At 50.8% G+C, this 1,060,560-nt stretch overlaps 440 protein-coding genes across 440 annotated transcripts in view, besides 2 other annotated features; 212 read left to right on the plus strand and 228 right to left on the minus strand.

Annotated features, from left to right (window-relative positions):
• Positions 1-941: 941 nt before the first annotated feature.
• N7510_009934 (uncharacterized protein) lies at positions 942-1,226 on the minus strand (the record flags this gene model as incomplete). Its single annotated transcript, XM_056981859.1, has 1 exon — positions 942-1,226. The coding sequence occupies one exon, from the start codon at positions 1,224-1,226 to the stop codon at positions 942-944; it is 285 nt and encodes a 94-aa protein (XP_056829695.1).
• A 335-nt stretch (positions 1,227-1,561) lies between these two features.
• N7510_009935 (uncharacterized protein) lies at positions 1,562-1,853 on the minus strand (the record flags this gene model as incomplete). Its single annotated transcript, XM_056981860.1, has 2 exons — positions 1,562-1,769; positions 1,840-1,853. The coding sequence occupies 2 exons, from the start codon at positions 1,851-1,853 to the stop codon at positions 1,562-1,564; spliced, it is 222 nt and encodes a 73-aa protein (XP_056829696.1).
• Positions 1,854-2,404: 551 nt separating this feature from the next.
• Positions 2,405-4,878, minus strand: N7510_009936 (uncharacterized protein; the record flags this gene model as incomplete). Its single annotated transcript, XM_056981861.1, has 5 exons — positions 2,405-2,489; positions 2,540-4,147; positions 4,206-4,679; positions 4,736-4,804; positions 4,856-4,878. The coding sequence occupies 5 exons, from the start codon at positions 4,876-4,878 to the stop codon at positions 2,405-2,407; spliced, it is 2,259 nt and encodes a 752-aa protein (XP_056829697.1).
• Positions 4,879-6,040: 1,162 nt separating this feature from the next.
• Positions 6,041-8,381, plus strand: N7510_009937 (Hsp70 family protein; the record flags this gene model as incomplete). Its single annotated transcript, XM_056981862.1, has 6 exons — positions 6,041-6,067; positions 6,129-6,255; positions 6,317-6,382; positions 6,487-7,218; positions 7,274-7,277; positions 7,331-8,381. The coding sequence occupies 6 exons, from the start codon at positions 6,041-6,043 to the stop codon at positions 8,379-8,381; spliced, it is 2,007 nt and encodes a 668-aa protein (XP_056829698.1).
• Positions 8,382-10,871: 2,490 nt separating this feature from the next.
• N7510_009938 (uncharacterized protein) lies at positions 10,872-12,527 on the plus strand (the record flags this gene model as incomplete). The annotated part of the gene is made up of 4 exons (XM_056981863.1): positions 10,872-11,043; positions 11,151-11,260; positions 11,325-11,522; positions 11,676-12,527. The coding sequence occupies 4 exons, from the start codon at positions 10,872-10,874 to the stop codon at positions 12,525-12,527; spliced, it is 1,332 nt and encodes a 443-aa protein (XP_056829699.1).
• Positions 12,528-12,886: 359 nt separating this feature from the next.
• Positions 12,887-14,608, minus strand: N7510_009939 (S-adenosylmethionine-dependent methyltransferase; the record flags this gene model as incomplete). Its single annotated transcript, XM_056981864.1, has 4 exons — positions 12,887-13,698; positions 13,938-14,099; positions 14,165-14,270; positions 14,591-14,608. The coding sequence occupies 4 exons, from the start codon at positions 14,606-14,608 to the stop codon at positions 12,887-12,889; spliced, it is 1,098 nt and encodes a 365-aa protein (XP_056829700.1).
• A 178-nt stretch (positions 14,609-14,786) lies between these two features.
• faa4 (long-chain fatty acid-CoA ligase FAA1) lies at positions 14,787-17,107 on the plus strand (the record flags this gene model as incomplete). Its single annotated transcript, XM_056981865.1, has 5 exons — positions 14,787-15,226; positions 15,291-15,316; positions 15,370-15,765; positions 15,813-16,957; positions 17,018-17,107. The coding sequence occupies 5 exons, from the start codon at positions 14,787-14,789 to the stop codon at positions 17,105-17,107; spliced, it is 2,097 nt and encodes a 698-aa protein (XP_056829701.1).
• Positions 17,108-17,664: 557 nt separating this feature from the next.
• Positions 17,665-19,441, minus strand: N7510_009941 (flavin-containing monooxygenase; the record flags this gene model as incomplete). The annotated part of the gene is made up of 2 exons (XM_056981866.1): positions 17,665-18,808; positions 18,870-19,441. 2 exons carry the CDS (start codon positions 19,439-19,441, stop codon positions 17,665-17,667), a joined length of 1,716 nt encoding a protein of 571 aa, XP_056829702.1.
• A 485-nt stretch (positions 19,442-19,926) lies between these two features.
• On the minus strand, positions 19,927-20,362 carry N7510_009942 (Dabb family protein; the record flags this gene model as incomplete). The annotated part of the gene is made up of 3 exons (XM_056981867.1): positions 19,927-20,082; positions 20,136-20,246; positions 20,297-20,362. 3 exons carry the CDS (start codon positions 20,360-20,362, stop codon positions 19,927-19,929), a joined length of 333 nt encoding a protein of 110 aa, XP_056829703.1.
• Positions 20,363-21,229: 867 nt separating this feature from the next.
• N7510_009943 (histidine phosphatase family protein) lies at positions 21,230-22,739 on the minus strand (the record flags this gene model as incomplete). Its single annotated transcript, XM_056981868.1, has 2 exons — positions 21,230-22,547; positions 22,690-22,739. The coding sequence occupies 2 exons, from the start codon at positions 22,737-22,739 to the stop codon at positions 21,230-21,232; spliced, it is 1,368 nt and encodes a 455-aa protein (XP_056829704.1).
• Positions 22,740-24,305: 1,566 nt separating this feature from the next.
• N7510_009944 (uncharacterized protein) lies at positions 24,306-24,683 on the plus strand (the record flags this gene model as incomplete). Its single annotated transcript, XM_056981869.1, has 1 exon — positions 24,306-24,683. One exon carries the CDS (start codon positions 24,306-24,308, stop codon positions 24,681-24,683), a length of 378 nt encoding a protein of 125 aa, XP_056829705.1.
• Positions 24,684-27,433: 2,750 nt separating this feature from the next.
• Positions 27,434-28,993, minus strand: N7510_009945 (uncharacterized protein; the record flags this gene model as incomplete). The annotated part of the gene is made up of 2 exons (XM_056981870.1): positions 27,434-28,792; positions 28,868-28,993. 2 exons carry the CDS (start codon positions 28,991-28,993, stop codon positions 27,434-27,436), a joined length of 1,485 nt encoding a protein of 494 aa, XP_056829706.1.
• A 1,455-nt stretch (positions 28,994-30,448) lies between these two features.
• On the minus strand, positions 30,449-33,472 carry N7510_009946 (uncharacterized protein; the record flags this gene model as incomplete). The annotated part of the gene is made up of 3 exons (XM_056981871.1): positions 30,449-33,137; positions 33,189-33,339; positions 33,394-33,472. The coding sequence occupies 3 exons, from the start codon at positions 33,470-33,472 to the stop codon at positions 30,449-30,451; spliced, it is 2,919 nt and encodes a 972-aa protein (XP_056829707.1).
• An 850-nt stretch (positions 33,473-34,322) lies between these two features.
• N7510_009947 (uncharacterized protein) lies at positions 34,323-34,523 on the plus strand (the record flags this gene model as incomplete). Its single annotated transcript, XM_056981872.1, has 1 exon — positions 34,323-34,523. One exon carries the CDS (start codon positions 34,323-34,325, stop codon positions 34,521-34,523), a length of 201 nt encoding a protein of 66 aa, XP_056829708.1.
• A 2,896-nt stretch (positions 34,524-37,419) lies between these two features.
• Positions 37,420-39,680, minus strand: N7510_009948 (Zn2/Cys6 DNA-binding protein; the record flags this gene model as incomplete). The annotated part of the gene is made up of 5 exons (XM_056981873.1): positions 37,420-38,051; positions 38,234-38,511; positions 38,568-39,430; positions 39,487-39,538; positions 39,643-39,680. The coding sequence occupies 5 exons, from the start codon at positions 39,678-39,680 to the stop codon at positions 37,420-37,422; spliced, it is 1,863 nt and encodes a 620-aa protein (XP_056829709.1).
• Positions 39,681-40,126: 446 nt separating this feature from the next.
• N7510_009949 (uncharacterized protein) lies at positions 40,127-41,228 on the plus strand (the record flags this gene model as incomplete). Its single annotated transcript, XM_056981874.1, has 4 exons — positions 40,127-40,216; positions 40,272-40,887; positions 40,942-41,028; positions 41,092-41,228. 4 exons carry the CDS (start codon positions 40,127-40,129, stop codon positions 41,226-41,228), a joined length of 930 nt encoding a protein of 309 aa, XP_056829710.1.
• Positions 41,229-43,045: 1,817 nt separating this feature from the next.
• N7510_009950 (uncharacterized protein) lies at positions 43,046-44,308 on the minus strand (the record flags this gene model as incomplete). Its single annotated transcript, XM_056981875.1, has 1 exon — positions 43,046-44,308. One exon carries the CDS (start codon positions 44,306-44,308, stop codon positions 43,046-43,048), a length of 1,263 nt encoding a protein of 420 aa, XP_056829711.1.
• Positions 44,309-45,490: 1,182 nt separating this feature from the next.
• N7510_009951 (uncharacterized protein) lies at positions 45,491-45,986 on the minus strand (the record flags this gene model as incomplete). Its single annotated transcript, XM_056981876.1, has 3 exons — positions 45,491-45,638; positions 45,686-45,836; positions 45,896-45,986. The coding sequence occupies 3 exons, from the start codon at positions 45,984-45,986 to the stop codon at positions 45,491-45,493; spliced, it is 390 nt and encodes a 129-aa protein (XP_056829712.1).
• A 3,619-nt stretch (positions 45,987-49,605) lies between these two features.
• On the plus strand, positions 49,606-50,424 carry N7510_009952 (uncharacterized protein; the record flags this gene model as incomplete). The annotated part of the gene is made up of 1 exon (XM_056981877.1): positions 49,606-50,424. One exon carries the CDS (start codon positions 49,606-49,608, stop codon positions 50,422-50,424), a length of 819 nt encoding a protein of 272 aa, XP_056829713.1.
• Positions 50,425-51,014: 590 nt separating this feature from the next.
• On the minus strand, positions 51,015-51,725 carry N7510_009953 (class I SAM-dependent methyltransferase; the record flags this gene model as incomplete). Its single annotated transcript, XM_056981878.1, has 1 exon — positions 51,015-51,725. One exon carries the CDS (start codon positions 51,723-51,725, stop codon positions 51,015-51,017), a length of 711 nt encoding a protein of 236 aa, XP_056829714.1.
• Positions 51,726-52,329: 604 nt separating this feature from the next.
• Positions 52,330-53,283, plus strand: N7510_009954 (glycoside hydrolase family 16 protein; the record flags this gene model as incomplete). Its single annotated transcript, XM_056981879.1, has 1 exon — positions 52,330-53,283. One exon carries the CDS (start codon positions 52,330-52,332, stop codon positions 53,281-53,283), a length of 954 nt encoding a protein of 317 aa, XP_056829715.1.
• A 206-nt stretch (positions 53,284-53,489) lies between these two features.
• On the minus strand, positions 53,490-54,175 carry N7510_009955 (GNAT family N-acetyltransferase; the record flags this gene model as incomplete). Its single annotated transcript, XM_056981880.1, has 2 exons — positions 53,490-53,987; positions 54,032-54,175. The coding sequence occupies 2 exons, from the start codon at positions 54,173-54,175 to the stop codon at positions 53,490-53,492; spliced, it is 642 nt and encodes a 213-aa protein (XP_056829716.1).
• Positions 54,176-55,253: 1,078 nt separating this feature from the next.
• N7510_009956 (trehalose-6-phosphate synthase) lies at positions 55,254-56,840 on the minus strand (the record flags this gene model as incomplete). Its single annotated transcript, XM_056981881.1, has 4 exons — positions 55,254-55,627; positions 55,693-56,063; positions 56,115-56,487; positions 56,543-56,840. The coding sequence occupies 4 exons, from the start codon at positions 56,838-56,840 to the stop codon at positions 55,254-55,256; spliced, it is 1,416 nt and encodes a 471-aa protein (XP_056829717.1).
• Positions 56,841-58,035: 1,195 nt separating this feature from the next.
• Positions 58,036-58,586, plus strand: N7510_009957 (uncharacterized protein; the record flags this gene model as incomplete). Its single annotated transcript, XM_056981882.1, has 2 exons — positions 58,036-58,131; positions 58,188-58,586. 2 exons carry the CDS (start codon positions 58,036-58,038, stop codon positions 58,584-58,586), a joined length of 495 nt encoding a protein of 164 aa, XP_056829718.1.
• A 2,142-nt stretch (positions 58,587-60,728) lies between these two features.
• Positions 60,729-62,498, minus strand: N7510_009958 (putative tannase; the record flags this gene model as incomplete). Its single annotated transcript, XM_056981883.1, has 1 exon — positions 60,729-62,498. One exon carries the CDS (start codon positions 62,496-62,498, stop codon positions 60,729-60,731), a length of 1,770 nt encoding a protein of 589 aa, XP_056829719.1.
• A 1,468-nt stretch (positions 62,499-63,966) lies between these two features.
• N7510_009959 (SKI complex RNA helicase subunit SKI2) lies at positions 63,967-68,152 on the plus strand (the record flags this gene model as incomplete). The annotated part of the gene is made up of 8 exons (XM_056981884.1): positions 63,967-64,196; positions 64,249-64,444; positions 64,501-66,414; positions 66,465-66,782; positions 66,833-67,112; positions 67,169-67,356; positions 67,409-67,588; positions 67,652-68,152. 8 exons carry the CDS (start codon positions 63,967-63,969, stop codon positions 68,150-68,152), a joined length of 3,807 nt encoding a protein of 1,268 aa, XP_056829720.1.
• A 342-nt stretch (positions 68,153-68,494) lies between these two features.
• On the plus strand, positions 68,495-71,986 carry N7510_009960 (putative nonsense-mediated mRNA decay protein (Nmd5); the record flags this gene model as incomplete). The annotated part of the gene is made up of 6 exons (XM_056981885.1): positions 68,495-68,584; positions 68,681-68,759; positions 68,826-69,289; positions 69,456-69,529; positions 69,596-71,757; positions 71,814-71,986. The coding sequence occupies 6 exons, from the start codon at positions 68,495-68,497 to the stop codon at positions 71,984-71,986; spliced, it is 3,042 nt and encodes a 1,013-aa protein (XP_056829721.1).
• A 1,104-nt stretch (positions 71,987-73,090) lies between these two features.
• Positions 73,091-73,306, plus strand: N7510_009961 (uncharacterized protein; the record flags this gene model as incomplete). The annotated part of the gene is made up of 1 exon (XM_056981886.1): positions 73,091-73,306. The coding sequence occupies one exon, from the start codon at positions 73,091-73,093 to the stop codon at positions 73,304-73,306; it is 216 nt and encodes a 71-aa protein (XP_056829722.1).
• A 148-nt stretch (positions 73,307-73,454) lies between these two features.
• N7510_009962 (putative NRPS-like enzyme) lies at positions 73,455-76,766 on the minus strand (the record flags this gene model as incomplete). Its single annotated transcript, XM_056981887.1, has 2 exons — positions 73,455-76,421; positions 76,470-76,766. 2 exons carry the CDS (start codon positions 76,764-76,766, stop codon positions 73,455-73,457), a joined length of 3,264 nt encoding a protein of 1,087 aa, XP_056829723.1.
• A 1,021-nt stretch (positions 76,767-77,787) lies between these two features.
• vip1 (putative actin cytoskeleton protein (VIP1)) lies at positions 77,788-78,731 on the minus strand (the record flags this gene model as incomplete). The annotated part of the gene is made up of 3 exons (XM_056981888.1): positions 77,788-78,409; positions 78,485-78,571; positions 78,649-78,731. 3 exons carry the CDS (start codon positions 78,729-78,731, stop codon positions 77,788-77,790), a joined length of 792 nt encoding a protein of 263 aa, XP_056829724.1.
• Positions 78,732-79,084: 353 nt separating this feature from the next.
• Positions 79,085-80,074, minus strand: N7510_009964 (uncharacterized protein; the record flags this gene model as incomplete). The annotated part of the gene is made up of 3 exons (XM_056981889.1): positions 79,085-79,696; positions 79,750-79,823; positions 79,876-80,074. 3 exons carry the CDS (start codon positions 80,072-80,074, stop codon positions 79,085-79,087), a joined length of 885 nt encoding a protein of 294 aa, XP_056829725.1.
• A 309-nt stretch (positions 80,075-80,383) lies between these two features.
• N7510_009965 (uncharacterized protein) lies at positions 80,384-81,970 on the plus strand (the record flags this gene model as incomplete). The annotated part of the gene is made up of 1 exon (XM_056981890.1): positions 80,384-81,970. One exon carries the CDS (start codon positions 80,384-80,386, stop codon positions 81,968-81,970), a length of 1,587 nt encoding a protein of 528 aa, XP_056829726.1.
• A 3,251-nt stretch (positions 81,971-85,221) lies between these two features.
• N7510_009966 (uncharacterized protein) lies at positions 85,222-86,848 on the minus strand (the record flags this gene model as incomplete). The annotated part of the gene is made up of 2 exons (XM_056981891.1): positions 85,222-86,507; positions 86,551-86,848. The coding sequence occupies 2 exons, from the start codon at positions 86,846-86,848 to the stop codon at positions 85,222-85,224; spliced, it is 1,584 nt and encodes a 527-aa protein (XP_056829727.1).
• Positions 86,849-88,965: 2,117 nt separating this feature from the next.
• N7510_009967 (uncharacterized protein) lies at positions 88,966-89,989 on the minus strand (the record flags this gene model as incomplete). The annotated part of the gene is made up of 3 exons (XM_056981892.1): positions 88,966-89,527; positions 89,576-89,687; positions 89,743-89,989. The coding sequence occupies 3 exons, from the start codon at positions 89,987-89,989 to the stop codon at positions 88,966-88,968; spliced, it is 921 nt and encodes a 306-aa protein (XP_056829728.1).
• Positions 89,990-92,824: 2,835 nt separating this feature from the next.
• Positions 92,825-93,667, minus strand: N7510_009968 (uncharacterized protein; the record flags this gene model as incomplete). The annotated part of the gene is made up of 2 exons (XM_056981893.1): positions 92,825-93,326; positions 93,384-93,667. 2 exons carry the CDS (start codon positions 93,665-93,667, stop codon positions 92,825-92,827), a joined length of 786 nt encoding a protein of 261 aa, XP_056829729.1.
• Positions 93,668-94,952: 1,285 nt separating this feature from the next.
• On the plus strand, positions 94,953-96,239 carry N7510_009969 (uncharacterized protein; the record flags this gene model as incomplete). Its single annotated transcript, XM_056981894.1, has 1 exon — positions 94,953-96,239. One exon carries the CDS (start codon positions 94,953-94,955, stop codon positions 96,237-96,239), a length of 1,287 nt encoding a protein of 428 aa, XP_056829730.1.
• A 695-nt stretch (positions 96,240-96,934) lies between these two features.
• N7510_009970 (uncharacterized protein) lies at positions 96,935-97,216 on the plus strand (the record flags this gene model as incomplete). The annotated part of the gene is made up of 1 exon (XM_056981895.1): positions 96,935-97,216. One exon carries the CDS (start codon positions 96,935-96,937, stop codon positions 97,214-97,216), a length of 282 nt encoding a protein of 93 aa, XP_056829731.1.
• Positions 97,217-98,324: 1,108 nt separating this feature from the next.
• On the plus strand, positions 98,325-100,106 carry N7510_009971 (CAZyme family AA7; the record flags this gene model as incomplete). Its single annotated transcript, XM_056981896.1, has 1 exon — positions 98,325-100,106. One exon carries the CDS (start codon positions 98,325-98,327, stop codon positions 100,104-100,106), a length of 1,782 nt encoding a protein of 593 aa, XP_056829732.1.
• A 1,019-nt stretch (positions 100,107-101,125) lies between these two features.
• Positions 101,126-103,187, minus strand: N7510_009972 (uncharacterized protein; the record flags this gene model as incomplete). Its single annotated transcript, XM_056981897.1, has 4 exons — positions 101,126-101,299; positions 101,334-102,773; positions 102,859-103,056; positions 103,125-103,187. 4 exons carry the CDS (start codon positions 103,185-103,187, stop codon positions 101,126-101,128), a joined length of 1,875 nt encoding a protein of 624 aa, XP_056829733.1.
• Positions 103,188-104,644: 1,457 nt separating this feature from the next.
• N7510_009973 (GNAT family N-acetyltransferase) lies at positions 104,645-105,476 on the plus strand (the record flags this gene model as incomplete). Its single annotated transcript, XM_056981898.1, has 2 exons — positions 104,645-105,065; positions 105,217-105,476. The coding sequence occupies 2 exons, from the start codon at positions 104,645-104,647 to the stop codon at positions 105,474-105,476; spliced, it is 681 nt and encodes a 226-aa protein (XP_056829734.1).
• Positions 105,477-106,219: 743 nt separating this feature from the next.
• Positions 106,220-109,895, plus strand: N7510_009974 (carbamoyl-phosphate synthase (glutamine-hydrolyzing) CPA2; the record flags this gene model as incomplete). The annotated part of the gene is made up of 4 exons (XM_056981899.1): positions 106,220-106,583; positions 106,672-107,109; positions 107,166-109,726; positions 109,788-109,895. 4 exons carry the CDS (start codon positions 106,220-106,222, stop codon positions 109,893-109,895), a joined length of 3,471 nt encoding a protein of 1,156 aa, XP_056829735.1.
• Positions 109,896-110,641: 746 nt separating this feature from the next.
• On the plus strand, positions 110,642-112,319 carry N7510_009975 (S-adenosylmethionine-dependent methyltransferase; the record flags this gene model as incomplete). The annotated part of the gene is made up of 3 exons (XM_056981900.1): positions 110,642-110,905; positions 111,025-111,321; positions 111,384-112,319. 3 exons carry the CDS (start codon positions 110,642-110,644, stop codon positions 112,317-112,319), a joined length of 1,497 nt encoding a protein of 498 aa, XP_056829736.1.
• A 411-nt stretch (positions 112,320-112,730) lies between these two features.
• On the minus strand, positions 112,731-113,471 carry N7510_009976 (GNAT family N-acetyltransferase; the record flags this gene model as incomplete). Its single annotated transcript, XM_056981901.1, has 1 exon — positions 112,731-113,471. The coding sequence occupies one exon, from the start codon at positions 113,469-113,471 to the stop codon at positions 112,731-112,733; it is 741 nt and encodes a 246-aa protein (XP_056829737.1).
• Positions 113,472-113,946: 475 nt separating this feature from the next.
• Positions 113,947-114,544, plus strand: N7510_009977 (uncharacterized protein; the record flags this gene model as incomplete). The annotated part of the gene is made up of 4 exons (XM_056981902.1): positions 113,947-114,235; positions 114,285-114,304; positions 114,369-114,405; positions 114,465-114,544. The coding sequence occupies 4 exons, from the start codon at positions 113,947-113,949 to the stop codon at positions 114,542-114,544; spliced, it is 426 nt and encodes a 141-aa protein (XP_056829738.1).
• Positions 114,545-114,692: 148 nt separating this feature from the next.
• N7510_009978 (uncharacterized protein) lies at positions 114,693-115,547 on the plus strand (the record flags this gene model as incomplete). Its single annotated transcript, XM_056981903.1, has 3 exons — positions 114,693-115,075; positions 115,136-115,462; positions 115,514-115,547. 3 exons carry the CDS (start codon positions 114,693-114,695, stop codon positions 115,545-115,547), a joined length of 744 nt encoding a protein of 247 aa, XP_056829739.1.
• A 391-nt stretch (positions 115,548-115,938) lies between these two features.
• On the minus strand, positions 115,939-117,019 carry tif35 (translation initiation factor eIF3 core subunit g; the record flags this gene model as incomplete). Its single annotated transcript, XM_056981904.1, has 4 exons — positions 115,939-115,994; positions 116,062-116,233; positions 116,314-116,938; positions 117,003-117,019. 4 exons carry the CDS (start codon positions 117,017-117,019, stop codon positions 115,939-115,941), a joined length of 870 nt encoding a protein of 289 aa, XP_056829740.1.
• A 467-nt stretch (positions 117,020-117,486) lies between these two features.
• N7510_009980 (GMC family oxidoreductase) lies at positions 117,487-119,540 on the minus strand (the record flags this gene model as incomplete). The annotated part of the gene is made up of 5 exons (XM_056981905.1): positions 117,487-117,536; positions 117,590-118,091; positions 118,157-119,036; positions 119,089-119,118; positions 119,176-119,540. The coding sequence occupies 5 exons, from the start codon at positions 119,538-119,540 to the stop codon at positions 117,487-117,489; spliced, it is 1,827 nt and encodes a 608-aa protein (XP_056829741.1).
• A 795-nt stretch (positions 119,541-120,335) lies between these two features.
• Positions 120,336-128,512, minus strand: N7510_009981 (type I polyketide synthase; the record flags this gene model as incomplete). Its single annotated transcript, XM_056981906.1, has 14 exons — positions 120,336-121,220; positions 121,274-121,751; positions 121,817-122,154; positions 122,212-122,286; positions 122,333-122,614; positions 122,664-123,607; positions 123,664-123,760; positions 123,818-125,955; positions 126,008-126,457; positions 126,520-126,958; positions 127,007-127,119; positions 127,174-127,297; positions 127,353-127,866; positions 127,923-128,512. The coding sequence occupies 14 exons, from the start codon at positions 128,510-128,512 to the stop codon at positions 120,336-120,338; spliced, it is 7,467 nt and encodes a 2,488-aa protein (XP_056829742.1).
• Positions 128,513-129,115: 603 nt separating this feature from the next.
• On the plus strand, positions 129,116-129,824 carry N7510_009982 (mannoprotein; the record flags this gene model as incomplete). The annotated part of the gene is made up of 2 exons (XM_056981907.1): positions 129,116-129,580; positions 129,636-129,824. 2 exons carry the CDS (start codon positions 129,116-129,118, stop codon positions 129,822-129,824), a joined length of 654 nt encoding a protein of 217 aa, XP_056829743.1.
• A 220-nt stretch (positions 129,825-130,044) lies between these two features.
• On the minus strand, positions 130,045-131,059 carry N7510_009983 (oxidoreductase, short-chain dehydrogenase/reductase family; the record flags this gene model as incomplete). The annotated part of the gene is made up of 2 exons (XM_056981908.1): positions 130,045-130,904; positions 130,984-131,059. 2 exons carry the CDS (start codon positions 131,057-131,059, stop codon positions 130,045-130,047), a joined length of 936 nt encoding a protein of 311 aa, XP_056829744.1.
• A 636-nt stretch (positions 131,060-131,695) lies between these two features.
• Positions 131,696-133,398, minus strand: N7510_009984 (cytosine permease; the record flags this gene model as incomplete). The annotated part of the gene is made up of 3 exons (XM_056981909.1): positions 131,696-132,798; positions 132,860-133,076; positions 133,135-133,398. 3 exons carry the CDS (start codon positions 133,396-133,398, stop codon positions 131,696-131,698), a joined length of 1,584 nt encoding a protein of 527 aa, XP_056829745.1.
• Positions 133,399-133,859: 461 nt separating this feature from the next.
• Positions 133,860-134,188, plus strand: N7510_009985 (uncharacterized protein; the record flags this gene model as incomplete). The annotated part of the gene is made up of 2 exons (XM_056981910.1): positions 133,860-133,897; positions 133,987-134,188. The coding sequence occupies 2 exons, from the start codon at positions 133,860-133,862 to the stop codon at positions 134,186-134,188; spliced, it is 240 nt and encodes a 79-aa protein (XP_056829746.1).
• Positions 134,189-134,710: 522 nt separating this feature from the next.
• On the minus strand, positions 134,711-135,933 carry N7510_009986 (nitronate monooxygenase; the record flags this gene model as incomplete). Its single annotated transcript, XM_056981911.1, has 3 exons — positions 134,711-135,001; positions 135,057-135,558; positions 135,629-135,933. The coding sequence occupies 3 exons, from the start codon at positions 135,931-135,933 to the stop codon at positions 134,711-134,713; spliced, it is 1,098 nt and encodes a 365-aa protein (XP_056829747.1).
• Positions 135,934-136,953: 1,020 nt separating this feature from the next.
• On the plus strand, positions 136,954-138,447 carry N7510_009987 (folic acid synthesis protein; the record flags this gene model as incomplete). The annotated part of the gene is made up of 3 exons (XM_056981912.1): positions 136,954-137,148; positions 137,199-137,407; positions 137,466-138,447. The coding sequence occupies 3 exons, from the start codon at positions 136,954-136,956 to the stop codon at positions 138,445-138,447; spliced, it is 1,386 nt and encodes a 461-aa protein (XP_056829748.1).
• A 713-nt stretch (positions 138,448-139,160) lies between these two features.
• Positions 139,161-140,905, minus strand: N7510_009988 (ADP-ribosylation factor GTPase-activating protein; the record flags this gene model as incomplete). Its single annotated transcript, XM_056981913.1, has 5 exons — positions 139,161-139,189; positions 139,245-139,562; positions 139,620-140,579; positions 140,633-140,768; positions 140,840-140,905. 5 exons carry the CDS (start codon positions 140,903-140,905, stop codon positions 139,161-139,163), a joined length of 1,509 nt encoding a protein of 502 aa, XP_056829749.1.
• A 324-nt stretch (positions 140,906-141,229) lies between these two features.
• tim21 lies at positions 141,230-142,044 on the plus strand (the record flags this gene model as incomplete). The annotated part of the gene is made up of 3 exons (XM_056981914.1): positions 141,230-141,496; positions 141,554-141,738; positions 141,804-142,044. 3 exons carry the CDS (start codon positions 141,230-141,232, stop codon positions 142,042-142,044), a joined length of 693 nt encoding a protein of 230 aa, XP_056829750.1.
• Positions 142,045-142,411: 367 nt separating this feature from the next.
• N7510_009990 (L-fuconate dehydratase) lies at positions 142,412-143,897 on the minus strand (the record flags this gene model as incomplete). Its single annotated transcript, XM_056981915.1, has 3 exons — positions 142,412-143,617; positions 143,694-143,798; positions 143,853-143,897. The coding sequence occupies 3 exons, from the start codon at positions 143,895-143,897 to the stop codon at positions 142,412-142,414; spliced, it is 1,356 nt and encodes a 451-aa protein (XP_056829751.1).
• A 377-nt stretch (positions 143,898-144,274) lies between these two features.
• N7510_009991 (uncharacterized protein) lies at positions 144,275-146,716 on the minus strand (the record flags this gene model as incomplete). Its single annotated transcript, XM_056981916.1, has 3 exons — positions 144,275-145,867; positions 145,920-146,527; positions 146,590-146,716. The coding sequence occupies 3 exons, from the start codon at positions 146,714-146,716 to the stop codon at positions 144,275-144,277; spliced, it is 2,328 nt and encodes a 775-aa protein (XP_056829752.1).
• An 853-nt stretch (positions 146,717-147,569) lies between these two features.
• N7510_009992 (glucose-6-phosphate isomerase) lies at positions 147,570-150,922 on the plus strand (the record flags this gene model as incomplete). The annotated part of the gene is made up of 4 exons (XM_056981917.1): positions 147,570-148,031; positions 148,132-149,267; positions 149,622-149,748; positions 149,921-150,922. Coding segments are annotated over 4 exons (2,727 nt in total), but the record flags the coding sequence as incomplete, so codon positions are not given.
• Positions 150,923-151,826: 904 nt separating this feature from the next.
• N7510_009993 (uncharacterized protein) lies at positions 151,827-153,449 on the minus strand (the record flags this gene model as incomplete). The annotated part of the gene is made up of 3 exons (XM_056981918.1): positions 151,827-152,366; positions 152,424-153,152; positions 153,228-153,449. The coding sequence occupies 3 exons, from the start codon at positions 153,447-153,449 to the stop codon at positions 151,827-151,829; spliced, it is 1,491 nt and encodes a 496-aa protein (XP_056829754.1).
• Positions 153,450-154,525: 1,076 nt separating this feature from the next.
• Positions 154,526-155,835, plus strand: N7510_009994 (uncharacterized protein; the record flags this gene model as incomplete). The annotated part of the gene is made up of 4 exons (XM_056981919.1): positions 154,526-154,727; positions 154,791-154,858; positions 155,015-155,367; positions 155,436-155,835. The coding sequence occupies 4 exons, from the start codon at positions 154,526-154,528 to the stop codon at positions 155,833-155,835; spliced, it is 1,023 nt and encodes a 340-aa protein (XP_056829755.1).
• A 1,527-nt stretch (positions 155,836-157,362) lies between these two features.
• On the plus strand, positions 157,363-158,202 carry N7510_009995 (alternative oxidase; the record flags this gene model as incomplete). Its single annotated transcript, XM_056981920.1, has 2 exons — positions 157,363-157,637; positions 157,692-158,202. 2 exons carry the CDS (start codon positions 157,363-157,365, stop codon positions 158,200-158,202), a joined length of 786 nt encoding a protein of 261 aa, XP_056829756.1.
• A 651-nt stretch (positions 158,203-158,853) lies between these two features.
• Positions 158,854-159,213, minus strand: N7510_009996 (uncharacterized protein; the record flags this gene model as incomplete). The annotated part of the gene is made up of 1 exon (XM_056981921.1): positions 158,854-159,213. The coding sequence occupies one exon, from the start codon at positions 159,211-159,213 to the stop codon at positions 158,854-158,856; it is 360 nt and encodes a 119-aa protein (XP_056829757.1).
• A 1,993-nt stretch (positions 159,214-161,206) lies between these two features.
• On the plus strand, positions 161,207-161,835 carry N7510_009997 (uncharacterized protein; the record flags this gene model as incomplete). The annotated part of the gene is made up of 2 exons (XM_056981922.1): positions 161,207-161,676; positions 161,739-161,835. Coding segments are annotated over 2 exons (567 nt in total), but the record flags the coding sequence as incomplete, so codon positions are not given.
• A 1,687-nt stretch (positions 161,836-163,522) lies between these two features.
• N7510_009998 (uncharacterized protein) lies at positions 163,523-164,443 on the plus strand (the record flags this gene model as incomplete). The annotated part of the gene is made up of 1 exon (XM_056981923.1): positions 163,523-164,443. The coding sequence occupies one exon, from the start codon at positions 163,523-163,525 to the stop codon at positions 164,441-164,443; it is 921 nt and encodes a 306-aa protein (XP_056829759.1).
• A 482-nt stretch (positions 164,444-164,925) lies between these two features.
• Positions 164,926-165,684, minus strand: N7510_009999 (mitochondrial 37S ribosomal protein bS21m; the record flags this gene model as incomplete). Its single annotated transcript, XM_056981924.1, has 1 exon — positions 164,926-165,684. One exon carries the CDS (start codon positions 165,682-165,684, stop codon positions 164,926-164,928), a length of 759 nt encoding a protein of 252 aa, XP_056829760.1.
• Positions 165,685-165,928: 244 nt separating this feature from the next.
• N7510_010000 (phosphatase YCH1) lies at positions 165,929-166,418 on the plus strand (the record flags this gene model as incomplete). The annotated part of the gene is made up of 2 exons (XM_056981925.1): positions 165,929-166,043; positions 166,108-166,418. 2 exons carry the CDS (start codon positions 165,929-165,931, stop codon positions 166,416-166,418), a joined length of 426 nt encoding a protein of 141 aa, XP_056829761.1.
• Positions 166,419-166,670: 252 nt separating this feature from the next.
• Positions 166,671-168,404, minus strand: N7510_010001 (uncharacterized protein; the record flags this gene model as incomplete). Its single annotated transcript, XM_056981926.1, has 4 exons — positions 166,671-167,572; positions 167,630-167,834; positions 167,946-168,203; positions 168,264-168,404. The coding sequence occupies 4 exons, from the start codon at positions 168,402-168,404 to the stop codon at positions 166,671-166,673; spliced, it is 1,506 nt and encodes a 501-aa protein (XP_056829762.1).
• A 290-nt stretch (positions 168,405-168,694) lies between these two features.
• Positions 168,695-169,773, minus strand: N7510_010002 (uncharacterized protein; the record flags this gene model as incomplete). The annotated part of the gene is made up of 4 exons (XM_056981927.1): positions 168,695-168,964; positions 169,025-169,411; positions 169,475-169,635; positions 169,707-169,773. The coding sequence occupies 4 exons, from the start codon at positions 169,771-169,773 to the stop codon at positions 168,695-168,697; spliced, it is 885 nt and encodes a 294-aa protein (XP_056829763.1).
• A 1,063-nt stretch (positions 169,774-170,836) lies between these two features.
• N7510_010003 (uncharacterized protein) lies at positions 170,837-172,761 on the plus strand (the record flags this gene model as incomplete). Its single annotated transcript, XM_056981928.1, has 2 exons — positions 170,837-172,084; positions 172,228-172,761. 2 exons carry the CDS (start codon positions 170,837-170,839, stop codon positions 172,759-172,761), a joined length of 1,782 nt encoding a protein of 593 aa, XP_056829764.1.
• A 320-nt stretch (positions 172,762-173,081) lies between these two features.
• N7510_010004 (uncharacterized protein) lies at positions 173,082-174,571 on the minus strand (the record flags this gene model as incomplete). Its single annotated transcript, XM_056981929.1, has 2 exons — positions 173,082-173,946; positions 174,009-174,571. 2 exons carry the CDS (start codon positions 174,569-174,571, stop codon positions 173,082-173,084), a joined length of 1,428 nt encoding a protein of 475 aa, XP_056829765.1.
• A 175-nt stretch (positions 174,572-174,746) lies between these two features.
• N7510_010005 (copper chaperone CCS1) lies at positions 174,747-175,654 on the plus strand (the record flags this gene model as incomplete). The annotated part of the gene is made up of 4 exons (XM_056981930.1): positions 174,747-174,764; positions 174,817-174,889; positions 174,943-175,077; positions 175,131-175,654. The coding sequence occupies 4 exons, from the start codon at positions 174,747-174,749 to the stop codon at positions 175,652-175,654; spliced, it is 750 nt and encodes a 249-aa protein (XP_056829766.1).
• Positions 175,655-175,980: 326 nt separating this feature from the next.
• On the minus strand, positions 175,981-176,712 carry N7510_010006 (opsin family protein; the record flags this gene model as incomplete). Its single annotated transcript, XM_056981931.1, has 1 exon — positions 175,981-176,712. The coding sequence occupies one exon, from the start codon at positions 176,710-176,712 to the stop codon at positions 175,981-175,983; it is 732 nt and encodes a 243-aa protein (XP_056829767.1).
• Positions 176,713-177,468: 756 nt separating this feature from the next.
• N7510_010007 (transcription factor domain-containing protein) lies at positions 177,469-179,445 on the minus strand (the record flags this gene model as incomplete). Its single annotated transcript, XM_056981932.1, has 4 exons — positions 177,469-177,705; positions 177,758-178,258; positions 178,332-178,851; positions 178,904-179,445. The coding sequence occupies 4 exons, from the start codon at positions 179,443-179,445 to the stop codon at positions 177,469-177,471; spliced, it is 1,800 nt and encodes a 599-aa protein (XP_056829768.1).
• Positions 179,446-180,100: 655 nt separating this feature from the next.
• Positions 180,101-182,881, minus strand: N7510_010008 (glycoside hydrolase family 78 protein; the record flags this gene model as incomplete). Its single annotated transcript, XM_056981933.1, has 1 exon — positions 180,101-182,881. The coding sequence occupies one exon, from the start codon at positions 182,879-182,881 to the stop codon at positions 180,101-180,103; it is 2,781 nt and encodes a 926-aa protein (XP_056829769.1).
• A 1,251-nt stretch (positions 182,882-184,132) lies between these two features.
• N7510_010009 (uncharacterized protein) lies at positions 184,133-185,797 on the plus strand (the record flags this gene model as incomplete). Its single annotated transcript, XM_056981934.1, has 2 exons — positions 184,133-185,626; positions 185,684-185,797. 2 exons carry the CDS (start codon positions 184,133-184,135, stop codon positions 185,795-185,797), a joined length of 1,608 nt encoding a protein of 535 aa, XP_056829770.1.
• Positions 185,798-186,171: 374 nt separating this feature from the next.
• On the minus strand, positions 186,172-188,263 carry N7510_010010 (glycoside hydrolase family 31 protein; the record flags this gene model as incomplete). Its single annotated transcript, XM_056981935.1, has 2 exons — positions 186,172-187,286; positions 187,375-188,263. 2 exons carry the CDS (start codon positions 188,261-188,263, stop codon positions 186,172-186,174), a joined length of 2,004 nt encoding a protein of 667 aa, XP_056829771.1.
• Positions 188,264-189,149: 886 nt separating this feature from the next.
• Positions 189,150-190,370, minus strand: N7510_010011 (putative aldo-keto reductase (AKR13); the record flags this gene model as incomplete). Its single annotated transcript, XM_056981936.1, has 4 exons — positions 189,150-189,732; positions 189,787-189,856; positions 189,939-190,132; positions 190,189-190,370. The coding sequence occupies 4 exons, from the start codon at positions 190,368-190,370 to the stop codon at positions 189,150-189,152; spliced, it is 1,029 nt and encodes a 342-aa protein (XP_056829772.1).
• A 387-nt stretch (positions 190,371-190,757) lies between these two features.
• N7510_010012 (uncharacterized protein) lies at positions 190,758-192,567 on the plus strand (the record flags this gene model as incomplete). The annotated part of the gene is made up of 3 exons (XM_056981937.1): positions 190,758-190,913; positions 190,961-191,073; positions 191,118-192,567. 3 exons carry the CDS (start codon positions 190,758-190,760, stop codon positions 192,565-192,567), a joined length of 1,719 nt encoding a protein of 572 aa, XP_056829773.1.
• Positions 192,568-193,977: 1,410 nt separating this feature from the next.
• On the plus strand, positions 193,978-195,858 carry N7510_010013 (putative PB1 domain protein; the record flags this gene model as incomplete). The annotated part of the gene is made up of 5 exons (XM_056981938.1): positions 193,978-193,992; positions 194,051-194,200; positions 194,249-194,584; positions 194,632-195,768; positions 195,829-195,858. 5 exons carry the CDS (start codon positions 193,978-193,980, stop codon positions 195,856-195,858), a joined length of 1,668 nt encoding a protein of 555 aa, XP_056829774.1.
• A 365-nt stretch (positions 195,859-196,223) lies between these two features.
• N7510_010014 (aromatic amino acid ammonia-lyase) lies at positions 196,224-198,350 on the minus strand (the record flags this gene model as incomplete). Its single annotated transcript, XM_056981939.1, has 1 exon — positions 196,224-198,350. The coding sequence occupies one exon, from the start codon at positions 198,348-198,350 to the stop codon at positions 196,224-196,226; it is 2,127 nt and encodes a 708-aa protein (XP_056829775.1).
• An 801-nt stretch (positions 198,351-199,151) lies between these two features.
• Positions 199,152-200,048, plus strand: N7510_010015 (class I SAM-dependent methyltransferase; the record flags this gene model as incomplete). The annotated part of the gene is made up of 1 exon (XM_056981940.1): positions 199,152-200,048. The coding sequence occupies one exon, from the start codon at positions 199,152-199,154 to the stop codon at positions 200,046-200,048; it is 897 nt and encodes a 298-aa protein (XP_056829776.1).
• Positions 200,049-200,916: 868 nt separating this feature from the next.
• On the plus strand, positions 200,917-202,319 carry N7510_010016 (uncharacterized protein; the record flags this gene model as incomplete). The annotated part of the gene is made up of 3 exons (XM_056981941.1): positions 200,917-201,045; positions 201,110-201,945; positions 202,079-202,319. 3 exons carry the CDS (start codon positions 200,917-200,919, stop codon positions 202,317-202,319), a joined length of 1,206 nt encoding a protein of 401 aa, XP_056829777.1.
• Positions 202,320-202,790: 471 nt separating this feature from the next.
• On the minus strand, positions 202,791-204,329 carry N7510_010017 (aspartate aminotransferase; the record flags this gene model as incomplete). The annotated part of the gene is made up of 4 exons (XM_056981942.1): positions 202,791-202,886; positions 202,949-203,791; positions 203,860-203,997; positions 204,066-204,329. Coding segments are annotated over 4 exons (1,341 nt in total), but the record flags the coding sequence as incomplete, so codon positions are not given.
• A 722-nt stretch (positions 204,330-205,051) lies between these two features.
• On the minus strand, positions 205,052-206,821 carry N7510_010018 (RING-H2 finger protein; the record flags this gene model as incomplete). The annotated part of the gene is made up of 4 exons (XM_056981943.1): positions 205,052-205,493; positions 205,549-206,098; positions 206,153-206,537; positions 206,609-206,821. 4 exons carry the CDS (start codon positions 206,819-206,821, stop codon positions 205,052-205,054), a joined length of 1,590 nt encoding a protein of 529 aa, XP_056829779.1.
• Positions 206,822-207,517: 696 nt separating this feature from the next.
• N7510_010019 (uncharacterized protein) lies at positions 207,518-209,533 on the plus strand (the record flags this gene model as incomplete). Its single annotated transcript, XM_056981944.1, has 5 exons — positions 207,518-207,585; positions 207,642-207,963; positions 208,016-208,613; positions 208,693-209,050; positions 209,116-209,533. The coding sequence occupies 5 exons, from the start codon at positions 207,518-207,520 to the stop codon at positions 209,531-209,533; spliced, it is 1,764 nt and encodes a 587-aa protein (XP_056829780.1).
• A 637-nt stretch (positions 209,534-210,170) lies between these two features.
• N7510_010020 (phytanoyl-CoA dioxygenase family protein) lies at positions 210,171-211,430 on the plus strand (the record flags this gene model as incomplete). Its single annotated transcript, XM_056981945.1, has 1 exon — positions 210,171-211,430. The coding sequence occupies one exon, from the start codon at positions 210,171-210,173 to the stop codon at positions 211,428-211,430; it is 1,260 nt and encodes a 419-aa protein (XP_056829781.1).
• A 347-nt stretch (positions 211,431-211,777) lies between these two features.
• Positions 211,778-213,471, minus strand: N7510_010021 (MFS transporter; the record flags this gene model as incomplete). The annotated part of the gene is made up of 2 exons (XM_056981946.1): positions 211,778-213,392; positions 213,458-213,471. The coding sequence occupies 2 exons, from the start codon at positions 213,469-213,471 to the stop codon at positions 211,778-211,780; spliced, it is 1,629 nt and encodes a 542-aa protein (XP_056829782.1).
• An 879-nt stretch (positions 213,472-214,350) lies between these two features.
• N7510_010022 (uncharacterized protein) lies at positions 214,351-215,251 on the plus strand (the record flags this gene model as incomplete). Its single annotated transcript, XM_056981947.1, has 2 exons — positions 214,351-214,580; positions 214,648-215,251. The coding sequence occupies 2 exons, from the start codon at positions 214,351-214,353 to the stop codon at positions 215,249-215,251; spliced, it is 834 nt and encodes a 277-aa protein (XP_056829783.1).
• A 47-nt stretch (positions 215,252-215,298) lies between these two features.
• Positions 215,299-216,822, minus strand: N7510_010023 (uncharacterized protein; the record flags this gene model as incomplete). The annotated part of the gene is made up of 1 exon (XM_056981948.1): positions 215,299-216,822. The coding sequence occupies one exon, from the start codon at positions 216,820-216,822 to the stop codon at positions 215,299-215,301; it is 1,524 nt and encodes a 507-aa protein (XP_056829784.1).
• Positions 216,823-217,977: 1,155 nt separating this feature from the next.
• On the plus strand, positions 217,978-221,217 carry N7510_010024 (serine/threonine protein kinase; the record flags this gene model as incomplete). The annotated part of the gene is made up of 3 exons (XM_056981949.1): positions 217,978-218,601; positions 218,655-219,477; positions 219,527-221,217. The coding sequence occupies 3 exons, from the start codon at positions 217,978-217,980 to the stop codon at positions 221,215-221,217; spliced, it is 3,138 nt and encodes a 1,045-aa protein (XP_056829785.1).
• Positions 221,218-221,943: 726 nt separating this feature from the next.
• On the minus strand, positions 221,944-223,112 carry N7510_010025 (SDR family NAD(P)-dependent oxidoreductase; the record flags this gene model as incomplete). The annotated part of the gene is made up of 7 exons (XM_056981950.1): positions 221,944-222,024; positions 222,075-222,142; positions 222,198-222,390; positions 222,496-222,653; positions 222,733-222,805; positions 222,907-222,962; positions 223,037-223,112. 7 exons carry the CDS (start codon positions 223,110-223,112, stop codon positions 221,944-221,946), a joined length of 705 nt encoding a protein of 234 aa, XP_056829786.1.
• Positions 223,113-224,263: 1,151 nt separating this feature from the next.
• On the minus strand, positions 224,264-224,844 carry N7510_010026 (uncharacterized protein; the record flags this gene model as incomplete). Its single annotated transcript, XM_056981951.1, has 2 exons — positions 224,264-224,509; positions 224,563-224,844. 2 exons carry the CDS (start codon positions 224,842-224,844, stop codon positions 224,264-224,266), a joined length of 528 nt encoding a protein of 175 aa, XP_056829787.1.
• A 376-nt stretch (positions 224,845-225,220) lies between these two features.
• On the plus strand, positions 225,221-227,437 carry N7510_010027 (uncharacterized protein; the record flags this gene model as incomplete). Its single annotated transcript, XM_056981952.1, has 1 exon — positions 225,221-227,437. The coding sequence occupies one exon, from the start codon at positions 225,221-225,223 to the stop codon at positions 227,435-227,437; it is 2,217 nt and encodes a 738-aa protein (XP_056829788.1).
• A 528-nt stretch (positions 227,438-227,965) lies between these two features.
• On the plus strand, positions 227,966-229,919 carry N7510_010028 (uncharacterized protein; the record flags this gene model as incomplete). The annotated part of the gene is made up of 8 exons (XM_056981953.1): positions 227,966-228,151; positions 228,221-228,304; positions 228,364-228,405; positions 228,474-228,708; positions 228,778-229,122; positions 229,176-229,256; positions 229,323-229,607; positions 229,708-229,919. 8 exons carry the CDS (start codon positions 227,966-227,968, stop codon positions 229,917-229,919), a joined length of 1,470 nt encoding a protein of 489 aa, XP_056829789.1.
• Positions 229,920-231,372: 1,453 nt separating this feature from the next.
• N7510_010029 (uncharacterized protein) lies at positions 231,373-232,910 on the plus strand (the record flags this gene model as incomplete). Its single annotated transcript, XM_056981954.1, has 3 exons — positions 231,373-231,569; positions 231,903-232,437; positions 232,500-232,910. 3 exons carry the CDS (start codon positions 231,373-231,375, stop codon positions 232,908-232,910), a joined length of 1,143 nt encoding a protein of 380 aa, XP_056829790.1.
• Positions 232,911-233,196: 286 nt separating this feature from the next.
• On the minus strand, positions 233,197-234,608 carry N7510_010030 (SDR family oxidoreductase; the record flags this gene model as incomplete). Its single annotated transcript, XM_056981955.1, has 4 exons — positions 233,197-233,847; positions 233,904-234,080; positions 234,128-234,255; positions 234,314-234,608. 4 exons carry the CDS (start codon positions 234,606-234,608, stop codon positions 233,197-233,199), a joined length of 1,251 nt encoding a protein of 416 aa, XP_056829791.1.
• Positions 234,609-236,120: 1,512 nt separating this feature from the next.
• Positions 236,121-238,696, minus strand: N7510_010031 (uncharacterized protein; the record flags this gene model as incomplete). Its single annotated transcript, XM_056981956.1, has 3 exons — positions 236,121-236,235; positions 236,368-236,756; positions 236,822-238,696. The coding sequence occupies 3 exons, from the start codon at positions 238,694-238,696 to the stop codon at positions 236,121-236,123; spliced, it is 2,379 nt and encodes a 792-aa protein (XP_056829792.1).
• Positions 238,697-239,371: 675 nt separating this feature from the next.
• On the minus strand, positions 239,372-240,307 carry N7510_010032 (putative mitochondrial genome maintenance protein Mgm101; the record flags this gene model as incomplete). Its single annotated transcript, XM_056981957.1, has 2 exons — positions 239,372-239,645; positions 239,715-240,307. 2 exons carry the CDS (start codon positions 240,305-240,307, stop codon positions 239,372-239,374), a joined length of 867 nt encoding a protein of 288 aa, XP_056829793.1.
• A 771-nt stretch (positions 240,308-241,078) lies between these two features.
• Positions 241,079-243,213, plus strand: N7510_010033 (biotin--[acetyl-CoA-carboxylase] ligase BPL1; the record flags this gene model as incomplete). Its single annotated transcript, XM_056981958.1, has 2 exons — positions 241,079-242,415; positions 242,466-243,213. The coding sequence occupies 2 exons, from the start codon at positions 241,079-241,081 to the stop codon at positions 243,211-243,213; spliced, it is 2,085 nt and encodes a 694-aa protein (XP_056829794.1).
• A 439-nt stretch (positions 243,214-243,652) lies between these two features.
• Positions 243,653-244,975, plus strand: N7510_010034 (ankyrin repeat domain-containing protein; the record flags this gene model as incomplete). Its single annotated transcript, XM_056981959.1, has 1 exon — positions 243,653-244,975. The coding sequence occupies one exon, from the start codon at positions 243,653-243,655 to the stop codon at positions 244,973-244,975; it is 1,323 nt and encodes a 440-aa protein (XP_056829795.1).
• A 1,957-nt stretch (positions 244,976-246,932) lies between these two features.
• N7510_010035 (uncharacterized protein) lies at positions 246,933-248,157 on the plus strand (the record flags this gene model as incomplete). The annotated part of the gene is made up of 5 exons (XM_056981960.1): positions 246,933-246,949; positions 246,999-247,204; positions 247,255-247,332; positions 247,382-247,848; positions 247,900-248,157. The coding sequence occupies 5 exons, from the start codon at positions 246,933-246,935 to the stop codon at positions 248,155-248,157; spliced, it is 1,026 nt and encodes a 341-aa protein (XP_056829796.1).
• Positions 248,158-248,827: 670 nt separating this feature from the next.
• Positions 248,828-249,747, plus strand: N7510_010036 (pirin family protein; the record flags this gene model as incomplete). The annotated part of the gene is made up of 2 exons (XM_056981961.1): positions 248,828-249,176; positions 249,233-249,747. 2 exons carry the CDS (start codon positions 248,828-248,830, stop codon positions 249,745-249,747), a joined length of 864 nt encoding a protein of 287 aa, XP_056829797.1.
• A 565-nt stretch (positions 249,748-250,312) lies between these two features.
• Positions 250,313-251,637, minus strand: N7510_010037 (FAD-dependent oxidoreductase; the record flags this gene model as incomplete). Its single annotated transcript, XM_056981962.1, has 2 exons — positions 250,313-250,618; positions 250,678-251,637. 2 exons carry the CDS (start codon positions 251,635-251,637, stop codon positions 250,313-250,315), a joined length of 1,266 nt encoding a protein of 421 aa, XP_056829798.1.
• A 1,181-nt stretch (positions 251,638-252,818) lies between these two features.
• N7510_010038 (bZIP transcription factor) lies at positions 252,819-254,449 on the minus strand (the record flags this gene model as incomplete). The annotated part of the gene is made up of 3 exons (XM_056981963.1): positions 252,819-252,919; positions 252,974-254,072; positions 254,123-254,449. 3 exons carry the CDS (start codon positions 254,447-254,449, stop codon positions 252,819-252,821), a joined length of 1,527 nt encoding a protein of 508 aa, XP_056829799.1.
• A 909-nt stretch (positions 254,450-255,358) lies between these two features.
• N7510_010039 (cytochrome P450) lies at positions 255,359-256,985 on the plus strand (the record flags this gene model as incomplete). Its single annotated transcript, XM_056981964.1, has 2 exons — positions 255,359-255,760; positions 255,819-256,985. 2 exons carry the CDS (start codon positions 255,359-255,361, stop codon positions 256,983-256,985), a joined length of 1,569 nt encoding a protein of 522 aa, XP_056829800.1.
• Positions 256,986-258,106: 1,121 nt separating this feature from the next.
• Positions 258,107-258,598, minus strand: N7510_010040 (uncharacterized protein; the record flags this gene model as incomplete). The annotated part of the gene is made up of 1 exon (XM_056981965.1): positions 258,107-258,598. One exon carries the CDS (start codon positions 258,596-258,598, stop codon positions 258,107-258,109), a length of 492 nt encoding a protein of 163 aa, XP_056829801.1.
• A 1,375-nt stretch (positions 258,599-259,973) lies between these two features.
• Positions 259,974-261,008, minus strand: N7510_010041 (NRDE family protein; the record flags this gene model as incomplete). Its single annotated transcript, XM_056981966.1, has 2 exons — positions 259,974-260,876; positions 260,943-261,008. 2 exons carry the CDS (start codon positions 261,006-261,008, stop codon positions 259,974-259,976), a joined length of 969 nt encoding a protein of 322 aa, XP_056829802.1.
• A 529-nt stretch (positions 261,009-261,537) lies between these two features.
• On the plus strand, positions 261,538-262,644 carry N7510_010042 (HVA22/TB2/DP1 family protein; the record flags this gene model as incomplete). Its single annotated transcript, XM_056981967.1, has 3 exons — positions 261,538-261,566; positions 261,625-261,774; positions 261,831-262,644. The coding sequence occupies 3 exons, from the start codon at positions 261,538-261,540 to the stop codon at positions 262,642-262,644; spliced, it is 993 nt and encodes a 330-aa protein (XP_056829803.1).
• A 962-nt stretch (positions 262,645-263,606) lies between these two features.
• Positions 263,607-268,511, plus strand: N7510_010043 (putative eukaryotic translation initiation factor subunit eIF-4F; the record flags this gene model as incomplete). The annotated part of the gene is made up of 6 exons (XM_056981968.1): positions 263,607-264,272; positions 264,401-266,104; positions 266,125-267,666; positions 267,731-267,814; positions 267,876-268,264; positions 268,343-268,511. The coding sequence occupies 6 exons, from the start codon at positions 263,607-263,609 to the stop codon at positions 268,509-268,511; spliced, it is 4,554 nt and encodes a 1,517-aa protein (XP_056829804.1).
• A 2,148-nt stretch (positions 268,512-270,659) lies between these two features.
• On the minus strand, positions 270,660-272,172 carry N7510_010044 (universal stress protein; the record flags this gene model as incomplete). Its single annotated transcript, XM_056981969.1, has 3 exons — positions 270,660-271,385; positions 271,437-271,827; positions 271,877-272,172. The coding sequence occupies 3 exons, from the start codon at positions 272,170-272,172 to the stop codon at positions 270,660-270,662; spliced, it is 1,413 nt and encodes a 470-aa protein (XP_056829805.1).
• Positions 272,173-272,243: 71 nt separating this feature from the next.
• On the plus strand, positions 272,244-273,099 carry N7510_010045 (uncharacterized protein; the record flags this gene model as incomplete). The annotated part of the gene is made up of 3 exons (XM_056981970.1): positions 272,244-272,281; positions 272,356-272,546; positions 272,951-273,099. 3 exons carry the CDS (start codon positions 272,244-272,246, stop codon positions 273,097-273,099), a joined length of 378 nt encoding a protein of 125 aa, XP_056829806.1.
• Positions 273,100-274,099: 1,000 nt separating this feature from the next.
• Positions 274,100-274,972, minus strand: N7510_010046 (uncharacterized protein; the record flags this gene model as incomplete). Its single annotated transcript, XM_056981971.1, has 1 exon — positions 274,100-274,972. One exon carries the CDS (start codon positions 274,970-274,972, stop codon positions 274,100-274,102), a length of 873 nt encoding a protein of 290 aa, XP_056829807.1.
• A 2,834-nt stretch (positions 274,973-277,806) lies between these two features.
• Positions 277,807-278,592, minus strand: N7510_010047 (alpha/beta hydrolase; the record flags this gene model as incomplete). The annotated part of the gene is made up of 1 exon (XM_056981972.1): positions 277,807-278,592. The coding sequence occupies one exon, from the start codon at positions 278,590-278,592 to the stop codon at positions 277,807-277,809; it is 786 nt and encodes a 261-aa protein (XP_056829808.1).
• A 735-nt stretch (positions 278,593-279,327) lies between these two features.
• Positions 279,328-281,010, minus strand: N7510_010048 (uncharacterized protein; the record flags this gene model as incomplete). Its single annotated transcript, XM_056981973.1, has 4 exons — positions 279,328-280,392; positions 280,449-280,759; positions 280,815-280,890; positions 280,951-281,010. The coding sequence occupies 4 exons, from the start codon at positions 281,008-281,010 to the stop codon at positions 279,328-279,330; spliced, it is 1,512 nt and encodes a 503-aa protein (XP_056829809.1).
• A 935-nt stretch (positions 281,011-281,945) lies between these two features.
• N7510_010049 (acyl-CoA desaturase) lies at positions 281,946-283,215 on the plus strand (the record flags this gene model as incomplete). Its single annotated transcript, XM_056981974.1, has 2 exons — positions 281,946-282,156; positions 282,185-283,215. 2 exons carry the CDS (start codon positions 281,946-281,948, stop codon positions 283,213-283,215), a joined length of 1,242 nt encoding a protein of 413 aa, XP_056829810.1.
• A 667-nt stretch (positions 283,216-283,882) lies between these two features.
• Positions 283,883-285,072, plus strand: N7510_010050 (elongation of very long chain fatty acids protein; the record flags this gene model as incomplete). The annotated part of the gene is made up of 2 exons (XM_056981975.1): positions 283,883-284,614; positions 284,665-285,072. The coding sequence occupies 2 exons, from the start codon at positions 283,883-283,885 to the stop codon at positions 285,070-285,072; spliced, it is 1,140 nt and encodes a 379-aa protein (XP_056829811.1).
• A 2,087-nt stretch (positions 285,073-287,159) lies between these two features.
• On the minus strand, positions 287,160-288,218 carry N7510_010051 (uncharacterized protein; the record flags this gene model as incomplete). Its single annotated transcript, XM_056981976.1, has 4 exons — positions 287,160-287,501; positions 287,574-287,852; positions 287,924-288,086; positions 288,160-288,218. The coding sequence occupies 4 exons, from the start codon at positions 288,216-288,218 to the stop codon at positions 287,160-287,162; spliced, it is 843 nt and encodes a 280-aa protein (XP_056829812.1).
• A 582-nt stretch (positions 288,219-288,800) lies between these two features.
• N7510_010052 (SDR family oxidoreductase) lies at positions 288,801-289,778 on the minus strand (the record flags this gene model as incomplete). Its single annotated transcript, XM_056981977.1, has 3 exons — positions 288,801-289,180; positions 289,243-289,424; positions 289,486-289,778. 3 exons carry the CDS (start codon positions 289,776-289,778, stop codon positions 288,801-288,803), a joined length of 855 nt encoding a protein of 284 aa, XP_056829813.1.
• An 863-nt stretch (positions 289,779-290,641) lies between these two features.
• N7510_010053 (uncharacterized protein) lies at positions 290,642-292,958 on the plus strand (the record flags this gene model as incomplete). Its single annotated transcript, XM_056981978.1, has 9 exons — positions 290,642-290,782; positions 290,842-290,857; positions 290,912-291,410; positions 291,463-291,546; positions 291,596-291,672; positions 291,725-291,757; positions 291,809-291,948; positions 291,998-292,504; positions 292,569-292,958. The coding sequence occupies 9 exons, from the start codon at positions 290,642-290,644 to the stop codon at positions 292,956-292,958; spliced, it is 1,887 nt and encodes a 628-aa protein (XP_056829814.1).
• A 644-nt stretch (positions 292,959-293,602) lies between these two features.
• On the plus strand, positions 293,603-295,391 carry N7510_010054 (uncharacterized protein; the record flags this gene model as incomplete). Its single annotated transcript, XM_056981979.1, has 2 exons — positions 293,603-294,550; positions 294,606-295,391. The coding sequence occupies 2 exons, from the start codon at positions 293,603-293,605 to the stop codon at positions 295,389-295,391; spliced, it is 1,734 nt and encodes a 577-aa protein (XP_056829815.1).
• A 1,572-nt stretch (positions 295,392-296,963) lies between these two features.
• Positions 296,964-298,070, minus strand: N7510_010055 (uncharacterized protein; the record flags this gene model as incomplete). The annotated part of the gene is made up of 4 exons (XM_056981980.1): positions 296,964-297,211; positions 297,268-297,614; positions 297,678-297,913; positions 297,969-298,070. 4 exons carry the CDS (start codon positions 298,068-298,070, stop codon positions 296,964-296,966), a joined length of 933 nt encoding a protein of 310 aa, XP_056829816.1.
• A 325-nt stretch (positions 298,071-298,395) lies between these two features.
• On the plus strand, positions 298,396-298,794 carry N7510_010056 (uncharacterized protein; the record flags this gene model as incomplete). Its single annotated transcript, XM_056981981.1, has 1 exon — positions 298,396-298,794. The coding sequence occupies one exon, from the start codon at positions 298,396-298,398 to the stop codon at positions 298,792-298,794; it is 399 nt and encodes a 132-aa protein (XP_056829817.1).
• A 241-nt stretch (positions 298,795-299,035) lies between these two features.
• On the minus strand, positions 299,036-300,722 carry N7510_010057 (uncharacterized protein; the record flags this gene model as incomplete). Its single annotated transcript, XM_056981982.1, has 4 exons — positions 299,036-299,694; positions 299,747-300,225; positions 300,278-300,449; positions 300,512-300,722. 4 exons carry the CDS (start codon positions 300,720-300,722, stop codon positions 299,036-299,038), a joined length of 1,521 nt encoding a protein of 506 aa, XP_056829818.1.
• A 1,143-nt stretch (positions 300,723-301,865) lies between these two features.
• On the plus strand, positions 301,866-303,014 carry N7510_010058 (RNA polymerase II mediator complex subunit MED27 domain-containing protein; the record flags this gene model as incomplete). Its single annotated transcript, XM_056981983.1, has 3 exons — positions 301,866-302,048; positions 302,132-302,791; positions 302,847-303,014. 3 exons carry the CDS (start codon positions 301,866-301,868, stop codon positions 303,012-303,014), a joined length of 1,011 nt encoding a protein of 336 aa, XP_056829819.1.
• Positions 303,015-303,132: 118 nt separating this feature from the next.
• N7510_010059 (uncharacterized protein) lies at positions 303,133-303,615 on the minus strand (the record flags this gene model as incomplete). The annotated part of the gene is made up of 1 exon (XM_056981984.1): positions 303,133-303,615. One exon carries the CDS (start codon positions 303,613-303,615, stop codon positions 303,133-303,135), a length of 483 nt encoding a protein of 160 aa, XP_056829820.1.
• A 922-nt stretch (positions 303,616-304,537) lies between these two features.
• On the minus strand, positions 304,538-305,509 carry N7510_010060 (uncharacterized protein; the record flags this gene model as incomplete). Its single annotated transcript, XM_056981985.1, has 3 exons — positions 304,538-304,674; positions 304,746-305,327; positions 305,386-305,509. 3 exons carry the CDS (start codon positions 305,507-305,509, stop codon positions 304,538-304,540), a joined length of 843 nt encoding a protein of 280 aa, XP_056829821.1.
• Positions 305,510-306,113: 604 nt separating this feature from the next.
• On the minus strand, positions 306,114-306,722 carry N7510_010061 (uncharacterized protein; the record flags this gene model as incomplete). The annotated part of the gene is made up of 3 exons (XM_056981986.1): positions 306,114-306,238; positions 306,287-306,397; positions 306,455-306,722. 3 exons carry the CDS (start codon positions 306,720-306,722, stop codon positions 306,114-306,116), a joined length of 504 nt encoding a protein of 167 aa, XP_056829822.1.
• Positions 306,723-307,982: 1,260 nt separating this feature from the next.
• On the minus strand, positions 307,983-309,164 carry N7510_010062 (tetratricopeptide repeat protein; the record flags this gene model as incomplete). The annotated part of the gene is made up of 1 exon (XM_056981987.1): positions 307,983-309,164. The coding sequence occupies one exon, from the start codon at positions 309,162-309,164 to the stop codon at positions 307,983-307,985; it is 1,182 nt and encodes a 393-aa protein (XP_056829823.1).
• A 170-nt stretch (positions 309,165-309,334) lies between these two features.
• N7510_010063 (uncharacterized protein) lies at positions 309,335-312,322 on the minus strand (the record flags this gene model as incomplete). Its single annotated transcript, XM_056981988.1, has 1 exon — positions 309,335-312,322. The coding sequence occupies one exon, from the start codon at positions 312,320-312,322 to the stop codon at positions 309,335-309,337; it is 2,988 nt and encodes a 995-aa protein (XP_056829824.1).
• A 2,447-nt stretch (positions 312,323-314,769) lies between these two features.
• Positions 314,770-317,849, plus strand: N7510_010064 (putative protein kinase Yak1; the record flags this gene model as incomplete). The annotated part of the gene is made up of 8 exons (XM_056981989.1): positions 314,770-315,337; positions 315,402-315,664; positions 315,719-315,918; positions 315,969-316,128; positions 316,185-316,444; positions 316,507-316,626; positions 316,687-317,045; positions 317,104-317,849. 8 exons carry the CDS (start codon positions 314,770-314,772, stop codon positions 317,847-317,849), a joined length of 2,676 nt encoding a protein of 891 aa, XP_056829825.1.
• A 981-nt stretch (positions 317,850-318,830) lies between these two features.
• On the plus strand, positions 318,831-321,481 carry nip1 (translation initiation factor eIF3 core subunit c; the record flags this gene model as incomplete). The annotated part of the gene is given in 3 exon segments (XM_056981990.1): positions 318,831-319,158; positions 319,219-319,685; positions 319,697-321,481. 3 exon segments carry the CDS (start codon positions 318,831-318,833, stop codon positions 321,479-321,481), a joined length of 2,580 nt encoding a protein of 859 aa, XP_056829826.1.
• Positions 321,482-322,385: 904 nt separating this feature from the next.
• Positions 322,386-323,235, minus strand: N7510_010066 (ESCRT-II subunit protein SNF8; the record flags this gene model as incomplete). The annotated part of the gene is made up of 2 exons (XM_056981991.1): positions 322,386-322,698; positions 322,766-323,235. The coding sequence occupies 2 exons, from the start codon at positions 323,233-323,235 to the stop codon at positions 322,386-322,388; spliced, it is 783 nt and encodes a 260-aa protein (XP_056829827.1).
• Positions 323,236-323,502: 267 nt separating this feature from the next.
• N7510_010067 (60S ribosomal protein uL30) lies at positions 323,503-325,155 on the plus strand (the record flags this gene model as incomplete). The annotated part of the gene is made up of 4 exons (XM_056981992.1): positions 323,503-323,519; positions 324,168-324,279; positions 324,477-324,643; positions 324,696-325,155. The coding sequence occupies 4 exons, from the start codon at positions 323,503-323,505 to the stop codon at positions 325,153-325,155; spliced, it is 756 nt and encodes a 251-aa protein (XP_056829828.1).
• A 714-nt stretch (positions 325,156-325,869) lies between these two features.
• N7510_010068 (TDA10 family protein) lies at positions 325,870-327,211 on the minus strand (the record flags this gene model as incomplete). Its single annotated transcript, XM_056981993.1, has 5 exons — positions 325,870-326,042; positions 326,178-326,293; positions 326,352-326,375; positions 326,445-326,953; positions 327,041-327,211. 5 exons carry the CDS (start codon positions 327,209-327,211, stop codon positions 325,870-325,872), a joined length of 993 nt encoding a protein of 330 aa, XP_056829829.1.
• Positions 327,212-328,048: 837 nt separating this feature from the next.
• N7510_010069 (SDR family oxidoreductase) lies at positions 328,049-328,776 on the plus strand (the record flags this gene model as incomplete). Its single annotated transcript, XM_056981994.1, has 3 exons — positions 328,049-328,204; positions 328,257-328,484; positions 328,537-328,776. 3 exons carry the CDS (start codon positions 328,049-328,051, stop codon positions 328,774-328,776), a joined length of 624 nt encoding a protein of 207 aa, XP_056829830.1.
• A 26-nt stretch (positions 328,777-328,802) lies between these two features.
• Positions 328,803-330,920, plus strand: N7510_010070 (SDR family oxidoreductase; the record flags this gene model as incomplete). The annotated part of the gene is made up of 1 exon (XM_056981995.1): positions 328,803-330,920. One exon carries the CDS (start codon positions 328,803-328,805, stop codon positions 330,918-330,920), a length of 2,118 nt encoding a protein of 705 aa, XP_056829831.1.
• Positions 330,921-331,203: 283 nt separating this feature from the next.
• On the plus strand, positions 331,204-333,815 carry N7510_010071 (E3 ubiquitin-protein ligase; the record flags this gene model as incomplete). The annotated part of the gene is made up of 2 exons (XM_056981996.1): positions 331,204-331,247; positions 331,487-333,815. The coding sequence occupies 2 exons, from the start codon at positions 331,204-331,206 to the stop codon at positions 333,813-333,815; spliced, it is 2,373 nt and encodes a 790-aa protein (XP_056829832.1).
• Positions 333,816-334,226: 411 nt separating this feature from the next.
• N7510_010072 (cupin domain-containing protein) lies at positions 334,227-334,766 on the minus strand (the record flags this gene model as incomplete). Its single annotated transcript, XM_056981997.1, has 2 exons — positions 334,227-334,391; positions 334,473-334,766. The coding sequence occupies 2 exons, from the start codon at positions 334,764-334,766 to the stop codon at positions 334,227-334,229; spliced, it is 459 nt and encodes a 152-aa protein (XP_056829833.1).
• A 1,257-nt stretch (positions 334,767-336,023) lies between these two features.
• Positions 336,024-336,576, minus strand: N7510_010073 (uncharacterized protein; the record flags this gene model as incomplete). The annotated part of the gene is made up of 2 exons (XM_056981998.1): positions 336,024-336,298; positions 336,393-336,576. The coding sequence occupies 2 exons, from the start codon at positions 336,574-336,576 to the stop codon at positions 336,024-336,026; spliced, it is 459 nt and encodes a 152-aa protein (XP_056829834.1).
• Positions 336,577-338,801: 2,225 nt separating this feature from the next.
• On the plus strand, positions 338,802-340,417 carry N7510_010074 (uncharacterized protein; the record flags this gene model as incomplete). Its single annotated transcript, XM_056981999.1, has 3 exons — positions 338,802-339,454; positions 339,509-339,980; positions 340,061-340,417. 3 exons carry the CDS (start codon positions 338,802-338,804, stop codon positions 340,415-340,417), a joined length of 1,482 nt encoding a protein of 493 aa, XP_056829835.1.
• Positions 340,418-343,926: 3,509 nt separating this feature from the next.
• On the minus strand, positions 343,927-344,869 carry N7510_010075 (alpha/beta hydrolase; the record flags this gene model as incomplete). The annotated part of the gene is made up of 3 exons (XM_056982000.1): positions 343,927-344,176; positions 344,234-344,337; positions 344,396-344,869. 3 exons carry the CDS (start codon positions 344,867-344,869, stop codon positions 343,927-343,929), a joined length of 828 nt encoding a protein of 275 aa, XP_056829836.1.
• Positions 344,870-348,512: 3,643 nt separating this feature from the next.
• Positions 348,513-350,381, minus strand: N7510_010076 (uncharacterized protein; the record flags this gene model as incomplete). Its single annotated transcript, XM_056982001.1, has 1 exon — positions 348,513-350,381. The coding sequence occupies one exon, from the start codon at positions 350,379-350,381 to the stop codon at positions 348,513-348,515; it is 1,869 nt and encodes a 622-aa protein (XP_056829837.1).
• A 2,045-nt stretch (positions 350,382-352,426) lies between these two features.
• Positions 352,427-353,865, plus strand: N7510_010077 (uncharacterized protein; the record flags this gene model as incomplete). Its single annotated transcript, XM_056982002.1, has 6 exons — positions 352,427-352,815; positions 352,869-352,951; positions 353,002-353,221; positions 353,274-353,351; positions 353,409-353,459; positions 353,520-353,865. 6 exons carry the CDS (start codon positions 352,427-352,429, stop codon positions 353,863-353,865), a joined length of 1,167 nt encoding a protein of 388 aa, XP_056829838.1.
• Positions 353,866-354,972: 1,107 nt separating this feature from the next.
• On the minus strand, positions 354,973-356,813 carry N7510_010078 (cytochrome P450; the record flags this gene model as incomplete). The annotated part of the gene is made up of 4 exons (XM_056982003.1): positions 354,973-355,593; positions 355,653-355,704; positions 355,771-356,612; positions 356,679-356,813. 4 exons carry the CDS (start codon positions 356,811-356,813, stop codon positions 354,973-354,975), a joined length of 1,650 nt encoding a protein of 549 aa, XP_056829839.1.
• A 1,375-nt stretch (positions 356,814-358,188) lies between these two features.
• Positions 358,189-360,230, minus strand: N7510_010079 (uncharacterized protein; the record flags this gene model as incomplete). The annotated part of the gene is made up of 7 exons (XM_056982004.1): positions 358,189-358,528; positions 358,586-358,639; positions 358,688-358,753; positions 358,799-358,988; positions 359,046-359,839; positions 359,898-360,031; positions 360,084-360,230. 7 exons carry the CDS (start codon positions 360,228-360,230, stop codon positions 358,189-358,191), a joined length of 1,725 nt encoding a protein of 574 aa, XP_056829840.1.
• An 867-nt stretch (positions 360,231-361,097) lies between these two features.
• Positions 361,098-362,781, plus strand: N7510_010080 (putative cysteine synthase B; the record flags this gene model as incomplete). Its single annotated transcript, XM_056982005.1, has 3 exons — positions 361,098-361,290; positions 361,344-362,173; positions 362,245-362,781. 3 exons carry the CDS (start codon positions 361,098-361,100, stop codon positions 362,779-362,781), a joined length of 1,560 nt encoding a protein of 519 aa, XP_056829841.1.
• Positions 362,782-363,886: 1,105 nt separating this feature from the next.
• On the plus strand, positions 363,887-365,906 carry N7510_010081 (ferric reductase family protein; the record flags this gene model as incomplete). Its single annotated transcript, XM_056982006.1, has 7 exons — positions 363,887-364,043; positions 364,097-364,211; positions 364,265-364,328; positions 364,377-364,564; positions 364,622-364,720; positions 364,773-365,843; positions 365,900-365,906. The coding sequence occupies 7 exons, from the start codon at positions 363,887-363,889 to the stop codon at positions 365,904-365,906; spliced, it is 1,701 nt and encodes a 566-aa protein (XP_056829842.1).
• Positions 365,907-366,849: 943 nt separating this feature from the next.
• N7510_010082 (uncharacterized protein) lies at positions 366,850-368,085 on the plus strand (the record flags this gene model as incomplete). Its single annotated transcript, XM_056982007.1, has 1 exon — positions 366,850-368,085. The coding sequence occupies one exon, from the start codon at positions 366,850-366,852 to the stop codon at positions 368,083-368,085; it is 1,236 nt and encodes a 411-aa protein (XP_056829843.1).
• Positions 368,086-368,676: 591 nt separating this feature from the next.
• Positions 368,677-369,737, minus strand: N7510_010083 (uncharacterized protein; the record flags this gene model as incomplete). The annotated part of the gene is made up of 2 exons (XM_056982008.1): positions 368,677-369,472; positions 369,547-369,737. The coding sequence occupies 2 exons, from the start codon at positions 369,735-369,737 to the stop codon at positions 368,677-368,679; spliced, it is 987 nt and encodes a 328-aa protein (XP_056829844.1).
• Positions 369,738-370,045: 308 nt separating this feature from the next.
• On the minus strand, positions 370,046-371,501 carry N7510_010084 (cystathionine beta-lyase STR3; the record flags this gene model as incomplete). Its single annotated transcript, XM_056982009.1, has 4 exons — positions 370,046-370,108; positions 370,163-370,653; positions 370,698-371,205; positions 371,286-371,501. 4 exons carry the CDS (start codon positions 371,499-371,501, stop codon positions 370,046-370,048), a joined length of 1,278 nt encoding a protein of 425 aa, XP_056829845.1.
• Positions 371,502-372,042: 541 nt separating this feature from the next.
• farA (CeGAL family transcription factor) lies at positions 372,043-375,384 on the minus strand (the record flags this gene model as incomplete). The annotated part of the gene is made up of 5 exons (XM_056982010.1): positions 372,043-372,091; positions 372,149-373,847; positions 373,897-374,824; positions 375,062-375,086; positions 375,245-375,384. The coding sequence occupies 5 exons, from the start codon at positions 375,382-375,384 to the stop codon at positions 372,043-372,045; spliced, it is 2,841 nt and encodes a 946-aa protein (XP_056829846.1).
• A 1,305-nt stretch (positions 375,385-376,689) lies between these two features.
• On the minus strand, positions 376,690-381,830 carry N7510_010086 (mannose-ethanolamine phosphotransferase MCD4; the record flags this gene model as incomplete). The annotated part of the gene is made up of 7 exons (XM_056982011.1): positions 376,690-377,561; positions 377,609-377,853; positions 377,903-378,090; positions 378,145-380,100; positions 380,263-380,441; positions 380,492-380,917; positions 380,969-381,830. The coding sequence occupies 7 exons, from the start codon at positions 381,828-381,830 to the stop codon at positions 376,690-376,692; spliced, it is 4,728 nt and encodes a 1,575-aa protein (XP_056829847.1).
• Positions 381,831-382,069: 239 nt separating this feature from the next.
• Positions 382,070-383,391, plus strand: N7510_010087 (protein-degrading AAA family ATPase MSP1; the record flags this gene model as incomplete). Its single annotated transcript, XM_056982012.1, has 2 exons — positions 382,070-382,135; positions 382,189-383,391. The coding sequence occupies 2 exons, from the start codon at positions 382,070-382,072 to the stop codon at positions 383,389-383,391; spliced, it is 1,269 nt and encodes a 422-aa protein (XP_056829848.1).
• Positions 383,392-384,190: 799 nt separating this feature from the next.
• On the plus strand, positions 384,191-386,107 carry N7510_010088 (putative LysM domain protein; the record flags this gene model as incomplete). The annotated part of the gene is made up of 1 exon (XM_056982013.1): positions 384,191-386,107. The coding sequence occupies one exon, from the start codon at positions 384,191-384,193 to the stop codon at positions 386,105-386,107; it is 1,917 nt and encodes a 638-aa protein (XP_056829849.1).
• A 918-nt stretch (positions 386,108-387,025) lies between these two features.
• N7510_010089 (class III chitinase) lies at positions 387,026-388,445 on the minus strand (the record flags this gene model as incomplete). The annotated part of the gene is made up of 5 exons (XM_056982014.1): positions 387,026-387,899; positions 387,951-388,069; positions 388,120-388,133; positions 388,211-388,276; positions 388,343-388,445. 5 exons carry the CDS (start codon positions 388,443-388,445, stop codon positions 387,026-387,028), a joined length of 1,176 nt encoding a protein of 391 aa, XP_056829850.1.
• A 2,232-nt stretch (positions 388,446-390,677) lies between these two features.
• N7510_010090 (uncharacterized protein) lies at positions 390,678-391,684 on the minus strand (the record flags this gene model as incomplete). Its single annotated transcript, XM_056982015.1, has 3 exons — positions 390,678-391,110; positions 391,172-391,358; positions 391,486-391,684. The coding sequence occupies 3 exons, from the start codon at positions 391,682-391,684 to the stop codon at positions 390,678-390,680; spliced, it is 819 nt and encodes a 272-aa protein (XP_056829851.1).
• Positions 391,685-393,500: 1,816 nt separating this feature from the next.
• Positions 393,501-394,340, minus strand: N7510_010091 (FKBP-type peptidyl-prolyl cis-trans isomerase; the record flags this gene model as incomplete). Its single annotated transcript, XM_056982016.1, has 6 exons — positions 393,501-393,543; positions 393,605-393,646; positions 393,799-393,819; positions 393,891-393,951; positions 394,062-394,129; positions 394,207-394,340. The coding sequence occupies 6 exons, from the start codon at positions 394,338-394,340 to the stop codon at positions 393,501-393,503; spliced, it is 369 nt and encodes a 122-aa protein (XP_056829852.1).
• A 542-nt stretch (positions 394,341-394,882) lies between these two features.
• N7510_010092 (histidinol-phosphatase) lies at positions 394,883-395,975 on the minus strand (the record flags this gene model as incomplete). Its single annotated transcript, XM_056982017.1, has 3 exons — positions 394,883-395,131; positions 395,213-395,788; positions 395,817-395,975. 3 exons carry the CDS (start codon positions 395,973-395,975, stop codon positions 394,883-394,885), a joined length of 984 nt encoding a protein of 327 aa, XP_056829853.1.
• Positions 395,976-396,438: 463 nt separating this feature from the next.
• On the minus strand, positions 396,439-397,122 carry N7510_010093 (4'-phosphopantetheinyl transferase; the record flags this gene model as incomplete). The annotated part of the gene is made up of 2 exons (XM_056982018.1): positions 396,439-396,566; positions 396,684-397,122. 2 exons carry the CDS (start codon positions 397,120-397,122, stop codon positions 396,439-396,441), a joined length of 567 nt encoding a protein of 188 aa, XP_056829854.1.
• A 633-nt stretch (positions 397,123-397,755) lies between these two features.
• On the minus strand, positions 397,756-398,204 carry N7510_010094 (ATP19 family protein; the record flags this gene model as incomplete). Its single annotated transcript, XM_056982019.1, has 3 exons — positions 397,756-397,804; positions 397,913-398,112; positions 398,157-398,204. The coding sequence occupies 3 exons, from the start codon at positions 398,202-398,204 to the stop codon at positions 397,756-397,758; spliced, it is 297 nt and encodes a 98-aa protein (XP_056829855.1).
• Positions 398,205-398,687: 483 nt separating this feature from the next.
• Positions 398,688-400,029, plus strand: N7510_010095 (uncharacterized protein; the record flags this gene model as incomplete). The annotated part of the gene is made up of 4 exons (XM_056982020.1): positions 398,688-398,839; positions 399,100-399,365; positions 399,414-399,611; positions 399,734-400,029. The coding sequence occupies 4 exons, from the start codon at positions 398,688-398,690 to the stop codon at positions 400,027-400,029; spliced, it is 912 nt and encodes a 303-aa protein (XP_056829856.1).
• Positions 400,030-400,251: 222 nt separating this feature from the next.
• N7510_010096 (uncharacterized protein) lies at positions 400,252-400,626 on the minus strand (the record flags this gene model as incomplete). The annotated part of the gene is made up of 1 exon (XM_056982021.1): positions 400,252-400,626. The coding sequence occupies one exon, from the start codon at positions 400,624-400,626 to the stop codon at positions 400,252-400,254; it is 375 nt and encodes a 124-aa protein (XP_056829857.1).
• A 230-nt stretch (positions 400,627-400,856) lies between these two features.
• Positions 400,857-401,879, minus strand: N7510_010097 (putative serine/threonine-protein phosphatase; the record flags this gene model as incomplete). Its single annotated transcript, XM_056982022.1, has 1 exon — positions 400,857-401,879. One exon carries the CDS (start codon positions 401,877-401,879, stop codon positions 400,857-400,859), a length of 1,023 nt encoding a protein of 340 aa, XP_056829858.1.
• A 1,565-nt stretch (positions 401,880-403,444) lies between these two features.
• N7510_010098 (putative mucin family signaling protein Msb2) lies at positions 403,445-405,616 on the minus strand (the record flags this gene model as incomplete). The annotated part of the gene is made up of 1 exon (XM_056982023.1): positions 403,445-405,616. One exon carries the CDS (start codon positions 405,614-405,616, stop codon positions 403,445-403,447), a length of 2,172 nt encoding a protein of 723 aa, XP_056829859.1.
• A 1,984-nt stretch (positions 405,617-407,600) lies between these two features.
• N7510_010099 (uncharacterized protein) lies at positions 407,601-408,199 on the minus strand (the record flags this gene model as incomplete). The annotated part of the gene is made up of 3 exons (XM_056982024.1): positions 407,601-407,714; positions 407,805-407,954; positions 408,035-408,199. The coding sequence occupies 3 exons, from the start codon at positions 408,197-408,199 to the stop codon at positions 407,601-407,603; spliced, it is 429 nt and encodes a 142-aa protein (XP_056829860.1).
• Positions 408,200-408,950: 751 nt separating this feature from the next.
• Positions 408,951-409,220, plus strand: N7510_010100 (uncharacterized protein; the record flags this gene model as incomplete). Its single annotated transcript, XM_056982025.1, has 1 exon — positions 408,951-409,220. The coding sequence occupies one exon, from the start codon at positions 408,951-408,953 to the stop codon at positions 409,218-409,220; it is 270 nt and encodes an 89-aa protein (XP_056829861.1).
• A 2,254-nt stretch (positions 409,221-411,474) lies between these two features.
• N7510_010101 (FAD-dependent oxidoreductase) lies at positions 411,475-412,725 on the minus strand (the record flags this gene model as incomplete). The annotated part of the gene is made up of 1 exon (XM_056982026.1): positions 411,475-412,725. One exon carries the CDS (start codon positions 412,723-412,725, stop codon positions 411,475-411,477), a length of 1,251 nt encoding a protein of 416 aa, XP_056829862.1.
• A 1,270-nt stretch (positions 412,726-413,995) lies between these two features.
• N7510_010102 (uncharacterized protein) lies at positions 413,996-416,023 on the plus strand (the record flags this gene model as incomplete). Its single annotated transcript, XM_056982027.1, has 4 exons — positions 413,996-414,170; positions 414,274-414,571; positions 414,644-414,785; positions 414,845-416,023. The coding sequence occupies 4 exons, from the start codon at positions 413,996-413,998 to the stop codon at positions 416,021-416,023; spliced, it is 1,794 nt and encodes a 597-aa protein (XP_056829863.1).
• Positions 416,024-416,370: 347 nt separating this feature from the next.
• On the minus strand, positions 416,371-418,485 carry N7510_010103 (uncharacterized protein; the record flags this gene model as incomplete). Its single annotated transcript, XM_056982028.1, has 1 exon — positions 416,371-418,485. The coding sequence occupies one exon, from the start codon at positions 418,483-418,485 to the stop codon at positions 416,371-416,373; it is 2,115 nt and encodes a 704-aa protein (XP_056829864.1).
• Positions 418,486-418,846: 361 nt separating this feature from the next.
• On the minus strand, positions 418,847-420,763 carry N7510_010104 (ESCRT-II subunit protein VPS36; the record flags this gene model as incomplete). The annotated part of the gene is made up of 3 exons (XM_056982029.1): positions 418,847-420,412; positions 420,470-420,605; positions 420,663-420,763. The coding sequence occupies 3 exons, from the start codon at positions 420,761-420,763 to the stop codon at positions 418,847-418,849; spliced, it is 1,803 nt and encodes a 600-aa protein (XP_056829865.1).
• Positions 420,764-421,535: 772 nt separating this feature from the next.
• N7510_010105 (ankyrin repeat domain-containing protein) lies at positions 421,536-422,732 on the minus strand (the record flags this gene model as incomplete). The annotated part of the gene is made up of 1 exon (XM_056982030.1): positions 421,536-422,732. One exon carries the CDS (start codon positions 422,730-422,732, stop codon positions 421,536-421,538), a length of 1,197 nt encoding a protein of 398 aa, XP_056829866.1.
• Positions 422,729-424,775, minus strand: N7510_010106 (ankyrin repeat domain-containing protein; the record flags this gene model as incomplete). Its single annotated transcript, XM_056982031.1, has 2 exons — positions 422,729-424,145; positions 424,216-424,775. The coding sequence occupies 2 exons, from the start codon at positions 424,773-424,775 to the stop codon at positions 422,729-422,731; spliced, it is 1,977 nt and encodes a 658-aa protein (XP_056829867.1).
• A 2,907-nt stretch (positions 424,776-427,682) lies between these two features.
• Positions 427,683-429,319, plus strand: N7510_010107 (uncharacterized protein; the record flags this gene model as incomplete). Its single annotated transcript, XM_056982032.1, has 3 exons — positions 427,683-427,752; positions 427,809-429,057; positions 429,106-429,319. The coding sequence occupies 3 exons, from the start codon at positions 427,683-427,685 to the stop codon at positions 429,317-429,319; spliced, it is 1,533 nt and encodes a 510-aa protein (XP_056829868.1).
• A 1,235-nt stretch (positions 429,320-430,554) lies between these two features.
• Positions 430,555-432,577, plus strand: N7510_010108 (phosphatidylinositol-3-phosphate-binding protein BEM1; the record flags this gene model as incomplete). The annotated part of the gene is made up of 4 exons (XM_056982033.1): positions 430,555-430,560; positions 430,629-430,736; positions 430,845-431,606; positions 431,663-432,577. The coding sequence occupies 4 exons, from the start codon at positions 430,555-430,557 to the stop codon at positions 432,575-432,577; spliced, it is 1,791 nt and encodes a 596-aa protein (XP_056829869.1).
• Positions 432,578-433,481: 904 nt separating this feature from the next.
• On the plus strand, positions 433,482-435,444 carry N7510_010109 (AFG1/ZapE family ATPase; the record flags this gene model as incomplete). The annotated part of the gene is made up of 4 exons (XM_056982034.1): positions 433,482-433,890; positions 433,961-434,417; positions 434,481-434,997; positions 435,061-435,444. 4 exons carry the CDS (start codon positions 433,482-433,484, stop codon positions 435,442-435,444), a joined length of 1,767 nt encoding a protein of 588 aa, XP_056829870.1.
• Positions 435,445-436,380: 936 nt separating this feature from the next.
• On the plus strand, positions 436,381-437,954 carry N7510_010110 (putative di-, tri-valent inorganic cation transporter; the record flags this gene model as incomplete). Its single annotated transcript, XM_056982035.1, has 9 exons — positions 436,381-436,462; positions 436,515-436,564; positions 436,629-436,673; positions 436,732-436,879; positions 436,931-437,011; positions 437,065-437,156; positions 437,209-437,464; positions 437,520-437,599; positions 437,658-437,954. 9 exons carry the CDS (start codon positions 436,381-436,383, stop codon positions 437,952-437,954), a joined length of 1,131 nt encoding a protein of 376 aa, XP_056829871.1.
• Positions 437,955-438,425: 471 nt separating this feature from the next.
• On the plus strand, positions 438,426-440,428 carry N7510_010111 (putative glutamyl-tRNA(Gln) amidotransferase subunit A; the record flags this gene model as incomplete). The annotated part of the gene is made up of 7 exons (XM_056982036.1): positions 438,426-438,704; positions 438,777-438,875; positions 438,936-439,009; positions 439,065-439,164; positions 439,221-439,642; positions 439,704-439,827; positions 439,880-440,428. 7 exons carry the CDS (start codon positions 438,426-438,428, stop codon positions 440,426-440,428), a joined length of 1,647 nt encoding a protein of 548 aa, XP_056829872.1.
• A 78-nt stretch (positions 440,429-440,506) lies between these two features.
• Positions 440,507-442,540, minus strand: N7510_010112 (amidase; the record flags this gene model as incomplete). Its single annotated transcript, XM_056982037.1, has 1 exon — positions 440,507-442,540. The coding sequence occupies one exon, from the start codon at positions 442,538-442,540 to the stop codon at positions 440,507-440,509; it is 2,034 nt and encodes a 677-aa protein (XP_056829873.1).
• A 1,137-nt stretch (positions 442,541-443,677) lies between these two features.
• On the plus strand, positions 443,678-444,868 carry N7510_010113 (agmatine deiminase family protein; the record flags this gene model as incomplete). The annotated part of the gene is made up of 1 exon (XM_056982038.1): positions 443,678-444,868. One exon carries the CDS (start codon positions 443,678-443,680, stop codon positions 444,866-444,868), a length of 1,191 nt encoding a protein of 396 aa, XP_056829874.1.
• Positions 444,869-445,754: 886 nt separating this feature from the next.
• N7510_010114 (uncharacterized protein) lies at positions 445,755-447,402 on the plus strand (the record flags this gene model as incomplete). The annotated part of the gene is made up of 2 exons (XM_056982039.1): positions 445,755-445,899; positions 445,955-447,402. 2 exons carry the CDS (start codon positions 445,755-445,757, stop codon positions 447,400-447,402), a joined length of 1,593 nt encoding a protein of 530 aa, XP_056829875.1.
• Positions 447,403-447,498: 96 nt separating this feature from the next.
• N7510_010115 (uncharacterized protein) lies at positions 447,499-449,191 on the minus strand (the record flags this gene model as incomplete). Its single annotated transcript, XM_056982040.1, has 5 exons — positions 447,499-447,861; positions 447,916-448,413; positions 448,470-448,682; positions 448,734-448,859; positions 448,913-449,191. 5 exons carry the CDS (start codon positions 449,189-449,191, stop codon positions 447,499-447,501), a joined length of 1,479 nt encoding a protein of 492 aa, XP_056829876.1.
• A 453-nt stretch (positions 449,192-449,644) lies between these two features.
• Positions 449,645-451,437, plus strand: N7510_010116 (alpha-methylacyl-CoA racemase; the record flags this gene model as incomplete). The annotated part of the gene is made up of 2 exons (XM_056982041.1): positions 449,645-451,119; positions 451,182-451,437. The coding sequence occupies 2 exons, from the start codon at positions 449,645-449,647 to the stop codon at positions 451,435-451,437; spliced, it is 1,731 nt and encodes a 576-aa protein (XP_056829877.1).
• Positions 451,438-451,911: 474 nt separating this feature from the next.
• N7510_010117 (GNAT family N-acetyltransferase) lies at positions 451,912-452,367 on the plus strand (the record flags this gene model as incomplete). The annotated part of the gene is made up of 1 exon (XM_056982042.1): positions 451,912-452,367. One exon carries the CDS (start codon positions 451,912-451,914, stop codon positions 452,365-452,367), a length of 456 nt encoding a protein of 151 aa, XP_056829878.1.
• Positions 452,368-452,589: 222 nt separating this feature from the next.
• Positions 452,590-454,612, minus strand: N7510_010118 (fungal specific transcription factor domain-containing protein; the record flags this gene model as incomplete). Its single annotated transcript, XM_056982043.1, has 2 exons — positions 452,590-453,208; positions 453,261-454,612. The coding sequence occupies 2 exons, from the start codon at positions 454,610-454,612 to the stop codon at positions 452,590-452,592; spliced, it is 1,971 nt and encodes a 656-aa protein (XP_056829879.1).
• Positions 454,613-455,243: 631 nt separating this feature from the next.
• Positions 455,244-455,836, minus strand: N7510_010119 (SRPBCC domain-containing protein; the record flags this gene model as incomplete). The annotated part of the gene is made up of 3 exons (XM_056982044.1): positions 455,244-455,474; positions 455,536-455,685; positions 455,747-455,836. Coding segments are annotated over 3 exons (471 nt in total), but the record flags the coding sequence as incomplete, so codon positions are not given.
• A 439-nt stretch (positions 455,837-456,275) lies between these two features.
• On the minus strand, positions 456,276-457,379 carry N7510_010120 (zinc-binding alcohol dehydrogenase family protein; the record flags this gene model as incomplete). Its single annotated transcript, XM_056982045.1, has 2 exons — positions 456,276-456,921; positions 457,003-457,379. 2 exons carry the CDS (start codon positions 457,377-457,379, stop codon positions 456,276-456,278), a joined length of 1,023 nt encoding a protein of 340 aa, XP_056829881.1.
• Positions 457,380-461,860: 4,481 nt separating this feature from the next.
• N7510_010121 (uncharacterized protein) lies at positions 461,861-462,637 on the minus strand (the record flags this gene model as incomplete). The annotated part of the gene is made up of 1 exon (XM_056982046.1): positions 461,861-462,637. The coding sequence occupies one exon, from the start codon at positions 462,635-462,637 to the stop codon at positions 461,861-461,863; it is 777 nt and encodes a 258-aa protein (XP_056829882.1).
• Positions 462,638-466,405: 3,768 nt separating this feature from the next.
• On the minus strand, positions 466,406-467,077 carry N7510_010122 (double-stranded RNA binding motif domain-containing protein; the record flags this gene model as incomplete). The annotated part of the gene is made up of 3 exons (XM_056982047.1): positions 466,406-466,638; positions 466,867-466,926; positions 467,008-467,077. 3 exons carry the CDS (start codon positions 467,075-467,077, stop codon positions 466,406-466,408), a joined length of 363 nt encoding a protein of 120 aa, XP_056829883.1.
• Positions 467,078-469,456: 2,379 nt separating this feature from the next.
• N7510_010123 (uncharacterized protein) lies at positions 469,457-470,822 on the minus strand (the record flags this gene model as incomplete). The annotated part of the gene is made up of 2 exons (XM_056982048.1): positions 469,457-469,649; positions 469,756-470,822. 2 exons carry the CDS (start codon positions 470,820-470,822, stop codon positions 469,457-469,459), a joined length of 1,260 nt encoding a protein of 419 aa, XP_056829884.1.
• Positions 470,823-471,891: 1,069 nt separating this feature from the next.
• On the minus strand, positions 471,892-473,149 carry N7510_010124 (uncharacterized protein; the record flags this gene model as incomplete). The annotated part of the gene is made up of 3 exons (XM_056982049.1): positions 471,892-472,090; positions 472,147-472,672; positions 472,756-473,149. 3 exons carry the CDS (start codon positions 473,147-473,149, stop codon positions 471,892-471,894), a joined length of 1,119 nt encoding a protein of 372 aa, XP_056829885.1.
• Positions 473,150-473,841: 692 nt separating this feature from the next.
• On the plus strand, positions 473,842-475,131 carry lap1 (putative aminopeptidase; the record flags this gene model as incomplete). The annotated part of the gene is made up of 3 exons (XM_056982050.1): positions 473,842-474,036; positions 474,094-474,840; positions 474,898-475,131. 3 exons carry the CDS (start codon positions 473,842-473,844, stop codon positions 475,129-475,131), a joined length of 1,176 nt encoding a protein of 391 aa, XP_056829886.1.
• A 538-nt stretch (positions 475,132-475,669) lies between these two features.
• On the plus strand, positions 475,670-476,749 carry N7510_010126 (inositol monophosphatase family protein; the record flags this gene model as incomplete). The annotated part of the gene is made up of 1 exon (XM_056982051.1): positions 475,670-476,749. One exon carries the CDS (start codon positions 475,670-475,672, stop codon positions 476,747-476,749), a length of 1,080 nt encoding a protein of 359 aa, XP_056829887.1.
• A 732-nt stretch (positions 476,750-477,481) lies between these two features.
• On the plus strand, positions 477,482-478,472 carry N7510_010127 (DUF1774 domain-containing protein; the record flags this gene model as incomplete). The annotated part of the gene is made up of 3 exons (XM_056982052.1): positions 477,482-477,705; positions 477,762-478,201; positions 478,270-478,472. The coding sequence occupies 3 exons, from the start codon at positions 477,482-477,484 to the stop codon at positions 478,470-478,472; spliced, it is 867 nt and encodes a 288-aa protein (XP_056829888.1).
• Positions 478,473-479,058: 586 nt separating this feature from the next.
• On the plus strand, positions 479,059-482,792 carry chsB (chitin synthase class II; the record flags this gene model as incomplete). The annotated part of the gene is made up of 4 exons (XM_056982053.1): positions 479,059-479,288; positions 479,679-481,581; positions 481,635-481,801; positions 481,856-482,792. The coding sequence occupies 4 exons, from the start codon at positions 479,059-479,061 to the stop codon at positions 482,790-482,792; spliced, it is 3,237 nt and encodes a 1,078-aa protein (XP_056829889.1).
• A 2,300-nt stretch (positions 482,793-485,092) lies between these two features.
• On the plus strand, positions 485,093-486,827 carry N7510_010129 (tRNA-ribosyltransferase family protein; the record flags this gene model as incomplete). Its single annotated transcript, XM_056982054.1, has 8 exons — positions 485,093-485,257; positions 485,332-485,582; positions 485,648-485,731; positions 485,788-486,108; positions 486,159-486,216; positions 486,268-486,345; positions 486,396-486,583; positions 486,638-486,827. 8 exons carry the CDS (start codon positions 485,093-485,095, stop codon positions 486,825-486,827), a joined length of 1,335 nt encoding a protein of 444 aa, XP_056829890.1.
• Positions 486,828-487,478: 651 nt separating this feature from the next.
• N7510_010130 (thymidylate synthase) lies at positions 487,479-488,501 on the plus strand (the record flags this gene model as incomplete). The annotated part of the gene is made up of 1 exon (XM_056982055.1): positions 487,479-488,501. One exon carries the CDS (start codon positions 487,479-487,481, stop codon positions 488,499-488,501), a length of 1,023 nt encoding a protein of 340 aa, XP_056829891.1.
• A 187-nt stretch (positions 488,502-488,688) lies between these two features.
• N7510_010131 (AN1-type zinc finger protein) lies at positions 488,689-489,663 on the minus strand (the record flags this gene model as incomplete). The annotated part of the gene is made up of 1 exon (XM_056982056.1): positions 488,689-489,663. One exon carries the CDS (start codon positions 489,661-489,663, stop codon positions 488,689-488,691), a length of 975 nt encoding a protein of 324 aa, XP_056829892.1.
• A 357-nt stretch (positions 489,664-490,020) lies between these two features.
• On the minus strand, positions 490,021-493,410 carry N7510_010132 (histone deacetylase hosB; the record flags this gene model as incomplete). Its single annotated transcript, XM_056982057.1, has 1 exon — positions 490,021-493,410. One exon carries the CDS (start codon positions 493,408-493,410, stop codon positions 490,021-490,023), a length of 3,390 nt encoding a protein of 1,129 aa, XP_056829893.1.
• Positions 493,411-493,854: 444 nt separating this feature from the next.
• On the minus strand, positions 493,855-494,148 carry N7510_010133 (uncharacterized protein; the record flags this gene model as incomplete). The annotated part of the gene is made up of 1 exon (XM_056982058.1): positions 493,855-494,148. The coding sequence occupies one exon, from the start codon at positions 494,146-494,148 to the stop codon at positions 493,855-493,857; it is 294 nt and encodes a 97-aa protein (XP_056829894.1).
• A 1,190-nt stretch (positions 494,149-495,338) lies between these two features.
• N7510_010134 (YggS family pyridoxal phosphate enzyme) lies at positions 495,339-496,151 on the plus strand (the record flags this gene model as incomplete). Its single annotated transcript, XM_056982059.1, has 1 exon — positions 495,339-496,151. The coding sequence occupies one exon, from the start codon at positions 495,339-495,341 to the stop codon at positions 496,149-496,151; it is 813 nt and encodes a 270-aa protein (XP_056829895.1).
• A 212-nt stretch (positions 496,152-496,363) lies between these two features.
• Positions 496,364-499,339, minus strand: N7510_010135 (AP-2 complex subunit alpha; the record flags this gene model as incomplete). The annotated part of the gene is made up of 4 exons (XM_056982060.1): positions 496,364-496,471; positions 496,529-498,450; positions 498,501-498,835; positions 498,888-499,339. The coding sequence occupies 4 exons, from the start codon at positions 499,337-499,339 to the stop codon at positions 496,364-496,366; spliced, it is 2,817 nt and encodes a 938-aa protein (XP_056829896.1).
• A 2,278-nt stretch (positions 499,340-501,617) lies between these two features.
• Positions 501,618-502,837, plus strand: N7510_010136 (uncharacterized protein; the record flags this gene model as incomplete). Its single annotated transcript, XM_056982061.1, has 3 exons — positions 501,618-501,855; positions 501,914-502,754; positions 502,810-502,837. 3 exons carry the CDS (start codon positions 501,618-501,620, stop codon positions 502,835-502,837), a joined length of 1,107 nt encoding a protein of 368 aa, XP_056829897.1.
• A 699-nt stretch (positions 502,838-503,536) lies between these two features.
• Positions 503,537-503,971, minus strand: N7510_010137 (putative copper resistance protein Crd2; the record flags this gene model as incomplete). Its single annotated transcript, XM_056982062.1, has 3 exons — positions 503,537-503,607; positions 503,664-503,759; positions 503,812-503,971. The coding sequence occupies 3 exons, from the start codon at positions 503,969-503,971 to the stop codon at positions 503,537-503,539; spliced, it is 327 nt and encodes a 108-aa protein (XP_056829898.1).
• A 492-nt stretch (positions 503,972-504,463) lies between these two features.
• Positions 504,464-506,267, minus strand: N7510_010138 (homeobox domain-containing protein; the record flags this gene model as incomplete). The annotated part of the gene is made up of 4 exons (XM_056982063.1): positions 504,464-504,789; positions 504,849-505,492; positions 505,553-505,690; positions 505,744-506,267. The coding sequence occupies 4 exons, from the start codon at positions 506,265-506,267 to the stop codon at positions 504,464-504,466; spliced, it is 1,632 nt and encodes a 543-aa protein (XP_056829899.1).
• A 1,436-nt stretch (positions 506,268-507,703) lies between these two features.
• On the plus strand, positions 507,704-507,943 carry N7510_010139 (uncharacterized protein; the record flags this gene model as incomplete). Its single annotated transcript, XM_056982064.1, has 1 exon — positions 507,704-507,943. The coding sequence occupies one exon, from the start codon at positions 507,704-507,706 to the stop codon at positions 507,941-507,943; it is 240 nt and encodes a 79-aa protein (XP_056829900.1).
• A 2,877-nt stretch (positions 507,944-510,820) lies between these two features.
• Positions 510,821-513,003, minus strand: N7510_010140 (THO complex subunit THO1/HPR1; the record flags this gene model as incomplete). The annotated part of the gene is made up of 4 exons (XM_056982065.1): positions 510,821-512,419; positions 512,472-512,590; positions 512,637-512,715; positions 512,773-513,003. The coding sequence occupies 4 exons, from the start codon at positions 513,001-513,003 to the stop codon at positions 510,821-510,823; spliced, it is 2,028 nt and encodes a 675-aa protein (XP_056829901.1).
• Positions 513,004-513,245: 242 nt separating this feature from the next.
• N7510_010141 (RNA helicase aquarius) lies at positions 513,246-517,754 on the plus strand (the record flags this gene model as incomplete). Its single annotated transcript, XM_056982066.1, has 4 exons — positions 513,246-513,627; positions 513,683-517,150; positions 517,204-517,607; positions 517,722-517,754. The coding sequence occupies 4 exons, from the start codon at positions 513,246-513,248 to the stop codon at positions 517,752-517,754; spliced, it is 4,287 nt and encodes a 1,428-aa protein (XP_056829902.1).
• A 739-nt stretch (positions 517,755-518,493) lies between these two features.
• Positions 518,494-520,314, plus strand: N7510_010142 (uncharacterized protein; the record flags this gene model as incomplete). The annotated part of the gene is made up of 1 exon (XM_056982067.1): positions 518,494-520,314. The coding sequence occupies one exon, from the start codon at positions 518,494-518,496 to the stop codon at positions 520,312-520,314; it is 1,821 nt and encodes a 606-aa protein (XP_056829903.1).
• Positions 520,315-520,405: 91 nt separating this feature from the next.
• N7510_010143 (PaaI family thioesterase) lies at positions 520,406-521,434 on the minus strand (the record flags this gene model as incomplete). The annotated part of the gene is made up of 10 exons (XM_056982068.1): positions 520,406-520,469; positions 520,537-520,615; positions 520,662-520,680; positions 520,743-520,789; positions 520,856-520,927; positions 520,980-521,022; positions 521,117-521,182; positions 521,235-521,247; positions 521,307-521,347; positions 521,408-521,434. 10 exons carry the CDS (start codon positions 521,432-521,434, stop codon positions 520,406-520,408), a joined length of 471 nt encoding a protein of 156 aa, XP_056829904.1.
• Positions 521,435-521,611: 177 nt separating this feature from the next.
• On the plus strand, positions 521,612-523,638 carry N7510_010144 (TFIIH/NER complex subunit TFB2; the record flags this gene model as incomplete). The annotated part of the gene is made up of 4 exons (XM_056982069.1): positions 521,612-521,735; positions 521,784-521,871; positions 521,928-523,150; positions 523,472-523,638. The coding sequence occupies 4 exons, from the start codon at positions 521,612-521,614 to the stop codon at positions 523,636-523,638; spliced, it is 1,602 nt and encodes a 533-aa protein (XP_056829905.1).
• Positions 523,639-524,037: 399 nt separating this feature from the next.
• On the minus strand, positions 524,038-524,280 carry N7510_010145 (uncharacterized protein; the record flags this gene model as incomplete). Its single annotated transcript, XM_056982070.1, has 1 exon — positions 524,038-524,280. One exon carries the CDS (start codon positions 524,278-524,280, stop codon positions 524,038-524,040), a length of 243 nt encoding a protein of 80 aa, XP_056829906.1.
• Positions 524,281-524,554: 274 nt separating this feature from the next.
• Positions 524,555-525,514, plus strand: N7510_010146 (uncharacterized protein; the record flags this gene model as incomplete). The annotated part of the gene is made up of 1 exon (XM_056982071.1): positions 524,555-525,514. One exon carries the CDS (start codon positions 524,555-524,557, stop codon positions 525,512-525,514), a length of 960 nt encoding a protein of 319 aa, XP_056829907.1.
• Positions 525,515-526,367: 853 nt separating this feature from the next.
• N7510_010147 (uncharacterized protein) lies at positions 526,368-527,403 on the minus strand (the record flags this gene model as incomplete). Its single annotated transcript, XM_056982072.1, has 2 exons — positions 526,368-527,208; positions 527,261-527,403. The coding sequence occupies 2 exons, from the start codon at positions 527,401-527,403 to the stop codon at positions 526,368-526,370; spliced, it is 984 nt and encodes a 327-aa protein (XP_056829908.1).
• Positions 527,404-528,931: 1,528 nt separating this feature from the next.
• On the plus strand, positions 528,932-530,383 carry N7510_010148 (fatty acid desaturase; the record flags this gene model as incomplete). Its single annotated transcript, XM_056982073.1, has 3 exons — positions 528,932-529,019; positions 529,073-529,935; positions 529,991-530,383. The coding sequence occupies 3 exons, from the start codon at positions 528,932-528,934 to the stop codon at positions 530,381-530,383; spliced, it is 1,344 nt and encodes a 447-aa protein (XP_056829909.1).
• Positions 530,384-534,768: 4,385 nt separating this feature from the next.
• Positions 534,769-535,074, plus strand: N7510_010149 (uncharacterized protein; the record flags this gene model as incomplete). Its single annotated transcript, XM_056982074.1, has 1 exon — positions 534,769-535,074. One exon carries the CDS (start codon positions 534,769-534,771, stop codon positions 535,072-535,074), a length of 306 nt encoding a protein of 101 aa, XP_056829910.1.
• Positions 535,075-537,169: 2,095 nt separating this feature from the next.
• N7510_010150 (alkene reductase) lies at positions 537,170-538,287 on the plus strand (the record flags this gene model as incomplete). The annotated part of the gene is made up of 2 exons (XM_056982075.1): positions 537,170-538,040; positions 538,076-538,287. The coding sequence occupies 2 exons, from the start codon at positions 537,170-537,172 to the stop codon at positions 538,285-538,287; spliced, it is 1,083 nt and encodes a 360-aa protein (XP_056829911.1).
• Positions 538,288-539,840: 1,553 nt separating this feature from the next.
• On the plus strand, positions 539,841-541,018 carry N7510_010151 (uncharacterized protein; the record flags this gene model as incomplete). Its single annotated transcript, XM_056982076.1, has 2 exons — positions 539,841-540,651; positions 540,714-541,018. The coding sequence occupies 2 exons, from the start codon at positions 539,841-539,843 to the stop codon at positions 541,016-541,018; spliced, it is 1,116 nt and encodes a 371-aa protein (XP_056829912.1).
• Positions 541,019-542,882: 1,864 nt separating this feature from the next.
• On the plus strand, positions 542,883-544,097 carry N7510_010152 (alpha/beta hydrolase; the record flags this gene model as incomplete). Its single annotated transcript, XM_056982077.1, has 2 exons — positions 542,883-543,208; positions 543,260-544,097. 2 exons carry the CDS (start codon positions 542,883-542,885, stop codon positions 544,095-544,097), a joined length of 1,164 nt encoding a protein of 387 aa, XP_056829913.1.
• A 1,504-nt stretch (positions 544,098-545,601) lies between these two features.
• Positions 545,602-546,372, plus strand: N7510_010153 (acetoacetate decarboxylase family protein; the record flags this gene model as incomplete). The annotated part of the gene is made up of 1 exon (XM_056982078.1): positions 545,602-546,372. One exon carries the CDS (start codon positions 545,602-545,604, stop codon positions 546,370-546,372), a length of 771 nt encoding a protein of 256 aa, XP_056829914.1.
• A 2,031-nt stretch (positions 546,373-548,403) lies between these two features.
• On the plus strand, positions 548,404-550,278 carry N7510_010154 (uncharacterized protein; the record flags this gene model as incomplete). The annotated part of the gene is made up of 4 exons (XM_056982079.1): positions 548,404-548,682; positions 548,737-549,618; positions 549,682-550,093; positions 550,145-550,278. The coding sequence occupies 4 exons, from the start codon at positions 548,404-548,406 to the stop codon at positions 550,276-550,278; spliced, it is 1,707 nt and encodes a 568-aa protein (XP_056829915.1).
• Positions 550,279-552,873: 2,595 nt separating this feature from the next.
• N7510_010155 (RraA family protein) lies at positions 552,874-554,241 on the minus strand (the record flags this gene model as incomplete). The annotated part of the gene is made up of 1 exon (XM_056982080.1): positions 552,874-554,241. One exon carries the CDS (start codon positions 554,239-554,241, stop codon positions 552,874-552,876), a length of 1,368 nt encoding a protein of 455 aa, XP_056829916.1.
• Positions 554,242-554,645: 404 nt separating this feature from the next.
• N7510_010156 (PLP-dependent transferase) lies at positions 554,646-556,102 on the plus strand (the record flags this gene model as incomplete). Its single annotated transcript, XM_056982081.1, has 5 exons — positions 554,646-554,795; positions 554,865-555,358; positions 555,411-555,807; positions 555,871-555,976; positions 556,032-556,102. The coding sequence occupies 5 exons, from the start codon at positions 554,646-554,648 to the stop codon at positions 556,100-556,102; spliced, it is 1,218 nt and encodes a 405-aa protein (XP_056829917.1).
• Positions 556,103-556,732: 630 nt separating this feature from the next.
• Positions 556,733-557,539, minus strand: N7510_010157 (alpha/beta fold hydrolase; the record flags this gene model as incomplete). Its single annotated transcript, XM_056982082.1, has 1 exon — positions 556,733-557,539. The coding sequence occupies one exon, from the start codon at positions 557,537-557,539 to the stop codon at positions 556,733-556,735; it is 807 nt and encodes a 268-aa protein (XP_056829918.1).
• A 242-nt stretch (positions 557,540-557,781) lies between these two features.
• Positions 557,782-558,968, plus strand: N7510_010158 (zinc-dependent alcohol dehydrogenase family protein; the record flags this gene model as incomplete). The annotated part of the gene is made up of 3 exons (XM_056982083.1): positions 557,782-557,920; positions 557,986-558,432; positions 558,496-558,968. 3 exons carry the CDS (start codon positions 557,782-557,784, stop codon positions 558,966-558,968), a joined length of 1,059 nt encoding a protein of 352 aa, XP_056829919.1.
• Positions 558,969-559,171: 203 nt separating this feature from the next.
• Positions 559,172-561,648, minus strand: N7510_010159 (fungal specific transcription factor domain-containing protein; the record flags this gene model as incomplete). Its single annotated transcript, XM_056982084.1, has 5 exons — positions 559,172-559,885; positions 559,948-560,454; positions 560,505-561,055; positions 561,118-561,239; positions 561,452-561,648. 5 exons carry the CDS (start codon positions 561,646-561,648, stop codon positions 559,172-559,174), a joined length of 2,091 nt encoding a protein of 696 aa, XP_056829920.1.
• A 161-nt stretch (positions 561,649-561,809) lies between these two features.
• Positions 561,810-562,058, plus strand: N7510_010160 (uncharacterized protein; the record flags this gene model as incomplete). Its single annotated transcript, XM_056982085.1, has 1 exon — positions 561,810-562,058. One exon carries the CDS (start codon positions 561,810-561,812, stop codon positions 562,056-562,058), a length of 249 nt encoding a protein of 82 aa, XP_056829921.1.
• A 107-nt stretch (positions 562,059-562,165) lies between these two features.
• N7510_010161 (HpcH/HpaI aldolase family protein) lies at positions 562,166-562,926 on the minus strand (the record flags this gene model as incomplete). The annotated part of the gene is made up of 3 exons (XM_056982086.1): positions 562,166-562,428; positions 562,480-562,715; positions 562,763-562,926. 3 exons carry the CDS (start codon positions 562,924-562,926, stop codon positions 562,166-562,168), a joined length of 663 nt encoding a protein of 220 aa, XP_056829922.1.
• A 934-nt stretch (positions 562,927-563,860) lies between these two features.
• On the minus strand, positions 563,861-565,557 carry N7510_010162 (uncharacterized protein; the record flags this gene model as incomplete). Its single annotated transcript, XM_056982087.1, has 2 exons — positions 563,861-564,980; positions 565,046-565,557. The coding sequence occupies 2 exons, from the start codon at positions 565,555-565,557 to the stop codon at positions 563,861-563,863; spliced, it is 1,632 nt and encodes a 543-aa protein (XP_056829923.1).
• Positions 565,558-565,821: 264 nt separating this feature from the next.
• Positions 565,822-566,063: a sequence feature (Protein overlapping with rRNA (N7510_010163, KAJ5605009.1) was converted to a misc_feature.).
• A 198-nt stretch (positions 566,064-566,261) lies between these two features.
• Positions 566,262-566,283: a sequence feature (Protein overlapping with rRNA (N7510_010163, KAJ5605009.1) was converted to a misc_feature.).
• A 115-nt stretch (positions 566,284-566,398) lies between these two features.
• On the minus strand, positions 566,399-567,560 carry N7510_010164 (3-hydroxyacyl-CoA dehydrogenase family protein; the record flags this gene model as incomplete). Its single annotated transcript, XM_056982089.1, has 5 exons — positions 566,399-566,832; positions 566,899-566,919; positions 566,987-567,152; positions 567,241-567,426; positions 567,483-567,560. The coding sequence occupies 5 exons, from the start codon at positions 567,558-567,560 to the stop codon at positions 566,399-566,401; spliced, it is 885 nt and encodes a 294-aa protein (XP_056829925.1).
• A 2,703-nt stretch (positions 567,561-570,263) lies between these two features.
• N7510_010165 (Zn(II)2Cys6 transcription factor domain-containing protein) lies at positions 570,264-572,412 on the plus strand (the record flags this gene model as incomplete). Its single annotated transcript, XM_056982090.1, has 5 exons — positions 570,264-570,416; positions 570,477-570,566; positions 570,688-570,801; positions 570,905-571,901; positions 571,964-572,412. The coding sequence occupies 5 exons, from the start codon at positions 570,264-570,266 to the stop codon at positions 572,410-572,412; spliced, it is 1,803 nt and encodes a 600-aa protein (XP_056829926.1).
• Positions 572,413-572,932: 520 nt separating this feature from the next.
• N7510_010166 (uncharacterized protein) lies at positions 572,933-573,853 on the plus strand (the record flags this gene model as incomplete). The annotated part of the gene is made up of 1 exon (XM_056982091.1): positions 572,933-573,853. The coding sequence occupies one exon, from the start codon at positions 572,933-572,935 to the stop codon at positions 573,851-573,853; it is 921 nt and encodes a 306-aa protein (XP_056829927.1).
• A 465-nt stretch (positions 573,854-574,318) lies between these two features.
• N7510_010167 (uncharacterized protein) lies at positions 574,319-574,702 on the plus strand (the record flags this gene model as incomplete). The annotated part of the gene is made up of 1 exon (XM_056982092.1): positions 574,319-574,702. One exon carries the CDS (start codon positions 574,319-574,321, stop codon positions 574,700-574,702), a length of 384 nt encoding a protein of 127 aa, XP_056829928.1.
• Positions 574,703-575,296: 594 nt separating this feature from the next.
• N7510_010168 (SRPBCC family protein) lies at positions 575,297-575,776 on the plus strand (the record flags this gene model as incomplete). Its single annotated transcript, XM_056982093.1, has 1 exon — positions 575,297-575,776. The coding sequence occupies one exon, from the start codon at positions 575,297-575,299 to the stop codon at positions 575,774-575,776; it is 480 nt and encodes a 159-aa protein (XP_056829929.1).
• A 144-nt stretch (positions 575,777-575,920) lies between these two features.
• N7510_010169 (PhzF family phenazine biosynthesis protein) lies at positions 575,921-576,862 on the minus strand (the record flags this gene model as incomplete). Its single annotated transcript, XM_056982094.1, has 1 exon — positions 575,921-576,862. The coding sequence occupies one exon, from the start codon at positions 576,860-576,862 to the stop codon at positions 575,921-575,923; it is 942 nt and encodes a 313-aa protein (XP_056829930.1).
• A 223-nt stretch (positions 576,863-577,085) lies between these two features.
• Positions 577,086-580,725, minus strand: tof1 (putative DNA repair protein (Tof1); the record flags this gene model as incomplete). Its single annotated transcript, XM_056982095.1, has 4 exons — positions 577,086-578,119; positions 578,171-580,300; positions 580,347-580,584; positions 580,639-580,725. 4 exons carry the CDS (start codon positions 580,723-580,725, stop codon positions 577,086-577,088), a joined length of 3,489 nt encoding a protein of 1,162 aa, XP_056829931.1.
• A 247-nt stretch (positions 580,726-580,972) lies between these two features.
• Positions 580,973-582,029, plus strand: N7510_010171 (3-hydroxyacyl-CoA dehydrogenase family protein; the record flags this gene model as incomplete). The annotated part of the gene is made up of 3 exons (XM_056982096.1): positions 580,973-581,098; positions 581,148-581,247; positions 581,299-582,029. 3 exons carry the CDS (start codon positions 580,973-580,975, stop codon positions 582,027-582,029), a joined length of 957 nt encoding a protein of 318 aa, XP_056829932.1.
• Positions 582,030-585,109: 3,080 nt separating this feature from the next.
• arp6 (actin family protein) lies at positions 585,110-586,689 on the minus strand (the record flags this gene model as incomplete). The annotated part of the gene is made up of 4 exons (XM_056982097.1): positions 585,110-585,248; positions 585,303-585,365; positions 585,423-586,128; positions 586,191-586,689. 4 exons carry the CDS (start codon positions 586,687-586,689, stop codon positions 585,110-585,112), a joined length of 1,407 nt encoding a protein of 468 aa, XP_056829933.1.
• A 531-nt stretch (positions 586,690-587,220) lies between these two features.
• Positions 587,221-588,336, plus strand: N7510_010173 (uncharacterized protein; the record flags this gene model as incomplete). The annotated part of the gene is made up of 1 exon (XM_056982098.1): positions 587,221-588,336. The coding sequence occupies one exon, from the start codon at positions 587,221-587,223 to the stop codon at positions 588,334-588,336; it is 1,116 nt and encodes a 371-aa protein (XP_056829934.1).
• A 184-nt stretch (positions 588,337-588,520) lies between these two features.
• On the minus strand, positions 588,521-591,598 carry N7510_010174 (uncharacterized protein; the record flags this gene model as incomplete). Its single annotated transcript, XM_056982099.1, has 1 exon — positions 588,521-591,598. One exon carries the CDS (start codon positions 591,596-591,598, stop codon positions 588,521-588,523), a length of 3,078 nt encoding a protein of 1,025 aa, XP_056829935.1.
• A 503-nt stretch (positions 591,599-592,101) lies between these two features.
• N7510_010175 (uncharacterized protein) lies at positions 592,102-592,314 on the minus strand (the record flags this gene model as incomplete). Its single annotated transcript, XM_056982100.1, has 1 exon — positions 592,102-592,314. One exon carries the CDS (start codon positions 592,312-592,314, stop codon positions 592,102-592,104), a length of 213 nt encoding a protein of 70 aa, XP_056829936.1.
• Positions 592,315-593,177: 863 nt separating this feature from the next.
• Positions 593,178-594,461, plus strand: N7510_010176 (uncharacterized protein; the record flags this gene model as incomplete). Its single annotated transcript, XM_056982101.1, has 1 exon — positions 593,178-594,461. One exon carries the CDS (start codon positions 593,178-593,180, stop codon positions 594,459-594,461), a length of 1,284 nt encoding a protein of 427 aa, XP_056829937.1.
• A 536-nt stretch (positions 594,462-594,997) lies between these two features.
• On the plus strand, positions 594,998-596,075 carry N7510_010177 (60S ribosomal protein eL13; the record flags this gene model as incomplete). The annotated part of the gene is made up of 5 exons (XM_056982102.1): positions 594,998-595,000; positions 595,121-595,154; positions 595,257-595,303; positions 595,427-595,585; positions 595,641-596,075. The coding sequence occupies 5 exons, from the start codon at positions 594,998-595,000 to the stop codon at positions 596,073-596,075; spliced, it is 678 nt and encodes a 225-aa protein (XP_056829938.1).
• Positions 596,076-596,613: 538 nt separating this feature from the next.
• N7510_010178 (uncharacterized protein) lies at positions 596,614-598,572 on the minus strand (the record flags this gene model as incomplete). Its single annotated transcript, XM_056982103.1, has 2 exons — positions 596,614-597,568; positions 597,620-598,572. 2 exons carry the CDS (start codon positions 598,570-598,572, stop codon positions 596,614-596,616), a joined length of 1,908 nt encoding a protein of 635 aa, XP_056829939.1.
• A 147-nt stretch (positions 598,573-598,719) lies between these two features.
• On the plus strand, positions 598,720-599,505 carry N7510_010179 (oxidoreductase-like domain-containing protein; the record flags this gene model as incomplete). The annotated part of the gene is made up of 1 exon (XM_056982104.1): positions 598,720-599,505. The coding sequence occupies one exon, from the start codon at positions 598,720-598,722 to the stop codon at positions 599,503-599,505; it is 786 nt and encodes a 261-aa protein (XP_056829940.1).
• A 411-nt stretch (positions 599,506-599,916) lies between these two features.
• Positions 599,917-600,348, plus strand: N7510_010180 (uncharacterized protein; the record flags this gene model as incomplete). The annotated part of the gene is made up of 1 exon (XM_056982105.1): positions 599,917-600,348. The coding sequence occupies one exon, from the start codon at positions 599,917-599,919 to the stop codon at positions 600,346-600,348; it is 432 nt and encodes a 143-aa protein (XP_056829941.1).
• Positions 600,349-600,612: 264 nt separating this feature from the next.
• Positions 600,613-603,519, plus strand: N7510_010181 (P-loop containing nucleoside triphosphate hydrolase protein; the record flags this gene model as incomplete). Its single annotated transcript, XM_056982106.1, has 1 exon — positions 600,613-603,519. One exon carries the CDS (start codon positions 600,613-600,615, stop codon positions 603,517-603,519), a length of 2,907 nt encoding a protein of 968 aa, XP_056829942.1.
• A 329-nt stretch (positions 603,520-603,848) lies between these two features.
• N7510_010182 (glycoside hydrolase family 35 protein) lies at positions 603,849-605,725 on the minus strand (the record flags this gene model as incomplete). The annotated part of the gene is made up of 2 exons (XM_056982107.1): positions 603,849-604,464; positions 604,575-605,725. The coding sequence occupies 2 exons, from the start codon at positions 605,723-605,725 to the stop codon at positions 603,849-603,851; spliced, it is 1,767 nt and encodes a 588-aa protein (XP_056829943.1).
• A 1,289-nt stretch (positions 605,726-607,014) lies between these two features.
• Positions 607,015-607,929, plus strand: N7510_010183 (Six-hairpin glycosidase; the record flags this gene model as incomplete). The annotated part of the gene is made up of 1 exon (XM_056982108.1): positions 607,015-607,929. The coding sequence occupies one exon, from the start codon at positions 607,015-607,017 to the stop codon at positions 607,927-607,929; it is 915 nt and encodes a 304-aa protein (XP_056829944.1).
• Positions 607,930-609,099: 1,170 nt separating this feature from the next.
• Positions 609,100-610,386, plus strand: N7510_010184 (uncharacterized protein; the record flags this gene model as incomplete). Its single annotated transcript, XM_056982109.1, has 4 exons — positions 609,100-609,243; positions 609,295-609,399; positions 609,458-609,983; positions 610,052-610,386. 4 exons carry the CDS (start codon positions 609,100-609,102, stop codon positions 610,384-610,386), a joined length of 1,110 nt encoding a protein of 369 aa, XP_056829945.1.
• Positions 610,387-610,940: 554 nt separating this feature from the next.
• Positions 610,941-611,662, plus strand: N7510_010185 (DUF3245 domain-containing protein; the record flags this gene model as incomplete). The annotated part of the gene is made up of 2 exons (XM_056982110.1): positions 610,941-611,122; positions 611,200-611,662. The coding sequence occupies 2 exons, from the start codon at positions 610,941-610,943 to the stop codon at positions 611,660-611,662; spliced, it is 645 nt and encodes a 214-aa protein (XP_056829946.1).
• A 719-nt stretch (positions 611,663-612,381) lies between these two features.
• Positions 612,382-614,338, minus strand: N7510_010186 (heat shock factor family protein; the record flags this gene model as incomplete). Its single annotated transcript, XM_056982111.1, has 6 exons — positions 612,382-613,163; positions 613,214-613,283; positions 613,337-613,680; positions 613,736-613,803; positions 613,856-613,954; positions 614,025-614,338. The coding sequence occupies 6 exons, from the start codon at positions 614,336-614,338 to the stop codon at positions 612,382-612,384; spliced, it is 1,677 nt and encodes a 558-aa protein (XP_056829947.1).
• Positions 614,339-614,834: 496 nt separating this feature from the next.
• N7510_010187 (F-box domain protein) lies at positions 614,835-616,445 on the plus strand (the record flags this gene model as incomplete). Its single annotated transcript, XM_056982112.1, has 4 exons — positions 614,835-614,911; positions 614,970-615,135; positions 615,200-615,582; positions 615,641-616,445. The coding sequence occupies 4 exons, from the start codon at positions 614,835-614,837 to the stop codon at positions 616,443-616,445; spliced, it is 1,431 nt and encodes a 476-aa protein (XP_056829948.1).
• A 735-nt stretch (positions 616,446-617,180) lies between these two features.
• On the plus strand, positions 617,181-618,035 carry N7510_010188 (class I SAM-dependent methyltransferase; the record flags this gene model as incomplete). Its single annotated transcript, XM_056982113.1, has 2 exons — positions 617,181-617,274; positions 617,338-618,035. 2 exons carry the CDS (start codon positions 617,181-617,183, stop codon positions 618,033-618,035), a joined length of 792 nt encoding a protein of 263 aa, XP_056829949.1.
• Positions 618,036-618,488: 453 nt separating this feature from the next.
• Positions 618,489-619,493, minus strand: N7510_010189 (succinate--CoA ligase subunit beta; the record flags this gene model as incomplete). Its single annotated transcript, XM_056982114.1, has 1 exon — positions 618,489-619,493. The coding sequence occupies one exon, from the start codon at positions 619,491-619,493 to the stop codon at positions 618,489-618,491; it is 1,005 nt and encodes a 334-aa protein (XP_056829950.1).
• Positions 619,494-619,671: 178 nt separating this feature from the next.
• N7510_010190 (succinyl-CoA synthetase beta subunit) lies at positions 619,672-620,095 on the minus strand (the record flags this gene model as incomplete). The annotated part of the gene is made up of 3 exons (XM_056982115.1): positions 619,672-619,794; positions 619,869-619,988; positions 620,042-620,095. 3 exons carry the CDS (start codon positions 620,093-620,095, stop codon positions 619,672-619,674), a joined length of 297 nt encoding a protein of 98 aa, XP_056829951.1.
• Positions 620,096-620,572: 477 nt separating this feature from the next.
• N7510_010191 (short chain dehydrogenase/reductase) lies at positions 620,573-621,273 on the minus strand (the record flags this gene model as incomplete). The annotated part of the gene is made up of 2 exons (XM_056982116.1): positions 620,573-620,947; positions 621,148-621,273. The coding sequence occupies 2 exons, from the start codon at positions 621,271-621,273 to the stop codon at positions 620,573-620,575; spliced, it is 501 nt and encodes a 166-aa protein (XP_056829952.1).
• Positions 621,274-621,404: 131 nt separating this feature from the next.
• N7510_010192 (uncharacterized protein) lies at positions 621,405-621,730 on the minus strand (the record flags this gene model as incomplete). Its single annotated transcript, XM_056982117.1, has 2 exons — positions 621,405-621,633; positions 621,687-621,730. 2 exons carry the CDS (start codon positions 621,728-621,730, stop codon positions 621,405-621,407), a joined length of 273 nt encoding a protein of 90 aa, XP_056829953.1.
• A 679-nt stretch (positions 621,731-622,409) lies between these two features.
• On the plus strand, positions 622,410-624,011 carry N7510_010193 (tellurite-resistance/dicarboxylate transporter family protein; the record flags this gene model as incomplete). The annotated part of the gene is made up of 4 exons (XM_056982118.1): positions 622,410-622,785; positions 622,836-623,151; positions 623,200-623,610; positions 623,660-624,011. The coding sequence occupies 4 exons, from the start codon at positions 622,410-622,412 to the stop codon at positions 624,009-624,011; spliced, it is 1,455 nt and encodes a 484-aa protein (XP_056829954.1).
• A 161-nt stretch (positions 624,012-624,172) lies between these two features.
• Positions 624,173-624,889, minus strand: N7510_010194 (glycoside hydrolase family 11 protein; the record flags this gene model as incomplete). Its single annotated transcript, XM_056982119.1, has 2 exons — positions 624,173-624,572; positions 624,630-624,889. The coding sequence occupies 2 exons, from the start codon at positions 624,887-624,889 to the stop codon at positions 624,173-624,175; spliced, it is 660 nt and encodes a 219-aa protein (XP_056829955.1).
• Positions 624,890-625,450: 561 nt separating this feature from the next.
• Positions 625,451-626,180, plus strand: N7510_010195 (xanthine phosphoribosyltransferase; the record flags this gene model as incomplete). The annotated part of the gene is made up of 3 exons (XM_056982120.1): positions 625,451-625,483; positions 625,542-625,961; positions 626,019-626,180. 3 exons carry the CDS (start codon positions 625,451-625,453, stop codon positions 626,178-626,180), a joined length of 615 nt encoding a protein of 204 aa, XP_056829956.1.
• A 196-nt stretch (positions 626,181-626,376) lies between these two features.
• On the minus strand, positions 626,377-626,799 carry N7510_010196 (dolichol-phosphate mannosyltransferase subunit 3; the record flags this gene model as incomplete). The annotated part of the gene is made up of 3 exons (XM_056982121.1): positions 626,377-626,538; positions 626,619-626,702; positions 626,752-626,799. 3 exons carry the CDS (start codon positions 626,797-626,799, stop codon positions 626,377-626,379), a joined length of 294 nt encoding a protein of 97 aa, XP_056829957.1.
• Positions 626,800-627,443: 644 nt separating this feature from the next.
• N7510_010197 (uncharacterized protein) lies at positions 627,444-629,692 on the plus strand (the record flags this gene model as incomplete). Its single annotated transcript, XM_056982122.1, has 5 exons — positions 627,444-627,822; positions 627,875-628,009; positions 628,060-628,179; positions 628,229-629,547; positions 629,603-629,692. The coding sequence occupies 5 exons, from the start codon at positions 627,444-627,446 to the stop codon at positions 629,690-629,692; spliced, it is 2,043 nt and encodes a 680-aa protein (XP_056829958.1).
• Positions 629,693-629,864: 172 nt separating this feature from the next.
• N7510_010198 (uncharacterized protein) lies at positions 629,865-631,167 on the minus strand (the record flags this gene model as incomplete). The annotated part of the gene is made up of 2 exons (XM_056982123.1): positions 629,865-630,794; positions 630,844-631,167. Coding segments are annotated over 2 exons (1,254 nt in total), but the record flags the coding sequence as incomplete, so codon positions are not given.
• Positions 631,168-631,735: 568 nt separating this feature from the next.
• On the plus strand, positions 631,736-633,855 carry N7510_010199 (ABC1 kinase family protein; the record flags this gene model as incomplete). The annotated part of the gene is made up of 2 exons (XM_056982124.1): positions 631,736-632,266; positions 632,335-633,855. 2 exons carry the CDS (start codon positions 631,736-631,738, stop codon positions 633,853-633,855), a joined length of 2,052 nt encoding a protein of 683 aa, XP_056829960.1.
• Positions 633,856-634,233: 378 nt separating this feature from the next.
• Positions 634,234-635,332, minus strand: N7510_010200 (holocytochrome c synthase CYC3; the record flags this gene model as incomplete). Its single annotated transcript, XM_056982125.1, has 3 exons — positions 634,234-634,477; positions 634,539-635,197; positions 635,252-635,332. The coding sequence occupies 3 exons, from the start codon at positions 635,330-635,332 to the stop codon at positions 634,234-634,236; spliced, it is 984 nt and encodes a 327-aa protein (XP_056829961.1).
• A 219-nt stretch (positions 635,333-635,551) lies between these two features.
• N7510_010201 (uncharacterized protein) lies at positions 635,552-637,493 on the minus strand (the record flags this gene model as incomplete). Its single annotated transcript, XM_056982126.1, has 4 exons — positions 635,552-636,338; positions 636,387-636,511; positions 636,561-636,889; positions 636,992-637,493. Coding segments are annotated over 4 exons (1,743 nt in total), but the record flags the coding sequence as incomplete, so codon positions are not given.
• Positions 637,494-638,085: 592 nt separating this feature from the next.
• N7510_010202 (ubiquitin-conjugating enzyme E2) lies at positions 638,086-639,033 on the minus strand (the record flags this gene model as incomplete). Its single annotated transcript, XM_056982127.1, has 3 exons — positions 638,086-638,809; positions 638,869-638,948; positions 639,007-639,033. 3 exons carry the CDS (start codon positions 639,031-639,033, stop codon positions 638,086-638,088), a joined length of 831 nt encoding a protein of 276 aa, XP_056829963.1.
• Positions 639,034-639,266: 233 nt separating this feature from the next.
• On the plus strand, positions 639,267-641,009 carry sam50 (SAM complex subunit SAM50; the record flags this gene model as incomplete). The annotated part of the gene is made up of 4 exons (XM_056982128.1): positions 639,267-639,296; positions 639,372-639,488; positions 639,563-639,749; positions 639,799-641,009. The coding sequence occupies 4 exons, from the start codon at positions 639,267-639,269 to the stop codon at positions 641,007-641,009; spliced, it is 1,545 nt and encodes a 514-aa protein (XP_056829964.1).
• A 236-nt stretch (positions 641,010-641,245) lies between these two features.
• On the plus strand, positions 641,246-642,336 carry N7510_010204 (transporter YIP1; the record flags this gene model as incomplete). Its single annotated transcript, XM_056982129.1, has 2 exons — positions 641,246-641,602; positions 641,737-642,336. 2 exons carry the CDS (start codon positions 641,246-641,248, stop codon positions 642,334-642,336), a joined length of 957 nt encoding a protein of 318 aa, XP_056829965.1.
• Positions 642,337-642,554: 218 nt separating this feature from the next.
• On the minus strand, positions 642,555-644,858 carry N7510_010205 (putative ubiquitin fusion degradation protein (Ufd1); the record flags this gene model as incomplete). The annotated part of the gene is made up of 1 exon (XM_056982130.1): positions 642,555-644,858. The coding sequence occupies one exon, from the start codon at positions 644,856-644,858 to the stop codon at positions 642,555-642,557; it is 2,304 nt and encodes a 767-aa protein (XP_056829966.1).
• A 166-nt stretch (positions 644,859-645,024) lies between these two features.
• On the minus strand, positions 645,025-646,833 carry N7510_010206 (uncharacterized protein; the record flags this gene model as incomplete). The annotated part of the gene is made up of 4 exons (XM_056982131.1): positions 645,025-645,075; positions 645,129-645,221; positions 645,256-645,321; positions 645,370-646,833. The coding sequence occupies 4 exons, from the start codon at positions 646,831-646,833 to the stop codon at positions 645,025-645,027; spliced, it is 1,674 nt and encodes a 557-aa protein (XP_056829967.1).
• Positions 646,834-649,297: 2,464 nt separating this feature from the next.
• N7510_010207 (proteasome regulatory particle base subunit RPT6) lies at positions 649,298-650,572 on the minus strand (the record flags this gene model as incomplete). Its single annotated transcript, XM_056982132.1, is given in 4 exon segments — positions 649,298-649,556; positions 649,604-649,977; positions 649,989-650,278; positions 650,338-650,572. 4 exon segments carry the CDS (start codon positions 650,570-650,572, stop codon positions 649,298-649,300), a joined length of 1,158 nt encoding a protein of 385 aa, XP_056829968.1.
• A 546-nt stretch (positions 650,573-651,118) lies between these two features.
• Positions 651,119-654,660, plus strand: N7510_010208 (calcium/hydrogen antiporter; the record flags this gene model as incomplete). Its single annotated transcript, XM_056982133.1, has 5 exons — positions 651,119-651,251; positions 651,320-653,160; positions 653,208-654,128; positions 654,179-654,342; positions 654,396-654,660. The coding sequence occupies 5 exons, from the start codon at positions 651,119-651,121 to the stop codon at positions 654,658-654,660; spliced, it is 3,324 nt and encodes a 1,107-aa protein (XP_056829969.1).
• A 287-nt stretch (positions 654,661-654,947) lies between these two features.
• On the minus strand, positions 654,948-656,886 carry N7510_010209 (FGGY-family carbohydrate kinase; the record flags this gene model as incomplete). Its single annotated transcript, XM_056982134.1, has 3 exons — positions 654,948-656,006; positions 656,063-656,623; positions 656,674-656,886. 3 exons carry the CDS (start codon positions 656,884-656,886, stop codon positions 654,948-654,950), a joined length of 1,833 nt encoding a protein of 610 aa, XP_056829970.1.
• Positions 656,887-657,276: 390 nt separating this feature from the next.
• N7510_010210 (uncharacterized protein) lies at positions 657,277-657,903 on the plus strand (the record flags this gene model as incomplete). Its single annotated transcript, XM_056982135.1, has 2 exons — positions 657,277-657,770; positions 657,825-657,903. 2 exons carry the CDS (start codon positions 657,277-657,279, stop codon positions 657,901-657,903), a joined length of 573 nt encoding a protein of 190 aa, XP_056829971.1.
• Positions 657,904-658,013: 110 nt separating this feature from the next.
• N7510_010211 (F-box domain protein) lies at positions 658,014-659,731 on the minus strand (the record flags this gene model as incomplete). The annotated part of the gene is made up of 2 exons (XM_056982136.1): positions 658,014-658,879; positions 658,927-659,731. The coding sequence occupies 2 exons, from the start codon at positions 659,729-659,731 to the stop codon at positions 658,014-658,016; spliced, it is 1,671 nt and encodes a 556-aa protein (XP_056829972.1).
• A 601-nt stretch (positions 659,732-660,332) lies between these two features.
• On the minus strand, positions 660,333-662,703 carry ptpA (uncharacterized protein; the record flags this gene model as incomplete). The annotated part of the gene is made up of 3 exons (XM_056982137.1): positions 660,333-661,052; positions 661,112-662,121; positions 662,175-662,703. The coding sequence occupies 3 exons, from the start codon at positions 662,701-662,703 to the stop codon at positions 660,333-660,335; spliced, it is 2,259 nt and encodes a 752-aa protein (XP_056829973.1).
• Positions 662,704-663,262: 559 nt separating this feature from the next.
• On the minus strand, positions 663,263-663,728 carry N7510_010213 (cytochrome c oxidase assembly protein COX16; the record flags this gene model as incomplete). The annotated part of the gene is made up of 2 exons (XM_056982138.1): positions 663,263-663,343; positions 663,405-663,728. The coding sequence occupies 2 exons, from the start codon at positions 663,726-663,728 to the stop codon at positions 663,263-663,265; spliced, it is 405 nt and encodes a 134-aa protein (XP_056829974.1).
• Positions 663,729-663,970: 242 nt separating this feature from the next.
• On the plus strand, positions 663,971-667,477 carry nic96 (linker nucleoporin NIC96; the record flags this gene model as incomplete). Its single annotated transcript, XM_056982139.1, has 5 exons — positions 663,971-664,524; positions 664,589-665,252; positions 665,311-666,292; positions 666,355-667,097; positions 667,151-667,477. The coding sequence occupies 5 exons, from the start codon at positions 663,971-663,973 to the stop codon at positions 667,475-667,477; spliced, it is 3,270 nt and encodes a 1,089-aa protein (XP_056829975.1).
• A 367-nt stretch (positions 667,478-667,844) lies between these two features.
• On the plus strand, positions 667,845-669,653 carry N7510_010215 (RibD family protein; the record flags this gene model as incomplete). The annotated part of the gene is made up of 1 exon (XM_056982140.1): positions 667,845-669,653. The coding sequence occupies one exon, from the start codon at positions 667,845-667,847 to the stop codon at positions 669,651-669,653; it is 1,809 nt and encodes a 602-aa protein (XP_056829976.1).
• Positions 669,654-669,897: 244 nt separating this feature from the next.
• On the plus strand, positions 669,898-671,523 carry N7510_010216 (RCC1-like domain-containing protein; the record flags this gene model as incomplete). Its single annotated transcript, XM_056982141.1, has 2 exons — positions 669,898-670,641; positions 670,699-671,523. 2 exons carry the CDS (start codon positions 669,898-669,900, stop codon positions 671,521-671,523), a joined length of 1,569 nt encoding a protein of 522 aa, XP_056829977.1.
• A 282-nt stretch (positions 671,524-671,805) lies between these two features.
• N7510_010217 (Chromosome segregation in meiosis protein 3) lies at positions 671,806-672,774 on the minus strand (the record flags this gene model as incomplete). The annotated part of the gene is made up of 3 exons (XM_056982142.1): positions 671,806-672,042; positions 672,120-672,372; positions 672,506-672,774. The coding sequence occupies 3 exons, from the start codon at positions 672,772-672,774 to the stop codon at positions 671,806-671,808; spliced, it is 759 nt and encodes a 252-aa protein (XP_056829978.1).
• A 155-nt stretch (positions 672,775-672,929) lies between these two features.
• Positions 672,930-673,717, plus strand: N7510_010218 (putative NADH-ubiquinone oxidoreductase 21 kDa subunit; the record flags this gene model as incomplete). The annotated part of the gene is made up of 5 exons (XM_056982143.1): positions 672,930-672,983; positions 673,039-673,055; positions 673,115-673,320; positions 673,382-673,584; positions 673,637-673,717. The coding sequence occupies 5 exons, from the start codon at positions 672,930-672,932 to the stop codon at positions 673,715-673,717; spliced, it is 561 nt and encodes a 186-aa protein (XP_056829979.1).
• Positions 673,718-673,933: 216 nt separating this feature from the next.
• N7510_010219 (nucleoside deaminase) lies at positions 673,934-674,706 on the minus strand (the record flags this gene model as incomplete). The annotated part of the gene is made up of 4 exons (XM_056982144.1): positions 673,934-674,010; positions 674,059-674,422; positions 674,471-674,575; positions 674,632-674,706. 4 exons carry the CDS (start codon positions 674,704-674,706, stop codon positions 673,934-673,936), a joined length of 621 nt encoding a protein of 206 aa, XP_056829980.1.
• Positions 674,707-674,907: 201 nt separating this feature from the next.
• atrA (protein kinase MEC1) lies at positions 674,908-683,712 on the plus strand (the record flags this gene model as incomplete). Its single annotated transcript, XM_056982145.1, has 25 exons — positions 674,908-675,493; positions 675,550-676,202; positions 676,261-676,556; positions 676,616-677,014; positions 677,070-677,222; positions 677,272-677,368; positions 677,458-677,937; positions 678,001-679,479; positions 679,541-680,084; positions 680,152-680,626; positions 680,687-680,990; positions 681,046-681,143; positions 681,195-681,287; positions 681,344-681,505; positions 681,565-681,664; positions 681,717-681,911; positions 681,962-682,253; positions 682,303-682,500; positions 682,553-682,677; positions 682,748-682,830; positions 682,883-683,005; positions 683,061-683,148; positions 683,199-683,283; positions 683,334-683,452; positions 683,521-683,712. 25 exons carry the CDS (start codon positions 674,908-674,910, stop codon positions 683,710-683,712), a joined length of 7,419 nt encoding a protein of 2,472 aa, XP_056829981.1.
• Positions 683,713-683,797: 85 nt separating this feature from the next.
• Positions 683,798-684,803, minus strand: N7510_010221 (Serine/arginine-rich splicing factor SR45; the record flags this gene model as incomplete). The annotated part of the gene is made up of 3 exons (XM_056982146.1): positions 683,798-684,111; positions 684,303-684,471; positions 684,525-684,803. 3 exons carry the CDS (start codon positions 684,801-684,803, stop codon positions 683,798-683,800), a joined length of 762 nt encoding a protein of 253 aa, XP_056829982.1.
• A 165-nt stretch (positions 684,804-684,968) lies between these two features.
• N7510_010222 (putative AAA family ATPase) lies at positions 684,969-687,274 on the minus strand (the record flags this gene model as incomplete). The annotated part of the gene is made up of 2 exons (XM_056982147.1): positions 684,969-685,697; positions 685,754-687,274. The coding sequence occupies 2 exons, from the start codon at positions 687,272-687,274 to the stop codon at positions 684,969-684,971; spliced, it is 2,250 nt and encodes a 749-aa protein (XP_056829983.1).
• A 488-nt stretch (positions 687,275-687,762) lies between these two features.
• Positions 687,763-688,481, minus strand: srgA (Rab family GTPase srgA; the record flags this gene model as incomplete). Its single annotated transcript, XM_056982148.1, has 3 exons — positions 687,763-688,102; positions 688,146-688,402; positions 688,452-688,481. 3 exons carry the CDS (start codon positions 688,479-688,481, stop codon positions 687,763-687,765), a joined length of 627 nt encoding a protein of 208 aa, XP_056829984.1.
• Positions 688,482-688,937: 456 nt separating this feature from the next.
• N7510_010224 (NCA2 family protein) lies at positions 688,938-690,998 on the minus strand (the record flags this gene model as incomplete). Its single annotated transcript, XM_056982149.1, has 5 exons — positions 688,938-689,172; positions 689,228-689,353; positions 689,401-690,105; positions 690,177-690,929; positions 690,982-690,998. The coding sequence occupies 5 exons, from the start codon at positions 690,996-690,998 to the stop codon at positions 688,938-688,940; spliced, it is 1,836 nt and encodes a 611-aa protein (XP_056829985.1).
• Positions 690,999-691,021: 23 nt separating this feature from the next.
• Positions 691,022-692,364, plus strand: N7510_010225 (sterol desaturase family protein; the record flags this gene model as incomplete). The annotated part of the gene is made up of 4 exons (XM_056982150.1): positions 691,022-691,032; positions 691,368-691,605; positions 691,659-691,744; positions 691,803-692,364. The coding sequence occupies 4 exons, from the start codon at positions 691,022-691,024 to the stop codon at positions 692,362-692,364; spliced, it is 897 nt and encodes a 298-aa protein (XP_056829986.1).
• Positions 692,365-695,482: 3,118 nt separating this feature from the next.
• On the minus strand, positions 695,483-696,529 carry N7510_010226 (RTA1 domain-containing protein; the record flags this gene model as incomplete). Its single annotated transcript, XM_056982151.1, has 3 exons — positions 695,483-695,757; positions 695,811-696,202; positions 696,264-696,529. The coding sequence occupies 3 exons, from the start codon at positions 696,527-696,529 to the stop codon at positions 695,483-695,485; spliced, it is 933 nt and encodes a 310-aa protein (XP_056829987.1).
• A 1,629-nt stretch (positions 696,530-698,158) lies between these two features.
• On the plus strand, positions 698,159-699,014 carry N7510_010227 (uncharacterized protein; the record flags this gene model as incomplete). Its single annotated transcript, XM_056982152.1, has 2 exons — positions 698,159-698,300; positions 698,356-699,014. 2 exons carry the CDS (start codon positions 698,159-698,161, stop codon positions 699,012-699,014), a joined length of 801 nt encoding a protein of 266 aa, XP_056829988.1.
• A 6,834-nt stretch (positions 699,015-705,848) lies between these two features.
• N7510_010228 (uncharacterized protein) lies at positions 705,849-706,311 on the minus strand (the record flags this gene model as incomplete). The annotated part of the gene is made up of 2 exons (XM_056982153.1): positions 705,849-706,119; positions 706,253-706,311. 2 exons carry the CDS (start codon positions 706,309-706,311, stop codon positions 705,849-705,851), a joined length of 330 nt encoding a protein of 109 aa, XP_056829989.1.
• An 82-nt stretch (positions 706,312-706,393) lies between these two features.
• N7510_010229 (uncharacterized protein) lies at positions 706,394-707,411 on the minus strand (the record flags this gene model as incomplete). Its single annotated transcript, XM_056982154.1, has 2 exons — positions 706,394-706,834; positions 707,133-707,411. Coding segments are annotated over 2 exons (720 nt in total), but the record flags the coding sequence as incomplete, so codon positions are not given.
• Positions 707,412-717,198: 9,787 nt separating this feature from the next.
• N7510_010230 (putative Ras family GTPase (Rab4b)) lies at positions 717,199-718,390 on the plus strand (the record flags this gene model as incomplete). The annotated part of the gene is made up of 4 exons (XM_056982155.1): positions 717,199-717,261; positions 717,320-717,384; positions 717,434-717,468; positions 717,528-718,390. 4 exons carry the CDS (start codon positions 717,199-717,201, stop codon positions 718,388-718,390), a joined length of 1,026 nt encoding a protein of 341 aa, XP_056829991.1.
• Positions 718,391-718,615: 225 nt separating this feature from the next.
• On the minus strand, positions 718,616-719,720 carry N7510_010231 (NAD(P)-dependent alcohol dehydrogenase; the record flags this gene model as incomplete). Its single annotated transcript, XM_056982156.1, has 2 exons — positions 718,616-719,536; positions 719,586-719,720. Coding segments are annotated over 2 exons (1,056 nt in total), but the record flags the coding sequence as incomplete, so codon positions are not given.
• A 323-nt stretch (positions 719,721-720,043) lies between these two features.
• Positions 720,044-722,012, plus strand: N7510_010232 (FAD-binding oxidoreductase; the record flags this gene model as incomplete). The annotated part of the gene is made up of 5 exons (XM_056982157.1): positions 720,044-720,287; positions 720,344-720,854; positions 720,935-721,617; positions 721,672-721,847; positions 721,920-722,012. 5 exons carry the CDS (start codon positions 720,044-720,046, stop codon positions 722,010-722,012), a joined length of 1,707 nt encoding a protein of 568 aa, XP_056829993.1.
• Positions 722,013-722,326: 314 nt separating this feature from the next.
• N7510_010233 (Het-C domain-containing protein) lies at positions 722,327-724,770 on the minus strand (the record flags this gene model as incomplete). Its single annotated transcript, XM_056982158.1, has 6 exons — positions 722,327-722,878; positions 722,935-723,453; positions 723,514-723,789; positions 723,845-724,140; positions 724,221-724,393; positions 724,448-724,770. 6 exons carry the CDS (start codon positions 724,768-724,770, stop codon positions 722,327-722,329), a joined length of 2,139 nt encoding a protein of 712 aa, XP_056829994.1.
• An 830-nt stretch (positions 724,771-725,600) lies between these two features.
• N7510_010234 (uncharacterized protein) lies at positions 725,601-727,001 on the plus strand (the record flags this gene model as incomplete). Its single annotated transcript, XM_056982159.1, has 1 exon — positions 725,601-727,001. One exon carries the CDS (start codon positions 725,601-725,603, stop codon positions 726,999-727,001), a length of 1,401 nt encoding a protein of 466 aa, XP_056829995.1.
• Positions 727,002-727,768: 767 nt separating this feature from the next.
• N7510_010235 (uncharacterized protein) lies at positions 727,769-729,316 on the plus strand (the record flags this gene model as incomplete). Its single annotated transcript, XM_056982160.1, has 1 exon — positions 727,769-729,316. The coding sequence occupies one exon, from the start codon at positions 727,769-727,771 to the stop codon at positions 729,314-729,316; it is 1,548 nt and encodes a 515-aa protein (XP_056829996.1).
• Positions 729,317-729,604: 288 nt separating this feature from the next.
• N7510_010236 (WD repeat protein) lies at positions 729,605-732,432 on the minus strand (the record flags this gene model as incomplete). The annotated part of the gene is made up of 3 exons (XM_056982161.1): positions 729,605-731,283; positions 731,355-732,109; positions 732,167-732,432. 3 exons carry the CDS (start codon positions 732,430-732,432, stop codon positions 729,605-729,607), a joined length of 2,700 nt encoding a protein of 899 aa, XP_056829997.1.
• Positions 732,433-732,605: 173 nt separating this feature from the next.
• N7510_010237 (DNA-directed RNA polymerase core subunit RPB10) lies at positions 732,606-733,000 on the plus strand (the record flags this gene model as incomplete). The annotated part of the gene is made up of 4 exons (XM_056982162.1): positions 732,606-732,641; positions 732,701-732,759; positions 732,808-732,894; positions 732,958-733,000. 4 exons carry the CDS (start codon positions 732,606-732,608, stop codon positions 732,998-733,000), a joined length of 225 nt encoding a protein of 74 aa, XP_056829998.1.
• Positions 733,001-733,433: 433 nt separating this feature from the next.
• N7510_010238 (uncharacterized protein) lies at positions 733,434-735,485 on the plus strand (the record flags this gene model as incomplete). Its single annotated transcript, XM_056982163.1, has 5 exons — positions 733,434-733,580; positions 733,635-733,724; positions 733,782-733,886; positions 733,937-734,147; positions 734,197-735,485. 5 exons carry the CDS (start codon positions 733,434-733,436, stop codon positions 735,483-735,485), a joined length of 1,842 nt encoding a protein of 613 aa, XP_056829999.1.
• A 908-nt stretch (positions 735,486-736,393) lies between these two features.
• On the minus strand, positions 736,394-737,269 carry N7510_010239 (uncharacterized protein; the record flags this gene model as incomplete). The annotated part of the gene is made up of 2 exons (XM_056982164.1): positions 736,394-736,943; positions 737,139-737,269. The coding sequence occupies 2 exons, from the start codon at positions 737,267-737,269 to the stop codon at positions 736,394-736,396; spliced, it is 681 nt and encodes a 226-aa protein (XP_056830000.1).
• Positions 737,270-738,319: 1,050 nt separating this feature from the next.
• Positions 738,320-739,942, plus strand: mfsA (glucose-inactivated glycerol proton symporter STL1; the record flags this gene model as incomplete). Its single annotated transcript, XM_056982165.1, has 1 exon — positions 738,320-739,942. One exon carries the CDS (start codon positions 738,320-738,322, stop codon positions 739,940-739,942), a length of 1,623 nt encoding a protein of 540 aa, XP_056830001.1.
• Positions 739,943-740,578: 636 nt separating this feature from the next.
• On the plus strand, positions 740,579-741,382 carry N7510_010241 (uncharacterized protein; the record flags this gene model as incomplete). The annotated part of the gene is made up of 1 exon (XM_056982166.1): positions 740,579-741,382. One exon carries the CDS (start codon positions 740,579-740,581, stop codon positions 741,380-741,382), a length of 804 nt encoding a protein of 267 aa, XP_056830002.1.
• Positions 741,383-741,851: 469 nt separating this feature from the next.
• Positions 741,852-742,229, plus strand: N7510_010242 (putative extracellular serine-rich protein; the record flags this gene model as incomplete). The annotated part of the gene is made up of 1 exon (XM_056982167.1): positions 741,852-742,229. The coding sequence occupies one exon, from the start codon at positions 741,852-741,854 to the stop codon at positions 742,227-742,229; it is 378 nt and encodes a 125-aa protein (XP_056830003.1).
• Positions 742,230-742,999: 770 nt separating this feature from the next.
• Positions 743,000-744,666, minus strand: N7510_010243 (putative mRNA processing protein (Mss51); the record flags this gene model as incomplete). Its single annotated transcript, XM_056982168.1, has 3 exons — positions 743,000-743,024; positions 743,080-743,737; positions 743,790-744,666. The coding sequence occupies 3 exons, from the start codon at positions 744,664-744,666 to the stop codon at positions 743,000-743,002; spliced, it is 1,560 nt and encodes a 519-aa protein (XP_056830004.1).
• A 241-nt stretch (positions 744,667-744,907) lies between these two features.
• Positions 744,908-748,794, minus strand: N7510_010244 (OSBP family protein; the record flags this gene model as incomplete). Its single annotated transcript, XM_056982169.1, has 4 exons — positions 744,908-745,678; positions 745,729-746,082; positions 746,143-747,497; positions 747,546-748,794. 4 exons carry the CDS (start codon positions 748,792-748,794, stop codon positions 744,908-744,910), a joined length of 3,729 nt encoding a protein of 1,242 aa, XP_056830005.1.
• Positions 748,795-749,196: 402 nt separating this feature from the next.
• Positions 749,197-750,355, minus strand: N7510_010245 (ATP synthase complex assembly protein ATP12; the record flags this gene model as incomplete). The annotated part of the gene is made up of 2 exons (XM_056982170.1): positions 749,197-749,993; positions 750,055-750,355. 2 exons carry the CDS (start codon positions 750,353-750,355, stop codon positions 749,197-749,199), a joined length of 1,098 nt encoding a protein of 365 aa, XP_056830006.1.
• Positions 750,356-751,276: 921 nt separating this feature from the next.
• N7510_010246 (glycosyltransferase family 2 protein) lies at positions 751,277-753,102 on the minus strand (the record flags this gene model as incomplete). Its single annotated transcript, XM_056982171.1, has 4 exons — positions 751,277-751,390; positions 751,616-751,907; positions 752,146-753,015; positions 753,065-753,102. The coding sequence occupies 4 exons, from the start codon at positions 753,100-753,102 to the stop codon at positions 751,277-751,279; spliced, it is 1,314 nt and encodes a 437-aa protein (XP_056830007.1).
• Positions 753,103-756,240: 3,138 nt separating this feature from the next.
• Positions 756,241-757,140, minus strand: N7510_010247 (SSH4 family protein; the record flags this gene model as incomplete). The annotated part of the gene is made up of 1 exon (XM_056982172.1): positions 756,241-757,140. The coding sequence occupies one exon, from the start codon at positions 757,138-757,140 to the stop codon at positions 756,241-756,243; it is 900 nt and encodes a 299-aa protein (XP_056830008.1).
• Positions 757,141-758,039: 899 nt separating this feature from the next.
• On the plus strand, positions 758,040-759,142 carry N7510_010248 (uncharacterized protein; the record flags this gene model as incomplete). The annotated part of the gene is made up of 2 exons (XM_056982173.1): positions 758,040-758,981; positions 759,056-759,142. 2 exons carry the CDS (start codon positions 758,040-758,042, stop codon positions 759,140-759,142), a joined length of 1,029 nt encoding a protein of 342 aa, XP_056830009.1.
• Positions 759,143-759,749: 607 nt separating this feature from the next.
• On the minus strand, positions 759,750-760,851 carry N7510_010249 (NADPH:quinone oxidoreductase family protein; the record flags this gene model as incomplete). The annotated part of the gene is made up of 2 exons (XM_056982174.1): positions 759,750-760,754; positions 760,819-760,851. The coding sequence occupies 2 exons, from the start codon at positions 760,849-760,851 to the stop codon at positions 759,750-759,752; spliced, it is 1,038 nt and encodes a 345-aa protein (XP_056830010.1).
• Positions 760,852-761,323: 472 nt separating this feature from the next.
• Positions 761,324-762,259, minus strand: N7510_010250 (Clr5 domain-containing protein; the record flags this gene model as incomplete). The annotated part of the gene is made up of 2 exons (XM_056982175.1): positions 761,324-762,083; positions 762,132-762,259. The coding sequence occupies 2 exons, from the start codon at positions 762,257-762,259 to the stop codon at positions 761,324-761,326; spliced, it is 888 nt and encodes a 295-aa protein (XP_056830011.1).
• Positions 762,260-763,018: 759 nt separating this feature from the next.
• Positions 763,019-763,243, plus strand: N7510_010251 (uncharacterized protein; the record flags this gene model as incomplete). Its single annotated transcript, XM_056982176.1, has 1 exon — positions 763,019-763,243. One exon carries the CDS (start codon positions 763,019-763,021, stop codon positions 763,241-763,243), a length of 225 nt encoding a protein of 74 aa, XP_056830012.1.
• A 1,776-nt stretch (positions 763,244-765,019) lies between these two features.
• On the minus strand, positions 765,020-769,946 carry swr1 (putative SNF2 family helicase/ATPase (Swr1); the record flags this gene model as incomplete). The annotated part of the gene is made up of 2 exons (XM_056982177.1): positions 765,020-769,705; positions 769,794-769,946. The coding sequence occupies 2 exons, from the start codon at positions 769,944-769,946 to the stop codon at positions 765,020-765,022; spliced, it is 4,839 nt and encodes a 1,612-aa protein (XP_056830013.1).
• Positions 769,947-770,444: 498 nt separating this feature from the next.
• N7510_010253 (uncharacterized protein) lies at positions 770,445-771,066 on the plus strand (the record flags this gene model as incomplete). Its single annotated transcript, XM_056982178.1, has 3 exons — positions 770,445-770,570; positions 770,661-770,972; positions 771,037-771,066. The coding sequence occupies 3 exons, from the start codon at positions 770,445-770,447 to the stop codon at positions 771,064-771,066; spliced, it is 468 nt and encodes a 155-aa protein (XP_056830014.1).
• Positions 771,067-771,855: 789 nt separating this feature from the next.
• On the plus strand, positions 771,856-776,074 carry N7510_010254 (C2 domain protein; the record flags this gene model as incomplete). The annotated part of the gene is made up of 4 exons (XM_056982179.1): positions 771,856-773,792; positions 773,842-774,027; positions 774,079-774,547; positions 774,596-776,074. 4 exons carry the CDS (start codon positions 771,856-771,858, stop codon positions 776,072-776,074), a joined length of 4,071 nt encoding a protein of 1,356 aa, XP_056830015.1.
• Positions 776,075-776,379: 305 nt separating this feature from the next.
• On the minus strand, positions 776,380-777,130 carry N7510_010255 (uncharacterized protein; the record flags this gene model as incomplete). Its single annotated transcript, XM_056982180.1, has 3 exons — positions 776,380-776,526; positions 776,609-776,782; positions 777,014-777,130. The coding sequence occupies 3 exons, from the start codon at positions 777,128-777,130 to the stop codon at positions 776,380-776,382; spliced, it is 438 nt and encodes a 145-aa protein (XP_056830016.1).
• Positions 777,131-777,439: 309 nt separating this feature from the next.
• N7510_010256 (uncharacterized protein) lies at positions 777,440-779,055 on the minus strand (the record flags this gene model as incomplete). Its single annotated transcript, XM_056982181.1, has 3 exons — positions 777,440-777,829; positions 777,897-778,715; positions 778,897-779,055. 3 exons carry the CDS (start codon positions 779,053-779,055, stop codon positions 777,440-777,442), a joined length of 1,368 nt encoding a protein of 455 aa, XP_056830017.1.
• A 1,409-nt stretch (positions 779,056-780,464) lies between these two features.
• N7510_010257 (uncharacterized protein) lies at positions 780,465-781,081 on the plus strand (the record flags this gene model as incomplete). Its single annotated transcript, XM_056982182.1, has 2 exons — positions 780,465-780,621; positions 780,915-781,081. The coding sequence occupies 2 exons, from the start codon at positions 780,465-780,467 to the stop codon at positions 781,079-781,081; spliced, it is 324 nt and encodes a 107-aa protein (XP_056830018.1).
• A 737-nt stretch (positions 781,082-781,818) lies between these two features.
• N7510_010258 (adenine phosphoribosyltransferase APT1) lies at positions 781,819-782,484 on the plus strand (the record flags this gene model as incomplete). Its single annotated transcript, XM_056982183.1, has 2 exons — positions 781,819-782,290; positions 782,339-782,484. 2 exons carry the CDS (start codon positions 781,819-781,821, stop codon positions 782,482-782,484), a joined length of 618 nt encoding a protein of 205 aa, XP_056830019.1.
• Positions 782,485-782,793: 309 nt separating this feature from the next.
• N7510_010259 (gamma-glutamylcyclotransferase family protein) lies at positions 782,794-783,540 on the minus strand (the record flags this gene model as incomplete). The annotated part of the gene is made up of 1 exon (XM_056982184.1): positions 782,794-783,540. One exon carries the CDS (start codon positions 783,538-783,540, stop codon positions 782,794-782,796), a length of 747 nt encoding a protein of 248 aa, XP_056830020.1.
• A 152-nt stretch (positions 783,541-783,692) lies between these two features.
• On the minus strand, positions 783,693-786,969 carry N7510_010260 (glycoside hydrolase family 47 protein; the record flags this gene model as incomplete). The annotated part of the gene is made up of 3 exons (XM_056982185.1): positions 783,693-785,858; positions 785,911-786,802; positions 786,860-786,969. The coding sequence occupies 3 exons, from the start codon at positions 786,967-786,969 to the stop codon at positions 783,693-783,695; spliced, it is 3,168 nt and encodes a 1,055-aa protein (XP_056830021.1).
• Positions 786,970-787,274: 305 nt separating this feature from the next.
• Positions 787,275-788,562, minus strand: N7510_010261 (WD40 repeat domain-containing protein; the record flags this gene model as incomplete). Its single annotated transcript, XM_056982186.1, has 5 exons — positions 787,275-787,327; positions 787,378-788,133; positions 788,190-788,270; positions 788,321-788,366; positions 788,419-788,562. The coding sequence occupies 5 exons, from the start codon at positions 788,560-788,562 to the stop codon at positions 787,275-787,277; spliced, it is 1,080 nt and encodes a 359-aa protein (XP_056830022.1).
• A 220-nt stretch (positions 788,563-788,782) lies between these two features.
• N7510_010262 (TRAPP complex core subunit BET3) lies at positions 788,783-789,638 on the plus strand (the record flags this gene model as incomplete). The annotated part of the gene is made up of 4 exons (XM_056982187.1): positions 788,783-788,820; positions 788,975-789,194; positions 789,254-789,445; positions 789,519-789,638. 4 exons carry the CDS (start codon positions 788,783-788,785, stop codon positions 789,636-789,638), a joined length of 570 nt encoding a protein of 189 aa, XP_056830023.1.
• A 272-nt stretch (positions 789,639-789,910) lies between these two features.
• On the plus strand, positions 789,911-791,170 carry N7510_010263 (uncharacterized protein; the record flags this gene model as incomplete). The annotated part of the gene is made up of 2 exons (XM_056982188.1): positions 789,911-789,943; positions 790,919-791,170. 2 exons carry the CDS (start codon positions 789,911-789,913, stop codon positions 791,168-791,170), a joined length of 285 nt encoding a protein of 94 aa, XP_056830024.1.
• Positions 791,171-791,256: 86 nt separating this feature from the next.
• On the plus strand, positions 791,257-793,691 carry somA (putative cAMP-dependent protein kinase pathway protein (Som1); the record flags this gene model as incomplete). The annotated part of the gene is made up of 4 exons (XM_056982189.1): positions 791,257-791,724; positions 791,775-791,923; positions 791,976-793,218; positions 793,275-793,691. The coding sequence occupies 4 exons, from the start codon at positions 791,257-791,259 to the stop codon at positions 793,689-793,691; spliced, it is 2,277 nt and encodes a 758-aa protein (XP_056830025.1).
• A 2,133-nt stretch (positions 793,692-795,824) lies between these two features.
• Positions 795,825-797,761, minus strand: N7510_010265 (uncharacterized protein; the record flags this gene model as incomplete). Its single annotated transcript, XM_056982190.1, has 5 exons — positions 795,825-796,924; positions 796,978-797,193; positions 797,234-797,289; positions 797,350-797,593; positions 797,665-797,761. 5 exons carry the CDS (start codon positions 797,759-797,761, stop codon positions 795,825-795,827), a joined length of 1,713 nt encoding a protein of 570 aa, XP_056830026.1.
• Positions 797,762-798,708: 947 nt separating this feature from the next.
• N7510_010266 (RNA-binding protein) lies at positions 798,709-801,632 on the minus strand (the record flags this gene model as incomplete). The annotated part of the gene is made up of 7 exons (XM_056982191.1): positions 798,709-798,915; positions 798,972-799,494; positions 799,546-799,689; positions 799,746-800,091; positions 800,409-800,742; positions 800,952-801,026; positions 801,525-801,632. The coding sequence occupies 7 exons, from the start codon at positions 801,630-801,632 to the stop codon at positions 798,709-798,711; spliced, it is 1,737 nt and encodes a 578-aa protein (XP_056830027.1).
• A 1,540-nt stretch (positions 801,633-803,172) lies between these two features.
• Positions 803,173-804,138, minus strand: N7510_010267 (general transcription factor IIH subunit TFB6 family; the record flags this gene model as incomplete). Its single annotated transcript, XM_056982192.1, has 2 exons — positions 803,173-803,642; positions 803,706-804,138. The coding sequence occupies 2 exons, from the start codon at positions 804,136-804,138 to the stop codon at positions 803,173-803,175; spliced, it is 903 nt and encodes a 300-aa protein (XP_056830028.1).
• Positions 804,139-805,071: 933 nt separating this feature from the next.
• On the minus strand, positions 805,072-806,047 carry N7510_010268 (putative ribosomal small subunit assembly protein; the record flags this gene model as incomplete). Its single annotated transcript, XM_056982193.1, has 2 exons — positions 805,072-805,080; positions 805,130-806,047. The coding sequence occupies 2 exons, from the start codon at positions 806,045-806,047 to the stop codon at positions 805,072-805,074; spliced, it is 927 nt and encodes a 308-aa protein (XP_056830029.1).
• A 294-nt stretch (positions 806,048-806,341) lies between these two features.
• N7510_010269 (recombinase DMC1) lies at positions 806,342-807,742 on the minus strand (the record flags this gene model as incomplete). The annotated part of the gene is made up of 8 exons (XM_056982194.1): positions 806,342-806,409; positions 806,456-806,618; positions 806,676-806,698; positions 806,758-807,185; positions 807,237-807,340; positions 807,397-807,492; positions 807,549-807,641; positions 807,704-807,742. 8 exons carry the CDS (start codon positions 807,740-807,742, stop codon positions 806,342-806,344), a joined length of 1,014 nt encoding a protein of 337 aa, XP_056830030.1.
• Positions 807,743-808,510: 768 nt separating this feature from the next.
• On the minus strand, positions 808,511-809,397 carry gisB (putative zinc knuckle nucleic acid binding protein; the record flags this gene model as incomplete). The annotated part of the gene is made up of 4 exons (XM_056982195.1): positions 808,511-808,975; positions 809,028-809,146; positions 809,201-809,290; positions 809,343-809,397. The coding sequence occupies 4 exons, from the start codon at positions 809,395-809,397 to the stop codon at positions 808,511-808,513; spliced, it is 729 nt and encodes a 242-aa protein (XP_056830031.1).
• Positions 809,398-810,333: 936 nt separating this feature from the next.
• N7510_010271 (UDP-N-acetylglucosamine diphosphorylase) lies at positions 810,334-811,135 on the minus strand (the record flags this gene model as incomplete). The annotated part of the gene is made up of 2 exons (XM_056982196.1): positions 810,334-810,405; positions 810,470-811,135. 2 exons carry the CDS (start codon positions 811,133-811,135, stop codon positions 810,334-810,336), a joined length of 738 nt encoding a protein of 245 aa, XP_056830032.1.
• Positions 811,136-811,155: 20 nt separating this feature from the next.
• On the minus strand, positions 811,156-811,983 carry N7510_010272 (uncharacterized protein; the record flags this gene model as incomplete). The annotated part of the gene is made up of 1 exon (XM_056982197.1): positions 811,156-811,983. The coding sequence occupies one exon, from the start codon at positions 811,981-811,983 to the stop codon at positions 811,156-811,158; it is 828 nt and encodes a 275-aa protein (XP_056830033.1).
• A 344-nt stretch (positions 811,984-812,327) lies between these two features.
• N7510_010273 (uncharacterized protein) lies at positions 812,328-812,609 on the minus strand (the record flags this gene model as incomplete). The annotated part of the gene is made up of 1 exon (XM_056982198.1): positions 812,328-812,609. One exon carries the CDS (start codon positions 812,607-812,609, stop codon positions 812,328-812,330), a length of 282 nt encoding a protein of 93 aa, XP_056830034.1.
• Positions 812,610-812,620: 11 nt separating this feature from the next.
• On the minus strand, positions 812,621-813,878 carry N7510_010274 (PPIL4 family peptidylprolyl isomerase; the record flags this gene model as incomplete). Its single annotated transcript, XM_056982199.1, has 2 exons — positions 812,621-813,743; positions 813,799-813,878. The coding sequence occupies 2 exons, from the start codon at positions 813,876-813,878 to the stop codon at positions 812,621-812,623; spliced, it is 1,203 nt and encodes a 400-aa protein (XP_056830035.1).
• A 404-nt stretch (positions 813,879-814,282) lies between these two features.
• On the minus strand, positions 814,283-814,606 carry N7510_010275 (uncharacterized protein; the record flags this gene model as incomplete). Its single annotated transcript, XM_056982200.1, has 1 exon — positions 814,283-814,606. The coding sequence occupies one exon, from the start codon at positions 814,604-814,606 to the stop codon at positions 814,283-814,285; it is 324 nt and encodes a 107-aa protein (XP_056830036.1).
• A 1,951-nt stretch (positions 814,607-816,557) lies between these two features.
• N7510_010276 (uncharacterized protein) lies at positions 816,558-818,155 on the plus strand (the record flags this gene model as incomplete). Its single annotated transcript, XM_056982201.1, has 3 exons — positions 816,558-816,674; positions 816,723-816,830; positions 816,884-818,155. 3 exons carry the CDS (start codon positions 816,558-816,560, stop codon positions 818,153-818,155), a joined length of 1,497 nt encoding a protein of 498 aa, XP_056830037.1.
• A 1,592-nt stretch (positions 818,156-819,747) lies between these two features.
• On the minus strand, positions 819,748-820,481 carry N7510_010277 (40S ribosomal eS24 domain-containing protein; the record flags this gene model as incomplete). The annotated part of the gene is made up of 3 exons (XM_056982202.1): positions 819,748-819,824; positions 819,884-820,131; positions 820,321-820,481. Coding segments are annotated over 3 exons (486 nt in total), but the record flags the coding sequence as incomplete, so codon positions are not given.
• A 104-nt stretch (positions 820,482-820,585) lies between these two features.
• Positions 820,586-821,804, plus strand: N7510_010278 (protein-lysine N-methyltransferase; the record flags this gene model as incomplete). The annotated part of the gene is made up of 4 exons (XM_056982203.1): positions 820,586-820,807; positions 820,900-821,442; positions 821,496-821,631; positions 821,683-821,804. 4 exons carry the CDS (start codon positions 820,586-820,588, stop codon positions 821,802-821,804), a joined length of 1,023 nt encoding a protein of 340 aa, XP_056830039.1.
• Positions 821,805-822,480: 676 nt separating this feature from the next.
• N7510_010279 (uncharacterized protein) lies at positions 822,481-822,839 on the plus strand (the record flags this gene model as incomplete). The annotated part of the gene is made up of 2 exons (XM_056982204.1): positions 822,481-822,529; positions 822,583-822,839. The coding sequence occupies 2 exons, from the start codon at positions 822,481-822,483 to the stop codon at positions 822,837-822,839; spliced, it is 306 nt and encodes a 101-aa protein (XP_056830040.1).
• A 270-nt stretch (positions 822,840-823,109) lies between these two features.
• N7510_010280 (glycosyltransferase family 2 protein) lies at positions 823,110-826,955 on the plus strand (the record flags this gene model as incomplete). Its single annotated transcript, XM_056982205.1, has 7 exons — positions 823,110-823,391; positions 823,449-824,159; positions 824,218-825,446; positions 825,603-826,018; positions 826,076-826,131; positions 826,230-826,648; positions 826,712-826,955. The coding sequence occupies 7 exons, from the start codon at positions 823,110-823,112 to the stop codon at positions 826,953-826,955; spliced, it is 3,357 nt and encodes a 1,118-aa protein (XP_056830041.1).
• Positions 826,956-829,086: 2,131 nt separating this feature from the next.
• Positions 829,087-831,628, minus strand: N7510_010281 (uncharacterized protein; the record flags this gene model as incomplete). Its single annotated transcript, XM_056982206.1, has 2 exons — positions 829,087-831,289; positions 831,456-831,628. The coding sequence occupies 2 exons, from the start codon at positions 831,626-831,628 to the stop codon at positions 829,087-829,089; spliced, it is 2,376 nt and encodes a 791-aa protein (XP_056830042.1).
• Positions 831,629-832,286: 658 nt separating this feature from the next.
• N7510_010282 (sugar porter family MFS transporter) lies at positions 832,287-834,300 on the plus strand (the record flags this gene model as incomplete). Its single annotated transcript, XM_056982207.1, has 7 exons — positions 832,287-832,413; positions 832,464-832,719; positions 832,796-833,044; positions 833,114-833,402; positions 833,477-833,832; positions 833,888-834,018; positions 834,080-834,300. The coding sequence occupies 7 exons, from the start codon at positions 832,287-832,289 to the stop codon at positions 834,298-834,300; spliced, it is 1,629 nt and encodes a 542-aa protein (XP_056830043.1).
• A 606-nt stretch (positions 834,301-834,906) lies between these two features.
• Positions 834,907-835,818, plus strand: N7510_010283 (uncharacterized protein; the record flags this gene model as incomplete). Its single annotated transcript, XM_056982208.1, has 2 exons — positions 834,907-835,271; positions 835,332-835,818. 2 exons carry the CDS (start codon positions 834,907-834,909, stop codon positions 835,816-835,818), a joined length of 852 nt encoding a protein of 283 aa, XP_056830044.1.
• A 72-nt stretch (positions 835,819-835,890) lies between these two features.
• N7510_010284 (uncharacterized protein) lies at positions 835,891-836,314 on the plus strand (the record flags this gene model as incomplete). The annotated part of the gene is made up of 2 exons (XM_056982209.1): positions 835,891-836,005; positions 836,139-836,314. The coding sequence occupies 2 exons, from the start codon at positions 835,891-835,893 to the stop codon at positions 836,312-836,314; spliced, it is 291 nt and encodes a 96-aa protein (XP_056830045.1).
• Positions 836,315-836,980: 666 nt separating this feature from the next.
• On the minus strand, positions 836,981-838,500 carry N7510_010285 (mannitol dehydrogenase family protein; the record flags this gene model as incomplete). The annotated part of the gene is made up of 2 exons (XM_056982210.1): positions 836,981-837,928; positions 837,982-838,500. The coding sequence occupies 2 exons, from the start codon at positions 838,498-838,500 to the stop codon at positions 836,981-836,983; spliced, it is 1,467 nt and encodes a 488-aa protein (XP_056830046.1).
• A 640-nt stretch (positions 838,501-839,140) lies between these two features.
• On the minus strand, positions 839,141-842,526 carry N7510_010286 (uncharacterized protein; the record flags this gene model as incomplete). The annotated part of the gene is made up of 12 exons (XM_056982211.1): positions 839,141-839,274; positions 839,326-839,422; positions 839,470-839,567; positions 839,626-839,837; positions 839,891-840,671; positions 840,732-840,971; positions 841,024-841,226; positions 841,285-841,288; positions 841,346-841,361; positions 841,586-841,649; positions 841,882-842,106; positions 842,186-842,526. The coding sequence occupies 12 exons, from the start codon at positions 842,524-842,526 to the stop codon at positions 839,141-839,143; spliced, it is 2,415 nt and encodes an 804-aa protein (XP_056830047.1).
• A 1,036-nt stretch (positions 842,527-843,562) lies between these two features.
• Positions 843,563-845,915, minus strand: N7510_010287 (uncharacterized protein; the record flags this gene model as incomplete). The annotated part of the gene is made up of 7 exons (XM_056982212.1): positions 843,563-843,693; positions 843,747-844,289; positions 844,334-844,580; positions 844,631-844,761; positions 844,807-845,033; positions 845,087-845,561; positions 845,672-845,915. 7 exons carry the CDS (start codon positions 845,913-845,915, stop codon positions 843,563-843,565), a joined length of 1,998 nt encoding a protein of 665 aa, XP_056830048.1.
• Positions 845,916-846,688: 773 nt separating this feature from the next.
• Positions 846,689-847,558, minus strand: N7510_010288 (uncharacterized protein; the record flags this gene model as incomplete). The annotated part of the gene is made up of 2 exons (XM_056982213.1): positions 846,689-847,094; positions 847,152-847,558. The coding sequence occupies 2 exons, from the start codon at positions 847,556-847,558 to the stop codon at positions 846,689-846,691; spliced, it is 813 nt and encodes a 270-aa protein (XP_056830049.1).
• Positions 847,559-848,618: 1,060 nt separating this feature from the next.
• N7510_010289 (J domain-containing protein) lies at positions 848,619-849,794 on the minus strand (the record flags this gene model as incomplete). The annotated part of the gene is made up of 3 exons (XM_056982214.1): positions 848,619-849,104; positions 849,154-849,678; positions 849,738-849,794. The coding sequence occupies 3 exons, from the start codon at positions 849,792-849,794 to the stop codon at positions 848,619-848,621; spliced, it is 1,068 nt and encodes a 355-aa protein (XP_056830050.1).
• Positions 849,795-850,029: 235 nt separating this feature from the next.
• N7510_010290 (DNA-directed RNA polymerase I subunit RPA43) lies at positions 850,030-851,166 on the plus strand (the record flags this gene model as incomplete). The annotated part of the gene is made up of 1 exon (XM_056982215.1): positions 850,030-851,166. One exon carries the CDS (start codon positions 850,030-850,032, stop codon positions 851,164-851,166), a length of 1,137 nt encoding a protein of 378 aa, XP_056830051.1.
• A 152-nt stretch (positions 851,167-851,318) lies between these two features.
• Positions 851,319-853,144, minus strand: nfr1 (putative AIF-like mitochondrial oxidoreductase (Nfrl); the record flags this gene model as incomplete). The annotated part of the gene is made up of 3 exons (XM_056982216.1): positions 851,319-852,588; positions 852,644-852,836; positions 852,922-853,144. The coding sequence occupies 3 exons, from the start codon at positions 853,142-853,144 to the stop codon at positions 851,319-851,321; spliced, it is 1,686 nt and encodes a 561-aa protein (XP_056830052.1).
• Positions 853,145-853,769: 625 nt separating this feature from the next.
• N7510_010292 (uncharacterized protein) lies at positions 853,770-857,409 on the minus strand (the record flags this gene model as incomplete). The annotated part of the gene is made up of 3 exons (XM_056982217.1): positions 853,770-854,739; positions 854,815-856,998; positions 857,057-857,409. 3 exons carry the CDS (start codon positions 857,407-857,409, stop codon positions 853,770-853,772), a joined length of 3,507 nt encoding a protein of 1,168 aa, XP_056830053.1.
• A 624-nt stretch (positions 857,410-858,033) lies between these two features.
• On the minus strand, positions 858,034-861,990 carry N7510_010293 (arrestin (or S-antigen), N-terminal domain protein; the record flags this gene model as incomplete). The annotated part of the gene is made up of 11 exons (XM_056982218.1): positions 858,034-858,714; positions 858,765-859,319; positions 859,375-859,707; positions 859,765-860,047; positions 860,580-860,601; positions 860,670-860,941; positions 860,994-861,123; positions 861,176-861,326; positions 861,470-861,479; positions 861,539-861,779; positions 861,837-861,990. 11 exons carry the CDS (start codon positions 861,988-861,990, stop codon positions 858,034-858,036), a joined length of 2,832 nt encoding a protein of 943 aa, XP_056830054.1.
• A 513-nt stretch (positions 861,991-862,503) lies between these two features.
• Positions 862,504-864,779, minus strand: N7510_010294 (putative arsenite efflux transporter ArsB-like; the record flags this gene model as incomplete). Its single annotated transcript, XM_056982219.1, has 3 exons — positions 862,504-862,848; positions 862,913-864,645; positions 864,704-864,779. 3 exons carry the CDS (start codon positions 864,777-864,779, stop codon positions 862,504-862,506), a joined length of 2,154 nt encoding a protein of 717 aa, XP_056830055.1.
• Positions 864,780-866,043: 1,264 nt separating this feature from the next.
• Positions 866,044-868,121, plus strand: N7510_010295 (uncharacterized protein; the record flags this gene model as incomplete). The annotated part of the gene is made up of 4 exons (XM_056982220.1): positions 866,044-866,195; positions 866,269-866,405; positions 866,483-867,166; positions 867,250-868,121. The coding sequence occupies 4 exons, from the start codon at positions 866,044-866,046 to the stop codon at positions 868,119-868,121; spliced, it is 1,845 nt and encodes a 614-aa protein (XP_056830056.1).
• Positions 868,122-868,760: 639 nt separating this feature from the next.
• Positions 868,761-870,524, plus strand: N7510_010296 (uncharacterized protein; the record flags this gene model as incomplete). The annotated part of the gene is made up of 1 exon (XM_056982221.1): positions 868,761-870,524. The coding sequence occupies one exon, from the start codon at positions 868,761-868,763 to the stop codon at positions 870,522-870,524; it is 1,764 nt and encodes a 587-aa protein (XP_056830057.1).
• Positions 870,525-870,672: 148 nt separating this feature from the next.
• Positions 870,673-872,372, minus strand: N7510_010297 (MFS transporter; the record flags this gene model as incomplete). Its single annotated transcript, XM_056982222.1, has 3 exons — positions 870,673-871,162; positions 871,222-871,477; positions 871,529-872,372. The coding sequence occupies 3 exons, from the start codon at positions 872,370-872,372 to the stop codon at positions 870,673-870,675; spliced, it is 1,590 nt and encodes a 529-aa protein (XP_056830058.1).
• A 1,835-nt stretch (positions 872,373-874,207) lies between these two features.
• On the plus strand, positions 874,208-875,865 carry N7510_010298 (allantoate permease family MFS transporter; the record flags this gene model as incomplete). Its single annotated transcript, XM_056982223.1, has 3 exons — positions 874,208-874,445; positions 874,499-875,484; positions 875,578-875,865. The coding sequence occupies 3 exons, from the start codon at positions 874,208-874,210 to the stop codon at positions 875,863-875,865; spliced, it is 1,512 nt and encodes a 503-aa protein (XP_056830059.1).
• Positions 875,866-877,246: 1,381 nt separating this feature from the next.
• N7510_010299 (uncharacterized protein) lies at positions 877,247-877,768 on the plus strand (the record flags this gene model as incomplete). Its single annotated transcript, XM_056982224.1, has 1 exon — positions 877,247-877,768. One exon carries the CDS (start codon positions 877,247-877,249, stop codon positions 877,766-877,768), a length of 522 nt encoding a protein of 173 aa, XP_056830060.1.
• Positions 877,769-878,067: 299 nt separating this feature from the next.
• N7510_010300 (uncharacterized protein) lies at positions 878,068-878,735 on the minus strand (the record flags this gene model as incomplete). Its single annotated transcript, XM_056982225.1, has 6 exons — positions 878,068-878,241; positions 878,307-878,407; positions 878,468-878,476; positions 878,535-878,568; positions 878,633-878,680; positions 878,733-878,735. The coding sequence occupies 6 exons, from the start codon at positions 878,733-878,735 to the stop codon at positions 878,068-878,070; spliced, it is 369 nt and encodes a 122-aa protein (XP_056830061.1).
• Positions 878,736-878,820: 85 nt separating this feature from the next.
• On the plus strand, positions 878,821-879,253 carry N7510_010301 (protein PET117; the record flags this gene model as incomplete). Its single annotated transcript, XM_056982226.1, has 2 exons — positions 878,821-879,030; positions 879,089-879,253. 2 exons carry the CDS (start codon positions 878,821-878,823, stop codon positions 879,251-879,253), a joined length of 375 nt encoding a protein of 124 aa, XP_056830062.1.
• A 614-nt stretch (positions 879,254-879,867) lies between these two features.
• On the plus strand, positions 879,868-881,129 carry N7510_010302 (MBL fold metallo-hydrolase; the record flags this gene model as incomplete). The annotated part of the gene is made up of 3 exons (XM_056982227.1): positions 879,868-880,238; positions 880,305-880,445; positions 880,520-881,129. The coding sequence occupies 3 exons, from the start codon at positions 879,868-879,870 to the stop codon at positions 881,127-881,129; spliced, it is 1,122 nt and encodes a 373-aa protein (XP_056830063.1).
• Positions 881,130-881,143: 14 nt separating this feature from the next.
• On the minus strand, positions 881,144-882,906 carry N7510_010303 (fungal specific transcription factor domain-containing protein; the record flags this gene model as incomplete). Its single annotated transcript, XM_056982228.1, has 2 exons — positions 881,144-882,080; positions 882,176-882,906. 2 exons carry the CDS (start codon positions 882,904-882,906, stop codon positions 881,144-881,146), a joined length of 1,668 nt encoding a protein of 555 aa, XP_056830064.1.
• Positions 882,907-885,688: 2,782 nt separating this feature from the next.
• Positions 885,689-886,502, plus strand: N7510_010304 (uncharacterized protein; the record flags this gene model as incomplete). The annotated part of the gene is made up of 3 exons (XM_056982229.1): positions 885,689-885,793; positions 885,857-886,086; positions 886,154-886,502. 3 exons carry the CDS (start codon positions 885,689-885,691, stop codon positions 886,500-886,502), a joined length of 684 nt encoding a protein of 227 aa, XP_056830065.1.
• Positions 886,503-887,754: 1,252 nt separating this feature from the next.
• Positions 887,755-888,729, plus strand: N7510_010305 (phosphodiester glycosidase family protein; the record flags this gene model as incomplete). The annotated part of the gene is made up of 1 exon (XM_056982230.1): positions 887,755-888,729. One exon carries the CDS (start codon positions 887,755-887,757, stop codon positions 888,727-888,729), a length of 975 nt encoding a protein of 324 aa, XP_056830066.1.
• A 551-nt stretch (positions 888,730-889,280) lies between these two features.
• On the minus strand, positions 889,281-891,140 carry N7510_010306 (Zn(II)2Cys6 transcription factor; the record flags this gene model as incomplete). Its single annotated transcript, XM_056982231.1, has 1 exon — positions 889,281-891,140. The coding sequence occupies one exon, from the start codon at positions 891,138-891,140 to the stop codon at positions 889,281-889,283; it is 1,860 nt and encodes a 619-aa protein (XP_056830067.1).
• A 1,533-nt stretch (positions 891,141-892,673) lies between these two features.
• Positions 892,674-894,198, plus strand: N7510_010307 (uncharacterized protein; the record flags this gene model as incomplete). Its single annotated transcript, XM_056982232.1, has 2 exons — positions 892,674-892,865; positions 892,960-894,198. The coding sequence occupies 2 exons, from the start codon at positions 892,674-892,676 to the stop codon at positions 894,196-894,198; spliced, it is 1,431 nt and encodes a 476-aa protein (XP_056830068.1).
• Positions 894,199-895,931: 1,733 nt separating this feature from the next.
• N7510_010308 (SDR family oxidoreductase) lies at positions 895,932-896,928 on the plus strand (the record flags this gene model as incomplete). The annotated part of the gene is made up of 5 exons (XM_056982233.1): positions 895,932-895,994; positions 896,061-896,492; positions 896,545-896,627; positions 896,681-896,824; positions 896,886-896,928. 5 exons carry the CDS (start codon positions 895,932-895,934, stop codon positions 896,926-896,928), a joined length of 765 nt encoding a protein of 254 aa, XP_056830069.1.
• Positions 896,929-897,603: 675 nt separating this feature from the next.
• On the minus strand, positions 897,604-899,589 carry N7510_010309 (flavin-containing monooxygenase; the record flags this gene model as incomplete). Its single annotated transcript, XM_056982234.1, has 5 exons — positions 897,604-898,160; positions 898,216-898,474; positions 898,528-898,891; positions 898,963-899,204; positions 899,290-899,589. 5 exons carry the CDS (start codon positions 899,587-899,589, stop codon positions 897,604-897,606), a joined length of 1,722 nt encoding a protein of 573 aa, XP_056830070.1.
• Positions 899,590-900,795: 1,206 nt separating this feature from the next.
• Positions 900,796-901,392, minus strand: N7510_010310 (uncharacterized protein; the record flags this gene model as incomplete). The annotated part of the gene is made up of 1 exon (XM_056982235.1): positions 900,796-901,392. The coding sequence occupies one exon, from the start codon at positions 901,390-901,392 to the stop codon at positions 900,796-900,798; it is 597 nt and encodes a 198-aa protein (XP_056830071.1).
• Positions 901,393-902,153: 761 nt separating this feature from the next.
• On the minus strand, positions 902,154-903,536 carry N7510_010311 (uncharacterized protein; the record flags this gene model as incomplete). The annotated part of the gene is made up of 3 exons (XM_056982236.1): positions 902,154-902,784; positions 902,852-903,120; positions 903,186-903,536. The coding sequence occupies 3 exons, from the start codon at positions 903,534-903,536 to the stop codon at positions 902,154-902,156; spliced, it is 1,251 nt and encodes a 416-aa protein (XP_056830072.1).
• Positions 903,537-903,901: 365 nt separating this feature from the next.
• On the minus strand, positions 903,902-908,571 carry N7510_010312 (uncharacterized protein; the record flags this gene model as incomplete). Its single annotated transcript, XM_056982237.1, has 3 exons — positions 903,902-907,706; positions 907,751-908,477; positions 908,535-908,571. The coding sequence occupies 3 exons, from the start codon at positions 908,569-908,571 to the stop codon at positions 903,902-903,904; spliced, it is 4,569 nt and encodes a 1,522-aa protein (XP_056830073.1).
• Positions 908,572-910,807: 2,236 nt separating this feature from the next.
• N7510_010313 (indoleamine 2,3-dioxygenase family protein) lies at positions 910,808-912,540 on the plus strand (the record flags this gene model as incomplete). Its single annotated transcript, XM_056982238.1, has 5 exons — positions 910,808-911,298; positions 911,369-911,685; positions 911,737-911,897; positions 911,957-912,259; positions 912,313-912,540. The coding sequence occupies 5 exons, from the start codon at positions 910,808-910,810 to the stop codon at positions 912,538-912,540; spliced, it is 1,500 nt and encodes a 499-aa protein (XP_056830074.1).
• A 607-nt stretch (positions 912,541-913,147) lies between these two features.
• Positions 913,148-915,298, minus strand: N7510_010314 (Leucine Rich Repeat domain protein; the record flags this gene model as incomplete). The annotated part of the gene is made up of 4 exons (XM_056982239.1): positions 913,148-913,837; positions 913,890-914,427; positions 914,481-914,605; positions 914,666-915,298. The coding sequence occupies 4 exons, from the start codon at positions 915,296-915,298 to the stop codon at positions 913,148-913,150; spliced, it is 1,986 nt and encodes a 661-aa protein (XP_056830075.1).
• Positions 915,299-915,372: 74 nt separating this feature from the next.
• Positions 915,373-917,206, plus strand: N7510_010315 (uncharacterized protein; the record flags this gene model as incomplete). The annotated part of the gene is made up of 4 exons (XM_056982240.1): positions 915,373-915,552; positions 915,609-915,689; positions 915,752-916,942; positions 917,003-917,206. 4 exons carry the CDS (start codon positions 915,373-915,375, stop codon positions 917,204-917,206), a joined length of 1,656 nt encoding a protein of 551 aa, XP_056830076.1.
• Positions 917,207-917,771: 565 nt separating this feature from the next.
• Positions 917,772-918,830, minus strand: N7510_010316 (uncharacterized protein; the record flags this gene model as incomplete). The annotated part of the gene is made up of 1 exon (XM_056982241.1): positions 917,772-918,830. One exon carries the CDS (start codon positions 918,828-918,830, stop codon positions 917,772-917,774), a length of 1,059 nt encoding a protein of 352 aa, XP_056830077.1.
• Positions 918,831-920,547: 1,717 nt separating this feature from the next.
• N7510_010317 (glycoside hydrolase family 35 protein) lies at positions 920,548-922,419 on the plus strand (the record flags this gene model as incomplete). Its single annotated transcript, XM_056982242.1, has 1 exon — positions 920,548-922,419. One exon carries the CDS (start codon positions 920,548-920,550, stop codon positions 922,417-922,419), a length of 1,872 nt encoding a protein of 623 aa, XP_056830078.1.
• A 653-nt stretch (positions 922,420-923,072) lies between these two features.
• On the plus strand, positions 923,073-924,071 carry N7510_010318 (Pectin lyase fold/virulence factor; the record flags this gene model as incomplete). The annotated part of the gene is made up of 1 exon (XM_056982243.1): positions 923,073-924,071. The coding sequence occupies one exon, from the start codon at positions 923,073-923,075 to the stop codon at positions 924,069-924,071; it is 999 nt and encodes a 332-aa protein (XP_056830079.1).
• Positions 924,072-924,086: 15 nt separating this feature from the next.
• Positions 924,087-925,151, plus strand: N7510_010319 (uncharacterized protein; the record flags this gene model as incomplete). Its single annotated transcript, XM_056982244.1, has 1 exon — positions 924,087-925,151. The coding sequence occupies one exon, from the start codon at positions 924,087-924,089 to the stop codon at positions 925,149-925,151; it is 1,065 nt and encodes a 354-aa protein (XP_056830080.1).
• Positions 925,152-925,665: 514 nt separating this feature from the next.
• N7510_010320 (Glycoside hydrolase family 29) lies at positions 925,666-927,320 on the plus strand (the record flags this gene model as incomplete). Its single annotated transcript, XM_056982245.1, has 4 exons — positions 925,666-926,325; positions 926,387-926,516; positions 926,572-926,623; positions 926,678-927,320. The coding sequence occupies 4 exons, from the start codon at positions 925,666-925,668 to the stop codon at positions 927,318-927,320; spliced, it is 1,485 nt and encodes a 494-aa protein (XP_056830081.1).
• A 732-nt stretch (positions 927,321-928,052) lies between these two features.
• On the minus strand, positions 928,053-929,815 carry N7510_010321 (major facilitator superfamily domain-containing protein; the record flags this gene model as incomplete). The annotated part of the gene is made up of 4 exons (XM_056982246.1): positions 928,053-928,437; positions 928,507-929,050; positions 929,101-929,497; positions 929,567-929,815. The coding sequence occupies 4 exons, from the start codon at positions 929,813-929,815 to the stop codon at positions 928,053-928,055; spliced, it is 1,575 nt and encodes a 524-aa protein (XP_056830082.1).
• Positions 929,816-931,991: 2,176 nt separating this feature from the next.
• N7510_010322 (NAD(P)-dependent alcohol dehydrogenase) lies at positions 931,992-933,113 on the plus strand (the record flags this gene model as incomplete). The annotated part of the gene is made up of 1 exon (XM_056982247.1): positions 931,992-933,113. The coding sequence occupies one exon, from the start codon at positions 931,992-931,994 to the stop codon at positions 933,111-933,113; it is 1,122 nt and encodes a 373-aa protein (XP_056830083.1).
• A 553-nt stretch (positions 933,114-933,666) lies between these two features.
• On the minus strand, positions 933,667-935,169 carry N7510_010323 (Zn(II)2Cys6 transcription factor domain-containing protein; the record flags this gene model as incomplete). Its single annotated transcript, XM_056982248.1, has 3 exons — positions 933,667-934,824; positions 934,982-935,074; positions 935,119-935,169. 3 exons carry the CDS (start codon positions 935,167-935,169, stop codon positions 933,667-933,669), a joined length of 1,302 nt encoding a protein of 433 aa, XP_056830084.1.
• Positions 935,170-935,467: 298 nt separating this feature from the next.
• N7510_010324 (uncharacterized protein) lies at positions 935,468-936,073 on the minus strand (the record flags this gene model as incomplete). Its single annotated transcript, XM_056982249.1, has 1 exon — positions 935,468-936,073. The coding sequence occupies one exon, from the start codon at positions 936,071-936,073 to the stop codon at positions 935,468-935,470; it is 606 nt and encodes a 201-aa protein (XP_056830085.1).
• A 572-nt stretch (positions 936,074-936,645) lies between these two features.
• On the plus strand, positions 936,646-940,153 carry N7510_010325 (putative nuclear pore complex subunit Nup85; the record flags this gene model as incomplete). The annotated part of the gene is made up of 3 exons (XM_056982250.1): positions 936,646-939,087; positions 939,139-939,640; positions 939,687-940,153. 3 exons carry the CDS (start codon positions 936,646-936,648, stop codon positions 940,151-940,153), a joined length of 3,411 nt encoding a protein of 1,136 aa, XP_056830086.1.
• A 1,437-nt stretch (positions 940,154-941,590) lies between these two features.
• N7510_010326 (uncharacterized protein) lies at positions 941,591-941,830 on the plus strand (the record flags this gene model as incomplete). Its single annotated transcript, XM_056982251.1, has 1 exon — positions 941,591-941,830. The coding sequence occupies one exon, from the start codon at positions 941,591-941,593 to the stop codon at positions 941,828-941,830; it is 240 nt and encodes a 79-aa protein (XP_056830087.1).
• A 1,551-nt stretch (positions 941,831-943,381) lies between these two features.
• N7510_010327 (putative integral membrane protein (Pth11)) lies at positions 943,382-944,747 on the plus strand (the record flags this gene model as incomplete). The annotated part of the gene is made up of 6 exons (XM_056982252.1): positions 943,382-943,595; positions 943,662-943,729; positions 943,789-944,047; positions 944,096-944,178; positions 944,234-944,374; positions 944,430-944,747. The coding sequence occupies 6 exons, from the start codon at positions 943,382-943,384 to the stop codon at positions 944,745-944,747; spliced, it is 1,083 nt and encodes a 360-aa protein (XP_056830088.1).
• A 189-nt stretch (positions 944,748-944,936) lies between these two features.
• On the minus strand, positions 944,937-946,042 carry N7510_010328 (uncharacterized protein; the record flags this gene model as incomplete). Its single annotated transcript, XM_056982253.1, has 3 exons — positions 944,937-945,527; positions 945,582-945,871; positions 945,931-946,042. 3 exons carry the CDS (start codon positions 946,040-946,042, stop codon positions 944,937-944,939), a joined length of 993 nt encoding a protein of 330 aa, XP_056830089.1.
• Positions 946,043-946,705: 663 nt separating this feature from the next.
• Positions 946,706-946,921, plus strand: N7510_010329 (uncharacterized protein; the record flags this gene model as incomplete). Its single annotated transcript, XM_056982254.1, has 1 exon — positions 946,706-946,921. One exon carries the CDS (start codon positions 946,706-946,708, stop codon positions 946,919-946,921), a length of 216 nt encoding a protein of 71 aa, XP_056830090.1.
• Positions 946,922-947,939: 1,018 nt separating this feature from the next.
• N7510_010330 (uncharacterized protein) lies at positions 947,940-948,858 on the plus strand (the record flags this gene model as incomplete). Its single annotated transcript, XM_056982255.1, has 2 exons — positions 947,940-948,330; positions 948,473-948,858. The coding sequence occupies 2 exons, from the start codon at positions 947,940-947,942 to the stop codon at positions 948,856-948,858; spliced, it is 777 nt and encodes a 258-aa protein (XP_056830091.1).
• A 544-nt stretch (positions 948,859-949,402) lies between these two features.
• N7510_010331 (peroxiredoxin-like family protein) lies at positions 949,403-950,160 on the plus strand (the record flags this gene model as incomplete). Its single annotated transcript, XM_056982256.1, has 2 exons — positions 949,403-949,590; positions 949,725-950,160. The coding sequence occupies 2 exons, from the start codon at positions 949,403-949,405 to the stop codon at positions 950,158-950,160; spliced, it is 624 nt and encodes a 207-aa protein (XP_056830092.1).
• Positions 950,161-950,764: 604 nt separating this feature from the next.
• Positions 950,765-952,336, minus strand: N7510_010332 (sugar porter family MFS transporter; the record flags this gene model as incomplete). The annotated part of the gene is made up of 2 exons (XM_056982257.1): positions 950,765-951,931; positions 951,983-952,336. 2 exons carry the CDS (start codon positions 952,334-952,336, stop codon positions 950,765-950,767), a joined length of 1,521 nt encoding a protein of 506 aa, XP_056830093.1.
• Positions 952,337-952,942: 606 nt separating this feature from the next.
• Positions 952,943-954,188, minus strand: N7510_010333 (uncharacterized protein; the record flags this gene model as incomplete). The annotated part of the gene is made up of 6 exons (XM_056982258.1): positions 952,943-953,106; positions 953,167-953,274; positions 953,327-953,598; positions 953,652-953,851; positions 953,907-954,031; positions 954,089-954,188. The coding sequence occupies 6 exons, from the start codon at positions 954,186-954,188 to the stop codon at positions 952,943-952,945; spliced, it is 969 nt and encodes a 322-aa protein (XP_056830094.1).
• A 1,861-nt stretch (positions 954,189-956,049) lies between these two features.
• Positions 956,050-956,634, plus strand: N7510_010334 (Isochorismatase hydrolase; the record flags this gene model as incomplete). The annotated part of the gene is made up of 1 exon (XM_056982259.1): positions 956,050-956,634. One exon carries the CDS (start codon positions 956,050-956,052, stop codon positions 956,632-956,634), a length of 585 nt encoding a protein of 194 aa, XP_056830095.1.
• A 1,098-nt stretch (positions 956,635-957,732) lies between these two features.
• Positions 957,733-958,621, minus strand: esdC (GTP-binding protein EsdC; the record flags this gene model as incomplete). The annotated part of the gene is made up of 2 exons (XM_056982260.1): positions 957,733-958,359; positions 958,433-958,621. 2 exons carry the CDS (start codon positions 958,619-958,621, stop codon positions 957,733-957,735), a joined length of 816 nt encoding a protein of 271 aa, XP_056830096.1.
• Positions 958,622-959,728: 1,107 nt separating this feature from the next.
• On the plus strand, positions 959,729-961,315 carry N7510_010336 (class I SAM-dependent methyltransferase; the record flags this gene model as incomplete). Its single annotated transcript, XM_056982261.1, has 10 exons — positions 959,729-959,752; positions 959,803-959,855; positions 959,908-959,964; positions 960,021-960,050; positions 960,105-960,146; positions 960,201-960,314; positions 960,377-960,402; positions 960,456-960,642; positions 960,701-961,129; positions 961,198-961,315. The coding sequence occupies 10 exons, from the start codon at positions 959,729-959,731 to the stop codon at positions 961,313-961,315; spliced, it is 1,080 nt and encodes a 359-aa protein (XP_056830097.1).
• Positions 961,316-961,639: 324 nt separating this feature from the next.
• On the minus strand, positions 961,640-965,468 carry N7510_010337 (DNA-directed RNA polymerase II subunit RPB2; the record flags this gene model as incomplete). Its single annotated transcript, XM_056982262.1, has 2 exons — positions 961,640-961,802; positions 961,861-965,468. The coding sequence occupies 2 exons, from the start codon at positions 965,466-965,468 to the stop codon at positions 961,640-961,642; spliced, it is 3,771 nt and encodes a 1,256-aa protein (XP_056830098.1).
• Positions 965,469-965,874: 406 nt separating this feature from the next.
• On the minus strand, positions 965,875-968,095 carry N7510_010338 (beta-catenin-like protein 1; the record flags this gene model as incomplete). The annotated part of the gene is made up of 10 exons (XM_056982263.1): positions 965,875-965,957; positions 966,008-966,125; positions 966,177-966,461; positions 966,512-967,026; positions 967,074-967,167; positions 967,214-967,448; positions 967,499-967,605; positions 967,661-967,905; positions 967,967-968,021; positions 968,069-968,095. The coding sequence occupies 10 exons, from the start codon at positions 968,093-968,095 to the stop codon at positions 965,875-965,877; spliced, it is 1,764 nt and encodes a 587-aa protein (XP_056830099.1).
• Positions 968,096-968,371: 276 nt separating this feature from the next.
• N7510_010339 (uncharacterized protein) lies at positions 968,372-968,688 on the plus strand (the record flags this gene model as incomplete). Its single annotated transcript, XM_056982264.1, has 3 exons — positions 968,372-968,503; positions 968,574-968,623; positions 968,682-968,688. 3 exons carry the CDS (start codon positions 968,372-968,374, stop codon positions 968,686-968,688), a joined length of 189 nt encoding a protein of 62 aa, XP_056830100.1.
• Positions 968,689-969,421: 733 nt separating this feature from the next.
• Positions 969,422-971,905, plus strand: N7510_010340 (transcription factor domain-containing protein; the record flags this gene model as incomplete). Its single annotated transcript, XM_056982265.1, has 2 exons — positions 969,422-970,024; positions 970,079-971,905. The coding sequence occupies 2 exons, from the start codon at positions 969,422-969,424 to the stop codon at positions 971,903-971,905; spliced, it is 2,430 nt and encodes an 809-aa protein (XP_056830101.1).
• A 477-nt stretch (positions 971,906-972,382) lies between these two features.
• N7510_010341 (alcohol dehydrogenase family protein) lies at positions 972,383-973,761 on the plus strand (the record flags this gene model as incomplete). The annotated part of the gene is made up of 6 exons (XM_056982266.1): positions 972,383-972,440; positions 972,503-972,566; positions 972,630-972,782; positions 972,838-973,032; positions 973,097-973,443; positions 973,499-973,761. 6 exons carry the CDS (start codon positions 972,383-972,385, stop codon positions 973,759-973,761), a joined length of 1,080 nt encoding a protein of 359 aa, XP_056830102.1.
• Positions 973,762-975,363: 1,602 nt separating this feature from the next.
• On the plus strand, positions 975,364-976,908 carry N7510_010342 (nucleoside transporter; the record flags this gene model as incomplete). Its single annotated transcript, XM_056982267.1, has 1 exon — positions 975,364-976,908. One exon carries the CDS (start codon positions 975,364-975,366, stop codon positions 976,906-976,908), a length of 1,545 nt encoding a protein of 514 aa, XP_056830103.1.
• Positions 976,909-979,295: 2,387 nt separating this feature from the next.
• N7510_010343 (nicotinate phosphoribosyltransferase) lies at positions 979,296-980,882 on the minus strand (the record flags this gene model as incomplete). Its single annotated transcript, XM_056982268.1, has 5 exons — positions 979,296-979,516; positions 979,571-979,907; positions 979,958-980,577; positions 980,634-980,717; positions 980,771-980,882. The coding sequence occupies 5 exons, from the start codon at positions 980,880-980,882 to the stop codon at positions 979,296-979,298; spliced, it is 1,374 nt and encodes a 457-aa protein (XP_056830104.1).
• A 546-nt stretch (positions 980,883-981,428) lies between these two features.
• N7510_010344 (putative PHD finger domain protein) lies at positions 981,429-982,694 on the plus strand (the record flags this gene model as incomplete). The annotated part of the gene is made up of 1 exon (XM_056982269.1): positions 981,429-982,694. One exon carries the CDS (start codon positions 981,429-981,431, stop codon positions 982,692-982,694), a length of 1,266 nt encoding a protein of 421 aa, XP_056830105.1.
• Positions 982,695-983,632: 938 nt separating this feature from the next.
• Positions 983,633-984,781, plus strand: N7510_010345 (alpha/beta fold hydrolase; the record flags this gene model as incomplete). The annotated part of the gene is made up of 1 exon (XM_056982270.1): positions 983,633-984,781. One exon carries the CDS (start codon positions 983,633-983,635, stop codon positions 984,779-984,781), a length of 1,149 nt encoding a protein of 382 aa, XP_056830106.1.
• A 499-nt stretch (positions 984,782-985,280) lies between these two features.
• Positions 985,281-986,402, plus strand: N7510_010346 (ABC transporter substrate-binding protein; the record flags this gene model as incomplete). The annotated part of the gene is made up of 1 exon (XM_056982271.1): positions 985,281-986,402. The coding sequence occupies one exon, from the start codon at positions 985,281-985,283 to the stop codon at positions 986,400-986,402; it is 1,122 nt and encodes a 373-aa protein (XP_056830107.1).
• A 938-nt stretch (positions 986,403-987,340) lies between these two features.
• Positions 987,341-989,814, minus strand: N7510_010347 (beta-N-acetylhexosaminidase; the record flags this gene model as incomplete). Its single annotated transcript, XM_056982272.1, has 3 exons — positions 987,341-988,942; positions 988,998-989,470; positions 989,610-989,814. The coding sequence occupies 3 exons, from the start codon at positions 989,812-989,814 to the stop codon at positions 987,341-987,343; spliced, it is 2,280 nt and encodes a 759-aa protein (XP_056830108.1).
• Positions 989,815-990,840: 1,026 nt separating this feature from the next.
• N7510_010348 (uncharacterized protein) lies at positions 990,841-991,821 on the minus strand (the record flags this gene model as incomplete). The annotated part of the gene is made up of 1 exon (XM_056982273.1): positions 990,841-991,821. The coding sequence occupies one exon, from the start codon at positions 991,819-991,821 to the stop codon at positions 990,841-990,843; it is 981 nt and encodes a 326-aa protein (XP_056830109.1).
• Positions 991,822-992,540: 719 nt separating this feature from the next.
• Positions 992,541-993,410, plus strand: N7510_010349 (alpha/beta fold hydrolase; the record flags this gene model as incomplete). The annotated part of the gene is made up of 1 exon (XM_056982274.1): positions 992,541-993,410. One exon carries the CDS (start codon positions 992,541-992,543, stop codon positions 993,408-993,410), a length of 870 nt encoding a protein of 289 aa, XP_056830110.1.
• Positions 993,411-993,884: 474 nt separating this feature from the next.
• On the minus strand, positions 993,885-995,462 carry N7510_010350 (cytochrome P450; the record flags this gene model as incomplete). The annotated part of the gene is made up of 1 exon (XM_056982275.1): positions 993,885-995,462. One exon carries the CDS (start codon positions 995,460-995,462, stop codon positions 993,885-993,887), a length of 1,578 nt encoding a protein of 525 aa, XP_056830111.1.
• Positions 995,463-999,996: 4,534 nt separating this feature from the next.
• On the minus strand, positions 999,997-1,001,116 carry N7510_010351 (RPC34 RNA polymerase subunit family protein; the record flags this gene model as incomplete). The annotated part of the gene is made up of 2 exons (XM_056982276.1): positions 999,997-1,000,810; positions 1,000,869-1,001,116. The coding sequence occupies 2 exons, from the start codon at positions 1,001,114-1,001,116 to the stop codon at positions 999,997-999,999; spliced, it is 1,062 nt and encodes a 353-aa protein (XP_056830112.1).
• Positions 1,001,117-1,001,493: 377 nt separating this feature from the next.
• sti1 (Hsp90 cochaperone STI1) lies at positions 1,001,494-1,003,370 on the plus strand (the record flags this gene model as incomplete). Its single annotated transcript, XM_056982277.1, has 4 exons — positions 1,001,494-1,001,558; positions 1,001,611-1,001,804; positions 1,001,859-1,003,162; positions 1,003,218-1,003,370. The coding sequence occupies 4 exons, from the start codon at positions 1,001,494-1,001,496 to the stop codon at positions 1,003,368-1,003,370; spliced, it is 1,716 nt and encodes a 571-aa protein (XP_056830113.1).
• Positions 1,003,371-1,004,491: 1,121 nt separating this feature from the next.
• On the plus strand, positions 1,004,492-1,009,306 carry N7510_010353 (uncharacterized protein; the record flags this gene model as incomplete). The annotated part of the gene is made up of 6 exons (XM_056982278.1): positions 1,004,492-1,004,692; positions 1,004,753-1,004,815; positions 1,004,868-1,005,114; positions 1,005,171-1,007,582; positions 1,007,633-1,007,773; positions 1,007,826-1,009,306. The coding sequence occupies 6 exons, from the start codon at positions 1,004,492-1,004,494 to the stop codon at positions 1,009,304-1,009,306; spliced, it is 4,545 nt and encodes a 1,514-aa protein (XP_056830114.1).
• A 644-nt stretch (positions 1,009,307-1,009,950) lies between these two features.
• Positions 1,009,951-1,011,463, minus strand: N7510_010354 (uncharacterized protein; the record flags this gene model as incomplete). Its single annotated transcript, XM_056982279.1, has 4 exons — positions 1,009,951-1,010,830; positions 1,010,898-1,011,227; positions 1,011,282-1,011,355; positions 1,011,413-1,011,463. The coding sequence occupies 4 exons, from the start codon at positions 1,011,461-1,011,463 to the stop codon at positions 1,009,951-1,009,953; spliced, it is 1,335 nt and encodes a 444-aa protein (XP_056830115.1).
• Positions 1,011,464-1,012,707: 1,244 nt separating this feature from the next.
• On the plus strand, positions 1,012,708-1,013,709 carry N7510_010355 (threonine aldolase family protein; the record flags this gene model as incomplete). Its single annotated transcript, XM_056982280.1, has 1 exon — positions 1,012,708-1,013,709. One exon carries the CDS (start codon positions 1,012,708-1,012,710, stop codon positions 1,013,707-1,013,709), a length of 1,002 nt encoding a protein of 333 aa, XP_056830116.1.
• A 1,933-nt stretch (positions 1,013,710-1,015,642) lies between these two features.
• Positions 1,015,643-1,017,462, plus strand: ugp1 (UTP glucose-1-phosphate uridylyltransferase; the record flags this gene model as incomplete). The annotated part of the gene is made up of 2 exons (XM_056982281.1): positions 1,015,643-1,015,747; positions 1,015,984-1,017,462. The coding sequence occupies 2 exons, from the start codon at positions 1,015,643-1,015,645 to the stop codon at positions 1,017,460-1,017,462; spliced, it is 1,584 nt and encodes a 527-aa protein (XP_056830117.1).
• An 805-nt stretch (positions 1,017,463-1,018,267) lies between these two features.
• N7510_010357 (uncharacterized protein) lies at positions 1,018,268-1,020,670 on the plus strand (the record flags this gene model as incomplete). The annotated part of the gene is made up of 6 exons (XM_056982282.1): positions 1,018,268-1,018,420; positions 1,018,480-1,019,082; positions 1,019,149-1,019,300; positions 1,019,350-1,019,526; positions 1,019,580-1,019,927; positions 1,019,974-1,020,670. The coding sequence occupies 6 exons, from the start codon at positions 1,018,268-1,018,270 to the stop codon at positions 1,020,668-1,020,670; spliced, it is 2,130 nt and encodes a 709-aa protein (XP_056830118.1).
• Positions 1,020,671-1,021,110: 440 nt separating this feature from the next.
• N7510_010358 (uncharacterized protein) lies at positions 1,021,111-1,023,787 on the plus strand (the record flags this gene model as incomplete). Its single annotated transcript, XM_056982283.1, has 3 exons — positions 1,021,111-1,021,653; positions 1,021,768-1,022,462; positions 1,022,512-1,023,787. 3 exons carry the CDS (start codon positions 1,021,111-1,021,113, stop codon positions 1,023,785-1,023,787), a joined length of 2,514 nt encoding a protein of 837 aa, XP_056830119.1.
• A 742-nt stretch (positions 1,023,788-1,024,529) lies between these two features.
• N7510_010359 (uncharacterized protein) lies at positions 1,024,530-1,027,106 on the minus strand (the record flags this gene model as incomplete). The annotated part of the gene is made up of 1 exon (XM_056982284.1): positions 1,024,530-1,027,106. One exon carries the CDS (start codon positions 1,027,104-1,027,106, stop codon positions 1,024,530-1,024,532), a length of 2,577 nt encoding a protein of 858 aa, XP_056830120.1.
• Positions 1,027,107-1,027,676: 570 nt separating this feature from the next.
• N7510_010360 (TDT family transporter) lies at positions 1,027,677-1,029,216 on the minus strand (the record flags this gene model as incomplete). The annotated part of the gene is made up of 5 exons (XM_056982285.1): positions 1,027,677-1,027,829; positions 1,027,892-1,028,177; positions 1,028,254-1,028,550; positions 1,028,625-1,028,993; positions 1,029,059-1,029,216. The coding sequence occupies 5 exons, from the start codon at positions 1,029,214-1,029,216 to the stop codon at positions 1,027,677-1,027,679; spliced, it is 1,263 nt and encodes a 420-aa protein (XP_056830121.1).
• A 1,213-nt stretch (positions 1,029,217-1,030,429) lies between these two features.
• On the minus strand, positions 1,030,430-1,030,804 carry N7510_010361 (VOC family protein; the record flags this gene model as incomplete). The annotated part of the gene is made up of 1 exon (XM_056982286.1): positions 1,030,430-1,030,804. The coding sequence occupies one exon, from the start codon at positions 1,030,802-1,030,804 to the stop codon at positions 1,030,430-1,030,432; it is 375 nt and encodes a 124-aa protein (XP_056830122.1).
• A 784-nt stretch (positions 1,030,805-1,031,588) lies between these two features.
• N7510_010362 (uncharacterized protein) lies at positions 1,031,589-1,032,820 on the plus strand (the record flags this gene model as incomplete). Its single annotated transcript, XM_056982287.1, has 2 exons — positions 1,031,589-1,032,050; positions 1,032,479-1,032,820. 2 exons carry the CDS (start codon positions 1,031,589-1,031,591, stop codon positions 1,032,818-1,032,820), a joined length of 804 nt encoding a protein of 267 aa, XP_056830123.1.
• A 798-nt stretch (positions 1,032,821-1,033,618) lies between these two features.
• Positions 1,033,619-1,035,154, minus strand: N7510_010363 (putative sugar transporter; the record flags this gene model as incomplete). The annotated part of the gene is made up of 1 exon (XM_056982288.1): positions 1,033,619-1,035,154. The coding sequence occupies one exon, from the start codon at positions 1,035,152-1,035,154 to the stop codon at positions 1,033,619-1,033,621; it is 1,536 nt and encodes a 511-aa protein (XP_056830124.1).
• A 442-nt stretch (positions 1,035,155-1,035,596) lies between these two features.
• On the minus strand, positions 1,035,597-1,035,974 carry N7510_010364 (uncharacterized protein; the record flags this gene model as incomplete). Its single annotated transcript, XM_056982289.1, has 1 exon — positions 1,035,597-1,035,974. The coding sequence occupies one exon, from the start codon at positions 1,035,972-1,035,974 to the stop codon at positions 1,035,597-1,035,599; it is 378 nt and encodes a 125-aa protein (XP_056830125.1).
• A 490-nt stretch (positions 1,035,975-1,036,464) lies between these two features.
• Positions 1,036,465-1,037,367, plus strand: N7510_010365 (uncharacterized protein; the record flags this gene model as incomplete). The annotated part of the gene is made up of 1 exon (XM_056982290.1): positions 1,036,465-1,037,367. The coding sequence occupies one exon, from the start codon at positions 1,036,465-1,036,467 to the stop codon at positions 1,037,365-1,037,367; it is 903 nt and encodes a 300-aa protein (XP_056830126.1).
• Positions 1,037,368-1,037,634: 267 nt separating this feature from the next.
• On the minus strand, positions 1,037,635-1,039,668 carry N7510_010366 (S9 family peptidase; the record flags this gene model as incomplete). The annotated part of the gene is made up of 1 exon (XM_056982291.1): positions 1,037,635-1,039,668. One exon carries the CDS (start codon positions 1,039,666-1,039,668, stop codon positions 1,037,635-1,037,637), a length of 2,034 nt encoding a protein of 677 aa, XP_056830127.1.
• A 750-nt stretch (positions 1,039,669-1,040,418) lies between these two features.
• On the plus strand, positions 1,040,419-1,041,802 carry N7510_010367 (uncharacterized protein; the record flags this gene model as incomplete). The annotated part of the gene is made up of 2 exons (XM_056982292.1): positions 1,040,419-1,040,456; positions 1,040,503-1,041,802. 2 exons carry the CDS (start codon positions 1,040,419-1,040,421, stop codon positions 1,041,800-1,041,802), a joined length of 1,338 nt encoding a protein of 445 aa, XP_056830128.1.
• An 843-nt stretch (positions 1,041,803-1,042,645) lies between these two features.
• Positions 1,042,646-1,044,334, plus strand: N7510_010368 (uncharacterized protein; the record flags this gene model as incomplete). Its single annotated transcript, XM_056982293.1, has 4 exons — positions 1,042,646-1,042,885; positions 1,042,942-1,043,256; positions 1,043,322-1,043,965; positions 1,044,025-1,044,334. The coding sequence occupies 4 exons, from the start codon at positions 1,042,646-1,042,648 to the stop codon at positions 1,044,332-1,044,334; spliced, it is 1,509 nt and encodes a 502-aa protein (XP_056830129.1).
• Positions 1,044,335-1,045,147: 813 nt separating this feature from the next.
• Positions 1,045,148-1,046,576, plus strand: N7510_010369 (Zn(II)2Cys6 transcription factor domain-containing protein; the record flags this gene model as incomplete). Its single annotated transcript, XM_056982294.1, has 3 exons — positions 1,045,148-1,045,204; positions 1,045,254-1,046,427; positions 1,046,488-1,046,576. The coding sequence occupies 3 exons, from the start codon at positions 1,045,148-1,045,150 to the stop codon at positions 1,046,574-1,046,576; spliced, it is 1,320 nt and encodes a 439-aa protein (XP_056830130.1).
• Positions 1,046,577-1,048,140: 1,564 nt separating this feature from the next.
• N7510_010370 (Short-chain dehydrogenase/reductase SDR) lies at positions 1,048,141-1,048,986 on the minus strand (the record flags this gene model as incomplete). The annotated part of the gene is made up of 1 exon (XM_056982295.1): positions 1,048,141-1,048,986. The coding sequence occupies one exon, from the start codon at positions 1,048,984-1,048,986 to the stop codon at positions 1,048,141-1,048,143; it is 846 nt and encodes a 281-aa protein (XP_056830131.1).
• Positions 1,048,987-1,049,775: 789 nt separating this feature from the next.
• N7510_010371 (cytochrome P450) lies at positions 1,049,776-1,051,493 on the plus strand (the record flags this gene model as incomplete). The annotated part of the gene is made up of 3 exons (XM_056982296.1): positions 1,049,776-1,050,411; positions 1,050,468-1,051,014; positions 1,051,066-1,051,493. 3 exons carry the CDS (start codon positions 1,049,776-1,049,778, stop codon positions 1,051,491-1,051,493), a joined length of 1,611 nt encoding a protein of 536 aa, XP_056830132.1.
• A 725-nt stretch (positions 1,051,494-1,052,218) lies between these two features.
• N7510_010372 (putative short-chain dehydrogenase/oxidoreductase) lies at positions 1,052,219-1,053,108 on the plus strand (the record flags this gene model as incomplete). The annotated part of the gene is made up of 2 exons (XM_056982297.1): positions 1,052,219-1,052,416; positions 1,052,485-1,053,108. The coding sequence occupies 2 exons, from the start codon at positions 1,052,219-1,052,221 to the stop codon at positions 1,053,106-1,053,108; spliced, it is 822 nt and encodes a 273-aa protein (XP_056830133.1).
• A 2,595-nt stretch (positions 1,053,109-1,055,703) lies between these two features.
• Positions 1,055,704-1,057,905, plus strand: N7510_010373 (putative cholinesterase; the record flags this gene model as incomplete). Its single annotated transcript, XM_056982298.1, has 1 exon — positions 1,055,704-1,057,905. The coding sequence occupies one exon, from the start codon at positions 1,055,704-1,055,706 to the stop codon at positions 1,057,903-1,057,905; it is 2,202 nt and encodes a 733-aa protein (XP_056830134.1).
• A 1,410-nt stretch (positions 1,057,906-1,059,315) lies between these two features.
• Positions 1,059,316-1,060,560, plus strand: part of N7510_010374 (beta-N-acetylglucosaminidase-domain-containing protein) — a gene marked incomplete at both ends in the record, with an annotated part of 1,977 nt that continues 732 nt past the window's right edge. Inside the window, one exon of the mRNA XM_056982299.1 lies at positions 1,059,316-1,060,560. This exon is cut by the window's right edge and continues 732 nt beyond it. Coding sequence (XP_056830135.1) covers positions 1,059,316-1,060,560 — 1,245 coding nt within the window.

Raw genomic sequence — 1,060,560 nt, forward strand, 5'->3', positions numbered from 1 at the left:
AAGAGAAATATGCACCCGCACGGGCTTTCTGCCCAACAGCCGTTGTAGAATCTCTTCTAATCCGAGTTTGTTGCACGGCAGATTCGGAGTTGAGGAGAAACCACTGTCGCTACAAGAATAGATGGATTGAGATTGGCTTCGTTCTAAGGCTTAGCAGTGCACTACAGAGAGTATGAATACCGGGAGAAATAGACAGGGATGGAAACACGTTGTCTTAGATGCTGAGAGGCTGGGAACGTGCATGCGTGAATTCAGCACAGGCAAACAGAATGCACTTGATCCTAGTCAACATGCCGGGGTAGGGCGTAAACTGCGGCCAGAGAACAACCCGTTTCTTGACTCTGGAGACACGGCATCCACTATACTCTGGGTTGGTGGTGCGACAGCCATAAAGTGCACGCTTGCGTCCTCATTTTCAACTCCTTGGGATTTTGAGCGATCTGGGTATTAGGTTGGTTCGCCAGTCGTTCTCATTCTCATGCTTCGACGCCTGTCTTTGTCCCCAATAGGGTCAAACCATCCCTGCTCGCCATGCCGCTTTGACGTTCGGGGGGCCAACAGGATTTGGTTGGTCGTGGAAGGTCGCAGAATCTGTCCGATGCGTAGAAGAATCCTCCGGGGTTTGAAATGCGACTGGGCGTGCTTATCCAGGGACATATGTTCGATCTCCTCTGGGTTCCACGTCAACGGCTTCCGAGCAGCCTGTCTCACCAGGGAACAAATATCCCGAGAAACACGTGAAGGAGAAGAAAACATCCCGGGATGGCCATGGGTCCCTGACTATCCATCCGCCGTGCAACATACACAGCCGATTCCCTGAACTTTTTCTGAACCTCAACCAGCCCCGACGTGTCCTTTGTAGCAATTTTGGTGTCTGTTCCCCCATCATTCGCATCTTCTCCTTCGAAACATTGGCAAGGCCAGAGATTAAAATATAATCCCTATGTCCTTATTGGCTGTTGCTGCGCTGGGGGGCTGGCGGCTCTCGATCTGGACCGGTGCACCCGGTTTGTCTCACTATACAAGACGGTTCCAGTGAGGTCCGTGATCAGGATCAGAGGTCCGCAGTCTGAGCGGCCGTAGATCATCGGAACGAAGGACCGTTTGCATGGTTGCCGGCGCGCGTGGATGGTAGGGCTCAGGTATAGATGCAAGACCGCGGCAAAGTGGCTAGGCCTCTCCCAGAGCGACAAACAGCCCGGTCCGATTTCTCTTGGAAGGAGCATGTGGAATGTGCTTTGGCCAAAGCACGAGCAGTTCGCAATCTGGTCCTCTTAATTGGACAATTGAACACATCGGACCAGGTTTGAGTTAGTTTGACGTTCACCCATAATTTCTCAATTCAAACCCCAAAGCCCAGCTCGGTCTCATCATTTCGGCTCTGAGCCGTTCATCGGAGTGAGCAGCACATTTCCTTTCCCCCTGATAGCTTCTATAGGGCTGAAAAGATACTGGCTTGGTTGCTTCAGCCCATTGGAAGACATGAGAGGCCAAAAGCGTGCGCTGGCCATAAGGCCGCTGTAGAGTAGCGTTGCGCGAGCCCAATGACCAACCAGCCAGCTCATCGAGAATTTCCCTTCTCCTCCTCAGCACCAACCCTAGAAACCTTCAGCGCCAACTTTCGATCCAGCGCCTCCTGCTCTTCCTTTGAAGCTTTCATCCCCATCGCGTCCTCGACCTGCGGTGCCGTCCACAACCCGATCGTCGCCCACGCCATGACGCCGACGCCGAATAGGGCCCGGGTTTTCGGCGAAAGAGAACGGTATGAGCTATATTAGTAAGCGTTAGCAATGCTTCTTCGTGTTTGAGTAACTTATTTCCCAATCCCTAATTACTTACCTCCAGAGAGACATTGGAAGCGGTTCGTGTTTGTATGGGCGTGTCGGTGCGAGAACAATCCACATCAGGGGGCCATGTCACATGACTTATATTTATGCCTGAGGCCAGCAAGGGTTTCCACGCTCGCGCGATAAGAAGTACCTACGAGCTTCGAATTGTCGGGGTAACTAAAAAGAGACCAAAAACAGTGCCGAAGGAGGAATATTACGAGATTTTACTTGCGGGAATACGGAAATTGGTGAAGAGCCAGTATATAACCGAACTTTTGTACCTAGCTAAGCGCTCTGTGCACGAAGAACATACAAAAAATTGGTGGCATGTACGCCCCTGAGGCGCCCCAAGCGGATGCGATAAGAGCAAAAAACAAGCAAAATAACAGATGGGTGGAAGCTTCCCTTCAGTAGTGGTATCTTACCATGTTCATTGCGGTCTGCTGTACCTCCGATAGGAGAAATGTGGCTTCAGATTTGCAAGGGAATAGATGTCATTAGGTATTGATAGAATGGGTGAATCAGAGACCCGGTGGGAAAGAACGAAGGGGACCTGGCACAGCCAGTAGAAATAATCAGCGACACGAGAGAACAGGGAAAGTTTTTCGATCGTGGACGTTGATCTGGAATTCAAAGATTCCTTCCAGGGTCGCAATGTACCTGCAGAACGTCAGTAAAGGCTTAATTAATGTCCCAGTTTATGCACGTACAGAGTTCTGCCATCAGCTCCCCAGCCAACACCAGCAGTGGAGTCTGGCTCTTCAGCACCGGGGCCATGAATCAAGCTTCGGTCTGGGAGGTCATTGATGATGTTTCTGATCCATCGGGGGGAGTGCGCCTGTTCAAACCCCAGGAATTGCTGACGTTGTCGATGTTCCCGTTCGAATGAACGGTTATGTACTTCATTCGCGATCTGCCGTTGGCGCCGAAGCCGCTCTGCGGCTACATTCGCTCGAATCTCGTAGTTACTAAGACGTGACGGGTCATATCGCCGTTCTGGGCCACTAGGGGCTCGCTCAGTCCGTCGGGGTGTTGAGCTGGAGCGCTGGGACCTCAGGCGAGTCATCCCTTCCGAAGAGAGTCCGAAGTCCAGCGGGGCGGGAGTAGATCCCGTCACCTCGGGGGGCCTCATTGACCGGCTGCTTTCATGCCCAACGTCAATGTCAGGGTCAACATTTCGTGAAGTATTATCGGACTCAGTAGACTGCAGTTCAGATGGCGGTGTTGTCCAACTGAGGGTGATACTTGACTGGCGATCATGGCTGGAAGTACCCGTTTCCGAAGCACGGCTGCCCTGGGACAGGACAACCGAGCTCTGGCGCCGTGAACTGGGGCCAAGGTCGCCGTCACGCGAGATATTTCGGGGGGAATCGTAGAGATTTGGAGGGGATGTAGGGGGCGAGGCCCGAATGGTCCCATCTGTAGAGCCATGGACTCGCATACGCACCGCTGGGTGAGGTTGGAGAGCTACCCTAGCTGGCCTTTCCGGTCGCTCGGTGAGTCCCTCTTCCAGCCTGGATGTGAAACGTGCGTTGTTCAAAAAGTCCATGATTAATCTCTCTCGTTCTGTGAGATCTTGTATCAAGGTATCGCGCAATGAAGCACGATCAACGTCCTCTCCTGATTGATTCAGTTCCTCGTCGAGTCTGGTTCGAGTCGCCCCCATGCTTTCATCCTCCATATGTTGGCCTTCGGAATCGTCTGAAAAGGGCTCCATATGTACTTCTTGCAAATCGGGCCCGTCGGCATCCAGTTGAAGGATTTGCCTGCGTAAGAATGCCTGACGCACATCCGCAACTCCCGCCCTGCCATGGCCTTCCAACCAGACCAAGAGATCCCATGGCTCTGGGGAGAAAGTCATGCAACGGACAGCACCCCCTTCAGAACAGGATCTGGAAGCTGGGAATTGACAGACAATCGGGTTGCCGTTGTCCGCATCAGCCGCCTTCTTATGAATGGTTTCAGTATCGATGACGGTGATGATTCCCGATTGCGATCCGACAGCGCACAGATGACTTGATGGGGAGAAAGCCACTGTGAAGCAGGTTGCATCATCCGGCCGTGGGCCGATATCCATTTCGACACACCATGTAAGATCGAACTCCCATCCTGTCAGTCTTTTGCCTGAGTCTGTGATCGAGGTCGATTCCCAGTCACGAGAGATCTTATAGAAGTAGGCTCGGTCTTCATCTCCAACGGCGGTCAATAATTTGGAGTCGGGGGATATGGTCGCATAGTTCATGTATTTTGGATGGTCAAGGACCTTGAGTACTGTAGCACGGGTCAGTGAATAGACGGTTACTGTGCAATCGTTATTGCTATAGGCATTGGTCAGCTTGGCAGACCATGCTCAGATCGTTATCTTTTTATCCTTACCTCAGGACCATCACATCTTCATCAGCTAGACTGTCTTTATCTCCTGGAAAGCGATGGATCGTCACAGAGTTCACAATACTGCCACCAAACTTGTGAAGCTCCACTTCTGGAAAACGATCTTGAATAAGACGGCGAGCTCGTGGTAAGTCTCCATGCGCTGTGTCTGGGGATGCTGATCTTGCGGGTGGGTCAAGGTCCAGTGGGAGCGCGCTATCGACATCGGAGTGTTGCGACAAGGAACCATGAACCTGCATGCCTGGGTCACCGATTTTAATGAATGCGCATTCGCCATTCTCTGGACCTCCCACCCCGATCCAGCCATGCGCAGCAGCCAGGCCTCGGGGTTCGAATGGAATTGCAGCTATGCTCTCCCGCTTCTGGGCCGATATGTGGATCGCGTAAATGATTCGCTCAACAACAACATAAATCCTATCGGGGTCGGCAGTGCTGATGTAGTGACGAAGCTGCGTGTGGCTAAGAGAAAGTCAGTTCTGCGGCGAGCACAGCTCCGGGAGCGGGGGTGAACGGACAAGTTGGGGATTCTGAAGGGGAAGAACCGGCGCTTGGCCGAGAGAATGAGCGACTCGGTCGGATGATGGCTGTGCGCGATGAAGATTAGCTCTGTCGTGTGCCGGTGCGGAGCGACTCACAGCAAAGTCGAGTCCGAGGTCATGATGCTAGCTTGGCCGGTGGCATGGTTCGAATGGGTGGGGGAAGTATGGCGATGACTTGCCCGGTTGACCGCAAGACGAATGGACTGGAGGGAGAGGCGTAGGTCACCAAATTTCGCACGACACAGGTGACAAGACGGAGGTGACAGCAATACAGCAGCGCCGCCTGATAGTTAGCTCATTGGGGGTGATGACGTAAGGCATTGTCCGGGGATCGGATGCGGGTGACCGCAAGCAGTGACATCGCGATGAGATAACCTGAGAAGTATACCCTGATAACTGTTATTATCTAGCTAGTGATCTACTCTGTTGTGTTGTTTCATTCTGCACCGTGTGTGGCAGCCTACTATTTTAATTGAATGCGTGTGAAGTATATATTTCATGTTGTGGCTAGCATTGGTCACTACTGACGAATTTCAGGTCTTCTAAGTAATGAATATCTTTCACCAGTGCAAGAAGCAGAAGTCGATGAATTGCAACAGTGGAAGTCAAACACGAAGCCCCCGCGCCGTCCTCTGCAGTGGAATCATAGTCTCTCGGAGAACTAGAGTAGACTCCTCGAATCCAGACTTGGTGGCACGCGAAGACCTGAGGATCGTGCTTCAGAATATAACCGATTTCACGCTTGCCATTACACTGTGAGGATGGGTGTTCTCATTTGCCGCTCGTCTGCCTCGGTGCAGCCTCGCCAGCGCAGCGGTCTGTAGGCCAAGATTCTTTGGGCTCTAGAAACCGGAGGTCTGGCTTTGGCAGAACGCCAACTTCTCATATCTCGTCCTACCAGTAACACCCTGGGCCCGATATGCTTGACAGGTTGTCCGAGAAACTTCTCAAATGTCAAACGTTCGAGTACATCTTCCGAGGAACCGATATCAAAGAAGAACGATTGCACCTGCTTGCCACAGACACTACATACTCCCGGGACCCGGCAGAAAACAAGGGCGGTGAATCTGATCCCGTGACCCGCGGGTTTCCACCAGCTTCGACGGCCCGAAGCTTCCCGCGCAATTAAATTTCTACCCTCCGTTTTTCCTCCTGCTTCCATCCCCTTCATCTCCATCTCCATCTCCCATCCTCCCTCCCACCCGTCTCACTCCTCTGCGACTGAGCCGCCGGATTATATCCCCTTTCTCTCTTTGCTGTATTATTTAATTTCTCTGCACAATGCTGGCGTCTCGCTTTGCTCGCGCGGTATGTTTTTCCCGAGGCAAACGAAAAAAATGGCCACACATAACTGACTTCGTCGCGACAGCTTCCGCGCACTGCTTCCCTCCCTCGCGCCCCCGTCTCCAGAATCCCCGGCGCTGCATTCCGGCGATGGAACTCGACGGAAGGTGGTGAGGAGAAGGTCAAGGGCCAGGTCATCGGTATTGATCTGGGTAAGTGCTCGCGTGGCCGTGGAGATTCTTTTGGACCACTGACTAACATCGTTGCTTCTAGGTACCACCAACTCCGCTGTCGCCGTTATGGAGGGAAAGTCGCCCAAGATCATTGAGAATTCTGAGGGTATGTGAAGCCAGGCTTTACCTCGCCGGCGCTGCTCCCATGCTGGGCTTTCAGGGGAGCTTTGCCAATTGATTTTACAAATTGCTAACCTAAACACGCGATAGGTGCCCGTACCACTCCCTCGGTTGTTGGTTTCGCTGAGGATGGTGAGCGGTTAGTCGGTGTTGCTGCCAAACGCCAGGCTGTGGTCAACCCCGAGAACACTCTGTTCGCTACCAAGCGTCTCATCGGTCGCAAGTTCACCGATGCCGAGGTCCAGCGTGACATCCAGCAGGTTCCCTACAAGATTGTCCAGCACACCAACGGCGACGCCTGGGTTGAGGCCCGTGGCCAGAAGTACTCGCCTTCGCAGATTGGTGGTTTCGTCTTGACCAAGATGAAGGAGACTGCTGAGGCCTACATGAGCCGGCCCATCAAGAACGCCGTCGTCACTGTTCCCGCGTACTTCAACGACTCTCAGCGCCAGGCTACCAAGGACGCCGGTCAGATCGCTGGCCTGAATGTCCTCCGTGTCGTCAATGAGCCTACCGCCGCTGCTCTGGCTTACGGTATGGAGAAGGAGGCCGACCGCGTGGTCGCTGTCTATGATCTGGGTGGTGGTACCTTCGATATCTCGGTTCTTGAGATCCAGAAGGGTGTGTTCGAGGTCAAGTCCACCAACGGTGACACCCACCTCGGTGGTGAGGACTTTGACATCACCCTGGTCCGCCATATTGTTGAGTCTTTCAAGAAGAAGTCCGGTGTGGACCTTTCGGGTGACCGTATGGCCATCCAGCGTATCCGTGAGGCTGCCGAGAAGGCCAAGATTGAGCTGTCTTCTTCGCTCCAAACTGAGAGTAAGCATGCATCCCACGAGTCTTTTGCAAACAATTCACTAACCAATATCAACAGTCTCGTAAGAATGCACTCCATTAAAACTTGAAAACGGTTTACTGACCCCAAAAATAGCCTCCCCTTTATTTCGGCCGGAGCCGCAGGTGCCCTTCATATCCAAGAGAAGATGACCCGTGCCCAGCTCGAGTCTTTGGTGGACCCCTTGATCAGCCGTACGACTGAGCCCGTCCGCAAGGCGCTGAAGGATGCCAACCTCCAATCCAAGGACATTCAGGATATCATCCTGGTTGGTGGTATGACCCGTATGCCCAAGGTCACCGAGTCCGTCAAGTCCATGTTCGGCCGGGAACCCGCCAAGTCGGTCAACCCCGACGAGGCCGTCGCCATTGGTGCTGCTATCCAGGGTGCCGTCCTGGCTGGTGAGGTCACCGACGTTCTGCTGCTTGATGTCACCCCCTTGTCTCTCGGTATCGAGACCCTGGGTGGTGTCTTCACCCGTCTGATCAACCGCAACACCACCATCCCCACCAAGAAGTCGCAGACCTTCTCGACTGCCGCTGACTTCCAGACCGCCGTGGAGATCAAGGTGTACCAGGGTGAGCGTGAGCTTGTCAAGGACAACAAGATGCTGGGCAACTTCCAGCTGGTCGGCATTCCCCCGGCCCACCGTGGTGTTCCTCAGGTCGAGGTTACTTTCGACATCGATGCCGACTCGATTGTCCACGTCCACGCCAAGGACAAGTCCACTAACAAGGATCAGTCCATCACCATTGCCTCCGGTTCCGGTCTGTCGGACGCGGAGATCCAGTCCATGGTCGATGATGCCGAGAAGTACGGTGCTCAGGACAAGGAGCGCAAGGCCGCCATTGAAGCCGCCAACCGTGCCGACAGCGTCCTGAACGACACCGAGAAGGCTCTCAAGGACTTCGAGGACCGCCTGGACAAGACCGAGGCCGAGCAGATCAAGGAGAAGATCGCCAGCCTGCGCGAGTTCGTCGCCCAGAACCAGACCGGCGAGGGCACTGCTACTGCTGAAGAGCTGAAGCAGAAGACCGATGAGCTCCAGACTGCCAGTCTGACCCTGTTCGACAAGATGCACAAGGCCCAGAACGAGCAGCAGCAACAGCAGCAGGGTGGTGAGCAGCAGGGCGAGAAGAAGGAGTAGATCTTCTTTTGACTCTCAGCCTGACTTGTATTTTTTACTTTCTATTTTCCTTTTGTGCACTAGAGACCCTGATTCTTGTTTGGCACCTCATTTCGCATTTACTGTACACATACTTCCCACAAGGCCCTTGTTTCTCTGATCTCTTTCGGGTGTACTGGTGTTTTGATTGACAGCCCTTTGTATGATTCTCTTTTTCTTTCTTTTCCACTGTGCCCTTGATACACTCTGCCCTGTCAGAGTGTATCGCCGGGATTGTCTACAATTGTATCTAATGACATGACGGCAGAAGGGGGGGCCACCAAAAAAAGGACGTGGTGTGGGCTTTGGTTATTTGGTGCATGTGACAATAGAAATCGGACACTTCTCCCCTCGTTTTTATCACCATCATCTTCATGTAAAGCCGTTGTTGAGTAACCTGCATTGCAACGAGGACTGCCTTGGTCTGCAAGCAACCGCCGGTGGAAGCAGCAAAACAAGTCCCGCCAAAAGGGCGATAGGTCAGACAGCTCGGTTCGCCTGCCGCGGCTTGCTTCGACCACTCATTTGCTGTGTGATTCCGGGGTTGTTCAGTCTGAAACTCCTTTGACCCTCTTCTTTCCCCCTTTTATTATTGTGGGCCGGAAAGAAACGTTGCCACTAACCTATACTGTCTGCTCATACATGATCCGTCGTGATGCCAATGGACCAATAGTCTCTATCGACTCGATTCCTTGCATGACTGACGCAGACTATTTGCTTATATCGTGGTGGACAGGTCAACATTGTACTTTGGCCCGTCCACTGTTCAGAGCAGCGCAAAACCCTCCTCCTCTTCCACTTTCTCCCATGAATGAAGTCATTTGACATCCACTGAGTAACGGTGCAAGCGCGCAGTGGCCAGGTTCTCCGCCCAGACCATGCGCAGTCACATCATATCGACGCAGTCTACATTTAGCTAGCAAGGAAAAAAGGTTCCGAACCTGCTCGTCCCGCCAATCTAGACTCGCGCCGGTGGTGATTGAACAAAGCGTTCGCGCAGGTTTGTTGGCGGCGCCGCTCTGACGGGCAAATCACCGTTATACACACCAGCTGGAGGGGTCCGTCTGGGTGCTTGGGGCTTGGAGGGCTTTGGCTTGGACTGGGTCGTGGTGGTGGGTCTCATTTTTTTTTTCGGGTTACGAGGGTCGTCGTGGGTGTTCCAACACACAGTACTCCGTACATCCTAACAAATGGTCTCCAGTATTGTGTGTATTCCGTACAGTGCGAATCCACAAGTGGAAGACCTAATTATAATTTTCTGTGTGTGTTGCCCTACCATCATTCGTCGATCATGTCCTGTGAGAAACCATCGGCCTTAGCGCGCCCCTCTCGCTCCCCTAGATTGGACTGTCCACTGATCCACCGTTTAGCCACATTTCTTTCCCTGCTCTTTTCTTCTCTTTTCTGAGCGTAGGGCGTCTGCGTCGACCCATGACGGTGCGTATTTTTGTTGACTCCATCCAGGATCACTTGACCGAATAATAAATTTCCCCGGAGAACGTTGGCAAACGGGTGCCAGCGTGATAGTCAGTCAATGGAGTACGTGGTCCCTATAAATCCCTAGAGCCAGAGTAGAGCATCAGTATCATTTAACACTTTTCCTGACAACAAAAGTCTTAATGAGCAACAGCGTCCGATCAAACTAACTATTATTTTGTCGAAGTTACATAATGATCTCCGCGACGGGGCTTGGCAACAACGAGGATTAGATCTAGTGCATACGATTGGCGCCTTCAGGATCCAAGTGTTGACACTGCCGCGAGACTGTATGGAAAGAAGGGGCTAACCTCTGGCCCAGCCCTGTCTGATCTCTCCAAATGTCAGTTTTATTATTAAATGACAGATCACCCTCCCTCCCCCTTTGGACCACGCCATGTATGGATGCCTAGCTAACTAAAACAAAATAAAAAACAATTATTGACTCATCACCCCTGATTGTGATTGTGATTTGATTACATGCCACTAGCGCCCAGCAAATCCATGGGTGCAACTCTTGTTGACTGACCGCAAATCCCCTGGTTTTACTTCATGCTAAACACGCTAGCCTCAATACAATTAAATTAAAATAATCATCAGCGGTGTTGTGGGACATGTGTCGCACACTGAATAGTCTTCCTATATTTTCAGGTCTGTCAGAATGAAGAATCATAAATAGAGGCAAGGTTATGAGGATGATGGGAGCCAGTGCTCAAGGCGGGATCCCTTACTTGCAATAACAGCAGCAACGGGGATGCAGTCAGTCGAGCTTATTTGATGATTATTTTTAATTTTCACTGGGGATGTCAATCATTGCCTAACCGTCAGGCCCATAGATCGGAACTTTCTGCTTCTTTCCTTCCTTTCGATCCTAGTCCTTTCATCCACTTTGATTTTCCTTTTCTTTTTCTTTTCTTTTTTTTCAGAGTATTATTTTGCTCCCCTCTCCAACCTCGACTTCCGTAGCCTACTTGAGTATCCCAAGAATCTACAACCATGACAGCTGCACCACCGGTGCTGCACCATGGCCCCGACAGTGGGATGAACGGTGGCCCGACACATCTCCAGCACAACCACCCTCGCTACCACCCGATTGCCATGAACCCCAACCCGCCTACTCATCCGCCAATGCCTCCACCAGATCAGATGATGCAGAACCACCATTTCCGTCATTATGCTGCACCGCCGTTGCATGAACAGCACCCCCCGGACCACCACCGCTGCCTCCCAGCCCGACGTCGATCGACCAGATCGAGACACGGCTACGGCAGCTAGAGCACGAGGAGATGAACCGTATGGCAACCCGCAGCCACATCCTAGCGGTGCGGAAGCGCGAAGATGAAGAATTTCGACGAATGACAGAGAGTGCCGAGGCAGAGGAAGAGGTAAAGATTTTCTTGATATCATTTGATTCTTGACCCCGAACGTGGCTAACATATACACCCCCAGGACCTTCGACGCCAACGCAAAAGACTCAAGAGGGAGTCCATGGGTCTGGGCGTCAACTCTGCGGCCGACTCGCCGCCGCTACGACCTACGCCTCCACGGCGACTATCAGAAACCAATGCGGCCACCACCCTGGCATTTTTCAAGCAGCAATCCCCGCCAGAACCTCGCCAAACACCACTCCCGTCTTCTTCTACGCCGGTTCCTCCATCTCATGCTCAGGCACAACCACCACCACCACCTAGTCCGATGCCCCCGCCACCACCACACCATCTTCATCCACCACCACCGCACCACCATCACCACCACGCATCTCTTGCGCCGCCACCTCCCAACGGCCCACCACCGCCACAGCACCACCCGATGGTGCCGGTGCCCCACGAGCCCGTCAATAGCACGGGCTCCATCCGGCGCAAGCAAAAATATACCATCAAGAATGTCGAGGCCTGGGGCGAGCGCCACGGCCGTCCCGCCTCGCACGATCCCTCCGGCCGCGCGCTGTGGAAGCGTCCCTCGGATGGGAGTCTCGTCTACCTCACCTGCCCGATCCAGGGCTGCGGCAAGGCGGACTTCGTCACGTTGCACGGGTTCATGTGCCATCTCACTAAGAAACATAAGGACCGCTCGCTCGGCAGCCAGTCCCGCGCTCTGGAAGTCTGCGGTGTCGTTTTCGATCCCAGTGCGCCTTTGCCACCGGTTTCGGGAAAGCGTGCTTCCACCGAGGAGAAGAGCCCGCTGGGGTCGACGCCCATGGATCAGGATCAGGACCCCGACGATCATGATCATGATCAAGACGAGCATGAAGAAGATATGGACTCCGACGAAGCCGACGATATCGACCCGGACTCCTCAGCTTACCGTATCAAGTCCGAAACGACCGACCGCCGGATGCCGGACGCACACGAGTCCTCATCTACCCCAGCCGCAATGGCCCACACTCCCAATGGCACCTCCATCACGCCCCCCAAGCCGCCGGTGCACACCAACGGCTCCTCTGCCAAACAATCCATCTCCTCCATCATCGACCGCAACCCGGAAAACTCCGCCGAGAACAGAGAGGCATTGGTCGATGCCTCGGCGCAGGGTCTTTCCCCCTCCGCGCCGGAGTCTGCGGTACCGCTGAAGCGGAAGTATGAGTTTTCGCCCCCGGCTGCGGAGAAGGAAAACGCTGAACCGCGAAGGGAGGAGAGGGCTCGTGTTGTGTGATTTTTGTCTGGCTGCCAACTAATAATCTTAAAGCGCTGCCAGATTATTATTAATATCTATTCATGCATATGGCTCCTTGCTTTGTGTTGTGTTATTCTTATTCTTGTCAATACCCTCTGTTTGTTTCTGGGTGGCTCGTTGCGTCTCTTGTGCTGGTTGGATAGCGTGTCAGGACGTTGTGGAGCGGTTCAATAATATTGTTATTCCATTAGAATGACAGGTCTTTTCTAATACAAGTGCATTTGCATGTCTCAACATGGATATCAGTGTAGAAAAATGAAGATAGTCTATATACTACCAACTATTATCAATGCCCAATTTCTACAAGAAAGATAGATATGCATCAACCAACATGACGATCAGGTCTCATGTCTATTCCTCACTAATAACAAATGCACCACAAACCCCGTCCCGCCACACAACCCCTCCCCCAAAACCTCGTTACTCACCCTCCAAACGCGAAACTCGCGCAGGGTCTCCCGCAACCAAGCTTCAAATACCTCAGGCGACCGCTGTTGCTGTGCAACGATGCAGATCGTGGGGTTGCGTGGAGAGGAGCTCGCGGTCGAGGAGGAGAGAAGCGGCTCTTTCGGTGAAGAGGCTTCACCCACGCCGGGCCGTAGCCGGCAGAGGTCGGCGCAGGTGCGCACGAAGGGGGTGATTAGGGCGTCGTTGTAGATGCAGTCGCAGGAGAGGAGGAGGTCGAAGCCTTTATCTTCCTCTTCTTCGCCGGCATGGGCATGAATATGGGCATTGTCGGATTCGATGCAGCTTTTCAGCAGCTCGGGCTGATCAAGTTCCCAGTCCAGGGTTGTGAAGGTGATATTATTCGTTACTACTGCTGCGGGCTGTTGTTTTTGTTGTTGTTGTTGTTGCTTTTTCCCCTGTCCGGGCCTACCTTTTGTTTTAGTACTGCCTTTGCTTTTAGATGATGACGACACATTCAGTGCAGCATTGGCGTCTAGATTCGTCCGGAAGAGTCGGCGCACGTACTCCTGGTCGGTGGCGACGTAGTGCTGCACGGCCGGCGCTAGGGTCAGGGCGAGGAGAGCGGAGATGCCGCAGCCTAGTTCGGCGACGACCGAGGCGGCGGAGAGAAGCGAATGCGTCCAGAGAGGATTGGAAGGGGAGGAAATCCATTTGGCGAAGAGGGGGGTGATTTTCCAGAGGACTGTTACCGCGGTGTTAGTGTATAATTGTCAAAGGGAGCTCTGATCGCAATGCATGCAAAACCCCGACGTCAGAAGCCACCCTCGGCTCTCTGACGGGGGCGCTCGGAAGATTAAGAACTGGGGAGCGGAGCAAGGGACCGTCCGTGCTCTAGGGTCTTTGTCCTTGCCCCAGACAAGCCAGGTCCGTGAACGGGAATTGGGGCTGCAGATCAGGGATACCGGAAGGAACTACACTCACCGGCGCCAGTCGTGCCCCCGGCTCGACTGGAGGATAGCAAGGTGGGCGACTGATGGATGCAGTACTCGTGCTCGCCGATCACCAGGTCGACCGTTGCCGCGCGGGAGTCGACGAAGCCTAGGTTGGCGGAGGGGATGTCCTGCGCGAAGAGGAGGAAAGCTTCTGCAATAACCACAACAAGAATAATGGGTCAGAGCGAGTTCTGCCCGGGTATGTCAGATACTCACCCTCCTCGGCGTCGGTGACTTCCTCGCCGATGGTTGCGACGAATTGGTCCATCGTTTGTATGTATGTAGTGAAGGGAGTACGTAGTCCGCAGACCAAGTTCCCAAGCTGCAAGGACAATAGTCGCTCCACTCTGCCCCAACAAAAAACAACCCAGCACTGATCTGCTCCTGAGTCCGCACCGCGGTAGTCTCCTACTGCATTAGTATTATTATTGTGGTTCTGATTATGATGGTGAGAAGAGAGGCAAATTGAAAGTAAATAATTAATGATACTCCCCTCGGTCTAGCTCGAGTTCCTGTCGAGTCCGATCGTCTAGTCCCAGTCCAAGCTCCGTCGTTCCCCAGCCACTTGGTGTCCTGCGAGTCTTGCTTTTCTTCACCACCTGGACTGAGCTTGACTTCCTCTCCCTCTCCCTCTCCCCTTACCCCTGTCACATTTACCATTCTTTGGTGCCGGGTGAGTCCCCCTGCCCTGACTCAGCCCCCCCTCCCCAGCTTCGTAGCTCTCGTTCGCCCCCCCGTGTTCCCCGGAACTAACGTCATCCAGGATTTTCCACAGCCAACCTTCCCAACTCCCCTCCTTCCACTTGAATCGCTCGCCCCCTGAGCCAGCTCCGCCACCATGTCGAAGCGCGATCTTCACATCCAACCGCGCATGGCCAAGAAGGGTCCCTTCACCGTCGAGGCGCCCGGCTATGAGCGCAAGGAGGGAGAGACCATCCCCCGACGACACCCAGCAGCCAAGGACGGGCTCATTCTGCGCCCATCCGAGGATGTCGCAACCACCTACGATAACTTCCGTCGCTCGGCCCGGCTGTTCGGCAACTCCAAGGCCGTTGGCACTCGCAGCCTGATCAAGACCCATGTCGAGAACAAGAAGGTCAAGAAAATCGTCGATGGCGTGGAGAAGGAGGTTGACAAGCAGTGGACCTTCTTTGAGATGAGCGGCTACACCTACAAGACTTTCCTCGAGTACGAGCAGCTCTGTCTCCAGTTGGGCTGCGGTTTGCGCAAGCTAGGTCTGGAGAAGGACAGCAAGATTCACCTGTACGGTGCGACGAGGTAGGCCGAGCTGGAACCTTTGCGGATGGGAGAGGCGCATTCACTAACGTGATTTTTCCTCTAGTGCACACTGGCTGGCCATGTCACACGGTTCGCTTGCCCATCTCTTTGATGAGTTTTTGTTTTGCTGACGTCACATCTAGGCGCTGCCTCGCAGTCCGTGACCATTGTGACCGCATACGATACCCTGGGCGAGGAGGGTCTGAAGCATTCCCTGGTTCAGACCTCCAGTAGCGCCATCTTCCTTGACCCCGGCCTCATCAAATCGCTGTGCAACGTTCTCAAGGAGGTCCCTTCCATTAAACATGTCATCTACAACACGGATACGGAGCTTTCGCAGGCGGATCTGGATCGCCTGAAGAATGACTTTGGCCATATCAATGTGCTGAGCATCGAGGAGCTGCGCAAATCGGGCGAGGAGAATAACGTCGACCCAGTCCCGCCCAAACCGGAAGACCTCTGCTGCATCATGTATACCTCAGGCTCGACGGGCCCGCCCAAAGGTGTTCCCCTGACACACGCCAACGTGATTGCTGCCAGTAAGTGGACCGTCACCATAAAATCACACAAGCTAATCCCTCTTCAGCTGCTGGTGTCAACGAGATCGTCGGCCCGTACATCGGCCCCAAGGATTCCCTGTTGACTTACCTCCCGCAGGCGCACATCTTGGAGTTCATGTTTGAGAACCTGTGTCTGTTCTGGGGTGGCACGATGGGATACGGCAACCCTCGCACCTTGTCGGATACATCCATGCGCAACTGCAAGGGTGACATTCGCGAGTTCAGTCCCACTATCTTGGTCGGCGTGCCCGCCGTGTGGGAGTCGGTCAAGAAGGGAGTGCTGAACAACCTGAACAAGAACAACTTCATTGTGAAGAACATGTTCTGGGGGGCCATGGCGGCCAAGAACTTCTTGATGACGACTGGCTTCCCCGGCGCGACCATGGGCGCGTCGATCTTGGATGCGGTGGTTTTCAAGAAGCTGAAGGAGGCTACTGGTGGCCAGCTCCGGATTATGATGAACGGCGGCGGTCCCATCTCCAAGGATACCCAAAAGTTCCTGTCTATGGCGATCGCTCCCATGATCGGCGGCTACGGTCTGACCGAGACCTCCGCCATGGGCGCTCTGAACGATCCCATGGCCTGGAACCCCAACGTCCTCGGCGAGGTGCCCGCGTCGGTGGAAATCAAGTTGGTGGACTTCCCGGATGCCGGGTATCTGACCAAGCGCACCCCACCGCAGGGTGAGATCTGGATCCGCGGCGGCAGCGTGACCTCAGGCTACTGGGACAACGAGCAGGAGACCAAGGAGTCCCTGACTGACGACGGGTGGTTCATGACCGGCGACATTGGCGAGTTCGACCACAACGGCCACCTGCGCATCATCGACCGCAAGAAGAACTTGGTCAAGACCTTGAACGGCGAGTACATCGCCCTCGAGAAGTTGGAGTCCGTGTACCGCTCCTCCCCTGTTGTTGGCAATATCTGCGTCTTTGCTGCAGAGGACCAGGACCGCCCCGTCGCCATCATCGTCCCGCTGGAGCCTGCCCTGAAGAACATTGCCAGCGCCAATGGCATCGAGGGCGACACCGTTGAGACTCTTGTCCACAACGAGAAGCTCAAGTCCATTGTTCTGTCGCAACTGCAGCAGGCTGGCCGAGCAGGTGGTCTGAAGGGCATCGAGATCGTCGGCGGTGTTGTCCTGTCTGACGAGGAATGGACTCCCCAAAACGTAAGTGGCTGACCTTTGATCATCACCAAGTAGCTCGGTTTCAACTGACATGTTTTCTAGGGCTTCATGACTGCCGCACAGAAACTGCAGCGCAAGAAGATTGTCAACAAGTACAAGGCCGACATCGACAAGGCCTACGGCAAGAAATAAGGGAGATATGTCGACTGTATTTTTGATATATCTTTCCGTTGATTGATGTCTTTGCTTTCTGCCTGTTACCCTCTCCGCGTTGTGCTCATGTTCGGTTAGTTAATCGCTGCTTGTTTCCTGTTATCCCCCCTCCTGTTGATATGAGTGTTCTTGTTGTTGTTGTTCTTCTGATGCGGACGACATGGCCGTCTGCCTGCCTCTTGTGCCCCTTCTACGACGTAGATGAGATAGTGATGAATGCGGACATGTCTGACTTACCTTTTTGACTTTTTCGGCGAGAAAGTCTTTCGGTAGCATATCGATTATCTTAGGATAGTAATAACCCTACAATCCATCTATCACGAGAAACAGGGAAAGAAATCTCCAGAAATGACATGATATACCCACTGCCTCTCGAAAATAAGTAGCAATAATGAAAATTTGAAGAGATCTATAAGAAACAACAGTATACCTGCAGCAGTCAATTACAAGGGGACTATATAAATAAGTTGCGATCCATGCTAAATACACCCCATGGCAATTAAAGTTTTATCGTTCTAACGCGATTCGAGCGCCGTCTATGGCTGTCGTGCAAGGGTTTCCTCGGTTGGAATAGGTGGGATATCAACTCTGTCCAAGTATTGACCTAGGTTTCCCCGCTTGACATCTTCTCGTGTCCAGCCGTTACCCAGCCACTCCATGGCGTCATGGCTTCCGATATTTGAGTATTCATAGTCTTCCCATCTTGGATGCTCCATGGTTTTCATGGCGTGCAAGCTGCTGCCCGGGTACAGCCCGATGATCTTTCCGTTGATTTTATACCAACTAGAGCAGCGATCGACATGGACCGTACGAGGGAAATAGTTATCGAGGTATGTAGACCATGAGTCGAGAGCAGATTGCTTGACTTCCATAGCCATGATATGTTCCCGGCTAATCTTCTGGACAGCCTTGATGATGTAACCGATCACCGACTCCAGGATCAAAAGCAAGGAACCACCTCCCGTGGCAGAATTCGGCCCACCGACGATGAAGTAGTTGGGGAACCCCCGAACAGAGTGGGAGAGATAGGCACTGGCATGGTCCTTCCATGCCGTGCTGAGAGAGACGCCATTCCGTCCAATGACAGGGAAACGGGGCATATGGCTGGCGTCAAATCCTGTCGCGCAAGCGATGCCATCCACTTCCCACACCTTTCCATCAGCAGTCACAACACCATTTCTGACTACCTTCGTAATGGGGCTCTTAATTAACTGCACATTGTCATTGACAAGAGCCTCGAGATATCCCGGGCCGGGTGTCAGTCTGCGGCAGCCGGGAACGAAGTTCGGCTCGAGAGCCTCGTAGAGACCGGGTTTGGAAGCCAATTTGGTCTTCATGATATTCTGGATTTTTTGCGTTCCTTGCTTTTCTTCTTCGGTTCCAGGGAAGAGGCACGGATAGTCACCGTTGATCGAGCTTTCCATATCCTTGCGGAATTTTTGATAATATTCAGGGTCAGACTTGAATCTCTCAATCTCCGCAGGGGTGTAGGAATAGTTTCCTGGCTCTTTGCTTCCAGAAAGGATATCATCAGTGAACCTGGACCCAAATGGCTGACTGATCCATGTTCCACTGCGAATAAAGTTATACACAACGGGACACTTTTTCTCAAGATGAGGCAAAATCTGGATCGCGGAAGAGCCACACCCCAGAAGTGCAATCTTCTTGCCAGTATAGTCCCTGACAGTCCTATTAGCTTTATGAACGGCCTTTGTCACCAACGATAATTTTCACAACATACCAGCTGGCATCCCAGTTCGCTGAGTGAAGCAGTTTTCCTTCAAAGTCAAGCAGGCCCTCCACGCTCGGCCACTTCCAGTTGTTGAGAAATCCAACGGCACTGATCAGCACTTCGGCTTTGGTTTCAATTTTGGAGGTCGATCCATTTTCTGAATGGTTTGCAGTGACAGTCCAGACGCCTTGGCTCTCGCTCCACTCCACTCGAGTGACCGCAGTGTTATATTTCACCTTTTGATCCACACCGTACTTCTTTGCAACGCCTTGCACATAGTTCAGGATCTCTGCGCCAGGCGCAAAAAATTTCGACCATTCTTTATTTGGTTCGAAAGTATACTGGTACACATGGCTGGGGATATCACACGCTACTCCAGGGTAGCGGTTTTCATACCAAGTTCCACCAACGCAAGGATTCTTCTCAAAGATGGTAATACTTGCGCTGGGAACATATTGCAATAGTCGGATATACAGTGCTATTCCCGAGAGACCAGCACCAATAATAACAACCCGGATTGGCCGTCCTTGGTCGACCGGATGATCCTGGAAAGTGAATAATGGTTCGTGGAAGCCGTTCATGTCGAGTTGATTGTCAGAAGTGTGAAGGCGCGAAAGACAAAGCGACGTCAGATATTATACCTACCCTCTATTTGAGTTCTTTGCTGACCACCTTACGACTTCCATTGCCGACAATCGGCTGCCGTAGACGGAGTAAATCACATGGTCTTGTCCCGTTCAGGCCTTTACAGTGGGTCGTTGGCTATCGGCCGTCGTCGCGCGACGTTCTTTGTGTGGTCGGGTATCATATCCCCCGTCGGGCATGGCCGTTATCTATTAGAACCGGCTATGGAGTAGCTCAATGCTTGGACTTTCGAGGAAATAATATTGTTTAGGAGGGTTCGGCCTTTAAGTGTGTCTTCCGATCTGCTAATTTTCTCAAGAGTGTTTTGAAAGAGAACTAAGCAATTTCAAGTGTCAACAGACGATTTGTTCAAAAATGAATAGGAAATAGACCAGACAGTGAATTTGGCATATATGCTCGATCTACCAACTCTTGACTCGTATCAAAACCGGCCATGCGTGAAGTCGAGTGCCTGAACATTACTTGTCACCGACTCGCTCCACTTCACAAATTCCAAATGTACTGGGTCATGCAATGCGTAGTAATCGCGGTCCGCAATAGAATTGAATTCCACCACAAAAAGATGAGACATTCCTTTCTGTTTCCAATGTCAGTCTTCCTTAATAATAGTTCGAGTCTGTGATTTCGTACCTGGATGCCTTGGACCGAGATATCTTTGCCGCCAACACATGATTTTAGGTAACTTGATTCTGTCTCAGGGTGAATACATTGTTCCTTGAGCGCAAGCATCCTCTCACAAAGCTGTTGCAATGTCAACAACATGCTTTCAATTGAATTAATCCATGGCTCACCTCTTGAACGCTTTCCGGCTTCACGCCAGGCTTGAACTGAAACATAACAACATGTGTGACGGCCATTATGATAATTATTCTGTGCCTTTGGCAATTTCTGTTGGATTCAACAGTTCTTGGAGCGATAATGTCCAAGTGCGCGCCTTCTCAAATAACCATTGAAGTCGGCCCTCGATGCCCGACGGCCAACTCTTGGTACCGATCGGGGGAGCAAAAATACACGTTGGCCGATGGCTGATACCGCACGTGCAATACACTTCTCGAGGGCTTTCTGAATATTTCTCTCGGTTAACATCTCTTTTCGAAATTCAATAGAACTACAACAGAGTGAAAGGAGGGCTAGGAGCTAATTTATCTCTTTGCCCTGCAAAGAGCCACTGGCTCACCCTGCATGGAAATTCTCTCCTATTCTTTAGACTTCTCACCCCTATCACCCGCACGGTGAAGATCAGCAATGAATTGGTCATGAAGAAAGCACTGGCGTGCAAGAGTTTACTTACATGTTCAAAGCTTTGATTGCTAAGGGTCCAAGGAGGATTGATTAGAACCCAGCAGCAAGAATTAATAAAATAGCTAAGCACCCCAATATACGGCATAACAATGGGCCCCGTGCTGAGCCAGTATTACTGTTACATGCCTAGTCTCGCCGAAGAGCTTAGGAGATAACTATAGAAAAAGCAAAGGTCTCAAGTTTTGGTGAAAATTACTGACCAAGAATATTGGAAATACGAAGCACAGTGGGCTTGCAATTCCACTCTTAACATAGCGAAGGAAGGCAGATTTAGTGTAATATTTAACTTTGCCGGAAACATGTTCACGGCGTTCGTGTATATGTACAGATAAAAGCTTATACTATAGTAGTCCCTAACCCACAGACCAGAGAAAGAAAGAGCTTTGAGTAGAAGAGAGAAGACGCATCCTCTCGCAGCCCCCTTAAGAGTAGCAGGCTGACCAGCTAGCACCCTCCATAGCGTAGCTCATGGCGTCGACGAACTTGGTCAGGGTGCAACGGCCCAGAGAGTCGGAATCGCACTGCTTCATGGGCTGGACTCGGCCGTTGACAACGACACGGACATACTCCTCGGGCTCGAAGAGGCAGGTCATCTTCTCCACGAACACGCGGGACGCGAAAGGGGTGATCCAGTTGATGAGGAAGCCGTCGGCCTGCTCACCGCTGATGAGGATGGTGTTGGGCAGCATGTAGCTGGGGTCGAACATACCCATGGCAGACAGGGCATTAACGATGATGTGGTCATGTGAAAAGTCGACGTACATTGGCAGGCCGAGCGGGAAGGTCGCAGGGTCGCTGTCGAGGGTAATGTTGATGGTGCTACCGCTGGCAGGCACCTTGACAGGGGTGTTGGTCAGGCGGGAGACGAGCTCGATCACCCAGCCAGCACCCTGGGCAGGGCCGACGGGATCACCGTAGCTGTCGAGATAGAAGCGGTCCAAGGTTTTCTCATAGTTGTACTGGGCCCACTCCTCATCAGTGAAAAGCGCGCACCAAGGGGACAGCGGCTGGGCGTTGGGGTTGGCGACCGTCTCGTAGGGGCACACGTCCATGAGATCGATGATATGCTTGTCACTCATGCCGTTGCCGGGCAGATCTACAGCCCAGCGATCCGAGATCGCAGGCGCGAAGTAAGTCTCGTACAACTGCTTGGCGGTGGTGGTGATAGTGCTGTCATAACCGGTCATATACTCAGGGCAGGTACCCGGTGCCAACGTGTTGTTCTCAGTGGCAGTCTCGGGGATGAGGACCACGGGGTACGGGTAGGTCATGTCAGCGAGGCGTCCCCAGGCAGACATCTTGGAGGCGTGAAAGCCCTGGGTGAAGTTCTCAAACGACTGGACGACACGCGGGTAGTCGGTGGCCCGGAAGAAGGGCACCTTTCCCGATAGGCCCGCGAGCTCCTGGTAGCGCTGGTAGAAATAAACCCCGGAGTTGTACATTTCTTTCTCGCCCCAGGGGGTGAGCAGACCAGTGTAGGGTAGGGTAAAGTTGTAGTCCTTCAAGAAAGCGTACTCTCCCGTGAAGTAGCTCGAGTTCACGGCGGCCTGGAGCTCCGCTGTGTACTTGCCGTAGTCGGTGTCACTGGCTTCCGGGTAACGAGAGCCGTGACGCGACAGCAACTGAACAAAGTTGATAGAGCAGCCTAGAGGGACCTCGTCTGGGATATCCGTTGGGGCGGCGAACCATGGCGAGTAAAAGCCCCAGTTGTTCGACTCCTCAGGAGTACAGTCGTAGCCTCTCTCCAGAGAGACACAGGAAGGGGGCTCTGGAGTCGGCCAGAAGGGGTTAGGAATCCAAGGCCAGCCTGTGATCAGGCCGGCAGAGGCACTGAAGAATTTATTGTCAGACACCAAGTTATAAAGAGTCAATATAAACGTACCCCGAAGCGACAAGGCCGGTAGCGACAACAACCTTGGAGAGAATTGCCATGGTTGCTGAAAGGATGGGGGATGTCTGAGATCTACTTGTATTGACTACCCGTCCTTGTTATGTCCAGAATCCCCGAGACCTTTTATACCAGCGATAGCATTTGAGAGCAATCGGCGCTTGTTCTCCAGCGGCTACTATGTGTCGACGGCCGTCATAGTCCAGGGACCCACGAGGTCGCTGCACGATAAGCCCTCATAAGCGAAGCAATGGGTTTCCCGGAACTATACTAGTCACGGAGATACTTCCAGGACAATAGGAACACTGCAATCGAGCACATGGAGCGCTATGTCAGCTAAGAGTTACACTAGGGCATAAAAAGCTTCCAAACAATATTCCATGTCTCCACTTAGTTAACACGCTAGCATGCTTGTCAGCACTAGTGGCCGACAAGGGACACGAGACTTGCTTTTTGCCCGGCATCTAGGCCATTGTCAATTGAAGAGCAAGTATGGAGAAGACTGAAATTTGTCAGACGCGTGTCGCATGATGCATCTTATTGCTTACAGGCAGTGGGCTTTTCTAACCACATTAAGTGAAATATAGTAGAGCCCTATGAATCCTACAAATAGCTTGGAACATAAACTCTCTATGTTTAAGTAAGACACTTGAAAATATAAAGCGAATTGGTATGAAATGAATACATAATATATATATATATATATATTAATCAGATGTATTAGTTCTTTGATTCCACCACAACGCTAGGTGACGGTAAATCGGTCAGAGATGACGTGTGTTCTTTCTATCTCTGATCCGCTTGTACCCGCTCTCAGTAAGAAAAAAGAACCGTCATTTTTTTGCGCACAGGTCTTTCGAGAGTCATTTTCTCTAGTACTTAAGGGCCTCTCCCCTCCCGTCAACCATAGACTTTGCGCAAAATAACTCGCCTGCAACCGTTATTATCAAATCACTTCTGCAGAGTCTTTCCGGGTGACTGTCTTTACCGTGTCTTATTCCATCCAATCCCGTTTCCTTGATCCGTCCTTCTTTTCTCCTTAGTTTCTGTACCCAGCTGCTTTCCAAGCTTATGATTGCCTTAAATCATTACGTTTCCACAAAGCCGAAGAAGCAGGCGCCTAGCCCGGATTATTATCGCCGTCGCCGCCAGCGATTAGAGCAAGGCATCATTCAAAAACGACATGCTGTCTCGACTAAAAACAACATCGACCTCATCAAGACAAAATGGACCAGGTAGATGATTATCACACATTCATTTCTAACCTTGTATTAACAAAATCTCAGGCATTGCGTCTATCTAGGAGAAGATCCTTTGAAATTTCTTGTAGCAGCGCGTAAGGAGGACGTCATGATATTTCTGGAGTGGATATTGGATAATTTCAGAATAAAGAAGTTCAGTAGCTTGCACCAAAATTGGAGGCTATGGTGTCAGCTTTATCGCAAAGCTGTGGGACGCAGCCTTCATGCGAAGAGCTGCTAGGATATCAAAGATGTGGGTTACTCTTGCTTTCTTATGTCTTTGAAATTCTGACAAAAAGGCGGAAGTACATGAAAGCAAACTTGGTCCCACGTTATGAACTCGACTTGTCTGTCGGAGAGAAACCCGTCATGAACGTCGATGATCTATATATTGTTCTTCACCACCACTGGACGAAAGATAGAACACCTTACCCCGATAGCCGGCAAATTATCCAGCTGGCCTTCCTTCTACTCGTGTCTGCTTATACCGGAAGTCGACTAGGAGCGCTGGTTTACGTCGACAAGAACGAGCGAACCAATGTACAGCACTTCTTTAGCAATGCTATCGATGGTGAGGAAGGTCATGATGAAGAAGATTGGGATCTCAGGGCGGACGATCTCAAAACTCTATGCTATGGCCAGATCAGCTTGATTCTGCTACCCAATCCTGGTGGTACCCGTGATCATCTTCTGATAGAAGTCGATTTGAAACACATCAAAGGCCACAATAAAAAACCTAAAAGGTAACGAACTCATTGCTCGCTTGAGCTTCCCTACACTGACAGTAGCTGAAGAAAAATCTTTTTGATGTCGGAGGTAAAGCAACCGATGTTCGATGTCATAATTCTTCTTGATCACGCATTTTCATCAAACATTCGTTCTGTCGAAGATATTTTCAGAAATCGTGTGACCCCACCGCATCGCTCAGTGGAACTGAAATTCAAACAAGAGATGCTCAACGTACCTATTTGTCGTCAACCTGTTTCGACCGCTGCCGGGATGACTACTCACAGCATGAAGCCTCTCAAGTACCATACCTATCTTTATTTTCTTGAGCGGCTAAGCTTAGCTGTTGGGATGATTCGGGCTATGAAACCCTACGATCTTCGGCGTGGCACTGGTGAAGCTGTCGACAGTAAGTTCTAGTTTTCTGCATATGACTCTTTCATCAGAGCTAAGGTAGCAATACAGAAAGTGCATTTCCTCATATGTCATTGGTATTTGTCTGGATCTTGAAGTTTTGAGAACAAAAAATTTCCATTGAGTTTGTTAATTCCAATCTGCTCTCGGCAGCGGCGATCTATAATGCCAACATGATCGAGTATTATTTCTCCCCTTACAACCAGAACAAGTGTTTTTTCAACTGGATCGGACCAGATCTGCTATCTCCGAGAACCTGCAGTGAGGAAGTTTTCCTTCATATTTCCTCGTTTCAACAATTTGTCCCGGTGACATGTATAGAAATTCGACTTGCTGTATTGAACAACGTTACGGAAGGTCTCTTGGCAGAGTATCATTTCGTCCTTCCTCGAATCCAATCCATGGAGATAAACCTACGGCGGCTTCGTGAGAAAATACAGGCTATTATTCCACGATACATTTACAGAGAGGGAGGCAGAAATGTTCAGTTTCGACTGTTCATGTGGCCACAGAAGGATATTTTGCCGAATTTCTTCAGCGAACATGCGATATTCCAGTCTTGTGACCGACCTACCAAGTATTCTCTTCCGCTAGATCCAAAGTCTTTTGTTCGGAATCTTGTTGAGGAGTTTTAAAAAATACTATTTGCCGCTGAGTTCAGCTGTGGGTACTGTACATGCTAAAGATAGCAGTCAAGAATGATCCAACGTATAGTTTGTACATTGTCTTTATTCTTGCCTCTTGGTAGCGATAAGCCAGTCCGACCAAGTGTCAAAGTCCTTGGGAGTGGAATGTACAATTTATATCGGTATTGCTCTTCGGGGGGGATGATAGAAGCTCAGTGAGCGCCGGCCGATATCTACAGGATGGTTTTCTACATCTCCAGTTGTGCATTCAAATCATATTCTATGCGTTTAGTGAAACTATTTGTATACACAGTTGCGAAATTGGCTTCCATTGTTTGCACAGAAATTTCATCTAGAACCTTTTAATCCGCCCATACCAGATCAATCATTGTAATAGCATAACCTAGTCGATATAATCTAGCAAAAAGCGCGACAGCTAGTTGTATAATAACGTCTGTGCCTTTGTATAAGAGCTTCTATCAGATCGATCCACGGTTTGTATCGTGACTGCCATCAGTGATGTATCCAAAGTATCCCCAGTGAGACTTGCTAGCCCGAAGTTACACCAACTACCACCGAATGGGAGAACACAGTGCCGCATTTACAATACAACAGGTAGAAAGGTTCCATTTCCTCTGACGATTAACATGATGAGCCAACGGATTTCCACTTTGTCCCTATTCTCACCGCGCCTCACTTGGGAAGCGGTTCTGAACCCACCTTATTAGACAAGGAAGACTAATGAGCAAGGGAATAAGACGATACAGTAATTGAAAAATTCCCGGTGTAAGAAGTTGGGGCCGCGAGGTCCACTCTGACTATGATGTGGGGTGCTTCGCGACACGACGCTACTGTACTCATTCTGCGTTGATCGGCATATGCAGGTCCATTTACTAGAGTCTACATGGCTACCACGAAACCATACATAATTGTACGTCAAGGGTGTCAGTACTGTATAATATTTAATTTCAAATTCTATTTTGGCCAGGAGCTCGTCAATGTGTAGGTGGCTGATTGAACTTACTTCCTATGATACAATTTACCAGTTGGCTGTCATTCTCCTTGCGAGTTCTCTATGCTGATTTATTTATCAAGACTTAGATTTTAACATTCTTTGAATGCTCCATTTGGCTATTACTGTGCTGTGATATCAAGCTGCATATCTAGCTGATCGACTTCCTCCAACCGTCACTGAGTCCTTTACGTCGACGCAATCTTATCTTAGCTCTGCTGTTAAGGACTCGTGGGAGCCACTAGGTTTTGCTCCTTCTCTGAGGGCCTTTTTCACCAAAAGTAGATGATAACGGCAAGTTTCACGCGTCCTTGGCCTATGACAACCAGAAAAATCGAACACCACTCCAGCCAAACTATCTAAAGACGCTCCTTTTGAGAACAGCCAGCGAAATCTTTCAAAGTCGCCTTGCTCGTATGCTTCGCAACAGAGCCGATCAATACCACCTGGAATCTCTCGAAAAGAAGCACCATGATCGATCAACCAACTTAAAAGCACTTTGTAATTGTATGAACGAGCTGCGCTCTCAACAAGGTCGCCGCACGGAACATACTTCAGTGAGGCCCCACGTTGGATCAGAATATCCAGGCCCGGAGTCGCGCCGTTTTTGCGATAGGCGTATGATAAAATGTGGCCTCGCGATATGTAAAGACTTCTTCTGAATTGACAATCCTCGTCCTGCGTTTCCGAAGCATCGTTTTTAGGGGTCTGAATCTTTTTCAAAATAGATATAAGAGCCGAGCAGTCGAACAAAGACCATGTGCGTACAGCGTCTTAATCAAGTGACGACGCGGACTGTACGAGGGCAGAGCCTTGATATACTCCACCAGACTCGACGCATCGCTTGCATACTGATCCGCAGACCGGCCCAGAGACGGGTGATTGATAAAATTATTCTTGATGCGGTTCTGAAACACCACACCTCCGATAGCTACGCCGACAGCCTGGCCCATGACCCGGAAGAAGGTCGTCATCGTCACCGTGATGGACTGGTATGCCGGGTCGGAGGAAACTTGCACGGCGAGCATGACAGTTGGATAGAGCATGCCTAGGCCGATGCCGGCCACTAGATTCAGACAGACCCATTTCGCCGCTCGAGTGTGTGCATCGAGGAGATACAGCAAGCCCAGCCCGAGCGAGGAGATCGGCCAGCCAGCCCAGAGGGCCCAGCGGTAGCGGCCTGCTTTCGCGGCGACGATGCCCGTGATCACGGAAATGGGTGCAACGGTAAATGTCTCTGGGAAGACGGCTACGCCAGACATCACGGGGCTGAAGCCTAGTACGCCCTCATAGTAGAGGGGAAGGTAGTATACCAGTGCCCAGAGGATGATTCCGTGCAAGAAGCAGCCCAGGAGGTTGAGTGAGACAGTCCGGTTATTGAAGATCACCGGCGGGATTAGCGGGTGAGACGGCACGAGACACTCGTACATGGCGAAGGCGATCAGCCCGGCCACACCAAGGATCAGAGGGAGGAGCGTGTGCCACGAGCTCCAGGCGTACATGATGCCGCCCCAGGTGAGCGGGATGAGGAAGGCAGTGAGGGAAGCGACGAACAAGACGGAGCCGAAATAGTCAACGGTGGCAATTTTCTCTCGCAGCGAGACTTTACCGTGGTGCAGTTTTAGGAAGATGGGGATGAAAACCAGGCCTAGGCCACAGAAGGGAATGTTGACCCAGAAGACCCAACGCCAACTCGCGGACGACTGCGTGAACCTGCCACCGATAAGCGGGCCGACGACAGTCCCCAGCGCCCAGGTGCCGGAGCGGATACTCATCCACTTGCCACGCTCGCGCAGCGGGATGAGGTCTGCGATTAGGATCTCTGTTAGGGCCATGATCCCGCCGCCGCCGATGCCTTGAATGGATCGGCCGGTTAGGAGGAGAGTGAAGTTTTGCGAGACGGCCGAGAGAACGGAGCCGAGTGTGAAGGAAGCCACGGCTGTGAGGAGGACAATTTTGCGGCCGAAGATGTCGGAAGATAGAGAAAAGACCGGCTGGAAGACGCACGATGCTACCAGGAAGGATGTGCCTGTCCAGAAGGCCTCTGTTGCTGTTCCACCGAGGTCATCGGAGATAACCTATATAAGACGTCAATCGGATAGCATATGAGACATACACTACGTGTGTATCTATTGGATCAACAGAGATCTTACCGGCAGGGAGACTGATACAGAGGTTGCATCGAGTGCAGCCACAAAGTTGAGCAGCCCTACCACTGCGAAGATAAATTTGAGCTGCCAGGTAGGACGAAACGAAGTATCCTGAGGAACAGTCGCCATTACTTCTCTGGATATGGTAATAGTCGAAGAAGGAAGAGGTCTATAAACTGTTCTAGACAGAAAAGAATAGAAGAGCGGAAACAATCGCTGTCTTTAAATCTCCCCAGGAAAGGGCCATAGTTCATTGCCAACACACAGACAATGGCTCAAAACAATTTTCCAAAAATTATATTATAGCATAGGTGCTGCGGATGGATGAGACTAGCTGAGATCCTATTTACCCTAACGGGAGAAGACGAAACGTCGTTCGGTGGAAACTGCATCATCTGAGCGAGTCCCCTGGGGGTCTAAAAGAATGACCACGGACAGGCATGCGAATGGCTAGGTGAACGCGATTGTCAGCCTCCAGTAGCACCAGGATATACCCGTTCTTGGCTCAGTGGAACTAGATCAATTCCACGGCAGTGGGTACAGCTGAAAGCATGCTTGGGATTAATGTCGCTGCGAGAGCCTGTTGAAACACAATTTGTTCGAACTGAGAAGATTGGAGTAGATGTTCCTTCGATACAAAGCAAGGTGTTTAAAAAATTCACCACAGATTAGCTCAATTTTCAAGGGATACATCGTAGATACATGTTGTCGCGAGAAATTTCCGAGTTGCATGACTGGGAAAGAGGCACCATTTTTTTGTGAGCATATCGTCGAAGAGTTGCTGAAAATTTCTTTGGGTTCAATTTTCAGACTTTCAAGCATTTCGAGAGCCGCCGAAAATGCATTCTTACGGCGGATTCGACGTTCGCTCCGGTACATGCCCCATGGTATCAAGGTCACCAACTTCTCAGATGGGATGCTTAATGATCACTTGGGAAGACAATGAGACGGAGTCATTCCGAAAGACTCATCCTTCCAGTATTGTACTCTTTATCATGTTGTCCTTCACGAGGAAATGTGATTCAACGCAAGGAAAGAGTTGTTGCACGGGGATACAGGTACGTATACGGATCGTTATCAAATACCAATCACCAACGATGAAGTGATCCATGGTGAGGGACGTGGATCATGCGGATATCCACATCAATTTGCCATTCAAAGCAATAGGGTGGCAATTTTCGAGAACCTAGATTGCGCCAGAAGTTACTTCCCCATGATTGCTTTGAATCGGCCACGAGCTATCTATGGACCACCACCACGGTTACACTAACATTCGGAATCGGCTTCCATGTTTTACACATGAAAATTCTTGCTTAAAGCCTAGGTCGAAACACGCTAGTCCTTGATACGGAATGTGCGGCTGCCGGGAGTCGCTGCGCCGAACTTTGCAGGTATAGTACTTACAAAACGGTAGTACAGCAGTTATACAATACACGTACTGTTTTGGGGCAGAAGGGGAGATATCAAATGCCCGTTTGTCAACAGACTAAATGGCCGTGGATCGCTATAAACTACCAAATTATCTAGGTCCAAGTATTGTTACCTAATACTGCATGTGCAAAGTGAGTAAAACTTTTCAATTAATCATGAGTCAATATCCAGCGCCCCGGTTTCCCATTCTAGCAGGGCATTGGAATTGGACACAACATGAGGATGTGCAGGACCCAGGATTCGTTGCTGTTTAGCTAAACACTTTCTTAACAAATCGATAGCGTCTGACCTCAGACCTGCGAATTTCAAAGTGAAGGCCAGATTGGCCATGCTTGTCAACGTATCGGGATGGTCCTCGCCGAGCTTCGTCATGCGAGTCTTGATGACCTGCACGTCAAGCTGCTCCGCCTCCTTCCATCGGCCCTGATTCCAGTATGTCGACGCTAGGTTGGCCATGCTAGTCAGTGTGTCGGGATGGTCCTCGCCGAGCTTAGTCTTGCTCATCTCTGTCACCTGTACTAAGAGCTTTCCGGCCTTGTCCCACCGGCCCTGCTCCTGATATATCGTCGCGAGGTTGTTTATGGCCGCCATAGTGTTAGGATGGTCCTCGCCAAATTTCGTATTGCGTCTCTCGATCACCTGCACGTAGAGCTGCTCGGCTTCCTCCCACCGACCCTGGCTCCGATATGTCGACGCGAGGTTGGCCATATTCGTTAACGTGTCGGGATGGTCCTCGCCGAGTTTCATCTTGCTCGTCTCTATCACCTGCACCAAAAGCTTTTCGGCCTCATCCAGCCGGCCCTGGCTCCAAAATATCTGCGCTAGACCAGCTACCGCCTCTAGCTTATCGGGATGGTCCTTCCCAAGCTTCTTCTTACGTCTCTCGATCATCTGCACGTACAGTTTCTCGGCCTCATTCCACTGGCCCTGCAGATAGAAGATCGACGCGAGGTTAGCTGTGCTTGTTAGCGTAAAGGGGTGATCCTCGCCAAGTTTCATCGTGCTTGCTTCTGCGACCCGCATAAAGAGTTTCCTAGCCTCATCCCACCGGCCTTGGCTGCGATATGTTAATGCGAGGTTGTTTATGATCATTAGCGTAGTAGGATGATATTCATCGAGCTTCGTCTTGCATCTCTCGATCACCTGCACGTAGAGCTGCTCCGCTTCTTTCCATCGGCCCTGATTCCAGTATGTCGATGCTAGGTTGGCCATGCTAGTCAGTGTGTCGGGATGGTCCTCGCCGAGCTTAGTCTTGCTTCTCTCTATGACCTGCACGTAGAGCTGCTCCGCCTCTTCCCACCGCCCCTGGTTCCTATATGTCGACGCGAGGTTTGCCATGTCCGATAGCGTATTGAAATTTTGAGAACCAAATGTTCTTTTCAGTATTTGTAGTTGCAGTGACTCGGCCTCGCGCCATCGACCTTGGTGAAGGTACGTTACGACGAGAATTCTCGCGCTAGACCGCGCTTTAGAATGCTTTGCTCCCAAAATCTCGCCTCTCGTAATCATAGATTTCGACGCCAACTCTTCTGCGTCGGAAAAGCTTCCTTGCTTTATCGCATAGAGCGCCCCCTTATGGAGGAGCCTTGTCCATTCTAGAAGAGCTTTGTTTGATTCAGGTGGCTGAGAAAGAGCCGATTTAACATGCGGGAAAAGTGACTTGCAGTTTTCCCAGTCATCATAATGGTTGGTTGGGAATGCCTGGAGGATTTTTCCTGTGAATATTTCCTTCCAAAACTCAATGCGTCCCTGGATCCGAAGCCATCTCAACGTAGCTAGTTGTACTAGGCGATGTATCTGGAAGACTTTAGGACCTTGTTCCATTAATACAAAGGAATAATGTCGCAATATTTCAATGTCTTCGTCAAATGTATCTTCTGTCGGTTCTGTGTAAGCAGTGGCTCTGTTTGAGTACGGACTGCCAATGACCCCTTTTAGGCGGCCACTGTGCGATCTTCGATATCCATCTCGCCCCACAGAGAGGATCACGCGGTACATACGATATAGTCGGGACTGGTGATCCTGGGTCTTCTGGGTGGATTGGAGAATACACTCCGGAATGCCTTGAGGGTCGAAAAGGCTCATGAGCGAAAGTAGGTCTGCCGCTGACTCTTTGGCGCGTCGAAGATGGTCGAAGGATATCTGCCACGTAACCAGTATCGAGTTCTTAGCCTCCCAGTCTCGGTTGACAAGTTTTGCTTCGTAGTTGAGGAGCCTCATCGCCTGGTCGCTGTTTCGGAATTCTTCAAGGTACTGTGCTACTGAGCATCGAGGTGACCTGTTTGCGATATAAGCTGCGGCCTGTACGATCGCGAGTGGTATGAAGTCAAGAGCCTCCACTAGCAGAACGATGTCATCATCCACAATATGTTTATTTAGCTTCTTTTGTAGCAGATCCAGCGCTTCGGCCTCGTTCATCGGTTGTACTTCGATAATATTCTTGTGACTAGCAATGTCTAAAGCCACTCTCTTATTTCGACTGGTGACAATGATGGATCCGTTAGAGCTTTCCAAAAGGTACCTTAGCGGTGGCTGGGTCGAGGTATCGCGCTGACCGTCTACTTGCCTCTGGTCACTTGAAGGTTTGCTGAGAAGTTCGTCATCATCAACATTGTCTAGGACAAGAATCCATTTTCCGATCTTTGCATCTTGTAGCCAATTGCTAACGACTCTGAATATATTGGCGTTGCGGTCCTTGCGTCCCGGAATCTTGACTCGATCGGCAAGGTCACGAAGGCTATTCTCACAGCGGGTGAGGTTGCTCGCATGAATCCAGAAGACCCACGTCTCCGATGATTGCCGTCGGACCCGGTGAGAGTATTCAATAGCCAGTTGGGTTTTCCTGCTCCGTAATCAGCGCTAACGAAACGCTCTTAAGCCGCGTTGCCCTTACCCGACGCCGCCAAGTCCAACAAGCACTGTCCTGGATCCCGGGATCAAGACTTTCTCATGGATTTGGTCAAGGAGCGCATCGCGACTGACAAAGTCTGGATCAGGTAGGAACGGCACGGTCGATAGAGGCTCTGGGTGTGGTTCCGGTCGCTCTGGGGGTGCCATTAGTCTGACGGACCCATTTTTAGCGGTCCTTGGAAACTTACCTGGTGAAAGACATATCCACCCTTGGTTGATCCCTAGCTGTAACCCCGAATTCGCGTCGCCAAACGAAATAGAGGCCATATTCAACGCGCTTGACACGCAATGTTTGGAATTGGAGGCAGAATAAATATCCGGCCTCTGAATAGTTGAAGTCCATCCTCAGCCTCACTATCAGGTGACTCCATGGGCGCTAAGAGAACGAGGACCGTGCCCGGCGACATCAGCCATCTGGGATATGGGCACTGAGTAGCGAATAAATTGTCTAGTCAAATGTAACAGGCTTGGGGCTATTTGGCGGCATGTGCGTCCGTCTGATGATGGCTGACAAGCGCTGCGGATTGCAAGCGCACTGGTCTCAAAAGTCGGAAGGGGGATGTGAATTGTATCCGCAAGACACGTAATATTCAGTTATTTTACATGCAAGTCCTAACAGACAAGGATGAAATATGACGCTAGCCATATATGCATTAGCCAATCGCCCGTTGTTTAACAAGTTTCTCTCTGTCAAAGTTTCATGGAAGCCAATTTTGAATGTTACTATACTCCAACTGCTCAGTTTCCAGCTAGGAAAAGTCTGGAAGCAAGCGTCGTTTCCAAACAGGAAAGTGCAAACATTATTCCTTCTGTGATTGTGACTCAACATACGTGTCCCCAAATCCCATCTTCTTCTCAACAGCAGCAGCAACCTGCACACAGTCTGCAACCCGAAGTTGGGATGCAGCTTATCAATGGTATACCCCAGCCTGTATTTCACAAATAGGAGCAACCTGCAGATTACTGTATCTGCCTCGTGCGATTTCGGAACACTCCGCGAACCCTCAATTCGAACCATATTTACAACCGCGACCGGCGAAGCATGTACAAGCACATTATGACTCGCAAATATTCCAAACGGTAATGAAGAGAAAATTCGAGCAAGCACACGAAAGAAATGTTCAACACTCGACCACGTCCGCTGCTTCAGCTCAAAGGCTGTTCTGCTCCGTGTGTGCTCGCCCCTGGCAGCACTCTCGATATCGGACATGCGATTGATGTCGCGAGCAAGCCCATGCCCGCTCGTCAGCATCTCGGCGACCGCAGGGCGTCGTCCTTCCACCTCCATAAGAGCCGAAAGCCACATAAAATGGCCTAAATGCTTTTGATTTATCAAGGATTTGAGCGATAGAGATTTTGTTCTTATTTGTGGACCTGTAAATGCCCAATAAATGGAAGCATCTTCGGTCAGGATTTATAAAACCTAGGAGCTCAATATATTTTTGAGTTATTCTGAAGATTCCCATCAATAATCAAAGATGAACAGGAATTCGCAAATGGCTCAGGGATTGTAAGATAAAAATTATTCCCAACTGATGGCAAGAACACGATCTGTTCTATGACGTAAGTTCTTGGAGGGGGGCCAGGAATAATTATTCAGTTGAAAATTGAAGGCCATATCTCAATCAATCCTGCGCGAGGAACACTGAATATCCTTCTTGCGACAAAATATCACGGCCACCCACGTAACGCAAGCGGCGACAGAGAGTCCCGCCGAAAACCATGTTGCAGTTAACAATGCTCCAAGTTTGGCCTGAATCTGTCAGGGTAAAATACCCACTAGTATTACTAGTTGGTCCATCTGCCGCATGTTGGTGAGTGTGTGTCCAATTGGAAGGGGCCCCCGGTGGAGCCCAACTATCTAGACTATGAGCTGACTAAGTGAGGTCGGACCCGGGATCACGTGACCTCTATACGGGCAGTGCTCCAACACCGCATCCTTATCACCTGACCTCCCATTATGGAATGTGGTAACTAAGTGCAATTTCCACTCCTTTACAGAATCCCGCAGTTTTTTCCGCTTTCTGCTCCCTATAAATACAGACATGATAGATAACCTGAATACCATCGTTTTCATCCTTGTCAAATCGGACTACCTGGTAGGATTACTAGTGAATACGCCTTTACCGCATTTTCACAGAATCCCTAAAGGTTTTAAAATGGTATTGATTCCGTCAGCAAGTGTGCTGTAAATGATTTCCACGATAATTGATGCCCCTGTGACAGATATTGATGCCAGCTAAAATCCAAAGAAATTAGCTTGCCGTAAGTTATAGATAATCCGATTTGAGAGAACGTACAACTGAGAAAATTAAGAGCATAGATTCACCCCGCGAAAAAATCATCGACATGATACAAAACGTTGCGGTTAAGAGAGTAGCAATTATTCCCATGACATAAGCTACAATTGACCACCGAGAAGAACCACGATACACTGAAATAACGTGTCGTTGCTTGGAAGCAATTTGTCAATTTCACTCGATACCGAGCCAAAAACACCTAGCAGGTCAAAAGAAAAGAAAGTACTCGGGGAGGAACAGTTAGAAAAAGAGGCAGTGTCTTCTGATCCTTGACAATAACCCAAAAGCCCGAAAAATATGTGGGTAGGTGGGTTTTTAGGTCTTCCGATAAAGTTTGCAGCTGGGTGCTCACTTGACCTGCTTCATTCTGCGTAGCATGAGAGACCTGAGAAATGCTGCTGGAGGCTCCCTTCACTGTATTCGATGCTTCATGTGCTATACTAGAAGTATCTATATCGGAGGCTTCGAAAGATCGGCTGATATGGAGGTTTTCTAGCTCCGGATAATTGGTCAAATTCACCTGCAATTTTCATTAGATGTATTCTCTTAGGGTTTCCCTAATGGTTCACCTTTAGGTAATAAAGAGTTGATGAAGAGGATGTCGATGTGCATCCTATAAATACTATCATCAAAGGGGTGAAACTTAGTAACCGTCCTCTAAAGTCGGACCCCCCCATGCTGCGCGGCGGCCACGAATGAGAGACATGTACTCACTCATGTGGTGATTTTTCAATGTCTGGTAGAGAATGATATTAGGTAATGAAGTTACTTGACTATCACAGCAAGCAGAACTTGGATTTTTGCACCAAGTTTGTGTATTCAAATTAGGATTTGCGCAGGATTGAAGAAACAATATGGTTGGTGGCAGGTTAAATTTCACTGGCACGAGTTCAAACCCACTAATAGCCTTCACCCTTTGATTGCCCACCCCCGACCCCCACCCCCCGGGGAAAATTAAGGAAGATAAATCCAAAATTGATGACATACAAAAGATAGGCCAGCTTTTATCATCGGCATCGTTGAGTAACCGCCCTCTACTTGATGATTTACAGTATTGGAATAGTCTCTTGGAAAACCGATTCAATGTTGACTTAGATCAGGAAGTGCGACCGTCGGCTTCAATATCTATTCCTGAGAACACTGGTACGATCCTGAAGTGTTTAGTATAAATTTGACCAGCCCATGCCTTCAGCTCAAAACCTTTTATCCGTCCTTCATGCCTCCACAATGGATAGTCGTATCGATGATTCTGGGAATTGCTGCGGCTACTGGCCAGTTTCAGGCTCCGCGTATCACCTGTGCCAGTTTCAAAGTTTGCAGTGCGAAGCCCCTTCAAGCCTGAATGTCATTACTAATTACCCATTAGGGACTTGACGCTCCTCTCGAACTCTTTACCTGGACTGAGCCCAACTGTCGTGGGAGGCTTGCTTATACCATATTCAATAAGTCGGATTTCGCACGGAATCTCTCGAATTTCTATGTTTCACGCAGCTTCCGCCTCAGCCGTAACCTTCAAAGGCAAGAACAATTGGACATCTCTGTGACAAATAATTATTCTACATGGTATTCTGACAAAGACCAACGTTCTTTTAATGACTCATCGTGCAGCAAGTTCTGGCAGAGCTACTATGCTAGTAACGGAACCAGTGCGTGCCATAACACTCCACCATTTACGTGTCATCGCCTTTGGAACAATCTTGGGCTATTATATAAGTAATAAAACGAAATTACTTTGGCGGCCCCCTTTTTTCTCGACGAACTGGTGGAGAGGGGGGGGGATGGGGGGTGGTGTGACTTTTGAATAAGACTGAATGAATCGATTACAGAGAATTTAAAAACCACCAAACCGATAATGTATAACGTGAGTGTGGAAAAAATAAATTCGTCGATTTTGGCGAAGGAAAAAGGAGTGTCTCATTGCACGTCCCATGAAGGCCATAAAACATCCGACATCCACGGCTCATCCCCGAGGTTCATAAGAAAGTTGTCTATTACCAACATATTCGTGTCCATACCCAAGCCGTTGTCGGTACCATCCCCACCAACACCGGAGCCGGAGCCAGAGGACTGAGCCCGCATCTCATTAGCCTGTTTGACCTGCACTAGCTCTGTCTGGAAGAGTGTCTTGATCGCACGTAGAAGATACGTGGTCTTAAACAAGAGGCCACTCCGTGGTCCTTCCGCGTCGACGATACCTAATGCACTTGGAATTTGGTCGATGATACTACAGCACCGGTCGAGGACGTCCAGAACGTCGAGTCGGTGGCGGACTTGATCATTGTCCCACCCAGACTCTGTGATTGTGGTCAATCTGAAAAGGACGACGAGAGCGAACAAGAACTGGGCGAAGTGGTCGACTGTTATTCCCATCCAATTCGAGAACGGCATCGCGCAGAACAAGCCAATCCATTGCTCCACTGTGTTTAGGAGTGACTCCAAGGTATGGACTCTTCGATAGAGATTATTATCCGAGGCCACCTTCTGGCCTCTAAGTGCGGCCTCCCTGGCTGTAAGTTCGGCATTGAGCAGATAAAATTGCGTGGTTCCTGGAAACGGTCAGTCATGACGATACCTTGCAATGTACTAGGTCCGCTATGAGGGTGTGCAGTACAACACAGGGTAATAACTAACACCAAATATTAGGTATTAAACCTAATATTAGATGCTAGCCTCCCTAGTAGAGTGACTAGCTTTTCCCCTGCTCTCAGCAGCTCGCTTCCTGACTTACTGTGTGAACGAATCTGGCTGGGGCATGACTGCTGGATATTGCCAATACGTTCGAGCAAAGTCTTGATCAACAGTGTCGACATACTCATGCTAGTCATCTCCCCCTCAAGTTCGTCAAAGTGGTGGTAGGTGAGTTGGTTGGTGATGATCTGGCATTTGACCTGCATTGCCAACATAATATCCATTTCGGTTTCAGCACCTTTGTATAATATGGAGAGGCACTCATTCATGTACGGCGTCCATCTAAAGGGTTCTGTCTTCCTGTATGCCATCCACGACCTGGAGGCTTCCGTAAGCCGGGATCCTCACGGCGCAGCATGGATGACATCACTCACGAGGAAGTCAGATGAAACAAGGCAACAATTGTCCGGCGCTCTTCCAGTGTTCGCTCCTGTGCGCTAGGTTGTCGTTGAGCTCGGAGTCGACTGGAAGTGCCTCGGCGCAGTTGCCCACTCGAGGGTGTGCCTTGATGAAGATTCAGTTCCAAAGCGATAGAGACAGCCAGTTGAGAAAGCATGGTCATAAAAGGCTTTTCCTTCTTGAAATAATGAGACCAGGAGGCAAAGCAGATGACACCCAGGAGCAAGTCCAAATTTGCAAGATGTTGCACCACAATCCGTTTCGATATAACGTGCCAGATAATTTCTTCTATGACAAATTGCTGGGAGACCAGCTTTGTTGACAATGACATGATAACAAGCCATAGGAAAGGTTTTCGCTCGCGAAGCTCTGCCGCACCAACATTGATATGAACAAAAGGGAACATGGAAATGAAGCTCTGCTGAAAGGTCTGTAAGTTTTCTTCCGCGGCTTGTTCCGAGATTGACTTGAAAACGGCCACATCCTCGGCCACTGACGAGGGCGCAATGTCAGGGCTAGAAGAACGGAGCAAGTGAACAACATTGGTGTTCATATCTATGGTAAGACCTGGATCTTGGACTGGAGGACTTGGAAGTGAGTGCGGCGTGGATTCCACATCGGCTTCCCATACAGTCAACAGTGGCACTGAGCTACCGCCGTCGGGCTCATGATGAGGAATCGAATTATCGCTACCGCCACCTTGAGCCCTTATGAGGGCCATCAGGTCATCAAGTTTATTCTCGATTCGAGAGGGACAAGAGGGAGCCGGTGGGGAGTATTGTTGTGAGTGCAGTTCGGCAGCTTTGCGCTTGCGAACGTTGGGTGCCTGCTCGCAAGACTTTCGGAGGCGATAACATCTGAGATCACGATAAGCACATGTTTGATATAAAGTACCGAAACCTGGCGTAGGAGATCGATATTAGGGTGGGTAATATCTTGCTCGCCGCTAGATAGGTCATCTATCTCACTCACCTCTCACAGCCTGTGCCTTCAGATCGGTAAAAACACTTGCACTTTGCACGGGAGCACCCTACACATGCTCGCCCGTACGGCGCTGGGACGACTGGGCCCTTGAAGACAGACGCCATATTGCCGTTGGTATCGTGCTAAGGCCAGGCCGAACGTGCCAGCAAATGGGACCTTGCCCACAACGACGGCTTAGAGCCCGAATTTCAAGCCGATCTTCGGGCTGCGACCAGCTACTGATGGGCTAGTGATGGGACAACGAAGTTGGCAACATTGTCAGCCGCCCAACCTCGCGGGATTGACCAAGTCCGGCGGGGCTGGAGGACCGGGGAATATGGATGTGGCCAATCACAAATCGCAACCCAGATCCAAACCCGCGGATTTCGCAATCTACCGCGGGTTAATATCTACAGAAAATCACCACGATGGCACAAATGGCAGGAATTTATTTAAACAATGCCTTCTTGCCATTCCCGTTTTTCAAACTACCATTTCAAGCACTCGACAGTTCTCCATCCAGTTCATCAAGACCACCCAGCACATTCCACCACCTTTTACCGCCGCCACAATGCCTGGACTCATCTCTTCAACGCATCAGTTCCTGTGCCCTGCTAGGCCTAGGTTCACAGACAAAGACATGCCCGATATGACAAACAAAGTACACATTATGCACCATCTTGGAAAGATCTTGCTGGCTAAAATGTCGTCTATAGGTGGTCATCGTCACTGGCTCTAACACTGGCCTTGGAAAGGAGATCGCGCAGATTCTCTTTTCCAAGAATGCCATCGTTTATATGATGGCGCGCTCAGAGTCCAAGACTATGGATGCTATCAAGGCTATCCGAGAGGTGGTTCCCGGATCACAAGGTTCCCTTCACTTCATCCGCCTCGATCTTTCCGACCTCTCCAGCATTAAGTCGTCTGTCGATACCTTCCTTGGCCAAGAATCCAAGCTTCACGTGCTCTACAACAACGCAGGTGTGGGATTCCCAGAGAAGGGATCGAAGACGAAGCAAGGATACGAGCTCTGTTTTGGTGTCAACTGCCTCGGTCCCTTCCTGCTCACGCGACTCCTCATGCCCACTCTTGTCTCTACAGCTGAGGGTTCTATCCCCGGCTCCATCCGCATCGTCTGGGTGTCTTCCTCTGCCGCGGAGTCTCTCAGCCCGGAAAACTATGTGGCACGCATATCTCGCCTCGATGAAATGAGCCAGCTCGATCAGTATAGCTTTAGCAAGCTAGGCAACTACCTGCAGGGTGTTGAGTGTGCAGCCCGCCACAAGGCAGATAACGTTCTCTCTGTCTCACTCAATCCTGGTGCATTAGACAGTGAGTTCTGGCGAACTCAAGGAAGCCTCATGACGTGGCTGCTTCGAGTGACAGTGTTGCATCCACCGGTCTTTGGAGCGTATACAAACTTATTTGCTGGCTTTTCATCCGATGTTACCCTAGACAGGTCGGGAAGCTATAGTAAGTGCATTGTCCGATCATACCCCATTAATCTTAATGATCAAGGCTGACTTTCAATAATAGTTGCTCCATGGGGTAAGCTCTGGACAGTATCGAAAAACATGACAGATGCCGGAAAGACTCAGGCCGAAGGTGGCACGGCTATCGCACGAGACTTTTGGGAATGGACCGAAGCCCAGGTGAAGCCTTATCTTTCATAGGACTTCTCGGACAATTTTCTTTCGGGGCAGATGACAAAGGCGTCTCTTTCTGTTTGTCACGTTGTTTTTGCTTGATGTGCATATATTGATAGATAGTGTCCAGATCCTGGTTCAATAGTCAGCTTCTTTGGCCATTTGGGAGGTGATGGGTGACTGGCTCTCGATCATGTCACAGATGAGATGGAGCTTCTAGGGAGGAAGTCTTGGCGCCATGTTGCGTGGAAAAACCTGAGATCTCGCTTAAGAAGTCTGAAATCTAAAAGTAGCATAGCAGGGAAGGAGGGGGCATGGAGCACAACGGCACCTCGAAATGTTCTCGTCCATTTGAAATACTCTTTTCTACCGCCTTCTAATTGAAGGCATACCGCCCACTAAGAACTATTTATGAGTGGCCAGGCCTCTATTTGCCGGCAGAGTAATTAGCGTGATACTAAAAATGGACGAGAACTTTCGAGTGCCACTGTACCAGACGTATAGCAGTTTCATGTAAAGTACACCACGACTGGGCCTACAATCGTCATGTGCCCTGAAACGAACGAAGTGAGAGAAAGGGATTCTCCGCCCGCGGGGATACCGCTGTTTCTGGAGACTTAATTTTTTTCGCTGTCGTTAGCCAAATTACGGTTTCTCATTTGCTACTTCGATCCACTACCTTTCTCCGATTCGCTACCTTTTCATTCCACGCTCTTTTCTGATTGCTGTTCGAGCAATGTCCAGTTCAGTTTAGTGTTGGGCGGGTTTTATCCTGAATCATTGGCCCTTTCTACTTTAACCCTAACAGCTGACTCTCTAACCCTGGTATCCGTGCCTTGTGCTTTCTATTCATTCGTTATATCCTCATGCTCATTATGTGCATGATTTTGCTACGCACTCCTGTAAGAGCTTCATCTGGTTGGTTAGACGAGTCTGACGTCTCTAGATACACCGCTTCTTTTACCTATACTCTTGTGTTTGGGGGTTTACTGTTTTTACCCATCAAAGTCTTCGGGGCTGTTTGAAACCTTCTATTATCTACTTTTTATTCTTGAAGTACTTGCCTGCTATGCATATAGATATGACGGAGACATATAAACACATTCTCATTTGATATCGATATGCCCTTTTCTGCGACTCAACCCAGGCATGCCCTTCGACTACTTCCGGAATTCTTTCTCCTCGCCATCTCAACCTTTCCCATCAGATCACCGGCCTGGTGCTGTACAGCCCGACTCCCCACCTCTTACATTCCTTCCACCCACCCTGTCGGCCTCACGTCCATGTCCTTTCCCTCCTCCGTCGTACAGGATGGATCGAAATCAGTTTCACCAATATATACTCTCTAATTCTTTCTCGAACCCTAGCTCGAAGCACGCTATTTTGTATCTGGCTTAGCTTTGTTTCGTAGAATCGTATCGTGTCGAAAACTATTATCACGTGAGTTTGGGTTTCATAAATAACGTGAAATACTAGTATCATTAGTAGTTCTATCTTGTCGCCCTTCATAGCTTGCTCTGTGACCTCTTCCACCTCCTCACTCTTGGAAACGACGTTCGCCAAAGTGACGAGGTCAAACTCTTTCGCTTAACAGGAGTCTACACAACTTACAATGGCAAGATCGTTCTGAGAGCTTAGCGAATGAATGAGAATATGGTATATTCAACTTTTTATTCTATCTGCGCATTCATCCTAGCTCGTCCGTTTCCCATTCGAAAATGTTCGAGAAGTACTCATAACTCGAATGGTTCAGCTCTAATATTTTATTATGCTTGGCTAAGCAAATTCTCAGCAAACTAATGGCTTCGGCATGGCGCCCTAAAGACTTCCAGGTGAAAGCGAGATTAGCCATGCTCGTCAGCGTATCGAGATGGTCCAACGTCGAGCTTCGTCTTGCAGGTCTCCATGACCAGCACCTCTAGCTGCTCGGCCTCTTCCCACCGGCCCTGGTTCCGGTACGTTGAAGCCAGGTTGGCCATACTCCTCAGCGTCGAGGGATGGTCCTCGCCAAGTTTCGTCTTGCTCGTCTCCAACACTTTCACGTCGAGCTGCTCGGCCTCTTCCCACCGACCCTGGTTCCGGTACGTTGAAGCCAGGTTGGCCATACTCGTCAGCGTCGAGGGATGGTCCTCGCCGAGCTTCATCTTGCTCGTCTCCAACACTTTCACCTCGAGCTGCTCGGCCTTTTCCCACCGACCCTGGTTCCGGTACGTTGAAGCCAGGTTGGCCATACTCGTCAGCGTCGAGGGATGGTCCTCGCCGAGCTTCATCTTGCTCGTCTCCAACACTTTCACGTCGAGCTGCTCGGCCTCTTCCCACCGACCCTGGTTCCGGTACGTTGAAGCCAGGTTGGCCATACTCGTCAGCGTCGAGGGATGGTCCTCGCCGAGCTTCATCTTGCTCGTCTCCAACACTTTCACCTCGAGCTGCTCGGCCTTTTCCCACCGACCCTGGTTCCGGTACGTTGAAGCCAGGTTGGCCATACTCGTCAGCGTCGAGGGATGGTCCTCGCCGAGCTTCATCTTGCTCGTCTCCAACACTTTCACCTCGAGCTGCTCGGCCTTTTCCCACCGACCCTGGTTCCGGTACGTTGAAGCCAGGTTGGCCATACTCGTCAGCGTCGAGGGATGGTCCTCGCCGAGCTTCATCTTGCTCGTCTCCAACACTTTCACCTCGAGCTGCTCGGCCTCTTCCCACCAGCCCTGGTTCCAGTACGTGGATGCCAGGTTGGCCATACTCGCTAGCGTGTCAGGATGGTCCTCGCCGAGCTTCGTCTTGCGATTCCCCATCACCTGCACCTCGAGCTGCTCGGCCTCTTCCCACCGGCCCTGGTTCCGGTACGTGGATGCCAGGTTGGCCATACTCCTCAGCGTGTCAGGATGGTCCTCGCCGAGCTTCGTCTTGCTCGTCTCCATCACCTGCACCTCGAGCTGCTCAGCCTCTTTCCACCGGCCCTGGTTCCAGTACGTGGATGCCAGGTTGGCCATACTCCTCAGCGTGTCGAGATGGTCCTCTCCGAGCTTCGTCTTGCTCGTCTCCATCACTTCCACGTCGAGCTGCTCAGCTTCATCCCACCGGCCTTCGAGCCAATATCCTTTCGCTAACATCGCAGAGCTAGCAAGAGTTTTTTGATGTTCTTCGCCAAATATTTTCATCCTCTGCTCTCTTGATTTTGATGCCATTTTTCTCACGTCTGCGATGTTACCGCATTCGGAGGCATACCATGCACCTCTATAAAGCAACGTAGCCCATCGTTGTAGACACTCACGTCATGCCGGCCGTTGTGAAATTGCAGATTTAACATGAGGAAAGAGTAGCCTACATCTGTCCCAGTTTTCGTATTCACTGGTAGGAAACTCTTCACATAGGTTACTAATGAATTTCTCCCGCCATTAGACGATTTGTCTATGAGATTTTAACCACGCATGCGTAGTCGGTTGCACTAGCCGGTGCATCGTAAAGAAAGTGCTAGTCTCACTGATAGATATAAACGAATAATTCCTTAGTGTCATAATATCATCTTCAAAATCAGGGCCTGCATCGGATTCCGATGTCTCCCCGTCACTAGAATTATTTAAACGCTCTGAACTTGATGTGTAATTAGCCTTCGGTTGGCGCCGTATAAGGCTGTCTGGTATTCCTTGCCGATCGAGAAAACTCATAAGAGAAAGTAACTCAGCAGCAGACGGCTTTGTATGGCGTATATAATCGAATGATATTTGCCACGTCACAAGAATCGAATTTTTTGCCTCCCAATCCCGATAGAGATGGCTAGCCTCCTGTTTCAGAAGCCTTATCGCTTCATGGTCGTTCCTTTGAAAGTCCCCTAGATATTGTGATACCGAATAGCGAGGTGCCCGATTTCGGATATAGCTAGCGGCCTAGACAATCGCAAGCGGCATAAACTCTAATGTGTTCACTAACTGTCGCCTCTCTTGGCCTTCCCCTGGTTGTTCAAGTTTTTTTGAAGGAGTGCTAGCGCCTCCTAGCACCTCAAACTGTTCCATCGGCTTAACTTCAATAAGGCCCTTGTGATCGACCAGTTTCAACGCAACCTCTCTGGTCCGACTCGTGATAATGATAGATCCATTGCGGCTTCTAGGGACGTATTCTATTAGAGGCTTTGTAGAGGCGTTCGTCGGGCCTTTCGTTAGATCTCCTCGACCTGCCGTCGGAAGCGAGCAAAGGAGCTTATCGTCATCGATATTATCAAGGATGCAAACCCATTTCCCTATCTTCTCATCCCGGAGCCGGTTCTCAACCAGTTTGAATATGTTTACTTGAGGGTCCTAACGACCCAGGATTTTCACCAGGTCTGCAATATCCCGGAAACTTTGCTCGAATCGGGCTTCGTTACTAGCATGAACCCAGAAAACCCATGTTGCCGGCGATTCGGATCGGACCTGATAGGAATATTCGATGGCAAGTTGCGATTTCCTTCGGGTTGTGAGTAACAAATCACGCAATGGCCGCTCTACACTCACCCGACACCGCCGAGGCCGACTAGCGCTATTCTCGACCCTGGTACTGCGCTTTTCTCGTGAATTTGATCAAGTAGTCTAGTACGGCAGACAAAGTCTGGATCGCGCGTGAACGGGACAGTCGATAAAGGGCTAGGAGGAGTTTCCGGTCGCTCTAGAGTGGAAAGCGTCTATTAGTCAGTCGGACTTGCTTGTCTGGTTGCTCTGACTTACCCTGAGGCAGGTGGAATTCTGCATTGATCGAGCCACGGTTATCTCCGATCTGGAGCCCCTGATTGTTGCCGCCGAATGATATCGACGTCATGATCGAAGAATCGCTTTGTATTTTATACGAAGGTTGTCTGACTCTCGGCGGAAGGAGGGGCACGTCCTTGGCTTCGCCATCAGGTGACTGCACAGCGCTAAGACAGGTGACCCAAGTAGCGGGCAACCCGAAATGAGCTTTCTGTTGACAATGCTAGGTGGTATTAACAAGGAATCGGATCGGCCCGAGCCAGAAAACCCAGATCAAGCGCAGCACGCGATAACCAGCCAGGTCCCACCCGCTCACTCTGCGACTAGAAGTTTTAGATGTACAATATCAGCGGTTCAGCGTCGCTTCTTGGTGTTTGCTCATGTCAAGCTAGCACAAGATGTTTCAGTACTTACAGCCGCCAATTTTTGAGGTCCGCACATTTGAGATGGGCCACCAGATTCCTAGGAACTTCGAGACTGTCAAGTCACGTGCAATTCCTAATACCTAGCATCCCCCAGACCCTTCGCCCAAAATTATTTCACCTGCTCACTGAGCGGAGGGGTAAACAGGAGTGTGCAGGTGAGTTCGCTCCCAATTCCCCTTTTTGGTTTCCCACCGCTCCCTGCTAACATTCTCCTCTATCAACGTCCGGAATTCTCTTCGCAACATGGCGCCAAGACTCCCTCTCTCAAAGCTCGAAATGATTCAGGATATGATATTGAGCAGATCACTGACTACCTCGCAAATGGTCAAAGCTGCTGAGTGTAGAAAGCGGTCAATAATCAACATCAGCAACAACCTTCGCTAGTTCGGAAATGTCAGACCCCCCCAACTCGTGTCGGCCGACGACGAAGCATAATACCTCCGATGATAGAAGCACTGTGCGATCGCCTTCTCGAAAAGCCTGGGCTATATGTAGACGAGATGGGAATTTTCTTATGGGACGAGTTCCGTGTCCAGGTCACAAATTCGAGCCTCAAGCGGGCTCTCGCTTCGGTAGGTTGGTCGAAGAAGGTGGCTCGACAGAGAGCAAAAGAACAGAACGCGGATTTACGAGACTTCTATATGCATAACCTATCGAACTTTCGGTCGTATCATTTGGTCTATATGGATGAGTCCGGATGTGATAAACGAATTAGGTTCAGACGGACAGGTTGGTCTCCGTTAGGCGTGGCACCATTGCAGGTAGCCAACTTCCATCGCGATCAGCGGTACCAGATACTGCCCGCATATTGTCAGGATGGAACTGTGCTCTCTCGGATATTCCAGGGCTCTACGGATGCTGCAATATTCGAAGATTTCATTGATCAGCTTCTTAGGCATTGTGGGAGGTGGCCAGAGCCAAAGTCCGTCCTGGTTATGGATAACGCATCTTTTCATCGTTCTGAGCGTATAGAGCAAATACCGCCGATGCAGGAGTAAAGCTAGTGTATCTGCCACCCTACTCACCTGACTTGAATCCCATCGAGGAGTTCTTCTCAGAGTTGAAAGCATTCATCAGACGGAATTGGGTGCGATATGAAGAAGACCCGGAACAAGGATTTCAGACTTTTCTCGAGTGGTGCATTGAAATTGTTGGGTCTCGAAAACAGAGCGCCTTAGGCCATTTTAGACATGCTGGCGTAATTGTTGGGGGTTGTGAGGACCCAGGCTCTAGCCGAGAAGAGACATGACCCTCTGTTGGGTCCGCTTGCTCTCTATTATATTTAGTAGACTCATTTCCCTTATTTCCCCCTTTTCTAACCTCAAATCCTCATTGGAATACAACAGAAATAACTTTCTACTAGTCTACACATGATCCAGAAGGTACGAGGAATTAATTTGGCAATTAAAAAATCTAAGACATTGCATAGTTATCAGATAAGATTTAGAATCTATAGCAAATTCTATAACTAAGACTTGATTACTAGATCGAACTATAGAACTGGTCAATTCACAGTCGCAATCTTCGATCAAATTAAATTAATCCGTCACAATTCTGCTATAGCGACTTCGCCGTGACACGTTATTGACGATCTGACAGTCTGTACTTGATAGAATAGAACATTTCAAAAAGATTATGTCAGATCTTGGAGAAAAAAAGATTCCAAGATTCCAGAGGAAGTACAATACGTATGTGTTCACTTGGGTTGAAAGGAAAAAGCCGTTTCCAGAAGTTTGTAGTTGTAACCGAGAACCTTGCGGAAAGGAGTAACAATTACCGAGTATGCACAAAATAGGGGTTTAGATGGGAACAGCACGGCCAGCAACGGCCACAACTTGAAGTGCCGACTCCTGAGCTCCACAGCGGAAATAACTAACCGATGACGGTTACGCGTCCTCCCGTAGTGCCCCAGCCCTATCCGTTAATCCAATAATCATGATGAAGTGCCCTGGACTCATAACTATGAACGACTCATTACTATGAACCGTGGTAATTAACTTAGTAGAAACTGAAGAGAAGACTGTATCGGCGTGCTCCCTGAATGCTTAAAAACACATGCCACACTCATTATATAAGTCTATAGGAATAGCAGCCTAAACAACGGAGCACTTAACTACCAGATTAAGCAGTAGGGCGAAGGCAGGAATTTGATGCGACAAAAACTTCGACCAGGTGCTGCTGTTCAAGACGATCACTATCAGACCCAGAAGCGAATAAAATCTACGATCAACGGCCGGTTGGATTACCAGTTGGATTACCAGTTGGTCAAGATAAGCCGTTTATGTATGAGAAAGCTGAATTACCGGCATATGCTACAAGAAGAGAATAGAATGCGAAGGGAGACAAGTGACTCTCACATACCTGTAGAATCAGTTGAGCCGGATACATAGATTTCGTTTTCGTCGCTTGCCTCTACATTAACGCTCGTTCCGACGTGATGAACTTCGAAAAGATTTCGCCACTGTGGCTGCCATTTCGCGGTTATTGTTGTTGGGCGAGGAAAGTGCAAGGTCGATGTTCTGCTTACAGTAGGAGTTAAGGCAAGAATGACGGGGGGTTACAGTATTTCCGGAAATCGGTGTCACGGCCTAACCGGCCCCTTTCATAAATTACAATTTGTTACGGACCCTCGAATAACTCGCAATCCTAGAAACTTTGCAATCCCACAACCTGATTGCACGAGCCGATCTACCAAACTTCTCGGACTGACAGAAGACCAATGTTCCTGCTGATCTTCTGTGGGCCGTATGCTGGCACAGCATTGCCTCGATCGGCGACCCAGCCGCAGATCCATTGAGCGCCAGATGTATCCCGTTTAGGAAAAGTTGCAGCAGGAGATGAGGTGCCTTTCCAGAGAAACAGCTAAGCCCTGGCAGTCCGCAGCACCAGAGACCCTGAGCCAACTTGACTAAAGTAACGCATTCAAGACGTGAGTGGTCGCCCTTCCGCCTATGGCGTCACTGTGGACCCTATCAATGATCTCGTCGCAGGGCGCAGCAGGTCTGTGGCGCAGCAGATCAAACATGCCATCATCTTGAGCGTCGCAAAATACACACATGCAAGCATATATCTGTAGTTATATATCAGTGCAGGGAAATACGCAAATTAAATCGGCACTTCATCAAAAGTCACACTTGCTATTTTACCAAGCTTTTATTCCGCGACACCGAGATATTCAAACAACTAAATCCCAAACTTCAAGAACCAAACACAATGGGTATATTTACATGTTCACGAATGTCAAGGGCGAACCCTTCTAAGTCAATGGGTAACTGGAAGTCCCAGTCTCCCCCCGACTACGAGGAGGTTGTTGCATCCGACTACGCTACTAGCCAATCCTCCCTCCCCGACGGCTTTCTCGCCACAAGCGAGCTTCAGGTAGAAGCCATTGGATACAACACCAACCAGGCACTCAGCGGCAGCAAAACGCTAGAGAATATTCCGGTCTACAGCGTGGAATCCGGAGTACCCATACGGGAAAAGTACACCTCTATCCGGCTAAAGAGCAGTTCCAACTCATGCGCGTTGGTGCGCTCATCCGACCCATGTCAGAATGCTCTCATTTCAACCATTTATCGTTGGGGTCCGGGAAGACACCCCAGAATGCGCATTTTACCCCGCGATGCCAGTGTTTCGGTTAAGCAGGCCATAGACGACGATAAGTTGCGTGGAGAATTGGTCGACGTCCAAAGCCGGTCGATAGTTAGCCGTACACAGGTTTTCGACACGTCGCTTGGCAAATTCGAGTGGCGCTACGCTAGCCACGAAGAAAGAAAAGCATGCAACGCAGATTCGCTGCTTATTCTGGAACGCATGGATCGCATCGTATTAGCGGACGGCACAAAGACTAAGAGCAGCGCTAGAGTCGCTCAGCTTATTCGAAATGACCAATTCCGCACCCCCGGCTCGGTTAGGTACTCCGGCGGTAATGGTGGTCGGTTGGTGATGGACCTGCGCACGTGGAGAGATGAGAAGCATACTGACGCTGACGGTGTGGAGGCTTTCATTGTGGCGAGTTGTATCTTGATGCTGAAGAGAGAGGCGGATCGTTTCATCGAAAATAATATCGCCGCCGTGGCATAAATGTGACAGGCTTTTCTGCGAGGCTTATTTGGCTTGGAGTTGAAGCGGTGCAATGATTTGCTTCCTATGTAATATATATGGTGGTTTGATACGAATGTTAATTTACTGTTTCTCCAAACATCCATGATTACACAACTGAGGGAAATGCAGTTGAAGAGATATGAAATAAAGCCTTTGCATTCGCAGAACAGTACAGGAGAACCTAGATCAGGGAAAACCTTTACCAAAGCAGAAATAAAAGACGAAAGTAGAGTTCGCACTAGACGGAATCCTTATTAAATTAGAGATCGATTATGAGGTCCTGCTCAATACCTACTGAAGCGAGGCATTTGAAGGGAGTACACCTTTGTTGGAGTTTCCAACGACTGCCTCACTATATTCCTCTTGGAGTAAGCCCTGTGTGCTCAATGTCATCACTCTTCAGCCAAGGGTCGTTACTTACCGACTATCCACGTCCATCCCAGTCAGCAGTAGATACTGCGTTAAATATGCATCGTCTATTACCATTTTACCTGCTAATCAACCAGCCAAAAGTCTACGTCTTCCTGATGCAAGTCAATTCGCCCGACTCATTTAGTCATCTCCATTGATCATATTATGGTACTTTTTTTTTTCCAAACATGTACGGGCCTAGCAAACCCCTCCTCGTCCCTCTCAACTTTCAGTATCCTCTCAAATCCCTGCGCTTTCAACTCATCCTCAAATGGTGGTCTGATCTGGATAGTCTTATATGTCTCTCTTAATTCTTTATTCCTCTTTGAAGCTCTCGCATAATTGCTCATAGGCTGCGGCTCCACGACGAGGTAACCCCCCTCATTCAGTATGCTTTGTATGTGCGCAAATAGCGTCAGCATCCCGAAGTCCCCGTTGTTGAGATGTATCCATTTGGTCACAGAGAGCAATAGGACAACGTCGAACTTGCCCACCGCGGTACCCGTATACGCGGACGCATCCATGAAGTCAAAGTGTTCAAATGTGCACGGCCCGTCCGGGTAAGCCGCCTTCGCCTGCTCAACCAGCCACGGGTCAATATCGACGCCGACTGAGGCGGCCGCGCCGCAGTGCGCTATCGCCTCATGGGTCAGTTTGCCCGCGTTGCAGCCTAGGTCTATGACTCGCGCGTTGCGGAGGATCTCTGATGGGAGAATGGAAAGGCGCTCGTCCGGGACAGTGGGCGCCCGAAACTTAGCGTAATATTGGTGGTAGTTGCCATGGCGCGCGGCGAGGTGCGTAGCTTTGAAGCGCTCTGCTTTGGAGAGTTCTGTTGCCGGTGGGGGATGGTGATAGCATGCTTCTGCCATACTTGGAGATAGTACGAGCAGAGAGGCACGTGTTGCTAATAATATTGATTATGTCGAAAGAAAAACGTGTAATGATGTGACTAACTTTAAGTTTAGCACACTAGATAGGCCATATATTAGGAGTTAAAGGTCTTGAAATTTTATGATCAATGCCAAAGTTTTGTTGCGCTCCCGAGAGGTTTGTAGGGTTTGCATGCTCTTGGTGCCTGAGGCACTAACTATTTAGCTGGCCTAGCCTGTAGCCGGCTGCTAGATTATCACTACACTACTACCGGGGCTTAGTGATCATATAGAAGAAGGGTTTTATATAAAGGCCTACAGAATCTCATTGTTCTACCCCATTGATCATGTGGTAGATATAAGGGGGCCTATAATTTATATGAACTGAATCTTGGTCCAGCCCATGGAAGCATAATGTGTCCACTGATTAGATCTGCCCAGTCTCAGGAAAGGAGCAATATTCCCCGAAGTACGATGGCGAAAGCGTGTGAAAGGGAATTTTAAGGAGTTTTAAGAACTCGATCAATATGACGTCAGCTTTGCTTACTGTTTTTTTCCACGTCTTCGCTACTTGTGCAACCCTAACATCCATTCCGTACTCAACATGCCGTTCAGACAGGCGCTTCAGGGCATTATCAATAAGGCAGATAAGGCTTGGGGGGAAATAAGTCATCACGACCCTCAGCCGGGACCGTCGAACAACTCGCCTCACCCACCGCCTATTCCAACCTCTAGCAAACCACCACTGGCTTCTCAGGAACATCACTCGCAACCCCAGATCTACTGGCGGCCCAATCTACATCCTCAAGTACCGGTGTCTTCCAACTTTAACCACGAACAGGGTCAACATGGATGGGGCAACAATGAGTCGCAGAATTATATCGACAGCCCGCAAAACTCATTCCATTCAACCCAGGGCGATGCGGTTATCGTGCGCGCTCTGATCAACCATGGGCATCCCGACCCTGCCCAGAAGTTTACCAGCGCCAGATTGTCGAGTCTCCAGACCCTCAGCCGACCACGGGGCTGTCTGTCGGCCAGAATTACGGCGCCGGTGGCCCGCGGTATCTGGCCTGCCTTTTGGCTGCTGCCTAAAGACCCCTTCAAGTGGCCAGAGGATGGCGAAGTCGACATAATGGAAGCGTGGAACGGCGATGCTGTCAACCACACTTGTCTACATTGGGGCCACTTCAATGGCCAGGATTGGAACAAGCATCGCGTTCTCGAAACCCCCATTCCCAACATTAGCTCGCCGGCGGGGGTGAAGTACGATTTTGTCTGGGACGAGGACGAAACAACGGGCAGGGGGCGCTTGGTCTGGTTGATTGATGGCATGCCCATCATGAGGGCCGAGAAGCCGCCTGGCACGAGGAAGATGCGTGATTTCAGAATCCTCATCAATATCGCTGTTGGTGGAAATGTCTGTCAGGGAAATATGCCCAGCGATGGATGCTACGAGACAGTGGTTCGTGAGTTAGCCATGTGGGACGCGCCGCCTGAGGGTTGGAAAGAGTTTGACAGGGCTTGGAGGGATTCCAAAGATGGCAATACCATGTAACAAAAAGAAAGAAATTTACATTGCAAAGTAAATCAACTATATCCACATCCCCTACTTTCTACAAGAGGTATGTCTGACTAGGCGAGTGAGATGGGTTGTCGCATAGTGATAGACCGAAATTAATAATTTAAACACAAATCCAGAACGATGCATCTTGGCTTGTAGTTAGTTATTCTCGCTTAGACCTTAGAAATCATGCACCTTTTCTAATCATCAGTAATATTCAACACACAACACAAATCGCGGCCAAGGCTCACCAAATCAAACCATGTCTCCCCAGCATAGCGACTCTGACTTATTCCCCGGTTTTCAAACCCAGCACTCTCATAAAACCGGATCAGATAATCATGTGCAATCAGCATAATCCGCTGTGCTGGTATGCCCGCATTTCGGATATACTCCACATACGCTTGGACCAGCGCCTTGCCAGTCCCCTTTCCCTGGAACTCGGGAATGACAGCTACAGAGTGAATGGCAATATTCTTTCCTCTAGGGTCATTGCCGATCACGTGGCCATCAACAACGACCGGTCGGTCGGGTGAGAGAGACTGCCAGTTCTTCGGTGCTTCCATGGATGTATCCTGGATTGCAGAGGCGGAAGATCGGTTGGCGATGACATGCCCGATGAGTCGGGGCGAGCCATTACTGGTCTGGATAAAGAGACCAAGTGCCAGCTCTGGGGTCCTGGTGAGGCGATATACAAACTGAGTAGGATTAGCACTGCTGATATCATTTAATTGTGGCTCACCTTCTCCTCAGAGCATCGTTCATGTTCCACAAATGCGTTTTCAACTTCGACGCAGGACTTGACGTCCGCGACTGAGAGAGGGCGGACAAAGGCATGAAGGCCAGAGAGGGCGGCCGCTTGAGCAAGGGGGTCGGATGATGCCATTTTGAAGGTAAATTAATAAATTGTTACTGTGATGTTGTAGAATTCATTGTGGGAGCCCTATATGGATTTTCTATTACCATGACTCACTAACCCACCCATACCCGAAATGACCTCGGGGTTCTTAAAGCACCTTGCTTTATAATCAGGGTCGATTAACTAAATAAACTACACCACAACACTAAGAGATGGTAAATCGGGCGCCAAAAATGGCTGGCTGTCTTTAGTTTTGAGTGTGAGTCCTTCCACAGTCCTTTTCTTAAGTACCCAAGGGTCTCTCACACTCGTCAGCTACAGGCTGTGCGCAGAATATCTTGCTTACGTCCGCTATTACTAAATTACTTCTCTAGATTTTTCTTAATGGCAATCATTACTGGTCTATCCTATCTAATTTCGTTTACTTGATCCGTCCTCCTTTTTATCTTGATTTTCTGCACTCAAATACTTCTTAAGGCTACGACTATCTTATATCATTACACTTCTACAAATAAGAAGAAGCAAAAGTAGGCGCCTAACCTACGATATCATTACCGGTGTCATTGGCGATTAGGGAAAGGCAATATTCAGAAAAAGTTGTGCTAAATCGACTGAAAGCAACATCGGCTACATTAAGACAAGATAGACTAGGTAGATAATTATCGTATATTGTAACCTTATATTAACAAAAAGTCAGGCATTAAATTTCTCTGCTGCTGATAGAGCCGTACTCTGCCACAAAGACATGCGAGAATTGTATTTTTCGAGACTGCCAGAACAGAGACAGTAGACGCAACAAGGCGCAGCCGACTCAGGACCCGCAGTTGATGGGACATTCGCTAGTCATTCTGGGTTATTTGGGACTTGAAAACAGTGTACTAAGTACATTTGTCAGAACATTAAGACCCCATAAGATATAAGATGAAAGATACGGCATGAAACTGTAACAAGCACAGTGGCCAGCTGCTTTGACGGACTCTTGATTCAAAGCGGACTCGACTTTAGGACGTCTAAGAAAGACTCGCCCCAACGTAAACTAGAGTAACGTGTGTTAGCAGGCAACCGCTATTACTAGTTTAAGACAACTAGTCACTGTTTTCATGAGTCAATCTTGTGAAATAAAAGAGAATACTTGCCTCGTCAATGTATTCACTGTTTTAGCCGCGTCCTCGAGTCTGCTCTGGCGATCTTGTAATGGCATTTTTAATGCGGTAAAGATCGCCTCCGTGAAGCGAGGAATATCCCAGGGGTTGAAGAGAACAGCCGACGGTAGCATCTTTGCCGCACCCGTATACTGCGACAGAACTAGCACGCCTTTAGGGTTGAGCTGCTGGCTAGCAATGTACTCATAGCAGACCAAGTTCAGACCATCCTGAATTGAAGATACCACGCACAGGTCAGATATGGCGTACAATGCGTGAAGTTGTTCTAAATTTAGCGAGCGATAGAGATACCGGATTGGGGTGTAAGTTAAGGTCCCTGCAGCTCGTTAGTAAACTTGACAGAAGATACAGCATCTCAGTAGGTTGTATGGGAAGACTCACCGTGCTTGCCGTTTATCATCCCTATCATTTCTTCCACCTGTCTGCGAAGTGTTTTATATTCTTCGACGTCCCCCCTGGTCGGGATTGCAACTTGAATCAAAGTAACCTTCTCCTTCACCTCCGGGTGATCAGCCAACAACTTTTCGAAAGCGCGCAACTTTTGCGGAATTCCCTTGATGTAGTCCAACCGATCTATGCCTAAAATGATCTCCTTGCCGCGAAACTCTCGAGACAGGAGCCTCATCTGGCTCTGAGTAGCTTCAGATGCAAGTGAATCTCGAAAGTCATCGGGTGCAATTCCAATGGGAAATTCTTGCACGATTAATTTGCGGCCGTTATAATGCAGGTCGCTCGGTGATCGTCGAACACCCCTGTGCTTGTTGTTAGAGTCTTTAGGATGAAGTCTGGACCAAAAGACTTACGGAAGGACTTTTGCCGCGGAATCGAGAAGTTTCTCGACATATTCTCTCACGTGCAGACCAACCAGATTACAGCTAAGTAGACCGTCGCAAATTTCTTCGCGTAAAGGTAGGACGGCGAAAGAGTCATCGCTGGGAAACGGAGTATGTAAGAAAAATCCAATACGAACTCTTCTCCGTTTCTCCAATCGTTTTCGAAGCACGGCCGGCAGCAGCAACAAGTGATAGTCGTGGATCCATATTATATCTCCATCTTCAACAAACGGCACGATATTGTCTGCAAACACCTCGTTGACTTCTCGATAAGCGTTGGCCCAACTCTCGTTGAACTCGGCTCTGGATGGTAGGCCGTGCAGAAGTGGCCAAAGGACAGAATCTAAGCTTAACTGTCAATCTACAAGGGACTACCAAAGTAGATGGAAGAGAGTTACTCGAGAACCCATTGTAATGCCTTTCCGCAGTTTCTTTGGGCAGAAAAACTGGCACTGCGTGGAACCGGGTGGCCAGTTCTTGTCTGACCATTTCCCTATCGTTTCTGTGAATCTCCGTGCCAGGCCAGCCGAACCATTGAAATTCCATCGATTTCGACAGGCCTTGAAGAGCAGATACCAGGCCTCCAGAGGCCATAGTGTATTTGAATTCGCCATCTTCCGTCTGCGTGATGCTCACCGGGAGCCTGTTAGCGACAATGAAAAGCCTTCCATCGTTGTTCGGACTCATCGCTGCCATCGTTGACTACCTGCAACTGACTGAGTAAAGAACGTTAAAGGAAACCTGTTATAGCCTAGTCATTGGCTTTTATGGTATTGCAATAAGCCATGGCGTCACAGTGTGGTAAGTCGGTTAGGAGTACATGAACTATAACGTCATCAATATGTGACGAAGCCCCCCATCACATCCTGCGGCCAACAGACCATCTTTCAAATTAATGCCGCGCCTTGCTGTTACCTCCTATCCCACATATTCCTCCATGGTCAATTAATGATGGTTCCTCGTGGGGTCTCCAGTGCCGGTAAGGGCTGGGATGCTTAATTAACATACGGGAGGGCTACGGGCCTTATGTAAGCCCACGGAATAGTAACTGGCCTGAGATAGCCCTCGAGTTTCGACAGCATATAACGAGTGAGCACCTCTTAGAATAGAAATTTTCTGTTCTAAGTTCGTCAATTCTCCCCATTGTCCATTCCTACGGTTTAGCTGCAGTAATGTCATACATCTTTCTGTCCAGTCTTCCTTAAAATTCATTAAGAAGGTGAAAATCAAGGCCCCATTGGTGTGGCTGCGCTAAGGCAATTTAGTGTCACCAACCCAGTTATTCTAATGCCACATCCAGGTCTGCGCCGCATTTGGCAGCATGCCTAGCGGGGTGGATTGACGCGATTCTCGAGCCCCGGGAAAACCCCAGGCCGCCAACTACATACATTGAGAGTCAAAATCAGGTATCCCCTACGAACATACACGCATTGTTTTTCGGTCCGTATTTAGACCACCCTAATCTATATCTGGCTCAGTTGTAATTCGTACTTTTCTAAGAATAGTCCTTTTTTGTTTCTGGAACGAGCATGTGACATTAATACTGTATCTAAAGAGAGATCACTATACGTTTGTATATGTCGGAGTTTGGAATTTGCGTATCCACTAGTGAATTTACTAGATAATGTCATGAGACGATGATTGAAAACGCTGGTATTCAAGTCTAGCTATCATGTCCATATTTTATAGTAGAGAAGCGGAAAAACTCTCCATACAGGTGAAATCTGGCCACATTGGGGCACAGTTGACTGATTGGGGAATTGCCAGGTGAGTCAGCGTCGGATGCGGCAGTTGGATAAAATTAACTGGGGGCCATTATCCTGACAGTAGACACTATGCTCTTCATTAGCTGACTTTTGTTCTGGCATTCATCCCTGATTGTTGTTCAACGATGGCCCAAGGCGCAAGAATAGCCAACCCCGATGGAAAAAGCTCGATAAATGTGCTGTCTTTAGGCCCCGATATATGGCACCTCATTGCGGACAAGGTTCGTGATTGGGGAATCTATCGATTTTCTCATGCTTTGGTTGATTGACGAAGTAGTTGCAGCTGGACACCCGCGAAGACCTCTACAATCTATGCCTGGTATCGAAGGCCGTCTACTCCCTGGCCACACTCCGACTACATAGATCAGTCATCTTGGCGGATTTTGCGCGGCTAGATCCTGACCCGAGCAAGCGGAAACATCCCTGGACAAGCATTCAATTCTTGCTGTGCAGGCTTCTAGATCCAACCAACGAGAGTTTAAGAAACGCCGTCCGTGAGGTGGAGGTGGGCGAACGTTTGAAACCCCGCTACATCGGTTCCATCGCAGGTCTCACCGAGTCCAATTTTCTTCCTAGTTTGGTGATTGCTCTGCCAAATTTAAAGCACTTTAAGTATGAGATGTCTCTCGTTCATATGGAACTGCGTTTGGTGCTGATTGAAAACCGTGCAGAATAAACTGTCCTATACCAATCACAGAAGAGTTTGTCAACAATCTCTCCCACCACGAGAAACAACCTGAGCTGCATCTTCGGGGAGAAGATGGCTCGAGGGTAGTGAAGGCTCCTATGCCATGTGTCACCACTCTCCAAGCCCAGGTGGATCCCTTCTGGGAAGATGGCGGTCCGAATCAGGAGATGCTGGGACTTCAGCAACTTTTCTTCGCGTGTCCCAACTTGCGGTCCTTTTCCGTCTCTTTGTATGGGAATTATGGTAGATGTGTCATTCAAATGCCACGGTTTCCGCAAATTCATTGCTTCCAGATGACTGGTAGCGAGATTTTCCCGCCCCTGGAAGAATTATCACTTAACGGATATTACCACAGCATCAATGAGTGGACCCATTGGAGAGACAAGCTTCGTTGGTCTAGTCTGAAATCGCTCAGTTTGGGGCCTCAGAGGAATGTGGAATTTTTGGGGCTTATCAAGGGTCACGTCACCTCCGTTACGGAGTCTGACAGTTCAAGCGTTTTCTGATGAAGGAGAAGACGAGTGCTCGCTGTTGGAAGAATTTTTGAGGTCGTTCAACACTTTGGTCAGTCTCACGGTCAAGGGACATTTCTTGACGAGTGGCGCATTTAGCCACCACCCTAACCTGAAACACTTCTGTTTGCACACAATCGAGTCCCCTCGTCCTGGTGTATCACGGAAGACTCTTGGAGGAACCGGACTATACGACCTTGATATAAATTGCCCTCAACTTGAGAGCTTAGAGCTTGACGTTGACCGGGACGGTGAATGGGTTAGTATTAATTACCCATATAACGAATTTCCCACTAATAACATCGTCACTTCAGCCTGAAGATATTCTCGGAATTATAGCGAATGGGTTTGAGAACCTCCGGCACTTGACTCTGCATTTGCAAGTCGGAATTCGAGATCACTATGAATCACGTTCACCGTTCCCCGGACAACAACAACCTACATACGAACCCATTGAGCCAGTGCCTAAGGAGACCTCTGCAAAAGAGCTTGGCCAGGCCTTCTTTCAGTGGCGGGGACAGTCGAAACTAAGAACATTGAGTTTGAAGACAGGGGAGTCTTTGCAACGATTTTCACAATGGGAACCTTTCTTTGCCAAATGGGAAAAATGCTATGCGCAGCTTTACAAACTTCATGCGCCGCTGGACCCAGGTGATGAGCCTCGATTAGAGGATTTGACGAATATGGACCCTTACTATCGTACAATGTCTCGAAATTTAAGAGGTCTATAAGTACATGTGCCACTCTGTGCCTTCGACTTTCCGACGATCACAAATTCATGCGCCATTGTTTCTCCTTCCAATGCATTTTCGTTCCCTCTTACTGCACTGGATTCACTAGCTGCTCGGATTGTACGCTAGCAATATTCACGGATCCTGTATAGTCTCAGAAAATTTTCGTCATATAGTTTTTACCTAGAGTATTGGAGTTGTGATGCGATATCAGACGTACTCTTCTGTTCATTGTCCAGATAGGTCTTTGTTGGAGAAGACTTTTTCATGTGTTACAAGTGTACTCCACAATAAATGCTTCAAGTTGAGGTAGCACAATCATTCTGTAGCCAGTGAGTACATACGATAGACGCCTTAGCTATACAGCTGTTAACAATTTGAGAGAGACCAATTCTCAATAATCAAAAGAGTGTGTCATTTTACGAGAATCTCAAAGCTAGGGAAGGAAGAGAGAAAGAAAACGAACGAACAGAAAAGGGGCAGCTAAATACGCAGCGACTAACGGCGAAGTCATATGATGAAGTCCGCGCAGGTTCGTTCTCGCACAATGCTCTGCATCCACGCAGTCGATTTAATTGTGTACACTCTATCGCTCATCTCTACGCATAACCGAAGCCGAGAGGTCCGTGTCAGCCTGGTCGGCGTTTGCCAGCTAAGGACGCCAGTAACAAAGGGAAGTAGGTCTAAAGAGCAGGAGCGGGGGCGAATAAAAATAAGAAGCATTTTAGCCTGCCAGAGTTATTCAAGAGTAGCATGGACTTCGTCATATAAGATGAAGATGGAGGCTGCGGAGTCCGAAATAACGAGGCATTCGACCCGGACAGACACAAAGCAGGCCATACTGCTTCAAGAGGGTTCTCCTCTACAGTCACCGCTGATGTGCATGTTTAGTACACAGGAAGCTTGAAAGCCGGGAACTCATAGGTCCAGCTCTCGTATGAGGCCTTGTCATATACACAGTCGAAGGTGGAGTTGCTCTTCCACAGAGGGCGCGAAGGCCACTGGCACAGCATCTGGGTCTCGCCCTCATATTTGCCAGCAGCGACAGTGGAATTCAGACGAGAGGGCTTGACACCGTTCTCAACCCAGTTGATCATGATCTGCATGTTGTCCTCAGGATAAGGGCCCGGCTGCAGGGTGTTTGTTCCACAGTGGGCAGCACCGGGGATCAGGTAGAGCTGGTACCAGCCCTGGAGTTTGTCGAGGCTCTGCTTATCAGAGAGACTGGGGTACATGATGGAGCGGACTGACTGCCAGTAGTGAACTGATGAGGCGGTGGGCACGCTGGGGTCGGATTCGCCGTGATAGTGCAGGAGCTTGCCGCCAGACTGTTGAAAGGGGGTCAGGTCCGGGAGGGTGGTCTGCAAGGAGTCCAGGTAGCGGACCATGGCAGTGTTCATCCATTCGACGATGGTGTCGTAGGTGACGCCATTCAGGTTAGAGAGGTTGTCGAGGTTGACCAGCTCGACGAACTTGGTGACGAACTCGCCGCCGGTGGAGGGGATGTCTAGCTCCCACTTCTTGGTGTTGTTGTTCCACTCGGTCTCGGCGTCGGATAACTCAGCACCGATCTGCCACGATAGGTAGGCACGCTCGCCCTTGCTGTTGTGTAGGCCGTCGTAGATGGCCTGGGCGACGGCGACATCCTGCGCAGAGACGGCGCCGCTTTGGGCGGGCTGGTAGCTAGTGCTGCTACCCTCGCCAGCACGCTTGCTAAAGCCAAACCCAAGGGAGGTGCTGGTCACAGCAGCGCAGTGGTACTTCTCGCCAATAATCGAGGACAGGTTAAAGTGGAGCATGCAAAGGTCACTGCGGGAGATGACACCGTCGGTACGGCCGTCAAGAGGGTCACAAGCAGCAATAGTCGTGTTGATAATTTTGTCTAGGGCGCAAGGAGGCGGGTAGTAGTCTAGGGTCTTCTCGACAGCAGACGAAAAGACGTGGTTGACCTGCTGCTGGCCGTATCGGAAAGCCGGGGCACCGATGATCGCTCCGTCGTACTCGTCACCGTAGCGCTGGATCTGGCTCATACCCTCGCGACCACCGTCGGAGCATCCCTCGAAGTAGGTGTACAGCTTGGAGCTCGACGACTGGCCGTAGAAACCCTTGGTGACGTACTTGCCGAGCTTGGTCATTTCACCAAGAGCCTGGTAGCCGAACATGTAGGTGGCATCCCAATTAATGGAACCATTGCCGTAAAGGACCACCTCGTCGTAGCTGACGCCATCTAGGGCGCCGTAGCCGGCCGAGGTGGCACCCCCGGCGGCGCCATACTCAAGACCACTGGTAGCATCGGTAGACAGAGAGTAGCCCCCACCGCCAGCAACATAAAAACGTTTCTTGTAGTCGGAAGGTTCGGGGAAGGCATACTCGACAACTACAGTATCGCCCTTGCCAGGGTGAGTATATGTGATTGTCACATTGCAGAAATTGTAAGTCTGGCTGCTGGCGGTGGCGGTGGCACCCATCATGCCACCGCCGCTGCTATAATTGTAGACCGTCTTAGCAGTAGAGAGCGAAGGCAGCACATTGATGCCCAAAATGGTGCCATTGGAAGGCAATGCAGACTTGACATTGGACACGGTGCACACATCGGCGAGAGAGGTGGCACTGGCCGCCGCGGCGAAAGCTGCAAAAACACTCTCCTGGAGACGCATGTCGAATCAGGCGGAAGAAGAGAAAGAATAAAACAAAAGAGTGAACTGAGAATAGTATGAGTAACAATGGACGGATGACTCCCTTCTTATAAGGGCTTGCGTGGACTACGGGCCCTTGTCTATCAACCCCGTCGCATAACAAGAAAGCGCGGAAACGGCCATATTTCCAATTTGGGAAGGGCATTGGCTAGGGGCGTCATTGAGCTCCCGGGCAGAGCGACCCTAACCGTGAAACTAAGATCAATACCAGTCCTCGTAGCCCTTACGAACTTCTGGGCCCTCACCTGCGTCATCTCAAGTCGACACGGCTCGGATTGTAGACAATGTGTTTGAGATAGAACACGAATTGGACCACCACTTGAAAATCAGGATGGAGTGAAGGGTGTACGACGCCTCTAGCACTGTTGCGCCAGTGTTCTCTCCAAAAGTAATAAGGTATTGGGTGCAAAGGACGCGAATCGGGTAAATCATCGACCGGCTTGGCTGCGGGATCTGCAGAGGCTTACTCGGCAGGGCCGCGTCACTCGCCCCGGGCGATTTCATGTTGGGTCCCGGATGGCTGTCGGTATGGCAGAGTTAGATCGGCCTTTGGTCAATAAAATACTAGATATACGGAGCCCACCATGGTGGTAGTGAGCGCAGGACCCGGTTGCAAACGTATGGTAGATGCTCTTTGACAACGGCGTTGATTAATCTGAACCCTTTCCACCTGCGACGCGAAAATATATGAGATCAATCGCAGTGCATTGGTGATGTCTACCGCATTAGATATCTGCCGCGACATTGCAAAGCTGGCGTCATCTTTTCTTCAGCCTCGGAGGATAAAGATCGAACGCGACATCCGTGGGGCCATTGCCCGGCACATTTTCGGCGTTATGTGCGAAAGTCAGTCCAGTAAAGCGGCATCGCGGATGAAAATAGAGGGGTTTGCGAGCTTGACAGGATTGCATACTGTACAGGGAGTCGCAGACCTGAAAGCAGTCGAATCCACTGGGGTCCTTGGTCAATATGGAAATATATATAGTTGTCGCTCAACCATATTATATCTTCAACTTGCCAGCAACAAAATCAACTTATTGCATAGTTGAAATTATGCTCCAGCATGCCTGCCCTTCTGTTATTAGCCTTTTATCGAACAATCCATAGTAAACCACGGATATTGATATCGTACCTCGCATTTACTCGGTGATTAATACTGCCGCCCAATGCCGCCCGACTTGCCCTGCGCGAGACACAACCAAGTCCTCAACTGATTGCGAGCTCACTCCCCCACATTCCTTTGAATCGAAACAGCAGTAGCAGCTGCTTGATGCTCGTTGGCCCCCGCGTGGCTTAGCACAATTGCTGCTGGAAACACCCGTGCTCACTGCATTGTCTTGCACCCATCTCGGGTGGGGGTGGGCTGAATCGAAAGCATCGGACCGCTCGACATACAACTTTTGACCCGGTGTGCAGCTCACAGCGTGCTATGGCGGACTTGCTGGCCTCAGCGATGGGTCAATTGGGGTTGAATTCCAATGATCTCGCCCCATCGGCCTTCGATGCGCGGCTTGCAGAAGAAGAGAATGGCACACATGAGGACTTGAAGCCTCGCAAGCGAATCCACCAAAATGCCGAGGACCTTTTGGCAGAGTTGGAGAATGATTTCTTGACCCCGTCACCGCGGTTTAGTATCAAGTGGTTGAACCATCTGCAAAAGTGCGTTGTTGAGACTCTCTACTTCTGTCTATGGCTAACGCACCTCATGCAGGCGATGGGATGCCTCGACCGACTACACCGACCTCTTCGAAATTGCTCCCACCCAGACGCGCACCGTTACTCGATTCACACGGGAAGGATTGGAAGGACGGGTGACTGGATACCACGAAGTTACTGTTCCTGCTACAAGCACAAATGCAAAGAACTCTACGTCCCTCCTTCGCCGACCTGCTGGCCGTGCCGATTTTGTTAGAGGAGCGGCGGGTTTTTTCCCTTTGCACCGGGTGGGCTGGACGGTGTCGAGGCTCTTGCGGCCATGGAAGCCGATGCGCAAACGACAGAGCAATCGCGAAGTGGTGGGAAACAGTCTGGTCTTGACCGAATCATTGATTTTGGGTCGGAGGGTGGTCTGTTGACCATCCCGCCGGGGTTCAGTCGCGGCCTAAAGCTTGAGGAGGCAAAGTCCAAAGAAGGCGCCGAGGGAGACAAAGAGGTCGAGCATGCTCTTCTCCAAGAGGAAAGCCATCTGCAAGTTGACGAAGCCGAACCAAAATCAGATGTCGACGCACGGTCAAAGGTTGAGGGTGAAGGCGATATCAGCGATGAGGAAGAGGAAGACATTGATGCTCTGCTTCCCGTCGAATTCCCTGCTCTAGAGCCACACAACCTATTATTGGCAGGAGTTCAAAAACAAAGGGGCCGAGAATGGGCTCACGTTGTGGACGTGAACAAAGATATCCCTAACTTCAGCGAGCTAGTCCCGGATATGGCCAGGGAGTGGCCCTTCGAGCTGGATACATTCCAGAAAGAAGCTGTCTACCACCTTGAAGGTGGCGATTCGGTGTTTGTTGCAGCCCACACTTCCGCGGGCAAGACTGTCGTGGCTGAATACGCAATTGCTTTGGCGGCCAAGCACATGACGAAGGCAATTTACACGTCTCCTATCAAAGCTCTCAGCAACCAGAAATACCGCGATTTCCGAACTACCTTCGATGATGTTGGAATTCTGACTGGAGATGTCCAAATCAATCCCGAGGCAAGCTGCTTGATTATGACAACCGAGATCTTACGAAGTATGCTTTATCGAGGAGCTGATCTGATTCGTGATGTCGAGTTTGTAATCTTTGACGAAGTACACTATGTGAATGATCTTGAACGGGGTGTGGTTTGGGAAGAAGTTATTATCATGCTTCCTGAGCATGTCACTCTGATCCTCTTATCTGCCACTGTCCCCAACACTTACGAATTCGCATCCTGGGTGGGTCGTACGAAGAAGAAGGACATTTATGTCATTTCGACTCCCAAGCGACCCGTTCCGCTCGAACACTATCTCTGGGCAGGGAAGGACAAGTTCAAGGTCGTCGATTCAAACAAGCGATTCCTAGAGAGTGGCTGGAAGAAAGCAAACGACATCATGTCAGGCCAGGATAAAATCAAGGCTCAGAAGGCTGCCGAATCCCAAGCGCAGTCCCAGGCTGCGCGCGGAGGAGGCGGACCTCAAGGGCGAGGCCGCGGACAGCCCAATGGCCGAGGTGGCGGCGGCGCCCCTAGAGGCAATGGGCAGCGGGGAGGCCCGCAACAACGAGGCAGAGGGCAAGGTGGTCGAGGACAGCCCTCTAATCGAGGCACAGGAAATATTGCTCGTACTGGCCGCGGAGGCGGCAGGACGTCAGCTGCCCAGGACAGGAATGTTTGGGTGCACCTGGTATCCCATCTGCGCAAAGCGGATTTACTCCCCGGATGCATTTTCGTCTTTTCCAAGAAGCGATGTGAAGAAAATGCGGATTCGCTGTCCAATCAGGACTTCAGCACTGCCTCGGAGAAGAGCTTGATTCACATGTTTATTGAGAAGTCTCTCACCCGGTTAAAGCCCGAAGATAGAACGCTTCCACAAATTCTTCGGCTTCGTGAACTGCTGAGCAGAGGAATCGCTGTACACCACGGGGGTCTCCTGCCCATTATGAAAGAGATTGTTGAGATTCTGTTCGCCAAGTCTCTGGTTAAAGTTCTGTTCGCCACAGAAACGTTTGCCATGGGTCTAAATCTGCCGACTCGAACGGTTGTTTTCTCGGGATTCCGAAAACACGACGGCAAGAGTTTCCGCGATCTTCTTCCTGGTGAATATACGCAGATGGCTGGGCGTGCTGGCCGAAGAGGCCTCGATACAGTGGGCTACGTTATCATAACTACCAGCGGCAGAGATGAGGCTCCCCCGCTGGTGCTCTGCGGAAGATGATCCTTGGTGACCCGACCAAGCTTAGATCTCAGTTCCGGCTGACGTACAATATGATTTTGAACCTCCTACGTGTGGAGGCTCTCAAGATCGAGGAGATGATCAAGCGAAGTTTCAGCGAGAATGCCACACAAGCCTTGCTTCCGGAGCATGAGAAACAAGTCCAACTATCAGAAGCCAGTCTCGAGAAGATTAAGCGGGAGCCCTGTGAGATTTGTGATTTGGATCTAGCAGCTTGCCATGCGGCAGCGATGGAGTATCAAAGACTCACGAATGAGTTGCATGCGAGCCTGCAATCATCGCCTGTAGGGAAACGGCTCTTTACTATTAAGCGACTCGTGGTTTATCGAAAGGTCAGTTCAGAACACACTGTTTTTCAAGATATGTACTAAATCTAGTGCAGGATGGATTGCGCACAGCCGGTGTGCTTGTCCGCGAGGGAGTGACCGGTGGGAATATTCCCTGCCTGCAGGTGTGCGAAATTGGCACCATCAGCAACAAACGCCACCCGAGCGATATTCTACCCTTCTTACCCAAATTCCGCCCGTTCTTCCAGCAACTGCCCACCAGTTCTGCGAATATGCATCTGAAGACATGCAAAATACCGCTCGCCGACCTTGAGTGCGTCACGAACACCCAGGTGAAGCTTGGAGGGCCGATCTGGTACTTGAACATCAAGAAAGGTATGCACCCTCGCCGGCACAACCCCTGTGTTCTCCAATTAATACTTTTCGCACAGAGGCCGTTAAGTTCGCGGATAAGGAGCTCACCAAGTACACCAAATCATGGACCGACCATACGTGGGACGAGCTGGATTGGGCGCGAGTCAAAGAGTTGCAAGTGCGAGATATACTCGACCAGCGACAAGCGCAGGCCGACATTGCCCAGTCCTGTCAGAGTTTGAAGTGTCCTGATTTCTTGAAGCATGTAAGTGGCGCTATTCTCGTCTGATAGCTCGCGCTGATTCTTTTTTTTGCAGTTTGAGATGCAACATGACGAGTGGCAGGTCAAGGAGAATATCTCGCAGCTCAAACAACTCATGTCGGATCAAAACCTCCAACTCTTGCCGGACTACGAACAGCGTATCCAGGTGCTGAGGGAACTGGGATTTGTGGACGAGCAGGCGCGTGTGCAATTGAAGGGCAAGGTAGCATGCGAGGTATGCTCTCTCTCTCTCTCTATTTGTTCACAATAATATCTCCAATTACTAACTTGGCATCAGATTCACTCGGCCGATGAGCTTGTTCTTACCGAATTGATTCTGGAGAACGTGCTGGCCGAATTCGAGCCAGAAGAGATTGTCGCCCTGCTCTCGGCCTTTGTCTTCCAGGAAAAGACCGACAACAAACCGACGTTGACCCCACGCTTGGAGAAGGGACAGGAAACGATCGTGCGGATCTCGGAGAAGGTCAATGACTTCCAAGTGCTGCACCAGGTCATCCAGTCCAGCGAGGACTCGAACGACTTCGCCAGCCAGCCGCGCTTCGGGCTTGCTGAGGTCGTGTATGAGTGGGCTAAGGGAATGTCCTTCAACCGCATCACGGACCTGACGGATGTGATGGAGGGGACGATTGTGCGCACCATCACGCGGCTGGACGAGACGTGTCGCGAGGTCAAGAATGCCGCCAAGCTGGTGGGCGACCCGTCGCTGTATACGAAGATGCAGCAGGCGCAGGAGCTGATCAAGCGGGATGTGATTTTTGCTGCGTCGCTGTACATGTAACCGCACGAATCAATAAATGTTCGGGTCGTAAATCCATTTGTTCTCCTCCGTCTAGTAGTCAATACTCGGCCAGTGGCTGATTAGCGGCGGGGCGACCGCCCGACCCAAACCCAGGGTTGGTTCTTCCCTCACTTTTTTTCCCCCTCCAGATCTGTTGTTGCCCACCCGCTTGTCCCTGGACTCCCTGTCCAGTCTTGTTCTTCTATTTGGATCCTCTTGGTCCTGTTGGTTCCTCTTCGCTATTTGATCCTTCCCCCCTCCTCCTCTTACCGCCTGCCCTCTGCTCTTCGGGGCTGATTACTCGGCGTTTGGTGATTTCTGGCGCTGGGGTGTGGTGCGATAATGGATGTCACAGCCCTACGAGACCGCATCCAGTCGACGCTGGACGCAAATGCGGAAATTCGTCAACAGGCCGAGTTGGATCTGAAATATGTATGTTGTGTGTTGCTGGACCAGCTGCTGGCGGGGCAGCGAGGAAGGGAGAGAGACAGCGAGACAAACTAACACACGTGGTGCCCCATTCTCTAGGCCGAAACGCAGCCCGGGTTCATCAATGCCCTACTGGATATTCTGCAGGGGGAGCAGAACAATGCTATTCAACTGTCGGGTGAGTGCCGTTGCTCCGGGGTCGAATTTGTGGGCTTGTTTTCGCTGACCTTCTCATTTCGCACAGCCGGCGTTTACTTGAAGAATCGCATCACCCGAGGATGGTCGCCCGCCGAAAACACCTCGCACTACCAAGCGAGAATCCCCGCGGAGGAGAAACCGGGATTCAAGGAGCGCCTGATTCCCGCTCTTGCGTCGGCACCGGCCAACATCCGTAACCAGCTGGTTCCCCTCCTCCAAAAAATCCTGCAGCACGACTTCCCCGGGGAATGGCCGGGGTTCCTTGACTTGACTCTGCAGTTGCTGGGCACCAATGACGCCAATACCGTCTACGCTGGCCTGCAATGTCTGTTGGCTGTCTGCCGCACGTACCGATTCAAGGCCGGAGAGAAGCGCGATGAGTTTGATAAGATTGTGGAGCATTCGTTCCCGCAGCTACTCAGCATTGGATCGAAGCTTGTCGATGAGGAGAGTTTGGAGGCTGCGGAGATGCTGCGCATTGTGGTGAAGTCGTATAAGCATGCAATTTATGTGAGTGATCACCCTCCCATGCCAACGCACGTATTCTGACCAATCTCCGGGATTAGTTCGAACTTTCGCCGGCTCTCCAAACTCATCAGGCAACTGTTGACTGGTGCACCCTGTTCCTGCGAGTCGTTGCCAAGACCCCCCAGCGAATGGCATGGGAGATTCGAAGGAAGAGAGGGAGCTGAACCACTGGTGGAAGTGCAAGAAATGGTCATATGCCAACTTGAACCGTCTGTTTGTCAGGTAAGTTCTCTCCATTGGCCCCAATTTGAGTTGCAAACTTGCTCACATTACGCCTTCGCGCGGTAGATACGGCAACCCTACTACCATGACCAAATCCTCCACCCCCGACTACACGCAGTACGCGAAGACCTTCATCAGCACCTTCGCCCCTGAAATCCTCAAGGGATACCTGCAGGAAATTGACAAATGGGTTTCCAATACCCAATGGCTCAGTACCCCAGCACTCTCCTATACCTTGGCCTTTATGGAGGAGTGTGTCAAGCCGAAGGCAATGTGGGATCACTTGAAACCCCACATGGACAACCTGATTGCGCACTTTGTTTTCCCGATCTTGTGCCAGTCGGATGAGGACATCGAGATGTTCGAGGACGATCCGTCGGAATACCTTCACCGGAAATTGAACTATTACGAGGAAGTGTCGGCTCCCGATCTTGCTGCCACGAATTTCCTGGTCACCCTCACCAAGAACCGGAAGAAGCAGACCTTTGCCATTCTCACCTTTGTCAATGGAGTCGTGAGCAAATATGAATCTGCTCCGGATGACCAGAAGCTCCCCCGGGAGAAGGAGGGTGCTCTGCGGATGATCGGCTCTCTCGCATCGGTCATTCTGGGCAAGAAGAGCCCGATTGCGGATCAGGTCGAGTACTTCTTCGTTCGTCATGTTTTCCCCGAGTTCCGCAGCCCCCATGGATTCCTTCGTGCTCGTGCCTGTGACACTTTGGAGAAGTTCGAGCAGCTTGACTTCAAGGACCCCAACAACCTTATGGTCATCTACCGGAATATTCTGGAGTCAATGACCGATTCGGAACTGCCCGTCCGTGTGGAGGCTGCTCTTGCTCTGCAGCCTCTTATTCGCCACGACATCATCCGGACCTCGATGCAGCAGAATATCCCGCAGATCATGCAGCAGCTCCTCAAGTTGGCCAACGAGGTCGACGTGGATGCTCTGGCCAACGTCATGGAGGACTTTGTCGAGGTTTTCTCTGCCGAGCTGACGCCGTTCGCAGTGGCTCTGAGTGAGCAGCTGCGCGATACCTACATGCGTATTGTGGGCGAGCTCTTGGAGAAGAACTCCAACAAAAATGGAGAAGAGGATACCTATGGCGACTTCTTGGATGACAAGAGCATCACCGCGTTAGGCGTGTTGCAGACCATTGGCACCCTCATTCTCACTCTGGAAAGCACCCCTGACGTGCTCCTGCATCTTGAGACTGTTCTCATGCCCGTCATCAGTATCACTCTGGAGAACAAGCTCTATGATTTGTACAACGAGGTTTTCGAGATCATCGACAGCTGCACTTTTGCCTCCAAGTCCATCTCCCCCACCATGTGGCAAGCTTTCGAATTGATCCACAAGACCTTCAAAGCTGGCGCGGAGTTGTATCTGGAAGATATGCTGCCAGCGTTGGACAACTTCATTGCCTACGGCTCAGAGATGCTGGTACAAAACCCTGCGTATCTTAATGCTGTGGTGAGTATGGTGGAGGATATCTTTACCGACGAAAAGGTCGGCGGCGTGGACCGGATCTGCGGGTGCAAGCTCGCAGAGACCCTGATGCTGAACCTCCGTGGTCACATCGACCAGTACATCCATCTCTTCATCACCTTGGCCATGCGGGTCATTGATGCAGGCGAGGCCCGAACCAAGTCTTACCGGATCCACCTGATGGAGATGGTCATCAATGCCATCTACTACAACCCGGTTCTCAGTCTCCAAATTCTCGAAGCCAACGGCTTGACGAACAAGTTCTTCAGCGCCTGGTTCTCGAACATCGATAACTTCCGGAGGGTTCACGACAAGAAGCTGTCGATTGCTGCCATCAGCTCGCTCCTGACTCTGCCGGCAGATAGTGTTCCAGAGAGTGTTCAACAGGGCTGGCCAAGACTACTCCAGGGTGTGACAAGGCTTTTCCAGACCTTGCCTGCTGCCCTTAAACAACGTGAGGACGCTACCCGGGAATCCGACTTCACGCTCGAAGACGATGTTGAAGACGATGAGGACAACGACTGGGATGGTGAGGTCGAGTGGAACGAGGACGAGGCTGAAGAGGCTGTGGATGGAGATGTGGCCGACGAGAGCGCCGCATACCTCGAGTTCCTCAACCAGGAGGCGGCGAAGTTTGGCTCGTTCGCTGAAGATGACGACGACGAACTGGACGAAGAGAGTCTCCTCGAAACACCTCTCGATAAGGTGGAGCCTTACGGCATGTTCAAGCATGTTCTGCTGAGTACGAAATTTCTTTATATCGCCGCTGATTTATCTATTCACTAACACAATTTCCAGGCCTTCAACAAGAGCAGCCCCAGCTCTACGAGAACCTGACCAAGGTCCTTGGTCCTGAAGAACAGCAGGTTATTCAGGCTGTCTTCCACGAAGCCGATGCCAAAGCCATGGCGGCCGCCGCCAATGCTGAAGCCGCCGCGGCGGCGGGCATGCAGTCCAATGGCAACCAATAGACTTGAAATCGTCCCGGGAGGATTACTACGGTTAGAAGCCTGGTGCCCTCCTGGTATATTGGTTTCTCATCTCTACATGCCCACGAGCTATATGCCCTCAATTTCATGTTTAGATCATTTACTTGATCTACTGAGGCTTTTCTTTTCTTCTTTTCTTTTTGTTTCTTCCGTCTGTTTTGTCCTGTCATGCCCCCCTCATGTCTCTGATGTATGCACAAAAGTCCCCCTTTACCTAACCCCCCGGTTTTTCCTCTGCCCTCCTCCAATTAATCCTCGTCGATGCACAGATTCCCTGAAGACGAAGACTCCTCCCCCATGACAATATCTCGATCAAATCTGCATGAATTGTTGTCAAAATTATGGAATCGTAAGAAATACTCACTTTCCGTGAAGCTTTCGTGGCTTGAGTGATCTATCTGATTGTCTGGTCGGCAAGGCTCTTTGCCGGCTGCGGATAGCTTTTTGAGTTTCTCTATTTATTAGAACATGGATTTTTCTGGTGTCCATCCAATATACTATGTATGCATGCTAGACACCGTCTATTCATGTATCGTCAGTCTACTCATTCTTATTCCAGTTCAAGTATCCAGACAAGTGCCATATATCATCACGTGACCAGATTCCATTATACTCATATGATGTCACTGGATAGGATAGGCTTATGTTGACGAGGTGTAGCTCTGATAATTAGAGTACTTTGTGGGTGCAACAAGGAACTAGCCTATAAACACAGAATTAAATTCAAATGGCCAAGAAGTGAATGGATGGCATGCCTGGGAGGAGACGTCATGATGATGATGCACCAGGGATGTTCGGTTTAGAGTTCTTGCGGCTGATAACGTCAGGCCTGGACATCAAGTCAGGGCAGTTATTAAACAAGTTATTTAACCTTGAATATTCTTGTATCTCACATAAATCAGTCCCTCTATCTACAATTTGATCCCAACGCAAAAGCTGCCCACGAACTATACCTGCTATTATACCAGCCAGTGAGTTGACCTCGTACCGACCACATTTCCGCCCCAACAAGCATATCGCACGGGAGCACCATCAAGGATTATTGTTAACTCTTATCAAAAAGGAAAAGGATTCAATCAAAACAAAATGTCTTCCCGCCTCTCCGGCCGTCAGTCCCCTCCCGAAGAGCGCCAAAGCGGCGCACAGCAGAGCGACCCCCCGGCCAGCGGCAAGACCGACGTCGCGGGTCATCCTCCGCCGGAGTTTGCGCAGCAGAAATCTGAAGAGGATAAGAAGTTCCGGCTGCAGAGTAACCCGGAACATCCGTTGGAGAAGATTGAGGCGGCAAAGTATGCTAAGTGATGTATGTTGAGGGAGGGTATTTTCTGGAGGGAAATAGGCGAGAAAATCTATCTTGCTGGTTAAGAGTGCCCAAGAATGTTGAGTCGTTGCCTACATGTTCTCAATGAGAAGAAAATGATCAGTTTGAATCTAAGTCTATCCAATCTGTCTATGTGCTGGTCCACCGTTTCATCCATGATTCAATGTATCTCAGTATCAATCCCTCAGTAACGGGGTCTTTGACCAGGGCCAGCGACGAGCAATCTTTGATTGTCCGGTGAGTTTCGAAGGTAAGACCGTGAAATTTCTCTTGTTGGCCCTGTTCCGTAATGGTGGTAGCCGACCGCGGCTGACCATAACCCGCATACTTTGATCGCCAGAAATCAAGTAGTTTAATGCTTGGGTTCTTCTCTGGATCCTGTTCACTATCTGCCAATTTCTGTAGCCATTCTTGTGGGGGCACAATTTTAAAGCTTGGCAGGGCTGAACCTTGCTTCAAAGCGGGGAGCAAGTCGTGCTTCCAGCTAAATGTTCGTGGGTTGACCAGATGATACACCAGGTCGACATCCGATGAAGGCTCTCCGGTATTAAGAGCTAATTCTGCAACTGTTCGGGCGCATTCGTCGACAGGTAGCCAGCTGGTTTCCTCGTCCAATGCAGGCAGCGCACCCGTACTCAACGCACTGCGGAACATGAGCGCTACAGCTTCGGTGTCATTCCACTGCGCAGTGACTGTATCTCCACCAAGCTGACCGATTCTCAGAACCCGGGCATGCATACCAGTATGCCGCATAGCGTTTCGGGTGATATGCTCCGTAACCAGCTTCGATCGCCCATAGCCTATAGTCTGTGCATGCTCCAGATTCTCGATAGCGGTCTCTGGAATGGAAGCCGGCTTGGGAGTGTTGCTTGCAGTGCTCACGCTCGAGCAGAAGAAGAACCGTGCCGGAGTGGGTAGTTTGGAGCGCAGACAGAAATTGATGAGGTTGTATGTGCCGCGGATATGCTGTTCCTCAAAGGACCGCACGCCCAGGTTGAAGTTGACGGCCCAGGCACTGTGGATGACGCACGTCAGGGATGAGAGAAGGTGTTCGAGGACATGGGTGTCCAAGCCCAGGTTAGGTTGAGACAAGTCGCTGGGGATTGCACGAAGCTTTACGGCCTCATCGTCAGTGAGAGCAATGCTGCGATCTGATAGAGCGTTCATTAGACGGGCACCTCCTGCAGCCTGCCCTGGTGCCCGAACCAGGGCCCAGACCTCGGACACTGATGGTCGTTTGAGGATTTCCGAGACGATAAATGCCCCTAGGTTGCCTGTTGCGCCAGTGACAAGCACGACTTCCTTCTCTGGATTTCTTGTCGTAGTGGGAAAGTGCTGTGTAAAGTGGGAGTATTTCTCGATCATCTGCCGCATGATCTGTTTTTCGTCTTCCTCTTCATATTCTTCGCCGGTGCGCAGCTGATACAAATGCTTCGCAAGAGCGCTGATGGTTCCTTTCTCGAAGACAATGTTCTGGCTCACATTGTCCCCTTGCTCTCCAAGGTCAAGATCACGCACGATGTATCTCCATATCTGTGTAGTCTGCAGGCTGTCGACACCAGTCGAGAAGATATCGGTCTGAACACTCGGCAGCGGTACACCGAGGTCGTCACGAAATCTGGACAACAACCACTCTTCTAGTTCCGGCACACCGAGTGCAAGAGTTCCCTTCCGCTGACCGTTCCCTTCGAACCTGGTGTAGGCAGCTTTAATATCGTCCTCAAACATCTGATAGACCTGAGCGCGAATGCAAGTTCCCTTATCCGTCCTAGGGTAAAAAACATCGGCACCTTTGATCACGACCAGTTCCTTGGGAATGCGGGAAAAAGTCTCGGCACGAGAATTTGCAGCCTCGACGGCGGGCCATATAGCTTCCAAAAAATCATCATCGCTCATATCCGGGGCCTTGTCAGGAGCACGGAAGATCAGGGCCCCGGGAACAGTTCGCTGAAAGCCAAATACAACACACTCCTGCACGAGTGGTTCCTCTCTGACGCGACCTTCAATGGGGATAGGAAGCACCTTCTCACCATTGACAAGAGTAATTCGATCATCCAGTCGACTCAGATACTTGTAATAATTGCTTTTTTGGGGGTCTGGGTGTCGCGTGAACAGATCGGCTGTTCTGAAACTATTCTCTGGATTCTTTGCACTGTAAGGTGGTTTTGAGTTTGAAGGGCCTTTGCTCGGAAGACTGTCCAGCGCTACACATTCGAAGACTCCAGGCGAAATTTCATCCATCAAGGTATGGTCGGCAACAGGGCGATGCAGACGCATGTATTGCCACTCGGTATCACCTGGAGAGCGGAAAGAGGTCATGATTTGCCCAGTCTCAGTTGCGCCGTAGTTCGCAACCAGATTGACGCCCTGGGCAACAAGACGGTCGCCAAGATCATCTGGACAACTGGATCCCCCATACAACACAATTTCGGCTTTGGCCAACGCTTGGATACCTTCCGGCTTTTCTGCCAAAAGCTTGATGACATAGGGCACTGCGCTGATCTGCTGAGGTTGTGCAATTTGAAGGGCGTCATAGAGGTTTTGGTATGTGACGGGGAGAGAGTGATTTCCCAGATACGCTGTCGCTCGGGTATAGAATGCTCGACCAATTTCCATAAGTCCGTGAGAGTGGAATAGAGGACTGATATTGAATAGGCGGAAGCCGAAACTCTTACGGAAATTGGCCAAGGACTGCAGGTTGGTCAGGAAGATTGGTTTCGGAAAACCTGTACTCCCAGAGGAATGCAGAATCCAAGCCATCTTCTTGCCCTCTCGTGCTGGATCCACATTTGGGCGCTCGAACCGAGGTGAGCTGACCGGGCGATTAAACCAGTTTCCTCGTTGCAATATCAAAAAACTGCTGCATCCGGGCCGCTCCACACAGATATCAGTGACTGTACGCTGATATTGCTCTGCAATGATGAGCTGTTTGCAGTCTGCCATGTCCAACAGGCGTGCGTAGGCCGGAGCAGTGAGACGAGTGGACAAAAAGAGCACAGCATAGCCGAGGCGATTGAGCGCGAAGAAAGTCAATATGACTTCGAAGCTGGAGCCAGCAAGCAGAGCAATGACAGGTGCTTTATCGAGAGCAGGGTCCTAGGGAACAATGAGTACTGGTCCACGAAGCAATATAAACGGACCTACCGCTGGTGGGAGTCCTTGCTCCATGTAGTAGCGAACCGCGGCATCCGTATAGCGGTCGATATCACCAGCTGTATGCTCTTCGAAGTCAGCCGCTCCACGGATAGGATAGCAAATCAATGGTCTTTGAGCTTCGTCTGGTTGAGCAGCATGAGACTTGAGCAGGCCATCGAGGGTCATGAACTGCTCAATGGGCGGATAGTCGGCGTGGAGAGTGCCGTTCAGCAGGCGAGTTGCAATATCTTTGGTTTGAGACGGTTGCACGACCGCTGTGGTAACAGTCTCAGAGGTTGATGCCATTTTACCACGAGCAAAATTACTTAGCTATCTCATTCGTGGCATTTAAGATGTATTTATGTGGCTCTAAATCCGAACGCGGAGTGACCATCCCATGTCCGGGTGTGGGGTGGGCATTCGGATATGTATCCGTTTGAGCTTCTCCCTTTCGTAACCCGGAAAAAGCTCCAGCTGTAACATTTCCCGCCTGCTGGGAGTTCACATACACTATTTTTCAAAAATATAGTTTTTGGCGGACTTTAAATGGATTCTTTAAATTGTGGAATTTAAAGTTTTCAAATTTCTCGCTCCCTTTGACACAACCTTAGCCATGTATTGCCCTAGAGATCTACATTGCCTCGTTGCTCTGCAGGTTCCGCGGGGTCTGTGTGCTGTTTTTATGTAATTCACATTGCGAAGACTCAGTAAACAGCAGGGAGATCGGAGAACGAGGATGTAAAATTGACGAAGGAGCTGCGCAGGCTGCAGGCTACCGTGGACCTCGAGAGGATTGATGTTGGCATGGCTCTATGAGTTCAGAACGGATTTTGATATAAATTCTACCTTGGTAGTTAGCAGTGTAATGCATCGAGTGTTACTAGGCCATACGCACTTAACTAGATAGGATTGCAAGCCAGCATGTTCTGGGAACTCAAGGCCATAGGACTGACTATCTCTATACCACCAGCTCCAACAGAGCCATATGACAAAAAAAAAAAAATTCTCATCTTATCCACCTAGGAGTCACACTTTTCACTCTTCCTCTGCTTCTCTTCTATACGATATGGTCTAATATTCTAAAGAATAACGAAAAGAAGTGAGAAACAGATATATTGATATGTTCATTCGGTTACTTCATTAAGATACCTCGCGAAACAAGTAGACAGAAAGGAGCCGCGAGTAGTCAGATCTCATCGTAAGCATAAGGACGTCTTGCAAGTTAAGTACAAAAATTGAAACCGGAAGACCCGATACACAGGGCACAAGATAGCATGGACATCATCAGCGTTGAAAGCAGCAGAAGCACATTTCCAAATCAACTCAATCACGCCTTCGGCTCAGCAGGCGGCGCCGCACCAGCAGGCTCAGATGCCAGCGCCGAGCTAGGCGTAACATTAGAAGCCTCACCACCCGCCGCAGCAACACCCTCCGTCTCACCTCCCTTGCCCTGTTTCAGATCTGCCAGGCGACGTGCCTCATTATGAATATCCCTGACCTGCTTATCAGTCTGCACATAGAAGTCGCGCAGCTTCTGACCGGAGGGGTGATTGAGCGCTGCCTCAAAGTACGAGTTCAGACCACGCCAGCCCGTCGCCGCCTTATCAGTGATGCTGTAGTTCTCGTCGAGGCCCTTCGCGCGCTCGGTGGCATTGAACTTTTTGTCGAAGTTGCTTAGCGCGGTGGTGAACCTGGTCGAGAAGCCGTGCTTCTGGTCTAGCGCAATCGCCTTTTGGATCGCGTTATCGCTGACCACGTAGCCGTGCGCGAGGTACTCGGCTATAATACGCGAGCGAGGCAGGTCTTCCTGGGAGATCTCGTGCTCGCCTTCTTTGGTGCTCTCGGCGGCTGCCGGGGCGGCGACATCATCGAGAGTCGCGGCTGCTTCGACGTGCACGGCTGAGGTGCCCAATTGGGTCTGATCGAGGAGCAAGGCAGTCTTTGCGGCTCTGGATGGCGTGATACGCGTTAGTGAGATCTAGGTGAAACGACACGGAGTGCGGGGTAGTTGGGAGAGGGCTTACGCTTCTTTCTCGAAGGTGACGCTGGCGGATTTCGGGGCGTTGGCCTCGCCGGACGAGGGGGTGATGGACAACGTGGTAATCTTGCCACTTCAGTGTGGAGGATTTGTTAACGAGGGATTCTTGTTTTGCGGGTGCTGAGCTTGATGGGTAGGTGGATGACGTACCAGAAGCTGAAGAAGTCGCGGACTTCCTTCTCGGAGGTGGCGGGCGAGATACCCGAGACGTGGACGGTGGTATGGTTAGACATGTTGTAGAAGTGGGATGGTAGTAGAGAATATGAGAATAAATTTTTTTCAGGGAGAATGAGAGGGGAAGAGGAAAGTAGCAGGATAATGCGATGTATTTAATCAAGCTGGCAAACTTGCGCCACACGGTGACGTCGGCGGGGCTGCACCGCCACAGATTGCATATAGTTCATTGGATCAACAAGAGTTAGATCGATAGCTAATGTGTTTGCCTGCAAACACTGCCCGAAAGAAGAGAAAATCGCTGTCGCAAACTCCCCTAGGTAACAAGACAGAAATTCATGAATCAATCAGCAAGCGCAACCCCGACGATGCTGACGTAGATAACCCCGATACAGTCCCGGCGGGCAACGAATCAAGCTCCTTGTACTCTTTTCAAGGTGGTTTCCAGCTCCCTTACCCGCTTCCGCAGCTGGTCATTTTCACGCTTGACCACATCTAGCTCTGACTTATGGTACGCGGCCTCCTCATAGCGCGCCATGGGGTTCGAGGCTGGAGCAGCGGACTGCGGCTGCGAGATCGAGTTACGATAGGGGTAGATCGAGGGACTGTTCCCGTAATAGGGAGTGTGATGATCGTTATTGTGCTGGTATTGCGGGAAGGAAGTGAGCGAGCTGACAGACGGGCGACGAGACATCGTGAGCGATGGCTCGCGACTACGCGCTCGGCGCGGTAGGTCGGAGTGGTTTCGGGAAGAAGCATGGGGATTATTCTCACGCCAGGGAGCGATGCCCGCGACATTGGCGGCCATGGCACTCTGTGCGACTTGGGCGTTGGAGCCAATGCTGGATGAGGATCGGTGCCGGCGCGAGCTGTTTGGACGTGAGGAGGACCTGCCGAGGGGCGGCGAGTTTTGTACTCCTTCTGCGCTAGTTGGCTCGTTCAATGTCGAAGCGGAGGATGTTGTTGATGCCACCGACGCTGTTTGTTGTCGCAGAAGAGACAGCTCTCGAGTCAGTCGGTTGACCTGGATCACATTAGCTCCTTGTTCTCATGGTATCGGCGGTGATTTTTGCCCACCATTGCTTCTTGCTCCTTCTCTAGCACCAAATGAAGGTCTGAGGGGGTCAGCGGTTTAGGATGTCGAAGTGGCCCTGGCCATGTCAGCTAACGCCTGACCGATATAAATTTATACAGAGATCCTACCCTGCGCCGTACTAGTGATGCCATTCTCTGCTGATCCAAGCGGCGGACTGCCGGGACTCCGCTGGAGTGGGCTCGTCGGGACCTCGTTGAGGCGCGACAGCGGGGAAGACGGCGCCAGTGTAGCAGGCATGGCAGGCATGGTCGCCGTCGCAGAGCGAGAGCGAGGGGCTGGGGTTATACTGTTGTTGTCGGGGGCCATTAGGGTGATAACTTCATTGAATAAATGACAAACACAAGCCGATGGGTTGGTTGGGGGCGGGCAACGTCACGGCTCGGAGTAGCAACACATCCCTTGCGAGGAATGTGCTGAAACATGCCTGAGGGGAAAATCATTAATGGCTCCGGGACCGACGAGGCAGGCTGCAGATGCTACACGGAGTGGGACACTTGAGTTATGCCTGACTAGTTGCCCTGACTAAGGCTTGCCCAAAACAGCAAAACAACAACTATGTTGTTCTTTGCCTTCTTCATATCTTCATTTGCTGTGTGAGACACAAATACCTACGTCATGCCCCCCGACATTCCTCCCTTTGCCAAACCCCTGGCTCCGTACGTACACTCCCGCCAAAATGCCCTCCGCATCCGCCAGGCCCTGACGTCTTACCTCCGATCGCTTGTCATTTTCGTCCCCCACGCGGAACAATCCGCCCACCACGCTCACTCACATCTATCGCTGTGCGCGCCAATTGACGCCATCGCCGAGGTCAAACGGGTACCCGCCGACGTTTCAGGCTTAAGAAAAGACTACCTCCACGCACTGCAGGCCAACGTTGCCGCGCACAAGGAATGGAGCGCAGCGTCCGAGGAGGTTGCCTCTCGGCGACGGCGCCAACGCGCCCCCACGACCCGTAACGAAGACGAGCTGCAGGGCCCCGGGGCCGACCTACGTGATTATTTGACTCTGCTCCGCGATCGACGCCGTCATGCGAGGATGCAGGTGTTTCAGCATTATCTCGATGAACTGCAAGCGCGGGAGGCCGTCGACGCAGACGCCTTTGGGGCTGCGGTGGATCTCAGCCACTTGCCACTGGATGCAGAGGAACCTGGTCGCAGTGACGATAGCACGGATCTGGATGCACTTGTACATCAGCTGGAGAGAGCTGTCGTCCACGCTAAGACCCAGCTCGATCAGGAGAAGCAGTTGTTCAAGAAAATCAAGGCGCGACACGACACTAGAAATGATAAACCCTCGCCGGCGGTTAAAGTCCTCGCACTCCAACGAACACGAAATGAACTGGTACAATGGGTGGAAGAACGGCTAGTCAGCGAGGGCGATCCAGACGAGAGCATACTCCAAGAGCTGCCATCCAAGGAACTCGAGGAGGCACAGCGGGTGCTGGAAGACCGCAAGATGCAGATCGCACAGCAATACTCCTCGTACCTACAAGCTCGGCGAGAACTGCTCGATGCCGCCGCCAGAGCGTGCCAACCCGTTAATCTCCCCGCCAAGGCTCCCTCTCCACCAGTCCCCAAAAGCGACCTCCTAGCGGAGGAGGCCTCACCGCCAAATCCTCTGGATGTCCTGTCCTACGCAAACGAAACCCTCCTGCCTCTATCCAAAAGCCAAAAAGCACTCGCGCTCCAGAAATCCTATTTATCTGGGCTCCTCTCCAAGGAAAAATCCACCACACTCCGCGCCCTCAACCGTCTCAGGGACGAGAGCCACCTGCTACCAGAATATCCGATTCTGGCTCGCCAGCCACGCTTCAAGCACGCCGTTGCAGCTCTCAATTCTCGTAACCAGCCCCATGCTTCCCCTGACGACGAAACGGACGAGACAGTAGCCCTCGCCGAGGCATGGGCCTTTGCCTCTGAAGCGGCATCTGCCAGCGAGCAGGAGTACATCGAACAGAAAGTGGCATTGGGGAAGGAGGTAGCGCAGGACGCACGCAAGACGCTGGAGGAGGTCTACGGCATGCTCAACCAGGACCTCGCCGAGGTGTTGCACGAGGATGGACAGACTGAGCCAGAGGGATCTGATATTTGGGCCTCACAGGCGCAGCAGTCGACGCGGGCCAGAGGTAGTGGGGGCAGGACGGAGAAGAGACCCAAAGGGCCGTGGTCTGGGCTGAATGGGAAGGTGGGTGTAGAGTAGTTGGCTCGGGTTATCAATCCGTTCAGTGTCTGCTGTGACCTCGATTTGAATATTTACTATACTACTTGAACGGTGTCAAAAGTTGCATCATCTCAACAAGAGCAATTTCACTATCTCAATGTCTAGAGTGATTGAAATTTTACTACCCTCTTAATCAATGAGACGGTAAGAAGGCGGCCATTATAGCTCACTTCCACTTCCGTTCGCCGTGCCTAGGCGACTGGTGTCCTCTCATGATCATCCTCGCTCACTCTCGCCCATCCTCAAAGGGGAGCAATTCCTGCCCATTCCCTATTCCTGATCCGTCTCACCTTTGACATGTACGTCAGCAATATGCAACCTGGGCAGACTCCGAGCTACGCGCGGAGGGTCGAAAATATGCTTTGACTGCAAAAAGATCTCATCGATTTCCTCGAGCGTGCGGCCTTTCGTTTCCGGGAAGCAGAAGAACACAATTAGACCGATGGCGGCGTTGATCACGGCGAAGATAATGAAATATCGGTTCTCGATGGTGTTGAGACCAACAGGTGTCACTTCAGCCAGGCAGAAGTTAAATATCCACAAAGTTGCAGTGGAAATCGCGTTCATTGCCGCGCGATGTTGTAGCGGGGCGATCTCGGCGGCGTACAGGTACGGCAGGCCCGAATAACCGATAGAGAAAACACCCTCGAATACATATACAAAGACAACCGCCGCATATAGCGCGCTAGTGTTGGTAGTGTCGGAGGTAGTGCCAGCGAGAATGGCCATAGAGATAGCCAACATGACCGAGCTCGATACCATGAGAACTCGGCGTCCCAGACGGTCAATGGTAAAATAGGCGATAGTTCCTCCCACTATATCGGAAAAGCCTATGCATGCAGACAATATGCGTGATGGGACCGGCCCCAATCCGATGAAGTTCTGGAATAATGTAGTAGTATAGAGGGTAATTGCATTAATACCACATATCTGCTGGAAAAACTGGCCACTGGCCGCGAGGATGGTTCGGTGTATGAGTCGTTGTTCGCCCATCCTGAACACACTCCACCAGGATTCCGAGGCAGAGGCAGCCAGCGAGCTTTCAATATCCCGAATGTCTATATCAATCGTTTCCGAGTTGGGCTCAACGTTCAGTAATCGGGCCAGAATGTCGCGCGCTTCATCTAGCCGGCCCATTTTGACCAACCACCGAGGGGACTCAGGGAGCAACAGCACAAAGGTTATCACGATGAGCAATAGCACAATTTGAAATGCAAAGGGAAATCGCCATGATACGGAATTCGATTTCACGAAGTAGAACCCGAGGTCGATAAATAGAGCGAGGCTGATACCGGATCCGATGAAAACAGTGTCAGCGACCACGTTGGCACCCCGTTCACTTGCGTGTGAGACTTCTGACTGCCAGACAGGAACTGTAGCCAGGTACCCGCCCGTTCCTAAGCCGAGTACTAGCCTCGCAACTATGAGTTGGGAAAGTTCAAATGCTGATGCCATGAGAATAGCACCGATAATGGTTATTGACGAAGCGTAGGCGATGACCCGTCGGCGACCCAGGCGATCACCAAAATAGATGCACAATAGAGAGCCGAAGATACCCCCGATGGTGTACAGCGCAACAACGGTTCCTAAGAAAGCAAGTTAAAAGTGTCTTCATTGCGGAAAAGCAAGCGTCCACAAACCTTGCATTTGAGAGTTAGAATGCTGTTGTGCACCTGAAGTGTTGATAGTATCCAAGCGCGGGAACGTGTCAATAAACGACTGGAGGGTCAATAAACCTCCCATCACGGCCAGATTGTACGAGTAGCAGGCGAAAGCCGGCCACACGACGAGCCCGATAATAGCTCTGTTGAGGGCTGAGCCCCGGAGGCCAAGATATTTGCTCATTCTCACGCAGGAATGAAGATGGTAAAACTGGGAAAACGTCTCAGCATGATTGAGCACACACCACACGGATCAGTAGATTTATATCAATCTGGAATATAGTGGTGGATGCGTGGATTGCAGTTGAGGGGAATGATCCCGCCGGCTGCCACCGATCAGTAGCAGTACGCCAAGTAGATGACCTCATTTAATATAGTATTAGTCCTCCCTCATTTCTCTCATCACATCCTCCAATTTCGCCGTCAACAGGCCATTGGCAAGTCCACTCGTCGCCACAGGAGCCTGATTTGGATAGTATATCCGATATGGTAGGTTCTTTTCCGCGGCGGGTTCCGACGACGATCAGTACCATACACGGGAGAAGACGGAGGGGCCTAAAATCATAACTTGGGCATAGTACTGTTACTTGACGATTTATGTATCGAGGTTATGCAATGGCCTCGATATTCTCCTGATTTAAATTCGATTTAAATTCGATTGAGAACTTTGGGCTCTTATGAAGCAAGACATGTCTATTCTCTGTCCGTGGCTTAAACATGTGCCAGATAACGAACAGACTTAACAGCATATTAGATATGCTGCGCGGCACGCATGGTCAAATATTAGGGATCACGTTTTAATACGTCTATGCGGAACAATTGTCAGAGTGATTAACTAACTTGTTTGGTGAGCGAGCGCTGCACCCCCAAAACACGATAGTAAACAGATTATTTTTAGAACTCGATGATATCCTTTAGGGTATAGATGAGCTGTCACACTCCCGGGTGGTAACTCGACCCGTCCCTTCCAAAAGCGTGCAGGTCTCGCCATTTCGCGCTCTTTTACCTGTAAGAGGAGCTGTGGTGATCGTCACCTCTGGCTGGGAACCCTCGGCCGACAAGCTGGTAGTCGTCTCCTGGGTGTTTTGTGGAGGCTCGGGCGCTCCCCCAGGTGGGTCTGGTATCGTGGTTCCACAGCGCAACAATTTATATCGCGATAATATCAACCACAACGTCTCGTCTTCAAAATAATCACACCCTTCGATTATTTCGCTCGGTCGACTAGTACTTCCCAAGGCTGATCTCAAAAATACAGTGGATCTCGAAACTGGTGTCACCACTCACCTTACTGCTAACGTAATGTCATTGCTGACTTCGCACATTAAAACAAGAGCATTCGCGAGGGCAGAAGTGCGTGCAGCACAGTGCATTGAGCTACCGGCGCTGTAGCGTCAGGTTAGCCTGCAAAGAACGAAGTACTAGTATATGGAGAAACTGACTTGATTGTACATAATGAGTGACACGCCTGACGGCAACAACAAACCGCTCCCTCATCCCCTTATAGACAAATATAGACACGAAATCGACGTCAAAACAAATAAACGAATCCAACAAAGGAACAATCATGATCTATTCTCTGGTATGCACCAGCTTTCCCTGAACCCAGACCATCTGCACATTCCGATCATCTCCACTCCACATCCACTTCTGAATCTGCTCCTGCCAAGTCTCATTTCCAAACAGGTCAACATCGCCCACAGGACCAGTCTCGACAGGGCTCCGAACAGCGAGGCTATTCGCCCGCGCCACATCAAGTGGGCTCACGGTGCTATTCTGCACAGCACCCAGTTCAATCAGCTGCGCATCCCAGATCATCCCATTATCGAAGCCACCGATGTCATCCGCCATATCGACGACGGCTGCGCCGCCGCGTGTGGCTAGGTAAAGACTGTCCTCAACAGAAAGCTTCTCATCTCCATTCGTTGTTTCGTTTCCCAGTGTACCCGTCATCTCTTGGTACTCGCTGCTATAAGCAAGCAACCTAGACACCAAGCAGGCCTGTCGGCACACCTCTAGGATATTAGGGCTGTATCCGCCGCTCACGTCGGTGCCTAGACCAACCGTGAGGCCTTCATTGAGCAAGAGGCGAACAGGAGCCAGTCCTGAGCCCAGGGCAGAGTTTGACGCGGGGCAGTGCGCCACCTTGGAGCCGCGCTCGCGGATAAGGGTGCGCTCGTCTTTGGTGAGGTGCACACCGTGCGCAAGGATGGTGCGGTTGGTGAGCAGGTGAGCCTTGTCGTAGACGTCGGCGTAGCTAGTTGATTCCGGGAATAGTTGCTGGACGAGAGCGATCTCGTCGAGAGTCTCGGCGATATGTGTTTGGATATAGAGAGGCGGGTCGTAGGATGCGGCTAATGCGCCGAGGCCATCCATGGACTCGTTTGTGCAGCTTGGGGCGAAGCGGGGGGTGACGATTGGGTTGATCAACGTTCCTTTCGGGTCGAGGGTCTGGATGTAATCGATTGTCGACTTGGTTGCGTTGAAACCCTCCTCGGCGGATTGGTCAACGTAATAGGACGGGCATTCCTCTTTGTTGTCCATGCAGACGCGGCCGATGAAGGCGCGTTGGCCGTGCTTGTGGCAGAGTGCTGCGAGGGCGTTGGTGGCCGCGATGTGGATGGTGGCGAAGTAAGACGCGCATGTTGTGCCGTGGGCAAGGGTGCGTGCGACGACTTCATCATAAACGCGCAAGCCCTCGGGTGGCGTGTCTCTGGGGTCTGTATCTTGGTTCTGTGGGTCTGACTTAGAACCGAAGCTAGCTTCCGTTGGGTAGGTGTATTCATTCAGCCAGTCCAGGAGGCCTGCTGAACCGAACAGTCCAATATTGGGGAACTGCGGCGCATGGATGTGGGTGTCTACATGGTCAGTACTGGCATGTCGTAGGTAGGTAGGACATACCGATGAAACCGGGAAAGAAGAACTCGTTTCGTTCGTCATTGGACTCCACAACTTGGACTTGAGTGGCATTGCTAGTGGTTGCAGTATTGGCGACAGTCCAGCCGTGGCTAGACAGGAAAGATTGGAAGCTGGCATCATCGTTGACTTGCCAATCATATCCCTTGATGCGGCCATCTGCAGAAGAAACCCACAAAACACCTTGATTTCTGGCGAGCTCCGGCTTTGCTGAAGTCGAGTTAAGCCGGGGGAGATGAATGAATGTACCTCGATAGACGGTGTATGGATAGGTCATGGCCATGGTGCCGCAAGCATTAAGCCATGCGAGACACAGCCATAATGCAGGCAAACCCGCAGAAAATCTGGAAAGCTTCAGAAACATGACAAAAACGAATGTACGTAGAAAACGAAGGTAGGTCGATGCTCACTGCCTGTATCACTCCACCATCTCGGGGACAGCGTAGATTTATATATCCTGATCAATATCTCGGAAAAGAAGCATCAAGATGGCGCTATCAAAAAACCAAGTCTAGAAATTCACCGCTTTAAGGCTGCACCTGCTGGATTTGACGACGGTATTCGCCGCTGTAGTTCTGTCTGGCGATTTCTGAAGTCATTGTATGGGGTGGGAGATTGCAGGATCAACAGGGCCTGACGATCGTGAATGTTTTGGGCTCGGTGTTCGGCTGCTTCCGACTGATATATGCATTGGCTAGATATCAGAAAGAATGGTAGTAAAAGTGAAGGTGTACGGTAAACGATGGTAAGAGGGGCATAGATAAAATGTGGCGTTCATTCAAGTCCATTTGAACTGCATACAAATCAAGGAGTTTGATACATAGACCATACGCCTGACTTGCACTAACTATACAGATGGAGTGCTTGTGCTGGAGACGACAATTATACCGAATACGATAACATAAATCGACCATTCGAGGCTGCGACCACCTGTCAGCGTATTAACTTGCACTCACTTATATGGCGTAATAACGAACGAACTCTCAGCCCTGCGGATAGACCTCGGCACGGCAATGGACAGGCCACCCTGAGATCTACCTAAAGAAAAGATCATTCAAGACGAAGTACAATGTCTTTATCCATGAAAGAGGCCCCCAAAACATTCAACTGTAGAGAAAATAAAAAACGGGTGTGGTGGCTTTGCACGAGAATCATGTTTCAAGGAGTGCCGCGCTCGTAAAGCAGCAGCCGCATTGACCTGAAAGCCCAGTTTAGAAGCCTGACGGACATTATATAGATTCCGAGAATTCGCAATTTCCGATGATCGCTGTCAATAAACGAAACAGGTGAATCTTCATGACTCGTGAAAGAAAGAAAGTTTTGTGAAAGCGGGGCAACCAATATGCAAGAAGAGCATAAAGCTTCCTTATTACAAATCAATGCACTTGCGTTGCCACAAATGTAACCGCAGTCCTGATTCATCTGGTTTCGACTATCAATATCAAAGACGTGAAAGAGGGGGCTCGGCCAAATGATCCTGTTATAACAAGCCTTCTTACGGATGCCGCCGCAGTCCGAGTCGCGTTGGTGACAGGCCTGCTAGGTAGAGGTGGTGCTGACGATCTGAGCAGCGAGGGCCATATCGAGTATTAGGATTGGAATTGATTTTGATGAATGGTATCTACTAGTCTGAATAGCCTTGATTATTATAGGGTAGTATCGTTCTCGAGCTCCAAGGTTTTGGAATTCCCTACGTCCATGGGATCCTGATTGTCCTTATAGAAGGTGACCAAGCTATTCGAAGTAAATGCTACAATTTCTACCTCCAGGAAGAAACGCACATCTAAACCTGATTTTCTTGAGCCCTATAGCAATCACAATCTTAATAACTTGCCACGGTTATATAGTCTTGTTAAGGTAGCGGCCCTACAGATGTAGTAGGCAACCTTGCTAGTAGTCCTGTTTCTAACAGCTCTCTTTAACTATTTTTTATGACTGCCTTATGCAAAATAAGTCTATCTATGTGATCGAAGAGCTAGAAATAGTGAAAAGAAATATTCTATTCGTATATATAGCAAGGCATGAAGTCGAAGCATAGGGGTACTATACTTGATGCTACGAGCCCAAATCTCGAAGAAAGAACCTTGTATTGAGAGAGCAGAAGACGAAGAAATAGTGCGTGAGGAAGGAAGTAAACAAAGAGCCATCGGTCCCTACTACATACATAGGACATTCAAACAGCCTAAACATCTATGTGAGCGGCCTTCCACTCAGTTCTTGTCACAGAATTGGCCGTAAATATTGTGAAAGATAAAATAATGGTCCCCGAGGCCAAGTCTGGCCCGACCTATGGCTACTATGAGTACCTTTGTAGTGCTTAGAGCGATGTCTTGATCATAATCAAGAATCACCATTAGATATCTTCTAAGAAGGTAAAACTCAAAAAAAGAACAGATACATTCATGACAATTCATGCACAAGATTCGGAGTGGTCAAAGGAAGTTCCGAGCGATCTTCCTTACGAGGGAGCTCCGAGAGCTCAGAATGCTCTTTAGTCGCAATCTCCGAGAGCGTCTCGCGACCTCGCGGAGAAGCATACGTCATTGCGCGAAGCTCCTCTTTGTGCCGTTTGTGTCGGTTGAGAAAGTAGAAAAAGATCGCTACTCCTATCGCAATGGCCCCCACCGGGATCCCGATTCCAATGCCGATCTTGGCTCCTTTTGACAAGCCACCACTTTTATCATTGTTGGACGAGTTTGTTGCCGTCGCGCTGGCTGCAGTTAATGTTTGTGTTGACAAGGGTGATGTTGACAAGGGTGGTGTTGACAAGGGTGTTGTTGCTGCGCTTGTCGTCTTTGGAAGATCAGACTTCTCCCAAATCAGTGGGATTCCGTCCGCATAAATGGTGATTGGTGTTGTCAGGGTTGATAGGACCGCTACACCGGTCGCTGCAACTGTAATGGTGTCTTTTGCTGATAGGACTTGGCTGCACTCATGATTTTGTGAGTAAAAGTTCATGCCCCTACAGTCTATCAGTATTGCTCAGTCCTACAGAGAAGGGAAAACCTACGAAGGACAGCAAATAGCACCACTCGTGCTGCCGGCCACATCTAACCCATTCCATGATCCAGCCAGTTGGCCTGCAGTAGTCCATCCAGTCGGACAATAAAGACCTGGGGAGTCTGCGAAGAATAATGCAAGTTAGCTTATACCGCATTTCCTAAATATCTTTCTTACACCAGTATGTGTCCCAGTATGTCGGGGAAGCAAGTAGAGTGCCGGGCACGGTGCCTGTGGGTAAACATGTGTAACCTGTGTAGTCTCCATACCAGTGCCCGTAGTATGTGGTGGACTCAGCTGTGCCATCCACATAATAGACGACCTCGGACAAGGTCTGGAGGCATGTTGTTGGAGGGGCAAAGGCGGTTGTCAGCGGCCCTCGGTTGAAGTAGCTTGTGATGTTAGGGCTGGCGGGGGAGGTCATCGCGAAGCTGATTGTTCCTCTGCAGAGGAAGTATTGACGGCGATGATTTTTGTGTGAAAAAAAAGAGGCTGCTGTCCTATTTTTGCTTCGCAGCCGCGTCTGGTAAGGCGACCAGGCGCGGCTGAAGTCCTGGGGTGGTGCTGCGCTCTGGTTGGTGGGGAGTCGGAGCTAGTCTGGAGCAGCCTATCATAGTGTGTTGAACGCCTTCGGAGGATAAAATTACCGCGCATAGAGGTCACCCGTTTGCTCCCTGATTCAGGGGAATTAAATAGTTTCCTCTTCAGACCTTCAGTCACTCGTTTAGTGCAGTGATTTATCGCTGGGTTTACAAGTACACTGAATTTCCTGCTTCTGACATATGGCATCTGTGTAAAATACATCATGGCTGGTCTGTCGGTCGTTACGTAAAATACAGTTTCACGGCCAGGGTCCGAGGTCTCTCTCGTGCAGCTTTTCGACGCACCCTAAGAGGCAGCCAATCAGCAGCGCTTAAACCTCGCCATATCCCTTTTTCGGAGCTGTGGGTTACATTTCGAAACATCAATTTGGTTGACACTCACTCAGCAACATCTTGCCTAGTGGTTCTATTTTCAAGAATGCCGCGAAGTTGAAGTAGCAGACCCCAATTGAAGCCAATACTTGTTGTTTTCCAGAGGTCCAGAGATGTGGGCCAACATCAAACATCGCCGGCACATCATTTTCCAGCGCCCCTGGCAAGCCGGATTTTCTCGGATTTGATTTGGTGTACAGTCTGGATGGATGGATGGATGATTTCAATTAGGCTGACCCCTCGCAGTTGAGAGTTGATTATAAGCCAACAACCACTAGGCAGAGAGCGAATTCGTATTTTAGCTTAGTGGTTATTCAACTTTGAAAGCGATATGCAGGCTAGTACAATTATATATATCCGTGTGTATACCAGTTGAGTGTACCACTTTCTGAAAACGAACTTAGAGCCTCGTCAATAAGGGACTAATTGGAGGCCTAAGACACCAATAGGGGCCATAAGACTAACTATCTATCTAATAGGAATAGCTGCACTTAAAGTATATTAGCGTGCTTCATACCAAAATCTTGTTTATCTACAAATCAGTGTGATATGATTGGGTCATGTACTCTCTGAGCGCTCAGGGTTGCTCAGCGATCACTTAGCATGCTTAGGGCAGACGGTTAGGGGCGAGTAAGAGATAAGTTATCCGCATGTACTATCATGCATTGGATCAGCAGAATCGACGCCAAGGGCATTGAGTTTGTCGTTGTGCCGCCATGGGGTGAGATCATCAAGGCTGACACCATTTCAAACGTCCTCTGTGAACATTGCATGTGGGCGCTTGATTTTGATATCTATAGGGATCTTCTCATGAATCAAGCAGGGGTCCAACAAGCTGTTGCGGCTTTTTGGCACACTGAGCTGTTCTATCTTCGGCCAGCAAGATGCGATTCACTCTGGCACGAATTCCGAGAACAATATCTCCAGGCCAGTGAGGAGCGTTTCGAATACGGAGTGTTTACCAAATCACAGCGTGATTACCGAAAGTCTCTATCACATTGTTGAAAAGAGGAGGAAAGATGATCACAACAGCACTTGAAGGAATAAAGGTTTTAACCCGACTCATAAGGGCTTTTCGACAATTGATCACGAGCTGAAAAAGCGACGATGAAGGGAAATTGCTGCCGCCTCCCATCAAGCAACTCAGTGATATATCACAGAAGAGATCATCAGGAATAGTGACGATGCCGTCCAGCAGATTACAGTCTCGCGAAGTGTATTAGGCAACGGGCTGTGCCAAGGAGGCCATTTTTGGCCTCCTTTGACGCCAGAAACGGCCGCCTCAGTACAAATGCAAATCGTTATGGGGTAGAATTGTTATTGAATATAAGGGATAAATAAAGTATTCTATTAGTGAAAATGATCTTACATATATAGGAATACTTTGCAGTGCATATCAAAATGGGTAACCGAGGCGCAGGGTTGGTTTCAGCTGTTGGATATGTCGCATGGTAAATCAAGAGGCCTTGTCCGGCTGGTCAAGAAACATCGATGAAATAGTCCACTTGTGGAAAGAAGTATGGAATATATTGTAGTGTAATCTATCTCAGTTGAAAAATTGTTGGCTTTTCTCATTAAAACTACAGATTAACGTAATTGAAAAGTTCGGCCGGTGGAATTTGAGCTACATGTTTTGTATTTGAAAAGGGCAAAAAGAATGACCTCGGATATTCGCGCACTAAGTAGGCAACTGAAAGTTTCTAGTCAATCTTGTGCGCAACTTCTCTTCTTGCCCTTCTGAAAACTTCAAATACCAAACTCCACGGTCCAAAACAGAAATCCCTCTGCCTGACCGCATATCGGTATCAGTCTAGCGGAGAAGCATTGTCTAGGATGTAGCTATTCGTATTCGTGAGTTGTAATCCCCTAAGCAGGCTCTAAAAAATGAACCTGCCTTTCTTTCCATGAGAGCAGAAGCAACATCTGTCCAGAGGCCATAACCTAATTTCGGGTTGGGTTTGGGTCCGAGTTGTGTTGCCATTTTGGCGATGTTTACTCAAGCTGATATATTCGTCCACTTCATTCTCCAAACCCGTGTAATATGAGCCAACCGAGATTGAATCTGCTTCGAGGAAAAGGTCTATAGAGAAAGAATTGTATCACATTCACTCACATTCACTCCGTACACTAAATAACAATATACACGAACTCGTTTAAAATATTGAAGTGTCGTCCTTCTCCCAGTCTCACTCATATACCAGTTCTAACTTCCCTTGTTTCTTCTCAAAAGCGCCTAACTCTCTGCCGTCTAATTATAAGCCCAGAATTCAAATCAAAGCCCGATCCTATACTTGAGCAGTATCTCTGCCAGAGTTCATGTCAAAACCAAGACTACGTTCTTTTCCATTCACAGACAACATCCCGAAGATCACACAAAAAGCCATGGCGACAATTTCCTCCAACACTGACATACACAAGTAGATGGTGACGTTAGTGTTGCTCGCCGTAGGCGACAGGACAGTAAAACGAGCGTCGCTGCCGAAATCACCTATGGCCGAATAGATCAGTCGGATCAAAAGGAAAGGCCAAGAAAGTCCGATGGCGAGGAACAGCTTCTTTTGCCACACACTCATTGTGGTCCCAAGCTGGGAAGCTAGCCAACCCGCCGCCAGGGTAATGACGACGAAAAGTGCGATGAAAATGCCCATGGCCGCCTTAACCTCGCCGTTTGCGCTGAAGTGACCGTTCATGAGCGTAACCCCAACGATACCGAGGATGAGGCCAAGGAAGCCCAAGAGATACAGGAATTTGAGTTGGCGGGGATTAATCTTTTGAGATCCCTCATCGCTAGCAAACGTTTTTTGTTAGCCCACGTTTATCAAGGGCTCATAATTACCAACTCACATTTGGCCGATCAGCCCGACATAGGTCAGCATAAGAGGCGCAATTCCAATCAGCGCACATACATCCTCTGCAATAATGATGTTCGTCGAGTGGTTGTTGATTGACAATAACGTGCAGATACTTCCGGCAATTCGGAGGAGGGAGAGCGTGACAACAAATCGCCAGCACTTTCCGCCAGCTCTCCACCCAATCCGTTTCCAGATGAGGACTGCAGTGACAAGCAACACTGGATAGATAATGAGCTGGAGGATGGCGATGCCGTCTCGGTAGTTAACTGCACCCATTGTGTCGTTTCGTAGTATAGTAGTGTGAAGATGGTATAGTAGGTTGAGGGTTGTATAGAAGTGCTAAGTAGAGATGAGTTTGTATACTATCTAGAAAGAGGAACGTCGGCCTCCTTTTATGTGCCAACCCGAGGGATTTGAGCTTTTTCTGCAACACAGCCCTGAGTAAAATTACTCGTCGTTGCCGCCATTTTGGTTGTTATATTGTGACCACGAGCTGATCAGCGGTGCATCTCATATCCCTTTATTGGACTAGGGCCATAGGTCTAGTCAATAAACTAAGTGTGATTGGTCGGATCGCGTTGAAATCGCATAGGGACCAACTAAGCCTCGCTAAGTAAAATCTACGACGCATTTGGACTCGCAAGGTTCCTATGTTTTATCCGCACGACTAGACCAATGACGTTAATTCAATAAATATTAGTAAATTTCTCGTCAAACACCGAACTCACTAGGGACTTCGTAGCTCAGGACTATGGAGAGCCGTCGATCAAGAGGAGAAATATTGTATGAGCATGGGCCACCTTTAGATTCCTAAACGGTGGTGTTGGATCTTAATCATGCGTTGATTGGTGGTGCATTCTACATTCCCAAATAAGCTTAGCGCTATGGATCCTTGGTCAACAAATACAAAAGCCTCCGTTCAGCCTTATCCAGAGTACTGTACGTGAAACGGTAGATCTTATCCCTATTTAAGACAAAATTCAAAACCTGGACGATTACTGCACTCCCGTACTATTTTTGGATTGCTCTCCATGAGTTGTCCAGCCTTCCCCATACAAATTGCCCTAGCATAGGACAATAGTGCCGCCTGCATCACCCTTTGGGTACCTATGCATTACCTACACGAATAGACCAATAATAGAATGGGCAAACACCCTTCCGTGTGGGGCCTATTGGGGGTGGGGGCGATTTAGGGGGAATGTGGTTGACCCTGTTCACACTAAGCCTGCTTTTATAAATCTTTTGAGCACCGACCTAGTGGCAAACAAACAGGGCTGAAAGGTTACAACTCTCTTTCCCTTTTGATCCATGGACATTTTACCTCCTAAAACAGTTCGCGGAAGACCCTCGAGGAGTTGTGGCAACTGCCGAAGTGTCAAGCGACGCGTGAGTATCGTTCGGCCTCTCATGTCTGCTGGGTTAGTGCTAATTGTTCCTCTTCTCTGCATAGTGCGACCGGAAGTCTCCTCATTGTTCACAATGTATTCGAGCTCGCGATCAATGCAGTGGGTACCGAGATGAATGGACCCTCGTCTTCCGCGACCAGACGGAAAAGACAATTATGCGTTCAAAGGAAAAAAAGGCTAAGAGTGCGATCGATGACTTGCCACCGCTCGTCCGCAGCTTGGGTCCTAGCATGGACGAAATAGGCGTCAACTATTTCCTACGCTGCTTTGTCTTTGGCGGCCAAACATCCTCGCGTGGATGCCTTAACTACTTGCCATCTGTTTATCATGCCGATGGCGAGCAGCCCACGCTAGTAGCCAGCATGGCGGCCGTGGGTCTTGTAGCGTTAGCCAATTCGACTCAAGAGCCCGCGCTAGCTAGTCATGCCCGCATTAAGTATTCAAAAGCGGTCTGTGAAGTGAACACTGCATTAGCGTCACCGATTGAATCCGTCAAGGATAGCACCTTAATGTCAGTGATTTCGTTAGGGGTGTTTGAACACATCTCTAAACATGAGTCGTGGGCTCGACATGTCGAGGGCGCCGCCGCACTAGTGGTTGCCCGGGGCAAGAGCCAGTTTTCAAGCCCCCTCGCAATCCGCATGTTTAACCAAGTGCGTGCAGATCTAGTGGTTGTCTGTGTCCATGGCGCAAAGCCATTCCCGAAGGATATGCTTGACCTGCAGGAAGAGGCATCTAAGCATCCAGAGTGCTTTCATTCGTTTTGGCAGTTAGGGGTGTTGAGTACTCGGTGTGCAAACCTACTTATGAGCGTCAGGGGCAATAAGAAGACGGGGAAAATCCCTTGGTCTGACCTCCTGGAAGAAGCGACCACGCTTGACGGTGACTTTCATGATCTTTCTGGGTGCCTCGCCGAACAAGAGCCGTATAAGACCAGAGAGTCTGAAGGGGACCCAAACATCATTTATAATGGTCGAGTTGACCTGTATCAGGATTCGTGGGCAATTAGACTCTGGAACAACATGCGAAGCCTTCGAATGATTACCTGCGAGATTGCATGCGTCATTTTGAATATTGCGCTTGCCACGAATCTCGCACCGGCCGATCGGGAGTGTATAAAGCTAAGGCTCCAAAAGACAATGCAAACCCTATCCACGCTAGGAGACGACATCCTGGCTACTGTCCCACAAGCTTTGGAGTCCCTGTTCTCAGCATCTAAACCTGGCTCCCCTGTCAATCTCTCCTTCGACGGCAACGTATCAGGTGGGTATATGTTGACCTGGGGTCTCTACATGGTAGGAAAATCTCCGGCCGCGACAAGTGGAGCCCGACAGTGGATCATTCGACTTCTGCAGGATGTCTATATGAACGCAGGCCTCTCAATCGCGCTGCAGATAGCCGAGCATATCAGGCAGATAGAAGACGCGGCCAAGTACGAGTGATCCAACGCTCAGGTCCTGACAGAAAGATCTCGAGGTTTGAACTTGAGCATACTAGCGCTTTAAAATAAGAACATCTAATTTTTCATCTACTTTTCTATTTGCTCTGGAATTATTCATTCTCTTATGCATAGTATAAAACTTTTTTAACCATACACCTGAATTTTGCACCTTCAATTTTGAACGCATCATCTTCGTAATTTTAGATAGATTTTCATGAAGTCAAATCCTTTACTTACGCTTTAAATCTTCCAGCAGACCTAGCATGCTTGCCGGGTATAATGGCCACTTTGTCTTGTTTAACATCTGAGGTGTCTCTTCACAAATCTAGAAGACCTACGGAGTACGTGCCGCGCACTCACATCCGTATACACGTTGTGAGAGCTGAATTTCCACAATACGTTATTATGGCGCAAGATTGAGTTATATTATTGGTCTAATCGTGTAGATAGTTCGTATGGACCCACTCAATTATACAATGTGCTAAAGATAGAGTGAGTAGTTTAATTACCATTTTGATGTTTGCCGAACCTCTGTTAGTACACTCTGGGAATGATTGATGAAGAACGTCATTAGTAGAATTGACTTTTTCTTGATGATATTGTGTTGATTGGTCTTGCATTTCTCTTGCCTAGATAGGAAGGACTAGCTCCATATATGTAGACTCACTATTTTCCACTTGCGCATGGTTGAACACAATGCCCCAGGCGGTCATCTCTTATTTTGTTGCTGCTCATACCGGCGAAATTCCCTATGTCTTCGGTATCTGGCACTTCGATTTTCCTACCAAAAATCTAACTTGCACTCGCACACTAGAGGAGTGGAATCTCAGCAAGCAAATGACTATTTTGTGGATAGCAATGGCAGAAAATGCCAACCTGTCGATTGATGCTATCCATTGGCCGCAGCTTCAAGCCACGTCAACGGGGATTGAGACTCCTGAGATGATTTTCGGGAGCTCAAATACGCCTGGTCACTGACTTCTCCGTAAGAAGACTGTGGGTTAAGTTGATGCTGTGTTGAAGACAACCAATGAAGTGGCCACGGGAACGCCCAGCGGCGTTGTAAATCTAAGAGCGGCTAATGGCGCAGCAACTGCTCTCCGCACAAATGGAGGTTTCGCCGCTTTGAGTGTGCTTTTGAGGTGGCTGGCTATATTTGCCTAGTTTGACCTCGGGCCCAGTGTTCATATACCAATCTACAAAGATAGTAATAACAGACCAAGTATTTGAAATTTTTAATAAAATAAAAACGAACTTATTAGGGTCGCGTTCTCAATATCCTCTCTTCAATATTCGCCATCACATCGTAGAACATCAACTCCGTCTGTCCAGTTATGCCATTCTCGTAGAGTAGCCAAATACTCTCGAAAATCAATAATCTGATGTGCATCTCTTCCTTTTTTTGTGGTGGTGAGAGAATTTAGATTATACGGGACAGTTTAAGACGACTTAGTGGTAGAAAGGAGAAATACAAAATCAGTATCAAGGGGTCATCCAAATAACCTGGGGTATGTCCGAGTCACGTCAGGAAACACTAGCCCTTTTGTACGGAATCCAACGAATTAAGGAGTGATAACTTGGTCGGTTATACCCGAAAAAAATGCATTTGCTAAGGCTGCCACAACATGGCTTGGAAGGAAAATAGTCGTTGCCGTTATCGTTGTTAAATTATTGTGCGGCGTTGCATCTCATATACCCTTATAGGATTAGCTTCAAAAACATAGAACTACTCTAACGCTATCGTTGAGCCCCCTTCTGGTGTACTAGCCCCAACACATTTAATGAACTCGTTCCAAGCATCAATTGTGGATGCATTGTGGAGAAAAGCTGAACTCCATAATTGGTCTAATCGTTTAGAGAATAGACTAGGCCACGCACTAACATAGTACAGTTGAAGGATTAATCGAGTAATTTTGGTAGCAATTTCTGGTAGACCCGTGAAGGGAAAGATCAACACTGGGGGCCGTTAGCACCATAATGAGCTCTCTGGGTAACTATAAATAATACTTGGCCCCCGACACCTAGCGCCTCATGAGATTGCAACATTTTCTTCTTTCTTTTCTTACCTCAAATTTGTTTTTTAATCATGGTGCAAATATCAAGTGCCTTTTTGGTGAACGCTGCATCTGCATTGGCGGTCCTTGGCCTTGTCTCCACCATATCGGCGACATCCCCGGGGTACAACTGCAAAGCTGGACAATCTTGTTGGCCATCGAACAAAGAATGGGAGAGTTTCAATAGCAGTCTATCCGGAAACTTATACCGCACGATTCCTTTCGCCGCAAGCTGTTATTATAGTTCTCAATACTATGATCCTTCAGCCTGTGCTGTTGCGGAAGCGAATTACACAACAAACCAGGCACGAACCGACGTATACGGCGCAGCAACAGGACTAGGTTGGGAAGCATGTCGATCTCAAACTTGTGCCCTGAATGCTGCGCATCCGTCTGAGACCCTTTCCGATGACTGCTCCCTTGGCCGACTGTCATCATTGTATGTCGATGCTCGCGAAGCAAAACATGTTGCCACCGCCGTGAAATTCGCCCAAAAGCATAAACTCCGAGTCACCATCAAGAACACAGGACATGACTACTTTGGTCGCTCTACTAGTCCTAATACTCTCGCAATTTGGACTCACAATATGAAAACTATAAAGTATCATGAAGCCTTTACTGCACACAATTGCCCTGCCTCGAACGGTCAATTTATCGGGGAGATTGGCGCCGGTGCTCAGGCGTCGGACGTCTACACCTATTTCACGAAGTTCAATATGGATGTTACTGGTGGTAACGAAGGATCGGTCGGCTTAGCTGGCGGCTTTGGTCAAGGAGGTGGACATGGCGTCTTTGGTCCTAAGTATGGGCTGATGGTGGATAATGCGGTCGAGTTTGACGTTGTGACTTCGGACGGCCAATTACGAACAATCAATCAATGCAATGACTCCGAGCTCTTCTGGGCTATGCGTGGCGGAGGCGGGGGAGCCTTCGGCATTTTAACGAGCTATCGCTTTCAACTCCATCCGGCGGTCAAGATCAACGTGTATCAGTTCGAAGCCAGCTTTGAGGCACATGGTAACGAAACTGCCAATTACGCTGCGTTGAAACAGGTTCTCACACAACACGCAACCTACCAACCTTTATGGTCGTACAACAATGTTTCAGGACATGCTTACTACTGGCCGAACAAAACTGAAATCTACCTCGTCCTGCCTTCGAACAACGAAACAGCTTTGAAGACCCTGACTCGTGGATTTTCCTCCTTTTTGTCGAATCAACCGTATGTGCGGGTTACCAAGAGCACTTACACGACCTATCCGAAATATACCGAATTCCTACAAATTACTAATGGGATCGCTGCCGAGTACACACCGGGCGGAATTTTTGGAGCTGTTGCAGGCCGGCTGATGCCGCACTCATTATTCGAAACTGACCGCAAAAGAAACGATTTAGTCGACGCCGTCCTCCAAGGAGTTCGCCTTAGCAATAAGCTGATACCCGATGATGGTTCCGTCACCCAAGTTATCATGACCACGCCCGTGAATCACCAAAATGGTAACACAACAAGTGCTAATCCTGCGTGGCGAACGGCTCTCTGGCATGTCCTCATGACAGGGGGATGGTCGGAGGAGCTTGGCGTCTCAACTGAGACGGCACTGCTTGAAAAATGGTTGGATACCATCGAGCCACTGAAATTTTTGACGCCTGGTGGAGGGTGCTATCTGAATGAAGGCCATTACTTGGAACCGGAATGGCAGGAGACATTTTTCGGGTCGAATTATCCTGAATTACATCGGATAAAGGAGAAGTATGATCCTACCCACTTCTTCGACTGCTGGAAATGTGTTGGCTGGGAGGGTCCGTCCGAGTAAGTTTGTTTTCATTTTTGCCTGGGTGACTCGAAAGCTAACCTTGAAACGCGCAGTGCCTACTACTGCTACGACTAGTTTAAAATCCCTTCTTGAGGTTAATCGGTGATTACCAGTCTCTCATCCTGCTCTTCTACACTATCATTAGCATCTGATATCTCTCTAAATCTAATAAGATGCGTTGATTTTTTTTATTTGACGATAAACTGTTGTGATGGTTAACAAGCGGCCTTATTACAAGTCTTGCTAATCAGCGTGGGATTCACCACCACGGGTTCTTATTCCGTCTCTTCCTCCTCTACCCTCACGTTCTCATCCCAAATTTGGGGTCAGTGTCAATGCTCTATGGGATTGCACTCTCGATCAGCATGTTTTCCCAGTGAACACAGAAAAATTGTGGTCCACTTCACCTCTGCGAGCGATTCTCACTACGACGACGAGGATCCATGGGTATGTCATTGATCTACTCTGTTATTATTCTTTCAATAATGAACGGATAATATGCTATGCCTATGCATATTTGAATGAAATTGGTTGAATAAGGTACCTGCTGATATATCTGGCATGTTACTAGATCCGCATTTGCCTTCCAAACAATGATGGTACCTGGGAACAGATTGCTCCTCTTGGTCTTAATTGTGCTCCCAAGGGACAAACATTCTCTCCGAAGGAAACCAAACTTGATGCCAATCTTCAGGTGGTTGGAGGCGAAGCTTGTGTTTCTGGTGGCAGCAGCAAATTAAACGGAGCGTCGATTACGTACAAAGATCAGAGCATAAACCTGATGTATGGAGGTGATGCATGTGGACCCCGAAGTCATGGAATAACTTGTCATTTCAATAAGTAAGGATATCATGTTGAACGATACTCTGCGTCATGGTCAAGACCATAGTGAGGTTCACGCTTATATTCAGAAAATGCAAGAGGGTCTATTTCTATATTATCAAAATGAGTCAAAAGGTGACCTCGCAAAGGTCCCGTATTCCATCCTCTTTCCGAAAGTGAAGGTAAACAGATAGGCCTTATATAAGTTCCAAGATAGAAGTTGCTGATGTCGATAGAGGCTTGTCACGACACTCACCGTTGTTATTACACGCCTTAACCACCACCGCATCCGCCACCTCCACACCCTCCTCCGCCGCCGCATCCGCCACCTCCTCCGACGCCGCATCCTCCTGCTGCACCACCCCCTCCTCCTCCCGCATAGCCGTACGTCCGAGAATATCGTACATTCGACGTCCTATCGTCCACGCCATCCACAATGGGATGCACATCGGACTGCACCTCTGACGGCACGATCGAGTACCACGACCCGTTATACCGATCCTCCTGGTACTGCTGCTGATGCTGGTGTTGATGATCGTGCCTGTCCGTGCCGTCGACATTAAACGGCCAAATCGCGACTGTTGGTAAGGCCACCTCGGTCGTGAGCCGCTGCTCTAGCACCTGCCTCCTCTTCTCTGCCTCCTCCCATTTCTTGTTGAGGCGCTCCTGCTCTCGTAACACACTCCGGCCCTCACCTCCGAGAGTCTCTACTTCGCGCCACTTGTACGTGCGCTCCTCCATCAGCGACTGACGATTGTATTCTAGCTCCCGCAGCTGCTGTCCTTGCGACTGGCGGTAGTAACGCAGCTTGAGCAGTGCCGCGTGGAGCACTCTCGCCGCCTTACGCGCGATGCGTATGCCGGTGCGTTTGGTTGACGCACGGTCGTTTGCTTCCTCGCGTCCTTTCTTTAGATCTTGGTGGTTGTGGTCGTACGGAGCCAGCTTAGCTCCCCAGTCCTCCCGCTTCCCTTTCCACCTGGCTTTGCGTCGTTTGATTTCGGTAGACGTGGACGTACTTTCAGGGTCAAAGTAAGACTCGCCGTACCGCGTCGCCCAGAGGCGCTCCGTGTCGTCCTGCCCCGTGGAGCGCGTCGTCGCGCGGATGGTATCGACGTGATTGATCTGTCGCCTCAAGTACTTCTTGCAGTACTTCTCATATGCAACCGGTGAGAGCTGGTGGGTGTGCCAGAGGAGATCGATGTCGAGGGTTGGAACAAGTGTGGATTTACTCTCTTTGATGAGCTGTAGGAACTTCAGATAGCGGGAAACATGGTCTGGCAACAGGCCTCGAGCCTTGGTCAAAGCCAAGATCCGGTCCACAAATCCTTGGCTACCAAACTGTCGTTGAGGGCTGTCCCATAGGTCAAAGATTGGGAACCCAAATGCGGCACGAGAGAATTTGAGCACTCCGGGAGCCTCGACCGTTTTGCCAATGAACATCTCAGTCTGACAACGCGGGCAGATGATAATGGCTCGGCCGACACGGTATTTGGGCCATTCAGTCATTCGGATGACGCACTCTCCTTTGGTCGCATTCGTTGCGCAGCGCGTCCAGCCACAGTTATAGCCGTGTATGTCCATAGCATCGTCAGCAGTGATATATGCGTGGTCGCCAGCAGGAATGAACTCGACAACCTGGTAAGATACATCGGGGTATTCCCTCGTCCATGCACGTTTACTAGCTTCATCTGTATTGGTTGAGCGCATTCTGGCAAGAGGGAATTCAATCTCTGCTTTCCAAAGGTTTGGGAAATTTGATCCGACATCTCTCTGGAAGTTGAATGGTGAGAGGAGATGAGCATAGAATATGATGGCCACGTCCCTGCCAGAGTACGTTAGTCCATACTCCATGTGCAAGACGAAAATCGAGATTATCACACCATGGCGGGAGTGGCCACTCATCCTTGGGTGATTTGAACCCATGAGACACAATCCATCTTTCTAAAATTTGAAGATATATCGAGTACCGGACCTCAGCGCTCATCAAGAGGCATTGCACTCTCCATCTCGCCTCTTCTTTTTGACCTGAAATGCCAGGCGGAAGGGGCGGGAATCTACGTGTTTGCCCACTTGGCTGCTCTACATCATCCAAAATGCATTTGAACTTTCGCATGAGCTCGAGATGGTCCTGTACGAGGTCAGACGGCCTTAGCATCGCCTGAGTATCTGTCGCGTAAGGTGAGAAGAATGACACACCTCAAGTCGCTCTCTTGAGCTGAACTCCCGGCTAACCGGGATCGTCACTGGTAAAGTCGCCATGTCTGAAGGTTACACCTCGCTCAGTGGTCCTGGGGGATGGTGGGAGGACGATAAACCTAGGAGAAGCTTATGGTAGGCGACGAGGTCTCGTGTTATTTAGCAATACGAGCGAATGCGCCCCGCTCCAGTCTTGGCTACTTTTGATAAACACTGGGGATTTCTGGAGAAACACCAAAAACATACTAGTGTATACTAGTCATTAGGTTTTGAGGCAATCGAAGAGTATACCTCGTCTAGTGGGAATCCTTTGGTGTACAAGAGCGTGTCGGGTCGGAACCGACGTTCGTTGAGAGAACCGAGAAAAGTTTCGGTGGTTCGATGTCTCGCCGCTGGAATGATGAAGAAAGTAAATGTCGTATTTTCACTATGAATGACATTTGTTGATAATGGTGAAATCTAGCATACAGACGTCTACTACTAAAACCAAATGGGCGCCTGCTGCATAAGACCGCGATGATCACCCGGGTGAGTGCAGCACCCGGATACACGAGGTACGTGCTGACACCGTTTTCCGGAAGTACTGTATCTTGAAACCCGATCTCTCTCTCTCATATGGCTCGCATTCGGATTAGAATTCACCATACCTGATTTTAGCTGGACCGTAACGTTGTCTTAGTGAGGCGGGCGTAACATGTATGCCACTAGCAGTCCGCGAACCCTGACTCAAGTTGAACACCTTGCGGGGCGAGCGTTAAGTAGTTCCTGGATATTGCGTGTTTGGCTTTTGTCATCGGATTTTGATTGCGCGACCCTTGAGTTTCGTACTTGATTCCGAACTTACGTGTCTAGTAACATTCCGACACTATGCCATTGCAGATGATTCTGGGAATACAATTTTACACTTGTTCACAGGAGAGGGTGAGGACAGGCTAACGAAGCTGCTGTTAGCGACAAATATTAGTAGACCCGGTCACATCTCTCAAATCGGATTCCTTCCCTACTCTGCTGCTCGTCTTATGTTCGACAAAGCCTTAGGCCCGCCAAGGTCAGAGTAGCACATCAGGGCGCTCAGTAGATGACAGCGATCCATGCGAATGATATACTTCTTTAACAATAGAGAGGTGCGCGCCTGGGATTGTTCTGTTCAAAGGTGGTCGTGTTAGGAGCAGCAATGATCTACTAAGTATATCCTTTTGTTGGGGCGATGAGAGGGGGTGACACCTCAGGCATCCGATACTCACCCATCACTAAGGTGTGTTAAAAGGTGTCGGGAGTCCACCTGAGTCTAGCGCAAAGAATACGAGCTTACAACCAGCTTGATCAAATCCGATCGGCGCCTTTCATAAATTTTCCAACAGTTTTCGCTCTATAAGCTTGATCATACCTTCACATAGCGCGATTCGCTTGAATGACCTTGCTCAATTCCCTTTTCCGAGTGAGCATCGAATATTTGAAAAGCTGCGAGGCAAACCTCCCCTACCTACACGCCATACTGATCGTGGCTAAGCAAGTCAAAAATGTCCTCCTCGTGCCGCATACACATTCTTCCAGCCGAAGAGACGGACTTTCCGGAGCTTGCCCAAGTCGAACAAATGGCTTTTGATCATGACGACAAGGGCAATGAGGAGAGCAGTGTTATGCATATAATGTTTGGATCCTTCAATGCACAGAGCCAAGCATCTCGATGCGAAGAACTATCCCACGACACGCAGACAGATCCGACCTTGGAAATTTATAAAGCGGTTGTCTGTGATGGAAGTTCAGAACGAGGCAAGGTCGCAGGTTGGGCCCAGTGGCATTATTATCTCGAGCCTAAACAGGTCGACCATTGGAAGAATAAGGACTGGTCTTGGACGCGAAATCCAGATGCCTCCAACGAGTTCTTCGGAGCAATAGAGACTGCGAGAAACATTCACATGTCTGGACAGAGATTCGCACGTACGTGTTTTTGCTTTTTCTTGTCACTCCCACCCCGTCTCCTCCGACGGCATCCTATTATCTACTTGGCACTCTAGAGAAATATTGAACCGTGCTCCGTTCCCAATCTCCACACTGCGCTGACAAAATAAATGACATTCATGCTAAATAGTGCTTGCGATTCTTGTGACACTTCCGGAATACCAAGGACAGGGTATCGGATCCTCCTTAATTGAATATGGCCTTAGGGAAGGTAGCAAAAGGGGACTTACGCAAGCTTGGCTAGAGGCGTCTCGGAAAGGATACTCGCTCTATCGGAAGTTTGGCTTCGAGGATGTCGATACCATTCAAATAGACTTGATCCAATATGGAGGTGTTGGGAAGTCAGACTTTATTTGTATGAGAAAGTCATGTACTGATTTAGTTACCTAGGCTCATTCAATAGGAGAAAAGCAAGATGTGCAACTCCACATATTCACGAATCTGAGATGGGTGAGGAGGCATTGGAACATAGCAGCGCAAGCGGACGGCGGAGGCAAACATGCTCGTCGGCAAGCGTGGTACCGCGGTGGATCCATAGTTGTAGATAGCCTTACTTACCGACCACAATCATGATAAGCCCAATGACATAATATCGGGAAACAGGGCACGAAGGGGTATAGAGGGGTACGCCGACAGACATCAGTGATAGAATGCTTCTGGTGGTAATATACGAAATCGCCTTCCAGGATTTTTTAAATGTCTGTCGGATTCACGGATTCAAGTCACCGACCTAGTTGAAGACCCCAAATCACAGTCTTCGAAGACTCTTTTTTGGATGGGTAGAATGGGGGTGTTCCCGGAGGAGCACACTAGCAGATGGAGCCCGGTGAAGCCCACCAGGACAGCCCTGATTGACTCATCGCGGCCACGAAAAAAAGAAGAAAAAACGAAAAAATCAAGTCAACAGAATAACAATTCTCCCACCCTCGTTCTCTATTCTTCTTCCCGAACTACTATCCCCATCTGTCGTGTGCTCGGGTTCTCGCGTGGAGCAGACGGTGAACCACGGGCCAATTAGCGAGCACGGGGAAGAAAAAAGATCGAGAAAAAAAGTGTAGACCGAACACTGCTTCCTCACGTCCCCCAATTCTCTCAACCAAACCCTCCCATTGAACCATCCCGAGCAGTGCGCAATGGTTCTTGCTGCTCGTGGTGGGCAAGCAGCCTCTCTGCTGCGCCAGCGCTGCCTCGCTGGGGCTCGCCCTGCGCTGCGCCCATTCTCCTCGGCCTCGTCCTCCTCTCTCCGCTCCGTGACCGCATCCCCAACCGCGACTCTCCGCCTGCAGAAGCTCACGCCCGCCCGCTCCAACCAGCTGCGCTCCTTCTCGACGACATTGCACCGTCTCGCTGCGGAGGCCCAGACTCCCCCCCAGGCCGAGTCTTATCTCGCCAGCGGCGTGGTCAAGCCCGGCAGCAACCTCGTCGATGTGAAGAAGGTGCTGGTCATCGGTAGTGGTGGTCTGAGCATTGGTCAGGCTGGAGAGTTTGATTATTCTGGTATGTAGGAGTGACAGAGCGTCAATGCTCGCTTTGCCCGTGGAAATCCCCCCAGCCCAGTGAGTGACTCACCGTGTCTGCATCACAGGTTCCCAGGCACTTAAGGCCCTCAAAGAGGCCGGCGTCCAGTCGGTCCTGATCAACCCCAACATCGCCACCATCCAGACCGACCACAAGCTCGCCGATGAGGTCTACTACCTACCCGTCACCCCGGAGTACGTCACCCATGTCATTGAGCGCGAGCGGCCCGATGGCATCCTGCTCACCTTCGGTGGCCAGACCGGCCTGAACCTGGGTGTGCAGATGAACCGCATGGGTCTCTTCGAGCGCTACGGCGTCAAGGTGCTCGGCACTAGCATCCAGACCCTGGAGACCAGTGAGGACCGTGACTTGTTCGCCAAGGCCCTGAACGAGATCAACATCCCCATCGCCGAGTCAATTGCTGTCGGAACCGTCGACGAGGCCCTGCAGGCGGCCGAGACAGTTGGCTACCCCATCATCGTCCGGTCTGCCTATGCTTTGGGTGGTCTGGGCTCGGGCTTCGCCGCCAACCCCGAGGAGCTGCGCAACTTGTCCGCCCAGTCTCTCACTCTCTCCCCCAGATCCTGGTCGAGAAGTCCCTCAAGGGCTGGAAGGAGGTCGAGTATGAGGTTGTCCGTGATGCCGCCAACAACTGTATCACCGTCTGCAACATGGAGAACTTCGACCCTCTGGGTATCCACACTGGTGACAGTATCGTCGTGGCCCCGAGTCAGACTCTGTCGGACGAGGAATACCACATGCTCCGTACCGCTGCCATCAAGATCGTCCGTCACTTGGGAGTCGTTGGCGAGTGCAACGTCCAGTACGCTCTGCAGCCCGATGGCCTCGACTACCGTGTCATTGAGGTCAACGCCCGTCTCTCCCGCTCATCTGCTCTGGCCTCCAAGGCGACTGGTTACCCGCTCGCCTACACCGCCGCCAAGATCGGTCTGGGCCACACTCTGCCCGAACTCCCCAATGCCGTGACCAAGACCACCACGGCCAACTTCGAACCCAGCTTGGATTACATTGTCACCAAGATCCCCCGATGGGATTTGAGCAAGTTCCAGCACGTCAACCGTGACATTGGCAGCGCCATGAAGTCGGTTGGTGAGGTCATGGCGATTGGCCGTACCTTTGAGGAGTCCCTGCAGAAGGCTATCCGCCAAGTTGACCCCAAGTACATTGGTCTCCAGGGTGACCACTTCGAGAACCTCGACGAGGTTCTGCAGAACCCGACTGACCGCCGGTGGTTGGCCGTCGGCCAGGCCATGCTCCACGAGAATTACTCCGTGGACAAGGTGCACGACCTGACCAAGATCGACAAGTGGTTCCTGTACAAGATCCAGAACATTGTGGACTGCCACAATGAGCTCAAGGAGATTGGAAGCCTCTTCGGCATCAAGAAGGAGATCATGATGAAGGCCAAGAAGCTTGGTTTCTCCGACAAGCAGATTTCTCTCCTGGTTGGCTCGACTGAGGATGATGTCCGCGCTCGCCGCAAGTCCTTCGGTGTCACCCCGTGGGTCAAGAAGATCGATACCCTGGCTGCCGAGTTCCCCGCGGACACCAACTACCTCTACACCACGTACAACGCCACCTCGCACGATGTGACCTTTGATGACCACGGCACCATCATTCTGGGCAGCGGTGTGTACCGTATCGGTAGCTCTGTCGAGTTCGATTGGTGCGCTGTCAACGCTACGCTCTCCCTCCGCAACATGGGCAAGAAGACCGTTATGATCAACTACAACCCGGAGACCTACTCGACCGACTTTGACACTGCCGACAAGCTTTACTTCGAGGAGCTGAGCTACGAGCGTGTGATGGATATCTACGAGCTCGAGGCTGCCAGCGGTGTTGTCGTGTCTGTCGGTGGCCAGCTGCCGCAGAACATTGCTCTTCGCCTGCAGGAGAAGGGTGGTGCTCACGTTCTTGGCACGAACCCCGAGGACATTGACAAGGCCGAGGACCGTCACAAGTTCTCCCAGATCCTGGACAGCATTGGTGTCGACCAGCCCGCCTGGAAGGAGTTGACCTCCGTTGCTGAGGCCGAGCGCTTTGCCGAGTCTGTTGGATACCCCGTCCTCGTCCGCCCGAGTTACGTCCTGTCCGGTGCCGCCATGAACGTCATTTACAGTGTTGACGAGTTGAAGGAGAAGCTCCTCAACGCTAGCGCTGTCTCCCCGGACCACCCGGTTGTCATCACCAAGTTCATCGAAGGTGCTGAGGAGATTGATGTCGACGCTGTCGCCTCCAACGGCAAGCTTCTACTGCACGCCGTCAGCGAGCACATCGAGCCCGCTGGTGTCCACTCTGGCGACGCCACTCTCGTTCTGCCCCCCGCCAACCTGGAAGAAAGCATCATGGCCCGCGTGAAGGAGATTGCCGAGAAGGTCGCCAAGGCCTGGAACATCACCGGTCCCTTCAACATGCAGATCATCAAGGCCGACCAGGAGGGCGCCGAGGCCCAGCTCAAGGTCATCGAGTGCAACCTGCGCGCCTCGCGCTCCTTCCCCTTCGTCAGCAAGGTCCTAGGCACGAACTTCATCGACGTCGCCACCAAGGCCATCGTTGGCCGCGACGTCCCCGAGCCCGTTGACCTCATGCAAGAGAAGCGCGACTACCTCGCAACCAAGGTTCCGCAGTTCAGCTGGACTCGTCTAGCCGGCGCAGACCCCTTCCTAGGCGTGGAAATGTCGTCGACCGGTGAAATCGCCTGTTTCGGCAAAGATCTCATCGAGGCCTACTGGGCGTCTCTGCAGTCGACCATGAACTTCCGCATGCCCGAGCCCGGTGAGGGCATCTTGTTGGGTGGAGATATCCACCAGCCCACCCTCGCCAAGATCGTCGAGTACCTCCAGCCCTTGGGTTACAAGTTCTTTGCTGCCAGCCCCGAGGTCAAGGATCACATCGAATCGTCCGCCAAGGAAGCCGTCTCTGTGCAGGTGATTGAGTTTCCCAAGCAGGATAAGCGCGCTCTGCGTGAGGTCTTCCAGAAGTATGATATCCGGGGCTGCTTCAATGTTGCCAAGACTCGTGGCAAGACCCTCCTCGATGAGGACTATGTTATGCGCCGGAATGCGGTTGACTTTGGTGTGCCTCTGTTCATGGAGCCCAAGGTATGTTTGCCCTTCTCGTCTCTACCAGAACATAAGGACGGTTTTGCTAATGAATATCTAGACTGCCCTCCTTTTCGCTCAGTGCATGAACCAGAAACTCCCCCGCCAAGAAGGCATCCCCAGCGAGGTCCGCAGTTGGTCTAACTTCGTGGGCGGCAAACTGCTGTAAATTGTTCTTGAAACCCCTCCCTCCATCTCAATCTTCTCTTGCACAAACAACCTAAAAGCCCCAATCTATCTGTCGACACAAAATCTGAATTGTGTATGGCGTAGTGCTAGGGCATCTTATCTTGTTGATAACTAGATGGCGTGCATTATCCTTTCTTCTTTGTTTTTGATTTCGGGTTCTTTCTGATTTTATGTTCGTTCTTTCTGCGGCGAATCAATCGAGAGGGAAGGAAACAGGGCTACAGTGGTAGTACTGTTGTACTTCATGTACCAAACCCTGCCTGATGATTGTTCTTCTGCCTGGCGAAATGCTTGGTTTCTGCTCGTGCTTTGTTTTGCCTTCGCCTGCTCGGTTGTGTAGTACTCTAATTAGTTCTTTTTGGAGTGATAAAAGAATCTAGGTCTTTCTTCTTTACCTCGATCGCTTAGCCATAGTGCATGGATAACATGCTCTTCCTAACTAGTGACTCCTGCCTCTCGTCTTTATTAGGTAACACCCTACTGCCGGCTCTCTCCCTAGTTCTAGTATGTAGCTGACAAGGGCCAGATTTGCATCTATTACATATCATGTTCATGCAAAATCGTACTAGCGTCGAATGGGGTCTATTTGTCGAGGCCATTTTCGAATTTCCCGTACTTCTGATTTGCCCAGGAATGCCCGAAACTACTGACTAATCACCGTCAACGACATCAACAGAACCGCACATTGAGATTCTTGTATTGAATCTATAACCACCATATCTCAAGATGTCATCCTCTCCATCCATACCAACTCTCTCCACCAAGACAGCCTCGCGTAGTGCTGGCAATGGCATGGGAAATGGCCTATTCGCAACAGGCGACATCAACACTGGCGAGAACGTGCTGCATGTCAAATCGCCCTTTGTGGCTGTTCTCGATACGCCCCGTCTAGAGGATACATGCTCTGCGTGCTTTGGGAGGAGGCAACTAGATGGCGTTACTGAGTTGAAGGGGTGTACAGGGTGTCGAGTTGTCAAGTATTGTGATAGGGTTAGTGTTTTCTTGCTCTTCGTTTTGGGTCTTTATATGAAACTCGTCCTGTACCATATTATGTGTCGCTGTTCATATTGTATTTATTTTTGGGAGAGCATTACTAACTATTTATCCAGACCTGCCAAGCAAAAGACTGGAAATTTGCACATTCCATCGAATGCTCCATTTTCCAGACTCAAAAGCCGAAGATTCTACCGAACAATGCGCGGGCCATATTGCGCATGGTGCATCGTGCCCAGCGGCACAAGTATCATTCTGAGGAGATGGATCTCTTCTCGAACCTCGAGACTCACCTTGCTCAGATCCAGCAGGATGAAGAGCATATAGGTCGGATTACTATGATCGCAAAGGCTGTTAAAGCGTGTGCTAAAGCTGATTTGGATGAGGATGCTATTGCGCAATATGCTGCGAAGGTACTTACTTGGAATTACACTATAATCAGATGTTTCTGGAGATTAAATTAACGAGGTAATAGCTGGATGTCAACTCTTTCAATCTCACAACATTCACCTACGACCGCGTCGGACTCTACATGCATCCCTACGCAGCACTGATCAACCACAGCTGCGACTTCAACGCCGTCGTCGGATTCGATGGTGACGAGCTCTTCGTCAAAGCCATCCGGCCAATCAAGAAAGATGAACAGATCTTCATCTCCTACGTCGACGTCACGAATCCCACCTCCCAGCGCCGGAAGGAGCTATCAGAGAGATATTTCTTTGACTGCTACTGTCCCAAATGCACGGCCGAAGAAACCGAGATCCGCGAGACATCTGAACAGCTTCGCCAGGAAGAAACAGACGCTCTGGAAGCAGCACAGAAACAAGCCGCAGAACTCTTCCAAAACCCCACCACAGACTCAGATGCGTCATCCGAAACAATTGAAAAGCTCGAACGCTTCCTACACATCTTCCACGAAACGACCATCTGGCCTCTCCACCGCCAACCCTACCCCTCCATCCGAGACTCATTGATCCTCTCCCTCTTATCCGCAGGAAACTTCCCGCGAGCGTTCCTCCACGCTGCAATCCGGTACACAAAAATAGACCCCCAGCTCTACAGCGATGCTCATCCAATGCGCCACCTGCACGCCTGGGTCGTGGCAAAACTAGCTATTTACCTCTCACAGGGCTACCAGCCCACTCCCCAAGACTTCAAGGATCCAATCCCGCTGCACGAGTTCGGGTTCAATTTCCACTATATCATCTGGTACGTCCTGGCAGACTTGACTAGTAAGCAAGTGGAAAGCTGCACGGTGCCTAGCTTTAAGAAGCTTGTTGTTTCGAATTTTGCGACAGTTGATGAGGAGTTTAAAAGGAATGGTATTGATCCGAGGAATGCCAAGGGTGCCGTTTCGGCGGAGTGGACGAAGTTTGAGGCGTTGGTTAGGAGGGCTTTGGAGAAGGAGTAGATTGGGCGCTGGGATAGTGAATTATATTATGGTCTAGAGTTGCTAAGAGAGCACTCTAGGGTATTTCACTTCGTGACCACTGTCTAAATCATGTCTAAATCATGATTCTTATTTCGGGTTACGATGCGGGGAATATTGGACAAGCGGCGGTCTAATATTATTGTTGGCGCAAGAATATAAGCGCCGAGGATTGTGGCACGTATCACTTCTTCACTCTATCTCATTCTACCTTCGCAGACTGCCCCCGTTTAAACACGGGATAATGTTGCAAAACGCGACATTGCGCTCATCTTCAATGATCCCCAAACCAATGATTGTTTACTCTGCATAATGGATTTATCAACCCTGCTTTTTGTCCGCGAGTGGCAACCCGTTTCACTGCGTTGTTATGCTCTCCGGCCGCGGAATCCCTCAAAGCACATCATCCGCCCGTTGAGGTGGTCGAAGCATGCTTGTTAATGTGCCATTTGGTGTATACACCCCACCGACAATGGTGAATCCAAACTTTGTATATAGCTGGACACCTTCCGGCGACCCCAACACAAACGTATGCCATCCACGTATATCGGCGTCTTCACAAATCCGCCGCATCATCATTGAGCCGATCCCTCGGCGTTGATAGTTGGGCCTGACTGACATGATCGTTATTCCTGTGAAATAATTGTCAATAAGCCATACCAGCTCGAAATAATCGACCGACTTACGGCATATCTCACTGAAGTCCTTCAGGACCCGTTTACGCTCTGCCCTTAGTCGTTTTGATAGCGAGAGCCAGGCGTAAACATCTAAGATCTCCGGCTCGCAGGCGTTTTCCCTCCGCTTTTTTGAATCAATACGTTTCATACCGGGCTGCCTTTTGTTCGTTTGAGCTTGCTGCTCACGGGGCCGTTCAATGGCCCATCCACAAAATCCAACAGGTCGTTTATCGAAAGTGCAGACTTTGAGAAAACTTTCCCGCCGGTCGTAAAATGCATCTTCATAAATGTCGGTATAAAAACGAATAATCTGATCTAACTGCTCTTTTTGCAGGCTGTTGAAACGGGGGAACATGGCTTTGCACAAGGGGCCATTTCGATTCGCAGGAACGTCAACGTCCCGAGCAAGGCATTCTGCATCTGCAACCTCCACGTCAAGGATTTTGAATTCTGACATATTTGCGAATATGTTGAAACTGGGTCTGTCTTCTCCAGGGTGGGCTGCGAACATGGCAGCCAGGGCCTTCTGTGTTTGCTATGGCGACCGGACAAAAATTTCCGAAGGCACCATTCTAAAAATAGATCCTTACATTCCAAATAAAACCTACCTAGAACAGGTTCGAAATAATAGCAAATCCGATTCTATAGTCGAACAATCGGACAGGAACCATGTTGAAAGACTGCCCCAGATTTGCGCTTGGACCGCTCCAGGCTAGTTTTGTGGCTGCGGCTTGGCGAACCATGATTGGCCTGCAGCTCAAGCCCTGTGCAGAGATCAACTGGGGTGGCAGATGCCTGCAAGACCGTCCACTAGTATACCGCCCAGGAGAAAAAGAAAAGAAGGCAATCCGGTGCTAAAATCCATAATGTAACATCCAAAGCTAACAGTTGGCAGAAACCATGGGACATTGTCTACACCTAACGTCATCCTTATGTTATTCTCAGCCGTAGATCTGCGCCTCCTGACTAAGCCCGATTGCGGACGATCGTTGCATCAGCCCCCAGTCGGACATCAGGAGAAACGAAAACCTGGCTCGAAAGAATTCTTTCTGCGCATCCATGCCACTCCAGTCTCCATGTTAGTTACCAGTCAGAATGGTAACTCCATGTTCTTGGTGAACTATGCGACTCAAGTCCTATGTTTCATCCTTGTGACCCCTTTCGTCTTTCTCCGGGTCTTCGTGCGATGGAGATTGAGCGGCAAGCTAGGAATCGATGATGGTAGGCATCTGGTTAATCTATGGAAACATGCATCTGCTAATTTATTCAGTCTGTTGTTTCATTGGATGGGTAAGAAGACACAGCTGATCTGCGATCGTCCCAATGCTTGGATGGTAACTAACCGACGGGCTAGCTCGTGTTCATGGGGTATTGCGCAAATGGTCTAATCTGTACGTGTCTTGCAGTGTTCCTTCTTTATGGTGACCTCAAGTTGCTAATTAACCGCTAGATGGCTTCAAGGGTGGCACCAAGTCGCCTGCCGACCTGAAGCCACACGAGCTTGAAACCTGCATCAAGGCAAGGCAATAATCAAGACTTTAACTCTCTCTGTTTGCTAACGTGGTGTACACTATAGTTTTACTACATTTGCACTGTACTATATGCACCAGCAGCCCTCTTCGTCAAGACCAGTCTTATCTATATCCTGATCAGGGTATTCCAACCATTATACAGAGGAATGGTGACCATATACCTCCTTCTCAGCGTTGTCATTGGCTATTACACGATCATCACCTTCATCAAGATGTTCATCTGCAATCCAATCTCCGCTTATTGGACACGGACTCAAGAAACCGAAACCGACGCGCTATGCTTAAACCAGCCAGGAGTGATCATTGCAGATTCCATCATCAGCTTCTTGACGGATATTGCCATATTCGCGTTTCCCGTTACGTTCATCTGGCCACTGCAGATGCCCTTTTGGAAAAAGGTCAAAGTCACTACTCTTCTTGGACTTGGAGGCATCGCTGTGGCTTTTAGCCTTTACCGACTTGTGGTCGGGGTATACGAGATCAAGAGACCGGACGACACGACAATGTTTACCAGGTCCATATTGACCGCGTGAGTTTTCTTTCTTCTCTGGTAGTCTCAAATTTGGAGTTAACCCTTTTTTTCCCTTAGAAACGCCGAAGTGGGACTCGGGCTAATCTGCGCCTGTCTGCCGGCCTTCAACATCCTCACCAAGCATACTCAGCAAAACCCGGCTCCCTGGAAAGGCCTGGTACGCGGAAACAAAAAGAAACCCAAGTCAACTAATACCATTTTCGATGGCACCCAGTCTAGTCGATTTGTTACAAGTCATTTGAGTAGCTCTGCACGCCGAGGGTCCACGGATTCAGCCGTACTTATGGCTAGTCAGGAGCAGTCGGGCTTGTCAGCTGGGGATAATACCGAATCGATCATAAAGATGGTCTCCTTGAATCAGCATTGGGAGCAGGCGTCGCAAAGGTTTGTGTGGGATTCCTTTTGTTTGCTGATTTTTTGCTAACAGGCTCCTAGTAACGAAGGGACTGATCGAACCGACATAATATAGATCTTCATGGATCAGTAATAATAATTGAACGACCTTTTTAAATGTTACCATTTTAGTTGGCATAGCCACCGTCCCATGTAGTTTCTTGCAGGAGAATTTAGCAGGTTCTCTGGATTGCGGTTGTAGATCCATCGTTAGTTCATACTATTTCAGACGAGTTTAATGAGGATATATTGTGTGGGAATGAATATCTCTAGGCCATTGCTTTTTGTATAGACTGACGAATGCAAGTAAATGACACGTTGGATGCCTTTCAGTAATGATCATTATCAATCAGGTCGTACCGGACAAAGGAAAAGAGCTCCAGCCTAGAGTTAGGCCTGCCTGATGAGAAGAAAAACAATCCAACCAAGAAGATCGTGAGAAAAGGAAATCAAAACCAGCAGCAAATCTAAGTAGTAGTACGCTTGGCAAACTCGACCCGAAGGATAAGGTGGCGGTAACCGACTGCAAGAAGACAAAGATGTTAGCACTGGAAGAAAAACTCCAGCAGACACAGATGAGGAAAACATACAGCCGTCCATTTTCTCGCACGCATGGGCCGCATCGCCCCGGTCTGCGTAGCTGATGAATGCGAAGCCCTTGGCCCGCTGGGTTTCTCTGTCCCGGGCAAGGAAGACTCGGGTGACACGACCGAACCGCTCGAAGAGGTCCCGGACCTCTTGCTCTTCTGCCAACTCGCTGACCTGTTTGTCGGAAGAAAAAAGGTTAGATGGATGAAATCACCCATGAAAATATGGCAAGCCCGAAGGGAGGCAAGACATACGTTTGTAACTCGGAGAGTCGCCAGATCGTCTTTCTCGAAGCGACCGCCCATCTTCTCGCCACCACCAGCACCACCCTTCCGCATATGAGGCGGCACGTAGCTGGAAGAGCCAGCGCCCAGACCACCAGCAGCCTTCTCGTCGTCCATGTCGGCTCCAGCACCCTCGGTGGGCTCCTCGACGGGGGCCATGGTGTCCTTGAAGGGACAGCGAGCCGTAAAGTGCTCGCCACTGCAAATCCGACACTTGACCTTCTTGTCCTTGAGCTGGTCCTTCATGCTGCCCTTCTCGCCACCAGCCTTCTCGGCCTCCTTGGCCTGCGCCTTCCAGTTCACGCTGGGACGGAACACGATGTTCTCGCCGACGGAGGTGGTGTCGAACGACGGGCCCGCGGCGTGGCCCTTCTCCAAACCAAACTTGGCCCACGACCGGCGCTCCGCAACCTGCGGGTTGACATGTTCCCGGACGACCGTGGTCTTGATGCGGCGGGTGAGCTTGACTTTCTTGCCCTCTTCGTTGAACCGATAGGAGATGACCGTCTTGGTGCCGTCTTTGTTGGCGATCACTTCTTGCGCGGGGAGAGCGGAGGGGTCGTCGAACTCCTCATCGTCGGCCCAGGCGGCGCGGCTGCAGGTGCGAAAATTTTTGGTTAGAGCAGATCTGGAAGAATCTGTGGAGGGGCAATACTCACTTCCCGAGTTGAGACATGGTGGGCGTTGGGGGATGAGTGAGAGTGTTGCTAAATTTCTGGATTTCTTTCAAACGCGATTGTGGATTTCTTTCATCGGCCGTGGCGCAGCTGTGGCTGGAGAGGTTGGTCACGTGGTCACCTCGTGTCTTCTCCGGAGTACCAAGCCATGACCAACATAAGTTCAGTTTGTGGAGATATCCTCGCTTTGGTTAAAACACAATCTGAGCCTCCTCTTCCCAGACCTCAGGGCTTAGTGATGGGGATCTACCCCTTATAGAGACCAGCAATAGTCTTCATCTAAACTGAAAGACTTCTCGGTACAACCTATTATCCGGTGTATCACCGTATTTCTCTTATCTTTTTTCGGACAGTGGGCCTTGCAAACGCCCTATCTAGACTTCTGATTTCCATTCAGACGCTTTTACTAGAGAACATAACAATGAAATTAAAGAGCTGTGATCTTTCACCTGCTTCGAATTCTCTGTCACTTGGAGCTCTGAATGATCGCAGCTGATATCTTTTCCGCAAGCATATCTATTCATGAGATTAGAATGATTGGGCTAGGCACTAGAGGAAAATATACTTACAAACTGTTGACTGCGGGTGACCCGGAGGAAGAAGTGGAAATGCGCTAGCATCAACGACACGTAGACCTTGCACGCCGTATACCCGAGCCTGGGAGTCAACAACGGCCATTTTATCATCCGAAGTCCCCATCTTGCAAGTGCAAGCAGCGTGCCACAAAGGCATCACATTGTTTTGAATAAATTCAAGGATGTCGGCATCATTCTTGACTTGTTTACCGGGGTAGTATTCCTCGCCAATCACCACCGGTGCCATGGCTTCACTTTCGAAAGCTTGGCGGATTCTTTTGAACGTCAAAATGGCGACTTCTTTGTCAGCAGGATTATCAAGCCAGTTTGGATTAACAACTGGAAGGTTTGAAACATCGGCAGACTGTAAGCTGACGTTGCCTCGAGATAGAGGAGCAACAAGAACACCGAGGATTGAGGCGTACTGATAACCATCCTTAGGCTGGTCTTCTAGGAGATTTGAGACGTTGCCAATGTATCCCGCGCCTGATATGTACTACGGAGCATTCCATTAGCAAGTGCACTAACTCATATGTCTCAGATACTTCCATTCATTATTACCTCTGCTTCGGGCCAGTCAGCGGGAAACTGAGCCAACGTTTCCTGTGATGTCTGCGAGAACTGAAATCGCAGAGATTTGGGAATCTTCTCCCAGGCAAGGTAATCAGAAACCGGATTAGTCAATGGGCCGACCCTCTCTAACAATCCGTCGATGATTTTGCTAGCCGAGTAAAGAAAGTTGTCGGCAAATTTAGTGAATGTGTCAACTTGGACTCGATATGTGAGAGCAAAAAAAGGATGGTCCCACATGTTCTGGCCAACACCAGGTCTGTCAGAGACGACATCAATCCCATGCTCTCGTAATACATCAGAGGAGCCCACACCGGAAACCATCAGAAGCTGTGGTGACTGAAAAGCTCCAGCGGATATGATGATTTCTTTGGACGCAGAAATTGTGATAGTATTTCCGAAGATACCAGCCACTTTCACACCAGTCGCTTTTTTGTTGTCATTAAAAACGATTTTCTTCGCAAGTGTCTGGGTATAAATTGTCAGAGTGGATGACTTGATGTTGGAGAGGAATGAAGCGTCAGAGCTGCTCCGAAGCTCAGTGAGAGGATCAATTGTCGAAGAACAATATTGTGCTCCCATCAACGAGCCCGAGTTAAAATCCTGCCTCTCCTCAATACCAATTGCCTCCATGCCGAGCTTCATCCAGGATGAAAATGGCATGGCATAGTTCGCATATGATACATGTAAAGGCCCGCCGTGCTCATCAAATGCTTCTTTGTCATACGCAGCAGTCGCGTTGTATGCGCGACTATCGCAATTAGGAGGTGTAAATTGAACGCTCTGTTTGTAAAAGGGGAGCACGTTATCAAAGGTATAACTGCTATCGTTGGCTGCATTGGCCCATTGTTGCATGGAGTCGCGCGTTGGTCTGCGCCAATAAAAATTAGCTTTTGTATTGAATAAACTATTGAGGTCTGCACCGTTGATATATCATAAAGTTTAGCGCAGATCTACTCAAATGTTAGAGCTTTAGCAAGTTGTGATCTCTTTCAGCATATATCACTTACGACCCTCCGAGACATTTTCCACGGGCATAATGTATTGGCCGCCCATTTGCTCCTGGCTGACCCTTCACCACGAATCCCCAATCTGTAGCAGACTGTGTATCGGGGTCTGAGCCGACGGGGAGGATATCGGCGGCCGGAATAGCATTGAAAGATTCAATTTCGTAATTACCTCCGGCTTCGATTAGACCAACTTCAAAACCATTTTGGGCGAGCCGAGTCGCCACAACACTTCCCCCCGTTCCACCTCCCACCACCACATAGTCAAATGTCGCGTCGTAAAGAGGGCGGCCTAGGGTTAAGAAGCCGCGAACCTGGATGACGGTGGTCTGAAGCGCAAGAGACACGAAAATCGCTTGACGTAGCATTTCCAGCAATTTTTCTTCTGCATAATAAATGAAGGAAATGGTTACCATTTGTTTATAATATTTTCCTTGGCCCGAGCGGTCAAGGGTGAAAGTTGAATTGGAATGCTAGATTCTTTAAGACATACGATTGACAGGCTGAGGGACGTTCCAAACTGGATATCCCTGGATAATGAGGAAACCACTCACATGACGTATAATATAAATAGGTTTCGTATGCTTCTTGCAAAGAAGCTGGGATATGAATAATGAATAAACTATGGTGGTTGCAAGGAACGCCAAGTCACCATGGGTGAATTTCGACCCCCGTAGGATTGATCGAACCAGTTTGTGGCTCGCATGAGCATCGAGATAACAGGCCATAATATGTATATCAAGATAACATCGTCAAATCAAAATTGACTCGGTTTCATGATAGTAGATTCCTCCATGGGGCAGTAGGGGGCCTCGACAGAATCATCACCAAGACTGGTGACGCGCAAACGGTGGCGTATTAAGTACTTCTATTGCTACTATAATAACTCTGCCAAAAAATGGTGCATGGCGAGGATAACTGAAACCTATCTAATCCTTACAGAAAAGAACACGCTGAATATAAAATAGCTTTCTTTTATGCACTTGCATAATCACGCAGCGTTAAGGAAACTAAATTTAATGGTATTCTGAAGATGATCAGAAGAAAAAAAGCAAATAAAAAAACGAAACATGGGTTGCATTTTCCGGGCGATGAGATTAGATCATACAAAAGGACAACAATATGGCTAAGCTTAGAGACGCACCTCAAGAAAGGCGCGACAACTACTTCTTCGTGTACTTGGAGCGTAGGGTTGCGATAATCAATTCACCCAATCCTTCGATGGTGGCTGCCTTGGTTATCGCAGTCAGTGACAGGTCCAAATCAAGAAAACGGCGAGACCAGTTTCGGATCTCAACCGTCATAAGAGAATCGATATGCATGGTAGCCACCTGGGCATAGTCCTGCCCACGGGCAAAGATCGAATATTTCTGGATAGTCTGCACAATATCGACTACCGTTTTTTTCTTCCAGGACGGATCGCTCAAGATCTCAGGCTCTTTCTCAAGTGTGGAGAGCATATATCGAAAATTTGGGGCGTCTTTGAACGTGTCGCGAGATGATTCGTGTTTGAAGTCCAGATTTGCATAAGCACGGAAACGGGCATCTTGCCCCCACAGAGGACGAACTGAGGGATCGGCAAGAGACTTTGTGCTACTCATACCAACAATCAGATTGTTTGATATACGCAGCGATCTCGAGGACTTGAAAGATTGCTTGAAGTCTCCACAGAATATGGCAACCTCAAATGCATCCAGAACTTCCTGCTCGTTTAACAATCTCACTGATGCTGAGAGCATTCGCTCTCGAAGCTTGACGTCCTGTGTCGCTAGGAATCCCACATCGTTGACTCCTCCTAGGTTCACGACAGAGGCTGGGAGCCCCTTTTCTAGCCGATACTGGGCGAATGAAGACACGAAGGTGTTTGCTGCTGAGTAGTTGACTTGGCCAGCATTGCCCATAACTCCGGTTATGGAACCACAGACGACGAAGAATTGGAGTTTGGCCCCTCGACCATCTAGCGCATTATGGAGATTCCAGGTTCCCGCTACCTTGGCGGCAATCGTGTCCTGCCAGTTCTTGTGGCTCATTTCCGGGATAAATTGGTCCTTCGCTGGTCAGTATTACTATTTCCAGTCAGATGTGGCAGTATCATACTTACCCGAACTATCATAGAGAGCTGAAGGACACCCCCAATTGGGCATGGACAAGCGTGCATGGCAGTTTGGACTTCTTCCAGAATTGTCACATCACCCTTTATCATGGACACTGTACAGCCTTGTAACTCGAGCTCACGAAGAAACGACTGATCCTGACTGGTGCTTCCAGCAGACCTGGAGAAGAAAACCAGGTTTCGAGCACCTCGATCAACCATCCAAGTTGCTATTGACCGCCCAATACCCCCTAGACCACCAACAAGAAAATAGCATAGATCGGATGAGAACCTCGAACTGCGCCGCGATTTGGCAATAAAGGCTCGCTCCGAGGCTTCTGGCATCTTCATGACGATTTTGCCCATATGAAGTCCTTGTTGAAGGTAGCGGAACGCCTCGTGCGTGTCGGTGTTTGATATCAATTTTAAGGGATGTATGGGAGAGATCTTCCTTTCCTCGTACAATTCCACCAGTTGGCGGACAAGTCTTGTGAGAAGTTAGTCACATATTGAACATTGCTCGCGGTTGGCGGAAGGCTTGATCTTGAATACCTTGTACGAAGCTCTGGCTTTTCCGCAAGCCGAATGAGATCAACCCCAAAGAATGCGCGGTTGCCTCCAAATGCCTCTAAATCCAAGGTACCATGTTCTAGAAAGTCTCGCTTTCCGATTTCAATCATTTTGCCAAACTCTGCAACGCATTTCCACGACGCATGAAGAAGCTCTCCAGCGAGAGAATTTATCACAATATCGACACCTTGAGCATTAGTCTCGTGCATTAGCTTGGGAAGGAAGGATGTGTCACGAGAGCTGAAAATATGGTTGCGAGGAATCCCAAAACGTTCTATCAAAAACTGTGCCTTTTCCTCGCTTCCTACAGTTGCGTAGACCTATGAACAACGCAGAGCTTAGTGATTTAGCCTCCAATAATTGCAGCTATTTCTTACCTTTGCTCCAATCATCTGGCAAATTTGCATCGCAGCAAGGCCAACCCCTCCACAGGCCGCGTGGATTAAAACAGACTAGATATGTCAGAATTCCACCATCGCTATAAGGTGTCTGGCGTACCTGTCCCTTCTCTAGCCTCCCAATGTCCAGGAGACAATAGAGCGCCGTGGCAAAAGCCACTGGCATCCCTGCGGAATCTTCCAGCGACATAGACGGCGGCAAGTGGGTGCATAGATTCGCAGACAGCACCATACGAGTGCGGAACAGCCCGAAGTGTATTATCATTACTCGGTCACCTGGCCGGAATTGATTTACACCAGGGCCACATCTTTGCACAATTCCACTGGCCTCCATTCCTAATTGATCCTTACTTGCCATGACACCCAATGCGATCATAACATCCTATAATATTCAGCATTACCCGGTCAGAGGTGGAGTGTCAAGGGCTTACCCGAAAGTTGAGTCCGACAAATTTAATCTCAACTTCAACCTCTCCTACCCCAGGTGGGTCAACTTCATCTTGTACCCAAAAAAGTGAGTCCAGGCTGCCATAAGAGCCAATTTCCAGCTTTGCGGGTGCTTCGAGCTCTGGGGCATGGAGCAATCTGTCTGCAAGAGATTTCCACTGCATTCGGGGAATGTAAACACACCCATCGTGGAGTGCGAATTCATAGTCTGCATCGAGCAACCCCGATTGATCCGTTCTCCTGAAGAATTTCGCCGACACTTTCAATAGGGCTTCTACCGCAACCCTATCGAAGATGTCGATCTGCAAAGTTCCGAATTGCATTTCTTGTTCCTGCCGTGCTGTCCGGGAAACCCCCATCACGAGCGCAAAGTCTGGATTGGCGCAATTCAACTCAACCGAATTCGTGACCCAGAGGACCTGGGCGGAAGTGTTTATAAGCTTCTGGAATTTTGCCCAGTTCTGATCACTGATATTGGAAAAGAATGGGCCATCCAAGTCAAGAAACGAGATCACCCGTTGTTTGTGGGGTATTTCTTCTCCTATAGTGCAGCGCTTGACGGTGTGACCGCTCTGGATGAAATATTCTTCAACCTTGCATAACCATGAATGGCGGGGTGTTTCACTGGGGTATAGAAAGTAAACGGTGTCGTCGTGCAGATGGTCCTCGCGTGGAATGCGTGAAATCAAGTTGCGATTTAAATGGTACGGTGGTTTGCCGTCATAAGAATGCCCTTCGACTCCGTAGAAGCCAGCCTGTTGAAGTTCCCTGCTCCATGTTTCGACTGACATGTACTTGCTGTCGACGTCTATCTCAAGCTCATCGAAGGATTGAGAAGATAATGGGTTCTTGAAGGATGTTAATACATTTTCTTCGTCCATATCGCCAGTGTGATTGCTTACCATTAGATGGTTCACCACCGGAAGTCCTGGAGCGCGTTAACAGAATCCACCCCAAAGGCACTTGGCACTAAGGTCGGCTTACCAGGGCAGTATTCACGAAGTAAAAGTCGCCCACCAGGAGCCAGAAGTTTTCCAATGTTCTTTAGGGCTGCTCCTAGAGTAGACGTCCGAGAACCAAGCTTTGTGATGTAGTTGTCAGTCATTACCTTTATACTAAGAAAATAAGTTTCACTCACATTTGATGCAATAACCAGGTCGTAGAGACCTTGATGGAAGCCCTGTTGAGATGGATCTTCGTTGACATCGAGTGTTCTGAACTCGACCTGTTTGTAATCCTGGAGTCGGTTTTTGATAGCGTCATTAATGTGAAGTGTCTCTGTGCACGTATACTGAGAGCAGAGCGTCAGTCCATCTGAAGTCAGATGTTGCAGAACAAAGGAAGAAAAAGATCCTCGTTCTCCACCAATTTCGAGAATGCGGAGTTTCGGGTTGCTGTGGCGAAGAAAAGAGAACCAATCCGATAGATCACTCTGAGATGAGATCCAGTCGTCAAGCTTCTGAAGCAAGTCACCCGTTCCAAAGAAATCAGGCGATCCTTTACAAGCAGCTGTCTTCACCTTCACTGTCAGGTGGCTGAGTTCAGAGAGAAAATCCAGTTTCTTAGCCTTAAGCTGCTCGTCCAGCATGTTGCGTTGTAGCTGTAGGCTTTCGCTGTCCATTTGAGCCCATGCTTGTGCTTCCGGAATTGCCGAGATGCCCCTTTGCCTCATTATCTGGATTTGCGCCTGCAGCCATCTCTTGTAGCTTCGGATATGTTCGGAACATGGCTTCACATCAACAATATTTTGATGCACGAGAATCATCGATAGCACGGAAGCTCTGGCCAACAATCCAGCTGTGTCTTCCTTATTTCTCGACATGGGTAGTTGAAGGTGGCCAGGAAGTAAATCAAGATCTGGCTGCCATTCTACTTCCGACAGCAGAGGAATTCCAGAGGCCTCGTTTGCTTTTTTTTGATCCAATTGGGCTAGGGTCGCCCCACGCATTGAGAGCACCATACTGTCGCCGGACATCAACGTAACACTGCCCTGTCCGTATGTTCCCGTAGAGCTGCTCCCAGACACCTGAACCTTCATCAAATCCTTATTTTGACCAAGACAGATTTCTTCAATGAACATGGGGATGTATAGTTTGGTCAGGTGCACAGCCCTTCCCTTACAGGCTGCCACACTAAATAGTTGCAGACACTGGTCAATGGAAGTAGGATGAAGGGCATGGCTGTTTTCACTTCTACCAAAGCTTCCACGAATCGTGGCACTAGCCGTGAAGCTGATCGGATCTGCAGTGATATCCTCCAATCCTTGGAATTGCGGACCATATTGCAGTCCGATCTTCGCCAACATTTTATACCAGAATTGTGAAGAGACTGGCTTTGCAAACTGCTGCGGGACCGTTGCAGGCCATGTCAACTCTTCGACACCTGCCACCGCTTTGCCAACTGTATGCTTGGTCCACTCATTTCCATCGTAAGACGAAATAGTAAACTCGTACCATTTGGAATCAAGCCGATCACTTATCCGTGTGGGCCTCAGTGTAGTGACAATCTCCACAGTATCCCTCTCAGACGTCGGCAAGACGAGCGGAACCTTCATGTGTAGATTGCGAATTGTGCACTCTTGCGTGTTGAATAGTTGGCGCATCGCTTCATTGACCATCGCGATATATCCCGCACAGGGAAATACGATCTCTCCCAAGACCTGGTGGTCATTAAGCCAAGATACGTTCCTTGGGCTTAAAAGAATTCGCCACGCCGGCTCGATATCACTGGCTTCCAACATACGGGAGCCCAACAGTTCATGATGAGGATGCTTGCGGAATCTCCAGTTGCGACTGAGACGGCTCTCTTGCCAGTCAATGCTTTGTCTTTCCCAGGGATAGGCGGGGAGATCCGCAAGAACCTTTCCTAGTCGATATATTGATGCGAAGGCAACAGGATATCCATGGGAATATATTTCCCCCACTGCTTTCAAAAGGCAATGTGTTTGGTTTGCATTTTTGAGTAGTGTGGGGGTATAATAGCTCTGAACTGAATGAGAAGTCAGAATCTGACGAAGGGGCCCAGAAAGAGTAGAGTGAGGCCCGATTTCCACGAAAAGAGTTGCTCGATCTGTCTGTTGATCAAGTAGAGTCTGAACGGCTCTGCAGAAAAGAACCGGTGACTCTAGGTTCTTCCGCCAGTAGGAAGCATCCAGTTGAACCGGACTCGAAACTATTGACCCTGTGACAGTAGAGTAGAGAGGAAGCATCATGTCACTGTGAGCAATGTGCGGGGCAATAGCACGCTCGAAATTTGCACCCGCATGCTTCATGTCAGCTGTATTCTGGTTAGTATCGAGAAGAAAATGATGATCGGCGGAATAACAGACGGGAATGATAAGCAACTTCGACAGGCAGGTACCGAATGAATGTCTGTGGCCTCTCTTCAAGGAGGCGATCGATCACGGTCACCAATTTTGACTTGTCACCTGAGATGTTAACGCTCTGAGGGCTGTTCTCGCATGCAATGACTACACCCTCGATTAAAAATTGGCTCACAATCTCCTTTCCAAGACCGACCACAGCCATCCCTCCACAGTGTGAAGTGAACTCGGCACAACGCCCTCGGAAGTGTGCAATAATGATGGCGCTACGCATTGAGATTGCTTTTGCTGAATATGCAGCAATGACCTCGCCGCTAGAGTATCCAACCAATGTTGACGGGTGAATACCCCAGGTAGCCAACAGATTCACCAGAGCAATTTGGATAGCAGCACACAAAGTCTGAGAGTATTCTGTCTTGTCAACGGAACTGGAGTTCTCTGATTTTCGAAGCTCCGCTATGTGGTACGACGTCAGTTATCTAAAGCTTCATACTTGTTGGATGGGGGCTGTGCTGTACCTTCAATGCTCCATGCGGGTGGAGACTCAATTTCTTGCAAAATCTGATCCATAACATGGATATCATGGTGAAAGGTTGCAAAACTGTTCATCAGATCCCTCCCCATACCCGCCCACTGGGCCCCTTGTCCAGTGAATGCGAATACCACCGACGAATTCGTGGTAATGGTCTGGGCATTTGACTGGATATCAGATAGGTTGCCCTTACCATCACATATTAAGTATGCTCGATGTGAGAGATGATCACGGCGGGTCCCAAGGGTGTATGCAACATCTTGTACCGTATGTGGATTTTTTTCTACATACTCTTGGACTTCCGTGAGTCGCGACATCAGCGCCGTTTTGCTATGAGCCGAAACAGCGAGAATATGAGAGCTTAATGGCACTCCAAACTCCTTTCTATGCGAATGCTGAGCGGCGGTGGATGAGTCCAAGATGGCCTGTATATCTGTTTTAGTCTAGGCAAAATTCAAGACAAGCATACTAACATGGGCGTTGCTCCCTCCAATACCAAAGCAATTTACGCTCACGCGTTCCATGCGATCGCGAGGCCAGAGAGTGGGCTCAACAGGGACCCGAAGACCACCATTTTCGAATGGAACTAAGCGAAAAAGTTAAGATTCCAGTCAAATGATAAAAGACAATACATTCTTACTTTTTGGATTGGGGCGCGTGAAATGCATGTTGGGGGGGATTATACGATGTTCCAAGGCTAACACAGCCTTGATGATCGCCGTCAACCCCGACGCACCTTCACCATGCCCAACATTCGATTTGACCTATAGATACATTAGCAATAATTACTAATTGCCGACAGAAGCAGTTTCTACGTACAGATCCGATGCAGATGCCCTTTTTGCCAAAGACTCGAGCAATTGCTGTTGTCTCCACGAGATCGCCGACTTTGGTTCCGGTTCCATGACACTCAACAAAGGCTGTCTGTGACATGTCATGGATATGGGCTCTTGAATAGGCCTCTCGCATAAGGCGCTCTTGACTGTCTACATCTGGCGCAAAGATTTTCGCTGTTCTTCCGTCGTAATTGGCGGCCGTGGCGCGGATGATGGCGCGAATGTTATCGCCATCTGCCATTGCTTGGTCCAAAGGCTTGATCAGGATAGCATTAACTGCTTCTCCACGGCCGTAGCCATCTGCATTTGCATCAAATGCTTTGCAGTAACCGTCCGGAGAGAGGACCATATTTTCGGACATAGTCACGCTCATAGAAGGGGTCAATAGCATGTTAGTTCCAGCCACAATTGCTGAGGTACAGCTCCCATTGTAGAGAGCCTGACAAGCTTCATGCAATGCCATTAGCGACGAGGAACACGCAGTGAGAACGGTGGCACTAAGATGTTATCCCAATTTTAATAACCATTCTGTCTTGTGGTCGCGAAAACATACCTGGGTCCTTTCAAGTCGAACTCGTAGGAAACACGATTTGACAATGCAAACCCTCCATTTGCAAATGTATGCGCACGTGAAATGTACTGTGTCTCTTTGGCTGTCAGTTCATGCCAGTCTTCTCCGAAAACCCCCACATAGCAACCAATCTTTTTCCCTCGCCACTGGGTTTGTCCAGCATTCTCCATACACTCCCAAACAACCTCCATCAGCGACATTTGTTGAGGATCGAGGTCACCTGTTGTGAATCCAGGTACCGGAGGAAAGAAGGACTTGTCGGACTTTTGTATGAAATCGTCATTGAGAAAGTATCCGCGCCGAGTCCTCACTGACTGGGGTTTTTCAGGGTGATAGAAGGAGTCAATGTTGTACCGGCTCTTAGGGACTTCCGATGAACAGTCGCGTTTACTGATGAGAAGCTCCCAGAATTCGTTGGCTGTCCGAACATCCCCGGGAAGTCGCATCGCCATCCCGACAATAGCGACTGGTGGAACAGCCGGTGATTGAGTAGTGCCATCATGACCACATTTCGGGGCGCTGAATCCTATGCCCGGCTCAGGATTGGCGTTTTCCATTCCATTATCCTTCATTGAGATTTGTATTAGTATTTCCTTTTAATAAGAGTGAACAACCTACCGCTGAGTGACCTGAATACCTGGACCCCTGTGACTTTGTTGAGCCAACCATTCTGGCTTCACAAGGTCCCCTTAAGCCCTGCTGTGAGAATTGAAATTTCGGGAGATTTCAGAGCTGTGATAAAAATGACAATTGAAGGATTGGCTTGAATAAACCTGGTTGTGAAGTGCGAATCTGAGAACGAGTTACATCACTTGGCACAGAGCCTATGCCGAACCTTTCAATAGGACATGCAAGGTGCAAGCCTATCGAGCGCATCGACTCGTATTACGCTGGTATATAGCCCCATATTTCATATGATAGAGCATAGTGATATATGACGTTTAATACTGTAAAGATACTTAGATCCTCACTGGAATCTGGTGGCTTGCGATCTTCGGCATGCCCCCACTAAAAGTGCGTAATTGGGGCCTGTATATCCTATAATTTTCAACCCCTACATAGCTCAGCTCAAATATTTGAGCTGTGATACCTCAAATGAATTGCAAGGTAGCTTTGCAATTCCATAATCTTTTTGAACTGGGATTATCAAAACCGTATACAGAATGTTTTGCCAAATGTATCGAGTATTTAAACTTCCGGTTCTCTCCCATGTAGGGCATCTTCCATTTCTTTCACTTGCCTTCAATCCTCAGATTATTGGCATCTCAAAGCTCTTTTCCACAATCATCTATCTGCCCATGATGCTGCTGAACAAAATCAACTTTCTCCTTGTGAGCGCCCTTGGTGCCGCCTCGTGCGTGTCCGCCGCAGCGAATGTTGCCCAAGGCATTAGCGACATGAACAATATGGGCGAGAAGATTGGTGCCGCGAAAAGATCATTGGACAACTACAGCGGAGGCATCCCGGCCGCCCTTGGGGTTGCCAGATCTCTCATAGTCGCACAAACCTCCGCTCGAACTGCCCGCGAAAACCTAGCGGGTGATGACAAGATGACACCTGAAGAAGGGTCGCGCTACGCCGAATCCTACTATCAAATGTCCCCCATACTGCTTGGTGCCATTCAGTCAGCCCAAGAAAAGGTATGTTTTTTTTATCACTCATTGAACGGATAATGCTTACTCCCTGTTCGTACAGGCTCCTCTATTCAAGAAATCGGGATTGGGCCCTGAAGCTAGAACATACTTGAATAACTTGCACGCCGAAAAGAGACTGTTCGAGAATCAGGCCAAGGCTACGCTCCCAGATGAGACGTTCCGCAAGATCCAGCCTTCCTCAGACAGAATCAGCAAGGCATTTGATGACGCCGATCGTGCATTCCAGTGATCGACATTCACTGGCCCGGTAGTTTGGGTTGTTTCAGCATTATCGAATGGTGATACAAGGGGAGAAGTAAGGGATCCGTTTCGGTGTTCAGTGGAATTAATCTTAATGCGACCAAAATACTCCGATAGTTGAAATCAAGCTATTCTCCAATATTCACATTTCCCAACCATATAAACACAGAATAAATAAATCCCATTATCTTACATCCATTCCCTCCAACTCAAAATGCTTTCAGCACCTCCTCCGTCCAATCCCACAACCTCTCTGCCAACTTCTCATCCCTCGCCTTCCCCCCAAGCCGCTTCTGCGCGTTCTTCCCAACCGGCAAATAGTACTCCCCATTAACAATGCTCCCCTTCTCCGCCGTCGCCGCCCAAACCTGATTATATGCACCCTCCTGCAGCCCCAAAACCATCCACGGGGCAAGAAGAGTCGTCGCATGAACAAGAAGCTTATCCTTCAGCGCCAGATTACCCGTCAGCCCCGTCGCCACCACGCCCGGGTGAACCGACACAGACGTGATACCGGGGTATCGCCCCGCCAGCTGCCGCGCATAAAGCAGATTCGCCAGCTTGCTCTGTCCATACCGTCTCCACGGCCCGCCGAAGGCAAATTCCTGTTCCGTGCGCACCGACTCGAAGTCGATCCCCTTGCCCGGGTGCAAGGCGTGGCCTTCCGATGTGAGCAGGACAATACGCGCGTCGCCCCCAGATTCGAGGGCTGTTGTTTCAAGCAGCGGGAGGAGTTTGCGGATCAGCAGCGCGTGCCCGAGATGGTTCGTGCCGAATTGTACTTCGTACCCGTCCACCGTGCGCCCCGGTGCGAGGGCCATGATGCCTGCGTTGCATATGAGGATGTCGAGGCGGGGTGTGGTGGCGAGGAATTTCTCGGATGCTTCTTTGACGTCGCGCAGCGACGAGAGATCGCATGATACGAAGGAGACGGAGGTCGTTGAGCCGCTGTCTTTGATGGCTTGGATGATTTTCTCGCCGTTTTTGGCATTGCGCCCGCTGAGGTAGATGTGTGAGGGGTTGTGTTTTGCGAGGTGGAGGGCGGATTCGGCGCCGAGGCCACCGGTTCCTATCGTTGTCACAAAGATGTTAATACAAATAGAGATGAGATAGAAGGTTTGATTCCAATGATCGTGATCTGTACGAACCTCCTGTGATGAAGATGGACTTTCCCGTTAGGTCTGGGATGTCGGTGTCCGGGTTATACTTCAGCTTGCCAGGCATGTTTGGCGTTGGGTCAATTAATAATTAAGCTTTTGGTAGGGCGGCAGGGTCTGCGTCTGCAGGACAGGGATCTTAATGCGGGTTGTTGTTGTAAGTTGTAAACCCGACTGGATCTCCTCACTGGTTATAACAGCCGAGAGATAGGCGTCTCTTATATATTCACCCTGTACTCCCTATCTCCCTGCAGAGAAAGTTTGTTGCGTTAGACATTCTTCCGTCGGGGTGACTTTTGCCCGGCGCCCCCCGACTAACGTGTACCACATGCGAGCTGGCTCCATATTGACCATGGCGCCTCAGAGGAGCGAATGGAAGGCCCTCAATTCGGTGATCTGCAATATTTGGATGGAGTTATGTTCGGATATAAGCAGGGTTGATGACCACACCTGGCGGCCTAGACATTGAGTACGTAGACTCGATCCCCCGAAGACGCCTCGGAATACGCAGAAAGAAAATGACCCGGGTAGAAAACAAGTGTTGCGCAACCATTAAATAAAGTTGTACAGAGATCCATTCCAAACCATCCAATTTATTATTTAGATAGGCACCATCGTGCACAGACAAGTGAATGCCTAATGCAACCCATTTTAGAAAAACGATGATCTCCAGATACAACCAATATATACACTTCCCAGAAAATCACCTCCCGAAATACCGAATCTCAAGCGGGCGCATCAAGCAATACGACGTAAACGAGAAGGCGAAGCCCAGCTCAAAGCCGACATCCCCACCAAAGGGCAAAGCACCCGCATGTTTGGCAATCGGGCCAATCCACCACGTCTGACTCATCCCCGTCACCATACCGGCAACACCAAACCCGAACGCCAGCGTCGCCGCGATGCCCAGGGGCAGCTTGTGGCGCTTGTCGTACTGCTCGGGGCGATAGCCGCCGAAGCCGCGGCGGAAGACGAAGTGGTCGGCGATAGCAATGCCCGAGTAGATGGCCAGCCAGTAGGCGATCAGGTTCATGAAGTTCTCGAGGACGATCTCGAAGTGGCTGTAGCCCGGAATGGCGATTGCGAGGGACACGCACGAGGCGAGGAAGGTCCAGATGAAGCGGGGCACGCGCTGCGTGTAGCGGCTCAGGACTTGCAGGGTGAGGGAGACGGAGTAGATGTTCGGGCAGTTGTTGGCGATGATGGAAAGGGCGAGGATCACGAGGCAGAATTTGCCGAAGCCGCCGAGGGGCTCGAGGACTGCGCCGAGGAGGCCGCCGTTGCCAGACGTCTGGTATCCGACGTAATACTTGTTGTGTTGATCGTTCAGCGACGTAGAGGTGTAGACGGCGATGCCCAGGAACTGGGTGAAGAGCAGTGGGACGATCAGACCGAGCCAGGTCGCCGCGAAGACCATGCGGCGGCTGCGGTTTGCGGGCTGGTACACGGTGTAATCGGCAGCGTAGCTCGTCCAGCCTGTCGCGAAACCGTACACCGTCGAACCGAAGGATAGGCAGTTTCCCAGTTCGGACTTGCCGACGCCCATGGGCAGATTGACCCAGTCCCCGGAGTGAGCGTAGGTGCCCAGGACGATAATGAACACAATGGTGGTCGGAATCCAGCTCCAGAATTCATACATGTGGACCACCTTGTACCCGGAGAAGGTGATGAAGAGCGTGCAGAAAGTGATGATGAGGATGCCGGCGTAACCGGGGACGTTGGTGTTGACCGCGTTGAGGAGCTGGGCGCCGACGATGGCGTTGGCAGCGGACCAGCCGACACAGGCCAGGACGTTGAGGATGGCAACTAGAGGAGTTGGTTAGAATCGCGCGTGGAATCCTGCACCGGGAAATCGTGTATCACGTACTGCCTTTCACGGCCCACCATCCAAACCAGAAACGCGACAGCACCATCTGGCGCAAGCCGAACGCGGGACCGAAGCACGAGAAGAAGCACACGGTCAGGACGCCGAGGAGGTTAAAGAAGAGGCAGACGAGCATCGCGTCGGCAAACCCCAACTCAAACAGCGAATTGCCCAGAACGCCAATGGCGAACGAGCTCACGACCATGTTGGCAGCCAGCCACTAGAACCCGGGGAGTCAGATTTCTTTCGATCAACCAACATTGCGACGAAGAATATACCATGCTGCCAATATTCAAGTAGGAGGTATCCGTGCGCTCGTTCTCGGGGACGCGCTCGATGCCACGCTGCTCGACATGAAACCGCCCTGCGACGCGCTGGATGCGCGCGTACCACGAGTTGCCGTACTCAAAGCTTTCGCCCGGCACGGCACCATCGCTGGCACGGTCGTTCACCTCATTGCTGAGGTTGGAGTCGACGGGGGAATTGTCCACCTGCGTGGCTTTCTCGAGGTCCTCGTCCTTGCCGCGGAAGAACTGGGCCATAATGGGCAGGAAATGAGTGAGGACTCGAGTAGCTCCTCAGACCAGGTGGGAAGGGTGTTGGAATGGCAAGGGGATTAGGGAAGGGATGGAAGGAAAGAACGGAACATTTTTTCCTTTTTTTTCTCGTTGAAAGTCTGGAAGCGATGGAGTTTTTGTATTCTTCCGGCCCCACACGGCGACCCGGTGGCAACGGGTGTCGCGTGGCCAATGAGTGTCGCGTCACGCTTATCAGGGGAATCGTGTCTTGATAAGCGATATTACCTTGCGCAGGGCCCATGCACCCCTATCTCTGCCCATCATTCGACCGGGGCGCTATCCTTTCCTGCCGTCCCCTCGCCGTGAGACGGCATCCGCCGATATGCGGGGGCGTATGACTGTGTCGATTTGGTGATGATTCGGGTGGTGTTCGACCGATATGCTGATTGGGGGAGCCGGAACAGATCGATCGATGCATGGCTGACATGGCTACGCAGATGCGGGGATGCCTCTGCCGTTTGGAGTAAATGGTGCCTATGTGATGAATAATCGGGAAAGTCATGGCCATGCGATGCATGCTCTACGCAGGGATCTATCTCCTCGACTCTCTAGATCCAGAAGCAGATCGACAAGTATCGTAGTCTCCCACGTGGGAAGTCCATACCTCACCTTCGCGAACTCGGCCCGAGATCTAAACTCGGCAGACCTAGGCACACAGTACATGAACCAGAACGGCAACTCCATGCGGCTCCTCTCCGTGCAGATAGCGGAGATCACCGTGCGAACCACGATTGGCGCAATCCCTCTCGGTTGAATCCCGTCTGACAACAACCAGCGTCAGCCCTAGGATGATTGAGTGCTTGCGATTGGTCAGACGAGAATGGGTAGGATCTAGATCTCATCGGTAGTTCGTGGCTGTTATGATTACTCTGGTCATTATTGGGTTCATTGACATAGTTGCGTTGCTGATATGATATTATGACCATGTTCTTCGGAGATACTCGGTCTCTCACGACTGGGCATGCGACGTGAAGGCGCGTCTGGTCGATGGCGAAGGATAGGGGATCGTTCGAGGCTGAGAGACAATGGCTGATTGTCCCATGGTAAGCCTGCATAGACCCCTGCCGAGGTAAGTATCTATGAAGAAGATCAAGTGCAAAAACATTCCGCAAGTTAAGCTCGGGAGCCAAGCCTTGCTTACTCGACCCCTGGGGTACAGCCCCCCATCGAGAACTGTCTCACAAAAAGCACTCTGTACCCAAGAACATCAATGTCTCATTTCGACTATTTAACGCTGGATATGATGATCATATAACACAAATGGAACCCAATTTATTTACAGCTTGGCAAGCATCTGGTTGCCCTTCTTCAGCAGCGCCGCCGCATCGCCGACCAACTCGTCCACGATCGCCTTGGCGGACTTCTTCTCGTTGACGACAGCAGCCACCTTGCCCATCAGGAAGGGACGCGCGTTGTCCATGGTGTCGTCGTCGACGTCGTCGGGCAAGTTCTCCATGTCGTACTCGACGGGGATGACGCCCTTGGCGGTGAGCTTCTTGATCTCGTCCGCGCGGTTCTCCTCCCAGTTCATGATGTAGTCGTTCTTGCGGACGCGAAGGGGACGGCCCTATTACGGTTAGAATTTTTTTTTCGGGGTAGGGTGTATGGGGAGAGAAGCTTACAGTGAAGATGATGGTCCGGACGTTATCCTCGAAACCGGCAGTCCGGACAGCCTCCTGGTGGGCCTTCGGGGCGCCGGCCTCGTCGGCCAGAATGAAACGGGTACCGATCCACACGGCGGAAGCGCCCAACATCAGAGCCGCGGCAACCGAGTTACCGTTGAACAGACCACCGGCCGCGATCACCTGCACGGGCCCGCCGGTCAGAGGGCTCTTGCGGCCCTGGACTAGCTTCGCCACGGTAGGGATGAGGACAGTGGTGGGGACGTCACCCGTGTGGCCACCACCCTCACCACCCTGAGCGCAGATGATGTCGACACCGGCATCGAGGGCCTTGGCGACGTGCTTGGGGTGGCCGATCATGTTCATGACCAGGATGCCGGCGCCGTGCAGCTTCTCGACGACAGGCTTGGGGGGGACACCGACGGCGGAGACAAAGAGGCGGGCGCCGCTGCTAATGATGATGTCGACGAGTTCGCCGAGCTTGCCCTTGGTGTAGTCGTAGCTAAAGGCCGAAAGTGTTAGTGTTGTAGTTCAGTAGTACGAGGCAGGGGATGGTATAGGGGAATACTCACTTGGTCTTGCGGGCGCTGCCACCAACCTGGGGCAGCAACAGGTCAACACCGAACGGGGCGTTCTTGTCGTTCAGGAAGCTCTTCAGCTCGGCGATCTGTTCCCGCAGCATGTCGGGGGTGTAGCCGACGCCACCGATGACGCCCAGGCCACCAGCGTTGGTGACGGCAGCGGCCAGCTTGGGGCCAGCCGCCACGTTCATACCTGCCAGCAGGACGGGGTGGTTGATCTTGAGCAGATCGGTGATGGGAGTGCGGATTTGCTCTGTGGGCGCGGCATGATTAGTGAACAAGTCGCCGAATCGCATGTCACATGTGACGAGGGAGTAGAGGGAATCATCAGGAAGTATGGGAAACACATACGAGGAGACGCCATGGTTGATATGGAGATGCACAACACTTGGGGTGATGGGAAGAAGAAAAAGAAGAAGAATCTGGGGGAAGTCAGGAGCAGAAGAACAGATGGGCGCTATAAGGACCTGGGGAAAGCCGAGGAGGCACTCCAGACCGTCTGAGCCGAGGCTTTATGGAGCTGACTCAGCCGGCGGGGTTGCCATGTTGCCTGCAGCGCAACAGCCACCTCCGTGCGAGGGTCAAGCCACTTTACACTTAAGACAGTTATGCGGATGAGCGTCAATGTCAACTAAATACCTGCGATTGATCGCGTGCCATGATGGCTGGGGAATACAATTACATTTTCCCGGAGCGCCCTAAAGAGATCCCATTCGATGCGGATATCACTGGGACCGGGGTAAGCGTTCTGAGCCACAGCATTTGCACCTGCTCTATTAAGGCATCAAGGCAGCCACATCAGCTGACTGCGTGTGACGGGTCTTGTTGCGGGCTGCTTGCGTCCATCTGCTCCTGGTGATCTCGCGTCTAACATGGGCTCTCTAGCTGCCCGAGGCCCATTTACCGGTGTCCGTGGTGTATCTTGTTCAGGTCCGTTCTCGGCTCTGCCATTGCCGGCTCATCCGCACGTGTGGGTGCGAAATATCCGATCTTCATCATTATTGTGTGCCAAGCGGCAGGTCCCCCCGATTGCCGAGAGCGGGAGACGCGACTCTAACTGACAGATTGTATAGATCGAGCAAGTGGTCTCTGTTGAGCTCCAGTAGGTGTTCCTCCATGTTCGTAAATGTCTTATCGGGCTTTTTATCTGTCCCACTTTTTGATCTGTTTTTTTTTTTATCTTATTTTCTCCGACTAAACGTCAACTAGAATCATTCTCCACGGCCATTGAACCATCCGCTCGAAATGGCCGGTCGAGCGCAGTGTGCTTGAATGCGAGCAGATTCGCGAGAAATTTCTCCATTGCGTCTAGCAAAATGCAATCCGTACAGGGTCTGCACCGGGCCTTCATTGCGTTGGGAAGCAATGTCGGAGACCGGGTGGAGATGATCGAAAAGGCCTGTCTGGAGATGGACCGAGCTGGTATCAAAGTCAAACGGACCAGCTCGCTGTTCGAGACGACTCCCATGTACGTCCTTGACCAGGGCACTTTTATGAATGGAGTCTGCGAGGTATGTGTAGCTGCCGGTATGTTCGGTACCATGCTGACCGACGCGGTCAGGTTGAAACCAGTCTCGCGCCACTGGACCTTCTCGATACGCTCCAGTCCATCGAGATTGCCCTGGGACGAAAGAAATTAATCGACAAGGGGCCTCGGTCAATTGACCTGGACATCCTCCTGTACGGCCAAGAGGTGTTTACTCATGAGCGCCTCAACATCCCACACAGCCTGATGCTCGAGCGGGACTTTGTTCTCCGACCTCTATGCCAGTATGCATCTCCCCGGGCCTCGTCTGCATCCCAATGCCAGCCTCTAACCAAATAACAGACTAATCCCCAACAACCGCCCACCCACACCCCAAAAGAACTCACAGACATACGCCTCCTACCTGCGAGCCCTACCACCACCATCCCCAACCCCACAGTCCACAACCCCAATCTCCCCCCAATTCCCATCCCTGCACTCCACAGACCCTAACCGCCCCACCCACATAATGGCCATCCTCAACCTAACGCCAGACTCCTTCTCCGACGGCGGGTTACACAACACCAAAAGCCTCGCCGAGCTCACAGCCACAGTCCGCGCCTTCATCGCCAACGGCGCCACAATTATCGACATAGGCGGCGAAAGCACCCGCCCCGGGTCTGCTCCCATCGGCGCAGACGAGGAAATCGCCCGCGTCGTCCCCGTAATCACACACATCCGGTCCTCGATGCCGGAAGCGGCACATATCGCCATCAGCATCGACACCTACCGCGCACGAGTTGCCGAAGCGGCTTGTGCCGCTGGGGCAGACATCATCAACGACGTCTCGGCGGGTCTTCTTGACAAGGACATGCTGTCTACCATTGCGCGGACAGGGAAGACCGCGATTCTGATGCATATGCGTGGCACGCCGCAAACAATGACAAAGCTACACGACTACCCTGGCGGCGTCATTCCAGACGTAGCAGCCGAGCTCCGTGCCCGTCTCGCCGCAGCAGAGGAAGCCGGAATTCGGCGCTGGCGAATCATTCTCGATCCCGGCCTCGGGTTCGCGAAGAACCAGCCGCAAGACCTGGCGATTCTGCGGGATTTGGCTTCGCTCCGCACGGCAGACGGGTTGGATACCCTGCCGTGGTTGATGGGGCCCAGTCGGAAACGGTTTATCGGGCATATCACCGGTGTGCAGACGCCCCGTGAACGGGTCTGGGGGACGGCGGCGACGGTTACGGCGAGTGTGGCTGGTGGGGCGGATATTGTGCGCGTGCATGATGTTCTAGAGATGGGGCACGTTGCTAAGGTTGCGGATGCGATTTATCGAGTTTAGATTAGGGGTTTCTATACAGAGTGTACTTTAGGAGTTTGGTGGGTTCCCTGTATGTACTTGGAGGTGCACTTCTGATGCGAGGGGAGGAGGGAGATATATATATCCGAGTCAGGCAGTAGTCAAAAACGACACGCACTATATACTGCTACTTTACTAAAACGTCCGAATGACAGCTCAAACCACGTCGAATGGCTCCAGAACTACAGTTTACTTTTGAACATAGGATACCCAGGATCAGGACGTGGATCAAGATATCAATTTAATTCATAGTTTTCTCTTCCAATAATAACTATCCATTGAACTCACAACCCACGAAAAAAGAAAACAGAAACAAAAGAAAGCGAAAAAAAGAAAGATCAATGCCCATCAACATCAACATAAAAACATCTGGTCTTTGAAGAGTGCAAAAAAAGTCGGGGCGGGAAGGCAGGGCAGGAGAAAATGCGACGAACATACGCCAGGCTGCAAGTTCAAAAACCAAGTGTGTCTCTCTCTCCGCCATCAGCCAGTCGTCTCTCCTCGCTTCATCGGAGAACCACGGTATGGAGATAGCTAGATAGGACTGGACGAGCAAGGCGAGAGCAGAGAGGGCAGAGAGGGCGAGACTGGGGATACAAATGTACGTCACGCACGCACGCTTCAGCAGGCGAATGCTGTGGTTTGCTATGTTGCTCAACGTGACAAGACGAGGCAAGAAATGACACGCAGCATATTTAGCTGTTCAGGTAGCTGCGAATAGCGCCTGGAATTTTCCAGTTAGAAAACAACCTATAAGGCCACGGGAAAGAAAGACTCACCTTGTAATTTGGTAGCCCCCTCACCAACCAGATGCGACAGATTCTCCAGATCATCACCGGCCGTGATCCCAAATCGGCGCACAAAGTCCTTAGCCGCCGTCTCCAGGTCTCCGTAACCATCGTCCAGCGTGGGGAGCTCGTCCTCGGGCCGGCCGAAGTAGCTGTTGCTGGAGATGGAGGTTGCGCCATCGAATTGACGCAGACGCTCCTTGGCCTCGGACTGGGCGTTGGGGTCATATCGTTCGCGGCCGAAGTACTCGTCCGAGGAGATGCCCTTCTGGGTTCCGAAGCGGGTTTTGGTTTGGGTGAGTTCTTCCTCTGTGGCGTGTATTAGTATACGTGTGTGAGCGTTAAGGGGATATAGGGTGAAAATACCATCGGCAGGACTACGGACAGGTCCAACAGAGCCAAATCCAGGCTTCTTCGGAGCCGGAGGGGCAGCGGGGCGCGACACTTGGCCGAAGCCAAGTCGACCGATGCCCATGCCCAGCCGTTCGACGTCGCTCGAGTTCCGCTCGTGCGACTTGCCTGCCCTGCTCGGGCTGATCGGGGTAGGCGATGTGATCGTAGTAGTCGAAGACGCAGCGGCCGTCACCTTGGCATCCTGCTCAGCCTGCTCGGCCTCGGGATCATAGCCAAGCTTCGCAATCCGCTCGGCCTCCTCCTTAGCCTTGCGCTCAGCTTCGTCGAAATCAATTGTATCTGCAGAAACCACCTTCTTGGCTCCAAGCTTGGGCGCCTTCTTAGCGCCCAGAACGCTGCCCTTCTTCGCTCCACCCGCAGCCGGCTTCCGCGTAGCCGCACTAGCACGAACAGCGGCCGGTGCGGGAGATGTAGGCTTTTCTTCCGAGGCAGACAGGGGAGACTTGGAACGTGATCCGTTGGCATTGGTGCCCGCGTTCAGGAAGGGCGAGGCAGTTCGGCTCACGACGGGTGGCGTTCCGGTTCGAGAAGGCGGGTTGCTGGGCCGCTTGATCGATGGCTTGTCCCACGAAGAAAAGAAGTCGTCATCTGGGTCACCGGCGGGAGTGTTGGCGCCGTCGGACGGCACGTCGACAAGGAGATCGGTGATGACCACTTCCTCCGGATATCTGTTCTGCGTGTCAACAACCAACCCTTTTTCTTTCTTGGGACGCGGAATCTCCACTGACTGTTGCGCATCCATCGCCGCCCGCCGTTTCAGCTCCTCCTTATACTTGACGGCGGCATTGCACGTGTATTTGACCTTGGTATCCTTGCTGGCCAGCGCAGCAGACCCGCCGTGCGATTGGAAGTACTTGGTCGCGGACTCATTCCCGCCGACTTTCATTACCCGCAGCTGTTCCCATTGCCACTCTGCAAACATTTAGTCAGTCTCTGGCATGTCAACCCACTGGGAGGGGACGTACGGTCGAGGTTTGTGGAGCGAACAAAGGAGATGTGGACACCGAGGTTACGGTGGTGGGCTGAGCAATCCAGACACAGATAGATGCCGAACGGAACAGACGACCAGGTTGGGTTCTTGGAGCCGCAGTCGAAGCAGATCTGCGAGTGACCGAACTCGATTAGCCAACATGTCTCTCACGGGGGTGGGAGGAGGGGTGGGATGTGCGCACCTTGTTTGCGGGCTTTAGCTTAAGCTTCTCAAAAATCTTTTGAGACTGCGCCTTGGTGGCACTCATCTTGGGGGCTATGGCAGAGCCAATGGACAGGAGGGAAGATAAGGTGAAAGTAAAAAAGGGAGGTGAGAGGACAAGGTCGTAGCGAAGAGAGACAAAAAGATGCGGGAACGGCGAACGTGGTCGGTCAAGCCTGACTGAGTGTCTGGACTGCGGAGGTAATTTACAGAAGATAATACGCATTTGCCACGCTAGTGAGATAGCAGTCACATGCTGCAAATACACAGTATTGTAATTTTCACCGAGAGCCGGCACTGCGCACGTGACCTCCCTACTTTTGACCATCGGCGCAGCAGCAGGAAAGTGTCTGGATGAGTGACCATCGCCATGAATTCCCTCTATTTGAAGGCCCTGCCCCGGCCCTCGCCCACGGCCTCCCTCGTGCTACGCCAATCCCCCATCACCATAGGGATCCTCCGTCGGTACGCCACGACTGACAGTAGCAGTACACGGCCAACACGGAAGAAGAACATCACAGTACTGTCCGACGATGGAATGCTCCGATGGGGTGAGCTGTCGGGGAGAGAGAAAATGTCCCGCGCAACGCAGCAGTCCTTCAACTTTGTGATTGTGCTAGCCGGGGCTGTATTGACGGTATGCAACCAACTAGGTAGCTTTTCCAGACAGACATGCTCATACAGCCTCTCATAGGGCGGCGTCTTCACCCTTCTATATCTCGAAGTCTTCTCACCAAACAGCCGGACCTGGCAATTCGAAAAGGCGGTTGGCCGCATCAAGGACGATACGCGGTGTACAAAGCTCCTCGGGGACCGGAGGCAGATCAAGGCTTATGGCGAGAATACCTGGAGCCGCTGGCAGCGGAACAGGCCGATTGCGTAAGTGGTGTAGTGTGGATTGTTGCTCCCATACCCAACATGCTGATGGCAATGAATGCATATAGAACGACGACAGAGAAAGACAGGCTAGGCCGCGAACACCTGCGAATGAATTTCCATGTCGAGGGACCTCTGAACTCGGGCGTCGTCTTTGTGCACATGATGAAGCCCTTGGACAAGAGTGAATGGGAGTATCAGCTTCTGGCGCTGGATGTCAAGGGGCACTCGCGCATTATTCTTGAGAAAGCGTCGGAGAAGCCTAGTGTGGCTAGTTCGCTGAAGCTGTTCGGTATGCAATGGCGGTGATGGGTGGCATTGGGTCTGAGAAACTCCTTAATTCACCCGCCCAGGACCATGTCCATGCCCAAAACGTGAGTCAGGACGTCAGAGGGATGTCGATTAGGCACGGAACGAGGCTATTCTGCAACGGCGTGTCCGGACTTGATGGGTGTATTGTCCATCCATCGGCGCGGTGTCTTTGAAGACCACTGGCGAGGTCCGTCCCACAGACCGACCTTGACTGCGCAAGGCTTGTCCTCTGTATCATATTTTATGAGCTATGGCAGGAACTGTTATTTAGTCGCCGGTAGTCCGGCGCAATCCTGGAGATGATCATTTTGGTCACTATTCACAATGAATGAAATACATATCAACATAAAGAACACATAGAAATCTATACTCTGGGCCCGTCCAGAATGGTCCTTGCCTCCTGCGACCTCCACCAACTCTTGCCCTCCTCACCGGGGAAGGCAAATTCGTCCATGCTCTCGGCCTTCATCTCAACACTATACCCAGGCTCCATGGGGGTCACGTAGTACCCATCCTTCACGCTGGACGGGTGCACAAAGTGCTCATGCAGATGGTCCACATACTCGAGCACACTCTTCTTCCCACTAACAACAACATAGTCAATCGTCGACAGGTGCTGCGTGTACTCGGGCAGACCAACACCACCAGAGTGCGGCACGATAGGTACACCGAACTTGCGCGCCAGCAGCAGGATAGCCAGCACCTCGTTGACGCCGCCGACACGGCACGCATCCGGCTGCAGCACCGTCAGCGCGCCGGCCTGCAGCAGCTGCTTGAAGATGACGCGGTTCTGACACATCTCGCCCGTCGCGACGCCCACGGAGCCGTGGGCGGTATTCTCAAGCGCCTTCTTGATCGCCGCGTGGCCGAGGATGTCGTCGGGCGAGGTGGGCTCTTCAATGAACCACGGCTTGAACTGAGCCAGCTCCTGCATCCAGCTGATCGCCTCCGGGACAGACCAGACCTGGTTCGCATCCACCATCAAGATATTCCCCTTGTCATACCCAATCGCCTGGCGCGCAATGGCAAGCCGGCGCTTATCCTCTTCGAGATTCCCGCCCACCTTCAGCTTGAAATGCTTATATCCCAGCGCAACGCTCTCATCCAGCAGACTCTTCAACTTGTCTTCGCTATACCCCAACCACCCAGCGCTGGTGGTATAAGCTGGGACAGCCTGACTGCTCTCCGCCTCGCGAATCCGGTCCGCCTTGCCGCCCTCTACCTCCTTGAGCAAAGCAATCGCTTCGTCGGGGGTGATCGCATCAGTGATGTACCGGAAGTCGATGCAGCGGACGAATTCCTCGGGGGTCATGTCCGCGACGATACGCCACACGGGCTTGCCCAGCGTCTTGGCCCAGAGATCCCAGAGGGCGTTGACGACGGCGCCCAGTGCGAGGTGGATGACGCCCTTCTCGGGCCCGATCCAGCGTAGCTGGCTGTCGGAGACGAGGTAGCGCCACGTCTTGCCCCAGTCGGCGGTTAGGTCGTCGAGCTCTTTGCCAACCACGAGTGGCGTGAGTAGGGAGATGGCTGAGCAGACGATCTCGTTGCCGCGGCCGATTGTGAAGGTCTGGTTTTTGGATTGGTTAGGGTCCATGGATGTGGTACATTTACTAAAGTTCTAGCATAGGCAGGCAGGTACATACCATGCCGTGTCCGGCGTGCGGCGAGTCCGTGGTGATGATGCAGTACGCGGCGGAGTAGTCGCCCGCGGCGTTCATGGCATCCGAGCCGGTCTTGTCGAGCGAGGTCTGTCGGGAATTTGTCAATCGCTGGTCAACCTGGCAATTAAATCAAGGACTTACCGGAAACCTCACGTCGCGCGTGGTGAAGCCAGTGATCTTGACCATGGTGACGACTTAGTCTTCAGTCAAGTAATGGGTGGAGGAATGAGTAGCTGCAATTGCGGTCGCGGACTAACTGCAGATTGAGTAGAGAGCAGAGGGACACGCAAACAAATTAACAATCTGACGGCAACCCGAAAAACGAGAGAATGCCCACCTCATATACCCCACGCCCCTCCATGGAGAAACTCGAGGGAGTGCGTCATTGGTGGATGCCCCTGGGCTTGGTTTTTCCACCAACCAGAGACGCCGGGGGTAACTATAGCCAATATCTCCAAGCTTTAGGGTCAGAGTTATAATATGGTTGGATCAAGGGTTCTTGAGAGAGGCTCAATTGCTATTCTTGATGAACGTTAATCCTAGAAGATAATACAAGCCCACGGCTACGCGGACAGCCCGCGCTTCTCGCTCTCCGAGAAGAAAATGAGCATCCGCCACAGCTTGCGCACCAGCACCTCGGCCTCCTCGTCCAGCGCCTCAGCCAGCTGATCAACCAGTTCCTGAGGGTTTCCATGCTGGCGCACATGCTCCTCGACCACATCGACTAGCATCTGCTCCTGCACACCCAGGTACTCGACGATCTTCTTCTCCACGAACGGCTTAAGCTGGTCCTTGATCACGGCCTCGTCAACAAACTCCCACTGGACCGCCCACTTCCAGAGACCCTCCTTGTCCGTGGGGATCTCGGCGGCCAGCTGGCGTGCGGCCTGGGCTCGCTCCTCGTCCGATAGACCGGCGGCCTCGGCGGCCGTGTCGAACTTGATCGGGATGAGTGGTCGGCGGACCGTGCTTTCGGGCTCCTCCTCGTCCTCCAAGAGTCCCTCCACTTCGGCAACGGTCCGGCGGCTGGTCGCGGCCTGGGCCTTCTGTGCGGCGGCACCGAGGGACAGCTTGAAGCGCTGCGGTTCTCGCGGTGCCTCTTCGGTAGTACGGGCTTCCAGCACCTCGGCTTGGCGGGCGAGGAAATCATCGGCCATCCCGCGAGCCTGTTCGCGCTTCTGGTCCGAGCGTGCGCGGTCACGTTCTTCGGCGGCGTGATCGGCTTCGTCTAGCTGGGCCTCGCGGGCACGGAATGCTGCACGGCTGCGCAGCCAGGCACCGCGGTCTGCGTAGTATTCGACAGATTTGCGGCTGGCCTCGACATCGTCGTTCCACTCGCGCATCCGCTCTTCCATTTCATCGTGCGCCGCTTGCATCCGCCCGTCGTCCTCCTTGTCTCGCTTCTTCTCTCGCTCCAGAGCAGCAGTCCGACTGCGCTCGCGGTTGAGCCAGCGGCGTTCCTGGTCGAGGAACTGCTTTTCCTGTTCTGCCTGACGCTTCTCCTGGCGGCGGCGTTCCAGTTCCTCGTCGCTGGCATCCGTGTCTTCGTCGTCGCGATCAAAGGAGATAGATGGACCATTGATCGATCCACCATTCACGAAGGATACGCCGTTTTGATAATCCTTGGGAATCTGCACGCCAAACCCCTTGGGACCCGCCGGTGCACCGCGCGGGCCCAGGGGAATGCCATTGGCGCCCCCTGCAGGCCCACTAGGAGCAGATGCCGGCGGGGAGGCAAGTCGGTTGATGCGAGAACCGGAACCGCGCGCGCGCTCCATCGATTCGATCTCTTCCTCGCGTTTGAGCCGCTCGATGTCACGGCGGTTGCTGCGTTCACGGAAGGCTGCGATCTCCTTGGCCACATTCTCCCGCATCTCCGGTGGCACGTCGGCCAGTTCATCCTCCACCGTGATTGGAATGGTCACCACTTCTCCGTCCTTGTTCACGACATCCTTCATCTCGGTGTCGCCTTCACGGTCGAGCGCGGCTATATCCTCCTTCTGGGTGGGGGCAGACGGGTGGCAAAGGTCGGATAGGACGGCCTTGAGATTATCACGAGCGGCATCGAAGCGAGCCTGGCGTTCTTGCGGGTCGGCTTCGCCACGACTGGCTTCGAATTGTTCCAGATAGTTCATTGTGCTTTCATCGACAATCACCTGTCACAGAGTCAGTTTCTGTCCTTTAAATATCAAGTAAAAGCATACATACCAGTAGAGTGCTCTTCTCGATGTCCTTTTCTTCTTTCTCGTCGTCCGCGCTCGGCACTTGTCGCTTCACCGGCACCTCGACCTCCTTCAGCACCTCCACCGCAACTTCCAAACTCTCCGGGTCCTCAAACTCGGCAAACCCAAACCGGCAGGGCTTCTCATGCGCGTCGGTAGCCCGAATCCACCGTCGCAGATTGCCCGCAGACCGTAGAATGCGCTCGATACCCTCGTCACCACCAGCACCCTCGGTAATCGCACCCACAAAGAGGGTGCGCACAATCTCGTCCTTTGTGGGGGGTTGTAACGGCATCATGGACTCCCTCGCATACCCCCGCTGGGAATCCCCGCCACCAGCGCCCAAACCGGCGCGGCGGCCGGGACCCTCAGGACCAGCACCGCGCTCGCGGCCCATCTCGGGGCCAGCGGCGGGCTTAGCAGGGCCCGACGTGCCCAGGCGAATCACCGGCGCAGAGAAGTTGATGTTCGGCATATTTGGCGGCGGTTGGAAGCTGGCTGGGAACCCACCCGGGCGTCCGGGCTGCTGGCTGTTGGTCTGCTGCATGCCCGGGGCAGGACTGGTTCCTGGAGCGGACATCCCTGGAGGAGGTGCTAGTCGAGCGCTGCGTTAGTTGACTTGACAATGCGGTTGGGCTGGGTTGGGGGTCACTTACCCATCCCCGGCGGCGCGCCAGGATACGCGCCATAGTCTGGCCGGCCATAGAGGCCTGGATCTGAGGGGAGGTCAGTTTCGGCCAGGGAGATAGATAGGAGACACTCACTTTGGTAGGGATTGTACATGGTCGAGTTGCTGGAGAGAAGACAGAAAGTCGCGATCGCAAGGAACGGCAAAAGATGTTTGATGGGTCCGTGCGGGCTTGGCGTGGTACACTATAAAATGTGCCCTCCGGTCTTGCTGCACTGGCGCTTCATGGTGATGGACTCCGATGGGTGATATCTCTTTGGAGGGGTGTTTCTAGTGCGCTGGAGCTCTTCCAATAATTTTTCCAGGCATGTATTCTGTATAAGGTAACATTGAAGCTCTAGCTATGAGCTCGATCATGGCACTGTCCTCCGTCATTATAGCCAAGTGCCTAGCCGCTTTACCCTCGGGCGTCTAGACCAGAGAGTCTCACGCCAGCATGTTCTGCGGGAACCATTCAGGAGAGGTGGCACAGACTGAGGCCATTCCTGTGCTTCCGCCGCCTCCCGTGCAGTGTACAACTCCCTCCCTCCCTCTCCATCCGAATCGCTGGTCAAGACCGATCCTGGGGGACCCGAGAGAAATATTTAGGGCTGACTACTACACGAGTTATCCGTTATTTAGCCAGAATAGGATTCTTCTAGAATGGTTCGGTTTACTACATGTAGCATAGTGACGGACCAACTGCGAATGTGCCCCACCATCCGGACCCCAGCACACCGGTGTTGACGCCATCTTTTTTCCTGCTTCTTCTTCACCTCATCTGACCATCTTTCGTCTAGGTATAGTCCCTGCCTTCTCATTTCTTTCTGTTTCTTCTCTCTCAGACTCCCACATTCTCCCTCCGTCTCTCTCTCCTACCCTCCTCACCATCTCCTCGTCCATCCCACCCTGCCCCGCACTGACGTCCCAGCTCAATCTAGATTACCAAACATTGCAATCATGCCAGGTTTCTCACAAGCCACCGAGCTAAATGCCTGGAAGGAGCTCCAGGAGCATCACAATGCTCTTGGCCGCAACATTGTCCTGAAGGAGTACTTCCAGAAGGACCCCCAGCGCTTTGAGAAGTTCAGCCGCCGCTTTGCCAACACGGTGGACAACTCCGAGATCCTCTTTGACTTCTCGAAGAACTTCCTGACCGAGGAGACCCTGTCTCTGCTGGTCAAGCTGGCCAAGGAGGCCAATGTCGAACAACTGCGGGACGACATGTTCGCCGGTGAGCACATCAACTTCACCGAGGACCGTGCCGTCTACCACGCCGCGCTCCGCAACACCGCCAATGAGCCCATGCAGGTCGATGGCCACAGCGTCGTCGAGGAAGTCAACTCGGTGCTCGAGCATATGAAGGTGTTTTCCGAGCAGGTGCGCAGTGGTGAGTGGAAGGGCTATAGCGGCAAGAAGATCAAGACCATCGTCAACATCGGTATTGGTGGCTCCGATCTGTAAGTGTTTTGTTGTGTGATCTTCGGGCCCATACTGATATTGAATTAGCGGCCCCGTCATGGTCACTGAGGCCTTGAAGCCCTATGGCCACCCCGATCTGACCCTGCACTTTGTGTCCAACATCGATGGTACCCACATCGCCGAAGCGCTCAAGAACTCCGACCCGGAGACCACCCTCTTCCTGATCGCCTCCAAGACCTTCACCACCGCCGAAACCTGCACTAATGCCAACACGGCCAAGTCCTGGTTCCTGGAGACGGCCAAGGACGAGTCGCACATCGCCAAGCACTTCGTTGCTCTGTCGACTAACGAGGGCGAAGTCACCAAGTTCGGCATTGACAAGAAGAACATGTTCGGCTTCGAGTCGTGGGTCGGTGGTCGCTACTCCGTGTGGAGTGCCATCGGCCTGTCCGTTGCGCTGTACATCGGCTACGACAACTTCCACCAGTTCCTGGCCGGTGCCAACGCCATGGACAAGCACTTCCGCGAGGCCCCGCTGGAGCAGAACATCCCCGCCATTGCCGGTCTATTGAGCGTGTGGTACAGCGACTTCTTCGGCGCGCAGACTCACCTGGTCGCTCCGTTCGACCAGTACCTGCACCGCTTCCCGGCGTACCTGCAGCAGCTCTCGATGGAGAGCAACGGCAAGGCAATCACACGCTCGGGCGAGTACGTCAAGTACACGACGGGACCGATCCTGTTCGGCGAGCCGGCTACCAACGCCCAGCACAGCTTCTTCCAGCTGCTGCACCAGGGCACCAAGCTCATCCCCGCGGACTTCATCATGGCCGCCGAGTCGCACAACCCCGTCGAGGGCGGCAAGCACCAGCGTATGCTGGCCTCCAACTTCCTGGCCCAGTCCGAGGCCCTGATGGTCGGCAAGACCCCCGAGGAGGTCAAGGCCGAGAACGCCCCCGAGAACCTCGTTCCGCACAAGACCTTCCTGGGCAACCGGCCCACCACCTCCATTCTGGCTCAGAAGATCACCCCGTCCACCCTGGGTGCTCTGATCGCCTACTACGAGCACGTCACCTTCGTCGAGGGTGCAGTCTGGAACATCAACTCCTTCGACCAGTGGGGTGTTGAGCTGGGCAAGGTCCTCGCGAAGAAAATCCAGAAGGAGCTGGAGACTGATGGTGCGGGTGCCGACCACGATGCCTCGACTAGCGGCCTGCTCCTCGCGTTCAAGCAGAAGGCCAAATTGGCGTAAGCCTTGAGAGATCGTTGGGACTTGACGAGCAATGATTTTCTGTTTCAGATATAACCGAAAAAATGGACTGTTCTTTGGATTATGGTCTCCCAGTAATTCCAGTAATTCCGGTAATTGTTTACCGACGTAGTAAAGTAGTAAACTGCTCGCGTAGTATACTTGTAGAGTTCCGAGTCGGCGCGCTATGGCGTGCCAATCTCGGCTTCTCCGCAGAAACCAACAATTAAATCCGCCCCGTCTCTTCTCTCCCTGTCTCCGCCGCCACCACACCCACCACCCACCTCGGGGCGGTCTATTCTCGACCATGTCGAACCAATCTCGTGAGAGCGCAATGCGTCGCTCCTCGGCAGTGGCACTCCTTCTCACCGTCCTGGGCGCACTGGGCCAGGTGGCTTCCGCGGGGAGCAGCGCCCAGGAGACCGGCGAAGGATATCTCCCTGGCGAGGGAATTCCAGTGTCATGCTTGGATCGGACACTGTAAGTTTCTTCTGATAATAGAAGACAGGATTGCTAATGTGTGCTCCAGTGAGTACGGGGAACATGTACGCGACAACCCTCCCTCTCTCCCTTTCCTTTACACCCAGTTCAGGACAACAAAACAAAATCAATAACTACAAATCGATCAATTCAATGCTAATGTCTATATCAGATAACAGACGACCTCGGCAACCTCAAATACGTCCCTTTCGCCATCTGCAACGAAACTTCCTCCCCCTTATCCCTGCACTACGGTACCTCGGAGACAATAACCTGCACCGTCCCCGCCGTCTCTGATGATTTCTACCACCTCCTCGAATTCTACGTGCATTCCGATGCACCCATGTCCTGCCGTGTGCCCACCGCGCCGCTCTCATCCTTCCACAGCAGCCCGAAAGGAAGCAACGACGATCCCAACGAGGAGAACGGCTCTCGCACCGCGCTGAATGAGAACGGCCCGCCGTTTACGCCGGTCACAATGGCCGTGCAGGGGACGCTGCAGCTGAGCCATTTGCATATTTGGACTGATATGAACGTGCTGCTGCATAATCTCGCGGCGGACCCGGCGGCGCAAAAGCGCAAGGGAAAGAAGAGCACCGAGCCCGGGTATGTGATGGCCGGGACGGCGTACTCAGTCCCCGAGTTCGACGCCAAGTCTTCGCAGGATGAGGACGAGCAGGCCATCGCTCTTGTCCGCGCCGCGCGCGAGCCCTGGACATCAGGACACGGCACGAAAGTCATTCGCGGCGAGCCGCTCACCTTCTCCTTCCACATTGCATGGGTGAAGGGCGGCGCGTCGATCGGCTGGCCCGCCCGCACACCGGGAGAGTCGTTCCTCTCCGAGAACGACGCAAAACCAGAGAGCCATTTCCTCTCCCGGCTGTTCTTCTTCGTCATGGCTGCGTCGGTGGGCGCATTGGCTGCGCTGCACTGGGAGCGCAATGGCCGGCGCTGGCGGCGTGGTGCTGCTGCGTCTTCATGGCGCGGAGAGGGCATGATGGGTGGTCTGCCGACGGTTAGGGGGAAGGGTACGGGTGTTGCGTTTGGGAATGGAGGTCGCATTAATGGGTATGGTGGGTATTCCCCTGCTCCTCCTAGTAATGGAGTCACGACGCCTGTTAATGCCGGAGGACACTTTGGGTATGCTGGGTTTGGGAGTGGGAAGAAGGACTGATGTTGATGATGGAAGGAGTGTATTGATAGATGTTGCTTAGTGTTGGGTTGTTCATACTGTGTACAGTGTGATGCTGTGGTGGATGCTGCCAGAATGTACATGACCAGATGAATACCTGGGATTGATATCGAATATGCCAAGCAATTCAATACATTATGTCAAATATAGCACGTTCGACGACCCAAAACATAATGCATATTCTGTTTCTCTAAATCTGGAAAGTGAATAAACACAAGACTTTGAGCAACGGATCAAAGACATATTCTAAAGGTGGTTCTTGACTATGTATGTAAAAGGAGAGGTAGACTTGACCATTTTGAAAAGCTATTCCAAACAGATTTCATTAAGACTGAACTGCACGACAAGGTGTTTTCCAGCAGGTCTTATGAGTTAGGAAAGCAGATGGTGGTCTCTGTGCCATCTTGAACGAAGCTTTAAATTTGTCCCTATCTCTGGAACTCAAAATTACGAAGGCCAGACCAAATGATCGTCGACTTACTTCCGTGGATTGCGCCGGCGCTACACATGTCGGCTGTCCTAATCTGGTAAGAGCGAATCCACAATCATTTCCTGCTTCAAGCATCCATAGAGGCCCCAGCCTCGGCTACGACAACAGCGATTGATGCAATTCGCGTGCCAATCTTGCCGCAGTGATTTCTCTGCCGGTCTCAGATTGAAAATTGCTGATGTTTGATTTCATATTCGTCCCGTAGACTCTAAATAATTTGATAAGTGTAGATCGAGGCGATCTTGTAACCGGCAAAGTCGCCCTCCAACAGTAACCACTGGAGTCAACAACTACTTGACTAGCTATGGACTACGGCCAACGTCTCTATCGATGAATGCAGGACTGGGTATCATTTGTATTGACATATAAAAACAGGATATTCCTTGCCTTCACGGCTCACGCTTCCACCTCAAAATCCTTCTTCAGCTGCTCCTCAAACTTCTCCCACTGGCCTTTCACCTTACACGCCGAGGACCAGTAGTTTCCCTTCTCGTCCTTGCCAAAGATGAAAAATCCATCCGCAGGTTTAATCGGGCCGTGGTTCTCTTGGACGTACGACGGCCGGCACGGCACTCTGTCACCCTGGAGGTCCTGACGAGCCGGGGCAAAGTCCAAGTTGAACAGGCCCGCCTTGGACCAATTGGAGAAGCCGATTTGGGCCATGCCGCCGTCGCCGAAGATGACAATGGGCAGGCCGGTTCCAGACGTGCGCACCATAGCGTAGTACGCCTCGTGCTGAGCACGCGTGCCTTGTTCGTTGATAGCGCGCCGAACCTGTCGTGCGAGCCAACTCAGCGGCTTGGAAGTGATGTCGCCCGCACGAACGAGGACGTTGGCCCAGCCGAAGGCGTTACCCACGTAGGGGTGCTCGGCGGAGGCAGGGATAAGGTCGCCCTCAAAGGCCTTGCGGAGGGACATGGCGATCGATGCGGCAACCTGGAACAGAGTCAGTCGGTGCTATAATCCAGCGAGGCGACAAGGGACAGGATTTACCGTTCGGTCAGGTTTCATCCCCATTGGGGCAACAACACAACGTAGGATCCAGGCTGTCAAAACGTCATTCTCGGTCAAAAACACCTTGGAAGGGTCTTCGCCCTTCGCGACTGCCTCGGCGCGAAGCTCCTCGAGAGCCTTCTCCGTCTGTGGTCGCCAGTATGACTCTGGGACACAGACCATGCGGTTCTCCTTGGATCGGACCAGCATATCAACCCCATACCCTAGCCCCCACTTGAGCATGCCTACCAGCCCGACCTTACGATCAGTTAGAATATGCTCTTCCGTGGTGGGACGCGACCCCTGGGCTAACGTATCGAATGGATCCGAGTCGATTTTGCATGGGGTTGGAATGTCGGCGGTCTTGCCCCAGAGCATGGCACTCCAGCCTTCAACGACATACTGCATTCCAAGCGCATCGAAGGCGACATGCTGCCACTGCAGGACTACGATGGTCTTGTCAGTGAACGAGTTGACGCGCAGCCCTAAGACCGGGCAGTCAGAGTCGAGGTAGTCCTTGATCCCGCCGGGCTTGTACCCGGAATCCCACGCCAGGCCTTCTAGGTCGTCCGGGTCGCCGACAATGGCGGGACGAGCGTCTGGCTTCGGAATCCGGGAGGCTGCTGGGTGCGAAGCAGCAGGCATGCCGTGGTCCACGTGCGCGAAGGTGATTGCGGGCCTATCCGCCGTAAACTCTGCAGGAATATGCCATTCGATATTGCCTGAGTCCTATATGGTCACGTTAGTATGCGCAGGCTATCATTTCGGCAGCTCCCGTATCGCTTGGAGAGGAGCGCTTCTTACATTCTTCCTCAGCCGGCCTCCCAACCTTTGCCACCCCTCCCGCTTGACTAGGCCCTCGAGGGACTGTCGCAACTTTTGAGGGTCGAGCACCGCGTCAAACACGAGTGAAACAGCCATGTTGTTCCCCTGGACTAGTAGGCTATTCTCGAAGAAATGCAATGGCAGCACTCGATCACCCGGAAATGGCTCCGCGGCGGGCTTGCGCCCAAAGAACATGCCCATGTCGTCGAGTCTTCACGATAATGATGTTTATGCCCCGAGGGACGATGTAGATAAGAACAGCAATCTGTCAATGGAGACGTCTTGCGCCGAAAAAGGAATCTAGAGGGGCAATATTATTATTGTCTACCCCTATTCTCAATTGTCGTAAAATGTGTGCTGCGGAAAGTGTGTACAGACCCGTCTGTTTCATATTTTACCTAGTTTAGACCCGCCCCCGACCTCGTTAAACTTGATTGGGGGGGTAACAAGGCTACTATCTCTTCTAACTAGCTCGAACTTAGGGTATGACAGGAAAATTCCGGCCAGAGCGCTAGGTAAAAAAAATCACTTTTCTAGGCCCGGAGCGACTGGACACATCCAGGCCTGAAAACACCCAATCCTCTATAGGGCCCACATAGTTGTAAAGTATTACTTAGTAAATACACTTAGTTCAGTAAATCACACCCTACAACACCAGCAAAAGAGAGCCTTGAAATGTTCTTGAACGTCTTGGATTTGAGACTGCCACAGCCAAAAAAACAAAAAATCTACAAAAGATATGTACATTGCCTGTAAAGGTCTGGATCAATGTGCAGTTGATTATATGCGGCCCCTTTTTTTTAACCCTACTAGGCTTTTTTATGCGTTTTCCGGCTTCGGAATTTTTAGTATGTGATTATTTATGGTCACACGTACCACGGCTGTAATTTTTTATGCGCTATATGATAAAGGGAAGGTGGGCCATAGTGGATTGGGCGTTTTTAGCTCTCGGGGTGTGTTTTTGACACCTCTCATGAGCCCACTAAGTCCCATGTTGGCGAGTCCCGCAAACCGGTTCCTGCTGGTCCACTAATAGGAATTCCCCAATCAGACCTGTCACCGTTTGTCACTGCCGTCCCCGAATCCGTTTGACAGGAGTCCAGCCCGCGTGGCGCAGAATCTACCAAATTCTGCCCGAAATGACTGGAGGAACGGGGGATTTAGGTACTCTGCTGTGGACTCGAGGCTTATAAAGGGTCCACGCCCACATTCGCGATATATGTCGGCGTGTGTCCATAACTTCCCCCACGGTGCTTGCAAGAGCTGTATCGGCGACAATGTCTGCCTCGATGGATCTGGCCACGACACCGGGAATGCAGCCGCCGGCCGGCCAGACACCGCAGTTCCAGGCGCCTTGGAACTCGCTGCAAATAGGGACGGTGGTCGCCTGGGGCATCACCTACTTTATCGCTACACTCTTTCTTGGCCTGCGCTACTTCCAGTCCTTCAAACTGATTAAAAAGATTGAGCTCGACTTGGGTAAGTTAAAAGACCCCGCCATGACTCTAGCACTAAACACTCACACTACCCTGAACTTCATAGTCATCATCACGATCTCCTACGGCGCGGCCTTGTTCTATTTTATAAGCATGCTTAAGCGTCAGTCCCTGGTGTCTTGGGGTCAAGCCATCCACTGACGTCTACGATAGTAATGAACTATGGCTGGGGAAAGCACATGTGGGATGTTTCAATTGCAGACCTCATGGAGTTCAATAAGGCAAGACCCCGGCTTTTTTACATCATTGATTATTCCTAACATAAAGCAGGCCCTGCTCCCTAATACCTTGACTTACTTGGTATGTCCCGCCATAACCAAGATGGCCATCTTGTCTGTCTTGTTTCGCATCAACCCGTCCATTCCCTATCGATGCGCGGTTGTCGCAGTCGGCGTTGCGATCTTTGGCTATACCTTGACCTTATGCGTCATCACCGGGGGGCCATGTAATCCGCTCAAAACGGGGACCACCCAGTGTCTGGAAAACGTCGCTCTGGCCCAGGCAGCCCTAAATATCGCATCTGATTTTGCCGTCGTCCTCTTGCCCATCCCCACGATTGTGAATCTCCACTTTTCGCTGAAACAGAAACTCACCGTCGGCAGCCTCCTGGCTCTGGGATCTGGGTACGCTTCTCCTGTTTGGCGTCATGTCCATTCATCTTTCTTGGATACCCTTCTAATGAATATCACAGTGTCGTTGTCTGCTCAATAGCCCGCTTACCATATGTCCTCCGTCTCGAAAAGACCCCCGACACAACCTATACCGAAGCTATTCTCGGTGTGTGGTCCCTAGTAGAGGTCAACCTCGGCATCATCTGCGCCTGCGCAATGCGGTTCAAGCGGCTGATTGCGACATACCTGCCGCGCCTATCACTGTTCTCGTCGCACACGCACAGTAGTGGGAAAATGACGTATGAATCATTCAACAGATTTCAGCCCGCAGACCGGAAAGGCCAGCATACATACCAGCTCCACAGCGTTCAGAACGGCAGCGCAGATCCGTTTTCCGGCGGCAATGACATCTCCGTCAGCCGCTCGTACAAGGTGAATGTAGAAGGGGACGGTGAAAGTATGGAAACTATTCTGCGTTGAGGTTTATTGGCACAGAAGAATATCTCGCGCGCTCCATCTAGTGGTTTCACGTATGGCGAAGCTGAAAAGCTCCGTCATAATGGTCTTTTCGGCTTATTCGGGTAATTAGCACACGCGACATGTATATATCAAAATAAAAACCAAAGTTATACAATCAACATGGCGAGGACTGAGCTTGCCTTTTCTCTGCCATGCTTCCATGAACCCAGTATCAACCGACTTTCAGATCTGGGAGACCATATAATTGTATATACGCATCGGGGCAGCCTTCGTGAAAACGATGGTGACCTCGGACATGATGCAGGGTTGCTTTGTTAATAGCAAAGATCGAGGATTTGCGACAATAGGCGAGCAGGGATTGACAGCGCGAATGTGTCGGGTCAGGCTCGATGCATCCTCGCTTAAGGAGCCATAGTGCAGTTGTTCACTGCTCCTCTGCCTGTGCTCTCCATAACCGTAAGACACCCGAAATAATCAACCCTTAAACACGAAGTGTGACAGCGACATCCATTCAGACATTGCAAGATGAGTTATTGACATTCTCAATTGACTTGACAGTTAGTTAGAACTACCTTGGTTGTTCCAAAAGGTCTTTCCGTTCATAAATTCAAGTCCTAGTTGGCTCATGGAGTCAATAATGGTTAAATGTGGTAAGAGCTTGGCAAATAATAAAAGGAAGCATGTGTTATTCTGATATACGACCAATAAAATTTACCTTAAATATGCAGAGGTGGGAGCTTACATCAAAGCAGTACTGATAGTTGGGTGGAGCGAGCTTCGGAGCCGCACCATTCCAGACTCCGATTGGTCAGTTCTTTCCTTCGGCTCCGACTGTTGTCACCACCGCTGTCAGTCGCATATGACCCAGTGGGACTTCGAGGAGGATGTCGCATTTCGTAGGCAGAATTCGCATTGTTGCAAATGCGAATATAGTCATTTCAGCATATATCTCAATGCACTCACACGGGAAGCCACGGTTTCTAGAGCTAGCCCTATCGAAATCAATATGGAAATAAAGGAATAATTTTTCCACACTAAGCTATCTACGCCTAAAGATGATCGTAATTGGTTGGCATTAATGTGTTTGTCGGTTCCGCACTATAGGCTTCACGAAATGCGCATAACATATAAATATGAATCCAAGCCCTGGGCTGGTTGCACCTATCCACTTTCATAAATTCACAATACATTGACAGACAGGATAGTCTTTCGTTTTTCACGATGAATCCATTACTACTCAACACACATATTCTCGCTCCCTCTTCCGCAAGGTTTCTGCTTCGAACAACGGGTTCACAATGGCGGAGTTTAGTGAGACCTAGAAACCACCATCAACAAGAAGAACGAAAGCAATTGTTTTCATCTACACTTCACGGTCAGGACAAACAGTTTTTCCCAGCACCCAAAACATCTCGTATCAAGGAGACTGAAACGTCATGGGTTCATCCTGTGTGAGCTCATTCCTCAGGGTAACGATTGCGTTGATTGTCCAGAAAGCTTATTGGTTCTAGATACACGAAACCACAGATGGCCCAGGTGGTAATCGCACAAAGAGAAGCAAAGAACTGGTCCGATCGGGTTGCACTTGCATCAGTCCGCGTGTTACGATGGGGTATGGACTTCGCTACGGGATATCGGCATCCTCCACCTGGCAAAGAAAGTCAGGTGGAATTCCGAATGACTGAACGAAAATGGCTCACACGGTTTATCTTTTTGGAAAGTGTTGCCGGTGTCCCAGGCATGGTCGCTGGAATGCTGAGACACCTGCGAAGTCTTCGACGCATGAAGCGAGATAATGGATGGTACGAAACATGGACCCTCTAGATTGCCCCAAAAAGAGACTAACTATATGACAGGATCGAGACACTTTTAGAAGAGGCATTCAATGAGCGGATGCATTTGCTTACGTTCATGAAGCTTGCTGAGCCAGGATGGTTCCTACGCCTTATGGTTCTTGGAGCCCAAGGGGTATTTTTCAACTGCTTTTTCCTCTCCTACCTTGTATCTCCGCGCACTTGCCATCGATTCGTCGGTTACCTTGAAGAGGAAGCCGTGATCACGTACACTCGGGCGATTCAAGACATTGAGAAGGACCGCCTACCCGAATGGCACAAGACAGAGGCTCCTGATATTGCCATCAAATATTGGAACATGTCCGAAGGTCAGAGGACGATGAGAGATCTGCTTTTATATGTCCGGGCAGATGAGGCCAAGCACCGAGAAGTCAACCACACACTTGGAAACTTGAAACAGGAGGCAGACCCGAATCCCTATGCATCGACTTATCACGACCCAAACAAAGCCCATCCGAACAAGGGGATCGAGAATCTTAAAGCTAGTGGTTGGGAAAGAGAGGAAGTCATTTGAGTCTCGTCATTTCTCATTCCCTTTACCTGAGCGGGCAAATTTTTTCTTTGTGTGGTCATGGATAGAATGAGATCGCAGGGTAGATATTCAATCATCCTGGTGTTGATAGGGGTGGCTAAGTCAAGGAAGAGCTTGTTCCTAGCTTTTTCCAAACCTACCGCCACTACGAAGTTCATCTCTCCTAGGCTAGGAATTACGGGCCCAATCAACTCGATATAGATTAACAAATATTCAACGGATAGATACAAAGGAGCGATGCATACATCAAACAGATAGATGTATCGGAGCGATGTATCCGAAACCTACGACCGAATCAAATCAGTCATGCAGGCAATATCATGTCAGATCGTGACATAGAGGGTGAACGGTGACACCTCGGGTACAGATTTTCAAATTCATCAGCATTGAAAGCATGGTCCAAGGGCTTCTAAGTCCAGCACATTCCAAGTGCTTCTAGAAAACAGAATTCTTATCAGTATACCCAGAAAGGGCTTGTAATTGCAGAGGGGGAGAAGCGTACCGTGAGTACAATGAGAGTCTGTATAATATCCAGGGACAAAGCAGCCCCAGTTACTAGCATAATCCCAAGCACTAAATATATCGAAATCATCTATTAGACTTCTTTTTTCCCTGATAATACTGATGGATTACTTACGTGATCCCTCCAACGTTCTCACCAGGCAGGTAGCAAGAGAAATCGTGCTTAGTTGAAGGTCCGAACGAGGTCACAACATGATTCTTCACTTCGGGATAGCCTTCCGATACATCTGCGTGGGTTGGCCAGTAGTGGCAATCGACAGTAGTTACAACGTTGACGATTTCGCAAGTAAGCTCTGTTCTCTTGACCAGGCCACCCATTTCTGCTGCAGCGCCGGCACTTGCATCGGTTACTCGCTGAGAAAACCTGTCTGCGAGAACCCCCTCGCGGAATGATGCGCCTCCTTCTGGAACAGGCGTTGCGTCGACCCCCAGGGTCAGGAGCGCCGTAGTCAAGACGGAGAAGAGCTTCATGGTTATAGAGGGAAACGAGAAAAAAAGATGAGTATGATGAGGATGCTTGACTGATGGAGAGGTTGCTTCTTTATAGGTCTCGTCAAACTGCCCGACTACTGCTCAAGTGAGGAATACGAAAGCTATGTTGCATAGCGGGGCCAAACATCCCGTAGGATCATACTTAAATGCATACTACTGTACTATACTCCGTGCCTGCGGACGCGCATGTCCCTTAGGGCCTTGGCCGCGATGGCATCTTCTTGCAGTAAAAGAGATGATGAGGCGTTTTTCGATGTCCGCATAGAGGCCAGGCCGGGTGGTTGCATTCAAACATCTCGTGTCAGCGAAGTTCCTGAGGATCTTAGGGCTGGGTACGAAGAAGGATTTTGTTTCTTCGTATTCGGCTTTTCTTTCCTGAAGAAACTCGTATTTGAGTTGATTTGCAAGGGTCTGGTTCGTATTTGATTCGCAATCATGTGTAGTTTTGTAGCCTCTCATGGCTAGGCTTTAACCCAATCCGGAAATGGGTCGAAGACTGCGCCCCAGGACCCAGCCCTGGATCCATCGTCGGCTCCCATTGGGCTCCCACGAAAACCCAATTTGATATAAAAATAAGGGCTTGGTAGTAATAAGGTCGCTGGTTCATCTCCACATAATACCGTAGGTTCATGGTTCCAGTCGCCTCTTTTCTCGCCTCTTTTATCGCCTCTTTTACCGCCTCTTTTAAAGTAACAATTTGGAACTACACTATGCCGGAAATTCCATAAAACTAATCGTAGATCAACCAAGCACTAAAAATAGTCGGATACCCGTAGATTTTAGGTATGTACGACCATGGGAAATAGGTGCTTTTACTGTGTTAGGAAGTAGACGAAGTGCGGAGAAGAAAGCTACGGATAGATCACGTGAACAAACCCATGGGTGCCGAGGCATCGGTTTGAATCCAGACTCATGCCAAGCATGGGCTACCCATGGGTTTGTCCCGGCCAAGACACAACAACTGCTCATACAATCGAAGTTGGCTGATGCGTGTGTTTAGTGGCGAGATGCAGAACACTTTTATCGTCGTCTGTTTTGAGAGATGGGATGTATCGAGAGAGGAAGGGTGGTAAGTGGGTGGGACTGTCAGGGAGGTGGATTCTGCCCACACTCTGTTCGTGCTCAGTAAGCGAATCAGGACGCTCAGATGAGGATCAGTCGGTGCTTCAGATGACTCAGCAGAGCATCAGGCAAACTATGGTCAGATGAGCAAAAAAGCGCGTCGGCGCCAACCTTCCAGAATAAATCTTAAAAAACCGCACATCATGAAGCGTTCCAGGGTTTCATTCTCTCTTACTGCAGACTATTACATCATGACAATATGTGCGCCGAGCGTACCATAAATACGCGTAACCCCACTGAACGCTTGAATTCGATATTCACGGCTTACGGACCGAGGGAGATTGGTCACATTGAATGGTGATATGATGATCGAGAGGTTATCATCTTCACTTGATACTTCTATGATCCTTGCAAGACATGTGGACTCAGAGAATTGGCTGTCCGTTCTCAGTTACGTAGTTGACGCACTGTGCCTTACTCTGGTCACGATCGCTCTGGCTTTACGACTTTATGCGAGGTATCATGTCTTGAAAGGATTGAATTGGGAAGATTGTGAGTCCACTATAAATCCTTGATATAAATGATTCTGTCAATTGCTGATAGCCGTTTAAAGTACTATGTTGCCTTGCATGGGTATTCATCCTTCACATACAGTATAAATTCGAATTGTTAATAAGCACTCCAGCTATTTACCTGCGCCCTGTTAGCGGTAGAAATTCTATGTGTGTCATATTCCTTAACTTGTGAGCCCTTTTAGCAAGAGAAACTAACTTTTTATTTTCACTTATATTAGATGTCTTTTTCGGAGGTGCTCATAATAAATGGGAGCTTGATGCCTCTCAACTTCAGTCAGTCCGAAAGGTAAGTCAACGCCTCGGCAATGACTTCAATAAGTAAACGAATTGTCCAGACACAATATATTGCCTACATTTTCTATGCGCTCTCGGTTGTATCCATCAAGGTATTGCTTATTGCTATACTGCTTCGAATCTTTGCCGTACGAACGATGATGGCACGATTTATGATTGGCTTGCTTATATTTATCCTGGCCTATTACACTGCGGTCATATTTGTCCGGATATTTCTATGTACTCCAATCTCAGCTTACTGGATACCGAACACCGGTCAATGCGTCGATCTTCGTGCTCTCTTCACTGTCGACTCCTTTGTCAGCCTGTTTACCGACGCCGCAATCCTTGTCCTACCCATCGTTTTAACATGGTCACTCCAGTTACGAATGACTCAAAAAATTAAAGTTGTGGCTATCCTTGGAGCCGGCGGGGTAGCTACACTAACGAATGTCTATAGAATATGCCTGTTATTCAATTCTTGGACAAATCTCGATAGCACGACCCTTATTACAAGAGTTGAATTTGCTGGGTATGTCCGTCCCTTTATTCTCCATCGCTCGTCCGACCTATCTAAAATATATATTGAAACAGTAACGCTGAGGTTACGATCGGTTTCATTTGTACCTGTATACCTTCTATTAACGCGTTGTTTTTCCGAACACGGCAACCTATCTCTGACTCATCTTGAACCCTACGACAAGTCCATAGAAAAATTTTAGATTTTTTTTGAAGATATAAACTACGGTTCGCCGTCGGCAGTACTTACTAGGCAGACCACTTGGTAACAATTTTTCAACATATTCAACATATCAAGATTATTTTCTCTATAGGACGAGACATTCGAAATCGGCTTTCATGCTAAACAGATGAAGATTGTTTCATACTATCTTACCAAAGCGATAAACAGTCTGAGCCCTATTTCGTTAGTACGCATTAAACCTATCAAACCCGAAATATAACATATCAGACGATGCGAGAACCGTTGGGGCAATGTGTTCATGTTCTGAGGGTACGAAATTATCTGATAAGTAATGGTGGTGACGATAAAACTGCCACCTAGGGTAGCGATCAGCTCCTGGATCACGGGTGAACTGCTCACTGAGGAACCTGATCGCTTACCCGGGGTGCTCACCCAACCAGCCTCTTCAATTTTCAATCTACTTCTGGCCCTTCGCCTGCTCAGATGTTCACCGCTTACGTTCCTAGGAGCCTAAGCTGAAGGAGATGCCATTTTTGCCATTTTTCTGTGTCGCTACAATGACTCGTGTCTTATCCTCCGAAGTTTCTATTCATCGACTTGATTTCCGAACTTCTGAGAGCTTCTCCAAACCGCACTTGCAATCAGTAATATATTTAATCAATACGTACTGCACTTGGCAAGTACCTGGAACAAATTACAGACCTGCCACTTCCCAGTGCGAAACTTTCCAGAGCGAATGAGATACATCTTCCCAAAATCTGCAGATCCGAGACACAACTCGGATGCGAGTGCTACAACGTGCTTCATCTGGTCTGTTTCCTCATTTTACACCAATGAACATCAACAGGTAGCTTCACGGCGTGAGTGTCACACATACAAGGAAAATATTGGAACTTAGCCTGTCACAGTGATTTGCGGTCACTTTAGGTGCCTCAGCATCAAACAGTTGATAAGCGATAGGGGTGATACCTGACAGATGAGCTGGCTCGTTGTCGATCGGAAGAATCCTTGTGTCTCACTCATTTCCCGAGGGCCGAACTGATCGACAGTCTCATCTGCTACAGATTACCAAAAAGTCTAAGCTATAAAGCCAAGCGAAGGTTTAACTTTTAAGAATTCAGCCCTAAGATAGGCTCAGGAACTTAGTGCTGACCCAGGAGGGGGTAAGTCCTGCAGCTAATCACAGCCTCTTCCAATCAATTCGCAGTTCACACAAAATGGGTTACTTGCCCCAATCGCCCGCCACTCACTCCCTTTTTTTCTGTCCAGTCCCCACTCCAAGCTGAGGTGGCAGATCAATTTTGCAAATTACAATTTGTAGGATCAATAATAAGGAAATTATGTGTGGATTGTATTTCATTAGAGCAACTTTTGCTTCAAGACTGTGTTTAGTCCCTGTTCTGACGGACATTTACAGGGTATTTCCAAGTGTTTTGACATCCGTAGGGTCGTTGGACGCAACTTGGATCTTGGGAAGACTTCACTTCCCGCTATTGCTATTATGATCCAATCATAACAATGATAGAATTCCCATAACCCCTCTTCTCGCGCTAACTAAGAACAAACAAGCCGTCAGGCCAGCCAAGTAGTCTTGCGCTAGGGTTAAGGATCTAGAACTCTTAAAAAAGGGACAATCCTCTAATTGCCCTCTATCGCCCTTTAGCGTCGTGACCCGATGAGCCTTCACGGTATCTTCCGTACGGCCGTGGCCGTAGCCTCGATGATATCGATGGTGGCGGGCACAACGGCCCAGTCAACTGAGGTCGACATCATCTTCCCGGCCCTCGATGGGATGAACTTGAACGACCTGGAAGGAAGTGTTATGAGTGCCGACGCCTCAGCGACCACAATCCAGATTGACTGCCGATCCAGCGTGACCAACCAATGTCTCTCTTCCGGTTATGTCTTGCCCCAGACCCTCACGACCGGTCCGTCCTTCCAAGACTATTATTACGATATCACCAGCTACTGGAACAGCACCATCTATATCGTTACTGGGGCTTTGGACTGCAATCTCACTTCGTCTACGCTAGGCGCCTCTTGCTACTACTCGAGGAGCACGTGGGTATCCAGTGGCTTGACTGCCAACTCCTCGGCGTCGTCCACGAGCATCTCTATATCTTCGTTCAACTTGAAGTATAATACCTTGACTGTGGCCTCGGGACTGGAGAAGCTTCAAGCCACCCAAACCGCTGCGACCAACGCGGCCCCGGGTCAGACTGTGAAGTCAACATCTACGCCAACGACAACCGCCGCATCGAGCTCAGAACATCACATATCCTCGAAAGCCTGGATCGCGGGCCCAGTTGTTGGTGCCGTGGTTGGTTTGGCTCTGTTTACGGCGCTGGCATTTTGGTGTGTTAGTCGCAGGCGTAAGACCAATGCAGATCCCGTGGGCTGGGATTCATCGGAAGGAATTGCAGGGGTCTCAGAGTACCAGGCACATCTACCAGTGCAAAATTCTCACGCTAGAGAACTTCCAGTTAAGAGTGCGTCGGCAGAGTTGTCAGTGAAAGATTCTCAGGCGGGAGAACTTCCAACCAAGAGTGCGCCGGCAGAGTTATCAAATCAACACAATCCCCACGAGCTGCCGTGACAGATCAATGGTGCCATATCTGGATTTTACGCGTGCTTTTCCACAATTATGCAATTTCACCAATGTGCTGCGTTATGAACACCATAAGAGGATTAATTTGTGGAATAGGACATCATAGAGTCGGATTTCAGAACTTGTCAATTTGATCATCATGGACATGGTCCTCAATACGAATGCCTGATTTACATATAGAGTCATGAACTAAAATATCATATCTAAAGTGTTGGAATTCGAGATCGTAAGTAACGACATCGAACAAAGGCTACACGAGTTGACGAAGGAAGATAGACTCTTCCAATAGAAAGACGAGTTCTTGAGGTGACCTTTTACTTGATGTATTTTTCTAGCTCGACTGGTAGTTGTACAACCATGGAAGTAACAAGAACCCCAATTTTAAGTTAAAGAAACCGCAACAAAAGAAAATAAAGTACACAGTACAACATCCCTATCCGTCCTATATATACAACGACATTCCTGAAATCCTACCACCCCTGCATCTGCATGCGCTGAATCTTCTTCACAGTCTCTTGAAACGAGAACTTGAAGAGCTTTCTCCACCGCTGCCTTCGCAACTCCTTTTTCATCTGTCCTCTCCGCACATGGAATTTCTGCCGCGTAGCCTGCTGCTTCACCTGATTGGACTTGCAAGTCGAGCCTAGGATCCGAATAGCAGCCGCCAAGTCGCGGCCGCGCTCGGGCTCGACGTGTACCTGGCGACCCAGCGTGGGGCCCAGCTTCAGGTCAACCTTGCGAGGCATAGCCATGTCTTGGTGGGAGGGATTGAACAGCCGCTGGCTTGCGTGTCCGCTAATGTTGGTCTTGGTCGCGGATGTTGACTTGGGGAAGACCGAGCGGAGGTTGGCGACTGGGTTGAGCCTGCGCTTGGGCGCTTGGCCGGAGAGATTCAAACCACTGAGGATGTTGTCGAAGTCGTCAGATAGCTTGACTGGATTGCCTTCTGCAGTTGAGGGAGGTTGGCTGGTGCCTTGGTCGGTGGGGGGTTCCGGTGCCTGTGTTGTAGATGTTGTCGGAGTTGAGGTTGCGGTGTTGTCTTTCTCGGAAAAGGCAGACCTCGTTGGTCGTGAGGGCGTGGAGGACGAAGACGTCGTGGAATTGAGCCGGCCTGCACTGGCTGTCGGGCTGCGAATGAAATACTGTGGCAGGGTGCCTTGCTGTCTGGAACTGAGCAGCCATGGGCTCGGTCTGGCGCGAAGGCTGCGAGCCAGGGCGCGGACCTCCATTTCGTTTGTGATTCGACAGTTGTACCGGAACGTGAGAGGGCTTGTTCTATGGACGCAAACTCGTCATCTGCAACAGCAATTGGAAGGTGGCCAGGCCTGGGTCGAGGGCAATGGAAAGAGCGGAAGGCAGCGCGGAAAATCAATCAGGAAGAACACGTGACCCTCCGCTCGCTTTGAGCATTTCGGCCCAACTATAACCAACCTCGAACACACCACATCTACTTTCCACTATCCCTCTACAAATATGTCCTCCATCACAATCGGAACCCTCCCTCGAATGAGTCGCGACGCTCTCTCCGCGCTTCTCCTCTCAACCAGCACGCCCACCAAACTAGCCATCATCGACGTCCGGGACTCAGGTATTACATAGAGCACTCGCCTCCACCAAGTCCTATACTGATACAAGGAACCCTACCACTACAGATCACATTGGCGGCCACATCCACACCTCAACATGGGTTCCCAGCTCCAGCCTCGACACTCGCATGCCCGAGCTCGTGCGCACCCTCAAAGACAAAGAGAAGGTCGTATTTCACTGCGCGCTCAGCCAACAACGCGGTCCGTCTGCGGCGCTGCGGTATGCACGAGAGCGGGAGAGGGTCTACGGGCCCGAGGAGAGCCATACGCAGCAGGTTTATGTGCTTGAGGGCGGGTTTGTGCAGTGGCAGGAGAAATATGGGAATGATGAGCGGTTGACCGAGGCATACGTGGAGGATATTTGGAGGGAGTATTGATAACTTGGAACCCTCAACGAAGACGCTGGGGTTTGAGTCGGGTCGCACCTGTGTGTGACTGGATGCATGATATGATACCACTTTTTTATGACATGATGAAGGGCTGGAGATAAAATCTAGACGATACCACATTGATAGAGATGCATTGAACTACTTTTACCGATCTTGTTCTGTTCCTACTGTATAGGTCATGATGTATTGTTCATCTATCTCTCTTCCATATCGTACAATCTATATTTTCACCTTCACGCCTCACTCGACACCACCCCCAAACCCAACAGGCCTCCTCCGCCCCCCATTCTCCGGCACAATTGCCATAACCTTATAGATCTGCCCCATGGAGCCACCCCCCTTCTCAACCAGCCTTTTCCACCCAGTCTCCAAATTCCTCCGGTGCTCTTCATCCGCACCAACACCACGCAGCAACTGTTGCATCCGCTCGGTAATCCCCATAGCGGCGAGGAAGTCGCCCTGCTCAACCGGCCCGTGCACCTCAACCCCATCACTGCCTTCAATGGCCGCTTCGGCGAGCGACACGAAATCTACATCCGCGCTCACGTCTACCTGCCCCGGAGACGAGAGCGGGGGGACTTTGACGTGGTTCTGGATTCCGCGTAGGGAGTTGATTGGGATGGTATTTTGGGTCCCGTAGTCCATTATCAGGGCTGCGCCAGAAGGTGTCTTTTTGGGTGTTGGTGTTGATGGGGGTGGCTGAGCCGATCGCGAAGGAGGAGCAGCAGCAGTGCCACCGCCAATTCGGCGTGCAAAGTCCGCAGCGTAGATGCGGCTCTCCGGGCTGACTTCAATTGTCGAGCCTGCTTGTGCCTTGAGGGCCCGGTAGCGCGCCGAGATCTCGGGGATGACCAGCGAGGACGGCGTGGAGGCCTTCGCCTTAGTTAATTGGAACTCCGGCTCGCCTTCGATGTTCTCCTCGATGGCTTTCGGGTTCAGCGTGACCATCAGCTCCCGCCATTGGGGGGTGTTAGCGTGCTTGAGCGGGCTGTGCAGCTTTGCTGGGCCTGTGGGGGTCATGATCTCGCGAGCTTGGTCTGGTTGTTGTGCATTTTCTGGTGCAGGGGGGACGCTCTCGAAGGCGTGGATGGGGAGTGCGTCGAAGAACTCGTGGGCGAAGATGAATGGCGACTTTCCCTCCTCTGTAGATTATCAATATACATCCCTCAAGCTATGCTGCGTATGCGGCCATGACTTACCGTGTGGCAGCAGCCGAATATCCTCCACCCAGATCACTGGCACATGGAAGTACTTGCACATGCTGCGATGCCCAATATCCGTCTCTTCCATGGCAGCCTCATCCCCACAAAGAAGTTTTTTCTGCATCTCCCTGAGGGTAGCGCTCGCCTCGACGAGATAGATAGCCTCGACGCTAGATGCAAAGCTCTTAAAGTTGCGAAACGTCTGTTTGTTCTCAATGGTCAGTTCTCAAATCCCATACATTTCTTCGCGCATATCCCAATCAAGAATAACTCCATTCCACTCAGCGCACCGACTCGACTCAATCCAACTCACCCTTAACATATCATCCATCAACGTCCCCTTCCCAGGCCCAACCTCTATCAATTGCACACCACCCGGCCTCCTCCCCTGCGCCATCCACTCCGCAACTGTCCATATGCCAATCAACTCACCAAATACCTGCGATATTTCCGGCGATGTGACGAAATCGCCGCCTTTGCCGAACACGGCCTCGCGAGTCGTATAGTATCCGCCCTCGGGAGAGGTTAGGACTTGGCGCATGAATGCTGCGATTGGGATGGGGCCAGTGACCTATCCATACACGTAGACGGTTAGAAATAATGAGCTGTGGATGTGGCTTTGCGTGAATACCTTCATCGCGCTAGCTAAGGTGCGCGCAAGTGGTGTGGACCATTGTCGCTGGTCGAATGTGGAGTTGTATCGTCGGGGACATGGGTGCACTATTTGTGCGCGCAGAATACGCGACGCTGCGCGTTTTGTCGCGGGATTCATTCTTGTGAACGGAAGAAGGTCGAGGTGCGCGGCTCGTCCTGCTCCGCAAAAGCTCCGGCACGTGATTATATCTCGAGCTTCAGTTCGGTCCTTATGATGATATCGTATTGTACATTCTGTGATGGGAGGAATTAATTGACACCATCGAAATAGAAATGCCTAGTGTTCTGTTCGATTAATATTCATACATTGTCATGACATAGCAGAATCCAGCCCTCGCGCATCATCCTCGTACTCTGTCTGGATCCCTCGAATTCGCTATACGTAGTTGATCTGCCGTTGATCACCTTTTACTTTCTCCACCTATTCTGTCTGCCTTGTTTCGGAGTGTCTACTGCCATCTTGTCACTGTAGAGCCCCGACGGTTTCTGTTTCTGTCGGAGTAAGTCGCCCTGCTCGCCAAATCCCCAGCTGCCATTCTGAAGAGCGGGAATCGCTCGACGATTCCGACGCTCACGATCGGCCTGTTTTCGGAGCTCGTCAAAGGGAGTCTGCGCCTGAGGAGCAGTGGCACTGGCACCGGATGGTTTAAGGGTCATCGAGATCACTCGGCCGTCAGCCTGAATCTCTGATCAGTACTTCTTCAACGGTGATGAATAGTACGCGGACACAATCCTTACCCTCTGGTTATGGAAATTGGCAACCACATTCTCCGCCGTCCATTTCTCAGCAAACACCAACTCAGCCTTGACGGATGGATGATGCGACACCACTCGACAGCTCTGCATGGGACCCGACGTGGGCTCAATAGCAGCCTGGATATCGGCAGCGGTGGTGCCTGGCGCAAAGTTGCCCCCCACGACCGTGAAGGGGCCCGACGCGCCCTTGATCGACAGCCCGCTACCGATCCCCCGCAGCGTGGCTTGTGGATTTGATGACCCCAGCGCGTTGAGGATCCGGTCTGCGTTCTGGCGACGCGTGTTGGTTGGCTTCGTTCGTGATTGTGTGGATGGCGCGGCAGGGGCGGGTTTGTTCTGGGTTGGGCGGAAGTTGGCTGATACGGAGCGCTAGATGGAGCGAGCCGGTTAGATGTGAAGTGGTGGGTAATTTTTTTCCGGAGAGATTCATACCTTTGCAACGCCAATGCGGCTGGCTAGACTGCCGGATTTCGCGTTCTGCACTTTGCTGCCAGGCTTCGCGTTCTGCGCTTTGCCTGGACCCGGCGCGCTCGACCGTCGGTTCTTGCCGAGCAGCTTGCTGGCCAGTTCTTCGTTCTTCTTCTTTTTGCGATCTAGATAAATGGTCCCGTATTAGATCTGAGCACAGTGGGGTGTCCGGTGGTTCAGTAATAGGGCGGCTGACCAGATTGGATGATCTCGTCGAACGAAACTGGCTGTGGCTGCTTGCCCGGCTGCTTGCTAGGGGCCATTGTGAGGGGAGGATGTAGAAGAAAAGAAGAATGGGATGAGGTTGGCGGCGAAAAGAGAGGGAACGGAAGGACAGAGTTGGTGCAATCAGGTGGTTGGTTGGATGGTGATTGGGGGAAGGAGAAAACCGTCACTGGAGGCAAAGAAGCTCGCCGATCCGGACCCACATAGACCGCCAACTATATGTGCGTAGAATGTTCCTACTATGGAGACGGGATATCCATCTGTTCATTATAGACCCAGAATTCATCATTTAAAAAAGACAGTCCTGGTGAAATTCAGAGTTTGTATGGGAGTACCTCTGCAGCATCATGAATTGAGTTCGATCACCGCTATTCTACTATGGGAGGTTCCTTCCACCATGGGACCTAAAGAATAGAACAGTAGAGGAAAGGACGTCAATACAAGGGAAAATGCTTGTATCGAAAGACAATTTCCTACTATTGTATGGGGATATTGCTGCAGCACCACGAGTTGCGTTCGGTCTTCGCCATTTCACTATAGGAGGCGCCTTCCCTTTTGGGTTCCATAGAACAACACACCACAACAGGAACAGAAAGTGCAACCAGGTGAGCCAGTCGTAGGGCTTCACCTATCAATGATTCTGTTCCCTTTCTTTCTTCTTTTCCCTACACCGGTTCTTGTCCCACACCTTGTTCTCATCAACACAGAACCTACCAAAGTTTCCTTTACTTCCTGTGGTCTTACAATCTCACACCTGCGTCTTGAACTGATGGATCCAGAGAGCCAGACCCAGAAAACCCAGAATACTCAGCGCATAGCTCGGCGTCGTTCAGCGTTTTCCTCTCTATCAAAGGCATTCAGATCGGTCCGGAGGAGATCTAGGTAAGAAACAAACCTACGCTGAGAGATATATCACGCGTCTAATACAGGTAAAGCATCACCGCCGACTCGCCTAGCCCACAGCCTCGGTCACCTCTGCTACTGTGCAAGGAGCGCGGCCTCTATCCCGTCTACGAGCCTCTGAACCCGCAACACAACTCGTCTCTCGTGAGCAACGAACAGCGTCGTCGCCGTGATGCACAGAGTTCTTCCGAGGCCCAGATGAAGGACTACTGGGACAAAATCACGGCCGAAGAGATGACTCTGAAGAAACGACGTTCTCGATGGTCGGTCCTGAAGCCTGGATGGTTGCGTCGTCGATCCTCTGATGGGAGTAGGAGCAGCGCCGATTCTCAGGCAGTCCTGCCACCACCAACTCCAGGAGACTTTGGTCGCGAGAGACGCGCAAGCAGGATGCCAAAAGTACAAACCAAGTCATCCATTGAGAAAATACAGGCACTGAAAGAAGGAAGCCAGCCAGTGTATGGAGAAAGCCAGCTGCAGCTGCCGATGGAATACCATAAAGTCACAACGGAAGAGGATCTTGTGTTTGGGGCTCATCTGCATCGGACGGGCGAGCCCTGGTCTTCGATCAAGGAAGACCATAGCAGATCCAGCAGTGTTGTTTCCGCTCCTGTGAACGCCGTCACTGGCTCTGCACCTGCGATTAATGCGGAGATGTTTGACGACACCGGCACTGTGATCCCACAATACTATCAAGATCCAAACCGCCTTCAACCCGTGAGTGCACTGTTCGATGAAGCAAACTTACGTGACACCAGCCCAAACAGCGTTCCAGACCCTTGCCCTTTGCATGCTCTTTCCATGGCATGGGATCAGGGACCGGACTATGCTGTACCAGAGGTCGATGTCAACCGAGAAAGATTCGGTTTTACTCGTTTTACTTCATCCATAGGCCAGGAAGAAGCAGTGCTGTCCATGGATCTCTCCAGAAGTCCAAACTTGAGAGCGCAGGTGCTAGATGACTTTCAGTCAGCTTCACTGCCAGCGAGAGATCTCCCAGATGCGGAAGATACCCAGCCCCGAGGCAATCCATTCAGCAATGGTGTTGAAAGCTCCCGGGGCACAGAGGAAAGAGCCTATGAGCCAAATGACAGACCTGTGATTGACGGTGAACGCCAAACTATCGATTCGAGCCAGCCAGACTTCAGCACACAGTCACAACCGACAATGCTAGCATCCAGAAACTGTTCTGCTGAAGTCAAGATCGCATTCCCAGGAGTCTATCATGAGTTGCTGGAGCAGTGGAAGACCCGGGATCATGATATCCTCACGATTGAGCACAGCCTCGCAGTCATTTCTCCAATGAAAGACCATCCCGACCAAGCCCAAAATCTCCAGTCACCCCCAATAATCGATGAACTTCCTGCTGTCAATGAGAACTCGCATTATCTCGACACCTACTCCTCAGTAGTCCTCGAAGCCATGCGCCTTTCCGAGAGCGAAGATGTGCCATACAGGAATTCTCTCACAGATGAGACACACCACAGAAACCCCGAGGCACGCCATTCCTTCGGTCTTCACATGAGTCTGAGAGAGGTGAGCCGAGGGCTCAAAAGACACTGAGCATGCTAAGTTAACACCCTGAACAGTCAACAGACGTCAGACCCGAGCCCTCTGAACTAGGCGAGAGAGTCCCATCTCCATGGCATCCATTTGCCCAAAGAATCCCAGCCAGAAACCGCACCTCGCACTCCTCTGAGCAAGAAACATTCGGATATCTATTCAGCGAATCTGAGTATTCAAGCCACTTCCGCCCAGACGACACCACCTCTGCCGGAGTCACATCACCAACCTCTGTATCCAATAGTCTATGGTCACCCGTCAATGACGACGACGACCTCCTCTTCCCCAATCCCTTCAAAGATGAATATTACCTGGTTGACGGCAAGATGGGCAGCCACTTCCCGGATCGAGGCGATGACATGCCCGCCATCAAAGCAGCTTCGAGCAGTGAAGGCACCGTACGCCACGTTCCTTGTCCTCATCAGCGAAGATTGAACAATCGGCCGCGCTCACTGCCGGGGATCCCGCTGCCACGGACTCTGCAGTTCGGGCAGATGGATGGGAGTGACAGTGATGAATTTCTTCCGGGGCTTGGTGTGCGGTCAGAAGAGCTTCGTTGAGGATATTCATCTTCCCATAACCCCATCCCCCATTTCGCATTCCCGATCCTTATTCGTTTTGCGTTATGTGTGAATATATCCCCTTCATGACTCAACGCATCGAGGACCGCCTAGTTATTTGTACCCCTAACCTCTATCCTTAAGCATTTTAACAAGAACAAAGGCAGTGATCTCTTTTCTTGAACATTGCCTATAAACTGTATTGTATGGGCATACTACCTAATAATCTCTCGTAAATCTCCAATAATAATGCACATAGTTGGCATTGAGCTCCAAGGTTTTAGTTAGTTACCTGGTATATCAACAGTTGTCTTCACATCTCATCCCAACCTGAGAGAAAACCCAGCACCCACCTCCCCCGTATCCCCACCGGGCGCACCACCAAACACACCCGCAAAATCCAGCTGCGGCGCCTCCTGCCCCCGCTTCGGCGCTTCAGGCGTGTGGTGCCGTCGCCGCTTCTCCATGCCCGCCTTTGACGGGAACGTGGGGAACATCTCGCGCGGTTTCGGGCGCGGGTCTTCCTTAAAATATGCGTGTGAGAGGCACTGTTGTGCCGTTGGGCGCGAGGTTGGGTTCAGGGCTAGTAGGCTCGAGAGTAGAGACAGGCCTGCGTTTGTAAGGTATGGGAATTTGGAACGTGGGAGAAGAGGCGTTTTCCCGGATAATGGAGCAGATGAAGACGAAGGCAGACGAAGTGATTTGGCATTCGGCAAAGACCGGAACCCAGGCCAGGTCTGCGCATTCGGCGGGCCTGTCAGCTCGAATATCTTGGATACCTGATCGACCTCATTTTTGCCTTGCAGCAGCGGCTCCTTGGTGAGCAGTTCGCCGAAGATGCACCCGATGCTCCACATATCGATCTCCGGACCGTACTTGTCCGCGCCGAGAAGCAGTTCGGGCGACCTGTACCACAGCGTGACAACGAGTTGGGTCAGCTTCGGCGGCGGATCGCCGTAGTACCGGGCCATGCCAAAATCGGCGATTTTGATCTCACCCCGGTTGTTCATGAGTAGGTTCGAAGTCTTCAGGTCGCGGTGCATGATCCACTGCGAGTGCAGGAATTCTAGTCCGCCCACGATTTGTAGGAGGACGGTTTTGATTTCCGAAGGTAGGAACGGCTCGCGCATTTCGTCGAGGAGGGTCTTGAGGTCGTGCTCGAGAAAGTCCATGACGAGGAAGACTCTATGGATCAATGATTAGTATACCTGTGTCCTGCGCAGAACAAGGGAGAAAGAAGGCCATACTCGTCCATTTTATTGCCCATTACCACTTCCCGTAGATAGACCACATTCGGATGCCTTGCTTCCAGCAGCGTCTGAATCTCCCGCAGCCCAGTAACGGGGAACCCGTCCGGCGAGTTCTCCAGCTTGAGCTTCTTCAGCGCTACGACCTCGCCCGTCGTGATCTCCTTGGCGCGCGACACCCAGCCATACGAGCCCTCTTCGATATGGTTCAATCGCTCAAAATTATCCACATGCCGACAAGTTCCCCATTCCCGCACTGGGAACCGCAAGAGGGCGGTGGATTGTTTCTTTTGTTGTGCGATTTCTGCGGCATCCGCATCGGATCCAGGTGTCTCGGCGGCATTAGAGAGGCGTCGACGCTTCTTGGGGGGTCCGGCTTCGCCATTCGCGGGTTGTGTCTTGGTTTCCGGTGCTTGTGCTCGCGTCTGCTGGGCCTTGACTTCGAGCTGGCGCTGCTTTTCTGCTTTGGCGCGTCGCTTGGCTTCCTTTTCGCGTTTCTGCTGGGCGATGATGGCCTCGGTTTCGGGGTCTTCGTCTGCCCAGCGGGACTTGGCCGTGGACATGGTGTGCGCCGGCGCGGCGATTCAGATGGAAGACGGAGCGGGAACGTTAAGGAAGTGCGGAAATGACGTTTGGACTGGGCCGGGCCGATCTCCGCCGATTTCAAATCAAACAATCAATCAATCCATTGCGACTTCTTTCCTCTTTCCATACTCCTCCCCATTATTATTAGTCGCCATGATTGAACCATTCCAGGTATGGATACCCGTATTTGCCTGCTGCTCAGTCTGACACAATTCGCGCGCAGACGACCTTCGCGGTCCCGATGAACTGTGAGGGTTGCGTGAAGGACATCTCCAACTCGTTGAACCAGCTCAAAGGTACTCTTGTTTCTCTTCTATCAATCCCCTTTTTGACTGACCCTTTTCCGCAGGAATAACCAACATTGATGTCAGCCTGAAAGACCAGCTCGTCTTCATCGAGGGCACGGCACCACCCAGCTCCATTGTATCCGCGATCCAGAGCACCGGCCGCGACGCGATCCTCCGCGGCAGCGGAACTACGAACAGTACGCTAGTCTATCCGTTCTTCCAACAGGCTGATCATCTGATTTCATGATAGGCTCCGCCGTGTGCATCCTGGAAACCCATTCCTCCGCTGTCTCCAACAAGATCCGCGGCCTCGCGCGCATGGTCCAAATCTCCTCGAACATGACCCTGGTCGACCTAACGATCAACGGCCTCGCTCCAGGCCGCTACCAGGCCACAGTCCGGGAAGCCGGGGACATTTCGCAAGGCGCTCTGTCAACTGGTGGAATCTGGGAGTCCCTCAAAGCGAAGGTATTCGGCCCCGATGCCGCGGCACCCAAAGAGCCACGGGGGTTTTTTGGTAGCGTGGATGTCGATGAGAAAGGCCGAGGAAATGTATTTTGGGACCGACCAGTGGCGATCTGGGAGTTGATTGGCCGCAGTATGGTGGTTTCGAGTAGCCAAGAAGGCCCGTTTAAGCGTGAGGACCCGAATACGCTTGTTGGTGTGATTGCACGCAGTGCTGGCGTGTGGGATAATGATAAGATGGTCTGCTCATGTTCGGGGAAGAATGTTTGGCAGGAGAGACAGGAGCAGGTTAGCCAGGGCATGGTTTGAGATGTTATTAATGATGTTGGAGCTGTAAGTGGCAATCCATACAATGATCTTATACGAGGATTAGTCCGCGTTCCCTCTTGGGTACTAGTCGATTATTAGTCTAAACGTGGGTATTCCTAGTTTGTTCATTCGTGATTTGTATGCTGAGATGTCGTACGTGACACATCTGGTATGTTGGATTGATGGCAAAGCATTTGCACCGAAACATGATCACGCCCCGCTGATAACATTCGCAGACTCCTTCCACATCCTCTAGTCCTGGAGGGCTGTGTAATGCTAAAGGAAAGAATCCCTGCATGTGACAGCCTGGTAATTGCAAATGGAGTTTAAGCAATATCAGCAGGGCTAGCAGGACGTTCTGTCTTCGCGGTCTCACTCTCCCGGCTAGGACGGCTGTCACTGAATGCAATGTTCAGCTTGCGGTAATCCCAATTGCGAGCAAAGAACAGCATTGTAAAACTCAACACCGGCACTATGAGTATGTCGAGAACGCCGAAGAAGATAAAACCGCCCGTGATGCCAATGACGTTGCCGCCGTCGGTCAGGCCAAACGCGACCGGGTAAAGCACCCACAAAAGATTTACCCAGCCGGCAAGGACAAGATAGTCGCGTTCAATCTCAAGTAGGGCGGCGGCTTCACGGCTCTCGTTGATAGTACTCATGGCGAGGATGAGCCAGGAGAATGTGCCAAATGCGAAGAAACCCCATTTGTAGGTCGTGGTGGTGTAAGCGGCCACGAGGTAGCTGACGACCCACAGCCAGGCGATGGCGATATTACAGCAGATGGTGGTCCAAGAAATCCCAGAGGCCAGACCGAGACCTAGAGCGAGAGAAGGGAAAGCCACAATCCAGTTGATATATTTGGCATAGAACATCGGGTGGACAACCCCGTTTCTGAGATGATCGACTTGTTCGATGGCACTCCAGCCAAGGTCAGAGGCTTGGGCGTAGTAGCTTATGGCACCGACCAGGAGGGCAACGGTGAAAAGGTAGTGGAAGACCCTCTCGCTTTCTTTGGCGGCGAAGGAGAGCAGCAAAAGGCCGATCTGTAAACGCATATGTGAGTACACAAGCACGACAAGACTAGTGCCCAGGGTCAAGGTACGCCTCGTGGAACAAAGGTACTCACAAAGGAAACCACATAGATCGCTGTGACAGCCCAGAGCCAATCCGATCCATGGACGGAGAGAGCTTGATCAACTCTTGTGGCGGAATTGACGGAAAGGGCATCGTTTGCTCGCTCCAGGAGACTCATTTTTAAATCGACAAGCTTGGCTTTCTTCGAAAAAAGATAATAGTCAATCAACAAATTGGTGTACAGATGTAGTGCTTAAACATGGATCCGGGTAGTGGAATGCCTTTCTTTTATAAGAAAGTCACTGAGGTGAAGCTGGCTCCATGGACTGAATACATCGGGTTCCTGGAGGCCGACTGGCCGACGGCTTTAGAAGTGTAATCAAAGAAGATCAATTAACATTCGGGGGCCGTTGGATAGAGCTCGGCGTGAAGTTTACAGTTTCCCGATTCTATTGACAGTAAAAAATCATTTCCGGAGCCGAAGGAGACCTGGCTTTATTCGCACGGCTCCAAAATAGGTCGCTCGGCGAAATTGTTTCTGGCGCTTGACTTTGGTTCCTGAAACTTTTCTCCGATCTTTTCCTCCGAGGATCAGCGTATCGAGTGATTGCGACCTTGGCTTTTAGGACTCAGTGCACATGAGACGCTAACAAGATTTATCTACTTAGATAGAGAGATGTTGTTTACAGAAACGGCGGCGAAAAACGATTTGTTATGTTTTTCCAAGCATGAAAGTTTTATATATCAGTGGGAATGCTATCCTCGACATTCAAACCGAATAGTTCGGCAGTTTTGGATACACATGATTGCGGCAGGAGATCTAGGTAGCTTTGTTCATGATTATTGATGTTCTTCAAGTCGCGCAGAATGTGAAACAGCTCTCGAACACGCAATTGAAAAGATTCACCAAGATGAATATTTTCATAGAGAAATTCGGCACAAAGAAATAAGGGAATAGGCATCAAGGGATGGATCTGAATAATGAATGATTAGCAGAGGCTACCGTTATTGAAATATCACGCTTACCTTGGAGAACGGTAGATCGCGCAGCGTCGTGGCAAGACGAATAATTGTCCCAGAAGCCTCCAAAGCGCGCCTGTGATAGGTATACAGCTCACTACTCCACTGAAACGGGTCTACAGACTCTCTCCCCGAGCCCTTCATTACTTTGCAGAAGTAAATCACAGTTACCTGGCCTAGAATGTTGGCGAACAGCAGTAGAGGATCGGAGACTTCAGTGGGTGATGGATAGTATCGTTCCAAGGCGTCGAGTCGGGTTGTCAGCAAGCTTTCTAGTGACCGAAGTTGCTCCGTCCAGTCTAATGTCATGTCTCCGTATGCCTTGGAAATGTGGTGCTGTTGACTCTGAAGTAGGCAACGCCCACAGATTGTAGCCAAGATGAGACACTCATTGAACGACGACCGTGTTTTGAGAGTCGGTTCCGTCATGGCCTCGGATAGGAACGGTCCTAGATCGTACTGTCCGATCTGAAACTCACCGTCTGGCGCTGGAAGCCGAGTACAAATCTTTTTAGACATCATAAATTAGTCCACAAATTCTGCACTATTCTTTCTGATTGGTCCATGTTGGGGTTCTTACCACATGCTCATTTAAGGTGATAGGCCAGTCGTCGCGCATGGAGATGACATGGTCAAGAAAATAGGCCATCCAAAATACCCTTCGTCGCTCCTCAATTTCAATCATATCATCACAACGAGGGGACAGAGGACCACGTTTGTCGGCTGGACTGTCAATCTCATGATACCGCATTGCCTGTACCAAGCGAAAAGCACGGCCGGCACTCATCCAGGCTTGGCGGTGATAAGCCCGCATCGACTCGAAGATCACAACCAATACCCAGGCCTGGGCGAGTTCTGTGCTAACGTTGCTATACCCGTTACCTTCGACGCTGAGAAATTCCAGCATTTGCTTGGTCTTCTGATACAGTGGCTCTATAGTCTCGCGAAATTGAGACGACAGTAACGCTGCAAGCGTCCACATGGCGTATTGCAAGCATCTCTGTGAGGCTGTCTTGGTGCTTGATTTGGACCATTTCAGAAACCGCCGCTGGTGAAGAATTGGTATTGATTGATGCACGCGGTCCAGATAAAGCTGGTCCCTGGAATATACGAATTAGCTTACATGAAGCTTGGGAGAACCCAGATACTTACAGTTCAGCGTGCAAGTTATCCGTGAGCGGGATAGGGATGTTAGAGACGAGGGTAAAAGTCGACAGCAAGGACCCCCCATGAGAAGGAGAACCCCAACCCGATGGGAACCCATTCGTCAAGACAGATTCATGCTCAAAGGCAGGGCTCACTGTCACTCTAGGCAGCGACGAAGCTGTAGCATCAATCAATGTGGTATTATCTGCTTCTGCCGGAGTCGTCAAGGGCATCAATTCCTCAATGGTTCGACTATTACTCTGGGAGCCTTTTGGTAGCTGCTGGGCCGGAAGACGACTCGCCAACATAGCCTCCAGGTGCGATATCCGATTTTTCAACGCTTTGAGATGACCTTTCTTTGGCCCGCGCAGACCACGCTCCGTCACTTGACATACAACGCCGGTCCCTCTACACACGCCGCATTGTGGCTGCTGGCCATCGCAACGCAGCTTTCTGCGCCGGCACTCATCACAAGCGGTACCTGGGCGCTGGCGTACATTTGTCTCAATTGAAGGCGATGTTCCTTCTGATCCGGTGCTCGGTGACATGATCGTGAGAACTGGTGAAGATCGGAGTCCGACTTTCTTCTGATCTGTCACGGGGTTCGAGTGTGTTGGGGGCCGGGAGAAATGGAAGTGTGGATCGAGAAAGAGCTAGTTGGTTTCCATGCGCAACTCTCTCGCCCTGATAATCCGCTTTGTTTGCCAGCCAGTGTCATGATTTAATTATCGAAGCTGACGCCTTGGATGCCGGGTCAGCCCTGGAGATGTCTGCCATCAGCTCGGAGACATCGACCCACTCGGGCTTCAGTTGGGCCGTCCGGCCGTTTTGACTGGCGAAGGATGCAGCCACCAAATTCTTAGCATCGCAAAGAATAATATGCAGGTTTGAATAGATACTCCGAGAGAGGAAACAATAAGTCCGGACGCCACCGTTGATCTCCGCTATATTTAGACTAGACCTGGACGATTCCCGTCCATGGGGCACGATCCACTCACATGGGAATTCCCACGACGCCCACGGGAATCCCGCCAAGGCCAATTCCAGAATGATTTCCCCGAATGGATGGATAACTTACTGAGTTGTCCGATTAGATTAACTAGTTAACTCCTTCCTTGGGTCATAAAGATAATTGGATAACAGAATTCCCCCAATCCCAAATGTTTAGTTTTGAATTTTCAAGCATATAGATCTAAGGGGTTGTCACACATAGTCATCGTCATCATCATCAAGATTTTCAGGACCATACCCAATTCTCAGCCTTTTGGGTGGCCAGTCATTCTGGTCCATATACGCGCAGGAAAACTCATGCTCTCCAGAGAAACACTGTACGCCGGACTCCTTCCCATCAGTGTCCTTCAACTCTTCCTTTTCCGGGGTGATCACCCACGCCATGGAATTTGGAGGTACAGTGACAGTCAGGTGAAAGGATTTCTTGCCACCGTCAGTCTTGATCTTCCAGTGGGATTTAATTGTTCCGTAGGGACTTTCATAACGCGTTTCAGCCCAATCGAGGGTGCCGCCTGGACGCGGACGGATAAGGAATGTTTTCCAACCAGGCTCAAGCGCCCGAATGCCTCCTACACACTCATGTAGCCAGTTCACAATCGACCCCAGGGCGTAATGATTAAAGCTGGTCATCTGACCAGGATTAATTGATCCATCGGGGAGCATGCTGTCCCATCGCTCCCACATTGTCGTTGCGCCCATCGTGACGGGGTACAGCCATGACGGGCATTTCCGTTCCAGCAGCATGCGAAATGCAAGTTGTGTTTGGCCGGCCAGTGTCAGAGCATGTGCAATGACAGGGGTTCCTGCGAAGCCGGTCGCGACTCGAAACTTCGCCAGTCGGACCCGTCTTGCAAGACGCTCTCCTGCACTTCTTCTTTGCTCCGGTGTCTCGAGAAGATCAAATACCAAAGCGAGAGCGAGCGATGTCTGTGTATCACCCACTACGAGACCCTCGGGGGTGATATATCTCTTTTGGAAGGTCCCTCTGAGCCGCTGCCAGTCTTCACTGTACCGCTTCGCATCATCCTGAAAGCCCACAATGGCGGCGGCCTTGCTCATCACCGACGTGATATGCACTAGATAAGCATTGGCAACAAAGTCGCTGTCTGTATTACTTTCTCCAGGGTTATGTGCAGGCGCAGCTGGATCGAGCCAATCACCCAGTTGCCATAGCGATGAATCCCATAGCCCGCTTGCATCGCGGCGGACACCCTGATCCAGCCACATCTGCATGCTGGGATATTGGTGTCGCAGAATGCCGGGATCCCCATATGAGGAATACAGATTCCAAGGAACCAGGATAGCTGCGTCAGCCCAAACAGCATGAGGTGCGTACGGAGGCCATTCATCCTTGAGGATATTGGGAACCACCAGTGGAGGGACTCCTCCTGCCAATGTTTGCTCGGCGGCGAGATCTTGCAGCCAGCCGAACAATATCCCGGAAGTGTTGTAAAGAAAGTTAGCAGACGGAGAAAATATTTGGATATCGCCCGTCCAGCCCAGTCGTTCATCCCGCTGTGGACAGTCGGTGGGAATAGAGAGGAAATTCCCGCGCATACTCCAAAGAGCATTCTCGTGTAGCTGGTTCACGAGGGGCTCTGAGCAGCTGAACCATCCCGTGCGACTCATATCAGTGTGAGTTACTAGAGCAGTGATATCTTCCTGCTTCAACGGACTCTCGGTATCCTCTGGCGTCCACCCTCCAATTTCCACGTAGCGGAAACCGTGAAATGTATATGACGGAGACCAGGAGTGGAGTATCTCCCCGGAGCAGATTATAGTATCAGTGGCTTTGGCTGAGCGGAGCGGTCTTGTTCCTAGCTCCCCGTTCTCTAGGACCTCTGCATGACGAAACGTGACACGATGCCCAGCTGTTTTCTTCAAAGATCGAACGCCAATTTTGCCAGTTAGATTCTGTCCGAAATCGACGAGAACCTTCCCTGATGGGCTCGTGAAAATCTTCCGTGCAGATATAATTTGGGTCACTCGTACTGGAGGGCTATCAGGCGCACTCAACTGAGCTTGGGGGAATGGCAAGCTGTTTGCATTTGTCCACCCCGGCAACACGTCGTGGTCGGATTTATGCCATCCAGCCTGTTCCAGAGTCATATCGTAGACTTCGCCATCGTAGATCTCGCTGCTCAGAAGTGGGCTGTGGCTCCATGTCCAAGTAGGATCGGATCCAACAACTAGTTGCTCTGCACTGTCTCCAAAGCGGATCTCCAATTGTAGCAGTACACCCAGATAGTCTCCATAGATGCATCGACGGCCTTCACCCCAAGCCAATCGGGACGCAAACCAGCCAGGGCCCACCTCCGCTTCAATCACATTTCTACCATCTTTCTGTAGCTGCGACGTAACATCGAAGACCTGGTAATTAAGTCTATGGTGGTAACTTGTCCACCCTGGTGACATGACATGATCCCCCACGGACTCGCCATTAATAAACGCATGGTAAACCCCGTAGGAAGTCACATAAAGTCTGGCGCTGGTGACTGGATTCCTATTCTCGGCGAGTTCGAAGACCTTGCGAAAACGTAACGGTCGGACAGGTTGGTCGAGTCGCGATACCAGCGAGCCGGTAATCATCTGGGCTTTCCAATCGCCTTTATCCAACAGGGCTGCCTCGATGGTTGCCCATGGGGACCATTCTGTCGGCATACCGATAGTGCCGGGGCCGGTAGTTTGCTTGGGAGAAGCACCGAAGCACCGGACTCGCACCTCTGCCTTCTCCCTTGAGACAAGCGGACTGCTGGGCCAAGGAACAAGCACCGACTGGTCGCTTTCAACATGGTGTGTCTCAATAGATCCATTGCGAGAAATCTCCAGCTCGTAAGCCTGTTGTATCCATCCACCTGAACCCCCGCCGTCGCTGGAGAACAACCACGAAATCCGCGGTTGCGCGTGTTGAACACCGAGTCCGTCCGGGTGATGCTCGAAAACTGGAGCGGAGGGTGAAATTGACAACGTCATGATCGACTGTTGTCCAGAATCGATTTCCTGGATATGACCGAGAAAAGAAGATTGTGAGAACTTCGTCGAGGCGACCAGAATCCAAACAAACACATTTGTTCTTTGTTTCGAGGCCAGTCGGATAATTGTCCCCCGCTCAATTTTCATTTATCCGGAGATTGCCCCAATTGTTGACTGCAATCCTTCGGTTCAAGATGGCCCGACTTTCCAGACGAAACAGGCAGTCGGTAGCTTGCGCGGGGCATGTTCCCGCCCCCACGGGGAAGCCGGCGGTTCGATTGCCTGTTTTGGGATGGACACCACTAACGGATTGCCTAAGCGAGCGAGCCCCTTTTTCATCTGACGCCTCTTTGACAGTTGCGATAACTTCTTCCTACAGCACATACACCTGGCTTCAACTCGAAATCGATGAATCTGAAGCCTCAAACCTGTCAAAAGCAGAAATAAATTAAGCTCAAACAGGCTATGAAGATCTACAATGTACCCAAGTCTACATTGCATTAGCACCACTAGATGAATGAACGACGCGCTTGACAAGAAACCCATCACAATTTGATACGCAATATGCGCTTCTGTCAATTTATTTGGATGTTAGGAAGAGAGCCACTTCAAGAGGGCAAGTGGAGAGAGCCCTCCCTTGCCATTCAACCGCCTAGAAACATACATCGACTTCTCTCGGCTCTGACCGGCCCCTACATACATCTGCCGTAGGGAAGATCCTTAATAGTATTGTAGACTCAGCGTAGCTGCCCTGTTGGAGCTTGATTTCTGGAATGTGGCGTCATTCCGTGGCTTGCCATAGACCGGTTTCGAGCCTTTGTTGGGCTAAGCTCGCTCCGAGGTTGTTAATTTTAAGCGCAGCTGGCTTGAAAAACAAAGCTTTGAGTACAGCCATATGTTAGCCACCTGTGACTATTGGCCTTTCACCTACGGTATATTTTCGTTGTGAAAGCAGACATCCAGCGGAACTCCCACCCCCTGCAAGCGGCTTCCGTTACCCCGGGTTTAAGGCCCAATAGCTTGGATCTTGCGGGGGCGGGGCTGGTCTACTCGAAAAATAGGATATATACACCGGGCCTCACCCATCGACGCGGTATCACAGTTATTCCCTTGTTATAAAGCTTCCTATCGGCCCCCGCAGCGAGATTTGGTTCTCGTGAGTTTCCAGATTATACAGTCCAATATCACAGCTAGTACTTGGCACTAACAGGTCATCACTGAAGTACCCAATTGCCTGCGTCCTCGCCTAAGATGGACAAGACCACTCCAGAACAAATCGAGACTGTGTCCGCTGAGCATCTCGAAGGTGCACCCCGGGAGAAATGGCTTTCTGTTACAGATGCGCATAATGCCTTTACTGCAGAGCGATCGGCTGGCATTTGGGAGTCGATGATGCAGCACAAACGTGCCGTTCTCTGGTCACTCGTTATCTCGACAAGTATCATCATGGAGGGTTATGATACAGCCCTGATGCCCTCTTTCTTTGGGTATCCTTCCTTTATCCGGAGATACGGACAGTATTTCCCCAGCATCAAAGAATATCAACTCACCGGAGCTTGGCAAGCTGGACTCGTCAACTCTTCCAACGCCGGTGTTATCATTGGCGGGTTTATCAATGGTTGGGCCTGCGACAGATATGGATATAAACGGACCATTTTGGTGTCTATGGTAGCCATTGCGGCATTCCTATTCGTCACTTTCTTCTCGCCTAACGCCCAAGTGCTGGCAGTTGGCCAGGTTTTGTGCGGATTGCCTTGGGGCGTTTTTGCAACCATTGGACCGGCCTATGCTTCGGAGGTCTGCCCTCTGGCTTTGCGTGGTTACTTGACTGTCTACATCAACGTTTGTTGGGCTACTGGCCAGCTTCTTGCCAATGGCGTTCTAAGAGGACTTGTCAATAATACAACGCAGTGGTCCTATCGTATTCCCTGGGCAATTCAGTGGGTCTGGCCGCCGTTCCTTTTTTTTGCCTACATCTTCGCACCAGAATCTCCCTGGTGGCACCTCAGGAAAGGTCGCCTCGGAGAGGCCGAGAAAAGTCTCCGCCGGCTTTCTGACCGATCAGATGATGAAATCAGGAGCACACTGGCACAGATGACACACACTATTGAGTTAGAGAGGGAGATCCAGTCCGGTAGCAGCTACTGGGATTGCTTCAAGGGCGTTGACTTGCGACGAACGGAAATTTGCTGCTGTGCATTTGCGACGCAAATGCTTGCCGGCGCGCAGTTTGCTTATGGACCCTCGTACTTCTTCGAGCAGGCCGGGATGACACCCGAAAATGCTTACATGGTCGGAATTGGAGGCACCGCTCTAGAGTTCGTTGGCACCGTGTTCTCATGGGGTCTCTTGACATTCTTTGGGCGCCGCACAATCTTCCTGACGGGTATATCCTCGCTCACTGTGATTCTCTTCTCTATCGGAATTATTTCTGCCATCACCAACAACACACCAGCCATGTGGGCACAGGCAAGTCTGTGTCTAATCTGGCAGTTAGCTTATTCTTTGACGATTGGGCCTCTGGCCTACGCCATCATCTCCGAAACATCTGCCGTCAGACTTCGAGCTCAAACTGTTGTCCTGGCGCGAAACACATACAATCTAACGGCCATATGGTGCGCTGTTCTGGAACCGTACATGATGAACCCGACGGCATGGGATATGAAGGGAAAGACGGCCTTTGTCTGGGGTAGCACGGCCGCGGTCATGACTGTTTGGGTGTTCTTCAGACTTCCCGAGTGCAAAGTGAGGAAAAGGCAATACCACGTGTTTCGATTAACTCACTAATCTTGTTTTCAACAGGGACGCACATATGAGGAACTGGATCTCTTATTCGCGAAGAAGGTTAGCGCCAGGAAGTTCAAAACAGCAGTCGTTGAGCCATACGCAGACGAAACAGACGTGGTTCAACTCTGAAGCCACAGTTCCATTTATACTCTGTCTTGACAATTTTCTGTTGCTATTGTGTGCCGCTTCTAACCATTAAGACTCGTTAAGGCCTGGCATGGCATAATTGGCATTTTGACCCCAAGGATGGTGAGCCAGGCCTTTCTCAACAATGTTATTTCATGTGCAGTTTCAACATATTATTAGGACCATTTATCACACGTTTTCGTGAAATGCTATCTTAAAATCGGAAATTCTTTAGTTGAACTGCATTTTTGGCTACAGCGCGCACATAAAAGGTAGTCTTTTCGGAAGAGGCATGTATCAAACATTTTTTGATGGTCATGTTATTATCCTTTCGCCATCACGAGCCAATTTCTCCGCAAGTTCTAGAATATAAGTACTCACATATGCTCAAAAACAGGCATGTATCCGATAGGACAATCAACTTCAATCGTCTCCCCACCCTTCTTTGCCTCTCCTGTCACCTCGCCCGCGGCTGTAAACTGCTTCCACGACGCACCCTCAGGCAAATATACACGGCGCTCTCGCTGACCGTGCTTGAGAACAGGAGCAACGAGATATTTGCTTCCGAACATGTATTGATCTTCCACCTCCCATGCCTTCTTGTCTTTGGGGAAGTTGTAGAACAATGGTCGAATAATGGGGTCACCTTTGGTGTGGGACTCATTCATGACACCACGAATGTAGTCTCTGAGCTTCTCACGGAGTAGGATGTAGGCCTTGCAAATAGCAAAAACTTCCTCGCCATATGACCAGACCTCGTTGTCTGCGCCCGAAGCACACCAGCTTCCTCCCGAGTTACCGAATTGTGGCTGGCGAGGCTCTCGGTCACCATGAAGGCGGAAAACGGGACAAAAGGCACCCCATTGGAACCACCTAACAAAGAGCTCTCTGAAGTCAGGGTCGTTGGGGTCACCTCCGTGGAATCCGCCAATATCAGTGGTCCACCATGAGATTCCCGCCAGACCTGCGTTCAAGCCAGCGGCAAGCTGGTCGCGAAAGGTTCCCCAGCTACTAGCGATATCTCCAGACCAGAGCAGTGCACCGTACTTCTGGCTACCCGCCCAGGCACATCGGACAAGATTCAAGACCTTGTCCTGCCCAGCCTCTCTCATTCCCTCGTAAAAGCCTTGGCTGTAGAACTTTGGATATGAGTTTCCAATCATCTGGTTCGGGCCCTTGTAGTAGCGATAGTTGTCGAAGTCGTATATTGTATATTCAGGTTCCGCTTCGTCAAGCCAGAAGACCCTAACCCCCTTGTCAAAGTAGTTGGCTTTGACCTTGGACCAAACGTAAGAGCGCGCGGCGGGGTTCGTGGCATCAAAATGGCTGCAACTAGTATGGCCTTCCATGGCAAGGGTCACACCGCGGTCTTGGCGGATCAGAAGCCCCTTAGTGATCATTTCCTCGTAGTTCTCTGAAAGCCGGTCGACGGTAGGCCATATTGAGACCATGAGCTCAATCCCGAGAGACTTGAGCTCGGCAATCATGGCCTCTACAAGAGTGTAAGCGCAATTGAATCATGTGGGTATGGCATCTACCAACAGAGAGCTGGAGAAAAGAAGAAGAAAGTGCTAGCTTACCAGGGTCAGGCCAAAACGTTGGGTCAAACTTCCATTCACCTTCCTTAGGCCAGTGGAAGAAGTCCACAACAATAACATCCATCGGGAGGCCGAGTTCTGTCTTGTGCTTGCGAGCGACATTCAAAATCTCCTCTTGAGTCTGATAGCGCAGTTTGCACTGCCAGAATCCAAGGCCATACTCAGGCATTTCGGGGACTTTGCCCGTGACGTCCGTGTATGCTCTCAGAATTTCCTCGGGTGTGTCTCCAGCAATGACCCAGTAGTCCAAGACGCGACTGGATGTTGCCTCAAATGTCGTCATATTCTTGCCAAAAACTGCGCGGCCAACGGATGGGTTATTCCACAGGAAGCCGTACCCAAGTGAGGAAATGGCGAATGGGATGCTGGCCTGCGAATTGCGCTGGGCAAGCTCTAGGTCGGCGCCCTTGAGATTCAGATAAGGCTGCTGGTACTGACCCATGCCATAGATCTTTTCGTTCGGATCAAGAGACTCAAATCTGGCAGTGACGTGCCATGATTCGGATCCTAATCGTGGCTTGAACTCTCTAGGCTCTATGCGTAGAGCGCTGGCCTTGGGATCCGTTGGGTCGACACGGCTGCGCGAAAACTCCTCCAAGATTATCTCCCCTTTCTGATTGGTAAGGAGAAGCTTACCACGAGCCGATAAAGTGGCGGTGATTTTGCCGTTGCTCAGGGTACCAGTCTTGTCGTGCGCGATAGAAAGCTTCGCAGGCGCGGGCACGGTTTCATCAAGAGCCCAATTATCTGCGGGGAATGACGGCTCACGCGTGGAACGGACACGAATTGCATTTGGGCCCCATGCGTCTAAGCGTAAGGTCTCGTTGTCATGGCGGAAAGTGAGAGACGAGGCATCAGAGATGAAAGCCATGATGAACTAATTGCTCGATGACGACGGCAGCGACAGCGGAGGGAGTAAAAGTAAGGATTCTACTTGACACGCAGAATGCCACTCACCTACTTTCACTCTCGCTAAACTAGTTGGCTTTGGAAATTGCACCACAATTCTCAGTCATGCCGGACAAGAATCCCCCGACTCAGAGTGGGGAAAAACCCCCCGCAGCAGCTCTAGCCTTTAGATCTGGGGTAAATCCTCGGGTAAAGTCCCAATCCCTTTTAGGTATTTCTTAGCGCCTACATGGTCTATTATCAATACTAATACATTCACAGTCTAGAAAGGTAGAAGGATACCCATGTCTGGGGAGGTTGTAGGACTTTTCGGCCCTGATTTCGATCACGTCTAGTTTTCGCCTTCGTGGTATCGATGGCATGAACCATCATATAACCTTATAGCTCTGGCTCTCAATTAAATTTTCTTACTATCTCCCGGAACTATCTTTTGTACTGTGCGTTTCAACCTGAGATATAGGCCGCTACGACACTAAATTGCCAAGACACCCATACCAGAGCGTCTTTCTCCGGGGATATTTGACATTTCGATAGTTCGCATCACATATTCATTTTCTCGTTCTTTTCACATACTCCAATACTTGGTTGCGGTGAAATGGTAATCAGTATATATATGCAGAGACTTCACACGTGCATATGCATTACAGGCATAACCCCAGTTGAACATAAGACCAAAAATAACGCCAGAGCTGAAGGACAATCGTCTTTAAATTTGGAAAAAGAAAGTATTTCACGTATCGTGTGTTTTGAGTAGAAGGAATATATATTGCACAGGGCAAAGCGCGAGTGGCTAACAATCATAACTATCACGACGTTGGCAATTCAACGAAAACATTTGCAAGAGGATTTTATTCCTCTTCGGTGTCCCGAAATATGAGCGCAGTGAATTGTGGAGGAACGCTACCACCAGCAACAGGGGTCTTCTCAATGATCGCTCTGATACTCGCTTCCTCTTCGTCAGTCAGCGAGATTTCAAGAGCACGCCAGTTCTCTTCTAGGTATTTGATCCTTCTGGTACCAGGAATCGGAAATATATCATTGCCCTGCTTCAAAAGCCAGGCGAGAGCCAGTTGAGACAAGGTGCAACCTTTCTTATCGGCAACAGCCTTGATTTGTTCCGCCACTTTAACATTAAACTCTCGCTGACCATCCTGAAACCGCGGCATCATTCTTCGGCTATCGGTACTGCCGACGGGATCTCCGCCACTGAAGGTTGAGGTGAGTAAACCTCTACTCAAAGGTGTCGCTGCGACGATAGCAATTCCAAGTTCGCGGCATGTAGCGAGAGCATCAGTCCCATCGGGGCCCTCAATATCGCGATCAAAGAGAGAATACCCCGGCTGGTATGCAGTAACAGCTGCAACCTTGCTCGCTCGTCGAAGGGTGCTGGACGATACCATTGATAGTCCGATGTGCTTGATTTTGCCTTCACTACACATCTTGCGTTAATTTCTTTTGTTCTGTACGTGGAGTAAAGTTGCCTACTTTCGTAGTTCCACAAGAGCTCGCATGGTTTCTTCGATTGGTGTTACCGTATCAACATTGTGTGCATAGTCTAATTGACAACGATGATAAGTCAGTAAGCTGGTTGGTCCTTGGAATGGAGGAAAGACAGCATTGTTTAGAGACACACTTACAGAGGTCAATGCACTCAATACCCAAAGCTTTCAGGGTCACATCGCAAGCTTTCTTGCAGTACTGAGCTGAGGAATCGATCTCCAGAGTCTTGCTTCCTCGCACGTATCCAAACTTAGATGCAAGGAAGATATGATCTCGCTTTCCGGTTTTCTTAAACCATTTGGCTAACAGTTCCTCGTTGTCGCCGTAGAGACTTTTATTAGAGGTAAGAGACAAGCGACGAATCTGTTGTAGATTAACTGGACTTACTCAGAAGTATCCCAGAAGGTTGCTCCGATCTCAACTGCGCGGTCAAGGAGGGCGAACCGTTCGTCGTCTGTAGGCAAGACACCATAGCTTGGCGAGGTCATCATCATCAAGCCAAAGCCCATAGCTGGCACGACGGGTCCATTTTGGCCCAGGGGGCGAGAGCTTGGGAATCTCGAGGTCATATTGAAATGAAGGTAGGGTTTCGGAATTGACGTTTTCTGAGAAGATTATGTTCTACTGGGAAAAGATATAGGAGGCGGTTTTTATACCCTGTCAAGGAGGAGAACATAGGCTCCTCATTCCGGATCTCCAATATCCGAGTTTTGCATACTGGGATTTTCTGCAGTGCTGGAAATGAATAGTGAATAAGAACTTGAGCTTACCTTGGATTGCGCTACCTCCATATTTCGAGTGTCCAATAGACTTTCTAGAATGCCGAGCGGGCAAATCAGTTTCAAATTTCGAGGATTTCCCGTTTCCGAGCTAATTAGTTCTAATATTTGCCTAAAATGTTTGAAATGAATAGTAAACGAGACCCCAATGGGCGTCCGTCCAATAAACGGTCCAAAATGCCGAGCGGGCGAATCAAGAAGCAGCATACAAAAAGTGCCCCACAATGGCGAGAAGCTAGTCCTGACATCCTCATCGATCGTTATGTCTTCGGCGCAACATCAGTATTCAGACTCAACGAAAATGTACTCCAAGGCTGGCTGTCGAACTTGCAAGTAAGTCGTAACGGCTAAGTAATTTCGCGGGGTTTCACAATTTGCAGAAAATTGATGCAGCAATAGGATCCGAAAAGTCAAGTGTGATGAAACCCATCCTGCCTGTCGCCGGTGTCTTTCGACTGGCCGTTCTTGCGATGGTTATGGTATTTGGGGAGAAGTCTCCAACACCTTAGCACGTTGTCAGCCCCTGCAAAACTGCAGCGGCGGAGCTGTTCTCCCACGATCAATTGGCGCTCCCGTTCTTGCTACAAGTGCGCTAGAAAAAGAATACTTTGATTGGTTCAGAAACCGCACGGTTCCCAAGCTTCCAGGCTCATTCATCTCGGAGTTTTGGTCCAGACTTCTTTTGCAATCCAGCCTGACAGAGCCAGCGATATTACATGCTAGCCTCGCGTTGAGCGCTGTTCACAAGGCAGGCGCAACCGACAGCAACCGTTATATTAAGGAACAGATGAAGCAATTTGCTTTGCATAATTACGTCAAGGCAATTGATCACCTACACCCCCACTTTGCGGCAAAAAATAGGGTATCCTTCCAAACTATCCTCATTGCATGTGTCATCTTCGTGTCCCTTGAATTTCTTCGTGGCCACTTTGGGACCGCCCAATCACATCTTCAAAATGGGTTCAAAATCATAAAGGAAACCAATTTATTCCCCGTAGAGCATGGCTCGATACCGGTTTCACTTCCTCAGCGCAGCGTGGCAGAGGACTGGATAATGGAAGCGTTCTTCAGGTTACATGTCCAGGTTGGGCTATTTAAAGAGCCGGATCACGGTTCGGATGTGGCATTTCAGAAGAACGAACGAGTCTCTCTCCCTCGCAAATTTCTTTCTCTCAAAGAAGCGTGGCAATTATTGGACAGTCAAATGCATGAAACTCTGCGTTTGGCCCATCTTAATCGACAACATAACGCAAGGGACGCATATTCACCCTGCTATCCTCCGTCAACGAAACAACAAAAAGAAACATTGAAGAGACTCGAGCAGTGGCACACGGCATATAAGTCCTCGAGTCAGGCCATAAAAGGGCAGGGGTCACTTGATGAACAGAAGGCATACCTTATTTTGGGCATATATCATACAATGACAACGATAATGGCCGAGCTGTGCTCATATCCCGATAATGAAATGGCCTCCGACACCCAAATCCACCAATTTGCTCACTTGATGAAGCAAATGGAGAACCTCCACGACGTCAGCCGGGCTGAGTGGGATGCAATCTCGGTGGATGATCGCGTTAACATTTCCAGGTCCATTGTGGATATGGGCTGCATTGCGCCTCTCTATTATGTGGCCGTGAAATGCCGAGTCCATCGCCTCAGAATACAGGCAGTCCAATTACTGGAATCGGTCTTCCACCGAGAAGGGATTTGGGATGCGAGAGCCACTGCCTCTGTGGCGCGCAAGGTCGTGGAACTCGAGGAAGGCGATTATTTTATTTCTGGCGGGCTATCTGATGACCTTTCTATCTTTGACTGTCAAGGACAACCGACACTACCTGAACACTACAGAATACATAACGTTGGATTTGTGTTATCTGGAAACCCCGCGGAAACGATCTTCCTGCTTGGTAGAAGGCACGAAGGCAAGAGCGTCCGAAGCTGCATAGCGGAATATCGCATGGGCTCGCAGAGCTGGATTGATATGTGATGGCGGCCATAGGATGAGTCTCAAGAAAATCACGACTTTGTGTACAGGCTTTGAGCGAAGAAATAAAGTTCATTTTCTAAATTCTGCTTTGGGATCAGTGCCCAATATGTAACTGGTTTTTGCGGTTGATCATCTATAACTACTTTCTATGTTCGATTCAAAAATCCAGCCTAACCCAGATTATGGGGTTTCCATCCTTCCTTCTCCCCTTCGCTTATTGCTAAATACTCCATGCCTCGAAAGAAAGCTCTCACAAGCGCCGTGGCGTAGACCCTAGCTTGGCAGACGGTCTCCGCTAACACAGAAACGGCTGCTTACCATGGTAAGTAAATCGCTATATTTCTTAGCATTTCAACCCTTGGGCCACCCATGGATCCTTGACGGGGTTCCACACTGGCGGCCCGTTCACCCTTGTCGATCCCACGGGACCGGGTCCTTTCCACGGGGAAGAGCAAAATAAACATGGCTGACCAGACCAGTATCACTACAAACTGAGCATCCGAGGCCGACAGGTATTGAACTGCCAAGCGATGCCTGTGACAGACGGAAAAAATCCGATGCTCAGACCACTCACAAGTGATCCCGAGCGCGCAACCGGCCACTCAGGGTGCCAAACAGGTGCTCCGGGCTCTCATTGCTGCTCCCGTCCTGCAGGTTATTTTTAACTCGTCACCGTCCTTTCCCCTCGGCGCTTGCTGCTTTCCCCAGTCGGCCCGACTAGCCCTTCTTCCCCTGTCAGCCCCTGCCCCTCCATGCAGCTCGAGAACATCACCCGTCTTCCTCTTCTTTTCCTCGACCCATGTCTGTTATCTCATGTAATCCTCCCCTCCCCTCATCCTCCAAGTCTAGCCACTCGAATCTGCGCAGGATCGTGATCAGAAGCTTGGCTATCCAGTCCGGTCTTTCTATGGGTCCCGGCTTTTCCCCGCCACAGGCTTTTGGGACCAGGGGGTGCTTTCTATTAATACCACACCGCGAGATTGGTTCTTGTGGCTGCAGTGAACGATTTTACCAATCCACCCTCGGCGATCTTTTCCTCCTCAGACTGCGCTGTGATCGAAAGGATACGGTGGGACTCAGATATTCGCTTCCGATCCCTCGAATACCCCCCGCCGCATTCTCTGTGACGCCCGTGCGACTCTCGATATCTTACTTCGGCGGACTATCTGTTTCTGGCGGGCCCAGATTTCCACCATTTGGGCTGTTGCGCAAGTGGCTATAATATCGGGATTCCCCTGGATGCGGTGTGACCGGTGTCAACCACCCACTGGCAGTGGCCTGGAGACCAACCGCCCATAAAGATTGTCCTCGCGTCCTTAGGGGAGTCGGATGGGAAGCAGCACTCTCCGTTGCGGTCCCTTCCCACCCATATACACCCATTAGGCGCGGAGGAGGTCGGCATCTATCGCAATGTCGCTCAAACAGGTGAGAGATACGGGAACTGGCACGAGGGAACTTGAGAGCTGACAGCTTGGCGGTGTAGGAAATTGAAACTTGGGTTCAGGCTCTGGACGCCTATGACAACCAAGACTTCGAAGAAGCTCTCCGTTGCTTCGATGCAATTGCAGATACATCAAAGATCCTTTTCAATTGCGGGGTCATATATGCAACTCTCGGCGAACATGATAAGGCAGTAAGTCCAACTGCCAGAACAAAAGATGTATATCACTAACATGAGCAGGTGGAATGCTATCAACGCGCAGTTGGGCTCGACCGATATTTCGCAATCGCTTACTTTCAGCAAGGCGTTTCCAACTTCCTGCTTGGAGATTTTGAGGAAGCATTGGTCAATTTCAATGATACCCTGCTGTATCTGCGAGGAAATACCTCGATCGACTATGAGCAGCTAGGCCTCAAGTTCCGCCTTTACTCGTGCGAAGTGTTGTTCAATCGTGGACTATGCTACATCTACCTACAACAAATGGGTCCAGGCTTGCAGGATCTTCAGTATGCCGCAAAGGAGAAAGTAACGACAGACCACGATGTGATTCACGATGCGATACGTGAGAATGCTGATGTATGTCTGCTCTGCAGTTTTATGATATGCTACTCACACGCTCCCAGGGCTACACGGTATTCTCAATCCCGGTCGGGGTTCTCTATCGGCCAAACGCAGCCAAAGTCAAGAATCTCAAAACCAAGGATTATTTAGGCAAAGCCAGACTCATCGCCGCATCTGACCGCACCCAGGGAGCAGAGTCCCAGTGGAGACCGCTGGTCATTGATCGCGCTGCACTTGAAGACCGAGAGGGAGTATCTTTTGCGGCCACGAATCTCGTTCACAAGAATCTCACCAGCCGCACTCGACAGCAGTCTGAGCCCCCAATGAACCGTAATGTGTTCCCACCCACACCGCCACCCGATGACCGGACAGGAAGCCAGAGCTCAGCCTCTGGGCACGGCAGCGCATCTTTACACAATCGTCCATCGTCTCTAAGGGGCGGCCGACCGCCACGTCTCGATCTAGATCGGACGGGTACCAGTCTAGACCGTCGCCCTGGAGGCCGAGCGCAAGTATCAATGGAGAAACCCCGGATTGGAACTACGCGAACAGCATCAGAGCCGCGCGGGCCGCCGTCACGAAATAACATGCGGGGATTCGCGCAAGATCCTGCAGTTTGGACTCGCGACCTTCAAGAAGGAGGACATCGGAGGAATCTCAGTGACACCACCTATTCTCCCGCTGGGAGCTACGGAGATACAGATCTGTACAATTCTCCACCACAACGGCACGCCAATAACCCCAACTGGGGTAGAGGTAACCGACACCAACCACCCCAATACATCGACGAGGAAGAAGAGTTTGACAGCGACATCTGTGACGGAGACGCTCTCAACGACGGAGCCTTCCATATTCTCGGTGCCACTCCAGGCGACTCACCGGTATCCCAACGGAGAACACAATCTCCCGCGCGAGCCACACGGCGTGCTCCCTCGCGACAGCGACCCGATGTCAAACGCTTCAGAACGAAAGTCCACGCACCAGAAGATACACGGTATATCATGGTTGCGTCAGATATCACATTCGCCGATTTTGAATCGCGTATCCGCGAGAAATTCGGGTTCCGATGCCCGCTTAAGATGAAAGTGCAGGATGATGGCGACATGATCACCATGGTTGACCAGGAGGACTTGGATCTGCTGCTGAGCTCGGCCCGAGAGGTCGCTCGGCGGGAGAGGACAGAAATGGGGAAATTGGAGGTGAGTTTTTTGTTTTCGCCTCATCTTGAGAGAACGATGCTGATGCTGACGATGTTCTAGATATGGGTAGAGGAAAGGGCTATGATTTGAGCTTGCTTGGGCTTGGGCTTGAGGCTGTTGGTCCGAGGCGTTTTAGATTTTCTGGCTTGTTGATATTAGCATCTTGGTTTTGTCTATACCCTAGGTCCAGCGAATGGAATACCAGCGTAGTTTTCATAGTGATATCGCCTTTTGTGTTGTTTTTGTCATCTTATACCAATCAGGATGTTTGGATGAGATGGCTCGTATTCGTGTTGTTAACAGGTCAAGCTTTGAACCAGGCGCGTAGAGTTCTGATACCATTCGTCGAAATGTCCCTAAAATTTCAATTCAATGCCTGCATTGGCCTTTTATAGTGCGCTCATGACACTTGAAATTCCGTTACATAATCTCAGATTTCCTAATGTACAGTATACCTATTCCTTATCTTGCATTAAACCCTCTAGAATCATATCCATCATTTCACCCTTAAGCAAGCTTTCATATATTATGCTTACCGAGCTTCCGATGCTTTTTTTGCCCTTTATGGGAAGACATTTCTGAGCGTTATACAAAGGATCGTCTTGGAGGCCACAGTTAATAGGGATGTTGAGCTTCGAGCGCACCCACCTATAGAGCTGTGCAGTCCCCCTACCAAGCTGCGTAGCCACTTCCTCGGGGGAAATAGTCGGGCTGGGATAAAACATTGCCTCGGCTGTGCTGGATACAACGCTCTGAAAATGCTTTTTAAAGGCGATAATCATTGACACTAAACAGTCGGGGTTGTGAATGGCCATAAACTTGTTGACTGAAGACATAACGGCATCAACTACAGACAAGACACGGTCTTTCCAAGTATTGGAGTTTGCGCGGGACCAGCTTGACTGGACAATGGGGAGGAGTAACGTGCATAGTGTTTCAATCTGCGAGCCCTTCAATCCGAGTCCGTGCAATGCACCGCTTGCGGTGAAGTCCTCCATCTTGGTACGGAGTGCTGAAAGGAATCGGACGTGATTTGCCCGGATCTCGACAGCCTGACATGAGACATATAAATGACAGGCACTCATGTGTGCCAACAGGTCTACGGCCTCCATAGTGCGTCGGGCTGAAATCAGAGCGAGAGAGTTGATACCCTGATTATGCATCTCGGCTGACATGACATGAGCAGAGACCGGGTGTGCTAGGGCTGCTAACTCAGACATGTACGCTGACATATTGATGTCGATTCCCTTCATAGTGAAGCTCTCTTGGGAGGTAGCATTAAGGTTGGCCTCGAGTCCGTTATTTGTAGCAGGGTTGATCATCTCAGTAACCTGGGACCAAAGCATCCGTCCTATCATTTGGATAGCCAAACGAGCCTTATCCATAGCCGACGTGACGGTAGCTGCTTGGAAATTTCCCCCGGTGTACACTTTCCCACTAGAACCATCGTCCTGCTTGCTTGTGTCCACTAGTGGGTTGTCAGATGTGGAGTTGAGCTCAACTTCGAGCTGATGTTGCGCTAGGAGAAGATCCTCAAGGTAAGGTCCAATCCATTGAGGAGCTGTTCTTGTCGAATACCGATCTTGGCAAAGTCCGTCGCCGGATGTCTTCTGCGACTCTAAGCCAACAACAAACTTAGAGCCCTTCAAGAAGCGCCGGATATTGCTTGCCACCTCAATTTGTCCAGCGTGAGGTCGAGTGGCGTGAACAAAGGGCCGAGCCCACTCTAAATTCCCGGACAAGCATTCAGAAGTGAAAGCCGTCAGCATTTGAGATAACAACGCAAGCTGCTGCGCATCATACAGTGCCAAGCTTGCCACAGCCACAGAAGGAGCAGTGCCGTTGATGAGCCCAAGTCCTTCTTTTGGGCCGAGTCCCGACGGAGAGAGCCCGCTCATCTTCAATGCCTCCGAGGAAGGCATAACTCTGGCTTGTGCGCCCTTACCCACCTGGACAAAGACATCCGGGTTGCCCATGATTGCTCCAGCAATATAGGCCATGGGCATCAGATCTCCAGATGCAGAAATGGTCCCCCTAAGTGGAATTAGAGGAGTAATGCCGTTGTGCAGTAGGTCAATTAGGCTCTTGAGCACGCACTTACGGATGGCACTGTGACCCCTGAGATTCTGATTGGCTCGGACAACGATGGCGGCTCGAATCCAGGTCAGAGGCATGACGTGGGATGATTCCCGCTCCGAGTTGCTGGCCGGATCCTTGTCGGCGGCAGTGATGATTCCGCTTTGGGTAAATTGGAGCAGATGGGTTTGCAGGTCGATGAGTTCGTTGGTTCTAGTGTCAGCACTGCCGCCGAAGCCGGTGTTGACGCCGTAGATGACACATTTCTGAGAAATGGCATCGGCCAGAGTGTTGACGGAGATCTCGAGCCGCTTGGCGAGCAGCTGGTCTGTGCTGATTGTGGGCTCGACACAATGACGAGCAACTGCGACAATGGAAGCAATGTCGAGGTTGCTGCCGTTAAGAACAATATTTTGCTTGTTGTCCCTCAAATCACGCAAGCGTCCCAAGAGTTGGAGTGTTGCGTTCATATGAGCCGATTGGTCGTGTCCCGTCACGGTCATCATGTTTTAGAGGCAGCAAAGCATAATACCTCCTATCCAAGCGTTGTGTTATTTTCTGTTCGAGTACAAAGGATTCGGACGGGTATACGAAAGTTCAATTGAATGATGCAAAAGAAAAGAGAAGTGGGAATGATGGAAAGAATAAAGAGAAGTAGGGGTTCTCTGACTATTGCACCGATCGAGTAACAGCGTTGTCTGTCCTACTCTATTCGCGATAGTGTTTGCTTTTTACTTTGGGGCAGTACCGTGGATCTGCGTAATAAATACGGTGACTATGCGTTAACTAGTTATTTATTGGGCAGTGCAGTCTGCACCATTACCCGTTACTCAATAATGTCTAGCTAAGCAGTTGATCAAACCATGGAGCCCAATAGATACCTCGCCGCGGTGAGTGTCCAAAACCTAGGGGTCAAATACAAAGGGAGGTAAGAGCATTTTCTGTCCTACTCTTTTGGCGATAGTGTCTACTTTTGTTTTGGGACAATGCCGTGGATCTATATCATGCATGCGGTGACTATGCGTTTATTGACTAATTATTACTGAGCAGTGCGGTCTGCACCAATACCGGTTACTCAACAATGTCTAGGATAAGTGGTTGATCAATCAGTCAGGCCCAATGAATACCTTGCCGCGTTCGTCCCAAAATCTGGTTGGCTTTCATGCTGGAAAGCTATCGTGACTTCTTGACTCGCACGTTCTGTAGATAAATAGGGCTCGTCTCCTATAGGTTCCTATCCACACGTAGATCTTACTATCATCTTTTCTACTCCACCAATAGATCTTTTGATTTTTTTGTCCTATAACATGCCCGAGACCTCACCTCTCAACCACGTCGCCGGCTTCGGCCTGCGCGAAGGAAAGGGCTACCTGCTTGACTCCGGCCACGAAGGAAGCCAACGTCTAAACTACCAATACCTCATCTGGAAACAGTGCCTCGGCTACACCCTGCACCCCGTCATCCGAGACGCAGTCGGAGATCACCCGCGCATCGCCGACGTAACTGCAGGAACAGGCCTCTGGCTTCTCGACACAGCACACGAGTTCCCCAACGCCATCCTCGACGGAATCGACATCAATCTCACCCGGCTCCCACCAGCCGCATGGCGCCCCAGCAACATCCACCGCCTCTACGATTGGAATATCTTCGACGAGGTCCCGACCGAGCTCGAAGAGCGGTACGACGTAATCCACCTGCGTCTTCTTCTCCTTACCATCTCGAACAGAGATCCGGCGCCTGTGATCAAGAATGTAATTAAGCTGCTTAAGCCCGGGGGCTGGATTCAGTGGGACGATCTGAGCACCGCACACACGTATGTTGAAAAGACAGATGAAAAGCTCAAGACTGTGGCGCTCGACAAGATCAGGGAGTTTGTGCACTCGGATGGCCGCCATGACTGGGTGTTTGATCTCCCCTTGCATCTGCTTCAGCATGGATTTGAAGAGTGTCAGTTGACATTTTATCATGGACGGCCGGACTTGATTTGCCATGATACGGAAATTCATTTGATGACTATCAAGGAGTTTAATGGGCAGATGAAGGTTGAGGGACGGGAGGAGGAGGCGAAGCATCTCGATGAGCTTATTGAGGAGGCATATGCGGAGGCTCAGCGTGGTGCTGGGGTTACGACTCCGAGGGTTGTGTGTGTTGCGAGGAAGAGACCGGTTCCGTATGCTGTGCGCGAGGCGCTTTTTTTTTCTTGACTTTATAACCAGTCTATTTGTCAGGCATACATCTAGAGACAATTTAGGGGCGGCCTTACCATTTCAGAAGAAAAACAACAAAATATGCGTTAGGCGTTTATTCCTCTGCCCCACGGATGCTCCAAACTTCGATATCATACCTGTACTTCCTGCCCATCCACCACACCGGTACAGCATCTTGTATCGACTTCGCACACTTCAAGCAACCTTCTACACTATTCAACAATGGCGAGACATGTGGGTGGATGATCATTGTATAACTTTCCTTTTTCCCACTAAGCTACGGGCTAGGAGGTTATCCCAGTATTAATGAACCAAAAAAACACCACTTGCTATGTGGCATGGCAGACTTTGGATGACATCAAGCACTTTGAACCTTAAAAACAGAAGACGCCTTCAGCGATGCAACTGACACTTTTGTTACACCTTTCCGAGCATGATCAACAACTTGAGAACATAAGCTCATCTCATCTTCCTCATTTAAATTCGTCACAACCGGAACTATAGCATGTATGGCCAAGAATTGGCGATGGTCTTACCTAGTCTAGCGCACGAATCTAAAGATGTTTTACAAGGCAAATGAATACAATATAGGCCGGAGAACATATTTTAGTGCCTCCATCGCCGCCCAAACATGCTAAATGCCAAATTTCCAGTTTCAAATTTGAACTTATTAGAATATTTTCGCGACAAAAAAAGATCTGTCGCATAAACAATCTCCATCTTGGATAGCTTGTTGCAAATGTACAAATTAGGGCTCGGTCCAAGCACATGCCAGTTCCGGGACGCGACACGAACCAAGTACGCATGATTGACGTTGACGTTTGTTGACAGCTCTCCAATCCAACTTACACCACCCTGCGCAACCATGAGCGACCTCACTCCCGCGCTCAACACGCTGCTCTCAGACAAGCATGCAGCCCCAGTGTCCACCACCGAATCCCGTCTACCAAGCACAGAGACAGCAGATGAGTTCCTGAAGGAGGCATACCGAATCGTCAGTCCGCACCTACACGAACATTTACCTACATTTAAACTAATTGAAATTGCCGAGGAAACAGAACTCACATATCCAATCCCTATTGCAATACCTCCAATCCATCCGGCACTCCTATCTCTCCACCACGGCCCCGCGCCACAACACCAGCTCCAACACCACGAACCCCAAATTCCGGAACAGCAACTCACACAACAATCACCCCCCTTCAAAGACACAAACCCATCTCACCGACCCCGAGCGTGACGCCGTCGACTCCTCAACCGCCCTCCTACTCCGCGACCTAGCAGCCTCAATCTCCAACCTCGCCTCGGCGGAGTCCCTCCGCGTGGAAACAGAAGCGACAGTGCTACGCAAGAAATACGGACACGGCGTTGCGCATTCGCTTCTCTGGCGATGGGCTGGTGGGGCCGGGGCACTGGGTGAGAGTGGTGGCGAGGATGCAGAGTCGAATCAGGGGAAATCTGAAGAGCAGGTTCGTGCTGAGGAATGCGCGCGGGCTATTCGGACTGTTAGGGAGGGTGTACTTTGGTTTCTGAGAAGAGGATTGGACGGCGCAATGAGTGTCCAGCGGAATATGGTTGAGAAGCGCATTGAGCGGGCGCGCGAGAAGGAGAAGAGTGTTCTGTATAAGGTTGCTGGTGGTGCTGGTGCTGGGTCTGGGGTGAACGATACTTCGTTTCCTAGCGGTGGTGGTGTGCCAGGCAAAACATCGCCGAATCCGCCTTCGTACGGAGCGCCCTCAAAATCACCGCCGCTACCAACACCCGACGCAGCCGTTCTCAGCAACGCGGACACAGCCCGGATCGAAGCACAGCTCTCGCCGGAGCAATTGCAGCTTTTTGCGGAGGAGAATGACACCATGCTACGGCATTACGAAGATACCCTTGGGAAAGTCCAGTATGTATTCCCCTCTCGCTTCCCGCCTTCTTCTCTATCCTTCTCCACATCCCCTTATACATATTACATATTCCCCACATCCCTCATCCGTAAATATCGGTACACAACACTAACACCAATCCACCACCAAAAGAAACGCCGAAAAATCTCTCCTAGAAATCTCCTCCCTCCAAGAAACGCTAGTCTCTCACCTCTCCACCCAAGAAGAGTTCATCTCGCAGCTGGTCACAGACGCGGAGGCGACATCGTCGAATGTTGGCAAGGGCAATCGCGAGCTGAAGCGTGCGACGGAGAGGCGGAGTACGGCACAGGCGGTGTTTTGGGGCACTGTTGGGTTGTGTACGTGGCTTGTTGTTTGGGATTTGGTTTTCTAGTACGGTATATGAGGAAGGGAAGGGAAAGGTGGTTTGATTGTCTGTTGTATATCATCATGCATTCAGTAGGCCTGCGTGTCTTCTGAGGTTGATGGCAGACGTAGCAATGTATATTTACCTTACTCTCAGAAATACAGCCTGTGAGATATTGGAGTATTCGATGTGAGTATTGATACAGATAGGATTGACGCAATGATAATATCATCATCTAACAACAAACACGAGCGGAAGACCCTAACCGAAAATCTAATTGTATTCAACGCGAAATCCCAGACTCGGCGTAGATCTACAACACATAATACGAATGCAGCAGCACACACCACGGCAGTCATCATCCATGCAACGTCTGGCTGACTTAACTATCTGAAGATGTTCCCAATCAGAAGCCAGAGTGTAGAAAGGAATCCAACCCTCAATCCTGCGTTAGACTAATTTTGATCTTGCGCAGATATCCTCAGCCTTAGCATAACCTTAAGAAGTCTCACGGACAACGCTATCAACTGCTTCGGCAAAGTAGTCCAGGTTGTGCGAGTTCAGACCGGCCATCGAGATGCGGCCGTTCTTGGTCTGTGGCTCCTCGTCAGTAAGTCCGCGTTAAAAAAAAACAAAGAGGAAGGGAAGAAACGCACCATGTAAACATGCCACTTATCCCTCAACACCTTGACCTGCGCCTCGCTCAATCCCGTAAAGCTAAACATGCCAATCTGATCGGTAATATGGGCCCAGCTTCCCGGCGTGCCCTTCTCCTCCAGGCGAGCCCTCAACCCCTTCCGCATCTCCTGAATCCTCCCACTCATGGTCCTAAGATCAGCCTCCCACTCCTTGAACAGGGCCGGATCATTCAAGACCCGACTAGCAATCCTAGCCCCGTAAGCGGGCGGATTCGAGATCTCTGACCGCTGCAGGATAGCCAGCTGGCTGGCGACATGAGCCGATGCGTTGGATGCGTCCGCGCCAGGCGCAGAGATGAAGTGGAACGCGCCTGTGCGCTCGCCGTATAGACCGAAGTTCTTGGCGAAGGACTGCGCGACGCACATTTCGAATCCCTGATCGACGAAATACTGGATCGCCCAGGCGTCGCGCGCCAGGTCGCCGGATGCGAAGCCTTGGTAGGCGGTGTCGAAGAATGGGAAGTGCTGCTTCTGCCGCATGACCGTTGCGATTTGCTTCCACTGCTCCTGGGTGGGGTCGACGCCTGTGGGATTGTGCGCGCAGGCGTGCAGCAGGATCACTGAGCCAGCTGGCGCGCCTTGGATGGCTTGCAGCATGCCATCGAAGTCGAGTCCCTTGGTCTTCGTCGAGAAGTAGGGGTAGTTACCCAGGGTGAGGCCGACATTTGTGAAGATCTGGTGGTGGTTTGCCCAGGTGGGCGAGGAGAGGTAGATGGCTGGTTTGTTGGGGTGGAATTTCGAGAGGAAGAGTCCGCCGAGGTGGACGGCGCCGGTTCCCGAGATGGTCTGCAGGGAGCAGATCTGGTGGGGGCGTTAGCACGTAGTGTTCCTTGCTGTGGTGGTCGTAGTGTGATTTCGCGAGGACATACCCGTTTCTCTCGGATGGCGGGAGAATCAGACCCGACGATCAGTTTCTGCGCGGCCGCGGTGAACTCGGCCAGGCCGCCGATGGAGAGGTATTCGTGGTTGAGGGTCGGGTCGTTGTGGATGGCGTTGTCGGCCTTTCTCTCTCGTTAGCAAGGAAGGGCCATTGCAAGGAGTGGTTGCAAATCAGAGGGAGGACGTAATTACATACCTTCTTCACAACCGGCAAAATCCACGGCTTCGCATTATCGTCGCGGTAGGCACCAATGCCCAAATCAACCTTTTTCTCTGAGGGGTCCTCGCGATAGGCCTTCATGAGACCGAACAGAGGATCCTCCGGCGCGGCGGCCACGGCTTGCGCGGTGAAGACAGGAGCAGTGGAACCCATGATGTGGTGGGAGAGTGCTGAGAGGCGGGTGGAGGGGGAAGAAGAAGATGTTGTAGGGGCCATGTTGGCGGGCTGGGCTGTGATGATCACTAAAATACTTTACCCCGGACGGGACCGATTATCTGTCTGCTTGCGTTCACCGGATGGGGGGAATGCATGAGGGGGTGGACCTGACAAAGGGATTATTTGGAGTCAAGATATTAGTGACGTCTCTGTCGCTAAGTTATTTATATTTTCCTTCTCTTCCCTTCCATCACTACCTCGGCCTACTCCCTCGGTGTCTTCCTCGCCCATGACGCACCCGCTTCACATGCCCTCGACACCTGAGGCTGCCCGCCCCAAATCCCCGTGACAGGCTGGGGGCCCGACGCTGAGTCATTCGGTGTGTCAGGGCCGCCGAGAGAGAAAAAAGGCGCAAGTGGAGTCGGGGAAGTTTTCTCCGCAGGGGGAAATAATACTAAGGAAATGGATCCGAGTCCAACCGGGGGAGCGTGGAGAGGGGACGATTTGGAGATGGATTCGCCGAATAATACTGAGGGAGAATATATATTTTGGTTGTATGTAGATGAATATCCATGATCCCCCATATAAACAGTACATAGTACACACGTGTAGTAGTATATGCAAAAAGCACAAGACCAAAATAAATCACATCGAAGAGAAATCAAACGATCCGCACATTCTTTTCCTCGCGCACGCGTGCCCAACGCCGTCCATCTTGATGAGATGAGAAAGGGAAAAAAGTTGTATCAATCAATCAATCGTAAATCATGCCAACGCCAGAACATAAGAGAAAAACAAAAATAAGCTCATGTCTCCGGCTCAGCAGCGGGCGTCGGTTGAGTCGGGCCTGGCACCGCGGGTTCAGCGGGTGTTTGCACACCAGAAGAACCCTCGACGCCATGAGCGCGGGTGCGGATGCGGAACCGGTCACGCAGACGTGTCGTGAGTCTGCTGCGACTCCGGCGCGATCCCTCAACTTGACCCTGGCCCTGGCCCTGGTTTTCCTCGCGCACCCGTCGGAGCGCAGCGAGGCGCTCTTCGACGGTGGCCTCGTGCATGTGCCGCGCGTTCAGAGGGCTGTGGCCGTGCAGGAGCGTCGTGAGTCGTCGGTGCGGGTGATGGTGCGTTGTATCGGCGGTCGGAGTTGCGGTACCATCGGGGGTGGCCTCTGTGTTGGTGTTCTCACCGGTCTCGCCCTCTCCTGGCTCGGCATTCTCTTCGGCTGGGGGCGGGTTGAGATCAATGCGGCTGGTGGGTGTTGTGTCAGTATAGGGTTAGATCATAGATTGGGAGAGGGACCAACCAGAGAGGACAGGTGCCAGACACATTCACTAGCCAGGGATCAATGCACTCCATATGGAACTGGTGGTTGCACGGCAGCACGCGGAGATCTTGGCCCTTGATGAAGTCGTCTGTACAGATCGGGCAGGAGAAGTTGCCCGTGTCGGGGACTGCATCGGGTTTGGATTCATGAGCGGTCGTCGTCTGGGGGTCGTCGGATGCTTGTTCTGGTGGTGACGGCTGGGTTTCGCCTGGTGCAGACATTTCCACCGCGGTGATACTGTCGGTCCGAGGCGTAAAATGCTCCCGGGGCGTTTCCTCGGGGTTCATGGTCAGCTCCACGTCACGTTTGGCAGCCTCGACGCTGTCTGCATTGTCGCCAAACTTGACAATGGGGATCGTTTCGAGCATGGCTCGGGCTATCCCTCGTGCTCGACTTTGCCGCACCCGTCCGGCGATTCGGCGGGGTCCATATCGTTCTGGATGGCGATGGGCCCGCACTGCGCCCGTAATGATGATGCCCAGGAAGAGCGCGGTGATGATCCCCGTGATGCTGTAGAGGATGATCATCGCTGTGACACAATTAGCACGGACCACTCATCCATCTGGGGTCGATTAGCACATACCCGTGTTGGGGCTATCGTTGTTCTGCTGGCCGGGGACCGGGTCCGGGGTCCCGGTTGGAATGTATGCCGTCGACATGGCGGAGAGGATGCTGAGAGAAGAGCCGGTGGAATTGAGCAGGGCCTTGGCAGCATCGGGATTCAGCACAGTAAAAACGTTGGCGAAGTTCTCATCGGACGAGTAGTCGCAATGCCCGGCCGATTCACTGTAGAGGAGGATGGCTAGAGCGTTTCCTGCGGAGATGACGTCGCTGATGGTGCCGCTGGCAGTCACAAACCCCGACACATATTCTGATTGGTCACAGGAGATACAGGCGATGGAAGAATTGGGCAGCGAGAAAGAATTAATGGGATTGGCAACGACCGTAGGGCCAGTGAGATTGAAGGACTATGGGAGATCGAGCCGCCCGTTAGTTGGTCGTTTCGCGGGTTGCGACCGGACGGAACATGATTAATTACCTGGAGTTGGGCGTCTGACAAGGTCGTCAAGGCTGCGGTCAGTGGAGCGAGTTTTTGATTGTTCAGCAGGCTGACGTGGCTGTGCAAATGGAAGCGGGCACTGGGGATATCGTTGGTACTGTTGGAGGCCTCGACGGTGACATCGGCACGGACAGAAGAGAGGAACGCGGGCAGGAGGAGGAGGAGAAAAGAGAACGGAGGAGAAGAGAACATGATCGGCCTTCCCCCACGGTGATGATTTCACGGGAGTTGGCGGATGGAGCAGTGTGGGGGCATGCCACTACGCAGGAGAGACGTAGTTAGGGAGTCGGGCAGGGAAGAAAGGCAGCAAGAGTGGGACATGATTATTTAAGGGTCCTAACCAGAGGACGTACGCAAGTCATGACGAACGGTCACGAATGGGGGAAGTCCAGCAGCCCTCGATCGGGGGGGATCTGGACTGGCTCGCCCGGATCGACGTGATCCGTGCTGACCCAAGTTGACTGCTACCACCCGGCTGGACGAAACTCACTAGTGAGATCGTGGTCGTGAGGAGTCCAGTCATGATTATGTTTCGGATTATGGTCATAAGCGTGATCATTATTTGGGGGACGGTTCTTGCGATCACATCCAACCAAGCGGGCGGTCGCACTCCAGACTCGTCGCCGGACCCTAGTCAAGGCCTCGGCTCTCATCGACCACGGTGAAATGCAGCGCAAAATGCGCCATGGCCGCCCAAAACCCCCCTCTTCTACAGGCTCTGTTTCCTTCCTTCCCCTTTCCCTTTCCCTTCCCCCACACACCCACCACCACCTCATGTCATGACTTCCTGATCGTGCTGTCCGGGTTTGTCTTTTGCGCCCGACCATCCATTCGTTCTTGTTTCTTCACCCGAAGGGTATTCACCCCCTCTAGGGACACAGGCACACCATGCCCCCCGACATCCCCCGCAACCCTCAGGGGACCGGGGACGAGCAATGGCCGCCAACACCTTCGCCGTACGTGGGCCTCTTGCAGCAGACCCCCTCGTCCGTGCTAACGAATTTTTCGGTAGAACCCTTGCGATCGCGGAGCTCGACACCGAACGCAACGAGCTGGCACAGACGTGGAAGTGGTTCAACAGCCATCTGCCGCCCGAGGATCGGGTGGTCGACGGGGATGCCCGCCCACAGACTGCTCACGACATTGTCGATCTCGTGCGCAAAACCCAGACCTACTGGATGTCCCGGCCGCGGCAACGGGTGTACAGTCAGGCATCCGCCCTCTGCGATCGCCTGCTCCCCACCCTAGACACTCATTCGGCGTTGCTGTCCGTTCTGCCTGAATCCAGCCTCTACGCCCTGCTCTTTTATGGGGTGCTCCAATCGTTATTGAAGGTGAGTGAGCGACCGAAATATGGATTGCCAAGCGTCTAATCACCCATCTCAGGCAACGGTAAACTGCCCGCACCTCATGGAGGGACTGATCACAATTCTCCTTGATATCCATAACACCCTGAACTTTCCTGGAGGGACTCTTCCTCCGACCGATGCCGCGGCTCCCATTGCGAAAATCTACGCCGTCACATTTTTCTTGCTCTCGGAATTTATGGACTACTATGTGCGGAGATCCACCTGCAAGTCCTTAAAAAGCCACAACCAGGATGTATACGCCGAGTTTGATCATCTGGTCCATCTCATCCAGCGCCGGGCGCGCGATCTCCCCTGGCGAGCGGAAGATCGGATGGAATTGGACGAGGAAGAGTCGGTCTGGGAGACCCTCCCGTATAATGCCCGGGCTCTGTGGGAGGAGACCCGCTTGAGCCAGATTGGGCGCCAGGGAACGGAGCGTCGTATTGCCGCCCAGAATACCATCACCCGCCGATTGATATGGGATATTCAGCAGAATGCAGAGGACCGGGAACGTATCCGTAATGAGCGAGAGCACCTCCTGGCGCAGGCGCTGAGTGCCTTGAGCCAGCAGCTGCAGCCCGTTGAACAGAGTAGTGGCATTGCTTGTTTGAGCACGGCTGCAGTCCAGAATCTCGGTATGACCCCCCCCCCCCCCCCCCCCCCCCCCACCCCCAAAAAAGCCACGCAGCGCGGGTTTCGCTGACCACCGACTAGATACATCACAGTTTGAATGGTCTCGAGGGTCGAAACGCCGCCTGGCCCGCCTCGAGCTTCAAAGTGCATCGAAGCATCTCCAGGCGTACTTTGACAACAACGATCAGATCGCCGATGTTGAACCCGAGGTCAAGGTGGCTGCCGAGGGCAGTGTCATTGCGTCTTTGAAGCAATGGGCCACGAGCTTGCGGTCCCAGGCCCTGGCAGTGGGCGGGTCACCCACTGTCTCCCCCAGCCCCGTGGCACTCACGTCAGCCTGCTATGCTTCCTTTGCCAGACAGGCACGACTCCCCGTCATTTCGCATTTCTGTTCCCTGCCCACCCAAGAGGTGCAGGGACTGACACCGCAAGAGCAAGGGTTTATTGCCCTCACATACAGTCTAATTCGCCAACTAATTGATTGGCTTCCCCCGTCGTGGACAGCGACGCAGTGTTGGATCTAGGCGCAGAGCGGTTCCGCCAGCTAGACGGAAAGCTGGGTAGCTGGAAAGCAGCGTTGTCACTCATCGACACGCTCGTCCACTTTGCTCCGCCTTTGCTGGTATGTGTGATCGATGGGTTGGACCTGATCATTGACACATCCACGGATGCCCCGATTCGCGAGCTAGTCCGCGTCCTCGTCACCCACACGCACCAAGCAATTCTTACCATGCCTGACGGCACCCGCAGCCCCGGTGCGTTGCTGAAAGTGCTCTTCACTGTCACCGGCCGACCCGCTGCCCTGGTGGAGACCATGTCCGAGAACCATCTGCTCCTCAGCGAGTCAAGCCAGTCGAGCGAACCCGCACCCTCCGATCCCGTCCTGGCCTCAGATGTCGGGGTGGTCATGATGAATGCTTGAATGAGCTGATGCCACCACCTTGCTTGCTTGCCTGCTTAACGAATTTTTGCTTGTTTCTTTTTTTTGTTGGGCTCCAGCCAAAAGACGTTTGATTCGACCCATAGATCTTTTTTATTTTTGACGAGATTTATCCACAACGCATGGGACTACTGGCATCGGATGACGGATACATGTTTGTTGATGGGAGTTTCCAGGTGAATCTTGTGTCACCTTCATTTGGGAATCTCCATATTCTCGGAGTTGTCTTTTCTCTCTCTTGTTTTGGGCTGGCGTTGCGGGACGGATGTTTTGGTTTGTTTGTGGGCTCTGCCCCGTCTGGCCGTGGCGGCGGGCACAATAATGATCTCGAGAGGGCTGTCTTGCCTTTTTGTTTGCTTCCCTTTGGTAGTAGACCTGTACTATAGACTGCTCGATAGCCCTCCCCTGTGATACCCTGACAATGACGAATCGGGCTCGGGAATAATTTTCCGAGTGGCTAGCAGTTGACGTTACTGTTCCCCATGTCCTTCGGCACGAAATGCGATGTGGGGATGCACCGGCGGAGACCAGATTCCGCTGGATTTAAAGACTTTATAGTCGGACGGACTGTCATCTTATGCATCTTCAAGACTTATACCACATACTTTGAACTACCATAATGAACGGCCATGCATCCACCGTGCCCCCCCGGCTATACAGCGCGTCCTCCGTAAACCTGGAAGAATTCAAGCACCTCTGCTCACGCACCACCGACCCAACCACTTACCCTCTCTGCGACACCATCTCACACAACGTCCCCATCTACGACATTCCAACCCTAGAACAAACCCAAACCCCCTCCAACAACCTAACCGCCCTCCAAGATGAATGGCACCACATCCTCCATTCGGGACCAGGCGTATTCGTCCTACGCAAAATGTATGACCCAGCCAAATACTCCTCCGTGCTATCCGCCACAAACGCAGCGTACGACTCCATAATTGCAATCGAGAAATCCTCTGCCGCCTTCTCCTCGAAAGGCGACCACTTCGCCTCAGGCGGCACCAACGACCGCATCTGGAGCGCCTTCTCCAAGCACGCGCTCACAGACCCCGAAAGCTTCGTATCCTACTACTCCAACCCATGGCTTGCGGCCGTCAGCACCGCCTGGCTCGGTCCAGGCTACAAAATCACCGCGCAAGTAAACGCCGTGCACCCAGGCGGCGCAGCCCAGTCACCACACCGGGATTACCACCTCGGCTTCGCGGAAGAAGACAAATGCGTCCATTACCCGATGGCATTGCAGCTTGCATCCCAGTTCCTGACTCTGCAGGGCGCAGTCGCGCACAGCGATATGCCAGTTGAGTCCGGACCAACCCGATACCTGCCTTTCAGCCAGTGTTATGCGCCGGGATACCTCGCGTGGCGGCGGGACGAGTTCAAGTCCTTTTTCCAGGAGAATTATATCTCTCTCCCGCTGTCATTGGGCGATGGGGTTTTCTTTAACCCTGCGCTCTTCCACGCTGCAGGCGCGAATGTTATGGATCCCGCAAACGGCGGGTTCAGACGCGTTGCGAATCTCTTGCAGATCAGTGCCGCGATGGGGAAGACGATGGAGAGCGTTGAAACGCTGCCGCTACTTGAGTCTGTTTGGGAGTTGTTGGTGAGCAAGTATAAGAATGAGGCGGGGGGCGTGATTGCAGGTCCCGATATGGATCCGGTCCGCTGGAGTTTACCCGCGAGGGAGGTCAGGGCTCTCGTGCAGGCTATTGTGGAGGCGTATCCGTTTCCGACGAATTTAGATAAGCGTCCGCCGGCGCCCAGTGGGATGGCGCCTGAGAGTGAGTTGGATATTGTGGTAAGGGGGTTGGAAGAGGGATGGGGGAGAGAGAAGGTTGTGCAGGAGATTGGGCAGTTGCAGAGAGATTCGAGGGCCTGATTTCCTTTGTTTCGTACTTGGGTAGTAGCTCTTATCCATTGAGCGCGTCGTCAACTTCTGTTGCAGCTGGCTCTTACATAGCTTAAAGAATGTTACGAATATTTGTATACTCAGACTGGAAGGAGCCCGTTACCATCAGTCTGGTCACAAACATTACCAGGATTGATGCAATCATGTGAGACATAGGATCGTGAAAGACGAAGAGTTGACCCTGGGAGGAGTCTTTGGAATGGGTGTTCCTATACCAAGGCTAGGAAGCTAAAGGAACGAGAATATATGAATTTTCCTAACCTATATACTGAGCCTTGTATACTTTACATAAGGATGAGACCGGGGCCAGAAACATTTCACCTCTCTTGGTTATTTCGGCGCTTACGGGGCTCCCGAGGCTCGGGTAGGTATCTCGCTGCAAGCGATAAACCGGAAGCAATTAGGACCAGAAGAATCCAGATGGCGTAACCCCCCGCCAGCTGTGTTCTGGCCCCTACAGCGAAGACGCTGGTGAAGAAAGCCGGGCAAACGGCCCTCAAACCGCTAACGCCAGTCAAGGCCAGAGCATTCAGCGTGCCAAGGACCTTCGGTGACGGTGAAATGTCGTTCAGAGCGAGTTGGATCGCCGTGAAGCTCATGCTGACACCGCAGCCGACGGCCAATATCACCGGCGTGATGACCCAGAAAATCCTGACAGATGCTTCGGTCCCCGTCCGCAGAAGGACATTGCCAATTGGGCAGCACAGGAAGAATACCGGATAGGCAGAGGCGCAGAGGCGTATTACTCCATTCGACCCGATCCTTTGCTGCAATGGGGGGAAGACCAGGAGGAGCCACGCGGCTTGGGCGGCGCCGTTCAGACCCATCATCAGCGAGATTTGCAGGGGCGTGAAGCCGTATCCCCCAAGATGTACGGGGGTGAACCAAAAGACGGGGACAACGGCCGTATATGCAAAGGCGAGGACCATGATGTGCCCGTACGTGTAGATGACCATGCCTACACCTGGTGATTTCAGGAGCCGCCCTATCGAGGTATCGACACGTTTGGCCGGCGCGTCGTCAGATGCCGACTCCTTCCTTAGAGTCTCCTGAACAAAACAGGCAGTAGACACGGCAGCAGTGGCTCCAACTGCCGCCACCACCAGGCTTGAGAGCGCATATGGATAGTCCTTGAAGAACTGCACGGCTTTAAAGGCGCGTGGGTACTGACGTACGGGATCGGCAAGGGCACCGCCTAACAGAGGTCCCAAGAAGATGCCCAGGTTTCCGCTAAAGGCGAACCAACTGAATGCCCGGGCCTGGGTCTTGGTCGTGCTGTGCTCGGCCACCATAGTGCGGATGGTGACGATGGTCCCCGCGAAGACGCCGGCAAGGCATCTGAAAAGGATCATCTGCGGTATGGTCTTTGCTAGCCCGAAGAGGCCCGTTGCCGCGGTCACACCAAACAAAGAGAAGACCAGGACCGGCTTGCGCCCGACGCGATCGGCTGCTCGGCCCCAGAATATCATAACGATGGCCTGCGTCAGGGAGAATAATGACTCGATGAGTCCGCTGTAGAAGCCGACATCCGAGTCCGCAACGTCCCCGTTGTCCTGGACCATCTGGTTGACGTAGGGAAAGATGGAGAAGAAGGCTAGGGGCTCGATCGCTCGGGCATAGCAGAGGAGCAGAACCTGGAGCTTGGGCAGAGGCTTATCCTCCTCCTCCTCCTCCTCCTCATCATCATCATTGTCGTCCGCTCCCTCGCCTTCCAGCGGTGACGACCCATCTGCAGGATCCAATGTGCGCACGTCAGGGCGCGCGGCCGTGCCGGGTCCAAGGAGAGCCGTAGTCTCATTTACATCATTGCTTTCGTCCCCAAGTCCGGCAGCCGGGTTTTGCCGGTCAGGATGATATCTATCTGTCCCTGGCGTGGTAGCGACCATGTCTGGATGTAGGAACAGATGGTGTTTGGTCGACCATAGTTTAATTCTGCAAGATTTACGGATTTAGGTGAACCCCGCCCGGAAAAACCAATTTAGATAAGCGTTAGTTACCGACTTCCAACCATATACAGCTTTACTATTAATGGACAACTAAATTAAAAAAAAAAAATACTACGATATTATAGGGCATCTAAACAGTTTTGAAAAAAATTGAAATTAAAGTCCGATCAATATATATAAGCTTTTTTGGCCTTATGATCTGCGGTAGCAAGGATGTCATTACAGGAAACGCGAGGATCATCACCAAGCGCATCAAAAGTTTTGCTTCATCCTCGCTATCAAGCTTGCGTGGACGCCCTGAGCGCTGCGTAGATTGATGATCAATGCGCTTGCTCTCTCATGTGATAGTTTTCCTAATAGTATTAATTGGAATTGATGGGCATTGCGTATGAGTCTGCTTGTAGGACCATCCAGCATGGTCCGTCGACGAATAGGGGGGCGTAATTGGGTAGGTAGATAGACGCGCGGGTTCAAAACACAAGTTTGCGAGGCGTTTGTATAGAGGTTAGGCGGTCAAAAAAGGCGGTAAAATCGAGGGCTTCACTGTACGTAACGGCACGGCGGCCCGATTATTCCCAAGCTAAATGCTGACAGGGCTGGTTGCTTTATATAGCCCACAGGACCCACTGTCGAGCCAGCTGGTAATTCAATATTTCTTTCGTGTCTACCTCCTTTCTATTCCTTTGCCGCAGACATGCGTCGTTCTTTGGGCTGCCTTTTTGTATATTTAAATCTGCTGAGCTTACCGGTCACCGTCCTTGCCAAGGATGACCCAGACTACAGTGCTGCGGAGAACTTCCGCCCCAGTAATGTCACAGGCTTGAATGACATGTATGCATGGGTTGGATCGTGAGTAACGTACCAGACGTGGTATACTTGGATCAGTTGTATAACCGGACCGTAGGTACTATAATGCTACAACAGAGGTGACGGTGACGCCCCAGATGGGATCTGAACCCGGTGATGCTCTGTGTGCGCCTTTGCAAAATTACACTACAACCATGAAATGGACCTCGATTCTGGCTATCACAGACAGAGGCACATACAATACGGGGTCCAACCCAGTCAACATCTGGCTGACTTTGATACCGCCGAATTACAACTGGTCCACGTTGCCGTGGGAGAGTAGTATTTTGGAAAACAACCCATTTTGGTGGCCGCTTGATTCGTCTCAGTGAGTGTCGTCATAATCGGGGGTTGGCTCATATATCACCTCTAGTCCGCAATTCTGACCTGTTTAGACCGACATGGATAGCACAAGAGAACACAACTGCCGTTCCCGACAACTTCAATTTCACAGCCACCAAATCCCAAAATACGTTTTCTTTGGGAGGCATACTGAATGACACCAGTGGGCTCAGTTCGTGGAGTTATGATGATATTTTGATGCCAACATGCAACTCCAGTTACTATAATGGAAAATGGCAGTTCGGGACACTACAAATTCCAGGCGACTGGTGGTGGAGCACTCGAGGCTGGAAGAGCTTCATGCTTCCTATGATGAATGTTACGTTTGACGACCAAACTGCAAACCTCACACTCGATGGAGATTTTGCGGCGTATCCATTCTTGAGATCAAACGACACTAATTACATTGGCGGATCTAATGGGGAGCTGGGTTCGGCTGTCCAAGGCACCATACGATTCACATTCAATGGGGTCTTGGATGCTTATCATTCAGATGTTCTCGACATGAACGCGTCTTCCCCGACTTGGCTTCGAACTGTCGGTTTCGGCAATAATACTCTTAATATTGGGAACAGCGGTGGGGTTGGTCGATTTCGTCCTAGTCTAGGGACTGCTACGATCGTGATAACTTGTACTATATTTGCAGTGTTTTACTAGATCTACATACTCGTTTTTCTTTTGAGGCCGGGTACCAGGGCTCCTACCTAATGGTAGAGGAAAATCCAAACAGCCACGGTAGGGACGAGAATAGCTAGACGGAAAACTTCGAAGTGAAACTGTCTTGGAGTTTCCGAGAATTCGCATCCGTCCGTGTACGCTTTTGTCTCGTCATTGGACAATGTCGAAAGGGACTCCGTAGCTGCTGCCGGGTCTTGAGCACTCTGGTAGTGACTATTGGGAGCTGCCTTTGAGTCCAAAGATGATCCAGAGCTGGATTGGGGTTCAGCCTCCAAGGGCGCCAGCTCTGATCGAGGTGGGCTGACCATGAGCCGATACCCGGGTATGTAAATGGCTAGAATCACCATGATCTCAATGCCATATGAGAGGATTTCCCTGGTCAGCGATGAATCCGCGGGGAATAAAGCTTGACCGAAAAGACGACCCACGCAAAGGGGCACGAACCGTTTGCCGAAAATATCGATAGCCTTGTAGGTTATTGGTGCAGTTTCAGCAAGGTCTCGCAAAGCTTGATTTATCCGCGCTTGCTTGCACAGACAGTGAAATAGCACCGCGGAAAGAATAAAACCAATGGCGAATACAGTTAAAACAAGAGAGATTTGGTATACCAAGGTGAGCACGCCCCCAAGTATATTGTTTTCAAGCATCTTTTCGGAAAGTGGGAGCGTCACTGGCCGCAGGTCGACGTGTAGCAGCCAGGCGGTCGATACTAGCTCGACATATAACCAGGACGAACAGATGGTACGCATGGCGACATGCGAACTCGTATAGACAAGACAGCGCCAGTGCCCACACGTCCAATGTGAGGCATGGACAGCCGGCGAGAAAATTCTTTCTAACTTGGGAGCATTCTCCGGAGGAAAGGAATGCGGTGGAGAATCGATGTCTATACCGGCCACTGGCGACCAGAGCTGATTTATGCGATTGCAGAGATTATCTTTCAGAGCGGAGGGCGGTGCCATGTGCCCACCCTCTTTGAATTCTGTAGTTTCATTTGCTTTCCTTCCAGTGTCGACATGGTCAAAGGTATTGTGATCGGGTGTAGCGACGGGTTTCGCGGTCAGCATAATATGATTAGGCCAGCCTCTGTGGAAGGTAAAAAAGCCTTCGTCTGTAGTCCCCCAGAAGGGCCTCAACAATTCAGCTAGCACAGATTCGGCGACTAATAACGTCGCGAACAACTGGATCCATCGATAACTCGTGGACATTAGCAGCATTGTGTACAGTGGCAGTGTTGCCCCGATGAGGAAAGCTCGCCGCGCAAAACGCGACCAGACACCATCAGACAAGTCCGAAGGATAATAGTAGTACGAGGACAGCCTCCAGCCGGCATATATGTCGGCAATGTTCAAGAGTCTCCAGTCGATCAAATGGATGAGAAGAGCCGTGACGATTGCTCCGGATCGGAATGGGGAGAAAGACACCACGTTGCGCTTGACATCTTCAAGGAACGTTTGGCGTCCGCCAGGCTTGATGAGGATGCTGATTGTCCCGGTGAGTAGAGAAAGGCTCGCAAGTAACCACGGTGGGCCATGATCGGAGAGTGCCATAGTTTGCGAGTTCGAATATTGAATCCTTTGCGCAGGGGACGGAATATTAGCAGGATGTAGAGGTAAATGGGGGCCGGCTAGTTAGCCGAAAAAAATACGATGTCTTATCTCATACGATTGTGGCTGTGATATCAAAAATTAGAAATCTCGTATTGCCTCTCTATAGTTAATTGGGGTGGCCGACCAAGTCAATTCTAAATACTTTAACCTGCCGCCATAGTGCAAAATCAATAAGTAAGAGTTGGGTACCTGACTGGGGTATGCGCCCCCTAACATGACCCTTAATAATCCGCGGTGGACTGCCGTTTTGGATCACGATCGCCCCACTGATTAGGGGTTGCTATTGGCGGATCAGAGGGTTTGAGAAGACCCTTGACGCCATGGCGGAGGAGAAAGCCGTGAATAGTTTTTAATCGGAAGTTTAGACTGCAGTAGGTTGTGAGCTGTACATACAGTAGTAACTGCACTTCTCGTAGGGAGTTGACGTCAGGTGCTTAGCAACCGGGCATACTTCGCGTAATCCCACATTTTTGGCTTTGATGAAACATGGCGTGGTCTCGCCATACAACAACACAGACTGACATTCCCCTGATTAGGTATTGTTTCTTCCTTCGTGTCTTACTATCATTTCGCATCTTTCCCTCATTATTTGGTCATACTTTTCCATATTCACCTTAAAGTTCTTAATTCTCCGACCATCACCTCTGCCCTCGATCACAATCCTAGCCGAACCTCGGCCATCGCCGATCAAACGGTTCCACTTCTGCGCTGTCGGTGGATGATCGACCGCGCGCAACACCAATCCCGACGCCGGACCCGCGCAAAAACCGAAACAAAGCCAAAGCCACTAACTTGACGAGGGGAAGCCGCGCCTTGACTAGTGCAACGCGATCTCCACTTGGCCAATCGAACCAGCCAATTCCAGGACAGATCGAAGCTGAATCAGAAAAAGTCGAAATCTGGACCAGGAATAAAAGCGAGGGCCCCCTCGCCCAAGTCGCCGCCATGGTCGTCGGCCGGTTGGGACTCGTTCGCCGTTCCAACAACAACAACTTCAACAAGAAGAGTCAAAACCGCTACAAATACAACAGCCGGTTCAGCTACAACAGCAACAATTCGTTCTTTCATCGGTTCACAGCTCTTCCTTCAAACGATATGCCTGACGGGGGATTGGGGAATGGGCCCCATGGCGATGTCACGATCGACATCCCCCTCAATGACAGCCCACGCCTGACACAGACAGGGTCACGCCTGACCCAGACAGGGTCCCGGAGTAAAGGCCAGTCCTCGCCCGAATATGGATATGAGAAATCCGGTGCCGTAACGAAACATCGTGGCCTGCCTGGACGTCGCCGCAAAACACAAGACGATATCAACGAGAGCACGGGCAAACCCTCCGATTCTCCCGAAGATGGAACCGTCAATCGCATGGGTCGCTTCTACCAGGCTATTCTCAACTATTCCATCATCACTCGCTATCTACTCTATATCACCCCGATCGGTCTCTTGATCGCCATCCCTATCATAGTCGGTGCCACTGCCGCCCAGGATGCCAAGATCGGTGGTGTGCACATCTACTGGTTCTTTGCGTGGATTGAAGTCGTTTGGGTGTCTCTGTGGACGTGCAAAGTCTTTGCTAGGTTCTTGCCATATATCTTCCAGTTCTTGTGTGGTATTGTTAGCTCGGGGACGAGGAAATATGCACTTATTTTGCGTGCCCTGGAGATGCCCATCACGATTGTATTCTGGTGTATAATTTCATTGGTGACTTTTCTTCCGGTACGTCTTCCTCCCCCCTGTGGACAGATGGAGTTGCTGATAAAACCCCACAGATCATGACCCTTACCCCTGAGAAGCAAGACAGCGGCGACACGAACGTTGAATCCTGGGAAAAGAGCGTGAAGAATATTCTCTTCGCACTACTTGTGTGCAGCTTGATCTTTTTCGGAGAAAAGGCCATCGTCCAGCTCATTTCCATCAGCTACCACCGCAAACAATTCGACTCCAAGATCAAAGAGTCCAAACACAACGTCTATCTCGTCGGTCTGCTCTATGAGGCATCCCGGAATATGTTCCCCGTGTACTGCCCCGAATTCGCCGATGAGGACTCTTTGATTTTTGATTCTCTACTCGCTCTAAATGGAACGCAGGGCCCCAAGACTGGATCCGATATTATGCCTCTCCGCATGATGCGCCAGGTCGGACAGAATGTGGGACGCAATGTTGGCCGTATTGGTGACAAGGTCACTGCAGCTTTTGGGAATGTCGCCTCCGAGCTTACGGGCAAGCAAGTCTTCAACCCGAATTCCACGCACTCTGTTGTAATTGAGGCGCTGGAGCGGAAACGCTGCGCTGAGGCTCTAGCGCGCCGTATCTGGATGTCTTTTGTGGTGGAGGGTCGCGAGGCCCTGTACCTGGAAGATATCGTTGAGGTCTTGGGTGCTGAGCACGAGGCTGAGGCTCAGGAGTGCTTTGCTGCTTTGGATAAAGATGGAAATGGCGATATCAGCCTCGACGAGATGATTCTCACTATCACAGAGTTTGGCCGCATGAGGAAGTCCCTCAACCACAGCATGCATGACGTGGACCAGGCCATTCATGTTTTGGATAACCTGCTGCTTGGTGTGGCCTTCATTATTGGCATCTTGGTTTTTGGTAAGGCATTCTCCGCTTTCTACATGTCCCCTTGCTAATTATTTCGCAGTCTCCTTCGTCACCAGCGGCTTCGGCACAGTCATCGCAGCCGGCGCCACTTCCCTGCTGTCCATAAGTTTCATCTTCTCCGTCACTGCACAAGAAGTTCTCGGATCGTGCATTTTCCTTTTCGTCAAACACCCCTTCGACATTGGTGACCGGGTAGACATCACGGACAAGTCCTACGTCGTCGAGCGCATCTCGCTCCTATACACTGTTTTGCGTAGCATAACCGACCACCGCACCACCCAAGTGCCCAACAACATTCTCAACAGTCTGTGGATCGACAACTTCACCCGCGCCAACGCCATGTACGAACAGCTCACCGTGCCTGTCAGCTTCGATACGACCTTCGCCGACATCCAGTTCCTGCGCGAGGAGATGGAACGTTTCGTTCGTGACAAGGATAACTGCCGTGACTTCCAGCAGGACCTTAATGTCGAAGTCGTTGGTGTTGGTGACATGGACAAGTTGGAGCTGCGCGTCGATATTCGTCACAAGTCTAATTGGTCAAATGAGACTGTTCGCGCTGCGCGCAGGTCCAAGTTCATGTGTGCTTTGGTGCTCGCTATTCGCAAGATCCCCATCCGCGCGCCCGGTGCCGCTGCACCTGAAGAGGAAAAGAAAGACGATGACAATTCCGATGCGGGTTCTGGTTCCACTGTCGGCGACGATCGCAAGTCCACTACTCAGAACGGTGGGGCTGATGGTAAGAATGGATCCGGTGGGATCGGTCTGACAGCTGCTGCTGCCGCTGCAGGTGGCATGGCTAGCTATGACACTGCCATGTCCTCGGGCGTTGACAACGGCCAGTCTACCGGGACCGTCACCCAACGCGGAGCGGGCAACCAGTCGCAGAGTGAAGCAGCCATCGTTGAACAGCTGAACTCTCGCTCTCCAGCTGCAGATATTGCCCGTGATACCCGCGACATCAACGATGACGCAGGGCTATACCGCACAACAACGGGCTCATCCAGTCAAGGCCGGCAACAGCTTACTGTCCAGGGCCTCGGCGCCGGCGCTCCCTCGCGCGAGCCATCTACCGGCCGCCGGAAAGAGGGCACTCGCGCCTCGGTCCCAGAGCAAGATAATATCAAACCGCCAGTGCCCCTCTCCCCCGTGCACGCGGGCCTGACACCCTGCTCCTCAAGCGAAGTGCCCATCCTGAGCGCACCCGCGCCCCCAGGATCACGAGGCAATGCACGCTACGAACCACAACCACAGGTTCCACCGCACACGAGTTTCCCCAAAGCACCGGCGTCGGAAGCGTTCACTTCCCCCAGCTCGGAGTACTCACGGGGCGCCTACTCGAACCCGGCGTACTATAACCGCGAGAACGCCTACGAGTCCATTCCGATGAGCGGGATCAGCACTCACTACAATAATCACGGTTACCCACCACAATTATCAGACCGCGACCGCCGCTCAGGCTCCGGCCCGCCTGTTTCCGCGCTCGAACCGAGCCAGTACGAGGTTCCTTCGCGATACGACGCAGTCTCCCCGCCCTCGCTGCGCGAGTCTCCGTCTGCCCCCGCCATCCCTGCTGCGGCTGCTGCGACCGGTAATGGTGCGCCTTACCAGTACCAGTACCAGTACCAGACACATGTCCAGGGCCAGTCCCTGGATCAGGAGCAGGAGCAGAGGAGATCGCCGTTCTTGGCTAAGGCGCTAAAGCGGAGTAACAAGTCTTCGCACGAGTAGTCGCGTCCAGTCCAGTCCATTTCATTTAGGTGGTGTAGTGGCGGTGCATCCTGTTCATATTTACACTAAACGGGTTACATTTGGGGTGTGATTTTGGCGAGTTGCTTGATACACAAAATGGGTTTGATTCTGGTTTCTTTTTTAATCTCAGTGAGAATATACTATCATTTATCTTGATATCGTTTCCTCCCTTCTTTTCACACGTAAGGTGCCCTTGGGTCCTACGAAGTTTTTTCGTGGCTCGTTAATGTTCACATCGGCAATTGTCGAATGTCGTCCCGATGAGAGGATGTATATATGCAGAAAGGAAAGTGGAGAGGATTTAAGATAACTTGGTAATGCCTATAAAAACAGCTGGATGTATTTGAACAAGTATTCCACTGTAGCGTAGGCACATGCGCGCACGGGGACGGGGTGCTGTAGCCTTCAATTGTATATCATGTTGTCTAGTCTACCTAGACGATTTGGTGCAAGGAAGATACCCAAAGTATATATGTTAATAAAATGTAGCTCTGAAATAATTGATATAGACACAGGCTGAGATATCTGTCGCCTAATTCGAGATCCTAACCACTGTCACCTACATAACGCAGCCGACCTGTGTGGTGCCATACGATACCCGTTTCTGAGATTGACAACTTCGAGAAAGCTATTTATACTATTGCAATCGGTGGTCCGGGAATGTAAGAAGCCATCGCCATCTGAGCATTGCTCGTGTCTCAAGCCTTATTTGTTGGGCACGCCGGTATTTTGCTCTGCGAGTGTGTCCGCCTTCAGAGCCGGCCGATCGGCTTTTCCGGCAGTTGTCTTCCAAAGTCAAGTTAGCATGGCGCTTCAATAAGATGCGATACACTTACACCACCATCCACCGGCATGATTAATCCGGTGATCCATTTAGCCTCCTTGCTACAAAGAAACAGGATCGCTAGATGGTTGTAGAGTTAGAGTTGATGACTGAGCGCAAATTTGGAGAGGATTACCGTTTCCAACATCCCAACCAGTTCCTTCTTGCTTCAACAAGTTTTGATTGATTCTTGCTTGGCGCATTTCGTCATTCATGCCTCTCCCTCGTACCATTGGTGTGAAAACCATGCCAGGGCACACGCAATTGACCCGAATATTTTCCGGGCCATGCTGTGCTGCCATGGCCCGAGTCATTTGAATAATTGCTCCCTTAGTTGTAGGGTACAGGAGACTAGGGTTTCCCCCAAGAACTGAGATGTTGGCAGTCAGCGTGAGAATCACCAAACGAGATCTGGAGGACTTACGCCCGCTCACAGATGACATGTTAACAATTGCTCCTCTTCTATTCTTTCTCATTTCCGGAATAGCATGTCGACTCATCAGAACCATGCTAGTGACGTTGATTTTGAAATCTCTCTCCCAGGCGGCAAGATTGAGCTGTGTAGCATCGCCCATTGCACCACCGACACCGACTGAGAGAATAAAAGAGGACTATATTAGCGTGCCCATATCCAGCTTCTATCAGCTGCTGTAGCTGGATCGGAGTCTCACCAATATTGACGAGAATATGGACCGTCCCAAAAAGCTCGACCGTCTTCTCCACGGCCTTGCGACAACTCTCTTCCTCCGTCACGTCAGCTTGAACAACCGCAGAAATGCCCCCTCCAATTCAATCATTTGTTTGGTCTCTTCGGCCCATTCTGTATTGTAATCAACGAGAGCCACCTTCGCTCCCTGCCGAGCCAGAAGAATGGCAGTAGCGCGGCCATTCCCGATCTCGCCTGGTTTTACCAAGGAAATAGTAAGCTTGAATGTACGTTCTAAGCAATTGGAATGACGCATTTGTGAGGCTCACCGGACATGCGAGATCCAGCACCAGTGACGATTGCCACTTCGCCGGTGAAGTCAAATGCTTTCGGAATAGAACTCATAATTTCAGGTTCATGAATTTGTCAGGATGAGTGATCAAGCTTTGAATAAAACAGAACCCATGGTCCTCTTAAGTGCCGGCTTGTCACTTTATCCTTAAGCGTGACTTCTCGGTATGGAGTAGGAATCGATCGCCGAAAGGAGTGCGGAGACGCCGGCAAATCGCATCGGGCACTTTCCGAATATGATACTTCAGGTGCCATCACGAGACTGACATAACCAACAGCTTTGAATTGACTGGTCGGTAAGTGGCCGCTGACCTGCCTTGCCCCATCTCACCGGTAATATCCTGCATGGGGCTTGGAGCCTGGGTGTAATATAGTGACAGCGTCTTCCATGTTAGAGCTCTGAATGTTTAATCCGCGGAGCTAGGAGTTGCGAGTTGCGGGACGTGCTAAAATAGCACCAATTCTACATATCATGTCTACAGATAAGAAGTTAGGCTACATAAACACAGGGGACTTGGCGAGAGGAAGAGGTTTCCCGGGATAAGGTTTGATCGAGAGTAAATATTAAAGGGAGCGAAATGTTGAGTCTATTAAGAGTTGATTGAGATAGCCTTATTAACCGAAGGTAGTTAATACTTTCTATTGAGCTTCTTCTTTTCTTGTAAAACATTTTAATGAACATCTATGCAGTTCTCTACTTTCTAAGTACATAAGAACTGGTCAACACGTTCTTACATGCCACAAGAAAGTCCATGTTACTGTGAAAGCCAGAAATTAAACCAATCCACAATACCTCTCAAGCTTTGCTCCTTGACATAACCTAATTTTGTCAATAATTTTTCCATGGTCTTCTTTGCCGCACACTTACGTTCGTGTGCATTATTCATGTTCCCACGGAGAGCAAATCCATGTTCAACTCCCGAAAATAATTGAAGCTGGTATGTCTTTCTCTCCGATTGTAGGATATTCAAAGCTAGACGCCGAGATTTTGTATCAAACGTATGATCCTCCTCTGCACAGGAGAGAAACAGTGGACCTGGAACGATTTGAGATTTCGCTCGACGCCGAAGTTTCAGGTGATAATATACGTACCTTCGATCTTGTGAAAATGTTTTTCTTTCAGGAACGCAGGGTGAGCAAAGGCCCCCGCACTGACTTCTCTTGTTGATAATGCATTGCAAACATATGGAGCACCGAAGCAATACCTATGGTTTTTGATTCCGATCAGACGTGTTGCGTAGATAGAGGACTTGCAAAACATACCCAACGCATGCATATTTTGTGTTCGGCTGCCCATATAAGCTCTTCGCCTCCTTGATCCATTGGGGAACAACGGCGTTTGCGAAGTCCATATGTTTCCTTTTCCATGCTTCATAGTCGAAGTCCGGGTTGGACTGATCGTGGCGATCTCGTCTATGTTTCCACACCGGGTCCTGCAAGGTAGGAATCACCTATCAGTTGAGAGATCTAACGAAGCTCAACGCATTTTCAGAATTTTACTTACTCCTCGAAAATAGTCAATACCCAATACCAGATACCCGGCCTTAGCAAACGTATCCATCACCAACAGTCCGTTTTTGAACATGCCCCAGACATCTGGAAAGTAGAGTAGGATGTGACCGTTCGCTAGGGCTTCTGAGGGCTGTTTGATATATGTCTCTACTCCTGCTACTGTGACAAATTTTCCCTCAGGGGTACCATTATGTAAGGTGCCTTCTAGGCAGCATGGCCCAGATGGCTTTGCCAGCCAGTTCGAGCTTGGATCTGTACTCTCGCACGAAGACATTGTTCCTCGGCCGTATGTGCAAAGAGCCGGTGAGGAAGGGATTATTTTATGCTTGATAGAATCACTTTACGCTTGGAGACTCCGCCTACGTGGACACATTCGGTCACATCCCGAGCGAATTACGTATTATATATCATAGAAGAACCTGTCGTACAGTTACTTTCCTGCTATCAGTGCACCCCGCATTTCACCCGCCGGCGAAAACGCCGACCGAAACCCCGGTCCAATCCCGAGCATCAATGCGCATCAACTCACTCATACTTCTCCCTACCTCATCGTTTGCGCATGGCTGCACTGCCCCTGTCTCTCCCTGGCCACTTTCCGAAACGATACACTCCACTAGGCTGCAGCGGCGGTCTGCCGCTTTACAAACACTATGAAACGAGTTCGCAAAATAGTGTGTTCTACATGTCGCCGGAGGAAAAGCAAATGCGACGGTGGTACACCTTGTTGCTCAACATGCCTAGCGACGAACTCCCCGTGCAGGTACGAAAAGTCACCATCGATCGCATATGTGCGCCAGCTACAGGATCGTATCGAAGAGCTGGAATGCATGCATAAAACGGATTCCTATGCGCCACCGGCCTCTTTTGTCGCTGGTCTTGACCACGATGAGTATCGGGACCCTATTAGCCTGGATGCCAGCGGGGATGTGCAATACCACAACTCCCTATCTGCTATCCACGAGGCTCCACCCGACTCTTCATCAAGACAAATAACTTTAATCTATGAACCACCTGTTGTCAATGGTGTCGCTCAAGATGGCAGAAATGAGGAAATGAGAAAAACACTTCGTGCGAATGCAGCTGCTCAGAGAAACTTTGAAGTAGAGAAGTTGCAGATTGCAGCGACATATGTTGGCCTGCCAAAAGAACTGACTAATGTTCTGCTGCAGCTACATTGGTGCTGGCTACACCCGGCCTTCCTCTTCGTTTACCGGCCAGCGTTTACGCAGGGCTTAAGTGTGCTAAGAGCTGGTCGTGATTCTAGCAGTTACTGTTCTTTGACCCTTTTAAAGGTGCTCTGTGCGCATAGCTGTCGTTTCATTTACTCCTCGGAGACTGTCTGGGGCATTTCTCAGCATGAAGAGTCGTCTCAAAAATTAGCCGATCGTCTGATGTCCAATGCAACCATTTCTCTGGCCATGGAGATACTCCAACCACCAACCATTGCCACTGTTCAGGCATTACTACAACAATCTGCCAGGGATATTGCATGTGGTCAATCTTCACAAGCCTGGCTATATTCTGGAATGGCCTTTCGCATGGCTATCGACCTGGGACTTCATATTTCGCCTGACAAACTCTGCCACCATACAAAGTCATTATCTCCGGAGGACGTAGAAATTCGAAAGCGCTTGTTTTGGAGTCTTTACTCATGGGACAAGCATATCAGCTTGTATTTGGGCAGAATGCCCAACTTTGTTATGGGCGCGGAGAGTATCTCGCTTGATTTCCTGGATGATTTCACTGAAACAGAACCCTGGCAACCCTTCTATGGATCTGATTCTAGCGTATCACAGTCTACGGCATACACACCTCGCACTGCACATACTATCTCATGCTTCACATCACTGTGCAAGCTTTGCAAAATTCTTAGCCGCCTGATGTTTGAGCTGTATAGCCCACATCAGCCATCAAAAGAACTACCATCCAACGTCGATACAAAATCGGCGGCATTTGTGGAAATTAACGAAGAACTTCAAGATTGGTGGAACAAGCTACCTGAATTCCTGAAAATCAATACGGCTCAAGCTTCCTCCCCCAGTCCGCCTCCACACATCGCCTCTCTTAATCTCATGTATCATACAACCCTCATCCTTCTTCATCGGCCACTGGTCCACCACAAGCCAAACTTCAAGTTTCCGGCAGTTCAAAATAGCTGGAAGATCTGCCAGACAGCAACCTCAGCGATATACAAATTGTTGCAAACGTATGTTGAAACATTTGGGTTTAGTCACATTACCTATTTGAACAGCTACTGCACGTACACCGCAGCAACCACAGCTGTTTACCAACTGGAAGTATTTGACCAACTCAACACACGTCCACCTGACAGTCAGCCTATGTGGGATGAGTTGAAATTTTTGATCAACATTCTTCAGCGCACTAGCTCTGTTATGCCGGGCCTGAATCGCAGTCTCGACATAATACGCACCAGAATAAAAAAGATTTTCGAGCGTCAGTCAGCAGCACGCCTAGAATCTCTCTTCATGCCCGATATCGACAATATTTCTCGCAAGTCCTTGACCCACGCGACCCCTGTGCTGCACACAATAATACCTTCTTCGAGCCAACATACCATGCAGGAAATATCTACATTTTCGTCCTCGTCACCCGTGGAGGAACTTAATTTCCTGTCCAACCATGAGTCCAGAACAACTGCCTCTGGAATTCCTTCCAGAGAATATGAAGAGTGGCTACCCGCGTTCCCCGATCAAGGCTTTTGCTATGGATCTGAATTGAACCTTCATATCCAAGAGAATTTGACCCCGGAGACCCGCTCTGCGCTACTACAATCAAGCCTCGATCCACACTTGCAGTTAGATCTTTCGATTCAGCATGATGCGTTTGATTACGGTTTTCCAATATAGGCATGAAATCGTCACATCATTTACAGTCTTATTCATTATATTGTACTTTCGTGTAAAATATTATCATCACTGGTCTAACGAACTTTAACCGCAGGGGAATCTTCCACCTCCGTTTCGGGTTTAAAAAGCATAGACCATGCACCAGGGACACTGACGCAAGAGCCGGGACTTAATCTCTACTATTCAGAGGCGAATGAATTTCAAGCCGTGGTTCCCCGCTTCTATATCGGAATGTAGCCGACCCCAGGAAGAGTGGGGAAGCGGAGTTTGACCGGCCAGTAAACAGCTCGGATAGGTGCTGACTCCTGTTATTCTAGCATTTCAAGAGAACTATATATCATGATCGCTGTTGCGAGGCCCTTTTGCTCACTCAAATGGAGGCTTGTGCACCGCCCTCGTGAGCCTTGACCAGCTGCGTCCGTCTTTATATCTACTTATTTCCTTCATCTCCGTTTTTATTTTTTTGTCTGCATTCTGACAATCACACTGAAGACACTTCGCTGGAAGAATTGCAGCAAAACATTGATCATGGCCGACAGTTATGAAGCTTCCATTTCAGCCCAGGCAAAACCCGATACCGAGACTAGTCATTCCGAGATGAAGATGGCTGATTCCACCGAGGTCGATCAAGCTCGCCTTGAGGCGATGGAAAGAACTTGTGTGCGCAAATTGGACCTTGTCATAGCGCCCTTGATAGGTGCCTTCAATTTCATGGTGTGAAAATTCCATTCTGCGTGCTTAAAAGAAGTCTCGCGAGCCAATGGCTGATACAGTATTCTTCAGTCTTACATTGACCGATCTAACATCGGGTTTGCCGCCACCCAAGGAATGACCGAGGCTTTGAATCTAAAAGGCAATGAGCTAAATGTGAGTACGATAATTTGCTGGCTCTTAGAGATCTATTTGTTTTCTAACATGTCACCAAGGTCACCGTATCCATCTTCTATGTCTTCTATGTGTTATCAGAGGTATCTCCGGATCATGACCCTAGAACGAGAATTATAAACAACCCGACTAACAATGCGCCGGGGAAAAGCTTCCCATCTCAATGGTCGCAAAGCGATGGAGATTTGAACGTGTTCTTCCGGCCCTCACAGTTGCCTTCGGAATTATTACTCTTGGGAACGGATGGGTAACCAGTTATGGTGGGCTGGCAGCACTGAGACTGATTTTAGGCCTCTTTCAAGGCTGCTTATTCCCATGCCTTGCTCTATTCGTCGCCAACTGGTATAAGCGTGAGGAGCTGTCTGTCCGTATGGCATTTTTGTTTGGTACATTGCCCGTGTTCATCAGCTTTTGGACGGTTTATCAGTGCAAGACTACATACTGACAATATGCAGCTTCATCTGCCCTTGCCGGAGCTTTCGGTGGTTTATTAGCCTTTGCAATCTACCACATGGATGGAATTGCGTCAATGGAGGGCTGGAGATGGGTTTATATCATTGAAGGAATTGTCACGATCGTGTTTGGGATCGCATCTTATTGGATTGTTCCAGGCTCTTTCGAGACCGCCTGGTTCTTGAATGATGAGGATAAAATCGCCATGCGGAACCGCGCAAAAGCTATGCATCAATATAGTGGTGGCCGAGGACACTTCAGCTTCCAACATATTTGGTGGGCAGCGAGAGACGTCAAGACATGGTTACACGGCTGTCTTCAGTTTTGTGTGATCACTCCACTCTACAGTACAGACTGCAACATATGTTTATTTTCCGAATATTAGCTGATGTGGTTCCAGGCTTCAACAATTTCTTGCCGATTATTATTGAAAATGGGCTTGGCTTTAGCAGCATTCAGGCGCAGTATCTCACTATCCCAGGTACGTTTATCGTCAGACAATCAGGGACTCCATGAGCATTCAAGATAGAGCTTAATCGAATTTCAGTTCAATTGTGGGGTACGCTCATTTATATTTTGGTCGCATATCTTGCCGATCGCTATCAAAAGCGGTATATTCCAGTCATGAGCTTCACGCCAGTCACTGCTTTGGGATACTTGCTTCTCTTGTGTCCTATTCCCGCTGGGGTTCAATACTTCTCTACATTCCTGATCACCACAGGAATGTACATTATAGCAGGAATTAATCTGTCTTGGACGTCTATAAATTCTGCGCCGGATGGGAAGAGGGGTGCCACCATGGGTATTACTTTGACTATCACAGATATGGCTGGTACGTCATCCCTATTCCAATTACATGCCTCCAACATCGTACATTCACATTATGAATCAAATTACTAGTGAATTTGAATGTTGACTTGAGAAAACAACAGGAGTTGTGGTAGGGCAGCTGTATCCCTCAAAGGACAAGCCTAAGTACTACTTAGGCAATGCGTGGGCCCTTGGCACATTAGTTGTCGCTATGATCTTGTTTACTTTGGTGCATATAGTTTACAAGCACCGCAATGCGGCAAAGGCCAATGGACAAACATGCATGGGCGAAGACTGGGACGACCGCGCTGAGGACTTCATTTATTTGACCTAAAGATTGTCTGGATGGATAACGTTAGATGGCAGATGTGAACCCGCATCATGCACAAGTAGCTCTACTCTGTTCTGTACATAAAATCTGCGCTAATGATACGTGAACTACACATTGCAAAGTGCTGGGAAAACTATTCGGATATTCTCTATTACATTTCTCCTGTAGCCTCAGCAAAGAAAATCGAAAAGCATGTGTAAGGGTGGGGAATATGACCACTGTGAATGCGATGGCCGCTTTGACCAGGCTTGATACAGGGCTTCTACGCCGTTGCCCCGTTCGCTGATCTGCTTAGTCTCTACCTATCAGACCCTCCTTTCACTCTCTAGACACTGGGCCAGTGCGAGTTTCAACCTTCTCATGGATGGTTTGCGTAGGGTGAAACCAAAACTGTTAGATAAATGCAAAATTTTCCATCGTCTGTCTGTTAAATGTCTTCATGGCTGTCGAGCATGGTTAGTTGCATTTATCTTGGCACAGGTGAGCAAAATATCAGCAATACGTCACATAACCGACAACCAGCCTTTCCCACAGGAAAGGGTACATTTTTATACGCGCAAGAAAAAGATAATTCATGCCAGCGAGAACGACCGAGATAAACTAAGTGGAAGTCAGCATCAGGCCCAGTCTAATGTGTGGAGACGAAGTAGCCAGTACGATGCCACTGTGGAAACTAGGGGTCAGGTTTGAGTACCCACTATACGTAGCCCTCTCACCGCTCACTAATGACGGAAATATGCTAGTGAGTGGCACTCTTTGTCACTGAAGGCATGCGAGAGGGACAGGTTGCGTGTATAGGTGGCAGTTGCCAAGGCTTGACGAAAAAATGCTGATGTTTCGCCGCATTTGGAAGTATATAACGGGAGTGTGCGGGTCTCGTTAAATCCGTCATTGGTCAGAAACGAGGCCGATGACGAAAACCACTTTGAGCTTTTAGCTTGATATTCTATACGGAAGTATCGTTACGGCTGTCATGTTCTAGGCATTCTGAAATCCAAAATTATTTCCAGGACACCGTCGGCGCTATTATCTATTCATCATCAGGTGTCACTTTTGGTGATATCTGCTTTCTAGAAAAGGGCACTACAACTTGAAACAGGACAATCTTCACTCACTTGGGTTTGTCTGTAAATGATTACTCTTTACCCTGTCACTCAATCCCCACATTCACTCGCTGCCACATGATATACGTCATACATACCGCGTCTTGTCCATGGTTATAAGAATGGCCGCTTGCAACACTCAAAAAAAAGAACAGAAAAGAGAAATATATATGTACAATAGATTCAATGATCTCCGTGTGACGACCCAGAAGTCTTGCATGTCGGTCCTTCAGTAGTCTTCTTCTACAGACAGGAGGCCTTGAGGAAACATCCGATGAAGCCATTACTGTTTTAACGGGAGGTCTTCGAAGAAGCAGCCAGGAAAGGTCGTCACTGAACTACAGTCTAGCTCTATGGCTTCCACAATCTCGTCTCTCGTTTACTCATACGCCCAACAACTCGCACTCCATTCCCTGGGTCGTATCTCGGGTGCACAGCTCAAGGTTATTCTCCTGTATCAGGATCCGCCAGAAGAGATTCAAGTGGGAACTATCGATGGCGCTGAGCAGCCAGAATCAACAGTTACACTAAATGTCCGAAGTCCGAAACTGTGGGTTAGGATTTGTTCGTGTTTTGACCTGGTATGGCACGATTTATTGGATCCAAATGTCAAGATGGTATCATTAACCAGATTCATCATTTCAAATAGGGGTTTTCAGAGGCATATATGTTCCAGGAAGTCGACTGTGACGACCTGGGTCAATTATTTGAGGTATGTGCATTTATTGCCATGAACATGGATCATTCATAGCCCCCAATCACTCTCTTGGACAGTCTAACAAACGGAGTAGATCTATATCAAAAACAAAAACCGCCTGGGTTCCGGAAAGCTTATTTTTCAGCTCCTACCCCGTCTTGCATGGCTTTTACAACCTTCGAATAGCATCCAGGAAGTTCGCCAAAATATCTCGGCGCACTATGATGTATCCAACCAACTCTTCGCTGCATTCCTCTCCTCAGACATGAATTACTCCTGTGCCCACTGGAAAGGCGATCCACTCGAGTCACTGGATTCAGCGCAGAACCGCAAGGTCAGGAATCTCCTCCGCAAAGCTCAGATTTCGTCCTCACATCATGTTCTGGATATTGGCTGCGGATGGGGCGATTTGGCCATCAAAGCGGCTCAGACAACGGGCTGCCGAGTGACGGGATTGACCCTCTCAGACAAGCAGAAGAGCCTCGCGGATCAGAGGGTTAAGGAGGCTGGGCTAGAGGATCGGGTGCGAATACTCCTCTGCGATTATCGGGATATATCTGGGCCGGATAACGATGGCCTATTGTATGACCGTGTGATTTCGGTAGGAATGTTTGAGCATGTCGGCCCTGAGTACTTGGACCAGTACTTTGAAATTATATCTCGGCTTCTGCACCCTACTCATGGATTGATGGTCATCGATGGGATCACCATGACCAACACGGTTCGTATATGATTCTCTTGCATCTAATTACCGTCAAAGTAAATTAACTAGTTCACTCACAGCTCCGCGAGACCAAATCCAATGTCCCGACCTTCATCGGTCGCTACATCTTCCCGGGGGGTTACCTACCAACCATTCACATGCTCCTCGATTCCCTCCACCGGGGCTCTGACGGAAGCCTAGAGGTAACTTCCGTCCAGAATATCGGCCCTCATTACGGGAAGACACTGTCGGCATGGCGAAATAACTTCCTTGACAATTGGAAATCAATCGAATTGGACTATCGTGACGAACACCATGAGGAATCGGATTCGGAGGTGGAGATGTTTCGTCGGCAGTGGCTATACTATTTTACTTACTGCGAAGCGGCGTTTCGTGAGAGGTTATTGGGGAATTACATCATTGCTGCGGCGAAGACACCAGAGCCAATGATGGAATTTGATGATAGCCTTGGGCGGATGATTGAGAAGTAATTGATGAACAAGAGAATTAATATGCTGTATTGTTTAAGCAGAGCAGGTTGGAATATAGTTTTAATCTGTGGGATGGTGATTTGAAGCCTATTTTCGTGTTTGATGAGCAGTTTCATGCTGACTTCGCTGCTTTAACAACAAGTACTGGGGGGAAGAACAATTCTCTCGTTACGTACAATTATTAGGCTCTGCCACTGTTTATGACGGTGGCGGCGTTCAATCTTCAAACGGCTTCATTCACCTCATTGTCTTACTATCACTCATATATATTCCCGACATTCATCCCCTAAAGAATCAAACCAGCCTTTCTGAACATTTCAAAGCTCTCCAACCAGCCCTGAATCGGATCTCTGTCCCCCTCAAAACCTGTCTTTCTCAACCTCGTCAAGCTCATTTGCCGGTCGAAAGTCAACCAATATCCCACGCTATCTAATTGCCGACTACCAGCACCAACACCCCCGCTGATAGCATTCAAGTGTCCGCACCCAACGAAGGTATCTTTATGCTTTGCGACATATTCTCCAGGCGTCAATGTGGGGGTAGTCTGAGGAAGTTCGCCCACCTTCAGACTATTCTTTAGGGCTTGCGAGTTCTCTGTGGGTTCCACACCCTCAAGACCGAACCATCTCGCGAGTTGGGGCCAGAGCTGACCATATTTACAAGGTGTCTCGCTATCGGCAATGTTGAATAGCTGTCCCTTTCCGCATGTCTCAGGGTTGATTGAGGCATATATCGTGAAGCGGGCGATAGACTTGCTAGACACAGGAGAGAACAACGAGTTGGCTCCGGCAACATTGCCAGGGAAAGGCACCTCAACGGCCCTTGCTTTAGTGACTTGCCCATCCAGATCAACGCCATGGTTATAGGCGTACAAAGAAAGATACTGAGCCCAATGTAGTGCTAAACTGAACTGGGAACCATTTGGTGTAAAGCCGATCTGGAGTAGGATTAGTTAGGCTCGGGAAGGGGAGGGGAAGGTAAAGGAAGACTCACAATTGCATCTGGACAGACTTCACACCATGTCCAGTCCCTTCCTTCACTCGCTGCGCTAAGCAGCTCACGGTAGGCCGGGTATACGACTGTCTTAGCGTGATCAGGTGGGAGATTTTGCACCATATCCTCCGTCAAGGGAGGCGTGAATGTTCCACCAGGGGCATAAATGCCATAACCCTAGATAATTAGCAGGCTATAATAATTTCGTTCTTCGTGGTACTTACCCTCGTACCGCCGGTAAATGCCACAAACTGCAGGTTGGGACTAATCGAGTTGTGCGCGTCGATGACATTCTGAAACATGCGCAGATTGGTTGCGACTTCCTCGATATCATCATCAATTGCGGTGAATACTTTCAAAAGTCAATTTGTTTGAACTTCGGAGGAACACTGAAATTGCCACTGACATACCCAAATAATATATATGGGTAACAGTTCGAATGTCCTTGACCTTTTCTAGCAAAGAATCCGCCAACGTAGGCCTATCACCACGCCGAAGATCAATACCTGATACAAGCTGCAGCTCATGACTATCGTCCGGTTCAGGCCAATAAGTCTCAGACAAATTGAGCGGGCGATTCGTGACAGCAGTAACTTTAGAGAAAGATCTAGCATATGGGTGAGAACTTAAGAGCTGGTCCACTAGAGCCCACCCAACTAGACCCGATGCGCCAAAAACTATGGCATGATGGGAACCCTCAGTCATTGTGAATACCAATAAACCGAGCGATTTGAGTTGGTTTGCTCCCCGAAGGCAGGATCATGGTTTCTTAAATCCGAACGGCCAGATTCAAGTGACTAAGCGCGCGATGTCTGATTTGCCTTTTTAAAAATTACTTCGTGATGAGCCTTCGTGAGTCATTCTAGTGGCCCCACATGTTCGAAATCAACAAGCGCTATCTCGTAACGTGGTGAGTTTATTTTCTCATCCGTAGATCGACTCGCGGCGGCGCATTTTCCATTGGTGGATACGTCAATCTGTTATTCATTTGCTCAGCCTTGCTATAAATACCTTTTATTTCACTGCTAACTTACATGGGAATTCATTACGCGCGGAACGCTGATCTGGTATTCATCACCATAATCACCCGTCTCTGTGTCTCTGCAGGTCGCCAAAGGCTGCTGTCCTTCATAAAGGAGTTCTCTAGAACAAAAGCGCTACTAGTCTGTGACTAGAGATCGTTGCGCAGAGGGTCTGTTCTCAATACTTACTATCCTAGACGACAAGAGTATCCCAGATGACAACAGTACCCTAGCCGACAGAAAACGAAGAACACGACACAACGCAGATTCGCTCCTGTCAGAGATTGAGGTTGTAGATTTTCGGCGTCGCGGGACCTTAAGGAGTGCTCAACCTCATGGGTGTCCTGTAGTCTATCCGGCGCGATACCCCATCTAATCGGAAGGCTATCACATGCCTCTGATTGTGGGGTGGTGAGGACTGATATGTAGTTAGACGGTAGGGATAGGAGGAAGATGGTCACCTCTCTCCTTTGGTATTTACCTTGTTATTATTTTATTCTACAGTGGACACGTACTACAGTTTAAACAAGGCGCTTTGACTATTACGTTGGGCTCTAGGGATCATTCTCTCAATTTTTAGGCAGGCCAAACAGCACTCCCGAATAGCGAGTGTATCTAAAGCAATCTACACCAGGCAAATGAACTATTGATTAATTGAATTATCAAACGAAATCATCAAATTTGGTTAGATCTCACTGATTCATACGCCCGCAATCGAATTTCCTATACATATATATTAGTTAATCGTGAGCTGCATCGAGTTATTTTGCGCACATACTTCTGGCGAAAACTTTACAAACTCCGGCGCAGAGCTGATGTGCATGAATCTCCGAGTTTGTGGGAAACCGTCTGAGACTTCTTTGTCTTGATAGAAAGCTTCTCTATTGAATTGTCCGTTAAAATTAGCCAATATTCCTGGATTGTCTCAGCTCGCATTTGAGGTTTTTTGACTAGTCAATTCCCACTCCAGATATATCTTTTCGAACAATAACACCAGAGTCGAAAGGCAAATGAAGAATACAATGAAGGAAAAACGCAATTAGGAGAGAAATAAAAACTGCATGATTTCTGTGCTCGATAAAGCCTTGACATCTGCCGAGCAGAGCCGTTTGTGTCTGTTGATAGCGTGGGCTGTCTTCCTTCATGCCAGATCGGCTATCTACCAAGACACATTCTGTGAGCTATCATTATTAACTTACTGATCTGAAGAAAACAAGCCCTTTCGAGAAGAGGAATCTGGTAATGGAGGTTGCTGAGGAGATCCAAACAGATTTGGCTTGCGGTTGCTGATGCTTGGGCCTAACGGTGCACTGGAAGATGCTATATTCGGTGTTGATGTTTGAAATGGATTGACTGAAAAATGGGCTGGTATACTAGGAAAGACCGAGCCTGAAGCAGAAGCTGTTGATGTGCGAGTTGATGTTGCAGTTGATGTTGCTGACCCCATTAGAGACAAGTCTTCGTCATTGCTAGTTGGCAACTTACCAAAAGTTTGGGTAGGCACATTAAATAAATTGCTAGGTTTAAAAGTTTCCGCTTTCCTCTCAGGCAGATTTGTTTCCATGGTAAAATTGATATGAGCTGGCCGAACGGGGGTCATTGGCACGTTGAATTGATTCAAGACTCGCAAACCCGCTTTTAGCTTTTCTAGCTGGACGGTTGAGCGGATTCTTTCTTCCATGATGTAAGAAGGCTCAGCAGCAAGGTCCTGAACTTGTTTGTCGTCCATATTGTTAACTGTTTGGCTGGTAAAAATTCCTTTCAAAGGTTCAAGAAGGCAGTTTTCAATCCCAAGGGTTGCAACATTGTCGACAAAGGTGAGAATAGCAGTCTATTATTGTCAGTTTCCTCCCAGCAACAAAATATTTGTGGAAGTTATCTATTTAGTCGACTCACATCGTAATATGCTTGCATCTGGTCGATGATTTCAGCTGCAGCAAACTGGTCACTAGATGATTCCAGCTTCTGCGACGCTTGCCGAACCATTTCAAGGGTAAATTGCCTGTCGTTGCGCGGTAGTCTTGACTGAAGCTCATGTTCTAACAGAGATACCTGGCGGTCATTCCTAGCTTTCTGAATTCTTGTGAGAAAATCTCTGCCTAGTGGCAGTGGATAACCTCGCTTGTTGTACGCGGTCAATTCTTTGAGCTTTGACAATAGTTGGTCTTTCATCTTGTCTAATTCAGGGCCAAGAATGAGTGCCCGCAGCGACTGGCAGGTGTGCTTATCTGTGAGATACTGCAGCACAAGGTTTACAAAGAAGCTCACAGAGTCCCAGGCCTTCATCAAATGATTTCGAGCAATCTCTTCCCACGGATTGGACTGGTCTCGGAATAGATTACCAACCAAGAGCTGGTTAGCGGTTCCCGGTAACTCGATTCCTCGATTTTGGCGTGCTTGCTCCTTGATTTCATCCTCCACATGAGATCGGCTTACCCACTTTGGTTTCCTGGAACCCCTAAGGGCGCTTGAGGGGGAGTAGTTTGGGAACTTCGCCCCGTTGAGGCCAACGATAAATCGCTGGCAGCCGTAATGATCCATGACAGCTGCAAAATCCTCGTTTAACTGACGAACAACGGCCCGCAAACGACGATCATATTGAGTACTGGGCTGCCCGAAATATTTCAAGCTCCCAAAAAAGTCATCAGTGTACATGCCGTTCAGTGCCTGTTCAGTGATGTGCTCAAAGCTGCTGCTTAAGCTTAGAAGAAAGCCCTTTTGCTGTTGAAGGGTTGATCGAGATCCGCCGAGTTTAGCCAGTTTAGACTCAAGGCCAGATACCATCGCGTTGATATCGTTTATCAGTCCCGGTAGGTTGCGACGAATTTGTTTCAGCAAAATGGAACTGAGTCGACGCCGTAAGCTGTCAATTCCCACGCAATCTCTCGCAATCGAGGCCCATTTTCCGTGGTTGAAAAATTCTCTCTCTTGTTCATCTCTCTCGTCATCTGATACATCACGAGTTTCAAAAGATCGGTTGCGCAGCGCATGCCACCCGAGCTGTAGTTGAAGTTCTTCGTTTTTAACCATTTTCAACCAAGATCCTTCCTCCTCTGAGTGTACCTCGAGGGTATCAGGTTGAGTTATGATGCCCATCGTTCTCTCACGGTCTGCATCAAAGTTCTTGGCAATTTCTAACACCTCCTGAACATGGTAGTCCATTTTTGCAGACACAACAGCTAGAATGATGCTGCGTTTGTTTTTCATGTACCTCTCCGTGAGATTGCGCACAATAGCGACCCCTTGCTCTCCTTGATTGGAAGAAGGAGCATAGTATAGGCCTGGCAGATCCACCAGGGTCAGGTCCGGCTTATCGGGGCCGCATATTTCGATTTTGAGAATGTCGTCACTAAATTCAATCTCCGTTCCTATTCCCATGCATTTTCTTGCTTGTTCGATCAATGATGGCAAGCGATCACTGTTATCAAGGGCAGCGGGGGCAAAAGCACGGAGTTTCTGACAATCGGTATCACTCTTTCTTGACGGCCCAGGCTCGATAGTGACTTTGAAGCGGGCGGTTGGGTGGCGACGTAGGCTCACTTCAGTCGCGAATCGCGTACAAAGAGTGCTTTTTATTGGAAAGCTTACTCGTGAAATAGCCTCAAGAACAGAACTCTTGCCACTGGACTGGTTGCCGCAGACGATGAGCTGCGGCAACTGCACAAATGTACCGACACCAATAGTGCGTAGCTCGTCTATCTTGTCTAGAAGCAAGCTTTGTTCAGCCTGAAGTTGTTTCAGAGCCTGCTCTTGTTTTTTGGCGTCAGACATCTTGATGTTTGTTCGTAAAATAAATCACGGGATGTAAATATAGATTGAAATATTGTGGGCAATAGCAGAGAAGGTACTCCCTATCACCCCCGTGGGCATACCCAACGTCCCCATTTAAATGAGTTCATTCTAAAATTAAGGGGTATTCGCTTCTTCGTGCGGCGCAGTCATGTAGCATGGTGCTCGCTGCGCTAAATTAGTCTATTCTTTCTGGTTTGTTGGGCCTCAGTATACCCCTGCTATAGCCCCCACTCTTTTGCTTTTTTATATGGCGCAGTCACATATTATGTTGCCCAATGCACCCAACGTAGCGCACATGGCGATGTCTAGTGTGTCGGACCCCGATTATGGCCCCTTGTCATGGCCCACTCACTTACTCGAAGTAGCCACAAACACGGATGAGTCTGCAGCTTGAGAGACCGCGCCGAGACTTGCCTGAAGGAGCTAATGTCTGAAACTAGGAGAATCTAGAGAGCAGGCATGGGAGGGGCTGGGTTATGACCACAAGTACAAACAGGGCCCCCAGTAAAACAAATGACGAGGAAGAGACACATCGAGTCGAGATATAAATGTCATTCCCGACATCCCAAAAAATACCAAACACATTATACTAATGAATATAATAAGCAAGAAGAAGATGGAATGTAAATTGTCCTCACACACGACCAAGAATATCTATTTACTCCCCGTCTCCTTCCACGGATACGAAACGGCATCTTCCTTGCGCACCCAAATCTTCGACTTCTTCTTGTTAACCATATGCTCCACAAACACCTCGCGCGTGTGCTGCGCCTTGAACTTCCGGATCCAACGTGGGTCCCACAGCTCGCTCGCAATGCCCAGATCTTTGCAGCAGCGCACCAGCGCGTTGGAGCGACATCCCTCCGTTGCGGTGGGGATGCCGTCGGGGGAGAAGTAGTCCTGTTCACCGCGGGCGACGGAAACGAGTCTTTCATTTGAGGTTGTGTTAGCATTTCCTTGCCCTGATCTCAAAAGATAAGAAAAAGATAAATCTCACCGGCCGTTACAGACAAGCGCATACTCTCTTGTAACAGTTTTATTGGTAACAATACTCTCACCCCGTGGCGCAAGACCCCATCCACCCGGTCCAAAAGCCTTGTTCAGAATGCGGCGGTACTTGATCTCGGGGAGGTAGACGATGCCATCGGGCTTGATCTCGACATCTTGGGGATCCATTTCTGCGAGGAGGATATCTGCCGCTTCTTTAGCAAAAGGTTCCGCGCTGAGTCCATGAAAGGACCGCGTCCAGTCAATCTTTTCCCCGGGGGCATTTTCCAGCTCTAGCGGCTTATCGTCCAGCCCGGTCTTGGAGATGCTGTCGGCTGTAGGGCGGTTCGGGATTGGTGCCGTTGTGCGCTTTGTCGGGGTATCTGCTGGGATGGTTTCTTTGCGTTCTGTTGAGGGGGGTGTAGGTTGGGCTTGGGTGTTTTGGTATTGTCTGGAGGTGTAGCTGAGCGCGCGCTTCGCGGTGGAATTATTCAGAGGCTGGAGGAGAGGATTGCGCGGGACTCGAATGGTTCGCGATGAGATCGCAGACTGTTGAAGGACATCAATTGCCCGCCAGGGTCGGCATCTGCTTAGTGCGGACATGGTTGTTGTTGTTGGGGAAGAAGTGATGCTGTGAGGTGAAGTTGGAGCTAAAGGAGAGCTGGTCACGTGGTGCAATGTCCATGATCTATAACAGGTATGCATTTAATGGGAAAGAAGAGAGTATTTATTCCTTGGTAAAAGGATAAACAGAAATTTTATTGTAAGAGGTATCAATTATGCATCCTTGGTCTGCGTCCGCTGGTCGTTGCCCTGGCGCTTCCAACACTCGCGGAAGGCTTCCATCTGCATTGCTCGTCAGTGGATGACCGTCGAATTGCGAGAGTATGCAAGGCTTTTAACTGATTATCATGAAGGAAACAGTCTGGGAAAAGCTTCAAGCGGACTAACAGTCCATGCTGACACCTCGCCTCGACATCCACTCACCTCGTTCTTACACTCCCGCCAGTCCTTCTTTGCAAAATAGCAGTCATTCATCTTGTCCTGCTCAACTGCAAACGATCAGCAGTTGGTTCATGCCATGGTTTCTTGTTCGAGGCTTACCTGCGCACCCAGTGCTGAAGATCCGCTTATCCCTGCGTGAAAGAATTCCCGTCAGCCCACGCCCCAAACCACCAGCAAAGGACCCAATTACCACTCATCGGGCTCATCATCATCCTCCGTCGCCACACGAGGCTGCTCCACATGGTTTGACATGGCGAGAGTGGTAGATGACAGAGGGAAAAACGCAGCTGGCATCGATGTGATGATCGTCCGTCTCTATCTTATCGGCGGCCCAGCAATTTCTCGTCTCCAACAACAACTTACGCGGCAATGGCCACGCCCACTGGCAACGACGCCAATCTAACTGGCAAAAGACTCAATGTCCTCGTTTATTCTGGTTCGCTCACCCACTCTGCTTGGCAACTCAGCCGTTTTCTGACCAGCAATGCCTCGCTGGCTACAGGAAACGGAACTACCGTCGACTCGGTCCGCCACTGCCTCTACACGCTGCGCCGCCTGCTCGCTCCCCACTATGCTGTCATCCCGGTCACAGGTGATATGCTCCTCAAGGAGCCATGGATGGCTACCTGTGCCCTGCTGGTGATCCCCGGGGGCGCGGATCTGGGGTATTGTCGTACGCTAAACGGCGCAGGGAACAGGCGCATTGCGCAATTCGTGCGCCGAGGCGGAAGATACTTGGGTCTGTGTGCTGGTGGATACTATGGGTGCAAGCGCTGCGAATTTGAGGTGGGTGATAAGACGATGGAGGTTATTGGGGATCGGGAACTCGGCTTCTATCCGGGTACTTGTCGTGGTGGTGCCTTCCCGGGCTTCGTCTACCATAGCGAAGCAGGGGCACGGGCAGCAGACCTTGTGGTCTCGAAGGAGTCACTGAGCTCTGGCACTGTTCCGGAGCACTTTCGGTCTTACTACAATGGCGGTGGTGTCTTCGTCGATGCATCCAAGTTCGCGGACCAAGGAGTCGAGGTACTGGCCAGTTATAGCGAGCAACTCAACGTCGACCCGGGAGATGGTGCCGCAGCTATTGTGTACTGCAAGGTTGAGGACGGGGCAGCAATTCTGACGGGGCCACATCCAGAGTTTGCTGCTGCGAATCTTGACCCGAAGGCTGCCGATCCGGAATTTGCGGGCGTGGTAGATGCGATTGCCGCTGATGACAAGGAGCGAACAGACTTCCTGAAGTCGTGTCTATCCAAACTGGGCTTGCAGATCTCCCAAGACACCACGACGGTTCCCTCGCTATCTTCCTTGCATATGTCTGGCTCGGACGCCGAGGGACCCTTGGAGATTTTGGCATTGATGGCAGATGCCTTGACCCACGAAGGAGATGTTGAATATCTAAAAGACGAAACTGACACTTTCCGCATCGAGCGACCTGGCACCTGGAACTTGAGTGACTTGGAAGCATCTCTACCAGTTGAATCAGCCAAGAAGGACGAAGGAATCGTGGACTATCAGGCCATCATCAAGCGGCTTGTGATCCATGAAGACCTTCCATCATCGAAGCTCACACCATATTTCAATCACCATGCATTTTACGCCAACCTTCGCCACTACCAGTCTGAATCCCGTGAAGGAGCCTCGCAGTTTGGGTCCAACCTTCTGTACGGGGAGGTGCTGACCAGCACCAACACGATTCTGGAGAAGTAAGTCTTTCACACTTTCAATTCTTGCAATATCGTCTGATCAGCCATAGAAACACAAAGCTTCTTCGCCGCCTACCGCACGGGTTCACCGCCACGGCAACTGTCCAGGTTGCCGGACGGGGCCGAGGTTCAAACGTCTGGGTCTCTCCTGCTGGCGCGCTGATGTTTTCGACAATCGTGCGCCATCCGATCGAGAAGATCCAGTCCGCACCAGTGGTATTCATTCAATATCTATCTGCCATGGCCGTGGTAAAGGGCATCAAGAGCTACGCCAAGGGATACGAGAAGATTCCCGTGAAGATGAAATGGCCCAACGACATTTGTACGAGTTACCTCTTTCCTTCCCCACATATCCATAAATTAACAAGTACTGCAGATGCACTCGACCCGGCCGACCCAGAACAAAAAAGCTACACCAAAATCTGCGGCATCCTCATAAACTCCCATTTTATGGCAAACGAATACATCTCCGTTGTGGGGATCGGTCTCAACGCCACGAACGCCTCCCCGACAACAGCGTTAACGACACTTGCATCCCGCTACGCCGGCCCTGCTGCCGTAGCCGCATCACCTGTGACGCTGGAGAAACTCCTCGCGCGCATCTTAACCACCTTCGAAGAACTGTACACCCGGTTCCTGCGCACGGGCTTCGACCACGGCTTCGAGACCATGTACTACGAGGACTGGCTGCACATGCACCAGATCGTGACTCTGGAGGAAGAAGGCGGCGCGCGCTCGCATTCAGGGTATCACTCGAGATTATGGCCTTTTGTTGGCGCAGGAGCTAGGGTGGGGTGATCGGCCGACTGGCCGGGTGTGGCAGTTGCAGAGTGATAGTAATAGCTTTGATTTCTTTAGAGGATTGGTGAAGCGGAAGGTGTAGGTTTGAAGTCCGCTGGTAGTCACTTAGTTTGAGATATGCTATATTTTACCTGCTGCTGGTTTGCGCGAGTAAGAGAACTGCTGAAAAGCCCTCGTGTACAAACTTCTTCTCTACTCCCTTTACTCTTATATTCTTGGCCTCTTCTTGACCCTCTTCTTGATCTCTTCTTCCCCCCTTATCGACTCTCTTCTCGAATCTTTTCTCGACTCTCTTATTCTCGATATCTTCCTCTCTCGATACGATTCATCTCGATACCTACTTTACAAACCTTTTCCCCTTCATCTCTAATATCTCTCTTCTCCTCAGTCTCACATTGATTATCGCCTCATTGGCCATTACCCTGAGCCACTCACCATGTCTCTCCTCAACCTACCAAACGAGCTTCTATTTGCTATTGCAAAAGAGCTCCCCAGAGAAAAGTCGGTCAGTGCACTGGCCCGAACAAATCGCTTTTTATTCTCGGCCCTGAACGACTACCTCTATGCGCACAATGTTCGGCACCACAATGCCTCCGCACTCTACTGGGCCGCCAAAAATGGAAATACGGTTACCGCTGCAAATTCGATCACAAATGGAGCAGACGTCAATGCTCAAAAGTCCCAAGCTGTAGCTCTCGCACTGAGAGGCAAGCAGTTAAAAATGACTTGCTTCCTTCTCGCAAAGGGGGCCGATCCCAATTGCACAGACAACAGCGGCGAAAGTCTCCTGTGGTCGGCCTCCCACATCAGGCTCATGGGGTTTGTTCAGGCCCTGCTCAACAATGGAACCGATCCAAACATCAGAAACAATCAAGGCGAGACTGTGCTATTCCGGGCGGTACGGTTTAGCTACTTACCAATAGTTCGTCTTCTTATTGATTCTCCAAAAGGCGTGGACGTAAATGCTATCGACAGGTCTGGCCAGACACCGCTATATGATCTCATCTCGACGTGGACCATTACTCGTCGGAGGGTCTTCAGACTCCTTTTGGAACGCGGTGCTAATGCAGAGCATGCCGATAATGATGGCACTACACCACTCATTCACGCTATACGCTATTACAATGAGGATGCTGTCAGACTATTGCTTCAGCACCAAGTCAACCTCCAGCATACGGACAAAAACGGCAAGTCTGCATTGCATGTTGCAGTTGAAAATGGGCGCGCATTTCTCGTCATGCTTATCGTTAGCTACGGTGCAAACATTGAAGCCAAGAACGCCCAGGGCAGATCGCCATTGCATCTCGCCGTTAGTCGTGACGACCAAGACATTACTTTATTCCTTCTTGGCAAAGGTGCTAATCCCGAAACCAAAGATTCTGAGCGCCGAACGCCTTTGCATACTGCAGCTGGATCTATAGCTCTCGGTATGATTCTACTTGGTAGGGGCGTAAAAGCATGCGTCCCCGATATCCAAGGAAATACCCCGTTGCATCTCGCCGCCAAAGCCGGTAATGAAACTGTTGTTAAACGGCTTCTTGAGCTACGTGCAGATGCTGGGTATGTGGACCATTCTGGCAGAACTCCGTTGCACATGGCAGCTGCGGCCGGGAGTGAACCAATCATCGAACTTCTCCTCCGCCATGGTGCACACTCGAATCCTAAGGATATCAGTGGCTTAACCCCATCGGATTATGCGCCAGTCGGAACTCATCAGTCAGTCAAAGATTTTATTGCCAAAAGGCGGCAGAGAACCTGAGGTTTTCTATGAGGGACACTGGCGACTTTTGTCACACCTTCTCTCTTTTGTGACAGAGCTTCATGGATGGTGGGACGAGAAAGGGAATGGGGAATTTATTTACACAAACGGGAGTTCAAGTATTTTCAGTCCGCCGTTTGGTGGGGGGTGAGGAGGGGGTTAGTTTCTGCATACTAGCGCATATTTACTTCATAGTTTAAAAAAAATCAAATTTTTCTTTTTAGTTCATCGAGGATTCATTGGGAAAGCTGAATATGTATGCCGATGGTATGAAGAATCCTTTGGATTGATTCACAATGATTAGGTGGCGCATAGTCCGATTGATTAAGGCAGTTTTATCCTCCGGATTCCAATATGCGCCATTTAGAACGAGAAGTCCGAGAACAGATTTCTTTGGATTAGAGCTGCCATGTGTAGTGAGATTTCGTCAAGTAGCTTGTTGGCGTACCGCGCATCAGGAATGTCTTTGCACAGGTGGTATCTGTTGTTGACCGTGTCGCGGTAGCCTAGTCGGCGAGGGTGTAGGTTAATGGCCCAGGTTTACAACGAGGGCCCAATACCGGCTGTGCGAGGGTGTGGCCGAGAGCGCAGCCGTCTCCGTGGTTCTAGACTAGCAGCGCCTGCAATAAACAGAGCGAGTGACGGGAGATATTTCCGGTGTTAATTGAAGAGATCCTTGGAGACGGCGGTAAGGTAGGCGTGTTTGGCCGATGTTGTCTGGACAATAGGGCAATGACCATGCTGATCGTGTGTGAGTTGCCCTCAGACATGTCAAAGTTCGACAGGGAGTCGGTATTCACGACGTACTCACAATGTCTCGTGGACCCGGGCATTCACCAGAGGTTAAACAACAGTGCACGGCGGTAGGACCCTAGGAACAAGTTCAGGACTTTGAGGAGAGACATTGTGAATGTATCAGGATCAGATTGAGGTGGACTCCAAAGTCAAGATGAGAATAGGTGGGAGCGAAGTTTTGGCGAGGAAATAGAAGATGCGAGTGGGTAGGTGTTGAAGAAGAAAAATGTAGAGAAAGCGAAAGGAGTAGGTAAGAGGCCAACATAAGCTACCTCTGAAACTGAATATGACACAGTGCTGTCCACCATACCCTCTTGGACCTCCTCCTCCTTCTCTTCTTCTTCTTCTTCTTCTTCTTCTTCACTAATATTGCCCCACAATTATTACCTTTTTGGTGTTCTAGTAACATATGGCATATCTAGCCTGAGCTATTACCCGCTGATATGTTGTCTAGCTCAAATTCCACGGTGTCCCTCCTAAATTTACCAAACGAGCTGATATCGGAAATTACAGACGTGCTCACCAAAGAGCGCTGGATCAATGCACTGGCACAAACAAATCGCCGCTTTTCCCCGCACTTGGTGGATTACCTCTACGCGCATAGTGTCCAGCACAGCCGAAGCAATGTCCTTTAATGGGTGCAAAACGTGGATGACGGCAGACTGCTCTACTGGCGCTCAGAAATGGAGCAGATATCGAAGTCGACGGGCCATATATGAGCCCGTTGATCCTTGCAGTGCGGATCAACCATCAGAGCAACATGATTGACCGCAAGGCCATGATAAAGCTACTACTCCAACACGGACCCGATCCGCCTACCTCGTTCTCAACTGATTCCGTTCCGTGGGTCAAACGCTTGCATGTCTTGTCCGGTATCTTTCGGTTGCCAGGGCTTCACCGTTCGATTTTTGAGTACCCATCATCTTCCTTATATAGGTGCAATGGTCGTAAGGGCCTTCCTGTCGTGCTCTACCTCGACCTGAAGGAACTGGTTTACTGAACCTGTTCGGGGCATGGATTCGGCTCAATGAAGCGCTTATCATCGGAATCGCTTGCGTGATTGGAAATCTCGTATTTCAACAACCAGCTGAAATTGTGGCTTTTCCCCGCAATTCAACTTCCTCAAATTCTGTCCACGCAAAAGAATTGAAAACCAGAAAACATGACACGAATCTTTCTGTGAGATCTACAGAATTTCCGTGGTAGCCGTATGCTCATCGTTCAACAGTACAGGCGCCTCGGGATACATTGGCGGGGATATCCTGCATGCCCTCGCATCTGCGCATCCAGAATATGAGTGCAGTGTCTTGGTTCGAGACAGCGCCAAAGCGGCTGCGGTCTCGAAGGCATATCCAGATGTCCGTACTGTTTTGGGAGATCTTGACTCCTCATCGCTCATAGAAGAGGAGGTAGCTCATGCCGATATTGTTATCAGTGAGTTGGGTTAGCCCCGTATGACTGAAAGCTTCTCATTAAATATATAGACGCTGCCAGCAACAGGCATATGAAAAGTGCCAAAGCAATTGCCGCTGGTCTGGCTCGCCGCACTGGATCCAAGCCTGGTGAGCACCTAGTGCTTCAAGGGACTGGAAATACACTAATTTGTTCTAGGCTACTGGATCCAAATTTCTGGCGCGACTGTTCTCGCAATTCCTGATATTATCAACGAACGTTTCGGAGAGAGAAGTGATAAGGTTGTCAGTGATATCGATAATGCCGATGAGATTCGTGAAATCGTTCGTCAGAACGCTGACCGGCGAGTGTTGGATAATTTTATTCTCAACAATGTCAACGGCCCGAAAACGGCTCTGATATTTGGACCGATGATCTATGGCCAGGCGAGAGGGCCGGTCAATCAGCGAAGCGTGCAGGTCCCCGAACTGGTAAGAGTCACTCTGCAGAACCGGGGTGCTGTGCAAGTCGGTAAGGGTGAAAGCACATGGAGTAATATCCACATCTTCGACTTGACTGATATTGTCATACGACTGGTTGAGAAGGCCGTTAAGGGTGAGGATAGTGGTCTCTGGAATCAGGATGGGCTGTATTTCACGAGCAACGATAGGGACAACGACCTGCTGGTAAGTTAGCTACTATATATTCACATTCAAACACATGAATAACCCCAGCAGAGCTTTGGAACGGTCTCACAGCTTGTGGCTCAGGCGGCGCATGGCCTCGGCCTAGCGGACTCGGCGTCGGTCAAGAGCATCAGCTATGATGAGGCAGAAAAGCTGTCTGAGCATGCCGGTATCCTTTGGGGCACCAATGCACAGCAGCGCTCTCAGCGTGCTTTACAGCGTCTGGGGTGGGCTCCAAAGGCCGACTCTCTGGAAAAGGATATCCCCGCAATAATTCGTGCTGAAGCAGCTCGTCTGGGTTTGGTGTAGATATAGTTCAAAGATGGTGCTGTTTATCAGTCTCGATTGTAGAATGCTGTCATAATTACCCTATTATGTACCCTACAGGCATAAATGTACATACTCCCGTAGTCTTCGGTGATGCCAAATTACGATCCGGGTTAGCGTGCCTGTTTGGTGAATCGTCCCCTTACGGCTTCTTAAGCTACCCATGCGTGGTCTTTAAAGCCCTCGCCATCGCCACTTCAACTTATTGCTGTTTTCGCCGTTTTGCTCGTCCTTCTTCCCGCCCCTACTCTCCTCCTATTGATGAGGCATGTATGCTGTGCACGTTATCTCCGAGTTCAATCAGAATGACGGTATTCAAGAAAGGCTTTGTTTTGCCCTCTATTTTTTTATTGCCAAATTACGTCAGTTCATAGTTAAGTGCCAATTCATGCTTAGACATCGGGGGTCAGCAATGCATCAGCATTACTAGGGCGAACTATACTGTTTTAGGACTAGTGCCATTCTGTTGCTTAATGATACATCGATAATGCTGCCATAATCCGTGCGATATTTTAAGAACCCTCTAGAGAACCTGATCATACCTTTAAAAGCCCCTTCTTTCCCTCTTAGAAATGGAAAAATCATAATTTTCAACCGATCTGTCTTCTAAAGCATTGTGCACCAAGAAGCACAAGAATCACACTCAATAATTATGTCAAACCCACTCGCCAGCGCCAAGATCGTCCTCCGCCGCTCCAGCGAGCGCGGATATGCCGAGCATGGCGGCTGGCTCAAGAGCTTTCACACCTTCAGCTTCGCCGGCTACCATGACCACAAATTCATGCAATTTGGAAGTCTCCGGGTTCTAAATGAAGATCGCGTTGCCGCGCGAAATGGCTTCCCGACGCATCCTCATCGTGATGCAGAGATCTTCAGCTACATCCTTAGTGGAGAGCTCACGCACCGCGACAGCATGATTAAGAAGGGTGCCGAAGGTGCGCAAGGAAAAGAGTTCTATCGCATGAAGCGGGGCGATGTGCAGTTCACTACTGGCGGAACGGGTAAGCTCTCCTTGAAGGCTAAATTTCCTAACAAACCCGAACTAACGGGGAATCAGGCATTGCCCACTCGGAGCAGAATGAGTCCAACAAGCCGGTCCACTTTCTCCAAATCTGGGCCCTTCCTTGGAAACACGGCCTCAAGCCCCAGTACCACACGAAGAGCTTCAGCGAGGAAGCTAAGCGCAAAGACTTCGTTCCTATCCTGTCGCCACTCGCCGCCGGCCCTGAAGCCACACCCGCACAGGAAGATGCTGCGATGCCAAAAATTGCTGACACGATTCCCATTCACGCAGACTTTGTCATGGGTGCTGGTATTATTGAGCCCAACAACACATTCAAGTGGAGCGTTGGCGCAGGCGGAGTCGTCAGTTCGAGGAAGATGCGCAAGGTTTACATTCATCTGCCTATGACCAAGCAGGGTATGTCTAAGATCAAACTCGACGGTCGCGAGGATGCCATTTTAGAGGAGGGAGACGGTGCCTTTGTTACCCAGGTCAACGTGGGCGATATGCTCCGTGTGGAGAGTATTGGGCAAGCCGATGCGGAGGTGATTGTGCTCGACAGTGATTGAGAAGCAAATTCTGTCAACATATTTCAATCTTCTTAGATTATATTAGACGAACAAGGCATTGATTTCCTGCTCTATGCCAGCTATACGCCCAACTCCCTGTCCCGTATCATTATTTAAGACTCGTAACGTGCTTTGTGTTTTGCGCCAGAAGTATCACGTACTGCAATCCTAAGCATTGGTCTGTAACTTGGCTATTAGATAAGACATATAAGGTGCTAACAGCTTTCATTTTATAGTTACGGGATCGGCATACCCTCCACCTGCGAGATAAGCAATAATTGCGCGGAGGAGAAATCCCGTGTCAGTGCTATACTTACACCTTTGGCTTGGACACATTTTGTGGATAGTGACGATGAGAGGAAAGGTCATGTAGTCATTTGTTATTAATCAGTTTGTCTAATTTATTTGCCATCTAATGGTAAGGCTAACCTCTACTGTCCATCTACCGAAGCGAACCTGGTGATGAGTTTGGTTATTCAGCTTTAGATATTCGTGCAATATTGCCTCTGTTACTTGCTCTAGAGAACTTTCAATACAGCAAGAGGATGATTATAGAAGAAATTATCTATGTAACTGGAAAAGGAATATCAGTCGGATCTGCAAGTAGATCCTCCTCTGAGTTTCCCCTTGTCCACCACAAAAACAGTGGGGTAAACCATTCAAGAAGCCTGCCGCCAATGGCTCCTATATCACGGTTGGACCTCCAACCGGTCGATGAGACCTTATACATATCTTCGGTTTTCTTGCGTTGGAGATTTTCGTAAAAGTCGAATGCGGCCTTTGGAGGTTCACTATTAAAGTGTGACAATATAAGTGATATCTTGATTGCATCCTCAAACGCATGACCAATACTTTCCCCCTTAGGCGGCATCTGTGAAAAATTGAAATAAGTACAAGGTCCAAGGGCCAAAGGGAAAGAAGAAAGCTAACCGCATGAGCCGCATCTCCTAGTAGTAAAACTCGATTCGTAGACCATCGACCATTTGGAGGTAGGACATATATCGGGTAAAGACTCCAATCCTCGACCTTCTCGATAATTTGCCCGATCTTCGGGATAGGTGACTTTTGCGTTCTCCTTGCTCCTTCATTGCGCACCCTCTCCTGATCCTTACCAATCGACTTCCATCCCTCGCGAGACCCCTGTTCCTCCATCTCCATCAAGAGAACGGCATAGATCATACTCCGGTCATAATCACAGAATGTCGCCAGAGCGGATCCATACCTAGACATCACAAGCCCAGAATCTGTGAAGAACGGTTTTTCGTCCTCACCAAACACGTCTTTCATCTCCACAAACCCGTATGCCGCTGCCACTCCAGAGTAAAACGGCTTCCGTTCAGCCTCCACAAAAAGGCTCCTCACGGCTGAATGGATCCCATCACAGCCCAGCACAATATCTCCGGTATCCATCCCGCCATCCTCGAAGTAAACACAAATTCTATCTGACATTTCCTCAACACGTGTCAATTTCTTCCCATACCGAATCTCAACCGTGGGTAGCCGCTCAGCAACCCTTATCATAGCACATAGAAGCTGATATCGCATGACTCTCCACCCCTTATACCCGCCAAACCCCTTTCCATCCGATCCAGCATAGTCTATCGCAGCAAGCTGCCCTCCAGTACGCATAGAGAACAACTGAATTGAGTCAACCTCACAGCCCGCCCTCATGGCTTTCAACTCGTCGAACGCGCCCAGTTTATCGAGGCAGCGTAGCGCTTTCGGCGTGAGGTTCACCGGACCGCCGAATGTGCTAGGTGCCTCGCGAAGTTCGTATATAACGATTTGGGGTTTGACCTCGTGTGAGGAGAAGGCCTGTGCGATGGATACTGCGGAGGCGAGACCACACATTCCGCCGCCGATTATGATGATTTTCTGGGTTGGAGTCATGGTGGCAGGGTTGTGATAAGTTGGATCGTTCAATGAAGGCGAATACTGAATGAGTCCATAGCAAGTGGTGCAGGAAAAATTGGCCGGGCTGCTTCAAAGATAAATCATGTTCTTATGATGAGCTGCCTGTTCGTGACGGTAAGTTTACTCAATAGGAATACGAGGAACACGAACACGAACACCGAGAAACTTAGTGTAAGCCATAGAATGTCCTCGTTGACTGGTGCCTAGTACCTGGGAGTTTGGTTGGCTCTCGGCCAATCCGAAGATTCAAACTCCCAGGTACTAGGCACCAGTCAACGAGGACATGTGTGATCGGAATTTTTGGATATGAGGCGCCCGAGGCAGCAGCTGTCTTGCTATGACAGATTATAAACACAGGCCCAGCATTATATGATACTCTGTTATTTTACGGTACAAGACCTAGAAAATTGGTTCTTCTCGAAATATGTTAAAGGTAGAATAGCGTTGCCTGTCATTAGGGTTGGAGAAACAGTGCAAGAGTGTGGGTGGTGAATCCGATTTCGGGAAACACTGTAGCAATCCCGTAAATCTCATCGAGGTAGACCCAGCTTTTCCGATAGATGTTCACAGAGAGCCTCTAGCATTGGTGGTGATATACTGCGTGATCTGCCCACTCGAATGAGAGGAAGTCTGGTATCGCCGAACTGCCGTGTTTACTGCAGATAATGGGAGCAGCACAAGGGTTGCATCCAGCGGCTTGAGCGACCAGTGTTGTAGTTAGTAATCTGCTCAAGATCATATCGCGAACGAACTCTCGAGTATTAGGGGCAGTTTCGGGCCATTCTGTGCCATGGGTGTTCGTCTGCTGGTGGGCGTTGAAGTGGTGCAAGCTGAAACAAGCTGGACTCAAGCGGGCAGTAGCAAGTGTTTTGGAGAGTCGCGTAATTCTTCCTTCCACCCTTTCTCATTCGCCGGCTAAGCTCAGTATGCATTGGATCATTGTTGACTTGCTCATGGTGGCGAAGAGGTATCTTGCAGTTCGTGTCCAAAGCACTTGCTTTTTTTATTTCTTTCAATCATCGTCCGTCCTTGTCATGCCGCATAACCATGGTCTTTCCATCTTCACCTAGAGTTACTCCATACGCTTTCGCGCATATATTCCGATGTGGGGAGCTGGTAGATATCAAGAGATTCTCTCCCTGTACAACATTATCGTCTCATGAAGGGCGTTTCTGGATTGCAGCTCGGAGGGCGGCATCCACGTCCGATGCCCGAAATCCCGGAGCTCGTCCGAGCATTCTGAGATTGTTCAAAAGTACTGACCGTTGTTAGAAAATATCAAAGCCGGACAATAGTCGATATTCAGACTCACGCTCAAAAAAGCATTCCACATCCAGAACATACGCCGACGGAGTAGAGCCCCATGCCTCCGCCTCGTACACCGGCGGAGAGGCATAAAACCGGAACGCACTTTTACCCGACGAAGAACCAAACAAATCTTCAACTGTCGCCAAAGAAAGATCGAGCTTCAAAGAAGAGTCGTTCAGAGCAACACCCCGGTGTTCGAGATAACCCTGGACATCATGACAATCAAACCACTCCCCATCCAGATCCAGTGTGCGGAGCCGATTCGTCCACTCTTCTTTCCCATCTTGCCGGTCCCAATAATCGCGCTCCAGATCCGTAGTCCAATCCTCTTGCAAAACCCTGATCCCACCATGACGCAATATGTTCGACAGTCTGCGCAGCACGCGGCCTGGTCTGCGGACATTCTCGGGGTAGAGGAGACAACCGTCCTGCCCGCGGCGCGGAAAATGCGTCCCCGCACCTCCGAGGGTGTAGTATGGTATTTTGGAAAACTCCAGCGAGCTTCCGATTTCTGACTTGATCACGCGCTGATACGACCGCTTTAATCCGGGAATATCGTGGATGCACGTTAGAAGGCCAAAGACACGGCTCATCGCCATCGGTTCTGAGCGTGGGTCGGTTATCCAGCGGTAGGTGTGTTCGAGGCAGAAACGCTGCAAACGTCGTGAGAGGTTGGATTCTTGATGGCTATAGGTGTAGATTGTTGCTGTGGGGAGAAGGCGGTTGAGGAGAGGTGTATGAGATCTCGAGGGCGATGGTAGTGGTCCATGATCTTTATGGCCTTCATCGCCCTTCAACGTGTGCGATACTTGATATCCGAATATATCGCTGAGGCTGTCCGGGCTGTGCACGGTTTGGGGACTGCCATCCTCTACTGTCGCCCGGGTCTTGTCAATTTCTGCGAGAATCAGCTGCCGCGTTTCGGCCAGGTAGCCAGTGTCCGGCCGAGCAGTCAGACTATCCGACTGAACAGGGCCCAGGATGTTGGACACATTCTGCAGTGTCTGCTCCAGCATGGCCACACGGGTCTTGAGGGCCTGGATAGTGGCCTCTTTCTTGAGCCGGTAGGTGCGCTGCGCACGCCGGACCTGCAGCCGCCGTTCCTGCCATGCTAGTTAACACTGACCTCATCTTTGGTTCTAGTCAGCTGTACCTGAATGGCTGCCGCATCTTTCTCCATCTCCAGTCTCGGGCGTCCTCGTTTCCGGGCGGGGCGATCCGGACCCTTTCTCTCTGGCATTTGCTCGATCCCTGCTTCTTTTTGAGATGAGAGCTTTCGGCGTGGCCGAAGTGCGCGCCCCGGCTGTGCTTCATTCTTCAGACTCGGCTCCTCTGGTGGTGATGTGGACATCCTCTGCAACACGTCGTCTTCGCGCTCCTGGCGGGCTTCCCCGGCCATTTCGAGGTAGGATCTTGATGACAAGAACGTATACCACTCATCGGGGCGTGGATCTGGTTTTGGGGGTACAGGGGAGTTCATTTTCAGTGATATGTAGAAGAACTGGGAGCATGTTCGCTGTCCACGTCTTGAGTTGTCGTGATCACTAATCCATAAATCCACGATCCTCTAGCCTCGGCTTAGTTTTTGCCTGTCTTGTATCATGGTGGTCTGTGGAACTGTGGTCCCTGTGTACAGAAGCTTGAGCAGTTGATTATATTTCTATATCCAGTTCTGCATACGGTATATATATGTTAGGAAGGGAAAGAATGATGGATCAACCAAAGGATCCAGCGGGTACATGGTCCATATTACCGAATGATCTGGGTCCAGAGATGAATTCCCCCGACAAACGGTCGCGGGACCAGCCAAACGTATGATCGACTCAGGCTGAGCTCTTGGAATAGTATATGCGGCTGACGGAGAACAGTCAGATTTTCAAAGTTGGGCGATATGTAGGTTATCGAAGATGTCCTCAGGAAAAAGCCTCGGCTTAGCCGTGCCGATCCCACTCATGTATCGGGTATCCTCCCGCTTTCACCGGTGGGACAAAGAATTCTGCAACGTCAGGCCCATGGAGCATAAGCTAAGCTCCGTAAATGCATAACAATACATCCATTGAAGGGATAAATTATTTTCTTCATCCAAAGAGGGCATCATACCGCAGCGATCGAATTGTTCAGTGAGTAGGCCAAGAAGCGTCCGGGCCCCCCCACTCCACACATCCGGCGTCGCCGACGCATAGGGTTGCCCCGAAACCCGATCGGCCATGTGATTGGCCCCGGCGACGAGCCTCTATCAGGCCTAGTCAACAGATACAACCTAGCGGCCTGCTCGCTTTGCCCAGTGGACTTATAAGGAGCTGAACTGCTTGAATGCTTGATTATTGTGACTACAAGCAAACACTCGCTTATCTGCTAACCCGGCACCCCCTATCTGCAGCCTGCAGCCATGACACCCTCATTCCTGCTAAGCTTTGCCGCCGCGGCGCTCGCGCTGCACGTCATCCGCCTGCTCTTCACCTCGTGGCAGCGGTCGCGCCAGGCTAAGAGCCTGGGTTGTGGCGCCGTGCCCAGATACCCTCAGGACCCGCTGGGAATCAGCAATCTCCGGCAGTCGCTGGCCGCCGACCGCGAACATGCCATCCCCGAGCTGGCTACGAAGCGCATGGAGCTGATGAGCAACCTCGAGAACCGCTATGTCTCGACCTTTCTACTCCGCAACCTCGGCCGCGATAACCTGTTTACGGTCGATCCCAAGAATATCCAGGCTTTGCTGGCCACGCAGTTTAAGGATTTTGGGCTCGGGGCCGCCAGGCATACCAGCCTTCACCCGTTGTTGGGTACGGGAATCGTAAGTTTTGATTGTTCGTTGACCATGAAAGGTGGTGTGGCTAACACGACAATCATAGTTTACGGCAGACGGAGAAGAGTGGTCGCGATCCCGCTCACTGCTCCGCCCCCAGTTCACCCGCGAGCAGATCAGCCAGCTAGATCTGGAGGAAGAACATGTGCAAAAGGCGATGCAGGCACTACCCGTGGCGGCGAATGGCTGGACTGCCCCTACCGATATCCAGTCGATCTTTTTCCGCTTGACCATCGACTCAGCGACGGAGTTCCTGTTCGGCGAAAGTGTAGAGAGCCAGATCGGTGCAATCCAGGGCCTGAATCGGCCGGAAGACAAATTCGCCTCCTTCTTCGACCGCTCCCAGTGGGTTGCTGCGCAACGAGCCCGATTCGAGAAATTCGCCTGGGTAGTGGACAACAAGGAGACCCGGCACTCAGACGCGCAAGTACGCGCGTTTGTAGACAAATTCGTCAAGAACGCACTAGATGCCGTTCAGCAGGGCGAGAAGAAGCCCCTAGACGAAGAAAAGCCTGCTAGCTATGTCTTCCTCGATGCGCTAGTCGCTTCAACCCATGACCCAGTCGAGCTGCGCTCCCAACTCCTCAACATCCTACTCGCAGGCCGCGATACCACGGCCTCGCTCCTAAGCTGGACGATCCAAATGCTCACGCGCCACCCAGCCGTCTTCCACAAACTGCGCGAGACAATCATCAATGAATTCGGCACCTACGCCGCTCCACGCAATATCACCTTCGCCAGCCTCAAATCCTGCCAATATCTGCAACACTGCATGAACGAGGTCCTGCGCCTCTACCCCGTCGTCCCGTTCAACCGCCGCACCGCATCCCGCGACACGACGCTCCCGCGCGGCGGCGGTCCAGACGGCCTGTCTCCCATTTTCGTCCGCAAGGGCCAGAACGTCGCCTACAGCACCTTCATCATGCACCGCCGACAGGATCTCTGGGGTCCCGACGCGGACGAGTTCAAGCCCGAGCGCTGGATGGATCGGAAGGTTGGGTGGGAGTATCTCCCGTTCAACGGCGGGCCGCGTATCTGTATCGGACAGCAGTTTGCGCTGACCGAGGCGGGATACGTGATTGTGCGTCTGTTGCAGCGCTTCGATAAGATTGAGGATGTTTATCCCGATCGCAAGATCCGCGGCGCCATGACACTGACTATGGCTCCGGCGGATCTGGTGACCGTGCGCCTGCATGAGGCGGATAGTGCTTGAATGGACCCTCCGCCCTAGTCTTTGATGCTTTTTTGGAATGGACTGTCTTTATGTCTTTAATGTAATTTTGCTCTTGGATCGTGTCTTATTCAAAGGTCCTTTAAATTGTATAGCCCTGTGTATCAATGGACGCGCCGCTCGACCATCACGAACGTTAAATTTCACTTTTGTGGCCATATCTCTATACTTTCTTTCCTTTCACTTTTCATCTGTTAGTGGATTCGCGTCGGCTAGGGCGGGCTAGGGCAAGGTGTTTTTACCTAGTCGCGTGGCTTGACCAGTTGTCATCTCGAGAAATACTATGATACCTTTGCATTCCACCTCTTATCTGTAAATCATGACTATGTAACCGTTGAGTGGTAACCTCACCTACTATCTCCACCACAACCTAAGGATCGCCCTCCCGATTCAGTCCACTGACAGGTGGGTCGATTAGTTATATACTTTATGGCAAAGATTTTGGACGCGGGCAATATTAGGATAGCGGGTTTTACCTCCTAGAGCGTTAGAAACGGTGGTGGTGGTCTATTCAAGTAGGCATGCCAAGAGGCTATAGTGCAGATCACCCGATCTGCAGACTCAAGACATATACCAAACTGAATTCCCGAGCTCCGAAAGCTACTTGAGAGAAGTGGCTTGAAAGACGTCAAGGCCGATGGTCGTAATGCGCCGAGGTACAATTGCTACACTTTGCACGAATACGTCTTAATAGTGCACACTCTATTGTGCAAGATATGTAAAGTGAGCAAATAGCCAAGGATTTGAAGGCAATTTTCTGAAGCCGTGGAGGACTAAATACAGGAGGCGCGAAACATATATCTGACCCGTCCCATCACGTCTCGCTCTATCTCGCATCCGCAGAGCTCCTAGGCAAAAGACTGGTTGTGATCTCTGCATTTATTCTTTCAGTACCCTCTCATACACTCCTTAGCCAAAAAACAAAGAACAAAATTTGTAAGACGAAGATAAAACCGGTGAGAAAACACGAGAAGTACTCAAGTTTCGAACCAGTCGTGGACCAGGCTGTTGTCTGTTTCAGGAACACAAAGAGTTTCATTTTCTGACCCCTCTGCTTCCCAACGTGATCAACCGGCAACTTGTGTCTCGAATGAAATAGATATCTAGCCAGTGAAGTAACCGTCAACGGGGAATGCGCAGCGGCAGCCCTGGCCTGCTGTGAGGCCATCGTCGTCGCTGTTGCAAACGCAATGGTTGTTGTTGATCGAGTATACTCCATTCCCGTAATTGAAGCTGAAGTAGGGTTGACCCACGTCCATTTCCACTCTTGTGATTGTCAGGACATCGGCCAGGAAGTTCTCTTCGATGATCCAGGGAACACCGCAGGACCCGGGGGTATAAGTGCTCATGATATTACAGGCATTGTCGAAAATATAGAACGTCGTGGATGATCCTGCGCCCACGTCTGGTGTTCCGCCAGGAGCGGGAACGTCGGATAAGCTCACAGACATACCGAAGGTCCACTGGCCTTCGCCCTGGCCCATGCAGAGGTTGGTGTCAGTCTCAACTCCGGTGAAGTAATTTCCATTGGTTAATTGACAAGCTGCCGCAATAGAAGAGAAGACAATGCCAGAGGTGGCAAGAGTACGGAGCATATTGTTCAACATTTCGGTGGTTTCCTTTGCAAGTGGTGCAGATTGATCGATGAAGGACAGGCGGTTCTTTCAAGTTGGACTGGCAGTTTGTAAAAGAGGATAATAGTGAATTTTTTGATGCTTGCTGTCGCTATTTTGATGAGTTGAACAACTAAGAAACTGGAAGACTCGACGTCGGTTTTTATATCTAATTTTCTAGATGTTGACGTCTTGTCTTGTCTATAAAACGGCTTTGGCCCCCAAGGAGCCATCGGACCTCAAGTGTCTTACTTCGGGTGGCTTAGGATTAGGGCCACCCATCTCTAGGCGATCCTAATTGGATTAACATCCTATTTAGGTAATCTGATCGGCCAAGAAGAACTTGCCAGGCGTAAACTTAAGCCTCTTCCTAAGCCTCTTACGAGTCATGATCATAATGAATATGAGATATTGAATGTATCCGCAAGCCCCCATGTCTTAGCCTCGTCTAAATTTATTTTAGTTACTCGACGCCTATCAGCCTCATGTCGTGGTGGGCTAAGATGATCAGCGGCCCTAACTGCTTCTGGGGGAGACGGCTAAGCCTGAGCTATAGGTGCGCTCTCTGGCCGCGAGGAACGATGAGGTTTCCAACTTCGGATGAGCTCGATTTCCTAACCGGTGTGTCCTTTTTGGTATGGATGATTCATGCTAAGGTATTTTCAGCCTCGTTGGTTATACATTACCAATGTGACAAGGCTTTCATATACGCGATGGAACTGGTCTCGGACTTAATCTTGTTGTGCCAAATCGGAGAAAAGAAACAAAAGAACGGTGGGCTAGAGAGACCCATGACACAAAACGCCGAAGGAACTGAGGACTGAACGGGCCCTTAGCGAGGCTCGGAGTAGTCGTTCAGCGCGACGCAGACCGCAATGAGCTCCCTATTATGGTATAATGGAAAGAAGTAGCCTACATCTGGATATATATAATTCACGAGGTATGATGTTCACCTACCTATTTTCCAAAACATCTCAAGGTCCTTCCTCCTGCTTTGAAACCTGGGTCTTATCATTTGTGAAATGTGTGCTCTGGTACAGTTATATATAATGGCTACTTAACATGGGACCCCATCCAGCTCCACATCGCTCAACGAACGGTAAACCACCATACGGCCCTTTCTTGACTTTGTGCAACAGTCAGGATCTCAAAACCTCCCTCGAGACTCATTGGCTGATGAAGAAACTATATACATAGCTACGTAGCTCTCAAGTATAACAATCCCAAACCTCCAAAGCCTCTCCAACACCCATCCAATGCATCCATCATCCATGCAAAAAGGCAGCTCAGTTCCGTTCAGGTCATCATCTCATATCATAGCGCCGTCAATGTCAAATTACAGCCGCGAAACGGATAGTCACCGCGCAAGAGTAAGTTCAAAGGACCGATCACCCTCTCCCCTAGGCACGGCCTTGGCCTCGTTCCCGTAGAGCGTGCGCTCGAAGTACCGCACCCGACCATTCGGCTGGGCCAGGAGAATCGTCTGCTTCTGTGTGCCATACACACCAGTCGAGTAATTCGTCCCATTCGCCTGCGCAGCAGCAGGGTTCTTGGACTCGTCCCCGACGAACGTGGCGTCAACTTCCCCAGCGGCTTGTTCATGCGCACTGTGGGCGCCGATCACGGGGATGAAGATGCTTTTTCGGAGGTGGTTGATATATGTGTCGACGCTGGCGTCTTCCAGTTTGGTTAGACGGGGTAGAGTGTCGATGCTGAGGACATCCAGGAGCCGGGTTATTAGCTGCTCCTCATCCTCCCCCTTATCCACATGCTCCGCAATAGCCTGCTCCATATATCTCTCGCCATCAACAATCTTCGGCCACGACCGATCATCCATGCTGGTATTACTCAATCCACGCGTCGTGTTCTTCTCCCTCGCCACCCAGGTAATATGATCCATATCTTCCGAGCGGTTCGAGACAATAGCCAGCGGTTCATTGATATACCCACAGACAAGACTGAACCCGCCCACCTGCTTCGCCTCGGGACTGGCAAAGACGCTCTGCACGAAGTCGTGGGTGGTCTGCCGCTCGCCCGGCGGTGTTGTCAGCCAGCTGTTGACGATCCGGCCACGGCTGTGTGTCCCGATGGCTTCACTGGAGGTTTGCTCGCGGTAGTTTGTTAGCACGGCGACTTTGCCGTGCGTTGTGATCCCCATCCAGGTGCCTTGCGTGGCGCGCGCGAGGTCGCGTGAGCCGAGGACGTGTGTGTTTGGTGCTGGCCACCAGTCTGGAGCTGAGGTTGGCCGGTGGAGGAATTCCTGAGTGGTCGGAGGTTAGGAGTTGGGTATGTACTACTGACTGTCGTGAGGGAAGCAAGGACTCACATCTCGGTTGTTGATGATTATTAGGGAGTAGGATGGGTGGGCGGTTGAGATTAATGCGATGCACATTATTGCAGGTGTCTCGTGGGGAGTTGGAGAGAAGAGATGAAGCGAACGAAAGGAATCGGGGAACACAGTCAGTCGGTGGTCAGGTCGGCCTCGACCGATCGCGAACCACCAAACATGGTCACTAGTTAAATAATAGACTCCCGTGACGTCAAGACAAAGCGGTCAGTCACGAGAGCTGCGACGAGAGAATGAGTATGGGCCGAACATCTTATCTTCCTCTCCACACTCTCATCTCGCCCTTTCCCCGTCCAGCGGCCGGCCGCTCTTGTCTTTGCTGCCTGGAGCTTCTCTGCACTCCCCCACACTCGAATCCCTTGCTGCTTCTCCCCTCAGAGCCAACGCGGGGTGAACACCACCATTATTCGAATAGCCACGGCAACTGGTCCAAAACACTCAGCACGACCACTCACCAGCTCTTCTCTTTGATCAGTAGTAGCTCCCGCTACACAGCCCCCTGGTGGTAGTCTTTTACTATCGCCGATTTGAAGCTTCCCCACATCGGATCGACAAACCAACCCTCACCATCAGCATGTTCGGCATCTTTGCGGACTTGATGTCGTAAGTGATCCCCGAACACCTCTCCTGGCAAGAAAGCTCACGGTAACCTGTTCTGCAGCTCCGTGATTACCATCCTCTTCCCCGTCTTCGCGTCCTACAAGGCCCTGCGCTCGTCCGACCCCTCCCAACTCGCTCCATGGTTGATGTATTGGGTGGTGCTGTCCGTGATCCTGCTGGCAGAATCGTGGACGGTGTTTATTATCGGATGGTACGACTGCCGCTGCTCTGACCCAACGTGGAACACACGCTCACAAGCTCCATCAGGTTCCCGTTTTACAGCTGGATTCGTCTCTTTTTCCTGTCCTATCTGGTCCTTCCCCAGACGCAAGGGGCGCGCCTGCTCTACCAGGACTACGTGGATCCCTTTCTCGCACATCACGAACACGAGATCGAAGAGCTGATCGGACGCACCCATGAACGCGCCAAAACCCTGGGCCTGCAGTACTTCTCGATGCTGGTCGAAATGATCCGGGAGAGAGTGCTGCGTCTTCCCCCACAGCGTCCCGTGACACCGCCACCCACGGGTCCAGCGGGCTACGCGCAGTCGCTGCTGTCGCGGTTCAACCTCCCCAGCGCGGCGGTCTCATCCGCCGCCCCGGCCAATGATTGGTACTCGGCCCTCAGTTCCGCCATCGGCTCGGTCACGTCCCCGGGCAAGTCGCGCGAAGCACGCGCCGAGGAGCTGTCCGCCAGCGGCACCCTGCTGCAGCAGAAGATGGAGACCATGTCGCGCACCGAGAAGGCGCAGTATATATCCGCCCAGCGGGAGACGCTGGATTTTCTGCGCTCGACCCTGGCGAGGGAGGAGCAGACCCTCGGCGAGGATCCCGAAACAGACGATTTGGCCTATGGAGCGCCGTTACACAAGAATCGCAGCGACCTCTCGTTTGATGTGGTCGACGATGACGATCTTGGCAGTCGATCTGCCAGCTCCAAGCGCGCCTCTGGTGGCCGATGGACCTCCGGCTGGTTCGGCGGCAACGACCACGACTCGTCGGGCTCGTCGGGCGCGGAGTTTGCGGCGCGAGCCGTGGATGAGATCTCCCGGGCGCGAACGTCTGGTTTTGATCGCTATTGAATGGGGAGGGGGGTAGAAAAATTAGAGAGGCTTGTTCACTCCTGTTGCTGACCGAGAATTCCCAAAACAAGAAAAAAGAAAAATACGACGCGGAAATAAATGTATGTCAATGCGCGGCGGCTGCATGCACGGCAGTCGATCACCGGAATGCTACTACTATTAATTCACGATGGCTTTATTTCTCTACGGGCGACGAGGGCAAGACAACAGGGGTGTAATTATGTATCCCTGTGATGGTACTAGTCGTAGTGGGACCAAAAAGGGATAGTCGTCATGGTCCTTTCGCTCGGGTGGCGAGGCCCATGGCCGAACGGGAGTCGGACGCAGGGTCTTTGTTGTTCGTGAGCGCAAGTATTGTTCTCGATGGACTGAGATCGAGCACGAGTCCGTAATCATCCACGTAGTCCGTAGATTCGAGCATAGGCGATGACTCCAGTGGCTACAAACATCGACATCATGTCATTGGTGGCGGCCACACAACAACAGCCTCAGCCTGTGCGCCTTCAACTCCCTCTCTCTTTTTTTTCCCTTCCTTTCTTTCTTCTCCCTTCCCACATCCTGTCGACCATTTTATTGTCCGTGGTCGCTTTTCTTCCCTGGTAAGTTGTTGTTGCGATCCTGACGCGCTTGTCCCTTTCCTTTCCTCCACAATTTTTTTCCCTCCCGAAACAACTTTTTTCCTCCGCGTGGATTTTTTTCCTCCTCCCACACTCCAAACCATCCCCAACCCAACATCCCAAAACTCACCATCAACCCTGGGACCACACGCTTCTTCTTGCGTCGCCGGTCTTTCTCCTCGGGTTTTCTTCTCTCCTCTCCTTCTGACCCTTTTTTTCTCCCTTACCGGCAGATTCAGGATTGGATGTGGCCTTAGTCGAGCCTCCTCCACGCCTTGACATCACCGTCACTCTCTCGAAAATCCGATCTGCCTCTGCGCGTCTGCCGTGGACACCACCTGTCTAATGAGCTCGATCCCTTCGCAGTCGGGCCAACAAGGACAGAGCACCGCTGCTAACGCCGCCGCCGCCTCAACTCAGCCCGTCGCTTCCTCCCCGTCCCCCCTGGCTGCGACTGCCCCGGCGCCGCCTAGGTCCTACGCCAACGCCACGAAGAAGTCCGCGACGGACTCGACCGCCGCTCCCGTCACCGTGGGCGGCTCGGCGCAACATGGGAAGTCGACCTCCGTATCTCCTGTGAGCGGCAACCCCATGCAAAACCAACAGTCCCAGCAGCAGACCGCGTCGCCGGGCGTCACCATTGTCAATGGTGCCCCGACGGCGCCTGCTGCTGACCACTCGCGCAAACCGTCTGTGACCATCACGTCCGCCGGCACATCGGGTTACATGCCCAACGGAGGACCCGCTAGCCGTCCGAATAGCCTGCAGTTCGGTTTCGCCAACCAACAGAGCTCGCCCAACATGGGCAATCCCGCTGTGCTCGCCGCAAACCAGTCGCAGACCGGCTTGGGGGTTGCCCCGTCGATGAACCCGCGTGTTACCTCGCCGCAGACCTCTCCCTCCCCCATCCCACAGCCTGCGTCCAGCGGTGGCCGTCCTCCACCATCGACCTACCAGGGCCAGGGCAACGTGCCAAACTTTGGCAGCTTTGGGGATGCTGGGGATGCCAACGTAAGTTCTTTTTGTTTTCCTCCCCTTTCTGATGGCGCTTGGTGCGCGATGTGTGAAGCGTTGCGAACGCGACCGCGCGCGATCTGCCAAGTCTCCACAGATTTTTTTAACGTGCCACTCACACGTAGATGCGTCCGACTCCGCAGGCACCTCTCGGACCCGGTCCTCAACACTTGCGTCGCGAATCGTCCCAGTCCACCCACAGCGATATGAGCAACCACATGGGCAGTGGACCTGGACGCGGTGGCTACCCTCACCAGGGTGGCCGCGGTCGCGGATACTCCCAGTCTGGCTACCAGGGCCAGATGCCATACTCGCCCGGTCCGAATTTCCGGCAAACGCCCAACCAGCCCCGAGGCGGACCGAATATGGGCCCTCAGTTTCACGGCCCTAATCAGGGTCGTCCGCTGGCTCCCTTCCCGAACTCGCCGCATCAAGCGAACCGCAGCCCAGCACTGGCCAACGCCCACCCAACGACTCCCCAGATGAACCAGGTCCCCATGGCCCACCCCCAGATGCCTCCGCAGCCATACGGTGGCTACGGCCAACACATGGGTCCCCAAACTGTGAGAAACCCACCCTCTTTCCGTCATACCCTGAAACCCGCCCGGCGTGGCAATTTCCAAAGGAACAAAGCCCCTCGGGCGGCCTTGTTCCACCAGAACCTCCCCTTCCCGGATCTTGCGCCTGAGAGCGGCCAATTTGAACGTTATCTGACAATAATGAAAACCAATCAGGGATACCCCCAGGCTTACGATCCCAACTACGGCTATTACAACCCGGGATATGGCATGCAGCAGATGCAGTACATGACCCCGCCGTCCCCTCAGCCCCGTCCCGGCATGCCCTACAACGCCCAGGGTGCTTATATGCAGGGCCAGTTCCAGCCGCCGCCGCAGTCGACTCCGCTCTCGCGTACCCCATCCCAAGTGTCTACTGACCGTCCAGGATCGAGTCTTGGCCAGGGCCAAGGACCCGCTGGTCCTCCTGCGCCCGGTCATGCTCACACTGCGAGCAGATCGTCTAACAGCCCGGCTCCTGCGAAGCCGAACTTCGTCATTCCTTCCGCCAAGAAGAGCGCCGCTATCGTCATCAAAGACCCCGGTAGTGGTGCCGTGAAGACATTTGAGAAGGCTCCCGCCTCTCCGGCTCGCGCGACTCCTTCCCCTATCAAGATTTCCACACCCACGTCCACTCCTCCACCACGCACAGCCAGCGCCACGGGCCACGTGCGCTCCGAGAGCAAGGCAAACAGCGCCAAGACTGACGAGGAGAAGAAGCAGGAGCTCAAGGATGCCGTTCGTCAAAAGATCCTGGCAGACGAGAAGCGTGCCGCCGAGGCTGCTGGCAAGGAATCGACTGAACCCGCCAAGGCGAAGGTTGATGAGACCGAGTCCGTTCGTGCTGCCGTGGAGGATCTCAGCTTGAAGGAGAAGGCTGCTCCTGCCGAGGAACCGAAGGTGGCGCCTGCTCCTGCGCCTGCGTCTGCGCCTGCCCCTGCTCCTGCCCCTGCTCCTGCCCCTGCTCCTGCCCCTGCCCCTGCTGATGATGACGAGATCGACTACGACGCCATTGAGCGCGAGTTGGAAGAAGTCGAGCGCAAGGAACGCGAGGCCGAAGAAGATTATAACCGCAAGAAGGCCGCCCAGAAGGAAGAGCGCGAACGCAAGGAGCGTGAGGAGCGCGAGGCCTACGAGACCAACATGAAGGCCGCTGAGCGTGAGGCCGAAGAGCGTGAGCTTGCCCGTGAGGCCGCTCGCGCCAAGGGTGGTGATGTCGAGGACGAGTCCAGTCGCAAGGAGCGTGAGGACCTCTTTGCCTCCCTCAAAAGGGTGGACTCGCCGCTACCGAGACCTCTACGCCTGGAGACAGTGGTACTGCCACTCCAGTTTCATCTGATATGTCGTCCATGGGCCCGCCCGCGAAACCCGCCAGTGCTGCCGCCAAGGGCAAGCCCGGCCCGCTCAAGCTCGAGACAAAGACCGAGCCCGAGAAGCCCAGCGCGGCCATGAATGCTCTACGCAATGCCAAGTTCCTCGAGGATCTTAGTAAGGTCACGTATCCTTCTTCGATCACTCCGCCCAACGCAGCTCTCAACACCAGCGCGCCTGCTGGCCGCCGGTTCCACTACGATAGAGACTTCCTGCTCCAATTCCAGACTGCGTACAAGGATAAGCCTTTGGTGGATTGGGATCTTCGCGTTCGGGAGACCGTTGGTGACGCAGAGTCTTCGTCGCGACCACAGTCTGCTCGGACTCCCAGCATGGGCGGCCGCACCGCCTCGCGTGGCGGTATGGGCCCTACTGGCTTCATGGGCAACTTTGGCCAGCCTGCTCGTGGCGCCCTGCCTCCCGGAACCACCTCGGACCAGCGCTTCAACGCCTCGATGGGCCGCGCCCCCTTCGGTGCTATCCCCCGCCCTGGTATGGGCAGCATGGGTTCTCCTGCTATGAGCCGCAACAGCTCTACTGGGATGCCGGGTCGTGTTGCTAGCGGCCGTGGTGGCCCACGCACGGGCAGTAAGCGTGACAAGCACTCTGCTAAGAAGGAAGAGGACTCCAACAAGTCCATGCCTCTCACCGCTGGTATGGATCTCAAGGCTCTTGTACCAAGTAGCACTGGTTGGAAGCCTCGCAGTATCGGTCAGTCGGCAGCTGGTCCAGCTCTTGGTGAAGAGGGTCACATGCCTCCTGATGTGGTGCAGCGCAAGGTCAAGGCTGCTCTCAACAAGATGACTCCCGAGAAGTTCGACCGCATTGCCGACCAGATATTGGAAATTGTTTCCCAGTCCAAGGATGAGTCGGACGGCCGTACCCTGCGCCAGGTCATTCAACTCACCTTCGAGAAGGCCACCGATGAGGCTCACTGGGCGCCCATGTACGCCAAGTTCTGCAAGCGCATGCTCGAGCACATGAGCGCCGAGATCAAGGACGAGAACATCCGTGACAAGAATGGTCAGGTCGTTGCGGGCGGTAGTCTGTTCCGCAAATACCTGCTCAACCGCTGCCAGGAAGAATTCGAGCGTGGCTGGAAACTCAACCTGCCCCCACAGCCCGAGGGCACGACGGAAGAGATTGCCATGATGTCCGACGAGTACTACATAGCTGCGGCTGCCAAGCGTCGTGGTCTTGGTCTCGTCAAGTTCATTGGTGAGCTGTACAAATTGGGCATGCTTACTGAGCGTATCATGCACGAGTGTGTCAAGAAGCTGGTCGACTACGAGGGTATCCCCGACGAGGCGGAGGTCGAGAGCTTGACTAGTCTCCTGCGCACCATCGGTGCCAGCTTGGATAGTTCGGAGAAGGGACCTGCCATGATGGATGCCTACTTCGCTCGTATCGTCCTCATGATCGACACTCCAAACCTACCCAGCCGTCTGAGATTCATGTTGATGGTATGTCCTCCCTACTTGGTCTCAATCTACAGTCAATTTGCAGAGCTAACAATGTTGTGTTTAGGATATCGTCGACCTGCGGAACCACCGCTGGGTCTCCAAGGATTCCGACAAGGGTCCTAAGACTATCCAACAAATTCGTGAAGAGGTAAGTTTCCACTACTCACTATCTTGTCTTGTTTATCCCAGCCATTAACATCACATTTCAGGCTGCTCTCGCCCAGCAAGCGGCCGAGATGGAGCGCGCGCGTCAGCAGGCCAACCGCGGCGGTGGCGGCGGCCGAGCGGCCATGGGTCGTGGCGATGCTCGCGGCTTCGGTGGCTACGGCAACCAGGCTCCTCCGCCAGACTACGCTTCGAGCAAGGTCGGCAGCGACGACCTCCGCCGTTTGCGCGCAACTCGCAACACTAACCAACCTCCATCGTTCGGCCCGTCCAGCCTTCTCGGCTCGCGCAGCAGCAGTGGTCGCAAGACTCTGGGACCGGGTGGAAACCTGGTCCGGGGCAGTGATGACAGTGCTGCTAGCAGCCGCACTGGCACACCTCCTGCCGGAAAGAAGGAGGACAAAGAGGCCGCTTCGTCGATGAACGCTTTCAGGTATGCATACATACCTTCATCCCCTCCCTCTGTTCCGGGTATGTACGAGACTCTCATACTAATGTAACCTCTGTCTAGCGCACTCGCGGCTCTAGAAGACAAGGACAACATGGCGACCTCGCCCCCGTCAAACCCCACGTCCCCGAACCTTACCAAGTCGCAGCCCGCCGCAGGGGCAGCGGCAGCAGCAGCGGCCGAGCGCAGACCCTCCAAAACGCCCTCCAAGGATGGCGAGAACACAGCATAGATTCCCTCGGAGTAATGATCAACGCTTTTTTTTTATTGTTCTTTTTTGGTTATCCCTTCAACAAAAGATTCTTTTTCTGTGCTTTGATCATTCATCTTTATATCTTGCTCCCACACGAGCTCACACCCAAATGCGAATGTTTTAATCTGTCGTCGTTGTCATTCTCCTCGCCTCGCCTTGCATCTCCGACTGGTCGGTTCACTGGGACTCGGTTCACTGGGGCTCAGGACCTCTTCTATTGTCCCTCGCTCCCTCCATCCATTCCCCCTTTTTATTATCTTTTCGACTCGATTCATAGTGTACAATTTTCACATCTTTTTTTCACTTCACTTCATTACTTTACTTTGCTTCTTTCCATTTCCTGTGTGGCTGGAAGAATAGTGAACAGAGAGTATGATGGACGGACTGACCAGGAGAGGGTGCCGTGACTTGGAACGGAGTAGTTAGCTGGCGCTGTTGCTGTCAGTAGGAGCCGATCAGACCAGATCAAACGACCCGGCAGACTGAATCTTAGTGTCAGTGGGCGGATGGGCAGCAAGAAGAACACGAAGGGGGAGAGACTGAGTGGACGATGAAAAATGGCTCAAAAGCATTGGTGATGGGCGAGCGAGTGAGTCAGTGACGGACAGACAGATGGATGATTGAGACTTCGCGCTGGTTGGTCATATGGCTCTTGCATATTATGCTTCTCTTTTTTCCCTTCCCCCTTCCCCTTTTTCTCTTCTTGATCGTGTCTTCTCAATACCCGGAGTCCCAATCCCATAAATTCCCCTTTCTTGACTGTTTTTATCTCTGTGTATTTTAATCGATTGGCTCTGCGAAGTATGTGATTCACTTTCTATATACCTTCTTCCCCGCCTGCTTCCATAAGACCCCCATTAGGCAGTTCTTGTCCATCCGGGTAAAAGTACGCAAGTGCAATTAGGGGGATGGCGAGATCGACAACGAAGAAAAGAGAGAAGAATGTTATGGTTGATTGGACTGTGCATAGCATGATAAGGAAGGTAGATATGAACCAGGCCTGCATTTTATCAAGATTAGATTCGGCTTTCTGATTTCAGGTAGATATCCATCAAGTTATACGCTCGCCAGGTGGCCAGGTGAGGCGAAAAGTGGTAATTCCTAATAATAATAAAAATAATAAAACCTCTACTATCTACTAATAGCTGCTAGTAGTTGGTGGTTTCTCATCATGCACAAACACATGGGCGAACGGGGTAAAGAATCTATACATAAATTCCTCGCTGGCACCTAGGCTTCAACGGCCAGCGATCAGCCTTAGAAATATACTAAATCGCACCCAAAGTCTACCTCTACTGTCCAAATTCGTAAAAAAATCAACTCAAGGATACTGGGAAGCACTCTTAACACAGAGATGAGTAAATGAAACGCTACAAAGACGCAGACCACACTACATTTGTCCAATGAATGGGGTGTGCAATTACCGCTGTCGTCAGAGATTTTAAAGCAAAGTAAGATTTGAAAATAGCAAAAATACAGCGTAATTGACGCAAGTGTGGCCGAGTGGTTAAGGCGCTGTGTTTAGGTTATCTCTGATAACGTCCGCAGTGGGAAACTTCGCGCGTTCGAATCGCGTCGCTTGCAACAATTTTTTTTATCTATCCTAGGAAACACTTTTTTCTGTCAATTCGGCGATATACATCATACAGGCTACCGCAACTACATATATATCCTTGTAGGCACAAGGAGAGTGTACCAATTCCTGAAACGGGCTCTAATATTAGAATAAAATAGATGCTAAGCATAACCAATACACCAACAAACAAACAAAAAAGCAATGGACATGCAGTAAAATGAGTTAAAAAAGGGCATGCTATTCATGATAATCCTAGGTATGCATATCCTATACAAATATCCACAGCATGGCAGCCTGGACGCAAGAAACCCATGTATGCAAGATGTGGTATCAGACAAGGAAAGGGAAGGAATAAAAAAATGATCTTAGGAAGACAATGCAGGTCGGGGAGTTCAGGAAAAGTCCATGAAGGAGGCGGAAAACAAACAGGAAAGGTATAATCGGGGTAGGTATGAACATGGAAATAATGCTTGCTTGCTTGCTGGCAAGTAACTAACGCATCAGCACAAAAGGCAGGCAAGATGGAATGGACAAGGACATGGACATGGATATCAGCGCTCGTCGGGCTCTTTCTTCTCGTCGTCATTGTCATTGGAGACTTCGATTGTGGGAATGGAAAGACGGTTCTTCTTCTTCGGGTCGGACTCGTCGACGTCAGTTTGGATCGTAATAATCTCGGACGATGATGGCTGAGCATTATCGGAAGAGTCGTGGTCGACAATGGGCGGAGGAGAATAAGAAGGAGGCTCTCCAGACGGGTTGTCAGGCGAGTGAGGTCTCTGCGTGTCTTCACTGATACTAATACTCTCTTCCGAGGTGGCCGGGCTCCCGCTCAACGGACTCTTCATGAGGCGGTCATCGAGGGAATTCGGAGGCGGGAAGACAGCCTCTGCATCCTCATGGCTGAGACTGCTGCGGTCGGACAGCGACGTGCGGGAGTTTGCATATGAGGCCGGAAGACCGAGCGCCTCGGCAACAGCGGCTTCTTCGTCGGGTAGTTTGGAGGTGCTGCTCTCTGTGCTGGAACTGGCGTCGAAGATGCGGCTGCCGCGCCGCGAGCTCAATTCCAGGATGTGGTTGTAGCTTCGACGGGTTGGATCTGCGCGACGCTTCTTCTTCTTCTTCTCGCGTTTGGGGGATGGGCGTACGACAATCACGGGGATAGGGGATTGCTGGAGACAGTATTTCGAGACGGAGCCGGGGAGAAGGCTGTGCACGCCTTTTAGATTTCGGCCACGCGTGCCGACAACGAGTAGGACAGGTTCGTATATACGAATCTGGAGTTGTGTTAGAACAATCACACCGGCAAGGCACCGGTTGAAACTTACCATGCGCTGGATGATATCCTCAACCTTGCCGACAGCCAATTCCAAAACCAAACTGATGGCCTTCTCATCTTGGCTATTTTTCTGGATGACTTGCTCGAACAGCCTCTCGGCCTCCTTGCGATACTTGCGCTCTTCAATGCCGGCATCGCTAGCCATGCGCGAATCCTTCTCCACCGCACGAAGACAGACAATCTCGTCTCCGTCATCCACCAACTCGTCGATCAGCCATTCAAGCGCGAATTCAGAGTAATCGTTCTGGTCAGTCCCACACAGGAATGTCCTGCTGCGCCGGGTACTTTGATAGCCCTTGTGTTTGTAATTCAGCGTCAGCGAGAAGTCGGTCGCGTCCCGATTATCGAACGTATCAAAGGAAACGCCTCGCTCGTAAGTCCTGCTGCAGTCAGTATTTTAAAATGTGTCGTTGTGGGTTTAAAACATACTTCGGCGGAGGTGGCGATGGCCCCCTGTTGGCAGCGAGAGATTTGCTGTCCTTGTCCGCTGGGTCTTCCTTGGTTGGTGACTCGCCGTAAGAGCGTCGCTTGTCCTTGAAACTCATTGAACGAGTCGGCAATTGAGATTCTGTATCTCCAACACTGAACTGAATGGATCGTCGACGCGGGCTGTGGGCTCTGGACCTCTCGTTCGACGCAGCCTCTGTCGCCTGTGTCGTGCTGCTGCTGGACACTGGGAGTTCCTCTGACTCGAATGACGGTTTGGGAGAGGGTGGAGCGGACATTGTGACGGCAGTCGATCGTGGAGAATCGGATATATAGTGAAGGTGTTTGTTGTTGTCACGCGAGCGAGCAGATGGCCAAGTTTGCTGATTGTGAGGCTTGGGATGACAGGTGCGTTTTCGAATGAACACTAGGGTAATCTCCAAGAGCCACAAAAACAATTAATTCAAGTGATATAGCAAGAGCATAGGCTCAGCCGCTCTGAAGTTGCTGGCGATCCGCGTGTCCCAAGCGGGGGACCATTATTTTGGGCGCAGACGTTCCAGCGAGCAGGAGATACACCAGCGAAGGATTTGTGCAGCCAGACAAGCGAATGCAAGAAATAAAGCAATCAATGCAGAGGCACGAAATGAGGCAACGCGAATGCAACGTGTAGGTACGTCATGAGATGAGACGAGACAAGAGGGGACGCAAGCGGGCAGCCACGAGGGGCGAAGGAAAGATGGAAGGCGGTGAGTGCTATCTGATTGGTTTGCATTGTTTGCACTGTAGCTGCCTCTAGTTTGGTTTGGGTTAGGGTAACTACTAGATAGAGGATTCACTATTTGAATTGGAATTGTTCATATTGGAAATTTCATCAGGTATCATACAGGTTGTGGAGTGGTCTAAATCTTCCGTACTGTGTGATAGCTTCGATAGTCACCGTAGAAGGAACTAAAATTGTAAACGACTGACTATTTGATGACTACTGGGATCAATGCTTCATTTGTCAATGATGATGGTGCTATAGGAAAATAGCATATACAGACAAGAGGCGTGCCCTAATCTTGTAATTATTAGGGAAGGTCCTGCATTCCGCTCTCTGCATCCACGAGTTCGTGCGGACACCCAAATTGCAATCATCCAGGATCCCCAACTACGTGGTCCAAAATCCTAATCTCACAACGGAGTCAGTAAGTAGTGCAGAACCAACCCTCCTACCCTCATAAAAAAGTCTGGTGAAAGGAATCATCCCTCATCCTGGCGCGGCTGATCGGCACTCAACCATTTGGAACGGGAACGGCGATGAGTGTCGATCACAACTAGCGCAGATCCTAGGAAATTTAGGGTCCCCCTAATTAATATTTAATATGTCCGCGATAGGGAGTCAAGTCATCTTTAGATGAAGCAAGATATGCGAGGTGTTATGATAAACAGCCTAACAGATCTTGCTAATAACACTTCGGCAAATGAGAGATTGGCCCTTATTGAGTTTCTGTGTGATTTTAGGCTATGTACTAGCGAAGTGGGCTATCATGGTGCTAGGAAGCTGCACAAGAGGGGGAGGGAAAAAGAGGGGGAATATATATGATGAGTGGACGTGAAACCGATAGTGTGGAGGTATAACTGAATCCGAAGAATACCGTAGCTCAGGAATTCATTTCCAATGGGATCTCCCAATAATCACAAGACCGGACCCTGACGGACCCTGATTATCACCCCTAGCGCGCCGACTATGCCGAGCTAACCGGGTCCTATCTTTGTTGCCCAACCAGCGGTGTACAGGGCGGGAATGGCGTGCTGGCAAGTGTGTGCGCTCGGGGCTCCGGAGCTGCAGCAGATCTACGGGTCACACAGATCTACCGGTCACATGCACTGATAAGGGCTGAGTTTACTTGCTTAGTTTACGAGCTTCCTTGGCTGTACGAGTACGAGTAGCCAGGGAAGGATAATGATGATGATTCTTGAATGTGTGAATTGTGGAGATGTATGTAAGATATACAGATGGAATCAAAATCGTGGAGTCTCAACCTGACACAGTAGGGAGATCTGCACAAGAGGATGAAAAAAGGGGGAATATGTATGGATGAGTGGACATGCGATCGATAGAATGTAAAAAAGCGCTCGCTGGTATATCATAAGAAAAGAGCAATCATCGTCAGGCATCAGGGTATCACGGGAAAATGCAGAGAGAGACAGAAAGAATGGTACACAACGAGACAGGCACGGTCAGTATGCCTCGATGAGAGTCTGCTCCTGGTGTGGTGGTGAAACGTAATACTCCTGTTCCTCGAACAGATGGTTGTCCTTTAGTGACGACATGCTTGTGGCCTGAACAGCAGCGGCGGCGGCCTTCTCATCGAAGACCTCGATGGTAGGCTGCGGCGGCGAGGGTGGCAGGTTATCATCCTCTGAATCATCGTCCAAGTCGGCCAGCAGCTCAGGCGGCGACTGTGACGCCCGTGACGGTGAGCGAGTGAGGCACAGCTTCTCCAGATCCTCCACGTCGTCGTACTCAAAATCCGAGTCCGTGTCATCGTCGTCGTCGTCGTCATCTTCGTCCTCCATCAATTCTTGTTCGTGGATGACGGCCACAGGCGAGGGGGCGCGTCGCCGGGGCGGCAGGGCGGCGATGACAAAGTCGCGCTCGTCATAATCATCGTCGTCAACCTCGTCCTCGTCTTCATCACTGAAGTCTGAGTCCAGGTCGGAGACATCCTCATGACCCCAGTCTTCTTCGGGCTCCTCCACAATAGTGGTAGCGGTAGCCCATTGGATGTGCTTTGGTGGTTGGTCGTCCTGGGCCTTCGCGGCGCCGTGGACGGTCTGGTTGAACCAGCGCTCCTGCTCGTTCTCGGCATCGGCCAGGTCCACCATCAGCGAGTCGAGGAGGTTGGCGTGGCCGACCAGCAGGCGCAGGTCGTGGTCGGCCCGGGAAGCTTCGCGGGTGAGCTTCTTCCGGGCCGTGTGGGCAAGGTAGTACGTCTCGGTGATGCTCATCTTCTTTTGCTGGCGCCGGCGAAATAGAGAGTCAAAGTAGGGGCTGGCAGCGGCAGCGAAGGATGAGTCCGAGGGGGGAATGGAGAGAGAGGTAGAGTCCATGGTGGGAGAAAGTGGTTCGGGGATTGGCGGAAGGGCTTATGTTATGAGCTCCTAATCTGGCGTGGATGACTCGTCTGTTTTCTGAGTCACCCGAACACAACAACAATAGGCGGTGTACACTATTAGGCAAGGAAGATAATCAATGTGGAGATTGGCGTGATCAATTCTCATCGGCATTAGCATTCCCGCAGTGGATGGATACGAGAGGGGCAGAACTGATCGTCAGGAGGCTTTCGCCCATAATTATATACCTGGCGAGGCAGCCTTTATTTTTGATTTTTCATCTTCTCTTCCGTGATCCGTGCAAACTCCGGTTCGGCGATCGGAGTCTGCGCGGGTTGGCCCCACATCATGACGGATAGACCGCGTTAGGTAAAAACAGGTGCCGGTTTTCCATGGTGCCGCTGAATAATCATGCAGCCTGTTTATCAAGCATCATTCTTGTGCCCTTTCGTCTTCCTGCCATCTCAGAAACGACAGCACTGTCGGTCCGAGATGCTTCCGCTGCCTCGTCGCCTTTTTTCCCTCCTTTTTTCCTCCCTTTTTCCCCAGCTCCATAGCCCAACAAAACACCATCCTGAGTGACCGCTCTTAACTCCTACAGCCGTAGACCCTGTCTGGACCCACTCGGCGCGGGTTAAGACCGACGGCGCGCAGCTGTTTTTCATCCGGCTGACTGATCCCGTCGCTGACATAACACCGCATTTTGTCATAAACTTTGTGTTGCTCCCAAGGTTTCCCCGGCGTAGATTTCCAATCATTGTATTTGCAATCCGGTCGATCACCTCATTATTCTTCTAGACGGGCGATCACCTCATTATTCTCCTAGATAGGCGGCCATGACCCTGACAAAGCCAATGTGATGATCGGAGACGAACAACCTCGAGCAACTCGATTAAGGACATACGGTGTCTGCCTGGCTCAGGCAGCAATTACTCAATTCCACAATTCCCCAATTTCACCCAGGAATGCCTCCTTGCTGTTGGCGCAGCACAGGGATTCTTTCTGGCAAGTTGTGGGGTGTTTGGGGTGTTTCAGCGTGGAATGTTGTAGACGTCACGGGAAGCCTTCGTGTTTGCCTATCTAGGCGAGCGCGGCTCTTGGCGCAAATCATGAGTGTTCGCGACTCGGTCGGAGAAACTCTCATGATATCCCGAGTCCGTCTCGTATCGGTTCCCCATTTTCCCATTTCAGCTCCTTATTAATGAGGAACCTCGTCCACAATAGCAATGAGATCCACCCGACCCAGCAATTCATTGTCCAGCCCTACGCTGCCGCGGGCCAATGATAACTATAAATGTAGATGTTCATCTGGACCTCCGCGGAATATCAGTCGCCGGCGACTGGAAAGCATTGTTGACGTCGTCGACGGCTTGAAAAAAGTCCGAGAACCATCTAGACTTCAAATAGGATACCCGAAAGACGAAAGAAAGATGCGATAATGGATAACCGCGGCGGTTCGGTGCTTCCTCTCGGTGCTTTCTTCCCTAGAAAATACTGCCGGTCCTATCGGCACCCGGACGCTCCGTCCCCCGGAGCCCGCAAAAACCCGTGTTCTTTCCGAGAGCCGCAATACCCGGTCCACATTCATTATTTTTTCAGCTCTTATGCCCCTTATGCCTCGCAACACCCGTCCTACCCGTTATGATCGACGTCGGTGCATCGATCTGACGCCCTTGGCTTGGTACGCCGAGTGGATCGTGTTCAAGTGACTCATTACGGACGTGTTATTCAGTGCGAACCCCGAGTGCAGCCGGAGCGGACGAAAATGTCCGGTTTGTGGAGCGAGGCCGTTAAAACTAGTCTGTAGGAGTAGTGGGAAGTGCGAGAATCGGAGGAATTCGTCTCACTTGGCATGACATTCCGGTTTTTTCTTTCTGGTGGATGTGGTGGATGGGGACGTGGTGGTGTCACTCAATTGAGTGGGTACTTTCCAGTAGAACCCTGAAGAACAATTAGTTAGCATGTAAGCGCTTATCTATGGATCAATTGAAAAATGGCATTTGCTCTCTCTCTTTCTCTCTTTCTCTCTCTCTTCCCTACTGACCTGCCGAAATGCACCGGCACAACACACCCCACCAACCAAGCCCCCAGGGCTACTTTTCTACTCTCCAAAAAATTAGCCGAATAATCCTCTTCGAGGACGTCGTGGTAGAGCGCAAATATTACTACCGTTGCAACTGAAACAGCCAGTAGGATATTTGCCCATGCCATGGGATGGAACAGGTTCTTCCATATCCGCGTTGTCAACAATGCAGTGTGTACCAAGCCATTTCGTTGTTTATCTCCTTATCTTGTCTAGAAAACAGCCCAGAACATTATACGACGTTCTATTATTTTGTATTTATGCAATGTGACGGTTCTGAAAAGGACGTGTTAGACTGAAGGGGCTGTCTGTAGTACTGTAGACACAGTTGCGCATGCGCGCTCCCCCAACCCCAAGCTCTCAACTCTACCTAACATGTCTTTCCTTTGCCAGACGAAGGTCTCACTTGTTTAGTCTAATAGCTTTTGGATGGCATGTTCGAAATCCTTACAATAGCTTCTGGCGCATTGCACGCAATATCTCTTACAGCCACTGCATGTAGTGGCTTCGAGATTATAAAGCTATCACATTGGGTCTTCACAAAAGTAATAATGCGGCTTGAGTTCAGTCATCAAAAAAAGTAAACATTCAATTTCAAAAAACCTTTCCCACATCTTCCCTCAAATACGAGCTGTTGACAAGGTGTACTGTTTTAGTACTGTGACCGATTTAACCGAAATGAAATCGCCGCAACCACGACGCCATTCAGTAGTGATGGGTACTGAGGGTTGCGATATATGAAGGTAGTTTAACTGCCGAGTTCGGTTTCGCTGCGTTGTAGGGCGTTTATAGCGTCGCAGATGAAGCGCACCGTGTCAGCAGCTTTGCTTAGAAAGGGGCTATGCCCTGAAGCAATGTATTCGGTTGTTATTTCAGCCCCTAGCTTAATCGCGGCAGACACAATTTCTTCCTGCACTTTGACGGGAAGGGCATGATCATCTGTACAGTAAAGGTACCAGACTGGTATATCAGCCCAGCCCTGGTAGATATTATCTCTGTCAGCAAACGCTGCAGATGACTGTTTTCTAAGCTTGCCAGCCCAGTAATCACCTTCAGCCAACGGTAAATCATTGTAGAAAACATCGCGCGGATCCCCATTATCGATAATTTGCCAGCCATCCGGGCCGGGGTTGTGGAATAAGGGATCTGGCGAAAGCGAAGCCAGATCATCCACGGAACAGTGTGATGGAACCATTATCGCAGACAAGTGAATAATTCCGATAACTCTTCCTGACCCCGCGTGCAGCTGTGAGGAGTTTTTTTGAGTGAAGCCTTTCACAGCACTGCAGCCCACTACACCACCAAACGAGTGATTCACCAGCACCACGTCTCGTCCTGCCATCGTCGCGACGTTGAGCAGTTTCTGGATTTGTTCTATGCTGCTCGCAATAGACTCAACTGGCTTCGCTGTGCCACTGTAGTCTAGCTGGGGGGTAACACATTCGTAACCCTGCGGTCGCAATAGAGAAACTATATACGTCCAGCACTCTGGGGTATGCCACCCGCCGTGAACGAAAATGAGAACGGGCTTCATGCTTAGAAGAAAACGTGATACCGATATCGAGACTCTGTAGATATTTTGTGCACGGACACAAGCTGTGCTCAAGATTAATATACTACGAACGTAAGAATCTAGTTTGGATTTGATTGTCAGTGCTCGTGAAGATTACCTTGGTAATACACGAGAAAGCTTAGTTAATATATTAGTCATGAAAGTTTGGTTGTAACTAATTGGCTGTTTTCGGATGCTTTTCACGGGTGAACGACTGCCATAACTAACTTTCCAGTTATAAGTTAATTTCCAAAATCCGGTTGAGGAAAATCTCACTTCCCTAATAGGGAAATACCGAAAATAGAAGAGAAGTTAGAGGGCTGCGCCCGTGGTGAAAACGTGTAGCACTCTGCGCGTCATCGGGACCACCAATCAGCGCGGACACTTCTACAACGGCGATTGCCACCTTCTTTAGTCACTGGGATGCTTTGGCTCATACAATATGTTCGAGTAAGTTTTAACTGAATTATCTGATCAGGTGGGTGCCTGAGGTGTCGGGCGCCCACCGCTGCTTGTAGATAGAACTTCCCTTCTGAGAGATCACTTAGGCAATACAACTCACTCCACCTGTTTCATCTCCTTCCTGGTCTCCGCTAAATTTAATTTCGGTGCTTGTCTTGTTTGAGTAGCAAATTCCGTATACTGTACCCTCAAGGGGTAGGAAGATAAACGAGTTTTGATTTCTCGGCGATTTATCTTCAGAAAACCCTTTCTCCCTCACTCATCCACTTTCTCTTTTTCCTGACACACCCTTGTAACAAGCCCACGGTCCAAGCTGTATGGCTTAGTGAAGAGACTCATGAAAAACATCAATCCGGAAATGCCGCAGCAAAATGCCCAGACCATTCTTAGACTGTCCGAATATGCCTGCTTAAGGTCTCCTTTAACGCGAGTGTCTTGTAATCCTCGAATAACTTCCACCGCACTCGATGCATCGCTACTGTATTTATCCGCCAACGCTTGGAGGGCTGGATACTGCAACAAATTGCTCTTCATTCGATTTTGGAAAATGACACCCCCGATAGCCACACCGATAGACTGCCCAAAGCCTCGGAAAGAAGTCGATGTAGCCACCGCAATCGCCAAGATCTCAGTAGCTGCAGAAGCCTGCACTGCGAGTGCGACAGAGGGAAGAACCATTCCGATGCCGATTCCAGGAACAACATTTAGAAAGATCCAAGAGATCGTTCTGGTATCTGTGTCCAATAGGCAAAGCAGGCCCATTCCGATAGTCGAAAGAAACCATCCGATGCAGACGGCCCAATAGTACCGGCCTGTTCGACTGATGAGAAAGCCTATAACAACTCCACTTGGAGCGACAGTGAAGGTTTCAGGGAAAAGCGCAATTCCTGACATGATAGGCTTGAATCCTTTCACGGCTTCGTAGTAAAGGGGAAGGAAGTATAGACAGCACCAAACGAGCAGGCCGACAACGGCATAGCCGCCAAACGATATGAGCGCCGTTCGGTTCTGGAAAATCGCTGGTGGGATCATTGGCAGTCGTGCAATCCGCCATTCATAGATCGCGAAGACGCAGAGTCCGACAGACCCGGTAATCAAGGGAGCCAAGGTATGCCAAGAGCCCCAGGAATATAGGACACCTCCCCAGGTCAGCGGTATCAAGAACGAAGCAGAGCTTGGAATAAATAGGGCGATTCCTACGAAGTCGATCTTGCGCACTTGGACGGTAAAAGCGCCTTGCGTAGTGAGGGAGCCGCCCGAACAAGCAAGCAAGATTGCTCCAATTCCAATGAATGGGAAGTTGATATAGAAGATCCAGCGCTAGATATTACTGTTAACGGAAATCTTGTCAAGAACATAAATAGGGTCATGCTTACCCAGGTGGCTTTCTCTGCAAAGCAGCCGCCGATGACAGGCCCGACCACTGTTCCCAAGCTCCAGATCGCACTAAGCATGCCAAAGTATTTTGGTCTTTCGCTGAGAGGCACAATATCTGCAATGAGAATAGCAGTGAGGGTAATTATACCACCCCCGCCAATTCCCTGTAAAGACCGCCCAATAAGCATATGAGTGAAATCATTAGCGACACCGGCGACAATCGCCCCGATCGTAAACCATGCGATCGTGACAAGCACCAACAGCTTCCGACCGAATAAATCCGATAACGATGAGAATACAGGCTGAAAGACTAATCTCGCGTGAGTATTGTATGTCTCTGTTTCAGGTGACTTTTGTTAGCTCACCGGCAGAGCAGAGTGTGAAGGAGGTTCCGGTCCAGAATGCTTCGATTGCAGTTCCTCCAAGTTCATGAGAAATGATCTGTTGGTGTCAATGTCAGAGATAGAACTGCTATATGACAGAAAGGGCAGGATGGAATACTGGCAAAGCAACCGAGATAGACGTCCCATCCAGCGCTGCCATCAAGCTCAGGATGGCCATCGCCGAAAGCGTCAAAATATCCTGTTTTGTGATAGAAAAATTGTCTCCATTTTGGATAATCGATGAATTAAGTATTCCATTTTTGTTGTCATCATTCTGACAATCTTCAGGGCATAAAACATCCATAGTGTTGACTTCACAAGGGAAAACAAAACAGTGGGAGCGTCAACAACTTTCCGCGTACAATTTTTTTGATGATTTCTTCCTAAGAAATCTGCAGCATAGATTTCTCGGTTGTCAGTTGGACCCATATATGTTTCGCTGGTTAGAGATGAATTGTGACTAGCCTGCATGGGCCCTTGCTTAATCTAATAGTAGGAGCAAACTACTTTTGTTATTTAGGTAGACAAGTAAGGAATGTCTTGCAGGGTTCTCGTTTCCACAAAGGAGTTTTACAGAAACTAAGCAACGGTAACATGCTGTGGGATTGGTAAAGTATGTAGCCTGCAAACTTCGGAATATGGCAGTTCTCTGACTTCAGGAGGTACATGCATGATAGACGGGTTTGAAGGATCTCGGCCATTTGAAAAAGCCACGCAATATTTTGGCGCCACAAGATTAAAAAACATTGGGTTTTATATCCATAATTAAATCATCTTACTATAGCTTGCTCATATATTCAAAGTAACTCGGCCACCTTGCTTTGGGCGAAAACGCATTATTAGCTCAGGAAGGCTGGCTGTCTCTGCCAAGTTTAACTCGTCGCATTTTCAAAATCGCTGCCAAGACCGGTTTGTTGTAATTATGCACCCAAACTTTGTAAATTTTGTTTTTTGTTTTTTTTTTCTTGAAGTTTCCGCGAAACTAGTATGATTCGAAAAGTTTAACTATCCAAATACATCATGTCTCCTTGATGGCTATCTACACTTTTATCCACTTTTTCATAGGCCTCCTCTAGCTTAAGTCCCATAACATCACCATTCCTGCACACAAAGATGGTCAGTTCCCACAATTCTTCGAGTCTGATCAGGACTCTAGGGGATATTAGAGCTCTGAGCTCTCGGATTGACTGGTATCGCTTATGGATAACCGGCGGAGCACCCCTCATTGCAATAATAATCGGCGCCCTCTGGGTACCATTCCAAAATCGCACCGGAATCTTTTTCTTCACTTATGCGACAGCATCTGGGATCAGCGTCACTGCAGGTGAATAATACAACCAATCTTCTACTAGGACTTATTTTGATGGAGAACATAGGATATCATCGCCTTTGGGCACACCGGGCATATTCTGCTGGAAAAGTTCTGAAAGTTATACTCGCAATTGTCAGCACTAGCGCAGGACAAGGCTCGATCAAAACATGGTGCAGAGACCATAGAGCCCACCATCGCTATACAGACACTGATAGGGATCCATACTCTGCCCACAAAGGACTTTTTTATTCTCACTACGGATGGGTCGTGATCAAACGCAAGCGAGAACAGACGGGCCAGGTGGACGTTCAGGATCTCGCGAATGATCCAATCGTCCTTTGGCAGCGCAAGCACTACATTCCCTTGTTCCTTTTGACCGCATTTATATTTCCAACAGTATACTGCGGGCTTATGTATGGTGATTTTGCTGGGGGATTCATATGGGCCAGCTGGATTCGATTATTCATGATCCAACAGGCAACATTCTGCGTCAATTCTCTAGCTCATTGGGCTGGGGATCAACCTTATGCCAGCCGCCTCTCACCAAGAAACTCATTTTTCGTCGCGCTTATCACTTGGGGAGAAGGGTATCACAATTTTCATCACGAATTTCCAGTGGACTACCGCAATGGGATCAGATGGTTTCACTGGGATCCGACGAAGTGGTTTATCTGGCTCTGCGAGAAAGTTAACCTGGCCTCGGAATTGAAGCGGTTTCCCGAAAACGAGATTCAAAAGGGTAAATTACAGCAAATCCAGCGCCAGCTTGAACTCCGGCGCCAAGAAATATCCTGGGGGGCATCAATAGACGAACTTCCGATCTGGGGTATTGAAAAATATACCCAAACAGTTAACAACGGTCGTCGTTTGCTTCTTATTGATGGTGTTGTTCATGATGTTGCAAAGTTTGTGGACCAACATCCCGGCGGAAAAAGCTTCTTGCTAGAGCATGTTGGTAAGGACGCTACGAGACTGTTCCATGGCAGCGCAATCCATGCTCACTCAAATGCGGCCGAAAATTTGCTTTCAACCATGCGATTGGCGAGGATCTCTCAGACTGCGAAAATTTAAGCTAGATTACCCTGTCGAGCTGCGCGGATAAAAGATTGGCAAGCTCAATCGGATTTAATGGGCCTTCGTGTAAGAATCTGATCTGGACAACGCACGAGTGAAGAGTTATTTTTGAGACCTTCCGTCTGAATGTCAAGAGTAAAGGCCAAGGTTGTTGATATGCTTCTTGTAGTCCTCTACGGAAAGTTTCATTTTCAACTTGTTTGTAAGATCAGGTTTCAAAATTTACGACTTCAATTTTGAACGATATGATATTCCTAATTAACAAAATGGTCACTCAGTGTAAAACCAAGGTGGCTAGGTATACGTACCAGCCTTCGTCGAGTATCCCCTGCCTAAGCCCCGGCTTGCATGATGTACACCCCTTGCTTCTGCTTCTTTATCAAAATTCAGGAGTTCATCAGGTCAACTACCCACGCCAATGATGTTCTAATAGATTTAAGTCAAATGACGCCGCCTGCCTGAATTGTGTCAAATCCTTGCTCATTCCTCTATCCATACGGTCTTCACTTTCTAAAACCTTCTCTCAAGTATAATGATATAAACTCTCCGGCTCCTCCAGCGACAGTTGAAAAACAACAATCAATCACTGCCATTTTTTCAAACCCAAAAACTCGCGAGAGGATTTCTCCTGAGACTTTAACGTGGTTTTTGTTTTCTTGTTCAAATGTCTATTCCGAATCTCTTAGTGCATTTCCGGCTTCCTCCTCGCCAGGTCTTCGATTGGCCTCCTGGAGATGCCTCTCAAGCAGCTTTTCCCTATACACAGGCCAAAGCAACATGGATGCACCCAATTCAGATTCCCTCATCTGTCTTTCGCTATCTTTCAGACGTCAAGGCACCTATAACAATAGCCTCGGTCTATATAACGACCGTCATTTTACTCAACAACTTGAATAAGACTCGAAGAAATCGACCTTGGACATTTGCTACGACAGCGCCTTTCAAGTTATTAGTGATATTTCACAATATCTTCCTTGCCACATTCTCAGCATGGACGCTCGCTGGTCTCTGCTTTGTGCTTTGGAATTGCTGGCCATCCATGTCAGATCCGAACTTTGTCGCTCGTGTTGCGAATACAATGTGTCAAATTACCACAACGGGTGACTTCGGCTATTCCCAAAGTCCTGAAATGCTGGGTAGCACGCCAATGGCCTTTCTGGACCATTCAAATTACCTATGGAGTGCCGGTGCTGGATATTTTTCATGGATCTTTTATATTTCTAAGTTTTATGAAGTGGTTGATACTTATATAATCCTCGCAAAAGGAAAACAAAGCTCATTTCTTCAAACATACCACCATGCCGGCGTCATGCTCTGCATGTGGGCAAGCGTCCGATATGCATCACCGCCGGCTCTTGTTGGTATTCTTCTCAATTCCGCAATCCATACTTTGATGGTACGCTATCCTTTCAGCCCCAATGAATATCGCTAATCAGAGAAATCCAGTATACGTATTTCTCGATGACGGCGTTGGGCCTTCGGGTGCCCGTCTCAATCAAGAGATCTTTGACGACTTTGCAAATTGGCCAATTTCTTCTCGGTGCAGCCATCGCTATCTGCTATCTCTTCATTGGATACGACATTGTGACAAGCCAAGTTACACATCTAGAATGGGGCCGCCTGATGAAGTCAAACTATGCCAAAGTTCAGCCGCCCATGAGTAGCCATTCTGATACCACTTCTTCTGTGGCCGTTGCTGGGCCGATTTTTGAGGTCCAAGCAACTTCATGTCTATGGAATAGTGGGCAGACGCTTGCGCTATTTGTGACTCTAGTGTACCTGGCTCCCTTGGTTTACCTTTTCGTATCCTTTTTCAGTCGTTCATATGTCGCGCGTGTCAGGAAAACCGATTAGTAACCAACAAGTTCTTGAAGGAGAAGCGTGGAGGGCTTTAAGCAATACTATTTAGGACAAATTGTGAGAATTTTACTAGAGCGTGGAGCGAACATCAACTCTATAGACTATGAGGATGCCACACCATTGACGTGGCTGATTCACGCGGCTAACCTTGAAACCAAAAATTTAGTGGCTACTGAAGCTTATTTAAGAAAGAGAGGTGCGACAGAGGGTAGATTAAGGGGTATCAAGCGGGTTTGGATATGGGTCTTGACATATTCCAGATATTCATTCATCCTGTAGGTGGTCTGCATCATGGAGAGCCCGCTCTGCTCTCTGTGTACAAACACCTGGGTGCTGCGTACCATTTTCGCTGTCGAGCAGGCCTGATTGCACTCCCGGATAGCGGCTGTACATACGGCAAGCTACATCGGGCAAATGAATACTACTACTACTACTACATATTCCAGATTACTGACGTATATTCGTCCGAGTATCTAGCTCACCCGACACAGGACCACAACCCTTTCGCAACTTAGAAGCACAATGTATAGTAAAAAGAGAATATTTTAGCAACTACTTTCCAAAATCAAGGAGCTGGCTTCCATTACCTAAATGAAAGGCTCGCGCTTATACACTAAGTCCAGGCACTTCCGCAATTATTATCATTATTTCGATAGAATAACGTAATTGTACACCGAAAGTCACAATATACCGTAAAGCCGTTTTGGGCTAGTTGAAGCGGAGTGACGCCATTTAGCACTTGTCCTTGGAACGATAGAGCTCTGGCAGCGATGGTGGAGTAGGTGGTCGATATGAAGAACTTTCGTGTACGGTACGATGCGGGGTAGGTCGCTCAAGTGGAGTGGCGGGAGTTGCGGATTTGGAGAGAGGATGGTCGGCGGAGGGTTGGGAAAGGCTTCCTGCCTGCCCCGGGGTCTGGAAGCTGAGGATTCATCCCCGAAAGCTCGGCCCCGTGGTAGGCTACGGCTTATGACCAAGTCATCTGTGAAGCCGCTTCCGCCTCGGCGGTAATATTGATGAAGAGTACTGTATTTGCTGATGTGGCCGAAAGATTGGGCGATTGGAAATTGGTCGTTGATTTGGTACGGTGCAGCACTGTAGCTGGCGCCAAGTGAAACAAGTAGACTAACTTAATGCGGGATCCAGTTTGCTGCTGGGCTACTGTATCCCTTCGCGATATCTTTCTATGAATAGAATACAGGGTTGTACTGTAATGAGCATGGGAAGACACTACTATCGACAGCCTGGCTTGTGACTAACGAGTGGCTTGATTTGAGCGAATTTTATATTGGTATTTACTGCAGGGCTATTTAGCTTCCTTCTACCGCAAGATGGACGTATACCAACCATTCGATCATTGGAGATTTGGAATCAGTAGTTAGCGCTCAGGACGACTTAATTGTTGGGCATGGTACACGTCAGGGGGCAATGAAACGCACGGGCGCTTCCTTACGCCTATTCATTTGGTTGTGCGGCCAACGAAATGGATTAGTGCTAGCCTAAATGGCGGCTTGGGCTCAACACATCGAACGCGTCTTGGAGGTGAAATGCTCACTGAGCGTGTCTCTCAGAGCCTATCATCGATGCTTTAACACGCACGGATATCCGACCTGCGCAGTCAACCCATGAGAAGCCCCGAGGGAGTTCAAAATTAGAAACTTTTGCTATTCAAGTTGTAAATCCCTCATCGACTGTCCGCGTCCGAAGGGCACTTAAAAAGCGGTTTATCCAGTCTCTGAACTCTACCTACTGTTCGGGTACAACACAGTTTATCACACCAACCCCACCTTACCGAGGATCAATTTCGCCACTTTTCAGTGAACAGAATCTCAATGATACCGAAAGCGAACAAAGAAGAAAAGAAAGCTGTACGACAACCACTTCATATTGACAAATTACTCACAAACAAAGATGAGAGACCTGCCCATTGGTATGTATATCCATCGACCCTGTCTTCTGTTGCCTCGCTGCCTGGATCTTCTACTCCAAATATGCTACCTAGCACACAACTTCTACTCCGAATATGCTACCTAGCACACACCCCATTCTTGCACATCCCCACTCTTGCACATCCCCACTCTCTATTTTCGAGCATATACACTCAGCATATCCGTCCCCCTCGCAACTTCATACGACCGCGCAGGCTTCGTATAAAGCACCCTCCGGAAACTACCCTCCTCCACTCCATTATCACACTTCTCCTTGCCATCCCCACCCACCACCCCAAAAACCTGTCCATCGCCACCCAGCGCAAGTAAATTCCAATGCACGCCTTTCAAGCCCCAAGGCGGACCGGGCAGTTGTGGATCTTTATACAATGGGAACTCAAGACAGATGAGCAGGCCATGGCCATCGCGCTTGAGAATTCGAGCCATGCTCGCCGCCCATTGTGTACGCTGAGTTGGATGCAATGCACAGAGGAACTAGATTATACAAATACATCAACCCCGCACATAACAATCGCAAAATGGAGAGAGGAGCTTGAGCGTGCTTACTGTGTAGTCATATGCCAGATCAAATTGGGTCGTCCCGTCAACATCACCCTTTCTCTCCCATTTGGAAGAGAAGAAATCTCCCTGCAGAAATGTAGCTGTGCCAGGGGAACCAGATCTGGATGGTGATTGCCGACTGCCAAAATGATAAGCAGACGGATTCTGCATCTCAGCCGCGGCGTAGTACTCCGCTTCTTTCACTGCCGTTGCGGAGATTTCAAGCCCATAAGCCTCGAATCCATGCAATGCTAGCATGACTACCTCATAGCCTCGGCCGCAGCCCTGGAATCTCTCAGTGGTCAGCTAATGCTATTGCCCTGCCAGGAAGACGGTAGAAGACTACTTGCTGGCACAATTGCTCTCTTCCTCTTTCCATCTGCTGTGAATGGATTAAGGAGTTCCCGCTCTTGCTCGATGACATCTACTAATGCCGGAGATGTTATACCCCGGTCCCAGAGGTTGCTATTCCCTTCGTCCCATAGATCAGACCATCCGGATCCATGAGCTTCGACTGGTCTTTGACTCGTGAGCGTCTGTCTCGTTTTCACTCATTGAATGTGAGGGGAACTAGGTACATTGAACTGCTTACCGATTAAGGAATGTGTTGAGCAAGCGGCCGCCACCGCTTGGCTGAGGATGTTGAGTCATTTGGTTCGATTTCCAAAACTGAGTGGGCTGCGAAGATGTTGAAGGTCAACTCAGCGCAAGAAGTTGTAACGCGTGTGGCATGCCATACAGTATGTGTTTTCACCTTTTTTGCTGTTTATCTCAAATGTCAACAATGATGACTCTCACCGCCTTTTCTCTATTTGCACTAGTAGATCATTAGTTAGGTCTCCCTTCATCTACGGACAGCCCTAGATTGATTTGACTCAGGGATTTATTCATTCGTGATTCGAATTTCCATTATAGGACATCGTACAGTCTAGCTTATGACACCAGCTAACGTTCACCGATAGGGTACGCAAATGATCGTCGAGATCGGACACCACTATCCCAGTTTAACAGGTCAATGGAGTGACGGCCTTGGTTTAGGCTAGTCAAAACGGCCATCGAATTTGCAGCGGTCATCAACTGTTGCCCATCAAAGAAAAAGACAAACGAGGTGCATCCGTAGGGTGCATTCCCCACTCTCAGCATCCAAAGTGAATATCGTTCCGAAAGCTCTCAAATTCATAGTATAAAATCTTTCGCCGCATGCCTTTAATGAGCTAATATTGGGCGCAGATACTACAGATCAGTCGACTTAGAGACCTCCTCCCACTCCGCCAACAGCCGCAGGGTGTCCTCACACTTCTTCCTAATGCCCGCCACAGCATCAGATCCAATAACCAATTCCATCGGCCACTCCTTTTCAGCTGCGCCGTTTTCTCCCTTAACAACATCAACAATGCGCTCCACGCCCTTCCTCGCATCACCAGCTTGATTCCCATTCAAGTTGTTGAAAACGCTCCCAAACGACTCGTTTAGAGGCTTGTAGTCATCAAACTTGATTACCCCGGGCTTCTTATTCTGTGGACTCAAGAGCTCAGTGCGGAATGTGCCAGGTTCCACTAGAAGAGTTTTAATCCCGATATGGGCAACTTCTCGAGATAGCGACTCGGCGGCATCTGAATAGCGCAAGTCAAAAGACAGTCTTTAATAGGGCAGAGGGATGTGAGATTTCGCTTACAGTGTATCGCGGCCTTTGAAGCGCAGTATGGTCCGACAGTGGGTGCTCCATCCCATGCTACCATAGACCCGATAAAAACAACTGTACCCGCTTTTTTGGCTCTCATATGTGGAAGAAATGACCTGGTTGTGTTGAGGGTGCCGAAGACATTCGTATTGAACTGTGCGTACCACTCATCGTGGCTGAAAATTGTGTTTTACGTTAGTATCTTTGCAGGCATATGAATAGAAGATATTGCCGCACCTGGTTTCCTCGACGGTTCCAAATTGTGTGTATCCAGCATTGTTTACCAGCACATCCACTCCCCCATACACTGCAATGGCTTCTTCCGCCTTGCGATCGAGCTCGCTTTGAGACACAGTGACATCCAACTGCATGGTTGCAGCGCCGATCTCCTTTAGATGGGCAATTCGGTCCGCATTGCGAGCGGTCGCAATAACATTATCACCGCGAGCCAATACTGCTTTGACGAATTCAGTGCCTAGACCGGAGGATGTTCCAGTGATGAGCCAGACGCGAGGAGACATTGTTGGCATGATGAGATGGTTCTTTTGTTCGCGAAGAGAAGAGTAATTATTTTATGAATGTGACAGAGGAAAACGACGCGTAAAAGCAGAGTAAACCAGGCTCTATTTATGTTAAAAGTATTCCAAGGTAGTTAAGCGTTAACCCCGAAGAGGGGTGGGTGGCCATTGTATGTAAAGTCCGGTGGAGTGGGGCTGATCCCGAAATTTTTCGGGGTCCGAAGATGATCGGGATCTTGGCTGAAAAGCGGGACGAGCGAATGTGACTAAATGGTCCACTCGATGCGTAGATCAAGAAAACATCTGAATTAAGACGGCCTTGTAGCCGAAATTATCGTTCCTATCATTAATCCCGTAAAAGGGGGCGGGATGGTATTAACTATGCTCGCTCATCGTTGACTCGACCTTATCAAGACGGATCGGGACATGATCTTCGACGTCATGACTCCAACTGTCACCTCCAGCAAGAATGATATTAGCAGCAACACATTTTTGTGATCGCGTCATTGATACAGAAATGGCCAGCACACGTAAGGAAGTCCAAGCTATCGAAATACCCGACAAATTCACAGAATCAACAGAATCAGCAAGATTGTGAAGTATGGCATCAATTGGCTGTTGGAATTCCCTTGAGGTGGCAACAATATAATCACACTTTCTTAAGAACATGATTCGCACCCCTAGTTTAATTGCCAGGTCCATGATGTCTTTGTGGAGGCGGCCTGTATATGGTTGAGCGAATCAGTCTTTAGCCACGCTTAGTCCCCACCAGGGGAACTCCGCGTGACGAAGCTTGATTGCTCTGAAGGCAAATGTCTAAGCTGTCTCTTGATCCTGCTTTCTTCTTTGTCTGTCTACACGCATTCCACTCAGTCATGAGGGTGTCATCTTACCCGTGCCTTATCCTGGCGGTGACGGGCCTCGTGGTTCAGGGAGGCCCGCTGTCAGTCAATTTAACAATATCCAAGGTGGGTGGGAATAGGTCTAGCCCGTTACTTTATGGGATAATGTTCGAGGTAAGAAGGCGTTGGAATCTTATGTACAGAACGTTGCTTACCCTGGTTATTTCATTCAGGAGATGGATCATTCCGGTACGCAGATTTGATAAACTCCCAAAGCCATGAGCTTTGGCTTACATTTCCAAGGTGATGGTGGAATTCACGGTCAACTTCTTCAGAACAACGGTTTTCAAGGCGCAAATCCCGGGTTGACAGCATATGCACCAGTGGGGGATGCGCTGATCTCGCAAGATAGCTTAAAGCCTGTGAGCAATGCGATCACGTCCTCCCTTCAAGTATCGGTGCCCGCCGACGCGACCGAATACGTGGGCTTTGCAAATACCGGATACAATGGAGTCCCAGTCATGGCCGCCACCTATAGAAGCTCTTTTTGGATGATGGGGGATTATTCGGGGACAATCAATCTGCGGCTCATTGGGTCTCATAGTGGCATTGTATACGCTGACCACAATCTGACTGTCAAAAGCAAGGCTTCAAAGTTTACTCAATATGAAACGTCATTTAACTCTTCTCCATCACCTGATGGGGAGAATGAATGGCATCTGACTTTTGATGGATCCAAAGTTGCAAACAGCTCGTTGAATTTTGGACTTGTTCAGCTTTTTCCACCGACCTATAAAGGACGGTATGCTTTGCACAGACGTCAAAAGAATCAACTGTGCTGACTTAGTTTTTAGTGAAAATGGACTGCGCCATGAGCTTGCTTCCTTTCTCGAAGAAGCCAACTTTGCGCTTCTCCGGTTCCCTGGTGGAAATAACCTGTAGGTTATCATTCTTATATAGTCTCAACATGCTGATTAAAAACTACAGCGAGGGCTTGGAAGTTGATAACCGCTGGACATGGAACAATACTATTGGGCCTCTTGTGGATCGACCGGGGAGAGAAAGTAAGCAACCCTTATAAGTTCTCGATCAATTCCATTAATCTTGGTTATATAGGTGACTGGTTTTACCCCAATACTGACGCCCTTGGTTGGTTTATTCCATGCATTTGGCCGATATTCGCCACTGACTTACAAACAGGCTTGGATGAATATCTATGGTGGTGCGAAGATATGAACATGGCTCCCCTTTTGGCCGTGTGGGCTGGAAAGTCTTACGGGGAGATTATATCTGGACCAGACCTACAACCGTATGTTGACGACATAATGAACGAGCTGGAGGTAAGAACCAAGCCAAACTAAACGTGCTATGCAACTGACACAGACATAGTACCTCCTTGGAAGCCCAAAATCAAATTACGGCAAGAAACGTGCCGAAAACGGCCGTCAGGAACCCTGGAAGATTGACTATATTGAGATCGGAAATGAGGACGATCTTACCGATGGTTGTGAAACCTATCCGGACCGGTTCACTCAGATCTATAACGCAATCCATGACAAATATCCTCATATGACGCTCATTGCGTCTAATGGAAATTACTCATGTCTGCCAAACCCGGTGCCTGAGAATGTCATCCTCGATCAACATTTTTACCGTAATCCGGATGATTTCGTTTCGATGTTCAATCAGTGGGACAACCAGCCACGCAATCAGTCCGTGATGATCGGCGAGTATGGATGTCGCAATGTTAGCAGTGCCTTAGGAACATATTGGTCCTACATGCAGGGCAGCTGTAGCGAGGCGGTCTATATGATTGGTATGGAACGAAACAGTGACATTGTTCAGATGGCGGCATATGCGCCTATGCTGGAACATTTTGGATTTATCTCTTGGTCGGTATGTTCCGCATTTCCCTCGAGGCAGAATATCTGGGGTTGAACTAACTGTATCTCTCCCATAGCCTACCATGTACGGCTTCGACTCGGGTCCTGACTCCCTAACACCGTCAACTTCTTACTTTGTTCAAAAGATGTTCGCATCGAACAAAGGCCATACCGTTCTGCCTGTAACATCCTCATCGGATTTTGGACCATTGTACTGGGTGGCATCAAAAAGCGATTCGGAGAACTATGTGAAACTTGCAAATTACGGGCCAGACAACCAGACCGTCCAAGTCAGTGTTCCGGGAACTAGAACGGGAAGGCTAGAGATGCTTGCCGGCGAACAGCTCGAGAGCAATAAGCCCCAGGATGTGACAGTGCAGGCTGTTAATCAGAGTGTATTTAATGCACAGGGGAACTACGCAGTCAATATGCCACCATGGGCAGTTGCTGTACTAGTTGTGTCGTAAGTTGTTCGTTAAAATAAATATCATATCCATATATTTTGTAATATCGAGATCAGTAATACTTCTTTTCACGTTAACTCTACCCTTCCAGGTCATCATGTTTTGTCAGCTCGTGAATTTATAATCAATTTCGTACACAATTTTAGTGGACATTGTGACCCCGTTCTTGGTGATCTCTTGGTGGAGCGCACCCAGCGTATACAAATTAGTGTACAATCTCAAAGCTCTCTACTCTGGAAACTAGAGGAAAGGCTACTGGCCAGCCACTAGGATCTTTACGGTCAAAAGGCTTGTATCGGGCATGTCAATGTTACACCATCCACAAGGCATGAGCGTAATGCCGATGAGGTATGGTGCGGCATAGCATTACGAGCGTGTCATAAATGGGGGAAAGACATATGCAGTCCTAGTGCTTTTATTGTCGAGAAGATAAACAGTAGCCTGGTTTATTACAGACCTTGCTCTGATTCGGTGGCCGAAGTGGGCCTAACCTGTCTTTGGCTGGCGAGGCTCGCGGGGCTTCGACTCCGCATTACGTGCCGATCACCAACCAATAATTAGGTCATTTGGCAAGGTCACTCAAAGCCAGTTACAGGATAAAGGTAAGCCTCATCTCACCTCACACCACAGACTTCGCACAACCCAAAATGGCCGCCCAAACACACGAGACGGTGCCAGGAGACGAAATCTACGGACCGGGGACCTACATCGACAAGGGATTTCTGCCGGTGCCAGAGGACGCTCGCCGCGTCTTCAAATTCCTTGCTTCCCAGACACCGGGATTCACAAGAGACGCGGCGCTATGGAATACTGTCAGATTTGAGGGTCGCCCCGACCCCATGATCCCTGGTCCAATGAAAGCCCCCGTTGTATCTGCTGCTCTTCACGCCATGTGCGGCTTGGTCGCCAACGAGTTGATAGAGATCCGAGACAGGAAGCCAGCTAAAAATTCTGGCGTCACTGTAAACACTGACCATGCCGGTATCTGGCTCGGATCAACATTCACCGCATACATAAACGGGACCGACATCTCGAGTTTATTTCGATCTCGATCATTGGCCAATATCTTCGATCGAGACTTCGAAAAGGGATTCGGGAAAGGGCCGTTAGCTCTGAGGGCGACGGCGCTGTACCCGACAAAGGACTTGAATGTGTGGTACCAGCTACACGGGTCTCTGGATGCAAGCAAAACACTCAATTCAATGGGGATCAACATGGACGTATCATTCAAGTCGATTTCGGAGGAGTACGACTATATTCGTGAGAATGTACAGAAATGGAGTCCGGATGAACTTGAGATGCACAATGTGAGGCATGGATTGTGTGGTAGTATTTGCTACTCCCCTGAAGGGTGGAGGAAGACAGAGATGGGCAAACGACTGGCAAAACATCCGCTTATCAACTATACCCATGAGTCTTATGCCAAGTCAACCCCACCGGTGCCATATCCCACGCTCTCTGATCGGAGACCGTTAGCTGGGATCAAGGTCCTGGAAATGGTTCGAATCATTGCTGGCCCTACTATCGGCGTTACTCTCGCTTCGTACGGAGCAGACGTTATCCGAGTCAACTGCAGCAAACTAGCGGACTTGAATGTGAGTTGTTAAATGCTTCCCATTTTTGGCAGAGATACTGACTTAGGTCTAACAGGTCCTCCAATTGACCCTCAACGCAGGGAAGCGTACTGTCGATTTAGATATCAAAGATGAGAAGGATATGGCTTGTCTCCAAGAGCTCATTGACGATGTCGACGTATTTGTTCAAGGCTTTCGCTATGGCTCACTTGAAAGGAAAGGTCTCGGTCTACGAAGCATGCTGGAAATGGCCGCCAAAAGGAACAAGGGAATCATCTACGTCGATGAAAATTGCTATGGACCGGATGGCCCCTTCGCCGAGCGACCAGGTTGGCAGCAAATTGGTGATGCCGCCTCTGGTGCCTCGTATGTGATGGGAAGGTCTCTGGGTTACCAGGAAGGCACCAGTGTTCTCCCGCCTCTCCCAATATCTGACATGACCGCTGGCCTTGTAGGCGCTTTGGCAACGATGTTGGCGATCCGGGACCGCGCGCAAAAAGGAGGCTCGTACCATGTGGTAAGCTCACTTGTGGCTGCAGATACAGTTTTACTTGATGAGGCCGTTGGTCTTTATCCTGTCGAAGTTGTGCAGCAGACTCTGGGTCAATTCCAGTTCGAGCGCAGCTCCCCGGATCAGTTTGTTTCCGAGATTATGGTCCAGGTAATTGACGGCTGGAAGCGAGTTTTCCCAGAATATCTGGCCCAAGATTCACCCTTTATGGCCAGGTTTGATGACAGTCCGTGGGGACGACTTGATATGCTACAGACAGTTGCGAGGCTGGATGACAGCGAAGCAACTCCTCATTGGAAGAGCCCTCCAGTGCCAATCTGCTATCATGCCAATAACATCAACTGGGCTTAATTTACCTTCCGTTTATACATTGGGTCATTTCCATCATGTCTGGATGAAAATAACGAAGAAATCAAATCCTGTTTGAAGTTTTCGAAAGTGAAAACTATTAGTAAAAGCTGGCACATTACCGTATGTCGAGCTCAGATCTAAAATACTACATATCTTAACACACTCAGGGGTGGCCATTGAGCTGACTCCACGTCCCGGAGCACAAAGCACACTGGCCGAAATTGCTGTAGCATCGGGCAAGTTTTTGAAACGTCAATGCAAGGGACTTTCTGAATGAACCACCTGCTGATTCCAGCCAGCTGATGGGATCCTCTCATCGCTACGAGGATACTCACCTGCCATGAGCACACGCTCACTTTCTGGTACATACGTGTTAATGTAACTGTTCTCAATACTACTCTGTGCAGCGATCCGATATTGAAATATGTACAAATTAGCTGCACTGCATTTTTTCATCTGTTTGCTTCCAGTCTAGATGCAAATAGCAAGGTTACACAATCTTTGTAGGGTAACTAGCTTTCCGGTTGCCATCTCCAATTTCTCTGTTTTGTCCCCACAGTAGCTCATAGAGGATATCACTGTGTTACGCATAGATGACTGGGATTCCCTGCAAGGCAGTTATCTTGCTCCTAGCGTGACGCTTTTATCTTCAGCGGAACATATGCAGAAATAGATCAGATTTAGAACCTAATCGGTTCAGCCAATTCGCGTTCTGCAGTTAAGCGGCTTTGTTGTAACTGCTTTGCAACGACGTAAAAGTCAGGTGGTAAAGCAATTAATATCCGAAACGGGAGTCAAGCCATTGATAGTGAGCAATTTTTGAAGCCCTCGCGGTAGCTTCTAAATGTTTTCTGTAACGGTCGCACAAGACATTCAAAGTTTCTTCAGGGAAGCTTGCATGATCCATCTGTTCGTCAGGTTTAATCTTCATGCCTGAAAGCACTATATATAGTCCTACGGGTGCCCTCATCCAACATCATCGCTAGTCCACTCGCTATTCTGGCTTTGAAAAATCATTCGTTCTGTATTATACTCAAGGCTCCTCTCAGGCATGGCTGCTCGGGCTCTTCTCTTGATGCTAGGATTTACCTGTCTGGCCATTTCAAACCCAATCGATAAGAATCCGATGCAAGTTGTGCCTACCTGTAAGCAGTTTTAAACCATATCCCATCTCAATACGGATGCTGATCCCAAGGAGCAGGCAATCTTTACTATACCGTGCAGAATGGAGATACTTGCTGGGACATTATCTCACGCAATGAGAACACCATCACCATGAAACAGCTTCTGTGCTGGAACCCAGATATCAATCTTTCGTGCTCGAACCTTATCCCAGGACGATATATCTGTATCGGAGTCGGCAACAACGGCCCTGCTTGCTAGGCGGCCTTTGTTGCATCTTCGTCTCAAGTAATCATAGCCTGAGTCACTATATTTGGAGGAACACGTGTAAGGCCATGTTTGGATGGACTACCTAAGAGATGGAAACGTTCAATGTGCTCGATTGGTCGTGTTACATATTTTACCAATACGAGATTTGCGTTATATCTTGTCTGTGTTCAAGATCCATGCTCAGTTCTTTTGCCATGAATCAATCAAGAACTGCTTCATAGTAATTGGCCGCACATCTGGAAATTGAGCATTCAAGCGACCCTCCTTCGGCAGGTCAAAGACCCCATTGACAGTAAGCCGGCTCACTAGCGCAGTGACTTCTTTGACTTCACTTTCCGCGTATTCCGTACCATCTGGCATCGGTGGCACAGTAACATCCCCCGAGTTGATCCGGTCAAGACTGTCATAGTGCACTTCAAACCGTTTTCCTGTGGCATAACTCACTCAGTACACTGTAAAATGAAAGAAACCACCGTATACTTACCACAGATTTCTTCGGACATGCTTATGAGCTGGTTGTAGGTCACCTCGTCGCCAACAATAACAGTGAACTCCGACCATTCATCCAGATCAAGCAATTTGGTCATGTACGTGGCCATGTCAGCCGTGTATGTCATACAGATCAAGTCATTACCGTCACCAGGGATTGCAGCTTTGCCTTTGGCTATATTTATGCCGAAGGTATAAGGTTGGAGATTGGTTTTGACATGCGGCATTCCCCAATAATCCATAAAGAAACCAGGGATAACCCGGGTATACTTCAGCGAGCCGGATTTAAGGCGATTCGCTGCATCTAGCCAGTATTGAATACTCGGATCCACGGGAAGGAGGCTTCGGCGTATGAATCAGTTAATTTGATCTTTCAACTTTTGCTGAAATTCAATGGGAGCGTACTCGGCGGTTTGAATGAAAGAATATTCACTGGGAATAAATCTTTTAGTGCATTTGGCTTTCTCTGCAGCCTCTATCAAGTTCAACTGAGACTGGCTAGATTCATTTGACACAAGACCAATCGCTGAGACGATTGTGTGAATGGTGTGGCGCTCCAGCTCTGCTGTCATGGAGGCGATGTCGTCATAGTCGAGTTGGACGTGTTGCGCTTTCTGTAAAACAATATCCTGACTTGGTCCCTGAAAAAACAATTAACGTTGGACTCAAGATCATGCTCTGCTCCAAGCCACGTACACTGCGGGACAACACAATGACCTTGAATTTGGCCTCCTGCACTAGCTTCTCGACAATGGTCTTGCCCACTCCGCCGGCACCTCCGGCCACTGCAACAATCATGATGGCGTTGAGTAGCTTAGGATCCGCTAGTATATAGTGCTAATATGTTGTTGGTAAAAGTTGGATAGGAGTGATTGACAATTCCGGGTTCTAGGCGGGAGATGCCAGTGCCCCACTATAGGTTCCTTTGCCAATAAATCACCCGTTTACATACCTGTCTATGTTCTAATATTAATAACGAATATAGGACACTAAAACAGTTCGTTTCTGCGAATTCTTATATAAAAGCCTGTCAGTCGAATCGAATTCAAGCCAGAGCAAGACCCCGACATTATTTTCGGGCTTTCGGGCTTCTCTTTTTCACACATCGGCGATTCCTCCGGCTATGACTAATGACGGGCCCAAACGTCAGGGAAAGCATATAAAATCGCATCTCCCGCCATCTACTCTGCGATATCTAATCTCTCGCGAAGAACAAGTATCTCGACTCGTTCCACCTTCTTCCATTTACTCCGGTCTATTTTCTGTCCAGACGCAATCAAACAACCGCCACCATGTGCATGAAGGCTCATTGCTCCACCTGCAGTTAGTATCGAACACAATTAATCTTCGGAACGAGCAATCGCTGATTCATTGTCCAACAGACAAGGTCACTTGGTGGGGCTGCGGTAGCCACATCCCCAGCGTTATGGACTCGGTGCCGGAGAGTGAGCGCTGTGCTTGCGAGCCTAAGGTCGAGAAGGATGGGAAAATGTACCCGCCCAAGGCGGCAAACGCTGCCTGACTGCATGGATGTGTGGTGTGCTGAGCTGAGTGTTAGCGAAGGCGCTTGATGGTGATCAAATGTATCTAAAGTTGATGAGAATAGTATCTGGTTGCAGAATCAATTCGTTCCCTTTGTCTATTTCAACAACAGGATCCGAAGTCTAACGTTGTCTATTCACAAAAAAGCAACTCTAGGCTATATGTGCAAACATACGAACCCTCTACATTTGATTGTAACAGTATACTGGGTATTAATCCACTCAGGCATGCTTCACGCCATCGCTATTCACATCCTTTTCGGCATTCTGCTGTCCAGACGGAAGATATCCGAACGCCTTGATCTCCGCTGCCATCTCGCGAGCCCGCTTCACGGGATCCCCACCCCGGGAAAAAATCAAGTCGATATCTTCAAGACGAAGGTTGCTGGTCTCTGGATAGAAAAAGTAGATTATGGGGATAAAGCAAAAGTTCGTCACCATAAAGATCAAATACGCCTTCCACTGAATGCGATCGATGATGACCGGTGTGATCATGACCACGGTGAAATTCCACAGCCAGTTAGAACTGACACCAATCGCCGTGCCCTTGGTGCGAGCCTCCAGGGGCAGGATCTCGGGTACGTACACCCATGGGACTGAGTTAAGGGACATTCCAAAAATCAGCATGTACAAGAAAAAGAACGTAATGGATGCAGAGGCGTATGTTTTTCCATTTGGCTCATGTACCTGCGATAGGAGAGCTGCGACGAGAAGCATGCACACTCCCAGACCGAAGGATCCTATCATCATCGTCTTGCGACGTCCCATTCTGTCCAGCATGAAAGCTGGTAAGAGGGAGCCTAGCATGAACATGATTTGGATGCACCCGCCAAGAATTTGAGAAAGCCGGCCACTTAGCCCGACGTTATTCTTCAGGACAGCTAGAATCGCACAAAGTTAAACTATGTCGCACTATGAGTATGATCAACTTACCGGGTACAAAGTATACCACGAGATTAATCCCGCCAACCTGGTTCATGAGCTGGATGCCCCAAGCCAGAAGCACGCGCTGGCCTGTCTTGACCTCGTCGTTGCGGAATATAGTCCAAATTGACTTCTCCATGGCACCATTCTCAAGCTCAATAGCTGCTGTGATTGCTCTGCGCTCGTTGACAATGTACTCATCGTCTTCCTCCCGGTCATAAACGGCACACAAGACGTCCATGGCTTCCTTCTCATAACCATGATTCATGAGCCAGCGAGGAGACTCCGGCAGTCCGAAGACGAGCACAATGACAAAGATGGCAAAAACAATCTGCATTGCGATTGGAAGCCGCCAAGAAATGGGGCCCCCAACGAAGGACATTCCAAAATCGAACCAGTAGGCCACGACAATGCCAACGGCGGTAAAGAGGACTTCGGATGAGATTAGTCGTCCTCGCGTTTTGCCTTCGCACATCTCTGCTTGGTACCTTCATTCTAAAGTTAGCATGGATCACCATTGGAGTATGGATCATAACATACATTGGAACTGTGGATGTCTTCAAGCCTGTACCAGCACCCGTCACCAGTCGCCCGACAATGAGATGCGGTACAGTGAAGGCAGTGGTTTGCAGTGTCGCGCCCACAATGACCACGCCCATGGCCAGCCAGATTGTTCTGCGACGGCCAAGGCTCTCGCCGATGAAGAAGTTGACTGGATGCTGTGTAAGTTATTTCTTTTTGGCAACTCTGGATAGAGAATGAATTTCGACTGACCAACACACCCTAGGAGACAGCCCAAGTTATAGCAGCTAACAATAACACCCTCCTCTGTATCGTCCGGGTAGTTAAACTGCTTATTCCAGTTTTCATTGTTGACAATGCCGCTGAACAAGCCCTGGTCGTATCCAAACAAGACAAAAGCAGCAAGGCAGCAGGATGTCACGGCAATTTGAAGGGATTGACCTCGGCCATACCAGGCACGCATGATAGGCAATAACGATCCAGAAAAATGCGTTACTCTGGAGTACTTCGTGTCTTCGGGCTATTCAGTTCTCTCTTATATGGCCGTGGCGGAGGTACCCAATGACGACTGTGACAGGGAAAACGCGCATCGCGATCGATGATGCTGTCGCGAGTCCGATGGCATTCCAGATTGCATTCCCGACAGTGGGCCACTGAGATTCCAGTGTGGGATCTGGGGGGAATCTGGAAACCAGCCATACTAGTGCAAGTTCCGTCATGCCTGCCAACTCGGCAGCTTAGCCACTGTCTGTCCCGAGTATCGGCAACGGCTCGGCAGGAATGAATGGGTTGTGCTTGCTGTGTTCGATATTGTCCATCTCGCGGTTGATTTACCTATTTGGGAAGAGACAGCGTTGGCAGGTTACACCCCGAATACTGGGAGGCTTGCGATTATTTTGCGCTCCCGGGGAGTCGGTGTGTCTGCTATAGGGCGTTCTGGCATTATGAGGAGGCAGCAAATGTGTGTCTACGATTCATTCTCGCATTATCGTAGGAGGGACCTTTATTATTGAGAAGATTGTACATTGGAAACTGCTGAGAGCATAGTGAAGAAACACCATTGTTTTAGAATTGCGGTTTGTTGAAAGAAAATCCACGGTCAACAACAACGGCGTCAAGGTACGCGCTTTGAATTTCAAAGGCTTAGATCTCTCTTCGGTACTTTTTGATGCATATCCAGCAGAAAATTTGAAACATTGCTAACATAATTCAGCACAGAGATGGTCTGAAACCGCATCAAACAGCTTTCGTTCGCCTCCGTCACACTCTGAGTCCATTGCATACTTGCAAGTTTGCGGCAGGCGATGTCAAGATGGATTACGTAAGCTTCATCGTTAACCCGCACTTCATCGCCTGCGCCAAACACCTCCGTCGCCCCCTTCGACGGGACTGTTGCATACACTCACAACCGGAAGGTCTTATCGCAACGATCGCTTCCCGATCGCATTGAGCGAGGCGCACTCCTTCGGCTCCCATTCTGGGCACATTTTGAACCAATTGGTGCAATCGACTGTATATCGCGGACATCGAAGCTCGGTGTAATTACGCGACTCTCAAAACCGCTGAACGGTCTTTCAAATTGGCATATCTCTCTACTTAAGAAGCCATGTCAACGGCACCTGCTCCCGCTGCCCCGGCGGCGAATCCATCAGCAGTCACATCCGCCCCGCAAATGGCAGACACGCAAAACGCAGCCCAGTCTGGGAATGGCGACCTGGCACCTGTCAGCTGGGACTCCGAGATTCAGCTTGTGTCATCACTAGCAAAACTCCAAGAACTAGAACGGAAGGTAAGCGGGTTCCCTTTACTTTACTCTCAGTCCCATATGCATCAGGATGGAAAGGATAAACGAAGTTGACATCCCCGTTCCAGATCCATGAATTACGCGCCATCCTACCCCAAGGCCTACTGGAGCCTTTAATACCAATTTCCAATCCCGACAAAGCCACAGCCGACAACACCATCTCATTATCACCGCGCCATCTACTAAGCGACCTGAACCAGACTGCTCGCGCTCGCATCGCCGACGTTAAGCAGTTCCAGTCGATGTGGCGGGGCTCGGAGCTCAAGCCCGTCTGGGCTCACGTGGAGTCCCGGATCAGCGAGTCGAACGGCCAGTTCTTGCAGTCCACGGGAAAATGGGAGAAGGATTACGACGAGCTGCTAGAGGAGCTTCTCAAGGAAGAGAAGGAGAAAGAGGAGCATCGGCTGCGTGAAGAGGAGGATAGTGAACGCGTGAAGGCCCAGTCGACTGAGGGTCAGTGGCAGACTGTTCTTGACAGATTTATTCAGAGGGATGTCCCCGGTGTGCGCGTTATCAAGGGTCAGGATCCGATGGACCTGACGGTGGCGCTTACGAGAGCAGGCATTTTCTTTTTGGTTCACGGGTCCAGTGAATCTGGTGAGACTGCTGTGTCGGATTGGCAGGTCTCGAGCAAAGTTGCACCTGGGAAATCGCGGACGAAGCTCGAGGATGCTATACTGGACTGTTTGGGCTCGCGGTCTCGGAAGTGGGATCTAGCTTTCTTGCTGGTGCGTTGATAATCACTCCCCGGGAGCCATACATCGAAGCTAATTCCTCGACTAGGACATGATCGCGTCGTATGCAGATATAAAACAGACACCATGTGTTAAATGCCAGCGCCTAACGAACAACGCCGCCCAGCTACCGACCCTGCGCCGCGCGCAACTATTTCAATCAACCAGCGAACCACGCATCTCTACCTTTGACGCTCTACATTCGACCTGTGCCTGAATACATACAATACAATGCAATATTTTCTAATGTTCTCATCGCACGAGACAAAAGAAAAGTCCCAACGAACGCCAACACCTAAGAATACAAACCTCACGAGAACCGAACACTCTCCAGCTCACTTCGCATCCCCATGCGCTCCATAAACGATATCATGCCAATGATTCGACGGGTATTCATCACCATTTCGATCCCAATACCGTCGTGGCACACAATGCCTCGACTCCTTCGACCCACCACGGCGCCATCCACCCGAATCGCCACGCAGGCTACAATACTCAACACGACTCCACGTGCCCTGGTCGGGAACGACGTACTTGCGTCTCCGAAAATCATACCGCTCCGCTTCGTTGCGGTGCGCCCATGGGATCGGAGTGTTATCTTCGGCGAGATCTTTGTCCCAGCGCGCCCAGTGGCTTGTGAAGGGGTTGGAGCCGGATTTTTGGGCGGTCTTGCCGTTGCCGATCACGCCGACGTACATGTCGGGCCCTTTGTTGGTTAACACGTCGAGGAATCGCCATCGGCGTGGCCAGCGTGAGGGATTGCCGGGTCGCGGGTCTTTGGGCCAGATCCAGCCTAGGGTCGGTTGGGAAGGTGGCATTTTGTGGGAGTGATGGTGGAAGATGATGGATGAATTGGGAGTAGGCAGCTCTTTGGGGGAAGAAATCGGGTTGGATAGGAAAGAGATGTCTGTCGTCGCTCAATTTAATTATATCTCTCTAACAGGATGCTGTAAAACAGCTCTTACTTCCCTAGCTCCAGATCTGACATGATCTGATGCAGAGGATCTTTTCTTTCTTTGGTGTGATTGATTGGTCTTCTTTCAAACCCACCATAATTCCATAGAGGCTCTTTGACCCAAGTTCCTAAGTCTGATTCTGAATCCTTTTAACTAGCATCCGGTGTGAAAATCCCAACCAACCATTCCCTTCTCTGGTGGGGAGGTTGTTTGCTGCAGTCTAAGCTCAGTCTCAAAACAATGTTATCAAATGTAAGACTTGGGTGCAGCAAAGAGATCCAGGTGTTTGTCTCGGATTCTGATGTGCATCAACCATGGGGAGAATCTGGATGGAATAGGGGATTTAGTTTGTTCCAAGCAGAATTCTTTTCTTCTTTCCTTTCACCTGAGGAATTTAATTCAATTCCTACGTCAATTCAGAAGTATCAAGTTACTGGCCATAGACCACATACACTTTCTTCTATTTTGTAGCAAGGAGCGCAGAGAAATGAAGAAGACAATCGATAAATGAATTACAATCCAGAATAAAAGAAAAAAAAAAAAAACATGCTTCACCCCGAAAAGCAGCTAGCTCATCTCCATGCAAAGAAAACAGAACATACGCAAAGGCTCGAGGCATGATCCATCCATCCACACACAACGCCGGATTTGTTGCTATTATCGTAAAACCCAAATCAAATCGCTTCGGAAAAAGAAGAATAAAAAAAGCAACGGATGCACGCGAATGTCAAGATAATCAAAAATATATCCACGAAAACATCATAACAAGGTGGGCGGATCATCGTCAGGTAGCGAATGCTCCAAACCCGCCTGCGAACCATGTGAACGACGCAACGGTTATAGCAGCCATACCGAAGGCGAACTTGAGGCCCATGCGTTGGATGTCCGAGAGGGCTCCGTTGCAGGTGGCGCATCTGAATTCTATAAGAGATTCAGCGTTAGTGTCTTGTCATGATACAGACTATACAAGCTAGGCTGCGTGGAAGACTCACCATTAAGAGGTGTATATGCCAGATTGATGTACATCCCAAAGTCATATCCAATCAGGGAGCTCAGATGGCCAGCGCTAGGAATATCCCCCAGCGACTTGCTGGCATCATAGACGTATAGCGTGTATGTGGCCGTCAACAGCGGGACGGTCATGGAGGCATCGGTATCCCAGACCACGGAACCCGTAGGCTTGACGCTCATGTTCGAGGAGATGGTGTAGGTCTCGCTGTTCAGACTGCACGATGCGACGACGTTGACGTAGGACGGGGTCACGGAGAGCGAGGTGTAGTTCCACACGAAGGTGACGTTCTGGCCGATACGGTAGTAAGTTGACGACGAGGATGCTGGCGTGATCATCGAGACGCCTCCTGCGGCTGCGGCGGGGTTGATCGAGACCGAGGTGGTTGTCGTCTTGGACTTGGTGGATGTGTCTGTTTTCGTGTTGGTGGACGTGGAGTCGCTCGCGGTGTTGGTATTGGTATTGGTGTTGGTATTGGTGTTTGTATTAGTGTTGGTGTTGGTATTGGTGTTCGCGCTGGTCTGGGAGGCTGTGGAAGTCTGCGCTGTGGATCCAGCGGACGCATCTGGAGGAGAGGAGAGGTTAGCGGAGGAGAGCATCACTCCTTGAGGGTCTGGTCGTACCTGCTCGCTTTCCCAGCGACTCACCCCCGCCCAAAAACCCGCCGAATGACCCGAATGACCACGCCGAGGACATTGTGCCCAGCAGCAGGAGAGCGTATAGCACGCTCAGTAAAAATGAACGCATGATGAGAGTCGGAAAACGAGATGTCCGAGGAGCCGAATCGATATCACCCCTTGCCCCGGCTCAGGTTTCAGCACAATAGATTGCCTGGTGTTGGGTCAGCACGACAAAAGCCGCTGGTCGTAGATAAGCGAGCGAGTGATGGCGTCCTTGAGATCACCAGTGAATCCACAGCAGCGAGTGTTACAGGGGTAACAAGGGCAGGCCAAATACGGTGTTGGGTGGGAAAAAGAACCGTGCCTCTTTTTTTCGCTCTGGGGTGATCAGCGGGAATGTGGATTTTGCTAGTGTGGAGGCACAACAAAGACAGCCACAACAACGAAGTCGACGAGGAAGAATGGGGAAAAAGAAGCACAAACGAGCGACTGGAAGGACGAAGTGACAGACGAAGTGACAGACGAAGTGACAGACGAAGTGAAGGAGAAAAGAAGACCGGGAAAATTGACAGACCAGGTCAGGCGGCTGTCGGGTCTAAGCCTAAAGAGGATAGTGGCTGACCCGGCATGTGAGACATCCTATTAATAGTCGGCCGGGAGTTGTATAATATTCATGGACTACACTGGACATCGGTCCTCTATACTATGATACATATGGGAGCACATCACCATTACTGCGCCTGAGCAACACTGTACTCTGGCTTCAGCTGGACTTTGCTGCAAGTGGAGGGGATGTCCGCCTTGTATTCTTTGGCGAGGAAGAATAGCTGCGGCACCCCGTGGTACCAATCACACGCTCGAAGATGTTAGTTGATGATAATAAACTGTCCAGGAGTGAACATACCCAACCAACCACCAAACTCCTGGCTCTTCGCTCCCTCCAGCCCAGTCTTCGGGACGGAAAAGCCCTTGCCGCCCGCGCCGGCGTTGACGTTGACCTGAACGGGGTTCCATTCTAAAGACAGCGGATATCAGCTAGCCATAACAGTCGCAAATGATGATGGGTGCATACCGGCTTCGTTGACAGTAATCAGCTCCAACTCCCATTTCAGGGGGCTCTTCACATCCATCACCACCGTGCCGTTGTTGTAATGGAACATCTGGGCCTCCTTGGTGCCCTGCAGCACGGCGTCGCTGATTGTCGGCGACACGTGGTAGGTCGAGAGGTACAGGTTGTTGAACTTGGGATCGGTGGCATCGAAGGTCTTTAGGTTGAAGACCTTCTCCATGGGGCTGGCGGCGGCGGCGGTGGCCAGGAGAGCGAGGGTAAGGAACTGCATTATGATGGTTGTATAGAAAGATGATTAAAACAATTGTTGATAAATTATGAGGAAAAGAAATCGACAGATTATTCGAGCGAGATGATGATAATGACGAGTAAGAGAAAGGGGAGAGAGGATTCCCTCTTTCTTACATGGATCTGATCCGCCGCGAGGACCCAGGGTGACAATGTGATGATCAGTGGAGAGGGCGGATCCTTCCTCTGTGTTGAGCGTCGTGACTAAAGGAAAGAAATATTACTTAAAGCTTGAAGGATTACGAGATCCAGCAGGACTGCTGCTAACTAACTGCTGGCCCGACAAGACTAGGTTGTTATGTTTGGATATCCCGCTAGGAATAAGCCACCATCAACAACTTTCAGACTACTGAGTGAGGATCGCCCCGCGACGTAGTCGCTTAGGTGTAACTGATCCACACGGGGCGTCCATCCTTTGCATCGGCGGTTACAGAAATACTCCACAGACAGTTCGTGTGTGGATCCATGCCAAGTCATGATGGCGATGTTGGGGCCAGGATCGTCACCCCAGGCACTGACAAGCCTGCGATAAAAGTTAACTGGAATTCTTACATGGAGTTCCCATGCCATTGATTTCCATTGCCGTTTTCGAGGGGTCAGCGATATTCCGAAATAATCTAGAAAGATGCGTGATTCTAGAGCGAATACAATGGCTAAATCCGTCTCAGGGGATCAACACACTAATCAATCTCAAACCCCTGGGTCAATCCTGCGCTGTTGGCTGGGCACATCGTGGCATCCATGGTACTTGGGCACCTGTAGCAGGTTTATGAGGAGGGTCCGCAAGAGAATCTGATACATATTATTGCCTGCTGGTTTTTCGTTGTTGCCTCTATCCTTTTGTTTGATGCATTTACCCGCTACAGTAGTAGTGTGTTCTTACGAATGACAGCAAATCCATTTGCAAGCCTCTATATTAGGAACAACTAGTTACTCGGATCGTTAAATGACTATGGTGGTCACGTATATAGTCGTCAGTGTTGCGATCCACATCGGCACTCTTCACAGTGTCCTATTGTAGTCCCTATCTAAACGATATACCTTTCCTTTACATACCGTCAGGACTATGTATTTGAGTTGTAGAACTGCTAGTTTCCCACAGAACAGTTGGCGCGGTACCTCGAAAGGGTTTCGGACGTTTTCAATTGCTACTCTGATAGTCTATTCCCAAAATAATGAAGAGAAAAATTAGATTTCAAGTATGTATTTTGTCGACGTTGGGTCACAAACCACCATGAACTGACTAAGACTTGGTCAAACGATAAGCCTTGGTGATTTCCTTTCTCCATCTATCCATTGAGATGTTCATGCCATTCCACGGCACAAGATTCTTAGACGTGTTGCTGCTCATCTTCTCCTCATCCCACTTGGGGATGTAGAAGTGGCTATGGCTCTCCCAGCAGACATTTCTGTTCTTGATATCCTCCTTGCACTTGGATGTCAAAACTACATTGATGCAGTCCATGCACCACCACATATCCCCAGGGGTTGTCCATGTGTGGCCACAGGAGCAGGAACAGGAAACGGAAAAGCTCCCTCCTGGTGCCTCAAGCTTCATCATCGCAAGCGCTGCGGCAGCGTTGGCCTCGTCCTTGAATGGAATGACAGCGTAGAGGATTTTCTTGTAGGCCAGCATGTCGTTTGTGGAATCATCGTCCGACAAGAGCTCGGTTGCCATTCTCAGTGTGTTGTGCACCATGCTCCGGGCCGCTTCCAGGTCATTGTTAATGTAGTAATACCGGGCGGAGAACAGGCTAAGCGGAAGGCGCATTTGGTTTTCGGTGACTTGCTCGGGAACAATCGCAGACATTCTGCGCAGCCAGTCCTTCGCCTCATCCTCTTGGCCTGCTTTCTTGGCTACCTTCGCTTTGTCGAGATAGATTGTTCCCAATCTATAGCCGACGAGGAAAAAGGTAGCCGCTAAATCCGTATTGGTATATGGAACGTCGCCAGCGGCTGCTTCCAAGACTTTCATGATGTCGTCGGTTGGACAGGGGTGACGTGCGGCGAGAGCGCTAGCGTAGGCCTGTCGAAGACTGAACGAGGCGCGGTAATTTTTGGCTTTTACGGCGGATTTAATTGCACCCTGGTACACATGATCAAAGACGCCAAGGTTATTGGTGTTGACTCCTGCTTCCAGAATGGCAACCTGGACTTTCTCGTTCCGAGAACTCTCCGTCAGAGCAAGCATCATGGGGGCAAGAGTAGACTGGGAGTGAAGTTGCTCAATGACATCAATCATTTCGTTCCACCATTGAACTGACTGATACCTCAACAAGATGTGCGACGGAAAATTGTGCTTGGCAGAACCATGTTCAATACAAGCCGAATACCATTTCTTCGCCTTGTCAAGCCGCTGGTCAGCCCAGTACCGATCTCCTAGGGCATATTCCATCCCCGCGAGTTCCTCGCGATTCACCGCCATCCAAGCCGAATCCCCTCCGTAGCGGCCGACAAGCTTCTTCAGGATGGCAATAGCGTCTTTGTTAGACTTGAGGAAACGAGCCAAGAAGGCTGAGGCTCGCCAGTTCTTTGGATCAAGATCAAGGGCTGTGCGGCATCGTGCTTCGACTGTGTCCCTGTCGCCGGACCTGCTCAATACAACAGCCATCTGGGTATGCCAGCGCGAGTTTGGCCTTTCAATCGAGAGCTTCTTGAGACACCATTCTTCAATTTGCTCATCACTGAAAGACGGCGCTTCTTCCTGTTCACGAGTTGAGGCATGCTGCATGGTAGGATTTGATTAGCATAGACAATAACCGTAAATGCAGAGAGACGTACCTCAGATACAAATCGCTTAACGATCTCAAAAGTGGCATGCGTCGTTTTTTCATCCGAATCCTCTTCGAAACAATAATGGGCCATTCGAATAACAGAAGGTTCGGCGATAGTCTTCACGGAGTCTTGCCCATCAGTCATCAACTCATTAAGCCAATTCTTTTCCTGCTCACTACTCTGGATGTCAGCGGAAGTGGCTTTTAACCAACCACAAATCAGTCGCACTGTGTCCCTGTCGCGTAGCCAGTCCGGAAACTCCGGAGTTTCTTTTTTCGCCCAGAAAAGATTGTCGATGGCGGAATCATCGCGGAACAGTTTCACGAGAAGTGGTCCAATTTGGCGTTTTAGATCAGGGTCTATGCCAGCCAGATCAACTTCAGACATGTGGCCCACCAAGTGGCGTACTGCGTAGCCTCGCAGTACCCTCAACTTGCCATGAGTCTCACTGGTCAACGCACGGAGACAAGCTTTGGCAAGCTGGAAATTCGCATTGTTCTTGTCTTCTTGATAGATCTGCTCTTGTCGGGGGCTTAACTTCTGCTCGAAGTGCTCTTCCAACCCAAGCTTTGTAACCAGGCCTGGAGGGCACACGTTGCCGAGGAAGTGCTTCAGGATGTCGACTTCGCACTTGTTTACTTCCTGGTTATTCTCCTGGCGCTCTTTGGCGGCCAGGGCCCGCTCCGGCAATTTGCCCAAGATCTGCTCTGATCGAAAATTGACGAATCCATAGTTGTCGATCTCAAACAACAGGAACTTTCTGAGCCGGTCCTCCAGAGGTCGCAGGGAAGTCGCGTTGTTCTTCAACTGAAGGACTGCCTTCATTTTCTCAACCGTCATCCGCTCTTTTGCAAAGGTAATCCAGAGGATCATCTCATTGATCTCCTCCAATTCCTTCTTTGAGCGACGTCGGTTGAGGTCGCGGACATCATCTTCGATATGATCAGTTAAGCTTTTGTCCGCGTGGTCAAGAGCTTTGTAAATGTCGGTGTCGAGGTCCAATTTGCTGATCTTGCTGAGAGTTTTATCAATCATATAGTAGTTTCCTCCAGTTTGTGCGTAAAGTCTGGTTTGAATAGTTTTCCGGAGAGCATTGACTTGATCGTCACCGGTGTCGAAGAGATTATCCATCTTATCCAAGCGCGAATCGATGTACTTGCGCACGTCGTCCGCGTTACGGTCCATAGGGACACTAGGACACTTCAGGCCACGATTCTTGAGCTTCTTGAAGGTCCCCTCGGTGGCAGTAAACAAGATGCGAATTGACCCATTGCTAGAGTGTGAGGCGTTTAGCAGGAAGTTGAATACCCCATCATGGACATTGTCCTCACTGTCGCCAATCTTGTTCAGAACGATGTAGAACATCGCATCAATGGCCTTCAGTTCCTTGTGGTTGTCGAGGAGGAGCCGAGTTAAGAATTCTTTCGCGTCGATGTTGCCAGCCTTTCCACACGTCGCGGCGACCGATTGCATGTACGACGCATCGCTTTGGGCGAATTGCCAGATGACAGATTTCCCGAGTATCTCGATCCCAGAGTTGGCCTTCTTCTCATCTAGGAAGTAAAAAGCAACGAGCTGTCTAGAGTTGATTGCCTCGCCGGGACCATTCGCTAGCAGATGACTGATGATAGAGGAAGCCAGATAGCTCTTACCCGAGGCCTCTCCGCCAACAATCCCTAGAACAGGCGCTTCCGAGTTCTTCTTCGCCCAGTTCTTAAACTCGCGCTCCCCTAACAACCACTGGCCCGTTCCTTCCACGTTGCGACTGCGAATATTTTGATAAGTCGACCCCCAGGTTGCAATGGGTCCATTGCCATCCCAGACATCCGGACTTGTGCTGAAGTTCAGGACGCGTAGAAGAATGTTCCTGTCCTTCTTCTCTTTGCTTTGTTCCGTTCTTTCCGTTCGTTGTTGCTCCAAGACGCCCATTATGTTTCGGGAGTTGTCGAGTGTCTCCGCACCATTGAGATACATATCGGCGCCGCGCTCCAACTCTTCTTCCCGGGTGAGTTCATCCATCGCTCCCAGGGATTCCGAGAATTCATTCTGCTCAAGGAAAGCAATCTTTGCCATCGTCTTGATCTTGAACATGCGTGAATTTCGCAGAGTCAACGCCTTATCGCAAACGTCCACAAAGTGGCGGAGAACTTCGCACGCCACCAGGCTCAACTCGCGGCTCATCTTGCCCTTGGCATATTTGTCTAAACGTCCTAAAAAGCTCGCACATTTCTTGAACAGCACATTGAGCGTCTCGAATATGCTTGCGTAGCCCTTGTACGCGTTGATGACGAAGTTGAGGGCGTTGTAGCATTGTCCGGCCGGGGCGAATACCTGTTTCAGATGAGCAACACGCCTACTTTCTTCTAGTAGTCTTTTTCTACTTACCTGAGAGGCGGCATCGGCAACCATTCCTCCAACATTTGCGATAACATCGAGGGTATTGCTGACAGTTTGCCGGATATTCCCCCATTTCTCTGACTTTTTCAGGCGTGCAGATCGCACGGTGTCTAGGTTCTCCATCACGTTTTCAGGTTTCAGGTTCTCGTCATAGTTTTTGCCTTGAGACATTTTGGCAAGCTTGGCCATCCGCGTTTGCATATCCCCCCAAACTGCGGCGAGCTCCTTGTTGATATCGGCGTCCGCTCCAGCTGGGATACTCCTGGGTACCACGGCGAGCTTTTCGTTCGCCTCAGTGTCAGTCCCGGCAGGGATTTCACTGGGTACCGCGGTGATCTCTTTGCTCATTAGCGCGTTCGCCCCAAAGGGGTCGCTGCTGGGCATCACGGCCCGGGTTGCTACTGCTGTCATTGTGTCTCGTTGGAGCGCCTAGGGAGAAGAGAAGGAAGTCTCAGGGGCAGAAACTGCAGAGACTGCAGAAAGTACTTGCTCGAGCGGAGGCATGACGCATAATTTTAGCTCTCAGCTCGCATAGGTTTGTTTACAGGCCGTGGATCGGCACTGGTCACCCAATAGGACCATCTGGCGCCGTCGCGGCGGGTTATGGCCCGATGGCGGATCGGCACGCCAATATCGTCATGGCACAAGAAAAGGCGAGGTAGAAAACCAAAACACAATAGGCCAGCCAGGTCAGCATTCACATATTCCACCTGCCGGAGCTTGAGCTATTAGTCTCGAGTAAGCTTCGCAATAATGCCTGGTTCTAACCGGTACAAAACCATCAGCTCTTCACGCGAGATTGCCCCACTGGACCCACAGTTCCCATCTGCGGGCATCCGATTGAGACGAACCTGCCCCATCCTCCAAATAATAGATTGGACGGGTGATTTTACAGCCGCTCCGCTCGGAGGGCCCTGGCGAGGACCAATTAAGCCTGGCTTGACAAAAGTAGTCTCGGAGGACTTCAGCCACCAATGAGGATCTAACTGAGCAGTTCTATCGGTCTGCGATTGAATCCACTTTCAGGGCTCGTTTCCAAGCCAAGAACCGGAGTGGGGGGAACATTTGCAGTTAGAAAACGTAACCAGTTATATACCTACTCGGGACGCCTCATGTGCTTGCATGTCTCGTGGTACGGTCCGGGCGGAAGCGCAGCTTATTTCCCATCTCCTATCTAGTATCGCATTATGTAGCACACCCTGAGATATAGTTCTCATCGGATTAAAACACAGCATTTTTGTAAGGTCCCGAGTTGACACTCGTGGCTCAAAGCAGGCACTATTTACTAATTTGGCCACTTCGTGGTAGCCTTCTCGGATGCAAGCACGAAGAGGAGAGCGACCCTACAAAGGTTTGGTTGATATGGGTTCGGTCAAGACGAAGTAGTAAGAGGCGGACAATTTCTATATTCCCACGTTGCACTGCATTTAGTAATCGAGGGCCCTGTTGCACATTCGCTTGAATCATATAGTTCCTAGCGGGAAGTAATTTTACTATGCATACGTTTATCACCGGTAACTGCAGCATGGCGGAGCGACGTATCCTAGCATCTCACAGACATCTGCATCCAAGCATGATATTCTGAGATGAGAAATGCAACCGAGATGTTTTCTATTCATTATGGATAAACATGGTGGGTCATATTGTCGTTCCTCATCGAGTCATATACTGTACTCTCTTTCTATTCTACACACAGGCACGGTGAGTGCTGGGAACGGTGGTGGTTCCAGGGCCTGCTCGAGTTCTCATGAAATCAGGAAGACATATCGAGTGAATTAGTGATTTGGATCCGAAGCTCTAGCGTGATCGAATGAGGCAAATTGCTCGACGGCGATCCTTCCTCGATTGGTGTTTCCGCTGTTCTCTCAGACATCGACCAGACTGTTATCCAGCTATTCCCTGAGATTTGCACTGCCTGGAGACTCCGTGCTGGTCGTAGTTAGCGTCGTGGTTCACTGGATTATTCTATCGGTCTAGTTCGCGTTCCTATCTTAGAGACTTGCAGACAGGATGAGAAGCAAGAGTTCATTCTATAGCCTTGCTTGCTTGCAGAGAGCAGGTGTCGGTGGCACCCAAATGTACAGTCGGATCGCAGGAATAGTCTGCGAGATTATTGTTTTGGCCAATAAATATACGTGCCAATTATATTTACATGCGTTCTGGTCTGTCCAGTTGGCATGGTTAGGTATGACGATCATCGGGCAAGAATCACGTCGCCAAGGAGACCGCAATGCAGAGCTGTCCGAGAGTATATCAGTAGAGTAGGTCAGATACTAAGAGGCCGTCGTCGGGAACGACGTGAGTTCATCGATGAATTATTCGTTCGTGGGTTCGCCTACAATCAACCATACCGAGCTGTAGTACTGAACTCCATCGTGGGATCCGCAGTCGTGAGTGGTGAGGTAACGACACAGTAATGGCCAAGATCACCACGCCTCTCGAGCCTCCTTCACGGTCTAACTCTCCTTCACTCACTCACTCCCGACTGCCTCCTGGTTGAATTGTTGTTGGATCACCCTCGACACCGCTCTCAGGTTGGCGCCCCATTCTGGCCCTCCTCGCCCGCCTTCCCTTTCCTTCTCTCACTCACTGGATGATGAGCTGCCCATCCCCCCCTTTAAACCCTTCCACCCCCCCATTCCCCGTTGGCGTCCAACAAACGCCCAACTCCCTTGCTGCCTGCGCTCGTGTGTGCCTTCCCTCCGGCATCCCCACACACTCCCACCCCCGGTCGCAGTGCGTGTGCACTGTGGACCGTGACGGTGCTGGACTTGAGCCTCGACATCCCCCCTCCGCCTCTTCGTTCTCGAGCCCGACGACGGCCTTTTCCCCGTCCTCCAGTTCGTCATGGATTCCGGATGGCAACCGTACCAGGATCCCCTGATGGGTCGTCCCGCGCAGTTCAATACCGGGTTAGCGTCCCATCCCCAGCAGCTCCCCCCGAAGTACGGCCAGCCACCCCCGTCTCAGCCGCCGGTCGGATACACGTACGAGACCTTCCAAACGCCCGGCACCACTTCCAACCCCCCTCCGCCGGCCCCAACTCCAAACCGATCTCCATGGCCTCGTCACCCGCAGCCACGCCGCGTAGCCGGGATTATGTCAGTGATGCAGATACCACAATGGAGGATGCGGACCCGTTCAACCGAGCGAAGTACCCGGCGCGACCGAACCATCACAGCCGCGCCTCATCTCAATTCCTCGCTCAAGCAAACGAGGAGTCGTCGGCTGCGCGCAGATATTCCCCAATGAACAATGTGATGTCGCCCCCGATGTCATACCCTGTGAGCCCCGGCAAGTCCCAGGGCGCCTACGGCTTCCCACAAGGCCCCCAGAACCCGCAGAACCCGCAGAACCATGCTCGCCGGTCGCCTACGAGGGCACCCGAATACGCATCGCCTCCGCAGGGATATCAGTCGCCGCCATGTGAGTGTCCTAATTGTGTCAAATGATTATTATCCGAACTAACCCTATACTCTCTCTGTCACAGCCGCAGGTCGCCCCGCCCGGCCCCCTCCGCTGCAATCTACCGACCTCAGCCCAGAGCAGTACTATCCGTTGTCAGCGGGTTCGCACCCGACCAGCGCATTTGGGACAGGATCACGGTCTCCGCGCTCGGGCTCGTTGCAGTCACAGGTTCTTGGACGCGGTCCGGTCCCAAAGTTCCAGGTCAAGTCTGTACAGGAGCTGCAACCACGAACGAGTGTTCAGCCTGCGTTTCGGCGCGCCAATCCGGAGGGAGGCTTTATCAGCGTACAGCTCCCCATGAATATGTGCTAATTGACGTTGAGCTAATCCGTCTTATAGCCACTTCACGCACTGACGACCCACCTTCCGGCGACTTATCGGATATGCAATCCAGGCTTCAACTACGAGTCCTCGCGTAATCCACGGCGTGTACTGACGAAGCCGAGTAAGGGGGTTAAGAACGATGGCTACGATAACGAGGATAGCGATTACATTCTTTACGTGAACGATATCCTCGGCAGTGAAGAGGCCGGTCACAAGTACGTCTCGGTCTTCTTTGATGAAAACATTGATCTGACCTTTGCCACAGGAATCGCTATCTGATCCTCGATGTGTTGGGCCAAGGTACTTTCGGGCAAGTGGTGAAATGCCAAAACTTGAAGACTCAGGAGGTTGTGGCGGTAAAGGTCATCAAAAACAAGACCGCATATTTCAACCAGAGCATGATGGAAGTATCGGTTTTGGATCTGGTAAGCTTCAGTCTGCCCTCATGACTCGGATGTCTGCTCACCATGCGCCCCTACAGCTCAACAGCAAGTACGACAAGAATGATGATCATCATCTCCTTCGCTTGAAAGACACCTTCATCCATCGCCAACATCTGTGTTTGGCATTTGAGTTGCTTAGTGTCAACCTCTACGAGCTCATCAAGCAGAACCAGTTTCGGGGTTTGAGTACGACCCTCGTGCGAGTCTTTGCGCAACAACTGTTGAATGCATTGAGCCTCTTGAACAAGGCTCACTTGATCCACTGCGACTTGAAACCGGAAAACATTCTGTTGAAGAAGTGAGTCCATTAGTTGTCCATGTCGAAAGTTTTCCCTTCGCTGACATTCGAAACCTTCGCAGCCTTGAGAGCCCCATCATCAAAGTCATCGATTTCGGTTCTGCATGTGACGAGCGACAGACAGTGTACACCTATATTCAATCTCGGTTCTACCGCTCGCCAGAAGTGCTACTTGGGTTGCCGTACGAGACGCCACTTCTCCCAAAACTTGAGGCTCCAGATCCACGCTAATGAGTTCTTAGATATTCATCTGCTATCGACATGTGGTCGCTTGGCTGCATCGTTGTTGAGCTCTTCCTGGGGTTGCCTCTATTCCCTGGATCGTCGGAATACAACCAAGTCTGTCGGATCGTCGAAATGCTTGGCCTGCCTCCTACCTGGATGTTGGAGATGGGCAAACAGTCGGGCGAATTCTTCGAGAAAACTCAGGACGAATTCGGGAGAAAGACCTACCGCCTGAAAAGCCTGGAACAGTACTCGAGGGAACGGAACACCAAGGAGCAACCAAGCAAGAAGTACTTCTCGGCTTCGACTCTTGAAGAGATTATCCGAAGCTACCCCATGCCGAGAAAGAACATGAAACAAGCTGAGATCGAGCGAGGTACGATGCCACCTACTCCCCACCACTCGTGAATTTTTTCTTCTAACCGCAATTGCAGAGCTGAATAATCGGGTCGCGTTCATCGACTTCGTGCGAGGGCTATTAACCATCAATCCCCTGGAGCGGTGGTCACCCCAGCAAGCCAAATTGCATCCGTTCATCACTCAACAGAAGTTCACCGGGCCATTTGTGCCTCCAATGAACTTGAAGTACTCGTCTCTCAACAAGACCGTCGCACCTGGTGTTCAGCAGCAGCAGCAGGCCGAGGCTGCCAGCAAACAGAGAGCAGCACAGGCGGCTCAAGTGCAGAATGCCTACTCGATGCAGATGAACCAATTCCATCAACCGGCCCACGCTCAAGCTCCACCCATTTACAACGGAATGTACCAGCAGGGTGCACCACCTCCCTACCCGGCACAACCGCCGGGATACGGCCATCAAATGAATCTGATCCCGGGCCAGGCGCCTCAATCGCAACAATATACTCCATCGCAGAGCCTCTACGCGCAGGCGACAACCAGGGCAGGCCGGCAACGTGCCTCCACCATGGATCCTCAAGGCGGAGGTATTCCGACTACAATCCAACGGGTTGCTAGCCATCTCGATCCTAATGCGCCCATTCGGTTACAACCTAGTCCAGCCTACTATCCTCCTCCCGCCGATGGCTACGTGGATCCCAATACCAATCAACGGCGACGTGGAAGCCGTGCCGGTGGCAACCAGCGTAACCGCGATTTCATTCGCACTCTCGAGGACGGCGTGCTTGGCGGCGAAAGCTTTGGGAGCCAGAGTCAGTGGCACTAAGCACGATTCCAGGCGTCCAGGGTCCCACTCTCCCCGCGACGGTCTGCCGTTGAACGGTACCTTCAGCCCTGGTCTGTGGTCCTCATGCTTCTCTTCGCGGCCGAGCGCCATACCCGATGCGTTCTCTCCCGGCGAGATGAACGCAGAAGCCAAACCATCGACTTTTTGCTTGTCCTTTCGGTATTTGGATCCGCTCGGCCTGCCATCTCTAGTCCGGTCCCAACCTGAGCAGCATCCTTGAGCAGCCGCTGTGGTTCCTCCAAACTAGTCCATTCGGCCCCGGGGACTGTGCTGGCTGGCAGGATCAAAGAGTCAATCCTCTGTTCTAACCTCACATGGGCTGGGCAGCCAGTTTCTTATGTGCGGGCTCTTTCTTTGGTCGGGAATTGGCCAGGCAACTCCCCGACGTTCTCGGTATCAACTTGTGCGGTCTCTCGGAGTAGAACTGGATCTAACACTGCAGGACCGTCGTATCCCTGGCTCGGTTCCTGTCTGGTTCTTGACCAAATTCCGATATCTGTGACTGCGTTCTATTTCCAATTCGGCATAACCTGGATCATTAAAGCCGTGCGCGAGCCTCCATCCATTGCTTGTGTTATTGATTACCCCCCGTTGCTTTGTTCACTCCGTGCCTTTTATTTGCTTGGGGATGTCGGCTCATCTGCCCGTGTGCTTTCCGTACTGTTTGGATACATTTGCCTTTTTTTCCTTGTTCTTCCTTTTCTCCTCGGTCGGAAAATGTGGATAGGCACGCCGCAACAGCCTTGATCATTCACACCGTGTGTATACTGTCTGTAGTCAGTCAGAGTTAGTTAGGCCAACCAATCATATAGACTTCCAAGCTTGTTCTTGGCACCCGATTCCTTTGTGCTGAGTCAGCGATCACCCCTCGCTTAAATTTTGTGTGGCTCTGGATTCAGGGCGGGCCAACAACTTCTTTGATCATCTGGGTTTCCCTACTTGCCCTCGATTTCTGCAACCATGTCGCGTTTCTTCTACGGCAGCAGCGACAGCGAGTCCTCCACGTCCGATGAGGAGGACGTTCTCTCCGGCCGCGAGGAGGATGAGGAGGAGTCTTCGGAGGAGGAATCCTCCGATGAGGAAGTCTCTGCGGACGAGGAATCCGACGATGAAGAGACCGGTGCCAACAAGTTCTTGAAGGGTGCCCTTGAAAGCGATGAAAGCGAGGATGAGGAGAAAGTCACGATCGTCAAGAGTGCGAAGGACAAGCGACTCGAAGGATTGGAGAACACCATCCGGCTGATCGAGAACGCTGAGAAGATTAATGACTGGGTTGTCATTTCATCCGGTGAGTTTGGTTTCGGGAGCTTCCGGTCCAACCAGTGCTGATATGGGGTTTGTGTTGCAGAATTCGACAACTTGAACCGGCAAGTCGTGAAGATCACCCAGGCCGGCCAGACCCCCAAGGTGTACATCAAGGCCGTTGCCGACCTGGAGGACTTTGTCAACGAGACCATCGCCAAGCAAAAGTCGTCGAACAAGAAGCCCATGAACGCCCTGAATACCAAGGGCTTCAACGTGGTTAAGCAGCGTGTCAAGAAGAACAACAAGGATTACGCCGCGCAGATCGAGAAGTACCGTGAGGCCAAGGACGATTTCATGGAGAGCGAGGAGGAGGAGAAGCCCGCGCCTGCCCCTGTCTCCAAGCCGACCAAGGTCGAGAAGATCCAGAACTTTGCCGCCGCCGCGGCCGCTGCTGATGATGAGGACTTTGTAACGGTTGGCCGTGGTGGCAAGACCCTGCAGTACACCCCCGAGAGCATTCTCAAGCACCTCCGAGTCATCGTCGAGTCGCGAGGAAAAAGAACACCGACCGTCTGGAGCAGATCCGCACCATGGAGAAGCTCCTAGAGGTTGCCAACACCCCATACCAGCGCATCCGGGTTTACATGGCCCTCATCTCCACCCGCTTCGACCTTACCGCTTCGTCCACAGCCAACTACATGGGCCCTGATCAGTGGAAGCTCGCAGACCAAGAATTTTCTTCTCTTTTGTCGGTGCTGGAGGAGAACCGCAACTTTGTGGTCAGCGAAGGTGCTGAGGAGTGGGAGGATGACGAGAAGCAACCGCAGCTCGAGCCCGGCCAGATCTTTTACATCCCCGGCAGCATCGTCTCGTACGTCGAGCGGTTGGATGATGAGCTCACCCGCTCTCTGCAGCAAATCGACCCGCACACTGCCGAGTACATCGAGCGCCTGAGTGACGAGCAGCAGCTGTATAACAACATTGTCCGGGCCCAGCTCTACTCGGAGACCCTCAACACCAACGACAAGAGTGATTCTCGGCAAGACAATGTGAACCGAGTGGTGATCCGCCGGTTGGAGCACGTCTACTTCAAGCCTTCGTCAGTGGTGTCCATCCTGGAAGACGGCACATGGAAGGCCATGCCGCCGAAGCTGGACTCGTCTGTCACCCCTCGCGCCCAGGCGGGCGATGTCACTGTTCTCATTCAAACCCTTTGCAACTACCTGTTCCAGTACAGCGATGGCATCATCCGCGCGCGGGCCATGCTGTGCCAGATCTACTTCCTCGCCCTGCACGACCACTACTACCGCTCTCGCGACCTTATGCTCATGTCGCATCTGACGGAGAACATCTCCAACTTCGACGTCAGCACCCAGATCCTGTTCAACCGGACGCTCGTTCAGATCGGTCTGTGTGCCTTCCGATCCGGCCTCATCTACGAGGCCCAGACTACCCTCGGTGATATCTGCGGCAGCGGCCGGCAAAAGGAGCTGCTCGCCCAGGGTATCATTCTCCAGCGGTACTCGACCGTCTCGCCGGAGCAGGAGCGTCTGGAGCGCCAGCGCCAGCTGCCCTTCCACATGCACATCAACCTGGAACTGCTTGAGTGCATCTACCTGACTTCCAGCATGTTCCTCGAGGTGCCGCTCATGGCCCAGACCTCGTCCGCCCCCGAGATGCGCCGCCGCATGATCTCCAAGACCTTCCGCCGCATGCTCGACTACAACGAGCGCCAGGTCTTCACGGGTCCTCCCGAGAACACTCGCGACGGCGTGATCATGAGCGCCAAGTTCCTCGCCGCAGGCGACTGGAAGAAGGCCGCGGAGATGCTCTCCTCGATCAAGATCTGGGATTTGATGCCGCAGCCGGAGAAGGTGAAGGAGATGCTATCCGCGCAAATGCAAGAGGAAGGCCTGCGCACTTACCTATTCACCTACGCCCCCTTCTACGACAGCCTATCGATCTCCAGCCTGGCAGGCATGTTCGAGCTACCAGAGAAGAAAATCGCTGCCATCATCAGCCGCATGATCTCGCACGAGGAACTCGCCGCCGCGCTCGACCAGGTCAACGACGCTATCATCTTCCGCAAGGGCGTCGAGCTCTCCCGTCTGCAGTCCCAGATTGTCACCATGGCAGACAAGTCTATGAACCTTCTCGAGTCAAACGAGAAGACCCTCGAGCAGCGCACCCAGGGTATGGCCAATGCCTTCCAGCGCGAGTCAGGCCCCGGTGCCCGCGGTCGTGGCGGTCACCGCGGCGGCGGCCAGGCGCGCGGGGGAGCCCGTATCCCCGGTGGTCAGCAAGGCCGGAGACCCGGCGGCCAGCAGTTTGGTGGTGGTGCATTGGGCGGTGCGATCAAGGCGTAAATAAAATATTTTTCTCCCTTCCCTGTGATGTTAATGGCATGATTTCCTTTTGTTTGTCTGTTTTTTATTTCAGCTTTTTTTTATTGCGGTTCGTTCTTTCAACGATTTAAGAGTGCGGGATCATCCCTCGTGCTGGTCTGGCCCTTTCCATGGTTGGGGGGTTGGAAAAATTGTGTTGATCTAGATGATTGATTGTTCACGCATGGAAATGATCCATAGGAAATGAAGAGAGAATTGAATTGATTAGAACAAGAGTATATATGTCCATCCATGGAGTAGAACATCGCTCAAAACCTGCTTTGGGTGAAGATATATATTGCCAGATATACATACAATGAAACCATACTGGTAGGGATCTGCAAATAACTAGATTTCTCATTGATTGACTACCTGATGTGTCGTGAACTACCATCATATTTTACCGGAATCAATTCCTGACCTCACGGAATTACCAGGATTGATTGGAAACCAATCTGGAGGTTACATGCTGTATATAAACCCTAAGCGCTCGAACTAATCTCTTTATAGAAACGTGCTAGGGGCAGGTTGTATGGTAGAGGGCGCTCGAGTTGAGGGCTTCCCTCCGGTATTGAGCACACTGTGCGCATGATGTGGATCTAACGGCCATTCTCTGCGTGGCTGAAAGCTCTGCAGATTCTCCGTGTGGTTGATGAGGTTGTCAGTAAGGACCAAATTGGCGCTTGGTTGTCAATACTGGGCGCGGCGTTATATTTTCAGCCTCTGATCTCTCTCTCGATGATAGGTTCCGTTTGATGGATAGCCATGCATTCCTCTCGGTAGGGTGTGTGGCTGAAGAGGCCTTGTCGTCCTTCCTGGTCGCCATGTCGATATCAAACTGGGGGCGCGCACTTTCAGCATTTGCTTTTGAACAAATGTCATTCGTTCATCCACTATCATCCAGCAGATTTTGAGGCGACCAATACTCCTTCTCCGGTCCTTGGGCATCCAGCCAAACCAGACCATCGGCAAGAAGATCGTCGATAACCGTTTGTGCCCGAGCCTTCTCCCAACTCAAATTCAAGCGCAGCATAGAAACGCTCACAAATCCCAGCACCTGGATTACTTCCAGAACAGTAGCCTGATCCGTATTTAGTTCCTTGGGGATCGATCGAATATACTGCTTGCTGCCGACAAGGATGATGGAGAAGCCTGAGCCGAGCGGTTCAAGGGAGCGGACTGCACGCAGGATGTCGTCGCTGTTCCAGCCATATTAGCCAACCTCCTGTCCTTGAAGACAAAGTTAAAGTAAAGATCACAACATACTCGGAGACCTCCAGCCCACTCCCAATCGCCTTCCCCTTCCTCACCCGCTTCCGACACTCCTCAACACCAATCAACCCGCCATTTTCACTGCGTGTCTCTCGACACAGTTCCACAACCCGCACCGCAACCTCAAAGTAAAAGTCGTTCATATCTCCGCCCATGATCTGCGTCCAGAAACTGGCCCCCTCACCTAGTCGGCGGGCATTCTTGCCCTTGATGTTGCTGGCGGCTAAGGGGTCCACGCCAATGGTGTTGCACATGCGCGCAAACTCGGCGCGGAACGTTGGATTCGACTTGATGGTTGAGCTGTGTTCGAGGGCGAAGGTGTGCAGGAGTGACTGGAAGACCGAGAGTTGGGTTTGGAGGGACGCGGTATGCGTCGAGCGCAGATTGGCGCCATGAGTGGCGTAGGACTGGGTTGCTTGGGTGCGGTTGGCAAAGGCCCCGATGCCCACACCTCTGCGGGACATGGTGATGGGCTGTCGTGTTATGTTGTTGTCTTGGGGGTTGGACTCGGACCGGTTGAAATCATGTCAGCTGACCATAACCCTTATCGGCACTGATAAGGGCTATGGTGTTCAAACCAGTCTAGCGCTGAACCCACCCCCATCCGGTTTAGCGCAGTCCTAGCACACCCACACAGTCGATTTTCTCTCACTCTTTTTCTCTCCTGCTTTTTGTGATTCTTCTCGACAACCCTCGCCGACCAGCCAACTCCTCGACCTCGGACCTTCACCATGGCCCCTACCACTGCGTATGATTCCCTTTACAATCCCCTTTCGCACTGATTCAATCTCTGCTCGAGATTGTGAGGTTTCCCAGGTATAGTCGTCCTTCTCGCTGGAGATGCTACGGCTGTCGTCCTCGTCGACGATGGTCGCTAGGCACCAGCTCGATCCTTCCTGCACCCTCTTCTCGCTCTAACCGTCGGATCCTTTTCCTGGAAACAATGCGCGGATACGAGAAGAGGCCCACGGAGTCTTGAGGTTGAAAGCGATGCCTTCTCCTCCAAACCCATTGTTGGTCAGCTATCATTCTTGGATGCGGCGGATGTGGTAATAGCATCACCGTTCCAAGATTGACGAGCGTCAACACATACTTCCTGGACATTATGTTCGGGGTATTGTCGGATGAAGGCAGCCAAATGGCATCTTGCGGGTCGCCGTCCGGTTCTGCGAAACCTCACACTGAAATATTGTGTGGCTAGTAGCGAACAACTGGAGACGGCATCAACCCAAGTGCCTGAGCCCTCACCGATCAAACCTATTTCGTCGAGTTTTTATTATTATATTTGCCTTCAGTTCGAGAATGTGGTGCTATATGCTGCAATTCTTACACTCGGCGAAATTGTTTCATGTCTTCGTGATCATGACGGACAGACTATACTAACCTCAAAAAACAGCTCCATCCCCACCAAGGACCAGGTCCTCGTCCCCGAGACCCTCCTGAAGAAGCGCAAGAGCCAGGAGCAGGCTCGCGCTGAGCGCCGTGCTGAGGCCGACAAGAAGAAGCAGGTCGGTTTCTCCTTTCTTTTATCACAAACCCTCCCCTCCCAACTACACTGATGACAACAACCAACCACGCGACTAGACCAAAAGGTCGATGCTGTCCGTTAACCATCTTTCGGGTCTGACACTATCCGTTGATGACACTCGCATTTGTCACTCGCACGATTTGGTTGGACATTGTGCTGACAAAGCTCTCAATACAGGCCAACAAGGAGAAGCGCGCCGTCATCTTCAAGCGTGCCGAGTCGTACGTCAAGGAGTACCGCGACGCAGAGCGCGAGTCGATCCGCCTGGCCCGCGCTGCCCGCCAGGAGGGCAACTTCTTCGTCGCTGACGAGCCCAAGCTGGTCTTCGTTGTCCGTATCAAGGGGTATGTCAACTTCTCCTTTGGTATTATAAATCTATGCTAACCCACCTCGCAGTATCAACAAGATCGCTCCCAAGCCCCGCAAGATCCTGCAGCTGCTCCGTCTGCTCCAGATCAACAGCGGTACCTTCGTCCGCCTGACCAAGGCCACCCAGGAGATGCTGACCATCGTCAACCCCTACATCGCCTACGGTTACCCCAACCTGAAGAGCGTGCGCGAGCTGCTCTACAAGCGCGGTTACGGCAAGGTCGACAAGATGCGCGTCCCCCTGACCGACAACCAGATGATCGAGGAGCACCTCGGCAAGTACGGTATCGTCTGCATGGAGGATCTGATCCACGAGATCTACACCGTCGGCCCCAACTTCAAGCAGGCCAACAACTTCCTCTGGCCCTTCAAGCTGTCCAACCCTACCGGCGGCTTCCGCACCCGCAAGTTCAAGCACTTCATCGAGGGTGGTGACACCGGTAACCGCGAGGAGAACATCAACGCTCTCATCCGCCAGATGAACTAGGCTTGTTCGTCGCTTCCAAAAAAAATTGAGTCCTTTATGAGCTGCATGGGTTGTTTGTTGTTTGTCTAGACGGACGATTTTTTATCTCTCTGTCAAGTTTTTTTCTCTCTTAGCGATACGAACGTCTGGGATTCCCGATAATTGAACGGCTTCAAACAACCCATAATCGTATTATCTATCTCCTTGTAATACTTAAGCTGAGTATCGCTGCAGACTCGTAGACTCAGTAATAAGAAAGTGTCCGCCGAGTCCCAACAGCCTAATCTAAAGTTGCAAAAATTGTCCCGAGGTCCGAGACCTGTTAACCCCGGGAGCCACACGTCGCACCAGCCGTGTCTAAACGATCGGAATTGACTTTTCAGATTTTTGCTCGTGAAACAAAATTATGAGCGCACAAGAATATTCATCAGTAATCAATTGAGTGCCTTATGTAGCGGATCTGTCTCATGTTATCCGCTCGTCCCTGGAAGAACATTCCGCGGACATATATATAGCCCTACGAACATTAGCACCATAACCCTTCCTCAGGACTATAAAGTTAGATCTACGGGGCGCGCAATATATCAATTGATCAAAAAACCAGCCAATCAATTCAGTATATACTCAGTTTCTATTCAATCCCTTCCTTACGCACCTCTATCTCCCTCTATGTACAAACTTGCACGTGAAAGCGCCACATGCAGAAGCTCACTCAACGCGAGACCCACGCGCAGATCAAATCAGAATGACGTCCTGCACCCTCCGATTGCGATCAACCACCAATCGAAGCTGTCTGCCCTGCCAACTCGATTGCTGTGTCGTCGTAGCGGCGGAACCACTGTTGTGCGGCGCGGGCTTGAAGACGCCTTCGCGGAGGGTTTCGGTGAAGAGCTCGTAGGAGGGGTAATCTGTGGTTTGGTGATACATAGCTTGGATCAGCTTGAAGTTGAGATTTGCGGAGCATTACAAGCTCGCACAGGGTGTTATGTGTCGAAGAAGGGAAGGGAAAGAAAACGAAAGGGAAGGAAGGTAAGGTAACGTACAGCCGTCGACAAAGTGGTTCACTTGTTCCTCTGTCATTCCTGTGCCCTTGGCTGCGCGGAGGGTTCGTTCTTGTTCCTGGCGCCAGTCGTAGACGAAGTGGTTATCTTGGGCGTCGCTGCCAGGGAGGGATTGGTTAGTTGATTGAATGCAATGATGACTTGAAACACACATACATATGGATCAAGGCATCGAGCTTGCTAGCAGAGTCAAACATGTTAACAATGGCCCCGAGACAAAGGAGGTCAGAATAGTTAGGAGCCACTTACTCCGTCAGCACATCATACCGCTTCAATGCCTCATTGACAGCCCGCACATCCTCAAACTTGACATATCCCAGCCGTCCCCGATACCCACCAGCCTCTTTCTGGCGCACGGCATCCTCCCACTTCTTGCGCAGAGTCTGCTCATCCCACGCGCGGAACCCAACGCACCATCCCTCAAAGATAACCACTTTCACCTTAGGTTTCCCCTCTCCACTATTGTTGACGACCTCCCACTGTTCGCGAGGAACGCGATCCCCCTGTCCCTGGAACGCGGACTTGTCATACTGCGGGATAGCAGTGGGACGCTCTGCAGCGAGAGAGGCAAAGACCTGCTCGCCGAGCTCTAAATCATGCGTCGACGGCTGGCCGCGGTGCTGGAGGAGCGGGTTTGAGGGATGGGCGCGCGCGAGAGCCACCTGGTCGGCATGCGTGAGGTAGAGGTCGTCCAGGGAGAGGGTTACCACGGAGAGCGAGTAGGGCGCGGAGCGGAGGGTGTTGTAGAGGGCAGATACCTCGGAGGAGGTTAGTAATGCACTGCATCTGCAAAGGCAGAGTTCCCGAGGCTCCTAGGGACCGGGAACGGAATGACGGCTACTTACCAGCACGGTCTTGCCGGCGCCCTGTACCCCATTCAGGCCCAGGAAGAATGGCGGGGTCTTGCTGGCGGCATCGGCATCGGCTGAGGTACCGTGGCGCTCGGCGTGGGCCTGGAGGCGGGATAGTAGGAAAGGGATACAGTGCTGGGACTTGTCGTCCACGATCTCCGGCATTGTGGGGGAGGAGGATGGTGGTGGTTGTGGGAGTTACGATCTGCTGGGGTAATTCCATTCAACCCCAGATTCTGCCGCTCGGGAGTCCCTCCACTCATTGTCTTTGCGTGATAATATTTCGATCCGGTATATACATAATGGCTTCAACATAGTTTTTCTATAATCAGATCATCATCATCATCATCCGGAAGGTAAGATGCAGACGGTGTCAAGTCCACCAAGTCGATGTCATCGAGCTTCCACCTTCTCGACCCGGAGACGGTAGGTTTGTACCGCGAGCTCTGGATCAATCTCCTGGTCTCCCACTCCCTCGTCGAGAACCCAGTTTTCTGACAGTCGACCTGGAGGGTCCTTTCTTGGTCACCGTAGAATACAATACAGAGTCATCGATTGCCGTTGTGATTAGGAAGTGTTAATGGTAGTTTTCTGCGATGACGTTGCACTGTCACATGGGCTGCCTATGGTTCTAGGAGCACCACCGCGACCGATGAAGTACCGTCTACACTGGAGTACATTAGGCGCATGACAATCGTAGTGCTAGAACATCCACAATAATTAAATTTAGTTAATCCTAGTCGAGTATGACAAAATACCTACCCTCTTCGGCATGTGAAGCAGGGCATCTGCCACGGTAACGATACACCCCCATTACCTAACTTACCGCAGGCCACTGAGCCGAGGTCCCCGGCCGTACCGAGCTGTTGCCCTTAAACTCCCCTCTTCCTCTTTCTTTCCTCTTGCTTATATCTTGCTCCTTCTCTAGTTCTTCCTTCCTAAAACTAGTCGGACATTCCACACTCTTCCTCTTGTCCTTCCTTTCTCCTCCCCCGCAACAGAATGTCCGAGTTGCGCTTCGATAACCAGACCGTCGTCGTCACCGGTGCTGGCGGCGGTCTGGGGAAGGCCTACGCCCTCTTCTTCGCCGAGCGCGGTGCCAACGTCGTAGTGAATGACCTTGGTGGCTCTCACAAGGGTGATGGCAAGTCATCAAAGGTGTGTCCTTTCTGCTATAATCCCGACTGGATCTGTACTGACCATGGGAAAGGCGGCAGATGTCGTGGTCGACGAGATCCGCGCCGCCGGCGGCAAGGCGGTCGCCAACTACGACAGCGTCGAGAACGGCGAGGCGATCATTGAGACCGCCATTAAGAATTTTGGCCGCGTCGATGTGCTCCTCAATAACGCCGGTATCCTGCGGGATATCAGCTTCAAGAACATGAAGGATGAGGATTGGGATTTGATCAACCGGGTGCACACCTACGGTGCCTACAAGGTGTGTTTGGGCTGTTCTAGAATTGCGCTGCTTGTTTCTTACCGGTCTTTAGTGCGCACGCGCCGCGTGGCCTCATTTCCGGAAACAAAAGTATGGCCGGATCATCAACACCGCCTCGGCCGCTGGCCTGTTCGGCAGCTTCGGCCAGGCCAACTACTCGGCTGCCAAGCTGGGTCAGGTTGGTTTCACTGAGACCCTGGCGAAGGAGGGTGCCAAGTACAACATTATCGCCAACGTCATTGCTCCCATTGGTAAGCTAGGACACCACTCCACGGATTGGGAAAAGAGATGACTGACTGCAATCCAGCCGCTTCCCGCATGACTGCCACTGTGATGCCCCCAGATGTCCTGGATAACCTCAAGCCAGACTGGGTGGTTCCCCTCGTGGCCGCTCTGGTCCACTCCTCCAACACCACCGAGAGTGGTAGTATCTTCGAAGTTGGCGGTGGCCACATGGCCAAGCTCCGCTGGGAGCGCGCCAACGGCGCTCTCCTGAAGACTGATGACTCCCTGACCCCTGGTGCCATCGCCCGCAAGTGGAACGAGGTCAACGACTTCTCCAAGCCGGACTACCCTACCGGCCCTGCCGATTTCATGGGCTTGCTGGAGAATGGCCTGAAGATGGCTCCTGCCCCGTCGGGCGAGGAGCCTGACCTCAAGGGCAAGGTGGCCCTGGTCACTGGTGGTGGCAACGGTCTCGGCCGCGCCTACTGCCTGCAGTTTGCCAAGCTCGGCGCCTCCGTTGTGGTCAACGACCTTGTTGACCCGGAACCGGTGGTCCAAGAGATCAAGAAGTTGGGTGGCAAGGCTGTTGGCAACAAGGCCTCCTGCGAGGACGGTGATGCCGTTGTCAAGAGTGCCATCGATGCCTTTGGCCGCATCGATATCCTGGTCAACAACGCTGGTATCCTGCGGGACAAGGCTTTCACCAATATGGATGACAACCTTTGGAATTCGGTTGTTAACGTCCACCTGCGCGGTACCTACAAGGTCACCAAGGCTGCCTGGCCCTACTTCCTGAAGCAGAAGTACGGCCGTGTCGTCAACACCACCTCCACCAGCGGTATCTACGGCAACTTCGGCCAGGCTAATTACGCTGCTGCCAAGCTTGGTATCCTGGGCCTCTCGCGCACTCTTGCCATGGAAGGCGCTAAGTACAACATCAAGGTCAACACCATTGCCCCCAACGCGGGTACCAACATGACCCGTTCGATCATGCCCGAGGAGATGGTCCAGGCCTTCAAGCCGGACTATGTCGCCCCTCTGGTGGTGCTTCTGTGCTCTGACATGGCTCCTGAACCCTCGACAAAGGGTCTGTACGAGTGCGGCAGCGGCTGGTTCGGCCGCACCCGCTGGCAGCGCTCTGGCGGCCACGGATTCCCCGTGGACGTCAAGCTGACCCCCGAGGCCGTGGTTTCCAAGTGGAAGGAGATCACTAACTTCGAGGATGGCCGTGCCGACCACCCCGAGGATGGCCAGGCTGGTGCCGAGAAGATCATGGCCAACATGTCCAACCGTGCCGGTGGTGACGCTGGCGACGCTGGCGTGAACGAGACCCTCCAGAACATCGAGAAGGCCAAGTCGCTGACCACCGAGGGTTCCGCATTCGACTATGTCGACCGTGATATCATCCTCTACAACTTGAGTCTCGGTGCCAAGCGCACCGATCTGCCTCTGGTCTACGAGAACAACGAGCAATTCCAGGCTCTTCCCTCGTACGGTGTGATCCCGTGGTTCAACACTCAGACTCCCTGGAATATGGACGACATCGTCAAAGACTTCTCCCCCATGATGCTGCTCCACGGTGAGCAGTACATGGAGGTCCGCAAGTTCCCAATCCCCACGGCCGCCAACACTCTGACCTACCCCAAGCTCATCGACGTGATCGACAAGGGCAACGCTGCCCTCGTTGTGGCCGGTTACACCACCAAGGACGCCAAGACCGGCGAGGACCTCTTCTACAACGAGTCGACTGTCTTCATCCGCGGCAGTGGCGGCTTCGGCGGTTCTCCCAAGCCCACGGCTGCTCGCCCCAAGGCTGCCACCGCCGCGTACAAGCCCCCGCAGCGCAAGCCCGATGCCGTGGTGGAGGAGAAGACCTCCGAAGACCAGGCAGCTCTTTACCGCCTGAACGGCGATCGCAACCCGCTGCACATCGACCCCGAATTCAGCAAGGTCGGTGGCTTCAAGATCCCCATTCTGCACGGTCTTTGCTCGCTCGGTGTTTCGGCCAAGCACGTCTTCGCCAAATACGGCGCCTACAAGAACCTTAAGGTTCGCTTTGCCGGCGTCGTGCTCCCCGGCCAGACTCTCAAGACCGAGATGTGGAAGGAGGGCAACACCGTCCTCTTCCAGGCTACCGTCGTCGAGACTGGCAAGCCTGCTATCAGTGGCGCGGGTGCTGAGCTGCTGGAGGGCGCTAAGGCGAAGCTGTAAGATATGGATCGAGATCTCCGCTTGATGCGAGATATCTCGACATGAAAGTTTGAGCATTGCTCCGGTCAGATTGTGCCTTTTGTTTAGTCTCTATTTCCTCTTTTGTATATACATACCTCCGGTGTCTTCTGTTGTATTGTTGTTTCTTATGAGATCAATGGGATCTTCTTCGACTTAAAATTCCGTTCAGTGTAAAAGCTTAACTTGACAATGCGAGCTACCTAGACAGGACACGTATAAAATTAGATATAGAACAAGGACGTCGTACGGATCACAATCCACGATGAACGAACGGATGGTCAACTATAGTTCGCTCAACCGGGATCCGTCTTACATAACCCCAGGCATACAACATTATTTTCTCTCATTCCTCACATCACCACCCCAACTCCATCCTTACATATCTTCCCTACTCACTTACCCACTCACTCTTTCCAACTATCTCTCCAAACATCTACCTTATCGACGATGTAGCACTGCCCTCTTCAGATACAATGGTGCTCTCGCTACCATTCCCCAACTTCTCACGAGCCTCCACACCCCCCACGCCCCGCTGCCTCTGACAGCTCCTCCTCCACCTCCGCAGCACTGGCACCTCAATCCCGCCGACACCGCAACTCAGCCGGCTCAGGCTCCTCATCGAACTCCTCATCCAGCCGTCACATCTGGAGACCCGCCGCCCTAAGCGGCTCCTCATCCCCCACCGCTGGTGGCGCGTCGCAAAGCAGCAACAGCAACTCCATTACTCTCAGCGAGGCGCTACGCAATAATCCCTTCGGGAGCACACCGCGTGCTCGCGCAGTCCAGGTTTCTATTCGTGAGGCGGAGGACCAGAAGCGCGAGCAGGATGAGTTGAATGCGGCGCTGGAGCAGCTTGCGCGCATCTTTCCCGATGTGAAGATTGAGGTGTTTAGGGAATTGCTCGTGCGGTTTGATGGTCTCAGTCGGCTGCAGGTTTGTGTTGAGCAGTTGCTGAGACACAAGGATGAGTGGGTTGCTGGGAGGTGGAATCTTTCCGAGGCGAATGGGACGAAGGATCATCGTGGGAGTCGGCATGACGATGGAAGCGCCGAACAGGTCCCTGCCGAGGAAATGTTTCGGTCTGATGAGTACAAGATCGTCGTTCGAGCGGTTCTGGGTAAGGAGTTCAGTGGCCTGAGCAAGAGCACCGTCGACGCTGTGCTGGCTGAGGTCAACTTCAGCTATACCCGGGCACGGCCGACATTGCGAGACTTATCGCGTCGGACGTGGCGCGCTACTTTCAATAGCATCTTCCCATCCTTCAGACGAAAGAAGGATCGGGACGAGCACCCGCTTGTAGGGTGGCAGCGTCGGGCAGACGGAGAGCTGATTCCGCGGCTGAAAGAGACAGGGTGTGTCGAGCTGGACGGGGAGCTGTACACAACCCTGGTGGCTCCGTTGCTGCAGCAAAAGCGCGAAGAGCAAGAAAATGGCGATTTTATGTTTGCTTCTGAGTTGAATGTGAAGGAGGCGAAGAAAGTTGATGCCCTATATGAATGCGAATGCTGCTTCGCCGACGTGACATTTGAGCAGATTGCCACATGCTCGGCCAACACCCATGTCATTTGTCACCATTGTATTCAGCGGACGATTCATGAAGCGCTTTTCGGACAAGGCTGGGGCAAGTCCGTGGACCTGGAACGGTCGACGCTCAAATGTCTTGCGCCGCTTTCAGTCAGTGTTTGCGACGGATGTCTTCATCCAGAGGTCGTCCGGCAGGCAATTCTTCTCGACATGTCCGGTTTCGAGACCTACCGCAAATTCGAAGACCGACTAGCCTCGGAGGCTCTCCTCAAGTCACAGCTCAAGCTCATCCGGTGTCCGTTCTGCTCGTACGCTGAAGTGGACCCGGTCTATCACCCTTTGTCGCGAGGTGTCCGCTGGCGGGTTCGTCGCGATGGGGGACTCATCCCGACAATTCTCATGACGCTTTTCCTTCTTGATCTGGTTCCCTTACTCGTCATTCCGGTATTGGTACTACTTCTCTTCGACCCTGCCGCTGTCAAGGCCATTTTCCATAACGCTATCCGCAATCTCTGCCTTAAGATCCGTCCCAAACGTTTTACCTGCGCCCGTCCTTCCTGTCAGCGTGTCAGTTGCATGACATGCCAGAAGCCGTGGCGCGACCCCCATATTTGCCATGAGCCACTGCTGCTCGACCTGCGTGCCACTGTCGAGGCTGCCCGCACTGCTGCCGTAAAACGCACTTGCCCCCGGTGCGGGCTGTCATTTGTCAAGTCCTCAGGCTGCAATAAGCTGACTTGTGTCTGTGGCTATTCTATGTGCTACCTCTGCCGCAAGGCCCTGGGTTCACCGGGACGACCTGCCAGAGCGCATGAAGATGGCCGCGGCCCTCTTCCACAACGCCGCCTCGCCATCTACGACGGACCCCTTGAAGAAGGAGCCGGCCATCTCTTTGATGACCCAAATGATATCTCCGAAGACGACGAATTCGAAGAACCCGAAGGCTACAAGCACTTCTGCGAGCACTTCCGAATCAACCCGGGCTCCCGCTGCACCGAGTGCAGCAAGTGTGACCTCTACCAAGCCGAAGACGAAGAAGCCGTCGCCCGACGCGCGGGAGAAAAAGCCGAGCGGGAGTGGCGTCTTCGACAGGGCGCATCTAGCAACGGCAGCACCGCCGTTTCGGCAGTGGGATTCCACAACGTCAACCGGGATTTTTCCTCGTCAACACAAGGCCGCGCTATTGATCGTCGCTCCTCGTCTGCGTTGTGGGATCTACAACTCATCGGACCGGGAAAACCGTGGGCTTACTGGCTAAATGATGTGTGGGTTGACGGCAGGTGGAAAATTGAAGGCCAGGCTCTGGCGGACTGGATCGTCGAACGGGTTGTCGTTGTCGAGGAAGTATAATGATACCATTGCTGCCGCACGTATTTCATTTCTTCCTTCTGACTTCTTGGCTACAACATTTATTCCCCGGGGCTTTCTTTTCTTTTCGGTCAGATTTTATCTTCTGTCCCTGTTTTATCATCACACTCGGGTTTGCAAATTTACGTTGCAAAATAGGGTTGGCTTCTTTCTCGCGATGGCTTGGGACCGGGATATTATTCGGCGGTTTCCTTGTTCACCTGGTGCTGGGTAAACGGATGGGATGGACGGTGGGCATGGATGGATAGGATTTTTTTCATTTCGCACACGATGTGATGATTGTCACGAACGAACACTGGCATGCATTTTCCCCCGTCTTGTTTTAGGGCATGTTTCAAGATCCTCTGATACTCTGCAAATCCCCTTTACTTACGTGGGTTATCATTCTACGCTCTATTCAACATTCGTGGCTAGGCGGGGCTCCCATCCCGCTTCAGCCATCTCAAAGCTCTCGAACAAGAAGGCCGGTGCCACCGTACACCCCACGAGTGTCCAATCACCTAGACTTCTCGCATGCTGCCACTCCCCACGCTCAACGATAGCTTGTGGCCGTTGGCCCTGTATTGGTAGAATTGAGCATATTTATCAAGTGGCCGTGAAACACACAATGCACCACACATATAGAGAGAAATAACTCACTTTTGCAAAATCGATCCCTAGAATGATGTCCCGGGTGGGTTTCCCGTCATCCCAGGATAGTGATAGTTGCATAGGGGCGCCAGCGTAGTAATGCCATATTTCGGCGCCATCGACAACACGGTGCCAGTGCGAGAGGCCACTTTCCCCCTCGAGAAGGTAATAAATGCAGGTGCTGTACGAGCGATCATTCGATGAATAGCGGTCGCGGAAGGTCTCGACGTAATAGCCCTTCTCTGGATGTGGGGAGAGATTCAAGGTCTTGATAACCTCTTGTGCGGAATAGTCTTTCGCCATGCTGTGTGGAAAGACGGGAGTGTGAAAATTGTGACGGGCGCCCCCCGGGAGGTGGGAAGGGGTTTTTTAATATTCGAGGTCAGACTAAGTTTTCTTCGTCATGCGCTCTTTACTAATGCCCTACTTAAGCTGACCATACGTAATTGGGGCATCATTGCACCCTCTTCGCATCTACTGATGTACCCTCGATGAGTTCCATTAGGTTGTGGTAATAAGCGTGATCAGCATCGTTGCTTCTTCCGTTAGCAAATCGCGCTTCGTGGCGTGGTAATACATTGTAGAGCGTGAAAGATAAAAAGAGGGCTAAGGCGTATAACGCGAAGCAATCATCGTTATTGAATTTGCAGATACATGCAGGCAAATCCCTAGAACCGTAAGGGCCAAGGGAAGCCAGGCTCGATCAGGCAATGAGGGAACGAATCAGCAGCACGCGTGGCATTCGCGTCCCTATGTATAGACTGGGGGACGCGCGCTGACTGCACGCTGTAAGATCTGAAACGAAGTGGCATTAGTGGCCGAAAAATCGTGGCTGTACAAACATGAGGAATTAGCTGCCGGAGTCTGGAATTCGCGTATCCACCAGTAACTTTACTAGATAGTGTTATGTGACAATGATTGAAAAGATGGTATTCTGGCTAGTTATCATGTCTGTATGTATAGGAGCAGAGAAGCGGGAAAACTCTGTTCAGTGTGATCTATCCAACTATCCAGCTCGGGGCACAGTTGCCATATGGGTAGATTAGATGAGTAAGCGGTAGGATGCTGCGGCTGAATAAATTACCCAGGGGCCATATAACTACTGACACAAAGCTGCTAATCAGATCTAGTGCTCCAACAAAGCCATGGGATAAAACACGTGACTTGTCACAACCACCTTCACCTCATTAGAGCAGTGTCCATCGTTGTAAACATAGCATCCATGCACTCGTTGCCATCTTAGCATGTAGCCCCTGAAAGTGTCGTGTCAGCCACTTGTGCCTGTAATAATTGGAAGCGGGTGGCCCTACCAGTGCGGCGATCCTCCCGAGAGCAGTTTTAGTGTCTTCTAAGACGGCCAAACTGCCTCGGAGCAGGCGTGTATGAGGACATGGACGAGGAAGGAGACGTGGACTTGGTAGGCCACACAGACACGGAAGGGGACACGGCCGGCAAAGAATTGCTGCAATATTTGCCGCTTTGGACCGGAAATGTGAGGGAGGTATCACATTTGTTGTTTTTGAAAAAGGGGTCAGCTAATAATGGTGGCCTATATCAGTACTAGAGCAACTTGAAGGATACAGCATTGAGCTTACTATTCACAGGCAGGTTAGTTGGTGGAGCTCGGATCACAACTTGCTTGCCACCTGGGAGGTTGTCTTCACAGTTGATCTGTGCTTGTCCGCCATTCTCATTGGTTGATCCGGTCCAGAGGTCGACGTGCCACTCATTGTGGCTCCAGTCGCTCTGGCATTGGGCACAGCTGTCTCCCTTGTAGAAGTACTTCCGAAACAGAGGAATGTAGATGAGTTCACAGTTGTCGAATTCGTCATCAGCTGTGGCGAATGTAATAGGATCAGTTGCTGTTCCAGTGCCTGTCATATGCTAGTCAGAAGATGATTCTGAAGTTCTGTGATGATACCATCCTACCTCCCGCTTTCATATTATGACCGTAACAATTGGTGCCAATAGCAGGGCCCGGAGGGCTATTGTCAGGGGCACCATAATGTGTTATCAGGACATTTTCGATCTCCTGACAGCCAGCTGCCACTGCCACTTGCGCATAGAGCAATCCTGCTGCAGCGATCACGGCCATAGAAGATGAAGAAAACATGCTGAATATTGGCAAACGAACAATGTTGAATATAAAATGCCCGGTGTTGCTGAATGTACTTTGGAGGAGGCTGCAAGTGAGGTAATAGCAATGGGCACCTCAAGTTGAAACGGTTGGAAGACACTTCGGACCTGAAGGTATCTTATATCTGGATCCGAAGCCTCAAATTCAACCTATTAGTATGTATGCCCCCTGATCTGTATAACGTATTTCCCAATCGAGTGGCCGCCCCCATCGATTCGCCATCCAAAATATCCATGTTGATGGTGATCATGATGATCATGATGATCATGATTTCATTCGATCGATGTAGCTTGGCCTTTCACACGACTGCTATGTAGGAGTGATAGCAGAACCCGCTGTGACCTAAATACAGGCTAGCCTGCTAGGAATCGATCTATCCTAGAGCTACTAGAGACCTTGAGCGGCGAAGGTCCCTGGGCTGGGTATGTAGATTTTCCTCCATTTTGACATATTGATATTTTGGAAACATTTCAAACCTACTTCCAGTCTGTAGAGCAGGACATTAACTATGTAGATGTTCAAATTAAGAATTACATTTAGTATGGGTATTTTGAGTGGTGGCTCAGTGGTGAAACATGTTAGGGATCGTCAAGTGAATGATCCAATTCATGGTCATTCATACAGGACCATATTCCCAAATAGGCGAATGGATAAAGACTCTGAAAATCCACCTTCTGCATAGGGCAGTTACTAAGTTTATCAAAAGGATTGTGACTACTAGGTTTAGGGGCGATGGTTCAGGTTCCTGGCCTGTCAAACTTTAATTAATCTCTCTTCCTGTGGGGGGAGGACTATCGTCAATTGGCAGGACATGCACTTATCAAAAACAACTCATCGCGTGATTTCGTGAGATTCTGCTTGAAAGTGGATTTGGTCAGGTGGTATTTTTGGAACCTACGATTCCATTACCCAAGCCTAAAAATCGGAAGAGGGATGGAGCGCAAGCAGTTGAAGATATTAGTGGAGAGCCTAATCAGAAGAAGAAGACGGCGCCCCGAAAGTGCTCTTCATGTGGGAAGTTGGGTATACAAGAAGGTCATGTAAACAATTAATTGATTATATAAATGTCATCGAAACCGTTTAATCACTGTTTTAGCTCCATCTTGATGGCTTGCTCGAGGTCCTCCTTTTGCAAGCCCAGCTGCTCTAGCCCCCCAAATCCGCCCTCACAACTTTATGATCAAAGTCGCCTCCGTGACCTTCGAAGAAGTGCGTAACGAAGAACTTGTTAAAGTGCGATCCAATATCTCACGCCTTGATCCCGGCCTCGTAATCAGTGACAACATCTTTGATGTCTCGCTGCGTGACCTCCCAGTCCGTATCTGTTGTTCCGGTTGCACCCTACACGGCATCAAGACTCTCGTGCTGCGTAAGGCGCCAGGAAAGCGTGTTAACGGCCTTATTCTTGTACTTAGCCAGCTCCAGACCTGGGGGGGTATTTGTAAATAGCTTCAATTCTCGAGGGGAGGGCAAAATCATCGTTACCCTGAATTATTGTTACGCTGCGGCAGGCCTTCACCAGCGAGAGCGGTGATGGCCTGCCGTCTAGGAGGCGGGTATACCCCAATGTAGTACCTTAGTGCGTGCTCCCACTCCGCCCCGAACTAACCTAAACAAACTTTCGACCCCAATCTTAGTTCAGGGTCCAGTGTTACTCAGCCCAGCCCCATTATGTCCATCCCGAGGCAAGAAAAAGACCAATTTCCAAAAGCAGTAGGGGAATGAGGGGAATGCTCGCCATAAGCTTGACTATCAAACACTGTTCCTTACTTCCGGACATATCACGTTGTAGACGCCCCACGACTCCTGGCGATCATTCTATAAATTAAAGAAGCTTCTAGGCAACTCTATGCTATATTCTTCCAAGATTGTAGACACTACCTACATGATGATTCTTGAGCCCCCACTTCCGTATGTGTTTCATGGTTGAATATCTATTCCCCCGCGGGGATTCAGTGACGCAATAATAACCAGCAAGGTGTTTACTATTATGGTTAGGCTGATGGTTCTGTATAAATCATGCCTTTGGGGGCACAATATATCGCTTTCGAAGATAAATATGGCCGTTGATTTCTCTTCCAGGCCAGAAGATTTATCTGATTCATTCGCCCTCAATTCTCAAGCCAAGTTCACGACTTCACGAGGACTCTTGACTATTTTGTATTGTTTTATCGCGGGGTTTTCTGTACCACTTTTTCGAGATGTTGCCCTCCCTTGCATTTATAGCACTGTTTGTCCTGCCTGCGGTGCAGGGCTTGCCCTCCAAACCATCAAGTGGCAGCAAAGACTGTGGCCCAGTATCCCAATACTACGACCAAAAGACCAGCGACTGGAACAAATACCACACAGGCGACTGGTTAAACATGTGGTGGAACAAGAATAATGCCAACAATACAAGCAAAAACCCAGCTGGGTTCGCAGGCGAATTTGGCCAATGGGCAATGGGCAACCCGGATTGGTCATGCCGAGACGACGGCTCTAACTCGGACTGCGATCTGAATCTGTGTGGCAACAAAGAGCTAAACGGCAAGGGCAAGGAGCTTCGACAAACTTACTACGTTCTCGAGTCTGTGAATCGCCTACATAGTTATTTCACTGGTGTTGAACAGGCGTTTACTACGTCTGCTCTCGACGCTGCGCTTTCTAAAGATGACTGGGCGGAGACTTTCTATTCAGATGACGATGATCAGAATGTCAACGCCCTTAAGGAGGTACTGAGTTCTATTGGGCCGATTATCGGCATCGGAGTTGCCTTTGCTGGGTTTGCGGGAGAAATGACTGGTGCGATTGCTGGTGCTGCATCGTCTATTATCGGTGGAGCAATCGGTATAGGTAACTATCAGGTCGAACAGAAGTGAGATATATCCCCATTCATTCTGCACTTGAGCTGAAACTAACTATCCTAAAGCGAAGATGACACCTTCACAAAATCCGCAGACCTAGGCGGGATACTCGGCCAGATCGTCACCAAAAGTCTCGAGTCCTTCACAACAGCCAACAACCAGTTAATGGCCGGCAAGACATTCAAGGGCGCCGATATCCGCTCCTACCTCTCCGGCGGAGCCTTTGTGGCCTACGAAGGTGTTGACAAGAACGCCGTCACAGACACTATGACTAGTATGCTGATTGGTGCCTCGATCAACCAGCTTTACCGCCAACAGAAGATCTTCGTCATGGGCGGCGGTGCCTGCGGTGACGGCCAGGGAATTGGGTCCGGTCCTAAGGATGCAGTCGTATGTCGAGACGGCAAGGCCTGGTACCTGTACTACTGGACACTAGACGATGTCGTCTCGGTGACCTCGCACCAGTGGGGATGGGTTACTTGGCCTCCTGGGGCGTCTCAGTTGGGTAAAAATGAGTATAGTGGTGTGACGATACAAGTATGTTTCTTCAACTACGTGCTTCTTTCCTCTTGGGGTTCAGTTCAATCATCAGTTCTAAACTCTCTTGATTTTATTAGGATATCATCAACTCCTCCCTGGACGCCTACAATGTCGCCGGATATAGCTACACGGGCAAAACGCTGGCACAGCGCTCCATCGACGCTGTCACCAACGCCTGGGCAAACCCAGGCCAGGAGGGCCCTGCCTGGGAAGGCATTTTTACTGTGCCTGTGTGCGACGTTGGATCAGCTATTAATTCTACCTATTACGACAAGCAGTATATCCTGCAGCCCTATAACCACGAGAGCCGGCCTGTTTGGTGCGGTCCTATTTGCAATGGCGACTTGCAGACAACTCAGGAGTTCATCAATGCTACTAATATGTACGGATTCCAGAGTCCTAAGCATTTGTGTCCTTCGGATCCTGGGTATTAGGATTAGGTTTAAGGGTTACGGAATATGGGTTACGGAATATGGGTTACGGAATATGGGTTACGGAATATGGGTTACGGAATATGGGTTACGGAATATGGGTTACGGAATATGGGTTACGGAATATGGGTTACGGAATATGGGTTACGGATGTAGTGGAAGGTATGTCTTTGTACACGTACATATAAGAATGATGAGAATCGCAGAATGTAAAGTTCGCAACAATATTGTGGTGATTGGGGTCCCACTCGCAATCTCAGAAATGTCAGATCTGCATAGGTCGAATTGCGGTGGTACATGGCGTCGATATCATAAGCATAGCCAATCCTCGGTAGTCCATCTGCGACAACAAAGCCAAGGATAGTCGCAATGTCCTTGCTCAGTGTCCTGCTTTGTATTAATGTGTTTGAATCAAATTTCTGCTGAATATAATCTCCGCTCAGTTGTATCGCATCGAATGGTGTCGCTAAATAGTCATTTTGTAACATACTGTAAGACTCCATAGATTCGTGTAGAATGTACCTGGCAAAGGTACCAGAGAAAACGCGATTTGGCAAGATTGCCGTCGAGCTATTCTTATGCACAAACGCAGTCTTCGTTCATTCGTTTTATTTTATTGTAAACCAAAGAAGGCCGCTCTCATCTTATAGAAACTCGTCCTATAGGGAACTAACCTTGATATGTTGAATATGTTGAGAAGATTGTCACAAAGTGGGGCAGTAAATGCTGTCAATGGCGAATCGTATTTTATATCCTCAAAAAATCTAAATTATTCTATGAAATAGAGATTTTGGCGACTCCTATGTTCAAGGTGCCCCAGAAACACGTTGCCGCGTTCGAGAAAACATCGCGTTAATAGAAGGTATACAGACACAAATAAAACCAATCGTAATCTCAGCATTGCTATTTTAATATCCATATTAGACAGATCGGAAGAACTATCGAAAAAAGGAGCGGACATACCCAGTCAATTCAAGTCTTGTAATAAAGGTCGTCTTGTCAGTGGATGCCCCAGATATGAATACTAGGCATATTCGGTAGATATTCGATACTGTAGCTATTCCACCAGCTCCAAGGATAGCCACGACTTTAACCTTTTTTTCTATTGATAATTGGAGTGACCATGTTAAAATGATAGGTAGGATAATCATTGCCCCGTCGGTAATAAGGCTGACGAAGGAGTCGACAATAAAGAGAGCGTTAGTATCGACGCATTTACCGCTGTTCGGTCTCCAGTAAGCTGAGATTGGAGTACATGGAAATATCCGGACAAATAGGACCGCACTATAATAGGCCAGGATAAATATAAGAAAACCAAGGATCAAACGTGCCGTTGTCTGTCGTATAGCGAAAATTCGAAGCAGTATAGCAATAAGCAATACCTTTATGAATACAACTGAGAGCGTATAGAGAATATAGATAGTATATTGTGCCTAGATAATTAGCTTAGTTATTGAAGTCATTGCTAAGGTATTGACTTACCTTTCTAGCCAACTGAAGTTGAGAGGCATCAAGCTCCCATATATGATGAGCACCTCCAAAAAAGACATCTAATATGAAAATATAAAAGTTAGTTCCTCTTACTAGAAGGACTCACAAATCAAGGAATATAACGCACATAGAATCTCTACCACAAAAAGGGCACTGGTAAAGAGCTAGAATGCCTATTAATAATTCCGAATTTATACTATATGTGAAGGATGAATACCCATGCGAGGCAATATAGTACTTTAGTTAAAAGGTTATCAGCAAGGGGCAGAATCATTTATAAACAAGGATTTATAGCGGACTCACAATCTTCCCAATTAAATGATTTCCAGACACGATACCTCGCATAAAGTCGTGAAGCCAGAGCCATCGTGACTAGAGTAATGCATAGTCCGTCAACTACGTAACTGAGAATGGAGAGTCCATTCTCTGAATCCACATGTCTTGCAAAGATCGTAAAAGTAGAAAGTGAAGATGATAACCTCTCGATCATCATCTCACTATTTCAATATGACCAATCTCCCTTGGTTGGTAAGTCGTGAATATTGAACTCACGCGTGATGAGGAAGGAAAAGAGTGGTTAGTGTTAAGTGGGGTTGCGCGTATCTTATGGTACGCCCTGCGCTCATTTGTTTATGATGTAATACCCTGCAATAAGACACGATACAACCCTGGAATACTTTAAGATTTGCGATCTGTGATTTATTATTTCTTTAAAAAAAATTTATTATACATACTGAGGGATGGAAGATAGTGCAGTTGGTGACTTCGATCTAATTCGCTGCTTGGGTTCAGCTCCAAGGCTGAGCATGGGTCTCACAAGCTGATCATCAGTTCTGACGCGTCGTGCCGCTCTTCGCTCACCTGACCATAGTTAATTAGCCTGATACTCAACTGAGTAATCTAATGCACAAACAGTGTGGGGTGAGCAACCCGCAGACTCCACCTCAATGAAATGCAACACCCTAGTCCCATCCACGCTCTGCTAGATTCATCCCATTTCCCCAAAAAAATACTTTATAAAGTGACGATAAGAGTGTTATGCATTGCGACCGGGCAGCTAGATCAATATGGACGACGGGACTTCCAAGTTGGAGAGAAGAAGAAAAAAAGGAAACAACGAAGAAGTCCAACTATCTACACAATGCATATCACGTGCCAATTGCATCACCGCGCCAGGCACAGTCCGTCAGGCTGGTCACCTAAAGACCAAATTCTTATGGAAGCAGCTAGATGTCTATGCAGGGCAACCTTTGCCTAGTTTTAGTAATTGCTGGCTTATTCGTTTTCAAAGTCGCTACGGCATTATGTCCCATGCCAGATTTGGGAAAGATGCTAGTGCAGAAATAGCCCCTACCCGAATGGAAGAAATCCGTCAATTTCTCGCCCTATTTCAGCCGTGCGATATCTACAATTGCGATGAAACTGGCTTATATTGGAAGATGGTGCCTGATCGAAGCCTATCTACGAAGAAAATCCCTAGTCATAAGAAACAGAGACAGCAAATGACCTGGCATTTCTGTACGAATCTCGACGGCTCATACAAATTGCCCCTTAAGGGTGATTGGGAGAGCAGCGAGGCCACACGCATTTAGCAGAGCTGGCATCAATATTTCCAATTTGGAAACTGATTGGCATCATAATAAGAAGGCTTGGATGAAGGTTGATATCATGGAACTATGGCTTCGCTGGTTCGATAAGCTCATGACCTCTCGTAGTCGACAAGCAGCTCTATTGATCGACAATTTCTCTGCTCATGAGGCTGCAGTTGAAGCTATACGAGAATTTGATACCCCTACAATATACGCATATTGTATGGCTCCCACCAAATTCTACTAGTCGATATCAGCCCCTAGATCAGGGAATCATTCGAACGTGGAAATTCTACTATAGAAGGGAGTGGATAAGCTATCTACTCTCTGAATACGAGGATAGGCGAGATGGAACAGCAACGATGGATCAATTGATACGGTTTCAATACTGAGACCGGAATATCGAATCATGAGGTGATTCCGCCCTGTTGATTAATTCAATGAAGACCCAATGATCCTCTCAAGGGCTTTCCTTAGCAAGTCTTCCAATTCCTTCGGATGCGACAGATGAGGAATATGGTCTGAATCAAGCTTAAAGATGTTCTCCCGATTCCCCGCTACTGTTTGCAGTGCGTACTCGTCCTGAATACATCCAGGGATTGCGTTGTCTCGCATGGCAAAAATATAGTACGACGGAACCTGGTCCGTAATTGGATTTTCCAGAGTCTTGAGGTTGTACATCCTGATAGAGACGTTATATCAGCCGAGGTATGAGAAGCGGATGGGATGGATGACGTACGTGCCAGACTGAGTCTCGTGTTTGGCTATCCAAGGCTTGGCCTCTTCCGCCGGTAGATCGTTGTAGAAGAGGTACTCAGGCTCTAATACATCCACTGTATAGTCCTATCAAATGCTTTGGATCAGGACAGCTCCTTGGAACAGAAAGGACTGGAGTGGGCACCTCATTGAATTTATATGCGGCTGCAATCTGATCAAACGTCCTGGTCGGCGGACCTAACTCCGCTGCAAGGGCATTCTGTTTCGCCACCCAGAATTCTGCATTCATATCCATGATCGTCTTTCCCAGATGAGGCAGAATGGAGGCCACGCCAATGTATCCGACAACGCCCGTGGAGTAGCCCGCAGCCAACCGCTGTGCCTTGCTCAAGCTCTGAGCAGCCAGACATCCAATGAGGCCGCCCGCGGAGTGCGCAATGATAACCACATCATTACCTGATTGTAGTTCGTTCTCGATGGCCGTACGAGTGTGCTCGATATCCTCATGCATATCGACGGAGGCAGGACGCATTTTATTTGTCGGCTGGTCTATCACCACAGAACGGTACTCAGGCAGCTGAACAGCCGTGTCTCGGTAGATATCGGTGCTCAGCCAACTTCCAGGGACAAAAAGTAGGGTCGGGAGCTTTGATGACATGATGGAACATAAGTGTCGACCACTGATGAAGTGAAGGTCAAATCAATATTCCCCAGGAAAGGTGAGTTAATATGGAGCAGAAAGATGGCAAGATTGTTTCACCATTTCAGCTCACACGTGCGTTAAATGCCTCAAACCAGCAAATTTTATAAGCTAACGTGTTCCAACTTGGTGGAGTAATAATATCTCAGTATAGCCTAGAAAGAATTAGGAAACCCTCGTGAGAATCATCCTTTCCTTCGCAGCTAGTCAGGTCGCCGACCGGGTGCTGAGGTAGACCTCTTCGGCCGGAATCCGGGCTGCCCACCCAACACATGCCCATTGACTACTTTGGGCGCAATGCTCTAGTTATCGTCAAAAACTGCTATATTTGTGACGATAACTAGAGCAATCGAACTAGGGCTCAGGCTGAGAATATCTGTTCAGACGCCTCTCGGGAATAGCCTGCCGTCTTTATATTTCTCTCCTTTCGCGTTCCCTTTCTTCCCCCCATCTTTGATCCCACTGGATATTTCTTTTTGTCACAGACCACATCACAGCCATGCTCGCCAAGTACTGGCTACCAGCAGCCAGGCTCATCCTCAACTATGCGCGGAAATTCTCCTTACTTTAAAGTTTAATCCAAGGCCAGGTTACATCCAGACTTGTCCTATCATAAATTTAGGTTCAGTTAGGTTTTAGCATACTCATTCTCCATGGAGGCGGTTTCATTAAACTGTCCGCCGATCGATCCTATCTCTAAAATCCTTTGTACCAAGTCAACGCCCCGCCTCAAGCTGAAAGGCTAGCTTGTGTAGAAACTCTCCAATGTTTCTGGATGGCAGGCCGGTGGGGCGGAGACTCAATTCGGAAATACGTTCGACAGCTCAGGGCCTCCGTAGTATATTTCAGTGTCTTAGCGGGTCGTCTTGGCGGGGCGTAGCAAGGTCTAGATCTGACTAGAACTAAGAACCATAGACTACGTCCTGCTACGAAAATCTATAAAATGCCATGTTCGCTCTAAGAAAGAAATAGAATCTAAAGTGATATTTATCCTTATATCCAAGTTTCAAAAAATTTCGTCTGCAATCTCTGTCGCCTTCTAGGTTTGTTTTATTATTTAGCCCGACGAATGGGAGCTCATTAGTATATATCAATACTGATCTTTCTCCTTTTCAGACCATTTATCATGAAGGTAACTTACGGGTACTTAGCGTTCATGTCCGTCTTGCAGCGTATAGCAGCTGCAGATTGCAGTGGCTCTTCAGCCTGTGTCGAATTGTGCAGCGATTCACAATGCTTCGACTATCTTACCTCCTACCGACCTACATGCGAGGGCAATTGTTACAGTTATTCAACATTTGGTGGTGTGGAACTAAGTGCTTCCTCTATTTTCTCTGGGGGTCTAACTGTGTCCTGTAACATTTATTGGGATGATAGTTGCCAAAGCTTCATGCAAAGTGTTGGAGATGGACTTACAGGGTTGTATGGAAATGCCGGTTCTATGCAGTGTTGGTCCGGTTGTTAGTTGTTAGGTGCCAACGTGTATGCTGTACCTAGGTTTTGGATGCTCTGCGCCGAGATTGTTGAAATCTGGATGAGGCTATTTTTTCGGGCTCTAACCTCTCGCTGATTATTTCTGTTTTAAATTTTTTCCATCTTTAGCTTTAGAATTCTCGTTGAAATGCACTTTTTTCTCGGAGCTTCGCCCCTCACAGTTACTATTACGGTAAGCTTGTAAGGCATCAGAGATTCGATCCTCGGGATCGCTAGGAATTCCTGACATCATGGTGGTTGGAAATAGTAGGAAGTTAGGGGGGGGGGGAGGAACAAATTGCATGAGACTGATATTGTATTAGACCGTGGAAGGCCCTCACCAGGCCTAACATTTGGAGGCGGGTATACAGAAGGTTGGTTATTAGATTAGAAGGGGGGAAATGGTATCAAGAAGGCTGTCGAGGCTAATTACCACTATTTACACCATTTTCTATATTAGACTATGGTGAAAAATTAGTGTAGGCAAAGACTTTTGAAATTGTCCTCCGTATCATTACCATTGTGGATCGGCATATGCATCTTCCTGATTGGGCTTAGCGCCGATACTTTTCCTGAGTCTGCTTCGAGTCCTTGTTCCTATCTACAACATCGCACTCCCTCGCTAGTGTCCTAGAATTAGTCCTTTTCTCCTAGCTGCTCCTGTTGTGATGATAAAGGCTCCTTATACAGTGGGGGCAGTTCTTGGGCCCTGCCTAAGAAACTCGTCTTTGCCTCTAGCGCAGCGGCTTGTCTTTACAGAATGCCCCCTGGAATTAGACCATGACACCTGTCATACTAGCTCGTACATTCGTATACGCGGTTCTTGTCAGGAATTGTATGAGGGGATAATGAGATTGGGAAAGGCGTTCGGTCGAAGGATTTGAGTTTCTGGCTGCTTAGCTTAGTCCTGATTAGGTACGAAGCCTGTGTCGGCAGGAACCCGCACCTTTCCTGTCTGGCCTGCTCAGTATATATATAGCCTCTTTAACCTGCTCTCCCTTTCCCACATTCCTCTCTTGGCGGGGATTTCAAAGCCAATTACACTAGACAGCTCAAGCTTTGCTAGCTTGTCTACCACCGATTCTTTTACGATGCAGTCAAAAAATATCCTGAAGTCTGGCACATCTTGCCTCCTTCTAAGCTTTATGGTTCTTCCCTCGCAAGCCAGTGTTGCCCTCGGCAATAGTGCCGATGGAAATTGTACGTTCACGCCGTCATTTTATCCACTTGGGTCTAATTAAAATAGTCGCCTGGATCTATGGCGAGGATCCTTGCCAGAACGGTTCTGAAGAAATTTGCGCAGCCGGAGACAATCCATGTGACTCTGGACAATTCCCACTCAACAACGGTTATATTTACAGCCTTGGTGGATGCGGTACCGACTCTTTTGCCTTGTATAACCAAGATGGCAGTTACAATAATATTTGCTCCTGGGCCCCCAGTGACTCCTATGAATACTGCGGTATCAGTGAGAGTTGGGTTTGCTAGAGAGCTAGGAACATTGTAGTTGTCCTGATCAGTCGAGGGATCCCACATCTGTGAGACACTAGTCGGCGGTCGATTCTTGCATCCCTTGCGCCGCAGGTTCATCATGCAGCTAAGTATGATGCTTTGGATTCTGTTGTGTCACGTAACCCACCACGGTATACATAACTACCGTCCGTGTAAATTGCTTCACTTTTTTCTTCCTTTCTTTCTCAGATTTGATGTCTTCGTAGAATGCACTCTATTAGTTTCAGTTCTCTTCAGGCTTTTTCCGCAGACCTCAAAATCCAACAAATAGAGGTCAACCACCTACGCTGGAAGTTGCAAGAGAGCTGTGCGGAGCTCGGGAGAGATCATGCCCGCTCAATGGCCCTCTTCCAAGACAAGCAACTGAGACGACGGACATGGAATCGAACCGTTGAAAAAGCCAAAGCGCCACATTGGAAACAATTCCTAGACCAAGTTGGGGAAGCCAAGCTGTTAAAGCTGCTACTTACCGTTAGCACGTATGTGCGTCTATTCCAGGGAGCCCTGGGGGCAGCCCGACTATCTAACTAAGTAAGTAGTTACCGCAATCGGTAAGCGAATGGGTCATGGATATTCCTGCGATGAGCTATAAACAATAATTGAAGCGGTAAATGGATCATTTGAGTGACTCGGTCAACGAGGGCATAACATAGCACGTCAAAGGCGCTTCCAAAATCTCACACCTCAGATCCTCCTCCCAAACATAAACCGCCGAGTCTCTCACACCGAGCGTAAGACACGCAAACAGCAAAGCCGCTAGACGATGCCACGAATCTGCACTTAACCGCTTCGCAACCTTGAGCATCCTACCCACCCACCAGGGCCGCGCGGCACAGGATGTCGCAGTAGGCGAGTACTGCGAGAAATCCGGCACGTTGCCACCTTCATCATCGATAAAAAAGTCAGGAAAGCCATCGTTGCACTCTAACAGGATTTGTAGGAATGCCTCGACGGAGCCGCTCACGTTCACTTCACTATTTATCATAGCCTGCTCCAGCGTATTTAGGAAAATGGCCCCGCGGGACGGCGTGTAGCGGTAGTCCCAGAGTGCGGCGTTGAGCATTATTAGAGCTGTCATACGGGCGATCATTTGTATGCGATTTCCTGAGGCTGTGAAGCGGGCTCCCGGGGGTGCAGCGAGGATCTGGTATAGGACGGATGTTTCTTGGATTGCTGTACGCCGGGTTGGAGAGCAGGAGGATAACTTATGTTGTTGGTAGAGGGCAAGTTGTTCAGCGCGACGGAGGAAGTAGAGAAATTCTTCACATTGGGGCCGGATTTCGTCGATTGGAGATGTTGGGAGCTGGTTCTGAGGTAGCGAGCGAGGTAACTCTAGGCATGATGGATTGGTTCCTGATAGGGAGGAGGAGGTGGAGTGTGGCGGTGATGGTATTGAATCGTGGAGATCGAGAGGGTGGTGGTGAGGTGGTGCAGTCTGCTGCTGCTCAGCAGCTGCAACGGAGATGGGAGGGCCGCGCTCGAAGAAGAAGCTAGGGCCGTGGCTTTCATACCCCGACAGGATATAGTCTTGCCAGTTGATCAGCATCCCGAGTCGGGTATTCTCGAATGCAGCCGGTCCGCCACGGACCCGTATCATCTCGCGAGCAGCGCGCATATGCCTCCAGCTGGTCTGTTTGTGTCCCGGACGAGGATCAAAGTCTTCGAGGGCTGCAGCGCTCAGACAGGATATTATGGAAATGTCGGAGATGTCGTGTGGGTGGTTTTGGAAGTGCTCGCGCAGCATCGTGACGGCGCGGTCTCGATGTAGCAGTGTGTTCTTGGTTTCGCTTTCATGGCGCACCCACGCCCAGGTGTTGGCTGCGTGCACGAGGACGGTGTTCTGAAAAGCGACGGCGCCCTTCATGGCCTCGGGCACGAAGACCTGGGTATACCAGTTGTGCGCTTTGGGGGAGCGGAAATGCGACCCGTATGAGCAGGCGGGCATGTCGCTGACATAGAAATGGAATAGTTTCTCGTCTTCTAGGTCTAGCTTCATGGGGAGAGAGTTGAAGGGGTCTGTCCGCACCGCGCTCAGGATGGTTCGCGGGGATCGTGTAGGCAAAGAGGACCACGAGTTGTCTATATAATCCGAGTATGAGATGATGGATTCCTGCGCTTCGGTAGGAGACGCCCGGAACGGCAGAGCAATCGAACCCTCGTAACCCAGCGAGGGATTCCAAGAGGTCGATTGATTGATTTCCTCCACGTCGGCGTCATCATCTTCTTCTGGAGCATTGTCAACTTTGGTGACCTCGCGTTTCGCAATTAGAGTCTTCCTGGGTCGTCCACAGTTTGCTCGCTGCGCAGGTTGAGGATCGTCTTCGCTTTCACTCCGATGTGATCCAGTACTCTTTCCCCGGCGTCTCATATACTCCTGCATCACATGCTTCTTCACCTGGGTCAGGTTGCTCCGACTATTATTCGAAGCATCGATGAATTGCCACCGCAGATGGGAAGGCTCAGGCCGGTCTAGCGACGGGAACATGCTAAGCGGTGATGGGATAGATATTAGGTCGTGATGATTCTGGGTTGCGCAGAAGAGATCAAACAGGAGGTATGCGTGATTGGAAATCCTGTTCTTGTGCTATTTTGCCCCACGGCTTTGCCCCTAAACCCCGGTAACATTCCCAGTCTGGTTTAGAGCTGGCTCCGGGTTCGCCTTATTTAATCCTAAGACTCCCTATTCTCACTGTTGCTATGAGTCATTACATATAGCTCCTATCTATGTCGACTGCAAAGATGACAAGTCGATACAGGGAACGGTCAAGTGTATTTCTATAATTATCGAGACGTGCCTACCTAGATGAGACATATGAGACATTGGCGAAAATTCTCTCTAAACTCCAGCCGACCACCAGGATCTGGATCGCCACAGGGAGAGAGGATATTTTTGATGAGCCCCACTCACGACATACCATCCTAGGCAGGGTGGCTGCGGATCATGGCCGAGACAGGAGTCGTTCCCAGCTCAGACGGGCAGAGGAGAATTCTAAATCCCTCTGCTATGTGGTTGAATCCTAGATAAAAATGGAGTTCTTTCTTGCTATGCAGATAGATCGATATATGAATCACGTTTACCTGACGTAGTGGTTGCTTCTGTTCCTACAGGTGACGACAAGAAATACAAGATACCCCCTTAGGAGGGAAGGAAATTCCCAAGTAAGTAAAACATTCCGGAAAGTGCTTATTTTCTAGTGCCATCCTGAAAGCCTGCTAAAAGAGAGACCCGTCCTAATGTCGTCAACGGCTAAACATGGCACTTCAACTTTGAACCAGACGCGCTAAGCACTGCGCCCCCAAATTTTGCCCCAAAGCCTACAGAATTTCAAGAGAGAGAACCTTGTTTGCTAGCGTGTTTCTTTACATATCCTTTTTTAGGAAAAGATGATCCTTCGTTATGCCATTCTTTCTCTTAGCCATGTAGCATAAGCTTAAGCTAACTAGCACGGGATGCAGGTGCCTGCCTATTATTAAAGTAGAGCCTTTGAGCAGTTTAGGAGGGCCAATGGTATGCTGTGAATTGGTCATAGGTCACATATGTAACGCCCGATGACATTTTAGCTAAGAATAGAGATATAACTCTGCATATTAACTCGGGCCGGTGTTCACTATTGCTGTGACCTGACATATAGGGAGGTGGCGAGATCCAACAATAGGTTTTGCTCCATTCTCACGCGACGTATGCGGCTGCAAGATCAATATTCAATATTGTAATCCTTTGATCAATAGATGATAATTTTTGAATTGGCCGGCGATCAACTCGGCAAGGATGATCGCACCCCCCTAATGAGCGCTCCGAGACCGGCCAGCAGTCCGCCAAAGAAGATCACCGTTCGGCGTTCGAATACTCCGAGATATAAGGAGCAAGCACCGAGTCCGCGATGGCGCTACCCAGAGTGGATCTCAGAGTTTTTCCCCAGAAGAGGGGCATGTCATACCCGTGTATGAAGGAATGATGTCCCCAATGGCCGCGTCCGATAGACCTGGCGACACAAACTGGGCGTAGAAAGTCATCCTGGCCGATGCTAGACGTGATGACGCCCGTGCTTCCACCATCGACAACTGGGGGAACGGGGAACGCCGAGTAGCAAATGCATTTCAGTTATGCTTAATTGATTAATTACTGGCTTAAAGCACGAGGGAGAGCCAGTGAGCGAAATTGTAGAAGCTGTTGGTTTGTCCTAGCTGGCGGTGGACCAGATGTGGCCATCGCACAGCCAAGCCTAAATTATATTGCGGGGATTCGTTCTTATTCTCTCTTTTCTTTCCTTTTCGCTGCGGCGCCCTGCTGTCTCCCTAAGGAAAAAGAAAATCCGTATACACTGTATGCGTGTATTATGCAAATGCCCGCCTGCTATCTCCAAGAAACAAAAGGCGTTCTATCTATCATATCGCCGGGTTCACAGGAAACCGAACTGTACATCCAGCGCGCTCTCCTCTCCCTGCCTTGAGTCTCTCCGCTATTCACTCGTCTCGCCCCTGTGTTCGGGTACCGCATCCTGGGTCTCTCCTCCAGGGCCAGACATTCCAATGTTTTCCCAGGAGTTAAGCTCACACAATCTATCATGTCACAGGAGGAACCTCACGGATCTGTCTAACGACCAACTCTCTCCGCCAGCAGTCACCTATCCGTCGACGCTGATGGACTCCGTTTCGCCTATCTTCCAACAGGGGATTCCAATTCGGGACTCCTCGTGGCCCGTGGATAGTCAGGTCTCTGCTATGCATGGTGACTCTGAACCAACTCGAGCACTCCCGGTCTCGCTTCATCCGCAGATCTCAGCGACTTCGTTAAGTTCTAGCGCGAGCTTACCCAGTGTTCTGATTAACCCGGAGTCTTCCTTGTCTGGAGTCGTCGATCAGCCCTCTCTTGAGGGGTTGCCTCGTGCAACAGAGCAGTTCAGGGTTATAATCCCTCGGTAAGCTCCAGAAAATTCCTCACCAGTAGAGCTCATGCCAACGAAACGCACAGCAAAGGCTTTGGAATCACGTCCTACCATATGTCCGTCGCATCAGATGCGTACCTTGCCGGCCTAACGCAGCCGAACGATCAGAGTATGAGACCCCTCGATCGGTTTGCGAAAACCACTCGCTGATAGTACCAGACTATGTGTGGGCGAGCCTTCGCTTTCAGCCATTGCAGCCACTGTCGGGGCACCTGAGTCAACATTTCCCACACCCCCAATCATCTCTCTCCTCCGGCTTCTCAGCTCACTACAATGGCCAGTCAAACGGTGTGATGTACAGTTACCCGCCCCATGGTTACCAGGTCCCTTACCTGGCCGCGAAGCAAGACAATGCCTTCCCACAGAATCAATCTCAAAGGTAAGCTGACGTCTGTACTCGTAGTTGTATGGAGGCTCACTCTTGTCTATAGCCCATCGCTAGCTCGGCCGCTTCGCCCTGACTCTACTCCTGGCACTCCCCCTTTATCCGAGCAACCCCTGATGATCTCGTAAGTCGACCTCTCTTCGCGGAATCCATTTTATTTGGTCACTAACGTGTCCGTCAGCTCTTCGTCCAATCAACTCGCCTACAATCTCCTCGATGCACCCTTCATTCCGTGAGTTGTTCACCTTGTGATGGTACCAGCGGAACTGTTCCACTTATTCAAGAACAACAGCTCCTCACACCTATCGTCCAAGTCCATTAGCTTGCAATCACCTTCACTAGTCTCCAATGAAACGGTATATCCGTCGCCAGAATCGGTGCCTACCACCTCAGAGTCGGAACACCAGATTCGAGTAATTAGTTCGCGATCGCGACTGCAATGCTGGGACCACGGCTGCAACGGCCGGGAGTTCTCGACTTTCGGCAACCTGCTGCGTCACCAGCGCGAGCAGTCCGGCTTGGTGGTTAAAGCCGAATGCCCCACTTGCGGCACCACTTTCACTCGCACCACGGCGCGCAAGATCCATGTTGCGCAGGAAAAATGCAAGAGTGGAGGCTGGGAATCGTCAGCTGAGTAGAGGAATCGAGCTCAGCTTTTTTTGGCTGTTCGATGTCTCTGTGGACCTCATTTCCTCTATTTTCTTTTTCCCCTTCTGGATAGAGATTTCTCTGCAGGAAACCAAACCCCGAGTACAGTATGGAGGGCTGAAGGATTGGGACTGGATTGTGGAACTGGTTGTAGTGATTGACTGGATCCGACCACGCGATCACTCTGCAGCGGCTGCTAAGCCTTCTTTTACTTGTTCTGGGCTATGATATTTTTGAGAGATTTTTTTCTTTTCTTTTTGGGTTACCTTCGTGCTTGTTTTACCACTTTCCTCTTGGGTTTGCAAAAGGACGGTACGGCTCCTGGATGGCGTCTCCTGTGATGGATGGATGGGATGGTTATATGATCTTCATTTCGCACGATGTTATGACTGTCGCGACATTGGCATTCCTTTTCTGTTTCCCTCTTTGGGCATGCTTCTACGCTGTATGTCTAAAATAAGGGAAATGGAAAGATATCAATTGCATTGGGGACTTAACTCTAATGATACTGGTCTTTCTATATGTACCTCAAATGTAGTATCTCGGTGTGTGCCCCCACTCCGCCCCGAACTAACCTAAGCAAACTCTCGACCCCAATCTTAGTTCAGGGTCCAGTATTTACTCAGCCCAGCCCCATTACGTCCATCCTGAGGCAATTAAAAGACCAGTTTCCAAAGCAGTAGGGGAATGAGGGGAATGCTCACCATAAGCTTGACTATCAAACGCTGTTACTTACTTCCGGACATATCACGTTGCAGACGCCCCACGACTCCTGGCGAGCATTCCATAATTAAAAGAAGCTGTCAAAATTCAGCATGTACGACGTCCCAACATGGAAATCCAACCACGAGATAAATCTATATTCTCTCCTCTGATTCTGTAAAGGACTAAAACAACTGACAATTCAAATACACAAGCCCACTTATGTCATCCCAACCACGCTAGTATTGGGGGTAAAATCCTTGTATGTAACCTGTAGGAATACCATTTCTTGACACATGTTAACAGCATGATGGAGTCTATACCGCGTTTCACTCCCATCTTGTCTGCGAAGTCGAAAATAAGTGTGGACGCCTTGGTCTCTCATTACCTTTTCCCTAGCGCTTCTTCACAGTCATGCACACGTTACCTCTCGGCTTCGCCTCCAGCCCCAACTCCTGGAACACCATATCGCCAAAGACAGTGTCCAGATCCGTGTACGTCACCCTTGGCTTGCTATTTGGTCTCAGATCCACACACTCAAAGTCGTAATCCCTGATCGTCATTATCAGGATGACCTTGAGCTCGTTCATCGCCAGGTTCTGGCCCAGACACGCCCGCGGCCCGCGGCCAAAGGTGCGGAAGTAGGATCGCGGGATCTCGTGTTGCGGCTCCAGCCACCGCTCAGGTCGGAACCTAGTCGGCTCTGGGAAGTACTCTGGGTTATAGTGCGTGTCATGGCCGTTGAGAGCGAGGGCGAGGTTGTTGTCAATAGGGAGCGTTTGTCCTCTGAAGTTCAGCGTGGTACCTGTCGCGGCTCCTCGCACCCCGAACCCGACGGGGAACAGCCGCAGTGATTCCTTGATTACCGACTCAGTGAATGGCAAGTTCTGGAGATTCTCAGGAGCGCTGAGGAGATTCTCGACGGTGCGATCAAAGTTGTCGTTGAACAAGGCTTCATGCTCCTTTCGCAGCTTGGTGATGGTCTCCGGGGACTTTGACAGCAACATATAGATGAACTGCGAATTCCGAAGTCAGCCAAGCATTTGCCAACGTCTTGTTGCGTGGAAACACCTACACAGAGACTGTCATTTGTAGTTCCGTGGCCACCGAGCAAAAGGCCTTTAATGCTAGTAAAGGGTCAGCGTTTGATTGATACAGCCATATCATGTCAAAATCGGATGGGAAATACGAACTTGCTCAACAATATCGGTTCATCAATGGCTGCCAATGGCGTGTTCTCTTTGGCTGTGCCGTCTTGTCCGTCCTGGACCCGCTCTCGCAGCATGAGATCCAGGATACTAGTCGGATCCTTCCTGGACGGGACAATACCGCTCGTGCGCAGAAGATGCAGCCGTTCTTGAATCTTTCCTTTGATGGACGTGTTGAGCCTCCCGTTGACCTGGCGCATCTTCCACCACGACTTCACCCGAGCAATGGGGTTGAAGGCGAGGGTGATATCCGACTGTCCTTCTGCGAGACGGATCAGCTCCCTGAGGTCATCCAGATACGCACTGCCCGTAGTCTGGGCGTGTAGCGACGTATTGAACACGATCCTGGCAATGACGTCGAAGATGAGCTTGGCTCCCATCTCCTCCATCGAGAAGGCCTCGCCGCTGGCGGCCAGCTTGTCCAGCGCCTCGCGGAACAACATGCACTCGTCAACCACGACGCCCGTGACGCTGCGGATGTGGGACCACGAGAACGCGGGAAGCATAGCATTGTGAAGCTTCTTCCACACAGGCCCGTTGGTCGCCGCAATAACGTTGCGACCGGTGATCGGCGCCAGGAAGTCCTCGCTCATCTGGTGCTGCGGAAGCGGCTTCACCACTGTGACCTGGTCAAGCAACTCGGGATCCGAGACGACAATCATCGAGGGCGCGACGGGCCACATATCTAGGTAGAAGATGCCCTCTAAGCTGTACTTGCGGGATATCTCGGTGAAGTACGCCTGCGGGTGGGAGTTTGGTGGGAACATGGAGGAGATCTCGCCCATGATCTGGAGATGGCCCCATAGCCAGCTGTGAGGAGGACCAGGCTAGACACAGTGATTAGCTCGTCCTCGCTTGCAGCACCCTTGGCTTGCGATTGGATGCTCACGTACCAGGCCCCTGAAGAAGCAACGCTGCTTGTACAGTCGGATCGCGAACTGAGCTACGACCGCGAATGTTGCGGCCGAGGCGAGTGTGAGTCCTGGTCTGGCTGCCGCGGATGCGATGAGTTCATGGACGAAATCCATGATGAATCAGAGCAGGCTCGTTGGCTGCCGACGAGAAACACCAAGGGTTCGGTATAGGAGGACGATGGCACGAGGAGGACAATAGTACGTTTTGGGTTTGGATCGCCTTCTCCTGGATGTCACAGGTTCATCAGAGCACCTTGAATAAGTGTGCGTAATCTCCTTCCCCAGGTTGTCAGCACGTACTCCAACAGCGGGCGCTGTTGTGGGTCCTCCCCATCATAATGAAATTCCATCGTATTTAAAGTTTTTCTTCTATTAACTCAAATTTTTGAAAATTCTTTGGCTCGATTTTACATAGCCCTGTAGCAGCAAATCCAATTGATTATACCATTCATAAACAGTTGGTAGTCGCTCGGTATCTATCCTCTCTGGCTCCATTATTTTCAGGGGATTGTAAATGTAGTCGATAGGGAGGCGTTTTAGGAAGCGATAGGGCCAAATTTTGGCAACCTGTCGGTCGGAACCACGTCGTTCTAACATTTCATGTGCCGTACCCCTAAATCTCTTCTGCAATTGGCGGAGAGAATATGCCGCAGAAAAATCTGGTTGTTTCCACTATATACGAGGTGCGAGATAAACATAATTTATGTGGGAGCCGGTTACCCCGTAAGCTTGCTCATGTGACACGCTAATTTCCCGTTCCTGTCCGGCTTAGGCTTTGAGGCGTCGCCTGTCCGTGAATTTTGAGGACAATACGAGGGAAAAATCGATAGACCTAGCATATAAGATTCCGCTCACCCCGTTCCTGCTCCTCGCGAGTTCCGTCGCAGCTAGACCAAATCCGACCAAATACGACCAAATACCCAGAATGGTAATTGGGGGCCACGAGCATTGCTAAAATGAGAAAATAAGATCAACTACACGGAACTCAAACTATGGCAATCAGCAGAGACAAATTACAGTAGACTCGATTGACATGATTTCGGCGAACCGGGAATTTATTGCTAAAGAGTTTGTGTTAGATCGATAACTACTCCGAGGGGACATAATGAACGTACAGCGGAGACGCGCCGAGAAATTGCTTAGTGTGATCCGATTTAATCTCCGCTAATAAGATAGGAGGGCCATCTTTAAGATCCTTCTACATAGAGAACTGTGGGTATTTGAACTACAGCGAAAGAAGCGTACTAAGACGATTGACCGTGAAGATTTCAAGCATCGAGAATAGGCAAAGTTGGATGCACTCATATCTAAGACGGAAGCGCTTCTCCTAGGTACGAAAAATTGTCTCATTGAATTCTATCAAGTCTCAGACGTAAACCGGCTACTTACCGCGTCAGTCTCGGTGGAGGCCGAACTGGTCGATGAGTCTCCGGAGTTCAAGGACCACAGCTTATATGTATAGATGTAGTCCTTAGCATGCGCGCACCCCTTAGCTTCGAGAAGAGGATAAACCACTTCTCATCTCCTCATCACATTCCCCCCTCATCCTCTTCTTCCCCTCTTCCTTCAAAGCTTCGTCATCTTGCCGACTTAGTCCTAGCTGGGGCATTAGCCAGAATGCCAGTAAAACTGCCAGGGAGGCAAGTGACGCCCCGATAATAAATATAATACGGAATCCTTTTCTGTATGCTGGGATCAGAATAGTACGCACATGCTGCGCGTTTCCCGGAGAAAGGCCCGATAGATATGTCCGCGGACTTGAAAGAAGTGAGCGGGACTCGACTTGACTGAGACCGAGGTTCGAGGCAGAAGATGCAACGACGTTGTTTCTGATCATGTCAGCTCACAGATGGTTGAATCATAACAAACAAAACGAGAGTCCTTACATGATTGTTCCAGCAATGGCGAGGCCCAAAGTTCCGCCAAGGCAGCGCACGAAACTGGAATTCAGTTAGTGTTTGCGGATGGAACTGGTGATAATTACCCACTTTCGAAATGAAGTGACTACAGCCATGTCACGCCGCTCGACGCCAGCCTGGATTGCGATCAGGGCGCTGCAACCCGTTAGCATGCTCTATGGAAGGTTGCACAAAACCTACGGTTGTAAGGTGTTTCCCACGCCAAAACCTGTCACAATGCCGTATCCGATCTGTTTACCTATTCCAGAAGATTGATCGAGGGTCGAAAGAAGACCAAGTCCGATGGCCCAGACGACCCAGCCAAGCAGGACGGCTTCTCGATAGCGGCCGACCCAGTGCACTACAAGGCCTGAGGCGGTGCTGCTCACGGCTGCAGAATTTATTGGTCAGATTTGTACATGCATAAGGGAAAGGAAAACCGGCGTACTTTGCATCAACGTTATCGGCAGCAACATTGCACCAGCTTTGACGGTGGAATACTCAAATACCAGCTGATAGAAAGTCGGTATGTAGTACACTTGCACCAAAAAATTCCACCCGTGGATGAACATTGTCAAAGACGCGCCATTGACGATGCGGGATCGGAATATGTGCATGGGAACGAGTGGAACAGATGCACCTTTCCATTGCCAAATGACAAATGCAATGGAAATTACAACACCAACCACAATTGTTGCAATAACGTGCGCTGAGTTCCACGCGTACTGGCCACCACCCCAAGTGAGGCCGAGAATCAAGACAGATGTGCCGCCGAGGGCTAGGAAAACACCAAAGAAGTCAATTGCCCTCAGCTTGCTTTTCCAGTCACCAGCCACCTTGCGCAGGGGCATGAAAAATAGCACAGATAACGTCGTTATTACTGTGAGTGGGAGATTCAGACGGAAGATCCAGCGCCACGAGTCGTGAGATATCGATGCCAGCGCACCACCAATGACAGGGCCTATGCCATTCGCAATAGCAACCACAGCACCTAAAATGCCTTGATACTTTCCTCGCTCGCGGAGGGGCACGATGTCACTGACGATCATCTGAGCAACGGTCAAGAGGCCGCCGCCGCCCACGCCCGTGAAGGCACGGAAGACGATCAGCTGTGTGACGGTTCGGGCGAGCGACGCTGCCAGTGAACCGACGAAAAAGATTGCAAGGCCGACAAAAAGGACGGCCTTACGAGACCATATATCTGACAGCTTCCCATAAAGCAATTGGAAACATGTCGATGTTCTAATTTATTATTAGCCCAACAGAAGCTTAAAGCTTCGTGGAACTTTCCACCACTCACATAAAGTACCCGGAGGCAATCCAGGCGGTTTGGTCACTTGCGCCCAAAGCATTTCCAATAATAGACAAACTGGCCGCCAAGGTCGTTTGGTCCATCAACGCTAGCAAGTCTGTGGTTGAGCAGGCTAAGAAGATCTAGGAAAGGGTCAGGCGCAGGTGCTTTCGGGGCCTAGAGGCTGATGCTTACTGTGATGATGGTGCGTTTAGGCACATAATTAGTTTGCTCGTTGAAAACAGCAGCTGAAGTCCCCGTCCCATCTTTATCTGCTACCACATTGACCTCTGCCGGCGCGTCGGAGCCATCCTTCCCCGAGCTGGTAAGAACTGTCGACATGGTGTATCCTCTGTCCTAAGGTCAAGGGGGCAAAATGTGTGAAGACAGGATTCTGTTCTGTTTAAAAAAAAAAAAAACGACAAATTTGATCCGATTCTCTGGCAGCGACACGCTGTGCTGGGGAGCTTAGACGAAATAGACATGGATCGACACTGTTCTCCCTAAGGAAACGGGTGAATGAAAGATTATTGGCAGCTGATGATGATCTGCAGTATGGCAAGCTTAGAGCCCTCAAAACTTCTCAAACACTCTCACGGTACTCATCTGCAGGTAAGCGTAGACTTGCTTTTTTTGAAACTGACAATTGAGGACCTGGGGAGGATTCTTGTCTCCCGAAATTCCGTTGTCGGAGATCTGCGAAGAATGCTAAACCGAGACATGAGGGAACGGAGGAAGTGTGGATTCTAGAACAAATCGCAGCACAGACGCCCACGAGAATACCAAATTACAGAGAAGATTAATGACGCAAGTCCTTCCGTGGATCATGCCGTTTTCGAAATTCTTGACGATATCCACAGGACGTGTGACTAACTCATTGACCCAATGCATATGGCACTAAGCTTACAATCGGACCGTCCTGGTTCCAACCTACGTGATTCACTGGCGCTTGCAGCCTGCGTTGCCCGATTGGCTTCGGTGATCATCTTTTACTCCGCATGGTGTACCATACCCTGAACCTTGTGGGACACTTGGCAGTAGATCTCACTCTTTTCAAGCCTTTGAGTGGCACTTTGAGAACAAATGAATAAAGAGTGGTCCAAATGTCGCTATGAAAGTATATCTTCCTGCAAATCCGCCATCGTTCAGCTCACGTCTCCCTAAAAAATCGACATCCATCACTTCCGTACCCTGGAAGTTTGATCAAACATGGCCAACTTGAATGAGCATAATGTTTACTTAGGCCCCGATTCGTTAAAGAAATATTTCGACCCGGACTGCCAGCCTCCATTGCCGCTAGTAGAGCTGCCCAGGCATCTGAATCCCTATCATGACGACGGCGTACGGATATACGCCAAGATGATGACCATGCACCCCGCAAATAACGTCAAAGCAATGCCAGGTATGACGAGTCATTGTCCTGTGGAAGTCTACTTCGCGCTGATATTAGATCAGCGTTGAACATGCTCGAGTCGAGTGTGGTGTCCAATAAGACAAACACCATCATCGAGTACAGCTCCGGATCAACGGTAGTCTCAATGTCGATGATTGCACGGGTCATGCATGGGATTTCGGATACCCGAGCATTCCTCAGCAACAAGACCAGCGACGCCAAGTTGAAGTTGATGCAATTCTTCGGTCTCAACATTACTCTCTTCGGCGGACCATCTCAGCCTGAACCAGTGGATGCGCGAGGAGGAATCCAAAATGCCAGAAAACTGGCCATGGAGTCTGAAACAGTCGTCAACCCCAACCAATATGAAAATGACCTTAACTGGCAGGCGCACGTCCGATGGACCGGCCCTCAAATATTCAAACAGTTGCCGGAGATCAACGTCCTCTGCGCCGGCATGGGTACTTCCGGGACCATGACCGGCCTAGGAACGTACTTCAAAAGCGTCAAGGCTTCGGTTATGAGACTGGGTGTCTGCACAGCACCGGGTGACCGAGTGCCGGGCCCAAGATCATATGCACTATTGCGGCCAGTCGAGTTTCCTTGGAGGGAAGCGGTGGATGTAATTGAGGAAGTGGGTTCCTCCGAGTCGTTTGCTTTGTCCCTGAACCTGTGCAGGGAGGGGTTGGTATGCGGCCCATCGTCCGGTTTCAATCTTCAGGGCTTGTTCCAAATGCTGGAGAAGCAGAAGACAGCAGGCACATTATCTGAGTTGGCTGGCCCGGATAGAATCATCCACTGTGTCTTTTTGTGTTGTGACTTGCCGTATCAGTACATCGGGGAATACTTCCAGAAACTCGGCCCTGAGCAGTTTCCTCCAATTCAAAACGAGGTAAGTTCTTATGCGTGTGACATCCTGATATCCTTATAGCAGAAGGCTAACCAGACTTCTTACTGTGATAGCGCCTGACCAAAGTCGACCTCCATCGGTACGACGAGAGCTGGGAGCGCGACGCATTGGAGATCCTTCCACAATTTTATGGGTCACCAAGGAGTCTTGCACAATGTCGTCTGAGCGAGATTACACCGAAGCCGCAGAACTGGGTAATAGATTTACGCAGATTGCCCGATTTCCACGCATGGCATCTCCCCGGCTCGGTGAATCTCCCTCTGTCGAGCCTTGGACCGCATACACCGTCCCCGTTTTCAGATGCGGCAGTGCTTGAGGCTCAGTGGGTGGAGTTGGAGAGGATCTTCAGTAATGCTAGCTTGGTCTCAGATCTTGATTCACATCATGTTTTATTGTTGTGCTATGATGGGAACACAGCACGCGTGGCTACCAGCGTGCTGCGGGCAAAGGGCTTGGAAGCGGACAGCATACGCGGCGGCTGCCAGCTGCTCAGGTCGTACGGTATCGGGGCCGATCGAGTTCCCGCCTCCACCAAAGTGCCCTTGCCCTACCCGACAACCGTTTCCGTGTCGGCCATGCCCCTGGATTGAGCTGTCGGAGATCGGTGAAAGCGAGATTATCGGGCGGAATGTAGGGTTAGAGATACCACGTGAGCGATCTGCTAAACCAAATGCGGAAACCCATGGTCCGCGCTGTTTGACCATAGACGGGAGATCGGTTATTCTTCGTTAAATGTGCCTCAAGTTTGGTTTATGAAATACAGGGTACTACTGGTCCGCCAGTGGCCTGGGTTTATTTGTCTAGATGCAATTGTGACCGCGTAAAATGACACCGATGTTCCGTCCCACTCCATCTCGAAACCAGACATCCGCATGCAACATTCCGCGATCCAGTTGAGCACGATTACTCTATGTAAGACCTGCATGTCCGTATTGCATGCCTTTTTTTTTTCCGCTGCCAAGACGTGTTGGTGGAGGGGAAGGCTCGGCGATGACATGAATAAGCGCAAATGTGCTCAAGTCTAACCCCAGTTGGTCAGGAACACCCGACCGCTCGCAGCAGTGAACAAAGAACCAAAAACTTGCTCAATTGCGAGCAATCAGACAGCTCGGATTGATCAACACTGGAGAATGCCTTCGGAAACAAGCTCAAATATGAACCGCTCACCCTTGGGACACAGCACTGTCTCGGTCGGTATCCGTTTTCGGTTCCGCAACTATCCACGACGACGATCAGATTGAAAAGGATGGTTACACTCAGATCTGCCAAGCTTTAATCTTGCCCTATTTCGCGATCTGAGTTTTCTAAGTGAGATCATATCAATAATAATCTGAGGCGAAGACACAACATTGCCCTGTCACATTCTCCTCAGGATTAGTTAGGTCTGTCTGAAAGGTGCCGCGATGATGATGGATATGGACATGTCTGGAGGGGGTGTTCCCTGGCTGGATCAGCCGGTGATGCTTCATTCGTCTCGCGCAGACAACTGCACACTGACCGAAGCTCAATGTCGCTATCGCTCCGGACATTGGCGATACTGGTATACAAATGCCCCGAAGTCAAAATAAGCTCACCCTGTTAATCCGAATATGATATTCAAGGTACCAATCCGACCACGTGTATGCGTTGAATACCGTATACTTCATGTGTGCGACCATCGGCGTGTTCGCGATCTCGAATTTTCTCGTCAGATACATGCCCGAGAGTGTCAAGAGGACCGCACTGTGGCGCAAGATAACCTCCGTCTCTCGCTACTTCGCCTACCGAGGATATAGATTCCCGGCTATGCAATACTGGTCTCCCTCGTTGGGGGTGATTGTGCTAGGAGTAGTCGGTGCTGTTTTTTTCTTCGGTATGTGTCACTCGAATACGCCTCGAAGAAATATGAGTTGATCAATATGACAGCAATGACACTTGGACCTAAGCCTTATTACTGGCCGACGGATGCCAGCTACGGAGGTAGCCCGCCTATTGCGACTCGAGCTGGCTGGATGGCCCTTGCCTTGTTGCCTTTTGTACTGTGAGTTTCGAGCTTCTCGAAATTTCAGACGATTTACTGATAGCCATCCCTAGAGCCTTGAGCGCCAAAGCGAATATGATTTCTGCCTTGACTGGTGTTCCACATGAGAAGCTCCAGGTAAGGTCTTCATCTGCATCTCCGAGGTATGGAACTGACTCTAAACAGGTGTTCCACCACTGGGTCAGCTATGCCATGTTCGTTCTGGCCTTGATCCACACATTTCCCTTCATTGTCTACAACATCTCGCAAGGTGATATGGTTAATGAGTGGAAGACAAGCTTAGTCTACTGGACTGGAATTGGTGCTATCATTCCGCAGGCATATCTGACCATCATGTCTTTACCTTCCATCAGGTAAGAGACGCTTCCAACCCGAGACAAACCAGAGCAGAGACTTACAAGTATACTCAGAAACCGTTTCTATGAGTTCTTCAAGGCAACCCACATTATCGCAGCTGTGGTGTTTGTTGTCTTCTTTTTCCTCCACTGCGACTTCCGTCTTTCCTCTTGGTATGAATTATCTTTAACCTCAATCTGTAGCAAGTCACTAACGATTGAAAAGGGACTACTTCGTCGCCACCGGCACAATCTACCTTCTCTGTCTCTTCACCGCACAAACTCGCACCTATCTCATGCATGGCCTTCACAACGCAATGCTCGAGCGCCTCCCCAGCGGTCTTGTCCGTGTGGTCGTACCAACCATCATCAAATGGACTCCCGGCCAACACTTCTTCATCCGCTTCCTCACACCAGACCTACATCTTCTCACAGCACACCCATTCACCATATCCTCTGCCTGCAACGACCCAGATGCAACAGGCAAGGCATCGGAGTTGGTCTTCTACATCAAGCCGCACGGCGGCGTCACCGCCCGTCTTGCAGCCCTCGCAGAACAACGACCCGGCGGATCCAAGAGGATACTCCTGGAAGGGCCGTACGGCGGCGTAAGCGCGCCTCACATGGCTCGCTTTGACATCATCCTTGTCATCGCCGGGGGCTCGGGCGGTGGGTTTTCGCTCGCCATGGTCGACGAGGCGCTCCGTCTAAACAGCCTATCCGACTGCAGCAGCACCAACAAGCTGGACTGCGAAAATGAATGTCGCCGCCGGAACCTGCAGGTCGTCTATGCGACACGCGACACTGCCATGGCAGACTGGTACGTCGAAGAGATCGAGTCGCGCCTCTCCCATTCGACTACACTATCCACTACGGCAGACAACGGCTTCGACACATCAGTCTCCGTGCATATCACCTCAAACCGCACCTCGGCCCTCTCACAGGCCTCCTCGAGCGCATCCGTCTCTACGTCGAGCCCCGACACTCCCTCTACCACCGCAGGGGATGAGAAAGAAAAGGGAACGTCCGGCAAAGATGGAATCGAAACTACGACGACAGGCTCTTTTAGTCTGAATGTCAGCCGCAATGCCCATCCGTACATCCCCGATCTTATAGAGCGCACCATTGCCTCCGCGCGCGAACAGCGCTGTCCTGGAGGTCGGAAACCGCGCATTGGCGTGGTGGTTTGTGGGCCGGCGTCTATGCTGCATGATACCCGGAACGCCGCGGCGGCGGCGCAGAAGAGCGTCCTGGCTGGCGAGGTGGAGGAGCTATATTTGCATTCGGAGCCTTTTGCGTGAGTTTCCCCAGATCATAATAATGTTGGAAGGTGCTAACACTATATAATTTCAGGTGGTGAAACTCTCTTCTGTACATAGTTTAGGGTTGATTGTCTGTCTAAAAGAAAAAAAAAACTTGTGAAATACTGTAATCTCTGGATTAGTTCCTACTCGTAGAAAATCGACGCTTCTATACACCTTGAGATGGTCTAGAAGTGGATCTAGGGTTAGAGTTCTCCGGATCCAAAGTTTGGCAACCTCACTAACCTTGTACAGTAGTAGTTACTTTTTGCATTATGAACTCCAACAAGAGGTATAGACCAGTAAATTTCCACTGTTCAAAATGCCCCAGACTCCTTTTCCTGAAATACGCAAGCCGGCTGTTTCCACTCGGCGGTTACAAAGCTGCATACATCACATAGATTCAAGTCATCCTACTGCACAGACCCAGTCCTAACACTCGCTTTTTAATTATAGCACGGTAGGTACGGCACGGCCCTCTTTCCGAAGAGGCTGAGTTGCAGACTAGGTGATTTTGGCCCTCAGCCCAAGTATTGCAGACTAAATAGAAACAACCAACCACAGTATGTTTTCTACCGAGTCTAACTAAATCAAGGTAGTATCACTCGTGTTGTGGCTGGAATCTGTGATGTTCATAGGATGCCTTACAAGAGCTAATGCCGACTGCTCGGACCATCCTACCCGGCCGCTAAACAACACGCAACTCTCTATGATGCTCTGAATCGCTTACACCGTGAAGTATAGGTCGAAGTACAGCCGCAGAGGCCAAGAACGAAAATTCCGTTTTCACGTCTCATCCGCTGCATCGTGAGGCTGCCGATCACTAGCATTCAGTTCTCGGTCCTCCCTGTCAGGTTTATTTAATATTCAACTGATCCTTTCTGTTCTTCTCTCCAAAATTGAAGATTTGTCGTGACACGAACGAATAAAATTAAACATCTCTGCTTCTTCTCCTCATAATCATCATTCATTCGGCTCTCCTTTCCTTCCGCCCCATTCAGAATGACTCTCTCCTCCGCCTTCCCATCCCTCCACTCCTCTCCCGACTACTGCGCCCCGAATCCGCTCTGCGAATACAGCTCCCCAACCACCACACACGTTGGCTGGCAATCCTCGGGGTCATGGCGTGATTCCTTCGACATCCTATACAGTTGCCTGGCCACCCTCCTCGCGTGCGCCTGGTCCATCCAAGCCCTAAACGTCCCCGCAAAGAATGACAAACTGTGGCGCAAGGTCCTCCGCCGCGTGAAATGGATGTGCATCACGCTCGCCTTTCCGGAATTCATTACTGCAGTCGCGTTGACGGAGCTATGGCGCGCGCGCCAGACGCGCGACGATATCAAGAAGACGCTCAAGCCGAATGCGGAGCCGTGGACTCTGACGCATGGCTTCTTTGTTAATATGGGTGGATATGTCCTCGTTCCTCAGGAAGGTGATCGGGAGCCCTTTCCCCTGACCGGGGAGACGCTTTTGATCCTTGTTGAGAATGATCTCATCGATGTGCCTGATACCGAGCTGGATGCTATTCAAGATCGGAGTAAGACCGATTCGTTCGCCCGCGTGTTTACACTCATGCAGCTGGCCTGGACGGTTATACAGAGTATCGCCAGGTACGAGGAGGATCTGCCCCTTGCGCCGTTGGAGGTTATCACCGTGTGGTTCATTCTGCCCAGCGTCTTCACATTTGTACTGGAATGGTATAAACCCAAAGACGTCGACGTGCCGATTGAGATCCAGTGCCATGGCAAAATAGAGCAGGGGATCGTCGGCCAGCTCTCGGAAAAGTACGTTTTTATATGCGACAAGGGGCTCGAAGACACGGCCACCGACTCTGTGGCGAGGATCCCCTTCGCCAGACCCGTTATATACTACTTGGGAGACGGCGTCACCCAGCCGGGGTGGGTTATCGCTTCGATGTTTTTCATCGGCTGCGCGATGGGAGCCTATAATGCTGCGCATCTGCTCGTTCACCCGAATCTATTCGACTCGAAATGGTACCTCATTTGGCGCTATATCAGCATCACTGCGGCGATACTGCCAGTTGTTCCGATGCTGTTGAACATGTTTAGAAGATGTCTGCCCGCTAGGATTTCTGATGTGCTGCTTTCTGGGTGGATTTATGTTTATGCATTTGCGAGGGTTTTCCTTCTTGTGATGAGTGTTGATACGCTTGTGCGGTCGTTGCCAGTGAATGCTTATTATGGTATAACCTGGACCAACTTCATTCCACATTTCTAGTGGTGGTTGGTCCGAGTCAGTGGAGGGTATGGTGTTTGCCTTCATGGTTTGTTTTTGGATATCATTCAGCGCTGATACCAGTCTACAGGAGGTCAGATAGCGAACAATTTGTTTAGTTCATAGGTGGTGTTCCATATAAATTGCATGACACCATTAAGTGGATACATATCCAGATTATTGAACTAGACTTTGATTCGATATATCCAGTTGAAAAGTACAACACAAAATAGACTAAATAACCGAAACATCAGACAAGGAAGGAAAGAAAGAAACCAAACCCAAATCCAAAAAAGCTCAAAGAACGCCGAATCAAGAATGAGCCATGTCCATCTAAAAATCTATGACATGCAATGCAGATTCAAACTCCCAAGGAACAAGTCCTGCCTGGCTTCAGTGAAGCAAGACTCGACTTCCTCAAAGCAAAAAGCAAAAAGCCGAAAACAAAAGCAAGCGCCAAAATGTAAACCAACTGTGTGTGTGAGTGAGTGGAGAGTGTGAGTGCATATATGCACATCACAGCCTGTATATAGACCAGACCAAAAGCAAACAGAGATCATGAAAAAGAGTCATATCATCAATGCAAGGAAGATTTCACCTCCTTTCAAGCCACTGCATCAAGGACGCCCTCATTCTAACATTGACCACACCGCCAATACCATAAGCCGGAACAATCTTTCCCATGCGCGCAAAGCAGCTAGGCACATAGTCCCTGCGAATCCTTGCCATGCGATCCGTCCAGGGTAGCCCACCAGCCGGCTGTCTGTTATACAGATCCAAGCCGAGGAGATGCATAGGCGTGCTGGCGAACTGCATCAGCGCGGGACAGGCGAACTGTGCAATCGCGGCTTTCATGTTGGGGGTTGAGGCGACGAAGTCTGGTATTGAGGGGGCAATGAGGGCGGGGACGTTGAAAGAGGCGAAGATTGTGACGCTGTCGCGGAGGCAGAATAATGAATAAGAGATCTTGGGGATTGTGGGTACTGCGGGTGTTGCCTGCGCGGGTCCTTGATGGGAGAGGGATAATGGCGGACTCCTCAGCGCGGAACTCGGCTGGGTGTATATACCCGATAGAGGAGCCGGGGAGGACGATGCGCCAAAGATCTTGGCGAAGCGCGCGTCTTTGTACATACATATCCCCATGTTGACAGCCGTCGTGGAGATGAATTTGGCCGGCCCCGGTGTGACAGTGGAGTAGCGCTGGTTGCGTAGGGTGGAGGTTACGGTGTCGATTGTGTTGGCGGTTAGGTAGGTGGATGTATACAGGGTGTAGATGAGGAGGAAAGGCGTGCTGAGGAAGAAGCCGCTGGGGCGGCTGAGCATGGATCGGAAACAGCTGGTTATGGTCTGGCGGATGGGGAATCCTTTGGAAGCCTTTTCAATGATTGCTCTGGACGAGCAGTTACTTCGGTTAGCTTCATCTTCTTCATGGCCAGTTCGACCGAGGAATGTCGGACAACACACCGATCAATAATGGTAATCAGCGGACAGGTCAGCGCGCCTGCTGTCATTGCACTGGCGACATCGACGCCAAGTCGCAGACCGATGTCCTTGGAGTTCCATGTCGGCGGCGTCGAGCGCGTTATGGGAGAGCGTTCTTTGATGGTCGCCATGGAGGGCAAGGCCGACGTATTCTGCGCGACGGCATCGGGCATCGCGAAACGAGGGAACAAATCAACGACAGGAAAGCATCGGACCAACAAGAAAGTCGGGAAAGAATGACTCGAATGAAAGAAAGGCGACCGACTACCCAGAGCAGTCCAGTCGACGGGGCTAGTAAACAGGCTTACGCTTATCCGGACGAGAAAGGGCCGGACAGATAGCCGATGCCGGAGCTCGGATAAACGATGAGCAGCCTAGCCTACAAGGGTATGGAGTATCAACCAGGACCGCAATTACACCAAAAAGCCTCATAATATTCATTGTCCTAACGCCACCCGAAATATTTTGTGTATATAGACTACTACGATCTGGGGTGCGCCTCAATGCCATCCAGCGTGACATTGACCGCGCCGGCCTGGACGAGCTACATGCATATCAAAGTCAGCCAAGTCCACTGTAGATCAAACACCTAACTTACCGCTCGTTGCAAATCATCAATCAAATCATCCACATCCTCAATACCAACACACAACCGAATCAGATCCTCCGGCATCGCGCGCTCCGCCCTAGTCTTCGCATCAATACTCGCATGGCTCATCTGACAGGGCATGCTAATGAGACTATTAACACAGCCAAAGCTAACAGAAATAGCCCAGATCTTGGCACTCTCAACAATGCGCTCGCTCACAGCCGCATCACCCGTTTCGAACGAGAGCACCGCACCCGCGCCGCGCGCCATGGAGTTATGCAGCTCGTACTGCGGGTGCGAGCGCAGGCCCGGGTAGCGGACCTTGAAGCCGTGGGTCTCGAGGAACTCGGCGATGCGGTGCGCGTTGCTTTGCTGCTGCTCCATGCGCACCTTAAGGGTTTTCACGCCGCGCATGAGTAGCCAGGAGTCGAAGGGCGAGAGACCGCAGCCAGATGCGTTGATGGTAAAATACAACCGTTCGCCGAGGGCGACGTCGTTGACTGCGATCACGCCGGCCATTAGGTCGTGGTGGCCAGATAGGTACTTCGTGCCACTTTCGTAGACGATGTCGGCGCCCAGTTCGAGTGGGTTGAGGAGGAGGGGGACATCATGGTGTTGTCGACGGAGACGAGGCAGGTGGGGTTTGCTTCATGTGCAGCGGCTGCGATCTTGCCGATGTCCACGATCTTGATGAGTGGGTTCGTGGGCGTTTCCAGGAGCACCATGGCTGTTTTGGGGCTGAGCACTTGGACCACTTTTTCGGGGTTTGTCGTGTCGACGTGGTGCACGATGATCCCGCCGTTTGTTGAAAGGTACTTCAGCAACCGGTTCGAGCCACCGTACAGGTCGTCGCCGGTGACCACCTCGTCGCCTGGCCGGAGAAGCCGCGAGATCACGTCGAGGGCAGCCATTCCGGAAGAGACAACCAGCGCGCGCTGCGCGGACATGATCTTGGCGAGGTGTCGCTCGAGGTGTGTGCGGGTGGGATTGCCCGAGCGGGTGTAGTCATACTCGCCGCCTCCAGCGCCGGAGGTTTGTTTGAAGGTTGCGCTCTGGGAAGATCAAGCCAGTCAGCATTTATTTCCCTCTCTGACCCAGCCAACTTGATTGAATAGTGTATCTCAATGCTTACCTGGTAGATTGGCACACTGCTAGCATTGTACTGATCAGTCCCCTCGGTAAGGACCAGCTCGGTGGCAATAGCATATCGGCGACCGGCGTGCGGGCTGGATGGCGCAGGCGAGGGCGGAAGGTCATTGCCCTGCAGATCGACGTGAGGGAAGGCCTTCTTCAGAGCGCTGGTAGGCTCCGACGCAGGGTTGGGTGCTCCGGATCCTGACGCCGACATCGCTGCAAAGCGGGGCAGAGGGAGGGGAGGAGAGACGAGGAGACAAGGGTAATTGAGAAGAAGACGGCAAGCACAATCCAAAGCAAGAAAGACGGTAAGGAATCAGAGTGCCTTGGAGTATGTAGAGAGAGGGTTAGTTTGTATTGAAAATTGTTGATGCACTCGATGACTCTGGCTTGCCCCAGAATTTGGCACTTCGCGGTGATTGGCCGAGACCGGGCTGCAGCGATTTCGTCATCCGCTAGTCCGAATAGGGGTAGTCTCAGACATCAACCAACTACGCGTCCTCAAGTAGCGAATAGAAGAGAAGAATCATCAATCCATTTTGCCTTCCCAACACTAACGCAGCAGACACCACCGCAAAATCAATATCCACAGAACCAATTCGCACACGATAGCCAAAAACAAAAATACCAAAACGCCCCATCCTGTTCCACCATGTGTTTTGGGAAGCCCAGAAGAAAGATTTTATATACCGGCGGGAGTAGAGGATCGGATTAGGGTTCTGCTACAAAGAACGTTGTGCAATAACTGAGCGGACTCAAGCGGCCAGATCGCCAAAGCCGCCGTTGATGCCGAAGAATTGGAACCTGAAGCAAAAAAAGGTTAGCATGAATCAAACCGGTGGGAGCGAGAGGGGGACATACCAATCTTCCACGTTCAAGGTCGTCGGCGCAGTCGGCCCACTGCGTGAGCTGCTGCTCCAGTTGTCGTCCTGGCTGGCCGCGTCCAGCGCCGCGCCACTCAGGGTTCCGTCGAGGCTTTGCATCGGCCACTGCTGGCCCTCCAGGCCAAACATCTGCTGCGGCGCGCCCGTGGTCGGCATTCCCAGGCCGGCAGGAACACCAGACATCAGCTGCGGGCTACTCTGCGACACAGACATGCTGCGGGTAGGCACCTGCTGAGGCTGGGCGCCCATCATTGGCGGCCGCTGACCCATGTTCGGGGCTTGCATGTTCGTCGGAATTTGAAGCTGCGGGTCCACGGTCGTTGGGGGAGGCGGGGATGTAAGCTCTGGGAAGATGGCCGTGCCGTCCGGGAAGAGCTGGTCGGGCTGGAAATTCTCCCAGAGAGAGGGCGAGAGATTGGGGGATGTGCGAGTTACCAGGAAGAAATCGGGCGGAGTGGCGGGGAGAGAGAACTGGGCATTGAAGGGGGTGGTCGGACGAGTATTGCCGCGCGAGTTGGCTGGCCCTCCTCCCACAGGGTCCTGGGCCCCGCGGTGTGCGTTTGCGTTGGGAGACGTCTGGCCCAGGGGAGGTTGGTTGAGTTCCCGGGAGGGGGTGACGGCCGGAGTCTGAGGCCGAGAACGTTCGTACGAGACAGGAGGCGTGGGACCGCCGTTGGGCAGCCCAAGATCCATATCGTCGAACTTGCGCTTCGGCGGCTCTGACTGCTTCTTCGAGGAAGCGGCGTGATCATGCCGGGCTCGCTGGTGCCTCCTACCGGCAGCCTTCTGCAGGCGCTCTTCCAGGATTTTGTTGCCGAGAATAGACTCGAACAGTGTATTCACCATCTTCGCGACCAGCCACACCTTGGACACATCCTTGAGGGCATGCATGCAGACGTGGATCCTTTCCTGACAGGTTGCCACAATGGAGGGGACCGACGAACGCATCTGGTACACGTGCATGATCAGAGCCGAGAACAAGCTGTAGACAATGAATGCCGGGGCATATCTGATTTCCTGATGAGCCTGCAGGTTCTCGACAATGGATGTGATCATGCCCGCAGCCTGGAAAGCAATCGTGCGCGATGGATACGCCATTTCCTCCGTTCGGTAGCTACCAGGCGCCGACGAGGCGGGTGGCATGTGCGCCCGGTGCAGAAGACAGAGTGTGGTGTAGTAGTTAGAGTGCAGAAGAGCAGCCCAGAAATGGTGTTGGGAGCGTTGCCAACACACTTCCTTAGGACAGTTCTGCAGCCAGTCGGCCAACGCCATGTCCGAGTGGGTAAGATCCATAGCGTTCATACGGCGCGACTTGGATGCCACCGAATACTGTTGCGAGAGCACCAGACCCATGATCTCGCACAGCTTGACATACTGCAAGAAGAATTGCACGTGGACCGGGTCTGGTGGATATTCGGCCTTAATGTCGAGCTCATCTTCGATGAAATCATCCTCCGTCACCATCTCGACGTCCGAGTCGTCGGTATTGATCCCAATCGGCCGACCTAGCGCCACTGCCACGGATCTGTCGCGAGTGAAGAGTGCCCACCAGATTCTCTTCCAGAGTCTCTTGTCGGGCTTGCTCAGCTGGGAGGTCTCCACGCTGCGGTGCATGCCAGAGCCTTGAGCCACAACTATTGCGACTCGGGTCCAGTAGAACACGTTCTTGGTGACATCTACAACCAGTCAGTATCAAAATGGGTTCGGCCATCTAAAGAAGCTTACCCTCTGGTCCTTCCCAGTACCAACCCAGGAGCACCAACGCTTGCACAATGGTGACACGATCATCCTCATAGTTGGCATCATACAGGGCCTTGGCCCGCTTGTAGAAGGTCATCGCAGCCGGCGTTGTCGAGCCATTGGCATCCATGAGCTGCGGGTTGGTGCACACACGCGATCCGGCCAGCAGAATCGCCTGCAGCAAAAGCAGCGACGGCGGGTTTTTGGGGTCCCGGTACTGGCGCATGAACCGGCTGCGGTTGATGATGGGCACGACGGGGGCGACCCATTTGAAATAGGCATCGACCAGCTCGTCACACAGCGGCTTCGGCGGTAGAAGAAATGCACCACGCTGGTGGAGAATGTCAATCTCCAGATTATCCAAGTCTGTCAGACGCGCCCGCGATCCTCTGATATTCGGCGGCAATGGGTAGTGGACCACATCTGTCGTGCCGTGACGATCCTGGACCAGCAGCGACAAATTCGACGATTCACCCAGGTATGCCACGCGGCCGGCCTCTTTAATCGGGGCGCGCGCAAACTTGGGCTTCATGAATTGCGCATAGGCATTCTCTCCCGAGGCCTGCATGGCGGCCTCCGACTCAGTGAGAGAGGTGACGGGCATGCCGTCGACAGCCATCCGGTTGCTTCGGTATCCAAGCACCTCATCCTTCTCGTCTGAGTCTGTCGAGGTCCCCTGTTGGTCGTTGAACACGGCAGGCAAGTCGGAGCCGGCCGAGGGTCGGAAGTGAGCAACTGCCGCGTCGACCACGGACGATGCACTTTGGGGCGGACTGTCACCGTACTCACCGCCCTCTTTGCCCTTCGATTGACCTGTGTTCTTCTTGCGTTTCGGGGTGGGGATCTTGCACTCGATGGAGAAAGCGACGCAGTTGGTGCAGGGGACACCAAGGCTAGCGGCGTCACAGCGAACCTATTTCCCGCGACAGTCAGAACAAGCGACCGTATCAATTTTGTTCGGGGCTACTTACCTTGCGAGAATGGCATGTCTAAAACACAACAATAAAAAAAAAGTGGTCAGCTTGGTCACTGCTAAAACATAGTGTGCTTCTTGTTTGCGATAAGCAACGGAGCCGAGGTGCCGAGGCACCCTTCCCCCCAGCAGCACCAGATCGATCGCGTCTCGACCGTCGAAACAGAGGGGACGTACCTCGCACGCGCGTGATGCACGTTGTCTAGAGATTAGATAAATCGAGTCAGCATCCGATAAAATAGTGGAACATCCTAACGTCGCCGCAAAAATCTCCGTCACTGTGTTCTCCTCTTCGCGCCCGTAACCAGACCCCGCGACCGCATCGGCCCCCATCAAACACAGAAAGAGCGCATTGCTTACCTTCTGAAACTCATTTGTGAATTGTTCGGACCACCGCGCACGGTGATTCCGGATGTTCCTGTCGAGCCTGTGGCGCTGGGGGCAGGACTGCCGTGGGTGGCCGGGTATGATTCGGCGTGCGACTCCGTCGTAGTGCTCATGGCCGACTGCCCATGCACTGGATCGCCTTCCACTCGACTCTGTAGGGAGGGGCCGGAGGGCAGGGAGGGAGGGAGGGAGGGAGGAAGAGAACGTAGGTGGGAGTCGGGAGAGGAGGGGGCGGAGGGAAGTGGGAAGAGTATAAAGGAGGGACTGGGACTGGGGGGACGAAAGGGGATTTGTGTGGGAGGACGAGGATAGGCAGGGTCTGGGAATTGGGGATGGAGGGAGGGAGAGTGCGCTGGATGGAGCCTACTTGAGCGCCACTCAACTGGATGGGGGAAGAAAACGGACCGGAAGAGGAGGAAGAAGTGGAATGAATGGGAAGGGGAATATCAGAATGGATGGATGGTGAAGGGAAAATGAGAGTGGTGTGGCAATACGGGCGATCTGAGGTCATGGTGGAGATGAGGTGTAGAGTGGCTGGCACGACTAGGCAGTGATGATTTAGTAGTAGGCTCTAGATATAGACCATAGCCATGTTATTCTACTCTGTTTGGTTCCTGTCGTATAATAATAATAATAATAATATTGTTACTATTGTATAGACTACCTACTACATATGGATGTGTCGAGAACGGGGAAAGTCCACGTTCCTCACTGGGTTTCACCCCAGTCCACTCCACCGCCGTGGAAATACCACGCCCAGCCACTCATCAGCCTCTTCCTCCCCGGGTAAGGGGGGGGGGGAATCAATCCGATGAACATACCAACCACGGTAGGTAACACCAACGATACTAAATCATGGCCTAGAAAAATATAGTAACCTAACTAGGATGTAAGATTCCGGTTCTCGGCCATCTTAGTGAGACAATAGCGCCAGAGCCACTGTGTAGATCTATCTACTGCTCAGCCGGAGATCATGCGAGCCGATCACATCACTACTTCCAACAGTGAGAAGTCAGGGCTAGTTTTTGCGGGGGAACGGAAATAGGAAAACACGCGAAGGATGGATGCGGGCGTTTGCGGGGATGGTGGCAGGGGCTTCTAGTCAGTGCGCGTTATGACTGACTCGTCAGAAAGCGTCTATGGTTCTGGTGTCCAGAGAGTAAGGGCAGATCTTGTGATGCCGAGGTTCACCTGTTCCGCACAGCTTGGGCCAATCAGGTCGGTTCTGAATAAGCCCGCCGTCCATGCCAGGCACCGCCGTGTACGGCAGTGGATCCCCGCGGGACCATAGAAGTCAAAGAATGATTGGAGTCGGAGCAGTCTATTTATTCAACAACCATAATAGGAATACAGTACGTACAAGGATCACGCCCCCAATTAAAATCAAAACAATCCTGTGTCAAGTAAGTATGCAAGTATCACCCAGCCTTCTTCTTCGCTTTCGTCTTCACCTTCTTACTCCTCTCATTCCCGTTGGTCGGCGGACCTCCGCCTCCACCCTCATGCCCACAATCCACGGAACCCTCGACGGCACTCGCCACCTTCTCCCCTAGCTTGGAAGCAGAAGGGGGCCACTGGCCGAAGTCCACGCCGCTGACAAAGACCTCACTGAGGAACTCGAGGCCCGCGACGAAAGTGCACAGGAAGCTAGCGATGCAGAAGTGGCTGATCGTCATGCCGATATCCAGCCACGAGCCCTCGTCGCGCACCATGTAGAAGAAGTTGAGTGTCATCACGTCCGAGAGCGCCATCACCACCATGAATAGGGCGCTGGGTGCGACTTCTAGACGGCGGTTGAGGATCCCCAGATTGACGCTGATGATGGCGAAGGGAATCAGGATCTGGAGGATGAGGAGCGCGGCTTGGCTGAAGGGGTTAAAGACGGGGACTAGGCGGCGGACGCTGTCGAGGGAAAAGGTCGAGACGGAGGCGACGTTGCCGGTGCTGAAGAAGGCGGACTGTAGTAGGAAGAAAAAGAATAGGGCCACGCGGGTGTCGGAGAGGGTGAGGGCTCGGTAGTGGTATATTTGTCCCCCGACGGTGGCCGTCGCCGTGTCGGGTTTCTTGCTGCCCGAGACAGGCGTCGAACCGGCCGTGTGAACGTAGATGGCGTGTTCGAGGCGGACCCATGTTACGAGGGTCATGCAGAACACAAAGTAGAACAGGCCCTCGTAGGAGATGGCGAGGATGATGAAGGTTGGCGAGAATGTGAGGAAGATGACCATGAGACGGTGCAGGTAGTTGCTGTTGGGGTACAAGCGATGCAAGAAGGGCGATGCGAGGGAGGCCACTGCGCAATGTTAGATAGAACCCGAGACATGCAACTTCACAACTTACCCAAGACGAACCATCCTACCACCAAGTTTCCAAACGGCAAACCCTGGCGAGCCTGAAGAGAGAAGATAGTAGACCGGGTGACAACCAAGGCGAGCAGAATCATGCCGATCTGTGAGCCCATAATAATCCGCGCGCCCAGACTGCTGAGTGAAGCCTGCGATGAAGGGCCGCGATGGCCAATGATAGCATCCTCGAAAAGCAAATACAGCACGCCGGTGAAGAACATCAGAAATGCGCCATAGGTACTAGACAGCCAGTCAGCCAGGTATTCAACTGGTAGGTCAAGAAACCTACATGGCATCAACGTTCTCCATTTTGGTCACCGGGAGAAGAGTAAAAGTGGCCATCAAGCCACTGCCAACTGCCCATGTTGTCGACAGAAGCATGTGGCTGCGAACGAAGTTCATGCCATAGAAAGCAGGCCAGAAAGCGGCCAAGGTAAAGCAGACAGTGAAGATTTCCCGATGGAAATAGGATTGGACCTGGCGAGGAAAGAGTCAGAAGTTGCAGACATGAAAAAGAAGAGTGAGACATACGAGGGCCTCAAGGACAGCAAGGAATGCCAGCAACTGAAGTCCAAAAGTGAGGTAGCCCTTGAACGAACGGACATGACCGAGAACAATCTCCCGGCCGGCAGTCAAAGCCTTGCGGCGAGCGAAAACTTCTTCCCAGAAGTAGACGGGAAACACGCCGTAGAAGTAGTACCGCCATGAGGATCCCTGGTAGAGGAAGACAGAAAACAAGACCACCAGAATGGATGAGAAGAACATGGTGCTGGCCGTTGTCCGATTTGAGTCCGTGGCACCATGCAGGACGTGCAGGTCAATCACCGAAGTGAGAGCGTACGCGATCCAGCCCAAGTAGCCGAGAGACACGATGGTGCGCAAGAAGAGCCAATCGTACGTTTGTAGGTAACGCAGACCCTCGAGCGCGGTCACCAGCAGCTCCGAGGATAGAGCAATGGCCTCCTCATAAGCGCCATTGGTGATAAGTGCTTCAACTTTGGAGAGTCTTCCTTCGACAGAGGTTTCTTCATGCCCGGAAAGAGGCTCGAAGGGCACGTACCGAAGCACAGACTCACTCTTCTGCTCTTCCTTGACCCGATACATCTCTAGCACACCCCGCGTATTTGCAAGAGCGGCCATTGCTTTCTCCTGTGGGCTAGCATCAAGGTAGTCCAGGGGCAGTTGACCCACGGAATTCACAGGGTAGTCCAAACCAACCAGATATGCCATGAGAGCAGCCACATCGGCTTGTGCCACGTCATGGCGGAGGACATGGTCAAATCCCCAATCCGACGAGAACCCATCTTCGTGGCCAGTCACATCCGCGCCGTTGGTATTTTTGGGGCCCGCAACGCCAGATCCCCATACAACCAACGGCGTTCGGGTGTTGTCTGGATGCCCGTCTCCATGGCTGCCCTTGTCGCTCATCCCATGGTCCGCGGTGAAGACGAATGCTGTTTTGCCGTCTCCGTAGAAATCCTCTACCAATTTTGTAACCGATTGCACTCCCTTGTCGACGATCTTAATGTTGTGCAGGTATTCTTTGGAGTAAGGGCGGAAGGCATGGCCGGTGGTGTCCAATCCCAGCAAATGCAGGAAAAATACTAATTTGTCGTCGCGTAGCTTCCGATCCAACTCCGGGTCTGTCTTTGCAGACTCGAACAACCCGTGCACTTTGTCAAATACCCAGGTATCCAGGTGTGTCGCGTCCACGGTGAAATCCTCCGCCTCCTCGCTGTACGTCTCCGCGTCCACCCTGCCGGGTACCGCGCCTTCCTTGAACATGGGAAGGATATCCGGACTACCCCAGCTCCACGTGTGCCGACTCTGGTTAAACACGCTATCAAAGTTGACAGGGTTCAACTTCCACCCCGTTGTCACGGCCGAAACATCCTCGTACAGGCCCGCAATGAGCGCAACATGGCCGGGGCGAGATTCGGTGGGAACGCGAGTATGGGAGACGCCAAATGTACCATGTGAGAGCACCTGAGAGCGGATAAAGGGCGCCAGGCGGATCAATTGGTTACTGTCGCGATCAGTGGGTTCGGGGGACGGGTCCGGGAAGGCCTGGAAAGCCTTGTCGGCGCGCAGACCGTCGGCGACGAACAGGACGAGACGTCTGGCGGGGGCATCGGTACCGGCGGGTCTCTCGACACCGTAGGATCGCATGCCCCGAACAATGGGGCTCACGAAGTAGATGTCGAAGATGGAGTAGGTGTAGATCAAGTGGAAGACCACGGCGAGGGTTAGAAACCCAACGCGACCGAGACGCGCCATGATTTTGCTCCGCTCACAGGGGTTCCAAAGGAGTGCCGGGGTTTGAGAGTGAAAAGAGTGGACAGAATCCCCTGGATGGAACAAAAACAAGAAGTTGGGGACACTCTTTCGGGGAACTTGGGGGGACTTGGCGGTGAGCCAATCAGGCCGTGCCGATGGGGATTTTGCCAGGCACGAGTATAAAGCGAACAGGGGAGGAAGATTACCGGGCTATAGGACCAAAAAGAGGGATAGATTGAATATTTACAAGTAGAACAACAAGAGCGATATCCAAAAGAAAGGGAAAACTCCAAACACAACCACTCAAATCCCTATATAGCACCATACTTACTGCACTGAACTCGATCGTCGCTTGGTCAATGCATCCATTACTCTTGTGTAGAACTTGGACGCTTGCTGTCGATTGAACGTAATGTCTACCGTCAAGAAATCCGGTAGGATATCCACCATTTCACGGTCACGGTTAGGGTCCAAGAGAGGGAGATACTGGAACTCCGCAGTTTCATAGTCGGCCGCAGAGCCCATTGGAATGGCGAGTTTGAAATGCAGAGCTGCCAAAGGTTAGCAATTATACAGATCACAAAGACAGTAGGAAACTCACATCCGTTGACGCCGGTCTGAATACAATCATACAGGTGATCCGATTCGCGGGTTTTAACATCGCGGACGATCAACCCCGTGAGATCACTGTACAGATCCTCTTTGAGCTGCGCAACCTGTGCAGCTTCGGCAGTAGCGGCCAAATTTGCGCGATTGACTCCTCCACCTTTAATAGCACTGCCGGGAGCTTTTGCAGCGCTCTCGAGACTCGCGGCTGTGTTTCGCGCAGCTGCGAGCTTTGTTCCGAGCGTTTTGATCTCAGATTGTGCGGAAGAAAGCTGATTACGCGCCTCGTCGGCCTGTGCCTGGAGTCGTGCCATCTCAGTATCGCGGTCTTTTAATTGTTTTTGGAAACTGCGGCTCTGTTGCCCGAGAGCTCGCTGCGCCTCCAACTCCGATTTCAGTGAAGCAATCAATGCATTCGACGCTAGCAAGTCTCTTAGCTTCGCTCCATAACTTGTTACTTGAATGAACATACCTGTAGTGACATTTTCACATTGCTTCCGCAACTTCTCCATATTGGAATTTGCCTCGACAATGCCAATTTCGCGAAGGTTGCGGTATTTGATCTCCAAAGCATCATGCTTCTTCGTGAGTTCACCCAATCTCCGTCGCAAATCGGGATCCCCGGCGTTGGGCTCGGACTCCATGCCCAGCTTGCGCTTACGAGGAGAGGAATCTTGCGAGTTTCGCAAGGCGGTAATTCGAGCACGAGCGTTCTTGGTCACATAGCGACTGGCACTGGGTGGATCTGGGAAAACTGTCTCGTCCACCCCATCTTCTGTATCATACTCCTCATCCTCCCGCTGCGACTCGGGCACTTCAGGCTTGGCGATCTGCCGCCGTGTTCCACGGGGTTCGACCAGTGCCTGGGAGGTTCCACCGGATGCGATTTTTCGCGTGCCGGTAGGTGTGAATTCGAATTCACCGTCGGTCTGCATTTGCTTTGTCGGGCTCGTTGTTGTTGTCGCGCTGGTCGTGCGAGGGCGTCCTCTGCCACGCGTCGCCGCAGCTTTGCCAGCTTTTGTAGTCCTTGTCTCCGTCCGGGCAGCAGGATCCTCATTTTCTTGTTCATAGTCGTCGGCGCCGTCGGCTCCCACCGACACTGCGCGACTACCCCTTGGCCTTCCTCGTTTAGCGGGCTGTTTGGTTGCTGTTGGCGCGGCTTTGGGGTCGGGCTCTGGCGCGTCCTCATGCGAGATGCGTGGTCGACCGCGACGCTTCTTGGCGGGTGGTTCGTGGTTGGGAGGAGGGTTCTCACTTTCGGTCAATTGGATCATGTCGTCGTCGTCCGAGCCGACGAGTCCCGAAATCTTGGAGGGCGCTTTCCGCTTTGGCATGGTGGGGGATGGATAAGAATGATGCGATGAAAGGGAGATACCTAATTGAACTATGGGATCAAACACGCGCGAAACAAACCACAACAAAAGACAAACCCGCGTCATGGGGCATGTGATCTCCAGCCACAAACGCCACACTTGCCCCGAGGCCCAACCAAGTATCTCAACGTACACTCTCTCTCTGTCTCTCTCTATCTCTTGACCAACCCCCTAATCCCCTACCATTACTTTTTATCGCTATGGCTTCAGGGGGCGGTCGCCGATGGCAACAGTTCCTGCAGGAGCTGGTCATGATTGCCGGCACAGTGAGTGGCCTTCCATGCACTACTAATCATGGCCCAGAACTGACAGTCTCCAGTCGGCCTCTGCATACTTCCTTATTCGCTACCTCCTGTCGCGCGTTGATTTCGATCCAGAGAGCCAGAAGAAAGAGGAGCAAAAGCGGAAGTCTGCTGCTATCCTACGCAGATTAGATGGCGGAGATGAATCGGACGGCGACTCGCCGCGGAGAGGAGGGACAAAACGGGGAGGACGCCGACAACGTCGCGGGGAGCTCTCACTCACTCAATATGAACATGCGATCGCTATGGACGTTGTCGCTCCGGAAGATATCGCCGTCTCTTTCGAAGACATTGGAGGGCTCGACGACATCATCGACGAATTAAAGGAGTCGGTCATCTACCCGTTGACCATGCCGCACTTGTACACCTCTACATCATCTCTTCTCACCGCGCCTTCGGGCGTGTTGCTCTATGGTCCGCCGGGATGCGGCAAGACCATGCTGGCTAAAGCCCTCGCCCACGAGAGCGGAGCCTGTTTCATCAACTTGCATATCTCAACGTTGACGGAGAAGTGGTACGGAGATTCCAACAAGCTTGTCAATGCAGTATTCTCTCTTGCGCGCAAACTCCAGCCCTCCATTGTCTTCATTGACGAAATCGACGCGGTGCTCGGGACTCGGAGAAGTGGCGAGCACGAGGCCAGCGGGATGGTCAAGGCAGAGTTCATGACGCACTGGGACGGTCTGACGTCCGCCAACTCTATGGGAGAGCCGCAGCGCATTGTCGTTCTCGGCGCAACCAACCGCATCCAGGATATCGACGAGGCCATCCTCCGACGAATGCCCAAGAAGTTCCCGGTCACCCTCCCTCCGGCGCCGCAGCGACTTCGCATTCTCAGCCTGATCCTCAAGGACACCAAGGTCGATCGGGACAATTTTGATCTGCACTATCTGGTCAAGACAATGGCCGGTATGTCTGGTAGCGACATCAAAGAAGCGTGTCGCGATGCCGCCATGGTCCCTGTGCGGGAACTCATTCGCCAGAAGAAAGCTAGTGGCGCGCAAATGACAGCAGTTGATCCTCAAGAAGTGCGCGGTCTTCGCACAGAGGACTTTTTTGGTCGCGCTGGTGGTATCAAAGTCATACCGCAGCCTCGGCCGGCCGCAGCCAAAGTGGTGGCCAACGACGCGGATAAGGAAGAGAAGGAATGGAGCACCGAGGATGAAACATCCTCTGAAGCCGACGCGCGACCTGCAGTGATGGCTGAGCCCCCAGAGTGACTTGTATAGTTTTTTTGATGTTATCGTTGTGGCAATTCGCCGCGCGATGAGGGAAGGCGTTGGATCTTGGACATGTCGGATTGATACGGGGGCCAATACCGGGGTCTTGTTGCTTGTGTTGCGCGATCATTGTCTATAGAATTGTCGACGGATTTGTTGTATATTGTACCCATTTAAATAATAAATTTGCGGCGCATACACACGTTAAGGTGTCACCGTGTAGGGGAGGTACCGGTACCTGTCGCTCGTATAATACCCTAGCCAACGTCATGTACCGCTACTTACTCGCCGCCCGCCGATCATCCACCAGCCCGACCGAACAAGCGTCTCTCCTTCATTACTTCGTTTCTTACCCTTCTGGTTCGTTCCTGTACAGAGTCTGCCACCAACAACCCGGTTGGTGTTCCGCCATTCTTTCCTTTCCTCGTCCTCCGTTCTCCGTGCTGCTTGTTCCAGGGTGGGTCGCCTCATCACTCCTGGACAACCTCCTCCCCGGCCCGTCCCATCACATCATCCCCAGAGGTGGCTCATTGGTGACCCGCCTCGTACGAAACGAAGTGGCAGTTGTGCTATAAAGTACTCACCTCCAGGGTCCCGGCTTCGTGCATGATTGCGCCTTGGCCTCTGTGTTGCTCGCGCCGTAAGGCCACGAATGCGCCTCTGAGGGTGGATGACGAATGGGTCTCTTTTAGGAGACCACTGATGGCAATCAGTGCCTTGGCGACGCACAACTGGTCTTTAAGGGAGCAGAAGAACCATCGCCCTTGAAGCAAGGCTTCTATCAGCCTCACGGATAGGAATGAGTCCCCCCAACACCTTTGCCAATGCTTCCCCGAGCTCCAATCCCGTCAGTGCAAGCGCCAGCACCCGCACGTCCACCTCCGAGGTCCGGTCGCGTCAACGCCGCTTCGTCTCGTTGATGGATGGAGATGATAGTACCAGTAACAGCAATATCTCCTACAACAATGATCTGCAACAACTCTCCTCTGCCATTCCGGAAATTGGGGCCACGAGATCCAGCGGTGCCACTCCCTCGCCCTTGTCGTCCCGTGGTGTTTCGCCCCTACCCATGATACGCCCCTCCCGCGCCACCGAGTCGTTCAATCGCGGCTTCCGCAGCGAAAACACATCTGCTTGGAACACATCGCCAAAACAGTCATCCTCGCGCGGGGCGGTGGATTTCTTGGACTCGTCATGGTCGTCCCTCCAGAACATGGCCTCTTCCGTATTAGGGGGCGACATGGGACGAATAACACCAAATAGCGCCGCCCAGGGACTTTCACGGAGGAAACCATCGAGGCCAGATATATACTTTAACGCGCCGAGATCAAGCAGTTCTACATGGGGTCCCTCGGGGCGTTCAACTCCGGAAATCGGAGCGGGTACGAAGGAAGAACGACAAGCAATGGTGCAGGCGAAGAAGCGCGAGGCTCTTTTGCTTGCTGACACCGGTCCAACCTCGAGCCGCGATCTTAGGCATAAACGAAGGATTTCCGAAGACTTTCCAGATCAGGCGCCCGACCCAGAACAAGACGATGAGGCATTGGCATACGTTCACAATGTACAAGCAATTGACAGCATCACGGGCGTGACGATCAAATATGGCTGTCAAGCTGCGGTCTTCCGGAAGGCGAACGGTTTCTGGCCAAATGATGACATCCAAAGCCGAAATACGGTTCTTTTGCCCGTCGACGCATGCACAGTGAAAGGCCGACCTGTTCAACCCAGGGACAGTGTGAATCTTTTGGACGAGTCGTCTGGCGATCCACTTGAAGACACCAAAGACAGCTCTATTGTCCCGCTACCATCACCTTCTCCCGCACGAACAACCTTCTCTCGCACATCTGAGTCGGAACGAAATCGGACCTGGAAACATGAGTCCTGGGTACAAATAGATGGGTTTCCTGCACCGGTGGAGATTGGTCGTGTTCCTCGCAGGTCATTAGGATTCTTTCCTCGCACGCGGCGAAAATCGACCCCCTACACAGACATTGAGCCATCTGGCTCTTCTCGACAAAGCCCCCGACTTCCCTCCTCTCCTGGATTACCGCGATCTTCAGTAGGCAAGCTGCCCGGGACTCAACCCCGCGACGAGCAACCAAAGCCAACAGGCCCCTCATATCCTACCCGTCCACGCCATCTCCGCCAGCGCAGCAGCATCCAGCTCACTGGTACGGGAGTGGGCACTCTTGATCGCACTTCAACTGTCCCAGGGCCTGCTTTGGACGGTCTAAGCCGGTTTTTCGCACAACATATGCCAACCTTAGCTCCACCTCCACCACCCGCCAACGTCCGAAGATCCTCCTTCGAGTCTGCATCAACAGTGACCTCCACAACATCGACCGGCCTAGAGAACATCGGCGGCGCCTTCGAAGGCTGGGTCCGAAAAGTCACCACACGCGCCAAAGCCGGGATCACGGAGCTGCAACAAGGATCACCGAACCAGCGAGCGTACGATCGAGGCCGCCAAACAGGCATTGGAGGACCTGGCGATCTGATCGAGCTAGACGACACTTGCTCCTTGGATGGCCGGAACTCCCCGGCCTCCTTTGCCCACGTCCCAACATCCGATCTGCAGGGCGGTGCCTCCTTGTCCTCGTCTTTCCGCTTCGCCAGTCCCTCCGTGTCTGCGACGAGCAGGTCTCGCGCAACAGCGGGCCTTGGAGGTGGAGTTGGGCCGAATTCGCATACCTCCGAGCGTCTGAAAGACGACTGATCGACTAACTGACTGATGTGTCTGATTTGCCATCTGCAACTTCTTACATAATATAGTCTTCCGTCTCGTCTGTGGATTGGATTGCAACGGGTGTTCACGATTTGCATTTTCATTTCTTCTTCTTCGTCTTCTTCTCCCCCTCCTTCCCCTTCTCCTTTGTCTTTCTTCTCTCATCCCCGAGACCCTTTCATGAGCGAGCTTTGTCTTTTTTCTTCTACATTTCTTTTCTTCTTCGCACCGACTTTCCGGACAGGAAAGAGTATCGGACTCAGTCGCGTGCACATGGCCGATCTGGACAGATTGATGCGCTCTGCAACCCGCGGCCGATTTGATACGATAGGAGATTTGTTGGATGGATGGATGAGTGGAAGGTTGGCTTGTGTGTATGTCAAGATAATAATAAAGATGTTGTGGCAGGATCTTATTTATGTCTTGTTCGTGGCCGGCATCGTCCCCGAAGTCGTTTCGTTTCGGGCATGCATCGCGGATGTACAAGTCTGGCGGCCTGTGTCCCGTAACATCGAATTCCACAATATAGTTGCTAGCTATGGAGAGTTGAACTGTGCGTGGCCTGTGCATTAAAAAACCGTAGTATTCCATCAACCAGAGCGCCCATGACATTTCCACGGTCAAAAGGTAATTGGGCATAATGATTTCGCAGTACAAAAAGTATTAGCAGCCTAAGTCATCTCCTGCCTACCCTTTGGTGCTTCTGCCGGGACAGTTCGGGGGCGGCGAGAGGACGCGCGCAGTGAAGTACGTTACTCTGACTCCGGGAATGTGAAATAGAAGAGTATTTACAGTTGTTTCTCATATGTACAAAAGAGTCCTGTGATAACAAATTGTGGAAATTGGGCCTCCTGCATGACAATTTGTGCTTTAGGGTTGACAAAACCTTAGGACCAGCCAAGATTCTCATTACTGGCAAGAAGACCAGTATGCACCACCGGCGACGCAAGTGTACGGGGGCTGGCACTGGGTAGAACCGGTATATCCCTGGCCGCCACACTGGCCCCACTGAGGAACAAGGCTCCCAGTAGGATTGGAGCCGGAGCTCGACGTTGTTGTAGTTTTCAATGTAGTTGTAGTTGTAGTTGTAGGAGGAGGGCTGGAAGCACTGAGGTCACTGACAACCTGGTCGAGGAAACCGCTATTGGCGTAGAGTTGCGACATATCCCACATCATGACCCCTCCAAAGCTACTATATTGCTTAGAATAAGCAATAGCAGCCGCGAGCTGAGATCCACTTGCATAGCCAGCACCAGCAGCGCCAGTGTTAGCTGGAATGCCTAGAAGGACCTTCACGTTGGGATTTGGGCTGCTCTTGGCCCAAGTATCCCACACATCAAAATTGAAATCATTCTGAGTAGTAGATCCCGTCTGGAAGTTAGATACTTCGCACCAATTGTTATAGAATTGCACCATGACAAAATCGAAAGCAACGGCGTCAAGAGTCGTGCCATCAGCAGAATCGGGAAAGACGCACTGGGGTGCAGCAGACAGATAATACTGCTTCCCACTAGCGGCATCCATTAAGCTGCGAAGCTCGGCGCCAAATGCCGGGAGATTATTGACTGTTGACTCGAAATCGAAATCAAAGCCATCGACGACAGCTTCTCCAAAAGGACGGTCGACAGCGACGCCAGTCTGGGGGCCGAACATATTCCAAACTGACTGCGCCGCATTTTGAGCGTCAGTTGTGGTAGACCATCCCCCCTGAGTATACGTAGAGCCTCCAAGTGACAGAAGGATCGTCTTGCCGTAGGTGTTCTGGCAGGTCTCAATATCATCCCTAAGCGGCAATTAGAAACGTAAGAGTGGCGAATCGGATTGATTGACCTACGCAATCTGAGTACAATTGAGGAGATTTGGGTTGTCAGCAAATGCGGTGCAGTTGTTTCCAGCATTGGCAAAGTTCGTAATAGGAGGAGTGATGCCGTCCATGAATGCAAGGGGGATAACCTAGCAAACCTGTTAGTTTTAGTAGCATGTAACCGTAGATCCATACTCACATCGATATCAGTATCTGAAAGTAAGCAAGATTCCCCAGGTTAGCTTATACTTTCGTCTAATATGGATATTATGGGCTTCATGAAGACCTACTGGAGCAGTAATAGGCGAGATTCTGTTGAGCAAGCGAACCGCTACCCTGATCGTACGAGTTTTGTCCTAATTGCCGAACATGTCAGCTCTATCTCTTACCGAATCAGCTCACGTGTAGGAGCCTGCTCTTACCCCAGTATACTGCAACGTTTGAAGATGAGCTAGGATTAAATCCAGCGCGAACAAAGGGGGCCAGGGCCAAGGCTGAGCCCAAAATGCTCAATGAGAGGGCCATTGGAGAGATAGATTGAACAATGACGCGCCGCAGACAGTGTAGAAGTGAAGGGATGTGAGAAGAAGCTTTGGTGTTGCTGTTGATGATGATGATGGTATGTGATCTTCAAGGGTTAAGAATGCTTATATATGCTCCAACCGGGGAATGCTAGCAGGAACAAGTAACATCCCGAGGTGACCTGCCCTGGAGGTAGAGTAACATGAACGAACCCAGAAAAGCTCAGGAGTTTGTGATGTGTGACGTTGGAATCCTCTAGCACCTCGTCGTTCAAGTGAATCTGTAAGCAATTGAGCAGATAAAAAGCCAAGGAGCATCCATGCTTTCACAGACGATGTTACTATACGCTCAAGGGCCAGGGTAGCAATTGCCATTTCCCAGATAAGGATCGCAACGTTGAGTTGCCGGCGACATGCAATACTCGAATGTTATGCGCCACTCGAAATGATATGCAACATCCAAATGGCAGGGGAAGAAACGAACCGAGGTCAACTGACGCTTAATATCTGACATTAAGGGGAGTTTAGTCTGTGGGAGAATTTTAATCCATATGGAGTAGACCAATAGAAAGCCGTTGCGTTCATGCAAGTGTGCAGTAGATCCAGTCATTAGGGTGGCATTTTAGGATGAAACTTAGCTACATTTGGTGGCTGAAGAGATCGGGGCATACAGTCACTCTGCTATGTAGTAATAATGCTACCAATTATACTTCAGCTTTTGGAGGCTACATCACCCCCTGAACCGAGATTGCAGGACTATCTTCAATTTCTTGTATTCTTCTGGCAATGTGGTCTCATCTCATATCTTATCTTAGGTCAAGTAGTTGATTCTGTCCTTTTGGTGTTGCACCTACAACTCCATACTTGCAGCAGAGCTGGACTTCATTATTTCAAGGCTAGATTCCTGGTCCAAATCTCAGCCAGTCAACAGGACACTGTAGCCGCCCGGACATCGAGTGGCGTTGGGCCGTAACTCGTCAACCCCGCTCCACCGAACATCACCCCTTGTCTATATCATTCCCGTGAGAACACCACGGCCAATCTAACCACAAATAGCAGCGTCCAGTCGCATCAATTCGGCTTTCTCCTTGGTAGTATTTGAAAATGTCGGAAATCCCCCAAAACGGAGGTAGGCTGGGAGAACAGCAAAATCTATTAATCACCTAGCGCACAATCCGTCTTACTGAACCGTTTCATGCTAATGGTGGTGGTGGTAATAGCCTTCTCGGCCTTCTTTCTTCTCTATAAGGCTTCTGCAGCTGGAGAATGTCTCCGTATGTAGTGTATATCTTCTATGTACTATGACCTGCGCCTCGTACGGAGTCGCGATTCTCTAGGCTCGATTCGACTCGGAACCGCCAAGACTCACGTTCTAGTTCTAGCAACCCAGAGACCCAGAACCGCGGATCCAACTCTAAGAGTCTTAGAGCCGAACCTTAGGTCCCAGACCAGATACACAAGTAGGTCAAAGATACAAGCATCCCAGTCGCGTGATCCAACGCAGCGCAGGTCATCACCGTTGCAACGTCATCCACAAGATGGAATAACGAGGTAAGTACTGTCAAGCATTATACAGTTAATTAATAATTTTATTAGGTTTTCACCATTCAATGGCTTCAGCATTTTGGTCAGTAGACAGGTATGCAGAACCTGGCTTCTATAGCGCGGGTATTATCGATTTCTCTTCATGGATGGTCACAAGGGGTGTATGTCACCCCCCCTCCCCAAATGTATCCCTGCTTAGTTAGATATTTGAATTAAGAGCCATTTATCAGAAGCACCAAGTCAGGCAGTGACAATACCATGCCACAAGAGATTCAGCGTGTGACATGATGGAATGCAATGGCAACCAGTCATCATACATGCAGTGTGCGGTGCGCTCAGATGGAAACAGTCAGATGCGCGGATTAGTAGGAGCTTGGAAGCGTAATAGGCACAATGATGAATGATTTGTATATCATGAGCTATGTATAGAGGATTAATTTATGCAGAAGAAGTGGTCAAGTAGGTCTGTAGGCCTTCCCAAGTGATGATAATAATGACTGAAAACTGTATGGCAACAGTTTCAGGTTCAGTTATGTTTGCGCAGCGATCAAGATCCGGTCTCATGGCGTGTTAACGCGCGCGTGGTTGAATGGCTCTTTTTTTCGTCATCTCTAGGCTTCCTGCCCCAGACCCGTCGCCTAGAATTCTTCATCAGCGACCGACAACTCTCCAAAGAACCCATAGAATGAACTCACGCATATTCATAGCCATGAATGTGGGGATCCTTTAGCTGCGCCCGAACTTCAGCCAGATACACTTGTACCTCCTCCGGGCTCCATGGAGAAGGTGCCCCAAATGTAGTGAGCAACCACATTGCATAGCCTTCCATGCCAGTCATCCAGTGGTGGTAGTTGAGCTTGCCAACCTCCTTGAGCACCTTGTCTCTTGGCCAAACTCCAATAGGTACTTTGTAAACCTGTTCGTGGATATCAATAAACCCGGCATTCTCAATACTGGCTCGCATCGTTTCCTGAACTGTCAAAGGGCGGCCAGCTCGCTCGGAGCAGCCGATGAAGGTCTCGCCCCATTTTGCGAGGACGGTATCCTCTTGTAGGGTATCGTCATCACTCTTCACTCGAATGTCGAATTCCATTTGTTCAATCCAGCCACCAGGCTCAAGATTGCTAGAAAGATATTAGCTTTACATGCATAAGTGTGTACGTTATTTGAGAGAGGTGGACTGACTCATAGCACTGCTGGTACAACTTAGCCCATCCTTTATTGTCGAAAGATCCGAGCATATGGCGCAAATAAACAAAGTCAAACTGCCTGTCCCACGTCCATTCTTGAACGAGGTCATCCACCTCAAATATACAATTCGGGGGCACCCAGGTAGCAGGAGGGGGAAACAGATCCACACCACGAACAATGGCTAATTGATTTCAATGAGCGAATGAATAGCGTCATAAAGATGTGGAGCGCTCACCAGATGGGTACATATCTGCGACGTCACTAAATACAAATCAGCGATATCCTTGGGTAGGGTGCGCGGGAATTACATGGCCCAGTTTCCTTTGCCAGTCCCGACATCGAGAATATGCTAAATTCGTCATTGGTATACTGTTGTATCAAGGACACAAGTATAATTCTCACTTTTGGGGAACTGCCAATAGGAGCTCGGTGTAGTAAATTAGGCTGGTAGTAGTCTAGCAGGAGACATACTAAGTGGCTTTGTTTGAATAATTTAAAATCAGCCATCTTTGGACCAGGGAAGTTTAGAAAAAGGCGCCTATCTATTACCCGGTCTCATAGGCTTCGAATTGCTGGTCATCGGACGGACTCCTATAAGCGATTTTTAGCTTTTTTGATTCTCAATGTGAATGCGTAGGGTTCTCACCAGTAGTCCTCTGACTTCAATGCCTGGTAACTGCTCGTCAAATTAGTCCGTCTATATATCCTCAATTTAATAATGATAACTCACGTTCGACCATATTGTAAGCGACCCCTGGCGATTTCTGAAATGACAGATGTAGTATCCCTGGTTCATTTGGTGAGCGAAATTATCATTGATAACACCCCTCGGGGCGGGTTTACCCACGACTGCCAATCAGAGTCTTCTAGGCTGTCGTAATCAGTATCCTGTCGGTCGAGGTGAGAAAAACTTTTTCGGATAAAGGCACATGAAAATTCCTCACCACGTCAATATGGCCCGAAGCCATGCTTTCAAGTTGTCTTGAGCAGACTGCTGGCAAAGCCTGTCCAGGAGGTCTCGGGAGTTCCTGAGTCGGGAGTAGCGGGGAAGTGGAAAAGCCGAACTCCTTTTTGGTAAGCGAGTTGTAGTTGCCGAGCGCGGTTTAGGACTGGCCTCTACTCTGTCGGGGGCGAAAAAAATTATGAGAAAAATGCCTAGAATTCAATGAAAGGATTCATTTAGCCAGATCCGTCGTTTTCTTCGTGCCTCTCGAATTGTGCACAAGAACATCTCCCAGAAAACATCATTATGCTGCAATCGGAGCCGCACGATAGGGACTCCCTTGCTAGTAGGATTACAACGCTTTCGGTTTGACGAGAGTCAAACGAAGATGACAGGCGATAATATATGAGAGACGAATCTATATCGCCGTCCCCAACGTCTACTACCAGTTCTTCTCCTCTCGTACATTCTCATGGTGGTCACTAATTAGCCCTTTACTAGCTAGTTTACTACGTATCGCCTACAATAAATATAGTGACAAGAACCGCTTTTTCTCCCTCCTCCAATAAGCCCCTGAATGTGGATCCGAAATTCTAGGGTAAATAGATTGGGAGTTCACTTACGCTTCACCGGCCGAATTCTTCTTTGCGTCACCATTGTGGCTGCTACTCGACAGTCTTGAGTATGAGCTAGATTATATGAGCATCATCTACAAATATTTCAAAGGTGCTAGTTCAACGTGAAGAAATTCTCCTCTCCTCCAGTCTGGCAAACTGGAAAAGACCCTTTCTGGACCGTGGAGCGGGGAGTTTTCTGTTGGATATGCAGCGCGAAAGAATCGTTATTTTCGACGCTATTAACCGACAAAATATCGATCATCGTTGCCTTGGGCTCGCTGGGACGCGAAGGGAGCACATGAGAAGAATTGAGCCGTTTGACGGAAAGTATATCGGGTCGATGGAATCTCTTGTAGAACATATGGGAAGGGGCATGCCGTGAGGTCCTAATCAGCAATAGGTGCTATAAATCACAGACGACCTTCACCCACCGGTGAGATAGCTCGTTTGGGTTTATGACGGCGCTTATGGTGCTTAAAATCGAAACCGAGATGGTTTGATAAACATCGATTACCTCGTCGACTCAAGCATACACGTACGCATCCGCACGAAAGTTATAGTAAGATAAATGGTGCGACGACCTTTTTTCTTTAATTTCATTTTGATCCAGCGCTGGCCGGTATTCAACATAGACAGAAAAAAGAGAGAGAGAGAGAGTATCTGAAACCACTTCTTAGTCCTTTCGGTAGCCATGAGAGAAACTCTCATGCGATAACGATAGAGGACCGAGACAGAGAATGACAACTCCATTCCATCGACGAATCTAGGAGGCGGTCTTGCCCTTGATCGAGACGAGCTCGACGTCGCTGCGGAACGTCAGTCCACCCGTTCATTCCGTTTGTGGTCCTCGGGGAAAAAAGGACTTACAAGACCAGGCGGGAGTTTGCGGGGATCAAGCCGGGGAAGCCGCTGGATGGATATAGTCAGCGATCTGTATTTCTTTCTTATCATGTCCATGTCCTCCTCGATGAATAACGATGCGTGCTGAAAGTTTCAGTCGTCTTGCGGTGGGGTAGTGGATGGATGGAGGTGGAAATCGAGGCGACTAATGAATCACGTACCGGTCGCCATAGCCGTAGTCACTGTAAAAGAAGAAGCTGTCAGCCATTTCCTGCTGCATATTCCATTTCGCGAAATGTAGGCCCGCACTCACCTGCTAATGTTCAGAATAGCGCGCTCGCCCAGACTCATGGTCGGCACGCCCTCGTCCCAACCTAGCAAACGAAACCATGTCAGCGACGTCGCCTTATACTCCACACTCAATAAAACGACTTCACTGCATCACAAAATGCGGAAAGGGGTGGGCAGAAAGGCAAAACCGTACCCTTGATGAGTCTGCCGACACCGATGGGGGAGGCGAGGGGAGAGCCGCGGTCCCGGGAGCTGTCGAACCTAGATATCACATAAAGAGTTAAATATACACTGCGCATAATCCAGACAAAATGCAAGAGAAGCGAGGGAGGACGTACTTGGTGCCCATGTAATGGTTGTCGGCCTTGCTCTGGTCATACAGACAGCCCGTGTAGTGGATAGCGACATTGTCGCCCTTCTTGGGGAAATCGACGCCGTTGCCGGGCTTGAGAATAGTCTTTTCGACACCCATTGTGATGATTGATGGAATGAATTGAAGCGAAACGAAGGTGGAGGGGAATTGGATTGGATTGTGAGTGTGGGAAGGAGAGAGAAGGAAAAAGAAGAGGGAGAGAAAAGGCGAAGCCGCGGGGCGGTAAATATGCTGAAGTGGGGGTCAGTCACGACGTAATAGTAATAACCCACCACCTTTTCACTGAACTAACTATACGGTAGGAACAACACAATATGACGCCTCCCGTGCGCCGGGTTGCGTGCGAATAGAGGTGGATTCATACTCGTCGTGACTAAAACTCTTACTCCACCTCGCTCTGCGCCAGTTGAAATCCGGGGCCGAACTCCCCCACTGTGACCTGATCGGCGGCGGGAATGCAGGTGTGAATTGATGACGGTCAGGGCCGCTTGATCACTAGAAATCACGATTTTTAATTTGTTCGCAGCTTCGACGCCACTGCGGGGAGAGTGTGGCGAAGGAGATGGGGATCGGCAGGTTCCCTTTCGGGGAATTGGAGAAGCAGTCTATTCTTCTGTATACTTCATAGTAGTTATTACACTCTATCTCTGTGAACTCTTCCAAAATGCCATATCCTTCAACTCGTCAATCGAAACAGATGCCGTCTGCGTGCGAGGAAATCGGGCATCAACCGTGGCTGCGGTGGATGGCTCCGCCAATGTCAGATAATGCAACGACGAGATACCCGCTTTGTCGAGGAAGTCCAGCACGCGGTGGAAATTCAAGCCGACCTGATCAACGCCGTGGCTATCGTCCGAGAGACAAAATCGGCCACCACGCGCCACAAATTCCTGCCATTCGAATGTTAACGAAACCCCAAGACAAGAAAAGCAAAAAAAGTACTCCAAAGGAAGGAACGAAACAAAACTCACCCTACAGATCTCAGCCTTGGGGTACGGCTCACTCATCCCCTTCCGGATCGCAGCCGAGTTCAACTCAACGAGTCCACCATACTCAGCAATGAAATCCAAATTCCGCAGAATCCGGCTCCAAACCCCCGGAAAGGACTTAAAGCTGCGCTCCATATCATCGCTTTTCAAGCGAATCAGATCAAAATGCCCTACAACGGGCGGCCGCAGCTTGCGTAGCATATCAAACTGGGCGTCGAAGTAGTCTTCAAACAGGCGCTCGTCCGTACCCCCGGCCTGCTGCCGCGCCTGCTCGTACATGGGTCTGTCGTAGTCAATTGGCACGGTGTGCGTGTGATGCACGGAGCCGATAAAGAATTCAAAGGGGAGTTTGGAAAGGGACTGTGAGATGAGGGTCTCCGAGGAGGGCCGGATCCAGTCGCTTTCGAAGCCAATGACGAGCTGGATCTGGGAGGCGTATTTTGTACGCAGGCGCACTGCTTCAGTCCAGTAGGCTGCTTCGTTGGATGAGTGCCATGATTCTGTGTTACCAGCCTCGATCTTGGGTTTGTTGTTAATCATGCCTGAGATGGAAATGTTCTGGAGTGGGTGGCGTTGGTGGGCGTACCTCTTCTGGGTAGAAATCTTCTTTGCCGCGGGGCATATGTTCGGTTAAGCAGAAGGTGTGCATCTTTTGGGCAATGGCTGTCTGGATCATCTCCTCCATGGAGTTCTGAGCGTGTCCCGGGCAGAACTGGCCCGAATGGCTATGGTGTGAGAATGGCATGGCGGGTGTGAGGTCTGTGAGGGGTGTTAGCAATGGATAAGCAAGCGTAGTAGGTGCTGTCTGGTGGGGGGGCAGAGCATATAGCGTCCTGGTATACACCAAAATTCATAACGTACCCAATCTGCTTGTCTATAAGAGTCTTGACGTGGATGGCGCTATGCAATGAGGTTGATAATCGGAGTTATGGCAGAAAAGCGATAAGGAAGAATCGGGGTCCGATATGAGCCCGGCGGGACGGACGAGGTCTCAATATTTGATAGTTACAATGCAGTGATCCTGTTTCCACTCAATGTGATACTATTCCTAAACTAAATTCTGATCTAGATATCAGGCTTCGCCTACGATAGCATTCTAACATGTCGAAGCACCACTGATACGGCACATCCTCACACCTAGGATCCGGTCTTGGCGCAAGAAATTGCGAGAGGTATATCGCAACATAGCCCAGACGCCCCGGCGTGCTTTAGCAAACTGCTCTCGGGAGACGCTGCTTGCAATGAATCCGCACGCCGAGCCGTGATCCAAGTCCGGCCTTGTCAATGCGGCGCACCCGGACATAGGATAGATCGGTCGCAGAAGCCCAGTTCCGAGCTATACCGCTTCAAAGCAACCTGGTAGATATAGATATCCCAACCCCAAAAGCCTCTCAGCCCGCCGCCAAAACAGTCGCAACGACATACTCTCCATCATGCGAAATAGACAACCTACCCAACCTATCCTCCTCCCCCCCAACACCAAGAAACACAATCTCCGGCCTTGAACTCTTCCCCTTTTTCATAGACATCTTCTCACTATCCTCCTCCTCAGCCCGCACCATAACATCCTTCCACCCAATTGACCCCGCCCCGCCGGTAGGGGCAGCTTTGCGCGCGGCCTCTTTCGCAGCGAAGCGGCCGGCCAGCCAACGTGTCATGTCTGGTGTTATGGTCGGAGATTGACGTTGAGATTGTGAAAGGAGAGATTCGCTGGTGTAGGAGGGAGGAAGCGCGAAACGGGTGGTGAAGTCGCGCTGTTCTTGGGCGCAGAGTATGCGGCGCGTGAAGCGCGCGAGGTAGTTGCCGGGTCGGGTTACGAGGCGGGCGATTCGTGGGATGTGTACGATGTCGGTGCCGAGGTGGAGGGCGAGGGGAAAGGGGAGGGGTTTCATTGTTGCATGAAGATGCTAGAACCCGTCTCTTCTTGAGACACGTGGCGACCCTTGTTCCCGGAGAAGGTGGTGTGGTGTGGTTGGTGGTGGTTGAGGTAGGTGAAGGTGAGGAAGTGGAAGTGGACGGGAAGGTCGAGGAAGACGAGTTTGGATGTTTCCAGCGCGTGACGTGCTTACGCCTCGGCTTGGATCATGCGAGATGTGCACTCGATGGTTTTACAAACTGTCTTTGTCTACAGCTGCTGTGAGCTACGCACCTAATGAATTACCTGCTAGGGTCTGCGACAAGCTCAGTTCAACTCCCCGAGCAGCCCAAAACAACACCCAACAATTAAACCCCAGATCAAACAAGGTCAAAATAATATCGTTTTTCTATGCAGCGTACAAGGCCCTCCTATGTACAAACCAAGAAAACATCCGACATCCTCTCACCCAGTCCGATTCGCCCAGCTTCTTGTCTGTGTGACACGGAACGTCCGGGCAGGAAAAAGAGAAACACAGCTCATCAAGTGTTGTTTATCGGATTGCAAGCGCATTCAACGGAACAGGACAGCATAGGTGAGACTTGGTTCATGCTCAACATCCGAGGGCCTGCTCTATCGAAATCAACCGTCTCGGGAGGGGATGGGCGTTCTAGTTGCTGGGTTTCTTCTCGCCGCCATCAACTTCCTTCATGAATTGTCTATCCGGGGGTTATAGTGTTAGTGGTATTTCTCGGTGGCTGCATGAGTATAGATTTGCGGAGTTGTGTTGGGTTGGGGCATGTTGTGTTGATAGAGGATGCACGCACTGGATGAACTGCTCCTCATCCTTGGAGGAGGCGCTGATCGGGGGACCTTGGGCGGTCTTGGGCTTGTCGCCGCCGCCCATGGCAAGCCAGGAGCCAGCGAACATGGTGCCGAGAGTGGCCATGGAGAGCTGTTGCGCAGGCAATTGGTTAGTTGGAGGTTCTTTTCCAAACAGGAGACGACGGAGAGCCAGGAATGATGGCTGGACAGTCAGGGGGCAATGGCGATATTAGTGACAGAACTTACGACGTGGGAGCCGACCTTCTTGCCGGCAATCTGGTAGTAGACAACCATGTTGGAGGAGTGGGATTGGAGTGAGTTTAGACACGACGATTGGGGGAGTTCAGGGCGGATGCAGAGATGGTCAAATCAGGTGCTGAGTCATGTGATCGGTCATGTGATCATCCGGGTTGGTCCGATATCACGTGATGGTTGAAGATGTCAATAAGTTGAGAGCAAGCGTGTGTCCAGAACTCGATAGGTGTGAAGAATGTGAGGATAAGAGAGAATGGTGTTTGTGGAATATGAACTAGAATAATTATTGCAATCTGTGTTGCCCAGATCCAACCTCTAAGGAAGCTCCTCAGCTCCTCCCCGAACCTCGGAGAGCCGACCTGCTTTCCGCGCACTGTGCACAGTATATACCGGCTAAGCCCTGCGGTTAACATGCCATCATAATAATCTTGTTTCCTCACCCTCTCTTTTCTTACTCTCACTCTTTACTCTCCTCCGTTTCCCCTCTCTCCCTTCTCCTCCCATTCCCTCCCTGCTCACACCATGTTCTGGGGCAGCAGCAACAATAGCAACAAAGAACAACCAAAGTCCAAACCGGACGAAACCGCAGCAGCAGCAGACAAGAAGCTGCCCGCGCAGCGCCCACAGCTCGACGACCACGATGAGGGCTTTTACGATGATCTCTATTCCTCCTAGTACGTGCAATTTGCTTCCTTCTCCAAACCCGCGTCTCCCGCGTGCCCCCAAGTGGAGAGAGCGCGCGCAAGACGCCCACCCGTCGACAGCACTTCCCCGGCCACCAACGGCCACCTCCGCAATCCACTATGAATAACCCCAGCAGGGCCGTGGTCGTTAGTGGTCGATGGTCTGAACTCTCGGATGATCATGGGCCCGAAATTAATCAGTATACCTAAATGCACACCGCAAACTAACAAAACACACCCTATCATTACAGCTCAGTCGACTCCACCGAAACCAACTACCGCTACGCCGCGTACGCCAACCGCTTCCGGACAATCCTCCTCTCCGCGCACCGCTATGTAGCCTACACCTCAGACATCGGCGAATCCTTCCGCCCAGTCGCACACCCATGGCTCATACGCTCAGCCTACGGCATCTCATGGGCATATCTGCTCGGAGACGTAGGACACGAAGGGTATAAGGCGTACCTGCGCAATCGGCGCGCGCTGGCCCCGCCAGGCGACTCGTATAAAGATGCAAGTGAAGGCGAGGGTAAGGGCGAGAGCATTTCCCCGGAAATCTTCAAAGGCATGGCGACGGGGAATCTGAATCCCCATGGGAACGAGCTTTCCCCGTGGCCGACGGCGCAGATCCCACTCGCGGAGGATTATCGCTTGGTTATGGCAAAGCGCGCGGTATTTCAGAGTCTTGCCTCTATGGGATTGCCGGCGTTCACGATCCATAGCGTGGTGAAGTATTCGGGGAAAATGGTGAAGAATGCGAAGAGTACGCTGCTGCGCACTTGGGCTCCTATTGGGGTGAGTTTGATCTTTCCTCTCCCGCTCCTCCCTTTTTGATGCACATATACAAATGTCCTGGTACACTGTCCAACTACCTCAAGAACAAAGCTAACCGCTTCAAGCTCGGCCTCGCCGTGGTGCCCTTCCTCCCCTATTTCTTTGATCACCCCGTCGAGGAAGCAGTGGAATGGAGCTTCCGCACCGCTCTACGCGCTTACGGCGGCGAAGCGGCTGTGCGCTCGTTGCCGGCTAGTGCACACGACACCCTCAGCCATGAGAGTGAGCAGATTAGTCGCGCGGCTCATCTCTCGTGGGAGGAGTATAAGGCTGAGCGCGAGCGGGCACGCCAGATGCGCAAGGAGCGAAGTGGTGAGGAGGCTGCTGGAAAGGAGAAGAAGGATTGAGTATTCCTCTCCCTTTTATTTGCATGCATTTAGCATCTACACTAGAGACTATTTCTGGTTCATCCCTCTCCCATCTTTCATATTCTGTACATATACTTTTCCTTCTCTTCCTTAACAACGGCCTCTCTCTCTTTCATACTTTTTCTTATTTTTGATTTCCCTTCTCCGGGGTAGCATCTCACTACATACACTATGGAGACCAGAACCTATGTTCCGGGCAGGTCAAAAGACGAACTTCACGGTCGAGAAACGCACGAAAAGGGACTTGGAGATATGCCTACTAGTCAAAACGATTGCCCGAATGTAGACAGTTTTTTGACCCCGACCGGTTTTGTGGTCAATATTAGCGGCTGCGTAGAGTAGCAACTTTATACCCAATGCATGATCACCCATGCTCAACAGCGATCTAGGACCGAGTCGGACTTCATGATCACCTTTCGCGGCGAAGAAGATCGGGGTCTCTTTTCCTTTGTTTTCAAAACTGACATTGGCAACTCCATCAATGAAATACCTAACCACTGGGGCATGTCCATACGCTGCAGCATAGAAGAGTGATGTGAAACCCTCCTTTGTAGCCAGACTTGAGATCGGCTCCATGGTCAAGTAGAAGTCTGACTACTGTCTCATTGCCTGATCCATCCTGCCCATATAAGAGGAGCGCGGCCAAGATAGTCCCAAACATTCAAATCACTGTCATTGTGTGAGAATCCCACCACAATGTGTTCTAGGCCAAAGAGTGAGGCAAGATGGATGAATGCAGGGAAATAGCTAACACACATTCATCGTGCGCTCACAAGTGCTCCTGGGGTGCTCGTCAAGTATACCGATTATAGTTCCACGGCTTTGTCGCCTTCTTTCACCGATACTGTTGGGAGCACAGGCGTATCAGCACATTCGACTTGAATAACCTGATGCTCAATTTCCCCATTGGGAGCCGCAATCACAACCGCGCTCAACTGATGGCCGTATAAACACGCTGAATCTAGCCCAATCGTGAATCTGCCTAGCTGCAGACGACGCTTTGCATCGTGCCCAAATATCACCGTAGTCTTGGATGCCAGCCTATCTTGCCACCGGTCCCATTCCATAACCCAGCTTTCTTCTCCGAAAATTTGAGCCGGTGTGAACCCTTCGTCATCGCCTTGTGTACGGACGAGACTCCGCATATGCATTACCGCATATGGATCCTGCTCCTCAAGTGGGATATTAGGAACGAGGCCCGCATGCACGATAACTAAGGTGTCGCCAAAGGTGGATGGTAGTTTTTGAGGTAGTTTGACTCGTAGGATCAAAGGCAAAGCGGCAAGCCAGTCGAGGTGGTCCGTTGAAAGTGCCAACGCCGTACTATATGTTGTAGCGCTGTGTCTCATGCCAATGCCAGTTGTAGCAGAACATTTGTCAGGAATCTCGGAATCTCGGACAGTTTGCCCAGACAGGTCGGCTTCAGGGTTCTCAGATACGACCGGACTGCCAGACAAGTCTCCAGAATGTAGTGGGCTCTTCCTTGTGGCGTTGATCTCCGCAGCCGCATCAAGAACTGCATTGTCGTGGTTGCCTCTCACTGCGCTAGCGCCTAGCTTAATAGCCAGATCAACGACACCAGGGCTATCAGGTCCTTTATTGACTAGGTCGCCGGCTAGTATGAGATGATCTCCTTTGCGTTTGTCGAAGCCGACTTTGTCTAGAAGTGCCTCCAGGGACTTTCTCATCCCATGTACATCGCCTACAATGACCAAGCGTCCACTAGCAGGACCATTTTCGGAAGACGATTGGAGGAACTGCGGAATAAGATTGGTTGGTAGGTCTGATATAAAGGTTGTGATTGGAAATATCTTGTCGGCAGGTTTCATTTTGTTGACTTGGCAGCATACAGTTGAATTATGCTGTTGTAGTTGAAATGTGGCAGCTTTGTAGGTTTTAATCTGGCAGAAAAGTTGGCATGAAGGGAAATAGTTTTAAACGTTTGCACCGCCACCTCTTTAGCCCTCCGTGCCCGTTGACCTCCCGAGAAGCACGTCCACGTTTTCTCTACATTCCTAAAGCAAATTCTTCGGCTTATCATTTAGAGTGTTGCGATCACTCGGAGAAAATCGTAAGACTCAGGTACTTCGGCTCCTACGGCCATCGAAGAGCTGAAAGAGCTGGCTTTTGCAGAGTTCGTAATGCCTAGGAGGTCTGCGTTAGCTTGGTCGGGGGTTGCCAGGTATAGAAACTAAGAATGATTAGAAATGGCAGTGAGAGAAGACCTATGGGAAAACTCAAACGAAAATTATGTTAGCTTAGCAGTTAGCCCTCTACAATAGCATCCCCTTGGTCATGTAGGAGGTAGATGTAGACAAAGGCTGCGGAGGGAAAAGGAGCATCTTTTATGTGCTCAGCTTGCTCGGTGAGTACCCAAGCTGCTCAGAGTCGTCGTCGAACTCCTACTCGGGTTCATTGCCGACGAGGTTTTGTTAGCACGGTTTTGTGCTCCTCCAGCCGTCGAAGCCCCTCGGAGTCGTCGACTTTCCTGCCCACTCATTCTTCAAGCACGCACCTAGTTAGCTTTGAGCATGATCACTCCGTCCCAGTCATAGTACTCCCACTACATTCCTACGATACAAAGCAACCAAGTTAAAAGAATCTACTATCTCATTCACTACCGCACCATCTCAACCGAGGCCCCAAAAAGGCCTCGCCAACACGCAATAGACAGGACACATCTGTACAAAGACAAGATAACAACAACACAACAAAAACACAGCAGGAAAGAAAAGCAACGCAGAACAGGGTTAAGGGAGAGAGTGTATATGTAACAGAGGGGCGGAGAACATCGACTTCATCAAGGAACCCGGCCATCCCAACCATTAAAGGTGTTTGTTTGTGAGCAGGATGCAAAAAAAGAAATGCAAACTTCCAGCCACGGAATATATGACCAATTCGAAATGAATTCCCCTCTGATCTGACCGGAAGACAGAAAGATCGTCGGGAAGAAGAGTGAATGGAATAATAAACAAAAGGGGGAATAAATGAAGAAGAAGAGAAAAGTACACACGCAGCGCGGCAATTTTGGGTGTCGTCGCTCGGAGTATCAAGAAGAGAAAAGCGAAAAATGAAAACGTCCACAGGAATGGCCGCTCGAAGGTTTCCACAGGGAGTAGAAGAAAGGGAGAATGTGATATATGACAGGTATATGTTCCCTTGGACGGGACGATGAACAAAGAAGAAAAAAAAGTATATCCAAGGGAGGCTTTTTGTGCATTTCCCGACTCTTTCCCGCGCCAGAAGCGAAGCGGAGGTTTCTCTTTCTCGGAGTAGCGAGGATGCCCCGGGGGGTGGCGTGTCCTCCGCATGCGCAAGCAGGAGCAGGGAAAAAGAGTAGTTGTGGGTGGAGTCAGGAGAGAGTGAGCAAGCAACGCGAGTCGAGCACTACCATCTAGTTCCAGCCCAGAGAGTTCTCGGCCATCACTGGCGCGCTGATCATCTGGCCCGAGCGGCCGCTTCCAGCCTGGCTACCGGACATGCGAGCACCGGCCGCGAAGACCGAGCCAGCGGCGGAACCACCCTGGCTCATCTGCTCAACGGTCGAGGCGGAGCGGCGGTGCAGCTGGCGTCTCTGGCGGTAGCGACGGGCAAGCCAGAACATACCGGCACCGTAAGCGGCAGCACCGGCGACAACACCGCAGCCAATGCCAACGGAGCTGACTTTGGTCTTGGAGCTGGAGGCAGAACCAGCGTTAGTGTTGCTGTTGCTGTTGTCGTTCGTGTTGTCGCTGTTATCGCCGGAGCCGGTGGTGCCAAAGTTGGTGCTGGAGGAGCCCTCCTGGCCCACGATGAGAGGAATCGTCGGGTCGATCATGGAGAAGAGAGTCTTGACGGGCTCGCTGGGCTGGTTGTAGAGACGCGAGTTCGGGTTGTGCAGCTCGTTGCGCAGCTGGTCGACGTAGCGGCGCTGGATGTAGGCCATTGCCAACGTCGCGTTGTAGCCGGTCGTCTTCCACGAGTAGTAAGGCTCCAGAGCGAACATGGTCACCTGCGACTGGAGAATCGACAGAGCATGCTCCAGACCCTCGGGCACGTACTGGAAGATCTGGGCCGAGGACATCGAGGTAGTCGCCACGAAGCTCCATGGGAGCTCCTGGTTGAAACCCAGCTGGATGAGAAGCGAGTTCTCCGGCGGGCTGCTGACTTCAGTTCCGGGGGAAATGGAGCCAGGGAGGGCCGTGGGCTCGTGATCATTGCCCGTCGAGGTAGGATTGTTGTTGTCCTCGGTCTGAGTCGGCTTGGGCTGGTGCAAAATGCTAGGGCCAACCCAATCGTTGTCGCTGGTAGTTTGATCCGTGGGCTTGGGCACGATCTCTGGCTCCTTGGTGGTAGTGGTGGTGGTAGTCGACGTCGTAGACTCGGCGGCCGTGTGGGTCGGCGTGGGCGTTGGGGTGAAAGAAGTAGTGCCGGAGCCCGCGCCGCCGGGGTGGATCGAACCAGACGGGAATGGCACTTTGCCTGAGCTGGTAGGCACGCCAGTAGCGGACGAGGGGCTAGGGATGCCGCCGCTGCCAATGCCAGGAAGAGACGGCGTGGGAACCACGAGGCCAGGGGTGGTCGTGCTAGTGTTCGACGAGCTGGGGCCCCCCAATCCGAGCATAGACTCAATGGGTGCAAGTGGGTTCAACGCAGAGGTGGTGGTGGTACTCGCAGGAACGCTCACAGGAATCGTGGGGTTTGAGGCTGACGTCGTGGTGGTGGTGGTAGTGGTCTTCTCCCCACCGAGACCGAGGGCGCTGCCCACGCCACCCAAGACGGATCCCAAGCCCAAGAGACCACCATCCGATGACGAAGTTGTAGTCGTGGTGGTAGTCGTATCCTTGCCATCTTTACCACTCTTGGTCGTGGCGTCCTGGCCATTGTTGCCGTCCTTGCCTTTCTGGGACGCTTCAGTGGGTTTGGCAGCGGCGTCCGTGGTGGTGGATCCTGGACCAAGAAGCTCGCCAGCCAAAGAAGAGATCTCACCCAGAATACCACCGCCACCTAGAAGACCACCATCATTACCAGACGAGCTGGTGGGCGTAGGGTTGGCCTCGGTGTCGACAGGCTTCTTCTCGGTAGGTTTCGCGGCCTTCTTCTTCGTGGTGGTATCCGCGGCCTTCTGCTTCTTCTTGGTTTCGGTGGGCTCAGCCTTAGCAGGGTTCGCTTGGGCGGCAGCTGCCGTGGTCCTGGTGACATGGACCTCGGTGCGCGGAGCAGTAACCTTGGCGCCCAGGTGTGTGGCACCGGTGATGGTATGTGTGTGACCCTTGGGGTCAACGGATTCCGTCACGTCGATAATCACGACTCGGTCCTCCTTGCCGTCGCCATTACCGTTGTTGTTGTTCTTGACAGTGGTTGCGGGCTGATCGTCACCGCCAAGCAGCCAACTTTCCAGGTTGTTTGGCTCCAGCCAAGGGTTCTGCTGGTTGTGGGTGCCAGTCTGGATGGCTCTCTTGATCTCCTTGGGGAAGTAGTACTTGGGGCGGTCCGTGTGGACGGGCGGCTCCTCCTCGGCGACGGCGAGCTCGAAGCCCCCGAGGGCGAGGAAGGCTGCGAACGCAGACCAGGTTCCGGGACGCATTGTGTTGGATGAAATGAATCCGCTAAAATGTCATGAAAATCCCGTATAACCGTAGTGTTTATCAAACCCTGTCAGGACGCAGTCGTGACGAGGTCTTTCGAATTCAAAAACGAGTGGAAAGGGGGTTTGTGGTCCCCAAAAGATAACGATGAATAAAACAAAAAGCGAGTGTGTTGTTGGTCACAAAAAGCAGCTGTAAGGAATGAACGACAACCTTTGAGGCAAAGATGTCAGGCTGGGGGTACTGGTTGAAGCGATGCAAGACCCGGGAGATTGGAGAAGGGTTCGATGCAAGGGGAATCGGAGGAATTGACTTGATCCCAGTGCCGAGTCGAAGAGGGAGTCAACGACGACAGGCGAAAGCACGACGAAGCATGAAAGAAAGGAAAGGAACGAATGAGTTGGAGTCGAAATGAGTGTGAGCAAGAGGAGACTCCAGGGGAAGGGGCGATGGGGGCTGTGGAACACGTGTGGGCGAGCGCCAGAGTCAACACAGGGTATGGTATGGTCACGGTCTTGTGCGCACGCACTGGCCAGGTTAGGTTGCATGTCGGGAAATTGCAGTCCTGCAGCTCGGGGCCTTCTGGTCTGTCCGCTTCCCCGACAGAAGCAATTCTCTTGTTCCTTCCTCCAGAGAATATTCTTTCATCGCTGCTCCCCTTGTTTCGTTCTATCCTACCTACTCAGAGGTGTCTATTGTTGGTCCGATTGTGACTCGTGTCTGCCGCGTCCATGCCATCCATGCCGTCCATGCTGGGCGTGCCCATCGCAATTACGCTAGCGATTGCCCAGTCCGCGCCGTCGCAAGATCTAGACCAACGGTGTCCCTGCAGTGGATCCAATGTGGCCCTCGGGAGTGCCTGGCTGTGGCGTTAGCCACCCGCAGTGCGTGCCCGTACCTGCTTTCGTGTATCCCACTAACCCTTTCCGCGCGGTGGCTTCCCGCTTGGATCACTCGCCTAACTTAAGCCGGCAGTCGATCAACAAAGAGATCGAATCAGCGTCGCTTCGGCTCCCTCGCAGGGGCCTTCAGGGCGTGCTGTCTTGCCGGTGCCTTTCCTCTTGTACAGCCTAACAACCACGGAAACTTGGTCCAAGCGGCAGGCGGTCGAACTAGTCGTGGTCTGAGCTAACTACTACTGCCACCTCGTCATGGTCGTGAGCTGTCGGGGTAGTTCCCTTCAGCGTCTTCGCGAGCAACCGGAAATGACAAAAGGAGTGAGTTACAGCATCCTACAATCATCACAGGCCACGTGCTGGATCGGAATGCGGTGGCAGCTGTCGTCATCACATTCCGACCCCGTTGTCCATTGTTGTCTGCCTGACACGCGATGATGCGATTGAAGGCGAGAAGAATGCCCTGCCTCTTTTGCTCTTGGCCATTCACGTGAGTGAGTCCCCATTCGCCTCTGCGCGCCCGGGGGAAACCCTTCTGTCTGAGCGGCGCGGGGATCAGCAGCGGCGATCCTGTTTCTTTTTTGGTCTGCGGTATATAGAGTAGTTCACCAACAAAAGGCCCTCAGGATCAGGATCGATCTGCTATAGGGCCACAGCCGTATGTGTCTCGGGAAATAACCACGGGGCTTGGGAGCGAACGGACGGCGGGTAGCAGAACGGTCCGGTGTCGCGCGCCCCTAGGGAGGCTGAGAATTTGGCCCCGGGGTCAGACCCATCCCTGGCCATCATCCCCGTTCTTGTGTTCTGTCGCGACATATCATAGAGAATCCTTTCTACGCCGTACATGATAGTCGTACCTATCGTCAATCTATAACTAATAACAAGCTATGTAATCCTGTTCCTGAGCCGAAGCTGTCGGCTCCACCAAAATCCATGGTTTCACGCGCGTTTCATATCCATTTCCGCATCACATGACCATGGACTCCTTGCGCCTCAGGCATTTACGACAGTAGTGGAGCACCGACACTTCTGGACACAGCGGGTCAGGGGAAATTAACAACATGAAATTTCTTGAAGTGATCTCATATCATAGTCTAGAACTCCGGCCTTTGCCACCAGTACTCTGTGTAATCAGTCCAGAGCACTCGATCTCCACGTCAGTTCCCATCGGCAAGGACTTGACGCTCACGCAGGTCCGCACCTAGAACGCAAGGGATTAGTTCGTACTTTCGTAACGGTGCTTTCCGGTCTGGTCCGTATCAAAACACAAAAGGGAAAAAGAAGGACTGACGGGTTTCGGATCCCCGAAAAAGGTCTCGTAGACGCTATTCACGGCGGGGAAATTGGCCATGTCCGTGAGGAAGATGTTGACTTTGATTGCGTCGTGCAGGCTGGATCCGCCGGCTTCGAGGACGGCATTTAGGTTTTGGAGGATTTGTCGCTATCATCCAATGTTAGTAGTTATGCGCTAGTAGTGTACTGCGGTGCAGACAGAATGGAATAGATGGATGGATAACTGACCGTTCGGTCCTGGATACTCCCTGCAACCAATTTGCCAGTGCTGGGATCTGCGCCGACCTGCCCGGAGCAGTAGACTATGTCGCCAACGATGAGTCCCTGGGACAGGAAGGGAGGTGGGAGGGGAGCCCGCTCTGTGCGGACGGCAGTGCGTGTTCCCTTGGCCATTGTATCTATGGCTGTGGTTGTGTCGGGGGGAGGTGTGAGTTGGTTGAGGTCGAATTTGAGGGGATGCGGTGGGGTTGGACTCCCGACCCACCGGTATCGGGTTAGGGTTGCGCAACGATGATATGTCGACTACTGACTAGCACATCATGGCAGGTATGGATGTATGTTGTTCTTACTATTAGAATACCGCTAGCATTCGGTTGCCCAGCAGATAGGGTGCTCAATTAGAGGAGATTAATGCAGCTAGTCCGCTATCTTCAATCAAAATATATATTCCTCTTCGTCATCACCCTTTTCTCGGAAGGGCCCATTAGTCTACTGTTTTGATCCTGACGTGAGTGAGAACCGGGTCGAGGCAGTTCGTCCGAATGACTCATTTACATCACACGAGTCTAGACAGAGCAACAAAGCAGGCCCTGTTGCTGTTGGCTATGTGTTACATAAGTATTTCCCGAATTCACCTCTGTGGCGTAGATTTACCCCCGCTATCTCCGCTGCAACCCTGCAGTTGGCACCACATGCATCGATCCGCGTGCATCTCAAGCCTACTATCTATAATATGGCTCTCTGCCCCGACTAGAACATGGATACACGATCGATTCGGCTCCCTCTCCACCTCTTCGCTACTCTACTCTTCTACCGTTCCGCAACGATACCAGCTGCCCTTCATTACCAAAAAAGGAAGAAAGAAACAAAGAATAATCCTTTGCCAATCATACAACAAGATACATGCCCGTTGGATCAATCTATAATGAATCAAACGACAGGCGAAATTACGGCTGAGAATCCAGATCTGGCGCCTGAGGACGAAGCGCACGGTGATGATTTGTTCTTTCCACCCGAGGGCGGCGTGATTGTATTAGCCGGCAACATCGCCGCGGCGCATTTAGAGAAACTAGAAAAGTTTGGTTTCGATGACCCTGGGCGTGGGAAGCTGATGCTGGAGCTTGGTGGGAAAAAGTATGATACGGTGGCAGAGTACGATCCGAACATCAATGAGAATGGGTCAACCAGGATGTAGTGTCACTAATATGCTTTACATTAATTATTATAAAATAGCAATACCTGTTTGCACCACAATGAATAGTTTATTTAAATAACAAATCAACAAAGCAGGCCCTGTTGCTGTTGGCTACAGTAGTTTTCGAATTCAGCTTTACCTTCGCGCTCTCAAGGCTTGATTCCCAGAAAATAAATCCGAAATGAAAGTTTGATGTGCCAACTTAGCCTAAAGATGCGTATATCGTCTCACCCATTGAATTGCCGTGTGTTGTTTGTTCTACTCGCGACACACCTCAGCTGTATAGAATATGCGTCCCAAGACGCTTTAAGACTAAGATTAAATCAAATTTTCTGTCTAGGTGTGGTTTCTAGGTCTGTTTCGCAAGTGTAGCCTTACACTAACTCCAGGAGTTTGCCATCTCACCGTCCCTCAAGCAGTTGGCGTGCAGAGTTCGTAACACCTCCGCGACTGAAGTTACATCGAAGTTACAGGTCCATGGAGCTAAACATGTTCCATAGAAGCAAAAATGGAACAAAAGATGACGAGAAATCTGTTCACCACCCCTAGTCCTCCAATTCACTCAGCCCGACAAAACTATTTCAAAGGTTATCAGTGCACGTAATAGAGGATATAGAGGAACACCAACCCCTGCGTCTGGAAACTCCTGTACACAACTTAAACCCTCGCAGCATTCCGCCAAAGATCCAACAAGTGAAGAACAAAGGCCTCCTTCTTCAACGCATATCTCGTTGGTAGAAAGCTTTGGATGGGCCATAGTCATGGCAAATAGTTGGACTGCAAGTATCATAAACTTCATGGTGCTGTTGCATTTCATTAGTAAATAAATATGAAAACTTGAGAGGTGTGCTGCACTACCAATGTGTGCATGTATTTTTGCTTTGTTTAAGAGAACAATTCGGTGGCATCTGGCGTGAGCTTTTATACCTTGGTGTTTGAACCAGAAGTAAGGTTAGTAAGGAAAGCTACCAAAATACCAATGTACTGCTTGGAAAACATCACAAGTCTAAACCAATCACGATATTCCTTGTATGGGTCCTTACGCCGATCGTAATAAAAATACAAACCTAAAGTAAGCCTAGAGATGTCGATAATGCCACTGAGCAGCATTTCGCTAGTCCCTAACATTCCAATCCAGAACCTACTTTAGCTCACAGCTATTTACCAGTTCTATAACTGATCGTCAATATATCAGCAGCTCCATGGAACCGGTGTAGATATTATCATATCATCTTTGGCATTACATTGATCTTCTGATCTGTTACATTATTACGTTCCTGGCACCAGAGATGGGAAAGACGGTCATTGGGGTATTCGCAGAAAGCCAGAGTTGTAAAGCGCTGACCAAACCCCTGAATAGTTAATCAATCAAGAGACCGATTCAATTGGCTACCTGAGAGGATGTGGGCTAGGTTTACTAGTTGGCTCGATTAAATTCTCCAGTACACTAGACGGGAAGGGGCTTGAGGTAGATTGCTCAGCATAGGGGCTACCAAAGAATCCAGGGGTTGGAGCGTATTCCGAGTTCTGCTGCCATGGTTCAGACTACATACATTGAGATATGTAGTCGATGTTATACGGGCTCTGGGTCATCTCTAAACAAGCAACGACAACCCTTCCAACACTAACGTTAGCTTTTTGGGAGAACTAGGTTATGATGGAGTCTGGGAACGAACGAAATGTGCAGTGTGTAGCACAAGCCAGACGCATCTTTGCCTACTAGACTTAGTTATCTAGAGCATAAATAAGCACAGCCTTCTGTATTATGGCGGGCGGGCGTAGTGCGAAGCCTGCGACGCGTATGGGAAGAATGAGGGAAAAGGACAAAACGGGATTAGGGGGAAGGGAGGGAGGAGGCGGCGTTCATGTCAGATGGTAGAACCAATCCGAGGGCGGCGTGATTGTATTAGCCGGCAACATCACACCGGCGCGTTCAGAGAAGCTAAGACAGTTTGGTTTTGATGATGCTGGGCGTGGGAAGCTAATGCTGGAGCTTGGCGGGAAAAAGTATGATACGGTGGCAGAGTACGATGCAAACATCAATGAGAATGGGTCAACGACGAGGTAGACATTATGATGGATGCCCATGGTTGACGTGTGAGTGTGATCATTCCGCACAGCCCACTCCGTATCCCACGAGGCTTGGTAGAAGCTTGAACTCGTCTGGCACTGAGTAGATGCAATCAAAAAGGATCAAGCTCGTTGGGTTACTAAATCTACGTACAGAAAAGCAATATAGTGGCAGCTCGGAGATTCAACCGGCATGATACAGCTTGAACAGAAAAAAGTAAGTTTTCAGGGAGGCAGCCAGCAGCGGTTTCCGGACCCGGTCGAGAAGAGTCTTGTCGTGGAAAGTTATGACGCGCAAAGCCCACTTGTCAATGATGGTCCGCGGAGAGCCATCAGTGAAGAATAGCCAGGTCAACGAATCGTTCGTCAGACTAGCCGTGCGCTCTGCCCGGACAAACAAGTCCTCCTCAAAGGTCTTGATCTGTGCTGGAAGTTGAGTGGCGGGCTCAGGGGAGCCGGCGGCCGTGATAATGGCTCGAGACAGCATCAGCGCATCCTGCATCCCCAAATTAACACCCTCGCCGGCAAAGGGTGTCATGACATGCGCTGCATCGCCAACCAAAGTCACGCCGGGACGGTTCTCCCACCGCCAGCCGACAGGGAGCATGTAGAGTGAGCGAGCCTCCGGATCTTGGGCATGGCGGATGATGTTGAGCAGCTCTGGATGCCAATCATGTAATTTATCAGTGAGATGTTTTTTTACGGCTTCCAAGTCGTGGACATCAAAAGGGAGCTTCTCCATCCAGTCGTCTTCTGGGAGGGTGCTCCAAACAGCGACATTCAGACTGCCATCGCCAAGCTGTTGGCTCATGATACTACTTCCATCAGAGTACGAGAAGATCGATCCTCGATTGGTGAGTTTGTAGCTGTCCGGGGCAGTTTCTTTGGCATTGGGAATCGTTAATCTGAAACCGCCCATGCCAGAGTACTGTGGCGTTTGATCTGAGACCAATTTGCGGATCTTGCTCCAGGCGCCGTCCGCGCCGACGACCAAGTCAAACCCAGACTCAGTGCCTTGGTCGAAGATCAAGTTGCGATCTTCGTCAATTGAGCGCAGATGATTGCCCCATCGGATCACCTCGGGAGGCACGGAGTCGAGAAGCATGTCACGGAGAGATCTGCGGTCTATCTCTGGACGACCGTGGGAGGAGCCTTCGGTTTCCCCGGAGAGGACGAAGTACTTGGTGAGCTTTTTGTCGCAGACGGTCAACGCCTCCCCGTCGTAACGGACTCTCTTCTGGAATTCATCCCATAGGCCTGCTTCTTTCACGGCGGCGAGCCCAGTATCGGGATGCAGATCGAGCGACCCGCCTTGTCCGCGTGCTTCTCGAGATTTCTCGGACTCAAAGACCACAACGTCGATGTTGGGTTTGTTAAGAAGGAGCCGGGCGAGAGTGAGGCCGACGGGCCCAGCGCCCACGATAGCGATTCGCATGGGGGCTATTTGTCAGGGAGGTAAGAAGTGCTGGTGCGGAGATATACGTTTCGGAAGAGCAATGGCCCTTTATATTTATCAATGTCGACAAGGCTGAACAGCAGCGGCGCCTTTTGCCGGAAAACGGTAACCTTGATGTTTTGGAAGGAGGCCGCGTCTGAGGATCCATATCTTCCTGGATATTTATTTAGCAGCAGAGCCACGATGGGCATGACTAGGGGAAGGATTGGCTGCGCCACCAGACTGCTTTAGGTATGCTTGACGCAATCACGTGATGGTATAACTATAACACCAATAATGCTGTGTCGGAGTCCTGTTGGCCCCAACAGGGCAGTTTTATCGCAATTGTAGATGTCTTTGGCATCGTAGGTAGCATGAAGCGCTCGAATGGAGTTCTTGAGGCGTTGGCACAGACAGTGATAGAGGTTCTTGATTTGCCACGCTTAATATCTGGCCCGCCTTGATTTGTTAGAGTCTGTGTAGAGACTGACAGCAGAACTATTGCGAGTATAGGTAATAGATAGACTGCTAGGGGAAATATGGATAGACAAGGGCCTCTGGAAAAGAGAACAAAATCTTAAATACTACATTACGTGCTATTTAATGCTGGTAGAATATAATTCAATACTGAAGAGTCTCTGCTTAAATACAGAGTTGGAGTTGGCTCTTTCAGAGTTGGTTGCTGTGTTGAATGTGAACGCAAGATATGTGTCTGCTCATGGGTATTGGAACTCATTGATAGCAAATTGTCATCGAGCCCTGAAATTCTTCGATGGCCTTCTTTTGACCATGAGCGATAGAAGATTAGAAGACTAACAGATTTGATCCATCTTCCAGCGTATCAGCCAAGTAGTACACGCATTGGCCGCGTGTTGAAGGGGTTATGGCTCGATATCAAGGATATCTTAATGAAGAACTTGTACTTAGAAGCCGAAAACCCACAAATCTAGGATGTGCAGAGTAGTTCCACTGAATATCAGTTTCCTCTGATTATGAGCATGCTTGTCGACTGGAGCTACTCTGATTTCAAGGTGCAATTCCCAACATGTAGACTTATCCTTTCGTCCCCAGCAAGCAGTCTTGACAGCCTGCCCACAACAAACACTTCCCTCGCTTCCCTCATCAACGAACCACACACACGCGTTCCTCTTCTACTCCATACTCACTCTCTCATCCCCCAGGGAAAGTATGCTCTCAACCCACTTCCTTTGAACCTTTGACACATTCAATTCTCTCAACCCTATGGGATATTCATCCTATTCCTGTTATCATGGATTCTCCCGAGAATCCATCCACAGCCCCCCAACCCACCAGCCCCGAAGTCACGCCCACCCAACTCAGCCCGTATGAGTTGGAGGTGCACAACCTGACCGCAAAGATATTCCTCAACCGGCCCGTCGAGGATCTCGTTCCCGTGCGGTATCTACGCATGGCGGACAGATTCTGTAAGTACCGATTCTATTTCGTCATCTCCGTTCTTACTTGTACCCACGCGCATATTCGCATCTACCAATAAAATAAAGAGAGACATTCCGCTGACAGAAACAGCAACTGTCCAACGCAGGGCTTGGATCTTCCGCACGGGCACTGAAGACGCCCGCACCGTCGACCTGGAAGAGTGGTCCATAGTCGACATCCGCTACAGAGGCGTCTTCAAAACCCTCGCCAAAGTCCCCTGCTTCGACAAGGGACTCTGGGACGGCGGAAGCGAGCTGTGCCGAGTTGAGCTGGACGCGAAGAAGCCGCGCGCGCAGGCGCAGGTTATCTACGCGCTTATGAATGAGATTGGCGATATGTTGGGGATTAAGAGGTCGATGAATGATGGGAAAGGCTACTTTTACCTCAGGTGTGTATCATTGGCAACCCATCGTCCGTGTTGCCTTTTGTTTGGCAGGTGGGCTGATTGAAATGCATGTAGACCGCGTCTGCTCTCTACACAGATGGAGTATTGGACCGGATACCGTGAGAAGCATAAGGACGGGCCCTTTGCGGAGGGGTTTCTGTCGCTAGACTTTGAGGGCGAGAGATATCGCGCCCTGCCGATTCTGCCTGTTTCAGTGGTATGTCTTTCATCAAATCACTCATGCCTGAGTATACAAACTGACAAAAAGGCCGTAAGACCATGGAGGAAGAATCCCTTCTCTCCTGCCTCCAAGGCAGGTTCAAGCTCATGCTCGGCCAACTGTTGCTTCATGTTCGACCCCTCCAACCCCCCGGTGACAAGCTGCCCGATCAAGAGATTTTTCTTTTGGGCCTGCACGGCTCGAAGCTGCATATCATGCGCGCTTTCTTCCCGGGCCAGAAGATGTCGAGTCTCTGGTGCAGACGCGAGGTTCCAGGTCCGGCACCGACTCTGCCATTGACTGCCTCGTCGCCAGCCTCTCCTGCAACGCCTACACCTTCTTCCGCGCACGTGGAGTACTTCACCCCCAATTCTACGCCAGCCGCTATCCCCGAAGAAGACGAAGAGGAGGAGGAGGAGGAGGAGGAGGAGGGGGAGAAGGAGCAACAGCTACACCGAGAAGAAGCGGAAGACGGACAGGAACGGGAACAAGAAAGAGGCCGCACTCGGCACCGCAGCAATAGCACGCGCTTCTACGCACCGCAGAACATCGAGCGTCTCCAAGAGCAACTCGCTCAAACAACGCTGAGAAGACTCGACAACGAGCCTAACATGCGGACGTTCCGCGTGCTCGCAACGCGCGAATACGAACTGTGGCAGAGCGACGATTTCGCAGCCGCCGTGCAAGCACTCGTAGCCCTGAACCTGTATCTACTGAGCGGGCAAGCGCGATGCGGCGCGCTGATGGATACATTCCGGCGACATCCGTTTCCCAATCCCGGCGGCGCCACTCCTACTATGCACGAGGAAGAAGAGGACGAGGACGAGACTGATGCTGAGGCTGACGAGCGGGTTAAGCGTGATCTAGAGATGGAAGTGCTGCGGCTTAGTGAATTGGAGGAGCGATTGCAGAGGGAGGAGAAGTACAGGAAGCGTGAGGATGAGGAGGCTGCTAGGTTGAGGGAGGCTATGCGGTGGAGTGATAGTGATCGCATCAGTAGTCTGCATGGGAGTAGGCAGCCCTGGTGGGATTTTGTGTGGAGAGATCGCGAGGAGATGATTATGTTGGGGAGGGAGACAGAGAGTGGGATTGAGACGGAGATGGAGGAAGGATTATCGGGGGAGAGGGATGGACTTGGGCGTAGGAGTGATGGTAATGAGCAGGAGAGCGTGGGTATGGATGAGAATCACTATGAGCATGATGGGGATCTGGATGCGGGCGTCGGAGATGACTGAATTTTGTTTTGTTCTTGTTTGCCTTGCTGGCGAGATCAAGCCCTAATACCTAGCGAGCGAATAATGTACGATACTGATGCAGAGCGTAAATCTAATCTTGTGTTTCTTTCATTCTGTCTACTTCTAGATATGACAGAAATGTAATCCGATATCATGCAGTGAGCAACATGGCTCAGGGGGTATATGATGGTATGGTATGAAGAGTCAAAAGGGAATGGAGTGCAGGGGTCAATCTCAGCCACCCCCCCAAAGAGAAAAAAACCTGCGAAATCAATCGCATGGCAAGAAGATCATAAGGTCATAAGCGGACATAAAAAAAAACAAGCACCTTTCCAGAGGTTCTTTCTTCACTGTCGATAGCGCCGCCTCTCCGACTCAAAGGCCGTAAATGCATCGATGCCGCGCCCGTCTGCGCCGCCGGTACGGAAGAACTCCGTTACCACTGCGATGGCGTAGCACGAGGCTGCGGTCGCGGTGCCTGCCAGGAGCATTCGCTGAAGCGCGGCGTGAGACGTTGATGATGAGGATGAGGATCTAGATTGCGAGAAAGTTGAAAGTTCAGCTTCATTCTTTGCAGCCGAAGAGGTCGGTGGCCACGGGGACCAATTGGGAGGCCCACCTGTAAACACGGTTTCCTGTCTTGTGACCACTCTGCTCTTGTTGTTCTTGGGGGTGGATTGGAATGAGTCGTGGCGGATGTGTTTGGCGATCTCGGCGTTGGCGGCTGCCAGTTCGGAAGAGTCTTGTGCACCAGGCATGGAAGATTCAAACTTGCGGAGGACCAGGATATCGCCGCCACCTGTGGCGATTTCGTAGCCGTCCCTTTGCAGCTGCTCTAGGTATGGCGTGAACTTGGAGGGGTTGTGGAGACGGGAGAGGACTTGGTTTGGTGTCCTGCTTTCGCCTGACCCGAAGAACGAGTCGGCCTCTGAAGCCGTCACCTGCTTCGATGTGACATCGTACGAGAGGATGCGATATGTGGCAGCAGCCTCAATATCCTGAACCAGGGCCTCGTTTTGGGCAAGGAAGTCCCCGACGCGGTCCTCTGAGCCGTCGAACCGCAGAGGCCGGAATTCGCGCTGCGACTCCTTGGAAGTGTAGCGGGCGTGAATGGCGCTGGCGGTCAACGCCTCGGCATTCACGCTGGCGGCCTCGGAAAGGAACTTGGCGACCAGTTCATCGCCGGGCATGCAGTCGACAGAGACGTTGGCGGCCTTGACGGGAGAAGGATGGGCCATCAGACCAGGCTGGAACTGTCCATCCTCAGCAGCGGCGGGATCGGCGATGAACTTTGCCTCCAGTTCACTCCCCGGAGGGCAGTCAATAGAGGCACCTTCATTTTGGGCCTCAAAGGTAATCATGGCCTCGATCTCACTGCCAGGCGAGCAATCAATGCTCGAGCTAGCCTTGGTGTCCGCCTCGAGATTCACAGAGGCGAACTGCGCCATGAATTGGGCATCCAGTTCGTTACCAGGAGGGCAGTCGACAGGGACATTGCTCGTGTTCATGTGTTGTCCAAACGCTTCCACGGGACGGCTTTGATCTTTTGTGGCGGCGGGGTGAGACATGAACATCGCTTCTAGCTCACTGCCGGGCGCGCACTCGATATTTGTGCGGTTGCTGAGTCCAGCGTCGGCGTTGAGCTCCTTCGTGCTAGCCTGCACCTGGAAGGCTCCAAGCTGGGGCTGGTCGTTTTCGGAGCGGACAGTCTCGGATACGAACAAGGCTTCCAATTCACTGCCGGGAGCACAGGTGATGTTGACGTTGGGCTTCGCTGCCTGGTCACCGGGCACGTGGGGTCGATATTGCGCATCATTGAAGCCGGACGGGTTGGAGAGGAAAGCAACCTCCAATTCGCTGCCGGGTGAGCAATCCACGGAGTTGGCACGGATTGTTGTGATGGGTTCTGGCTGCTGCGGCTTGAAGCTGCTGGGCTGGAACTGACCATCCTCAACCAAGGACGGGTTTGACACAAACTTGGCCTCGATTTCACTGCCGGGCGGGCAGTCCACAACATGTGATGATCCCGAATTCGGCGATCTCGGTGTCATTTGCCCGGTGACCGGATCATAGTCGAGAGCTGAGTGTTCGCCTCTCTTCGTTTGCCACATGGAGCGGATGTGCGTGGGTTTGTTGAGTAACGATTGGACGTAACCTGACCGCTTCCCATACGCCTGAAAGGGCTCCAGTTTGCGTCCGAAGACTGCACCAACGGGATCAGCGTTCAGCGCCTCCATACGCTGCTGCATCCGCTCGCGCTCTGCCTCCCAGAAGCTGCGCGTCGCAGACAGGTCTGAGAAGTTGGATCGAGATCGCCGAGTGCGGTCCTTCTGGTCACGTTGACTCCGTGCACAGCGATAGATACTGCGGGAATATTGTCTTGCCACCAACGGCGACAACGCAGGGCCGGCGTGGCGCGAGCCCGTTGATGCCGCCGCGGACATGGCGGCTGAGGAACTCATCGTGAATGAATTCCGGAGTGTCCACGAAAAGAGACACTCGAGTATGAACAATAATAGTATATGAAGAAGAAAGATGAATGATCTCTATGACAGGTCGGGTATTCTAGGGATATATAACAGCGGACAGGACAGGACAGGACCAGAGTCCTCCGACGCCGCGGGGAGTGCATCGATCGATCATCCGGGGTGAACCAATCAACGGTTGCAAGGAGCCTGACTCAGCCCAAACGTGACGTCACTGGGCAAGTCGCCCAAATCGCTCAAATCCTTCGCGCGTCATCGCTGACCCCTAGCAACCGCACGGTTCTGTTCATGTCGCAATTGGTGGGACCATGACTGCAACAAAGTCCGGCCTAGTATCTCATGCCCCGAGATGATTGGCCCAAAAGCGCAGCCCCTCGATGCCTTCTTCGCGACACAGAATTCCCCGGTCCTCCGCCATCTCTAGTTCCTCTGCGGCCACCCCGACGCTCCACTTGAACCGCTGTGCGGCCTCCTGGGCCGTCACCGCGCGTCCGAATTGGGCCCAGTCCCATGCGAGGGGCTCTTCTGGCGGGACTTGCCGCAGATCCTCCATCCAATCCTGGAGTTGGCGGAGTGTCTTATCGTCGCTCCAGTCGTATCGTTGGACCACCAACAACCCACTTTTGAATCGACGGAGTCGGACCGGCAGTTTTAGCTTCTCCCACAACTCCGCCGCCCGCTGGAAATCGGACGGGCTAACCAGCTCGACTCCATTGCGGGAGCGGTTAAAAACGGCCCACAGGTCGATCAGGCTCATAATTCCCCCTTCCCGGTATAAGATCCCCTTTCGGTCATCAGTCAGGTACTCGGCAAGGTTGCGGGATAGCTCAGACAAATAGAGATTCTCCGATCCTGACCGGAGCATGTCTTTGGTCGTCACCATCCCCAATGCAGCCGCAGACTCGGACAGGACGGCGTTGGTCTCTGCGGAGCCCTCGGTGCTGGCCATTCCAGACTCTCGTGAGAGGGTTTCTGCCAACGCAACGATCTGCTTTGCCGATGCCATCAGAGCCTCGAGATCTTCAAAGGCATTGCCGATCACCATCTCATTGTTCTTTCGGGCTTCAAACCCGCGCTGTTCCAGACCAGCAATTCCAACCCCCTGGGACCGTGGTGGTGCGGGCTGAGGGCTTTCAAATGATGTAGTTGCCGACACACTCGGCGAGGAAGTAGCCTGTGATGGTGGAGGTACTGGTGGTGCATTTTGAAGTAGCCACTTCCGCTGGATTAATGCATTCTTGAGCCGCTCGTGGAAAGTCTGTACCCCACCATCACGGAACGAAAGCTTGATGCTTTCACTGACTTCGGTGTTTGTAACTCGTGCCTGCTCGAAGAACGGCGCAGGGGAATCGGCACGGTTGCCAGCTGCAGTTGCGCCAGCCGATTTCAGAGGAGCACCGCACATCTCACACTCAACCAGAGATGGATGGTTCACAAAAGTACACCGTGGGCATGATACCGAACCGCCACGCTCCAAGGACCCGACAGATGAGCCGCCATTTGAATGAGTATGAAGTTCCGCCGTCACAGGGGGTTGAGAAGGTTCTCGACTTGATGCAGCAGCATTGATGGCTGCTTTGATGACTGTTGTAAACGGTGGTTTGATACCGCATGCCAGGCAGGGTGGTAGATGCGTCGCTGCAGTAGCCGTGGCAGGGTCAAAATTAGACGGGACGGGGTTGGAGAAGGAGCAGATCGGACAGATCCACGTTGCATTGACGGGCTTTGGGGAAGGAGATTTGGTAGTTTGCGACAGAGTCGACAATGACTTCACCGAGTGTAGGTTGGTCGATGATGATGGGACGGCAGGACTCGCGCTTGCGCTTCGGGACCCATTGGCTCGGTTGTTCTTTTGCGGCTTGGGATATATAGTGACCTTGGGGGAGGATTTGAAGAATCCTGCCTGAACGGAGTGTCAGTACTTGTCGTTCAGACCAAACAACACAAGAGGAACCCGCACCTGATACTCTGCTCGATCGATTTCCTTCAAGTCGATGCCCACCGAGTACTTCCGCGGCTCCTCTGCGGCGACATAGCACACACGATGAGATGTAAGGTAGGCATGGCCGTTCTGGTAGTTGGGGATCTTGTATTTGCTTTAATTCGCGAGTTAGTGATGGTCATGCGAGTCATCGCCAAAGAGGTCAACTCACCCTTCATACAAGCCCACGGCATCCTGGACAAAGAGGAGGGTCTCATCGGGCAACAGCAACGGCCGGAGAGCAGTGGTCAGGTCCAGAGCCTTGAAGAACATCTAGGAGGCTCAGCATCTCCAGTGCCGACGAAGTAGAGGGGTGTGGCTGATGGACTGGCGGAATGACGACCGATAACATGATAACGTAATCCTCAAGCGAGTGGGCCAGGACCAACCACAATGAACTCATCCTCGTTGGTAGTTAAACAATTGCTCATTAGTTCACCCTGCAGGCATAGTTATATCCAATCATCATCTGCGGCTGACACGCTACTGTCTATACAGATCAGGCTCTGTCGAGAAATTATTTTCTCAACTCTTTTCTTTCATTTAGCGTGATAACTGTCAGCTGTACGAGGTTAATAATATGACGGCACAAGGACGGCCAAAAATAGCCGCTAGGGACGTTGTTTCTGGCCGTTAATCTGTCACTCTTTCTGCTACCAGCCACACCGTCTAGGTCCACTCACTCCGTACTGTGAATTGGCCGCTGCTAGTCAGACTCCGACCTCAGCGCCGCAGTAGCTTTGTCGGAACCCTGGTCCAGCTTTGGAACCCCTCAGCAGTTCTGCCATTCAAAATGGCAGTCCTTCCCTTCCAGTGCCTCTTGTTCCGACGCAATTAACCGTCAGCCACGAGACCCTTGCCGACTCTTGCTTCGAACCCCTTTCCTTTCAAGGCGTGATGTTGAATTTCAACAATTTTCGACGGAGTGCCATATTTGGAAAGAGCCTTCTTCCGCTCGACGTACAAGTAAAGGAGATACGGTGAATCGGGTGGAGCCATCTAGCCAGTGAAATTTAAAAGGGTGCCAGAAAACACCACTCTCGCCTTACTCCACCAAATCTGCCTCCATCTTGCGTAAGAGATCCAAACTAGTCTGCCATTTTTGATCATTGAGAAACTCATCTTCGACCTCTGCTTCACTGGCACATTTTTTCTTGGCGTACATAAGCGGGGTCAACCCATCATAATCGGGCTCACAAAGGGAACGGACAGAATGATTTGGTAAAGACGCGACTAGCCGCTGACTGACAGTACCGTAAATGGCTGCATGGTGAAGTATGCTTTTGTTGCTGTGATCCTTGGCAAGTATGTTAAGGTTGAAATCTTGCAATACTTGAAGAACTTGACCGTCCTCCACAGAAGAGTGCATGCGGACATGAGCGAGGGTTTCACCCAAGCTGTTCGTCCACAATGGGTGAGCACCGTGTTCAATCAACAACTGACAAATTGCCCTTTTGTTCTCCAGGTGATATGATTTGAGGTAGATGCTGAGGGGCGAATCCCCCTCTTTATTGATAAAATTCGCGCTCTCTCCGTAATCCAGGAGAACATTAACCATCCTTGGATAACATAACGGTCTTTCAAGGTAGAAATGCAACAGGGATCTTCGGTGTTCTTGAGTGCATGTGCTCCAGCCTTGTTTTGCAAAGTGACTCAAGAGAATTGTGATTATTTGAATATTTTCTGAGCGTATGGCATAATGTAAAGTGCTGAGTCCTTGCGAATCCAAAGTGGAAGCGGAGGAAGGCTCCAAATGAAGCAGGTGGTTTGCAATTTCCTGGTCCCCCTTGAGACAGGCGATATGTAATGGCGTTTGCCCTTTATCATTGAGGACGGTCATTTGTGGAGACTTGTTTGCTAGCTTCGAGAAGAGAGTCATAGAGTGCTCTTTGCCGAAAGGAAGCAGGTGCATTGGTGTCTCTCCAATGATATTTTTCAAGCCAACTTCAATGTTGGGATGCCCGAGGAGAATATCGATAACCTCTATTCGCGCTTTTGTGACGGTGTGGTATATTTCAGCGGCATCTTCGTCTTCAGAGTCTTCTATCATATCTTTAAGGCTCTCAATCTTCCACCTGCCGTCAGACCACGCGTCTTGTACTCTGACGAAATCCGAAGGTTGTGAGGGAGACGTTTCGTCAAGGTCCAACACGAACTTACGGAGAGTGAGATGTAAAGGAGTATCGCCGTTCTGGCAGCGTAAGTTGACATCTGCTCCCTCAGAGAGAAAAAACCTTGTCATTCCTGGATGGCCTGCGAGTGCTGCAAAGTGTAGTGGGTTAGACCGTGAATTCTATGAGCAGACGAGGATCCTGGGTGATGGTCTTCCGGTGAATTTGTCATATCCCGCTGTTCTATCGTGTAGCCTCCACATCCCCTTTTCACTCCGATGTTGACGTCTGCCCCATTCCGAAGTAGCAATTTGGAGAGATTTTGATGCCCTTTGGCCACGGCATAATGAAGTGGTGTCATGTTATTCGAATCGCATGCGCTGAGACGTGAGTACTCGCAGTGGGAAAGAAGCAATTTTGTTACCTGAAGAGCTTTGTCCGTCCCAGCCATGGCAGCCAAGTGTAAGACATTTTGCTTCATGAAATTAAAAGCCCCAATTTTTGCTCCCATTTCGAGAAGACTCTGTGTGGCATGGATTGACATAGCCTCCACAGCGCTCAGCAGAGGTGTCTGACCTTTGTTGTCCACAAGCTCTAGATTTGCACCGTTGGCCACGAGGATTTGGAGCAAGCGCGTTTCGCGTTGATTAATGGCATGATGAAGTGAGGATTTCCCTTCACTATCCATGGCGTTGATGCCAGCATCTTTCTGCAGAAGGATTTCAACTGTGCTGGCTTGTTCATTCCTGATAGCCCAATGCAATGCAGTCTGACCATCGTCATCCCTGGTATCAATAAGATGACCTTCTTTCAAAAGGAGAAGTATACACTCGTCAAGGCCAAACCACGCTGCGGCATGTATCACAGAGACTTTGTTTAAAACTGTCCGGCTATATATTGGGAATAGGCGGTCTTCACGCAAGGCTTGAAGTGAGATTCTGAGTGTGAATTTACCTTTAAGAAATGCGTGTACCAAGTCTTCGATTTCATTGTACGCAAGCCGTGCATGGTGACCCCAATTTTCAGCAGAGTACGAGTAAAGCAGATACTCATTGTTACGGGCCAGGTACTCAGATAGTGATGCGGGAGGCTCTGTTCGAAAGACATTGAGAGAGAGGTAAGAAATGCACTTGGTGCTGAGTTGGAGGTGCGCGTCCGGGAAAAAATAAGCCCAATTATTTCCAAAATATTCCTGTGCAGTGTAGTGAGCCAGGCGTATACAGTCGGTTTGCTCATCAATGACAACCAGTCCTGCACATAGAGAGAGTAAGTCGTCTAAGTTCGTGAGATCGTCCTCATCAAACTCGGTTTTCCCAGGAATAATGGAAATGCCCTGTTGCAACTCAAGTGGTCTTAGTGGCCGTGATGCACACACAATCCAGGACAGGACTTCGTTTGCTTTTGAAACATTTCCAGGAGATTGACTTCTGATTCTGTCCAAGGTATTTTTGTATGCTGTATCCAGGCCACGAGGAAGGCTTCTCAATTGGATACGAACCTCATTTGGTGACATTTTATCTTCTTCAATCGAGCGAAGCTGCAAGCTGGCAAGTAAAAACCTTTTTCATCTTCAGTTCCTTTATTACAGAAGAAAAATACCTATGTTTGACTCACATTCCATCAGCTGCATCTATAATAGCAGTTAATATCTCGTCCTGTAGCTTAGGGTCCCCTTGGACACAACGAGGGAGATTTTGTAGTGAATTGTCGAGGAGACTCTTTAAATCCGTATTCTGTGCTTGAATTCTTAGAATTGGGCAAGTCTCAAAAATATCCACAATATCTGGATTATCTCTGGAAGTTGCAAGGAGGCCCACAGTATGCTCAACCTGAAACTCAGATAACTTGGCAACCATCAAGTGTTGCTGGCGAAGGGGTAGATGAGATTCGTCAAGTGCATCGATAACAAAGTAGACTTTGGAAAGATCAGAGATGACTAGTCGTAGAAGCTCTAAGATCTCCTCGAGGCTGAGATTACTCTCACTTTTTTTGTGCATCTCATAAAGAGATTTCAGTCTGGAGGGCAACGGCAGAGGACGAACGAGCTGCTTCAAGAAGCTTGCGAATATGTCCTCAATCGTCGTTTTCTCACGGTAGTTGCAGTAGAAAAAGGCAACTTGAACTGTGTCGTCATGCTGCGCCATACTCTGAAGTTCGTTGACCACGATAGACATCATGAGTGTCTTTCCCGTTCCCGGACTACCTAGACAAAGAAGAGTGCGCCAATCGCTGGTGCCATGATCTTGATGCAACCAGTTCTGGAACTCGTCAGTTTCTAAAAACCACTTTCCGGTACCATTATGCCGAAACTTGAGGGTATCGGCTTGCTTGGCGGCATAGTTGATTGGAGACAGCCAGTTCAGGAGGGTCTGACGGTCCTGGTCGTCGTGGCGTTGGACTAGATGCTCGATTCCTTCCTGAGTCAAATTTGTCAAGAGCTTTGTTTCATAAATTAGTTGACTATCACATGTTAGAATTAACCTCTAGAGACGTAGAAGGGTAGTCAATACCAATTAATATCAGCCAGAAAAAGGGTGAGGGCATTAATGCTTTCCCCCATGCGTCGTTGAAATTCAGTAATTTCAGCTCGGTCCCACGTAAATCTCTTCCAAATATACTGCAATGTGTCCTGGAAATTGAATATGTTGGTGTCAAGTTCGCGATGATTATCCAGCCTGTTCTGCATGTCTTCCAACACAATCTTGCATTTCTGTGAAATAGCATGCAGAACTTGTTTCTGCTCCTCATTGAGGCGCCGATCATAATTCTCAGTAGTCATAGGCTGCAGTAATTTTGCCAGCATTCCGACTCTAATTTGACATCAGTAAATGGCACCTCATTCATCCCAGTGTCCTGGATAGTTTACTCATCAGCAATAATCCTGTAGTGCGGCGGAGCATATTTGAATTGTTTACGCAGCTCATTCGTAAGATTGAGGATGGTAAGAATATCTCCCACGCCGTATCCAAAGCTAATCATGTTGTCAAAGACTCGCAGATACTCGAACTGAGGATTTGTTGGTAGAGGTTATTCACTAGTTTTCGCGGATTTTACTGAGAATCGGTGACTTTAAAGTGAAGCCACGCTAACAAAATATTGATGAACTGAAGCGCTGCAGAAAGCCTGCGTGTCAACTTATATCGATCGAGGGCTATAAGGAATACGTTCTGGGACCTTGCCCTGTCAGGGCGATTTGCTAGCGCTTAGAGAAGACTGACCGTTGGCCGACTAACAATAGATACGCCAGGCGCCTGATTGCAACAAAGGGTGAGGCGCGTAACCAGGACTCAGCCCCACCGAAAACCGTCGAATGGCACCGCTTCGGTATGACGCATCCTACAGCGCAGATTCACTTCCTCAGGCGATGAATATGAGCTCATGAACCCCGCTTCTTTCTCACCATGCGTCAGTAGGAGGGTGGCTGCCACCTCCCTGCGAGTCGGACGGCTTAGTGAACTGGCGCAGTACTAACCCCTCAGTAAAGACCGAACTAACGGGCGCTGAGACCATCTGACAGGATCTCCTCTCGATAAAATTCATGACTCATGCCTTATGATCGAATTAGACATAGATCGTCCGTTCTAGGAGATAGAATACGAGGTTAAAATGCCTTATCTCGAAATCTGTCCCGACATTCAGGCTAGTAGTGCCTTAAGACCATCCTGTCCCGCCGGGATTCTTCGATGTGATTTTTTTTTGCTATAATATTGTGAAAGAGAGGGTCAAGCTGCTAGTGCTTCACGGCTGTCTCCGGAGAAGATCATATTCAGAGGCGGTAGCATTTGAAGAAGAATTCTCACAGTTGTATGAATTAAGACTTGTTCCAAATGTTGAATGGTAAATAGCGCAATTTAGACAACTTGATAAAGAAATGTCCTAATACGGTTGATTCACACCCATTTACAGATCCGATGATACTCTAAACTATGTTGAATAGTTTATCTTCAATATGTTGGAAATTTATGTGTGGCGTTTAATTCACGGTGTTCTCAACTTCGCAACGTTTTCAACCTCGAGTGTCGGGCTTTGGCAAAGATCTTGAAGGAGCCTTAAGCGAAAGCATCGGCCGAGCTGTCATTAGCGATGCATCTCATTAATTGCCCTTTTAGAATAGCTTACCAGTCCAAAGGTTAAATCTACACTTGGCAATTCTTGGATGTACTTAGTTTCGCAGGAAAGCCGCATGAGCTGGGAGGGCTCGAGGTACCAGACTCTGTTTGTGGCGACATCTCCTTGTAAATGTTTAGGTCACTGTTAGTCTTCAGAATCAACACATCTATATACTGAGAATCAGCCCGGGATCAACTCAAAAATAGAACAAAAGAGAAGGGCAATAGTTAATGTCCCGGGTCTTGTTCCTAATCTTTTGGTCCGTGTGATTACATCGCCGATACTATCCTGCAGTATCTCTGAGTCCAGTTCCTCAAAGTCTCTTTGTCTTGTGGTACGTGCTTCGTTGTTGGGAAGCCCCGACCACACTTTGAAGGAGTGGCCACGGTGCAGGTCTGTAACAAAACCTTACTCCCAATAAGTTTGACGTGTAAAACATTATCCAGGCATTCTAGATATTTCCCATGATAAATGGTTTAATCACGCAAGTCATGACCCTCATTTCGCTCGGTAATTTGAAGCTAGGGAGGCGCTCCCATCCCCCCAAAGCCCATCGATATATGTGTAATAGAGTACCGCGCACATATAGCGAGTAGCTAAGAGAGCCTTGGATGAGGTCAGTGGTCGCCTTGGCCTAGACAGATCCTGATAAACTCCGATTGATAACCCGATAAGGGCGTACTCCGGAGAAACGGATATTCCGCCGCTTCGCTTGCCTCTGCACTTTCACTTTCTTCTCCCTTGCCATCACAATACGCCATCTTCTCCTACTCGCCCGCACGATTTCTCTCTCGTCTCACATATCTGATCGACCCCAGCCCGTAGCTCTCCTTATCTCTATCGCATCCATCCACTTTCTTTTCTCTCTCAAAGTCTCTCTTTCCTCTCTCTCTCTCCCAGCCTCGGCTAGGCTTCTCCCTTCTCAGTCTTCTCCCTCGTCCGTTTTGCATCTATTCTAGACATCCCACGGAATGAACTCCAGCGTCCCGCCGTGGCGTGCAACTGCCTCGCCTTCCAGCACATCTTTATTTCATCAGACTGGTAAGATCCTCTCCTTGACCGACTTTTTCATCGGGATCATGCTGATGACTGTATAGCACCTCCAGCCTATATCCCGGTGCAAGCACGCCGTAGCCTGACTTCTAATAAGTCTACCCACACAGCCTCCAACGGATTTGCCGCTCAGCCGACCATGCCTACGACAGCCGACTCCGAGCGAAAGCGGATCGAGTTCCCACCGGCTGTACGATCGTATGTGCAGCGATGCTTTGCGCCAGAAAACCAGATCGCAAGTGTTAGCAATGCAGAAATGCAAGAGAAGTTGAAAAATGTCATCACCAACGCGGCGGAGTCCAACCAACTGGAATCCATCGACTGGGAACGGCTAGCACTCCCCCAGGTGATGGTCCAGAATGAGCGCAACAAGATTCTGGCCAACCCCAGTATCTCGAACTGGGCTGCTGCCGGACAACCATCCTCGCCGCACAAGAGAAAATCCATGGAGGGCCACCAGCCGGAGACCAGCTCGCCACCGTGGAGGAAAGCTAATCATCGCAGAGGTTTCGAAGATCGAGTCACTTACCCACCCACAGAAAAGAGGCAGCGCTTGACCCTGGACGACTCTAGTAAGTCCAAAGCTAATTTGGAAATGAGAAAGAAACGCTTCGAGGGCGCCGGAAGTGGCTATGGCTCCCCCTACTCCCCATCTCCTGCGCACTCTCCGGTCCAAAGTGCCGCTGCCGACCAGGGCCCGGTGGTTGGTCGCTGCCAAACCCTGGAGAAGAATTATTTCCGTTTGACGTCTGCTCCCAATCCGGACACTGTCCGTCCACTCGTGGTGCTGGAAAAGACCCTGGATCTCCTGAAGAAAAAATGGAGACAAGAGGCCAACTACGGGTACATCTGTGACCAGTTCAAATCCCTCCGCCAGGACTTGACAGTGCAGCACATCCGGACCGAGTTCACGGTGCTTGTGTACGAAATCCACGCGCGGATTGCCTTGGAGAAGGGGGATCTTGGTGAGTATAACCAGTGCCAGACGCAGCTGCGGGTGCTGTACGCGCAGCAGCTGGGCGGCCACCCAACGGAGTTCAAGGCGTATCGTATTCTCTATTTCATTTACACCCGCAACTGGACGGCCATGAATGACGCCCTGGCCGATGTGACCGCCGCAGACAGGCAAGACCCGGCCGTTAAGCATGCCCTGGAGGTTCGGTCCGTCCTGGCGCTGGGCAACTACCATCGGTTCTTTCAGTTGTATCTCGACACACCGAATATGGGGGCGTATCTGATGGACATGTTTGTTGACCGCGAACGCCTCTCCGCGCTGGCCGTTATCTGTAGAGTGTGAGTCTCCTCCCCCGTCCCTCCCGAGGCATAGCTGATTCTTGATAGGTACAAACCCGACGTCACTATTCGGTTCATCACGGAGGAACTCGGCTTCGAGTCTGATGAGCAGACCGCCCGGTTCATCCTAGATCATGCGTCGGACACCCTTCTCGAGGAGCGGGAGGGGTCCGTGAGACTATTGACCGGCAAAGCGGGCCAGGTCTTTGAACGAGCCAAGTCCGAAGCCCACCGCGTCGTCGACATTAAAGGGCAGATCTAGTTTTCTTTCATCCCCGCATTCCACAAGAACCCGGCGTTTCTTCTGGCGCCACTTTTCATTCTGCTTGTTCCCTTTTCTTTTCTGCATTCCCACTTTTACCCGGTCTGTCCACCTGACCACCCAATAAGGGCTCGCGATGATACTAATACCCCCGACGGCATCTTCTTTTGTGTGTGATTCTCCGTTCCTGGCGTTGTGATATGGGGGAGGATGTGTGGTACATCCATGGTAGCGCAGACAACTAGTCTCTTTCACGCACTTCTCTCCCTTTTTTTCACACCGTATACTCAGTATAGTAAACCATTCATTTATTTCCGTGGATCCGAATCCTGCCCCGCCACGTGGGTCCCACAATCCAGTGGCGCATTCATTCTTTCGCTATGTGTGTGAGACGGTAATAATAGTGGCAACAGTCTCGAAATTCTAGAATTCGACAGGTACACGCGCCTGTGTCGAGTTGTGGCCCGCCAGGCTGGCCTGATCGCTTTGTTAGTCCCGAAGGGTTCAGCACCACTGACATCATAGCTTGTAAGGGGCAAGGATCCGCAGAGTTGCTCAGCTGTGATGTACCAGCAAGTCCCTAGTTCTTCAGCTCTCACCAACCCTCGAGGACTCCGTGTTCATTGCGATCGCGACTACATCTCCCGCGGTCGCACAATAACCATGCAGGCGATCGGCAGAGTGCAGATTTTCTCTTGTCTGCCGATCCGAGTGACTTGCGATGGATAAGGAACCGAGTGAGCCACGGGACCGGGGTTGGCTAACCGCGGATGAATGGGAGTGGGGTTTGAGGGGGAAAGAAGTCAGTGGTTTTCCTCGAGACACGAATCGTGAACGGAGGAGTATGTCGAGGAGGGCGTAGTTAAGCGCTGACTGCATGGGGCGCTGGACCACTCCCCTGGGAGTTGGTATAGGTGAGGATAGGGCCATGCGATTGGTGATATAGTTGTCGAATCTTCTTTTGGCCCCTTTGTTGCCGCTGAAGAATTAATTATTTAGCCTACCTCATATTGTAAACCACACTTAGCGTACTTCACATCTTTGGATCCCGCCGGCTGTGTGGTTGGAACCGCAATACACTTGCTGCCAGTTGCTGCCAAAAAAAAAAAAAAGGCCTCGTCGTCTCTCTCCCCTCCTCTCCCTTCGCCTCCCTCTTCTTCTTTCGTCTTTCTTTCTTTCTCCCTGTCTCCCTTCCATCTCAACGCCAGCTTCCTTGCTCAGGATACGGCTTCAGCATGAAGGTGCGTTTGGATGCCCAGAGCCCCGAATCTTACAGCCACGTAATTAACTCCTCCACCACTCACTTCAGGCCATCCGACGCTCCTTGAAGGGCGGCGAGAAAGATCCCAAGCACCACCACCACCACCACATCTCCATCACCCCCAAGTCCGCGCTGGCCATTCTGCCCCCGAAGAAGGTGAGTCTGGCCCTCCTCAAGTGTTGATTATTCGCTTGGCCCTGTCCTGCCCTTGCGTCCCACTTGGCCTTACCGCCCGGGCTGACCCCCATTCTTTCCTCGCGCTAGGTGATCAAAGCCCTCTACGATTACAAGCCCGACCCCGGTAACACCCAGGAATTGGCCTTCAGCAAAGGCGACTTCTTCCACGTGATCAGCCGCGAGGACGACTCCGACTGGTACGAGGCCTGCAACCCGCTCATCCCAACCGCCAGGGGGTTGGTGCCCGTCTCCTTTTTCGAGATCATCGGCAAAAACGAACGAGATAGTGGGGGCTCCGTCGACCAGAAAAAAGAGTCCCACGATTCAGGCTTCGCCGACCGAAACCCTCCTTTTCACTCCGCCTCCGACTCCTCCTCATCCATCAACACCCGCCAGGCCGGTTTCAGGATGTCCGCCCTCGGAAAGGGCCAGGGCGCCATGGTCTACGGCATCGTTCAGTATGATTTCCAGGCCGAACGCCCCGACGAGCTCGACGCCAAGGCTGGCGAGGCTATTATCGTCATCGCTCAGTCCAATCCGGAGTGGTTTGTCGCGAAACCGATCGGGCGTCTCGGTGGCCCCGGCCTCATTCCCGTTTCCTTCATCGAGCTGCGCGACATGCAGTCTGGACAGGCTGTGACTGATCCGCTCGAGGCGGTGCGACGGGCCGGCGTGCCCAAGGTGGAAGAGTGGAAGAAGATGACGGCCGAATACAAAAATAGCAGCATCACACTGGGCAAGATTGAAGCCGGCGGTGGCGGTACCATGCTGGCTGTCGGTGCTGGCATGGAGAAGATGTCACTGAGTGGCCAGAGTCCTGGCCATATGAGCCAAAATGGGAACTCTTATGTGAGTGCTTGTTTTCTGTCTGTGCGCGTTGAGGCAATGCTAACCACCCGACACAGGGCTATCACCAGCGCGACGGCAGCAAAGGAACCATGGCTGGACAAGCACCCATGTCCCAGACTCCACAAAACTACATGCTGGCACCCGTGGCCGCGTCGATCCCGCGCTACTGCTTCGACAACGACAAGTACTGGTATATCATCGAGGCGAAGATGGAGGATGGCCGCTGCTGGGAACTGTCGCGGTACTATCACGACTTTTACGATTTCCAGATCGCCCTCTTGACCCAATTCGAGGACGAGGCCGGCAACCGAGGCCGGCCACGGACTCTCCCCTTCATGCCGGGCCCGGTGACCCATGTGACAGACGCGATTTCCAACGGCCGACGACAGAACCTGGATGAGTACATCAAGAAGCTCTTGGGCATGCCGCCGCACATTGCGCGGTGCCAACTAGTCCGACAACTGTTCGCCCCACGCCAAGGGGACTTTGAAATCGACCCCAACGCCTTTGGCGAGGAGGCCCGGTACTCGGACAACTCACACCACTCCGCCGGCATGGAGCAGAGCATATCCCACCAGTCCTCGCTGACCCAGATGAACGCACCCCAAGACCGGGCCTCGCAGCAACAGCAGCGCGCCCAAGGGGGCCCCGGCCCCTTCAGCAACGGCGGCCCGCCAGCCATGAACCGCCAGCCCAGCTCGCTGACCCAGGTCTCGTCGAGCTCGGGCTCCCAGGCGATGAAAGTCAAGGTCTTCTTCCAGGACGACCTGATTGCCATCCGCATTCCGTCCGGAGTCAGCATGCAGCATCTCAAGGACAAGCTGTCGGATCGCCTCAAGATCCAAGAGGAGATCATCGTGCAGTACCGCGACGAGTCCTCAGGCTCCTACGTCGATCTGATCTCCGACCAGGACCTCGAAAATGCCATGCAGCGGAATACCAAGCTGACTCTCTTCGTCAGCATCGCCTAATCAACCAACCAATCAACAAAGAATGCCTTTCTTTTTTCTCCCGATGATAGAATTTGTTCATGCTCGACTTGACTTGACTTGCAATCCGCTTGCCACCCTTCTGCTTTGTCTATTGTGCTTTTTTTTGCAACGAGTTACGGTGCATTTGGCGTTTTGGGGTTGTTCGTTTTTCGAGCCCTTCCCATCATCATTATCATCATCATCCTTTTTTATGAGCGACATTCGACTGGTTCCTGCCGGAGGGAGCGATGACAAGAGCGCGATTTTGTTACGAATATGATGCGTGATGTACGGCCATGGTTTTTATCTTCTTGTGATTTGTTTCCATTTTCTGCACCTTTCTCCTGACATCTACTTTTCTTTTGTCAATGACTTTGTCTGGGCTGTTCTTTGCCGTCTGATCTATATTCGAGTCTGGATCCCCTTGGGCTTTTTGCTGCTGCGGTGACGTGTACATATCCTCTTTTCCCTTCTCATCTCAGTGCATATAGGTAGTGTTCTGGTATACTTTGTCCTCCCACTCTCACGGTGTAGTCAGTCTATTGTCCGCCGATCCAAACCCGAGTTTAGTCATCTGACCCCGATGCAACGGGGCGGATTTGTTTGGTCTCAGGAACGAGATAGAAATGACGCAAACACTAGGCTATTTGCTTTGTTGCATTAATAAATCTTGCGGATTCATTCAAGCGTTCCCAGTGGGTTTACTTTTCGGGTTGCCACTTACTTGGATCGGGTGCCAGATTTGCCCCCGATACTTTTCATCCTCCGGTAGAACACAATTCCCGCAAACACTACCTTACCTCGGTTACACATCTCACCGTGCGATCCGCACCCAACGCCGTGCGCACTCCTCCCGCATCCTCTAATTTCCTGACGGAGAGGCAAAGCTACCATACCAATCCCAATGAGCAGGCCGTCCGCTAAGCTCTGCGCCGACTGCCTCCCCGGGGCGCTGCGGTCGTCTTCGCCACGGGGCGTGCGTCCGGCTGTGACGCTGCAAAGTGCGGCAGCTCGCGAACGGCCATATTCCACCGACTGGAGGAGGGCTGTGCAAGTTGAGAACACGCGCTGGAGACAACCTTCTTCCTCTGGTTCGGTGGTCGGGTGTGGTGTCTCGTCGCCACCACTTGTTGCGACGCGCGCACCACTGCTGCGAGGGAGGGGGTTGGCTACCGTTCGCGCGGATGCTGCTACGGAGGTGGAGACTGTCACGAAAAAGGAGACTGCGGCTGCGCAGCCGACGGATGGGCCGTTGAAAGAGTATGAGATTCGTGTGCAGGAGGGGAGATTGCGGGATGATTCGTATCAGAGAGGTGGGTTGGTCTGATTGATGGGAGGGAGAGTCAAATGTCGAAAACGAATACTAACAATCGTGATTGACAGGCATCGTCGAGAGTCTACAGTCCCTATTCGAAGCTCTGAAAGGATACCACGCCCCCAAAGTCATCCACCCCAGCGTCGAGTCCCTGGACCTGCAAGCAAAGAAGTCATTCTTCGGTTCGTTGTTCAACCGCGGCAACGCAGCCAAGGCCGCCGCACGCTCCGTCCCCGAGAACCTGCCCAAGGGACTGTACATGTATGGCGATGTGGGGTGTGGCAAGACCATGCTGATGGACCTGTTGTTTGACACGCTCCCACCAAACATCACGGCCAAAACGCGGATTCATTTCCATAATTTCATGCAGGATGTCCATAAGCGTATGCATGTTGTCAAAATGCAGTATGGGAATGACTTTGACGCGCTGCCGATGGTTGCGGCGGATATTGCGGAGACGGCGAGCGTGCTTTGCTTTGATGAGTTCCAGTGTACGGATGTTGCTGATGCCATGATCTTGCGGAGGTATGATTCTTCACATCCTCTCCCCTAATGACAGCCAGCAAAACCTATACTGACGCACGTCAGACTTCTCGAATCCCTCATGTCCCACGGCGTGGTCCTCGTCACAACATCCAACCGCCACCCGGACGACCTGTACAAAAACGGCATCCAGCGCGAATCCTTCATTCCCTGCATCAACCTCCTCAAATCCTCTTTGAACGTCATAAACCTCAACTCGCCAACAGACTACCGCAAGATCCCCCGCCCACCCGCAGCGGTATATCACCACCCCCTAGGCGAGGACGCGGAGCGCCACGCGAAGAAATGGTTTGATTTCCTGGGCGATCCGATCAATGACCCTCCACACCCGGCTACGCAGCATGTTTGGGGACGGAATATCCAGGTTCCGTTGGCGAGCGGTAAGGCTGCGCAGTTTACCTTTCAGCAGCTGATCGGGGCTGCTACTGGCGCAGCAGATTATCTGGAGTTGGTGCGCCATTACGATGCGTTTATTGTTACGGATGTACCGTCTATGAGCCATAACCAGCGTGATCTAGCTAGACGGTTCATTACTTTCATTGACGCGGTCTATGAAAGCAGGGTACGCAACCCCTCCCGCCCCCTTTTATAATCATCATAGGCTAACAAGGAAACATAAAAACAGGCAAAACTAGTCCTAACAACCGAAGTCCCTCTCTCAAACATCTTCCTCTCCAATACCGACGTCAAGAACTCCCTGAAGGGCAAGGACAAGGGCGATGGCAATAACGCCGACGACGACCACTCTGACATCTCAGACGCAATGCGCAACCTCATGGATGACCTGGGCATGTCTGTACAAGCACTCAAGAATTCCTCTATCTTCAGCGGCGACGAGGAACGCTTCGCTTTTGCGCGGGCGTTGTCCCGTCTGTCCGAGATGGGGAGTCGGGAGTGGGTTGAGCGTGGTGTGGCTGTTCCTGGTGGTGGGGTGAGTGAGAGTGAGTCTATGGAGGAGAGGAAGGCGTGGATGAAGACTAGGTCGCATTGGAGTGAGGATAATATGTGATGTGATGTAATTAGATGTTGGTGTGGGTGTAAATTTCGAGGGTTGGGATGGGGGTTGGTTGTATTTAGAGATATACCGTGCATATAGATATACATTTTTTTTATATCACTTTTATTTTTCGTATTCGTTTTTTCCCCTCCTATGTATACACACTTCGATTGGAAACTTCCAAGGTTGGTTGACTACCCTTAGGCTATAGCTTAAGATCTACTTTCAGATCCCCATATCAAGTTAGGTCAAATCCGACTTCAAGTCATTGATCTTGTTCTGTACTACTTGATTGTGCCATATCGGGAAGTCCTCCAGTCTGGCATTCTTCGCTTAGCGATCTGCACAGAGTAAGCTTAATCAAGACGCGTTATTGAAGGTCGGGATATTGCCAGAGCCCCTGTAGAATTCTCCGTTGCTCTTCCTTGATTCATGGAGCGGTTGCGTCGCAAGTCTATGCGAAACCCTAATTGACACCAGCAGCTGACTCGCAAGCACTTTTTGAACAAATTCAATCGGATATTTTGCCGAAATAAATAGCATGCTTGATGCAACTGATTTTAGTAACGTCTGTCCGGACATCGCGCACCCTCCGCTAGGGATCCCGCATACCAGCGTCGTCCTCACATACTTGGCTGCGGCAGGCCCCTCCAACGCTGATCTAGAGTTACACGACCGCCACTGACATCGCGACACCAGCCGTGGTTTTCCTGACTACCTTGTGGGAAAGCATTCGGAGTGTTTGGACATAGTACTCTCGGCTATGTCTCTCCTCTCTTGTTGACAACTGTTTCCGAGTTTCTGGTCAGAGTGAGTACTCTCCACCGTCTTTGGGACATATCCGCAGACCATCGGGCCCTTTTTGTTAATTTTTTCGCAAGAAATTTACTTGCTTGATCTCAATCCCTGGGCACTCAGTCAGTCCTAATCGGGGGTTTCACCTTCACAATGCCCTTTCGCCTGTCGCGCTCGACGCGCTTGATGGTTGTAATTGGCATCTCGACCTGCTTCTTTCTCGGCGAAATCTCTGGTCTGCCACTACATTTTCATGTGATCCGGAAAGTACACGCTGACTCAAATAGTGGGCTTTTACACGCATTCGCTAGCGCTCATAGCAGATGCTTTTCACTATGTATGTGATTGCAACAGCCACCTGCACCCGCAAGATATCGTAGTATTTTGCTGATTCTTCCTAGTTGAATGATCTGGTTGGATTTGTGATTGCCCTCGTGGCTTTGAAGGTATACCTCGACAAAATCTCGTGAAAGACCAAGTGGTCATCTAATCCGCGCCTCTTAGATCTCCGAGAGTGATGAAGCGCCCAAAGGCCTGTCCTTCGGTTGGCAGCGAGCTCAGCTTCTGGCTTCCTTTTTCAATGGCGTGCTCTTGTTTGCGCTGGGTATCAGTATCTTGTTGCAGGCAATCGAGCGGTTTATCTCCCTGCACCGTGAGTTTCTTCTTGCTGCTGTAATGGAAATCTAGCTAAAATAGAATCCAGGCGTTGAGAATCCCAAACTTATGTTCATTGTTGGGAGCATCGGTCTAGGCCTCAATATCATTAGCGCAGTATTCTTGCATGGTAGGTTGTTTGTTGACTTGACCACGCATCACCAGGCCACTAACTGTCTGAAGAGCATGACCACGGCCATGCCCATGCCTCGTCGCCATCGGTAGAAGATCCAATTTCACCGAGTAGTGACATTTGTGACGATTCTCTCTCCAAGGTGTGTTGTCATTCCACCCCATGAGATATCTACTGACAAGGTCACTTCACAGCATCATAACCATAAGCACCATAGTTCTGAAAAGCTCCGCTCTTCAGTGACTGGTAGCCATGATCATAGCCATGGCCATGGTGATCTCGGAACGTGGGGAGTTCTTCTGCATGTTATTTGTGATGCCGCAAACAACCTCGGCGTCATGATTGCTGCTTTGGTCATCTGGTTCGCCAAGTATGATGGTCGGTACTACGCAGATCCAGGTGTAAGTATGGGGATCGCAATGATGATTATGCTATCATCTCTCCCGCTGGGTAAGATGATCCGCTTTCCAGATAAGCGCAGCAACCTAACATGGCATACATCTAGTTCGGAGATCTGGACTCATTCTGCTGGAAAGTGTACCGACGGGAGTGGATATGAAGGATGTGCAACACGACTTGGAGCAGGTAAGTAATGTGTTTATCCGCCTTCGTTGGTTCTTTGGATATTAACGACTTTGACAAGGTCCCCGGTGTCCACTCCATCCATGAATTGCACATCTGGCGCCTAAACCAACACAAATCACTTGCCTCAGTACATGTAGTAGTTAACGACCTCTCAGTTACCAACTTCTTGAAAACGGCCAAGATTATCAATGAGTGTTTCCACGCGTATGGCATTCATTCGACAACGCTGCAACCCGAAATACTTGCGGGGGTAGACCATGGCAGTATGACTCTCGCCACAAAGGATCAGAGATCGAGTCCCCGTTGCCAGATTGTTTGTGGGGCAGTGTGCGAGGAGTTGACTTGCTGTGGGTAACTAGCCCTTAGTTCGTTCTTGGGCGGTCGTGAGGTTTTAATTGTCCTTATTCATGGCTACTATGGGGGACCAAGTTATTCATCGATGAAGTAACGCTCTCTCGTTATACAGTAAATGAACTCTTTTTTGGGTTCAACAATAAATGCCATTCGACGTGATCAATATTAGCATAACAGTTGGGGTGCTGGGCATAGATAACAACGGAATTTCTCCGCGGATGATCGTCAAATAACTAGCGTATGATAAGACAAGTATGAACCCTCACGAGTAGATGCGGGGGTCTCCGCTCGGCTGTGATGACTAGGGATATGTACTCTGGCTCCGAGATAGGAGCAGCTTGGCCCGGTGCGGGGATTGAGGAAATGAGGAGAATTAATATGCTCTTATGTTCCCACATCCCTCTTGACTTCACTCTACTCAACACCTGTAGATGCCGCCCTGTCCTAAAAACAAACAACCTCTACAATCATCATGTCGCTCCAGAGCTGGGAAATGAAAGCCCAGAAAGGTAGAGACATCTTACAAAACTCCATTCCAAAACAATGGCTTCTCTCCGCCGATAAGCTCCCGCCCGCAACACAGAAGAATGTCATGGCCTTTCCACGGCAGAGCGGATTGCTCAGTGAGCGTGAGCTCAGTATCACCGACATGCCTGCCACGGTACTGGTGGCGGAGATGGGGAAGGGCAGTCTCACGGCCGAGGAAGTGGTTGTCGCATTCTTGAAGAGGGCCGTTCTGGGGCATCAGCTGGTGAATAACCCTCAATTTTCCCCCCTACTTTTCAATGATGCGTCGCTGACGTTCTCGCGTGCCCCCATATAGCTGAATTTTGCGACGGAGTTTATGGCTGATGAGGCTATTGCTCGCGCTAAAGAATTGGATGCTTATTACCAGAAGACGGGGAAATTGATTGGCCCTCTAGTGGGTTCATCCTGTTTGTAGAGTTCTATTCGGAGAACTAATAATACAACCAACGCGCAGCATGGTGTCCCTATTAGCGTCAAAGAGCACATTGGCTTCAAGAACCGCACCTGCAATACAGGATACGTCTCTTGGTATGGGGTGATCATGAAAGGAAAAGAGAAAGAGGAGTTGACAACAACATCACAGGATCGACAAGGTTACGCCAGAAGATGCGATGCTGCTACAGTTGCTTGCAAACGCAGGAGCCATATTTCACGTGCGAACAAACCAACCTCAGTCCCTGATGGTAAGCTCTAATCTGATGCTTCTTCCGACATGTAACCCTAGACTAAAATACAACAGCACCTTTGCTGCAGCAACAACATCACTGGCCAGACACTCAACCCGCACAACCGTGAACTTACCCCCGGCGGCTCTTCAGGTGGCGAAGGCGCCTCAATGGGCTTCTGCTGTGCGCCACTAGGCATTGGCACAGATATCGGCGGGTCGATCCGATGCCCTGCAGCGTTTTGCGGCGTTTATGGGTTCCGGCCCACAGCACTGCGCAACCCGCTTGTAGGCATCAAGGTTGCCGCGGTGGGCCAGGAGTCTATTCGCGGTGTCGTAGGGCCATTAGCAAGTCGCTCTTTGGAGGATCTGGAGTTGTTCCAGCGTGTTGTACTGGACCAGGAGCCATGGGATGTCGATACGTCCTTAGTCCCCCTTCCGTGGAAGAGGGTGATTCCGAGCAGGGATTTTACTATTGCTATTATGTGGGATGACGGGTAAGTTACATCACTATCCTTAACTTAGTTTCAGTTCTTTGAACTAACATATTACATACAGCTGTGTCCGACCTCATCCGCCCATCACCCGAGCTCTACGCCTTGCGCGAGACAAGTTGGTGGCAGCTGGTATCAAAGTCGTGGATTGGGAACCATACAACCACGACCATGGCTGGGAAATCATAGTGAGTTTCATTCATCCAATTCCTCAAACTCAAGTTAAAAAAAGATATCAAGTCGTCCCTCTACTACCCCGATGCGGCCACCCTCCAACACAAACAACTCCAAGCAAGCGGCGAGCCTGCCCGCCCACTAAGCGACTGGTCTTTCTCCTACAGCAAAGGCAAGACTCTCACGCATCACGAAACATGGGCCCTCCAAGAAGCGCGGGATATCTACCGCGACGAGTACCATGCGCTTCTCAAACGGCGCGGCGTGGACTTCATTCTTGGTCCTGCGTATCCGGCTGCGGCTGCTGTGTTGGGAGAGTCACATTACTGGAACTATACGGCTATCTGGAACGTGTTGGATCTACCAGCTGCCGTTTTCCCTTCGGGGCTGGTTGTTGATAGTGAGTTAGACAAACTAACGGCTCATGATGCGAAGTATATACCACGAAGCGAGACAGATGAGAGGGAATGGAAGAAGTACCAAGGCCCCGACAGGTATGAGAAGGCACCAGTGGCGCTGCAGATTGCTGGGAGACATTTCAAGGACGAGGAGACTCTGGCCGCGGCTAGGGTTGTTGAGGATGTTGTGAATGGTGCGAAGGAATCAAAACTTTAGTTTGCTAGATCACTGAGCAGCTCGAAGCCTTGAATTGCAAAAACATTGAGTCTAAATATCACTATGTCAAAAGCCCTTTTACAAGATAACCAATTCTGCAGCTGAGAGACCAACAGTTGTGCGACAAACAACCACACAAATCGTGCGCACTAACATTGGGCTTCTCCACCGCTTCCGAGGCATCTCTCGAGCCGATATAGGGTAACAAAGCTCGATCTTCCAATTCTTGCCATTAACGGAGACCTTTTGGGACACGCCATTGATGTAACAAGACATATCTTGGAGCTCGGAGTTCTTTATATCCATCGTGCCCTGAATTTGAAGATGTACTTGCGATCCTCTGATTTCTTTGCTCCTCAATTTGATTGCCATGGAAGGTAGCCCCAATTTTGCAAAATCTCCGCAAATTTGAGTTGCGGGTTTTAAGTCAATGAAATCAGAGTCGAGGGCCGGCACCAAGGGAGGCTTTCGGCGGTTTTGAGTTGCTGCTTCAAAGGCGTATCCGAACTTCAAAAGAGCGTTGTCATTGTAAGCCTTTCCAGCAAAAGTCAAATTTACGGGCATTTTGATATCGTCCATAATTCCCATCGGTATTGAGACTGTTGGAACACCCAGATGGCGGATTGCCAGATTGCCGTTTGAATACAAAACTCCGTTCCTCCAAGCAAGCCGGGATCCCTCACTGTCAATATCTGCATTCGAGGGTCCTACATCACCGTTTGCTGGAAAGACCACTGCGTCCAAAGTTTTGCTTTCCATCCAATCTTCCAATGTCTGCTTTCTTGCATGTTCCAACACCTGTAAGGCTGGGTCCATGCCTGGGAGGTCAAACATAGAGACTGGCTTCTTTGATGGATAATTCACCAAATCGAGCCAACTCAATTGGTTGTCTGCTTCATCTTCGCCCTGTAGTGTCCCAGGTTCTAGTGGGAAGATCATGTGTGGATCGACCTGCGATAACGACTGGCAGTTAGACTGGCCATTCGCAATCAAAAAATCGTCCCAGACATGAGCTATAAGTTCACACCGCTCAGTTTTGAGCCATCTCTCTGGTAAACCCTCAATATTTGCCCACTGATCAGTGGTTGGGTCACAGGCTTCGTATGTCGTCACGAGCGGAAAGTCAACCTCCACAACGGTTGCACCACAAGATTCCAGACTTTGTTTAGCAGTTTCCCATAGCTTGATCATTGAAGGTCGAATTGATATAGACGCGGGGCCTTTCGCCCCCAAGTACATGGAGGGTATTCCAAGCCGCTTTCCTTTCAAAGATTGTTCATCTTTAAGTTCCAAAAAAGAATCGGGTCGAATTTCGTCAGGCGTCGGTAGCGGAACAAAGGGCTGTTCGTTCCAAAAATCCCCGGTTGACTTAGAAACATTCACTGCAAGAATATCGAGAACGCGAAGCATGTCATCCATTGTCCGTGTGAGGGGAACTAGTACATCGCACGTTGGGTATAAAGGAAATACTCCTTCTAGCGAAAGGAGACCTCTTGACGGTGTATACGCAACGAGCGAGTTATTCGACGCAGGAGATCTTCCAGAGGACACAGTTTCCGTACCTAAACCGAAAGCTGCAAAACTAGCTGCGGTTGCCGTGGCAGAACCGTTTGAAGAACCAGATGCGTAGGCTGCGGTTAGATAGTCCAGATTATATGGGCTTTCTGCACGACCGTAACATCCACGCTGCATTCCCCCATTGGCCATCGCAGGCATGTTTGTCCTGCCAAGGACAACGGCACCAGCAGCTCTCAACTGCTTGACACAAGTTGCATCATCTGTTGCAACAAGGTTTTCGAAAGCTGGTGAGCCGGCGGCAACTGTCATTCCCTTGACTTTGATATTATCCTTCACTAGGAATGGAATGCCTTCAAGAGGTCTGGGAGGGTTTCCCATGGCTCTATGAGCGTCTGATGCAGCAGCTTCTTCAAACACGGAAGTGTTGAGGATGGGAATGGCGCTAAGTTTGATTCCAGCCGCATCGTAAGTGCTGATACGGCGAATATACCGCACAACCAATTCAACGCTTGTAATGTGCCGCGCGGAAAGTGCCGATAGAATGTCTGAGATGCTTGCATCAAGAATACTCATGTACTCTTCTCTTTCCTCCATGGCCTGCACATAAATTATTATCTTATTTGGCAACAAATAACAAAGAAGGACTTACTCTTTCCAATTCAAGGGTTCAAGGTGGAATGAGATGAAGGCCGGGGGGCTTGATGCGCTTTGCACAATTCAACCCGTGAGAGGTTATTAAACATTAAACATGGGCTTCCCGCAGTATATATAGCTCAATGGATAATACTTGCCCCGCTCTTGGCTAGGGATAGTACTCTCACCCAAAAAACTCCTTCTCGGAAACTGTCTAGAGAAGATGTTACGTCACTCTCGTCTAATTGTCAAGTCATGCCTTGAGAACTTGAGTAGATTACATCCGGCTTGGGCAGAAGAAAAAGAACTACATCCGATGGATGCCAGTTCTTTGTGGAGTTCTCGAGTCGCCTTCCCCTTTTGGCTTTCCTACCCAGGCGACTGATCCTGAATCTAGACGCAGCCATGGTTCAAACTCCGACTTTGTCCTCAAACAAACTTTTATATTTCTATAACATTCAGAACTCTTAATCGGGAGAACACGAGATACTGGTTATTTGACGTTCCTTCTAGTTGACCCAGGGCGCAAGTTGTCACTATTGGCTTACTTCTTCGGACAATCCGGGAGCAGTGGAGACCCCTGAAATCGAAAGGGATAGACTCGAAGGACTTGTGAATTGGACAATTCTTAATTGCCTGCTATTGCTTGGACTTTCCCTCACAGGATTACCGCGATTCGAGTTGGCTCAAGTTACAAATATCTGAAAACGTGGCAGATGAATCCGATTGGCTGGAGATACCTACCCCGGTTTTTGCCTGAGCGGACAAAAGTCCGCTGTTGGGTTTGGCCTCGGGTTCAGTATCCACCTCTATCTACGGGTCGATGTCAAGATGATCATGTGTCATGAGAGAAAAACGCGCTTTCGCAGCCCGCGGACTCCGAGAGGCAATCTCATGAGCGAGTAAGGGAATAGTTTGGACAACGAGCTATATCTCGCTGGCAGTGACAATTGATTTTTATCGCTGCAATCAAATTCTTATATATTTTACCCCTTCCCAATACCATCCAATGGCCTGAACCACAAACTCAGAAGAAAACGTCGAGCCACCTTCTGATATTGGTTTCGGTCTGGCACCATTTGCCTCCCATCCGCAACAATGACTGCCAAGTTAGTCAATGCTCCAGAATACCCACGAATGTTGGAATATGAATCTAACATTTTCTTTGCCAGGTTTGAATACCCAGCTGAAACTACTCGCCATATTGCGACAATTCTCGGATTTCCCTCCAAATGCTCATTGCCTCCTGTCCACTATCGCAATGCATGTGAGGAAATATCTCAGCTGGCTAAGTTAGTATCCGAATTTGAGCCAGTGCGTCTATACACGAAGCCTGAAGACGTCAAATTGGCACAATCAATGATTAGCAACAAAGACTGCGGTTCCTTTGGGGTCGACATCATTCCATTCGACACCAACCATCTCTGGGTTCGCGATACAGCGCCAGTATACGTTATTGGTGGTGATTCAAACCCAGAAGACAGAGATAGGCGGCTAGCGATCAACTTCAGGTTTCACGAATGGGGCAACAAAATCTCTCTGCAGAATGGATTAGAGATCGATTACGAGTGGCCAGACTTGGGTGAAGATGAGATTCGAAAAAATTCAACTTTCGCCAAACGGGTGATTGAAAACGATTTCCACCCTTCCCCAGTGACCTGTATCGAATCAAAAGTGTGTTTGGAAGGAGGCGCCATAGTTTGCGATGGCGATGGTACACTGATCGCCAGTGAAAGCAGTATCATTGACAACGAACGAAATCCCGGACTGTCTAAGCAGACTATCGAAGAAGAGCTGAGCCGTTTGCTTGGAGTTAAGAAGTTTATCTGGTTTCCGGGATTTAAAGACCTGGATGTCACAGATGTTCATGCGGACGCGGAGGTGCAATTTGTTCGGCCTGGTGTTGTTGTTCTCTCTCGGCCTCATCAGTCTGCCCCGAAAGATTGGTGGAAAGTTTACGAGCAAGTGAAAAGAGCACTCACACTTGAAAAGGATGCAATTGGTCGCCAAATTCAAATTCACACAATCGATGAACCCGACCCGAAGTTTACGAAGAGTTCAAAGCATGAGGATCCTGCTACCAACTATGTGAACTTCTATTTTGTCAATGGAGGGCTGATTATCCCTGGATTTGGGGATCCACAAAAGGACATACAAGCACTGGAGACCATGAAGGCACTGTGCCCCGATCGTATTGTCAAGCAAATTCATGTCAATGCCCTTCCTCTGAACGGTGGCGTTATACATTGCTCTACACAGCCTGTCATTGATATCAGCGGCGGTTTCTGAAAGATAGTCCAGATAATTAGCATCAAATTCACAGGAGATAAAATATCCACCACTTTATTATTGCGATATGAATTCTAGACTGAGCATTTGTCGCTCATGTATTCATCATAGTACCAAATCTGGGGCATTAGTTAACTAGAAGATCTGCGCTATTACATAATTGACAGTCAGATTAAGAAGAAAAGTTTCTAGCGCTAGTCAGATCCATTAACCTTGAATTCAAGAGCTGTTATCTCCCGATACGACAGCGGACAAAAGTCCGCTCGGGCACAAACGTAATAGGAATTCCCGCGAAAGGAAAGAGAAGCCTACGCAAAAGGATGGGTAGGCATAAGCAGGCAACAATTTTTTAATTTGTTATGGCTTCATGATTAACAAGCCAGGCTTTTCCCTCCCTTCTCGCCTGGTTTTTCTGATACTATTACAATAAACTCAAAATAAAGCCGCCATGATTGATCATCTTAAAACCTATCACTAGTAAGACTATGGTCGTCTCCTCTTTCCTCATTTAGATATCGGCTTACCCCTAAGATACAAGGGATTCGAGTCGGCGACCAATTAATAATCTGTCGTAAAATCCATTATTCGCAGACTCATCACTATCAATTCATGTTCCGGATACCCCGCATCTCCGCGACCCATCGCAGGGCCCCGAATGCTAAGGTTCCAGTGTGGTCCCGAAAACTGGAATCGCTAAATTTCATTCGCTGCAAACGTCACCTTATCTTCCTTTCTTTCAATCAAACTGAGAGCATGGTTAACAAGCCAGAAAAATCATTATAATTGGAAAAGGATATAAATATTCCATGCCGCTCTTCATGCTTGGTAGGAAAAGTTTCCACGGTTCTGTTTCTTGTTTGACCTCTTCGGCACCAGCTCATTTAACATGGATCTGGAACAGCCTCTCAAGCCAAGCCTATCCGACCAAGATGTACAAGATGCGCAAGATCTTGCTATGCTGGGGCATAGCCAGGACTTGACTCGAAAATTCGATATGTGGAGCATGCTTTCGCTAACATTCTGCGTCCTGGGTATGTTAATTGTTCATCAACTACCTTTTCCTTCCATGGCTGATTCAGATTCCAGGCACATATTATGTTTTCGCCCAGGATCTTAGCGAAGGATTGACCAACGGTGGCTCTATCTCTATCCTCTGGGGGATGATAGTTGTCACCGCATGCAACATTTGTATCGCGCTTTCATTGGGCGAATTGACAAGCAGCATGCCAACGGCCCTTGGACAGGCGTACTGGGTATATCGACTTTGGAAAACACCCACGGGCCGTTTCGTTTCCTACATGTGCGCCTGGATAAATACATTTGGCTGGTGGACTTCGGCAGCCTCTCTCAATGCGTTCTTGGCGGAATTTCTGCTGGAGATTAAAACCATGTTTGACCCGACCTGGGAGCCCAGCGGGTGGGTCAATTTCTTGGTGTATGTTGGTGTCACATTTCTTTTGACCGCCATCAATGTTGTTGGTTGTCGCAAGGAACGGGTACTTCCATGGCTGAACAACTTTGTTGCGATATGGTACCTCGGCATGTTTGTCGTTCTCTCCCTGGCACTTCTAATTTCAGTGGGGATCAGAAGCGACTTGTCTTTCCAATCTGCAGCCTTCGTTTTTGGGAAATGGAACAACAATACCGGCTGGAGTAATGGGGTAGTATGGTTCACAGGGATGGTACAAGCAGCATATGGATTGACGGCGTTCGATTCGGTTATCCACATGGTCGAAGAAATACCAGCACCTCGCCAGAATGTCCCACGCATCATCTGGATGGCAGTGCTTTTTGGTGCAGTAACAGGCTTCATTTTCATGATTGTATGCCTTTTCTGCATCCAAAATATGGGTAACCTTCTGCGTGCTCCTTTACCATTCATTGACCTCGTTCGGGAGACTGTTGGCCTCGAAGGGGGTGCTACACTTATAACTCTCTTTACCATCAATGGAATAGGGCAGGGCGTCAGTGTTGTGACAACCAGCTCACGTCTAACTTGGGGATTCGCGCGCGATGGCGGCTTGCCAAAATACTTGAGCTACGTTGACCCTGTGTGGAAAGCTCCCGTTCGCGCTTTATGGGCCCAGGGTATTTTGATCAGCCTTGTTGGTCTCCTGTATCTCTTTTCCGACACCGTGCTTCAAGCGATATTGAGTGTGAGCACTATCGCTCTGAACATTTCTTATGCGATACCTATTGTGACCCTACTATTCACTGGGCGTGATCAAATGCCACCATCCCTCTACGACCTTGGCCGTTGGGGCCCCGCTCTCAACTGGATCAGTATCATTTACTGCATCATTACGACTATCTTCTTTCTCTTTCCCAGCACCCCCAACCCCACTCCGAGTAACATGAATTACGCGATCGCAGTACTTGGTGTTATGCTCATCGCTTCGGTGACATTCTGGTTTATCAAAGGGAGCCAAACATATCTGCAGACCGAAGATGCTGTGGCTCAGATTCTCCAGGCACAGCAGCTGGAGCTTATCGAGGAGCCTCCAAGAGAAAAACAGGACGGGAAGGAAAGATAGAGGGTACAGCTGTTAGCCCTCAGCTAGTCATGCCTTGACACGGAATGTTTTTGCTTTGTAATATAATATACGGCTTTGATATTCTTCGAGCGTGAGCTAGTACGTGTACTTAAATCCAGGTAGTCCCTCAAGAACAAGTAGCCCCTGATCAACATTTCGGTTGCACCGTTTGAAATGCAGCGATAGTAGTAGCACAGTAAGGATCAATAATCCGCTGCAGGCCATGCAAGCTATAATCCCTGGATGATATGACGGTGCATCCTGGGACCTGAAGACCAGCGACCCAGCCATTCCTCCAGTTCCACCAAATCCTACAAACACAGCAGTGCAAAGTGCCCGTTTCCACTGGCCGCGGATATTGTTGGCCTGATAGGCCATTGCCGCTGGAACGTTGGCAACGGGCCCAATTGTAGTCAGAAATACGCCAAAAAGGCGAGATCCCGTATTCTCTGTAAATGCCTAACCAGAATGTCAACCTTTTCATTGTTTCGTAGGAGTGATATAATGAATTACCATAAGTGGCAGCCCAATCAAACATAAGAGCGCATTGAATATCAAAACAGGCCCACGGAGTCGGTACTTATCCGCGAACCATGCTGTGCCATAAGTCACGATAGCAGATGCTGCGTAGGGTGGAGCGTATAAGCAAAGTGATGCTCCTATCGAGAAGCCCATCTCTTCATTCAAGATAATAGGCATGAAGTAGGAGATTGCGTAGGCAACTGTAGTCGTACAGAAGAAGATCAAACCGAAAGCCCAAGGTTTGACATCAAGAGCTGCAGAGAAGTACTTCTTCCAATGAAATTCATCCAGCTCCGTATCGCCGCGGTCTCGTGATATGCGACGTAAGATGAAGTCGTATTCGCTGTCGGAGAGAAAGTGACGCCGAGAAACTTTCATGCGGTCAGGAAAATCAATCAGCATGAATGCACCGAGAATGCCGAGGGAGCAAGTAATTAGGCCCTCAATTATGAAAATCCAACGCCAACCATCAATTCCTGCTAGGCCATTCTATAAATCAAATATCAGTATGGAAGTTTTGAATAGCATGCGAGACTGTCACCTACCATTTGCATAATCCCATATGACAAGATACCCACAAATGCCGAAGCAACACAGCCCAGTAGGTAAAAGACAGCGTATCGTTTCTGCATGTCATAGCGAGAATACCAGGTAGAAATTAAATAGACGCATCCTGGAAAAAATCCCGCCTCGAAAGCACCTATGATTGCTCGGATAGCCACCATCTCAGACCATTTTTTCACAAATCCGCCGCACATCTGCATTGATGTCAGTAATCGATCTCGAGAAGAAGTGTTGACTGAGCATACCATGACAATACCCATTAAAAAGGTAGTGCCCGAAAGGAAACCAACGGGTCCAAGCTTGCGAATCAAAATGGAGCCAAATACCTGACCAACAATGTATGTTGGAAAGAAACAAAGTGCAATGATGCTCTTATCAAAGGAATCAGTTGTGATTGACCACGAAGGAGTTTGTTGGGACTGACATATCGAAATCCAACAAGATCTAGTCCCTGCTTCATCCCAGCAATTGCAGCTGCTCCTATATTTCCCCTATCCATTAGAGACACCATATGCAAAAAGCCGAGAACACCAATCAAGCGTCGGTCGATGCGGTGAATGATTTTCCGTTGCTCATCATAGCCGAATTCGAGATCTTCATCCAGGTTTTCCTCTTCAAAGGCCTTCTCTGGACGAACTGCTTCCTCATCACGTACCGGCATACCTTCGGTAACACAAGGAGGGTCGTTTGTTTGGGTAGCCATGTGTTCGGACACGCGTTCGTGACACTCGATTCTTGATGCGTTGGATGAATGTTGATTCAATTGAAACCGGCGCCCAGCGCAATAACTCGATCAATTGAATTGGAGAATTGCGACCTCTGAAAATGCCATTTGGATCTGAGGGAATTGCGGTTTTAAAAGCATCGTCACCACATGTAATCATTCAATAATTTACCCCAGGCTTCGCGTGGGGGAAACGCTAAAGTGGGTCCGACAAAGCCTGGAATCGGAATGGAAAAGTACCGTATCGTGTTGTCAACGCTAGTAAATCTAGCCATGCTTCGCGCGGAGAAAAATGTCGCAGATATCTGTCTCTTAAGACTTCGTGGTTCCTCTTATGCAGACTGTGTTCATCTAAACCACGTATCATCTTTTTCTTTATTAGTCTTGAACGAAAAGCATCGGTTGAATCTTCCAAAGCTTGATCCTTTGAAGATGAATGAATCAGCCTCCTCGCAATCTTACTCTGTTCCATTGAACGCACGGCGGGTATTTGAAGAAGGGATTCTTAATAACGCCTGGATCAGAAAGCACCTGCCTCCTGAAGCAGTCGACTTCTCAGCTCGGATCATATTTTCTGGCAACAATGAACCCAGTATTCCCGTCAACTGGCGCTTTGCAGAGTCAGCAGCAGCGCTCAAGGCCCTCGAGGCAACTCTTATTGCCGCATTAATGAAGAAGAAAGAAGATCTTTCGGTCGAAGGAGCGACTATCAACACCGACCACGCTCAGCTCTTTCTGATGTCTTGCTATTTATGGACAATCAATCCCGACTCCAAAGATGCTATCTCGTGCACTCAAAATGCAAATCTTCTTGATAAGATGATTCCAGACTACAATTTTCATGGGAGAGATACAACACTGTACCGCAAAATGGTCACAAATATCTATAGAACAGCGGACGGGCGCTACTTCAATCTTCACGGGAGTCTGCAGCCAGACATCACCTTGGACATGCTTGGACTTCCACGTAACATGGAAGTGTCAAGCAATGAAGAAGCTGTGGCACCTTTTATCGAGCGACTCTCGCGTTATGACAGCGAGAAATTGCAACACCAAGTATCAGATGTCTACAAGCAAGCTGGTATCATCTGCCATTCTGCTGTTTCATTTCGGGAAACTGAGCATGGAAAAGCAAATTCTCATGTATCGCTGTTTGAGATCCACGACTGTCCGTCCTCAGCACAAGTTCCAACATGGTGGTCGACTCCATCTGGTCAGAGTTCTTCTCAAAGACCACTTGCAGGTCTCAAAGTAGTGGATATGTCTCGAATCATTGCTGCACCAGCGATATCTCGCGGCCTTGCTGAGCTAGGAGCATCCGTCATGCGTGTCACTTCCCCGAAACTTCCAGATCTTCATAATCTACATATTGATCTCAACTGGGGTAAATGGAACTGCAGTATAGATTTAACGACAAAAGAAGGGAAGCAAAGTTTACGGGACCTTATTTCCGAAGCAGACGTTGTCATTCAAGGTTATCGACCCGCTTCGCTCGAGAAGCATGGCTTCGGCCCTCAAGGCATCTTAAACATGACAAAAGATCGTCCACGAGGAATTGTCGTGCTTCAAGAGAATTGCTACGGGTGGTATGGCCCATGGTCTCACCGCAGTGGCTGGCAGCAGATCAGTGATTCCTGTGTTGGTGTATCTCATGGCTTTGGCAAGTCAATGGGACTGAAAGACGGCGAGAGCGTAACGGCAATTTTTCCAAACAGTGATTATATGACGGGTATCTCCGGCGTTTGTGCCGTTCTAATCGCCTTGATGAGGAGGGGGGAGACCGGGGGTAGTTATATCGCTGAGGCGGCACTGAACTACTACAACCAGTGGCTCGTGAACGATGTTGGCGAGTACCCAGAAAATGTATGGCACACCCTGTGGGCTCAACATGGCAGGATGAAATTTCGGTAAGTGCTTTTGTTGCGCCGATGGCTATTGATTCTGACGATTCCTCGCGTATGATCTCTAGCTCGTACAGCAACCCACAGTTCACTGCGTCTCGAGTTCTGAGCTCACTTCAGAAGGAAAGAGGGGATATTTTGTTTAATCCTGCATTCTTCGAAACACGGGAAAGCCAGGCGTTGAAGGCCAACGTCAGGATAGTCAAGCCAGTGATCGATTTCGGGAAGAGTGATATACGCCTTGGCTACAACATTGGAACTCGAGGAAATGGCCACGATTCTCCTCGGTGGCCAAACGATCTAATGCAGGAAGAGATAAAGTAGACTCTACGCAAAGAAGAGAATCAATTTCATACGTCTAAATCACATACAGTATCGTGGAATACCGTACCTTACCGTAAGGATTTGTACGTGCTCGATTTTAGCCACTTGCGACCTTCCATATGATCGCGCTAGGGCTTCGGGCTCGGCCAGGTTAAAGCCTATTTTTCGGGCCCTAAACCCGATTCTTCGGCCTGATCCCTACTATTCGGATAGACATTCTCTAGTACCGATATGTATCTGTCCATTTATTGCACAGTTTAACTCCAATAATGCACCCATATACGATAGCTTCGAATTCAGTTTTACCACAAACTCTTGCGACTTGATTTCTGGAAAATAAATACGAAATGCGCTAACCTTATTACAGGTCACCGCCCTGTAACCCAGGCAGAAACGTAACTGTAGTGCTGATGATCTGGTAAGTTCGCTTAGTCGACTTCACGGTTCGCGACTTCTCCTTTCTTCCCATTCAAAATGAACCCCAAGACCGCCTCAGATCTTCCCACTGGATACACTCTTCGCACCGGCTACCCTTCGATCCCACAATATCTTCACCTTCGGTCCGTGGCGGGGCTTTCTCCCAAGACACCGTCCCAGGCGGCTGCGATTCCCTCAGGAAGCTGGTTCGGCTGCTATATCACCTTCGACGTGGAAAATGAAGAAACACAACTGGTCGCCATGGGTAGGATCATTGGAGACGGTGGCTGGTATTTCCACATCGCCGACATGGCTGTCCATCCTGACCACCAGAGGAAGGGCCTCGGAGATTCGGTTTTGAAGGCCCTGCTACAGCAAATCCACCAGGAGGCACCCCCAGACGGCAAGCCTTATATCTCCCTGATGGCAGATGAACCCGGGCGGAGATTGTACTATAAGAATGGCTTCGTGGAGTCGGCGCCACATTCATTGGGCATGGTTCTCAAATCCTAACTATATAGAAGAGTATATAGGGGTCTGATTGTTATATTGATATTCTTGATTGTTAAGCGGGCAATTGGGATATGATGTGGTTCAAATAGAGTAAGATCATTTTGGTGCACAACGTATATCTGCGGCAATTCCCAAATTTCCGGGAAAAAACAGACACAACAGGGTAGCACACTTTCTACTTCGCCATGATTTTCAAATCTTGCTCTAGTCCAGATGTCCACTCTAGCTCTGATAATTTGCAAAGGCCTGGGAGGGAGGTGTATCGAAAGTGAAGCTTCCACCCGAGCCTTTTGGCACAAGCTCTGATAACATCTGCGAGCCAAATATATCTCCCGCCCAAAAGTCTTCTGAGAGTATATTCTCGACTTCCGCCAAGTATTCCCTGCCATTCAGCTGTGACTGGTTCCGCACGGTTCCCTCGAGCTCTGTCGAGCAGTCTTCAATATCGCGAAGAATTTCCTCCGGGTCGAGTTGAGTATCATCAACTAGGTTGATATCATGCGAGATATAATCTGAGAATGTATAGTCAGGAGACCGCCCTTCATGGCAAGAATGAGAGAGAATTGCCGAGTCATATAGATCAGCTGGAGTTCTTGGGTTTTCGATAGCAATATCATCAACCCAGCCGATTCTTTGATGATCGCCATCGATTGCCAAACCAGACTGACCTGACACCTTGCCGAGGGTTTCCATAACGTTTGTGATGATAGCCTCCCAGAGGTCCCGATACTTCTTCACGCACTGGCTGCGGTCTGCAACATCATAAAGGATGGAAGAACAGGCACGTAGATCGTTTGCTATTGTGATTGACCAGAGTCGAGGACATCGCAAAAGACAATAACTGATAACCAGGATTAGCCATGCTCTTCGTCTACATTGGAATTCATACCCACCACATTGTAAGCCCGGCCATGAACATGAAGTTGACAAGGATATAGCCCCAACCAAGGTAGTCTTTCTGACGCAATTTCTTGAAAAGTTGACACATCTGTCCCGAAGCTCTCATACAAACGCGAACCAAATCATGGTCTGGAGGAAGTTCCTTCAGGAACGGTTGGAGAATAATCCGAATACCATTATTCCAGTGCATATGAATCCACTCATTGTCAGCCTGCGAGAGACTAGAAGGTAACGATCTTTCGTAGTCTTCTAGAGAGGACAGGAACGATGGAACCATAGGGAGCAATAGAGAAATATTCTTGTCGACACGGTAGATCTCGTTATGAATTTGCGATCTTAACCGGGCCAATTTGATAGAAGGAACAAAGGTGCCGAGGCTCTTTGTGAGGCTTTCCTCCTCAGAACTTGTCAGCTGGTCAGCGGCAGCAGCTTGAAAAGGTTTTTCAAAATTAACCGGAAGGGCGACATCGATGTCATGATCTGCAATATTGACGGGCCGGCCGAGAGACCATGCAATATGACGATCCAGTATATAAACACTCCAAAACATTCTGCGCCTTGCTTGAGCCTCGCAGTATTTGAGGCTGAAATAATTGATCTCTCTGTGCAACCCTAGATCGATTGCAGTTCTCATTGCAAGGCCGATCAGATACCATATTGTGGAGCTGGATGTCGAACGCAAATTGTAAATGACAAGCAACATCATTCCCTCGATATTTCGAATGGAACGAGATTGCATGACAGGATCTTTGAAATTAAGGGCAATTTGGAAGAGGTCCTCTGGAGCGGCAGAATTGTATCTGTCCGGGGTCTTTTGCATCGCTGATCCAATGGCATATACGATGAAGAGCTTGAAAGCTTCCCATCTTTTTGTCGAATTAGGCGCAAGCAGTTGATTTCTCTTCATATGTAGCTGGAATATCTCGACCCGGTCTAGAAACGGGAGTAGTTGATGCAAGTTTCCGAAATAGGCCTGGATGAATTTCACTCCTGCAATATCTGTTGGAGGAGCGATCCGGTTCTGCTGGGAAGCATTGGACCTGCGCCCATGCCACTGTTCCCGACTACTCGCATCTGACAGAGCATTCATCCAAACAGCGTCTTTCATCATCAGGTCCAAGCTCGTTGCGATCATCTTTCCTGATGAGGGGCCGAGATGGGCTGGCTCATTGCCCACGACATGACCCAATGTCATGCAGTCCACCACATCGGAAAACTGGCCATTTTCTCTAGAGTAGTACCTCGGGCTGTTTTCAGCTGTACATGGAGCTGAACCGTCCTCTGACATAGCACTGAGCTGAGCCTCTAGAGTCTCAATTCTGCTGAACAGTGCATCCTTTGACATGCCGTGGTATCTCTCCGGTGCGCTCTCGGGTCGCTCAGTCTCTGATCTTGCGCATGGCAAGTTCGCAGCCCCGCAGTTTGCACAGGTTGGAAACCCGATGCATCGTTGTTTCCGACGGCGACAGCGTCTGCATGCTTGTGGAGTGCGTTTTCGTATTCGGAAAGCGGGCTGATCCATTGAGATAATTTAATGGGAATAAATAAAATGGAGGTCGAGCAGTGACCTGCAAGAAATATCTCCGACGTCTCGGAATTTCCTTGGGGTTTGGGGGATTGGCCCCAGAGTGCGGGGAGCATTTGGACCAATAGGGAAATAACCTCGGGACACTAAGGGCAGTCAAGTATTTGAGCTATTAGCGAATGATATCCTGCGGAGATGATGCTTAATCTCCACATAATTGCGACGCATTTATGGCTTGGTATTCATAGCTTAGCAACGAAGAATCTGAGAGCAATACAGATTGAACTACCATAAGAAGCACTAAATTTGCCTTCAGGGGGTATATGTAGAAGCATCAGAGGTGGAGGTGCTAAACGAAAGCAAAAAAGAACAAAATGACAAGAAAAATAACAATTGTGCCAATAACAACGACCTTGAATCTCGTCCCCTAGCAATTGGAAGCAACGCCAGATTAAGCCTCAACTCGAGCCTTGAGGTCTTTATTAAAGCCCGCAAAATCAGCAGCCAGGAATCTTCCTAGAGCATAAGGGCTGAAGAGCCATGACATTAATCCCTTGGGGTCCTCCGTTAACTTGAAAATAGTAGATGATCCATCGTTGGTCGGTTCCATGTAAAAAGAATGCAGACCGGCAATAGTAAAGACTGGAGGGCCTTGCCATTGGAATAGGTTTTCGGAGTTGTCCTTTCTCAGATCTCAGCATTTCGTTTTTTGATTGCAAGGATCTTTGCCCATGCACGCCTACCGTAATTTCGGCAGTGAACTTCATGCCTTCGATATTAACATGAACTTTATCTCCCGGAACAAGTGAGAGTCCCGTTTTGGAGCCATCTTCGGGCTTGATCTCCTTCAGCCACTTGGTGTGCCATTCTGGGTACGCTGAAAAATTAAGAAACTGGGGGTTGCGGAACAATGAGTTTCTATCATTCTCCTAACGGTGCTAGTACGGTACGTACAACTTCCCGCACTTTCGCGGGCGGTGCAGCAATTTCAATCTGGCTTTCGATCATTGTGCAGGGTTCGGTAGTTGTTGATTGTCCAGAAAACTGAGCGTAAGGGGTAGAGGGGAAGAAGAATCAGAGTCGGGCGCGCCAAGGTTTGGTTTCAAGCTTTTGGCCCCCACCGCAACGCGCAAGCTTAATGCAAATTATTATGTTGTTCATCGCCTCACTTTGACTGAGCAGTTTGGCAGCGATAATCACCTAGCAGGCTACATCAACTAGTCAACTAGTTCAAATATTGTCAAAACAGTCGAGTATTTTGCCGAAGACAGGAGTTCCCAGGTTGTCTGCAGGCTGACCCACTCTAGTTGTTTGTTGAGAGGAGTAGTAAGCCGATTATAGCGGCGGATATGATCATATCTATACGGTCGTCAAACTATGCATGCATTTTGACTGAGATAGAAATATTCAAAGGAACAGATATGCTTTCCTCATTGAGTTAAATTATCACCTATCCATCTGCCACATCGACTGACTCTATTCCCTACACACTAACTACAAACTTGTTACCACTGACTCCGTCCTTCATCAACCTCTCTAGACTAGGCTGTATGGCCTCGAATCCCTTTCCCACCACTTCGACATTAGTCGGCAGCTTGAACTGACCACTTTCAAATAAGCGAACCAGTCCCTGCAGCACAGCTTGTCCCCCGTTGGTACCGAATATCTGGCGGCCAAAAACTGCAGTACCATTCACCCCATGTGGAACATTAACGTTTTGGCCCGTGACAACCTGAGAATACAATTGAGAACCACCCGGGTTCAGAGCCGTAAAAACAGCCGGCTGATGAGCCGCAGCTCCAACAACATCGAGGATGGCGTCAACGCCTGCACTACCAGGTGTCGCGGCCGTCATCGCAGCTGTATCCTCCTGCGCAGATCTCTCAAAGCACTGCGTTGCGCCTAGAAAGAGTAAACGCTTATGGTGTTGCTTAGAGCTTGTTGTCAGAATAGTGGCTCCAGGCAGCGCCAGGCGCAGATATTGGATAGCGGCTGCACCAATGCCGGAGCTACCTCCCAGCACAAGAATAGATTCCAGTTTGTACTTGCTGACACTATCTGGGTCGAGATGTGGCAGTGGCAGATGCAAGCCCACCGTCACTGCAGCGGCGGCAGTCATGGTAACGATTCTACCGGGCGCGATCAGGTTAGTGGGCCGTGTTGACTTTAACAGCCATAGAAGAAAGACAAAAAAGAATGATTGGACTTACGGTAGCGATGCTGCTTCCTCAAATGTCAATGCAGCGGGCTTCATGGTCACAAAGTGTGCGGGGACCGTATAGATCTCTTGAAAAGCTCCGGCTTTCGCTTCCATGCCGGCCAGGCTAAAGACCTCGTCTCCTACTTGGAAACCTTGGACGGCATCTCCAACAGCTTCGACAATACCAGCGGCATCAATACCCAGCACAGCGGGCCATGCCTGGATCATAGTTCCGAAGGCACGGTTTTTCCAATCCAGGCCGTTCAAGCCTACGGCTTTGGTACGGATGGAGATCTCATTGGGACCAGGTGCTGAAGCCGGGACCGACACCAGAGAGAACTGGCCGCCCTTTTCGAGAAGTTGATACTGGAGAGAAGTGTTGGACATGTTTAGCTGATCTGGGTGGGCTTGGTTGATAAATGGCTTCTGTAGATATTCTGAAATATATTTTAAACCAATTATTCTGTTATCATTTTTGCAACCAGAATTTGAAAAGTGCCTTGTATCATTGAGTAATTAAGATGATGTCTGATGCTGTTTAGGTCTTTGACATCTTAACTCCGCCAACATACTAGCATAAAGTCCGATATTAACTTGGCTTTCTCCCTGACCAACACGACGGTATTCATAAGCCCCGATTGCCGACATGTCAACGGGAACAGCCTGAAAACAGCCTGCGGAGTTAAATCACAGTTAAGTCCGAGCCAGCAGGATTGATGGATGCCATTTTTTCCAGTGAGGAGCACGAAGTCATTAAGAAGATTCAGGAAGAAAGGCAGGAGCGGCTTCTGCCAACTCGGTTTTGTCGGCAAGAATTGCTGTGCTTATCAGATCGGGCCGTCATCAGGATTTGGGTTACTCCATCGCGACCGTAAATCCCTAGTTCTTTCTATCTAGTCTGATTATCATCCAACCGACTTTCAAGAACAGACGCGGCCTTGCTTGCAATTGGTCTGAATGTCTCTTTTGGGGCACCGGACCAGATTGTATGTGTGTGTATTACAAAGATGACGAAGAGAAAAAAAGATATGCACGGTACACTGGAGGATTGCCACACTATTATTTGTAAAAACAGCAGGATGTGTCCTACTGTCCTACTTGCAGATTTATTGATAGAGGAACTAAGCGTCAAGGTGGTGATTAGGAGGGTAAGAGGTTTATTTATTAGGTTGTGTCTTGACAGGCGTACTGAAATTCATATTTGACTATTGATACCTCGCTTTGGGTGACACCGAGGAAATAAAATATCGTACATTTGCATCCATTGGCCATTGAAGCGAGGTTGCCTTCAGGAAGCTCGGGGCCTATAACCTGCAGTACAAGGTTTGAAACCCCTACCTTGCTTGATGATCGACGTATCACAGCTTTAATTGAACTGGGTGTACATAGTGTGATTCTCGGAAATTAAATAATTGCTTGGCATTTGATGTTGTACAACATGAGAATCATTGATGCGATGAAAGCGGACGGCGTCTTTTCATGTTGCGGGTAATGACTCTCTGTTATCTGTACTCAGCAAACGGCTGCTTCTGGCAAACGTTAAAGTTAATTACGAGTCAGCATCCTATCCTGCTATGGAATGGAAAAAGGTTTGAATTTGTATACCTGCTCTTTACAATCTACCACCGGATTGCTCACTCTGCTACAGTAACAGCAATATGAAACTTTTCAAGTACTTCCAAGTACTCTCAGGACGTCATCGACAAGGAGTTTCATTGACACCGCCTCGAAGCATTCACCCACCGTGGTGCAGGGAAAGGCGAAAAAAAATTCACCGGCATTTGGAATTGCGAACTGCGAATTGAGGAAATGGAAATCCCACACTTCTGTTAATCGCGTAGAAGATGTCACATTAGTTCCACACGGAACCCATAACTTTAGTTCAACCTTAAACTATTTCACAGTAGGAATATTTCATAACGTAATCATGACGACATGATACGCACCATCGTCTCAGCTTTTCTCACTCACGTAATGCTGACTTTTCACTCTCGGTCAATACGAATGTGGCTAATGCCGAACCTTATCTTGATTCTTCATCGACCTTTCTGGTTATAACCTAATTAGGACAATGACCATGCTCCCTCCTATTACACAATTCAATATCTCACAGTTGGAGCAAACAGCGGTGTGTCGTGCCAGTGACTAATCGCTGATCCTGGCCACTGGTATTCAACTTAAGACGTCACAGACATAGTTTAATTGGATATCTAATCACTTGGCCTGGAAATTTCTCTTTTCGGATACGAATAGAAGTAGAGGCAGAGTATGCAACTGACTCGAGAAACTTTTGCCAGAAACCTTGTTTTGTCCACTAAAACCAATAGTGATAGCCTTCTACGATATATTATATAAATGTTGTATGTCCTAGGTCACATCCAAGTCCTACCACCAGGCGTCAAAATTTCCCAAAATTTTCTATCTATCGTGAGGCCTTTTGACTCGATCTCTATTATTATTGTTTTGTTCTCATTATGGGAGAGTTTGATGAAAAAGCTTTTAGAAAGCTTGCCACAAAGCTGCGAGACTCCCTTGATGTCTACGAGCGCAGCTTTTGTGAAGGAGAATCTGCACTCCAATCGACAGCAGTACCAGGCAACTTGACAGAAATTAAACATCGGATTATCGATGGCTGTGGACAAATGCAAGTATTGCTTGGAAATCCACTTTGGACTCTAATGAGCCTTTCAACATCGGTGGGTTAATTTGGAATAGCAGCTTTTATAGTGCTAAATTGATGTGATGCCTAGTACACTATTACAACATGCATGAGTGTGATGCTCGATCTTGATGTTGCAAACAAAATCCCAACAAATGGGGAGATTCAGCTGGAAAAATTGAGCAAGGAGCTAGGGGTCGATCAAGAGTTCCTCAGTAAGCACTTGGCCTCGCCCACGTGAGACATGGAAATTTTGACTGTGTATTACAGGAAGGGTCCTTCGTGTTCTAACCGGGGCGCATATCCTGACCGAGGCGGGCCACGATAGTTTCAGCCATACGAATCTATCTATGTTGATGAAAGATAGGAACGTTAGGGATTTATTGGTAAACAAGTAAGACAAGAGGAGCCTTTTTTTCCTGACCTTCCATCTCTGACCATTTGGTAGTGTCACTCTGGGATTCAGAGCGGCTTCATATGCCACTGAAACATGGAAGCATTACAATTACCACGATCTTGAGTCTTCGAAAGCTATTCCATTCAGAAGAGCTTTTCATTCATCATATTATGATTACCTCTTCAAGCTTAACCCTCAGCTTGGAACGGAGTTTCATCGGGCCATGGAAGCCCTTACCGGAGTTGCAGTGAGAGATATCGCCTTCCGTTATCCTTTCCACGATAGTTTGCAACATATTGGAAACTCGGAGGAGCCTCCAGTCATGGTTGACGTTGGTGGCGGACGAGGCCAAGTTGTCGACAGGATCAATCAACGGTTGCAAACGGCCAATGTGCGATTCATAGTCCAAGATCTCCACTATGATGAAGAACTACCAGGACTTTATTATCAAAGACATGACTTTTTCAATCCCCAGCCTGTTAAAGGTCAGTTCTTCTTCTCAGCCTTGAGGCCATGGTCTAATATGTGTTGTGAAGGAGCTCATATCTATTTTCTCCGGCATATTCTACATGACTTTGGAGATTCGGACTGCATCACTATACTGAATAGGATTGCCCAAGCAATGGTCAGAGGAAAGAGTAAGTTGATCATTTGCGAAGCAATTGTTCCGGATGTACAGTCACCGTTGGCTCTATCTGAATTTGATTTACTCATGGGTGTACTGTTCATGGGATGTGAGCGAACCAAAGATCAATTCGTAGGCTTAATTGAGAGAGTCCGACCCTCTATGGCACTGCAACATGTTACCACAGATGATCCTATCAGGGAATCATTTCTGGAAGTTACACTTTGTTGATGCTTCACTGATCAAATTGTTAGCTACTTGATTTTCTTGGGACTCAAAGGCTTGAAAACAAAGATTGTGTTAGGGCTATGTCTCGAATTTTCGCTTCGCTCAATTACTCATATTTTCTTCAATATAAAACCCACTACATCGGCAATTCACTATTCAAGCATGGAAATTCTGCTCTCGCAGTTGCTCAAAGGGAAGAGACTTAAGCAGGATCAAAGAGTCGCACAAGATGAGACGACCGAGGCTACATGGACGTGGTTAGTGTGGAAGACCCTGCTATTAGTGAGACGAGAATTGTTTTCGAAGTCGACCCACCAGTAACATCCCAGCCGTCAAAGAAGAAGGAAGAGCGCTAAAGGTCACTAGCATCGACTACAGCCAAACAAGCGAATAGAAGATGCAGACAGAGGGAGTTCAGATTATTACGTACTGTGGTATTGTTGCAGGCAAGTAGATTCATTTTCAGGCGATCGATGGGCAAGCCAGCACTCCTCCATACACCTTATATGAACTATACCTTACATGTTTCGTATTGCTGGATAATAAAAAATGTTGTTGAAAGAATGAGAATTCAAAGAATGAGAATTGAAGCCAACAAATAAGATTCAGAAATGAGGTTTATCATTATTTCTCTCAAAGCTGACCGAAAACTAGTCATGAACAGGTCTTTAGCTGAACGAAGGAAGATGGATGGATTGTGGTTAGCCGTGCTGCTAATTGTTGACAAACAGAATGACTGGCTTGTCCGTAAGACATCTTGGAGACTTTTGATCATTCATATCTTTCTTTAATATGTTTCTGGCTATGTCCAGTCATTTAGTTACAGACTTCTTAGACATGATTAACTCTTTGAGTCAAATGGACCTTCAGTAGCATAATTATTGTTCATTTTGAACCACTCCGCCAGATAGAAGAAAGACGTCGCATGAGAATCTCAGGTACACAGTGGTCGCTATGTTTCAAAAAGTACCGGCACAGGATGAGTCTCTGCTAAACCAAAATTCCAGCGCGGCTGGTTTGCAAATATTCGAGACCCAAGCAAATTCACCCAGCATTGCTTCAATTTCTTGCCATAGCTGGACATCCAGATAATGGGCTAGCAGACACGCTCTCTCTCCAAACCATTGACGCTGGTCCTTGGAATAGGAAGAGCTTCCCCCGACGGCAACGCACCACATCTCGAGTTTCCAGAATTGACGAGTTTCTTTTCCGGGCCGAAAGGAGGACAAATGATGTTGGATCCGACTGACTGCGTATTCTCTCGCCCATCTTGATCGCGGTATTGGGAACACAACCATAATGCCATAGAGCTGCGCAGCCCACCGACAAGCTTCGTATAGAGGAAGACAAGTATCGGAATCAATAAAAGTATAAGTAGATGAGGTGAAATCAGCTGACTGAACCGTTGGCGTTAGGTCTACCGAAGACGGTAAGGACAGAAGCTTATGCATGACAACCTCTCGGCTGTCTAAGAGATCATCAATCTCCAGCCTGGGGATCCTGCCGGTACAATAGGCATCAAGAGTCGCGGAAAAATCTCCTAAGGAAACGAAGGTGTCCACAATTTCATCTGGTATGCCAAGTGACCTGAGGATACTAAAACCATGGCCAAAAAGAGGGTAAGGAGCCCGAGAAACGTTATCGGCATCAAATTCTGCAAAAGTCTTCATCATAGACGGATTGCCCTCAACATCGAGCATAGGATATAGCGGCGGTGAAAGTGTTGTCGAAACCATAATCAATGCGGCACTACTAGGGGTTAGATATTTGGGAAACTTTTGGGCTCTTGATAGTAAAGTAAGGGATGGCGTGTGCGCTCACCAGGTAATAACCCAGGGCAAACCGAATGATTTCACCTGCTTTACACCTCCACATTTATTGAGAAGCTGGAGAATAGCATCCCAATGAACATTGTCGGTGATAAGAGCCCCATAAGTGTCCAGCCAACGAGCACTCGTAAGTACAGGAAAAAAGGGAGTCGAGTCTTTGGTGGCTATCAAATCACCTGTTTGTAAATTTGTTGCAAGGCATATGCATATCATTAAGAAGTTGTCAAGGCAGCCATTGCACTGGCTTAAGCTGCAACTTTGCACTTGCTGTCTTAATGCCGTGATAGCATCAGTTTGTAAGACCAACAATTCCCTACTATCACGCAAATACTCTCCCGCCATGATCTTGCGAGAGGATAAATGACATGAAGCAGCAAAGAGAAGTGCGTTGAACAAAGCCGTATTATCGACACAGCGGGGCAGCCAGAATGCAGGAAATGGATTTGCAGATCCGCGAAGACTCTGTCGGAAGCCTGGCCATATCCGCAAAGCAAGATGGTCTATGAGCTGCAAATCACGACTATTTCGAACTGGCAATGACGATTCGCCATATCGACTCAATATGCTTTCATATAATGGCGTGTTGCGCTTAGTCTCATCGAAGTCATTCTTCCGTTGCACTTCTCTCGACGGCCGACGAACAAGTTGCCTTTGGTGTACATTGTCATTTGAATGGTGGTTTTTCTTCAAAGTTTGGTTGGCAATGTGTTTACGAACAGAATATTGTTCTGTTCTGGCTACACTGCCACGACGACCTTTGTGCTCAATGAACACAAAACAAGGGTCTTCATCTGTTCCTGTACTCATATGGATTAAAGGGTCGGGAGAGACGTCATGAACAATGATATGAACACGAAAGAGAGACAGGGTTGCAGTTATCCTTAAAAGGAAAACAACTTAGACCTAGCAGCTCACGTAATCAAGTCGCCGATCATTGCATGATTGGCCAGTGCCGCCGCGTTAACCATTGTAGCCCCACTCGGCGTCATAGACTTCATCTCGACTCATCTGAAGAGTGTCTACTTTTGCAGCTTATAAATTTCCTATATCGAAGAAGAGGCGAATATTGTCTAGCCCCCGGCCCGACGGCCTTTTTCTGTCATAGTAGTTATTCACGGCCGAGTAATTTATCCAACTGTCGCATTCTGACGCTGACTCATCTAATCCTCCCCGTACGGAGACTGTGCCGCGAAGTAGACAGATCACATCAAGCAGAGTTTTCCCGCTTTTCTGCTATAAATACAGGCGTGATATATAGACAGAAGAACATCGATTTTTATCATAGTCCAATTGGATTTTACTAGCGGCGTGAAATAATCTATATATTGGTCCGAGATCCCAAGTAGCGAGAAAAGTTGCTTATTGATTCTGGTGATCAAGATGAATAAGGACAATCTTCGCTCTTGGGAAAAACTGAATGTATTGATCATATGTATCGGCAGATAGTATTTCTTTTGTTCCCTAAAAAAAAACAAAAACATATACAATAAAAAGAATCGAAGGGCTATAATCTTATCTAGATTCCACGCATCATCAAAAGATTTAGAGTTCAAATCTGAACTAAAAGCGACCTCAAGAGTCCATAGACACTGAAAAGTCCCTTGTTCGCCTCCATGCACTCTCCTACCTTACATGGAAGCCTTCCCTATGTACAACTGCACGGTCTCAACATTAATATCGTAGTATGTTCGGTGCGTCAGCTCATTCGATATGCTTCTAGACTTTCGCACTATATGCCCGCTACTAGCTTAGGAATACTGGCTTTATTATATACCTATCGGGGGAGAGCGAAAGGAAACGATCCTAGTAGAATAAAATCCACAGAGAATCGTGTAAGTCCGTGAGATGTGGCAAGAATAAAAGGTCAGGATGATGTATTGATCAGAAACCTTGACTAGTACGAGAAAAGTTGAAGAGAAGCAATTGATCGCTCGGATATTAATTGAAGTGATGTAATAGAGCGAGGAACTATATTGAGAATGCTATAAGAAAAGCTGGTACCTTTTCGAAAATGTCTTTCTTTTTCGCCGGTATATCGCAGTGGAACGTCTGGGCGAAAAAAGTTGTAGCTATGACACGCCCTCTTTTTAAGGAAAGAACGCGAGGTAGCTCTTCAGGTCTACCCTTTTTTTCTCAAAGCGAAGACTAAGATAAATTGTCTGGCGTTGATCCGTCCGTCTCGCGTGAAGGAAAGATTCCCTCCGCATAGCCTTCGAAGTCATTAAGCTGCAGATCGTTAAACAAGGTATACGTACCGTGAAGCACGGAATAGGATAGTGTGGTAAGCAAGTTTTGTAAACAGAAAAATAAACAACCAATTTAACAACCCCCAAAATCTCACCAGCAGCCATGTCCAGCGGTAGGAACGTCGACGCCAAATTCAATAGATTCCTAGAAGCCCCAATTCAAACCAGTCCAATATGATCCGATTCCGATTCCAATAACTACCCAAAGCCTAACCGGGAACCATTCCAAACCCAGTCCAAAGCGAACTCCCGTATCGATTACTCCAGCGCAGATACCGCAGTAGGATATCCCAACCAGCTTGCAATAAACACATCAAATCTTTGTCTGTCCAATTTTCCGCTCCTGTAGCTTCGTTTTTTCTTCTCTCTCATACACAACGCCGCCTCCTCCCGTTAAGCCCTGGTATGTCTGCCTGCGCGATCAAGTGACTTTCCGTCTGAGGCGACACAGTCACACGCACGCATCGGATTTCAGGGGTAACTGCAGCCGCAACGGCAGCACAGTTTCCGCAAGTCACAAGGGTGTTTTCCAAAAGGTAGGTACTCTCCGGTGGCGAAAACATTATTTTCTGAAACCATGGTAAACGTGTGCTGCGTCCTGGGATCTCCAGTGAAACAAAACCCCCTCCTATCAGCTTGAACGGCCCAAGCCTCCCGTCCCTCCTTTAGCAGAATTGAAAAGAAATTGAAAAGAATCCACAGTATATATAGCCAACAAAACATAATCATCAATAGCTTCAAACCCGAATAATAGAATCATCTGTCGTTAAAGTAATATCTGGTGTAAGGAACCACAATCATTCGACACGCTGGACAGTGTGCCTTGGAGAATTGAGAAAAGGTGCGGTTCCTGGGCCGTCAAGGTTTGCGGTATGTATCACGATTGAGTGTCGTCAAGTCTCACAGATGGAAGACCAGCGGAGGGATCGTGACGGCCATTCGTGTCGCCAGCCGCATAGGCACCGAAGGGGTCGTGCGTCCATTATTCTGTTCCTGATAGCCGTTCCGTCCCGTCCAGGTTGCTCTTCGAATCGGAGGCTTAGCTGCAGAACCGGCATGACAAATCCCGCTCCCTTGCGGAACGGTCAGCTGTGCAGCCTGGTTCGGTTGCCTGGGGTTGCCAGCAATTGGAGATCATTGTATAGTAACGGTCTGCTGGACTCGAAGAGGAACGACATCGGCGCGGCGGGATCGGAGGGCGAGTGTGTGTGCTGTTGGTTTCGTTTTTCCTTGCCCACAGAACAAAGACAACAGCGAGGTTTGTGTGTGCGTGCACATGCTGTGTGAGTCTCCTCGAGATGAGATGAAAGGTCAATTCAATGCAGCAGCAGCACAGGAGAAGCAAGGAACTCCCGACAGAACAAAAGACAATAAAATAAAAACACACAAGTAGAGAAGGCCGCCCATGCAGAAAACACGAAAGAACAGATCAGAACCCGCCAGCTCCCCGGCCGTACCCTGGAGTAGTCGACTGGGACTGTTGCGGGAAGAGCTGGCCGGCATAGTGGGTGGAGGAGCCGGGCTGCTCGTTGAGAACCTTCAGGGCGACCTCAGCGGCGTCTTCTTTGGCATTGTTGATGTACTGGCCGTCATACCAGTAACGGGCAGCGATATTCTGATAGCCCTGAATCGAGACGGTACTAGACCAGGCGGTGCGACCTCCTGCATTTCCGACGCAAGGGCAATCAGCATCCCGCTGTCAAAAGCTCGGACTAAAAAAAGTCGGTGTACGGGCAGTTCTTGTTTTTTCCCTCTTGTCTCCACACCCTGCAATGCCGAGACACGCAGCGGTAAGGCAAGGTGTCGAAACACAGGAAAGAAAAAAAAATTGAAAACGATCTGAAAGGGAAAAGACGGTGGGCAGGGCAAAAAATGGAATCGGGTAGGTACCTCGCCGATCGGACACAATGTTGAAGACAGGGGGCGGAAGTTTGGTGCGCCGACAATGGTCTTTTAATCACGGTGTCAGTCCGTCAATTGCTTTGGTCGTTGCCCGTGAGTCCGTGGGTTGGGTGGTGTCCAATGGCTTACCTTGGAGCTGATCCTGCCAGCTGGCCCGCGTCCCAGCGGAGGTGCCTTGGGAACCGGTAGGCAGTGACATTGTCGGAGATGTCAAGCTTCAATTAGAGATGGAGGAGGTATTATGGTGCTCTCGGGAGAGTATAGTTGATCCGATGATGGAAATTGAGAAAGAATATAGATGTGTGGAGGAAGGACCAGCAAGGAAGAAGCCCGCACACAAAAGAACTGAGGCGGGGAGAGACGATCACTCGATATAGGTCGTCAATAGAAATTGGAGATAACGAAATGTTTGAAGGAAGCTGTTCTTTGGTCATGAAAGCGAAGAGGGGGAGAGGGTGGGATGAGGGAGGCATATATAAAAAGCGAGAAAAAAAAACAAATAAAAAACGGCGTAGCATGATGAAATGTAATTTTTCCCCTGGCGTGACAAACATGGAGCCTAACAGTCAAACCTTGAACGGGCTTATGCATGTACATGGGGGGAGGGAGGGGGGGCAACAATCGACACACAGCATCAGCCAGATTCCCCACTAGTCAGTGGGAATGCGATATGCGGATCATTAATTAGGAGGCTGCAAGCTGGAACGGCCCGGCGCACGCCGACCAAATAGTCCAGTCAACCTTGTGAAAAACCCTGGCAGGAGAAGCGCTAGACAGTATAGCCGGACAGAGAATACCCAACCCATATGAGGGGAACTGAATGGGAAGAGTAGACCCATTTCTATCTTTCAGTCCGGTGATGGAGTTCGAACTGAACTGGGGGAAATAAATGGATGCGTAGGATTGGATGGGGAGAAAAAGAACAACTCAGAGCACCCCACGTCGTCTCTTGATGAGCAGCAACAGGGTGTCAGTGCACCGACAGCGCGGAACAGCCGCCGACTCAACTTCTGGAACAAATCCGATTGTCACAGGCTTGTATGCCCAACAAACAGAGATTTCGAATTATTAGTTATGCCTGAAGTTCTCTCATGTTGGGCAGACGAAACCTCCGGGGGGAAGGAGGAGGAGAGGGGCAGCCCGGCATTGCCAGCTCATCAATCAATCTCCAGAGGAAAACCATCGTCACATTCGCTTCCTGGCTGAGGCTTGTATCAGCTGGTGTGTATGTATGTGTGTCAGGTAGTTAGTTAGTTAGCTGGGTAGTTAGCTTAGGGCAGGGGGTGGTGTGATTGGGGGACGGAATTAAAAATAACAGGACAAGAATGGTTGACAGAAGTCAAAGATACGCCCGAGCGAAAATCGTCGAAAATCCTCCCTCGGCTAGCGACCCTTCCCCCCGTGGCTCGGAATAAAGGTCCCTGCAGCGATACTAGAAGAAACAGTCAGTTGCCAGAGGGTTATGTGATTCGCCGCTTTCCTTTGGCATAGCCAGTTGGGCATTCATACCTGCAGAGCATCATCATTATGGACAGTCATCTTGGGTTCGCATCAAAACAATGCGGCGTACATCTGTCTCGTGGCAACAACAGCATATCATAGCATATGCACGCAAGACAGACAGCCCCGGGGCATCGGGTGTTTTGGGCTTTGGCCAGTGCATTAAACAGGGCAAATCAGGCCCCGCATCGGGACAAGCTTAAACTGGTTGCTGGTGGTTTCTGTAAGGCAGCAAGGCAAACAAGGATATGAACCACGGGTCTCTCTTGGGCCTAAGATCCATCCAGGGCCAATCATTTACCCTCCCCCTGCCCTGGTGAGGCAGGCTAGGTATGCATAGCCTCGCACAGCAGCTCAAAATACGAATTAGTCGGTGTATAGGATAAGAATAGACAAGAAAAAAACAAAATTACAAGCTACAGAACGCGGGTTTGTTGTGGTCATTATAGTGAGTAGTTCGGCGGTCAGTTATATTTCCAGCTAACTAAATACAACATGCACCGCCAGCATAGCAACGCAGCTCGAGGACGAGGATATCCATGTACACTGCACGTCCTAATTACGCACCCAAACAAGCAAGTACCTTCTCATCCGCCTATCCACATCGAATACATCTCAGCCAGTAACTAATGCATCGATCGATCTGATCACACGCCCGCGTACCTTCCCTTCCTACTCTGCAAATCCCCGAAATTGTCATCCGTCCCGAAAATATGAGTGTAAGAAGTGAAGTAAAATAGAGTGATTTGCAGTAGTCTCGACCTGAAAAGAATCTCGTCGTCAAGAATACTAAAAAACTGTAAAGCTGGAAAAAAGACCGGCTTCATTTGGTTCCAAGAATTGAATAGCAAAGCAAAATAAAACTGAAAAAAGGAAACACTGTCGTCGAATCGTTTACGTCGTTGAAGAAACCATTATTGCAGCCCGTGCACACGCTATGCAGGGGTCTGGACCAGACCAGGCTTCTAAAAAAGGAAGCGAGAGAGAATAGAAGTATGGTTCACCATCGTCTAGTGGCATTGAGCCAAGCCGCCGCCAGCGCCGTAGTCTAAAATAGTGAATAATAGAGGCGGATCGCTTAAGCCGATCCTCGGCGCTGAAGCACCTCGCCGATCAACCGACGAGGGCCCATGCGTTCTATCCTCCGTGCAAAAGCGGATCGAGCGGGGAGCCGGCGCCCGTGATGCCACCGGCGACGGATGCAGTCGTCTACCAGGGCGATCAGACCGGTAGCCACAATCACGCTAGAGGGTGTTAGCAAATCCTGGTTTCTGTCTCGAGTAGATGCGAAGGGATAGATAGCGGAACATCAGATAATACATGGCATGAGAACAAAACAAGACAACCTTGGAAGATAAATGATGGATCCACACTTACTCGGCAATGTCGGGCATCCGTTCATACACACTCGGCTCACTGATCCACAGTGATGACGGCGGCACCCACCCGCCTTTGCTCTCCTCCTCGTCAGCTTCCAGGGGCGTCAGGATCTCAGGGACCATGTGGGCGATAGTCATAGAGGTGCGCGTGTCGACGAGATGGTACGATACCTCGCGCAGGTCTCCTTCTTTGCGGAACTCGCGCCGCCACTGGTACTTGGTGGACCAGTACTCGTACTCGTAGCGCTTCGCAGGGCCCGCCCCGCGGCGCTTGAGCTCGACGTGAGCATAGTTGGAGAACTCCATGAAGATGGCATCGCCAAATGATTTCTCCGTGCTATCGAGTTCATCAAGGGATTCGTCGTGCTGCTGTACGGCGCCGAATCCGGAGGACTCCCGATACTTCAGGCTGGCGGCAGAGGAGTCCTGCCCGCTCGAGCCGGGCCGGATGCTGGCAAGCATGCTGCTCCAGGAGCGGCGGCGTGAGTAGGGGTTGCGGTCGTTGTTTGGCGTGGAGGTCTCTTTGCGGGTGGAATGGCACACTTCACGGCCGGAGTCGCGGCAGTAGCGTCGAAAAGAGAACTTGCGGGTGAAGAGATCGTGCATGCGAAGGTGGAAAAGGATGACATCTTGGTTGTATCCGCCGCGGCAAGGAGCCACGGTATCTACACGGAGATTCATGTTGCCGTCGATAGTCGCGTCGTCGTGGCGGATTAGTAGACGGCGCGACGAAGGGAACAATGCCGCAAACGAGGCCGGACTGGATGCACGTGCATCTGTCGGGAAGGTCTCCTGCAGCCTCCGGTCGTAGACTTCATAGCGTGGTTGTTCTTCTAACGCGAGCTTCTCGGCGGCAGCGGATGCAGTGGTGGAGGCGTAGGTCGAGACGGAGTCTCGGGGAACTTCCATACCGTTCCAGCCCGTTTCGTCTTTCGAGCTGACGGGCTGCCGGTCACTGTCAGCCGTCAAGGCCGTGCTTCGCGATGGATACGAGGCATCGCTATTGGTGGAACTGGAGCTGCCTGCGCTGACGGCGCGGTCTTGACATGATTTATAGGATCCCATCGCAGATGTGATCAGAAGATATGATAGCGGGGGTGAAGAAGGTCAATAATCAAATCCAAAAGGTGAGGCGATGAATGAATGGGTCAATAACGAGAGACCAAATAATTAGTCCGGGCGAGACAAGGGAGTCAGATTCCCATGACGCAGTGGAATCGAAGTAATCCACGGAGTAAGGTCTCTGGCATGAATGGAGAGTCGTACCCACGTTCCAGATGGGTCCCGGTGAATGGAAGGCTGAACCGTACGATAATGATTGGGGATAAACAATCAACAAGAAGACAGACAATTAGATAGCATAAGAATCAGAAGTGACGGAAATCCAATGACGGGATCAATCATCAAACGAGGCGAGAGTCGATCGAAGCGTAGAAAAAAGAGAGCGAGAAGGGCAAGAATGAGGCGAGGAATGCCCGCCAGGTTGTCAGTCGAACGGGTTGTTGTACAGGCTGACCGGCGCTTCGACCATGCGACCAGAACTGTGCGCGCTGTGATTTGCCCGCAGCCTCCCCTCCTTTGCGCACAGCTGGACCAGTGAGAGCGATGCCGGTCTAGACACGAGCTGGATTATGTCATGGTGGTGCACTGCCATGCGGTCCGCGCGCAATTATCTGATGTATGTATCCTCGACACTGGGAACCCCTCCTCTACGGGGACTGTGGAGACGGACCGGACCGAGATCAAGTTGGTTCCAGAGAGTGCACATGTAGGTCCCCATGTCCATAGAGATCAAGATGAGTTTACAAGATGCCTGATTATCAGGTACTGCATGCGGGACTACGGGATATTCCTACTCTCTTGATCCTTCCCGTGACTAGAGACCGGTCGATCAAATGGGTGCCAGGACTGTCGGTGTGTTCACCGGCCCTGGATGGGGGGCGCCACGAACCTGGTGTGGAGATGGCTGATCATGACATCTGATAAAACGCGAGTGGGACATGACGACATGGATCGTCTTCTAGAATGTAGCTATCCCTTGGAAATCATCCAATCATGTATATGTGTCTAAGTGAAGTAGTCGAGATGGTCATCGCATCATTACATTGCCCAGCGGAATGGGCCGGTGCAACCATCACACCTGCGCGTAAAGGGGCCGCGGCAGCTCCTGTCCCGGCTGAATCACGGTCTCGGAACGACACACCGGTCCTACGCGGCTACCGGGGCTGGGCGGACGAAAACCCACGTACGCCTCGCGCCGGGCGGGATCGCCCACGGTGACCGACCAGGTGTGCAGGCCATAGTACGAGGCAATGCTGTGGACCAGCCACCGTCTACCCGAACAAGTGAGCGTGCTGTGTGGAGCAGGAAAATAAGGAGAGATACTGACCCAAATCCGGCCGCGCGATCATCGACCAGACTCTCAAACACCATCTTCTCACCATCCCGCTCATGGTGCGAGCTCATCTCCTCGCGCAGCTGTCGTAGCTTCTGTTTTCGCTCAGGCGAGTCGTGCATCTGCCCATTACGGCCGACGAAGATAATCTCATCCTCCGAGTCGTTCTCCGTCCCTGACGACTCGGGAGCATCCTGCAAGCCCTCATTCTGGAGCAGGTTCTGCTTCTCATTCCATTTCCTGATGAAGAGCCGGATATCCTCTTCCAAGTCCTGGAGCATGCCGCGCGCGGCACGAGCGTGTTTCAGCTTCAACCGGAGCTCTTTCGGAATGCGATGTTTGTCCTTGTCCGTGGCCTTAGCAGACCTCTGGGCCAGATTGTGGTCTGCCACATAGGCGTAGTGAACATCCCAAAGCGGCGCAAGGTAGTAGGGCATCGGGTCGTGCCGGGGGTATGTGGGCTGGATATCCCAGTCCTTCGGAGACGGCGGCTCGGCCCAAGGGTTGTGCAGCAGACGGTCTTTGATCTCATGTCAGCCTATCGCCCATCCAGACCGAATTCCAATCGGGACATCCTCGACTGTTCTGCCCGACAGAACCTACCATTCTCCCAACGCTGTCGGCGCCGGCTCCCGTCCTTGCCCTTTAACATGGCCTCGCGTCGCTTCAGGCTATCTCGGCGCAGAGGCTCGCGACGACGGAAACTGACACTCGGAGCGGGAGGAGTCCCGCTGGCTGGCACCACCTTGACCCGTTGCGGGGACCCGGTGGCCTGGGGCTGATCGTCCAGGGGAATTGACAGGCCGATGGACGCACCGCGCAGAGAGGAACGCGTCGGGGTGGCGTTCGGCGCAGGCCCATCGGTGGTAGGAGCAGACTCGGAGAGGGTCAACCCCTGGAGAGAAGCCGCTGCTTGCTCCGTCCAGGCAGAGATGGCACGGGCCTGGTGCGGCGCGAGGCGCGGGGAAGAGGAAGGCACACCGGGATGGATCGCCATGGTGGGTGGATTGTCTGTCCGAGATGAGACGACCGCGTCTCGTTAGAAGTATGAGAGAAAAAAGAATAGACTACGAATAGAAGCAGAAGCGAAGGAGAAGGGAGTAGGAGGACAAGAAGAGGAAGAGAAGAGGGACTCGAGATAAGACCATCGATCCCATTGCCCTGAGTCACATGTGCGGAACGATTGGTGGAACGCGAGCCAGTCACGTGCCCTGAGTCAGATTGAGTCACGTGGGGCCCGAGCCCTGACCAGAGCTGCGGTTGGCTGCGATTGGTTGCGATAAGGCCGGGGATGGCGCGATTGCACGGCTGGGTCACGACGAACAGTGGAGCCGCTCCACTGGCCATTCCATCATTCCCCCGGACTGACGACATGGAAGCAGTGAGGGAGGGAACGCTCATGCCTGACGAGAGTCCCGAGGGAAGGAACTGATTTGCGAACTGCGAGGAGCGGTGAATCGGGGTTAATCAAAATAATCAATAGTCTACGGAGGAGTCTCCCGATCACCGCCAACTGTCTCACTCTCGGGGCCAAAACCAGGAAAGATCCAGCCAGACCCCGTGACCCAGGCCCGGCTAGCCCTCCTCTTCTACCCGCTGCCGCCGGGACGCAAATCCATAACAACCCCATTTTCCCCTGGTTGAGGCAAGTCCTCTCCTTTCCAATACGATTCCCGTCCGGTCGCCGCAATGAAATTCGCGATCCCTTTTGCGCTGAGCGCAACATCCACGGCGGTGCTGGCCACGGGCCTCCGGCAGCAAGAACCACTCGCGCGCTTGACACCCTCGATCGTACAGAACCAGCAGCTCACGAAATACCTCATCGAGTTGACGCCCTATCAAACGCGATGGGTGACCGAGGAAGAGAAATGGGAGCTGAAACTGGTATGTTGTTGTCTTTGGCCCGTCGTGTGCCCCTCACTGATTGACCTGGCGACATAGGATGGCGTCACGTTCATGGATGTCACGGAGGAGTTCCAATCCGGGGCCTACGGTACCCTGCACACGAAACATGTTGTCCGATACCCCATTGAGATGCAGCACCAACCGGATGTCGAGCCCCTGCTGAAGCAACTGTCCACGGATCACATGTACAAGAATCTCGAACACTTCACCTCCTTCCACACGCGATATTACAAATCCGAGACGGGCATCGAGTCCGCAACATGGCTGTATGACCAAGTCACATCGGTGCTCACCGAGTCGGGCGCCACCGAGCATGGCGCGACCGTCACCAAGTTCCATCACCCATGGGGCCAGTTCAGCATCATCGCGCGCATCCCCGGCCAAACCAACAATACCGTGGTGCTGAGTGCGCACCAGGACAGCATCAACCTGTTCCTTCCGTCGATCCTGGCTGCGCCAGGCGCGGATGACGATGGCAGTGGGACGGTCACCATCCTCGAATCCCTCCGGACTCTGCTGCAGTCCGAGACGATTTCGCACGGCCAGGCGCCGAACACACTCGAGTTCCACTGGTACTCTGCGGAGGAGGGCGGCTTGCTGGGCTCTCAAGCTGTCTATTCGCAGTACAAGAAGGACATGCGCGAGATCCGCGCCATGCTTCAGCAGGATATGACCGGCTATGTCCAGGGAACTCTGGATGCCGGTCTCGAAGAGTCTGTAGGAGTCATTGTCGACTACGTCGACCCGGGACTCACCTCGTTCATCAAGGAAGTGATCACCACTGTAAGTTTCCACCACCCTGCTCCTCCAAGGTTTTGTTTCATACTGATTTCATTCCAGTACTGCGACATCCCCTTTGTCGAAACCAAGTGCGGCTATGCATGCTCCGACCACGCCTCCGCCAGCCGATTTGGCTACCCCTCCGCCTTCGTCATTGAGTCTCAATTCGAGCACTCCGACAAGAAGATCCACTCGACCGAAGATAAGATCAAGTACCTGAGCTTCGACCACATGCTGCAGCATGCGAAGATGAGCCTTGCCTTTGCCTATGAGCTGGCATTTGCGCCGTTTTAATGTCATCTTGGGTTTCTTTTTCTTTCTTGGTTCGGTCATGGCATGGGCATGTTTTTCGGATCGGGCGTACTTGTTGATTGATACGTAGTTGGTTTCCTCACAGGAGGGGCATTCAAACCAGCATGAATGAAGTTGTTTATTATGTTTATTCGGATCATGCCCGCATCCTCCAGTTAGTTATTCGGGCTTGCTAAATTCCGAACTTTCACAGTTGGAAGATGGCTCTCGTGGGGTAGTTCTACTGTATATCGGTTCATGGTGGCTAAGATATATATCCCTCTCACCCACTATGTTAAGCTCACCCACCTAAAGTTCTATGTAAGTTGTCATCGCAGTTCTACCCTATTAGTTTTTCTTCAATATTCTCAAACCCAGACGTCTATACCTTGATTTCGCCTGCGATGACATAGTGGTGGGGCGGGTGGGTTCTCGCCAGGTGCACTCTGAGAATCCCGTACTCACCACATTCCAACAGGATTGAACTTGGGGTCCAATTCAACCACCCTGGGCTCTCAATCCTCCAATCAATTTCACCAAAATGAGCACCTCCCCCACCTACACGCAAGAGCTCGAGCTTGCCAGCCTCGCAGTCCAGCGCGCCGCACTACTCACGAAACGCCTCCTCTCCGCCGTTGACAAAGGCTTCCTCGACAAGAGCGACGACACACCGGTGACAATAGCCGACTTCGCCGCGCAAGCCTCCATCATCGCCGCGATTCACCACACATTTCCCGACGACGATATCGTGGGCGAAGAAGATGCCACTGCCCTGCGCGCAGACCCGGCCCTCCTTGAACGGGTCTGGGATCTGGCTACGACGACCCATCTCGATGACGAGGACAGCGAGGCTCTTCTCTACATGCCGGAAACCCGTGATGAGCTCCTGGATCTGATTGATCTCGGCGCGAAAGGGAATTGTGGACGCCGTGGGCGCGTCTGGACTTTAGATCCCGTGGACGGCACAGCCACTTTTATGACAGGCCAGCAGTACGCTGTGTGCTTGAGTCTTGTGGTGGATGGATGTCAAAAGATCGGCGTGCTGGGGTGTCCGAATCTCCTACCGGGAGTGGACCGCGTGGCAGAGGATGTTATCGACCGAGATGGCTACGGACTGCTTCTACACGCCGTCGCAGGCCAGGGCGCGTTCATCCGCCCGATGGGTCGCGGTGCTCTTCTCCCGGCACAGCCCCTCGCCCAGATCCCTCAGATCACAGAGACTAAGGACCTGCAATTCGTTGATACCCAGGCATCGACATCGCCAAACCTTGACGTGCACGCCCGCGCCGCAGCACACCTCGGGGCTACCTGGCCCAACAATGTGGATCTGTGGTCCGCGCAGATGCGGTACGTGTCTATCGCCGTGCAGGGCGGGTGCAATGCGTTTATCAAAGTGCCGCGCAACGCTAGCTATCGATCCAAGATCTGGGACCACGCCGGCGGGATGCTCATCGTCGAGGAGCTGGGGTGTACCGTTACGGACCTAGAGGGCCGTCCTGTGGACTGTGGCTTGGGCCGCACGCTGGCAGACTGCTACGGTATGGTCGTGGCGCCGGCGTCGGTTCATGCGCGGGTGGTGGATGCCGTGCGCGAGGCGCGGCAGATGCTTGTAGATGGGTGAATGGCCCCGTCATTATGTATTATTCATTCGGACTCACATAACTCATAATCATGCTCCTGCTACAGTAAGTAACTACGGCAACTCCTATCCGGCGGTCCGTTTCTCACCTGTCTGACAGGCCTGAGTTGAAACCATTGGTGCAGCACTGGCGCCTAGCCCGCCCCCCGCCGGCATGGGGATGCATCCTTGTTTCCCAGCCGTGTTGGTTTTTTTGCTTCTAGGTCGCAAGTTAGACCCGGATCTATCTTGCCCTAGTCATCGCTAGGTCGTAGGTCTGAGCCAGCATCCATCTTCATACCATTTGTCGCTACGCGTACTTGTACTTTGGATTTCCCCCGCGCCAAGAGAATGTCTTAAGTTAACTGGGTTGACCGTGCACCCGCCGATCGACGCGATTTAAGTGGTGGTGGTTGTAAGCCCTCATTCTGCAGTCTCCCCCGCCTTTCTGGTGACTGACTTTGGGACCTGCTAGAATATACTCCTTCCAAGGGGATAGAATGTATCCATGACTGGGAGCGGAATAGGTAACGAGTAGATATGGAAATGTAGATACGGAAATAGTATCCTATGTAGGAACCGGTTTGTAGTTCGTTCGTTCGTGATCTGATAACTAAGCGCTGATGTCATTCTGGCAGGTCATCCGACTGCCTTTATAAAGAGGGCGTTGCCTTCCCCTCTTCTTCTCTGTCTTGTTCTCTCGCATCTGATTCCTTCGAAAAAAGGAAATTAAAAATGGCCAACTTGAACCCTTTTGCCCGTCGGGAGACTCACAGCTCCAACGCCCTGAACACCTACCGGGTGCTCGCCATTCTCTCCTGGGCCCTCGTCGTGGTAGTTGGCATCTACTACTCCATCCACTCGCCTGACGACGTTCACCACAGCCATAACATCTGGAAGCAGGCCAGGAAGCACATCACCCCGTTCAGCCAGAGCACCATCGTGACTGGCATCTACTGGTAAGTCCATCCATCCATCCGACTAGCCACATTCTCATATTCATGACCATTTCCAGGATTTTATTGGTTCTCTCCCAAGTGAGCTATGTCTGGCACCTCTTCTCCAAAGATGCCGCCCTCGTAAGCGCCGCCGCCAATGTCGCCGGCCACTTCATTCTCAACAACCTCTTCGTCTTCGCCTGGATCCTGCTCTGGACCCGCAACCACTTCTGGGGCGCTGAGATTATCGTCATCGCCCACTTCATCCACCAGAGTATCACCTACTGGCGCCACCCAGCTCTGCCAGCCTTCGTGCACCTCCCCGCCGTCGCGGGGCCCTATGCCTGGACACTCTTCGCGGTGTTCTGGAATGGTGCGGTTGCCGTGCATAGCAATAGTCTGCCTGCCAGGATTGTTGCTAATATCTTCATCTGGGTGATCCTGTTTATTGGGTTGGGACATATTGTTCGGCGACAGGACTATATCCTGGGTGATTGTTTGAGCTTGCTGGCTCTGTGTATGTTTTTCTCCGCCCCCTCGAAACCCAATATATACAGCATCGGACTTAAGCTGACTATGTTGCAGCACTCGCCGTCAAGCAGTTCGGCGTCAAGATCATCGCCCTGCAGTGGATCTTTGCCTTTGTCATCTTCGGCGTCTTCCTGGTTACCTCGACTTATGTCGCGAGCACCAAGTACTACGGCCGTGACAGCCTCTTCCGTCGCATTGCCGCGCCGGAGAGTACCGACCGCGAGAGGCAGCCACTGCTTAATGACGGCACCGCATGAATGTCGTAAAATGCACTGTCGTCGGTGCTGTTCGCCTTGGCTACCTCAGCCTGCAAAGTAAGTGACGTAGTCGTCGTGTGTAGTTTGAGTGGGGCTCATCGGACTAGCATCGCGGATGATCGTCGCGCGATGTTTTGTCGTCACAGATTGATTGATTGACGATGATACGTATTATTATGTATGCGGGAGTTGGGGAGTTGATTTTTGTTATTGCTTCTGCGTATATTGATTAATCCCTCTGCGCGTGCAGTCATGAATACAGAATTAATTTGGTGGATGTCAGTCTGTCGCTTCTAAGTACTTGGGTGGGTCACCCGTTGCCCTGGTAACCTCGGGATGTTGACGCGACACTGCGGATGCAGGGATGTTGGCTCTGCCTTCTCTCCCTCTCTCTCTCCCTCTTCAGTACATTTCTGTTGATCTCATTCGACTGTCAACATCCAACATTCTTGACTTTCTTCCCATTCTCCCTCCATTCTTCACTCCAAACTAGCCTGTCAGATTTGACAGCCGGCCCTCCCTCGGCTTGTTTCATTCGCCCGAGGACTATGAAGCATTGAGACTGTGACGAATTCTCCGTTCAACCATGAACCGTCGCTCCGCCGCCTCCAATTACGGTGAGGAGCCTCCCGCCTATCTCGACCGCGAGACATCTTCTTTTCTCTCCTCCGAGCCCGAGTCCCCGACTGCCGCTTCGCGTCAACATGGCGGTGCAACAATGCGCTTGCTACCCAGTGGTGGTGATGACCACGACAAGGATATAACCGGTGGCTCCCCTGGGGCATCACCGTCTCACTATGCCTCCCAATACTCCGAGTAAGTGCATCCAAACCCTGTCCACGTTGGTGGTGGTGCCCCGTCAATGCAACCTTATTCCCTAGCACACATTCCTCTTGTTTCCCCTGCTACGGCGGCCACATACAACCTGCACAAGCAATCCCCTTGATACAGTATCATTTTTCGGTACTGTCAAGGGGTGGGTCTTGTCATTGGATGATGGGCAGCGCTCATGGGGAGTGGGGTGGCTTCCACCATAACAATGTGTTTCTAAATACTTGTCTCCCGCGTTTTCTTTCTATTTTGCACCACACCACCACCATCCTCAGTCCCGTTGACTGTTTCCCTGTCCAAGATGGACTACCCTCCTCACTATTCTGAGTACTCTCCAACACGACCACGATCTAACATCCGAACGCGAGACTATAGGGTTGGACAGCCTCCGGATTATGCAGACCGGTACTATCAGCTGCCAAGTGCAACTTCACCATCTCGACCAGGGTCGAGCTTGGGAAATCCTCCCAATCTCCCGCCTCTGTCAACCACTCTAGCAGATCCTTCTGTTTACCCGGCAATTCCTCCACGAACGGGCTCGCCTACACGTCCGTGGAGTCCCGGGCATGTTCGACCACCGTCCGTGTCGAGTGTCGGCTATGAGCGCGCGGACTTGAATGGCAGTCCGCGTCCGGGGACGCCTAGTTCCCGGTATGGGGGCAGTCCACGGCGTCCTTTGCCTCCCGCACCTTTATTTTCTAGAGCAAACACCGGCCCTGGTGCGGATGCCAGCATTGATATTGGCGATGTGGCTAGTCCGGAGGACCCATTCGGTGCTGGCGGCCGGACGATCAACCACAACTCGCGTAGCAGTGTCCGGTCATTCATGAGTGAGTCGACAGTCATGGGTGATGAGAAGGATGCGATGCAAAAGATTGACCTCGACGGTGGCGAGGACGCCGACATGATTGACCCCAATCTTCATTATGGTCCTGCCCCGGAGAAGCAAGGGCGACGTGGAGTCCGGGACGCCCACATGTCCCAGAAAGAAGTACAATTGATCAACGGCGAACTCATTTTGGAGTGCAAGATCCCCACCATCCTACACAGCTTTCTCCCGCGCCGTGATGACCGAGAGTTCACTCACATGCGGTATACCGCCGTGACGTCGGACCCTGACGATTTCACCAACAGGGGGTACAAGCTTCGCCAGCAAATCGGCAGCACCATGCGAGAGACTGAACTGTTCATCTGTGTGACCATGTACAACGAAGACGAGATTGGCTTTACCCGCACCATGCACGGCATTATGCGCAACATCTCCCACTTCTGCTCGCGCACCAAGTCCCGCACCTGGGGCCGGGATGGTTGGAAGAAGATTGTTGTCTGCATCGTGGCTGACGGCCGCAAGAAGGTTCACCCGCGCACACTGAACGCATTGGCTGCGCTAGGCGTGTACCAAGAAGGCATTGCCAAGAATATTGTCAACCAAAAGCCGGTCACGGCCCACGTCTACGAATACACCACCCAGGTATCGCTCGACTCGGATCTCAAATTCAAGGGTGCCGAGAAGGGAATCATGCCCTGCCAAGTCATCTTGTGCCTGAAGGAACACAACCAGAAGAAACTTAACTCCCACCGATGGTTCTTCAACGCCTTTGGCCGTGCTCTGCAACCCAATATCTGTATTCTGCTCGATGTGGGAACAAGGCCTGAGCCAACAGCTTTGTACCATTTGTGGAAAGCCTTTGACCAGGACTCCAACGTCGCCGGTGCAGCCGGTGAGATCAAGGCGGGCAAGGGCAAGAATATGTTGGGTCTGCTCAATCCACTGGTCGCCAGTCAGAACTTTGAGTACAAGATGTCCAATATTCTCGATAAGCCACTTGAGTCGGTATTTGGTTACATCACTGTGTTGCCTGGTGCGCTGAGTGCCTACCGCTTCTTCGCTCTGCAGAATGATGCCGATGGTCATGGCCCGTTGAACCAGTACTTCAAGGGTGAGACGCTACATGGTCAAGACGCCGATGTTTTCACGGCCAACATGTACCTGGCTGAGGACCGTATCCTCTGCTGGGAACTCGTGGCTAAGCGCGAGGAGAGATGGGTCTTGAAATTTGTCAAGAGCGCTGTTGGAGAGACGGATGTTCCAGACACTATCCCCGAGTTCATCTCGCAGCGACGACGATGGCTTAACGGTGCTTTCTTTGCGGCTGTGTATTCGATTGTCAATGCGAAGCAGATCTGGAGCACCGATCATACCATTGCGCGGAAGATCTTGCTTCATGTTGAATTCGTGTATCAGTTTTTGAATCTTCTCTTCACTTATTTTGGATTGGTGGGTTGTTTCCCTTCTTAAATATATGGTCTTGGGCTAATTTCTCCTCTCAGGCAAACTTTTATCTTGCTTTTTACTTCATTGCTGGTTCTTTAACGAATAAACAGCTTGATCCCTTCGGTCATAATATCGGCCTCTATGTCTTCACGGTCCTGCGCTATGCCTGTGTCTTGGTTATGTGTTTGCAGTTCATTATCTCGATGGGTAATCGTCCGCAAGGGTATGTCTCGATCTCCCCCCCCCCCTAACTTCCGCCATACTGACATGCTTTCAGTGCCAAAAAGCTTTATCTCTCTGGTATGATTGTGTACAGTATCATCATGCTTTATACAATCTTCTGCGCGCTTTACCTTGTGGTGAAGGAGCTGATGGCCCGCGCCGGTCTTGACCACGACTCTTCGTTTAAGATCAGCGACACCTTGATGATGAACATCGTCTTGTCCATGTTATCCACAGTCGGGCTGTACTTCTACACTTCATTCCTATACCTGGACCCATGGCACATGTTCACTTCCTCGGCCCAGTATTTCCTGCTTCTCCCCAGCTACATCTGCACACTGCAAGTGTACGCCTTCTGCAACACCCACGACGTGACATGGGGTACAAAGGGCGACAACGTTCTGAACACCGATCTGGGTGCTGCAAACGTGATCAACGGCTCAACAGTCGTCGTTGAAATGCCCTCTGAACAACTTGACATCGACAGTGGCTACGACGCTGCCCTCCGCAACCTCCGCGACCGCCTCGAGGTCCCCAAACCCGTCGTGTCCGACTCCCAATTGCAAGAAGACTACTACCGCGCCGTGCGCACATACATGGTCTCCGTGTGGATGGTCGCAAACGTCATTCTGGGAATGGCGGTCTCAGAGGTCTACGGCATCGACGCGGGCGGCACGAACATCTACTTGGCGATTATCCTCTGGTCCGTAGCCATTCTCGCCGCTATTCGCGCCACGGGATCAACCATCTACGCTGTTCTGAATCTCGTCCACAAGATCGTCGAGGGAAAGACCAAGTTCGATGCGGGGAATATGACCAACTTCGCGCCCAGCTCGTATGGCGGGAGTAGTTTGGGCGTGTCTTCGGATTCGGGCGTTACCTCTTCCCGCGCACCGAATTATGGTGGCGAGTCTACTATGAAAGATCGCTTTGCCGAGGCCAGGTGGACAGTTGGGAGGCAGGTGGGGAAGGCTATGTTTTGGAGAAGTTAGTTTCATTTCTATTTGGGGTTGGAGTATTTGATTTTCTCACTGAAGGGATTGATTTATGGGAGTTTTGATTTGTTTTTTTTTTTGATGGTTTGCGCCTTTTTTTTCCCGATGGAAATATTGATATGATTCTCTCTGTCTGTCTCGGATAATGAGGAGGCTATGTTGATGCTGCTTGACGATGTATCTATGTGTTGTTTATTTGAATTAACAACTTCCCTTGGAGAGGGTATGACTTGACTTATCATTCTAGTGATGAAATTTGTATAGACAATGTCAGATCAACGGGCACACTAGCATGAAGCTGAAGCCGTACTAGTGCTAAAGCCAAGCGAGAATAAAAGAGGAAGAATGGGAATTGTGGGAGTACAGGTGGGAGGAGAGATATGATATTAGCCATTTAGTCCATGGCAGTAATATTTCCTCTTTGAATACAAGTTCAACTAACAAGGCCGACTATTCTGGAAGTATACAAGTAGAAAATCCCTGGACCCTAATCCTTTCAGGACCATACGGCTGCGCAAGCTACCTTTCCGTGGGAATATCCCTAACAAAGAGGATTTGGAACCTTTCCAAAATGGGAAGTCGTAGCAAACACTGTCAGCCTTCCTGCCTCCATATAAAGTCTGCCTCCTCCGCTCCTTCTCTCCTCCTCTCCTTCTCTCCTCCTCTCCTTCTCTCCTCCTCTTCTCCTCTCCATCTCTCCTTAATATTTTCCCCTCCCTCCCTCTTTATATTTATATCTATACTCCCAGCAGAGAGAAGTGAGATGGCCTCTCCAGAACTGCTGTGCCGTGTGGAATCTCAAATACATATGGAGAACGGACACTTTTCGACTTGCTCGGAAAGAAGACGACAATGAACTCCATACTATAGAGAGTCAGCTCTGGGCAGTGCAAGGTGAGTAACGTCTTTCCAATTTCCTCATGGGTCGTCTCGCGGGGTGGATCTAAACTTGGGCTTGCGGGGCGTGGATGGAGAGCTGTTTACTGATGGTTATACTGTTTGATAGATTGCCGGCTCTGAGGCTTCTCTGGTCAATAAATATGGAAGGTCAAACAAGAGCGACAACGCGAAGGAGAAGCTTGAGCCTGATTGGCGATTGGCAGTACACACTCTGCCCTGTAACGCAGCACTGGCAGTCCGTCGTATGTATCAATGCCGCCCTAACTCACAGTGACATTTCAAATGCTTATCATCCTTGGAGAAGATATGAATCGCTGCAAGAAGCGCACTTCGAACATATTTGTGCAGGAGGCTACAGGGCTGGTCGCTGCCCTTGCGACGGGTCACCAAAGGGCCTCACGGACCAGTAAGGCTATTTGTCTTGCGTTCATAAATATTTACCTTCGGACAAAAACTAACGGGTAATTTCGACCTTAGGGCATTTTTGGTGTCCCAACATGCGGACCAGCTCTAAATATAACTCACTCCATTCGTTTCCTCTCCTTCATGATCTCCATGATCTCCATGATCAGGTCTCTGCTGTGGCGCTCTACGACTTCCCCTGAGTCCGACCGACATCACATACAACCAGAAGGAAGTTCTGGCGGTGGTACGCTCGATCGAGGAAGTGCGTTGGCTCGTCCTGGGATCCACTCACCCCATTATCTAATATACGGACCATATGGCAGTGAAGTCTGTGCTGGGGGAGACGTCATCTGCAAACGTTCGCATTGCGCGATGGCAATATCGGTTGCAAAAGTGCCAAGTGATGAGTCCCCGAGCCGAAACAGATTCCGCTCTCAGTGTTTATCCTCCAACCGATGGACCTTTTCGCTTTGGACTACATCGGTCCCATTACGCCGGTAATGCCGCGAGGGAACCATTACGATACTGTCCCAGAGCAGAACAACCGACAGAATAAATTCGGGACAGGGTTTTATACAAGTGACAGGCTCGTTACCAGATTCGAATCGCCCTATAGAAAGTCCACAAGCCATGTCTACGGCTCAAAATCAATAGACTAATAAACTGGTTGGACAGAGAGTTTGTAGATGCCGACAACGGCAAAGATATTTATGTGAAGTTTTAGCCATATCTAATCAGGCCCGGGAGTGAGGCTGTTCTGCGACCGATTCGTTAGGAAGAGATGTTTTGGATCACTACGCGCAATTATAATAAGGTATAAATACTACGGTACAATGTAAGTTCCTTTAATTGCCTCTGAAGGACTTCCTGGGAAGAAAGTTGAAGCAATTCGAGGTGTCGTATAGTTTGGATTTCTTCTTCGGGACAAGCGGATGCAAACCAGGCAAACAGCTTATCAGATAAATATTGCACTCGAATTGCGCGCTCCTGCCATGCTCTCGTTCTCTATGCAATGCCAGCGGTTCCTCACGAGATTCAATTCTAGGAAACCAGACGGCGCATTGTCCGTCCCTATCGCCGCCATGACTACAGCCACCGAGTCCACGCGCAAATCCATGCCTTCCGCATTGACCTTTGAGCGACATGCGAAATGTTCTGTACGACTTCTCATACCCCACACTGAACGAGACATGCGTTTCTGACCTGATATTTGTCGCATGACACGAATTAGACAACCAAAGCCCGCGCCAGCACTCTCCACCTCCCGCATGGCTCCGTCTCGCTGCCGATCTTTATGCCCGTCGCAACACAGGCATCCCTCAAGGGCCTGACATATGAGCAGCTCCGGCAAACGGGATGTATGCTCTGTTTGAATAACACATATCATCTCGGCTTGAAGCCTGGCCAGGAGGTTTTGGATGCAGTTGGTGGGGCGCATAAGCTGCAGGGCTGGGACCGGAATCTCTTGACCGACAGCGGAGGGTGAGATATCTTCGACAATCCTGAGGTAAAACGTGAAATAAGAACTAATCGGGCCTGTGACTTAGGTTTCAGATGGTCTCTCTTCTCAAGCTGGCTACGGTCACAGAAGAAGGAGTGCGGTTTCTAAGTCCGCATGACGGCTCGCCAATGTATGTGTCCCTCATTTCCCGTCTATTGGATTCTTTATTTTGTAACCATATTGCAGGCTTCTTACTCCGGAGCATTCGATCTCTCTTCAAAATTCCATCGGCTCTGATATTATTATGCAGCTTGACGACGTGATTGCCACTACGTCCCCTGACCATGCTCGCATCAAGGAAGCTATGGAGCGATCTGTGCGGTGGTTGGACCGATGTATCGAGGCGCACAAATATCCGGAACGACAGAACCTTTTTTGCATTATTCAAGGTGGTCTGGATCTTGAGCTTCGAAAACAGTGCTGTGCTGAAATGGTTGCACGAGATACCCCCGGTATTGCTATTGGTGGTCTCTCGGGCGGCGAGGCGAAGGAGGAGTTCTGCAAGGTGTATGTGGATATACCTCCATCTCGAAGGCATGCAGCTAACTCAATGAAAGCGTGGACACATGTACAGGACTGCTTCCGGAGGATAAGCCCCGCTATGTAATGGGTGTCGTAAGTTCTTCGTCTTCTTCATCTCAATTGCCTTGACTGACAGTGTGCTAGGGGTACCCCGAGGATATAATTGTGGCCGTGGCTTTGGGAGCAGATATGTTCGACTGCGTGTGGCCAACACGAACCGCAGTAAGGTCCTCTCTATCTTGTCTTCGGGAAAATTACTCAACTCGCGACAGCGTTTTGGTCAAGCCATTGTTTCGTCCGGTACATTGAATATCCGCCATAAGAAATTCGCCCAAGATTTTGGTCCTATTGATGAAGATTGCACCTGTGCTTGCTGTCGCCCAACTGAGCAGGGTGGCCTTGGAATCACGCGTGCATACATGTACCACGTGGCTGCAAAGGAAACGGTTGGCGCTCATCTGTAAGTATCAGCGTTTCGTGTTCTGATTGGTATCAATTGCTGATTTCCCTGCAGTCTTACAATCCATAATGTCCATTTTCTATTGTCTTTGATGACTTCTGTACACCAAGCCATCCGAGAGGACCGATATCCGGACTTTGTGCGCCAGTTTTTCTCCAATCAGTATGGTGGTGACAAGTCCAAGTATCCCGAATGGGCTGTGGGTGCCCTTCGGGGCGTTGGGCTAGATCTACTGGCAAATTAGGCCAGGCAAACCGCATAAATATGCGGATGGAGTTACAGTTGCAGCAATTCAACGCAAAAGGAAAATGCGGTCATGGTTTTGGAGTTATATCCTAATGAGCATGTACATATTCAGCGGAATTGAGCTGATTGAAGGTGATTTCATTTATCTCGTTTATCAGAAACGATCACGATTTGAAAAACGCAAATAGTATGAGTTCATACTCGTGTTGACTAACAGGCACACGAGAGTAATAGCGTAGCTCATTGTTCTCAACTTGCTTTGCCTTTCGTAAACTGGTCAATAAACCTCCGAATCTTATTTCCCCATATATACACAGGAACTATACATTCCAAAAGCCATCACATTTGATTAGACTACCTAAGGGAGTGTTGTCTATGTCATGTGAAGACCGCGATGATTTTACGGTCTTCGTCATTTCGGGGTGAGAACTTCGTCCACTGCAGCGAGGAGTGCCCGAGCTCAGTAATATTGCCGTTTATTTAGAAAATGTAGTTAGTCAAACTTATGAAGAACTATAGTTAAACACTTGAATAGATGATTAGGAATTGACCATTCACGTGACCGCGCGCGTCGATTTGATTTAGCTTCGCGTCTTTCTTTCCCGTACTCCAGAACAACTGCCCCTCCTCCCCTAACCCACCACCCACCATGACTCAGGAACACCTCAACACAAGCGCAGCCGCGCCAGCGCAAACACCCTCAAAGGCGCACGATCCTTCCCACGAGGAACACCAATATCTCAATCTCATCCGCACAATCCTCTCGCAAGGCGAGCACCGTCCGGATCGCACGGGGACAGGAACGCGCAGTCTGTTCGCACCACCGCAACTACGCTTTTCCCTCTCAAAGCCAAACCCAGATGGCGGATCTCCAATCCCAGTGCTGCCCCTCCTAACCACAAAACGCGTCTTCCTACGCGCCGTGCTCGCCGAGCTCCTCTGGTTCATCTCAGCAAACACCTCATCGATTCCTCTCTCCGAAGCAGGGATCAAGATCTGGGACGGGAACGGCAGCCGCGAATTCCTCGATAAGGTCGGACTCGGACACCGCGAAGAAGGCGATCTGGGCCCCGTGTACGGCTTCCAGTGGCGACACTTTGGGGCGGAATACGTCGACGCGAAAACCGATTACGAAGGTCAGGGCGTTGATCAGCTCAAGGATGTGGTGCACAAGGTTATGAATTCGCCGTTTGATCGGCGCATTATCATGAGTGCTTGGAACCCTGCGGATCTCAAGAAGATGGCCCTTCCGCCGTGCCATATGTTCGCGCATTTCTATGTCTCCTTCCCTCCGGGGATGAAGCTTGACGAGAAGACGGGTCGACCAAATGAGAAGGGGACGCTTTCGTGTCTTCTTTATCAGCGCTCGTGCGATATGGGACTCGGTGTGCCATTTAACATTGCTTCTTACGCGCTGCTTACGCATATCATTGCCCACGCGGCGGATCTGCATCCGGGGACCTTGATTCATACCATGGGTGATGCCCATGTGTATCTTGATCACATTGATGCTCTGAACGAGCAGCTTACCCGTGAGCCGACTGAGTTCCCCGAGCTGCGGATTAAGCGTGATGATCGTGGCAGCGCTGTCGTCGACGGCTGGAAGGAGGACGAATTCGAAGTTATTGGATATAAGCCGCACAAGACGATCAAGATGAAGATGAGTGTTTGAATGAGCTGTGCTATGACTTGTATGATATCAATCATTCTTGGAGGATATAATTGTCTTTGGGGATAGACAGAACCGACCATGGCATCCATGCCAATATGTGCAAATCAAATTCCTAAACCATGCTCTGGTATCAAATCAAGTATATCCAAGTACATACGCAAATATGCAAAGAAGATATGCAATATAATTATGACTTCCCAAGAACCGTCCCCGCCCCTCTTAGCAGCACAATGGTATCTCCCGACTTAACCTTGCCACCACCAAGCGCGTCCGAGAACTCCAGGAACTCACCGGACTCAACATGGAAAACCCTCAACCGAGCCTCCTCCCCTGCAGCGCGATTATTCAAATTCTCTACCTTGAGTCTGCGCGCCACATCATCTAGCACGCGCCCGACCTTCCATCGACTATCAAAATAGAAATCTCCCGCCGGGGGTTCTGACGCTTGCGTATCCGCCGTCCCGACAGTATGCAAATACACCCGCTTATCAGCAGGAACGCCGGCGTCGCCCTTGGCGGAGCGTTTCATTTGATTCACCTCCGCCGCGCGCGCAGCGGGTGAATTGGGTTTTGGTTTCGGTTTGGGGAGGATGTTGTTGATGTTAGTTGACGCCGCGGATTGTTGTTTCTCACGACCCCATGTGCGCACCTTGGCGAACATGGACTTGAGCGTTTCGTTTGCGTTGGCGCCACTCCCGCCCTGCCTCGCTCCGAGTGGCGTCACCTTTGCGCAGTCGTGCTCTTCGCGGAGTCGGTGCTTAAGGCAGTACTGCCGATTACAGTCCGGACAGCGTACGCCGGGGTCTTTAAAGGTATTAACGAGCGTTTTGCAAGACACGTGCGCGCACTGGTCTGAGTTGTAGATATTCGGGCGCTCTGTCGCGGTGCGGTTTTCTTTATTGTTGTTATTGGCGATTCCGTTGCGACGTCGGGCCCATTCGCCCTCGCGCGGACATTTATGTGCAATCTCGCTGCGGTGATCGAGACAGAAGGTACTGTGGCAGGATTCGCAGCGGAAGGGGAGGAAATCCAGCTGGCCGCAGTATTCGAATTGGCAGTGGCGGCCAATGGATTCGAGGTCGGTGTCTGCCATTTGGGTGTAGGATTCTTGTTGTGGAGAGGATGAGGGCAGGCGCTGCCCTTTGGGTGTGTTAAAGGACATGCTGGCGACGACTTAAAAGAGTGGCAAGGGAAAGAGAGCGAAAGGTATAGGTTGTCAACGTTGTGTTGTGCTGGAAGACGCTGGCAACATCTTGACTAATGCGGAGAAGATTCCAGGTGCTTATCTAATAATCGAGATAAGGCAGACCCGAACTATGACCGTTTCTACAAGACAAGTTCTAGAACAATAATACAAACAGTAGGATTCTGTTTTACCGTCAAACAGGTAACTCCGTACATAAGGGGTATATGAAGAAGAAATAGATATGAACACAACCGACAAACCAAGGCACTATGGTATGGCCGTAAAGCCTGTCATCCTTGACGCCAAAGCAAGCAACATAACAAGCCCAGAGAATTAGGAATGGTAGGGGTAGCTGTCACTGTAGTTGGATTTTGCGGAAGCCTGCTGTGCAGACATCGTGGTGTTTTGTTGCGCCTGCTCCTGTTGCGCCTGCTCCTGTTGCGCCTGCTCTTGGTCAGGATTGACCGGCGCGGCGAAGGGGATGGGGCTGCTGGATGTGAACACGGGTAGGCCTTGCTTCGTCTGAGTTGTAGACATTGTAGGTGAGAATATGCGTTTGGAATGCTGCTGCTGAGCAGGAGCCGAATTTTGGATGGTGTCCGGGGTAAGAGGGGGAGAGGTGTTGGTGGCGAACGCGGTTGATAGCTGTGGAGCAGTCCACTGCGATGGACCCGTAGGTGCAGGTGCAGAGATGTCTGACAGGCCAGCCATTGGAAGCACGGGGGAAGAAGCAAAATGTGTGCCAGATGAGGAAACAGACTTCGTCTCCTGCTTCACTAGACTATCCAATGGGATCTCCACGGTGGGGGTAGGAAGAGGAGGCGGCGAGCTGCTGGGAGTAAGTGAAGACGGCCCGACAACAGGCTTGCTGCGGGGAGCTTTTGTGCCACCACTGGACTTGCGCGGAGACCGCGGAGATTTGGGAGTCTTGGATGATGACGACGCCCTGGATGTGGATTTGTAATCCTCTGCTGCTCTCTTCTCGCGCGCAGCCTGTTCCTCCGGCGAGGGCATCACCAGTTTGATCTTGCGCACACTTGCAGAAAGGCTATCGATATCATCCGGAGTATCCTCATCAGCAAGCTTGGAAGGACGGAAAACAGCGGGCACCTTAGGCACTGGAGGGGCTTTTCGGGGGCTGGCAGAGCGTCTCGGAGTTCCTGGACGAGAACCGCCGCTGGTCTTGCGAGGGCTGGCTGAAGTAGCGGGTTTCCCGGTGGAAGCCGTGCTTTGTAATTCGCCCATGTCAACAGCGGTTGCGGTCGTGCTCTTCCTGCGAGTGGCATCCACGGAAGGAGACGTCTCTCCCGACGCATCAGGAAAGTCGTTACCATCGATGGTGGTTCGCCGGTTCTTCCTCATGGCTTGCTGTCTCGGAGTGGCCGGTCGAGGCGAGTAAGGGGTTGGCGATTTGGCTTTACGCACACGAAGATGCCGCTTATCCTCCAAAGGCAGAGGAGGGGCTTCAGGAGTCGGAGCGAACTTGTTGACGCCGCCATCCAAAGCTACCTGGCGGTCCCGCCGTTGGCGAGATGCTTCTGCATTGAGCTCCTCCGGACGATAGCTCATCGTCTGTCGGTGTTCTGGGATGAGAGCCTTGGACAACTCATGCGTTGCCGTCGCCCAGCCGACTTCCGGCAGAGGTGGAAGACTTGGGTCTGAGCCTGGATGGGAGCCGGAGCCAGTGGACCTGCGATCCCGGCTGGGAGTAACTACTTTTGCAGAAAATGAACGGGTCGGCGCAAAGTATGTAGGGGCGGACTTCTCCTTGGGTTGCGGAGACATGAGAGTCTCCAATTCGGATAGAAACGCTGGGGACCACCATTCACTGTCATACTCGCCAGAAATCTGTTTCAGGGTGTCCTTTGGAGGTGTGGTGGAAATACCCAACCTGCCGGTCATTTCAGATGCCAGGCGGTTGTCCGTTGATTCTTGTGTGGTTGTATCCCCCAAACCAGCCAAATGACTGAGCACTCCGCTGGTCAGAGCCCGATCACTGTAGCCGCCTTCCAGAACACTGATGACACTCCCATCAACGCCGAGTCCTTCTTCCTGCGACATGCGGACCACGTCGGCTGTGAACCTGGCGTAGAATTCGGTTGGAACATTGACCTTGTGGCGCTGCATTCCAGTGCTTTCCCACTCGCTTGCATCAAACCCAGCCGAGATGAAGATGGCAGCCTTGGGCGGAGGACCGCCAGGGGTTTCCGCGAGTCGTTTGGTGTGGGTTCGAAGAAACGCTCGCGCCTTGTTGATCAAAGTCACGTATTTGGTCCGGTACAAGTTCCAGAACTCTGCCTCTGTTTCCCAGGTTTCGAGATGCACGTTCCAGATGGATTGACCATGCGCTCCGTCGATGCAGACGCTCGCGTTGCGCACCTTGTCCGGTTCGCCACCCTCACAAGGGTAAGAGTTGATATCGTGAAGACTGTAGTATCCAATAGCCGTCTTTTTGAAAGGGGCTACATTGCGAGGGGCCATTGAAGCCTTGTAATTGTGAGCCCATGTAATTTCCTGTGAGCCGTCTCCGTGGTGAAGGTCGAAATCCAAGATGGCAGCATGGGTCAAACCGTGGTACATCGCCCCATATGAGATTCCCACATGGACATTGTTGATCCAGCAAAAGCCCGAGGGGAAGTCGGCAGAGCAGTGGTGTCCCGGAGGACGGATGCACACGAAGGCACGGGAGGTCGGCCCAGGTCCAAGAACAGCATCCACGCCGTCGCAAACACCACCCAGGGCGCCTTGCAAAGCATTCAAGGACTCCGAGCATAGATAGAGATCTCCCGAGTGGAGCGTAGGGCGACTGCTGAGCTCCAAGCCGTCGTTACCCTGTGTATCTGGGCGAACGAGTTCCTTGCCGGTCAGCGCAAGGCGCGATTCAGCCACATCGCACATGCTTTTCAGATCTGACATCCATTGCGTTCCATGGACATTCGTCACGGCCGGGTCAGAGAGGGTCAAAAATCTGGCTGTTTTGCGAATCTGGAACGGCGTAGGCAAGGCATGTAGGTCTAGATCTGGGTGAGGCGCGAACCTCTCACCAGCATGTCGGCCACCAAGACGAACATAGGCAGCAGATACACCTAGAACACAAGCGCGCATGCGCTCTGGTCTCTCTACGATAGATGCCAATTCAGCTCGCTTCGCGCGTGGGCGCGAAAAGCGGTGGCCGTAGCAGGCGTCATGGACCACAACAACAGTCTTGGACCGCAGATCTACGGCCTGGTGCAAATCGACCTCTCTCTGAAAGTGTTCGGCAGCGATCGACGCGGCGGTTGGGCCTGTGTGCTCCGGCGCGAGTCTCTGGGGAAACATGGCGGGCGACGCGGCGTAGGTCGGGGACCCCGCAAAGTTGGCAGACGAGCGGTGCGGCGAGGCTAGGGGGGTGGTAGGATCGTTGTTCTGAGCGGATCGCAGCGACGCGGCGGACGCGCGCTTCTGCAGCGCGGGGATGGACTTGCGCCGTTCGTCACGCAGGGAGCTGGAGCTGGGGGTTCGTCGGGGGATCTGGTGGTGGTGACTACCCGCAGTGGGCAGACGCACCGACGGGCCATCGCGAGGAGATAACAGGGACGGCGACGCAGGTAGAGGGGTGGCGGCGGCATTAGCCAGAGTCAGGCGGTTCAAAGAATCGGACAGCACATAATGGGATTGATCCAGGTTGGTCGCAGTGGATGGGGGAGGCGGATCATCCTGGGACGAAGGTGGTTTGGGGTCCATAGTGATGGTGGAGAGGGAGCATGTAGACAATAGAAGGCGTCGTACAAAGAGGTGAATAATAATCGTGTGGAAGGAGAGAAACAAAGAAGAACGATGGAAAGGTTGAAGAATGGGGCAAGGGGCGAGTCGATCATCCAAACAAACAGATCGACACTACACACTAAGACATTATTGATCTATAGTGGTTCTAGTTTCAACGTCGAAAATACCCATTAAATTGAAAAGGGAAAATATGTAGATTCTCCATTTAGGGTAGATCTGCGTGGTGGCTCTATAGCAGAGGGAGGCATTTGGAAGGGGAGTATACACGTCTGGTTCACTCTCACAATAATATGTATCCATCGCAGAAAATAAAGACATGAAAGAATCAAATCCGTCCATCTTGAGTCCAACGCCAGAATCCGAAACACCAAAGCTCTAAAATACAGTGACGTGCGTATCGCATCACCAGCGCGTCCGCAGACCCCGCCATTGATACCACTGGAATAAGCGACGACCGAGCGACGATTTCTCATCCAGACTGTCCTGAGACCGGCGCTGGAGCTTGTCCTCTTGCTTGCGGTTCTTCTTCTCCGACTTGAACCCACGCGTGGCGTGCGTCTCGCAGAAGCAGTGCATGTGTACCGTCTCGACACTCACGCCGGGACAGCTGTTCCGACGGTGGGCGGCGCAAACGTTGTTGCCGGCGTCTTCCTCGCACTGGCACCACTCGTACAGGGTGAAGTATTGGTGACACATTTTTTATTTGGTCTTGGATCTTTGATCTCAACTGGGTCCTCAGGAATCACGGATAGCTTCCGTGGGGTTCTTTTCTTGGTGGGGGAGTTGGCGGAATCGCCGGCAGGGTACCGGATGCCGCGGATATGGGAGAAAAGAGAGAAAAAGTTGGACGTTTCTCGACCAGATCGACTGGGAGGGCCAAATTGGGTGAAGCTGAAGCTGCTGCAAGCTTTGCTTTTTGGGGATGATTCGGTCTGGTGGGTAGGAGGCCAGCTGGGTACGAGGTCAAGGTAGCAGCGAGGGGAGCTAGACAGCCTCAGTCCAGCTGAGAGGAGAAGAGGAGAGAGGATTGAATGCGGAGAAGAAGAAGAAGGTCAAGGAAGGAAGAGAAGGTGTAGGGTATATTACAGAGGAAGAAACAGCCTGAGCGCTTATAATGGTGCAACTTGGCAGTGTCAGCCTAATATGTAAGACTGAGTGAATAGCGGGCTGACCCATTGAACGGTGGAGCTCTTGACGTCAAAGACCGCTCAATGCGATCAATGGAGGTGTCGCCAAGGCAAAGGAAATCTTGGACCGGTTACATTTTCGTGTCTGGCCTACCGCGAGAGGAAGAGCTAAACGATCAATGGTACCTGCATTGACCAGTCCGACGCTTGTTCCTGCACAGTACTTTTCCCCTGCCCGATTGAGCCCTACCTGCGTAGATCCATCCGATCCGACAAAAGAACTCCTCAGAAAGCGCCAGGAGACAATGCAACTGCACAATGGGTACGTAACACGCATTTAAGAATAGATCGGGTTTGAAATCCAAAGCCAGATCAGATTAGCCTTGAAGCGGGTGCGTGCGACGGACTAGGCGATCCGCCGCAGCCCGGGCGGCTTTCTTTTCCGAGATCGCCAACGGTTATTGGTTCACCGGCTGTCAGAGTAGCCGCCTGACAAACCACATGATCTGAAAAAGAACTAAAAAGCATACTGTAGCATTTTCGGGGAGGCAGTGCCGGCATTCCTGAGTTCGCATGGCCCAGATCTAGAGTTTGGAGATTGAAAGATGCAAACGGAACGAACATGTTCGGCAAGCCTCGGCCAAGTCAGGTGACCTTGAATTCTTGTTGGTGCCTGGGGCATCAATTACTCTATTTGGAGTTAGTTTGACGGCCCCATTGATATTGTATTTGATGCTCTTCCAACCACCACGCCACACAATGTCCACCGAACAGTCCCAACCCGACATGGCCGCCACTCCCGCCCGCGCCTCCGCCCTGCTCGGCAATCTCTCCACCGTGAAAGCCCTCATCACAACCGCAAACCCAAGCAAGGCCGTCCGGCTCGTCGCCGTCTCCAAGCTCAAACCCGCCTCCGATATCCTAGCACTGCACCAACCCCCCGCAAACCAGCTGCACTTCGGCGAGAACTACCTCCAAGAACTGCTCGAAAAGTCCCGTCTCCTACCACCCAGCATCCGGTGGCACTTCATCGGCGGCCTGCAATCGAACAAATGCGTCACCTTGGCGCGCGACGTGCGCGGTCTGTGGGCTGTTGAATCTGTCGACACGCAGAAGAAGGCCACGCTGTTGGATAAGGGGTGGGGAGAGCGGAAGACTCAGGCCGGTGATGAGGCAGCGGAAAACCAGAAACTGCGCATCTACGTGCAAGTGAACACCTCCGGCGAGGAAAACAAAGCGGGCGTTGAGCCCGCCGAGGCAGCTGAGCTGTGTCGGTTTATTAGGGAGAAGTGCCCGCGGCTCAAATTGCAGGGTGTTATGACTATCGGCGCGATTGCGCGCTCGAAGGCTACGACGCCCGACAATGAGAATGAGGATTTTGTCTGTTTGCGGGAGACGAGGGATCGCGTTGTCAAGGAGTTGGGGATGGAGGGGGAGGAGGGGACGTTGGAGTTGAGTATGGGTATGAGTTCGGACTTTGAGGGTGCCATTGTCCTGGGCAGTGATCAGGTTCGCGTGGGGACGACTATCTTCGGGGATCGGCCGCCCAAGGCGCAGGCGAAAGTAGTGTAGATACGAAAAGGTTATGATGTTATGACTTGCATGTTGAAAACACAGAAAGGGTCATTGTATCATTGTATATATATATTTTGTACATCAATTGATGTATTACTAGTCATAAGAAAGCATATACGAGAAGTGAACTAACGACTGCTGGTATTTCTTCGAAACTCGTCAACTACCGAGGTAGTCAGGATATACATACAGTGCTGCCAACACCTCATTCAATCCGAGACGCCCTCTGAAAAGCCCTGTGTCAGCTTCAGTTCCATCTGTCTCGCCAGTGCCCGTGGGACGTCCTCTTGCGTCGCACGAATCGTAACCCGATACATCTATCAGAGTGAGTTAGTATAACACGACAAAAGAAAGGAAAAGAAGGCTAAACATACCGACTTCTCGTAGTTGGGCTCCAGCCGCAAAAGGCAGCCCGTCTTCGCTTCCTCGGTCTGGAACACCGCGCACCCGACGATATTGGTCTGGTTCGGGTCCACATTGTCCAAAATCTTCCATGCGAATCCCTCTACGACCCGTCGAGTAAAGGTCTCGTTGATGCGCTTGTTCTTTCCAGTCAGACCAAAAGTGCTCTGTGCCTCAAGCGGCCCACCGCCAATTTGGCGCCAGCGCTTGAAAAAGTCTTCCGCTGACAATGCGGAGGGCTCCATGAATCGGTGCATCAGAATCGGAAGCTGGAGCGTGTATGCTTGGAGAGCACCGGCCAGATAGGAAATGCGGATAGTCGGGGCATCCGCGAAAGCTCCGTGAGCCGTGGAGAATAGTGTCTGTTGTGTCTGGCCAGAGGCAGCGACGCTCGGTTCCGGGAGGCTCTTAGTGTCGATTTTCAGGTTGGGTGAAGCTGGGTTGTCGACCGTGGTGGTTAGAGACCCAATGCCATACGTCGACTTGTTGGTGATATAGAGCTTTAGGACACCCATGGGGCCACGGTATTCGGACCGCGTGCCAACTTGGATCTGCGCGTCTTCGAAAAGAACACCCTCGTTGGCGAAATACAACCGATTGAATCCAATGTCCCAGTCCGGCGTGAGATGTGCAGCACTGGCCAGGTTTGGGGGCGGGGCCGCCGGCGCGCTGCTGAGATCCAAGCCAGCCAGGTCTCCCGAAGCCCCTCCCGGAGAAGTGGCGCCGTTAGCACCCGTTCGCGTACCGTTGACAATTGTCGTGAAGGTGCGCTTAAGACCGGTATTCTGCGCCATGAGAACTTCCTGCTTATCGGCATTGGCAGCTTTGCCACCAACCACCCACGTCTTCCTCTCACTCGTCCCGGCTGTCTTCTGGTGCAGCCGCGAGAGAAGGATAGAAGTGCGCTCGGAAAAGGGCGGCATCTCGTCGCACACAGTCCGCAACAAGTCGTCCGTGGGAAGTGTCGCCAGCGACAAATACTCAAACGCCCGCTGTTGCAATTCGGTATCGGGAGAATGACTATACAGACGGAAAATCTGCAGGAGCTGAGGCTTGATTTCGGGGAACAGGTTGACAAACTTGACAAACGACGACAGGATCATGGCCCGGGTGTTGTCCGAACTGGAGAACATCTTCGCCTGTAGTGCCATGAACTGCTCTATCGGGCTCGATCCTGCGCTGTCGGCAACGAGGTGACCAAATTCGCCAAGAACGTAACAGCCAATCTTCACCAAGCTCTCGTGGCAATCGGTCTTTAAGTAACCCAACAGGTTGTGTGCGGCATATGCCTGCAACTCCTCATTGTTGGTGACGATCTGGATCACTCGCTGCCACACCTCCTCGTTTACGTGCTCTCCAGCCAGCGACAAAAGTTTCAGGGTCATGTCAATATACCACTGCGCGTCGGTGGCATATTTCTCCGTGAGGATGGCAATCTTCAGCACCATCTCTTCACGAATAGCATAGTCGGCCGTTTGAAGATACCGAAGAAGCTCGTTGACGATCGGGCCAGCATTAGTGGTGTCACACATACTGTACAGCAGATCCAGTCCCTTCCGCCGGACGCTGATATCTCGGTCTCGTAGTGAGCCGAGGATGATGTTCTGGTGCTTTTTGATAGGGTCGAGTGTTTCAGCGCGAGCAGCAAAATGTGTCATTGCGTCCAGTCCGAGGTATCGCACGTTGGTTTCGCGGGACTGGATGTATTTGCCCAGGCGGGTAGAAATTTGCATCATGAGGTTGTGTTCGGAGTCAAGGTGAATAAGGAGATTGATGGCTTCAAAGAGGACCGCATTCTGGGCGTTATTCTGCTGCACGTTCTTAGGGGTTTCCATTGCGGATTGCATGACTTGCTGGAGAGATTCTCGAATGATCTCCCGGACGTGGCTGTCCTCTAGAGTGGGGTTAGACTCTGAAGGAGTAAGATGGAGGTTGTAAACATACGCGATGGTGGATAGTACTGCAACAGGCGAAGTAACTTGACCTGTATCCATGGACAAGGTACCCGATAATAGAGGTAATCTGGCGCAATGTCATTGTCCACCACAATCCGCTTCAGTCGCTGAGCAGCCTTGACATAGCATCCCTTGTATTCCTCCGGCAGATCTTGGGCGAGGGCCATGACCAAGGATGTCACGGACAGCGTGACACCCATGTCCGGATCATCCATGATCGAGATGATGCGCTCGGCCCATTCGTTCCGCACGATGCCGGGGTACTTGCGATACAATCGCAGCAGCGTCAAAGCGGCCTTCTTCTTGACAAAGGCTTTCGAGGTTCTAGGAGAGGGTGATCAGCCTGTTATCCAGCACTACGGCGATAAAAACTCACGGTGAAATCAAAAGCCGGTGTACCTCGGCCCCTAGCGCCTCCCCGAGCTCCTTGCCGCCAACATTGGCGACCGCATGTAGTGCCAGACAATTGTTAAGCTCATGGTGGTCGAGAAGATCCTTCCGAATACTGTTGACAACCAGGTGCAGCAACTCGTGCTCCTCATGTAAGAAGAGAGTGACGGCCAGGTAGCCGATCTGTTTCTCGGAGTATTTCGTGGATGAGATGAGATTGACGGCCTCGAGGTGTCCGAAATCGACATCGTACCCCTGGATGTAGACATATAACAGCTTGCAGACGTATTTCTTTTTCTGGTAGCCGTTAAGGTGGCCTGACTTGAACTTCTGGCGGATGTTGGCCAGCTCCTTGTTCACCCGTTTTTCCTCGAGTTCACGGGCGCGTGCATTCCGCAGGTCGGCGATGAACTGGACCAGGCCTCGCATCGACGACATGATGGCGCGGTGTTGTCAGGACGGTTGATTCGGGGTGGGGGGGGGAAGTTTAGACGAGAGCTGTCGCGCTGCCGGCGCAGATCACCTCAGGGGTTTTGCGATCGGAAGGACGTCACGCAACCATGTCCCTGAGTCTGGGGCTATGAAGCATTGGCCATCCAGGGGTTGTATAGTGGTAGTGGGGGTCTTCGACGGGAAGAGCGGAGGTGGAGGAAGGAGGTTCAGATTGCAGCGCTTCGGGTGGGAGAGAAACAGGGGAGAAGAGAGAGAGAGCACAGGATCCTGGCGGCACGTCAGCAGCACACTGGGTGGGCCGGGCGCATTCGCAGGGGATGATCGCCACACAGAACCAAAAGAATAATGCCAGTAGTTAAACAGGAGAAAGAAAAGCCAAGCAAGCCAAGTTCGTCTCCCGAAATTAGTTAAACTTCTAACAGTTCTTCGTCGATCCTGGCGGTGCGGGAAAAACGTTGATGCGCTGTATACAGTGTCTACTTAATAGTGACATGGTGACGTTAAAGCTAGTTAGTTAGCACCCAACTATTCATTATTAATACCCACGAGATCCCTGTTAGTGGACTAGCACTTCGTCTAACATGTACCTCAGAGAACTGGGGAACTGAGAGAAACATTATAGATTTAGGAATCAACGTTGATGGACGACTTTTACCCCAAAAGGGAGACTTTCGCCTCCGAATGATATCTGAGTCTAAAGGTGCCACTGTCGAATATTGCCGGGTATCGAATACAGAGAACAAGGGCAAGAAAGAGATTTTCTGTCATTTGTTTACAAAATGTTGCTGAGAAGGAGCTTGCCTTCGAAGCCCGTTCTTGCATGGTGAGGATAGAACGTAGTGAGAAGATTTTTTTAGTTTTTCGGGCGATTTCAACAACCGGGAAGTTCGGAGTGAGCTATTATTGCGAGGTGGCAATACACCATATCCTTGGTTTGAACTCCTAGGAACAGTGGAAAGGCCGGTCAGTCGTGAGCAGAGGGGTGAACGGCTCAGGGCGGCGCAGTGAGCAACTCACCCCATGATCTAAGAGTCGATCCCAACTCGGTGCGGTAGTGTTGTCGTCACCAATGTTACGACTTTTCTTGGGCTTTAAGAGCCTACAATTGTGGAGCAAGATATCAATCATATGGGCCAAGACAACATACAGTCTAACAGGTCCATTACAAGTCTGAATAGACATGTTACCTAGTGAGTTGTTCATGTTTTTCGTTATATTGTTGACGATATTGCAAACTCTCTTCTATTTTTGGCAAAATATATCGCGATCACGAGTGACGATAATGGTTCGTAGTTCGTACCCAGATTTCGTGCAATTGTGGTTCGTACCGAGGGCACAAAAATAGAATGAATGTAGTTGGCCGGATTTCCTAACCGGCTCAGCTAACGACTTACAACTGGTCATAGAGTCCCGGCTTCAAAAGATCCGACCCAATTATGTTGCTTTTTAATTCTAATAAGTTGCGAGTTATTCCACTGGCCACTGAGAGCATAACGCGCAAGAGGCGCCCCTCGCAGAGCCCAATTTGTGAATGACACTCTTCCTAATGCGTGTGACATCTAGATCAAATCCCATCGCTTAAAGGTAGCAAGGACTTAGTTTGATGATCCTGTCCACCCTGCGAGAAGTTTGCATTTTATCCCTGCGATCTCAGCCACCCAATCATCGATATGAGTTATTCTTGCTATGAACTATGGGACCACAAAAAGGGAAACCTTCGACGTTTACGGTTAGCTACTCTGGGTGCCTCGACCACTTGCAGGATTCGTAGTTAATTAAATATAAACTATCTATGTAAGACGAACCACGCATAAACCATGGTAGTCCCTCCATTATCCATTCAATCCGTGATGCGGTCACTGCCGACTCGTCCTGGGAGGGCGCAGCCAGGCTGCGAGCCGTGGTAAACAACGTTCGCGCCACCCAAACCCTGTGTACTATTGTCCCATTTCAGGAAATGCTTGAGGAGCAGGATCTGGCCCACGATGAGGTTCGGCTCATACGGTCTCGCTTACAGGTCCTAAAGATCTAAAAAAGACTCGGACCTCAGTTTAGGATGACGTCTACTATATCTCTTGCACCAATGTCCGATTAGTCTAGGCTCACAGGCGTTTGCTATTCGAAGCAAGATAATATCTCCTCGGTATAAGTATGCTCTCGCTGCTTCCTGCCATACCATTTCCAAACCCCCGGATTCAAGTCATTCACAATCATCTCAAAGTGGTTTCTTCAAGTCACTATTAGGTCCTCTTCGTGCTCAATTATGAATATGAAGGGCTTCATCATCCTCGCGGCTTTTGCTCTTGGCACTCATGCCCTCTTCGCCCGCGACAACAGCAGCAGCATTTGCTGCTTTCAACTTAACAGCCCCGCCGGTCCTGTCGGCCAGCTTAGTGATGGACAAAACCGTGTCGGTGATAACAGTCTGCCTACTGCGCAGTTTTGTATTAGCGCAGATGGCTCTATCACCGATGGCAGTGGCCGTGGCTGTATTCTAACCCGTGAGTGACACACTATATAGGCATTGAAAGAAACCCTGGAAGCTAACAAATGCGATAGCACCGACTACTCAGTTTCAATGTGATGTGGGTGCTACTCCTACCCCAGGTTTCTCTATTAGCTCTTCTGGCTTGCTGGAGTTCAACGGAAACCCTACCTTCATTGTCTGCGAGACCGGCCAGAACGGTGGTGAGAACATCCATACCGCGGAACCCATCCCTCTCGGCCAGTGCACAAATATACAGTTAACAGCCAACGCATGCTTCGGCACTCCCTCTATGAAAGCCGTCACTAGGACAGCCGCCACTAAGACCGCCACCACTACGGCAGCCGCCACTACGACAGCCGCCACTACGGCAGCCACCACTACGGCAGCCACCACTACGGCAGCCGCCACTACGACAGCCGCCACTACGACAGTCGCCGCATCGGCGAGCAGTAGCTGTCCCACCACCCTGTCCTCAGGCAACTTTGAGTTCCCACATCTGATCATCCCTATCAATTCAGCGTCTCCCGGAACCGCCGCTGGCACTCAATTTAACGGCACGGTGACCTCAACCATTTCAAGCATCTTCAACTTCGACATCCCCCCGTCTGATTCCGGCAAAACTTGCACCCTAATCTTCTCGTTCCCTCAGGAGGCCGACCTCCAAACTTCGTCCTTCAGCTTCAGCGGGGACGGAAAGATCGATGTTGCTAGGCTTTCTGGGGCTGCTTCTAGTTCGACTACCTTTAATAATGCACCCTCTGTCTCCCAGGACTTAGGTGATATCACTATCTCACCTGGTAACACATTTGTGGTTTCGACCTTCTCGTGCCCCGCTGGCCAGACTGTTGCCTTCGAGATGAAGAATGCCGGCAGCACTAATCTCAATTTCTTCGAAGACTTCAACCCCCCTCCGTAAGTTCATTGGTCTCCATGTCTGTTTATTGAGCATTAGCTAACCTGCCTCCAGTCTGGGTCTATTCATCACTGTCTGCTAAGAAGCAGCATATGCCTGACATCTTCCATGTGCTAGCCAGAAAAGTGATTCCGTGTAAAGTTTGTAAATTTTTAATGTCTCATGTGTTACTTTTCAATGGGGGTTGGTTTTGGTCTAATCTTCAGAAAATAGGTGGCGTTTGTTCTCGTGAAAGGCCTGCCAAAACACGCGTCGATTTACTAGTATCCAGTTAATTCATGATTTCTTCTTGCAATACTCCATATGCTTCAATGTCTGTCTCATCTTGAAAGACGATTGTCTGATTCTTAAAGATCTTGACAAATTGAGCGCTGACATGGTATCAAAGCAAGCGGTTTTCGGTGCCTGATTCACCGTCACTTAGCGTTGTGATATAATCTGAGTTTTAACTCATGCGACATCCTGGTGGAAAGCTTAAAATTGAGTCCTTATAATCGGGTGTATGTCCATATCCATTCGGGAGGAAGGGCTAAGATCTGTGTCTCCAGATTTACACCTATAGTCCAACGAACAAGATAGTAACATATGATTTAGGCAACTGCAATGGGATATCAATTCTCATATCAAATATTCAGTCCGTGTCCAGGCAATATTTCCTGATCAATTGGTAAAAAAAAATGCAACCATCATCCTTGACGCCATCCTCCCAATGAACAAGATAACAAAACAGAATAGAAAACAAATGAAGCATCACGTTCAACTCCAAAATTGCTCAAACCACCTATGCGCGGGTGGTGAAGTCCTGCTCAAGCGCCGACTCGATCGCGCTCGCTTTCTCGCATGTGCAAGATGCTACCAACAAAAGTCAGAAACAACCACGCAATCTGTCTGGTTGATTGAACACTTACCAGAGGGCCGGCTGCCACAGGCACAAGTCTCGCCGTGCACGGGCTTATTCTCGCTGGCGGACCGCTCACAGGTGCACTGGCCAGCGGGACGAGCTCCTAGATGGACTGTTAGTCACATGGTCGCTTGGATGACAGCAGAAAAACATACGGCACGAGCACCGAGGACCAGCCACATCGTTCTCAGTAGAGGACTTGTTGCAGGTGCAGTGGAGGGCATTCTCTTTGCCACACGAGCACTTGGCCTGGGCGGCGCAGACGCAGCTCCCGTCCTGGGAGGTCTTGCAGCAGGTGGACGATGGGTGGACCATTTTGGCTGATTGATTGATTTGCTTGTTTGGGAGTGGATTAGGGGATTTCGAGGGTGGAATGGTGGAATGATTGAGAAAAGAAGAAGAACAGAACCACCAGTTGTATTTATATTCCCCAGGGCATGACCGTCTGCGTCACTGAGATCACTAATACCTGCACGCTGATTGGTGGTTCGGGGTCAATCACGTGACCCACCGCAACCATGACCTTTGGACGGGCGCTGATTCGCCTTTGCGGACGTGGCATGTTGTTTATCGTGGAATTGGAGAGAAAGATGAATAATGCAATGGTATAGGTGTGATATGACCCGAACACCGAGAAAAACCGCCATGAACATGGTATTTGAATGACAGTGGACAACGAGAGTTAAAAGAGGTAAATGATAAATAACACACGGAAAAAGCGAAGAAGGCCGCCACGCTGAAGAAACAATTACGATTAAATACGATGCTTGGTATACCCGTCCCGGATGCTGTCACGGGGATTGTAGATCATTGCTGGAGATAGTTGGTGTAGTTGAAGGACGACGGGTTGGTAAACTTGCTTCTCAAGGAATCAATGGTTTGCAACTGATCGTGTGTGGCAGGGACGGATTCGGATGAGGCGAATGACCCGGGCAGACTCAGGCTCGAGGTGTTGCTTTGAGTGTAAGAAATGCCGGCCATCGGGCCCGCGGCGGACGAGGAAGAGGAGGGATCATAGGAGAAATGCCCATAGTCGGGGGCCGCAGAGACGGGAAATGTGGACAGCTGTCTTGCTGTCGGCGCTACTTGCGGGTTCATGCCCAGGTGTGCCTGGTAGCCTTGAGGCTGCGAACCTGATTTATCAGTCATGTTAGTTAGGGGCTGAAGTCTCGAACAAGGAGAAGGGACTAACCGAGATTGTTCATGTCGTATGGCGCTTGTGCACCCTGCGAGTCTGTTGGTGATACCGAACCTTCAAATGAGGGCTGATCGTATGCTGAGGGCATGCCCCCTGGGTGTCTCGGCATGCCGTAGTCCATCGGCCGTCGGGCATAGGGTATGGCTGGGTGGCCGGGAGCTTGAGCTCCTGCAGCAGAGAAGCGGTTGTGTAGTTGATAACTGGAATGAAAAGGCGAGGGATGAGCGGCGGCGTCTGATAGACTGCTGGACCTCGCGGCTGGGTAGTCGGTACGGATCGTCCGATGCAATTCAGACATGGACGCTGACGCAGATGGTCGGCTGAAAATCATGCTGGACTGCGACAGGTCCGTTCGAGAAGACATGTATGTGCCTGCCGTCGAGGCAGAGCTGAGTGGTGAAATAAGGTATTCGTCTTCATTCGGCCGTGGTACACAGTCGGTGCGCAATGTCCGCAAACCACCAAAGTCTGGGTTCGGTACACCGTATGTCTGTGGGGACGCAACTGGCGTGCCGCCAGCTGAATTACCCTCGAAAGGCGTGCGAAGGACTTTTGTGGTGTCGAAGTCGTCAGGTAGAGCTCGAGATTTGAGCATTCTTTCGCGATCATTGGTAGTAAGGCGCTTCAGTTTCGCTCGTCTTTCGGGAAGGTTCTCGTTAGAAAGAGACATGAGGCAGAGTAATGAGGAAAGTAGTTACCTGTTTTGAAACCAGACTTGGACCTGACGCGGCGTCAAGCCGGGAATCTCTCGCGACAGACGGTCTCGATGAGCAGCGTCTGGATGCGCTTGCCGAGTAAACTCGCTCATCAGGAAACGAGTCTGGTTATGGGTTAAGCTGTTCTTTTGGATCAGCGCTTGAGTTTCGACCAAGGAGGTTGAATTGCCTACCGGAACCGCTTCATCTTCTTTTTATCCAAAGCTGAGGGTTTGTGTACTCCATCGCCGCCCCGTTCATCAGAAGGGCTGATGGTAGATTCATTATCATCTTCATCTTCTTCCTCTTCTTTCAAGTCTTCCAGCCCGTCCATCGTCCCGTCCAAACCACTGGTACCTGCCAGCTGCTGAGGAATCGCCAAGCGCTGCTCGTTGACACGGGGCATTTCTAGTTTCACTCGTCCCTCTTTGAATCTCTGGTACTGTGAAGGAATCTCTGCCTCACGGGGAATCGTAATGTCGGCCACGCTCAAGGCATTCTCAGCCCTAAAGCCTGAACCAGCGGGCTGCATCTCGGCGGTAGGAATCCTAGTCTCTTCCTTCCTGGACTGAGGATACCGCGGAGAGAACGTCTTGCTTCCCGGGTTGTCACTGTCCCGAGAAGCCGTAGGAAGATGCGATGTGACCGCAGATAGATGGTTTGAGGTGATCGGCGAGGATAGAGAAGGAACCCATAGACAAGGGCCTCCGACTGACATCGTAGTGTTGATTTGCCCGTCTCTCGCCAGGAGAGGGTAAATATTGACAACAACGAGTAGTAGGAAGGAGATGTCGATCGCCCAGACGCAACGCGTCAAACGACGAGGACAGAAGAAGAGAGCAAAGGAGTACTAAAGTCCTTCTCCGAAATGAGACGCAGGTGGGTCTGATCTAAGGCACTGGGGCGTTTGACCAGAAAAAGCAGGGCGTTCTCTGCAAGAATGAAACAAAGTTGAAAGGAGAAAGGTCGAGGGCCGAATAAGACGCAGGCCTGTTTACCCTGGGCGCCAAACAGAGTGTGTCAGGAAAAACCACCCGCGTCGCCAGAAGAGTCCAACGGCAGAAGAAACGGGAAAAGGTCTGGCCAGCGTCCCTAGAGCTGATGTTGTTTCGTTGCTCGTCGGCGCTGCTGATGATCTTTACGCAGGTCGGCAGTCGCTCGCTGAAAGAAGCATCCACCGCAACCAGATAAAGTGGTGCTAGGACTGGACTGGACCGGATGATCCGAGATCCAGAGTGCGCGAGAGAAGATCGAGGCTCTCGCACCAAGCAATAATACCTAACTCTGGATCAAGCGAGGCACAGGGCGGAGGTTGTGGAAATAGTCGTCGGTCTGGGATATTAAACGGACGCCCGCAATAACCCCCAGGGTCCACCAGTGTATTAGCCACCCAGGAATCGCCAGTATACAGGATACCACGTAATTCCTGTGTTGGATAGTGAACCCTCACTTTATGATGATGTTGTTGATAGTAGTGATGGTGTTAATGACGATGTGCCCTCTCTAGGGTTTGCTTCAGACGATCTTATCAACGGTCGTAACGGTCACGGATGCATGGGCGAAAGTCAAAAAAAACAAGGAATGGAAACCAGCGGTGGACGGCTAACGGCTCATGCTCCCAACTCTACGGACTGTGTTGAGAAGTGGGCCCCAGAATAAGAGGGGGAAGAACAAGACTAAAACCGAGATCAAAAGACATCGTGCACGCTAAAGACCAGCGGGACCCGATCTACAAGAAGGAGGCAGGGCGCTCGATACGGAGTAGTCTAGAATCAGAGCCCCGGGCAAGAGTGTGGGTGAGACTATCAGATCCTCCCCCAACGATTGTCAGATGTAGTCTCCGATCAAGTGTCCACATACGCTTTGATCGTCATGTACAATAGTAGGATTTAGTAGTTGGGCGTCGGGCATCAAAAGGTAGAGTGTATGTGCCACAGCCGGTTCAAAGAGCGCAGACCCGAATCTCCACGACCAGGACTCCAAAAAAGACGCACCCACCTTGGGGTTGGATCTGTGGCGAAGTGGATGAGGCAGCTGAGCCCAGCCCCCGGTATATCCGGTCTAAACATGATAGCTTGCTTTCCCTCCAGCTGTGCACAAACCGTATTTTACGCAGCCGACTCCCGGTAGACAGGGTATACTGCGGTCGACGCCATGAGGCGTCCACTACCCGTTGTTCAGGACAAGAAAATCTCCGACGTGGGACCCAGCGCCCTGATCTGTGTGGTGCATCAGCAGGAGTCCTCGAGGCCCCGATTTCCGATTCCTGCATGGGCCACCAGCCAACCGTTGCAGGCAGAGGCCGCCAGACCCTTGCTCACCGGCCGGGACTCATCCATGTGGAAGGCCTGCCGGCTGTGCCTAGTGGCCCTTTTTGGGCTCCATCAGCGTTAAGCTAAGCCGCCAGGCCCTCGGGCCCATCGATCAAGGAAGAAAAGAAGACTTGCAGCCACTCAGCGGCCTGCCCGCCACAGGTCCATTGACCAGGTGGATGCCTTCGGAATGATGCGAGCCAACAGTCATGCGTGGAGGCTGGCGGCTTAGCCGATGTGGATGACCAGACAATAGTCAAGCCCCGCGATCATCCATGGTCAGTGTTGTCCACTCATGGGCAAGGATGGGATGTGATCATAGGCCATTAACTCTGAGACGGGGCACAATCGTCCCACCGACTGCGTCATTTTGCCAGACCATATCCTCCAACAAAACATGAGCAATGTGGTCGGAATGGACCGTCAACTCGGTAGAGCCTCCTGCAGTAGACCTTTCACATAGTGCGGGACCTAACTACAACTGTAGTCAGAAGAGCGCCTGCGCCCGTTTCAGGAAAGACCACCAGGCGGACCATGCGCGTAAACCAGGGTATCAGAGATTGCTTTGACCCGACGTCAACGCCAACCACGGCGTCGACAAGGACTTTTGGGGCCCGGATGGTCCTGTCCATGGATCAGTGGCCTGTCTCAAGGTGAACCCCACCAGAGGGGTTGAAGCTCCCCTGGAATCTCCACACTGAGGAACTATGAAACATCCCGAGTCACAGGAGGCGTCCTGCTGAAATGAAGGCTCCAGTGCAAAGGACTGTCGCAGGCGACGGGCAACAAGACTTCGTCTTTTCAATTGCAGACCTCGAACCGAAGACACGACGAGTCAGAAATTTGAAGAGATTCTGGCGAGGTGAGGGTGGGAATCAGAGTGGGTCACGACGTTTGGCCGTGATGGAATGTTCTACCATTCGTGCGGGAAGGACAAGACTGGGGCTAAATTTTTGAGCACAGTTGAGTCCAGAGGCATCTATGACTGCTCGGAGTCCCACTTCTTGTTCGCATTATCCCATCGCATATCGTCTTCGATTGTTCAAAAGATGTAGTAAGGGCTGCCACCTACGCCAAAAATCAAATATCGTCTACATAGCGTAGGATTCGGGCAACACCAACCCCTAACTAACCCAGGCAACAGCGGAGATGGGATTCAATACCCGATGTCCGACCAGCTTGCTAACTAGAAGATACACCAGCGTGGGGCATCAAACTGGAGACTTGCTCTGCTACAAAACAACTGGGTCCCTCGCAGGAAACTCGGAAGCGTTATGCTCACAATAGATAGTCCCGGCCGAAACTAACAGATACTCGGAAGATCAGCTTCAGCGCACACCTTTAGCTCTAATGGGAAGGATTCGCTGGGTCCATTACTATGTACTATTCTTGAATTCGTTCATTATTATTATTATTCATTATTCCTTTTCTAGGCAGTCTTGCGGGGTTCAAACAAGGTCGATCTCACCCATTACACAAAACCTGAGACAGGAACAGAAAGACAGGCGCCTTGCAACTTTAATTTCGGAGTCGCCCCTTCGAATCTCGCGGTTTTTTCTTCTTTTTGTCCATATGCAGACGTCGTCATAGGCGAATCTGATCGCAACGGACTCCGGATGTAGTGCACATCGGGGCTGACGCAAGCCGATCTCTTGGCTTGAGAAAGCACCTTGTCCCCTTGGCTAGTGTGCTTTGCATGAGAAATCGGCAAAATGGGCCGAGAGATAGTCAAAAATGCCCTGCAGATCGTGCCCATCATCTTGTTTTCTGAGACGACCAGCGTCTGTGGCGGTTCAACCCGATCGCAGACGCGGGTTGACAGGCCAGACAGCGGCGCCATTATCATTTATTCCACGGTTACAAGAGAGGTTGACTATGGCTGTCTCCTTCCATCTCTTGTATAGCGTCGGCTGGCTAGGGGTTCCACCGACCCATATCTCCCCGTTGGCCGCCGCCGCTACAATCGGGAGCTGTACTCCATGCGATCAGTGCGTTTTTTTTATTATTTTATTTTTTGATTTTTATTTTTATTTTTTTTTTTTTTTCTCTGGAACCTTCAAACCTGACTACTGCGCACTATTGACGAACCCGCAGCAGCGTCGACATAGTGTAGTCAAAGTAGGGCACAGGGGTTGCTTACATTGGGGCCAAAAGACTATTGCAAGTTCGCTTGTTTAATTCTCCCCCAATAGTTTCTTCCAGAGACGTGGCACAGGTGAGGATAGTTCGATCCTCTCTCGCTCGCGGCCGCTGAATCGGGCTCTAGTCGTGTTGGAGACTGAAACATGGCTGCGACGGGTCGGGCGCCCCAGCCATGCCACTGTAATCCCCGTCCAGAATCTTCGGCGGGATTCTGCCTCGGAGGATAAAATAACAAATAATAATAAATCCTACCCTACGGTAGCATCTACGCCGCTCTGCCCACATGCAGGAACCCTCCGTTGAGCTGTATGAGGTATGCATTAGAGTTGCCGATCAGCTAATAAATCTTGAGCTCCACGTCGGTAGCTAATTCAACATCGTAGGGGCCGCACTAGTCCCATCGATACCATTTCTCCGGGCCCATCGAATGCTCCTCCTACTTGTTCTGGCGGCAGCCCGAGGGGTGCGAAGGAGTCGGTACGTTTTCCCCCGAACGGATTCAGGATCCAGGTGAATGGATGCGTTCATGGCGAGACATCCGTTGGTGATCGGAGACCGATCAACACTATCTAGCTAGAAGACTCGTTTTAGACGAGATCCTCAGAATTGACGCATTTGTCTCAAAACGGCAGTCAGTGCTTGGTGGTACTCTGTAGCGCCGTGATATCGATGCATGAAGATGTTTCGGCATTCCGGCGAAGTTGCAGCTCGGACCACAGGCATTGAAGTCCATTGGGGAATATTTTCGGGATTCCGGAACAAAACGGGCCAATAGTATGAATATGCCGCAATGGCAGCAAGACCGCAGTTCGTTCGTTCAGGTTGCAAGGCTCTCCTGGGGGCCATCATCCGAGGCGCCAGGAGCGATAGGGGTGTCCTCGTTCGTGTCCTCAGCCTTGGGGACGCTTGGTTCTTGTTTCGCATCACCGATGACATTTTTGTCATCGACCAATTCCTCTGGTGTTTCGGTGCCCTGAGCAAGATCTTGATCTTGAGAAGGTTGGGATGAGCCTTGCACAGTGCTCTCAATCGCTTGGGGAGTGGCTTCCGAATCATTCGCGATGTCGTCACCAGGCTGGGCCGTGGTATCGGGTGCCGGAGGGCTCTCAAACAAAATCTTTAGGTTTTTGCCGTCATCAACCTTCTCGAAGGCAGCGAGTTTGGCCTTCGCAGAGAGACGAAGGATTCGCCAGGCCTTGCTTGCCTTGGCCTGTTCCGCACTGTCTTTCTCCTCTTTGGTTTGCGCCATGTCAATGTCCATTTCGTCATCCATAATGCTCATCATGAACGAGTCCGCCGCGGGAACGGAGTATCGGTCCGATTCCTTGAGCCGCTCCAGGTTGGCCAACGATTCGCTATCGGAAAGAAACTTGAGATCAAGAGCTCCCATGGGCGAGGGACGAAGACGCTTGTTAGCGTAGGCCTTGAGGGCATGCTCGCGAGAACCAAGGTAGTCTGTCACCGAGACGGCCGGCCGTTCGATCAGTGGACAGCCCTCAGCCTTCCAGCGCACCCAGTTCTTGTCCCTGGACAGCACGGTGTCCACCATACGATAGTAGAACTTGCCACCCGCCCCATCCTGCAAATACTCCTCGATTCGCTTCCTCATCCGCATTGCCCATTTGGCATCGTCCTCATTCAGGATAAAACCGTAGAGGACTGACTTGTTCGGCAGATCCGAAAGCTGGGCTTTTGATTTGGGGGTAAGAGAAAGCATGAAGTCGATAAGGATGAGGGCCTGGACAAGAACATGTCTTCTGAATGCAGTGTCGCTTATTTCGAGGTCAAATAGATCTCGACTCGTCAGATATTTCGGGTTGAAGCTGCTCGCAATCTCAGCATCATCGGTCGAACGCTTCCGCTTGTTGGATTTCCGAGCCTCTTCAGAGACGCGTGCCGTACCCTGTTCAAGATCGGGTTTGATATTCTTGAAAGCAGATAGTGTGGCTTCGAGCCCGGCTTTGAAGGATGTGAAACGTTCGGGATCGAACATTTTGGTCGGGGCTGAAAAATAAGACTGCAGACTCCAGAACACCGGATACAGAGCGTTCAGATCAACAGTCTCGGATTTCTTGTCCTTGCTCGTAGAGACAACAACCTTTGGGATTTGTGGTTGCTCTTCGGATGCCGCTTCTTCTGCTTGGCCCTCTGCAGAACCTTCCTTGGCCTCAATCATAGCTGTGTCTTCTTCGGTTGCCTCCGGAGCGGCCTCTTTGGTAATTTCGTCGAAATTGGTCACATTTTCGGTGTGGAACTCGCCCCGAAGGTTGACGGAGCTTTTATCTCCTAGCGGGAAGCTCTGAAAGAGGAAGATGAACACTCGTCCACAGAATACTGTATCTTCTGCACGGGACAGCCTGCGTAGGAGCTCGTTGCAAGATCTGAGAATAATCAAACTCTTCTGTTTGAAATGTTTCTTTCCGCAAGTTAGTTAGAGGACCATAATCAAGGCGAAGTCCTTCACGCACCGCTGTGTTTCGTTCTCGTCGCGATTCCAGATAGTCAAACACCTTGCGACAGCCGTCAATGGTCTGACTGTCGAGAAGTTCCTCAATGAGCCAGAAGATCAGACCTGGTTCGCATTGTTCTGGAAGAAGTTAGAGACGGCGCATCGATCGGGCAGCTGTACTGACCGTTGTCGGAGAAAATGGAGACGATATCGAGGAGATTCCAGATCTGAATGAAAGCAGGGTCGTCGATTGAGGTGGACGCCTGTGTAGCGATGCAACAGTTAGTCAAAGGTTGCAGCGGTCCAGGGAACCTTCGTACCAAAACGCGATAGAACCTCTCGCGAAAAGCAATCTCTACAGCAGCAAGCTGGGTCTGCTGGTTCATCTGCTTGACAATATCCTCGTCCGGCCCGGAAACACGCCAGATCGCTTCGCCCAGAAGCGCTTCGGTCAGTGGAGGCTCGATGTGCTGGTCCGGCTTGACTTGCGCGGCGCGGTCCAGGAGACTGTCAACCAGTTTCCGGTAAACTTGCACAGCGTCCACATCCATGGCGCTGGCAGAAGATGAGGGAGAGGGAAGAGAGGTGGGGGAACGAGAAGAAAGAACGTGGGTGAATGAAAGAGAAAGAGGAAGAGAAAGAAGAAGGACTGTGAAGGGGAGATGGGGGATGCGGCTCGGCAAGCCAAGACCTGGAAAAAAGCTGGAGCTTCCATCATTATTCATTTCGATCCTCCCGACTTGCGCGACCCTTGCCTTTCGCACTCGACCACACCCAAACCACTCACTCTGCCATGGCGCAGAGTCTGGATTCCCGACCGGCCGTCGTGGATTTCCGCGAGGATAACCCCTGGGTGAAGCTGGCCAAGGCGCACTGGTTGGATACCAAAGTCCGCAAGGCCAAACCCGATGTCGTCCACAAGCAGCTGTGGCTGCCCTTACAAGAGGAGGGCTTCTCCACGCGCTCACTGTTGATTCTGGAGAACCTGAATATTCTAGAGAAGTATGACAGATCTCCCTTTCCCCCTCCGGCAATTCATCTCGCGGGCTGCAGGGCTAACCGATCGCGTGCAAGATTCCTCTGGCCAACGTACACCGATGACGCTTCCAATGACCATGTACTCCTGATCGCGCTAATGGTCAGCGTCAAGAATCGCGAGCATCTGCCGATATGGGGTGAGTAGACGCGCCAATGGATCCGGACGTGATGGCGGTAGCTAACGGAAGGCAGACATCTTTTCCGACCGCGCGGACGATTTTTCGAGCTTGTTTCATCGGATCCTGTCGATGAGCATTGATCAATCACTGCCAGCCCAATCGCGGCTCGCAATCATCTCGTTCATCATCGGCGCTTTTCAGTCCCTCGAAAATGTTCTGATCCGGAAAGAATGCGCGCCCCTCGTTTCCATCTCGATCTGGCACAATCTATCCAGCGATGACGCTCGGGACCGTGTTATTGCCAAGACGCCGACGTTGAAAAAGGCGTGGCGCGCGGCGGGCAAGCGATATGATGCGGGAGACGAAGCAGCGCAATCGAAGATGCGGTTTGAACGCTCATGGCTGTATTCGATGCTTCTGGACTTCATGCAGAAACTGAACGGTCCGGAAAAGGACCAAAAGGATAACGTGTTATATTGCGAGCGATTCCTCGAGCTGCTGGTCGATCTCGAGAGCCAGCTTCCCACTCGGCGTTATGTCAATACGCTAGTGAAAGACCTCAATCTTCTTCCCGTTATTCGGCTGTCGGGATTATACCGCACTGCCGAGAACGCTTTGTTGCGCGATTTCTACAATCTTCTCCAGCACTTTGTTCACTTCGCCATCGATGATTACTCCGGCGAGGCCCTGTCTCCCCAAGCAGTGTATGACAGGCACTGCCAAGAGCTGGCGCATTTGCAGCGAACCTCGATGAAGTTTTTCAAGGACAAGCTCATGATTCTGGCGTTGTCCAACCTAGGATCTGTCGAACAGCGATCGGAATTGGAAGGGCAGCTATCGGCGTTGGAGGAGTCGGAGCTAGAGAGTCTCTGTTCTCATCTTGGCTTCCGAACGAGCTATCCCAAGTCGGCGAATGTCGATCCCGGCCGTCATCTGTTCCTCGAGGTTTTGTTGTCATTCTATGAACGAAAGCCTTCCTTCCAGGAAGCTGCTTCACGACTGAGCATTGTTCCCACAGAAGAAAACCTATACGACCTGGCACTGCTGAGGAACGAGGCATACGATGGATCACGCCCGCTTGCCATCCCGAAGTTGAATCTCCAATACCTGAGCCTGGGAGACTTCCTTTGGCGCTCGTTTCTGCTATATCGCTCAGAGGCATTTTTCCAGATTCGCAAGGACATGGAAGCCATTGTCAAGCGAATGCAGCCCCGTGCAAAACGAGATGGGAACTTGGAATTCGAGGGATTTTCTCGTATGGCAATCCCCATTTCCAAACCTGCCATTATTGAGGTTGCACCGGCGAAGGTCGGCTCCAAAAATCCAGCTTTTGTCCGCGCTGAGATCGCAATCGAGGTAGGTAGACTGGCGGATCATGTGCGCAAAGAATGGGATTCTCTGCGACCAGATGATGTCGTCTACCTAATGGCTGTGCAGACAGAATCCCCTGCGCAACTTGGCCAGGAAACGGATGGTCCACGTATGACCCACCTTCGAACAGCTGAAATTGTGCAGGTGCTTGATGAACAAGGTCGTCCATTGCGGCAGTCGCAGGCTGGCCAGAGCAATGGATACAATTCCAGACCGCGGCTGAGGAGGTTGCTGGTCAACCTGGATGCCTCTGCTTTTACCTCTGACAAGGATCGTCAACAGCATGGCAAGCCAGATATCTATCCCTTGATCAACATTGTTGCCCGGAGAAAGGGTCGGGAGAACAACTTCAAGTCAATCCTGGAAACCATGCAAAAGCTCATCGTCTCTGACATGACACTGCCCTCATGGCTTCAGGACATCTTCCTGGGATACGGCGATCCTTCCAGTGCCCAATACACTCAGCTACCAAACCGCCTAGATCACATTGATTTCCGTGACACTCTGTTAGATTGGTCGCACTTGGTGGAGAGCTTCCCGGGCAAGATTATCGAACCGTCAGGCCAAGAGACTTCGAGTTTTGGACCTCCGTACATCCTCGAATACGTCGACAACCAACCAGCAGTGGATGCTACTGGTCCTTCGAAAAAGCGACGACGAGGACAGGCCGAGCAGGCGCAGCAGGAACCGAGCACCTTGCGCGTTTCTACGTACAAGCCACCTAATCCCGGACCTTATCCGGTTGATGCACCCAAAATTAACACAGTACGCTTCACGCCTGCACAGGTGGAAGCAATCGCGTCTGGGACACAGCCTGGTCTTACTGTCATTGTGGGGCCACCTGGTACTGGCAAGACGGATGTTGCAACACAGATCATCAACAATATCTACCATAATTTCCCTAGCGAACGCACTCTGCTTATTGCGCACAGCAATCAGGCACTCAACCAACTATTCCAGAAGATTATCGCTCTCGACATCGACGAACGCCATCTGCTGCGACTGGGTCATGGTGAGGAGGAATTAGACACCGAAATCAGCTACAGCAAGTATGGTCGAGTTGAGTCCTTCCTCGACAATCGCAACAATTACCTCTCAGAGGTGATGAGACTAGCAGCTTCGATTGGGGCAGAAGGTGCACATGGCAATTCCTGCGAGACCGCCGGGTACTTCAACACGGTTTATATCCAACCAGCATGGGCTAAGTTCTGGGATCAAGCTGGGTCTGAGACTGCCTCGAATGAAGAAATTGTCGCTTCATTCCCATTTCAAACGTATTTCTCGAATGCTCCGCAACCTTTGTTCGACCTGGCTGCTTCGAAAGAGGTGTTGCTGGATGTCGCTGCAGGTTGTCAGCGGCACATTGCTCGCATCTTCTCCGAGCTCGAGGACATACGGCCATTTGAGATCCTACGCCAACCCCGGGACAAAGCGAACTACCTTCTGATCAAGGAGGCACGGATCATTGCGATGACCTCCACCCACGCAGCCATGCGGCGCCAGGAGATCGCTGACCTCGGTTTCCACTACGACAACGTCGTCATGGAAGAAGCCGCACAAATTACCGAGATCGAGAGCTTCATCCCCACCGCTCTTCAGAACATGAAGAACGGCGAACTCCCTTTGAAGCGCGTTGTTCTTTGCGGTGATCACTACCAGAACTCTCCCATTATCCAGAACCTCGCGTTCCGCCAGTACGCCCACTTTGAGCAGAGTCTCTTCTTGCGTCTTGCACGTCTGGGTGTTCCGACTATTACATTGGACAAGCAAGGGCGCGCCAGACCCGACATCGCTGAGCTCTTCCGTTGGCGATACAAAGAGCTGGGTGATCTGCCAGTGGTTGAAACTGCCCCGGAGTTCTCGCTAGCCAACCCCGGCTTCCAGTTTGACTATCAGTTCATCAATGTTCCAGACTACCAGGGTAACGGTGAGCGAGAGCCGACACCTCACTTCATTCAGAACCTGGGCGAGGCCGAGTACACTGTCGCCTTGTATCAGTACATGCGTCTTTTGGGCTACCCGGCCGCGAAGATCTCGATCTTATCAACTTACGCGGGGCAGACGGCTTTGATTCGCGATGTGCTGAACCATCGCTGCGCTAAGAACTCCTTGTTTGGCATGCCCAAGATCGTGACCACTGTTGATAGGTACCAAGGAGAGCAGAATGACTGTAAGTTTTCTCCATCTTCATTCGGAGCTCTCGGACGAACTGACCATCTACAGACGTGCTCCTTTCCCTCACCCGCACCCGCACAGTCGGCTACCTGCGTGATGCCCGCCGTCTAACAGTCGCTCTCTCCCGAGCTCGACTGGGTCTCTACATCCTCGGCCGCCGCGAGGTCTTCGAGTCCTGCTACGAGCTCAAGCCCGCCTTCGACCGTCTCTTCCAGCGCTCAGACAAGCTGATGCTCGTCCCGAACGAGATGTTCCCAACCACGAGGACTCTGGACACGGCCGTGGAAGGCACGCCGATGGAGAGCGTCGAGCATCTCGGGCAGTACGTGTTCGAGATGACTCAGGCGAAGGTCAAGGCCATGGGTGAGGGCCAAGTGACCATTGACGAGGCCATGCCTGATGGTGACGAAGAGGGCCTCGAAGGGGGCCTCGAAGAAGAGGATGAGGGTCTTGTATGATAATTTTACAAGGGTTCCCCTACTTTGTTTTTTAATTCATTCAACAACCATATATCGATTTAGGACAGAAATAAATGGAAGTCGAAGGCTAAATGCTGAACTTTGTAGTCCAACTCGTTCTACGATCCTCTATGCCCTTGAACTATATCCTAAATTAGTCAATCTAGGTTAATCAGAGGGGCTGATTAGGGGTTCTTTACGGATTGTATATGTGTGTTGCACTCAGTCGTGCCCAGAATTGTCTCGTGATCGTGGGACATGAGGGTATGGGCAAGATGAACAAACCTGGCGCAGGAAAGGGCTTCCAAGCTTGGGACAAACTGTTTGTTCTGCATAGGGAAAGGGGACGCCTCTGCAAGGTGATTGAAGATAACACTCTGGTCAAGACACATCTAGGAATAGACCTCCAACATTCTCAATTCGAGTCTGCCCGGTTGTGAGTTTGACAAAGCGGCCCCCCTTGCTTTCAACTTGGTCTTGATACTATCATGGATCTTGCTTTTCTGGTTGCCCGCAAGAGGGAGGAGGCGGTCTTTCTGTCGTGGGGCCTGGATTGAAAGTCGGTTTCTTTGATTCGAATGATTCATAATTTCGCCTTTAATGCTTCAAATTGGTAGATGAAAGATTGCAAGGCACTCATCGTTAATTTCATCCTTCTCAATAAGCGATCTTCATCTTCCATCATCCATCTTGCAGCGCCCCCTTCAGCCGTCAATTTCTTCTTCGTCACTCTTTCTGCTCGCTTTCGACTCAATCACTTCCCTTCACTCAGCCTGTTCCGACAGCTTCTTCCATTCTTCTTTTGGACTTTCAACATACGCTCCCTCTCTCCCTTCCTCCCTCTCCTTCTCTCTCTCTCTCTCTGTCCGTACTGTCAACCATGGAACACCCGACCATCGTTGAGGGTACGCCTCCTCCCTCCCCGACATCCCACGGCAGCATCAACTTCCTGACCCTACCAGACAATGTGCGCCTGCGAGTTTACCTCCACGCAGGACTGTTCCAGCATGGGCCCATTGATTTGAACCCTATGTCTACCAAAGAGGGACCGGTTAATCTGTCTTCCGTGGCGTACAGTGTTTCCCCTTTTGATCGATGCCTGTGCTTCTATTCCTCTATGGCAGACTGTCACTTCTGTAGCATCAATACTCTCGTTCCTCGGAATCACCCCTGGAGTTTCTACAGCCACCTTCGCCGTTTCTGTACCTGCGAGCTCCCAATCCTGATCAAACATCAGTCCATACCTGTGCAACTTCTTCAGACCTCGAGGGCTATCTCTCAAGAGACAACCTTGCTGTTCTACTCTGAGAACGCATTCCAGATCTCTCGCAATCTCCCGGGTGGCCTGTCGGCGCTCCGCCAGCTTCGTTCCAGCACCCTCGCATGCCTGAGGTCCCTCAAAATCACCCTTCAAGATAGCAGTGCTTGCCATTACAACGCGTGGATCTGGAACCACTACTTCATTTGCTCGCAGATCGACCCTCCCCTCCCGTCCAAGATTCCGCGATGTGTCAAGGGCGACTGGAAACGAACTTGCAAGCACTTAAGCCGTCACATCGAGGAGTCTCGCCTTCACCTATCGGTCATATGTGATGTGAACGGTAGAGGCATCGCCGAGCAGTTGCTAAAGCCTCTTATGGAACTACCCACTTTAGCCAGCTTCGCTATTCGTCTGCACCCTGTTTTCGACGGAAGGCTAGATCCTCGATTATATCCGTTGGGGCACGACATTGCTCTGCAGTTGACGGGACGTTCGCATTCAACCAAGGCCATCCAGCCTTTTCAGTACGGAGACCTGCCCGCTGAACTTCAAGAGCGGATTCTTCAACACACTGATCTTGCGTCAACTTATGATCTCGTCTGGACTCCGAGGAATGGGTTTAGGTGGGATCATCTCAACAGAAACCACAACCATTGCTCAACTTGCCTTTCTGTGCGCGATCGCTGTTGTTGGCAATTCAGAGACGAAAAGTACATCTCGGCCCGGCAATGTTCATGCTGGCGCTTTCCTCTCTCGTTATTTCTTGTCAACCGAGATGTGCATGAAATGGCGATGCGGATTTTCTACTCAGCAAATCACTTCAAGCTGCTTCCCCCTTCGACATGCACAGATGCTCCGTCCTCATTGCGCCTGAGCAAACCTTTGTCACCGTTTATTGATTCTCTTCCCGTGAATGCTCTGAAGCACTTGCGCTCCGTGCAATTTGTCTTCGACTGGGAATTCGTGCGGCTCTGGGAAAAAGAAGGTACTTATAAGCTATGGCAAGAAACCGTCGAGAAATTGAAGCTCAGCACCCCTGCACGTCTCCATATCACGGTCGATATGTCTCACAGTTTGATGATCGGAAGGCATAATATGCTCGGCGAGTGGTGGCAGTTCAACCCATGGTTCGAAAGGGAGGGTAGGTTCCAGACACACTGCCTCAAACTCATCAATCCGCTCAAATCTCTTCGCCTTAAAAGTTTTCATGTCTATCTTCCTTGGTATTTTGGAGAAGCACCGTGGGAGTTTGATCGTGAGGATGATGAATTCCGGCCCTCGGAACAGGATCTGGAGCAGATGGTGATGGGAGATGGGTATCATAACCCCTCTGACGCCAAGTACGGATGGCGCAAGTTTGTAACAGGATGTGCAATGGCTGAGGACTTTTCTGACTGGCAGAGGAATTGCCGTTTCCTTTTTAGGCCCTCACGACGTTGAGTTTTGACTGTTTGTTTCTTTTATGGTTCGATCTTTTATGGTTCTATCGGGGATATTTTCTTTTCGTCATAAGATTCCCTATCATACATGATTATTGCTCCTTGTTGATTTCCTCCACGATGTTCTGCGGGTCTCTCCATGCCAGGGTGACATATCTGTGCAAGCATGCATTTATTAGATTTCTCGCACCAACAAATCAAGAAGTAAATCATTAATACGCACTTGGTGTGGCTTCCACGGGCAACAATCTCTCCCTTGGCATTGGTGAACTTGATTGAGGTATAGGCAAGGGTTTTGCCAACTGTCAGATGTGAGCTAAAGACATGCAATGTAGTTGGACGACTTACATTTGTCGCACGTCACCTCCTGGGAATGAGTCAGTCAATAAAGATCTAGATCTTGGCAACAGGATGCGAGAGCAAACATACCGCCAGGATCCTGTCTCCAATCTTGCCGCCAGAGCTGAGATAGGTGACTGTTGAAAAACGACAGTTAGGATTCGTCTTCAGGTACATAAATGTCTTTTCGGGGATTAGATTACCGTTCAAATCGGTAGATACGCCCGTTGCAAACAGGCCACGAGATGCCACAGCCAAGGAGCCACCGAGGTCAACTATTTGAGATATGAGTCGGTAGACTACCGTGTCAAAAGAAATTGGACTTACCCATGCTAGCAATAGTGCCGCCATGGAGGATGTTCAATCGGTTCTAGGTACGTCAGTACCGTGTATACAGATTGTTTGCCAAAGATATCGTCTACAGATTTGCAACGTTAGAAGCAAACGGTTCTTGGGGAACATACAGTGTGTTCCTTCCGGATATCAAGCTCAAAGTTGACAGTTCCCGGCCTGGCAGCGGTGACTTGGAGCTAGACGGTCATATTAGCATACCTGTTGAGCAGTATGGTTACCTACACTCACATTATTTAAGAGTCTATCCCATTGCCACCATTGTCAGTGACTGCTGGACCAAAACACGGCTGCATCACCTACCGAGGCTCTAGGCCCGAATTAGCCCGAAAGGACTCCCACACCTAAGGAAACACAGTGGTCAGTAATTATCCAGTAAAAATGACGGGCATGACTCTTATTACAGATCTGACAAATCGCAAAGCAGTCATTTTGGCCAGGAATTGGGTGATTGTTGATTGTTTAGGGGGAGATAGAGGAGCCGAATGCGCTTCGGCTTATCGGGAGCTGCGTGATATGGCCGCTTCGCCCGCCGTACCAGCGACATCATCATCGTCCTCCATTCAAGCGCTTTCGACTGGACCAGCTGCGTCGCTCCGGTCACTGCCATGGCGACCGCCACCTCCCGACCCTTTGAGTACCTTCAGAGCCTGCCGGGGGTGACCCTTCGCAAGCTGTACCAGCAGCCGTCCACCGCCCTAGCCATCTTTCGGCGCATGCTGCCTGATCTGGGTATTTTGAGCTCTCCTCGGTTGCTTCTACAAGACTGACTGGTTGTAGCGAAATGCTTTGTCATGGCGCTGTTGTACCTGCAAGGCCCGTTTCCGCAGGATGATCTGGAAACTTGGGTCAAATCGGAAAGCAAGAAGTGAGCGCGTCTTGAGACCCAAAAAAGACCTTGACTGACTCAAATCGATTCATAAGACAAAGAGACGACGCGATCGATATCTTGAAACGGCTCTCTATCTTGACTCACCCGAACCCGGTAATCGACAAGGTCATCGAGGAGAAGACCGAGAAAGAGAAGGGCGAGAGACAGAAAAAAACCGTGAGGCTTCCCGCTTACCAGGTCACCAAAGAGTTTGCTCGCTCGCTTCAACAAGCGCTCATGGGCTCTGAGAACTCCCAGTCCTTTGGTGTCTTCTCTCAAGGACCTGACCAGACCCCCGTTTCGATTGCCGACCTGGACGACTATGCGCGGCGGCAGTGGGAAGGAGTCCTGGGATACATGGTGGGAACAGATGCGCTGGGCGGATCGCGCGAGGTCAAACTAAGCAACGGGGTGAAACAACTGTTGCAAGCTGGCCATTTGGTGGAGATTCGTGATCGCCGAGTGGATATCACCAAGGACGGGTTTGGGTTCGTGCTGCAAGATGTCAATACGCAGGTCTGGCATATCTTGATCCTGTATGTGGAAAGCGCCGAGGCCATCGGCATGGATAGTGTCGAGGTCCTCTCCTTCCTCTTCCTGCTGAGCAGCTTGGAGCTGGGCCAATCCTACGAAAAGCGACACTTGAATGAGGTCCAACTGCGCACCCTCGCCGATCTGTCCGACTTTGGCATTGTTTACCAGGACAACCCAGACGCCCCATGCTTCTATCCCACGCGCCTTGCAACCACGCTCACTTCTGACTCGGTTGCACTGAGCAATCCTGTAACTGGCTCGATTACGGGACCGGTCAGCACTTCCTCTGGCGGTGGCACTGGGTTCATCATCATCGAAACCAACTACCGTCTCTACGCCTATACCTCCTCGCCCCTCCAGATTTCCCTCATTTCTCTCTTCACAAATCTCAAATACCGCTTCACGAACCTGGTCACTGGGAAAATCACGCGCCAGTCGGTGCGCCGAGCAATCGAGATGGGCATCACAGCTGACCAGATCATCTCGTATCTCTTGACACACGCCCACCCCCAGATGCGCAAGCACAACGCTACATATTCTACGTCCAACGCTTCAGGCATCCCGCCCTCTGTGCTGCCGCCCACCGTGACCGATCAGATCAGGTTGTGGCAACTCGAGCGGGACCGTCTCCGAGCCACATCGGGTTTTCTGTTCAAGGATTTCAGTGCCTTTAACGAATACCTGGCTCCATGCCAGCATGCTGCAGAGATCGGTGTGCTGGTTTGGAAGTCGGACAGGAGACGTATGTTTTTCGTCACCGAGCATAAACAGGTTGCAGAGTTCTTAAGAAGTCAGAATCGACCTCAATAACTATGCATTTGGGGTGAACCCCAGATTGCAATGATTGGGGCGTTTTACTAGGGTCAGGTCAGACATTTTACGGGATAAGTGGAGTTTCTTTGTCCTCGGAGTTCAATCTTGAAATATGTATGATAAGGGTACTCTCTAAAGAAGCTATACATTGTTATATGCTGCCTCAAAGTCATGACTTCGCGGCTACCACTCCTTGCTCAGCTAGGCCCACGTAGCATCGGTACAGAATAACTGCTCGCACGCCGCTCAGCCTCCCGGTTTTCAACCCGTTTCCTAAATCTCACGACATGTCGGATCATCCGGCAAAAGAATGCGAACGTCGGGGACTCGCCGCAACTCTCCCACTCTGGACAAGTCCCTCGTCGAGGTGGCGAAAAGACCTCGACTTCCGCAGATGGAATGGGACCAGCAGCATAGCAATCGCCTTTCTCTGTTCTGAAGAAGTCATCTCGACGGTATATTCCATGTCGTCGCATTCGGCTTGCTTGGGGCCATGGCCGGAGCTTAGAAGTTGGAAGTGGAACCACATATTGATGGATCCGGAGAGAATGGCCGTAGCGTTTTTGTTGAGGGCGTATTCGGCCATTTCCCTTCTGAAGAAAGACAGCGGGGGCCATGATGGTTGCCACATGGTGGTATGGGTTGAGAAGGAGGAATCGGAGCTTGTCTTGTCGGGATGACTCGTTGGCGATGAGTGGTGGGGTTGTTGCCTCCACCGGGTCTCCTACTGAGTAGGGTCTGGATGGAGGTCACGTATAAATACCCCCGAGGAGATCAAAGCGAGCGAATGACTCGGGGGCAAAAACGACATCAAGACTAAGTGATGAGGCTGACGACGAAGCCGAGAGTGGGTTGGCCATCTTGGGAACTGCCAGCGCTGACTAGCGGTTGTTTTGAAGCTGCCGACCATATCTGGGGTACGGGTTCGGGGATAGATCCAATATGGTATATCCATCCCATCCATGCTTTTACCAGTTGAGATGATGTTGGGGTCGGTCCGAAAGCCCCTGGTGCCTGACTCAGGGGGTTGATTATGATGACGGCAGACCACACAAGCATGCTGAAGGGGGCGATCCACATTCCATGAGCTGAAGCATCTCCAAGCAAGTCCGAATCGTGTACAATGTCAATATGTAATCGTAATGTATAGATCTGTCCGCTAAGGATAAAAGCCACCCAAGCCACCCCGGCTGGTGTGGATCTGGTCAGGCCAATCCCCGTTCGCCCCCCATCACCGCCCCTTCCAATAACAACCCCCGCGTCAAAATTCAGTCCCTGAGCGCCATCCCTGTGGCTTTTTCCACTCCAAGGATTGAGATCCTGCGGGAATACTATGTCCTCGTCCAGTGAATCCAGTCCCGGCGACTGGATCACAGGCAGCTACACTGGAAACAGTAATGGCGTCCGCATCACCATCGCGACTTTTGTGGGCGTCGCGTGGTACAACGTGCTTGAGCTGATCGTGCTCATCTGCCTCACCTTCAAACGCTACCGTGGACCTTACTTCTGGAGCATGCTGATTGCCTCCATCGGCATTCTTCCTTACTCGGTCGGATATCTGATGAAGTTCTTCAATTTGACCTCGGCCACTTGGCTGCCGGTGACTTTGTTGACCATTGGCTGGTGGTCGATGGTGACCGGCCAATCATTTGTGCTGTACTCGCGGCTGCACCTGGTCCTCCAGGACATGCGCGTGCTGCGCTTGGTGAAGGGGATGATCATCATGAATATCATTATTCTTCACATCCCGACCACCGTCCTGACCTATGCCGCCAACTTCTCCACCTCGCCCGAGACCGTCATGGGTTACGACGTAATGGAAAAGTTGCAGTTGACCGGCTTCTGTGTGCAAGAAGTCATCATCTCCAGCATCTACATGTGGGAGACTAATCGCATGCTGCAACTCAACCCGGACCATAATAGCCGCAAAACCATCATACAGCTCCTGGCTGTCAATGTTGCCTGTATTCTCATGGACATCGCTCTGATGGTCATTGAGTTCATGAACTTCTACATCTACCAGACCACCCTCAAGGCCACTCTTTACAGCATCAAGCTGAAACTTGAGATTGCCGTTTTGGGAAAATTGGTCAATATCGCCCATCAGCATGTGTGGAGATCGCCCACTTTCGATATCCCCCCCGGTGGTCAGTATCCGTCATTTGTGGATGCTTCTAGGGTCTTGTCCGATTTCAATCACGCTCCAATCAATCCCGCTGGATCTGCCCCAACGAGCCAGGGCTCCAAAGCGCGCGCTACGGGCTTCGAAGCTATCGAGTGTGATGTGCCATGAGATTCTGTTCGGGATTCATTGAATGCTTCTACAACCAATGAGCTCTAATATTCCTCTGGGGTTCTTTCTTGCACCGTCGACCCGTTTGTGTATGAAAAAACAAAAGAAACTTCATAAACAGCCCGAACCTGGTACCGGCCGATGTACGCTGCGGATATTTCGGCGAATTTTCGCTGGAAACCCAGATTCCATCGCCATCCCGCCGCCCCAGAGGCAGACTACGTGTTCCAGTGCCTATTGAGACCGTCACGACAACTGGGTAGCAAGTGAAAATCATCGCTGGCTGCTCGGAAATAAAGATAATGACTGCTTACGAATCGGTGTTTGGTCTAGGTTTTAGGAAAATGAGAGAAAGCTCTCACTTTACGTGAGGCTACAATACTATGAACTGCGTAATTCTAAGTTTAGATGCCTTAATGACAACATTGCATTGCATGTCTTATCACATTTTCGTATCGCGCGCGCTGCTCAAGTCTCGGGCGTTGGGTCCGATGTTTTCGCCCACCTGGTTGAGAACTACACCCACTTTCCTCCAACTACTTAACGCCACACGACGTGTATTGGCTTTTGTCCGGAAGAGACGGGTGGAAGTGGGGCAATCACTTGAACCAAAACGATGGGGATGCATGACCGGCTCTGGCTGTCCTCTGTGTCTGTGATCCGGGCCTTGACCCGGGCGCCGACGCAAGCCGGGCCGGTCAACTCGGCGGGGATAGGGCACAACCACAACAACCGAAGAGAGAAAATCGTGAATCCAGACACAAAAAACATAAAAAATAAATAAAAGAAAGGGTATATTATTGATCTATCATGTCGTCTCTATAATCTCTATAAAACCGATCTGTTGCTCGGCTCATGAAGGCGAGCGCCGTTCATCCAACTGCTCGTGTAGATACAGCCGGCCTTCCGTGTTCACAAAGCCACCGATCCCAAATGCGGGGATAATGCGACACATGCGTAAGAGCGAAGCACCGATCCAGTCTCGGCTGACCCTAGACACCCGGTCCTTTGCTGGGCGGACTTGCGGCCGGTTGTAGAGGTCCAGACCCAAAAGGTGGATCGGCGTGCTGATCAGCTGGATAGAGGCCGGAATGGCTAGTTGGGCAATCAGAATTTTCAGGTATTCTTGGGACGCCACGGAGTCGGGGATCGAAGCCGATACCATAGCGGGTAGGCTGAAGGATCCAAAGATGGTGAGGCCGTCACGGATCAAAAAGGCGGAGTAGGTGGCCAAGGGTATTCTGGTGCGGCCGATAGAACGGGCAGTTTTGGGCTTGGGCTGTGGTTGAGAAGGAGTGTCGGTCGTTGTGTTGGTGTTTGAGGTGGGTGTGGTGGATGATGGAGTGGATGAAGGAGTGGATGATGCAGGGGTCGTCGGAGGAGCCGTGGTGGTATTCTTGTGTCCAAAAAGTTGTGCGAACTTGACGTCTTTCCAAATGCCAACGGAAGAGTTTACCAAGAAGGTAGATGCGAATGAAGTCATGCCGGCAATGGCATGATCAATTTTGGGGTATAGTTTCTCGAGAATCGTCTCAGATGCATTGGCTGTTGCGAAAGTTGCTGTATAAAGGGACCAGACGAGTAGGCTGGGTCGTGATGTCAAAAATGTAGCAGGCTGTGTGATGGAGAACCACAGATGCCTCCGGAATGCGGGCAAAAGAGGTTGGTTATAGAAGGATTTCTCGACGACGAGTCTTTCGAAGGGTCAGCATGCTGATGTCGTGGGGCTCTGTGTTTTGACCATACCTATCAAATATCATCACCGCGGGTGTAATCAGTGTGGCCGAACCCGCAGCAACGAGCACGTCTGCCGCCAGAAGCTCCCCCATCCGGCTTCGGCTCCGCTGGAGGCCAAAAGGGAATGGCTGATCCTGGAGGTTTTGTGTCATGATCTCAGGCGCTGAATTAAGATTCCCGACACCAAGATCATAGGTTGGGGGCGTCTGCCTTTGAAATCAGGATGATGGAGGGGCAAGTCTGGCGGTAGGATGCTTTTTATAGTTATGTAATTGGAAAAAGGCTGCTCAGGTTGTTAGGTCAGTGCGGTCAGCTCATAGCGGGCAGTCGTGAAGACAACTCACGGCAATGATTGCAATGAATGAATGTGGGAGTAAGTTGGAAGGAGTGGAAGAAGTGGAAGACAATAAATATATGCCTTGGCCGAGTATCTGTTTGATAATATATTCCCCATCTTATCGCCCAACATGCAAGTATAGATCGGTGAGACCAAAGCCGTTCGGCGCTTGGCTGTGGTTCTGATTGGACGATTGCTCCGTTGATGCCTGTTTAACCAGGCATCAAACCTTTCTAGAAGACAGCCGGCGATCACACAATGCGAAGAAAATTCAACGGATGGGATTGCCCCAAGCGGAATGATGCTCTGTCTCTCCCCGCATTTCCCCGACCGTGTGATGGATTGAAGCCCAAATGACGAGGTGATACGGTGGGGTTGAGCATGGGTGCCAGAAAAATTAGGCGGGAAGCTACCCGGAAATGTCTTTGTAGTACGGTAGAAAGAAAACCAGCCGGAAAATGACAATTAGTTAAATGAGCTGGGCCTTCCGATATATTCGAATTCAAATTGATGCAAACGGTGCCTGATATGCCGTAGACGCAATGACCATCTGCCGTGTTGATCTTGTCTGGTCTCGGCAAGCACTCATTGGCTGGAGTACACATCCCGGTACACATCCTCGACGGTAAGCATGAGGTAAATATGCATAGGAAAAGATGATCATTCGAGCCAAACATAACTTCGGCACTTTATCTTCCGTTCTTCACTTCCTTCACAATCTCAGGATCTGTTTAACTCATCGATCTAGGCCCCCTTGATTAGTCAGAATGCTTCACCGGTTGTTTTCGTGCCCCTCGATTTGAGAAATCGCGTCGGCACTCTACGACCTCATCCATAAGCCCTACTATATATACGTCGGAAATATTAGTGATGTCCCTCATAGGAACAATGGGTCGAGGTTTACAATAGATTTCTCCGTATGAATGGAGGGTAAGCAAAAATAGCAGTTACAAAAATAAAGAGAAACCAAGTGGAGCATAGGCCTACGCGGCATGCGAGAAGCTCCACCCTGAGTCCCATCATCTTTCAAAGTCACCACGAATATTAACCAGAATAGAACGATAGTGACAGGCTACCATGTAGACAGCCGGTCCTAAAATAACTGTCTGAATTCATCCAATAACACTTAATGCAGTTAATAAGGCGGGATGCCGATGGGCCGATCGGCATTCCGTATCTGGTTAGAGCCAAAACTGATCCGCCCTAGCGGAGCCCCGTACGACCGCATAAATTTTAGAAGCCTTCATAGCTTTCTCCTGAGAGCTTGGTTTTGTGGGATTGTCAAGGATTCTCTTGCTCTGTCGGGACTCAACCTAGCCGGTTGATCAGACACATTGCTCGCCATGGATCCCGCCACGTTCACGGATCCTCAGCTCACTTTACCCGACAAGCTGGTGATCAAAACTCTCATCAGGGATGGATGCTTGGATAGTAAGTCCCGTTGGCACCGCCCAGGTTTGACCAATCGGCTGATAAAGCTTCAGGTGAAACCCACGGAGTGCTGAGGGGGACCCTTGATGACAAGGGAGCAGCTGAGAAGCTGCACAACCTGAATAATGCCTCGCATCCTGACTTCGATCCAACTATCTTCCAGCTATGGGACAATGATGTGCTGCGGGAAAACCTCCCGGAAAGCATACAGCGCTACATTCTCCGCCCATATATCAATTGGGCGCAAGGGGTCGTGCGCTTTAAGACAGACGTCGTCATGTTGACGCATCTGCTCCTATATTTCACCACTATCGTTCCAAGTGCGGTATATTTGTATCATCACTTTTCATGGATCCATGGGGTCATACACTGGGTTCTACAGCTATGGTACTGTGGAGCTTTCACTCTGATGAAGCATCAGCACATCCATATGAACGGGGTATTAGCACCTAAATATCGACTTCTGGACATGGCTTTCCCATACATCCTGGACCCTATGCTAGGGCATACATGGAACTCCTACTTTTACCACCATATTAAGCACCACCACGTCGAAGGCAATGGCCAGGATGATTTGAGCACGACCATGTTCTACGACCGCGACAATGTTTTTGATTTTCTCTGCTATGTATGCCGCTTTGTGTTTCTGATCTGGCTTGAACTTCCGCTGTATTTCTGGGGGAAGGGACAGATCGGGTATGCCCTCAAGGCGGCATTTTGGGAGCTGAGCAACTATGCCTCTCTCTATTTTCTCTACTCCCAGGTCAACTCCCGCGCCACTCTATTTGTGTTTCTTCTCCCGCTCGCAGTCATGCGGCTTGGTTTGATGGTTGGAAATTGGGGCCAGCACGCCTTTGTGGATCCGGTAGATCCAGACTCGGATTTTCGTTCGAGCATTACTTTGATTGACGTCGCAGTAAGTTTTTACCAACATCAGCTTTTGCTAGCGGCAATATTCTGACTCAGTACAGAGCAATCGCTTTTCATTTAATGATGGATATCATACCTCTCATCATTTGAACCCTCGTCGCCACTGGAGAGACCATCCAGTTGCATTTGTCAAACAGAAAGACCGCTATGCTGAGGAAAGGGCCCTCGTGTTCCGCAACGTTGATTATATCTTTATCACCGTGAATTTGCTTCGCAAAAACTACATGCATCTGGCCAAATGCATGATTCCGATCGGTGATCAAGTTGATTTGACTCTTGAGCAACGAGCGGATTTGTTGCGCAGTCGGACTCGACGCTTCCAGAGAAAGACAGGAGGGGTTAGTAAGAACCGTGCGCAGAGATCACCACTGGGTTTAAAGACAGTGTTTCAGCCTCTTACTGCCTGGAAGAAATGGGCCCTGGCGGCCGAATGAGCCTAGGTATGGCGCGTTTGTGGACAATTAGACCATTGCATACATCTCATAGATTAACAATCAATTTGCTTCTGGTTCAATATTCATACTGCTTTACTGGCCCTTCGAAGTGACACTTACTCGCCTGCGAGCGTCTGTGTGTGGATTATGAACCGCTACTTCCTGGCTATTCAATTTTCTCATGACCGAAGCGACTTCAACTGCCTTTACTAATCTTGGCTAGAAGTAACGTGATCGGTAAGCGAGTGAGCCATGTAGGCGAGTGAGTCGATTAAAAACACCATAGTAAATGTGCTATTTTTACAACCTGATCATTCAACGACGACGAATTAATTTTATTTGATTACTGGTATAATTTTATTTATATGTATAACTAATATAGTATAGACTACATTAGGTTGGTATTAAATAGCTATTTAGCTAAGTTACTCAAAAATACACTGCGACCGCGTGTTAAATATATATCTCAACCATTAGATCTCAAAACTTTTCAAATTAAGCTATTGTGGTTAAGATATTAAGTTGTAAAATATCGCGTTTACTATGGTGTTTTGGGTTCACTCACTCGCTTATCGAATACGTTATTTTTTAGTCTTCTTTTACCTTGACACCAACATATGACAAATGTGTATAAGACCTCTAATATATGACGCTGGGGTTGTATGACGCTGTATACCTTGATGGTCGTAAACTTCATGACTCATTCCGAGCATAGAAGTACCATTGATGTAAGGAGAGTAAATCTTGCAATTTGTAATATTGGGTAGTGTGGCCGAGTGGTCTAAGGCGTACGACTCAAGGGATTCCTTACCTTCCACAGGAAGGTGTCTTCGTATGGCGCAAGCCGCGTGGGTTCGAATCCCACCGCTATCATCTTTTTTTGCCTACCAGCAGGGTAGTTTTTTAATGCGTTTGTTGGAATGTGTGACACTGGTATCGTTCAAGATTGTTAGCATAATTCTCGCTAGTCCGCACCACCATATAAATTACTACTGTAGTAAGGACATTTTCAACACAGACTATTTTGTCCTTGCTCATTCGCGATCGGACTGTCGAAATGGGTTCCCGTTGAGCGTGGTTCGAAACAAAAGCCCCACAGTGGGTTGAAATCACGTGATGAATTTTCGAGCCACGCTCACCCTTTTTCGAACCATGCTCAGTCACTACCGCTATAAAAATTTATGGTATATGTAGGATTGTTTCGAACCACGCTCACCTACAACACATTGGTTCCGACACTACCTCAGCTGAGTAAGACAGGGGGCGAAATTCCCAATGTCATTTGCTCAACCAAGAGGCTGTTGTGTACACGGGAACCTGCGCTTTCGGCAAAACAGGATCCGATATACTGGAAGAGTTTGGGTGTTCTACTTCTCGAATATTTGATATTCGTTCCCGCGATAAGCTGTTTGTGGAACTATTCACTATAACCTCACGAACTGGAAGCCTTCACGACATGAAAACCATCTCTGAAAACTTCCCACTCCGATACTCCTTAAGGTTTTGGCTGATCGGTATTTCAAGAGGCATAATCCAAAAACTGACCCCTGGATAAACTCTTAAGGCAACCCTTCTTAATCACATTTACGGGCATCTGAACTCACTACGATCCTCCACTGATGTTTATGTTGGGGGCCTTTGCTGCAAGGGCAGGAGTTATGTAGACATTTATCATCTTCACTGCCAATTCTACGATAACAATTGATTGAAAATCCACAATCACACCGTGTAAGACGAGAAAGGCACTAGGTGAACAATTGTGAGGCATGCAAGGCTGAATACTGTGGTGAGGAAATACGAGGAGCTACCTGAACTTACAGCCCAGGGCACACCAACTCTACTAGAGAAACCGAGGAGAGATCCAAAGTCCTACTTAGATAGACGGTTCGGAGCGAGAAAGAGGATTAAATTGTCTTAAGATTAGACCGGATGGGTCGAAAGTAGTCACTCAACTGCCATTTAATAGTAAAAGGTTGGTAATCAAATTATGAAGCCGAGGGAGGAAAAGCCCGCATATGTAATGAGTACTATATAGCTGTGGAACAAGTACCGTACAGAGCTTTAATGCAGAGTGCTGAAACATTCGGAATGCTGCTCTGTCGGACCCAGATGTCACCCTAGAGGCCTGAGGAACAAATAATAACAATTATAATAACAAATGCGACTATGCCAGATGTAGTAATGGAAGTGGAGGTCCAGGAATGCAAGGCTACAGGCCAGGCGAGTACTCCGTATTGGAATTTTAACCTTCACTGCCCGTGAGACCGTCCTTACGTAATACTGGCGTGTACGTACTCAGCAGAGGCTCTCTGATTAGTGGAAAGTATACCGCGCTTCATACGAACAGATTTGGTTAACAAGATGAAGGTAGAGGTCGACGGGTTCAGTATAGGAGATCGAGATGTGGAGAAGACATGATTGGTAAATCCAGCATATGGGATGATTAGAGACGACCTAGGGGTACATGGGAATTCGTGAATGAAGATCCTAACCTTTAACTAGAAATATACTCTCAACCTAGTCTAGCAATTATGCCATTCCCCCCCCTTTCCTCGAGTGGCTGATACCTAAGATGCATGGAGAGGTGGGAAAGTATTAATACCGTCTTGCATCCTTCGGCAGGTCAGGATCTATTAATTACTTTCATCCTTGGCAGGTCTTGCCAACTTATCTTATATCATTACACAGATACAATGCGTTCTACAATCATTTATCCGGTCATTACAGTACTCTGTATGATAGAGTCTGTTATTGCGACCGAGGCTTTATGGTGGCAGCCCACAATTCGAAATCACCTAGATGTTCCAATTTCTATTGGCGATTTTAATTTATCATGGTATTAATATCCCAGCTTCAGGTTATCCTACTTTATGCTATTGAGAAAAAATCCCTAACTTGTTTAGGGGCAAATGTTACGACATTCTTGACCGTTACTTGGAGGTCCCTTGTCCTAGTGGAGTCGTAATAGAAGCTGGGCAGGAGTACACATTCGGCACTAGCGGACTGAAAAATAGTACTTCTGGAACAGAGGGCACTTTTGACTTGGTGATTGGTGCAGGCAGTGTAAAGGTTGCTGAAATCTATTTTGACTGTCCGTGGGAATCTGGTTCAAATCAGGTTAAGACGACGAGCACCGCGGATTATATTGTTACAGCTTCCGGATTCAATCAAGGTTACTCTGTTGCTCTTGCGATTGGATATATTACGGTTGACCGCAACCTGTATTGATGCAGGCTTAGACCTGATTGTTGTTGTTCTCGGCTATAGAGGCCTTGGTTGTCGTGTGCTGATCATATGATCAATACTCGTGTATCTCTTGTTTCATTTCTGTTCTTTGTTTTCTCTATTACTTCTGTCTCGAGTCTTTTCTGAAGCCAGGCATTCTATGGAATACAGCGGGCTTTGACCCTTATAATGACTTCTGTCTAGATTGAGAGTGGTGATTTTACCATCATTCCCTTCTATGACAGGATTGTTCAGCGTCCGCCCACAATTCCCAAGTTAGTTAGTTGCACACCTTGTCAGGAACTTAATCTAAATCAGTATGCATATACCTATACAGGTAGTTCAAACCAGAAAAGAATGGAGAATATCAAAGAGAGATGACTTGAATCTTTTATAGGTATTGGTTAGAAATGCGTCGGTGGCGAGCGGTTAGTTTAATATTATTGGTGATAACGGATCTTACTTGACCCTTAGCCTGCCTTATTCGGATTTCTCTACATTCACCCTCACACGACTAACATTCCAAGCCCTACTCCGATTATGATCAAAGTAGTATAGGTATGCCTCCACGATTGGCTAATTTGACCACGTCCTACCTACCATCTTAAAATATATATCTCTACGGGGTGTTTGCGGTCAAGCAGTATGACCGAATAATTTTACACTGTAGTTCAGCTGAGAGGGTTAGTACGACGATCGCGCGAGTAGGGTGATTCTCACCAAGATTCGTTTACTGTAGCTAATCATGTTAACTAGGTTAACTATAGTCCAGACTGACTAATACTAGATAAGCTATGCTCCTTAAAAGAGAATCAATAAGTACATACGACCACAGGGTGTGGAGAACAGGGCTTCCCGTCCGCTCAGCCGTACTTAAGCCACACGCCGGCCAGTTAGTAGTTGGGTGGGTGACCACCAGCGAATCCTGGCTGTTGTATGTTTTTCTATTTTTTTTTTTTTTTTTTTTTTTGCGCCCCCCTTGGGTTTAGCGCCCTTCACCTAAACCGCCTGGAGCCCTCCAAATCACACCTAAACTCCTTGAACGACCCCTGCACTGCCGACATGGCTACTCGGCTAAACTTGCCACGTTCCTTGCCCGCTGTCCATTGCCTCTTTGCTGTCTTCTGTTCCTTGCCTCTGTCTCGTTGTCACCTGTTCATATGTCATCACCGTCTACGGCCCTCCCTCATCAGGTCAAACTAACAGACGGCACTTCTCCCCACCCCTCTACAGGAGTGGAGAACCCGTACTATCACCTCCGCATCACGGTCACTTGCAGTGGCTGCCATAGCTTCAAGTACCTGATGTCCCTGGGGCCCGCATCCAAGATCGACGTGGAAGACACGGTCTTCGGGGGCGAAGAAGACGTCTCGACGGTAGCTGGCGAAGGCAAGGTCGTTATAGACGAGCCTTTGCTAGAGCTTTTGCACGGTAGTACTGTAGACTATACGACTGAGTTGATTTGAAGTCAGTTTAAGATTGTGGATAACCCAACGGCTACGAGCAACTGCGGCTGTGGAACGTGTTTAGATGTTATTGATTAAAACAGGATCAAAAAGTATGTATCTAGCTGAGAATTTAGATGAGAAGAGTGGCATGTTTTTTATGCACATTTGAATCTGGTTAGTTATTTTTCTATGGAGAAGCGTGGAGGAATAACATTTTCAGCACCAAATATGATAGCAGCAAAAACTTCCTATTACAGTATCGCGGTTTTAAGAACTATTCCGCGAAACTTGTACTGTAATATTATGGAGGTGTATACATAAGCTCTACACGTTTTAATAGTACCTTAGTATGCGTAGGGTTGCTAGAGCATAGATCAAAGTCTATTGCCTTAGCTAACCCTAGCGCTATAATCGCTAACCACTATCATATTACTAGTTTAGCTATAGGTAGTCGCTAAGACGCTCTTAAGGTCCTTAAGTTCGTAGCTCGCGGGATTATTAAGGCTCACGTACGCATTAAAAAAACAGAATCGCTAACAAGAGTTTTCTAAGAGATAGATAAGGGAAAATCGCAAGGACGAGTTGTGCTTAAATTACGATGAATTCTCTAAGAGGGTTAGTAGTGATTTATGAGTTAATTCTACTATATTTTAATAGAATGGTGGGCACTACTTCTATTTCTATGCTAGTGTAACGGCTGAGTTTGTAGCCTAGAGCTAGATTCTCGTTAACATCAATTATTGGTGTTATGGTTGTATGTCTTCCATCTCTCTAGTCATATCTCAATCTGAGGCATGTCATTCTATCACCCTTCTATCTCAAAGATGATTCTTCGGAGTGGTATGTTCTTAATAGACCTTCAGGTTTAGCTTCTTGACTCACTATTCTACTCGAATTACCTTGTGCAGAAAGAGATCAAGGGATGCTGTAGTTGGATTTCTTTGAACTTAAATTATTTCATATATTTACTCGATCATTATAATCTTTGCTGTTTTATTTAGAAAATTGATATTATACCTCTATATTATGAAAGTTGAAAAGCTTTGAACGGAGTATTGCATTTGAGCATGGCCTCCCGTTGACATAGACTGTCATTCGTAGATTTATCGGCCGACTCTTGTCCATCGATGAAGCTTACAACAACAGAGGTATTGCAGTCAGTTGATATCACTTACGGTTTTAGGGTTTTTATGGGTGTTTGCAAAGTGCGCCGAATCAGACAGAAATAAGAGAACAAGACGCGAGGCGACAACAATGCGATCGACCTTTGTTCTGTGGCTTCTTGTTATGCAATTACTCGAGGGAAACTATCGACGTACGCGACGGGAAGAATGCGTCAGGGCACAGCAGGTGATGAATGTAGGAAAAACTTGTGTGATTCTGCGAAGGCAGGAATAGGTGCTCTGACCTGGCGATTGCTAGGCGACCATGTGAACTAGTATCGCGATCAAGTTTTTCTCGTCGCTCTTGCGCAACATAAGTCAGACATTTTCGTAAAGTTCTTCCTTCTATAAGCACCAAAATATGTTGGCCCTCCTGGTCTTCTCAGGTGGCTCTTTCCCATGACCAGGTGGGTGACTAAGAATACCCCAACTCCAATATTAATAATACGCCCGCTTCTCGGTCTAAACGGCGCGCCTCTCCCCAGCAAGGACAGACCCTACCCCAACTCGCTTTGCGTTACTCCAACTCTTGTCCTTTGCTACTTACATTGGTAATACGTGCTACAATAGACGACGCCTTCTTCTACGCATTTCCTAACTCCAATCCAGCATTACTAAGACCTGTTCTCTCCAAGCCAGATAGAAGAGCTGCGGCGTCAGTGGCAGACGCTGATGACTTCAATTACCAAGCTTTCTACCTTCAAATCCTTAGAATCCCCGGAATAAACCTTGCCCCGAAGTCGCGAGAAATGTCAGCCAACTACCCCAACTGATGTGGCGACGATGTGCTCTAGTAAGCGTAGTACCATACCTCTCAAACATATAAATCACATACAATGTATTCCAAAATGGTCTAATTCACCGTTTCAGAATACTTGTGACTAGGTCATTACCCGTTGCAAAAATTGACCTCGGCGCCGCTTATGCCAAAGTGTCCTTCACCAACAGCCATGTCAAAGTTGTTCACGCCCCTCCAGATAGCCGACGTCACGCTCGCGCACCGTGTGGTTATGGCTCCTATGACTCGCTTCCGCACCGACGATGGTCATATTCAGTCTTCAATGGCCGTTCAGTATTACGCGCAAAGAGCCACTGTCCCCGGTACTCTCCTCATCTCGGAGGCTACATTGATATCGCCCGACCACAGCGGGTTCCCCCACGCGCCTGGGCTATGGAACGATGCACAGGTTGAAGGTTGGAAGCGGGTGGTCGACGCTGTGCACGTGCGTGGCTCGTACATCTTCGCCCAGCTGATTGCACCCGGCCGTGCGGCGGACGAGGCCTCGCTGCTCAAAGAGGCCGGGCACGGTGTATTGTCATCAAGCGCGGTCCCGCTGACGGATGCCTCGTCCGTCCCCACAGCCATGTCTGAAAGTCAGATTGAGTCGGCCATAGAAGACTTCGCTAAGGCAGCGCGAAACGCTATGCGGGCGGGCTTCGACGGTGTGGAACTTCACGGCGCGAATGGCTATCTCTTGGATGAATTCTTGCAAGACACATGCAACCGTCGGTCGGATAAGTGGGGCGGAAGTGTGGAGAATCGTGCTCGCTTTGCCATTAAGGTCGCGACCGCAGTCGCCAAGGCCGTCGGTGCCAACAAGATCGGGTACCGCGTGAGTCCGTGGAGTACCTTCCAGGGTATGCGAATGGCCAATCCAATTCCACAATTTGCATACCTGCTAGAGAAGCTGCGGGCTTTGAAGATCGGGTATCTTCACATTGTCGAGTCGCGCGTTAACAACAACGTTGATATTGAGAAGACAGAGGGGATCGAGTTTGCCCTAGACATTTGGGGTCGAACGTCGCCAGTTCTTGTGGCTGGTGGGTTTTCCCCATGTCGGCGAGGAAGGCGGTAGATCTGGAGTACTCGAATCACGATGTTGCTGTTGTTTTCGGGCGGCATTTTTTGGCGAACCCGGATCTCCCATTTCGGATCCAGCGCGGAATTGAGCTGAACAAATACGACCGGCCGACCTTCTACACCCCGAAGCTGAGCGCGGGGTACGTAGACTGTCCATTCAGCCCCGACTTTCTTTCTAAGAGTGGGGTCAATTTTGAGGACAGATGATGCCTTGTGATATGCTCTGGACCAGTCTGTTTGTATCAAAAGTCCTGCATCTGTTTCTTTTTTATATTGTCTTCTTAGATATAGTGGTAATATTCCGGCGATAATGATTTTTTTTTTTCATTTTTGGCTTTTTCTATAAAAGCCGATTTGGAGGCTGATCAAACTCTCACATGGTTATTCAGTCATTTCTCGACAAACTGTCTGACAGAGAAAATAACGTAGTCATCCTAGATTGAAACGGCCATTAGGGTGGCGAATGGCGAATGGAAGAACAACTTAGTTAAGTCTAATTTTATCCAGATCCCAACGTTCTCAATTCTTATAAAGACACTCTATATGTTGCTCTGAATTATACTGCGGTATTTAATTTAAGTGTTCCTGTGCTAGGCCAAATTATATATGTATTGTGTAGTAAAAAGTTCGTACGAGGCAGCTGGCTGAATGCTTTTTTACGGAACTCAAATCTTTGTTATTCACAAAGCGCAATTGCAATTTCCTAGTCTCCATTAAGACCTTGCTATTTATTCTCGATGCCATATGGGGAGATATCCTATCATTGTAATATAAGGCCTAGAATATATATTTATCCTTCATTTCGATTGTAGTTGGGGGAGATAATGCATCAGGGTAACATTTATACTGAACCGGGTTGGACTACCGCTGAATCAGGCATTCATTCCTAAGACACTCTGAGTTCCAATGTGCGGGGTAGCGTCGATACTGCCACTACAATCGCTCTGGACCATGCTCTGAATAACGCTCAAAACGGTCTAGAAATGGTTCAAGATGCGTCTCAGAATATGCAAGTTGCGTCTTTTTCGGTCTCTCGGATGACACCCACTGAAGCAAGATTACGAAGATCATCTAGGATATCCCGCCTAGTTGCTTCATTGGAATTCTCAGCCAAAGCTTGAACTTGAGATATAATGCTATCAATTCTGGGTAGAGTAGGGAGAATGGTTTTCTAGGTCCGACTCAGGCAGCTTATGCTAGCGGGGAAGATCCTGTTCATATGGTCCGGTGGCGAGACCGGAGTCAGAACTGAGAAACAACTGGCCTAATCAGATCCATTCCTAAAGAGTATACGAGATATTTCGTGGCTTAAGTATTTGTCTGACGGGCGGCTTACATTGGCAGCGATATGCAAGATTACTTGGGGCGCCTTACGCACAGGCCATCTGTCATGTCTGTATCAATAGGGGCAGAGAAGCGGAAAATCTCTACATTCCAGGCGTCCCAGGGAACGCTTACTCCCCTTCCGCTCTATTACTTCCACATCATTGCCGGGAGCCAACCCAGACAAACCCAACAAGCGTGTCAATTGCGACCGACCATCACTTTTCGTTGAGGAGCATTCGATAGCCTCGAGAGAAGACGTGAGAAGCGTTAAGACACAGATTATAGTATGTAGAACAAAAAGCTATTCTACGCCCTCACCTTCTCGTCATAGTCAACATTTTTATATTTTTTATATTCATCACTTTCATATTTTTTGGAAACCCCAAACTGATTATCTCCATTCTGCAGTAAAATCTCTCTGCAGTATCGTTAGGATGACAGCCCGAAATGGACATCCCCTGGTATCCTACCAACCGCTAAGGCTCCTTTTCCAGCTGTCATACATCGTCGTGGTCATCTTGCGCCTCCCATACTATGCCACTATATCTTTGATCCCGTTTCTTAGAGCAAACAGAAAATGGACCGCGAAGCAGACCTTCATGACCCGCATCACTTATCCGTTGCTGGATGCTGTGTCTCGAGTAGGAATCACAGAGACGCTCACTTTGGACCTAGGAAAGGAGGGTAAGAGGTTCCAAATGGTTCCAGTGTCCACTTCGGATGTTTACAAAGGGCCACTGGCATCTAAGACTGTCAAGCCCGCTAAGATTGGAGGAACCTGGTATCCGGATGCTCCTGGAGCGCAGGTGACTTCAAAGACTATCGTGCTTTATTTCCACGGAGGAGCCTTCGTCCAAGGCGATGGGCGGACGGAGCAATGTGGACCCATCGCCAAGTACTTTCTCGACAAAGGGACCGCCGATGCCGTCTTCTGCTTGCAATACCGCCTTTCAGGCCACGGGGGCATGAATCCGTTTCCAGCCGCACTGCAAGACGCGCTGTCCAGCTACCTGTTTCTCCTACAGCAACTTAACATTCCGCCTCACCAGATCGTTTTCGCCGGCGACAGCGCCGGCGCCAACCTCGCGGCGGCCCTGCTGCGCTATCTCTATGAGTTTGGATCTACCATCAAGACACCGACACCCAAATGCGCCGTGTTGCTTTCGCCGTGGGTCGACCCGTTCTATTTGAATCCAACAGGTAACCCGCAGCGCAACACCGACTTCGTCCCAGGCACGTATGGTGGTAAGCAGAGCGATCTCCCTAAACTATCGCCTCCGTAAAACACAGCTAATATGCCTACACAGCCTGGGGAGCCTACTCCTATGCGGGCAGCTGTTCCGAGCCTTGGGCCAATCCTTACATCACGCAGCTAGGCCATCCGTTCCCGACGCCTGTTCCCCTGTTCGTGAATGTGGGGACCTCGGAGCTATTCTTAGAGCGCATAACACGGTGGGCGGTGGAGATGCGCGGAATTGAGGGCAACGTAGTGGAACTACATAATGAAGAAGACGCGGTCCACGATACGTATTTGATTGGCCAACTGATGGGGTTTGAGGAGAGCGCTTGGGGCGTCGCATCAAAGGTTGCCGAGTTTGTGCAGAACCTCTAGCTGCCTGCAATATGTCGGCTTCTTACTAGGCCAGTACGTGTAATTATGACCAGGCCACGATGCTATATCTTAGAAATTCCAACAAAAAGGCGGAAGTATATAAAAGCAAACTTGGTCCCACGTTATGAACTTGACTTATCTATCGGAGAGATCGGGGGGAAACACTCGGCCTCCCTGTTACAATAGGAGCTATGTACGAGCTATCACCGGACAATTGGTCTGCCAACAGCGGCGACATTCGGCTAAACCAAGAGAATGCCACGCAGAGCGTGCTCAGCTACTCCGGCGAGAGCCTAAGAAGTACAAATGATCACTGTGTCTCGCTTGCGGATTTCGAGGTGCATCCAGATGACATAAATTTGATGGACGTTCCGTGGCCTAGCAATACCCGCCGACGAAGACATGGATGAGTATTCCCTGGTCAATGGCTGGAATCGAAGGCTGGCCGTTTTATGATTGTTAGAGTAGTCATGAGGCACCAGTGAAATCTTTAGCTGAAAAGGTAGACATCGACAGAAAGAACCCTGAGGGTCGGACTTGGGACTGGCCAAGTGGGTCTGGGAAAGCGCACGTCCTTTGTTTCTGAGATTGGAAGTTTCGTTTAGGAATGGCAAATTGTTGCATACGAACGATGAACGTGTGGGCCAAGCGAATAGTCGTCGCGGTTTCTCATCAAGAAATCCTTCGTTGGAGACTCATTCGGATTTTGTGTCGTGGAAAATTGTCAAGAAGTCCGTTCTTTCTCGCTGAGAGATAGCGACGATTACTCCTGCTTTGTGACTTTACGGTGACAGATGACCAAATAAGGACTTAACATGCATGTTGGCACATATCGTCACTCTTAGCTTCGTGCTAAACGCGCTCATTGGCGCACCGGAAGTTGTCTTGAATATAGTTCAATAGGGTAGTGTAACGGGCTCCGTCTGGGCATTCTGCGAATTTGGCCAACGCGCTCGAATCCACTTTCGTGGAGGCATCATTCCAAGTATGACTTTCGGTGAATAGTTAGCAAGAGACCACACTGTTCTCAAACAGATCAGGCGAGGCTTTGCATAGTCAGAAAATGAATTACTGTATGACTTGGCGACAAACAATCAACCCGTCAGAGCTCGATCACATTGGGCCTTGTCTTAAGCATAAGCTCAATGCTGTATTAGTCTCACATTGTTTGTCTTGTGTTCACAGTAAAAGTGTCCAGTAGACGACAGGAACCTGTTCCGCCTTTACGCGCAAATCGTCCGTGCATTCTCAACCAATCGCAGCGGCCTATGTACCCTTATTCCGCGGCTCATAGACACGCACGACAGGCGACGGGTACACGCAGGACGGACGAATCAGGATGCAGAGAAATGCACAGGGGCCGAGTTCTTTTAGCTACTAGGGTAAGAGGGCTGCTGAAAAGATTCGGTCACATGTTACGCCTTTATCAAAAGTTCTTTCTAGCATATCCCTCAATCAATCACAAGCCTGGTCTTGGCGGACCCACCGCAAATATGACCAAGGCATTAAAATAAACTACATTAGGAATTTGCCTATTTCAGTTTAGCTTGTTTGCTGTTGGAGTACCTGTCTCTTTAGTACCGTCCCCAGAAAATGCTAGTGGGTCCGGTTATTATCATTCCATAATGGGATATGTCAACATTGGATCCTTCTTGTGATTCCGCAGTCAATCATTTCCACATCGGGTCAATAATGTCCCCTTGATTATATCATCAAATTTCCTTTTTCAATAGTTAACTATCCTTAGAACAAGTTGTTGACAGCGCCGGAGCTAGGCATGCCTGTAGGTTGCCATTTAAAAGAACTCCTGAGTTCGTGAAGTGTGCATCTTACGCTCTTTTCTGCTTCCATTATCTCCAGCAAAATGCTCGTTCAGCCACTGGGACTCTTAGCTTTGATGGCTGGGGTCGTTTATTCGAAGAAGTGCTACAACTTGACCCTACCAATCCATGTTACCGCCAGAAATGGGAATTTTAGCAGCCTTTCCACGCCTGAGACAAACCTCGACGCCACCATGTTCGCACTAGCTGCAACCCGACAGGGAAGCAACGGCACTGAGAAAGTCTTAACTGGCTACAGTTCTGTCTCTGGTCACTATCACATCTCAGCGCAGTACTGCATGCCGAACAGCGCTGAGATCAACGCGCCTACCCTCCAGGTCCTGACCCACGGCGTCGGTTTTGATAAAACGTACGAAGATTCTGCACTTAAACTGGCAATCGACTAATTGTAGAATTTCAGTTACTGGGACCTTCCTTACAACAATTACAATTACTCATACGTCGACTACGCTCTCTCTCGTGGGTTCCACACCTTCGCATACGACCGTCTTGGAATCGGCAATTCGTCCCATGGCGACCCCAAAAACGAAATTCAAGCATTCTTGGAGATCGAGGCCCTTGCTGAGATGACACGCCTACTGCGCAATGGCTCAGTCCCTGGTATCCGTGAGATACCCGGCAAAATTGCTCACGTGGGCCACTCCTTTGGCTCCGGACTGACATACGCCTTGTCAGCCAAGTATCCCAACTTGTCTGACGGCATTGTTTTGACCGGATTCTCCATGAATGCTACCTTCTTGCCATATTTCATCGCAGGAGCGAACTTTCAGCAGGCACGTTTGAACCTCTCGCCGGATGTTTTGTCCAAAACAGGTCGACAGTACAGCCCTGGCTATTTGACGATTGCGGACAAGGGCAACAACGAGTATATATTCTTCTCTCCCCCCTACTTCGATCCAGAGATTCTTGTTTTCGGGGAGATGATCAAACAACCTGTGACCGTAGGTGAGCTCTTGACTCTCGGTAGTCTACCCAAGATGAGCAGCTTCACTGGATCGGTGCTGATTGTTTGTGGCTCGAACGATCTACCGTTCTGTGGGGGTGATTGTCTTGCTACAGGTAGCAGGTTGGACTCTATTCCCGCCGCTGCAAATGTGGCTTTCCCATCCGCGAAGTCGTTTTCTGCCGTTATTCAGCCCAACACAGGTCATGGTCTCAACCTACACTATAATGCTACCGGCGGTTACAAGCAAATTGCAGATTTCCTGGATAGCCAGGTATCGTTGATAAAACCGTGAGGAAAGAAACTACTAGAACCTATTAGCATGAAAAAGAGTTCCTGCCTTAATCTCATTGCTAGACTTTGTCGGGATTTCATGTAGCAAATTTGCAATTTTCGACAAGTTTTATATGCCTCAGCAACTATCAGGAATCCCAACACAATAGTATGATGCTTCGAAGTACAATTATGTCAATTATGAAAGAAAGTCTAAAAATGACTTCGTGCTGCGGCTTTGATGTGTCTTCCCAAGAAGTCAAAACTTGGTAGATTGTAGAACTAGAACTTTGACAATTTTGGGCTTCAGATATCTTTGTCAGGCATGCCGATAAAAATCCTGTTCCTAAAGCAGTGGGATTGAATTTTGAGTAGCTAGAAAGAAGTCTGTGTTTAATAATCGGTTGTTTACTGCCATAAATTAAAATTTTTGTGTACTAGATGCACTTGCTATTAAGTTTTAGATAAGGAACTTTTAGACAGGTCGTTTTTTATGACAACCATATCTTGTTTACGCCACTGCCCCTTGGTTACTAGAATCAAAAAGCCCCTTGTTCAACACAAATTGCCAATCTACCATGTCCAGCAACCTTGCTCTTCGGCAATGATCCGACCTACTAAATCTAGGAATCCGAGAGTTATTTCTTCTACACCTTTTGTATAAGGCTGAGCTTTGAGCGCTTTTGGGTTAGCGTAAACGCCCTCTGTATCGAATTGCGAGTGAACTTTCGCCGCCGGCGTTTGCTAAGCTCTTAATTTGCTTGTCGGAGGATATGAACCTCCAACTGCAATAACGCCAACTTGTGCATAATCTTCGACGTCCCTTTCGCAAACTGGCTGACAGCTTCGTGAATTAAGGTTTGGAGTTATTATTATGATAGGCAATGCGATTCTTGAAAGTAGACTGCGAGGTGGCTTCGGTATGGAGAAACCTAAGGTTCGACGGTTTCAGAGAGCGGGAATTTGTAGGTGTTGGCGTCTTGAGCTTACGATCTAGTGAAGAAATCACACTCTTAGGGTCAAATAGAAAAAGCCCATCACTTCGGAAACCTCATTGAATGTTGCTTTCCGTCATTGTAGCAAGAAGAAGGCGGCCCCAAAGTGCTCTACATGTGGTGAAGTCGGGCATACACGAAGATGATGTAAATAATGGAGAGAATGAAATTCAAATACAATCACATGACATTTTCTACTTATGTAATTACTCATATTACATAAGTGGTTGTGTCCCTAGCAAATCCCCTTAATAATGTTGATATTAGCTTAACGGTGTATCCGAGAACTTCAGATCCACCGTTTTACTCACAGGGTCCTCGGAACTTCAAGCTGGGGGGCTATGATCTTATAGTGATACTGATACGGATCTATGACGTCATATGACACTGATACGGACCAATATCAGTACTCGGTAGTTGCGGATGCCCTCTTTGGCTACATACTTCCCTTCTATAAAAGCGAGCTCCTGATACCTCTAGATGAATCAATCAGACATTTCCACCACCAAAAGAAAAGCGACGATATTCATTATGACATCCATTCAAGGCGCTATTCCAATCACAAAACTACATTCAATTCCCGTTCACGCACCCCCTTATGGCCGAGGAGACACAGCTCCTAGGTTCACTGGTGTCGACATCGTCAAAATAAAATATCGCACCAACGGTGTATCCGCCCGAGAATTGATCCCAGAGCAGCTTTCCCTGGAAGAACACCCTACTATTACAACGTGGGTGCTCGACTACGGATTCAGCAATATTGGACCCCACAAAGAGTTAATCCATCAAGTCGAAGTCATGTATCAAGAAACAAAATACGACTACTCCATTCTTCTGGTTCTGAACAATGAAGACGCAGTGTATGGAGGACGGGAGGCATATGGCTACCCCAAGGTGCTAGGCGATATCGATTTCGACTTGAAGAAAGAAGCTGACGTAACGGCGTTCGTCACTGCGACAGTCTCACGGCCGATTAGTAACCCAATCGTTAGAATCCTGTTCAAGCCTTCCAATTATGTTGGATCTGGTCCTATCCCGCCACCAGAAAACGTGGGCCTCAATTTGAGACTTATTCCCAATATCATCCCTGGAGCCAAGCCAAACGTCCGCCAATTTGTCCCAATTACTTTCCAGGCGCTCGAAGGTGAGCAATGGGAGGGTATTGGCAATATTCAATTCCCATCGACAAGCATGTTTCATCCGTTTCATAAGACGCCAGTCGTTGAATATTTGGGAGCGGAGTTGCTGAGAAACTGTACATGTGCATTTCAGGATAGTGTCACTGAGGTCTTTGATTTTTAATTGTTAGCACAGCGGAAGTCATGGTGTTCCATAGAGCGCGTACTGCAACTATAAATAGCTGGATCCCTTCATATAGGTCAATAATCACACTTGTACCTCAATCCAGGGTTCAACTTCGCGAACGATATGCAGGCTACAACTACGATTTTAAATACATTTGTGCATTCCATTGTGATTGTTCCAAACTTCCTGAGCGGTGAACTTTGAGACACGCCTGGTAAGGCCTGTCGTGGCCATTGTGCCGTTCGTGCTGTTAGGCTGCCCTTGTGACGCGGCTATGATGAGTTCGCAGATAAGGCGGCGGCCAACAGTTGTCCGCGGCTGGCTGCATTTCCGTCAGAAATCAGGAGAATGCTGGCAACGTTGACTTTAGGAATTTGGACAATGATTTTACGGCAGATGCGGCTTTTGGACGATTCTTTCTCTTTTCTTCGAGCGCGAATGGTGACAGTTTACCGTGAAAACGGTAGTGGAGAACTTCGATTGTAAGTGTGGGTTTACGGCCGGGAGGAGGAAGATGAGGGTTGGATATTGATCGTGTTGTGGATGTGGTAGATCGTTGGAAAACAGAGGCATGGGTTGGTTGCTGGTTTTCGAGGTAGGTGGCAGTTGAGGGTCGGGAGGGTTGGATCAAGGGTGCCGGTTGATGCGGTTGCGAATTTGGGTTGGGGTTGGCAGATGGCCGTTTAGCAGGGGATTTATGGCTGGTGTTTGAACGGTCCTCTACTGTCATTGCTACCGTTGGTGTCGATGGAGTTTGAACTTGGGTATTGGAGTCGGAGGCAGTCGTCTCAAGCGGTTGTTTGTCCGAGGGGACATCGAGGCGAGGAGTTGGGCTGTATATGCACGAAGGTATCTGGTTTTGCGAAATGAGGTTTTAGGTCATGCTGGATAACTTGCCATATGCAAACAGGCAAGTGTACTTGCTGTGATTTGTCGACAGGCGTTCGCTGGAAGGTCTTCACGGGTTTAGCCGATTGACAGACAAAGCAGCACGCCAGGCCGCCGGAGCTTTCGTGTGGTTGGTAATGGAAGCCGTTTTGGGCCAGTTGAAGCGGAGTGACGCCAGTAATCGCTAGCCCTTGGAATGATTGAGCTCTAGCGGTTATGGTAGAATAGGTAGTCGAAATATAGACTAGGGACTGGTCATTGCGATGTGGGGTTGTTCTTTTCGGTGGGGTGGTGGAGATGGGGGCTTGATGATAGAAGACGGACGACGAAGGGCTGGAAAAGGCTTTCTGCCTGCTCTGGGGCTTTCTGGAAGCTCAGAATTCATTTTTCGGAATACTCGATCCTCCCTCTTTTGATACAGTCCCGTCTTGTAGCATGTAGTTATATGGTGGTTGTATTAATGTGGGTTTATGTGGGTCACGACCCAGTGATATAGATACAGGTCTAACCCTAATACATGAGTAGTGCGTATCAGGGTGACAGGACAATATCATCGGTACCGTGATTCAACATTAGGCACACCAAAATTCTGTTGCACGGAGGGCCGTGCCGAAAACGGGAGTTTACTGTGGGTCGGATGTTGAGTTTACGGTCGAAGCCCATATTGGCTGGTGCCGAAGTCTAATGTGTTGTGATCAGAAACCATTGTTTCTAAATTGGGATAATGCTGTATTGGACAATATTTCCTACCATATTCAAGTTTCTACGCGAAAGTCTATCAAAGTCCCGGAACAGATATGAAATAGTATTTGCTCAAGTTTAGCCTTACCAGAATGATCTTATTATTCATCAAATTCGGACGTACTGATGAGATCCCTTCCCGCAGGTATAATGAATAGCGTCCATCGCCAAACCCAAATGCAATTCCCGACTTTCCTGCGAATTTTTCTTTTTCTATAGAGAACGGGTAGTGCGAGGTCAGCGGAGTAAATTCTCCGCACCGATAACTAGCGCTGTCTCCAAGCGACCCCAACAGCCCCGCTCAGCGATAAGAATGGTCCACCACAAATACGACCTCTAAACGTCCAATCTTGAACAACGTTCACGGCGTATTTTGGACCAGACCAAATCAACCTCAACATGGTAACTGATCCAACTTGGCGCGCGCAAGGCGAAGCCAAGCGTCAATCTATTCTGGACGCCATTCCCGAGAAATGGCGGATCCCAATCCCTATACCTTCGCCCGCTGAGCAGCGAGATGTGACTGGTGCCTACATCCGACGCTATTTGAACGACCGCGAGGTCGAAATCACTGAAACCGATGCCGTGGACATTGTTGCGCAAACGATCTCTGGTCGTTGGACTGCTGTCGAAGTCGCCAAGGCTTTTTGTCATCGTGCTGCACTTGCACACCAACTGGTAAATACCCCATCGGCAACAGGGTAGGACAATGTGTTCACGAATGCATTTCAGGTCAGCTGCTTACATGAGATCTTCTTCGACGCAGCAATCGAAGATGCGAAAAAGTTAGATGCCTACTTCATTGAACACAAAGCGCCCGTCGGTCCCCTACATGGTCTCCCCGTTTCCCTGAAAGACCAGTTCCACATTAAGGGTGTCGACACTACAATGGGCTATGTAGGCTGGATCGGTACTTTCCAAGGTCAACAAGATGACCAGCGGCGAGGCGTATTCGAAAGCGAACTCGTCAAAGAGTTACGGAATTTAGGTACAGTGCTTTACTGCAAAACCAGTGTACCGGCTACATTGATGGCTGGAGAAACAGTCAACAATATAATCGGGAACACATGGAACCCCAAAAATCGGCACCTTTCCTGTGGTGGTAGCTCTGGTGGCGAAGGGGCTCTCATTGCTCTGCGTGGATCGCCTGGTGGATTTGGTACTGATATTGGGGGTAGTATTCGCGTTCCTGCGGGATTCAACTTTCTGTATGGATTGCGGCCTTCTTCGGGCAGAATGCCTTATGAAGGAACTGCGAATTCTATGGATGGACAGAGTACAATTTTGTCTGTCATTGGGCCTCTTGCCCCGAGTGCTAGGACATTGACGCTGCTATTCAAGAGCGTTCTCAGTCAGCAGCCTTGGTATCAGGATCCGCTGGTTTTGGAAATCCCATGGCGGAATGGGATCGTTCGGCAGACCCGTGAGTTTATTGAACAATCGAGAAGGGGTGTTTCAGCACTCGCGTTTGCAATTATGCCCTTCGATTCAGTTGGACGCCTTCATCCTCCCGTTGCGAGGGGCTTGAAGATTGTTGAGCAGACTCTGAAGACGCTAGGTCACAAAGTCATCGTTTGGAATCCTCCTTCACATGTTCCGGCACATGAGCTAGCGGTACTGAAATTCATTAACAAAATATATCCCGCAAGAAGAGAGGAGAATACTAACTTGACACAGGGCAATGCATTCCAACTAGATGGCGGCACAGACATCAAATATCAGTTTGACCTTTCAGGAGAGGTCCAAGCACATCAGGTGTTCATCAGACAGGACGGCACAGAGAGTGTCGCATCGGAGATCGCCGCACTGAACGTGACTAAGCGCGAGTATCAGAAGAGATACATGGATTACTGGAACAGTACCGCAGAGCTTACTGATACTGGACGCCCTGTCGACGCCCTGATCTGTCCGCTTGCACCGCATGCAGCTGTTATACCTACGCAGTATGAGCATGTTGGATATACTGCCTTCGTGAACGTCCTAGATTATACGAGCGTTTCAATCCCTGTGACATTTGCGGACAAGACCATCGATGTCCTCCCTCCGGATAAATCTCATGATATGATCGAGGGTTATATTAATTGGGATTGTATGTTTCTCAGGGGCTTGGCAGAGATGTGTGCTGCTAATAGTGTTTTAGATGATGCTGATACCTATGACGGCGCCCCTGTTGGTGTTCAGCTCGTTGGCCGTCGATTGCAAGAGGAGAAGATGTTGACTCTTGCGCAATATATTGGAGAAGAGGTTGCTAGGGGTGTTGGACGGACACGATGATTAGGTTGTAATAGTAATACTGTACTAGTAGTCCTTTCAATAGTCAGCATTTGGAGGATTGAATTTTACATGGCTTTACATTCAATAAAATTGCTTGAGCGGTCATTGTATTATTTACAATGAAAATGGACACGCTAGTTGGTTTTACTAAATTCCCATGATGCAACAATTTTGTACAACGTGTATCTGTCGCGGAATACTGTCCAAGATGGACTAACTATGGCTACCACAAATTACAAACAAGGCCCATTCGTTACTTTCAACGAGAATATTATGATAAAATAGTCCCATGGAAAACGCCAATATCATTTAATCTCGAGATGCAGAAGGAGGCGTTTGCTCCGATGGCGCGGCGAGGTTCGACAGGATGGGCGTCGAGGAAGGCCAGGGCGCAGGTCCGAGGAGTTTGCTATTTGCTAACGGCCCCTGAACATGTGGGTCTTCCGATTCATTCGTAAGTCTCAGACGCTAGTGGTTTCCACTCGGTGGGCTGCAAGGGTGCGGATCGCAGAAAGACCAATATAGTCCTTCAGATAAATAGGCTCTAGAACCGAAGACACTAAGCTCAATTTGAATATCCGCGGTATCGCAGTGAGAAGAATGTATGTATCGATAGAAAGCATGCTCTTATAATGAAGTGCTAACCTAACTAACATAACCGGTAAGCGAGCCGGCCATGTAAGCGAGCTGGCCACCCAGCGTCCAGACACGTCCTTCTGTTTTCAACCAGCCACCATTCCAGCAAATCGCTGCCGGTCGAGCCAAAATCCGATTTTGCAGGAGTACAGAGACTTGATAGCTATCGCCGTTATTCAGAAGCATGAGATTAGCTCAGTTTGTGAAGTAGCACGCTTGGGTGCATCACTTGAGATCCCGTCCAGCTCAGGGTATATATCTTGAGAAGAACTTCCCGATTGAGAGAACGATGCCAAATCAACAGGACAGGACTGATTGGATTCGAGCTGCGAGTTGGTAGGTGGTGTGGACATGACCGAGGTTGGTGCGCAGCAAAGATAACATTGGGAAAGTACTTCAGCGTAATTGAGTGTAGTCTATACGACTTGCATTTGCGACCCATCAGAAAAAAAATAACTCATGTAGGTTATGAATGCAAACCAATAATTTGGTTTATTATAGCCCCTTTTGAAGTGTATTAGAATGCCAGCCCTGTTCTTTGGGATCGATGACAAGTTGAAAGTAGCATCGATAAAGGACTGACAAATCTGTCTCTAACAGGGCCTTACATTTAATTCATAAATTTCAGGGCCGGTTATTAGTCAGTCCCTAAAAAAGGGTATTAACTAACTAACTAACTAACGTAGAGAAGCAAGCTATTGGTCAGCGACAGCGCCGTCATACGTCGTCTGTCTTTGTAAATAGTTAACTTCGTCTTTGCATTCTCATCAGTTGAGAGGGTAAATGCATGTTCTAATCAAAGAATACTTAATAGTGAAATATACTAAACTCCCGCCCGACGCCAATTTGTTCTGTTCCATATGGACTGTTTCATGTTCGTTAGAATGCGGACTAAATAGAGCGCGCTAATGTCTATATAATACGTATGTTTCTATAAGTAACATACAGGTTTCACTATTAATAATAGTACTAAATTGTCAAAAATATCAAGTGTACGGTCATACTAGTCTCCGGTACGAGGGAGGATAGCTCGAGCGATTTCCGAGTTATCATACTCAGCAAAATCAACAAGATGGGAAAATCTCGATAATGGGCCATTAGATTTCATTTTTGAAATGACGGGGTGTAGGGAGGAATAGGAGAATATAATAGGATAGTGGCCACCCAGCGGCATAGTGCTGGGTTTTATCTTTACGGGATCGCTAAGACTTTCCCTGCACTAGAAGGGGCAAATGCACCTATTCAACTACGAAATTCAGCCTTCAGGCAGTCTTGGGTGAAGAGTATTCAGGGTCCTGAATTGCCGCCTGAAGCCGCCTGAAGAGCGGCGGGATCGCCCATGCCCGATTGGGCGACCCAGGGTGACCACTATCATACATGGGCTGTTGTATGTTTTTTTGCTCTTTCCAAATACAGCGTTTCCTGCGGTCAGGTGCGACCCATCCAAGGTTGCTAGAGGTTCTGGAGTAAGAATGTCGACGCTCCCCGGAGTCAGAAAGACTACTGGCTATTTCAGCATGTGTTCGCGTCTTTGGAGGTGGTATGAGCTAGTCAACCTGTTAAGTCTGGGAACGTCATACAGTACCAAGGATTGGAAGTCTGATCTTGGGAAAGCATCTGACGATGGCTCAATGGAGAGCAACCGGCTGAGAGACCGACGAGTTGAACGCGGAGACAGACTTTGAAGATGACATGTTCACAGCTCCGGTCATTCAATTCCTGGAGCTTCGTCTAGTGCAATTAGAACGTAGGTTTTTTTTCCCATCGCGTTGTGGCTTTTACTCAAGCATCAATTCGTGGGTCCTGTCAACCTGCGGGTACCCAAAAACCTCCCCATCCCAGAAACTCGAATGATAGTAAAGACGGTAGAAACCACCCTTCATTTACAGAGATAATATTTCTTTTTGCCATGATTTCTCTTCGCTATAAATAGCTCAGAAACCTTTCTTCAGCTAATATTTATCCCTTACGTTGCAACATGTGATAACCGAGTTTCTCTCGCGCCACGGCGATTGTAGCGCCGCCCGCGATCATTTCGCGGATACCGATTTCACTCTTCTCGATCTTTCGTGCGACTCTGGCCACCTCATGCGCGCGATCTCGTGGAACAATAACAACACCGTTTGCATCGGCAACAACGATATCGCGAGGGTTGACACGTACATTGCCGATGCCGATCGACTCGTTGACGCCTCCCACTTGAACCCGGTCTTTGCCTGTTCGCATCCAACGTCCAGCGGTGAAAAGTGGGTAGTCATCTTCGATCGCACGGTTCACATCGCGGCACACACCGTCGATAACAGATCCAGCAATGCCTCTTATTCCGGCGTACTGAGTCATTATATCGCCCCAGACGGTACAATCTGAGCGACCACCGTTGTCGATGACTACGATGTCACCCATGGCAACGTCGTCGATGAAATCACCAACACTTCCTGGCGGCTCGCTGGCGGGTACGTAACGAACAGTGAAGGCCGGCCCGACGGTAACCTTTTTGTAATCGGTCAAAGGCATAATACCGAAAGCTTGTCCAGAAATGCCAAGTTTATCCAGCGCGTCAGAGATTCCAGGAGTGTCCGAATCGGCGAACAGCGCGACCAACTCTTGATCCTCGGCACTAGCTTTCTTGGGATTTTTGTTAGAAGATGGTGCGACTGTCACTGACGGTGTATCCTCGCGGATGGCTTCGAATTGCGTATCATGCATGACCTCTGACACGGGGTGACCAGCTCGAACAGCCTGGACCATAAGGGTCTGACGACGGTCGATCCGCTCGCCAAATTCCAGGACCTCTTCGATGTGCTGGGCCGGTACGAACACTGTCCCACATCTATCGGCGATAACATAGTCGTCTTGGTTGACCGTGATGCCTCGCATCTGTAGTGGTGTACCAGAATCAACTTGCACCAATCGATTACGCGCGCTGATCATGGTCACGCCACGACCGTAAACGGGGTAGCCGACCTCACGGCTGCCGTCAATGTCACGACTCATGCCATCGATGATGGTTCCACGGATGCGCTTCGCTTTCGAAGCATTGGCAATGATATCCCCCCAGCACGAGACGCCATCTAAGCCTCCACAGATGACGAGAATGCGATCATCCGTTGTTACCGCATCTATGACTGGGGTCAGAAGGTGGGCCGTGGGAGCAGCATCAGTCTTTGGGCCCACTTTCACTGTGCTTGCACGTCCAACAATCTTCGGACAGTCCCAGAGCGGTCGTAAGCCATATGTGGCTCCTTGAAGGCCGAGAAAGTCCAAGGCATCGGACACTGTATTGGTGTCGAGCGCCGAAAGTCGATCCAATATGCTGGCTTGACTCATAGCGTCGAGTTTGGTAGGTAATCGATATAATGAAAGTCGTCGAAGGGGGAATGGCTCGAGTGAGTAATAGCAGGGCTTTTATGGTTCGAGCAATGTGATTCGACTTGGCGAAGAAACAAAGCCGTATTATCATATCGGTGATCGGTAACTATGCCGATTCCGAGCACTGGGAAGTCTCCAGCCGATGGCAATGGCGGTGGCCCCACGTCACGGAGTTCATATCGGGAACTTGGCAGTGTGCCGATGATCGAGTCGGCGAGGCCAGTACTGAGATATAATACGCATTGCGGCATACAACTCACCTACACTGGCTATAAAATGTGCGAAATGTAAAGCAATATCTTAAAGCGCTTTCTGATCACTTTATCTCTTTCACTACGGATACCCTTTGGAGCGCCTCATCAATGGCTCGATTTGCTAGTCTTTCCGAGGGAACGCTCGATGCTGCCTTCGCTTTGATTGAGGAATACAAGTCAGACTCATCACTTTTGAAAGTCGATCTCAGTCCAGGGTTCTACCGTGATGAAGAGGCAAGGCCCTGGGTCTTGCCATCTGTACGGAAGGTAGCTTCAATCCTCAACTGTCGGTTCCTTGACAATCGCTCTTTTACTGAAAATGTCTAGGCCAAGAAAGCCTTGCTAAGCGACCCTACTGCGGATCACGAACATTTGCCGATCCCCGGTCATGCTGGGCTGCTCGATAATGCTCAAAGTTTAGTATTCGACGCAACATCTGAAGATGTCAACACCATAGCTTCCATCCAGACTATTGCAGGTACTGGGGCAAATCACCTCGGCGCCTTGCTTTTGGCCAAGTCTGGCTGCCCTCGGACAGTTTGGATCTCAGATCCCTCGTGGATCAATCATCACGAAATCTGGCGGCTAGTAGACAGCGGCATCAAGCGTCGGACATACCCCTACATCGACAAAAGATCATTCACTATCGATTTCCAGGGTATTATATCTACTTTGAATTTGGAGGCCACAGAGGGTGACGTTGTGGTCTTACATGGCTGCGCACATAATCCTACTGGACTCGACTTCACCAAAGATCAGTGGAAGGCCATTGCCAATGCTTGCGAACAGAAGAAGCTTGTTCCTTTCTTTGATCTTGCCTAGTAAGTGGCGTTGCCTAATTTGAAGCAGCCCAGTGAGCTAACATACTTGTAGCCAGGGCTTTGCGACTGGAGATTTGGCTGAAGATGCGTGGGCCGTACGGTACTTTTTTCGCAACACGTCACTGGAAATTTTAGTCGCACAATCATTCTCCAAGAACTTTGGTCTGTATGGCGAGCGTGTGGGTGTACTTCACGTTGTATGCCGGACGGAGGTCGCTAGATCGAAGGTCCACAACATGCTTACACGTCTGTCTCGCGCTGAGATAACGACTCCCCCTATCAACGGCGCTAGGATCGTGGCAAAAGTACTTGGAGGCAAAGACTTGAAGCAGCAGTGGCAAAATGATCTGCTCCACATGAGTGACCGTATGAGGTCAATGAGAAAAAGTCTAGTGAACGAGCTTCGGAAGCGCCAAACTCCAGGTTCTTGGGATCACATAACAACGGATGTGAGTCCTTCTACTTATTTGACGTGCCATGCTTTACTGTGTAGATTCGCTAACACTCCGCAGATTGGGATGTTCTCGATGACATGCTTGCAGCCAGAACAGATCCGGGCACTGAAAGAAAAGTATCATGTATATCTTCTCCCTTCTGGAAGAATATCTATGACAGGCTGTTCGTACAAACGCCCCCTTAGGTCTTCTTTGATCCGACGTTAATTTGCACATAGTGACTGAGCATAACGTGGAATATGTTGCGGAGGCTTTTCACAAAGTCATTCTTGCCACCAACCCCGAGTAACCAGCTTATAAAGGAGGACAGTGTTTCGATGGGAAGGAGGATCTTTCGCGCGAATTCAGTTTTCAATCAATCTCCAGTACCTTGCGAAACTGATTTGATTGAACGCAGGCTGGGACCAATTGTAATGGGGCCTCCCTGTTTCTCTTAATAAAAAGATCGGCCGGTTAGGTGGCAGCTCAGATATTGGGCGGGGGTAGTTTAGAATCTCCTGTAAGATACAGCGCTCGAAACCACCACTGTATCTGGTATGGTATCATTCCTTTCTTTAAATGGTCCCTCTTCCGCACATCGGCAATATTCATTACCTACATGCTCGAAAGATGAACTACTATCGAGACTGGTTGCGCTCAGAGAATATGTAGAGACTTCCCAGTTCTGTCAATAGCTCTGAGGACGAAGAGGGCTCTGCGCCTCACTCGCAATCTAGCAATGGAGACGACTAGGAGCCTAATAAGCGGTAGTCGGCAAATTCTTCTCGATATGATCAAGCTAATTCACGAAGCTAAGTTGCTCGACAGGCTGAACACTTTACGTCACAAGGGCGCTCCACTAAACCGCATGAGCTTTTCAGTCAGTTAATTCATCATTTGTTCTATATTTTATTCGGTTCTATATCTATAGCTTATTTATCTAGTTTGAAACAACCCTGTGCAGGAATAGCGCAATCCGACGGTACATCTCGACTGGGTTGGAGTACATGGGAAAGTGCCCGCTCTCCGAGATCTCAGCCAGCTCCACGCCCTCGCTCTCCAACTTCCCCAAATACGAGAGCTCTCGGTTCTCCTCCCCGAACATGAACATCTTTGGGCAGGGCAATCCTAGGAACATGCCCAGCAGATCTTCCTCATCCGACAGGTGAACCATCGACTCAAAGATTGGTCGGATCGCCTCTGCGCGCACCCGCGCGCGCAGAGTGCTGGCGTACAGAGGGCTAGCGAATGACTTTGCCTTGCGTGTTCGGTCGATAAATTCATCAAAGAATGCCTCCGGGTCGTCCGAATGGAAGGTGAAGATCTGGCGGCTCAGGAAACAGTCCTCCGGCGCAAGGTTGCCCTTGATATCTACGAAGCTCAGGATTCGGTTCGGATAGCTATGTGCGAGGAGGAGCGCTGTCAATCCGCCCATTGAGTGACCCATAAGGTGAAATTGAGTGATATTGAAATACTCGAGGAGCGCTTTTGCTGTTGCGACAAGAAAAGGAATGTCTATGGCGGACAGTTGGTCGCTTGTTGAGTGTCCGCAACCCGGGGCGTCGAAGGCGATGAACCCATACTGCTGTAAGGCTGGGCGAAGACATATATCGGCTAGATCTTCTTTGCAGGAGCCGAAGCCGTGCAGGAATAGGATTGGCGGTCGGGTGTTGAGACTGTGGATTGTAGACAGGTTAAGGTTCACGCCCTTGACCTGGAGCGGGATCGTCGTATAAGTGAGAGACATGCCAATGGTTAATTGATGAGTGTGCAATGGTAGACAGTCGCTGGGAAGTGTCTATAAAATATTTCCAGAAAGCAAAAAGTGTAGGGACGCAAAAAACTCTGGTGTCGGCAAAATGGCATTTTGCCGCTCACTGCATCGCCACCCACCAGGGCCCTAAGCGGTATGTTTTGAGGAAGCCGATTGTTGCAGACTAAAAGGGAAGCGGCACCACCGCTCGATTGTGTCTCTACCAACATCTTGCCATGCTTGTTCAGCAATGGGTAACGTCCCTTCAGGGCTTAGACAGCCTCCGGCAGACCCAAGTGTCAATGCCCTTGCCTGGTCCTGGTGAAGTGTTGGTGGAAATTGATGCTGTCTCGCTCAACTACCGGGATGTTGAAGGTAGTTCTCTTCTTCTTCGGGAACCATTTAATTCCGGGAGTGGATCGATTGACCTTTATCTATAGTGACCAAAGGCGAATACAAACACCACAAAACGGCTGAACAGAATGCTACCATTGTCCCCTGCTCGGATATGTGCGGCAAAGTTATTCAGGTCGGGGCTGGGGTAGCCCAATGGGCGGTGGGTGATCGGGTCTTGTCAACTTTGGTGCCCGATCATCAGACTGGCCAAGTGACGGAAAAGGAGCTTTCGCAGAGTCTAGGACTTCCCCTAAATGGCGTCCTTGCCACTCACCGCGTCTTTCCCGCGTATGGCCTGGTCCCCGCCCCGAGCTATATGCCTGACGAGGAGGCATGCACGCTACCTATCGCTGCAGTCACCGCTTGGATGTCCATTAATGGCATGCGGCCCATAGGCCAAAGCGGTGCCAACGGTAAGTATATCCTGCTCCTAGGCACTGGTGGTGTGGCCATTGCCGGCCTGCAAATTGCCAAGGCTGCAGGTGCAAAGGGTGAGTTGCTCTCTTGTTTTACGTTCAAAGTGATACAAAAGAGTGGTCTAGTTGACGACTTAGTTATCATCACGTCCTCATCGGATGCCAAATTGGACGAAGCCAAACGGCTTGGCGCGGATTTTACCATCAATTACCGAACGAACCCAAACTGGGAAGCAGAGGTCATGAAATTGACCAATAACAACGGTGCTGATATCATCTTAGAGACTGGTGGTGCACAGACTTGGAGAAAGAGCTTTGACTGCATTGCATTCGGAGGACTGATCAACTGTATTGGATATGTCTCGGGCAAGGTAGATGCGGCTGATGATCGCATGAACGTGAATATTTTGGCCTTGCGACGCACTGTGACACTGAAAGGGATTATCAATGGTCCCAAGGATCGGTTCGAGGAGATGCTCCGATTTTACGACATGCACCAGATCCACCCAGTGGTCTATCGCAACTTTTCGTTCGCCGAGTCCAAGGAGGCATTCAAGTTCCTGGAGAATGGTAGCCACTTTGGCAAAGTAGTGATCAAAATCAAGCCGTAGTGTGGTTTGGTAGATACATTTGAGAACACTGATAGAGAACTGTCTACTGTAAACAATCAACCCCATTGCGAGCTATTGTGATTACCTACCACTTTGAAATCTCAATTGTTCGAAAGCCACTATAGCCATGCATCTAATGTCCCATCAATTAAAAACATACCCTCATAGATTATGTACGATAATATATACTTTATTCGTTATAATCATGCCGTCCATAGTGAATAATTAGGCCACGAGTACACAGAATCCGCCATGTTAATCGGCACTCCCGACGGGTCCAACGGTCCCGAATCCACATCGGTCTGCGCCAGGAACTCCTCCATACTCTGGTCCAGAAACACCATTTCATCCATAAGGTTTCTGGGGGCCGTTATATCAGGCAGAACGGGGTGCACAGACAGTCCCGTCGTACTCGGTGGTCCAGTCGGTGGATTGGTGTGCAAAGGGAGCATAGCTGGGTCATTCTGATGAAGAGGCTGCAAAGAATCGTTGGAGACAGATTTTGGAGCCGTTGGCCCTCGAGTCTTATCGAGGCACTGTTGCACACATTTCAGGTTGTCGTAAAACTCGGTCGCAGCCAAGTTCCCGTGGTCGCTCATTGCCCGTAGAATCTCCAAGGCCGTCTCAAAGAGTCCATGATCACTGCAGTGCTCTGCGGGTATCTGACTCGAAACAACCATAATAAGTGCGCTGGAGAACAGATAGTGTGCATAAAAATACCCAAATATGGGCATCGATCCATTGATCCACTCTTCCACAATCAATGAGTGCGTGTGCCTTGCAGCGTTGATGCATGCATCGCCCAGAGTCTTCAGCGTGTGAGTGTATCTCGGCGCCGTATCTTTGTTACCCGTGACAGGCATTCGGGACTGGATCAAAGTATATAGCAAGATTGGCCGCGTGGCTAGCATGATGCACTGTTCCCTCAGTAAGACACTGCATCAAATGCATCCATATCCACGAAGTGAAAGAGACCCACCTGGTTAAGTTGCAAATGTAATGAAACTATATTCTTTGGAATCGGACCATCGCGTGTTAGACGAAGATGCGAAGGCAGTGCCTGTGCCCATTGTTTTAGAGCCTTAAGCAGACTCTGCTCCCTCTGAATGAATGAGTCCGGCTGTTTCTTGCGACTATACACCTTTTCAATAATTTGACCGGTGATGCCGGCCAGCCGAATACTGGCCACAAGGAACTGCGTATCGGAGAACTGTTCATTGTGCGAATCACTCGCTAGATTTGTTGGCATTTCGACATGAATATCATCGTCGGCGATCTGGATGGGCCATCCAGCTTTGGAGCCGTACATGCGGTCGAACACATACATCGCCCACCACAGGCGGATCCGGTGTTGTCGATCTACCGGATCGGGGCATTGGCATTCAGGGATATCATGGTTCAATCCTAGAGTCAACCCTAAGCGTATCGCGCTACCAACGAGCAAGAATGCCGAATGTCGGCGATTTAAAAAGTAAGAATAGAGAGACTGGCTGGTTAGCTTCGACAACCTACAGGGGCCTATTCAGAACATCTTACCATTAGCAAAAGCGATTCAATATGGGTCAGGCTCGGCCGCTCGGGGAGAATGGGGATAAGCGTCATCGCGTTCACGTAGTATGCAGCACCTGGAACGCCGCATTCCAGCCTCGAATTCGACCGGGCAGAATATACTTCGCCCAAGGCAAAGAGCGCGAAAAATTTACAAATCAATATGGGATCGTCAAATTCAGCTTGACGGTAAGCCTCTTCAAGTTCCTCGATGGTGGATTTTCGGAGAACCAAGTGATAGACACGGCTGACCTGATTGAACACAATCTGGATCAACAGCCGTGCCTGAGGCAGGCTTGGCCATTCAGGCGCGGGACTTCGAAGCTTCATTAAGGTCGATTCTGGAGTATACTGTGTGCGTGGTATGTGAGATGTCGTCTTGTTTGTCGTCAGAACCTGACGGAGGCGAGTGGCAAAGGCTGTGCATGCTGCTTCCCCAATGTGAATTGGCGGAGCCGATGGATCGTAGGGCTGAAACCATGCTTGCTCTCCAAGCATTGGATTCTGGACGTGCGTATCGCCATCGGGAAGCCCAGCGTCTGTGGACTGGGGTTTAGGGCTTTCTACCTCGGCAAGAGACAGGAATAAGAGGGAAATTTACCTTCCGAATCGGCATGATCGTCCGGTTCCACAAAACCTGGAGATTGAGAAAGCTGTTCGCGCAGCCGTGCATTCTCGGCAGCTAGCTGGTCAAGATAGCTATTATGCGTTAGCGGATTGGTGCTCGCGTGAAGTCCTCGTTTCGCCTTCACCTCTCATGGACTTTGATTTGACGGTCCCGATTTACATAAAGGCAGTCAGCCGGGCACCCAGCATTTCGACATTTGGTACAGGGATGGCCCCCAGAACACTTGATCTTCTGTGTATGACACCTCTGGCAGCTAGAGAGATGCAATGAGCACCGTGGATAGTGCGGCGACCGAATGAGCACTTACGCAACAGATTTCTTATGTGGCTTCGTGACCGCGCCATTCGGCAATTTCGACAAATTTGATCTCATTTCGTCAATGGGTTGTTGAATCACACGATTCGAGGAGTGTGCAGCATTGTCGGGGAAATTCCATCCTGGCGAGGTCGGCTCGGCTAAGGCGTCACGGCAAGGTGTGATCTTGCCGAGTGGCGAATCCGACATCCGCCCGGGGATTAGTCCAGAGAAAAGTGCAACGATCTCACCGGGATTTCAAGGATAAATGGGAAAAATGAATATCTGCTTAATCTCATTAAACACTATTAATGCAGCATTTCAAGTGTTTGTCTTTGAAAGAACCTGTAATTGATCAAAGGCTAAACCCCATGTGGCTTTCAGTCTACGGTCGGATGGTTTCTAGTAGTGAGGGTTTAGAGTTGGGAAAATACAATATAGAGAGAACAGAGGCAACACAGCACCGATTTGTTCGGGGCCTCAAGAGACAGAACGAAGCCGGGGAGGGACCAGTGGCTATCGCCTATGCACGGTATTTGGAATTTGCCGTGCCCGTAGCCAAAGAGGACCTGACTCCCGTCTCGTACGTGCAGCTTACAGCTAATTTCATGATACACTGAAGGACGTCTGCCGTACTTTATACTAATTCTAAGCTGTGTTGACACAATGCATGCGAAAGCTTTTAGACATTCAGGTAAATACGTACTATCTTCTACCCTGCAAGGTATCACGCGCGCGCAACTTGCAACTCAGTTGTATACCAGTTTTGAATCGCCCGAATATCGTAACTCATCGCCACAGTATCAAACACTTTTAGATGCTCCTTGCACAAGGTCCCGTTGTTTGATAATCGACCGACCCATTTCTTATGCTTCCTAGCTGCTGCGACGATCTTTTCTACAGCTTCGACAAATTCGGGCTCAATTTCTTTTGCTGGAACATAACCAAGGACCGATAGTGCAAGGTCGTTCGGCCCGATGAAAATCATATCTTGACGGAGGTTAGAGAGATTATGTTTGGGGTTCTGTAGCAGTTACTAACCAACACCAGGGACAGCACAGATAGCGTCAACATTCTCGATCCCCGCTTTCGTTTCAATTTGAACACAGGTGATAAGCGTTTCGTTCGCTGTTTTCAGGTATGTCGACATATCGGTGCCGTGAGCGATGGCAGGAAACGATGAGCCCTGCCCTCGAAGCCCTTGTGGAGGGAATTTTGAATAAGTGACAACAGTTCTTGCTTCTTCGGCAGTATTGATTTGAGGTACAACGATGCCGCTTGTAATGTTTTTAGTACCAGAAGTGGCAGTATTTGTATCACTTACTGTGCACCGGCGTCCAAAGCTCTTTTAATCAAATCCGAGTGAGTCATTCTGAGACGAACAAGCGGCGACACTCCCAAAGCAGCGATAGCGGCAGTTGAGCTGTGCATGGAATCGTCGCTGATATGACCATGCTCGCAATCAATGATGATACCCTTTTCGACCATTAGTGAAAATGAAAACTATAGAAGGTGAAAAATGCTGACATCAACACCGGTCTGAGCTACAATTTGGGCTGTACGAAAGGATGGAAGCCCCAAAAAAGTCATAATAGGCTTCGAATTGGCTCGCATCGCATTCAACAGTCGCAAACATGGGTTGTGAATCGGAGCTGTCATGGCTGATGAGTATGACATTCTGCATTGAGAGCGTTTTGCGATAGATGAGGCGGAGCCCTAGAACAGTTATTACGGAGACAAAAGACCGTGCTGGAATACAAAGCAATGAGCAAAGATGGTGCGTTGTATAATAGGCAGCAATTTTATGGTCGAGAAGGGGTTGGAGATTTCATCTAAAAATTCACAATAAGGTAATGGGACAGCAATCGAGTTACTTTGTATCGGGGAAACAGATTTATCCCGAGCGGAGCTCAAGGCCGACTAGGTCCCGCTTAAGGCCTGCTTAGGACGACGTCTAGTGCACATTTACCGTCACCGATATTACAAAATCATCTTTTAAATTGTCCTCGTTGTATTTTGAAGCCCACTGCACAGCGGCGATTAATCTGAAAGAGTATAGGGCGAACGCACCTGCATGTGCTGAAGGCTGACTCTCGACCGGCTCTAACCATCGATTTTGCGCTTCCGTACCAATATCTCCTTGTGTAGAGGACAGTGGTCACTAGTGTTGTAATTTATGTTTCTCTAGAATACAAATTGCATTATAGATAACAGACGCGGGCTAGCGTTTATGCCTCAGGTTGAGACAACATCCTAAACATGCTCAAAGGGAAATAGATACACTTACAAATAGAAAGATCCAATGTGGCATTCGTTGCAGAGTACTACCCTATAACCACATCATGTGAGCCCTAAAATGCAGTAATAGTGGGAACTTCCATTGTAACAGAAGGTGAAGTCTCTAAGCCTCTAGCTACCTCGACTAATATTCCATCGACCACAACAAATGGGTATCTTTATCCGGATTTTCAACATGGCACCCATTTGGAATAATCTCATCAACCCCCTTGATCTCCTTCAACCTCAATGAGCCTGACTCAAACCGGGCCATCAACGCAGCCACCTGCATATCGTGTGCTTCGTTTACTCCCTTTTCATAGCCTCGAATAGACAGATACTCCAGGCTATCTGGTAGACAGTCCGTGAGCATGAAACTTGCTCTTTTCATATCATCGATCTCCACGCCCTGGGCGAAATAAAGCAAGAGTCCAATTCCGAGACTCAGTTCTTTCAATGCCCCGAAGTCTTTCAATGACGCGTCGCGGTCCCAAATCGACGTTAAGTATCGGTGCGCCTTGAGATCGGGGTCATCTTCAGTGAGAAAATCGGGGCCGTATGCGTCAAAATCGAATTCACCTGGGCCTCCATATTGATCCCAGTCGACAAATAAGCCTTGCGACTTTGCTTCACCAGGATAGCTCGGGGTAAATTGTTCGGTATCTATGTCGAGAGCTTTTAGCGAATTTTTGTACACGGATAACCCTTTGAAAAATGCTTTTGGATTGAACATAGGATATCCACCATCGAGGCTTGCCCTGCCTCCGGTGGTATATTGAATTTCGGTAAGGGTTTTACTCGATGCCATCACGCATAAGAGATAGCCCGAGTCCAGAGAGGAGTGGTTGATTTTGATTTTGCTGATATGCGAGCTTGCCTCCTCACAGGTCTGTTTGCCGTTGTTCTCGTCCGATTCAAGCACATCAATACCAAATGACTCGATGGATGGGAGTTTGTTGAAGAGCTCGAGACAGGCAATCAAATCCGTCTGCGCATAGAACCGATCATCATCAATATCACGCCTATCTCTATTTATCAAATAGACATCACGCAATTTCTGAAGGAAGTGAGTTCCCTCGGGGCGGGAATTGGCATATCGGAAAACTTGAACGAGCGGGAATTCTTTGGCCCATTCTTTGCCCTCTTCAAGGTCGGTGTAGTGGTCGAAAGGCTGTGTCATTGCCATAGTCTCAAGATTTGGTGACATAGATACGATTATGGCGGCAATAGCTTGTGTGATGAAGGTGGGTGTAATGTCAAAGTTCCTAGATGCTGGATGTCAGATTTCTATATAAAATCACCCGAGGGCACGTCCAAGAGGGCCTCCTACCAGACCCTACAGCCTTCAGTGGTATTGTAGCCTAAGTCCTGGTATAGTTTTTTTTGCATGAGCATATTGATGATTTTATCTTCCTTGTCGCCCTGAAAGCCCGCATTTTCTACCGCACGTCTGAGAAGGCGCATATCATCTGCGCATAGATCGCGTTGATATGGTAATTCGGGGTAGTCATCACCACTATTGGGTCTGTGAACGTACTTAATCCGCTTCACGAAGTGACCAAGGCAAGGTCGCCTAACAATATTCATGAGCAGCTGAAATGTATACGTCAGATTGTGTTCATCGTCATCGATAAGGATTTGCCGGTATGTTTCACGATCAGCCTTTTCACATGATGAGTGGTCAAAATTTGAACCAGATATTTCGGTCGCATGACGATCGGAAAAGGAGCGAGAGATAGCATTGAATGATAGCTTGGGAAAACTTTGATATAGCCCGAGTGTTCCAGAGCGTACGGATTTGATGACAGAGTCTAGTGCCAAAGGGCGAAAGCTGAACAGCATTGCAACAAAGCAAACAAGCAAAGAGAAAATCAATTTCATTTCAATGACAGAAATTGATTTTTCTCACATGGTGAGAAAATTATCAAATTTCGCATGTTTGAGAACATCCCAGGGCCGGGCGGAGACTGGGCAGGCGGTGGGAAGCGGCAGCCAGGCGGTACAAGTGCAATGGGAACTATTTTGGCGGTCCACTCACTGTCCCATTTCTCGCCTTGTCTATCACGCACTCGCCCTTCTCACCCCGGTCATACGTAGGTATATTCACTACATGAATATTTTAAACATGTTTCCCAGCACATACGACCATAGGGTGTGGAGAGCAGGGCTTCCCGTCCGCTCAGCCGTACTTAAGCCACACGCCGGCCAGTCAGTAGTATGGTGGGTGACCACATGCGAATCCTGGCTGTTGTATGTTTTTTGTTCACCCATTTTTTTGCTTTCGGGGGAGGGAGGGTGCTTCACTAGGTCTACGGCAACCACACATGACTGTGAGAGCAGCAATAGCGCTAGGTTTAACTTTGTGAGATCGCTAAGACTTCCCCATCACTAGAACAAGCAAATACACCTATTTAACTACGAGGCTTAGCCTTTAGGCAGTCTTGGGTGAAGAGTATTCGAGGTCCTGAATTGCCGCCTAAAGCCGCCTAAAGAATGGTAGGATCGCCTCTGACCGATTGGGCGACTCTGGGTGACCACCACCGTACTTTGACTCATGTACGTATACATTTTTGCTGCTTAGATGCAGATCATCCTTGACCAGAATACAATACAATGAAGTACTTTTGCGGTAGACACGGGGCATCGAATGTTGACAACAAAAGCTTCAGGCATATAGTACAATTCAAATGCCACTGCCCTTCTCCTGCGTTGCATCATAATTGTAGAATCCTTGGCCACTTTTGATCCCCAAATGGCCATCCTGGATCATTTTCTGAAGATACTCTCGGGGTTCGGATGGCATGCCAGCTCGCGAATCCGCATAATGATTCTCGATATCCAACACAACATCAAGGCCAACCACATCCATCAGCTGACAGGGTCCCTTTGGCGTCTTCAAGACATCCTTGAAAATGGCATCAATCTCTTGTGGAGTGCTGACCCCTTCGGAAAGGGTAAGCAGAGTTTCTCTCTTGATGGCTGCCCAGATCCTGTTGTATAGGTAGCCGATGGAGCTTTTTCTGACGTGAAATGGCGAAAATCCATGTAACTTAGACTGCTCCAACAGCAGCGTAATAAGTGATGGACTTGTATCTTTGTGGCCCATGATTTCAATTGCTGATATTTTGATTCAGAGTCAGATGCTTGTTTTCGTCATTATTTCAAAGCGTAGAAGAAGCATACCTGATGTCTCTGGTGGCCAGTCTGGTCATTTCATAATACCAAGTCAGTAAATTCCGATCAGAAGCCATACGACGATGTTACCACTAACAGCAATGTGCGCTCAGAACCCTTTTACTGTTGTTCAAGCTCATCCCTTCTATGATTTCTGAGACCCCGTAGCTGCTGGAATTCGACGCAATGACCGTGTCCTCAGGAGCAAGTTCATCGAGCTGAGCAATGACCTTCTTCTTCAGGGACAGGTTTTCTGGCACACACTGTTACAACATGATAAGTTAAATCGTCGAATTTGCCGAATCCCTTTTGTTGGGGGGTTTTTTTTTAAAAAAAAAGAATATCACATACCTCAACAACCAACCATGCATCTTGGAGCGTCTGCTTGAGAGAACCAGGAGTGGATATTTTGACATCGCCCCAGCTTCCCTCATGATTGGAAGTTTCAGAGCGAAGTCGTTGCACATATTCCAATCCTTCCTGAAGCTGCACCTCTTTCAGATCTACAAGATGAACAGTTCCACCTTTACTTGACCACTAGGAGATGGGTGGTGTTAGTCTTAAGAGTAACTTTTCCTCGCTCATTTACTTACCATATAGGCCAATCTTCTACCTTGTGTTCCAGCCCCTAAGATCACAACGGACCCTCGAGGTGCGCTGGAGGGTTCCATGGTGGGTTTGAGAGGAAAAATCTATTGCCAACCGTTGGAAATATAGGGTGCGGCTTAGTATTATGTACTGAATTCGGAGCGGCGAATTAGCATCAACTTTTCTTGTGGGAAGAACAGACTGGGAACCAATTCGCATATTAGTATTCTCGGCTTAAAAAGAACAACGGACAACTCGGCGATGGTCACGGATCCGACGGTCACGGATCCGATGGATGATTAATAAGCGTAATGCCCGCGAGTAGAACTCTTGATTGGTCGAAATTATCGGATCCGATAGTCCCACTACTATCCGGAACCAGTACCTGTCTTCGACTTGAATCCCGATCGGTCTTTTTCAATCAGGTGACAAACTATAGCACAGAGCTTGTATTTCATATCTTCAACAAAAAACCTCCGGCGAGTAAGTCGTCAAGGAAATTCCAGACAAGACCACTCTGAATTAGATTAATTGCAAGAATTGGCCAACACAGGCATTCCATAGACAAATATAAAAGAAAGCCCGCAGAACCGCTAACACTCCTCTTCAAGGACATAATCAACTTCCACCCACGGTGGCTACACCACCTCCTCGACGTGAGAGGCTTCAGCAAAAGCAACGGCAACATCAGCCCCCTTTTCCTCTTGCAGATATTGAGCGAGATGACGCTTAGGTAATTTCTTAGCCACCGAAACTGAATCGAAGATAGAGCTTGAAGATTCGAAGATTTGATCAATCTCTTCCAGTGATCGTTGCGACGTTTCGGGAAAGAAGACATAAATGATTGGCACGAATGCAGCGTTCAGGCAGAAGAAGACTAGGAAATACTTCCAGCCAAGATTGGTGAAGGCAGTTGGGGTCACTTCGGCGACGAGGAAATTAAATAGCCAAGAAATAGCGGTTGATAAGCCACACACAGAAGCCCGCAGGTGAGTGGGCGCCACCTCGCTGGCGTAGAGGAATGGAATACCTAGAAACCCCAGAACGTAGACAAAGCAGTATAGGAAAGTGAAGAAGACTGCGGCTTTCAGAGCAGGCTTGTTATCTGGGTTCGAAGTAAGGCCGGCAATGCAAGCGAAACAAACACTCATTGCAGAAGCACTAAAGAGCATTAGCCTGCGACGGCCAAATCTGTCGACCGTATAGGCACAGCAGAAGGAACCGATGACTAGGGCAAACTGGGATGAAGCCGCTAGAACACTCGATATCTTCCCGCTAAAGTGTAGCTCATTCTCATAAATAGACGGGGCGTAGTAGACAATCGCATTGATACCGCTCATTTGGAGCATAATTTGGGCGACTGCCGCGATGATCACCCGGTGGAATGTCCGCTGCGGCCCCATCTTGAACATGGCGCCAAGGCTGCCTTTGCCTTTGCTAGCACGCTCAAGGGAGATTTGAATATCCCGAACTTCTTTGTTCACAACCTCACCGTGTGGGTCGTCGTCGTATAGAAGCCCAAGGATTTCTCGTGTTTCTTCCCAGCGGTCCTGCTTGCTTAGCCATCGTGGGCTCTCCGGTAGCTTAAAGATACCGCAACAGACCAGGATTGACGGTAGCACAGTAAAAACGAGGGGGAAACGCCAGGACACCGAATTCGGCTGCGTGTAGCCCATTCCAAATGCAAGGAATAGAGCCACCACCATACCAGACGAACAGAAAATCCCAAAAGCAGAGACATGTTCGCCGCGGTTTTCAGCCTTTGAAACTTCAGACTGCCAGACAGATATAGTAGCAACCATTCCCGCAGTTCCGAGTCCCAAGAAAATGCGGCCGATAATGAACTGTGCAAAAGCAAAGGAAGAGGCTTGAAGAATCGCCCCAATGGCTTGAACAATACTAGCAATAAAGATGGTCTTGCGACGACCTAATTTGTCTCCGAGAAAAGTACAGCCCAAAGCTCCGAACACGCCGAACAGTGTATACATAGCGACGACGGTACCTGTCTAAGTTTAGCTTGCAATTTCTCTTTGGGGGAGTTGAGCGAGATTACCTTGGATCTTCGCATTGTATGCCTGCAAAGATCCCGATGTCGTCAAGGTATTCATTCGGGGGAATTGTTTATTGAAGGTAACGTCGGCGAGCACACCTCCAGCCGATGTTTGATTGAAGCCGAAGATCATTATACCAAACCAGGCCTCTGCCCACACGGCCAGGTGAAGCTTGGAGCCTCGAAGGCCTCCGAATCGCGCCATTCCAAGGTTTTTGAGCTCTGGTGTTGATGAAAGGGGAACAACCGGCACAACTGGCGCGGTTGAGGGCGTGTGCACCTGGTTTTATAACAACGGGGTCAGATCTTCCATCTGGGGACATGGTCGACGATCGTAGCGGATTCAACGCTTCGTGTGATCATGGTCCAGTAATAGCGTCTCGTATTCTCCATAAAGTAGAAATGCGGAGAACCAAAATCCGCTTCCGATCTTGTCCCCCTGTTCAATTATATGACTCGGATCCGGGAAACGCGGAAGAACAGTCTCCGATGTCACTTGCACTTGACAAGTAGTTGTGTTTGTTCATCCTGGTTAGGCAACCTGAAAAGTAGGGCCTGAGCTTCACAGGCCCCGCTCCTTCCCCGGATTTTTCTCCTAATAATAATGTAATATGTTCCAAAACGGTCGGAGGAGATAGATTCTCCGTGCGGGGGTGGACCCGACCCACAATAGTGTTCGATCCGGGCCCCAAATCTTCATCCAGACAACGTCGTCTTCATCGGCGGCCTTGTCGCCATGCACACCGATGGGAGGTACCGCCGCAAACAGTTTTCCAGTTGTGATGCCTGTCGCAAGTCTCGCGTCGCATGCGATGCCCTGCGCCGGTCTGCCAGGGGTCTGGCCGCCTGCACCCGGTGTGCAAGCCGCGGTCGGCATTGCAGTTTTGATGTAAGCTCTTGGCTATCAGCTGATTACATACTGTGAGCTCTAATGTGGAGAATTGATTAGTGGATGAGAAGAATTCCCCGTGGCTCAGAAGACCCATCGGAGCGTTGGAACGAAATGTCATCGCCCCCATCAATTCGCTCGGCTGGCCAAGTGATTGATCTCAGCTTGAGTCCGAAGCAGCCAAGCCCAATTCATATCCCTGATTCTAGGTAATTTGTCCGTTGAGCTTGAACCCACAGTCACTAATTACACACCCCTCAGATCTGACCAGCGAGCGGATAGCCATGACTTCGATGAAACTTCTCTGGCATCCATGCGAATGCCGAGTTTGGGCACGGATGTAGCGGATTGGCTGCAAACTATGTACGAAGATGGCTTCGAGGCTGTGTTTGGGTCGTGGTTGGGGAACTACAGTTGCCCATTCGCGTAAGTCAATCAGGACCTTCCATGCTGAAGAGGCTAACTCGGAAAATTCTAGCTTTGGCGAGCGTGGGTGCTTAGAAGACAGTCCTAGGGAACATCCTACTCTCTCGTTGGCTGTTAGCATTTCCTCTCTCTGCCGGCAATTCGATCAATTGATGATGGATTTGGAGGCTCAAGGCTCACATGGGCCGATCAGCCAGCGTCTCACACAGGCAGAGATTGATAAAGAGCGGCAAATTGACCACACTTTGAACCAAGCCATAAAAACATTTTCTGCTCGATGGTTGCCTCTTACATTCGACTCATCTTCCCACAAAGAAGCACAGACCCAGCTAATACAAAGCCTCTGGCGCGACTTGCGGAGGAAGCTACCAAAAGCTATGAATCGACCCTGCTATCGGTCGATGTTGAGTTTGTATCTGTTTTCTATGGTACCGGTACCTGTCGGTATATCAGAGGAAGAAGAGGAAAACGGCATTCCAGCTCAGGTTTGCGTTCAGGCCGCCTTGCAGCAAGTTCAATACCTCCGCGCTCGGCAAAGAAGCTTGGAGTTCAATGGCTCCAAAGTCTCGCTTCTGTCCGACCAGGCAGCGGTGATTTCTACTCCAGATCGGATGCGAACAGACTTCATGACCATGGAAAACATGATATACTGGGCCGCCCTTACATTCGAAACGTCATCATCTCTAACACTCAACACCAAATCGCAGCTTTCATCTGGACTCCTGGGATGGGAGCTGGAAGCCTCTTGGAGGATGGTCAAAACATGTACCGACATTTTTCACGACCAATCGGAGAACTGGCGTTCCCATGGAGTTATGGTTACAGAAGAGACTGCAAATCAAATCATCGCAGCTGCACAAGCATTTAAACTCCGTCTGTGGAAGGTCGGAGCCATTCTCAAGGAGGCTTTGCGGGAAGGTCATGCGGAAAAGGCTGTGCAACATGCATATACCTGTGCGGTTGACACGATCAATCAGTTCAACTTTACCTATCGACCTCTGTTGGCAATGTGTGAACGACGTCTTCAATTTCTGGGTCAGCATACGAAACTCCGCTGGTGTAAGTTCTTGGATTTCGTCAAACAGCAGCTGGTGAGACTAATTGAATCCAAAACTTCTCAGATGAACTCATGCTGCATCATAATCTGTGCATATTAATAATTACCGACGCCATTGAAATTGCAAGACGCATTGATATCCTGGATCGCATGACCAGTATAAGGTCCGAAGCGGAGGGCAGTCTAATGAACTGTCTGAAATTTGGACTGAGCAATCAATTCACCATAGCACAGCGACATGGAGAATCACAAGGTAGTAACCGCACATTTCCTCTTATCGCCATTGACCCTTATCCTCATCACGTCGTGGCAGGAGTGCAGCTGCTGTGGAAAGGTATTGAACGTGATGTGGATGGCGGCAATCTCGAAGCAGGGATCTGTGAGGGTCTTCAGTCCATTCTGCTACAGACATTGGAACTGCTGCCTCAAACCTCAAAGTCGATTCGCAAGGCTACGGAGCAGGCCCGGTTGACTTTAAATCCACATGAGTATGACCGCGTCGTGCTACTCTGAGCTTACAGATGCTTAGGTGGACTTAAGGCCTTGCCCGCAACGCCCCATTTTTATGTAGCGATATTGATCTTAATTGAATGTTCTCAAATTAAGTTGTTAAAAATAATGATTGATATTTCCGTATTGGCAGACGTTGTATCCTATGTGGGAGTCTGGAATTTGCGTATCCACTAGTAAATTTACTAGATAGTGTCATGTGACAATGATTGAAAACGACGGTATTCAGGTTTAGCTATCATGTCCAAATTTATAGTAGAGAAGCATCCATACAGGTGAAATCTGTCAACACCGGGGCACAGTTTCTTGATTGGGAGAATACCAAGTGGGTCAGCCTCAGGATGCGGCAGTGGGATAAATTACTGATACTGACATCCTGGATCAGGATCAAAGTGCTGGTTCTCAGCCTCGCTGTTGCCTGATAAACAAACACGTGAGTCACCATCGCAACCAACTTACTTTTTCTCTGCAATACTCAATACTCTGGCATCTCAAACTACCCAGTATCCACAACGCCAACACAATGGCTTCCTCGGTCATCCCAGACAGCTTCTTAAGGGGAAACCCCGCAAATGCATCGCTCCGCCAGATTGACTTCATGGCCACCACACCGCCGATTCCCGCGTATAAAGGCTATTTTGCTGCCATTGTGGACAATTTCATGACCGAATCCGAATGCAAAGAGATTCTTCGTCTAGCAGAAGTTTCCACAGCCCCAGAAAACCCCACATCTGCAGCGACATGGGAGCAGGCCATGGTTAATGCCGGAAATGGACGCCAAGTCATGTCCATCAATACACGCAAGAGCGGTCGCATCATCTGGGACTCGCCCGAGATGGCGTCTCGATTGCTGGACCGTCTGATGCCTTTTTTGCGCGAGTGTCGCATCGACGAGATCGACAACCAACCCCACATTACGGGTCTAGGGCCTGCAAAACGCAATGAGGTATACCAGGTTAGCGGGTTGAATGAGCGCATGCGCTTCTTGAGGTATGAGGGCGGTGACTACTTCCGTACGCACTGGGATGGGAGCTATGTTACGCCTGATGGATCGCAGAGATCGTTTTACACGATTCACCTGTACCTAAATGGTGAGGGTGAGCAGGATATGGAGGAATTGCGGCCGCATATTGAAGCTGCTGAGAAGAAGAATGGGCTGTTTGCCCAGGCCGGGGGAAGTGATTTAAGGGAGATTGGGGATGGTGCAATCGGAGAAACTGGTGAGGGCAGGGATTCTTCTTCTGCCTGGAACGAGACACTCCTTGGCGGAGCAACATCATTCACGGACGGCTTCATGGCGAAAGATGCCGTGCGAGTCTTTCCCAAGACAGGATCGCTTCTCATTTTCCAGCAACGCAACTTGTTTCATGCCGGCGACGATGTCTTTCGGGGTGTTAAGTACACGGTGAGGACGGATATCATGTACCGAAAAAAGGAGGCATGATGTTGCCGCCGAATCAAGCCAGATTCCTAGAAATGCAAACTTCCCTAGCTTTTTATCTCTCTTCTTTCGGTCAGTTCGTTTTCTTCCATGATTTTCTCGATAGTTTTCTAAATCGAAGCCCTCCATTGGAGTACGGTGTACGACGATACCGAACCGTGGCTTCACCAGTTTCATACTATTTCCTAATCCGTTTAGGCATTCGGTGTTGTTGCGGGACATGTCGGCTGACTCCAGGTCTTTGAAACAGATCACGAAACCAGTCCTGGTAGTGCCAATCCCGGCCACTTGGGCGTCTGTAGAAGTGACGTTCAGTAGCACCGTACCAGACAAGTTGGAAAAGGAGATGCGCGCACAAGCATTTGTCCCACCATCTATCTTTGACCTACCCTGGGCTAATCACTCAAAAAAGCCCCGGCCTTCTTAGGCAGTTAAACAGTGAAGTAATTGATAACCAACAGAAAAGTGATGCAACTTTGGCTGGCGCTTAGTCTGTGTACGTTTGATCGTGCCGCCTTCTGGGGGCAGAGTGGGATCTACGGGCGTGGTAAACGGATGATGTCTTTCAGAGTGTCGATCAGCTGTCGCAACTCCTGGGTGTTGACCCAGCCCGTGCCCTCTTCATGCGCACAATTCTCGCTGCTTCGTCCTCCCTTTTTTGTGATTCGCGTCGGATTTATTGTCACCCTGGGGGTCACCGCTACAGATAAAATGCCTATGCTGAGTGGCCGGACTACGGGCGAGATCAAGGGCTCCATACGTTTCCCACGGCGGCCCCAAATCATACTCCGGGCTGTCCCACTCGAGAAAGATATGTGGAGTGAGGATAAAGTATATAAAGTATCTCGGTAGGGTGTAGGGAGAGGAAGCGGTCCCCTTCCCCTTGCAAGATGTGGGATATTGGGTGCGATCGCTCTCCAATCCAGATCACAGCAACATAGGAGCTTGATCAATTGGGGTTCTAAATTCGGAGCCATTTAACGGTCGCTGTTCTTCGCATCAGCTAGTAGCTGTAACTCGAGTTATGTTGAAGGGCGATGCGTCTTTCCAAAGAAAGTGGTTCCCACCAATGGGTCAATCGATGTTCATTCAAGACATTTATAGCATAATTCGCCTGGCACACGCCAAGAATTAGCAGATGGAAAGATGCTAGTCAAAGAAATTAATACAGTGATAACATAGACACGGGCCGTTTCTAAGTCACTTACAGCCTGTTTGACCCCGAGGCAATGGATAATAGCCCCACCAGACGGGATGAAAGAATGTCCAATGCTCGGCGTCATCATCCGCCGAGGTTTGTAAGCTCCAAAATCGGCCCTCACGTCACTCCGAGCTTTGTAGTCTTTCAAGTCATCATCGCGTTGCGAAAAACATATTTCAACTCCCGACGAGTCCACAATTTACAGCGCATATCGCAAGAATAACCGTCGAGTCTCAACGAAGAAAATGTCTTCCACCAACAACATCGCGTTCACTGCCCCGATCAACCCTTCCTCCCCAGCCCTCACGCGCAAGCAGATCTGGGCCGGACTACTCCTCAAGATTCGTTCTGCTGAAACATTTGTCCCAGCCGCTATTCAATCCACCACGGTCCTAAGTGAATCAGTCGATCCGGCAACCGGTAATTCCGTCACTGTGCGGGAAGTACTTTTCCGCGAAACCCAGCGGAAAGTCCAGGAAACGGTTACAGCCTTTGAAGACTGTCGCGTGGAATTTGCCCAGCCGGATGGAAGCCGAGTCAGCAACGTTATCAGTGAAGGCGCGAACGGCGAGTTATTTATGACCTATATCTTCGAGTGGAGGCATCCTGGTGTCTCGAAGGAGGAATTGGAAGCACTTCTTGAGAAGGAGAAGAAAATGAGTCAGATGGCGGTTGAAGGCACTATCAAAGTTCTGAGGGAATTGGTCCAACAGGGTAAGCTTTGAGCAAGATACACAAAGTTTCCAACAGATTCGACACCAATAAATACATCTCCGCCGACCCGCTCAAGCACGTCCAATCTGCGAAAAATGCTGTTTCAGAATAGGTCGCAGTAATACATCTGTCAAATAATAATCTCGTTTATCGCATCACGCTTCAGGCACCGTAATAGTACCCTCCGACACCCTGACCGCAGTCCCCTTGAGCACGACCTCTGCAATCCGCCTCTCACTATTCAGCGTCACATCAACCCCAATATCACTGCGCCGTCCCATCTCCACCCCCTGCACACAGTGATACTTATACTTCTGGCCCGCCTGGCCCTCCGTAAGGGTCAAGTACGCTGCGAGACCACTCGCCGAGCTACCCGTCGCCGAATCCTCCAGACTCCCCAGCATCATGCGAGTACGTATGACCTTTTGCTTGGTAACATCGTCCTCGACATCACGAACAAAAAAGTACACACAGATAAGACCAGACGTCCACCCGGCGTCCAGGTAGTTCCCATGCTCCGAGGAGTCGAACAGCTCGCCTCCCGTAGCGGATGTCACAACGGACAAAGCTGCCAAAGAAGGTAGTTCGATAAAGAACTGGCTCATGCCGTTTACGATGGAGAAGACCGGGAACGTGGTCTCGGGATTAGGGAAGAACGGCGCCACAGTCGGGTGCAGGCGCAGCAGGTCGTTCAGCTTGAGTCGGGACGCATGGATGTGCGTGTTGTGTGCAATTTGTGCAGACACGGCTTGGCCTGTAGCATCCGAGAGGGAAATCGGGATGTCGCCGGACTTGGTTGTTAGGGTGGTCACCCCGCCCTCAGCGTGACACAGGAACCACGAAGCTGCGCCGATGGTCGGGTGGCCTGCGAAGGGGATCTCGCAGATGGTCGTAAAGATGTCAATGGTGCGCTTATGCTTTTCGGCGCTATTGACCGGGTGCACGAAGATAGTTTCCGAGAGGTTGAACTCCTGCGTGATGGCTAGTTTCTGGCTCTGGTTCACTGGGACCGAGGTATCCAGAAAGACAACGCCCAAGGGATTCCCCTTGTATGGCTGAGAAGTGAAAACATCAAGCGTGACGAACTTGAGAGCCATGATGGTTGATTGAAAGTTTTTTATCTGGAGAAGATAGAAAAAGAGTTAGTCCCGAGTGGGTTATATACAAGTCGGCAATTCCCCACTTTATCTGACTCACCGTGAAGAAACCGAAGTACTCGCTTTAGGAGGCACAGCCAATGTTGCAATTGAGGTGGTTATCCCTGAATGTTCTACATAATCCCAGTCAATGCCTCATCAGTCATCACGAATAATAATCAACTCATTCCGAGTCACTCTCAAGAACAAATCCTCCGCGCATCCGCCGCCGTGACGGAACCACCGGGGTATCTTCTTCATCATCGTCGACATCCATGGGGGTCTCAGTGGTCGCGATGTGAGGTTTATCTCGGCTGAAAGCAAGATCATCGTCGAAGTAGAGATCGTCTTCGGCCGATGTAAGCGGGGTGTCCTCGTCCACAGCTCCATGGCTAGTAGAGACTTCTTGCGGCGAACGAGGCGACTGGCCATCCAAATCCGCCATCAGGATATCATCGTCTCCATCGCTATTGGCATTGCTTTCGGCGGACTTGCGGCGCGCTCTTTTGGCTTTTGCGGCGCCAGTGTCGCTCTTTCGTTTGCGTGAGGCTTTCTTCTTGCTTGGGGCGGTTTCCGTTTCGCTGGTAAGCATAGCCTTTTTGACATTTGCGGCTTGCGTTTTTCGCCGCTCTTCTTCCAGGCGGAAGAACTCCTTATCAGCTTCCTCATCGCTTTCTTCGTCACTAGCATGGATGAATAGGTCGCTCTTGATCTTTGCCTGGCGGGCCAGCGTATTCGTAAGACGAGCCTGACGACGCTCCTCCAGAGTCTCATCGTCTAGCGGTTCCTTGTCGACGTCACCCTTTTGCTTCTTCTTGCGCTTCTTCTTCAACTCGTCTAGCGCATTGGACTTGGATCGCGGATTCGGAGGGAATAAGAAACCATCCGGGACTTCGTCTTCGCCTTCAGATTCTGACCCAAAGTTGACATTGCCATTTGGCTGCAGCGTCAAACTATCACGCGCGCTTCCAGTGGGCTTGCGTCGAAGCTGCTCACGAGGATCATTTTCTTCGGATACAGGGCTCACCAGAGCCTTGTTAACCTCCAAGATAATTCCGTATAGATCCTGGGCTGTCATAGCTGAAGGAACTACCCAGGAAGCACCGGGCACATCCTCCACTCCAAGTCGCTCAAACCCGACCACGGTCATGAGAAGACGAAGCTTCGCATTTGCGAACATGGCGTTCTTGCAGAATTCATCTCGGGCTTTGACGGCTGCTGCAGAGTTAAAAGATCATCTTCAGCTAAAGAAAGGATAGATGAACTTACGAATCATAGGATGAGGAATACTGATCGCCTCAGAAGATTCTGCCCTCTTGGCTTCTTCTTGAGCATCCCAAGCCTCTCTCTCAGATGCTGCCGAGCCAAGAATGTCAACCACCCATTTAACCAAATCAGCCCGTCCATCGAGTACAAGGGCACCAACAATTAGCCCCAGTTTGGCTTCTTTTGTGGTGGCCTCCTTGGAAGCGATCTCGAGCTCTGCGGGTGGGCGTTTGGCAGTAGACAAGGTCTGTCGTTCGTGACCGTACTCTAGGTAATAAGCAGTGGCGTTGATCTTGCTGAAAAGCAGTTCGGTGACCAAAGCAGGACGTTGATCCAGTCTCTTGATCAGTCGTCGCAGAATCTGCTGAACCAATTCCTCCCATTCTTTAAAAATGGGGTTGCTGGAATCCATCCCCCCGGGGCCTTTGACGATCTTGTAGAATAGATTGATAATGTCTAGTCGAAACAACAGGACACTCATCTCCTGTTTGAACGCAGTGCGATAGAAGTAGCGATGGGCGCGCTTGAGCTGCTCTGAGTTCAACTCCCGGTAATATGTGGTGAACGCGACAAACGTATCGACGCATTTCTGGTTGCAAAACTTGGCGGCAAAGCGCTTGAAATCGAAAGCACGCTCCTTGATAACCTGGGCTGCATCCTCCTTGTCTTCGTCTTCAGAGGCACTCTCGTCATCACTTTCCATGCCGCCCTCTTCCGTGGGTTTATCAGCCTTCTTCTTGCGTGTAGCCTTTCGACGTGACCGCACTTGCATATCGGTATTTTCTTTCGAATATCGTTCCAGCATTCGCAAGAAGACATGTGCAAGCTCGGTACACGCATCCAGGTATCCAAATCCTTGGTCTTTGTACCCACGGACGATAGCCAGGATCCGGTCATGGGTCGTCTCTTCGTAAAAAATTCGATTTTGAATATTCTCCGCGATCTCATGGTCTTCTTCGAGGGGCGAAACGGCCATTTCCTGGACCGTCAATAGGATCTGCGTGAAGCAGCGCATCTGTGCATTGAGATCTTCCCATTCCTTGTTGTCGAAACTGCTCTGCATGGCCCGGTTCAGAGTAATGAACGTCTCCTGGTTGAGCACGCCGGCAACAAGACCATAGCTGTCAGGCTCTGTCTGTTTGGCGGAATCCTCGCTTTGGGTCCGCTGTCTTTGTTGGCGGGCGCGTCGCATACGTTCTGCTTCGAGAAACCAGGCAACCGTGTAAAAGAACTGCCGCGAGTTTACTTCAAGGACACGCTCCGCTTCACGTTCAATCGCTTTTCGTACGTGAGTGAACAAAGGGTTGAACCCCGAATCCAGGAATTCCTCCACAAACGTCCTCAGGTTCTTCGAGGCTAAAGATGTGAGATGCGTTGGCATGTTGAAATTATTAATTGATGCCACATCCTCTTGTCTCCGACGTGGTCGAGGCTTGTTCCACTTCTTACTCTGGTCCATTTTGTTGAGGGTGGTTTGGTTGTCCCGAAGAACATCTTGTCCAGAGACCGTGGACACCTTCCCTTCATCTCGCTTGACCCAAATCATTGTACCGAATCGTCCATGCCGTGTTGGGGCGTTTTTTGCATATTCCCGCCGTACCTGTGATTCTTTGCGCAGGAGATCGCCGAGTTCTTCTGACCGTTTTACCTTCCTCTGATCCTCGTGCATGAACAATTTCTCCACGCTGACACCTTTGACCAGGTGGAAAAGCACTTCCAGCAGAACAACGTCCTGCAGATTAAAATCATCGCCAACATTGGAGCACATGGTCAGGAGCAGAGCAAACGCGTCCTGGTCCTGGAAAGCATTGATTGTGGTTGATCGGGATGTCTCCTCCTCGTCACCCTCTGCTGCAAGCCGTGTATTCGGAGATATAATGGCGACATTTCGTAGAAGGTAGAGCATCAACTTAAGGATTCCTTCGTCTCGACTTGTTCGTTCTGATCGGGCTATCGCCATGCTGGGAAGAGCAATCCGAATCACGGCGCGCAGAAGACTCGATCCGCCATATTTGAGAAGACCCCGTTTGTACTGCACTTGCACCTGCTGCAAATATGGTGTGTGGCGGTGGTGATTGACGGTCATCTGGTTGTGAAACTCGACCGGCCAGGTCAAGGGGACGAGGAGCTCCACTGCTCGAGTTAGTGGTCGAATCTTCAGTTATCCAAGAACGCTTACAGCATGCCAGTGCAATCCGGGTCAGATGCTTGCTCTTCTGTCCATTTACCCACCACACCGACAGAATTGGCAGGATGTCCCCGTTCACCAGGTTGGCTTCGCCGAGACATCGAACCACGTCCATGCGGTTGTTCTTTTCGTCGTACAGCTTCAGCCACCGCTTGATGTCGCGCAGACATGCTAACGCGTCATCTCCCAGGACATATTTGTCGGCATCTTCGCCATTGAATCCTCCCAGCTACCCAGTGTATCAGCAATCAGCACTCGCGGGACTCTTGAGGAACACACTCACAGCCGTGACCAGGCTATACACATAGCCGCGCACGTCAGGGTCGACGACTTGGACGTCGTGTCCCACGGCGACTACCTCTTGGTCCATGGTGGGTGGGTGATGGGTGTGTTGTAACTCACTCACGCACTCACTATTCTATCCATTAAAGCGCGTCCGTCGCGACGCGTTGAGTCTCGGGCAAGGAACAGCGACCAAGTGCGCAAGATGGACCGACTGACGTAATCGCCGAAAGTGACCGAGCTTAACCGCGGGCATGTGAATTGTTACTGTCAACTCCACCTTTTTGCTCTGTTACACCTTCTTTTTTCTTTCTTATTCCTCGATTGTTGCCGCCATGTTTGCTGCTTCCCTTCGTTCAGTCACTCGCAATGGCCCTACGGTGGCCCGCAGCTTCAGTTCTACTTCCGCAACATGCGCTGCCGAGGTCAAGTCGCTAGGTGTGATCGGTGCGGGACAGATGGTCCGTCAACAGTCTCTCTGAATATCGGGGATATTCTAACAACTCACAGGGCCTAGGAATTGCTCTAGTTGCTGCCCAGAAGGCTCAGGTGCCGGTGACTCTGGTCGATAGCTCGCAAGCTTCATTGGATAAAGGCCTCAAGTTTGCCGGTATGTGCCTCGGTCAATTGCAACGAAGAGTATGTGATTAATTCGTTCTAGATAAACTCCTCGAGAAGGATGTCTCTAAGCAGCGGCTCACCCGCGAAGCTGCTGATGCAGCGCGCGGTCTCCTCATACCCACCCTCAAGATAGACGACCTCTCCTCGGTCGACTTCGTCATTGAAGCTGTGCCCGAGATCCCCGACCTCAAATCCAGCATCTTCGCCAAGCTCGCACAGATCGCGCCCAAGCATGCAATTCTCGCAACCAACACCTCGTCCATCTCCATCACCAAGATCGCAGCCGCCACTACCACCAACCCGACGGATCTGCAAGCTCCCTCGCGGGTGATCTCGACGCACTTCATGAACCCCGTTCCAATTCAAAAGGGTGTGGAGATTATCCGAGGTCTGCAGACCTCGCAGGAAACGATGGACACGGCAATTGCCTTTGTGCAGCGCATGGGCAAGGTCGCTTCGGTCTCGGCTGACTCGCCCGGTTTCCTGGCGAATCGTATTCTCATGCCCTACATCAATGAGGCCGTGATCTGTTTGGAGACGGGCGTTGGAGCTCGGGAGGATATCGATAATATCATGAAGACCGGTACTAATGTCCCCATGGGTCCTTTGACTCTAGCAGATTTCATTGGTCTCGACACTTGCCTGGCTATCATGAATGTCCTTCACCAAGAGACCGGAGACAGCAAGTACAGGCCCGCTGGTCTGCTGCGGAGAATGGTAGACGCCGGCTGGGTGGGTAAGAAGTCGGGCAAGGGCTTCTATGACTACTGATTGTCATGTTTCATATCCATCTATGTGAACTTAGACCATACTTGATTCAGTGACTATATGAAAATTATCTTGTTAACAAAAGACTTCATTATAACTAGATCCCTTTCTTAGATCTTCCATTACATTATTCTTAGCCCGTATTCCCGATTAACCCACTCTAGCCAGTTGCTCGTCTTTCAACTCCATTCGTTCTCTGCAGCTTATAGATGTCAGAATCATTGTTCCTATGAAATCCTCGGAGTTCCTTACTTCTCTCACCTCTTGTTGTCCTCTATATTGCTGCAGTATGATTTCTGTCATCCGATGATAATCATAATCAATCTCTATCTGCTGCTGTTCAACCATCTCATTCTCCTCCTCTCTCTCAGCCTCATCCATTGCCGCTATTGCAGCCGGGATATCAATGTTCCCATCTGCTGCTGGTCTGTTGTCGTCGTTATCGTCGCACAAGCACGTCTTGTATCGCGCACCACATTTATAACTGGTCTCTGTTAGCATTTCCCCTGCTGTCAGAAAGAACCACGTACCAAAATTGCGCACCACAGGTGCATTTCATATGATGACACCCTGACATCTTCTCGACCACCGTATGGCACCGATAACATCTCTGCCATTGACGATTACACGCCAAAATCATCACTCCTTGTAGGTCGGTGTCGTTGGAGCATTCCCATGCTTCGTGGTACGGCCCTCGACACGTCGAGCAGATCATCGTCCGGCAGGAAGGACATCTCTGTGAAGATTCACTCGATCTGATATGATTCGGAGAAATCCATCGGCCACATCGAGCCCGTGGGCAGTACCATCGATCAGCTGGTAGAACGGCATGTTCACTCGCTCTGGAGGTGTAGAGTCTTCTCGAGGACCAGTTCAGCGTTGGAAGGATTTGCCTGCTGGGGATTTCCTGTCCACAGCATCGAGCCGGGAAGAATTGCTTGTCTTTTAATGCTACCTTGGCCATATTCCGAAGGCAGAGATGGCAATATTTGTGCTCACATGGAGTAATCACCAGGCTCTTGGACTTAAGTTGTCGGTAGCAACCTACACATTCCCTTGATACGGTCAGCGTATCATCATGTATTCCTACTTGGTACTCACCCATTTTCTGGCGGCATGGTTTTAGGGAGAATCCACGACAATATTGTTCCCAGTCCACCCCTCCTGCCGATATTTGAATATTTTGCTGTATCCCGGCAAACAATATTACTGTCTGATACTGATTGCGTGTTTGTTTTGGTGTCTCGTTGTGTTGCAGTTTGGTTCGAAATTGGTTCAATTAGGGCACGAGCAGAATTCGATGGCAAATATTCTCGGCGGAATGGTTCAGACATAACTCTACCTGTCAGTGTTAATGAACAGATTCGAAGCATTTCATTTTGTGACAATAATTGGAATACTCTACTGAAATGTTCTCAATGCCACTTCACTGCTCGTTTTGCTTATGCGGACATCCAAGAGGGCAAATGGGTTGAAATCTTCGTTTCAGTGAGAGAATTAAGAGAAAAGTGGCATTTCTCGCCTTATCTTTCTCTGCTTCAAGGCCTCTCCCGATGAATAGACATTTCATATTCCAAGGATCAGAGGATGCAATCCAAGGATGTCGTAAAGGGGTCTCCAAAAAAGACCTGCGTTCGTGTAGTCTGGGACTTCTCTATAGATAATACGCAGAGCACAATTACTCCAATATGACCACCACATCTAGATTTAGCTATAATACTATGGGAGAGTTAGTGGTCACTATTATCTAGTCACAAAGTCTGACTTGCTGGAAATTTAGGAGCTAGCGGCTGATTTTCCAGCCAAATGCACCCCCAAGTGAGACCCAAAACCATCAAATACAGTCTAGCCCCTTCGGCATCGGTCAGAGCTTCATAGAACGTAACTGTTTGGCCGTCAATATTACTTTCAAGTCTCTCCCCCATTTAAGCAGATATGTGAGTGGAGATAACAGGTGGAAAGGCGCATCGCTTTTATGCCTCGCTGGTTAGTACTTAGGCCGCACATTATCCAAATAAACGATACTCAATCGCGCCAGTGTAAACAGTAGCTGAGTTCGAATATCGCCGTGCCAGCGTGTCTCCACTAACACCTTCGATCATGCCTGCCGAAATTGCTCTTTGTCTTCAGCACTTAGTGGTACCTTATCAACTTTCGCCGTCTTAATCGTCTCTGGCCGGTAAAAGAATATATACCCGTCGTGCACTGCCCCACCAGGTTCCTGGACATTAGGCACTGCTTGAGGCATACTCCATTCCCAGAGATCAGGCTGTTCAGGGCGACAGGTATCATCATCTTCGAAAGGAGTGTAAGCCACCCCCCCCAAGGCAGATGATGCCGCTGAGGAGTCTAGTAACATCGCTGTGTGTTAGCTTCTACTAAGGGACGTTACAGAGCGGAAAGTAAATAGGGCTGTGACTGACAGGCTGAGGAGTGTGATAAGCAGGTTCATGAGTAGTCTGCAGGCAAGCAATATAATTTAAGTGACTATTTGCAATGCCTAGTACCAAGTAAGCCTCCAGACCCTCGCTTGGGTATAGGAAGTGGCAGAGGAGAGTGTCCTCGCCAGATTATCGAAGCCCCTCTCAGGGTCTGGTGTTTTAACTTGTTTGCATTACAAGGGAAAATCTAAGGAGTTGTCTGGATCGCCAATCCAGTTACGAGACAGAGCAACGTACTATAATTAAGAAGTCACCGTGTTGATGTTACTGATACAGGACTACTAATATTCCGGATCTATTCCAAATATAGCTAGTTGGCCTTAGCATTTGGTTTCGAGAAACAAAATGGTAGAACCCATGAACCCTAAACTTATAGAACCGAGGCATCAACGCGGATATTGATTCTTGCTGCAACCCTAACACAAAAAGAGCTGGTAATATCTTCGTCATCGAGAAGTGTCTAGCCAGATACCTAATACGTTTACCAGGCCAGATTCGAGAGCCAATCTGGGGGGAAAGTCCGTTAGAAATACTTTTATTAAACACTATCTAAAACAAGGGTATCATTGATGCCTAACAGATGCTTCCAGCAAGCACAAAACGCCCAGTTTAGCCAATCCCGTTCACGCTCGAGAGCACCCTTCATATGTTGCCAGCAAACCTGCGTCCAGCCCATCCAGACCCGTATTCTTGATATTCCTCGCGAGTAATAGCCACCCTACCCAATTCTTCTCGGTTGGCGGCGAGACGAGATCCTCCCAGCCATGTGGACCGAATAGGACTGATTCCAAAACAAGTTAGTTGTTTCTAAAAAGATCGATGGGAATAACCTCACTCTTGGGCTCGACGCACTCGCACAACACAGTCAGCCGAGGCAATCTGACGCAGTTCGGTCTCCCTAATGGAGGAAGTAAGCAAACTGTCCACACAAACTATACTTTCTGCGGGAACCTACAATCTCTCCATGAATCCTGGGGTGAGAGAATTGCCACCGACAACCAGCACATTGGCCAGAAACGGAGGATGCAAACCAGTGGGCAATACAGACAAGCTCTGGAGAATGATATCCGGGATGCCTGCCTGTTTCATGCCAATATCACTCGGGTTAAATAGAATCTCTGGGACTGCAAAGCGTTCATTGCCAAGGACCAAGACATCTTCCGAGAGCACATCAGCACTAAGGCCAGAAAGCGCGCCCTTCTTCTTTTTGGCTTCTAACAGAGGATCATGAGGTCGCATGAAGCCCTTTTTACCTGCATTTGGGTCGGGGAGCACGTAGTCCACCACCACACTCTTGTCAGAATCTGCTTGACTTCTCCGGCCGGCTTTCGAGGTCCGCTCCATATCCGCGGCAAAGTCATTGCTCACGAAACAGACTGCCTCCTTCACTTCGTTCATGATATATGTTTCGTCCACCATGTTATATTGCCGTATCGACACGATCTCTTTGAGGTAGTTGGTGAGGTGTTTACCACCGAGATCCAGTCTCCGAATTCCACGTTGGAGGGCTTGGCCTTTGTATACTGGAGTAACCGTGGTATGGGAGTAGCCCGAGTCGACTACCAACAAGCAATCGGCAGGTAAGGGGGCGGCATCGGGTTGGGAGGTGGTAGAGTCTCCGAAGAGAGTATGGATTTCGTTCCAGGCGTTTAGGGTCGGACCTTTAGAAAAGGACTGTCATCAGCCTAAGTCTATAACAAATCAAAGCAGCTTCAAACCCTACCTATACACCTTGTATACCCTCCAAATCCCCACTCTTCCATCACGATTTCGTCCGCGTTCCGCTGCAGCACCGGTATGGCATTGGGAGCCTCGGTGAGGATGAGTGTTGTTTCTTCCGGGTTGGCTATCCGTGAACTCTTATTCCGCGCCGTCGCTTTCTCCTCAAAAAAAGACTGCTCCCAAATTTCCCTCTGCGCTTCCCAGTTCACAATATATCCCTTCTCCACTGGACGGCGGAACATGACCTCGTTCCAGTCACTGACATGGGTCAATAGCTGTGGACCGATGACGACACGATTATCCCGAGTCTTGGCTAGGGCATTTGGTATTGTCGAGCAGCCGGAGAGGGCTTCATCTTCGGCAGGTGGGAGATCAGAGACATAGCCAGCTTTGAGGGTGTATGCGCCATTGTCGATCACGAAGGTCTTGTCCGGCAAGTGTCGCGACGCCACTGCCGGTTCCGTGGCAGTCTTTGGAGGAGCTCGAGTCTTTGTGCCCATGATCGCAGGACATGAATGGGCAGAGTCGGTTGTCCGCGATTAGCCAAAGGTCAATAACGTGTTTGCCTTGTTTGTTGGAGCTGATCTTGCTTATGTAATACGCATCTATAGTTACCGGTTCACCAGCCTGCATACTTCCCAAGGCTGTAAGGTAGCCTTCAAAGATGGAGGAGTGTTAATTATGAGTTTTATTTAATTTCTTAAAAGCATTTTTGAGTTAAATAGACAAGGGGAGAATTTCGGTATGTATTAACCATCCAAAAGTTCCGCCAGCCTATTGCCAGCTACGTGGGGACACAAGGAGAGAATTGAAGAATCTACCAAGTCATCAAAAGTGTAGGTAATTATTCTACTCGGGCTCTAGACGAATATCTGTAGCAAGAAACCCCGGTGCAGTTGTGACCTGAAGATATACAACCAATACGGAGGGCTCCGCTCAGCCCTAATCGGCGGTTATCAGTAGTCATCCAAAATTTCTCTCCTCCGCAACCTTCTCTAATCTGAACAACAACTAGCACCTCTCCAAACAAGATGTCACGCCAGCTCTCTACTATCCTCACAACGACATTTGCCCTCCTAGATCAATTCCAAGACACACTATCCCCCAAATCCGCCGCGCAAGCCGCCCAGTCCACCCCGAAAGACGCAGATGGCCTGCCCCTCCTCTCCGCATCATGCTCTGCCCTCAGGGCGCAAGTGACCAAACTCTCGCTACTCGCAATCACAAACCCATTCACCCACTCGGCAGTCAGCGGCATCCTCCGTGATGTGAACGACTCCATCCTGCCCTCGCTAGTCACCGCGTCGCTTCTCGTTACTCCAACAGCATACACGAAAGCATTCCATTCCGAGGTCCTGCTTCTGGCGAAAGCGGCTCTCGTGGAATTTTCTTCTCTGTTACAGGAGGTTAAACGCATCGCGGATAAGAAAGATCTGCAGAAAAATGATAATAAAAAAGAGAGCGAGCTCACCCAGTCGGACAAAAATGCCGTTACAGTCGCCACAGGCCGGACATGGGATGCCTGCGACGCAGTGACGAATGTCGCAAATAAGGGTGTCGTGGGGTTTGTCATCTGCCGCGTTGAGCAATGGAGGGATCTTGTGCGCGACGCAGTGGAAGAAATTGAAGATTGGGACCCAGAGGACGATGGTGATGGGTTCTTTGATGGGATTATGGATGATGATGACGATAAGGATGACGACAAAGATTCGGAGGACGACGAGGAGGATAAGGAGAATACTGTCGCGTTGCAGGAGCAAAAGAAGGCGACTATTCGCTTCCTCAAGCCTGTTGCGCAGATCTATCCCGCGATTATCAGCAATCGGCTCAAAAATACTGGCAACACGCCTCTGTCTTCTGCGTCCATGATCACCAAGCTGGAGTCGTTGATGCTGAATCTCCAACGTATCCCTGACCAAGTGGATGAAGCTGCTGGGGCTTTGTACGAGGCAGATGTGGATAGATCAGTCGAATATTTGAAGGAGATTAGGAAATGTGCTGCACAAGCTGTGGACTCGGTTGCTTCACCTTGGGATGCATCCGCTGGAGCGGAAGACAAGTTCACGGTCTGGTCAAAGACGTGGCTCAAAGTCATGGAAGAAGTCAGCAAGCCAATTTGCTCTGCTACGACTGTTGAACAGACTTAGGTTGTTGTTGTCTTGATTAAAAATATATGCATATAGATACACAAGCATTGTTGAACATCTAGGAAATACACGGTTGAGGGTTGTCTATATACATGCAAAGAAAGAAAGAAAGAATAATTTACAAATAGCAACCCCGGGAAGGGCTCGCTGCATTGGCCTCAAGCCAAAATAAAATGTGAGATAATCAGAATTCATCGGCTGCAGCACTGTTCTCCTTCTCCCACTCAGGAAGATCACCAGCAGGGATACGGTCTTTGAGAAACTCCAAAACAGCATCAGTGCCCTTGGCAACCACCTGCCAACGAGGCACGCGGAACCGATTGCCAGCAACCTCAAACCTTCTCAAGGCCGATCCATTGTCGCCCCAGTTTCGAGGGGAGCGTTCAGCGCTCAACAAGCCAATCTGGGGCGGCAAGTAGTCAATATCATTGTTACTGACGTCGAGAACCTGCAGACCCTGCACCACTTCGAAATCTAAGCGAGAGAGCTGATTATCGGAGGCGAGAATGGTCTTGAGAGCTGGAAAGACTGAACGAAGGTGTGGTAGGGGCCCCGTCAGCCGGTTGTTAGAGATATCCAGGACTGACAATGATTGCGCGACCAGATGAGAAAGCAGAGGCTCCAGGGAAGATAATCTGGAGACACTCAAATTGAGGGTTTGCAGCTTTGGCAGTTCTATGGTCGTAGAAAGTAGGTCACGGCTATTCAGAGGATTGTGGGAGATGTCAAGCTCAATTAAACCCTGCGCGAGCATTCCAAGTGCAGGGACGGGGAAGCATTGTAGATCGTTGTGCTGCAAGTAAAGGCTGCGAATATCTTGCGAAGCGATCAGTTCCAGCTTGTCGGTCTCCAGGTCTGTCATCTCTGAATATGATTTATCAAGGACACCGCCAGGCCGGATCCGCCAGCCGTTATCAAGCGTTGGGGTCTCCGGTGCAAGTGTGAACTGGGTCGCCACGGAACCCTCATCATCTGTGTCTTGAGGGTCGGGCTCATAGCGACTGCGCATGTCTTGTTTGAGCTGTTCGGTGTCCATGCTCAGAAGCCTACGCTCGCGGAGTGGGTTATTGCCGATGCGGAATGATGTAAGACTATCCATGAATCCAATCTTCTCGTCCAGGCGTGAGATGTCATTTCCAGTCAGATCGACAGTCTTGATGTTTTTGAGTTCTGGAAAGCCCATCGGGAGCTCAGCTATCTTGTTGTCTTCTGCCGAAAGAGTCAGCAGCGATTGCCAAGATGACACGCACGGCAGGCGTTTGATTCGGTTGATCCCCATAAACAGGCTATGTAAACTGGGACAAGACAGCATCTCATTCGCAGAAAAGGTGTCTACCAAATTGTTCGCAATATTGAGTGACTGTAGCGACTCGAGACGCTCCACTGAAGCTGGGATCAGAGTGCCCGCCAGTCTGTTCTTTGGGGCATTGATAGTTCTCAAAGGAAGCTTGCTCAACCCTTCAAAGGGCAGGGATGTCAGCTGATTCTCACCAACATCCAATGATTTCAAGGATGTGAGTTCGGCCAGTTCATCTGGAAGTTCTGTCAGGGTGTTGCCATGTAAGTCCAGTGTTTCCAGACTGCGAAGTCGGCTAATATCCGAAGGGAACCGCCCTTGTAGTTGATTGTTTGCCAGCTTCAGGTCCACCAGAGATGGAATCTCCACGACAATCTGGATATTGTCGACGGACAGGGAATTGTTTGAAAGGTTAAGACTGCGTAGTTGCTGCAATCTCCTGAATCCCATTGGTAGAGTCTGCAAAACGTTCCCATGGAGGTCTAACGTCTCAATGCCTCCAAACTGAGGTCCCCGCTCATTACTTTCGGGGTCAAAGTCCTCCATATCAATATCAGGAAACGTGTCATCCGAGATTTCGGTGAGTTCGTTGTCTGCAGCGATAAACTTGGAAAGGTCGACATTTTCAAACCAGTTGGACGAGGTATTTGGATCGAATTTGTACATATCCAGCACTTCCTTGGGAATCTCTGTCAAAGAAAGCGCTGCGATATTCAGCTGGCCGGTTGCGCGAGCTGTCTCCACACGTTTTCGAAGTACACCAGGATTCGACCCCTTGGTTACCTGGTTGAAGGGATCCTCGGCATCAGTGCTTCCCCACGGATCAGCAGCCACAGCCTTGGGTGTCTTCGTCTTCTTTGCCGCCGCCGCAGCCTTCTTCGCAGCTTTGGCTTTTGCGATGCTCTCTCGTAGTGCGTTAGACGATTTGGTAGCTTTTCTTGCTTCGGCTTCCGCCTGCTGCTCTGGGTCCAATTCGTCCGGCATGCTGGAAGCCGTGGAAAAATATCTGGAAGCGGTAGAAGGCGACCTCATGGTAGATGGCGAGTCTGCTTGGGGCTTACGGGTCTTGCGTACGTTGAGCGGTCGGTCAGGCGGACCCATGTCGGTTTTAGAAGGCTTTTTGGTGATCTTGCTGGGTATGAAACGAGCAGGCGAAGCGGTAGCAGCTATATCCTGATTGCCTTCGTAAACATTCGATCGCCCAGGAATAGTCCCAGTTTTCTTCAGCGGCGAGTTGATCTCGGAAGGTGCAGTATCTGTCTCGATCGGCTTTGCTGGTAGGAATCTCAATTTGGAAGGGCTTTCGCTTGTTTCCGAGATATCATGAGTATTGCTCGTCCAAAGAGATGAAGGAGTTGACACGCGAGATCTGGATGGCAAGCGTAACTTCGACACGGGCCCCGGGAATGTCTCGCTCCCATTGTGGTGCTGACCCGAAGATGAGCGGGACGGTGATTGCGAGTAATTGGACACATTTGATGGCGTCCGCGATGGAGAGCGCATTGGGCTGGCCCCGTTGAAAAAGCTCGACTGTCGTTTCACAGATGCTGGCGAGGGTGAGATATTTGACAAAGTCCCAATCGTCCGTTCCGACAACGACGGTCGTTCTTCTCGTCGACCTCGGTCTTCCTGGATTGTTCCGACCTCCTCATCGTCTGCGGTTGTTCCCACCTCCTCTGACGTCTGTATCTCCCATTGTGGCTCATCATTCACTCCATTGGACGACCCGTTGTGTTCTGGAAGTGCATTCTCGCTAGACTTGACCGGCGAATAGCGTGGTAGTGTCTTCGATAGTAGCGATTCACGAGAAGGTCGGCGTAATCGTCGATCGTCGATTCCAGGATCGGCTCGCAATCTCTCGCGGGAGGGTGAAGGTCTGATCGGTATCGACGAGGCTGTAGGCAAGGGTAATCTTGAAACTGGGCGCGGAATGCCACTGAGGCGTGCTTTCGGTTGGGTCTCCATCTCGGTGTTCGCGACTGCCCCGAATGAGGGTTGATAGAGGCAAGGTCTGGCAGGATGGGAAATTTATCACAAAATGGCCAGGGAGTAAGACATCCCCGCAGAGCGAGACGAAAAGAAGTCGTGGTGGTCCGTGGAGAGCGTGGCAGGTCAAAGAAACATTGAGACTAATTAGTTCGTGATTGTTTACGTTGATGCTGCCTGAGGCAACGATCCACTTATTGTATGCCCATTAATTAACTACTGATTGTACAGCTACGTAGCCCTAGCCAATTACGAAACTATCTCCAACCAGTATTCCGCGACACACCCTGTTCGTGGGATTCCTTTGTTTGCTGCCAGGATATCTCCATCTCTGCTTCCCTCCCTTCGATCTGATCCGGAGTCAATTCGATCATGTCGCCCAAGGATTGGTTCCATTCCAGATCAAAGAACCCCCAGTCGCTCAGCTAGGCATAATCCCACCTGACATAGCCTCTTCTACGCAGCCATCGCAGTTTGGGGCTTTAGACAAAGTGCTCAAATGGCAACTTTTGGTGTGTCCATTTCCACGCTTCAACTGGGCCCTTATTAGACTCTGGCGCGAAGGGAGTACCAATGACTGCGCTGAGCTTGTCCTCCGTGTGGTCTCGGAGAAGAGTCAGGTCCAATACGCCTGAGGTGGGCCATCCCCATGCATCCAAGTCTTCCTGGGTGAAGTGATGTGCACGGAGGGTCATCTTCCAGTTCGAATGCTGGTGACCAATTCATGGCCCTACTCGTATGTTTCAGCAATGACGAGTCGCTGCAGAAAGGGGAGCCTTTGAACGCACTACCCCTTCTCGATAAATGGGCCGTCTTACAAAACCTTTGCTGTGACGGGGATATTGCGACTCCCAGACCTCTATAGATCTAATAAGAAGAAGCAATATATATTTCTGTGATATAACTCCCAATAGTTCTAGATAGAAAGTACATATTTATTGCCAGCGGCTACTATCTCCCTAGTTGTACAGCCATCTGGAACCTCGCACCGCTGATCATCGCCGTCATCCAAATAGTTCCGCAGGATGTCCTCGGTGCTCGTCCTACTCCAGCCGTTGCCGGCCCAACCTATGACATAAGCACCCAGCCGCATTGGGGCATGCGGGAGCATCACGTGCCATCCCCATGACCGCTCCCAGCCTCTCCCAAGCCCCCTCAGTTGTTGCCCGTTCCTGATAGTTATCCCCCATTTCTCCATCCAACCAACCATCCAACCTTCTCTCTTCCCTCTTCCTCACACCCACCCACTACATACGCTCTCACTTACTCTTTCGCCCCTTACTCCCACCACCTTCCACCCATCTTCCATAACTTGAACCTTACTACATCTTATCGTGGCGAGATCTTAGCACAGACTGTCGTATTGGGTCTTGACGCTTTCGGCACCTCTCTGAAGTTCCCTCGTTGCTCTCTCCGGTATGCGCTCGCCCGCCTCCCAATAAATTGCCTTGGGACCATGGATACTAATAAGCATCCAGTGCGAGGATCCATTCCCCACGGTTGATCTCTCCTCATCTTATCGATACCTATATCGATACCAACTTTGACCGCCTTCATCATGGCCCAGCAAAGCTCCCTGGCTGCGCCCGCGGAGATTGTCGCTCCTGCGACGCCCGTCCGGCGTGCCACTCTGTCGCCTTCTCCAGACCTGAGTGCCAAGGCCAAAGGTCAATCCTCGCAGTCTGACAAGAGCAAATTCATGTCACCGCCGCCGCTGTCTTCCTCCGACATGACTCCTCCCCCTTCCACTCAGATCCCCGGAGCACCTCTCCGCCAGTCTCGCTCTCACTCGCGCTCCCTGAGCCCTTCGCTGGTGACTCCAGCCGATATGGACAAGACTCTGTGCGATGCCTACGGTGCCTCAGAGAATCTTCCCAGTATGGAAGAGATCGAAAACGCCAGCGAGACCCAATTGCGCACGATTGCCAAGGATCTTCTCACCGTCGCCCAGGAGGCTCGCATGTCCGCGCTGCACTTCAAGCTGCAAAACAGCCTCGTCTCTTTTGCCAGTAGCGAAGCAGTCAAGCGCGCCGAGGTGGAGCACCAACTCGCTAAACGGGAAGTGGAAATCCTGCAGAGCGCCCAGTACCGCAGCCGCTCCCGCCCCACCGAACCCATCACGCCTAAACAGTCGCAGTCTGCTCCCGACGCGGACTACCTGGCGGCGATCCAACGGTCCCAAGAACTCGAGGGTGTCAACGCTGTTCTGGACCGCAGGTTGCGGCATGCAAAGAGAGCCATTGACGATGCAAACGCGAAGTCTATGGAACTCACCGAGCAGAACGAGATGCTGAAACGGCGCATCGAAGACAACCGCAAGCACTTTTCCCAAATCTTCAACTACGGCTCCCTGTCGCCCAGCATGCAGAACGAGCTTCAGACCATTTGCCGAGGCGAGAACCCTGATCCTTTTGCTGCTCTTCTTTTCGCTGGCAAGATCATGAACGGCGAGCGCAAGTATGTCAGCTCGCCTTCGGATCGTGTTCCTGAGCACCATCAATCTTCTCTTCCCGTGACTCCCAATCACCCTCGCTCCACTCCCCAGGGGCGCCACTACCGTACACCGATGGGCCCCTCCCGTGAGACGCATTATGACAGCGACAGCACCGTCTCCCTCTCTGAGTCTGAAGAAGGCTTAGAGGCTCCGCATCCACAAATGCGTTCTAATGCCCCGAAAACAAGCAGCCTGCTTCAAACGAGGTTGTTTGGCCAAGTGCAGAAGCCCGGCGTGGACCGTTACCAGTCCGGACATGGCAAGCGCAAGGCCAGCTCTGATGAGAAAGGAGCGGCCACGAAGAAATCCAGGACGAACAACGGGGTGGGTCTGGGTATTGAAACCTGAAACCTACCTCCTTGGATATGAATTTTGTTCTTCATGACTTAGCGCTTACTTTTTTTATTCATTGGCTGTTACGACTTCATGCCCTTCGGGAATTTTGACGAATGATGAACGCATGTGGGATGCGGTGTTAAAATCGCAATTGAGAAGACAGACTTGGGCGTTTTGCATTTTGATTTATTGTTAGGCTATAGCTTACCGCACTCGACATGGCTCTCATGGAGGGTGCTGTTGCACATAGATAGATAGGTTGGTCGGGACAGGCACTCTGCATGGCTGTACTATACAATAGGAATCGAGTATTGCCCGGTTGTCTCCATATTCCCTATCCTAGCAGCCTATAGTAGTCCCTATGATCATGTGATTACACGTGACCTCCACATTGGGTTTAATGCCAACTTAGGGCTCGCTAAGCGAAAAGCGGTGAGGCCACTGTGTGGGTGCTCGCCCACGAAAACTGCGTCTTCAGTTTCTGCCGTGAAGGGAGATTTGACCAGCAACCCTCCGACGACCACCCGGCTCGATCCCCATCCGTCACAATGGTGCGTCTCCCTGCTGTTATGGATGTCTTGAACGGTCTTCGGCTTGATTAGAATCGACTGGACGACTTGTTGAAACACTGCTGGTGATGGAATGCTGACGGATTGTGTGTGGGAATATAGGCGATCAAGCACAACAACCAAATCCAGAAGAACCGTGAGTGATCCCGACTGCTCTGCTCTCTGCGTCTCAGTATTTGAACATCAAAGACGTGGCAATTTTTTAAAACGAACGAAAAGGCTGACTGGTTTGGTGCAGACTTCCGCAAGGACTGGCAGCGTCGTGTGCGCGTGCATTTCGACCAGGTACGATTTTCCGAATCCCCTATCTTCTCCACCGAGACGCCCTGCGATTGAATCGAATTGGAACGAATGGAGAAAAATTTTTTATTGGGCTGGTCGACTAACATGACATTTTTTTTGCGATAGCCCGGCCGGAAGCACCGTCGTCGTGAGACCCGTCTCGCTAAGGCGGCTGCCGTTGCTCCCCGTCCGGTGGACAAGCTGCGTCCCGTTGTGCGATGCCCTACCGTCAAGTACAACCGCCGTGTTCGTGCCGGTCGTGGTTTCACCCTGGCCGAGCTGAAGGTAATATCTCTAGTGATGAAAATTCTTTTGGAGGCAGTGACTTACTGTTCCACAGGAAGCCGGCATCCCCAAGAAGCTCGCTCCCACCATCGGCATCTCGGTTGACCACCGCCGCACCAACTACTCCAAGGAGTCGCTGGTCGCCAACGTCGCCCGCCTGAAGGACTTCAAGGCCCGCCTGATCCTGTTCCCCCGCAAGAGCGGTCAGTTCAAGAAGCTCGACTCCTCCGCCGAGGAGGTCAAGGCCGTCAAGGCCACTCTGGCCGACGGCAAGCGTGAGGGTCTCGCCACCCGCGTCGGCGCCATCCTGCCCATCACCAACCCGGCCGTTGAGCAGGCCGTCACCGAGGTCAAGCGCGACTCCATGCCGAAGGGCGAGGAGGCTGCCTACCGGCGGCTGCGTGACGCTCGCGCTGAGGCCCGCCACCAGGGCAAGCGTGAGAAGCGCGCCAAGGCCAAGGCTGAGGAGGAGTCCAATGCTAAGAAATAAATGTGTTAATCCTCTGTCTCTGCTGCTGATGATGACGATCGGGTCGGTTGCAAGGGTCAACCAAGGAATTGGCCTGTGGCATGGCGTGGCGCCTTTCTTCCTTCTTCTCCTCTAAAATGAAACCCTCTCTCCGATCTCGACCGACCCCTTTTTTTTGTTTCCTACCTTGTTTTGTCTCTAAAAGAAAGAACTCGGAAGAATCCCATGAAATGCAAACCACCCAATTTTCTCAATTTGTCGTGAGTTGAAGAGTAGAACGATCCGAAGTAGAATGTGCCATCAAGAATTTATAGTCTGGCTAGGGAGACGAAGATGAACTCTGTTGTAAATTACCGTGATACGCAGAGGAGCCTAGAATTCATCACTTAAAGAGTCTACGCTGCTAATCGGTTTAGACAGTGGTGGGCTTTGAAATCGATTGTTGATATCGGACCGAAACTTGGACATTCGCTCAATAAACCTCATCAGGTAGACCAAAAAAAAAACAAAAGATCATACGCCGTATCCTGCGCCTACGCTATTGCCGCTGAAAAGAACATCAAGAATTACCAAACAAAGCCCCCAAAGCGCCTTCGGTTGCTCGTAGGACTGCATCAATATGAACTCCTCCCTCCACGCCTGGCACGGGTGAACCACCCTTTTCATGCAACAGAGCATGGAAAAGCTTTTTAGCCTCCTGGTTGATTTTCTTGTTCGAGCCACCATTGGCACCTGAATCGGAGACACTAATTTCAGGCCGTAGCTGCGGCTCCCCGGTCCAGTCGTCGATCGTCAAGTTGTATGCCAGGAGCACTTTGGGACCGGATTTCGATTTGACGACCATTGTACTGCGTTCGAGGTGTGGGATTAGCTGTCGAAGTTCAGAGAAGCTGAGGACTCCATCTCTGGTTGCTGGTGGCGTGTCTTTTCTACTGCGCGCAGAAGTTCCGCTGTTGTATTTGTGATCAAGCTGGGCCCATAATCGAGCGCGTGCCACCGATGCTTCCCAGTACCGGTTGATTCCCCAGCATAGGGTGGAGATGTCGAGTTGAAGGAGCGGGTTCGCCAGGCGACGGTCAATCCATCGGCGCAAAACTTCGGGCACCCTCCGTTTCTTGCTGTCACTGCTGGTGGGCACAGACACAGAGGTCACAGACTGCGCCTCTGGGTCCGTTGCATAGACGACAGCGACATTATATAAATTCGCTGGAAATGGTGACGGTGCAGTCAAGGTCAAGGTATGTGTTTCAGAGAGGATCTTGGTCCTGGAGGACCCTGTCCGGGTGGTACGTGCATTCAGTGATAGTGGTGCAAAAGCTGTAAGGTATGGCCGTGTTTGAGAGGAATCTTGCAAGGCAAATGGATTGGTTGGTAGCGGTGAAGTCGGGCGGGTTAGGCGAGGAGCATTGGTAGAGAATGGGAGGAGCGTGGAAAGAAGAGACGATGTCGTTGTAGGGGCTTGCTTAGGAACAGGTAGACTCGTGCGCGAGGCTTCCTCGGAGGTGATCATTGAGCTAAGGTTCAGTTAGCCAGATTTAGTATCGTCCAAGGGCTCGGTCACATACAGGAATTTGTTTAGTCCCTCCGGGTCGGCTTCTAGGCCCTTGCCTGTCTCGATTTTGCCTGCCCACCTTTCCATCTCTGCAACCTCGTTTTCGAGTTGCCGCAATTCAGCGGTGAGGCTCCTGCGTGACTTTTGTTTCTTGGCCACAGCTGCTGGAAGCTCATCGTCCAGCGCTAGCTCGGCGGCATCCACGTCTTGCTCTCCAAGTACTTGAAAATTCAAGGACCGCAACGGGCTGCCTTTGATGGGATCCACAATTCGTTTCATTTGTCGTTCATGTCGCATGCTTGGACTACTGCTCAGCAGCCCCATGGGTCGGTCCGGAGCCTTCTCTAGGCCAAGTTCGGTCGGAGTGGGTGGGAGGTCTGGTTCCAGAGGATCTTCGCCCATGAGCGAACCGTCCAATCCTGTATCCATCTGTAACTCTCTTGTGACATTGCCTAGCTCCGACGCCAATTGATCTTCCGGGGTATTTGCAAGAGCCTGCTCACTCGGTTGCGTCTGCCTCCGAACCGGGGTTCCAAAGAACAAGTCTGAAGGACCAATCTTTTTTGATACCCGACGTGGAGGTTGTGTAAATGATTGTATTCCGCTTGTGCGCCTGCTGGGTGACAAGCCCGCCATGCTGCCGGACAATCTGGGTCGAGTCATCGGGCTAGCAGTGGCATTCAGCGACGGCCGAAGAGCCTTGCGGTCACGGAGCCCGACTCTTGATTCTGCTTGCTCGGATTCGTCATTTTGGTTCCCTCTGCTGGTCGGTCGTCGTGTCGGTGATCTGCTGAGCGCGCGTTCAAGCACGTCGGGGTGGGACCGCGCCAGGCTTGACCTTGTCGGAGACTGGAAGGACGGCGGGCCTGACGCGCGCGCGCCTTCATGTGCTTCAGAATGTTGCGACGCGCCCACAGCGACGCCAGTGGTCGCGCTGGTCTTGCGCCGCTTTGGTGGGGAGAACATGGCGTGGTGTGGTGTTTAAAAGCAACTGGTGTTTTGATTGTCGGTATCAACCACCGAGGTTTGCACTGTTTGCACCAACTATGACCAAATGATTTCCTTACTCATTCTCGTTCCTGCTTCAAGGCTAGTTAATACTTGCACACCACCATGAAGTGTCTGTCCGTGGGCACCCGACATTCACTGGGCACCACCGTCTCTTTGTCTTTGAGACGCTCATTACTAAAACCTTCGCCGTCTACACCCCAGCTGCGACAATATGCCTGCTCTCCGGCTCTCTGGCAGAAGCTCAGCACTCATAATGCGCCGAATTCCTCGGATGAAATGGCCAATCCACCACAAGCACACCCATTGTCGGGTTACTATTCCTTGCTCCTGACGTCTCGATCTCCTTATCGTGGTCGCGCACCGACTTCGCGCCCCGCGACCCCTGCGCCCGAAGCAGCGTCGACTTCGGAGCCGCAATCACCCGAAGAGAAGATGGCCATTGTGTTCGGTACCCGCCTGGCTGGTCCCGGCCGCTCATCCCGTTACAACCCTGGCGAAACTCCTCCCGAATCATTGTGGAAGACGGTCAATGGAGTCCCCATCCCGCCCCGGCCCGAGGAACCGGACAACTGTTGCATGAGCGGCTGCGTTCACTGCGTCTGGGACGATTTTCGGGATGAAATGGAGGACTGGGCAGGACGGATCGCGCAGGCTAAAGCGAAGGGTGGACTTGAGAAAGGGACCATGGACATGCGTTTTGGGCCTCGGGCAGAAGTCGACTCGGTCAGCCAGAGCATGGATGATGATGGCGGTGGCAGCGAAGCCAACTGGCCGGCTCGTGGTCCAGAAGATGATGAGCTGTTCGCTAACATCCCTGTCGGAATTCGCGAATTTATGAAGACTGAGAAAAGACTGCGGGCCAAACACCAGCAGGAAGCCGCAGCGTGATTCTGCATTTGGCTGGATTGATGTATATCCATACCAGCAGGAGAGAGACACCCGATAAAGATAGACTGTACATAGGACATGCCCACGATGCAATGAATATATATACATAGACATATGCTTATCTATATCTTAATAACTCTCTATCCATACATATACTTTATGGTTTCTCTGTTGAGTCCCTGAGTCGCGTGCCAAGCCTCCCTCGCTGCGGACGATCAAGAACCTTTTTCTTCGACGTCACAATTCACCCTGGGACTGTCCACCACGCTCATCGCTGTGACGACCATTTCAATTGACTGTTTCTGCCGGCCTACCACGGCTTGCAGAGGGTCTCGATCTGGCTTCATGATGCAGGGGCCGAATTGGATCTTCCCGTGAGCAAAACTCCGCCGCGCCGCAGACCCTCACATCATGGCGGCAGGAACAGGGCCCTACGCCTACATCCGAAGTGCTAGGCACGCATGTTTCATCGCCCGGAACGAACCCCGTCCTCGACCACGCGCGTTGCTGCCGCTCCCTCCAAGACACTCATCGTCTGCAGCCTCTCGAACTATTACCTCGCTCCTGAAAGTGCCTAACATTAAATCGCCGAACCCAGCTATTCTATGTCATTCCTCTGGAAATACACGGGACAGGCGGCTGGCACCCCTGCCCGCTATGCTACAACGGCGCCGAACACAGACCAGCCACATCCAGCCGCGCCTGAGATCCCCTGTACTGATTCAGGACCGCATGATGTTGACAACGAAGAATTGTCTACCAATCCCTCAAATTCATCCACCAATCCTGTTGCGGAGGGAACGTCTCCTAGGGTTAGCTCCGAAGAGGTTGAGACTGCACTGAATCTGATCAAGAATAACATGATTATTCGAGAAATGACAACTACTCAGCTTCCGGACCAGTCTTTTTATTGTTCTTTCAAAATTACGGTCCCGCGCTCGCGCTTCACATGGTCGTCTACTGTGACGTGCCGATCCCGTGTAAGTTCAAAGGATATCCTGCCTAAGATGGCAAATTTTGACAATCCGGTCCTAGCAATTAGCAAAGGTGCTCGTGTTAGAGAGAATTATACCACAACTGAAAAAGGAAGGACTATGGACGCAGCTCATGAGAAAAGAGCGCACTCTAAGGGCCGTCCGAATCAAGGTGGATGATGATCTACTTCTCGCGATGCGCTTTGCAACAAAGGACCTGCTTCAGACCGAGACGATGAGCATGGGTCGCAAAAAAACACCTATCAAACAACGGGCAAGAAGGAGAATGGAATTTTCGCAGTCTCCCCAGCAGGCGAGAGAGAGATCGCGGTATTTAATGAAGGCTTTGAAAAGAATTCACAAGACCAAACCAAGTTCACAACGCCGAGCTCTCAGAGATGCAATCGATAGTCTGCCCGTGTGGAAACATGAGAGACAGATCTTGGACATCATCAATAACCACACTTACTGCCTGATTGCGGGAGAGACGGGCTCTGGAAAGTCAACTCAGATTCCTCAGATGGTTCTTGATCAAGCAACCAGGAGGCAAGCCGGCGCTGATATCCGAGTACTTTGCGTTCAGCCACGCCGAATAGCAGCAAGCTCACTGGCTCGGCGAGTCGCCCACGAAAGAGGCGAAAGGATCGGTGATACAGTTGGCTTCCAGGTCCGATTTGAGTCCCATTGGCCGCGCACCGGCGGCTCGATCACCTACTGCACCACCGGTATCATGCTCAATCTCTTACAAGATTCACCACAATTTCTCTACTCTTTCTCCCACATCATGCTCGACGAAGTCCATGTGCGGGATGTCGGCATCGATTTCGTGATGCTGCTGTTGAAACGGTTGATCAGCCAACGTCTAGCTCTTGGTCACTCCGCGCCTAAGGTGATCGTGATGAGCGCAACTCTGGATCTCGATCTCTTCTCTTCCTATTTCAGCAACAAGGGACCAGACGGAGCGATGATCCCTGCTCCCCATCTTATCATTCCCGGGCGTTCGTACCCCGTAGAGAAGCACTATCTTGATGAGATTCTTCAGAACCTTATTCGCTTTTACGGGAGTCCCGATGCCTTGGCTCGATTCTTCAATAACCAGGACACTAAATACGAGACGGCCAATTACTTATTACAGCACTATAAGCATTTCAGCAGCGGACCACCTTCAGACGTGGCTCTAGTTTTAGAATCACTCGAGGCACCGCCCAAGCAATTTCGCAATGCCTCAAGCGAGTACGAGGACCCGTTGATCCCATACGAACTATTGCTGGCAACAATAATTCACATCCTGTCCACAAGAGATACAGGCTCTGTATTGGTCTTTCTTCCGGGCATGAAGCACATCCTCATGTTGGAGGAGATGCTTCGTTCCCGCGGCCCTGGATTTGGGTTCTCCTTTTCCGATGAAAACCGATTCCAGATCTTAGCCTTACATGCGCTGCTGCCTGAAGGACAGAAGAACATTACCATGGAAGTACCTACAGGCTGCAGAAGAGTTATCCTGGCTACCGACATAGCTGAAGCGTCAGTCACATTCCCTGATGTGAAGTTCGTGATTGACTGCGGCAAGGCACACGAAGCGGTCTTTGACAGCAAGTCACGATCCCGGCGGCTGGCATGCTCGTGGGTCAGTAAATCCAGTGCAATCCAACGCGCAGGGCGTGCAGGGCGCGTCCAGCCAGGTGAATATTTCGCTCTCTACACTGAAGAGCGACATGACGGCTTTCGAGTCACCAAATCTCCAGAAATCACCCGCATGGACCTTCAAGATGTCTGTCTGCGAGCAATGATTTGCGCTCCTGATATCTCAGTAACAAAACTCCTCCAGGAGGCGATTGAGTCGCCAGACATCATGAACATACAAGCTGCGATGGACTCCTTGCGCCGCTTACAAGCGGTGGACGAGAACGACAACCTCACTCACCTCGGCCACATTCTCTCCCAGCTCAGCATAGATCCGGCCCGTGCCAAACTGGTTATCCTTGGCATCATCTTCCGCTGTCTTGACCCTCTATTGATCCACGGGGCCATGGCGGAAAGTTCGCTGTTCCGCTTCCAGTCCACTCCGGATGGCAAAGCCCTAATTATCCATGAGCTTCAGAGCTTTGCACAAGCCAGCCACAGCGACCACATCGGGTTAATCAATGCCTTCAAAGCTGTTCGAGATGTTTATATGCGATCCGGGCGATGGGAAGCGTTGGATTTCTGTGCGAAACATTACATCCATTTCCCCAGGTATCATGAAACCTACCTTGTGTCTCGTGAGATCCTCGGCAAGCTCTCTAGCGCAGGGCTTATTCGTCCAGAGCAAGCCAGTCTAGATGAGAGCTACCAGTTCGGAGGTCCTGAACTAAACACCAACTCGCGGAATCTAGCACTGATCAAGGCCTTGCTGCTGCACTGCATGTATCCTCAAATTGCGGTACCAAGTCTTGCTCCCTCACGACTTCGTTCACCATACTGTGACACCGAGACCGACAATAAAACAGTCATAAATAGGGGAAGTTCGATCCTTCGGATACCTTCGACTGATCCCAAGAAGAAATATATGCGTGTTCAGTCTCTCTTCATCTTCAGCAGGAAAGTCGAGGTAGTGCTCGACGGGGTTCCTGTTAAAGCCCTCTTTGACACTTCACTCATCGACCCTCTTACGGCGTGTCTCTTCGGCGGCCGTTTACAATGGAACGGCCAGAATATCAAGATGGGGACCTGTGTTAACATCCCTGTCTTGTCTGCGGATGGGCATGACGACCAAGGCGCTCATGGCGTGATCGAGCTGCGCAAAGCTGTCGATAGAGTCAGTTTCCCTTCTCTCGGCAAGCTCTACCCGAAATCTGCTAACTTTCAGATTGTACAGTCTCTCGCGGCTAGCTACCAATATCTCGTCATGCAACAACAGAATCGCTCGCATCGAGAATCGCATTCGGCTCGCGATGCCCATTTCTCCGCGCTCTCGAAAGCGATCAAAGAGATTGTGGGTCTAGGGTTGCACCAAATCTCCAGCCAAAAGGATGTACGCGAAGAGATAAATGTATATTAAACATAGATTTGTGTATCTATTGTTAGTTTTTGTTCCTTCTCCTTTCGTGCACAACTACCATTCTATACATACAAGCCCTTCGGGGGTCGGTCTACTCGGCGTAGCTACCTAAATATTGCTGAATGATACTTTTAGAGGACATGCCGCCTTACTGGTCACGCTATTTGGAATAAAAAGCGCGCATTGGCAATGGCACTGAGTTAGTTATCTACCAAATAGAGTAAAGACCAATTTCGCAATCCCAGTTAATTCCAGACTATCTGCCATCGCGACCTACATACTATACCACAAAAAGAGGAATTCGTTTCGTAAATAACATGCTACTCCTTTCAAGGAGCATCGGGATCCGGTCTGTTGAACCAAGAGCGATAAGTTACACCACTAACTGTACCCTCCTGCCCGGTGGGCTCCAAATTGAGAATCTGAATGACGTTATCTGTCTCTTGCATCCAGACACCCGGTAAGTAATAAGATTGCTGGGGTCCAATTGTCCAGTAACGACCCAAATTGTTGCCATTGACCCAGATCACACCCTTGGTCCATCCTGGAAGTTCCAGCCAGGTATCGCTGACGGTGGGAAGGTCAAAGGTGCCAGTGTAGAATATGGGGCTTGATGAGGACGAGATGTTGGTTGGTGTACTGGCGCTAGATGGTTCGGCCATTCCGCTATCCAAGGGAAGTGTGTATACGTCCCAGCCTGTCAGGCTACTGCCTCCAACGGTCACATCACCGAAGATGCCCTTTGTTTGATATGGAATATCCGGACCAAAGTTCACACGGCCCATGTTCTCGTTCAAGAGATCCAAGACGTCGCCAGAATCCAAAGTGACAGATATATTTTGTTGTGCATTGTTGGGGTACCGACTGTCAAAGACGCCCTGCCGCACACCATTGACATAGACGATAATTCGGTCCTTGGCCGCGACACCCGGTTGAAGGGTTCCACTATAGGACGCGTTTACGGTAGTTCGGTATAACGTGAACCCATACCATTGACCAAGTGCCTCCATATTCGTTGGCGACTCCATCTTTTGGGGGTGGGGAGTCCATCAAACAGGTAGAAAGATGGCCCGATATCAATTGATGGAATTGAGATCATTGGCTCAATATGTGGAACATCAGGCAGATCTGGTGAGTATTGGCCAAGCGTCTGACGAAGTGCATAGTAGATGTCATTGGGTCGGCCTGATTCGTCGAGAGGAGCGCCATAGTCGTAGCTGGTAGTGACAGGTTCAGTTCCATTGCCATAATCCGAGCCGCTCTGAAACCCGAAGTTCGTACCCCCATTGAACATATAGATACTAAAAGAATCGCCACTAGTCACAGTGCTCTGGAGTGTGGATTGGGCATTCTCAATAGCTTGACTATTATTGACGTCGGATTGGTGCGCTGTATATGGGTCCCATTGATCTAACCAGGTAATATAGTACTCGCCATCCAAGTTAGGACCCTGGCTGCTGGCATTAAGATAAGAAGATCGACTTTGGAAACTGGATAATGGAGTTGACCCATCAATCTCGGCAAGAACGTCGGGGATTGCGCCGGCCTGTAAGGAGCTTTGTGAACTTCCGTCATTCGTATAAAAGACAACACCACTACCAGCAAAGCTGGCGTTGAACTGTGCCGCAAGAGCATCCGTATAGGAGTGATCGTCGCCATAGAATCCGTATTCATTCTCGATCTGCACCATGATGACGGGGCCGCCATTGCTAATCATCAGGGGGTTCAGCCAGTCGGCCAACCAGTTGAGCCAGGACTGGGTCCGATCCAAAAATTGCGGGTTATTAGAGCGCACAGTCATGTTGTCAATGTTGTTTAACCAGGCTGGGAAGCCTCCCCACTCGTGTTCGCCACAGATATAAGGCCCAACACGGAGCACAACCTGCAAGCCGGCTTGATGTGCGTCCTGCACATAGGAATAGATATTGTTGCTTCCGTCGGTAATATATTGGCCGGGTTGATCCTCAATTAGATTCCAGTGAATGTAGCTGAATATGGTGTTCAGGCCCATTGCACGTGCCATGGCAAGACGTTGCTTCCAATATTGCCATGGGACACGCTGGGCGTCCATTTGGCCACCGATAATTTGAAAAGGTTCGCCATTGAGGAAAAAACTGGTTGCATTGTACGTGAAGGTATCTGCCAGAGCTGAGCTTGCATGGGCGAAAGCTGCAAGACCAAGAGAGAGTGTGGTAAAAACTCGCATCGCTAGTGTATGGCTCTTAAGAGAACTGAGACGAAGCATGTGTCGGTCTTTTCACATTGCATTCGAAGCGGATGGATGCCATGCACTTATATTTCCTGTCCCAATTTGGGATCATTGCAGATTTCGATTTCAAACGAAGCCCTTTCCCCGCTTTAATCGTAGGGGCACCCAAGTTTAATTTGAGATCGACACCCCTCAACAGAATGAAACGCCAGAGGCAGACGGATAAAGGGCACCATCCTTGCAGAATTTCGGTAGCTTCTGATCGCACTGACAACGATGGTGTCAGCGGCCAATGAACTGTCCGTCCGAGTATAAATCATATGCATTGACTTCACAACCTCTGTTGTCGTCGGGAAAATATCGGTAAATATGCCTGGTGTTGATCAAAAAGGTTACATCGACTTCAAAGGATCGGGTTAGTTATGACTCCATATCTATGTCCGTGGTCAACATTGATTTGCCAGGACGTGGAATGGTCTGATGTCTAGCTCGTTGCATGAACCTCCCGGATCAAAATTTGCGGGGTACGTAAAAGTCGTTCAGAGGGCTGAAAGTGGGTTCGTTGGGACGGCCTCATAGTGCTATATTTGTTGCGGAAGTTGAACTAATCACAGTTTAATCTCAGTTAGAATAACAGCATCCTTCTTGACTGATCCGTGCTTAACCTACACCAAGGCAAGGGGAAACCTATAATGTGTCCCATAAACTTCCCCGAAAACAATAAATTTTAGATCCTCAGATGATTTTCAATTTAATCTAGAACACCAGGCCTTGCATCTCGATGCAACGTTGCAAGAGGGGGGCAGTTAGATAGAGAAGCTAGTTTATAATTGTAGTAATTCTAAATTTCAACACTAACTGACATGTCTGTGCGGTGGTGCTTCTAGTACGTCCAGCAACCCCGCTGTCGGAAGTGTTATTCTCCCGACTGTTATTTATTTAACATGGCATCTCGCAGAATGACTTATCGTCATTGCATTATTTCGTTTTTTTTGGTTTGACCGAGTTCATTACTTAGAATTGAGCCCAGTCTGGACGACTGCAGTCCCTGAAATATGTTTTACTCTTGCAAAGGATTCTTTTTATCTGTTGTTGTCGGGCTCATCATTCGGCCTCCGGGTGTAGATGGTTACACCGTCCCGATCGGAGAACGACATATTAAAAGTCCACGTACAGACTACCTACTACAAGCGAAAGCTGCGGTGACAACCTTACAACAATGGTATAACACATCCAGTGGACTATGGGACACGACGGGATGGTGGAACAGCGCCAATTGCTTGACAATGTTAGCCGACCTGACTGCTGTTGATCCTTCCATGATTCACATAACCCTTCCGGTATTTGAGAATACACTTGTCAAAGCTCAGGAATACAACTTCACGACGATGGTCACCAACCCCTCTGTCGTGCATCCGAATGGTTTTATCAATCAATATTACGACGATGAAGGTTGGTGGGCGCTTGCTTGGATTAAAGTGTTCGACCTAGTTCACGACCCGAAATACCTTTTGACGGCTGTCGATATTTTCAAGAACATGATAACAGGCTGGGGTGCGACTTGCGGTGGTGTTTGGTGGGATAAACCTCATACTCAGAACGGGGCTATCGAGAACGAGCTCTTTCTCAGCGTCGCTGCCCACCTCGCCAACAGAATGCCCGATAAAGACTATTACCTGGACTGGGCCTTGAAGGAATGGACTTGGTTCAAGAGAAGTGGGATGATCAACGCACAAAACAATATCAATAACGGTCTTGACTTAACGACATGTGAGAACGACAATGGAACGATCTGGTCGTATAACCAGGGTGTGATTCTTGGCGGCCTCGTTGAGCTTTCCCGGGCGTTGCCAGATGACTCCTCCTACTTGAGGACGGCCAACAACATCGCCATTGCTGCCTTAAAAGTGCTCACTGATTCGAATGGCATCCTGCACGATTCCTGTGAGCCAAATTGTGGCGCTGATGGATCTCAATTTAAGGGAATCTTCTTGCGGAACGTTCAGGTTTTATATGGAGCTTCCTCAAGTGAGCAGCTGAAGTCATTCGTTGAGAGGAATGCCGACAGTATCTGGGCCAACGACCGGGGTGTTGATAACGAGCTTGGAATTGTATGGTCGGGCCCATTCTCAGGTGGTGCTAATGCATCAACGCAAAGTTCTGCCTGCGATGCTCTGGTGGCAGCTATAGGCGTTCAGTAAGCCCTGAACACGCTTTAGTTTGAAGTATTCAGATATTGCAGTTTAATTGTGCGACAAATAAGCCAGACAATTGCAGCATCTTGATTTTAAGAACTGCTACTAAAATCTAGTGCGACTCCCAATCGTTTAATCCCAAATTCTTCGTTTCTAAGTACTAGGACAAGGGACGAAGACCGAGGATTTCTGGAAACGAGAGAAATCATCAGCAATTTCTTCATGTTATTGGCAGTTAGGTACAGCAAATAAATGGATATCTCAAAATCATGAAATATGGGTGGTACATCATAACTAATGGATTTTGGCTTCCTAGAATACAATTTCATTGAGCATTGAGCGATCTGTAGGCTTGTTGAACCAGACATAAGATACCTTAACACCCTTGGAGACGATGGAAAAGCCAACTTGAGTATCCTTTCACGCTAATTAGGACAGAGAATGCTTGCGACTACACAATGTAGATCTTTAGCTGTGCCCCATGCTCTCTCGACGCTTACCATGATCTGCGGGCAGGAATCCTTTGCGACCCTCGGTTTCGGGCTTACTGATCCCGAGACATACCTCTGCCAACCTGGTTTGTGGATTTCAAAAATTTCCCCGCAGCCATGAGGCAAAATCCTTGAAGTGGTGGCCAAAGCGCTGGGAACTAGACCGTCGCCAATGCTCAACTCAGGCATCCGGAAAAATCTTTATTTCCGAAAATTGGCCACCGATTCTGACGCGCAATCTGGGCCCTCGGCTATTAGATCGGGGAGCCACCGGAGATCGGGGAGCCACCGGAGATTAGAGCCTGTTACAAATTAGAAATCTGCTAAATAGCGCACCAATTCCAATGTTAGCTATGACACAGAGGACTTCGAGCGCGCCACCGTCAAACTGCCTTCGTAGCGTCTTTGGAAATTGCCCAAAAGAGTTAGGCACATGCCAGTTCTAGTGCGATCGGGATTAGTCGTTAGAGTTGGATAGTCGGTTTTAGTTTGCAATTGTGCATGAATAACCAAGATTGCGTATCCAGGTGCACGTGCCATTGGTCAGTTTGACCGCGTGAATTCTTACATAATCACGAGGTCATAAGTTCCGTCCAGCTCCATCCATTTTTTCCCCAGCTCGTGCCATCCTTAACCCCAGAGGTCTCCTAAAGAGCAGACGACTCTTTTGAGTCTTTCACTCATCATGGCTGACCGTAGCCTGGCGGTGAGGGCAGTGGCGGCGACCTTTGTTTCGATTGCATTCGTCGTGGTTTGTCTTCGGATATATTGCCGATTGAGAGTGGTAAAGAGCTTCGGGTGGGATGATGGTCTTATGGTGGTGGCCATGGTATAGTGCTTTCACTGCCTCCGCGAATAGTGCTAAGTCTAACTGTGGTAGCTCTTTTATATCATGTATGCCGGAAGCATGATTGGCGGAAGCCTTTATGGCACCGGGAAGCGATTCGAAGATATAACCCCGAGAAACGCTCTCATGGCGATGAGAGTAAGATATTATCAGCTTCTGAATCATAATGAATCCCATTGACCTAAGATCCTCCTAGTACTGGTGGCTTTGCGAGATTGGGTACTGCTTTTCTTCCGTCTTCTACAAAGCCTCCGTCTGCGTCTTCCTGCTCCGGATTACCGTTCGCCGCCTGCACAACTGGATCCTTTACCTTGTCATGTTCTTTACCGTGGCAACAGGGCTATTATTTATGTTCCTGATGCTTCTGCAATGCAGGCCTCTTTCATTCTTCTGGACCAGAGTTGGTCCCAACCCTCCAGCAAATGGGTCATGTATAAACATCAACGCAATTATCGCAATGACCTATGTTTATAGTGTTTTCGCCGCCATCTGTGATTTTACAGCTGGTATTCTTCCTATCTTCTTGGTTTGGAATTTGCACATGAATTTGCAAATGAAGTTTGCCGTAGTCGGCATCCTCGGCCTGGCTTGCATGTCAGTCTCTTTTGGGCCCACGAAATTTTTTTATCCCGCTAATATATCTGGATTGGTCTCTAGTGCAAGTTCTGCAGTGATTGCTCGATTTCCATTTGTCCAAACATTTGCCGATCCGGAATTTCTATGTATAGCTGCCCCTTTTGACTGGCGAGAGCCGTTTCGACGCATACTGACCATCCTTGAAACCATACAGACGCCACAGTGGAACTTGCTATCCTGTCAAACGTGGAAAATGGACTTGGGATAACAGCGGCCAGCCTCGCAACCCTCCGCCCTCTCCTTCGCCATGTGAAAGGAGACGTTGCGTCTACAGGCCATTTGAGTGGAGCTACCAATGCTAACTCAGCCCGGCGAAGTAATCAGCGGAATGGGTCGTTCCGGTTTGTAGAAGGACGAAGCAAACTGGCAAATCAAACCCAAACTTCTATGGGGGGCGAATTTCATCAGTTGGATGATCTGACTGGGAGTGAAGAGTTCCTCAAGCCAGACAGCTCCCCTGAGTCGGGATCTGCCACTGAACAGAATTGAGTTTAGACTAGCAAAAGTGATAAAAAGTTTTGATCATAAATATAGATTTTTATGAACGTCTACCGGCATTACTTGGTTTAGGAAAATCTTCAGTAGGTTATTGATGAGCCATGTCAGATCCACCACGACCCCCAATCTGGCCATATAAGAAAAATCGGGATCCTCGGCATGGGAACCCAAACCTCACCAACGTCAGAAATGCTAAAGGAGTGCCGGACATCGGTTCGCTCATTCTTTTCGGCGTAAACCAGCGCCCATAAACAGATACTATTAAAGGAGGGCGAGCTAGATTATTTGCCGACCATCTAGATAAGGCGTTGTATCTTTCGTCTAGTGGTGATGAAGCATAATATATAGATCCTTGACATTTATGACAGTTTTTTCTCCGACGGATATATCTGGGCCATAAGTTGTCCAGGCTTTCTTTCATGTAAACCTATTCCTACACACCAACACTTATACACCAGGCGGTGAGACATCCCCTACCGCCTCGAGTGTCCTGCAAAAAAAAAGTCCCCAAACGCAGATGAGACAAACTCTCCCAACCAAGGACAATGTCAATCTCCAAACCAGAGTCAGACGTAATCCTCAATCGCGCAAACGTCGCCCTCGCACGGAGCCAACGTCTCGTGGCATCATGGCTTCCCGCACAAACAGACGAGGAGCTCACAAACGTCAAGTCCGAGGAGGAGCTACAACGGGAAGAGGATGAGATCTTTACTGCAGTGCCTGAGACGTACGCCTCGACTACTTTCTTTTTGTTTTAATATATGGTCATTTCTAGTTACTGACAGAAACTCTACAAAAATGCAGGTTAGGAGTCGGAGCGCCTCTCCCCGAAAAAGCTGCCGATGGAAGCTGGAACCGCACCGAGCTCGGCTCGAACGATAAGCTGCGCAAGCAATTGCTGGGCAAGAATTATGACAAGATTATGAAGGCGTCTGCGTCGAATCAGCCGCTGCCTTCAAGGACTACTCCTAAATCTGCGGAACTGGTCCAAGGTCCTGGGAACAAAGAAGAGGAAGATGACGAGGACGAGGAAGGGCGTACAGCACTCGTGGGCAAGAAGAAAACCAATAAAAGGAGAGGAAAGGACGATACGCGTCAAGGCTCGGCACAGGATACTGGTGCGGAGGATCCTGAGAATAAGGCAACGCCTGCTGCTGCGGCCCAGGCGCCTTCTTCTCGTGCTGCATCCTCGAAGGGCAAAAAGAAGGCTACGAGTTATTTGGATGAGATCTTGTCTGAGAGGGCCAAGAAGAGGAAGAAGAGGTGAATAATGTCATGGCTTTGAATTCTGACTCTATCACATTCCTTGGCTTCCCAAGACTCTGTTCGCCTGCAAGGACGATGCCGTTCTGGGAACTCCCAGTCACAATCCGGGAAATAGCAGTTGCCTTGTTTCAGTTGACCGGTCATCACCTACGGGCGACGTCGAGACCAGTTCTCCGAATAACCGGAGACAGCCCTTCCAGCTAGCATCTCAGCTGCATGGCCAGACCTATATACAGACGATACTATGTATGGAATACAACAGTTCAATTCCTCCCGCAATCTAAATGTCACAAGAATGATTCATTTTTGCTCCGCCGGACCCAAGGGTATATGATGTTGCTGTGATAAATGAAATATGAACCCAGAGCCGCGACACTTCTCGTAGCATTGTGCTTCCTCCCATTCATCCTACCACCCACTAAAACAATCGGATATAAAAAAAAAATTGGACATCTACAAAAAAAGTGCGCGCGGAGAAACAGAAACTGGAGGCCGTCAACGCTCTCCACAAAAGGGACATCCAGATTACACTGGCCGTTCGCTGCGTTTCAATTGTACAGGTAAAGTCCAAAGAAAAAGAAAAGAACAGGGGAGGGGAAGGGCAGGATATAAAACTCCTCATGGTCAAAAATGCGATCGAGGGACGTGATATATGGGTGGTGGCAACGACTGTGCCTGTCGTATGCTGGATATTGCTCGATTGTTGTTTGAAGTACCCGTTCATTCAAGTCGTTTCCGCTTGCGGTCCTCCGACATGTTTTGGTCCTCATCAGGGCGTTCCGCAGTATCGGCTGGGTTAAGCAAGGAATGAACGTTGCTCGCCATGCTCGACCGGCGCGTCGCCGGCAGAGAGGAATCCTGCCGAGCGAATCGAGAACCTCCAAGTGACCAGCCATGATCCACTCCAAGCAAAGACGGGGAAGATTCGATGTTCGTCGGCGGGGTGGCATGGCGAGATCGGTCCTGCAGTCGCCTGGGACCACCCATTTCGTACTGAGCCAAAACATCTCGAACTTGCTGGTCACTAGAGATTGGCACTCGGTGCGGAGAAGGAGGCCAAGGGCCAGGACCGGCGTTGCCCAGAGGGAGGGGAGAAGTGCCCGACGGGGGCCAGCCGTGTTGCCGAATGTCGGCAGAGGTATGCCTACGGGCAAGATTAGGTCCCGGTGGGGTGGAAACAGACAGAGGATGCGGCATCGCTTGCTGTTGCTGCGGAGCAACCGGGGGTGCTTGCGGTCGGTTATAAGTTGCTGACGCGTTGGGGCCTCCAATCGAGCCATAGCGGCGAGGAGACACTGCGAGATGCGGCGGGACGGGTGGCCGGATCATGGACTGTCGGCGGCTGTCATCCTGCGGCATTTGGCGAGGTGAGAGAGGCGGTCCGGCTTCGACAGGCATATTGCCAAAGTACGGTTGGCGTGGAGGCATGAGCGAGTCTTGCGGGTTTTCGAGGGCGCGGATGTTGTCGATATGCCTCTCCACTTCCCTTTGCATGTTGGAGACTACTGCACTGTCAATAAAATACCAAATCAATGGGAAGAGCTATGCATACCATCACGATGTAGAGGGCTTTCCCTGTCGGGGACAACAGCCAGAAGAAACCGCGAGATCGAGTGTGTCCACTGTTATTGACGATATTAGCAATCGCCCTACGTCCAGATCAATGAGAGCTTACGTTATAGCATTTGGCGAGGCTCTCGGCCATGCCCTGGCACTTCGAGTTCAACGCCACATTACCCTCCTCGGCGCGCGACAAACGATTGTGCATGTCGTATAGCGAGTGCTCGAGAGCCATCAACCGAGCCTCTGTCGCATCAGGAACCGGCTCCGCTGGTGTACCAGGCTGTGATACTGCGGTTTTGTGGCTAGGGAAAGAGTCCCGGTGAATCAAAGCATGTCTGGATGCTCGTCGTTTGATTTCTCGTAGCCCGACCAGGTCGCCGCGTCTGAAATTGCCATTCCCATGCTTGAATTCCCACAGGGCAGAATCCGGGGATCCTGTATGGAATACATCGCTCACTACCGACGTGGATCAACAAATGCTGGAGAAGAGGCCGTCAGGGAGCAAACACACCTTTATGAAACCCATACATGTTCAGCTGGCGGACGAACGAAGAGATATTGGTGTGCTTGAAGTACTGGCTGCCGGGGTGTCAGCGAAATTAAGGTGTGTTTTCAGGGACAATGGACTAACGCTAGGACTTTGGAAAATTCGGAGGTCGGAGACATGACGAAGCTATCGTTGGTGCTCGACCAGGAGATGAGATGCTGAATACTGGTGTCTTCTAACATGCTGCGGTGATTGTGAGTGGACTAGACCGGGCGCACGGGCATCTGAGGCGGAAATATAGGGGGGACCGTACTTGTAGAGCTTATGGATAAAGGCAGTTTGCACGACCTTGGGCTGCTGAGCTGCGGCAGCAGCTCCGATGGCCTGGTTGGGAGCATTGGCGTTGGCATCCGCCGAGCCATTGGTGGTAACTCCCGGTCGGTCGCCATCGGAGCTGCCGTGTGCAGAGGCATTTCCTGCCGTCACAGACGAGGCAGCCATCTCTCTCGCAGCAGCGGAATGCGGCCCGGATGATGAAAGAACCGGAAGGTTGCGTGTATAGCCCGGGGCGAGTGCACCCCCGGTAACAGTGTTTCTCACGGTTGGAGGGTCGGCGAGGCTGTTCATTTCATGCGCAGGAGGAGGTGTAGAAAAAGCGGCGGTAGCGAACCCGCGAGAGGCCACCGAGGGGAGTGGTGGCGGAGACGAGGAAGGGGGTCGGACGCGATGGCCGTTTACAGCTCGTGCGGGAGAACGTGGGATTCTCGCGGGAGCCCAAGCCAGGCGCAGGTCAACACGCACGAGGGATCGGGACAGTCATTGCGCGATCGAATAATTGGATGGCAGGGGCGATGGGAGGACAAGGGAGAGTCGAGGGAGAGAGGTGAGAGTAGGTGTAAGAGAGAGAGTTGCAGAAGGGAAGGAAGAAGAGCTGCGAAGGCTGCGGGGAAGGGGGGCGAGAGCTGAACGGGCCCAGCGATCGGATCGACTATTAGTTCTACCTATAACTAGTGATTTATGAGGTCCTAGTATTGATCAGATCAGGTCATCGGGATCACTGAGTACTTACTCATGACTCGTTTCTTCCTCTCCTTCCGTTTCCTCCTCCCGCCAACGGACGGCCATGGAGCCCGACCCCGACGTTCAGGCCATCATAGCCAGTTTCAGCGCTCTCAGCTCAAAGCAGGCTCGTCAAGCTGTGTATGAAAACCCCTATCTTGAACGAGTTAGTGTCTGCCTGCTGATCAGCCATCCGCAGGTACGGTGGCATCCTGGATCAGCTCGTCCTGGATGAATGGCGCGAGGTGAGGAGCCGCATCAACCCCCAGATCTTTCAACGCGACTTGGTCGGCACCTTGCCTCTGGAGATTGTCGCTCTGATTGTCGAATACTGGGAGCTAGTCGATGTCGTTCGCTTTCGCAGGGTATGATCATCGTCTACCCCGTCCTTCCTTCCCAGCAGGCTGACATGCGACTACCGACCTACAGGTTTCGAAGCGATGGCAAGAAGTGCTTTCCTCCTCGACCGTCTGCCGTGCTGCTTATTGGGCCTGTACAGGCACTGATGTGTCGTCGGTACACTCGTCTTGGCAGTTGACCAAACTCCTTGAGAAAAGAATTCGACAAGAGCGCGGCCTGCCAATCATCGTAGCAGAATTCGAACGCGCTCTAGCAATATCTCCTACCGTTCAGTCAAGGTTAGTCTTCAACGATGGAGTCTTGGTCTGGCCCGAAGAGAAGACCGAGTACACCTCAATCGCGATCATGAACCTGTGGACATGCAAGCACGATCGTCTTATGACTGAAAATCGAGATAGACTGCTAGAAACCCGTGTCTCCAAAGGGTTTCTAGCGGCTATCACCATGCGAGGGTATGTTGCTTTCCTTGTATAACTTGGATATCTTCACGATCTCATGAAGGGCCAATAGATACTGTCATGTTTGGAACCTTGACTCCCACGAAGAAAAGTCTTTCCGATTGCCTTCAACAGGCCCTACTGATCACTTTCTCATCAATGGGACCAAAGTTGTTGTCAGCTTTGAGAGCTTCTTGGTTCACTGGTGTTTCAATTCCGAGGTCACTCGGCAAGTTGATACTGGGTGTAAGGTCCAACTGGTCGCATTGCACGCGCCAAAGGATCAGATCACGGTTGCTACTTTGGAGAAGAAAAATTTTGGAGTCAAGTTTGACCAGACCTCTGACCTTCAACTGCATGTGCAGAAATTCTCAGTCAACGACTCCGGCGCAGTCTGCCGCGTGCTCTCGCGACGCCAGAATATCTCCTTAGGCAAACATTTCGTAATGCGATACGTTAATCATGGAGCAATGGCCTTTGGCGGGTATCAGAGCACCACTTTCTTCGAATATGTCAACGAGGAGACTGATCAGGAAGGTTCATGCTTTTTTTCGCTTGAGCCTGATGAGAACATGATCAGGTTCGACCTCCTCCCAAACACATTATACTCCTTTCAAGTGTTTCCTGTGAGCAATTACCTGGCATACTCTCGATCCTTCGAAACTGAAGGAATATGTATTCTCAAATCCATACTTTGGAAACCTGGTGTACATCGATACTCTGTGCGCGATTTAGAGCCTCCGAAGGAGGGCTGCACGATGTGCGCAGACGGTGATTTCGTTGTGTTTGTCGGCCAGAACGGTCTGCAAATCTGGGCCTTTGACGAAAGATGGGTGCCCCCCAAAGCTCCAGGCTTGGTGGTCTGGAGTCCTTCCTGAGAGAGGCATAAGCGAAAGATGATATGGGGAAACTTCGGAAATGGGAAGAACAACGGAGATGGAGAAGGCGATATGAACTTTGGGATCTTTTTGGGATCTATAGAATCATGCCGTGGGGGTTGGACAGGTAGTCTGGAGTGCTAAGTAAGAAAAAGCCCAACATATAGAAAGAGGCTCTCGTAAACGGGACATGAAATGAGACGACAAAAATTTATTCCCTTCACATCTGTGGATTCAAATACTCCGCAACCGCCTTGACAGTGGCCTCGAAAACCGCACCAGCGTTACTTCCTTCCAATATGTATTAAGCATCTTTCTTAGGCGGATACTTTCTGAATTTGTGCTATTCATTCTCTTTGGCATAGACAGTCTCTAGTATAGACAAGAGAGGATCCCACGAAGTAAAGGGCAGCATCGGGCAACGGACAATGGGGCTGTGTTGTCAACATCTTGCTAATAATATGAGGCATTTAATCGGGAGACACGAGCATCTAGACGAATACGAGCCAAAATACAAGAGCTAACTGGTTCCAAATGCAACGCTGCCATGTATATCATTGATTCCAGCCGTATTTAAATAACCCACCAAGCCTCTAAACTTCCAATCCAAAAACCAATAACTATAACTACCTCTCCAAGATGACTAACTCACAACTCATTACGGATTGGTATAACAACAATGCCGCTCTGGAGCACGATCGACTTAATGCCTGTCGTCTTGAATTCTCGATTTCAATGAAGGTAATTAACCAATGTCTAGAACGACTAGGACAACATCTGCAAAAACCATTAAGGATCTTAGACCTAGGAGGAGGCACCGGCCGATACGGTACGTACTAGAGATATGTTTGGTTCAGCGATAGTCCCGATTGATGAGAATCTACATGTCAAGCTGTCGAGCTTGCGCGAAATGGCCATTCTGTTACTCTCGTCGATATATCGCAGTCAGAGCTCGACATCGCAAAGTCCTTCGCTACCGAGTCTGGCGTAAACATAGATGCCTTTGTCCAGGCTGATGCGCAAGCCATACAACTACATCCAGATCAGGACGATCCTGAAGCAGTTTTCGCCAAGTCATCATATGATTTGATCCTCTGCCAGGGTCCAATGTATCACCTTCTTGAAGAGTCTGAACGTTCCAAAGTCCTTTGCACCTGCACCGCCCTACTCCGTCCCGGAGGATTTCTTCTCGTCGCATTTGTCACTCAATATGCGCATCTAAGAGACATTGCTCAACGGGACCCAGCGCGTCTTGCGACGGAGTACTCCAGCTTTTACAGAGAGTATCTCTTGTCAGGCAATTATACAAGAAACGCATCTAGTGCAATGCACCATACGCATGTCAGCGAGATTAAGGAGCTTTTTAGAATGGTTGATGGGCTCTGCGCAGCTCAGCAAGCAGTGGGAATTTCTTTAAACAGGATTGTGCCTTGCGAAGGGTTTCTGGGCGGAGGTTTATCCTCAAAGCTGGTGACCTTGCCACAAAAAGACTACGAGCTTTGGGTGGATGTTGTGATGCAGTTTACGGATGATGAAGCACTACTGGGGAATGCGGACCATTTGCTGGCAGTCGCTGAGAAAAAACAATAGGCTTCACAATTGGAACGAACCAGTACTTGGACTTGAATGTTTATTCAATTAAATTTCCACTCCAGCCCTCCCTCGCGAGGCAGTTTTGAAGATGGGTATTATGGTGTCGGATGTACTGAATTTACACGCAAATACAAACTTGAACGTACTATGTAATCTACGAAAGACGCAATTCACATCCAACTAACAGGGTTACTCCAGAGAGACTAGTCTGTCCGGGCATAGAGGCTGGAGAATCAACCGAAGAGTGCAGAGGCCGCACTAGTTTCGGGACGTACTGTAAATAATCCAACTCGCACATCCCCTTTCCATTAGGAAATGATATAGAAAAAAGAGCCCTAGGAACACACAAGAATACAGTGACAAAAGAAAGATAAATGACACAAGAACGGCCGGGATTCAAACACGGTTTTCTAGTATGTGATGCCCCTGCAAACCGCGAGTGACTCGAACTTAGATGCCCAGGGTGAACTCGACGCCAACGTCGATATCCCGGGCCATCTTGACGACCTTGGAGAACTGGACGGACTTCTCTGCGGCGTTCTGGAGGTCCTCGATCGAGAAGATCTTCAGGCCGGACTCGTTGATCAGCTTGTGAGCCTGCTCCATGTTGGTGCCCTGCAGACGGGCCACAATCGGCGTGCGGAGACCCATGTCCTGCACGACATTAATCAGACCCTGGGCAATGGCGTCACAGCGCACGATACCGCCGAAGATGTTGACGAAGACAGCAGACACCTTGGGGTCGCTGGTGATCAGCTCGAAGGCGCTCTTGATGGCGGCCGGGGTGGCACCACCGCCGACGTCCAGGAAGTTGGCGGGGCTGCCGCCGTTCAGCTTGATGATATCCATGGTTGCCATGGCAAGACCGGCGCCGTTGACCAGGCAGCCAATGTCGCCGTCCAGCTTGATGAAGTTTAGGCCGTGCTCGGCAGCCTTGACCTCATCAGCGTCCTCCTGGGAGGTGTCGCGCCACGAGAAGGCCTCCTTCTGGCGAAACTCGGCGTTGTCGTCGAAGCTCAGCTTGGCGTCCATGGCCAGGACCTGGTGGTCCGAGGTCTCCGACAGAGGGTTGATCTCGATCTGAGTAGCATCCCGCTCCATGAAGCACTTGTAGAGGTTCTGGATGGCCTCCTTGGCCTCCTCGATGCACTGTGAAGAGAAGCCCAGGTCGGTGGCAATGGTACGGGCGATAGCGTCGGTGACACCAACGTTGATGTCGATAGGGGTGGTCAGGATGGCCTCGGGGTTCTCCTTGGCGACGGTCTCGATGTCCATACCACCCTGCGACGAGGCGACGATGACGGGGGACTGGGTACCACGGTCCATGAGGACAGCGAGGTAGAACTCACGGCGGGCGAACTTGCGCTCGCAGATGTAGACTGAGTTGCAGATACGGCCGCCGGCACCGGTTTGCTTTGTGACGAGCTTGTGGCCGATCATCTGGTCGGCGAACATCTTGGCCTCGGTGGGACTGTAGCACCGCTCAGTCAGTTGTTGTCTTTCAAGAAACGTTGTCGAAATCCAACTCACGAGTAAATCACCCGGACACCACCCTTCAGACCGTTGTCAAAGGTACCCTTACCACGGCCACCAGCCAGAACCTGAGCCTTGATCACCATGTCATCGTTTCCTATTATCCCCTGTTAGCCGGGCGCGCGTCGAAAACAGGCAGGCCATGCATACCGATCGACCGCGCAACAGCCTCAGCCTCTTCGGGAGTGCGAGCAACCTCGCCCTTGGGGACACCAACACCGTACTGCCTCCTCCGTCAGCAACCGATTAGGGATTAAAGAATCTGCGACCGAAAGATCCGACGCGGGTTGCACGCACCGACTTGAGGAGCCTGGCGGACAAGTATTCGTGGATAGAGAGGTTGCGCTTTTGCTGCAGAGCCAGTCTGCTCTGAACGGAGGACTCCTGGGGTGCAAGTTTGGCGTCAGTAACGGTCATCTACCGAGACGCGGCCCGATAGACCAAGCGGCTCGGGAAGAATAGATTCTCACCGTCGCGGCCCTGAAGGCAGCAGCAATTGGTCTGCTGCGAGCGAGCTTGAACATGATGAATGAATGAAGAAGGAGAGGAGAGTTTGAAACAAGGGCGGTGGTATAGGGGGCCCTTCGGGGTGTTTTTGGGGGGAGGAAGATTGATGATTCGGGAGAACAGCTTTCTTTTTCACGGCTTCTCGGTATGATGGCTGTCGCGGCCTGAGGCATCCCGGGTGGGCGCCCCAGGAACCAATCAGGGGGGTGCCCTGGCCTGACTCAGCGGGTCCATCGGGCGTAGCAGGAAGAACTCTTTTTCACTCAGAGATGCTATAGAGTGTGGTTTTAGTATACCATATCAGTGACAAAGGAGGAAATGTTCCTGGAAATGTGCTTAGATGTGCATGGGAAAAGATGTGAAAGGTTTCTCGACTTTCCTGTCTGATGTATATATCTGCCAAGTATATTCTCTGGATAGACCACTCCCGTGTTAACTGCTAACAAACAGATAACGGTAATATAAATTTAAGAGTACTTCTTTCCCTCCGGACCTCATTTGCCTACGCGCTTAAGCTTGTACAACTTAAACATACTGGTCATCACCCGACCAAAAAGCCCGGACCATGCCCAGCCTCCAGCAAGGAACCAGATCACCCAGCTGCGATTGCCTTCCCAGACCCAACTCTTGCGCCCACGCGCCCACGGCCACAGCCAGCGCCACGGCGCCGACCCATACAGCACCTGCGCGACCACACTGCGAGCATAGGCTTCATGAGGCATGGCACCATCCTGGCTGTGCGTCACCCGGCGGTTATACTCGGCCTCGATGGGAGAGTACATCGAATTGGGCAAGAGAGTCCGTTCGGTACGTGCGATTCGAGACTGGACGCCGCCGGTGACTATAGTGGTGACATTGACACTGAAACACTCTATTAATGACAGCACAGAGGCCGGGGAAGAAATAGGACATACCCGAATGGGGCCAGCTCCACACGAAGAGTATCACTGAACGAGTGCAATGCGGCCTTGGAGGCGTTGTAAACGGACCCAAAGACATATGGGATGATCTAAGAAATTAAGTCAGTACAACCTTGACAAACCAATAAAAGAAGACTCACCCCAGCTACAGATCCGATCTGGACAATTGTGCCCTTGGCCTTGATCAGGAGTGGCAGGAATACCTGGCACATGGCGATGACGGCGAAGAGGTTGGTCTCAAAGGTCTTCCGGACCTCGGCCAACTCGACTTCCATGGCCGGGACCGTGTAGTCTATGATGAATTAGTTGGGATATATTCCACAAAGAAGGTCTTTTCGGACAGACTTCGACCACTATCATCTTTCATTAGTTAGCAATAGTCTTTATACAGGTATAGAGGGATCACTCACGCATTGTTCACGAGATAGTCCAGACCCTTGTCTCCAAGCCTGGACTCTACGACCGTAAAACAGCTCTTGACGCTGTTTGTGTCATCCACCACCAAACTTAGGGTCTCGATGCCAACATCGGCCAAGTCTGAAATGGAGGTGGCATCGCGGGCGGTCGCAAACACGCGCAGGCCCTGGCGATGAAACTCACGCGCGAGCGAGTTCCCGATGCCGCCGGGAGAGCATCTGTGATTCGTGTCAGTAGGTATATCCCGCACGATATGGGACTCTTCACTCACCCTGTGATGAGCACCGATCGGCGAGTATCTGTAACCCCAGGCATGATTGCAAAGATGAAGTTATTTAGTTCCGGTCTCGATGACGAGAGCTCAGGAGATGCCTCGGCATCCAGCCCGTGACTGGATCTGCCCTAAGCCCTGCCCGCTTTAGTGATGTAGTTCAGGTTGCTTGGCTTCGATGTCAATAGGTATAGTTATAGAAGTTAAGCTACATTTATTTACGTTTCTTCTCGTAGATACCCGCCAAGAGGCATTCCAGACACTCACTTATGTTATGCATGGCACCATCCGCGCGGCACCGACTATTATCTCAGCGGTTGTGTCGATCCCCAAGCGAACCCAATCCATGGCGAATAAACCAGTCCAACGTGGCGATGGTGCTGATCGTTTTTAACCTTTTGTCTCATGTCCTGCACATATAAACCCCGCGCACTACTGCCTACCCGCATCTTGGCTTTTGTTCATCACTACCGGGACGGGCCTCCACATTAATGCCCACCAGCCCACCGCCGATCCTAGCGACACTTTGAATCGGATGAGGCCGGCTGGATTAGCTTTTTTAAAGAGCCACCCTGGTCGATTAGCTGCTGTGTTTTCTTCCTCTTCTGCACTTCCTCTCTGACTATGCTGTTTTGTTCTTTTGGCCACCGCTGAGGGGTAGTTAGTTGGCGCAGACACGATCAGGCTGTGGCCCAAACCTAAGAGGTTGCATTGGGACTCGCCATGGCCGACCTTTTGGCTGTCCGGCACAAGAGAAATCCCGGCGACGATGGTTATCGGACCCCCACCATCGAAGATACCGAGCGAGCATTGTACCTGGTGGACCAAGCAGACAGTCCCGGTAGCAGAGTACGGGTTGTCCACACGACTGCGCTCGAGGCCGCGCTGCAGAAAGTACCATCACGGGCCATTGATGGACCGAGCCGTCTATGTAAGGAATTGCCTGGTGGACCAGCGTATGATGGTGTGACTCTTTCTCGGAGAAGAACCGATGCATCAGCCACGAGTCTCAGTTGGAAAAAGCGTATTCGGCACGTTACCTGGGCTTACTTTACCTTGACCATGGCCACTGGTGGCTTGGCCAATGTCTTATATCAAGGTAAAGGACTTGTAAATAAAGAACAGGGGACTTGACTAATGGAAGTGCAGTACCCTACCGGTTTCGAGGTTTGAAAACCATAGGGGATGTTGTCTTCTTGATCAATATTGCGCTATATATCCTGGTTTGGGGTCTTCTGATAGCACGATTCTACTATTATCCGTATACATTCAAGGCATCTTTTCTCCACCCAACAGAATCCTTGTTTGTGCCGGCGTCAGTGGTGTCCTTTGGAACGATCTTGATCAATGTATCCCAGTACGGCGCCGGCAGCACGGGGGATTGGTTGCAACGAGCAGTGGGAATTCTGTTCTGGATTGATGCCACACTTGCGGTGATGTTCTCGGCGGGAATCTACGTCCTTCTGTATGACTTACACCTCTTTACGAAGAAGACAATGCTGATCTGTTCCAGATGGTCAACCCAGACTTTTACCATTGCACAAATGACTCCAATCTGGATCTTCCCTGCGTACCCTATGCTCATCATCGGACCTCATGCTGGCGTCTTGAGTAAGAAGCTGGAACCATCGCGCGCCCTGCCCATCATTATTGGCGCCACGACAATCCAGGGAGTCGGCTTTTTGGTTTCGCTGATGGTCTACTCGGCCTTTATCTACCGACTCATGACGCAGAAACTCCCGAAGGAGAATGTACGCCCTGGTATGTTTGTCTCGGTGGGACCTAGCGGATTCACCGTCGCGGGGCTTGTCAACATGGCCTCCGAGGCGAAGCGGTGCTTCCCGGCTGATTTTATGGGGAACGGGCCGCTGGCGGCCGATATCATTAAGGTGGTTGTGGATTTTGCAGCATTGTGGTTGTGGGGGTAAGCTGTTCTCCATTCGTTCTACTCTTCCTGACTAACGGGCAGCAAGGTTGGCGATATTCTTCTTCATCATTGCAAGTTCAGCACACATGTCAGCCATCGGACCAGGCCGCATGGTCTTCTCGATGACTTGGTTCTCGTTTGTGTTTCCCAACACGGCACTCATCACCGCCACATTTGCCATAGGCAAGGCATTTTCCTGCAAGGCCATTGATATTGTTGGCTGTGTTGCCGTTTTCCCTTTGCTGTTGATGTACTTTTTCGTCTGCTATATGATGATCCGGGCTATTGTTCTGCGCCATATCTTGTGGCCTCAGAAAGGAGAGGATCGAGACGAGGGTGGATTTGAGATTCTTCAGATCAAACCGGATGCAGAAATTGAAGGGGATACGGCTGTTTAGTTCCAACGTTCTTGTACTGCGCCACAAAACGTGTATGTACCCTGATACCCCGTCGCATATTTACAACATCTACCCTGCGCAGAATGACAAGCAATATATCAAGTACCCAGTTTGCATTGACCTATGTACGTCCCAGCCCTATTCCACCCAGACTACTCAGCCTACGAAACTGTAATGGTCGAGGATCCACTACTCTCATATCCCTCTGTCGAGACGATTTGATAGTTAAAAGTCCCCAGATCCATGCCCAGAGCTGCCCAGGCATTGAAGTGGTTCGCTGTGGTGACGGTCCCGCTGGATCGCTTGCTCTGACGGATCGACCAGTACTGGTTGAAGGTGGCCGTGCCGCTGATTGAGGGCTGGTCGACTTGTTGGTGGGTGTAGATGTCGTACGTGCCACCGTCACTGGACACAGTTCCCATGTGAGTCATGCTAGAGCCCGGGTCGTAGTCTCCGTAGCTTTCCATGATGTAGTATTCAATCAGGGGGCTAGTGGTCCAGCCATAGACGGCCAGATAGGCATTTCCATCCGGACTGAAAGTACCGGAAAATGTGATGTCCCTAGGGAGGTGTGCATGTTAATGAGCTTGTTCACGTCGGCCTTCTGAATCTCCTTACTGAGCACTGCCTGGATTCCAGCCCTTTCCACAGGTAAAGTCACCGCCGTTGGCGTTGGACCAAGTGACGCTGTATTCACCACCCGCGCCGTTGGTGTAGTCGACAGTGCCATCTCCATTGGTCCAGAAGGAATAGTAGTAGCCGTTGTTAGTGCCAGTCTGGCTGGTAGTGATCGTCTGACGCTTAGACAGCTCACTGGGGGCCGCACGGACACTGGAAAGAGCAGCCAGGCCCAGGGCTAGCTTGGAGAAGGACACCATGGTGAGTGATAAGTGAGATGAGATGGTCGCTGCAGGACTTTCAACCTTGAGCCTGGGGTTTGGACCATCAACACCTGGTGAATTTATAGACCTCTCCGGATATTCGTCAGGGACATTAGGCCTAAATTACAAGCAACCATAAACAGCCAGAAACGCCCGAATATACCCAACAGGTTAGCTCGGGGCTGTTGAAACGCCTTTAACCGGGTGCATCAGACCAAGACCTGGAGACCCCGCATTTATCAGGACATGGCGTTTTCTGCAGATTATGGAGTCTCAGCCATGGTAGTTAAAACGAATGATGGTGGTAGTAGTAATAGGAGAAGTAGAAGTAGTAGTCTCGCAGTATGTCTGCCTGTCACATTGATAAGCCCCCCCACAAGTCGGTCGGCCCGATAAAGACGGGTTCCAAAATTTTTTTTTCTTCTTCCTTTTCTTTTCCTTCGGCTTGTACTCCTTGACTCTCCCGGCATTTCCTACTTCCTCCGTGCAGGATATTAGCCTGTGTATTTTCCCTCCATCCCTGCAGTCTGATCACCCGTCGTGTTCGTCACCGCCACCATGTCGCAGAAATTCTATGTCACCTACAACCAGGTCCGACCCCACCACCACCTACAGGCAAAAATGAATGAACGTTCCCTGATGTGTTTAGGTCCACAAACTCTGCCAGGAGTCTGGGGATAAAATCCTGAAAGAGTTCCACCCCAATCTCATGATCGCCATCGGCGGCGGTGGTTATGTGCCCGCCCGCATTCTCCGGTCTTTCCTCAAGCGCCCCGGTGACCCCAACATCCCCATCCAGGCCATTGGTCTGTCGCTGTACGAGGACCTGGGCCGTGGAGACCCGGAAGAGACCCCTGGCACCAAGGTCACTCGCACGCAATGGCTGGACCTGTCCGCGCTGGAGATGGCCAACCTGATCGGCAAGAACATTCTGATCGTTGACGAGGTCGATGACACCCGGACGACGCTGGAGTATGCCGTGCGCGAGCTGCAGAAGGATGTCGAGCTGGCGCAGAAGCATCTCGGTCGCGAGGGCGAGAAGACCAACTTCTTCGTCTTTGTCCTGCACGTAAGTCTTCTTTCTCTCTCTCTCGCATCTCATGTGTGTATACTGATTTCGGGCTAGAACAAGGACAAGCCAAAGAAGGGCACTCTGCCCAGTGATATGATGGAGAGTGGCAGGTACCATGCCGCGGTCACCACGGGCGATGTGTGGATCTGCTATCCTTGGGAAGCCAAGGACATTGACGAGCACGACGCCCTGGCCAAGGAGTACCCCGTTGTCTAAAACAAAAGCATTGAATTGGTGGTCCTTTGGCTTTTTCTCCAGGGTGCACACAAAAGTACATAGCCCCAGGACATGTCCTGTTACGAAGATATCCGATGAATTGATTTACATGGAGGGAGAGAGTATGTCTTCAATGTTGTAGCATGAGGTCTGGTAATTGGTATAGTCGAAGGAATAGGTAGATCCTTGTGGTCGCTTAGTCCACGTCCACCTTGCCCTGACGCAGCTCAATCTTGGCCTGTTCAATCTCTTTCTGCAGCTCCGCGTGCGCCTCGGGAACGTCGTTGAAAGTGAAGATGGCGACACCGAGTCGGCCGAGTAGGTAACAACCGAAGACGATCAGCGCGTAGAAAGGCAGCTAGAGAGAGAGGGAAAAAAGGAGGTATCAGTGTCTGTCTTTCTCCTTGGTCGGATCGGGGAGGGAGAGCTGGAGCGTACCACGGGGATGACCTCGTTCTGTAGGGTCTCATTCAGGGGCACTAGGCCCAGGTAGAGGGAGAGGTAGAGCTGTGGCACTGTGAGCTAGAGTCACAGATAAAAGTTGGTTGAGCTATGAGGACTGGTGGCATACCGAGGAGACGAGCAGGAGCACGGAGAGGGTCTGTTGAGCACGCGTCATGGTGAAGGGGTCGGAGCGGTGGATTCTGAGAATGGGGATGGCAGATAAGGGTGTCCGAAGTCAATTGAGCAGCACCAGGCAATCTTCTCCCTAAATGCGTCGAGGGGTGCGCCAGTAGTTCCGTTCGGGGGGAGAGTTGAGGGAGGAAGAAGATCAGGCCAGTTGGGCCGATGCGCTTCTTGGCCGGGACGGGCCACACCAGTTAGTTACTATACATGCATGACTGGAAATACAACAGGGACGAAAAAGATGATTAGTGAGCAAATCAGAATGGACTCACTACCACGCACACATCCGTTTTTATGTTTATTTATTTGCTTGTAGCTCCAAGGGATGTTGGTGCCTGACAGCCTGAGGCAGCACCGAACAGTTCAGAAGTGAACTGAATGACTTCGAAGAATAGTTAGCTAAGAAGAATATCTCACTAGTATCATGAACCCTCGTCCCCGTCACGCCATACTATTAGTTAGTCAGTTAGCTGCTATCACTAAACTAAGTTCTTCCCTTGCTCTGCCCGACCCAGCCAGACCCGCCCCACGAACCAACTTTGAGCTCAACCAAATGCTTGGCTGCTTTCGACCCTCTCCTTTGTGGCTGCTTGCTCATCTGGAAGTCTCCCTGGTCCACCATTTCACCCCCTAGAGATGTCTGCTCCAGGCGGGATATCGACCACCGGTCCTGGTACTGCCATCGGTTGGATGCTTCCTCCGGTTGAACAGATCACCTCGGATCTGTCACCATCTCCCCCTTCTTTAACAAAGGGCACAGCGACCATCGATCCAGAGGAGCAGAAGAACATGTTCCGGAATGTGCAGAACATTATCCAAAAGGCCGACGAAGGTACGAGCTACGACTTGAAGGGACTCCATGCCTCGTTGGAACAGGCAGATGCAGATTCCCAGCGGGGCGGACGCAGTGTCGAGTCCTTGGGCGAGGTGCGCACCATTCTATATAAGCTCTGGTCCTGCAACTCGGAGTATCTGGCTCAAACTGCCGAGGTTTTGGCCAACGGGAGTCGGGATTGTGGGTTTCGTTCACCTCTGAGATGATATCCCCAAACTGACCATGTTTATAGCGTCATGGCGTGCGCCATATGGCCAATCGGGAATTTTGAAATTCTTCCTAGAGGTCATAGCCTCCACGGACGAGATTGGTACCGATTTACTGCTCCATTCTCTGCGGCTTGTTGGGAACTCCTGTGCCGATACAGGTATGTTTTTATCTCGACTTTTCAATGGACAGAGGTTAACACGGTTACAGATGAAAATCGCGACATTGTGGTCAAGGATAACTATACTCTGGCTATACTCCGGTATTTCCTTGATCCGGACTTGGTCTTTGTAGCTATACCAGTGATATACAACATTTGCATGGATTTCGGTGAGGATTAATAGTACTTGCACAATATAGTATGCTGACGAGACCCCAGAGCCTGCACATGCTCAGATGGCGACGAACAAGACGGCATATATACTCTTATCACTACTGAGAGTTGGAAGTACAATCCAGGAGAACGATGCTTTACTGGACTACGCGTATGACCTGATCGAGCTGGCTACTGAGCAAGGCGTTGAACAGTCTCCTGATGGGACGATACTGTTGCTGACGGAGCTCGCTCTTGACCCCCACACGACTTTCCCCCATTTCTCGGCCATCGTGAACAGTCTCAGCACTTGTCTGGAGAAGGAACGATTCCAAAATGCCTGCGTATCAAACGATATGGTTCCACAGCTACTAGAGATCCTCCAGCGGTCATTCACAATTGTAGTCGACCAATCTTCCCGCGAAGACACTCAGACTCTATCCCAGCTCCGACTGAAGATAAACCAGGGCTTGGGCGAAGTCTCAGCCTCATCATTGTTCGCAGAAAAGTACCCACTGGACTCAAAGCTTGCACAAAAGCTAAAGTCATGGGTAACAGCCTCCGAAGATCAGCTCCAGATTTGTGCCTGCATCATGCTCGGCAATCTCGCCCGCTCGGACGAGGTCTGCACAGCAATGGTACGGGATTTGAAAATCCACGAAGAGCTGATCTCTGTTCTCCGGAGAGATAACGCCCGCGGCGCAGTCTTGCACGCTACACTGGGTTTCTTGAAAAATCTCACCATCGCTGGTGAATACAACAGGCTCAGTCTCGGCGCTGCGGGTCTCATATCCGCCGTCTCGCGACTATGGGCGTTTGAAACTGTCCCGGAAGTCCAGTTCGTGGCTGCTAGCATTGTTCGCCAAACCATCATCTCCTCGGTGGAGAACATCTCCCGTCTTCTTGCTCCGCTTGAGCAAGAAACCGATTCCTCGGAGAATAGTCAAACATACCTGTCCCTACTATTGTCTCTCTTTGATAAAACAGACTCCCCGCCCATCAAGACAGAGATTGGACGAACTGTCGCGTCTATTTGCAGAACGCTCAGTCCCAAGTCTCGCGATGGAGACCGGGAAGCCTCCTCTCTCCTTGAACGTCTCTACAATCAGCACGAGGGCATTGCGCGGCCCGTCGGCGCAATGATCACTCAGTCGCAGTGGCCCGTCGTCCGCAGCGAGGGCTGGTTCGCACTCGCGCTAATGGCGACTAGTCGCTCTGGCTGTGTCGCGGTGTCGGACTGTTTGCAACATACAGAGGTTTCTGAGGTGCTCCGAAAGACTATGAGTGATGATACCTCTGAAGACAATGGGGAGACGAACCAGGCCCAAGTAGCCAAGGATCGAGATAACATTGTGGTTCTCGTGCAGGAACTGCTGAAGAATGAGGTATGTGTTCTTGGTCCTGCAAAGTCATCTTGAATACTGATTCGAATGTCGTTAGTCTGGCGCCCTACCCTCGGATTATCGGAGTATAGTGGAGGATGTGATGAAGGACCATGCCTCACAGCATTTGAGCACCAGACAAGACTGAGAATAAGGTCGGGCGTTGCAATAGACGAGCCTAACAGATCGTGATGGACAGATACGTAGAACTACAATAAATTCAATGCTCTAAACAAACCACAAAACACACCGGAGTATGTACCGAACGACTGGGTATATGTACGCTGTCTATCAGACCCACCCTCTATCATCTGCTCCTGTCACGCCATCTGCAAACACACATGTTCCTGCGCATATGCTCGATACCGCTCTACAAGATCCGTAGAGTCAAGGCCAGCAGCGCCTTGATGGGAAGAATAGTGCGACACAAGACCCTTCCCGTCAATAACGACGCGCGGACGGCTGCCATCAGGTCGTACCCACTCTTTCAAAAGCTCGTCTTGATCCGAGTCGCTGCGGCGAAAGATATCACGGAGTTCCTCTGCATCATTACCCCAAAAGCAGCCAAAATTCTGGCTGATCGGTTCTGTCGGTTCCACCCAGATCGGGAATTTGTAGCGATTGAGATTTCCCGCCTCGAGATGGTGCAGGAAAGAGTAGTGCTGTTGAGCACCAACTGTCCAGTCTTGTAGCGTTGGTCCAGTCTCGGTGTAGACAGATGCGGCAATTGGGTCTCTGTGAGAACTTGGATCCGAGGGGATCAGCCACCGATGGCCAAAGAATGGCGGCGAGAAGCCCTTCTCCATTTGGAAGCTTGGCGGCCCTTCCCAACGGGGAAGGCTTGAGGCGCGCCAGTCGTGTTCCAGCTGTGATTTGGACCTTGATGGTTGCTCGACGTGGTACAATTCTGGGAGATAGGGGAGAGCAATGCCTGGGTGACTGTGGAGCGAAGCCACGGCGGCCTCGTTCACCACGTTCGCGGACACCATTAATGAATCTGGGTTGTCGAGCTTGGTCTTGACGATGGTGGGAATGGCCTGATCCTCGAGGAAGACAACATCGCCGTCGATGCGGATGTACATCACATTGTTCTTTGCAACCTCCCAATCCTTGTCAATTCCCGCAGAAGACATCGAATACGCAGAGGTCTTCTCCACGAGTTCGGCGACCCTGTCCAGGCTGTCCGTGTTATTGGTTTGGGGGACGAAGACCACCTCGTCGAGGAAACCATGGTTGCCGATCAGGTTTCTCTGGGATGCGTTAAATCAACACCAGAGATATATTGTCAATGTACCTTACCTGCAAATAACAGTCCAGGATCTCAGTACGCTCATGGTACGTAAAGGGCACCAGAGCGACAATCTTGAAGCCCTGCGGTTTGGGGAAGTGGCCTGAACTGCTCGAAAAGGCAAAGAACGGCGATAGATCTTTGCGAAATAGCAGCGAGAGCAAGTCAAGCGGCAGCACCGAAGGACTGAAATAGCTCAAGACGGTCGCGATAATACACATGTAGCCCACGATGCTCCACATCAGCACCACCCCCCAGTCGCGCCAGCAGGAGGTCTTTGTAGTCTCTCGGCTGGACTCGACATCACGGTTGATCGATATACGGCCCATGATGAACTACCTGAGCGGCAGGGTTCAAAAGAGTATGAGAGATGAATAGTGCGGCCACATGCTGGCCGCAGGCTAGAGCGGCCAATTTAATTGCTACATCGTCCAGTCTTTGATACCCCGATAAACGGCCAAGGCCCCCGGAAACGGAGGAACAGCAGTTCGCGAGGACGGGGAGTCGCTGCAAACCCACCATGATCGACAGCTGCCGAACAAAGAACCAGGCACCACCGGATCGGGCAAGGCGCTAGTGAGGGAGCGGAAAAAAGAGCCGGGAGGATCGAGGAATGTTTTTTGTTTCTGGAATGTGGGTCACGACGGGTTCGGGAACAGACCCTGGATGAGACGTGCGGGAGGCATGTTGCGACTCATGGTGTTCCTGATCATTCAGTCGTTGTTGTGAGTAGTAGTTTCCAAGGAACAACCATGGTGTGTTGAAGTAGAAGTAATAGTAGAAGCAAAAGGAGGAGGAAACGTGAGAAATGACGTCACGTGCCGATCACAGAACGAGTCTCGTCTTATCGGTTATTCTCGTCTTTGTTTTCCCATTATTGACCAACACCGGCCACATGAGATCATGAGGGCGGCCGTACTCGCCGCCCGTTTGTGCTTGAAACACAAAAGTCTCCCCCTGCTCCGTCGATTTCCTCAACAGTCAATATCACGACGTCTCAGCACATCATGGGCGCAGACTCCGAAACTCCCCCGGAGGGGAACCCTGCTCGTCGGGTTGGTGATGGGGGCTCTGAGTCCGACCGCCTTCCTCAAGTTGGCCGAAGACACGAAGGACAATGAGAAGACCGGGGAGATGCAGATGCTCGAGGTCTCGCGCGCAGAGATCCGGAAGACAGTCCCGGCCGACGCGTACGGCCTCTCCAAGTTCTGTCACTCGGTGTATGTCTTCTGGTATTACTATATCTATGATCCAATTGCGACGGGCGTCCGGTTTCTGCATCTGGCCGTCATTTTCATTCCTGTCGTCGTGACGGTGCCCGCAATATGGCTGGGCCGCAGGGTTCGAACCAAAAATGGAGCGCGCACGGGAACAATTTGGTGGTATAAGTTCCTGGTCAACGCAATGGAGCGTGCAGGGCCTGCATTTATCAAGGTGAGCAGTAACGTCATTTCCACGAGTAAGCTCTCGATCATCAGTAGCGACTAACGATTGTTGAATAGCTTGGACAATGGGCTGCATCGCGGACGGACATCTTTTCTCCTGAAATGTGTACTATCATGTCATCACTCCATTCACATGCCCCCGCACATTCTCTGCATGAAACCAAACGCACCATCCGAAAGGCCTTCAACGGCCTTCCCTTTGAAGACATATTCGAGGAGTTCCAAGAAGAACCCCTCGGGGTTGGGGCTATTGCCCAAGTATACAAAGCGAAGCTCAAGCCAAATCTGGCTGCAACCAATGACCACGAACTTGGGGAAGAGCCCGAGACGCTGAGCTCAAGGGTTCGCAAGAATGTCGACGTGTTGGTGAAGAGTACACCGCAGCGAGTGCCGTCGTCCTACGTGGCGGTCAAAGTGCTCCATCCCAAAGTCGAGCGGTTAATTCGCCGAGATCTGCGAATCATGTCGTTCTTTGCGTCGCTCATCAATACTATCCCCACGATGCATTGGCTGTCTTTCCCCGATGAGGTCCAGCAATTCGGCGAGATGATGAAATTACAACTGGATCTTCGCATCGAAGCGACAAACCTAGTCATGTTCCGCCAGAAATTCAGGTCTCGTACGACAGCCTGGTTCCCCTACCCCTACCTGGAGTACACGACGCGGGAGGTCCTTGTGGAGGAGTTTGCGCAAGGTATCCCTCTAGCCACCTTCCTGGAAATCGGAGGCGGTGTCTATCAGCACGAGATTGCTAACGAGGGTTTGGATGCCTTCTTGCATATGCTGTTGATCGACAACTTTGTTCACGCAGATTTGCACCCGGGCAACATCATGGTTCGATTCTATAAGCCTAGTGAACTCGATCTGTCGCTCCGCAAGCATTCGCGTGCCACAGATGCCCCGACTCGAGCGGAGGTGGATGTGACCGAAGCAGTCCTGGCACGATTACGACCGCATACAGACAACGTCAAGCACTGGGAAGCCGCCCTCGCCCAGCTCAATGATGAAGGCTATCGCCCACAATTGATCTTCATCGACACCGGTCTCGTAACTGAGCTGAACGATAAGAACCGCCGGAATTTCTTGAGCCTATTCCGCGCCATCGCTGAATTCGATGGCTATAGAGCCGGCGAGCTTATGTGCGAGAGATCTCGCACACCCGAAGAGGTCATCGACCCGGATATCTTCGCCTTGAAGATGCAACACCTCGTCTTGAGTATCAAGTCCCGGACATTTGCGTTGGGGAATATCAAGATCGGCGACGTCCTTAGTGAAGTGTTGACCATGGTTCGCGATCATCATGTCCGATTCGAGGGCGATTTTGTCAACGTCGTCATTTCCTGTCTCTTGTTGGAAGGCATTGGACGCAGCCTTGACCCGAACCTAGATCTCTTCAAGAGTGCGCTTCCTATACTCCGACAACTGGGTTCTGGTGGCACATTCTTGCAGACTGTTCGCTCGGGCGACACTTCCATGCTCCGGGTTTGGGTGGGCTTGGAAGCTCGCGGGTTACTGCAGGCCAGTATCGAGAGCGTCGAGCAGTGTGTCAAGTATGACCAGTTGTCTCCGAACATATAAATGTCTCCACTATGTGTCGTGACGCTTTGAGCCATTTACTGCTATTCATCAAGGTGGCTGCGTGATCATCTTCTTTTCTGTTTGTACGATACATTCTACTTTTTCTTGTCAGTATACAAATCAGACGTATATGGTTAGATCTGAAGATTAGGTCAAATTCAAATAATCCAAGCACTGAAAGAAGCAACTAGAAAAGAGAATACACAAACTGTCTGATTGTACACATGCCTCGTGGTCAAAGGAGATAAATATAAGACACAAAGAAGCAACAAAATATTAACATCCCACATACACATAAAGTCCCTCGGTAAAACGCCGCGCAATGGTAGTTGAGATATACAGAAATAGAGTGGAGAAGTGATCAGTAGAAGTGTGAAATCACTGTTGTTCCCGGACCGCAGCACCGCTGGCCCTCCACCAGACATCACCTCCCCACCTCATCAGCCGTTCGACGGCAGCTGTAGGCGAGTCGATGGCTGGTCGGATGTCGAGATAGAAGACCGGCTCGCCCGTTGGCTCAGGAGGTCCAGAGTAATAGTCGATCACATAGCGAACTTCCTTCGGGCCAGAGGGTGTCATGCGCTGGACGAACCAGTCGTGTCGGTCAAATGGTGGCTCGGTGCTGCAAAGAAAGATAAATGTTAGCGTGCGCTTCAAAATGCGCGTTGGAGAGTAAAACTCACTCAAACTTAGCCGGGTACACCCAGCCCATCGTCTGCAGAATGCGCGCCTTGGGGGTCAACTCGTGCGGCCGACCCTGAAATCTGATCAGGCGCGGTTCGGTGGCTTGATCCACCGTGCCCATCATCTCAGCCTTGGCCAGCTCAGCACTCAAGTTCTCCTCGCCTCGTCGGCACTTCTCCCAACCCTCTTTGAGACCCTTGGCGAAAACGCGCTCCCAGCTGATAATCTCGTTCCATGCACCCTCATTCAGGAAGTTGTGCACCGCAACCATGGACTCCACTGCATCCTGCGGAGTGTCGGTGTAGCCCTTGCGCAGCATTGCATTGTACATCTGCTGCGGGGACGGGTACTCCCAGTTGCCCTCGGAGTCGCCGCGAGGAATGGTGGACAGCTCACGCTCAACGGGAAGATCCACTGTTTGGTTCGGTGCGCGTTCCTGCGAAATTGAGGCGAACATGTAGTTCAAAGGGTTCAGTTTGGATAATGTAGATGCCGGCTTCTCCGGGGCGGATGTCGGAGGCTGCGGCGGCGCGGATGCGGATCGCGATTGCGGAGGCGTGTAGAAGGGCGAGTCTGGGCTCATTGGGCAACTGCTAGGAATTTGCGCTAGGGGCGGTGCAGATGCTGGCGTACGCGATTCGTGCATTGGACATCCCGGCTGTTGATAATGGTTAGTTTGCGACGGTTCGGACGATGATAGAAAGAAACTGACCGGAGGGGAGGCCGCGGATGATGCTAGAGAATTCGGCGCAGCAGGCGCCTTTGGCTGAGGATCTGCCCAAAACCAACCCATGGTGAAGATGTGATGATGCAAAAAAAAAAGTCCAGCGGATAAAAGACTGGAGAAAATCACTCGGATGACATAATGTCCACGTGACGCAGAAACTATTTGAAGGATACAAAGCAAGCAATCATGAACTGTAGAGGACATCAATGATCATTACTACTCATTATTCATTCATCAATTAAATTTTACTTGTGTACAGGATATGAGTTATTTACATGCCAGGTTTTACGCATTCTCCGTTTTGGAAAACACCAGGCCGGCCATAGCCTCGTCCCAGATGGATTTCCAGCCTGACCCTTGCGAGGTCGGTCCATCCGTGCTGGGAATGAAGAAATAATCAGCTAAGACCTCGGAGGCTTGCTCCCAAGTATGCCAGCCGCAGATCATAGCGGTTCGTGCCAATATATCTACAAACCAGGGCCTTTCGACCTGAGCTAGAGAGCCCTGAGCCCCGATGAATAACGCCCAAGCAAAGAGCCCAAAGTTTTCTTTAGGTAAGCGGGCCACAAGCGGCAGCTTGCAATTGTTCACTGCTGCTTTGAGATGTTTTGTAAGGGCTCGACCCAGCCCTGACTGTGAAGGGGAGTAGATCAGAAATTGGTTGAGAAAACAGATCGACGCCACGCGGGTGACGGCCTCGATCGGGTGAAGCTCCAGTTCTGGGCTGAGCAAGAGCTCGTCTGGGCTTTGTCCTTCTGTATAGATATAACTTAGTAGTTGGTGCTCGGTTTCGTAGTTGAGCACCCGGAAGAAATCGTGGTCAACATGGACCACGGTCGGGGTAGATCGGCAAGCCTCGCTGAAAAGGATGATATTACGGACGACATGCAGTATTCGTAGGAGGGGAGCACTCAACAGAGTGTTGGAGAAGAAGCCAGATCCTAACCGATTGAGGGGCGATGACGCCGCCGGCCTGACCCGCTGTTGGATTTCTTCGGGGACGGGTTCTGCATCCCAAGTCAAGGGGAAAATGGGCTTGGTCATCAGGCCCGAGGCAGATTTAACGTCGGTACTACATCCATCAGCTACACTGACACAAAACTGAGGGGGAGACACCTACGTGAGGATGGCAGACAACATTGATGATGCGCGAATGCTGTCATGCAAGATTCCGCCACGCAGCTCCACCATGCGCTTGAGACCAGTGAGGTGGATTCGAGCTTCGTCGAACAGGCCAACGATCAACTAGCATAGATTAGCAACTTGACCGTGCGTGTTCAAAGAAAACCCCTACCGAGCCCGTGAGGAGATTGACGATAGTATCGAATGCCTCGTCGCTGAGTGCCTTGGCGGGATCGCGCACTTTGACATTCATTTCTCGGATAGATTTGACCTTCATGATACAATAATCGGGATCTTTTAAAATCAGGCCCTTTTTCTCTTCCGATCCCATAGAGTCTGACCGGTAGCTGTTTAGCGTGGCTCGATGGGCGGCACACATGCTCATCAAGCTGAAGAAGCTGCCAGGATCGGAGAATGAGGACCGGACCATTAGCTCTACTTCCGGGTTCTCGGGATTCACGTCTGCATTGGGAAAGGTGATTGGAACGAAGACATTTTTCCCTTCAGCCCGAGGTTAGTCATTGTCTCACAAGAAAAAAAGCAATTAGTGCATGGCTGGCTCCCAAGAAGTCACAGCAGCAGTCATAAATAAATACAACTTACAGTAGAACACCAATGTTTCCACCATGGCAGGAAATTCACTGGCACCAGGTAGCACCGAAAAAGGATCACTAAACCAGGAGGTAGGTAAAGACTTCGGATTTGGGGAAGAATGATATGGGACATCGTGGCCTGCACTCCACTTGATCGGGCGCCCTCGACGGTGCTTGGACCTAGCATTGCCATCTTCAGGTTCGACGGTATACGACGAGACAGAGGACTGGGAGGCAGCTCTTAGGACGAGGGTCTGCTCCCCCGAATCTTGGTCCTCGAGTGTGGTCGGAGCCACACCAGATTGACCAGCGTGGCTCTCGCGCCGCGAGACTCGTTTTGTGCCTGCGAGCCTCTCCCGGCGGCGCACATCGCGCATGACATGGGAGCGGATTTTCTTTCGAGCATTGGCATCCTTAATTCGTTTCGAGGTCAAGTCATCGTCGTGTCCGATAAAAGTGAACGACGGCCGATCCACAGACCCAGTGGGTTTGGAATTGGATTCTAGCCCTACCTTTTAGCACAAAAACCGTTGCGGCAGAACAAAGCGGCGGAACAGAACGAGTCATGAACCCCCACGAGGGCGTCATCCCGGGGAGCGTGAATAGTGAATATGGATTTGCCGCGACGTGCAACGCCATCGGCGAGGACAAGACAAAATGGCACGAGGGAGGAGTGGGGCATGGAGCACACTAGTGAAGGTGCGATAACGAGAGCACGAACCTGAATGGGAATGCCGAGAAGCGGCTGGGGACGAAGATGGGGGAGGATGACGATCCATGGGACCGAAGGGGAAAGGGTGCGGAGGAAGGAAGAGACCAATCGAGAATGGATATGCAGGAAGAGCCGGGGGAAGGCGAGATTAGAATATGTAGTTGGAAAGAAAGGCAGGAATGATTTGATGAATCTGGGGGAAGGTGAGTGGCGTGAGAGCTAGTTCGTTACCAGTGGGGGGAAATGTGAGCTGAGCACAAGCCCGATCGGGCGTTCCCTTAGTAGTCGGTCCTGACAGTAATAGTATGTTACACCCTAACCCGGTATGTAGGTCTAAATCCATGCGCCGTGATGCTTCAACGCTCAAAACTATTGCTCCTCCCCTGCTCAACTTAACCCTGCACATCCCTCACCAGCCGGCTCAGCAGCGCATACCCAAAGATGACCGCCAGCCCGATCCACACCCGGTTCCGTCGGGCCCACCCTTGCCCGGCCTCGCGCGCAACATGACCGCCTTCCATCACCGCCCCGAGTCCCGGCGCGCTGCCATTGGGACGCCGACGTAGGGCACTGGTCTCCGGCGAGCACTTGGTCGGCGCATTGGGGTCGGGGAGGATCTGCCCCGTGGCGGTGTCGATGCGATGCTCCTTCATCCACGTCCAGTTCTCCTGATCTAGCTCGGGCCACTCCGCGCGAAACTTCAATCCACCATCGCCTGCCTTGACGTTGTTGATCCCCTTGGCCGTTTTGGTAACGCCCGGTGTGGCACTGACGTGTGAGCCTCCTCCGGTCGAGTTCCACCACCGCGATCGGGCTGCCAGAACTCGCCGCTCTGCCTCGGACGCACTAACACTGCCGGTGGTCATCTCTTCGCTGGTCATGAAGGATAGAAGACCGATCAGGATTGTGGACACCTCCCATGCAGGATTGAAGGACTTTGGGTGGAAGTCACTGATGCTGAGGCATAGTCGCGTGGAGGGTTGGAACCGGCCACTGGGGGTGTGCATGCGGATTGCGGGCGGGGCGAAAGGGTACTCAGGGGGAAACATCAGTGTGCCCCAGTATTGTCCATTCTCATAGGGAGTGCCAGGAGGGCCGGTGAGAATATAGTGCCACCTATGACACGGGCAGTCAGGTTAGTGTATTCAAACCTGCTGGACGTCCGAGATACTCACTCGAGAATATTCGTCTCTGATGGATGGGCAATAATAAATGGAGGTGGGTTCTTTTGAATATTTTGGTATTCTCGCGTGAGCTGTCCAGGTTGTTATTCCTTCATTCATGTTCATGCGCATATCAGCCGGAAAACTCACCCGCTTAAAGGCCGCTTTAGTCGCCATTTTTGCGTGAGGTATGAATCAAGCAGGTGTAGAAACAGAAATAGCCACAAGAAATAAAAACAGAAAGAGGGAGGGGAGAAAAGGAGAGAAGTCGAAGAGGAAGAGGGATGATGAAGGTGAAGAAGAGCGGCGATGCGCCTGAGGCGATAAGAGGAAACAGGTCACGTGCCTCCCCATACAAGGACCCAAAGTTCTCCCGCTGGGGAGCTTTCTTGTTCTCGTCGCAGCCCACCATGTCTTCCCTCTCGGCCGAAGATGACGACGTAAGTGAGCACCGGATGTGGTCTGATATGGTCTTGTCTTGATTTGCCCATCACTCACCCATTGGTCATTTCTAGATCTTCGAACGCCTCCAGCAGCGCAAAGACCCCAAGGTGCTGGAGGAGCAGCAGCAGGCCGTGAACGAGCGCATGCAGGCCATTTACCAGAAGGCTCAAGCTCGTCTGTCGGAACTGGTACGTCCTGCATCTGTCTCGGTGTACTTCCGGAGCTGTCCCAGCTAATTATGAATGATCAATTGGATATTCAGATCGATCAAAACTCCACCTTGCCATGCACGATCAACTCGGTGCAAGTTCTAAATGCGCCTCATGTCCGCCACAGCTTCCTCGAGCGTATCTTCAATCCTCTCCTGAGCGCGAACCACTCCCGACCCTACACCTTGTCTGAGGCTTTGCGGGAGGTTTCGGCACGGGCAGATAAACTCGGAAGATTCGGTCAGTCTACAATTCGTTTAGTTCGATTTAGTCACTCACGCCTTGCCAGATCTTTTTCAGCAACCTATCTCGGTCTACTTGGACGAGTCAGCGCCGGATGGCCAAACCGGGCTCCGCAACATTGATGTGCTCCTCGCCGTTCGGGAGAAATCGCGAGTGCTACTGAAGACCGGTACAGACCTTGGAAACGCGGAAGGGTCGGCCTACGGAAATCTGTTGTGGCGCAATGTCTTCGGCGGCGCGGAAACATTGAACTTAAACGCCTCCCTGGGCACTCGAACGCGGTCTGCGTACCAAGCTACCTTTGAGACGCCGATCCTGAGCGACCCGGACTTCCGCCTGGAGATTGGCGGGATTGCCAGCTCAACCCAAAAGTCGTGGGCGAGCCACGAAGAGGTGCTCAAGGGCGGTTGGGGCAAACTTCGGTGGATGACCCAATCCGGGCATCGTCATGAGCTGGGCTACAATGGTTTCTGGAGACAACTTACCGGACTTGCCGAGAACGCCTCTCCCACCGTTCGGGCGGATGCTGGTGATAGCGTGAAGAGCAGCATCTTCCACAGTTGGGTGAACGATCGCCGGGATAACCCTCTACTGCCTTCACGGGGCTACTACGCCAAGGCGTTTAATGAGCTGGCTGGCTGGGGCCCTTTGAAGGGAGATGTATCTTTCTGGAAGTCGGAAGTGGAAACGCAAGGCGCCATTCCGATCCCAATTCCTTTCATTAAAGGCGACAGTGGCATCAGTCTTACTACTGGGTTCCGCGCTGGGCTGCTCTATCCTCTCGGCCTGGGCTCCAACTCTCACCCCCAGCTCTCCAGAGTTAACGATCGCTTCCTTCTTGGAGGACCGACGGATGTCCGGGGCTTCCGTCTATGTGGTCTCGGACCCCGTGAGGGCCCTGATTCCCTTGGCGGCGACGTGTACGCCGCTGGAAGCGCCAACCTGCTTTTCCCACTGCCCCGAGTGGGTGCCGAGAAGCCCATTCGCATGCAGGCCTTCCTAAACGGTGGACGGCTGCTGCCCCTCCGCACATCTCAGAAGAACAGTCCGACCAGCAGCGGCGAGGTGCAGGATGCGATGGTTTCTACTTTGTCTGAACTGCAGAACGGTCTGCCCAGCATCGCAGCGGGTGTTGGAATTGTGTATGCACACCCCGTGGCACGCTTCGAGCTGAACTTCTCCCTGCCACTGGTGCTACGTAAGGGCGAGGAGGGCCGCAAAGGGTTGCAGCTGGGGATCGGAATTAACTTCCTGTAGACGTGTATTGTAAGAAACGGGAGTTCACACAGCGAAATATACTTACTTCTTCACTTTGTTATGATTTTATACTTTGAATCATCCGTTCCTCAGCCGCGGCTTAGTCATCTTCCTATTGGCCAACTTGAAGCTCCCGAGTTAGTGTATATCATCAACTGTACACATCTCCCGACAAACACACACACCACTCCCCCAACCCAGGATTGTTTCATCCTAAACAAGCCGTGCCCGCGGCAATGGCCCAATACTATCCCCAACAACAAGGAGGCTACCCCCCCCAGTCCTCCGCACAGCAGAATCTCCAGTTCTTTCCCTCGTCCTACTCCTCCGTGTCCGGCCACACAACTCCCAACCAAGCATCCTACGGGGCTGGCGGCTTTGGAGGTGCGCCCAATCCCTCCTCGCAGGCTTACCCTGGTGCCGGTGCTGGCTATGGCGGCTTTGGAACCCCCGCTGCTGGCGTGAGTGGCCGCATGGGTGAGCAGGGCGGCTTGAGGACGGGTTGGTTGGCTGCTTTTGGCACAGAGGGGTATGAAGGTGAACCGCCGCTGTTGGAGGAACTGGGAGTTAATTTTGAGCACATCCGGACAAAGGTGAGTCGTTCCATCATTACAACTGGAGAGACACCGCATATGTGGAAGCCTGCCACTCAACCCAGCGGGTTTCGTCAACCCAATCCCTGAGTCTATACAGAAAAAGACAGACGGCTAACCCGTGATACAACTAGACCCTAACAGTGCTAAACCCCTTCGCCTCAATCGACAACCACCTAATGGACGACAGCGATCTCTACGGCGCCCTGCTCTACATCCTACTCTACGGCACCTTCCTTCTGCTCTCCGGCAAAGTGTTTTATGGATACATCTACGGAGTGGCCGTCTTCGGTACCGTCGCCCTTCACCTAATCCTGAGTCTGATGTCTCCTGCCCTTGACACAACCCCCAACCCCAACGCCGCCGACCCAGCAGCCAACTACAACCCGCACCACAAGCCGTCCATGTCCGGGCCCGTGGGCCACTTCTCTGCGACGTTGACGTTCCCTCGCTCGGCGAGTGTGCTGGGGTACTGTTTTTTGCCGCTTGTCCTGACGGCTCTTGTGGGCATTCTTATTCCTATGGATACCATGTTCGGATACCTTTTGACGACTGCTGCGGTTGGGTGGTGCACATATAGTTCATCCGGGATGTTCTGCGCCGTGGCGCGGATGAGTGGGATGAGAGGGCTTGTTGCGTATCCGCTTGCGCTGTTCTACGTTGTTTTTGGGATTATGGGCATCTTTTCTTCGCGCGGGACGGGGACGCTGGCCGCGAAGACGGGTGCTGCGTGACGGATGAAGTTAGGAAAAAATGGGCTCCGAGTGTAGATGGCTGGGTCTTGTGTGCGTTCGGATGAACTGGCTGCGATGTCTGCGTGCATCTAATCATGAATTTTTATGACCCGCGGTCTGTGTGAGATATCATTATGCATTATTCCATCTTCTCGTGAAGACTGTTCTATCTATCCTTTAGTCGTCCTCCATCAGGGGTGTATACCATCTTGATTTGTTTATGGCAAGCCCTCGCCCTGCGTGGGTGCCCATTTAGCCAGCCATTCTCGCGTTTTCTCCAGATCGCCTCCTGCAGCTTCAGCGCCGGCCACACACCACGCCAGACCATACGCCTTGCCGTCTGCTTTGCTTTCTGCTGCCAGCATTTCTGCCAGGATGCGGCGATGCTGGCCGATCTCATCTGTGCAGAAATATAGGGGCGCGGTGTTGGCCACGTCAGGCTGGGTGTTGATCGCATCGACAATGGGGCGCATCAGCTTCAATGTCTCTGCTGCGCTCATGGTACCCGAACTGGTACCAGATCTCTTCTGCTTCCCGTTCTTGCAATACTCGTTCTGGCACCAGGGTTTGCCACATCCAGTCATCATCTGTGAGAGATACCGTCGTTCGATGCGGCGGCGCAGCGCCTTGCCTTCTGGATCATAGGTGTCCACGTAGAGCGGTCCAAAGCATATATTGCATAGGCCAAGAGACTCATTTCCCGCGCTAGTCAGCGTCCGTCCGCAGTTCTGATTCAGACAGATGCGAGGCGCTGGCCGGGACAGACGTTCCAAGTCGTGATGGCGGAGATGGGTCTTCATATCCCGCAGACGAATGATCTTGTTGCACAGATGACACTCAGTTGTGCGGCCACCGTCGACCAGCTCATGTGGCGTAAGGCCCGAGAGCACAACCTCGGGGTCATATAGATCAGGGTCAGAGTCGCTCTTCTGTGGCACGAGCAGATGACAGAATTGACAAAGGATCAGCTTCCCCGGACACACAGTGGTTCGATGTTGTGCCAAAGATGGCAGTCCCTCCGTGCGAACACCGCAACTTGGACATGCATATTCCTCATGAAAGATGGCATCGTGTCTGCTCTTGCTGGTGGTATCGTTCCCATGGGCCGAATCATGGGCGCAGTGCCAATGATTTTGCCACTCGGGAGATCGTTTTTGAAAGACGTTGCTACACTGAGGGCAGCGCACATTGTTGCGGAGACAGAAGTTTTCATGCAGAACCAATGTCCGCTGCGGTACCCACTGCTGGCAGTTTTGACATTGTACATCACCAGGCTCGTGCGATTCGGCCTCGTGTTCTGTCTCTGCCTCGGCACGGGTAGAATCTGCTGTAATCCGGAGATTATACTGCACAGGTGGTTGTGGTTCTGAACCGGACATAGAATATGCATGGACCGATATATAGAGAGCCTCCGCTCCTTCGAGAGCGACGTTGGTTGGTTGAAGTCGGAGTCGCTTAGTCGACCGGGACGAGAAATCCCCCAGTACATGTTCGTCTGCTCTAGGTCGACTCTGTTGGTGCGAAGAAAGGGGGCTGATGAAAAGGTATGCGTCTGCTTCATCCAACGTCGTGAGTTCGATCTCAATCGTGTTCTGCCGAATCCAATCTCGAATCTCGTAGTCCACGTACTCCCCCGGCACGACTTGTGCTGTCACATTCTCTCCCAGGCTGAGCGTGCCACCTATCGAGCTGCCGCTCTGTGTGCCAGGAGCACGCGAGGCCTTCTCCAGGCGTTTTTGTAACGTTTCCCGCGCTTGCTCTTCCGTTAATGCCACTATATCAACCTCCAGGTCCGTATCCACAACACAGATTCCTTCGCCCTCGGGGTATACTTTGTCGACTAGAAACCGAAACGATTCATTTCGCGTCCCGGATACCGCCAGCAGCTCACCCACAGTCAATGTTGTGAAATTGTCCCGCAAGTAACGCTCGAGTAGAGCCTTCCAATCCTCGGGGTCGTACCCAGCTTCTAACGGACGGAGACGAACATAAGAACCTTTCGGCAGTTGCTTTGCATGCACCGTGACTGCAGGGCCTTGGGGAAGTTGGTCCACCGGCAACTCTGGGTCCATCATATCCTCTTCTCCCCGCGCTCCGCCATTCATATGTGAAAGTTCCGCGTCGTCAATCTCCAGCGCCTCCCGAAGCAGCGCGCTCATGACAACCTCATTCTCCTGCGCCGAGAACTCACGGATGCCCGCGTAGATGAAACGACCATTGCGGGGGTTGACAATGCGGAAGGTCAGCGGATGCGGAAGCTGCTGTTGGCGCTGCTCGAACTGTTGGCGCGCGCGAGACTCGGCGGCGAAGGTGTGTGGGTTAAATGGGTCGAAGGCGGCCGTGTGCGTCCGCGGATTTTGCGAGGCGACGGCGCTTACGGGAGCGGCGGCCAAGAGTTGTTCGAGGGCGGACTGTGGAAGGGTGATCTTATCACCGGGTAGCTTGGGAGCTCGCCACGGAGGAGCGACCGAGAGTTGGGAGGACCAGCGCAGGGACGTATCTTGTGTAGTGTCACTGGCCATCGTGATGGAAGAGAGTCAGAAGAGAAGAATGGTAGGAGGAAGAGGAGGGAGAGAGAGAAAGAGGTGTGTCTAGTCTACGGAAGGGAAGTCGAAGAGAAGCTGGTCGGACATTCTGGAACCGCATTATCAATCATCGCTATCTATGGAACTATAACAACGAACTATGCTAGAAATTACTGCGCATTCGGTGGCGACCACTGGTATTGCACCAGTCACACTATCCGATAATAATTGTTAGCATTACCCTTTAGATATAGTCGATTCTCATACCTGTGTGGCCGAGCACCCAGTGTTATGCTCAATACAGTAGTCGCCCTGGCAGCTCTGACAAGTATGCTGGCAGTCCAACTTGCACGCAGCGCACTGGATTATAATGATCAGCAAATCATCTCAATACTTGCAGTTCAATACTCACGGTCGGTCCGCATTCCCAGCAATCTTTGCTCACTCCGCGTTCGAGGTGCTAGCTCGAGTTAACATTTAGACTCATAACAAAGACTAGAATATTTACCTCTCTTTCCAGCGGAATCATCTCCCCATTGCGGTTCTGGACCGGTCGAACCGCTGTCTGATGAGGTGACAAGTTGACCCGGATGCGCTGCGGTGTGGGTAGACAGTTGGAACAGAACCATTTGTTGCACCGATGACACCAGCGGTCGGTGAGGCAGCCCGCGCACCGAGCGATGAGTACCGGATGCTCGCCATCAATCAGCTCTGGGCTCTGGGCCGCTGCAACGCTGGACAAGTGTAAGGGCAACGGACTGAGCAGAGGGAACTGCACATCCGGCGACTGGCCCCAGATGGCTGGCCCCTCGGGGGAACTGTGGCAACCATCGCATCCTCGAGGACCTAGGGCCACTGTGGCAATAGCAGGGCCCAACAGCGGCGCGTGGGGTGGATCTTCCGCGTCCGAGGAATAGAGGTCGATATTGTGTCGTGGACCGCGACAGAGCACGGCATCAAAAGCAATGATACCTTCGGCCTTCTGTAATGTCTGGGCCCATCCCTCTTCAAGGCTATGTTTGAAAAGCTTTCCTGACGATCGATACCACTCATTCTGTAGCTGTCGTGGTTTCTGTAGTGACTCGGAGCGCCTCTGTTCTTCCTGATCGGAGGAGCTGTCCGATGGAGTTTGGCTGGGACTCCGCGAGCCAACGCGATCTCCCCACCAATCTCGATATCGACGCCTGGCCGTTACCCGCGGCGGCGAAGGCATAGGCGAGAAGTAGTAGATGGCCTTGACTCGCGGGGTCCCTGCTGGACGGGTCGGCCGAACGGCATGCTGGATGACTTGCATGAGCTTGCGCTCGTTGAGATGCTGGCAATCCCGAATGGACAGAATATTGACGTTGAAGCGTTCGGTGCGGATTATATCAGCCACGAGGTCGGCGGGCACAGGCAAGCCGTCCAGGATCAGCGTCCGCACATCCTGTAGTATAGATCTCTTCTCGAGGCTGGCAAAAATCCGTCTCAACGGGGCCGAGTATACCTCGTCCTCTGTCTGCCACTCGTCCTGCGACGCCGGTAACTGGGCACCCTGGCAGCGGGTGAGATCGAGGTGCCGGAATATATATGGAGTATGGGTGAGCACGTTCTGCAGCCGCCGCGAGGTCGACGCCAGGGTTATCAGAGACGGCACGGACAAGTAAGGGGCGGTCCGGTCGAGAATCAGGCTATTCGATAGGACATCTTCCAGTGTCGCGCGCCGGGGGACCGCGGGGATGGTCTCCAATTCGTGCACCACTGGCGCGAGGCCGAGTTCCTTCAGAGTTAGACGGCGAGAACCATAGAAATCAGGAGCGTGATCGAGGAGATCCTGGCGATAGGCGGCCCGGGCACTGGCGGCCATTTCATCGCGGAGGCGCAATTGAGTCACATTGGGGTGGACTTCCTGTAGAGTGGCGCGGGCCTTGACCAGTTCCGACTCGAGTAGGTCGATCGTCGAGTGAGAGTGGGATTGTACAACCGTTGACATGGTATGGGAGAGAGATGGTGGGAGCCTGCAGAGGAGAGAGGAATGGCCACCTTTCTTCTTTTTTTCCCCCTTCCAGTTTATTTATTGGATCTATAGCGAATTCGGAGCGGGGACTCCGGGGGACACAAAAAAGGTTCCAATGGAATGCAAGTTAGGTGGGGCAGGGGAACCGTCCGAGCCAGCAGTGGAGACCGATTCCGGGGATGACAAAACGAGCAAGCCGAGTCAGCAGTGGGTGTGTCGGTTGGTGGAACATCACGAGGCCGCGATCAGCAGTGGCAAGTTGCCCCGGTGGAGTGTCCAACACCAGTCCGGGCCAGACTATAGAGATGTTAGTGAATCAGAGCTCATCGTGATCATCACCTAACTCACCCCGAAGTATGTTTGTATATGGCACCCCTGTCATTCAACCGATCACCGCCAAGATAACATTACATAAATCACTAGTGTAAATAATAGGCTAAATTCTCAATGGGACCCGTTGCAGATCCTGGGGAGATGGCGGATGATCGCCCGGGCTAGGGAGGACATCGGATATATTGGTGAACTCCGAGAGACGCGGGTCCCCACATCAAATCTATGTGGACTTGAATCTGGACTCGGATCCGACTTGAGGTTCGCATGGCGGGTAGTGCCGCAGTCTACGCGTAGAGAATCCCGTTGCTGCGTAGAGATTCCTGTATTGGTTAGTCATTAGTGGTATAGGCTAGAGATTCCCCTGTTCAGGCGGGAAAAAGAAAGGGGTGACAAGGGAAATTGGGGACGCTGCGGAAGGTCCCCATTCTTTGCCTTGTGCCTTATTGGCATCGTCTTAGAGTGTGGCGTGTTATATCACCCCCGGGTTCTTTTCGCACAACCTTCTCTATGGGGACCGCCCCATGGAGTTGGCATACTCATCCTGAGGGGCGAGACGGAAGACCTAAAATTAGGCAGCTATCAGAGTTAGTACTCCGAGGTACAAGCCCTCGGGACACCTATGTGAAATCTGCGTGTAGAAATTTGGTCCATCTCTAGAGTTAGCGGTGAGAAATATCAAGAGGGAACACTATCAACATGTCATTAATGAATAGAAATATATAATCCCCTTCTAGCGTTGACCCTGTCATAACTTTCCAAAGGCCACAGTCCTAATACTTAGATATAAAGTAACGATCTCCTCGGCCCACAAAAATGCTGCGTTCAACAATCGGACCGCTTAGCATATCAGTTTGGGCAGATTAGTTGTATTTTGGCCCAGGGAGGTTCAGAATCCACTATCGCGGCCCCATTGCCCCGTCTCCCTATTGCCTTGTCCACTATATGAAAAATTGGATAGCGTAAAGTGGTTCTTTCGGAGCTTATGATTAAGCTAACTATGGCTCTTACAAAGTACAAGGATCTAGTTGGAGAATCTAGGTGTCCAAGCTAGTGCAGGTGTTTACTTGATTCTACCTGAACGCGTGCAAAATAAGTAGACTACCCGACATAGGGAAGAGGACATATATTCAAGGATTGTATACGATGGGATTGTGTAGAATCTGGGGGCTGAGATGCTTGTTGACATCATCTTACGATGTAAGGCAACTCGACCGAGTTGTTTCGTTATATTAGTCTATCCTCGCGAGCCTCTCGTGTAGTATAAAGAGCCTGAGAAATCCCCTGATCTGACTCACTCAAGGACCAATTCAGACTTTCTCCCTTTATTGTGCCAAGCCTTTCCAAAACCCTCCGAACCAGAATACTCTAAAGAAAAAGAGTAGGGTCGACAATATGAAATTCTTCACTACTATCTCTACAATGACGGTTGCTATGGTTGCTTGCGGTGGCGGCAGCCCAGGGAGTAAGTGATAGTTTTCACTTGGGGAAATGGCAATCAGTCACAATAGGCTAACTATAGTGGGGGATCAGGAGTGTCCCGGTGGATGCATCTCAAGTGGAGGATGTTGACCAGCCGGTGATCCTCACTGCGAATAATAAGAAAACTACATCCATGACACTATGGATTTGTGAAGGCATCACGAGGGTTTCAAAACAGCCTCCGATGCTCCTTGCAAATAGTACAAATAATGCTAGACAAATGGTTTTCTGCCTTGGTAGAGGTTTTTCCTATTCAATTAGGATTCCCTTTACCGCTAGGTGAATACGAAGGCTATCTTTGTTTCTTCGAATGAATTATTTCTCTACATTCCGCTCGCTATTTAGCTCTGCTCTGCCAGCTTCCTTCCTTGATTTTGGGCTTGAGTTAATGTTGGCAGAACTTGAAGATGCTTTTGTAGAGACTGCTTTCCTATTTGTTTATTTTGACGCACTAATATGAAGCTATATTAATTTGGTCGTTGCTGTCTCGAGATTGTCAACCAAAACCTTCTCAATCCTGAATCAAAAACATCCTGATTATCCTCAGTGTGTACAATGGTGTCTTATTGCCCTTTCAGGCGAGAAAATGTTAAGATGTATCTCTGTTTGCTTTGGTGTCCAACGCCCCCTACTTCCACAGCTTCGACACCGCGACCTCCTTGTCGTCGTGCTTGTTAAGGATCTTAGCTGTCGCCAGGTCAAAGTCTTCCTGTGTGACGTGCACCCGGCGCTCCCGCAGTGCGTACATGCCTGCCTCTGTGCAGACACCCTTCAGCTCAGCACCAGAGCACCCGTTCATCTTCTCCGCGATCTTGGTGAGGTTGATCCCCCGCGTCAGGTTCATGGACCGCGAGTGGATCCGCAGAATATCCGCACGAGCTTCGACCCTGCAGCCGGTCAGTATACGGTCATCACAAAAAGGGGAGACACTCACGAGGGTGGAGGGAACTCGATCTTCCGGTCAATCCGCCCTGGGCGCAGCAGAGCAGGATCCAGGATGTCCAGTCGATTCGTCGCCATAATGATCTTGATATTCTTGGTGGGTTCAAATCCATCCAGCTGGTTCAGCAACTCCAGCATCGTCCGTTGCACTTCCGAGTCACCAGAGCCAGCCGAATCTATCCGGCTTGACCCAATGCTGTCGATTTCGTCCATGAAGATAATGCTGGGGGCGTGCTCTCGAGCCATGACAAACAGCTCACGCACCATGCGGCTACCTTCACCAATATACTTCTGCACCAGTTCGGATCCGCTGACTCGGATAAACCGACAATCGGTGTGGTGCGCCACGGCTCGCGCCAGCAGAGTCTTTCCGGTACCGGGGGGCCGTAGAGCAAGACACCCTTCGGCTGCGCAATACCGAGTGACTCAAACAACTCCGGGTGCTTGAGGCCCAGTTCGATGACCTCCTTGATCTCCTTGATCTGCTGGTCCAACCCACCGATCATGTCATATGTGCTGTCCGGGACCTTCTCGACCATCATGAGCGAGACCAGTGGATCAACCGACGACGGCAGCATCTTCTCCAGCTTATACGAGTCCGAAAGGAGAGCGACACGTTTTCCGACGGTGAGTTTCCCAATGTCCACTCCATCTGCGATGTCCACCACTGTAAGAAAGACCCTAGCATTAGCTTCGACCCTTGCTTTTTCAAGTTCTTGCACGCACCGTATTTGCCTTCCGGGTGTACCTTCACCAAGACCTTCTTGGTACTCATCACTTTCACCACCTCACCCACGTAGGAGCCCGGCTGTTGCAGGAGCCCGAGCTCCTCCCGCAGGAGGCGTACTCGGGAGTTGTAGTCATTGCGTTGTGCTTCTAGTCGTCGTAGAACCGCTTGTCCTTGAATAATCTCGAGCTTCATACCCTCGATCTTGTTGCGGTAGTAATTGTCCAAAGCCATGATGGGCGGCTTGGGGAGGGAGATGACGCGCGAGCAGTGAAGGACTGTCTGGTGTTGCGGTTGTTGTCCACGGAGAGGGAGAGTAACAGGAGGGCCAGTAGCCTCAATACTCGCAGCAGATGGAGGAAGGTTGAGCGGGCGATTGGAGAAGGCGTGTGTGTGTATGTGTGGTTGGGATCAAGCTGAACCGGATGATGCTAGTTTGGAGCCAGATGAAGCTGTGGCCGATGACTAATGCGATTGATACCTCAGGCCAGCAATCGCAGCTGTTTAGACTTGACAAGCTCAGGTGATGTCAGTCATCTGGCGTGCTTCTTGCTCTTGCTCGTGCCTAGCCTTATTTTCTCTCAGCTGACAGGATGACCTGATACATTCCTTCCTTCGTTCCCATTTTCCCCATTGTTATTGTGGTGGTGGTGCTCGAGCCCCGATGCAACTTGCTTCCCCCTCCCTCAACCAATCGAGAAAGTACAAGGATTCAAGAGCTTTCCATCGCGTTCATTCTTCCTTTTGTTTTTGTGTTGAAGAGGCCCATGGAAAGACACAATGGCGGGCGATAATGATAACAACGACTCACCCGAGTCGTCGCGTGGACCGTCGGGGCCTTCGGGCATCGAGAGCTCTCAGTCGGACTCGTATCTTCCGCCTCGATCCACTGGTCCACCACGAAGGAGCTACGGTAGGGACTGCTCTGACTAGTGAAGGCTTCTTGCCGGGAGTAATATGCGCTAACGCACAGTTGCACAGGCACTCTCGATCCGTTTGACACGCCCAACCCGGACCCTCGAGCGGAGGAGGGCCCAGGCGAAAGCTCCAGTCGTGTTGTTCGCCCTCAGTCCCCATCAGATAAAGCAAGGAAGCCCCCAGTTTCGCGTCGTATGTCTTCGAAGCGCCAGGTGCCCCATAAAGGTCAGGAGTTCTCGACAGATGATGATGTGAAGGAGGTCGAGGAGGACATCGCCTTGCAGCACGGTACAACCACTCAACCCTCTCCACGAATACGTCCCATGCGCCAGCAGAGTTCCACCCTGAGGCGCCGACCCAGTGCCCGACCCAGTCCGCTGGCGAGAGCGGACTCGGACAATTACAGCGAGGAGGAGACGAGCTTGCCGGACCCGGGCCTTGACATTCACGTCGAACCCCCATCTCGACAGTCAGACAACGAGAGCGAGCATGATAGTGAAGAGGAAGACCACGAGGACCACGAGACCGAGGATGAAGCAACGAGTGATGCCGAGAGCTTCACCCTCAAAGACCGCCAGCAAGCAATTAACGAGACCCATCCTTTTGGTATCCGGATCTGGAAGCCTGCCTTGTACAAGAAGAGTCGTTCCGTCGAAAAGACGGCGGAGGGCGACATTCACTCGTCTCCAGGGGGTCGGGTTAGTCCTATGCTCTTCCTGACCAATCTGCTGTGGTCCTTGTTTTTTGGCTGGTGGCTCGCATGTGCTGCACTACTGGCTGCAATTGTCTGTTTTATCTTCGCCTATTCATCCAGTGCCTTGGCCTACGGAAGGGTTTTCTGGGGCCTGTCGCGGTACCTGTTCTACCCATTCGGATCCTTTGTCTTGTTGGAGACCGACGAACACTACGCAGAAGAGGACGAGGGCGAGGGCCGCAGCATCAGCGAATATGAGCAATGGCAGAACGGTGATATAGAACATGGCCGCCTGTTTTTTGGGCCTCGTCGCCATCGATCCCTGGTAGGTCGACGTCGGGACAGCGTCGATTCAGCCGACGAACAGGACAGTCTTCTCGGTCGTCCCCAGCGTGGCCAACGCGACGACTTCCAGTTTGCTCCCTCGAAACGGCGTCTTTTTGGTCGGGGTGAATGGACGCTAGGCCGCGTGGTTTTTTTCATCTTTTTCTACTTCCTGGTGGGACCCCTGATGCTCATGGTGTCGCTTGTCTGCTGGCTGCTCGTTTTCTGGATCCCCATGGGCCGCGTCACAACTATCCTCGTCAGCCATCTTCGACGACATCCGCTGGCCCTGTCGTTCCATTCCGATACAACATATACAAGATTGAGCACGACCTCTTCATCTTCCATTCTCCTCTGTACCTATCGGGCAGCTGGAACCAGGTACTGGAAGTACACCATCGATGGCACGAATATCTTTTTGATTAACCTTCTCGGTGTCGTTCTGTTCGTGATCCTGGACTATTTCCTCTTGGACAAATTCATGGGTATCCACAACTGGCTCACGCACCCTGGCTTGATCTTCACCCTTGCCCTCTTTTCCATCATTCCTTTAGCATACTTTATTGGCCAAGCTGTCGCTTCAATCTCCGCCCAATCGTCGATGGGCTTGGGCGCTGCCATCAACGCTTTCTTCTCCACCGTCGTAGAGGTATACCTCTATTGCGTGGCCTTGACCGAAGGGAAAGCTCAGCTGGTCGAGGGCAGTATCATTGGCAGTATCTTCGCCGGTATTCTATTCCTGCCGGGCTTGTCCATGTGTTTCGGTGCCATTAAGCGTAAGACTCAGCGTTTCAATGTCAAATCAGCCGGCGTGACTTCGACCATGTTACTCTTTGCCGTCATTGCGGCTTTTGGTCCCACGCTCTTCTATCAAGTCTATGGAAGCGTAAGTGTCGTCATTATCATTTTGAACCACAGCTAACTGTCATGCAGCATGAATTGAACTGCCATTCGTGCACTGGACCAGTTGGATCTGGGGACCGCGACTGTCGTCGCTGTTACTTCCAGCAGACTGCGGCGATCTACGACCAGTTTTTCCTGAAAGCGGTGCAGCCGTACGCCTGGTTTTCCGCCGTGCTCCTGTTTTTGTCATATGTCATCGGTCTCTGGTTCACCCTTAGAACCCATGCTGCCCTTATTTGGGCCACGGAGGTTGAGGAGAAGAAGGCTGCTCAAGCTGCCCAGGCCGCTCGAGAATCTTTCCCCTATGAACCACGCCACTTCCTCTTTCCCAGCGGCCAACCGGAAGCCTCTGGTGGGGCAACCGGGCGTAAGGATTCCATCCGTGAATCGCAGCTGTACAAACGGATTCTGGGCCAATCGCTCAAGCATGTTGGCCTGGATGAGAACTGGGAACATGGAGGTGCTGGGACGTCAGATCAGAAAGGCGCAACGCCGCACCTAGTTCCACCAAGGTCTGCTGGCGAGCCTGCATCGAAACCTGGCCGTGGCAGGCTTACTGAAGATAACGAGTGCTTAGTGCGTCAAGTCACTGAAGTAGCCGCCACTGCGGCAGCCGTGGCAGCTCGTGATGCCGCTCGGACTCGCAAGCTTGCTGTCCAAAAACAGGCTGAGCGTGCTCCTGGTGAGCAAGTAAGAACACCGGGCGAGGAGCCGGATGATGCTGGTTTTATGGTCGATTCCACCCATGTTGCTACCGGCGGTGGGCACGATGCACCAAACTGGAGCAAAGCAAAGAGCGCCATCGTCCTCTTGGTGGCGACGGTGCTCTATGCTGTGATTGCTGAGATTCTTGTCAATACTGTCGACGTTGTCTTAGAGAGCGTGGACATTGACGAGAAATTCCTCGGCATCACTCTCTTTGCCCTGGTTCCTAACACCACAGAATTTCTGGTGCGTTATTCTGTTTCCTTTTGGTCTGCTTCACTGCTCACTCGTCATAGAATGCCATCTCATTTGCCATGAACGGCAACATCGCTCTATCCATGGAGATTGGTTCCGCCTACGCACTACAGGTCTGTCTGTTGCAAGTGCCAGCTCTGGTCTTGTTCAGTGCGCTGTATGCCCACTTCATTCAACCCTCCAATCTCATCAGCCACTCCTTCAAGTAAGCTCCCTGCTGGCTTCTACCAACCAGGATACTCAGTTAACTTTATCTAGTCTGATATTCCCCCAGTGGGACATGATCACCGTCATTCTGTGTGTCTTCCTGCTATCTAACGTCTACGGCGAAGGAAAAAGCAACTATTTTAAGGGCTCCATTCTCGTCCTGACTTATTTGGTTGTTGTGGTCGGCTTCTTCCTTTCCAGCTACAACACCATGGACAACATGGGCGTGGACCGCTTCGACACTCTGGCTTTGGGTAACAGTCAATCTCAGAAATTCTACACCGTCGGGCGGCCACAGGCTGGTGTGGCTTATTAGAGACCCCTCTTGCGGTGGCTTTACTAGGGCCTTCGAGGCTGATTACTATTCTCACCCTTCCCGACACAGCACATATCCTATCAGCATCACCTTTTGCATGGCGGAGTTACATATGCGTTGACTGTGTTGGTGTTTGCTAGCAGCGCGTGCCATTATTGGCTCTTGTTTTATTGCATCATACGTCTTTGTTTTCATGCTTTGATTGCCACATATGGTGTGACTCGGCCAAATTGATGAAAATGAAACGAGAACTTGTTCACTTTGGAACTATGTAAAATAATGGACAACTACGTAGCCTTCCACGCACCCACAGCTTCATCAACCATCTCCCGGTACTTCAGCTGCTTAAAACACTGCTCTAGGAAGACCTCGTACTTGGTCCGCAGCAGGGCCTTCTCTTTCTCGTCGTCCGTCGGCATTATCTTCTTACCGGGCTTGCTCATGCGGTCCATGATGTCCCACAGCTCCTCAGTCTTGCCCTGGGAGTCGGCGCTGGCGGCCTTGGCTCCCAGCATCGCTGCGCCGTGACACACAGCTGCGTGGATGTATCGTGGGATCACAACGGGCATGTCACAGGCCGATGCAATGAGTTTGACCAGGATATCATTCTGGCATTGTGAGCCCGACATGAAAACCGAGGTGATCTGGTGGCCGGCCTTGTTCATCGTCTCGATAATCTGCTTGGTTTGCAAAGCAATAAATTCCAGGGTCGCGTAGTAGTAGATGGCGAGACCCTCAACGGTCTTGTCGCTCGTCAGACCGAAGATGGATCCCGTCATGTTCGGATCCGCGATGGGCGACCGGTTGCCCCAGAGATCGCCGTAGAAGAAGAAGTGCCGGCCCAGGTACGACACACATGGGGCTTGCTGGTCGTGTGCCATCTCCTTGAGGTGCTCGTTTAGATACTCGTAAATGTTTGCGTGGTACGACTCGGCGATTGAGAGGGCTTGGTTGAACGCAGGGTGTGTTTCAATCACATGTTTGAGCAGCTCTCCGGTCGCCGACTGTCCACCTTCAGCCATCCAGAAGCCTGGCAGGATCGTGTCCCGGTACGGACCCCACACACCGTCCACGAAAACTGGGTCTGGAGACAGCGCCAGGTGACAGGTTGATGTGCCGGCCACAGCTGCCAGTCGGGAGAATGCTTGCGACTTGTCATTCTTGGCCGCCTCTGCACTGAGCTGGCCCGTACCCAGGTTGACCTTGGCGCCGACGGTCCCGATCCAGCCTGCATAGGCATCGATCACACCGCTGCCAATGGCAATCCCGGCAGGCAAACCGAGATCGGCCGCTGCCTTCTCGCACAGCGTGCCGACCAATTCACCCGCACTCAGATAGTCGCCGTTCTGTTTGGGATCAAAGTTAGTGGAACTGCTCTTGGCTATGAAAGGAAACCTCTCACCACCCCGTCGACTCCGCCCATGCGCTTGAAGTTTTCCTCTGTCAATTCTCCGAGTCCAATATCCTGCAGGAAGTCCTCCTGCCATCCCTTCACACTGCCATCAACACCGACCGGGACATATCCTTGCTTGCAAACCACACTGCAGAAGCTGCGCTTTTCGTTGCCGGTTGCGATGTGTGTCAGTGCATCCGCCAAATCGTAGAACTTGCACTTGTCGAACAGTTCCTTGGGCATATGATTCTTGAGCCACAGGACCTTGGGTATCTCCATCTCAATGGACATCTTGCCGCCGACATAGCGCAACAGGTTGTGGTTGGTCGCATTTATCTTGGCGGCCTCCTCAACCGGGCGGTGATCCAGCCAGAGAATGACATTGCGGTCCGAGTCAAAGGCCGGCCCCGTTACCGAGACAGGCTCGTCCGTGTCGGTGTGGAAAACCGACAGGGAGCAGGTGGCGTCGAATCCAATGCCGCGCACGGTGTCCGGGTTGATATTGTGCTGGCTAATGGCGCGCTGCACAGAAGTGCAGATGCACCGCCAAATGTCGGACGTGGATTGTTCCTAGACGGTGCGGTTAGCTCATGTTTGAAGTCCAAAGGAGACACTCCTACGTAGAAGCCGTGCTCTGGTTGCCAGAGGCCGATGTTCTCCGAAGCCAGGCCAACAATGTCGCCCTTGGAGTCGATGATACAGGCCCGGGCACTGCCGGTTCCTACATCAATGCCGATGTAATGGTCCAGATGCACTTCGAGGTCCTCACGCGGGTCGATCGAGGCCTGGCGGGAGCTCTGGCGCGAGGGGCGGCGGTACGGCAGCGAGGTCATGGTGGGATGTGGGGGTGGAACGGCAGCTCTAGTACTGGATAGTAGTCAACTAAAGTGATGATACAATCAAAGGTATCAGGCAGAGTCAGGAGGGTATGTATGTAGAGTAGCAGAAAGAATAATCATCACACTAGTAATCAGGTCACCAGGGGGAAAGAAAGAGGAAGTCTTCAGAATAAGAAGACCAACTGACGAAAGCGACCGGGCCATGACAGCAGGGATATGTACTTGAACGGTACCGGTGGATCTGCGGCCACAGTGAGGTCACGGGGGGGAGGTATGTGGCCCAGCCCAGGCAACTCGCGCCCGAACAGCCTCTTTTTCTCCCGCCAGCCCGTTTCTCCTTCAACCCACACCACCACCACCTCCTCCCCTCCCAACCACGCGGCTATGCGTCTCCTCATCTCCGTTCTCGCCGCCTTCTATGGGCTACTGGCCATTGCCTCCGCCAGCTCCCTCTCCACCGATATCCTCTACTGGCCTGTCGGAGCTGCGTCGCCATCCGTCCTCGCGCGCGTCGCCTATGACCCGGTATCGCTCCAATCGGACCTGGTCTCCTACAGCCCTCCCTCGGATAAACTCCGCGACGGGCTCGTTCGGGTCGGTCTCTACACGTCCACCCCCACGAACCCCAAACAATGGGTCGGTAGTCTAGTCTCCGCGTCCTCGTTCGCCGAGCACCAACCCGTCCTCCGTCTTCATCTCGGCCCGACTAGCGACGTCTATCATGTCGCTGTGGCAGCTGCCAAGGCATCTGCAACCGCTCCTCAGATTGTGCTTATTCCCAATGAAGCGGGGACCCAGCCGCATCTGAATCGGCCGGTGGTGGTAGGGCCCGACGGTCAGGACCCGGAGCAGGTCGTGGAGAAGACGTTCTTCCAAAAGTAAGTCCTACGCGTTTGTCTCATCCGGTGATTTGCTTCTGACTTGTTGTCTAGGTATTGGTGGGTCTTCTTGATTATCACGTTCTTGACCATGTCTGGCGGCGGCGGCGGCGGCGAAGAGCGGTCTTCATGAGAACGACGATCATACCTGTATATCAGAATTATCAGAAACTTCATTTCTCCGTGAACTCCTCTTAGCTAAATGCCGATTCCCATCGCTAGTCTACATAAACCTCTTCACCTCTACACCTCGCCGGTCAATTCACGGCTCGGATATGGCAGGGTGTGCGTACTTCGAACGCCTCTGCCCTTGCGACCAACATCCACGACTATGAGTCCCCGGTCAGCGATAACAATTAACTCATTTTGGCGGTCGCCGAAGCGGAGCTGGTAGCACACCGCATCGAGATCAAGGATCACGGGTGATATTTCAATCGCCCCGGAGTCGAGATCTTTCCATGAGCGAGGATAAATGCGATCCTCATCATCCAGCAGAGCATCTGGCTCGAGAGCCCAAATGTACAGTGTTTTCCATGTTGCCACAGCAATGCGCGTGCCGCAACTCGAGGCAGCCACCTGGGATCCATGCGAAACATCTGCCTGCCGGAACCCTAACAGCCGTGCCACAACCGTCCACTCATCAAACCGCCTGCCGCGGTCATGATTCAGCTCATGGCTACAATTCTGAGCCCGGCAGTAAGCCTCAGACTTGAGAATACAGGCCGCCGTCCAGTTCTCGATCCGATGAGTGGCGATCCCAAAAGCCAGATATTGCCAGTGGCAGAGAGTTCCCTGGTTTGCATCACCCTGTTCATGAGTCGCATAGAATGGAATGTCGATTGCGAATTGAAGAGAAAAGGCGGATGAGTATGCCACACTGCATGAGTTCTTGTATAGCTTAGGCTTGGGTTGGTCGAAGGATGGAAGATCGCCGATCTTCTGGAAACCACCATACAAGGTCTGGGCACGGTAATGGTACAGCAACTGAGAACCGTCATTGATTGTCAGCCTCACCGCAGGTCCTGGATTCTCCATTCCTGCAGCTCTTTCGCCATTTGTGTCAGACCCTATGACAACACAGGGATCGTAGGAGACATCTATGATTAGTACTGTTTAGCTGCGTACGAAGGGGTAGAACTGGAGGGGCAGAACGAACCGATGATCTTAATGACTGGGGCATTGTCAGGGAGAGGCGTAGGCATAGGGAGTTTGCTGGAGGCACTAGTGTCGTAGTGGACGACTTCATGAACGTCTTCCTTATGTGCATGCTGCCAGGAAATCGCAAACCCACCGTGGTAACCATACAGAGCCTTGGGCTCATAGTCATCATAATCAGGGAAAGCGCAGATGTGGACAAGTGGAGAATCCAAGTCATGAATGGCCATAAAGAGAACGCCGTTGGAGTGTAGGGCCTGTTTCACAAATGGGTGGTTCGACTCTCGATCTTCCTGGTTGACAAAGGGCTTGAATCGGTGCAGCACATGGACTGCACTGTCATCAACTGACGTTCGAAGGACTTGAATCACTCCGTCCCTTTCTCTAGGTGATTCAAATCGCCGTCGATACCTCAGATGGCTCTGTCGGACATAGTAATAGTAGGCGTGTGGATGTTGTTTGAAAGCCAGTATCAATTGGTCTCGGTTCGGAAGATTCCATGAGCATGCTCGTGGCTCTATCTGGAGACCCTGGACGGTGAAGACTTTGAATTCGGCATAGAACTCTGCGCCATACAGTTGGCGATATGCGCGGTGCATCAAAAGGCCGAAAAGTCCCTTTGTTGTAAAGCTCTGGGTGTCATCGGTCTCGCCAGGAGTTTGGCGAAGATGATATAGAATGGCTTCACGGCTGCTGGACGCGATCTCAAGCAGAGTGTGACAGGCATACGCTACCTGGAAGAAGGTGGTAGTATCACAGGAGCGGAGAACGAGCTGGATCAGCTCAGTAGGCAGATGGAGCATCATAGTGCTAGAAGAGCAGGGATTGGGCCATTGGTGAGGGGATGAGAGAGAAGAATGAGAGAAACAGCAGTGATGGGGGGGTCATTTATATGTAGCGGGCTAGATGTATTCGCATTGACCAAACAGGGAGGTTCTGCCTGGCGGGGCGGAAGTTGCCGTGCAGTGGAGCCTGGCTGACCAGAACTATAAAGTAGTATGCCTACCTACCTTACAGCCCTTTTTAGTACATCGTTACAGCTAGAGAGGATGGATTATGTAGGGTACAGTTCTACCATGTCTTTCTTTTCGGGAAGGCAGAACTAGATCCAGACGACGCTTTTAAGATATTATTTCTACACTTTTTGAAAATTGCCTAAAAAATTACGGTCAGAAAGAAGACCATCCTTTAACCGTCCCATTTGATCTCTCTGCCCCGCAAGATAAGTATATTCAAGATTGTATTTCTAGATGCCGACCCCGCTAGTTACTGGAGTAGATAATATGAAAGCAAAGTCACGGCCAACGCCCAGCAAATGCAGACCGAGAGAAGAGAGAGAAGCAATCACTAGCACATAATAATAGGAATGGGTATCCCGATGTCATCATCGCGTGAAGCACTGGCTCGCTAAGATGTGCTCCCCTGAGACACCACCCATTCGAGAACACTCTCATAGCAGAGCACAAATTGACTGAGGTTCTGCACCATGCTGGGCCGCTGTTTCCGAAAGTCGGCAACAGTTTTGGCAATCAGATCCAGAGTACGATCCCCAGTCCAGCGATTCCCAGAGCTGTTGTCATGATCTTCCGCGCGTTGGCGTTTCAACATGTCTAACACACTGTCGACGGTGCAGAACGTCCCCGTTCGCCCGCAGCCTGCGCTGCAATGCACCAGCACGGGTCGTTGGCCGTTCGGATCTGCTTCATCGCGATTCCACGAAGGGCTGCTGGTAGCGCGGACAACCTTATTGCACTGCTCGATCAACTCAAGCAGATGAGTTGGCTGTGACGGCGTCCCAAAGTCCGGCCAGTAGGGATACTGAAGCTGCGTGATATCCCGCAATGGTTGGAACGGGAAGGCTGTGTGGCAGAGACTGAAATGTCGGACAATGATGACAGGGTTTTCGTTGGTCTCATCGTCGCGAGAGGATGGCACGGCCTCAGCGGAATGAACCGGTCGGTCCTTGGATTCGACGTGGATATGTCGCTCCGAATAGGCCTTGACCTTGAATGGCCCATAATCCCCAGATTCCCAGTAAGGGTGGCACTTTACCTGTCCTCGCTCGACTTCTGCTGTGAGAGACACAAGAAGTCGGACATCCTGTTCCCACACCACACGCCAAAAGTCCTGTCGGGAAAAATGTAAGCAGGAAGAACATGGGATGGGGTCTGGTAGGAGGCACTCACATTAAACGTGTCTGGCACAGGAGCCTGAGTAGCGATATATCGTCGATTGCTAAATTCGGCTTTGATGTGGTTGGCGTTCACGTAGTCGCAACTCCCAGACGGGATCCCCTCGAGTCGGACCCGGGAATGATCAAAAGGGTATATATCGTTGTACCGGTTCTTCGTGCCTTTCTCGATACCGGCAACGCGGTACTTCTTGGGCGGGTCGCCGGTCGAGCTGGATGATCCATCATAGCTCAACGCCGATTTCATGCGCTCCAGTTCTCTTTTCTCCAAATCCAAGAATCTCTCTGAAACAAGGCGACCTTGATCCTTTGGATCCGAAGCATCTTGCAACCACGCAGGAAGTGACCGTCGTTTTTCCTCGGTCAAGTGATCAGGCTGCCGGAGAGGAACCTGGCCAACTCCGCCGAGAAGATCCATGTTTTGTCGAATGTTTCCGAAAAATGGCGTCACAGCCGAGGATGAGTCTGGCAGGGCACACCCGCCAACAACAGGTGCCACCGACCGGACGTTGAGGCTCGTAGGGGAAGTGCCCTGGTTAGATGGAGCGGCCTGCGGTTGTGGTGAGGGTTGTTGGGTCAAGTGTGGGAACCGGTTGGCAAAATCTTTGAAGCCACCGCGAAGAATCAAACCCCTGCCCTGCCATTCTTCTGCCTGGAACTTGCTGAGCACGTTCAGAAGAGGCACCGCATCCTTGACATCCGTCGTGGAGGAGTCGTAAACAATTATGGCACTACACTCTCTCCACCGAGCAAAATTCTGTTTATCAGCATCGTCGGTGAAGGTTCCTTCGAGCTTTTGAGTGCCAAATGAGCGACGTTTGAGTAGTGTGGTGGGAATGCACAGATTCAGTGACCCTTTGATGCTGCCCTGCACATAGTGAGCGTACGGACGGACATCCAGCAATAAGGTCTGTTGCTGAGATGTCTGGAATAGTTCCGCGCATCTGTCCGATGAGATCCAAAATTCTCCTGATGTCGAAGATGGATGCGATGCTGACGCTGACACTATTGTCACTGGATTAGCAATGCACCAGTTCTCTCAGATGGAAAGGCTGTACCATGTGATGAAGAAAGCTTTCTCCTCGAGCCAGGCCCTGCAAAATGGCGGTCTTGCGGGTTATCAACACCTGGGTCTTCTATCTCTGGGGTGTGTGAAGGCAGACCACGGCCAACTGGTGCTTGGGATCCACTGAGCGACGAGCGGTGCTGGATGACGGACTCCCTGCGTCTTTTGTCGGTTTCGGATTCGGTCTTCAGAAGGTTCACCAGGTTCTCGGAAACAGGGTTCTGGGGGTACAATTGCAGTTTTGGGCTTGGCAGTGAGGATTGCGGGTGCGGTAATGAGCCCCAACCTTTCTGTGCATGAGGTCCTGGGCTGGAAGTTGGCGGGATACCCGTGTTTTCCACCTTGATGCCGAAGTAGTTGGGGCTCTGGTCGGCATAGGACCCGGCAGAGACGATGCCGGGGTTGGACGGGGACAAGCCGGGGTGCCCGGCGGGGAACTGCAGGGCCTGCGTTGCACTGCCCTCACGGCGATGCGCACTCTGTACCCACGAGGAAGAGGGCGAATGCCCAGGGCCCGTCATGGCAAACGAGCGAGCGGCCGCTCTGAATGCAGCTAACTGGAGGGGTAGCAAGACGGGATCAGACTGCCTCGCGACGAGTCATATCCTGGATCAATTGAGCTGGGATGGGCGAACAGGATGGATTTTTTTTTCAGGACGAGATGACGGATGAGATGAAGGGCATACGATAATAGATGAGAAACAAAGAGGGCCAGAAGGGAGGAGAAGTCAGCAAAAAATGTCAGCTGGGGATGGTGGCGAGTAGCAGGCAGGGCCTGGGGAGGAAGTCGATGCAGGCGTCTGACCTGACGTAGGGACTGAATGACTGACTGACTCGGGGCGAGAAGAGGCGACAGGTAATTAGTGTGGGGGATGAACGCTGATATCACGGCTGAGTAATTGTGGAGCGTTTCTAGAAGCAGCAATGACGTAGGCGTCGTCGGTACCTAGGTGAGGTCTAGGTCTCGTACTACGGACAATGATAGCTTATAGGTAGCACTACATCGTAGGGACCGGGTATAGCCACCGGTGCATGTGGTGTTTTTATTGATGGTCGGTCTTGTACATATATCATCACCGCCTACAGCCGCCCGTCCGGCTCGCCCTGGAATCGCTGCACCCGTTTCTGCTCCCAACTGTCCAGGTCCTTGGCCATGAGCCGCTGTCAACATACCCTCCATTAGCATCTCTCCCCTCGTCCGCAGACACGCAGTAGTACATACGTAGTATTCCTCTTTCTCGTCCCCGACAATGCGCCTTCGCGGGTTCCGCTTGATTCCTTCTTCCCCGTCCGACCCCTTCAGACCCAGATCCATTGCTTCCGCCTGGCTGAGTTGTTTGACTTTGCGATCGTAGCGCTCATAGCGCACCGCAGCGGCGGGGGTCAGGGCGAAGGAACCGGCGACGATGATTGCGATAAACGGGAACCCGAACAGAAGAAATGGGTGCCGGGCCAGCCGGGCGCGGTAGAAAGCGCCAAGCCTTTCTCCAAGGGAGGAAGAGGCCGTGGTCGCCCGGCGATACGTCTTGGATTGGAAGGTAGGCATGGACCGATTATGATTATCGGAAAAAAGGAAGAAAGAAAGCCAGAAAGACAGACAGTAACGAATTGGGCGAAAAAGATGTTCGGATCATCGATAGTCCGGGGCTGGTGCAATTGTTTATCGCGACAGGCTGCGACTTCCCTGTTCACCTTTTCTTCTTTTCTCCCCTCTTATTCCCCATCAATCCTCACGTCGCGCGTGTCTCCATCCGTCTTCCCGGCCTAGCTGCCACATCCTCCTTCTCCATGACCTCCAACACGGGTTCTCTCTTCGGAGGGAGTGGTCTTGGGGCCACCACAACCTCCCAAGCACCAAGCCTGTTCTCAACCAACAGGCCAACACTGGGCTTGGGCACTCAATCGACTGCGCCTGCACAGGGTGCCCAGACTTCTTCACTCTTCGGTCCATCCCAGAGCCAGCAACAGCCGACCCAGACCTCTTCTCTGTTCGGTGGACAATCTCAGGCCCAGCAGCAAGCCGCCCAACCCTCGTCACTATTTGGAGGGCAATCCCAGGCTCAGCAACAGCCAGCCCAGTCTTCTATTCTCGGCCAGTCCCAACAACCGCCCACCGATGGACAGGCGCAGGGGCGGGCTTCCACCCAGGCGACGCAGCCTGCATTCTTCAACAGCCTGTTGGAGCGGGGCAAAAAGCGTCCGCTGTCTGCGACTGGCCAAAATGGCAACTTTGAAGAGATCCCCAGCCTCCAGTTAGGTCTGGATGACATTCGGAGAAAAGCGAGAGAGCTTGGCACCGCAGGACAGAAGGATACCCAACAGGCGGGCACGGCTAGCAAGGCGTAAGTCGAATCTTTCTTCTAGATTTTTTGGAGAATATATTAACTAACTCTGCTGCTATTGCAGTCACTACCTCCTTGCAGCTTCTGGGATCTCCCCAGGGCGGGCCTTGCGCGACCTCAAGTCTCTGGATTCGCAGGCATCCATCTCCGCTGCGGCAGCGAAAGAACAGGACAGCTTTGACCCCGATAACCAGAGGTTTCTGCGAAACATGCAGCAGCGTGGCCGCCAAGTAATGATTGCGGAGAGCTTAGCCCGCTCTCAGAGAGATTTCGACGCATTCCTGGAAGAGAAGGTAGATATGGACTGGGAGGACCAGCGTCAGAAGATCTTCCATCATTTTGGTCTCTCCCAGAAAGATGCCGGTGGGGACTTGAAAGCAACAACGCGGGGTGCTTTTGGACGATCCGCACGCCAGTCCAAGCAGACGGGCGCCAGTCCAGCTAATGGTCCCTCCATCGCATCTCGTAGAAGCGTTTTCGGACGCTCTGGCCTCGAGAAATCGGTGATTGGGACACCTGGGGTGGGATTAGCAAGTCGTCAGCTATTTGAGGATCCAGCAGAGCGCAGTGATGGGACCACTGTCCACTCAGCGGACCTCCGGTTCTTGCGAGAGAAGATGGGTCACTATGCTGAGAAGGTACAGCAACTGAACACCGTCAGACTGCAGAAGCAGGTGTATCCCATCCTTCATGAGTTCGCAGATGTCGAAAAACGCACGGGTGGCGATGTAAGTCACAACACTTTAATCGTGTTTGATTTTATTCCAGCTGATAATTTTTATCCAGGCTCCTCGACAGCTGGTCGATGCATATGGAGCCCTCATTCGAGTCGTCGGTGAGAATGCAAGCATTTCTAGTCCGTCAGACCCCGGTGCCGTACGGGAGCGACAGTATGCCGATGACTACTTGGAAGAATCAGTCAAGTCTCGCAGGGCCATCAATCTCCGGAAGCGAATTCTCGAAGGGTCAAAGGGGTTCCTTGAGAATTTGTTTTATAACGAGGTCGAGAATGTCATCGCCAAGAACCCGCGTGAGGCACAGTTGGGCGGCATTCCTAGCGTGATCAACAAGGTCCGCGGCTACATTCGCCTTCGGGCAGCCAGAAAGGATTTAGCGCCAGATGGGACCGAACTCCAGATGGTCGGTCAAGACTACTGCTGGATCTTGATTTTCTACCTTCTTCGATGCGGATTCGTCACCGAAGCGGCGGAATATGTCAGCCAGGACCCCGGATTCCGCTCTCTGGATCACAAGTTCGTGACATATATGACCACCTATGCGCAGAACAGACGCCTACCACGGGATCTGCAGCAAAAGATCAATGGCGAGTACCAGCAACGTTCGCGAAATGCACCTGACAACACCGTCGACCCCTATCGGATGGCCTGTTACAAGATCATTGGCCGATGCGATCTGTCCCGACGTCGCTTGGAGGGGATCAATCAAAGTGTGGAGGATTGGATGTGGCTTCAGTTCAGCCTGGCTCGAGAAGACGACCGCGCGGAAGAAGTGGCTGGTGACGTCTTTGGGCTGGAAGATATTCAGACCGACATCACTGAAATCGGACAACGCGTCTTCACCAAGGGCCAAGAAGGACCGGGTGGCTATGGAACTTTCTTCCTTCTCCAAATCCTGGGAGGAATGTTCGAGCAGGCCGTGGCCTATCTAGGCACCTATTCGCCGGTCACTGCGGTGCATTTTGCCATTGCGTTAGGGTACTATGGCCTTTTGCGTGTATCTGACTTCTACACATCTGGGGAAGAAATCTGTAAGCTAACCTCCCCATTTCCCCTCCTGGTTCCTACTAACCCGGTGCGTGCCTCGCTGCAGTGTCCTTCACTGTGAAGCAGTATCCCCAGATCAATTTTGGGTATCTCATTACACAGTACACGCGCGAATTCCGCACTGGATTTGTTGAGGCCGCCATTGATTATTTCACCTTGATCTGTCTCAACGCGGACCTTCCAGGCTCGTTGGGCAAGTCTCAGGCCTCGGTCTGTCACGAAGCGTTGCGCGAATTCATCTTGGAGACCAGAGATTTCGCCAAGCTGCTTGGTGACATCCGCGCTGACGGTACCAGAATCAAGGGTGTGATCGAGCAGCGCCTCGACTTGATCAAGCTGGAGGATCAGCAGGAATTCCTCAAAACTATCACGGTCCAGGCGGCGGCAGTGGCCGACGATAAGGGCTTGATCACTGATGCCGTTCTTCTGTACCACCTGGCCGAGGATTACGACCGCGTCATTGATATCATCAACCGGGCTCTGTCAGATGCGATTGCTGTTGAACTAGGGGGGGTTCTGCCGAAGCTGCAACCTCTTCGTCCGCGAGTCGACCAGGGCCAGGATGGCCAGGCCGCACACGCAGGCACCTCTGATCCTGGAAGCAGTCTCAGTTTGACCGCCGTGGATGACCCGGTCGTCTTGGCGAAGAACATGATCAGCCTCTACAATTCAAACACACTATATTGGCAACAGATCCGACAGATGAACCGAGATGCCTGCGGGCTGCTTCTTCGCCTTATGGAAGCCAAGATTCTCGTTGAAGCCGGCCGTTGGACGGTGGCACTCGACGTAGGTACACCTGCCGCTTGGTTCTTTTCTTCTGCTAACCACACTTCACGTAGGCTATCAACCAGCTGAACGTCCTTCCGCTGCAAGCTCACGGGTCTGTCCCGTATATCCGCAGTGCCGCGCAGGCATTCTCGTCCTTCCCGCCCATCATCTCGCGCAACATTGGACATGTCATCATGTGGAGCATTACCTGCATTGGCCATGAGCGCGAACGGCAGAACTCCGGGCAGTATGACAATGAGACGCGGCAAGGCATGGCGGAGAACCTGCTGGTGTCGGCCAAGGATCTGATGATCTTCTCGGGCATGGTCAAGTACAAGTTGCCGCCTCGGGTCTACGAGACTCTTGCTCGGGCTGGTGCGGACATTGGAGCCTATTAGATAGAGAGCTTTGTGTAACGGTAATACAGAGATATTCTCATAATCAACCGGGGTGGCTCGCATTGCTAGTAGGAATTGGCGCTCTATTTATTGGGTATTGTTGCAGTTAGGTGTCTAGATCCCGAACTATATATTCTCGGACGAACGCCAAGGCTCCCGAGATCCGGTCTGTCGCGGTTTCTCTTCTTCCCCAACTCCCGCCCTCTGCCTGCCACTCATGCGCTCCGCCGTGAAGTGACTGTCGCGTCGACGGTTTTGTGTGCTCCATCCGTTCTCAACCAAGCGATCCCCTAGGGATTCGATCTCACCGCTGCATGGGTCTCACGGATCCCGGTGCCCACCACCACCACCCATTGCGGCCCACACGATGAACCATGCCTCCGACGCGCTGGCCTTGAGCCCCCCAGCAATGGTTCCCGACAGTGAACCAGGTCCTACGCCCACAAAAGATGGACTGGATAGCACAGACCGAGATGCCGATTCGGCGCAGGATCCCCCCGCGTCAGATGCGATAGACGAGGACCTGCCCAACGATGAGAACACGACGCCTCCAATAAACTTGACCAATGCCCTTGCAAAACAAGACCAATCAGAAGACCCCCGCAGGGCCAGCTCACAATCTGGTGCCGACAATCCAGGCAACAACCGGAGCACTCCTGGGTCAGGGAACAACTCCAGCCTCTTCAGCAACCCCCCAAACCTGTCGCGCATACGAAGAGTCTTGTTTGAATGCAAGGACCCGATTGAGATTAGCACGAGCGAATTCGAGACCTACTGGCCCTTTATTGACAATGTCTGGGTCAAGCAGAGGTCGAATTCCAGTAAGGAAGGCCACTGCACCACGGACTACTATATGTGTCGCCTGCGGCGCCCGACGCACCGTCCATCCGAAAGCCGTCCATTGCCTGAAGGCAAGCGTCCACGGAAGAAGCGTGTTCGGGAAGGGGGCCTATGCAACTTCCAAATCAAAGTAGTGCGCTTCGAAGGCGCATACTCGACGGTCACCATTGCCCGTACCCCCGGCAGCAACAGCGTCCATTCGCACGACCTCGACCATCTCGACCGAGTGAAGCGTAACTCGGGGGTCGTGGAATATGCCCGGAAGGAGTCGGTCAAAGGCTATCTGCCATCGTCTATCTACACCAAACTCCAGGAAGAACCCGACGAGCTCGCGGAGGCCGGCGGGCGGTTTCTCACCGTGACGGATGTGCGCAATGTCTCCGCCAAGTGGCGCCTACAAAACCCCGATGCCAAGCTTGTTGCACACGAAGGCTATGAATATCAAAAGGGATACGGAATTGTTAAGGCTCAGAACGCCGATGGCGTTCAGGAACGACCAGCGAGACCGACAGCACCTCAAACTGCACCGGGTGCCCTGGCCTTTCCCCAGTTTTCTTTGGAGTTCCTGGACCCCTATCTTCCCAACCATGACCAGCCGCGTCGACTCCCTCACGTCACCCTAACGTACGCCGCATCGATGGACTCTATGATCTCGCTCCAGCCCGGCATGCAGACGGTCCTCTCGGGACCCGAGTCCAAATTGATGACTCACTATCTACGCTCGCGCCATGACGCAATCCTCGTGGGAGTGGGCACCGTGCTGGCGGACGACCCAGGGCTGAACTGCCGGCTGGACGGAGCCGGGGGGTATGGAGGTCTGGGACGCATGTGGCAGCCACGACCAGTGATAATTGACCCCATGGGACGGTGGCCGGTCCATCGCGAATGCCGCGTGCTCCGAACCGCCGTGGAGGGGAAAGGCAAAGCTCCCTGGATTGTGATCTCCCCCGCGGCCCAGGTCCCGCCGGAGAGGGTGATGATGCTCAAGGGCTACGGGGGCGACTATCTTCGCATCGTGGAATACAACGAGGGCTGGCGTCTGCGCTGGGAGGCCATCCTCCGGGCGCTCGCGCTCGAAGGCATCAAAAGCGTCATGATCGAGGGTGGCGGCACAGTGTTGAGCGAGCTGCTCAACCCGGAGTATACCAGCTTTGTGGACTCGCTGATTGTGACCGTGGCGCCTACCTATCTTGGACGCGGCGGAGTGAGCGTCAGTCCCGATTCGAAACGCAACGAGGACGGGCAGCCCAGCGCGGCGCTCAAGCCTCAGCAGGTGCGGTGGACGACATTAGGACAGGATGTGGTGATGTGTGGACGGGTTCGACCAGACGAGTAGTAGTGCCTTGATAATAATTAATTGACTATAGTAGTACAACATGCCTGCATAGTGGCGGAAAGGATACCGAAGAGTAGATGAATGAATGATGGGCGAAACAAACAAAGAAAACCAATCTGTCAGAATGCTGGATTTTTTTTTCTGCCTCCCGACGCGTCTCTCACTTTCCCCTTTCACACCTCTCTTCTAACATTCCTCACCGGAATTTTTCCTCTCGCTCCTTCTTTTTTCCTTCCGATTGACTATGCCCCCTAAGAAAGCTTCTGCCACACCCAAGAAGGCTGCGGCCAAGGCGACGGTGAACTCCAAGTCTACCACCACCACCACCACCTCTCGCGGCCGCAAGACCGCCACAACAGAATCCAAGACCGAGCCCAAAACTACCAAGCCGCGTACTACCAAGTCCTCCACAAAGGAAATGTCTTCGACCTCGAAGAAGCGCAAGGCCGATGCCGTCGAGGAGAAGCCGCGCGAGCTCAAGAAGGCGCGTGTTACCCAGCTGCGTGAGCCCAAGCCGAAGGTCGTTATCAATGAAGCTCCCAAGGATCGCCTGAATGTCTTCGTCTGTGGTGAGGGTAGCTCCGGTGAGCTCGGTCTGGGCGCCGCGAAGAATGTCATCGACGTCAAGCGCCCGCGTCTCAACCAGCTTCTGTCTGCGGCGCAGGTTGGCGTCGTGCAGATCGCCGTCGGCGGCATGCACTGTATTGCCCTCACGCACGACAACAAGATCCTCACCTGGGGCGTCAACGACCAGGGTGCGCTGGGACGGGACACCGCCTGGGAGGGTGGTTACAAGGAAATTGACGATAATAGTGACTCGGATTCGGAGGACGATGACAGCGGACTGAACCCCCGCGAGTCTACACCCACGGCTGTCCCCTCGGAAGCCTTCCCCAAGGGCACCGTCTTCGTCGAGGTCGCTGCGGCCGACAGCGCGAGCTTTGCTCTTACGGACGATGGCCAGGTCTTTGGTTGGGGTACTTTCCGGGTAAGTCCTACGGATCCCGCTTTGCATGACATTCCAGTTCTAACGCGTAAATGCTAGAGCAACGATGGAATCCTAGGGTTCGACGCGACTCATCGGGTCCAGAAAACGCCGGTTCTGATCCCCGCTCTCAAGAAGATCAAGCACTTGGCCTGTGGTGCCAACCATGTTCTCGCCCTAAACGACAAGGGAGGCGTCCTCTCCTGGGGCTCCGGGCAGCAGAACCAGCTAGGTCGCCGGATTGTAGAACGCAACAAGCTGAATGGCCTGCAACCGCGGGAGTTCGGTCTTCCCAAGAACATCGTGCACATCGGCTGTGGATCCTACCACGCCTTCGCCGTCCACACATCCGGCAAGGTTTATGCCTGGGGTCTCAACAGCTTTGGTGCAACCGCCATCCGTGAGGGTGCTGGCGAAAGTGAGGCGGCTATTGTGCACCCGACCGTTGTTAAGGCACTCACCGGCCGGAACGTGGACCAAATCTCCGGCGGTTCTCACCATTCCATTGCGCGCACCACCGATGGTGAGTGTCTGGTTTGGGGCCGCCTGGATGGTTACCAGAGTGGCTTGAAGGTCGATGCGCTCCCCGACGATGCGGTCATCAAGGATGAGCGCAACCGCCCACGCATTCTGATCGAGCCCACCCCAATCCCTAGCATCAAGGCTAAGGTGGTTGCGGCCGCCTCGGACCACTCGCTCGCCATTGACGCGGACGGCCGTGCCTGGTCCTGGGGATTCTCGGCTACGTATCAGACCGGCCAGGGCACCCAGGATGATATCGAAGTGGCCACCGTTATTGACAACACGGCCACTCGCGGCAAGAAGCTGAACTGGGCAGGTGCCGGCGGTCAATTCTCTGTCTTCACCGAAGTTGCTACCCTGTGAGCGTGGCCTCGCGTGTCGTGCCCATGCTATGTCATTCCAAATCCTCCCCATGTTTTCTATCATATTTTCCTTTGGTGTCGGTTTGCCTTCAGAGCCAGTCTTGTTTCCCGCGACAAGCTCCGCGTCTCCAGCATGTAGAATTAGTTTTTTTCAACCAGCGTGTTTTTATTCGTCATCCTCCACGAATACCACTTCTCCAAGTACGAACAATGATCGAGTTGCACGGAATAATGTGTATCATTGCTATCGTCAAAGGTCATGTCATTAAGGTTATAATAAGCACTACATCCCAAGCTCCTGCATGGCTTCATATTCCGCGTCAAAGTCATCCCGACTTCTCCCCGGCACCCCCGATGATCCGCCAGCATCGGCAGGACCCTCTTCATCTTGTTCCCTCAGAAGATCATCGAGATCATCGTCTTCTGGCTCGGGATGGCTAACGGTCGGTCCTGCATCCACATTATCGGAGAAAAACAAGTTCTGGTCATCAGAACCTTGTTCACGGGGGTTGGCCGTTCGCTCGATACAGAGAGCGGGTCATCATTCTGGTCTGCAGGAGCGGTGTTGGGAGGCTTGTCTGCGATGGGAATAGAGACTCGTGGTGCGTCGTCGGAGGAAACGAACAACTTCGGCTTCTCTTCATTGATCCATTCCCGTCGCATGGTTTGGATACGCTTGGAATGGCCCAGCTTTTCGATCATCGCCAGGCCATCGGCGAATTTCGCTTTTGGAAATAGGTCGTCCAGCCAGAGTTGGTAGAAGTTCAGAAGGCGGGCCGTGTCCGAAAACTGTTCCCATGCTCTCAGGTCAGTCATTGACACCCTTTCCGCCAAATAGATCGAGACAAACCTCGTGGCCTTTGCCTTTAAATCGCAATTTCTGCTTGGCGGCGCGTCGCAGCTTTGGGATGCCGGGTTGTGAGAGCAGACTTCCAAAGTGTCAGCCACCCCCGCGGATCTTCTCAGATATGGCCCGTACTCACCGAGCTTCATCTAGTTTGGCGACAGGTTGCCGTTTCTTGGTGACCTTGACCTCTTCGTCGAGACCCAGGCCGGCAGAGTCTCCTGGTGCCGAGGGTTTGGACGCGTTGTTGGTGGCGGTGGTGTCTGGGACGACCTCATCGAGGCCAATATCGTAATCAAAAAGATCGTTGAGATCGTCTGCTGTTGGTTCTGGAGACATTGCCTCTGCTAAGGTGTGGTGAATAGGAAGATCGTTCAACACGCGTGTTGACGCGATCTCGTGATCCATACCAGCCTCAGGCACCAACCGCTGACCTAATCCCCTCGTCCCCCTTCTGGGCTAGCGTGCCAATCACACACCTCTCTTGAGTCTCTGTCTCTTGTCTTCGTCTCCCTCCGCTTTGGTCTGCTGTTTCCCGCAAACCTCCACTCCGCCCCCCCGTCATGGCTTCCGAGCAACCAATTGTGCCGCCCAAGCGGGCCAATACGGATTATCCTGTATGTTATCTCTCCCTCCCTACACTAGGAGTCTCACTAACCGCCTCCCTCCCAGTTGATTGATTCCGATCCGTATGCGCTATCATACTCCCCCCCTCCGGTACTTGAACACTCACCAACACTTCCTCTAGGCATCTGCGACGAGTCTTCGGGTATGCTCGGCCTTCCGATTATGCCGTGGCCGGTGGTATGGCCTCCGTTTCTCCCATTGCCTTCTGGGTCATGGAGCGAGTGAGCCCATCCTACGTCGGCCGCGGGGGGTTCCCGCCGGTCATGCGACTCGCAACAGCCATTGGTTTGATTGGTGGCCTTCACATCTTCTACCAGCGGTCTACTCGTATGTGTTACTTGTCCCAGATCCCACTTTGCCGGATTTCACGGCTTACCGATGTCTTTAGAACGCTTTTACGGATTCACCGAGAACTCGCGCGAGGTCGAGAAAGATATGCGTGAGATGGTTGACAAGGTCAAGAGTGGTCAGCCCCTGTACGGCACCTCGAGCGTGTCCTCCTATCTTCAGGGTGTGGCCGCCCGCAACTCCCGGTACTCGGAGTTGTTCGTCCACATCATCCCGTGGTTCAACCTTGTCAATCACGACCAGGTAAGCTTTGCAGATTCTGGTCGCTGTGCCGATGATACTAATATCTTCCTAGCACGGTATCGACACGGCAAAATATTACCAGCAAGCTGAGCGGGAGCTAGAGGCAGAGCGTCTGGCCAAGGGGTCTGCATAAAGCCTGGAAAAAATAGGAAGCACCATTCACGGGTGACTCAGGTGTTTCTTGCAGACTTGTACACATATTTTACTTTGTGTTTGATTTTGTTTTTAGGGCGCAATTGCAATTGACAATATAAATCTTTTGTTCGATTCCTTGGGAAAAAAGACAGCGAATGACAAGTTCTCGGGGGGTATAATACAATGCATCCAGTAGAATAAACCTCATCAGCTCTCACGCTGGCAGAACGTTTTCGTCATCCTCGAATTTAGTGTTCAACTCACGATTCTTCTTGGGTCGGGGATTGGGTGCTGGTGGAAGGTGAGCAAACGGTTGGATAGCTATGGCGCTTCACATACCTTTCTCATTCTCTTGTATGTAGAAACGTCGGAGCAGCATGATGGCTTCTTTCTGGAAGAGACCCCCGTGTACCGGATATGGAGGGTCAATCGATGGACTGCATTTCCCGGTTAGCCCATGATTCGATTCCTTTGAATTAACGACAGAGACAGACTCTGAATGCAAGGGGAGCACGCCGCCGGTGCCGCCAAACCGCTCATTGGCACAGCCGAAATACACCCGGCGGATGCGGTACTGCTTTAGCGCCGAGGCACACATCACGCACGGCTCGACGGTCACGTAGAGGTCGGTGGAAGCCAATGCCGACCTAGGGTACGTCTGGAGCATTTCGGCAATGGCGAGAAACTCGGCATGTCTGGTTCCCTAGAACGAGCTGAGTCACGGTAGCCGTGGCATACGCGGATTCCTTACATTCAAGGATCGGTTGGTGTCGTTCATGCCCCATGCTACAATCTGATCATTGTAGACCAGCACGCATCCCACCGGGGTCTCGCCGGACTGGAGTGCTTTCTCGCCCTGCAGGAGCAATGAGCTATCCGCCGCAAAAAAAGAATGGGAAGGGAAGCACGTACCATTCGTAATGCCTGTTTCATGAAGGCCTCGTGTTTCGCGCCATCTGGCGTGTTGGGAAAATTCTCCAAGTCCATGTTGATGACAGAAAATAAAGATGAAGTCAAATAGAGCAGAACATGTCAGGCTCTAAGAAGTTACGTAGAATAGATGAGAAAGTCAGTGACTTACTTAAGATACCGTAACTGCCTCAGGTGTCGATATCAACACGCGCCTCTCGTTTTCCTCCCGCGCACATCGGTTCGTAACCAACCACCCCTGGGCTATGCGTGTTCCTAATGGCCCATGACGGAGACACGGTGCATGTTTCTGCGCCGGACCACGGCTGGAGACCCGCCCAGCCGGCCTCTTCCACGCTTGCCGCGCACCTCGCGCCGCATCTGGCATCGCAAGGGCCGGACACTTATCGCCTGACGCGGCAGACCTTCTCGCAACTGCGCCAAGAGCTTCTGAATGAACGACACAACCAGCTACGCGTGGATGAAACAGTGACCGATGTCAACAAACTGATATGCATTATCCTCAAGGCCGGTCTGGAGCCCAGCTCCGGCGACAGACCTCCACAAGAAGACTTCGAGGGCCAGGTCCTAGACTGCTTAGACATTATTCAAGCGAGCATTGACAAAGCCCCCCAAGCCCTATGGGACTTGGCAGACCCTCTCATCTTGAGTGTGGATGTACCGGCGCCGCTGTTTGCCTGGTTAATACTTCGTTTGATCAGGCTGACCAGTAGCTGGCATTCGGAGGCGATACAGGAAAGAATACGCCACATATTTACCAGCATAGTGTATGCCCAATCCAAGCAGTTCCGACCATTGTCTTCAAGCTCTGGGGCTTCTGCCTTTCTGCGCGCTTGCACATCAGGTTGGTGGACAGTTTCTCTCCGGGGACATCAGTTGATCCATTCTGAAACGTAACAGATATTCTGTGCGCCCTCGAGCGCTCTCAATCTACCCTACGTTCAGCGGATTTATCCATACCCACACCAGACGGGTCGCTTCCCGCGGACTTGAATCACCTGAACCTTCCTCCAGGGCTGTTGGAGGAAAATGCAAAGCTCGGCACATTTTCCCAAACAGTCTCCTTAGCTTCCCAGTTACTGGCCTCATTTCAGCCCAGGACGAAACTACACCACCATGGGAACCGCCAGGACTCCATTCTGCGCCAGAATCTTTCGTGGGTTCTCAATGGACATCACCGCCTACGAACTATCATCCTCAGATGGCTGCAAAATGCCGGATCAAACCTCCCTCAAGAGGAAGAGCAAATTTCTGTGCAGTACTTAGAACATGTGCACCGTTTCTACATCGCCGAGCCAATTTCATCAGGCCCGCTACCAGGCCGAAGTTTAGTAAACATTTGGTCCCAATGTCTGGCCGACTTTCTCGCAATTGACACTCTGAAACAACTTTCGACTCTCCAGACCGGGCTATGTTACTTTCTGAATGACCTGTCACAGACAACGCGAAAATCCGAGTCAGTCATGCGGCAATTGCAAGAGTCGTTGTTGCCAATGTTGTCGGAGATCCTGAACAGACATACGGTCTTGCAGCCTTTGGATTCAGGGCTAAGGGTAAGCAACTCACTATCTCGTGTAATGTGCCGCTATTTCTTAACTACCCTCGCGTCAGAACTCAATTCTCAATCTTCACGCCGACTTGATAACCCCGCGCAATGTCACGCATTCAATCGGCAAATCATCCGAGGATGGCACTGTTGAGCCAGGCTCTACGAGTCAAAGAGCCGGGATTTTGGACAAGCAGTCAGAGCTGAATGGAGAGTCCCGCGCATCAAAACGATTATGTCTTCCAGCATTGCCTGTTGGGTCCATAGATCAAGGCTCACTTCGGTCACTCCTAACAAAGATATCGGTATTACTCTGTTGCCAGGATATTGAAAGCTTGCCAGATCTGAAATCTGCAATTCAGTGAGTCGTCATCTGCCATCCTCTTTGAGATCTTCCTTACTCATTTGTTAATGTAACAGAAGCGCGTACGATGGGCTAAACGAACCCCTAAGATGTGAGGTGCTGGATGTCATAGGCAAGATTGCCTGTAGCGCTGCTGGAAACCTGTCGAGAAAACATTCCGAAGTCACCACACAAGACACCCTGTATTGTGAACTGTGTGACAATGAGCAGTATCAGGACGACCAGGTCCTCGGTCATGAATATCCCGACCTTGAAGATCTGTGGAATATCTTCAAATTTGTCTTACCCAAGCTCACACGCACTCCTGGGCCTCGCATAGCGACAATGGTCGCTCTGAGAAGGGTTTTAATGCACTCCGCGAGTTCAAATGAGATGCACTTATCCTCCTCCTCGTGCGGAGAATTTTGCCTTCACTCCCTTAGAAGCTCCAACAGAGAACTGCGATTGGCAACTGGGTATGTTGTGTGCTTACAGACTGCCTTACCTTGACGGGGACTGACCATATTACAGGCATTCAGTCGTGGCTTTTGTTCGTTCAACTCTACAGCCCGACATTCGTCACGCCAATTTCGTCATCGTCCTGGAATGGCTGAAAAACCTATCCGAGAAGGAGGACATGCCACTGCATGAAACTTGTGTCATAACACTATGCCGACTGGCCAGGTATGTAGACTCTTCCTCCAGCTAGCTATTGTGTATTGATCTGTCACAGAGTATCGGACGATGAAGAGAAGAATCTCATTCTTCTACGTCTCCTGGAATATTTGGGACATCCAAATCCTTATGTCTGCGCAGTGGCATATAATGAAGTATGCACATATTTCTTCCTAAAAATTCTTGCATCCTTTTGAGCTTTATTCTCTTTTTGGTGTGCCACGGTGCTAATAGCTGGCCTTAGCTCTCGAAGCTTGCACAACAGTTCGCCTTGACACCTGCCGGTCTGTTCCGACCTTATTGGCGAACACTCTCGGTGACAGTTGTCAAAAATCTTCAGTCCCGCCCATATATGGCAGAGCAGCTCTGTGAATTGCTCGGTATGAAGGTTGACGGTTTTCTTAGGCTGACAGAGGTCCATGTGCTCCCCTACCTGGTGTTGACGCGGAAACGAGATATCATATGTCGGATCGGTGCAAGCCGCAATGAGGGTGAATCACCTTTTGATGTCTGTTCGGAAAAGAATAATCTGGCTGCAATTCTTGCTTTTCTTTTATCCCAACCATCAAGCAACCCTGAAGCTATGATCATGTCCCTGCTGGCGGAGATTGATTCTGCTTTCAAGGGTCGAAGTCTGGCAGAGTTGGTTCGGATCGAACCAATTCTCATTGCCTGTGATTTACTGAAAGGCCTTGGGGATGCTGGAGAGCAACACAAGGAGAGGGTGAGTGCTTCAATGATCGAGCCTTGTTTGCTGATATTCCAATACTTATTCAATGGATTCCAGTTCTATCAAGCACTGCGTCGCCTGGCCAGTTTTGTCCCACGTAAAGTCACGCACGGAACGTCATCCAAGAAGGCTAATCTGCTGAGCCATTTTATCGAGGAGCATGTCCTTGGTATTATCACTCAATTTGCGAATGCCATCAACGACTTCCAAGTGAGGCAGACTTTGGCAGAAAAGAGAAGAAATATCCGAGCCATTGAAGAGATGATCAAGATTGCCCAGGGTCATGTCAGCAGCGGGTTACCTCAAGTCTGCGCATGTCTACGCTCCGCACTCGAAATCGAAGAGCTCTGTGACTATGCGTTCTCCGCCTGGAAGACATTGATCAGCTCACTTGACGAAGAGGAGATCGAACCTCTCATTGACCAAACCCTGGCGATTGTAGTGAGATATTGGGGCAACTTGACCACCGGAAGAAGAAATCAGGCTTGTCAGCTTGTCGACCATATTTTGACAGACCACCCAAATCTCGTTCGAGACACATTCAACATCATGCCCTCCCTGGCCTCAATCCCCGAGATGGTTCCTTTTGAGGAAAAGATTAACCAGTTGAGGGTGCAAATGGATGTTCGAAGCCAATTCATGGCCCTTATTCGCCGTTGTCAGAGTGAGAATGCCACTGTTGTCGAGCAGGCACTGAAAGAACTGCTGCCTTTCCTTTCAGGAAATGAGGATTTCCTCCACGTGTCGGTCCTCAGCGAACAACCAGATCCAGTGATTGCACAGTTGACCAGGGCATTGCTCGATTGTTGTGTCAAATTCAACACCATCTCAAATAGCATTACCTTACTGTCAGCTCGGTGCCTGGGTCTTGTGGGTTGTCTTGATCCAAACCGAGTGGAGACGATCAAGGAAAAGAGGGACATCCTCGTCTTATCTAACTTTGATAGGATGGAGGAGACGGTGGAATTTATCCTCTTTTTTCTCCAACATGTGCTGGTCGACGCATTCTTGTCTGCTTCCAACACCAGAGCTCAGGGATTTCTGGCATATGCCATGCAAGGCCTTCTCAAAATCTGCAATCTGAATGGATCTGTCACCCAGCGCTCTCGTGACATTCAGAATGATGAGAAATATAAACGCTGGATGGAGCTTCCGGAAAGTGTCCAGAACACACTCACCCCGTTCCTCACTTCGACATACACGGTCACCGTCGTTACATCCAGTGCGAAGATCCCATATCCTGTCTTCTCCCCTCATCTAACACATAGCGAATGGCTTCGGACCCTGGTACAAGATCTACTGCAAAATGGAAACGGAGAGAATGCAAAAATTATTTTCACTGTATGCAGTCGTGTGGTGAAAGGCCAGGATATCGCTATTTCATCATTCCTCCTGCCATTTGCTGTGCTTAATCGCATAGTAGGAGGCACTGACCAGGAACAACAGGATCTTAAGGATGAATTGATGGCAGTCCTTACGCATCCTCTCCCTGAGACAAGCAACAACGAGCGGGAGACTATCATAAGTAGCAGCCAAGTGAGAATTCCCTGATATGCTACCAGTCTATGGATACTAGCTGATCGCATATCATCTACAGAGCGTCTTCGAAGTTTTGGACTACTTATCAAGATGGGTCCAAGGTAAAAAGAAGCAGCTCAATAGCCTGAGCCCTCCTGCACAGCAAGGGAGTCGGCCTTCTTACAGGGACGCTGGCCGCGATTTGCTTCTTGAAAAGTATTCCGCGCACATCAAGTCTGTGGAGGGTCTTCTGATGTCAATCCCACCAGAGATCATCTCCAAGCGTGCTGTTGAATGCAAATCGTTCTCCAGAGCCCTGTTTCATTGGGAGCAGTACATTCGGAAGTGCAGACCTGAAAAAGAAGCTCAAGATCGGGCGAGCCTTGAACCTCTATACCAAAGATTGCAAGACATCTATAGCCAGATCGATGAGCCTGATGGGATCGAAGGGATTTCCAGCCATCTGCCTGCACTTGACGTGGACCAGCAAGTTCTGGAACATCGAAAGGCTGGGAGGTGGCCTACTGCTCAGAGTTGGTACGAGCTACAGCTCGAGAAAGATCCTGACAACATTGATGCCCAGTGGAATCTTGTTACTTGCCTGAAGGAATCTGACCAACAAGGTACTCTATACGCCAATTCTGTTAATTTATTTCCTCTGCGCCAACGTTGTTGCTGACAGGGATTTAGATGCTATTCTTACACGCTTTGAAACCCTGAAAGACAATGAATCTGCAACCTCTCGGTTTCTGCCTTTTGCGGTGGAGGCTTCCTGGATGACCGGGAGATGGGACAAGTTGCAGGGCTACCTTAGTCTTTGTACAAAACAAGGTAATGGAGATTTTAATGTTGGGATTGGTTCTGCTCTCAATGCTCTTCGTCAAAACCAAGGCGAAAAATTCGCAGACATCATCAATCAACTACGACTTCATGTCGCAAGAGCATTGACAGCCAACTCAGTTGGTTCGTTGCAATCTTGCCATGACGATATGCTCAAGTTGCATGCACTGGCAGAAGTCGAATCTATTGCTCTCGCAGGGACCGAGAAATCATATTCGCACCCAGATCTGCTTCATGCTCTCGACCAACGTCTGGATGTACTGGGAGGTTATGTCGCTGACAAACAGTATCTCCTTGGTTTGCGACGAGCTGCTATGGAGCTGGCGTAAGCCTTTTTCCTTCGGCACCTGCTCAGAAGATTTACTTACTGACATTGATTCTCCAGGGGCCAATTCGCCGACTCTGATATATCCTCCGCTTGGCTAACTAGCGCCCGTCTGTCTCGCAAGGGCAACTTCACCGGCCAGGCGTATCACTCAATGCTTCACGCAGCCCGACTGAAAGACAGATCAGCCACCATTGAACACGCTCGGCTACTTTGGAAAGATGGCCATCATCGGAAGGCGATACAGACACTCGAGGGTGCAATCTCTGGTAATGAGGCCACCACTTCATCAGCTTCTGCATCGATTGAATCGCTGTCATTCACTTCCGGGCGTGGTCAACATCGAAATGAGCTTGCTGCAAGAGTATGTTCTTCAATTCCTCCTGTCGTGATATGGATCGGACTGCTAATGTATCTAGGCACACCTGTTGCTAGCGAAATGGACGGACAGAGCTGGTCAGACGCACTCCCAAGCAATTGTTCAAAGATATCGTGAGGCTATCAAGTTGTATCCACGGTAAGTTAGATTAGCATCCTCTGACCATCACAAACTAATTCTTGAACCCAGATGGGAAAAGGCACACTACTACTTGGGCAAGCACTACAATAAGATTCTAGAGTCTGAGAAGTCCAAGCCCATGGGGAAGGAAGCGCAAATATAGTAGGTTACCTGTCATACCCAGCCGCAGATGAGATGCTAATAAACAACTCTCTCAGCCTAAGCGGAGAAGCCACGAAGCTTGTCATCGACAACTATCTCCGCTCATTAACATATGGAAGCAAATACGTATTTCAAACACTACCTAAAGTTTTGACGCTCTGGCTGGAGCACGCTTCTATTGTCAATCAGGATATTGATCCGAAACGCGGAGATAACGAGTGAGAAGGCATCGACCCTATCTATTTGAACATGACTAACGGCATTTCTCAACCATCAGAGACTTCCAAAAACACACAAAGGCTCACCGGCAGAAGAGCCTGGATGAAATGCACGCACAACTCAAGAAATACATATCATCCCGTCTGCAACCGGCCCTGGTGAGTACAAAACTCCCCAGTCTGTTCACAGAGAAATGGCTAATGGTTCCAGCTATTCACGATCCTCCCTCAAGTAGTTGCACGCATCTGTCACGGCAATCATACCGTCTACGACCTATTGACAAGGATCGTCGCCAAAGCCGTCAATCACTTTCCGCAACAAGGCTTATGGACGGTGCTTGCCGTAGTCAAATCCTCGTCGAAAGAGCGGGCCCAAGGAGGTATTAATTGCCTTCAGAAAATCATGGTAAGTTAAGGATGTTCAGTGTCAATTGCGTTGCAGGATGTTGAGTCTAGCAGGACTACAGCAATAAAACCAAAGCAGAGTCATCCTTGACAGATATCCGGCAAATGATCAACCAAGGAAAAAAGTTCTCGGAAGAACTTCTCCAGCTGTGTTTAGCCCGTGTCGAGGAGAAGGTCTCCAAGATCAGTCTCGCACGTACCCTGAGATTTAACCACAAAGTCGCTCCTTGTCGGTTAGTAGTGCCATTTCAGGCGATGCTGATTCCCAGCCTCCCTGCGAGCCACGATGCCGAGTATCTCAAAGGATTTCGGGCCTTCCCCCGAGACCCAACTACTATTGAAGGTATGTCCTCACATATCCCATGTCATGACTTGACTCACTCGTATCTCAGCTGTTCTGGATGATGCCCAGATCTTGAACTCGCTTCAGAAGCCACGCAAGATCAGTATCCGAGGCTCTGATGGAAAGATCTACAACGCTCTTTGCAAACCCAAGGATGATCTACGCAAGGACCAGCGTCTGATGGAATTCAACAACATGATCAACCGGTTCCTGAAGAGAGATGTCGAGTCCAGCAAGCGCCGCATGTGTAAGTAAACGGACTGATTTGTGGGCTCCGTTCGACACTGATTGGGTTACAGACATCAAAACGTATGCTGTGACGCCTCTGAACGAGGAATGCGGTCTCATTGAGTGGGTTGACAACCTCCGAACATTGAGAGAAATTGTCATCAAATTGCTGCGCGAAAGGGGTGCCACAATAAATGTAAGCTTCTTCTGCTCGTATCTTCACTCTTTCACCCTACGGGCGTTGATTATGCTAATTCCGTGCCCAGTACAACGAGATCAGACATTACCTGGAGGAGATCAAAAACGACCGCGCCAAACTTCCTTTATTCAACTCCAAAATCCTGGCAAAGTAAGAGCCCGCTCCAGTCTCAAAAACTTCAGGCGTATTGATAAAAATCCAGACTCCCGCCTGTTCTTCATGAATGGTTCGTGGAGATGTTCCCAGAGACAGAGGCATGGTTTACTGCAAGGCTTCGATATACCCGATCCTCTGCTGTAATGTCAATGGTCGGATATGTTCTGGGGTATGTTGGGCCACCCTTCCAATTGCGGCACGGCATTGACTGACAATGGACCCAGACTGGGCGACCGGCATGGCGAGAACCTCTCGTTCGAGGAAGGCACTGGCGGTGTTCTGCACGTTGATTTCAACTGTCTCTTTGACAAAGTAGGAACTTTTCCTCGTAACCGATCGTCCACGGGGCTGACCAGAGTTAGGGCCAAACATTCGAAATACCGGAGGTGGTTCCTTTCCGACTCACTCACAACATGATCGATGCTTTTGGAGCCTATGGGTACAACGGTGAGTGACCTCACGATGCACCTAGGTTGCTAGTTCTGACAGCGGTGTAGGCCCGTTCCGAAGAACCTGCGAAATCACTCTTGGTCTTCTCCGACAAAACGAGGATGCTTTGATGACTGTGCTCGAAACGTTCCTGCATGACCCAACAACCGACTTCATTGGCAAAAGGGTTCGTCAACATTCTCCTGTATCTCTCCCCAATCCTGTGCTGATACTAGATGTGCTTGATCTCTACAGCGCCGCACCCATACGAACGTCCCTGATACGCCCGCTGGTGTGCTGGAAGATGTACGCAACAAGCTCCGAGGTTTCATGAACAAGCAGCCAATCCCGCTGTCCGTGGATGGCCAGGTAGACGAACTGATCATGCAGGCGACGGACAAGAAAAACCTGGCGGCCATGTATGTCGGATGGTGTGCGTTTTTCTGAAGCCTCCCTGCAAACGATTAGATAAACATCTGGACTCTACTATAACGACCCTTTTAAAAAGAAAATCATTACTATTTGATATCTGTTAATACATGAACGGCTCTGTCGTATCAATTTCGGCTTCGACTCTTGTTTGGACTGCGACTTCGATCACTGCGACTACTATAGCTGCTGTAACTGGGGCTTCGACGCCTGCGCTGCCGGGGGCTTCCTGTGCGGAGACTGTTTCGCCTGGGCGGGGACCTTGAGCGGGATGAGGAATAGGATCGAGAGCGTACAGGGGACCGCGATCTCGATACCGATTGAGGCCGATAGATGTCATGCCGTTCCGTAGGCCGTGGTGGAGCGTGTCTTCGCGGTGGAGGAGATGATTTGCCGCCGTACGACCCGCGTCCATATCTCGAGCGGCCGGGGCCTCGATTTGCGATCGCGGGTGGTGAACGTGAAAAATTTCGGCGAGGAAGAACAATCGAGACATTCAAAGTAGTTCCATCCAGTTGAGCTTCGTGCATATGGGCAATGGCTGCTTCGGCGTCTGCAGGGTCATAATACAAAATGTAGGCGGTACCTCGATTCGTCATGACTAGAACACAATGGCATCAGCAACTGGCGAGCAATGAAGTCTTCCGGGGCCGTGAGAGTCTTACAAGCTCGGTTGATCGGAAGGTCGAGGTATTCAATATCCCCAAAGCTGCCAAAGATTTCACGAAGATGACCCTCAGTAACATTCTTTGTAAGCTTCTCTACGACGATCTGGCGCTCCCAGCAAGAGTCAACATAGATTCTTCGGAAATTGGAGCTATTCTCCACACTGGACTGACCTTGGAGCTCCGGGGAGGGTTCATGTTCGGGGAAGGGGTCCGGCTGAAGCTTCTGCTCCGGTATCGACGGCCACCCGTGCGACTGCGGGATGGTGTTCGGCCACGCGAGGGAGAGCGAGTCCAGCTTCTTGAGCGATCACGGCCACGCACTGGACTGCGCGTGACACTTCTCTTAGGCTCGTCGCGTGGAGAGATGGAGCGACGAACGGAGCGCGGTGAGCGCGCACGGCCTGGCGAAGGGATAGGAGAAGGATGCGATCGTGTGGACATGATGAGGGTGCGTTACAGGAAAAGGGGGGGAAAGAAGAGAGAATCATGAGTCCAGTAGTTATTGATGTAGTGTTGCAAAGCAGGAATGCTGGTGCTTAGGTAAGTGGATACTAACCCGATCGGGTCTTCACTTATCTTATCTGGTTATCTATCTGGCATGGGCTATTATTGATTGATTCCCTGTCGCCATCTTTCATACTCCTCGACCACCACGGCAGTGATCTGCCGTCGCACCTGTCCCAATGCGTAGTCAAAGTGCTTCTGGCTCACCTCTTGCTGCTGCCCGGTCTCCTCTTCCTCATCCAGGGCCGCGTCACCCGCCGTTTCACAGATGCTCACAATCTCGGCACCGGAGTAGCCTTCGGTTCGATCGGCCAGGTCCTCGAGCTCCACCTCCGCGTGAAGGACAGACTGGCTGGCCCAGATCCGGAAAATCTCCTGGCGGGCCTCAAAGTCTGGCGGGCCAATGTAGAGGATGTTATCTAGTCGGCCGGGCCGCATCAGCGCAGGGTCGAGCACATCGGGTTTGTTCGTAGCCGCAATGACCAACACGTTGCGCAGCTCCTCGATACCGTCCATCTCGTTGAGCAGGGTCGTCAGGACATTAACCCCCCCGTGGGAAGTACTGCTACGCTTCGAAGCAATCGCATCGATCTCGTCGAAAAAAATGATGCTTGGACGCGCGGCTCGGGCTTTTCGGAATATCTCACGTAATGATCTCTCGGACTCTCCGACATACATACTGAGGATTTCCGCCCCCTTAACGGCCAGAAAGTTCAAGCCAGCCTCGGTGGCCAATGCCTTGACAGTCATGGTCTTGGAGCAGCCAGGTGGTCCATAGAGAAGGACGCCCTTTTTACTCTTCACGTTGAGCCGACGCATCCGTTCGGGGTGCTGAAACGCATGGTTAATTTGAAGCATATTATAGAAGGCAAGTGACGAGAGCTCACCTTGAGCGGTCTTTCGACGGCTTTCTGAAGGCGCCTTTTGATCTCGTGTTGCCCGCCAATATCTGACCACCGCACTTTGGGCGTTTCCAAAAAGACCTCCCGCATAGCGGTCGGGCGAACTTCCTGTAAAGACACCAAGATGTCTGTCTCCTGGATGTCCAGCGAATCAGCCACCTCATCCATATTGTATGTCCGGTCAGAAGCCTCGATTGAGGGGAGCGCGGTAGATCGCGAGTCCAACAATTGTCGCTGCCGTGCTTTGCGGCAGATCGTTTGGAGAAGCGCAAACAGATCCGCGCCAACGTAGCCGTGGGTTTTTTCGGCGAGAAATTCAATGGTTTCATCACTCAAACCTGGAAACTCCGGCCCACGAATGGCACGTAGGATCTCAGCTCGGTCCTGGGCGGTGGGAATCTGCAGCTCAATCTCCGTCGCCAAGCGATGGGGAGTCCGGAGGGCATCATCCACATTGTTTGGATGGCGCGCCGCAGCGACCACCAGGATTGATGCGCTTCGAATGGCATCGAGGCTTTCGCACAGAACAGACGCCAACGACTGAGATTCCAGGGAAGTCCGTTTCGGCGCAATGACTTCCAGCTGGTCGATGATGATCACGCTAGGTTTCGCGCGAAAGGCTTCCTGGAACGTATTGCGCAGCTTGGCCTCGCCCTCGCTGAGATTCCTGCCTAGCGTGGCGGTGCCAAGCCGGAATATCTGTCTCCAACCGGCCTTCTCGATCTGCTGCAGAAGAGCCGTCTTGCCGGTTCCCTTCGGTCCATGGAGAAGAATGCCCCGGCGGTGCTCGTAGAATGGCGGCATGATAACCGTTCGCTGGCCAAGATTCAAGTCGGCCAGACTCTCGTTGATGTCCTCTATCTGACGAGACAGTCCCCCTAGACTGCCGGGCTGAACATGGATGTCGGGCTGTTCGGGCGACACCCTTTCGTCTGCCTCTTCTCCAATGGAGACCTTGGTGGCATCTGTGAATCGGAAGAGAGTCCGCGAGGTGCCTGCGTTCTGCGTCCGAATGCTGGTCACTTGGAAGCTCCTGCGCTGACCGATGAGATCCAAGTCAAAGACCAAGCCCGTGCTGAGGGCCTCGCATCGAGCAAGCTGGAGGTTTTTCAACGCCCACGCCCAGTGGGACTGGTCTTCGTCGCGGATGTCGCCATACTTGGCCAGCTTCTCGGCATCCGTCCGGTCGACCACCGTGACCGACTTGATCTCCTCCAGCGTGCCTTCTAGTCGGTTGATGGCGACCTTCTCGCCAATCTTGATTCCGTAGCAGTCCTGTAGGGTTCTTGAGGTCTGGACGACCGTGTTCTGGATATTTTCCACTGCCGCCCAGGCGATCGCCGTCTTCGGGGGTCCCTCGGCAGAAGTGAGGCTGCAAATGTCTCCCGCACGCAGTTTGAGTGCTGCTAACGAAGAAGACGAGAAATAGACGCGGAATGCATCTTTCAGATCACTGCGGGCCTGCTTCGACAATGGCCGCGCAGTGAAACTGCGGACCTCCGCCATCTCCCTTCCGCGCACAGCCAGTCACACCGAGAGAATCAAAGTGTCCCTTTGGGTTGCGGGAGGCGGAGAGGCGGGCGGGAGAACAACCCACTGAAACGGTGCGCGTTATTATTACTGAGAGTCGAGCGAGGTGCGTCCGTTCGGATGACCAAGGGAAGAAAAAGAAAAAGTGGGTCTGATTTACATTATTATTGGAGCTACATGTTAACTACAATACAACATCTTCTACTCAGCATACCAATCATAATGAGACAACCAACATCGTTGAGGGGAAAAACTAGCCAATTGGGGTGACATGGAAATGAAACAACAACAAAAAATAAGAGAAAAGGAAAAAAAAAATGTCCAGAGAACGCGCAGCTGAGTGCGTTTCATAGAGACCGGTCGTCACAAGAAGATGTATGGACAAAGCACACGCTGGAGTAGCCACTGTGAGGCGGAGGACCAAAACACGAAGGAAAGGAGAGAAATGGTGATACAGCGCATGTCTAGCAGCACTTGCCTCCCGAATTCAACGAGCCCTGCTGATCTATCGAGACACCTTGGCCCCCGGTCGGCTCCGTCTTGGAGGTGTCCATTCCCTTCTTGATGTCCGAGGCCAGGCTGTAGAACGCCTTCTCGATGTTGATGTTGTTCTTGGCCGAAACTTCGAGGAATGGAATGCCGAGTTCATCAGCGAGCTGCTGGCCCTGTTCGGTCGACACCGCCCGCTTCTCTTCCCAATCACACTTGTTCCCGATGAGGATCTTGTGTACGCCTTCGCTGGCGTGTTGCTCGACGTTGGAAAACCACGTTCGGATGTCTGCATCAGAGCCCGTGATTAGCCGCCTGAGATTCAAGGAGGAGAGGGGAGGATTTACTGTGGAAAGACCGTTCATCCGTGACATCGTAGACTAGTAGGATCCCCATGGCACCTCGGTAGTATGCCGTCGTGATAGTCCGGAAGCGCTCCTGGCCTGCTGTGTCCCAGATCTGCAGCTTCACCCGCTTGCCATCCAGCTCGATCGTGCGGATCTTAAAGTCGATTCCGATAGTGGTGATGAATGAGGGGGTAAACGAGTCTTCGCTGAATCGCAACAGACAACATGACTTGCCCACGCCCGAGTCTCCGATCAGCAATAGTTTGATCTATATCTGTCAGAGGATGATCCATTCATGTAGACGACAAGTCCCTTACCAAGAAGTCATAATTCCTGGTTCCCGCCATAATGGAGCGAGTCGATTCGGGGAGGGCTGCAGGGTAAGGTTGAGGGAGCTGGAAAGTGATAAGTCGGCGACAAGGCAGTTGTCATTCGACTGCGTTTTGGCGGAAGTGGCTCAGAAGTGCTGGGTAGCCAAGTGGACAGGAGGAGGAGTATCTTTGGGGGTGGAGAATGAATAACCCAACGGTGGTAACCCGGTCAGGGACGAGACAGTGTCGAGATCGTCAAAAAAAACGATAAAGAACGAAAGCAGAGGTCAGGCGGAGAATCTGGGGGGATAGCGAGGCAGCAACGGGAGAGGCGAGATGGGTTGTTGTAGGTTGACCAGCGTGGAGGAGAGATGGATGATGACGGGCCGGGGTGTGGGTGGCTTAGCTAAGCGGGCCCGTGACTGACCGGAACTACTACACAGATATAAACATGTACATCGATGAGGTATCCATGGATTATTATTCTATGTCTTATGAGGTCGAGGAATACGTCCACCGCATCCGCTCTATCACCCGCATCTGCTGCTCGACCCCGCCGCTCACATCCAGAAGGTCCTGCACATCCTGCCGCAGCTCGTGATATTGCCGGCCGCCCAGGACCGACTCGGCCGCCTGGAGCAGCGACTCGGCCTCGCACATGAGTCGCCCGGCGTCTTTGTGGGAAAGAATGCCCTGAGAGGAGGGAGCCAAGATCCGAGTGATGTTCCTGTACCACAGTCAGAACCTGAACGCAAGTCTGCTCAGAATCCAAGGCACGGTACCGTAACCCACGCCGCAACTCATCCTGTCTCTTGCCTTGCCGCAGGCCGCGTCGGCTGCCGAGAACGCCAGCCAGCCACTGGAGTGTAGCATAGGACACCAAAATCCCGGGAGTGAGTCCTACAAAGCTGCGCGAGGTCAGTGGTGTCGGGGACCGGGGTCGATGCACACATACCCAAAGACCAGTTCTTGGCTCTTCAGGAGAGAGTCAATGCCGCTGATTGCAATCTCTACGTCGACCTTGGTTTTTTGGATCTGGATCAAGAGTGCGCGTACGAGGTCGCCCTTGATGGTCCCTACGAACGGGGATCGTAAATCTCGCTCGTAGGCCCGCAGCACGGGTGTCAGATCACCCTCCTTCACGGCATTGACGATCGCGGTGGTGTCCTCCGTGGCCGGCGTGCCTGAGTTGAGATCAGGGCGGTCGAGAACAAAGTCCACCACCATTCTCTCCAGGCTGGCCCGGTCAGCCACCAGACTGTTCTTGCTCATTATGGCGATCTCGCTTTTCTCATCATGTCGGATGGTTCCAATGAGCTTTCGAATGGGACCCACCACCCAATTACTGCCAAAATCAACCATGGTGGCGCCAATGTCAATGATCCAGTGGAGAATTTGGTCCCGGTGGCTGGCCAGGAATCGCACCGACGCACCACTCGACAAGATTGCCACAGAGACCGGGAGCCAATACCGGACCAGGAGCGATGGGCGTCCATGGAGACCGATAAACGTCGACACCGATGCCCGATGTGCCGGGAGCTGTGTTCGCAGAACATGCACCAGGCGCTCAATGAGATGTAGGGGTTTCTGCATCGGGAACCCCCCTGCTGCCATTGCAACCGCGCGCTGTGACTCTCCTGGTCGAGCGTCGTGGAGACCTCTTTTTCAAAGGTTTGGGTGTCAGTCAGGTCTGACACCTGCTGCAGTAGGGTCTCGGTGAGGGCTACGGACCGACCGACGGCATCACACCACGACTGGAGCGACCCATCGTCGGGGTCCTGACTGGCGGACATCTGGTTCAGCTCCAGAAAGCGCCATCCTTCCATCATAAGGCCCAGGCTGCTGGTATGGATATCCCTGATGGACATGAGAAGGTCCCTCTTCTGCTGTATTTGTGCCCTGCATTCCCTGATCGGGGTCAGGCGGTTGATTCTCAAGGAGAATGTCGGTTGTGTTCGAGCACTTTGCCGGACCACTTGATAAAATCGGGTCCATCGGGCGGCTATTGACGTTGACACAGATTGAACTCTCCAATCCTGAATTTCTTGGTCTGAATACATCTCTTTGGTCCATTCCCATAGTCGGAGGGGCAATGTCTGCACGGTACAAAGGCCACTGTACCACGGTGATTCTAATACTTCATCCCAATAGCGAACCTCTTGGTGGAGTCGTAGGGTTTGGTTCAACAGCACGTTCATGGCCAGACTAGACGCCTGGACGGCGGCTTTGGCGGTCACCAGCCACACATGGAGGGCGACGGTCTCCGTGGCGGATTCTGCTCGCAGGCTAGACACGGCCGCTCCAGAGATCAAATCCGCCAGCTGGTTCGCGGAGAGAAGGGGCTGTGTTTTGGAGGTGACGGAGAGGGAGTGGATCAGGCTCTGCAGATGTGCGATCTGCTGACTAGAGGGATCATCAATAATGGCGACGCACGTCAGGTGTTGCTGGAGCCGATCGAGCTGAGAGTTGACGCCGCAGGCATTTCTGGCGGAAGCGACCGTCAGTCATGGAAGATTACTTGTGGGGATGAACCAACTCTTGAATGAGCGACATGTCGGCAGGGCGGGCAGCACATGATGTGTGTCGAGTAAGTATGTAGTGGTCACTCGAACTCGGACATACTTCGATGACCAACGGAGCAAACAGTGCAAACAAACAACCGTGCTGCAAAATACCCAGGAGCCCCCGGCACGGCCGATCCCGCTGAGTCATCCAGGGGCGGAAGTGGTGCCACTTCGGCTGCAGAAAAAAGTTGGCCGCCGTTCTGAACATAAATAATTAGTTCCCGGTTGGGGTTGCCCTTCTTTCTGTCAACTCTGGACAGAGACCACAACACACACACACACCATGTACATTCCAACCACCCCCCCCCAAACAAAACTCATAAATTTCCTCACCTCTAACTAACCATCGCCGTTCTAGGAATTCAACGCTCTCTGCCGGCACGTACTGGTCCCAATTCGAGGAGGTTTCCAAGTACAATGCCCACCTGAACGTCCCCGAGCGCCTGTGGGCCGCCTGGTACGCATGGATGCAGAACGATGTCCTGGCTACCGGCATCATGTCCTTCGTCATGCATGAGGTAGTGTACTTTGGCCGCTCCTTGCCGTGGATCTTCATCGACAGCCTGGGTCTGTTCAAGGGGTACAAGATTCAGAATGTGAGTTGCCCTGGTCGATGGAGCCCGACATCCGCACTAATCCTGGACGGCAGAACAAAATCCCGTCGTTGCGCGAGCAGTGGGAATGCGCTAGATTTGTGCTCTTAAGTCACTTTACGGTCGAGTTGCCCCAGATCTGGTACGTTGGAAACCACCCGGCTTTCTCGGCTCATGGCTAACAATCCGGTCCTTTCCAGGCTCTTTCATCCCATGGCCCAATATTTCGGTCTCTCCACGACCGTCCCATTCCCGTCCATCTGGACCATGGCGTACCAGATCGCAGTTTTCTTCGTTATGGAGGATACCTGGCACTATTTCTCTCACCGCGCTCTTCATTGGGGTCCCCTATACAAAGCCATCCACAAGATACACCACCAGTATTCGGCACCCTTCGGTCTGGCGGCGGAGTACGCATCTCCGATTGAGGTCATGATCCTTGGCTTCGGCTCCGTGGGCTGCCCGATCCTCTGGTGTGCACTCACCGGCGATTTACACGTCATGACTATGTATATCTGGATTGTCCTGCGCTTGTTCCAGGCCATTGATGCTCACAGCGGTTATGAATTCCCCTGGAGTCTGCACCACTTCTTGCCATTCTGGGCGGGTGCCGACCATCATGACCTGCACCACGAGAAGTTCGTCGGCAACTTCTCGAGCAGCTTCCGGTGGTGGGATTATCTGCTGGACACGGAATATACCCCGGATGCGCTCAAGCGGCGCCGGGAGAACAAGGCCAAGTCTTCAACGAAGGCTCAATAATCGGTGGTGTGAACGATTTTAATCTCTCTAGACCGGTTTTGCTTGGTTCCCTGCGGATGATGACCTCTATTCATATTAATTTGTTTGTGTCTTTGATCCGACAGTGCCATGATGGCATTGCTCTTTTTTTCCATGTACCTAGATATTAATGCTCCCACTAATTTCCATGGTGGTTTTCTGTAATTTGGTCTTGGTTGATGGTGAAGATTGTGTTTGTTTGACGAAGACTGGTGGCAAAGGAAGCTAGTCTTAACCCTCTCTTTGCGACTCATATGATGGCCAGTTGAACTAACTCGAATCGAACTTACTATGAAATGACAAATCTACCATCGCTTTCAATATTTCTCACCTTGATCTATTTGACAGAGAAAAGTTACTTTGTAGTAGTTTCAGCTAGTTACTCGCCTACGACTCATTTTTTCCAATAAATAGTTCATTTGCCCAATATGGCTTGCTTTAGATATACTCGAGCGAATGACTCCCGGAGTTTCTTTTTATATACATATACCGGGCTTATTTTGGCCTCTAAATTCTAGTATCCCTTATCGACTAGTTAGCGTTTCCTAGATATTACTATTATTAGCCCGTAAGATGTACGTGGGTTTACTTCTTGACTAGCTACACTATTACTGCTAGTAGTGGTGGTGGTGGCGGTGGTAGTAGTATTCATTTGCCTGATTTGGCTTGCTTTTTGTATAGCCGCTCCATAGGAGTATAGTTAGGCCAACTCAATAGTAAAATGGTGCGTAGCACCTAGGCGCTCTACGTACCGAGAGCCTAGCGGGCTCTCTATATTAACTCGATCGCTAATCGGATATAAATATATATAAAGCGGCTAGAGAGGTTGTGTTCCCAAGGAATAATAGTAAGTCAAATCCCCGCCCTATTAGTAGCCGCTCTTAGTATCCTATACTACTAAGGCGCCAGGCTATCACTATACTAAAACTCTACTGAGATCTATCACGCTAACCACGCTGACTACCTCTTTCCTCTATGCTACCCCGATCCCCCTTCTACCTCACTCTCTATCTTCCCTAAATTACTAAGTATTAGGGTCTTTAATAACTAAGTTCGTTGGCTATACAGCCCCTTATTAAATCACGAAGTTCCTAGATTACCAAGTTCGCTTCTCTTCCGATTCTTTTCCAGATAAATATCCGCTTCTACCGTTAGACTAGCCACTTATAAACCCGTTGCATCTTAAGGTCCCCTAGGGAACCATCAAAGTAGTCGTATGCTTTCTATAAATTTTATGATCGTATATACCAATACCCTTATCTATACTAGAATATAAGAATCTTCCCGATTAGGACTAGAATAAGCTATTCTATAACCTCCAGTAGGAGTAGGTATTTAGTATAATCTCTAAGTATACATGGTAAGAGCGAATACTATTAGGATAAGTATACCTTAAAAGAGCCGCTTAACTGACGGTCCGTAATAAAATGTAAGTTATGAAAGGGGCCGATTAGTTATACTTGTAGTTTTAGTAGCCTTACTATAATAATGTCTATAAACGCTTAAAATACTAATATCGAGAAACTATAAGACATGAATTATATATAGGAGTAAGAAGAATAATTTCTTTTTACAGAATTAGACGAATTACCGTGTTATTAAGATCTTAAGCAATTGTATAAAATAAGACGCGTTGCCTTCATTATACGATTAATTATCTATCTATAAAATAGCTGAACCTATTAGTAGCGAATTATTTATTAGTCAATACAACTAGTTAACTAACTAGTCTTGGTAATAGCAATATGCTTATCTTCCTAAATAGCATTAGTCTAAAGTAGTAGTACTTATTTAGCACTAAGAATAATAATAAGTAGCGGGTAGGTAAAACCATCGGCAGGAACCTACTAAAATAGTAATAGATTGGCAATTTGTAATAGATGTATTAAATATCTTCTTCTTCGGCTCTCTTATAATAATGAACTAGTCTCGTCCGATACTATTTAGAAGCCCATTCCATCGAAGTTATAGATATCTCTAGGGAGAATCTTATTCTCTTTTATAATACGTTTATAGTCTTCGAACCACCTCTCAACCACGGTTTTATTAAGAATGGTATTTCTTACAATATTAAGGGCTCGTCTACGTCGACGGTATTATTAGGGATAGTTTTATTTGATAAACGTTTAAGCTAAAATAATAGTCGCCGATTTCAAGGAGGTTTAGTTTAAGTCGTCTAGATAGGTCTCTTTAAGAAGTAGATTTGCCATAATACCAATTTGCCTACGATTTATTAATGCCCTTTTTACAATAGCGATTTTCCTATATGCCTTTTCCAACGAAGCCGACTGTTAGGAACCACAGATTCTCACGTACTTTTCGCGATTTTAAGGTTCTTTTACTAGGACAGCAGTTCTAGGGCAATAAGGGGTTTATCCTTAGTATCTTGATTTGTTTAGGCATTTTTAGTGGAGTTATTAATAGAATTGAAGTGGTAGAAATTTGGAGAATTCTTTCGTTTGGGTGGCGGGCCCTCGCAATCGAGGGCCTGAAATTTTATGTAATAAATGCAAGGCCTAGTTTTAATATAGACTACTAGCTAGAGGTAGAACTTGATATTATGTACCTATATAGAGCTGGTTTATAAAGCCATACTAATTAAATAGACGCTTTTAGACGCTTGTGAGATAACCTTTTTCGTATTAATTTCCCTTTTTATAAGGGAGGAGTACTATACTACGATACTTTATAGAATTTATTTATGGGACGATCACCGCCTAGTACAACTACCATTTGTGCCGAGGGCGCCGGATCCGGCGCAGATGTATGCCTAGGCATTCGAATTCGAGAGTCAGGGGATAGTATTCATTTTTTCCGCGGACACCTCAGGATTTTGGTCCTTCATTGGTCCTCATCCACTACCTAAGGGCAACCTAAGAACTATACGACTCCACCGACCCTAGCTGGTTCAACTCTTTGCATGACTGGAGGGAATTGGAATATGGAATGTGAGAATGCTATGATTCAAGTCGCTCTAATAAAATCTGACTCCAGATCTAACTCGTTGATATTACCAAGACCAATCCAAACGCTGAAATGTCTAATACCCAATCTCTTGAAACCGACCACTCCGAGTCATCAGGCGCTTTGCTATATATTTTTAAGCATTCATCATCTCAATTTCTGATGAAGCCTGCGGCACCTTAGACGAAACGACTCCACGACGCGGCTTCGCCGAGAGTTCCCCCCATCGCCGGCCCATGGCAACTGCTGGGTGAGCGGCGGTCATACAAATGCACGCAATGGCAATCATAGTGCTCTCAAGAATCATCAGGGAAATTTCATCATTAGCCAGATCACTGTTAAATCCACCTTTCAGCTCCACAACACGGAAGATCGAGCGAGTGAAGATCGTTAAAACGGCAATGGCAAGACCTTTGATTGGGTTAGCATAGGCTGATAAATGCGGATTATTTAGTGACACTTACCCAGAAGGAACATCTGCCATTTCAAACCACTGCGAGCAGATGCTGTAGACGCATTCTTCATGTCTTCTGAGCTGCGGCGCACTCGCAGGGCGAATTCCGAAGCGAGCACGATGAACAGCGTCAACGAGGCGACCTGGAAAGCCAATCCTGCAATCATGATATTGACACCGGTATCGCTGAGGCTTTTTTGGTCTGGGTCGGCGATGGAGGTAATGGCGCCGCCGGCTGCTTGTAGGACTAGAGCGATGATATCGCAAGTGACGAAGAGGATGGTGTATGTACGCGGGCGAATCCTGGAGATATCCTCCCCGTAGACGATGACAATTCTTCCCAGGCAGATGTAAATGGCGGCGGTGAAAAAGGCCGGGGCAATCGTGAGACAAATGAGGTATCTAAAAGTCAAGTTTCTGATTAGCTTGCTTTATTCAGAGGTATGTCTCAAAGGTCACGTACAGAAGGAATGCATTAAAGTCGAATGGGTTGCTGTGCATCATGACTCGCCCGATGTATCCCGGTATTTCAAGGATGAGCCCCGCGGACATGGCCCCCATGTATGTCCATGTTCGGAACCATGTTCCTAGGGCGATTTGTGCGGCGAGGAGAAGGCCGAAGATGGCGAGGAAGAGGACATTTGCCGGGATGTTAGGCTGGTAATTGATATAGGCCAAGTCAATTGGGCAAGTTGCCAAGGTGCAGTCGTCCATGTTCATTTCCGACATTTTCAGTTTTGATATTTCTATTCTTTTTCTCTCTTTTTTCTTCTTGTTCTTTTTTGAGATAGTGAGGAGGAGAAGAGGTAGAATGCGAGTCTAGATGGGTTGAGGTTGATATTCCCCTCCTCATAGCGTCGAATACACACACTCTTTATACATTCTGACAAAATAACGAGGCCTGAAAGTCAGCCACGAGGCTATGCTATCTCCGATCCTACGTAGGACTATCATTGGCGCGAGTATACTTCCCAGGGCTGACAATGGGGCCGTGCCAAGACACGGAGTGCAGGCCAACTCCGAGTCCGCGGACTGGGAGGGGATTTGCCTGGGGGCCGGTCCGCGGACTCTTAAGGTCTCCTGTTCCTGTCCGGCCTCCATCTTAGCTCCAATATTTTAAATGCTGCCTACTATGTCCGCGCCGACCAGTCTAGGCCGAGTCAGGACCTGCGAGAACTGTGTGCGTGCTAAAATTAGGTGCTCGCGCACCTCTACCCAAGACTGCGATCGGTATGCAACATCCCGCTTCTACTTCTACTTCTCTTCCCTTCTACTTAGCAACGTAAACCTAACACGCTTTGAAGGTGTCTCCGTCTGAAAAAAGATTGTTATTTCCGCGCAACAAAAGCTCGTACTCCTAAGAAGAGGGAGACGTATATCTGCCCATTCCTCGTATCGATACGATCTGTCAAGCTGACCGCATCTAATCTAGGCGAATAGGTGCACTCGAGGACAAGGTGGATCAAATATTAGGCCAGATCAATCGGCCTCACTCAAGCCCGCAACAGGCACCACTGCCACTGCCACTGTCCCCGAAAAGTGAAAGTTGTGCTCCGACTCCTCGAAATCCGTGCGATGTGATCGGGAACGGGCTGATCACCCACGAAGAGGCAAATCATTTGATAGAGAGCTTTCGTGATGCCATAAAGTATTTCCCATTTGTACAGCTGCCGAGAAACGCCACTGTCGAGGATCTCAGATCGGAGAAACCCTTCCTCTTACTCTCTATTCTTTTGGTCTCCTCGTTTCGAAATGTCCCGCTGCACCTGGCCCTCGAGGAGGTTTCGACGTCTTACCTTGGGGGACAAGTCTTGCAAGGCAATCGCCAACAACCCTTCGATATACTACAGGGATTGCTGGTTACTATAGCTGGGTATGTTCTAGACAATTTCTCTCTTCATTAGATTCACAAAAGATAACACGGAAGATAGAACGAAGAAAAAACTCCATATAGTGCGGTTTTCTGGATATCTGCACCTCGCACAAAGTATAATCAACGATTGCAGACTGGATTACCCAGCCAAGCTGCGAGTAGTAAGACAAACAATTGACGTCATGTTGGACACGGATCCTCCGACAGAATCGATTTCCCTGCGAAACGAGGAAATGCGAGCTTTGGTTGGATATTTTCTCCTTGACGCGTGGTAAGTTCGATTTACCACCTGCACAGCCCGGTCTAGACCTGAAAAGACTATGTCTTGCTTACTTTCTTTTCACATGACTAGTCACTCCATAGTACTACAGCGGACAGGAACAATGCTTTGGTCACCCTTCATAGAATCATGCGCTGCGAAGTTGTCGCAGGAATGCGAATTCTCAACCGATCGATACCTGTTAGGCCAGGTTCAAGTACAACACATGCTTGTACGAATCGATTCCCTAGTTGCACGGGGATTCGGTGAGAATCAGGCTCCTGCGGATATAGAAGTTATGATTAGTTCTCTTCAAAGCGATTTTGAAGATTGCAAAGCCCGGCTTCCTGTTCCTATTGACTATGATGGTGAGTTGACCAAGCCTTATCTGTACTGCAGATCTAAATTCTAACACTTGATTAGTATTTCAAGGCATTCCATCCCACGCCTTCGAAATCCATCTCCATCAAACTATCTTTTTCGATGTATACCCATCTTCCGCCGCGTCATTCGACCAATCCATGGCCCTCCTGCGAATCGATGCCCTTTGTCACGGACTAGCGGCTGCAAAACAATTTATGAGCTTTTACTTCAGTCTACCACCTGGTATTGAAAAGAGATTTAGTTACACCCAATGGACAATGACCGGGTTCAGCGTTGCAGCTTCATGCAAACTTGTTCTCGCATCGTTGGAGCCATCCATTCGAGATCACGATCAAGTCCGAGGGTTGCGAGAGACATTGGATATGCGGCATGAAATCCAGAAATCTGTCAAGCGCATGAATACGCTTGATCAGGAGTGTAAAGGTGGGAAGTGGGATCAACATGAGATGTTCTTCTACCAAGATTGGCTGCGGTTCCTTTCTGAATGGTTTGAAGAGAAATATCGTCTTGCGCAGTCTGATAGTGCTGGAGAGAATAATGGTGCACTGGGAGTCTTCACCACTGGAATCTCAGAAAATAATATCTATGAAGAGCCTCAGCCTGATCCTGGTTTTCCTTGGGTGGATCTTCAGGACGTTACGATTGAGGAGATGTTGAATGTGTGGTTAGGGCCAATGAATATGCCACACTACTTTTAAAATGTACAAATTAGCCTTGATAGTTTCAGTGACGAATACATACCCCTCTCTGCTTTCTTTTATTTGAATTGCCATTTTATACTAGTAGTTCTAACCAAGTACTCAAATTGAACACGGCCTGTTAGGCGGTGGATCCAACCAACCCCGCAGACTAAAGACCAAATAGAAGCTTTGATCACATCAGTACATATACTTACTTTGATAGGGTGCTTATTATCCAACACCAATACAGAGAACTGAGAAGAATTTATGAACGGAAAAGAGCCTTAGTGGGGACAACAGTTACGTTTATGTATCTGAACCACAAAATATGATAAACTTATTAGATCTCATAAATAGGCTACATATGATCCAAAAAGTACTAGTATATAATGAAACTTCATATTAAGCTATGGTTGTTGGGATATTGAGTTGTAAAATTTCCCATTTACTATGGCGTTTTGGCTGACCCGCTCGCCTGTGTGACCCACTCACCCGGGAATTACGTTAACTTAGCACTTAATATTAACTAGTAATACAAAGTATAATGTTAGGCTTCTACTAACCTGGTATATGTCCATTAACCTATGAATCGCTTTGAGTTTTATAAGCCTTAGATCGACTAGATTAGTACTAAAAAGAAGTCAAAGAAGAATACTAGTAGCGACCCCCCTCTTTTACTTGTCTACAAACAGATAGGTTAGCGTCTAAACGGCATAAGGTATATATATAATTATAATAAAAAGAACATTTCTCAATTTTTTTTAGTTTATTCCTATTATTAAAGTATATCAATCTATTCTATTCTAATATAATCTTATTTAGATTAACTAAATAATGCCTGTATTTCTCTCACTTATACTTAGGTTAAGGGATCCCCTAAGGAGAATTTGGGATTGGTTAGATATTACATAAGCTTATTAGGAGTATTTAGGTAATTTTTAGTGTAAGTTCCCTTGGGACATTACTAGGGTTAGAGTAGTCTAAGATAGCTTTCGGTATAGGGGGAGTATTATTCCTTTAACTAAAGAATAGTTAGAAATATAAAAGACCTTGTTAGGGTAGAGACTTATTAGTTCCCTAAAAAATGCAATATTGTAAAGGACCCCGATATAGTAGTAAAAAGGCACTAAGATAGCATTGCCTCAGTATACCATATACTAACTCTTAAAAGAATTATGACATAATTATAGTTCGTTCGAACTTATTATAATAGAACGAACTACCTTTAGGGGAGATATCTATTGATTCGGTAAACAACGATAGTCCGAAAAGGTACCAATAGAGAGAGGTCTTAAAGAATATGTGAATAGTAGTAATGAAACATACCAATTCTTAGAAGATCTAAAAATACGTCTATAGCAATTTAAATAGACAAAAGTGGGGTAAATACAGTAATTGGTGCTAAAAAATAAATAGTAGAAGTAGGGAATTAAGTGCATCAGGGAATAATAAGCGAAGTAGATAATTAGGGTTCAATAATGATAATACTAAAGTAGTGAATAAAGAAACGACTTAGTAGTAATCTAAGGTAGTAAGGTAAATATATATAAGGACGACGCGTTTGTTATCATTTGCTTTTCTTTTTATTCTTGTTTTTACTGTTCGGTTAGTATAGGTTTATAGCCGTTTCCTATACCCTGAGACCTATTCGTTACTTCGATCATAGACGGTTATCTTTCCATCAAGGTCCTGGAGGAGTTTAGTACTGTAAGAGTTTGAAATCAACTACGCGCGCTACTATATATGTTAGTCCTAGGCATAGCAGCCTAACGGCTGATATAGTGGTCTTTTTGGCCTAAGGACACGACCATGTGACCTAGGATTTATCAGTAACAAGTACTTCCTAAACCCTAGTGAGGTACACAAATCGCTACGGATACGCCCTTAATTCCTAACATCTCTTAGTACATGGGCTATTTGAAGTATACGTTAAGGGAATGCTTGGCTAAGCTAAGAGGCAGACTAGAAATTATCTATAAGTATAATATAATAGCCCCAAATGATAAAATAGACATATATGTAGAAAAAGAGAAGTTTTAAGGTAGTAAGTTTTTCAAATCAATTTTGTAGCGTTTTAGCTCCTAAAAATAATTTAAATAGGCTACTAAATAATATATTTTTAGCGATTAATATCATTTCCAATAGATTTTAGACTAGGCTATAGTAATCTTATAGATGGCAATCACTTAGAGGGCTTCTAGTCTAAGTCTATTAAGAAGGGCCTTTTTTTAAGGCAAATCTCTATCTAAAAAAAATATAGCTAGGTAAGGATATTTCTTATTTTATAGCCTTTTTGCTGATGTTTCGATTCAAGGATATTTATGCCTCATACTATATCGCCTAATAACTTTATAAGTAATTTATCATCTCTTTTCTTTACCCCTTTAGCTATAACCTAGCGTCTATACTAGTAGATTACCATTGTATGTAGTCTAAAGAATTATATTTACTAGTTACTATTAAAGAACATTTTATACAAACTGTTCTTAAATTAGATATAGAAGACCTATCAGACGGCTATAGTCCACCTAAGATTTTTGTTAATGGCTTAGGCTGTCATTTCCTATTAATGATTCTATAGACGTCTAATAATCTAATCTTATATAGTACTATTTTAATCGACTAGCTTAGTATTTTTCTAAGAATCCTAGTGTTTTGTTTTCCGTCTATACTATTTGAAATACCTATGCTACGACATTTAGTAAGAAAATCCAATATATTAATAACGGTTGTTTATTAATTAGTAAACGCTAAGTTTATCAAATAGGGGTTGTAGTTCTGTAATTATAAAGTTATGCAATCCAAAATCTTTAATTAGGAATAGTATGAAATTCATCCTAACATGACTCTTTTGTATATAGAGCTATATAGCAGATTGTAAGCATCTAGATCCTAATCGTATGACCTATAAACATCTGATTCTACCAATCCTGCTCTTATTAGTACATTATACAGAAGCTCGATTCCTATTTACCTGAAATCTTTAGTAGTTCGCTGTAGAACTAGGGACAAAGCAAGGAGCATTTAATAGAGCTTTATACGAAAATCTAGCTGATTAGTTCTAGATTGCTGGTGATATTGCTTTTAAGTCGATTGGATTCTAAAAGCATTAACAATTTGTAGCATTGGGGAGGAAATAACAAATTCGAAACTAACTAAGTTACGTTTACCCTTGCGTTTACCCTTGCGATAGGTCTCATAGGAACCCAACTACTAATTTATATATACCCCACCCATGTACTGGCTATAGTCATTAAGAGTAGTGCAGATTTCTAACTTCTTAATCTTCTGCTTGTAACATTTTTTAGTAAATTTTTATTAAAATTTCTACAAAAGTAATTCTTTGTCGTAAAAGGCGTATGAGCAATAGTAGTATTCGTAGAGGTCAGTATAGGCCGCTTCCGCTTAGCAGCAATAAAGCTATCTTTCGAATAGATAGTAGTGATACTATAATATTATCCTACTAAGCGATATAAAGGATATCCTATGCTTTAGAAGCGTATAATTTATTAGTTTCCCCTGTAGTATTAATAGATTTAAATCTTCTTTTAACTAGTTAAGACGCTACCCTACACTCTAGACGAGCTATGCTATCTTCATATTATAGAGCTCATCGTACTTTAAAAACTAAGACCGAGGAAAAATAATTATCTATATAGATCGTCCAAGGTGCTACCGACTCTCTGGTGGGCGGTCTGATAGACTTCCCTGATAAACTGATTAACAGCTTGATGATAGTCTAGAGTCTAGAGAGCTCTGCAATAATGTCCAATAGCATAGAGTCTACAGGGCTTAGGCTAGGGAATCGAAACGTCTCTATAATGCCCTAAAAGCGACTATTCCACGTAAACGTCTAAACATAGCTATATTATCTGAGGGCCAAAACCTTATAACCGTCCCCTAAAGTCGGACCCCCAACGCTGCGCGGTTGTGGGTCCTCCCCAGTCCAACGAAATTTCAGTCTAATGATAATTTTTCTTCCACCCACCAACTTCTTCCTACAATTACCCCCCACCACAATGCCCAAAAAATCCGATGAAAGCGAGGATCTCATCCAGGAGGCCTTGCAAGCCTACCATGATCGTGGGAAGCCTAAAATCGCACCGATCGCGCGGGAATTTGGTGTTGATTACCAGCGACTCGTACGACGCGTTCATGGTCACACATCTCGTTCGGCACGCCAGGGCCCCAACAAATGCTTTGATAAACCTCAAGAGCAGGCATTAATACACTGGATAGATCTACTTTATCGTGCAAATCTTCCACCAACCCCAGCAGAGGTTGAGGCTACAGCAAATGAGATGCTAGAGCGGAGTGGTTCCACGCGACGCGTCGGGAATAATTGGGCCTACAGATTTCTAAAACGCCACCCCAGCGACTATGTTCCTACTACCCAGAAAATCATGGATGCAGAGCGATTGGATGCAGAGCGATTACCCTAAATTGAGGATTTTTTCCATCGCCTAGATGTGGTCTTACAGCAGTACAAAATTGGGCCAAAGAATATCTACAATATTGATGAAACTGGCTTCCAACTAGACCAGGGGAAATCACAGCGCGTCCCATCTCGGCGCGGGGATCGTCCAAGGCCTATACCAACAGGTGGAATTGCGGAAACAGTGACCGCAGTCGAATGTATTGCAGCAGATGGATGGTTAATGCCCCCAATGATCATATTCGCGGGCACAGTCCATCTTGAGAGTTGGTTTAGGGACCAGCCAGATTTACCAGGAAATTATTACATTGGAACATCGGAGACAGGGTGGAATAATGAAGTAAGTAATAAATAATTAACTATTTAGGGGGAAGGTTAATAATTTCTAACTTAAGGTACGCGCCTACCAATGGCTTCGAAAATTTGATGAATATACCAAACCACGGCTTCTACAACGTACGGACTATAGGCTTCTAATTTTTGACGGCCATACATCCCATAAATCGCGTGATTTCATCAATTTTTGCGAGCAGAATCGGATTATTCCACTCTGCTTCCCATCAAATCTCACACATCGACTTCAACCACTCGATTCACACCCATTCCTCGCATACAAGAACCATTATCGCAAGTATAATAACTATGCAAAGAAATGGGGCGCTTCAGTTACAGAGAAATCAGACTTTCTTCGCTCTATACACGAAATCCGGGTACAGACCTTTACAATGTCAGCCGTCCGACACTCGTTCAAAGACTGTGGGATTTGGCCATTCAATCCAGAGGTTATTTGTGAAGAACTTCGTGGAGATGATAGACGACCAGATCTAGTAGTCTATGATAGAGGGAAAGAATACGAGCTTGGAGACTACGACAGAGGGGATAATGATGAGGGGAGGGATAATAATGAGGAGAATGCTTCAGATGCATCCCAACCACAGACTCCACCACCGCCAACGTCAAGTTCTACTATCAATTCTCCACCAACAACAGTCACAAAACTACGAAAAAATATTTCCAAGGTTAGGAAAAGCTTCCCAGCTAACCCCAACCCAGATTTGGCGAAAATTCAGCGCCGTTTGGAGGCAATTTATGAGGGGAGCATTACCCAAGCGGAATTGGCTGCCCAGACCACCGCAGACATGTCACGCATCCTAACCAACCAGGAAGCGGCCAATGCCCCTAAATCTAAGCGTCAGGTAGGTAAAGGGGGCATTCTTTCTGTTCGGGACGCAAATACCCTTATACAGTCAAGGGATATTGTAGAGGCAGAGAAACAAAGACGGAAGTGGGAAAGAGAGGCTAAACAGAAGCGGGTTGAAATCAACCGCCAGGCGGAAATTAGGGACCAGGAAAATCAGAGAAGAGCTGGGGAGCTTGAATGGGTTAATGGAGATGACGGCCAGCCACTTTATACTATAGACAGACAGGGGATGGTGCTGTAAATAGATTCAAAAGTTGGTGGGTAGAAGAAAAATTATCATTAGACTGAAATTTCATTAGACTGGGGAGGACCCACAACCGCGCAGCGTTGGGGGTCCGACTTTAGGGGACGGTTATCCCTACTTAATAGGCTTTAAGGGCATTTTGAAAGTAGAGGCTAGATGCTCTAGTTGATATTAACTACTAATGCCTTGTTATAAGGGATCAGGCTTGATTCATTCTATCGAAAGCTATCATGTAGATATAAAAGGATTCGCTAAGGGAAGGGAAGGGATTCGTAGGCTCTAGAGGCTTTGTCTAGAGGTATAGGTTAGGTAATTGAGCGCGAATGTTATCGCGCTACCTCAGGCGTAGAATCTCCTAGTCCTCCGAGAGTGCTATAACATTTATAGCCTACTCTTCGAGTCTTCGTCTATATATAGCCAATATATATATATTGATAGCTTTGATCTACTCAAATCACTTTAGGCTCATTAGAGTCTAAGAGAGAGAATAGGGAATATAGGCTCTTTATATCCATTTACTTAGGAGCTAATTATAGTCGTAGAGCCTTAGAGAGGTAGGATATAAGGTTTGAAGTCGAGCATTAAGTGCCTCTTAGGAGGGTAGTCTAGTAATAATTTTATTAATTTTCTAGTTAGTATATACATAATCATAGAGCGCTAGAAATAGTGTAATACTAGGCACTAAATTTAGAGCCGTAGGGTAAATAGCTTTCGCTATACTGAATTTGGGATTATAGAACTCAAAGTGAGAGTTAGGTGAGGGCAGGAGGAAGTTCTAAAGAGAAAATAATAATCTAACCAGCCCCTTCCATTAATTACAATTTATTACGGACCCTCGCATAACGAGGGTCCGCCACCCATATGATAAATTCTATCAACATCCAATTTTGATCTTGATCCATGACACCTATAGCCCCCTAAACAATGGATTTGGAATAGTAAAAAGATGTAGTAGATACTTGATTTTCGATCCTATCTGCGTAACTGCCGCCCCTCCCGCTTACATTGCATTCGTAGCTCTTTCATTACCTTTTTCCACCGCGGTGGCAATCGATCCAGCGCCTCCAAATCATCCAAATCCTTCTCTTGACGCTTTATATTCAGAACATTCTTTGATGAAATGACTCCGGATAACCTCGCGCGCCTCCCAGATGTATTTCTTTGCGCCTCCCTAATCGATTGGGCATGTGTAGTGGTGTTGAGTTCTCGGCGAAGTTCAACGGCTAGATGCGCTTGAATTTGACTACCCTTCACCAACTTCTGGAGGGTATTTTAAAATGTAGTCGAATTCTTATCCAATCGATCTAATTTCTTCTCAATTCTTCGAAAGCGGGAAGTAATAGTTGGTGTACTTATGTCTGTAGGAATACTACTACCTGATGATGATGGTGAGTCTGGTAATGGCGACAATGGACTGAATAATCTGCCAAATCATCGCATACGATACTAGGATTGTATGGCCATAAGCCGGTTAATCGATAACCAAGCTTAATTGTTGAAGGTTTGAAAGTTTGCCGTCAGATAGTGCGAATTGACTGGAGAAAGAGGTCTTTTGTGAACTTTGTACAACCACTCATAGTTGCAGCTTCAACTGCCTCACTATGCCAGTGTTTGTAAACGTTGAATACTCCAACATCTAAAGGCTGAAGCTCGTGGCTTAAATGAGGCGGTAGAAAATATGGAATGATGTCGCTCTTCTCACAAAATTGGATGAATTCCCTAGTGATATGAGCACTAAGGCCATCACAAAGGAGGAGTCGATATTTCCCAATAGCTCGGCCTTTAGTTTCGCGATTAAAATGCTGGATCCACTGGTAGGCAACTTGTTGATTCATATATCCAGTATCATTGACTGCAATACACTCCTCGGTGATGTTGTCAAACCATCGAAGGAGAATCTGGAGGCCGGTAAGGATAATGAGTGGTGCAATCACGAAGCTACCGTCTGCATTCACAGACTCGACGATAGTCACTAATTCCCGGTTGGTATCTGTCCCACTAAATATTTTCTTCGTAGGTTCCCTAGTGATAATCCACTGATCTTTGCCAACGCCAATTTGGAACCCAGTTTCATCAAAGTTGTAGATATCTTGGGGTAGAATCCCCTTCTCGACAATAATCTGAATACTGGTTAAACCACGCCTGTGTAGCCGTTTTATCGAGTGCCTGCATTCTCTCGATATCTAGAGCTCGTCGTCGTTGTCGTTTGAAGTCAGGATGACGCTTTAAGAAGCGTCTAACCTAGTGTTCGCCGACCGAGATAGATAGGTCCGATCGCGCTTCGTGGAGGATTAAGTTCGCCGCTGCTTCTACTTGTTTTCGCTTCGGGCAAAAGCCTAAGTCATCCATAGTATCCATAAAGATACAGAGCACCTTTTCCTGGCTTTCATTGAGAAATCTGTGGGTTGGTTGGCGCTGTAGGAGGGAAGGTCGACCTTGCCAGCGATATCGAAGCCGCTGGTAAGGAACGTGATAATCTCGCGCAGTCTTCGATATATTTGGTTTCTCTTGATTGGATAGTGCGGCGAGGGCATCCTGGATTCAATTCTCAATAGTTGCATTGTTGTCAGGCATTGTGGTGGATGGATATGACGCGTTGAAGTTGGGGAGTTGAAAAAGGAGAAAATTTATCATATGGGTGGCTTTATCATATCGGTGGCGGACCCTCGTTATGCGAAGGTCTGTGATAAATTATTATTTATGAAAGGGGCCGGTTAGTTGATAATCTATATTTCACATAGGAAAGTAAATATAATCTAGACTAAATTTATAAATCATCTACAGCCTTGAAAATAATACTACCAAGTAGGCTATAATAAATTTTAGGCTTATCATAGATACTACCAATAATAAGATTAGATATAAGAATCTCTATTACTAGCTATATAATTTTAAAAGGTTTTAGTCCTTCATGTATTAGTTAGTAATGATAGTAACAAGAGTAATTACTTTAGCCTACTAGAAGTATAAGAACTTAATAAAATTATAGCTAACTAAGTTATATTCTATATAACTATCTAGATCTAAGTGGGTTTTAATAATACCTTAAAAATATAATTAGTACAAGTAGCAGGGCCGGGCTGTAGGCCCGGCTCAACGAACAAAATCAGCCAGATACCCACGCTAGCGTGAAGCATCCTATAAGTGTTAACAATATATAGCAAAATAAGAAAGCCCTATAGGACCTTTCTTCAGAATACTTATATAAACCAATAAACCACTCGTCTAGTTGCTAGTCGAACCTCCTATTGGACGTAAATCGTAACGTAGAATAGAATACCTTCCTAACCTACTAACCACGGGCGGCACTAAAGACAACAACAGGGTAGTATCATGGGTGTGCAATACCAACAAAACATCTGGAGTCGAGGTGCGTTTCTATCGACGGGGCGTAGAGATACGTGACGCATAGGGGTATTAAGATCTTTTCTATAAGACGTAGCAGAAGCTAAACGTCATATATACGGTTAGCGAAGGGCATAGTAAGCGTCAAGAAGATTATAGACCTATAGGAGTTCTAGAGGTAGAGATTTAAGAGCTTAAAGGCGCTAGGGTTAGGATTAATATAGGCATAATAGCAACCGTTGTAGTATGATAAGGGGATACTATAGAGCCGAGTCGAAGTTAACGGGCGTTTCTGATTAGAAGGGGTCATCGTAAGATATAATACTATAGGAGCGGAAGACTTGGACGGTAGATTAGATAGATTAGTTAAAGTGATACATAACAAAAGAACGCCGTCCTAATAGTGCAAACTAATTAGGTTCCTAGAGACTAAGGCTAGGCGACTAAGGCGAGGTAGTCAGGTAGACTACTAGCGTAGAGTAGTAGGAATATCGCACTATAACCTAAAAGTAGAGTACTTTAACTTAGGCTTAGGATCCTTAGCTATAAGCTCCCCAGTCTAGATTACGGACACCCCTAGTTTTAGGACATAGACCAAAAAACGCCGTATATTACAATTACTAAATTATCTACCAACTAAGCTACTAAGCCTACCATTCGATCATTAAATCTTCTAGAGCAGCTCTCTACACAGCTACCAAGGCTTTTTAGCCTCTATCCCTAGCTTCCTAGCTTGTAATCGCGCTTCTAATATAGCGGCCTCCTTCTACGGAGCCTTAACATTTTCGATATTAGAGAAGCGAGTATTAGGCTTAAAAGAAATCTTCTTCTTTTAATCACGAAAGGTCTTAACTTATGAATTTAGCTTTAAAATATAAGCTTTATTAACTACGCGTTTAGCCTATAGGATTGTAATAGCCTTGCCTACCTTTTTAAGGGCTACCCGCTAATCATAAATTAAATTTTGCTACTTTTGAAGTATCTCCTTCACTTTTTGTATATGTTAATAGCTTTTTAGCGTTTAAATAAGTAGTTCTATACTATCTTTATATGCTAGGGGGATTGTAGGTCACTTATAAGGCGTTGTAAATAGCTAGATGTAGATTTATGAGGAGTTAAGGTCGTATATAGCTAGCTAATCTAGGACTTTGCACTCTTAAAACTTTATATAAATTTTAGGGTATCTAGTTAAAGATTATAAGCGGCCGAACTATCCAGCCCTTAGTGCTTATTGTCTCTACGATCAATACCTATTCGCGATTTTCTAGTGATTTCACACAAGTATGCTTCTTTCTAGCCTTAGTAAGGACTTAGGAAACGTATAAACGCCTGGTGCAATCCTATGCTTATCTATATTCTAAATATTTTCGGGTAGGATATCGTATCGGCGTTTGATGTCGGCAAAGAGATTATAAAACTCCTATACTTAGCTATGTTCCCTAGATCCGTAAGGCATCGATCCGTCTATTGATGTAGGAAGCGACGCATAGACTGCGCTAGATAAATTTTAGAAGCTATACTTTCCTTAAGAGGATTATAGTCTCCGCTAGACCGAAGCACGCAAGTCGCTATTCTATGCGCCTACGCCGCTACGCGTACGAAGAAGGAAACCCTTGCTAGACCTACTCAAGTATCTATTCGACTAGGAATTGCACTTAGTCTAGGGTAAATCGCTATTGATTTGCGTAGCCGGCTCGTGGGTTTTGCGTGCCTGCCCGCCGTTAGTGCAAAGTAGATTTTGGTATGCTATACGTAGCAGTAGCATCCCTTAGGGAGGTAATCCGGCCTGATTTTGGATCGAGAGGGCAAGAGAACCAGATGCTCGTTTGGGGCCATAATAGTTGGATAATGGGGTAGGTAAGCATAGGAGGAGAAAATAAATGGGCTAACGCGGTCGCGTGTCCTAAAACTAGGGGTGTCTGTAAACTAGGGCGGTCAGCTTAGGTCTAATATAAGTAGAAACGGAAAGACCGAATAGGCGACGCCTACTTAGGTTAGTATAGTAGGTGATAACTAAACTAGTTGTATATAGCTTCGGATAGGATATTAGAGGACATTTAGGGTTATAATCCTTATCATTAATATTTCTAGGTACTATAAATAGGAGATCCGCACGAAGATATAGCGAAGGGTAGGCACTGTTAGGGCGTTCTCGAATACTAAAAGTACCGTCTAGCTTTCGCTGACTTAGTTGTCCCTGAAGAGATTATCTACCGTCTAGAGTATAGACTAAGTCAGCGAGGATCAGGTCTGTTAGGCCGTCATAGTAAACCTATATATGTAATCGTTGAGCTATTCTAGTGAAGGATAGTATAGAGGATAGTTAAACAATCGCATTAAACTCGTGTAATGAGTATGATTTATAAGAGTGCTTTGAGCCACAACGGCGGTAGGAGGGAGGAAAGAGGGTAGTAAATATAATAGTACATAGAATGAGTCTAAACAAACTATCTTCATAGTAGAGAGCGTCCTACCACCCTCCTAAAGATGCGAAATTGCGATGAGCCAATCTAGTAATAGTCGGTACTAGCAGTTTCGCGAATCGGATGAGCGGGGACACATGTCCTCGGTATGGTCGTATAACTAAGCGAGCCGTGTCCGCAGATCAGAGCACTATGAATGGATTTACGCGAGCTGTGTCCGAACACAGAGGCACAGTCAGGGGGGGCACAGGTCTAGAGTTACGCGAGCCGTGTCCGTACAACTGAGCATAGTTACTTACCTTAAGACTATAATTAGTATATAGAAGGGGATCGTAGTCCTTACTATAGGTAGCTAAGTTGAAATGCAAAAGGCTTACTCTAACTCTGGCTTTTCTTATTATTTCGTTCCATATTAAATCGCCGATGGATAGAATACTAGATACCTCTTTTATATTTTATTAGTCTACGAAATAATATTTACTCTAGAATTTAAAATATGAGATAGAACTCCCTTTACTCTTGATGCTATTTAGGTAGCGTCTTAATTAGTCTAATCTAAATTTCTCTCATCCTTAGTTGATCCTCTAAATGGTAGTTTATCTTAATTAGGAGGCCAATACCTCTTATTTTTCGGTAGCCTATTATCTTTTATACAATTAGACTGATATAGGTACATGGGCGCTATGTTTAAATTTATTAGGTTTTAATATACGATATAGAGCGTTCTAGAGATTTTAAAATTACATAAAGGGAACAAAAAAATTTCATCTTTAGGAAGGAAAGGTATATACAGGATATATATATACTTACATGGTTTAAAATCTCATTTTATAAAGTAAGCGCTCCCTCCTACTTTTTCGATTAAAAGATTACTATCGTATAGTAAGAGAAAGGTATGAAACTCCTATAGATCCTAGCTAGAATTAACGTTAGTAAAGCCTCAAAGTTATTAATTATATCTAATTTTAAGCGTTTTAGATGTGGGTAATCATTTATCCCTTAAATTTAATCCTATGTGCCTATAATTATTAGAGATCTAGCGACTATTCACTAATATATTGATACTGTACTATACTAATTCTATTCATAGATATAGTCTATATAACTAAATATAGTGAGGATGTTTCTTCTACTATCCTTATACCGTAAGAGGAGGCCCCCTTTTATAAGGAACTATTTCACGCTTCTAATATCTCATAATTCAGGGTTATATAGCCATTATTCTCATAGCACTTTAATAATTCTTTAGAAAATTAGGCCTTAAGTTCTTACTAGCGTTTCTTAAGGTTAATAAGGTGCTAAAGCCAATTAATCCTTTCCTAGATTATCTACGCCTCTTCCTCCGTAATATTCTAGGTCTACGTACTAATTGGCATATTTTTATTTGGGTAATGCCACTCTAATAGTAACCAATTGGGTTTCTATCTATTAGACGTCTAGAGAGGGGTATAGGACCTATGATTCTTTAAGTAAGTAATAAAGAGCTAGAAATATAAGAGAGCTAGCTACTTTTCGTATACATACATATTAATTGAATAATAGTAATAGTCCGGAAAATATACTGATATAGGGAGGAAGAGTCTGTGAAACAATAAAATTTACTAATTCTTAAATCTAAGAATATATCTATAACGATTTAAATAAAAGGCAGGGTAATACACGTAGTTAGGTATATTATATGGAGTTGTATTTTTTGGTGATGCAAAAGCAATACTTTTTCAATTCAGATTAAGGGCTGTTTATACTATTAATCATGTCTCTTAATACTATCATACCAGCAATCAAATAGAATAAACTTGTGGTCGTTGAAATATCGAGTTGTAAGATATCGCATTTACTATTGTGTTTCGGACTGGCCCACTCACCCAGGAGCCATGTTAGTATTTAGAGGATAATAATCTTGAAGAAACCTACCTATGATCTTTATCGATAGTAGTAACATTAGAATAGTAGCTCTTATCTCTGTTGGCGATTACTAGAATAAGTGCTAGTCAAGTGATTCAAGTCCAAATAATAGTATGCAGTATTAAGCTATAAGAGACTAAGATATCGCTTGATAGTAGATGAGCTTAGGGGTAGATTACGAATAGCTAGTTATCTTCCTCTAATAGCTAAGCTATGTTCAAAGCATTTTCACATCCCTAACTTTTATCTAATTAGCTGTACTTCCATAGATATCCTAGAGCAACTAATTGCTATAATAATATGAAGATAGTAGAGCAGCTTAGTATAAAAACAAAAATATATTTATTCTTACTAGAATTAGGATACAACTATGATTTGTTTGGGCTTTTAAATAAAGATAATATCGTAAACATAGTAAGCTGGTTATGTACTATTATATATACTTTTGTCTTTTATTACTCCTAAATAGCTTTATACAGGTCTAATTGATGGGTGGGTGCCTGAGGTGTCAGCGCCCACCGCCGTAGATAGATAGGATTTCCCTTCTGGGAGATCATGATCAATGTGACCGGGCGTCTACCAAGGAGAAATCCAGCAGAGATCAGGAAGTCATATTGGGTACAGTGGTCGACGGGACATCGAAGATGGGGAAGGGAAAGAAGAGAGAGAAACAAAAAGAACTATCTACAGAAACAGAAATCATACCACGTGCTCAAGGTACAGCCTCAGGCTGGTCACAATCAATACAACTTCACTACCCGTTCGTTTCCTTTCCATGATCTCTCTCCAGGTCTCTGCTGTGACGTCCGACGACCTCCCCTGAGTCGACCGGCCATGCACTAATCTATACCTCCGCCTTCTATTATAAGCGACTAACCCTAGGCGTATAAACCCAGTAAATAAATGGAAGAAATCATATAGATTATAGGTTTCATTCGTATAATCTAAGATAAGAGATGAGCTAGTGAGATAGCAGAGTAAATGAACGATTTATTAGCGCTTCAGTTCCAGACTAGCACCATATAATCTCAGTATGCCTAACTATCTGGGCAGATAAATAGTATGGGCCCCTAAGGGACTTACGCATCAATTTTGTCATTTCCTTCCAGCCTTTTGTTAATTTATCAAATGTCCCCCTTTAAACTTATAATCGACCTTGAAAACCTTCTATTAGCTTTCTGGAGGAGGAGGAAGAGAGCGTAATTTGCTACTTGGCAGCTTTCTTCTATAATGGAATCGGTAAGCGACCTACTAATCAATGCTAAACAATATATTAAATGAATTATTTATACAACTCGGTATTTCAACATATTAGTTTTTTTTATTATTGGTATGGTACTATCAGTAAACATGATAGAATGTATGAATAGTCTTAAAAATAAAAATAATTTTTATTGCATTACAGGAAGTTATTTATGCTTTACTTACGTAGATGGAAAATATATATCCAGATCACAAAATTGATAAAGTCTCATAGACGAAATTGGTAGTTTAAGGACTTTGTGGTTTAGGGAAGCTAGAGAGGAAGGTAACAGAGTTTAGTATGGTAATAGCGTGGCGTCCTTGTTGATAAGGATGATAAGAGCGGCTACTAATAGGGTGGAGATCTAGCTCTCCTAACACCCTACTACGATATGCTACTAAACTAAAATAGCGAATAGTCATCCGACTAAGCAAGGAGCGACTCTTACTAACTATACTCTACCAACGTAGATCTATTTTAGTCTCAAAGAAGGATTTCCTAGGTACTATTTAACTTACCTATCGTCTTTAAGTAGTATAGTTCTCTTCACTCTTTCTTAACAGCTATACTATACGAAATGGGGGCTAGAGCTAGTTCTATCGAAATTGTAGATATTCTTTAGCCTATTTGTTTTCTTTATGCCTAACGCATTGGGAGATAGTGAAAACTATGTTATGGCTAACCCTATGCAAACACCACCAGCTATTGTACCAGAATGATATCTATTACCATTCTATGCAATTTTAAGATCTATACCTAATAAATTGTTAGATGTTATAGCTATGTTTGCAGCTATATTAGCATTATTAGTTATGCCTATAACAGATTTATCTAAACTAAGAGGAGTACAATTTAGACCTTTTAAGTAAAATAGCTTTCTATGTATTTGTTGCTAATTTCTTAATATTAATGCAAATAGGTGCAAAACACGTTGAAACACCATTTATTGAACTTGGACAAATATCAACTGTTTTATACTTTGCACATTACTTTGTAATAGTACCTGTTATTAGTATAATAGAAAATAGTTTAATAGAATTAGCTATTAAAAAATAATAATTCTATATAAGACTGTAAGTATTATTTTTCATACATAATTATTATATATGTTGGTGTTTGAGTAGTGGGTATTACGTTTCGATTGCAAATCGAAATAAAGGGATTCGAGTTCCCCGGACATCTTTAAATATAATTATTATATATATTTAATTTATGTTATCCCTATAAAAAATTTTAAATAAAAAACAGTACATAGATACATATCTTACCTTTTATTCTAATAAATAATTAACGTTATAGATTTTTTTATAAAATAATATAAAACCTTAAATATATCAGATTAATTTTTTAGCTCTGCTTGTATATTTAATTCAGAGTTTAAATAATGTATTTATACATATACGTTTACATATATCAAATAAGACTGCATGTTATACTATATAAATATATGTTTACGTATGATATAATACTAAAATACTAAAAAAGATCGCAATGCACAGCATAGCAATCCTTCGCTAACAATTTTATGACTTATGGGCTGCGAATAAGACACAAATAAACAGCACTAGAAATCTATAGGGGACATTACTTAATTAGATGGATTTGGAAGTTATGGGGGTAGGGCCCGTAGGGGGGCATTTGAGAGACGAGATATTTCTGTATACTCTGTTCATCCCTTGCGGCGATATGTAGTAGGGACGCATTCAATAGTCTAAATCAAGACATGCTAAGGAGGCCTAACCACCCCCCCACCACCCGGGCAGAAGCAGATACATAAGTTTCATAGCTAGTCAGGCGCCCCTTGGGTGATGCAGTTACCAAGTACTATAATCAAGTTAGGTATGAATGCAAAGCCTAGTAGGCCTAGTAGGTAGGATTTTGAAATTAATGGCGTTAGTGGTCTAACTAATTGACTTAGGATAAGAGTAGTTGGTTTTCTGACCTACTTGTTCTTTATTACCCTACCTAGATCACATTGTCTAGATCATTACGAAATTATAAGGTCCGCTACTAAATCCTCAATTACTCGCTCTATATTTATATATCTTTCATCTCCTTTCTATTTTATGAATGCATAGTGCTCCTGGGGTTATCGCTATATCGGGGGCCATAATTATTATAGATTGGATATAACTTATAAAGACATTTGGAATTAACTAATATCATGTGCTGCTTATATATACTTACTCTACTTTTATACTTTTATTACTATAGTTAAGTACAAACGAACTGTAGTTAGACCCTAGTTCTTTTAATAATTAGTACATCTTTACCTTAGTTCCTTTTAATAGTAACTATATTAGCATCCTTTTAGCATATCATTATTTACCTAGCTAGCAGGTGTCTACCCTAACAAGTAGCTCTTTTATACTTGGAGTTCTAGTGGGGCTAAAGGAAAGTGTTAAGCTTCGATCGTAATCTAGATCCAACTTAATACCGTTAGTATAAACCGTTACCTATGGAGGAGTAAAAAAGCGGACTTACTGGATTATATATGCTATATAGGCTAGTAGATGCTAAAATACGTTCTACTCTGGTACCTCTTGTTTAGGGATAAGCGCTAGAGGATACGAAATGCCTATCACTATCCCTCTTATTCACTAACCTTGTCCAATTAAAGGCGGCTATACTACTAATCGTAACATTTCTGATCGAGACGGAACTACTTGAATGGTCCTACTTTATTACCCTAGGAGTACTGGGAAGAAAGGAACCAGGCATAGAAAAACAACATCCATGGTTAACCAGGATATTATAGTAGTGGTAGATAAAGTATGTATAAGATAGATCGTATGGCTGGGTCCTATATGCTCCGTTAGGAGCTGACGACTTCTTAAGTAGTAGGACCGATCGCAGGAGAAGATATATAGAGGATATCTTGCTCTTCACGCTGTTCCTGGGCCCTGAGAGATAAAATACCCCATGCGATCGAATCGTCTTATTCGCCCAGCATATTAGATGTTTGTGATAGAGTTCAGGTTCTAGACAAAGACGAACTAGTAATGTGTGGATCTTCATGTAATAATATGAGCAGTCCAAGAGGGCAATATAGTACCAAGCAGTGCACATGCTGCCTAGTCTCCTTCTGTGCCGCACATATCCATGTTTAGCCCAGAATAGTCTCTTTATATACCATCGTATAGCCTTTCTTGAATCTAGGGATTCGTTAATACCGCATTAGTAGTATCTCTATCGAATCATTGCTGAAAAGGAAATAGGAAGAGGGCCAAGGAAATAAAAATAAACAAGTCATGATAGGTACTTTCGTTGAGACTGACTGTCCGTGCCCACTAGTGAGTTAACTACCGGGGTAACTGCTAACTAATCTTCGGCCCCGAAGGTCCCCCCTCCATTCCTAACTTTTTCATCCTCTTCCTCCATTATTTCATTACTCCTAGCCCGCGCCATGGTGCGCCCGCGAGGTCTGTCGAGTGCTTCTGCCACTTCATCTGTTCCCGACCAGGACCAAGTATGTCGCCCTTCCCCACGTACTCGCCGAGGTTGCCGCAATAGTTAACACATGCCAGGAACTGGGGAGTATGTACGATTACCTCGCCAAAGTCATCCTCCTGGGCCCGAGCGGCGCCGGAAAGTGAGTGACCCCGTGCAACGATCCCAGACTCTGGCTGATCTATTTTCAGGTCCTGTGTACTCCATCGGTTCGTGAAGAATGAATGTACGACCACCGCTTCCCCTGTTCCCCTGTCTTGGCTAACCCCCGGCCTCTTCTCCCAGGGCGCGTTCTGTCGTCACAAACCATTGGTGTCGAATTCTCATCCCGCATTGTAAAGCTGGGATCGGGTTCCAGACGCAGGCGGATCAAGCTACAGCTCTGGGACACTGCTGGGACCGAGCGTTTCCGATCCGTCTCGCGTTCCTACTACCGCGGAGCCGCAGGCGCGATTCTCATCTACGACGTCGCCTCCCACACCTCTTTCGCGTCGCTCCCAACCTTCCTGATGGATGCGCGGGCACTGGCCTCCCCCAACCTGACCGTCATCCTGGCGGGGAACAAATCCGACCTGACAGATACCGCGCCGCAATCCGACTTGGTCGACGACTCTACTCGGCTCCCACCTACCCCATCCAGTACGTCGAGCAAGCAATCATCACTGCCAATTGAAACCAGTAGCTCGGTTCGGTCGGCGAGCCATTTGGGGTCGGGAACCAGGATGACTGCTACCTGGGCCCCCGAGGGGCGGGAAGTCAGCCCCGAGGAGACGTCGCGCTGGGCCGCCCAGTCTAATATTCCTGTTGCCGTCGAGGTATCCGCCTTGACGGGGGATGGTGTTGAAGAAGTGTTTAACCGGCTGGCGCGTATCATTTTGACTAAGATTGAACTGGGCGAAATTGATCCGGATGACCCGCAGAGCGGCATCCAATATGGAGACGGTGGCCTTTACGGTCACGGCACCAGTGACGGCTCGAGCATCCGAAGCAGAGCTACGCTCGAGGACAACGCCCTGCCCCTTCAACGAAGAACCCCACGGCGGCGAGGCAAGGGGGGTAGCACCCATGGCTGGAGAAGCGGGATGAGAGAATGGGAGGACGTGTTTCGCTTGGGCGGTTCTCAATCGCGGAGGAATCGTTGTTGTTGATCTACAGATTGACCAGGATTTTTTTGGCGACTGGTCTTTCGTTTTACTTCTTGATACCCCCTCTGTTGTCGTTCGTTTAACATTTCTACAGATGCTGGTGATGGCGCCTCTGGGATGGGCGCTTCTGCAATGAAGCCAATTGGATCATTCATTTCCCTCTCCTTTTTTTATGGATTCTGACTTGCCGCCAGAGGGTTGTTGCAACTTGCCTAGACACACTCACGCGTCGATGCCGGCGATGAGAGTCTTAATGCCCTTTCCGGCCTTGACCTCCTTAAACGCCTGCTCAGCCTCCTCAAATTTGACGGTGCCAGTGATCAACTTCTTCACATCCACCTTGCCCGAGGAGACCAAGCCAACTGCCAGCTTGTAGTCCCCGCTTCCATATCTGAAGCTGCCCTTGATGTTCAACTCCTTGGAGCAAGCCGCCATGATCGGAAACTGGATTTCGCTCCGGCCCATACCGCCCTGCACATACGTGCCGCCATTTCGCAGGACGTGGATACCCGTATGCACCGAGGGTTCCGCACCCGAAGCATCGATCGCCACATCCGCACCAGCACCCAGTCCATTCTCTTCCTTCAGCCGATCAGCGTTCATCATTGCCGATACTTTGCCCGGCAGAAACGTCGCTGTCACCGCATACTGCTTGGCAAAGTCTAGGCGAGGCTGTTGGATATCCACCGCTATCACCTTAGACGCCCCAAATGCCGTCGCCACCGCGCAGCAGAGCAAGCCCACGGGGCCGGCGCCGAACACCACGACCGATTGGCCGGGGCTCACGCAGGCCTGCCGGACGATATGCACAGCCACGCTCAGAGGCTCCATCAGAGCTCCCTCCTGCAGAGACAGATGATCGGGAAGCTTATAGCAGAAATCCTCGGGCAGCACATAATACTTGGCTAGCGTGCCATCATAAGGCGGAGTAGCTGCAAAAGCCATGTTCTCGCAGAGGTTGTACTTGCCCGCCTTGCAGGGCTCGCACCGGCGGCAGGAGATGCCGGGCTCCATGGCGACGCGGTCGCCGACCTTTAGGGTGGTGACTGCGGACCCGACCTGGCTGATAATGCCGGCCGACTCGTGCCCGAGAACCATGGGGTCCTTGACGACGAATTGGCCAATAGCACCGTGCTCCCAATAGTGTACCTATGCCGGGTTAGTTGCTGCGGCGGGTCGTGCAATTGATGATACCTACATCGCTGCCACAGATCCCAGTGTACTTGACGTTGATGAGTACATCATGGGGGTTCTTCAAGTCGGGGACTGGGCGGTCCTCGTACTTGACCTGATGGATGCCCTCGAGAATGAAGGAGAGGTTCTGCCCCGCCATTGAGTGATTGATTAGCCGGGAGATGAGGGGAGTGGATCAGGGATAGATCAATAAATACCTTGGCAGTTTGGGACGACATGGCTGGGGAGGAAAAGAGAGAGAGAAGAGAGAGAGAGAGAGAAAGATGAAAGGAAGAAGAGAAAGGAAAGAGGGAAAGAAATAGCTGGTAGTAGACCAAAAAAGTGTCAAGTGATCCATGTTGGCTGTCGATTTAGCCGCCTTTTACCCGTGTGCTCGTCACCAAGGCGGTGTGTCCAACGGGTGACCTCCTGTGTAACCGACAATTATTACATGTGGTACTGGGTTATCATCATCCACCCCCAATGCTCCCCGCCAATGCTGTCGCCCTCAGGGCGCTGCGTGGCTTTAGAGCAACTCCGCCTTCCCTGCACTTCCGACTCTTCAGTGTCTCGACCGTCCGCCGGAACGAAAAGCCGCAGCAGTCGTTCAAAAGTCAGCTGTATGAAAGCACCCAGCAACGACTCAAGCGCGAGCGCACCGAGCAGGAGCGATTCGCCCAATATCAGACCCAGGCCCCTGGTGGTCGCTATGCCGCCCTGATGTTTGGTATGCGCTTGTACCCCAGACCCGGAGCTTCCCCATCCCCGCTGACGTCGGTCCAGCCTTGGTCTTTTTCTCCGGCAGTGCGTACTATCTAGGGTCACTTAAGCCGGCAGCTCTCCCCAAGTCGTCAACAAGCTCGCTTGCAGATATCGACGCTCCCCAACACAATGTCTCGCCCTCCAACCTCCAGGCGGCGTGGGCGGATTTCATTGATATTCTCGGTAAGGAGAACGTCTCGACTGCGCTCGGCGACTTGGAAATGCACGCGGGCTCGGATTGGTCATCTTACTCACACGGGAAAAACGAAATGCCGTTTCTGATTCTATATCCGTCGAGCACGGAAGAAGTCTCTCGGATAATGAAAATCTGCCACCAACGCGTCATCCCCGTCACGCCATACTCGGGCGGCACGAGCTTGGAGGGCCATTTTGCCTCGACCAGAGGAGGCGTATGCGTTGATTTCCGTCGTATGGATCGCATACTGGGGCTTCACAAGCGCGATTTGGATGTGGTGGTGCAGCCGGCCGTCGGCTGGGAGGACTTGAACGAGGAGCTGTCCAAGGAAGGATTGTTCTTCCCCCTGACCCCGGGCCCGGGGCCATGATCGGAGGCATGGTCGGTACCGGCTGCTCCGGCACAAATGCTTATAGATATGGGACCATGCGTGAGTGGGTTCTCTCGTTGACCGTTGTTCTCGCCGATGGAACAATCATCAAGACTCGACAGCGGCCTCGGAAATCAAGTGCTGGCTATGATCTCACCAAACTATTCATTGGGAGCGAGGGTACCCTCGGTCTTATTACGGAGGCTACGTTGAAGCTCACCGTGAAGCCTCAGAGTCAGAACGTTGCTGTTGCAAGCTTCCCGTCCATTCACAGTGCGGCCGAGTGCGTGACACGGGTCGTGGAGGCGGGAATCCCTGTCGCCGGATTAGAGATCTTGGACGATGTGCAGATGAAGTGCATCAATGCCAGCCAGACCACCAGCCGGCAGTGGAAGGAGTCGCCTACCTTGTTCTTTAAATTTGCCGGCACCCCCGTGGCAGTGAAAGAGCAGATCGGGCTAGTGCAGAAGATTGTGTCTAAAGCCGCCGGCCGATCATTTGAGTTCGCTCGCGGAGAAGAAGAAATGCAGGAGCTTTGGAGCGCTCGCAAGCAGGCGCTGTGGAGTGTCATGGCGATGAAGAGGAGCCCTGATGACCATGTCTGGACAACAGACGTAGCAGTCCCGATGAGCAAACTCCCCGACATCATTGAGGCTACGAAAGAAGACATGACGCAAAGCCGGCTGCTGGCCGGCATCTGTGGCCATGTTGGAGATGGCAATTTTCATGGTGAGCTTATTTTCCGTGTCGTGAAGGACTCCGAATCCAGCTAATTCGCATTAGCCATTATTTTGTTCAGCGACAGCGAAAGGAAGGTTGCTGAAGGTGTCGTCCACCGAATGGTAAAGCGGGCCGTGGAGATGGAGGGCACAGTAACAGGAGAACATGGAGTTGGCCTTGTCAAACGAGACTATCTGGAGCACGAACTGGGCGAATCCACCGTGGATGCCATGCGCCGTGTAGGTCTCATCTACAATACCTGTCTACAGTCATGGAGAACATCAACACTAACTATCTTGAACATTTTTCAGTTGAAACTGGCCTTCGATCCACTCCGTCTGCTCAACTGTGACAAGGTGGTCCGAACGGAGCGGCCCGCGGCCGGAGAAGTCAAAGAATGGTAATTGTCGTTGTCCTTCGGGGCTTCGAGTTGACCTTTCAGTCCGAGCTTTCAGAGCCGGATCGGTCATGGTGCCGATGTCGGTGCCTTTTATGATGACGGCGCTTTTCCTCATCACCTCCATCGCTGTGGGACTCTCCACTAGAGCGTCGTTCGTGCCGACGGTGTGGCTCGACATGATCTCTGGCGCTGTTGTCGAGTCCCTGTTCATACTCCTGAGATGGATAACCAGTATTTCCATACGTATCATAGTCTCGCTGTGTTCTGCGTGCCAGGTAGGACGTCAATACATGATAATTCTTCAGAATAAACACCCACTCACCGGTCATTACCTTCGCGCATGTAGCTCCGATCAACATAACTGTAAGCCTGACTTTGCTCATACTCATAGCGCTTCGTGTGCTCGTATTCCCGGCGACCACCATGGTAGATCTCCCGTCGTTCATGTTGATGGTGACCACCCTCCTCACTATCGTCTTGCTGTTGTTGCCGGTACTCCTCCCGTCTATAGCGCTCCACTGGGGGATAATCGTCGCGCGGCGTTGGAGAGCGTTCATAATACGCCGATTCGCTCTGATATTTGTACCCGCTGTATGGAGGAGGTATTTCCGTATCGTGTCGATCAGAATCGTCTTGTCGAGGGTGGGGTCGGACATGCTCTTTGTGCTCTTTGTGCTGTTTATGCCCCTTGCCATGTCGGGTACCGTGTTTTTCGCCTATGAGGGACTCGGGAGTTCCTCGTCCAGACTGGGGACCGGCCTCATCGAGAATTATATCGCCCATTCCCCCAACGAGCCCACCAACTAGGCCTCCCAGTGCGCCTCCTCCGACAGCCTCGGAGGCAAGCTTCTCAATACCGGCATCACCAGACTGATGATTTCCACCATGCTTTCCTTTGCCCTCCGGAATTACGAAGGTCTTGCCACATCCACGTCCAGAGTCGTGCACCCCTGTTTTGTGATTTTGCCCTTGAGAACGCCGGCCCGGCTCAGCTGTTTATGCAGGATGTCCTGCTCCTCCTCGGTCTTTCCTCGCCACCATTTCTCGACTGTCGAAAACATGATTTGGCGGACATTAGCTGCTCCATCATCCCCATATTCACGTAGAGCAGGATGATGAAACACCCCAGATATAATCCTGTTCAAGGTTCGGTCGACATCGACATCCTCATTGTCCCAGCATTGCATCAGTTGAGGAACGGTCCACTTGACCACATTCGACGCAATGCGGCCCGCGGGCTCGTTGAGGACATTCGAGAAGTGGTCCTTGGAAAGCATGGAGTGTGTCGGGTCTGATGCAAAGTCGTCATTGAAGACAACATGTTGCTGCTCTCTGCTGCTTTCGATTACTTCCGAAGAACCGGTCTCGAGCTCGGCTTTGACATGGTTGATGATCGGGAGAACGTATGGTGCCAGGATAGAGAAGACGAAGACCGCGATTTGGTCCTGAATCTACTCAATCAGTTCGGGTAGGACTGGTATCTGTTCAATGGTCTCATGGATTGCCTTCAGCAGTTCATCGTGCCATTCCAAAACTGGGTAGACTTCCTTCTGAACGTTGTCCAGGTAGCGAGTCCACTGTTCGGGTTCACGAGGAGTGACTTGCTTATTGGATTTCTGCGCAATATCGGCCTTGGTCTTGAAGTCATCCATCTGGTTTGCCTGGCTAGCACTGTTCCCGACCAGCCCACTCGGGATGTTGCTCAGCAAGTCCTGCAGGAAGCTCTCTGACGGGCTTCCGTTTTGCGATTTTTGGGATGATGTCTTCCAGTGATTAGATTTCTGATTGCATGGTTTTATCTGACAGCTCCCCTAGCACGGAGTGGAAGAAGTCGACTCCGCCAAATGTACCTGTCACAATGGGATAGACATATTCGCGCGCGCCACGGACTTGAAGCCTCGTATTCTGATCAACGTGGGGAAACACTTCGGTTTCACCAATCTCAATCAGGCTCAGCTCTGTGTAGTTCGAATGCGCCGCGTAGTCTTCCAGGCAGTGTAGACCCGTACCCATCAGTCGAAGGGCTTCATGTAGATCTTCATCCTTCCGTGACCGGGCATACCGACGACCCAACTGGATTGAACGACCCAGGACTCGACGGACCAATGCCGCTGACGTGGGAATCCCAATATCTTCCGATGCGATGTAAATTTTAGGCCTGTATGGATTCTCTCCATTAGTCTAGCCTTCTTGTGGCAGGGTGAGCGCATACCTGTGCGCGGATCTACTGCAAGCTCTCGCTCTCCGTCCACAGGACCTCGGAGTCGACAATCGTAGCAGCGCGCATCTTCGCCCTCTGCATATCCGAAGGGGTTATCGATGTGCTCGGTGGGCTGATAACACCCTAGGCGCTCCGTCGTCACCTCGAATTCTCGAGTCCCGAAGCTGGTCACCGGGCGTCAGCAAACAATCTCTTCTGGTTATTCCGGACTGGTTTACCCAAAACTCATGAAGCCCAGCACCCAGACCAAGATCCGGATGGCTTCAGCGCTAACATATTTGACGGTGCCTACATCAACGGCCTGGCTGTAATCCCGCAGCCAGTTGCCAAGGTACACGCGCTTCACATCCAGCTTACTGAACTTCCGGCCGCCTGCCACTTGGGCTAGGAAAAGCGTTAACAAGGCATCTTCGATATCCCCATGGCGCCAGTTCTGGCCTTCGATGCAGGAGAGGGATGGGATATTTCCAGCGCCGAAGCCATGGGCGTGGTCGGAGCTGAGGAGCACGATTAGGAGGAAGAAGCACCAGGTCTGCGGCATTGTGTTTTGGTTGTTTTCTTCCAAGTGTTGTTTGGTGGGTTGTGTTTTCCTTTTTGTAGGGGAGGGGAATCCCATCCCCCTCCCCCGAACAGCAAAGGTCCGGGGGGGGTGAATGTTAGTGGCTGGGCGTGTGTATATGCAATGTGGTGAGGTCGCGATATATATACGTATGGTTACATAGTAGAGACAATGGAGAGTTCAGGGGGATACAAGCCATCACTTGACCAGACAGAGGTATAGCCATACGGAACCAGGACATTCGATCTAGTCATAATTATTGGCTCTGCCAGTACTACATTGGGCACAATACTCCGAGCCTACCGCATGCGGGCCTCTCCCACCGTCTGCGGCCTCACCGCTCCCCAACCTTATCTTTCCTCCTCTCTCCCACTCACCATCCATTCAGCTCTCTTTCTTCCTCCCATGCAGACATATTCTTTCACACCCACTTTCTGTCTCTACCTGGCTACATCTATCACTCTGGCTTCCTGACCGGTTCTCACCTTCCGACCTCCCCTCCGGAACTTGTCTTGCCCTTGTACCGTGCGCATATCCGAGGAGTGCTGATCCAGTGTTGTCTTTGATGGTGTCGCATCGCTTGAGTCTTCCCCCCAGCCCATCGCTCAACAGTCTTCGACCCACCCGTCCGTCGCAAAGCATACTGGCTCCTGCGTGCCGCCACCGGCCGTCTTATCGTCTGACACCACCGATTCGCCGTTGCAACAAGCTGACCCGAGTGACCACCATGCGCCGCGTAATTCATCTATAAGACACCTGTTCCCTAGAGTTAGCCGCTGGAGGACGGGCATTAGTGTTCACTGCTGGTGATAATGACCCGTACAGACATCCACCATGCCCATGAAATGGCTCGTCCGATTTCACGGAGTCGTGCCTCGACCGATTCCGAGTCGCTGTCGCACTCGAAGAAGAATGGCCTCCTAAGCGCTCCGAGAGTCTCCAACACCGAAGGCCAGTGGACTGCTCTCCAGAATGACACCCATCTGATGCCTCATGCTCCACTTGATTTGGATGGCGCAGCTCAAATTTTGGCCCCGTCCCCTGCCCTCTCCGAACAGTCGCATTCCCCGCCCGATACCAAACGTCGCAGTTCAAGGACCTCGAGCATTCTTATGCCAGAGATCGGCGCAGGCGGACAATCATGGAATCAAGATTCTCATCATCTGATGATGGCGTCCGAGTTCAATACATCCTCTGATGGACTGGACCATCGACTACAGAAGGGCATGTCAGCCAAGACAAAAGTTCACATCAAACCGATACTCCGGAGGATGTCCCGGGATGATGCACCATCGGCGTCAATTGACCTCTCTCGGTCATCGACCGAACAGGACGGGTTAGGCATTTATTGGAACCTCGATCGAGATCGGCGCCGGAGTGAATCGCTCACGGGAAGTACATACCGAAGAACAGCATCGGGTTTACATCATCGGTCTACCAGCGGGACATCTCAATTTTCCACGGGCACCGGCTCGAGTATTAGCAAGCCGGGGTCGCAATACGTCCATCCTATGCGGCAGATGCCCAGCGCGTTCACACCACCACTAGGCCAGTCGTATCAAGCGTCGGCCCATGAAAGCGACCTCGAAGATGGTAGCCCCGAAACCGAATCTTCAGCGTTGCCCGGTTCGGAGACCCAGCGCAACCCGATGTATGCATCTTCGTCTGGGCCACCCCCACGACTGTCACTACACATTCAAGATGATTCCTTTACACGATTGCCGGGGATTTCACAAACCAACATCGCCAGCCGGCCTTCGTTTGGCTATTCCAGGGACAACGGGAGTACCTTGGACACCGCGTCCCCAATCTCGAGGACGTCTCTTGACTTTGCCTTTCGATCGCGCACACGGACCAGCACCGACCCCGTTTCTCGAGCGGCTGCAATCCAAGCCGCTCGCCAAGCGTTCGAGGAGAAGGAAGCCGCCAAGACTCGCCGGTTTGAGAAACAGCAGATCAAAGCAGAAGAAAGACAAACGCGGCGTCGGGAGAAGCGACACCTGTCCCCAAACCGCGAGTCGCTGCCTGTATATTCTAGTCATGAGATGTCCGAGAAGGCCAACCGGCCCCCGCAAGCCGGCACTCCGAAATCCCATGAGCGCCAACCCTCAGCATCGTGGAAATCCCAGTCAAAGAGCACCTGGATGCTCTTCGTGACGTGGCTGCGAACACGGGTGTTTAAGCTGCGACGGAAAGCACGAAAACTTCGCTAGTTTCCCCCTTTTCTCCATTTCTGTTCATAGCCTACTAGCGAGCGCGTTTATCTCCTTTCTCTTCGGGGTCGGCGACGGGCGTCTGGCCATTTGTGGCCACTCTTCCTTTTTTTTTTTTTTTTTTTGTGCACAGCGCTCTTCTTTTTGGGTGGGGGAGTAACTACATCGCAGGACGATGATCGTTTCTTAAGACTCGGACAGTGTCTGGTTATTCTCTACAATTCCAACAATCCAATCCAGTTCAACGCTGCAGTTACCAAATCTCTTATACTCAACCCCACACGTGACCAAACTGCGCCTTGTGCGCTTCTGCTTCCCGTTCCTCCCTTGCCCTTTTCCCCTACGGCGCACAGCGACAACCACCACCACCTTGCTAGCTCCACACCAGCTCCTCGCGCTGCGTGGTTCCGCAAACACCTTCCTCCTCCCCCCCACTCGGGGAGTCTCTTCCCACCAGCCACCATGGTGTACGACTGGGCGGGGAAGCGGGACATCTGCTACCAGATGTATATCCAGGACAAGAAGGCCCTGGAGGATATCATGGAGCACATGCGAACCGCTTATCAGTTTTCACCGAGGTGAGTTGACACCTGCCTGCTATCCGAGACTCGCCACTAAGGACATCATGTTCTCTTCACAGCAAACGCGCTTTCCAAAACCAGTTCAAACGCTGGGGGTTCCCGTCGAAACAGAACCCTGCTCACAAAAATGTCGAGCTCGTTGCGCGAATCAAACAGCTCTGGGAAACGAATACAACACAGCGCGACATGCTGCGGATCTTGAATGAAGAGGGCTTTGATATCAAAGAAAGAGAGTTGATGCGTGTGCGTGCAAAGAATCGCTGGCTTCTCCGTGTCCCCAATGGGATGAAGTCCCAGTCTAACGCTGGAGCGCGAATGACTCACTTAGAGGACGCAGGCTTGCTTGCACTACAACAGGAAGTATACAAGAATGATGACGGGTTCGACGATGACAACTCCCACCGTCCCGAATCAGCTGGTAATCATTCTACATCGCCTGGTCTGACGCCCGAGGTGATCGCGAAACGCAAAGAGCGCCTTGAACGTCTTAAGACAGAAAGTGCAGAGCGGTGGGCCTCGAGAAAGCGTCGCCGTCGTACTCGTGGGTGGGCTGGTTTGCCGGCGGACCCTCCGGGGCCTCCACGCTTTCCATCGGAGACCACGATTGATGAGAGTAAGCAGTACCTCAGCCTGGATAACGCCATGTACCGTCAAGTGCGGGATCACTTCCAGCGAATCTGCGAGGAGGCCGGTTTCATTAAGAAAACAGCGGCAGGGCCGGAGCGGTGGCAGGCCGCCAAGGACCGATTGATTCAAGAATCCTCCCATCTCCAACAAGTCTTCAACGCCGAACCAAACCAACGCGATGCTAAAACCCTTGCCCTCGATGTGGTCTGCACGGACGTTACGAAACGCATGAGAACATTGGAGCGTCGAATGACGATAGCGGAGGCCAAGAACGCCCTGGGAATCAATCCAGAGGAGAGCCGCCAGATTCGCAACGCATTCTATGATATTCTTAAAGCGGACCACTTTACTAGCAAGCTGGAGGCGGGCGATGAACACTGGCAGGAGATGAAAGAGCAATGGATCCGGAATTCTGAACTTCTGCAGCGGATTTTAGCACCGGGTTTCGCAGAACCCGGCCACACTACTGAACTGAAGAAGGCCTTGGAAGTTCTTTGTCGCGATGTAATGAAACGACTTCGCGACGAACAGACGAAACGAGACCCTGCCCGCAAGCGATCCGGAGCACGCACTGAGTCCCCAAATCCCCCACTCACCAACAATCCTGTTGGGAACATGCTGGGCAATGGGATCAGTAATGGAATTAGCACTCTTGCATCCCAGGCGCTTGCGAGTGCGCCTATGAGCGGAAATGATATTGGGGATATGCAGATCGACCCTTCTCTACTCCAGGCGGCTAACGACCCATCCTTTTCAGCAAGTGCCCAGCATGATACTGGCAGTGCATTTGATTACGTGGACCCCATGCTCAATCCAAACTTGCTTCATACCCCGATCTATCTACAAATCAGTCCCCAGAGCCAGGTGCCGGGGGTAGCATCCAAGACCTGGGCGGAAAAGCTAACGACCAGGACTATCGACGAGTTGAGGCAATTCGTTGCTGCTCGGTATCCTTACTCAACGATCACCAAAATTGAAGGCATTGATCGGGATGAGCAGGGGAATGTGATCCCATTTCTCATTGACGAAGACCATGAATTGGACGCATACCTGACCCATGTGCATGGAAGAAAGGCGTCACTGGTTTTGACTTTGGGCCAGATCTAGGGAAGAATTATTTCTGTACTGGCTGCTGCGAAACCATCGCACTTATTCACGGGCTACATGATCTCGATCCGCTCCGGATATCATGATACACCCAATAATTCACATAAAAATGCTCTTCTACCCGAGCCGAAATAAAACATGTTCCACACCCCCGAGAGATTATAGACATCTTTTGTACATCACTCCTGCCAATACTATGTACAATGATGCCGGGAATAGGGATAACCACTTTTGTAGGATCATGGTACATGAAAGGGAGGTTTCATAACTGCTAGAAGCAGCAGAATTTCACTTGGCGCCGAAAGACTGAACCACGTTCCTAAAGAGAACGCTCATGGCAGGTAGAGAGAACGAGGGCGTGCTCCCAAATACACTTTCCAGCCCCTTGGCCTGTGATGAAGTATCCAGGACGGCAGGTTGTGCGAAATTGCGCTCATGTCCCCGACTGAAAAGGCTCGTCAATCCAGCATTGAGATGATGGGATGAATCCCGAGGCTGGGCACTTTTCTGGGCTGTTGTTTCCTCGCAGCCTAAGCGCTGCACATGAGCTGCCGCATCGATGACAATGTAGTCGCCAGAAGAGACATCCGAAAGCAATGCGAGTGGACGGTTTCGTAAATGTTCCTGGAATATCAATTGGAAGGACGGGACATCGTAGATGCGCATGTGAGATCGATTCTTGCGCCGTTTCTTGCTTGAATCACCCGAAGAACCATCGGCTCCCCGAGCTGCAACTGCAAAGGTCTGATTGCGAGGGTTCACGGCGAGGAGCTGGGGGTTTCCGGAGGCGGAGGCACCAGCCGATTCTGATGACTGAATGACCCTGACAATATCGTCGACTGTATCCCATACAGTTACCGAGTGAGTGGAAGAAATGATCAGATATTTACCCAGGAAGCTCATCGCACAGGGCTCGCCATGGAAAGCCCCAGTTCTTCGGTACTGTACCGTACAAGTTCGCACATCGATCAGAAGGACAAGACCGCCAGTCGCAGCGGATTCTGCCGAAAGACAGATGGCAAGAACAGACCCATCCTCCGAGAAAGCGAGGCAAGCCGTGTCAAGAGATGTGGTTTGGGCGCCACTAAGGAAACCCTTCAAGTCAATGAGACCGCGGCACTTCCATGTATCTAGTTGCACATGGGATTCATCGTTTGTCTTCAAGCCACTGCGATGTCTGGCAGTAGGGCACCAGAAACGAACAAAGGCATCTTCACCGATAGTCGCAAACTCATGAGCACCCGGACGGGACACAAGTCCCAACAGGGCGGAGTGGCGACAGTCAGTGAAATGGGGTCCATCCACGCGTGTGACCAATTCCCAGGTATCAGAGGAAGCGCTCCACTTCCAGAATTTCAAAAACACCTCCGAGCGACAAAGCTTAGCGGAAGCAACGCCTGAGACATTGGAATCGACGGCCTCGGTGTCTTGAGAACGAGGAGTCCAGGTATCGGTAGTCGCTAACCACTTGCCATCATGCGCGACATCGAGATATCTGACATCTGGTGCCAATATTGGAGACCCTTCTGGCCCAATGCTTAGAGTGGTGGCGTTAGTTCGCGTCAAAGCCTGACGCGAAATATGGCAATTGGAGCGGATGTCGTAGGTCTGGAGCACGGCGCGACTTGCCGGCTGAGAATCATGTTGGGAAGATTGATGGGATGCTGGGACAGCAACAAGCAATTGTTCTGGGCGTTGCGGATGTAGCGCAGCAGCAACCGGCGAAATGGTTGAAGACGGCTCCGGACACAGCTGCAGTCCGGTAATGGTGGCAGAAGGCTGAAGTTCTCGGGCCGACAAAACCATGACCGAGTTGTCTGCCAGTTTCACCACGTAGGAATCGCCGTCTGGGGAGACCACAATGTTGCAAACTGGCGAGGAGAGGTGAGGCAGGAATTGCTTGCGGCCCGTATCCAATTGCCATAGGACCATGACCGACTCTTCTCCCCCCGACATGATATAGTTACCTGAAAGGGATGGTTAGCAAAACGAAGAAAAGAACGGTTCTCTCAATACCAATGAGTATGAGTACACATACCATCTTTTGACCAGCGCACAGCATTAACAGGACCCCGATGCCAATGCAATTTCCGAACAACTGATTTCTTTTCCGCATCGCGGCCGCTCTCCTGGCCAAAAAGTGTATTGAGAACATCTTGGTAGATCAAAATGGAACCACCACTTTCTCCCACGGCGAGGTCGAGCGGATTAGAGCCATGAAGTGTGTTTTGGGCTTCTGGCGCACTGTCCCGCAAATGGAAGCATTTCGCATGCACCGGAAGACTCGCCTCTTTCCAAGTATATTGTACAGACTGGATGCTCTCAAGATCCAAGCTCGTGGTGGTGCCCATAATCAGATTATGGCCATCTACCGCAACGATGACTCGACCCTCTCGAGCAACTGTGAAGGCACTGATTCTCTTGGCGGTCTGCATCACAACCGCGCCCTGAAGCTTTCCATCACCCAGAGTATTCACCACGATCTGTCGCTTTCCTTCCTTCTGCTGCAAGGAGAAGAACAAGATATCAGAGTGATCGGCGCGTTCGTTCACAATCAAGTCACCCGCGATGGCCAGACAGTCGGTGCCCCAACGCGCCAGCCGTTTCCCAGACTGCCAATGCCACTTGGTCACGAAACCAGAGGATGTGAAGATATAAAGATGCTCAGGGTCGACCGGACAGATTCGGAACCCAATGACCTTGTGGCCGGCTTCCACTTGCAGAGTACGCAACAAGCGCGAGGTAGCGGTTGTATAGACCTGAACAGCGGTTTCGAGCCCGACAAAGAGATAACTGTGGCCGAGGTGGTTAGCAGCATGCTCAAGAACAGCCCAGAAAGGCATCACTCACGCCTCATCGGGGGTCACCAGAGGGTCCAGGTTTGTGTAGCGTCCACCCACCGGACGAGTAAACAGCCATGGCTGTGTCTTCTTGGGTTGAGGATCCGATGACTGGACGGCAGGCACGTCTTGCGCCTGGCTGCCGGACTTGTCGATCGAGACGGAGTTCTCAGAGAACCGACGTCGCTTGACACGGTCCTCATTGGGAGTGGGAGTTTTTTCAGAGGCGGCATCGCTGAGCCGAGAGCGTTTCTGTTTCCGTGCAGAGCCCGCCATCTTTGTTGCGACAACTACATGAAGCCTTTCCCGTAGACTTTTTTTTCCTCTTGGAGGCGGATTCAGGCGGCAGAACCGAGAAATATTACATAAGCAGGACCCGTGATCGGGCGAGGGTAAAAAAAGCATCTCCCTCTTCCATCATTCAAAATCGACTCAAACCCTCGTTCAGCATGATCATTCCCGTCCGCTGCTTCTCCTGTGGCAAGGTATGATGAACTAGTCCTCCTTGAGAGATTCACTCACCAGCCACTAACTCACGCCCTAGGTCGTCGGCGACCTGTGGGAGCGCTACTTGCAGCTGCTGGATGATGGAGTCCCCGATGGGTGAATATTCCAAGCCCCATTCTGTCTGGTCTCTTCTAACGTGCTCAGCGATGCTATGGACCAACTCGGCTGCCGCCGCTACTGTTGTCGGCGGATGATCATGACCCACGTTGATCTGATCGAGAAGCTCCTGCGGTGAGTCTAGCTAGTCGTTGACGCAGTCCTGTCCGAGCACCACACTCATCATCTCCTGCATAGGTACAACTCCGCCGAGAAGGATCGGGCCAAAGCCCCCGTATAATCCTCCACGATCGCCGGACTTTTCCTTGATAGAGCCCTAGGGTCTGACCTGGCCAATCGTGAGTGGAGGAGCAACAAGACAACATTGTCGGGATGGACAGGTCCGTCCATCCATGCATTACTTCGGCGTTGGATCTGGCGTTGGGCAGGATGTGGTGTACTGAACAAGCGCCGTGATGCCCTAAGCGGCATAGTCCGGGGGCTCACCGCGCGGGCGCTGAGTGGCCCGAATGCATTGCTCGTCACGCCCCGGCGCCTAATCATGATTATTGTTCCCCATTGCCAATACATTTATTATCTTTCTCGATCAACATAGTCTACCTAGGTGCCTAGGTAGTGATAGGTGGTCTGAGCTGTTAAGCGGGGAAGGAGGCAGTCAGCTCAGCTTTCTGTCTTCCTCTCTCTCATCCTTCCTCCCCCCATCCCCGAGTAGGATGGCCGTCCAGTCCCCGCCGCCCGTCGTGTCCTATCGCGTCGAGTCGTCGATCGACACTCTCGCCACTTCAGAGTCGTCGTCAAATGGCGCGGTCAATGGAGCTCTGGAAACGAAGAGTAGCGAGAATGCCCAGCCAGAGTTGACCGTATGTGCACGCACCAGCTGGCCCTCGGTCCGTCTCTGACAAAGGAAATACTAGATTCGAACCTCGCCTACGTCTCACAATAGATCGGACGACGATGAGCCGCCCCAGTCGGTGATTCATGCTCCGCCGGGATTTGGCGACTTCGTAAGACCCTCAGCAACGAATATGGGACATTGCTTACCAGAGCCCCTTCTACTCTAGACCAAGATGCAGGTTGAGCCGGCGGGTGCGGCCGACGAGGAGGAAGAACAGTTACCAAGCTCAGGTCTGACTGGCTCGACGACGGTCACGGATACGCCCAGGCGGGTGCGTCGTCTCATCCCACAAACACACCGCAGTCTACTGACCGGTTTTAGTATGGCTGCAGTCCGGTGTCGCCGCCGCCGCTCACAACGACGATCACTGCCGCCAAAGATTGGTCGGACCGCGCGACGCCTCGGGCCCAAACAAGACATGAGTTTGAAGAAGCCGGGCGACGTACTCGTTCAAGCAGCCTGGAAGGTATGCGATCCCCCGGATGCGGCAGGCTCTCCCCGTTACTGACCCAGTTTGAAGATATACCCGAAGGTGCGCAAGTTGCGACTACAGCAGGACAACGAATCTGACCGTTCGCTAGGCAATTTTACCGGGAAAGAAGCCGAAATCAATGCGTTAAGGACGGCCCTCGCCGAATGCTGGACACTTTGCAATACGCTGGCTAGTTTAAGTTATATCAATCGAGAACGACTGCTCAAGTCTCATGAGGACGACATGCAAGAGGATGCGTGGCGATCATGTTGGCGGTTGTGCCAGAAACTATACGACACGCGTGACGATGATTATGCATCGCAGGTGAATCCCACCCTGGACCTGTGCCGAGACTTCTGTCAAGCGTTATTTGAAGTTCGAGTCCGCGATAGTGACCTGGCGGACTCGGTCTTGCGCGTGAGCTTTGAGCTCAATAATCACCTTTATAATACGCACGACCGCAATCTGCCCGACGCGTTTCGAGAAAGAACGTTGGATTTTTACATTACCTTGTGCCATCGACTCATGAAACAACGAACCCGACTAACCGAAACCGACTCCCTCCTCAGCGCGTGTTGGACCCTAGCGGAGATGCTGTTTAGCATCCGCCAGAGCAAACGAGAGGGCAAACCCCTTGATGAAGATCTGCTCGGGTCTGCGGTGCAAGCATGCTGGGAGCTCTGCGACATCTTCCGCGAGGGATGGACGCTCCACAATCTGCGCAATTCTGATCGAGGGACCCCGCGGCCCAGCCAGACAACGTTCACTCAGGCATTCCATCAAGCGACCCAGTCGGAGATGGACTTTGTAGATGACCCCTTGGGCCAAGCGGGCAACCCCGAGACTCCCACGACCATATTCGAGGATATGGCAACGATCTCCCCGGATGAGGCGCCGGTACCAAATATCCTTGTGCTGGGGCATGGCAGCGGACACAGCGCGCATGCCAAATGGTCCTCCAACGCGTCGAGCATCTCAGAGAAGTCACGATCGTCTGGGCAGACAGCATCGTCCTCAAACACGGTGACTACCGTGTCCGAGGACCCCAATTTCATACGACTCAAAATCCTGATCACCAAAGCCGCCATAAATAGTGGCTATCAACGGGGCGGCACGCAGAACCTCTCGGCCTTTGTCAAGTCTCTTTCGTCCGATGCGTTCGGGGCGGCGCCCTGGCAAACCGCATTGCTGAAGAACTACCGTAAGCTGGTGACCTTTGATCCCGCATTCCGCACGGCCGGCCAACAAGCCCGGGTCAGCGCGGTCGACGTCGCACATGCATGTCAAGCGATGGTGCACGGCGGGCAGTATTCGTGGCTGCGCGACCTGTATCGACTGGTCTTCGGCTTTCACATGGAAGAAGCGATGGGGCGCAAAGGGGTCATAATCCAAACCTAACGCCGGACCATTGTAGAAGGACGGGCCAACTCACATTATACTCGTACATAATAATAATGGCCTCAGGGCACAAGAGTGGGTTGAAACTGTCTCTCACGCTATCTCGCCTCGGCTAATGAAGGGGGTCCACCGCGGAAACAATAATCTAACATGGCTCCATCGGTTCGGAGGCTGTAACTATGTGCACGAAATAATAAAAATAATTCAATCAGCGCCAACCATGGCTGGTTGCCCTTGTCCGGAGTATCTTATTACCCTCCCATGTCGACCAAGTGGTATGTGCTGAAATTCTCATTTTCTGATGGTCGCGTGGGAGTGGAGAGTGGTGGATATAGAGACACCCTCTATTCTCTGCTGCCCCTGACGATCTCTCAGAACAAGAGGACATAGGTATGTACACTTCTTGAATAATCTCAAGATCGGCTTCTGGGGTTTTCTAGAAAGCTTCTTCTGCCGGCATGCCATGCACAGACAGACAGACGTGCACGATCTACTAGTTAACTACAGTACATAGTACAGTACGCCTCTTGTAGTAACTCAAACCAACCCCCAATTCTGGAGCATCGAGAGGAACCGACCTCAACCCGTGCAAGGCTCCCGAGACAAATTGGTGTTCACAAACCGGCGCAGGAATTTCCGCTCTGGCCCCTTGCACATACTTACTACCTCTTCCAGAGGACGGCGGTTGGGTCCGAAAAAAAAGCATCGTTAGGACAGGCCACGCGAAGTGAGCTCGGTTTCATCCACTCTGTTATCCTTGGATGCGATGGTTATCCACCTGGGCGAGGTCGTCGCAGACACAGACTGCTGACGTTGGCCAAGACCGCGCCAGGGGATGGACTTTTTTTGCCCGATTTTTTCTTTCATAATCAAAACTCCACTTGGTAACCCTGCGGCATCGTGCCTGTTTAATTAGAGTTAAACGCTTGAGAGTTCGTTTGCAGAAGGAGCCGTAGTGGCAAACTAGTGGAATTTTCTTTTTCTTCTTCAAAAGCACTCCAACGTGAGTGGTCGAGGGGTTCTCGGATGGCAACTGGTGTAGCCGCCTTCCGGACGCCGATGACGACGGTCGAAGCAGTAGTCAGAGGAAAAAATGAGGGGAGAATCTGGAGGCCGGAGAAGGGGTAGCGGGCAAAGTGGTGGGGCTCCACGGCCTCGTCGAACAGCGAGCCACTCCGAAGCGGCCCTAGGTGTCGGGATTTAGAATCCGCTGGCCCAGCGAAAAGATTGGGCATGCCCGCCGCCGCCGACGCCATCCTGCATTGGCAACCCCTCGGGGCCGCCTCGGCATGTCGTGGAGAGTGGCTCGGACACCTCCGGGTCAACCTACCTTCTATGGGCCACGGCGTTGAAGAGGACTGTCCACGTCGGACCGGTCGCAGTCGGCCATCGGAACAACCCGGCCTGCCCTGGGAGGGCTGACCAGGGGCATCAATCCCGGTGGGGTGATTCGTGGGACTCCCAAGCCATCTACGACATCGCTTTGGCCCGTGAGCTCCACCGGGCTGGTGGATCATCACCAGGAAAGTTGTGCGTTCTGTTGGTCTTTTTCGTTCCAGGTAGGGCAAGCGAGACTAGGAAGAATATCGGCCACTGAGGATCAATCATCCCACTGCTGCGATCCGTGATGTGTTGCGCCCTGTCGCAGCGCACCGCCGCCACCGTGGCACCAGATGAGATTGACTTCCGATGAGCAGCGGCTGTGGCTTTTGGTCCGAAGGCGGCATACTTTCCTTTGCCGGGCACTGGTCGGAGCCGCAAGAGGAAAGTACGGCATGCACCATGGGTCGTCACGCCACACACGCCTTAACCTCAGGGACTCCCACCGACCCACCGTAGCGACCCACTATTGCGTGCCAAGCGGCTGCTTTAGGAGTTCGGCAGCGAATGACGCTGGTCGGACGTAGAAGGTATGCCGCCACGCGGCTCCAGCGTCGTCACTTGGGGGTCACAACGCTGGCGTTTGAGTCGTCGGCGGCTCATGAGGCTCCACGCAGTGAAATAAGAGGGGCGGAGACCCCCCGATTCTATTATCGGCCGGGCGCAGAGGATGACAGGTCACGAACCCTGAGAGAGGGCCGGGAGGAGGGGGAGGGAAGTTCTAAGAATAATCAATCGGGAAGGATGCAAAGAACAATGAAGTATGTACCTGTTCATTGTATCGGGAAGGAAGGCGAGTGCGGGAACGGAGAAAAGCCGGGGAGCGTAGGTCAGCCGGGGGAGATGGCCGGGGGGGGGGGCCAAGGGGAAAAACAGGCAACTCGGCCGGGACGGGGAGCAGTCCGGGGCACCCGCACTTCCTTCACTGCGCGGACTGTCTTCTACCTAGGCCTCGATCTATACAGACCAACTGTATTCTCTTTTCACTGTGCTTTGAAATATTCGAATAACGAACGATGATATTATTCACTACCACCACGATTAGTCCTCGTACTCCTATAGATTCCCTCAAAGAGGCTAGTAACCCGTCCCTTGCACCAATCACTATCCCACTCAATCCTGCCGTCTCCGCCACGCCCCACTACAGTAGTCCCGGAATTTTCAGCGCCTTGGTTCGGGGGGGCGATCTCCACTCGCATGTGGAAGTGGTTGCATTTTTTTTCTTTTCTTTTTTTCTCTTTCGCCGGGGTTGGTTGGGTTGCGAGATCTATAAAGGAGGGGGATGCTGCCCTCCCCCGGATACTGTTGACGTTGCATCCCCTACTTTCCTTTCTCTCATACCTAATACATAGTACAAAAGGTGTCACCCCACACCCTTTTGTGTTATATCTTTTCCCTCTTTTATCCTTCTTGTCCCTCCTGGGTAGAGTGGTCAAGGTTATCAACCGTCCAACATGTGGACAAACGCATCCGGCTTGCGGGGCCGCAAGCTCCGTCTCGCCATCACCTTCACCTCCGTCGTAGGCTTCTCCCTCTTCGGTTATGATCAAGGCTTGATGTCTGGTATCATCTCGGGTCCCATGTTCACTAAGGAGTTCCCGCCGCTGGCCACGCCTTCCGACCCGACCCTCCTCTCCCATGTCTCAGTCCTCCGCGGTGCAGTGACCTCCTGTTATGAGCTGGGTTGTTTCTTTGGTGCCATCTTCACCCTCACCTACGGCGAACGCATTGGCCGTACGCCTTTGCTGGTGGCCGGTGGCCTCCTAATGATTCTCGGTACCGTGATCTCCTCCGCTGCTTTCGGCCCCCAGTGGGGTCTAGGCCAGTTCGTCATCGGCCGTGTCATTTCCGGTGTCGGAAACGGTATGGATACGGCCACCATTCCCGTCTGGCAGTCCGAGTGCTCTAAGGCTCACAACCGTGGGTTCCTCGTCTGTTTCGAGGGTGCCATCATCGCCGTCGGCACCTTCGTCGCCTACTGGATCGATTTCGGTCTCTCGTACGTGAACACATCGGCCCAGTGGCGCTTCCCGGTCGCCTTCCAGATTGTCTTCGCCATCATGGTGAGCGTCGGCGCTCTCATGTTGCCCGAGTCCCCGCGCTGGTTTGTCATGCGAGGCCATGACAAGGAGGCCTGTGAGGTGCTGGCCATGCTCAACGATAGCCAGCCCGACGCCGAGGATGTGCTCGCGGATTTCAACCTGATGAAGGCTGATCTCAAGGCCACCGAGGGCAACAAGGCCAGCTGGAAGCAGCTGTTCACCTTCGGCAAGACTCAGGAATTCCAGCGTATGATGATCGGTTGCTCCGGCCAGTTCTTCCAGCAGTTCACGGGCTGCAACGCCGCCATCTACTACTCGACACTGCTTTTCCAGCAGAACCTGCACATGGAAGGCAAGCTCTCGTTGGTCCTGGGCGGTGTTTTCGCCACGGTCTACGCTCTGGCGACGATCCCCTCCTTCTTCATGATCGAGAAGGTGGGCCGCCGCAACCTGTTTTTGATCGGTTTCCTGGGTCAAGGTTCCAGTTTCATCATCACCATGGCTTGCCTGATTGATGCGAACAAGCAGAACTCCAAGGGTGCCGTCGTCGGTATTTTCCTGTTCATCGTCTTCTTCGCCTTCACGACTCTGCCGTTGCCCTGGATCTACCCGCCCGAGATCAACCCGCTTCGCACCCGTACCATGGCGGCGTCGGCCTCTACTTGCACCAACTGGATTACCAACTTCGCCGTGGTCATGTTCACGCCCGTCTTCTCTTCCGCCAGCCCCTGGGGTATCTATCTCTTCTTCGCCCTGGTCAACTTTATCGCCATTCCTTTTGCTTGGTTCTTCTACGTTGAGACCGCAGGCCGTGATCTGGAGGAGGTTGACATCATCTTCGCCAAGGCCCACATCGAGAAGAAGTGGCCGTACCAGGTTGCGCAGGAGCTGCCCAAGCTCTCCGTTGAACAGATCGCTCAAATGCAGCAAGAGCTGGGCCTGGATATCCAGGACCTGCACGTCGCTTCTGAAGCCGAGAAGGTGGAGATCGCCACGAGCAGTGGCGATAGCGACGAGAAGCATGCCTCTGATTAAATACATACGGGGTGTCATCTGCGTCCGGGCTATGATTTGCTTCGGAGTTCCATCCTGGAGACGGAACGCAGGAGACACTCTGATGGATAGTCGAGTGCCTCGATCCTCGCATGTCTATATTATTTCCTTGCTATTTGAATGATCATGGTCATTATGTCGGCATGTGATGGTGGTCAATCACTGCCCTTTTTTCCTATCAGATACCTTTTTCTTTTTCTTATTGGCTTTGTATTGTCTGATGATTGTTGGGAGTGCTCTCAATCGCGAGCACGGAATTGGGTAGCCTGGATAAAACATCCTCGCTAATTAACTATTATACCTTTAGATCTAGATCAATTTACCTGGACAGGTGTTGATAAAAACTCTTTCTTCCTTGTAATAATAATCTCGGTGTGAACAAGGCCGTGGAATCTCATCGAGGCGGTGCCATGGACGCCCGTGGGTGACTAGGCCATATTGAGCGCGGAAGAGGCTGTGTTGTATGTTCCAGTGGTTGTCAGGGGCCGCTGAGCCACAATCGGGATACGAGATTACTCGTAAAAAGGGTCCAACAGCCACCACTTTCATTCTTCCCCGGGTTTCTCTTTCATCGCCTATTCTGACACATCCTATAACTCTATATTTTCGTCGGTCGGTATGAAGCTTTCCTGGGTACCCGCGTTCCTGCTTCTCTCCGGGGTCACGTCCCTATCGATCCCCAACCTGAATGATCTCGTCGCGCGTCATGCGGACCCCAACCCGGAGACTTCGGATCTGATTGATCTGGAGAAGCGACGGGGTGGTGGTGGTGGCGGCGGAGGGCACGCTAGCAGCGGAGGTAGCAGTGGAGGACGCACGAGCTCGTCCGGCAGCAGCAGCAGCAGCAGTGGAGGCAGCAGTCGTGGGGGCAGCAGCAGCAGTGGAAGCACGAGTTCGTCCAGCAACCTGGGCGGCAGCACGAGTCACGGCTCCGGCGTCCAGCCCAAGTACGGTGGTGGTAGCTACTATGCCGGGGGCGCAGCCACGCCCTATCGCTCCGGCAGCAAAACATCCGGTGGCATCAGCCCTCACCTGGTGGCCGGCGCCGGACTGGGTTTCCTGGGGGGCGCCTGGCTGGCGCTCGGCGCCAGCTACTACCTCTACCCTTATCCGCACAATTACCTGTACAACGACCAGTCGTACCCCGTGGAATGCGTGTGCGCACAGTACAGCGAGTGTGGCTGCGGCGACAACCAAAATCAGACCTACTACACCTCGCTCTTCCACGGGGACCGGCCTGAGAACTCGACCAATGTGCGCGTGTTGGATGTCAATGGCACCACGACCATCTATATCAATGGCACGCTGCCCAACGGGACCACGGCGGCATCCGGGGCGTCGCCCGCAGCCACGGTGCCAGCGCATCTGGGCGGTTATTTGGTCACGGTGGCTGTTGTGGCCGCTGCGGTGTGGGGTATTTAGTCTACTGCGGATGGGATGGATGATGAATTAATGGCTGGATACCCTTGCTTGATTGTTGTTAATTGCCATGGCTATGATGATGATGATACAGACAGGAGTGGTAGTTGTCATATTAGTATCAACATTCCCTAAAACCTTCAATACCAACTATGTAACCTGATTACCGCCGCACCAGCCCAAACAGGTTAGGCACCGCCCCTAACAATCTCGTTCCCCCTGAAACCCACTTGTTCCTCTCGCTCTGTGTTCTTTCTCACTTCTCCTTCTCTTCTCTCCCATCCCATCATATACCATCATTTTTCCTGTCTTTGGACTCGCTCCAAACAGTGCCATTCTTTTAACTTCCCATTGGGCCCGCATTCTTTTCTATAGAAGCCCTAGTCACTCACTCAGTCTCTCTCCCACATTCCGGCGAGTAAACAACGTCTCACAACCACAAACAACATCACTTCCTACCACAACCACCATAATGCAGTTCACCAAGGCTCTGTTCTTCCTCTCGGCCATCGCGCCCGTCGCCTTCGCGGCCGAGGCCGCTCAGGCAGTCGCCCCAGCAGCCCAGCACAAGACTCTCACTCTGTGGCCTGCGACCTACACGCCCACGCCAACCCCGACCAGCACCCCAACTCCTACCTGGACCCCGACGCCCACCCACACGCCCACCAGCACTCCGCTCGTGTCCAGCACCCCTCTCAGCTCCGTCACCGTGAAGGTCAGCCCCTCGGCCCCCGCGCCCGCGCCACCCGCTTCGACGCATACCACCGCGGCCAACGGCGCCTCGTCGCTCAAGCTGTCCGGCGCTATGGTTGCTGGTGCGATGGCCGTTGCTGGATTTGTGCTGGCGTAAACGCATCTCATCACTTGACAAGAGTGTCAATATTTGATCTCGCGGGTGGATCTCGAAGATCTCTTCCTTGACAGGCTGGGCGTTGGACAGGTGGACACACAAGAAGCCACCTTAATCGGTGGCTGTACGCACGATGGCTTTGCAAGCCCTTGGTCCCGCACTGGGGGACTGTTTCTTTGACTTCTTTTTCACATATTCTGCTGTTTCTACTGATATACTTCTTTCCCTGGGCCACGGTGATCTTTAACGAGTTCTCCGACTTCCTGATGCCTAGTCTATACCCTTTTCCTTTCTCTTCCCCATGTTCAATCCGGCCAACCCAAGCTACGATGTTTTATATGCTTTGACTACGGGGAACCTGTTTTTTTCTTCTTTCTGCAGGGATGCGCGCATCACTGCGGGCGCTTGGGGTTGTCATACATCTTTTGATCTCACGAGTGTAGGACTGACGAGCTTTTTACCTTGACTATTTTTTTGAGGTGTTTTCCATGATCTCGCGGCCCAGTATTTGTACATTTAGGGATTGAACTTAATCCACTTTTTATTGGTACTTGTCTAAACTTTTCCTGGCCAGGGCTATGTATTCGGGCCTTTGCATGGGCCCTCGTAGATCGTACGATGATGAATGAACACTTGAATCCAAAAGTTATTTGATCTAGATCATACAGAACGCCAGGGGAGCGGAGGAGAGCTTGCATCCGCCAGAACTAAACAGACTAATCTACTTAGTCCAGAGCCCAACATATCATACAGAATGCAATCGGCTGCGCCTACTCTTTAAAAGTAGCCTCGTATCTGCAATCAACTAGTTAGTGGGCATTTCTATGACCCAACGCACAAGAAAACATACCTTTTTCCTCGGAAAGCCCACAATCCCCAGTTCCCGCAAGAAATATCATGAGGATCGAGGTCATTCAGATCCCAGCGCAGACTGCGGAAGATATTCTCGCCTGGCTCAAGAAGCATATCAAACTCGCCAGCACATTTCTCATGAACCCAGTTGATATCGCGCTCCATATCGAACTGCGTATAACCCGTGCATAAGATGGGAACTTTAGTCTCCAGCAATTGGGGCAGCGTCTCCTCCCACTCGTGCGAACTAGCAGGATGACCCAGGCCAGGGTGGAAAAGCATGATGCAGTCGAGGTAGGGATCGAACGGCTGAAAGTACTGCGCCTTGTACATGGTGTGGAAGTAGTCGACGTATGTGCTGATCTTCATCTGGCCGCCCAGACGATCTTCCACGATGGCGCCGAAGGGATTCTCAGGCGTGCGCTCGGGCAGCGGGAACTCAGAATCGCGGTTGGCCATGCTCTCGGGGCCGATGAAAACTAAGTGCAGCATTGCGCGCGGGAAGATGTTTTGTAACTGGAGCCACACTTCGCGAGGGAGAGAAGACTCGGCACGGGCACCAAGGATGAAGATTCGGACTGGAGGAGCCTTGAGCCGTAGGCCCTTCATGTCGGTGCCTTCACCGGATTTGGGGGGATGCAGGGAGTAGCGGAGAGCTAAGCACATTTAGCAGATGCGAAAAATAAATTGGGAAGACTTCCGACGTACCGGTTACACTCTTGAGGCCCTCCGCTGTCAATCGCCCATTGTTGCGCAAGCTGTAGGGACTCAATTCGTGCAAGACACTAGCAATGGTTTGCGGGTAGGTCAGCATGCGGGTGACCTGGCGCATGCTGCGATCGGAGTTGATAGCATCGAACTCGCGCGTGTAGAGAAAGGTATCCCAGTTGGTCATGTTGATCACGAAACTCTCATCCTGCAGGCCGGGGTACGAGAACTCGGGGAAAAATCGACCAGAATGCAGGTCGTGGTCATCTTCGTTGATCTGGCGAATAGTGTCGCAGATCTCGAGATGGGCCTCGAAATCGTCCATCCAATGGCCTTCAGAACAATAAATGGGAACACCGCAGTCGGGACATTCGAAGTGAGAGTGCGCGGGGGCAAGACTTGTGTTGTCGCTCGTTTTGCGCGCTTCCGGATCATGCGGCGAGACGGGGGCGCGGGTCTGCCCGTGACTCGGGTGAGGGCAAATGGCATTCTGCTTGATGAATTCCGCACGCTGACGGATGCCTGGAGCGGGCGAGTTGGAGAACGAGTGGAACAGGTTGTTTGGTTTCAGGAGGGCTCGCGTATCGACGGAGGATCCGGCTGTCGTGGAGGCTGCAGCGCGCTGGGCGAGCGAGGGTGTCGGGGTGAGTTTTGAGGACGTGCCTGACGTTCCGGAGATAGCCTTGCCCTGCTCTGGCAAGGTTGTTCCCGGTGAGCGTCCATTGCGTTGGGAGCCAAAGCTGCGGACCCAAGACGGAGAGACGCTGCACCTTTGTCGGGAATGGGGCAGGTTTGAGAGACGAATGCGATGGCTTGAGGCTTGAGCGCCCTTCCGGAGGCCCTGAAGGCACCGGGAACAGGTATAGCCACCTGTCATGGTTGAATGGCGGGTGGGAGAGCAACGAAGTGGATGCGGCTTTGGTGTTAGGGACTTCTTGCAGGGCACGTGATCGTTGGCAATATTTACTGGGTGTTTTACACGCTGCATCATGACCACGAAGAAAAACGTTTCAGATTATTGATGCGATGCAAGCCAATGATATGTATGTGTGGCATCAGAAAAAAAATCTTGTACAAATAAACGAATAAACAACCTGAAAAAAGTAAAACAACCTCCCTCAGAAGATGTCATGTGCTAGGCTCCAATCCTTGTTGTCTCGCGATTCCCAATACTTGCCATTGTGGGCCCAGTACTCCTCTCCGGTGATCGGTTCCCTAGCCCGAATAAACCATTGGGGCTTGTACAACTCACCGCTGGTCTCTCTCTCTTTCCGCTTGGCACGTTGCTTCTCCTCCACACGGTGCTTCTCACTAGCGGCAAGATCGTACTCGCCGTCCTCCATGGCACGTTGATCAGGACGCAAACGAGTGTCGGTGGGTGGAAGCCATGGCTGTAGACTCTCGGTGATCGCGTTGAGCGTGAGCACGAAGGGTGTCAAGTTGAACGGGATACCGGTAGGACGCTCGTGAGCCTGCCAGACAAGTAATGTCTTGGCCGATTCCGGGTCTTGACCAGACACCGGCGCCTCGAAGCCCGGGGTGTGGCGGGCATAGATCTTGTCGTTCCATCGGCCGCCGATACTCCATTTGGGAGAGCCATCCCGGTCGACAACACGTCCAGTTACTTGGTAGGCGGAGGACGCCTTCCAGCCTCGTGGCTTGAAATCAAGATAACACACCTCACCCGTCGTCCAGTTCTTAATTTCCATCAGACCGTAGTTGTCCACTGTGGGGTTGCCGGTGATGATGCCGATGACGGATGATGTGACCTTCTTCCAGGTGTACAGTTCTTCGCCGCCAGTGATGGGCCGCAATTTCAGAAACCAAGTGCCTAACAGGTTAATGTCGAATGACTTGCCATAGAATTTGGATTTCAGAGAAGATTCGCCCTGTGCAGTTGTGAGTATAATGGACCTCAAGTTCTAGCATCGACACTTACCCAGTAATCCCATTTGGGCGATTCAGCCCACGCAGCTCCAATGGGCGGATGATGGCTGACCTGCTCAACAAAGAACCGGTAGCCCTTATCGGGCCGGACATACTCGAAAGTCTCGCCAAGTAGAGGGTTAAAGGGTTTTGCCACACGTCCAATCGTCGAGGCATATTCACTTGCCGCGTACGAGGCCACATAGACCAGACGCTCCATCGAGTCGGATCGATCGGCAGCGATATCAAGAAGGTCAGTATATTCCAAATCCTCGGCCACACGCTGCAAAAGTGAAGTAGGCTCGTTGAAAGAGACCGGAAGAGTCATCTTCGTCATGTCCTTGCCGATCATAGACTTCAGGATGCCCTAGAAACAACAAGTGTGAGCTTTTTACGCCTATTTTTGAGCGGTACGAAAAACACTTACCCAAAGAGAAATCTTGGGTCGATTGTCATTGTCCATCTTGAGCCGCTTTCGGATGGGTTCTTCGTAACCCCGGAAGGATGGTTCAACGACAGAATATTTGATGGCACGGACCTCAGCACTCTCATTCTTCGGCTCTTCCTGATCTTTTGGCCCAACCTTGGTCAGGTCCTCCACCTCGATCTCGCCGGCGTCAATAGCGTCGAAGAACTCGTCCCCATCAGACTCGGAATCGTACAAATTGTTAATCTGGGAGAGCATAGATGGCTTTCGGTGAACGGTGGGTTCAACTGTCTGTTCGTTCAACTGGTTTGTCTCGGCCTCTGCCTCCGGAGTACGGACATCAGGTTGGCTACTTTCCATAGCACTCTGGCTTTCCGTCGGCAGGCGGAAGGGAGCGCCGCTGATGGAGCGGCTGCTGGCTGTTGCACCCTCCAAAGCCTCTTTCAGCGCTCTCTTCGTTCGTTTCCGCTTCTCTTCCGACTCGCCCATCTTTGACTGCAACTCTTCATGCTCCTGAGCGACTCGGGCCATGCTTTCCTCCCACATCAGGCGAAGGTGTTCCTCCCTGTTGAGTCGATATTGCCAGTAGGAGTCTCGGTCTCGCGAGATCTTGAGTAGATTCTGCACTAAGCCCTTCAGACTGCTGACGGCTGCTTCATACGCACCAAGAGCCTGTATGACTGCCGGGTCTGCAATCGTCATGTCTGGATTCTTTGACCTCTCAGCCTGCAATGAAGCAGCCACATTGGCCAGGAGATCCAGTTGAAGCTTGGCCGATTGTGCGGTGATATTGAGAGCATCTTTGTCGGTGGCGGGCATGTCTCGGCTGGAGGTATAGTCGCCATAGTCATCGTCGTCACCGTCGACATCGGGCGCCGTAGTCACATGGCTGATCACTCGGTTCACGTCGTGCTGTGCAGTGCTTTGCTCATACGAACCACCATAGACACTCTCCTCGTCTCTATCAAGCGTCGTGCGAGATCCCTGCATGCTGAGACTCTCACTACCACCAGGCACCGGGGGTACTAGACCCTTGCCACTGGGTTTACGGGTGAGACCAGATTCAGATGCAGTGTCCGGTGCCCGTCCTTCGGATTGATCAATTTTGGCCTGACGCAGGACCTCCGCATTCTTCGTGCGCTGCCGTTCTTCCTCCTTGGCCTCGTCCTTGGCCCACTGTATCGCATTGTTCAAGGCCCAAAACCAGCGCTTTGCCTCCACCACGTGGTTCGCCTTGAGGTGATATTTGACCGATGATTTGCCAAGGATTTCAAAGCGAGTTTTGTCCTGCGCATCCATACTGAGTCGTGCAATCTTCATGTTGATCGCTCCCCGACAGGCAGAGCCGGCATCGTCTGAGACAAATCAGCATCATCCGTCTGGTCTGGATATAAGTAGCTTACCTTGATGCTTGTAGTAGCTCAGGACGCCATCCTCCAGCACAAACCAGCGCAACTTGTAACCACTGGTGTAGTTCGTCCATTTCTTGAGATATCCCTTCATCTCCCGAGCGTCTTTACCCGCAAGCGGCGCCTCACCCATCGAAACTCTCCCGGCAAGGCCCTGAGCATTGTTGTTTCCAAGAATTGCCTTCTCCTGAATGCCTCGCTGGGCGATGACTGCGGCTGGTGATTTCTTCAGAATCGCCTTGGTCTTGTCATCCTTGGTGACATCTTGGGGTAACTTCCCTTTCTTATCACGCCGGAAGGGGTCCGCTCCGTGGGTGAGTAGAATCTGGATAAGTTGTCCGTCCTTGTTTCGGGCACCTTCGTGCAGGAGAGTGCCACCCGACTGCAGAGTAGTCCGATCCGTCACGAGCTCCTGGCTGTTCACATCCATAATGCCTTCCACCCGAGGCTCTTCCAATAGCTTCTCAAGGTTCTCGTAGTCGCGCTTGGCAATCAGTGCTTGGATCTCCTGTGTCTTGGAATCAATGAACAGGGACCGAGACAGCTGCAGCTGCTGGAAGATCTCGGGCGTGCGGGCGACATCGAGGGCCATCTGACCGCGATAGTTGATGATCGCGTCGTTGACCGAAGACCGGCTCAGCAGGTCACGCACCAGAGGAACACGCCCCAACTGAGCGGCCAGGTGGAGGGGAGTGTTTCCATCACGATCCCGCGCGTTGATATCCTCGTCGTCCGCGGAAGACAGCACAAATTCCACCACCTCGGGCTCAGCACACTGGAGCGCCAAATGGAGAGCCGTAGTTCCATATAGAGCGTTCGCAGCCTGTGGGTCTTTGGTCTCCTTGATCGCTTTCGAGATTGCGGTGGTGTCTCCGCTGCGCAGAATCTCAAAGAACCGAAAGGTGCGAACAGACTGGTCAAGAGACATGCTGCCACTCTCTATCTGAGGCATCGAGGGCACTTTTTCTATCGTGTCCATGCTCTGGCTGGAGGTTGCGTGTTCGAGGGGTTCTAGGGAGGAGCCGCGAGCAGGGCTGGTGTCGAGGTTATGCTGCTTGCGACGACTATGGCGACTGGCGCTGCGCATGTGTCTCAAGGAGCCACTCGAGGGCAAGGAGCCGATCGACTGGCTGTCGGTGTCGTCGTCGACACTGTCCTTATCTTCACCCCTGGACTTGTCCCGGTGGAGCAGGGCGAGTGCCAACGCGCTGCGGGAGCGTTTGTGGCTAGGATACGGTGGCATGTCAGCAGAGCTTCGCAAGGGGGGCAAAGGTAGGGAGATGCGATCGCCAGTTCGTCCATGCGCAGACACACGAAGTGGTGATTGGAGACTGGAGAAAGCGACCGACAACCTTCGAGCCCGATGTGGGGAGGACTCGGTCTGGCAGCGCACGAACGATGGGGATCACAGCAATAAGCAGGACTCACCCTTCGGGTTTATCAGACATGCTCCAACGGTGCGCCTGATCTTGGGAGGAAATATGGAGAGAGAGAAAAGGGAGGAAACAGTGGTAATGGGGTTGGCGTTAGTGTTTTGGGGGGGGCAAAAGGTCCTCTTGATCGCCGCCTTGGCAGTTCCTACCACATATTATGTAGGGACCCGGTTGTTCTACTATACATTTTGAAGTACTAAAAGGATCTCTCTCTATCGCCGCTCGCCGCTCACAAGCACCACCACGCTGCCCAGCTGCCGCTTCAGATCCTCCCAGTCGACATCGTGCGTGTCCTCGACTTCGCCCCACATGTCCGTCTGCCATTTAACCTCCAGATTCGATGCCTCGGCCGCCTCCTCGATTCCGAATTTCTTCTCAACCCGCTGCAGCGCTCGGAAATTCTCGCTCCACTCCACCAAGAGCCGGACCGCGATCAACAAGCTCTTGGATGCGAGGAACCCCCGCTCCAGCGCCGCCAGATCATGCGCTGAGAGCTCCGCAATCCAGATACGAATGCTGTCCCGGGTCCCCCGCGGCTGCGACACGGGCATAATGCTGTCGCTGTCGAGGATGGGCTTGATATCCAGACCCGGCCATACCTTCGTAGACAAGAAACTCATGATCTCCTTGGCCACCCGTACCTGGATCTCCCGTAGAGTCTCAATTCGTTCCCCGGTCTCCTGCTTCTCTAGTAGATGGGTCGGTCCGGTTTCCCGCTCCGGCTCCCAGCATAGTAGTGTGTCGGTTTCAAGGTAACGCATGGCCGTCTTGATGATCTGCTCTCGGGTGGTGGTGTGGCCCTGAGCATCTTCGCGCGCAATGTCGGCCGCGCGAGCAGACAGGGAAGTCAAGGGAATGAGATGAGATTTGAGTGCCTGGTGGGCAGAGGTCATCACATCCCACTCGAGGGCGATCGCATGTGCAAGGTGAGGCTTCGTGGGAGGAATGGAGAGGACTTCTTTGGTGGGCGTTCGTACGGGACGCTTGTCAAGCAGAACTTGGTATTCCTCTGGACAAGGGAAGAGGTCGGTTAGCGTGCAACTGTCCCGACACCAACAGACACGACGTACCTGGCATCCCATGGACATGAACATCCTTCCAGAACCGTTTTTTCAGCGCGCTGGTAGGCTTCACGGGATTGGGTGTCTCCGCGGCTGGTTCTGCGGACTCTGAGGTTTCCGGTGGTGATTGATGCTTCTTGAACTCTGATGATGGCGCCGGAGCTTTCGGAGGTGGGCCATGGGCCGTGGCTGGGTGTGCAACTGCTGCTTTTACGGGCGAGGAATGGATGCGCCGGCAACGCGAGACATTGAGCCGGGCAGACGAGAAGAGCCGCGACGGCAATGCAGCCGTGCGAGGGAGGGTTGCCATGTGCGATAATCGGAGTCAAGAACAGTGAATGGATGAGGATTGTAGAAGTCGTCGTGGTTCTGGTTGATGTGTGTTTGTGGTGCGCCAAGTGTGAGAGAGAAAGAAGAGAGAAATCGACGATTAGTGATGCAGTCCCGTCAGTCTCGGCCCGATCGCCCCAACCACCAAACTACGTGCAGGTACGAACACCCGAACAGGCAGTTACTACCACCTAATATGGCCCGTTTTTACGACGCTAGCAAGGTCTCGCCCATTTAGACAGTCCGAGTTGGGTACGAGTGGCGCTGCACAATCGCATCAAGCCCATGCACGATGACACGGTGATCAGCGTCTGGCAGGTGAATTATTGAAGATTAGAAACAATCAAAAAGCAGAATAGCCTTCAATCACGTATCTAGATCAGACGGAATGGAATGCGATCAAGAACGGAGAACTCGGTACATTCAAAACCACAGCAGCAAAAACAAAGCGTAAAGGAACAGGAAGACGCAAAACGACGACATCCGCCCATGCTTTTGTAATTTACAAATAGAAAAGACTCAAAGGCTCAAAAGCGACCACCTTTTTGGACAGCCATGATGTGCAGAGAAGAGAAAAAGAGGAAAAAGGAGCATGGGCACACAGCTGGTACAGAAGTGAAGAACCGTCTCCGGATATATCGGCGACAAGACAGATGCGGGAAATATGCAGAAAACGAGAGGGGAAAAACGAAAATCCAAATGCTAAGCCATAAATAGCAGCGTAGAACATCAAGCGCTGGACGGGGCACATCTAGAAAGAGCTGCAAGCAAAGTGGCAATTGTCGTTAGGGCATGGCGTCGTCAACATGCCAAGCCGGACAGCATGGACAACAGGTGGCAAGGAACGAGGAGGGGGAAGCTTCCCTCAGGATAAGGAATCGTCTCTGGACAGTCGGATTGGTTATTTGGTGAGGAAACTAGGGTAATAGGGCTGCTTCATGCGGTCGAGATCGGTTCTTTTCTTCATGCGCTCGGCGTCGTAATCATCTGCACCATCACGGCTACCCCATGTGGTCTGGGGAAAAAACAAAAAGGCACGTCAGCGATGTCCATCAGATTCGAAAGCACTGGTCGAGGGATGACAGGAAAGGAGCAATGCCGAATCAACGCCGCACAACGTAACCGATCGGCCGGCGCAGTGGGTAAAGGTCCAGCTGCACGAGGGCGAGGGAGGAGAATTGTGATCCAAGCGTACAAGGACCGGGGGGACGTGCGCGAACTAGTAGAACGAGACACTTACCACATTGAGAGTGAGCACCGCGTACACCTTGATGATGCCGTGGAAATACCCAAACAGTATCGATACGGGCAGTAGCAGCACGTCGACCGGGTAGCGGATGTAGTGACCAAGCAGCTTGATCCACTTGCTAGTGAACATCCACAGGTACAGTGCCGTCATGGCCCGGCTGTGGGAGACATCTCCCCATGGGCCGGTTGCCTTATGGCACAGCCAAACCAGCAGCAGGTCGCCCAGAAGAGCCGGAGGGGACAAGGTCGTCAAGTGAACGGCATAGGAACTCCATGGTTGCCGACTAGATGGGTAGAATCCGTTAGCATGCGAGCGGCGGAAGCGAGACGTCGGTCCCATTCGGAAGAAAATCTATGGAAAAGCTGTGGTCGTGCCGGATCACTCACGCTCCCAAGCCCTCGCCTCCACGGAGCCCCTCTCAACGGGTAGGGATGCCCGCGGCAGGGAGACTGGTGTGGTATAGACCGTGGCTTGGAAAGGAAGATAGATCCATTGGGGCTGAACTGGGAGAAAAAACTTACTACCAGATATGCTTTTCATGGAACATGCTGGTGAGATTGCTGCGCCAATTGCTGCGCGACCAGCGGGCACATTGTTTCAAAAACCGCGGGTTGTCTTCGAGCGTGGTGAGCACCTCTGCCTCCGGGTGATACTGCATGTAGGTTTCCCAGCCATGCGAGACCATCCACCGCGTAATGAAGTTGTCGTCGTCGGCATTGAGTTGGTACTTGCCCCACCACCATTCCTCGTTGGTGAAGGAATAGGTGAAACCTTCGTCCTGGAGGATCTTCGTCCGGTAGGCCACAGTCCGTCCCGACATACACGGCAGGCCGCCGTCCACATGAGTTGTGGCGCCGCAGTCGAAGTTGCGCCGTTCCAGGTACAAAGCGCCGAGAAATCCCCAGATACGTTCCGACAAAGTCGGCGCAATGGCGCGGCGCAGTCGCTGACAGGTCACCACGCCTCCATACATCTCATCCTTCTCGAATGGCGCCAGGATCCAGGGCAGGACCGTCCGCGGCCAACTCACATCATCATCCGCCAGAATGGTAATGGCCGTCCGCACTTCGGGGATGGCTCTTGTCATCTGCCGGCGCTTGTTGGGATGCGTGACGGTGAACAATCGGATTCGGGATTTAGAGGCTGGCATCGCACTCAACATCTTTTCGGCCTTCTTCCGATTGGCTTCGATGGTGACCAGCAGCACCTCGAACGGCTGAGTGTCGAGGATGGTCCGGACCGTCTCGAAAAGCTCATCGCCGCAGCCCTCCAGCGAGGGAATAATTACCGAGACATCTTGCGAGGTCAGTTTCGGGTTCTCCGGTGGCGGAATCGGCTTAAACGTCCAGAAGGAAATCAAATTGACGACGAGGCGGAAATAGCGGTACACGCTGCTGGTGTCAGCCCGGACGTTATACTCCGATGGTATTCAGAACTCACAATAGCGCGATGAAGGCCCGCAGAAAGGGAAAAGCCATGGTTTTTTTGTTTGTTTTTACTGCCCTCTCCCCGTGGGATTTTTTGGGATTCTGTTTCCAATTAGGATATCCACTGAACCACCTACCAAGTCAGACCGAGTACTAATTTGAAAAGAAAAAAAAATTTGCGCACCTTATTTTGACTTGGCCGGGAGTCTCCGCCCGGCGGTCCTGCAAATGGGCTGGTGGAAGAGATAGAGGAAGGAAAGAGAACGAATGTCGAGAAGACAATGCTTCCTCTACCAGCCCAGAGAACAGGAACAGAGAGAAAAGGAAAAGATAAAGGAAAGAGAAGTGGCGAGGCAACCAGGGCTTGTAGTATTAGTAGGAGTCAGCACATGCAGGGAATTTATGATTATTGTCGTTTTGAGGATGCTGCAGGTGTAGTTTTGCCTCGTGCGTCAGAGACCCTGGATCTAGATGGAGGCAGGCGACGGTGGAGACGGATTGGCGGCGGCCCATGCAGTGAGTGACATGGCATGGACAAAGTGGAGTGGTGTATGAGTGTAATAATAGGTAATACTGCGAACGATTATTATGACTGATTATTATTATTATTATCAGCCCCAGCAAAAATCAGCTTCAGTAGCGAGGGAGGGGGGTGGATTATTATTAGGGTATAAAGTTCGCCCAATACATTCCAGCCTACGTGGATGCCGATGGCCCGAGGGCGAACGCAAATGAGGGGGGGCAAAAGTTACTCGACCATATCAGCTGGATGGCAAAGTATTTCCAAAAATACCATGTTCGCTCTTATCTGTCGCAGGTACCATCGACGGGCTAACTCTGTAATCGGGTAAAACGCGTGCGTGGAGAGAGAGGCCCGCCCTGGTCATGTCTAGTACATACATAACTATCAGCGATCACCATCCGATTAGCTCTATTGTTTCTTCAGAGGTCGTGTGCATGAGGACCTAGGGGAAAGCGGTAATCCTAGCGACGATCGCCATATCCCGTGGACACCCGTGCAGCCGCTGTTGCTTTCACTTCCTTGTTAGTACTTCGTGACTGGTGGGGGGAGCGTTAGGGTTGACACGGGATGAAACAAAACATGGGCTACCACGGGGCGGGAAAAAAGGCAACGTTCCCTGGAGTGAATACAGGGTCTCGTGCAAGACTCCTTCCTTTCTGGCGAAACCCAGGAATAATGACCAACCCAGTCTTGCTTGGCCGGGGGCTGTTGCGCGCCAGTCGCTTTGGCGTCTAACGACCCTCGTGCTGGGCAGCCCTAGCGGGCTGCCCATGGCTCGCATCTGCAAAAGGCCTCATTGGGATGCCCTATCCATGCCGCACGACATAAATACGAAGACCCTCAGGCAACCGCCATAATGCCGCGCAATCCGGTACTTTGCTCCGCTGTGGCAAGGGCTGACTGTGTCCTCCGCCCAGACGGTCGGGTGCCCGTCTCTCCAGAGTCAGATTATTCGAGAGAGCAGTGCTCGAGTGAAACCGACGCGTACTCACAATCTCTCTCGGCTGCACGGACACTAGGTCAGCCCCGGCTCCACTGACTCATAATAACCATATTTTCCCACTACATCCTGGTGTCTTGTGGGATTTAGTTTCCTCAACGCATTGATCTGCTTCGGCCAAATTCTCCCCCCTCCCAAAAAAGTAGCACTTGAAGTGGGGGGAAGCGTGATTATATCACCGTCGGCGGAGTGGCCACTCAGACAACGGCGTCCAACTGTCAAGAACGGAAGACGGATGACATGCAGCTCGAACGGTCGATCAGATGCAAGCCAGGTCTTCCCCTCTCATGCAATCCATTACTTATGAGGGACCCCGGACTGATTGATCCCCCCAGTAGAATGAGACGAAAAGAAGCCCACTCCAGCTGCATCGCCAGGCCCTCGAACCGGCTTACATACACTCCGACCCCCACGAAGTTGTGTTGCGAGCAGAAGCACAATCCAGATCGTCTTCCCGTGAGTGGGGCGTGATGGTAGTGCGTTACAAGCGCAGTAACGCTGGTGGATCGGGGCGTCTGGGGGCATCTTCGGAGACCGGCCCCCCCTCTTGGGCTGCCTGAAAACAACTCCGCTCCACCATGTCTGACTTGGATGTCGTGATATCCTACCGTGTCGCATCAAGACAGGCCCAGACGGCACGATCTGGTGGAAACGGCCTGCGAGCGCCGTGCTGATGAGCCGGTTCGATTGGGCGTAGGGGTTCGGTAGCTTTTTCCCAACTTTTAGCTGCAGCCACGCCGCCTACTATTGTCTGGATCTACTGCATTGGCTTGCAGTCGTAGCTCGGTCTATGCCCGAGCTCGGGGCTCCTCGGTTTTGCTTACTTTTCTTTACTTAATAATAACAGCGAGTTCCTAGTTATCTGTTACCGAGACTGGTAATAGGGCGAACCCTCGGCGACTTATACACCTGTTGCGAGCGACATTACTGGGCAAGGATACCTCTTGTCAGCACGACGCTCCTACCGGTCGATGCTGATTTCTCCTCACACGGTTCCCCAGGACGCCCGAGCGTATCTGTCAGTGCGCATGGTATGCAACTACTGTAGGTCAAGGCGCTGCCCAGAAAACCACCACTGGCTCGGATTTCACTCGCATTCCTGCCGAAAGGTTCAGCCTCGTGTTGCGCTTCTATTCAGTCATCGTCTTAATCATCATCAGCATTTGCCTGGCCGTAAAGTCCAAATGGCCCCTCCTTCATGACGTCAAAAAAGTAGTATTGCATACATACTACTACGATGTACCATCCAAGCCCTGTTCATGCATCCTGGCTATGGATTGCATGAGCACTTACCCTTTCTTGCCTCCAGTGCATACGATGAAACTGTTTGACGCATCACGGAACTGCACCTCGTGCTTCCCCCCGAAGGCACTAATGCGCACAGCTTTGGGGGCAGTTGGGCCCACCGTTTCTAGAATCGGAATGCGTCCGATGAAGGAGCTTGTGCAGCTGGTTAGAGTCATTAGCAGGACTCTTTTTGACCGTTGGATATAGCAATAATTGATTTGCATTCATTCTTGATATAAAAGCCCCAAACCCCCATCAATGAGGAAAGACTCGAGCTTAAAAGCCAGCGCAGTTTGAACCAAAATCGCCAGAGATATTTTGTATGGCAAACAGTCAGAAGCGCCAATTTCAGCCCTATGCAAATATCCATCATTTCCCCTTAGGGGTTCCAGCGCCAACCTGCAGGGCTAAAGCAGGCCTTGAAGTCAACGCCCCCAAACAGACCAATGGCCCCGTACAGATCATAGTCTCCTTCTAAGCCTTCGACGCTCCCAGATTCCGCATCCACCTCTTCATGCAGATCCCACTCCCCTACCCTTCGTCCGTCGCGAGTGAAAAACACTTTAGCCTCGCATCTCCTTTGGTCGTTCGAGTCAGCACTTATCTGGTCCGGCAGAGTAAACACCATGCCGATGCCAACGGTTTCACCGACGTTGACCGCAGTGGTGAAATCTCGCCCGCCCCATGAATCATTCACGAAGCGACAGCCATCATCAGAGCAGACTCCCAGACTTCCTCGTTCCCAGCCGGGGGAGCGCCACGAGGGATAGGGCTGCGCGGCAAAGCCGATGGAAAATCCGCTCTGGTCTGCACCAGGCACGGTGCGCAGACCAAGTAGCGTCACCTCGAAATAGATGGTTTTGCTTGTTTCTCGCTCAAACGGCGAGTCCACCGCGGCGAAGTAGAGAGGCAGATGCGTCAAAATCGCACAGTCGCGATTCCGGTCTGCAGTTGCTCCTTTCCATTCGCGTGCCGGCAGGGGCTGGGGAACAACCCACCCACTGAGCTCGCGGGGCTGCACAGGTCGGATGTCATACTCTTGCACCGCGCGATATACGGCAGGTGAGGGCCTCACAGGCTTCCACAAGGGCGTGTTGTCACAGAAAGCATGGGCCCGATCCGCATCGTCGCTGGATGCATTTCCTGTGCCTGAAGCGTAGTAACCCGACACTGGCGGCGGGGGGAAGGTCGCCGTATCTGGGATGGCCTCTTGCCAGTTGTGATAAGGGGGTGCCTTGTGCTGGGCCTGGGACTCGTCGTAGCTGGGTGGAGCTGACATGGTGGTTCAGTGGTATTTCGGTACGTGGCTATGATTAGTGATAGGTGGAATTCGTAGGTTTTGTATTTCCATGCGGATGCTATTACCCGCACGCTTGCCAAGGGCGTCATTCGTCGGTTTTTACTTGCGCGTAGTTAACTAACTTATAAAAATTGAGCCGTCTTCACTCTCCCCCGGGCTTTCTATACTAATCTAATTGCAAGTCCTCACCCACGACAGATGTTTGGGAATGAGCGGATGGGGATAACGTAGCGTATTTGCCTGATCGCGGCCTGAAATCGCTGTAACGAACACAGCAAAGGTAAGGACGACGCTTTTTATATCTTTAGTAGCGAGAATATATTGTCAATCGGCAGCACTTTCAATTCATGATACTGATTCGCCATCCGCCCCATCTGAGGATCTGAATTCTGATCCATGGTTTCCAGATTACCCCCAAGAAATCAAAACGGAAACAAGATTCATAAGGCAGGAGGTTCTTCGTTTCAGACCACCGCGGATTCTCTAGAACGAAGCAAGTCCGGAGTTCACCGCCGCTGGATTCAGGTACAGACGATCTACGGATCTCTTAAAAGGCCAAGATCGATCTATCTTGACCCCTCAGGCATCTTATTCATTGTTCGTGTCCGTCACGTCGACTTCCCTCTTTTTCATTTCAGAGTCAGAATTTATAATGACTTAGAGGAGTTATAAGTAGATCAGTAATAATTACACTCGGAACCACGGAGGATTGGAGTGTGAACAACAAACAATGCAGGTCTTAGTTGTGCAACCAGTGGCGATTCGAATTCCTGTCTTTTTCCCTTCTCTCTTTCTCCCTCGTTTTTGTCTTCCAATGGCTCCTCCTGCCTGCTCTTTCTTCCCATCCTGCCTGTGCCATCGCCGCAGCCTAATTCAACATGTCAGTCGAGTCCTGCAGACGACGGCGATCGTCGATCTCGGAGCAGATGCATCGGGTTCTATACCATGATCGGTCAGACAAGGTGGAACCCCTAACTAACAACCATGGAGTGCCATCAAGTCCTGACCATCCGCAGAGACGACAGAGCTTCAACGTAATTAGAAACAATGATGTGGTTCCCGATCAACGGCCAGAACCCATCGGTGACATCTCCGCAAGGACACTCGTTGCAGAATCAAGCAGAGCCCAACTCACTTCCCTATTCACCACGGAACTCACAGTTCTTGTTATCGCAAATCCGACCAACTCAATTCAACCTCTTGCAGTCGGCTTAGAGAACGATGAGGGTCAAGACCAAACAACCAAAGATATCGACCAGTTCGGAAACAACATCTGCGCGTCTCCAACCTGGAACAACAACACAGCCCGCAAAGAGAAGCGAGCCACGCGACACCTGGAAGCAGAAAGAAGAGAGCTCGAAAAAAGGCTACTACACCTAGAAGAAGCCCAAGCCCGACTGGATAGTGGCATCTACGACAGAAATTCGCGCCGCTTGACAAAGAAGCACCCATCCAGCATGACCAATGGAACACCAAGGTATCGCACTGCAAACGAAAATTCCGGGGAGGGATCATTTCGACGAAACCATGATGAACCAAACAAGACACGCAGCCGTTCATCATCTCTCAGTTCGTCCCGCTCCGATTACGACACTGCCGATGAAGCCGCCCCGGATTCGCCCATATCACATCCTTGCGCTGTGCAGACCCGGGCTCCTGACACCCAGTCACAAAGCCCTGCTCCCGGCACTTCTATGAAGAATGGATACACGGTTATCGAGCATAGCGGCCTACTCTCTCCACTGAATGGCCCTGTGAATGTCCTGAGGCGGAAGCCCCTGAAATTGCAACAAAAGGATCAAGTTCTTGCCAAGATCATTGTAATCTGTTGCCAATGTCAATTTTGGCACGACATGCCGGCAGAGTCATATCAGCCGTTTATCGACATGCCTAGTTCACCGGCTCTGCCACGGCGCTCATCACCTCTTTCCCAACAACCTTATGGGTTGCAATGCTGCTGGTGTGGGCATACCATGAGTAAACAGTGCTGTCAAAGCTGGACCACGACGGTGCAGATGCATGAGAGACATTATTGACAGGGGAAATGTAAAATAATCTTCTTGCTTGTCTCTCCTCTCTGTTAGTTAGGGTTGCCGGGGATAAATAAATCCGACCCGCCCGTCAATTTTCCTCCGTCTCAACTGCTAACTTCTTCCTTCAACCTCTCTCCTCAGCACCACACTATTCACAATTGTCCAGAATCTAATGACGCATTCTGCATTTATCATTTTATTTTGTAGTAAATACTAACGGACTGAATACCCGGACCACGTCATCCGCAACTTTTCCATCCAGCTGTCCCCGTCCCACCGGACATTCCACGGACCCTTCCTAGGACGGTCGACACAAGTTCCACGTCTTGTGGCTGTGTCTGACTGGAGCTGGATTGCGAGCGGACCTTGCTGTCCATGTTGCCAGAGCAAGACTACCAACAGGGCCTTCATAGTTCATGTTTCACTTGCTCGAGTTTCCACTCAATCTCTACGAGAGCATGACTCCTTGCGCACCTACATACTACTTACTATATTCAATTCCAATCTATGTTACTTGATCTCCGTATATACATACATACACGTAAGACATCTGCCTCACAGCCGGCTCTTCGCCTTCTTGTCACCCACGACATTCACCACAACCTTGCCCCAGGTCTCGCGACTACCCAGCGCATGCAGGGCCCGCGGCACACTCTCCAGACCAAAAAAGCTCTCATCCTTGAAGGCCGTCCCCTTGAATTTGCCTTGGGCCACCAGATCAAAGATCCCCTGCCAGACAGTTCCCACAGCCTCGGTCTCGAACCGGGCATACTGGCCCCAGTGCAAGCCGACCAGGCTCACGTTCTTCAGCAGCACCCGATTCAGCGCGACCTTCTCAATATTTCCGGCCGCAAATCCAATCACCAGCAAGCGCGCATTCCACGCTACACACTTGAGACTGGCATCGATCATGCCGACGGGATCATAGACAATATCCACACCCGCCTTGCCATTGCCCGTACGATGTGCCGCGCACAACTTTTTCACCTCCTCTGGCCAATTCTTCTCCCGGTAATCTATCACATAGTCTGCGCCAAACTCCCGCGCAATCTCACGTTTGCGCTGCGTGCCCGCCGTAGCAATCACCGTCGCGCCCTTGGCCTTGGCCACCTGCACAGCAGCGAGACCGACACCACCTGCCGCAGCATGGACCAGAACCCAATCTCCAGCCTTGACACCGGCACGGTGCACAAGACCGCCGTACGAAGTCGGCGCCGTAACAAACAGTCCCGCAGCATCCTCGAAACTCCACCCGTTCGGAACAGGGAGCAGCGTCTGCTCAGCCGCTAGGACATGCGTCGCATACGCACCCTGGTTAGCGCCAAAGACGCGATCACCGACGCGGTACTTTGACGGTGTCTTTGAGGCCGTCGGCGTGGCGAGCACCGTGCCGGCAAACTCCATGCCACCCACCCATGGCAGCGGCGGCTGGTGCTGGTATTTACCTTGGATTTGGAGGATGTCGAAGAAGTTGGTTCCCGCGGAGTGGATCTCAATCAAGTATTTGTCCGGCGACGGGGTTGGTGCTGGGACGTCGCTGACCTTTAGGTCCAGGGGACCCTAGATTGAGGTCCTTTAGCTACCCAGCTGAAGGAGATGGAATTTGGGGATCCCGACGGCGTACCTTGACGTATTCACTGATTTGCACCGCTTTCATTGTGAATGAGTTGAAGTCCCAGGACAAACCAAGTAGTATCGTCTGGAATAATAAATAGTTGAAGAAGTTGAAAGAATGCGGAGTTGGCGTTGGTTGTTCCCCGCGTGGAAAAGATGCCGAGGTTGCGGCTCGGATAACTTAAGCATTCTTGGCAATAGTTCAACTTTTCGTAGTTAATTCAATAAATAGTAACAGTAAAGGCAAAAGCCCAGCGGGTATAGAGACAAGTAAATCACAGGAACCACCCTCGGACGCCGTCTGCTGAAGACACAAAACCAAAACACATAGCCACCCATATGTAGACAGACATCCACAGGAAAAGAAAGAAAGAAACAGAAAACTAGTATCTGACACCTGGAGCCTTTTGCACCAGATGTTTCTGGCTAACATAAAAGCCTGACACGCACTGCAAGCCTGCTTGTTGCGGCTCCATTCCCGGCATCTGGTTGTACTGCAGGGACATGGCGCGTTTCTATATCCTTGGTTCGGCGTAGCCGTGCGCAAATCCAGGCATTTCACTCTGATAGTGAGTGACTGGATGTGAATAAACTTGATCCGGAGTTGGAGGACCCACGACATGCATCTGTCCTGCTATCGGGGCGCTTAGGGGAGCGGCGGAATGGGATACACCAGGCGGGGGAGTGATGGCTCCCACGGTCAAAGAGTACCATGATGGTGCGCTCACGGCAGGGTTGAGACCGCAGTCGACGGACAGAGAACGGGTAGGCCATGCGATTCCCGGTGGTGCAAGAGCTGTGTCCGGGCTCGCAAAGCACGGGTCGGGAGAAAGTGGATAGCCCGGGGTCGGATAGGCGCAGGTAGGAGTATTAAAAATGAGGCCCTCGCTCACCGAAGACGTTTGGTTGAAAGGGCTGTCATGCGGACATGGGTCGGCAAAGGAAGCATGGGGACTCGGATCTGTAAAGGAAGTGGCAGCCCGAGTCTGTTGCCCTGACGAAGGACTCGGGGTCAACGGCTGTGCCGACAATGACAACTTGGACTGCGTATAGACGGGAAGGCTCAAAGTCCACTCAGTCGTCAACGACGGCACTTCAGTAAAGGAGGGCGGTGGTGGTTGGGGATCCTTTGGCCGCGGCGAGGATGGACGTTTTTTGTTATTTTCGGTATCTGGATCATGCTTGGAACGTGTTGGGGCCTGAGGCTTCTTGTGTGTTTGACGCGATGGCTTAGTGACTCGCCATTTCTTTAATCTGCTGCGTAACTGGGTTTCACTAGAGGAGTTTTAGAAAGAGAGGTCAGTAGAAATCAAGAGCACTGACCTCGGATTAAAATCATCAGACCGAATCTGCTTAATGACCTGTTTGAGTGGCCATTCCTCCTCCATGTATAGCCGAGAAATCAATGCTTTCTTCGTCTCCCAGACATTGGACGAGATAGAGGTTTTCATCTCGAGGGATATAGTACAAAGCAGGAGGGAGGGGGAGAGAGGGAAAGGAGAGAAGAAAACAGCAGGCAAAGGAAACAAAGAGCCGGACGAGGGACATTATTAAGATGGTGTTAGGGCTAGAACTCCTGAGGCCATCTCCACGGCTGCCATTGTCTCGGGTTGGTGGTCTGTCACTCACCCTAGGACTCTCAGTTCGTTGTGGCCAGGGTCGATCTGCGCCATGACGATAACTCTTGATCAACCGGATCTCCCTGCCATGGACCTTCTCCCTGCCATGGACCTTTCTTTCTCTCTCTATGCTTTGTTAAGCGTTTGGATCAACACAGTTCCATAAATTGCACTCGCGCAACTCGACCTGTCCACACCTGACACCAGACAAGGTCGGGACAGGCAAAATCAAACACCAGTTCCGCTCGTGATGAGCTCAGCTAGTCTGGAACTCCAAAGCCAAGGCACCCGCCGATCTCATCGCCTCGTCAATTGATCCTAAATCGTTGGGAGCGTTCCCGAACCTGGAGCATGTGTAAAGCCGAGCAGCTCGTGGAGCCCGGAGGCCGTAAACAGGAATGACGATCCTGCCGCGGAGGCAGACATTTTTGCCTGCTGCCCAAGACGCTACGGATGAACGGCTGCCCTTTGCTCTTTGTTCAAAAGACTAACCAAGCTTAGGGCAATTACACGGCTCCGGGGCTCTAATCCGAAAGCTGGCTAAGGCCGATGGTCTCTGAACTAGTCCGCCACCCCTCGTCGATCAGACCAATGGCCATATTCCCCGTGGAGAAGCTGTTCGTGAGAACGCCAATGGACCTCAATGAGGATCCACGATCTGCCCAGCTCCTCGATAGTGGGCATAGCGCGTACCGGCAGCCTGAGTATCAGGATTCGGATCCCTGCCGGTTCCGTTACCGTATCGCGACACGAGGCGCACCCGAGATGGCAAAACACTCGATTTTTTCTTTGATATTTCTTCTTGTACCCACTTGATAGACCTATGCATGGATTGAGGCCCTGCATCTATGATTTGCCTCGCGTTCGCGCGCGTCTGTCACATCCTTAGTGTATTTTGTTTTAAGAGGGGGGCACTGTCTTTTTTGGGCAATTCTTATTATCAATTGCCCCATGACAATGACATTACTATAAACCTGTAACTACGTCTGGTTAAATATTGGAATCTAGATGCACTATTCCTGTTCCGCTCGGTCTCAGCTCTCGTGCCGTGAGCCACAGATGGTAGGCGCCGAAACTCTAATCTCTTTGTCTCAGTGCATGGAGGAAAGTAGCACTAATGTACGTACGTACGCATACTATGGGTGGGCTACTAGACAGACCCTGGATCAGCGGTACCAACGGGATCTTCTTAAACCAGCAATGTTAGGCCGAGGGAAGTGCGTCAGAACACAGCAGTATGTGCGGCCTGGTTGGACAGGGCTGCGGGGAGTATCCTTCGAATAAAATAAATGACAGGGTGCGAAAATTGCTCCGGACAATTCGTCCGATTCCATTGGAGCTTGGCCCTCTTTTATAAATTTAGTTCCTGAAACTAAGCAAGCAAGCATGAGGATTCCTTAGCCGATGCAAATATGTCGTAGTTAGGAAGGAGCCCAACACAGGTTTAGAGGGTCTGCCGGATCTCCGTACCCACCCAACTCAAAGAGCTTTGCCCGACTCATTGATTTCACTCCATGTGGGATCTCTTGACTCGTGGATGTGGCCCTAGCACCTTGCCTCGGAATCTCAATCCCCGGAGCTCTCCTGATTAGAAATATCCGCCATCCATGGCCCTCACTTTCGCAATAGTGCAGAGGGCCATGAATGGGTACTGCGGATCAGTGGCAAATTGCGGGCTGTGTGGGGAGAAGATAGGTAGAGCGCGAAGGACCTGGTGAATATTCGCCATAAGCACTGTTTCTCGTCTCCGGACCCCTGCAGAAGACGAACCGTGGTTCAATTGCAAAACTATACAAACTGGTCAACAAGCCAATAATCCATTTCCCAAACAAACTCCGCTCGCCGGTAAGGAGACAAGACAAACGATCCACACGGGGGCCGACCCGGTGCTACGGACACAGGGCATCCTTTGCAGGGCTTACTCCTGCGGGAAGATTATATTTTCTACAGAATGGAGCTCGGCAACATGTGTTTGGGGGCGTAGAATGAGGGCAAGGGAAAAGACTGCTTGGACATACATACACATACATATCATAATATCATCACCTTTTCCCTTGCCAGTGCTGCAGAATGGAGGCTGGATTCTGCCATTCATCCGACCACGAAGATCAACGGGTCTTATCTCCAGCCCCAGGGCATGATGATCGGCGGTAGTGTCCAACGATCAGATCTGAGAGTGAAGCCTCCACCAAACGGATCCACTTGTCAAGTCGAGTATATTCTCCGTGTCGAGTTAATTTAAAGTATTTGTCAAGAGCTCGTGGTCGGCTGGAGGTTTCATAATGGATTGAGAGTTCGGGATATCTTAAGTGGACCAGGATTCACATTACTAAAGAGGGTTGAATGTTGGTAGAGTAATACAGGTACAGAGAAAAAGAGAGGGGGGAGAGTAAGAAAAGGAGAATAGAAAAGAAGAAGAAAAAAAAACAACGCTCTCAATCCCGACCCCAACAGTAGTATACATACATACAGAGCTTGATTCTCGTTTAAGCGGTATCCACGTCCAAGTCCTGCGGCTTCTTCGTCTTTATATCCCTCCTAGAGATTGGAGTGTGAAACGGTTCCGGAAGAGAACGATTATCTGCACAAGGCCTAGCGGCGCCTCTTGCTGAGACGGTGCTCTTTGCCTTTTTTGGACTTCTTCTTGCTCTTGTCGCGAGGCAGCACCAGTGGTTCATCGCGCATGTTCCACTCCATGAAACGGAGAAGGTAGTCATCGATGTGGGCAGGCTCTGGTTCACGAGCAAGCTCATCGGCCAGCTTCTGCGAGACAGCGCCAGCAGCAGCAGTAACATCCTCTGCTCCAGAGATCATCGGAGTGCCGGCCTGAGCAGGCGTCCCATGTGATACACTACGGTCCTCGAAGTCACCATCGTCGGCATGCTCTAGCTCTTTCTGCGCATTCTTGGCTGCGTCAATATCTTCTTTGTCTTCGACTTGCTCGAACGCACGCGTGCTAGTTGGGACGCGGTTGCCGAGCACGCGATCCATGGCGGCACTCGCTTCGTCGTGACCGTCCAGCTCATCGCTTTGTTCCATGCCTTGAACATCCAGCCGGGTGAAATAGTCGGTGGTAAATTCACCTTCTTGAATGATCACGTCATCCAGCATGCGCTTCTGGTTGGCTTTGCGTAAGATGTTGGATTCGATGGTGTACTCGGACACGAATCGATAGATGTGAACATCGCGCGTTTGCCCAATTCGATGGCAACGATCTTGACACTGCTTGTCCATGGCTGGGTTCCAGTCCAGATCGTAAAAGATGACGGTATCGGCACCAGTCAAGTTGATTCCAAGACCACCAGATCGACTAGATAGAATAAATGCCAGAATCCGCGGATCGCTGTTGAACCGCTCTGTGAGCAGTTGTCGCTGTTCCACCTTCGTAGTTCCGTCCAGTCGAAGGTAGCGATGTCCGTGGATGTTGAGGAACTGTTCCAGAATATCAAGCATCTTTGTCATTTGGGTGAAGATCAGAGCGCGATGACCTCCTGCCTTGAGATCACGGAGCAGTTTGTCGAGCCGCTGCAGTTTACCACAGTCGTACTGCAGCAGTCGTTTATCTGGAAATGCAATTGACAGCCGCATCTGCGCTTCGTGGAATGGATCGTAGGGCTGATGCTTCTTGGTGTTCGTCAATAGGTGAGTTTCGACAGGAGTGAGAGCAGCTTCGGTCATGCCAGCAGCGACGGCAGCAGGAGTGACGCAGGCGAATCTCTGGACATAGCCATCCATCTCGATGGAGCGTTCTTCGATGGACATGATCATCGATGCGAGGACAGAGGACCGACTCGACAACCAGTCGGCCATGGAGCGCTTTCGCAAAGGAGCGTTAGAAAGAGCATGCTCCTTGGTCCCGGCCCTGATGAACTCGACGAGGCTGCTGCCGTACACCGGCCGGCGACCGTGACGTTTGGACTCAAAATACAAACAGCGTTCAAGCTCAGCCATCCTCCTCATTCGGCAGGCATTCTCTAGAGAATCCAAAATGCTCTGCATATTGGAACCGTCGAAGCCCATCTGCCAGTTGGTTCGTTGGTACTGACGCTCCCGAAGAGTCTTGAAGGGGCGAGAGGCCATGAGTCGAATGCTATCGTCTGCCAGACGCCGGGAGATTTCCTCTCTAGAGATTGGTGCTAGATTCAGAAAGTCCAAGTCGATCTTGGTGAGAGGGTGTTCGAAGAGCAGCCTTCGGCGTACGAGGGATTCCTTCATGTTGAAGTTCGTCACTGCAGATCGGGGCATGGCGAACGAGGTCGATATAGGTCGGGTTTCGAACAAATCGGGATGGTTGCAAACCTTGCGCAGTTGCATGAGACAGTGGATAATCGAGAGGAAATTGCCCGACGCGAGTGTTTCTTTGGTCTGAGCCATGGACATGAACCCATCGTACAAAAAACGCTGCCGCTTTGAGAGCCTGCAGTACACCACATGTTCATACTTTCCGGGCATCTGTTTCTCGACATCGGCCTTGAGGCGACGCAGGATGTACGGACGAAGGACAGTGTGGAGTTTGGTAACTACCCGCTTAGCTTCATCATCCATTGTCTCCCGTCCATGTTCCAAGATCTGCTCCACGGGTCGGCGGAACCACTCTGAGAAGTCTCGGAGGTCAGCAAATCCGTCAATGCCATTTCCCTTTCCGTCGGAAGGCATTAAGAAGAACAGGAGAGACCACAGCTCAGTCAGGTTGTTCTGAAGCGGAGTACCGGTAAGGAGAAGTCGAGCCCGGGTCTTGAACGTCAGAAGAGCTTGCCACCGTTGCGACCGGAAGTTTTTGATATTGTGCGCCTCGTCGAGAACCATGTAGTGCCAGTTTCTGCGCTTGAGAGACGACTGGTCCTGCAGGACTAGTTGATACGAAGTGATCAACACGTTCCAGGCATTGTCATCCGTCCAGCCTCGGCGTTTAGCCTTGCGTTCTTCCTGGTTGCCATAGTAGGTCATGATCTTGAACCCCGGACACCATTTCTTGAATTCCATCTCCCAGTTGAGCATGACGCTGGTTGGCACAACCACTAAGTGTGGGCCCCACACTCCATGATCGACAGCAAGGTGGGCAAGGAGAGCAATTGTCTGGATCGTTTTACCGAGACCCATCTCATCGGCCAGGATGCCATTGATGTGGTTGTTGTAGAGGCCCGCAAGCCAGTCCAGTCCATAGTGTTGATACTCACGTAGGGTGCCACGCAAGAGATGTGGGATTGGTGTCTTCAAGCCAGGTGCAGGAGAGTAGCCTGTCTGCAAGGACTTTTCGGCGGCAGGTTCATAGGAAGAGACCGATTCGGGTTCGGAGGGTTTGGTCGCGAAGGTCCCGGGAGAAGCTTCACTGGATACTTCGCCACTTGGCCGGGTATCGAGGACAGGTTCCACCTCATCCGCTGATTCGGAGACGTCAGGAACAGTGGCATCGGCCAATGCAGATTCGGCAGCCTGATTGTACTCGATGTTTTGAGACAAAGGAGATTCCTCGTCGCCGATGGCGGAGGCTTCGGAGGCCTCAACGACTTCTGGGGGCGTGCCTTCAGCTTCTGACCCGTGCTTGTCGGCCGTTGGTCCATTGGGGATGAGTGAGACTTCATCGGGGTCTTCAAAGTCGTTGTCATCACCAGCTTCTGATACCAATTTGACGTCTTCAAGGCCCTCGCTATCAACGGCCGCCTCTTCACCATCTTGAGGGACAGCAATGTCTTTGGGTGCGAAGAAGCCGAGTAAACCAGGCGCATCATCGCTTTCCTCGTCAGACGCGTCGTCCTCATCAGATTCTGCGTCTTCGTCACTGTCGCCCATGTCGTCATCCATGTCGGTTGACTGATCGCTATCGTCCATGAGAACCGAGTCCACGTCGTCTAATTGCGAATCTTCTGCGGGCTGAGAATCCATTTCTTTTCGAGTGCTTTGTCGGCGGGGACCATCGCTGTAATTGGTGACAGCTGTGCTGTCCGATGCCACTGACATGCGATCCAAAGCCTCATCGGCCGGCAAGTTAGCGTATTTTAATCGTAGCTCCTCCGCCGTCAATGCCGCATCTTCATCCACCTGCTCATCCACATTGGCTTCATCATCCCCTTCAGACTCGGAGGTCGACATGTTGCTCTCATCATCTTCGTCTGAATCGGTCGAGGTATCTGTTTCGGCATCATCTTCCTCACTCGAAGCAGGAGCATCGCTAGGAACTTCGCCCAAGATCTCCGATCGCCTCTTTTCAAACAGGGCCGTAGATTTTTTGATTGCGCTGTCGAGAGCCTGCTGGTTTTCCACTTTCCGTTCTTCCTCCCAACGGGCCAACCGGATTCGATCAATTTCAGCACGTGTCAGATCAAACATCTTCTGGAGATCCTTAGCCAGCTGCTTGCGTTTTCCGCGCATCTCTTCTTGTTGTTCTCGCAGGATATCTTCCGGGTCCTTGTTACGCTTCCGCCAGGCATCGGCGCACCATTGCGCGAACAGTTTAGCCATTTGTCGGTGGCGCTTGTGTTCCTTATCCAAAAGCTTTTGGAAATACAATGCATGTGCCACCAGATGATCGTGATGCGAGTACTGGGGAGGCGGCTCTTCCTGTTGCTCCGTGATATATGCAGAGCAAAGGTCTGAGCTCAGTGGGCCACCAGGTTCAGCAGCTGTCTCAACTTCGCGTCGTCTCCGAGCTTCTTCGACAGCTTCCGCGGCAGAGAGTATGCCTTCGCCACCAATACTCGAATCTTCGCTGTGGACCCATTCCCGGAACGATCCATATTTTCGAGGAGCAGCCACATGGCCGGGATGTTGTAAAGAAAGGGTTGGCTTCTTCACCTTTATCCGCAGCCGTGGGACCTTCAGTCCCTGGTCCTGCTCTTCTTGACGGGTCTCCCAGCCACCGGTAGACGTAGCCGAAATGGATGCACGGTCTCGCAGAGGACGAGGGCTGAAACCATTTACATTGGCACCAGAGCTGCGAGACCTAGCGCGCGAGTGGGTCGGTTTGGGCGCAGGTGACTGCGATACGCGCGGTTGCTTGACAGTCGCACTTCTTTTGGGAACCGTCTTCGGTGATCCGTTCGCAGTTACCTTGCCACCAAGTTTGCCATTGGCCTGCGCACGCGACTGCGTGACCGAGAGCGGGGAAGAGGTTGCCGGTTTGGAGCCATGGGGACTTCCCTTGGTTATATTCTGCTGCTGGGCTGCTCGCGTTTGTCTCTTGTCTGATGGAGGCTGCTGCTCAAGGGGGACCGTGTTTGTGCGCGAGGACCTGCGCTTGCCTTCTGAGAGGAAAGACGTTGGCCCCTCGAAGCCGAATCTCTTCCAGGGGGGGAAGGAGCCCGGGGTGCCAACCGTTGCGAATCAGTCAGTCGTCGTTTCTTGGACGGGGGCCTTCGGTTTCAGGGACGGTTTCGTCGAGGTTCGGCTCGGAAGGGATTCGCTCGCGGGTGCCAGAATCGGCGGATTCTTGCTGGAGCGACGCGTCAAGAGGCGCAGAATCAAAGTCCGGCATCACGCGTTCATCTTGGATCGATGGGCCATTCGGGCTACCGTTTTGCATGGCTTGTAGCCGCGGACGACAGGGGCCTTCCGGACAGCTGACCCCAGTGTTCGCAACGATGGCGCAAAGGAAATTGGCAATCTGGGCATCAACGAATCGGCAGGATCGAGTAGAGAGGCCAGGTAAAGTTTGGCATCCTTATCGGGTCGGGGGCGTGGATGGTGATGGAAAACAGAGCTGGGAGGGTGAAATGCGTGACGATGGGGTTTTTTGGTTTGGGGCGGACGAGGACGACGGGGGTGTTTGGTAAGCGCGTCAGTACAGATTAACTAACGCCGCTGGTCCAGTGACTGTGACGGCCTGAGGCATCAACATTCCGCAAACCTCCATCCACTACGGCTCTCGACCCTCTCCGGACACTCCTCACTATTACCTACCCACCCCCCTCCACTCTCTGGCTTCGATTGCTCCAGCAGTGTAAGTCTCCGTCCGCGTGGTTCATTTCACTTCTGTCTGTCAATTTCTCCGTCGGACTTGTCTCTAACTTCTCTCTCCTAGATGCTGCCCCAACGCATCGTGGCCCGGCGCCTCCCCCAGGTTGCGTCTCGCTTCGCTACTGCCCCCCGCGCCTCCTTCTCCCAGGCTCGAGTCCTCAAAGCTGCCGAAATCGAAGATCCTCTCCAGGTACGACCCCGTCACAGGGCAATTGCGTCACAATTCACAGCCTGCTCTTCTCTCCCTTTCCGATCGCAATGATGTCTAATTGGATACCAGAATGGCGGCTACCAAAACCCTCCTCGAGTGAAGCGTCAGTTCAGAGATCCCCACGGCGGATGGTGGGATGCGCAGGAGAAGCGGAACTTCGGAGAGCCCGTCCACGAGGAGAACGAAATCCTGGGTGTGTTCAGCCCGGAGCAGTACACCCACGTCTCCTCCCGCAAGGGTTTCTTCCACCTCGGCGTCTTTGTTGCGACCTTCCTGTCACTCTGTGGAGTTGTGAGTCTCTACTATCCTGACAGGCCGAGTGCCCCGAAGACCTATGAGGGTGGTTTGGAGAAGGAGCTAGGCGGTCCGAATGCTCTGCCGGTACGTCATGGTCCCCCTTTGGATGCGTTGAAAATCGAGTTTCATATTTAACAATTGACCCTAGGCTCGCAAGCCCAGTGAGGACAAGTGGTGATTATTGATCTCCGTTTCGTTCTTTGTCTGCCTGTGTGTGTGTGTATGTGTGTGTGTAAATACCAATAGGATTTCTTATTTTCGGCGTCACTTGAAGATCTGATATCGATCCGCTGCCACCGTTCCGGTCTACTTTAAACAAGTAAAGCCGGAGTCTCGGTCAGTGATCCAGATCAACTGCCAACACTTGTAGCTCTTGGAAGTGATGTCGGCCACCCCAACTGGCCGGTTCTCACATTGTCATGGATCAAAGAAGAGAAATTTTCCTGACCTTCCACAGTGTGGAAACAGTCCCATAGATGGCTCTCGTAGTGGTCAATAATAGTCGTGTTCACCCTTGCGCTCCCTTGGCACCGGCGCGGGTAAACCGGTGATCGCAACCAAAGACAAGGATAGTGTGGGACCAAAAGCTAGACAAATACAGTCATAGAAATCAAAACAAAGACCGGCAATAATAATAATAAGTAATAACGGGGTGTATAGTTAATTAGTTCATCCTAGAAAGCGTATCTAGGGTGATGCGCGGCTACGTCAGTCTGCCCACCTGTTTCATCTATCCCCCTCCTCTCCTTCCGCCTCCTTTCTGCGCAATAAACAACACACTTGCCTCCAACCTCGGATCCCTCCCTTCCTCCATTCAACACCTAGAAACGGGACTCATTCTGCCAACAGTCGATGCTGCCTGGAGCTCTTCCCTATCTCATGGTTCCTGGTCGCGCTCTCCCTTCCGACTGCTGCTGCTGCCGCCGCACCATCTCCGACCAACCGCTACCACCACCCCCACCACCCCATGTCGACGGCATCCAGCCGGTCCCGAGGAGTCAACCGTCGGATCAACAGCCTCCAGAATGAAGGTCACCATTCGCGCACCTCCTCCTCGGCCTCGCGCCGCCGGCCCCTCAACGCCAGCGTCGCTTGTTCCCATGCTCTCCGGGTAGCTTACCTGGCCTATCTGCTCAACCCCCATTCGCGCCGCGTCCAGAATGCCCCCGCTGCAGCCGCGCGTCAACGAAAAGCTTCAACCTCCATTCACGACTTGATGGGCGATTTCTCTTTGGTCAGGGACTCCAAGAGCACAAGGATTCCACATGGGTTTGTGGCCGAGCTCGAAAAGCGGCTGACGGGAGTGTTGATGGGGAAAGAAAAGCGGAAAGAGTATCAGGACCATTTGGTCGTGCGCACATTCGCTGCCTTTCTCAATGCGCTCAAGGAGCAATCCTTCCGAAGGCGCATGGAAAAGGATCGGCGAGCTGAGGATCTGGTGCTTATCTTCTACTCGAATGCCATCAAGGAGCTGAGCAAGGGCAAGGAAAATGACGATGACAGCTGGAAGCTCATGGTGGATCGACACGTTGCGCTTTTCGTCCGTCTGCTTGCGCTCATCTTGAAGAGCAATGATTGGGATAAAGACCGCCCAGAGCTGGCCAACCGACTGTCGGTGTTAGAAAACAAACTTCTGGTGCAGGATCAGGACCTGATGGAGGTGAATGGCTCTGCAGCGACGGGAGTTATAGCTCCGCTGAGCTACGATGTGAAGGACATGCCGCTGGTGCAGCATGTAGCGAAAATTTTCGGGATGACACCCGCCCAAGCGCAGTCCGAAATTGACAAGAACAAGACAATCTGGACGGAGAAGTCGGCTCTACAAGATCTCAAGACATACCAGGCCCATCTGAATCTTCAAACTCGAAAAACTCTGGCAAGAGAAGACTTTGAGACGGACGAGGCATATGAAAACTGGAAGAAGGGCGAAGGCCCCGATCTATCGCAAATGATGCTGGCAATTGTACAGTCAAATCCCGAGCTTGCCAAAAGCACTCCGGGGACTCTTCCCCAATTCAACCCGTCCCCCGTCGATGATGCCAACTTGTCACGGACATCCTCCGATCGGACAAACAGAACATCGTATGTCATTGACCAACCGTTCGATCTCAGCTCTCTGTCGCTCGGTGGGTCTGATGGTGACTCGGAGGAGTCAGATACCTACACTTTCATTCCGTTAGACCCCAGAGAGATGTACAAGTTCATCTTGGGCCACACCCTGAGCTACGATATGCGCGATCGGGAGCTCGAAGCGTCCCAGGCCACAGCTAATGTGCCTTCGATGAAGCTGCTCTCAAAGCAGTCCACGGAATTGCTGAATGAAATATGTCTTCGCTGGCGGATTCCCAACTTCTCCCGGATTGTGCTGTTTCTCGATGTGATCCAAGCCAAATTCGTGGACAACGAAATCGATCTCAACACCCTGGATTCGGGCTTCACGTTTGTGAAGGAATTGCCTCCCACCGAAGGTAAGAGTAAACGGGGCAGCTTCATGCCTTCGGCGGTGTTGGATCGACAGTGGTGGACTGTGCAAGATATCTGCACGATGCAGCAACTGCTATCCAAACTCCACGAAGCCCTGCTGCGGGAGCTGTACAATGTCATGATGGACTGCTTCGAAGCGAAACCACGTCCAATTGGGCCAGTGATGTATATCCTCGAGAATCACATCCAGGCCGATCCGAACTATATCGAGGACCCAGAGGACATCAACCGCTTTTCTTCTTATGTGCAAGACGGACTCGCCCAGAAGGCAACGGCAAAGTATCAGTCTTTTCTTAGCCAATTAATACCCGTGCAGCAGCACGCATGGCAGGTAGACAATGTCATCCAACTTGGTGATGCCATCTCGAAGCTGGCGCAAAAGATCCAGAAGCGGTACAGGAATAATCCGGAGATCATGGGGTATGTTTTGAATGCTTTAGTTTTGCGGTCATGTCTAACCCCGAAATAGTGTGAACCCCTATATCACTCTCTGCTCCAATGTGCTACCTATGTTCGCTGAAGACGCACATGAAATGATTATCAGAATCATTGAACAAACAAAGGAAAGGGATGAGGAGATCGATGTCGAGGATGGCTTTGACCTTTACCGGAAGCTTGCCACGGTCCGACGCATTTTTTCCACTGCGCTTCCAGAGTATGAGGTCCCCAATTTCCGTCATGTTAGAACTGTACTGACTTCAGTCAGAGTACCTTTTCCATTCCATGTGGAAAGTCTGCTAGAGGAATTTGTCTGGCGTTGGCTTCGCTTGACCGACCAGAGTGTCTTGGAATGGGTCAACCAGGCTACCAGACAAGATGCCTTCATTGTCCGAGCTGACCAAATGAACGATATGGCTTCAGAGGATGCTCGGCATAGTGTCTCGGCGATTGACATCTTTCGGTCATTCAATAAGGTGGTAGAGGACTTGGTGCACCTGGAATGGGATGATGATTTCCAGTATGCCAAATTCATGACGGCTCTATCCAGCTCGATTAGCAAAGGCGTGGCAAAGTATTGCGAAACGCTGGAGCAGATTTTCTCCCGCGAGATGGACCGTCTCACTCCGGATCAAGAAGCAGCTTTGAATCAAACTACCCAGGAAAAGCTCATGCAGTTCGCCAAGGACACATGGACAAGCAAGGAGAAGATTGAACCCTTCCAGTTCTCCTCAGAGGTACGGATTCCCAACCTATTGCCAGCTTTTGTACTGACTCGCTGGTAGTCTTTAGTGAAATTGAACAATGTCGAGTATGCACTCTCCCAATTGGACGGATTGGAGCGAGAGATCAATGTAGATGGCTGCGCCGAAGTCATCGCGCGGAATACCCCTCCACAGCTCAAGAAGACGCGCAAGGCCACAACGTATGTCTTCACGATCAAGGTGGTGGAAGGCGAAGATCTCAAGGCGTGCGACATCAATGGAGCCAGTGACCCGTACGTCGTCTTGACAGACGAATATCAAAAGCGAATCACAAAAACCCGGATTATCTACAACAATCTCAATCCGAGGTGGGAAGACGCAGTGGATATCACGACTCAAGGACCGCTCAATATTATCGCGACCATTTGGGACTGGGATGCTGTCGGTGATCACGACTATGTTGGTCGAACCTCGATCAAATTGGATCCGTTGCACTTCAGCGATTTCTTGCCACGAGAGTACTGGCTAGACTTGGACACACAAGGCCGACTTCTGCTCCGTGTCAGCATGGAAGGCGAGCGGGATGACATCCAATTCTACTTTGGCAAGGCTTTCCGCACGCTTAAGCGCACTGAAAGGGACATGACACGCAAGATCACAGAGAAGCTTTCCGCATACATCAACTACAGCTTGTCTCGTCGGACTTTGAAGTCTCTGCTGTCTCGTGGGATCAGCTCCACCGTATCCAATTTCTTGAACCGGAACCGAGCACAAACAACCACTGTTGCGCCCTCGCAGACAGACATTGAAAATGCGCTGACTCCGCTGTTCAACTACTTCAACGATAACTTTGCCATCATGAACAAGACCCTCACCTCGGAAGCGATGCGGATGGTCATGGCTCGTCTGTGGAAGGAAGTGCTTGCTACCATTGAGAGTCTGCTGGTCCCGCCCTTGTCGGACAAACCATCCCACCAGAAGCCCCTGACGGTTCAAGAAGTCGACATTGTATCACGCTGGCTCGTGCTACTGTTGAATTTTTTCAACGCCGTGGATGAGGAGACAGGCGATGCCAATGGCGTCCCGATTGACGTTCTAAAGTCTCCCAAGTACCACGAGATCCAGAGCCTGAACTTCTTCTACTTCGAGCCAACCGATAACCTGATCCGGACGTCGGAACGTATGGCTTCCGCCAATGTGAACCGCCAGCATGCAAACCGCAACCGCATTTCTGCACCCGCCCACCTCGGTGCCACTGGTCCCGGGTACGGCGGTCTCGGGGTCCCTGCTGCGCGCCGTGCTAAGAGCATCATGCTCTCCCGCAACCTGGGCACGATGAAGAAGGCCAAGGAGGAGAAGCGGCGGGAGGCTCAAGCCGACCCGAACGATGACATGATCTTGCGCATCCTGCGCATGCGCCCCGAAGCAGCGGGCTACCTACGTGACCGGAGCCGTCAAAAGGAACGACTCGCCGCTGCTGCAGCGGCTGATGCCATTGTGAAACAGAGCTTGATGGCCGGTGCTGGAAGCAGAATGAGCGGGTCCATTCCACGACGCTGACCTATCTACCCATGGAGCACAAAGCGTTCAACGTCTCTTGAGTTTACTTCCCGGGCTTTCTTTTCCTTGCCTTTTCCTATGCATACGTCGCGCTATATCTTCCCTTTTCTTTTCTTTTCTACTTTGTCTGCGATGATTCCCATCTTGGCCTGTTCACAGTTTGCATTCGTCCATTCCACTACACTACGGGAGGAAACGAAATAATCGGATTGAAACCATCACTCTACTAGCACAACAATACACCTTCTATTCCATTCAATTGATTTGATTTTTTATAAATCCATCCATTCTAATAACAGACAAATTTACTCAAGAGCAATGCACTCAATCTCAACAGGCACACCCTTGGGCAACTGCGCAACAGCCACACAGCTACGAGCTGGCTTGTGGGTGAAGAACTTCTCGTAGGTGGCGTTCATCTCGGCGAAGTTGGCCATGTCAGTGAGGAAGACCTACATGTCCCGATCATTAGCTCCTAATTCCTCATCTCATCCGCGTGGCAGGGATCATCCTCTTCGGGAGGTAAACACGTACGTTAACCTTAACAATCTTGCTCACGCTGGATCCTGCCGCAGTCACGATAGCCTTGATGTTATCGCAGCACGCCTGGGTCTTCACGCCGATGTTACCCTCGACGAGGTTTCCCGAGACGTCGGCGGGGATCTGGCCGGAGACGAAGATCTGACCGTTGGCACGGATGGCCTGGGACTATACAGGGTATTAGTGGGGACGTATATTTGGTTTTGGGTTTGTATTTGTATATGAATTGAATTGGGGGTGAGAAGAGTGTAGTCTTGGGTTTGATTGAGGGCGGGATTCGATGACGTGGGCTAGTTCGGGTTCCATTCAAGGGGGAGGAGCTATCGTCGCGGGAAGAAGGAGGAGGTCAGACGTACGTAGGGGCCAGCAGCTAGAGAATGAAAAGTGTTAGTGATTGACTTTGCGGGTGAGGGAGGAAGCAAGAGAGAACTGTGCGATTAATCGCTCTGGTGAGATCATTCGTGACTTACGCGGGCAGGCGTCCTTGGCGGAGACGATGGACATGTCGGCAGACATTGTTGTTTGAAATCTGGGGACGGACAGCGGTGATGGCTTAAGATGGAGGATGGGTGTGGTGAACAGAAGAGGACGAGAGAGACAGAAGATGCGAGAACGCATGGTTGTTGAGGAAGAAGGCAAGATATAACTGCCCCGCCGGGTGGGGTGGAGTTTTCCGAGGAAAACAACAGAACCAGAATAATATTCGTTGGAGAAGGGTAAGTAATAATAATGATATAATAATAATGATAATAGCTACGGGCTATGTATATACAGGGCAATTGATCGCTGTTCAGGTCGTCTCGTCATCAGGCATTATGGGAAACTTCACGATTTCCCCAAGTGGCCAAGCTGCTGCATCAGACTGGCTGTCTGTTCAGCGCTGTAGCCAAAGAACACCGGTCCGTTAAATATGACATTCGCCGGGATAGAGTTTGCTTCGCTTTGAGCCGTGTCTAGGTCTTGTGCATTTGGTTTCGGGGCGCCAGCATCCAGCTTGATCCCCTGAGCCTTGAAAAGCTCGGGCTCGCCAGTCTTCGGTTTCGGAGCATCATGACCGAAGGGACAGCGGCCAGCCGGTTTGGCAGGTGATTCGGTGGTGGCGGAGGGTTTGGGTGGAGGATCAACGGAGCCGGGGAACGGCTTCGAGGCCGGGGGGGGAATGGGTGATGGGAACAGGAATGCCCCAAGGCCGGCTTGGAGATTCCCCGACGCGAACTTCACGCAGCGGACGGTCAAAGTGGCCCTGTCTATTGTCGTCCTCATTCTGTGGACCCGGGGTGACCGGGTCAACGTCGTCGGCCCATTTCTCGACGAGTTCAGTTGACGCAGAACCTTGGCCATCACCGCCGCCCTCGCCATCTGTCTGGCGGTTAGGCAGGAATGCCTGGTGCTTGACACTGAGACCGTTAATCATGTTGATCAGGCCTCCATATTTGGCATCAAGCTGCCGCATGTTCTGCGGGTCGCGCTGATACCGCTTGACACAGATGGCATGACTGCGCGGGATCTCATGTTTGTGCTGTTCAACATATTCCGCAATTTCCTCCGGGGAGTGTTGGTCCAAGAACCGGATCGGACATCGGGACACGGGGCATTGGTTGTTAGACGATCTGACCGACGGGGTGTGACTGGACCGTCGCTCTTGCTGCTCGGCCTTGATCGGGTCCAGGTCTTCATGGCCACAGGTGTCTTCAATTTCGACTTTTGGTAAATCTCCATTCCCATTCCGTGTCTCCGAATGCGTCCGGCTAGATTTGGAAAGGGGACAGCGCAGGTTGCCCTGTGTGCCGTTGGTGGTGAAGTCTTCCTCCAGCGGAGCTGACGGACTCGGGCTGCGAGCCAGGATGCACGAGTTATCCAGGGAGTTGCCCTGGGAGCGAAGCAGAGACTTGCAGCCCTTGATGCCCGCCACAATGGTCTTGAGGGTATTCTCGTCTACGTTTGCGTTGCCCGTGAGCGTCTTGATTACATCTGCCGAACTCAGGGACTCGGTCTCGACCGAAGGGTCGTTGAAATGCCGATTCAGGGCAAGGAACTTCTTCGAAATGCCCTCAAAGGGAAGTACATGTTCACCGGGCATCTGGTTCAAGACCTTAAGGAGCTGTATCATGGGCGTTAGCATGTCTTTAAACACACCAAACAAACGAGCAGTGCCATGTCTCATCAGATAATACATGATGTTTCCGTCAACGCCACAAATGTGACTCCTGATCTAGAGCTAATCATTTTTTCTCATCATATGGGACTGGCAGGCTGCAAAAAGAGAAAAATGGTATATGTACCTCGTGGTGGATATCTGAGGACCTTTCCCTCAGTTCATTGGTCCTGCAGCTGAGTTGGTATACGGTTAGTAGCAGCGCATCGAAGGCTTTGCCCACGGCCTGGAGCTGGTCATGGTGCAGATCCTGCTGCATCTCCGGGGCGATCGGGGCTGGTGACATTATGCAAGCCAAGTGATTACAAGATCATGGGATAGTCATAGGGAGGATGGCTGCATACGGCAGTGGGAGGTGTAGTGTAAATGGTGTCCAGGGGGGGAGAGAGTGAGTGAGTGAGAGTGATGAAGAGAGAGAGAGAAAGAACACTATTTATGGCCGCCTGCGGAGCCCGGAAAAACGGAAAAACGTTAAGCGAAAATGCCACGTGATATTGCTTGTCTCTCTTAAGTTGTAGACCCATGTTCCTCCTCACTTGCTTACTATCCCAAGCATATTCTCCAATCCGGAGAAACAAACCTGACGAGTAGATGAATGGTCTAACGTGTACTGACTGCCAGTTCCGAGTGGCGGCCGCCCAGTCTGCATGGAGTGCGACGCTCCGAGTGCAGCAGTACGAGCAGAGCGTACCTGTCTGCATAGACATCAGGACTGGTCAGTGGTTATCTTTGAGGAGTCTTGTGTCTCTTCTTTGAGGGAAGTGGGGTGGTGTTGGCGATGTGGGGTGTCGATGATGGTGATTTTTGGAGGCACCCTTTGCTGTTTTGCTGCCTATATTGTCGCTGAGTCGGTGCCATGGCGCTTTATAGTCGAATATTTACCTCCCAACATTGCCATCCATACTACGGACTCGATGCTCTGATCTGGTCTGGCATGGCCTGTCTATTTAGGTGGCTTAACTGCATTACCCCTGATGCTCCTTGGCAGTACGTAGCCCTAATAAACTATTTGCTTTACACAATATATTTGCTTTGCATATTGCCTTTGTGGTTGGATATTTATTGTGCACTGTGACAGAGAGATCTGCAGGTGTGCGTGGGATTTCCAGGCAGATAATACCCCCTGACATGGGCTTACATTCATGTTTCAAGTGGGCACATATTATGCGTGGTTGAAGAACAAGCACAACTATATATTTTGACATGTAAAAGCACCCAGCCCATATCAACATGATGTTTGTTTCTCTAAAGAAAAAGCTTATCTCATCACAAGAGAGAGACAAAGAAACTCCCACCACTTATTTTACCATCAAAAAGCGAAAAATTTTCAATACTGATCTCGAAATTCTACACAGCACTATTGCTCCCCAGTCTTCCTCTAGTCCTCGCTCGGCGTATCCTGATTTTGTAGCCCTTCTAGCAGTATTTTTCAACGATCTCTAAGCCCTGCCGGGCTAGCTCAATCGGTAGAGCGTGAGACTCTTAATCTCAAGGCTGCGGGTTCGACCCCCGCGTTCGGCTATTCCTAAGAACATCTTGAGACCTTTTTTTTGCATTTTCTTTATTTTTTTTTTATTGCACAATATGACCGACCGCGAAGTCAGCCTCGCGCGAAGGCCAAGCAAAGGCTCGACATGCACACCGCGGGGGCGGCGGCATTGACTGGAAATGGAGATGAAGTATGAACAGCCCTAGATGTCCCACTGGACTATACAGATCAAACCTCCAACTCTCCAGCTCGCCAAGATACCCGCCTTCAAGCAGTCATGCGGGAATTCAGGTCTGCTCAACTCCAGTGCGGCGGGAGAAGACTCTATGGTCTACATGGCTGCTTTGGAGCCGAGATTTAAGCGTAAGTTGGACAAAATGGCAGACGGCAAGACATCTATAGTGGCGGCAAGCATGCAAGCTCCGTCTTTTTGCAACGCGTCCGATGCAGCCTCGGGGTAGCTCTGGGCGGCGTGAACCAATTATGTGAATGCATGTTATGCGCACATAAACGAGACCGGTGGTTCCCAGACTGAATGGGTAGAGTGACTAGTGTGCTGAGCCCTCACCAGTATTTCCACTGATAGTAATTGGTATCTTTCCTTAATCGCTCCCAGCGACAACCAGGAGCGAGATTCCATGCATTCTATAATCCAGCGGACTGGCCAGACTTGTCGGACTTGCTCTATACAGTGATGACCCGAAACGTCTCCGCCAGGGCTGCGTTGTCCAAAGCCGAGCCACAGAGCAGCGTGCCACCCGGCCAGAGCTCGATCCAGGGCAACAAGTGTAGCGACAAGACGGACAACCCGGTGACCCCTTGATGTCGGCGCAAAGCGTGAGCGATGCGCTGGAGGGGAGTGTTCTTCGGCATAATGGAACGGAGTCAGAGCCCATAATTTCTGCTGTTGGCACGTTTCAAGCTAACGCAGTGTCCACAGCATGGCTCTATCGCGCATCTGCAGGAGCATGGTGGTTCGGCGCTACACATTTCATGCATGGCAAGCTGCCCCGAGAGGGAAGGTTTACCAGCCGAGCACCCTCGACCGACGCATCGATAGGGCCCTGGACCATAGTCCTAGACCGCTATCGGTTATCAGAAAAAGAAGAAGAACAATAATAATACGACTCTCACTCACAGACAAACTCTTTCTTTCTCTCCCCTCCAAGTGGATCAATGGCTGTCTGTCGATCGCGCCCCGCCGAGTCTGGCCCGCGCAGTTGTCCAGCCTCGGGTTGTGATACGCTCAGATCCCTGCATGTGCGGATTCTAGAAACCGCATGGCGTGACGGTATTGACGATTGGTACACCGCCGATTGATCCCAATGTGTGTGTGAGAGAGAGAGAGTCAGAGCCCGGAATCAGAGAATAGGAGAAGAGAAGGATACCGTACCTCAGGCTAACCGTGGAAGAACGGATGATAAGCTATCGCAGACCGTTACGGTACTGATTTTTCCGCCGTCGCTCACACTTTTTTCGCTCTCCTGCATCCTTTCTGACCCCGCCCTTTTTCCTTCCTTCCGTCTTTTTTTCCTTTCTTTCCTTCTTTCTTCTCTCATCATGTCCACTTCCACCCCCGATGCCACCGCCCAAGTCGCCGGACACGCCGCCGCCCATCCCTCCCCCTCCGCCGAACTCGCCGGTCTTAAAGTAAGGCTGCGCGCTGCCCTGCGCCAGTTCCCGGACTTCCCCTCGCCGGGCATTCTGTTCGAGGATATCCTGCCCATCTTCGCCGACCCAACGCTGCATGAGGCCCTCCTCCGCTCCCTCGAGCTGCACATCCTCGCCTCCTACAATGGCCAGAAGCCCGATGTCGTTGTCGGCCTCGAGGCCCGCGGCTTTCTGATGGGCCCCAGTCTGGCGCTGCGTCTCGGTGCGAGCTTTGTTCCTGTGCGCAAGCAGGGAAAGCTGCCCGGTCCTTGCGAGACGCAGGCCTACGAGAAGGAGTATGGCCAGGATTTCTTCCAGATGCAGGCCGATTCGATCAAGCCCGGCCAGAAGGTCATTGTCGTTGACGATATTATTGCCACTGGTTGGTTTTCCTTGGCTCTCTCTCTATACACGGTACTGATGTGATTAGGTGGTTCCGCCTGTGCCGCCGGCGAACTGATCAAGAAGATGGGCGGCGACCTGCTCGGCTTCATTTTCATTCTCGAGTTGGAATTCCTCAAGGGACGCGACAAGCTGCCGGCACCGGTGTGCACGCTTCTCACGGGCCAAGCCTAGATTTATTTAATACCTCTGCACAAAAAAAGTTTGTTTCTGTCATTGGGACGAACCCGACCGACCGATGAACCCGACCCGAGAGCCCTGAACGATCCCATCCGGAGTGGAGTGGACGGTCTTTTTCCCAGCTCCACATGGAAAAAACCCCGAAAAATCGGAATCCGGCAGGAAAAGAAGGGCAAAACAAAAATATACAAATGATAGACAGTTGATACCTCGGCGATGGATGATGTGTTTCTTGGGTACCTTGCTTTAATGAATGTTATAATCTCGCTAATGCCATCACCACCACCCTTCACTATAGTCCATTCATGTCTCATGAGGAATAAACTTCCTCATCGTGCTTTCCACCCATTGCGCCGGCAATCCCAGCTTTTCACTCTCTCGAACACCCCGATTCATGCGTCCAATGTACTCCGTCTTGGGTGAGCCTTCTCTGACCCGCTCCTCGTCGACATAAACCAGCACGCGGACTGTCGTTTCCTCGCGGGATGGAACAAGCCAACGCACGATCTGCGCATCGGTATACCATTTGTTGTAGCAGCCATCCCCCTGTGCGCGGGGCCGAACAGTCCCGTATCCATCTTGACCCTTCTTAGCCTCCTCAGACGTAGTCTCAGTGGCACATTCCAATCCCTCCAATGACGCCGCATCATGATCCACACCCTCATACATATCCAACTTCTCCTCATCCAGCGGATGCATAGCATATAGCACCCCGTAAACCTCCTCGTCATCCTCATCTTTTTCTGCCTCTTCTGTCAAGGGAACAAAAGCCGACTGCGATCCCACCCGCAGCGCTTTCGGCGGAAGCACATTCGCGTACCCGCGCTGACAGATAAACCAGCGCCAGCGCGGGAGGACGGCAATAGCGAGTGGCTTTGCGGAGTGAGTTGGGTTGTAGACGCAGCGGTGGTGCATTTGGGTCGGGGAGAGGTTGGAGCCGTAGGCGAAATAGAGCGGTCGTTCATTTTTTATTGAAGATGCATCATCTTGGAGCTGGGGATCAGTAGATGCTACTGTTCCGATGGTCTCTGGAGGGTCGGTGAGGTGCATGTCTCTGGGATGTCAGGGAGTTGGAGATGGTAAACCCCGCAGAGGGAGAGTTGCCAGTGTTACATGCATCGAGACACGAAATTGACTGCATATACAGCGTATGTTCTATTTTTTGCTATGTACAAAGCACATTCAAAATGAAAAAAAAACCACTACAGGATATAAACGTTGTTAACCGGCACTCCCTGCGAGTGGATCATGTACCGTCTCCTTATACCGATGCCCGTCGCATGCCGCAGGAGCTCGTACGTCTCGTCTCCTCCGCCAAGCATGATTAAACTAATAGGATGCGGACGCGGAATCCCGCCGGCAGTGATCTGGCTTTCTTCCAGGTGTGGACGAACAAGGAAAGGCTCTGCGCGGACGGCGGCGAGGGTTGCATCATCCATTGAATGACTTGTTGGACCTTCGTCATATGAGACGACGATGACGAGCTTCAGCGCTGAGCGCGATGGCCGGAATGCGGCGATGTTGCGCAGTTTCTCAGAGAAGGTGCAGTCGCCGCGCTTGATGACGAGCACCTCGTGGGTCTGTGCGGCCTCCCGCAGGAGGCGTTCGTGACAGAGTTCGTCGGCGAAGTAGATGGTGGACCATGAGAGACGGCTGAGGGATGGGAGGCGAGTGATCGAAACGGTGGTGGCGTCCTCGACGTCGGGCATTGGAGCTGCTCCGACGCCCGTGGCCATACTGGCCGGTAAACTGAGACGCACCGTGTCCGCTGACGGCTCATCCTGGAAAAAGGACGACATGGAATTGACCAGTGACGAAAGCATAGTTTTCATGGCCGAGTCCGGCCCGGCGTCGACGATGGAGGGGGCGGGTTTGCGCCGCCCGAATTGCGCTTCTCCAGATTCTGGACGTTCTGCCTTAGACTGTTGAGGTCGTGGAGCATTTGAACCATTGCGTCGGCGAGCGGGTTCTGGAAGAACGTCAATGACGAGGTCAAGCATGGAGGTGTCGCGGACTCGGGTGAAGTTGGGATCGGAGGGATCAACGACATCAAACGTGATCTCGCGCGAGAGGTATACCTTCTCATCTTTGCCCAGAGGCACATTGTTGACCACTTGGACCCGGTATGCGTCTTCGTTTCCGTGACGGTTCGTATCATACGGGCCATCCTGGACCATGCTGAGCCTCAGACCACCGATTGTTTTGACAAACACCCCGTCCTGTACTCGTTCCAGCGCGCCTGGCCCTAAATTGACGCTGCCTGGCAAAGACGGAAAAGAGATGTCGAGCGTGGGACGGAGAGTCATTGGCGCACTGGTTGCGTTGAAAGGCACGAGCTGCGGTGGCAGCGTCCATGGGTAGAAGGTGTAGTTGCTTGGGGACGACAGATCGGACACCGACACACTCGGATGATCCGGTGAGTCCTCTAAAATAGGTCCCTCGGCCAGACCTCGCGTCGGCATGAGATCCAAACGGGCCAAGTGGGCGGCATGGAACAAATCAGAACGAGAGGCAGTGGATGAGATACCCAGTGCCAGAGGAGGACTGACCGGACACACGTCAGTCACTTTCCAATCCGGTTGCTCTTGCTGAGAACGGGGCTGGCGCGAGGCCATTGTTCTCTTTGGAATAACGAGCGGATGGCCCTCGGTAGAAAATACCCACGGGGCATCGATGTGATTGAGCGGATGGCCCGGATCGAAAAGCAAAAATAGGTACTTGGCCGTCTCGCCCAGGAAAAAGCTCTCCATCCGGTTGATGAGTTCACCAGTCAGGACATCAAGGATGCCGGCCCAACCGCACTTGGTCCAGCACCGTCGCTTGATGTCGCGAAGTACCATTTCCCCAACGTGTAGATACCAGGGATCTTGAGTGGCCCGGTAGATATAATAGGTGGACTCGATGAATTCGGGCCGACCACCGTACCACCCAAGACCGCCCTCGATGTCGCCCGTAGCCACGTTCCACCGCTCAGGAAGACCGGAGTAACGCGTCCAGATGGCAGTTGCCAGCAGATGCACTTCGATGGCCTCGTCCACCTTACCGGCTAGGGTGAGAAGCCCTGGATAGTAGGCACTGAGGCTGTCGATCCAGAAACCGCGGGTAGCACCGGTGAGGACATCCCCTAGGATAAAATGGGGATATTGATAGCCCTCGCCCCGATACAAATGGCGATTGATGGACTCTTGAGATTCTTCCCAGACATCCAAAAAAGCTTCCGCTGAGTGCTGCTGTTCTTTCAAGGGAGCATAATAATCATCCATAGCCACCCAAGGATTGCTGGAATCGAATGGTTGATGCTCCCCAGCGGACAGAAGGACGTGGGACTTGAACGCATATTCAAAAAAGCTGTCAGTCCCAGCACCAATCTAAAGGGTATATTAGTATCTTAGTTTTTGCGATCTTTGGGGAGAGACATACCCCGGAGTATGGACTCATCCATTTACCCGACTCGGCATCGATTCCAAACCCAATCAGACCAATTACACTTCGACGAACCCAAACCGCCCAAAAAGCCCGTTTTGCTAGATCCTCATATCGGCCATCCCCCGTGAGCCTGCTTAAGACGGTCATCTCGAGCACCAAGCTACCCGCGCCGGCGCTGCATGTCTCCGTAGCCTCGTCCTCTGACTCTTTCTTGGACTTGGGAGAGTTGGTATTCAGAGGAGAGTTCGTGTAGAACGGTACACCATGACGTAGATTCACACGAGGGTATGGAAGGCCCGTCTCGGTATAGAACGCTGGCAGGAGACGATTGGCCAGATCCACCGCGAGTCGAAGAAGTTGACCATCGTAGATCAACCCATTACTCCATGTAATACCGTGGTCTGATTTGGAAAACGAGGTTTTATCCCATGCATTTGCAAAGGCCACTTCATGCTCTGGTGGATCGTAGGTGGTGATGGGGAGGTCGCCCACCGCGAAGAGATGGGCACTGAGAAGGCCACCTAATCCTCGGATGACCGTTTCAAACAGCTGCACCTTGCTATCCAGGTCAAACCCCCTTGACCGCTCTCCTTGACCAGCAGGACCGTCCGACCCGTCTCCATACAATTTGACAAAATCCCGAACTCCATTCTGGAAATGCGACAAGGACTTTTCTCCGTTCTCGGGACTCGACGACAGGATTGCCAGTGTCGATAGGCTGTCAATCAATGTCAATGAATAATTGCCCAGGACATCAGTCAGCGCGCTATCGGTAGTCTGGTTGCGAGTGAGAGGGCCGCAGGTCAATGGGCGCAGTTCGTCTTCGGGGAACGCGTGGGCCCGGTAGTTGTCGAAGCCGTGGTAGAACATCTGTTCCGTTTCTTGCCTGTCCCGGTCAAGGGTCAGATCGGGACTCGGGAGTAGCTCGAGACTTCATTCTCACCTCAACTGTTTAATCTGATGCTCTCGCATGCCCTCGGCCAGGCCCAGCCAGAGCAGCAGTAGCACGGCCCAGACGCCCATCCTCCGCGCCCACCCGCATGGCGTGCGCATCACCAAACAGACACAGGGACCGGGGGCATGAGAAATCGACAATAAGAATGTACCGTTGGTCGTCGACAACCCGGAGCGGGAGTGAAAAGTGGATGGAGAAGGGATGATGCATTACGGCCAGATAAGCGGGTTGATTGCGCATGGACCATCGGATACAGCTTTTTGGTATTATTTGATAGTTGGTTATCGTACAAAACACAACGCCAGATTATTGACTCCTTTCATGCCAGAGAAATCCTCATCAGACCGAACATGGGAATTGACAGCCATCACTAACTCGGTGGACAAGAGTAGACCGCACGTGCTCATTTGCCCAGCTCGCCGAGCATCAAGTTGCGGTCGGACGAGCAAGAGACCACTGGAGAACATTAGCCAAAGTACACCACCGACACACGGACTACTACTCACCGATAGGCTCGTCGTTGGGGGAGAACCGCACGTCGTTGACGGTGCCCTTGTGTCCGGGAAGCTTGTACAGAAGCTTGCCCGTCTTGGCCTCCCACACCACCACGCTTCGATCGCCGCTCCCGGCAGCGATCTTCTCACCCTTGGGATCCCAGCTGGCACGGATGAGATTCTTCTCTAACCCGACAGGCGCGCCGTCGTACGTCTTCACCTGTCGATTGGTCGGGGCGAACGGCCGGATGTCCCAGGTACGAACCGTCGAGTCATGCGAGTTGGACAGGAGAGTCTGCGAGTCCGGAGAAATTTGCAACGAGGTAATGGTGTCTGTGTGTCCTGCCATCGAGTAGACCACCGCCTTCTTTCGAAGATCCCAAACGTGGATGGTGTTGTCAATGCCACCGCTGTAGATCTCGTTGCCGGCCTCGGAGAGGGCCACGGCCGTGATGGGCAGCTCCGTCTCCAGGTATTCCAGAGCATCCTTCTGTCGCGCATCCCAGATGCCGATACACCCATCATCACTGCCACTGACCAGCAGCTCCTGGCCTCTCTTGCTGATGTCGAGACAATTGACGATTTCCTCATGGCCGACATGGCGACGCACTCGCTCGCCAGTCTCTATATCCCAGCTGCCCAGTGTCATATCTGCAGATGCGGAGAAGAGGGCCCTGGAGTCTCGCGACCATTGCAGATCCAACACCGCCCCCCGATGTCCTGTCAATTGGCCGTAATTTTCGCATTGTCCGTAGGTGTTCCATAGCACTATGTCACGCAGAGGGTTGTCAGTTGACGCTATCCAAGGTGTGCGACTGACGTACAGATAGATCGATCCATTGAACCAGACGCAATGTGTTGAGCTGTCGGATCGAACCGAACCGTGAAGACTTCTCCAGAGTGACCTGGGTATTGTTAGCTTCCTGCTGGCCGACTCAACTACCGACGATCCCACCTGTCAATTCCATGATCGGAGCATCCAGCCCGCTGGTGCGAGGCACCTGCAATCCCATGTCAGCCAGACCTCTGCATACTGTGGGGTGGTGTACGCACTGCTTGAACCAGCGTTCCATTTTGCGCCGAGCTCTTGACGACGGCGGTGCCCGCATTGAGACCGGCGTCGGACTTCTTTCGCTTCACCACCTGGCTAGAGGAGCCAAAGTCCTCTTGCGCCGGACGTTTCTCCCCAGACATCATGGCGCTGGCGATTGTAGAGAGAAAGTGTTCAGGTGTTGAGGGCGGAACGAGACCAAGAGGAAGAAAGATGATCCCAACCCACTTGGTATGGGCGGGCGGTGAGCCTGAATTGCCCAACCTTGGGGGGAACTCCTAACCGTATTGACACTCTCTCTTTGCTGGTCTCTGCGGTGGGCGCTTGTTTTGTCGACCGATATTCAGGCGAGTTCCACAAGCAGCCATGTCATCTACGACGAAAGCTTCAAGAATAGGGGAAGAGTACGTGCTCGCGGTTGGCCTGTCTGGACTATGCTAACATATACGGTCTCTTGTAGAATCTGGAAGTCAGTAAGCTGCGGCACCCTTCGTCGTTTTTACCGATTGACCTGGCCATTGCACTGTCATAAAGCTGCGACTGACCATGCCCGTTCAGGACGCGGGTCGATAAAGTCAATGCAGAGCTGGTCACATTAACCTACGGGACAATCGTGGCGCAATTATGCCAGGACTACGATAGCGACTACCAAGAGGTCAACAAGCAACTGGACAAGATGGGCTATAACATCGGCATGCGGCTGATCGAGGACTTCCTGGCTAAATCAGGCGTGGGCCGGTGCGCCAACTTCCGGGAGACGGCCGATATGATTGCCAAGGTGCGCTCCCCGTCAATCCGAAATGGAAACATTGTCTGGTGGCTCACCCTCCACACCAGGTGGGCTTTAAGATCTTCCTGAACGTGACGCCAACCGTCACGAATTGGACGAGCGACAACAACCAGTTCTCGCTCATCTTCGACGAAAACCCGCTGGCCGACTTTGTCGAGCTGCCAGATGACGGGCGCTCGCAGGATGAGCTGTGGTTCTCCAACATCCTGTGCGGCGTTCTGCGCGGCTCACTAGAGATGGTCTGTCCTCTTCACTGACATGTACCCCTGTCACTGATGCTCCCCCGGGTCCGATCGCTGACCCGATTTCCAGGTCCAAATGCAGATCGAGGCGCACTTTGTTAGTGACGTGCTGCGTGGTGACGATACGACGGAGATGCGAGTGTCCCTAGTGCGGTATATCGAGGACGAGATGCCGCCGGAGGAAGAGTAGATAGTGAACCTGTCAACCACACAACGGGCGTTTGGGGTTCTTTATTGGTTATAATTTTTTATTCCTCTTTCCGTTCTTCCGCGTAGGATATATCTCCGTGGTATGGTCGGCTGGTTTTCCAAGACATCACCATTAGGCTTTCTGATCTATCGGCGGGTATGCCCGCCACCCGATGGGTCCAGCAGATGATTATTTTTTTCTCCGATCGAAACCTATCTTGTTCGCCGATTTACCAACTTGTATTTCACCATCGCCATAGTCCCAGGCGACACATGGGAGTGCCCGTTCGGAGAAATCAGATACCTGTACTGTGAAAGAACAATACCTGACAGAATACCTGGGCTGAATATTACCGCTCCACGGGGTTATGCACATGTTCCTAACCGGCCCAAACAAACGGGCCTGTATTGTACTACCGATCGCCCCTCGCCATCTTTCTTCTACAGATCCAAATTCCTTTCCCTCTGCGCTTCTCTTGCCTCGACTCGCCCTCCTTTTCATCATCGCAGCAGCTACATTGATCTCGCCATCCATTGGCTCGATCCCCCCAAATCGCGCGATCCATCTTGCATCCGTGGTCGCTGACAGCCACTTTATCATTGCCCTACATACTTTAGACTCCCGCTGGGATCCATCGCAGGGCCCATCGCAGGTATCAAACCTCCCACCATCTCCTTTGGTTGTCTGATTGTGGTCACGCCCGTGTTTTGATCTTGTTCCTACCATCTTCCCATACCCATTTCCTCTGCTCTGATACTGCCCGTGGTCAATGAGTATCAATCACCTCGGTGCATGCCCAGAAATACGCCCGTCAGCGCCATCCCCAGCCCCGGGTTCCGAACAAGTTAATCCGTTCCGAACAAGCGACCGACTGCGCGCTCTGTCTCTCTCTCTCTCTGCCAGCGGCGTATCTCTCTCCCACCCGCCCGCCCCCCCCGGCCTCCCTCTCATCCTTTCCCCTTCCACTGTGAGATCCACCCTCCCTCTCTCCGACTCATCCCTCCCCAGGACCTTTTCCTTTTCTTTCTTTTCTTTTCCTCCGCTCTTGCATGTTAAATTATTGGGTCTCTTTCTGTTCGTCTCTCCCCCCTCGACCTGGCCCCCGTTCGGGCTGTCAGTGAAGCCCTCAGCCCAACCTCCCCCAGCCTGTGCGCCTCCCGCCTCCTGGTACCTCCGTCATCGCACCCCCAGCCCATCCTATTCACCGCGCATACTCTCTTGCACTCTGATCACTCCGAGCTTTATCTTGCGACCGTCGCTTATCTAAATCATCTATCCAGTCCCAGGCCATCGACGCCCTTCGTGACCGCCCCCGACCTCCGACGGATCCTCCCATTTTTCTCTCGTCGCGCGCTTCGCGGACGAAGCGTCTCGCCCCCGAAATTACCGATCGCGACTCGACGCTTGCGACATCGGACACGACTGTTCACGCCTGTTCCGTCATACTCTTCTTCGAAGCGCTCACCGCTTCTTTCTTTCTCGGTTCCTTCACGTCGCTCCTGTCATTCCACCTGAGGCCTCGTTGCCTGTAAAGGTGGATGCGCGCCGGACTCCGCTACCTCGACCTGAAGAATCTTAACCATAGGCAAGGGTGGCTTCAGTCCCACCGTTCGCCACCATGAACCAGATGAACGTTGCTGGGATGAACCCCGGGGTCGGCGGCCCCGTTGGCGGTGTCCCGATGATCAACAATGGCTCGACAGCTCCTCGTAATGACGGCAACATGAATAACCCCGAGATCATGATCAACAATCTCAACACCTATATCTACGACTATTTCCTTAAACGCGGTTACCACGACTGTGCTCGCGCGCTCGTCCAGGATGAATCCATCAAACTGAACACCGACTCCGGGAAGACCAGTCCGGGCAGTCGCGATGTGAATGGCGTTGACGATATGATGACCGACGGCAAGGATGGCGAGAAGATAAAGATCCCGGATGATCTTCCTCGGCCAAGTCTTCCCAGCGAAGGCCAACAGTCCTCTTTCCTCCTCGACTGGTTTAGTCTCTTCTGGGACTTCTTCTGGGCTCAACGGAAGAAGGGGAACAGCAACGACGTGAGACAGTATCTTCAGCACACCCAGGTATGCTCGTATGCTTCTTACCACGTGGATCAACTCTGACCCTCGTTCAGAATATCATGCGTATGCGGGAACAGCAGCACAACCAGCTGTTGCGGCAGCAACCCTTGATGCCCGGCCAAATGAACCCGATGAACATGCGCCCTCGCAATGGCATGGTCCCCCCTAACCTACAGAAGACAGTGCTCCAGAACAACTCGCTGTAAGTGCTTGATATATGCCTGGGTGATCTAATGCTCATCATTGTCCTACAGATCTCCGCAGCAGATAGCGCAGATGCAGAAGAACCAGCAGATGCAGATCATGCAGCACCAGATGCAACGGGATCAGTCTGATATGGACATGAACGGGCATCGACCACAGTCACCTGCATCTGCTGACAATGCCCCGTCGCCATCGAAACGCCCACGCCTTGAAGGTGGTCCTAATGGCCAGCAGTTGGCACCGAACGGACAACGTCAAGGTCAAGGGATGCCAGGCCAGCCGAACCCGCAAATGGTCATGCAGAATGGCCCCATGGCCCAGAGAGGCATGAACCAGGCCCAGTTCCAGCAGTTCCAAGGACAGCCTGGACAACAGAAGAACATGCAGGTACGCGCCCAAAATTTCTCCTTTCATAATTCTCGCTCAGCATCACCCCAGGGTATGCCGAATGGCGGCTTGATGAACGCCGGTGTCATGCCCAACCAAGATCTTATGCCGATGCCGGACGGCCAAGGAATGTACCCCATGGGTCCTGAGTACTTCGGCGCCAACGGTCAGATGGGCCAGGTCCGACCTGGAATGCAGACGCCTGGCGCTCAGCCCGGCAACCATGCACTCCAGGATTATCAAATGCAACTGATGCTTCTCGAGCAACAGAACAAGCGACGGCTGATGATGGCCCGTCAGGAGCAGGACAACATGACCCGTACTGATGGCCAGCCCCCGATGCCCGGACAGGGACTGCCCCCAGGCACCTCTCCACAGGGTAGTCGAGCCGGTGCGTCCCCGAATCCGAATGATCAGATGAAGCGGGGTACACCGAAGATGCCCCAGAGCGGTCTTCCTGGATCGCCCAGTGCTGGCGACGCCATGGGTCAGAACCGTGGTTCGCCGGGCTCCATGAATCTGAATGGTGGTCAGATGGTTCCGGACATGGCAGGCCAGTTCTTCCCACAGAACATGCGGCCTCCGAGCTCCAACCCGGCGTTTACTGGGGCGCAGATGGGCCAGCCTATTCCCGCGAACGCTGGCCAACGAATGCCGAGCGGAAGCTGGCAGCCGGGCGCCCAGGGTCAGCCTATGGCTCCACAGCAGTCTCCTGTAAACCAGGTTCAGGCGGGTACTCCGCAGGAGCGAGGCGCTATGCCACCTCCTCAAGCACCACCTGTTGCTGGAGCCAACGCTGGCCGTACTCAACCGGCCTCTCCCCAGACCGGTGGCAATGCACCCCCGACGCCCCAGCAGGCCTCCAAGCCCGCGCCCAAGGGCGGCAAGAAGGCCGCGAACGCAAAGGTATGTCGTCTCCTCACACTAATTTTCGAGAGGCTGTTGCTAACATTTTACCCTAGCGACCTAAGGGGAAGAACGCTAACGCGAACGCAGCTGCTGCTACGCCATCCTCAGAGGCGGCGGCAGCAGAGCCGCCTACTCCCCAGACGCCCTCAACGCCCCAGCACCCTCAGTCCTTCAGCAAGACTGGAGCGAACGCGACCACGGGTGCGCAGGCGCCGCCCACCACGGCCGCGGCTCCGCCGCCGATGGTCCACCAACCCCCGGATCAGAGCCAGCAACCCTTCCAAGATCTCAGTATCCCTGATGTTGGCGCCTTCAGCCTCAACTTCAGCCCACTGGAGAACCAGGATCTCCTGGAGAACTTTGATTTCGACACGTTCCTCAATACAGACGCGGACACTGCTGGTTTCGGCTTTGATCCAAATATATCCTACCCGGCGGACGGTGTTGAGACGGGGGCCGACGGCCTGTGAAGGTGTAAAAGTCTTGACGGTTGTTTCTGGTCTTTACTATCCTCCGATATACCCTTGTTATTGTACATTTGATCATCATCGTTGCAGTGTGTTTTTCCGCGCGCGGTCTGTCGATTTCTCGTCTTTTGATTGCTTACCTGGTTATGTGCGCGCGCATGTATCGTGAGATTGGCGTTAGTGTGATGTGCATTTATCCCTCCCTGACCATCTCTCTGCTTTCCCTCGATCTACTCGGCTGGAGCTTCTTTCTGTATTTGAGATTTATAAGTGCACTGTGACCTACGAGTTTTGTTCCTTTTCTTTGTCGTCTCCCCTTTTATTTCTCTTCTTTCTTTCTATTACTATTTATTATTACTTTGGATGTGGTTACTTAATTCTTGCTTCGTCTGCACAAGCACCAAGTTGATATTTCCGGTATAAGTCAAGCTCCTTGTCCAGTCTTTATCGGCTTTTCTCTCTTTGTTTTGCCATTTTCGAACTCATCTTTCTCTTTTCCTTTTTATACTTGCTCGCCCTCTTGACAGAGGTACTAAATACTCCTGAGGAGAGAGCAGATAGGGAGATGGGTGACGCTGGAAAATCTCTGCAAAGCCTCGAGCTTGCTCTGTTATGTGCTGTCCATCGGTGTTGGAATTCGGTGCTTGCCAGCGTTTGTTTACCTTTGCGTTTTGCGTACATCTGTGCGTGGTGTGCGGGAGTGGAGGTGGATTGGATGGGACAGGACCAGGTCCCAAACTGCTCTGTGTCTATCTGTGTTCCTTGATGCTTTTTTTTTGCCATATCTTTCCACACCGTGGATGTTTCCAGTTTTCTTTCTTGGAGCCGAATCCATATGTCCTGGGCCGTTTTTCATTTGATCCATTCAGGACTGCGTAGACAACCTGTCCTTAGACTGTATATTGTGTATATGGTTGACTTTTATTTCATGAGGATAGATAGATTTGGGTGCGTTACGACTATGCAAGGATGGGTCGTCGAGCAAGACCTGCTCTTGGGGGGCTCCATCAAATTCTCAAACTCGAAGATGCAATCAAGACTCTTTCTCATTCAGTCACGTCAAATCGTACAAGTACCCTATTCAAACCATTTCTCTTCTCGTCGTCTTCTCACACCATCGGCTGATGGATTGCAACGTGCGCAACTGTCTGCTGGGCTTTGTGCGCAGAGCAGCACTGCCGCCAGGTGCTGAGCTTCTCGCCTTTGACCAAGACATCGCACTAGAACCCTTATACGGGGAGCGAGTGGGAGTATACTTCAGACCGGGCAGACCGTTCTGCGCGCAATGCTCTATAATAAGCTAACAGTTAGCTGATGCATGCCAATGATCAAATGGGTCTCACCTTCAAGAAGCAGGGTCCAGTTCTAAGCAACCAATGTCCTTCAAGATTTTCTGTAGAGAGCTGTCAGAAGCGGAAAGCGGGAGAACATACAGAGAATTAAGATACTCGAGGACTCTCCACTTACCTAGAATTCTGACTGAGGAAGCTGGGGACACAGATCAGCTGAGCCTATCCGATCCCAAGGAAACATCCCGGCCGCTAGCTCGTTCAGAGAAGAAAGCAGAGCAAACCCCTGCGAAGCAGCAGCAGCAGCAGCAGCAAAAGAGGAAGTAGACGGGCATTGAGCCCTCAATGCTTGATGAGTTGTTGCTGCAGGCTTCTCTCGACGGGGCATATGCCGAGATGCTTCGCTGGACTGGGCCTGCAGTCAATGCAGTCCCAGACTGGCCAGGGAACGATGTGACGGCTTCTGTGGAGGTTGTGGAAAGCATGTTGCGAACAAAAAAGAGGAAAGAGGAAAGGAATTAGAGAGTGTGAGATGACAGAAGTAAACAGATATAAGCACAGAGGAGGAAGGCACGTCAAGCAGTGCCATGATATGGTTGAGCGTCAACACCATCAACTTTATTTGATGGAGTAGAGCTGGGTAATACTTGAGGTCATGTCATCTCTAAAGGACTTTCGACGAAGACTAGAATAATATTATTAATTGGATGGTGGAATCCTAATTTATACCAGAGGAGACCTATCATGGATACCATGCCTTGAGGATTGGCTCTAATCCATACCAGCATACCAATACAGTCAACGAGTGAACAGGGCGATGCTGACAATGAGTGTAAAATATACTGCTTCAGTCAATTTCTGCGAGAACAGAGCTCTTCTCACTGACAGTCTCGAGGTCATCAAACGCACCCAGCATGCTCTTGGTGCTGTTGTCACTGGTGACACGAGGCTTGGTGGGTGTCGCATCGGTAAGATTAGCTGCGGCGGCGGCAGGCTTCCTCACCTTTTCGCTCGACTTCTCAATGCTTGCACTCGTGTGGCACTTGCTCATCGAAGGCGGCGTGCACTTCTTTCCAGACGGTCGGCGCGGTGGTTGGCTCTCATCTTCATTCTCCTTGTTGTCAGACCCCTCCTTCCGGCTCTTGACATTACTGTTGGGACTGACATGCCGTTTGGAAGGCGTGGTTGTTTCCAGCGTGGGATCGGCCGGGGCACTCGATTTCATACTCGACTCAGAGACTTCTCGGGTGCTGGGCTGCGAGATCTCACGCAGAGCTGAACGGGCAGCAGTACTGCTCCGAGCATAGCTTGCAGTGCGGGCGTCAGCGGCAGCCGAGAGCCTCGTACCCATTGGTACGATGGCGGACGAGGAATTCGAGTTGACATGACCATCGGGGAGAGTCTTGTTTGGGCTGAGGGCCTGGATCAGCTGGTGATACTGGTCATCACCCATCGGAGCAATGATGCTGGGCTGCTTGCTGTGTTCGTAGCTGATTCCAGTCATGCTGGAGATCGCACGGCTTCCAGACGAGTTTGATCCGGTGTAGTCGGGCATGGGAACGTCTTCGCGAGATGAACGGGCACCTCGCTGGCGCCAGGTAACTTCAGAGACATAAGGGTCCATCGCAGTCGCGGGTTCCAGGTGCGGCGGCTCGTGGTATCCTCCCCACCGCGGGTCTCGCTGGTAGAGCCACTGCGTCATGGGCATGGGGAAGTCACGGCCGGGAGCCCAGGCGTTATAGACCCTTATTTGGCCGCTTATTTGGCCGCTGGAGTGGCTGCTCTCCGGGGCCATCAATCGACCCTGCTTGCTTGGCGAATGAGCATGAGCATCCTCTGGTTCAAACTCGCTGTATCCATTGGCCGAGCTGTACTTGAAGGCATTCCGAGGTGCCGGAGTCCACATGGACGAATTTGGCCAGGCGATGTTGGAGTATTCCAGCACATCTGATAGATTAATGAGAGAAAAGTAATGGAAGGTAGGTATTCTAGAAGCTTACCAATCGGCGCATGCTGAAACGAGAGCGCAATAGCATCCTTCACCCGTTCGAATGGAGGGTCGCGATGCGGACGAGCGAAGCCTTCAGCAATGACCACTCTGATCCGGCCCTGTGTGTCTTCGGCATTCCAACCTCGCTGTTCGAGTATCTCAGGGTGGAACGGCGGGAATCGCAGGAAGTCTTGGTTGCCATTTCGATCGATGCGCGAGCTGAGGTCTGTCAAATGGATTAGTCTCAGTATGCCAACCTTCCTTACCGAAAGGCTTGCCAATGACATGTGGCCAAGCAGTCCTCTGGCTGAAGATGCTCCCTCTATACCCAAATCAGCATGAGTCCAGCCATAGCCAACAACGCCAAAACGTTGAAACTCACGCAGTGCAAATCCCATCCACAAAGACTCTCGCTTCAAAGAGCAATAGATCATCTGGCTGCATGAGGGATTCGATAAACCGACTGGGTCGTGGCTTCTCCCATGAATGGATTGAGACTCGGAACGGGGCCTCAGGCGGAAGACTCGGGACGAATGTTGTCAGGATGGGCAGCTGGCCGAAATTTCCCTGGGCGGCGTAGTAAGATGATGGGGTGACGATGCTAGGGTTTTGGAGATAAGGTGATTCTATGTATGCCCTTGGTCTTAGTATGAATGATTGGAAGGATGCAGGAATCAGGGTAGCAGGGACAGCCGACCTCTGTCTTTGGTAACGAAGCACTGGGTTTTGAACTCTTGGATGGGGGTCTTGCACGTCTCCGGGAAGAGGAGGACATCCCAGTTTTCGTAACGCATGGTGATAGACCGGGAGAGGAAGATGAAGAGGGAGAAAGACAGAGCCGTAGGGATCAACACCAGAGCCAGTCCCTCCTGCCGGGGAGGTGCGTTGGAGAAGGAAGGAGGGAAGGAAGTATACAGCGAAGACCCAACAGCGTTTATTCATTTATCCCCATTAAAGCAACAGCAGACAAAAGAGGAATCAGAAAGACAGACTGACGCCCACCGTCAAACCAATCACTTACGAACACGGGACAATACGCCTATCCAACAGAACAGGAATCGTGGCTACGACGAGGCCAGCACGAGTCGAATCCAGTTCCTTTCGCCCACACGGGAAAATTGACAGGCACAGTACAATGCAAGAGGGAGAACAAACCACGGCGAAAGAACTGGGAATCGACAAACGCGGGAGGCGCACGAAACAGAGAGCGTGTTGTACAAGTCAAGTCGTCCTCAGCAGTCTAACAGAAAGAAAGAAAGAATGAAAACAGACAATATTCAATTTGACTGCTCGATGGGAAAGGAAAAGACAAAAGGAAAATAGGAGAAGGGAGGGGTGGGGGATATGAAACTTTTCGCAGATGCCTACCCAAGGGAGTATAGGGAGAAAAGCATGAACAATTCAGACGTCCGTTACACGCAAAACACAAAAGGCCCAGGGCGGGAAAACACGAAAGCATCAAGAGAGGGCAACAAGAAAACCGACAACAACCGTACGGATCAGCGGAAATGGGAGAGAAGCTCAGATCTGCTAAAAGGAAAAAGCGCTCACGTAGAACGGAATGCGTAGCACAGGAGAGGAGATGCTCATCAAGAGCTATAGAGCCGAGCCTCGGACAGAAACCAGAGCAAATTTGTTATGACACACAAAGGGAACCATCACTGGGAATGACGCAAACAACTCCTGCTGGTGCTTTCAATTAAAGGGAACGCTTACTGTGGCGAGTGTCAGCCAAGTCCTTTCAGGTGCGATCCGGTGCCGGGCTGCCTGGGTGACTGCTAACCTTCATCGGAGCGAAACCGCCGTACTGGTGAGCCGGGGGCATGCCCATGGAGGGGTACATCGGGGGCGGCGGGGGAGCAGGGCGGTAGGGGCTGCCGGCCGGGCCGGAGTTGTTCTGCGAACGACCCCAGCTCAGACGAACGCGCGAGTTGCCGATGGGGTAGCCCTGCATCTGGTTGATGGCCATCTCGGCAGCGTGGCGCTGGACGAACTGGACGAAACCGCAGCCCTTGCCGGGGGGATCTTGACGTAGGTGATCTCGCCGAAGCCCTGGAAGAACGAGCGAAGCTCATCCTCGGTAACATAGCCAGAGAGACCACCGACAAAGACCGTGGTGTTGTTGGGATCGGTGAACTGGTTCATGGGCTGGGGAGCGCCGTAGAAGCCCATCGGGGGACCGCCCATGGGAGGGTACATGCCAGCGGGGCCGGGCATACCACCCATGCCACCTTGGCCACCGCCAAGAGCCGGGCCCTTGTTCTTCGGGGTCGCGGTGGAGATGCGCATGGGGCGGTTGCCGCAGTAGACACCCTGCATTTCGGTGAGGGCGCGCTGCTGGTCGTTCTCGTCGGAGAAGCGGACGAATCCATAGCCACGGGACATGCCGCTGATGGGGTCGGTCATGATCTTGGCGGACTTGCAGGACGGGAAGCGGCTCTGGAAGAGCGAAACGAGGACGTATTCGTTAACCTCCGGGCCGAGATCACCAACAAAGATGGAGTACTCGGGGCCACGGTCATCGCGGCTAGAAGGTGGGTTAGTATTTTACATGGGATAGGATCAAGAGTATGCTCACCTGCGGTCGGCAAGACCGCCGCCAGTCGCCCAGTTCAGCTTGAAGACCCGGTTGGTGTTGGGCATGGGGGTGCCGTTCAGAGAAAGGGCCTTGGCGGCGGCCGCCGCAGAGGCAAAGTCCACGAAGCAGTAGCCAGCATTGCTCCTACTACCAACATTAGGATCATTTGGGACAATTTGAGGAGAGGGGTCCGATCCTACCCAGAGAACTTGTCACGGATCATCTTGACGTTGACCTGCTCACCCATCTGGAACCACAGGTTGCGGATGAAGTTCTCATCAATCCAGGGCTCGAGCTCACCCATCCAGAGAGTGGTCTTGCCATCGGCACCCTGCTGGGGCACGGAGCCAGCGGCCGGCTCACCAGGAGCAGGACCCTGGAAGCCAGCGGCAGCGGGGTCAGTCTGACCGGTCATGGTGGTGTCGGCAGAGGCCGGAGCACCGGCGGCGGCAGCACCACCATCAGCCTGGTTCGGGAAGGAATCGAAGTTCTGGAACGACATTTTGGCGAAGAGATCAAGAAAATCGACGTAAGGATAGAGGGCGACTAAGACTTCGTAGGGTCGTTAAAGGAAAGACCGGCGTAAGATTGAAGAACCCGGAAAAAAACAGACGCGGAGCGTGAGGTTTCCTGCAAAATGTCTATGTTAGAAAAAGATGGGTAGGAACGAAAGAAAATGTTGTGGAGCGGGCTCGTCGGGAACCCCAGCACATTCAAGGCAAAGATCGCAGCGCCAGATCCGAGCTCAGCCGCAGGGTGCATTGTCACGCTGGAAATCGCCTAGGCCAGTCTTCAGGAACACCGTGTATGGGGGCATCGTCGATCGGAGATTTCGAGGGCGATCGCGTCGCCTGGCAACGCACGATTGGGTTGTTCGATTCGAATGCGCGAGACCCATCTCCCCCCCCGTTCCGGCTCGTCGCCCGCTCGCAATCGCCATGCGCACACCGTTTTCGGCCATGTCCATTCCCATATCGGCGCGATTACCACCATCTCCATCTCCGATCCATCGAATTCCTCAAACTCGTGGGACGCATCACGCGACCCGCTGAGAGTGGGTGCTTCCACGATGGCGATGAGTGCAGCAAGACGTGTCCTGAACGGTGGTGGGTGGTGCGCGATTCCGCGACCGGGCGAGCGAAGCGACGGCGCGGTGTTCCTGACGCTGATGATGACTTTGGAAGTGCAGAAGAGCGACTGCGCAGCTGAGAATCGAATCGAACACTGCGATCAAGCTGTTGGGTTGTGTGTGCTGGGCTGGTGGTTGGGGTGTTGCGCCCGCACGCTTGCGATGATGAAGCCAGACAGCGACCGCGGGGGACGAGGGGCAGGAGGGATGATCGGTGGGACAGTGATGAAAAAGACACCGGGAGATGCGACTGAGGATGGGGACGCGAGAGACTCACCCAGATAGAGCTACCGTGGAGATTTCCGCCGAAAGAGACGAGATGCGACGACGAAGGAAGAAGGGCGAGGAGAAGCTAAACAGCAAAGACAAACTCCCGAGCGAAAAAAACGGCAGGACGACAGAAACGAAATCCGCAAACCGTGAATAATGAAACGAGAAAAAGGGAGAGAGGGGTGAGAGAAGGAAAGAGGAAAGAAGAAGAGCAGAAGAAGAGGGGCAGAGAACGGAAATCTCAGGCTGTGACAATACCGTACGCCCGTAATCTAACGATGTATAATCATGGCTGCTGCTCTCCCCATCTCGGTCTCTACTGCGATCTCTCGCCAGGACTGAATCAGACGACTACGACTATTACTTCGTACATACGCTTGGAGCTCGCTAATACTAATGCAAGGATACCTCTCCTGTCGCGGGCCCGAAAGAATCTGACTCGTCACTTTCCTCGATGGATTACCTCAGCCCAGTGCCGTTCGCAGGCTCCAGCTGAAGAGAGGAACAAACGGAACAGACGGACTCCACCACACGCCACGGAACCATGGAAAGACCAAAATCATCAACCCGGGCAGCATACAGAGCCAAGCTTCTGGAAGCAAGGCTTTTGGGTGATGGTTTGTGGGATTTCTCGGGTCATGACAATGCAGTCCACGAAGCAAGGACGCCGTTGTTTGTGCTCCGGCATCGAGATACGTCACGTCACAGGCTTTGGCTCAGCCGGACGGCAGACTCCATCATCGACCAGAACCAGAACCATGGGATTGCGAGAGGGCGTTTAAGCCTGCTTATTGGCTGGGCTGGATGGGCCGAATGGCTCGTATTAGAATTACGGCCCAAGCAGAGATTTCGCACTCCATCTTCAGTTTCTTTTCAACTTCCGTGGAAAGCTGTCAGGATGCTTGACGGCCTGCCGAGATGAGCAAGGGGGTGGTGAGAGGATCAGTTGATCTCCTCTGGTTGCATACGGGCACACCTTGCATGGCTCCCTCAGTAGGTATCCCTCGGTCCCGGTCTGTGCTGGACAACTACCGTGATGACCTGCCCAACACCCGGGAACCATGGAAAGCAGCACCTAGCTGGCCCCAACAACAAACAACAACAACCGATGCTCGGAGAAGCTCCCAGAAACGATGACTGATGCGAGGTATTATTATTCCTCGGCAGGCGGACATAACTAGCCGACCCAGCCCTGGGGCGGAGCAGAGAGTTTGTATCCACTTTCAGGGCTCAGACCATTATTATTAAGTATTGTGATAGTTATGAGTGCATCGATTGGAATATATTAATATTCACACAGTCATGTATGAAAGGACTGTACAGTGATTCGGAGTATTTGCGGCCTACTACAAAGCTTATACAAAGACCAGATGGTTCTAGTAATTGCACGCAACATTGTTTTGTCTATTGACATCATGTGATTGGCCTGGAAGTATACTGAGACAAATCTAGCATTTCCCAGTTTAGGCAAGATGCTGTGCTAGAGCCATGGGCATTCTGTTTGATTGGCTCCTACACAACAGAGAGCCTCACATTCCGGTGACGAATCATCGTTCTGGCCCTAGATCCCCGGTGGGTGGCGATACAGGTATATGATCTTTCTTTAATGTACCCCCTCGGCATCAAAAGTGGCCTAGAAGGAGTATACAGCCATGCGAGTACCTCGACCAGACGTGGAAAAGACCACAGAGCTCCCTGTCGATGCATCGTTAGTTAAGAGGGTTCGCCAGATTCTGGACGACTTTGATACCACACCCCAGCGATCATCGGAGCTTGGGGACTGACATGTACCCAGCGAGGCTAATTAGCTACTTATAGCAACTCTTGAATCTACAAAATACAGAATTTCATGTCCGTGTAAAGAGGAGATTCAATTTCATTCGAATCTGCCTACTAACGGCATGGAAGTAAATAAAAACATCCACATTTCACTTTGGGAGACGTAACATTCATGCACACATTAAAAAAAAAAGCAAGTTCCACGTCATTTCCGACTGGAAAGTTGGCAGGCAACGCGCCACAAAGGGGTCCGAACTCATTTAAGATACAAGTAGATATTAGGGTTGCGGCTCTGTGCACCGTTCAGAATGCACTGCTTCAGACACCAGTAATAGAAATACTGGGTGCTATTTCAGGAATTTACGTTAGAAAAGAAGACCAGCAGATGTCGAAGAACGAAAAGGAAAAGGAAAAAGGCAGGAAAGCCCACTCAACACTCCGAAGAATGCTTACTGAGTCTCGTTCGAAAAGACATTGTCCCCCAGCAGGGTGATCGTCTTGACGTAGACGGCGCTCGCTTCAAGGTACCAGCGACTCACCCCGCCACTCGAATTAGAATCCAGCTTGCGGTCACGGTTGTAGAAGTCCATTTCGTCCTGGGATGGGTCCGGGAAGTCCAGCTGGGGGTTATAGAGTTCCTCGGCCTGGTTATCAGGGAGGCGCGACAGGACAGTGGCGCGGCCTCGCTCGGCCACGCTTCGAATGCGAACCCTCAGCGTCTGGTTCACTAAGGGCTGGCCGGATTCGCTGCCTGGAAGAGGATCGCCGGTGAGAGGGTGCACGCCGGTGATTAAGGAGGAGAAGACCACGTCAAGTTTGTTGAACAGCCACAAAGTGTAGTAGCTGTCGAAGCAGAAGTACTTGAGATACGCGGTGCACTGATCTGCGACACCCAGTAAGGGCCAGACTTGGAGAGAAGCTGGACACACATGTTCCCATCAGTAACGAAGGAATTTACCAGTAGATACCTGCGAAGACTTACGGGTTCCACAGGCCCAGATCTTGTCAATGACCTTGTCCATATCCAGCGCCAGTTCCTTGTAGCTTTCGTAGGCACGCTGAGACGGCGGCGCGTTGCTGACACGAATACCCAGTCTGGTCTTCGAAGCGCGATAGATGACTTTCTCAATTTCTTTTTCAAGGCGGTTACGCGTCTGGGTCTCCTCATCCGAGCCCGCCGGGATAGGCTGCTCCCGCTGCGGCGGCAGGGAGATGGGATTGGCTACCCACATGTCTTCCGGCGGGAAGTCGGGTGGAGGCCGAACAAGGTGTGTATCCGAGCTGGTAGGATGCATTTTCAGGGTCAGGAAAGGATCCATGATTATGTTGACATCTGGATTGTTCGGCACGTGCTTGTGTTTGATAGGCACGTCCTCCCACGCCAGATCTTCCTCGGAGTCGTGGGTTTCCGACATTTCGAGAGAATGGAAACGGGCGGATGATACGGATGAGAGAGGTGAGAGAAGAGCAATGTGTCCATGCAGCCAAAATAATCAGATAGATTGCCGTGCGCTTCGTCAGCGCCGATGGTGTCGTCGATCGAGTGCCTCAGCCCGTGTGTGAACCCTAACCCCGACAACTAGATCCCATTTTTGGATCTGAATTATCTTTGACGCTCTGTGAATGTGTACTGACGAGCAGTGTGAGGGTATGTTGTGATGCACTAGGTGTAGTTGGTTGGCGGCGGTGAAGATGTCATGCCAAGCCTGGTTCATCATTGGTCTGTGCGGAAGTGCCAGAGTATAGATTTTAAGTGAATATTGTATGTGGTTAGTTATACATACTTCGTCCTGGCATCGTGAAGGGAATCTGACCTGTATATCTTTACTTTATCGGCTAGCGTCGGGCGCACGATATTTTTTGGAACTTTGGCTAAGCTGTTTTCGGCAATTATAATAATCTCTATATCTACTACGTTACTATGAATCTGAATCGATTTCCTCATCACGATTTCAATCCGGTACCGAGAGCGGCTTCGAAGCGGAAGTGCCACAGTATAGATTTTAGGTGAATAACATCATGTTCATTGACAGATAGTATGCAGTAGTGACAGGAGATAAAATAGAGACAGTAGAATCGAATTATGTGAACTAGCAAATCATTAGTATATGCCAAAAACAAGATTCTGTGTCATCAAAACGCCATGAATCCTCCAGTTCAGACAAGGTGAGAAGATTGGAAGTGGATTGCTGGTGTTTGCAGGCATGGCATGACAGCGAACAGGGCGCATCTTGCTACTCTGGCCCCAGCGGACTCATCCTTGGAGATTTAACAGGAAGGGAAAAAAAGAGTGACTTACTCACACAGCTAAGCACTCCAAACGCCATCCATGCCAAATAGCACAAACATCACTCAGGCTGCAAAAGACTGGTTAGTACCTGAACAATGAACAAGGGAAAAACTTACTCTAATCTTTCCCCTCCGGTCCTTGATATCCCGCAACTTTCTCTTATCCTCGTCAAACCGCCGAAGCAACTCATTCTGTCTTGCCTTCCTCTTCTCCCGAGACTGGAACCGATAAAAGTCCTCCAGACCCGCATTCTTCTTTTTCTGCTTCTCAATCAACTCCTTGACCTCATCCTCACGGGCAACAGAGTTCAACTTCGGTCCATGCGTGACAGTAACAAATCCGTCCTCGTCAGGCTCCTGGGTCTTCTTCATTTCCTCGCGCTTCCGCGCCTCAGAGACCTCTGCGAATGCGGTCATGTACTCATTCACTGTGCGCAGCAGCGTCGCGCGATCGGGGTACCGCATGCGCTCGTGACTCGAATACCGGTGCGATCCGAGCTCGGGGATGCGGTCCTCTGGGATTCCATCGCCCCAGATGATCTTAGGGCCCCGTTTGCCTACTTTCGTCGCGGCTTTAAGGCTAGATTCCATGCTGGGTTTGTCGGCGAAGACCACGATGGCGTGTGCGCCGCTCTTTTGGAGCTTCCGGTTCCAGGTGGAGGGGAAAGTGATGCTGTCTAATGTGGACTGGAGGTCGTCGGCCGTGATGCGCTTGCGTTTCTTGTTGCGGTGCGAGAGGTTGCCCTCCGTGGCGGCTTCTCCGGAGTGTTTTTTCGTCGGCACATCTTCAAAATGCACCCTCTCAACGCGACCGGCGGATAATTGTGTTCCGAACAAATAGCGCAGGTGTGTTTCTGTTGTGTCGATGGGGATATTGACAACGAAGAGCGATCGAGAGGAATCCGGGTCGGGGATGCGAGGCTCGTGGGGGCGCAGGTAGAGATAATGTGTTGCCGACTTGGGGAACGTGCGAGTTTCTGGCAGGAGCAGCGGGAGGGTGGTATACCCTGCTATCTCCACGGATTCTCCCTTCATTTTTGGTTTGGGAGTGGTTGGTTGTTGAGGCGAGCAGCTTTTTTTCAGCGGCAAAATTCTGCCTGTCTATGGATGGAGCGGAAGTCAAGGCGGTGGACCGATCAACAACTATGTTAGGGCTTGCCAGGCCCTACCATGCTCCTGGAGTAAAATAAAATATCCATTGAATTGGTATAAAGATACAGGCAGGATTGGCAGCCATTTCGGAAAATAAAATAAATAAATCAAAACAGGTGCACCCGCGATACTTCGTTCAGAAATGCAAATTGATCAATCATCCATCCATCCGTCGTCTCACATCTTGTCAGGGTCATTGATGCCTCCGGTCGTGATCACGTAGGTGGCCTCTCGCTCAGGGCAATCTGGGAAAGATCAATAAATGGCAGCACTCAACAGCGGTGGTCTTACCAGGGGAATCCTGGATTTTGGCTACACGCTCGTCTCCTCGGCCTTTGCGGAGCAGAACTCGGGTTGTGGAAGCATGGGCAAGAACATGTCCACCAACAGGCTTGCGACCATCAGCTCCAGCAAAGAGGGCATTTGCACCAGGGTCACTCTGGACTTGGTTTGTCTGGCGCAAAAGTCAGTAATATGGTCTATGAAGGTATAAATTGCAAGGAAAAACAACCATCAGAACACAGATATTGAATTCTGCAAGCAGAGTCAGCAAGCACACAAGGAAACCCCTTAAGGTTCCCGAGGGAATTCACCTTCAGCCATATGTGCCAGCTTCATCAAAAACTGATTCAGCTTCTGCTGCCGATCCGCCAACTCACCGCGTCCACAGAAATCCACCCGGAAACAGTTCATAATGCTATCAATGATCAGCAGACGATACTCGCCCGCGGCAAACTCGCGACTGAGCGTATTGAGCAGCTCCAGCTGGTGCTCGCTGTTGAGCGCACGCGCGTACGCGATATTTTCCTGCGCCATGTCCGGGTCGATGCTGAAGCGCTCGGCGATTTGAGCAATGCGCTCAGGCCGGAACGTGCCCTCCGTGTCGATGTAGGCGACTTTGCCCTCCGCGCCACCCATTTCCTTGGGCAGCTGCGCGACCACGGACATGGTGTGCGAGAGCTGGGTTTTGCCGCAGCGGAATTCGCCGAAGACTTCGCTGATGCTCTTGCTTTGGAAGCCGCTGGAGATTGCGTTAGAGATGATCTTGCAGAGGGTTGGGTGTTATGGTCACCCTCCGAGGATCGAGTCGAACTGCTTGCTCCCAGTCGAGATGCGCACAACTTTCTTCCGCTGGTGCAGCAATTCCATGGCTGTGATGAAACCCGACGCGGACGGCTAACACCGTATCATGAACCTTGTATTTGACACCGTTGGGATACGGGGCAAATTACCAGGCACTTCTGAATAGCCTCTTTGATCTTTTCGACCTTGATCTCGCTGAAACCTTTGATCTTCAGGAGTGTCTTGCGCGTGGCGCCGTGGACGGACTGAAGCGTGGGTCAGGAAGGCAGAGTGCATTCCACTCGACTTGGGAAATACTAACTGTGACGGTGTAGAAGCCATTGGCTTTCAGCTTGGTGATATCAGCTGCGCCGATGCCATGGGCTTGGATGCTGTCGATGTCCACGATGAAGCTCTGTGCGGCTGGAGTTAGGTATCTGATGGGGTTGGAGATGGATAGGAGAAAGGGGGATGTGCCTCATCGTTGGATTCGTCGTTGTAGTCAGACTCGGGCATTTTGATTGATGGGACAGGAGAATGGATGAAAAGAGACGGGATTGGGAATGATGGAAAGGGAAGAAGGGGACCAGAGAGAGGGTGTGTATGGAGAGAGACCAAGTCACGGGGACTCGACTACTGACTGTATAGAAGTATAAAAAGTAGACTCATGGAATTCGTTGGATTCGCGCTTCGAATGATCTCAGCCAGGACATCTGCCCGTCACCCATCTGGATACAAAACACACATGCCATTCATCATTCGCTTTCTCTCCACACATATCATCCCCCCCCCATCTGCTCGTGCTCCTCTCGTTGCTGCTGCCCTCTTTCTCTTCTCTCTCTCTCTTCCTCGCTCTCGCTCTCTCGTTCCTTGGCCCATTCGGGGGAATCGCAACCAATCAGAGGGTAAGAAGGGTGTTTTCTGGTTCATCAAAATCGAGAAAGATCATCCGGAGAAACAATCGACAAAAGACGCCAATTCGTAAGACGGGGACCATGCGGAGAATGGGGACATCATAACAGAACAAAAACACTTTTCCTTGTTCGTCGTATACATAAAAAAGAATCAATCAAAGCCAAGACCGTCCCAAGAGGGTGGCGGGGGTTTTAAATATATGCACAGGAAGAAATAACGGGTGGAGAGAAAGTCGCGTTCGTTTTGGAGGAAGAAATAAGGACCGACTGGGACGTTGGGAGGCAATGTGGATCGTAATACAAAAGAATCGGGTGAAGGAAATGGGAATCCGGGCGATTCCAGGAAGAGACAAGGTCGGAACCCGCGCGTTTATGCAACGGCGGTGGTGGGAGCCGCGACCGCAACGGGGGCAGTCTCGGTGCTGGCCTCAGCGGGGGTGGTCGCAGCAGCAGGAGCAACAGGGGCAGCGGCAGGGACAACAGCAGCGGCAGCATCAACAGCAGGCTGGGCGGCAGTCTCGTTGGTCGGGCAGTCGCGAGAAATGTGGCCGGCTTGGGCGCACTTGTAGCACACCTTACCGGCGGAGCTGAGGGGGCCACCGTTGGGAGCAGTGCAGTCCCGGGAGATGTGGCCCAGCTTGCCGCAAGCGTAGCACTTCATGGCCTGGGCCTGGCAGTCCCGGGCGAAGTGGTTGGGGCCTCCGCACTTGTAGCAAGTCGCGGCGCGAGGGTAGCCACCCTGGAAGCCGCCGCGGAAACCACCCTGGAAACGAGGGCCCGCGGGGCGGCCAGCACCAGCACCAGCACCGGGAGCGGCCGGGTTAGGGCAGTTGCGCTGGCCTTCGAGTTAGCATGGTGCTTGACATGTTGGATATGATTCAACATACAGCAAGGTGTCCGGGCTGGTTGCAGTTGTAGCAGCGGCCATTGGCACCACCGTTCACGCGGAGCGTGGGGCAGTCGGCCTGAACATGGCCGAGACCCTGGCAGTTGTAGCACTGCTTGGCTGGAGGATTGTCAGGATGGAGTCCTTGATAAACAAAAGAAGAAGAATGCTTACTCTCGGTCGTGCGAGGACGAGGGCAGCTGCTGGACTCATGGCCAGGCTGCTTGCAGTTGTAGCAGAGACGCTCCGAGGAAGAGCAGACCTCTACACAGAAATTAGTGTGAGGCGCGGAGGAGGGGTGCCATTCAATACGAACCCGCATAGTGGCCGATATTGCCACACTTGTAGCACGCACGACGGGACAACATCATCTTGTCGAGAATCTACCCAGAACGAGAGTCAGCGCTGGATGATCAGTCGTATCGCCATATCCGTCCGAGCCCATCCGCTCGAGTCCGCCTGGATGGTGTCCATGCTCGAGATCACCCTCATCGAAGTGATAGGTCGATGACAGGGTGAATCATCGATGCAGGGACCGAGGGCGGGCGAAAAAGGCCGATCCGCGGGGTTAAAAGAGCAGAGCGACAGGACCTCGAGACGAAACGAGCAGCGTGGAGGGTACTCACTCAGCCTTTCCTAAACAAATCAGAGTCGATCTCTTGAAGGCAGGTCAGCAACCAGAGTAATGAGAACCTTGGGGTCAAAAGAAAACCGAGCACGTTCTCGCCAGCCCACGGACACCAAAATAAATTTGCAGAGGAAAAAAAAGTGGGCTGGCAACATGCAAAACGCACAAAAAGCAACCTCGGATGGACTTACAACACAACAACCAGCAGGAAAACCACTTCTCAGCACTCACACACCGGGCCAGCAGAGAGAATTGATCAAGAGAATTGGATTGCAGGGAAGGCGAGAGACGACAAGCGAAGCGGAGGAAAATGGTGGGCGGCTGCAAACCAGGCAAACGGCCGTTTAGCTCCCGGGCGTTTCCGTATTGCGTAAGGCGAAGTACCTACATCGGTCTTACTACTACGATGCTCAGCAGAGCGATAGTTATACTACGAGGATCGTGGGAGATAGAGACTAGGTAGTGTTCGGGGAAAGAAGAAGTATTTCTGACCCTGCATTCCCGGATCTCCCAGAAATGACGGTGGTAGATCCATTCCAGAGCCATGCAATCATTCAATTCTTTCTTTCATTTGTTTGTAACAGCACAGCAATTGTATACCAACTTGTGTTCGAGTTTTCCACCCGGTATGCGAAGCCAGACATTGCTTCCGAGATGACGCCGTTTTCCGCTGGTTGTTTTACTCTTCCTTCTCCAGGATCGCCGGGGCCTTGATCTCCCGCCCGCGAAGAAATTCGAGGTTCTCGCCGCCCTACCACAGAGTCAGTATGATCAGATAATCAGATTGGGCAGGGTCATCCATCATGGCAACGTACGTAGCTGATCAGCGGGGACACCTCCACCCCAAATGCATCTCCCTCCGTAATCACCACACCGCCGGCCTTCTCAACCCACCGCTGTCCCTGCTTCATGATGTCGGCCCGGCTGGTGTCCGGGTCATCTTGACCCGTGCCGCGTGCGTTCTTCAGCGGAGAAAACTCCTCCTCGCGCAGAACTTCGAGGCATGCAAATTTATCCAGCGGAGTCATGGGGAACACGTCAAAGACGAATTGCTCCAGCTTGACGCCATTCGGCTTCTCAGGCTTGACCGCGTCACCAGTCTCCGTATCGAGACAGGGGATCTTCTTGCGCGCCACGTGGTGCGGCAGCTTGTGCACCCAGTTCTCAACCGACTCCAGGAAGCGGAAGCTGTAGCAGTGGTTGACGATATTCGCGGCGCGGTACTTGAGCACACCCGGCTGCTTGGGGTCCTTAGCCTCGGCGGTTTCCTTGTCAATTTCCGAGTATTCGACCACGTCCGGCTTGCCGTTTTTCTGCAGGATCAGGCCCACAGACTCGGTTGCGTTGCGCTTCCGCACCACCTTCGTGGCAATGTCCACGTCCTTGGATGCGGCGAATCCAATAAACACGGGGTCTGCTACCTTGACCAGGCAGTTGTCCACGCCGTAGACGTGGATGTGCTGAATGCCTCGGCGGCGCATGTCCTCGCGCACCCCGGAGGTCAGGAGGGCTTGGTAAATACCGCCGTTGCCGTCAGGAGCCACGGCAACCTATAACCATGGGTCAGAGGATTGCTAGGATTGTACAGGATCACACTGACCTTAGTCTTGCTCTCCATCATAATCTTGCCCTCGTTAGAAATACACGGGAGCACGCCCTGCTCAAAGACAAACACGTTGTTCTTCTCCAGGCCAAAGAAATTGTTTTTCGCAAAGAACTCCTCTGTAGGCTTCCGCGTCGGCCCACTGGTCATGATATACCAGGGGATCGTCGACTGCGCAACGCCATGAGTCTTTTGCGCCAGGGACTGCAGCTTCGCAATCCGCTCCGCCTGCAACTGGAACAGGGACTTCTGGCTGAGCAGCCCGATATCGAAGCAGCCCTTGGGCGCAGAGCTGCCCAGACGGGTGCCCTGCCCACCGGCCATGAGCACGACCGCCACGGTGTTCTGGGAGACCTGCTTCAAGCCCTCGTCATACCATTTCTGGAGATCGGCGGGGTTGGAGTCGAGGATCGACGCAGTCGCCACATCGGGAAGGGGTTCCAGCGAGGTGGCGGTCTGTTCGGCGGTGGTGGGGGGAGGGTTGAGGGCGGTGGTAGCCAGCTCGTTGATGCGGGTGGGGTTGAAGTTGGCCAGCTGGTGGAAGAGCCGGGCCTTCTCGACGGGACTCACTTCGTCGATGAAGGTAAACACGTGCCCTTGTCCGGCGTCAGCGTACTGCTTCTGTAGCGCTTGCAATTCTTCAGCGGATGGTTCGCGGGGCGCATCCTCGGCGGGGCCTTGGAACTTTTCGATCAAGTGGGAGACAGTCTCCTTGATGGCTGCCATGATTGTTTATTAACGAAAGTGGAAGATTGGAGATATGGAGGAGACTAAACAAAGGAAACAAGAGGGAGGTGTAGGTCGAGTAAAATATGAAAACAGGTAGGGTAGGTGTAAGGGGGAAGAGAAGGAAGGAAGAGTGGCAAGTAAATTAATCGCGGAGAAGCTCAGCTCCCTGTCCGGGCTTAGTTAACTAGTCTTGAAGAATGAAAGTGTAAAAATAACTTGAGTGTCTGAGACATGTTCGAGTCTTCATTGGGTATTCCACCCGGCCAGCGGGTCCTGATCCAGATTTTTTCTTTCCCTTTTGGGGTATCAGGGACACAAGGTACAGACAGAATCTAGGATAGTTACATTTTTCTACCGCTGCTGCCGTCGGTTATCCCGGTAGCGATCTCGATCCCGATCTTGATCCCTGCGCGAGCTCCGCCCAGGACTCCGACTGTACGATCGCCGTCGGTAGTGATCGTCTCGTCTTCGAGGAGGACTACGACTCCCTCGCCGGTCGCGACGAGAGTCGCGGCGAGGACTGCGGTCAGGACGGCCTTCACGACGCTCGGATTGTTGTCGTTGTTGCTGTTCCCGGCGGCGTCGGTCAAAGACCATCCCGTACCCGTCCTCTTTATCCTCATCTGCATGGGCATCATCGAACGCCCTGTATTGCCGTTTCTTTTCTAGGTCGGCCACACCTCCGAAACCGCCTCGTTGTCGGCGCTTCGTGACGGTAGCATTTCGCCAGCTTTCGGATAGTTTGGAAACCTGATCGGGGTGTGAGCATAATCCTTTTAAGGAGATAGAGAGAGGGGAGACGTACACTCTGTGAGAAGTCCACATGTATCCGATGGTCATCAATGAGGACTCCTTGCATCTTGAAGTAGGCTTGTTCACAGTCCTTCTGGTTCTCAAACTCAATGAAGGCATACTGTAAGCTATCACCGGTGCGCTTGTCCCGGATGACCTCGCAAGACAGGATTTGCCCAAAGCGGCTGAAGATGAGATGGAGATCCTCATCTATAGAATTGTAATTAGGAAACCGCAACTGGCAGGGCAGGGGAAACGACATACCTTGTGTGACTGGGTTTAACTTGCATACGAAAAGGATATTCTCCGGGGGCTTGACCTCAGCGAAGGGAAGATCTCCCACCATTTCCAAGGTCAGCGCCTGCGCGCGGGCTTCACGCTCTCGGCGCAATTTCTCCATCGCATCCTCATCCATGTCATCGTCCAAATCCTCGTCGTCTGCGATCCTCACCGTGGCCAGCTGGGCCTTGGATGGCACGGGGCTCTCGGGCGGTTCCACCAGGCCTGACGGGTCATCGAACGGATCGTCGAGCACAACAGTGTGGCGAATCCGGATATCTTTCAATGGCCGGCCCCGGTCGTCGATGAAGGAGTCATTGATCTTTTCCAGCACGTCGAATCCCTCTACGACCTTGCCGAAAATGGCCGCCTTCCCATCCAGATAATCGAGATTGTCTCCCAGCGTAATCAGAAACTGGCTCCCCGCTAGTCGCTGATCTGGATCGTTCATTGCTGGAACGGTCGCCAGGCTGACGGTGCCGCGTTCGGTGTGTTTCATTTTCGGGGGGAGCTCGACTGGAAAGGTTCTCTTGGCTGGACCGTCCAGCACACCCCAGATGGAAGATCCGCCATCGCTGTCGGGGGCATCTGGGCCTAGGGGGTCGCCCGATTGGAAGGAGAAGTTCTTCTGAACGCTGTGGATGGGCGAGAAGTTGTAGTATTTGACCTTGCAGAGCTTCAGAAAACTGCGGTTGTCAGTGTTAGCCAGTTCATGCCGCAGGAACAGGCAGTGTCACTCACTTTTCACAGGCCTTGGGTGACTCGTCGACCAGCAGGTCAATGACGATGTCCCCCAATGAAGTCTCCAGCAGCGCGCTCATAATCGGGGCGTGGGTTGCGGTCAGTCGCGTGTTGGAGCGAGCGAGAAAGTGATCAGCCGCCAATCAGCGTCATCATCGGTGGGCCATCTATACCACACCCCTTACCTCCCTGTAGTTCTACACCTATCTATACTATACCCATCTCTCTTCCAAGAGCCCCAAGCCAAGTCCAAATACATTACTTCCTTAAGCAGTGAGTTAGCTAACTTGATTAACTAACTACGAAAAAGTCGCCCACAACATTACTAATTTCCAATCAGGTCAAGACTCCTCAGATGATCGACCCGGTGCCTCTCTGTGCAATGCTCCCTTGTCAATCGAGCGGCATATCTTCCGGGCGTCCCCGTTGGATCATTGAGGTTTAAGGGGTCGAACTGGGGCTGTTTGCTGCGCTCACCGGCTTCTCAGAACGGGAACGGGGCCAGTGCAGCAGCAGTCCCAGCCAAAAGAGCTAGAATGTCGGCCTCGTCTTCTTCCCCGGACCAGACACTGCTGGTGAGTTTCACGGGCTGTTCCACCGCAGAGCAAGACGTTGGGGTAGCAAAACGGGCGGCCTCCTGCAGCAGGACCCAACGGCATCTCATCGCTGGGCCTCGTGGATGTGCTGAGATGAGATCCCCATCTCCCCTTTTGGCCGTCGCTCGACGCCATCCTTCCTGTCGATCAGGCTGCTCGGTCTCAATCTCAACACGAGTCATCTGGCTTGCCTCACTCGAAGTGTTGTGCATCGTCAGACCGTGTATGGCATCGATGGAACTCGTCCATTTGGAATGATCCTCTTCCCCTCCCCACGGATCCAGTAGACAATCCAGATACGATCCCGTGCGACTTTTCTTCCCTGGGGAGTGAGATGTTTCTGTGCGATGGCCGCTTGTTCTGATACTTGGTTTCTCATCGCGTGCCCTATTTGACCATCTTTTTGGCCGATGCAAAAACAAAAGACATGTGGGAAAAGGGCTGCATAGACCGACCCTACAAGACATGGTGGAAGACCGAGATCCGCATTCGATCAAGCGCGGAAAATCAGGTCAAGTCTTCTGACTAGCGGCTCTAGTGGCGACAGTGTATTGGACATATCCTAGACGCGCTGGGATGGTTGCTTTTTTCTGTCATTTCCGTTTCCATCGAGCTGCACCGCGGCCGCGGAAGCGCTAGAGCAGCGCCCAGGCTGATCTACTGATCGACGACACATCCATGTCGGCGATCTGGCCCGCAACCTTATAGATCCCTGCTAGTTGTGCTTTTCCAGAGCGCGCTTCGCGGAGGGTCAAAGGACCTGACTGTTTAAGGAAATGACAGATGTCAGAAAAAAAGAAGCGCCAATTATTTATCCACATATTGGGGTCATGATAAGACATGGCAAACTTCCAGCCCCCCTTCAATACGCCGAGACATTACGAAGAGAGAGAAAAGAAGACGAGCGGCGTTTGTTGCCTTGATGGGCGCTTGTTCCAGACGTACCCTCAATTATTTTCTCAGTCCTTTCCTCCATTTCCCCGTGTCGGGGCCGATCTCGGGTTGCTTTAGGGCTTTTTGTTGGTCTGTTTGGCCTAGCCCGACTCCAGAAAAGCCGGAGCTGCAGCAGCCACACCAATAAGTGTTTCGACTGGCTTGCCTGATCCAGCCATGTAGCAAACATTCACCATTTTCTGGACCTTTGCCTCTATCGGCCCACTGGCGTCGGAAACAGTAGATCCGGATCGACTTCTGAGTCCTTTCTGCAAACGTAGGGCGGCAGTTGTCCGCCGCTATCCACTCCAACCTGGCCGGAAGTATTGTATGTGTAAGTAAATACTGCGGAGTTTATCTGACGGGGGAAATAAAAGAAGGGACAAGATCAGCTGGAGAAGATTGGCTGAAACATTTCCCCAGCAGTGACAAGACTCTAATCTCCTTGGCTAGACTCTCGTCATGGTGGGCTACCAGGTCATGTCCCCCCGTGTGACGTTACGTTGTGAAACCAAGTCTCTAAAACGCCGGGGACTCTCCTGCTGGCTGGTCTTTCATCGCCATGCCTCTCTCTCTCCTCTCTCCAGCCAGGAGAATATGGCTTGGGGGTACCGCGGAAATCTGCATATCATTTCCCCTGGGTACAACAACAGCGAATGCAAAAAGGAAAAGTAAAATTACGAAACTGTGGACGCAAAATAAATAAACATCTGACGAAAGCACTCCCCCATTGGTACTTTTGCCTCCCTGTATGTACTGGGTGTGTACGCCTCCCAATCCGTGGACGCCCCCCCTCTCTACTATTCAGGAAATGGACGGATTAAGATAGGCATAGGCAAGAATTCAGAAAATAATAATAATAAAATTGAGGCGGAAAAAAAAAAATTATAAGGGGCAACAACAGCATCCTACACAGTACAGGCAATCACACACTGATTGTTACCAAAACATAGCTTAAATCTAGCCTTACCTCCAGCAGAGACCCTCTCTCTCTCTTTCTTTTTCACTCTCAAGAATATACCCAAATATGCTCGCTATTCCCATATAGCCTTTTGTTTTATACTCTCGAGGCTTCTGTTGAAAGACGACAGCTGTTTCTCAAGCGGTATACTTTGATCCTTTCTCTCCCTGACTGGATCCAGCTGACCCATTTGGCAGGATATGGCTCACCCGTACTATTCTGAGAAAGTCGGTCTTATTCAAGATCCGTCACTTTCTGGTCCTCGTTCGATGCGGAGGACAAACCATCATGAGCAGAGTGACCGGCGCAGCAACAACTGCATCAGCCCCGTGGCCGAGTTGGATAGCAAGCTTCGCAACCCCCAGAGACGCCGGGTTCCTGTTGCAGTAAGTGTTTTGCCAACTCTAAACCATGTTAGTACTCACACTCCTTAGTGCGGCCGGTGTCGACGGAGAAAGATCAAATGCAGCGGTGACAACGGCGACGGCCATGCCTGCTCCAACTGCCGGAGTGCAGGCAATACGGACTGTCAGTTCTTACGAGTAAGTCTCTATTCTCCGAAAGCAACGGGGCCTGCAAACTAAGGGTCGGCCAGATGAAAGCCAAGACATTCAATGAGATGCATGAGATGCTTGTCACTTCCAATGGATGGCAGTGTTCTATGGGAAACCAGATTGCACCCTCGCCCCGGGCAGGGATATACGCAGCCCACGCACCAGGCAAACAAACACTTCTCTCGATGGGCTCGCCCCAGACACGAATAGCTGAACTCACTCATCCTGCCGAATACGACGTGGGTGCAGTCAATGTCCAACATAGACTCCCGCGCTTGTCAGTTGGTGTAGACCATCCTCTTCACTACGACGACGAGCAGTCTGCCAACTACAGCACTCAGTCACAGCATAATATGCTGCCCAGCAGCATCATGGACTACGGAGCGCCCGCATGGAGTCCCAAGGCATGGAGCTCCATGTTCAATACCAGCAGAGGCACCACCGGTGAATGTACCTACCCCGATTCGGAAACCAATGGCTCTATCTCTGGATACAACTACGTGCTTCCCAGTCAAGGAATTTCAGTCACAGAGATGTCTCACTCATCCATGGCATCTGCCTCATCAGCAGAGGCCCCCGGAATAACTCTCCCCACGCTGACGTGCCGGACCCAGCAACTCCAGACCGGACTGGCCAGTCTTCCCGAGGTCGTCTCCAGCGTGCCTCTATCATCAGAATACAAGAGCTCCTTCTGGAATTCCCGATGCGGCGCATCCCCCACTCAGCGAGCAACTCCTATACTCCGCAGCAACGACACCTCTCTCAGCACGAGTCCCTCATCCACCCGCATCAAGCCCGACACCAATAGTGTCCCCGATCTCGCCTTCGGATACCTCCCGATGCCAACCACAACCGACGACGCCACTCCCTCTCTCTCGTCGGGCGCACCCTCTGTACCATCCTCCGCAAGCAGCAGCAACTGCCCCTATCCAGGCCCGGAGCAGATCATTTCCTCATCTTCCCCGCCAACAGACACCCGCATGGCACGCAGTTTCTCTCGCAACTACACAAGCAACAACAATAGTGGCCAACAGCGTCTCTTGGCTCTGAACACAGACTGCAACTTGGGGATATACGGGTATGCCAGCAGCAACCGGAGTAAAAGGAGCAGCACTGACGCTGGCGATACTCGTTGCTCGGCTCCCACGCTGTTGAACGGTCTGCCCTACACCCGAGTCCGGCACGCTGATTCGCCCAACGCGGCGTTTTCGTTTAATCTCTTGCCCACGGATTCGCTGGCGGAGTATTCCCGTTCAATGGCTGTGAATATGAATCGGTCTTCTGTTTCTCCTTTGGGGAATCAGGGTTATTGAAACTCTTCCATGGAGAACATGGAGAGAGAATCTTGTGGTCTACGGGCTTTCGTCTGTTTCTGTTTTCTGCTCTACCTCTCTACATCGATTTCTTAGATTGCCACCACAAGTCCTACAACTATTGCCCACATCCACGCGCCAAACCAATTGACCGGTCCAGATAAGGGACAAGAAGAGGGGTCGGGTCTGTTACACTACTTGGTCACCTACTACCCCAGACCCCGTTGCGGAGGCTAGGTTGATATTTGCGTTTTTATTTGTATTGTCTACTGGATCTGCTGTTGCATTCATTTACCTTGTTGTGTGTACGAAGAAGTGTGTGGTTGGCCATGCCCTCGAACGGCTGGGTGTGTCTGGGCCTTGTGAGGTTGGATCTCTGGCCCTGTTTGTGTTTCTGGATGGAGAAGAGAAGGGAGTGATGGTGGACCACATCTCCTCCCCCTCGGGGTTATTTGAGTGGGTGGTTCTCTCATCCGTATCCATCTCTGTCCTTTTCCTATCTCGTCATGTCGGATGGAGTGCCTTATTTGTCTGCTCGGGTTGGCTTTTTGTTTCGAAGGAGAAGTAATGGAAGGAGGGGGCTTTGTGCTTGCTGTAATGGCCGTTTTCCGATTTTCCAGTATTGTGCTCATGGTGAATAACTGCTAATCCTGTTGACCTCTAGTTAGCAAATTCCATTCTCTATTTAGAATAGTATCTGCACCTGACTATCCAATACATGAGTAGGTAACACGGTGAGAGCAATGATTTGTCACTTTCAATTCCTCCCACCTGGTCATCTCCTTGGATATTCTTTACTCTCTTCTTTAAGTCCACCCACCACCTCCATCCTCCTCCTATATATATCCCAACTCCAACCCTAACGAAATGAAACATGCAGCCTTTCACCACCGAAGGACGGAGATTGAAACAAAACTTAGAAATTAAGGTTGTGCAATCACTAGCATGCCTTGCACAACCTGATCTGACACTCTCCCCCCCCCCCATGTCTCACCTTCCCGGAGGGTTCGAGGACCGGTCTGTACGGAAGATACACAGAGATAAAGTCCTGCTGCCTGATGATTTGGAATTCTCTCACGCCCCTGCGGAGCATGTGTGATTTGAGATACTTAACTTTGTTTCGTATCATGGACAGAGAGGCTAGGTGAGGTTAGGTTGTACCGAGTTGAGTGTCCAGGGGATAGGACAGGCACGATGGGATTACAGAGCAGAGCAGACCGGTCTACCAATGACACCACCAACTGGACAGACAATGTTTGAGAAACAAATAGTGAATTCATTCCAGGCCACAGCCTCAACCCGGATATTTCATGTGCCCTCGTGTTGCAGGAAACTGATGATCCAAAAAAACAAAAGCAACTAGATAATCCACACAACACGCCTTGTCCACTTTTCGGAATATCCATTTGGAACCATCAGATCTAGCAGCACAGGAATTTTTGTCCACGATCCACCTTCTTCAGCCGCGGGAATGGTAAAAGGCTGTCCATCCTCCAACAACGTACACGACCGAACACCAGCCCCAGGTACCGAACACACCACTCTCCCTTCGTTCTTCCATGATGATGATTGAGCGTAGGGGGTGAAGGCGTTTAGTCCTTGCTCTTCTTGGGGCCCTTGACCTTGGCGGTACCGCGGAACTTCTTGGAGCGGTTCTTCCGTTGCTTGCCTGTACACAATGAAATCAGCAATGAAACTAGATTACTGGGGAAGAGGCGAGGAACGTACGCTGCTGTCGGCTGGGCTTCTCGATCTTCGTGCCGGCACCGATGCGAACCAGGCGGTAGTGAGGCTCGAACTTCTTCAGGGCCTCCTGCGAGTCGTAGACCAGAGCGAAGCCGGTGCTCTTGCCACCACCGTACTGCGTGCGGAAACCGAAGACGGACACCTGGTCCTTGTTGGACTTGTACAGGTCGGCCAGCTTCTCGCGGAGCTCATCCTTGGAGACGTTGGGGCGGTTGGGGTGGAGGACGTCCCTGTAGAGAAAAAGATCAGATCGCTGTTTCCTAATCGAATGTATGTGTTTGTGTGTGCGTGCTCCTCGAATTCCTCCTCTTGTCGTGTATTGAATGTCCGGTCGACTCGTCCACGCCAATCCACAAATCTCGAATTCCCACACACCGATCGCACAGTCCTCGCACAGGGGTGGAAAAAGGGAGTCTTACACGACCATCTGCTTGCGGGCCAGCAGAGGGTTGCGGATGAACTTGCGAGTCCGCAGGGTAACGTGAGCGTCGGCCATTTTGGTGGTGATGGTGATGGAGAGGACGGTTGGCGATTGTTTCTTGTTCAATTTTCGTGTGGGCTCGGCTACGACGGCGCTAGCCTATCTGGGGGTCGTTTATATAATCACATCACATGACACGTTGCCCTTATCTAATCCCTCCCGATAATTAACTAATCGCCGAAACTACAAAAAGTCGAACGGCCATGATCCGCAAGCTGGTCGCCCAGTACTTCCAGCTCGTGGATCTCTCGGATCTGGCACTCCCAGATGGCCCTGTTCTCGTGCGGTCCGATGTGCAGACTGCGCTATACGAGCGCATGTTCGCGGAAACCGTGTTCCCACTGCCACCGGCCAACTACCGCGCGCGCGTGCTGAAGCTAATTCTGGCGCGCATTGAGGCGTCAATCCGTGATCCGGAGGAGGATGTAGGTTGATGTTTCTGTGCTTATACTCTTATGTCTATGTTTCATCTGAATTTCTATTTGAACCACTCCATCTGACGTATGTCTTCCTGTAGGAGATCCTCGACGATCTCATGTCCTGCTGGAGCACGCTGATCGCAACGCCCAAGACCCCAGCTCTGGAGCAAGCACAGCAATTGGAACTTGTAGAATATACGGCCCCGGTGCAGCCCGATACGACAGACAGCACACCAGAGCGCACGGTTATCACCTCCGAGTCGCGCGGGCTGATTTACGGGTCTGGCACTACGGGGTTCCGCACCTGGGAGGCAGCCCTCCATCTGGGGTCGTTCCTGGTGACTGGGATGGGTGAATCCCTCATACGCGGGAAGCGAGTGATAGAGCTCGGCGCTGGCACCGGGTTCTTGTCGCTACTATGTGCGCGACATCTCGGTGCTCAGGCGGTTGTTGCGACGGATCGGGAAACTACTCTGATTGAGAATATGGACCGCTGTGCTTCTCATAATCAGACCGAAACTGCCGCAGCGCTTCCATTCTATCCGGCTGTTTGGGAGTGGGGGACTCCCTTGGACGTTAAAGGCGGCGGGGATGCGGTGTCCGAATGGACCAACTTTGATGTCGCACTTGGTGCTGATCTGGTCAGTTTCCTTGCTCTTTTTGTCCCGGTGCCTGTATTGACATCCCTAACCAGATCTACGACGCGGATCTTGTGCCACTCCTGTTGTCCACGGTGCAGGATCTGTTCGACAATTATGGAGTTCAGCATTTTATCATCTCCGCGACCGTGCGCAACGAAGATACTTTCCAGACGTTTTTGCGTGTCTGTGGTACGTGTGAGATATCTACTTTCTTGGTAGTTGCTAACCCTAATTCAATAGAATCGCACGCCTTCACCGTTGAGCAGCTCCCCTTTCAGTCGGCACCTTCCGAATCCCAAACCGGATTCTTCCATTCGACGAGCACGCCCATCCGCACCTATCGCATTTTGCCATCGTCATGAATGAGCAACTGCGTTAAGGTGCCACTGCTGGTTATTCCTAGCCCGAACTCCAATGTGGTGTTATTTACAATGGGGCTATCAAACGACTCCATAATTTATACTGCCATTTCCGGCCTCATCGGAAGCGGCCGATTTTTTCTGCCGGACAAAAAGGGTAGTGTTGGGGGCACACACCCCACGGCTGCTTGCAGTACGCCTAGGTTACTTGCACATGGTGTCCATACAAATTAGTACTAGTGTAGAATATAGTGTACTTTTGCCTCATGTACCCTTCCTTGGTCTCGCATTGTCATAGTACACTACGCGTTGTCATAGTACACTAATCTTTCCTCGGAACTATCAAAACTCCCCTTGAATCTATCTATGTCAATGATTGAATCAAAAGCAGCACATTCTTTCCTTATAGACGTTTCTAGAAAAGGCTCTCCAATTACTAGGATTTATCACGCGAGTCAGGATGGTAATCAGATGATGACATGTGATCCTGTTTGCATTGGGTGACGTGCGTTGTATTAAGCCACTCTTATCTTTCCTTTGCTTTGTTCCTTTCGAGATTCCTACCAAGTGATCTATTCATATGAAATTCCCACCACACTGTGGACGAGTCATGTTAAGATGAACTGAGGATCAAACTGAGTGGTTTAGTGTGCGAGATGGAATGTAAGAATAAAGTCACATGACCAGTATTTCCGCTGTATGGGAGGACCCGAGGTACATCAGGGCAGGTACGCCCAATTATACTGTGGGACACATTTGTATGAACGCCATGTGTAAGTAGTCGTCATCTGGAGGTCCCGCAAACAGCCTGGTGGGCGTGTGCATCCACCATTACCCACGACAAGAGGCGACACGCTAACCGGATGTGTGCTGCCCGATAAGCAGGAACCACTCGGATCGCGGCAAATGATCGATAGTGGTGGCTTGGCACAGGCAGCATCGCAAAGGATCCGGTGGATGGTGAGCTCAGAGGAACAGGATCCCACAGTCGTTGATACTGGTCTATTAGTAACAGAGTACCATAGGACATTACCGTAGGATAGTACCAGAGTATACGGTCGTACCTAGTGGACCTGACCCAGCCCCAGTGCCTTCGGGTACCTCTCGCTCTCTTAGTCTGGACCAAATCAAAGACCCGGAGGGAAAAACTCTGCCCTGATTGTGGCGCTGAGTCTATTTTTATTCGCTATTCATTACTGATCTCTAATCGCTTTCTCTCCCGATGCCATCGTTCATCATTCATTACATCAGCTCTCTTTCTTTCATGGTCGGCGAGTTCGGGTCCTTCTTTCTTTCCCCATCGGCACCATGAATGGCACCTATCGCTACGATCATGACTTCCATGAAGAGACGATAGAGATGAATGCCCGTCACGGCAATAACCCTTATGTGTACCAGCAACAGCAATACTCGCAACCGCCCAGTCCCTACTATGAGACTCACCACCACCATTACGGATCCCAACCCATGTCGCCCATGCGACCGTCTCGCCCGCCATCAGACGAGTACGGCGCCCCAACAGGATGGCCATTGCCCGCGCCGTCGTTCGTGCATAGTCCTTATGATTCCCGATCCGCTTCTCCCTCGTTGGTAAGAGTGATGCAATTGTACTGCCCCTGAAAGAAAGCCATTCCTAAACTGTTGCAGCAGCAAATCGACCAGAGCAACCAGTCTCTAACCAACCTCGTCACTCATCCGTCGTCTCCCGTCTTCGCGAAGGACTGGGTGCAGCCGGGCTCGATCGCCCGCATCTCTGACCGAGACGACATCGACACTTGGAAAGGGTGGAAGCGCTTCCTCTTTAAATTCGTTCCACTCTTCACCTTCGCTAACTCAGGGTTGTACCTCTTCTACCTGGGTCTGCGCGTCTTCTGCGTGGTCGCGGCCCAGAAGGCTGCGGGCGAGAGCTATGCCGCCGCGTGGGTGTTCATCGCGATCGAGATCGCGGTAGCGATCCCCTCCCAGCTGCACAACTGCTGGACCATGATGGCTATGAAGAAGAGAGGGCGACCAAAGCTGCGACTGATGGGTGATGATGTCCCCATGGTGGATGTCTTTGTCACCTGCTGCGGAGAGGAGGATGAGGTTGTTCTTGATACCGTCCGTGGCGCGATCGACCAGGATTACCCCAGCCACCGGTTCCGGGTTATCGTACTGGACGATGCTAAGTCGGCAACGCTCGAGTATTCCGTCAAACAGCTCGCCCTGGCCCATCCCAACGTGCTCTATATGGCTCGCGAGAAGATCCCCGGCAAGCCACACCACTTCAAGGCGGGCAATCTCAACTACGGCCTAGACCAGGTGCGGTTTTTGCCGGGAGGACCAGGCGAGTACATGGCAGCTCTCGATGCGGATATGGTAAGTGAATAAAAATCTTGTCAAAGAGCATCCTTTTTACTGACATTCTATACCCCAGATTCCGGAGCAGGAATGGCTGCGTGCCGTTCTCCCCCACCTGGTTGCCGATCCCATGATGGCCCTTGCATGCCCACCCCAGCTGTTTTATAATACTCCGCTCTCCGATCCGCTCGCGCAGAGCTTGGACTTTTTCGTGCATGTCATCGAACCCATCAAGGATGCGCTTGGTGTGGCCTGGTGTACTGGGTCTGGGTATATCTGTCGGCGGGAGGCTCTCGATCAGATCGGTCATTTCCCGCTGGGTTCTTTGGCCGAGGACGTTGCCACATCTACGCTGATGCTGGGTAGGGGTTGGCGAACGGCATACATCCACGAGCCGCTTCAGTTTGGTACCGTTCCTGAGGACTACGGTGGCCACCTGAAGCAGCGAACGAGATGGGCTATCGGAACCGTGGACACTGCTTTCAAGCTGAAGTTTTGTCTCTGGGGTGATGCCGTCAAGAAGATGACCGTGGCCCAGCGCTTCTCGGGGTTCCTCTACGCTACGCTCAGTTTATATACAATCTTGGTCACGGCATCTCTCTTCGCGATCCCCATCATTCTGTTGTGGGGTAAGAGACTGGTTGCCTATGCGAACGAGGAACAGCTGCACTGGCTCATCTGGGCTTGTTTCGCGGCCAGCATCATGAACCGCCTCTGCGAGTTTGTCCTGTTCAGTCCCGCGGGCTACCACACCGGACAGCGTGGTGCTCGATACCAAATGTGGATGTCGCCTTATATTGCGCTGTGCATTATCCGGTCCTTCATTCTGCCCCGGTGGCTTGGCGGCCAGACACAGGCCTTCAAGCCCACTGGATCCTTGGGTTCAACCCTCAACGAGCGAGACCCGAAACAACGGCGGCCCATGTTCGTTCGGTTGCCCGTGCTCTTGTTCAACTATATGGCTGTTTTCCATCTGGTCTTTGTCTACGTCACTCTAGCAGCGGTCGTCGTCTCGACCTACCGGTGTTTTGCCCTGAACAGCGATTTCAAGGGGATCGTCCTGTGTCTGATCACCCACGCCTTCTGGCCACCGATGGTCTTCCTGTTCATCTGCACCTCCCTTTGGACCCCTCTCTCGTACATGATCGATCCCCCGAACATGCCAGACCGCGAGGATCTGTTGATCCGAGACCCCAAGACAGGGGTTGCGCACCCGACTGCGAGAAGCAAGAAGATCGGGTTCGGTGGCCAGGCCGCCTGGTTTGAGCTGGAGTACTCTCTCTCCACGGTGGCCACGACGTTGGTGTTTGTCTACTCGTGGTTTTTCTAGCCTAGCATGTACAACGTGTACAACCATGTAATATCATAGATAAAGGGCCGTTTCGATTAATTATTATAAGTGGATCATGATAAGTGATTAGTTATGCATTTTGTCTCAGATTAATTTCTTTCCGAAAATAGATTTTTCTCTTTAGGGCATCCCGAAAAGGCGGTGGCAAAGGCGGTGAAGATATCTTATCTGAGGCACAGCCTCTCTGACACTCTCTTTCTCTCGTCATTGCACCGTCAGTTGCTCGAGTTATTGTCCGAGAAGATGGTTCTGCGATGGATCGTCAACTTCGGCCTCCTGGCCATCCCAATTGGGGGTACCATCGGCGCCATCCTGGGCATTGAAGCCCACCGCCAGGCAAACGGACAGGCTCCTCTTTTCGCTGGCAGCGGCGACAATGGTGGCTCTGGCTCTGGATCTGGAGGCAGCAGCACTGGTTCTTCTGGGAATACCGGTACTCATTTCACTGATAACGGGGTCACCAATTCGCGTTATTGCAACAAGTCACTTGGTATTCCCCCGGAGTCGAAGGGACAGCAGTTTACATGTGAGTCGGAGGAGTCTGACCGTTGTACTGTCATCCTGACTAACTGTCTGTCTGCAGTTAATCCAAATCAGTGGGGCGTCACATCTAGCACAGTTGGAGGTTTATGTATGAATGTACGTCGACCGAGCCTGATGGCTGGCCATTCCCACATCGGGATCTAATCTATATACATAAGGGTGTGAACAAGTTAACTAACGTTATATCTTTCCAGATCACAACCTTCGACAACATGACCTACGCAACGAAATACACCGCCCCAGCGTTCTCCGCATCCTGGATCTATGAGCCCGCCGCCGGGGACCAGCCCACGCACGCATACCCCAACGTCATGGTCGACAACGTCTTCCCCGTCGAGCTGCAGCAGATGTCAGGTATCAACCTTGATTTCCATTGGACGTACGGCATGGGCAACAGCACCGCCGCGTCGACCGACCTCGCTACTCTCAACGCCGCTGATTTTAATGGCAACGTTGCTATCGATATGTTTTTCGACTCCGACTCCACCACCGCTCAGGACAGCCTGAAGGCCAATTACGAGGTTATGATCTGGTTTGCGGCGTTCGGGCCCTCCACTATGCCCCTTGGGTATCAGAATGTGGTGGCCCGTCATGTGTTGGACGGGACGACATTGTAGGCACTTCCATTTCTTTTTGACCTTGACCAAAATCTCGGACGCTAATCGGTTGTATGTAGCGAGCTCTTCAGCGGCACAAACGGCAACGGCCAAACCGTCCTCACGTGGAACGCGACCCAGATTGCGGAAACATTTAACGGGGACATCTCGCCACTCATCACGGATCTGTATAACCTGGGTGCAGACGGGTACCCGAAGAAAACGGATTATCTGGGGGTGTTCCAGTTAGGCTCAGAGGCGTTTTCGTCGAATGACTGGGCAACATTTTCGGTGCCGACTCTTTCGGTTGACATACAGGTTTAGTCTGATTCTCGGGATTTTATCCTTCTGTATAGATCTAGAGGCTGGAGTTTGGCGTTGAATCAGGCAGGCATTATTAACTCATCATGAATTCTTGCTGATAAGAGAACAATTCAATCCTACATGGAATTTTTTCTTCTTCACATATCATACTGAGCAATTAGGCATGGCAATAATTGGGTAGCAGAAGTACGTAGTTACATGTTCCTCCATCTTTAATGATTATTAAAAGTTGTACCTAAGTTCTTACTCCCTATTCCGGTAGGATCTGAGTCCGTTTTGGGTTAAAGATCATTTGCGGAAATTAAAGCCTTCTTATTGGCCCGGATTCTGTTCAACTATTTCCTGTTTATACAGTAGTTTTGTGCATATGTGTGGAATGCATGGACTCCGTACGCTTCAAGAAGAAATCCCTAGGGATGGGGGGTCTTGACTTATAACTAACAGTAAAGTAATAAGCAGACCGATTTGCGGTTCCATCAGCAGGCCAACTAGGCATCGAAGTCTTTGAAATCCCGGCCTTGGGACGCGTGGCTTTGCATCCTAACCAACCAGGTAGGACTCAGCCGGTTTGCGCTGATGATTACTGCAGGCCCTATGCTGATAGCTTGATATCTTGGCGAGAACTATCAATATGCTGGTCTTGTACTTTCGAAGCTGTTGTTTCGGATGCGTTCTCTATAGAAATTTGAAACAGTCGTCTAGTCAGCTTGTCATGGTGTCTATTAAATACGCGAGTATTCCTAAACATATTCGGCTAACCACTGCATTGATGGTTGTGTCACCATGAACATTGTTTGCTCTCTCTAATCCAATCAATATAAGCAGCCCATCACTTTCTCACTTCTATCACTCTGTCCTCTCTCCTCCACGTGAAGCACTTTTGATGGAGTATCTCAGCAAGATGAAGAGATTAGGTCGAATCATCCCCGGAATTTTGCGTACTATTCAAGTATAAACCCCTCCTTTTTCTTCTTAATTATACATGATCCACCTATCACCATCAAGGAACTACATTGCTCATCCATAGCTGCATAACAGGCCATTCTCTCCGTCTCAATCCTCGGTTTATCAATCGATCTCGCAAAAGGCCAAGTCATCAAATATGTCCCGGGGACAACAATCCTCGGCGCGTTCACGGGTGCATTCGGTGTCATAGCTGCACTGATAGGAGTGGTGGGGATATATATTAGTTCCGTGCAGGAAATTTTGTTGCTCATTTTGGATGGCGTGGCTGTTATTGTCTTCCTTGCTGGTGGGATTGTATGTCTTTATTTACTTTCCCCTATCATTTTCTTCTTCCGGGCTGTATATCTACATAGGTATCTACTGTAGGTATGGTCATTGATCTGCTATGCTAATATTTCTGGGGAATAGGCATTCTCAGTGGCCCTCCAGAGAACACACTGCTCTAGCTCTTCTTCTACAGGATCAAACCCTCTCTTCAAAGGCGGATGCGTTTCCTTTAATGGGGCTAGTGAGTGCTATGACACTGCTTTGAAGGATACAGCGGAATTGAGAAGCCAATGCGAGTCAGCAATGGCTAGTGCCGCGCTCATGTTCGTGGGTGTTTTACTGTGGCTTGGGACAGCCTGCTTTGGGGTTTGGAGGAGACAAGAAAAAAGGAGAATGGGAAAAGAGAAGAGTGAGGAGTTGGCTCAATCTTCGGACTCTGACAGGGCTGTTCCGATCGCCGCTGAAGCGGATGGGCGGGATGCTTGTGTTGAGGTTGAAGGGAATGATGCTATTACTAAATATACGGAGACTGAGGGGAGCGGGATGTACCGGGGACCGCATGAGCTTGGAGAGGGGTTTATTGCTGAGTTGCCGGCTTGTAATGAGTGTAGGAGGTCAGTTGATTCCGGTAGAATATGAAGATAATGCCTTGTATTTGGACTCAAGGACAGCGGGACAAGGGATGGTTGATATACTGTAGATGTATTTGATTAGGACCAAAAACGGAAAATGAGAAAATGAGTTTGTGTCGGGTATCATCATATCCACGCAACGCCTTTCAAACGTAATCACAAGGGCGCTGAAGACAAAAAGAAATGTGGCGTCATGCCATAATGACCAAGATATAAGGTAAATCGCTACAAAAAAGAAAGATTGTAAAGATGGGATAAAGGAAAGCCTAGCCATCTCCCTCGGCTAGACTCTCTCGTAGCAAGTCCTCGTCAAGTCCCTGAGCATGAATGGCTATCGGAGCTCGTGGCGGAGGCCGGTAGCCCATAATTGGACCCTTTTGATTCACGCCTGTGAACCGGAACCGGGGTGGAGCAGGGCCAACCGGGTTATGAAACCCTGCTGATGGGGTTGACGAGGACAGCGACGGCGACGAATCGGGTCTGGTGTCACCGTCAGAGGCTACTGGGGCCATGCCCCAGCGCCCTAATACCCAGCCGCCCATGCGACGGCCGAGTGTTGCCGACTTTCGAGGGGTTGCTGTCGAGCTGGTGCTGGTGCTCTCAGCAGAAATGACGGACGATGATTCCATGGGGACATTATTGCCTGCAGCCACAGAGGCCAACAATGATCTAGACGTTTTGCCAGAGCTCTTGCCACGGTCCACTGTAATCATAGGTGCTGATACGACAGGAGGCGTAGACACGAGCTCAACGCTAGGAGATACCATGCGCTGGGGTATGCGCATGCCAGCACGCCAGTCACCCATCCGGGAGAAGCGGCTCGTCGGGGTATGAATGTCCATGCCGGCCACAGTGTCGAACAAACTGTCATGGGAGGTGGATCTGCGCAGAGGCGTGAATGGCATTTGCATATTAAAAACGCCTTCGTCGGCGATTGGGGTAGCATGTTGGTAGGGTGCGGAGGAGGCTTCTTCTGACTCTTCTGGGATAACAGGCTGTTTGCCATTGGCTCGGCTGAAATGCTCGTCATCAAATGCCTGGGATGGGTCGTCAAGTGACGAGCCAATATCGTCGATCTCGGCTAGAGGTCGGAATGGCAAATCGAAGCCCTTTACATTGCGTGCCCCCATGGTAGGAGACCCAAATACCGTACTGCCGGGACTGGTCGGCTGGGAATCGAATCCACGATCAATTCGGTCGAAGATGGAGGATGTGTGGAAGGCAGATTGAGGAGAACTTGCAATGGAGTCCGCAGCCCGGGACTGCAGAGACCAGCGGCGGGAGGAGGAAGGTGGCGGTATAGAGACAGAGGTCTGAGACAGAATTGTGGACGTGGAGGAGTTGGACAGTTGAGTGCGGTGGCCAGGTCTTCGAGGTGACTGCGTTCCTGAAGCAGAGCTTCCCATGAGCGAACGTTTCTTTTTCACGCGACGGTTGAGCGAGCCCTTGTCTTTCTTCGCAGACGGTGAGTGGTAGTGGTGATGGATATGGAATTCCTGAGAGACACGTCGTCGCTCCTTGGCTTCCAGCTCTTCACTCAAGGTAGTGGACGTAGTCGGTACAACATTATCGCCTTCCCCGTCGCCGGGCAGCGGCTGGTGAGACATGACCTGCTCGCGCAGGTTCTGCACCTCCTCGTTTGAGCTCTCGAGCATCTCCCGGAGCTCCATGATGCCCACTTGTAGATTGGCGTTGTCCTGCAAAATATCCTTGACAAAGCGAGATACCACAGTCCCTTCAGGATTGCGACCGAGGTCGGAGGCCGCGGCCGCGCCCTTAAGACGTCCCGCAGCGTTATCCAATTCACGCTCCACAGCTCTCTTTCGCTCCATGCGCTGCACAAGATCTTCATGCCGTTCGCGCTCTTCACGGGCCTCCTTCTCGATACGGTCGACTTGATCATGGAGATCTCGAAGTGTGGATTCTGCATTTTTCCACCGCTGCAATGCAGATTTCTCATCATCTTGTGCAGAGAGCAAGATGTCCTGTAATCGGGACTGTTCGGTTTCCATCATCATTAACTGCGTCTCAAGCTCAGCCGCACGCGCCGCAGCCCCGGTCAACGTCCGTAGTTCAGCTTGTGTGCTTTCCAACGTAAGGGCAAGCATCTTGGCTCGATCGTCGGACTCTGAGACAGCCTGATTTAAGCCGTCCAGCTGGTCAAGCAAGCTGCGGTTCTCTTCGACGATGCGAGCATTTTCGGCCTGAACCTGTCGTTTTTCGCGCTCCAACGCATCAATACTTGCGACTAGGCGGTGGCGGTCCTCTTCCGCCTCGGCCATGTAACTTTCATGGCGGTAGAGTAGGGCCTGCAAAGCAAAGGTCAGCGCCGAAGACCCTGCTGGTGCAGCATAATCTTGAAGGGAAGCCATGACGGACGCCAACGCAGCGAGAGAGAATGGGGGACCGCAAGACTGAGGCCATGTGTATGTGAGAGAGACAGAGAGGAAGTGTGTAGCAAATGTGCCCCTACGATTCGCAGGACATAGGGTTGGACAGAAAAAGCAAAGAACATCGAAGTTTTGGAATGCCAGTGTTATAGTTGATGTATCAACATGCATAGTTTACGCCGGTCCAGCAGTCGCCCGTGCCCGTCACACCGTCGATCAAAAAGAGAGCACGTACCTGACCTAACCTCGCCGCGGTCTCGAGGTCCTTTTCGAGGCCCTCGAGGGCAACATTATTGTGCTCTAGTAGGGCGCAGTCATCGCGCCCGCAGCAGCAGCGCAGGGCGGTGGATGATGCGCTCGAGTGTTTAGGAATGCTAGGGATGCGGTCCGCGCCCGGGGTATGCGGACGGGAATCCATGGGCGGCATGAGAATGCGAGGATAGCTAGCCCCTTGACCGGAGCGAATAGGTGGAGGAAACCGCCCGAGACACGATGCGATGCGAGGTGCAAGTTTCACTGATAACGATGCGGAGAGAGCTGCTCAGGTGACCGCTGACGTAACGATCAGGCACGAGATGTTGGTGCCTAATTTATGCCTGATAGTTCAGGCGCTACTTCGGCGTGATTGCCGTACATGGAGAGCCCCTAAGTGAGGCTGGCGTGGAACCCAGTCAATTTAGCCGGAAAGCAGAGCAGTGCCGGGAAAAGTGAGTTCCGAGTAGAATTCTCCCTAGCTACTAAGAATGACTCCATAGCCCTGCTCCAAGGCGCCACGAAACCTTATGACTTTTCCAATCACCATCTCCGTATAGTTATTTAACCCACTTTATTGACCACCAAGTAAACGACGTAATAATGTTCAGCACCAATCCTGCTCGCTTCGGTTACTGCCCCATATTCCTCCACGCTTCCCCGTTCTCCCCCGCACGGCAGGATTGAAGGTGGAGTTCACGAACGCCTACTCGGAACTAGGCCGATTCTCATGCTCTCAGCGTGGGGGTATTTATAGTGAGGAAACCCCGAAATCAGGCCTCGCGTCATAGCATTAGCTCAATTCCCGCGGCCCTCTATCCACCATGACTGTTGCAACGGAGAAGAAGAAAAAGCCCTATTTCGGACTCACGGGAGGATGGCTCACCTTCTGGGTTACGGTGGCTTGTGCTACCGACATGTCTTTGTTTGGTTACGACCAGGGAGTCTTCAGTAAGTCAACTCTGCGGCGGACATTACCGGACCCAATTGACATATCGCAGGCGGCGTGGTGATCACGCAAAACTTCCTCGAGGTCCATGATCTCGTCGGGCCTACAAAGACGAAGGCCCTCTCCACGGTGACAGCCATTTATGACGTAGGATGTTTCTTCGGTGCCATCATCGCATTCACTATTGGCGAACGACTAGGACGGAAAAAGGCAATTATGCTGGGAACTACTATTATGGCTGTAGGCACCATCCTCCAGGCCAGCTCGTTCAGTCTACCGCAGATGTTTGTTGGACGGGTTATTCTTGGGTACGTCAAGCAACTCGACATCGATCCATTTCTAGCGTACGAACTGAACAACAATTCTTTTCTAACCCATAAATAGAATTGGTAATGGAATCAATACGGCCACTGCTCCCATTTGGCAGACTGAGACATCACAGTTGAAATGGCGTGGTAAACTCGTTATCCTCGAGATGCAGATGAATATCGCCGGCTTTTGCCTCGTCAATTGGATCAACTATGGGTTCTCCTACGTTGGTGGTCCCGTTGCTTGGCGATTTCCGCTCGCCTTTCAATTTATCTTCCTCTTTGTTCTATGGTTTACAACACCCTGGCTCCCGGAGTCTCCTAGGTAAGTTCTTTAGAACTGCTTGGTGCTAAGAAGAAATATGATACTAGGGTTGAATCTAACGCTATGCAGATGGCTTTTAGCGCACGGGAGAGAAGAAGAGGCTATGGAGGTACTTAGCTGTCTCGAAGCCAAGCCGGTCAACGATCCTTTCATTGTTGCGCAGCGTGACGAAATCGAATATAGTGTCCGCTATGAACGTGAGAATGCCGTCCGATGGCGCGACCTCTGGAAGTTACGGAAGCAGGAGAATGATACCAAGACCCTCCGACGACTGCTTCTTGGCGCCGGCAGCCAATTCATGCAACAGTTCGGCGGCATTAACATTATGTCATATTACCTGCCTACTGTGCTTATGAATGTGAGTTATATTCGAAGCTACTTACTTCGTGGTTTGGGTCCTCAAAGCGGCGAGTATATACTAATAGGAAATAGTCCGTCGGACTTCCTGATGAAATTGCTCGATTACTCGCAGCTTGCAATGCTGTTTCCTACTTCTTTTTTGCTGGGCTTGCGGTTCTCCTAGTTGAAAGAATGGGCCGCCGAGGCTTGATGATTCTCTCAACAGCCAGCCAGTTTTTCTGCTTCCTAGTCATCACTATCCTACTTCGATTCTCCGAGGTAGGGGGATCCGCAGGCCAAAAATATGCTTCGGCGTCTGTTGCATTCTTTTTCCTTTACTACGGAGCATTTGGAATTGGTATGCTTGGAGTGCCGTGGCTGTATCCGACTGAGATCAATTCCTTGCCAATGAGAACCAAGGGAGCTGCCCTTGCGACGGCTACAGATTGGTTTGTCTTCTCTTCCCTACTATTTTGAGGTACTATTCTAATTACTTATGGGCAGGATCACTAATTTTGCCATTGTGGAGGTCACCCCTATTGGAATCCAGAATATTGGTTGGAAGTTTTGGATTGTTTGGACTGTGACAAATGCGGCCTTCCTTCCAATCCTCTATTTCTTCTACCCAGAGACAGGTACGTTTCAGAACATCTTCTCTACAGTGACGGTCATATATGCTGACAGTGTTTTTTGCAGCCAACCGAAGTCTCGAAGACATGGATGCGTACTACAGAACCAATCCACCTTTGATTGTGACCACAGATCCGGATGCCATCTCTCGAAAGCGCCCGCAGAAGTATATCGAGCGTGAGGACCGGACTATTGAGAGAAGTGCTGCGGATAAAGGGCTGAGACTGAGATCCACTGGAGAAGCAACCCACGTCGAAGAGATTGATGAGCAGGAAACAAAGTACTGAGCTCTCCGCTTCTGGGCCTTTCTATCTTGGCCTGTAAGCATGAATTTTGTGTGGCTCATGTACAGAGTATATAGGCCGGTTTACATGTTGTTAAACGCGATATGGGGGGAAACAAGATGACCATACGTGAATTATACGCTGCAATAAACTGTGCTTTTTGCGCCACTGTATAAAGACCAAAGATATCATAGAGGTGGGATTTTCCAACACGACCTAGTCCTGTCCATTTCTGATGCTTCATGTAAGCATGAAAATAGGACCTGCATAGGAGAAGAATAATGGCTACTAGACTAAATTGCCGATAGGCCGTGGTTGCGTGCAATGGCTGAGTCCTGCTGATCTTGTACAAGGCAATCGAGCCGAATACCAACGTCCCACAATTTTTGAAGCTAACACTAACTATCGGATTATATATCGAGGCAAGTAGGCATAGATTCGGAATGAAGGCCGATATATGGAGGGTAATAGAGCGTCTTCTGTTTCAAATTGTCTCCGGTTCAACCATATAAATATCGTGGGCAGATCCTGTCACTTTGTCTATCAACATTTTCTCTAAAAGCAGTTGGATGAGCATTGAGTTACAGTTTACACCCAAAAACCAAAACGATGGGCCGGCAATACTTCAAACAAGCAGCTGGTCTCCCAAACCAGAAGACATCACCATCTGTCGACGTCTCCGCCGTGGTGAAAGAAGTCATCGACACGATTCGCACAGAGGGTGATGCTGGGGTCAGAAAATTCTCTGAAAAATTCGACAAGTGGTCGCCGCAGAGCTTCAAGCTGTCTCAGGCTGATATCGACGCTTCCATGGCCAATTGCCCCAAACAAACACTGAACGATATCAAGGAAGTGCAGCAGAATGTGCGAGCATTTGCAGAAGCACAGAAGAAATCTCTTCAAGACTTCGAGATTGAAATTCGGCCGGGAGTGCACTTGGGGCAGAAGAATGTCCCCATCGATAATGTGGGCGCGTATGTTTCTAGCCTTCTCATAGTCTGATTCATGTTACACTGACTAAAAGTGTTGGCTAGATATATTCCCGGCGGTCGATATCCGCTCCTTGCATCGGCACACATGACAATCCTGACTGCTAAAGTTGCCGGCGTCAAGAATGTCATCGGGTGCACGCCTCCGATCAACGGCCAGATCCCGCATAGCACAATCGCCGCCATGCACCTGGCCGGCGCTGACGAGATCTTTCTGCTCGGAGGCGTTCAAGCCGTGGCTGCTATGGCTGTTGGCACCGAGAGTATCCGCAAAGTTGATTTCCTTGCTGGACCAGGCAACGCTTTTGTGGCCGAAGGCAAAAGACAACTTTTCGGCGAGGTTGGCATCGACCTCTTCGCGGGCCCTACGGAAATTCTTATTCTTGCCGATGAGACCGCCGATGCATTCACTGTGGCTACAGATCTGGTCTCCCAAGCGGAACACGGTCCGGATACCCCGGCTGTGTTGATCACGACTTGCCCAGAGCTTGGGCGGAAGACCATCAAGGCAGTGGAAATGCTTGTTAAATGATCCGGGTTGTCCACAGCGGCAGTTGCAGAGACATCATGGAATGCTTTTGGTGAAGTCATTGTCGTGGATACCATGGACGAGGTTTGGGAATTGGGAAACAAGTATGCCAGCGAGCATGTGCAGGTCTTCACGAAGAACCCACGGGATGCGTTGACCCGGATGACCAATTTCGGAGCCCTTTTTCTTGGTGAGAAGACCTGTGTCTCGTATGGAGATAAAGTGCGTATAGTACCCCTTGGAAAATTTGGATACAGAGACTGACAAAGTTTGACCTAGGTAATTGGCACCAACCACGTCCTTCCCACTCGAACAACTGCTAGATATACTGGTGGGCAAATATCTGAAAACCTGCACCTACCAAGAGGTCACATCGGAACAAGCCAGTGGGGATCTCGGACGACTCTGTGGACGGGCTGCGCGTGCCGAAAACTTTGAGGCACATGCGCGTTCCGGGGATCTTCGGGCTGCGAGATATATGAAAGACGAGATTGATTAGATTGGAAAGTCTCAGAAGAGTCTTCTCTAAATGAGGGCTGCCCACGTTTCTCTTTCACTACATATGTCAGAGCTTAGGCAACTTCGCAGTTAGTGATGCTGAAGTGAAAAAATTTCTTTCTAAGATCTACTAGCTTCCACAAAGCTCTTGAAAGTGGAAAAATCCTAGAACGAAGGGGTTGGATTGAGCAATTATGTCATAAGCTCTCGAATGGTTCAAGATGGTGCATGTTGATCTGGTGACAGGAGCGTAGATCCTGAGATAGCCACCTTGGCAAACCTTGAAATTCACCATCATTCGATCAAAATTTGCGTCATGCTTATTATTAGCTGTACACTAGTCCATATCGAGCCTAACCATGGACTAAAAGGCTAAGAGTTCGGCGTGACTGCCTAGTTCGAGCGGGTTCGGTAGATGACTATTGGGTTGCTTGTCTAGAACCAGAGAAGCGCGATTGGTACCTGTTGAATAACAGGTTCAATTCGAATTAGGGAATCTTAATCTATCATAATCTATATGATGTGCATCTATCTCTATGTTGTGCTTTTTCTGGTGAAATCGCTCCCTCGTCGATCGACGCATGCACAGACCAGACATCAAAAATATAAACAACGCTCACAAAATCATTGCCAAACCAACACCGCAACACCTAGCCGTCCGTGACGATCAGTCCACATACTTGGGCATCGTCTTCAAGATGCCGTCCCGGGCAATATCTTCCATGGCGGCGGTCATCTCCTTGATGAAGCGCTCGTCGCCGCGCAAGTCATCGCCAAACAGGCTCTTGATGCTCAGCAGCTCGGCCGGGTTCGTACCGCCTGCGTGGGCCTTGGCCTGGAGCACCTCGCGCATGGGATCATCGACCTCGAACGGCTTGCCGCTGTCATCGACACCCTTCACGTAATGGAACCAAGCAGCTGCGACGAAGCACAGGCGGCGGAAGGGGCCCGTTACCCAAATCGCCTCGGCGATCGAAGGCATAATGAACTGGGGGATCTTGCCGGATGCGTTGAGGCAGATGCGCGGCAGCTGGTCCATGATGGTTGGGTTGGAGAAGCGCTCGATGAGCGTGTGGCAATACTCGTCAATGTCGACGCCCGGAATCTCCGGCAGGAGGGGCTTCACGTCGTACTGCATCATTTGCCACACGAACTTGCTGAACAGCGGGTTCTCCATGACCTCGTGGACGTATTTGAAGCCGGCCAGCTGGCCGGGGTAGCCTAGCGCCGAGTGGCTGCCGTTCAGCAGGCGCAGCTTGTGCTTCTCGAATTGCTCGACGTCGTGCACATTCCTGACCACCTGGACACCGACTTTCTCGAATGGTGGGCGGCCGTCGGCAAACTGGTCCTCGATGACCCACTGCATGAAGGGCTCCGTGACGACGGGCCATGAGTCCTCGATGCCAAATGTGTCTGCGAGGGCCGTCTTGTCGGTGGCCGAGGTCTGCGGTGTGATACGATCGACCATGGCATTGGGGAATGCACCTTGCTCGGCAATCCACTCGGCGACCTCAGGGTTACGCAGGCGCGCAAAGGACACGAGCATGTGGCGCGCGATGGAGCCGTTCTTCTGCATGTTGTCGCACGACATGACGGTGAAGGGCTTGAGGCCCTGCTGGTGGCGGCGTGCCAGAGCGGCGTAGAGAAAGCCAAATGTGGTGCGGGGGCCTTCTCGTTGGCCGGGTCGAGGTCGAACAGAATGTCTGGATGTTGATTTTGCAGCTCGTGCGTGTTCTCGTTATAGTAGTAACCGCTCTCGGTGATGGTGAGCGAGACAATGTGTGTATCTGGGTGAGCCATCTTGGCAATGACGGCCTCGCGGTCATCCGGGGCAAAGAGATAGGAGTTGATGCTGCCCACCACGTGAGCAAAGCTGCCCTTGGCCGACCGCTCAATGACGGTGTAGAGGTGGTCCTGCGATCCCAAGGCATCGCGCATGGCGGCGTCGAAGGGCTGCAGGCCAACACCGCAAATTGCATAGTCGGTCACACCATGCTTCTGCATCAACTGATCAACGTAGACAGCCAGATGGGCTCGGTGGAAGCCGCCCACGCCGACGTGGACGATTCCCTCCTTGACGGCGCCACCGCGCTGGTAGGTTGGGAGCTTCTTGACCGAGGCATCACCGGTCGCCTCAATGAGCGACAAGTTTTGGTTGTTCAACTTCAGGGGCGGTCGTGGTGCCATTGTGAATGTGATAAGAGGAATTGACGGAATGAAGGAGTACTGATTGAATGGGAAAAAAAATGATCAGGTCCAAAGGCGATTCAAATACCCCAAATTTTCCGCCACATCGAAGAATGAATTAGATAAGCTTAAGATTTTTTTTATGGGGCTCGGCTTGCTATCTGGTCACGCTGGTCGATCAGCAGACCTCCCGGGGCGCTGGCCAGCCGCATCTGGCGGTCTGGCCCCTGGAGGAGCCGGTCGTAGCTCGATGTTCCTTGCCGAGAAGCTGAAAGCAGTCGTTTTGATTCATCGGAGATCTGGTGAGCGACCGGCTCCCTTCTCGGTCCATGAGAGGCAAGGTCGGAGGGGACGGGCATCATTCACCTCGGAATCATGTTGCGTGGTTCCAAGGTGGATCGTCGCTCCACAGTGACGCTGATGCTCCAGAGTCTATTGCCCTGGAAAGTGGATCGCGAGGGAAGGAAGGAAGGAGGGGCGCGAAGTACGCGGAAAGGGGCGTAGAATATTACCGCATCCGGCCTAGTGGCGACAGCTTCTAGAACTCCATCATCGGTCAACGCCAGAGTCCCCCGAACGAATCTGGTGGTCCATCTCAATTTCACCACGGTCGCATTGGATGATTTATGAATGCATGGACTCAGGATGGGCCTAAATACGCTTCCTGGAGTTCTCGCGCCCTATACTTGGCTGCCCAGCCCAGTTCATCTTCAATCTCTTCCAACAGTCGGACCGCCGCTTTCCTCTCATCGGGATCGCTAAAACAACACCCGGCTGCACAAGGTTAATTCCGAAGCGACCAAGTCGGGATGCGTGAGAACAGACCGTAATAGATCGGCTGGACCGAATTGACACGACAGCTCCCATCGGGCTTACTTTGAGCAATTCCACAGATCTGTCTGGCATGGTAGAGGAGTTTGGTCTGCACATGGATCAGTATGCACCACCCATGGGAGGGATTGCCCTAACTTCGATTCTGCGAAAAGCGAGCACGCAGCTGCAGTCCTGGTACGGACTCGTGGTCAAGAGCAGGATCTGGGCCAGGTGGAACATCTGCCAGGACGAGGCTGTAGGACAGTAGTGGATGAGCGATTGTTTTCATGAACCATACATAGGGGACATTACCGCAAACGCTTCTGGCAAACCAAATTGTTCGGAATACTTGACCGTCCTCCTCAACCTCAGAAACCGAATCCATGTAGCCCTTGCCCTTGACGGAGCTGCTCCAATGATCAAGCAGGCTACACAGCTTATGCCACTCATGATTCCTCTCTGCCAGGGAGCTTCCTTCGGAGCAGGCCATGAAATTCACCACCTTGGCAAGAATCGTGAGAACCCTACATATACACCTATTAGCATCACCAGAGGATCGAAAAAGAAAAGTACTCACTGATTGTTCACCAAATCCTCGCTGCCTTCCTGTCCAATATGATCAAGGTCCACGGCCCAAAAATCAGGATCGAGTCTCAGCGTGGACCGATTGATAATCGAGCAGACCACTTCCTGCCGCGCGATCGACCAAAACCCAGCCTGTGCAATCCCTCCCGACGACCCATTCACTCGATGCACTCTCCCAAAAGAGAAGACTCCATCTAGATGCCTCTGCCAGTCCGAAGTCGGCGCATCCAGCATTTCGTAACAGGAGCATATGACCGTGGCAGCAAACCCGTAATCCGCAAATGGTTGATCCAGGTTGCCCAGTCGATTAATCAGAAGCGAGATGGCGGTATCGTAATTCTTTCGCGCAATCTGCATGCCGTCCTGGAGGTTTCCAATGAGGAACTGTTGCTTCGCAGCACATGCAATGCTAGCTGCTTTGAGGAGTGGGTCTTTCACCGCGAGGCGGCAGACTTTCTTAGCGAATGTTTCAGAGAGGTCAGAGAGGTCCATCCATGTTCCTACTTCCGTGCTGAATTTGCGGAGCAGGTCTGCTTCTACCTTGGAGGTTAGCAGTCCCGGAGGGGCGAGCTCGTCTGAGGGCGCGAGCACGCCCACTCCTATGGGCGAGGCTATGGTATTCGGAGTCCATTCCTCGGACGAGTGCTCAGATAAACACTGCGAAGAGCTAGAGACTGTAAAGCTGGGATCTGGATCGTGGTTTCTCATTGAGAGAAGGGCGTGAGCTCCGTCGTTCGCGGTCTCGGTGACAGGCTCCGCCGAACTGGGCGTAGCTGTGGATGGTAGCCCATATCTGGTAGGAATTCTCTGAGGAGACACATGACTTGTAATACCCGGTGAATCACCAGGGGTGGCAGGGTATTCGTCTGATAGAGAAGCCAGCCTATTATGTGGGGATACTGGGCGTTCATGATTGTTCGAGAGTGCACAGTTCCAGTTTCTCAACTGTTCCTGCGGTAAGACGACTTCCGTCGAAATTTTATTGACATCGGTCCTGGGAACCCCGTTGGTGTGCTCGGGGAGGACTTTCTGATACTCAGCAGTTATGTCGTTCGTCTCATCAACGAATTCGCCTATAGACTGGTAAGCGGCGACCCTATACGTTTTAAGTATCAGGTCTCATACCATTCGGCTTAATGTCCACCCAGATATGGTCCGGCTGAAAGACACCGGACCCTCCATTGCCAGGAGTATGGCTAAGCGATGGATTGCGCCATTGTTTAAAAGAAAGTAGGTCACTGGAGATGCATTGGACCCGAGACTTCTCGCAGTTATGGCACCGGGGCCGATGCTCATCACACTTCACCTTTCGTGAGCGACATGTTAGGCTGGGAATGTGTTAGCTCATCAGTCAGCCAGTCAGTATAACTAATCCAGGTCGCTTACCACCCTAGTGTCGATTAGTGAATTTCCTATCAAGGCGTGTGAAGGATGCCGAGTTACTTACCGGTCCACGTACGCATCTTCCGTTCTGTTAGCCGAATACAAGCAACAGAAAATGAGCTCGGTGAAATAAGCAGATATGCGAGCTATCCTGTGCGGAGAGACATGTTGCGAATCGGCAATCACGCCGAGGTCGCTTTGGTAACCGACTCCTAGCCGGAGCGGGGGATTCCCATATTAAGGTTACCCAGGCGAAGACAGGGCATCCCGCCGAGCCATTTACCACATCGGTCGTCTTACATACACCAATTCCCAAGAAGATGTGCGCTCGGTTGAACTTTAAACTACCATGTTCTGGTGTCAAAATACTTTGTTTCGTTATGATTCATGTTATGTTCCCATTCATCTGATACGGTTTGGCTCTCACCATTTAAACACTGGCATCTGAATTGATAGAAAAGAAGACCAAGGCAAATTCAATCTGAGTTGATAGTAGGTACTAACATCGAAGACCCATGATATCCATATCCCTCTCCCACTCCCACAAAAAGACCCCTCTCTTCGTGGCATTTTCAACCATCGCCTAGTATCGCCTAGTACCAAAGCCCATCATTCGGCTTCAATCCCTGCTTCTTGCAATGCTCATAATACAAATGCGCATAGCTAAAGATATCCATCGTATTCTTCAAGGTATCGTCATCATTGAAGAACTCCAGGCTCCCTGAGATGGTGAACACGACCTCCGCTCCTTTGCTCATGTGCAGCGTGTGGATAGTGCCGGGGTTTTCAACGACATAGTCGCCTGGTTTGGCAACCCAGTCGTATCTATCAGAAACACGTTAAATAAATGTTCGGCGAAGTAGCCAACTATCTAGGAAGCTAGTTGGGTAGAAGGAAAACATACTCCTTATAATTCCACTCCCCACTAACTGTTACAGCCGTAACAGTCCCGCGATGCCGATGTTTACCGAGCCAGGTGTCCTCCGAGCTGCGGAGCACGACGACAAATGTGCCGGAGCGTGTTTCGAAGCGCAGGGGCTTAAGTTCCAGGTTTTCCATCCATGGGTGCCAGCAGGTGTCCTTTTCGCCGTTGATGTACACGTCTGGGGAGCTGTATTTGTCTGCGAGGGACAGTTCGGCCTTTTCGAGCGGGCTTAGTTTTGATTCTTCCATGCTGACGGTTTTGCTTTTGCTGGCGGGAGCGTCTTGGTTGGGGGTTGTTGTTGTTGTTGTTGAAGGAGCCATTATTTGAAGTATGTGTTGAGGGTGGTGTAACTCAGTACTGCGGTGGGATTTGATTGTGTAAGTAGAAGAAAGAGGGGATTGAGCGATGGACTGGGTTATATATACCTTTTTGTTTGGCCTAATAAGCAGAGGAGTTGGCTTGTTACACTCGTGAGGAGAGAGATGTAGAGGCAAATTCTCGGCGTGATTTCCTTATTTGTAGCGGGGGTCATTAAATCCGAGCTAACTATTTGTTGCACATGATCATGGTAGTTTGGACTTGTAATTTGGAACTAGGTTAAGGTTATGAACAGGTCATGAGGCAAGGAAGGATAGAAAACAATGTGGCTCAATTCATTCGAAGTAACGCAGCCGAAGATGTCTGAACTTCCCGGGCATCATCAACATGTTTGCCTTGAAAGTCGTAGGTGACTTGAATTGTATAACTAGTATCTACATTAATCAATAGCCATTTGCTCAAGTCCCAGTCCAGAAATCCGTTTCAGTGATAGTATAGATAGCTTCGTAGTTTTTATCTTGCGTAGCTTGAAACCGACTAGTGTCTGATTTTAACCTAAAATAACAACAGATCGTAAAGAGTAGAGTCAGATTATTTAATTTAGACCCGCCATTCGTCCGTCTGTCCGCAAAGGCACAACCACACAGACAACAAGAACAAGCATCCAGAGCATAAGAGCGCAATCTTCGATGGAACGAGCAACGACCATATGACAGTCACGCATCCATCGATGGGAACATGTGTCAAGGACATGTCAAGGACAAGTCGAGTAAGATGAGTAAAACAAGCAGATCGCCGAACACACTAAACGCACTGAACACAGCACATAATGGAAAGGGGCCTCGAAACTTGAGAGATCATATAAAAGAGTAGAAAGAAGGGTAATATAGATAATATCGAACAATCTGGCTAAGAAAAAGAAAAGGGAGAAGGATGAAGAAAGAAGGAAACAAAAAACCCGACCCTCTGCTATTTCCGAATGAAGCATGAGGGAATCCCAGCACCCGATACCAGATACCTGTATCAGCGCCGAACGAATCAAAGCAAAAAGTCATTCCGAACATTGATGAACGCCCCGGCGCCGCCGTCTTCGCTGATTTCATTGACGAGGACCTCCGTTTGCTGGTATAGACGCTCTAGCGCTGCCGCTGAGGATTTACCCAGACTCACTTCATCACAAATCAGTACTGAATCGAAAAAAAAAACAAAAAGAGTGACATACCGAGTATAGCCGAGTTCAACTCCTCAGCAACAGCGACTCTCCCCGCAGGGTCGAGATGATGCCCATGCACCGAGCGCTTCGGATCCGCGTACGCAACCAGCGAGAATATATCATCTAGCATCTTCTTGTCGCCGCCGTTCTCGTCAGACGGGTAGTCCATGTGCAGTTGCTGGCCGTATTGCACTGCCTCGGTGAGGAGCTCGTTGAATTGCGTTGCTGTCTCAGGTTCTTGCTCTTCCGTATCCATCCCATCTGTAGCATCCCAGCCATCGCTGACGTCGTCGAGTTCCATTTCCTGGTCGAAGACGGCATGTTCGTCGGATATCCCAGGGCCGGTGGCTGCACGGTTTCGTTTCGAGGACGATGCAGCTGCTGCGGCCGTGGCAGCGGCGAGCTCGTTGGAGCGGCGCATCATCTCGAGAAATTTGCGGCAGCGGAGTTTGAAGTGGATGTGTGGGTAGTCTTCAAGGACGTTGGCGTAGTATGCCTTGGTGTGTTTGAGAGCTTTATCGATGTCGCCGTCTAGGATGGCGGAGCGGATTTCTGGAGAGTCAGACATTATCCAGAAAACTCAGGAGAGTACTTACTATTGCGGTTGATGGCTTCCCTGTCCTCCTCTACCTCATACTTTTTCAAAGGCTCGTCCCGTCCATTCTGCAGAGCCGCCGCTTCGGTAGCCACCTCTTCAGCGAACGCGCGAGATGTCTCCACGTAGCCATCATGAGCCAGAAACTGAGCGACCAGCTCCTGTAGTAATGCAGATTCATCGAGTGGCGGCTGGAGACTTGCTGTGCTGGTAGCGCTGATTTCCGAGTGAATAGAAGCTTTCTCTTGCTATTTACAGTCAGTCCCTACTTTTTCCAATTTCTGGGAGAGTGACGCACCCTGACCAAGCCGTCGATATCAAAAACGAACGGCTCCTGTCCAAAATTCGCCCGCAGATGTACCGGCGGCTGTTTTTTCATTCCCACTGACGGAAAAAGCTTGACGTTGCGCAGCTCGTGAAACACATTCCCTAAAAGAATTAATGAAATTCGGTATCTCACCCAGCGGTACATACCTAGAAAAACGCCGTTCTTCGTGAAGAAAGCAGACCCCGTGGAAAAATTCACACCACATCCTACCGTGTCCCCGACCCCAAAGGTCGGCCCGTACGGCCTTCCTTGGCCTTGGCTTTCGCCGAAAAATGACTTGCCATCATCACCGTGGTATGCCCAGGATTCCTGCTCCCAGCCGGGGAGTCTCTCAACTGATGCCTTGGTGCTCGAGAATCCAATCCCGATCATCCTGTGATATTGTGTCAGTAGATCGTCAACATAGGGCAAGCGCTTTTCACATACCCTTCCTTCGGTTTAGATTCGATCTTGACCTCAAAATAATATATCCCACATTGTGGCGGCATGGGGTGATCGGCCCGCAACGCTGCCGCTTCATGATCATGCTTGTTCACAGGACCGGTGTATCGCACATCGAGTCCATTATTCGAGATCTCCAGACCGGCGTACTTGTCTGAGGCGCTCCACTGTGTCGGCAGGGGCATTGTCTGATCCGTCGTGGCTGGGGGTTCCTTCTCGATGATCTCATAGGCCATGCCCCGATGGGACGGGACCATGCGGGGCAAATGAACATGGCTGGACGAGGCGGAGAGGGGAGGATTCGAGGCCGAGGCGGACGAGGCAGTCTCTCGCTGGAGGGCAGCAAGCTTGGCGCGATGGGCGGCGTCGAGACGAGACATGTAACGGGAGTTGCGGAGGTAGGACGGAGTGAAGAAGGAGGAATTGTCGGTGGCCAGGCCGCCGAGGCCGTGGGGGAAGTCTGTTTGTCGTAGGTAGCTCGCATATTTGCGGGAGTATGCCGGCAGGGAATCCGGGGATGCCGTTGGTCGCCAGGCCGTGTTCAAGTGCATGTCGGTGTCGACGCCGGACCAGGGCCGTGGGGAACGGCCGTCGGGCTGTGGGAAGGGTGGTGGGTAGGAGGAAACCGTGTTGGAGGCGGAGGAGGCGTTGAGGAGATGAGCGAGAGAGCCAGAGGTTGGAGGGGAGAGGGCTGTGCCTGACACGACGGAGGCGTAGGAGGAGCGACGTTGGGTGGAGGAGATGCTGGGGCCGGGGTATGAGGTGGTTGAAGCTCCTCCTCGAGCTCCACCGGCTGGGGGGGAGGAGCGTCCATGGTGCCAGTCCGGGTCACCCGCCCGCCAGATCGATACCGAGAGGCTGACTCACTGGCTGTTTAAGAAGCGAGGCGAGGTAAGAGTGGTGGTGATGGTGGTGGTGTTGGTGTTGTCAGTTTGGAGGGGCGGTTGCGTTGAGGTTGCGTGACGAGCGGGTCACCTCACCCGCTGCTTTCGGCCAGCAACAAAGCAAGAAAGAAGCAGCACGGCGGATTCCGGGGACAGCAGCCAGAGTGTTGTCAGGCCTGGAGTAAAGGTTATTATTACTGGTGTAGATAACCAAGGTGTGCCGTTTCTGGTCCGCAGGCTGTGTGACCTGCTGGCCACGGTCTGACCTGGCGGTATAGTTCAAAGAAGAATGAAGTGGTTGTAGACTCGTTAGTTACTTCTACTATGTAAGTCTGTCAGACGAAGACCAAACCAGCCGGGACTGCCGCTGTTGCGGGGAAGGGCAGTCACGAGGCCCCCTCCCTTTCCAGGACAGAGGAAGCGTAGACAGGGTCGTATAGATGAACTGAAGTAGTACGACGAATATAGATGGAAGATAGAATAATGAAAGTGAAAAAAGAATGCGCAATGCAGTTCCCGACATAGCTATGATGTACAAATACAAAAGCGACAGTTCATCTCGACCAGGAGGTGTGTGTGCTGTGAAAATCACTCCTCGCACCCCTCCAGAACACGCCACCAACGCCGACCTCAGAATCATCATGAGTACCCGAAAAAACAAAAATAGTGTACAGCAGCAAATCATCGCAGAAACCCAATCACGTCAAGCCGCCATGGCAATGACCGGCGACGAGGCCTCAACGGGATTCGACGGAGCAGGCGTGACATCCCCCGAATGGCTCTTTTCACTGGGCACCGCACTGCTACCATTCATCTCCTGGCCCGGTGTGGCGAGCGTGGGCTTAGTGTCGCTGTCGCCCGACTCCAGCGCGGCCGCCTTGCCCTCGGGGTCTTCAGAGAGCTTGGAAGACTTGTAGCTGCGCCACGACGGCAGTTGCCAGAGGATGCCGGTGAAGCTGCGCAGCTGCAAGGGCTTGCGCTCCCAGCGACGACATGGTGCACCAGTGCGGTCCAGCGAGCGCAGGTGCGCATTGATCGCGCCGGTGTTGGCCTTGGGGCCCAGGCGGGACGGAGCACCCGTCCGGCCAGAGGTTTCGCCTCCTTCCTCCCTGCGACGAGTGTTAGCACGGTCTCATATGTATTATTTCTCTTTCCGATAAGCTTACAGTCGAGGCTTTTTCTTCGGGCCCGGCCGCCCCCTTGACCGCGCGCTCGATTCAGTCTGCCCGTTGGTGCGTTTGATGCCCGGCTTGGGGCCCGGAATGCCCTTCCGGCGAGGCGTGTCGCCCTCCGCGTTCGCCCCCGTGGCCGGTGTTGAGGTGGCATCGGCATCGGAGCCATTGTCGGCAGAGGAAGGGCGGGCGGCAGGGAGGTCGGCCGCCGAGGATGAGGCCGGCGAGGAGCCCTTGATGTCGGGGGTGTTGTTTTCTGTTTTAGGGGCGACGAAGGCGCGAAGGGAGTCGGGTGTGATCTTGAGCACCACCACCAGCTTGCCCTTGGAGGAGTTCTTCGAGCCGGCGCCCCGGCCCGAGCGACCGTTGGTGGTGGACGAGGTGGTGCCGGCGGCAGGCATGATGGAAGAGCGACTTTTCGTTTTGTAGATGAATCGAACCAAAAGAAAGGGGGTGGTGGGAGAGCCGAGGAGGGTGGTGTTGCGATGAGGCAGTGCCTGTCAGGGTGTGGTGATGTGTCTTTTCCGCCCGAATTTGTTTTTCAGGCCCGGGGTTCTCAGACCGCGTTATAGAGAATAATCAAGGAGGAATCTGGTGAGGCGAGGAGCATAGTGTGGATGGATGGGTGATGGATGAGATGGGGGGAGGATGGAGATGGAAGGGGGAGAAGGGAAGGGGGAAGTGGAAGAAAGGGAGGCGGCAGGGAAAGGGATCGAGGGAGTGGATTTCATTGTGGTCTCGTCTATTATTCTGGGAGTGAGGAAGAGGTGGAAGTATCTGGCGGCGATGAGCGCAGTCCGTGTTTTGATACCGTATTATATACCCGGGTGACCCTGCCAGAAGGCGAGCCAGTGACAAGTATATTACAGCACGGATCCCTTGGCTCTCACAAATACTGGGCATGATTGTACATCCATCCCGTCGGAGACGACTCCTGACGCATCCTCGAGGGGCGGTTTTACTGCTCATCCCTGCTGGTCTTTCGTGGGGGTGACTGCGAGCATTGGTTGAGGGCGAGTGCACATTCCGGACAAGCCAACACATCTGTACCCAACTATGGATAGCCCTAACTCACAAACGGAGGCGGATGGATGGATCGACCACTTCGACACACCCGCGGTCTCCCGAAACTATGAATGGCGGTCCACACTCGGCAGACACGGACAGTCAGATCGGGTGACGAGGGGACTGAACTGTCTGACTCGTGTCTCACGCGTACACTAGACGGACTGCTCACTCGGATCATGGACCCAGGCTGAGCGATTGCCACCGGACGGTATTTGCGCGACTAGTGAATTAAGTGATCCAACGCAAAAGAAAATTGGTCATGTCCCACGAATCAGGGATTGATTATTCCATGCCGCATCATCGAGTGCGATACATCTAAAAAAAAAAAACCCTCTTTATATATACGTTGTAAACCATCCATCGTCTATACACAGCTACCTCCCGTCAATCCAATCAATCTGCTTTCTCAGCCTTCCGCCGCTCCATCACCTGCGCGACAGCCCCCTGCACCTCCGGGCTGGATCGCACGCCAGCCAGGATCAGCCCCTCCTTCATGCCGCGGCGCAGCGTCGACACAATCTCGCGATCGCCGCGGAACGGCACCAGGCCCAGCTGCAGTGTGCGGGTGGCCTCGACGTCTGCCGCGCGCGACAGCGCCACCACCTGGCCCAGCCGCTGCATGGTCTGCTGGGACAGCTTCTCGCCGTTGCCGGTAGCTGGGTCAATGCGCGGTCCGATTTGGGAGATGAAAATGTGCATGGTGATCGAGGCGCGTCGGGCTAGGGTCAAGATCTGGAATGGAAGTAGGTACCGTGTTGCGCCGGGGAACCATGACTGTAGTGCGCCGGGGAGGTAGGCTCCCGGCATGAACACGGCTTGCGGATGAGTGATGACGAATAGTTCGAGCGTGAGCATCGCGGCCAAGGTGTAGTAGCGCCACTGCAGAATGGTTAGGCCATAGCATGTTGAGCCGAGAGGAAAGACTTACATAGCGCCCTTGATTCGACCACCAGAACCAGTTCAACACCATCATAACGAGCAAACCACCGAAATACTGCGGGAAAATCGAGCGAGTGATCGATGTCATGATATAGTCCCGCATAGTCTTCTGAGGTCCCCAATTCTGCATATCAGGCCCGAACCGGTCATACGCGAAGCGCTTGACGGGGTCCACGAGGGTCTCCTGCGCGCCCCGCAGGAAGCGGAAATACGCATCGGACTCACTGTCGAACCCCGTTTTGTCTGGATGGTGCTGCGCAGCGAGTTTTCTGAACCGCGACTTGATGATGCGCTCCTCGGCAAAGGGCGACACCTCTAGCACTTCGTAGAAGTCCCCATCGCGCTGGACTTGGCGGAAAGTCTCGAGCAGTGTATACAAGAGATAGCTGACAATCACGACGATGTAGATCCGGCGGCGATGGCGCTGGTAGCGGGGGGACTGTGGCGCGGGTCGTGGCTGGCCGGCGCGAATGGTGAGGCCATAGTAGATGCTCTGGAGGAAGGACGTGGCATACTAATCGGTGGGTTTGTTAGACAAGAAGATTGGCCCAATAGCTGATGATACAAACTCACGCCGGGAAGGAATCCCCAACCGATAAACGGCAGGATAGCCGACAGGGTGGAGGACATAGTGGACGATTAGTTTGAAGCGTCTTGCATTCTTCCAACCTGTCCTCAGCGAGTCCAAAGGGTCGATAAGCGGCCCCCATTTAACGTTGTTTGTCAACAGTGCCGTCAGTGCACTCCGCCCGGGACACCGCTTTCTACTTTAGGCTATACAGGAAAAAAAAGTTCTCGACTCCATTCAATTCGATTATTCCACGATTTATCCCACACCTGCTCAGTCGAGCGCAATTGCGTCCCCATGGCCGTCGACGCAATGGACATCGACAGCTCCTCCCTCGTCCACAAAGACTCCGAGCGCAAACGCAAACACAAGAACAGAGACAAGGACTCATCACCGACCAAAAAGCGCAAGCAAACGGATGCATCGCGAGAAAAGAGCAAAAAGACCAAAGCCCCGGAGTCGGCAGACCCTGAGTCTCCCTTCGCACTTACCACCGCTACCCTCTACCTACCTCTCGCGCCCATCTCTATTTCGCCGACGCATGCGCTCGCCTCGCTCCTGGCCGAGCATCTCTCCCCGCTGCTGCTGACGTACTACCCCCCGCTGAAGGGGATCATTCTGGCCTACTCGAATGCCTCTATCGCCAGCAAGCCGCCCAATTCTGCGGCCAGATCCTCCGCAGACCCGAATCCGCAACCACTCACTCTCGCCACGACCGCTGACGAGTACGGCGTGCTGTACGTCTACCTGACGGCCACGTTCCTGGTGTTTCATCCCCAGCGCGGACAGACCCTGGACGGGTGGGTGAATGTGCAGTCCGAGGGATTCATGGGCGCAGTTGTGCTCAACCTGTTCTCTGTCGGCATTGAGCGCAAGCGCCTCCCCACGAACTGGACGTGGGTGCCGCCGGGCGAAGAGGGCGGCAGCAAGGCCATAAGGTCTGCAGAAGCGACAGACGATGAATCCTCTGATCATGAGAATGGCTTTGATCCCGCCAAGGAGCACTTCCAGCCTGCTACAGTAGCCGCGGAGGAGATTCCGCTCGATGGCGATGACGAGGACGATGAGTCGGCGACGGGCTACTTCCAGTCTGTTTCGGGGCATCGTGTGCACGGCTCTGTGAAGTTCCGCGTCGTGGACATTGATGTTATCCCCGGATCAGATCGGGATCGCGGATTCATGAGTATCGAGGGGACGATGCTCTCCGCCGAGGAAGAGGAAAAACTGGTTGAGGCTGAGCGGCAGGGTCATGCGATGCCGTTGTCGTTTATCTCTTCGTCGACGAGAAGGAGCAGCAGCGCGATTCCTATCACCAATGTGCCGCCGGCGTCGGCTGTCCAGGATGTCTCCGTGGTGGAGATTGATGTCGACACAGACAACAAGAAGAAAAGCAAGTCCAAGTCGAAGAAGAAGGACAAGGAGAAGGCGAATTAGAGTCTGCATATATATCTGCCATTGTTATTATTGGAAGGCGTTCCGGTGCTTTGAAGGGCCATGTGTACATGCTTGCTACTGAAAACTTCGAATTTTATAGTTAAAACAGAAACAGTTCATTCGTGTATATCATGACTACTACTACTTCATTTTCACATGCTTATGCCCTCCGGCACACCAACCTTGAGCACATCAACCCCATCCGCAATCTCCTTCTTCGAAGGCATATTCCCACGCCGCATCAGCTCGGCCGACTTGGCCATCACTGGGTCCATGCCCATCGTAGCGACCGCAACAACGGTATCTCCGTTACAGTAGTACGCCACAAACTTGGCATTCTCGGGCTCACCACGGAGCAGGACGTCGTCATAGCCATGTACAGGGTTTCCGCAGTAGCGCAGCTGGGCCCCGAGTGCAGACCAGAAAATGGGGATGAATGCCTTGGACGGCAGGGAAGAGAGCGAGCTGCGACGGGAATGGACGATCGCCCGCGCGGCACCGCGGCCGGCGTTCTGCGCGACGTTCCAGTGCTCAATGCGCGTGGGCGAGCCGCCGTTGGCTACATCGGCGCCGGGGCCGCGGTAGGGGTATGTTGCGATATCGCCGATTGCAAACACGGAGTTGTCTAAACCGGGCACGGCGAAGTGGGTGTCTGTAGCGATGGATCCATCCTTTTCCAGCGAGATAGATGCATTGTCGCGCAGGAAATCCGTGGCGGGACGGACGCCCACACCCGAAATGACCAGGTCGGCGGGCAGAACGGTTCCATCCTTGAGATGCACTGCGCCGACAGTCTGCGCATTTGAAGCAGAGGCCTCGGCCTTGTCCACACCCGCCGACAGCTTAAAGGCCACCCCGTTCTTCTCCAGATTCTTCTGAAAGATCCGCCCGACCTCGGCGCCCATCACTCGCTCCATGGGCGCGCTCTCCATCCCAACAATCGTAACGTTGTGGTCCTTGGATAGGGCATTACCAACCTCCATCCCAATAAACGAGCTCCCAATAACTACAACATTCTTCTTCCCCGAGCCTGCCGCGGCAAGAATGGCCTGCACATCTGCGACTCCACGCAGCGTGAAGATATTGCCCAGTTCGCCGGCCTTGAAGCCCGGCAGAGGGAGGACACGCGGCACGCCGCCCGTCGCAAGAACCAGTTTCGTATATGGGAAGTTCTTGCCGGAGCGCGTGGACACGGACTTTTTCTCGAAATCCACGGCCGTCACCTCATCCGAGACCGTCTCGATCGCTGCCTCGGCGTACCACTCTTTCGGGCGCCATTGGATCTTGGATGCGTCTGCGATCAGGGCCTTGGAGAGCTTGGTCCGATCGATAATGAGATGCGGCTCGCGCGAGATGATGGTGATGTGGCCTGGGTACTTGAGTTCGCGGAGGGCCTGCACGACACCCAGAGTGCCGCTTCCACTGGTTGCTTGTTAGAATCGGTATGATGCGGTGTAGAAACAAAGCCCAAACATACCCGCCGACAATCACGACTCTCTCCTCCGGCTGCGACACGCTGCACTTGACGACCGGGTTCCGCTGTCCAGCCTTGATATCGGCCTCCGTGCCGCGGATATACACGGCGCCGTTCTTCTCAAAAACATCGAACTTGTTCAGCGCGTTGGGTGCGGGGGCGTCTTCCACGTCGCCGGTGCCGATGTTGAAACAGGCTGATCCATATCAATCAGCTTCCCGTTCTCCCTTCTTTTATTTTCGCTATAATGACAAGAGAAGGGACAGGGAAGAGAGACGAACCTCCATGCCACGGACAAGTAATCCTCCCATCTGGCGCCACAACACCCCCCTTGAGGGGCGCCCCGTAATGCGAACAGCGAGGACTGAGGGCATGCACCTGGCCGTCGAATTTCAGGACGAGCACTTTTCCATCCGGGACACCCTCCACCTCGCACTCGATTTTCTCCGTGGGAGCAATGTCCGCGAAGGAGGTGATATCCTTCAATTTGTATTCTTGAGCCATTTTGGTGGATGTGGTCTTTGTATTTGATTTCGTCGTTAATGTGCGGGTGAATTTATTCAGATGGAGAAGGAGCGACGAAGAAATTGGGGAAGAAGGCGCAGCAGAGAGGATTGGTAATAATATGCGTGAGGGGTTAAACGCAGCACCTAAAGGCAAATAATAATGGGGGGCACAGCAGAGACAAGCACGGCGGGGACTCTGCCGGAAGTTACACCGGCCCTGTCTGGGGGTTGATGGACGGGTCTGGGTGGGGAGCTGACGTGGGCGGGGATTCGTTTTAGGAAGAGAGAATAGTGCTCTTCTCATGGTCAATCAGAGAGAGAGTAGGAGAAGAAAAAGGAGAGACAGCTAGATGGTAAGAATGCAGCAGTGATTCATATACTCGGGATGACATCACCCTGGATGCGGGCCGGAGCCAATCATGTAGGGCAGGTTGTCAGACTAGTATAGAGGGGAGAATCGTCCCATTCCACCCGAGCATACTGGATGATCGAACTATAGACATCGATTCTCCGGAGAATGCTTCCCACCTGAATGATTTGTCCGATGTGAATGAGTGAATAAGATACACAAGAAAATATTAGATACAAACGAAGGAAGAAATCCAAATTAGCGACGGCCAATGCTAACCGGATGACAACCGCCGCACTTTGCCCGACGTCCTGGTGCGCCGTCTCGACGACTGAGACCCGCCATCCTCATTGCTATTTGGTTGTGACTGGGACTGCTGTGAGTTCCCTGGTGGTGGACTGGACGATAAGGTTAGGTCAATTTCGACAGACGCCTGCGATGGTTGGACCTGAGAGTTTCGGGATTCGCGGGAACGAAGAGAACGCCTGGATCGAGAGCGGGTGGAGGCTGCCGGCGAGTCGACGTCGAGATTCGGGAGACGTTGAGAGGGCGTGGGAGTATCTTTTTGGCCGCTTGGTGGGGATTTGCGCTTGGATGGGGTTGTTTTTGTCTCGGTTGATGGGTTTGGTGAGAGGTTGAGGCCATCTCGATCCTCCTCATCCCCAAGTTCCTCAGAGTCGGTCGCGTTCCTCAACGACCTCAGAGACGTCTCCCACGGCCTCGACCGTAGACTGCTTTGTGATGCCCCAAGCTCAGCCTGAGACGCGCTCAGAGCTGCATCGTAGTACTCAACCTGAGACGACTGCATCTCCAAAGGATGAACGACTCCCCGATCGTCGACCTGGGCATCAAGTTCGCCTGACTGCCCGTTTGACAAAAATGATATTTCCTGGTTGGAACTGTCTGCCGGAGCTAGATGCGCCTCTCCGATAAGAGTTTGCCCATCAAGCATGCTTGCCTCAGCCGGATCATGTCCTGAAATTGAGCGCTGCGAGGAGTGCACTTCCACCAGGGGGAGAGGAAATCCGAGAAAAGCGGGCGATGATACCCGTGAACTCTGACTACGGTCATCGGTTCCGTTTGTTTGAGGAGGAGCCGAGGGTTGTTCAGATGGTGGCGCAAGATTAGGTGGGGAGAGTGGTTGTCCGCTGTCGGTGACAAGCGTATCCTCATCGACGTCCATTCCAGCCAGACCCGAAGCAGGCTGGGCACTCGGCATAGAATCTTCAACTACAGATACAAGACTTGGAAACAAGTAAGCACGTGAACATTGCAAAGAATGTAGACGGGGAGAAAAAGAAGAAATTCAATTGACTGACACGCTATCCTCCTGGCCATGCAAATTCGCAGGCTGGAGAAGCTTGGGATCGCTGAGTTCTGGAAAGGCAAGCTCCCGGAATCCATCATCCTCCTCTTCGTCGTCGTCATATCCCGGCATTTCGAACCCGCTGTACCGGCGGGGCTCATCGTCCATGTCCATTTCGACGGGCTTGGGTTTCCGATCGCGTTGCGCAAGTCGTACTTTGATCATGTCATGATCACCCACTTCGTGGACTTCGGCGACTCGATACTCAGACATTCGTGGTTGCCAGTTTGTGGCTTTCGACATGTCAAGTTGCCGGAAGGCAATGATGACTCCGACTTTCACATCGCTTGGCTCAAGATGGGGAAGAGAGGTCATGTCGCTTGGAAGAGCTGGGAGATCTTCAACATTCTCCTTGGGGTCTGTCTCCGTCATTTCTGGCTCGGCATCATCATAATTGAGTTGATGATCGCCTTCAAAGTAAGCCTCGTAATGGGCATTCCCATCGTCGTACTCATCTTCCTGACCACCGTTGTTGTAAACCTGGATTCGCTGCTTTCTTTTCCGCTTCTTGCCCCCGCCTTTGAGCTCCCGAATCATCGCATTAGCATCCGCATCCCAGCGTTGCTTGAACGGAAACGGCGGCCCACTCAGTTCGACATCTTCAAAAACACACTCGGTTGCACGGATGACCAGCTTTTCTTGCCAGTCTATATCCGACTCACTCTCTTCCTCGATGGGTGGTTTCTCTTCTTTCTTCTTCCGAGAATGGACGGTACTAGCTTGGGCAGCGAATTTGCGTCTCGCTGCCTCGTCTTCTTCCTTGTTCTTGGGCGTGCGTACCCCGAGAGACCCAAAGAGCATTCGACGAGAGCTTGCAATGTCCAGTGTGCGACGAGTCGCCGGGGATCTTTCTTCGGCCGCTTTTCCATTGGCAGGTACCTCTTCATCAGCGACAGCGACAGATTGCCGGGGAGGGACATTCTCTTTTTCCGACGACCCGTCTACCTCAACGCCACCAGCCGCAAGATCCCGGAGCAGTTTCTGACGCCGAGCCTCGAACTCTGCCTCGGCTTGTTCCTTTTTCTGCTCCTTGCTCAAAGGCCGGGACACATCGCTCGACTCGACGGGCAAGTACCACCCTCCGTTGGCTTGCTCCCACTCGCGTAACGCGGCAAAATCTGCATCCGTGGACAGAATACCGAGCTCCTTCAATTTTGATAGACGGCGACGAAGCTTGTAACGAGTATTGCTTTTTCGAGTTCGCACTGATCCATGGCCAGGTGGGTTGAGAATCGAGAGTCTCGCCTTCTTTGCAGGCGGAGTACCCTCGATCCCTTCCGATTCCTCTGAGCTAGACGCCTCTGAGCTAGAGCCATCCGAGTCACTGGATGAATCAGAGTCAGAATCTTCTTCGTCGGAAGAGTCAGCATCGGAAGAGTCGCTGGAGTCGCTGGACGAGGACGCAGAGGATTCGGAGATGGGAGATTTGCGATCAGTTGCCCCATTAGGCTGAGGCAGATCGCTCGATGTGCCACCCCCTCCGTTAAATCGCACAGCTTTGGATGTGCGCGGCGAGGTATCTTCTCCATGGAATTGCTTGTTAGAAAGAGACGATGTTGGTCGCAGTGAACTCCTGCGCTGCGTCTCCGCCGAGGAGGGTCTCTTGGATGCCGAGCTCGAGCGCAAGGCATGCCCACTAACAGGTCGATCCTGGCTTTCAACATTGCTAAATTGAGACGCAGGTCCTTCGAAGTCTTCCTTCAAAGCTTGAAGCTCGTTCTCCAATTCCTCTTCGTTAAAATCAGAGTCGCGGTCGCTCTCATCGTCGTCGTGGATAGGATGCCGGATCACAGTCCCCATATCAGATGATTCATGCTCGGCGGGTATGACGGAGAGTTCCTTGCCAAAACTCGACTCGCCCGCTGGCCGCCAGTCGCGATCTGCGCTTTCTTCGTCTGCATCCGTGTGAATCTCATGGGGCAGATACTGCGGGGCATGATCGGACTCCCAGCCCGAGAAAACCGTGCGCCGTTTCTTTCGCGGGGGGATATTTATGACAGGTCGAGCGGAAGTTGTCCGTCTCAGGTATGGAGACCCGAAGGGGACACCGTCGATGAGATGCTTGCCATCATTCGAAATCTGGTGGCGCCCGCATAAGCGCCTTGCTCGTAGATCTGAAAGTTGGAGCGCTCGGATACTGTTGTAGCGTGAATTAGCAAAAACCCCGTAGCGAAGGACAGATCCGGAACTCATACATAACCTCATCACCCTCCCGAAACAAACCCTCCACCTCCATGAAATGCAAACATTCCGAGCCACCTATCTCAACAACATAATCTTCCAGTCCCCATTGTCCGGAGGACTCCGCGTCGAACAGAGACGGCCCTGTCTCGAGCGGGACAACCTCGTTCACATCTTCCAGGAGTTGCGCAACCGTGTACCCGCCATTTGCAAATGCGATGTTTGGATTGCGAGCTGACGAAATAGCCGAGGTGGATGCTGCGGTTTGCGTGCCATACCCGCCTGTTGCGGAGGCCGGAGAGGTGGTTGTCCATAGGATGCGCGTGACGGGCAAGCCGTGGCGTGAGATGACAAGGTGGAAACGCATAGTGTGTGTAGGAGACAGAATGCGCTAGATCATCGGGGACAATAGGTGAATCTTGTGCTGTTCAGGTTGTGTCGCTGTTCAAGATCGCGGTCTGCAGACTCGGGGTCAGGATTGAGGACGCGACACTGAATAAGGAAAGACAGAAGAGAGAACTAAGGGAGGAAAAGTTATGGCGACTGCCATGTAGGAGTCGGAATTGGGTTGAACATGCTCCTCCGAGTACTTTCTGGAGAGTCGAAGGCAATGGAAGTGAAGTTGCGCAAGGAAAGAATCAAACGGAGCTCGACCGCGTGGAGGCAGTGGCGCTAACCCGATGGGTATGTTGAATGCCCCAGGCAGAACCTTTACAGATCTATATTTTGGATGGATTATGAATGATTGATTCATGCAATTGATTGACAGTCCCAACTCCACTAATAATATATAATGCAAAAAAAGACCATTTATATACATAAGAAAGGGGGTATCCGTGATAAAGCTGGCATGCAAGGTCAAAAACCATGACTGGATGTTCAATGGCGTGCCTATGTACGGCTGTACGCCTTGCATCCTCTGTTTTGTAGGTATCATTCAACGAGGTCACAATGTCACAGTAACTGGGTAAAAGGAATATCACGGCTAAGCTCACTTCCGGCCAGAAGTACGTGGAACAGGCTTCCGGCTCGGAACGCCCAGATTAGGCCTCGATGGTCTGCGCTCCACCGCAGCCGGTGCTTGCAATTGATCATCCGCAACAGGTTGATACTGCGGTGGACTCTCGTCATCGTCGGGGTTATTCCGGGGGACTTTCACAGTACTGCGTGAGCGTGCGACGGGGGAGGTAGGCGGCGAAGGAGATTCGGGAGGGGTGGTAGGCAGCATATCAAAGGATTCAGAGGAGGAGCGGTGCTCGCGGTAGGCTGCGGATCCTGAAGTCCCCGCTGCCGCAGGACCATCCTCACCGACTGGCGACTTGGCATCAGCTCCAGATTCCATGGTGCTCCCCGAAGTGGTAGAGGAGACGTCTGGTGGGTGATACTCGCGGCGGGGGCCATCCACTGGGCCTATATTATCTGCCATCGCATCCTCGTAGCTAGGGGGTGCTTCGTCGTAGATGTCTCCGACGCTCACGGGTGCTGGTAATGTCGCCGGTCGTGGGGGCATAAGGGGCCGAGACTGGCCTGCGTTTGCTGGCAAGCTGGGTTGGGTGTTTGGGGGCGAAGGTTGTAAAGATGCGGCGGCTAGGGCGTCCAACAGGGCTTGCGGAGGAGCGATTCCGGAATAGACCTTGACCGGCATTCGCAAAGGAAGAACAATGAGCTGAGGCTATAACAGAGTTAATCAAATCCAAAATAAAAGCCAAAGAATACACGCACCTTCATGCTCCCAGGACTGCCATGCGTCAGGCCTACCCGGACCTCCAACTCATAGTTTCTCTCGATATTACATGTCTCAAAAGACGGAGCTACCGTGTTTGGTAGAGGCCAGCGATTCCATAAACTCGCATCAAGAGGCAACTCGGTGCCTACCGGCTCATCGGGTTTACCTAAGGGAATATTCATGTTGCTGCGGCTCATAATGACCCAGGAGCCAGTTTCAGTGCGGCTGAGGTCGTGCGCCAGAATCTTGGTGTAGGCAACTAGTTCCACTTGCAGCATCTGGAGGTATATGGTTTCCGAAGTTTCGGTGACCTTCCTAACAAGGAGCCGGAGCGGGACTGGTTCGTTGCAAGTGAGAATGGGAGGGTTTGGAAGTCGTGCATCCACAGCCACGCGAGGAGGCTCTGCGTCCCGAGAAGATGCGCGTGAGAAGAGACTCTTCTTCTGGCCTCCCTGGACCTTTGAAAATTGATGTTGCCGCCTAGCGTAGGTCTCTTCGTTGGGATTCCCGGTTCGCGGTGGTTCAATTGGGAGAAAATTGAGGCCCACGGTCTGCCAGATATCAAATCAGCGAGCCATTCCAACCCTATTTAGAAATAATACCCACCGCTCTGATATTTTTACTGTAGAACTGCGGCCGGATGATCGTAACTTTCACATAGTATTTGATATCTGCCATGCCGGGAAACCCGCTTAATGACGGGGGAAGAGTCTTCTTGACATGACGGTTCGTATCGCGAGCCATCTCCACCCTCAGCCCGGCCAAGTTGAGGTTGAGATTGGTGAGCATGCTGTTGTGGGTACTGCAGGCATTGTTGAAGGGGAACTTGAACTGGAACGGATATTCGTAGGAGCCCGGCGCAAAAGTGTAGGAGGTTGCCAGCGAACCCGTCTGCATGACCGCCGGCGTGGGGAAGACGGTCGCGACCTTGTAGAGGATCTGTACACGATCAGTGTTGCTGCTCAGCTAAAGCCCATGGGCTAACCCTCAACTCACCTTGTGAACCTCTAGCTCTGTTCGCTTCTTTTCGGAATGCACATTGTTGGGATTCCGGGGCCCGGAGAGACGTGTGCGACTCTCGCCCTCCAACTTGACCTGGATACCTCCGATCGCTGTTTCGGTGGGGAGGTTGAGAATGACTTTGCCAGAAATGTAGTCGAGATTGGTGTAGTGCTTCTGCTGCTGGCTGGCCAGCACGATGGTGGCGGACATGGCGGCGAGCGCCCGAGGCTCAGGGTGCGTGCGCTCTCCCTGTCGCAGGTCTTCGGATTTCCCGGTTCTTCAGCTCAGTTCGTGCGATGCGGGCCAATTTTGTCAGGGTCGACGGGCGGACAGCCCTCAGGAAGTTGGTGAATTGGGGACGAGGGAGGAAGGAAGAAGAGGAACTAAAGCGGCTCAACGAAGGAGCAAAGAATGACGTGGGGCGGATCAGGCCGGGGGTTTGCCCGAGCTTGGTTTGTTCCACACGATCAATAATAATACTCTTCCTTTTTGTTCATATAAATAAGAAGTTTATTAATAAGGAAAAACTGCGCCTTGTCGCTCAGCCACACTTGGTCCAGGGATTGGATTGGCAATGTTCGGTGTTTGCGACGGAACCAGGCAGTAGTACCCTAGACAGGGTGTTCGACTACATCGACGATCAGTGCAGCAGTTATATAGTGCTTGCACTGGCAAGAGAAGCGCTGCTGCTCAAGGCTACAAGTATGTTCCTCGCGCATTCGTTATTCCAATAATAGATTATGACATCTCGTCGTGGTATGTACGTAGTTTTCTAATTCCAAGGTTTTCCAGGCACCAGTGTTTCTCACAAGCCGGCCTTAGCCAGCATGTCTAAGGATCCGAGATCGTCAGCCCCCCGGCCCGAAGGGTTGGCCCCCACGGTGGATCAGATCACATACCTGCGATGTCCAGGTAGAATGCGATCGCGTTGAACTGTTGTCGCTTACCTGTCACTTCCCCAGCGAGCCACTTGAGCCGGTTGGTCCAATTGATCAAGTCGAGGTGGCTGACCCCCACCAGCGTTCCCTTGTACCCTAGCTCGCCTCCCCAGCGACTGCTGGCGACGCTGACCAGGCCGTCATTGGGGCCTTCGGCTTCAGCTAGGATGCGATGGGATAGCCGGAAGACGGACCAGATACTCGGTTTTACTGCGGCACCATACGAGAAATAGCTATGGAGGACTTTAGCAATGGAGACAGCTGGTCATCTTCGATGAAACGCACCGGACATCGTCCATATCAGGCGTGTTCGGGTTAAAGGTCTCCCCCATGTACTTCCGGGTTAGCTGTTCAAAGGCACCAGTCTCAACTTTTAGACGGTCAAGTGCATAGTAGATCTGCGGTAGGCGATCGGCTGGAAAGCGTATGAGCTTTGGCTGTGATCAGACTGGATCCGGCAAACAAACCTCCTATCGTTTCCAACACATAATCCGCCACGGCCGAGCCTGTCCGCATAATTAGAGATGTCGGGGGAGAGCGGACAACAATGACAGACCTCGATGCGGAGTCGCAATCGTAGTCAGCGACAGTACTTTGAATTTCTGGGGCTGGAGACGACTGATCATATATCGTGAATCAAGCCCTCTTCGCGCTTCTCATTAGCTGTTGCACTAGAAGGCGGAAGCCAGTCGCGATAGTTATCTCACCCCTAGAGGATGAATCAGACACTGTTTTCATTTCAGAGACAATAAAATCCATACCATGCTATGTCTGTATGCATAATCATCAGTATTACTATCAGACCAGATCGGAAGCAACACTGAACATACGCAATGACATTGACGTCCTTTCCGCGGGCGTCCATCTCAATAAGTCGGGCAAGTTTTTCTGCGCGCGCCTCAATTGATGCGGATGGGGGCACTGTGGCCGTAATCACCTCAATTCCTCGCGCGGATAGCGCCTCCTTGATCCCGCGCCAGTACTGGACACCGGGAAGATATGGGCCGGCGAGTCGTAATTCATCAAATCCGAGCAGACCGTGCGCGAGGACGACGGGGTGTTTTGGTGCCGCTATATGGACGAATGGTGAGCAGCGAGCTGTGTGTGGCTGTGGGATGGGAAACGAACCGTAATCATCGCGGATCACCGAGTATTCGTCGCGAATGACCTTGCCATGATCTTCTAACCGGGGCTCGAGAATAGAGCTGTGTTTTGTCGAAGAGTGGATGCTCCTTTGCAATGGTATTAGCTTGGTCGCATTCAAGACGACAGCATGTCTCATCGTCCCGGGGGTGGTTGAAGCGGTTCGTGGATGTTCTGTTGTTGCCCGACGTCATCCCCTCATGTGACTAACTATGCTTCGCCCTAAATGCAAATCATCCATTTTGTCAGAACATGTTTCATTATTACCTATCATTGTCCTCGGAAATAATTGACTAAGAAAGAATCCAACATTGGTCCTTCGCCTCGTCCTCGTTCCCATAGACTTCTGTATATACTAGTTGCCTTTCTCCTTCTAAGGAAACTCAATCTTATTCTTCATTCTCAAGAGAAATCTAGCTTGCCGAATAGATTTTTTTTCTTTCTCCGTGCATAACCCTGACATTTGCGTACCCATTATTTTGATGGGATTCGGGTTCGTTTTGTCTTGTACTTAATCGTAGCCTTCTACCTGAGCAACTGAGAATAGACAGAACAAATAGAGCGGATTCAAAAAACATGCCGTCATAACAGTCATAAACTAATATCAAGTCTACTCCCCGATTTTACTGCCACGAGCAACCCATCATGCTCATCATATGATGTAAGGTGTGGTTTTCCTCACAATATAGACCTCGCCAACCAGAACAGTGCACCCAACAGCCATAGCAACAGCAATAATAGGCAGATTGACACGAACAAACTCAATACTACCCACGCGGATATGTTTTCTTGCCAGGATATCGCGCCACAGCAGACCAGCCAATGATGCACTGAACGCCGTGCTAAATGCGCCGTAGTTGACACCCAGAGCCATGCTGTACACTGTAGCCCAGAAGTCACGATCACTGATGGGGGTTCTATTTTGGCGATGGATTTCTTCCCAGGATTGGATAACGCGGGAGAGGAGGATGGTTGTCCCGATGTTCGTTCCGGCAAACTGGTCATAATAAGATGTTAGTCGGTCGAAAGATGGACATGAAGGGTATCGTTGAGATACTCACGTTGCATAGGATCACAGACAAAAATCCCATACCGCCAATTGCCCCAACCGACCCAGTTTTCTTGACCCAGTGATCCCATCCATAGGCAAATACTGGCACCCATCCCTTGGTCACAAGTGCTTGCACGAGGACGAACATGGACAGCGCAAATGGAATCAGCGGGAATGGGAGGTGAGACATTACTACTGTGACAGTGGGAAAGGTCTCCTGTAGCCACCGGTAGATATCGGCAGCGAGTGATACCAGAGTTGTTGGCGTTTTTTTCTCGGGATTGTACACAGCTCCTCGTGTCTCCTCATCGATCCCATCGGATGGTGGTGCGTCTAGGGCCTCAGGCGAAGATGTGAGAGCCCGTTCTTTCGAGCTATTTACGATTGTAGCTTCTGGTAGCATATCGGGGAACGGCTCCTCCTTTTCAGCAATGACCGAAGCTGACACAGGCGTTTGACAGTCCGGATGAGGCGATTTGGTGTCGGTGCTTCCGTCGGCGGCGGCATCGATTGATATACCACCATTTGCGTGCTTTGTATCCGGGCTCGGTGATAAACGGTCATGTGCAATAGATGGCGTGCAATCGACTGCCATTTGTTCCGGCGAGGCACAAAGTGATTTCTGCCGTTCTCGAGCAATTTCAAGCCCCCGCCGACCCTTGGCGGCAATTTCGCGTGTCTCGTGCCGGTGAATCCACCCTGATGCAAGGTCCCAGCAGAGCATGACAAAAGCGGCGGGTAGGGTTACCCAATACACTGGTCGCTCATGGCCAGAGTCGGTCGCGGCGTTAAGCACGAGAAGGGTAATGAGGGTGGCGGCCATAATGACAGCGCCAAACGCGGCGCCTCCTTTATCCAGGAAGGGGTTCATAATCTCTTCTAGGGAAAGGGATTTGCCATGCTCGGGATTCTCCTCTTCAATCACCTCGTCGGTACCTCTGGCGTTGGGAATATTAGGATTCACGGGCTTCTTAGCTTTGGCCTCATCGGAGAGCTCGTGCATTTCAATAGAGAGCGGGATCAGAGATACGTCTGCAAAAATGATGTATAGCAAGAAGGGGAAAATGACGATGGCGGTTACTACCACTGGGACAATCATGTTGGCAGTGTACACGATGAATTTAATCTTGAAAGCACCAGCCAGAACCAGATTAGTGGGATTGGAGGAGACCAAAATGGCCGAGGCGATGTTGGCCACGGCGAACTGGCTATGAATCCAGGCCCTGGGGTGGACAATATTTCTTGACACACGGGTCATGTAGGCGAGAAAGGCTGTGCCGGACAAGATAATTGGATCGTTTCCAATGAAGCTGCCGAGCCCGAAGAAGAAGGCGTAGAGGAAGAAAAATAATCGGTGGCCCACGCCGCCTCCTTTCTGAAGTACCTTGAAGGCCAGGTATCTGATGAGACCGGACGCATCAATGGAGATGGCGATATAAGCCAATGTGAGGAAGAATGCCATGATGTCGATGGGAGAGATGTTGTCCGAACCGATGGTTCCATCATGAACCTCTTGACGACCAATGGCCAGGATAGCCAGAAGGAAGAGATCTGCTATTAATGGCGCGGTCACGAAATTGAGAGGTAGGCTTAGCCGCACGAACGAGCTTGGTTTCTTCTCGGGTTGCGAGGGTATCTCGCGGCGGGGTATTATGCGCAATGCACCCAGGCCATCCAGAATGACGTTGGAAAGCCATCGTGGGATGTATATTGGGACGTGAAAAGGGAAAAGCACGACGATATCTGCCCAACAACAATTAGGCTGAACCACAGACCCTACCCGACTCCTGCGTTCACTTACTTGTTATAACAAAGGTGATGAGAGTTATGATGGATCGCCAATGTTTGATTTGGCTGGTGTCCAGGTCTTGGGCCATTTTGGACCTTGCCCTCGGGTGGGGAAGACCTTAATGTGGGCGTCGCGTGGGGATTCAGTCGCAGGCGCGAAATGGCACATGCATATCGGCAAGAACTGCAGAGGACAGGCGTCCGGTTAGATTGTGATTGCGCAACTTGTGGCCACTGTGTAACCCGATGATGCCCGCATACCAGAATGTGACGAGGAATTTTCGTTGACTTAGAACCGTCGAACGTAACCCAGAACCATTTTTCCAGAGATAACTCCACACAAATTATTCATAACATCAGCGGTGGCATTCGGTGAGCAGTGGGTCTGCAGGAACCTGCCGAACACCACGGACAGTGTTAAGAATGAGATAGGAAAAATTCTGCCTCTGAAGCAGCAGAAGGGAGCGCTGGTTATCAACCCAAAAACGCCGAGCAAAGATCTTCGGACAAAAATCTAAGCCTCAATCGACGAGCGAGCAATCAGATAGAATCAGAATCGCACGAGCTTACTAGCCCAACACCTATTAGTCTGAACTTGGTCTCTCGAGCCAAGTCTCGTTGGAAGAAATGTCAAAAGACTGCAAACCAAGACCCAGCCAAGACTTTGCCCAGTCGACCCCTCCCGAATCCTGGGCGCGTTCGCGATAATAACCAATGTAGAATTCTTCGGTGGCTAACCTTCGAACTCTCGTTCAAACTCACAGCCCCGTTAATAAGACTTTTTGACTTTTGATAGTCGACCTAACTAACCGAAATCGATCATTCTCGAAAAATCTTTCTTCGCTTCCCTGATATTTAATCGCGCAGAATCCTTCCGAGCGAAAGGCCACCATGCAGACTATGCAGGCACAGCCACTGCGCGATTCCGTATGAAGCGTAGGCGGTGTGAGGTTCACCAATCAGGCCTGCAACGGCCGCCCCGTCTCGTGTTCCGGCGCCCGACGCTAACTGCCACTAGAGTTGGGGCTACAGTCACGGGGCCATTGCATGATTCAAGAAATATTAATATTATGGGGAAGCTGAATGGACAATATGAGGCTGACGAGCCGTCATGCATGATGTGTGCGGAGGTCGCTTTTGATGACGCTCAACCCGGGTAAGCATCCGCTTCGTCCGGGGGTCTGCTGGAGATATACTTTGGCTCCTATTAAATGCCTACTCCGCTGCCCTCACCTTACTGAGACAGGGGCCACGACTATTCGACAAACAGAATCAGTGTCTGCGGATTGATACATGAATCTTCAATTGCCCTCGTCTCAAAGACCACCGTCCCGCGACGACGGATGACAAGCAATGCCAGCGATTCCGTCGCCCGCTGAGCTGCTAGGAAATATCCTCGTGCATCGCAACACCGACCCGATTTCCACTAACACAACTGCTCCAGTTTTAGAGGTTGTTTGCGCCTGGCCTGTGTCCGGGCAATATGGGCCCGGGACCCGAGTCCTGTATGACTAGAACCCCCCGCTCTTTCATCAACAAGCCTGGCCGCAAATGGACGAATTCTGACCTTGATTGCAGATACTATGCTTTGATGGTAGCCTGTGTCCTGGCTCGAAAAGAGGAATGGATTCGTAATTCTTGTTTGGCGGCTGCGCTGCTTTTCCCTGCCGTCGCTGCTATCCACGCGATCGTCCTGGCGGCCGTCCATCGCGAAGGTGAGTTAGTTTGTCTTGCACACGGCAGACGTCGTTCCACTCCTCTCAAGCTGACCACACTGACTAATTGTTCGTAGGAGCGGTCGATATGGATGTTTATGGGGCTTTCCAGCTGTGCGCAATTGGTATCTTGACCGCGCCGGCCACCGTGAGACTCTCCAAGACATACTTCAACAACCCCGGTCGCGACATCATCTTTTTGTGGACGGGTCTCCTTCTAGCCGGGCTCCTTAGTTTGACTGTAGAATTCGTTCGCCTTGAACCAACGCGTTGCCCACCAGATGACCCAGCGACAATCGAATGGATCTCAACAGGCAAATTTTTGTTTACGAGCAACTGCGGCATGATTTGTGGAGACAAAGGCCCCTTTTCGCCTTTACGACAATACTCGGCCAACAACATCTATGTGATCCCAATGCCCCATCAACTCACCTTCAGTACGGCTACGCTTCTCGCGGCTGCATGCTGCATCCCCGCCATTCTGTCGCTGGTGTCTACATGGATCAAGATCCTGGAGAAGAATTGGGAGAAGATTGTCCGTAGAGATCGGCAAACCGAGAATCTCGATCAGCAACCGATTGAAGGCACAAATGGAGCTACTCCCGTGCAGATGTCGGGCATTGCCAAAAGGCTACGAAGCTGGCTCACGCTGATCGAGATTCCAGTCTTCGCCGTTGCAGTTCTGGCCATTCTGGTCAAGGGTGAGATGAATTTCTTCAGTGAGCCTGTCAGGTATCAAACGGAGCCAATAGCTAGTGTTGGTAAGTCATCCCCGTCATATCGCCTTCGAGGCCTCTGTCATACAACCATCACAGTTACTGAACGAGATTTGCAATTCCTCTAGGCCAGTGGGCACCGATCGTTGGTACTGGACTTGCCGCAGTCGGATCTCTCTATCTTCTTCTCGCGGCTGAAATGGAAGCTGAAGAGAAAGGAGAAGCGCCGCCGGACGAAGAACCCAAGAATCAGCCTGTCGGAAGATGCGCAAGATGCGATCAGTGTGCTATTTCAAGCGATAATGCAGATTCTAGTACAGGCTCACGACGCAATTCTCAAAGCAACGACGAACAACCATCACCGGGAGTGGAGAGAACAGTCACCCAGCCTTCTATACCCTCAACTAAGCGCACCATGACCAATCAATCCGAAAAATCTCACGACCCAGCTGGAAGACGGAAAGTGGCTCGTTTTCTTAACATGGCGAGCATGCGTGTGGCTGCCAAAGCGGGCAGTCAATTCGAAGATTCTGGGTTTAATCCTCAGGGAGGGGAAGCTTTTCCAGAAGTCCCGGGCGAGGTGTTCCGAAATGTGAACTTACCTGATATTCAAAAGGCCTACATTCACTCTCCTAGAGCTCGATCCAGAGCCAGCAGCTTCGTTGAAAGTATTGAATCCGATTCATCCAACGGCCAAGGGAATTCGACAACGCCCTGGGGTTTGTCAAGGTACTTATCATTGCCGGATCCAGCACGCACACCAACCCGCCCAAAGCATTCGAATACGCTACCGTCAAGAGGGAGCCCATCCGAGTTCGGTAGCCAGCATGGTATCAGAATCCTGCATGGCGATCCCTCGACATGGCCGCGAAGTATACCTGGGGGATCAACTCCGGACGAAGAGCACGTTAGCCGAGCACCATCTATAACCGAAACAAGCCCTACCGCACTTACGCCTGGCTCTCAAGATACACCCAAAATAGTGGTTTCTCCGGATTAAAGAGCTGAGGTTGTCTGACGGTCTTTGCTCATTTTGGGATCCACTGCGACCGGTATTTTATGCTTTACGACTGAAATGAGAGTATGTAGCCAAGGGCATGTTTGAATACAGTGTATAGAGATACTATAGATATAAATGAAATCCAAATTCCATTAATGATTGATAGACCTTCGGCGGCTTATGAGCCGATCTAGTTGTATTAGGTAATTGCGTTTCTCACACTAACGCTTCCCCCAGAGCTTGACCAACATGCCGCAGGATTGCGGGGCGTGGCTAAGGATGTGCCAAGCATCTTTCTTCCTTCCTTTACAGGTACTTAGTGGGGATGGCAGCTTGTAGCTATGATACCGCGCGGCAGTGGGGCCATTAAAAAGACATCAATTTAGGCTAAATATCGGTATCGTTAAGCCAGGTAAAAAGAAGCAGAAGAGCTGTTGATTGTTCTGGATGTACAGTGAAATAGGCTGTTTAGTAGTGAATTAGTACGGTAATTTATCATTTCTCCAACAATCGGGGATCTGATTTTGCGGGGTGATTGTCTTTTACCCAGAAAACACAAGTTGAGTGACCGAGTATATAATGAGGGAAATTTATCCCAGTAAGTTGAACTGGAGCATTTTTGGCCCCTTTCGTGTGAATATGCCAAGATCATTATCTACAGCTGTGCTTTTCAGCAGCCTTGCCTTGGCAAGTGCCAATGGCCACAACAGCACGTATACCAATCCGATTCTACCAGGCTTCCATCCCGATCCCAGCTGCATATTTGTTCCATCATGGGATAATACATATTTTTGTGCCTCGAGCAGCTTCAACGCTTTCCCAGGGATACCTATTCATGCATCCAAGGACTTGCGAAACTGGAAACTGGTCGGAAATGCCATTTCGAGGCCAGAGATGCTGCCTGATTTGGCGACGACGATAAAGTCGACCAGCGGTATATGGGCGCCGACATTGAGGTACCGCGAAGGACACGGAGATAAAAAAGGCACATTCTGGATCAGTACGACTTTGGTTTTTGATAACATGGCAATCAATAATACCTCGCGTTGGGAGAATTTCTTTATAAGCACAAACGACCCTTTCGACTCGGGCAGCTGGACCGATCCCGTGCATTTTGAATTTGGCGGATATGATACCTCTTTGTTCTGGGACGATGATGGACAGGTCTACGTGACCGGGAGTCATGAATACCAAGTCTGGCCTGGTATTCAAACTGCGCCTATTGACTTGCAGACGGGTCACACAGGTCCATGGACCAACCCTTGGAATGGCACGGGAGCATTGGCGCCGGAAGGACCCCACATATACAAGAAAGATGGATATTACTACTTGATGATTGCCGAAGGCGGAACAGGGTCGGGTCACAGGGTCACCATGGCACGATCGAAGAGTCTCAATGGACACTATGAGCCTGCGCCTCACAATCCATTACTTACCGCGACTAACACAACGGCATTCTTTCAGACAGTGGGACATGCTGATCTGTTTCAAGATGTCAACGGCAACTGGTGGGCAGTCGCTTTGTCTACACGAGCTGGACCTGACCTCACGAACTCTCCGATGGGAAGGGAGACAGTCTTGACCCCTGTTACCTGGAACAAGGGCGATTGGCCAATTTTTGAGCCTGTGAGCGGCTTGGAAAGTGGATGGGAACTTCCCTCAGAACCGATACTCGTCTCTGAAGGCGAGGGTCCTCTCGTGGATGCACCAGATCATTATAAATTTCCGCCAAACTCCAAATTGCCGTTAGATCTGATTCACTGGCGACTCCCAACACCGGATACTTATCTTGTATCGCCGCCAGGTTACGAAAACTCACTGGTTCTTCGTTCGTCAGTGTTGAATTTGACCTCCCTCGATGGAGTGTCCACAGGCGGCAAAGGACAGACATTCATCGGCAAACGGCAGACAGACAACTTGTTCTCGTACACACTGGACATTAACGCTTCCAATCTCAGCAAAGAGGAAGATGAAGTGGGCGTCAGCGTCTTCTTGGTACAAACATTCCATTTCGACCTAGGCATCGTTCTACTTCCCCAGACAGGAGAAAACAGCAAATCTGCTGAAACTGCACCCTTTTTCCGTTTCCGTGGAATGTCGGAGTTTCCTACGCCAGAGACGGTGGTCCCGTTTCCATCATACATGTCTATTGACACGCCGATCACTATCGAGGTAAAGGCATTGAACTGGACCCATTATTCATTTGCAGCAGGGCCGCGCGATGCTCAACATCTTATGCAGACGTACGGATATGCACGCGGAGATCAGTTGAGCTGGGGGTTTACGGGGACATTGGTAGGTCCATATGCAACGACGAATGGTCGACCTGGGAGTCAGAATGGCGCATTCGAGGTCGCAGTTGGCAATTGGACATATCTTCCCCAGGGGCAGGTTATCAACTGAATTTTACCTCGGTCAAACTTCTACTAGAACAATAATCACTGGCAACTCAGATGCGTCGATCCCCCTAGGGGGGCCGTTTTCTTTCTTTCTTTCTTTCTTTTTTTTTTATAAAAGCATCATGTTCGTTATAGTGAAATAGGTCGGCACCCTAAACTCTTCTATCTTCATTCCCATCTTCAAGTACACCCGTTGGTTGCGCTTCATCCGCGGGCGCCAGACCATGATCCTTGACAAAGAAAGATCCCAAAAGACACAATCCTATCAGTGGCACTTGTACAATAAATACCAAATGACTGGCTGCCATGTACGCATCTAGCACCGAGGATGGGATTCCCCCCTTTATGTCAGGTAAGGCATATGTGGATTCAGCCAGGTTCGAATACTCCGCTGGGAGAGTCTCATGGAGTCGTGCTTGCAGAATAGCAGCAGAAATGGCCAGACCGCATGCACCACCAGCACTGCGGTTGAAATTACGATTCGAAATGATAACAGCCCTTCTCTCCTTAGCTGAGTGGGCTTGCAGGGCAACCAGCATGGGCTGGAAAGCACAACCCACACCGACACCCATAATGAGGAGAGGTACGACGACGACACCCGGACTTGTTTGTCGCCTGAAGATCAAAGCTAGACCTGCACCACTGGATATGTGCGGGTTAGTAGTCAAATCTTTTTTGATATAGAGCCAGGGAAAACCCACAGTGTCCACATGCCGAAGCCAAAACAAATTACGATGCCAAAGCGCCTGTACCGAGAAATATAAAAACCGGAGAGAGTCGAAAATACTGATTGAATGCCACCAAGAGGGGCAAGAAGAGCGGCTGAGACAATACTCGACAACTGATGGGCGTTTTGAAGGTAGAGAGGTATGTAGTATACCGTCGATTGGTATACAGCGCCAAGAAGAAAGGATTGAACTAGCAATATAACAATGGCGGGACTTCGGTAAACAGTAACTGTCTTAGGTGTTAGCTGATAGATCCTGAAAAAGTAAATACGTAACTGACTCGGCATCATGGGGATCTTGGCGAATTTCCACTCGATAAGCACAAAAGCGACCAGAGATGCACCGCTAATAGCAAGCATACTGATTACCATGGGCGAGTTCCATGGAAAATACGCACCACCTCCCGAGATGGGGATGAGTAGGAATATGGTACCGACAGACGATGCCAGTACTCCCAAGAAATCTACCTTCTTCAAGCCTTCTTTCAATGTTGTTTCTGATTCCTTCGATGGAAGATATAGAAACGCCATCAATGCATTGAACGCCCCAAGCGGAGCTAACATCCAAAAGAATCCTCTCCACGTCGATCGCGACACAAAGGCCGCAGCAAGGAAAGGCCCAGTCACACTCCCAAGTCCAATCATGGTACCTATGATCCCTTGGTATTTGCCTCGCTGCTCCAGTGTCACGACATCTGAAACAATTATGGCGGTGAGATTTGTGATCCCACCACTACCGATACCCGCCACGCCGCGAAAAACGTAAAACATAGCTGCATTGGCGCTCAATCCGCACGCCAAGTCCCCGGTAGCAAGCAACAGTATGGCGGAGATAAAGATAGTCTTGCGGCCGAAGATATCTGACAGGCGGCCATACATCATTTGAAACGCGGTATTGGCTAAGAGCGAAGAAGTTCCAGCCCAGGATATGGTGTTTCGGGCGTCAAGGTCGGCAGCAATAGTTGGTAAAGCTGTGGATATACCATTTTGATCGACGAAAGAGATAAGCTGGCCCAGAGACACAATACAAAGGCAGAAAATGAGTTTCCTTTTGGGTAGGAGGTTGGACTGGTCATGTAGTGTTTTTTCTCCCTGTGTTAAGGAGTCACGCCGCGGGCGAGACATGATGGTTTAGAACTATGTCTGCCCCAAAGGAGAGCGCGAAATATTTCAGACCGAGCTTTGACACTAGCAGGCAGGATGAGGTGAAATAAGGTTGTCTTGGCCTTTTCTTCCGAAAATCGGATAGGGCTGAAAACTTTGCGAGTCACAGATCGCAATCGGCAACCAAAGTTCTTTGTCTCTCATTATCCTCTCCGTTAACAGTCTGTTTGAATAGACCACCAAGTAGTGAGTTAACATGGACTTTCGGCGGTGCAATTCGCAGCTTCGGATTCGCAGTTTGGTCGTAAGGAAGGATTTCAGATATCCGATACCCCCGCCCCTTTTCCGCACCTGGAAATTGATGCTAACGGCATAGGGTTAGCTTGATCCGCTTCTTAGCCGCATCTTCACCAAGTGTTCTGGGTACTGTGGTGCTTTCCATCACCTCGATGGCCTTTCTAATAGTTTCGTAGTCCTCGAGCTCGTTTTGCAAACTGCCTCAATCAGTCATGGGTTTCTCTTAAACTAGACAAGAATAGAATCAAGACAGAAGGCCGAAAACGACACACATTTGTGCGGCGTTGCCTTGGGCTAGGGATATAGTGCCATTCACAATACAAGCCATGCCACCCGTAGCATCGGTACCAGCTGCAGCTAATCCATCTCAATTCTTTGACCTCGTTCTAGAGCAAATCATGTTCGTGCAACTTCGACGCAGAATCACCTAAATCCGAAAATTTTGGAAGCAGTTATGCCGATAGTCTACGCCGCCTAAATAGGGATCGTCGTTTTTTACGTGGTCGGCTATCGCATCGTGCACATAGTGTTGAAACTGCCATTGCCTGTCGGTCGGATGGCATCCACCAATGGTGAGAATACATTCAGTGTGGCATATTCTTGCGTCGCTGGTGCTCCAATGCCACTCTCTGGCCTTTGCGACCCAGTCATGTATACTTTGACTCGAAAAAGAACCATATTGGATCCAGAAACGAGGCCTTAGAGAAAGGACAATTGCTATGACTCTTCTAGCGGCTTAACATGACCAATAGTGTAAGGAATCTTTACTCCCCTAAGTCCGACGATAAGGGCGGGTCTTTGCCGCCTATCCGAACAACAGCTCCACCAGCGCGATTATCCCCAAGAACCAGATCGCAGTCACGCCTGCGGACCATATATATCAGGCTAAAATGATTGCAGTACCGCATGAACCAACTTATACGGCCATCGGAATTAAATGTTTGCTCAAAAACAACCCCACAAGTAAACGAATTTTGGTGGAATGGACCAGGTACAATCGGTTGTCGACCCCATACTGGGAAAATAGACTTGCTTGGCAATAGGCGGGTTGTGCCGACTGATAGCTCCCGACCGAGGCTACTTCAATACACATAGCGGGCACCAGACCAAACCAGGAAGAAAAGGAATAGTTGGCGTGGAAAACAACTCTCTAATAATATTGCACATTTGACGCTAGTGAGGATATCAAGCGCTTGACTATGAAAGACAGAGACTCGTGTGAATGCAAAATAACCATGCGGGCGGGGAGTTCTTTCGAGCCCAAATAAGAAATTATTGGGGAAATGTACAGTATGGGGTAACCCCGCTCGGGGAGATTTTGTTTGACGGAATCTACCTTCCTCTTCAGGGTTAGTATTCGAGCCTAGCCACCCATGCCTGTGATAAGGAAAAGTAGGAGCAATAGTTAAGAACGTAGCTTATAAGAATAGTCCAACACCCAGCATTTTTAGTCTCGTATCCAAATCTGCTTCACCCAAAACTGCTGAGTTCGACAAAACTCCGCCCCAACTGAGCAGTTTAAGTCATTATTGGTTTCATTTACCATCTCAATACCCGAGATGGCACATATGCCTCAAGGGGCCGAGGCGCCTACACAAAGCGCGCCGGCGTTCCAAGAGGCCATTACTCCCGATGAAGTCAAAGACAGTGACGAAGCCCTCGCTTTCCTGCGGAAAGAGGAGGTTGGCGATGAGAGTCAATACGTTGATGAGAAAGCACTGCTTCGCAAAATTGACTGGATGGTCATGCCGTTGATGTTCTGTTGTTATTTATTGGAGTATCTGGACAAGAGTCTCTGTAAGTTCCTACGATCTGGAAATTGAGATATTTTCTGACTATAGAGTGCATAGTGAATTATGCTTCTGTGATGGGTCTCCTAGAGGACACAGATATCAGCACAAACCAATATGCAAATTTATCACTTCTATTCTACGTGGCATTCCTTGCATTCGAGCTTCCACATGCCTATTTGATGCAACGCTTCCCGGCTGCTAAATACCTGGGCATCATGGTTATGTGCTGGGGCGCAGTTGTTGCCTGCACGGCGGCCTGCAACAGCTACGGATCGCTGGTAGCTGTGCGGTTTCTTCTTGGCACGTTCGAATCTACGATCAGTCCATCACTCATTATCATCACAACCATGTGGTATAAGACGAGTGAACAGCCCATCCGAGTAGGATTGTGGTACATCGGAGTGGGGACAGGCTCTATCCTAGGCGCCTTGATTTCTTTTGGCTTCCAGCACTATGAAAGCCAAACTTTCAAGAGCTGGCAGATCATGTTCTTGATTGTGGGTCTTCTCACTATGTTAATCGGAGGCCTTGTGATCTGGTTGTTGCCCGACAATCCCATGTCATCGCGCCTGACTCATGCGGAGAAAATCATGGCCATCGAACGCATCAGAGGAAACAACACTGGCATTGAGAACAAGCACTTCAAACCTTACCAAATTGCAGAATGCCTTCGAGACCCTCAGGTTTTATTGCTAGCTCTGTTAACAATAGCAGGCAGCGTTCCCAATGGAGCTGTGAGCTCGTTTCAGAGTATTGTCATTTCAAGCCTCGGCTTTGCTGATGAGCAAACAACACTCCTGCAGATACCTAGTGGTGTTATTGCTGTCCTGAGTGTTCTCTCTGCGACATGGCTGGCGAGCAAATACAACGCTAGAGGCCTCAATATTATTGCGTGGTCGGCAATCGGAGGATTAATTGGCGGTTCGCTCCTGGCATTCTTGCCTGAGGATAATAAGGCTGGTAAACTGGTCGGAAACTACCTTTGCCAGGTTGTTGGGGCATTCTTACCTTGTGCATACTCTTTTGCTGGGGCTAATTTTGCGGTAAGTTGCTCTTTTCACCACTGTCATGGTCGAATTCGATGGGACTTCTGTGGCAAATCGATTCTTTCGGCAGATTCAACTGACCATTACTAGGGACATACTAAGAAAGTCACGGTGAACGCGATTATCCTTATGAGCTTCTGTATCGGCAACATTCTTGGTCCTCTTACATTCCGCAGCAAAGATGCGCCGAATTACACGCCCGCGAAAATAACTATCGTGGCAGTGGATTCCGTTACTATTGTGCTGACCGCGATCCTCTTGTTCTATTACAAATGGGAAAATAAGAGGCGAGATCAGAGACCCTATGAACACGAGGAGAACATCGAGTTTTTGGACTTGACGGATCGACAGAATAAAGAGTTTAGGTACAGGTTCTAATTACGGTCTGGGTATTTTGCGAGTAATTATCAATCTGGATTTGAGGAACGGCGAGCGTCCAGTATGAGATATGTGTATTCTAATATGCAAGTACAAGCTTGAAATGATTTGGAGGCCACTACGCTTTTATTGGCAGCAAATTGCAAAGCCACTATCGTTTAGATTGCTCCGAAGCGAAATAGAAAGCGATGTCAACGTCAAAGACAGATGGAGTAAGACGCCACTTTGGCAATAGAGAACTCATGAGATAAAAATCGTTGAGTGTCTGGCATTTCTAGTCCTCGAGGATTCCTTTGGACAGGCCTCGTATAAAAAGCCCCGTCCCCGAACTATAATGCGGTTCCGGGCTTTGGATACTGACCACCGATCGCGAGGACTATATAATCAAGTCTACGCTCTACATGTGTTCTTCGGCTTTGTGTATTTGTTCGATGGTACCGTTAGGAATCGACTCCCTTTTCTTGATCCTTATACGACTGGGCGCAACCTGTCAGCCAGGCGATGGATGGCTGCAGGCCAACTAAAGATGCGCTAATCCCATCAATTATGTGATGCCTGCTGTGCGCCGCAGGCACCAATTTGCTCTGTTTGTTTTAGATACGGACACTATACAGTAACTGGACCTCGACTTGTAGCCACTAAGCATTGTCCTACAATATTGAATACCTCATCCATTCTATCTCAAATTGTACCATGATTACGCTGGAACTACGCTAATTCTATTCTTGTGCCGCACCACGATTTCTGGAGTCATTGCATCTAAATGCTAGGATCGGTCCCATCCCAGCTACCTGATGGACCCCGCAGTAGTTACATATCAGACAGTGCCATATTGACCACCCTGGGCATCGATATCGGCGTGAGCATCGAGCAGCATCCGCACTATCTCGGTGTGTCCCATGTGTGCAGCGGCCTGTGGACATTGCTATGCTGACCACCCTGGGCATTGATATCGGAGTGAGCGTCGAGTACCATCCGCACTATCTCAGTACTTCCTCGGCTTTGGCCTCATAAGACGAGGATGTTGTCACACCGTCTTTTCTTGAGTTATGGACTTTTTTGTTTTATCAACCATTTTTCCTAAATTCAGCCTCATAGCAAGACTTTCTCTGATCCTTCCTGGGCTCTACATAGTCGTCTCCGTACCCCCTTGCACTATTCAATTCTTCTCTCTACATAAAAAACAACATCATGACAATCACGGCGCCTGAAATAAAGAGCTTGGTCGACCTTGATTTCATATCGGAAAGCTGCAATCCAGAGACAGAGAAGTTCCTGCATGCATCCTTCGCAGTCTTAAACGATGAAACCCTCTACTATGGGCACTTAAACATTCCAAAAGCCAACATCACTTTCGATCAGATATCTAACGCTCTCACTCATGTTCCTGACGGCAAATTCTTTCCGAAAATGGCCGGTCCTGGAGATGGAACTCACAGAAGCCCCAGAAACTCTGACTTCAGAGGTCTACCTCAAGCGACCGAATCTGGAACTTTATGGAATTATGAAAGGTCACGGCGTCACTAATGCGGAAGAGCAACTCTCGCAGCAATTTTTAGCTGAGGCTGAGGTGATGACAGCAATTTCCAAACATCCGCATCCGAACATCGTCCGCTATTACGGCTGCGGAGTTGTGAGAGGACATATCACCGGGCTGGTCATGGACAGACATACTCACGACCTGTACCGTTATCTGAAGGAGGCAGTTGGGAAGTTTGAGAAAGAACCACTCATGGCGGCACTGGAATCGGCTATTCAGCACCTACACACGCTTGGTTGGGCACATAATGATCTGACTCCCTACAATATCTTGGTGCACAGAGATGGCATGCCTGTGTTGATCGATTTCGGAGGGTGCCAGCTTGTTGGCACGCATCTGAAATACGTTCGAGATCGACGGTAAAACCGAGGACTATTGTACCTCAGGTGTGGAACATGATGTTTCTGCTCTTGTCAAACTCGGGGCATGGTTGTACAAGCCAGTATTTACGGTTTAGTGGATGTTGTTGGACGCGGTATCACTATCATTGGCGAAATATGAAAGCATTCGCGACCAGCCATTTACCGAAACGAACAGATAAATGAACAGTTGCAGAATAACCCAATGAGATCTTCATATTTTCCGAAAAGGATATTGATAGGGTAGGTAGTCACGTCTCCCTCACAAACAACCCGCCAAATAAGTGAAAAACAGCAACAACTCTATGTCTTGATAACAATCTTCTCCGGCACCTCCGGCTTCACCTGCGTGGTCGCATAGATGAGATCCTGCACGACCTTGTCGCCCTTGTTCTTGCCGGCATCCTTGATCTCCTCGAGTTTAGCCAGGGCCTCGTTGTTGGCGTCATCTTCGGCCTTCTTGAAGCCGCTCGAGTGCTATCGACACAACAAATAGTTAGTCATCTTATTGCTAACGCGTAGCTCGCTGAACTGTAGCGCACCTCGGTCTCGAACTTCTTGAACTCGTCCTCCTTCTGCTTCCGGTACTCTTCAATCTCCTTCTGTGCCTCGGCCTTGGCGTCTCTTATCCGCTTGGTGCGATCTGCGTGGTGGGTATGTTATTAATTGTGCATGCCGAGCGGGGGAGATCCGAAGGACGTACATTCTCGAGCTGGACGATGAAACCTGTCAGTGATCGGGAGTTTTGGGAGCAGAGTAGGGGAACTCACATTGCTGAACAATCTTCTGAGCCTCTCTCTCGGCCTAAAAGTCGTGTCTGCGATCAGTATCTACAAGCCATGTCTGGAGTCCGGTCCCAAAGACGTACGTCGAGGAGGGTCTGGATGCCCGCGGAGTTCTGAGCCGACTGCATCCCCTTGATTGTTAGTCACGCACCAGAACACTGAATATTTCAAAATCATTCTCACCATGATTGCCCGAGGACCCTCTCAAAATTCCAGGGTCGAAAGTGGTTGTCAAATGAATGATCAGACGGCGGTAGCTTCGAAGCCACGAATGACCCCCAAGGCGGTGGGGCGCTCACTGCCGGGCGGTGAGCACATGGCCTTACTGGGCGAGGAGGATTCTTTCTGTGCTACACTTCTTTCCAGGGATACTCTTGTCGTTGCCATGTCCCGCGCGTCCAAATTGACGCTGGCTGTTACCGGACTGGGCACTGCCGGCATAGTCTACTTTGTGCACTGGGCACAGGAGCAAGACAGGGCGGTATGTATTCGAATTTTCCAGTTGCAACAACTTGAAACTGACCAAGTCGGTGAAATAGGCCATGCATAAGGGCGTGGAGCGAGACATGGAGAAGCAACGCATCCGAAAAGAGCGGCAAGCGGACTTTGAAATTCAAAAGCGTCTCGAGCAGGAATACCTCAAGCTACAGACGGTGCACAGCACTACCGACGAACAGAGTCCACCGCATAATCCGGGGACATGACAGGATGAAGGCGATAATAATGCGAGCCGAGAGGACAGGGTTACTATGTTTGGGTACTGCCTGCGTGTACTATTAGTATTGCGGGCGACTACTGGTTGATGTCCACTGATGCATCACGCGAGAGGGCAGAATATGCCACATTGTATAGAGATATTGTGTGCACGATATACCCCAAAATGTACGATATGTTGATTGTCTATGATGTCTACTGCCAAAAGGACTATTGGACCAAAATATGCTTCGGTCCAAACTGTCAGGCTAAATTCCGATCCTCGGAAGGCCCCCGAAATGCATTATGTTTGTAAACTCTGGGGTTTCTTGCGTGTATTCACTAACAGCATAAGACAAGAGCTACGTCCTTAGAAGGGACTGGTAGGCCATACGTGTCACCCCTTTCAAAGACCCGTGGTCCCCATTCTGTCGTCTTGGGCATGCCATTTTCCGGCAATGAGGCAGTGCCGAATTTCCCGCCATAAGCGGATAACGTTGCCTCATTGCCGAAATACGCCATTCACTAAGACTGGGGTGGAAGAATGATCTCACGCACCTTATATCGTCGCACTGTCGTGCCATTCCGTCACTTTGTTATAATTTATCATTCCATTTCCCCCAGTATGACTTCATCCCTCGAGACAGGTCAAGTCTTTGCCACTCCACCAGGTGCTGTTGCAAATCTTTATATGATTGATACGACTGGCACTATTGATAATCTACCCTGTGCTAATTTAGTCACACCGGACTTGCCTACATTCGAGAAGTTCAACAAGCTACCGAGTTGGGCATTTCTGATCGAAAGTGATACTCCCCAAGGAGCTCGAAGAGTGCTTTTTGATTTAGGAATCCCACAGGATGTTTACAAGCTTCCTCCAGTGGTATCCGAGAGGCTCAAAACTAAAGGATATACCATTGATGTGTCTAAGTCTACTGCAAAGATTCTGCACGAAAATAATCTCGACTTACGCAGTATAAAAGCTGTGATCTGGAGGTATGAAAGACGTTCCATCTTGGAAGCCTTCCTGCAGCAAAGTCAAGGACTCATAGTAAGATCTAGCCACTGGCACTGGGATCATCAGGGCGACATTCAGCAATTTCCCTCATCCACGGACCTGATTGTCGGCCCCGGATTCACCAAAGAATTCCTCCCTGCCTATCCCATAGGGCCAGAGTCACCCATTCGGCAGGATGACCTCGAGTAAGTCCTTCAAAAAGCCGTGGAATAATGCATCCCCATTTGATTATGATCCAAGGATACTAAAATTAGCATAGTGGACGAAAGCTAGTAGAGCTCACGTTTGAAGATTCGGAGACGATCTCTGTTGGAAAATATAGAGCCTTGGATTATTTTGGTGACGGGTCCTTTTACATCCTAGACACCCCTGGTCATGCAGTGGGACATTTGGGGGGCCTTGTGCGCACGACTAAAGACCCAGACACTTTTGTGTTTCTCGGTGGAGATTTAACTCACCATGGAGGCGAGCTTCGTCCTTCTCAATACCTTAGCCTTGCATCTGCTGCGGCAAGTGTGTCCAAAAAGGGGCGTGAGAAGGAAGCGGTCAACGCCCTTGAATTGCTTCAAAAATCGCGAGGACGCAAAATCGATCAGGCGTTCTTCGATCCTGTCATAACCTGTGATTTTGACGAGGCCATTAAAACAATCGCATACGCGCAGGAGGCCGATGGGAAGGAAAACATTTTCTTCATCGCAGCCCACGATGCGACTCTCAAGGGCGTAGTGAACGTCTTCCCCAGAAAGGTAAATGATTGGAAAGGACAGGGTTGGCGGGAGGAGACATTATGGAAGTTCCTGAGCGACTTTCAAGGAGGTGTACAATTGAAGGATGCCTTCAATCAAGCCATTTTGCAATACAGTTGCTAGATAGTAACGATCGATCATCGGAAGTCGATGGGTATGCCGTCAAAGGAGTTCTCAAATAAATCCAACAGCGCTTGATTGAATTCATCGGAAGTGAGTGGAAGACCCACGGGATCGGTCAAAGAGAGCATTTCTTTAAAAAAGGGTGTAGTTTCGGGATTTGCACCTGGAAAAAAGTCGAGGGAATTTTGCACAGCCTCCGCGGTCAGTGTATTTGGGTCCAACTGACTCTGACTTTGATAACGAAAGCTGTCTAGCTTTTCCAATTGGCGCAGCTCCTGTGTATCTTGTTCTTCCGTCTGTCTTGTTCTATCATCGGGTCTATCCCCACACGGAGAGCTCATTAGGTGCTCAATACCATGGTGAAACATTTTCGCCGATGGCCAGCGCCCAGCCATGTCCTTCAATGCCACGCGAAGCACTCTGATAGGCTCGTGTGTGGTAATCGCGAAGATAGGAATTTCCTTTGCTCGAATCAAGGCAAGTAAAGAGATAGTGATGTACCAGCCAGCCATACCCTGTAAAAAGCGCAAAGATCCTCGAATCAATAAGTCCTCAAAGATCCTGGAAACACAAGAAGAGGCAAGAATTGCCACAATGTCAACTCCCAAGTCCTGTTGTGATGACTTTCTTAGGTCGAGCAAGATGAGACAACATAGGTATGGGAGATGTAATTGGCAGATGTCTCGATCGAAATTGGAGGGAGAGCCTTCAAAATATGGCAGCCGGAGATCTTCGGGTAGGTTTGCAATCCAGACCCTCAAGTCATCTAAAAGATCCCGGGCCTTGCCCTTAGCTTCAGGATGGCGTCTGAGATGCTTCGCCACATGGCCAACTATCTCACAAAGCTTGACCCATTGGATGAAGATATCGGCTTCTCGACGCTTCGAGTCAGGCCAATCGGTGACCTTAGGCTTTTGGACATTGCAATCCTTGATATTGATAGTGCAGGGTCTACCCTGAGAGAGAGAGGTAAGCCTCTCACGAGCCTAGATAGCTCAGATTAGGATGGATTTCTCCAATGGCCATAACATTGGTGACATACAAACAAGGTCCACCATATTCGTCGGCGGAGAGCCGGGGTATCTCCACGGGAAAGACAGTGATGTGTTCTCGGCAATCGGTGTAAGCCCATTTCTTGCGCCTGTCGAATGGCAATTCCGGTCCAGTACCAGGTTCCATTTGTACTCAACATGCTTGGAGAACATGTACTCCACCAGTAGAAAAGCATGATCGAGATGAGTGAAGCAGTTGGGCTTGGTTCTGAGAATTTGTAAAACAAGTCCTTACTTTGATTATAAAGGATGGCTGCATCATCACCATCAAGCAGCGACGGCTGGATTCTGCGGCTTACCAGGGTTAATGCCTTTTCAAGCAGCAGTGATTGGCCGAATGCATGATCTTCCAGAATATTCCTATCAAGAATGGGGCAGAAAGTAAAGCAATACTCATCAAATACCTGCAAGTGATGATCGCGAACGGCTATCGGTAACGACCTCGCCAATTCTTTCAGCTTGCCCGGAACGCTGCTCTCTGAAGAACGACTTGTGTCTCCTCGGACAAACATGGTAATGTAACCAGAATCACCCAAATAGCTGGATACTCCCTCAGATTCATTCGATTCAACAATCCCAGACATCGTATCTGCGACACCAACCCGTCCACCCATTCCTAGACTGACCGGGTCATTGCTCCTAGGCGAAATTGACGCGTCTGTTTCACGCGGTTGATCGAGAGGTATATCTGGCAGAGGCAGCCTGGAGAATCCGGCTCTGGTCATCTCTGAACCATGATTACCAATCGGGTCATTGGGTATATTGGCCATGGGCGGGTTCCATTGCGTAGAGACAGGCAGTTGTGAACGAAAGTGCTCATTGTCAAGGGATGACACCCCATTCGGATCACAGGATCTAATGATTCCTCCATTCTCTAACTCCGAATTCTTCCTCCGACGAAGATTTCTTCTCGAAGGACGAACTCTATCATAGCAAAGCACGTTAAACTTAGTTACCCTGTTATCACCCGTCGTTCTAAGGCAAAACCCACCGGCACTCAATTTGTGCTTCTTGGCAGTTCAAGCAAGGCCCATTTGCACCACTCTTCAGTCGTTGTTGGAGATCACATTTCACCTGGGCCTATGGTTAGAAACGATGACCGTGTATGGAAATCGATCGCCTAGTCACCGACCTTTTTTCCATGGCAGCGTTGACACGTCAGAGTAGCTCGACGCCGGCTTACAGCCGGCTGTGGTGGATTTGAAATCCCACTGCCAGGATACATCGCAAAAAGCTCAGCCGTTATCGTATATACAAGGCAGAAATGCCGGAGCCAACATGTGGTGCCGATTGACAGCCTACCTAGGGGATTTCCTCTGCCACTCCTTTGGCTTCCCCCTCCGTTCTAGTGCTCAGCCCTGGCCGCCTTTCGCTCCCTGAGTAAACCTGAGCACGCCCCTGAGCACCCTGACTCGCTCACTGAGCATTACGTACGTCGCTCCTGAGCACTCTGATCCGCTCACTGAGCATCGTCTGACCGTCCTGATTTGCTCACTAAGTCTTAGCTGAGCGTAGAGATGGCTGGCCCAAGTAAACTACATCAATAAAATGCACCACGCTAGTCCCATCACGTGCATCCCTCCTCTTTGAGATAGTCCCCATCAAAAAAGGCAAGGCATCATCAATGTTACCATACACCCTGGTAAACTGGTTGCAAGTAAATGGCCACCATGGAGCCTGCTACTCGGCCGCCAAATCAGCAAAATCAGCATTACCATTCTATTCTAGATGCTCCTGGGAATACTTTGTCTACTGGTCCCACGATTTCCTAATCTGGCTGTGGAGGACTACCGGCGCCAGGAAAATTGGATGAGTCTACCCTATCAGCAGAGCATTCCGAGGATTAGCCAGACAGACACACGTTTTTCGGTTTCCAAAGAATATTGAGAGCCACTTGTCACGAGAACGGCATACACCCTGTACTGGGAGGTCTCACTTAGGCGGAGGTGGTGGCGCACCTGGCTTCTTCACACCAGTTGTATCGTAGGCTCCGCGTCCCTTGTTAACTAAAGATTTGCTTTAGTGCCAAGAAAATAGGATAGATCTGGACAATGGAAGTACACCCATAATAGACATACAGGTCCAACCATATCAGGAAATCCGATGAGTAGCATAAAATGAAATGCAGCGATGTGTATGGTCAAATTCAGCACTTAGTTGGCACTAGTCATTTCTTAGTCCAAGCCAGACTCATCTACCCTTCGATTACTCAATATAGTGTGCCACTTCGAGCTTTCAGAAACTTCTGGGATGCTATCATTATGGGGAGCGCTTGTTCCTGATCTGGGAGCAGGTAGTTCTTTCAGTCACCCGGATTCTGGCATCCAAGTGTATGATCACCGAAACGGAAATTCTGGCCATCTCGCGACCGGTGTGTTATACGTCTGACTCTGCCTGCTCAAGCTCAAATTCCATTGCAGGTCCTTGAAATGACTGGGCATTTGCGCGAAAGATTGCTCCATTTGTGCCAACTGCTTCCACTGCTTTCAAGTCAATATTAAAGGAAGAATAGAAGTTTTCAAGATTTCTTTGAGACCAGTCCTTCACTTGTATTACCACTGCCGTGCATTCAGGTCGAACTCTCTGGTGACATTTCTTTTTCGTTCGCAGCATATCTTCAACATCTGCATTCAAAGTCTCCTTTTAACACTCGCTCGGAGCCACAACTAAATGTTCGGTCACCCTATCTGCCTTCCTCACATTCTCATTGCGGAAAAAATTGAGTTGATCCGGCTGGCAATATACAGGGCAAGTTGAGGCTATTAGTTATTGTGAATATCGATGAGCGAGGGGCAACCTGAAGCTGTAAAGGCTTAGCTGGGATGCCTGATGCATAATAAGATTCGAGGCCGTCATATGGTTAAACGATGGCGATCGCGAAACAAATCTTACTCTGTCGAGTCTTGCCTATCAATTTGACCCGAGATGGACACCCAGGGTAGCGTCAGATCCTCTGCAGTAGAGCAATTGAGAGTTGGAAGAGCAAAAGTCTGTGACCACCCCCCCTACACCGTCATTTTTCACCACCTACACGGCCTCCCAAATTAGCCTAGTAGAGCACGTCGCGAAGAGTATATAGATTCATTTGAATTAAGCTAATGGCGAGATCATTACGATGTTTTTCTCTAGGCTTAACTATCCAAATACTACGATGTGATTTGTTTTTTCTGATATCCTACTTGTACATACTTCTAAGGGACAGCTTTATTTTTATGTGGGATGGGCTTCGCATAACCTCTAAAGAGATATAATAAGCTACGAAAATAATTCTTGCTCAATTTGCATTTTCATGGTCGAAACCTTTCCCCTTTCGTTTTCGCGCGCGCAAGTCCTAATTTGGAATCCCGCGCGCTCTATCAAAAATGTGGGTCTATGGCGACTGGAGCGTCCAACAAGGTATAAAAACCCCTCAAGCTACTCACCATGGAGTTGTTCTCCTCTAAAGACATCCCTGAGGGAATCAGTACTCGAAGAGCGACTTCTTTCTAATTTTCATTTGAATTCACCATGGTACGAGTTGCAATTGCAGGCGGGACTGGTAAGCTGGGAAAGACCATTGTCGAGGTTCTATCCCAAAACCAAAAGCACAATGTAATTGTGTTAACTCGCAAGGTAAGACCCTTGCCGGACATTACTTGTCATGTAAGACTTTACTCACGTCGGTAAAACTATTAGCCCACTACCCTTCCTGATATTGACGCTCCTGTTTGCGTTGTAAACGCTAACGATGTGGACGGCCTCGAAAAACTGCTAGAGGAGAACGCGATCGAGACAATTATCTCGACAATCCCAGTGGCTACTGCGGAAGCGAGCGCGATGGAAATCAATCTTGTGCGTGCCGCCAGCCAATCCCGTCCGACCAAGCGATTCATTGCCAGCCAGTGGGCGATTCCTGTCCCTAACCCGTGAGTCTATCATGAGTTTGAACATTCCATATGGTGGGAAGCTATGCTAATAACTACACTTCATTAGTCGGTTCCATCTTCCGAACCAAAAATATCTGGATGCCACCATCGATGAACTGAAAACCACAGAGCTGGAGTGGACGACAATCTACAATGGCTATTTCATGGATTTCTTCGGCACCCCTCATGTGAAGAGCAACATGGGGATCTTTGCTATCCATATTGACATGGCTAGCAAAGCGGCGGCTATACCAGGAACGGGTGACGAGAAGATCTCGTTCACGTACACCTATGATATCGCGAAGTTTGTGGACGCAGCGCTTGATTTGCCAGAATGGCAACAGAGTCTGTTTTGCTATGGAGATATATGCACTTACAATGAAGTGTTGAAGTTGGCGGAGAAGAATACAGGCTAGTTCATGACCCTGAGCCCAGGCGAATGGATTGCTTACCACTCACAGGCGCCAAATTCACTGTCGCCTATGATAGTCGTGAGAAGCTGGAGAGAGCGGAGATGACTGAGCTACCATTCCATACTCAGATTTACTCTATGAGGCCCAAGGCAGTGCTGCAGCACAGATTCTCTCGGTTTGGATTGTGTGGTATCGATGGCTATTATATTCCACCAAGTGATGGGACGACTCTGAACGATCTTTTCCCCCATACCAAGACTACGACAGCAGCAGATATGATGGCGACTTGGAAAGGAAGATAGGTTTGCTAGGGTAAAGATTAGTGGAATATATTACAGATTATCTGAGTGATCTTCTTATGGGACTGGACTGGTGTTGGTACACTAGATGCCATTAAGTCTGGAAACAGTCCGTGATTACTGTATGTAAAATGCACACATTTTTACCAATTACTTTCGAATATATATATCTAAGCACATAATAGACATTTTAACTCCAAAACCCATCAATTAATTAATTATCTCTCTCTCTATCTATTGCACCCCTAATATCTAGTATAGTACCCATTTGCGCGCTTTACAGCTGCAATTCGCCTAGGCACTGACCGAATTAGGTTATCAATCGTCCCCTGGTCTAAAGCATCCCATGTCTCACACAATACTGCTCAACTATGGTTTCCTGGCTAAAATCTAATTCCAAATAGTAAAGGGCCCAAAAGGGAGTGGTAGATTTCTCTCCCGTCTGCGCTATTGTTCCAGATGACAGCAACGTCCCGCAATCCGCGATCGCGTAATGGAGTCGAATTATTCTCAGTGTAATTGCACTGTATGACCAGACACACGTTATGTTGATCGCACGTGTGTATTGTCTGGCCCCCACGTGTGCAGCTTGATTGTAGCTTATATTAAATTAGACTACTCCTCAGCCTATTGTACAATCATGTAACTACACGTGCGCATTTAGAGCACGAATGTCATTTGACCGCAACTTATGAGTAATTGAACACTGCTGTAGATGTCTCGTATCCACTTAAGATTATCTGACCACAAGTGCGCCGAAGTGCGGGAGAATAGAGGCGCCCATGTGCCTGGATCCGTGCCGAATAGGGACAAGATAACTGCAGATCTCGGGACTTATCCGACGATGTTACCGTTACTCGTCCCGTCACATATCACTCCCAATACATATATAAAGCGACGATGGAGGCTACTAGGTCCACCACACGAACACGATTCCTTTTCAGACAGGAACGACAATGCGTCTCTCAACGACACTACTCGCGGGAGGTCTCCTCTCGATGCAGAGCTTGGTCCTCGGCGCTGGTATCTCAGGGACCTCTGGCTACACGCTGGTTCCCGTCTTCAACACTAAAAAACTAAGTGGGTCGGACTTGCTACCTACTGTCCAAGTCATCAACACGCCGCTGGTCGACGACGACGGCGTGACGCGAGCTGCCAAAGGGCATTTCGTCACCGCCGTCGACAGTACCTTGTTCAGTATCTATCCCCCAATTCAGGGATGCGGATACGGTCTCACGACTACTTCGGCCGAGGCGAGATACCGAGGATGTAGCGTCGCAATGAACATGGGCTTCTTCGACATCTCTAATACGACCCATCCGCATTGTCTCGGCGCTGTGGTCAGCGACAACGTCTTAATCGAGCATGACGCAACTGGCACTGTTCACTTTGGTTTGACGAATGACGGGAATTGGTTTATCGGTTACGTGGACAATGAGTTCCTGGCCAGTCACACTCTCGCTTCTCTCGCTGATCGATGCGACTCTACTGGATCTTGTGCAAATGACGCTGACCTGCCGTGGTATTTTCGATCCCTCGCATCTGGCCAGGTGCAGCTCGTCAACAATGGGAAGAATTATGTCAATGAGTCAAGCGGGGTGAACACTTTCACAACTGAAGTGTCCGGTCGTACCGCGATCGGACTGCTGAAAGGCGGCCGCCTTGGTATGGTTCAAATCGACGGCAGAACCGGGCAGGATGGAATTGACCTTTTTACCCTCGCGGACGTGATGGTCAACCTAGGATTCACTCAGGCCATCAACCTTGATGGTGGCGGTAGTTCAACCACTGCAATTAATGGTGTGCTGGCTTCTTTGCCAAGCGACGGATGTCCCGGCGATAAGTCGGGATATTTTGGATGCGAGAGGGCTGTCTCGACCATTGTCTGTCTACATTCCAGCCCACAGCAGCTTGTATTTGGTGCAATCTAAGCTAGAATCTTCTTTCTAGTAGTATCATAGTTTAAAGGTATCCGTTTGCGTGATTTGTATTTCTTAAGGTCGTACTACCTTTGAATTTTGCGAAAAGTCTCACGACACGGTTTTCCGACTACGTTTACAGAGAGAACCCTATAGGTCTACCACATGTTTCGACGAGCGAGATGAAAGACATATCTACAATCAGATTGGGTAAAGACTTTAGGGCGACTAGTACGAGGGCAATATTTGACGTCTACACGTTATTAGAATCGATAGCGTGTCTTATAGATTGTGCTATGAGAAACGTTTAAATCAGTTGAGATTTTGGTAGGCGATTGCCCTAGTCCAAGCGCATACAAAATTGCAGAGCGCGTTGGGCCACATAGTTCAGTATTTGGCTTCGATTTCCACTTATTTTCAGTCCCAAACCGACGCATGGTTGGTGAGTAAAAAATAAAAATAAAATAGGGGACGCGTTGTATACGCGCTAAAGATTGGGGTGATGTTTCTAGACTTAATTGATGCGTTGGTGATTTATAAGCAAGTCGATGCGTGAATGTTTCCTAGGCTAAGAAGGCAGGATAGCTAGAATCATCAACATTGAAAAAAGCACAAGAGAAATTAAAGAGATCAGGATTATCGACAGTGTCAGCTTTTCTGAACTTGTCGATTATTTGGCCAGATTCGCGTATGGCGTGGAGCAGTTGTGATTTTTCTGACCTTCGTACGAGCGAATCAAGCTCTACTGATTTTTCAAAGTCATATGAGATGCATCCAACGATGGATATTGGCCATGCAAGTGTTCGCAGCCTTGCAATGGAATCGATTTCATGAAGGAGAATGATTGCTTTTTTACAATCTTCCATTATCTGTGAGTCCTGTGGCCTCCATCCGAAGACAACAACAGTGAGATAAATTCGAGCTGCATGGGCCCAAATTCGCGTTGTGACGCTTCCAGAATGTCCAGTGATTTGGTCGTCAGATTGATAGTATGGCTTTTTTTGCCAGAGATCAGCAGCTGCCACGGTTTCTGCATCAAGAGCTTCAAGCCCTTGCTGCAAATTGGCAAATATGGGTTGAGAACGGGTGACCAAATCCATCTGGGACAACCCATTTCCATCTTCCTGGGCTGATTTCCATGCGGATAAGGCTGAAGTTTCCCCGATAGCAATCAAAACCCAGTTGTGACAGCCCACGAAATGTAATAAGTTCAGACGACCGCTAGTTTCTTGGAGTGGGATGTCACCGATAAGCGGAGAGTGCAGGTGAGATAGAACAGGGGCTTTATCCAAGGAAGTACTGGCAATTATGTCGAAGTATAGTAGGATTGCGGTGAAAAACCGAAATCCAGCTTGGTCCGCATTCCATAGCCTGCGTTCAAACCCAATGACTCGAGATCCGGGCCAGGTCATTCTTTCCAGAACACAAATAAGTCCGTCTTGTCCTTGATTAGAAAAAGAGCATTCGTTGTATATCTCCTCGAAGATATTGATGGCCATGGTGAGATGCGCCTCCCAACCTTTATTCACCCCCACAAAGCGGTCAAAGATCAAAAGCTGTAGGATAGATTCCATGACGTACGCCCGTTGCAATATCGTAGGATTTGGATCGTCATTAAGCTCTGAAATGACCGTTTGCAGCATCGTGAATGTCTTTTCTGCTCGTTCTGAAACTTCTTTCCAGATACTTGTCCGACAACGCTGTGGACGGCCGGATGACAAGTCGGCAAGTTCCGCTGTGTCATTGAGCCCCACGGTAAGGAAGAAAGAACTCATGCTGAGCACGGAATGAAACACCGTTCCATTTTGTTTCACAAAACGGAGTAGCCAGGCGCGCCCTGTTCCCATTATGGGAGGTCGGTAGAAAGGGAATAGAAATGGGAAGACATAATCTAGATAGATCATAATGAGGTCTAACTCCCATGCCTGGGACGCGGTTGGGAATGTTGAGTCCATCTTCCCTAGATCGAACACATGGTCTGGGACCACTGCGAGTGGCTTCGAGCTATCAGTCATATTGTTGGCTGAAAATGGCCCAGTCGTCATAGCTGGTAGTGAGATAGCTCCTGGTTGTGTCGAAATAAATGGTTCAGCCCGGATGGTCGGCGGTGTCAAAGAGGAGTTGGGGGGATTTCCTATGAAATCCGATTGTGAAGTGACGACAAAACCTGTGAGACTTCCATTCGATACGTTGGACTGTTTCTCTCGCCGTTGGCCGGCAGAATATTTGATTTGCTGCTTCATAGTTTCTGCCATCTGCTTCTCCTGGGACCCACCATCCATCCATTCTGGTTTATCCTTTGAGCGATAGCATGGAATTCCTAGGTCGACACAGACTTGGCACCGCAGCTGCGCTCCATCGCATCTCTTGCGCCGAAGGCGACAGGTCCAGCATCGGTCCGTTGCTCTTGTGCGAGGAGCCATGGTGGAATAAAGTGCTAAGGCAGAGATCCAAGGCGACGGAGCGCCACGGGTAGGTGCAGCTTCAAGTGGGTCCGCGACTCGTTATAAAGTACTTCACGGCGTATACCGCTTTCCCAAATTAGACTAGTAGAACGCGTCGCGAATAGTTGAATGTTTAGATTATTATGATTATCCTCGCGTACGATCTTTACCTCGACCACGGCCAGTGCCAAGGGGCCCTCTCCCTACTACTACCTCCTACAGCGCAAGGGAATGCCTCGAGACTTCGAAATTGCGAATTAGACGTCAATCTTCGAACACAAATCACTACACTAAAGGAGACTAATGGACGGTCATATATAGGCTGCGCCAAAGCCCGACTTTGGGCTCGATGGCTCAGGCTTAATAATTCGAAGAGGAAGCCCCCTTTTTATATTATTCGCATAGGTGGCCGTTGCCTACGCGTTCCACAAACCGACAGTTCTAGAAAGCTAGGTCCGCCACAGAGCGTCCACGTCTACCAGCATATACCAATGTCTGGATTTTCACAATAGGCGTGCCTTGTACTCACCGATCCTTCCCTCTCCGGGGAAGCACAATCAATTACTCCGGTCTAATCTCACAAGAGTACTGTATCTGCGTTTTCCCGACATGAAGGCGATACTGGGCGCTATAAAATATATGTGTCTCGAGATCGACGGGCCGCTCAATTTCATGAGGCTTGGACCTGATTCAACGCGTTTGATATCTCGTATTCGCTGGAGATACATGAAGCGGATGCTCTTCAAGAAATGATATCGTGGAAATTGGGTGGGTTTCAACATTCTGGATGTGTGCTGATCAATGCACACGACGAATCTGACCACCGTTAAGTAAATAGAAAATCAACATTTATTGGCAGGCAGTGTTGGCACAGTAATATCGCGTTCATTTTGTCATTATTCTAAATGCGCATGTAAACCACGAAGGAACTTCTTGGTGAACGTTTTCTTGCCGTAAAAATCACTAAGTTGGATTAATTGAATTAATTATTATATTACCGCTGGGCGAAACTAGCTGGCGGTTAATCACCACTTTAGCAGCAAAATGAATGATGTGTTTATTAGATATTATTGGTTTCTTGGTCTCCAGCTGAGCTGTCCTGGTGTCCGTGCATTCCCTAATACCCTGCCACCCCCCAAGTCTACCGGCGATGTTGTCTTCTCCCGGCTCATACAAAGATGTTCTTATTTCGGTTGAGCCGGTATTTCATGATACCTGCCGCCGGAAATACGTTTCGATATAATCAGCGGATCGTCCCGGTATCCTCCCCCACTTAACAATAGGAGCAAGCGTGCGAATTCGGCAGAGGGAGTCCAAATCGAGAATTTCCAGCTCTTCCATTGGATTCTGTCATGGCTCATTTGCCGAAGTCATGCCTTGAACAGGGGTACTGCCGGATTATTTTAAGCAGTGTCCGAGGTCGCATCTGTTCTCTTGGTAGGCTAAAGCAGAAGTTCCTACACTCTCAATAACCCATCCCCTACCCTTTTTCGTGCATTCCCGTCACCAATAATGCTTCCCCTGGCGCCTATTGCCCTTGCTCTGGGGGCTACATTGCCGCTGGTGTCTGCAAATGGCTTGCCGGAGATCATTTACCGAGATGTCGCGATCCTTGGTGGAGGAGCCTCAGGATCCTATGCCGCCGTTCGCCTTCGTGATGACTTCTACAAGAGCATTGTCTTGATTGAAAAGCAGACTATCCTGGTAGGTCTGAAAATCTTGATTCCGGAAGCTCGTAGTTAAACCATCAACTCTGAGCGGTGGTCAGAGTAGTAACTAATGGAATTTCCATATGTAGGGTGGTATGGTCGACACCTATGTGGACGAGAAGACTGGCGCCACCTTTGACTTTGGTGTCCAAAGCTTCCTCAACGTGAGCGGATCTACGGAATTTTTCGCTCGGTTCAACATTCCAATTACCACCAATTCCAGCAGTATCTCTTCAACTCAGAAATACATTGATTTCAACACTGGCAAAACGGTTGACTTCACAACCCCTGTATACACGAAGGAAAATGCCGCCATCGCCAAGTTCTTCAAGGTGATCAAGCCATGGGAGTCGATGTTGAGTCCCGGCTATTGGAATTTCCCCGAGCCAAAAGATATCCCTGAAGATCTTCTTATCCCCTTTGGCCAATTCCTGACCAAGTATGGTCTTGAGGACAGTACCCCTCTGATCTATGCATCAACTGGTCTCGGATTGGGTAATATGAGTGAAGTTACTACTATGTTTGTCCTGCAGTCCTTCGGCTGGGACATGGCTCGGGCCTTCCTCGGTGAAATGGCCCTGTATACTCCTGCTTCTGGTGGCAACCAGGTCCTTTACGATGCCATTGCTAAAGACCTTGGCGATGATGTGCTTTATTCGAGCACTGTGATTGACAGCCGCCGCACCGAATTTGGCGTTTTCCTTACAGTGCGCAACCACAAGACCCAGAAGGTCACGCTGATCGTCGCTCGCCGACTCTTGATTGCCATCGAGCCAACCCAGTCAAACATGGAGCCTTTGGATCTTACCTCCACTGAATGGGGCGCTCTGTCCAAGTTCACCTATTCCAACGAATTCACTGGTCTGGTCAACAATGCTGTCTTTAACACGAGTTATTATTACTATAACCTGCCATCTGACGCCGCTCCTGACAATCTTCTTGTTTTCCAAGATGAGCCGATGGTCGCAAGTTTTGAATACACTGGTCTTGAGCACCTGTTCCGCGTGATGATCATTGGTAATAAGACTACCAATGCTGCGGAATCCAAGGTTCTAGCACAGGAAAGCTTCAGTAAGCTGCTCAAAGCCGGTCAGTTGTCTGGATCCACACGAGACCAGAAACTCAGTTGGACAGCCTTTTCTACCCATGGTCCCATGCATGCCCGCGTTTCAATTGAAGATATCAAGAGTGGCTTCTTTCAGGACTTGTACCAGCTGCAAGGTTCTCGTTCCACATGGTGGACGGGTGGCGCCTTCTCGGCGAATTTCCAAACTCAGCTGTGGAAATTCGACGAGGTTTTGATCCCTAAAATCTTGGAAGGCCTTTAAACATGAAGTTTTCTCCAATCAGGCGGCCAAACCCGGACGCCTGAGGGTTTCCGACATCGGGGCTACTTCTTGGGAGTTGATCAGCGAACATCTTCTGTATATCCTCGTTTAGATGCTAGAACAGCGAGTAGTTCTACTCTCGTTCAATCCAATTTTCATGAGCTATGACATCTTTTTCTGTATCTGAAAACATCAATGAAATGAATTAAATTTTCTCTCCCCTTGCAGATATCATCCATAAAAAAACGAGATTTACACCGGAGTCCTTAACTTACTGTTCCCGCAACGCCCTCAGCCTTATATTCCACATCGACTTCCTCGCGGTCGAACTATCACATGAGATTCACAACCCGTGTTTGAAATTGTTCGAACTAGGAAGATATGGCAGGCTATCCTTCGACCCATAGGTGATAAGAATCCGAATAAGAAGAGACTGGAATGAAAGAGGAAGGATAGCTGGGTGAGAAACTGAGATGAGGGATATAGCTTCTATTTGTACTTCATTTATTAGGCACAGATCTTTAAACAATGATCAAGGGATTTTTGTTCGGCGCCGCTACTTGCAAGATCAGACCTGAGCCCTCAATTTTCGCGTCATCGAGCTTAATGCGTAATTATTCGGAAGAAGAACGGAAATGGAAGATGGCGGCCTCAAAAAGGGAGCCATAGTGAGACATGAGGGCCATCAAGAAGTGATTCACGAAACAACAGCATGGTGGGGCCCGATTGCTCCTTTGGGTATGGTCTGAGCGAAGACTGGGTGCTCAGTAGATGCCTCTGATCAGTCTCTGAGCAGCTCAGTGAGTCTGAGCCCGGACTGAAATTTACTCAGTGAGCCTGACTCTGAGCGCCCTCATTAAAGCGGCGGCATCTGGAAAAGGAAAGCCCCACCCGGCAGAGGAAATATGGTCCGTATAGTGACCTAAGTATAATGGGGCCAAATCTTGTGTCCGACTTCTGTGCGGGGTTTCCTCTTTCACTGGCTCTGCCACAGGGGTTGTTGCAGTACAGTGACTAGACTATTAGTTAGAAGATAAGAAATTTGTTTGAAATGGCATGCACTCTCTGCCAAATGCTCTATATTAAATATCCCTTTTACACAGCTAGCTGCACTACTTTACAATGACAAAAAAAAAGCAAGGATAAATCTTCCATCCTTGCGGGGCATTGAGGGGTAACATTCCGGGGTAAACAAGAGAGAACAAGAGAGAACAAGTAAAAACGCAGAACGCTTAGCACCTCCGGCATGAAATCCGAAAGAGGGGGTGGATTAGTGTCTTCCCGACTACCGAGACGTCCATACCCGGGACACAGTGACAAGCAAGGGAAAGTCGTGATTGAAAGGGTGGCTAGCCTTAGAAGTTGGTAAAATCTCAAGCAACTCTCCTTTGACGAGAGCAGACTGAAGGTTTTAACTACACAGCTTGGCAAAATACTCCGTAGTAGTATTTAGAATCTAGCTCTGGCAACGCTCAAGGACTAGCACTTAACTGTGCCACTGACGAGTGTCTGCAAAATGTGAGGCCTTGAACGAATGGGAAGGTACGGCAAAGGATTTGATAAATGCTAGGCTTCGGCAAAGAAGGTCTAACCGAACGAACCAGCCTTGTAAGACTTATCAGAGACGCAGCATTAAAACAGCGACTTGATAACCCAAAGACGCAGACCGCGGAGATCTAGGAAGTTCGTTATCTTTATCCAACATCAATTGGTCTCAAGGTTTCTTAAACAAGATGGCAAGTCTTGGTGGAAAAACTATAATTGTCACTGGTGCAGCCTCCGGTTTTGGAAGAGGGGTATGCTTCACGTCACTCCACTACAAAAAGTCAGATAATATAATGTGAGACTGAGACCATATCCAGATTGTCGCCCTGCTTCTATCTCGAGATGCGCGGGTAATCGGAATAGATTTGAAAGAGCCGGATAACGAGGAGAGCAACCCTGCCAAACGGCCAGAACGATACCATTTATTAACAGGCGATGTGACTTCTGAAAAAACATGGCATGCCGCACTCCAGGCTGCTCAGGAACACTTTTCATCAATTCCAGAGACAATTGTCAACTGTGCTGGTTTTGTCTATCTAGGTCAAGCTCCGCATAGTGTACCTTTGGAAGACTTTGACCGTCTTTGGCAAATCAACGTCAAACCGCTTTATCTGGGCGTCAAGCATATTGTGCCCCATTGGATGAGCAACCACATAAGTGGTCATTTTATTACCATAGGCAGCATCAGCTCCCAAAGACCTAGGCCATCCACCGTGTGGTATGGCGCTAGCAAAGGCGCACTTGATACGGTATAAGACACTATGCACTGAACGACTGTTCCAATCTGACAATGCAAAACAGGCAACCGAAGGGCTTGCAGCCGCGTATGCAAAGGATGGTATTCGCTTTAACATTGTTCGCCCATCTATTGGCAACACTGCTATGTAAGAGGCCACGATCTTTCCGCTAGCACAGACGCCCTCGCTAACTTGTACAGGCTTTCTAGAGTTCAAGGCGGAGTGGACACCGAAGAAGGACGAGCAAAACGGCTGGATACAATTCCTCTTGGCCGACTTTGTGAGCCACAGGACGTCGCTCAGATGGTGGCCTTTCTTGCTTCAGATGAGGCAAATTATGTTACGTGAGTGTCGTACTGGCTGCTTTCACGAGTCTGATTTTAACTGAAATTTCCTTTTTCATAGCGGATCTGGATTTAACATAGATGGAGGACGAATGGTGTCTTGATGATTACTACTCTATACCTCACAGAATATTTGTCACTTACACATGGAATTGCCTTTTCTGGGTATTCTTTCTATCTAAAAAAATACTTCATATTAAGGTTGATTTATTTTATTGCCAGTGTAATGGCTTTCCAAGTAAAAGATCTATGACTATTTGAACATTAAGTCTGTAGAACATGGATGGCCACCTTGCGTTAAAGGTCATATATTGGGGGGATTGGGAAATTATGACATGAGAAATTCAAGCATAGATGATACAAATTCGCTAACTTGCGTTTATTGCATCTGAATAAATCGACCGTAATTATATAGAAACTAAGATGAGGCAGTATAGCCTCCACTTTCTTAGGCCAGGGGAATTCTCTGCAGTGAGTCCCAATTGCGTATCGAAAACGGAATAAATACAAACTTGTTGACAGATTGGACATTCTGGTTGTCCAAATAATTACGGATACTTGCTAATGGATGTCTCTTAGCGCCGGCAATGACCGGTAACGAATTGTACTAGCCGGCCCGTTTACCTCGAGTTACACCTGGTACATCAAGCCTACTCAAATAATGGTTTCATTGTTAAAATGCTCAGATCCTTCTCCATACGTATATATATCTCAAGATGGAACGATATCTGCGTTATAGTAGTTCTCTGAAGAAAGCAGAAACGCACTGCCATCAGGATCTACTTTTCAATATACCATGCCAAATCATTGGCATCATCCAACTCATACTCTGTAAACCCATTTCCCATCATTTTGAAACGATTTGGGCTTTGATACTGGATCTCAAAATCTTCTCCACGTATCTCACTCACAAACCGCTTGAAAAGCAGCGCACTGCCGGCAAATGCGGCCGTAACCCGTCCATCAACGCGGCCCTTTTTGTACCAGCTCCTGCAGCCACCTGTCCAAGTCAGGGTTCTCTGGATCTCATCGCCGTATGTAACGAACTCGTCCACAACTTCTTGCTTTGGCGCGACAGCTTTGATATCCTCGGTAGCCATCTTTTTAATCCATTTAATCATATACTCAGCAACCCAGCCGAGTCCTTCGACCAACGAACCATGTCCCACGACGGCATTTGGGCCAGTGAATATAAAGTAGTTGGGGAATTGAGGACATGCAAGCGAAAGATACGACTCTGGTTCGTCCGCCCATTTTTTAGCAAGGCTGGTCTGATCACGACCTATTACTGGATAGTGTGGGCAGTGGGAGACATCAAATCCAGTCGCGCAAACAACTACCGCATAATATGTTAGTGCATGTGCCGGAGAGGCATAGGAAGGAACACTGACTGACATCCACCTCTATAGCTTGGTCATCGGCGGTGTGTACTGTGTGCTCTGTAATATGCGTGATTGGACTTTGGGTAAGATGGACATTTGGTCTCAAGAAAGACTCCAAGTAGCCTTCACCTGGTGTAATGCGTCGGCAGCCCAATTCCCAGTCAGGTATCAGTTTTCTGCAGAGCTCTGGATCATCGCCAAGTTTATTTGACATCTGTTCCTTGGCAAACTCTGTGGCTTCCAGATTTGCAGGCGAACCTTTGACAAACTTGAATGATGGGTTAGGAGTAATTTCAATGTAAGTACGGAAGAACAAAATACCATTCTGAACGCCCTATTGATACGATGGATCAGCTGCTTCCTGTACTCATTATGATACTTTGGATCTTCTGTAAATCGTCGTTTATCTTCTTCGGTATATTCGGGGTTAGGGCTTATATCATCACGACCTAGAAGCTTTGCAGCTGACATTCGTGAGATGACCCAGGTGGGACCGCGTTGAAAGCTGGTTACATCTGTGCCCTCCAGTTTGGCAAGTTGTGGCAATATTTGAATTCCGGATGAGCCGTTACCGATGACAGCAATTCGCTTGTGAGAGTAATCATATGAATGGTCCCATTTGGCTGAATGCACCTTCTTTCCCTTGAAGGATTCGAGTCCCTTGATGTCAGGCCATTTCCAAAGACTGTATTCAGGAATATCCCAGGTCAGTAAATGATGCTCCACAACTAAAGTTGGGATTTGGGTCACTCGTACTTGAGAAACCCTTGCCCTGAAATCAAGACCTCGGCATATTCTTCACGCTGAACTCCGTTATGTTCCACGACAACTTTCCATAGACCCTGCTGTTCCTGCCAGTAGGTTCCGACGACTTTCATATTCAATTCGACATCGCGATCCAAATTCCATTTCTCCACAGTTCGCTTTATGTAGTCATGAATTTCTGGCCCACCGACGTAGAACTTACTCCAGGAAGGATTGGGGTCAAACGGGAATGCCTGGGACCCTGGGTCAGTAATATTCCTGAAAGTAGACTAGCAAAAAAGAGTGATGTATGAGTGCTTCCTAGAGACTGTGACATACGTATATATGGGCTGGCACATCACATTGGACACCAGGATAGGTGTTTACAAGCCATGTTCCTCCTATGTCAGACCGGGCCTCGAATATTTTGTACGTCAGAATGTCCTCCATCTCCGGGTGTTGATGTCGCAGCTTGTGTACGAGTGTTAGACTCGAGTAGCCCGCTCCAATGATAATGGCGCGCAACTTGCGTGGCGAAAAGCTTGGCTGATTATTCAATGGGATCGAGATCTTTGTTCGGTCTGGAACTTCGCCTATCTCCAAGGCATTGTTCTTGTTGAGGTTGGGCGGAGCGTCCATAATCAAGAATCTTGCCGCTTCTCAAACCTAGTTCTCAGACGCCGAAAGTACTGCACGAGAGTATCACAGTGGGGGTTGAAATTGCGATTCAAGATTAACGGAACTCAGTGACTTGGCCTGATTTATAAGACTTGCTGTTAGTCACGAACCTAAAGCTCAACGGAGCAAGAAAGGTCGCATAGTATGTTTTGCCGCTTTAGCCTTGCAATTCCGTCGGCTAAAAAAAAAATGAAATATAAGGCCGATCTATGTAGTAGAATAAGTTCATACTGTGCCCGGCTCTGAAGCCAATGCCGAAAAGCCGACAACCGGCATTGCCGTGGGCGTGGCGGTAAATTTCACCCACACAAGCAAGATACAGTGGTCCTCTGATCAGTTCGCAGTTGAGATCATAGTGATAGTTTTGTTTCATGTATTAATAATCATTGTGTCGCTATTGGAATTGCTTGCAAATATCGGGGAAGCAATTTTCGGGATGATATACCCCAAAGTACGCTACTATTCAGGTATCCTGAGCCGCCAAGACCCTGGCCTTGACTATTCTGAGCTTGGATAAAGCGTCTCGAATATCAAAAATGCGAAACATTTGGCCTTTTAGAGTATTTGAAATCAGATTTTGCGAACAAGGTGACACTTCCCCGGCATATCTTACGATATCGGTCTCGCGCTGCGGCATCCACCGATTTCACGAGGTCCTCGGGATCGACGTCGATGAGATACGCTTTTACTAGGCCTTAGAAAGGGATGTAAGGGATGGTCTGCAAGATGCCTATTAGATTGTGCTGGCTACAGACTTCCAAGTTCTTGAAAGAACCCTGAATATTCTTAGCTTTGCATGGGATTCGAGAGCGACGAACAGCGAAATATTTTATGCAAGTTTTTGGATGGTTTCAAAATCTACCTGCAGTTATTATTGGCAAAAAGAGTTGGAATCGCGATCGGTTGAAGCGCTTTTAATATCTCGTAGGCAAGTATATCATTCCGGAACTTGTCATCCCACTTACTTCGTACTTTTCTATCGCAGTATGGAGTAACAGCCTTTCAGTTTTCCTTTTTGCTTCCTAGCAACGTCAAAAGAAGACCACTACCACACTGCAGAAGAGATATTACTTGCAATTAAGTCCGTAGACCATTTGATATTAGTTATCGGTCCGTATATTTTCATTCTCAATACATTAAGGGCTGTGCATAAGTAGAGGAGTCTGCTTAGAAGAAAGCGGCAGCAGCGATGGCAGCGGCAGCACCCAGCGGAGCAGCAGTGACCAGAGCTCTGTGGGGGCCAGCAGCGGCATCGGGGGTCTCAGTTGCCTGAGGGGAGTTGAACAGAGAGAGGCCTCCAGTGATAGTGATCGGTTTATAGGAGATGTCATCGGTCGGGACAGATATGGTGCTAGTAGTTGACGTAGACACGTCGCCGGAGGTGATAGCGACGGTTGCGATGCACTGAGCGGATTCGGTAGAGTGGGTGAACGAGCATGCGATATCCTCGTTGGCGGTCCCACTAACACCGTAGATATCAAACGGGAAAGTCTGGGCAAAGCTGATTGTGGTCGGCCCAGCGACGATGGTGTAAGGCTCGCGAACGTTGCAATCCGACTTGGGCGCGCCGCTCATACAGGCGACCTTGTAAGTGGTTGCTTCCGCATTGATGGCAACGACACTGCCACCAAGGCTGGCGTATGTTGAGTACGTGACAGGGATATAAGGATTTTCGATAAAGGCCTCGAAAATACTGATGACGGTGGTGCTCTGCGCTGCTGTCAAGGCCGCAAGGGCCGGGACCAAGAGAGACGGGAAATGCATTGTGTGCAGTATTCGACTTGGGTTGGTCTTTGTTCGCGAAATACTTAACAAGCGAGATGCACAGTCCTGGAGAAAACAGAAGAAGTCTGAGTGCCGAGATAGAGAAACAACGTCGTCAACTAAGGAACAGATCCTCTTTTAAGGTCTTACGGATCCGTGGGCACGGACAATTTTGGGCCACAACACTGCCTCTTATTTTTTAAGCCTCAATCTCGTGTTGCGATGACACTATGTCCGCCTCACTCGGTTATCCTTGCGTTTATTGGACTTTTTTCTCCCAGGGAGATGAGCCAAGTCGAGCCAAGTATGCCAAGTATAACGATGTCGATTGATTGGTCGAACAGGAAAACCCAGCAAATGAGATGGCGCTATACGGTGGGCTCCAAATGGCTGCATCCGACTTCTCCAATCGTTTGGTCCAATCGCTTGGCATCGTCGCTGTGGTTATCCAGAATTGAGCATAGTGCGAGTGCTGCTCACGTTCTGGGCAATTCGGCAATTTTAGCCGCTTTTGTTCACCCCATGCATCCAAAAATAAGCCAGGCGGGTAGGCCGGAACAATACTCTGCGACAAAAGATTAGGATTTTTTTTTTATTTAATGGCCTCAAGAATTGAGCGCATATCAGAATCCCTCCAGTAGATGTGCGAATGATCAATTATTTGCTTCAGGACCTTCGAAAAGTAGAAGGCTCGGTGCAGCTGTACCAATATGAAAGAAAGATTTGGGCCGGGTCGGTCCGCCGAAATTGTCCATTCACATTTAGGAATTGGCTCCCCAGCCCGTTGACAATCTCAAATCTTGTCTGGCCTCTCCAATTCCCCGAACAAGTCCCACCACCTGGTCAACAAATCCACCAGCACCTCTGTTGACTCGCTCACGCCGCTCCCGTTCTGCCTCAGAGCCACTCCGTTCCTGGAGACCAAGGAGCTGTTCCGTAGTCCACCCCTGGACGCGTTCCGCATCCATTCTTGTCAGTGTATCGGCCTGTCCACGTCTTCGGCTCCACGCCATTTGTTTGACAGCCGGAGCCCAGAACTCCCCCAGGGTGGGCTCATCCCGACCACGAGCGTAGATTTTGACGAGACCAGAGTCGGCATCACAGTCTAATGAAGCATTCCAGCACGTGTGTACCGTCTCGTACCGCTTCTCCAGGAACCAGATTACAGGCCACGTAATGATCCAGAGCTGGAGGATGACGATTATCCACCAGATGTAGCGGTTTGCGCGCATGCGGTTGATCCAATGCGGAGAATAGATGGTGACGGATTCCTGGGCGACGACAAAATTGAAGTTGATTGAGCCGCGGTAATTGAGAGTGCGGATGTGCGAGTCAAGGACGTTGCGCATGGCCTTCCAACTGAAGCCTTTCAGTTTGCGTTGGAGGGTAAACCTGTACAAATAGCCAGCGGGGTTAGTTAATTGGGGGTTTCGAGGTTTTAAAGAGGAGAGCAGCGTACGATTTGACAGGAGATGGGTCGTTGCAGAATCTATCGCACCACAGCTTCAGTTGAGCCTCATTGGCCGTAGCGGGCTGGTTATTTGCGTCGTCAATTCCGAGGGCTTCATCCGAAGCGAGAAGGGCATCGCTGTCCTCTGAACGAAGAACGCGGGATGAGGGCGCCTTATATGTTCGCGACTTTGCTCTTCCACCGCGATAGGCAGATTTGCAGTCCTCATCATTGAGTACTTCCTCCTCCACCCAATTTATGCTTATTGTCCGGTCGCACTCCCATCCCGTTAGCATGGTCTCCGCTAGATCGAGCTTGAACTCAAAGTCGGTAATGGTGTTACTGCCTTTTTTTTTCCATCATTGGTCGATTCGGTGTGTGAGCCACGGATATAAAGAAGCGGTCGCGGGGGCAGCTTCATCTGCCTGCGGATAGAGTAGAAGAGTCCATCGCTGTTCACTGAGAGGGACGGCGCGAGGGAGATTACCCGCTTAATGTCGGTTCTGGAGTCGGAGTCGGGAAGAATGTAGGCTGAGTCAACGAGATGGAGATGGAGTGGTAGAGGAGCGACCCCGGGGGTAGAGGTCAGAACGGGAGGAATGTCTTCATCAGTGTAAGGAGGTGGCAGGTCGTCTCCTTCGAGGGAATGAAGCGAGTGGGAAGATGCGCGATCGTCTGTGTGGAGGCGGCCCATCGTTATCGATCGCCCAGTTGAAAACACAAGGAGAGAAAACCAGATCAAGGCAAAGACTGAAGAACGAAAACTGAATGCGCTGGAAAGGGTTCAAGGAGAGAAAGTGAGACAAGGAGAGAAGTGAGACAACGAAAGAAGCTGACGGGGACGTTTAGGCGACAACGAACAGAGCCTCGTATCCACTTCGCTAATCTAGATCTGGGGATCTCGCGGAATCTGTCCCGATCGGGATTATCAATCGCTACTAGATGCTTCCCAGTACATTTCTAAGCCTCGTCATCCTCACGCATCCTGGTCATCCTATTAGCTCTTATATCCTATACTATTCCTAATACCTATTTGGTAAAGACGCCTGATGGTGCCGTCTAACTCAAGGATGGGCGCAATACAACAACAAGAGAGTCCTCAGAAGACCTGGCCGAATGGGGCAAGGAAGCCCTGCTATCCTTCTCTTGCTGCTCATCAACATCCGTTTGGTGGTTCTCTTTCCGGTCATCGTCAGCCATGTCCACAACATCACTCGCTTGGTCCTGTATTTTCAGCTTCTTCTGCTGCTCAGACTCAGACTCTTCATCAGAAGATATCGGGTCGTCAGAGAGACCATCTGAGCTCCAACCCCATTTTCTTTGGCCGTCCGCTGGATCCCGAGGTTGAAACTCCATATATCTCTTCTTGAACCTCTCGTTCAAATTCCTCGGCACTGTCTCGCCACTTTCGTCTATTCGCCAGAATTTCCTCTGCATCTTTGGCCAAAGCGTAGTATTTAGACCAGCCCTCAAATCTGAACACTCTCTCTGTAGATCTCGTTCCCCAATCTGAGAAACCTTTTGTGTGGCGGACCAGCCCGAAGGACCGGCGTCATGTAGATAGCGAACTATCTCTCGGTCTCTTCGGGCGGATTGGAATCTCAAAATGTCCACGCTGTCCACTCCATGCGACCATGTCCTTCGGGGAAATACCCGGAGCAGCTCCTCTTTACCCACAAACTGTCCTCCGACGCAGGTCATAAAAAAGTCCCATTCGTCTTTTGCAGCAGCCTGGCGGATTAGTTGAGAGTCGACAATCTCATCGCCAATGAGCTCTCGAGACTCTTTGCAGTATTGGCGGTCTTTGTCTGGATCTTTGATAGACTCCAGTATGCGGCACTTCAGAATCGATGGGTCAAGGTCACTCAATCTGAGGGCATGCTCGAGCAAAAGTGTCATCAGTGGGTAATCTGCGTGAGCGTGGGCAATAAAGAAAGGCGACAGTCCTTGATGGTTCTTTATGTATATATTCGCGCCGTTGTCGATAAGCGTTTCACAGATTTGTGTGCGAGCATATGAATTAAAACTTGGCTGCTCTCGACCTAATTGACACCCTATCAGGAGCGGCGTATTGCCCCTGGCGTCCAAAGCGTCCACTCGAAACCCATACGCCAGCAACACTTCAACAAGGTCTGCTCGACAAACCGATGCCGCTTTGTGAACAGCGATCCTGGTCTCTTGAGAGTACACATGACAGGGATCATCAGTACTGAGACCCGGTCCGAAGGCCTTGTGCAAGTAAAGCTTCAATGCCGCGGGCTCGCCACTTTGAGCCGCAAAATGTAACGCTTTCACCTTGGTCTCCCAGGGCAGTGTGGCTAGCACCGTGTGAATTTGGAACTTGTTCAGAATGATAGCACTGGGCCAGGAGAGAGCCATATGGAAGGGCGATGAGCCATGTTCGTCCTCAATAAAAGGGTCAGCTCCATTCTCAAACAACATGGAGACCAAATCCGAACGACCCGTGTCCATTGCTACGAGAAGTGGGGTGCGACCATGACTATCTTTTGCGTTGACTTCGACGCCCGCCTTCAAAAGTATCTCTGTCATCGAAATGGACTTTCTCCGAACGGCACAATGCAGCGGGGCTCCAATTCCATTATCACTGAACCTCAAATTGGCTCCACCTTCAATAAGCGCGTGCAGGACTTCGTCTGTACTTTGGCTTGTGGCTGCATGGACAGGAGTAAAGCCCAGGTCGTCCTTATGGTTGATATCGGCACCATGCAAAAGCAGGGCCTTGACAATACCTGCACTGCGACAGAAGAATAGGGGAGTCTGCCCTCTACCATCCGTGTCGTGGCAGGTAGAGCCACGACCAAGAAGGAAATTTATTATGCGAGCCGATGTACCCTTAGCTGCAGCATGTATTGGCCGAACCGAGGAACTGTCTGGTCTGTTGATTGCCGTTGGGTCGAGGCTGAGAAAGGACTCCAAGATCTGGACCGACTCATTGCTGTCGCGAATTGAACACATTTGAACGGCAAAATGCAGCGGGTATGTAAACATTTCATTTGTTCCTGGTTGGCTGAGCCTTTGGGCCGCAAGTTCAGGATAGTACTCCAAGATAATATCCACGGCATCGACATCATCGAGATCAATTGCCTGCGTGATGGCACTTCTACCCTCGGGAGATGACTGAGTCAACGCCTCCATTGGTAGCAGTTCAATCGTTTCTCGAAGTTTCTGTCTGAAGCTGCTACCATGTATTGCGAGCCGCTCGGCATTGGTCATCAAGCTCAAGGCACAGGCAACGGGAAACCGACCTAAAGAAGGAGTGAGGTATAATCTACTGGTAGTAATCTTTCTCTCCCTAAACGCTGCATGCCACATCAACTTGACCATTTCTGGGAAGTGGTATCGTATAGCAAGGTGAATGGGGGTCAGTGTTGAAACTGAATTCCCATCATCATCAGCAAAGGCAGCCGCTGTCGGGTCGGCCTTCAATTCCAGCAAACTTTTCACAGAACTAATGCTGCCCGAGGCTACTGCAGTAGCTAGTGGAACACCATATATTTGGAATGGCCACTGAGGGTGAAGTGTGGTTTTCTGGATGATAGCACTGTTCAGTGCCAGCTTGAGGTCATCACGACGGTCTGCATTGCGAAGCTGCTCTAGCACTTCAAACAAACTAGCCTCGTCGAGGCAGAACAGCCAATGCAGAAGACATGCGTCTGAGGCATCGCGAGCAACAGGCACTCCTTCCTGTAGTAATCGTTTCACAATGGCCCCATGACCGTAATGGGCTGCTTGCACCAGTAAACATTCCCTCGTATTCATCTCTTTTAATTTCTCGCCAAAAATGGGGAGTAGAAGGTTGACCAATTCAATATCACCCTGCTGTATGGCAATTTCTAGGAGGCTGTAACGCTCAGAAGATGGGTTCAAGGAGAGTGAGATGGTCGTAATATCATCCTGGTCTACGCCCACAAGAGTGCCTCCGTTAACAAAAGCATCTCGCATGGCGAGGTAATCTGTGAATTTGGTGACCGATTCGCCATTCTGCACAGAGATTGTGGAGGACTGTTCACTCCGTCCCAGAACACGAAAGCCTGAGGCCAAAGACTCGCTATAGGTTTTGTGGCAACCAACAGTACTCTCGGAGAATCCATCGGATATTCGAACACCCAAAGTACGGGCCAGCAAGTGCCCCGACTCGTTGGCCTTATCGAGAAAATGTGCAGCCTTGGTCAAATCTTTTGATGTTCCAAAAGCATTCACGTAGCATAGCATCGTCTGGAACGCAGTAGATCCGTTGTTTTTCGGGGTCTCAGACTGTTGGGCCACTGTTTCGAAATCCTGCAGCAGCTGTTGCTGCTGCTCCCAGATGATATAAGGACCTCCATCCCTGCTGAAGATTGCATATCGGATGTCTCCAGATAAAGTGTAGGTCGCTAGACTTGATTGAAGAGAATGCCCGCCTGGAACGCTATTCCAAAATCCAATTATTGGCATCCGACTTAGATCTGATATTCGTTTGGAGGGATCGGTTTGTAGTGTGCCGTTCAGCAGGGGCTTCAGGAATCCTTTCTCGAACCCAATACCTGGAATCTTCATGTTGGTCAGATATTCAACCGCAAGGCCCTTCAGATGATAAAGGTCGAAGGCGCCAAAGTCATTTTGATCATCTTTAGCGGCGAAGACTTCATCATGGGGCTTGAAGTTCGCAGACGAAGGTGTCGACATTGTGTATGAGGGAGGGCGTCGGTAAGCAGGATCTTCCCGCCAGCTGCGTTTGAAATAGACTTGCCCATCTGCTAATATTTCCCACACACAGAGGCCGAATGCCCACATATCGCATTTATGAAGTTGCTCAACCGGAATCGGCTGATTCTTCTGATCAGCCACTTCTGGCGCATTGTATCTGCACGGTTAGCTGTCGTCATTTTCAAAATCTGGGTCACTCACAGGGCTGTCCCAAAGTATCGTGTTCTCTTTTCTGGTGCCGAGCTCTCGAGAATGGAATGCCCAAAGTCAGACACTTTCGCAATCGACATGGACGGACGATCCAGTGTAACAGAAACCACCACATTATCAGCTTTCAAGTCACCATGCACAATCCCACATTTATGCAGCGCTATGAGTCCTGCTCCTATATCCCCCATGAGGATCAGTTTGGTTCGAATCGACCGTGGGCGTTCTTTCATAAACTCCCTTACTGAGCCACCAGTGGCAAACTCAAGTGAAATAAAGGGCGAGAGCCGTTGTTTTTCCACGGACCATCCATATCCTAAAAGACTTAAGATGTTGGGATGATGGGCGAGTGGTGGATGGCACATAATCAAGATCTCACGGAGAACCGAATGTAAGCGCCGCTGGAAATGTTGATGTTCAGATCCCTTCCCTTCTTCCTTCAGTCGGATGCGCTTAATGGCGACTACGGCCCCTTCATACTTGCATTGTGAGACGGAAAAGGTCTCCCCAGCAGCTACAAACCGAGCATCCTCCAGCCCCTCGGTGCGAAACTTTTTTAGCTTCAGCTGTTGTACCGTACGAAGCAGGCTTTCGAGGCTGTTCATAGCATCGGTATCCACGTTTTCACTAAAGCCGAGGCCATCTGCGGTGGACACTCGGGTTCTTGAAAGAGATGTAGTCCATGTCAAAACATCATTTTCCAGAGCATTTGCCGATTGGCCTGCAGTCCCGTAAGCTCGGATAGCAGAGTGTTGAGTGACCCGCGGAGCCTACATACACTGAACCCAGTCATCATTGAGAGTGGTAGCCGACATGGCAACTGTCTGGACAAAGCTCCCCAAGCTCCCCAAGCCTTTCTGAAATCAAATAAGAAAGCCCCAGGCAAGCTTCAGGGTTCTGCCAACTGGCCAAACTTTCCACGGGGTGTCATAAGCCTTCCGTAGTCTGGAGGAAGATGAACGATGAACTGTAAACTGTGCAATGTTGGAGATGGGGGCCTGATATGTGTCAGCAGGAACCCTTGCTGATTTGGTGCCTCAGGCGAACAAATCCCATTGATTCAACATTTGCTCATTGAGCCTGCATTCAAAATCCTTCTCATCAATCACCGCATGAATATCTACACGCGGGCACATTTAGGCGTACTGTCATGGTTCCATGACGCACCTCTCCCAAACACAGCCCTGACACTTCTCCCAGATTTCAATCCTGGCATCATTTCCATCATCCCGCCCAACAATGGGTTCCTATTCCCACAAGTGACAATACGAGTAATAGCCCTGGCAACCATACAAATCCGCCTCGAATCAGTGATGGGCCACGGGATCTAGTGCACCTGACATGGAACATTGGTGCAGGATCGGCCTGCGCGTGAGAACGCGCTACAGACATCGTCACATATATCACCCAAGAGAATCCGAAGGTCGATAGTATTTTCCTCCAGGGGATTTCAAAGTGGGTTTTGCGGCAAATTTTGATGGATGACCGCATTGTTGATCTTGGTTTCCAAACGAGAGCAACGATGGGGCATGGAGCACACGGCCCTTTTTATGTAATAAAGGGTTTGCACCGTCCTATGAAGCAAGTAACACTGTTCCAGGGCCTATCTGGAAGACACTCTATGTCAGTCGCTCTGGCAGAGATGTACTCTGTTGTGATATCTTTTCCCCTTCTTTTCATGAATCCTCTGGCTGGATAAAGCTGCACTGGTCGGACTGAAAGCTCACATCATCAAAATTTTGACGCCAAAATGATTAGGCGAATTGGGGAAACAACAGAACGGTCAAACTGACGCGGATACGTCCAAATCCAGCTGACTCAACATGCAGAAGGCGCCCCATTCTGGAGTGATCACCACGGTCTGCTTTGCTCCTTCGGTCTAGCTGATGAATGGTGGATTTTCGTTGCCTCTATTTCTCAACTCTGTTGTTGTGCTTTTGCATGAGGCTTTCGGCGCTTTTAGCTACCAAACAACTAATTATGCTTGATACTAATTACTATCAAGCTTTATAATGTTTACTGCGGTTTAAATTTGGTTCTTCCTCTTTGCTATGCAAACTGCGCAAAAGTCTGTAGATTGAGTTAGGGAGGCCCCTCGCAGGTGTGAGTTTGGTATGTCGTGGATAGAACCTATGTCTATATACAATAATGGAGAGAATCAACCTAATAAACATATTGCCCTCACGGCCGACCACCGTTAATAGCCACGGCTAAACTGAGGCCGGTTATTCACGGGCGCATACACTAGTTCGAGGTCAAAACGTTCTGATTGGTCTGGCCGGAACCAAACCGGCCTCGTGGAGCCTTATCTAACCAATTATAGTTAGAACCTGGACGATCTGTCTTGGCACGGGAGGCAATATAGAGAGGCCTGACATCAACGACTTGAGACGGAGCTACAGATATACTGTTGTGAAAGGAGTGGGATGTGTTAAAATACCTTTTACAGAGTCAATGAGCTGTGCTGTTTGGCATTAATCCATCTCCGAGGACTAAATCGCAGATAAATCACAGATGTCGCATCACTTACCCAGCACTCGATCGGGCCTAGTGCGTCCCTTTGACTAATCTATGTTCTCCTTCACTGGGGATCTATATAGACCATCTGCGAGTACAGATAGTTGCCCTATGGAGGCTGGGAACGTCCATTTTATCCCATTATCCTCATAGTGGCCCCTAGCATAATCACTGCACAGTCAAATTTCCTGATGTCACGGATCCGCGCCATCTTGTGGGCTGTTTCGTAATAGTATAGGCGAGGCCGGAATAAAAACCGTCGCCTGAGTATTATAAGAACGTGGTTCTCACCCGCCCAAAAGCTGAAGTTTTGTTCTCCTTTTCATCCTTAACTTGCCTGGAAACCAAAATCTTGCCCTTTTGGCCCATTTCCCCTGCTTCCTTCCTTCTGGACTTGCTCCTTGATCTCAACTTGCATATACCCTAAGCCTTCCACATATATCTGCCATACCTTCTTGTCCCCCTTCCACAAACTATCTTTCCCTATACACCTACATAACAGTCTTGAGTTGATATACCTCGCTGTCCTTCATCATGACTCGGATCCAAGTCCCCTTCCCTTCCCCTACTACCCTGAAGAAGTTCCCTCATATCCACGAGGACCCTGCTACCCTGTCCCATGCTATTGACCCCTTCACCATTACTACCTCTTCGGGCTTCCTACCCTATGCTACGGCACCCACTACATTGCCGGAGGCCTTCCAGCCCCTGGCTGATCTCCTTGATCGTCTGCCTGTAGTCAAGGAGGACGGCAAGCCTGGTCTGCTGGCCACTTATGAGCTCGGCCCTGCTTGCAAGGACTTCCCGGACCTCACAGATGAAATTGATAAGCTTGTCACCGCTGATGGGTCGCCAGACCTCTTCAACATCACGGCCGTCTTCCGGGACTATACCTTCCTGGCCTCGTCGTACCTGCTCGAGCCATGCTGGGAAAACTGGACCAAGAACCCAGATAATGGGTACGGTCTTGGTCGGGATGTTCTGCCCAAGGCTATTGCTCGCCCTATGTACCATGCTGCTCAAATGTATGTATTTCCCACCGGAACCTTTCAGTCATGTCTTGCCTAGTTTGTACCTCTAACATCTGCTTTGTAGTTTGGACCTTCCACCCTTCATGTCCTATGCGGCCTCATACGCCCTCTTCAACTACCATGTCGCCGACCCTGCAAAGGGCCTCGCGGAGTATACTAACCTCCGCCTGACCCGCGCGTTTGAGCGTGGCCTGGACCCCAAGAGCTCCGAGGCAGGGTTTATCCTGACTCACGTCGACATGGTGAAAGAGACTGGCGGACTCATCAACGGTGTCCTGAAAGTGGTCGACACTCTCGAGCAGCATGGCGATCGTCAGGAAATCAATGATGGATTCCGTGAGATCTTGACGACCATGGAGAAGATCGAGGAATCCATGGAGAGTAAGCAGGCCCTGATCTTCATTCGAATATCTGCTGACCCATCTTGTATAGCCATGTGGGGGAACTCCAAGCCAGCCGAATATCTCTCCTTCCGTGTATTCATCTTCGGCATCACCTCGCAGTCGATGTTCCCCAACGGCGTCATCTATGAGGGCTGCGAGGACGACAAGCCCCTCAACTTCCGCGGCGAGAGCGGTGCTAATGACAGCATTGTATGTCGTCTTGCCTGCCTTGATTCTCCAATGATCACCACTAACATGAATTCCTTTAGATTCCCCTGCTCGATCACCTGTGCCAAATCCCCATGCCCTCTACACCCCTAACCAAGATCTTGCACGAGTTCCGTGCCTACCGGCCCCTGCCTCATCGCACGTTCCTGACCTACATCCGCGAAAAGGCCGAGGAAATTGGCGTGCGCGACTACGCAGTCCAGGACTCCGAGACAGCCGTGCTCTTCCTCAGGACGTTGGACCATGTCCGCAGCTTCCGCTGGCGCCACTGGCTCTTCGCGCGGGAGTACATCATTCGTCGCACGCCGCACCCGACTGCCACTGGTGGAAGCCCTATTGTGACGGTAAGTAAAACCCTCCGTTTTAAACCAGGACATCAGCTAATACATTGCTCTAGTGGCTGCCTAACCAGCTCTCGGCTGTCATGGACCTGATGGTCAGCATCTACGACACGTATCTTGCGCCGAAAGAGGGTGTTGCTGTTGTTTCGAATGGGGCCAGCGGTAAGCAGGATCTGATTGCCTCGCACCGGAAACAGGTCGAGCCCATGATGGAGCGGGTGCGTGACCAGCGGGACAAGCTGGCGAAGGAGGTCGAGCGCTGGTGCAAAGAGCGCGGGGTTTAGACGGCAGCCTCTTTCTGCTCTTGTTGCATCTCAAAACGCATGCGGTAGTTATTGCATTATATCCAAGTTTAGACCAGTTTAGTTCATTGTTCGGTGCTATCTCATATACAGATTGTGGGCTCATTGATCGCTCGGCGAGATGTAGATAGAAAACCGACGGAGTTCCGGGTTGTTTGCTATCACTATATTATTTTGCCTGGGTCGGATCGGTGTTAAAAAGTAAGTGTAAAAAATAAGAATAGCCGATTCAAAGCGACATCTAACCGGGTCTTACGTACAGATACCCCGACGTGACCCGCTCAGACCCCGGCTTATCGCTTCCCGGGAATTAGTTCTATCTCTACCCTCGGAACGGTGAATGGAGGAAAACAGCATTCATGTGTTCCCCTCGTGGGTTGATTGGATTGTCCATAAAGTCGCTGGTCACCTGAGTGCTATCACCTGGTCCGCCCATGCCACAGGCCCATAACTAGTGGTCGGCACAGCTGATTAGGGAAGAGCGGCATAACTTGTGATGACGAAGACGAACCGACTTGTTGCAATCTGCTCTATGCATTGCTTTCCCCAAGACAGGGAGATGAAAAATCTAGCAAAGTAGCAGAGGACTTCAACGGGTAATAACCTCCAACCCTCGTTCTCGCCCATATGCCACGGCATCTGAGGAGACTTCCTCGCAGCCTTGGACACGCAGGCGTTCAAGCCGTGCCCCTTCACGGGAATCTGATGCGCGGGCATCCGCGAACATGCGGATGCTGCAGCCTGTGATGTTCGTGAAACTCAGGTTAAGGATCTTCAGGTCAGGAAGATGGGTGTGGAGATGTCGGGCAACAGTATCATCCACATTAAACATGTGGAAGATGCTTAACTCGGTCAACTTGACATCAGAGGCAGCATTCTTCATGACGTGGAGGAACTCCTGGCCGGTGAGGTGGACGCAGTCGGTGACATGCAATGTTTGGACAGGTGCCTGAGCCTGGACGAGGAACGCATTGAGGGTCTGGCTCGTGAGCCACTTGAGATCCACAAGCATGAGAGTGTGCAGATTAGGAAGTGTCTTCCCAGTGTCGTCTGTCCCGAAATTTGAGTACATCCCACCCTCAAGGTAGAGGTATTCAATGGTTGTGGGAAGGTCTGAATAAAAAGATTCACCAATCGACACGCCGGTGAGACTTAGTCGACGAAGCGGGGGAAGAACATCACCATTAGATAATTGGGTGAAGAAGTATGGGTCTAGTTTAGGTGGGTTCCAGTTCAGTCGCAGCTCTTCTAAGTTCGGATATGTATGGGTTTCGAGGTTCTAAGCCAAAAGAATCAATAATAGATCGTTAGAAACAGTCAAGGAGGCTTACTTCTGAAAGAGATGGGATATAAATTGGGTATTCGTGATCGTGTCCCGGAGGTTGCTGGAATTTCCCTGCCAGGGTAATGCTTTTCAAGTTTGGCAAAGAACTAGGCCATTTGCCGTCGTGAATATGCCGAGGCGAATGCTTGACATTCAAAAGAGCAATACGCTCCAGATGGGGAAAGGCATTGATAAACTTCCCGAAATATTCCTGGGTGACGACCATATCCGCAGAGATAATCAGAGTCTTCAGTCTTTTGCAGCCTTGAAATTTTTTGTAAAACTCCCTGTAGTCGTATGTGACTCCGAGTTCAAGGTATTCGAGTTGCGGGCATCTGCTCAGGATCTCTAGGCTCTTTGAGATCGATGCAGTTGCCAAGTTTTTGATTGTCGCATGTGTGATCCGGGCCTTTGATCGCCGGATATATGCTCGGACGGCAGTCCATGGTACCTTTCCTCGAGCCCCGGAAAGATCCATGCTCATCCACAAATTTGGCATCGAGGTGAAGAATTGTTCCCAAGTTTTGGAAACGCGAAGGATTGCCCTGAATCCTGCCATGAGCCAACATGACCATTCAACTTCTTTCAGCGTACTCACACGACTTGTTTGAAGGAAAAGTGCTTGAGAATCTCAAAGGCCACCTCAAGGGGCAGGGCCGTAAACGGATCTCGACGATTGACAAACATCTTGTCGTAGAGTTTGTCGTGAAACTTTTGGAGAAACTGCAATATGATCACCAATTAATCCCACAGTCTTACTCTCTACGAGGAGATTGTACGTACGGAGCGTCGTGGATGATCAGCTGGGAGCATCTTCAAGCCATAGGCGTAGATTTCAAGCGCCTTGTTCGCTTTCCCTTCCAGCAGAAGTACCTTGGCACAACGCAGGTATCCCTGAATTCCACACGTGAGGATAAACATGGTAGAGGTTCGGAGGTCAACACTTACACGTTCATCGTTGTTCTTACCCAGTTTGATCATCTGCTTCGCGTCTCGACGCGCCAGGTCAAGCTGCTCGAGTTTTGAATAGGTCGCGGCACGATTGTCCAAGACACCAATTGCGTCGCCATTTTTCTGATTCAGCGCCTGAGATTTACTGTTAGCAAGACAGTTGGGGACAAGCAGTGGGGCAGCTACCTCACTGAAGGCCTCGATGGCGGCCTTGAAATCGCCCTTTTGGTATAATTTCTGGCCCCGCTGATGCAGGCTGGACGCTGGATCTGAAAAAGTTGTCAGTTTCCGCGTATCTAATGCGTCACAACCCCAACCCACCTTGACGGGCCATGTCGACGGTGAAGTATGTAGTTCTCCTTGAGAACAAGCGTGATGGAAGGCGCGCGCGCTGGCACGTGCCTCCGCGAATGCGCAGTTGGCTTGTGTGCCCACCCGTAGGCCCGTGTTTACTTTCTTCCCCATTCGGGAATGAGCCAAACCCATCATCCGACCACACAGCAACCAGCGACCAGTCCAGCGGATAGGCAGCTTCTACCATGGAGCCGCACAATTTGCAGGCAGCGTCGACCTATGTCAACAACATTCTCCTGGCCCGAGGACTGTTGAAGAGTGGGGAGCCGATTGACTTCGCCGAGCCCGACAATGGCGAAGGAGGGACAGAGGCCACCATGGCCCGAGTAATCAACCTGGTCAATGATCTGGTCATCAGGAGAGATGTATGCACGATACCCCAATGACACGCTGGGCTACAAAAGCTAACAGTGTAACACAGCGCGAATCTGAGCACCGCGAGAACCTCGCGACAACGATACGGACATTGCGCGCAAGTGAGTCGGAGCAAACTATGGAAATGGTATGTGCGCAGTCCTTTGATGGTAATTCAGTCTTCTAACTGTTGGCTTCTGTTTTCTGCAGGGAAAACTAAAGAATAAAACTTCCGAGTTGGCGCGGTCGCTGGCTCTAGCCGAAGCACAGGAACGTGCGCTCAAATCAAATATTTCAAGCGCCGAAGCTACAGCGAGAGGGCTCAAAGAACAGGTTCAGCGTATGAAGACAACCGTCCAGCAGGTTCGCGCGCAATGTGCCAACGATATACGCAAGCGTGACCTGGAGATGCAGAGGCTCAAGTCACATTTGGCCGAGCGTCAACGAGGCAAGCGTGAAGGGCTGAGTGTGACCACCATCAATATCAATCCCGGTGCAGACAGATCGCAACTAAGAAATAGCGGCGGTGAACAGGTCAATGACCCTGGGTACAGTTTGAAGCAGGAGACGACCGAATTTTTGACGGAGCTGTGCCAGAATCTCAGTGATGAGAATGACCAGCTGATCGAGCTTGCGCGAAATACAGTGCAAACGCTAAAGGAGCTGCAAGGGTTGCCGCAATTTGAGGATGCTGGTGATGACGAGGAAATTTCGGGAATGGCAAGCGTTGGACCTCTGAAATCGACTTCCGATTCTGCCACTACACTTCCTACTTCGTGTGAAGATCTGTCAACTCGCATGGCGGCAGTGCTGGATCACCTGCGGACCTTACTGACCAACCCGTCATTTGTGCCGCTCGAGGAAGTCGAGATCCGCGACGAAGAAATCAAACGGCTACGCGAAAGCTGGGAAAAGATGGAGAACCGGTGGAAGCAGGCTGTGACCATGATGGATGGCTGGCAGAGGCGCCTGGCCAGCGGGGATTCGGTGCAAGCGGAAGAATTGAAGCGAGGCATGAATTTCGACTTCGTGAACTCAATGCAAGATAGCAGCATGCAGGACCAGTCAGAAGCCAAAAACATCTCGCCGATCCTCGAGGACGAACAAGAAGAAGATGCGAGCGACTCGGAAGACCGACTACCAGAATCCGAAACATCCAACCAGCAGAAACGATCCAAGATCCACAAGGTACCCGTGCGTCCCGAGCGGGCATTGAGAGAACGTACCGACAACGCACCGAAGCGTTTGGCCCGTAAAGTCTCCTTTACACCTGGCCTACAAGGATCGCCGTCCGAACACACTGGTACCGAAGAGGAAACACTGGAAATCAAAGCTCACAAAGCCGCATCTGTGACACGCAGACCATCGCGACGGAAGACAGAAACCAAGCTATCGTGTGAGGTGAGTGGAACACATACAAATGACGACAAAAATTCATACTTATATATATTGTCAAAGCAGGTCAATCCCAAAGATACACGAAGCATCCCCCAAAAGCTCGCCGGGGCCGAAGATGACGCTCGAACCGCCGAACAATCACGCAAGGAGCGCGAATCTCGAAAGCGAAGCCGGCCTGACAAGGTGTCTAGCAGGACAGGAACCCGGCGTCGGAGTACCCTGGACAACGATGAGCTAAACGAACTGATGGGCAGGTCGGCCCGGTGATATGACCATCTTCACAAAGTGCTTGATACCCTCTAATTTGTACTGTACATACATCGGATCCAGAGCGAGTGCATGTAAATAGCGTGTCCAACGATTTTTTTCATTGGAATTCCGTGTCATTAGATAAGTGTTCATTTCGGTGTTGGTGTCTGCCAGCTCATTATTTTCTGCCATTGTCGACGGTCAGTGCTTGCGGGATTGGAGGGGAATTGCCTCTATTCTCCGGCGCTGAAGAAGAGCGGGTGAGGAACATAAACAGGTCCAAGGCGCAGCGTAGTCGAATGGATTGTACTCATCGTCAACACTGCGTGAGGGCTCGGGGAACCCTGTCTACGTAGTGGCCCACATTCCGGAAACAAAGAAGATAGTGTTGGAGAAGCTGGAATAGAAAAAAATTAAAGCAGAAAATCAGAAGGAAAGAGAATGAATGACAGAGCAGCTGGTTTGAAGTTACGCGAAGATGGATGTGACGAGTAAACCCGAAGGGAAAATCTGTATAGTTGGACTGAAGTCTCGACACGATTCTCTTCTCGAATTTACGACATTCAAGTCTGTACGCATCATCTTAAGCGCTCCAAGCACGACCTCCCTTATGATGATGTCCAAATCCCTCCTCAGCCGGTCTCGCCTCCCCACCACCAGAAAGATGCACTGTCCTCCCTTTCAACCACTCATTCTCAGTAGCATTGTAATAAAGCGTATGTCCCCCGCTATGGATATTCTCCAAAGAAGAATCGGCATTCACAAACTTGTTCACCGTCGCATCACGGGTCATGGACCAGGTACTCGTTTTGTCGAGGCTGACGTCAATTGTCGCATCTCCATACCCCGAGTAGGCAGCTCCCGTCCAGGTACTGTAGTCGCTCAGACTCCAGGAGATAAGACTCCCGTTATAAGCAACTAGATCACCTATCAAATCTGATTCGTGGACTTGGATAGTGACCTCTGCCGGTTTGAGATTGTTGTTATCGGGATACCCAGCGTAGTAATCAAAGTCCTGTGTGATCTGGGAGTAATTGGCGACAACCAAGACATCAGACTTCGTGTTGATCTCCGCGTTAGTTAGATACACGTTGGCAATGACATTGCCAAACCACAGTCCCGGCATCGTATCACCCAGTGTTGTAAACTTGGTATTAGTGAGATTCAACTTCGCACCACTGATCCGTGTCGCGCTGCTAAACATGGCAACACCACCCAGCAATCCCGCCGTCGCATCGCAGTCAACCAGGGTGACATTTTGAGCACCGTCAGAAAAGACCACAGGTCCATTCTCAGAGAGACTGATAACGTTATGCGCTTCAATGGTCCCAAGAGCATAGAACGTCGCAGATCCAATACCCGCTGAGTGCGCAACACTGTCATAGACATAAATATCGCCTTTGGGCGAGTCACCCGAGAAACTGGATGAGCGCTTTCCACCAGAGAAATGCGCCACGTTGTGCGCGATTATCGTCCCGTTCCCGCTGGCGTATAACCCGTGACTGACTGGACCAGAGGAGTACAGCCAGGCATTGTTGACGTGGACCACTGTGTCGCTGCCATAGGAGTATATGTTGGCTGCCCCATTGTGGACTGTCACGTTGATATGGTGGAATGCTGCTGTCGAGGCATTGGCCTTCATAATCTCGATTAGACCATGCTCAATTTCTCTTGATGGGAGTACTCTACTAACCACATTGATGGCTGCATTAAACCCGTAGAAACTCGCATCGAGTAGGTTACTCGAGTACCCCTCTTTGAGGATGTCGATGTAAGATCCTGCAAACTCAGCTTCATTGGCAACGAGAAGCACGCTCGTATCATTCGCGTGGGCGGACCAGGAGATGTGGTTGAAGCTGGTGCTCTTCCCATTGAACTTGTGGGCAGCCTTGACTATTTAATCATGTGAATATCTGATTTCCATTGAGGATAAGCCCACTTACTAGGGGAGGGCTGGGAGCTGACGAAGGGAACATTGTAGTCTGGCACTATAGCATTGTCCGCGGCCCACAGTTCGGGGTTGATCACATTTGAAGGATCTTCAATTGTGAGGGATGCGAGAACGGCCAGTGGGCATAATAGGAATAGAGATGAAGAAACCATCATGAAGTTGATTTTATTTACTTGTCACTGGTTGATTGTATGAGCACCAGGAATAGTCACCGACTTTATATCTCTATCCACTTCCCCATGGGGAAACCAAGACTGCATGGAATGGATAGGGTAGATCACCGGAAGCAAGTGGAGAAACAAGAGACCATTAATGCATAGTGAGTGTAGTGAGGGCACGAATTCCACCAAAATTGGTGGGCCAGGAACCGACCTGACCAGAGACCCTCCACATCCCGACCTCACCTGTGTATACTCTCGCCAAGAAGTATGCGCAAGCAGACAATCTACTCCCGAGTGTCCGGAAATTTTGACTTTTTTTTGATATCGTTAAGAATTCTAGGCTTGTGGTTATTATGGCTGAATTCACGGAGAGAAATAAATTTGCAAGCATATATAATCCAAGTGTTTGAAACAGAGGTATATAGGCAGGTCGTGGGATATTGCTTCTACATATAAACAGATGTCGAGGCCAAATACTTAAGTAGTTATAAACAGCGTTATCTAAAAACATGACAAATTTAAGCGCAGGTTAGTACTTGTGTGCTTGGATCTTCTAACTGGAGCCCACAATGCAAATGAAATTGGGTAAACGGTTGTAAAATGGACAGAAAAGTAAATGACTTCATAGAGCCTCTAGTATTAAATCCAAAGCTAGTAACCAACAGAGCATCACACCAGGTCCAACTCTAGAAGGTCCTTTCTCTGTCTGATCTGACATGCGCACCGGTCCGACAGAGAGATCGTGCGGCACTCCTCTTTTATCGTGAAAGAAAAATCAAGTTCGGCTGGTTGGCTGAGTGCATCGTGAGAAACCATTCCCTGAATTTCTATTAATGAATTGCAAATAATTTATTCACTATGAAGCTAGCTAGTCAGTACTGAAGTCACACCCTTCCTGACACAGAATGCCAATGAACGTTCCTCAATCAACAGAGGCATATTGTTGTCCACGTTTAGGTTGGTCGGCAAAATTGAGCGTGGCCCGGAAGCTTGTCTGGACCCGACTGTAACATCAAGGCGCTACACTCCGACACAGAGTGCGGGGTTCGCAGGTCGAGACGTCAGGAACAATTCGGATAAAACAGACTCAGTGGAGACATGCCGATCTAAATTGGCAGATCTTCATCATTATGGGCAATTGTGGATCGGGCCATCCAAAAGACAAGCAGAAAGCCACATGTTAAATAGCGAGGCTTACCAGTTCGCTCCATCCGTCTTGAGTTCAGAAATTCCTGTCAATCCCGACCATGTCTTTACTCAGGTTCTGGACATTAATCCTTGCCTGCGCTGGCTTTTTGTCCTGCGCGCATGCCAGTGCTCCATTCGGTTGGAATAATAACACATTCCTCCTCCATGGCAAACCCTACCGGATCATCGGCGGACAGATGGATCCGCAGCGGGTGCCACACGAGCTGTGGGAAGACCGCCTGTCCAAGGCACGCGCTATGGGCTTGAATACCATCTTTTCGTACGTCTACTGGGACCAGCTGGAACGTACCCCGGGCTCGTGGGACCCTAGCGGCAACAACGATATCGCGCGGTACTTCAAGATTGCACAAGAGCAAGGCCTGCATGTCGTTCTCCGCCCTGGACCATATATTTGTGGCGAGCACGAATGGGGTGGATTTCCAGCATGGCTCAGCGAGGTACCAGGCATGGTTGTCCGCACATACAACGAACCATTCCTCAAAGCTACCCAGTCATATATCAGTCGTCTTGCGGAGCAGCTGAAGTCGGTTCTGGTTACGAACGGTGGGCCGGTCTTAATGGTCCAGGTTGAGAATGAGTACGGATCCTATGGCAATAATCACCAGTACGTTGCTGCCCTGCGGGATATTATTATAAACGCATTCGGTTTACCGGTGTACACCAACGATGGCGGCGAGAAATCGATGCTGGAGGGTGGTCAAATTCCGGGTGCTCTTGCTGAAACAGACGGTGATCCCAAGACGGGCTTCGCTGCTCGTAACGCATACGTTACCGATCCTAGCAGCCTTGGTCCACAGCTTGACGGGGAATACTACATCACTTGGCTCGACCAATGGGCCAGCAATAACTCCTTCACCACAGATGCCGGAGACCAGGCGGCGATTGAATCTGCCACATCCGATCTTGACTGGATCCTATCCAACAATGGGTCGTTCAGTATCTACATGTTCCACGGCGGCACTAACTGGGGGTTCCAGAATGGAGCGGACTGGGGCGACTCGCTGGAGCCTGTCATTACGAGCTATGACTACGGGGCACCTCTCGATGAAAGCGGCCGGACGAATGATATTTACTTTGCCGTGCGAAAGACTATCAGCTCCCATGTCGGTGAAGACAGCATCCCACCAGTCCCCAAGAATAAACCACTTGTCACAATTCCGGACATTAAACTCACCCCCGAAGTGACTATGTTCGACAGCCTCCCCAAACCCGTATCCAAAAAATACCCTGTGAATATGGAAGCGGTCGGCCAGGCATATGGGATGATCCTCTATCGGCACGTTGTTACATCCACCGTTAATGGAACTCTTAAAACCGGTGACGCTCCTAGGGACCGAGTGCTCGTCTACGTCAATGGCCGCCGTGCCGGCGTGATTGATAGCACGTATGCAGCACCCAGTACGGTCAATCTGGCACTTAAACCGCATGATGTGTTAGATATCTTGATTGAAAATATGGGACGTGTCAATTACGGCTCCCTGATTGTTGATCAGCGCAAGGGAATTGTGGGAAATGTGACAGTTGGAAGCAGTCTTCTCTCCAACTGGGAGATCTATTCTCTCCCGTTAAACGAACCGCCATCTGGTTCATCCTATAACGCGAAAACGACACATCTATCAACAAGTTCAGGACCCGTCTTCTTTACTGGTTCATTTGATGTGGATACTGTTGGGGACACATTCCTCGAACTTCCTGGCTGGACGAAGGGCGTGGTTTGGGTCAACGGTGTTAATCTTGGCCGCTATTGGATCGTAGGCCCGCAGCAGACGCTCTATCTTCCCGGAATATATCTTCGCAAAAACCAGAACAAGATCACTGTTCTGGCTCTAGAGCCAACAGGAAATGAAGGTCCGGTCCGTGGTATCACCACGAGGAACTGGGGTAATAACCCGGATCCTGATGCTCCGTGATGTATATAGTACAGTATAGCAAGATTCGATAAAGGAATATGGGATTGTGAGATATTGAAAAAAACGGGCAGGAAATATGACAGTCTAATGTGGTCGTTTCAGATAAACACGATGGTTGGTTATGGGCACTGTCAATTCTGAGCTGCAACTTCTCTGGAGCACTATAAAATAGGACCAGAGAAACTTTGATTGAATCTTCCTAATGAAGCAATCCATGAGGTAACTCCGGAACGCCACGCGGAAAGTAGACTCGCTTCGATGAGTTAAAATAATTATCGTGGTGACCTTGCGATAAATTGCCCGGCTGCAACTCTCCGATCCAACTTTGCCGATCAGTGGAGAGCGTTCGGGTCTGGCCGCCGAGTCCATCCTTTTGTTCTGTTGACGCCTCGTGCACAGACTTCATAAAAAGTTAATCGGCTTGTGAAATTGCTCCCAAACGAGTTCCGTGTCGGCAGCATTCGCTTGGAAGCCGACATCCACGCCCAGGCCGATATCCGGAGGATATGGAATTGTTCACAAGCTCTAATTTGCTTGATGTGGATGTGATTCAATTCTCGTGGCCATTGCGCCATGTTAAGGTTGGACTAGTAGCTCCATCAAGATAAATATTTGAAAAGTATTGCTACTGAAAATCACGAACGAACAACAAGATGATAGCCAGAAGCATTTCAGTTCAATTTTTTCTCCTCATCAATTTCCTTATTCGTGTATGCCTGGCAACCAATTATTACTTTGATAGCGCGCCTTCTAGTGGTGGAAATGGTCTGCATTCCACACCTTTCAATAATCTATCAGCCATCAGTTCCCTCAGCATCGCACCCGGCGATAATATCCTCTTGAAACGCGGGTCGAGGTTTTCGGACTCGTTGATATTGAACCAAAGTGGCTCTGCCAACTTGCCCATTACTGTTCAGGCGTATGGAGATCCACGTCAAGCTAACCCCATCATTGATGCCGGTGACAATGTCTTTCAACTGAATGCTGTTCTTCTAAATGGCACGTCCTATGTAACAGTTCAAGACCTCGACATCACCAACCCGGGAGATAACAAGACCCCCCGACGTGGAGTATACGTGTACGCTGAGAATTCAGGTGAAGTCCGAGATATCACACTGCAAAATCTGTTTATCCACGATGTGCGCGGGTGGATGCCGTCTACAACAGACACCGGGATTGGAACGGGCAAATATGCGAATGCCTCAGGAGCTATCGTGTTCGAGGCCAATGGAAATAACACCGCAAGCTACTTCGCCGACATTACTGTTCAAGACAATGTCATTCGGTCAGTGGACCGCCAGGGGATCTATACCTGGTCCAATTGGTGTCGTCGGCCTGCTATGGCTTCATTTTGGGACACGCTCTGCTTCCAGCCCTGGTATGCATCAACAGGTCTACTAGTGCAACGGAATCGCCTCTATGATATTGGAGGTGATGGAATCGTTGTTACTGGGAATGAAAATGCTCTGGTCCGCAATAATACCGTTATTGGATTCAATAAGCGTTCCCAGTCCCCGAATGCGGGTATATGGACTGCCAATAGCGACGGGTCCTTGTTTCAATATAATGTTGTGTCTGGAGGTAACACAATTCAAGATGGTATGCGACGCCCTTTGATCCTTTTCACGAATATGTGGGATTTGTGTTGCTGACTTTGTTCTCAAGGAATGGCCTACGACGTGGACCATTCGACCTCCGGTACAATCTTCGAGTACAATGTATCTCACGATAATGAAGGCGGCTTCTTTCTCATCTGCCCATACGATAAGCCAACCCAGAACTTCACTATTCGCTACAATCTTTCTGTCAATGATCGCACAAGGATTGTTGAAATTTGCGATGGCCAGCTTGTCAACGGCAAAATATACAAAAACACTATTTTCATTGGAGACGGCATATCTCCTTTCATTGTCACTGAGGATACAGATGCCAGCCTAGATGTTCTTTTAACGGACAATATCATATACAAGACAGGCTCTGGACATGGGCAATGGCAGTTGAACGACACTGTATTCTCCGTCAATCACAATCTTTTCTTCGGTCCAATTGATGCGTATGATGAAGCGACTTTCAACACGACCTCGGCCCCAGGTCTAGCTGCTGCGGGATTGCGCGACCCCAAAGCATACCTGCTTCTTAGTGGCTCTGCAGCTTTTGATTCTGCAGTGGCGGTTGCCGGAGATGCCCACAAGGATTTCTTTTCGGATCCTACGGCAGCGTATAAAAACCTCGGATTTTACGCAGGACCTGCTACCGAGAGGCCAATCTGGGTGGATGACTTTAACCAAAACAGCAGCTTGGCGCCTGGATGGTCGTCATCGGGACAGGTAGCCATTATCGCAGATCCAGCTGGGGATCTGGGTCAATCGGTCCAGATGAGCCCCACATCGACATTCTCTCATGCTCTCGACGTGAAGAGTTCCTTCCGACTCAACGCGAGGATCTGGGTTGCCTCATCTAACATCCATGACGGGGTCTCTCCGTCAATTTGTCTTCAGGGAGTGTCTTCGGCAATTGTCTTATCGAATTTTCCGGGGTTGCTTCCTGGGCAATGGCAAATAATTGAAGTCTATGTATCAAAGGAAGGAGCCCGACTGGATGCCACGGTATCACTCGATGGAGAACCTTTCCCTATTTCCTCGAGAAAGAACAAATTGTCTTGTGCAGGAGTCAATTTCAACTCCGGAGGAACTACGCTCTATGTCGACGATGTGTTACTTACTCCTCTGTGATCACCGCGTCTTCGTTTGCCTTCTTCTTCATTCATACTGACGGTTTTTTTTTTTCAGGTAGCCAATTGAAATGTATCTTTCATTTATATGCCTCTCAACAATACCGTAACCTCATTGCAGAAGCGAGCAAACTGTGGAGCTTCAATGTCCCCGCATTCTATCTTTCATGTGTCATTCAATTATCCGATTTTTATTACCCGCTTCACTGGTGACGTAGATTTTCAGGCACTATGTACGTAGTATGCACACTAGGAGTTGGCCATAGCTTCATCTCGGCAAAACCATTGGCTTTTACGCTAAACAAAAGCAACGCTCAGTACTACCCCGCAAGCTACATGCGCTTTTCTAATTCGAATCAGAGGAACGAAATTGGAATAGTTACGTTGCAGTGCTTATTACCTTATTCTGCGTCAAGGACAATGTCGCGCTCCTTCGCAATTATTAAAGAATATAAACACCCGCATTGCCGACGTTTTGAGAAGCTTCTTCAAGTTCACAGAATTAAACCTTGATCATGAAATTCGCTTCCCATATCCTTGCCGGTTTCTCGTTGCTGGCGAGCACAGCCAGCAGCGCTAGCACGCCTTACAAACCCAAGTATCGCATCTCCCCAATCGATGGATCGAAGATTGCGTTGCCGACAAAGGAGCAACTAGCTTTCCAAGACAAGGAAATTGGTGTTCTCATCCACTTCGAAATCGCCACTTATCTCAGCATTGACGGCTGCAACAATGTCCCTAACCTTGTACCTAAGGTGTCATTGTTCGACCCGACCCTGCTTAATACGGACCAATGGATGGACACTATCTCCGCCCTGGGGGCCAAATATGCCACGCTGGTTGCCAAACACAATTGCGGATTTACCACCTGGCCCAGTGATGTCACTTTCACGGATCGAGAGAACAAAACTGTTCCCTATAACTACACCATCGCTCAATCGCCTGTGCACGGCGAAAACGTCGTCCGAAGCTTTGTAGATTCAGCTGAGAAGTATAACGTCGGGCATGGGTTCTACTACAGCGTTGTTGTCAACAACTACCTGAATGTGCAAAATTCCGAAGTTCGTCCTAATACCTGGGCTCAAGGGCAGGTGAACATCACCAACGGCACATACGACCAAATTGTGTTTGATCAATTGACCGAGCTCTGGACCAACTATGGAAAATTGACGGAGGTACGCAAGTTGACATCTCAGGTACTCACGTTCTTGCTAATGCAACAGTCTATTGTGATAGATTTGGTTCGATGGTGGTTACAGCGCAACCCAGCAGAACAAGATTCAGAGTCTCCTAGAGGAGAAACAGCCCCAAGCTGTCATTTTCAATGGATGCGAGACTAACGGAACTTGCATATCGCCCAATTCAAGTGCGTACAGGGGTTTGCACCGCATACTAAGCCACGTTGCTAACACATGCTCTAGTTCGCTGGATTGGAACAGAGGCAGGCCAGGCGCCAGAAGAAAACTGGTCAACGTGAGTATTCAACCTCATAAACTCTACGCCGCACACTGAACATAACCTTTGTAGTGGTGTGACAAATGACGGGGGCGATCCTACAAGCCCGTACTTCTGCCCAGCAGAATGCGACACGACACTACAAACAAACGACCGCTGGTTCTTTGGAGTCGACCAGCCCCTGCGTTCCATTGAAGAAATGATTGATGTCTATCACAAGACTGTTGGACGCAACTGCCTTCTGGAATTGGATCTAACACCAGACCGCAGCGGATTGATCCCCGCAAACTATGCAGCGCGCTACAAGCAGCTTGGTGATTTTATCAGCTCGTGTTATGACAAGCCCGTTGCTCCAACAGCCAAGCATACCTCAAACAACAAGGGAGACTACTCCATCAAATTTGGGTACCCCACTTCAATCGATCGCATTGTTATGATGGAAGATCAGACTGACGGCCAGGTGATCCGGTCGTACCAGGTTCATGCCAAGATTGTTGATGCCCTTGATGCGAACGGCACTTTGGCCGTGCCATTCACTCTTGTTTCTAATGGCACCAGTATCGGTCACAAGAAGATTGATCTCTTTGATAAAGCCTATACTGTGACTGAGGTCATGATCAAGACCACCTATGTAGATACGCCAAAATGGCGATCTGTCTCAGTTCATCTTTGTGACCGTCTGGCGGCTAATGGAACTAACACTGAAGCGGATTAGAAGAGCAAGTATGGTATCTCTATTGATTCAGAACGCATGGGATAACTAAGTTATGTTCGTATGCTTTGACGTGCAATCTAATATATAGTAGTGCAATCCGTATGTTGTGGGTTGCTGCCTTAATCATGTTGATTGACAATGGGCTCACTTAAGTAGTAGTAAAAACATAGAAAGGGACTGGGTCAGATGGCTTCTTGATAAAAAGCCATTAAAGTACAGTGAATTCTGATGCATTTTACAGCGGATGGATCTTAAGAAACGCCTTTCATGAAGCAGAAATTCGGTTTCTGCTATGAAAGAAAAAGAATTTTACATTAATGGAAAAAGTCGGACCCGAAGGTAAACTCCTCGCGGAATCGCTTCAGTTCGAATAAGCACATGCTAATATCGCATAGAGCATTGGAATTTCATACAAAGACTGTGGAAAACCCAAATGGATTCTCTGTGAAGCTCTATAACCTGCTGCGCACGACTCCACCGATTAAAACGGTAGAAGAAGAGCAAATCAGTATGTTCACGACGTTATTGGTACCATTCATCTAGCCCTTCACTCCTTTTGCTCTAATGAAAATCAGAATCGGTTTACCTAGTCCTGACCCCGAACCTACGTCTACTGATGCATTTAGGTGAATAATTTCGTGTGGTTATTCATCCTGTATTTCATATCTCCTCAGGATAGCTTTCTGTTTCTTCTCTTAAATTGTCCTTTGAATCCACTAGCTAACTGATAAATCAGTATACATACACGAAGTTTGGATTCTGCTTATCAGTCAGATCAGCGAAAGCCGTTGCATTCAGCGTCGGCCCGTCTTCGCCCTCTTGCTCAAGCAAGATCTCACGTTGTTTCTGCTTCTGACGATTTTCCCAGATGAACATGTAGCGAATCACAAAGAACAAAAGCAGCTCAAGACAATTGGATACCAGAAGAGAACCGATACCCAAGCGATAGGTCGGTGCCTGGTTACTCTTGTAAAAGAATGGGCTGGCGATGTTGCCAACGCACACACCAAACCATATCATCCCAGAGACGATCATTTTCTTTGATTGCCCTCCAACGTTAGAAGTGATAATGGAAAGGGAAACCACAAAAGAGGCTTGGTATGAGCCGGTAAGGTAGCTGCAAGTGTTGGAAAGATGATTAGCGATATAAGACGAAGTAGTGATATTTGAGCGAGCGCCCACTCACAAACAGATCAGTCGTCCGACGTAGGCGTCAGCAGGTGCAAGAAGAAACCCAAGACCACCGGCGATGGTTGGAAGCATGAATAAAGCACAGACCCAGGTCCGACTATTTGTCGGTAGATATTGATTGACAACGGCTCCTAATAGGATCCAAATCACCACAATCACACCCTGCGGTATCCCCAATAGCGCTGTGTAGAGAGTATTAAATCCAAGTCCTTCGATAACCAAGGTTGAGAAGTTTGATATTCCACCGTTCGGAATGTTGCTAACAAACCCAAGCAGGAAGAATATCCACGTTTTGTAATCGAGATAAGCTTCTTTGATTTGATCCCACTTAATTTTTCTTTGCTCAGCGCCGGTCTGGTTATGTCGCAGGCGTGCAATAACCATCAGCCTCTCATCGCGAGTAAAGCCTCGAAAAGTGGCAGGCGAGTTGGGAAGCACGAGGGCCAGTATGATCCCCCAAAATGAGCAGAACGCACCAACTATGAGAAATTCATAGCGCCAAGACTCAAGTGCGCCCTTTACGTGACCGATTCCGTAGCCTATACATCGTTCTCAGCTAATACCCAAATGATGACGTGGTAAACCTTACCAATGAGTCCACCCCCAGCCACGCCAATGCCATTCCAGAGATAATAAGCTGAAATGCGCCACGGCTGTTCCTCTCGAGTATAGTATGTTGATATAATAAGCATGAACGCGGGATCTGCAATAGCTTCAAAAGCCCCAGAGATTACCCGAAGAGCAGCGAGAGCGCTGAAGGTCTTTGATGCTGCCTGACACATGAGTAGTGCCCCCCACATGAAAATGTTGGCGCTGAGATACCAGGCTGGGGGCAGCTGCTGCATAATTAGATTAGACGGAATTGCCCATGCTAACCACCCAAAGTAGAAGATACTCGATAACCACGAGTACTGTGTGCCTTCGAGATGCAGAGAGTCCTCGATTCCGAAAATTGCCGCATATGAAAGGGTAGTCTTGTCAACATACTTCAAAGTGGTAGATCACTGTCAGTGGGCTCTTTAGAAATACGAATCTCTTAGACGGCGATTACTCACGTAGAAAAAGTAGCAAATTCCCAGAAGGGGGAGAATTCGCATATCGAGTTTACGTATGAGGCGTCTCTCCACATCTCGATCAATAGCGTCGTTGACAGGATATTTTTGAAGTGCTTCAAGATATAATTCTTTGTGCTCTTGATGGATCATTGCAGTCGTCAATCCCTTGGAGTCGTTTCCTTTTGATTCAACGTCTCGCACGTCCTCAATGCCCGCGTCTTCTCCCACATCATCTTGCTTGGAATCCATGGAGGCGGAGATAGGGAGAAGGGAGTTCGCTCTATGCTCAAGTGTGAAGGTTGCTGAGAACGCAAATGACCGTAAACCTAGGCTGAGGCTTGTGGCCGACTTTCACTATTAATATACCGCACCACCGAAGCTCTCCAGCCGACCTGGTTACCTAACACTACTTCCGGTCTCCACATAATGATTTCTTATCATTTGTGGAAAAAGAAAAAGGTCGCGAAAGCCTCCAATATGGGTGTTCTGATTGAACTTACACGAGAGCGGGGAAGGGGGAAGAGGACCCGATCCGGCATTCCGATAGCATATCACCCCACGCTAGTTGCTTTCTCCACGCTCCACCTCCCCCAGCCCTGGTTATCGTGGGGGTCGTCTGGATATGTAACTTTGGCGCGTCAGATACAAAAGTTTGAAAAAAAAATGCCACATGTCTTCAAGATCTAATTGCTGAAAAAAGATACGACATCCGACGATTTGTGGAGACCCTCGAGATAGAACAAACCCCAGTCAAGAACCTAGAAATTTGTCCCACAAGTAGACCATTCCTCCAGTCGCTCTATTGCACATAAATGACTCTCACTAACTATACCAACACCCATCATGGCTGACCACTCCCACCAAATTTGTTCAACAAGATTGCTGAGATCTCAATTCTTGCCCGTACAACGTTTCAAAATGAAAATGCACATCGCGAATGAATACATCTTTGTATTGAATAAATCTGCGAATACCAACGATTTAAGAGTGAAACTGACCAACAATGAACTAATATAAACCAGAAAAATGCGGTGAGGGATAAAGTTCCCATGTGAGCTGTAAGAATTCCAACCCTTGATGGGAGATCCTATTGTTCAAAGGTTTAGCATCACGAATTTTGGGCTAAGCTCTCCCAGAGGAGCGGGCGATTAAGACATCCACTGTGAATTTCAACTGTCGAGCTATTGCATTGTCACTATGTTTCAGGGTGTTTTGAGTCCTCCAGAAAAACAAGCCAGCAAGGCTACATATATCACCATGGCAAGAGTATGGCCATCTCCTGATTCTTGCTTTGCGCTTTGGAGAAGAGTCCTTGCAAAATTAGAAAGAAGTAGCATAGCCAGTATAATATAGTATTTACTACCCGAAACCAGTATAGTAGTAGACCATTCCAGGGCAAGAGCCAGCTGACCGCGAAAGAGTATCAGGGGTAGTCGGCAGGGTGAATCCGTAAGGGTGGGTGACGGGGTGTAGTTCCAATCAACCCATGTATGCGTTCGCCTGTCAGACTCGCATTTTAATTATGGCCAGTCTAAGAAGTAGAGGCACACAATGCAATGAGACGAACTGTTTTCGATTGGCTGGCTGGGCAACCGCACTACACAGACGAGACATGTGTGGATGAGCTAGGTCAGAAAAGTTGACGAGAAGAGAGGAAGGAAACAAGGGAAAGAACACAAAGAAAGAAAAACAATATAAATTCTTTATATGAAGCCAGCCACGCTAATCCTAATCGAAGCTATCCACGTTCCTCTTACTGACTGATCACAGGCAGTGGTGAAACGACGTGAATCTGATTTACTTGACATGTAACAGATTGACACTATCTTAGTGTACCCAGGCATTTTAGACATTTCCCATACCTACAGACCGAAATACCTACCTCCATACAACAATTCACGAAGCTAAAGAGTGTATACAAAATGATCCAAAGCCCAAAAATCGAAGGCCAATCACCTACCCGGCTCCAATAGTGAAGCTGGCTTCGGTACAACATCGACCCCTCCAGCAGCAAAAAGGTCAATATGGATGCGAGAAAGGCATGCATTTTATTGTCTGGATCCATTATATGCAGAAACAAAACTCTTCAAAGGGCCTCCTTTTGGGGGAGTACTATAAGGAGAAGACAACCTCCCATAGTTAACGCGCCTCAAGTCCAATGGGGGTCGACCTGCAACTTGCTAGTTATTGTATCCAGTACACATAGAGCAATGGAGAGCTGGAATATACTACTGGTCTCATATTTGAGCACAGCATGTTCCGAGTGAACAGAATAATAATGTGGAAATGTTGAACCTCGGCAACTCCGCTTTCTCCACATCGTCGGCTGCTCCCATTCTGCCGGACAACGAGCAGTCATTCAGTCAATTCCTCCTTTTGCCAATCAAAGAATTACAATTTTACACCCCTTGGTCACTCCTACACAATGACCTCGCCATCCTCACCCCCAGCCAAAACCTTCCAAGGCTGGGTCGCCCACGACGCAACCAGCCCTCTGACCTTCACGACCTTCTCTCCAAAACCCTTCACAGACATCGACGTCGAGATCGCCGTGTCTCACTGTGGTATTTGCGGAACAGACATCCACACCTTACGCTCAGGCTGGGCCCCAACCGACTATCCCTGCGTGGTCGGCCATGAAATCGTCGGGACAGTGGAGCGGGTAGGCAGCGGCGTCGCAACGCTAGCCTCATCCACGGAGTCGCGCAAAATCCGCGTCGGCGACCGTGTCGGAATCGGCGCGCAGAGCATGTCCTGTCTGCGGCCGGACTGCGAGGCCTGCGCCGACGGCCAGGAAAGCTACTGCGCGCGTATGACGGGGACATACAACGGCCGCTACTCCGATCAGAGCAAGTCATATGGCGGATTCGCGACGCACTGGCGCGGGCCTGCGCATTTCGTCTTTCGCATCCCGGACGCCCTGCCATCTGCTGAAGCAGCGCCGCTCCTCTGCGGCGGGGTGACAGTCTTTGCGCCGCTGCGGAAGTACGGCGCCGGACCGGGGAAGACGGTCGGCGTTGTTGGAATCGGAGGACTGGGCCATATGGGGATTCTATTTGCGCGCGCTCTGGGCGCAGACCGTGTCGTAGCTATATCACGCTCATCGAGTAAGCGCGCCGATGCGCTGCAGGGACTCGGCGCGGACGCTTTCATCGCCACCGACGAGGACAAGGGCTGGGGGAAGCAGCACTCGCGGTCTTTGGATATTATTATCTCGACCGTTTCCGGGCCTGGCATGCCTCTCAGCCAGTACCTGCGTCTGCTGAAACGGGACGGCACCTTCGTCCAGGTCGGCGCGCCCGAGGACGCCCTTCCGCCGCTGAAGGCATTCTCGCTGATCCAGAAGGGCGTCAAGATCACCGGATCGAACATCGGGTCCCCGGACGATATTCGGGCTATGCTACAGCTGGCCGCCGAAAAACGGGTTTTTCCTTGGATCCAGAAGAGGCCCATGGCCGATGTCAACGCCGCACTGGCGGATATGCATGACGGCAAGGCTCGGTTTCGCTATGTGTTACAGAACGGGGACGTCCAGGCGAAACTGTAGGCTGCCGAGATGGAGTCTAGCCTGGTGTCCATAGGCGTGAGAGGACCGGGCATCTGCCCATGGCAAACTGACTGTCCATAGTTCCAATGGCTGTGGAAATATACCGAGCGTCCAAGCTGGGTGATCAGTTGCGTAGCGTCGTGGTAGCACGGCCCAGACACTAGCCCCAGGGTAGCGAGCGATACGAGTAATTCTAAGTTATTTTTCCTTTCGGCGGAAAACTACCGATTGGCTTTAGATGCCAAGACTAGGCTGGCTTGGCCGGCGCGACAAGTGTCACCCTTTATTGAACCTTGACCCGATTCGGCTACAAGAGCGAAGTATACAAACTAAGAGCCTCTTGGCGAAGTTCATAAAAATGACCTCATGATGAGCAAATATGAGGTTCTTTGTGCGTTTAATTTGTTGGTTGGAGCGGGACCCCCGTTACCCTCGGTTATATTTGTGGTCATCTATCCGAGCATATAGTTGGGCGTCAGGTCCATGTTGACCTGTGAGTATACTATTGTCATAATAATCTCGAAATACTTATATTTTCCCCATTTACCGCTGGCTACACTTGATCGATGTAATTTTCGCCAAGGATCTCGCGCATCGCCCAGTGCACCAGGGGTCTCCACTGATCATCCAACACCGTCCACACAGCCTGAGCCACCCGCACACACCACTCGTCAAAACACCATCGGTGCTTCAGATACTGCAAGAGCACGCCATAATGGGCTAACATCACGAGTGCGAAGGGTTCTCGTTCCCGCAGCAGCTCCAGGAATCTCTGGGGCAAGATGATCGCCCACCGGCCAGCAATCGTGCTGGTCGTCACGCCACCGCGCACCAGGCCCAACATTTCTGCGAAATTCTCAATGGTCGTGGTGAACACGTCCGTTTCGTGGTGGGCGTCGCGCAGCCCGCAAATTCGGTTCGCTTCCTGGAGCCGGGCGACGACGGCCTTGTCGTCGTCGGTCAATGGTGCGTGGCATTCATCCCGATGTAAAAGCGGCGCAAAGGCGCTGCCGGGGATCATGTCGGTAATAGATCGTATGACTTGTTGCACACCGCGCGAGAGCACGAGGACCTGGTAGAGATCATCCACGCAGTTCCAAGGGTCTTGCACGTCGGGGGAATGGGGGAATCCAAATGTATACACAACCACAATCCCCGCAAAGGCAAACATCGCCTTGGCATTGTTTTCGTTGATGTCCCCCAACAGCCCGCGAAAGAGCGCCAGCGCTTGGTTTTGGTGTGCCACGGCACGGCCGAGATACGACGCCCGACGAGCCGGTTCCGGACCGATCCGGGCGAGGTGTAATGATGACAGGGCCAAAATGCCGTGCATGAGAAACGGATGCGAGAGTGCCTCTTCAGGCACGGCGTATCGCCAGACTGGATCGGTGCGCTCGTTGCGCGATAGGGTCTCGTAGGTCGAGTTACACCAGTGCATCATCAGCTCCAGGTCGGCCGTGTTGAGAACCGGCGGAGATGAGGCCGCCGCTGGGTCCACACCGGGCATCTGGCCCAGAATCCCCAACGAGTCCGGCGTCCCGACACTGCTCATGATGGATTCGCCGGGCTGGCCGCTGTCTGACCCGGAGCCACGAGACACATGGCGAGAGACGGGGTCCTCGTTTGCCCAGAGTAACGAGGTGGACGACCCATACTCACACTCGGTATGGCGCTTGGCGCAATTGGAGCACGTCGGCCGGGCTTCATCACACTACCATCCAATTGTCAACACAAACTTCAAAGGGAAAAAAAAAAAAAAAAAGGCAGTCGAAGAATTGGATAAATACCTTGACTCGTCGCCGCTTGCACTCCACACAGCCATGCCTCGATTTGCGATGAGGTCGTCTTAGCGCCATGGTCATGCATACTGGCGTGTCCTCATAGTATCCTTGGAGTGGACGAAAAGACCCTGGAAATGGGAACCGGCGCTCCTTTAAACAGGCAACAGCATAAGATTTGATCTATAGGATTATGTAAGATCGGACCCTGGACGATCAATCCAGACGGGGTCCATGGTTCCCAGTTTCTGCCCGTCTGAAACAGTCTGACGACGCATTGCGCTTGGCCGAAAGAGATTAGTCAATTTGGACCACACCCTTATCCATAAATCACTCATGCCCATGATCTCGTTTATCCATTTGGAACCACACACTGCAGAAAGAAAGGGGAAGAAGATACGGAAAAAGCAAAAACCGGTATCATACACACTAGGGGGAACTGAAAAGGGAAAGCTTATCATGTCCGGCCCGCCCCCACCGCGTGCACACTTTATTCAACAAAAGAAAAAGCCAAGCAAAAAGGGAAAATCTCGCGTAGTGCGCTTCGTTCCGTTCTGGAACAACCAACACGAAGAGTCAAGCACCGCCTCCACCACCACCACCGCCCGCTGCAGCGGCGGCAGCGCGGACGCGACGCTGCTTTTCATGTAATGCAATCCCCGTGACGAGGGTCATAAGGTTAAATCGCTCGCCATAATTGCCATAAATGTCGAGCCGGCCCGCTTTAGATGGCGAAAAAGGATTTGTGGCCGACGAGAACACCGCGATAACTTTCTGGCTGGCATCATCGACCATCTTGTAGTTATTTGAGAAGCCCGTCCCATGGGAACGGGTCTTCTTCCAAAGGAATGTTTCGGGCCCACGCCCGCGGTCCACTTTGAACATGTAGCGGACTTTCATGAAGCCGATGTTGGTCATGGTCTCGTAGGCGATTCTAGCTGCGGGGTCCGAAGGATCGCCGATGCCGCAATCAATCGAGTGCGACATTTTGGCGAGTCGTGCTACGGCTTTGATCGGACCATTCTCGTGGCACTCGTGGAAGGATAGTGTTGGTTTGCCAGGGGTCCAGTGGGAGTTCTCCACATAGAATAAGGGCTGGTTACGGCTGGGGGTGGACACCTCGTAGCAATGTTTCCAGAGGGTGTGTGTGATGTCGTACGAGACTTGTGGTGTGCTGGGCATGTTGGTGATTTGGAATGGCTCGTTCAGTGATACAGACTAAGATCGCTAGAGGCAGTCCCACCTTAAATATGCTCGTGTGATGTCGAGGTCAACTCAGCCTCCCTGAGGAGCCTCGTCCCTTAGAATGCCTTGTCCAGTAGCTTATGGCCCCTTTGCTGCAGATCGCCCGTGGAGGGCCACGCACGCTGATTTGTAGTGTTCCAGTCATAAACGGCGGCCCCCAATCTCCACTCGCAGGGTTCGAAGGCTGCCGGGAACGTGGTGTGTATCCTGGCGATCACATGACTTGGAGAAAATCACATGACTTGGGGAACATCACATGACCATCGCGACTCCCGATCCAGGCGCGTCAAGAAAGACATGCAAACACAAGATGGAGTCTCATTGACACTCACTCCCTCACCGCCGTCCTCCCCTTTTGTTCTCACTCTCACCCACCTGCTCAGCTCACCCTTTGGATTGGCCATCCACCCGGGGCGACAAGCTCGACAGGCTCGACTGCTGGAGCTGTTGCGGCCCGAAGTTTCTTTGATGCCCGTTCTTCCCAGCGCCATCAATTACAACCTCCCGCAATGACGTTCCAGGTCCCCTACGACGATGAGACGCCCCCATCGACTCCAGATAAGCGCCGCAGTCTCCTCAGCCATGTGACGACGACGCCCGCCGGCCCACCGCCGTCCTCAGCAAACTCGTTCACGCCGCAAGGGAAGCCTCCGTCAACTGCGTTTGGCAGTTCCCAGATGCAGAAGCTCGACTTCCAGCAATCCTCCAATTCTATTTTTACCAAGTCAGGAAACATCAACACAAACGACAGCATTTTTGGCTCTTCCTTCGGCGGATCGACCAACTTTCAGCAAGAATCTGGTCCACATTTTGCAGCGTCGCAGTCGCGCTTCGGTGCCTCCAATGGAAGCGCATTTGGAAAATCAGTGACCTTTGGACAATCTAATGGATTTGCTTCGTCACAGATCAGCGAGTACGAGGAGGAAGAAGACGACGAAGAAGACATGGAGGAAGAAGAAGAAGACGAAGAAGAATACGAGGATGAGGATATGGATGCGAGTACCCGTCAATCTTCGAATCGCCTCAGCTTCCTGGACTCGAACTTCGGTAACCCACTGCCGCCGCAGTCCCCTGGCTTTGGCCAGCCCAAACCAATCTATTCCAACCCTGCCGACGCCAGGCGACCCAAGCTAGATGAACGCTGGGCCCATCAGTCGCCCATCGGCAAGACCAGGCTCCCCCCCCAAAAGCCCTCCGCAATGCCGTCCATCCTTCACACCCTTGCCTCTCGATCCCGTCTGCCTGTTGTCGATGAGCCAAGCGACATGATCATCAATACCGAAGATGCGCTAGGCCGGGTCTATGATGAGCTGCGCGAAGCCGAGTACAGGCATGTCGACTTTGACTGGATTCTGTCCTACATCGCGAACAAGCTGGCAGCCACCTGGGATACATGCGCCGACCGCAGTGGGATCTCCCGACCGTATGGTACTGGATCCAGCATTGGCCCGGGAGAAAATGCCCCGAGCTTGGTGAAGGCAAGCTTCTTGGCATCGATTCTTCTGCAAATCCACCACCCTTCTCGCTCCTCTGCTCCCATTGCTAGCGCCTCCAACCCCGCCGCACAGACGGCGCCCAACAGCATGGTGAAAGCCATGGCACGCGCCAGTGTCGCTACTCCCCTTCCTCAGATTCTTCTCGACTGGCTCAACGGAAACCATTGCTCGCAAGCCAATGACCTTACAGCATTAAGACATGTCGAACCGAACCCGACTGCCTCTTCAGACTTCTGGGATATCATCAACGCAGCCGTTCTCCGCGGCCAGTTTGCCGAGGTAGCCGAGGTGCTTCGATCCGCAGATTTCAACTACGCTCGGTCTTCTTTGGAAGATGGTTTGCCTCAGCCCGGCTACCGTGGTGCCCAGCTACAAAATATCCAGCGCTGTGTCAACAAGGCTCTGCAGATCTTGGATTCGTGCCCTGGTTTTCAATACGATGACTGGGACATTACTGGACCGGATTGGACCCTGTATCGGAAGCGTGTTCTCTCCGCGGTGAATGACCTTGAGGAGTTTGCAGAGGGGGAGGAACGAGACGATGTCCCCATGCCGGCACAGGACAATCATTTCCAGGCTGTCAACTTTGGACTGGGGAATCTGGGTGGGCAGAATCTTTCATTCACCCAGTCGGCACGAATGGCAGAGAGTCGGGTTCCGTGGACGATTTACCAAAGCCTTCGGTCTCTTTATCGTATTATCCTTGGCGATCCGACCGCCATCAAAGCTAATTCCCAGGACTGGGTGGAGGCGACTATTGGTTTGACAGCTTGGTGGGACGGCGAAGATGATGAGGGTCCAGACTTCCGCAGCAGTACCGCCAGCAATGAATTCCGACAGTCTCGCAGCTCCAAAAATCTACGTGCGGTAGACCGTAACCTGCGGGACGCCTATCTTCGACGTTTGGATCTGGCTTTCAGCAACGCGACGACCGAGAAGTCCAACAAGGCCGGGTTCCGGCTGAACACAATGAATAGCTTGGAAGTTGGCCTAGCTTCCGTTTTCGAGAGCAATGTGGAGGGTGTGCTGGAGCTTTTGCAGACCTGGTCGCTCTGTATCGCCTCGGCCACTGCAGAGGTTGCAACCCTTGGTGGGTGGTTTGAGACGAGCGGCGGCGCCAAGAAGATGCCCGGCTTGAGCGAGAACGACTTGATGGTTCTCTCGTACGGGCAGGACAACCGAGCGCCCGCACCTCGTGTCAGCCGTGATGACATTCTGCACAAGTACGCCTCGGGGCTGAACAACCGCAAGTCCGTCGAGAATGAGACTGGGGTCCGTGAAGGGTGGGAAATGGCGTTGGAAGTTCTGAGTCGACTCGAAGATACCCATCTGATGAAGAAGGCTGTTGGTGAGATTGTCGACCAACTTCCCATCCAAACCACCATCCAGCTGGATAAATTGGTCGTTTTGTGTTCAGATTTGGGCTTGGAAGATCAAGGCCGAAGAGTCTCGGAGGTATGTTGAGGGCCCCAGTGTGGCCGATCATGATATTAACAGCTTTTGCAGAAATTTGGCGATAACATCGTCGAGAAGTCCGAGAAGTTCGGGCTCGCACTGCTGTGCTACGCTCGTGCTCAAAACCGCCGCAAGGTCAAGTCCGTCGTCGACTTGCTCATCTCCTACAGTCTGGTCCAGTCCCGTGCGTACCCCGCGACGACCGATCTGGACCCGGAGCTGCGATCTATGCTCAAGGAGCCCAAGGCCTGCCTGTCGGCCATTGCATCGGTCGACGAGGAGGCTGCCCGCATCCTTCAATTCTACCTGAGTGGCTACGCGACACTACGCCGGTTCTATGAAATCCGCGACGAGGCTGTAGAGCTACAAGACGGCCAGCAGCCGCGCTTCAAGCCTTTGGCGAGACGGCGCGCTGCCGCTCAGGCTCTGGTGGCCGTTATTGGCAGTGCTGCAGACAATATCTACGGAGGTCTGTACGATCCCGAGCGCGACTCGGCGGTCCAGGTGGATGGTCTGCTGGCCTTGTTGGGGGAGGCCTTGGTGTTTGTGAACCGTAAGTCTGATCGCTGCCTGATATGGGCCATGCTGAATTCGTCTAGAACCTACTCCTGTCCTATCCGTCTCGCAACAATTTACCATCCTCTCAGCGATCGAAGACCTGGAGACGGTCACCCCGCGCGTGTACGCACAGTGCGAGGAATGTGTCCAGGCGACACTGCGGGAGCACCACTCCCCCGGCACCAAGGGGTCTGACAGCCATCTGGCTCCACCCTCGCCGCGGTCACTGCTGAAGAAGTCCGTTTCCTCGCTTTCCGGATCGACCTTTTCATTCATTGGTAACGACATGCTGGAGTCAGCTCGCGCGCAATCCGGTTCTGGGTCTGGCCCGACGTCTGTGGGTAGCTCAGGCGTGCTAGTGCCTCGACCAGGTGATAAGGAGGGCCAGGGTAGAGGATGGGACTGGCGGGCGGGTCTGCCGGAGTCGGCGACAGGCCAAGACATCCTGCGGGTGTTGCGCCTGGGGTTGGCACAAGGATTGAGCTTTGGTGCTTTGGGAGTGGCTTAATTTTGGCTATTCTGTACTACTAGAAGGAGTCTGGGATTGAAGACATTGACGAAGGACGCACACTTCCCCTGTCAGGGCCAATATTGGACAATGAAGAGAGTCAATTAGTCCATTGTTGTCTAGAGTTTAATTGCATAAGTCACACAACACCCAACCAGCATCATGGCCATATTGCATAGTACGACGTGACGTTGTCTGGAGGGATGATCCATCCCACTTGGCTGCCTAATGCTGCGAGTAGTCAGTGAGCCCCTCTGAGCGGCCTGCATGCATCTTATGCAAGTATGTTAGCAACTCTCAGCCTCCGGTGGACCTAATTCCCTCAGCCCTACACTACTGTGAATACAGAAGCCTGGTCACCCATCGGGGTTCTGTCACCCGGGTTGTGCTCGTCTGATTACTGAGTAGAGGTGGTCTTCGGCATTTGTTCCTACGCAACATCCAAACCCACCGAACGCTACCAGCCAAGGTAATCTTCGGGCAGACCAACGTGACCCCAAGAAGAATGATAATAATCCACGCCCGATGAATCATCGGCTCGATAGGACACACTGACTCTCAAGCCCCCAAACACCAAACCAAACCAAGTGGATCCGCGCCAGCCCCCGTCAGCCTTGTCAAGTCAAGCCCCCATGTGTGGCTCTCGCTCACCGACTCCCCCAGCCAAACCGCCGGGCCCCGCGCCTGGTTTCATAGTGGCTTCACCGTCACTTGCTGCTCAGCCACAGTCCCCGGCTGGAGATAGGTACCCTGCTAACCGTTAGCAGCCTGTCGATCCGACGCGGCTGAGCCTTAAGCCTTAGCATGACGATAGTAATGCTCAGTGCTTCACTAACTATGCCCACTTCGTACACTTACACGGCACCAAGGACGAGCACCCCACCCAAGCTTTTCTCCGTCTCTTCAGCCTCTCCGACTGCTCCCACTTCCTATTGGCGTTCACCCCGTCGGTCTTTTCCGAGTGGATCTCGCTTTTCCCTCTTTTCCTGGGTTTCTGCCTGGGACATCCACAATGAATTGATTGCCTTACAGCGCGGAGCACCTGTCCTCCTGGTGCTGTGTAGCGTCATCTTCGCTGCAAATGGACATCCTCGTCTTATCTTACTCGTATTAATAAATCCAGTCGGTCTTTACCTTTTTTTGGTTTTCCTCAACTTCTTTCGGCCCGTCTCCCGATTCCTTCCTTTCCTTCCACAGGTGCCATTCACTCGTTTTGATTCTCAAGCGTTGCGAGCGTCTTTGCAGGCTCTCATCGCCGTCGTTCTTTCGTTATATTACCACCTACCTATTCTATTCCATATCGGCTGGCACAATCTCGTTACGGGCACCGACATAATATTATTCAAACACCATTCATTCATTCACCTCCTCGCCCACTCACTCGCTACATCTGCATCAACGCTATCACAAACAATCACTTAATCGGGTCAACTCAACATGTGCTACCGAGTCGTCGAGCGCTACGCTGCCTGCAAATGTCTCTATTTTGAGCACTCAATCGACCCCTGCTCCTCCTTCGGCCAGCGCGGCCATTCCGTTCTAGAAAAGACCGTGCTGGTCGGGTATGTCTGCTCGAGACATACTCGCTGTGCCTCGACCACTGCTGCTCCAGCGGGGACGGGGACCAGGAACCGCTGGCCGGATTCTGGGTATTCGAGTAAGGGATCAGGTCGGTAGATTGTGCATGCAGGCATCTGTCCTGTGGGCACTACCGCTGCTTGCTACTACTGTTGTCTCTTGAGCGCACTGCTGCTAATGCTGGGTATGCTCCTGGTGAACATGCTATGCTTCGCTGAACACACGCGACTCTTCTCCACTCTTTTGATGACCAATGTCTCTGTGAGACATGCCATGTTCTTCATGATAATGTCTTGAGCGCTTCAACGACCAGTCATGTCATCTCAACACCGGCTGTTGACGTCATGTCTGATTCTTATGCTGATATGCGCTGACGATAAACAAAACAAAACGCCTTGCCCTTCCTCATCTCGCACTCTGTGCCCGTTTTCTGTGTTTGTGGGTGATGCTTGCTGGTGAGCACTAACCAAACGCGATTGACTCGCACCTCCATTGCAGAGTCTCCGACCCGGTGTCGGGATTCTGTAGGAGTTCAGAAAACGCTGGTTCTATCTGGAATGGAAGCGCAGCTGTGGGGATGATGTGGGTGGAGCAGGAAATTATTTGACTATGGCTACTGCTGTTATGGGATTGCATCCATTCATGGCCTGATTGATGATGATAGTTAGTGACGGATGGAAATGGCCTCGATTGACTCGACTGATCTGATCTGATTGATGGAGACGTTACGATGCATTGCCGGCGTTTGTTCGTTCTGTCGTTACATACCTAGCGGATGCCGTTCGGTCTTTCTTTTGAATGTACTCTACTCTACGACGAGCAGGCTGGCCCTTGAATAGAATAATCCTCATTCATTACTTCGATTGCACAAGAAACACTAGCGCCTGAAGTCAGCCCATTCTATGTATATGGAGTAGAAGTTTATGCAGTTACTCTCTGTATCTCTCCTACATGTCTCCTGGGCAAGGACTTTGATTGATTGGCTGATTGCTTCTCTCTTACCACCCCTTGAGCCGATCCAATAACATTCCTTTCGGCTCGAGTTCGGACCCGACAAATCGCAGTCCGCCACCAGTACCAAACATTCCGCCCATTTTTTGTCTAGCCGATGCCTCCATGCCGCCACCTTCTAATTCCGGCGAATCCCCGTAAACTCAGTCGTCACAAGACTCAACTCTGCATTTTTGGCGTTACCGTGCCAAGCCTTTTTGATTGAGGCCAGCATATTCTTACTGCACGTACCTGCATCTCTGGGAATCATCTGGCAGTCGGTCTTCAACAACACGTTAACTACATCTATCAATCATAAATCATGTGTAGTTTCGGAGATTCTTCTTGGAAATATCGCCCAAATACCACCCCGTTCCACCCCGCCCTAGAGTAGCTCATAAGGCAAAGGCTACCATGGACCAAGGGCGCCCCTGCAGTTCTAGAGATCTGCCACTTGTGTCAACCAACGGGCAATTGGCTTGGCAGTCAAGCTTTTCTCCTTGCTGTAGTTACAGCCTTTAAATCATCATGTCACCTGTGTTAGCGACCTCGTCCTTCTTTCGTACATGTTCTTCTCTGATCCCCCCTCCCCCAGGTTCCTTAGATCGATCACATCAAAAATGATCGTATGATTGATCCGATCTATTCGGTAACAACGTCATGACTTGGATTCATAACTTTCATGGTCATGACCCGGGAGACGAAACTGTCCTGATCATCGCTATCGACTGTGTGTTCCCGATTATCGCACTTTTAGCCGTCTTCCTGCGCTTTTACGCCCGACGATTCACCAACCGTTCCCCATGGGTGGATGATTATGCAGCTTTATCCAGTGCAATATTGATATTGGGTCGGGCGGGACTTATCATTGCTTGTAAGTTTATTCACTTTTGGGCAGTAATTCGTGGCCAACATGGCTAATTGTGGCTGGAAACAATAGTGACGCGATGGGGAGTTGGATTGGATGATGCATATTTTCCACCGGAAAATATGATCCCATTTGGCAAGGTATGCTCAGTGTTGACTTGGCTTTTATTGATTCTGACTTGCTGACCATATTATTTCAGATCCAATATGCCACTGGGCCTTTCTACACTCTTGCTCTCCTCGGTTTTAAGATTGCTTTATTGACCTCGTACCTTCGCATGGGAGGTTTCGTCAAGACATACCGCATTATAATCATTATTGTCCTCGTCGCTGTTACCATCAACCAAGTTTTGTTCACTCTCCTCGTCTGTGTGAGCTGTATTCCGGTTGCAAAGCAATGGAATCCCTCTATTCCAGGGCACTGCATCGATACGCTTGCTCTTTACTACTCCATTGCCGGTAGGTCAAGTCAATTTTCAAATTGCAATTGGAGCTAACGGTAGTCAGCAACGAGCATTGCCTTTGATCTCATCATCATCGCTCTTCCCCTGCCTGTTCTCTGGGGACTCTCTTTGCAACGCAAACAAAAGGTACCATTCCCAGGAAATAGTTAGCCACAATGATCATCATGCTAAGCAGATATAGCTCATGTTGACGTGTATCTTCGCACTTGGGTTCTTCATCACTATTATCCAAGTCATCCGCATCTTGAGTGTGTCAAACCTGTCAAACTCTTTGAACAGTCGGACCACCATTATCTGGAGTACGATCGAGATCTGCCTAGGGGTAAGACAGAGCCATGTTCTGAAGGTGAACTTATCAGCGCTAACTAGCAAAATAGACGGTTATCTGCTGCATTCCAACTTATGGCCCTCTCGTCAGGGCCGTTGCATCTACCCTCCAAAAACATGTACAGATGTCTTCTTATCAGCTCAACTCAAGGCGTCGAGCCAAGTTAGCCCGAGACTACCCCGAAACGAGACTTAACACTATCCACGGCTCTAATGAGACGCGGAATACAACGACAATTAGCGCTACCAGCCCAGAGGATTTGGAAGATCTAGGCGATGACGAGTGTGACCAACATGCTAGCTCATGGATGTACGCGGGGCATATCCACACCACTACACAATTTTCGGTCGAGAAAACTCTAGTATAATATACCCCACAAAGTTTTTGTCGTTTCCAAGGGCTTTTATAATCCGACTCCATAGATAGATATTAAACTACCATATCTCGCCAGTTTTCCCGGCCCATCAACTAAGGTATCTAGGAGCGTCAGACTGAAGTATGTACGAAACCCATTCATGCTCCATAACATATGTCAGTATATACAGATACCAATTATCTACACAGGCCCCTTCCCAATAAGGCTCTCCAAGAAATCAAATCCTTCTCGCTGCAACCACCAAGTCGGCGACCCAACCTTCATCATCGCCGCAAAAGTGTGTTCTTCGTCTGGTACCTCCGTCATTCCACAACGCACACCAGCCTCTTGCAGCCTGCGATGCAGCTCACGGCTTAGTTCAATCGGGACCATCGTATCCGCCATGCCGTGCACGATATAGGTCGGCGGGAAGTCTCCACTAATATTGCGCGCAGGATCAATGAGGTCCATCTTCGCATCTGTAGATTGTGAGGCTGGATATATTGCATCAATGATGGTCCCGCGCGAGATCTGTGTGAATGCGAAAGCGTCGCGTGGCCGTGAGAAATTCGGCCCCTTTGCTGCTCCACTTTCTGTCTGTCCTTCCAGTGATACAGAGCTATCCGTCGGTACAGGCTTTTCGTCGTATACCTTGTTCAAGAAGGACTCTTCCAGATTAGGTGGGAGCTTGGCGGCGATGTGCGGGAGTGGTTTTTTCCAAAACGGGTCGGTGAAGTGTACTGCGCCATAGAGCGAGAGAATCGCTTTAATTGGTTTGGGAACACCGAAACCCTGCTCATGTCAGTCTCCTATTTGCTTTTTTGAATCTTTGAAAGTTGAAAGTACCAAACTCAGGGCCAAGTGACCGCCTGACGACGTCCCAAACGCAGCCACATTCTCCAGATCTGCGCGCCAACTCCCCTGAGACGAGAGGTACTCATCCAGGTGTCCTTCATATATCCAAGATAGCAAATCACGGATGTCTTGCATCGGCCCGTCCAAGAGATTCACACCCGGACACAACCGGTGATTTGGCACGAGCACGATCCAACCGCGACTGAGACAGTCGTTCACCTGAGGCAGAGAGACCATACGGCTATGGCCAAGCATGAATGCGCCTCCATGAATATCGATGACTGTTTAATTAGCTACTTGGTTCTTAGAGGGCGGAATGGACCATGGCCTGCTTACTTACCCACGGGATATTTCCTCTGCTCCGAGGCGGCGGCGGGCAGATAGATGTCTGTCGTGATTCTACTACCATTAGCCTCCTTGTAGAGGACTGTCGATGGCTTATCAAGTGACATGGTGACTGTGTCTGTGTGATTGTCAATTGAAAGTGGAACATTCAAGAATGTTTGGTTGGCATGGCCTATTTAAACGAAGGCAGGATGCGGGGATGGAAAACCCAGCTCGGGAATTCCGGGCGGGTCAATTCATTCCCCAGAGCAATTCCAAGGGTTTCTACAATAGAGGGGGTTGCTTCACTTGCATCTCAGTATTAATTAGTGTTTTATCGTTGTCGTAACAACAATAATACCTGATCGAGTAACTATTCTGGGATCGTCACTTTGGCCCCCATTGTGGCAACAGGCTCAGCCTCAACTCCAAACTAAGCCTTGCTACATAACCAGGGTTGACCGATCGCAATGTGTTCTTGGGGCGGTCCAAAGCAACTGCGATAAATATAAAAAGGCACTGCACCCAGTGGTCAGTGGAATCGATCCTATACTGAAAAGGAATAATCCGAACAGCACTAAAGACACCGCTCTAACAAGATCTTCCATCTATTCATTATTATTATTAAAGTCTTCATCTTCCAACTCAGCCAGTACACACACTCTCTCTCTCTCTCACTCTCACTCTATCTATTCAACCAAGTCCGGGTAGACATTTTCCAACTTTATCCACAACTGGCGATCCAAACCTAGCACCCACATCTACCTGAGAACATTCTCTTGCAGAAGAACATGTGCTTCTGCCCTGCAACAGATAAAATGGCTCCGCCACCGGCCCATCCGATAATTACTAAGTATGACCGCACCGATCATCCCCGGCAGGGCTATAAGGAAGCCATACGCAAGAAAAATAGGCGGCGCAATGCGGCGATAATTGGATCGGTGGCAGCTACTTCTAGCGGGATGGCTGCTGCTGCTGCTTCCGCTCCTGGCGGAGGCGGTTGCTAGTTATGGTTCCAACTGATCAATTTGTCTGTTTATAATATATATTATTATTAAAGTCACAGGTTGAATGATTTGCTGGTATATTTTGATTCCGCTATGATCTGACGTTGGTCGCCGGGTTTTGGCCGCGAATGTGGGTATCTGCGCGTAACTATCCGACCAAATTCTGATTTATCAATAGTGTCGGATTCTAACTATAATCAATGGGCGTGTTTCCTTTGGATCCTGTATGCAGCTCTCGTACCCAATTATTGTGTCATAGTCGATTGCCATCTCCGGTCGACCGACTATACATGTCGTCATTTGATCCCTAGTGTGCACAAGCTCAGCCTCAGCCCCGACCTGAGCCTCTCTGATCTGTGCTGGTCAAGGTTGCTCGACCGCAATGTATTTTTGGTGGGGGAAGGTGATCGATAGATCTAAGAGAATTTGAACCGCAGTTGTGAGTAAACTCAACGCTCAATAAATCTTCTCCCTCTGACTGAGCCAGGACCATCCCTACCAGAAGCCAAACGCAAGCAGAAGAAGCTGCGTAAACCCACAATAATTCAGGTGGGCTCTTAACTACAGCACTTGCTATTTCTGATGAAGGAGTAAGGAGTTTAGTGGTTATGGTTGATGTATAGTATGGTTGTTTATTTTTCACTCCAAGATGACATGATTTTCGGTCGGGGTTTGGGAATAATTTACATCTTCGGGTCTCCGACATTTTAGGCAGTCTAGATTTTGCGCCTGTGTGATACCTACTTCTATAGGCAGATACCATTAATTCACACCCTCGGCGCAGTTCCCCTCTTTGTCTTCCTTCGGCCGTGCATCTGATCCCCCGTGCTCAGTGATATCTAACGCTATTGGCCTACACTAGCACTTACCCCCTCTCTTCTGTTTCGTTTCGAATGATAACAACTGCCTCGTTCGCTTCACGGGTTAAAACCCTTGACCACTCACCGCATCGCATCTGCTTTGTGTGTCTCTCTCTTGCTCTCTCTCTGTCAGTCTTGAAAGGCCAGCTCCACGCTGTATGGATCCCAATATCCAACGGCTGCTAATCATGACCCCCTCGTGCACGCGCCCCTTGCGCATCGCTTCCGTCGCAAGCTTTTTGATCGCTTTCCCGCTATGCATCGCTCACGGTGTACTATCTCATAGCACTGCGCCGGCTGTTGGCCTTGTCCCGCTCGGCACTTCGGCCAGCGCAGCCCTCTGGTTCTTACTGCGCCGGCCGAGACGCAGCGACAATGAGGCCGCGGGGGAAAGTGCAGATAGCTCTGGAGATCAGACGACAGAACATATTGCGGAATCCCGTCGGCCAATACTCGTGTTTTTTGTTGATACGATCCACGCGGTGGCTCTCATGGTGGTCCTGGTCTTCACCTGGATTCATATCCGCCGAAAGGGGAATGCAGCGCTGAGTATGCTCGCTGCGTATGCAACGATTCCGCTGCTTGTTGATTTGTGAGTGCCGTCCCAGCCACCGATCTTGTAAATGTTTCCCTCGGAAGTAGTATAACTAATATTGAGCTAATAGCTTTGCACATCTCTATCTCGCCGTAGGCGCATTCTACACCGGTTTCGCAATCCGTGATCTGATGCAATACCTGGCGTGGCAGACTGTCCCGCCCGATTGCCCGAACTGCAGTCACCGTCTCCGACCCGCGTCGCGTCCGTCGATTCCTTGGTTCCAGTCGCAGGGCAGTGGTAACCCGCGCAACTGGAAGCTCAAGATGCCGTCCATGCCCACCGTCAAAACCCCTGAGTGGAAAGTGCCCGCTTGGCTCCCAGGCCGCAGCAGAGACGCTGATGCTAGTCTCTTTGCCAACGAAGAAGACCGATATAGAGACTATCCGGAGGACGGGGAGCGGTCCGAGGTTACTTCGCCTGAGCCCGTCGACATTGTGAGAAAGGATAGGAAGAATAGGAGTACGCCGCTACTGGATTGATTGACATGTGGTTGATGATTCGATGTGGCTTTGATGTTATGCGATTATGCGAAGAACAGGCGAAGGTCTCTGTTGTGCTCCTTTATCAGTGATCGGGTTCTATTGGTACAGTATTCTCTTCGACCTTGAACCCGAGAAACATAATACCCCCAGTTTTTTGAGTTTAATAGCCACGAATATTGTTGCTTACGGAAGTGTTTTTGAGAACCAGTGCCAACATGGTAAAGTTGTAGAAAATCCCTATAGAGTCTGGCGGAGAGATCCAGTGGATCAGAACTAAAGAACGTTCTGGACCAACACCATGCTTAAGGTCAAGGCATTCTTGTGTGCGGCGAGAACTCGGGAACATCAATGGTTCGGCCGAGAATGGATCATTTAATCTTGTCGGCAACCTGATGGCTAAGTATGGGACGGGGTGCAGTCATGATGTCATGCGGTTGGATTCCGCACTCCGCATTCCATAAGGCTTATAGTCGTCAAATTTTTGCGATAGTATCCTCTAGAAACGCAAATAACATTTTGCGTGTACTTACTCCTCAACAGCATGGCGTTGCCGTCCTCGGAATCATTAAGTTGCACTTTCTCGACCGACTCGCCTGAATTTCTAACAGACGAATCCCTGCACGAAGCCTATGAGCTAGAGTTAAAGACAAAAGATGGCGAGAGTGTCCGATTTGGTGAGCTCGTGGCGGGGAAAGGAGACACAATAACTACTATCGTCATTTTTGGTAAGTCGCCCAGTCTTTTCGCGTGATATTGGTCTCATAAATTCCAGTCCGCCACTTCTTCTGCATATACGACCAACACTACGTTCGAAACCTCTCTGCGAATTTGAACCAGACTCTATTGGACACAATACCACACAGCGCAAAACCAGCCCAGGTGATAATTATCGGGTGTGGAGACCATTCCGTTATCGTGCCCTACACGGAGGAGACTACAGACGCGTTTCCTATATACTCTGACGCATCAGGGAAGATATATGAGCAGCTACATATGAAAAGAACTTTGGAGGGATTTACGACGCCACCACCATATGCACCAGAGTCTTTTACTAGCGCGCTTGCAAAATACGTCAAGCAGACGACCAAAAATTTGATTGCGGGGCTCAAGGGGGGTCCTTTGGATCAGCAGGGGGGCGAGTGGATTTTTCACCGGGGGAAGCTTCGGTTTTCGCATCGGATGGAGGCGGTCAATGATCACCTTTCGGCGGAGCGATTGTTAGATATCTTGAGAACGGATCAGGGCCAGGATAGTCCATCACCTGGGACGTCACAAGATCAGGAATCAGGATATTCATAGGGTAGATATGGAAATGAAATACAGTACACCTCTACTGCCTAGTCTTCAAATCAAAATCTCGAGCTCTGCAAGGGTTGAATTGCGGAAGTCTCTTTATGATCTTATAATATCAGTCTAGTCTCGGTGCTGGTACCCGAAGGATGAGTGATGGGAAGAGAGGATAACAGGATGCAGGCAAGGTAAACCAAGAAATCATAAATATTGAAGTAAAATAAAAAGAGTGCTCAGCCAGGTTTGAACCAACTTCCAAAAAGATACCAGGCCACTTGTTCAGGAAACCACGAGGGAACGAGTCAATCCCTGATAGGGCAGCCAGTGATCATCATAGCATATGCCGTACCACCAGAGTCGAGCTGGTACCTTTAACAGAGGCACACTTGCACTGGCATATGTGGGAAGGGAGAAAATCCTGAATATGCATAGGGATTGCAATACGGGCAATATGAACATGATCTTTACCGTGTCTGTCGAACGAGAGAAACCACCAACTGTGCAAGGAACTGAAACAACGGAAAAAACGCGTGCAGTGGAAGGTGAGTGGCCTACAATTGAGTGTGAGAAGGATAACGTTGAAAAGTACGAGCAAGCCGTTCCAAACCTCTACTCACACAGAGCCATCATCAACCTGCTCGATGTGCCGATTTGCCGGCGTCTCCTTCTCTGCAATCCGCCTTGCGTCCAGTTCAATATGAGAGCTCGGCACCCATTTAGAACCAGGAATGAAGACAGGCGATTCCTTGAACAACTCTTCCAAGTCTTCCAAGTTAAGCCCTTTGGTCTCTGGCAGGAATGCCCAGAAGAAAATGGCCGTGGTGAAATTGCAGACGACAAAGACGAGGTAGTATCTCCAGCCGACTGCACTAATCGCGATAGGGGTGACCTGGCCTACCATCGTATTGAAGGCGAAAGAAGTCATCGTGCCCCATGACACACCTGTGTCGCGCATAGCGTTTCCAAAAAGCTCGGGCGGAATTGCCCATGACAGAGGTCCGCTAGTGACGAAAAACACAAAGTTAAAGACCCAAGTCATGACAATAAACCCCCAATGCGCACCAGTGTTGGAAACAGAAGCTGGGAAGATTTTGATCAAGGCAGCATTGACAGCGAATGTGATGGTCATGATCAGCGAACCCCCGATCTCTAAGGGCCGTCGTCCTACCAATTCGATGATCACAATGCAGAGTGAGGTGCCTGCTAGCCCCACAAGTGCATTGACAGCTTGCATGAGAAGTGTTGTTTTGACGGGAATTCCAAGCTGAGCAAAGATTTGCGGGGAGAAGTATTGGATAGCACTAACACCAGTTCCCTGGCAGCCTGCCTGAATAGCCATGACTATGATTATGCGGCGGAATTGTGGCCAGCTTCTGAACAGGTCAAGATAGTTAGGTGTCTTTTCTGCACGTTCCGCTTCAAGCTGGGTTTGGATGAGGTTAAACTCTGCAATCACATAGGCGTCGTTCGTGTCGCCATGGGAATGAAGCCGAGCGAGAGTCTTGAGCCCTTCGTCTGCTTTATTGTGGTCACAAAGCCACCGTGGGCTCTCGGGACATTGATAGACTAAGCTGCCTAGGAAAAGTGCCGGAATGATTTGAATTGCCAAGGGAATCCGCCATTCACGACTGTCGTTTGTACTGTTGTAGGCCGCGTAGCAACCATATGCGACCCAGCCAGCAGTTACCTGCCCCAAGGCGCTGAAGAGTTGTTGTAGGGTTGTAATCCTCCCTCTAATGCGGCGATGTGAAATCTCTGCCTGATAAATTGGGATAATCATCTTTTCTGGTTTCAGTACACTTTTCGGTCTGATAATTAACCAGAAACTTACAACTAGGAATCCCGTTCCAAACCCGGCAAGTAGCCTGCCAACATACAGCATCTCAATCCGAACACCAGCAGTCTGGATGATGCCTCCAATTGTAAAGATGACACATGCCATCAGGATTGTTCCCCGGCGACCTAATCTGTCCGTAAATCCGGCCCCAAGAGCGCCAAAGAAGCAGCCGCCAGTGTAGAGAGAAACCACCGTACCGGACTTGGAATCTGCATTACTCTGCAAAAACATTGTCTTGAATGACGAGGCAGCAACAACCTCAGCAATCACACCGAGATCATAGCCGAAAAGGAAAGAACCAAAGGCTGCAAAGCAGCCTATGAGAAATTGGTATACCCCAGATTTCATTTTGGCTCTTTACAGTGGAGTGACATTATGGAGTCAAATGAGCTGAAGTGGACCCTGCGGAATGCTTATATACCGACCAAGACTTGCGCTTGGGCACTTCACAAGATTTCTATCGTGGAGAAGTCCACGGATGTGATTCGTAGTAGAGCGTGGGGGTACAGAAGTTCGGCTCATGGCTTCAAAGACCACTAGTGAGCCTTTTTTGTTTTTACTGCGGGGAAGATTATGGAGGAAAAGTGATTTCAAAGCCGATCGACGCTTTCAAGAGTATAGCGTTGGTTGAAATCCAAGCTTTTTGGCAAGGTGTTGGACCAAGGTGGGGGTTCCTTGCAACCAATCTGATGCTTCCCGATTTACCCGCTACAGGGTACAGGTAGCCGGCAAGAGTACATTGCAGGGATCTGCAGAAATCGTGTGGGGGGAAGCTACATTGGACAGAAACATGTAATCTTGTTTGGCTATTATTATAGGCAGCCAAATGTATCGAAGAATGTCTTGGAAGTCCGTACAATACAGAAATGGTAGGATAGAACATTCCACAAACAGTCCCCGAGAGCCTGAAAACCACTAGGTTCTTTCATGCGTTATCTCATCCAGTGCATATGTCTAGTTGAAGAAATCGCAAGGAGAAGACTCGCAGATATCCTGGCCGTCGTTGCGAAGGAGGCCGAAGGGCAACCACCACTGATCCCAGCCCTCATCGCTTCCATCGGGCTGGGGAATGAAGTCCAGGCCCCAGTTTTGCTCAATAGTGACGACCTGGGAGAAGTCTAGGGAGCGCATATATTAGTGAGTGGGTTGGCAAACAGCCGGCGGATGGGGTTACTCACGGTTGTAGTACTGCTGATCGTTGCAGTTGTAGCACTGAAGGGTGTCGTTACCCAGAAGGACTGAGTAGATGTTGTTGTCGGTACCGAAGTACTTGGGGGAGTAGATGTCTGGAAGATTTTTAGTATATAAGAGGACTTCTTGCAAGACAAGATTCCATACCGTTCTCGTCGAACGTAATGAGGATCATAGTGTTCTTCATAAAATCCGCGTTGTTCAACATGGTGTCAACGTAGTGCTGCAGAGCTGGCGCAGCGTAAGAGACGTTGGTGTTGTGAGCGTCGTTGTCCAAATTGGGCGTAATGAACATGTACATCGGGGCATCGGCACCCAGAGCAACGTCGTTCACAAAGTGTTGCTCGGCATTTACAATATTGCGGCAGCGCTTGGTGTTGTTTCGGATGTTGTCAAAAGACATGAAGGGGTTGTGCTTGCTGTTTCGCGAATCAGCAGAACTATCTTTCTCTTCGCCAGAAATGGTACCCACCGGACATAGAGAGTCTCATCGTCCTCGCTGATGGGGTTGCAACCACCATCGGAAAGGGGAGTGTAGCCCTCCATATATGCCTTCCAGGTAATACCGGCGGGCTCAAAAAGATCAATCAGACTCATTTGGGTGGTGTTGTGGTCAGCGTCATCGAACACACCACCCGCGATAGTGTTGGAAATCATGGTGATGTAGTTAGGCTATATGATTGTTGTTAGCAGCATCCCATGGATCAACCTCTCGTCGCCTAGTTACCTGCGAAGGATGGGTAGTGCCGTGGAAGTCGCCCAGCACCATGCCCATTTCAGTGAGGTTGTACCAGTACGGATGCCCGAAGGTAACATCCTTGTTGTTGTTCTCAAAAACGATCACAACATAGCCTGAAAACCACAATTGTCAAAAATCGATTGCCTTCTCGCCTTGGAGAATTGACTTACGGTCAAACCATTTGCCCACTGGCTTCTCAACCCGCGGCTGAGGCATGGCAGCAGTAGCTGCGGCCATGCCAAGAGCAATTAGACTGGTGGACAACTTCATGTTGGGCAAAGAAAATGCAGCAACCGACTTCGGTAGGTGATCGCGTGAGCAGAAATCGGCGGAATTTGTGGGCAGCGACGATCTTCTTAAGTACCTACACTCGGTATTCGTCCTTTCGCAAACAAGAATCGAAGGATCCACAGGTACGGGCATATAGGGCCTGTAATCAGTGGGTTCTAATTTGCTACAGCTCCGCAGCGTTGTATTCGGTTCTTAGAGTGGTATCTAACTCCCCCTTCCCCCCTTTCTTTGAGGATTATTATTAGTGCCTCCTGTTATCTTCATATTCGTCTTTATTAATCCCGACCCCTCAAAAACAGTATCCGTAGCCAACTCCTAGCCGATTTGGCAGCGTAATTTCGTGCCCTTGAACCCTGAAATGTGGAGGACATTGGCGCAGGTACCCTCCCTCCCCACTTTATCGCCTAGGGGCAGCCTCCTCGTCATAGGCCAACGGTGTTTGGAACCACTCTAATTTAGGCTTAGCCGATAATGGAGGTGCGGAGTCATCGGGATTCCTCGCGAGAGACAGCAACATATGACCTTCTCTCGTATTTGGCAGCAATTGAGGTGTTGGCGGGGTCTAAGTATCTGTTACCTTTTAAAAGGACAATGCCGTGGTCAGGCTTCCGCCAATCAACCAGGGCTGTCGGGCGGTAGTTTCCGACCCCGCTCCCTACTGGATTAGTACATCGTAAACGCGGAAAGGCTGCCCTTCTTTGGGTTACCCCAGAATGGCAATGATTGTCCTACAAATACCTAAACCAGTGTTGCCATGAAATCACTTGGGCCATTTCTGGTCGAAGGATTGAACGGAACGGCCTGGTTAGAACATGCACGGAATATAGTACGCTAAATAGTGAATGCTGTACTTGCCGGTGGCTTGTGTCGTTCATTCGAGGCATATGTGATCAACGAGTTCGGTGACAAAGGATCCATTTTCCCCAGCGAAATGCGTCTGATCTTCGTGGTGTCTTAAAGGGAACTAATACATAACTGCCTTGAGGTATAGCACTTGCGCCACGAAGCATATAAATCGGAAGGCATCCGGCGCTAAGTCGAGGACGTGAAGAAAGCAGTCCCCTTTTGTGGAATAATACAGCAACGACCAGCTTCAGCGTTGGATAGTATGAGCAGGAGTTTTGTCGGATTGTGCTAATTGGTGCCACTGATCGCATTTCGCAATTAATATTGTTGATTTGTCGAATGTTGATTTGTGTAACCAGACTAATAACTACTAGTACTTTGCTGCAACTGAAGCCCAGAGAAAAAGAGCGGAACACGGTCAATATTGAACACATTATTTCCCCATATTATAGAAATGCTTATCGATAACTTAGAGTGAATCTCATCTCGAACATGGGTGGGGCTCAGTCGCCTACCAATATTGAGGGGAAGGACCTTTAAGATCATGAATAGCTTACCCATTGAATACCACATGTGAGGTGACATTGACTGTGCATTCAGGAAAATAGGTATAATCGCATAGCCACGTTGAAAGAAGCCCACCCTTCCGGCGTTATGTAAGGCTGCTCTTCTTTGGTTGCTTTTACCTTTGTTCATTAATTGTTTGTGCATATGTATCATACCCGATGTATCTTACAACACCATCGTGTGGTGATCCATTTAATGCTCTAAACATATGACTCGTGGGATCATGAAGGAGTCTCGTATTCAGGGATGTGGGTGGCACACCGGGACTAGGCTATTTACTCCGTGCCGTCTGACTGTCACATGGCTAAGTCTCACCGTCAGAAACTGGGGTAATCCTATGAGTCAATCTGAGCCTGTTCTATTGTCCTCATAAGCTTCTCTTCTTCACGTCTGTCTTTAGTTGATCTCTACACTCCAGAAAAACAACATGGCTTCCCCACCACCAGTCCTCCTGGTAATCGATCTCCAACAGGGCATCGTCGAGGCTCCAGCAGACTGGGGACCTCGCTCCACCCCCAAACTGACTGAGAATGTCGCACATCTCCTCCGAACCTGGCGCTCCCGCTCTTGGCCCGTACTACACGTCTACCACGACGCTCTCGGCGAGCCAGACAACCCCGCGCAGGTGAAATTTCCCGAAACGTTCGCGCCTCACGCCTCTGCGGCGCCGCTCGCATCGGAACCCCAATTCGTCAAGCACCAAGGTAGCGGGTTCGTGGGCACTCAGTTGCAAGAAGAGCTAGATCGGCTGGAGAAGGACGGAAAGAGGAAGATCGTGGTTATTGGCATGGATGGGTCACAGTGCGTTAATAATACTGTCAGGCATGCCGCGGATCTTGGGTTTCAGCTGGTGGTTGCGGCAGATGCGTGTGCTTGTTATGGCATGGAGGACTGGAGGACTGGAAAGCAGCTTGGTGCGGAGGTGACGTGGGAAGCTGCAATGGGAGTATTGACTAGTTTTGCAAAGATTGTAGAGACAGAGAAAGTGTTAACTACTTTAGGATATGAGTAGGTCAAGGCTGATAAATGCTTGCACTTACGAGCGTTGAGAGATACGTATAGGAGGACTTTGTTGACTTCATTGTCTATTACCTGTGGAGATGGTATTTCGCCATGATAGCTCTGTAGCAGCCTTTTGATAATGCCAAGTGTAACAACTCATGTCTCTACGAGATAGGAGCGGTAATTTTGACTGGAGGGATCGGCTTCTTCCCACTTTACTGGCTCTCGGAAGCCTTCCTTCCCTTGGTCGAAACAAAACTTGGTTGTTATGAGGACAGCAACCAACCATGATGGCCACATGGTTTCTTCGCTGGGAGTGGATTACAGCCTCCAGACACAGGGAGGTGTGGGCACTCCATGCCCGCTCATTACGCGTCCACGGATCCTCGTTATGCAATGCACCTTCACTAACGACTGAAAAAAGGGTCATATCTCATTCCACCATCTCGAGTTCAACTAAGGCTCTGTTGATTAAACTAACCAGTCTATCAGAAACAACCAGTCTGGTTCATTTAATAGATGGCGAGATACATGGCGTATAGACGGGAGTCATTCATTCCGCACGGCTGTGGTAAATCCCAGAGGGAATCATCACAGAGCAGATAGAGATTGGCATTCATTCATTCAAGCATTGCTGGCTCGTGATACTCATATCATATACCTTCCAACCAAGGCCGATAGGTGGATATAATAATGTCTGGCTGGCACGAGGAATGCGACTTGTCGACCATTATCAAAAATGGGTTGCTTCGTTCGGGGGTCTCGTCTGCACCCTCCCCTTGTGGTTCTCCTTCTTCTCTTCTTCATCACGACGACTTCTCTTCTCTTCATTTCTCTCTCTCCAACCCCAACTCCTCCCCTGCACCACAACCATCAATTAACACCCACGCCCAGCTCACGAAGCGAGACCGGCTCACCCGCGGCTCAGGGCTTTTTTTTTATTTAGTGATTTTCCCAAGCAATCGAAAAAAACCAACAAGAAAGGAAGGAGCGTGACCTGTCCCCGATCCACCAAGCTTAAAGAATCTTTCTGTTACCAGATCATGCACAATGCAGAATCCGAAAAGAAAAAAGACTCCCATCAACCAAAGAAGGTATCCTATCGTATCTAGCGTCGCACAACAATACCCTGGCGACGAACAGCGGAGCGCACACGACGATACTCCTCGTCCGAATCCTCGGACTCAGAACAGCTCGCCTCCGAGCTCTCGGTGATATACCCACACCGATTACCACCGCAGTCGAGCTTGACACGGTCGCCCTTACGGGTGATACCGTAGCGCTCGCAGCGGCATTGGGGCAGGGGCGGGTCGCTGAGCGAGGAGAGGGATGACGGAGAGGTAGATCCCGAGCCTGACGACGAGCGGGAGGACAGCGATGAACCGGCGGAGCTGGGCGGGCTGTTGGAGTATGAGTACCCGTCCGAGTCTGACAGGCGGGAGCCAGCGAAGCGGCGCGTTAGGTCGTCGACTGTGGGTGCAGCGAACTCGGATTCGCGGAGCTGGCGCGAGGCGTATGGCTTGGATGGCTTGGGGTGCTGGATCTTGGAGGGGGATAGGGCGCGGCCGGTAGCGATGTTGGTCGAGCCGCGGCGGGCCTTTGGAGCGCTGCTGCGGTGACTGGAGCTGGTCTTGCCGCCGGGGACGTCGAGGATGTTAAGCTTGCGGCCTGTTGTGGGCTCGACGGTGTACTCGACGGCTGGGTCGTGCGAGACGTGGTACCCATCCATGATGTACTGCAGGGTGAGTTAGTATTTTATCAAGAGAGAGTGGAGGCAGCGAGAGAGAGAAGCAGAGGGTAGGACATACGTAGTACCAGTAGCGACCACCCAGCTGCAACATGGAGGTCTGGAAGCGAAACTTGCCCAGCCAGGCACCGGGCTTGTCCTCAGCAGACAGCGGCAACTGGCGCGAGTAGTTGTCCCAAGAGCCGACCAGATGGACGGTCTTGACATTGGACGAAGTGCGCAGGGCAAACTTAAGCTGGACGGCGGCCATTTCTGCTTTGTTTTGCTTGGTTGTTGCTGGTGATGTTTCGTAAATAAAAAGTAAGTAAAAAGTTGTCAATGAAACCAGTTCACGACAACGAGTGAAAGAATATAAATCCGAGCGAGATTATTGGCGTGGTCTGTTAAATTAGAGCTGAAACAGCAAGGTAGACACGTCGACCGGCGACGAGTGGCACAGCACTGCTGTTGTTGGAAATGACGTTTGAGAAAGACCTGCGGCAAGGCAGACAAGACAGATGACCAAAAAGCACAGAGAGCACAGCTCGTTCTGTGGGGAGGGATTAATAAAGTGTAGAAGTATAGAGATATAGAAGAAAATATTCAAGAACCGGGGGCAGCCAGTGCCTAGGTCTCACTCAAAGGGCAGCAAAAAAAGAACAGACGACTCGCTGAAGGAAAGAAGAAAACAAACGGAGTGGGCGACTCTGGCATATTTTTAAGTCCTGTTCGAGTTGAGGGGTGGTGAAGGGTCGGCGGGTATTGCGATGGTGTGGTTGGTTGCGTGCAGACTGCGTGGTGATGGCCGGCAGGGACCAATCGGGGGACGGCGTTATGCGCTGTCACTTCGGTGCTCTTGAAGTATGTAAGCACTGCAGTAGTCCGCTGTACTTCCTCTCATACTAGACACGATACGGACTAGGCCCCTAAGGCTCCTACCTGTCTGGAAACAACGTCCGGACCCTAGTCCATCCACTGTTCGTCTCGGACAATGCCACTCCCACGCGGCATCTGCCCCACCGGCAACAGAGCATGATCCCCTGTTGCTCCCGCCGTGGATTAATTGGCTAGAGCTCGTCGATCGCCCGCAAACGCAACGCGGACCGCTGGATCTAGCCCCGTCCTTCCTTCCTTCCTTCCTCGGCCTGGTGTTGTTCGCCTCGTGTGTTGTGTGGCGCGGGACACTAACCGCGAACTAGTATGATTGACACCTTCCCGGGTAGTTAAATCACCGTCCCTTAAGACTCCGCCTTTCCCCCCTTCCCGGAGACAACCGTCCGTGGCTGTTGGTGTTTTTCTCCTACGGGAACCATAATAATTCTAATACTCAGTTGCTATATTGATTGTTTGTCGTTCTCAACACACTAAATCCCTCGCCATGTCCGAGCAGCCGATTGCGGTGGTACGATTCCCCGGTCGCATTTCTTGTCGGATTCTCATCATCGCAACCAGGACCCGGACTTTTATGCCACCCACGATGCCTACCAGCCTAGTGATTTCGAATCGTGCGTTCCTCTAGACCGGGACATGTGTGACATATGAACTAATCCCCCGCAGGGAGACGACCTCGCTCGCCTCGTCGATTTATCGCGGTGTGATGGAGAATGGCCGACGGTATGCGTGTCAACACCGTACCATACATATCCCGACAATGATTGACAATTGTGCAGATACCAAACAATCAAAGAGGGTGAATACTGGTAATACTGTCTTTCTGGTCTGCTCATAACTATCGAGTCTGACCGAATCGCCAGGGGTCCATCGGACGAACAACAATTCGAGAGTCTGGAAGCTGGGTGCGTGAAATGACCCCTGCATCACAACAGGACGAAACTGACGGACAATACCAGGCACCTCGTCAACATGATCCTCGATTCGACCTCGGACAACCCGCTGTTCCAGGCGCCCTTGAAGGACCCCAAACATATCCTCGATCTCGGCACCGGCCGAGGCAACTGGGCCGTGTAAGTGCCATGCAACGCTCCGATCTTAATGACATACACCATTGACAATATGTATCGTCCAGTGATGTTGCCGATATGTTCCCGGACGGTAATTACATATCTCTGATCCTCTGCTCCGACCCACGCTTAACCTTATTCCAGCGAATGTGCGCGGCGTCGACCTCTTCCCTCCGCCGCTGGACTGGCTCCCGCCCAACTGCGTCCTGGAAGTCGACGACGTACTCCAGGAATGGACGTGGCGTACGCCCTTTGACCTGATTCATCTGCGGCAGATGATCGCGTCGTTTACGCCCGAGGAATGGACCAAGGTGTATAAGCAGTGCTACGAGTGTGTCGCCCTCACGCCCTCTCCTAATTAACCCCACAAACCCTAACGAAAACAAAAGCAACCTCGCCCCTGGCGGCTGGATCGAACAATGGGAAGGCGATCCCGTAGTGCGGTCCGACGACGGCACAATGCCAGAAAACTGCCACACCAAGGCCTTCGGAGTCGCCGTGCTGGAGGCAGGCAAAAGCTGGGGCCACTCGCTGGACACGATGAACGAGATGCGAAGCAACATGGAAAAAGCCGGGTTCGTGGACGTGCACGAGAAGAACTACAAAATGCCCGTCGGGCCGTGGCCTAAGGACCCATTGCTCAAGGAGGCTGGTCGTCTGCATTATCATCAGTGGGCGTCCGGTATGGAGGGTTGGGCGCTCTATCTTCTGACCAAGCATGGCTCGCCGCAGCCGTGGACGAAGGAGGAGGTGCAGGTTCTTATGGCGAAGATCAGGACCGAGATTCAGAATCCGAGGATTCACGTTTTCCAGCGCGCGTGAGTTTCGGCCTCTCTCTCTCTCCTCTGCTGGGGAAGTTTTGGACGCAACTAATGAACATCTTTAGGAAACGTGTCTGGGCGAGGAAGCCTACGACTGAGGAGCTGGCGGCGAAGTCGAAGTCACAGTCGACGGAGCAGCAAGGATCTGCTGTACCTCAGATCAAACAGGAGCCTGCGGCGTGATTTGTTTGTTCATTGAAAGCGGGATACACCTTTGGCCCATGACATCCGTTCTTTTTTTGTTGTATAAGCCAGTCAGCGTTCCAGGCATTACTATCGTCACCTCACCTGCCCACCTCAAAATTGAAGTTGAATAATGCAAGAACTCAGTAGAAGCACGACGTAGATAAATGCGCAATAATGTGTTCATTCCAAAACTATGTATGATGCGATGGCCAGATTCGATTCCTCCCGACGCCGCAAAACAGTCTCGCAAGTCCGTACAGACTGAGCATTTTTGAGCAACCATGAAGAAAATTAAAGTACACAACACAAATGAAAAACAAATCACCGCACAGAAACCCCGGAGCGATTGGTAAACATCCTCGCGGCAATGTTCATCGAGGCCAGCTCTTGGAACAGAAGCTTGGCGGCGTACGGGATGTGCACTTGCGAGATGCGGTGTTTGTTGTTGCACAGGCGGCACTCGAAGAGGCCCTTCTTCAGTTTTCTATAGCAATTCCAGTCAGTAAGAGTAGAGAATATGGGATGCGAGGGAAAGGACTCACGCAACAGGGGTCATCAACCCGCAGTCGTCGCAGATGTGCACACGGAACGGATCCGACACGTCGAACAGACGCTCCTTCAGGAAGGCGCTGGCGCCGTGGGCGATCATGCAATCGCGCTCCATTTCTCCAAAGCGCAGGCCACCGTCACGCGCACGACCCTCGACAGGCTGCCGGGTCAGAATCTGGGTCGGTCCACGCGCACGAGCGTGGATCTTATCGTCGACCATGTGCCTCAGGCGCTGGTAGTACGTCGGACCCAGGAACACCTGCGCCACCAGTTTGCGGCCCGTGTGGCCGTTGTACATGACTTCGAACCCGCGTGACTGGTATCCGTGCTCACGCAGCAGCCGCGAGATCGAGTCCACCGTCACATCGGTGAACGGGGTCGCATCGCCCTCAAACCCGCGTAGCGCAGACACCTTGCTGAGCTGACATTCGATCAAGTGGGCGATGGTCATACGCGATGGAATGGCGTGCGGGTTGATAATTAGGTCGGGAACCACACCCTCCCGCGTGAACGGCATGTCCTCCTGTCGGTAGGTGATACCAATCGTACCCTTCTGTCCGTGGCGCGAGGCAAACTTGTCACCGATCTGGGGCACCTTGGTTGTGCGCATACGCACTTTGACAAACTTGAGGTCGTCATTGCTGGTCGAAATCAACACCTGGTCCACAATACCGCTCTCGGTGCTGCGCAGCGGCGTCGACACGTCCAGTTTGGTGTGGGACTTGGTACGTTGGCCAAGCTCCTCCGCTTCAGGCGCCAAGGGGGCGGTCTTGCCAATGATAATATCTTCTCCAGACACTCTCACACCGGGAGCAATGATACCATCATCGTCAATCTTGTCATAAGTACCCTTGCGCATTCCGATGGTGTCGGACCGCATCGGCTTCTCAAAGCGCTCCACCACCGTCAGGCCAACCATCTTCTCCGAGTCCGTGTAAGTGCGGTAGAACAAACTGCGGAACAGACCGCGATCAATGCTGCTCTGGTTCATAATGACCGAATCTTCCTGGTTGTAGCCCGAGTAAGTGGCAATGGCCACGATGGCATTCTGACCGGCCGGCAGCTCGCGGAATCGCAAGAACTCCATCGATCGCGTCGTGGCCAGCGGCTTCTGAGGATAATAGAGGATATTCGCCATCGTCTCCATACGCTGGTTAAAGTTTGTCAGGAACACTCCCATCGCTTGTTTACCCATAGCAGATTGGTAAGTGTTACGGGGCGACTGGTTGTGGTCGGGGAACGGAATGATACTGGCGCAAACACCCAAGATCATGCTGGGATGAATCTCGCAGTGTGTCCATGTGTGCGCCCGCTGGCTCAGGATCGAGCGGACACGCTTATTGGGGTCGTTGGTTTCTTCTTCGGGCAGGGCGTAGCCTGCCTGAAGTTGCTTGGAGATCTCAAGATCCTCGGGTGTCATCACGATCATGATCGTCTCTTCTTCCTCGGCGTCCACATACTCCACCACACCCGACCGCACCAGGCCATCCCAACCGAAGTAGCGCTCCCGGCGGTCTTCTGGATCCATATCAGGTGGCAAATCCTTGTCTTGCTCCAGCTTCCGGATGTGCTCCTTGTTCAAGACCAGCGATCCGGCATTTTCACTCTTGGGGTCGTTGTCAATGACAAAAAGTGGGCGGCACACACGACCAGTGTCGGTGAAAATCTTGAATTCGCGCTCACGAATATCCCGAATCAAGCTGACTTCGTGGGAGATCATGTTCCGTCGGCGCAGCGACAACATGGTGTTGACGAGATGTGACGGATCGCGGTGGATACCAACCCAGACACCATTAACAAACACCTTGGTAGCGTTGGGCGTCACTTGGGGCTCGAATTCTTCCAAGACTTCCATGTTGCGTTGAATCATGAAGTCGATGATTGGCTCGCTAGGCGTACCAACAGTGATGTAGCACATGAGTGCCAAATTCTTGACAAGACCACAAGCCTGACCTTCGGGCGTTTCGGCGGGACACACCAAACCCCAGTGAGTATTGTGGAGCTGACGCGGTTTGGCGATCTTGCCGTCTCGGCCGATGGGGGTATTGGTGCGGCGCAAATGTGACAAAGTAGACGCATAAGTGTAGCGACTGAGCACCTGGGACACACCGGCTTTGGCGCTGGCAGCCTTCTTCTGCTCTCCCCAGTTGCCGGTCGCAAGAGCATACTTCAGACCGCCGGTCAATGTGCTGGCCTTGATACCGATATTCAAGTAGATTTCACGGTTCGTCTCAACACACCGCTGCACGTAGCGCTGCAGGTCTCGAGTAACGCGAGTGAAAAGAACACGGAACAAGTTCGCCAGCAGCGGACCAGCCAGATCAAGACGCTTCTTTCCAAAGTGGTCACGATCATCAACATCACGGCGGCCCAGCGCACACTGTAGGAGTCGGTGCACCATGTAGCCCAGGAAAAACGCCTTGCGCGTCTCGCTGCCCTCGCTCTGTGAGATATGAGGGAGCAGCTCTTTCTGCATAATCTCCCGCGCGTATCGCACACGCCTCTCATGGTTGAGGTTCGACTGTGATGAGCCTCGCTTGGCGATGAAGTCGAGCGCCACCTCGCGGTCTTGGATGACGAAACCCTCTTCAATACAAGGCTTCAACATCTCCAGCATCGGGGTATCATTGCGGTCGTAGCAAATGTGGTTCAGGATATCCTCGTCGGAAACGACGCCTAGCGCTCGGAAGACAACCACGATGGGGATATCGGTCTTGACGTAAGGCAAAGTCGATCGAATAGTCGGGCCGAAGCCTCCCTTGGCACTGTCGCCCTTGGCAAAAAGCTTAAGCGCCAGCTGACTGAGAAGGCGTGACCCTTTCTCGACCGCGCTGCGAATTTCTGCCACGTAGGGTGTTGGGCTCGGAGGGGCTTTCTTGAAGACCTGCACGATATTGCCAGCACTGCGCTCCTGCGCGATCAGAACTTTCTCGCTTCCGTTGATGATAAAATAACCGCCCGAGTCGTAGGGGCACTCGTTCCAGCCATACAGAGACTGCTCGTTCAAGTCCTTCAAGATGCAGTACTTGGACTTGAGCATGATTGGCATCTTGCCAATGAACACCGTTTCCTCCTTCATCTGCTCCGCAGGCAGTTCTTTCTGTTCCCACGACAGGTATGTGCCACGGTTCTTCTGGTTTTCATCGGCCTCGACGGTCTCCTCATCGTCGCGATCGGCAACTCGTCGCTCTCGCCCTTCCATGATCCGCTTCGTGACACCCAGGTACAGCGGACTGGCGTAGGTCAAATTTCGGAGACGTGCTTCCTGCGGCAGCATGATCGTAGTCGCACCATCGCCCTCAGTCACGGACGGTCGCGAGAGCATGACGGTGCCGAACTTAAGCTCATACCGACGCACGACCACGGGGTCCACTTCGTCTTCATTTGGCGGGAGAGTCTGATCAAGAACGACCTGTCCTTGTTCCTCCACCAGTTCCTGCATCGTCGACGAAATGAATTCATCAAACGAGTCCAACTGCTGGGACACCAGACCCTTCGTGTCGAAAAACGAAGAGATCACGGTCCAGCAGTCCTCCGAGGTGATGCCCTCCTCCGCATCATCGTAAAACTCCTCCTCATATGTCTCGTCGTAGTCAGCCATCTTGTCTGAGTCGGAGCCGTCGGGGGATGGTCGTCAAAGAAAGTTGGGAGATCCGCGGTCCGTGAGCGCAGGGAGTCGCGTCGGCTGGAGGAAAGTCTCGAGTCGTGTCGCCCCGCGCGCTGCAGCGCCCGCCTGTCAGTGAGTGCGATGCTCTGCAGAAGCGAACCAGACGACTGAGAGCTGGTCAGGGAGGATCTCAGCGGGTGGTATGGGAAGAGAATGCGCCGGATGAATTGAGATGGCGGAAAGCGATGGATTCTCGACAGGTCAGGTGGATGGCGCTAACCTGATTTGGTGGTCACGTGAAACTATAAATGAAAAGAGCAGGAAGATTTGTAAAATGTTTTAGTATAGAGGGCTACAGAATTATTTGTTTCCGAATGCTATAGTACACGTTATTCTATGATCACAAGAACTGCAGCAGCGTGCTCAGCATATCCTTGAAATCCTTTTGCCCCGGTTCCGCTTCTCCAAGGCCTTCCAGTTGTTCTACCTAGGTCAGTATGTGTAGCATTTAGAGTAACGCCAGATCTTCTTACCTTGTAGAGTGCTCCGTACCAAGCTCAGATCCTCATCCCGATCCGCCAAGAGCGACACAATCTTCTTCTTTGCGCCATCATCCTCGGCAACCAGCCATGAGCAGATGACATCGATTGTCTGACCAGGGTATCAGTATGTGACCGAGCGTAAAAAAGTCGAAAATCGTACCTGTAATGAGAACAACCCAGCATCGAAGCGCCGCGACAGCCACTCGGCGGCCATGTATTCTTGGTCCTCTTTAGATAAGGATTTGCGCTCCTTCTCGATAGCTTGCTCCACAGGGGCGATACGTGCAGCGTACTCGCGGCGCAGCTTGATGAGCTTATCGATCTTCTCGTAATCCTTTTCCATGAATTTAGCCAGCGTGCGAATGCGTGCTGCAGACCCGCCTGGCAGAAGTCGAAGAAGTGAGGCAAAGATACCGAGGAAATGCTCGATGTTCTGGCTCTCTTGCTAAACGGGGATTAGCCTGGCGTGGATTAGCGGATTGAAGTCAAGCATACCTTTTTCATGAACATCCCGAAAATCGTTCGGAGCCCTGCAGCCTCGACCAATTTCTCGCATGCAGGCGCACCCCCAACGCCGCCGAATGCATGGTCGAGAACTCTCAGCGCGCGCGGTTTACTGAATTTGCCCTCCTTGAGCATGATCAGCGCGAGCTCAATGCCTTCACCTTGCACAAACTTGTCCTTGCCAGAATCCTCATCTACCAGGCAGATCAAGGTGTCAAATAAATTCTCCACATATTCTTCCTCGTCAGAATCCTTTGCCGGATCTCGTTTCCGGTATTGGCTGAGTAGCTGAAGGAGAATATCAACGCCATCGAGTGAAATAAACTTCTCTCTGTTCTTCGAGGACGACTGCAACAAAATCGCTAGGATCTCCGCAGCATACTGTTTGTTCTGACTGACGGGGACTTCTTTCTGCTGAATGCGTGACAAAACCCATGGCAATATTGTAGCGTCTTGCCCGATCTTCTCCGCGAGGGACGACTGAGAAGCTAAATTTTCCAAGACACCTGCAGGGGATAAGTAATGGTTATTGTGTAGCAGGCTGGTAACTCACTCAAGACGTAATAAACTCCCGCTCTGTCAGTCTCTGAGCCCTCGTCAAGACGCGAGAGATTTTGTGTCAACAGTTCAATGAGATCGGCATCCATCTGAGGATTGTTAGCTACTCAACAGTAAAATATAGCCATAACGTACCATTGCGTTGACCAAGCTATCCCACTGGTCTTGCTCGGCTTGAACATCCTCATCTGTCAGCTCACTGATGATTTGGATAGCATCGATGGCAATATCGGCATTCTCGTGAGAAAGCAGGGAAACCAATGATCCCACGCAACCCATTTTAGCAAACTCTTCGTACAGGTTCGGATGCTCGGATAGAATCGACAAGCTCTTGATCTCGGTGTCCAAATCTGCCTCGGATGCCATGAATCTGCAAATCGATCAACATCTCCATGCAAACAACAGCCAAGTACCACGTACTTTTGGGGATCGGTCTCGAATTTCGCACGCAGTTCGGCGTTCTTAGATATCTTCTTTTCGAATCCCAGAGCGAATCGGCGCACCCATGTCGAGTCGAATTTCTCGGGCTAGATAGATAGCTCGGTCAGCGCATTGAACAACCAGCCATAGCAAACTGCATACCACAGCATCCTCCTCTTCCTGCTGATCGATGTACTGCATCGCCTGCGCCGTCTTCCGCTCCATGCCACCGCCAAAGAAGCGCCCTTCTTCGTCATCCGGTACATCCTCCTGGTCAAAGTCGGGAGGCAGCTCGGGTCCAGCTTCGCCGTCATCATCTTCCGCTTCTTCATCCTCCACCATCGCGCCCTTTCCTTTTGATTTTACATCGCCATTGGGATCTATTTTCGCGGCTTTGTACAGCTCATCTGGGGACGTGGCGTTAGCACGGGCTGCCAGTCGCGTGGAGGCAGGAATGGAGGAACGTACTTGGGTCGCGGACGGACTCGAACTTGCGCTTGGAACTTGCTGCCGATAAAGGTTTCTAGGATGGTCAGTGCCGCTCGCGACGTGGAGGTTGCGGTGATTTACCTTGAAGAGCTCGTCGACGCTCGTCATGGCTGCTGCAGCGCATGCACGGGATTCAAGGATCGCAGTCAAAAGTCCAAGTGTTTATCAGCGATCAAAACAAGCGCAAAGAGATCATCCGATGATCGAGGGCACGTATGAGATCAGTAACTCGTAGTGACGGTGTTAGAGCGCGAAAGATATACGGGCGGTGAGGCGAGCTAAAAGCGCAACTCAGATTTCTTTCTTTCCGCTTTGCCTTCACTTTCATCCCATCACTCACCACTTGAAACCTGTTTGTCTTTCACCAACAACTCATTCGCCAATATGCCTCCCAAGCAGCGTGTCGTCGTCTCGAGCTCCTCTGCTCGCCCCCAGAAGAGCTTCCTTAGCACTGTCTACGGGGAGGCCACCTCCCCCGAGAACACCACCATTGTCCGGAGCCTGCTAGTCTTCGGTGTATGTATCTCCTCGGACTCGAAAAAGCTCTCACGTTATGAACAATCCGAGACTGACGTATTCCTCTTAGGCCGGTGTCGCGTTCCTCCACAGCAGCCTCGGAGAATTCCTCCTCCCTCCGTAAGTCGCCGCCCAACGCCCCCGATTCGGTCCGGAATGAAACTAACATATGACTCAGTGTTTAATGATCTGTGATATCGCGGCATGAATCGTGGCTGTCGTTTTGAAATCGATGGAAGCATATCGGCGTCGGTCTGGGAACTACTCGCTATAGACATTTCCTCTCTCGATGCAATTTGGACTTTCGAATACTTGTATTATAGTCTTGGGGACGGGGCATGTATGAATAGACATGCTTTGTTACTATCTCCATAGTTGAGTTATCAATCTCAACATCCATTTGATGGACCTCTTGTTCGGTGGTTGGGTCTTGCTTCAGATGGATCCGGTCCGTGGTTGTAGGAGTATGTGTCGAGATGTGTACACTCATGTAGCGTCTAGTATTCCAGGATCGAATAACCTTGTATTCATATAATCGGTTTGGTTCAAGTCATACCCAAACCCTATGCAGCGGCGGGGAATATATATCTTATGGTTGCCACTGACCAACGTCTACTTATAACTCCACCAAGACGCAGACCAACCTTCCGTTACCGAACATCTCAATCATTATTCTTCACAAACCATAGACAGAATCGAAATACCGAATCGACTCCCTGATCCATAATCACCTTTTGACGAAATCTCCCCCAGTGGCGTACCCGCACCAACCCCACATCCCCCGGGCCCCGAACACCGCCTTTGCCGGGTCTAGTGCCGTCAGATTTGCCCTCGAGAAACCATCCATCGTCGATCCCGCAGCATCAGTTGTTACACAAATAATCCGGCTTACTATGCACAGCCCTGCATGAGCCGGTGATGCCGACAAACGCAGACAGCCGCGCGCTGGCGCTGAAGCGCAAGCTGCAGAACGCAGATAGTACTCACCTCGAGCCTGCCGCAAAGCGACATAGCATCTCAAGCTATGATCCGCAGACACCATGGTTGAACGAGACGAAGCCCTCAGGGACCTGGCGGAGGCTGGGTAATCCCGCCGTGCGTAGCTCTCTTCCCTTGGCGAATATGGTTTCCGCTGTGCAAGATCTGATCGATCCGGACTTCGATCCGCTAACGGCTATTTTGGACGAGGAGCCGCGGTTTTTGAAGCCGTTGCCGAGTGGTATTGCACCAGAGGATTTGGAGTTTTTGCGGTTTCGCGGTGCACTCTCTATTCCAGAGAGTGGACTCAGGAATGAATTGCTGCGGTGCTATATCCAGTGGGTGCATAGTTTCATGCCCGTGCTCAATCTGCAGGAGTTCCTGCGCTGTGTGGCAGAAAACGACCCAGAGGGAAATGTTAGTCTGCTATTGTTTCAAGCAGTTATGTTTGTTGGTACGGCGTTTGTCGAACTCAAGCACTTGCAGGCGGCGGGATACACGACAAGAAAAAGCGCGCGCAATGCATTCTTTACGCGGTTACGGGTGGGTGTTTTCACACTATCAAAGGTGTGTTCGTATACTAACTGATATCTGCAGCTGCTCTATTCGCTTGATTGCGAGGAGGATCGTATCGTGATTCTGCAGACGCTGCTGCTGATGACATATTGGTCCGATCCGGGGAACAGTCCGCAGCGGGACATTTGGGACTGGATCGGGGTTTGCAACACTCAGGCTCAATCGATCGGACTGAACAGAGATCCCTCGTCGGCCAATATGGACTCACGGACCCGACGGCTACGTACTCGGCTCTGGTGGTGTCTATATAGCAGGGACCGGCTGATTGCCCTTGGTGTACGACGCCCATCACAGGTCAACGAGGGAACGAGCAACGTGCCGATGCTGAAGCTCGACGATTTTGATTTTGAGCCATTTCCATCATCTGTGGTGGCTATCTTTCGCTGCCGACAGCTCGAAGATATGTCGCACCAGCAACGGCTTGCAACAATGTTCATCGAGAAAGTAAAACTCTGTCAATGTATTGGCAGGGTATTGTTCGCTCAATATACACCATCTCAGCGTCAGTTCGGAGCCACAGATCGCACGACAATCACAATTATCCCACGACAGGCCTCCGAGTCCGAATTCACGCGATGCAGCCAAAAGCTCGACTCGTGGCTTGCTGGACTGCCCAAAGACGCACAGTTCCTTCCAACCTCGAAAAGCAATTTTCGGGATGGCGAGGATGTACTTCTTCTGCACGGTGCCATGCTGCGCATGCTTTATCATACAACCAGCAGCGCACTGCATCGACCATGGACAGCCGTGATGAAGGACCAGTCCAAATCCCGAATCGAATGGCGCAACAACGCTCTTACAAAGATGCACGAGGCCGCTGCGGGCATCACCCATATCATCCAAGGCTTGAACCAGCTGAACTTAACGCGCTTCCTCCCGCAATCCGGCGTGACAGTCATCCTTCCTGCGGCCGTCGCCCATCTGTCAAATACGATGTCCGATAATCCAGCCGTGCGTGAGAAGAGCATGTCCAACTTCCGCCGCTGCATCCAGGTCCTCCATGGCCTGAAAGACATCTATCCGGCAGCTGATATGGAGGTTGCCAATATCGAAGCCGCGATTAGATTGCAAAGCGGCAATTCGGGCGCCTTCTTGCAAATCATGCAATACAACCTCGAGTCTGCCTCCAAAACGAATAGCGAGACTACGTCCATCACTCAACCCCCTCACCTTCTAAACGAGAGACCCGTTGCCGACACGAATAACTATCAACCCCCACGCCCAAGGGCAACATCGTTCCATGACCAGGAACCAAAGCTACAGCAACAGCAGCGACAGAGAAAACCGAGAGCGCAAACAATCCACGAACCCTCTCGACCTTTCTTCTCTAATGACTTCGACAACCATCTGCCCAGCACTCCTGGCTCAAATAAGAACACTTTTCCTCTAACTACGACCGACAGTCCATTCGACTTCCTCTCCCTCGACGCAGATCTCTTCAGCAACCTCGTATCGCCTCCATCTGACCTCACAAACACAAACACATACATGAACAACCCGCAAAACACAACTATCTCACCCACAAACGCCGCAGACTTGGACTCCGTCGACTGGACACAGGAATTATTCCGCAACGACGACGATGATCTAACAAACCCCTTAAATAAAGCCGATGACCGGCAGCAGAGTCAGACACAGGATCTGGAAATGCATGACCAAGAAGACCTATTTTCCTTCGCGCTGGATGATGACCACAACAACGATCATGACATGATCTTGTCTGGTAGTGGTGGTGGTTCGCATCAGAGACATTTCTCGACTAGCAGCCATCATCACCATCCACCGGATATTACGGGGGATTTGGATAAGGATTTGGGTTTTCAGACTGGTGATGAAGACATGTTCTAGCTGGAAGGTATTTCTTGTCTATTTTATTGAAGCCGCTAGCATTTCGTGGCTGGTGTGCCTATTTTGTGTATATATTTCACGACAATATGATACGTATAAAAGATAAAGCCAAACGGAGCTTTTTGGAGGTCGTTCAAGCTACTTGGGGTTTTCGCAAGACTCTGTAATTGTTCAGCCTTAACCACCCTTCCAAGTTGCTTACGGAGTTGAGTATCCGTACCTGAACGATCTGCTTCCAGCAAGCTCAGTTCAGCTTCATCTTCAGAAATGAAGCGGAATTCGAGAAGGCCGCGGAGACTTAACCTCCGAGTCCACTAGCGATTGTTCGACAACCTGTTTATATGTGGAGAAAAGCAACTGCGGGATCAATGATTCCGGAACTTGATGATCAGTGCGGGGTTATTTAACTTATACCGTAGACCATGGCTTTATGTTTTTGCTATCTTGCAATTTTTCTATCCTTCTCGATTCGCCAGGATGATGAAAGCTCTCGTATTTCACGGCCCATATGATGTGAGATTGGAAGAGAGGCCAAGTATGTGATATACTCAAGATTGCCACCATAAGCTGCAACTAATACTGATCAATCCTTGTTAGTCCCTCGCCTTGTAGACCAAACCGACGTGCTGATCAAAACAACCTCAGCTGCCCTATGTGGAAGGTATGCGAGTGAGAGCGGTCATGCTTCGAAGAGCCCACCGCTAATAATTCTCCAATCATGCAGTGAGCTGCATCGCTATCGCGGTCATTCCAAAATTAACATGCAGCCGGGCTATATATGCGGACATGAGGGGATTGGCATTGTCCATGAAGTGGGCGCTGGAATCAAGAATTTTGCCGTGGGCGATCATGTCATAGTACCTTTTTTGGTCAGCTGGTTGGTTGTCACATTTCACATCCGGCACACGATATTCACTAACCGCAGTTACCAGCAATGAGTGTTTCCATTGCAAGCGAGGCGTTCATGGACGTTGCAAGAATGGTCGGAATTTCGGTGGTCCCGCTTTGGACGGCTCTCAAGCCCAATATTTCCGCGTACCCCTGGCAGACACAACGCTCTATCATCTTCCGAAAGATGTGGATCTTGGAGAGCTTGCAATTCTTATGACTGACATTTTTCCAACCGGGTGAGCGAAGACCGCAGACGCGTGCATTAAGGTCTGGTTCATTTGATTCTAATACTGATACTAGATTCAATGGTGCAAAGCGAGCTTTCATAGATACTCCAAGTGAAAACTGGAAGGATATGAGTATTGCGGTCATCGGGTGTGGACCTGTTGCTCTCTGCTCCATCATCTCGGCGCGGGAGTACAAGCCGGCGCGGATTTTTGCCATCGACTCCATCCCGAGTCGACTTCAAACTGCCAAGGAGCTCGGCTGTATCCCAATCAATTTCAAAGAGGTCGATGCCGTTGCCGAGATCAAAAAGGCCACTGACAACAATGGAGTTCACGCTGTGATTGAAGGGGTCGGACTTAGCCCTGCATTGAAGACTGCATACGACATCATCTGTCCCGGTGGAAAGATTAGTTCTTTCGGTGAGAAGGGCCTTACTGACCTTTCAAACCAGTCTATTGACATTGCTTCTGTTAGGCGTACATAACGGGGACCTCCCCTTCAGCGCTGCTGACTGTTACAACAAAAACATTCACATCCAGTTCGGACGTTGCCCTCTTAGGGCTGTTTTCGCTGATGCTCTCAACACGTTAGTTCGAAACAAGCACTTGATTGAGAAGATGAAATTCATCGATCTGGTGCTTCCGCAATTAGACGAGTCTTCTGTGGACGCTTTGAAGAGGTTTGAGCGAGGAGAATTGAACAAGGTTGTCTTCAAACCCAATGGCCTAGATATCTAGCGTTTTCAACCCATAGAGGCGTGAAGTCAATAGAGTTTCATTTAATCAATTGAGAATCAATATTTGTCTGCAAATCCGATCCAGATGAGACCCGTTCAGTAGTCGCTCTGCCATATCAATCCGTGCTTTTGACCGCATTCTTAGTTGCGACACATCTACTGTCGTTGATGTCCAGTTCTAAAATTATACGTCAATAAAATAGCAACCCACAGTTTCAACCTCTGATAGATTTCCCTTGTTCTTTGTTTTTCACTGTCCTTGGTTCGAGAAGAGCGGGTCTTCTCGGAAGTCAAATGGGGAACTTTCGCGCTTCCCGTCATTTACTAGCACAAAGTATAATATCATTTTCTCCTAAGAGAGAGTTCTACGGCGACAGATGTGTGGTATTACGATGCTGGCTGGGGAGAACAAAGAGGCTTCCGATGATATCAAATCGTCGATATCTCCACTCTGACTGGCAAAAGATCTACTTAATTTCAGACCTACGCGTTGGATGTTTCTTTCTTTAAATAATACCATTACACATGCTAAAATTGGTCGTTCCGGAAGTATTCTACCTTGTCTTTAGTTTAATATGCAGAAGGCAAACTTAACCACCAGTGTACTGCTTGGTCTGAGGACGAAGGATGTGGGTCTACTTTTCTTGTGAGATACTTTGATGCCGCAGTCATATGCTGTATGACTGGCAATGCGCGTCGACAAGCACATTTTCATGACAGTTTTTCGCGTGGTGTACAAGAAGTGACAGCTGCTTGACATCAAACTGTCTCAAAGACCCTGTGTCTGTACATAGAGAAGGGTAGGGGTACCTTGACAAACGCCTGAGCTACTCACGCCGTCGCTTAGCCCTGCTCAGTTTCTTCAATTCTCATCTTGCTTCTGAAATTGTCTGAACCCGAGGCTAACCGCGCTACTGCCTTTTAGTGTTTCCCAGACCCTAGCTCGGTGGCGTTGTAATCTGACATGATCCCAGCATCGGAGAAACCCGAAGCGACGCAACGAATCAGTAGTGTGTATCTCCATCTCTCATGATATGATAAATGATAATAAAAGTCTCAGTGGCAGTTAGTTCTAGGAAAGATAGGTAATCTTCTAATTGTAGGTGGGATAAGCTTCTGAGTTCTCCGAAGCCTTCTGGGCGATGCTTGTCCCCGATACCCAACGTACAGTAGTAAATTTTGGCCACCTGCGCAATCTGCTGATCTTGTGAACTTTTGAATACGAGGGACTCGAATGGCCTATTTAATCGTAAATAGCACTCTTATGTAGCCACCACTCCTTAAATCTTGCCCACGTGCACTGTTACATGATCTAACTGTGTTAGGCGGGTTTCCCTGATAGCCCGAGATCCATCCAATGGGCTACTCGCGTGGCGTTGTATTCTGTGGGGAAGCGAAGCCAAAACAGGCAGGAAATATCCCTGGGCCTCGCGCTAAGTTTTGATCCCACCACTCAGGTTCGCGAACTCAATAAATCAATGGAACGCTACCTCCCTCGGACAAGCCTTATCTTTCCCCGCATGCCCTGTGGCACGTTAAATTTTTCAATCGATAATAGTTGCCCTCGTGCCTTTTAATTTTCCATTCCTACACCAACTTCCGCATGGCTTTTGATCCAGAAAAAGGCCTTGACAAGGCAACCTATTCAACCGACGAACAGGAGGTAATTCCAGTCGACAACAATGCCGCCATTCCGCAAGAGACTGGTACGCTGGCCAAGCTTCGTGCCATGGAGGCCAGCATGGACAAGAAACTTGGCATAGAATCCGCAGCTATCAGTCGCAAGCGCCCCGAAGATAAAAGAGATGTGCATTGGGTGGAAGAGCTGTCGATGGCGTTGCTGTGGGCGAGTGGTACAATGAACACCTCCTGTTTTGCGACCGGCTTCCTCGGCTGGGAATTTGGCCTGAGCCTGAAACAGTCAATCTTGATTACCATCTTTACCTCGATCTTGGCTGGGACGCTTAGCGGGTACTGTGCCACCTACGGCGCAGTGACGGGTTTGCGCCAGATCAGCGTCAGTCGGTACAGCTTCGGTTGGTGGCCCAATAAGCTCGTCGCCCTGCTCAACAGTATCCAGCAGATGGGCTGGGCCGCCGTCTCGTGCATTACAGGAGGTCTCGCGTTAACGGCGGTGTCCGATGGCCATGTTTCCTTGATTCTTGGGATCGTCATCCTGGCTGTCGTGGCACTGATCATCTCTTTCTTTGGCTTGAAGGCCATTCTGATCTACGAGAGATGGGCCTGGATGGTCTTCTTTATCATCTTCCTGATCATCTACGGCGAGACCGGCAAGTATGCGGACAATTCGGCTCCAGCTACTGCGACTGGCATGACTTTCACCGGAGCCGTTCTCAGCCTGATCGCGGTTGTCTACGGGTCTAGTGCTTCGTGGTGCACAATGGCTAGCGACTACTATGTCCACTACCCTTCCAACGTGAGTCGCGTGAAAGTGTTCTTCATGACCACATTTGGTATTGCAATTCCTACCTCGATTGGCATGGTGGCTGGCTGCTTGGTCGCTTCTGCTCTGAACAACAAGCCCGAGTGGAAGGACGCGTACGAGAACCAAGGACTGGGCTATCTCATCCAAGACATGCTCTATCCCCGCGGATTCGCCAAATTTCTTCTTACCCTTCTTGTCTTGTCCGGAATCAATGTCAACGTCATCAGCATCTACAGTTCCGCCATTTCCTTCCAGCAACTTTCACGACCATTTTCTCGCATCCCTCGATTCCTGTGGACGTTGTTCTGCTTCGTGTGTATCCTCGCGTTAGCCATTGGCGGTCGACAAAAGCTGAACACGTATCTCCAAAACTTCTTGAGCTTGCTGGGATACTGGTGCACAAGTTACGCCGTGATTCTATTCGAGGAGCACTTCATCTTTCGCAGGGGAAATTTTGATAACTATGATTTGGAAGGATGGAATGACCCGGACAGGTTGCCGTTAGGTATTGGTGCGGCAGTGGCATTTGCTCTCGGGGTTATAGCGTGGTGCTTTGGGATGGATGAGACTTGGTTCATTGGCCCTCTTGCTAAATTGATTGGAGACTACGGTGGTGATGTTGCCAATGAGTTTACGTTTGTGGTGACGGCTTTGAGTTATCTACCGGCAAGGTATTTGGAGCTGAAGTATTTTGGCCGATAGGTCTACTTACTAGTTGATGAATTCGTGATTAACTAATGATTAAGATCCTGATAAGAAGAGTCCTTAAACCAGCGTCACCAAATGTAGCCCAGTTCGATGTCTAATTTGCCATCACGTAAGCATTGAGGTATAGTTAATTAATACATTTCCCTTTCCTGGAGAGTTAGAACCTTCGTACTCGCCCCCTTTTTAAGCATCCGAGCAAAAAGACACTATGGCTGACACGGGGAACATCTTCATGAGTAGCACGCTTCAAGAAAGAATGCCCATTCTGAAAGAACTTGACAAGAAGTCATGGTTACTCGTTATCTTAGCCGAATTCGATGACGCTGTCTTCAATATATGACCGATGAAGAGGGAATTGCAACGGAAACTGACAAGAGAGCTAAATCTCGACTCACAGCTGCGGCCGAACGGAGACATTGCAACAGACGAAATGATTTTTGTCCAAAGGCTACTCGCGCTGACCTAGTTAACATCTTGAGCTGGCTCTCAACCAAACACAACCTGATAGTCCCGCTGTTTTCTTCAACCGGAATACATTGACTGGGCCTGCAATCTAGGCTCGAAGGAACTGATTTGGCCCCATGGGAAATGCAACTCTAAGAGTTTCCACTCACGACTAGCCGCAAGGGCCTCCCATGGACGCATGATTTGATCTCCTTCATGAGCTGGCATACTCCACCCTTTACAAAATCCATCCAGCTGAATGACCGCACGGAGTTTCTGCATGGCAGTGAATTTGTCTTGAAGTACGCGAACAAATGCTGGATAAATCTCTTTCCACTCCTCATTGAGTTTCATCACGCGATCGTGACCAACATGTATGCTGAGTGAGATATCCAAGGCCGTGATGAGGTGGAGACTACTAACGGGCAGAATCTTTGATATGCGGAAGAGGGTATCCATTTGATCACCCATAACAAAAACGTTCGTACCGTAGAGGATCGGTATAGCCTCTTCGTATCTACATTCGTGTGTTAGCTGAACATAGTAGATGCAGCAGGTCGGGTCATCTTAACTCACGCTAGTTGACAACTCCTTAACCACGCGCCTCCGGGTATCTTTCTTTCCTTTTCCCACCCAGCGGCTGTTAACCCTTCCCAATAACTACTAGATCTGTGCCAGAAATATGCCGCACTCGGGCACTCACATATCTCTTCATCGTCACGAAATGCATCGAAATCTCTACACACTTCATGCCACCATTGCCACTCCTCGTTAGGTTTATTTTTCTGTCGATTCCAGTGCGATGGCTGACAAAATGCATAGTCAATATGCACGCGGCGGTGTCCGAACAGTTCGCCGTAGATCTGGATTTTAATCTCTGCCGGAAGATTGAAAAATCGGCTTTGTGGCTGGGAATTGATAGCTAGCCGTGTATACTCTGACAAAGTTCGTCGACACTGGATTTCTGGAGGTGGAATTGGGAGCTTTGAAGAGTCGGTCAGGCAGTTTGTAACTTCGCAAGTGGAATCGTCGACACCCTGGCTCGATGGACTGTATCGAGGGTTTTCTCTGTTGTCCATATCTCTCTCAATTTGGGAGTTGGCTATTAGAGGAACAAAGAACAAAAGCAATATATGTTTTCTTTCCATTAGGTAGCATAGTTTTTTAGGTAGAACAATTCATGAGGCTGAGAAGGGGCTGGCTAGCGTGGAAAGTGGGGTATAATAATAATGATCTCTATGGCCTCTTTGTCTCTCCTGGTATAGACTTGACAGTTCGCATTATACGGCCAAAAGTTATTCCTAGAACGCAGGTATCTGAAGGTGCTCGCCTCCAAGTCGGGCCCTTCACCGCTCTAGCTGTTTTCTTGCTTTTATATAGGGCTTTTGTGATAGAAAGACTACACATCTGTGGCTCTGCCTTTTTCGGCGAACTCGAAAAGCGATACTTGTAGGGATTAGAAACGCTGAAATCTCGCAAAGAGTACAATAATTCCGGAATTAGGAGTACAGGTCGGATCACAGGAGTGATATTTTTACCTCGCTAGTAATCTAATTACTTCTATCTCAATGTTAGTGAACTGTATATACGTATGACCGGTTGCAACCGCATTCTATTCTATGAAAAGGATATTAAATCTTTCCCTGCCCGTCTGGCCTGTCCTGTCTGTTCTGTCCGTCTCTTCTCGACCAATTCGCTGAATGATCAAATTGCAAAATAGTACACTGACCCTGATCCTCATAGGGCTTCAAAGAGTTGGAGATGGCGCCCTAGGGACGTTTTTCTGTTTGATGTACAGACAAAGTTCTGGCCTTGAATTTGATGTCACGCAGAGGTTCGAGGATGTTGGAGATAGCGGCCTGGGGACACGTTCTTTTCTCCATCCATGCCTTCCTGATGTTAAGAAGAGCCTCCTACTAAAAGCACATTCCAGATGGTTATGTGCGCCGCGCCCAGCGATTACTTTCATCGCCTTCCTCCCACTCTTGCTCCACATATCCAAGCTGCTTCTTCACCTTCTGGATTGTTTCATGGTCACCCGTGTTCTTGCCCATATTATCACTCAGCTTGACAGCCGGACGACCATTCGCTGTTGCGATCTTGATGACGATATTGAGTGGTTTGGATTTCTGGCCGTTAGATCGATTGGTGAAGTCATCTGGTAGCCAAAATCAGCAACAGTTTTCAAGCAGGATGTGAGAGAGAAGCTTACTGGTAAAGAAAGTGCCCACGCCAAACACGGGCTTGAAGTGCGCTTCCTCAGCAATGGTCTTGTACTCCAGGCACAGGTCGATTGTCAGGGAGTCCGAGAAGACCACCGTCTTCGGGGAGGTAATTCCCTCGCGGTCATAGAAATGCCGCACCATTTTGACGAAGTTCGCTGGATCGCCTGAGTCTTGTCGAACGCCATCGTAGACCTGTGCATACGTTTTGGTTGGGTGACTGCTGCCATTCTGGATCGGTGCGGCAATGGGCTCGGGAATGGGCTTGTGGAAAGCGTCAAGGAAGGCGGGCGTGCCGAAAGTGTCGGTGAGGGCAATTCCGAGGACCTGCCATTGTCATTAGCAGCTGTTATTATGCACACCCGCACAGTACTCACCCCTTCTCCAAAACATCCAAGCCAGTACCGTAAAGCCAGCTCGTTGGCGTTCTTATAGTCATTCGTGATAGCCGCAATGCCCATGTACCACTCATGCGCCACAGTCCCCACAGCATTGGTGTTGTACTTCATCGCAAAATGCACATTGCTCGTTCCCGACAAAACACCTTTCCACCCTTGCCGTTTGCCCTCCTCTGCAGCTCGACACAACCCAGTCATGACCAAGTCGTGGGTACGGTAGTCCCGACGACGACGCGATCCAAACTCCGAAAAGATACACCCATTCTCCAGGAGCGCGCAGGCCTTGCGGTATGCCTTCTCCTCCTGGTTCTCATGGTCCCAGTCGGTATCGCTGAACATGAAATATGCCTGGCTGGTCAGCGCCAATAGTGGGATCTCGTACAGGATCGTGTCGAGCCAGAGTCCCTTGATGATATACTCCACCAGACCCTCATCATCGTCACTGCCCGTGTCCTGGACAGGCATAAACTTGATCTCGATCTGCTCAGAAGGTTTGAGTCGGAATGTCTCAAGGAAGGTGATGTAGGCGTCGTTGAAGTACGGGCATTTGTTCTTGAGAAAAGCGCGTTCTTCGGCGGTGACGCGGATGTTGGCGAGCTCTGGAGGTTCAAACGGTCAGTCAGGTACTTCCAAAAGGGTCTCAATGGCCACCTACTGTCCATCTGTTGCAGAAGCCATTTATACGCTCCGCGGCGCAGCTTCATGTCCGGGGTGCGGTTCGTGAAGCCGTAAGTCACATCTAGAGTATGAAGATTAGAAACATGTTCAACCAGGTCTCAAAAGGCCACTCACAAACATCAGGAAAGTACTTGAGGACGGCGCATTGCATCGTCAGCTTGTAAAGATCGGTGTCCAGAAGGGAGAAGATGCCCTCCGGCAACAGAGAGGTGGCTTCCTGGCCCATTCTGCTGGAATGCTTGCCCGGATGATCCGGTCTACAGGCTGAGAGGTCAATCGGAGCAAGCTCAGACCGAGGTCGAAACCGGGGAGGTCAGCCGGAAGCACCAGGAGGGGGATTGCGTGGAATTGGAGTTGGACGTAATAATCTTCTTCTATCTTAGCGCGGGGAGAGCGATACCGGTGTTTGCACCGTTTGCACTCGTAGTATCGAAGGGTGAGCGGTAGTTGCCTCGCAGATAACGAAGTTGTGGAAAAGAACAGGGTTATGCCTTTATGACCAGCTGGGGTCAGACGCTCAGATCCCCTTATGAAAGTAATTCAGAACAAGAAGCACGCTTTGAGTCTCGCGGTGATCACCGAACGTCAAATGACTAAGCTTTGAGTCAGCATCTGATCGGCCGTGATTCTCGCCCTTGATCTTGCGACTGTCCTTCATCTATCCACCGTTGACGCCTTTCCATCAGAGGTGCTTCTTACGCTCATCGGGGGTGTACTGAGGTACATTTTTATCGCACTCAGCGAATTGTTAGTCTGATCGATCCGCCTCAACATGGCGCACGGAGCAGAGGACTGCGCGACAGTCCTGGAGCACTTCGTCCACGATGTCGCAAACCTCCCAGCTGAGATCAACCACCTGATGGAAGAAATCCAAGCCAAGGACAAAGTCATGCAGGAGTGCCGCGCCACAATCAACTCACGCGACAGCAGCATCCAGAAATTCGTCAAGTTGAACGGCAGTCTCGCCCCAAATCCCAAGGAGGAACAGTACGGAAAGACCATCCTTCAGAATCTGGACCAGTGCCAGCAACTGCAAGACGAGAAGATCCAGCTGAGTGACAAGGCCTGCGTGCTCCTCGACCGGCAGATCAAGAGACTCGATGTGCGCATCCGCGACTTGATCAACGATGGCATTCTCACCAATGACCCTCCCATCCCCTCGCTCTTCGACAACAAGAACCAATACAGGGACCCGCCGAAAGTCTTCTTTCCAGACTCTACCCCGTCCGCAGACTCGCCTGCCTACTCCTCCACCCCTCTTAACCCGACCTCCGGAAACGCCAACCCAATTCTTGCTGCTGCACAGAGACTGCACCAGGCCAGCGTCCCTCGTCCTGGCAACGCAGCTGCTGCACTAGCAGCGCAAGCCACAGTTCGCAGCTCCGCGCCTGCAACTCCCACCGGCACCTCGGCCGTCCACGCGCTTCAGCGGCAGAGAGAATCCTCCGCGGGAGCAGTGGACCACAAACGACGCCGACTGAACGCATCATTTGGGGCCGTGCCAGCCGCATCTTCGAACCTGCGCCAGTCTTCCCTTGGACCTGGCACACCCAAGGCCGGCACGCCGGCATCCAGCCGAGCAGGCAGCGCTGGCCCGCGCGCGATGGGCGGACCCAAGAAAGCAATGACGAAGAAGATCGCGCCGCACCAACAAGTGAAGAAACTCAAGAACGCTAACGGCAAGCCGATCAAGCGCTCCTCCAGCGCCAGTGGTCGTGTCAAGATCTCGAAGAAATCGCCCGCTGGCGATGGCGACGAGGACGACGACTCGATGCTTAGCAGCGCGGACACTGATGACTCGGAGAAGAGCGATGGACAGGGTGATGATGTTGATGATGACGAGGAGGAGGAAGAGGATGAAGGGAATGAGGATAGCAAGGTGTACTGTACCTGTCGGACGGTCAGCCACGGTGATATGGTCGCCTGCGACAACGACGACTGTCCGTATGAGTGGTTTCACTGGAAATGCGTCGGCTTGACCCGTGAGCCTGTGGGGACGTGGTATTGTGATGAATGCAGGAAGACGCTAGGGAAGTAGTCTGTTTTTTGGTCCTTTTGTTTTTTGCATATACCCAGGGCGTTCATTTCCCATATTCAATGCGAGTCCTTCAGAAAGAAAGTACATTCGACTCTCTGTGCAGGCACTTGCCTACATGAAACAACCAATATACGTGTAGGATTGTTTTAGACGGGCAAGCCACCATTTGATGGATTGTCGAATCTGGACGAAGTAGCCTTGGATCTTTGTTAGTGTTGGTGTAGAACTTCTACACGGAAGAATTTTTTTCTTTGTTTGCGCCAGGTATATATACTAGGCTGGATCTGGCTTGACATATTCTTTTGCCTGCCATTGCATTCAAATATTATTGCCTGGCAGGGCACTTATTACCTATTTTTTGATTTCCAGAACAATCCAAGAATTTTACTTTTATTTAGACAAGCAGGACATGTAGGGGGAGGTATCTCTGAAATTTCGATATAACGGGCACCTCGATACCCCTACTTCGAAAACCGCCATCTCCTGATACGCGCAGTTCAAATCAATCACATTAGGATGATGCCCATAGGATGATGCCCATTTAAGTCTCTTCAGAGCATGAACTTAGGTACGACCTGATCCGCAGTGGATGACTACCTGTATCGCAGATGGTACAGGCTGCTAGTACTATCTTGAATATCCCTTCCAGACTCCGATAATTCTCCTCAATCAGCCAGTCACTTGCTGCAGGACTGCTCATGTTAATCACACTATTCTTAGGAAGCCTCTCATCTAATGGCAGCTGTGGAAAGCAATAAATCCAAATGCAAGAAAACGCTCGCTTATCTTGATTACGTGTTTAAGCGTTCTGAAAATCACCTGATAATGAGAGGGCGCCTGCAGCACGTTTAGCTGAGAGTCAGGCTCCAGCTTATGTTCAGACATTGCGCATCAGAGATATAGCGAGAGATGCTTACACTTTTCATACGATAACAATCATGTCGGATCCATACCATCTCGTATCTAAGAGCTGCTTCCACCGCCGCATCAAGCTCGATACCGCATATGGACCGCTCAACATCACTTTCGCCGACATTGGATGCCAAACGGGTCCCGCAGTACTTTTCATGCCGGGTATGTTCGCTTCACGCTATCTCGGCATCCCATTGCATGTAATTGCAGAACGTGCTGGTGTGCGCCTGCTCGTTGTTGATCGGCCAGGCATGGGCGCATCGACCGACGTCCCGCTCGCTCAACGCGTTGTCACATGGACGAACATGCTGCCGCATTTCCTAGCGTATCTCGGAATTCCACGCGTGAGCCTTGTTGCACATAGTGCTGGCACTATCTATCTGCTCAATACATGGGCGCAGTGTCGTGACTATATCAACCCGGTCATGGCAGTAATAGGTATTAGTCCTGGTCCAGGAGCCCTCCTCTCCTCCCCCTTTACCTTTTGCTCATTCTTATTTCAACTTATTTTAGCTCCTTGGGTTGACCCAACACACTCGCGCGTGAAAGTGATGCAAATGGTACAGTATGTGCCAACAAAGGCATTCGCATTCTGGAATAAAATCCCACGCTTCTTTGTGACTCGAGCTAGCCCTGTGTTATCAGCCAGTGGTGCCTTCATTCGTCACATGTCACCTTCTGGTAGTAGTGATTCAAATGAAGTGGCGGAGGACCTTTCGTTCTTAAATGATAACTGGCGTCGAGTCGAACGTGACTATGGCGTACCTTTCCTAGAGCAGAAGGAACTCGCCCAACTTGCTATTCGTTCTATGCACACCGAGAACACAGTCGGTGCCAATAGCGAGGCTATACAAGTTTTACGCAAAGATGGCGGTAGTAGCTGGGGAGTCTGCTCAGACTATGCAGAATGCGCGCAAGCTCTAGCGACCAACCGATTTACCCTCCATGCGTATTTTGCCGCGACGGACGCTCTGGTGGGGAAGCATGGTCAGAAATATTTCGAAGAGTGTTGGCAGGCACCTGGTGTCGAGGCGATTGATTTTGTCTCCACAACAATTGAAGGATCAGATCATGATACCGTAGCGCAGTCGGTGGAAGCCTGGGAGGATATATTCTCCTTTTTGAAAGTTCCGTTGGCCACGGAAACTTCTCCAGATGCAGGGCATCAGACATAACCATTGAACTTACATGCCTCTATCACGAACCTAGCGGCACGTACTGTATCTGGTTTTCTCTATTTATAGTTCTTCTCCCGAGGCTATCAGAGGTCATGCTTGCATCTGCTCTTTTCTGGCGACACGCCACAGCCTCTACAATATTCTCCTGTACAATGCACTACGCAGCTGGATATCACAATTTCCACGGTAATGACAAAATATGGCATGCCAAATAATTTGCTATGTGCAGGAACTGTATGGTTTTTCTTAACCATCATTCATTATACAAATATTTCCCCTGTCGGAGAAAAGAATAAACGCAAGATCGATAGAGATTTACAATGCTTTCCCCTTAACGCCAAGAAATTGAGATCAAATTCAGCAAAAAGGTCTGCGCCCTTCCGAACTCTAAGCATCTTTAATAAAGGGGACGACTGCTGGTCACTACCCTGGTCACTACTTCCTCGGCTCCTCCGCCAACTCCTCAGTGTTGCTTACGATCAGGATCGCCAAAGATATGAACATACCATATTTGCCACGCGGAACAGGGCAAACCGATGGACCGTGCATCCATATCGGCGCCCTCGCACCGCTAAGCCAACCCGGCTGGATTGATGCTGGCAGGCACTTGCTCGCGGGTCTGGAACTGGCCATCGAAGAGGTCAACAGTGCTGGCGGCGTCTCCGGAAGGCCACTCAAGCTGGTAATCAGGGACACGGCGGCTGATGCACAAAAGGCCACGGCGGCCGTCGACGAACTGGCTGCCCTAGGCGTTGTTGCCTTAGCGGGTGAGTACCACAGCGTCGTCGCCCGCGCCGCCGCCGCCAGGGCCGATGCCCTCGGACTGCCATACCTCTGTTCGTCTGCCGTCCTCGACGAACTCACTACACAGCCGACAGACTGGGTTGCGCGCCTCGCCCCCGCGCAGTCCCACGGCTGGCGCATTTACGCCGACTTTCTTCTGGCCGCAGGCCACAATAACATCGCCATAGCTGCCGACCCGACGAGTGTCTACTGGGCGTCTGGGTGTCGGATCCTACGGGAGTATCTCGCCCTGCGTGGTGGAGCCGTCATCGAGTTCGACATACGCTCGCTCAACCCAACCGCCATATGCGATGAGCTCGTCCGGCCAGGCGGCCACGCGACAGCTCTCCTCCTCTTAGTCGGCCTACCGGAGCCAGCGGTTGCAATCGTTAAGGCTGTCCGCCGCGACCAGCGCCTCGCCGGGTTCATGATAGGTGCCCCAGCCGGACAGCCCGAGTTTGCCGAATGGGGAAGGTTGCTTGGAAACGATGGCGCTGCGATTCCTTTCCTCCGTTACCTACCCGAGCGGCTTAGTCCGCTAGGCGCACGCGTAGAGGCCGCCCTCCGCGATAGGCTCGCTGAGGTGCCCTCCTTCGTCGCCTTCGAAGGCTACGATACGATCACTGTCCTCACCGATATGCTGCGTTCTCATGGCGCGGACCGGACGCGCACTGCCCCGTCTTGGTCGCGTATTGGCGTCGAAGGCACCCGCGGGCAGATCAACTTCTCCCGCGTATCAGGCATTAATGTCTGGCAGTGGACGTGGCCGCTAGTCCAAGTCGTCGATCGGGATCCTGCGCAACCCAACCGCTTCCGAACCCTTCACTTTTCCTAAGCGATAAAAGTTTTGGATTGGCCGCGATGGTGTCAGTGTAGTCCCTGATGAGGCCAGAACTGGTAATTCTATTTTTCGAAGCTCAACTTCTTGTAGGCTCTCAATTTTATAGACCCGTGATGGCGCTAATGACGGCACAGTTGAGATTATAAGGACATCCTGATCATCTTCATTATCAAAACTAATGTTACTACTTTTCTTCTCATGAGATGCTTGAGGAGTGTGAAGGTTTCCTCCTCTTGATATTTTTTTCCGTGGATAAGGAGGGTTGAGACGTGGTTCATGAAGGATCAAATTGCGGGTTCCGATCTACTCGACCGGCGGTGAAATTTAATTAGATACCTTAGTCATTGCTCAGGTGGTGAAATTATACGTGGTATTTGCTTTGGGAATAAAGTGCTATGTTTTGTAGTTAAAGAAGATCTATAGGGCTGTGCTAAGCGCTTCATGATTGGCTTCCCTTGTCTCAACTCCTAGGCGGGCGCTTCCGGCCGAACAGGATATATAATTGGCAACATCTTGAATTATGGATTGGCTTCTGGTAGTTCAAAACGACAGGTACAAGCGCAAAAGCGGGGAGGTCACGTATGACGGGTACCTGGATGGGACGCTATCTAATGTGGAGTCAAAACACGCAGCCGAGGGAAACATATGATGAAGAGGCCGAGAGGCCACTCACAAACGACGGGTATCATGAGGGGATGTAGCCTTATCCGTTGAAATCTGGACGAACCTTTCGTATTGGTCATGGTTTTGGTCGTCTGTCAGGAGGCTTTCTACGAACTTCAATCCCACTATGGCTCAAATGCGCTGCTCACTCCACTCTGGGGAACTCGTTCTTAGTTAGTTGACGGGTCATTCAACAGAAGCTTTCCACACAATGCTGAGAGCTCTATCGTCTTCTTTCCGCTCCACAAGAAGCCTGCTTTGGAATGTGCTCAGGATGCACTTCCCTTCAGAACGATGTTCTGCATCAACCCGGTGAACCCTTCTCCCACCCGAGTCAGCGGCGCCTCGACGGCAATGGGCGCCCACTCGAAGAACTCTCCTTCGTCGCCAATCTTTGTCAAAAACTCCATTGTCTTCGCCGTAGACCCCTGTCCGACTGTCAAGCTCGTGGTATTGCCTTTGGCCACCAGACTAACGTCGGTCCAGGTGTTCAGCGGCAGGCTGTAATTGAGCGAGTATGGGTTCCCGCCACTGATCAAGGTAACATTCGAGATAGTGCCGTTTCCATTCACAAATGTCGAGTCAGGGCCCGCGAATAGAGTACCTGGCGTCTGAGAGGTAGGCTGCACCCGAAATGAGAGCGTATAGTCGCGTCCCTTGCTGCCCAGCGGTGTCTCCAAGTAGCAACCATCCGCAAGGTGGAGACTCTTGTCTGCGATTTTACACCCATGGACTCTGCCGTGGTATCCATTACCCGAATGGTCAATGACAGTCGATTCCGAATTACCATCGAAGGTATACTGCAGGATCGTATCGGACTGGCTAGGGATGCTGCGATCCAGGTTCTGTGCGGGCACCGCAGCGTGCAGTGCGTCGAAGACGGAGTGGTACTCTTGCTCGGTGACATTGCCGCCCCATTGCTTGTCTGCTAGGGCAGGAAGCGCATTGCGCCAGGAGTAGTAGGCCTGCAGCACAGTGGTGGAGTTGGGCCCAAAGTCGTTCCATAGTGCGGCCACTTGACCAAGCACGTGCTTGTTGTTACGAGGAGGGTTATCACCGATAGACGCGCTGTCCATGATCACCGGAGAATAACCCGAACCGTATGGTCCCTGGAAAATCCTGCTGAGCTCTAGTTCCTGTGGGTAGGATGCAGACCAGCCGCCGACGAGGTAGAGGTAATTGTCCGAGTTGAGCACGTCGTATCCGTTCTGGATGTAGTCCCAGTACGGGTGGTCATCATAGTTCGCCCAGTGTTGGTAGGAGATAGACTTGGAAACGTTGGCGCCTTCCTTCGGGGTAAAGGTTCCCCAAATGCGCATCGACTTTTGACCGCCCGTCTCTTGCTTGATGAAGGTGTTCATTTCATTCACGAAAGAAGTGTAGTCTGCCACTAGGCTGCTATTGTATTCATCGGCGCCGATATGGACCACCTTGCTGTGGAACCAAGGCAGGAAGGTCTTCCAGATAGTCTTCACCGTTGGGAGGGTGTCTGGATGGCTAAGGTTGAGCATGCCCAGGTCCTCGAGTCCCAGCTCCGGTTTCCATTGCACGATAACGAGCGCATGGCCAGGTGTTTCGATCTCGGGGATGATGGTAACGCCGCGCTTAGCACATTGGGTTTGGATGTGATCAAATTGCTCGCGGGTGTACGACTCGTTTGCCCGGCGATTGAGACCGGCGACGGCCGGGTCTTCGGACCAGAGACGGAATGCGGCGTACAGTTCCAGCGAGCGCTCCCGGGAATACTCTTCCACGTTGTTATTGAGATTATCACTCAGATGGATGTGAAACGTATTCTGTTTGAAGAACGAGAGGTACGAGCACATCTCGATCAAAAAATCCGAAGGGTAGAAGTGGCGACCGGCATCAAGCTGTCAAAGCATTAGACCGATAGCAGGGGTATTCAATCAGTGAGAATGGACATACAAAGACACCGCGGGTACCCCATCCAGGTGCATCGGTGCCTTTTCCCCTGGCAAGAACTGAGTCACTAGTCACAGCAGCTTGAATGATGGACCGTGTCGCCCACCAAGCACCTAGAGGGCTAGCTCCTGTCACGATAATCCCGTGGTCATCGACCTTGAGATCATATCCCTCCGAAGTCCATCGCCCTGCGGCATCCTGAAAATTAGTGCTATTTCCCAGGGTCACGAAGATGGTATGCGCTCTCCGCTGCGTGCCTCTTGAAAGCTGTAGATTCAGGCCTAATGACGTTCTGAGGTCCTCCTGGAAGGTCTCCGCGAATTGCGATAGAGTCGGCGGAATCAAGGTCTGCCCATTATGATCGACCTCATTGGCATATCCAGCGTCGACGATGATATCTGTAAGTTTGGAGAGATCATAAGTGCCTCCTGTTTCCGTAAAGGGCGTAGTCGGAACCGTTACCAGCCGAGCATGACCTAGAAAAGTGTGAGCTCCCAAGTCATTTGGATGGCAATCGGGGCGGTGATTTTAACGATACCTCTCAGCCATATCAAGGCACTCGCAGTGCAAAAAAGAAACCGACGCAATTGCATAACGTCTCGCAGAATACCTAACAAGCAACAGTCACTTCAGTCGTCACCTTGACCTGGACTTGTTGTACCTCCTTCCCCACCGGATATTTATGGTCGGAGAAATCGATAGTGCGGAGAAGCTCCCACCCATGTAACCTAGCAATCCCTTTATACATAGAGTCACATTGCTTTGAGGCGACCTTGCGGTACAACGTGAAGGAAAACAGAAAGGCAAGCGATCGACGCATGTCGCAGCGCGATCCCTGCGACTATCGTCGGCCTTTTCGGCCAACCAGGTGGATGGTAAATTATCCGAGAAGCTAAACATTAGCTTAGACTATTAGCGAGGACGCTCGTCATTACTTTTTGAAAGCTAACCACGAATTAATCGGTCCTTACACAATGAGCCGTTGCAACTTTGACACATAACACCCTACATCAAGATCTGTCTATCAAACAGTACAGCCTTGAATTAACGTAATCGGTAAGCGTGCTGGACACCCGAACACACCATAGTAAATGCGACATTTTACAATTTGATATTTCATCCGTCTCACTATCCTTCAGGAGAATGTTTAGCTTAGCTGGGGCACCAGCTTGGATCAGAGATCCTGAAATATGTGCCAGGCCCGCCATTTCCTTCGATGAAAGTCTTGCAAATCAAATAGATGCCCACAGTGTGCAAATGAGGGATCGGGGTTCAAGGGGAACAATCCATTCTAGGAGATAAAAGCATGACCTGGGTGCTAACAGATGACCGAAGGCTAAGTGTCCGTATAGTCCCTACTATCTTCCTCGGGATCACTGCATGGTTCCTGGTCGGAGCCCGGACATTCGGCGCCTGAGGAGTCTTGATAGGACTCTAGCCTCGGTTGTGTTCTGAGTCAAGTTAAACAAATCGGGCCGGTTCTTTTTGCCAAGGATTTGAACCATCGACAAATCATGGATCTTGTCTACCGCAAAGCACCACCGGAGTTAGGTTCTATGATTGCTCAGAGCAAAGGCAGATGAAATATGACTACTCGACGATATATGCCGGCATTCCAAATGAGAATAAAAATCAGCCTGAGACTATGATATAACGATTATAGGATAGAAGGAATTGAAAACACGCTCGCAAATTTTATGTAAGACCAGGTTAAAGCTAGCTACTGGAAAAGATTCTTCATGACTACTTAACAACAGGGGCCCCTTCCGAGTACATCGTTCACTTTTGTTCAAGAGCTAGAAGTTGGGTTTGCGACACCTCATTATCCTTGTTCACGGGCCCTGAATCAGTATCTCTTGACCACAATCTTCCCCCCCGCATTCCCAGTGTCCATGAGCTCATGTGCGCGACGGATTTCAGTGTAATCAAAGACGTGCGATGGCTGGGCATCATACTCCCCCTTTTCGATCTGTTCAACAATACTCTGCAGAGGAATTTTCGAGAACGGAAAACCGGCCGTGCCCAGCTCTTTGCTGTGGAAGAGGCTAAAATGAACCCCGGATTTCATCTGCAGCATTGGATTGAAATCTTTGACCGGCTCCAAGCCGCCAAGCCATCCTGCCTGCAACATTCGCCCCCCGGTCTTCGTCAAATTAATAGATTCCAAGAGAAAGCGGTTTCCCACCAAATTCAACACTTTATCATACTCGGTTGAGCAGCGTGTATCGAGCCCAGGTTGTTCGATGAGTGTCTCTGTAGCACCCATCCCCCGCAGCAAGTCGAATCTTTCTTTTCGGCGAGTGGTTGCAGAAACCTTGGCACCCGCGTGCACGCCCAGTTTCACAGCAGCTTGCCCAAGAGTGGACGTAGCACCTCGGATCAGCAGCGTCTCACCCGGCTGAAGGTTGAGGATAGTGAAGAGACACGTCCAGACGGTAATGTAAACTTCGGGGATGGCGGCAAGCTGCTCCCACGGCAGTTTCGTCTGTACGGCAATAACATTGGTGGCAGGGATGGCTACAAACTCGCCGTAGCCACCTGGTCGGTTTCTGCCAATGCCACCCATCGCACCGACGACGGTCTCCCCAATGCGGAACTCATTGCCCGGGCAAGCTTCAACAACGCCGACGCATTCCAAGCCCGTCACAGGGTTCCATTCGTCCCATTCCCCCTTGCGCATATGCATCTCGGCATGATTTAATCCGAAGGCTTTGACAGCAATGAGAACCTCGCCAGTTCGTACAGTCGGCTTGGGCACTGTTTTGTACTCAAGTACCTCGGGACCGCCAAACTTGCTGATGACGATGGCGTTCATGGTGTCCGACATGTTGTGAGTTCGTTGGGCTGGATGTTCAGATAGGATGTGTGTCAAGTGCCAAAGTCTAGCACAATAGATACAAATAATGCTGAGTGCTAAGAGAATCGTAATGTGATAGTAGAAAAGATGGGGAGGGCGGGAATGACCGTCGTTTAAATATGTCAGAGCTCTACACCTCAATGCAGTTCTTCGAGCGATTAGAATCCGTCGAACGATTTCAAAGCATTGTTCGTTCTGCATGGAAGCCCAAAAGCCTATTCCAAATTCTAGTTCGAGCGGATGGGGAAAGTGGGTCCGTTCCGATGCAAACCAAACCATTTCCTGTTTCTAGACTCGTTTGCTGGGTTTGCTTGGTTTGGCTGGGAGCTAAACAGCCACGGTACAAACACGAGTGCCCAATCACATTCACGAATCACACTCGAGTCCCAACCCAATGCAGATGTTTGAATGACAAATGACGTGTCGCTAATTTTATTGAGGGAGTGTATGCATCACCGTCGCCCGGAAACAACGGCACATTCGTGGCCCTCAAATCAAAGGCTCGAATCAAAGGAGAGAGCAGTGAGACACGAAGATGGTCCCCGAAAATCCCGCTGTTTGCACCACCATCGATTGGTAATCTTGAAGCAGCTAAGCTGTATATTAAAGGCATCCCTCCTCATCTTGTTGGCACTCCACAAAATTCTCTTAAATCCCGACACTGCATACTTAAGTACTTTATCTCCAAAATGGGCGTGACAGAGAACAAGACCGTCCTCCTGCCATCTGGCGTCAAGATTTTCTATCGAGAGCAAAGCCAAGTACGGAATTCTCCAGTAATCCTACTACTCCATGGCTTCCCATCATCTTCGCACCAATACCGCAATTTGATCCCTCTTCTCGGGGCCAAGTATCGCGTGATAGCTCCAGATCTTCCAGGATTCGGATTCACCGAAACTCCATCAACCTTCAGTTACACCTTTGACAACCTGGCAACTACCATGGCCGAGTTTCTTGACAAGCTGTCCATTACCAAATTCTCCATGTACATCTTCGACTACGGCGCACCGACCGGTTTGAGACTCGCTCTCCAGCGACCAGACTCAGTCCAAGCCATCATCTCACAAAACGGAAACGCCTATGTCGAGGGCTTCGGCGATGTCTGGGGTCCTATCCAAGACCTCTGGGCTAGCAACAACGCCCCCGAACACCGCGCCAAGGTTGGGCAGGCGATGCTTACTATGGAGATGACCAAGTTTCAGTACGAGAACGGCTCTCCGGATATCAGCCGTATTGCACCAGAGTCGTATTATCTTGACTACTCTTTGATGGAGCGTCCAGGAAATAAGGACATCCAGTTGGACTTGTTCATGGATTACCGGAACAATGTGCCACTTTATGAAGATTTCCAAGCCTACTTCCGAAAATCGAGCGTCCCTCTTCTTGCTATTTGGGGCAAAAATGATGTGTTTTTTATTCCGCCGGGGGCCGAAGCGTTCAAAAGAGACCTGCCACATGCCGATATCAAATTGATTGATGCGGGGCACTTTGCGGTCGAGACGGATTATGAGTACATTGCGAAGGAGATCTTGATCTTCTTGGACAAAAATTCTCTGTGACGGTTGGAGTTCTCGATCGATGTCCACAAGAGAAGTTCGCAAACGTAAACAGGAGTGAAATTGCATGGAGCAGGGATTTTATATAGTAATACAAATAAGTCAAACACTAGAGCCTAAGAGGACCTCGAAAATCTAACGAAGTCACTTTCCTCTGCCACTTCCTATGTCTAAATGATAGTATAGGGTTAGCAAATAGTGACTTACAACATTACCTTGCTTACCTATAGACTACTTATGAAATTGCGGATTGTGGATAATGTATCATTATTATCACTAGCCAGAAAGAAGACGACGAGCAAAAAGGGTTGATCATACTACCACAGCCAGATTGTGGCGAAATTCACCATCGCCTATATTATCTGAGCTGCCGTTGTTCTTTTATCTAAAACCGTAGCGTGAAAAGACCTGGTAGGCCCTGCAGCCATGCGCCCCCTCAACATCACCCACAAACAGCAACTGGGAACAAATGAACTTCTAGATGGAATCTCTTGAACTCTCACCCCTCATCTTAATCCGAACCGGCATTCCAAGTTTCGGATGCCCAGTAATCATTCCAACCTCCATAACCTGATACGCCTTCTCTCCAAACACAACAGGCGAGTCATCAGGAAATACTGTTTCAATATCCATTTCACGCACCGTCAGCGCTAGGATCGCCCGCAGCTCGATCTGCGCCAGCTCCTGGCCAATACAGTTTCGGGGGCCCTGCTCGAAGGGCCGCCATGCGTTTTTCCGTACATGCAGCGGCTCGCCTTCTTTTGCGAGCCAGCGCTCGGGCAGAAACTCTGTGGCTCGGGGCCAGAACTCCTCTGCTCGCTGGACGGCGAAACTTAGTCCGAACAACATGAATCCGTCTGTGGGGTACTGCTTCCCTGTTTCTGGGTGGGTTAGGTAGAAATCTGGTTGGCCTTGGCGAATTGTGCCGACGGGTGGGAACAGGCGCAGGGTTTCTTTAATGACGGCTGATGTATAAGGGAGATGGTTGAGCAGGGCTGGGTTGGCAGCGATTTGGGCCCGGGCTGTGCTGGCATTAGGGCCGAGCACGGCGTCGTGTTCAGCGCGGAGTGTGGCTAGTGCTGATGGGTGTTTGTTGAGGAGGTGGTAGGAGTATGAGAGAGCTGTCGCTGTAGTGTCGTGTCCCGCGAACAGGAAGATTTTTATCTGGGCAATAGCGATGTCCATGAAATGTTCATCGGCATTGACTGCGTTGGTCTTGGAAGAATCGTGTTCGGAGAGGTAGGCCTTGGTGGCTAGAGAGTTGATGGTCTTGTGTCCATTTGATTCACCATTCAAATGCTCATTTATACCTCGTTCGATATGTGGTCGGAGATAATTCTTGATGATTCTGTTGTTATTCCACATGCGAAAGGGGCGCAATGGGTTGAGCGCCATGACTAGTTGGTCGGGGGCATTGCTTATCCACATTAAGGCAATTTGTCGCTTCATTGTCTCTTGCAGCTCATTCTTACTTGTTTGGCAATGTAGACGAATGTCACTATAGATGTAGGCTGTTAGTGACGGTTGGAGAAGTTGATAAGTAAAAGGGTGCGTATACAGGATAGCCCGGCCGATGATGTCAATCGTGCAGCTAATGGCCTTATCTTCAAGTCTAAAAACTTTCCCAGATTCTGCAGCGCCCTTAAGTTGATCAACAAAGACATCAATCTCCTCAAGGAAGGCGGGTATGAGTGACAGAATATTCCTGACTGAAAATGCCGGATTGAAAATGCCTCGCCACATCTTCCATCTCTCTCCTGACATATTGAGTAGGTCGTTGAGTTGCGTAAATGGCCTGAACTCGCCTTCCAAGTGCGGATGCTTCGGAAGTGAGGTGGTCTGCGTGAATTCGGCCATCATATCAGGATGGAACACGACCAGCATTGGGGGCGAAATAGGCCAGACATCGATGTACATGAGTCCTGGCACCTCCAATTCTGGGTGGTCTTTGGCAAGAAGGAGAGGCATATATTGGCCGTGAACATCCCTGGGGTATTTGGCCATGGTTTTGCCGACATGGTGCAGATGTCCCAGAATCCACGAATGAGGCAGCATTGGCTGTGAGAATTGTAAGGGTATTGATCAAGTGCCAATCCACGGGACTTTACACACCACTCCATGTTGTCTAGCCGCATTCCGGACTAGACGACGGACTTGCCATGCTCGATAGATAAATGCGATGGCACCCGCCAAGACGAGAGTCACACTTGCTCTGCCTAGGGTGATAAAAATTGTCATTCTCGTAGCTGGGGTTGGTTTGTCAAGGATGTCAGGAGAATATTCGACCCCCCTAGAGATCAGAGTCAGCCCCATTTAGCCGTTGCACGTATGCTGACCAGACCTATGCTGACTAACTCGTGTTCTTTCTTTTTGAGATTTTCGATTGGACCAATCGGCGAGGCGGCAGTATTTGATGCTGATTGGCCAAATCATAAACCTCTTCAAATGACGCATGTAGCATATACCACGAACGGCTAGAGAGTTGTGGAACTTCGAAAAGATACAAATAGAATGGCTTTTTCGGTTTTATTTATCAGATCTCAATAAGGCGGGCGGCTGACTCTTCGTGGCAGTTGAAGTTGAAAGTAGTGACGTCGTTCAGACTGAACATAATAAATTGTTAGTATAATGGCCCCCACGTAATTTATCCAACTGCTGCATCCTGACGCTGGCTCTCCTGACGCTGGCTCACCTGACATTCTCCCAGCAGAGGAAATCGTGCCCCGATGTGGACAAATTTTACCTACATGTAGAGTTTTTCCGCTTCTCTACTATAAAGATGGACATGATAGCTAGACCTGAATACCATCGTTTTCAATCATCGTCACATGACACTATCTAGCAAATTCCAGACTCCGATATAAATAAGTTATATTATTAATATTGTAAAGGTACGTAAAATTCTTCACAATCTTCCGTGTTAGAGACCTGTGCTGGTGATCTGCGATCCCTGTGCTCTAGCACGTTCCTCCCCCTTCCCTGCTATTTCACCCAGCCTTCACTTCACTGTCGTCCATGTACAGAGGTTCTTGAGCAACGTAGTTCTCCGAAAAATTTAACTCTCGTTCATTGTGAGCACGCTGTAATGTGAACCCCGATCGGCGTCTTGCGTCTAGTAATGTTACACGTAGAGAAGAGTCCAAATACTAATTAATAGCCTACAACAACAAAGTCTTACCGCCACCTACATGGTAGATGTAAGTAAATCAATGGACTGGGAATTGAACACATTAAGTATATCTCAAATTGACCCACAAGCTCAAACACATGGCCTAAGTTATCTTGAGTTGGAGGTCTCACCAGTTGCAAAAATATTACCCTTCCGCAGCGTCGATATATCGAGGTTTGAGAGCACGAAAATAGTAGTGTTGCAATTCACAGTGAGAGAGGCTGCAACGCGGATTGCGGATGTCCAAACAGCTATAGGAATTAGCACAGGAAGGACCACCCGGGCCCCATCGATGATAGCCCAGCTTCTGGTCACTCTAGCCAGTCGTTACCAGGTCCTAGCGGCGGCAACCGCGCCAGCGACCAGGTAGCCCTAATCGTCGATTGGTCGCCTGGACGTCATCGATATTTCCCCACCAAACACGAGGAGCCGGATGGCATGAGGGAGTGGTTCACAGCATTAAAAATCCATCAATTGTCTCGATTCTTGTCTTTCCTAGTGATTTGTCGATCCCCATTTGTATGTTTACGGCGCAGGCGTGATACCCATCGCAGTACTTGTGTTATCCAATTTTCCTGTTCTGGCCCCTTCTCTCTTTGGCGTCTTGTGTTCATTGAGACGTTCTGCCGATCCCTCATATTGACAATTGCTTATTCCGACTTCTTTGATTACAACTTGACTGACCCACGGTTCCTTTTCCTAATTGGGTGTTTATGCCGCTCCTCTGAGAGATTTGCTATGCCCGTTTTTCACGCTAATCTGGGCTTGTGGTTCAGTGGTAGAATGCCCCCTTCGCATGGGGGAGGTCCGGGGTTCAATTCCCTGCGAGTCCAACTTTTTTGCTACGATTGTTGGGGTGATAGGTAACGAGTCACAGATGACAGAACAAATCTGATTGCATCCAACCTTGCAAAACGTCTCACGATTGGGTATGATCACATGAGCAACGGACCGCACTCACTTCCGATCTTTGAAATCTTGAAAGAATTTTCTTCAATACTTTCTTATATTCATGTTCAACAATCCTCATGTACGCAGCCGTCCTTAGATTCTTTATATTCCTAAAAAATGCCCTCGAATCTATTCTATATCCTTGCCCAAGCCCACCGTACTATGTGACAGAGGTCGCGTAGGTCGAGCGTCTCTAATTAGACTATTTCCCGACCCCCTTGGGAAACGACCTATGATGGATGGCTACGATCCGAAAGGTGAGGGCTGGTGATAATGCGATCGTTGTGCGGTAAACGACTGTTTCTATCGTGACCCGACTAAGCAGTATGACAACACCGATATTACCTAGACTACTATCGAGGAAAAGCTCCTAATAACTTTGAAGTCTGGGGGCCGGCTTGTTCTTGTACATGTATTTTAAAACATCCTTGGTGCCACTGACATCTATTGAACCCGATCTCCAGAGTATGGGGACTGAAAAAGACTTGTGGGTTTCAGGGTCTTAGCCACGATTCAACCTACGATATGAGTGTGGCATTGGCAAAGACGCCTTTCTTCCCAATCACTGATCTGTAGATCGCAGATGGCCAACCATTCCTAATTGTAGCCGCATAGCACGCACTACGAACATCGGCAACGTTATTCCGCTGCTTTGAAATTTCCTTCATCTCCCGGAACCAATGTGGCTCATTATGCAGGTCCAGAACGGTGGTAGCCATATTGAATGGCGGTTTCTAGAAGAGAAACGTCCCTATATACATGCACATGTGCATCAATGAGACCAGGCAAGAGGGTACTGCCCGAGCCATCAATTACGGTACATGGATTTGGGGGCTGAATGGGATTTTTGGTCGAAATTTTGTCGATGCGACCACTATCGAGGAGGACATGGCCGCTTTCAGATATGACTGAATCACCGTCGAAGATACGGATGTTTGTTATGAGAAATGCCATTATGCTCCAATGTAGATGGTGCAATTACAGAGAAGAGGAGAAGCCCTTACAGCGGGGCATATCGAGTCATTTATGTCTCTCATTCGATTATGCCCTTTTTCCTGTGGGGCGACAAGCGGAGTTGGCTGAGTGACCCCGACTTCATACAACCTCCATTGGGGGCGGCTAAGCACAAACTACGTCGTTCCATGTCCAAAGCCTTGTAGTTCAATCGATATTGAAGATGAGACGCTCTTGATAATACTAATACTAAGTACCCTGAGCAGGAATAGAAATGGTGTTAATCTAAGGGAATCTATGGCTGCCAATAACTGGTAGATCAAGGTCACAAAGCAGATGGAAGATAGTGCAAGTGCAATATATAAATGTGCTATAGCACTGTCTGCCCCCGCCGTAGGGTCAGCAATTGCAACTGTCACTCATGCCCATGCCAGTGTTATCGTTGAGCAGGAGGTCAAAGCCTTGACAAGGCCATTGAGCAGATCGGGCGGCAAATCCCGCAGCTAGAGCAGAAATGGGCAAAAACAAGTACGAGTAAATAAAGTCAAGGGACCTTTATTCAATGCTCGAATTACATTGAATTGTAATCCTTCTAGAATGCCAGAGGTCCCACGTTAATTTCCGTCGATTCCAAGATTTTTCGAGCCTGTGGGGTTGATACTGCGGATGAGATGATCACCGCAATATAGAAACCTTATTACCTAGGTCGGAGAACTATACTGAGAAAGTATAATCCAAATGAGCGTTTATTGGCACCAAGGCCTGGTAAAGAATTACATAGTACAAAATGGTAGACTTCCTACTGAGGTAGAGGAAGTCGAAATACATCCGCTTTTCTTCAAAAACCCAACCCCGTGCGTCGCTGGTATAGATCCGACGTGGAGCCGAGTATGCAGGAAATTTACGCCACAAAACAAAGCGTCACACAAAATCAACATTCAGTATCTGAAACTCGTTCCGAGCCTTGCATGAGCACACTGACGGATCACGGCGAGTTGATGGAAGGCGTCTTGCTGCTAGAAGTGGTATAAGGCCTTTACCAACAATACATTAATTACTACTACCTCCTCTCCAATGCGTAAGTTTCGGTCTCCGATTATTGCTCTCAATGCAATTTTGTCTTTTTGATATGGTGTGAGTAGACGCACTGCTCATGCGTATAGACGGTCCCAATTTATATGATATAGTTATCGCAAGCAATGATAGCTGGATTTGTTTATTCCATCTAACGACTTAAACAAGACCAATGTGATAGTCCACTTGCAGGAGGCAGGTTCATCGATCCACAACGAGCGAAGACAAGACACTACCTAGAATACCAAACATCAAGATGCCAATCGACAAGATTCAAACATCAAAAAAACGCCTTCGCTATGCACACACAACACGTCCGATTTTGGAGGTCTCATTTCTCTCATCCCCTATATGCAAAAAGGTGTGGTCTGGGATGGAAACAGGATACCAAGGTTGTTTGGGGTGGGTCTTTCCCCAAGCCAGCCATTTCCATTTCGTCGTTCAAAACCCAAGACTACTTGACAGCCAGGGGTCGAAATATTCGCATGTCTCTGGACTCACGGCACCCCCAGGGGAACAAAGCTTGAAAACCGGGCACTGGCCGCAGGGGGCTTCGGTCATACCGTTTTTTGGGAGGTGTTTCGTGGCCTCGGCGTCTGCCATGTCATTCACGGCAGCGGGTTTGCGGGCCTGGCTGGCCTTGACGGCGTCGGGGTTTTTGATGGCTTTGTAGTATTGGCCGTTGTTCAGGGCGACGAGCTTTTTGTCGTAACATAGCATTTCGAGCAATTGTACGATGCTCTCTTCGCGGAGTGTTACGGGTGTGATCCCGCTCTCGTTGACGGCGGATGTGATCATCTCCACGGTTGGGTAACCTTCGTATCTGGCTGCGAAGGGGAGGTACTGCTTTTCCTCCTTGATGTCTGATTTTCCTGTGGCGGTCTTGAGGCGCTTGTTGCGGCCTTGCTCTGAGCTCGGCACTTCGAACCAGCTCTTGCGGCTCACGGTGTATTCAATGTATCCCGCGACACTGTTGATGAAGTCAACGTCCATGACTCCGTCGGTGAACCATGCGCCACCGGTAACATCCTCGCTGGGGGCCAGGCCGGCCAGCATGTACATCTTCCGGCTGGGGTATTTGACATTGTGAACGCTCTTGATGTAGTTTTTCCCTTCGAGAGATTTCACACAGCGGTCTAGGATGGACTTGTGCAGACCGGTACGGGACTGGATGGCTCGAACCCAGACGCCAGACCGGCCGTTGGAGTGGATGACATTATAGACCAAACTTTCGTCGGGGTTGAGGTTTTGGAGTCTAGCAAGAAAACAACATTAGTAAAAGGAAAATGGCGTGGAAGAAGTCAAGACCATACTTCTCCGCATCTTCCCGGGGAATAATCTTCCATGCCAGACGCTCAGTCTTGGTTTGCAGCAGGCGCATCAATTTCTGATCCACCAGCGATTGGGCGCATTGCACCAGCAGCGCCAGGTCGTTCGTCGGGATCACACCTAGGCTGAGCAGATCCTCCTGGAAGAACATGCGGTCGGCCTCGAAATGGGTCAGGCACGCATCGTAGAGCTTCGCGGCCAGCTCGGGCACGCGAGACCCCGCGGAGGTCATGGCGGGTAGCAGCGACAGATCAACTAGGGGGACAGACTGATTGGAGGGCGAGCTGTCATGTTCGACCGGGCAGAATAAAACCAAATCGTTAGAGCAGCATAGTCACTGGGGTGGATGAGTCAAGAAAAATGATGCGTTTGTGACTCGCATTTTTTTTTTCTGCGCGGGGAGACGAATCGTCTTTGCCTGACTGGGTTTAGTGCGGCGAAGCAGCTGCGGATGCCTGAGGTATTAATATGCCTGAGGCAGAAACTATGTTCCGGAAATTTCGAGAAGCTCGATCCAGCCATCATCCATTTATCCTGCAGTGCTCCCCTCTCTCTTTCCTGACAACCCCTTCTCCCCTTGGCCTCTCCTGATTACTGTGATTGTTCATCATGGCCGACGCTCTCAAGGCAGAAGGCAACAAGGCCTTCTCCGCCAAGGACTATCCTACTGCCATGTATGTGTTGTACCCCGCGTTGGATGGCTTGAGGATGCTAACATGAGGACAGTGACAAGTTCACCCAGGCCATCGCTGTCGAGCCCGAGAACCACATCCTCTACTCCAACCGCTCCGCCGTCTACTCTGCACAGGCCGAATACCAAAAGGCTCTCGATGACGCCGAGAAAGCCATTAGCATCAAGCCGGACTGGTCCAAGGGCCAGCTCCGCAAAGGAGCTGCCTACCGCGGATTGGGGGATCTTCGTAAGTTGGTACTCCTTGGGTTGGTCTCCACTAACTAACAGGTGTGATTGGTAGTGGCTGCCCACGACGCCTACGAGGAGGCCCTGAAGCTTGAACCCGGCAACGAACAGGCCAAGTCCGGTCTGAGTGCGGTCCAGCGGGCTATCAATGCGGAGGCGACGGCTGATGGGGTCTCGGGAGACCCGCTGGGCGGTCTCGGTGGCATGTTCAATGACCCCGGCATGCTCCAGAAACTGGCCAGCAACCCCAAGACGGCCAGCCTGCTCAGCGACCCGGAGTTCATGGCGAAACTGAAGAAGATCCAAGAGAACCCCAACAGCGTGGGCGAGGAGATCCGTGACCCACGCTTCCTGCAGGTGATGAGTGTGCTTCTCGGCATCGATATGAACTTCGGTGCGCCACCGGGTGGTGAATCATCTGGGGATCAGCCAATGCCAGACGCCCAGCCCAGCACCTCTCAGCAGAAGCCCAAGGAGCCTACCCCCGAGCCCGAGCCGGAGGATGAGGAGGCGATTGCCAAGAAGAAGGCCAAGGAGGCTGGTGACGCCGAGAAGAAGATCGGCAACGATTTCTACAAGAAGAAGCAGCTGGATGAGGCCATCGAGCACTACAACAAGGCCTGGGAGCTGCACAAGGACATCACATATCTGAACAATATCGGTGCCGCCAAGTTCGAAAAGGGCGACTACCAGGGCACCATTGAGACCTGCCAAAAAGCCGTCGAGGAAGGCCGTGACCTCAGGGCAGACTTCAAGCTGATGGCCAAGGCCTATGCCAGAATCGGGACTGCCTACGAGAAGATGGGTGACCTGACGCAGGCCATTGAATCCTACAACAAGTCACTCATGGAGCACCGGACCCCCGATACTCTCACCAAGCTTCGCAATGCCGAAAAGACCAAGGTCAAGGCGGAGAAGGACGCCTACATGGATCCGGCCGAGGCCGAGAAGGCCCGCGAGCTCGGCCAGAAGAAGTTCCAGGAGGGCGACTGGCCCGGGGCCGTGGATGCCTTCACGGAGATGACCAAGCGCGCCCCTAGCGACCCGCGGGGGTACTCGAACCGCGCAGCCGCGCTCATCAAGCTGATGGCCTTCCCGGGGGCGGTACAGGACTGTGATGAGGCCATCTCTCGCGACCCCAAGTTCATCCGCGCGTATATGCGCAAGGGCCAAGCGCTGGTCGCGATGAAAGAGTACAACCGCGCGCTGGATGTGTTCACCGAAGCGGCGGAGCACGATGACGGAACGCACGCGCGCGAGATCGAGCAGCAGCAGCAGAAGTGCCTGGATGCGCAGTTCAGTGCGCGGGCGGGCGAGACGGAGCAGCAGACCATGGAGCGTATCCAGAATGATCCCGAGGTGAGTTTTATATCTCCCATCGAACCACAGCCGAGGTGCTAACTAACATGCGTAGATCATGGCCATCCTCCAGGACCCGGTGATGCAGAGCATCCTCCAGCAAGCCAAGGGTGACCCGGCCGCGCTGCAGGAGCATATGAAGAACGCACAGGTGCGGATGAAGATCCAGAAATTGATGGCGGCGGGCGTCATCCGTATGGGGCGGTAGATGTTTAAGACTCTCTTTCATTCTTGAATCTCTCTTCGACTACTAGGTATCATTATGTCCTTACTTATTATCATCCCTGACGAATAACATTTTGATTACGCCCCAATCCCCGCCCGTTCCCGATAGATGATAGATCGTGTTCTGCACGCGCCTCACCTGTACCTAGTGCAGTAGTGCCCTCTTGAGTCTGCATGCCACGTGTACAACCAACTCGATTCCGCCGTCCAAATTGAGGGCAATTGCATTGTTTGCCCATAATGGCCCTCATTCTCATAGAAATAGGGGTAGATTAGTGCCTAGATAGGAGATGCGCTAGTTAATCTGTCTGCCTACGTCCGACGTAGGGCTGGCTGGCTCCGCTTTCAGCTTCACCAACTAACTAACTAAAACCTAACTAACTAACTCTAGAACTGCTAATCGAATGAATAATCGTCTGTGGCGGTGCTGGACTATGTTGTGCCAATCCACTAGTGCTACTAATTTCTTTTCCTCCCCGCCTGTACCATTGTCATCATAGGCTCCCAGGCACCCGAGGATCCGCCGATCGGGTCCTAGCTAGGACGAGGACGTCACGATCTTCGATCCATGTGTTAGTTCCGTGACTAGCAAGCTTCCAACGATCTCCTTTTTCAGCTTCTGTAAAATCTTTGGCATTATTGCGAAATCCTGGCCATCTTTGCCCGTGCGAGGTACCAGCCACAGGCCTTTCCTTCTTGACGCAAGCGGCTGGTAGGTCCCACCCTATTCGTCGATCGGGAGGGTTAGTTGCTCCCTCACTACTTTCTCGCTCTCACTCTTTCTTCTCCCTCTCCCTCACTTTATTTCTCTCTCCCTCCCTCTCCTGTGTGTGCCACTCTTGCTTCACTCTCTCCCTCCCACCCCTGCCATTCCACACACCTGTATGTCAACCCATCCACGCGGTCCACTCCCACTCCCACTCCCCCGATTTCCAATCCCCGGATCCGGAAGCTTGCTCTCCCCGCACCTTTCATTCTCTTCTCCAATTCGACTCAGCTCAGCTCACCTGCTAACATTTTCTCCCTCATGCCAGCTAGCGCCAGATTGTCCGGTCGCTTACAAATTTCCACCCTTGCATTCGACACACCCGACCGATCGCCGAGATGGCGGCCGCGGAGAAGACGGAGATGAAGGAGGAAGGGGTCATCGAGGCTGCCCAGGAACTCTACGAGGATCCCCAGTCTAAAGTCAACCCGGATAAGGTCGAGGAGATACTTGTCGATGAGACTCGTAAGGCTGGTGTCGCAGCCTATCAATTCGACCCCAATGCTTCGCCTGAGGATAAGGCTGATGCGGCTGCGTCGGTGAGTTTCCTCTCTAAGTGAATGGTGCAATTCATGATGGAGTGACTGACTTGACAACAGCGCATGCCGCGTGAGTCTCACCGTGAGAAGAAGCCTAAGGGAATGGCTGTCATTACGGACAAGGTGGGTGTTCTAGGCTCGATGGCGCATGCCGTAATTAATTAATTAATTCCAGGATGATGGCGTGGCGGACTATGACCTCCCGCCCCCGCAATCAGCCACTGCGATCATGGCCGAGGATGCGACACTCAAACAAAAAAAGGGCGGGAAAGATATGGACGAGGACCTTCGCTGGGCGCGCAATCGCACCGGATGGGCGCCCACTTTCATCACTGAGAAGCTGGTCGGTGAGGATGGGGAAGGCACCTTGCTTGATCATCAGACTTTCCTAGAGGGCAGACTGTCCGACAAGCTCTTTGGAGGTTAGTACACACCCGCACTGGTTTGTCGCTATGGTGCTAACAGGTATGCTCCATAGATTGGTACCACAATGCTGGGATTATCGTGTTCGCTTGCTTGATTTCGTGGCTGATCGCTGCTCTGGGCGGTGGTCTCGGCTGGGTGCTCTTCGTTATGGCCGCGTGCAGCACTTACTACCGCACGTCGATTCGCCGGGTCCGCCGCAATTTCCGGGATGATGTTCACCGTGAGATGGCCAAGCAGCGTCTCGAAACCGACACCGAGAGTCTCGAATGGATCAACAGCTTCCTGGTTAAATTCTGGCCCATCTATGCCCCCGTGATCTGCGACACGATCATCAACTCTGTCGATCAGGTTCTGAGCACATCGTGCCCTGCGTTCCTGGACAGCCTACGTCTGAAGACGTTCATTCTTGGTAACAAGCCGCCGCGTCTTGAGCATGTCAAGACATACCCAAAAACCGAATCAGACACCGTCATAATGGACTGGAAATTCAGCTTCACGCCCAATGATACCATGGATTTGACAGAGCGCCAGCTGAAGAACAAGATCAACCCCAAGATTGTTTTGGAAGTGCGCCTTGGGAGAGGTGTCGTCAGCACGGGTCTCGATGTCATTGTCGAGGACATGGCATGTACGGGCTTGATGCGTGTCAAGGTCAAGCTGCAGCTTCCCTTCCCTCACATTGAGCGCGTCGATATCTGCTTCCTGAACAAGCCCGAGATCGACTACGTGTGCAAGCCTCTTGGAGGAGACCATCTCGGATTCGACATCAATTTCATTCCTGGTCTGGAGTCCTTCATCAAAGACCAGATTCACGCCAACCTGCAGCCGATGATGTACGATCCGAACGTCTTCCCAATTGAAATTGCGAAGATGCTGGCGGGCAACCCTGTCGACCAGGCCATTGGTGTGGTGGCGGTTACGCTGCACGGCGCCAACCAGCTGAAGAACCCAGACAAGTTCTCTGGTACTCCGGATCCATACGCCGTGGTCTCGTTGAACAACCGCTCGGAGCTGGGTCGAACCAAGATTGTCCACGAGAATGACAGCCCCCGCTGGAATGAGACTATATACGTGATTATCACTTCTTTTACCGATGCCTTGAGCATTGTGCCGTACGACTGGAATGAGTATCGCAAAGACAAAGAGCTTGGAACCGCCACTTTTGCCTTGGACAAACTGGAACAAGAGCCCACGCAAGAGGGTCTCTACCTGGAGGTGCTGTCCAGCGGCCGTAATCGCGGTGCGATCCATTGTGACATCCGTTTCTTCCCTGTTATTGAGGCGGCAACCTCGGACACTGGCGAGGCGTTACCCCCTCCAGAGCTGAATACCGGGATTGCCCAGTTCACCGTCGAGCAAGCCAAGGACCTCGATGGAAAGAGTATGATCGGCAAACTCAACCCCTACGCTGTGCTGCTCTTGAACGGCAAGGAGATCCACACCACTTCCAAATTGAAGCGTACCAACAACCCCATCTTCCAGAACAACGCCAAGGAGTTCCTCGTGACGGACCGCAAGGCTGCTCGTTTGGGCGTGATCATCAAGGATGATCGCGACCTTATGGCCGATCCGATCATTGGCCGGTATCAGATCAAGATGAACGATATGATGAAGATGATGGAGCGCGGCCAGCAATGGTTCCATCTGCACGGTGTCAAGGGTGGCCGTGTTAAGATGGTGATGCAGTGGAAACCTGTCGCCCTCACCGGCATTGCTGGTACCGCGGGCTACATCGACCCCATTGGCGTCATGCGCTTCCACTTCAAGAGTGCCACGAACCTACGGAATTTGGAGGCGATGGGCAAGTCCGATCCTTATGTCCGTGTGTTACTGTCGGGTGTCACCCGTGGTCGCACTGTGACTTTCCGTAGCAACCTGGATCCCGAATGGGATGAGGTGGTCTATGTCCCCATTCGCAGCGCCCGCGAGAAGCTCACCTTGGAGGTAATGGACGAGGAAACCATAAACAAGGACAGGACTCTTGGGTGGGCTGATATCAAGGCCGCTGACTTTGTGCGTGAAAATGAAGCCGGTGAATACGAAATCGATGATGAGAAGGCGCCGCTCACCGCTGGTCTTCGCATTGGCAATGGTCCCGTCAAGGGCCATCTCAACTATACCGTTGCCTTCTACCCCACCATCCCGGTTATCAACCCGGAGGAGGAGGCTGAACAAGAGGACGCGCCAGAAGAGCAGACTGCTGATGGCACGTCGCGCAAGAGCATGCATTCGAAGTCTGCCAGTGTCGACTCAAAGGTTTCCAAGGCTTCCACGGCTTTGTCCAATGGCGTCGCTACCAATGGAAAGTTACCTACTTCGCCAACTTCGCCTACCACAAACGGCCGCGCCAGTCTTGAGACTAGCGCCTCTCGGCCGACCACTCGCGACTCCGAGGGTGGTTCTATTCGCTCGGTCAAAAGCATCCCTAGGACTTACATCAGCGCTGAGGATCTCGCTAAATACGGTATGTACCTTTTCGAGCTCTGGGTTGATCAGATGCTAACTGAGATACAGAGTCTGGATTTATTGTGTTCCAATTCCATGAGGGCAAGCTCGCGCACAGCAATGTGCATCTCGAGGTTGTGATGGACGACTACATGTTCCCGGCCTACATCTCGCCCAAGATTCGTTCTACTACTACCAAGTTCGAAGATAGTATGTATTTGCTTTATATGCGGAGTGCCAACGTGCTGACCATGACTTGTAGTTGGTGATGCCTTTGTGCGTGAACTTGAATTTTCCAAGATCACCCTGCGCCTCGTGAACAAGGATGATAACAAGGACAGCAGCGATGAGCACACCGTTGCCAAGCTGACGGGCGACACGCTGCCTACACTGCAGCGTATTCTCTACACGCCTACCGAGCTTACCCTTCGTTCGCCGGACGGCGAGCTCAGCAAAGTCACGGTCAGTGCACGGTACATTCCTGCACAGATGAAACTAGACCCGACAGAAAGTATCAATAACATGGGAACTCTGCGCGTGGAAATCCTTGACGCTGCGGATCTGCCCTCGGCCGACCGCAATGGCTACAGCGATCCTTACTGCAAGTTCCGACTGCACGATAAGGAAGTGTTCAAAACCAAGGTCCAGAAGAAAACACTGCACCCGGCGTGGAACGAGTACTTCGAGACGCCTGTCAAGTCTCGCATTGGTGCTGATTTCCACGTGGATGTCTATGACTGGGACTTTGGTGACAAGGCTGACTTCCTGGGGGCTACTTCGATCGATCTGGAGAAGCTCGAGCCCTTCAACGCTCAGGAGGTGACGCTGCCTTTGAACGGCAAATCTGGCGCCATCCGTCTCAAGCTCTTGTTCAAGCCCACCTACGTGATCCGCTCTCGGCAAGGCTCCTCCACCTTTTCGGGTACGTTCGCTACGCCGGGTAAGGTCATCGGCGCACCCATCAAGGGCGTTGGCTTTGTCGGTGGCAACGTTATCCGTGGTGCATCTTTCCTGCGCCGCGGTGTGATGTCGAAAATCCACAAAGACAAAAACGACGCGGATAACGCATCGTTGGCCACACAAGATGAGACCCACGAGTCTCCCAGCGGTGGTGGCTTGAAACCCGCGGCCGTTCTCGTGGATGCCAGCTCACCCACCAACTCAGGCCACACAACCCCGACCAAGGAGCACTCCCGCAGTCGCAGCACAGCCTCCCAAGCCGGCGTGAGCACCCTCGGCGGCACAGGCTCCGGCGACAAAGGAACCGCGAACATCACCATCGTGTCAGCATCCGGCTTCCCCTCCTCCGCCAACGTGCGCGTCCACGTCCGCGTACAGGGTGCCAAGGGCGCAAAGGTAGTCCACAAGACAAAAGCCCACAAAGCCAGCGGGGACAGCCCCATCTCCTACGAGGAGTCCTTCCGCGTACCGGGCACGACCGCCGATGCATCGTATCAGATCAGCGTCGTGGATCACTCAACCTTCGGATCAGACGACACCCTCGGCGAGGCGATGTTCTTCGTTGGTGATCAAGGTTCCGTGGCGGATCAGGACAAGCCTGTCCCTGTTGGTGAAGGTACAGTGACCATTCGGAGCAGTTTTGACGCGTCCGAAGCGAGTCTGCGGCCTACTACTTCGCACTCTACGAATGGAGATGCGGCCTCAGTGATGGCTGATTCGCCTGCTTCGGGGAAGTTGAATCGGCGTAGCTTTTTGAGTAAGCGGAACGTTAGCGGTGCTTGATTATAGGGGTAACAGGGTGGATGTTGATGGTTTTTGAAAGATGATGTTTGATTGGGTTGGGTTGGGTTTGATTGGGTGCTTTGGATAAGGATGGATGGATGGAAAATGATATCTTGTTAATGATTGTGATATCGTTCATTCCGCCTACTGAGCTTTGTGTTTCTTTCGGACAAAGTGTGCGCAGGGCAATGAATTGTTCATGTTTTCCCCCTTTATTACTACTTAGCGCTTGCCTTGCTTTATGTAAATGCAAATAGAAAGAGTATTGTTTTCAAATACAATTGAGTTGATATTGATATATTACTCGTATTTTCCTTTCCTTCATGCTCCAATCTAATCACTAGTCTCGTTGAGCACTAGCAAACACGGCTTTAGCAACGAGCGTTAGTGAAACCAACAAATAGACTGAGACGGATCTAAAACTCCGATATCTGAAGATTGCAAGATGACCAAATGAATTACCGTCATAAACGTTCAAATGCGACGGATATAAGATGAACATGATACGGAATCACCGAGGCTGCTCCAACTCAAGGAAGATTGCGACGAAGAGCGCTCACAAACTCAGACTCAAGCGGAAATCTAAGTTGCGCAAGCATGGATTCACCACCCCTGTTCCCCCGTCCCTCCCCATTCTCAGACCTCTATACCTCCCCCAGTTGCGTCCGCATGTGGACTTCAAAGCTATACTTTGCAAACTGACTTTTATACCGAAGCGCTTTGCCGAGCCTAAAGAAAATAAAGGGCACAATGCAGAACAACGTCGCTATGCCAGCAATAATGAACCCCGGGAGCCTTGTCTGCGACCCATCAAAGATGACATACCCGATAAGTGGCATGATTCCGGAAACCAGGGCGCGGACAAAGGCTAGTCCCGCGAAAGCAGAGGCAGAGTAGACTGTGTATGTATCGGTGAGATATCCGCTAAGCGTATACGCGATCTCGTTGACCCCCAAACCGACCAGGACCAGGCCAGCTGTTGGAAGGAGCCAATGCGCCCTCCACATGGCCGGCGGTGTGGTGCCGTAGAACCACCACAGGCCGGCCGCGAGTGCCGGGGTACCGAACGCAAATCCCATGGTTTTGTCTTCGGGGTCGATTTTCAGGTTCTGGCGTTTCTTTTCTCGCATTTTGCGCGTATCCCATATGTGTGGGAATATGCCGATGCAGACACCGATAATCAAGGCGAGGAGGGGGAAAGATGCACTGGATCTAGGGAGGCCTAGACCTAAATACGCGCTGGTGATGGATTCCGAGAAGAGGTATACAATCCCCCATGATATGGCGCTGAGAGCCGACACTATTATCAAGATCGGCTCAGTCACCATCATCCGAGTTGGTCGGATGAAGACGACATCAACAAAGGCCGCGAGGTCCGGAAAGGGATCCGCAGAATGGAATTTGAGGTGAGCACCCGGCGATTCCTCCGATAGAGAAGCAATCTTCTTACGAAGTAACTTGCTTGGTCGGCTCTCGCGCATGCCCAGCAGAAGAACAGTGTTGAAAGCGGTGCAAATAGCCGCACTATAAAAAATCCATCTCCTTCTCAAGTCTCAGTTCAATACACGAACGTGTTTGCGTTTCTTCTTACCAGCTGGCTACTCCGGAGATGCACGACGCATAGACTGGCCCAAAGGCAAGTCCAGCAGTGGCGGCTGCATTCCAGAACAGGACGATCCACACCCGATGCTCAGAATTGAATTGATCCTCAACGGTCCCGGAAATCACGACCGAGGGGACGGCGGAAGCAAGCCCTGAAAAGAATCTTCCGACGAAAATCGCACTGATATGAGGAACCAACCCCACAATAAGGCAGGATAGGCTGAACAAAGAGCAGGATATGATATAGGGCATCCGTCTGCCAAATAGCTCGGAGCAAGGTGGGATTACAAGACCGCCTAGTCCTTGACCAATCTGATACCTATGGATTTTAAATCATGGGCATAGGTACGGAGTGATGCATTGTCTGTCTTACATGAGGCTGAACGCAATAAGCAGGGTGATTCTGTTCGTCCCATAATCATCTTCTGCTAGTTCCGCGGCGGTGGGCTAGTCAATTGGTTAGCAATATTCTTTGGTTACTGGGGGCCGATTCGGCATTCTCACCCCTGTCGTGCTGATAGCCGTTCTTAATGTCAAGCTAATAAGCACTTTCATGGTTTCTGAAGCGATCGTAGAGCTGACTCACGTATAGAACTCCAGAAACATGACGATACTTGTGTCATAAGTCTTCCTCCACAGATGCCAATTGCGAGGGTGATCTTTGCAGTCTTTTCGCCATTGTACGTAGCCAGTGGAAGATATTTCTAGTCCGTGCCGGAAAAGCTGTGCTGGAGTAACAACCTCGTTCTCTATGGCTTGAATTGTGACAGTCCCTGACTCTTTACTTACCTCACTGACCGAGACTGGTAAACTATGAGATTCCATATCATCCCAGTAAGGCAGTCCTGATAAGTAAAACGAAAGGATATGGGGACCATGTGGAAAAATTTGGTGGCTGACATGAAAAGAATTTCGTAGACTCCGGGGGCAAAATGCCGAGCTAAGAAACAAGGTGGTACTGCAGTGTAATACACTAACACTATTCCCAAGGAGATGATTGAGTTTCTCATTTAGGTGGACCTCTGCAGACTAGAACAAGGGTTCACTCTGGCTGGTCGATGGTTGGCTTTAGCGTTCCTCGCGGCAGGGCGCCTTGAACATGTGCACCAATCAGTTTCTTGTTGCACGAGGTTTCTCGCAGCCCTGTAGGCAGCTCTCAGCCGTAGTAGTGGGGTCAGTCGTCTTATGACAATTCAGATTGCAGCACTGTTACCACCTCCGTGTACAGAAACCATGTAAGGTACCTGGAGAGGGGGTCCTGTTACCGGTAGTGACCACCTTGTGGTGATCCCGGAATACATGATATGATATTCAAACGACAAAGCGACCGATCGAGCTTTAGGCAAATATACGGCGAGAATGGCGTGTTTTAAGATTCTACAGAGTAGAGAGAAATGATAGGCTTGTGAGGGATAATTAATGGCCGCATATATGAGACGGGATGCCTGTAGTGGAGTATGAGAACGAAACATCTCTTACTTGAATTCTTATCCAAATTGACTAAGACTGGCTGGGCTCGGTCCTCCGGCTGATTAATGTATTTTGAGCTTACCACAGCTACTAGAACACTTCCTTAGCGCTGTAAAATATAGAGCGTCCTCCTGCAGGTTGACTTCTTACATTTAGGGGGGAAATATGAGCTCAAAAAGCATTGCAGACAGCGTGGTGGAGCCACAACGTCGAAACATATCATGGGGAACGACACGCAATTCTGAGGTCGATTTCCGCAGTAAGGACAATTTAGCCACCCCCATACCCCCTCGCTAACATAGCCAGGTGATGTGGTGACCACTCCCTCCATGGGCATGTTGGCCGCCATGGCTACGGCCAGCCTCAAGGATGATGTCTTCCGAGAAGACACAACGACTAGTTCGTTCGAAGCTCATATCGCGACTCTATGTGGCCACGAAGCAGGTGCATTCGTCATCACTGGGACTATGGCAAATCAATTAGCTATCCGGACGTTGTTGACCCAGCCTCCCTACGCTGTTCTGGCCGATGCACGCGCACATATTATTCACTTCGAAGGCGGCAGTGTCGGAATGAGCGGTGCCTCTGTCCAAGAGATCCAGCCCTCGAATGGGAAATACATGACATTAGAGGATATCATGGAACGCGCAATTATCACAGACGACGTTCACAAATGTCCGACCCGGGTCATTAGCATTGAAAACACCACTGGTGGCAGCGTCGTCCCTCTGGTCGAGATACGGCGGATCAGCGAATGGGCTCGTGATCGTGACATAAAGCTGCACCTTGACGGTGCCCGACTCTGGGAAGCCGTAGCGGCCAGAGCTGGGAGCATTCACGACTACTGCAGCGTCTGCGATTTAGTGAGCCTGGACTTCAGCAAGAATTTAGGGGCGCCTGTGGGTGCCATGGTCCTGGGCTCATCGAGATTGATTGCGCAGCTACGGCGAATCAGGAAGAGTATCGGAGGAGGAATGAGACAGTCGGGGCCATTGGCAGCTGCAGCACGGTTTGCGATGGAGGAGCAGTTCGGGTTTGGGGTTTGGGGAAATCGAGACAAATTACGCTCGGTGCACGAGGTGGCAAAGCGCGTGGGAAAGGTATGGGTGGAACGCGGCGGGAAACTTCTACGTGAAGTGGAAACAAACCAGATATGGGTCGACCTGGATCACGCCGGAGCCGAAGCTGGGCGGTGGAACCGGATCGGGAGGAAGCATGGAATTCTGCTGGACGGGAAAAGAATCGTCTTTCACCATCAAATTAGTTCGGATGCTATCGCGCGACTTGATAGTGTGTTCAGTGAAGTGCTGGGGACCAGAGCTCGACTATAGGGCTTTCTTTGGGTAATTTGATTCAGTCCACATCCCCATTCACTTGATACTGCTGCTTTAGTATACCATGTCTGGAGCCCCTTCTTGGTATACATGAATTAGATAGACGTAGCAACGTGGCGGCATCTCTCCCGGACAAGGCGCAGCGGGCCGGCAAAAGAGAACCCTGAACAAGGCTATAAAGAACAAAGCTCGCCCGGGGGCGCTTTCGTATTCGCATCCCAGGGTGGCCGAGATATCGATATTGGTTGGATTGTCCTATATCTGATAGATTATTGGGACAGAGACCCGACTCATGCTGGGGACGTTAGCTCCGGTTTCTGAGCGGGCATTACTCTTGCCCGTTTTGCTCTTTTTTGCCCAGCCCGTCGTGTCGGAGAGAAGCTGGCAGCTCTCATTTTTACCCGGAGTGTCCTTATCTTCAACTCCCCACATGGTTCATCCCGAATATCATTGGACATGCGGTCGTAATCGCCATCATTCGGATTGATTTATAGTCGGGTTACGGCTGCGGAGCTGTGGCTTTCGGCAAATTTCTCCCTTGCAGCATTCAGATGACGAGTTTGAGCTTTATCAATGCAATTGGAAGTAGCGACGGTGTGCATTCATGACCGGTCTCCTCGCACAGCACCTCAGCGCGGTAGTGTTACCGTCGCCAATATGGTACGCCCTTTAATCAATTCTCGTTGGAACTATAACTACCTACATCATGCACATAGGTCTCGGAGAGTATGCCTAAGGAACTCGCCGATGGTTGATATTAGAAGGGTTATGTGGTACCATTCCAATGTCGGACTTGGCGGGAATTATAGGTCTTACCTAACACATCACATACATAGTGCGGGATGAGCATTCTTAACTAGTAGCAGCAATTTCCATGTCTCATCTTCATTTTCATACAAATATATTTCTGATTTCTTAGACTAACCCCCATTGCTATAGCTATATCTAATTCCTAAATGCAGGTAGTAGTACAAAACAGTCGGGTGAACAGCCCGCGAACGAAGAGTTTTAAAACCACGTCGTAGCTCCTACGGGTAGGTCTGAAAGGTTCGTTCCAAGGTACTAGCAGGAAGGAACATGACAGGGAGAGATATTAAATAGTAATAGTAGCTATAAAGGGAGGAAAGGGCAAGGGCAAAGGGAGAAGAGAAAGGAAGGGCTGCGATATGTATCCCAAGTCCAGATATATTTAGCCCCACTGAACCATGGGAACCACCCTCAGCTTAATTAGGATCCGACAGGGCGCCACGCATGTCCCAAGCACTGGCTATGAAGAATTGGCGGTGGTGTGGGTCTGGTGTGGGTATGGACGAGAGAAACCCGGGCCCGGCGCGATAGGGGCTGGCTGGGTCTGGATTTTGGATGGATGGTGTCATCGAAAATGAATATTGGGAGAAGTGAGTAACCCTGCTACTAGATAGTGGTATATAGCAGTTGTCGTAAAAGATTTAGAAGGATATCTATCTAGCTATCCTAGCTGACGCAGGGCCAAGTAAGGAGAGAAGTGAACAAGAGAATGAAGGCATAGTAGTGCTTTGTATCACGGGATCCTCCCCCACCGACCAACAGCTCCTTTCTTTCTTCCTTTCTTTCTCTTTTCCCTCTTCTCTTCTGGACTGACACTCTTCCACTCTTACTCTCCTCCTTGCCACAACCTAGTAAGTTCCCTGTCTCACTCACCTCATTTCACTGTACCGCACCGCTCGGCCCTCGTTCCGTTGCCAATGACGGCACTTTGACATCCCTCCCACTCCTGCAGGTGCTTGCTTTTTCCCTGATCGTCGCGGCTTGTGGCAAAGCACCCCTCCTCTGCCTGCTTAAATACACGTTTCCTCTGTCCGTCTCTTTCGCCCCAATCTGACCCTTTTTTGCCTCCTAGTCTCCTCTCCGACCATCACCCTCTCTCTTCCCACTCCCGACACAAAACACCATGGCCGCAAAGGCACTCCCTGCTCACCTTCGGGCTGCCGCGAACGATGCCTCGAATGCGGGTTCCTTCGAGACCAAGCACCATGGCAAGTCCCAGTCGCACATGGTAAGTAGTCGTGCAAGGTGTGGCTCGCCGTTCCTGCCTGCCTTGATCCTTCATACCTCTCTGGCCGCGTTGTCTTTGTTTGACGGAAACAACCAAACACGCCCCTCATTTCCTCTCCCTCGCTCCTTTTGGCCCCCCCAACCACCATTTTCCCACTACCAGCATTTAATTCAAATCCCTCCTTTACTGTTTATTTTACTGGTCCATCAATCATGGCAGATACCACACTCCTTCAGAACTCTAAGCTGACCACCTCCGCCCGCATCCAGGCATTCGAGAATGCTTCCACCAGCGTCGCCGCCTCACAGATGCGCAATGCCCTGAATGCGCTCGCCGACACCGTCCCCGACCCTAAGGAGAAGCAGCGCTTCGAGGCAGAGATGGACAACTTCTTCGCCCTGTTCCGCCGCTTTCTGAATGACAAGGCCAAGGGCAACGCCGTCAACTGGGACCGCATCGCGCCGCCCCAGCCTTCGCAGGTCGTGGGGTACGACGACCTGGGTGCCGATGCCTCGGTCGAGTTCCTGAACAAGCTGGCCGTCGTAAAGCTCAACGGTGGTCTGGGTACCTCCATGGGCTGCGTCGGCCCCAAGTCTGTCATCGAAGTCCGTGAGGGCATGTCTTTCCTGGATCTCTCCGTGCGCCAGATCGAGCACCTTAACCGCACTTTCAACGTGAACGTCCCCTTCGTCCTCATGAACTCCTTCAACACAGACCAGGACACCCAGTCCATCATCAAAAAGTACGAGGGTCACAACGTCGACATCATCACCTTCAACCAGTCGCGCTACCCTCGTATCGTCAAGGACTCGTTGCTGCCCGCCCCTAAGAGCTTCGATGCTCCCCTGCAGGATTGGTACCCGCCGGGCCACGGTGACGTGTTCGAATCGCTGTACAACTCCGGCACGCTGGACAAGCTGATTGCCCGCGGCATCGAGTACATCTTCCTGTCGAATGCCGATAACCTGGGTGCGGTGGTGGATCTCCGCATCCTGCAGCACATGGCCGACTCTCAGTCCGAGTACATCATGGAGCTGACGGACAAGACCAAGGCCGACGTCAAGGGTGGTACCATTATCGACTACGATGGCAAGGTCCGCCTGCTCGAGATTGCCCAGGTGCCCAAGGAGCACGTCAACGAGTTCAAGTCTATCAAGAAGTTCAAGTACTTCAACACCAACAACATCTGGCTGAATGTCAAGGCCATCAAGCGTGTCGTCGAGGAGAACGAGCTCGAGATGGAGATCATCGCCAACGAGAAGTCCATCCCCGCCGACAAGAAGGGCGAGGCCGACCAGGCCATCTACCAGCTGGAGACGGCAGTCGGTGCCGCCATTCGCCACTTCAAGAACGCCCACGGTGTCAACGTGCCCCGCCGCCGCTTCCTGCCCGTGAAGACCTGCTCAGACCTGATGGTCGTCAAGTCCGATCTGTACCGTCTCGAGCACGGTCAGCTCGTCATGGACCCCAACCGCTTTGGCGGTGTCCCCGTCATCAAGCTAGGCTCGGACTTCAAGAAGGTCTCCGATTTCCAGAAGCGCATTGCCAGCATTCCTCGCATTGTCGAGCTCGACCACCTCACCATTACCGGTGCTGTCAACCTGGGCCGCAATGTCACCCTAAAGGGCACTGTCATTATTGTCGCCACCGAGGGCAGTACCATTGACATCCCCCCGGTTCGGTGCTGGAGAACTGCGTTGTCCAGGGCAGTCTGAGAATCCTGGAACACTAGATTGACTATGATGCTGTGGTTTTGCCAGGGAGATGGAAAAGAGACTTTTCTTTGTTGTGCGTGTGTGTTGTGCTGCTATCTGGGAGGTGCATTCGTGGCTCTGGATAAGATTCCATGGAGTATGCAAAACAATTCCTTTTGTATTACATTACAATAATCCAGCGTTGTCTTTTCAAATGCTCTGTTCGTGGCCGTAGAGCTCTGGTGTCCCCGTAGGTAACGCTGTCAGCGTAAGGTAGCTCAAGGTGGTTGTGAATGCCTACCACGTGTCCGGGAATATACTCCGGGTACTTTCTTTTTGCCCTCGCTGCCACACATGCCGGTGACCTTAACAACTGCTTAAAAAGGAATTGCCTACCCTAGGTGCTACTCGTGTCCCGCCAATGCCCTATATATGGCCAGCCAGGCTACAATCTCTTTATGCATCTTCGGCTTCCCGGACAAGAACCACAACGAGCTGTCCTGGATAGGCGGGTTGGGTTTCCTAATGACTTCAAGGCACGTCATCTTCGGGCAAACATCAATTCAGGAAAGGCTGGACAATCACCTGCCGGGCATAGAAAATAATGGTGACCATGGCCTGAGCTTCGAACCCTGAATCCATATCTTTGAGCCGGGCATACTACGCACCAACCTTAACCGGTGTACATAGCACGCGGCGGACTATTCTCAGGTTCATGCTCGGGACATTCTTTTGAAGAAATCCCATTCCTTCTCACACAAGTATATTCGCCAATACTGTTGTCTTGGAAGACGCTTGTCGCTTAAGTGCATATCCCTGTCTCGTCATGGGTGATCCAGATCGTCAACTAGCGCTAGGGCCATCGCCGACTTCAGAGCATGGAAGTCCCCTCGGAGACGCGGCACGAGGTCCTTCAGGACAAACCTGGAAGAAGCGAGTCTCGACAGCTTGTCTGGCCTGCAAAAAGTCCAAGCGCAAGGTTGATAGTTCTCACCATCATCATTATTTCAAAGCTGGATATTAATATTTCCCAAATAGTGCTCTGGCACAGCACCATGCGATAACTGCCGCGCCTTCGACCGCGTCTGCATATTCGATGAATCCCTCGACCAGCGCCGCCGCGTCGCCGCCAAGCGCACAGCCGACGAACTCACCTACCACCGCAAGATGCTGAATGACCTCTTCAGACTCATCCGCACAGCCAACGAGGCGCAGGCCCTGCGGTTGCTAGATATCATTCGCCGCAATGCACCGCCCGAAGAGATTCGGTCGTATATCAACGAAACCCTGGACGGCCTCGACTTGTCGTCGGACAAGGTCAGCCAGGAGACTGTCAACAAGCTCGAGGATGTGCGTCGCATGATTAACGTCGAAGGCGCGGGCCCGGCTTTTCGGAGGAAGGTTATGGATATTCATTACCTCTGCGACGAGGCAACTTGCAAGGTCCCTGCGAGGCCGTGGACGACCGTCACGGAAGATAATGATCTCGTCTCCCATCTTGTCTCGCTGTATTTCACATGGGATTATCCATTTCATGCGTTCTTGGACGCGGAGGTGTTTATTCGTCATATGGCGCGGGGAGAGTTGGGATCCGAGTTTTGTACGCCGTTTCTGGTGAATGCCGTTTTGAGTAATGCCTGCGTAAGTCTGTCTGGGTTGTCTTTTTTGTATTGTGGGAGTCGCTGACTTGGTATGTTATGCATACAGTATTTCTCGGAGTTTTCGGAAGCATATGTCGTTCCAAGGGATATCTCTTCCAAGGGGATTGATTTCCTCGCTGAGGCGGAGCGGCTGAAGGAGGAGAAGCCGGCTCAGCCTAGTTTGGTTACTTTACAAGGGACGCTTCTTCTGTATGAACGGTATGTACATTTTATTTCTGTCATGGAGCAATCTCTCAATGAGTGCTAGATACTCGATGTCCCGGAATGATGACCTGGGGTATAGAATGCTGCATGATGCCATTCGAATGGGTAAAGCCCTGGGCTTGGTTGGCGATAAAGGTCCCAGACTAGTATCCGAGCAACCGTCGCCAGACATGGACGTGTCGTGCAAAAGGACAGCATGGGGGTTATTTGGAATTGACACGTAGGTCAAGTCAAGCCTGAAACCAAAATCTACTGACATCCAGGGAAATACAGAATGGTACACACGGGCTTCTTAAGGCCCAGTCTCATAAACCATGTCAACATGACTCGCATCGATCGTAATATATCCGAAGACCAAGCCGTTTGGAGACCATATCCAACTCACCGCGACGTGCGGCCATCTTACCTGAGCCAGTTCTTTGACGACTTTTGCAATCTGTCGACTATCGCACGCGACATCTCGTGGAGCATGTTCGCGGATAGCAGCGACTGCAATATGTTCGGGGGCGTTAAGCGCGCCAGTCGGGAGCAGTTGTATGAGCGGATTCGTCACTGGCATGATCGTTTGCCCGAGGCGTTTGATGTGCGGTATAAGTTGCCACCGCATATTATTCTGATGCTGTAAGTGGACGCTTTTCTTATCTGGATGGTGCTGACCTCTCGGTAGAATGCGGTACCATACGTTGATCATCAGCTTATTCACCTGCACTTCCGATGATGAGGTCTCGAGTACTACATCCGACGCACCGCACACGCCTGAGAGTCCTCCGCGACATCCACTGGAGACTAAGTACAATGCGTGGGAAGTGACGCAGAACGCCGCCCGAGGTATTGCAGGACTGACGCGATTGCATCGCCGCGAGTACGGCGTGAGTCGCGCGCACCATTTCGCCATGTACGCCATAAACCTGGGATTGTTCACGATGCTGGAACAAGAGTCCTTCGATGTACTTGACCAGGACTTTTTATCTCTGGCGAGTGCGTTTTCCATCGTGGCCAGCCGCTCGTCGCTGGGCCGCAATCTATTTCACATCTTCCGCCAATCTGTTCGGGCCAAAGCACAGGGTCACAAGCTTCGGGAATCCAGCTCCATCCCGGATGAGCTGAAGGATCTGTTCGACGAAGAATCCTCGGCGCAGGGACATAGTCGCTTCGACGAGTATGCCGAAGGCCTGGAGAAATTGAACGAGCATGAGAAGTACCACGGTATTGGCGGCAAGGGCGAACAGAGTCTTCAAGATTACCCCGGCCTCGGGCTATCGGACATGCTGGACCGCTATGAAAGCCTAAGTCTCGGTAAAGACGAGGTGCTGGCAGAGAGACATCGGCCAGCTGGGTGCTGTAACGAATGGCCGCCGCGATAGACCCTGCTTGCAAATCACGGCAGTGGCGGATTGCATGCAGCAGTGAGCCATCATCTTTCGAACAGAAATCGACGTGTGGTTTGTCAAAAATATTGGTTGGTCGAGCCTCCTTCCTGCTGACGTCAAAAGCACCAAGTCAGGGCATGATCTGGCTCGACCTCCACTGTAGTGGCGACACGGCCTTTACTACGGTTCCCCCGCTCACAGAACAAGGCAGCAGAACCAGCGGACAATCCGCACGGCCTTTGCTCGAGCTCGACTCATCTGAAGTGATCCATTTTTGGGCCATTATTGTGATTGTCATTCCAAGTCGGCGTCTCTCCGCCTTTTTTCTTTTGATTTCTTTCTGCTCTCTTAACTCATCAATTTCGAAGCAATTGTATATGTAACTCGTTATCTGATGGACCTCTTTCATTCCGATAAAACATTCTACAATTACCATGGCCCATCCCTCCGATCAATTCGACCAGGTGAACCCAGGGAATAGTATCGCCACAACCAACGATGTCTTCTGGCCCTGGACCCCTACTGCCGAAGTTCACTATGGCGTCAGCCCCAATAACAACGCCTACTTTATCCAACTCCCCTCGACGAACCCCTCGTTCTCGTCGCAGCCAGTGTCCCCCGGGACCCCGGCCCCTCCTCCCCTTGTGGGCGGTCGGGGGAGCAGCCCCAACGTAGCTTGGAATAAAGTCGCCATCCCTCGAGCACCCAACGCGACCACGATCAACCACCGCCGCCGCTCCCAACGGGCGTGCGAGTCCTGCCGCCAACGCAAGATCAAGTGTGATGGAAACCGACCAAGCTGCAGACAATGTATCGACCACAGCCAACAGTGTTCCTACGAAGATGTCAAACGGGTCCGCGACCAGAAACGTCTCGGCTCGTTATCCAAGCGCGTGGACCAGTATGAATCTCTCCTCCGTGAGCTAGAGGTCGATGCCGATGCATCTACAGCGCGCAAGATCAGAAAAGCCTTGAAGGTACGTCTGGACGATTTTACCCCCCCTTTTTCGCAAGTGCGAACGTCGAACAGCTTTTGCTTTTTTTTTGGTCAACGAATGGCATTTTGACACCATTTGCTCTTGTCGAAACAGGGCCCGGTCACCGCCTTGTCGACTCAGAAGGTGAAGGAGGAGGAGGATGATTCCTCGTCAATAGGATCGCTGGATGGGATCGATATGGTTGAGGAAGATTTGAACCGCAGCGAGAATTCCCGTGCTGCCGGCTTCTTTGGGAAAGCTTCAGAGATTGCTTGGATGCGAAATCTCGCTGATGATATCGAGAAAAAGGGCGTCACGGAGGATTCGGTGTTCAAGGGAATCGATTATGGGCAGCAGATATCGGCGGGTACCGGCTCTACTTCCATCTCGAGGGTGAACTATCATATGGATGATCTGGAGATCCCCTTCGTGGACCCTTCCGATCCGTCGGTCGTTCCAAGCCGTGACCTTGCAGACCGATACCTCGAGGCATATTTCACCTTCGTTCATCCAACGTTCAACATCATTTGCAAGGCGCACTTCGAGGACCAATATCATCAATTCTTGGACCAAGGGTACACCCCGCATCGGAAATGGATGGCCCTCCTCAACATGATCTTCGCCATCGGCTGCCGCTACTGCCGACTCACGGATGTCTCTCACGCTCAGGAGGACGACTTTGTGTTTTTGACCCGAGCCAGAAAGCTTGGTCTGCACCCACACGTTCTTTTCGAACACAGTGATCTCCAGCAGATCCAATTGGAGCTTCTAGTGGCTGTTTATCTTCTTTGTTTAGGCCAGCTCAATCGGTATGTCTTTTGTCGTTCTATTGTGTCTACAAACATTGACCAGCAATAGAGCATGCAAATTCTCCCACATGGCTGCTCGCTCCGGCCTTATTCTAGGAGTCAACCTTCGCATGGAGAACGTTCAAACCCCAAAAGACTTCCGAGAAACCCGGTATCGGCTCTGGTGGACCATATTTTCACTGGAATGCCTTCTCTCGTCAATGACCGGGCGCGCCTCCTGCGTCGACGAGAGCATCAGCTCCGTCCCGGCGCCACTGCCATTCGACGAAGAATCTTTCACCCAGCCAGCCGTCAACCAGCTTCTAAAGGACCAAAGGCTCCGCGAATCCCAGCTGCAGCCTACAATGCAAGAGCCGGCGGCCCAGCTCCAAGACCAAGCCTCAGCTTCTTCTTGGACTGCAACGTGCACGCCCAGTCGTTCACTTTTCTTCCACTGCCTCGTCGATCTATCCGTCATCACTCAGTCCATCATCAGTAAGGTCTACAGCATCGAAGGCATGCGTCTCGGCAGCACCCAGATTGAGAACCGCATGCATAACTACGGGCTTCGGCTCGACAAATGGCTTGCCAAATTACCGCCAGACTACCAATTCATCGATCCCGAATCATCGAGTTCCTGGTATCCCAATCGTGCCAGTCTTATTGATGACAATGCCCAATACACAAGAGAACGCGTCAGTCTAGCGATGAACTACTACTCAGCACGCATGACCCTCTGCCGACCATGCTTCACAATACCGATGCCGCAATCTTCATCAGCTGCCTCCTCAACCGCCCAATCATCCTCCAGCTCCCACGTTCCTTCATCCTACCAACCCGCCGCCCACTCCCACTCCTCGTCATCTAGCGTGCGAGCAGAACTGGCGACACAATGCCTCCAAGCCGCCTGCTCGCTGATCTCCAATCTTCCAGAGTCCCCAAGCCTCTCCTGGCTCGCTCGCACAGCACCGTGGTGGAGCGTCCTCCACTTCCTAATGCAGGCCACGACCGCCCTGCTACTGGGTCTATCATCCTGCTCGCTTTCTTTCCCTTTCCCGCACAACACAAAAGCAAATGTAAATGACTCCGCACATCCGGCAAAAGCAATGGCGACACTCGAAACGGATCTTTCAACCGCCGTCGCGCATACGAGAAAAGCCCTCTTCTGGATCCACGCCATGGCCGCTGTGGACCCGGCGTCGAAACGTGCGTTTGGGCTGTGTGCCGCGGTTGTGAGGAAGATTGCGCCACGGTTGGGACTGGATCTTAGCAGTTGGCCTGATGAGTGTGTCGTTGATTCCGGTCCTGAAGGGGAGAGCGACGGGGTGGCTGCTAAGATGGTGTAGTTAACTAGTTAGTCATAGTCTACACGGGGAGCAAAAAGTATTTCGCAGCATACGTCACGTCGTCGCTGTGCCGTACAAAATCAAAAATTGCAAACAATCCATGAACTTGAACTGCCCATTTCTCTATCAAAATGTACGTTGCTTTGGCACAAAAGCTAGTGGAGATTGAAGGCAAAAAAGGAGGCACTATTAAATAAGGAGATTATACTGCTTCTTTATAGCTATCTAAAGATCTTGTTAATGACATTGGGTAGGTATCTTGCTGAATTGGAATCCTACGCCATGCTAGCAACCAATGAGAACAGGAAGTAATCTAACCGTCTTGAGATTTGTGAAGCACCCTAAACACCCGGTACACGAATGAGTATCATGGAATACAATAATGAAGGGTGGGTACATATGACATGAATTAAGACTATATACTAATGAAGAACAACCGAAGAGCCAGATCTGGACAGAGAAAAATAGAAACCTTCAAGTCACGCTCAACACTGGAGAAAAGAAAGAACATGCTAAATCAGCAGTAGCGAAGACAGGATGCAGTAGGCCACATATCCCATCCATCATCCGTCATCCATAGCGCCGAAACGCAACAAAACAGAAACACACCACGGGAGACAGATAGAAATATGCATATGAATAAGAGAGATAATTTAGAAGAGAACAACACAAGAAAAAAGGAGGCTGAAATAAGAATTAAAACATGCAAGAAGTAGAAGGAAGATCGAAGCGAGTTTGGCAATTAACTCGACTGAGGGGGGAGCTGCACTTGGAATGTGTGCTGATTCTGGTGCTGCGGGGCCGGCGGTTTACCCTGTTGCTGCTGCATCTGCTGGCCCTGGGGATGAGAGGGATGTTGCTGTTGGCGGAGGGGTTGCTGCTGTGGATGTTGCTGCTGCTGTGGCATCTGGTGTGGCATTTGCATTGATGGCGGTCCTGGGCCTGGGGATTGCATGTATGGATGAGGAGGCGGAGGTCGCGGAGGGTGGATGGGCGATGGATGGTGCTGTACCTGCATATGTGGCGGCATTGACATGGGTTGTCCCTGCGGTGGTAGGGGGTGGCCATGTTGGGGTTGGTGTTGCAGGTATTGAACTGGCAGTTGACCCGCTTGCTGAGCTGGGTGCGAACCATGTGGACCTTGTTGCGGTGGCAGTTGACCCGGCTGAGAAAATTGTGACTGCTGCGGCATCTGTCTCGCCCGCTTGCTGGGATCGTCCTCCGCTCCAGGAGCAGCGCGTTTCACAGCCATATTCGTCGTGTGTGGTTGACCCGTACTAAAATCCATTACACTTTCACCCGACGGAGGCTGTTGACCATTTTGCTGTGCCTGAGCCGCCTCCGCAGCAGCCTTAGCAGCTTCCACATCCACCTTGCGGGGTCGTCCTCGCGGACGTCCAGTGCCGGGCTTTTTGGGAGCAGCTGGTTTTCTTGGCTTGGGTGGTGGCAGCGGCTTGCCCGTGGCGACTGCGTAAGCAAGCTGTATCTCCTTGCGCGGGCGACCACGCTTTCGCTTCAAAGGGAGAGGAGTTCCATCTGGACCGATTACGGGTTTTCCATCTTGGCCGAGCAACGGGGCTGAAGGCTGTTCGGAACCGGGTGCTTCTGCAGAGGCTGCATGGATCGGTGTCATCGTTGCTGCGAAAGAGGACTGTCCAGTTTGAGGAGTTCCAAGCGGCTGTCCATTCTGAGCCGCCTGAGCCGCCGCTCTGGCTGCTACCTCTTCTTTGCGTGGCCGTCCACGACGACGCGGGGTTGAGGCTGGCTTGGCAGGTACCGCAACCGGCATACCGGGCATCTGTTGCCCCCCATTAGGTTGAGTATTTGTGGGAATAGGGAAATGTTGAGCAGGTGTTTGCGTAGACGGCTGGGTGGACGGTAGATGGGGAAGCTGAGAAGAAGGTAGGTTGGGAGTTTGAGTGGGAGTGTGAGCAGGGGCAGACTTCCGGGGTTTAGCCTTCTTCTTTGGCCCAGACTTTTTCTCCTCTTGCTGCTCTTGCTTAGAGGGAGATTCCGCGAAGGTTGGAACAGTCGACGGAACTGATGCGTGTGGAGGCGGCACTTGCGATGGGTGAGATGGCGGTTGGTAATGCTGAAATTGGGACTGTGACTGGTATTGAGGTTGCTGTGGCGGTTGAGAGAATTGGGTATGTTGATATGGAGTTTGTGCTTGAGGCTGATATTGAGATGGATGGAACGAGGCTTGAGCGGATTGCGGATATGGAGACTGCTGTTGTTGATACGAATATTGACCTTGAGCCTGTTGCTGCAGTTTTTGTAGCCGCTGTTGCTCAAGCCGTTGCTGCTGATCGCGCTGCTGTTGTTCAAGCCTTTGCTGTTCCAGTCTCTGTTGCTGTTGCTTCTGTTGCTGCTCCAAGCGTTGTTGCTGCTGCTGTTGCTCGCGCTGCTGCTGTTCAAGTCTCTGCTGCTCTACTCTCTGCTGATGCTGCTTCTGCTGTTCCAATTGTTGCTGCTGCTCCATCTGCCTTTGCTGCTCAAGTCGTTGTTGCTGAATTTGCTTCTGATGCTCCATTCGCTGTTGCTGGAGGCGTTCCTGCTGCTGTTGCTGCTGCTGTTGATGGCGTTGCTGATGTTGCTGCAACTGTTGCTGTGATTGCTGTGGGGACTGAGGCTGTGAATGGGGCGGCCGCTGCTGTTGATTGATGGCATACATAGACGGGCTGGCCATGGCGGGACTGGCGGTAGGATGTGCATGTGCATGACTCTCCCGCTGGTGCATACCCGCGTGCTGCTGCGGCAAGCGATTCATCGATTGCTGAGGCGATGAAACGTTCACATTCAGACCCTGCGCAGCATGGGACATGGCATTCGATGGACTCATCCCCGGCTGCTGTTGGCGCATGTGAGCCTGGGCCATCGGGTTAAAGCCCCGTTGCAAGTTTTGTAGGGCCATGGGGTCCGAATTCCGCGACATTAGATCCGGAGAGCCACCCTGGGGTGCAAACTGGCCGGGAAACTGCGGGAAGCTCGCGGAGGAGGGATACCCCGGCAGCGGGCCCCCGGACGGCGTCGACGTCATTTTCCGCATGTCTGGCGATTGCGAAGATGCAAAGTTTTGCTGCTGCCGTGCCTGGAAGGGCAGCTTGTTACTGGCGAATGGACTGCCATGGGCCTGTTGCGGTAGGTTGGGCGTCGCAGCCAGCGACGGCGACTGCACGTGATGCGGCCGCTGGGCCTGCGGGCCTAGCGGATGTTGAGTCTGAGAAGTAGATTGTTGCTGTTGCTGCTGCGGTTGCGACTGCTGCTGCGATGGCTGTTGTTGCTGCTGCTGGAAAAGGTGACTCCCATAGCCCATCATTTTTACTAAGTCTGCGTCAGCGGCAGCGCGGGTCGATCTCAGCGTTCAGTCGCGACACATGAGCGCGCCACTCCGTGCCCCCAAAAAAGACGGGCAAAAATCGCAGACTAAGGTTCACACGATCAAAGGACCGAACCCGGTGCGATTCTGCGCCTGGCGTGTGGCCGGCGACTGTGGGCACTTTCTGTTGCGGTTGGAAGCGCGAAGGCCGCGTGTTTTGTTGTTCGTGATGCCTGAGGCTGCAAGTACCCACACTGCACCGAACGGGTTTAGTGTCTACGGTGGCCGAGTCACTCTCGTCAGCGCAGTTGGGGAGCAAAGCCAAAGCAACTCAGGGGAGGGGGAAGAGGAGCTGGATGGGGCGCACCCTGCCACGGGAGAGCAGGCGCTGGGGCGAGGGGGAGTGGGAAGGACGACGAGAAGATGTCGAGGGCGATCAACACGATGGAAGACGATGTGGGCTCCCCGACTAAACGAACTAACAAAGAAGGGGAAAATAAAATAAATTAATCATTTATTCGAAAATAATAAAATTCGAAAATCGAAAATCCCACCCGGATCACGTGATGATCAGGCCGCCTTGCCCCCGTCCTTGTTCTTGTTGTCTTCCGGGGCGCGTAGATCAGCTAGACACGGTGCAAAGAACAATTGGCCCGACACCACGCCTTTCAATGTTCCAATACTGACCATAATCCACAGCACAACGACACACAGTGACAGAATCTGCGAGGATCAATCAAGTTAGACCAGGGCGGATCGAGAAGAAAGAAAGACAAAAAACATACAGTTCCGAGCACATCAAAGAACCTCGATGGTAATTCCGCTCCCAACTGACAGGTACTAGAGGCGAAAACACCCAAGGGAAATGTAAACCCCCACCATCCAATATTAAACGGAAAGGTCCGACTGCGTGCAATCGAAGCAGACGCGAAAAACAGCCAGACCAGCCCAAAAGACCACAGAATGAGAGCGACAAGGAAACCGATCGTATAGAACATCGGCCCAGACGCCTGCTCGAGCGTTTTGGTCTGGGGGAAGATGGCCTGGGCGCACTGGCCGAGTTTCATGGCACTAATAGCAATTCATTATCATCAGTATACTTTACCAGAACACCGAACTCAACTCAAGGGACGAAACCAAGACGCACCCATATCCACCCTGGCCTAGCGGGCCAAGAGGTAAAAACACACTCACAATCACCGCCTTCGGGGGCAGCTTGTGCAGTGTTAATCGCTGGAGATAGATCACCATCACCATCAACGCGAGCGGAACCCCGATTCCCCACAGAATATAGCTCACGAGGATCGTCCACAGCGCGTACTGCGTGTTCGGGAGCACTTCCGCTACAATGGCACCGGAGGAAGCCCCGACGACACAGGTCACGATGGGGAGAAGCCACACGGCCGTCATTGACGACAGATGTGTTTCTCCGCCGTGTGCCATGCTACATACCATGAGAGTCAGCGACCCGACAACAACACCACCACCAATAACCCTTAAAAAGAGACCAATACTCACAGTAGAAACGGCAACGACACGGCCGTCAATACCGAAACCGCAGCATCAAAGATCCACAAACCCCACGCAAAGTACGGCACCCACTCGCCCCAGACGGGCACGCAGACAAAACAGATCATGTTAATGATCGTGGTCAGGCCCATGGGGAATGTGCCGATGAACATCGACTGCACCGAGTGCGTTATCATGACTCCGAACACCTCGGGATACAATATATAGCGCAGCGCGCTGAGAACACACCCCGTGAGGAAGAGGAGGACATTCAGCGCGAAGATCACAACGGAGATCCAGTATAGCCAGATCCCGTTATAGGGTAGGTTGTGTAGTAGTATAGACACGATCCCCGTGCCCATTGTGACGGAGAACCATCTATCCGGGTCTGTTAGCACCGACCTGTGCGCAGTGATGACAGAGGGAAATGGAGGAGTAAATACGAAGGCGTAAAGTTGCGAACCACCCTCCTCCAGCCGCGATCATGTTTGCAGACCTCTTTTGGAACAGACTTGGGTGGTTCGACGAGGTTTTCAAAGTCGTACGGTGACTCGGCTCCTTCCGATGTCTTGCCGACGTTCCCGCCCACGTCGGTCGTCATTCTCTATTCGAAAAACCAGCCCTGTGCTAGGTAAAAGCAGATTGCTAGGTAAAAGCAGATTGCTAGGAAACACAAATTGAAGAGGTTTTTTTTTTCAACGATGACTTCGCGCAGAGTATGACTGACTGCTCCGGATCGGATTGTCGGCCGAGATGGAACGGAGACGGAGCGCTCGGTTTCGCGGCAAGCAATTTTCGTTAAGTCATAAAAAGAAAGACTCTTTCGCGGCGATCGCTTGTCAACCCCACATTCCAGTCCGGTGGCTTGCTCTGCAGGGAATAAAATTATTGGTCGAGCTTGATTGAACTTGACCCCTTGTGCTTAATGCAGTGTAGTGGTCAGTCCCCGAATCGCCGATGAGCCGGGGTTTGGATTTGGATCATGACGTCGGTTGAAGCACTTACCGTTTTTTTCCGGGGAACCTTCAAAATGTAACAATGGTGACCTCCATCCAAACATAGCAAACCCCCTTCGGCAATTTGTAGAACTTGAAGCCTAATTGGCCTTTGAGGCTGCATTCATTTGAGCAAGAACCTGGCCTGGAGGTGGTCTTCAACAATCTTCAACAACTAGTTAAAGGGTATTCAACAATCAACCTCCAATGCATGAGCAAAGAAAAATATCTAGAACTCGTTGTCCAGCGTTAGATTTGGAGCTTGTGCTGAGGGGGACTAATAAGAGCAGCACCTGATAAAATCAAGTCAATAGCCAAGAATCAATTAATTGAGAACTTAGATATAACCAATTGAAAACTCCAGCAAGTTATGACTATGCTCAAGACACTGCTCAGGTATCACAAATCTAAGTCACCTCTCTTCATCAATCCAACTTTCAACTTCGTCCATTTGCCGACGAGGATGGAGAACCATAGAGGTCAAAGTGTTTTGGTCATAAGTCTGCCAATTGACGGTTTCTTTATCTCCCCCTCTGTTCCAGGTCTGCCCTAGTCAACCTTTCGTAGCTAGTAGGCAGCGTCCGGCTGACGTGTTCCACGATCCGCAGGGATTCTGGTTCTAACACTAAAGCCACAACCCCCGCAAGGCCCCTGAAGCTTGCATCAAATACCCGTCAGGGGCGATACGACGGTTCTAAATATGGGACGCACTGTGTTTGTTACTGGTTTTTCTATATATATATATTTGGTGTGCCGGGCATTGTAATCTCTGAAAAGACTTAATCATAGAGCCTCTCACCTCTCTCCGCCTCTTTCCGTTTATTTGGATTTGTGATCCACATACTCTACTACCATTCCATCAGGGTGCCGAAATCGTGTCTTTCGCCCTGCGGGAGTGTCCTGCACAGGCTCTAGATGCTCACAGCCTGCCGCATTCAAAACAGCCACATAAATATCGAGCTGATCGACTTTGATAGTCAGCTGGGTCGCACTGAAAGCCTCTCGCTTGTCTTCTGGCCCAGCGATGATGAGGACAGAAAGTTGGGTTGATGAGACAGCAGCGATCTCGAGGCCTTTATCGGGATACGGGAATCGGAGGGTCACCTCGCCGCCCAGGAGGGTCTTGTAGAAACTCAAGGTGTTTTCAAGCTGATCGGCGTCAACGAAGACTCGGGTAAAAGTTTCGAGAATCATTGTATTATAGATAGAATATAAAGTCTATGTCCACGGCGAGTATTTGCAACAAGAATGGTCCAAGCAGAAATTTGAGGCTTTGTCAACTTTATACATAACGGACCATCGCCATTGGAACGAATTCACGGTATTTGTCAGCTTTCTTAGCCAAGACCGTTAAGCAGGAGTTTGTCTGCATGATGTTGTTCTGGAAGTAAAAAAAACTTCGACTCGATGTTGCTTTCCAAAACTCACTGCTCCAGTCAAATAACGCAACCGAGATCGTGAGCTATCGTTATCAACTCACAATTCTATCCTATCGATGAAATGGAAATGATTCGCGGAGAAAGTCCAGATATAGCCGTTTTCTGCGAGTATGAAGACCTTTCGTGCTCGACCGCCCACTTATCGTAAATCAACTTCCAGAACTCAGAGAACTTTACAGCATTTGTCTAAGTTATCTTGCAAATGTCGAATGGTCCATAATTGAGGGGTCGTTGGTACCGGAGGCTCCCGGCATTGTCTTTAGCCGTGACTGCCGACGACCTTTCGTGAGGGGAACTTCTAATATTCTTACGAGCCAACTTCGATCGCATTACAAGTATCAGCCAAAAATATTCTTCATATGCCAGAGATCATGCCAGACCTTCATTCACTGCCCCAGGGCACCAGGCCCGACCACGCTATCCGCAACAACGGGCCAGACAATTTGGTTCTTGAGCGCGCAAAGCTTCGGGAACTGGCCGAAGGCTGGCCTTGCTACCGGCAAGTACTCAGATTTCTGCAATTTTCTTAAAACATACTAATGATACTTAGTGATGCTTGTGAATGGGAGAACTTTGAATCGATCTTCCACCCCGGAGCCTACGTGTACACGACCTGGTCCGGCCGAGTCTCCTACAAAAGCTTCATAGCAGCCTCCAAGGCTGGAATGGACAAGGGCGCTTTTATAATGCACCGCTGCCACGGTGTCACGACCGATATCACGCCCGATGGCAGTCGCGCGGTAACCAAGATGAAGGCTACTATCACTCAGCGATTCACCATTGACAACGCGGAGGTCGATGCAGAGGCAGATTGCCGTTTCTGTTTCTTCTTTGAGAAAGTTGACGGTCGCTGGGGTGCGCACTTTGTCAGGCACTGGTACGAGAAGGATAAGTTGATTCCTGTCAATCCGAATAAAATTCCGAAGCTGGATGAGGAGAAACTTAACTCCTATCCTGAGGGTTATAAGTGTCTTGCCTACTGCCAGGAGCTTACTATGGGTGTAACTGTGTTGAAAGATATGCCAGGACATAGGAGACATGCTGGGACACCAGCAGGAGAAAAGCATGATCTTTTGTATAGGCTGGCTAAGGACTGGTTGGATGGTAAAGATATCGAGATTTAGGTTGGTAGATCTTGGCTCAACTTCAACTTCCACAAGAATACGCGATGTTTTCATTGAAAATCGGCCATATCATCTGTGTATCCCGTCCCTCACTGACGGATAATGTAGACGTCAAGGTTACAAAATAGCCCATCAGCTAAGCTCATGCCCTACACGGTGATATGAGTACAGGTTGTGATATCCCAAGCATTATAAAGTCCATTCTTATCTCAATAATCCACTATCAAAACACAGCAATCATTCCATAAATCATGTACAGGCCTTCCGCCCCTCTCACAAATAACTTTCTATTTGTTTAGGCCCAGAGGGTTATCGCCAGTCTGCTTCTGTCCACCAACACTCTGCACTGTTCCCTGTGCACCCTGTCCAACATCCTTCGTAGTGTTGCCCAGACCATCCGTCGCACCGGAGACGGTCTGACCCAACCCTTCAGTAGCTCCGCCGACAGTCTTTCCGAGGCCACCCACGGTGCTGCCTACCGTGTTGGTGACGCCGCCCACTGTTTTGCCGAGGGTGTCCGTCAAACCGCCGAGAAGGCCGGGGTCTATAGTTCAGAAGGACGCGTTAGTTCAAGGGAGGTTGATGACGTGGACAGCGCGAAACTTACTGTTGTTCTGTTGAGACATATTGGGTATATTGTGAATTAAGTGCAATTCAGGTGAATAGTATTGAGGAGATTGTCTGTGATAAGACGAGGTGGCATCCACCTCAATGAAGACCTTATATACCTGTCCATTGCGACCATCAAAACCTGTTGTCGAGACAATATGATATAATGTCCTACGCAGACCAGCCACAAGCCACAAGCCACACAGTCATGACAGTGCACACGAATGGGAATGGCCACCGAGATCGCCGATCATACATGACAGCCACTCGATCCATGGCCGTTGCAATGGATCTGACGTATGGAACCTTAATAAACGACAGGCGTTGATCTCATAGCCAGCGGCATGTGGTGGTTATTGGTTGAAATTCTCCGGTAGAGGTCCCAGGGGAGTGAACACGGAGCCTATCGCTGTACTCTGCGTGGAGCCGTAGTGGCTGGTACATAACCTTGTTATATTGATTTATTTGGGCCAGCTGACGAATATGCATCATTGTTTGTTTTTCCCCCCAGGATTGTGCTATCGGATGAGTTTGGACACATGATGTCATAGTAAGTCGAACGGTGGAATGGTTAGATTGTTTTAGATTAAACGGCTGTGGGGCAAACGATGATCACCAGAGTCCAAGAGATTATTCCATGCCCAGTTTCGTCATCTATGATATCTACAGAGAGCTTTGACCCTCCATATTAAGAACGACCAGGTGTTTTGGATCTCCTCAATGGGTGAGACACAGAGATGCTCATGCTCGGTTGGAAGAACGGAGGCAGTAGACCCGAAACACCACTGCGCTATATTATTCTTATGCACAAGAAAGAAATTTGCCACCATGTACCATCACAGACTTGCCTTCCCTCTCGACTCGTATGGCATCAAAAGCACCAACAGACCAGCCGCAATGAAAAGTGCGCCACTGACATATACCGGGACAGGAGTATTGAGATTAGCATACATGGCGACGATGGGAGCCATGATGCCGAAGATGCGATTGGCAGATGCAGTCAAGGCGTTTCCGGTGCCACGGTCTTTAGTGAGAAATTGCTCGGGTGTGTAGGCGTACAGAACGGCATACATCAGACTGCTCATGAAGTTAAAGGCGCAGTTCCAGCCTAGAAGGGCGTTGGATGTTGCTGCCGTGGTCGAGCCCAGCAGAAAAACGCCTGTAAGCAGCGTTGATGAACACAAGGCACCCTTTCGTCCGAATCGAGGCAGCTCGACCAAGACTCCTCCTACGAGACATCCTGGTACCCCCATCACGGCGATAATCAATGAATTCCGGTAGGTGATATATGTTGATCCGTCTCCGAAAGTATGACCGCGGGATTCTTGGATGTAAGGCAGGAAAGCGTTGTAGAGTGGATATCCGAGTCCAATAAATGCCCAGACCAGAACGATAAGTATTGTCGCATATGCTCGCTTGGTTGTGTTGAAGAGAGCGCGGACGTGCTTGAGGCTCAGCTTGTCGAGGCGCTGGCGCACAATAGTTGTCGTGTCCATGCCAGTCGCTTCGCCATGGTCTAGATCATCGAGTTCATTTTGAGAGAGAGAGGATGTTTTGCCGTTCCGGCGAGCCACTTCATGAACAACCTCCACGGCTTCGGTGTTTCTGCCCTTACCCATCAAATACTTGGGCGATTCGTAGATGGTGAAAAATACAAAGCGGATGATAAACATGATCATGGCAAGCCCGCCCATCGCGATCATGAAGTACCGCCATCCCATATTCTTAGCTTTGGTACAATCCGTGCCAGACTCGCACGTCCGATACCCCAGCAGGGGCCACGCGACCAGGGTGGCCAACACTTGCGCGAATGCCCAGTCAATCGACAAGATAGTCAACAGATACTGATGGGTTCCCGGTAAAAACTCCAGGAAAATGGCCGAGTCAACCGGCAGATTGCCCCCAACACCGACCGACCACAATGCCGCAAATACACAAGCAGCTGCAAAGTTGGGCGATCCTGCTGCGATCAACCCAAACACCCCAGTGATGCCGATGGTCAGATTGAATGCCCACCTGCGACCGAAGATGTCGCATCCAAAACCCCAAAATACAGCCCCCACGAGCAGTCCGATGTTTTGTGCCAGAGTCAAGAACGGCCCCTGCGCGGGGTGGAACTCGTTTTCGATGGCTGGCAGAATCAAGGATGTCACAATGGGCCAAAGATTGTCGCTCGCCCAGCCGAACCCGATCACCACGAACAGCTGCCACTGGTAGCGACCCATTCCAATACTCTGAATGGCATGGTTGAGCACTTCCGCCTTGCTCTTATAGCTCGCGTCGGGACCATCCTCGGGCGAGGATGGCGGGGATGAAGAATCAGAATCAACGGCCATGGGCTCCGGCCCGGGGGATTTGGGAGGGCTCGACATGGCCAAAGGGTGTGGCGGGATGGAGAGAAATGCAGGTTGTTGACCGTGACGCGCGAGCAAGGGCTTATGAATGCGACAAGCTGTCAGGGTGCCTTGTCCATTGCAACCCTGTGCCTGGCCCCATCGGGCGTCGAATCACATTAAACGGACTCAACTTTGTGGCCGTGATTCCAGGGATTCTTTCAATGGCGTGATCGTGGATAGGTTAATCGTCAGGTTTGGGTTTGGGGCGGCACGAGAAGGCGCGCCCGGTCAAACATCAAAAAATATAGGTCGACAAACACGCCACTTTGACTCGGGATGACAACAAAAACTCTTTTAGGCGAAAAGGCAGCATAGACAGATTTCGCGAGGCAAAGGGTTTATTCTATTCAACGATCTTTCGGATCAAGCACGATAAAAGAAAAAAGGCACCATTATATGCTCGCCTTGAAATAGACGTTCATACACAACTACCAACGCCGAGCAGCATAAGTCGACCCTCCCTCGAGGCAGCAAACGACTTCGCGCCCGCCAACTTATATACGGCGTCGCACCGGGAATAAATTGAAGTAAAAATCGCAGGAACGGGGATAAGCACCGCAGTGCCAAAAACAGCAGCTAGATCCGACACCGTTGTCGGCGCAGAGTAACCCGAGAGGGCAGCCATGAGGGGCAAAGCGGTGATATACGAGGTGTAGTCATCGCCAGTGGCCAAGCAGAACCCAGAGCTGTAGCCGCTCTCACAGTAGTACCACTGTGCAGAGCCTTCCTCTGTCCACATTGAAAAGTCCTCGATAGACATGTCAATGTAGGGCGTCGCACCAGCGCAGGCTAGCATGATAGGACAACATTCAGTTCCGTCAGATTCAGTGCCTTTCCAGTTATTGATCGCGACGTTGTTGAGCTGAGTGCCATCGCCCGGGGCTTCGGACCTGCTGCTCCAGTATTGGTCTATGTCGAGCGAATAGGCATTTCTATAGCCTGGTTGCTCGTGAAATGCTGTGCACGGTTATTTAATTGACAGCCGTACCAATGAAGCTTTCCAGGAACACATTGGAGACTGGTGTAGGTTTTGCGCCGAGTTGAAGTAGAGTACAACCGGATCAGGCACTGTGTATACATAAGCTCGCCCCAAGGATGAGGGCTATGAATGGCGGGTCCTGGACATTTCCTCCCTAAGCAGTGCATGTCTTGTGTCACGATATTCTGTGGCATTTGCAGGTTTGTTTGCGTAGTCGATTAACACCAACAGCCTGACTGACACGTGATGTGAGTCAACCTACACTGAGCCTCCTTTTTTTTTTATTCATGCCAACAACACTTCCCAAATGGCCTCAACCGAGCATGCTATCTCCTTGCCTGAGATACTCGAGAATACCCTTCTCCATCTCGACATCAAAACCATACTTACCTCGACGCTGCGCGTTTCCCGAGCATGGCACGATTTAATAACTTACTCCCCTCGCCTTCAGAAACATCTGTTCTTCCTGCCTGCACCGGAGTATAAAACCCGAACCCGCAATCCCCTGCTGGTTGAGCGCTTTCCTCTCTGGTTCCCTGATCCAATCTCATCAGCCGAAACTACCTTCGTGCCATCATCTGACGAGCAAGATTACATGTGGAGACATCGTGGTAGATGCGAGTTTAACGAATCCAGCTTCGAAAGTCTTCCTATCTCCAAGGAGGAGTGTCATGATTCATTTATGTATAATCGCGCAAGCTGGCGTCGCATGTTCATCCAACAACCGCCCGTGCCACGACTTCCTTATTTCCATGCGCGATATTCCAGGGGAACGGTCCTGCGCACACTGTTTTTCACACAGGTGCCGCTTGACACACTAGAGGCGTCACCGTCTGATACTGAGCATATCCCCGACTCGGAAGGTATCCGCATGGATGCATTTTATGACATGATTATGTGCAAGCATAACAATTTCAGGGCTGGCCGCAATAATGGCTGGGCTATCATTTGGGATGACCCCGATGGAAACCACTTCCTGCCGAAGCTTATGCAAGACCGGAAACTGCCAAGCTACTTAACGTCGCAGATGAAGGAATCTCTAGAGGCATATGGCTTGTTCATGTTTAGTGGGAACAACGTAGGATGTAAACGCCCTCTTCACCAGTGGATACCGGAAGAAAAGTATCTATTTCCAGGAAGAAAGGATTATGAAATGCACCAGGTGCTTGCTAAACAGGAGATCTTACGTTTGCATCCATATCGAGAGTAGCAGATTAGGAATAATATATTTACTTTGGCGCAGGTCAGGTTGTATATGCAAGTTTCGCTCGACATGATGAGTGATTTAGATCGCCATAAGTCACTTGATTATAACCTTTCCTTTTTGTCATTGTGGCTTGGCTTCTTGAGCTTAGATCGAGTAGACACCTCATCCTGACTGATGTGAGAGGGAGAAATGAAAAGAATGACGACAGCAGATATGAGACACGCAAAAAAGATATCATTGTAATAGAATATATACAACCATCTACCAAGCTCAGCCCAGATGCAAATCATAGAACTGCTTCATCCGCATCCACATATCAATTACATGCTTCCTCTCCTTGTAGATGTGGCCTTCTCGTGGATACGTAACCATCTTCACGGGAACATTATTGTGGATGCAGGCACGATAGAAAGCAACAGCCTGCGAGAGAGGCACGCGCTCATCGGCCTCACCATGGATGATCAGAACCGGTGTCTTGACGTTGCGCATGTGCCAAAGGGCACTTCCTCGTCGACCGGCTGTTTTACGGATCCAACTTTTCGACGCCCCAGCATCTTTTCCGTTCCCCTTAGCATTAAAGTCAACATCCCACGGGGCACCACCGGCCAAATCAGCCTCGAACCAATACGCATCGCTTGTCATAGTCATAACATCCCACTCTGTCACGCCAGCGCTGCAGAGGGCAGCTCGGAATGAAAACCCCGTACGGGTGACCGCGAGGTAGGACAGAAAACCACCCTGAGAATGGCCACCGATTGCCACGCGGGACGCGTCCACAAAGCCTTCGTCAATCGCCGCGCGGAGAATGGTGATGCAGTCCTCGTAGTCGACGGTGCCCACGCCTCCACGGGCATATGCGGCGTGCTGCTGCCCTCGTCCACTGCCGCCGCGATAATTTGGGCATAGCACTCCGTATCCGGCTGATACGAGCAGTGGAACCTCGGCGAAGTTGCAGATTGAGAAGCCAATGCCCACGCGGCTGTATGGGCCTCCGTGAGGGAGGAGGATCGTAGGAAGTGGGGTGTCGCCTTCTTTGAATTGGGTTGGAAGGTACATCACTCCGTCGAGCGAGTAGTTGTCGGAACCGGTGGTGGAGATGCAGTGTGCTGTTGAGATTTTCAGAGCTGCGAGGGTGGAGTTGTGATCGGATAGCTTGACAGGATCTCCATATTCTGAGACGGAAAAGACCTCTTCGGGGTTTGAGCCGTCGGATTTGGTGATGGCTGTAACAAGACCTTCCATTGTTTGAGCGACATCAAACGTGGCGATATCATGTTTCCCACGATAGACCTCAAAGCTCCATTGGACGTCAACCCTATAGATTGCATCCTCGAGACCATTCTGGACAAGGATAGCTAGCGAGCAACCTACCGAAGATTGATTCTTCACGAGACCAAACGCGCAGCATCCTTCTCCCAGCCGGCGGTCATTTTCTTTAAGATTGCCCTCACCCAAGGTTTCAAGTTGCTGTATGTACGAACTCTCCTCACAAATAACTCTGTATAGCACACGAGATGTGGAACAGTGCGTCGGGATAGACCCTGCAATAAAATAGATCCCAAAATCTCCCCACGCAAAGCGAGAAATCGGTCCCGGAAAATGAGTGATAGTGGAGGATGTCTCCGTCGAAAGAGACACACTGCATATATCGGCGCCATTAAATCCCGCCGAATTCAGATCCGGATCGCGATGCTGCACATAAGCAATGTGCTGCCCATCTGGACTCCACGAGAAATCAAAGACATGTTTCTCGCCGCCGACAAGAATCCGGACCTGTTTCGTGGCGACATGCACCACGCGCAGACGACGATACTCCAACTCCTCGCCCCAGACCTTTGCATCATCCTTCTCCTTCTCCCTGCGGACTTGTTCGTCCGTCTTCTCATCTACACTGGTATACGCAATTGAAAGGCCGTTGGGACTCCATTCAAACTTCGCGATTTGTCTTTGATTCTCAGCCGGAGTGACGGGGTATGCTTCCCCTCCACCCAGCGGCATCACATAGACAGCCGACACGCTGCCCGGCTGGGCCCGGTCGGACCGGAATGCAATCGACGCGCCATCGGGGGACCATTGCGGCAGCTCGTCGTTGAACAGGCCCGATGTGAATTGGCGGGCGCTTTTTTCCTTGCCGACGTCGGCGATCCAAAGGGATGATTTGGGATTGTCGGTTTCGCCGCGGAATGCGCGCAGGACGTAAGCGATTTTTGTCCCGTCGGGCGAGACCTTGAGGTCGCTGGGTACCTGCAGGTCGGCTAGGGCCTCGAGACTTAGGTCGGTTTTATAGTCTGGGTTGGTTCGCATTGTCTCGTTTGTTGGAATGGTTGTTGAGGGTCTGATTTAAATTACGCGAGACTCGACTTACTAAATACGCCGTTTGCCGGGGCCTGGAAGCGGGGAAATGCACACCAACATCATGGTTGCCTGCGAACGAGGCCGCAGCGAGAGTGTCTATACGAGATTGGCGTCCCTGGGAGATCTAGGCTGCAGGTCACGTCGATCCGTTCGCTTCGGTGCCGATTTTGGCGACAGCGTAGGTAGAGGACACAATAACCATACCTGGTCACTTAGTACTCTCCAAAGTGGAAAATTTCAGGCATTGTCGCGGTGAAACAAGCTCTCTGGCAGACCAGGCTTGTGATTTTTGGCAACACCAAGTGAAGGAGGTAGATTGAGATTAGGCTACAGTCGCCTCGAAGTAGAAGGGAGTGGATGGTTCAGAGAATGACGGAATGTTCGAAGCGGTAGCGAATATAGACAATGCCCATTTCCCCTATGACTGTGTGATCTCTCTAATAAAAAACCACTATGTAAGCCACCATATCCGTTTACGCCTCGTATGTTTATATTCTCCCTGTTTGGTGGTGGTGACATCATGCCACGCTCCTTCCAAGGTCTCGCAGTCCCCACAAAATCATCTCCCCAAATCCATGTCCCTGGGCGTCATGGTGATGCAACGACTCTTGTCTTTATAAATACCGGACGCATCGCCAAGCACGATTGACAGTCAAGCTTTTCCCCTACAAGGCTGAGCGACGATCTTTTCTCTTGATCATGACTCCAAAAGCGCAACATACGCACCATCTCCATCGGTAAGTGGCTACATCATTCCAATTGAACCCAACCTCACATTCCTAGAATCGGCAACTGGCTGCCAGCAGACCATGAAGCACACCGCGAATGGCTCGGCGGGGTCATCAAGAAGGTCGACGATGACCCCCATAAACCCCTCCACCCAGTCCTCCAAGAATTCCAGCACCTGATCGACACGAACACGCGAGTATACATGCTGCTGGCTGGCATGTTCAAGGAAATCCCGCACAAGAAGCCCTACGCCCACGATCCGACCGGGCGCCCGCAGATCCGCGATCCGCCGCACCTCCTGCGCGTGCTCAACCACCTTCTCACCACCGCCCCATCCTGGACCGACAAGTCCCACCGCGTGGGTCTTGTCGGGTTGCCTATCAATGCCATCCTCGATTGGCCCATGGGCACGCCGAGCGGATACGCCGCGTTCCTAGACCCGGAGATCAATGCCATGATCAAGAAAGTCCTCGATGCCTGGGGGGAGTTTCTGCGCTCGCCAGCTTCGGCAGAGGTGCTCAACGACTCGTCGCATGGCTGGTTTGGCCCCTCGGGGTCTCGCGACCTTACCTCTGTCGCGAAGGTGGGCCCCACTATGGCCACGACACTCGATTTCCAGGCCATGTTCCAGTGCGACCCATCGGCGCCACACCATGGCTTTACCTCGTGGGATGACTTCTTCACCCGCCAGTTCCGCGAGGGCATGCGCCCCGTCGCGGACCCGGAGGACGGTCGTGTTATCGTCAGCGCCTGCGAGGCGCAACCCTATCGCATCGCGCACCAGGTCGCGGCACGTGACAGTTTCTGGATGAAGAGCCAGCCGTACTCCGTGCTCGACATGCTGGCACACGACCCACGTGCCCCGTCCTTTGTCGGAGGCACGGTGTACCAAGCGTTTCTGAGCGCGCTGAGCTACCACCGCTGGCACGCGCCCGTATCGGGGAAAGTCGTCGCGGCGTACGTCGTGCCTGGCACGTACTACTCGGAACCATTGTTTTCAGGGGTGGGCAACCCGGGCGGACAAACCCATGACATCGATCTCGCCGGCGAGGTCACTTCGCAAGCCTACATCACGGCGACGGCGACACGGGCGGTGATCTTGATTGAGTGCGACGAGCCGGCAATTGGGCTGATGGCTTTTATTGGGGTTGGCATGGCAGAGGTGTCCACGTGTGAGATCTCCGTGCGGGAAGGCGATCGGTTGCGCAAGGGGGATCAGATCGGCATGTTTCATTTTGGGGGCTCGACGCATTGTCTCATGTTTCGGAAGGGTGTCAAAGTGTCAGGTTTCCCGCAGCCGGGGCTTGGCGAGAACGTGCCGGTTCGGAGTCGGCTAGCGGTGGTGGACGCGTAACTCGAGAGACTCTTCGATTGCACCCTCACGGGACTGTTCCAGGAGAAGTAGGTACAGTAGTATGTCAGGCCAGCCATGGCGCCGCAAGTTACTATCTATCTTTTCGTCTCTGATTGTGCCTCTACTGTACACGTCGCTCAAGGATCGTGACCCTAACCCTAAGTCCGGCCTAGGCTGTTTCGGGATCCCGTTACTAGCGTGAAGATTTTCCAACCACATGACCTGGCGGGCCAACATTTTTTTAGCTATTTTGGTCCGGGCCCAGGAGAAAAGGGGCCTCACGAACTGGACTGTCCGCTCGCGTGATTCCCAACCCAGCTCCCAACCACATACTGCAGCGAATTGGATTTCTGTCAACGCAGTGGATCCTCAGGAAGCCTGTCCCAGATCACCTTTCGTAGTGGGTCCAAGCTCCCAGCCCTTATCGAGGCTCTTAGTGGCGTCCGAAATGAGCCCCTAACCCGAGCGTCGCAAGCGCGTGTTCCATCCGGTTCCCAGGCGTAGTGTAACTCTGCTATCGAATGAATGTCCAGCCGAGGCGCCAATAATATATCACCCACAACACGCGAGGTCCCACCCCCGCAAAATAAGGTGAAATGCGACGTTGCAGCCGGAAATGGTAGTATCTATGACCGATCCATTAGCGCCTTTAGGTGATATTATTAGGGGTGCGACTCGCTCGTGATGAATCATTTGTGTGTTGGTCTGAAATAATAAAAGATCCGTCTCTTCCCTTCTTTTTTTTCTTTCCCCGGATCTCTCGCTTTCGTTCGTCTCCACAGCCACGCTCTCCCCACACCCCTTTTCCCAGTTCCATTCCCACACCCCCTTTTGGTTTTCGACATGGCGTCGAACGAGAAAACCGCCGAATCCACCACCACCGAGACGGATGGCGTCGTCCGCCCGGCCGGCTGGATGTACCGGTCCATTAAAATTGGTAGCTTCGATTTGGGCTGGTACGCATCGCCGCACATCCAGCTGGGCATGATCGCATTCGTCTGCTTCATGTGTCCGGGCATGTTCAATGCGCTGCAGGGTCTGGGTGGTGCGGGAAATACCGATACCCAGGTGGCCGACAATATGGTATGCGCACCCCACAGGCGCCCCGAGAGCAGCGGAGCTGACTTTCTTTCTCGCAGAACACCGCGCTCTACAGCACGTTCGCCGTCGTCGGTTTCACCGCCGGATCCGTGGTCAATCGCGTCGGCATTCGCTTCGCGCTGGCCTTTGGCGGTATCGGTTACACCCTCTACTCAATTAGTCTGCTCGTCTCGGTCCACAAGTATGTTCCCGGTTTCAACATCTTCGCCGGCGCCTTGCTCGGCGTGTGCGCCGGTCTCCTCTGGGCCGCCCAGGGGACCATCATGATGTCTTATCCTCCGGAGGCGCGCAAGGGCCGCTACTTCACCTGGTTCTGGTCCATTTTCAACGTCGGCGCTTGCGTAGGCAGTCTGGTATGTGTTTCTTAGATTTTCGGCGGTCTTCCGTGCATCATGGCTAATTCCCTATATTCACACAGATTCCGCTCGGCGAGAACATCCACGTCAAGGTCGCCAAGACCGTTACCGATGGCACTTATATCGCCTTCATCGTGCTCATGGCCTTTGGTGCCGTCCTGGCTCTATTCATCTGCGACGCCGACAAGATCATTCGCAAGGATGGCACAAAGGTCATCCTGATGAAGAACCCCAGCTGGCGCAGCGAGATCTTTGGTCTGTGGCAGACCCTCCGCAGCGAGCCCTGTGTCATTCTTCTTTTCCCCATGTTCTTCGCGTCCAACTGGTTCTACACCTATCAGCAGAACGGTCTGAATGCCGCCTACTTCAACACGCGCACCAAGGCTCTGAATGACTTCCTCTACTGGTTTGCGCAGATTGTAGCTGCCCTGTTCCTGGGCCCCCTGCTCGATCTCAAGTACTTCCGTCGCTCTGTCCGTGCCAAGGCTGCTCTCGTCTTCTTGTTCACTATCACCATGGCCATCTGGGGCGGTGGCTATGCCTGGCAGAAGGGATACACCCGCGAGAGCACCGTCGCGTACGACCCGAAGAAAAACCCTAACGGGTTTCACGCCTGGGACTGGACCCATTCAGGCTTCCTCGGCCCTATGTTCCTGTATTTCTTCTATGGCATGTTCGACGCCTGCTGGCAGGGCACTGTTTACTGGTGAGTTTTCCTTCTCGTCCTCTCCCACATCGTCTGCCTCAAACTAACGTCTTCCTTAGGTTGATGGGTGCCCTCGGTAACTCAGGCCGCAAACTCGCCAACCTGGCAGGCTTCTACAAGGGTCTGCAGTCCGCCGGCGCAGCGGTCATGTGGAGCATGGACAAGAACAAGATGCCGTATATGAATGAGCTGGCCTCCAACTGGGGCCTGCTAGCCGGTGCCGTCGTCGTCGCCGCCCCTGTCTTCCTTTTCAAGATCAAGGACCATATCTCGGTCGAAGAGGATCTCGCCGATGTCGATGAGACCGCTGAGGATGTTCTGCCCCCGCATATGTTGGCGCAGAAGCGCATGGGCGACGATAGTATTTAATTCGCGGATTGAAGCGCTTGAGAATACGTGGGGGGTTCTAGACTCTGCTTATCTTTTTAATATCTTCTTCGGATGTCGTTACGAACAAGTTTTAGAGTTAATGGAAATATCGATTAATCATCCCTCTCTGTGTTTCTGCCTCTGTTCCTGGTCTAGCTTATAGCACAGTTATCCTACATCGATTGCGCAAAAGTGAGAACGTTACTCATTTTCCAACAAACAGTACAAGTAATAATTAGTTAGTTGACCACGTGATATAGTGCTGATATTAGCCAACTTTTCGCTTCAGAGTATGGTTGAAATAGGTTTAGCCGGAGGCTTGTGGATGCTGGAGTATTAGGGAGATGCACGGACCGCAGAGCGAAGGTAGAGAGTATGGTGATGTTTGCCAAGTCGATTTCAATGCATACCCTGCCTTTCTATTTGGAGAACAATGGCTAAACGTCAAATTTTGGGCCTTCTGTTTTTTGCCCTTAGATTTTTAGAGGGAAAAGCAGGTGTGTTTTTTGCGGGTTGCGTTCTTTTTCGTCTATAAATTCGGACTTTTATTTGCTGCTTTCTATTCATCGCTAGCGAAAGCAGGCCGGAGAAGTAGATAGTCCGTAAAATGCCTTGATTCTTATTGGTTACCATCCTCATTTTGGTGTATTATTGCTGCAGATGCTGTTGTTGTCCATGGAACTAAGTTTGCCAAGTGCAGGACCCTGAGAGGGGCTGAGCAGGCCGTCTTGGCGGGAGACGCCTCGCCTAGGGAGTCAGCCGGGTTGGAAAGCGCGTCTTCATCCTTTCTATCCATCCTCCTATGCCCTAGCCATGGTTGGCGTACCTCGCAGCGGAGGATGTCGGACCTGTTTGCAGCGACGAGTCAAGGTAAGTGTCATTCAAGGGAGCACGAGTCAGTGATGAGCTAATTCCATAGTGTGATGAGACGCGGCCTGCTTGCAAGCGCTGCGAAAAGCGAGGCCAGAAATGCCCTGGATACGAAAAGCGGATTAAATTTTGCCCTATCATTCTATCCGAAGATGGATTTCAAGTTATTGCCGATCCTGGACCATTCGCTGCCCAACCCTACAAATGGATTCATCATGGGCTTGCTCTGGGCCACTGCTCCAGTATAGACGAGTCCGTTGCTCCGAATCTAGCCCGTATGGCCATCGATGTACAACAGAAAGAAATGTTCAGCTTATTTGTCGACGCCAATTTCCCCGGTCTGTACTATGCCTGGAGTTCTCGTGTGGACGTGACGTTCATGGACTTTGTCCGCCAACAAAGTGACGCACCAACTGACGCTCTGGTCTGGGGCACTCGGACATTGGGAACCCTAAATCTAGGCCAAAAAAACAAAGACAACGACAAAATTTTCTGCAGTCGCTCAATGTATACCTACGGGCTGCGATCTCTAGCTCATTTGATTCAGAACCCCGCAACCGTCAAATCCGATCGCACCCTAGGTGCTGCAGTTTTGTGTGGTATCTACGAGATACTAGATGGAGGCGGCCACAGGTCCTGGCTCACTCATTCTAGTGGCATTGCTACTCTGTTTCGCCTTCGGGGAGCTGACGCTCATCGCGACGGATTCGGGCGGACCTTACTCATCGCTTTTCGTTCGTTCCTTGTTGCGGAAGCTTTTATTTGCGGTAAACCGTGCTTTTTAGCAGATCCCGAATGGAGATCTGTAAATCAGTACGCGATCAGGCAGGAGAGACTTGCCGGGAAGGGAAGTGAGCTGGGGGATGTGGTCGAATATGCGTTCGACACGATCACGGTTTGCCCGGGATTGGTTGCACAAGCGCGTGCAATATCCACCGGAAATACAAATCCCGATTTCTCTCAAAGGCAACAATTGGCGCTTGAAATTACGCGCAGTCAACAACGACTCACTGAGTTGCATGATCGACTAGAGGTTCTTTCATCTAAGCTCATCAGTGACAAAGGCTTTGAAGAGAGACCAGATATCACTGGCCCAATCCCTGTTCGAGTAGCCAACATGTTGGCGAAATTTTGTCTTCAGGGGATGAAAAGGGCTACTGCACTTTTAGATCGGTGGTTGAGTTTTGTTGAGTTGGGTCAATCGTCGCTGGTTCAGGTGGGAGGTATGCCAAATAGAGATCGAACCACAACCACGAACCGTACACAACCGCAATCAACCACAGTGAAAGAAGAAGTGAATGTGAGCCATAGCAGTCCACCGATATGTCCGGATCATATTGCATTGTCAATGGGGATGCTTGCAATTGAATAATCACGGGGTATTCAGCTCCGCATCAGACAAATCACCAGGTTTAAGTGTCTACAGGATCTTCAAATGAACTGCTTATGATTTTCACGATCTTACCAAAGGCTCTTGTATTCATTGAAAGTAACTCTAGCGTTTTCGTTCGAAAATGCATCTCTGAACTACCAACTCAGGGCCTTAAGTCAGGACTTAAGTCATCACCCATTTTGCGTCTCTTCAACAACAACTAGTTTAGAACATCGTGCTCAGTACGTAAAACATTCAGATTAACAGCAGCAGTAGAAAGGTGAGGCCGGAAGGCAGTAAGAGGCAGTAGAAAATAGCTGATTTCCCCGCTAAACCAAAACCAAAGTAACAGCGGGCAAATTATGGCAGTCTCGGGTTAAACACGGATCACCTACACAGGTGGTGGTGGTTGGTGAGGTGTGTATTCGATGGCCAATAGTGATGAACGAAGGTCAACAGGCAGAGGAGAATGGCTGCCGGTAAAGCAGCTACTGTCTCTAGAAGGCCCAGGTCAAAATAAACAGAAGTGGTCGAAAAAAGGGGGTACCGCAGACCAGCGCGCGCAAGAACAGACTGTGCAAAAGCAGAGGGTGGGAAACGGAGAAAACTGAGGGTGGGAAAATCCGGCCGTTGACCACCGCCCTCTAAGTAGACCGAAGTTGCCAGGTGTTGGTGCATATTGCGATGTATCGTCCCACGGATCAATGCTTCACTTTGTTGAACGCCGTAACAATCATGGCTCATGAGAGAACTGGGCCTCATATCTCCGGGCCTACTGTAATGACAGACTTATCGTTAGTGATTATTAGTTGACGCCTACGCCATCGCCTGCCGAAAAGGCTGTTGTTCGCCCGCAAACAACAAAACTCTAGTCGAGAAAATAGTTTGCCGATTCTATCATCTGTTATGATACTCTCTAACTCAATGAGGTACCATTCAAGAATGATGACCGGCAAAGGGCACGCATGCCATACAAATTGAGAAGGAAAGTTGAAGCTATCTAACAGATCGTCCGGGGACTAGGCTGGCTCCAGGGCCTAGGCTGGCTCCAGGGCCGCGCCCTCTCCGCGTGATTTGCAGAGACTCATTGAGCTATCGGTTTTCATGGAATTTCTCAGGCTTTTCGTACGCATTGTGTAATTTTATGTAGTCAGGTACTGTAACATACAAAGCCCATGTACATGTTAAGCCAGTACAGGATCACAAAACAAAACGCTCACATTTCAAGATACATGGATTACGTTTATTATTCAACACTTCAACCTTTATTGATGGCAATCTTGGCGTCAGTCCACTAAGTACACGGTGGAGCGGGAAGTATGACGTGGTATATGGTCTTTTCCTGCTACAGTATGTATTTTCGGTATGAATGTCCAGAAGACTATTACACACTTTGTGCGGACTTTATAATAGAGAAGGTTTGGATTTGACATAGGGAAATGAAGGTTCAAGAAGTAGCAAGATAGTAATCTAACGCCAAAAAGCTTCAAGCATGGCGTTTTGAGATTCTACCTGGTATGCACTTATCCTTGATCTCAGATATGGTACTATGGCAACTGCGATTTCATTGGTGTAGCAATTCTTCGACAAGGCGGAACTCCGTAACGTCCTTCACAATACTTTCCAAAGTCTCAGATGAGCAAGTCGTCAAATCTCGCACTACCTCTGCCTGGTTTCCTCTCCAAATGCGCGACGGCGGATTGTCCGACAAAAGGTCATTCACAATCAGCTTTGCCCATTGCTCGGCAGGCATACCTGACTGTTCAAGTCTTTCAGCCCGGATCATATCCTCCACCTTTTCCTTCGCCAAGTTGTAGATTGAATCTGTGGGTAAAGAAATAGGTGTCGATTTCCGTAAATTCTGTTGAAAATGGGATGATACCATCCCAGTCTTCAAGTCCACAACCTTGATACCAAACGGCTCGAGCTCTAAGCGCTGCGAATCAGAAAATGCCGCTATAGCAGCTTTCGAGGCATTATATGCGGATTGAAATGGCACAGTGCACATAGATGCGGCGGACGTGTGATTGACGACCATTCCTTTAGATCGTAAAAGTAACGGTAAGAAGGCTTGAGTGATCGTAAGATAAGACCACACGTTGAGATCGAACAATCTCTTCGCCTCCGGAATAGACAGATCCGAAAATGGCATGCTGTAACCTCCACCAGCATTGTTCACCAGAATATCCAGGCTAGAGAGTTTGCTGACGCAGGCGGTGACTGAGTTAGACGACTGCACATCCAGCGTAAGTGTTTCGATTCCGTGCAATTTCACTTCGCTCATTTTAGAAGGGTCGCGAGCTGTGGCATACACGTGTAGGCCAGCATCCTTAAAGGCAATAGCAAGGGCACAGCCCAGGCCACCGTCCGAACACCCGGTTATCAGGACTTTCTTTCTAGGAAGAGACATTGCGAGACAGCTAGACAAATCACTGCGTCGATTGCAACAGAGGCCAAGTATTAATCTTATATTGGCGAGAAGTTTATTCAAGTTTCAAGTGAATAGGAACTTCTTTAACGATTAAATATTGAACACAGGTACACGTGAATCCCATTTTGCTGTTAAATGCATTGGTTTTGATCAATATGTGGTGACATCATATCTCAACGCAAGAAGTAATTGCCTTTTTGAAGTGAACCACAGAAAGTTAAGTGGGGCGTTAACCGTATTCAGTAAACGGTATCCTTGCTATAGTAGATAGACTCGTGTAAATCCCTTCGTCAATCACGTAAAGATTGAGGGTTAGAAAACTAGTTCATAAATCTACTGCTATTTCATCAACCTAAGTTTACTGATGGCGACCCTTTATGAAATCAAATAACCCGTGATGTTCGTATGTTTTTTTGCAGGTCACGTTAATTATCTAGATAATCGAGAAAAGATAGGAACTCCACGCGCCTTACTAGGGACAGCCCCGCGTAAATACAGCGTAGGAAGGATCAGGTCAGCGCCAGATGATCGCCAAAAATAAGACATAATGTGCCGCAGCCGGAGTGGGTTTGCCACAGAAGTCTCGACCACATTATACCTTGACTTTTTAGCCACTGGTCCGCCCGTCCGCCTCCTAGTAGTCAGAGGCCCGCCCTCTCTTCCCAACCCAAAGAACAAGAGAACTATAAGGAGGTTTTCAGCTGCAACTATAGAAGGTCAAAATCTCGCTTCCCAATGTCTCACGGCCTAGTCATAAGGGATAACATAATGGATTTTCCACGATTTGATCTGCCTCCCGTGCCACTTTGGGCTATTGCTGCTGCCGTCGCGGCTTTTGTACTGTCGTTAATGAGGCTAGCCCGGACTCGTCAAGGTTGGTCATCTTTCTGTTCCCAATTGCACAGAAGAAACAAAACTAACAATTACTTAGCATGTAAATTCACTCGGGATAATGGCTGCTTACCACCTCTGAACACCGTATCCTACGGCCTTTTTGGTCTCGGCATGGTGAGGGACATGCTAGCTGCAGCCCGCAAGAAGACATTGTGCGAGTTCATTCGTAACTGGCATCACATATACGGTACAACATTCAAGGCCAAGATGGCCGGCCGAAACGTCATCTTCACTGTTGAACCTAGAAACGTTCAAACAGTCCTAGCACTCAAATTCCAAGACTTCGAGCTGGGCAAAATCCGGAATACCGCCTTGCGTCCCCTCCTAGGACACGGTATCTTCTGCACCGATGGCAGCCGGTGGGAAAACTCCCGGGCTCTGCTTCGTCCCAATTTTGTTCGCAATCAGATTGCCGACATCGAGGTCTACGAGAATCATGTGGCCAAGCTAATCAAACTCATTCCTGGTGATGACTCAACAGTAGATCTGCAACCTCTATTTTTCCGAATGGTATACATGTATCAGTCCCTTTGCGCGCTTTTCTGTTGCTAATTCTTGTTCACAAGACGCTTGATTCTGCTACGGATTTTCTCTTCGGGGAGTCGGTGCATACTCTTGATGAAGTTACCTCTCATTCGGCCGCATCATTTGCCAATAACTTCAATATTTCTCAAGAAGGGCTGGCTAAACGCAGTCGACTGGGAACACTAATGATGTTCTACAAAGATAGCAGGTTCTCCGAAGCAGTTAGAGAGGCTCGTTCTTATGTCAACCGATTTGTAGACAAAGCTATCAACTACCGGATACAACTCGATAGCACCGAGGTTGATGTCTGTGAGGAGGCTCGCAAAATAAGCTCACAGCGATATGTGTTCTTACACGAGCTGTCAAAGCGAACACTCGACAAGAATGAACTCACAGATCAGTTACTTAATATATTGTTGGCCGGCCGTGATACAACCGCGAGTTTACTGAGTACCACGTTCTTCATGTTGGCCAGACGACCGGACGTCTGGAACAAGCTCCAAAAAGAGATAAAGATTCTCAACGGTGAGAAACCTTCATTTGGGGACCTAAAAGCTATGAAATACTTAACATGGGTCTTGAATGAGAGTAAGTCCCAATCTCAGTGAAACAAATCGCTATACTATTAACACTCTCAAGGCCTACGCATGTACCCTGTGGTCCCTATAAATGTGCGCATGGCTAACAAAAACACCTACCTCCCCATCGGAGGCGGTTTAGATGGTAAAGCACCCATCTTTGTTAAGGAAGGCCATGAGATTATGTACAGTGTTTATACCATGCACAGACTGCCTGAAATCTATGGGCTCGATGCAGACGAGTACCGACCAGAAAGGTGGGAGAGCCTCAAACCGGGATGGGCATACGCTCCATTTAATGGAGGCCCTCGTATCTGCATTGGGCAACAATTTGCTCTTACTGAGGCTGGCTATGCAATAGCAAGGATCTTGCAGCAGTTTGATAGGATCGAAAATCGTGATCCGAACACATTTCAGGAGGCATACACTCTGACTTTGGCAAGCGCCAATGGAACGAAGGTTGCTATGACGTCTGCCAAAAGTTCCTGATACTTGTCCACTGAGCCATATGTTTTCGAGTTATGCACTATATAAAAGCCCTCTTACATCTCTTCTTTTTATCTGCTTCTGAGGTACATCCATATGAGCTCCAATTCCGTATGCCGTTGGCTTAGGAACATGGCTTCCCTAGAATGAACTTCTTCTTCCGTCAAGTCAAATTAGATTCAAGTACAAACCCGTAATATTTGACTATTGAGCCGAGACAATGCGCCTGCTTGCGCTCTCTATCAACGTTCATCCCCTTTTGCATTACTCGGTTCAGCAAGTTGCGGGCTGCCTTTTTGGGACCGTATTTGGCTGCGAATGGCTATCCGCCGCAGTAAATACGGACCCACCTGTCAGCTGTGCCATGTTGGGGCACGGGAAGAAGAGAACGGGAACGGAAACGAGAACAATGAGGGCTCGATACAAATAAGGAAAATGCAGGCTACTGATGAGTTAATCTGCTAAATGACAATTATTTCGATGGATGCGGTATTATGATCTCATCCCACCCGTTCCACCCATTCCAACCATTTCACCTAGTCTTCATTAGGTTTAGTCTACGCACTTTGGTAAAACAAAATGTAACATGATGACATATCGTAGCAAAGCCCCATGTTCTGCCTTGATAAGTAGTATATATAGCAAGAAAAAGGACTGGAACAAGCACAAAGTTTCCGAATTTGAATTTCTTGACAACATTGTCAGATTATTTTTTCTCAATAAATAACATGCCATTCACATACAAGAAGGTGCTTGTGATCGGTGCCACATCTGGCATCGGAAAAGCGCTGGCCACGAAACTCGTGGAAAATGGAACGCAGGTTATAGTTTCTGGGCGGAGAAAAGAGGAACTGGACGATTTCGTCCAGAAACACGGCGACAACAAAGTCAAGGCAAGAGTGTTCGATATCACGCATTTAGACAAGGTCGGTTTTGAAATTATAGAAGAGACCCGCCATAATGAGGAGTAACTCGATTTTTGTTATTGACATAGATCCCCCAATTTGCATCGGAAGTGATCACAGAGGTTCCCGACCTAGACTGCGTTTTCGTCAACTCCGGCATTCAACGACCTTTCGATTTCTCGAAGCCGGAGACTGTTGACTTGGACATTCTTGACCAAGAATTGATTACCAACTACACGTCGGCCGTGTATCTCACCAAGGCCTTCATCCCCCATCTCCAGAAGCAGCAGTCACAGGCAGCCATTGTATTCACCACATCGCAAATGGCCCTTGTGCCCATGATGCGCTGCCCCAATTATGGTGCGTCCAAGGCTGCTCTGCATCATTTCGTTCTCGTCTTGCGCACGCAGCTTCAGGATGGCCCTGGCAATGTGAAGGTACTAGAAATATACCCCCCTGCCGTGCAGACTGAGCTCCATGATACCAGGCATCAGCCTGATCTGAAGGACGGTCACCTGATCGGCATGCCTCTTCAGGAGTTTATTGATGAGATGTGGGCCCGGCTTTCAAATGGAGAGGATCAAATTCTGGTGGGTTCTGCAAAGGATGTCTTCAATGCATTCGAGACCAAGAGGCAGGAGTTGTATCAGCAGATGACCGCGACACTGTCCGTGCTGTTGAAACAGTTTCTGCGCCGAAAGTCGGATAGCTGATGGACTGGTTGCTCTGTTGCATTCGGTTGAATGCGATGTTATAATTCCGTTCGTTTAACTAAATTCTTAATATAAGAGCTCATAGAAGGAAACCAGATTGCCTAGACCTCTTTCCCTTTACAGGCAGCCACAATTAATGTTCCAAACGGAGAATTATTAAGGACTACTCCATTTTCAATCGCAACCGAATATTCATGCAAAGACACCATCGAATCAGATGTGTCGAATTTGAATTCGCCCACATTGACTCAGTGTCGTCGCCCATAGATTCGTTTGTACTTCAAATGGCAACGCATCCACAAAGGGGGTGGACAGAATAATCCCTCGTCTTCGGAGAAAAGGCCCTGCGGAGCATTAAGCTCACAATGATAGTACACCTCACAGTCTCAGCCAGAATCCACGCGGGTCGTGGACTGGCGTTGGGGGAAGCTGGATAGGAGCCTGTTGCCATAGTCGATTGGCTATGGTTCAAAGCATTGCACCTGTTGGCTCGGAGTACTGGGTATGAACGTCTTCATTCAAAGCGAGAACGCATTGTCGGAGGAGTAAGGCCTGGAAAGAGCCTAGCAATTCTCCGAATGACACAGAATGAATGAAGCGGTGGTAAGATTCAGCAGACTGCTGGGAAGTGGTGGAATCAATTTGTGACGGCAAGAGTATATATTGTTGTATTCGCAATCAAGGCCATTGCTTGGGCATCTGCTACACCCGGGTCAAATCCGGTCGCATTGCCGCTTGTCCGCGGCGCATGCCTGGCATAAGAAAGGCGTACAAGCCTTCATTTTATTGCCAGGTAGCAAATATGGCTTAGACCTTGACTGGATGACTCTAGAGACCAGGGAGATTCTTCTCCTAGAGAGGGTCAAAAGGCCACAGTCGTTAGAGCTATGGCAGCACATCCTCAGCTTACAATGATAGCTTATTCAACTTTTTCCTGTTGACGTTCAAAACGGTTTAAAATTGAAGGCAACAAGTCGTGAAACCAGCAAAAGCGGAGGAAAATGAGGGAGACATGGAGATTGGCGCTTGCCCTACTATCAATACTCGTAGGGTAATTAGTGCAGGCTAAAGATTATATCCAAATAGGTAGTGGCAACGTGCACTTAAATGAGGTATTCACGTTGAATAACCACAACATATTGACTATTTAATGGTCAAAAATGAATGTCCATTAGTGCTAATTGACTAACATAAGTAGTAGCACGTTCAACAGGTTTTTAAATTGGATATTGTAAAACTAAGGCGGCTAACCCTCGGCCGTACAGAATGTACAAAATCTTCTTAGCGCGTTCATTTTATATAAGGTCCCCTTACGTCCACGAGTGTCAAGCATCGCTAAAAAGCTATAAGAAGTCACTGCCTAATGAGCGACCGCTACCGCATCTCCTACACATTGCAAAGTTCACACACCATAACGAAAAGCGACCTGTTCAAGCACAAACGTCCTCTGACGATATAGGTTGACGAATCTACCTTCTACGATAAGCAGCTAAGTCCACGTCCTATATCCGTGGCAAATCAAACCATGACTACTACTTCTCTCCCGTCTAATATGGTGAAGCTTTAGCATAAGCGACTAGATTCCGGAATTCGATAGCTGTCTTAGGACCCCCAGCATACCTTTAGGCAATTAGCGAACTAAATGTCCTGGAGGTACCCGAGTATTTGCATGGTTGTTGACAGCAAGCGGATCCACATCGTCGGTAATCCTGGCCCTACATTTACCCCGCAATATTGATGTCCCTGACCCCTGTGGATTATGAGTCAGCAGTCGTCGCTTGCTCGGAAATTTGACAGGGATTAACCGGTTTGCTTTGTGATCAAGTTTAGATAGTTCTTACAAATTCCATGAGTTTACTCCAGCGAGCTATAGGTAACGGGCAGAACCCATTGAACCAGACGGCTACAAGACGATGCTGCTGCTTCCTATTCAGTGAACACGTACCTACCCTAGGATTCATGTGAGGATTATTCAAGCTATGGCAAGCAAGTTGGTTCCAAGGTTATTTATGATACGTCAGTCGGCAAAAGATCACTTTCTACGAAGCATGAGATGGATTGGTTGGATCGGCAATTATTTACATTAAATCTCAACCGCCACAACTCCCAAGCACCTCCCGAGGCTGAATGTTGTCTCACGACACTCCTTTGTTGTTCTGTTTATTCTAAGCGAGATCGAGAATCCTGAGAAAGGATGTGCTAACCTACTCTGGTATACCTTGAGAGCGGATCCACCAAACATACACATCCTCGGTTGCTGTTCGTTTCCCCTCCAATTACCAGAATAATTAAAGGCACTCGGATATGCTTTCCAAATTACGGTCATCAAATGACGGACAGCGTAGACTCTGAGAGGCGCCATAAGCCACGTCGGTACCACATGCCCGGACTCTCCGCATTTCCGTTGATCGTCCGGCTCACGGACACTACGCTATCGTCTATACGCTCCAAGTCAGGGTCCACTAACCCCCGGGCTTTCCGATATGAGGTTCGGCTCACGCTAAGCGACTGAGACAGCCCTTAAGGAAGAGCTGTTCCCCATGCGTTCGCCATGTTTTTCGCTGTGCCTAAGACAGCGAATCCGACTGAAACAAAATGACCGTTCTGGCGGGCGCGTTACTTTTGGGCAGTCTGGCTCTGGCAGCCCCTTCTTTCAAACCACATCGTTGTCCCAGTCTTGACTCTGTAGGAACTCTTCAGGTGTTGCACTACAATAACCTGGGCCCGCAGAACAATGGCAGCTCGGCAGTTCTAGTGCACGATCGACTGAGCCATGCAGAAGCTACCGCCCGGTGCGCAACCATCGGCGAGAAGCTGCATCCCTGGTCATCTGAGCCTTCACTCAACCAAAACCACCTGGGGTATGAGTTGGATTACCTTGTCTTTGCCCACGAATTTCCCGAAGGTCAAGAGCTTTGGGTGTCCCATTCCGCCCCCGGCAAAGATTGCTATGCGCTTTCATGCTCCCACAAGGGCCTTGTTCGCGTCTCCTGCAACTCGCAGCTCCCGGCTCTCTGCACGTCTAGTCCACCCCCGACAAAAGACATAGACCGCACGGTTATGGAATCGTCCAAAATTACTGTCGCGTCTCACGACTACAGGGTGACCGGATATCGCGATGCACGTTCATTCCGGTTCTTGGGAATTCCATTTGCAAACCCTCCACTGGGCAAATTGCGATTTGCTCCGCCGCAAGCCTACTCTGGTTCCAAGAATATCGACGCAACCAAGCTGGGAGCCTCATGCATTCAGTCAAACTCCAGCTATGGAACTCTTGATAACGGCCCAATCTCTGAGGATTGCCTGTTTTTGAACGTGTACACGCCCGTTCTGCCAACTCAGAGGGATGAACACACTGGCGGTCGCCCTGTGGCTGTCTATCTCTATGGCGGATCCTTCCTGGAGGGTACCTCGTCAATGGTCGACTATGACGGTGGCAACTTTGCTAGTCGCAGTGACGTCGTGATTGTGACTCTCAACTATCGTGTCGGCGCCTTGGGTTTCTTGGCGACTGGCAAGCTCACTACTGGTAGCTATGGTATCCGGGACCAGATAATGGCGTTGCGATGGGTAAAAGAGCATATTGCTGCCTTTGGGGGAGATCCATCCCGCGTCACTATCTTCGGACAGTCTGCCGGCGGCCAGAGCGCGGTGGCTCTGTTGTCTTCTAGCGCAGCCAAGGGTCTCTTCTCAGGAGCGCTTGTCCAGTCAGCACCGCTTGATCTTCCGTGGTTTCCACGTGCCCTATACTCGCAGTACATTGCCCCTACGGTAGGCAAAGCAGTCGGCTGTGACAGTGATAGTTCCGAGGCAGAGCTTCTGAAGTGTCTTCGCTCAGTGCCGGCTGATATGTATCTGGACAATTCCACCGCTTTTGGAGATGCTGAGTCCACGATCGCGTCCGATCTTGCCACCCACTACTATCACAATACCAAACTTCTCTCCTCGCAAGAGCCCTTCATGCCCATGCTCGATGATTCCAACTACGGTGTTGTGGATGATCAGTTCTACCGCCTGCTCACGGAAGATAAACTACCTAATCATGTCCCGACAATGTTCACGACAGTCCATGACGAAGCAGGGCTTTATGTAGATGCCGAAATCCCCGAGCTTGGAGACACGCAAGCTGCACTTGATGCGGTGTTCGAGATTGCCTATGGGACTGACCTTGGCACAAAAATGACCCTTTCCGGTGCATTCGAGGCCAACTGGTCTGATCCCGACGGCGTGCGCAATGCTGCTGCAACGGCAGTGACATACTCTGAATGGGAATGTGCCCAGGGCTGGCTTCTCAATCATGCCAAGAATGCATTCCCGTCTCTTTATGAAGTGGAAATTTCCCAGGGACACATCCAGACAAATGTTGGCGTTCCTGCCATCTGCTCTCCGAACAGCGAATACAATGCCACCTGTCATTCGTCTGATGTCCTCCTTGCCTGGGGTACCCTCAACTCGAAAACTTTGAACGTGGCGCCCTACTACGATGATCTGGATATCCGCCACTCCCAACTCTTGCACGATGTCTGGGGTGCCTGGTTCCGCACGCACAATCCGAACCCGAATCTTGAGTTCCTGAAGGTTCGTGGCCCTGCATACGCCACTACGCATGCTATCTTTGCTGGTGGCAAGACTGGAGACGGACATGGCTATGAAATCCAGCCGTACAGTTCTTCAGATGGCAATCTTTCATTTCTTGGAATGCCACCTTCACATGCTACTGTTAACTTTGCAGATACGGATAAGTGTGCAGTCTTTAGGGACTATGGGTTCACTTTCCAGCGCGCTAAGATGACATAGAGAATGCTTTAATCTCATTTTTATCTACATACCTTGGCGACGCAATAATGAATAACTCATGCACTGTAAATGCAACAGATTCTCCCCTTCTCCATCTGGCTTCTCAAACCCCACTATATACTTCTCAAGCACCTCATCTGTCACTAATATGCTCAATCGCCATCCTTAACATCTAACTGATTCCTCTCCTTCACTCGTCGACGCAATTCTTCTTCATTGACATCAAGGTGCACAAGGATCCAACGACCACCTCCTGCGTCAATGGGTCTTTTCACTTATCTCGAGTTTGTCGAAATGAGAACCAGAAATCTAAGATCTCGTTGTTGTTCGTTAGCACCAGTAGTCTGATCAATCCACTCCGAAGTGTTTCCTCGGTCTTTTTTGGATATTGTTCGTATCGTTCGGTTGGATAATCGATTGAGTACAACCCGTGTTTGCTGTAGATGTGAGAGTCAATCGAGAGACGTTCAAAAGATGGATATTTGCAGAAAATCGCTTTGGATAGCGTGGATTGCCCTGATTCTGGGCAAAGATTAAAATTGACCTTTTCTCCCTTTCTTTTTGGCTATTGTTTGTTGTCATTGGCAGTTTAGACTGCTCATACCTGCGATGCCACATGTCAGAACTATAACCGGTCGTGGGTCATCAAGTGAACGCCTCAAAAGAGGGTCCAGTGCTTTGGGCATGTCAATGGCAAGAGTGTGTTGAGCTATGTTCGGGGCATTTGAAAACCTTGTGTTCGGGGAAAAAAAGGTACTATTTCTGATTAACGTAGAATGCGGGTATTAGGATATTTATCTGCAGTAGTTCCCGAATGAGCCACAATCTCTATACGAGTTATATAATGGCTATGGCCAGCAGTAAACAGAATGTCTTGTCTTCTATGTTGGTGATTCCGTTATCGGATTGTAAAAATCAGTAAACTGCGCAGGCTAGCTTTTGATTTAGTCCTCTGTAGCGGACAAGCCTGTTTGAAATAGTTTCATGATACCGCACCGTTGGAGTCAATTCCGGTTGTATATATACGGGGATGTGACCCTTCGACACTGAGCCCCGCATCTAGTCATGAGAATAAACCCCTCAAGATGTGTAAATATCAGGATTGTTGAACCTTCCACTTAGATTCGGTAGCCGCTCGTAAAAATGTGACCCTGTTGGGAAGCCAAGATGTCTAAGTGTGGGGAATGTTGATCTCAACATGTTAACCCCACCTCGGGCCTTGGAAATGCGCTTGCGATCGCAACGTTACACGCGAGATAGAGTAGACGGAACTCGTGCGGAATAATAAGCCTATTTCTCGATGTCACCCACGGATATCGCTTTCAGGTGCTATCCTACTTGGCAATACCCGCCTCAGCGAAGTATATATACCATGCCCTGCCCTTGACCACGTTGGATCCTCATACCACCATGTTCTATCCGTCTCGCACTACGTGCCTTCGGGCTTGTCTTGTGGCCCTCCTCAGTCTCGGGCCGGTCAACTCTGCACCCACGACCCAAAGTGGCAGGGACAACAGACTCCCTGCGGTATGGCCCCCTCCGCAACATATTTCATCGTCCGGCTGGGGGGTCTCACTAGACGGACCTGTCACCATCGTGACCGGCAATGTCACGGACCCGGCCACAATTAACACAGTAAAGGCGGTAGTGCTTTCCGCCGGTGGGCATGCCGTCGTCTCGTCCCATCCTACCGGCCATGGTGCGCAGATCGTTATTGGCACCGAGGCGGAGAATGGCGCCGCTGCCGCCATTGCCAAGGCGCTTACGGGCAAACCAGCGAATGGCCTCGCCGCCGATGGCTACGTTCTTGCATCTGGCGAGTATGAGTACCGGCCGACCATTGTCCTCAATGGCGTAGACGGACGCGGCACTTTCTACGCGTCACAAACCCTTCGCCAACTTGTAGACGGTCACCATGTTCCAGGTGTTCAAGTACGTGACTGGCCGCTCATGTCAATCCGTGGCTCGATCGAGGGCTTCTACGGAGTTCCCTGGTCTCATCAGGCGCGTCTCGACCAGTTAGTTTTCTACGGCAAGCACAAGATGAACACCTACATCTACACGCCCAAGGATGACCCGCTCCTTCGCGCGAATTGGCGCACTCTTTACAATGGCACCGCCTACTCCCAGCTCAAGGAACTCATCAACACCGCTAACACCAACCACGTCGACTTCACCTTTGCTCTGTCGCCCGGATTAGACGTGTGCTACTCGTCAAACGCCGACTTCAACGCTACAATCACCAAGTTTAACCAGGCTCGCCAGCTTGGTGTCCGCAGCTTTTACATTGCTTTAGACGACATCCCTCTTGAGTTCCACTGCGCAGCAGACAAGAAGAGGTGGAACAACACGGGCAACTACCACTGGCTGGCCGACTCTCAGGCTTATTATCTGAACCGTATCCAGAAGGAGTACATCGAACCGAATGGCCTTAACAACCTTGAGACCGTCCCGACCAACTACGCCGGCAGTGCACCAGACCCCTACAAGGGAGAGTTCGGCACGAAGCTGGACAAGAACATCCGCATTCAGTGGACCGGCGAAGGAGTCTTCAGTGACCAGATCAATGACACAAGCGTCCAACAGGCCGACTCGACATACGTCACAGACAACATGTTCTTGTGGGACAATTTCCCCGTCAACGACGGCAATCGT

Source organism: Penicillium lagena, assembly GCF_028827675.1.
Source record: "Penicillium lagena strain IBT 129212 chromosome Unknown utg000007l_segment0_segment0, whole genome shotgun sequence".
NCBI classification, from domain to species: domain Eukaryota; kingdom Fungi; phylum Ascomycota; class Eurotiomycetes; order Eurotiales; family Aspergillaceae; genus Penicillium; species Penicillium lagena.